General features: G+C 52.7%; 45 protein-coding genes and 2 long non-coding RNA genes across 146 annotated transcripts; 26 read left to right on the forward strand and 21 right to left on the reverse strand.

Moving 5' to 3' along the window:
• Nucleotides 1-2,619: 2,619 nt before the first annotated feature.
• LOC134167192 (serine/threonine-protein kinase pim-1-like) lies at nucleotides 2,620-3,917 on the forward strand. Its single transcript, XM_062625533.1, is given in 4 exon segments — nucleotides 2,620-2,796; nucleotides 2,896-3,113; nucleotides 3,115-3,514; nucleotides 3,618-3,917. Coding segments are annotated over 4 exon segments (858 nt in total). The 5' UTR covers nucleotides 2,620-2,714; the 3' UTR covers nucleotides 3,776-3,917.
• A 1,745-nt stretch (nucleotides 3,918-5,662) lies between these two features.
• Nucleotides 5,663-8,833, reverse strand: TAF11 (TATA-box binding protein associated factor 11). The gene is made up of 5 exons (XM_062625534.1): nucleotides 8,599-8,833; nucleotides 8,378-8,517; nucleotides 7,777-7,864; nucleotides 7,210-7,306; nucleotides 5,663-6,148 (listed from the first exon to the last, which is right to left on the reverse strand). Exons 1-5 carry the CDS (start codon nucleotides 8,797-8,799, stop codon nucleotides 6,018-6,020), a joined length of 657 nt encoding a protein of 218 aa, XP_062481518.1. The 5' UTR covers nucleotides 8,800-8,833; the 3' UTR covers nucleotides 5,663-6,017.
• Nucleotides 8,834-11,074: 2,241 nt separating this feature from the next.
• ANKS1A (ankyrin repeat and sterile alpha motif domain containing 1A) lies at nucleotides 11,075-135,354 on the forward strand. Of its 17 annotated transcripts, none has more exons than XM_062625541.1 (27): nucleotides 11,078-11,316; nucleotides 39,803-39,883; nucleotides 40,660-40,816; nucleotides 42,740-42,802; nucleotides 48,287-48,583; nucleotides 49,259-49,334; nucleotides 49,625-49,726; nucleotides 51,013-51,108; nucleotides 51,215-51,411; nucleotides 53,092-53,181; nucleotides 57,018-57,135; nucleotides 63,949-64,520; nucleotides 83,160-83,226; nucleotides 91,881-91,987; nucleotides 107,110-107,208; nucleotides 107,562-107,714; nucleotides 108,424-108,531; nucleotides 111,176-111,340; nucleotides 111,646-111,771; nucleotides 112,491-112,562; nucleotides 112,969-113,055; nucleotides 113,407-113,544; nucleotides 113,978-114,148; nucleotides 114,637-114,735; nucleotides 115,438-115,535; nucleotides 131,996-132,051; nucleotides 132,319-135,354. In XM_062625541.1, the coding sequence occupies exons 1-26, from the start codon at nucleotides 11,108-11,110 to the stop codon at nucleotides 132,039-132,041; spliced, it is 3,594 nt and encodes a 1,197-aa protein (XP_062481525.1). In that variant the 5' UTR covers nucleotides 11,078-11,107; the 3' UTR covers nucleotides 132,042-132,051; nucleotides 132,319-135,354. The 17 variants fall into 17 exon arrangements, with proteins under 17 accessions (XP_062481524.1, XP_062481519.1, XP_062481521.1 ...); XM_062625539.1 differs by lacking the exons at nucleotides 131,996-132,051; nucleotides 132,319-135,354 and adding exons at nucleotides 121,580-121,622; nucleotides 128,212-128,256; XM_062625535.1 differs by lacking the exons at nucleotides 131,996-132,051; nucleotides 132,319-135,354 and adding an exon at nucleotides 128,212-128,517 and having other exon boundaries at nucleotides 11,077-11,316.
• Nucleotides 23,405-29,149, forward strand: LOC134167208 (uncharacterized). The gene is made up of 2 exons (XR_009966138.1): nucleotides 23,405-25,384; nucleotides 28,831-29,149. It is a non-coding gene; the product is annotated as an uncharacterized LOC134167208 (long non-coding RNA).
• Nucleotides 135,355-142,804: 7,450 nt separating the features above from the next.
• On the forward strand, nucleotides 142,805-178,464 carry SCUBE3 (signal peptide, CUB domain and EGF like domain containing 3). 6 transcript variants are annotated; one of them, XM_062625554.1, is made up of 23 exons: nucleotides 142,805-143,259; nucleotides 152,128-152,250; nucleotides 153,202-153,327; nucleotides 156,935-157,069; nucleotides 159,469-159,594; nucleotides 160,682-160,798; nucleotides 164,623-164,670; nucleotides 167,880-167,996; nucleotides 169,838-169,960; nucleotides 171,182-171,298; nucleotides 172,342-172,464; nucleotides 172,961-173,095; nucleotides 173,428-173,520; nucleotides 173,606-173,722; nucleotides 173,795-173,956; nucleotides 174,306-174,509; nucleotides 174,599-174,760; nucleotides 175,034-175,201; nucleotides 175,294-175,455; nucleotides 175,670-175,867; nucleotides 176,844-176,996; nucleotides 177,178-177,257; nucleotides 177,416-178,464. In XM_062625554.1, the coding sequence occupies exons 1-23, from the start codon at nucleotides 143,157-143,159 to the stop codon at nucleotides 177,563-177,565; spliced, it is 3,042 nt and encodes a 1,013-aa protein (XP_062481538.1). In that variant the 5' UTR covers nucleotides 142,805-143,156; the 3' UTR covers nucleotides 177,566-178,464. The 6 variants fall into 6 exon arrangements, with proteins under 6 accessions (XP_062481538.1, XP_062481539.1, XP_062481540.1 ...); XM_062625555.1 differs by having other exon boundaries at nucleotides 172,979-173,095; XM_062625556.1 differs by having other exon boundaries at nucleotides 173,000-173,095.
• Nucleotides 178,465-183,860: 5,396 nt separating this feature from the next.
• RPL10A (ribosomal protein L10a) lies at nucleotides 183,861-198,471 on the reverse strand. Of its 3 annotated transcripts, none has more exons than XM_062625593.1 (6): nucleotides 198,463-198,471; nucleotides 187,071-187,147; nucleotides 186,909-186,989; nucleotides 186,415-186,563; nucleotides 185,358-185,530; nucleotides 183,861-184,063 (listed from the first exon to the last, which is right to left on the reverse strand). In XM_062625593.1, exons 1-6 carry the CDS (start codon nucleotides 198,463-198,465, stop codon nucleotides 183,893-183,895), a joined length of 654 nt encoding a protein of 217 aa, XP_062481577.1. In that variant the 5' UTR covers nucleotides 198,466-198,471; the 3' UTR covers nucleotides 183,861-183,892. The 3 variants fall into 3 exon arrangements, with proteins under 3 accessions (XP_062481577.1, XP_062481576.1, XP_062481578.1); XM_062625592.1 differs by lacking the exon at nucleotides 198,463-198,471 and adding an exon at nucleotides 187,333-187,359 and having other exon boundaries at nucleotides 187,071-187,145; XM_062625594.1 differs by lacking the exons at nucleotides 186,909-186,989; nucleotides 187,071-187,147; nucleotides 198,463-198,471 and adding an exon at nucleotides 186,645-186,889.
• On the forward strand, nucleotides 187,755-199,324 carry ZNF76 (zinc finger protein 76). Of its 7 annotated transcripts, none has more exons than XM_062625567.1 (15): nucleotides 187,755-187,910; nucleotides 189,070-189,260; nucleotides 190,601-190,681; nucleotides 192,140-192,217; nucleotides 192,367-192,572; nucleotides 193,318-193,392; nucleotides 193,996-194,112; nucleotides 194,359-194,434; nucleotides 194,788-194,913; nucleotides 195,494-195,673; nucleotides 196,194-196,424; nucleotides 196,826-196,971; nucleotides 197,713-197,865; nucleotides 197,977-198,090; nucleotides 198,428-199,324. In XM_062625567.1, exons 2-15 carry the CDS (start codon nucleotides 189,188-189,190, stop codon nucleotides 198,530-198,532), a joined length of 1,761 nt encoding a protein of 586 aa, XP_062481551.1. In that variant the 5' UTR covers nucleotides 187,755-187,910; nucleotides 189,070-189,187; the 3' UTR covers nucleotides 198,533-199,324. The 7 variants fall into 7 exon arrangements, with proteins under 7 accessions (XP_062481551.1, XP_062481547.1, XP_062481552.1 ...); XM_062625563.1 differs by having other exon boundaries at nucleotides 192,367-192,569; nucleotides 193,315-193,392; XM_062625566.1 differs by lacking the exon at nucleotides 187,755-187,910 and adding an exon at nucleotides 188,131-188,376 and having other exon boundaries at nucleotides 192,367-192,569; nucleotides 193,315-193,392.
• A 1,017-nt stretch (nucleotides 199,325-200,341) lies between these two features.
• DEF6 (DEF6 guanine nucleotide exchange factor) lies at nucleotides 200,342-213,602 on the forward strand. The gene is made up of 11 exons (XM_062625562.1): nucleotides 200,342-200,574; nucleotides 205,514-205,654; nucleotides 206,878-207,063; nucleotides 209,234-209,461; nucleotides 209,542-209,688; nucleotides 209,829-209,937; nucleotides 210,021-210,319; nucleotides 210,909-211,075; nucleotides 211,264-211,462; nucleotides 211,868-211,958; nucleotides 212,193-213,602. The coding sequence occupies exons 1-11, from the start codon at nucleotides 200,365-200,367 to the stop codon at nucleotides 212,402-212,404; spliced, it is 1,989 nt and encodes a 662-aa protein (XP_062481546.1). The 5' UTR covers nucleotides 200,342-200,364; the 3' UTR covers nucleotides 212,405-213,602.
• Nucleotides 213,603-217,078: 3,476 nt separating this feature from the next.
• On the forward strand, nucleotides 217,079-239,489 carry PPARD (peroxisome proliferator activated receptor delta). 8 transcript variants are annotated; one of them, XM_062625576.1, is made up of 8 exons: nucleotides 217,079-217,099; nucleotides 221,189-221,278; nucleotides 232,665-232,899; nucleotides 233,555-233,706; nucleotides 234,768-234,906; nucleotides 235,457-235,659; nucleotides 236,054-236,507; nucleotides 237,476-239,489. In XM_062625576.1, exons 3-8 carry the CDS (start codon nucleotides 232,764-232,766, stop codon nucleotides 237,721-237,723), a joined length of 1,332 nt encoding a protein of 443 aa, XP_062481560.1. In that variant the 5' UTR covers nucleotides 217,079-217,099; nucleotides 221,189-221,278; nucleotides 232,665-232,763; the 3' UTR covers nucleotides 237,724-239,489. The 8 variants fall into 8 exon arrangements, with proteins under 8 accessions (XP_062481560.1, XP_062481559.1, XP_062481566.1 ...); XM_062625575.1 differs by lacking the exon at nucleotides 217,079-217,099 and adding an exon at nucleotides 220,208-220,404; XM_062625582.1 differs by lacking the exon at nucleotides 217,079-217,099 and having other exon boundaries at nucleotides 220,473-221,278; nucleotides 237,421-237,662.
• A 673-nt stretch (nucleotides 239,490-240,162) lies between these two features.
• On the forward strand, nucleotides 240,163-243,275 carry LOC134167205 (probable E3 ubiquitin-protein ligase makorin-1). Its single transcript, XM_062625591.1, has 8 exons — nucleotides 240,163-240,547; nucleotides 241,095-241,214; nucleotides 241,309-241,607; nucleotides 241,846-241,928; nucleotides 242,017-242,237; nucleotides 242,467-242,577; nucleotides 242,649-242,778; nucleotides 242,858-243,275. Exons 1-8 carry the CDS (start codon nucleotides 240,495-240,497, stop codon nucleotides 243,002-243,004), a joined length of 1,164 nt encoding a protein of 387 aa, XP_062481575.1. The 5' UTR covers nucleotides 240,163-240,494; the 3' UTR covers nucleotides 243,005-243,275.
• A 941-nt stretch (nucleotides 243,276-244,216) lies between these two features.
• On the forward strand, nucleotides 244,217-263,936 carry FANCE (FA complementation group E). Its single transcript, XM_062625561.1, has 23 exons — nucleotides 244,217-244,497; nucleotides 244,912-245,536; nucleotides 245,619-245,663; nucleotides 245,880-245,939; nucleotides 246,021-246,164; nucleotides 246,243-246,366; nucleotides 246,928-247,003; nucleotides 247,108-247,174; nucleotides 247,267-247,392; nucleotides 257,378-257,529; nucleotides 258,532-258,578; nucleotides 258,943-259,019; nucleotides 259,174-259,237; nucleotides 259,527-259,602; nucleotides 259,822-259,849; nucleotides 260,440-260,580; nucleotides 260,699-260,830; nucleotides 261,311-261,458; nucleotides 262,230-262,282; nucleotides 262,873-262,923; nucleotides 263,042-263,124; nucleotides 263,205-263,318; nucleotides 263,666-263,936. Exons 1-23 carry the CDS (start codon nucleotides 244,274-244,276, stop codon nucleotides 263,823-263,825), a joined length of 2,817 nt encoding a protein of 938 aa, XP_062481545.1. The 5' UTR covers nucleotides 244,217-244,273; the 3' UTR covers nucleotides 263,826-263,936.
• Nucleotides 263,937-268,919: 4,983 nt separating this feature from the next.
• On the forward strand, nucleotides 268,920-277,763 carry MICAL1 (microtubule associated monooxygenase, calponin and LIM domain containing 1). Of its 2 annotated transcripts, none has more exons than XM_062625552.1 (24): nucleotides 268,920-269,211; nucleotides 269,913-270,120; nucleotides 270,223-270,339; nucleotides 270,532-270,627; nucleotides 270,707-270,862; nucleotides 271,108-271,208; nucleotides 271,459-271,716; nucleotides 272,093-272,208; nucleotides 272,289-272,415; nucleotides 272,687-272,759; nucleotides 273,235-273,385; nucleotides 273,461-273,648; nucleotides 273,753-273,862; nucleotides 273,940-273,990; nucleotides 274,075-274,152; nucleotides 274,466-274,637; nucleotides 274,726-274,808; nucleotides 274,898-275,363; nucleotides 275,454-275,530; nucleotides 275,681-275,779; nucleotides 275,875-275,968; nucleotides 276,049-276,148; nucleotides 276,239-276,312; nucleotides 276,400-277,763. In XM_062625552.1, exons 1-24 carry the CDS (start codon nucleotides 268,963-268,965, stop codon nucleotides 276,528-276,530), a joined length of 3,375 nt encoding a protein of 1,124 aa, XP_062481536.1. In that variant the 5' UTR covers nucleotides 268,920-268,962; the 3' UTR covers nucleotides 276,531-277,763. The 2 variants fall into 2 exon arrangements, with proteins under 2 accessions (XP_062481536.1, XP_062481537.1); XM_062625553.1 differs by having other exon boundaries at nucleotides 275,875-275,965.
• Nucleotides 277,746-283,118, reverse strand: SMPD2 (sphingomyelin phosphodiesterase 2). Of its 3 annotated transcripts, none has more exons than XM_062625572.1 (11): nucleotides 283,067-283,118; nucleotides 282,173-282,281; nucleotides 281,653-281,749; nucleotides 281,457-281,533; nucleotides 280,506-280,599; nucleotides 280,326-280,415; nucleotides 279,901-279,983; nucleotides 279,557-279,689; nucleotides 279,378-279,482; nucleotides 279,143-279,299; nucleotides 277,746-278,465 (listed from the first exon to the last, which is right to left on the reverse strand). In XM_062625572.1, exons 2-11 carry the CDS (start codon nucleotides 282,220-282,222, stop codon nucleotides 278,125-278,127), a joined length of 1,227 nt encoding a protein of 408 aa, XP_062481556.1. In that variant the 5' UTR covers nucleotides 282,223-282,281; nucleotides 283,067-283,118; the 3' UTR covers nucleotides 277,746-278,124. The 3 variants fall into 3 exon arrangements, with proteins under 3 accessions (XP_062481556.1, XP_062481557.1, XP_062481554.1); XM_062625573.1 differs by lacking the exon at nucleotides 283,067-283,118 and adding an exon at nucleotides 282,561-282,849 and having other exon boundaries at nucleotides 282,173-282,245; XM_062625570.1 differs by lacking the exon at nucleotides 283,067-283,118 and having other exon boundaries at nucleotides 282,173-282,524.
• Nucleotides 283,119-284,594: 1,476 nt separating this feature from the next.
• TEAD3 (TEA domain transcription factor 3) lies at nucleotides 284,595-310,413 on the reverse strand. 8 transcript variants are annotated; one of them, XM_062625583.1, is made up of 14 exons: nucleotides 310,182-310,413; nucleotides 298,340-298,593; nucleotides 295,441-295,505; nucleotides 293,387-293,449; nucleotides 293,194-293,256; nucleotides 290,777-290,788; nucleotides 290,324-290,461; nucleotides 290,066-290,109; nucleotides 289,897-289,958; nucleotides 289,442-289,575; nucleotides 288,571-288,744; nucleotides 288,077-288,217; nucleotides 287,728-287,880; nucleotides 284,595-287,105 (listed from the first exon to the last, which is right to left on the reverse strand). In XM_062625583.1, exons 2-14 carry the CDS (start codon nucleotides 298,473-298,475, stop codon nucleotides 286,992-286,994), a joined length of 1,299 nt encoding a protein of 432 aa, XP_062481567.1. In that variant the 5' UTR covers nucleotides 298,476-298,593; nucleotides 310,182-310,413; the 3' UTR covers nucleotides 284,595-286,991. The 8 variants fall into 8 exon arrangements, with proteins under 8 accessions (XP_062481567.1, XP_062481571.1, XP_062481569.1 ...); XM_062625587.1 differs by lacking the exon at nucleotides 310,182-310,413 and adding an exon at nucleotides 299,095-299,182; XM_062625585.1 differs by lacking the exon at nucleotides 293,387-293,449 and having other exon boundaries at nucleotides 310,182-310,412.
• Nucleotides 310,414-313,052: 2,639 nt separating this feature from the next.
• LOC134167254 (uncharacterized) lies at nucleotides 313,053-343,954 on the reverse strand. The gene is made up of 25 exons (XM_062625709.1): nucleotides 343,930-343,954; nucleotides 339,065-339,193; nucleotides 337,793-337,937; nucleotides 337,425-337,567; nucleotides 336,493-336,607; nucleotides 331,323-331,479; nucleotides 330,315-330,405; nucleotides 329,587-329,670; nucleotides 328,566-328,751; nucleotides 327,422-327,661; nucleotides 325,784-325,876; nucleotides 322,870-323,069; nucleotides 322,411-322,453; nucleotides 320,858-320,993; nucleotides 320,602-320,745; nucleotides 319,948-320,082; nucleotides 319,600-319,713; nucleotides 319,354-319,488; nucleotides 319,097-319,188; nucleotides 318,739-318,912; nucleotides 317,755-317,867; nucleotides 317,221-317,329; nucleotides 316,930-317,028; nucleotides 316,485-316,656; nucleotides 313,053-315,543 (listed from the first exon to the last, which is right to left on the reverse strand). The coding sequence occupies exons 2-25, from the start codon at nucleotides 339,167-339,169 to the stop codon at nucleotides 315,410-315,412; spliced, it is 3,159 nt and encodes a 1,052-aa protein (XP_062481693.1). The 5' UTR covers nucleotides 339,170-339,193; nucleotides 343,930-343,954; the 3' UTR covers nucleotides 313,053-315,409.
• A 14,662-nt stretch (nucleotides 343,955-358,616) lies between these two features.
• CLPS (colipase) lies at nucleotides 358,617-359,588 on the reverse strand. Its single transcript, XM_062625711.1, has 3 exons — nucleotides 359,449-359,588; nucleotides 358,836-358,958; nucleotides 358,617-358,756 (listed from the first exon to the last, which is right to left on the reverse strand). Exons 1-3 carry the CDS (start codon nucleotides 359,542-359,544, stop codon nucleotides 358,619-358,621), a joined length of 357 nt encoding a protein of 118 aa, XP_062481695.1. The 5' UTR covers nucleotides 359,545-359,588; the 3' UTR covers nucleotides 358,617-358,618.
• Nucleotides 359,589-361,579: 1,991 nt separating this feature from the next.
• Nucleotides 361,580-365,625, forward strand: LHFPL5 (LHFPL tetraspan subfamily member 5). Its single transcript, XM_062625598.1, has 4 exons — nucleotides 361,580-362,082; nucleotides 364,512-364,748; nucleotides 365,065-365,097; nucleotides 365,357-365,625. The coding sequence occupies exons 1-3, from the start codon at nucleotides 361,671-361,673 to the stop codon at nucleotides 365,079-365,081; spliced, it is 666 nt and encodes a 221-aa protein (XP_062481582.1). The 5' UTR covers nucleotides 361,580-361,670; the 3' UTR covers nucleotides 365,082-365,097; nucleotides 365,357-365,625.
• Nucleotides 365,626-366,455: 830 nt separating this feature from the next.
• Nucleotides 366,456-393,988, reverse strand: SRPK1 (SRSF protein kinase 1). 2 transcript variants are annotated; one of them, XM_062625596.1, is made up of 16 exons: nucleotides 393,830-393,988; nucleotides 393,677-393,737; nucleotides 381,937-382,055; nucleotides 380,090-380,198; nucleotides 379,178-379,265; nucleotides 378,883-378,970; nucleotides 377,372-377,478; nucleotides 376,560-376,725; nucleotides 375,860-375,885; nucleotides 375,156-375,369; nucleotides 374,471-374,896; nucleotides 372,765-372,865; nucleotides 371,782-371,889; nucleotides 370,426-370,495; nucleotides 369,922-370,014; nucleotides 366,456-368,910 (listed from the first exon to the last, which is right to left on the reverse strand). In XM_062625596.1, the coding sequence occupies exons 1-16, from the start codon at nucleotides 393,891-393,893 to the stop codon at nucleotides 368,726-368,728; spliced, it is 2,025 nt and encodes a 674-aa protein (XP_062481580.1). In that variant the 5' UTR covers nucleotides 393,894-393,988; the 3' UTR covers nucleotides 366,456-368,725. The 2 variants fall into 2 exon arrangements, with proteins under 2 accessions (XP_062481580.1, XP_062481581.1); XM_062625597.1 differs by lacking the exons at nucleotides 393,677-393,737; nucleotides 393,830-393,988 and adding an exon at nucleotides 385,208-385,465.
• A 4,312-nt stretch (nucleotides 393,989-398,300) lies between these two features.
• On the reverse strand, nucleotides 398,301-420,719 carry SLC26A8 (solute carrier family 26 member 8). Of its 4 annotated transcripts, none has more exons than XM_062625599.1 (20): nucleotides 420,465-420,719; nucleotides 417,291-417,540; nucleotides 414,186-414,325; nucleotides 413,353-413,469; nucleotides 412,323-412,480; nucleotides 411,737-411,901; nucleotides 410,904-411,053; nucleotides 410,606-410,688; nucleotides 410,089-410,236; nucleotides 409,072-409,185; nucleotides 408,915-408,992; nucleotides 407,371-407,466; nucleotides 406,731-406,837; nucleotides 405,003-405,072; nucleotides 403,861-403,953; nucleotides 403,637-403,771; nucleotides 401,746-402,087; nucleotides 400,491-400,545; nucleotides 400,184-400,362; nucleotides 398,301-399,084 (listed from the first exon to the last, which is right to left on the reverse strand). In XM_062625599.1, the coding sequence occupies exons 2-20, from the start codon at nucleotides 417,455-417,457 to the stop codon at nucleotides 398,896-398,898; spliced, it is 2,586 nt and encodes an 861-aa protein (XP_062481583.1). In that variant the 5' UTR covers nucleotides 417,458-417,540; nucleotides 420,465-420,719; the 3' UTR covers nucleotides 398,301-398,895. The 4 variants fall into 4 exon arrangements, with proteins under 4 accessions (XP_062481583.1, XP_062481585.1, XP_062481584.1 ...); XM_062625600.1 differs by lacking the exon at nucleotides 398,301-399,084 and adding an exon at nucleotides 399,245-399,894; XM_062625601.1 differs by lacking the exons at nucleotides 417,291-417,540; nucleotides 420,465-420,719 and adding an exon at nucleotides 415,681-415,807.
• Nucleotides 420,720-421,103: 384 nt separating this feature from the next.
• Nucleotides 421,104-447,905, forward strand: MAPK14 (mitogen-activated protein kinase 14). Of its 2 annotated transcripts, none has more exons than XM_062625609.1 (12): nucleotides 421,104-421,313; nucleotides 428,034-428,163; nucleotides 430,912-430,970; nucleotides 432,874-432,985; nucleotides 433,492-433,521; nucleotides 433,938-433,985; nucleotides 434,403-434,517; nucleotides 435,528-435,599; nucleotides 441,777-441,856; nucleotides 444,577-444,655; nucleotides 444,964-445,137; nucleotides 445,552-447,905. In XM_062625609.1, exons 1-12 carry the CDS (start codon nucleotides 421,198-421,200, stop codon nucleotides 445,617-445,619), a joined length of 1,083 nt encoding a protein of 360 aa, XP_062481593.1. In that variant the 5' UTR covers nucleotides 421,104-421,197; the 3' UTR covers nucleotides 445,620-447,905. The 2 variants fall into 2 exon arrangements, with proteins under 2 accessions (XP_062481593.1, XP_062481594.1); XM_062625610.1 differs by lacking the exon at nucleotides 441,777-441,856 and adding an exon at nucleotides 444,004-444,083.
• Nucleotides 447,906-448,048: 143 nt separating this feature from the next.
• Nucleotides 448,049-467,985, forward strand: MAPK13 (mitogen-activated protein kinase 13). 5 transcript variants are annotated; one of them, XM_062625606.1, is made up of 12 exons: nucleotides 448,049-448,498; nucleotides 454,230-454,359; nucleotides 454,938-454,996; nucleotides 456,080-456,188; nucleotides 457,203-457,232; nucleotides 457,646-457,693; nucleotides 458,597-458,711; nucleotides 459,042-459,113; nucleotides 459,616-459,695; nucleotides 460,154-460,232; nucleotides 461,375-461,551; nucleotides 464,992-465,355. In XM_062625606.1, the coding sequence occupies exons 2-12, from the start codon at nucleotides 454,330-454,332 to the stop codon at nucleotides 465,126-465,128; spliced, it is 936 nt and encodes a 311-aa protein (XP_062481590.1). In that variant the 5' UTR covers nucleotides 448,049-448,498; nucleotides 454,230-454,329; the 3' UTR covers nucleotides 465,129-465,355. The 5 variants fall into 5 exon arrangements, with proteins under 5 accessions (XP_062481590.1, XP_062481591.1, XP_062481588.1 ...); XM_062625607.1 differs by lacking the exons at nucleotides 448,049-448,498; nucleotides 464,992-465,355 and adding exons at nucleotides 450,045-450,446; nucleotides 466,234-467,985; XM_062625604.1 differs by lacking the exon at nucleotides 448,049-448,498 and adding an exon at nucleotides 450,045-450,446 and having other exon boundaries at nucleotides 461,378-461,551; nucleotides 464,992-465,356.
• A 2,532-nt stretch (nucleotides 467,986-470,517) lies between these two features.
• BRPF3 (bromodomain and PHD finger containing 3) lies at nucleotides 470,518-497,091 on the forward strand. Of its 7 annotated transcripts, XM_062625616.1 has the most exons (14): nucleotides 470,519-471,364; nucleotides 472,898-473,053; nucleotides 476,959-478,361; nucleotides 479,370-479,526; nucleotides 480,929-481,060; nucleotides 482,852-482,980; nucleotides 483,329-483,641; nucleotides 484,918-485,184; nucleotides 485,863-486,354; nucleotides 487,145-487,238; nucleotides 489,811-489,908; nucleotides 491,773-491,870; nucleotides 493,592-493,746; nucleotides 494,849-497,091. In XM_062625616.1, the coding sequence occupies exons 3-14, from the start codon at nucleotides 476,977-476,979 to the stop codon at nucleotides 495,030-495,032; spliced, it is 3,504 nt and encodes a 1,167-aa protein (XP_062481600.1). In that variant the 5' UTR covers nucleotides 470,519-471,364; nucleotides 472,898-473,053; nucleotides 476,959-476,976; the 3' UTR covers nucleotides 495,033-497,091. The 7 variants fall into 7 exon arrangements, with proteins under 7 accessions (XP_062481601.1, XP_062481600.1, XP_062481599.1 ...); XM_062625617.1 differs by lacking the exon at nucleotides 472,898-473,053 and having other exon boundaries at nucleotides 470,518-471,206; XM_062625615.1 differs by lacking the exon at nucleotides 472,898-473,053.
• Nucleotides 497,092-498,396: 1,305 nt separating this feature from the next.
• Nucleotides 498,397-518,674, reverse strand: TBC1D22B (TBC1 domain family member 22B). Of its 4 annotated transcripts, XM_062625620.1 has the most exons (13): nucleotides 518,444-518,670; nucleotides 513,943-513,999; nucleotides 512,695-513,008; nucleotides 511,765-511,944; nucleotides 511,207-511,277; nucleotides 510,685-510,813; nucleotides 510,167-510,232; nucleotides 509,178-509,292; nucleotides 502,156-502,262; nucleotides 501,791-501,866; nucleotides 501,410-501,537; nucleotides 500,521-500,616; nucleotides 498,397-500,084 (listed from the first exon to the last, which is right to left on the reverse strand). In XM_062625620.1, the coding sequence occupies exons 1-13, from the start codon at nucleotides 518,497-518,499 to the stop codon at nucleotides 499,956-499,958; spliced, it is 1,524 nt and encodes a 507-aa protein (XP_062481604.1). In that variant the 5' UTR covers nucleotides 518,500-518,670; the 3' UTR covers nucleotides 498,397-499,955. The 4 variants fall into 4 exon arrangements, with proteins under 4 accessions (XP_062481604.1, XP_062481606.1, XP_062481605.1 ...); XM_062625622.1 differs by lacking the exon at nucleotides 510,167-510,232 and having other exon boundaries at nucleotides 518,444-518,672; XM_062625621.1 differs by lacking the exon at nucleotides 513,943-513,999.
• A 707-nt stretch (nucleotides 518,675-519,381) lies between these two features.
• Nucleotides 519,382-522,652, reverse strand: PIM1 (Pim-1 proto-oncogene, serine/threonine kinase). Of its 2 annotated transcripts, XM_062625660.1 has the most exons (5): nucleotides 522,377-522,651; nucleotides 522,171-522,277; nucleotides 522,038-522,088; nucleotides 521,191-521,557; nucleotides 519,382-520,480 (listed from the first exon to the last, which is right to left on the reverse strand). In XM_062625660.1, exons 1-5 carry the CDS (start codon nucleotides 522,456-522,458, stop codon nucleotides 520,323-520,325), a joined length of 765 nt encoding a protein of 254 aa, XP_062481644.1. In that variant the 5' UTR covers nucleotides 522,459-522,651; the 3' UTR covers nucleotides 519,382-520,322. The 2 variants fall into 2 exon arrangements, with proteins under 2 accessions (XP_062481644.1, XP_062481643.1); XM_062625659.1 differs by having other exon boundaries at nucleotides 522,171-522,652.
• A 26,980-nt stretch (nucleotides 522,653-549,632) lies between these two features.
• FGD2 (FYVE, RhoGEF and PH domain containing 2) lies at nucleotides 549,633-558,330 on the reverse strand. 3 transcript variants are annotated; one of them, XM_062625624.1, is made up of 17 exons: nucleotides 557,959-558,264; nucleotides 555,683-555,938; nucleotides 554,852-554,932; nucleotides 554,240-554,388; nucleotides 553,713-553,869; nucleotides 553,448-553,586; nucleotides 552,949-553,007; nucleotides 552,472-552,618; nucleotides 552,001-552,093; nucleotides 551,613-551,692; nucleotides 551,504-551,534; nucleotides 551,307-551,399; nucleotides 550,972-551,097; nucleotides 550,649-550,795; nucleotides 550,295-550,438; nucleotides 549,965-550,211; nucleotides 549,633-549,893 (listed from the first exon to the last, which is right to left on the reverse strand). In XM_062625624.1, the coding sequence occupies exons 1-16, from the start codon at nucleotides 558,021-558,023 to the stop codon at nucleotides 549,978-549,980; spliced, it is 2,001 nt and encodes a 666-aa protein (XP_062481608.1). In that variant the 5' UTR covers nucleotides 558,024-558,264; the 3' UTR covers nucleotides 549,633-549,893; nucleotides 549,965-549,977. The 3 variants fall into 3 exon arrangements, with proteins under 3 accessions (XP_062481608.1, XP_062481609.1, XP_062481610.1); XM_062625625.1 differs by lacking the exon at nucleotides 557,959-558,264 and adding an exon at nucleotides 556,893-557,104; XM_062625626.1 differs by lacking the exon at nucleotides 549,633-549,893 and having other exon boundaries at nucleotides 550,077-550,211; nucleotides 550,295-550,397; nucleotides 557,959-558,330.
• Nucleotides 558,331-565,470: 7,140 nt separating this feature from the next.
• MTCH1 (mitochondrial carrier 1) lies at nucleotides 565,471-576,271 on the forward strand. 2 transcript variants are annotated; one of them, XM_062625628.1, is made up of 12 exons: nucleotides 565,471-565,659; nucleotides 566,214-566,298; nucleotides 567,478-567,584; nucleotides 567,979-568,056; nucleotides 568,370-568,427; nucleotides 568,857-568,908; nucleotides 569,695-569,754; nucleotides 572,801-572,894; nucleotides 573,257-573,304; nucleotides 573,494-573,561; nucleotides 574,250-574,325; nucleotides 574,719-576,271. In XM_062625628.1, the coding sequence occupies exons 1-12, from the start codon at nucleotides 565,504-565,506 to the stop codon at nucleotides 574,791-574,793; spliced, it is 957 nt and encodes a 318-aa protein (XP_062481612.1). In that variant the 5' UTR covers nucleotides 565,471-565,503; the 3' UTR covers nucleotides 574,794-576,271. The 2 variants fall into 2 exon arrangements, with proteins under 2 accessions (XP_062481612.1, XP_062481611.1); XM_062625627.1 differs by lacking the exons at nucleotides 574,250-574,325; nucleotides 574,719-576,271 and adding an exon at nucleotides 573,709-574,166 and having other exon boundaries at nucleotides 565,486-565,659.
• Nucleotides 576,272-592,962: 16,691 nt separating this feature from the next.
• Nucleotides 592,963-601,689, forward strand: LOC134167219 (uncharacterized). Its single transcript, XR_009966139.1, has 2 exons — nucleotides 592,963-594,289; nucleotides 599,450-601,689. It is a non-coding gene; the product is annotated as an uncharacterized LOC134167219 (long non-coding RNA).
• A 2,709-nt stretch (nucleotides 601,690-604,398) lies between these two features.
• Nucleotides 604,399-615,119, reverse strand: PI16 (peptidase inhibitor 16). Of its 3 annotated transcripts, XM_062625632.1 has the most exons (5): nucleotides 614,884-615,119; nucleotides 612,053-612,271; nucleotides 611,129-611,238; nucleotides 609,625-609,713; nucleotides 604,399-606,179 (listed from the first exon to the last, which is right to left on the reverse strand). In XM_062625632.1, the coding sequence occupies exons 1-5, from the start codon at nucleotides 615,046-615,048 to the stop codon at nucleotides 606,037-606,039; spliced, it is 726 nt and encodes a 241-aa protein (XP_062481616.1). In that variant the 5' UTR covers nucleotides 615,049-615,119; the 3' UTR covers nucleotides 604,399-606,036. The 3 variants fall into 3 exon arrangements, with proteins under 3 accessions (XP_062481616.1, XP_062481615.1, XP_062481614.1); XM_062625631.1 differs by lacking the exons at nucleotides 609,625-609,713; nucleotides 611,129-611,238; nucleotides 612,053-612,271; nucleotides 614,884-615,119 and adding exons at nucleotides 606,540-606,989; nucleotides 607,020-607,430; XM_062625630.1 differs by lacking the exons at nucleotides 609,625-609,713; nucleotides 611,129-611,238; nucleotides 612,053-612,271; nucleotides 614,884-615,119 and adding an exon at nucleotides 606,540-607,430 and having other exon boundaries at nucleotides 604,399-606,176.
• Nucleotides 615,120-618,228: 3,109 nt separating this feature from the next.
• CUNH6orf89 (chromosome unknown C6orf89 homolog) lies at nucleotides 618,229-643,912 on the reverse strand. Of its 2 annotated transcripts, none has more exons than XM_062625654.1 (8): nucleotides 643,798-643,912; nucleotides 639,881-640,088; nucleotides 638,137-638,302; nucleotides 625,684-625,838; nucleotides 625,250-625,371; nucleotides 623,824-623,950; nucleotides 623,031-623,154; nucleotides 618,229-622,659 (listed from the first exon to the last, which is right to left on the reverse strand). In XM_062625654.1, the coding sequence occupies exons 2-8, from the start codon at nucleotides 640,067-640,069 to the stop codon at nucleotides 622,574-622,576; spliced, it is 969 nt and encodes a 322-aa protein (XP_062481638.1). In that variant the 5' UTR covers nucleotides 640,070-640,088; nucleotides 643,798-643,912; the 3' UTR covers nucleotides 618,229-622,573. The 2 variants fall into 2 exon arrangements, with proteins under 2 accessions (XP_062481638.1, XP_062481639.1); XM_062625655.1 differs by lacking the exon at nucleotides 643,798-643,912 and adding an exon at nucleotides 640,414-640,437.
• Nucleotides 643,913-646,999: 3,087 nt separating this feature from the next.
• RAB44 (RAB44, member RAS oncogene family) lies at nucleotides 647,000-662,675 on the reverse strand. 8 transcript variants are annotated; one of them, XM_062625638.1, is made up of 17 exons: nucleotides 662,022-662,675; nucleotides 660,664-660,934; nucleotides 660,453-660,567; nucleotides 660,016-660,187; nucleotides 659,065-659,208; nucleotides 658,659-658,749; nucleotides 658,451-658,546; nucleotides 657,992-658,179; nucleotides 657,467-657,515; nucleotides 657,052-657,146; nucleotides 655,467-656,167; nucleotides 651,888-655,286; nucleotides 651,312-651,393; nucleotides 650,869-650,983; nucleotides 650,033-650,134; nucleotides 648,925-649,001; nucleotides 647,000-648,476 (listed from the first exon to the last, which is right to left on the reverse strand). In XM_062625638.1, the coding sequence occupies exons 2-17, from the start codon at nucleotides 660,859-660,861 to the stop codon at nucleotides 648,389-648,391; spliced, it is 5,712 nt and encodes a 1,903-aa protein (XP_062481622.1). In that variant the 5' UTR covers nucleotides 660,862-660,934; nucleotides 662,022-662,675; the 3' UTR covers nucleotides 647,000-648,388. The 8 variants fall into 8 exon arrangements, 7 of the variants coding, with proteins under 7 accessions (XP_062481622.1, XP_062481621.1, XP_062481619.1 ...); XM_062625637.1 differs by having other exon boundaries at nucleotides 660,664-660,964; XM_062625635.1 differs by having other exon boundaries at nucleotides 661,939-662,675.
• A 2,002-nt stretch (nucleotides 662,676-664,677) lies between these two features.
• CDKN1A (cyclin dependent kinase inhibitor 1A) lies at nucleotides 664,678-669,251 on the reverse strand. The gene is made up of 3 exons (XM_062625641.1): nucleotides 669,126-669,251; nucleotides 666,594-666,995; nucleotides 664,678-666,101 (listed from the first exon to the last, which is right to left on the reverse strand). Exons 2-3 carry the CDS (start codon nucleotides 666,985-666,987, stop codon nucleotides 666,052-666,054), a joined length of 444 nt encoding a protein of 147 aa, XP_062481625.1. The 5' UTR covers nucleotides 666,988-666,995; nucleotides 669,126-669,251; the 3' UTR covers nucleotides 664,678-666,051.
• Nucleotides 669,252-681,410: 12,159 nt separating this feature from the next.
• Nucleotides 681,411-687,445, reverse strand: SRSF3 (serine and arginine rich splicing factor 3). The gene is made up of 6 exons (XM_062625642.1): nucleotides 687,287-687,445; nucleotides 686,268-686,475; nucleotides 685,636-685,770; nucleotides 683,405-683,443; nucleotides 682,512-682,598; nucleotides 681,411-682,263 (listed from the first exon to the last, which is right to left on the reverse strand). Exons 2-6 carry the CDS (start codon nucleotides 686,471-686,473, stop codon nucleotides 682,236-682,238), a joined length of 495 nt encoding a protein of 164 aa, XP_062481626.1. The 5' UTR covers nucleotides 686,474-686,475; nucleotides 687,287-687,445; the 3' UTR covers nucleotides 681,411-682,235.
• A 6,354-nt stretch (nucleotides 687,446-693,799) lies between these two features.
• Nucleotides 693,800-697,825, forward strand: LOC134167224 (parathyroid hormone 4-like). The gene is made up of 3 exons (XM_062625643.1): nucleotides 693,800-694,872; nucleotides 696,398-696,569; nucleotides 697,409-697,825. The coding sequence occupies exons 2-3, from the start codon at nucleotides 696,481-696,483 to the stop codon at nucleotides 697,809-697,811; spliced, it is 492 nt and encodes a 163-aa protein (XP_062481627.1). The 5' UTR covers nucleotides 693,800-694,872; nucleotides 696,398-696,480; the 3' UTR covers nucleotides 697,812-697,825.
• Nucleotides 697,826-699,989: 2,164 nt separating this feature from the next.
• Nucleotides 699,990-718,533, forward strand: STK38 (serine/threonine kinase 38). Its single transcript, XM_062625653.1, has 14 exons — nucleotides 699,990-700,124; nucleotides 701,727-701,859; nucleotides 704,665-704,716; nucleotides 704,864-704,986; nucleotides 705,521-705,604; nucleotides 706,583-706,706; nucleotides 708,161-708,315; nucleotides 714,366-714,468; nucleotides 715,006-715,067; nucleotides 715,986-716,103; nucleotides 716,300-716,423; nucleotides 717,157-717,252; nucleotides 717,505-717,599; nucleotides 718,194-718,533. The coding sequence occupies exons 2-14, from the start codon at nucleotides 701,729-701,731 to the stop codon at nucleotides 718,322-718,324; spliced, it is 1,398 nt and encodes a 465-aa protein (XP_062481637.1). The 5' UTR covers nucleotides 699,990-700,124; nucleotides 701,727-701,728; the 3' UTR covers nucleotides 718,325-718,533.
• Nucleotides 718,534-725,245: 6,712 nt separating this feature from the next.
• Nucleotides 725,246-752,598, reverse strand: KCTD20 (potassium channel tetramerization domain containing 20). 6 transcript variants are annotated; one of them, XM_062625652.1, is made up of 9 exons: nucleotides 752,471-752,487; nucleotides 745,767-745,884; nucleotides 731,310-731,509; nucleotides 730,322-730,601; nucleotides 729,377-729,479; nucleotides 728,813-728,933; nucleotides 727,678-727,875; nucleotides 726,753-726,863; nucleotides 725,246-725,740 (listed from the first exon to the last, which is right to left on the reverse strand). In XM_062625652.1, the coding sequence occupies exons 3-9, from the start codon at nucleotides 731,458-731,460 to the stop codon at nucleotides 725,448-725,450; spliced, it is 1,257 nt and encodes a 418-aa protein (XP_062481636.1). In that variant the 5' UTR covers nucleotides 731,461-731,509; nucleotides 745,767-745,884; nucleotides 752,471-752,487; the 3' UTR covers nucleotides 725,246-725,447. The 6 variants fall into 6 exon arrangements, with proteins under 6 accessions (XP_062481636.1, XP_062481635.1, XP_062481631.1 ...); XM_062625651.1 differs by lacking the exon at nucleotides 745,767-745,884 and having other exon boundaries at nucleotides 752,471-752,598; XM_062625647.1 differs by lacking the exons at nucleotides 745,767-745,884; nucleotides 752,471-752,487 and adding an exon at nucleotides 751,328-751,677.
• Nucleotides 752,599-753,047: 449 nt separating this feature from the next.
• On the forward strand, nucleotides 753,048-760,651 carry ETV7 (ETS variant transcription factor 7). 2 transcript variants are annotated; one of them, XM_062625656.1, is made up of 8 exons: nucleotides 753,048-753,380; nucleotides 755,836-755,953; nucleotides 756,688-756,852; nucleotides 757,121-757,228; nucleotides 758,057-758,248; nucleotides 758,849-758,991; nucleotides 759,335-759,435; nucleotides 759,862-760,651. In XM_062625656.1, the coding sequence occupies exons 1-8, from the start codon at nucleotides 753,375-753,377 to the stop codon at nucleotides 759,977-759,979; spliced, it is 951 nt and encodes a 316-aa protein (XP_062481640.1). In that variant the 5' UTR covers nucleotides 753,048-753,374; the 3' UTR covers nucleotides 759,980-760,651. The 2 variants fall into 2 exon arrangements, with proteins under 2 accessions (XP_062481640.1, XP_062481641.1); XM_062625657.1 differs by lacking the exon at nucleotides 756,688-756,852.
• Nucleotides 760,652-765,680: 5,029 nt separating this feature from the next.
• Nucleotides 765,681-770,759, forward strand: LOC134167225 (uncharacterized). 2 transcript variants are annotated; one of them, XM_062625646.1, is made up of 6 exons: nucleotides 765,681-766,002; nucleotides 767,508-768,220; nucleotides 768,909-769,043; nucleotides 769,369-769,430; nucleotides 769,660-769,923; nucleotides 770,290-770,759. In XM_062625646.1, exons 1-6 carry the CDS (start codon nucleotides 765,971-765,973, stop codon nucleotides 770,332-770,334), a joined length of 1,251 nt encoding a protein of 416 aa, XP_062481630.1. In that variant the 5' UTR covers nucleotides 765,681-765,970; the 3' UTR covers nucleotides 770,335-770,759. The 2 variants fall into 2 exon arrangements, with proteins under 2 accessions (XP_062481630.1, XP_062481629.1); XM_062625645.1 differs by having other exon boundaries at nucleotides 765,683-766,002; nucleotides 768,906-769,043.
• A 4,793-nt stretch (nucleotides 770,760-775,552) lies between these two features.
• On the forward strand, nucleotides 775,553-782,248 carry PNPLA1 (patatin like phospholipase domain containing 1). The gene is made up of 7 exons (XM_062625661.1): nucleotides 775,553-776,231; nucleotides 779,065-779,297; nucleotides 780,264-780,329; nucleotides 780,895-781,107; nucleotides 781,457-781,517; nucleotides 781,599-781,739; nucleotides 782,046-782,248. Exons 1-7 carry the CDS (start codon nucleotides 776,030-776,032, stop codon nucleotides 782,147-782,149), a joined length of 1,020 nt encoding a protein of 339 aa, XP_062481645.1. The 5' UTR covers nucleotides 775,553-776,029; the 3' UTR covers nucleotides 782,150-782,248.
• A 45,035-nt stretch (nucleotides 782,249-827,283) lies between these two features.
• LOC134167243 (potassium voltage-gated channel subfamily A member 3-like) lies at nucleotides 827,284-843,269 on the forward strand. The gene is made up of 2 exons (XM_062625687.1): nucleotides 827,284-830,900; nucleotides 839,214-843,269. The coding sequence occupies exon 1, from the start codon at nucleotides 827,543-827,545 to the stop codon at nucleotides 829,304-829,306; it is 1,764 nt and encodes a 587-aa protein (XP_062481671.1). The 5' UTR covers nucleotides 827,284-827,542; the 3' UTR covers nucleotides 829,307-830,900; nucleotides 839,214-843,269.
• Nucleotides 843,270-853,345: 10,076 nt separating this feature from the next.
• KCNA2 (potassium voltage-gated channel subfamily A member 2) lies at nucleotides 853,346-864,026 on the forward strand. 6 transcript variants are annotated; one of them, XM_062625667.1, is made up of 3 exons: nucleotides 854,284-854,649; nucleotides 855,429-855,817; nucleotides 856,567-864,026. In XM_062625667.1, exon 3 carries the CDS (start codon nucleotides 856,648-856,650, stop codon nucleotides 858,145-858,147), a length of 1,500 nt encoding a protein of 499 aa, XP_062481651.1. In that variant the 5' UTR covers nucleotides 854,284-854,649; nucleotides 855,429-855,817; nucleotides 856,567-856,647; the 3' UTR covers nucleotides 858,148-864,026. The 6 variants fall into 6 exon arrangements, with proteins under 6 accessions (XP_062481647.1, XP_062481651.1, XP_062481646.1 ...); XM_062625662.1 differs by having other exon boundaries at nucleotides 854,285-854,649; nucleotides 856,457-864,026; XM_062625666.1 differs by having other exon boundaries at nucleotides 854,285-854,649; nucleotides 856,460-864,026.
• A 25,807-nt stretch (nucleotides 864,027-889,833) lies between these two features.
• KCNA10 (potassium voltage-gated channel subfamily A member 10) lies at nucleotides 889,834-900,522 on the forward strand. Of its 2 annotated transcripts, none has more exons than XM_062625712.1 (2): nucleotides 889,834-890,153; nucleotides 898,439-900,521. In XM_062625712.1, exon 2 carries the CDS (start codon nucleotides 898,513-898,515, stop codon nucleotides 900,061-900,063), a length of 1,551 nt encoding a protein of 516 aa, XP_062481696.1. In that variant the 5' UTR covers nucleotides 889,834-890,153; nucleotides 898,439-898,512; the 3' UTR covers nucleotides 900,064-900,521. The 2 variants fall into 2 exon arrangements, with proteins under 2 accessions (XP_062481696.1, XP_062481697.1); XM_062625713.1 differs by lacking the exon at nucleotides 889,834-890,153 and adding an exon at nucleotides 894,051-894,315 and having other exon boundaries at nucleotides 898,439-900,522.
• Nucleotides 900,523-904,917: 4,395 nt separating this feature from the next.
• On the reverse strand, nucleotides 904,918-909,541 carry PROK1 (prokineticin 1). Its single transcript, XM_062625683.1, has 3 exons — nucleotides 909,401-909,541; nucleotides 907,300-907,425; nucleotides 904,918-905,714 (listed from the first exon to the last, which is right to left on the reverse strand). The coding sequence occupies exons 1-3, from the start codon at nucleotides 909,470-909,472 to the stop codon at nucleotides 905,595-905,597; spliced, it is 318 nt and encodes a 105-aa protein (XP_062481667.1). The 5' UTR covers nucleotides 909,473-909,541; the 3' UTR covers nucleotides 904,918-905,594.
• Nucleotides 909,542-912,511: 2,970 nt separating this feature from the next.
• Nucleotides 912,512-915,000, forward strand: LAMTOR5 (late endosomal/lysosomal adaptor, MAPK and MTOR activator 5). Its single transcript, XM_062625684.1, has 4 exons — nucleotides 912,512-912,646; nucleotides 912,830-912,891; nucleotides 913,286-913,403; nucleotides 914,371-915,000. The coding sequence occupies exons 1-4, from the start codon at nucleotides 912,612-912,614 to the stop codon at nucleotides 914,429-914,431; spliced, it is 276 nt and encodes a 91-aa protein (XP_062481668.1). The 5' UTR covers nucleotides 912,512-912,611; the 3' UTR covers nucleotides 914,432-915,000.
• Nucleotides 915,001-915,800: 800 nt separating this feature from the next.
• SLC16A4 (solute carrier family 16 member 4) lies at nucleotides 915,801-927,670 on the forward strand. Of its 3 annotated transcripts, none has more exons than XM_062625679.1 (9): nucleotides 915,801-916,281; nucleotides 916,814-916,894; nucleotides 917,899-918,031; nucleotides 918,890-919,033; nucleotides 919,464-919,625; nucleotides 920,083-920,622; nucleotides 921,883-922,094; nucleotides 922,816-922,909; nucleotides 927,257-927,670. In XM_062625679.1, the coding sequence occupies exons 1-9, from the start codon at nucleotides 916,141-916,143 to the stop codon at nucleotides 927,409-927,411; spliced, it is 1,662 nt and encodes a 553-aa protein (XP_062481663.1). In that variant the 5' UTR covers nucleotides 915,801-916,140; the 3' UTR covers nucleotides 927,412-927,670. The 3 variants fall into 3 exon arrangements, with proteins under 3 accessions (XP_062481663.1, XP_062481662.1, XP_062481665.1); XM_062625678.1 differs by having other exon boundaries at nucleotides 915,801-916,264; nucleotides 916,788-916,894; XM_062625681.1 differs by lacking the exon at nucleotides 918,890-919,033 and having other exon boundaries at nucleotides 915,801-916,264; nucleotides 916,788-916,894.
• An 11,056-nt stretch (nucleotides 927,671-938,726) lies between these two features.
• RBM15 (RNA binding motif protein 15) lies at nucleotides 938,727-946,519 on the reverse strand. The gene has a single exon (XM_062625677.1). It carries the CDS (start codon nucleotides 946,405-946,407, stop codon nucleotides 943,537-943,539), a length of 2,871 nt encoding a protein of 956 aa, XP_062481661.1. The 5' UTR covers nucleotides 946,408-946,519; the 3' UTR covers nucleotides 938,727-943,536.
• Nucleotides 946,520-966,702: 20,183 nt separating this feature from the next.
• Nucleotides 966,703-992,537, reverse strand: KCNC4 (potassium voltage-gated channel subfamily C member 4). 5 transcript variants are annotated; one of them, XM_062625669.1, is made up of 6 exons: nucleotides 991,850-992,536; nucleotides 990,900-991,165; nucleotides 989,145-989,892; nucleotides 982,948-983,884; nucleotides 981,410-981,595; nucleotides 975,334-975,556 (listed from the first exon to the last, which is right to left on the reverse strand). In XM_062625669.1, the coding sequence occupies exons 3-6, from the start codon at nucleotides 989,793-989,795 to the stop codon at nucleotides 975,420-975,422; spliced, it is 1,911 nt and encodes a 636-aa protein (XP_062481653.1). In that variant the 5' UTR covers nucleotides 989,796-989,892; nucleotides 990,900-991,165; nucleotides 991,850-992,536; the 3' UTR covers nucleotides 975,334-975,419. The 5 variants fall into 5 exon arrangements, with proteins under 5 accessions (XP_062481656.1, XP_062481653.1, XP_062481654.1 ...); XM_062625672.1 differs by lacking the exons at nucleotides 975,334-975,556; nucleotides 991,850-992,536 and adding an exon at nucleotides 966,703-967,978 and having other exon boundaries at nucleotides 990,900-991,385; XM_062625670.1 differs by lacking the exon at nucleotides 990,900-991,165 and having other exon boundaries at nucleotides 991,850-992,537.
• A 3,989-nt stretch (nucleotides 992,538-996,526) lies between these two features.
• Nucleotides 996,527-1,016,639, reverse strand: SLC6A17 (solute carrier family 6 member 17). 3 transcript variants are annotated; one of them, XM_062625674.1, is made up of 12 exons: nucleotides 1,016,539-1,016,639; nucleotides 1,009,523-1,009,930; nucleotides 1,006,406-1,006,563; nucleotides 1,006,024-1,006,150; nucleotides 1,005,215-1,005,396; nucleotides 1,003,932-1,004,042; nucleotides 1,002,754-1,002,995; nucleotides 1,001,881-1,002,073; nucleotides 1,001,246-1,001,438; nucleotides 1,000,897-1,001,056; nucleotides 1,000,154-1,000,316; nucleotides 996,527-999,543 (listed from the first exon to the last, which is right to left on the reverse strand). In XM_062625674.1, exons 2-12 carry the CDS (start codon nucleotides 1,009,806-1,009,808, stop codon nucleotides 999,175-999,177), a joined length of 2,184 nt encoding a protein of 727 aa, XP_062481658.1. In that variant the 5' UTR covers nucleotides 1,009,809-1,009,930; nucleotides 1,016,539-1,016,639; the 3' UTR covers nucleotides 996,527-999,174. The 3 variants fall into 3 exon arrangements, with proteins under 3 accessions (XP_062481658.1, XP_062481659.1, XP_062481660.1); XM_062625675.1 differs by having other exon boundaries at nucleotides 1,016,381-1,016,639; XM_062625676.1 differs by lacking the exon at nucleotides 1,016,539-1,016,639 and adding an exon at nucleotides 1,013,913-1,014,019.
• Between the last annotated feature and the right edge of the window lie 18,361 nt (nucleotides 1,016,640-1,035,000).

Genomic DNA, 1,035,000 nt, shown 5'->3' on the forward strand with positions numbered 1-1,035,000 from the left:
CTTTCGTCTCCTCTTTGGGGCTGTGAGGAGCAGGAAGTGCGGCTCCAAACACCTTCAGAGCTCAGGCCTGTTTCGAGATGTGGCTTGTATTGAACCTCCTCTCTCACTTCTGCCCCGGGCCCTCCGGGAAGCCGCTCTCAGGCAGCACCAAACCTCCCCCGGGCTGCCGTGGCTGTGAGGGGCCCGGCCCCTCGGGTGGCCGCCACCTCCCCTAGCACCCCAAAGCACTATCGCAGCCAGCGCGGCTGCAGGCTGAGCTCGGCCCAGCCCTTCCCGTCTGCTCACCAACGGCTGGGCTGTTTCTTAGAAACCTCGCCGCGGAAGAGCCGAGCAGCCCCAGCAGGGGCTGGGGGCTCGCAGGGACACGGGGTTTGTGCCTTTGCTGCTGGTTTTGTCCCCACTGGGCTTGTCCTGCAGGAAGGGAAGAGGGGCATCGTGGCCCCTGACAGGACCCCACGGCTGAACACCCTCTAGTCCTGCCCGGGCACCATCCTGTCCTTCCAGATACAAGCTTGTCCTGCCAAGGTACCACCTTCTGGGGTCAGAGGCCAATCTTGTCCTTCCAAGGTACCATCTTGTCCTTCTAAGGTGCCATCTTGTCCTGCTCAGGTACCATTCTGTCCTGTCTGGTGACCAAGTGAAGCCAAGTTTTGGGTGCTGGAAAAGGATCTTGTTTGATCCCCTGTTCTCTGCTTTTCCTGTGCAGTGAGACCTTCACAGAGCCAAGAGCCACCAGATCTTTCACCCTTTTTCAAGCTGTTGGTGCCCTTCCTCCAGGGTAATGGTTTTGTGTCCTCAATCAACCTTTTTCTTACGGTTAGGAGGGGGTTAAGCAACCCCAAAACTGAAACAACAGCTCCTGTTTCACTCTGAAGCAGCCACTTCAGCCAACCTGGAGTGACGTGTAGCACGTGCGTGTCTGAGTGACGAGCAGAGGAACAGGGATCTCACCCAGCCACCAAAGCTGTGAGGCAAACAGGTCTGACAGACCGTCCCTGAAGACATTTACATCGGCTGGAGTCTGCCTCTTGATGGTGATTTTGTGCTTGCTGGGCTTGTGCTGCAGGAAGAGAAGAGGGGCATCGTGTCCCCTGACAAGGTCCTGCTGCTGAGCACCATCTAGTCCTGCCCGGGCGCCATCTTGCTTTTCCAAGTTACACTTTCGTCCTGCCATCTTCCGGAGCCAGGGCACAATCTTGTCCTTCTGAAGTACTGTTCTGTCCTGCTAAGGTACTGTCTTCTCCTTCTAAGGTGCACCCTCTTGTTTCGTCCTTCTAAGGTATTACCCTGTCCTTCTAAAGTACACCCTCTTGTGCCCAGGCTGCATCTTGTCCTGCCTGGCCGCCATCTTGTTCTCCCTCATTTAGTATCTTTTCCTGAGGCAGGGCTGGAAGAGTCCTGCCCGGGCACAAGCTTGTCCTGCCTGGTTTCCATCTTTCTCTGCCCAGTTGATACCTTGTCCTTCTGAAGTACGATTTTGTCCTGCCAAGGTGCTGTCCTGGCGTCAGAGCACAGCATTGTTCTGCTAAGGTCCCATCTTGTCCTGCCTGGGCGCCATCTTGTCCTGCCTGTGTGACCGAGTGCAGCCAAGTTCTGGGTGCTGGAAGAGGATCTTGCTGGATCCCTGTGCTCTGCTTTTCCTGGGCAGTGAGACCTTCACAAGGGCAAGAGCCACCAGATCTGTGTCCCAGACCTCTGCCATGGGGAAGGAGCCATGGCAGATGAGATGGGAGACCTGAAGACCTGCAGCCGCGGCACGGCTGCCCATGGCTCCCCTCCATGCTGCCCATCACCAGCACATTGTGGCACAGGGACTGCATACACGGACTGGAGGAAAGGAAAAGGGTTTTTCACCCCTTGTTTCCCCTTGATGGGGAGTTCACTGCCCTTTGGTAGGAGAGGATAAGGACATCACTCAGACCGAGTGAGTTCCCGGGGCTTTATATGAGAAAACCCCCTACTTACTCACTGTAAAAAGCCAACTGCAAAACCCTTTCCCTGGGTACAGTTGAGTCAAACGCAGCAGCTTCAGCTAACGAAACATGTTTTTAAAGGGGCTTATCCCAGTGTTTCTTTCATCCTTTTCCCAGCTTTGGTGCCCTTCCTGCAGGTCATGGTTCTGCGAACTCAGTCACCGTGTTTCTCAGTTAGGAGGGGGTCACGCAAGCCCCCGACCGAAACAACACCTCCCGTTTCACACCGCAGCGGTCACCTCACCCACCCGAGCTGGCGCACCGGCACGCGTGTGCACCTGGGGGGCAACCCCGGCACCCGGCGGCGCTTAAGGAAAACAAGGGGAAACGCGAGGAATAAGCTCCCCGCGGCGGGCTCGGACGCGGAGCACCGTGGGGATGCTGCCGTTGAGAGCGGGGGGACAACGAGCCCGGTCAGGGCCCCACACCCGCGGGCCGTTGATCGCAGCCGTTACGGCCGGTGGCAGCGGGCGCCCGGGGCACGCGCGGATGCTGCCGGTGAGCGCGGGGCCGTGACCCGCAGGCCGGGGCTCCCGCGCTGCTCCGCTCTCCCGCTCCCGGCAGTGGCGGCGCGGGGCGAGCCCCGCCGCTGGCTCTGGAGAGGCAGCGCCGCCTCCTGGCGCTCCCCCGCCCGCCCTCGGCGCCCGCTACTCCCGGGGCCGGCCGCGGGCAGCCGCCGCCAGACGCGCGCTGCGGTTGTGGAGGTGCCGGGACCGGCCCCGGTCGGGCGAGGGGACCGGGATGCTGCTCTCGAAAATTAGCTCGTTGGCCCATCTGCGCTCCGGGACCGGCGGGGAGCTGCACGCCGCGAAGCTGCAAGCGGGTAAGGGCGGTAACTGCCCGGCTCCGCTCGGCCCGGGGCGGCGGGTAGGGGCCGGTTGGAGCCCCGGCTGCAGCGGTAACGGCCGCGTCTGGCGCGCAGGGAAGGAGAAGGAGCCCCTGGAGCGGCTGCACCGCGTGGGAGCGCTGCTGGGCAGCGGCGGCTCCGGGTCCGTGCCCTCGGGCTCCGCCCCGCCCGTCCGACAGCGCCCCGGTAAGTGGCGGGGCCGGTGGTGGGGCGGGGGGAGGCGGCGCGGCGGGGGCCAGCTCAGCCCAACGCTGCCCTTGGCTTGCAGGTGGCGATCAAACACGTGGCTCGGGACGCAGCAGCAGCCTCGCCTGTAAGGGTCGGTGCTCCCCCGGTTCCGTGCTGCCATCTTCCGGCACCCGCGGCTTTTCCTTACAACCCAAAGTTTGTCAACAAGAGTCACGTGCTGATGACGGGGAACGGGTGACACGGTGTGTGTGTCCCCATGGGGCCACTGGTGCAGCCTCTGCCATCCCAGGGATGCATCCTCCCGCTGAGCTGTGCCTGTATCCCATAGGAACACGCGTGTACAGCCCACCGGAGTGGGTCCGCTACCACCGCTACCACGGCCGTCCAGCGGCCATCTGGTCTCTGGGCGTGCTGCTTTATGACATGGTCTGCGGGGACGTCCCCTTCGAGCGTGATGAGGACATCATCGGTGGGGAGCTCTTCTTCCGGCGCCGGGTCTCTGTCGGTGGGTACCCGGCCTCGTGGCACAGGGGAGAACGGGATTTAGGAGGTGTCTCCGGCCACACGAGCATTGTGTGACTCACGGCAGGTCCTGGTTCTCTCCCCAGAGTGCCAGCACCTCATCCGGTGGTGTTTATCCCTGCACGCTTCCGACAGACCATCCCTGGAAGACATTTTCAACCACACGTGGCTGCAAGCCCTTCACCTGCCCCAGGAGACAGCCGACATCCACCTGCACAGCCTCATCCAGGAGCCTGGCAAGTGACAGCTTCAGGCAGCTCCTGGCCAGAAGCAGCAAAGAATCCCAGACTTGTCCTGATGAGCACAGAACTGAGCAAGGATCCTCAGACACGACCATGCACGTCTTGTCCTGGACTTTTCTTTCGTTTTGCTTTGGGGTTTGAGTCTTTTTTTTTATTGGGGGGGGGGGCACGTGGGGGGAGGGGCAGGGGCTAGGGGTGCAGTTTCATTTTGTTCATTTTGGGTTTTAGGGGGTCAGGTCTTTTTTTGGTGGGGTCAGACACTTGAGAGCCAAACCACACAAAATGCATCTTTCCTGTCCGGAGAGACTGTGAGGACAGATGGAGCCCCAGGTCACAGATGGGGTGAACTCAACAAACCTTTCTAGGATGGTCCGTAGGCTAAGGGAAGGTCTGTGTGTGTGTGTGTGTGTGTGTGTGTATATGTATATAATTTCTTGTACAGCTGTTAGTAGTGATGAGATCTGACCTTTTTTCTTGTTGCTCCATTTTTTTTAACTTATTTGGGGTTTTAACTTATTTCCATGAATTTTTTGGTTTGGTTTTGGTGGGTTTTTTTAAGAGTTCTGGCTCTTAAAGTGGTCAAAGTTATTTATTTATTTGTAATTCCCATGGGTTTCCAACTCCTACAGCTGCTGATCCCCTGGTTTTCCATTTGGGTTTTCCGTGTGTGTAGGATTTGCGTTAATAGTTCCTTTTGTACAGGGGAATACAGAAATTTTACTTTTTTATGTGCATTTCCATAAAACCAAACTACTTGATGTGATGGAGCCATCCCTTTATCATGGGGTGGGATGAAGGATGCTGTGAGCGTGTGGGGTACCAAGCACCACATCACAACTACTGCGGGGACCACCAGTGTGTCTCCCACTGAGACGACTCTGAACATCCCACCAAAGCAATACAGGGAAGGCTGGATCCATCCTTCTGCAGGGACACCAGTGGGATCTGGCAATGCCAGCAGAATCGTGGAATTCTGCTGTTCCCAGGGGCTCCAGCTGTGGCCTGGAGGACCTCACCTTGTGAGGCAAAGATGGGGTTGAGACAGGTCATGGGTTTCCAAAGGCTGCCACAAGGGATGGGTTGGGGTGGTCCCAAGTGCAGCTTGTGAGTATGAAGATGGGGCTGGCCTTGCTGTGCCAAGGGGCTCTATCTGGGGAAGGGGCTGAGGAGTGAATTTGGGGGTCCCAGAAGCAGCTGCCTCTAGCAGGGAGCAGCCAGTCCCTGCTGCAAGCAAGGATCTCCCTGAGCCATCCCTAACAGCACCCCAGCAGGTGGTACTGGGAGCTTGATGCCTCCATCAGCTGCATGTGTGAAAGCCTTGTGGTTGAGAAGCGTGGAGTTGCCTGTGTGGTGATGCATCTTCCCCCCCATTCCCAATCCCCTCAGCTGCGCCACAACCTCAGGAATTCCTTTGGGTAATGAGTTGGATGGTGAAAAGTCCCTTGACTGTATCAGGCTCACAGGGGAGCAGTGTACATACGGGTGAGTAATGAGCAAATCTGACTTGGCTTTGAGTTTTAGGCAGTACTGGAACTCTGTTGCAGTGTATTTCCACTCATGCCTTTATTGGTTCTATGAACCATGAAAAGAAGTTAAACTTACTAACTTCCTTCTAGACTCATGCTTTTCCCATCCCCCTTTCCCTGCCCTTCACCTTCCTTTTGTACTGTTTTTCTAGACAGCTCCATAAAACTGGCTCTGGGAAGAGCTGAGTGAGGACTGCCCCAGCATCACCTCTCAGTGTGGTTCCCCTGCTTGCCCTTCTGGAACACCACATGCCTGAAGCAAGGTGAAGCCTCCTGAACACATCAGGGTTGGTTGACACTGATCATCCTGTTGCACTCCCCCTGCTTTCAAATCAAACCCCAAGTGGCACTTTTCAGGAAGACTAAGAACACAGTAATAAGTTTAATGTACAAACCCAGACACTGCTGTATGTGGACAGCACTACATCTGTGCCAGCAGAAAGTAGGATCCCGGGGGGTAAAAATACACTGAAGGCCTTGAACGTTCCTGCCCCTGCTCTGCTGAAGCAGAGGTGCTCAAGACTCCAGGTCAGGTGTGTGGCTCCAATCCCATGCCAGACTGCAGCAGCGATGGCCTGAAGCCTCACTGCAGTCCCTCAAGGCTTTCCACAATGCTCCTGCAGGAGCTCCAGTCCCATAGCTCTGCTGTGACTCTCATGAGGTTCACAACAGGAAGCTTGTTTCCATTTCTGTCTTCTCTTGCTGCTCTTAGGACACTTCAGTGGAAGATGATCTTTTTATATTTGGAATTGGGGATCTGTCCTCGTGCTTTCAGCCTCCTGACCGCCTCCCGCATGTGTTTGGGCTGCAGAGGTGGCAGCTCCCCCCACTTCTCACACACGTCCAGTGCTACACATCAAAAACCAAGAAGAGTTCCCATAAGCAAGACAGTTAAGCTTAGCCCATCTCCTACTGTTTGAGCTTTAATTTTAAAGGCATCAGTTAACATTATTGTTTGGGGTTTACAGCTCATAGTTAGTTTAACACGCAAGAATGGGCTTCTCTTTGTCTGAGTGAAAAGTCAGTCCTAAGGGCATCAATACCAGACTAGAGTAAACCACTTGGCTACTAAGGCATATGCTGGTTGGAGACACATGCACTTACTCTTTAAACCTTCTGCTCTAAAGCCACCCCTGGGCTGGATGGTGTGTTTTGGGGTGTTGTGTATGACAGTAACGGAAGTAGACATACAGACCAGTTTCTTTTCTGTCATTTCAAGTATCATTCACACCTCCTGCCAAGGATATAAAGCAGTTAACCACAGGAAACAACCAAGGACAGCACTGAAGCTGCTTATAGAAACCACCTCAGGCAACACAGCACCTCAGAGACAGCAGTAGGCCCTGGTAAGGGTGACCCCAGCACACACAGGCCACATTCTGCCTGGCAAGTCTATACAAACTGCTTGGCAGCAAAGCCTATGCCTCTTCCTCCTCCAGCCCAAGCAAGGAGGGACACAGCTGGTCAGCCTCCCAGCCCATGTCCCAGAAAGATCCTGGCTCTTCCCATGAGCAGACAATATTTACAGGTTTAAGAGACTTAAATATCTAATTTCCTTCTGGGCTGAATTTATCCACAACAGTACCAAGAGAAGATCCTTACTGCCCTGGTGCAGCCTGCTCACAGGCTGACTTGCAAGAGCTAACTTCTCAGAAGGGATAAACCAGGAGCTCAGTGGTCACCAGCCTCTGCTGATGGGTGAGCAGTGACACCAACAGGCTTAGAGGGGACTAATGGCAACACCACACACCACCCTTCTCAGCTTGGCTCTTAACCACAGCATTTGGAAGGTCAGAGGGTACCATAGGGCAGCAACCAGGAAACATCCAGCTTTACTCCATTGTCCTGCTCTGCTGCATGCAATGCATTCCCCCATCTTTTTCACTTTCTCCTCAACATCTGCCACTTACCTTCCTCCACCACCTCCCCAACAAAGACCTTGGAAATGCCGGACATGGCGATAACCACATTCTGAGAGACAGAGGTGCCGGTGATGGACTGGATCAGCTGGACAAGAGGAGGAGAGTCAGCTGATGGTGAAGCATTTTAGCTCATATTTAGCAGTTTGAGCCTGGCAAGTATCAACTGACAGCTCATGAAATGCACAGAACAGCAGTGACCGATCTTTAGAATTAGATCTACAGATCTGGGCACATGCTGGCTGTCAAGGTTTTAGCTTTGCTCGTTCAGCTGCTGACCCTGAACCAGGCACTGCTTCTTCCCATTGCCTCACGGCCCCCCAAACCAGCATCATTTTAAGTAGATTCTGATTTAACTGCATAAGCCATGCAAGGGCACTGAGCTGCGACATAATAAGATCAGCTGAGCCGAGGGCAACAGTCTGAGCCACAGGGGCTGAGATGCAACTGGAGGAGAGCACACCAAGGCCCAGATAAGACCCCAGCCAGGCTTAGTAAGGCTCAGCCTGCTTGCCCTGCTCAGACTCAGTCTGTGGTGAAGCATTACTGATGTCATACCCGTTTAATGGCAGCTTTGGGGAAAGCAGAGCGCCGATACATCTCATAACGGTTCAGCTGTTCTTCAGAAAAGGAAGAGACCAGTATTCTGCATAGAGAGCATTGATTATTTACAGCAAAAAATTACAATAGAAGCCCGAAGCCTTTCAGGCTGCTGCAACAGTCCTGCAAAGCCCTTTGACCCTCCCAAGCCTCCTGCAACACAGAGCCAGGAAGGGGAAGGCAGTGCTCAGGTTTGTAACACAAAGGGGCTGGGCCTGTTCAGGAGCGATCCGGGATGGAGATGCAGCCATTGCTGACCACGGGCTCACACACGGATTCCATCACAGAATTACAAAATCCCAGACCGGTTTGTGTAGAAGGGACCTTAAAGTTCATCCAGTTCCAACCCCCTGCCACGGGCAGGGACACCTTCCCAGGGAAAAACTTACTCCTTTTATCCAATCTGAACTTCCCCTGTTTCAGTTTGATCCCGCTGCCGCTTGTCCTACCGCTACAGTCCCTGATGAAGAGCTCCTCTCTGTATTCAATGATTACCGCACACCCTGAAGCAAACCCCGAGCACCGACGTCCCCCGGCCCCGCTGCGCTCCTGCACTCACTGCATTTTCTGGATCTCGTCCTCGTCCACCTTGTGCTTCTTCTCCTTCCTCTCCTTCAGCTCCAGCTTCACCTTCTTGGCCGCGGACGGCTGCAGGCTGGGGTCTTCCCCGTCCACCACCTCCCTCTCTGCGCTCCTCACCTGAGCGAGAGCGCAGCGGTCGGCTCGGCGGCCCCGCGGTCCGCCCGGATCCCGCTCCCCGCATACCCGGCCCGGCCTCACCTCTCCGTCCGGCACGTCCCCCTTGGGCTCGCCGCCCCCACCGGCCTCTCCCGTTTCGCCCTCGCCTGCCACCTCCGCGGCCGCCGGCTCCTCCGCGGCCATGGCCGGGCCATCGTCCGAGGGGGACGGGGCCGCGGGCGGCGGCTCCTGCGCGGCGCCGGCCCCGAGCTCCTCCCGGCCCGCGCCGCCAGGATCCGCCATCACGCTCCGAGCGGCGTCGCCTCCTGATGACGCAGCGCGACGGCTGCTGCGGGAGGACGCGGCGGGGCGGGGCCTGTCGCCAGGGCAACGGGTCAGCGGCTGCGGGGGGGGCCGGGGGTGGGAAGGGGGGGACCGGGGTGGGAAGCGCTGGGGAAAGGGGGAGAGTGGAATGGGAACGGGTGGGGGGCCTTAGGAGACGGGGGTGGGAAGGGCTGGGGAACTGGGGGCACTGGGGTGGCCGGTGCTGGGGTACAGCAGTGGCCAGGGGCAAGCAGGGGGTGCGGGAGGGCGCTCTGAGAGTGGGGCTGGGGCCGGGAGCGGGGGATCCCCTCCAGCCGTGCAAGTCCTTTGCATTGAACTGTAGTTGAAGCTGGATGTGGCAAGGAGCCGTGTTACAGCAGGTGTTCACCCACAGCCCCTGTCTGGGCCCAGAGGGAGTGAAGTGACATAGACCTCCTCGAGGTATGGCTGTGGGTTTCCTGCTGGTTTTGTGTCTTGGAAGCTGTTGGAGGTTGGAGCAAGTTGGCACAGTCCGTCTCTTCCCACCTTCCCGTTGCACATGGTCCACCCTGGCAGCATGGAGCGTGGGTCGTGCTGGGAGAGCCCCTCCTTGGCATAGTGATTCTCACCCCACTGCTTTGTGTCTTTGTTGTGCTGGAAAGTGGGGTGCTAATATAGGGCTGCAGGATTCATCCCAGCACACAAAGACCTTTGGCAAAAGGTGCTAAATAAGTGAAATTTCCAGCCTTTGCGTATCCTCCTGCTCCGTGCTGTTTGCTGGTCCTGAGCCCCCCGGCATGAAGATAGCACTGCATGTGAAGGCCATAATGAACACTAAGTGGGTGTGTTGGACAGCAAGGCCGTGATCCCTGTGTGCAGCACAACAGGATCAGGACGTGCTCCCCTCACCTTCCTCAAGTGCAAACCAAACTATAAAGGGCTTCCCCTCAAAACTGCTGGCATCAACCCATGCTCATCCCCTTCGAGGGGGCAAGCAGCCATCTGTGAGGGCTCATACTGTTAATACTGTGTTCAAACAAACCATCTGACCATATCTGAATGATTTTTTATGCTGGCTTGTAGCATTACGCAGTGGATAACAGCTTCTAACTGCTTTACTTCCTTGGCATGCAATGCAGAATGCCACGCACACCAGAGACTTCCCTGTGGGAAAACAGCTGCAAAACTGCTTGTGATTATTCATCCTCCCAATAAACACATGGAGGGAAAACTCTGGCAAAGATACTCTTTTATATACTCTTTTATATATACCCTCGTTTACATGCATGCCTCCTTTACATGCATACCTTCTGTATATACCCCCTGAGCTGGTGCCCACCGTGGTTTACACCTGGCTCCTCCAGTCTATCAGAGATTTGGAAGATGGAAAATCCTAGAATCCCAGACTGGTTTGTGTTGGAAGGGGCCTTAAAGCTCCTCCAGCTCCAACCCCTGCCACAGGCAGGGACCCATTCCACTAGAGCAGCTTGCTCCAAGCCCCTGTGTCCAACCTGCCCTTGAACACTGCCAGGGATGGGGCAGCCACAGCTTCTCTGGGCACCCTGTGCCAGCGCCTCAGCACCCTCACAGGGAAGAGCTTCTGCCTAAGAGCTCATCTCAGTCTCCCCTCGGGCAGGTTAAAGCCATTCCCCTTGGCCTGTCCCTACAGGCCCTTGTCCCAAGCCCCTCTCCAGGTTTCCTGCAGCCCCTTCAGGCACTGGAGCTGCTCTCAGGTCTCCCCTTCAGGAGCCTTCTCTTCCCCAGGCTGCCCCAGCCCAGCTCTCAGCCTGGCTCCAGAGCAGAGCTGCTCCAGCCCTCGCAGCATCTCCATGGCCTCCTCTGGCCTCGCTCCAACAGCTCCACGTCCCTCTTGTGCTGAGGACTCCAGAGCTGGATCAGGACTGCAGGGGGGGTCTCCCCAGAGCACAGCAGAGGGGCAGGATCCCCTCCTGAGCTGCTGCTCACACTCTGGGGGTGCAGCCCAGCACACGGTGGGGGGGTTCTGGGCTGTGAGCACAGACTGCTTTGGCAAACCCCGGCTCCTTTCATGCTGCAGCGCGTGCCGGAACCCCACTTTCATGGTATTCACTCGCTGAAGGAATAATATGAACTAAAACGAGCCAAAAAACGACGCGCAGAAACGCGCTCCTGCACGAAACAGCCCTGGGGCGGGGCCTGAGCGAGACCACGCCCCCTCCCAGCTGAAGCTCCGCCCCCCAGCTGACTCCGCCCCGGAAGGCCGCGCACGGGGGGGGCGTGGCTCGGCGGGAGGCGGCGGCGGGCGGCGGCGGCCGGGCCGGGCCGGGCCATGGGGAAGGAGCAGGAGCTGCTGGAGGCCGCTCGTACCGGGAACCTGCCCGCCGTGGAGAAGCTGTTATCGGGGAAACGGCTCAGCTCCGGCTTCGGGGGCTCCGCGGGGGGAGGCGGAGGAGGAGGTGGAGGCGGCTCCGGGGGGGGAGGCGGCGGTGGAGGCAGCGGGAGCGGCGGTGTGGGGCACCCGCTGTCCAGTCTCCTCAGGTGAGGCGCGGCCTGAGGGAGTGGGGGGGGGGCTGTGGGAGTGGGGCTGAGGGCTGGGGAGGAGGAGGAGTTGGGGGTTATGAGGAGGGGGCTGCGGGCCTGTGAGGAAAGGGGACGCTGTATGAGTAGGGGGGATATATGGGGCCATACAGGGCTTGGGGGGCTGTGGGGGAAGCAGGAGGGTGTGGGCTTTTGGGGTGTTGCAAGACTGTGAAGCAGGTTGGGAGTGTGGAGCTATGGGGTGGTGTTAATAGGGGCTGGAGGAGGCAAGAGGTTGGGGGTCCGTAGGGGTTTAGGTTAGAAGATGTGAGTTGGGGGGTGTGGGACAAGGGGTTGCGGGACTGAGGGGATTGGGGCAGGGGCTGTAGGGAAGGGAGGCAGCTCTAGGGGTTTGGGTGTGCTCTTGGCGTGGAGGCAAGGGGGTGTTGGAGGTCACTGGGGCTCAGCGGTGGGGGCTGGAGCCCCAGGGAACGCAGATGTGGGCTGCAACACTGCAGGGATAGAGGGGCTGAGGAGACCAGTCCCTGGGGCACCTGGGCCAGCGTGGGTCAGAGAACGGGTGAGTTGGGTGGGAATTGAGGGCTAAGGGGGTGGGATGAGGTATTGCAGTGGGCTGTGATGGATGTGGAGCGAATAGGGAGTGTGAGGACAGGCTGGGGTAGCCCTGAGGTTTTGGTGCTGCCCGTGGGACCAGGGGTGTGAGGAGGTCACGCTGGAGGGGGCTGGTGGTGGAGCCTGTCAGGCTTGCATGCCCTGACGTGAGGAGCAGCAGTGACTGGTGGGCTGGGAGAGGACAGGAGGCTCTCTGGAGTGGGCACTTCCAGGGCTGGGTTCTGCTCAGGTGTGGCATGTCCTTTGGAGATCAGAGTGCTCAGGGTTGTGGGTGCTGCTGGTTACCATCTCTAGCTGCAGACTGGGAAATGTGGTGTGTTTGGAGGAGGCCTCTGGGTCAGGCTGCTGACTGAAGCCAGGGCATGTGTATGTTCCCATGGTGAGGAGAGCTGGATGGATTTAATGGAGCAGATGTGCAGCTGGGTGCTGGACAAGGCATCCTCTCTGCTCTTGTCCTTCCTCAGTGTAGTGTTCATGGCTTGCAGAGCTCCTCTGTTGTGGTTCTTGGTGATGGTGAGTAGGGTTTGGGGCTCAGCACCCTGCACTGGGTGCTGTGCTGGGGCTGTGCTAGCAGATGGAGGGTACAGTCGTTTACTTTAGCATTTGAAGTACTGTGCTGTGTAATTTGCTCTGTTTTGAAGCTCTGAGACTTTTGTTAGTTTTTTCTTCTCCCCCTTTTTTCCAGCATCTCCCAGTGAATCTACTTGCTGGTGCATTTCTTGACTTGCAGCTTTTTGCCATTTCGGCTGCTCTGCTGGAAATGCTGCTGTTCCTGTTCCCTGAGCAACTGGTTTATACTGGGGAGGAGATTTGAGTCCAGGGCTGAGTGACACTGTCACTGTAGGACCTGACTGTTTGGAGGGATATGACTTGCCTGTTTGTGGCCAGATTTGATCCATTTTGTCTTTCACATAACCTTACCAGTTCTCTGCTGTTGCTGACTCTCAGAGCTTGTTCTTCCCCAGTGCACATGTTGCCCCTCCAAAATGTAATCTTGGGTTGAGCTTTGAATGCCCTGGGCCCTTGTTTTGAGTGAGAGATTGCTCTGACCACTTCAGGCTCGTCTGCGTTAGAAGGTGGATGTACCTGCAGGGTGTTCAGTTTAAAGTGGAGAGGGTCAGTGGAGTTAAATACACACCAGGAGTGTTATCAGCCTCTTGTTCTAACAGCTCCGCCGCGCTATCCGGCAATGCGTGGGGATGACACAGCGACCCCTTCTCTCTGGTAAGAGAAGTGCTTGTGATTCCAGCTGGGCTGGGGAGTGGGGCAGGCTTTGATCTGAGCAGTTAACACGGTTTTCCACGTGTAAATGTGGTTTTGTGTCTGAAGGATGTTGAATCCCACTGCTGCCATTCATTGTTTCTGTGTTCGTTAACTGTCTGAAATGTCTGTCAGTGAGATCCTTCTCCCACCAAATGTCCCAAAACTTCCCAGTCCCTGAACTGTGTTTTTTTTTTTCCCTGCTGCTGAGTGATGTCAGGCTTTTTGCATGCTCATGATGGTGGTTTTTGTTTTGGAGGCTTGTTGCTGTTCCCAGCATGTTGGGAGTCATTGCAGCACATCCTTAACTTGCTGCGTGAAATCTGCTGCAGCTTCCCTGGATTTAGAGGAGTTTGCATGCCCACGGATGCTCGTTCCGAGTGTGACTGCAATCCCACGTGGGTGCGACCTCTCTACCCTGTTTGTAGAGCAGTGGCTGCAGTATTCCTCAGTCTCAGTGTTCCAGATGCCAGGCAGTGACCCTGGGGATAGCCTGTGGTCACCTCTGGCAAACTGGCAGTGGTGGGAGAGCTCAAGGGGCTGTGGTTGCAGCACTGGGAAATAGGAGGGTGCTGGGGATTGTTCCAAGGCTTGGGTGCTGTGATGAATGCTGCATGTGAGATATCCAGAGCGGACTTTCAATGATTCAGAGGTATTATGATTGCTTCCAGTGTTCTGTCAGCTTCTTGGGCTTTTACTTTGCCTTAGCTGACTCCACCAGAGATTTCTGCTTGTTTTATAGTGATGAGGCTTTTGTGAGAAGCAGCTGCTAAATGGAGCTGTGAGGTGATTGGAGAGCAGCTTGGACATGCTGGGCAGGTTCAAAACTGTTTTCTGTAGTGTGGGCTCATCTAAGTGACTGCTCAGTGTCCTGTGTGGTTGTGAGGTGGCTCTGAGCTTATAGCAGCAAACACACTCCTTTGTGTCGCAGAATCCCAGACTGGTTTGTGTTGGAAGGGACCTTAAAGCTCCTCCAGCTCTAACCCTGCCACGGGCAGGGACCCCTTCCACTAGAGCAGCTTGCTCCAAGCCCCTGTGTCCAACCTGGCCTTGAACACTGCCAGGGATGGGGCAGCCACAGCTTCTCTGGGCACCCTGTGCCAGCTCCTCAGCACCCTCACAGGGAAGAGCTTCTGCCTTATGTCTTACCTGAACTGTTTCAGTTTTAACCCATCACCCCTTGTCCTATCATTACAGACCCTTATGAAGAGTTCCTCTCCAGCATCCTTGTAGCCCCCTTAGTACAGCAGCAGAACATTGGATTTTGAGGATTGAGCTGCCAAAGAAGCCAGACTGAGTTTCAAAGTGGCCTAAGTGTATCTGAGAATAAATTCGGGCCTTTGTCTCCTGCCTGTGTGTCACCCTACCTCTGCTGTAGTGTTTTTTCCCTTGTAAAGGGTGAGATGAACTCCTGCCCCTGATGCCAAGCCTGGTTACTGGCTGTTTTGCTCATCTCTGAAGGTGCACGATTCCTCTGGAGCACCTTTGCCTGTGGTTTCCCTGTGTCCCGGGGGCAGGGAGGATGTGGCAGTAAGTTCTCCACAGCAGGATGATATTTAATTATATCTAACTTTGCCTTTCTGTCCCCCTTTACAAATGACTTGAAGGGTTTGGAAACAGGGAATGTGACATTTCCTGGCTGACACTTCATGGAAAGTTAAAGGCTGGCAAATTAAAGGGACCTGGTGTTTAGGAGGAGGGTGGATGTGATAGGAAAGACTCTGCTTGGTGTCCACCCCACCTTCATGGCATCCAAAGGTGTGCAACAGGTCCATAAAAACTTTGGAGGGTTTTCTCTTAGGTATCTTATTCTTGCATCTTGGTTTATTTTGCTGATGATGATTAGATGCATTTTCTAAATTAAAACCAGTAAATATGGCCTGGACCTGTGCCCAGGGAAAGCCACAGTGCAATGAAGTGGAAGCATTAATGGAAGGAGTTGATGGGGAAGGCCAAGGTGCTTCACTTGGTGGCTGCTGGTCAAGGCTCTGCAGTGCAGGAAAGCTGCTTGAACAATAGATGTCATCAGTGCTGGTGGGTTAAGAAATCAAAAACTAGGTATGTGGAGCAGGGATTTAGTTCTTTGTGTCGATAAAGCTGCATCTGAGAGAATTCAGGTTACAAAGCTTTCTCACTGAGACTTCCAGGTACTTAGAAAAGAGGTATGGCTGCTTTTCTCCTTGCTCAGAAGTGAGTCCTGCTGCAAATTGCTGGCCAAAATGGCCTTGTGTCCTTTGGAACAGCCAAACACCGTTTCTTAGTTGGGCTCCTGTGGAAAGCATCTCTGAATCCCATGTAATTGCTTTGCAAAACCATAGTTGGCCTGCATGACAAGAGGATGACCACAGTTGATGGAAAAAAAGGCAGGTTACTTTAATTTTGGGGATGGGAAACTTTACCAATGCCAGAACAAGGGAACTTTTCTAGTTAAGGGTTTCTTACCCCTTGGTTGTGATGGGGAAACCTGTCCTCAGCTTTATATGCTTTGTGTGTTCCCTTCCTCAAACAGCTTCTGTCAGCCTTCTTCTTTCTGCATGGTCATTTTCATTCCTGGTCCTGTATCTAATAGTATCCCCTCATAAGGTTGTTGCTAAGTTGACTTCCCCCCCAAAGCTCATTCCAGAAACAGGGACATGAATGCTTGGCTGGGCCAGCAGAACTCTATTGTTCCTTTCTCCATCTGGTTTTGGGTCTCTGCTGTTGGCATGGTATTTAGTTCCTTTTTAAAGTCTCGCTGTTTGGGTTACCTGTTCTCACAAGAGCATCTCTCCTTCTGAGGGGCAGATCCCTCTGCAGCCTTTTCTCTGCAGGTCTGCAGAATTTCAGAAGTCTCAAAAATACAGTTTTGGATTAAATACGAAGGCATTTCCTGGAAGAAGCACGTGTGTTTGTGGGCATGGTGTGGGAAGCTGCATACCCACTTGTTAGCATAGAATCATGGAATGGGTTGGGACGGAAAGGACCTTAAAGCTCTTACAGTTCCAACCCCTGCCACAGGCAGGGACCCCTTCCACTAGAGCAGCTTGCTCCAAGCCCCTGTGTCCAACCTGGCCTTGAACACTGCCAGGGATGGGGCAGCCACAGCTCCTCTGGGCACCCTGTGCCAGCGCCTCAGCACCCTCACAGGGAAGAGCTTCTGCCTAAGATCCAACCTGAACTTCCCCTGTTTCAGTCTGAACCCATCACCCCTTGTCCTGTCACTGCAGTCCCTGATGAAGATTCCCTCTCCAGCATCCTTGTAGCCCCCTTCAGACACTGGAAGCTGCTCTGAGGTCTCCACGCAGCTTCTCTTCTCCAGGCTGCGTGGAGGCCTCATAGCAGCTGAACAGCCCCAATGTTCTCAGCCTACCTCCATATGGGAGGTGCTCCAGCCCCTGGTCATCTTCATGGCCTCCTCTGGGGACTTGCTTCAACAGCTCCATGTCCTTCTTACACCTGGGAAATGTTTGTACTGACCGAGGGACTTCTCTGAGCTGGAACATGAAACATTTTGTACCTGTTTTTTTTTTTTTCCAAAGAGAGCAAATGCCAGTCCACAAAGTCATAGAAGATGCCTCCAGCAATAAAGCCTGTGGAATGTGTTGTTTTATCACATAAACTTAACCGTCCCCCATGTTTAGTATAATTTCAATGTGAACTTTGTCAAGGTCTGAGGCTTTCATACTTCCTGCTTAGATCACTGAGCTGAGCCCTGTGGGTGTGAGGCATGCACAAACTCCACATGAAATCACCGGGTTCTGGAGGTAAGCAGGAAACAAGTTGTGATAAGCCAAATGAAAAGGAAATGCAAGGACATTTAAAGATAAAGGCTCTCCCTATGGGGTGAATGTGCCACTGTGTAATGCTACAAATGTTAGGCAGGAGAATAAAGCTCATGTGAATGAGGGAGGTTGAGGTATCAGGAAGGACATGGGGAGGACAAGAAGCAGTAGAGGAGAGGGAGACCAGTTTCTGGTTTTGCCAAAGCAGATGGTGGGGCTTACAAAGAGGTGGTGGTTTGCCAGGCTTTGGGGGAGGTTTGGCTTCATGCTGCCATCCAGAATCTGATCCGTTCAGGGCCTGGAAATCTGTGGAAAGCTGGATCCAGGAGCCTGATGCAGGTCTCTGCTCCTTGAGCATACTCTGACCTGCCTCATTTGCAGAACAGCTCTCATAGGTCATGGGCAAAAGTGGCTTTTGGAGATCAGTGAGCATCTGGAGAAAAAAACAACTTAATGTAACTACAGCTTATTGCTTGTTAGAAATGCTTTGTGAATGCATGAGGTTTAGTAGGGTTTTGGGGGTACTTCTGCACAGAGGATGCAAAATTAGGATTTCTTTTTATTTATTCTTTTTACTGCTTCACTGAAGTTAAAGACAGGAAGTAGCAAACCAATCTGTGGCCTGAAATATCAAGCTGCATTCAGTAGGTCTTGCCAGGAGCAGTAAGGGATGAATTGTGTTAAAGCCAAATCTGCAGAAAAAGCTTTTTATGTTCATTTCTTGATGTGAGAAGACTGGATCTTTGTTGGTGAGAGGGGAAACTGAGGCTGCTGCTGAGCCTCAGCTTCTATACACCATCTTCTGTAAGTCAGCAAGGAGAAACTTCTGCTGTGGATTCAGACTTTTTTGTATACATCTGTTGTGGGAAGGGATTTGGTTGCTGCCTCACAGAAGCCACAGCAAGCGTCCTACTCAATCTGCAGCAGTTATTGCTGGTGACTGTTTTGTCTGGTTTAGGAAACATGGTGTAATGGCTGAACACTTCAAGGAGCTTCAAACACTCTCAATATGCTTAGGAGACAGGAAAATTATTTCTGTTTTCAAAAGAAGTGGGGTTCCACACTTGTTCTTGTGTGACCTGATTGTTTAAAGGAATGATGTGTTGGTGCTCCATGTTCTCCTGGTGATCTGAGGTCTTGCTGCAACCTTTCTGCCGCCTGTGTTCCCATTTGGAAGGGGGGTCCCATTCCAATGGTGCAGCCAGCTGGGGAGGAGAGGAATTGCTCTTTACATAGTAAGGAAAAGGCCGTTTGTGTGTCTGTCCACTCTCAGGTGTGTTGTTACCACATTGTGTGGTTAAGAGCTAGCCCTGCAGTGTGTGGCTGAGATAGGGAACAGCAGCTCCAAGGTCTGAGCTTAAGGATAGTGTAAAGGTACAAGCAGAATATTTCCCTATTTTCCCCCCATAGAAAGGAGGTGCTCCTGGTTTCACATAAACCAGGGCTGTGTTGAAAATCATGACTGGGCTTTTCACTGCTCTTGGGGCTGTGATTAATAATCTCACCCACTTTTAAACTGTCTTCTATTCCACACCCTGCTTGCAAACAGCAAAGCAGGACAGAGCTCTCTTTAATTAGGAGCTGAACTCTGGGATTGGTGAGAGTATCAGTGCCATGGGCGTTAGGTGTGCACCAGCTCTGTTCTGTGAATTGTTTTCTAAGCACTTTTTAAATCATTCAGGAAGGCTGCAGTTATTGGCAGGGACTCTGAAGTGTTTTGGATCTTTGGGATCTTCTAATTCACCTTTGGAACGTTTTATTTGCTTGCTTTGGTTGGCACAGTTCTGTGACTGGGGATGTGGCTGGGGTGGACTGGGGTTTTCTTGCCATAAGTTTGAAGTGGGACCTCAGACAAGTCGCATTATCCGTGCCCTGCTTTGCTCACCTATTTTCCTCTTTAGAATGGACTTGTTTTTAGGCAGCACCCAGGGCTTGCTTGGAGTGCACAGGAAAATTGTTGTGTAGGTGGTTTTCCTTTTTGGGAAACTCCCTTGGGAGAGTTTTGTCCTGCTTCCTTCCAGACAGACTGCGCAGGCTGAGGTTTCATGCTGTGCATGCTGGTTTGCTTGGTAGTGGACAGGAGGGACAGTGGTGCTGAGGAGGGTGTGAGGAGCTGAATTCAGTGAGTGAGGAGCTGGGAGCAGATGTGAATCAGTTGAGGTGTTGCAGCCTTCAAGCAAAATGCTTTGAGCACAGCATGTTGGATAGAAATCTCTGCTAATGCTGAGTAGAAGTGTCCTAACTGTGTGGGCAGTGACTGATTAATCTGGCATTGGCACTATAATATAGGTGGCTGTCCAGGCTGGGGTGGATTCTTCTGGCTGTTGACTTCCCATCAGTCTTTACCCACATGCCAAGTCCTCCAGTGTCCTGGGACTTGCTTTCTTGGGAGCACCAATGTGTTTGTGTCAGATGGAAGGTGAGAACACATTAGCTTAATTCTTGCTTTGCTTTTTCCCAGCAGAGTGTTTTGAAGTGCCAAACAGGTTTGGGATATATCCATATGCTCATATTTGAAGCACTCCATGGGGGAGTTACTGTGGTTTAAGATGGGATTTTAGGAGTTGTAGGTGGGTCAGGATGTTAGATAGGTCAGATTATGTTGAGGATGTCAGAACCAAGCCAGGCACTGCCTGGTGATGGATTCAGGATTTAAATAGCAGCAGTATCCCCATGTGTTCAGGGGCAGGAGCAGGGTGAGGAGGCAGCGCTCCCGGGCTGCTTTTCCAATTGCTAGGTTACACTCCTTCCCAGGAGCATCATTTTGCAGCTCTTAGCATTCACAAGACACACAAGATTTGTGCTTTGCTCCATCATGGGAGGAACAGTGAATTGCATCCATGACATGCAGTTTACTTACTTTCCATGCCTCGAAAAAGTCTGGCTTCAGAGCTGGCTGGCAGATCCCAGGCAGCTCTAGGAAGCCTGAGGACTGAGGAGGTGGTTTGTGTTCGGGGTGCCTGCAGGGGCAGCTTGAGCTCTGCACTGATGCTTTGGTTACAATGCTGGGTGCAGGCTTGAAATCTGCATCTTGAAGACTTTAGGGCTGGCTTTGTTGGTGCTGGAATTAGCAGCTGCCTTCAGCCCTTGGTGCAGGGGGTGTCTCTGTGTTTACCTTGGTGGCAGAGTGGATGCTTGTGGCACTGGAGTGGACCGAGTGGATGTTTGTGAGAATCCCTGATGGCTTTTCGATCTATATACCCCACGTTACTGTCCTACCATTGAGCTCTGTGTAGGAATTTCAGGACCCAAACCACAGCTATGCATGTAAACAAATATGGGATGTTTGAGCAATGAGATACTGACATTTCCACAGCTTCATTCCCCTCTACTTTTGTCTGCAGTCCCAAAACTGAAGAAATGTCACTGCAGATTTGAGTACATCCAGAGTGCTCTGTTTCGAGGGCAGGAGCTGTGCAGTGTTCAGCTGGGCACTGAATGCTCAACAGACAGGTTTCCATAGAATCCCAGGCTGGGTTGGGTTGGAAAGGACCTTAAGATCCTTCAGTTCCAACCCCTGCCACGGGCAGGGACCCCTTCCACTAGAGCAGCTTGCTCCAAGTCCCTGTGTCCAACCTGGCCTTGAACACTGCCAGGGATGGGGCAGCCACAGCTTCTCTGGGCACCCTGTGCCAGCGCCTCAGCACCCTCACAGGGAAGAGCTTCTGCCTTAGATCCAACCTGAACTTGCCCTGTTTCAGTTTGACCCCATCACCCCTTGTCCTGTCACTACAGTCCCTGATGAAGGTCCCCTGTTTTCTCTCCCAACAGTCATTTGTGTTGTGGGGCTGTTCCAGGGTGAATCACCCCAGCTGAGCTAACAGATACCTCTTGTTTCATGAGACTGCGCAGTTCCTCGGTCCAATAGGAGGGAAATGACAGAAACCTGCAGGTGACAGCACAGAGGAGCAGGATCTCCCCTTCCCTTCTCCTTTGCTTGGGGAGCAGTTGTCCTGCTGCAGCTGTCTATGTAGTCATTCAGATCTGCATGTGGACTGTCTAAACAGCATGTGTTGGTAGAAGCTGAGCTGCTCTACTTCATGACGTAGGTCCTACTCTGGCTGATTAAGGCTGTTTGGCAGATAGCTGAAATTTCTGAAGATGAATGTGTGAAACAGTATTTGATCTTTTAGGAGCAGCTGAGCCAAAAACCAGTGTTCTTCCAGTAGGATTTTATGACGTAATGCATTGTTTTGGTGAGATTGAAGGAAAAAGCAGGACGTAAAAGATTTAATGAAAGATGTGATACAGAATATGGGTAACAAGTGCGCTTCATCTCGTACCGAAAGGGCAAGCCCTCTCCCAGCTGCACTTGGACAAGGATAAGGCAAATTCCTGGAGGCTTGCACCAGGTTAACGTGCTAATGCCTTGACTCTGTGTGAGCCCATTGCCTTCCATGAGGAGCTTCCACTGAGCCATATTCATCCTGTGAGTACAGCAGGTTGTGGGGACTCAGTGATGATCCTTCTGTCTGCGCAGAGGGTGTTTGACATCTGGTGGGTGCTCAAATGAGCTTTCCCAGCATATCCATGGTCTTCAGGCTGTGCCAGCCACTCCTCTGCTCTTTTCCACTTCACAGATACAGCCACAACTCAGTAATACTCTGACTGCACGAATCATTTCAAGGTGGAGTGTCCTCTTGAAATGAAGAAGGTGCTTTTGAATAAGAGTGATGGCCATTTCTTTGTATCACTGACACCAGGTATGAGGTCCTGTCATGCTGAGATGTCACTGTCCCTGTCACTGTCCCAAAGAGCTCGTTCTGGAGTACAGCTTAGTCATGGAAATGAAATAAATCCTATTTCACAGAAACTGGTAAAAATAAGTGTTGAGGATTGGTTTGTTTCTATAGCAACAGCCTAGAGAAGCTCATCTGGCTGCTTCTGCAGAAGGGAGGAAAACAGGAATTGAAATGTTGGTCCACCTGGGACTGTAGCTATCAGCAAGAGGAAGGTCTTTGATAGACTGATGAGGGGGTAAAAAGCTTAATTAAAGGCAGAGGGCAGGATGGTGGGAGCTGTGTTTGGAGAGGAATTGCTGCTGGAGTGTGTGAATGTGCCCTCTTCCTCTATGCCAGACCTGGAGAGCCTGTATTAGGTCCTCAGGACTATTTATAGCGGGTTTCCCAAAGGATTGCTTTCTGAACTTGCTTGCCACCTCATGTCGGTGGGGAAATGCCCTGCTTAAAGCAAAGCAGAGCTTTGATGCTGTTCAGCACCTGAGTGTTCATCATTGTTAAACCTGGATTTAAACCCCTTCTGTCCTGCAATGATTCTCCAGGGCTTGCTTGAGAAAGTTCAAGGTTGATCAGGAAATCTCTCTGTGGCATGGGCTGGGAGGTGACCTTTGAAAAGTTTGGATGACTAGCTGAGCTAAATTGTCTTGATTCCTTTTAACTCAAGCTGAATCATAGAATCCTGGAGTGGTTTGGATTGAAGGGACCTTAAAGCTCCTCCAGCACCAACCCCTGCCACAGGCAGGGACCCCTTCCACTGGAGCAGCTTGCTCCAAGCCCCTGTGTCCAACCTGGCCTTGAACACTGCCAGGGATGGGGCAGCCACAGCTTCTCTGGGCACCCTGTGCCAGCGCCTCAGCACCCTCACAGGGAAGAGCTTCTGCCTTAGATCCAACCTGAACTTGCCCTGTTTCAGTCTGAACCCATCACCCCTTGTCCTGTCACTGCAGTCCCTGATGAAGAGTCTCTCTCCAGCATCCTTGTAGCCCCTTCAGACACTGGAAGCTGCTCTGAGGTCTCCAAGCAGCTTCTCTTCTCCATCCTGAACGGCCCCAGTGTTCTCAGCCTGGCTCCATACAGGAGGTGCTCCAGCCCCTGAGCATCCTTGTGGCCTCTTCTGGGCTTGCTCCAACAGCTCCATGTCCTTCTTGTGTTGGGGACACAGGCACTGCACACAGTGCTGCAAGTGGGGTCTCCCCAGAGCAGAGGGGCAGAATCCCCTCCTTCAACCTGCTGCTGATGCTCCTTTTGATGCAGCACAGTTTGATGCAGCCTGATGCTCCATAGCAGTGTGTGCCAGGGTGGATGTTTGTATCCTGGAGAAAAAACCCAGTAAAGCATCCAGACTGCTGGATAATGGGTTTGGATTTCAAACCAGTTTTATCTCTGCAGTGTGAACATTTGTGTGGTGTTTTACTGTTTCCTAAACCAAGCCTTTTAGCAGACTTTAGCACATGCAAGTGTTAAGGTGGCTGTTTTCCCCCACAGTTAGTAAAGGTGAACTCCTGTCTGGGAGGCCTTGAGATGCCAAGTGCTGAGGCCATGTACATTGTTGATGATGAATCCTACCTTACCTGACTGTACCAGTAAAGGTGTCTGGGACTATCAGGATGTTGATGAAGTTACAGAAGTTGCTTTTGAAACGGGAGTGTGTGTGCCCAAGGCTTGCACAAGGCTTTCACCAGGCTCTCAGAGAGAATCTGCTGTTTAGCAGAAAGTCAGAGCTCGAATTCATCTTGTTTAGGTTTGGTAAACCCATGTTAAACTAGTGCTCTTCCCTTGTTATTTATAGACAGGGTTTCTTTTAAAGGGAAATTAAAGTTGAAAATAAACCTTTTTACAGCTAAAAGGAAGTGTCTGTAGTGCCACATGCTAAGGACACAAGAACACAGCCCTGTCTAAAAGAGAGTGCCATAAATTTTATGTAAACACATGATCTCATTAGATTTATATCTAATCCTATTGCCTGCTGTTTTCCAGCCTCTTAGGGCAAGCCAGGCTGAAGATGTGATAGATGGTCTTTAAATCTAACCTTGAAGTGGGCTGGAAATCAGGTGATACGACTTTTGCCTCATCCTAATTAAGGCACTATGAAAAATCCTTTCAAGTTTGGCATCACAAAGTAATTTGCCTGGGTTTAAAATGTAATCTGGTTAAAGATGCCTGATAAGGTTTGAAGTCTGTCCATGCAGGGATGCAGACGGGCTCCCAGGCCCGCCCTTAATTTCAGAATCAGAGCAAGCTTTTTAGGAAGCAGGAACAGGATTATGTCGAAACCTTGAATTTTGGAGACTTTAAAGCTTTGCATTCTGGTCTTGGTTCTGTTGAAGGACTGGGAGGTCCATCAGATGACCTAAATAAGGGACCATATACAGTGTTCAGCTCTGGGCCCCTCACTACAAGAGAGACATTGAGGTGCTGGAGCGGGGCCAGAGAAGGGCAGCGGAGCTGGTGCAGGGCCTGGAGCACAAGTGTGATGGGGAAGGGCTGAGGGACCTGGGGGGTTCAGGCTGGAGAAGAGAAGGCTCAGGGGGGACCTGATGGCTGCCTACAAGTGCCTGAGAGGAGGATGGAGCCAGGAGGGGCTGGGCTCTGCTCCCAAGGAACAAGGGATGGGACAAGAGGAAACGGCCTCAAGCTGCCCCAGGGCAGGTTTAGATGGAGCTGAGGAACAATTCCTGCCCCAGAGGGTGCTCAGGCATTGGAACAGGCTGCCCAGGGCAGGGCTGCAGTCACCGTCCCTGCAAGTGTTCACACAGCGTGGAGACGAGGCCTCAGTGCCATGGGTTAGGGGTGGCCTGGGCAGTGCTGGGGTAAGGGTTGGACTTGATGATCTCAAAGGTCTTTTCCAACCTGGATGACTCTATATGTCCAGTGTACTTTATTCTTTTTGCTAGTACTTCTTCCCAGTGTTTTTTCAAGCCATGATTTCTCGCTGCACAGTGTTGGATGTCACGTGAGAGTTGCTTAAATTACCTCAGTTCATCCTGAGACACCCCGATGGGTGATTTCTGGTTGTTTTAGAGTGTTTTGGTAGCTACCTTTGCATGATCTAAAATGACATGCATTCCTCTTGTGACATTGGGCTCTCTTTACACCCTTGAGGAGTCTGAAGCCATATGTCTGAACTTCTGTGGCTCATCTCCATTGAGTGAGAAACAGCTGAAAACAGAGAGAACTTTGCCATGCATAATTACTGCTGGATTTGGCATGTGGAGACTCTTTCCTTTAACCTCAACAGGAATTACTTCACAGAAGGAGTGAAACAGGATGTCTTCTTGACATTCCTTTCTGCTGAGAATAAAGCCCTAAAAAGAAGAGAATTGGTTATAAAAAGCAAACTGCAGTCTTTGTGCTTGTCCAGTGTGGAGGATGTCATCCAAGCGCAGTGTTGGTTGTCTGTGCTGAGGGTGGTGCTGAAACTACTCAGTGGTTGAGCTGCTGTGAGGAGTCCAGCGCAGCTTTCCTGCCAGACCTAGAGAAGAGAGCCCAGAGATGCTGTAGTTCTAAGTACAAGCTTCATAATGAAGATTCTGGGTTTCTCTACAACTCACTCATGCTTCACTTATGCTTTTTCTGTTAAATCCCTCAGGAAAGTTGGGCACAATTTAATGGTCTTCAGTGCAGCTCCAAGGCAGCTATGGAGAGCTGCAAAAAGGACTTTGTGCTTTCCATCTCAAAAGCTGTCACTGTTGGTAGGTAAGCACTTGAAGCCATCTGAAATGCTTTAAGGTCTTGGTAGTTCTATGGGTCTGAGTTGTCACAGCTGAGATACAGTTCTTTGCTGGGATAGAGTTGCAATGACCCTGAAACTGTTTGAAGTAATGGAGAGTTTTATCCCTGCATAAGTTTATAATTTAGGAGCCTGACTTGCATATCGAGATTCCTCCTGTGTCTTAAAAATGGTAGGCTGGGAAAGGCTCTGCCACTAAAAGCAGCTCCTGGCTGGGAGAACTGTATTTATCAGCAGAAAGAGAAGCCCAGAACTGTTTTTAAATGCTTTCAAATAAGTAGGCAGAAGTGTTTTAAGGGGTTTGGAACACATTATTTCATGTTGTGTATGTTCCCCAAAGAAAATCCATTTTGGTTTGTCATCTTGGGTGAAATCAAATGTGGTAGGTGGATAAAAGCTGGAAGCTTAAAGGTGCCCAGTGAAATGTGTGGGAAAGAGCTCTCTTTGCTTCCTGATCCAGTATTTATTCCGTTTACTGGTGGTGATTTCCACAGGTGCCTGTCAGCTCTCTGAGGAGCTCCCTGCCCTTCTAGCTTTCCCCACAGCTCTTTCAAGGCAGTTAGCAGGGAAAGGACCTTAGTTAGCATTTAATACGTATCATTTTGCTGGCTCACTTATCCACTCCTGGCTTTCAGCTCAGACCTTATCTCTGTTCTGCATAGCATAGACAAGTAATGACAACTTTATAGGAGCTATCTCAGGATTTGGGAATAACTTCCTGCCTCGGCCGTTCACTCTTGTGCCTGGTTTTTAACAGGCTGGCTTTCACAGATGCTTCTGGAGGAAAAGGACATCCTTTTTCATGTCCATCCAACTTTTCTTTAAGCCTTCTTAAGAACTCTTGTCTTAAGTTGATGCTTTCTATGTTTGCTTGATGCATACATACCAAGAGGGAGCAGGAGCTTATCACAGTGCTCTTTGAATGCGATGGGTGAGGTGTGTCCTTATAATGTTCCCATCCAAGCCACTGCAGGGTCACTTTTCTGTTTCCCTTCTTACCCTTACTGTCTTTGCTCTCTTGTTTTCTTGTTACTTGCTCTTTGAGCATCCAATTAAAAAGCTCATCAAGAAAGAATTTCATCTGGAGTCAGAGCAGTGGCATGTTTGTTTCCCTCATTGTTGCCAGTTAATCTCTTGCTTGGCCCTGTCTTTCTTTAGCCTTCAGGGACCTTCTGATTATGCCGGAGCACTGGGATTTGATGCATGCTCAAATTGAGCTGTGTGGGTGAAACAGCTCTGCTGCTGATGTGGGTTGTGTTGAAGGGCAAAGTCTGCTCCAAATGCTTAAGTGGAAGCTTTGTCGTGGCTCTTAATTCTCCAGTCCCATGTTTTTTCCTTGAGGGCCTCTTCTCCCATCCCACTGCATTTGGTCTTCAATATCAGAGCAACTAATTTCCTTTTTACTGAAGCTGAATGTTGTCTTGATGTACAGGGATTGGCACCCTGTGGGTCCCTGCTGAAGGCATGTGGGGTCTCTCCCTGCATGTGCACTCCCCATCTGTCTCAACAATTAAGCACGTCAATGCCAGTGTAAATTCAAAGCCTTCATGTCGCTCATCTTCGCAATGTCACAAGGGAAATAGTATATTCTCATTTCTTTCAGTCTCCCTAAGGCAAAAGTGCACTCCAGCTGCAGTTATTGATACAAAATAATTGCATTTGCTTTTTAATTGATGGAGGGAAGAGCTGATTCAGTCCCTGGATCTTTGTTTCTCTGGCTCTGCTTTATTTGGCCCATTTCCCTGTTTCTCATCTATGCCAGGTCAGACACAGGCATCACTGTTCAGTGTTTTGGGCATCAGTTCTAGGCAGCAGCCTTGCTGAAAAAGAAGAGCTGGCTTGCTGTGGGAGTGAGTGGGTTCATGTAGTTCCACGATGGCTTGGGGTGGAGATGGCTTTGCCTGGGCTGGAGGGCACGGTGGCCAAGTGGAGCATCTGAGCTTGGCTCTCGTGGGCCAGAGTGAGGAGAGGACAGGTCTGTTTGGCACTGAGAGATGGTGGAAAACATGGAGGTGTATTTAGTTTCTCTGTGTAGGATATATCTAAGACTTAACCACCTTTCCTTTATGCTTCCAGGTGCAAGGTTCCCAAATTCCCACTGAGATCATATTGGATCAAATCACTCTGGATGCTAGGAGAAAAAAATAGTAACTTTGACTTGTTCTGATCCTGTTGATTTCATCTGACAATGGACATGTAGCTGTCCTGCAGAGTAGACAGCTAGCAGAGAGTGACATGTATCTCCCATCCCAAAACACGTAATTGGTGCATCAGTTTCCCCCGTACAGGAATAATGACAGGCCATGGGAACGAAGTGCACCCTGCCACAATGGTTTTCTGCACAACTTGCTTGTGGCAACACTTTTACTCCAAACTCAGACCTTTTGTGTGTCTGTCAGAAGGGAACAGCGCAGATGGACGCGTACAGTTCAAGCTGGTTGGTTGTCATGTCTCTTGGGATGCTGTAGCTTGTTAAATCATCTCACAAAGGAGAAAAGGGGGAGGGAAAATCCACTGTTGCCAGCTGCAGCTTGGTGGGGTTTTGATTAGGAATTTGTGGTTGCCCAGGCAGCTTGCTGCCGTTTCTCCGGAAGCTCTGGATGGAGGGAAGGCGATGGGAAGGTCTTGTACCTTTCTAAGGAATTGTGCTTCAGCACAACCCAGCTAGATGTGTCCTGCTAATTGTCTCTGTGTCTGATTGTTTACCTGTTAATACTGCATTTTCTTCCACTTAGTTGCATCTTCTCCATTACTGTGGCAACAGCAGAGCTCAGCTTCAAATGAAGAGTGAGGAACGCTTGTGGTAGCAGCACTGCGGGTTCCAGTTTGCAATTCCATGAAATTGTCAGTTCCAGGCTCTTGTATCTGACCTTCATAATGCTGCTCAGTTCATTGAGTTTCTGCAAGAATGTTCTGCTTGCTTTTTGCTCCTATTCCTCAAATCCCATCTAGTCAGATGCAAAGGAAGAACACACCACAAGCCTGGTATTCAGTAAACATCCTTAAGAGCTCTGTGGGCATTTTGTGAGCAGATCTCTATACTTAGAGCTCAGTTTCCTGACCAAGACAGCTTTTTGGACTTCAGGGGTTCATATAAAAATCCCACATCTGTGTGCTGCATGCTCAGGGTTTGCTCCCTGCTACATACAGGCACTCTGGTTTGAGAATGCTGTTATTAAGGTAGCAGTAGAGACTGCATCCTGCTTTCAGTTACATGTGTTAGAAGCTAAATTCAAACTCTCTTTTTAAATGACTCCAGTGGGCATTTTCCTTCTCTTTCCTTCTGAAATCTCCTCATCTCTTCTGAGTTTTGCCTTCAGTTGAGCTAAGTGACATGAAAATATGAGGGACCTGTGGCTGATGCCTTTTTGATATTACCTTCCTGTTATCCCTTCTCTTCCCCTGGGAACAGGCTGCCCTTGGACATGCTTGGAGAATGGGGTGCTCCTGACACTGTACATCAGAAACCAGAGCTCTGGCTGCTCTCCCATGGAGGACACTGGTTGGCTTTCCCTGCCTTGATGACTGAAGCTTTTTGCACTTCTTTCAGAACAGCTTTGTTCAGATCTGGCCCCTGTAGTCAATGCCAGCATGTAGAGCCTGTGTTGTATGTGAACTCTGCTCCATTGCATGTAATCAGCTGGAAATGCTCCCGTAATGGGAGCAGATTGCAGAGTTGAGTGTCTGTAATGCTTTTAAGAATAAAGGACAGCATATGCACTCAAACCAGACCGGGTTTTTTCCTCTCCTGCAGCTATTTATTTTGCCTCCTGCTTGGAGGGATTCTTTGAAGTAACATAACACACACGCCTGACCCTTCCTTTCTGCCTCTCATTTCATAATGCAGGTGACAGAGCCCACTGTCACCCCCCACCAGACATTAAAGAAATGCATTTCCACTGCCAGGAGCTATCTGTGAGGCTAGGGCTGCCCTCTTCCTAGTGGGGAATTTTAGTTTGGATGGATGCTTTTCTATTAGCAATGCCAACTGTGTCTTGTTCCTTTATAGCGTGAGCCTGCAAGCCCAGAGGTTAAATGTGTGGTTGCCATAGTTCTTGTGCCAACCTGAAACAACCTCCTGAAATGAGGAGTGGGAGGTGGTAGGCTGGTTCTCAGAGAGAGAGAAATGAGCTTATCTGTTGCCTCTTATGGGTCCTGATCTGGTCCTTCATGGGGTTGCTGTCACTTTGAAAACTCATGCAGGTTTCCTGCTGTCTGCTCTTCACTACTCACTGTATCTGAAGAGCCAGTGGTTCTTCTCTGTTCATAAAGAGAAAGAACAGTTTGGCCATTAGAGGATCAGTTGCTGCATGGTGTTGCTCCGCTGGTTGAAATCTGGCTTTTGCACAATATGCTGCTAACCTTACACTGGCTGAAGTGTTCGTGTTGGGCAATGAGTCTGGAGCTGTCAGCAATCTTTGTTCACAACTGTTGCTTCACACTGAAAATGAGCTGGCAAAGTGGAAGCATTTGAGGGCTGGGAACTTGGTCTTGTACTGTGCAGAGGGCCAGGCACAGTCTTACTGCTGCTGTGTGACAGCAAGTGGACTGAAGCTGAGCATTTTCACCCAAACCCCTTATCAGTAGCTCTGCCTTCACTCCTGGGTATCTTGAGAGCAAGTCTCTGATAGCCTGAGCTCCAGCAGCTCTGGAACGGGGTCGTGGTGTTGTGCAGTGTCAGCTGGGTTGTTTTCACATGTCCTGCCCTTATTCAGGTCCCTGCTTTTTCCCATCCATCCCCATCATGTACTTGAACTCCTGATCCTGTGACATTTTTCACCTTGTTAGCCTGTCTTTGGCTCTACTTTACCTGGTGGGATGTAGGGAAGGGGTTTGGCTTTGTTCTCTCAATGTTCAGCTCTGACTCCTGTGCTGCACACATGCAAAGTTGATGTTGCCAAATAATTGCTAAGTGCTAACAAATAAGCTCTGAGGCTTTCAAGACAGAATGGCCTGAAACTTCTCATTCTGGTCCTGATGCTGTGGAAGGAAGGGAAGTTGAAATGGCCAAAGGTTTGTCTTGCTGCTCAGACTTTACATGGCATCAGTGTCCCTGGTAGCTGCTTTTTCAGTTGCGCTCACCATCAGCTTTGTCTTGCAGGTATTAACACATTACTTCCTTGTGTATTTCATTTAGTGTTAAGAGGATTAAGTCTTTTAATGTCTGTCTTGTATATTTGGTCTCACAGTTTAACATGTTAGTAGTAGTGTGGAAAGTACTACGGGGAATGTGAGCCTTAAATGTGATGTTAGCCTTCTATGTAAATCAATAGCCCTGTAATTCCCACAAGTGGAAGCATGTGCCTTTGCCCTTCTGCATTGAAAATAGCATCTTCTGCAGTGAGTTAGATGTGAAGTGGGATTTCAGTGTGGTGGTGGGCATTGACAAGTCACTTGTTTTACTTGGAGGAGTATTCTCCCCCCCCAGGAGAATACTGGGGGGGAGGGCAGAAAATACTTTTAAGGCTTCCCTCCAAGATGTTGGATGCTGTTAGCAAGTTGATGGGTAGGATGTGTGTAGTGGTTTGGGGTGCAGATATCAGTTGAATAGGAGCACAAAGACCTTCTTGCTTGTGCAATCACTGAAGTGGTCTCTGGAGAGTAAAGGGGAAAGAACCAAGTGGGGCAGTGGCCAAAATCCTGTTACAGCCTCAGTGCAGATGAATGCTCTATATGTGTTTGGAATGCAATGTCCATGCTCCTTGAGGACTCAGTGACCACCCCGATGCTGTCGTTCCTGGTGGGTGCGTGTGGAGGTGGTTTGTTTCCACTGTTGTGTTTGTCAAAGACATACTCCCACCATCACCCCTTCCAAACACATAGATTCTCCTCTCTTGGGAAACTTCAGCGCTGCATTTCACTGTTGGGAGCTGGGTGGAGGAAGTGATGTGCTTTCTCATGTCCCAGACCTACTTCTTTTGGCCAACCTTTTGAAAGGAAAGGAGCCCAGGGGCTTGTAGGAGTTCAAAAAGTCACTATTGAAAGCTCACCTCAATTTTACTTTGACTGTAACATTACAGATCTGTGCTGTGGCTTCTCCTCCCAGCCCTGCTCTTTCCTACCAGAGAACCAGCTGAGCCGGGAGATTTGCTCTCCTGCTCTCCTTGGCTTCTGTAGCTAACCATGAATCATGTTTGATGTGATGATGAAGTTTTAGTCTCACTCTTACTTAACTGTCCCTCTTCAAAACTGGGGTGCCAGGAAAGTTTAGGTGCTGGTTTTCATTAAAAGTTGCACATGTGTAGTTAAGATTTGCTTAAAGCTGAAGCTGTCAAATACTTCTTCACTAAGATCCTGATCTAAACTTGATCTAAAATCATTGGAACAAAGTCCACTGGGAAGTGCACGTTGATACTGCAGCTACTAGATGAGATGTATGTGCCCCCTGCCATGCAGAGGTGTTGTATGCAAACAGACCTAGACATGAGAATTACAGGGAGTTTTGTGGATACAGCTGTTGAAAACAGTTATTACTCCCATAAAACTTCCTTGATACACGAATGCAGCTACAAAATAAATTCTCCCTATGAACATGTCCATAAATCTGAAGTTGCTCTTAGGTGAGGACACTACCTGTTGAAGGAGAACGGTTAATGCTGCAGCATAATGCTATCAGCAGGCTTCCACTGAGTTTAGCTGTCAGGATTTGTTAGGTATCTATGCAAAGCAATACAAGCACTGGGAAACTCTTGTTTTTCATGTGCTTGAGAGGCGTTTTCTGGAAAGAGCTGCCTGCAATTAGAGTGGGAAAAGCACCTCCAGCAGGCACTGAGTTAGCGTTGCAGTGTGCATTCTGCATGTCTTTACCTGTTTGCTCTACTTGGAAACGCAGTTGTCGTTCCTTGATAGATGGAGTGCCTGACTCAGCTCTGGCTGGTGCAAGCTGTGAGGAAAGAAGGTGTGTTTTGACAGTGTGGAAGAACAGAGACAGTGAGATCTCGTGTCACTGCCTTGTGAATCCCTGAAAACAGCTTTGTGCAGTGCTGACACAGCATTGATCACCGTCTCCATAGCTGTGAGATGGAGACTTCAGCTGGTAACTTGAGTTATCCCACATGGACAGTGTCTTGCCTGCAGAGCTGGGTCCGTGCTGCTCCTGTTGCAGTATGTTCTGTCAGTTCAGGAGTGATGCTCACCAGTCGTCTGTGTCTCGGTTCAGCAGTTCAAGTGGCTGCACGGTTAATGCATGTGCCCCTTACCTTTGACTTGAACCTATGCCCTGTGTCTCAAGTATCCATTTCCTGGAATGGTGTGTCCAAATCCCAGGAGGATCAATCTGTCTGCTCTGGTGGTTTTGTTCTTTTCATGTTTGAAAACTGGATGCGTTGCACAGATGTTTGTGATCCCAGTGCTCTTTCCTTATAGGTGTTGCTTTCCTGCTCTTGTGTGTTCATTGCGAGGGAAACTGCTGCTTTGCAGCCCGGAACTAACAGCATCTCAGTGGTGATTTTTCACATACCACAGGCTCTCTCCGGAAGGAGAAGTGTAAAGCAGCGTGTAACTCCGTGCTGGTGCTGTAACAGCAGGGCTGTGCTGTACTCTGCACTGTGTTAACTCTTGTATGTGGGGTTAGTGGTCTCCCATTTCCTCTAATTTCAGACTTTTAAGCACAGCAGTGAGGACATGGTGAATTCCAGTAGCAGGAAACGTAAGCAGAAACACCTCGTAGGCAGCTTACAGTGACATTACTCAGCATTGCACCTTTTGCCCTGTAAATCCAGATGTGCTCTTTCATTTACCCCTAATCATTCAAGCTCTGTATTCATTTTGCCATCAAGATCTGTCCAGATAACTTACTGTTTGCGTGAAGGATCTTTCCAGTCTTCCCCCGATAGCTTTAGCAATACATTGCTCTAACTTCCCTGCTCCTTTCAGTGTGAAAAGCTGGTTGAGAGCTTCAGCTCTTCTGAGGCCTTGTGGGCTGTGTGATCTATGGGATAGATACATCCTTGCTGACAGTTGTTCTTGCATGTGTTTTTGCCAAGTCTCTAGAGGCACTTGAGAAGCACGTGTATTAGCTCAGATCGTTCAGCTTCTTCCCTTTCATTTAAGTCTCTGAAGCTGCATTTTAGCCTTGTCAGTCAAGAAGAAAACTTTGCTCTGAATTATTGCAAAAAAGAGAGAGAAAAATCAAACCCAACAACTGAACTCCAACAGCAAATCAAACCAAACCAACCTGTACCTCTCCCCTTTGGCCCCATGGCTCTTGACAGCGCTCTTTTGCATCAGGTGATGCACAGAACGTAATGCCTGTGGTTGTAAAATGCTTGGCAACATCATCATATTTCAAGTGCTAAATGTGAATAACTGTATTTTTCCAAAAGCAAAATGGAGGCAGCAATGTTAGAGAATTTTATATACAGGGAATGCTTCCTGCCTAGGACTGGAATGTGAAGTGAGACTTCTGCATGCATTTAACATGCCTGCATTCCCTGCAGAGCATTATATCATTAGCCTCCGTATTAAATGGCCACCCACATTTTCTATAGTATGACTGAGTTTGGTTTTGTGACTGATAATGACAATGCCAAACTCTTCAATGTTGTGCTTTTAGAGCTGCAGTTAGAGGAAAACACTAACAAAGGCAGAAAGGACTTCTCTGTGGTCAGTTCTACAAGGAGCTGGAAGCGGCGGTCAGAATGAAGCTCCTGTTGAGCTTAGGTGCTCTTTGAGCTCTTCAGGCCTGAGCAGAACAGACCAGGCAGATGCACAGATTTTATGTTCTGTGGTTTGTTGTGTGGGAAACACTTGTGTTTGAAAGGAATGTGCTGAACAGAGAGGAAAGGAGGATGTGAAAGGCATAAGAGGATGATGGTGAGGGGGCAGCCAAGGGGTTTGGGTGGGAGCAGTCATCCCAGCTGACTGCTTTTTTTTTATATGTATAGCAAAGAAAAGTCTGGACAGAATTTGAGTGTAGAAGCCATGTATCATTTATGACCACTTCGGCTTCCCTTGCAGCTTCTCTGTTAGCTGGAATCTAACCGGGTTGCTCTCCATGCTCTTTCCTGAAGCCTGCCAAAAGGGGCTGAGAAAGTACTGCTTGGGATGTAGCCACGTTCTCCCCTGCCCCAGGAATCCTCTGCTTTAATCTGCTCCAGCCTTGCATCAGCAGTTTATTTTTGGAAAGGCTGTTGTATTATCTTGTGGTTGAGGCACGCAAGAAGAGGGGTCACAGCTCCATTGTGAGCCCTACTTCATACACCAAACCCCTTCCCATCAGTGAGATGGGTGTAGTGCTCCTTTTCTCCCTGTGCAGAAGAATTAAGCACACTTTGTGAATCTAAAGCCTTGCACAAAGCATGTGAGTTGTTTGCATTACCAGTCTATAAGCAGGAAATACCAAAAGGAGGTTGTGTTCCTTGCAGGGATCTAACAGTTGTATGGATATTAATAGCTGAGATGTGTGTCTTGACTTGTGATGTCCTCCAGGCAATGGACTAGGAGTTAATCTGCCTCCAGCCTCCACTGCCCCTATGACACTTTGTCTCTAAGGCATTGAACTAAGCCTACAGACATCGGGGTCAAGTTCTCAGCTACTTTAAACTTCCTTTGTGACCCTAGGCCAAGCCACTCACGTATCATGGCTTCTGGTATCTGAACCAGGGATGGCACTAGTTTTGTGCTTTGTGTCTTTAGTGTTGGGTATGTAAATACAGTGGGTAGCAGTGGCCTCTGCTGTCTGCTCTGCACAGGTAAGAGTACTGGTCCCTGAGGTCTTGGTGTGCTTCTGTAATCCATGCAAGTGAGACTAAATCAGCTTTAAAGACTCATCATTTGACTTGAAAGCGCTGAGTTGTTCTTCCAGTGGCTTGGCCTTTGCTCTAACCCACTGCTTCAGACGATTCTGTGAGTAAAGTTACTAGAGTCAGGAAGAAATAAATGGAAAAGCAAGAGGACAAATATGGTCTTGTTTAAAGGAAATGCTGGGGTTTATCGTGACCTAAAGCAATGTGCTTTATTCAGCAGTTTTTACAAACAGGAAGCTTTATTTAAAAAGCTCCAGCACTTGCTGAATCATGGAGCAAGAGAAAGCTGAGAGGAGAATTAGCTTAAACGGAGCAGATTTTGTGATTTTCAGAGCTTTTCTTACATCCTTAATGTTCTGTCTCAGTTGCCTCAAACAGATACATGATGGACATGGTTAGAATACTGCTGTGGTGGAGCAAAAGGGAGATGAAATCCAGGTAATCATCCAGGCTTTCATAACAGAGACTGCTAATGTAACCCCCCCCCCTTGATGTGAAGGGGTGGCAGTGGAATTGGCTCCAGCCCTTCCTTGAGCTTTATTGGAGACTTGTATTTACAGCATTCTTCTGGGATCTGTTGTTCTGTTTAATCACAAACAGCCCCAAAATCACACTGTACATAGATAGTACTTGGCTTTGTACTCGGCTTCTCTCAGTTCTGTATTTCCATTTTATAGATGGGAAAACTGAGGTCTGGAAGTAGGGCTTTCCCCAGGGCTATGTAGCACAGCGGGGAGTAAAGCCCTTGTGATTCCAGAGTCATCATCTATGCCCTGGCTTGCTAGGCTTGATGAATATCACACAGTGATCTGGTGTTAGGATTTCCTGGCATTTTGTTCTGTCTTGTCTATTCTTGCTGAAGGCAGAGTTCATAGTGCCCTGTTCTGAATTACTTCCCCTCTGCTTTGTAAAATCAGGGCAGCAGGTCTGTAAGTAGGTATTGTTAACATGAACTGATTCAGGCTTTGCCACTGCATGATCTCACAGCACCATAAATAACTGCTCATCTCTTTCTCATTTAATTTCTCATCTGCAAGCCATTGGAGATAATATATTCTAGGTGGAGATGCAGCCCCTGGCCTTGATGTGAGCATCTGTGCCTTAGCAGGAGGTTAGTGGCTTGAAGGAGAAACCCCTCTAAAGGGGATGGAGCCTGCCCAGCTGCTGCAGATGCCTCATTTCCCTGCAGGATTTCTGTGTCTCCATAAAAGCAGCTTGCTTGATTCTTAATGTAGTATTTTTATTGTTCTCTCTGTTGTGAAACGTGCTCACACTGAGACTCTTCATCAGGGCCTGTAGCGATAGGACAGGGGGTGATGGGCTTAAACTTAAACAAGGGAGATTCAGGTTGAATATAAGGCAGAAGCTCTTCCCTGTGAGGGTGCTGAGGCGCTGGCACAGGGTGCCCAGAGAAGCTGTGGCTGCCCCATCCCTGGCAGTGTTCAAGGGCAGGTTGGACACAGGGGCTTGGAGCAAGCTGCTCTATGGAAGGTGTCCCTGTCTGTGGCAGGGGTTGGAGCTGGATGAGGCTTTTAAGGTCCTTTCCAGCCCAATGCTGGTTTGTGTTGCACACTGTTCCCATAAGAGCTCCCAGACTGGGGTTGGATGAACAGGGCTTCACGTACCTGTGAGCCTGACATCTCAAAGTCTTGCTGAGTCGTTCCTGTTGACTTAAACCTGAATTTCCTTGTCTGGCCTGAAAAGACCTGGCAAACTCCTCGCTTCCAAAAATGTTGTTTGAATCCCAGAGTTCTCACCTCCTCCCCAGAGTGATCTGAGGGGGTTTTCTTAATAATAGCTTAGATTAGAGCCTGGGCTTTGTTCCCAGTAGCTCTGCCACAGTTCCTACAGAGATGTCATTCAAATCAAATGCACCAGGCACTGCAAACTGTGCTCTGAGGGACCTGCGGGGTCTTTCACAAGGGACATTCCAGTGTTTTTCCAACTCCTAGTTTCTGCAGACCATAGCAGAGTTATTTTCCGGTGGTTAGATCTAAGTTGGGACCTTCCTAGTCTGTCACTTTAATGCTGTGCATTGCATAAATAAAATTGGGATGGAAGCTTTGGTTTCTGTTAACTCAGGAGGCTGTGGCCTTCCTGGCAGAACTGGGGAGGAAGAGGAGGGAAGAGACTGACATGCTTCAGTGCAGCCCTCATCTAAATATAAATAGTTCTCTCCTTGGATCCGTTCAGTCTGAACTTCTGGGTCATTTGACCTTTCTTTGATAAAAGCTTCCTTTATTTGCAAGACTAAAAGGGCAGAGGGGAGGGAAGGACACGGCACATTGTTATGTTTTAGTTAATATCCTAAAATCCTGCCCGTTGGTTTCCGCAGTGCAGTGCCCGGCGCTTGCTGTGGAACCACTTCCATGCCGGGCTCCAGTTTCTCTCCTCCAAGTGCCTTGAGTGAGCTTTGCTTTTACTCTAAAGCATTAACCTGAAAGGTTTTCAGGAAGTTTATGGAAGCGTGTTCCTTATGGAATTGTGTTTTCCCACAGAGAGCCTCTGATGGGGACAGATACCCTGTTCCGGTGCCCAGCCCTGCTGCCGGAGCAAATGACTTGGTTTATGCCCATTGCACCACTAACTTGGGTTTCCCTTCATAACTTCAGCTGAAAGAAATACTTGTATTAAATGCTGCTGGTTTTTCATACGTGCACCCTGAAGCTTTTTGAGCTCAGCATCAAAACACAGCTCTGTTCAGGATGTGAAACCACTGAACTCTGGCTTTGGTCTCAGGTTAGCAGCCTGTGCAAGCGAATGTGCAGGTGCAGCATTTAGAACTGCTCCAGACTACACACAAGGCTTTCTGGCACTAGTTTTAACCATTAATCACTTTAAATCCAGCAATAAATTATTTGGGCAACCACACTGCGTGAACCCACTGCCAAGAATAAACCAGAGCCTGAGAATTACTCAGATCCCCTTCATACCTCAGGACTGTTGCTGCTGGATGGGGCAGGGCTCCTCCTGGACTCAGTTTTGTTTTTTTGGTGCATGTCTTCTGCATGTAGTTGAAGCCATCATCCTGCAAATGATGTTGGTAGCAGTTGAAATGCATTGCATGCATGTGTTGATTTGCTGTTTGCTTCTGAAGTGAGTGGTGTTGTATGGGAATGCAGCTGGATAAGCAGCCTCATCTGTTGCAAATTGGATTTTAGGGCTCACTTGCCTGTCCTCTTGGATAAAGTTTCCCCTCAGCTGCCTCTCCTCTAGTGGAGCTTGTGTCTGTCTCAGGCCTGCAAAGCCTTTTATAATGCTCTGCTGGATCAGGAGTCACGCAGGAGGGGCTGAGACTTTCCATTTCAGAGTGTGCTTCTGAATCCTACCTGAAACATGCTTGGTTTACTCTTGAATTTCCACTTGGTCTGCATGAGATTCCCGTTGGTTTGGTGCTTTTCCTGCTGCTTCTGCACGCTGTGGTGTAGTGTTTTTTCTGGCTGGGAGTCCTCTAGTTAATGACTGTTAGAAAACCTGGTTACTGCTCGGGCTGCCTTTGTATCCTACAATGAGTCGTAGCAGTTACATGCTGGGAAGGAAATTAAATGATCAGGAAAAGCCTAATTCATAAAGAGCAGCAGTTGACTTTATTTTAAACCAATTAAATGGGGGATTAGAGAGTGCTGGTAAGTTCTACCCCTAGTTAAAGAAAACAGTGCAGGCAAACGTACTGTATTAGCATGAGCATGATTGTCCAAGCTTATAATAAATCCTGTATAATTCCTGACAGTATTAACATGGGCCAGCATACAGGGAAGGTGGGTTGACAGAGGGGTGAATGGTTTCAATTTGCTTGTAAGAGCATCTTGATGTGTGTTCATGTGCCCTTTCTGGGAGAGGGTGGTAGCACTGTGAGGAGTGGCAGCAGAAGCCCAACTCCTTTAACAGCAAGCTCAAGAGCAGTGCCAGCTCCTTACACGTGTTTCTCCACTGGTTTAAATAGAACATCTTGCAGGGGTTAGAGGGAAGATTAATGCTCTACAGGGTTAATCCTTAAATCCTTGGTGTTCAACTTCTGAACAAGGGAGGGAAGTGAACAATATCCTCGAACCTCAGAGACCACCTACTCTTTCATATCGGCTGCAGCAGCTGTCAGATGGAAGTGATTTTTGGACAGTAAGAAGTCTGCATGGAATCACACTGGTGACCCAGAGCAGGCCCTGTACCCCTGAGTCTTGGACTTCCACTCCTAGTGACTCCTGCCACAGAGGGAAAAGGGTTTCCCAAACCCATCAGAGTTCTTCAGAGGGGTGTGAATTAGAAGTGGGTTGATGGTTTACTGTCTCTTGTGGTTAAATTTAATAGACACATGTTTCTCTGAAGATGCTTTTTGGTAAGCACATGTGTGGCTGAAAGGAGGTCTAGTAGCAGGAGAACATCCCTGATTTAAAACCAGGATGGTCTGATGAAGCACAGAGTAGTACCAGTTGTGTGCTTTGTGCCACTAACCCCTCTGCTTGGCGCAGTGCTCTCTGCGGTCTGTACTCTGTATTACTGCTCTTAACCACAGCTGTCCAGCCCCTCGTTTGCTTCCAGATAACCAACTTGGTGTGAAAACTCTGCTCAGACTTGTCCTTGCCAGCTGTCCATCCGTTTGGTGTATGCCTAAGTGTTCCCTGTACGTTTTCTGTCTTGCAGCATCTGGAGAGGGCCAAATGTGAACTGCGTTGACAGTACTGGATACACTCCACTGCACCATGCTGCTTTGAATGGTCATAAGTGAGTCATCTTATAATGCTTTTGATTTAGGCGATGCTATGTGCTTTACAAGCTATGGTTTCTGTGTAATTCATTCACCTAATGAATGTAATTCATTCTAATGCTGTTCCCACTAAAAATGTGGCAGTGGTGCAGCACTACACCATCTTGAGGACAAGTAGTGAAGAACATCAGTGCAGTGAAGCTGTAGAGGCATTGCCTGCTGCACATACATTTAAGAGATCATACATCTCTTAAAATTGGGCAAAGCACTGACGTTTTCAACCACTCTTTTATTTATAGAAAATTTGGATAAGATATAACAACATGTTAAAGGTGGCTTCTCCAGTAACAGTCCTCTGCAGTCTGTCTGGTGTCCAGTGTGTTGCTGTGCCTGCAACACTTAAAGTTTGCTTTCAAGTATATAACATTTTTAAGTAACTCCAGTCCTCAGCGTGGTAAATCTCGTGGTGTTCATTGCTGCTTAAGATATTGGGAAGTTGAATAGCATTGCCTTCATTGTTCTGGTGCAATTCACTTTTCACCAGAGTGGCTTGTGGATGACCTCGGTCCCTGTTCAGCTCCATTAGTATGAAGGTAACACAGATCTTCCCTGAGCTCATCTCAGCAGTGTTTCATTTTCCTTGGGCAGCATTTAATAGGAATGCTTTAAAAACACATTTCAAGAGCATCTCTGAACTACTCCCATTCAGATTAACCTTTTGTGCAGCACTTGCTGCAGAAGCTGTGGAACAAGGACTGAGTATCTTATGGGCTGAAGTTTCCTTCTCTTGCAGGGATGTTGTGGAAGTTCTGCTGCGGAACGACGCACTAACCAATGTAGCCGACTGCAAAGGCTGTTACCCTCTTCACTTGGCTGCTTGGAAAGGAGATGCAGACATAGTGAAGCTCCTCATCCACCAAGGACCTTCACATACCAAAGTGAATGAGCAGGTCTGTGTGGTTTACTCTAATATACTATTGAATTGCTTTCCTTGGATGGAGACTACTTCAGCTGACTCCTGGCCAACTACTTCAGCTGACTCCTGGCCCTTCTCAAAGGAGTAGCAATGGTTATAAAGTCCTACTTGCTAATGGGATAAGAAGAGCACTGCCTAAAGCAATACCTCCAGTTCTGAGTTAGTGGTTGAATGAGTAAGGAATATATGTTTATAAAGAGATAGAGAAGTATGAGAACCACTCAGCACCTAGGAAGTGGTCTCCTGCTTTCATACTGGGCTTCTGAAACTAACTCGCATTTCCTTTCAGTTGCTGGATAGCAGAGAAGGTTTCAGTTCTGTCAAAAGATCCATTGGCTCCCTTCTTTGGGAACTAATCAAAGCAGCTTTGTTTAGTCTTTGTTTGGCCATGCTCTCTTAGCTACTCTCCTGGCTTGTCTCTAGCACTCGCTCCACTGAACTAATTTGTAAGTTGCAAGATAACTGTAACCCTACTTGCCCCCAGATTAGTCCCTAGCTTAATCTTAAGAAATCAGGCAAGACAAACAATCTGGTGGATTCCTTCCCTTTGTCAAGGTGATGGTTTTTGGTCTGGGATGCAGAGGGATTGATTGGTGTGAGACAGCTGTTCTGTACAGTGGCTGCTGTGTCCATGTTGGGGGGCTGGCTCCATCTAACTTCCCTTTGGAAGTCAGCAGATATCTGTCAGTAGGGAACTTCTGGAAAGCTACTGCTGGAAGACCCAAATACTGCTCTTGTTGAAGAGTTTAAGATAGGGGACTGGTTTACTGAGTGAGGCCAACTGAGCAGTGTTACTGAGCCACTTACGGCTGAGGGAGTTTGGGCAGACATGCAGTAACACATCCAAATCAGGTGGTTAAAGCTACCATAGCCCTTGGTTGTCCTGTCCCTGAGGCAGGAATGTCTAATGTCCCTGTGAATCAACTCCTAAACCCCTCAGGTTTTCATCCAGGAGGAGAGGAGTAAAACAGAAGTTTGTCTGCCTTAGTAGCACAAGGCTAAACATGTTCAGAAGTTAATCCCCAGGTAGGTCAGATACTCAGAGCTCAAATTTAGCGAAATCGGTCAAAGTCCAGATGAGCAGCTGGTAACTGTGGGTTTTGCTGTTTAATTTTGATGTAAGGTCAGACACTGAGGAGCAAAAATTCCCTTTGGAGTTGGGTTTAGGAGTCCTAATACTGCTTCCAGCCACACTTTGTGGCAACCAGAGAGCCATGCTTAAGTTTTCTTAAGTTCTGTTCCTTGGTCTAAGGTGGCTAACTTGATGCATTGGGCTGCTCTAGGGCTGAACAGTTGTTTCTGAAGCATCACAAAATGAGTGATACAGTGGTAATGCTATTCACTACCATTCCTCTATTGGAATAAAAAAAGGGGGTGTGTTTAATGTCTGTGGATAGGTTTCCACTTTGGGGCTGCTGTTAATGATGTCTTCAGGCACAGCTGCAGGCATTCAGTCTGTTCAAATAGATTTGAGATGTGTAGTTAGCTGTTTGCAATCCATCTGATAAGAACTGACTGAGGGCCCCGACTGTAAACTCTTCTGCTCTGAGTCGAACAGGTACAAGGCAAACCTTTGCAAAAGATTAAAAGCTTTAGTAGTGTAATCCTTCCAGGTAATGTTTCATTAATGTCTGATTAGTAGGAACCTTTCTAAATGAGAAAAGTCAGCTGAGTAGCCTGTGCTGCTTGTGTTTGAAGGCTTGTCAATGAAATGCACAGTGGTTCAAGTTACAGGAATCAGCAGCTGGAATGGCTTCTGCTGGTAATAGCTTTGACTGGAACAAGATGCTGTGTTCTGTCATTTCCACCCCTTGGGAGTCACCCATTGCTTTGTTGCTTTACCTCACCCATTTCATTATCACATTTTTTGTTTTCTTTTTCCTCTTCCTTTTTGTAGAATGCTCTTGAGATCAAAGAACTCAAAAAGTACGGCCCCTTTGACCCATATATCAATGCCAAGGTGTGTACTTTGCTGTCAGCATTTCACTACATCATTACTCCAAGCTGCAGTCGTGTGCTTCCAGGTGCAATGTCATCCAGTTGCAGTTAATACCTGTTCACTTTGCAGCAGCTTGGGAAAAATATGACAATTTATTTACTGTGGGTTTCTTTCTTCAAAGCAGTTATAGAAACATAATTTAAGGGAAGCTTTTCCTTACTTTTCCTGGGGGCTCCTTCAGTGCTTAGCCTTGTAGGACTCACGGTGATGGTCAGTTTGCTTGATTGGGCTGGATGACTTCCAAAAGGTAATGTTATTTCCATTAAAAATGCTTTAGGTTTTGTTTCGTGTGCTAATGTTGCTGATAAATGCAAAGAGATGGATTTTTTTCCTGCTTAAACATGGATGTGTTTTCTCTGTGGGCTGTTTAGAGTGGATTTTCCTGCCTTTTCCCCTACAAAATGCTGTTTTTGTTGTTTGAATGGACACTTAACTCTGGTGGTGGGGAGAAGGGAAGGCAGTAATGCTCATGCCTCCCTTCCCAAGTCCTTCATGTCCTGCTTATTGCATCAGTCTCTCTTTTTTGAATGTTAAGTCTGTTGTGTCGTCTGACCCTTCAGCCCTGGTCTTCTGTTCCTGTTTTCTTGCCTATTTTGCTCTTCTTGCTTTTAGTTGTTCTTGAGCTACACAAAGGCCATGACATCAGCATTTCAGTGCGCTGAGGCTGAGCAGTTGAGGAAGCAGATAAGAGAGTTCCTGGTGGTGTCTTCTCAGACACCGTTTTTCATTGTTATTTATAGTGAAGCTGTGGGCTAATGGTGGCAGAAGAGTCGCTGATTTATTGTGAGGTACTTCTGCTGTAAGCCACCACCTCATGGTTGTTTCCAGGTAGTTATTTGGGATCCAGCCATCCATGACAGATTAAACTCTCAGAGTTTAGTTAACACTTTCACTCTGCTCTATCTGCAGTGCCTTAAAAACATGTATGAAAGTTTCTGAGCTTGCTTACCACTGGGAGTTGGGTTTGGGTTTGCAGACCTGTGTTTCAGGATACTCCAGTGCATACCTCTTAAGCACAGATATATCTACGTGCACATCAGTGATTTCTACAAAAATCCAGATGGGAATTTTTCCCACAGTGGATGTCTTCTGTGGAAGGATCACAGTTGAGCAGCTCAGTTGCCTCAAGAGGAACTTCCTGAATCATTGTCAGTACCAGAGTAAAATCTTCCACACTCCAGCATTAAAATGCTGAATGAATGAAGTGTGCAGTGTGCTCACTTTCTGGTGGAGTTCTTACTGTGTGTTCTGATTTGGGCTTTGTATTTTTGACAAGTGCCTTATTTTAAACTTCCAGTTCACTCTCAGAGGTGGCTGTGGTGCTTTTGAGAAGAAGGCAATGTGGTTTTGAAATCTGTGCCTTGGCTTTAAGGATAGAGATGATTTATACACGATCTGTTAGGTTCATCGCAAGTTCTCACCAGCTTTCCACCAGGTTCTCCCCAGGGTTGATGAAGAGCATGTGGAATCTTATGTCCTGCAAACCTTGATGCTTTCTCGATAGCCTGGCTGCAGGTGGGAGCACCACAAAAAGTCCAGGTGTAAAGTGTGAGTGTCATTCCTTAGGTGGTGCTTTCAGCTTCTCCGCTCCGATGCACAATGGGGTATCATGCAGGAACAATTGAGAGATGTTTCGTCTTTCCAAGCATTTTGGGATATTTAGGAGGGGGAGGAAGCATTTATATAAGGCTGGACTACAATCTAATACCCTGTTGAGGAAGAGGTAAGAAAGCCAGAAGCTTCTTGCTTTTCTAAGAACTAAAGCAAGAGCTGAGCTTCTTTTTATGTCCCTTTAAACATCCCTTTTAAACAGGAGGCCCCTGCAATATGTCTGTTACAGGACTGCTGAAAAGCAAATGATAGAAGCAAAGGAGATAGAGCAGCAGCTTTGCTTCAGTACCTCCTGCTATCTTGAATTTAGTTCTTTAATTTGTATGAAGGAACCAACCATTTGAGCAGAGCCAGCATAGAAAAGGCTGTCACACAGCTCAGCTTTGTGCACTGCACAGACTACCTTTGTCTTTTGTAATCGGAAGCAAATGAATCCTGCAGATTGGGTTTAAGGAAAGGAGGTCTGTTCATCCTTCTATGCTCCTGGCAGTGCTGTGTGGGATACCTGTGGAGAGCACATGTTGCAAAAGGAGGGAAGGAGCTGGTACAACTCTTTTGGCCAGCTCTGTGCCTGAGGTGGTGATGTTCTTTAGGTGTTACCTCCCGGTGAAGTTTGGATTTTGCTTCACGTGTTTTCTCTTTTATGCCAGTTGGACATGGCTGTTCTGTGCTTTAGTTTCAGATATGTCACTGGGGCAGCAAAGTAGGTTTTTAATAGGACCAGGCACTGTTAGACGTGTATACACTGACAAAAGACCTCCACAGGGACCTTAGAAATAGCTTGGATGGGACTTAAAGTCCTATGGCCTCTTTCCCCACCCCTGAGACCAGATCGTATCTACCTAAACCACTGCTGACCAGTGTTTGTGTAGCAGCTTCTCGGAACCCTTGGAGAGGGACAGCTCTATAATCTCCCTTGGCAGCTTATTCAACCATTCAAATCTCTGTAGGTTAGAAAGATAGAAACCTTTCCCTTGTTTAAACCCAGTCACCCCTGCTTCAGTCAAACCTCTCTTATGGTGCGTTACGAACACCGGTGCAGACCAACATACTTTAAGTGGTTATAGATTCTCCATATTAGCATCTGGTGAGGAGTATAAGGCCTATGGTATGTAGTATTCAGTTAACAGGGCTTGAAAAATTTGATGGAGCCCATATGAAAGCAGAGGCATTGCTTTTTGTATTCCCATTTTGTGGTCTGTAGGGAGGCATCTTACGAGCCTGGCTTCTAGCTCCCAGCTGTGAACTGGGGGGGAGATGTGAGGATTCCTGCACGAATGCAGCCCCTGGGCCTTCTTGAGTGCTCTCTTTTTCTAAGAAGGTTTGAAATTTGATGCCGTTTGCCTTGTGGCTGCTGGAAAGGAATTTTCTTTTCCCATCTCCAATAAATGTGTATGTCTGAGAGCTCATGCGTATTGCTCAGGCTCCACCCCGGTTTGTGCTTGCAGAGGGGATGTGAAGGGAGGCAGACTCCCTTGCCTGATCAGCTCTAGTGTTTGTGGCTGCTCAGAACTCTCCCAGAGTGGAGGCAGTAAGGACTTGGGCAGTAGTGGGGGTTTCCAGTCACAGCCTGTGGTGGTGGTGGGGGACCTGCTGGAATGATTCAGGGGATGTTACCACCTGGGGACCTCTGCTGCTGGAGGATGGTCTGGGGATCTCACCCTGAGCCTCAGAGCCCTGGTCTGCTTAGGGAAGATCAGACTAAATTGCAGTGAAGATGGGGGAAGCCTCCAGCAATTCTGTTATTGAAGGATTTTGTGTTCCATTCCTGAGCCACCAGGAGTTGCTGTGTGCTTTAAAGCACCCTTGAGGGATACGGTCTCTGTGCCAGGGAGGGATGAGAGGGGAAATACCTGGTAGCCAGGGCTATGTGGTATAGGCAGTGCATGTCCCCCATGGCTCTCTGCAGACACCCACTGCTCCAGAGGGTCCAGGGTTATCTCCTCCTCCTGCAGGAATTGGCATTGAGCCTCCTTTATGCTATGGGGCAGTCTGAGTTCCTTGGTCTTGTGCTGTGGGCTCACTGATACCCAGGTTCCCTTCCCTGTCAGTTAATATGTGATTTACCAACCTTAAATGCCTTGAGAGCAACAGGTTAAACTGATTGATAGGTGTGATCTCTGTAGTTGTCTTTTCTCTCCCCTTCTCACTCCATATGTATATTTTATGTGCAGACTTCTTTATTCTACAGTAACTTCTGTCCACATATGTGTGCCTTCCTTCATCATGGCTGCCTCTGCCACTCCAAGTATAGAGTCTGTTGTTTGACTTTGACCTTCTGTGCTAACAGTGATGCTGTGCTTTCCTTGCCTTCCTAAATATCTCACTCCTGCATGTGGCTGATGCTGCTTCCTGCGTCCTTAGGCTTTGCTTTTACACAAGCTGCAGCTGCACAGAGCCTCTCCAAAGCTCCTCACTTGCCTTCTGCTTCTCATGTGGCTGAAAAATGATGCACATACCAGATCCAAACAAGTGGGGGTTTGCATGCATGATTCCTGCAATCCTTAGAATAACTTACCATGGTAATAAGATTGAAGTACCTGTACAACAGAGTAAGTTCTGCAGTGTGTGGTTGTGAAGTGGTGCAAAATACTGACTGTTCCTACAAGCTGGTATCCAAGAAAGTGCATGTGAAAGCCAAAAGGAAGGTACTTGTGATCAAATTTGATCTCTAAAGCAGTACCTATAACTCCTTCAAGACAGTTCTGTTCTCTAGTTTTGTTTTTGGTTTTCAATAGGAATTATTCTTCCTATGTAGGAACTAAAATGACAAATTCAGCTGTGATTCTTTCAGCTAAAGTTGAAGTGTGTAACAGTTTGTACTAAAGTTTTTTTTGGGTCAAATTGTTAGATACTTGTTTCTAGAGTCCTAAACCAAAACCCCTTTGTGTATAATGACTCTGTAACACACAGCAATAAAACTAGAAACTTGAGGTGAATTTAAGAAAAGGCTTTCTTAAACCTAGCAACATTCTGATTTTGCACCTGCAAGTGCAGTGTGTTGGGTTGCTTGTCTTTCAATGCTTTGCATTGCTGATTTTTACCCTGCCGAATGCTGCATGCATTAGTTGGACCTGGCTTTCACTGTGAAGGTGTCCTCCTGTTGCTTGGACATCTCTTCCCTCAGCTGAACTGAGACCTTGGCTTCTTAGTGGAATGATCTGATTGCACTGCTTTAATTCACAAACTGCATGTAACTTAATGCACCCTTTCTTGTGGGCTTTGGAATTGCAAAGGTGGAATGACTGTTATAATCAGGATAAGTAGGATTTGAAACAATTGAAGTTTAAATCTAAAATGATGACAGTTGAGCTACAGCAGATAGAACTCATGCTGCAGTTTGCCTATCATACATTGCAGCCTTCTGTTTTTGTGGCACCTCCAAGTGTGGGATGCTGCCAACAAATAACAGACTGCCTTTCCCAAGTGCTAGCAGGATTAATGGGAATCCAGATCCAGCTCAACAGTCCCTTCCTTTAACCTTAGCATGGTCCCTTGATTTTGACCTCAGTGCTTTGAAAGCAGGCTATTGCACATATAGCATCTATTTCCCATTGAGCTGATTTATGATACCTAAGTAAAGCTTACTGTTCTGGATGGTTTTGAAGCTTTCACTGGGTGGTTGGTTGATGAGCTCACGAGGGGATGTCTGTGCCTGGTAAACAGCTATTGAGATGGTGAAAAGCTGCCTCCAGGCTGTTTCAGACTGGGCTCGCTGCTTCCCAACTGCCTTTTTGGTCTTGTTTTTGCATTTAAACTTCAATGGTTTGAGCGAGGCATGAGGCAGCTCTGTACTGCCCTGTTCTGATGCACTGGCATTTGTGACCCCCCCAGAACAACGACAATGAGACGGCACTGCACTGTGCTGCACAGTATGGCCACACAGAGGTGGTGAAGGTCCTTCTGGAGGAGCTGACTGACCCCACCATGCGCAATAACAAGTTTGAGACTCCTCTGGACCTGGCTGCACTCTACGGGAGGCTGGAAGTTGTGAAGATGCTCTTGAACGCTCACCCCAATCTCTTAAGCTGCAACACTAAGAAACACACTCCTCTGCACTTGGCAGCTAGGAATGGTCACAAAACTGTAGTCCATGTCCTCCTGGATGCTGGCATGGATAGCAACTACCAGGTATCTGGTGTGGCTGTGTGTGGAAGGCTGCTCTGATAGCTGGGGGATGGAGAATCCCTGTGGTTACCATACAGAGAGCTCCACCTAACCCTCTTCCCAGAGGGATCCTTTATGAAAGATAAGCAGTAGCTTTGTTTGTTTGCCTCTGGGCTGTTTGTTCAGCTCTTAGTTGCTCTGAGAAGCTGCTCAGAGGGGTTCTGGTGCTATGCATGCTTCTTGCCTGCTTGGTAGTTGGATAAAGAGCCCCAGACACATGGCAAGGGAGAAAAAAAGCTGAAGCTGTTCTGTCCCGCAATACCGTGAGCTCTTGATAGGGATGGAGGCAAACTGTGTCTCTTCCTATCAAGCCATTTGTGAATATGCTGGTTTTGCAGTTCTAGCTTGTATGGGGTGGTCTTGTCTTTGTTTTCCAGGACACGACCTCTCCCTAAGCTGTACAAAGTCCTTTCTTGGTCTCTAACCTGGGCCTGCATGTCTCTGAAGAGACCATCCCCATTTTTCATTCCAAATTCTCTCAGCATTGTAATAAGGTTGATAGCCTGTCTTTGGGTGTAGATGTTGTTGCCCATGCTTTGTATATGATGGCATATATTTATTGCTTCTGTAACCTTCTAAAACATGCCTCCATCCCCATTCCCAGTCTGGCTTCATGCTATTTTTCCATTTAATTTGCAGACTGAAAAAGGCAGTGCTTTGCACGAAGCTGCTTTGTTTGGCAAGACAGATGTGGTACAAATATTGCTGGCTGCAGGTGAGAGACTGATCCCCTTTTGAAGCAATAACGTGGTGATGCCTTCACCCAGAACTTGAGGAAACCCCATTATAGTGGCAGCATGTTTCTCCAACCAGCTACCAGAGTTCCGTAGAGAGGGTTATAGAAGTTCTCTCTCAGTGTTTGGCTTCAGGTCTGCCTCTCTAGAGCATTTTTTAGCTCCCCCAGTGATGATCACAAATGTAAGATCTGACTTAACATGAAGACATGATTTTGCGCATAGTTAGAAGATATTCTTGCTTTTGCCTTCTCTGCACTTCTTGCCATAGGTATTGATGTGAACATAAAGGATAACAGAGGACTGACAGCTCTGGATATTGTGAGGGAGCTTCCCTCTCAGAAAAGCCAACACATAGCAGCTCTTATTGAAGGTAAGTGATGTAGCTCTGTGTGTGTGGGGAAGTTTGAGGTGCTGACTGTGCTAGTGCACATACAGGATTTTGTTCTGTAGTCCTGGAAGATGCTGGAAGCAAAGCAGCTTCAGATCAGGTCCCTCAGTGAGAATCTTACAGGTGTAGGAATGAATGATGCTTCAATGTTCTGGTGAATTGTCTCCAGACAAACACTTGCAGGAGGATGTTTGGGTGGGCTTTAGGGGGATTGGCTCCTTTACTGAAGGAGTGTGACATAACTTTTACAGTTCCAATGGCTTAACTGAGGTTTGTTTAACTCACTTTAAACAAAGTTGTTGAAAATTAAAGAGAACCTAAATCTGCTGCAGAAAGTGAAGTAAATTGCTTTAGAAATGGTTTTAGATTAGCTGTCCCTTATGGGCTATGTAGGCAAATTGTTGTCCACAGATCTTAAATTCTACTCCTCACTTCATTCTGAAGCTTGGGCATGGATTTTTTTCACAGATGAGATTTACAGAAAAGGCCTTGATTACTTGTGGCTTATTAAGGAGCTTGGCCTATTGTGTCTGTCCAAGTTAGGGAACAAAATGTGGCACTTTAGCGAAATTCATACCTTGTAATTATGCTGTCTCAATTTCCTCTCAGCTGGGGGGAGAGAGAGAGATCAGAAGTGTATGCAACTGGTGTGCATTATTCATGCTTTACATTTGAGAGCTTTACAGGTTCAAAGCACTTTGCAGACTTTTAATTAAGCTTTGCCTGTGAGGCTGGTGGGTATTATCTCTATCCTGAAATAGCAGACAAAAAATGGGCTTTATAACTGAAGTTCTTGCAGGTAAATGCTGTTAGTTTGCTCCTGTGAGCTGGCTGTGTGAGGTGTTGCTGGCTGACTGTGCATGTAGGTTTAATGTTTCTGCCTTTACCTGTGATTTGGATCATGGCTAGGGTTGGTTTCCCTCTTATGACTCCAGAAAACCAGACTACATCTCTGTTCAGTGATGTAGCTTGTGTCTACAACATGAAGTAATCCGCTCCTGACATTGTGTCCCTGCAGGAGCTTTGCAGCTTTCTGATTAAAGACTCCTGTAGAAGTTCAAAGACCCATCCTTAATCTTGTGTGAGTGATTAAAGAGGTCTCCTGCTTCTATTTTGGGATCTGAGCTGCAAGTTTAATAATGGGTTATTAAAAAGAGTTCATAAGCTGACAATTGGCCTTCCATCCACAAGGGAGGAAGTAGCGTATGCTGAAGTGGATGTAAAACTAGACTGACACAAACTGACCCTGTCATCCCACCTCACTGCAGATTACACCATTGGGAAGAAAAGTGCCAAAGCTGCAGAGAAGACTGTTCAAGCACCACTTGTTCCCCCCACTGATCCTGTGGGCCGGGTATCTCAGGGTAGGCTTCATACCACAACAGTCACTAGCACCCTTCTTCTTCAAGTGCTGCCTTTCCAGGGGCAGAAGCCCTGACTGATGTCTTTGTGTCTCTCCTCCTCTCCCAGGTGATGTGGAGAAAGCAGTTACAGAACTGATCATTGATTTTGATGTGAACCCAGAAGAGGAGAGCCCATATGAAGCTTTGTACAATGCAACGTCCTGCCACTCCCTGGACAGCCTTGCCAGTGGGAGATCCTCAGATCGAGAGTCTCTGAATAAGGAACCTGAATCAACTGCTCTCAAAGCAGCAGGAGTCAGGCCTGTATGTAGCTATGTGTGCTCCTCCCTGCTTGCCTTAGGATAGGAAACTTGCCTTCAGTTTCATGATTTTGCAAAGGCTCTCAATCCCCCAGCTTGAGGAAGTCTTTAAACCCATCCCTGACATTGATTGCAGCAGGCAGGTACCTCTCCTTTTCACTGACCTCTTCATATAACCCCTCTTGTATTGACTACAAATAGCCACTTCTTTGTGCTGATTTTCACCTCATGCTGCATCCGTCTGTTTTCAGTCTGTTGAATTTGGGTGCCAGTGGATTTGGGTTTGTTGGGACATTACACTCAGCTGAAGGGCTAACTTGTGTAGAAGAATGCTTTGGAAACTTGCATGCAGCATTTTTCTCATCTCTCTTGCTCTCTGCTTTGCCCAAGAGAAGGCTCTCAAGAAATTAAGAATGTCCCATTGGAATCTAGTTGGCACTGGAACCTTTTATTTTGGGGTGTGTGTATTACTTGCAGAGATCTGTAGAGGGTACTCAAGGCTTTACAAAGCAATGCAGAGTTCCTGGAACTGTCTACAGTGAAGTCTTCCTTACCTTCTGTTAGTTGCATTTGCTGCCTCCTTAGCAACCAAGCCTATGGGGCAGATGCTGGCCTTGCAGCATGCTGTGTCAGCTTCAGGGGTGCTTTTCTGCTTGTTTGTACAGAGCCTGCTCTGTGGATGCAGTTCTGGACAAAAGGCAAAGAACAATTAAACTGCTGCTGATACAGAAACCATGATTCCTGTCTCTCTGCAGAGGGGCATATTTTTTCCTGTACTATTAGCAAATATAATAGAAATGAAACGAAAGCTCCAGAAGCCTGACATTTCAGACAGATGTGCAGCACACTATCCTGTTACTAACTGAATCTTGGTGGCTTACATCCATCTATTCACTGTCCTGTGTTGATGGTGTCTGGTGTGAAATAAGCTCAGCTCTGTCCCAAGTAAAATGAGAGGCTAAACTGCAATGAAAAGGGAGAAGGAGGGATGCGCTCCAGGAGCTTGCTGCAGTTTATCCCTAAGCTTGCTTGGTTTTGGAGTGAGCCGTCCACCTCTCCGACTTTCCCTTTGCCATTAGATGGAGCTGTTGCAGGGCAGGAGATGTCCTGGAGTTGTGTTCAGCGCTGCATGGAGGCAAAGCCACAGCTCTCGCTGCCCACAGGCAATGCTGGGATGTTTGAGGAACGCAGTGCTGCATTGTCTCTTGATCTCTAGGGTTTTGCACTATAAAAGGTTCCTCTGGAATCACTTAACTGTTTTATTAAGACACAAGTGATGTCTTCCCTTTCTGCCCACTTGCATGATTTCATTACTGACCTCAGCTGTGTGTTGCCCTGCCACTGAGATTACCAGTCTGGGTCTGAATGAACTGGCTGAGGTAATGAAGCACTAAGCCTGTGTAAACAGCACCTTCCACCCCAGCAGTTTCATTCTCCTGACAGCACAGTTGGTGCTCACGTGGGCCGGAGCTGGCCTTGTGCAGTGTCACCACTGCAGAGCACAAGTGGGTGCTCTGTTATCAGTAGCAGTCTCAGGCTCCATGCTGGTAGGACTGAACTTCTCCACCCACATGAATTTGAGGTCCTTACCATGCTGCATCCACAGCAGCATGGACACGGTGGTGGGAGCAGAAGGGGATGTGCTTTAACACAGCACAGTTGACTGTGATCTTCTAAACCACAGAGAGAACGTCCACCGCCACCTGCCAAGCCACCACCTGATGAAGAGGAGGAGCAGCATGTGGAGAAGATAGGCCATGGTGCTTCCTGCGAGGTATGTGAGGCTTGATCTGGGGTGTTTTACAGGAGTATGATGTAAAGATCAGTTTAATTAATTTGGGAGGAGCCAACTATGATACTAACCTTGCAAGCTGGGTTGTGAGTGGGAAGTTTTCCTTCATTCTAACATTGCTGCTGTCACTTGCCATGGGAACTTCCTTTGTGCAGTTCTTCCAGGGCACCTCTGTGTTGCCCTTTAGCCTTACTTTCCTATTCTTGGCTGGGAATTCCCTTAGGAAGAGTTTTTTTCCTGAATCACATTGTGATGTGGACTGTTGCCCATTTGTAATGATCCCACCAAATGCATCTTCACTTGAGACTGAAACCCAGAGGGCCATTAGTTCCTGCTTCCAATGAGCTTCCAGATGTGGAGGAGCGACGTGGGCTTGTGGATCCCACTGACATTAACAGGGAGCAGGGGTTTGAATTCAGCTGAGAATCTGGCCCAGCATATGTTAAAGCTGTCTCTGCCGAGGTCAATGCATATGAGCTGCTTTTTGATGAAGCTAAAGCTTTCCTATTCTGCATCTTTGCTACTGGGCTTCCAATTGCTCATTTTTACTCCGTTTTACATGACTTGGATGTGAGGGCTCTCTGGGAGACCCATCTGTGGGGGGTGTGAAACCACAAATGTGTCTTGGCGACTTCTGACACCCAGGAAAATCTTCAAAGCAAGCCCAGATCTTGAGGATTTCCTTGCTTTTCCGAGTGCGGTATGTTGTATGTAAAACAAGTGGAGTGTGTTGTAACAGCCTCCCATTCACCAGATGCTTTGCTTTGAATGTGTTGATCTGCTGAAGTTCCTACAAGGCAGGAATGTGATCTGTTTTCTGAAGTATGTCACATCTACATGAGACATGAGTAAAGATTATTTGCTTTAACAGAACTGGCTTTTTCTAGAGAGTAAAGCTCCAAACAGTGCATAATTTCACCTGAAATGTGAAACTGTGGGCTGATCTCTCCACTGCTGTTGAAATGGCTTTGCAGGGTGATAACCAGTCCATGGCTGGCTGGCAGCAGAAGAGAGCTGGGGAGCAGGTCACAGCATAGTTGGAAGCAGAACGTGTTCATGATGACAAACACGAGGGAGGGAAGCGTGCACTGACTGCCCCTGCTGAGCTATCTTGCCATATTTAATTATCAGGCACCTGCTGGGTTGTCCTGGCTTTAATGGCTTTGGAAATATGATCCATTAAAGGAAGTCTTGCTGGCAAATAGACTTGTACAGAGTGACTCGCTGGGGAGATCTGGATTTGTCACCAAGTTTGCTGATAGAACTTACGGGCAGTGTGTGTGTCGCTGCCTTCCCGGTGTACTGATAAGGTTGGTTTGGCTCTGATTCTTTGCTACTTCTGGGGTGCTTTGCTTTTCTGACTCCTGCCCCTTATTTATCATCTCAGTACATGTTCTCCCTGGGTTGGGCAGGCGTGAACAGGAGTAAGCTTAGGGAGTGCTCTGAATGTCTCATTGCAGCATCCTGGTCTGATCCTCTAGGCCTGCCCTCACATTAGAGCCAGGACAGTCAGTCATTGAGTATTCTGGGGTTGGGCCAAGCTCTAGTTTGGAAAGTAGTCTTTTTATTCAGTTGCCAAGATGGGGCTATCAGTCAAAACAGATGTGCATAAACAAGAGAATTTTCACTTTCATCATGGAAAAACCTGAGTACAAACAGGCAGAAGAGCTGATTGCTTGAGGTGCCCGAGTGCCGCCTTCAGCTATCTGCAGAAACCTTCCGGGGTGGGAGCCCAGTAAGAGTCTGCGTTGGCAAATGAGGCTGCAGTTTCACTTGTTTACTCCTCATTCCAAAAGGGAAGTGCAGATGAAAGACAAGGCACCATGATTGTTCCAGCAGCTTGGTCTGCAGCTCTGCTGAGGGAGGAGAGAGAAAAGAGATGAGTTACCCTTTCAAAGTCTTCCAGAGTTCATTGCTGTGGATTAAATACACTTTGAAAAGCATGCTCATTATTAACAACATCTTATTTTGGGGCTTTGCTAATAGTGACTATTTCCACATGCTCACCAACGTGTATAAATAAATGAAAGATGAACTGGAAGAAAAGTTGATTTGATTTTGTTACTCCTGGTTGCAGAGCCTACAGGGCAAGCATAGTTCTCCAGCAAACAATGGTCTTCATTTTGGGTGAATTTAAACCTGAAACTCTATTTAAAAATTCTATATAGAGCTTGGGAGGATGAGAGATGGAGAAAAGAAAGTGTAACCAGGTCTATAAATACATACACAAACATTTACAAAGCAAAAGCTGCGAATTGTGTATTGCTGAGGAGCTATTGCCTTCAAATGAGTTCAATGGATTTGAAAGAGAACAGCACAATGATCATCATCTGCAGAGTCTGAGGTATCCTAGTGCCTGCTCAAGGTCCAGGCTGCAACTGCCCTGACAGGCTGCTGCTGTGCAGTACTTTTCCAAGCTCTCTGGCAAGAGCTTGTCACCCACTGTTAAAGTCTGATGGTTTTGTGCCACCATCTGGTCAAAGCTTTTGTTCCTTAATTTGCTCATGATGAGCACCTTCACCTCAAAAGGAGCAGCTCTGCCTGACAGCTCCCGCTCCAAGCAGGTAAAACAAAGACTTTCTTTGCCAGACACAGCCCATTTCCTCCCATTGAGAAAGTTGATTTAAAAGCCAGCTGGGCTTTGCAGGAGCAGCGCACGGATGTTGGAATCCTGTCTGTGCTGCTGGCTCCTGGTGCCTCTCCAAGACTGCCTAAGCTTCCAGAGGTCCTGGCTAGATTGCTGTCAGGTAGGTACCTATTTGCCCTTGAAGCAACTTGGATGCTTTCACTTGGGGAGGAAATCGGAGGTGGTGCTTAGTCTGCTGTCTAGACAGTGGCAGTTCCAGAGCAGTACAAGAGCCCTCTTTGGGGGGATGTCTTGTTCAGACCTGTTCTTCCCTGTCTTGCAGCAGGTCAGGATCACTTGTTTTCTGGCTTAGGTTTGGCCCCACCACTCTTGGCTGTAGGCACACATGGCTCCTGAAACAGGGTTGCATCAACTTGGCATGGTCTGGCCAGGAGATGGTGCTGGAAGGCAGCTGACCATGCAGGCAGGGTGCCCTGCAGCCCAGTTTAGGCCAGTTAGCACTGGGATGGCACATGTGGCTCTATAAGGATGCCAAACCATTGGCATTGAGGTAGACCAAAGTGTGAGTCTGCAGCAAGACTCATTTGGATCTCGCTTCAAGACCATGCACATGGATGATGGCTTTCCAGAGCAGCTTGCTGGAGGGTCTCCCGGTATTACAAACAACTGCTAATCAGAGACTTTTGGGGATTAAAATGAGCACAATCACTGCTGCACATCCTGAGGTTACACTGGGTTTATACAGTGTTACCTGAGGCTCTTTAGTCCTAAATCCACTGTGCATCCTGAGGTTAGGAATGCTAGAGCTGAGACTTCTGAGAAGGAGGAAGGGATTTGGGCTTCTTACTTTCTTTAGCCGTGTCCCAGTAGAGCAGCAACTAAATAGTGAATGACTATGCAAATTCCAATAGCAACAGTAAATCTGATGAACAGGAATAATGGCCTCAGCTCTTTCCCCCTCCAGGCTGTCTGCAGACCTGGCACAATGAATCTGTCAGTGATAGAAAGCTGTCAGCACTCTTAAATACTATAAAATAAAGGGAGTTTGGGTGGCTTTTTGAGGGGGTAAAAAAAAAAACAGGGAGTATTACATTTTGGATCCCACTGCACAGCAAAGGTGTTGCATCTGCCAATTCCTTGCTTAAACCGTGGCATAAAGAGGCCTTGTGCTTTATTGGTGGGATAAATAGCACTGCTTTGTGGAGCTCTGCATTATACTGTTTTTCATTAGGCCTCTGGTGCACGAGGAAAGAGCAGGGGAAGTGGAGCTGAAGAAGAGGAACACCCTTACGAGCTGCTGCTCACAGCAGAAACTAAGAAGCCCATTGCAGTGGACAGGAAAACGAAAGGTAAGTGCCCATGCATAGAGCAGAGCTGTTTGCTTAGGTGCATTTAAAGGAAAATATAGAGGGCAGAGGGTAACTGGAACAGTTAAACTCTCTGTTGGGTGGGGTGGCTGGGTCAGCATCGCAATTGTTTTGTTTCCTGGTAATCTTCACTTTTAGAGAGGAGAGATCTAAATGTTCCTGTACAAAATGTACACAGAGGAAGGGCAGCTCTATTCTGACAACTAAGAGATTGCAAAGAGCTCTTCTGTTAACTTGGAAAATAAGCAAATCCTGGGCAGAGTGAAGTGAATGCAGAGGGGTGGAAGAGATGAGCTGATACAAGCATTCATATGAGCTGTATTCTCCATCCAGCTGAACTTGAAGCCCTTCTGGCTTCGCATGTTATACCAGCAGATGATTTGCCCTGCTACCCTGGTCTTAAAATCAACATCCCCCCGTGTATTAAAGCTAATTTGAGATGTAAACCAACAGAGGAGGAAAACAAACACGTGTTGAGCAAGCCCCTTTCTAGAACTCACTGAAAATCCACTGCATAGCCAGGTTAAGTATCAAACTAGTCTCCCTTCTCCCAGAGGGACTTCTGTGCTTTGCAAAGGATCTGGGAACACCTTGTCTCTTGTGTTTGGCTGGTGCTGGGCTTTTTGGCTTTCCTTCAACAACAACAAAAGATTAAAGGAAAAAACATCCCTTGCTTTATTCAGAAGTCCTGAGCAGGAATTTTGAAGGATTTAATTTGGACTGTAAACCTGGAAAGCATCTCACTGAGGATGAGCAGAGGATAATGAGGACTTGATGTGATGCCTTATTGACTGCTCTGTAAGACCTGCAGCTTTTTTTCCTCCCTTCCTGCAGCATGATAGCTTCCATTCCCTGAGTCCTGCTCTACTCCAGGCTTGGATAGGGTGGCACAAGAGGTCATTGTTTTCCCACCAGCACTTGCCAAAGCCACTTGCTGCCGGAGGCAAAGTTAGGATGCTTTTCAGGTTGGTGCTTTGTGGTCTCAGCCAGGAATAGTCCTTGGGTGACAGCCGTTGAGCCAGAAGCTTTCAGGCTATCTTTTCAGTGTGCAGCTATTGCTGGTTATTCAAGTGTAATCTATTCCTGACTGCTTTGCTGCTTTCTCTGGCTACTGTGTCCAGGCTTCATGAATATGAGTGAAGGTGTGTCATAATTGTGTGTCAGATTAAAATAAAACCTCAGAGTAATGCATCTGCTTGTCCTTGATGCAAATCTCTTCCCTGAACACATGAAGACATTAGTACTGCAGGCATCTAAGCCTCATTTCATGGAAAGCTTATCGGAAGCATCTTTAGCCTGTTAAGGATCCAGAGCAAAGTCATATAATGAACAGCTAGGGTTTGGTCTGTGGACAGTGTTGCTGTGGTTGTAACAGACCTAGAGCCCACCCCACTCTTGCAGTGGGAGAAATCCAAGGATGCAGTTGAGTTTTCTCATCTTCCAGGACTTGTCTGCTCTCTTAAATGCAATTAGCACCAACTGATGTGGTGGAGCCGTGGATCTGGTGGAGGTGAAGAGCTGTTGCTTGGGAGAAGGGGCCCAGCCAGCAGATTTCTCATGTCTTGCATTTCCGCTTATCTGGGCCATCTCCTATTGCTCTTCATGGTGGACCTGGAGAAAGAGACATGATTGGTTGTCCCCCTTCTCCAGAGGGTACCAGCTGTTTTCCATGACATTCCAGAGTGATCCCTGTGGCACAAGCATATGTGTGACTGTGTCCTCAGCTGGCAGCTTTCCCTGTACTGCTGGAGCTGCTGAGCTTTGTCAGGGTCCCGTGTCATCTTCCACTTCTGCTTGTGGACTTCAGGCTTCTCAACCCTAATATGAAAAGAGCCACTGACTGCTTTTCTGGTGTGTGTTGTTCATCCCTTCTTTCTGTCCCAGCCTTACAGGTTGCTTCTTTCTGCACAGGTGTTTCCTAACTGTGCTGGGAGGGTGGATCAGCTTTGAAATCTGCTTTACTGTGCTGGGAACAAAAGGGAATGTTTCCTGCTTTTGCAGTACTTGGGGTCAGATGCCAGGAGGACATGTGGAACCAGATGTAGCAAGTATGAAATGTGAGGTATATACTGATAGGATTGGGGGAGAAGATGCGTTTAGGGAGTAGCAGAATCATTTTGGCAAGAAGTTAAACAAGGGCTGAAGGAGGTGCTAAGGCCTTACTTGGGGTGTTAGAGAATTTTCCCACCTCTGGATCAGAAGGGTCCTGGAGCATCAAAGGCAGCAGCTCAATCCCAAGACAACGAGGAGGCTGAACATGGCCTTAAATTGTTTCTTGGCTCTTGATCTGAGAGACTGGGCTTCTAGATGTTACTTGATGCGTTCTGGAGGAGCTTTTGGTCAGAAGAGGGGGACTCTGATTCTTGTGGGGGATTGAGAAGGGCTTTTGAGGGCAGCTGAAAGGCTGAATTTCAGGCATGCTGGGTTTAATGGTGCCTTTCATATGGGATAGCTGTCTTTGTTTCTCTGCCTGTGAGTTGTCCTGTATGCAGTGAGGAGATGAATGTGGTATTATCCGCCTGGCTTTGGTTGCCTTTTGTGTCCCTTGCAGCAGTTTGCTGTCACATGCTGGAGCACTGGGAAAAGTTGGCCTCATGTTTTAGGCAGAGTATCAGAAGTGGTTGAAGCCAAATGCTTTCCCACCCCCTTTGGTAAGGAAAATATGTGCAATCACATGCATGAAGTCAGGGTGTTCAGGACTTGTAACTAGGCCAAGGGTGGTGAACTGTGTGTGGACTGACCAGGAGGAGACTGTTCAGCTCCTGCGTTCAGAGGCCTGATGGAGGATGGCTGCAGAAAACACTGCTGAGTTTTGATGTCTGTCTTGCTCCTCAGGGGAGTCACCCACAAGGGCTGTCAGCAGTAACCAGCTGCAGGTAGGACTCAGTTGGTTCCTTCTGATAGTTTTAAAACCTGATATTTGTTGAGGTTCTGCTGTGCTGCTTCCATAGGAAGCCCAGCAGGAAGTGCCTACTTTGCCCTTCTCTTGCTAGGGTTTTTCTTTGTGGTTATACTGGTTCAACCAGATGACTGAGCTCCAAACCAGGGTCTAAAACGAGGCAGTGATAAAAACCAAAGCATGCTGCAAAGAGATTTGAAGGAAATATCTCTCCACAGAGCCAGATTATGATCATAGGAACAGTGGGATGCATATCACTGTAGGGAATCCTTGGGGACACATGGGTGTCACAAACAAAGGTTGGAAGGGATAGAAACCCCTTGGTTTACCGTGAGGTGAATGATAGTGTAGAACCAGAGCTGACATGCCTTCCCTTGGTTTCATCATGGCTGGAGGACAGATCCCTTTCCATGTCTCAGGTCCAAGCCCTCATTTCTGTTGTCCTGATGTATTTAGAAGCTTCTCTCCAGAATCATATTAAGCAACTAGGGCAGTGTTTTATTGCCCTTCTTTAAAAGGGGAACAAAGGAGGGAGTACAGAAGAGCACAAGTTCAGGTAGCTTTTGTAGAATAAACTACCCAGCATGACTGAGCTTGGCGAGACTAATCCAGGAGCACACTGTACAGGTCTGGATGTCACATGCAGTAGCTCACTGTAAATGAGCCCTGGGTTCAGTTTTACTGCAGCTGAAGGTTATTTTTGCACTTCTGAAGTGCACCCTAAAGGCCACTTTCCTCCTTGCTGGCTTTCTGTGCCACAGGAGATAGATTTGCATGCTCCTCACTTGACAAATTCTGACATGATGTAGCACAGGGAGCCTTTTCTATATCAGAGTTAGAACTAGCAAGGGCATACCCTAGCTAGTTCTAAGGCTGGGGAGCTTAAGCAAAAAGCAGCTGCAATAACAGCTTCATTCTCCTAATCCAGGGACATGAAACAAATCCTGCTGATGATATACAGGGACAGAAATCCAATCGAGGCAGGGCAATTGCAGCCCAGTGTTAGGAGTTTAGGGAAGTGCTTTGTATCTGGGATAGTCAGGCTGCTGGCAGGGAAGCTCGTAACCGAATCCTGCCTGGGAAGCTGACAGGCTGTACCCAGAAAGGGGCTCCTGTTCCCGTTAGGTGTTGGAAGCAGCCTCTCCTGTTGGTGAAGCCTCCAGCAGGCATTGACTGAAGAAGTCAGGACCAGCCAGATGTCTATGTTTGGGGGTAAGATCAGCTAAGGGAGCTGGACAGAAGACCCTGTGTTAAAGACATCTCCCTTTCTCAGTTTAAAAGTGTAACTGTAGGAGTGTGCTTTCACATCCCTCAGGGTGCAGCACATGGATGGAACTGGGGGCTCTCTGCTTTTCTAGCACCTGAATATTATTTTTCCCTTCTCCAAATTCACTGCACCCTTGAAAAATGAGTGCTGTTTTCATCTTTGTGCCACGAGGAAAGTGATCAGCGCATCAGGTGCATCATGTCAGTAACCTATCCTGAAAGGGTCTATCTTCCTGACATGGCCAGTGGTTGTTCTGGCTGATCCTGAGGCCTCTTTAGTTGAAACCCCGAAGGCTAAGGCCTGGTTAACCCTCAAGGTTCCTGCCACGTGCACCTCGATGAGAAGAAACAAGATGACTGTTCCTACATGAGTTCTGTCTGCAGCTTTCAGGGCAGGCTCTGAACATCTTCACGATGTTCCTCACATCTTCTGAGCAAGTGCTGTTGCTCTTGCTTCATCCCTTCCTTCCCTGGCAGCTTCCTTGTGTTTCAAGTCCTTCATGGGCTCGAGGATGAATGGTGGCTGTGATTTCTGTTCAACAGGAGTCCTTTTGTGAGGCTCTGGAGCTGGATTTGGAGCATTTTGTTCTGGCTGGACTCAAGTGTTCCAGCACGTGGCACAAAATTTCACCAGCCGCCTGCCTGCCTTCAGCAGAAATGTCAGTAAAGGTTAAGCTGGGGCATGGAAGAAATGATTCCCAGGGAAGGAAAGTCTGAAAAGAAAGGCTGTTGATTTTGCAGGAGGTTTTCCCTCCTCATTGCGTTACTGTGACTGTCCCTTCAATGCTGTGCTCCTCTTCCCAAGTCGGTAGCTTTATCTTACTCAGACCAGTCTGTCCTGTGAATGCAGCATGTCTCATCTCCCCTTAGGTTTCTCTCCAGCATTACAGCTTCATAACTTTATGCAAAGTAACTGAACATAGTCTGGTCTCTTGATCTCCTGATGGGGTGCACTCCCCAGTGTTGGGAACGGTGCTGGTGACGCCACCTGCCTGCAGGGAATGTGCCTCCCCCTTGGCAACTTCAGCCGCACAACTTGTGGTTTATGTGCCCGTGCAGGATCATCAACAACTACTTCATTGTCCTGGAATCTTTAACTCATAGGATCCAGACTGCAGTAAGGCCTCGCATCACTTGATCCCAGTGGGAAGCGTGGTCTGCGGCGTGCTGCCCAGGCAGTCAACCTCCGCTCGGGCTTCTGCTGCTCCTGACTCAGCTGCCAACTGAGCAAAGTGCTTTGAGCATCTTGTGGAGTAAACACATGCCTGTGAGAGGGCCCAGCTCTGCTCAGCACACAGGGGGCACAGCACAGCCCATCTGAGGTGGCTTGCAAAGGCCAGTGACTAATTTTTCCTGCCTCATTCCTGATATTAGGACACAAAACCAGATGGGTGTTAGTGTGTGAAAATGACCTGGTCAAGCTTTGTGCTGGGAGGGGTGCTTCTGGGGAAGGAGTTGATACCTCTCTTGTTGCTAATAGACTCCTTTTAGTTAAAGATAAGTAAAATTCATTAGTGTATTTTGCCTCGCTGAAATGAGGATTCCTTTGCTTTGGCTTCCAAGAGCTGCTGTCTTGCAAAGCAAGCAATTTCCTCTTCACATTTAAACATCCTCCCTGTGTTTGAGCCACGTTATCGGGGTCTGAACATCCTCCCTGCTTTTCAGAGCCATGCTATGGGGCTGCTTTGCTTTATTGTTCTTTTTTCAGTCTTCAGAATGAAGGGTTTTTCTTCAGCTCTAAATGAAAGTGGTTAAAACTTACAAATATTATATAGGTGGATATAGGAGTCCTTGGTGAGCTAAAGTTATGCTCTTAGCTTTACAGTCTTGCTTTTACAGTTCACGTGCACGTTCAGCTGTGGCCAGGGTGAGTGCGTGTATGTCTGTGTGCACACTTGGCAGTTGGGATCAGTCAATTATTCATGATTGATGCAGGACTGTGGTACCTGATATTAAAGATGTTGGTGTAACAGTGTTGTGTTTCTGGGGCAGCCGGTGCTCCACTGCCTTAGCAGATGAGACCGCTCTGTGTTCAGTGCTTTCCTTGCAAGAGGGAGGGTTCTTGAACAAGTCTTTTTATTGCCTCGAGTGTTTATTTCTCTCCCCTGAGTAGGGAGAGAGGTTAAACTCAGAAACCACTAGGGAGGAAAGCCGTGGTTGTTTTTGGGGGATGGATTTTGGAACTGGCAGGTTGATTACAGTCCAGAAGCTTCCCCACCCTGCAGCCCGTGCCAAGAGCAGGGAGCGCTGCTCTAAATAACACTTTGGCCTTTATGGAAATCTATCAGATGTTCCAGGAGCCTCCGACTCTGCTTCTCCTACCTCACTTGCTCTCTCTGCAGGATATAGTTAGCACTTCTCTTAGCCTTATATAGCAAGGCCTGATAGTTAGTGTTAACAGGAATAAAACAACAAGGAGAGCTGCCAGATTGCATAAATCAGGCCAGTGCTTGGAATTTCATAAATGCCATGACTTTGGGTACAAGTTGAGCACGCGGAACAATACGGAACTGTTCTCTCTTTATCTCTGCCTCCCTTGCTGAGGGAAGGCAGGGGGGAGAGATGGAATTTTGCTGCTTCTTCCATGTTTTTAATTTCCTCCCCCCTGCCCTGTTTTCGTCTCCTTGAAGACCACAGGAGGAGCAGTGGCAGCCGCAGCCAGGACTCTGCTGACGGTCACGACATCCAGGTTCCAGAGCAGTTTTCGGGGTTGCTTCACGGTTCTTCCCCAATCTGTGAGATAAGTGAGGACCCTTTCAGGCTCATTTCCTCCGTGGAGAAAGGAGGCACGGAAGCTACAAGCCAGGCACGTGCTATGCAGCTGGAGGATGCTGCCTTACCTGCCTGTGGCTCGGTACGGACCAGCTCTCCAGACCAAACCCAGAAAGTGGTCTACGCGACCGTGCAGCACACGCACGTCAACCGGGCGGATCCTGGAGCTGTAGTCACGCCCCACGTGCCCCAGCACCCCGGCGGTGCTGAGGAAGAGGGGGACAGAGCTGTGGGCAGAGCCCACCCAGGCAGCAGACCCAAAGCTGAGCTCAAACTCAGCCGCAGCTTGTCGAAATCGGACTCTGATCTTCTGACCTGCTCTCCGACAGAGGACGATGCCATGGGGAGCCGGAGCGAATCGCTCTCCAACTGCAGCACTGGGAAGAAAAGGCTGGAGAAGTCCCCGTCCTTTGCTTCCGAGTGGGATGAGGTAAGGCTGACCTTGCTTAAGAGCTCCTGTGCCAGGATGAGTGTGTACAGCACGAGCTCCTCTCTACCACACAGGTGGGGGTTCTGGGTGGTTCTCATTACTTGTACTAACTCTCACATTGTATTAACAGGCAGTTAACTGCAGTGGGGGACAAGAGGAATTGCAGAAGTGAGGGGCTTTACAAAGTTGCTCAAATTCAGGGTGTGATTTCTTTTTGGCAAGCCAGATGTGGGTTTACATCCCCAGAATGAGGGAGAGTTGATAACGGTGCTCCTCCCAAATCTGTGTTGACCTCCTCTTTCCAGTTCTTCCCCATGCACTCTCCCAACATCCAGAGGGGAGATGTTCTGGCTGTGGCTCCCTGCTGCTGGAGGGGTGAGCAGCGTCCTGGGTTCAGGGGATGGAAGGAAGAGAGTAATTAGACTTTGTTTTATGTATTTACCATCTCCCACTTTCATCTTCACATATTTATTTCAGAGGCTTGTTAGCAGTCACTTTATTATAGCACAGGAAGCCTATGGATAGTTAAATATTTCATGCTCAGAAAGTTGGCCGTAGTGAAGCACTCGGGTGAGATTAAGTGTCCCTCTGAAATTCAGCACCGCAGCATTACTGAAGCATTCTTTGGAGATGATTCTGGTGGAGCAGGAGCACTGCACAAGAGATAAGCTCACATGAACCACTCTTTGTACACTGAGAGGAAGTAACCCCCTGGGGTAGTGCTGGGGGTGTGGAGCTGTGTGTGCTGGGTATGGGCTGGTTGTGCCCCTGCTCACCTGTCCTCTGTGTGCTGAGTGATGCTCAGCTGCCTCTCTGGTAGAGATCAAATCATCTTTTGTGGAAAAGGGAGGTATTCAAAGGTGCTAATAGCAAAGTGGGAGTCCCTCCTTGGTATGATGCTATCCTTCAGTTCATGCTCTCACTCACTACAGTGTTTCAGTGGCCAGATAGCTCTGTTTTCCTCTGTAGCTGTTTTGGTTGTAGAGACTTTGCAGTTAATCACCCGGGTCAGTAGGAGCGTGGTGTTAAGTGAGGGAACCTGTAGCAGAAGCCAGAGTTGAAAGGATGGGGTAATTCTCACTGTGCTCTTCATGCTGAACTGAACTGTTTACAGCGGATATTGAAAGGGAAGAAGCCTTCATCTTTGCAGTGCTACATGACTCCAGTAGTAGCAGAGGTCAAGTGTTGGTGTGCCTGTGCTTCCTCTGCTCAGAGGAACAACCCCAGATCTGCTTCCCTGCTTGTAAACAAAGAGCATCATTTCCACCCAGTGTCAGCCTAACAAGCCACAGGAGGAAAACCTGCTTTTCCTTCCCGTTCTGTTGAGGTGAGGAAAGCAGAGAAAGAATGTGAAAAATTCTTATCCGGCTGCAGTGGGGCAGGTCTAACTTAGGTTTGTACTGTCAAAACCTGATGGTTTTCTTTGTCTTCCTGCTTTCTGGTGCAGTTTAAACAATTTGTGGAATTGCTTTAATGTGAGAGCAGCATCCTTTGGCTAAAGCACTGATTTGCCTGTCATGGACCAGCCAGAATGAGTCTGGGCAAAGGTTTCTCCTCCCTGCCGCAGTTTCCCCATCTGTGAGATGACAATAGCTTCTTCTTGCAGGATGCTTTTGTTCCCACTGGAAAGCAGTATGGAAAGTGAAATAGTGTCATAAGAAAGGGGACAAGCCATGAGCTGGTGATTCTCTGCCTTTACCTTGATTTGCTTTTTGATTTCTAAAGATTATAGAGGCATTTTGGGTCTCCTGACTCCTGGTTGCACTCTGATGCTGTCAGCAGGAAGGGCATGGTTCACAGGTCAATCTTCTATAGAAGCAGTATTAAATGGAGCTGCTCATAAGAGTTTGTATGGTAAATACTTTTGTAAAATAAACCTTTTATGATGGTTAAGAAACAGTAAAGATGCTCCTTTGGGGAGTGTTTGGGGTTTCTTTACAGTGATTTGTATGTGCTGGTCATAATGGCAGCAGTGAGATTTAAGCATCAGTTAGTGCTGTGCTTGGAGGTTTCATTAATTCCCTGAATGGGATAATGCAGCTGCTCTGAATTAGGATTGCAGCCTCTGAAGTTACCAGGCTGATCTAAAACCTTGTTGAGCCAAATCGTTGCTAACAGGGGTGGCTCTTCCTGTGTGTTGAGGGGAAACAATGGCAGATTTATAGGCATTATTCTGTTAATTTTCATAGTCTTTATGCAGGCAACTGGAGAGGAAAGTGATCCATGTGCGGCTCCATGCAAGGCGCAGCTGCAGCAGACAAGCTGTGGGTGTTGCCCACTGGCTTTGCCAGCAGTAGGTGTGTCGGTGGGGCCCTGGGGATGTGGGGGGGACCTGTTTATGTCTGAGCAGATGGGATCTGTGGGATCCAGCCAGCATCTCTCTGGGCCATGGGTGACCAGGGACAGCAGGAATATCTGCTGCTTGGAAGCAAAGGGTCATGTCCCTTCCCCAGCCGAGCGCTGCCAATGCCCTTTGTTGGAAGTGGAAGGTGGTGCTGGCTTTGCCAAAAGGGTGGGATGGGGAAGAAATGATTCACTTGGCAAAGCTCATCCTTGTTCCCAGTTGCAGCTCCCCTGCTCCATGGACCCTGCCTAAATAACAGATGCTGATAGCGCCGCTTTGTGCTCCGTGCTGCAGAGGAGTCTGTTGAGCTTGTCCCATCTGCCTCCTGACCCACCAGCTCCTTCATGGGAGCAGGGCTGTGTGTGCTGCCCCCTCAGCTGCTGTCCCATTGGAGCTCTTTGTAAGCCAGAGAACCCAGGAAAGCAAACAGCAATGTATTGCCCAGGGAGGGGGGTGAGGACTGAAAATGCTCAATTCTTTGAGTGGGAAGCAAGGTGGGGCAGGGGAAGTGTGCAAGGGGGAGAGAGCTCCTACTCAGCATAAATACTTGAATCCTTCCAAACCTGGCTGAGGGTTAAAAAGATAGATTGGGTTTTCATCATAAACACTTAGCAGATGCTAAGATGCTCACTGTGGGGTTTGTATAGGAGGAGGAACTGTTTGTGCTCCTGAAGGAGGAAGTGGGGGTTTGGTGCCTGGCTTGGCTGCCAGCCCCCTTCCTGCGTGGGTTAACTCACTTCTGCTCTGCCCTCCTCCTTCATAGAGCAGCTCCAGCCCCGCCCATCTGCCCAGGTTCATGGAGAAGTCCTGCTATAAGCAGGCAAACCTCATGTCCTCCACAGTGGTACTGGAGTCTCTTGGTGTTTGCTCCGCAGATCCTTCCACCAGAGTGTGATCCAGGAGCTGACCTGATTTCTCTCTTGATAGGCTCTTCTGGGTGTTTCTGGATACAAGGTGACATACACATCTGATATGAACAGTAAGCTGTTAAACAAAGACTAAGGGATGTGTAAGAACTTTGCTTTCTTCTGGGCCTATGCTGTCTCACCATCCTCAGCCAGGTCTAGGTGTTCAATGGCTCCTTCTCCTCCTGCCCCAGCTTCTGTTGTGTTGGGTTTTTTCCAGGTCCTTTTATCCATTTGATAGATCCGTCTGTGCTAAAGGAGAGGGACAGACCAAGGTGAAGTAGAACTTTATCACAGTCACTCACTGAGCTGCCACAGCTCTGCCGGGGAAGCAGCTTCCTGACAGTGAGAGTAATCGGTGGAGATGTCAACTCCTGGGAGAAGCAGCAGAGGAGCAGTGCCTGGGCTTGAGGAGGGTGTCAGATAGTCCTCTAAAAACTGTGAAGAAGCTGTGGCAAACATTTCCTGTCCCTTAAATGCTGCCAGGTTGATAAAACCCCTGTGCAGGCTTTGAGGAGCGGTGTCCCACACAGCATTGCTGCTGGGTACTGGTGAGGCTGCACCTCGAATCCTGTGTTCAGCTCTGGGCCCCTCACTGCAACAGAGACATTGAGGTGCTGGAGAGGGGTCAACGGAGCTGGTGCAGGGCCTGGAGCACAAGTGTGATGGGGAAGGGCTGAGGGACCTGGGGGGTTCAGGCTGGAGAAGAGAAGGCTCAGGGGGGACCTGATGGCTGCCTACAAGTGCCTGAGAGGAGGATGGAGCCAGGAGGGGCTGGGCTCTGCTCCCAAGGAACAAGGGATGGGACAAGAGGAAACGGCCTCAAGCTGCCCCAGGGCAGGTTTAGATGGAGCTGAGGAACAATTCCTGCCCCAGAGGGTGCTCAGGCATTGGAACAGGCTGCCCAGGGCAGGGCTGCAGTCACCGTCCCTGCAAGTGTTCACACAACGTGGAGACGAAGCCTCAGTGCCATGGGTTAGGGGTGGCCTGGGCAGTGCTGGGAATGGTTGGACTGGATGAGCTGAAAGGGCTTTTCCAGCCCAGTTGATTTGATGAGTCTTGCAGCACAAAGGGGGGGGTGATGAAATGAAACCCCTTAAATGTGAATAGCAGATAAATGGGCTTTGTAGAGGAGGAAGAAGAGGGGAGACATTTGGCTTTGGCAAAATGCAGAGATGCTGGGTAGTATCTTGGCTTCAGGAACTCGGGTTTAGTGGTTTATATTAGAGGTTTCTGATGTGCTGCAGCTCCTGTGATTTATCTCTGTTGTTCCTTTCTGCTCCTGCCTGTGCAGCCACGACACTGCACCAGGGCAGGCTGCTTTGCTTTGGGGTGTTTTGAGGATTGCAGTGAGGTTGTTCTTGATAAAGACCTGATCCAGGAGATGCATCTGTGCAGCCTGATGTCACCAGCCCATATCAGTATCCATGCTCAGAGCAGAGGTCTGGAGGTGAGGCACGGTGCTGTTCGAGTTTCCTGCTCTTCTGGGTCATAGGTGTTGGTAAGAAAAAAATGATCTGTGCAGTGTTTAGGGGCAGGGAATGAGGCAGGCTACTGAGAATTAGCCTCAGACCTGGCTCCTGCCATTCCTTAATCCTCCACTTCCAGCTCTCTGCTCTCAAGTAAGTGGGCTCTGGTGGTGAATTTGTAAGGAGCGTTAGGGCTCGGAGGTTCCAGCATCAGTCACCAAATGAGGTAGTTGCTTTGTGTTCTGTCTTTAGCTCTTTTAAGAAGAGATTAAGCCTCCTTCAAAGGAAGCAGGGGACTGAATAAAACGTGCATTTCACTTTGCATAAGATGAGAAGCACAGTCTGGCACTGATGCATTCCCCCCCCCAAGTGAATTAGTTAAAGAATTAATGAATATTCTGCAGCTCATTATGGCACTGGACAGCCATCATCTCCTATGAATGACTGCAGTGGTGCTCCATGTTTCGCTATGTTCAGAAGGAATTCTTTCCCCTTTGTGGTAACAGTGGATGTGCTGTTTTACCTGGTGCTGACCCATTCTGGGGGGCTCTTAATGTCACATAAAGATGGATGCCAGGAGTAAATGGCACATGTGTCATACCTTCCATTGTGGGTTGTGAAGAGCTGGGGAGCAAGTTGTTAGAGACTGTGACTGCTGTGGGATGCCTTAAAGTACTTGAGCTCCATTAACCTTGGGCTGCTTGGGTGCCTAAGTACCTAGTGGAGTTAGTGCCCCAATTACAGACTTACAGCTGAGGATTAAGAACATTTGCATTGAAATGTGAAACTTTCAGGAAAAGCTCTTGATGTAAAACCTGCTGCTGCCTAAAAAGGACACCCAAAAGTTGAAATTCAGAGCTGCCAGCTTGCCTTGAAAGAAAATGCAAATATCCTCCTTGTTATTCAGGGGGAGAGCTACTGGTTTGTGCCCAGGGAAGCTCAGTGGGTTTTGTTCTGAGGAGCTCATGCAGCTTACCTGGTGATGGCTCCCATATGGCCTGAGCTGTAGGTTAAAATACTGGTGTTCAGGGGAAAAACACAATAGAGATAACATGTTCATCCTCTCTGTATCCATCCCACCTGCAGGCTGGACGTCTCGTTTCTGGCTTGACCCCGTGTGCTTACACTTGCATGGGCCAAGGACCATGCCATGTGGGTTACAGGGCTCCTTCCTTGCTTGCCAGCAGCCTCTGCCTCCTAAAAGGAGGAACCAGAATCTGGTTCAGGTGTTTAACACCTCATTTGCCTTGGGTTTAGCTGGTGGGACCAGGCAGAGCCTGTTTTCCGTGTGGGGTGGGCTTGGTGTGCTTCCCTTGCCTAGAGCTGCCCCTCGTTTCTGAGTTCTCATTCCAGTTGTCCCTTTGCCTGTTTGAAATGGTTTCTAATTGTGCTTTGTTTAGGGGAAAGGCAGTGATGTGGTCAGTATTTTTGTTCTGTTTCTGCTCTTCTAAACAAGTGTGTCCATCAGGATCTGAATCAACTTAATTATTAGGCTGATTATTCTATTATCTCCATATCCCAATGTTTCCTCTTGTTTTTCCTGTGCTGAGGTCAGGAATTCTTACATCATCCTTTATGTCTCTTTTCCCTTTGCCTGCAGTGGTGAGATTTCCTCCATCCTGCTTCACTTTTTGAAGTGAAAGCTTTTGTGCTTCTCCTGCAAATGACTTGATAAAATCATAACCCAATAGTGAACTAAGCCATGCCAAATGAAGAAAATTGACTGATTTTATAGGTCAAATTGGTTGGTGTTCTGGTCTGGATAAAGACTTTATTCCTGTATTTAGCACCGAGGTTTAGACATTGCAAGAATGATATTTGCCAGCCCTCTGAGTCATATCAATCCATCTGGAGCAAGGCTGGTATCCGGGGTGGCTCTCCCTAAGGCAGGTTTGCAAAATACAATGAGCCACTGCAGCTTATCAGTTCCCCTGTGTGTGGCAGATGCCTCCATCCACCCATTCAGAAGGATCTGTGAAAATACCCTCAATACACAGAGATTTCCCCCCCCTGATATTTATAGGTCACTAACTGGAAACTGAATGTGGATCTAACTCAATCTGTGTGCATCCAGTGCACTAGAATAATGTAACTGCAGTCCACATCTCTGTTTCTGTTAACTTTTCAAGTGTATTAATTCAGTGTTTCCAAAGCAGAAGCTTCTGATTCTTCTATATAAATTATTGATGCTCTGATGGATACTTTGGTTACGTAAAGATCTTGTGATTGTTGGTTTTCAGGACACTTCTTCAGGAGCACAAGTGTCCAGCCGCAGTGTCCTTACTAAATCCGGTCTTTCATTAGGTTCTCTTCTACTTTACATCACATCCTCTGGCACTCCAGAAGCTTTTAGTTTTAAAGCAGGGTTTCTGTAGCTCTGTCTCAAGTCTCCAAGTGGGCATCCCCATGCCCTGTGGCATCCTGCAAGCTGGAGGCAACCTTTGCACCAAGAGCCTGGCATTTTGGCTTTGGGAGTTAGGATGTGAGAGCATGAAAACGTAGCTGTGAAGACAGTGAATTGATTCAATATTCTTAAGGGGGGGGGGGGGTTGCCTGTCTTTAATGTGAGTTCAGAATAACCAGCATCCAGCCATCTCACTGCTGTGAGCAGATGCAGTGTGCAGTTGGCCACTTTTCCTGTCATGTTAACAGCAGATTTTACTGGGTGTTTGTCAAAAGAACCCTGCTATTTGGAGGGCTCTGAAACTGCAGATCCACCACATGCTGCTTGGGAAATGCAGATTTATACCCGAAGTTCCTTTCCTTTCAGTTTGTGTTCAGATTTGTACAAAAACATAGACTGGAGAGTGCTGTGAAGCAACAGGCCCTGATCCTGATCCAGATGAGTTTCGCAGAGACCATATTAAGCCAGAAAATGTGTGTGCCCTGATCAGTAATGAGCGGTTGCAAAACATCTAGAAATAAATACCAGTGTTAGTGAGTCCTGTGTTGTATGTGGAAAGCACATGCTGCTGGAGGAGGATGGAGCATGCGAGCTCAAGTGTTGAAATGAGCCTCAAAAAACTGGCTTGCTTTTGTAGTTTAAATTGGAATTAATAAATTGAGCATTATTTTCTCCAGGCCTTTGGTATTTGTTACACTGAGCTCATAACACAGGCTGGTATCTTTTGTATGCACAGAATGTATTGAGTGATGAAATATGAGGCTTCTGCTCTCTGGGATGGTGATGTTGAGAGCACAAGCTGAAGCATCGTAATCTAAACCAGAAGTGGTTTATGTGCTGTCACCAATCTAGAAATGAGGTTCGTGGCCCAGATCCAAATTTCCCACGACTACACTTGCAGTAAGGAGCCAGCAGGTATTGTCCCTGATCCTGTCTGCTCTTACTTGCAGCTCCATCCCTTTCAGGCGTCCTAGGGGATGCTGCGATCCAGCCATGCCCTGTGCTTCAAGGACACATCTCAGCTGGGTGTGAGGAGCTTCGCTTTTGCCTTCAGGGATGCAATGTCGTAGAATCCCAGCCTGGTTTGGGTTGAAGGGACCTTAAAGCTCCTCCAGCTCCAACCCCTGCCACAGGCAGGGACCCCTTCCACTAGAGCAGCTTGCTCCAAGCCCCTGTGTCCAACCTGGCCTTGAACACTGCCAGGGATGGGGCAGCCACAGCTTCTCTGGGCACCCTGTGCCAGCGCCTCAGCACCCTCACAGGGAAGAGCTTCTGCCTAAGAGCTCAGCTCAGTCTCCCCTCTGGCAGGTTCAAGCCATTCCCCTTGGCCTGTCCCTACAGGCCTTTGTCATGAAATCTCTCCAGCTTTCCTGTAGCCCCTTTAGGTACTGGAAGATTGTTAAAGGTCCCTCCTGAGCCAGTTAGTAATATCAGGTATCGTTCACTGAAGACTTTGCTGGGGATAGTTCCTTAGCTTGCTCTTGCTTTGCATCAGCAGGGTGAACAGGGAAGCAGGCAAGACCTTATTGCTGGTTGAAGTAGCACCTGCCTTACTGTCTGCAGATGAAGGTCTGCACACAGCATCTTCTTGGGTTGCCCTCTTCCTGTTAGCATCCTAATCACAGTGGTGTTTTGAGCCTGTGTCATGTTGGCTTTTAGAAAAGCTGCCCCTATTTCTGTTGGCTTTGCCCTTCTGTTATCTGTGCTGTTGTCATGTCAAACCCCAATTACTGTGGATCTGCAAGGTTCTTGAAAGCTGCAGGAAGTTCAATGTGCATCCGTATGGGCTGGGAGAGCAACAAGGGTTCAGAGATGCAGCTAAGAAATGTGAAGCATCATGTCCAGTGTAGTGGACCTCCTTTTGGGAAGGCTGCCTGAGGTGTCTTTTCAAGTGTGTGTTTCTTAAAAGTGAATGAGAAGCAGGAGGAGTTGGGACAGTGTGATTAGCACTGCACTGAGAAGACTGGAAAATCATAGCATCATAGAATGGTTATGGTTGGAAAGGACTTTAAGATCATACAGGTCCAACCCCCACGGAAAGTATCAGCTAAAGGGCATTATTGCCATTGATGGGTATTAGTTTTGAGATGCACAAAAAGCCTAACTAAAGCTGGTTTTCCATTCAGTCCATTGCTGTTCCAGGTTGGACAGGCCTTGGGCATCATGGTTTAGAGGAAAGCGTTCCTGTCCTTGGCTGGAGGGTTGGAACTGGGTGATCTTAAGATCCTTTCCAATCCAAACCATTCCATGATTCTGTTTTGCAGGGTGTTGGGTGTTCTGCGCTGTTGTGTAATTCCCACTTGAGTCATGGGCTCGTGCTGACCTCTTCCATCCCTTCCAGACCGTATCCTGCATCTCTTGAGATGATTTCACAAGTCAGCAGTTAAAAAAGGAGATCCCCAATCTTGATTAAATAGCTCTGCTTTCTTCTTTGTTTTTCCAAGCAACCCCAAAATAACTTGTTGCTGTTTACTAGAAAACCCACAAACCAGTTGGAAGTGGCTTGGAGCACCTTGTAACTGTCCAACACGAAGTTTCAGGCACACTGTTGATGGGTCAGAATCAACCTTTGTGTGCAGGAGGAATTGTCTTGTTGAGGCAACAGTGCCGCTCATGCTTGATCTTACCTTGGCTGTGTTTGGGGTTTGTGGCTGTGGTATTGGTATGGAATGGAGGCATTCTGTGCTCCCCAGCCTCACCCACTACTGCACCCTTCTGTTTCTTCCCTGCTATTTAGAGCTAACTCATTAGCCCGTAATAAAGCTGGTGGCTTTGTCATTGGGGTGTTTGTGGTACTTAGAGGGGTTTTTAAACTGTAGAGGCAGCTTGTCTGGGTTTTTATATATATATCTATGTAATTTAAATCCAAATCTGCCCCATCCCTCCACTGCAGAAGCTTAGAAATAATGAAGTCTTAACCCTTGCCTCTTACTTGGAATTGCAGAAATGTCAAGTACTGATAACCTTTAAACCCAACTTTGTAAGTAGTTTTCAAGACTAAAATATGCTGCTGAAGCTGTTATCTTGTCTGCTGAGCTCTACCCCTGGGCAAGTTTGTACAATAGGTTATGAACCCCTTAATAATAACAATTTGTAATGGAAATCCTGATTCTTAATTATGCCTGTCTGCAGGGTGTCATTCTAATGCACTAATTCCATACATATGGAAGATACCATGCCACTTGTTTCTCTGGGTTTATTTCATTAGAGACACTTAACCTGAATAACTTTATTGCTCAGTGTTTCTGGTTTTGATGCATGTGTAGGTGTGTTACAGCTTATCTTCCTTGGGATCAGGCTTCTGGACTGGTGGGTTTTAAGCTGCCCATTTGGGAAGGGGGCACAGAGGGAACAGAAGGCATTGACACAGACACACACACACCCCCCCCACACACCAGGGTTTTACCTTGTGATGTGCAGAACTCAGGTTGATGGGCAGTGGTGTGTGGTAGCAGAAATTGTATCATGAGGGAAGGTAAGCCCGGGAAGCAGCAGGCAGGAGAGGTTTTGAGGAGAAGCCCTGTTATGCTGCCACCTAATGCTCTTCATGATGGCAGAAGCTGACAGAGGTGGGGATGCTGCTCTTGCCTTCAGCAGTTGAGGCCAGGTTGACAGGGCTTGGAGCAAGCTGCTCTAGTGGAGGGTGTCCCTGCCTGTGGCAGGGGCTTGGAGATGGATGAGCTTTAAGGTCCCTTCCAACACAAACCAGTCTGGGATTCTATAACCCTAAATCATTCCTAGCTGCTAACACAGTTCCCTGTTCAGGCCACCCAGGTAGGGGCCTGTGAGGAGCCTCTGAACAGCAGTAGAACAAAGTGATTTGTCACATCTCGTTCTGTTCATAACAGATTTAACAAGTCTGAAGTTGTTACAGGGATTTAAGAGGAAAATACTTCATTAGAGTTTCTTCAGTGCCCCTCACATAAGTCCAAAAGCTGTTTTTCCAGAATAAGAGCATCAAAGGGGCTCTCCTTGGATATCAAAGCGTATCTGGATTTTAAGGTCATATTTAGCTTCTCAGAAATAAGGTCTCTGTAAAGGAGTGTGTGTATGTGGGAGGGAGGTGTTGGAAAGAGGGAGTGCTGCATGGAGAGGTGTCAGACTTCCAGCCTCCTCATGAGCACACACAAACCTTCCAGGTTGACCTCCTTCATATGTGTAGGACTGAGAGCCTGGATCTTGGTTGGGATGCAGGGTTACACCTGCAGAGCTGCAAGACAGCGATGCAGATCATTGGATGCTCTGACCACCTATTCCTCTCGGAGGGGATGGGGAGACAGGGGAAACCCTGCTTATAAACCAGCTGGAGTAGGGTAGTTGTAGCTCTCACCAGTATCTGATCATCCAAATGCTGGCATGAGCATAGAATCGCATCCAGGTTTGGGCTGGAAAGGACCTAGAGCTCCTCCAGTTCCAGCCCCTGCCACAGGCAGGGACCCCTTCCATAGAGCAGCTTGCTCCAAGCCCCTGTGTCCAACCTGGCCTTGAACACTGCCAGGGATGGGGCAGCCACAGCTTCTCTGGGCACCCTGTGCCAGCGCCTCAGCACCCTCACAGGGAAGAGCTTCTGCCTAAGAGCTCATCTCAGTCTCCCCTCTGGCAGGTTAAAGCCATTCCCCTTGGCCTGTCCCTACAGGCCCTTGTCCAAAGTCGTTCTCCAGATTTCTTGTAGGCTCCCTTTAGGTGTCTGTGTGTGTTTTTCTTCTCTCAGGACAACCTTGCTGTGTCCTTGGGAATCACTGGTGCTGCATACAGAGACAGAACCAAACTTCTACATTTGGACTGACGGTCAGTGTAAGGACTTCTCAGCTATAGGTGAGGTTTTACCTAGCCCCTTCCAGAAAGCTTCAGTAGCATAAAGATGCCCCCAAACCGGGGTGAGTGTCACACTGATGGAGTGCTGCTCAGTTTTGTGCTTTCTGAATGAAGCTTCCTTTCTCTGCATGCAAATAAGTTGCCGCAGGCAGCTCGTGATGCAGGAAGCTGTCTTTTATATTGGTGATAAAAGCCCCCGGATCTTGTTTAATCTTCCTCTGTCTCTCTCAATGGACTCACTGGCTCCAAATTTCAGTGCTGGCTCTGGGGAGAAAAAACTGGATTAATATGGGCACCATGGCTTCATGTCCATCAGGGCAGGGGGTGGAAGTGAAGCGCGTCAGCCCTGGCTGCAGTGGTGCCTCTGCAGAGCTGTGCCTGGCCTTTGAGGAGAAGGGGCTCTGGTGGCTTTGATGCCTTGTACCTGGCACCAGTGTTGTCAGAGCAGATGGGGGACCCGTCCATCCCTGTGTCCTGCTGGTCCTGAGGGGTGGTGTCAGAGGGAAGATTTTTGCATCCTGCTCCTGTAGAAAGCCATTAGATCATAGAACAATGGGGATGTTTTACAAGGGCCTGTCAGGACAGGACAAGGGGGAATGGCTTTTAAGCTGAAAGAGGGGAGATTTAGATGGGATAACAGTACTTCTCCAGGTTTCCTGCAGCCCCTTCAGGCACTGGAGCTGCTCTCAGGTCTCCCCTTCAGGAGCCTTCTCTTCTCCAGGCTGCCCCAGCCCAGCTCTCTCAGCCTGGCTCCAGAGCAGAGCTGCTCCAGCCCTCGCAGCATCTCCACGGCCTCCTCTGGACTTGCTCCAACAGCTCCACGTCCCTCTTGTGCTGCTGCCCCAGAGCTGGATCAGGGCTGCAGGGGGGGTCTCCCCAGAGCACAGCAGAGGGGCAGGATCCCCTCCTGAGCTGCTCAGGCTCTGGGGGTGCAGCCCCCACACAGGGGCAGCCTGGGCTGTGAGCGCACACTTCTGGGTCATGCTTCTGCTGTGAGCTTGGGAGTTACTCTGCAGGACTGCGGTGTCAGTGACCTCTTGCCAGCAGAGCAAACCTCAGCATCCAGTGTGTCCTCCAAGCTGGCTTGGCTTTTACTGGCCTTCTACAAACAAATGCCTTTTGCTCCATTAGTCAGAGCTCGGTTTGTTTTAAGATAAAGTTCTGTTTTGGAGTAAATTCCCAGTTGCTATGTGTTGGTGGCTGCCTGCCTGCATGGAAGAACTTACCACTTCCCAGCCCCGGGGTGATGCTCAGCCGCACCCAGCTCCTGCTTTTGGGGTGTTTTTAGTTTTCATCAGGACATAGGCAAATATGAAAATAAATCCATGTGCTTCACTCCTGGTAACTGCTCTGCAGCTCCTTCCCATCACATCCCTTGGTTTGGGGTTTAATGAAGGACACTCCCATCCTTGCAGCCTTTCCTTCTTCCAAAGTACTTCAGCTCTGCAGTACTTTGTTTCCTTTCCTGGTGGGGTTTCAGGGTTCATTGGCCAAGATACCTTTATAGGATGGAGCCAGGTACTTCTCTGGATTAAGAATAACAGACATGATTGTATTAATTGAGGAGGTTTAGGCTTATTTCTGTGGGTAAAATAAACCACCCTGTACCCTGTTCAGAGATGGATGCTTGGTGCTTCAGTGGAAGAAAACAGGTTAAGCCAAAACAAATCGGAACTGAGTGTTCAGGCTCCAGCTAAGTCTGAAGTGCAGTGCTATATTTAAACATGGTATTTTTGTATTTTAATAATTAATTACTGGGAAAGAACAGGCTAAGAAACTGGCATAGGCTATTTTCAAGGTATCTTCTCTTCCAGACCCCTCTTAGTGCTGTAGAGTGCAGTTGACCAGTTGTGGAGGGCAGGGATGCTTTAAAGCGTTCGTTCCCTCTTTAGGATTGTGTCCTTCCCCTGTATTCTTGTTTTTGCAACCTTTTAACAGTTAAATCCAGATGATGAGCACTAAATTGGTGTTTGAGTTGGTGTGTAACCTGAGCGTGCTTTGTTTTTGTGGAGAACCTCGAGCATGAAGGAGGATTTCCCTTTGCATTCATTGTAGCACAGCTCCGACTGTGCATAGCCGTGACCGCCTCCAGATCAAACCCGTGTTTAGCAAAGGATGGGTTGTGAAAGGTAATCCTTTGCCATGTAATTATTTCATTACCATCCAGCTTTATATAGCACTAGGCAATACCCTGCTTTTGAGGAAGAGTTCGTGGGTGTTTCAGTGCTGAAGAAGCACCTGCAAGTCTTCCTTGCTGTGTTCTGAGTGCAGAGCTGTCCGTGCTGGGGTGTGGACCTGAAAAGCATCAGGTCCCTCTTGTACTAAGGGGGGGCAGTGTGATGGAAACAAGTGAACTTGGCCTGCTGCTCAGAGTTAATTTGCAGTTGGATTCCAGCTGTGGAAGAAGGATACAGGGAAGGAAGCAAATTTTTCATGGTGTCAAATCATGGCAACGTGCCCTAGGCACAGAACTCCTCCGGTGCACTGGGAACAGAGACCTGGACTCACGTTGTCCTCTCATCTGCAGCTTTGGAGCATCTGTTACCTCCATGCATGGGGAGAAGTTGTTGTTTGAAAACTCTTACTACATTTAGAGAAAGGGAAAAGAGAGGGAGGGTCCTTTTCTCCTGCACCATCCTCTCCAGGTTACAGTATGGTAGCAGGCATTGCCGCTTCCCACACAGCAGAGGAGCTGAGCTTTCTAATCAAGTTAAAACTTTCTCTTGTCCTTCATCCTGCATCATGTAAGAGCAAAGCCGCAGGCGGGTAAGGGTGAATCACAGAATCATAGAATGGGTTAGGTTGGAAAGGACCTTAAGATCATCCAGCTCCAACCCCTGCCACGGGCAGGGACACCTTCCATAGAGCAGCTTGCTCCGAGCCCCTGTGTCCAACCTGGCCTTGAACACTGCCAGGGATGGGGCAGCCACAGCTTCTCTGGGCACCCTGTGCCTAAGTTCTGCCTAAGTTCTAACCTGAACTTCCCCTGTTTTAGTTTAAACAGCTCTGAAGGGGGCATCCAAGCATGGAATATGGTGGGGGAGGGCAGAATGCTGCCTCTACTACTGCAGAAATGCTGGCAAGTAAACGGGGTTCTTTTATAAAGAGCATCTGATGGGAGGAAGCTCACCTGGCTCTTGTCAAATAGCATTAGGAGTTGTATCTCTGACCAGAGAGGGGCTGCGGATGCGGGTTTCGAATCAGCTTGGCAACATGCTCTTGTACTCTCTGCCCTCCCCAGCAGCACCGGCAGCAGTCCCCGCATGTCCTGCACAGCGTACGAGATCTGTCCCCAAGCGCTTTGCCTCTGTTGCTGGGAGACACTGGAGGGAGCTGGGGCTGCTTGAACAAACAGGCTTTTTTGCTGCCTGCTCTCTGCCCTCCCTAGCTCATTTTTCCTCTTGGTGGCTGGTTGTAGGAAAAGCTGGGCTGGAACCGAGGGATTCTTACTCTGCATGTGATGGTGCCTCCTCCGTGCAGGCTTCCAGATCCCCTGAAGTAAACAGCGCTCAGATAAAGGTCCCGGACAGGTACAAGAGCAGCTTCGGCTTAGAAATATGTCTTGTCATGAAGCTAATGGACATAAATCTTCAAATCTTAATGCCTTTAAACTTCTGGAGCTTGAATTGAATTGACCTCAAGACCCAAACTCTGTAGCCAGCCCTCAGGATTGGGGCAGTGTCCCAGAAATTCTGCCACAGCTTTGGATCAGGGCCTGCCTGTGGAAGTGAATAAAACAGTACCAAAGCCCTTGGTCTCATTAGGAAATGAGGCTTGTTTTGCACCATGAAATTCCAAGGCCTTGCTGGGTTTGGAGGAGCAAAAGCAGATAAAGCAAATGGTTCTTGCTGAAATGGTGCCTGGGCTCCTACCAGTAACCTCTGCTGAGAAATACGAGGCAGTTCATGCTTTTCAGTTCTTTCACGTGTCTGCAGGCTTGAGCAGAAGCTGCTGCATCGCTTGTGCATCCTTCAGGTTCCATCGCAACTAATGAGAAATGGGAAAGTTCTTTAAACCGGAGCCCATGGAGGGCAGTGGGGCTGGTGGAGGGAAGGTGGCTCCCACAAGCACCTCTAACAGAGGGAAACAGTTAAAAGGCAGAATTGGGCTGGAATTGAAGCTCAGCATCACAAGGCAGACTTTGAATTCCTCTGAACTGATCCACTTCAGCTGATCCCCTACTTCTGCTGCTGATAGTGCAGAGTTGCTGATTTACACAGAGCCTTAGGTTAGATGGCAAAAACCCTCCACCTTTCTCTTGCAACTCCCAAAGCTGTGTTTCTGGGGCTACCTTTTTCAGCCAGAATGAGTCTTAAGCAGCACGATCGGATGATGTGATGCCTCGTGTGTCATTTTGAGCTGAAGCAACGGCTTGGGCTGCAAGCAGCTGCGGAATGAACCACCCTGTGTGTGATTCCTGTCATTTAAGGGCTGCCTCTGTCCACTTGAAATCAGGATATTTTTACCTTTTACTGGGAATCATCTTTTTTTTAGTCTTTTCAGTCTTAAACTTGAGCTTAAACCACAAAATCCCATGTTTGGACAGCTGACTCGCAGGTTTGGATTGAAGTTCTGAGTGACTTCTGTAAGTGACAGCTTTCACGTTCCAGGCTTATCCTGTCACTTCTCCTTTGGCATTTTTACCCTCCTGTGAAACAAGGGATCTGACTGCTCCTGCTGCCCCCCTGTTAGTGACTCCAGTAATCCTTGTGTTAGCGTTTGGTGGTGTTTGGCCTTTGAGACCTGCCCGGCTCCAGCAGCCTGATGGAAGCTCAGCATTGCTCCAGCACTGGGGTATCTGCCAGCTCTCATGTTCAAGTTGTTCTTGTGTCCAGGGGCAGAAGAGCAATGGATGCTTTTTCCTTGTGTACTGCGGGGCAGGATGTTGGTGGTAGGCCCTGTGCATCCAGTGACTTAAAACTCATCCTTTAACTGAGATTTCTTTTCAGAATGTACTTTACTTCAGACATGTTGGAACGCTGAATTCTGGTTCTTTTTTCCAGGCTGCTCTTCAAAGCTCCCAGTACAGTAGCATTAACTGTATTTCAAGCCCGTAGAAGTGCTCTTCCTCATGGTTTTCTAGGGGCAGAGGATCCACATCCTTTAATGACTGTTCTATAGATTGCATGGATGCCTTCTCCCTGGTGAGATTTCACGCTACCAGTGCCCTGCCTGTGTGCTCCCCACGAACAGGAAGGACTTTGTTGGAGATCTGACTTGGCAGGAGCCTTTTAACACTGTCTGGTTCTTCTGTTGTTATTGTTTCACCAAAATAAACCCCTGTCTGCTGGAGCTCAGCTTCAAGCTGCCATTGATTTTGAATGGAAGTCAAAGTCCTGGCCCCTTGCAGTGTTTCCAGGAGCTCTGCTTGCTGGCCAGGCAGTTTTGGGAGCTCATGCAGCTGCACCAAGCAAATCATCCCACTGGGATGCAGACAGTGCAGAGGCGGTTGGGGGGTGAGGTCAGGAAAACTTGGATGTCTTCCCAAAACCTATCCTTAAAAGACCTGGAGGAAAAAAGTTGCTGAAGTTGATTTCCCCCCAGTCTTCATTGCCAGTCAGTGCTCTGCATTCAGCAGCAGTGCACTGAAGTGCCTCACAGGAAGGTTTTCTTGGGAGATTCCTCTCAGGACTCTCTCACTGGGGCTCTTTAATTTTCTGCTTGGTTATAGGTTGAAAGTGGGGGTAAGCAGCCAGACCTGAGCCTCTGAAGTGCCTCATTGCTCTTTGGAAAGCAGTGGGCTTTAGTGCTTTGGATCATTTTAGTTCTGAAGTGGCTGAGGTGCAATTTATCAGGTCTTTCATCTCAACAGAATTAACCCAGTACCTGTCACTGTCGGTTTTCCCCTGCAGCACTGCGTTAGGAAGCCTCAGTTTACAAATTCTGCTCAACAATTGGTTTGGAAACGTTTCTCTTCTCATGTAAGAGCGGATCCTGAAGGCTGTAGGAAAATTGCAACTTGCTTTTTCTTTTTTGGGGTGGCCTGTTTTACACCTGAAAAAGCACCCTCTCGGGCAGGAGTTTTTACCCTTTTTGCTTATTGCATGAGGTTTGCCTTGAGCTCTTCGCTGTGAATCGCTGAAATGAAGGGATGGAATTGTCTTTAGCTCCCTCTCCTGGGTAACTGGGGCATTTGCCCCCATGATGCTGCTTGATGTACTCTCTGACTCGTTCTGAGCATCTCTGCTCTCAGTGGGAGCCGTGAGGAGCGCAGCGCCTATGCACAGGCTTGGGACATGTGGTTTAAACCCCAACAAACCAGAAAAACCCAACAGAACCAGGGGGAGGTGAGGCCACGTTCCCGTTTAGTGTGCTGTGACAGAGTTGGGGAGCTGTTTCTCTCGGGCTTTGCTGTTGGTGGAGGGGGCTGCATGTTTGTGCAGGGCGAGCGGAGGAGCCTGGGGTTCCTTTCCTCCTCCCTAATTTTGTGCCCCAGAGGGGTGGCTTTCTTGGAGCCATTTATTTTCAGGCACTGTTAGGTTTTGGAAGGGAAGGCTCTGTGGAGTCCCAGCCTCTAAGGATCCCTCCCAGCCAGGCCTTTTCCAAGCAAGGTGTTGAGGGTACCTTTTCTGAGTCAGAGGTACCTTGCCATCCTTTCCTGGGTTTCTTTGGCAGTCACATGGCAGGAGAAATCCCAGGGCTGCCTTTTGCTTTTTCTAAGGCTTTATGAATAATGCAGCGTGTGCTTCTTTCCCTTTCCAGATTGAGAAAATCATGAGTTCCATCGGCGAAGGCATTGACTTTTCGCAGGAGCAGCAGAGGATCTCAGGTAGTGTACCCAGCTCGTGTGTGTCTGAACAAAACCGAGATGTTGCCTCCTGTGAGCACATCTTTTCACCTGCTTTGGCTCCCAGGAGGGAAGGGGAGGCTCTGGTACAGAAGGAGCAGACCTTGGCCTCCCAGCCTGATGCTCAGTGCTGCTACCAACAACCTTTAATTCACTACTCCCCTTGGTGAATTCATTTAACTCGAGGTTGACCCCTTGGCTTTTTAACATAAAGCAGCTGCCCTTCCCTCACAGTAGGCTTTTAGGGTGAAGAGCATTGCAGCTGGTACCCCCGTCCTGCTGGGAAAGGGGAGACCAACTATGCAGTGGTGATGTATGCTCACCCAGTGCCAGCAGTGTGTGTGTAGAGGGTCTTACTGCTTCTGTAAACTGCCTGTTCATCAATTTTAGGACTTGGGTGTTTCTGTTTAGGATATGGGAAATGTTGAGGTGAATAGCTTTAAACAAAGGCTTGTTGCTGAGAATTGCAGAGTTATTAGTGGTGGCTTCTGATACTTGAATTGACTCCTTAGAGTCCTTCCCTTTAGGTGGGGGAGAGACATGCTGGTTGGTGTGCATGGTCTGGGATGCTTCTTGTGCTCTTCTGCAAGTTCATGCAGTAAAATCACCTCTGGAGTGACTGTGTCATTGCCCCTGCTCACCCAGCCCAATAACCACCCTGTTCTGGTACTTGGAACTTCCCAACTAGTCTTTGCTCAGTGTGTAGGAGGAAGATCAGGTTTTCTGCACACACACACAAATGAAATCTAATTTGCAGTTGAAGGATGGTGTGAGGGCTCTGGCCAGGGTCCTAAGGGTAGAAAGTCCTGATCCTGGCTCCTCCAATTCCTGCTCTCACCATAGCCTCTGGGAAAGCTGAACTGAAGTTCTCTCGTGCCTTTCAGAATGTGTTTGTCTCAAGTTTCTGTTTTTCTCTGGTGGACAACAACAAGAATTGCTTGAAGTAGTCAATGTGAAGCAGAGCTGCTATGTATTTGACTTCTGGCTGGTCTCACAATCCCCACAACAGTCTTGCTTTTGTTTCAAATCCACAATGCAGGGAGATGCTCTTTGGCTTTTTTCATTATGTAAGAGTGGGTCTGTCCCTTTGGAAATGGGCAGAGCCTCTCTAGACCCCACCACATTCTAGTGTTTTGTTCTTTAAGGCTCACAAAATACTTTCAGCCCTGGGAGGTTAGGTTGGGAATTTTGTACTTAGGCTTGAACATCACAGAATCCCAGACTGGTTTGGGTTGGAAGGGGCCTAAAAGCTGATCTGATTCCAGCCCCTGCCACGGGCAGGGACACCTTCCACTAGAGCAGCTTGCTCCAAGCCCTGTCCAGCCTGGCCTTGAACATTGCCGGGGATGGGGCATAAAGAGCTGCTTCTGCCACCCAGCCTCTAAACCAGACCTGGAGTAGCTGGAGTGTTGTGGCAATTTCCTAGCAAAACTACTGCTTTTTCTGCAGCCCATGTTTTAATGTTTCTTCTCCAGTTTTCACCTATAAATCTGTAGGTGCCCTCTCATTGCTTCAGATCAGAGAAAACAGTACCATCTCTCTTTTCTATGTATTTCACATACTTCTGTGAGCTTGAAGAATGTAGTTTTATTAATTTTATTATCAAGCTTTGTAAATAGTGTGTGTGGTTATTCGGTGGTGCAGTTTGTCTTTGCTTTTCCTCATTTCCATAAAACAAGGTGAAGGAGGAATGGTAGTGTCATTTAGCACATTGATTTTCCTTGAACAGAGCAATGTCCTCCTCCAGCCACACTTGCAACTGTTATAACTCTTATCTCTGCAGTGCAGCATCAGAGCGATGGGAGACTATCCTGGGTTAAAACACTCTCTCATTTCCATAAATATTGGAAGTAAAGGCAGCTGGAGCATGGGGAATAGTGAACCTTATGCTGAGTTTGTGTTCAGGATGCAGACTGGAGCAGCAGAGAGAACCAAGTCTTGGTTTAAAATCTTCCTCCATTGCTCCTGCAGTGACCTCATTGCGTGCCTTGGCTCTGCACATCAAATGGGATCATTTTGCCAGGTTTTTTCCTATACTTTTTGTGCCTTCTTTTGAGGAAAGCAGATGAGGTGCTGACAGAGGAAGGATGCTTTGGTGCAAATGTCCCTGGACATATCTCTGTATGGTTTGCAGAGTGGGGAAGTCACCTTGCCCCTTCTCCAGGTGACTGTCTCCGTGCTTCTACATTTCCAAGCTGCTCAGGAGGTGAGACACAGCTACAGAGCTTGATGAAGTGGATGCTGATGAACTCTGCTGCCTGGGGACTGAAGGTGCCTCAATGTCATGTTCTGCTCAAGGGGGTTAGAAAATCTCCACCTTGAAAACGCTGTCCTAGGAAATGCTTTCTGATGGTGAGACCAGTTCAGCTGCGGCAGCACTGCCCTCTGGGATGCTTTGTGGCTGATCTAGTGCCATCATCCCAATAGCTGGGAGCAGCCCTGTCTGTTCAGGGACACCACCTTCTCCCAGTGCCTCTTGTGGGGGAAACACAGAATCAGCCAGGTTGGAAAAGACCTTTAAGCTCATCAAGTCCAACCATTACCCCAGGACTGCCAAGGCCACCACTAACCCATGGCACTAAGGGCCTCCCTGTTTCTGTTAGGACAGTGGCTGTGCTTAGGGCAGCACTGGGGTGATGCCAGTTGCAGGACAGCATGGGTATCATGATGGCTGTGCCCTTTGGCTGTGGCTAATGTGCCACGTGCCTCAACTTAGGCTGTGCCAGGCTTTTCTGAGCACGCCTGAAGGCACCGCTCTCTGCTAAACCAGGCTGCTTGCAGGACATGTGCTTCCCCTGTGCTTTAAGCATGAATTCCCTTCTCTGCCTTTAAATCAGGAGCAAAACCAAAAGCAGAACTTAAAGAGCTTGCTGGAGAATTGCCACCACGAGGGATTCTGTCCTTTTAAATCCTTCACCTCCAGCCTGCAGCTCAGAACTGCTCTGGGGGGGCATCTCTTGATGAGATGCTAATATGGATCCGCACACCCAGCTCACGCTTGCCATAGCAGAGCTTATCTCACATCCATTTATCACCTGGGTTTTTGCTTTGGTGACAGGGAATCCCCAATGGGAGTTTAACCTGTGCCTGCCCTAGATACTGTGCACTGAGGAGGGCTTATATTTTCTGGGGTCAGAAGGGGTTTTTTTGGCCTAATGCAGTGTCAACTGTTCAGCACCCTGCTTTATGACAAGCCCTCCCCAAGCCGGTCTGGAGCTGTAGCAGCATGTGTGATGGATCGATAGCATCAGTGGAGAGGTCTAACATGGAGGAGAGAGGAGGAGCCAGCACTTCAGCCTTGTGCAGGGGCATTCCAGCAAAATGGACACCCACCTCTGGAATCGGGCAGCCCCAGGAGCTGCCTTGTCCTTAAGCCGGGTGTTTTCCTGCAGGTTGCCCAGTGTTACGCTGGGTTTGGGGCCTGTCGCGTGCAGCTGAGCTGCTGTTACACATTCCCTGTTAATCCTTCCTTTCCCTGTGAGCACAGTGAGCCAGAGAGTGGGCAGAGGCAAAGGCAGAGGATGGCCTGGGGTGCCTGCACCTGGGCATTGGTGTTTTCTGCTCCTGCTGGCTTTGTTGGGGCTGGTTTAACACTTCAGCTCATACCACAGATGTGCAGGGAGCTGCAGGGAACTTTCCAAATGCCCTCTCATCCTCAGAAATGGTTGGGCTTGGAAGATACTGGGGCTCCTAACTGATTTGGTGTCTGGAATCATTAATTTGCCTGGAAAGGTAAAATGCTTTGCTTACTGTGGAGAGTCTGTTCATACCGGCAGGTATTACATACAACTGACTTGTGTATAGGGAGAGCAGGAGCCCTTGGAGTCATGCTGGAACAAGCCCAGGCCCTGAAGCACTTCTTTTCAGGTCCCAGCCATTCCCCAGGCTTCCCATACAAATGGGCAAATAACTGGTTTCTGTACCATAAAGCTTTCCTCCCTAAAACAGTAACAAAGCTTCCCTGTCTTGCCATGGTGTTATGGGCAGTGCCTCTGGAGGGTAAGAGAATTAGGGGCATTCTGGCATCTTTACACAGTTTGGAGCTAGAAGCTGTTTCTTGGCCAACAGGTTCAACCCTCTCATCCTGATAGAACTTGTAAGGAAATCTTCCAAGTGTGTATTGCAAGGATGGGGTGGTGTAGGAAGGAGGAAAAGACAAGTCACTGATCCGTGTTGGTGCTTTTCCGAGCTTGGGGAATCAAGGGACACCATCTTGTAAAGGATACCAGATTCCACCTAACCTTTGCTTTAAAGGATTGTTTTGCCTGTGAAGAGATGCTTGAGTCCAGTCTGTGTCTCCCTGCACGTGAGTTTTGTAGTCACTCATTTATTTAGTTCCTTCAGCCCACTTCTGATCATCTCTTCCTTCCAGTGAGTCAGAAGAGTAGGGGAGTACAGGTCTCGCAGCAGAAATTCAACCCCACTGCACTGCAGTGCTCCATCTCACTGCTGGCTCTTAACAAGAAGCCTGTGTGCTGCTCGCTGGGTTATGGTGACTTGCCAAGCAGCATTTTCCTCCTTCAGAATAGAGGAGATGGAATCATAGGATTGTTTAGGTTGGAAAAGACCTTTAAGATCACTGAGTTCAACTGTTAACCTAGCACTGCCAAGTCCATCACTAAATCATATCCCCAGGTGCCACATCTCATGTCTTCTAGGGACCGTGACTGCAGCCCTGCCCTGGGCAGCCTGTTCCAATGCCTGAGCACCCTCTGGGGCAGGAATTGTTCCTCAGCTCCATCTAAACCTGCCCTGGGGCAGCTTGAGGCCGTTTCCTCTTGTCCCATCCCTTGTTCCTTGGGAGCAGAGCCCAGCCCCTCCTGGCTCCATCCTCCTCTCAGGCACTTGTAGGCAGCCATCAGGTCCCCCCTGAGCCTTCTCTTCTCCAGCCTGAACCCCCCAGGTCCCTCAGCCCTTCCCCATCACACTTGTGCTCCAGGCCCTGCACCAGCTCCGCTGCCCTTCTCTGGCCCCGCTCCAGCACCTCAATGTCTCTCCTGTAGTGAGAGGCATTAAGCACCTCAGCCTTTTCCTTGTCCTTTGTTGCTGTTTCCCCCCACATCCAACAAAGGATGGAGATTCTCTTTTGCCCTCCTTTTGTTGCTGATGTATTTATAGAAACACTTTTTATTGTCTTTTACAGCAGTAGTGAGATAAAGTCCTAGGTGAGTGGTCTCTGCTCAATAAATCAGTTTGATGCAGGCAGGAGGGACAGGGAGTGCATTGGGGCTCAGTGAGTTACCTGTGACTTGAGACATGAGGAATGTGCTTAGTGTTTTACTGGACAAAAGAGGGGGAAATCTGTTAGCAATGTGCATTTGGCTAATTGAGCTTAGTTCAGTAGAGCTGGATGCTGGCTGTTTCCTTGCAGCTGATGGCATTAGTGACTACATTTGCCTCACCCATCCATCTTGCCTAATGCACTGCCTGAGATTATAGCCCTCCTCAATGGGCTATATGGGCTTCTCAGTGGATTTAAGGACTTCCAGCTGATGATCATTCCCAGTCAGGGCAATACCTGCCTGACTGGGTTCTCCTGCATGCTTGCTTTGTGATGGTTTCATCAGCGCTTACTAGGACTTTCAGTTTTACCTTCTGGGTGAAGCTTGGTTGAGTGTCTTCAGGCCACACCAGGTCTTGTTAAACTGTTCTCACATAAACAGGGTGATGAGGGTGATGCTTTTTGTCTGGAGTGGCCCACATTCTTATTTCGCCCTCCAAACAGACTCACACTTTACACTAAAGGTCATTATTGGAACTGTAACTTCCAAAAGGGCCCTTCTGAACCCTCGTAGCCCTCTCCCTTTCCTGTTTTCTTTGAAGCACGCTGTGTAACATGAAAAATGTCCTGCAGGAGGAACTGAATTGCTGGCTTGCTTGCTTTGCAACTTTGAAATACTCTCATTATTTGTAACTACACTCTATTGACTGCTTCCCCCTCTGCCTCTGCAAACCCTTTGAAGGTAGGATTCATGAAACGTGGAGCATAAGGAGGATGGAGCTGAGCATCAGGGGTTTGTTTCAGTCAGAAGTTGTGATCAGGCTCTTGCTGGGGCGGGGGGGGACGACAGTGACTGGGATTCATTTGTTCTTGTGTCATCCTTGTAACATACAAATAGTAAGTGTATTTTAGTCTTTATTTTCACCTAGGATGCTTTGGGCATCCGTTCTCCTTTTCCTTTTGAAGTAAACCCCACCACTCCCCTTCCTCCAGATACCCAGCCCCTGCTTCATTTTGTCTTGATTTGAAGTGGTTTTAAAACCCTGCACTTGGTGTCACTGTAGCTTTCCCCTGTAAAAGCAGAAATACATTTATGAGTGTGTTGAAAGGCTGAGAAGAGTAAATAATCTTTTCAAAACCTGAATTCAGGAGCTCAGAGCCGTGATTTCATTCCCCTGCCAATGCCCCGGCTGCTTCCAGAAATGCTGTAGTAGGCAGCAAGCAGTTTCCTCACCTCTCTCTTGATGAATTAATTCTGAGCCAGCCACAAATCACTTGGAACTGTCAAAGCAGAGCAGTAACCTCGTCTGTGGAAAACCCAAGGCGTGTAGTCCATCCTGAGAAAATAGAAGCCAGTCATTGCCACCAGAGAGTTAGAAAGCTGCTTCTCCCTCCCCTCTCCTGCAGCTTCTGGTCGCTGCTTGTACAGAGGATGGAAAAGCTGGGAGGGGTAAGAGGATGAAGAGAAGGGAGGGACAGGCGATGCGAAAGCCGGAGACAAGACTGCGAGTGGAACGGCAAGCGTGGAGCTCGCTGCCTTCAGACAAAGCACTGCAGCGCTCCGCAAGGACACGCGCTGCTCCGGGAGGGGACACGGCTGCTGGGACCCACAGAAGGGCAGGATGGAGACCCCGGCCGAGCAGGAGCTTGTTGCATGAATTCCAGGTTTAGCTGCTGCCTTTCTAGAGGCTGTGTTAGGGGAGGGAGACAGAAACCTTTTGTGATCTCTGCGTTGCTCGTGCTGCAGTGTGCACTAGAAAGACTGGCCAGCTCTGTCGGACTCGCCTGGCAGAGGAGCTCTCCTGTGGACCAGAGGAGCTCTCCTATGGACCAAAGCAACAGGAACCCTTATCCCAAGAATCTCCAGATGGCACCGTGAGCTCTGCCTTGTGCAGCCATTGCAGCAGGTGGGGGGGGAAGGATGCTTTGGAAGGTACCAGCCAGCTTCAGCAGACCTGAAGGTTCAAAGAAGCAAACTTTGGTTTTCCTGAGCATCTTTTTGTTTGCATATATCCTTGAAACAGATGTGCTAAGAAGCTTGAAAAATTCTGCCTGTCTTGCATAGCAAATTCCCTGATTAAAGGAGATCTCTGAACTTTTTTTGGGGGTCATATTTAAGGTCTCAAGCTTTTCTAGAGGACAGTAACAAGTCATTGGATTCCCTTCCCAGGGGTGAGGGAAGGGAAAGCTTGTCTGTGCAGTTTCCTTAGGGTGTTGGGATATCCTAAGGGGAGGTACCAGGGCATGTCTTGGACTTGAGCTGCTGCAGGAAGACAGGAGAGTGTGCTTGCCTTTGGGTTCTTTCTGTTTTGCCATGGTTTGGAAGCAAGGAACTGAAATGCCTCCTCCTCCAGAGCTGCTCCGTCTTTGAGTGGGGGGCTCGGTTGCAGCAGCTGAGCTTGGCTGAAGATAAGGAAGGGCAGATACAAGCATGTACCAGATACCTGACAGGACTGAATGCATTAGGTGAAAACCATACTGATTCCTCTGTCTCTTGCTGTCACCCAGTGCAGGGGTGTAGTTAGACTCATCAGTGCAGCCGGTACTGGAATGCCATGTGTCGGGATGCGTGGTAAAATGACAGTGCCAGGACTCTCAGCCTCATGCTTGGGCTCACTCTTGCCTCTGCTTCTGTTAACACAGTAACAGCAAGAAAAAGCCCTTACCATGGTTTGCCTCTTTGAGGACTGCTGGGGGAAAAAAAGTATAAGCCCTTCTTTCCTTCTGCTGCAGTTTGTGTGCTCTCTTTGTCTTGCATGTCTCCTGCGGACAGCTGCTCTAGTCTGGCTTCTGCTGCTTTTCTCAGAGTCCGTCGTGTCTGTTCTGTTGTCTCAGCTGCATGAAGATGTCTTTCCTCTCTAGCTGCTTTGTGCCTCCACTGCTCCTGGCCCGCTGACTGGGGCAGCGCATCCCAAGTTGCATGGATGAGAGGACCTGTGTGGCTCTGCTTCATTCCCTCGCGTTGCCAACTGGCTGGGAATGCCTTGGGTGAAAGTTTTCTGCCCTCCTCCCGCCCCCTTCAGATGAGCCAAGGAGTGGATCTGCATCCCATGGGGTTGGGCTTCGTGTGTTTGCTTGGCAAGAAACTCGCCCTGAAAGCAGTGCATGAGGTGTGCTGGTCCCAGCAGTGCTTCTAAACACTCTGCCCGGGCAAGGTGGTTCTGGTTTGGAGCATTAACCGGGATACAGATTAAACCCGGAGCCCACAGACGCACTGAAAGCTCGTTGTCCATGCTCTGTGCACACAAGAGGAATTGTCTGCCAGCTGATTTGTTGTTCTCTGAGCATAATTTGTTGAGTTTCTTTATGGTAATGACTATGATGTGGCAATGCCATCTGTCTTCCTCAGAGTGCCGCTGCTACCGCCTTAATGGTTTCTCCCTTTTCAAGCGTCTGCCGATTCCTCTCTCGTCAGGTTCACGGATGCTGGAGCAGAGTGTTGGGGAGTGGCTGGAGTCCATTGGCCTGCAGCAGTATGAGAGTAAGCTGCTTTTGAACGGCTTTGATGATGTCCGCTTCCTGGTAAGTTCCTGCTGGGACCCCACAGGCTCTACCCGATGTGTTGGTCAAACCTTGACCTGTTATGGACACCCCGTGTCAGCTGCAGCACAGATCTGGGTTCTGCAGCGCAGCAGGATGGTCCTGGGGGTGTGGAAGGTCAGACGAAAGAAGTAAGGGTTGTGTTGGGTCTGGGTCATTCATCTTCGCATTTAATTCAGGTGATGTAGTTATTCCACTGTAATTTTGATATGCAGGTTCATTTATTCTGCCTCTGAAATCTTTACCACCCAATTTACTTCAGAAACGGGAACTGGAATTCCTGTTTCTGAATGGGAATTTCAAACACTGAAGTAGCGTCTTGAAGAAATCACTGAGCAGTCTGTGTTGTGGACTGTGAAGGAGGTGGAGGAACTCTTGTTGGAGCTATACCTACTGTAAGCATGCAGACAGGATGTAAATGAGCTGTACCCAGTTGCACTGACACTGTTGGCTCTGAATCCTAATGATGACAACACAGTAATGCTTAATGTTGAGGGGTTTTATTTGATAACCAGTTTTATTAAATAACCAGTTAGCTGGAGATTTCATGTGGACTGATGACCAGCAAAGGCAGAAAATGTTGGCGCTCAGGAGGGCTCTTCCTGCATGGCTTAAAGAAATGGTGTTTGAGTGTGGACTCCCAAGTTTTGCAAATAGAGGATTACTAGAAATGGCTGTAAACCTTTGGAAAAGTCATTTGGGCTAATGTAATATCCTGCCTTGGCATTTGGTACAGTGGGCAGTGGGGAGGGTGTGGAGGATGTGTGCTTGCCAGTTCTGTTGTGAGCTGGGTGACAGGATTTGGAACACACGGCAGCCGTCTGGCAGTGGTGAGGGGGTGTGTGTGGGGCAGCTGCAGAAGGAACAAGTATCGGCAGGGGTAGGTACTGTTGGTCAACAGTACTTGCAAATGGCTTGGGATCTCTAAGCATCCCTGGAAGTTGAGTACTGTGGCAGCATCCAGCCATTCCTTCTGGTCTGCATGGCAAGCACTTTATCCCTTTGTCATCCTACCTTAGCCTGGCAGGGCCAGTGCTCCCCTAGAGAGCTGGATTTGACTGTGATTTGTGCACCTTCAGTACAGGAACTGCTGGCGACCGGCGATGGTCTTACCATGCAACCTTCTGCCTCTACCTTATCCTGGTCCTACAGCCATGTGCAGCGCTGTCCCTCTTTCCTGGGGAGGATTTGGAGCAAGCTGCCCCCATGGAAGCCCTGGTTGCCCTCACTGGGTTCTGGCACTGCCACAGCCAAGCCAGGTCCAGCTCTGAGGGGCTCTGGTCCCTCAGTGTCCCACCCGGCTCGTCCCAGCCTTCAGATGAAGCCTTGACTGCTGTGCTTTGGGCTTGTGTGTTCAGCTCTGGGTGAGGAATCAGCATTCCTGCGTGCTGGGGTGGTCTGACTGCACCTGTGGGATGCTCTGGGTATGCTACAAGGAATTGAAATGGAATAATGCCCCACAGATCCCCTCTGCTGGTGGACCTTTGACTTTTGTGGTGTTTGTGGGCTGCGCTCACTCCAGCAGGTAGCAGATAAAACCACCTTCACTGGGACTGACCCTGCCTGACGAGTGTGGTGATGGACCTCCTGCAGCACAGAAGTTTGATAGTGAAGGAAATTCACTTTCCAGGTAGGAGCTGGAGGCTCGGAAGCAGGAATTTTTGTTGACTGCTTATTTGCAGTAAATAGCAACGCTTCGTTGCAGACTGATGCAGAATTTTGTTATTTATAAGATGAAAGCAAAGGTGCCTTGTATGCGTCTCACTGGGGGATTTTATGGTGTACATGGTAGGAGTTGCTTTTTAATAGTGTTCATGCCTGACTGGTTTTCTTTCCTATCCAGTGCCAGGCAGCTGTTCCCAGTGCAGGAATCAGCTTCTGCTGGTCTCAGGGAATGGGCTGCTCTCCTTCTTCATCCCTCCCAAATTTAAAAGGTCAAGTAATTTAACAAAGGTTTCCTGCAAACCCTGGCTGATTTCCCTTTGGCTGCTTATTGCTTTCACTAGGAAGCTGGCTCTGGCACCCATGGCAAAACTGGCTTTAAATCCTTTGCTTTAAGTCCTGGCAACTCCAAGCTAATCCAGGCAGCCCAGGATGAAAGTTTAATTATTAGGAACCTTTTTCTCTGTGGTGTTACTTGCCTTCAGCTTCTGATGTTGCGGAAGGAAAATGTTCGGATGCAGTACGGATGAGGATCAAATAGGTAATTTGGTTTTAGCAGTGATTTTGATGTTCTCAGATGAATTATTAAAGCTGTAAACACTGAAGCTGGCTGGTGCAGCGAGCGCTGAAAGACCTGGATGCTTTTGCTCCTGGCATTCCAGGCTGTCCATTCCTTTTGTTTTTACATAACAGTTTCTTTCCGAAGTGCCACTTCCAGTCACTAACGAAGAATCTGTCAAACTGAGTGTCATTGTTTTCCTGGAGTTAAAATGGCTTTTGTGAAGGCTTAGTCTCTGTTAGGGCCTCATTATGTGAAGTATTTCAAGGTCCAGAGAATGCCTGGTAATAGTTTGCAAATTGCCAGATGGGCTGTGTGGCTAATTAATGTTAGCTGCAAAAATGCAGTTGGAGTCTTTTGATACAGAAGCGCTCTTGTTTTCTGTGTCAGATCTCACACTGCATGGGGTTTTCAGGCTCCTGTGGCTTCCAGAGTCCCCAAGGTGCCCGTTTGTGAGCAAACAAGCAGTTTGTCCAGTGGGTAGACAAGAAAAGCATTGCAAGAGGAAACTGATGTGTAGTGATAGTACAGCTGTAAAGCAGGGACAGTGTCCTGGAAGAAGAGCTCTTCATTACACTTCTGAAGAATACTCAGCCTGCAGCAGGTAGTAACTGAAAGTAGGGTTAAGAAGAGTCTAACAAAGAGCATATCCTGTAACCACAGTGGTAACTGGGTGAAATCTGGTGTTTGCTGGCACAGAGGTGTTGAGGGCTCTGGTAGATGTTTAAAGTGTACTGGCTACCCAGCAGGTAGTACAGAGTTGCGGAGAGAGAAAAACTGGGGAGTACAGAGCTTGGCTGGTGCTTTTTGGTGCTCTTACAGCCTGTACTTAGCCAGGTCTGCTTTCAGGAATTCCAGATCCCTGCATGTTTTCAGTTGGCTCTTGTGTTAATTTGTGCCCTGTATTACAAAAGCCTTTTCCCCCAGACTCATTTCCTTTAGGAAATTTCCTTTAGGAATTGAGTCAAGAATGTGCAGTATGGTAAAGTGAGGTTGGAAGGTGTTGTAAGAGGGATGTGGAGCTGTTGGAGCGAGGCCAGAGGAGGCCATGGAGATGCTGTGAGGGCTGGAGCAGCTCTGCTCTGGAGCCAGGCTGAGAGAGCTGGGCTGGGTCAGCCTGGAGAAGAGAAGGCTCCTGAAGGGTAGACCTCAGAGCAGCTCCAGTGCCTGAAGGGGCTGCAGGAAACCTGGAGAGGGGCTTGGGAGAAGGGATGTAGGGACAGGCCAAGGGGAATGGCTTTAACCTGCCAGAGGGGAGACTGAGATGAGCTCTTAGGCAGAAGCTCTTCCCTGTGAGGGTGCTGAGGCGCTGGCACAGGGTGCCCAGAGAAGCTGTGGCTGCCCCATCCCTGGCAGTGTTCAAGGCCAGGTTGGACACAGGGGCTCGGAACAAGCTGCTCTAGTGGAAGGGGTCCCTGCCCGTGGCAGGGGTTGGAGCTGGAGGAGCTTTAAGGTCCCTTCCACCCCAAACCATTCTATGATTCAATGAAATGGATTGGGCTTCTTTAACTAGATATTAATCTAGGAAGGCAGAAACATGCATTGTTTCCAATAATATTAATTCCCTCACTCTCAGCAATCCAGGGATCAGCTGTGCTCTCCGGACATGCGTCTGGCTGCTGCAGGCTGCGTCTCCCGCAGCACTGAGGAGAAGCGCTGAGCGGGGCCAGGGCAAGAATCCTGCTCCCTTGTCAGGGTCTGCTCCTGCACCTCAACAGGCAGCACTGAAAGTGCCTTTGGAGACCTGCAGTTTCCGTAGGTCTACATGAAGAGGCAGGCTTGGAGATGTAAGCCACAATGTGAGCCATGAGCATTTTACAGGTTCTCCTATAAAAGGAGAAGGGAAAAGTGTATTTTAGCAGATGGCTGTGAATGTCAGGCTGAGGCTTCTCTGCTTTTGGGAATTCCAGCTCTGTATAGGGATGTAGCTGGAGGCCTCGCGCTCCAGCAGGACCCTTTGCGCACAAGCTTGTGAGACAGCACTTCAGTTGTCAGCAAACTATTGCAGTTCAGGTCTGCTTTGGTACAAGAGTGATGACGGCACCACAGTGATGTGTGTTTCTGCCAGAGCTGTTTCTCTTTTGGGGGAGTTCAGGACAAAGAAGAGTATTACTTGTCCTACCCATTTGTTCTGAGCAGTGTTGGGGCTTGTTGGGAATGTTCTCACTTTTGGAACTCGCAGGGATTTTTGAGAGCTTGTGAATTGGTTATCGGGGAAGAACAAGTTGATACAATCATGGTAAGGAGAAGGGAATCCCAGGTGAAAATGCATAAATGCAATGACTGACACAAGCGTTGGGTGTTTTGGGAACCGGAGCCGGCGTGGGATGCTGTGGACAGGCTGTTTCAGCACTGGCCTCATTGATGTGTTGCTTTCTTCCAGCACTGAAAGCAGAATTGCCTCAGTGTTTCCATGATGTAAAATTCCTGTTAAATGTGCAGGACAAACCCAAGTGCTGCAGTGCTGGACGTGGCACGCGAGAGCATCTCGGTGGCACTGACCAGTTTCCCAGTCCAATACAAAACCAAGTTTGTTTATGACTAGTGCAGAGTAAATGATGTTGATGAAGTATTGACTTCACTTAGGGTGGATACTGCTAACACAAGATAGCAGCATTATTTAAACATCCATTTGATGTGACCTTAAAGCCTATTTGCCAATGGACATGTTTATGGGAAGGGACTGATGGCAATTTATTCCAGCTTGTGCAACCTTTTGGCTTGGTTGAGGGAAGAAACAGGCTATTCAAGACTTGAGCCTCTCTCCAGGCACAGAAATGTGGCCCAATTTGCAGGTGTTAGTATTTGGAACAATTCTTACATTCTCTTTAAGTTGATTACAGCAGTTTTGTTGTGTTTCTGGGCAATGCTAGGAAGGAAAAGGGCTTTCTGTGGTTTCCTTGCTGTTGTTCCGCAGCACTCACCCCGTGGTCCAAGGGAGCAGCTTCCTTGGTTCATCCTCCCTTGCCACTGAGTGACCTTCAGTGCCAGCATTGCTGGCTTGGGGCAATCAGACTGTGACACTCAGCTTCTGCTTCTAATATGAGGCTTTAATTCAAAAAGCAGTCTGTTCAGCCAGCTGGGGATTAAAAAAGACTAAAGGGGAGATGGTGCTTCAAATTCTCCTTCTCTGCTTCGCAGCCTACTGGAATTCTTTCATTAGAGGGGAAAGGTTTATTTGTGCAATGAGTAAACAGGACTGAATTGAAGCTGGTAGCTGAGTATTACCGGCATTGGCTGTGCTGCCCTTGACTTAGCAATAGTAAAGCTTTGCAAGTCGAGCTAAATCCTCAGCAGAATTGCTTGCCAAATGTTAACAGGACTAATGAACCAAGAATACTCCACCACCCAGGAGGAGCCAGCACTGCTGCCTCCCACGTGCAGAGTGCAGCCGGGGGTTTCTGGAGACCCATTGCCTCTTCCTGCACCAAAGGAGGAAGGAAAAGGTCAGATCACACAACCGTAGCAGTGAGTGAGCAGTGCCATTCAGAAAGATGCTCTATACATGGAGTTGAGCCTGACTGGAAATAAGCTGGGGTAGCTCCAAAGTGTCACAGGAATGTGGAGTAAGAGGGGTTCTGCTGCTCCTAGACTTGGTCCTGTCGTGTCTCCTGTGGTCACCAGTGCATCTGCAGCAGATATTCCCTTTGGGAAGACCATGGGAAGCTGGTCTTGCACCTTGAAATGCACCCTGGTGTCCTGTAGCAAACACGGGAGTGATCCATAGGAGAGGCCAAGCTGGGCTCTGCTGTGCTGGGGGAAGAAGAGGCATTGTTACTGTAATAAGAAGGAATTGCAGTAATTCATGGTGGAATTAAGAAATGGGGAAGGAAATACCATTACCTGCACCCTCACTACGGTTTTTTTGTGGTCCCACAGATCCCATAAACGTGTCTGAGATGCTTGCAAAAGCTTTTCCTTTCCCTGGGAGGGCTGAATTTTTGCTGCTACCCCAGACAACTGTTCAGGCTGGCATCTGAAAAGGGCAAACCTCACATGCTCTGGCAGTTGTGCCATTATTCTGTAACTGAACTTTTTATTCAGTCCAGAGATACTTTGATTCACAAATGAGCAGGTAAAAGAGAACCTCAGCCTCTTTTAATGGTGCCTTTTAATTTTCTTGTTGAAGCCCATGGAGTGTGTGGAAAGCAGCTAACACTGATTCAATGAGACAGCATCAGAAAGGGAAATCTGTTCTCCTCATGTAGTGCCGTGGGCTCCTCTGGCTTGCTTTTTTCTGTTGTTTATAATAATTGGGCAGAAGTGGTAAAAAAATGATGGCATTGGAATAACGGGGTGTGCACAAATAATTTAGAGTCCTGGCTTTAGTTTGATCAAATGTAATTCAGCACTGTGTTAGGTTAACCTGCAGTGTTTTGTTATGGAAGAGCCTTTTTCCTCTCTTCTGTGTGTGTGGATGATGAAGACATGGAGCTGAGGTTCTGGATTGGTGTTTGAGCAGAGCTGGAGGGCAGCTCAGTGAGCTCTGCCCAGCTGGGGCCCAGGACAGCCCTCATGTCAAAGGATAGGATGTGGATGGAGCTGTCACCTTCACCCTGCAAACCCCCATGGTTTGGGTGCTGGCTGACGTTGTGCAAGCTTCATTCTCATCCCATACCTGTCATGCTGGAGCACAGGGCATCTCCTGGTGGCCTCAGTGAGTTGTAGCTCTGCTTTGCACGATTCACTTCAGAACTACCCAGCTTGGCTCACCGATGTGGGGCCCCTGGGCAGCAAGCAGGCTTTCAGCATGCTCTGAGCATGCCTGTGCCCCTGAGCTTTGGTCTGTCTTCATATAAAACTTGTCGTTTTATAGTAGTTATCTGGGGAGATCTTAACTGACATATTCCAGTAGTGGTTTGCACTCGGTAGTGATCTATGAAGAACAGTGACCTCTCTCAGATCCCACAGACAAGGAGCTGCATGCCCATGTGTGAGCAGCAGGTTGAAGGGGGTGATCCTGCCCCTTTTCTCTGCTCTCGTGAGACCCCCCTTGCAGCACTGTGTGCGGTTCTGGTGTCCCCAACATAAGAAGGACATGGAGCTGTTGGAGCAAGGCCAGAGGAGACCTCCAGCCAGAGGATGCTCAGGGGCTGGAGCACCTCCTGTATGGAGCCAGGCTGAGAACACTGGGATTGTTCAGCCTGGAGAAGAGAAGCTGCAGGGAGACCTCAGAGCAGCTTCCAGTGTCTGAAGGGGGCTAACAAGGATGCGGGGGAGGGACTCTTCATCAGGGACTGCAGTGATAGGACAAGGGGTGATGGGTTCAAACTGAAACAGGGGAAGTTCAGGTTGGATCTAAAGCAAGAAGTTGCCTGCTGTGAGGGTGCTGAGGCGCTGGCACAGGGTGCCCAGAGAAGCTGTGGCTGCCCCATCCCTGGCAGTGTTCAAGGGCAGGTTGGACACAGGGGCTTGGAGCAAGCTGCTCTAGTGGAAGGGGTCCCTGCCCGTGGCAGGGGTTGGAGCTGGAGGAGCTTTAAGGTCCCTTCCAACTCGAACCAGTCTGGGATTCTATGAAATGAAGAGAAAACTTGGTGTGATTACAGCTGTTGGTGAATATTTTAGTATGGAACCAGGTGAGCCCCTGTGTAGATTGTACCCTGGATGGACACCACATAAGGGTGGAATTGGCCCCTTGTGTGAGGGCTTCTGCTTAGCTTTTGAGTGGGAATCGATTCATACAGTGAAGTGAATTGTTTTGATAGTTCTCCAGTGGGTTTCAGACACTGCTTGGGCGGTTCATGAGGACTGTGCTTTGTCCACCGTGGTTATGGGGATTGGGATTTCCCTGAAAGGGAACAGGGAGAGCAGAGACATGCAATGATCTGGGGTTTGAGGGAGCGTTCCGGCTGCTCTGCCGGGGGAAGGCAGCAGAGCTACGCAGCAGCTCCCCAGATGGTGGAAATGGACTGCACAGGGAGCAGCCAGTTTGGAGTGGATTTGGAGGAATAAAGTGGGTGGACCAGATCTGGATGCTCACATCTGATTCCTTGGTAGCTGCAGGCCCAATAACCATTCAAAAAGCCATTAAAGCAGCTTTTAGTTTCTTCCTCTCAATAAAATTGCGTGAACTTGACAAGCATGACGGGTCCGCTCCGCTGCTGTTGTCTCGCTGCCAGGCTGCATGGGGGAGAAAATGAACCAGAAATGAAGAGGCCGTGTGCTAATCTGAGATTTATTGCAGGGTTTTGTCTGTGAACCTTTTCCACAACCAGTGGGACTTCGTTGTCGTGCCCTTAGCTAAGCAAACCCTGCTTTTCCCCTTGTTCCCACTGAACTGTGGATGGCATTAATGGACAACACAAAACCCCACGGGTCATGAGGCCAATTGCAAATACGTATTTGTGTGAGCCCTGGGGTGTGCAGGACCCAGCTTTGGGGTCATGAGCCTGCTCTGAGATAAATAAGCCACTGGTGCAGGTTTGTTGGCGGGGTTGAGCAGCCAGGGTTGGCTCATGGAGCTGTGGGTACTCAGCACCGTGTAATCAAGGCTCTGGTGTGGGAGGTTTCAGCTTTTGGTGGTCTCTAAAAGCTCTGAGCTATCAGTGGGGGTCCCAGGTGAAAAGCCCACAAGTCCGAATCACACAGACAGAGCACAAACTTGTTTCTAGGTTAGTCCATTAACCGAGGCATTAGGTGTTCTTGTCCTGTGGAGCAGAACACATTAGCAGGGCTTTACTCCAAGCACAGCTCCATCCAGCCCCTTGTGCAGTCAGCAGGTTGAGGCTGGTGGGTGCCTCCCTGTACCCCGCTCAGATGGGTTTGGACATGCAGAGGGGCTGGATGAGGCCAAATGTGCAACCTCCAAACCCTGCAGGGAAGGTGATTCTTTGTCATTAACTACTGATAGATCTGGGGACAGGGAGCTCGTTCCTGGCTGCAGCGGCTTGTTCCGCTCCCGGGAATACCTTTGCTGTAGCTCATCTGTCTGAATTTTCCTGCCTTCCCTTACCCTTGGGATGCTGCCTGGGGCCGCAGGGCTGTGAAGTGCAGTGGTTTTTTACAAGTCTGGCAGCAGGAGCAGGCAGAGCCATGCAGGACTCACCACATCCCCTTGCTGGGCACGCCACTGAGCTGCTGTCTTTGGGGTGGCAACCCCTGAGCTGCCCGCTTGCATTGAGGCTCTGAAGGCTGCAGCTGGCTGCTCCCAGGATGGCCAGCACGAGGCTTCTTGATCCTTTTTTATTCTGCCTGAAAAGGGGAAATTGGTGTTGAGGCTAAGGAAGGTGCAGTCTCTGGTTGCAGGCTTGCTTTGTATTGTCTCTGTTGGCTGGGTCTGTGGTAAGCTGGATGCATCTCCCATCTCCCACATCCAGGCATTTGTTTGCCAGAAGTAAAGCAATAGCAGTGGCAGCAAAATCCTTGATAAGATGCAAATTGTCTTGAATGTACTGAAGGGAAAAAGAGCTTTGTATGCATTAATGTAAGAAAAGCTGGATGCTTTGGCTCATGCAGCTGAAGGCGCTCTGCTGTAGATGTTTTCAGAAGCCTTTGTAGTCTGGAAAAGCTGTGTTTGGGTTTTGCATCTGTTGTTTTTAATAGCAAACACATTCTGGTCCCTGACTTCCCTGCAGTCCATTGCTTGTCTTTAATACAGGGTTTAGTAACAGAGGCAGCACTTGTGTTAGCCTGAGCTTAGGGCAGCAGTCGGGGTTCATTCGGCTGCATTGCTGGCTCGACAAGACCATGCGTCCTATTTGACACTTCCTTTGCCTGGGGCCTTTCCTTGGCTGGAAGGAGAGGATGGCCTGGAGCCAGGCTCTGTGCGAGAACCAGCGTCTGAAAATTGGGTAGTTAAGTGCCTGCAGAGCGTCCTCCTGGTGGAGGGATGCTGGCAGGTTGCAGCAGCTCTGCTTTTGGCGCACTTGCCTTTGGGGTCACCGAACTAGCAGGAGGGGACGCTGCCTTCCCACAGTGTACCCTCTGACTGTGCTGTTTGTGCCTTTAATGAGAAACCTGGAGCCTTCCAGGCTGTTTAATTACAGAGCAAGGTGTGAAGCATGACTAAAGCGACCCTGTCTCTAAAAGCCTGTTTCTGCAGGCGGGTCGGCTGCGCCAGCATCCTCTGGGGCAGCCCAGCCATGGGCACGGGTCGCTGGCAGAGTACTGCCCTGCATGAGGGCAATGCAGAGGGCACAGGTGGGGTTCAGAGGTGCCCCTCACGGTCGCGTGTATTTGGGCCTTTCCACAGAGAGCTCTGTTTGGCTCTGAGGAAGAGTGGGGAATAAAGCCCCTCCAGGCTGTCTGCAGCCGGTCTCTGCCTGCCTGGAGAGCAGGAGAGGGGGATTCACCTTCCCCGCTTTCAGGTGTCTGCAGCCGGGCTGACGGTTCAGGCTCTTCGGGTTGCCGGTGGGGGTGGAAGAGGGCTCATCTGGGTGTGCGTTTACCCTTGTGTAGATGAAGCTGCCCCAGGGCAGGTTTAGATGGAGCTGAGGAACAATTCCTGCCCCAGAGGGTGCTCAGGCATTGGAACAGGCTGCCCAGGGCAGGGCTGCAGTCACCGTCCCTGCAAGTGTTCACACAGCGTGGAGACGAGGCCTCAGTGCCATGGGTTAGGGGTGGCCTGGGCAGTGCTGGGGTAAGGGTTGGACTGGATGAGCTGAAAGGGCTTTTCCGAGCTCATTGATGCCATGGTTCTGTGATGGGGAGGTGCTGGGGGGAACGGGGCCTTCCAATCTTCCCCACTCCCCCAGCGTGGAGGGAATCAAGAGCTTTGGCCTGGTGCAGCCCTGAGCTGCGCTCGCCCTGCTCAGCCCCATAGCAGAGAGGGGCGCGAGGTAAAACGCAGTTGTCACAGGGAATAAAGTCTGGGATAGGTCTTTGGGAAGTCTGTGATCCTGAGCGGCAGGAGCACGGAGCTCACAGCAGGGCTTGTCCCTGAGAGCTTTCCTCTCCCCCACCTCGGGCCTTTGCTGGTCCCGTCCCGTCCTCAGAGGGCCTGGAGGGGGGCCGGGACCGCTCGAACCCCTCCACGGGCACTTGGAGTTGGCAGCTTTTGGCCTGGTTTGGAGCCGACCTCTGCCGGTGCCGAAGGGGACCGGCTCTGCTGAAGTTCTGCAGCCTCCCTCTGAGCAGCGCTGTGTCACCAGAGGCTTTGTTTCAGCCGGGTGGTGATCGCCCCGCTCCCCTTCCCTCCGTGCCCGTGGCTGTCCCATCCGTGGCACGGCAGAGGAGTGCCTCTTGCCTGGATCGGGGCAGACCCTTCAGGAGCCCAGTGCCCGGCGCGAGCTGGTGATGCAGAGGTCAGGAAGGACGGGGCTGAAAGCAGGTGGGATCCCAGAGTCCTTGGGGTTGGAAGGGCCCTCTGGAGATCATGCGGGGCAAGGCCACCCAGAGCAGGGCACCCAGGAACGTGTCCATGGTGGGTTTGAACGTCTCCAGGGAGGGAGGCTCCACATCCCCCTGCAGCTCTGCACCCTCAGTGGGGAGGAGTTCTTCCTCCTGTCGAGGTTAAAACCTCTGGTGCTTTAGCTCATGGGCAGGAGAGGAAGGGAAGGACCCAGCTGGGTCACCATGGCTGAGAACCCCCTTGCTTAGGGGCTTTTTGTGCCAAGCCATTGCTGGTTGAGCAGAGGTGGCTCTGCAGGAGCAGAGAGCAGGGCACTGCCTAAACCGGAGGCCATCGCTGTGCCAGAGGAGCGCGGCTCAGAGGCAGGGGGCAGCGGTGGTCCAGGCAGAGCATCTCTGGCCCTTGGCTTTTGCCTGTGAAATGCAAACAGGTTTAAAGTCTGTTTTAAACAGCTCATCTGTGGGGTCGGCAGAGGTTAAAAGATCTCCAGTGTGTTTGTGTTTATGTGGTTTAGTGGCAGATTATTTTCTTTTTCATAGGAGATAAACCTGGATGGGTTTAAAGGACATTTCTCTAAGCGGAGGCTCATGCTCTGTAGGCTGTAATGATTTATTCGGAACTATGCTCTGTCTATCCTTGTTAAGTACCCTGAGAATACGACTGGCACTGAGGGAATTTAATGTGACACATAAAAGTAAAGAGTGTTGAAGAAAGCTGAAGGCTTTACAGTATTTAACCAGCTTGGATCCTCGCTCCATAGCAAGCCATTTTCCTTGAATTTGAGATGCCAAAAGTGGGAGAACACCTATTGCCTTGGGCCTGGCACTGTGTCAGCATAAACCAGGCTTCCTGGAGAGTGCCGGCTTGGAACGTGGCTGTGCTAAAGTGGATTAGCACCAGAAAGGCTCAACGTTGGAAAATGAGCGTGATTAAAATTAAATAGGATCAGCAAGCTTGTTTAATTTTTATACAGGACTATTACACATCACCACTGTCACAGCTCATTTGGCTGCCACCCATCCCTGCTGTACTGGCTGGGGCTTGAAGGGTTTGCTGTGAGCTGTGCCCTTGCTCACATCCTCCTCCAGCTCCTGCACCTGCTGCCACCATCTCCTAACAGAGGCCTTAAGCACCAGAGCACCCAGATGGGGCAGGCTGGGGGAGCAGGGTGGGCTGAGGTGTTGGGAACGGCAGGTTTCAGGTACCCAAGGTGTGGCGTTAACCTGCTGCAGGGACTTCAGTAGCTCAGTCCCTTCCTGTGCTTGCCTTTGCAGGCAGGGCAGTAGTGCTTTGCTCGCCAGGCTTACAGGAGAAATCGCATCACTTGCTCTAGCCACCTCCTGACCATTTAAAAGAGCCCTTTAAAAGCTCTCTCCCTTTAGTAGATTAATTCCTTGCACATATTCTGCTTCCCAGGGACCTTCATGCGAAACACTTGTGCAAGGTAAGGCGCGTGCAGGGAGTTAAGCTGCCTTTAATCCTTTCCCTCTTCCCCTGAGCTGAGCACACAATCCCCTGCTGTTACAGGAATCCACATTTAAATGTTGCTCTGTAGCTTAAAATCTGTGAGCAAGAAAGGGGAGGGATGTTCTAATTTGTTGTGGTGGGATGCTGCTGCCAACAAGCTGGAGCGATCACTGCTTCTGACAGCAGCAGCCTCCTTACGTTGCGTTGCTCTCAATGCAGAGGAGCCTGGTGCTGCTCTTGCACCAAACGGGCACCCTTGGAGCCTAAACCAACAAAATGCCCTTTAAAATTAGGTTTTAATGTATTTGTAATCTACCAGGTGCATAGAACAGCTCGTGTGACATGGTTACATCCTTGCAGAGGGCTCTGGGGGCAGCATTGCCCCCAGGCTGAGACCCGGGGGTTTCTCATGGCCTTGCCTGCAGGATGTGGGGTGCAAGAGAGGCAGTGTGGCCCCGTGCCCCTGCAGGGGTTGCACCGGATGATCTGCAGAGGTCCCTTCCAACCTGAATGATTCTGGGGTTCCGTGAGCCAGGCACCACTTGGCTGCAGGCCTGGCTCTGTGAAATGCACCCAGTGACTCTCTTCAGGCCATCCCCAAAGGACTGCCCCGGGTGCTTGTCCGGGGGCAGCTGAAAGGGAGGGGGCAGAGGGAAGGGCTGTTCCTCCTCCTCTGCCACTTTCTGGTGGGTGCCACTGCTTTCGGGTTTGGCTGTGGTATTTAAAGCAGGTAGTGTATGGCGCAGGGGGTTGGAACTAGATGATCTAAGGTCCTTTCCAACCCGAACTATTCTATGATTCTGTTCTATGTAGTGTGTGTATTTGCAGCAGGCAGTGTGTGGTGTGTAGTGTGTGGTATGTAGTGTGTGGTATGTATTGTGTGTATTTACAGCAGGCAGTGTGTGGTGTGTAGTGTGTGGTGTGTAGTGTGTGGTGTGTAGTGTGTGGTGTGTAGTGTGTGTATTTACAGCAGGCAGTGTGTGGTGTGTGGTGTGTAGTGTGTGGTGTGTAGTGTGTGGTGTGTAGTGTGTGTATTTACAGCAGGCAGTGTGTGGTGTGTAGTGTGTGGTGTGTAGTGTGTAGTGTGTGGTGTGTAGTGTGTGTATTTACAGCAGGTAGTACATAGCTGAAATACTGCAGAAACTACCAAAAGGCTGGAATACAGAACATTTGCTGCCCTTTACAGAGGACCCTTGGCAATCTTCCCCTCTCCTTTCCCTCCTGCAGCCGCGGCCGGTCTGTTCTGCAGCCTGCATCGCCCTGCAGCAGCAGATTGCCCCATGGCCAGTTTTAATTAGGTTTCTCTTATAAAACCCGAATGTGGAACAGCGAAGCTCTGTCAGCTCAGACCTTCAGCTGGGGCTCTCCTGAGAGCAGAGGGAGGCAGGGCTGGGGAGAGGGCTCTGGGCTCAAGCTGAAGCCTCTGTCAAACAGCTCTTGCAGCCATGGGGAGACGTGCCCGCGCTTCCCACTGAGCTCTCCCCAGGTACGAGGGGCTGGGAAGCAGGTTGTGATGGAAGATCTTAAGGGAGGTAAATCAGTGTGCTCTGCATGCGTCTGCTGCTGCTCTGCAGGAGAAAAGGGGGCAAAAAATGGGCTTAAACAGAGCAGTGTGCGTTGACTCGCTGCCAGTGGGGTGAGCTGCTCCCCTGCCCAAGGAATGGAGGATAAATCCGACCTTTGCCAGGTTGCCGGATCTCATGGAAGAAAATCAGGTTTTTCTGTGGCTGTGGAGGGAGCCTGGACAGAGCCAAGTGCCCTACTCGGGCACCAGGGGTGGAGGGGAGCTGGGGTTTACTTGGGGCTTGCTATGCAGCGATTAAAGCATCAAACAGGGAGGTGGCTGTGAGCAATGGCTGAAATCTGATGGCTGGAGGAGGAGGAGGTTGCGCTGAGCAGGCTGCAGGAGGGAGAGAGGGGATGGCAGTGCTCTGCCCCACGGATGCTGTCTGTGCTGCTGCCCCTCTCGTGTCAGCCCTCAGTTCATGGGGCAGAGCTGCCATCCTTGGGACCCTCCTCCTCCTGCTCTGGGGCCATACTGGTAGGTGAGGTCAGGAGGCTGCTGTAGTGCATGATCTCTGCTCCTGTTGTCCTCCACTGCCATGTCACCCCTTCCTGTCCTTGCAGGGCTGCAATGTCATGGAAGACCAGGACCTTCGGGACATTGGGATCAGTGACCCACAGCACCGGCGGAAGCTGCTCCAGGCCGCTCGCTCCCTCCCGAAGGTCAGTGCTGACACCATCATGTGAAGCAGGGAGGGGGCATTGCCCAGTGGGGTGGAAGCAGAGGAAGCAAAAGCCAGTCCCTGTAACTCCAAGGATCACAGGGGTTGTGGGAAGGGTTTTGGGAATAACAAGGAGGAGGAAGAGTATATTCATCTGCCAAGCTACGTGGATGGGATGACTGCGGGGGAGAGGGTGGCTGTCCCTTCTGCCAGTCTTGATCCCAAGTGCGTTCCCTATTCATAGGGTGACTTTTTTCCTTCAAAGCTTCTAGTGGGGATGATGATGGCCTTTAAACTGATTTTAATTGGTGCTGTATGCCTGGGGCTTTTAACCCCTATCTTGCTCTTTTACAGTTGAAACCCCTGGGCTGTGATGGGAACAGCCAGCCTTCAGTTCCTGCATGGCTTGACTCCTTGGGGCTGCAGGATTACATCCAGTCCTTCCTCTCGAGTGGCTACAGCTCTATTGACACTGTGAAAAACCTCTGGGAGCTTGAAATAGTAAATGTGAGTGTTACCCTTCTGCCATGCAGTGAGGTCCTGCCCATGTTCTCTCTGGGGCTTTGACTTGCAGTGAGTCACAGAACCCCAGAATCATTAAGGTTGAAAGGGACTTCTGGAGATCATCTGGTCCAATCCCCTGCTCTTCTTCAGACTAACCAGGCCCAGCTCCCACAGTCTCTCATAAAAGAGATGCTCCAAACCCCTGATCACCCTGGTGCCCTCCGCTGGACCCTCTCCAGTAGCTCCTTGTCTCTCTTGTACTGAGGAGCCCAGAACTGGACACAGTGCTCCAGATGTGGCCTCACCAGGGTCAAGCAGAGGTGGAGGATCCCCTTCCTCAACCTGCTGCCACACTCCTGATGCACCCCAGGATACTCTTGTCCCTCCTGGCTCAAGGGTACACTGCAGCTCATGGTCAACTTGTCATCCACCAGCAAGCCCAGGTCCTTCTCAGCTGAGCTGCTCTTTAGTAGGTCAGCCCCAACCTGTGCTGGTACTTGGAGTCCTTCCTCCCCAGGCACAGAACCCTGCACTGGCCCTGCTTGACCCTCATTAGGTTTCTCCTTACCCAATTCTCCAGCCTATTGAGGTCCCGCTGAATGGCAGCGCAGCCTTCAGACGTGTTACACAGGAACAGCACAGCTCCAGGAGGGGAAGCTTTGCTTGTGCCCAGGGCAGGAAAACCCCCAGTGACCGTGGGCTGTCCCTGCAGGTGCTGAAGGTGAACCTGCTGGGCCATCGGAAGCGGATCATCGCCTCCCTGGCAGACAGACCGTACGAGGAGCCACCAGCAAAGCCACCGCGCTTCTCGCAGCTGAGAGTGAGTCAGTGTTTGTGTCCCTGCCCGGGTCTGTGCAGGACGTGCTCAGCACTGGCTGGGAGCTTCCCTCTGCCCTTCACTTCCATCCCTTTCTTCACAGAGCTAAACCTGAGTCTGCCAGGAATAACTGTTCCCTCTCTAATGAGCAGCTCTCACCCTTGGGGGACTCAGGGATGTGTTGAGGATGTTTACTGAGAGCTCAGGTCCTGGCTGGGTATCGAGGCTCAGAGCTCAGCCATGTTCAGCTTTCCTCTGCTGCTCTCATGCACAGGAAATTCTGCTTAGCAAAATCAGTAAAAAAGGGGGGGAACCCCACTACAATGTCAATATCGAAGTTAAAACTTCTTTGAAAGTAAGGATTGAGAGTAATAAGCATAGAGAGTGATCTTTGAAAACTGCATTGCTTTGGAAAAGAAGGAAAGGATAAAACCTAAAGAGGTTGTTTCTCATTAAAAGTAATCAGTCTGACCTGGCAGCTTGGGTTCCTCCTGGTTCTCAGGTACTGGGTGGTTTGGAAGGAAGTTCTCGAAGCACTGAGGCAACTGCACACTGGCTGCGCGGAGGAGGAGGTGTTTGCTGTTAACAGTTCCCATGGATGCACCTTGGCTGCTGCTGGGGATAGTGCAGAGCCCAGAACTCCCACTCCGTGGGCAAGCAGAACTTGGGGAATAACAGCCCGGCTGGCTCTGGCTTGGCCGGAGCACTTGGCCAGAGTTAAAACAGATAACAGCTGTGATTTTGTCCTGTCCACTTCCTGCCCCACAACAGCGAATGTCGCTGTTGGTTTGTTCAGTTGTGCTCTAGCGGAAGAGGTGAAGGAGTTTACCCACACTGGGCTTTATTCTGTGTGGGTCAAACTGCATCTTCCTGTGTAAAACAAAGCTCAAGTGTGTGCACACAGCAGTGCTGGAAGTCGTGATGTGGCCAGTTGTATCAGCTTTTCACCTTCATCTACTCCAGCGACCCAGGCAGCAAATCCTCGCACAGGCGTGACCCTGCTGTTGAAATCATAGAATCAGAGTGGTTTGGCTTGGAAGGGACCTTAAGCTCATCCAGTCCCAACCCCCTGGCATGGGCAGGGACACCTTCCACTAGACCATGTCACCCAAGGGCCTGTCCAACCCGGCTTTCAGAAATGAGAGGTGGGAGATGATGTTCAGCCCTTGCAGGTCAGGTTCTGGCTGCCTCCCCATGGGAAACATTAGGCAGCTCCTTCGGTCAGGTGCCTCTATGCAAGGTGGGTGCCTGCACTGAATAGAGAGCTGAACAGAGCTGACTTTCTTCCCCTTGTTTCCTGGCCAGATGTAAGGCAGCCTTCCCACAGGGAGGAATGTGGCATGGCTCAGTTGGGATGGGATGCAGCTGGGACCTGTTCTGATTGTGCTGGTTGGGGGTCTGAGATCTCTCTACCTGGGCTGGTTGGGCTTCTCTCGCTCTTGCTGCACTCGATGTGATTTGTGGATGATGGTTTTTTGCTGTGGGATGTCAGGCCCTTGGTTAGGGGGGTTGGCTGCCTCATTCACTGTTCTTCCTGAAAACTGGCATTTGAGAGAGGAGTTTGGCAAACCCCATTGATTTTGCAGTTCACCTGTGGCCTCAGGAGCAGGGCAGTGTGCCATGGAGTGGGAGCACGGCATCCTGCTTCCTCCCAGTGCTTGCAAATTAGCTTCCTGGAGCAGGAATTGGAGGTTCCCCATCCCAAACATCTGGTCCTTGCCCTGCACAGCTCTTCCCTCTTGTTTTGGATTCCCAAAGCTTTTCAATGAGCTGAAGTGAGTTGAGCTGCTATGTCCTGCTTATTTACATGGGATTTTATAGGAACTGAGGTTCTGGTGTAAAAAAAAGGGGATTTACCCTGATACTGCACTGGGAACGGGTGCTCAGGAGCCACGTACAAGCCCTGCACCTTCACCCCGCTGCCCTCTTCCAACTACAGAACCCCTGCTGGGCAGCAGGCAGCTGAGGATCCACTCCTGCAGGCACAGGGGGGTTGTCTGCGGGGAGAGCAGTCCTTTGGTGCAGCCTCCACTGATTGCTATGCTCTACAAGGAGGCTGTGGGAGAGAATGGGCCATTTACAGCATTTCCTGGTGCTCCAGCTGGTGGGATCCGGAGCCTGGCTCTGGTGTGGGGAGCGGAAGATCGTCAATGGCAAATTAAGGCAGTCTGTTGAATAGGATTAATGTGTGTTGCAGCTGTGAGCTTCCCACTTTGTCTGCTGGGCTGGCTGGCACGTCCAGGCCGTGGATCTTGCCTGCAGTAAGAGCCAGGCTGTCGGGCATCTGGGCTGGGCTCTTGCAGGGCTCCCAGGGCTTTTCTCCTGGGGTGGCTTAGCAGCAGCAGCAGCTTCAAGTGCCTTGCTTAGTGCTTTAGTGGAGCCTGTTCCTCTGTAACCACCCTGGCCAAGGCTCAGTGTCTCTCCTGGGATGCTCTCAGCAGAAGGGGCTGCACAGCCATCCTGGAGCAAGCCCAGGGGTATCATGTGGCAAACAAATGGTGGGATGGGAGCACAGGGAGGCAGGAGCCTGCAGAGCAGGAGCTGACCCCCTTAACTCTGCTCACTGTGCGCTGGCACTGTTGAGGGGATGAGGAGTGTCTCAGCTAAGCACGGGCTGACTGGGGTTCGTGGTGTGCGCTTGTTTCAGTGCCAGGACCTGATGTCCCAGGCGTCGTCCCCCCTGAGCCAGAACGACTCCTGCACGGGCAGATCTGCTGATCTGCTGCTGCCCTGCGGGGACACCGGCAAGAGGCAGCAGGACCGAGGCACCGAGGCTGCTCCCTACTTCAGAGCTGAGCGCTACAAAGCCCAGGTCAGCGGGTGCTTCTGCGTGTCCTCGGGGCCCCTCTGTGCAGCTCAGTGCAGGATCCCCCCTCTCTGGAGCCAGTGAGGAGTCAGGATGACACAGAGGTGTCGGGGGTCAGGCACAGAGTCCACAGGCATCAGAGCCAGCACTGTCACTGGCAGCATCCTGCCTCCTCCCAGCCCCTTGGGAGTGGGACTTGGCCATGGCCATTTTGAACCTCAGTTGCATCCAGCCCAAGAACGCTCCCAAGGTCTGTGTTTCAACCCCAGCTGGACCTGTTGTGGCTTCACATCATGTTTCTTGCCCTGCAGGAGGACCGTCGGGAGTCAAAGCTGACCCTGCGCCCCCCCAGTCTGGCTGCCCCCTACGCCCCAGTCCAGAACTGGCAGCACCAGCCAGAGAAGCTCATCTTTGAGTCCTGCGGGTATGAGGCCAATGTAAGTGTCTTTTGACTCGTGGGGTGTTGAGGATGAGGAGGCTCCAGGGTCAGGTTGTTGTGCTTCCTCCATCCCTGAGTGACCTGCCCCTCCCCATCCATCATCTCTTGAGACCCCACTTGCAGCACTGTGTGCAGTTCTGGTATCCCCAGCATGAGAAGGACATGGAGCTGCTGGAGCAAGGCCAGAGGAGGCCACGAGGATGCTCAGGGACTGGAGCACCTCCTGTATGGAGCCAGGCTGAGAACACTGGGGCTGTTCAGCCTGGAGAAGAGAAGCTGCGGGGAGACCTCAGAGCAGCTTCCAGTGTCTGAAGGGGGCTACAAGGATGCTGGGGAGGGACTCTTCATTAGGGACTGGAGTGATAGGACAAGGGGTGATGGGTTCAAACTGAAACAGGGGAAGTTCAGGTTGGATCTAAGGCAGAAGCTCTTCCCTGTGAGGGTGCTGAGGCGCTGGCACAGGGTGCCCAGAGAAGCTGTGGCTGCCCCATCCCTGGCAGTGTTCAAGGCCAGGTTGGACACAGGGGCTTGGAGCAAGCTGCTCTAGTGGAAGGGGTCCCTGCCTGTGGCAGGGGTTGGAGCTGGGGAAGCTTCAACCCAAACCAGGCTGGGATTCTGTGATCAATGGCTATTGGCTGCTCTTGGGCCATGACATTCCCTTGGCTGTTGCAGGGTTTCCTGCCTGAAGCCTTTAACATCTCTCTCTCTCCCAAACAGTACCTGGGCTCCATGTTGATCAAAGACCTCCGGGGGACAGAGTCTACGCAGGATGCCTGTGCCAAGATGAGGGTACGGAAGCCATGGGTACAGGGGGGCTTCACTCGCAGCCTGTGGTGGGTGATGTGGAGATCTCGGGGAGCTGTGGCTCCCCAAATGGGGAGGTCTCAGTGAAGTTGTGGATCCCCAAACCCTGCCCATGGGCAGAGCAGGGCCCCAGAGCACCCATGACAGGTTATGCTATTGCTGCTGAACTCCCCCCAGCACTTCCCCATAGCTGGAAGGTCTGTGCAGTGGGAGAACTGGTGTTTTCCCTGGGGAAAGGGGTGCTCGGTGCGTTTCAGGCTTTCCTTCTCCTGGTCCAGGACCCCCAAAGCCTGCTTTTGTGGGGCCTGGGGTTTCTGGGATGGACTGGGGCCCTGGCGAAGGAGGGAGCATTTATTCACAACTGGTCACTTTAACGTTCTTGTTTCTGAAGAAATCCACAGAGCATATGAAGAAGATCCCGACCATTATACTGTCCATCACGTACAAAGGGGTGAAATTCATCGATGCCTCAAACAAGGTGAGCTTCAGGTGCCTTGGAGCTGGTGTCTGGAAGGACAAGACCTGCAGCCCCAGGGGATGCAGGTCACATTTCTTGGCTCAAGGAGCTACCTGGGCTATGGGAGAGCACCAAGGCGGTGGTGTCACCTGAACGCCAAAGGCTTGGCAGACTGGCTGTTTGTGGACCGCGTTTCCATTGATTCCTGCCATGGGAGGGAGCTGGAACTGGTCTGGCTGGGAGATTCCCCCTCTGCCAGTACCTGCTTTGCTTCCTGCCCCCGGTACACACGTGCCACAGCCACCAGGTGGTTTGCTGGGTATATTTGCCATCCCCAGAAGGGTGAGAAGTGCTTATGGTTGACCCTGACAGAATGTCATTGCTGAGCACGAGATCCGGAACATCTCCTGTGCTGCTCAGGACCCTGAGGATCTCTGCACCTTTGCCTACATCACCAAGGACCTGCAGACCAGCCACCACTACTGCCACGTCTTCAGCACCGTGGATGTGGTGAGTGGGTTACTGCATCTCCCAGCGTGCTGCGGTCCTTTGCAGCCCCCTTGTTTCAGCACTCAGCTTTGTTGGGCAGTCACAGACCAGGATCAGGGTTCTTTCACCTAAAATAAGCCTTTCAAAGTCCTGGTTCAAAATGCCTTTACTTTGGAGCTCTGTCGACAAACAGAACATTTGTGTGGCTTCGTTACTGTAGTCTCCAGTATAAAGAGAGTTTTCCCCTCCTGGGGAATATACAAAGCCCTAATACACTCTCAGCTATGCTGGGTGTAACAGGCTGATTTAACAGCCTTTCATTCACTGTATGAGGGGGAGCAGAACTTGCTTTTATTCTCGGGCAGAATCAGCTGTACCAGATGATCTGGCTTTTTTCTCTTTACAATGCAAACCGCTGCTAAACTGCTCTGTGTTTTGTGTGTTCTCTCCAAAGAACCTGACGTACGAGATCATCCTCACGTTGGGGCAGGCGTTCGAGGTGGCCTATCAGCTGGCCCTCCAAGCCCAGAGAGCAAAGCCCCTGGGTGCTGGGGCAGGAGAAGCCATTGAAACAAAATCTTCCAAACCGGTGCCTAAGCCACGAGCTGGCATGAGGAAATCTGCAGTGAGTGCCTGAGGGCCGGGGGCGATCTGGGATTTCCCTTGGGCTTAAACACCCACTTAAACCTTCCCCTTGGTGGTGAGGGGAGCCCAGGCACAGACAAGGTGCCTGTAGCTGCATAAAGGGTGCCTTTAGGTACAGATAGGGCACCCACAGCTGTAGGCACCACTGATGTTGCAGTGTCTGTGACTCTGGTAGCAGTCCTGCTGCAGTGTTAGGGCTTCCCCTGGTAGGATGAGCACAAGCCAAGGTGGGAATAGCCTGGGTGGGATGTGGTCTAAGTACCCTGTTGGGTCCAGCGCAGCTTCCATTGTGCAAACCCACCAGGGCCACAGTACATAGTAGATAACCTGCAGTTTGCAATGTGGGGGTGCTCCTGTAGCCAAAACCACCCAAGGCTGGAGCTGCTGAGGAGCAGAGACTGCTGCATAAGCCTTTGCCTTCCTTTAATGTCTCCTTTTGTCTGTGTTGTGCTTGCTCCCCCCGCTCAGGTGCCGCTCCCTCCCGACACCCGCTGTTGTTACTGTCACACGTGTACAACACACCGCCCCTCCTACCTGCCGCTGCAGTCTGTTAGTCCCGGAGCCAAGGTTCTTTACCCTTCTTCCTGCCACCTTCCGTTGTGATCCGACCTGGGCCACCCCAGCTGCCACCAGCCCGCCCGCCTCCCTGCTTCCCGTGCCTCTTGCTGTGCTCCCGTGTCCTGCCTCGCTGCTGTCTCCCCTCCCTGCTCGTTCCAGGGCTGTGCCGTGGGCTCAGATGAACCCCAGGGATAAAGCACTCATGTCCTCATACCCTCCCCTGCTGATGTAGAGTGGCAGCTCTCAACTAACTGCGTTGCTCTTTCTGGTGTTGTTAACCTTCCTGTAGGATCCTGATTAAGGAGGACAAGATGAAAGAGCCGTGCTTGGTCAGGAGAGTAAATCACTTGGGAGTTCACCTGCCAGAGCTGTGTCCCCTCTCCCTCTGCCTCTTTTATTTTGCTTCTTACAGTGCCATCTTTATAGCACTCTGTATTTTTCATGCTTGTTTGTAGAAGGAAGTGAAGCTGTCACTAATGGTCACAGGGGCTTGCAGGCCTAACGCAGGAGGTCTGCTCAAGGTGCTGGGTTGAGACTGATGTGGCTAGACATGCTTTAGCTCACATTTAGGACTCGGTGTGTGTGGGGAGCTGCTTCCCTGCACTCGTGCGTGGTTTTGGGATGGGCGTTAGGCAGAGCAGCAGCCTCCCCATGCTTTGAATCCCAGATTCACGGGTGACCTAACACGTCCTTTCTCTCCTTATTTTCTAGCTGGAGCCCCCTGAAGTGGACCAAGACTCCCAGTCTCATGCCAGTGTCTCCTGGGTCGTGGACCCCAAACAGGACTCCAAGCGGACCCTCAGCACTAAGTATGAGACCACTATCTTCTAAAGCAAACACACCCCGTGTCCACCCAGTCTAACCGTGCCTTTGCGATCTGATCTGTCCGCTCTAAACCCCCTCTCCCTCCAGCTGCTCGCACTGAGCCCCGCGTAGGCACTACGTCAATGGCAGCAGCACTTAGGAGACTGTAGACTTAAAACCGGCTTTTGTACCCGATCACTGCTGAACACTGTGAATTCTCCTTACTCGGAAACAAGGGTAACACGCTGATAGGTATCCGTGAGGCGGGAGGTACAGGGGGTGCAGGCTGGGGAACCGGAGCTCTGGAGCCAGGAAGCCTCCGGCCGTTGTCACGTCTTTCCCCTCGCTCTGGCACTGTGAATCCCTGGGGCAGTGTGACACCCCCAGGCCTTTTCTATTTCACCTTCTTCTCCTTGGACTGATGGAGACCTCTTGTCTCTGCGGTGCACTCCCTCCTCCTCCACCCTCTCCTTCCCGACTGAGCCACGGCTGCGTACTGTTAAGTGAACTCACCCCTCTTCTTACCTGCCGTTCGAATCGACACTAACCACTGTGATGCTGTCTGCAAATAACACATGTTCACTAGACTGCCTCACGGGGACCCTTGCCCACAGTCTCTCCCCGTGAAGCCTGAAGCAGAAAACCTGCTCTGATGGGAGCATTGGTTCAGGCCGGGTTTGATCGTTCCCACTGTGAGCTCCGTCCCCCTCAGAAGTGAACTGAGGTTCTGGTTTCATGCATTTCATCCCTTGTAGGGTTCTTTCCCCCCCATAGTCCTGCTTACACTCACCAATCTTCAGAGCTATGGGCATAGTTCTCACTTTGCAGATTATAAAGAGGTTAAGCTTTTAAAGGCACATGTTGTTAGCCCGTGCTGGGAAGGAAAGGTGTTGGAGGGGCTGGACACTGTGCTGCTCAAGCAGATGGAGCTCTGCGGTGTTGAGCAGACTTACTTTTTTGCCAAAGGGAGAAATGGAATTGAAATCAGTCTGCTGCTGATCCCAAAGCTTGTTTTCAGCCTACAAGCCATTGCACAGTGAGGGCTATAGGGATCTTGAAACATCTGTCACCTTCCATCCTTGAGAGCAAGGATTTCACTCGGAAGTGGCCCTTGCATCAGTGGCCACCTCTGCTTTTTCTGGCTGCTTCTCAAGTGCATATGTTTTTCCTCTGGGAAAATGTCCCTATTTCAGTGTAGAAATGCTACTTTCTCAGTAGAAGCAGCTTTAAGTTCCAGAATATGAGTGGGAATCGTTTGCATAGGATGGCAGAGCAACTGTCACAGGCCAGAGCAGAGTCTGGGAATGCTGTTATGGTGGTGAAAGCCCCTGTGAGCCATCCGTGGCCTGCTCTTGGTTCCTTCACTTGTGTTTGCAAAGCTCACTGAGCTCAAACTGAGGAGGAGGAGGATTTGATGACTCTACGGCACCGGGAGGCAGAATTGCTGACCCCCTGCTGCTGCTCTCGGAGTTGCTGTGTCCAAGCAATGGCACCTGTCGGTTTCCCCGTGTAGGAGATGGGGATGTACTTCTCTCTAAGGGTGGAAGGCTCCTTGTGTTTGCAGAGCAGTTTGAAGACCCTTTAGTGAAAGGCTCTGTGACTTCCACGACATGGCAGTAACCTTCCAGCGCTCTCCTCAGAGGTGAAGTCTGAAACTCCAGACTCAAAGCACAGCTGGTTCCTGGACCCCCCCAGCTCCTCGCAGGAGAGGGCTGAGCAGATGGGGCTGTGGCTGTGTGGTAGTTGGGCTGCACAGAACTCGCTGACGTGCACCCTGGTGTGAGTGAACTCACTGTGGGTTTCACACCTTGGCAAAACCCCCTCACAGCCCAGTTCTGGAGAGGTGCTGGTGCTGGTGGGTTTGTATTGGAGAGCTGTGAAGAAAGGTGGGCAGCAGCTCCCTGCTCACCTCTGTGTGACGTGTCTGGTGGGCACCTTAGATAGAAATGGGGAGGAGGGCACACTCGGATCCCCAGGAAAGCTCCATGTCCACATAACAGAATTTACCCCAAATCTTCTTTGGTCGTCACCAGTTGGCATCAGTGGGGAGGTCACAATAGCAGCCCTGGGTTATTGCACCTGGTATTTAGGGGCTAGAAGCAGCTTGTCTGAGTTTAGAGCTGTTGCCTCAAAGCTTCTCTTTCCCCAGACTTGTGGTGAAATCTGATGTTTCAAAATCTTGATTCAGCTCTTTCTCAGGAGTGAATTTGATCTCCCAAGTCATTTGTGGCGTAATAGCACTGAGCAGCAAACTGACTTCAAAATGAGGGCTAGGCTGGTAAGAACCCAAGTGAGAGGAATAAAAAGATTGTCTTAGAGAAAAAGGAAGGCTCAGCCTAGTGCATGTATTTCACATGCCGAGGAGCCTCTTGCCACAGAGCAAATACTCCTCTGCTTAAAGACCCCTGAAGCAGAGGTTGAACTGCAGCTGCCTGAAGTGCTGCAGGACCATCCTGCCAGCCACAGTGTGGTGTACAGCAGAATATTGCTGCATCTGATGTGCTGTGAGAGGCTGGGGTTGGGTTTGAACAGCATCTTTCCAAGCTGTAAGGGAGCCCTGGGGGTTTCTGTATCCTTCAAAGAGAAACAGGATTGGTGTGGTAGTGCAGTTTCTATGTGTAAGTATTTACCATGCCATAGCCCACCCATACGCCTGACTCTAGAGGGTCTGAGCTCTTGCATCTCCCCTGCTCTCAGCAGGTTCCTCAGCACCTCCCACACTGGGTCACCACAGCATGTGCCTTTCTAAGGGTGACCATCCAAACCCAGCTGGGATCACAGGCAGCTCTGCCCCCGCTGTGTGTCCATAACCCTCACGGTTGTGTCGCATCCTGGCCATGAGCCTCATCTTTCCCAGCACTTGTGTTTTATGACTCAGAAATCATTCATTCCATTATCTTCCTTTCTGTTTGCCTCTGCAAAGCTGAGCTCCGGGCAGCTGTCTCCTACCACGGACATGTAGTAACGGGGCAGAGACCTAAGAAGCAGTGGCCTGCTGACACGAAGATCATCTCCATCTGGTGTCTGCCTTGGAGTTGGGTGCATGGCTGCTCAGTGAGGGCTCCCAAAGCAGAGGGGGGAAAAGGGATCCCAGGCACCAGCTGAGGAAAGCAGCTCTCTCCATGTCTAGCAAAAGGAAGCTGAGACTTCTGAGAGCGATGTCACCTTTTCTAGCTCGACACAAATGTTTTTCAACCTGTTTCTTTAATAATGTGCAAAAATGATGCAGAGCAAATCCAGTTCACAGTTTAAATGTAGCACTGCAGGTATTTCGGTGAGGAAAAAACCAATAGATATCCTTATTTACTGAGAATCCACGCAGCCCTGAGTACACTAGGGAGTCTTAGTGGTGGGAGTGGTGTGCACGTCTCTAACGGTACTTACATTGCTTCAGTTCTGGGTGAACAGTAGAGAATGCCAAATTCCTGGAAATCACTTCCTCCAGTGTGAGAAGCCTGGCAGGGGAAGTGCAAGTGGAAACAACTTAAGGAGTCTGCAAAGGATCTTTCACCCCAGAGTGGTTGTGGCCAAGTCTGACGATGGTACAGAGTTTGCTTCCCTTCCAGAGAACTCTTGCATTGCAATACTTGATGCTTCTATGGCAAGGACACGATTTCTTCCCATTTTTCCGCACTGAACCCCTGGAGATGAGTCCCTTCTCCAGTCTCGTGTGCACCTGAGTTGGTTTTAAATGCAGTTATGCCCTGAAAGGTTGAGGGTTTGGGGTTTTTTAAAGTCTATTCAATTGTGATTTAGCACTTTTTTGATACTAGCTTGTTATTTAATTAGTGCAACCGATTCAGAAGGTGAACAAATAAGGAGTTAAATTTTGGGCATTACACTGAAACGGTCCATACACCAGGAGAAATCAGACCAACCTGAGGATGGCTCAGCCCCCATCTCAGTCCAGGATCCCCAAAACCGCCATCTCAAAGGTGCCATTACTTTTCTTCCCAATCAGCAGGGTATAGCAGCAGTTTGGGCTGTGACTGATGTGTCTTCACACAGCACTGACTGCTCCCCTCAAGGGAGAGGTGTTAAAATGTGATTTTCATTCTTCAGACACACAAATGTAGCACAGCACGTGTGTAACCTCGACAGGCATTATGATGGTTGGGGATGTGGTACCTGCTGCTTTACTCTGATGGTATGCCCAGATAATTTCTGTTTAACTCCAGTTGCTGCTGTATGTCAGGATTTCATTTAGCCTCTCTAGCCAGTGAAGCAGAGAGAGATGATCCGTAATCCCAAGGGCATAGACCTGTAAATGATAAGGAGGGGGAAGTGGAGATGATTATTTTTTAAGTTGATGAATTTAGGAAACCTAACATTCCTTGTTCTGCATATGTTGCATTCATACTGGTGTTAAGTGTAAATATTTGGTGTGTTGGCAACAAGTCTTTTTGGAGAGATTGCAAATTGAACCTCTGCTTGGGAGGAGGGACAGCTTTCTTTTTACTTGCATGAGCTTTTTGAAGGTTGGCTTGGAGGTGATGTGGTGATGAAGACTCCAATCTTCAGGGGACTGTGCTTAGTGACCCTGGTGGTCCTTTCCAGTCCTGTGTGTGATCCTGTGGTTGTCTTTAGTGATCCAACAGTTCTTTAGCCAGATACTCTCTTTCTCACTCCATAAACAAAGCAGTTGTTTTGGCAGTGCATATTCCCCTTCTATTTCAATGGGTCTTCTCAAGGTACCTGCATGCTGGAGACAGATCCTGGACCATGCCAGTCCCTGACTCCCAGTCATGTTATCCCACCCATTGCACAGTATTCTGCCTCTTCCTCCCTCCAGGGTTTTATGGTATCTGGGAGGAAAGTGCCCTAAATTTCTGGTGCTGAATATGACTTTTGACTCAAAATGCATCTGCTGTATTCTCTGCCTGGAAAAGGTGGTGCTGCCCTGGGCCTCAGTCCCCTTTTTTAAGGACAGATTGTGGTTTACAGAGTTTGGATTGTGCACGGCATGAGTCCAGGCTGAGAACTCAAGATAAGTAACTGAGATGCAAAGTTGTCCTTTTTTATATAGGAGGGGATGAACTTTTTTGGTTTGTTTGGTTTGGGTTGTTTTTTTTTCCCCCCAAATTGAAGCTGCTTTATCCTTTTTAATTTTGTACTTACAAGGAAAAACAAAAAGTTGTTCAGCTTCCATTGAACTTGCTTTGGGATTGTTCTTTTATGAAGAAATTATGCAACTTTGGTGGGGTATGTGCCTGTCCCCTCACAGGGAGAAGATGCAGCAGCTTCCAGGCTGTACCTCTAGTGACAAGTCTGCACCTTCACAAGGCTGCTGAGACACAGACCAGATGCCAAATAGTCCCTCTGAACCCACCCCGTTCTGTGGGCAGCTGAAGTGGAGGCAATTGCTCTAATGCTCCTTCCACTGCACTTCAGCAGTTTCTAGCAGCACAGTTTCCCCTAGCTTCCTTCTGCTGATGTTGTTTCCATGCAGTCAGACCTTTATTTTAGAGGTGTTTGCAACACTCTTGTTGCTAAAGGTCTCCCTTTTATGTTTCCTATTGGCATTACTTCCTGTATTTTTTCATTTTCCCAAAAGAAAGTACCTGTGCTGCTCTTGCAAAGTCAATCTAGCTCAAACATTTTTCTTACCCATGGAAGAATAACCTGAGATTCCCTAAGAGGGCAGAGAACACTCACGTTCAGTTTGCAATGTAGTCATTTTTGCTAATTGTGATGTATGGCAGTGGGACTGATTTGTACTACAAATGTTATTTAATCTGTCTGTATTTTGATACTTGAATTTCCTTTTATTTCCTGTATATACAATTGTTAATCTGTTCAAATTTGTCTGAATTTTGAAACATCTTGTGGTACCAAACATAACCAATCTGTGCAACAACATAGACTGACCTCACTACAACAAGGCGAGAGTGTAAATATTTCTGGGCTTCCAGCAGTCGTTTTGTTGTTTTCAGAATTGTACAACTTAGAACAGACTGAATTAATAAACCAACTTAGACACGTGTTGCCCTCTTCTCACTGTGACCTACCCCACGGTGACACCAAAGGCTCCTGTTCTTCTGTGTTACAGCAACGCTGTTCCTGTCCTCAGCCAACAGACCCGACCTGTGAAGGTAAGAGAAGAGGGGGGTGAGGGGTGGCAGATTTGTGGGGTTTGATTGGGTGAGTCCAGCACCGGTGCTTCTCCACTTTGTAAATCCAAGGAAAGGGGAAGCATTGGAGCACTGCACAGAGCTGACATCTGGTGAGCCCAACATAAGAAGGACATGGAGCTGTTGGAGCAAGGCCAGAGGAGGCCATGAGGATGCTCAGGGGCTGGAGCACCTCCTGTATGGAGCCAGGCTGAGAACACTGGGATTGTTCAGCCTGGAGAAGAGAAGCTGTGTGGAGACCTCAGAGCAGCTTCCAGTATGTGAAGGGGGCTACAAGGATGCTGGTGAGGGACTCTTCATCAGGGACTGCAGCGACAGGACGAGGGGTGATGGGTTCAAACTGAAACAGGGGAAGTTCAGGTTGGATCTAAAGCAAGAAGTTGCCTGCTGTGAGGGTGCTGAGGCGCTGGCACAGGGTGCCCAGAGAAGCTGTGGCTGCCCCATCCCTGGCAGTGTTCAAGGCCAGGTTGGACACAGGGGCTTGGAGCAAGCTGCTCTAGTGGAAGGTGTCCCTGCCCGTGGCAGGGGTTGGAGCTGGAGGAGCTTTAAGGTCCCTTCAACCCAAACCAGTCTGGGATTCTGTGATGCACTCTGGTTGTGGAAGCAGAGCAAAGGGCACTGAAGCTGGGAGCAGTCCTGCTGTAGTTGAGTGGTGTGGGATGGGGAGTGGTGCCTGCTGTGCAGTTGTTTCATTTGGCTGAAGCTGCTCTGTCTGCACTTAGTCATAATGACCCCAAATATTGAGTGTCATTATTTTGAGACAAATGCATTATTTATGTGTAAGAACACATCCACTGGTTCTGTTCAAGATCTCCAGCCCCTTTGGGTATGGTGAGAAATGTTCATTTTTACCCCCATTACTGTGCATCTGGAAGGATTGTTCCATTGGGACTGAGAGGACCCTCATTTACTAATGATGAACAGTGAAATCACAGCAGCCAGTGGTTCATGTGACAGCAGCCATTGAGTTTAGTGTTTACCCAGCAGAGATCTTGAGCTTGCCAACAAATAGGACATTTTCATGATGTAAAATTAGAGCAAGAAATCTAGACAGGTTAAAGTTCCCATTTTCATGTCAGGTGAAATCTGGCTGATGTGAAATACTAAATACACCAGGGATTGCTAAATTTATACCATATGTTCCATTTCTAATAATTCAGTCAGGTTTTCAAGCTAACATTGAACCATATTGAGCAGATTTAATGATTTTTAAATACCATGTGGCCTTATCAAATGCAAACAGCATCCCTGGGCTGTGACTAAAGCTTCAGCAAAGTAGGTTACAGGCCCATGGCAGAATTAACACCTTGAATTAAACCAGCCTGAGCTCCTCTGCAGCTTTATCAGCTCCACATCCTGTTGCCTTCCCCACCAAACAGTGGCAGGTTTGGGGGAAAAAGCAGCACTACGTTTTGTAGTTGGGAGGTTTATTCAGATACAGACACGCAGAGTCGCTGCATGGTGGTAATGCCGGTCCCTGTGGATTTGTCCAGTTGGTTTTTACAATCTGAGGCATGATTTGAGATACTGTGGGAGAGTGTGTTCCACCCCTGCCAGGTGGTGAAGATGATCAGAAAGAATCCACTTCGAGTCTGGTTCTGCATCTCGGAGAAGCACCTTCATGAGTATTCCTGAGTGGTGAGCTCCAGACCCCTGCCTGTTGTGGTGGATCACACTTCCAAACCTGCTCCCAGCTTCCCACAGCTCTTCCTGAACAGAACCAAGGCTCTTCAGGAAATCTTTCTGCACTCTATCCATCAGGGGAAATGAAAAGGCAGAGGAAGGAATGAATTTGCTGCTCTGTAGGGAGAGGAAGTAAGCAAACAAAACTAAATCTACAGTCAGCACAGGAAGCTTCCTTGTGCAGTCAAGAGTAGATCTGAAGGCAGCCCCGTTGTGGTGGGATGTTGTGGACAAGTAACACGGTGGATTCAGGGACAGTGGATTAATGTATTCCTCTTCCATTTGGAAGCAGCTGAAAGAGCCTCCAGCACAGGAACCAAGGTGGAACATGTGACACACGGAGAGTACTCGAGTACCAGGGGCACATGCCTGGAGTTCACTCTGCAGCTGCACTAAGGAAGGCTGTCACTGGGGGGACTGCTGAAGGGCTTCACCATGGTCAGAGCCATCAAACCTCACGTTAAAGTGGAGCAGGTCAACAGTAAAGATTCTTCACCCACCCTGTGAGAGCTTTCGTACTGCACTGAATTGTTGAGCATCTTCAAAGGGAAATGGAATACAGAACTCCAGAGCCTGGGATTTATCTTGCCTGCCACAGCAGCATTTTGAAATGGAAAGCATGCAAGGACCTTGCTGAGGAGCACAGAGCTGATATTCAACTATCAGCTACTTCAGATGTTCCTGCACTTGAAGTGAGTATGTGGAAAATGCTGATGGAGGCCAAAAGTACAGGCAAGACACGGGTTTGATTTTTAGACACAAAAGGGGACAGGCTCTCTAGTTCGTGCCACCCCATGGTGAGTCAGTGCCATCACCCGCTGCCCAGCCTGTAGTTTATCAAGGTTTGGTTTAGGTTATTAATCCAGCTTTCTGAACTACATCAAAACTACATCAAAACAAACCTGCTCTGACATGGGAAGAAGAAACCCAAATAAACGCTGGCAGAGTCCACATGGGCTGGGAAGGATATTTGACTAGATGAAGCAGTGGGCAGGAAGAGCCGCACCTTATTTTTATAGCTGATAAAAGCTGGTCTTCCATGTGGAAATAATCTTTCTGTAGCGTACAGGCTGCCTGTGGCACTGCATTCTCAGTCAGCATTCTGAGTACTAATATAAGGTCAAAGTAAGCAGCTCTTACCCAAAGCATTTGAATAAATATTTTGATGGAGTAGCATTTCAGGGCAGCTGAATACCAGCACTGCTCTCTCTAGGGATAAATAGTATTTAAAGATCTTAGCATGGTGCTTTACTACAGCCAGTGATTAAGTACTCACTCTACATCCTGGCCTGAAGATTGCAACGCTGCCTAGAAACGGACCTTGCGCTTGGGCCTGTTTAGCTTTTAGCAGGGAAGGGAGGATTTAAGAGATTTCCCAAAGCAATTACTGTTTGGAAGCATTTCAGGGTGGAACAGGAAAATCAAGGCAGTTTCTAAACCAAGTTTCCCTGACCCACCTCTCCTGTTCAGACTACGTGGAGGGGCCAGACACCAAACTTAGTCTAGACCTGTCCTGTATGCTCCAGGGTAATCAGTCTAAACTGAAATTGTGGCCTACGAGTGCAAAGTGGCTTCAAGTTAGACTTTAGCTCAGAGACTCACCAATGATGTGCTGGGCTGTGTTGTCGTTGTCTGCAATGCTTTTTATCTGACCTGTCAGGGAAGTGTGTATCAGGGTGAAAGCACAGTAACCCAGCTGAGGGAATCCTGCTGACTTCCTGGAGCACATGGTCACAATGTCTTCTAAAGCTTCTTTATCCCTAAATCATACAAAGGTACCTGTGCTCTGGCCACAGCTCAGATTGGTTGGGGAAGGGGGATTCTCCATGTGCCTGTGGAGTGTCACCACAGCCAGCTAGCTGGGGTGACCAACATTTAGCCAGAGCTCTGTGAACTAAGCCTCCCTTCCTGGCTCTTTGGCAAGCATTAGGCTGCCCTGCGGCTGACCCATGAAACGCTGATCAGCACTACTCATTTTTCCCCTCTGATCAAAAGGGGATCATTGCTCTAGAGTTAACTCCCAACTAAAAACACTGGCTGGCCTCCTCTACTCCTTGCAGTAGACCTGGCTGTTATTTGGATCTCAGATTCTCTTCCGTGCCCAGAGGAGATTCTTGCCACTTCTCCCACAAGCAACCAGTGCCCGCATACTCATTCTTCTCCTGGAAAACTCAAAGTAACCCACCTGGTACTCTTGTACCTTTCAGGAGGACCTTTGTTACCCTTTTTAGCCTAGATACAAACCCAGGTAAGCTACGTAAGGTGCTTCACAGATGCCTCTGGTCACTAGCAGGACTGCGGCTATGGTGGTAAGCTCATTCACGTGCACTTGTACATCCTGCCTGATCCATAAGCAGTGCCTGTGAACAGAAACCAAATGAGCCTGTGGGTGTGGAAACAGCAGCTGTGGTAACCTGGCAGATCTCAAGCCACGGAGCAGAGCTGCAACACCCCATGAAGCTGAGTGGAAAGCAGCTGCCTGGCAGCAGGGAGGTTTAGTTTTGTGAACCATCCAATTGTTTCACAGAGGGAAAACCCATGTGTAATGCTTCATGGTGTAGAGGGGACAGAGATTCTGGCAGTTCATCCTATAGAAAATGCAGAAGCTGTAAAGGCATTCAAGCACTTTTCCTACCTCAGGGTATTCCTTTTGCCCAGGCTCCCAGCAGAGCAGATTCATGTATCCTCAGTTTAGCATGGATGCAAGACTAGGCAAAGTTGTGCTACCGGTGGCTGTGGTGTGGTGGCTACAAAGAGGACATGGACACTTCTGCTGCTGCTCGTCACAGCCACACTCTCGTGTAATCCAGGTTATCTGCAGTGGGGTAACGGCAGTGGATGTTTGCAAGGACAGACTGGTCAGGCTAAGTCAGTAAGAAGCAGGTATGCCATGCTGCAGGCTGAAGGGGGGGTGTGTGTGGAGGGAATGGCTTGCACCACCGGTGACACACAGTATTCATGTCCTGTTGCCAGGACATGGGGTTAGGCTACTGTGGAGAACAGTATATTGGATAGAGGCCTTCAGTCTCCAAAAAGCACTGTTAATGGAGTCTGATGAATGAGAGAGGCAGACAGAAATCCTCTATAGCCTAGCAAAAAAGATGTCTAGATCAAATGTAGGATTTCCTTTTTAAATCTGCCTCCTAACATCATTTGCTCACTCCTCTAAGGATCTCAAAACACTTTAAACTCCTCAGAACTTACAGTTCCTCCTGAGAAAGCTATTAGCTCTGACTTATGCATGCAGAAACTGAAGCACTCTAAGTAACTTCTTTTCTGTGAGGTGTTAGTAAAAAGCCTTGAGGAAGGGACCCAAGAGTCCTCCAGCTCTTAGAAGCACTTCTCTCATCTGTTACTGAGCACATGATGAAAGCATCAGCTTTGGAATACTTAGGTTCCCTTCTAATGCTTTAATAACTCTTGTAGAAGGAGCAGTTCTCCTCTCCCTTCCCCAGTGACTTACTAGGCAGCTTATCCAAGAGTTCCTAGAATTTCTTCTGTTCATACTGGACAATGTGGTCTTGCAAATGGGAGCAGATGCTCTGGATGGTAAATTCAGCATATCCATTTTCATCAGGCCCAGCAGCGGAAAATCTCCCTGGGATGAGACAGTGAATTGAAGGTTTAATACTGGGGTAAATGCTGTAACTGGGGACGTTTTAGAATGCTGAGAAAGGAGAATTTAGATCCTCTGACTTGATTCCATTTTCTTACAAAAGGTTGTTCAGTCTAAATGGAGTGGTCCTCAAAAATTACTCTCCAGTCTGGCTTCACAGCTGGTTGTGCCACGGCACAGTGACAGCAGGACCTGCCCAAAGAACCAGCAGTCTCCTTTTGCTCCAGGAACTCCACAGTTCTCCAGAGTTGCTCAACAGGAATTGAGGTTGGCCTTGCCTGGAGCCTAAGGTAACTACTGGGAACACAACTTCTGGGCCACACTGTTGCCTAAAGCTTGGCTCTAATGACTCACTTCAGGATGCCTGGCTACAGTTTCCAATCTTGCAAAACCTTTACCTGCATGAAAGAGGAGTTCTCTCTCTGGCAGTTAATGGAAAATCACAGACTGAAAAAGCAAACTATATGCCTCTTCATGCCCTGTTAGGACGTGTGTCTCTAAGTGCTAAACTGTGTTCTTACTACATTGTACACTTATTTAAGTAGATATTTATTTGAGTAGATACAGCCCCTCTTATACTTAAAAAGATGCCTTTGTAGAGAGAATTGCAGTTTTTCTTTGGCAGACACTATACCAGGAAGGGCCTACAGCTGTTACTGTAACCAACAGCTCAAACAAAAGCTTTCCATTCTTTTGGTAGATTGTGTTTTAAAGACCTGGGACCAGAGAATGAGTTTCCTTCTCAGGCAGGTTTCAGAAGGTGCAGTTGTGTCTCCCTAGAAATTACATGGAGCCTGCTTTCTCCTCCCTCTTACACATGGTCACATAGGAGCATCAGATGTGAGGGTGACGTGGTGATTCAGAGAAGACAGTCTAAGGCAACCATCTTCTCTGGGCCAGGAACAACGCCACTCATCTGCTGCAGCAGCTGGATTGGCCAGGGGTGGTCTAGGGGCCCAGCAGGGAGCTGGTCCTCCACGCTGTTCCAACAGGCTTTGTGCACGGTCTCCTTCGCTGGGTTTTCCAGGCTAAGAGCGGAGGGGACGGGGTTTCTGTTAACACCAAACTCAGGAACTGTTTGATGGAACCGTTCCTCTTGGGTTTTATTGCGGTTCATGCCTTTGAGTGTTCCCTTCTCTTAGTCTTTACTCCTAACAGGCAGCAATACACCTCACCTGTGTCTAACTCGCAGAAATCTTCCTCAACTTCAGTTTTCTAAAGTGGGCTCCTTCCTTTCAGCCCTGTTCACAGCACCCAGCACCCATCCTGTCTTAACGGAGGGGTGAGAACAGCATGGCATTTTCCTAGGAAACTCCCCAAGCCCTCAGAGAAGATCAACAGAACATTTCTCTGTGTTTGCTGTGAGCATCAGTCACTTAAACAGACCTTCGGCTACACGCAGACACCTCAGGGGCAATCTCCAGCAAAAAGTCTGCTGTCTTCATGGCACAGTCACAGCTTATGCAGGTGAAGCCTCTAAATCTTTCAATATTTGTCTTATCTGACATCATCGTTATGAACTTCTTAGTAAATCACAAAGCAATGAGTAAACCAAGCTCCAACGTATCTTTTTGTTTTAATATATTTCAGGAGCCACCTTATTTTCTTGTTACTTCTCCTGTCACTGCCACAGTCACATCCCTGGAACCGTACCGTGACGGGGAAAAGCCGAGCCTGAACATTCACACTCACACCCAACGTGCCTGGGAGCGCTGCCCGCAGCTTGCAGCGCTCAGCCTGGGAGCCTCACCGGTTACTCTGGATGGAGGAGGGCGAGTCCGAGCGAGGAAGGGACGGAACGCTGGCGAGGGAGAAGTTCAGCGCCGGCCCCGCGCAGCCGCTGGGGCCGAGGGCAGCTCTCACAGCCCGCTCCGTGCCCCGGCACTGGGACCCGCCTCGTCCCCCTGCTCCCGCGGAGCGCGGCTGACACCTAGTGACGGCGGGCCGCGGGGCTCCCGCTCCGCCGCAGATGTTAACGCCACCCCGGTATTTGGCCCTGGTCAAGCTCTGCGCTCAGGGAGAGCCCCAGGCCCCGCTTCCACCCCTTCCCCGTACCGGCAGCTCCGGGTCTCGCTCATGGCGGGCCGGACCCACGGCCCTCCCCTCACGGAGCCGCCATCGACCCGCCACAGCTTCAAACGGGACCGAGCCACGGCGCGACGGGCGGGGGGGGAAAGGGGCGAGCCCGCTGCCGTGGGCCGGGGGATGCCCGGTACCCAGCAGCGCTCCGAGGGCTCCGCGCAGGGCGCTGCCGCCTCCTGGGCGCGGCCTCGCTGACGGAGCTCGCCGGGTCGAACACCCCCGCGCCGGCGGCTTTGGGCCGTCCCGCAACGGGGAAAGGGCGCAAGCGGCGGGGTCCGGCTCCCCCCTCCCTCCCGAATGGGACGCGCCGGGCAGAGGCGGCGCGGTGGGGCTGGCCCATTGCAGGCGGGGGGGGGCAGGAGGCCGGGAGGAGAAGGGCGGGCCCGGGCTTCGCTCCCCGCCCTCGCCATTGCCGTGCGCTCTATGGGCGGGAGCTGCGAGCGAGCCGGGCGGCCTCGGTCTGCCCGAGCCGAAGGGCAGCGGCGGCTGTACCCGGCTGCCCTCGCTCCCCAGCAAGGGCAGCAGAGCCCCCATGGCCCGCGGCCGAGCGGCCTCGTACGTGAAGGCTGCGCGGGGCTGTGGCTCAGCGGCTGCCAGGGTGTTGAAACCAGACGGGCCTGAGGGAGAGGTGGAGCTGGAGAGGCTCCAGGGAGCGCTGCGGGGCTCGCAGCGGTGAAACATCCTTCCTTCTTGCGTTGCTCACCTGGGTTTGCCCCGTTTTCCTCCCTGTGGACCCAGGAAGCAGTGGCTGACTGCACTGCCGTAACCGTGCCTCGACTGCACCGGCACTGGGATTAAACCTTCCAGAGGGCAAAACACCCGGTCTGGGAGGAGGCTCCTTGTGCACCGATAAACAAGTTGCCCTTTTTCTCCTTCCCAGCATTTCTTTTCCTCTAAATGCATTTCCTCAGGACCCAGTAACACCAACTTGTGCAGTCAGGGTGGAGCCGGGAAGCTCTGGGGCACCATGGGGCAGGGTCTCGCCATGGCCCCGGCTCCACGCACACGGTGACCTGCGCTCAGCCCCGTGTGTGCAAGGGACAGGCATGAGAACCGGCGCGCTGGGGAGCTGCGGCCTTGATCCACCCCTTGTAAAGCAGGCCTGGCACAGCTCCGGGCTCCAAAGCCTGTGAGAGCCTTCAGATGTCCGGGTGCTGTGGCCGGGGAGCTGCCGAGGATGAAAGGCGCAGGACTGGCGCTCCGTGGGAGCAGGGACGAGGCCGCTCCCACCCGTAATGAGTTGCAGGTTCCCAGGCAGGCTGTGTGCCCACCACCGCGGCTCCCGGCCTGCTGCCCCTGCACAGCAAAGGGTCCCAGGTGGGTTTGAAGGTTTTAAGGAGCTGCCGGCATTGCACAGGGTTTGCGGCAAGATACGGGTGCAATTAATGCAGTTCAGCTGCTGAGTTGCAACGCTTTTAGCTGTCATAAGTGATTGAATGCTGGGAGTAGCCGTAGCCTGAAACTCTCTCTGCCCTGCTGTGCCCCTGCAGCACAAGGCTGGGTCAGAGTGATCTTAAACCATGGATCTTCCCTGTGAGGGTGCTGAGGCGCTGGCACAGGGTGCCCAGAGAAGCTGTGGCTGCCCCATCCCTGGCAGTGTTCAAGGCCAGGTTGGACACAGGGGCTTGGAGCAAGCTGCTCTATGGAAGGGGTCCCTGCCCGTGGCAGGGGTTGGAGCTGGAGGAGCTTTAAGGTCCCTTCCACTCAACCCAGTCTGGGATTCTGTTTTCCTCAAGCCCCCAGGGAGCTCTGAAAGTCACCCCATCAAAGAGCAGTATGGGAAAACTGCTTGGCTTGGGCAGCACTGCAGCTACATCAGCTAATGACTGGTCCTTGGCTGGGGGGAGGATGCTGCTGAGAAATGACCTCGGGAAACCACCCATCCCAGCTCTTTCCTCTCACTTGAAGCACTTCAGAGCCTGACCGGTGTGTTCAGTTTGCCCTGTCCCCAGAGGGAATTCACCTCCTCCCGAATAGAAAGCTATGTGGTGGAGTAGCACAAGCCTCAGCACAGCTTTCCATGCACTGTGCAGGCAGGTGGACCCAAGGTTTGGGTGTGGGTTTGATTTAGTTTAACTGCGCTCCCAAGAGAACACGTCTCAGTGCAGCCCTGGGCAGAAGCAGGGCTGGCTGCTCACCATGCACAAGCTGGCAATTGTTGTGTCAGACTTTCCAAAGATACCATGTATGTGATGATGCCTTGGAGAGGCAACTGCAGCAGCTTTTGGTGGCTCCTGCATGGAAAACTGAACATCAGGAGAAGGCAATGGGGCTCTGTGCATGTGAAGCATCCATGTGTGGGTTCCTCCCAAAGAGCTCCTACACCTACAAACAGGGGCACAAAGAGGCTTTGAGAGGTGGTTGCTCTGCTCAAAGCCACAGGACGGGGCAGGAAAGCAACTGGTCATGAGAAATAAACCCAGGAAAGCTCATTGTGGGACCAGGCTGGCCCAGATCCTACCCAGGAACTCCTCCCAGTGCTCCCTGTTCAGCTTTGCACAGTGCCGGACCCTTCTGCTCCTTTCTGCTGCTCAGCCTCGTGTGAGGAAGGTGAGGGTGGGGAAATAGCATTTACAGAGAATAAGACAGCACAGCTCTTGAGATGACTTCGAATTGCTCACATCTACCTGTGTCAGTGCGGGGCCCGCCACTCCCAGCCTATGAATCCTGATCCCAGAGGATGCAACTGTATATATTTAAATATACATGCATTTTCCCTGCATGTATTTCCCTTCCCAAGTGACTGGTGACATGAAGAACTGTAATAGCAGATTATTTGTAATGCATTTCCTACAGATTTCTGCAAGGGAATCTGGTTCCTGGGTGGTTTTAACTTGCCACAAAGGCACAAGACCTCAGGAGCACTGGTAATAGGCAGGGTAGGTTCTTTTTAATCTACTGTTTTAATGAGCTCCATCCATCTTTCTGATTAGATTAATCTCATTTATTTCAGCCAAGCCATCCAGCTGAAATCCCAACAGAGGAAATGGGGATTTTGAGTCTTTCAGGGTGAGGGTTTGAGGACCAGGCAGCCAACTCCACATGGACATTTGCAGTTTGCCCTTTTATCATCTCACAAGTTTGTAACCCTGATGATCACATTGGAAAGGGACCATCCAAGCTCTGATCCTGTCTGCATCACCCACAGCATCAATTATGTGCTCTGGAGAGCCCATGTGTCTCTCCTCTGCTCTTTTTGAGCAACTTCCCTAAGGAAACAAAACCAACCTAGCAGGAGGGCTCAGCTTTCCAAAACAGCTCCCAGTTTCCCTACAGGAGCAGAGATAGCTCCATGGCTGGAGCACCTTCTCCAGTGGAATGGCTATGCTTCTGCAAACCCACCACCATGACCCCACCAGGCACAGTGAGGCAGCAGAGGGTGGGAAGGTTCCACTTGTTCAAACAAGCTGCAGCCCATGGAAAGGGAAATGGTGTTTTGGTTTAAAAGCTGCTGTTGATTTTTCAAGCCTGACAAATGTGAAAGTCTCCATTTAGAGGAGTCAAACCAGCAGTGAAATGGGTCCCTATCTGCACACCCACACACTGATGGAGGCAGCTGAAAGCAAACTTCCTGCTGAGTCCTGGTCCGGATCACCTACAAGCGCAGTGCACCAAGCTGTGAGCAGCCACCTGGCCGTGGAAGGTTCTCTGCAAACATGCAAACCCTGTCCCAGCATGAGAGGTAAAGCCCAGTTGGTGTTACAGCCCCTCACTTCCAAAACGTGGAGCTTGGAGCCTACAAGCTACAGCTTTGGCTCCGCTATGAGGAAAGCAATCAGGGGGGAGGGCAGAAAACGTTATCAGGGAGGATGTGGAGGGCAGAGCCAGGAGTTTTCCTCTGCCCCATCAGCCAAGAAAGCTGATTTTGCAGGAGCCCCTGGGATTGTTTTTGTGCTGGATGCTGGTGCATCTGGGAGCAGACAGCTGGATCCTGAGGAGCTCACAGCTTCCCTGCAGGTGAATGAAGTGGTGTTATCCACCTTGTCCGGGTGAGAAGGTGCTGTGGTGCTGGGTCTGCTGTAGCCTGATTTTGGTTTGATCCCTTTGGAGAGGTATCTGCTGCAGTGATGGCTCTGGGGTGGGTGTGCAAGGTTTCTACGTGCTGTAACACACCACATGCTTCACCAGTGACTACAGCATCTATTCATTCCCTTCTCCAAAGCCGGTGTGTGACCTTTTCCGTGAGACAACCCATACACATGAGCTGGCTGTTGCCACCTCAGTCACGACACCCATGTCCAAGCCGTGGGGACTGGCCACTTTGAGCAAACCATCACCCATCCTGCCCAGCCTCTGCGGCCAGCTCCTCATCTTGGGGCATTTCACAGTGATCTCATCATCCATATACTTAGGGGATGGGTTGGTGCTGGGTAAACTGAGGCTTGGAGAGGTTTGGCTTGTGGTCACATAGGCAGTCTGACTGGAGCCCAGGTGTCGTGGCTGGATGATGTGCATGGATCCAGGGAGATGCTCCGTGTGCTTTTACCCATTTGGACATCCCAGGACCCAGAATCAGTTTTGGGCCTCATGTGCTGGCTCTCGGTAATCGCATTTGCTGACTTCACTTAATTATCTGAGTACTCAGTGCAGAGCTCAGCTCTGGTGACGCTGTGGTATGGGGAGGCCCAAACCACACACAGTGCTCAGGGAAGGATTTTGATCCCTAAAAAAATAACAAGTTCAAAGGTGGGTTTTGGCTTAATGCGGTTTATCTAAATTGCTTGATGTTTGTTAATCTGGATTAACACAAATGCTCTTGGAATGGCTGCTTGGGGAAGGGTTTGCTCTGCTGTTGGGAAGAGGACAGGCTTTCCTAGAAGTGAAAGACCAGAAAAAGAAGCAAGAGCCAGGTCCTGGCTGGTGCTGAGTGCGCGTGAGCCCTGTGAACAGGGCAAGGCTGTTTCTATCTCTGTTGTCCAAGGGGTCCCTCAGCACCCCCATACACTAAGGACCGATCAACTTCCCCTCTGCCAGCAGAGGATTAATCGCCCTCTTCTCTCTGGGGTGATGTGAACCCCTCTTTTGGCAGCGGTTGGCACAATTAGTGAACGTGAAGGTAAACTGGAGGTCAAGCCCAGATTTGAAGGTGGTGGTGGCTGGCGTGAGCGTGACCCAGAAGCCATGTGATGTGGGTGACGTCCTGGAGAAGCAGGTGATCTCCCCGTCCTCCCCTTTCCAAAGGCTGGGATTAGGAGAGATTTTACAGCTGACTGCCCAGCCTCATGTTAAGTTTAGGTTTGCAATGGCTCAGCCCCCCTGGCCCCTTGTCAGGAAGGACTTTTGGGTCTTTTATGGCCATTTTGCATGTCAGCAGGGCAGTTCATGCCTGCCAGGGACCTGACTGTGGGAGGGATTATCCCTCTGCCATCTGTAGGGACCTCTTCCCACCTTGAGAACAGGCAGAGAAATACCCAGCGTGGAAACTGGGACTCATGGAAGGGGATCTCAAAGCCCAGCACTCTGGAGAGGATTGTCTCATGCTTGTGCATTCACTTGGGATCAGAGTGCACTTTTGTGTCCCACAGAAGGCTTCTTGTGCAGCCTCAGGCTGGTCCTTGCACCTTGAAGCTTGGTTTTTTCCCATGCAATGAGGAGAGCAACCTTTTCCATCAGCTGCCTGTGACCAAGGATGCTCGGGTGCCATGAGGAGAGGGCAGACATCCATTGGGTCAGCTCCATGAAGGATCCAGCTCTCAGCAGCCACAAGCAGCAGCAGCAGGAAAGCAAAGTGCTTCTGCTGAGCTGAAATGGAAGTTGTAAGTGGGACCTGATCACTGCCCAAAAGCCAAAGGACTCCCTCCTCCTCCTCCTCCCCTGCCCCAGTGCAAACAGCAGATTAACAATTTATTTGACGTGTTGTGGCCGGTTGGTTTCTTCACCCACTCCCCTGATCAGAGGGAATAAACGTTGCAGTGTGCAAGAATGTTCATTTCAGGTGAGGGTAAATATAGAAAGGAAAACCTGCTGAGAGCAAGCCATTTATTTCTGTGTTTGGAAGCCTCTGCTCATAAACAGGCAGTCATAGCCATTTGGAAAATCCCAGCGTGGTTTCCTTGGCCATCCCAGAAGAACATTTACTTTCCTGTAGGTTAAGAAGTTCGTTTTAAATTAAAAAAAAATAATAAAATAATGGCATCTCCCAGCTGCCCCCGGGGGTTCAGGGCTTGTTGACACACTGAGGCTGCTCTGTTCTCACGTGAAACTGCTCCAGTGCAGGATCACAGAGATCCTGTAGGGCTTTCCCAGCTGGCAGTGCTGTGGGGGAACCTTGTTTTTTGGGTTCCCCTTGTTTCCCCAGCTTATCATAGAATGGTTTGGGTGGGAAAGGACCTTAAGATCATTTAGTTCCAACCCCTGCCATGGGCAGGGACCCCTTCCATAGAGCAGCTTGCTCCAAGCCCCTGTGTCCAACCTGGCCTTGAACACTGCCAGGGATGGGGCAGCCACAGCTTCTCTGGGCACCCTGTGCCAGCGCCTCAGCACCCTCACAGGGAAGAGCTTCTGCCTTAGATCCAACCTGAACTTGCCCTGTTTCAGTCTGAACCCATCACCCCTTGTCCTATCACTGCAGTCCCTGATGAAGAGTCCCTCTCCAGCATCCTTGTAGCCCCCTTCAGATATTGGAAAGCTGCTTGTGTTGGGCTTGGGATTTTGTCAGACCTTTTACCCATGTGTAGGGTTAGAATACCCAGGTTTTGGGGGTGCTGGTGGTGAGGATGCAGTGTGGTACTTGTAGGGATCTCAAGAGCCCTGTGCTTGGGAGGCTGGGCCAAAGGGATGATCCTGTCACACTGAGCTTGTGCTGGACCAGAAAATATCTGATGGTTTTGGGAGAGTGTGCCAAAGACAAGAGGAGAGTGTGGACCGCAGGAGCATCCATCAAACAAGCCAACAGCCAGGGTAAGCCTGTGGCGCGCTGCTGCAGCAGCATGGGAGAGACACTCCAAAATGGCATCATAGGAGGGGGTTGAGGAAGGTCTTGCCCAGGCCCTGCATCCCTCCTCTATCCTGAAAGCAGCACTAAGGAAAACCATGTGGGGAGAGCAGCCAGCTTGAATTGGACGGCTGCCCCACGGCTGCTCTCCGTGGCTGGCACCGGCCAAGCAGGAGCCAGCTCCCAGCTCTGAAGTTTCCTGCAGTCAATAAGGGTCTCTCCATGTTTTCCACAGGCTCTGGATTTGGCTCGGGTTTGCCTTGGTTTCCGAAGGCAAGAGGCAGTTAAGTCTCTTGGAAGAATGAATTAATTAGCAAATGCCTTTGGTCAGGTCAGTGCCCTCGAGTAAAAGCGTGTTTCATGCTTTAAAGCAGAGCCTCTGCATGCAGGTAAGCTTTAAAAAGCTTGTATTACCCTCAGTATTTTAAGAGTTTCACATACATCATCCTGGAGGAACCCTTTCTAAAAAAAAAGGAGGAAAAAAGCCTCCCCCAAGCGTGGTGTTGACTCTAAGGTAGCATTTGTATAAGTAACATAATATTGACGCAGTTGGCTGAGGTCTGGCTGGGGCTGTTGGAAATAAACTGCTGCCTTGTTAAATTGTCACTGGAAATGCAAGTGGGAAAAGGACTCACATCTTACACATAAAATGCTGCTTTACTACAGCAGGAAAAAACTCAGGAATTAATAGGTCTCCTTCTGCTCGAGGGTGTTGGATTTAACCCCGAGTAAGATTCATAAACTATTTTAAGGAGAAAAGTGCTACTTTTAAACACTTGTGTCTGGGTCCTGGAGTTAAAGTGGTGTCCCTGGTGCTGAGTTAACCCTAAAGTCCTCATGTGCTGGCCCCAGGATCATGCAGACGCAGACAGTGCTCTTGTGGAATATACAGACACATCAGCACCTGATAAGCGTGTGTGAGTTTGGTTTTGATGAGTACCGAGTACAATGTGTTCCAACAGCCTGTGTCAGAAATGTTTCAGGCCTCAAATGCTTCAGCTTTGAAGCAGCTCTTCCCTGTGAGGGTGCTGAGGCACTGGCACAGGGTGCCCAGAGAAGCTGCGGCTGCCCCATCCCTGGCAGTGCTCAAGGCCAGGTTGGACGGGGTTGGAGTAATCTGCTCTCATGTGAGCTGTTCCTGCCGGTGGCAGGGGGGTGAAAATGGTGATCTTAAGGTCCTTTCCAACACAAACTATTCTATGATTCAACCTGAACCCTGAGCTTGATTTTGTGTGTAGGACATGAAATGCATTTAAAACACTTGTTCCAAAGCTGTGCCTGGGCTGAACATGAAGCAGACACAGTGTTGCTGAATCTATCTGGAGGGTGATCCAGTGCACCCCAAAAGACTCCTTTTGATTTCAGTAGCTCTAAGAGCTATTATCAGGCTGTCTTCAGTGGGAAATGTGATTAACAGAGCTTTAACAAGGGATCTATCACTTTCCTTTCTACCCAAAGCCCCTTCCTTCTCCACCCACATCCTGCTGATGTGCCAGTTGACATACCTGTGCTCATGGAAAAGGAGGATGCGATAAAAGCCATATGGAGCATGGAGCAAGTCGGTGGCATGGGGTCCAACTCACCAGTGTAATTATACATGCTCCAGTATGATTTCCCAGTAATTATTCTGGAATAAACCCCTGCCTATTTCTGTAAGAGCTTATGTCACTTGGAAAGCTGTTATAAATTCAGCTGGAAAAAGGGACCCTTATTCTGGGGTAAGTGTGGTTAGTGGTTAGCTGGGAATAGGGCTATTCCTGGTGCTGCCATCGAGCTTCCTGGTGACGCTGGTTAGGTCACCTCACCTCAGTGTGTGTCACCTTCTGCTGCAGACTGGGAATTACAAACAAGGGCACTTTGGGAAGCTCCGTGACACTGGAAAAAAGGTGTCAGAGGGTGACAGGCAGACATTTAGTGGGACTTGGGACTTTTTTATCCACATTGGAGGCATCTTGATAAAACTGGGCTTTGGGGGAAATGAAGGATGAAGCCGGGAGCTGGTGATAGGGGCTGGTGGCATCAGTCAAGTCCATGCTGTTGGTGTGTTACAGAGAATACTGTTTTCCTCCCTGTTTTTAAAATAGTCTATTTTGTTCTGAGTTCTAGACCACAGCCTCACTAGGGCATCAAAATGTCTCTGCTGCTGTCTTCTTGTGCCAGCTCCTTCTAGTGTGCAGTGTCAGGATACGGTACCAGCACCCATCACCCGAACTGCTGGGTGCTCTGGGTGCTGTGAAGAGGTGAGGTCCTGCCTGGGACTGGCAGTGCTGTGCCTCTGTGAACCAGAGAGGAAGGGGAATCTCCTGATTTGCAGCATTTTGCCCTTTTTTTCTTCCAGTATCCTGCCTGATTCACTTGCTGCTTCTGCAAGCCCTCAGGTCTTTTATGGGAGTTTTGCTTTTGCCTGTTACTTCTCAGCAGCTTCTAGTGCTTAGAAACCTCTTTTGGCTCCAGCATCATGCAGATGTGTGATCAGAGATGAAGATGCAGCTCACTCACAGCATAGGGCATTGAATTCATGCTAGAGATGGGGAGGTCTAGTTTCAAAGTTTCCTTTAGTTTGCACAGATAGCACAGGGGGGCTCCCAAGCCACAGCCTGTCAGCTTTGCCAAAGCAGGAGCTGCCCGTGGAGCAGGTGGAGCAAGGTGCTGATGGCGAGAGGTGAAGGGAGTGTCTGTCCTGGTGCATTCCCACGCGCTCCATCCCGGTGTGAGCACTGGAGCAGGACTCGTGCTGCTCCTCTTGGGCTTGAGCCAGGGAGGCAGAGGGGAAAAAGCTCTTTACAGCCCATTAGACCTCCCCAGAGCCGCTCAGCCCCTCTCCTAATAAAAGTGGTGGTGGAAGCCACAGAAACATTACAGCCGGTCTGCAGAAGATGCCGGTCTGCAGAAGATGCCAACCGCCGCTCCATGTACCTCCCTAGTGGCTTTGCCAGAGCTGCTGACCCTCCCGGCAGCCCCGGCTGCTGGAATTCCCTCTGGGAACACAGTAACACACAGGGCCAGTCCCCTGTCTGTTCTGAGCTCCCCCAGCAAAACACACATGGGAGAGTTCCAAGTGCAAATGTGTGTGTGCTAATGGGAAATGAATTGCCTCTTGCCCCGAAGCTTTGCAGCTTGAGGAAAACAAGGCCGGGTCTAGGAATGACCTCATATTGCCTCCCAGGGAATGTTTTGCCAGATGAAGGGGGGAGAAGCAGCATCAGGACTGCACAATGTATGTATCTCTCTGCCTGTGTAAACATCTCTGTAGCTGCAGAAACCTCTTAAACCCCTGAATGAGAGAAGGGCTGCTTTGATCTGTGGATGTGGTGGTTGGTTTCCAAGGGCAGAATCCGTTCTTTTTTTAATTTTCCTTCAAATTAAAAAAATGCCTGTTGTGATCTTTTGCTTTTATTCCTTGGCGAAGGGACGGGAGCAGGGTGCAGTAAATTCTCATTACTCCCCATGTAACCGTTTCGGCATGGTTGACAATTCCTCTCTGGCTCTTCAGCGCCGCAGCACAATGGACCGAAACTTCTGGCCCTACATGAAGCCAAAGCAAATGGATTTTGCCCAGAAGTGCACGACGGGGAGTGGAGGCAGTGGGAAGGAGACTCCTGTCGCCTCCTTCCCTGCCAGAAACACGCATAGAGACACACACGTGTGTGCGCACAGGGCTTGGGATGGAGGGGTTGTCCCAGTGCTTTTGAAGGGCTCCAGGGAGGGCTCCTGGGAATGGATCCGTGCAACCCTGCGGCAGCAGGAGCTGGTGAGGAGCCATCGGGGCTGAAGCACTGGGTTGTGGTGCAGGAGGTTTAAGTGTGATTCATGGCTCTCCTTCCAGACTCCCTGTGTGATCTCGGGAATCTCCATCTGCGCTCTGGATGTCCCTGTGCTCGGAGGGGAACTGTGGCAGCCCTGGGACCTCCATCAGCCCTTCTGCTCAACCAGTCCTCGTGCTTTTGGAAGAAAACAAGATTATGTATTTATTTAGGGAGTTTCCAAACGTCAGCTGCTTGCCCCAACCCATGGTGCTTCACAACCCTGTTGGAGGAGTGAGACATGGGGTTTGCAACCCCTTTGCTCCCTATGGTGTGAACGATGCCGCCTTCAGCTGAGGACCTACCTTCAACAGCAAAACCCAGCCCTCAGTGCAAGGCACTGGTTGAACTGGGAGCCTTTGGCTGGAGATCTCTCCCCAGCGAGGCTGTCTGGGTGTGAGCAAGGAGTTTGCTGTCCCCCTGTGCTGTCATGTGGCTGCCCGGTGTCTTGGCGTTGTGATTACATACGATGCTGTGTATTTAAACTGGTTTATGGATGTTTATACGAATGTGTAAACCTGTAATTTAGAAGCTCGGTTATAAATCAACATCGCTGAAGGTCTTGTCCCTTGTGCCTCGAGATCACTTTCCAGATTTAGAAGATAGGTTAGAGGAAAGGAAAAAGAGGAGGACTGTTTAGTTTTCCTCTGGTTATGATGATAAAGGATCATGGGATGGGATGTGTCCCCCGCTCTGAGGTGTGGTGGTTGGGCACAGGGATCCCAAGCAGAGAGTTCCCATTTTGACTCATTTTGGCCCATTTTAATGGCCTCGAGCTGCCCCAGGGCAGGTTTAGATGGAGCTGAGGAACAATTCCTGCCCCAGAGGGTGCTCAGGCATTGGAACAGGCTGCCCAGGGCAGGGCTGCAGTCACCGTCCCTGCAAGTGTTCACACAGCGTGGAGACGAGGCCTCAGTGCCATGGGTTAGGGGTGGCCTTGGCAGTGCTGGGAATGGTTGGACTGGATGGGATTAAAGGAGCCAGGAGCCTCCTCCAGTGGGGTGCTGAGTGGGATAGCACATTCCCACTGGGGGGTCATGATCCTTTCCTAATGCATCCTAACAGTGACACCTCCATATTAGTATTTTACATATATAAAAACCTATTACAGCTTTAATAATAATTTCTGCATCTTAGTCCCTTCCCAAGCTGCCCTGGAGCCTGGCTGTGCCAGGAATGGTTGTGCACTACTGTTTTGATTCCCTATCATGTAGCAAGATGTGCTGTGAGTTACTGCACTGGTCATGTTGGTGCAAGTGCTCTTCCTCTGGATTTCTTACCCAACTGGGCTAGGGCAGAGCCAGTTGTCTCTGTTGAGAAATCCCTTTTAGCTAGGATGGGCTGGAAGCTGCCTTGCGCTGAGCTGCCAGCCCAGTCAGACAAGAGCCCTGCAGACACCCCTGGCTCCAGGTTTACCTGCAGCCATCATGCAGATGTGAGTTTGGATGTTGGAGACTTATGCTGGGTGTAATGGGCACATCTGTGCTTCTGTCCTTTGGCTGATGCTGGTCAACCCCTTGAAGGGGTTGGTTCCTGCATGGGTTTAGGGCCCCGATGCTCAGTGTGTGGGACCCGCTGGCAGCCAGCAGAGCTTTGTGGGTGCAGGATAGCTCTGCAGGGCTGGGAGGGTCTCATGCTTGGCCTCTGCCTTTGGAAAGACCCATTGTGTGGATGAGCTCCTGATTTCCACATGGGATGCTCGCCTGGGCCAGCCATGCTGCATCTGCCCCATCTGAAAGACACCTGCTTCTGCAAACCCACTCCCTCAGGGAAGATCCCATGAAGGCATCCCAAGGGTCAGGCATTTCTGTAGGGAAAGCATAACCAGACCCAGGGACTCCTCAGCATCCTCCTGTCCAGCTGAGGTCCCTCCCCTTCTCTCCACAGCAAGATGAGAGCCGGTGCCTTGGCTTAGCCAGACACCTTCCATCACCTCCAACCCCCTTTATTGTATCTTTAGGGGTTATTAGGACAAAAGGGGGTATGGAAAGACTACAGGGCAGCAGGGTGGGCTGGGAGGACCCCATGGGCAGGATGACCACTGGCTCCATGGGACCCCATGTTCCTGAGCAGGTGGAATCACCATAAGCCTTAATCCCGACCACGTTCCCAGCTCCCAGCCCTATCTCCTGCTGCGATTTCCCAGCTGAGCAGGAGCACCCTGGAAGAGAGATGGTGCCAGCAGCTCCCATTGCCGGGGCAGCCACGGGGCATGGCAGAGGGTCCCTCTGCACCCCTGGGCTGCCGGCTGCAGGGGGGCAGCCCGGGAAAGGCTCCTCCGAGCAAGCAAACACCCCCTGGGATACTCAGGTCTTTTTTTCTTCCCCCTTCGACCCTTATTTCCAGCCCCTCCTTCCCCACCTCTCTCTTACAAATAGCAGAGCTGCTTTCTGATCCCAAATTCCACCATCGCAGCACCCCAAGATGCTCCCACAGCCGCTGAGCCCAGCCAGGCTGTGCCATCTGCAAACTCTGTTTTAGGGTTTTTTCTTGTATGTGTATGTATACATGTGCGTGTGTGTGCTTTTCCCTCCCCTTTTCCACCCATTGCCTTTTCCCATGCCATACCCCTCCCCTTGCATGTCCCGTTCCCCCCCCCCCCCCGCCTTGCCACCACCCCAAGCCCTCGGTGGCCGAGGGGCTGCGAGGTGGGTCTGGGGGTTGCGGGGGGCTTTGCATTGATGCATTGATCGCCCCTGGTCTCCGCCTGACCTCCCTGCTCCCAGGGAAGCAGTCTCCATGGCTACTGGCCCTTCTCCTCCAGAGCAGACTGTAAATTCCTGCAGGCAAAGCCCAGCCTTGGGGGTACGCGGGAGGGGGGAGCCGGGAAGGAGTAAACCAAAGCCAAATAGAAAGAAAGAAAGGCTGGGAGAGAGAGAGAGAGAGAGAAGGGCGTTGCTTGGATGGGGCTCTCCTTTCCACTCCCCTTTCTCAGGTCCCCAGCACCAGGGCAAGGCGCCTGCTTCCCCCCTCCAGCGCTGCTGCTGCTGCTCCTGCTCCTGCTCCTGCTCCTGCTCCTGCTGCTGCTGCTGCTGCTGCTCTCTTGCAAAACTGGAATTGGCTGGGATTATTTAAAGGGGGGGAGAAAAAAAAGGAGAGAAGAAGGGATCAGAGCGGCCGCCAGAGAGAGGGCGATAGAGTCCACTTTCCTCCAACTGCCCTGGGTCTCCTTCCCTCGCGCTCTCCTCTTTAGCAACACCAAGAGCCCCAAACTGAACCCAGAGCAGCTTTTCCATCAGTTCAGCTCCCTTCCCTCCCTCTGTCTCACACACGGCAAGAAGAGAGCCCCTTCCTCCTCTTGATTTCCCTTCGCATGCTCAGCCTCTTGTTTCCTTTAAAGCACTGGAAATCCCCCCCGTCTTGCCCCTTACTCCTCCATGCAGACTGGGATTGCAATGGGAGCTTTGCAGCTTGCTGGATTTTCCATCCTTTTCTTTCTCCTGCACTCTGGAAACACGCTGGCAAATAAAGCCAGTCAAGGTAAGAGAAAATCTCCCCAGCTCGAAGGGTTGCTGTTTGATGCGTGCGTTAGGACCTCTTTGGATCTGGGGTTTTAGATGCAGGCTGGAGGAATTAGCAGCAATAACAGCAAGTAGTGGAGGGGATGTTAAACGGTGCTTGCAGATATTCTTGCTGCTGCCTTTGCTTTGGGGTTGTTTTTTCTGGGAACTCTTTCAGGAGTTGTGCTTTTTGCACTTTGGGATTTGGTTCAGACGCTTTCTCTCAAGGCAGGGGGTGCGGAGGCAGAGAATTCGGGTGGGCAAAGAAGTCTGCACCCATCGCAGGGAAAACGCGGCCGTTTGGAGGGGCTTGGGGGGCTTTTCTGGGGTAGGGTGTCCGTGGGATGGGATCACACCCACAGGGCTCCTTTGGGGCCGGGTTGGAGGGAAGAGACCGTGATGTCTGTAACGCCGGGAGGTTGCGTCTGTGGCTGTGTGTGTTGTACCCAGGCAGGGGTTGAATCTGCAGCGCTGTGCTATAGGGGGTGGGCTGCAGAAAACTCGGGGTGGGGGCCTGAACACAGCAAAGCTTGAAAAATACAGGAGCTCTTTCCCGATCTCTGGCAAAAAGAGAGAGGTACGTCCCAGTGTTATCAACTTCAGGCTTTCTGCTCCACCACTCTGTAACCGAGCCTTGATTTCTCCTGCCCAGACACACACATGTAGCTTTATGTATGGTCTAAGCTATACCTTAGGTTTTCTATAGCACCTCTATATTTAGCTGGGTTTTTTTTCCTTACACACGCGCAGGAGTGCGCGCGCACACCCAAACACACACAGCCCTATGTGCATGATCCCCTTGGCTCTCTCAAGGGGGGGTTCCTCTTAACTCCCCGCTCTGAATCTCTTGGGGTTTCTTTTCTTTTTTGGTGTTTTTTCCATAGCACTCCACGGTGTGTAAGATTTATCAAACCCAGCTTTGGCTCTTGCTATTGTAGTAGCTGCGTGTTTATGCGTACGGCGAGATTAAATAGAGTGTGAATGAAATATAGGAGCACAGGATAGGATTAAAGAGCTCTTGTAAGAGTATTTCAGCCCCGTGCATGGTCGCCCTGAGCCCTGTCACCGACAAAGTTAGAAGGAATTTCAAGGCTATTGTCTTATCTGGCTTAAAGTGTTCCTTAAACAATAGGAGACTTTTCAGGAGGGCAGTCTGGGCAAGCACGGGGGATGTGTTCCAGGGCAAAGGTTTGGTAAGAAGGCATCCAACTTCATGTAAAGCTTTATGATTTAGGCATAGAAAGGAATGCTTAGGTTTCTATCCATCTCCATCTCCCCCCCCCCCCCCCCCCAATTATCTTGAGTGTATGCATTGCTTTCATTTCTTATCATAATATTTATTTATTAAGGCCTTTTGGTTTCCAGTTCCATTTAAGCCTGAGCCAGAATTGCATTAAAATAGCAAAGTAAAATTCCATCGTGCAGAGACTTGACAGATCCCTGCGGGGAAGGAGAGGGGTGGAGTGGGGGTGGAGAGAGGTGAGCTCAGTCCTGCACCGAGGGAGGTCACCCGCCGTATGCCTGGGATGGTGCTGGCTCATGCCAGCCCCTGGAGAAGTCCCGGAGCAGAGCTGGGGTCCGGACACTCTGCAGCGGTGGGGGGTTATGGTGGAGAATGGAGCTGCTGCTGTGGGGTTCTGAGGGCTGGAGAGAGAAGGGTGAAGGCTGGTGCCTGTGGGTATGTGAGGGCTCAGGGCAGCGGCGGATCTGGACCTTTCGGAATGAGCCTGAAGTTGTGGCCCCAGCATCACCCCACACTATTCCTATAACCCAATACTGCCTCGTTTTGTGTGTGTGCAAGTGTTGTGGAGCTCTTTAAAGCCACCCCGTGTGCCTGGGCATGTTTTAGTAGGGTATTTCTGAAAGCATCAGGCATCCCCCCTGCATCTGTGGGGTGATACCCCAAGGATGGGGTACACAGCACCCTCCCACCTCACTGGGTGGCTGTCAGGGGCTGGGGATGGCTCCTCTTCCATCAGATGGGTTTGTTTTGCTGTGCTAACATCACCCTGTGGGTCGGGCTCGCTGGCTCATTGCTCACTCTGAATTACCCTGGGAAGTTTAGTCTGTAGGGAAGGAAGGAGTTAGCAGAGCCATTCGCTGGGCCTGCAGGGTGTCTGCCAGAGGACCTGCCTGTCTGCAGGGTTTATTGGGTCAGTTTAAGGCTAGGAAAGCTTTCAAGAGGAGAACTGACAGTATAAATCCAAGGAACCCCAGGGAAGCTCCCAACGTGCATTCAGCTGGGATGAAGTCTCCCTGTGGTCTCCCTGCCAAGGTGTCCAAACAGCCCCAAGCTGCTGCTGTACCCACAGCTCCCTGGTCTTTGGACAAGTAGTGCCACCCCCAGTCCCGTCCTGTTCTCATCAGTACATCCCACAGCCTGCCAGGCAGAGGAGCCTCTCAGTGGAGCAGCGCCCTTGCCCATCATCTGCCAGCATCAGTCCTGCCTTGTGTGCTGAGGGTGATGGAGCCTGAGGGCTGGCAGATTTACCCCCTCCTCTTGTACCACGGAGTGCCCGGATCCGGCCCTGCCACACTGCTGGGGCAGCACCCCCATAACTGGAGACAAGGTGCAGGATTCACCACTTTTTTTCCTGAAACCAAATTGCAGGAATGAGGCCGGGAGAACAGAGCCGGGAGGGAGATGCAGCATCTCCCTGGGCACCCCAGTTTGCAGCTCCCACAGCCCAGCCACCCACCCAGTGCAGGGTCCGAAGTGGGACCACGACCCTAGCGCAGTGTGATGCTCACCCACGATTAGAACCAGACCTTTTGGCCAGTGCTCTGGGATGAAGCCCCCATCCAGCGTGGGGACTGGCTTTGGCTGGGATGCACCTGCGGAGCCTACACCACCAGATTCCTTTCATACACATATATATATATTTTAGGAGTCTAAGTTTTTCCAATTGCAGCGGAGATGCTGTTTGATTCCCTCCCACCTCCACCGAACTTCCTCCCCTCGGCCCCCGCTCCCCTCCCTCCCGTGCATTCACAGTGTGCGACTGTTGTGCCTGTCCCCTCCGCCCCTCTGAAATATGAAATGTAAAACTGTAAACATTTCAGCATAGAGCAGTTCAAAGGAGAGCTTTGACTGAGGGCGTCCAACATGCCTGTACTGAGATTAAAAAGGGGAAAAGGGGGAGTGGGAAGGAGGGAAGAAGAGGGGTTTTTTGTAACTGCCAATGGGAGTATAAATATTCAGACACCTTGAGCCTTGCAGTGGGGATGTATTGCTGCCTCCAAACTGCTCAGGAGGGTTTTCGCTTTTAGTTTTATAGAGACTGTTCCTTTGCCAGATGGTCGTACCGGAGTAATCCATTTAGGAAAAAACTGTGCATGAATAACCTTAACCTTCACTTCCAAAGTTGTAAGTCCCCTGAGAGGCTTTAGGAGAAGCTCGGGATGGCAAATAAAGTTTGCTCTGTGTTTCTGTGAGGATGGGCTGGAGATGTGATTGTTGCTCCCAAAGCCAGAACCAAACACACACATTTTTAAAGGCAAGCTTTGAGCAGCTTGATAAGCCAAATGAACAACAGCAGCAACAGCAGTTCCCATGGGAGATGAGCACACTGCTGGTGTGGAGCACCAAACCCTCCTCGGAGGAATCACAACTGAATTGAGTGACCAGGGTTGGCTCAGGGAGGTGGGATGGGGATGGAAGGAGCATTTCCCACCCCAGGGGACGCTGGTGATGGTGGTGGATCTCAGATCCATCAGGTTGACCCAGGCTGGTGCAGGTGATGAGAACCTCAACCCAACTCTGCCCTCACAGCAGTGGGATGCATCAGTGAGGGGGCAAAAAGCTGCTTTGGGGGCACTGGGAGCTTTGGGGAAGCAAAACCTGGGGTGAGGGGTGCAGAGCAGGGTCTGGGTATGGGGCAGTGGGGTGGCCAGGCAGTGAACCCCCTCAGGTCCTCACTGTGACTTGTGGTTCCGCATCCTTCATGTGTGCTCCATCCACAGGGCCAAGTACTGTGGCTGCATCCAGCAGGTCCCGTCTGCTTTTAGGCATGGAGCACCGGGCTCCAGCAGTGGGGCTGGTGAGATGCAGACATCCCTCTACCAGGGACCACGGGCACCACATCCCTGAGCCAGCCATCACTGACCACCCGAGTTAGATCTTCAGTTCAGATGATGCATATTTGGCCAATTTACACAAAGTCATCCCACAGAGAATCTTCCTCTCCTCTGTCCAGCCTGCGGCTCCCATTCCTTTCCCAGTGGGATACCACTGCCCACGGCCGTGCTCTGTGCCCATCCCGCTGCAGCACAGCACGGGTTGCCCTCGTGAGCTCCCCAGGCAAACAAATGCTTAATAAACTGCACCACGGTGTCTGAGGTGGTTATTAATACCCTGGTAAAAAGAGCTACTGAAGTTATAAAGCTTTAATTTGGCATTAAGGCCGAGTGGAAACTCCACGTGCCTGCCAACAGCTACACACACATCCCTATACAGGCAGGCTGTTAACATATATGCCGATATAAAAATAAAGAATAAAATCAAGTTGAAAGAAAGAGCTGAAGTGCTCGCAGAAGAGGGGGAAAAGGACAGTGGATTGGTGTGTTTAGGGGGTTTCTGGTGAGTTTTTGCTGCCCTGTCTTGGCCTCCTCCTCAAATTTATTTGGACTTTCAGCCTATGGATAAAACCCCATCTTTTATTATTATTTTTCTTGTTTTAAACAAAATAAGGAAGTGAGGAAAGAGCCTCAATCCAGGCTCTAAAAATATATGAGCTGTTGCTTTACGGCGCACATTGCCGGCAGCCCGACGCCACAGGGATGGGCACAGATGTGGGACCTGGGTGCCCATGAGCTCCAGCACCACCAGCCTCAGTCAAAGCCCTTCTCTTCCCGGGTGGGTGCACCCCGGTCCCGGGGGGCTGGCGGTCCCCCCACTTTTGGCACGCTCGAAATGGCAGTGGCGTTGAAACCGTCTGCCTCCAGTGCCTTTGAAATGGAGAATAAAGCTGCAGCTGGAGCGGAACGGGGCCCAACAGCCAGTGCTGGAAAATCCCACCCACAACGGAAGAAAAAACATTGCCCGAGGCACAGGGTGAGCATGGAGCCTCCTGCCCTGCATCACAAACTCCCCAGCACAGTGGGGCAAGGATGCTCCTGCTCCCTGAGGAGTCCCAATTCACCTCAGAGCATGGGAGCGGGGACCACTGGACATGGGTCAGACCTTGGTCTCCACCAGGATGTGATGTCTTCATCAATGCTCAGTATCCCACGCAGAGCAAGGTGCCCCAGTTCTGGGGATTTCATAGAATCCAACTGGTTTGTGTGGGAAGGGACCTTAAAGCTCCTCCAGCTCCAACCCCTGCCACGGGCAGGGACCCCTTCCATAGAGCAGCTTGCTCCAAGCCCCTGTGTCCAACCTGGCCTTGAACACTGCCAGGGATGGGGCATCTATTTGAGGCATGATGTATCCGTCTTGTTGCCAGGTCTGGGCTTGTTTCAGGCAGCTTGGGATGATAAAGGGTTTCTGGTTGTTCATCCAAGCAGGGTAAGTGAGGGATGCAGGTCTGCAACCTGGCTGGTTTCCCCCACAAAGCCCACGCGGGTTTGGAACCTGGACTTCAGAAGGTCTCAAGCAGTGGGATGAGCAGGGTGCACCCCAGTGAGGAGTCTGCAAGAACAAATGGAGATGGGAACATCAGTAAGGATGTGGTGAGGCACTGGAACAGGCTGCGCAAAGAAGGGTAAATGCTTCATCCCTGGCAGAGTTTAAGGCCAGGTTGGACAGAGCCTTGGGCAATGTGGTCTAAGGTATCCCTGCCCGTAGCAGGGGGTTGGAGCTGGATGATCTGAAGGTCCTTTCCAGCCCAAACCATTGTGTGATTCCATCATTCTGTGATTTACTTTGTTAAATCTTCTCTTTGCTTGGCTTGAATATGAAATCCCTGGAGCACCTGCAGCAGCCCAGCCGATGGCTTTTTTCTGGATGCATTATATTTTCCTGTGGGAAGAGCAGGTTGTCCCAACAACCGAGCTGCCCTTTGGTGGGAAAACACTGGTTACATTAACCAAAAAAAAAGCAAAAATACAGTTTTTCAGAGGTTTGTTTTTTCTTTTTAATTCACTCCATCATTTTGGAAGGATACTCCTGAGGAGCCAAAACTTCAGCCTGCTGACATTAGGGTCTTTGCCAACCTTAGGATGGCTCCTGGGGTCCCAGGGAGGGTATTTAGTCACTCTTCCCACACACTCACACACACACTTTTTTCCCCCTTTTTCTTCCTTTCTTTTTTATGATCCCATAACCTTTCAGAATGTCTCCAGCTTTGGAAAAATTACAGAGTGTCAAATTTATAATGTTTTCTTTTGTACTTCTGTGTAATCTTTCCAAAGTTAGAGACATTTTGAAGTTGCAGAATGGAAAAGAAAAAGATAGAAAAGACCAGTAATACACATGTGTGAGGGGGAGAAATGTGATGTTGTGTTCAGTGCTACACAGACCTCGTCCATGGCCTTGACTTTGGGGGAGCAGGAGGAAAAAGAAATAGAAAATAACCCCCCCCAAAAAAGTGAGGTTTCTGGCCGAAGGGTGGGAAAACATCAGTGATGTGATGGTTGATGGGTGCTGTGTGGGTTTGGGTGTTTTTAGCAGGAGATGGGGTTGATGGTTGGTCTGTACTGTTTGGATGCTGGATCCCACCTGGATGTCAGGGTGAGTGCTTGGGGTGCTGGGAGCCAGCAACTCTCCCCTTGGGACCATCAATTGGAAGCACCAAGGTGTGATTTATAACCTGGTAGGGGAAGAGCTGAGGGAGTGCTCTGAATCCTTAGGGTCAGGACCAGGATCTGCAAATGCAGTAGATCTTTGGTTCAGCATCGCCCATGTTGCTGTGGACTCCTTGTGCTCATTGCTGCTTGTGGAGCAGAGAGCACTCAACATCCCACTCGCATGCCCCTGCTCCAGTGCATCATCCTCCCACCACCCACCTGGGAGCCCCGGTGAGGGATGCAGGAGCCGGAGGTGAAGTCACTGGAGGCGGTGATGCCAAACAGCACTAATGGGTGGTGGAAGTGCTGCTTCTTATGGCAAAAGGCCCTTTTGAGCCTGAAAACATGGTTGGGAAGGAGCAAGCTCTGCTCCCTGTGGCTTTTGCAGGGTTTTTTCCACCAGTGATGATTTGCACGTGCTTTTTGGTCTGGAGGATGGGGCCTTTGCAGGTGGGTCAGGAGTGCAGCGCGCAGCCGTGCCATGGGGTTTGCAGCCAAATGTGAAGTTTGGCTGGGGAGGAACCAAACCTGCACCATGCTCAGCGCCCCAGAGGGAGAACAGCCCCTCCCAAGACCCACAGGACCCCTGTGCAGGGCTGTGAACCTCTCCCCAGGGATGTGTTGGGTGCTGGGAGCAGGGTGCTGGTCCCCCGTGCAAGCCCTCCATCGTTCCCACCGCAGTGGGTCAAGCTCCAGGCAGTGATGAATGGCCCCGGGGAGGCCATGGTGGCCGCGGGCCATGGCTAATGTCAAATAACAAATATGAATGTGGCTGTAAATATTTATACAATGCGCAGGCACGTGCCGCCTCCCCGGTGCGGAGGCAAAGCTCTCCTGCCCCCGCCGCTGACTCAGCTCCCAGCAAAGAGCCTCCAGGATGGCTGGGATAAGGCTCGGGACGATGCTCCGGTGGCCGTGGCCCCCGTCCTGGCAGGGCTGCCTGCCCACCCGCGGCTTGCAGGGATGTTTCATGTTCTTGGAGCAGCTTTCTAAAGGCAGCTGAGAGCTTCTCAGCCTCGGGTTTCTCTTTCTGGGGTGCAGGGAAGCTGGAGGGTCCCTTGGTCCCCCTTCCCTGGTGAGATCCTCCCCATCCCAGTGGGAGGTGGTGGAAGTGAATATCCCCAGGAGCAGAACTGACGTTCCCATGTGCTGGTGGAGTCAGAGCATGGAGCTCAGGGTGCTCCGGGAGCCCTGCCCGCGCCTGAAGGGCTGTGGGTGATGCTCAGCACGCACCTCCCCTGCCAGGGGCACTCAGCTGCCTTACATCCTGGCAGGCATTGGCAGCCAGAGAGGGGATGTGCCTGCTCCGGAGCACCACACCTCCCTTCCTGCCTGTGAGGGAAGGCAGGGAGCAGGCAGGTGAGCAGCCTCTGGATCACAAACCTCTGCTCCACGTGCTCAAGGCTCCTCTGTTTCCCAAATGCCATTAAACCCTCCACTCCCACAGCCTCTTGCCATGGCAAACCCTGGGGCATCACCACTTGAGGCCGTCGCTGGTGCACAGTGCTCCAGATGTCATGCTCTGGGTACCGGGGTGCTGCATCCCGGATAAGTGGGTTGAGGGGCAAAAGGGGGAATGGGAAGATGCGGATTTTGGCTGTGTCCCCAAGGAAGCTTTGATGTTTTCACAGTTCTCCCTCCTGCTTCCCACTCCCGGCTCCCAGGTTTATTTAGCGTGGTTCCTGCTAATTCCTGCACATCCTTCTGCACCTAAGAATAGAAAGCGATGATGATGATTTGGGTGACTGGTCAGCTCAGGAAATGGCTAACAGGAGACAGAGACTTTCACCTCGCCCTGGGCTGGCTCCAGCCTGGACTCTGGGCTCCTGAGCAGTGTTTCCTACCATCAGACATGTGAGAGGGTCGGGGGGTTTCAGGGTGGTTTGTATGAGAGTGGGGACATAGGCTCATGAGCAGACCTAGTGATGCACCATGTCCCTCAGTGAGGCCATCGCCCGTTGTGTCAGGGCTGGGTGTACTGCACTGCTCCCTCAAGCCTTTCTGGGTCATGGGCTGGTTGAGGAGCTGGAGTGCTGCTTGGTTTCATCCCCTCAAGCAGTGGCTCCAGTGGGGTAGAGCCCCCCCAGCTCTCCCCGTCGCTCCCCTGCCTCTCCCCTTGCAGATGTCGATGAGTGCGTGGAGGGCACTGACAACTGCCACATCGATGCCATCTGCCAGAACACCCCGAAGTCCTACAAGTGCATCTGCAAATCTGGCTACACCGGCGACGGGAAGCACTGCAAAGGTAGGGACACATCACCACCAACAGTGCCACTTGTCCAACAGGTGACAGCCCCAGCAGGTCAGAGCTGGCAGTGGCTCTTCAGCAGTGTCCCTGCCCTTGCGGAAAGCTGGTTCACCCCAGCACACTGCATGTGTTTTAGTCCCCTTTTTTGCTCTAAACTCTTGGCCTACTGACACCACAGTGCCTGGGGATGGAGGGGAGTATGGCTGTCCTTGCTGGTGGCAGTGGCAGCCACCATGCACCTTCTGTGCTATCCCAGCATTTCCAAGACTGGGGCTGCCCAGTCCCTGGGAGATCACCTGAGGCTTGTTTTATACAAAGCTCTGTGCTTTTTGCTGCAGGGTTTCCAACCCAGAGGCTGCAGAACTGGCCTAGCAGCTAAAATCATATAAATATAATAATAATATATAAATAATAATATGAAATAATATATGGAGGTATAGATGATACAGATATGGATGGAGATGGAGATACATGCAGCCAAGTTGGACACAGAATGGAAATGGGCTCCATGGAGGAGCAGCAGCAGAAAAGCAGGAGTGGCACAGGGGAAGAATTCCCAGCTCTGCTCAGAGTGGGTCCAGAGTCAGGATGGGCTGACTACAAATAGCAGAGGGATTAAAGTGCGCTCCACACACAGCAGGGCTTCGCCATGGAGACGTCCTGCTCTGCCCACCAGTGTGGGAAATCCCTTGGGATTCCCAGTGCACTGTGCTGTGCCAAGGCTTTAAGGTTAGCTGGGAGTCCAGGGTGCGGACAGGGATGGTTTTGCAGGGTGTGGAGGGATGCTGTATGTGATAACGGAGCTGGGGACCTGCTCAGATAAGCAGAGATCTCAGGATGCAACATCGGCTGGGTGCAAACACGCTGGATATGGGGCTCAGCACCCATGCAGAGGGTTGGCCATCCCCTTGGGCAGCCCTGCAGCTCTCCTGCCTCCTCTCTCCCCAGACGTTGATGAGTGTGAGCGGGAGGATAATGCAGGCTGTGTCCACGAGTGCGTGAACATCCCTGGGAACTACCGCTGTACCTGCTACGACGGCTTCCGCCTGGCACATGACGGACACAACTGCTTAGGTGAGGCCCCAGCATGCTGGTGGGATGCTGGCATGTCACAACCCCTCAACACCCTGGGACCAGCCTGCTGGCTTGCTTTACTGTGCACCTTCTCGCCTCTAAGGCCCCGAGACCAGTTTCAGAGCCAGGGGACCACAGTGGCACTTGCAGGGTGCCAGCAGCAGACATGTCCCGTGCCGTGATGGCTCGCTGGGAACAGGATTGCTCCCCATTGCACAGGGGATGCTGAGGGATGATGCTCAATGCTGGGAGAAAAACTTGCTCCATGAGTTCACCCATAGACTGGGGGAGTTTGGGGTAAGGCAAGACTGGGAAGGTTGGGTTTGGGGATGCTGTGTGTGAGCCACAACCTCCCCACAGCTGCATCCTGCTGTGGTGAGTGGCCGTGCCGGCAGTTCTGCTGCGCTGCCCAGGGCAGGACCAGCCTGTGGGGCTCACCCGGGCCCTGCCACTCGTGCCTGAGGTCAGCCCTGCACCTGCCAAAATAGATGAGTTAATAGCAAAGCCGGCGGGGATGGGAACCAGTGAAGAGACTGGGTAAATAATCCCTGGGCCAAGACAAACCCGGCATCTGCCTACGGAGCCGCCGTGCATCCTCCCCACCGCTTCCCACTGCCCCAAACTCCATCCGGCCACGGCGGAGCCAGCGCTCCCGGCAGAGCCCTAGGGCTGGCCCGGCTTCCCACAGCCCGGCGCCCGCTTCCTCCCCCAGCACCCGCGGGTGGAATCGCGGGAGCACGGCTCCACCCACCCGCCCTCTACCTGGAGCTCATGCTGGTTCCTAATGAGTGTCTGCGGAGGGGTCATTGATGAGCTCATGGCTGGGAGGAGGAGGAGGGGGAGGGATTATGGACACATACGCTTTGCATTAACCGCCATCACCGGGATCTTTGCAGCCTCCTCGGGGAGGGGGCAGATTTACACAGCTGGGAGGAGGCGGCTCTGCCTTCCTCTCCCCGGGGAGGATGAGCCCGAGGAGAAGAAAGGAAAGCCGGGCTCGGCGAGCCGCACGTCATGTGTTTACAGAGCGGGGTGGGAGGGGATGGAGGTGGCTGGGGAGCAGCTGGGGCAAGGGAGGACCTGAGGGGCAGCCCCAGCTCCCCCCGTGGAGCCTTTCCTCGGCTCATCCCAGCATCTCGGATGTGTTGCTTTCCTGTAGGGATGGGCAGGTCTATCCCAGCACTTCTGTGTTGCTTTGCCATAGGGATGGGGCTGGTTTATCCCCCGCATCCTATTTTACAGGTGAGGATGTTGACTCCCTCCATGCTCCAGCTTGGTTTGCTCAGCAGCCACTCTTGGGGGCATCAGGGATGAACCCCAGTGGGTTTCTCCATCCTCCTGAAGCATCTCTACTTAGCCAAAAAGAAGAGAAGCAGAGCACAGCAGAGGGTCATGCCCAGGCTTTGCTGGTGCTGAGAGCAGTGGCTGAGCTGGAGATGGGTCAGAGAGGGTCAGGGCATGCCCGTAGGCTCCCCCATCACCCCCAGCCAGCAACCTTTTGAACCAGAGCAGGAATTGGAGCCCCCGTCCTGGCACAGGCCCTGCTGGCTTCTGCCCATCTCTGTTGCATTTAATAAAACAGGCATTAGAGCAGCAGAGTCTTGTCCCAGCCGTCGGGTTTGAGCGGCTGCCTCCTCATGTTTGTGCAGAGCTTGAGGGAGAAGTCGCAAGACCTTAAGCCCTTGTTATAAGTGGGGGGATTTGAGGAGTTATTGGCATCTGCAGCACATAGCTTGGCTGGAATGAGCCTCAGAGGAAGCTGCAGGCCTCCTGCCATCACAGAGGACATCCTTTTTGTGTCTGGCTGCAGGCTGGCTGTCAGCCCTAGCTTGCCCTGCGGGCACCCGGGTGTGAGGTAAAGTTTTCAACACCTCCTTTCCAAGGCAGTGGCTTTGTGGGCTGCTCCTGAGCTTTGCTCCCATGGCAGTTTCCAGCTGTAGTCCTGCTTGGACTTCTGACCATTCCCCAGGGTTGCAGCATTTCCCTGGGCTTGTGTGGGGCAGAGGGCACAGTGCAAGGCACTCACACTGCTTGGACAACCATCCATCCATCCATCCATCCATCCATCCATCCATCCATCCATCCACCCACCCATCCATCCATCCATCCATCCATCCATCCATCCATCCATCCATCCATCCACCCATCCATCCATCCATCCATCCATCCATCCATCCATCCATCCATCCATCCATCTCTCCATCCATCCATCCATCCATCCACCCACTCATCCATCCATCCATCCATCCATCCATCCATCCATCCATCCATCCATCCATCCATCCATCCATCCCCACCCATCCACATCACCCACCCACCCATCCATCCATCCATCCATCCATCCATCCATCCATCCATCCATCCATCCATCCATCCACCCACCCATCCATCCACCCATCCATCCATCCATCCATCCACCCATCCATCCATCCACCCATCCATCCATCCATCCATTCATCCACCCACCCACCCATCCATCCATCCATCCATCCATCCATCCATCCATCCATCCATCCATCCACCCACCCACCCACCCACCCATCCATCCATCCATCCATCCACCCATCCATCCATCCATCCATCCATCCATCCATCCATCCATCCATCCATCTCTTTGCTCCAAAGCAAGGGATTTTAGTGCCTGCTGTGCCACTCAGGGAGGAGGGCAGTGCCAGGAGGATCCCCCTCAGCACAGTCCATCACTGAGTGTTTCCAGCCACCAGTGCTGGCAGGACTCGGCTTTTCTGGCTCTGCAACACTAAAGTTCATGGGAGGTTTTCTTTGGCATGGGACCTCCCACTCCCCATCCCGACACCATCACCCAGCTCTGGGACTGCAGGTGGAAGGGGAAGGGGTCTGATTCTCTGGCCAAGTCCTGGTTGCTCTGGCATCTTGGGGCACTGGTGAGTTCAGCTTGGACCACTGTCCCTAGAAACCATTTGGACACGGTAAAGGCAATTGCTCTTCGTTTGGGTTGGAACTAGATGACCTTAAGGTCCTTTCCAGCCCTAACCATTCTATGAAACAAGGGATTCGCAGGGATGGAGCAGGAGCAACCTGGGGCAGGGGCTTTGCCAGTGCCATGGGTGCACAGCTCAAGCCCCTTTGAGCCTTGGCTCATTAAACTGAAACAGGCATGAGGGCAGCAGAGCTGCTGGGGGTTTGAGTCTCCTTACAAATAATTATCCCGGCTCTGGGCTAAGGTTTCCCAGCGCTCCCTAATGAAGTGCAGGCATCCCCAGCCAGCAACGGGCTCGGAAGGGCTAGGAGCAGGGGGTGGCTGCCTTCAGTATCCCATCTGAGCATGCTGGGTGTGCTGGGGGTCATGGGAAAGGAAAAATCCCTTTCTCTGTGGTTTTGGGTTCCCTTCTGTCAGACGAGGCTGGACCTTTTTCGCCTGTTAGCTGAGGAAGCTGCATGGCCTCTGCAGCCCATCCCATGGGGTGCTTTGCCTTCATCCCCTGAAGTCCTAAAGCATCTCCCTTTCTTCTATCTGGGGGATCATGGGTGTAAAGCAGAAATAAGGTGCAAATCTGTCACACCCAGTTCCCCATCCCCTCTGTGTGCCATGGATCCCTGCTCACCTCCCGCCATGTCCCCTTTGCAGACCTGGATGAGTGCTCAGAGGGCAACGGCGGCTGCCAGCAGACCTGTGTCAACATGATGGGCAGCTACGAGTGCTTCTGCCGGGAGGGCTTCTTCCTCAGTGACAACCAGCACACCTGCATCCAGCGCCCCGAAGGTTAGTGCCTGGCCTTTCCCTCCAGCCCTGCATTAATGGACAGATCTGTCACCTCTGGCCACCTCTGCACTGCCTGGGTATGGGTCTGGGTTTGGGTTTGGGTTTGGGTGCTGCTTCATGACCCTTCTTGCTGTTGCAGATTTGAAAGTAAATTTATTGCGAGCACATTGCTGTGGGGCTCATAAACATCTCTTAGAAAACCCTCTCAGGCCCCTTAGTCAAGCTCAGTAATACCAGACAGAGGAAGCTGATCCTATACCTAGTGTTTTGTTAAATAAAAGGTAGCTGGAGATCCTCACACCCCCCTGTGAGACTTCTCTTCTCCTGCCAGGTCTTGTGCAGCACCAACCCCTTCGTCTTGATATCAGTTCTAAATTGCTGCCATCTGGAGCAGTCTCGTAGCCAAAATAGGAGGAAATAAGAGATTTTTGCATCTCCACTGATTTTTATCTCTGCTGTTCAGCAAAGGCAGCTGAGTTTTGCTTGCCTCCTTCCCCCTTCCCAGCTGTGTCAGTCGCTCCAGCTCCCCTGGGAATCTTGCCCAGCCTGGGACAGCTCAACCGTGGTGGCATCTCCTGCGTCCCTATTCCCTGTGTGTCCAGGAGGGATGAGCTGGCTGCTCCTTCCTCTCCATGACGCAGTGGGTGGCCCTTGCTGGGGACAGGGGTGCAGGTGCTGGTGTTTGAGCTGATTTGTTGAGCTGCAGAGTGGTGTTGTCCTGGGGAGGTCTGTGTTGCTTCTGCACCCTGAGGTTGATCTTGTAGCTGCTATGTGGTCCCCGAGCTTGGGCTCAAGAGGATGAGGGGTGAGAAGGTTGCAGCTGGTCCCTGGGATGTTTGCCTGGAAAAAGCAGAAAGCTGAGGACAATCTGGGGTCTGATATTAAAGCCTGTTCTGACTTTACTCTTGGCTTTTGGGCACTGCCAAGGCAGAAGCATTCAGTATTAGAGAGCTAAACCTCAATGTTATGGCTGCTTCCTTCCTTCTGGGGTCCTTGCCAGCTCCTTGTTTCTCTTCTCTCCCCTGGCAGGAGGCTTTCTCCTTTCCCTCTGCTTTTTCTCCTGATTCTGCTCTTGCTTTCCCCTCTCCCCTCTGATGCACAGTGGATGAAACTGCTGGGTAAGAGACCTGGGTGATAGATCTGAGAACCCCACTCCTGCAGCACCACCACCCTCTCCCTTGCACCAGCTGGTCCCTGCCATAAGGAGAGGCCAAGGGTTGGGGCTCACTGGGTATTGGTGCCTCTAAACCCTGTTGTGCTCAGCCCAACAGCGGCAGTGGAGTCACCGAAAGCAAAGGGTGCAAGTGCCTTGTGCTGGTGCAAGAGCAGATGATGGTGTAGCAGGGAAGGGGATGATTAAAGGGGTGCACCCTTCCGAGGCAGTGGCTTTAGGCACTGGGGAATCGCCGTGTCCTGCGGCGCAGGAGGATGCTGGGCGCGGGTGGAATCGCCTGAGGAGCTGGAGGAAAACAGCGTGCGGGCAGCCCGGCCTGCAGGGGAGCCAGGGCACGCAGGCTCCAGAGCCTGTGTCTGCCGGGGTGCGCCGAGGGAGCTCTGCAGAGCGCTATTGGGATGTGGCTTCTCTGGAAGCTCCAGGGAGGCAAATGGTGCGGCAGGGCAGGGTCAGCCTCGGAGGGCCCCGTGTCCGCTGTGGTTCGGGGATGTGATGGAGATGCTGCCACATAGTGAAGAGCAACGATAAAAAAGAAAGAGAAAAAGGCTGGTTGGAAGAGAGGCTGGGAGCACTTGGCTGTCTCTGGCATCCCTGGGGCATCGCAGGGGTCCCTGGGGCAAGGCTTGGTGGAGACAAGGGACTCAAAGCAGCATCCTAGCCCCAGGGTACCCTGGAGGATGCCAGAGGGATGGACTGGGGCTCCCCACAGGGTGGGAGTTCCCAGCCCCAGTGTGGAGGCCAGGGAAGGGAGGGCTGGTGTGATCAGAGGCAGGAGGCTTTAATGACAGAGGGCTCCCTGCCACTCACTTAGAGATGATTGTCCTGTCCTGGAGCTAGGTGGGATCTGTGGGGCAGGTGATGGGGAGCAACCTGGGACACCCACAGGCTGCAGCCTCTGGTTTTTAACCATTCCAGTGCATGCTTGGTGCATCTCAGCATCCTCCTTCAAGGAGATGTGGGAATGGGGTCTTGCCCGAGGTGGTGGGAGAGAATCAAAGGTTGAAAGCTCCAGGGTGGCTCTGTCCAGCTTCCCAAGCAGCTCTGTGCCAGGAGGTGCTGCCCTTTGAGACACCTTCTTCAAGGCAAGAACCCATTAATGTTCTTATTGCAAGGTTTTCCTCCATCTCCCCCTCCCCATCCCACCCCACCCCAGAGATCCCTCTGCCGCCACAGACCAGTACCAGCAAACTTTTGGAGCTTTTCTTCGCTTGCTTCTCTCTTTTAGAAGGAATGAACTGCATGAACAAGAACCATGGCTGTGCCCACATCTGCCGGGAGACCCCCAAAGGGGGCATCGCCTGCGAGTGCCGCCCCGGCTTCGAGCTCACCAAGAACCAGCGGGACTGCAAACGTAAGGAGCACTCCAGGGATGGGGATACAGTTTCCTGGGAACCCCTAACCTTGTCTCCATGAGACAAACACCTCCTGGCCTTGCTGCAAAGCCCTGACCCCTGGTAGCAATTGGTTTATCGAGCCTGAAGCTCTCTGGGCTTCATTGTCCTCCAGCATGCCCAGCTCTGCCTCTGTTGCTCTCACAGAGGATGCTCTTGGCATCCTCCTCTGCCATGGGACGTTGTGCTCTTACGCTGACCAGGCTCAAATGGCACTTAAAGGGGTCCCAGAGGTGTAGCATCCTCTGTCCCTGCCCCAGTGTCTCACTTTCCAAGAGGAGATGAACAGGGAGAATGTAATTGGCACAGGATGAGCACAGGAATTCTTCCCCTGGGGGTCATGGTGTTCTGAATCCGTCTCATCTCCTGCCAGTATCTCACTGGTATTGCCAGGGTTATTAAATAGAGATGAATGTGTTTATGCAGTTATTTTTGTTTCTCCTTTTGTTATATGCAGCAAATGTGTAAAATGAGAGGGAGTTTTAATCCTATGAGCCTGTTTTCCCTCCATGGTAAATGAACAGTATGCCTTGCCTTTTGGGAAGGGCTGAGAGGGATTCCCAGGAGCACCTGAATCATTCCAGAGCTCAGGAAAGTCCCACCCTTCCCTTGTAACATCAGATTCCAGGGTCAGGGGCAGCCAGCCCACAGGTCCCCTTTGCTCATGCTCCACGGGTGGCATTTAGAAAATAAGCAAAGAGAAGACACAAGAAACTTAGATCTAAGGCAGAAGCTCTTCCCTGTGAGGGTGCTGAGGCGCTGGCACAGGGTGCCCAGAGAAGCTGTGGCTGCCCCATCCCTGGCAGTGTTCAAGGGTAGAACTGAATGATCTTAATGTCCTTTCCAACCATAACGGTTCTATGATTCTATAAACCACAGTTTGCATCTACCAAGATCCTGCAGGGAAAGTCAAAGGGCTCCAGAAATTTTCCAGGAGGATATGGATGAGGTTTCCCCAAGCTGGCTTTATGCTACTCCTTGAGGATGCTGGGTGGGGAAGAAAGGGGCTGGGGACCCTGCTGACAGCCGATTCTTTGCCTCCTGCAGTGACCTGCAACTACGGGAATGGGGGCTGCCAGCACACATGTGACGACACCGACCAGGGGCCCAAGTGTGGCTGCCACGTCAAGTTTCTGCTGCACTCCGACGGGGTGACGTGCATAGGTAGGTGCGAGCCATGGCCTGGGATGTGGGGTGGCTCCTCTTCCTCCCTGGGCAATTTGCTCTCAGCCTGATGAAGGGGCTTTGGGGATGCGGCGTTTCCTGTTGCTGGGACTGGAGAACCTCGGTGATGTGAGGGATGGGGTTGGTACCCGTGGGAATGCGCTGCTGCTCAGCCACAAAGGGCAAAAGTGGCTGCAGGGATGCTTGAGCGGGTGGTTGGGGTTTGGTTTGTTGTGCTGGGGTGCGAGCAGGGTCCCTGCCTGTCTCCGTGCTGCTGGAGGGAGAGGGCTGAGAACATCCCCATGCTAGACGCTGTTACTGTTGCTGTCACTGGCAGCATTTGAGGAGGGACAGAGGGGATGGATTTAGTCCCTGTGATCTGTTCTTAGTTGGCACCATGGAGCCTGGGCTCAGGAACAATTGTCTAGCCAAAAACAAAACCCAAAGCCCTGACAACCTGACAAGTGAACCACCCCCAGAATTGTCCTTTTCCTCCGTGTGTTTTCAAATTGTAGAACATCAAACGGAGGTCGAAATTTTACTGGTTTCATATGCTCGTGCTGCCGAACAGCTGATTTGATTTAAAAGAACGTTGCATTTGGAGAGTGATTAAGTCCACAAATTGCTCCAGACATTTGAGTTCTCATTGCAAAATAAAAATGAAAGAGGAATTGAAAGCGAGAGAGAGGGTTTGGCTCCCTGTGGCCCTGCTGTGCCTCAACAGCTTCCCAAGGACAGCTCCATCCTCGGGGTGAGCAGCCGAGGAGCCCCCCGAGCCCCTGGCTGCTCCCCACCAGCTCAGTGGATGCATCAAAGCCCTCCTGCCTGTCAGCTCAGCTGCCTGTGACCTTAACATCACCGCTGTCACCCAGCCCGCTGCCAGGATCAGTCCCAGTCCCTCCTGGCAGCTGGCAGGATCAGCCCCTTGTCTCCGCCATCCTCGTGTTCACTTCCATGGCCACCACATCCCGTCCCAGCCGCTGAGGACACGATAACCAGGGGTTGTTGTGGTGCCCGGGGTGGGGAGCGCTCCTCCAAAGGGGACTTTGGGGTGCATCAGCTGGTGTGCTCCTCCTGGGTGGAGGTCCCTGTGTGTGTGGTGTCTGTGTTGGTGTGAGGACTCGGGGAGGTTTGGCACCAAAAGGGTGCTCCTGACCTGGTGGGTGCAGTGGGTGGGAGAGCAGCTCCCCAAAGCAGCTCGTGGTTCGGGAGATGCTCAAGAGGGGTGTTTTTGCCAGACAGTCTCAGCACTTGGATGCGAGTACCATGGGCAGGGTGGTGGGATTTGGGGGTTTCCAAAATCATTCATCCTCACGGCCTTGGCCAAAATCTCCCTCTTTGTTCCCAAACCATGCTCTGTATCTGCTGGAGAGGCATCTCCCACCAGAGCCGGTACATCCCTGTGAGCTCTCCCCTCACCCCTATTCCTGGGGGAACTCAAGCACCACAATGAAGGATTTTAGGAGCAGCACCAGCCCCAAACCCACCACCAGCCCTTTCCCATCCCTTTCGGCTCCGCAGCAGGAAGGAGCCTGCCTGGATCCAGCATTCCCGGGGGAATCCCAGCCCCCAGCCCCAGCACGGGAACACTGCGGGATTGTGCTGCGGCCGCTGGGAGCCGGCGGCTGCCCCGCGGGGGCAGATTTACAGCCGAGGTACCTGCTCGGATATTTATAACCACCCTTTCTTGTTTTACGGCCAGCGCTCAGCAAACAGCCCTCCCCCCGTGCTCCCTCCGCTGCCCCTTCCCCGTTTCCTCTGAAATATTTCATCATTTCAAGGGGAATAAAGTTTCCAGCGAGGGGAAACACAAACTCGCTCCCCGGGCCGTGGGCTTTGAAATTGTACGCGGTGCGTTTGATGGGCTGCCGGGCCAGGCCCCTGCTCCAGGTTCCCTTCAGATCACACCACGCGGCAGGAAGCACGCTCGGCCCCTGTGAGTGACAGTTTCATTAGGCCACGGCCGGTGTTTTTCATTTTTCCGCTTTTTATTGCTGCTTTATAAATGCAGATAATGAATAACATGCCTCTGAGCAGAGCGGGGCCAGCCCTAATGGCTCCCAACATGTCTCCAGGGGGAGGGGGAGCCGGGAGGGGAGGCCAATGACCTGAAATATTGATATTTACGCTCAAAAAAAGCAGCTCTTTTTCACAAAGGAAATAAAAAGCAAGGACACGGAATCGCCCTTCAGCAGCCCCGGCTGCAGCGCCCGCGGGCAGATGCGAACCAGGCTGCTGTGGGCGATGCAGAGTTTGGCTTTCCGGGAAGGTTTGCAAGCCAGGGCATCACTGTAGCTCCCTCCCAGTGATATTTGGGGTTTAATGGGACTGATGCTGTCCCCTGCTTGTGGCAAGCACCGGAGGAGCAGGAGGAGGTGGATGGGGAGGAAACACGAGTGGATGGAGAAGGAAACTAAACCCAGCTCAAGTTTTATGGTTGATTTCCTGACCCGTGCCTGGGCAGTTTGCAGCAGCTCCGCCGATGCTCTGGCTTTGTGCAGCCGAACCCTGCTGCAGGTCAATGCCTGGGACATGGGAGGGAAGGGGCTGAGGCATAGGAAGGCTCTGGGAAGGGGAAGGCAGGGCTCAGGGACACGAGGTGGTTTGCCATGGGCATTCCATGCACACTCCGCACACATCAAACTCCCCACGGAGACGCGATCCCTGTGTCCCGGCTGCTGAATCGCTGCCCTTAGCCTGAGCCCCCTGCACAGCACAGGCACTTGGGGGCTGCCTCTCCCCTTTTCCCCTTCCACTGTCTCTCCTCGCACAGACCCGACGTTGTTCCTCCTGAAGCAGAGATGCGCTCGCCTCCGCTCGGGTCATGGGCTCTGGGTGCCCTGAGCACCCCACGCTCAGCCAGGGGCTCTCTGGCTTCAGTGCAGCAGTGCCACAGGGTTCTGTCCCCTCCCCGGCATGTCTGGGATGAAGGAGGGACATCTCCCAGCCATGGGGGTCTCCCCCAAAACCGAAGGGGTTTGGACAGGCTATGGAACATGGGATGCTTCAGACAGGGTGATGGAGGAGCTGATAGCAGCAGACCCAAACATCAGGTTTTGACTCTCTGGGAGGTGGGTGATGCCAGGCAGTTTCCTTTGCAGGGCAAAGCTCTTGCTAAGGTTTTGGGGCAAGCCCCGAAAGTGATCTCTGGGTGTTTTTAGCACCAAAATCTTGCACCTATTTTGGGGTCTATGGCTTTGCCCAGGCTGCTCTCAACCCCATCTTGGCCATTTGCACTCCCCACCAGGCTCCCCTATGACCCTTTGGGTACTCAGCACCCTGGGGCTGTGCCGTGCCCCCCTGGGGCTCCCTGCACCTGGGTGCATGGGTGATGCTGAGCAGCCCAAGCACACCCAAAATGTGGGCTCAGCTGCTAGATCCAAGTGGTGCAAGTGCCACTGGTGGGACAGAGTCACCTCCAGAAAGCCCAAGGGCATGCAGTGTCCATAGAGCTCCAGGCGGGGGTTGCATTCAGCCCCAGCACGTGGGGGTGCTAATCCGGTCAGGACCCGGCTCCCCAGACTAACGGGCTGCACTAACGCTCCTTGCAACGCGCTTCCTCCTTCTCACACGGAGAGCACAAAAGCCAAGGGGGTTCGGTGAGGCTGTGGAACATGGGATGATGCTTCCGACAGGGTGATGGAGGAGTCGATAGTGCCAGACCCAAACCTCTGCTTTGGGCTCTTCTGGGAGGTGGGGGGGAGCCAAAATGCAAAGGGAGGATTTCCACGAGGCTGGAAAGGCGGTGGAGTGGAACCGTTGACGTGTGACACCAACCGAGCTCCTTGCTGGACACTGTTTCTAAATCACTTTTTTATAAACAGGGGAGAGACACTTCCAGCAACACGTTATCCTTGAGACGTTTTCTAATGGTAAATATTTTTGTTCTCTATCTCTCTGGAGGGGTCTAACAGTAGCTGGTCTCCCAACTGGAGACCATAACCGGGCTCGGGGGGCTGAGCTGTCACGCTAACCGCATGCCTCACTAACCCGCTGCTGCTTCGTAACCCCACAGAGCGAGCCTGGCCTTGGGCTGCAGGAGGATTTGGCTTTTGGGGACACGGAAGGAAACCCTCCCCTGGCTGCACTTGCATGAGGCGGGGGCTCTCGCGTTGCTTTGGGCGATCCAGCCTGGTGCAGGGGGTGATAATCCACGTTCCAGTGGCTGTGGCAAGGGTTATCCCTTCCCAGGATGCCAAGCAATTCCCAGAGGAGCTAGTGGTGGGCTGCTGGTGGCAGTGGGGTTGGGAGGGTGATACTCATGCCCATCTCTGCACTGTGTGTCCCCAAAGTTACCCCTTCCCGGAGCCCACCCGCTCATAGACGGACACCCTCAGGGTGCCCCAGGCTTTGGCCCAGCAGAGCTCCAATGACCCTTTATGGGGCTGGGCACCTCGGCTCCTTCCCCGCATATTTCTGTGCAGCCTCTCTTGGGTCTCTAAGCTCTCCATGAAGGTAAGGTGATGCCTCCGCTCCAACAGCAAGGGAACTGAGGCAGTCTGATGGTGCAGGGACTTGTCTGTGGTGGGGAACCTTGCTCATGGACGTGATGGGTGCATGGAAACTCCTGGCTCGTCCAGGAGGAGCTGTGGTAGCTTTCAGGGGGGCTCTGCAGAGCCTTTCCCACAGGGATGGGAGAAGGGGGGACCCCAGCTCTGCGCCATCACCGTACTCCAGCCAACCTGGCTGTAATTCCTCTGAGTACAGCTCAATTATCTCCTTGGGCTCCTGGGATCGCAGTCCCGCTGTGATTGCTGCTGCCTGGCAGGTGCAGGGAAGCCGGAGCGAAGGGTGCACCTTCATCAGCAAAGGGTGCTGAGCGGGGCGAGGATTTCCATGGCGTGGTGGTTGGGAACTGAGAGCGGAGCTGGGATGGAGGAGGGCGGGAAGGAGTGCGTGTGTGTGTGCGAGCTGCTTTGTCTTCTCCTTCCCCGCGCGGTGGAGGCCCTCGCCAAAGCCCTGTGTGGTTGGGTGAGTCACGCCAGGCTGGAGCAGCCCCCGGCACTGCCGAACAATGCGGCTCTCCCGGGGCCCCTGGCCCCGTCTCCCCGTGACCTCCCCTACTCACAGGTACCCCAGGAGCCCCCTCCACGCTCTTTGTAAGCCCAGGACAAGGTCTCCCCTTTGTAAAGGGGTTTGCAGCGCTGCTCCAGCCGTACTGCCTCAGCAACCACCCCATGCGTACCCCGGGCGGTGTCTGCATCCTGCATGGGATGGTGCGTTGGGTTTCTTTACAGCTCAGCTGGAATTCCCAAAGGTGCAAAGAGGCCAGGAGGGGAGATGGGTGCTGCAGCACAGGAGGAGGCTGTGAGCATGGTGAAACAGGCACCATGCTCCATGGAGAGCCCTGTCCTCCCTGGTGCAGCCACTTCTCTGGTCCCTTGATCCCACCAAAAGCAGCTGCAGCGCTGAGCCCGTCCCCTCACCTCAGCAGTGACCCTGTTAAATCAGCCCTCCCTGGGCTGCTTCTGCACCAGCTGCTGGAACAAAGGCTGGTATTGAACAATTCATCAGGCTTCCAGAAAGTTTCCCTTCCCTTCGGCTTGCTGTTGCCCGCGCTGTGCTCTTTGCCCCGGTGCCACAGGGGAACCAACATTCCCGACACGGGGCGGCTGCTTGCAGGGAGAGGACCTGGCTGGAGGAATATCTGCAGAAATCCCTTCCTTGCCGTTAGGTTTTGTAATTGTGGTGGCTATTAACTTAATAAAATGGTCCCTTTTGTTCTCCCATTATGGGACATCATAAAAATAGCAGCGGCAAGACGAGCACAGAGTGATCCCAGCTCCCTTGCCCCGAGGCAAATGGTTGGATGCTTCAGTCATTCCCACCCCATGCGGCGCTTGCAAAAAACGGGAGAACCTGGGATTTGCTCTTTCCAAGGAATTTCTTCAAGGCATTTTCATCTTGGGTTCCTTGAAGCCCAAATGCCTCATTTATCCGAGCAACCAGCCTTCTGAAAGGAATATTTTATTATCCTTTGTGAACAACTTCATGCACTTCAAACCATTGTTCTGGTGGTTAGGACCGAAATTGAGGATTGATCTCACAGGGAAGCTGTCAAGCTGAAAATGCTTCATTTAAATTAGTGTCCCTTCTAGTCCTACCAGCCACAGCTGACTTTGATAATACTGGAATAATTAGTGCTCTTTTTTTCCTTCTAAATTGGATTTTTTTCCACTGATGCTGCCTCTGTGTGTGTGTGTTCTAATTATATGAAGCGTCTCCCAAATTAGCCTGGGACACTGGACAGGCTGGCGTGCCCGAGCGGCGGGTGACAGTCCCGGCTCACCCATGGCTTTGTGGCTCAGTGGCGGTGGTGGCAGCAAGCGGGGCTGGAACCCGCTTTTCCCTCCTCCATCCCACTGGGACTGGGGCTGTGCATCCGCATCCATGGGGAGCTGCAGTCGGGGCACCCCGGTGAGAGCCGGCTCCGGCTGCGTTTAGCACAGCCGGTGCTGGGCCTTTGTCACTTGGACACGCAAGTCGTCCTCGTTGGAAATGGCAAAGCCAGACTCCACCAGACACTGTTTTGGTGGGACACAGCCTGGATTCCAGCATGGAGGCTGAGCGAGGTGGGATTAATCCCATGGAGATGCTTTTCCATCCCTCAGCTGGGAAACCGATGCATTTCAGGAGTGAAAAGCTTCTGTCGAACCACCTCTGCTTTTCCCAGTGTCCGGTTTGCTGTTCCACATCAAGATCTGCCGTCCCCATTCTCCCTGGGTGGGCAGGAGTCACTCTGCTCCCTGCCTGCATTCATAAAGCATCCTCTAAGGAGGGGACAAGGCTGTCCCCACTGCTTTCACTGCTTAAATGCAGATACCCAGTACATAAGAGCAGGTTGTTGGAAGGCAGAAGGGTTGCAAAGGAGTTTGGATGGGGAACCAGGAAATCTGGGTGCTTTTTCCTGCCTTAGCACTTGGGGGAATCACAGGCACCCTTATTTCACCCCCAAACTCACCAGGGAGCAGCACCCAGCGGTGGGAAGGCAACAAGCTCGGGGTTGTGTGACACCCCCCCCCCCCCCAGCCTTTTCAACACCAGTCCTTCAGCTCGGCTGCTCTCTCCTCTGTCCCTGCAGAGACGTGTGCTGTGAACAACGGGGGCTGTGACAGCAAGTGTCATGATGCAGCGACGGGTGTGCACTGCAGCTGCCCCATGGGCTTCATGCTCCAGCCTGACAGGAAGACGTGCAAAGGTAGGTGGGTGCGAGCGGGGCCGGGCTGTTCACTGCTCACCTTTGGGTGCCTCAGACCCCACTTTGTGTCCTGTGGCTCAGGTTTAGCTCAGCTCAAGGTTACTCACAGCATTTGCTTGCTTGGTGTTTGCATCCGTGGGTGCAGATGGGGATCACCCCAGGTTTGGGGACTCATTTGGTTGGCTCCACTCTCCTGGGAAGCCTATGGAGAAGGGGAAAGGGAAGGCTGGGTCAAGCCAGAGGCAATGGCTTGGCACACGTGGGCCTGGAGGGTCCTGTCCCACCTTGCTCCAACCTGCTGCCTCAGTTTCCCCATGGGTAGGTATGCAGGAAATCCACATCTTTTCTGGGAATATGAGATGCACGAGTCCCTTTGTACACTGGCCAGGCAGGTCCAAGCACCGTGTCCCATTTCATAGAACCATAGAACCATAGAATAGTTTGAGTTGGAAGGGACCTTAAAGCTCATTCAGTTACACCCCCCTGCCACGGGCAGGGACCCCTTCCATAGAGCAGCTTGCTCCAAGCCCCTGTGTCCAACCTGGCCTTGAACACTGCCAGGGATGGGGCAGCCACAGCTTCTCTGGGCACCCTGTGCCAGCGCCTCAGCACCCTCACAGGGAAGAGCTTCTGCCTTAGATCCAACCTGAACTTCCCCTGTTTCAGTTTGAACCCATCACCCCTTGTCCTATCACTGCAGTCCCTGATGAAGAGTCCCTCTCCAGCATCCTTGTAGCCCCCTTCAGACACTGGAAGATATTTTCGGATACTGGATTTGGGCAGGACACCACAGGAGGTTGCTCACTTCTGTGTGCTCCCACCACCATCCCCATCCACCTGCCTCTGCAAGGGGGAGCAGTCCAGGCTGGTGACCCCACACCCCAGCGTTGCCCCCCTCCCTGGGCAAGGGGCACCATGACCCCGGGCTGCCTGGCGCCTGCGTTGTGTCTTTTGGCAGCTCTGGGAACTTGACCCCGGTTGAAAGCAAAGCCCATCCCGCTGCTCCCTACCTGCTGACTGCTTCCAGAACCCCGCGCCTGGTGTTTTAGCAGAGCATCCCCCTCCCCTCCAATCCTGCACTTTCCAGGACCATGCAATAACCCAGAGCCATGTCCCCTGTGTCTGGGGGTTTTATTGCAGCTGGTTTATAGCCTGCTCCCTCACAGTCGTAAAGAGAAAACCCCAGAGAGCCCCAGAGAGGCAGAGGTGCCCTGGCGCTGGGGGTGGTGGGGTGCTGCTTCTTCCAGGTCTCCTTCCATTTTACAGGTCATTTCCTAGCAGTAAATTTTGTTTAGTGGAAAAAGGGGAAAAAAAATCAACCAAAAAAACCCAAGTCCCAGCCTCCTTCCAGGTTTCTGGGGCTCTTTGCAGTTATTGTGCATGATCATTTTTAGCTTTGTTTATGGCAGGAAGGAGAAGACAAGCAAAGGTGAGGATTGAAAAGCACAGAGTTTGTCTCGTTTCTGCTGTTCTTGGTCCCCAGAATTAGCCCCCCACCCAAACCTGTGACTCCGCAGACTCTGGTGTGATGCTTTCCCCCATTGCCAGGCTCTTTCTGAGTCCCTGGCTCCTGCCTCTGCTCTGGGGGATGCTGAGACCTGCAGAAATTAAATGTTTTGTGCAGCTTCCAAGCTCAGCAGAGCCCAGGAGTCCCCAGTGTCCTGCATCAGCTCCCCAAGTGCACCAGATAAAACCAGGAGCCACGTTCCCCCAGTGCCCATCAGAGCCCAAAGGCTTTCTCCCATCTGCCGGCTCCCAGTGGGGACAGAGTCCGAGGGGATGATCCCTCCCTGCCTGCCGAGCATCCCAGCTGGAGTGTGCCGTGTCCCCTGTCCCCACAGACATCGACGAGTGCCGGCTCAACAACGGTGGCTGCGACCACATCTGCAGGAACACGGTTGGCAGCTTCGAGTGCAGCTGCAAGAAGGGCTACAAACTGCTCATCAACGAGAGGAACTGCCAAGGTAAGGGGTGGCAGCAGCCCAGCACCCTGCCCTGCCCGGGGACATCACCTCTCCTGCTCTCCAGTGTTTCCAGCCCTCCCATGGCTGCTGCTGGAGGAGTGCTATCCCGGTTCCTCTGGACCATGTCCATCCTTCAGAGGAATTAGTGCTGGATTTGGGTTCTGGTCTGGGGCTTAGCCCTTTGATCTGCACTGGATGACGGTCATGGCATTCCCTGCAGCCCCATGGGCTAGGATGTGGCTCTGCCTGCCTCTCCCCCTTGCCTGGCCACCCCACAGCGTTGGCTGGATCATTCCCTGCTCAGGGATGTGTTGGTTTTTGCAAGCTGTCAAGGCAGAGCAAGGATTTTAGTGGCTTTTGTAAAGGGAATGCCCCTTGCCCTATCTGTGGAAAGCAGGAGTTGCAAGGAAGAGGCATCCTGCTCACTCTGCAGGGAGCTGGCTGCTCCATGCTGCTTCTTCCACCTTTTTCTCCCTGTTTCCTGCACATCCCTCCTAAACCCACCTTTAAACAACCTGGCAGGTCACTAGGCTGTCTCGAGGAATCACAGGGCTCTGCACCCCCAGTCCATGGCCGAGGTGAGCCCAGTGGGAGTGCCTAAGCCCAAGTGTTGCCTCCCAGAAGCACATGGCCAGGGAAGGAAGGGGCTGGCGTTCTGGGGCCATGACCACTTTCATCTCTGTCCAGGCCCAGCACTCGGGATTTTGATGTGAGCAGAGCAATTGACTTAATGAAGGCCATGAAACGGTGCTCAAACCCACTGGGATGGGCTCACCCACCAAGCCAGGGCCTCCCTGCCGTGGCCAAGTGCCCCATGGGGCCGAGCAGACATCCCTGGCACTGTCCTGGGGCAGGACCATCCCACGCAGCATTCCCACTTGTCACAGGGCAGAGCCAAGGCATCCTGTGCCAAGGACATGGCACTGGTATTGTCTGAGGGTCAAAGGGGCTGCAGGAGCTTGGGGCAGGGCAAATGCTAGGGCAGTGGAAAAGCTTGGATGCAGGCAGGGTGGGAGCAGTGTCCCAGAGCATCCTGGTGTTGGATCCCCAGAGCAATCCGGTGCTGGATCCCTGGCGCATCCCAATGCAGTATCCCACAGCATCCCAGTGCAGCCCCCAGCTTACTCGAGGAGCAATTGGAGCAGGAGAGGGACAACCCTTGTCTCTGGGGCTGCCCCTTCTCTGCACCAGCCCTCACCTCCCTCCGTGCCTCCCCTCCAGACATCGACGAGTGCTCCTTCGACCGGACCTGCGATCACCTCTGCATCAACACCCCAGGCAGCTTCCAGTGCCTCTGCAACAAGGGTTACACGCTCTATGGGCTCACCCACTGCGGAGGTAGGGCTGGCAGGGTGCTGGCAAGGAGGGACCCAAACCCAGCAGGGAGGCACACGGGGCACCCAGGGATGGGACAGCCCCATGGCATGGTTGCAGTGTGACCACTGGGGACACCGCTCACACCAAGGGCCCATGGGGAGGGTGGGTGGGTTCCCCACATCCCCTGAGCTGAGGCCGGGCTGGGAGGGGGCTCGCAGCCAGACACTGGTGTCTGCAACTTCAAACACAGCGACAGGAACAATTTGAGTCGTGTCTGCAGCGGCAGAGAGGGAGGGAGAAATCCCCAGCGCTTTTGGCAGGGAGCTGGGAAGGGGAACATCAAAAGGGGTTGATTTAAGTTTCAGAAGGCAGATAGCTCCCAAAGGCAGGGGTGTGCAGTGCCCCGGGGTGCAGGGATGCAGATGAAACACGCTCCGGAGGGGGCTGCTGGAGCTTGTGGCAGCAGGGGTGCCGGTGGCCTGGGAAGATGACAGCACGAGGATGAGTGCTGTGGTGCTGCCCAGCCAGGGAGGATGGGCAGCCTGCCTCGTGCTGCTGAAATGTGGAGCCAGAGGGAGCCAGCGCAGTCACCGGGGTGCTCTTGGTGCGAACCCCATGGTGCTGGCTCCCACTGACCCTCCCACCAGCAGGCAGTTAGGTAGGAAGGTGAGTCTGGGGAACAAGCTCCATCCCTGTCCTCCCTCCACTTCTGCCTCTGCTTCGTGCCAGACCTGGATGATTGACCCCTCATTTCGGGCAGGAACAGAGAGTCTCTGCCATGGGGAGAGGGGCCAGGGCTGCCAAGTAGGTGCCTTTTGAATTTGGCTGCAAAGTGCTTCCATGTCAGCTCTGGCTGGTGCCCCACAGCTCTCCAGCCCACCGTGGGACCGGGATGGGCTCTGCCTGGGTGGGCTGCACCCCTCAGTACCTTGGGTGCATGTGCCCCATGGGCATGGGTCCTTGCATCTCTCTGAAATCACAGGCCTGGGGCAATGCAGTCATTCAGTGTCAGAGCTGGGGGCCCCGTTGCCCCTCGCCCATCACTTGTCCCTTCCTCCCTGCAGATGTTGACGAATGCAGCATCAACCGGGGGGGCTGCAAATTTGGCTGCATCAACACACCTGGCAGCTACCAGTGTACCTGTCCTGCTGGCTGCAAGCTGCACTGGAACAAGAAGGACTGTATTGGTATGTCAGGGCAGGGCACACTGCGACTGGGGATCCCCAGCCACCACACGGGGCTGTTGGGATCAGGTTTTAGGGTGGGGGGGATCATGGGGGTTTGGGGATGTCCTGGAAGAGGGATGCTCCAGCGTGGGCTGCTTTTGGCTGGGTCTCACCTGGGTCTGGATCGGAAGGCGTTGGCCATGCTCCCTCTGTCCTTGGTCATCTCATTGCTTTTATGATCATGCTTGGGGCTGGCCATGAGCTTTTGCACCAGTAAATGTTCCACAAGGAGCTGTTTCCATGGCCCTGGCCATGCCCTGGTACCCGACTCTGTCCCCATCCTTGGGCGCAGGCTGCTCCGGCCCCCTTCCCATTGAAATCCCCCAGTCACATCTCACATTTCCAAGGAGGGTCTGGGGGGGTTGAGTGAGTTCCCCCATGGCTTGGGAGGGTGCAGGAGCCCCTTGCCTGTCCCTGGGCTGTGCCAGCCACGGGTGTCCCCGCTTGTCATCACCAGCCGGCGCGTGTCCCTCAGAGCTGGTCAAATGCCTGCCAGGTTCGGTGCCACCACGGGCCACTCTGACCTGCAACAAGACGGGCAAGAAGGACAGTTGTGCCCTCACCTGCACCTCCAAGGCCCGCTTCCTGCCAGGTACCGGCACCGGTGTCACTGCCAGCAGGGGCAGGGGGGGTCCCAGTTCTCTGCATGGCCCAAGCTTTGGGGGGAGAAGTGTCTGCATGGCCAGGGTGCAAAATCCCAAGCAGTAGCCCAGGAAAGAGAGAGGGGCTGGTTGCTTTGGGGGACTCATTGCTGAGCACAGAGCTCCGTACGGGATGGGTCCCTGGTGCAGGATCCCCATGGAGGGGTTCTGGGCATTGTCCCAACATGGCACAGCCATGGTTCCCTGCATCACCCCAGCAGAGCATCATGGGGACCGTGCAGCCACTCCAGCATCCCCTGACTCCTGTTCCTCCTTCCCGCAGAGTCCGACAGCAGCTACACAGTGAGCTGTGGGACCCCCGTCCTGCGGCAGGGTGGACAGCAGAGACCCACCAACAGCAGCCAGCAGTGCCTCGGTGAGGGGGCTCCCAGGGTGCCCATGGCCCCCACCCGCTGGGCTGCCCCGCACCGGGGTGGTTGAGCACCCACCTTTTCTTTTAGAGACTGTCGCTGCGCCAATCAAGCAGAAGGCTTCCTTCAAGATCAAGGATGCCAAGTGCCACCTGCATCCACGGGCCAAGGGCAAGCAGGATGAGGCTGGGAAGGCTGGGGCACAAGGTGAGGTGTGGTGGCAGGGGGATGGTGGGGCTGTTGGAGGGACACGGTGCTGAGCTGTCCCCCCGCATGCAGTTGGGTCGGCACCTTGCTCCGACTGCCAGGTTGCCTTTGTCAACCTCAAGTGTGACTCATCCAAGAAGGGGAAGGGACGCCGGGCTCGCAACTCCTCCAACAAGGAGGTGACGCGCATCACGTTGGAGTTCGAGGCCGAGATCAAGCCAGAGGAGATCACAGGTGAGCATGGGGCTGGCTTGGCACATCTTGGGTGCAGGCAGGGGTGGTGGGACCAGAGGGATGGTGCTGGGACCAGGGTGTGATGGTGGTGGCACCAAGGGGATGATGGTGGGACCAGGGTGACACTGGTAGGACCAGGGGATGGTGGTGGGACCGGGGGGACAGTGCCATCCCCACACAGTAACAAGAGGCAGATCGTTCCTCATCCAGGTTGGGATGTGTTGGGCAGCACTTGCAGATGAGTATTTAGGAGATGGTTTTGATCCTGGTGGTTTTCCCCTCTCCATCCCTCCCTTCCTGCTGCATCCTTGTTTCCCCCTGCACCCCCATTCCCCCCCTGCTCCCCCAGCCAGCTGCAACCTGCACTGCCTGCGACAGAGGGTGGAGAAAAAGCTGAAATCAGCCATCAAAGCCCTGAAGAAATCCATCAACCAGGAGCGGTTCCTGCTCCGCTTCGCGGGGATGGAGTACGAGGTGGCGCAGAAGCTGAGCATGGCCCCGGAGCGGCAGGAGAGCTGCGGGCCAGGCCAGCACCGCCTGGCTGGCAAGTGTGGTAAGGAGCATGAGGGGGTGCCTGAGCTGTGTCCCCCCGCTGGGGACATCCTCCCTGCCACATCACTGACGTCCCCCCCCCGCTCTCAGTTAGCTGCTCGCAGGGAACGTATTACCATGGCCAGACGGAGCAGTGTGTCCCCTGTCCCCCCGGCACCTACCAGGAGAAGGAAGGGCAGCTCTCCTGCGACTTGTGTCCCCGTGGGGATGCCTTTGGACCAGTGGGAGCCACCAACATCACCGGCTGCACTGGTAAGGGGGGCATGGAGAGGGGCTGGGAGGCACACTGGGGGCTGCAACCTCAGCCATCAGCCCCCATCCAGAAGGAGGGAAAGCTCTGAGCATCCCCAGGACCCACAGGAGCTGTTTTGGGCATTTATCATTAGGAGGAGAGCTCAGGAAGGGCAGCACTCGCTCTGGATATATTGATACTGCCAAGGCTGGGTGGGGAGAGGAGCAAGGGCATGGGGCAGGGGAGCCCTGGGCACGTGGGATGCCAGGACTGAGGGGTACTTGTGCCCGCAGGTCAGTGTCCCCCTGGCCAGCACTCGGCCGATGGCTTCAAGCCCTGCCAGCCGTGTCCCCGGGGGTCCTACCAGCCTGAGGTGGGGCGGGCGCTCTGCTTCCCCTGCGGTGGGGGCCTGACCACACGCCACGAGGGAGCCCTCTCCTTCCAGGACTGCGACACCAAGGGTAGGTGCGAGCCGGTCCCCAGGGATGGGGGGCACCCAATGGGGCTGTGCCAGTGGCTGATGCAGCCCCTTTGCTCTCTGCCCCCCTCCCAGTCCAGTGCTCCCCTGGGCACTACTACAACACGAGCGTCCACCGCTGCATCCGCTGCGCCGTGGGCACCTACCAGCCCGACTTTCGGCAGAACTACTGCATCTCCTGTCCTGGCAACACCACCACTGACTTCGACGGCTCCACCTCCGTGTCCCAGTGCAAAAGTAGGCAAGCTGGGGTGCCACGGCATGGTGGGAACTGGGGCCTTTCCTCCGAAGTACTTAAAAATCCCTTAAAATAGTGTTTGGGGTCAGTTGTGTGCTGTATGCGTGCATGAGGCATGGGAGGGATGCGTGGAGCACTGCTAGGAGAAACCCAGCCCCATTCCAGTGTCCATGCCGCTGGTTCCCAGTTGAAGCAGCTCTCCATACCTTGCAGACCGGCAGTGTGGGGGGGAGCTGGGAGAATACACGGGCTACATCGAGTCCCCCAACTACCCGGGGAATTACCCTGCCAACGTCGAGTGCACTTGGAACATCAACCCCCCCCCCAAGCGCAAGATCCTCATCGTGGTGCCCGAGATCTTCCTGCCCTCCGAGGACGAGTGCGGCGACGTCTTGGTCATGCGGAAAAACTGTAGGTAACCGAGCGCGCCGCGGTGCTCACGGGAGGAGCCGGGGGGGAAGGCTGGGATTTGGCAGAGGTGCCTTGGGCAAAGGGGAAAGCCACGGCCCTGGGCGGCAGGAGGGGGGCTTGGGAACTGGGTGAGCAGCGGACTCGGCATCAAATCATAGAACCATGGAGCGGTTTGGGTTGAAGGGACCTTGAAGCTCCTCCAGCTCCAACCCCTGCCCCGGGCAGGGACACCTTCCATAGAGCAGCTTGCTCCAAGCCCCTGTGTCCAACCTGGCCTTGAACACTGCCAGGGATGGGGCAGCCACAGCTTCTCTGGGCACCCTGTGCCAGCGCCTCAGCACCCTCACAGGGAAGAGCTTCTGCCTAAGATCCAACCTGAACTTCCCCTGTTTCAGTTTGAACCCATCACCCCTTGTCCTATCCCTGCAGTCCCTGATGAAGAGTCCCTCTCCAGCAGCCTTGTAGCCCCCTTCAGACACTGGAAGCTGCTCTGAGGTCTCCATGCAGCTTCTCTTCTCCAGGCGTCACCATGCTTCCCTCCTCTTTTAAAATAGAATCACAGAACAGAATCACAGAATGGTTTGGGTTGGAAAGGGCCCTAAGATTCCAACCAGTTCCAGATCCAGTTCCAACCCCCTGCCATAGGCAGGGACACCTCACACTAGACTATTTTGCCAAGACAGTCTTTCTGGATCAGGGAGGTGCTCGTGGGCTAAGTGTGGGCTGGGTTGCACACCCAGGTCTCAGCACTCCTTTTGAGGGGTAAAAACACCCATTTGGAGCTTTCCAGAGCAAGGAAGGGAAAACAACATCCCTGGTATGTAACGTGAGGGTTGGGGGGTGCTCAGTCTCACCGAATATGGACAGTCCCCACATCTGTTGCCCCCCTTTGCCTTGAGCATTTAAGGACAGTGAGGCTGGGGGTAGTTCTGCTGATGTAGTTCAGCATCATGTGTTCCCCCGTCATTCCCTGCAGCCTCCCCGTCCTCCATCACCACCTACGAGACGTGCCAGACCTACGAGAGGCCCATCGCCTTCACCGCCCGCTCTCGGAAGCTCTGGATCAACTTCAAAACCAGTGAAGCCAACAGTGCCCGGGGCTTCCAGATCCCCTACGTCACCTACGATGGTGAGCACAGGGTGCAGGGGGACGCCATCCCGGTGTGCTGGTGCCCCACTGCCAGGTTGGGTACCCGGGTCACCCCCAGTTCACAGGTATCTAGGGGGGAGCAGGCTCAGGGATGGTGACCAGAGGTTTGGGGCCAAGTCACAGCTCGTGCCCTGATGGTGTATTCTGGGGGGTGTTGCAGAGGACTACGAGCAGCTGGTGGAGGACATCGTGCGGGATGGTAGGCTCTACGCCTCCGAAAACCACCAGGAGATCCTCAAGGTGAGTGTATCCCCACCAGGTCCTCTCTGCCCGGGGCTCTGGAGGATGCTCCATGCAGGATCATCCTTCTGTGCTCCTGGCTTTGTTTTGGAGCTGCCATGGGGGAACACAGGGTGGGAACACAGGGTGACCTTCCCTCTGTCTTGGCTTCCCCACAGGACAAGAAGCTCATCAAAGCTTTCTTCGACGTGCTGGCACATCCCCAGAACTACTTCAAGTACACGGAGAAACACAAGGAGATGCTGCCCCGCTCCTTCATCAAGCTCCTCCGCTCCAAAGTCTCCAGCTTCCTCCGGCCTTATAAATAGCCCCCTGCACCCCTGCAGCCCCCGGGCTGCCCTGCAGCCAAGGAAACACTCTTCTCCCTTCCTTCTCCTTTCCGATTTTCTCCTTCCTCCGCTCGGCTCCAGCAGGACCAACACCTCTCACCCTGCAGATGCCCCACGAGTTCTCCACCGCTCCCCACAGAGCCATGTCCCCAACCAGGGGAGGATGCTCCTGTCTCATCCAGCCACCGGTGAAGCCACTTCTCTCTTTGGAAGCAGGTTCTTTGTTGTAGGGAACCGAAGCACCAGTCCCATCATCATCCTCTGTCCTCCCTTTGGTTTCCTTTACGCCAGGTCTGTCCTTGTTCCCTGGTGCCACCAGCAGCCTGGGACATCAGAGGGGTCATCACGCTTCCATCCCACAGGGCTGGCGCCGGCTGCAGCTCCACCAAGCCCTTTAGCAGAGGAGCACAAGAAGGTAACGGTGTGTTTGCGGCAGCACCCGGGGCAGGGGGATCGGCATCACTTTGCAGAGGTCGGGGGAGATGAATTTACAGAAGCTTTACTTGAGTGAAAAGAAGAGGTAAAGGGGAGCTCAGCAATGGCAGCCGTGGTGCTGCGGGGGCCGTCCCGCCGGAGAGCCGCGCTGGCGCTGGGAGGGAAGCGCAGCCAAGCCACGTTCCCGGAGAACAATGTCTGGCTGCACGGGAGAAAACAGGGAGCAAAGGAGGAGGACTTTGAGCCGGGTTAGGTTTTTGTTCCCCCCCCACCCGAGACACTTGTGCCAAAACCCAGACTTTCTTACAAGCTCTGCCAAAGAGTAACTCGGAAAAAGCAAGCTTTGTGAAGAGCAGGAGTACGTTTGTGCACTAGGATCTCCTCCTTTCTACCTTTTTCATATGTATTAAGTGCAATCATTTGAGTCTTCTTTATATTATTTAGAGGGAAGCTGTGTTTTTTTCTACTAGAAACGACGATATTTATACCTGAGGAATGAGAATGTGCGTTTGTAACCAAAACCAAACATCCACCCGAAGCAAACCCAGCCCTGGGCTGCTGCTCACTGGTGGGATGGTGGTTTTGGGCCTTGAAACCTTTTCTGCCATGTTTGTCCCTGATAAAACCCCCAGGTCAGGGGGAAGCTGGTGCCACACTGCTCGGCATGAGATGGGGTTTGAGGTATCTGGATCCATCGATGGAGGAGGTGGGGTTGCTTTTGGGCTGAGCCTCTGTGGTTTGTGGGTTTTTTCAAGCCCTGTCGTAAGGAGGATGCAAAACTTGGCCCTAAAACCTGGAGCCAGGGGAGGCAGGGGCAGGTCCTGAGGCCAGGGCTGAGGTCACAGTGGACGAGAGGGGAGCTGCCCCTCTGCTCAGTCCCAAAATCTCTGCCAGGTGTGGTGGTCCCTGCAGGAAGAACCATCCCACCTAGCTCTGGGAAGCTTTGTGCTTCCAAGTCCCTTCACGTGCTTGTGGTTCCAGCCATCCAACATGCTTACTGCACTGGGATGCTGCAGGAGCCCTTCTCCAGGGCACGTGGTGCAGATCCCATAGGAAACCCATCCTGCCACCCTGCTTTCATTGCCACTTGCATTCCCCTTTGGCTGGGGACCAAGTCCCACTTTTGGGCTTGTCCCCCTGGCATCTTCACATGGCCACACAGGACCCAGGGGACCAGCGAACACTGCCACCGATCATCCATCCTCTTCCTCCCCAAACCTTCCTCCCTTTCCATCCTTGGCTGTCACCTCCCCTCACCTTCATCCCCATCTTCATCCTCTCAAAGACCTGGAGCTAAATGTGGTCAACTTGCCTACAGCTTTCCTGTTGGCAGGTCCCGTCCTTGTCCCTGCTTGTGTCCCCCTGTCACTTTGACCACAGCTGGGACGAGCCCTGCTCTTAATGAACCAGGTATCGCTCCACATGTGCCACCCGCTCTGTCCTTGCCGAAATCCAGAGGCAGCTGCTCTCCCGTGTTTCCCTTCCTCAGTCCCTGCTGCTCCAAGAGCTCCTCCCGGTCTCTATGAGGGGCTGCAGCCTGGCAAAGGGGGCTGAGGTTTGTCCCTACGATGCTGCGGCTGGAATAGTCTGTCCTGATCAATCCCAGCTGCGCATCTCCCCCTCCTGCCGCCCAGCTCCCAGCACGTTTGGAAGCTCGACATCTGCGGCCTGAGCTGTTTGTCACTTGGTTGGTGTCTGGAAGCAGCTGCTTTGATGCACAAAAGCTGTTGTAGGGATTTGGAGGGGGTTATTGCTCTGGGGCAGGGGCAGTGGAGCGGTGACTGTTGGAAGAGTCCTTCCTATTTGGAACAGTAAAACTAAAACCAACTCGGGGACGATGAACTCGCTGTGATGGCCCCAGTGTGAGGTAGCCACGCACTGGAGCTTAGGGATTCATTGTGACTGATCAGCAGGGTCACTGTCACCCTGACCCGGTGGGGACTGGGCCTCCCAGAGCCTCGGGGTACCCAGGCTGTCACCGTTGTCACTGCACCAACCACCTCTAACTCGGTTTTGGAAGGGTGAGATGGGCAGCATCTGTAATGGCCAAAGGCACCTGGTGACATCTCCTCCTCCTTTCCCACATATCCCTAATACCCCCCCACCAAAGAGTCCATGGGGCCACCAGAAGCACCCCTCTGCAGCACAGCCCCTCTCCTCACCCATTAGCAGGGCTCAGAAAGGGTTTGAAAGGCTGAAAACTGCGTCACCAGCCACCTCTGGGCTGTGTCGAATGTCTCGATGTGGTGAGCACACGGGAGGGTTGTTGGGTTCTTAGTTTTCATGTTGGAATATTTATATCTGCCTTTTGCAGCGGGCCATGACTTACCATCTCCAGCAGACATGATTAAAGTGATGAGACAGATGTAGTTCATGAAGTTATTTGCACTTGATTGAAAGAAAAGAAAATGTATCTGAACTTTGTAAAGAGAAATGTTTGCATTTTGTATTGTCTTTTTTTAATTATTAAATGGAATTTCTTGGTGTTGTGTTGATCTTTCAAAAAAAAAGAACTGGCTCCAACACTTATTTTAAAGGTTTCTAACAGCAGGATCCAAAGCTGTTTTCATTGTTTTTCTCCCTCAGATGCTAAGACAAGCCCTTTCCAAGGGCATAAGGGTTTTTTTTTCCCTAGAAGCTTAAATCCTGCACACTTCCATAAGCTCAACAGTCATTACCCAATGTAATTATTTATATACATTAACTAGCTGCAGTACAACTCATTTTTAGCCCAGAACATGGGAACTGGGCACAGACCAGCTCAGAGGGAAGCAAAGGGGATGAAAGACCCTCGTGACCTGGGCCCCAGCACCCTCTGCTGCCCTCGGTCCCATGGGGCAGCTGGAAACACCCATCAAGGCCTCAAGAGCTGCTGCTGGGAGAGATCCCACAGCCCCAGTCACTGCTGGTGGAGGCACAGCAGAAGCCTCTCAATGCAAACACAGCCCAGGCCTGGCCTGCAGCAGGGACAATCCAGGCGGTCCTTAGAGAAGAGAAGAACCCTCCTGCCTCAGCTGGTGCGTGAGCCCCCGGGGGTGCCCCATTAGATGTGTTCACAGCTCGTGGTGATGTGACAGTTGGAGGGCAAAGTGGTCATGAAACGATTGAATCTTCAGTCCTTGGAGAAGCCAGAGGTCAGCAAAGCCTTCACCTCCTGCGGGGCTGCCTTTGGCCTGTTGAGGATGCTGGTTCCAGAATTCCTTGAGGAACATTACTGAAGAACAAAGCGGTCCAGGAAGGCCGGATGCACCTCAAGGTGCAGGAGCAGGTGGTGCCCCTGTGCTGAAAACCGGTGAGGAAAACCAGCCTGGCTGAACAGGGAGAAGCCTGGAGAAGAGAAGCTGCATGGAGACCTCAGAGCAGCTTCCAGTGTCTGAAGGGGGCTACAAGGATGCTGGAGAGGGACTCTTCATCAGGGACTGCAGTGATAGGACAAGGGGTGATGGGTTCAAACTGAAACAGGGGAAGTTCAGGTTGGATCTAAGGCAGAAGCTCTTCCCTGTGAGGGTGCTGAGGCGCTGGCACAGGGTGCCCAGAGAAGCTGTGGCTGCCCCATCCCTGGCAGTGTTCAAGGGCAGGTTGGACACAGGGGCTTGGAGCAAGCTGCTCTGTGGAAGGGGTCCCTGCCTGTGGCAGGGGCTGGAGCTGGAGGAGCTTTAAGGTACTTTCCAACCCAAACTATTCCATGATTCTATGATATTGCTTGAACTCAGGAATAAAAGGAGTTTATCACCTATGGAAAAAAGGGATTGTTGCCCCATGAGGAGTACAAAGGATGTTGTTATGTAGGGAGAAAGTTAGAAAGGTGAAGGAACATATGGAGCTAAGTCTGACCACAGCCATAAAAGAGAATAAATGCTCTTACAAATATATTAGCGATAACAGGAAGGCCAAGGAGAACCTCCATCCTCTGCTGGATACCGGGGGAAACCTAGGGACTGGGGATAAGGAAAAGGCTGACGTAGTTCATGCCGCCTTTGCCTCAGTCTTTAGGAGTCACACCAGCAGCCCTGCTGAGGGTCCTCGGTTCCCTGAGCTGGATGGCAGAGACGGCAGCTGACTCAAGTCCTCATAATTCAGGAAGAAATGGTTATAGAGACCTCCTGCTTCACTTGGATGTACACAAGTCTATGGGGCTGGGTGGGTTTCACCCAAGAGTGCAGAAGAAGCTGGCAGAGGAGGTTGCTAAGCCACTGTCCAGCATCTATCAGCACCCCTGGTCCAGCGGGCAGGTCCCAGAGGATTGGAAGTTGGCCAGAAGGACAACTCCACAAAAAGGGTAGGAAGGAACCCTGGAAACTACAGCTTCAGTGGGGGGGGAAGGTCACGGAGGAGATCATCTGAGATCACAAAGCACATGTGAGAAAGCGGGGGATCAGGCTCAGGCAGCATGGGTTTGTGAAGGGCAGGGCCTGCCTGACCAACCCGATCTCTTCCTACAGGTGACCCCTGGTCGGTGAGGGAAAGGCTGTGGACATTGTTCAGACTTCAGTAAAGCACTGGACTGTCTCCCACAGTGCTCTGGGGACATTGGCTGCTCATGGCCTGGATAGGAGGATTCTTTCCTTGGTTGGAAACTGGCTGGGCAGCTGAGTCCAGAGAGTGGTGGTAAATGGTGTCCCACAAGGCTCGGTGTTAGGGTTAGTGTTGTTTAATATCCTCATTGATGAGGGGCCTGAGGGCACCCTCCATCAGTTTGCAGATGACACTAAGTTGGATGGGAGCATTGATCTGCTGGAGGGTAGGAGGCTCTACAGAGGGATCTAGGCAGGCTGGATCCATGGGCTGTGGCCAATGGGATGAGGCTCAAAAGGGGCAAGTGCCAGGTTCTGCACCTGGGCCACAACCCCTTGCAACGCTCCAGGCCTGGGGAAGAGCGGCTGGAAAAGGAGCTGGGGGTGCTGAGTGATGGAGCTGAACACGAGCAGCTTGTGCCCAGGCAGCCAGGAAGCCCCCAGCATCCTGGCCTGTACCAGCACCAGTGCGGCAGCAGGGCCAGGGCAGGGATTGTGCCCCTGTGCTGGGCACTGGTGAGGCCGCACCTCGAATCCTGTGTTCAGCTCTGGGCCCCTCACTGCAGGAGAGACATTGAGGTGCTGGAGCGGGGCCAGAGAAGGGCAGCGGAGCTGGTGCAGGGCCTGGAGCACAAGTGTGATGGGGAAGGGCTGAGGGACCTGGGGGGTTCAGGCTGGAGAAGAGAAGGCTCAGGGGGGACCTGATGGCTGCCTACAAGTGCCTGAGAGGAGGATGGAGCCAGGAGGGGCTGGGCTCTGCTCCCAAGGAACAAGGGATGGGACAAGAGGAAACGGCCTCAAGCTGCCCCAGGGCAGGGTTAGATGGAGCTGAGGAACAATTCCTGCCCCAGAGGGTGCTCAGGCATTGGAACAGGCTGCCCAGGGCAGGGCTGCAGTCACCGTCCCTGCAAGTGTTCACACAGCGTGGAGACAAGGCCTCAGTGCCATGGGTTAGGGGTGGCCATAGCACTTCTGAGGCACAGGATTCTTATGGCTTCAGGTAACTCCAGCACAAGGGAAAGATCTCCAGCAATGGCAAGCTGGGGGCTCAAAGGGTTACAGTGACTGCTTAGCACCATGCATCTTCAGCTGTGGGTAACCACCTGTTTTGCTGGCTCAGCATGCAAGTGGAGCTGCTCCCCCTCCCTGCCCTGCTCTGAACACATGATGAGGTTACTTCCCTCAAAAGCTCCAACAGCCTCATATTCTGCTCCACTTCATACCCATCAGCTCAACAGCACTGGAGAACTCTCATGCTACATGGAAGCAAACAGCTCTTTGGCAAACCCTTCCCAACCAGTTTCAGAGGAACACAACCAAACAGCTGAAGGTATCCTAAAAGTTTATTGCCGCCCCATTAGTAAAGGCGCTGGGGCTTCCCCATGGTGCTCTTGATGTACAGAGCACGCACATTCTGCCAGTTCTTCTTCAGCAAGGACACCAGGAAGTTGATGGCCAGGTGGATGTTGTAGACAAGTTCATCCTCTGTCATCTTCACATGACCAACAGCCACAGCCAGACAGAGCACCTGAGGGACAAGGACACCACAGTCACCGATGCAGGTAAGAGGGTTTTGTGGGGAAAAATGAAAGATTACAGCAAAGTGATTGACAAAATCACTAAACTAAACTAAGCGGGGTATCAAATTCCCTTGTTTTGTCCACTGGACAGAACTTTTCCGTCTTATCTACGGGTGTTTCCACAGAGCAAATTGTGTTTGGCACATGGCTCCCATCAATGTGTCTGGCAGCATCCGGATGCCACCTCTGAACAGCACCTAGCTTCCTCAGAGAGCAAAGGGGACTTAGAAAAGGAAATGAGCACCAGTGCCTCCCAAAGATGGGAAAACTGGGAATGACACGTAACACATGGTGCCAAAGAGGCACTAGAGTGGGAGCAGACCTCTGTTTTAACCATGTTCCCACCAACCTGCTCATGGAGCAGTGTGCAATGTGCCCTGCAAACCTCTAGCCCCAGACAGAACAGTTAGCTCCAAACTTCACTGTGAAGCACAGCCCCAGCTTCACTTTTTGCCTTGCCACCAGCCCTTTCTTTCCATGCACAAGAGGCTGAGAAGCCCCTGCCTGCCAGGCTGGATGAGGAGTTGGAAGTCAGTGTTCCCCACAGGCACAAGACAAAGGGACTTATGAGCGAGCTGACAGGCAAAGTGCCACGGCATCATTAGCTCAGTTACTTAAAATGCTCCAGCATTTGGAAACTAGCACATTTCCGCTGCCCTCCCAGTTGTTGTGCCCCCAGGCACACAGCAGCTGGTGTCCAACGGTGCACCTCAGCGAGCAGACCTGTTAATTCTGAGTAACACCCACGAGTCACACTTAAACCACTGAGACAAGACTCCTGAACAGGGTTAAAATAACCTGCTTTATGGAGCTCCTGTGCTGGGGAGTCAACTTGCTTTGACACCTCTTGACAGCAAGAGCAGACATCTGCAGAGCTGCTCCAGAGCCACTTGCAGAGTCAAGTTCCAAACCTGCTTCTGGCAAAGCACTGCTGAGTGCACAGACCCACAGGCGCTGCACCCTGCAAATGTCACCCACTTGCCGTAGGAAGTGTTAATTATGACTGTGCTCTGCATTGAAACATCATCTCATCATCATCTGCTCTCAGACCCTTCAGCCACATTATGAATGATGTCCCTTTGCCAGCAGCTGATGGAGAGGGAGCCTCATGGTCACGGGGCACTGTTTTAGGAAGGCACTCGAGGGACACCTACAGCCCAGCCCAGATATCACAGCCGTGTCTGAGTGACCAGCCCAGCCACAGGCAGGAAGCTGCCCTGGAAAGGAAAAGCTCTGCTTTACCTTCTTCATCTGAAACTTGATGGTAGATTTGACCTCATCAACCTTGGCCACCAGGTTCTCATTGTGAGTGAGAAGAGAAGGGAATTTGCCAGCTTTGTTCAGCCCTGGTCCCAGAATTCGAGGAATCTGCTTGATCAGGGACTCAGAAGCCAGGAAGGCATCGTACTTCTTGGCTGTGAGGAAAGAACCAACATGGGTAAGGATGGGCTCTCAGCTCTGACACCAACCTTGAGACTGTGCTGCTCCATCTCCCTCAGCATGCACCTTTTCACACTGAGTCCTGCCTACTTGAACCCGACCTGTTTTTACTATTACTGTATCAGAACTTACTCCTGTCACAACAGCCAAACCCACCAGCACCCAGCTTCACCCCGACAGCACGCTGAACTGTGCACAGCTCATTTCCCTGAAGAAAGTAGCATTTATTGAGCCAAAGGTGACCAACGCTTAACTCTGAGCTCCAAGAGCCTCCCAGCACAGCCTGGGCACATCTGGGTGGGCAGATGTACCATACACCTTGGAGAGGCTGAGCTAGCAGCCATGGTATCCCATCTCATTTCTTATTATGTACAATTTCATGGCTAATTATAGATTAAATGGGAAGGTTTTCTTGTCTGCCTAAGGTATGTATCATTTTGACTTTGCCTTTACAGGGAGAGAAGGATTTTCTTAGTAAGTGAAAATATGCAGATTTCATTCCCTTCAGGTAAATACTGCAGGACTAAATCCAACTTTTGCCTCCAGCTTCCGAAAGAAGAACATGAAGAACACCAAGTAAAGGTGACACCAAAGATAGGAACATTTCCTGTATCCCTCCATCCCAGAGGGCCTCCTCCTTCCAGGAGGGCTGACCTGTCACACCTCCTGCACTGCTAACTGTTGGCTTGTCAGGGTAGTTTCTAGCCTGATTGCTGTAGTTGAGGCTGACAATGCTCAGCTTCCTATTCCCTGCAGTTAACCACAACACGAAAACCTGAGCACATGGGAAGCCATCTTGCTTAGCCAGCCCTCCCATGTCAGCCAGGGCACTCTGAGCCTGACCCACACCACCACTCACCCAGCTTCTTCACCAGCTTCTTGTTTTTGTTGAGCTTTTTCAAAGCTTCTATGTCCATGTGAGGGATGTCAACTGCTTTGGCCTCATCACAGTGCTGCTGGTCCCCCAGCAGGCAGACAGAGAACTTGGGCCGTGGAGTTGACTTCAGCCTGGAGACAGAAGTTCTGAATTACCATAAACCTCCAGCACCACACACTCTTCCACGGGAGCCAACACAAGAGGTACCTTACCACAGCGCCTGGACCTCTTCCTTCACAGCTGCTACCCTGCCTTCCCCAGCAGGTCGGTGGGGAGAGCACCCACCTCCCCTCATGTTTTAAGACCCAGGGTTGGGGTCCGTCCAGCCGCACCCGTTTAACTGGGCTGGGCTGAACTACCCGAGCGGTTCAGCGCCGCGGCCTCACGCTGCCGCGGCCGTGCTGCCCCATGGCAGGGCCCGGCAGCGCAAGGGGGGCGCGGGCTGAAGGCTGGGTGGGAGCAAGAGGAGGCCGAACCTGACGGTGCCGGAGAAGCGCTTGTCTTTCTGCGGGTCGTAGTTCTTGAGGCTGATCTGCAGCTCCACCGTCTCCACAAACCTGAGGAGGGCAGAGCGGCTGAGGGCACGGCCGGGCAGCGCCCCGCGATGCCCCGGTCCCTCCACAGCACAGGGCTCTTACTTGCGCTTCTTGACCTTGCTGCCCTGCAGCACCTCCTTCACCGCCTCGTACAGGGTGTCGCGGGAGACCTTGCTGCTGCGGGGGGAGAAACAACGCGGGCTCAGGGCGGGCCCGGCCTGGACCTCCTGCGGGCTGCGGGGAGGACGCCGCTGGGCCCGCCCTGGCCCGCTCGCGCTCCGCCGCCATCGGCCCTCGTCCCCCGCTCCCCGCAGCCGCGGATGGGCGCGGATGGGCGCGAACAGCGCAGCGGGCCCGCACCCACCTCATGATGGCGGCGGCCCGACGAGACCGAAAGGCGGCGAGGCCCGCACGCGCGGAATAAATAGGGGCGGGAATCTCGCGAGACTTGGTGCGCGCCATGCTGGGGGCGGTGGGCGCGGCACGGCGACGCCGCCATGTTGAGAGTGGCCAGACCGGCTTCGCCTCCCGGCTGCCCCGGCGGGAAGCCCGGCCCCATCATCGCCATCGCCATCGCCGCCGCCGCCGCCGCCGCTGCTGCTGCTGCTGCTGCTGCTGCTGCTCAGCGCCAGGCGCGGGTGCTGCCGCCCGGGCTGTGCCCGGCTGCGGAGGGGCTGCCGCAGGGCATGGCTCCTGAGGGAAACCTGTGGCTTCAATGTCAGCAATGCGCATGCGCGTCGTGGCTCTAGCACCAAGTTGGCCCGGCCGACCCAGTTCCGGGGGGCGGGGTTGCTGTGCCCCGGAACCTGTATGACAAGCCGGGAGCCGCCGAGGCGAGATGGGGGTGTTGCCGTTATGCGTGTTGCGGGGTGGGGTGAGCAGGGGCCGGCCCGCGGTGCATGATGGTCAGGCGGCGGACTCGGTGCCGTCGCGTTTCCTCAGGTTGGTGTCGGAGGCTGGGGGAGCGCGGACGGCACGGGGTGAGATGGCGGCTGAGGGGCAGCGGTGCCCCGGCGAGCTGCTGCCGACGGACCCCTGCATAACAGCGTGGGGGGAGCCCCGCCGTGTCTCCCCGCCATCCCCCCGGCACTTGGGCCTGTCCCACCGCTCCCCTCAGGGCTCGCCGTGGCACAAGGCCCTGCCCTGCCCTGCCCTGCCGCGGAGGCACGTCCCCTGTCAGCCCCGGGCTGGCTTCGCGCTGCAGCCTACGCTTGGTTTTTCTCCGGCAGCGCCTGCCCCATCCCTTCCAGGGGGCTGCGGCCCCTCCAGCCGTTTGCATGGCAGCCACAGCAGCGCAGAGGGTCCTCTGTTCCCCAGCGACCCTGCTGTGGCTGGGCGTTTGCTGGGGAATGAGCTGTAATGCTTACCGGGAGGTGTCAGCACTAAAAACTAAGCAGAATCTGCTGCGGTGAGTGAGGAGGTGTCTGCTGGGTCTAGGGAGCACTTGGGTTAAAGGGCATTGAGCATGGCACAAAGCCTGGCTGGGCCCACGGGTGCTGCAGTGTCAGGCAGAGTGGTCAGACTTGTTCCTGGAAATCAAAAGGGTAAAATACAAGACTGTCTCAGAGATTACTCCTGAAGAATCCAGTGCAGCTGCTTTTAAAGATGCTTTTTAAAGCAAAGTGCCTCCAGCGAAATGCTCTTGTCAGGGTGTGAGTGTTTTAACATCATCTGCTTATAGCCTGAAATTCTGTTCCTCAGAAGCCCAGGAATTGGACAGGAAAGGGAGGAGAGAAAGCTTCCATGTACAAAGCTCATTGTCCTGCTCATCTTGCAGTACAGGACACCCTCAGCCTGTAGGTTCACACTTTAAAGTACTCGGAAACCTTTCCTGCAGGTCATGTGGCGGATGGGAAGGGCTTGAATGGGGCGTTTACACTATCTCTAAGAAGAGTCTGTTGATTCACTCACTTGATAAGCTTTACCTTATACTTACCTGTGGAGTAGATTTACTCCTGCTTGCCATGGATATACATCTTTTGACCAGTTTAATCCTTTACAATCTGAAAAATCATTTGCCATTTAAACCTTTCTTAATGTGCAAAAGTGGCTATACATATGTTGGGTGAAAACAAAATTTGAATTGTTCTTTTTATTCAAGGCTTACAACAAGAACACAGCTCCTTGTTCCACAAACCTCTTGCTCTGTGTCCTGGTGCTCTCTACGAGCACACTGAGTAAAGTGAAATTCATGTCTGAGGACCAGCCATCAGGGCAGGATGGAGAGCTTGGGCCTGCAAACAGTGACCCTTAGTGACGGGATGACAGCCTACATTCAGCAGGCTGTCAAAGGTAATGGTTCCTTTGGGCTATGAATCATTGAATCATAGAATAGTTAGGGTTAGGAAGGACCTTAAGATCATCTAGTTTAAGTCTCAAAGTGTCTTGATTGAGTCAGAAATTCAAGTCAGAACTTATCAAAAGTGCCCTCGTGGTGTGCAGACCGTGTGTGATTCCTTTGGACAGGAAGCTGACAGCTCTCTGTTAGATTTGCACAGTGATGCAGTAGAAATCAAACATGCCTCTGGTTGGAAATAAAGCCTTGGAGATGGGAGAGGTGTTGCTGTAGAAAATAAAGGTTCTGTTCAGACTAGAGTGAGCCCTGGAATAACTGGGAAAATGAAGTTCGCACTATGACCTGCATGACTCTATCCAACCCTGAAGCTAAGCAGGATGGTTTATGTCGTTGAGATGCAGAGAATTTGCTTCCCAGTAGCACTTTTCTCACTCAAAGTGGGGCTGAGCTTGGTGTTGACTAACTGAAGCAGTGCCAAATTCAATACCTGCTCTGATTTTGGTGGTTGTGAGGTGCTGCTTCCTTCACCACCCACTGTTCCTGAGAAAAGGAATATGTTTCTTCCCACGCTGTAGAACAGGAAGGTTGAGTTGCAAGGCTTCATGTCCTGGGGATTCCTCTCTTGCTTTCCTTTCTGTGCAAACTTGATAGGTTTGTTACATGTGGAGTTGGACTATCTTGAAACCACCAGTTTTGTGATAACATGCCCCCCTGACATTGTGCACCAGGTGAAAGCAACGTGGGCTCCTCATGTTGCAGTGGGATAGAGCAATGTCCTCTCTGCATCAAATGATTTGGGAACTAAAACATAGTATAATTCAGAGTTACACTATTTGAAGAGTCCAATGTTCACAGCCCATCAAGGATGGCATCACTTTATGCCCCTTTATGCACTATAACTTTTCCCCAAGAGTTTATCCTCCATCAAAGCAGAAGAAAATATCTCCAGGCCCTTGCTGATGGCAGTGAAAGCTCCCAGATGATTTTTTTCCAAGCACAAGTGTAATTGCTTTCTACTTTAGATCCAAAATACTTAGCACACATCATTCTTTCTGCTTCTTGGCTCACAGAGCTGTGAAGAGCAGCTTGTAAACAAGCAATAACAGGTTCTTTGTCTTGTATCCTCTTATCTAGGTAAAGGAAGCTCCAGCATTTCTAGGAAGTGCCTCTATGGCTATTCAGGGAAAAGCTTCATAAATAACAGCCTATAAGTTGCAGTTTCACTGTCTTCTGGGTACTGGTTTTCTTGTGAACATGTAGCAAAGGGGACAGCTCATGGGACCAGGAAGACTGGGCTCTGCAGGCAGTGCTGATGGCATTTTTTTAACTGTTTCAGATGGAAAGCTGGTTGAAGGACAAGTCATTGAACTTGAAGATGGGACCACAGCTTATATCCAACAGGTGACAGTTGAGAAAGGTGAGGACCATAAATTCACCTTTTGCTTTTTAGAAGGATGTTGTAAATGTAACTGCAATTGTCTGTATTCCAACAGTGGGGCTCCTCTATTAGCTCAAGCTTTAAGAAGTCCATACAGGTGTAGGATTTTTTTGTCTCTTGCCCATGGTTTTGAATGAGCGAGGACACAAGAACATGTGATTTCCTGCAATCTGACAAGGCCAATTTGCTGGTGGTGTAAGCAGCAGTTTAAGTGTTTCACCTGTGGGCTCTCCCACAGTTGCCACTCTGACAGATCACAAGTCTGCAGGCAAGGCCAGGAGCTATGTGCTGTGTTTGTGCCAACTACAGAGCCCAGACAAAGTGTGTTTCCTGTGAGAGCAGCTGGACAGGAATTTCCTCTGAACCAGGAGACAATATATTAATTCTGCAATAGGTGTTTGGGTATGTGGGGTTGTTGGAAGCAATGACCCGTTAGCCAATGTCATCTCTGAAAGGAGGTGACAAATAATCTGAGTGGTGGTGGGAATTCAGTTCATGTGGCAGGCACTAGAGTGGCACAGAGGAATCCTCTCTGACCATGGTAAGATGTAAAAGGGCAGGTAGAAAGAGCTCTGTTGCTCTGGGCAGTTCTTCCTTCACCCTCCAAAGCTTCTTGTGAGCCACCTCCCTTTTCTGTTCCTAAATGGTTGCTGGAAACCCAGTTTGTGTTCTTGGCTGTGCCCCTTTCCTCCTTTCATCCTCTACCGTGCCTCCAAACACAGTGAGAGGGGTTTTCCTTCTCACCCGTTTCCCCTTCTATGGGATGTTTGTGTTCTCCTTCACACGCACCTGTGCCAAAGCCATCACAGAATCACAGAATAGTTAAGGTTGGAAAGGAGCTTAAGATTATCTAGTTCCACCCCTCCTGCCATGGGCAGGGACACCTCACACTAAACCATGTCACCCAAGGCTCTGTCCAGCCTGGCCTTGAACAATGCCAGGGATGGAGCATTCGCAGCTTCCTTGGGCAACCTATTCCAGTGCCTCACCACCCTCACAGTAAAGAACTTCTTCCTTATATCCAATCTAAACTTCCCCTGTTTAAGTTCTAACCAGTTACCCCTTGTACTATCACTACAGTTCCTGAACTTCCTAATGAGGTGTCCCTCCCCAGCATCCTTATAGGCCCCCTTCAGATACTGGAAGGCTATCGTTTGTGTGTGGGACATAAATAGGCATTTTTAATGGGTGATACTCTGCATTTAGCCCAGTGAGCTAAAGAAGTGTGGCAAAGCTATGCATGAAGTCTTAAAAACCTCATAATTCATGTTGGAAAGGCTCAAATGGCATCTTAAAACCTATAGGTGTGTTTGACTTTCAGTGTAAGCAGGCAGCCCTGCTGTGTCCTCCTCTGTGGGCTTGAATGGTTCAGGAGCTTCTCCTCTGTGCTGTCTGAGTGTTCCAGTAAGGTGTGTCTATCTTTTTGTTCTCTTTTAGAGTCTGTGGCTTTTGAAGATGGTCAGCCAGTGGTGTTGGAAGATGGCAGTATGGCCTACATACACAACACAGCTAAAGGTAAAGAGCATTCCCTGTTCTTCCCTTGGCAGCTGGAGTAGAAGCTGTTACATAGTTCCAAGGCTGTAGATAGCCCAGGAGATGAAGAGTGCTTCTTACTCAGCAGCCTTTTCACGCTGGATTTGTTGGTTTCCACTTTCCTCTTACAGAGTGTTATGACCCCAACACCTTCGAGGCTGTCCAGCTGGAGGATGGCTCCACTGCCTACATACACCGTCCTGTCATCGTGCCACCAGGCAGCACCATCCTGGAAGTGCAGGCAGAAACTGGGCTGGAGGAGTTGGCTGGAGAAGAGGAAGACGATGCCTTTGATGTGGAGACCATTAATGCATTAAAGCAGCACACCAGTAAGGTGAGGACACAGTGCTTCTTTCATGGTCTGGGTGTAGTAGTTCACATGTGGTCTGAGGTTGAAGTGTCCTCCCTTCATTAGTGCTTCTGTGTATTTGTTTTTCAGCACTGCCACCTTTGAGAAGAGAAACTGGACAGGGCTCCAGTGAGGGCATCACTCACAATAGGTGACACTTGAGGACCTAGAGCAGGACAGTTTTCTGCTGGACCCTCTAGCTAGTTCCTGCAGAGTGCTGAGCCTACCACCCTTAACCTGCTGCAGGCACACATTTGGGAAGAGCAGAGCTGCTGTGTACAGCTTGGATTGGTTTCTTCCTTGCTTTAAATGTCCCTCCTTGTAGGTGTTTTCTTCCTGTTTGCCTGGCTTCCTTGGGTATGATGTTCTCTCCCACAGATTATCCAGGCAGGAGATCAAGACTAGCATTTTACATGTCAGGAGTGCACTGTCCGTCAGGTTGACAAAGGCCTTAAAACCTAGAATAGCTTCACATCTGACGTGTTGTCACTGCAGTGCTCCATCTGAATGTCTTGAGTGCTGCCATTTTCTCCCATCTTCATGGTGTTGCATGAGAAGGGGCTACCTGGAACACACTGATACAGTGCTCAGCTGGGCAGCAGTAAGATTTGCCCATGGAGACCTTTCTGCTGTGGTGTCACTGTAGATATAAGTGCTGCCTGCTTGGGGTGCTTGTCTGCCCCACGCCGTACAAGGAGGCATGAACAGTGCTGTGCTTCTTTACTTGCAGGCTTCTGACAAGGAAGAGGAGGGAGTGACAGACCCCTGCCACAGGAAGAGTGAGGACTCCAGCAATGTTTCTTCCCAGGTCTGAATTTCTTAGTGATGCATTCCTGAAACTAGGCCAAAAACTCCTCTTCATGCAGAGCACTTTGCCAGGTAGTGGTTAGCAAAGCTTTGTGGCTTCTCTGGAAAGTCAGCAAATATATTAGCTACAAGTTTTACAAATGAGCTAAGGGAAGCACAAGGAGGTAAGTTATGTGTGGGAGAATTCCCAGTGTGAACTTGGGGGTGGGAATGGGAAATGCTGGTTCCTAGACCTGTGTTCTGTCACATGGGTTGCATCATATGTGTGCAAGCTGTGTTTGTAAGGACATGTGAGGGTGCTGAGGCACTGGCACAGGGTGCCCAGAGAAGCTGTGACTGCCCCATCCCTGCAGTGTTCAAGGCCAGGTTGGACACAGGGGATTGGAGCAAGCTGCTCTAGTGGAAGGTGTCTTTGCCTGTGGCAGAGGGTTGGAACTGGGTGATCTTAAGGTCCTTTCCAACCCAAACCATTCCATGATTCTGTGGTTTTGTGAGGATAACTGAAGGAGTGCATATGCATAGCAAAGAGGGGAACTATTTGTGTGGGATTCACAAAACCTGCTGTAGTGGCTCATTGAATTAACTCCCATACATCTTTTGGCAGGATTTGCTGGAGGTGGAAGTGCAGAGAAGTGAGAAGAGGCCACAGGTTGGCAGCAAAGCTTTCCGCTGTGGGTACAAAGGCTGTGGCCGCCTCTATACCACTGCCCATCATCTAAAGGTAAAGCAGATAATATCCAGTCATGCAGACCAGACGCATCCCCGTGTTACGGTGCCAGGTTGGAATGCTGCTATGGAAAAGCCTGAGTTGTATGCTTGGCTTGCCAAGAGATCCAGATGTGTAACTACCCAAGGTGAAGTCCAGCAGAGAACTTCAGATTCTCCCCACCAGCTAGATTTCTTCACACTCTGTCCTTTCCTCCTGGTCTTGGACTTCATTTTAGGAACCTGTTCTTTCTTTTTCCAGGTCCATGAACGTGTTCACACAGGTGACAAACCGTATACGTGTGACTTCCCAAGCTGTGGGAAAGCATTTGCTACAGGTAGCAGTTTCTCTTCTGAGTAAATTTTGTTTTCTGTCCAGTCGAAACCACTCTTGAGCATCAGCCCTGGCTCTTTTTCCAGCTGAGCACAATGAGCATAGCTTTTAAAGCCTTCTGAGAAGGAATTGTAGCATAGGAGACTGTCTGAGACTTGATTGATGATGAACGGATTTAAGCTATGAGAAGCAGCTGAGTTGTCAGTTGTGTTGTGAGGCTGTTTGGATATTTCTTCTCCTTCAGCTATGCAGGCACAAGACAGACATCCAAAAATGTATGAGCTGAGAGGTGATACACAGCTTGCCATGTTATTTCCTCCTTCTTATAAAATTAATCATGGTTTCTTTCCTGGACAGGATATGGGCTGAAGAGCCACATGAGAACACATACTGGTGAGAAACCATACAAGTGTCCAGAAGATGTGTGTAGCAAAGCCTTCAAAACCTCTGGGGATCTTCAGAAGCACATCCGGACACACACGGGTGAGCAGTACAGGAGGAGAACTGAGCTGCTTCTTGAAAGGGTCATCCAAGATACTCCAAGTAATGCTTCAGCCTTTGTCCAGGATGTGCCTTTATGAATCTTGGGTGAAACAAGGCAGACCTGAAGCTGTCTTCAGACAGAAGTAGACAGGTTGTAGAAGTACTAGGGATTCTTGACTGTGTTACAAACAACGCAGCAAAAGAGGTAGAGGTGCCAGTGCTGCTAGAGAAATACGCCAGCATTTGGATCTGATTGAGGTCTTGTTGTAATACTGTGGAGGAGGGAAGTTGAGGTTGGATGTAAGGAAGAAGTCCTTCCTTGTGAAGGTGCTGAGGCGCTGGCACAGGGTGCCCAGGGAAGCTGTGGCTGCCCCATCCCTGGCAGTGTTCAAGGCCAGGTTGGACACAGGGGCTTGGAGCAAGCTGCTCTAGTGGAAGGGGTCCCTGCCTGTGGCAGGGGTTGGAACTCTGTGAGCTTTAAGGTACCTTCCAACCCAAAGCATTCCATGATACAAGAGTCCAGGGCATTCCAGGTAGGTGAACTGTAGCAGGACTCTCATCCACGTTACTCTTCATGCAGGTGAACGGCCCTTCAAGTGCCCCTTTGTGGGCTGTGGCCGCTCTTTCACCACATCCAACATCCGGAAGGTTCACATCCGAACGCACACAGGCGAGCGGCCGTACATGTGTCCCGAGCCCAACTGCGGGAGAGGTTTCACCAGTGCCACCAATTACAAGAACCACATGAGAATCCACACAGGTAAGAGGAGAGGGGGAAGCACAGACAGCTCCTCCCCAGTCAGCCAGCTGTACTGACAGCCTGGGGCGGCTGGGAAGTCTGTGGGACTGAAATGGCATTTCCAGGCATTGCAGGGGTAGATCTGGGGGTAGCCAGAGAGTTACAGGAAACAGAAATCACTTTATTGGGCTGATCATTGTTTCACTGGTCTGTCTCCAGCTATTTGCTCTTCATGGGCATGAGGAGGACAAGAGGAAACTGCCTCAGGCTGCTCCAGGGGAGGTTTAAACTGGACATTAGGAACAATTCCTTCCCCCAAGGGTGCTCAGGCATTGGAACAGGCTGCCCAGGGCAGGGCTGGAGTCACCGTCCCTGCAAGTGTTCACACAGCGTGTAGCCGAGACTCTCAGTGCCATGGGTTAGTGGTGGCCTTTGCAATGCTGGGGAACAGTTGGACTTGATCTTAAAGATCTTTTCCAACCTGGTTGATTGTATGAGGAGGGTGAGTGGGTCAAGCTCTGCTCTGTGGCCTCTGCCCTAGGAGAGAAGCCGTACATGTGCACTGTGCCAGGCTGTGGAAAGCGCTTCACTGAGTACTCCAGCCTCTACAAACACCACGTGGTGCACACCCACTGCAAACCCTACACCTGCAGTTGCTGTGGCAAGACCTACCGCCAGGCCTCCACGCTGGCCATGCACAAGCGCAGCAGCCACGAGGTGGAGGCCACGGAGGAGAGTGAACAGGCCCTCTACGAACAGCAGCAGCTGGAGGGTGAGCAGCCAGCCACTGTCCTGTCACCTGCGACAGGCGTTTGGGTCATTCCTGCATCAGGAATGTGGCAAAGGGGAGAGAAGTGACAGCAAGAGCTTGCAGCTGCTCCCCTCTCAGAGCCGGGTCTGTGCTGTGGCCTCCTGCCTCCCTTACAAAACCCAGATCTGTGTCACAGACAAGAAAAGAGGGCTTCCCATGGTACTTATTCTATGTCACGGGTTCAGAATGGGCTCCTGCCTATTCTTTAGTACAGGGAGAGGTAAAGACTCTCCTTCCTAGGCCAACACTGGGCTGTTACGATCCTCTGTGCTGGCATCTGGCAGGTCCCAGGGTCAGGCGTGTGCCTTCACACTCTGATGAGCACATCTCACCCCTTTTGCTCTTTGCTTTTCCTGACTCAGCTGCTGCTGCTGCTGAGAGGAGCTCCCCTCTAAAGAGCCAGCATACTGCGCTCCTGTCAGAGATGGAAGAAAATGAAGAGGAGGAGGAAGATGAAGATGAAATAGCTGCACAGGTCTCAATCATCTCTCAGGATGAGACAAAGCAGGTATGGACACTGACAGCCTCCAGCATGTGGGTAGCAGAAGTTACCTGAGTGACATCTGCCTCTGCCCAGACTTGGTTTCTCTTCATGGCTTTTTATCAGCATAAAACAGACCCTTCATGGCTTCATGGGCTCTGTGTGTCCTGAGGGCTCCCTCCTTACAGCTTTACTCCACTGCTGCAGCCTGGATGTGAAGGGTAGAGAAAGGTCCTTCGCTCCCTGACTCAGGGTCTTGCAGGTGTTTGCCCAGGCTTGGCGCAGTGCCTGGCAGCCCTCACCTTCCCAACAGCAGTCAGGAGGCAGCTTCCAGTCCCTGCTGACACAGGCTGATTTGGATACAGCAGTGCTTTTCTTGTACTTCCCTCCACCAGCTGCCTGTGTGCCAACTGGGAAAAACTCCCTTCTGTGGCATGGGGCAGACGAAACAGGCACCACAAGTAACGCTTATTTCTGCTCCGAGCTGCTCCCTGCTGCAGCAATGCAGGAGCTGGCCTCAGAGCATGGAGAGAAGACACTCAGTGGGAAGGGGAGATGCAGTATAAGGAGAAGGGGCTGGAGCCCTGACGTCTTCTGAGTTCTCCATTGATTCTGTCCACAGCCCTGGGCAAAGTCTTTGGAGTTCTTTGTGCCATGGAGAGAATATTTTATCCTTAGTTGAGACCTTTGTGTTGCTAGACTTGGGAGTTGTGTAAGGCTTCCTGAGAAGCCATCCTGGCTGAGAGTATTCACTGTTCTTCCACCCAGGTCAGTTTGTCACAGGAAGACCTGCAGGCCCTGGGCAGTGCCATCAGCATGGTGACACAGGGCGGTCCTCTCCCGGGGGCCAAGGAGGAGGTGGTGGGTGATGACACACACACCGTGACGGTGGCCAACACCAGTGGCATCGAGACGCTGCCGGTACAGACAAAGCTGGGAATGTCCCTTTTATCCTGCAGAGAAACAGCCTGCTGGAAGGGAACTGCATTGGTGTTTTTAAACATGATGTGTTTTTAATCCTAACTTTTCCAGGTTACCATAGTCACTTCTGGGCCAGTCGTGTCTGAGGAATCAGCAATCGCACCCCTCTGTCATCAGCAGGTGGCTTTGCTGGCTACTGCCAACGGCACCCACATTGCAGTGCAGGTACCACACAGTTCCTGCCATGTTTCCCTTCATTCCCCCATCCACCCACTGGCTTCACCACCTTCCCTTGTGCTCTTGCTGCATCGCCTCTTGCCTAGAGCTTCTTCACTCTCAGCCTGTGTATAAAGGAGAGTAGGGATACACTCCTTGGATTGCAGAATGCTCCTTTGGAACCAGCCTTGCTGCATGCTAGTCGTGGCTCTTTCTGCTTTGCCCCTCTGCTTCATACCTGTGTCACCCACTGCCAACCCCTCACACCTCTGTCCTGCTGCGGGCAGCCCCCACCTCTTGAGCCCACCTTTTGGTAGCACAGTGCTCTCTTTCTCTTTCCTCCTAGCTAGAAGAGCAGCAGAGCCTGGAGGAAGCCATCAGCATGGCTGCAGCAGCAATGCAGTATGAACCTGTGACACTTGATGCAGCTGTGTCTGAGAATGGGTGCTGAGCCCCTTCAGAGCCTCCCAGGCAGGCAGAGAAGGCAGCCCCAGCCTGTTCTCCACAGGGATGGTGGGAGCTGCTGCAGCCAGGATGGCCAGCATGGAGAAGAGGTGCAGTACATGAGCAATGGAAGGTGTCAGAGCAGCAGCAGCCAGTGGCTGCACCACGCAGCTGGTGAGAGCTGATGTGTTGGGCTACAGGAGTCACCCTGTTCAATGAGCTCTTCCCTCCAAGGATGGGTGTCAAAGGCTGCTGCCTTTAGAGGCTCCACTGTTTTCCTGGGCTCTGAGCAGCAACTTCGCTGCTCCTTGCCTTGGGCACTGACTGCCTCTCTCTGGAGGAGATGGCACATGGTGTCTTCTAGTTCACGGCTAAGATCTCCAAGACCTGCCAGTCTTCTGCAGTAGAGGTGAAGCCACAGAGATCTCAGCAGTCTCAGTGTGCAAAATAGTTTCGGAGAGGCACGTTTCCTGCCCTCTCGCTCTAGGAACAGCTCCTCTTTCCTGCCCACCCCTCAGGTAAGGGGCATGTGGGCAGTGTATGTGCAGAAGCATTGAAGCCCCATCCAGTCAAGCCCGGGCTGTCCAGGGCTCTGTGTCTGGAGCAGTGACCCAGCGCGGAGTGAGCATCCGGGCCGGCTTCAACAGGAGTTCTCCCATCTCTGTCACACTCTTGAGCAAACTTCCTTGGCAGACTCAGTGCTGTGGAGCAGAGCAAAGCATTCCCTCCACCGAAGCCAACCAGCTGAGCCAGGCTTGGATGTAAATACTGAGTTGAAATAAAAACAAACTAAAACTTTTCTTTCTGAAAAGAAGCACCTTCTCTCTTTCCGTTCCCAGGGCCAGAGGCTGGCAGAGGGTGGGATGAATGTTACCAGGTCAGGATTAAGGAAGTTCTGGAGATCTGTAGAATTCACAGAATCAGAATGGTTTGGTTTGGAAGGGACCTTCAAGATCATCTGGTTTTGAATTGGCCAACTGTGTCCTGCCAAAGCTACTGAGGAGGGCAATTGGCATGATGTTGCAGCCTCTCAGCTCCCAGAGTGTGTCTTAGAGGGGCTGAGTGCTGTCTCTTGAATCTTGTCTCAGATCAGGCATTGGCTCTTCCCAGGACTCCTGCAAACCTAGATTGAGGGAATTGTGTCAATACAAGAAAGTGTCTGTGAAGGAATCCTGCAGCCTCAGAGCTCAGGGGAGAGACGCGGGCTGGCTCCTCATCCTGCAGGAGGATCCTCATCCTCTCCGCTGGGTAGGTACCTCTGCCTGGGGCAGCCTGTGGGCAAAGCACCATAAAATCATTTAGATTGAAAGAAACCCTTAATGTCAAGTCCAACCATAACCCCCATCCCAGTGTGGACTCCCAGCAATCAGATGCTTTATTCTTACGGATGTACCCAAGGTCTTTGCAGAGGGTGAGGTTCTGCAGGTATGGAACAGGCATAACCTGGGAAGGCTGCTGCGGGCTCCGTCTCTGCTCCCCTTCCTTGGTGCAGCTGATCCCAAAACAAGCAGAGCTGGAACCTTTCCAAAAGACTCCTTGTCCTGATGCGAGGGGAAACTCTTCATTTAAATCCCAGAAGAGTAAGCTGCTCTTTGAGCCAGGAAGGGAATTCCTCTCTGCAGAGCACGAATGCTGAGAAAGCTTTTGATCTCCAGGCTGAGCTAGTGAAGGGCTCCGAATCCCTGTGGTGGTTGTGTTCTCTGAGCTCCGGATTGTGCTTCTGTGTGCATGGGGGTTCTGGGGCAAAGACCTGCAGGCCGGGGGACCGTGGGGCTGCCTTGGGGAGGCTCAGGCGGCAGCGATGGGGCCCGTGGGCTCCTCCGGGGTGCACCCAAGCAGATGGCGCTGCTGCTGCGTGCGTCCCCCAGCGCCCGGGGCTGTCGGGGCAGGCGGTTTCCTGGAACCGGATCCTCGGCCTCGGCAGAGCCGTCTCTGCCACCGCCGCCCGTAGCCATGGACCTGCGAGCAGAGCTCCTCAAGTCCATCTGGTACGCGTTCACCGCCCTGGACGTGGAGAAGAGCGGCAAGGTCTCCAAATCCCAGCTCAAGGTGAGCTCTGGGAGGGCTCCGGCGGGTGGGCTGGGAGGAGTAGAGCAGGTCCAGGGATGCTGTGCATCGCCCTGGGGTTCCATGGAGGGAGTGTGAAATACTAAGATTGGTAAGACCTTCCTGTTAGCTCCACGCTGGGTTTGGTGGCGTTTGCTGCTCTGCCTTGTCTCCCTTAATGAAAAAAAGGGGGAGTGGGGGGAAGAGAGTTAATGCTCAAATGTATTTTCTAGGTGAAAATGAGGAGAAGTCTAATTTTTAGTTGTTTTCAGCTGTCTTCAGTTTCTTATGCTTTTTATGGCCAACTAACAGCCCAGATTGGGTTTATATTTTCTTGCTTGCTGGAGCACCCGTGTTTCTGCTTCCTGTTCAACCGTGGGGCTGGGAGGTAGAGGCAGTCTGATTTTAAACTGAACCTCCTCAGTGCTCTGGCCAGAAATAACAGTGTTGAAGAAATCTCTGCTTTCCCCTGTCCCGCACCTCCTCAGGGGGCTGCTGCATTCAGCCCTTCTTAAAGCTGTCACGGCTTTAACAACCTTTTTCTCTGCCTCCAGGACAGGCTCTGGGTGACTGTCAGGCTGCCCCTTGGCTGCGATGATGGTTACTGACTTTTAGGTTCTTTTTCCCTTCACAAATGATGGGACTGCTCTTTTTATTTTTCTTTTTATTTTTTTTTTTTTTTGCTCCTGAGTAAATGTCCCCATGTGGTCCTTAGGCAGGTGCTGGGGTGGGAAATGGTGGCTGGGGCTCGGATGCAGAGGAAAAACCTGAGTGAGAAACATGCAAAACACGGGGAGCTGTTGCGTCAGGACTTGGCAGCCGCTGCCTGTCTGTGAGAGGAGTTATGAAATGTTCAAAGAAACCTCTTTTCGGCTGTTCCCCATACTTCATAGGGCTTCCCCCAGGACAGACTGTAGGGAAGGTGCTGGGCTTGGTGGGCAGGGCATGTTTTGCCCCCAAATGAGGAGTTTTGTTTGCAGGGATCTGGAGGAGAAGCAGTAGGAGCTGGGTTCCTCCTGCTTTGCAGCTGAGAGCCTTCGGCTGCTCCCCAGAGCCATGTGCCCAGGCGAGCCACAGTCACCTACTTAAAGCTGGAGAAATAGCTGAAGGAATTAGGGAAAATCCCAAAGCAGGCCAGAGCCTATTTCCCCTTGCTAATCCCAGAGAGGGGCTGTTGTGCTCCCTCACAGCATCCCCTGCGCCCAGGCTTTGGGTGCTAAGCCCAGCCCAGGCGCGCTGCTGGCCCCAGACACGTGCAGCACTTGTCTGTGAGATCTTTACCACCAGCGACAGTGCTGAAGCCACAGAGACCCCAGTTTGAACAGCAGTTTCTCAGGGAGCTTGGCCAGGGGCGACGGGAGCTGCAGACCCTCCTGTAGGGGATCGGGGGGGCTGGGATGGTGTCTCCACAGTGGCTTTGCCCAGGGGGATGTTTTAGAGGGGAAGGAAGATTCACCCCTCGCTGGTTTTCCATCCGCCTTCAGCAGCGGCACGGGAGGGCGGCAGGGGAGGTTTAGATGGAGCTGAGGAACAATTCCTGCCCCAGAGGGTGCTCAGGCATTGGAACAGGCTGCCCAGGGCAGGGCTGCAGTCACCGTCCCTGCAAGTGTTCACACAGCGTGGAGACGAGGCCTCAGTGCCATGGGTTAGGGGTGGCCTTGGCAGGGCTGGGGTAAGGGTTGGACTGGATGAGCTTAAAGGGCTTTTCCAAGCCAATTGATTCTATGGTTCTATGACTCCACGGTTCTATGATTCTATGACAAAGGTCAACTCTGGATAACTTTCCACTCCCTTTTGAGTCCAGGGAGAGCTCCTTTGCATCCCCTGTTACTGCCAAATGCTGTCTTGGGTTTGCTCCAGCCTACACAAGCCTGCACTGGGGTTTCTTTTCATTCCATGCAGAAGAAATCCAGGGTCTCACAGGTTTGTTAAAGCCACAGTGGCCATGTCCCCTCCAAACTCCTCCCAGGCTCTGCTCTGTTCCCTCACCCAGGTGCGTTGCTGCAAGAAGGGTCTTGAAGAAGGGTGGGAGAAGTGCTGGTGTTCAGAGCATTTGCACCTCCAGAAACAAGCCCAGCCCCAGGAGCTGGGGTGGGATTTGGTGGTGGAGGAGCAGCAAACGGAGCCGGGCACTGAACAACTCCAGCCTCTCTCCAGCGCAAGTCAATTTATCAGCATTTCAAAGCCATAGGTTGAGCAGTTGAGTTCTTTGCATGGACACTCCCATGCGAGGAAGCGTGTGCAGATGTGTAGGTGTGTGTCTGCACAGGAAGGAAAGACAGTTGTGGTTGAGTGCTACCCAGCAAGCAATGTCAGGCAGCTCTGTTCCCAGTGCAGGCACGCACCAGCCCTGCTCTTGGACGGGAGTTTATCCTCTCTCTCTGTGCCTTCACATCCTCCTGGCCAAGCTGGTGGAGCTACACCTGGTCTCCAGGGATGCTAGCTGGGATGTGGGATGCAGGACGCTGCTCTCACTGAGTCCTTCGAGGCAGCCTGAGCATTGTCCTGGTGCTTCTCAGCACCTCTGTTCTGCTCCTGCCCCTGTTGTGGAGGATTAGGAGGGGTTTGCTCCATCCAGGAGCTTGGTCTTCTGAGGCAAAGCCCTTGGGAGAGGAGAGGAAGAAGCAGGTGGACAGGGGAGTGGTTTAAATGAAGAGCTGCCTGTCGGGGAGCACAAACGGCTCTTGACACAGGCCAGTGGGTCCCAGTTTGGCCAGCAACAGGTCTGAGAGCAGCTCATCCATTCAGGTGAGGGGAAAAGCCTTTCCCAAGGTCTGGAGCTGATGGTCCCAGTGCTGAGCTTGAGCTGATAGGGTGCTGAGGCAGCAGCCCCACTTGTGTCCTCACTGCAGCTCAAGGGACCCTTGCTGCTGACAAAGGCATGCTGCGGGTCCCCTGGGACAGGGCTCCCTGCACCCCCAGCTCTGGGGATGCTTTGGTTTTCTCTGCAGGGCTGGTCTGTTTGCACTTGGGGAAACTGAGGCAGCAGCCACAGTCCCTGTGTGGTGCAGCAGCTCTGATCCCCCCTGCTCCTGCCTGCCAGGGGTTTGTGCTTAGCACAGGGAAGCAGGTTCCAGCCTGAAATGTCACCCCAAGCCCTGGCATCACCCCCAGCACCTTCCATGAGGGTGAAGAATGGTGCTGCCATTCTCCATCTGTGTCAAATCTGTGCAGAGCGATGGGAATGGGACGTGATGGGGAGCATGGAGAGCATAGGAGAGGGTGGAGAACAGTATTGGGGCTGGTGGTCAGAGGGGTCTGGGATTCTCAGGGGTGTCAAGCAGACCTCTGTGCACCCTCTGCATGGAAAGGCTGTGCCAGCAAACTGCTCTCAGAGCATCCCTTCCCTTCTCCCTGCTGTTATTTTCCCCTCCTAGCCCCCATTTCAGAACCCAGCAGGGGGGCTGGGGTGGTTTCCCACCTCTCCTCCCTATGTGGGGTTTGGGTAGCCCTGGGTCCCCACCATCAGCCTGGCTGGGGCTTTCCTCCCTGCCCCAGGGAGGCAGATTCTGTAGGAATCAGAAAGGGATTCTGTAGGTGATGGAGCGGAGGGGGTGAGGTTCACAGCATGCTGGGATGGATGGAGGGGCTTGGGGTACTGGCTGTGACCCAGGGGCACATGCAACAGCTCCCAGGGCTTTTTGGGGGTTCTGTGAGAGGAAGTGCGAGCGATGGGGATGAGGCCCAGCATTGCAAATGCAGAACAGGATGCGATCTCCAAACTTTCAATCCATCCTGATGGATTTGTTCATTGTCCTGGAGGATGCCCAGTGCTTTCCACCCCGGCATGGACCCCGGGGCTGCAGTGAACTCCAAAAGGCTCAGCCGTAGCAGCAGCAGCGCTCAGGGCTACAGCCCGCTCAGTGTTTGAGATGAGGGTGGAGCTCTGCTGATAGCATCAGTCCAGGGGGGTGAAGAAGAGAAAGAAAATCTGGTTGGGCAAGAACCTTTCCAGCTGCAGCAGCGCGTGGCCTCTGGCGCCTCCTCTTCTGCAGCGAGGAAGCTTCCAGCTCAGGAGGAGCAGGGATGCTGCACACCAGCTCCCAGCCCCTCTCTTAGAGCCATGGAATCGATGGGTTAGAAAAGAGCTTTAAGCTCATCAAGTCCAACTGTTCCCCAGCACTGCCAAGGCCACCACTAACCCGTGGCACTGGTCTTGAACCCTTGGCAAGCTGCACCTGCAGATCCTACAAGCCATCCCTGCCAACCCTCATTGGCATGCTCATTTACCATCTCCTGCTTGCTGGGAGGTAAAGACAAGGAGACAGCCGCTTGCCTGGCATCACAAGCTAGATATGCTGCTGGTGTTCATGGGCAGCCTGGCTCCAGCATGGGCTTTCCAGCACATGGGAAATCTGGGAGCTTCAAAACATGCTTTGCCTTGGGGGAGAGGCTGTGGCTGCCCCATCCCTGGCAGTGTTCAAGGCCAGGTTGGACACAGGGCTTGGAGCAAGCTGCTCTATGGAAGGTGTCCCTGCCTGTGGCAGGGGTTGGAACTGAATGAGATTTAAGGTCCCTTCAAGCCAAACCAGTCTGGCATTCTGGGATTCATCTTTGTGTCTTTCTGTGCCCCACTGGCACGTAACAGCCGGGGCCAGGCTGGCTGCTGTCACTAGTTATGTCATTGAGAAATCAGAAAGGGCAGCTGCCGAACAGCTTGGCTCCGGGTGGCTTATCATCTTTTCTAGATCAGAACACGTCCTGTTTGCTCTGTAGCGTTTGTAACAGCCTTGAAAAACAACGCAACCTTCCCCATGTGCCAAGAAATGAACGTGAAAAATCCTCAGCTTTTGCCTGTTTCTAACTCATTCTGTAAGGTTTACACTTGGGAATGTAAAGCTGTCTCCCTGCCAAACCCAAACCACGGTCCCCGGGTGGTTTGTGGCACCGTGGGGATGTGCCGGGGTTGTTCACCTTCTCCCCATCCCTACTGCTCGGGCAGGTGCTGTCTCACAACCTGTACACGGTGCTGTGCATCCCCCACGACCCCGTGGCGCTGGAAGAGCATTTCCGTGACGATGACGACGGGCCGGTGTCCAGCCAGGGTTACATGCCCTACCTCAACAAGTACATCCTGGATAAGGTGAGCCCCTTGGCCAGCCCCGCCGTGACCTGCTGGCTGCCACCAGGTCTGCTCCTCTCCCCTCTGCTCCTGGAGGTCCCACGTGTTGATGTCTGGAAAAGGGACACAGGGCATTGGGAGCACTCAGGTGAATGCCGAGCCAAGTGAGAAGTGTTTCATACTCAACGTCTCCTTGGCAAGGATGAAGTCAGCCGTTTCCGTCAAGGCTCTGGATGGAGGTGCATCTCTGCCCACACTTCCTATAGGGCTCAGAGAGAGAAATCAACCCCTTTTTCCTCTCCACCCCTCTTCAAATCTGAGGTGTGACCTCGTTCGGCAAAGGGGAGGAGAAGGCGGAGGACGAGGTGCCAGGGCAGGAGCAGAGGTTGGGGTGGGCAGGGGCTTTCTCCCTTCCCGCATGGCTCAAAGGCACCTTTGTTTGGTGAAGGAGAGACTTTGTGCCTGGGTGGAGAAGAAAAATGACTGACAACTTTCTTCCACTGCGTGCTAGAAAGAAGAGGGGGCTGGAGCTGGGTGCAGTAACCCTTCCCTCCCTGCTGCTTCCCTGGGCTGGTCTTTGTCTTGCCCTGAACTGCTCAGGAGCTGCCCAGCCTGGTCCAGGGACACTGATCTCAGCTGCAGGGATCTGATCTGCAGTGGATGAGGGCAAAGCCTTCCCCAGCGCCCTCTGCCCAGGGAAAAGAGCTGCACAAGGTCAGCCCACCCCCATCTCCCTGCCACAGGGCGCTTGAAATCCTTCCAGTTTCCCAGGTAGTTCTCTGGGAGATGAGCTTTAAAGCCTCTTCTGGTTTTGCCATGGCTAATAAAATCCGAGGCAGCATGAGAAGGGGAAGTGGGTTTTCCTTGTAAGAGGGGCTTTCAGCTTGCTGCCACCTAAAGGTATTTCTCCAGCCCTGCTACAGGCTGTGGTTTGCCCTCGTGTTGGCAGCACACTGGGATGGAGCAGCCAGATGCAGCCAGGCTCCTGCTGGTGCTCCAAAGCTGGGCCATGCTGCAGCAGTCCTGTAGCATCTTCTCTGTCAGCCAGGACACCTTGCTTACCTGTGTAAGGGGCCTGTGCTAGGCATGTGTAGTCTGGCATCATGGGGCAGTGCCCTCTTACACTCCAGTTGTGGGTCTAGAGGAGATCTCAGGTGTGAGGGTTTCTTCCCTCCTCCGTTTCCTCCCCAGAAGCCCCCTCCACAGCCCTGCAGCACCAGCTCACCCCTGGCTCCTGCCTGCAGGTGGTGGAAGGTGCTTTTGTCAAAGAGAACTTTGATGAGCTCTGCTGGACCTTGACAGCAAAGAAGAATTACAAGCCTGACCGGAACGGGAATAGCGTCGTGTCCCACCAAGATGCCTTCAAGCTCTGGTGTCTCTTCAACTTTCTGTCTGAAGACAAATACCCTCTCGTCATGGTGCCAGACGAGGTAGGACCTTCCTCTTCCCCCTCCTCATCCCCAGCCTCCCCGGGCTGTGCGTGCTGGCAGAGCCCCGGTTGGGTTTGACACATCCCGCTATCGCTTCCTGGCGTGTCCCACCACATCCTGCAAGCTGTGGTGCTCCTGGGTGACAGCGAGCAGGGGAGCGGTGGGAGGAGGGGGTGTCTGCCCTGTGCACCCCCAGCTATGCCCATGGACACCCCCATTTGCCCAGGATTCCCTGAAGAGAAGGGAGAAGGGTGAAGCCTCTCACACACAGGTGACTTGGACAATGGGGTAGTCCATGTTGTTCCTCCATCATCCAAGCCTACAACAAGCTCTTTCGCCCGCTGTGAAGTGAATGTGCCAGGTTTCAGAGCCCCAGCCCAAGGAGCATCCACAGCTCAGCTCCTCCTCGTCCTGGTCCTATGCTTAAAGCCCTTAAATCCCACCCAAGGGCTGAGCTGAGCATGGTGCTAGGAGAGGACTCCTGATTTTCATGAGGAGAAAGAGAAGATGATGAGAAAACCTTCAGATCTGGCACACTGGGTGCTTGCTCCATGACGCTGCTCTCAGGCTGGACGGGGCTTTACAGCCTGGGCCACCAGGAAGGCAGGGGCAGAGCAGACCTGGTTGTCCCTCTCCCTGCCACCAGCCACCCAAACCCTGTCCAGCGTCTAGAGGGTTAAGAGTGAGGTACCCAGGAGCAGCAAAGCATCTGGCAGTAACCTCCAAATGCCACCCAAATGCCACCCAAATCTCCAAATCCCACCCGGCATTTGGAGGAGGAGGAGGTCAGCTGAAACCCACATGAGAAGGGGGACAAGCTCAGAAGCCTCAGCAGGAGGAGCTGAGCTGGGCAAGCCGCTGCCATCAGCTTCTACCCCATGAACCAAGTGAGCTCAGCAGAAAAGCCAGAGAAAAGGGAAAAAGGAGACAAGAGCAGCAGCACTGTGCAGCTGAGGGAGGGCGACCGCACTTCCTGCCCCCGGGAGAGGCGCTTCCTGTTCCCCAGCCCATGACACACTGAATCATCTTTGTGCTCACGGGGCTGAGCTGGAAATAAAAAGAGGAAAGCCAGAAATTGTATTAAATTCTTGCCCTTCTCCTACTTGGATGATGGAAAAAATGCAGGGGGTGATGGGAGTCTGCTGTGCTCCACCATTCTGCTTGGCTCTGCAGCCACCACCCTCCTTGGGCCCTGGGTGGTGGGTAGAGAAGAGCTAGCAGCAAAACATATCACAGAATCACAGAACCATGGAATGGGTTGGGTTGAAGGGACCTTAAAGCTCCTCCAGCTCCAACCCCTGCCACGGGCAGGGACACCTTCCATAGAGCAGCTTGCTCCAAGACCCTGTGTCCAACCTGGCCTTGAACACTGCCAGGGATGGGGCAGCCACAGCTTCTCTGGGCACCCTGTGCCAGCGCCTCAGCACCCTCACAGGGAAGAGCTTCTGCCTAAGAGCTCATCTCAGTCTCCCCTCGGGCAGGTTCAAGCCATTCCCCTTGGCCTGTCCCTACAGGCCCTGACAGAGTCCCCCTCCAGCATCCTTGAACTCAAACTGAACTAAGTCTTCCCAATATTGTGTCAACCACTTTAGCTCTTCTTTAAAGCAATGTATTTACAGTTTTAAAGCAATGCTCATCTCCTTCGTAGAGTCCTTCCCTTCCCTCAGTGTTCTTATGACCTCAGCTGGAAAACAGAGCAGTGCTGAGGTCAGGACCATGGTCTGGGGCACCAGCCTTGCAGGCTGGGTTGCAGGGACAGCAGTGTTGGTCTCCTCTCCTTCAGGCACTTTACTTCTGCAACCAAACAAGCTAAAACCATTTCAGTCTTGTGGTTAAAAGGAAAAACCTCCCAGCAGTGGTTAAGCTCTAACCCAATCACAGATTGCTTTGGGTTGGAAGGACCTTAAGATTATCCAGTTCAAACCCCCTGCCATGGGCAGGGACACCTCACACTAGACCACATCACGCAAGGCTCTGTCCAGCCTGGCCCTGAAAAAGGTCAACCTGCCTGGAACGCCTTGGCCATGACCATCAACCATCCCAAGGGGTGATGGCTCTGGGTCCTGCATCTCCAGGCAGGAGACAGATGGGGTCTTGGGCTCTCCAGAGTGATGCGGTGGGGTAGGACAGCTCTCACTGCTCCCTGTCGCTGCGCTCCCCGTCCCCACAGGTGGAGTACCTGCTGAAGAAGATCTGCACAGCCATGAACGTGGAGCTGAGCTCCTGCGAGCTGGATGATTCCCTGTGCCAGGAGCCGCAGGGGCAGGGCGGCCTCACCGTCTGGCAGTTCCTGGACCTGGTGAACTCGGGGCGGTTCCTGCGCGGCATTGAGCAGGAGGCCGTGAGCATGGCCATCGAGGAGGTGTACCAGGAGGTCATCGAGGATGTGCTCAAACAGGCAAGGAACCCACACGTACTGGGGTACAAACCCTGTCTTGCTCCCACACTGGTTTTGATGCCCGTGGCTCTTGGGCGCAGGGCTACCTCTGGAAGAAGGGCCAGCTGAGGAGGAACTGGTCGGAGCGGTGGTTCACTCTGAAGCCCAGTGCCCTGTCCTACTACATGAGTGAGGAACGGAAGGAGAAGAAGGGGAGCATCACACTGGACAAGCACTGCTGCGTGGAGGTACAGCAGGACAGGAAGGGGAACCCCAGAATACACAATCTCACATCTGTGAGCATGGGAGAGCCAGTGCTGTGGCTGAAGGAAGTGGGGATATGGTGGGGTACGGGGGGTTAACACCATCCTGTGTCCTGTCCCTGCAGGTGCTGCCTGACCGGGATGGGAAGAGGTGCATGTTCTGTGTGAAGACCCCGTCCCGCACCTATGAGATGAGCGCCTCCGACACCCGGCAGCGCCAGGAGTGGACACTAGGTCCATGTCCCCCCTAGTGCCCCCTCCCCAGCTTCCCCATGCCCCACTCCATGTCCCCACTGACCATCCCCTTCCCTCCCCAGCCATCCAGACGGCCATCCGGCTGCAGGCTGAGGGCAAGAAATCCCTGCACAAAGACCTGAAGCAGAAGCGCCGGGAGCAGCGGGAGCAGAGGGAGCAGCGCAAGGCAGCCAAGGAGGAGGAGACGCAGCGGCTCAAGCAGCTCCAGGAGGAGAAGGAGAGGAAGCTGCAGGAGCTGGAGCTGCTCAAGGAGGCCCAGCGGCAGGCGGAGATGCTCCTGCAGGAGGAGGAGCAGCGGCGGAGGCAGCAGCACGAGGAGATGCAGAGGACCCTGGAGATCCAGCTGCGGGAGGCTGAGCAGGCGAGTGCATCCCCGTGGGGTGTCCTGCCACAGGGCTGCGGTGCTCATGGGGTGGGTGCTTCCATCCCCTTCCCTTCCCACGGCAGCAGGGGGGTTGGAGGTGCTTCTAGGAGCATGTCCAGGTCTTGTAACAGTGCTGCTGCCACCCATCACCTCTAGGACCCCCAGGGGCTGATATGACCTGGGATGAGGGACAGAGGGGTCAGTGCCTGCATGTATGAGATACCTGAGGAGCAGGAGGTAAGGACAAACTGCCCCAGGATGTACAAAGTTGGGGGCAGGTGAGAGGTGAGCACTAGTGCTGGGCCAAGGAGCCCATTTCTGCCCTTGCAGCCAGCACTGGCTCCAAATCATAGACTCATAGAATCAACTAGGTTGGAAAAGACCTTGGAGATCATCAAGTCCAACCGTGATGCAGTGTGTCTCCTCAGCAGGGAGACAGCTTTGCTTCAGAGCTCTCTCTATGGGCTTTTCTGGTGTAGGAGATGTCTGTCCCCATCCACCCAGGGATGTCAGGATAAAGGGGTCTTGGGGATGGTGGCGATGGCTCTGGAGCTGCCGGTGCTGATGGCTCCTGTTCTGGCCACAGGCTCGTGCCTCCATGCAGGCAGAGATGGTGCTGAAGGAGGCAGAGGCAGAGCGGCAGCGCAAGCGCATCCTGGAGCTGGAGGACATGCAGGAGCGTCTGCAGGAGGCCCTGCAGCAGGAGGTGAAAGCGCGGCAGGATGAGGAGTCTGTGAGATACGCGCAGGCCAGGTAGGACCAGGGCATCTCTGCTCCTCCTCAACCAGCCCCACTTCAAGGGCTGAGCATGGGGACACGCTCCCCTGGGCAATGCGATGCTCCCCGGGGTACTGGGGCGTGCTGGTGACTTCCCAGTATGCAAGAATGGGGGAAGCTGGTGGAAGAAGTGATACAGGGACTTCTCACCTCTTTGTTGACAGGCTGCTGGCTGAGGAGGAGGAGAAGCTGAAGCAGCTGATGAAGCTGAAGGAGGAGCAAGAGGAATATATCATCAAAACTCAGCGGGAGAAGCAAGTCCTCAAGCAGGAGATGGAGAACAAGAACAAGTGTCTGGAAGAGGCACAGAAGCAGCTGGAAGAAGTGAGACTGAACAGGCAGCGTGTGGACCAAGACTTCATGGTGAGCATCACATCGGTGCCACATCCCTTACATGCTGTGAGCCCTGGGGGACTTCCCAAGTCACCTCCACACTGAGGGGGACTCAGCAGCTCTGGGGACCAAGCTGGCATTGCCCCGGGGCTTTCTGAGCTGTGCCGTGTGCAGGCACGGGGTGATTGAGTGGCTGAGAGAGGACAAAGTGCTTCCCAAGCCAGGGAGACAATGCGGGTCCCAGAGGAGTGTTGACAGTGAGAGTGTGTGGCAGGGGGAGGATTCAAGGGGGAGCAGAAGGCCTAGAGGAGGGTGAGCTGGGTCTCTATCCCAGAGGGAGCCTCCAACCCCGGCTTAGTCAGGGAAACTCCTGCCCACGGTCCTGGGTCAGGGTCTGTCAGGGCTGGCTCATCCCTCTCCTCCATCCCCTCGCAGGCGGCGCAGCGGAAGCTGCGACAGGCCAGCACCAACGTCAAGCACTGGAACGTCCAGATGAACCGGCTGATGCACCCCATTGGGCCAGGAGGTAAGACACGGACCATCACACCCACCCTGCCCTCCTCAGCACAGCCATGCTGGGGCAGGAGCCCTGTCTCCCACCCATCTTCCCCACTCTGGTGATATCCAGGGCTGGAAGAAGCCCCATCTTTCAGAGATACCCCACCACCTCGGGCAAGGAGAGACCCCACAAGCCTTTTCCTTAGTTGAAAGGTCAATTTGGACCCTGGGTAAAGCAAATCCTCTTTCTCTCCATGTCCAGACAAGCGTACAAACGTGAGTGGAGGCGGCTTCACTGGCTACCAACCCCTCCTCTCCCGGAAAGATTCCTCCCTCAAACTCAAGCAGAAAGTGGAGGATAAAGGCAGCGACCCCACAAAGGACATCAGCAAGGAAAACGTGAGCAATGGTGGGAACAGCAGTGTGCTGCCATCTCCGGATGTGGACACCATGGCCACAGAGCCCAGCAACTAGCCTGGAGGATGGCAGAGCCCAGTGAGGAGCTGCAGGGCACAGCACATCTCGCTGAGCAGAAACAGCTGACACAGCCATCTCTGGATGGAGACAAGTGGGGACCAGCACAGAGCCTAGAGATGACTACACAGGAGGCAGAGATGCTCCCATTTTCTTCAGGAAGGGCTGCAGCCACCACAGGCCAGGAGGCTCAGCCCAGTGTTGGAGGCTCAGACAGTCCCATGCTGGGGAGAAGGCAGCAGAGCCATCTCCTCAGGGCTGCCCCGGTGTGGGACTTGGACTCAGCTCCCCAGACTCTGGTTTCCACCATGCCTAAAAGAAAAGCCACCAGTGGGTCTGGACAATGTGGCCCAGAGCTGCAGTTCCCCCTTGGGTTTCCACCAGCAACCCTTCTGCATCGCCCAGTGTGCCCATGGGTGCATGGCCCTGCAACAGGAAGCCTTGGCAGGCTGAGAGGTACCTTCTGACCACCGCACAGAAGGGCTGTGGTGTCTGTAACTACCATGTGCATTCTCTGAAGGTGGTTCTTAGTCCCTGGAGACACGTAGGTGTTAGGAGAAACCAACAAGCAATAAAGCTTTTGGAGCTGCTGCCCTGCAGGCTTTCTTCCCCACACATCTGTGGCCCTGCAGGCACCAGACCTCCCTCCTTGGCACTTCTGGGGCTTTGATTCCCACTGTAGAAAAGAGCCCACTAAAAGGAATGAGACACCAGCCACAGCAAGAGGCTCCACCAGTAGATTTGGGCTTGGTGAGGAGGGACACAGACTGGTGAACTGGTTGTAGATGATGAACTACACTGGGCTGCAGGACTGGCACAGGGGTAATGTCTTGGGGGGAAAACACCTACATGATTAATTAAGTGCTTGTATAGGAAGGTGACAGTGTTCTGGGCCACGTTTAGGTCTTTGCCCTTGCACGGCAGGACTCCCTGTTTCAAGAGTCTTGGGACAGGATGTGGCCCGAGGCAATAGCAAGGACTCCCAGGGCCCATCGGAACCAGCAGCTGCTGGATGTGGCAGCTCTCTTCAGTAACGCAGGCCTGGCCTGGCTCCTCCAGCTCATTTGCTCCTCAAAAACCTCAGAATAAAAGCCAAGTCTGCTGGCAAACCTCCCTGCATGGAAAAAACCCACCCATGCCAACACTGGGGTTAGTTTTTCCAAGCTCCTGTGTTTAAATACAGTCCCATTCACCTGCAGCTTTGGGGTCTTTATTGTACAGGGCACACAGACCCCCTGGTCACATAAAGGTCCCCTCTGAAAAGAGGCACTGGTAGCATCAAACCTGGTTCACAGTTGCTCACACAGATGAACTGCAGTTCGTTAGGGAGATTACAATCTCTTTCCTACCCATGTGGCTTTCAGCACTTGCTCCCCCAGCTCTTCCCCTCCCCTGTGTTTCTTATTTACAGTTATTTTTCTATGTGTCACTGTGCCTGGCTGCGAGAGAGGCTGCTTCCACAGGACAAAGCAGCTCTGTGTGCCCCTGCTCCAGTCCCACGCAGCCTGGCTGACGCACAGGGAGGGCCCAGTGGCTGCAGCCCTTGTGGTGATGGTTGTGGTGGGCGCTGCAGGTCAAATTCATCACCTCTCCTCCTCCTCCCCACAGCAGCATGGATCTGAGCAGTGGCGTGGTCTCCATGCAGACCTGGGGGCCCTGCCTGGCCCTGTCCCACCCTGGCCACTCTACACGGACATGGGGTCACTCCATCCTGCTCGGGCTTCCTGGTGGAATGAGACCTTCCCAACGTGCTGCACTGGAGGCTGGGGCTTGGTCTTAGATCAAGGCACATGGGGCCATGGTACAAGTGTTCCTCAGGGGTTGGTACGGGGACCAGTGCTGTTTAACATGTCTTGATGACATGGATAGTGGGAACATAGTGGGATCGAGCGCCTCAGCAAGTTTGTGGCTGATTCCGAGCTTTGTGGTGTGGTCAAAACACTGGAGGGAAGGGATGGGATCCAGAGGGGCCTGGAAAGGCTGGAGAGGTGGGACTGTACAAACCTCATGGAGTTCAACAAGGCCAAGAGCAAGATGCTGCCCCTGGGCTGGGGCAATCCAGATACAGGCTGGAAAGAAAACGGAGCAGCCCTGAGGAGAAGGACGTGGGGGTGTTTGGTTTATGAGAAGCTCACAAGGATGCTGGAAAGGAAGGAATTCTTTATCAAGGACTGAAGTGATAGCACAAGGGGTTCACGCCTGAACAGGGGAGGTTGAGATGAGCTCTTAGGCAGAAGCTCTTCCCTGTGAGGGTGCTGAGGCGCTGGCACAGGGTGCCCAGAGAAGCTGTGGCTGCCCCATCCCTGGCAGTGTTCAAGGCCAGGTTGGACACAGGGGCTTGGAGCAAGCTGCTCTAGTGGAAGGGGTCCCTGCCTGTGGCAGGGGTTGGAGCTGGAGGAGCTTTAGGCTCCCTTCCAGCACAAAGCACTCTGGGGTTCTGGGATTCTATGAATTGCTGCAGCCTTCCAGGGTGACCCTGGCAAAGCTGCTCATTGCTCCATGTGATCCAGAGGCAGAGCAAGAACAGGGAGTGTGTCAAACGATGCTCTCTGCTGGGAAGGAAATGTGCTGGGTGGAAATGCAATGATGGAGACAGCTTCATTAGCTCAGCCTTGCCCTGACCAGCCGCTGGGACAGGTACATGCCACACCACATAGGCACGGAGAAGGGGCCACCTCCACCTGCCTCCATGGCTCTGTGCCTTGTCACAAGGCCGTCACCCCATGCACAGCCCCTAGATGTGGGACCACATCCCTGCTGGTGTCATCACTGTTCTCCAGCTCCAGGGCTGCCTCACCAGAGTGTTGCCTTGCTCCCAAGCGCCGAGTTCCCACGCGGCAGAAAGCTGTACACTGACTGCTGCAGGCAAGGACAGGCGTGGAGGCAACAGCCAGAACCAGTGTCAGCTCCTGCCTTTGATCTGCTGCCAGGTTTGGATGTGCCCAGATCTGTCTCATCCTCCCGGAGCAGGCAACTGAGGGCTGGAGCTCACCTAAGTCAGCAGCTGATGCGCTCCAGCGCCTCCGACTAGGAATAAAGTGCAGCAGGATCACAGGAGAGCTTCTGGAGGCACTGGTGAAGGGCAGCTCTGCTGCTCCAACCACCCCATGGGGCTCTGCTGCCCTTCCTGTGGGGAACCTGGAGCTCTCCATGGGGTGACATCACCCGTGTGAGTGTTTGCAGGGTCACACACGAACCCTGCTGCTCTCCACACCAGAACCGCAGTCCCAGGCCCACAGCTCTGCCCAGGCTCCGCTGTCCTGGGGCACATGTTCGGCAAGGCCGCATCTGCACTGGGGAGGTGTCAGGTGAGTGCCTGCAGCGGGAGCAGAGCCCGCACCGAGCTGCAGCGGGAGCAGAGCCGGCCCAGCCGCGGCTGTGGCCCAGCCCGTGCTAAGGCCCGAGGTTAGCTCCGGACCGGACCTCGAGTAACGGCACCGACAGGAGGAAGCTGCACCCCCCTGCGGGCAGCGGAGCAGCCCCGGGGTGCAACGCAGAGAAGGGCCGAGACCGGGAAGGGGAGGAGAGCCCCGAGCTCCGGCGGGCACCTGGAGCCAGGCCATGGTCCCCCAGCAGCCGAGCGGAGGCAGGGCCCGGCAGAGCCGGTGTCAGCAGCTCCCCGCGCCTCGGGGCTTTTCCCCTGAGACACAGTCAGTCAGTAGGAAGGAAGCAGCGTGCTCAGCACTGGAGCAGGGTGCTCGGCACTGGGTGCTCAGCACTGGAGCAGGGTGCTCGGCACTGGAACCGGGTGCTCAGCACTGGAGCAGGGTGCTCGGCACTGGAACAGGGTGCTCGGCACTGGAGCAGGGTGCTCGGCACTGGAGCAGGGTGCTCGGCACTGGAGCAGGGTGCTCGGCACTGGAGCAGGGTGCTCGGCACTGAAGCAGGGTGCTCGGCACTGGAGCAGGGTGCTCGGCACTGGGTGCTCGGCACTGGAGCAGGGTGCTCGGCACTGGAGCAGGGTGCTCGGCACTGGAACAGGGTGCTCGGCACTGGAGCAGGGTGCTCGGCACTGGAACAGGGTGCTCGGCACTGGAACCGGGTGCTCGGCACTGGAACCGGGTGCTCGGCACTGAAGCAGGGTGCTCGGCACTGGAGCAGGGTGCTCGGCACTGGAGCAGGGTGCTCGGCACTGGGTACTCGGTACTGGAGCAGGGTGCTCGGCACTGGGTGCTCGGCACTGGAGCAGGGTGCTCGGCACTGGGTGCCCCGCCCAGGGCAGGGCTGCAGGCGCCGTCCCCGCAGTGCTCGCAGCCCCTCGGTGCCGGCAGCGGTGGCTCCGGCCGCCCTCCAAGCCCCGCCCCGCCCCCCAAGCCCCGCCCCGCCCCCCAAGCCCCGCCCCGCCCCCCAAGCCCCGCCCCGCCCCCCAAGCCCCGCCCCGCCCCCCGCCCCGCCCCGCCCCCCAAGCCCCGCCCCGCCCCTCCCCGCCCCGCTGCCGCCATCTTGTGCCGCCGCGCGCCCCCGCAGCGGGGGGGGGTGGGGGAGGGGAAGTGTGTTCTGTGCCCGCCAGGGGGCGCCGCGGGGCGGGGCGGGCTTGCGCCGTTGCCGTGGTGATGCCATCAGCACCCGCCGACGGCCGTGATTGGGTGAGTGGCGCTGGGGGCGCGGTGGCGTCAGGGCGGGCGCGGTGACGTCAGGGGTTGAGGGGCGGGGGGTGGATGGGGGCCGGGGCCGGGGCCGGGGCCGGCGGCGGAGGTGAGCGGGGCCTGCGGGGCCTCGGGGGGGGCCGGAGTGGGCTCCGGAAGGAGGGGCAGGGGGGACGGGGCCCGGTGTGGAGAGATGGGGAGGGACACATCCACATGGGGTGTGGGTCAGCGGGGACAGGGGCATGAGGGGCCTTATGGGGCAGTGGAGGTAGAGATGTGTGGGGCCCAGGGGTGGGGGGGACAAGGTTAAGGAGTTATGGGGCAGTGGGGATGGCGGTATGTGGGGGCAGGACGTGCGGGACTGGAGGTGGAGGTATGTGGGGGCTATGGGCTGTAGGGCAGTTGGGTATGTGGGGTCCAGGGGTTGTGGGGCAGTGGGGCTGGGGGTGTGAGGGGAGGGCAGGGACGGGGGTTGTGGGGCACTGGCCGCAGGGAGGAGGCCGGGTGTGGGGCAGAGGGGCAGCTGAGCTGTGGGGTGGTGATGATGGGGTGGAGGGTGGAGATGGGGCTCGCTGTGGGTGCAGGTTTGAGGAGAGGGGATGCATGGGGGCTCTCTGAGGGAGGGGGTGCAAGAGGGGCAGGGACCTGGGGGGCAGTGATTTGCAGGGGGTGGGCAGCAGGGGCACGTCGGTGACTTTAGGGCTCAGGCTCATGTTACTGCATGGGAAATTGGGGAAGATGGAGGACGGGACACGGCCCAACCAGGGGAGGCTGTGGGGGGCTAGGATGGGGCAGTCTGCCTTTCTTCTGTCCCAGCTCTGGGGTGGCAGAGGTGGAATTACCCAGGGGTTTTAGGGTGCCAGCGAGAGGCACTGCTGGGGTGTGGGGTTGGAAGGAGGAGAAGCACAAGGGTCAGGATGACACATCAGTGGTGCATCAGGCAAGGGGTTGCTTGAGAAAGGGTCTGAGAATCCTTTTCTTATGCCTCGTATCTCCACTTTGTGCTGCTGCTTTCCCTGAGATCCCAGATAAAAGATGCTTACTTCTTCTGCCATGCTTTTTTCCACCTATAAAGCAGGGGTCATGCTGCACTATTAAATTGTGGCTCTGAAGCACCTGAGACTGCTGCATGAGGTCGCTTGTCCCATGCTGTGAACACTCATAGCTGAGTGCAGGAAGGTGGTACCTGCATGCTGGCTGGCTTGAGTGTAACCCTTAATTACCTTTAAAAGCATTGGTAAAAAACCTTAGGTGAAGGAGTGCGCAGAAGTAGGTGGTAGGACTTGAAGCAGGAGACCTAATTTTCTGTCAAGGTACTCTCTTCTTTCGTTTTGTCCTGCCAACCTGTTGCAGTTTTCCCTTCCTTGTTGGCTAGCTCCAAGCTCTGTTGTTATAACCAACTAGGATCATGGAATAGTTAGGTTTGGAAAGGACCCTAAGATCATCCAGTTCCAACCCCCTTTCACGGTTTTCTGTTGTTACATTGAACTGTTCATCACCAGATGAGTTTTGACCTCCCCTTTTCCAGGTGGTCTGAAGGCCTCCTGACCTTGCTATACTTCCAGACGTTTGTGTGCACTGACTGCACCTCAGGTGATGTTTAAGAGCCTTATTCTATGATCATAGAATCATGTGATCAGAGAGCCTCCAACCTACTTAGAGAAGCCAGTGAATTAAAGTTCAAAACCTATTTATGAGGTAGGTGTGTTTTAGGGCCTCTGGATGGAAACTCGAGGCACAGAGAGGAAAGGCAGCTGAAGATGCAGCTTGTCAGCAAGGCAGGACAGAGTACATCCCCCACTGTGATGATCCCATCTATGCTTTTCCCAAAGCATCTGTCTGTCACCGACTGTATTGTGTCTGCAGGGCTTTAAACAGCGTCTGGGTGTAACTTACTCAGCCTTGGCCACCTTCTCCTTTGACAGCTGTGCTGGGAGGCCCCTTGCACACAAATGACAGTCATGTCTGTGGGCAGGAATGGGTCTCTTGAGCCCTCCCGTTTGGGAAAGCCCCTTGGAATGAGCAGGGGCTGGGCAGAGAGAAGCAGGCTTTGGATGTGACATAGGGTCTGGGTATTGTCCATCATGGTGATGCAGAGGGATCTGAGTATGGAAAGAGGATGCAGTGGTGGTGGGAGTCTGAAGGCTGGTAGCAGTGTTGATCTCTTGCACTGGTGACCTGGTTTGAGCAGCCCACATCCCATTTCTACTACTCTTGGCCCTCCTCCTGCCATCTCTCTCTGTGCAATCTCCCTGGCTGCCTTCAGTGGAAAATCCCTTTCTTCTCCTGTTGCAAACATGCTCCAGGCTGTGCTGAGGTGGGAGTTTTCTCTGTGACTGTGTGGTGTGTCAGCCAGGGCTACAAGAGGAAGCGTTCAGGAGGGATGTGCTGGCAGGTTCCCTCTGCACCCTGCTGAGCTGGTGCAAGTATTGCCTTGTGTGTGGTGGTGATGGGGCATGCCCTGGCAGTTAGCTGTGAGCAGGGCAAGGTGAGCCAGTAATTCAGTTCTGATGCTCAGCTCTCTGGCAGCAGCAGAGTGCTCTGCTCAGCGATGGGTGAGAGCTCAGGGTGTGATTTGTGCACTCCCAGCGTGTGATTCATGCCCTCCTTGACAGCGTCAACGTTTCACTTTGTTCCTGAATCAGGGACAGGCTTTCTTGCTGGTGCAGGGGAAGTAAGCACGCTCCTGGTGTGCCAGCGGGGTTGTAAAGACTTTATTGCCGTCTCACCAGGAGGGTTAAAGAAAAACTTTGGGCGTTTAGAAAAACCACCTTGTGTTTTGGGAGAGAACCTGCTGTAGCTTCAGTGTCCCGCTGTGAAAGTGAAGCTTCTGTGTGTGGGTTTATGGCCCTCATTAAAGCAGAGAGCTGGGCGCTGGATCTGTGCTTCCCTCCCCAGATGACCTTTGGGCAGGCTTGTCCTGGCTCAGGTCTCAGCCCCTCTGCCTGTAAAGCTGGTGCAACCACTCTCTTCTCTGCCTGCAAACCCAGGGCAGTCAAGCTCTTCTCTACCTACCAGGTAGAGACGTGTTTGCCTACCAGGACAGACACTCTTCAAGGTGGGACCTGTGATTTTATTCTATCACTGACCACAAGAAAGAGCCGTCCTCATGCAAATGACGCTCCAGTGCAAAGGACTGGGCATGTTTTTGTGGTTCTCACACTCACACCCTCCCCCGGGCATACCTGGGCTGTCGGTGGTGTAGGAAACACTCTCCACACTCATGCTGGTGTGCTGGGAGCATCAGCTTTTGGGGCAGGGAATTTACTTCCTTTTCCCATCCTCTTCTGAGCAGGTGTGGGTGCTGTGGCAGACCCAGGAGGTGCAGGAGGGTGTGCAGAGGTTGTGGCATTCACTCTCTGCCCTAAATTTGCCCCCCTTGACTGCTGAGGCACCCCTCTTGCTGGGTTCATGGTCAGTGTTCCGCTGCTGTGTGCATCATGCTGTGTTGGAGGTAGCAATCCCAAAAGGGGCTTTTCTGTTGGGTAGGAGGAGCCACTAAGCTTGGGTAATGTCAGGCAGGGTACAAGGGTTCAAGTAGCATCATGTTCACAGCATCTTTATTTAATATGTTAGTCCAGTTAGTCTGCATAACTGTGTCTAAAAATAGAGTGCATTTTCTCCGAGCCCTCTAGTTCAAAGCCTCACAAGCCAGTTTTTTCTCCCCAGCCTTGGTCTCTTAATGCTCTCCTGAGCCTGAAATTCTCAGGCTGTTTGCAAAGTTATCAGGAAAACCAAGAAGAGTGAATGAACTCTGTCAAATCCTCGAATTTCCACCACTGAGAAGGAAGTTTAAAGCTGCAGTAACTTTCTGGCAGCCTTTTAAAGGTGGATTAAGCAAACTGAGTAAACAAACCATCTTACAGCCAGCACACACCTTTTTCCAGCATCTGCTTCATGCATTGTCATAAAAACTCAAGGTCACTGGCCTCTGACCTAAGGCAGAGGTGTTCAAAGCCTGGTGAGGGGTTGGGGCTGGCTCTGTTGGGGGTTTCCTTCTCCTCCCTGGCTCACAGAAGCTGTTGGAGCTGCAGGAGACGCTGTGAGAGATCTCACCCCGCCTATGGTTTCAGCGTGCGGTAGAGGGAGCGTGTGTTTAAATTGCAGAGCTGTTGTTGGATCCAGCCCAGTTCTTCCAGCAGCATAAATATCTGGCCTTCAGCACAGCCCTGCAAATTCCCCTTGTGTTCTCTTGCAGATTGCTTCAGTCTTCAGCTCTCTATGCTGACATGGTAACTGAAGAGTGGCTTTCAGCGACAGGCAGACAGGGGACAGTGGCTCCGGAGAGGTAACCCTTTCCCTTCCATCTACCAAAGCATTTATCCTACCTATGTTTTTAAAACCTTGGGAAAGGGAAGAGCCTAGGAAGTGCAGCTTGCTTTCAGCAAGCTTTCCTTTTGTCCATGAGCTTAAACTTGCTTTTTTAAATTTAAACTTTATGCCTTATTTTTGCTCAGTTTTTGAATGCAATCTTAATGGATTACACTTAGGAGTATGCTGCGAGTATCATAGTCTAATCCTGTTCTTCTAAGCCAACTGTTACTATCAAAGTGCAATGACCTAATATTTGGTTATTTCACTGGTTTTTATGACTGAAGGTGGCTGTTGTAGACTGGGGAGGGCACATGAGATCAGGGACTGCATTTGGGTAACCTCCTGATCCAGACATGTGATCTGGCAGCAGTGCTGGTACTGTCTGTCACCTTACTGTGACAAAGCTGAGTGGGTTACAGCAGAGCTGGGGCAGGGAGTTTGAGGAGGGGGTCAGCACGGCCTTGGGTGGACATTGTCCTGCCCACAGACCCCTGAAATGATGCCCCAAAGTCTTCACTGCAGTCGCCCTGCAGCCCTGTGCTGCATGTAGCCTCTAAGGGTGCTGTGGCTGTCTGTGTGTAGGGGGGGAGTTATTTTTGCTGCAGCACACATCTAAGGTGTTCAGCTGGACAGAGATGTGGTTTCTGTGTCAGGTTGGGGCAGCTGTTGTGCTGTCTCTGTTCTGGCATTCGAGAGATGGACTTCCAAGGATCTTTGCAGCGTGTGGAGACGATTTTGTAATGAGCCACATGAGGCTTTGCTGATCAGAAGAGCACTGTTGTACAGAGCTGCTTACTGATGTTAATGGTCTCTGTCTCTCCAGCATTTTGCCTGTTGAGCAGTATGTATCTTTGTACAGTACATCTTGTTGCCTTTTGGTAATATTTTGTCTGTAGCTGTTGAATTGTGAACTGTAAATCTGCAAATGTTCTTTTAGACACAGGGATTAGAACCACCAGAGACTCCTGGGCTGCTGCGTGCAGCAGGACTTGACACATAAATGATTTTTTAGCTGGGTGAGATGCTGTTACAGTGCTTCTGCCCAAAAGGTAGAAAGGTGCTGCCAGGACTCAGCCTGGCTTGTCCTGGCTGAAATCTGGGAGATGTTGGTTTATTCTGTGATCTGTATTAGCTCTTTTGCTTTATAGCAGGAACAGCTGCCCATGCTCATACCCACAGGTTTGTTCAGGCTGTGCAGCTGCTTTCTTATCAGGGACTGCAGAGGAATATCTGCTTTTCTAGAGGTGTCACCATTCAGAGATACACTGCTTATCCCTGGAATAATCTTGGAGACTCTGGGGAAGCCTAGACAAGCAGAAGTGATTTCCAGAGCGAGTACAAGTAAGATTTTTCTGTAGGACTTTTATTTTATTTCATTTTATACTCTGCAATGTGCTTGCATTGGCAGAATACCTCGGAAATGACTTTCCCAAAGCTGGGTTTAGAGTGGAACAGTTGATGCCAATATGAAGCCTGTTGATCAAGGCATCTTCCCCAGTATGAATGCTTTGGGCATTCATTGGAGCCCTCCAATGAACCCAACCCAGGGTTCAGTGGAGCCCTTCTTGGTTGCAAGAAGGGTTTAGAGCAGAACTGACTCAGGATGTATCTTACTTTCAGGATGAGATCTTGAAATGCTCTAATATTCCTTGTTAGGATCATAGGATCTGGAAAATGTGTGTCTTCCAAGTGCTTGTGCACATCTAAGATCCATTGAGTCAGATCTTTCAAATTGGTTTCGCAGAGGGTTCCAGAGTGTGTGTTGAGGTGCTTTCCAGGGATCCCCATGGCCAAGTTCTGATCAAAGGTTTGGGGTTTGTGCAGGCTGTGGTTTGCAGGGAATCCTGACTGGGGAGGAGGAGATAGAATGAAAGCACAAGACAGAAGCACAAACACTTCTTGTGGTGCTGGGTCAAGCCAGAGCACGTGTCTGAGGCTTGTGGAGAACAACAGCCAGATAATGTCTATACTAACCAGAACTGTTGCCCTCATTCTGCATTTTCTGGTTTGCCCTAGTCTGGGAACTGGGATTTGGAATAGCAAAAACCAGAACATGCACATTCAAGCCCATAATAGAGACGTGGAATGGAGACGGGGAACAGCTCTGGTGGTTTAGAAAGGCAGATAAGCTTTCTTACCTGAGCTGATAGGGAAGCATTTATTTGATGGTCTATTAGGACAAACTTTACTAATGAATGTCTCATTAGGAAGGGCTTGGTCAGGCCAAAGAGAGGATGGGTGAGATGGCTTCAAACTAAGCACTGTTTTGTGCAGCCACCTCAGTGTTGGGAGCCTCAAATTCCTGTCCTGCCCCATTTCTTACAAACATTTGTTTTCTTTTAAAGCAACTCTTGATTCTATCTTAATGCCAGTCTGGAATATTTCTGAAAATGCCTAAAGCTGCTTTTCACCTTGAAGTTGTTTCTGTGGATTCTGCTGGAGCTGTTGGACCTTGAAAGCTGTTAAATCCATGAGGGCTGATGGTCAGTGGGTTCTCATGACTGTGGCGTGTTGTGGGACTTAAGGACATGGGAATCTCTGGAAAAGGGTCGTTGATGAGCATGAGCTAGAGCTGTTGGAACCCGCTGAGCTCCCAGGAGCTGGTTGACCTGGTTGTGTTAGGAAGTGGTCGTTGTTGGCTGTGTACTTCGCCTGCTCTATCTGTACCCCCAAGATGATGCCAAAGACATGAGGATGTTGTAAAAGATGCTAATGCTTTGCTCACATGTTTGGGGTCTGGGCCCTGAGGTGGAAATCCAGCTGAGCACACTGTGATCCTCTAAAGAGGTGGAAATCCAAATGGTCAGAGCGCGCTGTGGTCCTCTGACTGGCAGAGGAGTCTTGGCAGGATGCTGCTGACATGATTGCTGCTTGGATTGCTGCTGAAAACACAGGGAAACCTCCTTCTGCAGTCAGCTCTGGTTGTGTGAATGTAGCCAAAAATAGTCGGGAAACATCATTCCCCTGTAGTTCCCTAAGAGGCTGTTGAGCTAGTTTGTGTAACAAGGCTAATATAATGTTCTCTGAGGTTTTCCGTATGGAGATGTTCACAGTCAGACTCGCTCTTTTTCCTTGCTCTGTGGTTAAAATAGAGATGCAGCAAACACAGTGATTTGTTCCTAGGCCCTGCTGAGTCATCTGAACTTGGGCCTGAGCATAATTGCTCACTGTCAGCCACATCCTGGAAGCAGAGCAGCGTGCCCAGGATATTTTGCTAAGGTCTACAAAACCAGTAGCACTTTTGTGGGAGTCCAAATGTAAGTGTGACAAAACCTGCATATAGGCTGGAGGATTCTTGTCTAGTTATGGGGGTTTTTACTGTTTAGCCCAGAGATCTAAAATCTCTGTCACTGCAAAGAGAATCAGTCATGGAGTGGTTTGTGTTGGAAGGTACATTAAAGCTCCAACCCGTGCCATGGGCAGGGACCCCTTCCACTAGAGCAGCTTGCTCCAAGCCCCTGTGTCCAACCTGGCCTTGAACACTGCCAGGGATGGGGCAGCCACAGCTTCTCTGGGCACCCTGTGCCAGCGCCTCAGCACCCTCACAGGGAAGAGCTTCTGCCTAAGAGCTCAGCTCAGTCTCCCTTCTGGCAGGTTAAAGCCATTCCCCTTGGCCTGTCCCTACATCCCTTGTCCCAAGCCCCTCTCCAGCTTTCCTGCAGCCCCTTCAGGCACTGGAGCTGCTCTCAGGTCTCCCCTTCAGGAGCCTTCTCTTCTCCAGGCTGCCCCAGCCCAGCTCTCTCAGCCTGGCTCCAGAGCAGAGCTGCTCCAGCCCTCACAGCATCTCCATGGCCTCCTCTGGCCTCGCTCCAGCAACTCCACATCCTTCTCGTGCTGCTGCCCCAGAGCTGGATCGGGGCTGCAGGGGGATCTCCCCAGAGCACAGCAGAGGGGCAGGATCCCCTCCATGAGCTGTGCTCACGCTCTGGGCGTGCAGCCGAACACACAGTTGGCAGAGAAGAAGTTGTCTTGCTACTGATTTTGTGGGTGTTTTCCTGGATCTGGGAGCACTGGAAGCCTAACTGTAAACCTTACTGGGTATTTGGCTCCAGGCAGCAGCCTGCACACATATGTATGATCCAGAGGGTGGCATTGGCCAGCTGCTACTTTTCTGCCCTTCATTGCTTTTCTGGGGAGCTGATTGCCCCATCCAGACACTGGGGTGACACTTGCTGGTGTCCCAGTAACACTGTTTGGGCAAAAATAGAATGTTTCCTGGTACCTGCAGCACTGCCAACTGATGGCCTTGCTCGCTGCCAGCACTGCTCCTGTTTGCACTTGTTCCACTTGCTGCTTTCCTCATTTTCCATTGAAATGCTGCTTGGAGTCTGTAACAGCCTGTGCCCACTGTTTGCCTTGGGAAGTGGTGTTGCTTTTCCCATGAGCTCCTCCCTCGTCAGCCCTGTTCTATAATTACTGATGTTCCTGAAACTGTATCCTTCCATGTGTCCTGCTCAGGTTCAGGACAAGGGGTCTGTAAGCAAAGAGTGCCCTGGAGTACAGTGTGAGGGGACTGCAAGAAGTTGTGGAAAGTATCAGTTTACAGTGGTGTGGTGGGTTCTCTGAGCTGCCAACAGGCTCACCTTCGGGATGGTAAAGGGAATATATCCCAGACAGCTTCTGTGGCACTTCCAGAGACAGGAATGTGAAAGCTGGCACGTGTGGGACAGCAGCAGAGGCTGCTGAAAGAACATAAATAGGGGCCACTGGTCTGGGTTGGTGGGTCCCTACCAGGAGATGGGAGCAAGGTCTGTGGGTCCAAGAGTCCCTTTAGACCCTCAATCATCACTGCAGCCCCATACAAGCTGCTCTGTGCCTCTGTGCCAGCTCCATGTATGCTGTTTGCAACCCTGTTCCCAAAGCATTGCCAGGGCTTCACAGCCACCTCTGCTGTGAAGCCAGTGCACCACTGGAGTGCAGTGGGATGAGCCTCTCTCCTTACCAGACTTAATGATCTTCTCAAATAGCAGCACTTCAATGAGTTTCCAGCTCTGAGCAGCCCTGCTGGTGTCACCTTTCTGATACCTGCTTGTCTCCTGGCTGTGGTCCTTGTTCCAGCAGGTCAGAGCCACGTTCCCCTCCTGCCCATGGGCGTCCTGGGCTGTTCTGAGCTGACAACAAACCAGAAATATTGGTCAGCAATTGCCAGGAGGAGATGTGCTCGTTTATTTAATCCTGGCAACGCTTGGATTAGGAACGTGCAACAGGAGGGGTCACGAGCAGTGTGCTGAGCTGACCTGGGCCAGGCTTGGGAGCGTGACTGCAGACAGGGGTCCAAATCCGTGAGCGGGGAACAAACAATGACACTTGGCACTGATGGATCCAAAACATGCCGTGGCTGTGAGCTAACGCAGCGCCAGGAAGGAAGCACTCAAAGTCCTGGGTTTGGTTATTTTGGGGGTGGGGGTTGGGTTGTTGGGGGTTTTTATGATGATGAGGGAAATGGAGGTTTTGGGATTGATGGAATTTGCTAGAGGTCATGAAGAAGGACTTCAGAGAAGAGCTGACAACTGCTCAGCTCTTCACCTCCCACCATGCTCTTACCCCTTCTGCTAAAGGCAGCTACAGAGCTGCTCAGATGATGAAGAGAGCAGGGATTCCCTCCAATGGGAGGTGTAGGGATGATTCCTGTGAAAGCATTAACCCTCTCCCAGTTTCTGAGTACATCTATGGAGCTGCTGTGCCAGGGGTGCCTGCAGCTCCTGGAGGATGAAATAAAGAGCAGAGCAGCCTGTCAGACTCCCTTCTACATATGAATTCATTGCCCAAAGTTTGATTTGCTTCTGGTTTTACCATACCTCTTGCTTTCTGTAGAAACTCAGCACAGGCAAGAAAGCAGGAAGTTCATTTTGGAGCTGTGATTCTGTTTTGTGGACAGCAGCAATTGTGGTGCAAAAAGAGAAGGATCAGCGAGTTTTGTAACCTTTGTAAGTTTTGTTTTCCATTCAGTGTCCAGGAAGTGGGTGAGTTAAAACATGTGGTAGATGTGTGATTCATTTTGGCTGCTCAAGGCAAGTGAGGGAATCTCCTGCACCCTCTGTCCTGAGTTCCCTGGGCAGCAAGAGGGCAATAGCAGCTCTGGCAGCACCCTGCTGCTCAGCCTTCAGGGCTCGTGCTTGGTGAAATGCAGCCAGCACTGGGGAGAACATCATGGCACTGGGCTGGCTCATGGTACAATGCCTGAGCTGATGCTTCAAGAGGAAAGTCTGGCCCCGACTGTCAACACTGGCCAGGGGCACATGGAAGGGCTCTTCCTTGCTGGCTCTGAGTTTATTTCTGCATGTTACTTCAACAACCCCAACAGCGCTCCAAGCTTGGGGAAGAGCAGCTAGAAAGCTGTTTATGGAGAAGGACCTGGTGGTGCTGATTGATGGAGCTGAACACGAGCAGCTTGTGCCCAGGCAGCCAGGAAGCCCCCAGCGTCCTGGCCTGTACCAGCACCAGTGCGGCAGCAGGGCCAGGGCAGGGATTGTGCCCCTGTGCTGGGCACTGGTGAGGCCGCACCTCGAATCCTGTGTTCAGCTCTGGGCCCCTCACTGCAGGAGAGACATTGAGGTGCTGGAGCGGGGCCAGAGAAGGGCAGCGGAGCTGGTGCAGGGCCTGGAGCACAAGTGTGATGGGGAAGGGCTGAGGGACCTGGGGGGTTCAGGCTGGAGAAGAGAAGGCTCAGGGGGGACCTGATGGCTGCCTACAAGTGCCTGAGAGGAGGATGGAGCCAGGAGGGGCTGGGCTCTGCTCCCAAGGAACAAGGGATGGGACAAGAGGAAACGGCCTCAAGCTGCCCCAGGGCAGGTTTAGATGGAGCTGAGGAACAATTCCTGCCCCAGAGGGTGCTCAGGCATTGGAACAGGCTGCCCAGGGCAGGGCTGCAGTCACCGTCCCTGCAAGTGTTCACACAACGTGGAGACGAGGCCTCAGTGCCATGGGTTAGGGGTGGCCTGGGCAGTGCTGGGCAGTGGTTGGACTGGATGAGCTTAAAGGGCTTTTCCACCCCAGCTGATGTAGTCTGCCTTGAGGCCTGTGAGTAAGGGGGGAAGCACTTGGGCAGTAAGTGCTGCTGAGATCTCATTAGCTCATGATCTTTAAGAAACAAAAACATCTTCGGTGCGCTCAAGTTACCTTTCCTCTATTGCAGCATCTGCTTAGCTCTTATTTGGCTTTTGTTGGTAGTAGCTGATGTCGAGGAGGAGGAACAGAGACAGGTACTTGGTCTGCAGCTATCGGAAGCTGTGACACATCCCAGGGGACGTCCGCAAGTGATGGCCAAGGAGCAGCAATCACATTTTGTTTATGGATTCAGTTCAATGTCTCTTTGTGGATTCGTGATGTGCTGTGCGTCATGGGAAGCGTACAGAGGGCTGTGTTCTCATCTTGCCCCTTCCAAAGGGATTCAATTCTGTTGACCGGGAATTTGGCTAAAACTCCAACCCAGGAGTTGTAATACAAACACAGGCTGGAAGTGCTCCTGCCATAAACTGGTTCCCTTTGCAGTTCCTGGTGACCTCTTTTCCAGTAACTTGAACAACTGCTTTGAGCAGGTCAGCTCTGTGACTTGGCCCTAGGGAGGTTTGGACCTGTTCTTTGGCACTTTGCTTTGCCTGGAAACTCCCATCTTCCAGGGTGGGATCTTACACTGGATGATCCTCCAGATTGCAGTGGGGACTTGGGCAATCCCATCTGGGTAAATATATTGGAAACAAATGGATGTCTCTTGGAGGGGAGTGGGAGCATGTGTCCTGGCCAGTGAGCACACCAAAATCACCTCTTGTTCGAGCTCACCACCAGTGAAACTACACTTGGGTTAAAGATGAGATCTTTCTAATTACAAGCACTTCCTTGCTTTGGCTCTGGGGCTGTCTGGCTGCCAGCACCTGAGTGTCTGTGTTAGAACACACGTCCCCGTCTTGTGACGCTGCACTGGGACAGGAACACTGGTGAGAAACCTGGTTTCTTTCCTCCTCCCCTTGTGCCGTGTCTCTCCCCCATTCCTGCTGTATGGTTTAGCTTGGCATAGATGCCAGCTCCCACTTCTAGTGAAGATAAACCTGTTGCAGTGCTCTTTGCAGCATGGGAGCAGGCATCTGCCCAAGCCCAGAGCCAGCAAACAGCCCCACTGCTGCTGGCTCCCCGGAGGGTGGCTGCTGCCTCTGCTAGGCTTACCAAAGCTCCTTGGAACGCGGATTGAGGCAAGGGCAGAGCAAGTCACGAGATGATTGCCCTCTTGCTCATTTCCATCCTGTGGAAGAGGAAAGGAAACAGCTTTGCTGGATTCTCCAGAGGCGCTTAGGAAGTAATTCACGTTCCATGTCCATGTTTCCATCCTCTTCCCATCGCTGCCCTGTAACAGCTGATGAACAGGAAAAGGAGGAGGCTGTGTGCTGCAGCTCAAAGCTTTGGGCTGTGCTCTGGCTGGTGCTTTTTAGCCAAGGGGAGGAGACAGTCATCCCTCCTCTGGCTCGGCCTGCTCTGCAGCTGGATGCGAAGGCACCAAGTGGATGGAGCGGTCCTGGGGCTGAGATGGGCCCTTTGGCCATCCTCTGCCATCCCCAGCAGCATCCCACAAGGATGCAGGGCTGTGACAGCTCTGCCCATGGCTGTGCTCATGCTCAGAGTTCAGAGGAACCTCTGGGGAGCTCTGGTTTCCCAGGACACCCCACTCTGCACCACGGGGCTCACAGGAGCAGAGGAGCATGTGTGAAACCTCAGCACAGCCCCACAGCCTCCATGTGCTGCCCCTGGCCCAGAGGGGAGGGCTGGGGGCTGCATCTCTTGGGGGGGGGGTGCCTGCCATGCTGGCTGGCTCCATGCTGGGGTGCAGGCACAGCCTGTGCCCTGCCTCTCACCCGGGCGGTGGCTGCCTTGGCCCCAAGGCAGGGGTGCAGCCTCCTGTGTGGAATCAATCCCGTTTTCCCTCTTCCCTCCCTCTGTGTGTGTTTAGAAAACGGGAATGGCTGAGGGAAAGGCAGGTGTGCAAACAGTGCTCACAGCTTCCCTCTGGCCAGGCCCCTGCACTCTTGGCCTGCAAGGAGATACTAAAACAATACATTCAGAGCCTTCTGGTAGAAGCTTTTCTCTCTCTCTGGCTCGGTCCGCTCTCAAAGGGTGGGATCCAAATCCTTATCTTTCCCCTGACGCCTGCATTTACATGGGGAGTCTTAGCTGGAGCCTGGCCTTGCACTCTGTGAACATCCCAGCCCCTGCTTTTTGCCCTCTCAGGGCTGCCCCCCCGTCTCCAGGCAGTGACCCCAGCACGGTTTTGGGGTTGCTCTGGTGGGTTTGGCAGTGTAAGCTGTGTGTTGCAGACTTGCTGCCACCCTGGGGAGCGCACAGCCCTGAGCAGGTCAGGCGGATGGAGGACAGTGTGCCAGGGATGCCGCTAAAGTGATGTGTCCACCTTGTTCCAGTGGCAATTGGGGTGAAGCAGAGGGCTTCATCTGTACTGGGTTTATAGCAAGTGGCCTGTGCTGGATGCCAGAGACAAAAGAGAGCTGCTAAGAAGCTTGTGAAGCTGCTGCAGGCTGTATTTTCCACTGTAGCCTAGTTTCTCCTGCCGCAAGCTTCCCTCGCTAACTGCTCTTCCAGGCACAAGCATTTTCCTGATGTTTGTACGTTCATTTATATATAGCCTTCAAACCCATGGAGCTCGTTTCCCTCCGTCTCCCATGAATTGCTTTTCCTGCCGTGTGCCATGTCCCACCATGGGGGATGTGTGAGAGGAGGCCAAGGATAACACAGCCCTTCAATGGTCCCTCAGTGCTCTTGTGGAGGCACAGGGAGGGAGTGCTCTGCCCTTGTCTGAGCACCCCTCTGCCTGCTCCTGCTCTGAGGGGGCTGCTGGCTGCCTCTAACATAGCTCTCCTGGAAACAAAGCCATCTGCCCTGCCCCTGGCATTCCCAGTGTGGAGGGGAAGAGCAAAGCCCCCTCTCCTGCAGGAGCCCCAGGCTCCAGAGGTGACTTGTGCCCTGGCTTTGGGACATGTTTGCATTCAGCCTCCTGCTTGCAGGTTTTGCTGATGGCTTTCCAGTGAGTCCAAGGAGCTGGCTGTGGCGCAATTCCAAGTGCCAACGTGAGGGTCTGCTGCAGGAGGGAAAATGAGCCCAGGGAGTCTGGGCTCACTGCTCCTATCCCCGGCAAGGCCAGTGCTGTGGTGTTGGCTTGGGCATGGATCACAGACCATCCTGGTGCTTGGAGGCTGATCCTGTGCGGGTTCCCTGTGAGTAGGTTACTCATTTCCCTCTGCTGTGGGCTCGAGGATGCTGCATCAGTTTAACGCATGCAAATTGAGGCTTTCCTGGTGGAAGATGGATTTCAGTGGCTATTTCTCCACTTAAAAATAGCTCCTTTCAGGAACTGGATGCAACTCTACATAAACTGGGCTTGAGATATTAATTATTCAAGCGAGAGTCAGTTTAGGACCCAAGATCTGGAGGTAGATGAGCACTGGGATGTTGAGGCATGAGGTGAATGCTCAGGCAAGATCCAGCATGGATGCATAGGAGGGAGATGGGAAGTGGGGATGCACCATTCACACAGCTTGAGTTTTCTGTGGGCTGTTTGGGATGGACTAAGGCAAACAAGGAGCGGAAGCGTGCAGGAGGGGGGACGGGGCCGTTCCTCCCGCAGGAAACCCGGGATTGGGACACAGGCTGGATTGTGTTGCTGTTGTGATCACACTGCTTGAGCACAGCCCAGCAGCTGCTCGGAGCAGCAGCAACGCGTTGAACCCAGCTCTTGGCACAGGAGCCGAGGCCAGTTACAGCACAGCAAGTGGAAATAAACACAACTGGTGGAACTGGCAGCGCTGGAATGGGAAGGAGCGTGACAGGGAGCATCAGGCTTGCAGATGGCTCACACAGGCCAGGGGCTCTCAGCCACTGTCTGCTCTTAACTGAGCCTGGCTCTACCAGCATCTCCCACCCACACGGAGCTGCTGTGCCCTGGTTGGCTGCTGCCCTCCCTCCAAGCTCCGGGGGTGGAGGGTGAAGGCAGCTCTATCAGAATCCTTCTGGTGGTGTTGGTGCTGTCAGACCTGGCCTCAGCATCCACTGTGCCACCCCAGGGTGCTGGCTGCTCACGGGACATTGTCTGGGGCAGTGTTTCTGCTGTGGGACTTGCAGGTCCCTGCGTGATGCCTGGGCTGGTTTGTGGTCTGGGCTTTGTCTGCTGGGCTTTAAATACAGCTCCAGTGAGCTTCTGCTTCCTAGAGGCCTGCAGAGTGTTTGTACCAGAGTGTAAAGTGACCTCTAAAGGTCCTGCTTGTCTCCCTGGCTTAAGGAGGGAAAGCAGAGGGGTCCTGGTGTGGTGCCATACTGCCCTGCTGCTGGGGTGCTCAGCGGGTGCTTTCTTCTCTCTCCCACAGGCTAACAGGAACAGCCTGGTAGGGTCCATCTCGAATAGACGCGGATGATGCCAGAGCTATGACAGCGATTGCAGCCTTGGCACTGAGGGGTGATCAATTATGGAACAACTACAGGAGGAAGTACCTGAGGTCAGGGAAGAGGAGGAGGAAGAGGAAGAGGCAGTGATGGTGGCAGGCGGAGCCTCAGACGCAAGTGGAGGACCAGACAGCTCGCTGCCTTCGAGCAGCTACACAGGTGAGTGGAGCCCTGGGAGCATCCAGGCATCCACATGCTCAGCTGCAAGGGCAGAGGACCTGCCCCTGAACGGAGTTTGGTGGCTTGTTTTTAATCTCTTCCCCTTACAAGAAGATGCATTGAGGGCCAGCTTAGGGAGAGGCTCAGTTCTTTCTGTGCAGTCACTGCACAGCCATTGCCAGAGATTTAGGAGATGGAAGTTAAAAGGATAGGGAGGTAACGTGAGGGGACTCCCAGGGTGCCTGAGAATGCTTCCCTGGCTACTTCTTGAAGTCCCCAGTGCAAACTGATTGTAGGAGCTGAAGTGGGAAGATCTGTTGCTACTGAAAATGCTCCTCCAGAGCCGTGGACTTCCCAGCTGGGCAGCCCTGTGCCAGCCGCCTGCCAACTGGGGATTAGAACATTGCTGGTTGGATTTCATTGCCTAGACACAAATGCCAGAGGGGAGAAATCAGCACTGATTTGATGTCTCTCACACCGAGGGCACTTTTGGCTCTGTGCTTGGCATCTGCCCGCAGCGAGTGCCTGATCTCAGACGTTAACTGCCCACTTGCAATGCCAGTGGCAGGGTGGGACAGTGCTGGCAGTCCCAGTTGGACAGAACACTGGGTTTGTGGCTGCAGCCCAAAGGGATGTACCTGCTGTGTGCTTGCAGACCTTTCGCAGAGCTCCTCTCCCTCCCTGTCGGACCAACTGCAGATGGGCTGCGAGGAGGCGGCGTTGGGAGCGCTCAACGTGGAGTGCAGAGTCTGCGGAGACAGAGCCTCGGGGTTTCACTACGGCGTCCACGCCTGCGAGGGCTGCAAGGTGCGTGAGGGGCTGGGCCAGGCAGGGACTTGACCCCTGGGGCCATGGTATCTTCAGACAGCAGATTTGCAGCAAAACAGGGATGCAGGATTGAGTGATTTTAGAAACTTAGAACCATGGGATGGTTTGTGTTGGAAAGGACCTTAAAGCTCCTCCAGCTCCAACCCCTGCCACAGGCAGGGACCCCTTCCACTAGAGCAGCTTGCTCCAAGTCCCTGTGTCCAACCTGGCCTTGAACACTGCCAGGGATGGGGCAGCCACAGCTTCTCTGGGCACCCTGTGCCAGCGCCTCAGCACCCTCACAGGGAAGAGCTTCTGCCTTAGATCCAACCTGAACTTCCCCTGTTTCAGTCTGAACCCATCACCCCTTGTCCTGTCACTGCAGTCCCTGATGAAGAGTCCCTCTCCAGCATTCTTGTAGCCCCCCTCAGACACTGGAAGCTGCTCTGAAGTCTCCACACAGCTTCTCTTCTCCAGGCTGAACATCATTTGCAGCCAGTGTGGAGAGTACAGGCAGACAGATACTGGCCTGGGGGAGGCAGCTGAGATGTGTAAGGCCTAAATCTTGCCCCATCATGATTTACTTTGTAAGGCAAATCTGCCTGTCCCCGTGGGGACCCTGGCTTTGCTGTTAAAGATGCTTTCTGTGCTGCAGCTCAGCAGTGAGCTGTGTGTTTATCCCCCTGGGATCTCTGGCCGCAGCTTGGATGCGCCTCTGAAATTCTTTCCCCCACAGCAGATGCCAGTGGGGCTGCATTGGGCCCAGGCCCTGCCAGACATTCCTGCAGGCTGGGGCTCGCTTGTCCCTGCCTTCCTCTCTGCCTGCAGAATCACACCCACAGCTCCCAGCACCAACCCAGAGCCCTTCCTCTGCAGCCCCTTCTCCCACCACACAACCTCTCCTTGAGGTGGAGACTGCTTGTGTCAGAGAGCCAGGGCTGCTCCTCCCCACCCGGCCGAACCCCCATGAGGCTCCTAAGGATAAGACCCCCCCTTGTCCCCAGCCGGAGGTGCTAACACTGCTGTTCCCTTGTCCCCCTGCTCTGTGCCACCACCTGCAGGGTTTCTTCCGCCGGACGATCCGCATGAAACTGGAGTATGAGAAGTGCAAGAGGAGCTGCAAGATTCAGAAGAAGAACAGGAACAAGTGCCAGTACTGCCGCTTCCAGAAATGCCTCTCACTGGGAATGTCCCATAATGGTGAGTGTCACTGCTGGGTGCCAAGGGGCCACCTGCCCTTCTGTGAGGGGTTTTATGTGCCTTTGCTTTAGCCCATTGCTGTCATCTTGCTAAGGGAATCATCTTTCAAACACAATGCTTTGCCTCTTCATCCCCTTCTCCACAAGAAGGGGTGGTTTGTCCCCACCATGCCAGCTGGCTGGTGGCACGTGGCCTTCCCTTATGGGTTGGCCCAGAGGGAGCTGGACACACAGATTGCTCTTCTGTGCTGGGATTTTTAAGCTTCAGGTGTAACCATCTTGTTCTGGGGCAAGTAAAGGTGTTTATGTGGGAAAAGGGGTTTGTGTGAGAGCCCAGAGGAGTGGGGATGGGAGCTGGTGTTGGCAAGAGTAATCAGGAGCAGTAACAGCTGGTTCATGAAGGTGTCAGTGCTGGAGGAGCTGCATCCCCAGAGAAGCATTGTGTCGGTGTTCACCAGCAGACTTCTGTGGTGGCAGAGCAGATGCTGCTTCCCTGGATGCATCCCCTTGGATCATCCCCAGTGTCCTGACCAACTGGTGTTGTCCCCCAGCAATCCGCTTTGGCCGCATGCCCGAGGCAGAGAAGAGGAAGCTGGTGGCAGGGCTGACAGCGAGTGAGATCAGCTGCCAGAACCCGCAGGTGGCCGACCTGAAGGCATTCTCCAAGCACATCTACAACGCCTACCTGAAGAACTTCAACATGACCAAAAAGAAGGCGAGAGGTATCTTGACCGGGAAGGCCAGCAGCACCCCAGTAAGTTCCCTCACCAGGGCAGGCAGGGTTGGCCATGACCAACACAGGGGGCTGTTCTCTGGGGGATCCTGCTGTGGCTGTTCCCCATGCAGCAGCTCCCAGCTGCAGCCAGATGGGCTGTACCGATCCTGCCCCTGGCTGGGAAAATTCCTGTTCCTCTGCAGACTTGTGCTGTTCTGGGGGTACAGATTGCGCCAGAAGGAAGAGAACAGCAAAGGGACAGGCAGACAAGTGCAGGTGTCCTTGGCAGAGCTGGTGTCTTGACTCCATGCAGCATGTTCATAGAATCATAGAATAGTTTGGGTTGGAAGGGACCTTCATAGGCCATCTAGTCCAACCCCCCTTCAATGAGCAGGGTCATAAATGTGTTCCTAACTGCTTGCTTCTTTTCAAGCAGCCTTTTGTGATCCATGACATGGACACCTTGTGGCAGGCAGAAAAGGGGCTGGTGTGGAAGCAGCTAGTGAATGGCATCCCCCCCTACAAGGAGATCGGGGTGCACGTCTTCTACCGCTGCCAGTGCACCACGGTCGAGACTGTGCGGGAGCTCACCGAGTTTGCCAAGAGCATCCCCAGCTTCATAGGCCTCTACTTGAACGACCAAGTGACTCTGCTGAAATACGGGGTGCACGAGGCCATCTTTGCCATGCTGGCCTCTATCATGAACAAGGATGGGCTCTTGGTGGCCAATGGGAATGGCTTTGTGACCCGTGAGTTCCTGCGTAGCCTGCGCAAGCCCTTCAACGAGATCATGGAGCCCAAGTTTGAGTTCGCAGTGAAGTTCAACGCGCTGGAGCTGGATGACAGTGACCTGTCTCTGTTTGTGGCTGCCATCATCCTGTGCGGAGGTGAGCGGGTGCTCTTGGCCATGAAAGTGTCAAGAAGAGTCCTCCTGTACCTAGAGGTGGTTTGGGATGTGCTGTGGGACCTAAGCTGCAGCTCAGGGGTGCCAGAGATGTGCCTTAGGGGGGTGGGAGAAGAACAGAACAGTTCCAAAACCAGCACTTCTTCATGGCAGTTGATGCCTGGCAAGCCTGAACTGAGAGCAAGGTGTGTAGAATCATAGAATGGTTTGGGTTGGAAGGGGCCTTAAGATCAGCCAGGTCCAACCCCTGATACAGGCAGTGACACTTCACACTAGACTGTGTCACCCAAGGCTCCATCCAACCTGGCCTTGAACACTGCCAGGGATGGGGCAGCCACAGCTTCTCTGGGCACCCTGTGCCAGTGCCTCAGCACCCTCACAGGGAAGAGCTTCTGCCTTAGATCCAACCTGAACTTCCCCTGTTTCAGTTTGAACCCATCACCCCTTGTCCTATCACTGCAGTCCCTGATGAAGAGTCCCTCTCCAGCATCCTTGGAGCCCCCTTCAGACACTGGAAGCTGCTCTGAGGTCTCCACCCAGCTTCTCTTCTCCAGGCTGAACAGCCCCAGTGTTCTCAGCCTGGCTCCATACAGGAGGTGCTCCAGCCCCTGAGCATCCTTGTGGCCTCCTCTGGACTTGCTCCAACAGCTCCATGTCCTTCTTATGTTGGGGACACCACAACTGTATGCAGTGCTGCAAGTGGGGTCTCATGAGAGCAGAGTAGAGGGGCAGGATCACCTCCTTCGACCTGCTGGTCATGCTGACCAGCAGTGAGAAGTGGCACCTCCTTGTATGCTGCTGTGGGATGTGTTGGCTGAGGGCACGCTTCCCCTGGTGTAGCTGCTGAGGTTGGAGTCATGGTGGGTGGGTTACAGTCCCCATCTCCCTTTTCCCAGGAGGAGCATGTGCTTTGGAGGGCTACACCATAACCCTGCAGCTTCCTCTCCACAGACCGCCCTGGCCTGATGAACGTGAAGCAAGTGGAGGAGATCCAGGATAACATCCTGCGGGCGCTGGAGTTCCACCTGCAGTCCAACCACCCGGATGCCCAGTATCTCTTCCCCAAGCTGCTGCAGAAGATGGCAGACCTGCGGCAGCTGGTGACAGAGCACGCCCAGCTCGTGCAGAAGATCAAGAAGACAGAGACTGAGACATCTCTGCACCCTCTTCTGCAGGAGATCTACAAGGACATGTACTAAGGACCTGTTATTTATGCAAATGAAGCCATGATTCCCATCAAGACTCTTTGTACAGAAACAAAGAAAACCTTTCCCCCCACGTCTTCCATTTCTTCTACTGGAAACTCTTTTCTACGTGACCCTGACGTACGGTACATAGGGCGAGACGCCATCAGCCACCGCCTGCTAGGCCCAGGGCTCCCGTTAACACACACTAACAAATGTACAAAGGCAAATCATAAGCTACAGTTTCCGTTACTACAGCCCAGCTCTTCAGCTGCTCCTTGGAGCAACCACGCGGTTTACATGGTGGGGGTTCCAGCAGTCTGGGGATGGTGGGAGATGGTGTGGTCATTAGGACACCCGAGCGTGGTGCAGGTACCTGCTGGGGCCAGCCACAGCACTGATGATGTGTCTTGACCTTTGTATTGCACTCCGAAGTGGTCCTGAGCCGTGAGGGACAGTGTAATGAAAGGATGTTTCTCCCTATCCCAGAGAAAAGCCAGAGTGTTGAAGGTGGGTGGTGCGGTCCCAGCAGAGACCTTCAACTGCTGCTCCCTCCCCTCGGTGTGTGGCATGTTCCTGTCTCCCAGAGGGATTGTGTGATCTCTGCCTTCCCTTGCTCCCGGTACCACTGTTTCAAAGGGATCCTGCTGCTCAGCACCTCCATGTGAGAGACGGAGGGACGAGGAGGTGGGTTTGGCTCATCAGAACCCACCTTCAGAGCAGAGGATGGAGTCTTTGTGCTCCCCAGGCTGTCCTGCAGGGATGTCAGTTACCAGAAAGGCCTGTGCAAGGCCTGGGGCTGGTCAGGGTGAGGTGCAGGGCTTCTGGCTTGTCCTGCAGCCCCTTCGCCAGCCTGGGGGGCTCTGGGGGTTGTGCAGCAGCTCCCTGTCAGTACCTGAGCAAGCAAAGCCTTCAGAAACACCAGCAAGGGGAGAGCCACAGCCAGCCCAAAGTGCTTGTGATGCTGAAAGGGCATTGAGCTGTTAACTGTCCTGCCTCAGTTTCCCCTATGTGAAAGTGAGCTGGATTATCTCTTCTCTGCTCGGAGGAGGAGCGCAAGGATTAGGTGCTGTGTTGGTTGCAAAGAGCTTTGAAGCTCTAAACCAGTAGAAATGCCAAGGATTTATAAAAGGGGAGACCAAGGGTTGCCAACGATGAACAGGAGCTTCCTGTCCCCCAGCCTCTGGGAGACACAGAGCTCCAGGAAGGGCTCAGTCCCTCTTGGGACCTGCCCACCTGCAGCTTGTGGTCCTGTACGTCCTGAGCAGCCTTATTGTGATCCCGATATTCCCAAGGAGGGGTTGTGGGAGCAAATCAGTCGGTTTTACTCTGTTTTCCTCCTGTTCAGGGTAGCAGATTTCCCTGGTGCAATAATTCCTTTAAAACCCCAAGGGAATTGCTCTGGGTGTCCCCTCCCAGGGCTGGCTGGCCCCAAACCTGCCCCTGCTGCTGCCCCCCAGCTCCTGTCGTGCCTCAGTTTCCCTTTCCCCTCCCTACCTCACAGGGGGGTTATGAATGACCGTTTCTAAAGCACTTTGAAGCCCTCTGGGGGAAGGCACTGGATGGATCCCAGGGGATTTGTCCTCCTCAGCGTAGCCGACATGGGGCTCATGCTCGTCACCTGGGGAACATTTGCTCTTCCCTCCTCGCCAGCGTTAACAACCCTCAAACTGAAATGTATATTTTTGCTAGAAGTACCAACCTCCAAGTGTTTTTAATAATATAAATAGTGTCCACGAACTGACTTGACTTTAAATAAATCTGAACTAAGTATTTAAGAACCTGTGTAGCATCCAGTTTTTCTGTGTGGGGTTTCACTCGGGCGCCTTGGGGACCTGCCCTTTGGGAGGGTTTGCAGCAGCTCCCATGGGACTTGGTGTGATTTCCATGGATTTGCCATGATTTCAAGGATTTGTCAGGTCTCAACAGCTGAGAGTTTGTGGGGAGCAGCTGCCACCCCCCAGCTTCCCTCTGCCCCACCTCGAGTGCCCCCAGGGAAAACCATTGCCCCAGCCCTTCCTTTATAAAAATAGTAGAGCTGTAGTTGTAAGGGGCCTTAAAGCTCCTCCAGCTCCAACCCCTGCCACAGGCAGGGACCCCTTCCATAGAGCAGCTTGCTCCAAGCCCCTGTGTCCAACCTGGCCTTGAACACTGCCAGGGATGGGGCAGCCACAGCTTCTCTGGGCACCCTGTGCCAGCGCCTCAGCACCCTCACAGGGAAGAGCTTCTGCCTAAGAGCTCATCTCAGTCTCCCCTCAGGCAGGTTAAAGCCGCTCCCCTTGCCCTGTCCCTACATTCCTCATCCAAAGCCCCTCTCCAGGTTTCCTGCAGCCCCTTCAGGCACTAGAGCTGCTCTCAGGTCTCCCCCTGAGTGCTCAATGTGATTGCTCATTGACTGATGCCCATCCCTGAGCAGCAGCCCCCGGCCAGCTTTCCCCCCCCCCCCCAGTTTATATCCTGAGCATGGCACTGTATGGTCTTGGAATATCCCTTTGGGAAGTGGGGGTTGCTGTCGCCACTGTGTCCCCTCCAAGCTCCTTGTGGCCCCCTCATCCTTGCTGCTGCAGCAGTCTGGGTAGCTGAGAAGTCCTTGATTCAGTGTAAACACAGCTCAGCTACGGCTACAACATCCGTGTGTTATCAGCGGTATTCTCACCCCAAATCCAAAACACGCTGCACCAGCTCCTGGGAGGAAGATTAACTCTGTCCCAGCCAAAAGCAGGACACGGGCCAAGGCCAGAAGTAGTCCCAGGAGGTCTCCCAGCCGTTCGTGCGGCCAGGAGGAAATGGAGCCGGGCTCGCTGGTGGCCCGCGGGGGCTGCCTGAGACCCCTGTGCAGGTAGGACTTTGAGGGGAAAGGGGAGGCTGGGAGCAGCTTCCGCGGGAGAAAGGCTGGAGATGGGGCTGTGAATCCCTTGCTCTGGGGACAGGGAATGGTTTGTGGTGCCCCAGAACCCCCCTTTCCTGTATCCTCTGGGGGGTGAGGGGATGGAGGGGACCGGGCCTGTCCTGTCTGGCTCCCCTGCTCTGGAGCTGGGGGTTCCCAGCAGCACCCCAAGGGGAACCCCCCTCCCTGCCAGCCCCGGGCTGAGGATTCCTGCCCCTTTCCATGCCTTCCATATTCCAGTGGGACTCCCTGCTCCCCCAGCCCTAGGGAGATCCCCAGCCTCATGCTCCAGGCCCCCCCGGACAGCCCAGCCCTGGGCTTTGTTTAGCCAGGAGGAGGGGAGGCTGGATGGGGCAGGGAGAGCCCTGGCTCCCGCTGGGGTCTGCCCTTGGGGAGGGCTCCTGAGCACAGCCACGAGCCCGGGGGCCCTGAAAACATGGGTGGTGCCCGGGGGGATTTTGGGGTCTGACCCCGGCCGTGCCGCTTCTCCGGCTGGCAGGAACTTCGCCCGTGGGTTCTGCCGCTGGGGCCAGAACTGCCGCTTCTCGCACGACAGAAAATCAGCCCAGACCTGCAGGTACTTCCAGAGCGGGTTCTGCAGCTACGGAGAGAGGTGCAGGTAAAGGGGCAGCGAGGAGGGGGGCTGCTGCCACCGGGGTGCGCCGGGAGCCAGGAGGTGTCCTGCTGGGCTGACGGGACCTCTGTCTGTCCAGCTACGAGCACATCCAAGAGGAGCCAGTGCCGGTGGGGACCCGCTATGGCCCCGTGCCCCCTGCTCCCCGCAGCTACTGGGGCTTGGAGCCTGCGCCCGTGGCCATGGCCCGGGGCTGGGGGGGAGCCCGGCGCAGCTTGGCCCCCCCTGCCCCCAGCGTGACACACGTGGCCTTCAAGTTCCCAAGCGCGGAGGTTGAGGGGGAAAGGAAAGCCAAGGAGAGGATCCCTGCACCTGATGATGTCCCTCGTGGGGCCACCGGCGGAGAGGCTGTCCCTGCACGAGCTCGGGGGGCCTCAGGTGGGTGCCGGGGGATGAGCGAGGCTGAGGATGCTGTGGTGGCTGGTCACGGCGGTGCGCTCGATGCATGTTTGTTCCCCACCTCCCTCCATCTGTGGGCAATGCCCAGATGGGGGCAGCATCTCTTAACTGGGGTTGGGACCGTAACTGTGGAGCCTGTGCCCTGGAGCAGCCATCCTGCCTCTTGGATGGTGGGGTGGGATGTGGTTTTCCTCTCTGAGAGCTCTCCTGCCTGCAGGCTCCCAGGCGCGAGTGCTGGGACTGGATCCCAACTCCTCTGACCCTGGGAAGGAGATGGTGACAAGGACTGACCTCGCAGAGGTGGGCTGGGGGTCTCCTGCACTGGGCAGGCCCTGTCAGTCCCTGTGGGGCAGTGCCAATGGGCAATGCCGTGGGGCTCCTCTTGCAGGTCCCCAAGGAGCCGGGTGCTGTGGCAGCACCGGTGTCCAGCGAGGCACTGAGGGCCCGCAGTGAGGCCGTGGTGTGCGGCATCTGCATGGACCGGGTGTACGAGAAGCCGCTTCCAGAGGAGCGGCTCTTCGGGATCCTCCCCAACTGCAGCCACGCGTATTGCCTGGGCTGCATCCGCAAGTGGCGCCGCAGCCGTGACTTCCAGAGCACCGTCATCAAGTGAGCGGGGATGGGGACGTGGTGGGGTGGTCACCGTCACCCTTTCTGCACCCTGAAATCCTCCCCTGGGCCTCGGGAAGGAACAACTTCCCTTTGGGAACAGGCAGTTGGGTGTTGCGATAGGGCTGGGGATGCTGGATGAGGCTGTAGTGGTGGGACCAGCCAGTGTGGGTGCTAGGCCCATGCTCCCTGCTCCCTTTTTGGGCCCTGCACCCATCTCCTTTGCCAGGGCCTGCCCAGAATGCCGCATCACCTCCAGTTACTACATCCCCCACAAATACTGGGTCTCGGAGGGGGCTGAGAAGGAGAAGCTCATCAAGACCTTCAAGGCACGGACAGGGTGAGTGTGCGGCACTGCGGGCTCTGCGCTGCTTCGGGACCTGTACCCACAGCTGTGCTTTGACCCCATAGGAAAATCAGGTGCAAGTTCTTTGCCCAGAACCGCGGGTGCTGCCCATTCAAGTCAGACTGCATCTACCTGCACGAGCTGCCCGCCCGCCAGCCACCACGGCGCAGGCAGCAGCACCCAAGGGTGCCCGTTGTAAGCGGGGTGGCACATCCGGGGGGGGGGGGGGGGGCATGGCTCCAGGCTGGGGTTCATCCTGTCTCCTGTGCTGCAGGACCCTCCTTTGGAGAGCTCTGACGAGGAAGATGAGGAGCTCTGTGTGCTGGAGTGGGCTCTCAGCCTGGCTGTGGTGGAAGCAGACTTCCGATACTCCAGATATGGCCACGAGGTGCTCCTTGTGGAATTCAGCGACTCTGACTAAAGCCGTGGGGTGCCGCACATGGGGTGCCCCACTGTTGGTGGCAAGGGAATGTCCTCTGGGAGGGGGAAGCATCAGCTTTTGATGTGTTGGGCTGCTCCCAACACTGGTTTGGGGTGCTGCACCCTGGATGGGGTTGGGATGGGGAAATGTGTTGATGGACCCCCAGCAGGTCCCACATCCCACGGGAAGCCAGGGGGTGATGGAGCTGGGGGGGTCTCAGTGCAGCGGGGCACAGGCCCCCCCTTCTCCTGCCCTCACCTTGGTGGTGGAGACCGGCTGGGGGGGGCCGGGGCTGGGTTTCAGGCTGGCGGGGGTTTGGTGCACAAGGGGCCGGGGGGGAGCTGCGGGCGCTGTTTTAAACTGCTTTTAGCCAACGTGGACGTGATGAAATAAAGCGGGCTCTAAACGACCACCGCCGCGGCTGTGCTCGGCGGGGATGACAGGGTTTGCCTTTAGGGTTCATTTGCATAATGAATCCAACGTGCATGGGCGACTGATTTGCATATGTGGCGCGCTTCTCTAGGGGGGCGGGCCCGGAAGTGGAGCGGGCGCGGGTTCCGGGTCACCGGCCCCGGGCAGTGCGCGGGAGCGCTCCCGTGTCCCCCCGCGGTGTGTGGGGGTGTGTGTGTGTGTGGGGTGTGTGTGTGTGTGTGTGTGTGTGTGTGTGTGTGTGTGTGTGGGGGGGTGTGTGTGTGTGTGTGTGTGTGTGTGTGTGTGTGTGTGTGTGTGTGTGTGTGTGTGTGTGTGTGTGTGTGTGTCTGTGTGTGTGTGTGTCTGTGTGTGTGTGTCTGTGTGTGTGTGTCTGTGTGTGTGTGTCTGTGTGTGTGTGTGTGTGTCTGTGTGTGTGTCTGTGTGTGTGTGTGTGTGTGTGTGTGTGTGTGTGTGTGTGTGTGTGTGTGTCCCAGCGCGGGTTGCCGGGGGGCGGGCACCGGGATAACCCGGCCCCAGTGCCGCGGTGTGCGGGTCCCCGGGGGCGGTGGGGCTGCTCCGGGCGCGGGCACCGCCAGCAGCGCCCAGCGGTTCCCCTCTTGTCCCGTTGGGCGGGTGGTGGGGAGCTGCGAGGGGGGCGGGTTTAGGGAGCTCGGCGGGGGTTCCTCGGTGATGCGCCTCCACCCGCGGGTGCTGAGGATAACCACGGCCCCCCGTGCAGGTAAGGGCAGCCCCCAGACTGGAGCTGGGGAGGGAGGTTTGCTGCAGAGCGTGTCCTGGATGGACCCGTCCTCCCCGGTGCGCCCCATGTGAGGCCTCTCCCCGATTCCCTTGCAGGCGATGGAGCCCCACGGGCTGCCTTGGCTGCAGAGCTTGGACAAGCACAGCCGCCTCCTGCTCCATGCGCTGGCCTCCGGCTCCCGTGGGACACTGGCTGCGCTCCGGATGCTGCAGCGGGTCCAGCCCGGAGAGGAACCAGGGCCCGTGTTTCCCTGGCAGACCTTTACTACAGCCCTGTGTGCCGAGGAGCCTGCGCTGGACGGGCCGGAGGGGGCCCTGGCTGTGTGAGTTGAATATGTTCCCACAGCTGGGTGTTTTGCAGGAGGTTTGGGGTGTCAGGTGCCCGGTTCAGCACCGCACATCCTCTTTCCTGTAGTGATGTCAGGGTTGTGGCAGGGACCTGCTGCTCTTTGCCTGCAAAAGCTGGTGAAGTTATATATATAAGAGATGATTCAACCTGGGTTCGGAGTTCAAGGATCATTTGGACGATGCTCTTAGCCGTATGGTTTAGCTTTAGGTAGTCCTGTGAGGAGCAGGGAGTTGGACTCTATGATCCTTATGGGTCCTTTCCAACTTGAGGCGTTCTGTGTTTTCTGCCTCCTCTTGCTTCCTGAGCCCATTAGACCCTGCTCTGTGGGAAACAAGGATTTAGGGATTTGCTCGGATGCGTCATCCTTCCCTTTTTTCCCCTTATCCAGGAAGCCCCGGCTGCTGCTGCTCCCTGTTGTGTGCCAGAGAAACCTCTTCTCCCTGCTGCTCGTGGTGCAAGCCCTGGTGCCGGGGAGCTGCCTCGATCAGCTGCTCCAGGCACTGGAGCGGGATTCCCATGTGGATCCCTGGGTGCGGGCACTGGGGGATTTGCTCCGGCAGGAAGCAAGGGCAGCAGCATGCTGCCCATCTCCTGGTCTCTTGTCTTCCATGTGCCAGCAGCAGCTTAGATGCCTGGGCCAGAGAATTGGCCAGAACGATCCAGAGGGGCGAAGGAAACTGAAGTGGTGCTTCAGCAAACAGCCCAGCGGCACTGGGGATGGGGCTGACTCTGTGCTTCACGGTGGGAAGCACAAGGAAGTGTCAGAGGAGAGCCTGGAGTTGGATGAGGAGAGAGAAGGGAAGAGGATGCTGCTGGAGGAGGTGGTGTTTGACCCCCCAGGAATGCAGGAGGTTGCGGATGTGGCAGGGATGGAAGAGGAGATGCCAGAGGAGTCTTCGGGAGATGGATCTGCACAGAGCCCAGGTGGGGCTGCTCTGGAAGGCTCCCAGCAGGAAGCTCCAAGGAAGATCTCCCAGGCAGAGGTGGCAGTGGAGGTCCAGTCCTTTCTCCAGGTACCGGGCAGGGTTGGCTTCCCCCTTCCAGCCACTGAGCCTTTACACTCTGGTTCCTATTCCTTCATCTCATTTTCTTCAGCTGCATGGACCAAGGCTGAAGATGCTGCTGCAGAAGGAGTCCAGTGTAAGTGTTGCTTCTGTCTGTCTCCTGGAGCTGGTGGTCTCAAGGGGCTCAAGACAGGGGCTCTGGAAGGGATGGGAGAGGAGGTGGGTTTACAGCGATGGCTGGAGGCTGCTGCCGGAGGGGTTTGCTGTCGCAGTGCAGGGGGTGGCAATGAGGAGAAAAGGCCTGGAGCTGTGTTCTGTGGTTGGTTTATTGTTACTCAAGGTTTCCCTCCAGCACCCAGATCTCAGCATCCCGCCCAAGCTGCACGTCCTGAACAGCTGCTCTCCTGCCCAGGTAAGTCTCAGCATCCCCACTGCAACTGCTGGTGCTGCTGTCTCTAGTGTCCCCAATGTGCCTGCCCCTCTGCCATCCCAGCTCGAGGGGCTGTGCTCCTTCCTGCAGCTCTCCACGTGCCCGGAGCACCTCCTGGTGCGTTTCTGCAGCTGGTTGTTGGTTCTCAGCCCTGAGCTCAGCTACACCAGCGCGGCCACCCTGGCGCAGCAGCTCTTCCTCAGGCGAGTACGTGCGAGAGCAGCAGAGACTTCCTGGTCCCCGCTTCCCTCACCACCATCCCCATCTGCCCTTCCTTGTCCCTAGGTCTTGTCCCTCACCCAGCCGCCCTCCCGACACCTTATGGCTGCCCTCACTTCGTTTTGCTCCAAGTATTCCCAGCCCTTCTGTCATGTCCTGGTGGCTGCGGTCCTGCAGGAGCCTGGGGAAGGTGTGATGGGCTCGCAGGAGGCTTCGTCTGGTAGCAAATGGAGAGGGGTCATGGGGTGCATCCATCAGCAAGGGGAGCCCCAGATTCTCTTCTCCTAGGAGACGATTTATTGTGCAAAATACATTAGAAACCATGGAGGAATGGTGCTGGGTTTATCTGGGCAGGTGAACATTTGGGAGTTAGAATGGGAGATGGGTTTACAGATGCCAGGCTGGCTCCCAGCATCAGTTCTCCCAAAGCGAAGCTGCCATCCCTTTCCATGGACTAGAGGGTTCCTGCCAGCTCCTAATGCTGGGGCCAAAACTGCCCCAGGCAGGCTCTGCTGGTGTGAGAAGAGGGTGCTGCAGGAATCGCTGCCACAGCAGCATCCCCTTCTCCTAGGGATTGGTATGAATTAAACCCTTGCTGCAGATGGGCACAGGCTTATCCTGAGCAGCAGAAGGGAGCAGTACATGCTTTCTGGGCGTACCCCTGTGTGAAGGGGTGCCAGGGAGGGTTGGGCACATCCCCATGGGTTTGGCAGCCTCGTCAGGCTCTCCGCCCGTTGTGTTACCCTTGCAGGTGCTGAGCAGACCAAGCTGGTGTGCGAGCTGGTGGAGGAGTGCCTGGAGCCAGACTCTGTGCGGCTGGTGCTGAGGTGGGAGCTGACAGGAGCAGCGGCTCCACGCCGTGGGTCCGGCGGCTCCAACCACCCGGCAGCTCCACGGGAGCATCACATCTGCTCTTCCCCGTCCTTTGCAGCCAAGTCTTGGAGGTGCCTTTGTCGGAGAAGCTCCTGCCCATAGTTCAGGCCGTGCTGGGGCGGCAGGTGAGGACCCCCTTACCCCAACACGTTTCCTTGCCGGCTCCAGCAGCCCCGGAGCAAGGCCCCGCTCACCTCCCTGCTTGGGGCTCTTCCAGGAGGTGCTGCCCCCGGAGCTCTTTGATGGCCTGGTGCTGGCGCTGTGCCGGCAGGCCCCAGCCCTCGGCACGTCGCTGGGTTACGCCGGGCTGGTGATGGCTGTGCTCACCACGTACCAGAGCCAGGTGAGTGGGGCCGGGGCCGGGCTCGGGCCGCGGGGGTCTCTGGCGGGGCAGCTCCTGGCTCCTCTCCCCCCAGGTCAGCCCGTCCCACCGGAGCAGCCTGGCCGCCGCGCTGGGCCACAGCAATGCGGCTCTGAGGAGCTCACTGCAGGCGGTGCTGGAGGGGGCCAGGTGAGGGGGATGCTGTGCTCCGGGGGATGGGCAGCAGACAGGTACCCGCTACAGCCGTGCCGAGCGTGGTGCCGGCGGGGTTCCCTTCCTTGATGTTCTTTCTCCTTCATCCAGGTGAGCACCAAAGAGAACCACAAAGCGATGGCTTCCTTGGGCAGAGCCTGCTGTTAGGCGGTGGTGGCTGCAGCCCAGCGCCTCCTCGGGCGCACCAGCAGCGGGATGGAGACCCTTGGGTGTGGGCTGGGACCTGCCTTTGCCTGGGGCTTTGCAGTAGTGCCTTGCTCTTGGCCACCACACTCAAGATGGCGGCCCCCGCCTTCCCTCCCCGCCACACTCAAGATGGCGGCGCCCTCCACGCCCCTCCCAAGATGGCGGTAGAGGAGGAGCTGTGGAGGGGCTGGCCTGTTGGGTGCCCCAGGGCCCCGGCTGCGGGGCCCGCTGGGATCCCTGGTTTGCCCCACGTCGGCGGAGAGCCCACGGGTGTGAGGGGTGGCCGGGGGGGGAACCTGCGTCCAGGTGACTCCCTTGCAGATGACTTGTGCCGCTGATGCCGGGAAATAAAGGGTTACCATTGTGCCTGCTTGTTTAAGCAGTTGCTGTGCTTGGTGAAGCAGAACCGTAGGAGTCAAAGTTGCTAGAACGGTGAAGCAGAATTGTAGGAGTTGCAGCTGCTAGGGAGAATTGTAGTAGATAAGATTCATAAAACTTAACATTGAAGACATTCTTGTTCAAACAGTATCCATAGAAAGCAAAGGAACAAAAGACAGCCAGAGTAACATCTGCAAACTTGACAAGTTTCTGCTTTAAGATACATAAAACCAGCTTGTACCAAACCTGAGGTTTGGACAGGAGCCGAAACCCCATTGAGTCTGCCTGAAAGCAAGGGGTTACTCACGGTGATGAAGAGGAGCTACAGGCCTTCATCCTCAGGACCCCCTAAGGACCACTATGAGGCACTGCGCAGGCGCACCAATGGGACGAATGCCAGAAAACTAATTATAATACTAGATGGGAATAGGGAATTTGCATATGTATTAGGCGTGAAGCAATCTCATGTTTAGGTAATCATTATAGGTAATATAAATGAACTGAGTGGCAAAGGAAAGGTGTGCATGCTTTTGGAGGAGCGATCCCCCATGCGCCTCAGCGCTGAATAAAGCATATCTACTTTACAACTGTAACGAGTTGTGGAGTCAATCCGCCTATCACCAGAAAAGTGGCTTTTTTAACCGGGGGGCAGACCCCCATTACTTCTGCATTATGGCTGAACTAGTGCTGTCCCGTGCGTGCTGGAGGAGCACCCCCAGTGAAGGTGCCTGCAGCGATGCCGCCCCTGAGGCCGCTGCCCGCGTTGGAAGCGTTGCCCGTTTTCCCTGCGTGCTCTCAGACAGACAGGTTTTCCGGGGAGCAGGTCCCCCATTGCCTGAGCTGGGAGCGCGGCAGTGCAGAGCCAGCAGGAGCCCTCCTCTGCTTGCGGCCCCTTTGCTGACCGGTGCCTGCAGCCCTGCAGGGCTGGGATGGGCTGGGCTGAGCTGAGCATCCCAGTGTGTCATCGGTCCAGTTTGCAGGTGCCACTTCTTGTTTTAATCAACTCGGATCTGCTTCTTGGTTCAAAACGGAGCAAGGCAGCCGCAGGGCTTCCTGTGTGTGCCTGCAGCCTTGTTTCGTTTCTCCTCAGCGTCAGTGCTCAAAGCATGGGGCTGCTCCTTCCTGGCACCAGGTCTGCACGATGGTTGGGCTTGATGATCTTAAAGGTCTTGTTCCAACCTAAATGACTCTACGAGTCTATAAAGCTGGCAAAGCTCCCCCTCTCCTTGCCCACAGTGGCATCCCGGTAGCCAAAGTGAAGTCATCTTGCCCAAACACTTTCTATTGGAAGTGTTTTTCCAACGCTGTGGTGGCTCAGAACACCTAGCAAGCGACATAGCATGGTGGAGTTTGCAGGTCCTTAGTTCTTAATGCCCTTAACACACGGCTGAATTAAGACAGAAACTGATCTGAGACTGTTTGAATATTGTCATTCTGGACCAGGTTTAATTTACCATTGTGATTTTTGTCATGGCTTGAAGGCGCCAAGGCACAAGGGGTATGTTTTGTGCACGTTGGCTAAGCTCATCTCTGGGTGGTGCAGCAGTGATCTGCGAGGTCTGATGGGATTTACAAATCTCAGGATGCAGGAGAGTGGGATTAAGATGAAGACCTGGTAAACTTGAATTTTCTGCTTTAAATCTGCCTTTTTTCTGCTTTACAGGGACCTCTCTATGTCACCTTCCTGGTTTTCAATGCGGCAGTGATGACACTGCCCATTCCAAGGTGCTCGGTGATGTGCTAATAAAAAGCGCTTTATAGTGTGACTGTTTCCAGATTTTTATCCTGTGTCCTTGAAAGCACCCACTGGAAACCTCATCTGGGCACGTTTTGGTTGGAGGACTGGAAAGATAACGATAGGAAGGAGTGGATGGACTCCGAGGGAGGTAGTGCTGGAGTTTTAATGGAGGTTTTGAAGCATTGCATACTTCAGGAAGGAACTGTTTAAAAATTCATCTACAAAGGGAGAAGAGGGATTAAAACATGTAGGTGAGACACGTTACTGCTTCAAGTTTGCTCATTAACGTTTTGATCCAGCCAGAGGAACGAAACTCTGCAGCATTAAGTGATGCTCTTAATGCTGAGAGCACAGATTTCTGACTATAGTAAGAATCTCTTAAGCTATTTTAGGTGACACTGGACTGATGAGGCTTCAAAGTCTACATTAGCTGGAGGGAAGAAACCTTCCAGGGAGCCAAATTGTTGATGTGTTTGCATACCAGTGAGTTAATAGCTGAGCATATTGAAGCTATTGTAGGGCTGCCCAAACTATGACATAAATAGAAGTTGTGCCCTGATCACCAAGGTCTAAGCCTGCTCTTCTGGCTTTATTAGGTAGCAGCCTGCGGTCTTTATAGATTCCCTGCAAAGCTTCTCCCAGTGACCTCGGTGTCATTGCCCCCAGGGCTGTGGCTGTCGGTCACATGAAGATGACTGAGGACAAACTCATCTCCAAAACTCACCTGGTCATCAGCTTCCTGGTGCCCTTGCCGCAGACCTGGAAGGACGGGCCGGGTATACCTAGAGCACGGGGGAAGCACCGATGCCTCTATGGACTGGGCAGCAGTGAAGGCTTTGAAGTCTCCTGGCTGCAGTGTGCATCTCTCCTTGATTTCATAGCTGCTTACTGGTTTCTCTAGGCAGCAGGCTCACTCTCACAGGCTGTTCTTGGCTGCTATGTGCAGTATGCATCTTTGCACTCCTAAACTCATCTGGATGTGCTGGGAGCTGCCTTTTGGGCCAGCCTATGTGGTTTTTGCATGGAGTGGTAGTGAGGGATCAGCTTTGCAAACTGCAAGGGGAGTCCTGTTCTGGGAAGCATAACATTGTCTTGTAGAAAGAGCCGCCTTAGCCCTGTTTTTGCTCCTGGCTGCAGTTTATCATGTACTGTGGATATCTCTGGGCTGTGCAAGATAACAACCATGGCAGGAGAACTGGAAGCAAACCCTGGAGATGCTAGAAATGCTGGTGGAAGACTCCTTGTTTAGCTGGTGGTTGGTAATACCCGCATGGAAAACTTCACTTTTTGACTCCTCTTGACCCTCTTAGGAACTTTGAAATCCAGCCTGAACAGTTCAAAGAGGTGGATGTGGCATAAGACATCGGTCAGGTTTTATAGCTCAGCAGAACCTTATCCAAGAGCGGAGGGAGAGCCAGGGCTGGGTTTGTCCTTGTCCTGATTTATTAGCAGCGTTGGTGAAGGGAAAGATCTGAAGCTTTGTCTTCCACATTTACGAGTGTATGTAGAAGGCAGTGTATGATTTTCAGCCTGTTTACTCGGGGTATTTGACAGTGGTTCCTTATCAGCTTCCTTCTCCATTTATAAAGATTTACCTCCTTCGTGGTATGGAGGGGAATTCCCCTTTTGGCCTAACAGTGTTGGTTTGTTTTAAAGGATATTAACATTATGCAATTGCATGGGTTTTCTCTCTACTCTGCTGCTTTCCCATTCTCCCATGGTGAGTTTTGAACCAGTTTCATGATAAGATGATGTCTCCACTCCCTAAGTGGCATCTTGGTGTCATGGTGGGACAGTGGAGTACCTTCTTTGGGTGGGCAGGGGCGTGTGAATGCTGCACTCACAAATGTTATTCAGAGCCACATAGGAGCCAGACCACCTTAGTCCATGCAACACCTTGGTGGGAAGTGCTGAAACTAATTTTCATTTTCCATTTCCATTCCTTTTCCTCAAAATGGTCCATATCCATCCCCTGAGGGGCTGCCTCTTTCCCCTACAGGCACGTCCAGGGAGTTGCTATGTCCCCTCTTGCCGGGGAGCTGATAGTCATAGAATCATAGAATCATAGAATAGTTAGGGTTGGAAAGGACCTTAAGATCATCCAGTTCCAACCCCCCTGCCATGGGCAGGGACACCTCACACTAAACCATCTCACCCAAGGCCTCATCCAACCTGGTCTTGAACACTGCCAGGGATGGAGCATTCACAACCTCCCTGGGCAACCTATTCCAGTGCCTCACCACCCTAACAGGAAAGAATTTCCTCCTTAGATCCAATCTAAACTTCCCCTGTTTCAGTTTGAACCCATCACCCCTTGTCCTATCACTGCAGTCCCTGATGAAGAGTCCCTCTCCAGCATCCCTATAGACCCCCTTCAGACACTGGAAGCTGCTCTGAGGTCTCCATGCAGCTTCTCTTCTCCAGGCTGAACAGCCCCAATGTTCTCAGCCTGTCTTCATACAGGAGGTGCTTCAGCCCCTGATCATCCTCGTGGCCTCCTCTGGACTTGTTCCAACAGTTCCATGTCCTTTTTATGTTGAGGACACCAGAACTGCACACAGTGCTCCAGGTGAGGTCTCACAAGAGCAAAGGGGCAGGATCACCTCCTTAGTCCCCCTGCTTCTCCCTGGAGGAGCTTCAATGACAGCCTGTGAGTCACATGCATGTAATCTCTAATATGCTGCTGCAGTTTTGGACTGAGGTCTGGTGGCTGTGACACCCAGATGTGAGGCTGAGCCACTCGGGGGAAGGCTTAGCAGGCTTTTAATTCAACCTGAAATTTAAAACTGAATCAGAAGAAGCAAACCCTCTCTTTCTTGTCTGTCTTTTGCCAACAACCTTTTAATCATGATAAGAGAATCGTGTTCTCCCTTGTGTAGTCTGGTGGCTGCCAGGTCTCTGTCAGCTGGGGAGACAGGGTCACACAAAGATGAATTAGCTGGAGGGTTGGGGTGTTGCTTATGCTCGGGCCTCCTGCACAGACCTAATAAATCACGTTTGCCGCATCAGCAGTAGCAGCCAGTGTCAGTCTGAGCAGCTTTGCTCTGAGAAGTGAATAATCCAGATGCCCATGGGCTCTGGGATCTGAGCTGCAAGTTCAGCCCAGCCTCAGGAGGAGCCCTGGGAGGATGCCGATGCAATAGGTTGCTGCATTGCTGCTGGGAGCTCGCTGGAAGGAGACACGAGGGGCAACGCCAGAGCCCACAGCCCCTCACTGCTGCTCGTCTCCTGGGGCTGGAGATCGCCCAGCAGGGTCTTGCTCATCGCTGCAGAACAGGTCTGTGCACGGGGAGCTGGGCTGCTTCTGCTTATTGCTCTACAACACCTGGATTGCAGTCATGATTTAGATGCTCATACGTTAAAAATAAGGGCATAGAAATCCCCAGGTGCTTTATTAAATGCTTTTAGAAGCTTCTTGAATGGGGTTGTTCGCAAAGAGGAGCGTTGCCTCTTACTGAAGCACATGTGTGTGGGGAGGGAATAGAGAAGTTTTTGAGCAGAAACACTCTTTTCTGTTGTGGGGAGCCAACGTGATGGTGTCTAAAGGTCTGTGTCCCCCACAGAGCAACTGGGTGCAGCCATGGACATGCCAGGACGCAGAGCAGAGGCTGCAGAGCCTGACTCGCTGCCTGCTTGGTGCCAGGCTGCTGCTCTCAGGGCGGAAGCAGGGTCTCTGGGGGTACAGGGCCAGCAGGAACTGCTGTTGTATTAAGAATATAGAAGGTTGTCAGAAAATAAACCAATAAACTCCTTTGTGTTCCAGTCAGCCCTCAGAGATCAGAGGGGCCGAGTGCAGCTTCATTTCTGATTATCACCTATTTAACACTATGCATCCAGTTGTGCTAAATCAGAACTTTCACGATTATGGATTCGTGGATAGTGAAGATTATTGAAGCAACAGAAATACAGATTTGGAACTGCTGTTGATAAATTCTGTTACTGCGGTAGCTCTCAGATCCACAGCTAGCCAGTGACTGATTGAGCTCATGTGGAAAAAACCACCTGGTGATTCATTAAGCTTAGTTCCACCTGGCTATCACCTGATGGAGCTGCAAATCTTACTAAGGGGAGGAGAGAGGAGCAAGCCCATCAACTTGTCTGCAAGGTGGGGTCCTATTCAAATGCCACATTTATACTTCTGGGAGAAGTGGAAGTGAGGCTGTAGTCAAATTACCTGTTGCTGCTGTCATAGATGGGGGGAGCTGCCACTCTCTCCCTTTGGTGTATTTATTATACGTAAGTGAGGGGGAAGTTGAGTTTTGGTCAGCTACCACAGCGTGTTAATCCCTTCACCACGTATCTCAGGGCCTCATTCCTACACGAGGCTGCGCTGGTGGCAAGGCACTGGTGTGCAAAGGTGTCTGTCCACTGTCCCCCTGGTTTTGTACACTCTGCTCAGCATCATGCTTTGAAGGTGCTTTTACTTCCATGCCCTGTTATGGGAGCCTTGGCTGCAGTCTCTCTTGAGGAGGAAGCACATGCTTGGCTAGAAAAAGCACTCAGCATTAAAATGAATAGTTTAGATCCATGTGCCAAAGCAGATCCTGGAGGAGGGGAATGGCATCAGGGCGATGGGGCTCCATCTGCCGAGTCTCAGCCCAAAGCAAGGGTCTTCTCATCTGCTTGGGTCTCCCCTTTCTGAAATGAAACAGTGCCTGGAGGTGAGGCAGCCCAGGACTGGCAGTGCTGATGCAAACCTGACTTTATGCCTGGAGACTTCAGCAGTGTTTTGAGATAGCAGCCAGCTGGGAAACTCACTGGGAAACTGGGGAGCACTCAGCTGCCTCTGGATGGCCATGCATGGATGTACTCTCCTGCAGAACAGATCCAGCTCTGTCATCCCAAGCCCTGAGCATTCTCTTGCAGCTTGGGCCAGGCACCCTGCTCACTTCAGGGAATGTGTCTCTGCAAATCCTTCTCTAAAAAGAAGTTTAAGTGGTCAGCCCTTGCACCTGAAACTGGTGGAGATGGACAGAAAAGGAGATGCACAGAAAACTGAACGGGGTGGAGAAGAGAGGAAATCCCAGGGGAAGTAATTTTAGGGAAAGGCAGGGGATGCGTAAGACTGAAAGCAGAGAGTGACAGTTGAAGTTTGCCTTTCAGCATGTCCTGTGTCCTGGCAGTGTGAACTTACGGTGTGTTGTCATTAATTGTGCTAATCTTGCATGCCACAGCTTGTGTTGCTGGGTATGTGTGTTACAGGGAAGACAGCACGGGAATGTGGGGCTATCCTTCCCCTAAGATGACTCGTGATTTCTCAGCAGCTCTGCTTTTGGGTCAGGTCAAAGCAGGAGGTGTTTGCCCCAAGAGGGGAAAACCCATCCCTGGGAGCTACAAGGACGTTGGAAGCCCTGACCTGCTGGGGACCACAGTTGATGGCCATTTCTAAAGCCTTATCCCACTGTGGCACAGATCCTGCTTCGGAGCTGCAAATGGGTTCTCTGAGCTCTCCCATGCCCTGGGGCCGCATCCTGTGCTCCGGCTCTTGCTGATGGATATGATGCTGGGCTGGCCCTGCCCCTGGACTGGGAGATGCCGTTTGCTGGCTGACCTCTCAGGGCTTAAGAGATTTGCAGACCCCAAGGACCTGCCTTGTTCCTCTTGATGCGTTAGGGTCCCATAGGCTAACAGCAGCTGCCTGCCTGCAGCCTGGTCCCCTGTAGTGCTGAGCATCGAGTCTGACTCCATATAAGCTCATTAGGGGAAGGAAGCAGCTTTAGAGGATTTGTACAAAGGATTGGGCAGAAGGGGCAGTGGGGATGATGGCTGGGGGGGAAGTAGGGCTGCTGAGAGGGACAAGAGGGATTGGGGTCCTGGGAGAGTGGCTTCCCTGCATCAGCACGTATGATGCTACAGGGGCTCCTCGTCTGTTATCCTGGTTTAACCTCGTGCTGTGTCCCCCATGAAGCCATGAGGGGGTTCCCAACTCTTCGGAGGTCCAGAGCCCTGAGCCTCCTGCCAGGGAGGTGCTGAGACTCAGGTCCACTCTGCTCTGCAGGCGCGGAGGGAGCAGCCATGGTTTCTCCCAGCTCTGCCACCTCCAAAGAGGGGGTGCAGGACCCGGCCCCGCACCAGAAGCAGAGGTTCTGTGGCCACCTGCAAAGCACTCAGCCCGCCCCAGCCCCGTGCGGGAGCTCCCAGGCGCTCTCATGCATGTCCTTTAAAGGCCTTCTCACATCCAGCTCTTCCCTGGCAGCTCCTTCTGCCGCAGATGCGGTCGCTCTCGCCGCCGGGGAGCTCGCACCGCGCGGGGCCCCGGCACCCCCAACCCCCGTCTGCCGGGGACTGAGTGCTGGCTCCGAGCTGGGGGTCCCAGCCCCTGCCTGCAGCTGCATGAGACACGTTCAGGCAGGTAACGGCCCGGGGAGAGCTGGGTGAAGCGGCTGAGCCGAGGAGAAGCGCTTCCCGGGGGGTTATTCGTGCCGTGCTGCATGCCGCTCTGTTTCCATCATAAAGAGTGAGTGGCTGGGAGCCTGTCTGAGCTGTAGTCCGCAGCAGGGTCTCCTGTGGCAATTACAGAGCAAGGGCTTTGCATCAGGGACCAGCCCTGAGGAAAACTCCATTGTGATGGGTTTGGCTGATCCCTGATGGCCCGGGGGCTCCTGAGCCCCTGGGTAGATGTACCAGGGACAATTTCCAGTGTATAGGCATGAAACGGGCTTGTTTTGTCACATACCAAGTGCTGCTTGCTTTACATCTTCATCAGGGCTGAGGTCTGGGAGATCGGTGATGGCCCCATTCAGGATGGGGGCAAGATGGGTGATGGCCCTGCTTGGTGATGGAGTGACCTATACTGAGCTTGGCCAAGGCTCTGTGCAGGCGGGTGGGACTTCAAGCAGTCCCTGCTCTCTGTCCCCTTCAATCTCTGCTGAGTTTCCTGTCCTAGCCCTAAAACCCCCTCTTTCTACCACATACCTGCGTGTCCGTGGGCACAGCTCCTGAGGAGACACATCCTGCAGGAGAATCCCTTCACCCTGCGCTGGGAACAGCACTCTGTGCACTTTCTCCTGTCTTTCTCTGATTTTTAAACATTGCAAAACAGCCTAAACGAGATGTCTAAGCTCCCTTGGTCTCGGGAATTCTTCTATTTGTCTGTCTGGGAGCCAGCCTGGCAGGGGGATGCTTGGGGTACAGCAGGTTTCTCCCATTCTCCACCATGTAGGTAGGTGCAAACTTATCTCCCCGCCATGGAGATGAGCCACATCAGGAGCCCCAGTTGTCCCATGGGAAGGGAACGGGGGTAATCCAGCTTCAACACTGCCCTGGAATGGGGCTTGCATTCATTCCTCACTCCATCGCTCTGTGCCCGCCCGAATCCCAGCAGCATCCTCCCAAATTGCAGCGGGTCTCCCCACCTCTTTTCCCACAGATGCCTCCACACTAAAGCAGAGGAGCCTGGAGCTCCTGCTGGGTGAGAAAATGCTTTAAAAATATACCATTTAAGAGGCGTTCTCCCATCTGCGCGCAGTTAATATGTGTCTCTCGTGATAGGTGTGCTGGTCCCGGAGCCTCCGCGCTTCGCAGATGAAGCCGCTCGCAGGGACCTCGCTGGGAGAGGAGGAAGAGGAGGCACAGGGGCTCGCCCAGGGGCGCCGACGGCGGCAGAGGCAGAGGATAAAGGGGCCCAGCCCCTCACCTCAGAGGTATGTGCATGACAAGCTCATCCCATGGATTCTTGGGGTGCTGGCAAGGATGGGATGGGGACGGCAGTGCCAGGCAAGGGGGCATTCCGGCTGGAGCGTCATTTCAGCACAAGGGCCCCTTCTGCAGCCACCACTCCTAGGGAATGACCCCCAGGCTTGCAGGAGCCCGACTGTAGCTCTTTGTGGAGCTAGTAGCAAAGTTTTGGGGTTCAAATCCTTTCCCATTTGGGTGCTGGGCTCCAACACAAGGCACCGAGCACCATTTTGGCACAGTGGCAGCCACCGTTCCTGGAGAATGACCCCCAGGTTTGCAAGGAGAAGGGGGAAAAGCCCAACTCTGTCCCCTTCTGGAGCCAGAAGCAAAGTTTTGGGGTTCAAACCCCTTCCCAGTTAGCTGCTGGGCTCCAACATGAGGCTGCAGCCCCTGTATCTCCATGCATTGGTGATCTGCCATCCCCATTGTGCTCCATCATCCCAATGAGCAGGGATGCTGCAGAGCTGCCAGACTTCCTTGCACCCAGAACAGAGTTTTGGGGTGGCGAGACCATCCTGGTGCACTTTTGGGGGGCAAAATCATGTGCAGTCCCTGTGATGGTCATGTGAGATGGTGCCTGGGCTCTGCCAGCACCCGGGTCTGCTGTGCCTGGGCAGAGGCCGGTGCACAGCGAGGGGTGCTCAGCAGCCAGGGCAAAGGGAAATAAAGCACTAATGTGCTGAGGAGCAGCAGGGCCGTGGGCTGGTGACTCACTGCTGGCTGGAAACGGCTCCGGCCGGCTCCTCCGTGCCGGCTCTGCTGCGGCTGCTGCGTCCGTGCCAGGGACAGCGGGGACAGAGGCAGAGCGGGCTGCAGGGGATGCTCAGAGAGGACCCAGGTCTGGAGCAGCAGCCCATGGAGTAACAACTCATCGCGGGGTGCTGTGGTGCTGGAGGAGGGCAGAGTGGGTGGGATACTGCCTCTGCTGCCAGAGTTTCTTTGGGGATTACCCGGGTTTCTCTCCATAGGGAGCAGCAGGCAGAGCTGGCCAGGCTCCCTGTGTCTCCAGATGAAGGTAAGGACATCCCAGCATGGGGATGGGGGGAATGGGGTGGGTTTTGCACTCTCCCTCCTGGAGCAGCATCATATGGGTCCAGCAGGAGGGTGTCCCCTGGCCTGGCAGCAGCTGTATGCAACCCCACACCCATCCAGCCCTGGGACCCCAACCCCATTACCTGCATCTGCCTCAACAGCGGTGACCTCACCGTCCTCCCACTGCCTTGGCCCAGCTCCCTTCACCCCGCAGCGGTATTCTGGGGGGTACCTGTCCCGAGAGCCTGCAGAAATGCCAGCGGGGATTTTGGGATCTCCCTTCAAGTGGTGTCAGGCTGGGGAGGGGACACTGCTGCCCAGCTCCAAACACCCTGTTTTGTCCCCAGGGAGGATGAGCAGTCCCCAGGGACACCCAGACGGGGTTTTGGCTGGGAGTGAGCAGAGTGTGGAGCACGTTGGTGAGGTGAGAGGGGAGAGGAGGGCAGCAGGTTGGGGGGGCTCTCCCCTCAAACCATCTCAGGCTCATGTGGGCCCCCAGCTTCTCGGTACTGCTCTTGTTGGGATGCTGTCCAGCACCAGGGAGGGGTTTGCTCCAACAGTGCCCTTGTGTCCCCCAGGTGCCAGGTATGGACAGGCAGGAGGTGGCTGTGCACACCAGAGACAGTGCTGGGGCCAAGGAAGGTGGGTGAGTCCCCTTCCCACATCCCTGCCTTAGGGGAAGGCTCGGAGAAGCTGGGGATGAGTGTGGGAACAGCGTGGCCTGATGAGAGTCATCCCTTTGATGGGGACATGGGGAAGGGAGACTGGTCTGGAGGGGCCTGAAGCCCCCCTGATGCTGGGGGAAGGACTGGGATGGTCCCACACCATGGGCACTTGCTATCTGCTGGGACAGGAGGGCAGAGGGAGGAGGAAAGGCCAAGGAAAAGCCTTCACATGTGGTCTCTCCCATGGCATTGCTGCCTTCCTGCAGATGCAGAAACCCTAGAGGAGCCACTGCTGAGTTTCCCCAGTGAGCTCGCAGTGCTGGAGAGACTCGGCTTGCATGGGTAAGAGCAGAGAGCACCTCCGGGGACTATGGGGCAGGGGGGTCCCATAGCAGGGCACTGTGTGCTCCAGGGATTGGACTCACCTCCTTTTCCACTGTACAAGAGCCATCCTCCAAACAAGGGGCACTTGGGCTTCTGGAGGTGGCTGGCAGCCCTGCGAGCAGACCAAGGGCATTTTCATCACGCAGTCCATCCCTGACAGCACTTCTCTTTCCACAGGGTGGCTTTGACAGAGCAGGATGTGGAGGTGAGGGCTGGGGAAGGGGGACACAAGGACTTTGCTGGCTCATGGTCCCAGGGCTGTGCCCTGCTCCTGGCCACCCTCCAGGCACCGCAGTCCCCTGGCAGCCACAAATCCCTTTCCTGGCGATGCTGCTGGCGTTCGGAGGCAGCTGCATTTCCACAGCAAGATGAGCCCATCCTCGGCATTCCCACCGGGTGCTCTGCAGCTTGCCAAAAGCGCCCCTAAGCCGGGGAGGTGGTGGAAGCTGTGCTAATAAAAACCGGTTTGCTGTGAGTGCCAGGGCTGAGTCAGGCTCCGCTGTCAGCTGGGACCTGCAGTGAGGGCTGGCATCTGCCTGGCGTGTGCTACTGCCAGGAGGGCTTGGGATTGACATGCATTACCCGTGGGGCACGTCTCTTGGGCAGGATGGCATCTCATGGGGACCATCCCCATCACACAGCAGCCTAATGGCTTCTGGGGTAAATGCTAGCTATCCTTCACACTGCCCTGCTTGGTGCCTTGCTGAGGGAGTCTGTCTGCCTTGGGGACAGCAGCGCATGGCAAGGCGTCATCCCCGTCACCCTGTGTCCCACCTCTCTCCCTCCTGCCCTCAGGCAGCCTTTGCCCACCTCGCCCTGGCTTTTCGCTGTGACGTGTTCACCCTGCGGCAGCGGGTGCAGGTGGAGAAACGGGCACGGGATGCGGCAGAGGAAAACATCCAGGAGGAGCTGGGGCAGTGCCGGGCTGCTCTGGAGGTAGGTGGGCATCAGGGCAGGGGGCTGGCATCTGCTGGGGACATCCAGCATCCAGCCCCAGAGGGGTTTGGACAACCCAAAGTCCTGGCTCCAGCAGCTTCGTCCTTTCCCTCCGCAGAGGCTGGGTCCATTCTGCACTGACAGCGGCTGCAGGGAGACACTGGAGCAGCTTCAGCACAGCCTGGCCGTGCTGGCGGCTGCTGTGGAGCGGGCAACCAGTGCCGCAGAGAAGCTGGGGGCTGTACATCAGGTCTGTGATGTCTGCACCCTGCAAGGCTGGGAGCTATGAGGGGTGCTGTGGATGGACTTGGGGACCCATCCCTGGGCTTGCTGGGGTTTGTCCCTCCTCGTGGTGCTGATGTTGACTTCATGAACATGGCATGACATGAAGAAGTTCTTCCCTGTGAGGGTGGTGAGGCACTGGCATGGGTTGCCCAAAGAAGTGGTAAATGCTCCATCCCTGGCGGCGTTCAAGGCCAGGTTAGAGCCTTGGGAAGCCTGCTCTAGTGGAAGGTGTCCCTGCTCATGGGAGGGGGTTGGAACTGAATGATCTTAAGGTCCTTTCCAACCCAAACCATTCTATGTTTGCATGTACCGGGTGCAAGGGATCTGCCTGCCATTGGGAGTGTTTGCACCCCCCGGGTGGATGCACAATGCAGGACAGGCAGGGACCTGGGTCTTTAGGGGCCAGGGAATGAGGAGCCTGATCTCCCATGCTGCCTGGCCGCAGGAGGCCCGGATGAGCCGAGCAGCGGAGGTGATGGTCCAGCACGTGGAGAACCTGAAGCGGCACCACCTGCGGGAGCACACGGAGCTGGAGGAGATGAAGCGCCTGATCCAGCAGAACTCCCGCAACCGGCAGCTGGCAGAGAGCCAGGGTGAGGTGGGCTCTGCGGGCTGTGCGTGGAGCGATCCCATGGGATTTGGTCCCAAACCCCTCCAGGGGGTCAGTGTGACCCTGCACCGAGAGGCAGCGGGTTGAGCAGGCTGGGACAGGGGAGGGGTGACAGCTGGGACCTGATGACAAATGTGGGTTCCAATGCTGGTGTAACAGCAGACGCGGTGTGGGAGCAGGTGGCTGGAATGCCATCACACTGCAGGGAATGCAGGGCAGGGGGGCACAGGGCACACAAAGGACGCTCTGTCCCTGGATTCCATGCCTCATGCACGCCATTGCCATGTGTGAAAGCAAGGTCCCTTCGAATGGGGCACATGAGTGACTGGGATGCTGAAGAAGGACTCTTCATCAGGGACTGCAGTGATAGGACAAGGGGTGATGGGTTCAGACTGAAACAGGGCAAGTTCAGGTTGGATCTAAAGCAAGAAGTTGCCTGCTGTGAGGGTGCTGAGGCGCTGGCACAGGGTGCCCAGAGAAGCTGTGGCTGCCCCATCCCTGGCAGTGTTCAAGGCCAGGTTGGACACAGGGGCTTGGAGCAAGCTGCTCTAGTGGAAGGGTCCCTGTCTGTGGCAGGGGTTGGAGCTGGAGGAGCTTTAAGGTCCCTTCCAACACAAACCAGTCTGGGATTCTATGACTTGTACCAAGCACTGAGCATGTTGCCAGGACAGATTTCAATGTGAGGGAGGTTTGCAGCCATCAGCCCTGTCTTCATTTTGGGGGGTGATGTAAGGCTGATTCTCTTTGATCCCAGATGACGCGGAGCCACGGCTGAGGCCTCATCCCCTGATGCGAACTTTCCAGCAGGTAACTGGTCCCAGTTCAGCAGCCCCAGAGCCACCACCTCCCTGCACCCTGCTGCTCTCCCTCGCCTGCGGTCCCCATGCACCCACTGTCCCCAGGCGATGCCATCCCTGCCAGCTGCTTGCTGCGGGCAAGGTCTGCTAGAAGTGCTGGGGATGAAGCAAAATGTAGGGGTGGCCTCGGGGGGCTGCAGGGAGACTGGGTGCCCGAGTTTGGGTGCTGCTTGTCCCAGAGATCTCAGGCAGGTCCCTCTGCGTTGCAGGGTCATAGCGTGAGAGGCGCAGGCTTGGCTGTTCTCTAGCACCAGCTCGAATTCGGCACTGATTCCCCTACAGCTCAAGAGGTAGGGGAGCGCTCGGGGAGGGGGTTAGGCAGCCCCGCTGGCACGGCTTGAAGCAGTAAGGACAGGCACAAACCTCTTGGCTTTGACCTTCCCTCATCCCACCAGCTCTCAGGCTTCCCCCCTTAGCTTCAGGGCCAGTGGGAGGCTGGCACGGTGTCCCTTCTCCTTGGTGTCCCTGTGCTAGGGAGGCAATGGGGAAGGAGGGGATGGGGAGCACGGGCAGCGCTCACCCCCAGCCCCTCCATTGCAGGGGTCTGCCCGCCGCAGAGTCAGCATCGCCGTCATCCCCAAGCAGCTCTTGGTAAGGACACGCCAGCGGGGACGGACAAGAGCTCTGTGTCCCGCTGTCAGACGTGTCCCCAGGCCCGGCGCTACCGGGGCGCTGGCTCCCCACTGATGTTCCCACCTTTGGTGCCCAGCCAGGTGCCAGCCCTGAGAGCCGCGTGGCGCTGGCCGGTGAGCTGGAGAGGGACGGGGCCCAGCGCTGCCGCAGCACGCAGAGGTAACTGCAGCGGGTGGCACGGCACCGGCTGCCACTGCCCCACCGGGCACGGCACAGCACCGGGTCCTCTCTCTCCCCAGGAGTGAGCTGGAGCCGCAGGGCCAGGGCAGTGCCGTGACCGGGGACCCAGAGGCTGAGGCACAAGACAAAGGCTCAAGCGCAGGGAACAAGGAGCCGGAGCAGCTTGGGCTGATGTGAGCAGACCCCTACGTGTGCCCAGCACCCTATGTGTGCCCAGTATCTGCCTGTGGCTGCTGGGCTCTTTGTGGTCCTAGGACTGCACATGGGAAACGAGCTGGGGAATCTGGTGATGTAAAGCTGGGATGTTGCTTGTCTGCCCCAGTTTGACCCTCCTCTGCCTCAGTTTCCCCTGTGTATTGTGGGTTGCCTGTGCTCTCCCAGGCTTGTTGTATTTGGGTTTGCAAAAGGGCCAGGGAGGTCTGGGGTTGAGCTGAACTCCCTCCTCGTCCCCGGCTGGGGCAGAGGAGGGATTCACTCTTCTCTCCTGGCTGATGAGTGTCCCTGGTCACCTTCTCTCCAGGTCCAAGGGGTCCCCAGAGGTGCTGTGGCGGCCGTGGCTCTTCCTCCCACAGCACTACTGGGTTTTCTTCTGGCTGCTTCTCCTGAGCATCGCCTTCCTCCTCCTCATCCGTGCCCTGGAGCTGCAGCAGCTACAGTCTGTGGCATCGCCCAAGGCCTAAGCCTGAGCAGGAAGGGGAGGTCCCTCAGTCTCCATCATTGCTCGCTCTTCACACTGTAAACCACCACATCCCTAGAATAATAAAATTGGAGGGAAAATGGGGGGATTGTAATGCTGGAGCACAGGGAACATCCTGTGGTGGGATCTAAGGTTTGGCTGGCACCTCCTTACAGGCACAAAGGGCTCCCAAACCTGCAGAAGCTCTCATCTATGCTATGAGTTTGCCTGTTCTCAGCACACCAAGGGGCACAGGGATGCTACCACACGATCCCCCTGTGCTGCGGACAGAGACCAGACTGCCCATGGCCAGTGGGTTTGCATTAGGGTCATGTTTCCTCCCCCCCCCGCTGGCTGGACACCCTCCATCGCGGCATGTCCTCGGTCCCTGCTCCTGGGGAGCTGTAATTGAGATCTAATGCTCATTTGCTGCTGCCCTGGGGATAAAGGCGGGGCTGGAAGGAGCCAGGTCGCCTTCACACTCTCTCCTAGCACCACAAATGGCTCACAAACAGGGGGAGCTGTTCCCGATCGCTCCAGCGTCTGGGAAAACCGCCTGGTTTGACGCGTCCGCCCGTTTCCGCGTCCGCCCCGGGCTCTTTCTGCTCCGGAGCATGGATGGGCTCCGCATCCAGCAGCTCTGCAGGGAGCCGGGGGGCTCGAAACACCCCTCCCGAGCTGGGGGGGAGGAGTATGGGGGTGTTGTGCACCAGGACCCGGGGGAAGAGGCCCGAGGGGCCATGGGAAGGAGGGATGGAGGTGCTGCGCTGGGTGGCCCCACTGGCCGAAGCCACCGGCGGTGCCACGGGTGACTCACGGCGACATAACCCCCGCCCCGTGCCCTTGAGTCACCATCCCCAGCCTCGTGGCAGGTTGTCCCCGTGTGTCACCGGAGCCCAGTGTCCGGCAGCACCCTGAGGACACCGGCACCCAAAACCACCCCAAAGCACCAGGCCAGGAGTGACCTTCAGTGACTGCAGCGGCTCCATCCTCTGCCCTAAGGTACCTTCACCCTACAGGGACCATTCCCACCCGGGTCCCCCCATCACCCCAAAAGTTCCCCCGGGGTCTGTGGTGGTTCTGGCCACTGGTTGGGGTGCGGGGCTGTCACCGAGCGGGTCCCCCTGTACCACAGCTCCCTCCTGGTCTCTATTTTTGGCTGGGGGGAGGGGGGGGAAGTACAGCGCAGAGCCGGGGCAGAAAGTGAAGTGGTTTGGTTTGCTCGCCTGAATCTTTGTATTTCCTTTATGAAAGTCTAGTTTCTCACCCTAAAACTAACAAAAAGACCCCCCCCCCCCCAAACAATCAAAAGGCAGAGGTTGTGCTGTGCATCTCCTCATCCAGCTGCTCCAAACCTCCCAGAGCAGCTTGGGGACCACTCGCGGGTGGGTGATGTGGGTTCAGCCTCCAGCTCTGTGGTACCCCAACTGCAGCAGCAAAGCCGGAGCACCCCAGCACCAGCCCCCCGGTAGCAGCAGCGCGCTGCAGCAGCCGAGACGCCCGGGTCCCCCCGGGTCCGCCGGCGGGGGGAAACAGGGTGGGAAAGGGGGAGGGAAGAGGAGGAGGAGGAGGGGAGGGGAGGGGAGGGGCGGGCCAGCCCGCAGCCGCTTGCGGAGCCGGAGCCCGTTTCCTGCTTGCTTCTGCCGCTGCAAGCAGCCCCGAGCGCTGCCCCCGGGCCGTGCCTCAGTTTCCCTTTCCGGCAGGCTCTGGAGGTGAGTGAGGAGTGGCGATGCGCAGAGCATCCCTGCGTGGGGGTGTCAGGGCTCTGCTGTCTCCCCATCCCCGTGTCCCCCAGCTCGGAAGCGGGCAGCATCCCACCCACCGGTCCCCTCTGCCCACGGGACTTGGCTGGTGATGGGGGTGCCAGAGCCAAGGGGTGATTTTGGGGTGCTGGTTTGGGGGGGGAACACAAGGGAAATGCTCAGCCCCGCCGTGCCCGTGTGCTGTGGGATGCTCGGGATGCCGAGCAGGGATGCTCTCTGGTGGGGGGGGGGAAGTGCTTTGTCTTCACTTCCCCATCCCCGAAGTCTCTTCCGGCGGTCCCCCTGCCGCATTCTCGCTGCTTCTCGTCCCCGGGACAAAAGGAAAAGAGAGCAGCCCCCACTCCTCCTCCTCGTCTCCACTCCCAGTACTGCCAGTGCTCCCAGTGCTGTAGTGGGATGGAGTGGGAAGAGTTTTGCTGAGCACTTCTCCCACATCTCACCCCTCTGCCCAGTGGGATGCTCCAAGGGCCTCGGGAGTGAGTCCTAAGAGGGGGTTTAGGGCTGGTCCCATCCCAGGGCTGAGCCTGGGAGACACAGTCCTGTGCCTGGGGTGGATGAAGACTCCAGTACATGTGGGTAGCCAAATCCATAGTACCAACCCCAAGACCCCATGGGGACAACAGGAGCTGTGGGTGAAGGAGAAGCAGGAGGATGACAAAGATGTGGGATGCAAAGCCTGGCCCTGGGCAGACTTCTTGTGCCAAAACTCAGCTACAAGAGGCAGCTCCCCCCATGGGGCTGGTGGTGGGCAAGTTTATGCACCCCCCAGGTGCTGTCTCTGTCTCTCCTTGGGATGTGGCTGGACTGTGGCTTGTGAATCCCCTGCAAAGGGAACACCAAAATACCCCAAGAAGTGCTCACTTCTGCTGCTGGCTGCACCTCCAAGGGGGGATTTTGGCGTGTGCTTTCGGGGGGGGGGGGGGGGGGGGAGCTCCCCCACCGTGACCCCGCTGCCAGGCTCTGCCCTTGCTACTGCTGGTGGCTGGTTTGTCCCCCTCTCCTCCACTCTCCTCCCCGCAGCTCCGTGCTGGGGGCCTCTGCCCATGCACCCACATCCCTGGCTCAAACCAGAGGATTCACAGGGATTTTCCCCTCCCTTCAAGAACTGGAGCCCTTAGGGCCCTCCCTGAGATTGCTGGAAGGGCTTCCCGGGGCCCGGCCTGGCTCAGCAGGGGTCCAGGGGTCTCCAGGCTGGATCCCAAACCCAGAGCAGCCCGGTCCATGCTGGGAGCCAGCTCCCAGAGGCTCATCTGGGGCTGGAAATCCTCCCGGCTTTCATTAGCTCCGCATGGAGCCGTGTCCTTCCCCACCCCATTTCCATGTGCCTGGAAGACACATGAGCTCGCCTGCAGCCCAGCACCCCCAGCGCAGCCCGCCCTGGCCATCTCCCAAGGGGCTACTGCTTCTCTTCATGCAAGGACACAGCAGAGACCCCGACCTACAAAGCAGGATGGGATGTCCTGCTCCAGGGACGCTCCACATGCGTCATTCCTGGGTGATGTCCCCACCAGAGCCAACATGAGCTGAGTCAGGGCTGGCTCAATTCTACCCCCCCCCCCCCCCCCCAGCTCCTCCCTCCAGCTTCCAGGAGCGGTTTTAAGGGAAGAAATGCAGAGGGCATCCATGGGGAGAGCAGAGCCGGAGGCAGCCTGGCTCAGCACCATCCCTGGCCTGTGGGGCTTGAAAGCTGCTTGTTTGCATCAAACCTGCAGGAACTGAGTGTCCGGGGGGGGGGCGGTTCTGGGGTTCTGTCCTTGCTGACAGTCGCTGGGGGTTGAGCCGACCAAAGGGGATGTGTGCCAGCACAAGCATCGTTTCCGTAGGAAACTCGGTGTAACACCGGGAGTGTTGCTCTGCCTCCTCCGAGCTCCCCTGCCCAGCGCCGGGGCTGGAAAGCTTTCCTGGGAAGCGTGCTGCCCCCGGCATCGTGTCCAGTGGGAACTGAGGCCTTGAGGTGGGTGAGGTTTGCAGCACTGCCTCAGTTTCCCAGGCTCAGTCTGTGCCCCTGGTGTGGCCAGAAGGGCTGGAGCACTCGGGGGAAGAGGAGGAATCTGGGTCCGGGTCTCACCGCCCTGCTGGGAACGCATCGGTCCTGTCCTCTGTCCCCATGCTGCTGGTCTGGGGACCGAGCAGAGGGTGCCAGCTCCTGCTCCGTGCCGGCTGGATGCTTTGTCCATGTGTCTGCCCAGGAAGGAAGAGGTTAAAGTGCCCGGATTTCCTGCCTGTGAGGGAAGGTGACCTGCAGAAGTGCTTTGCAAAGCGCCTGCAGGCATAGGGAAGCTGTGGAGTGAGACCAAACTTGAAACCCGTCTAGAATTTGGCCTTTCCAGCCTAAATTGAAGCCCAGGCTTAAGCCCCTCCATTCCCCCACCCCACCGAGAGCAGCCGGGCTCAGATGCTGCCTCATTCCCTCTCTGGCATCCTTCAGGGTGCCACCTCATTCCTGCCAGTAACACCAGCGGGAGAGGGCAAAGAGCAATGGTTCAAAGGTGGGAGTGTTCCCGCTTCCCAAGGCTTCCACCAGTTCCTCCTTGGCAGCGCCACAGATCTGTGGGGCTGGGGGAGGTTTTCCCAGCCCTGGGGCTTGGCAACAAGGGCCAAGGCAAAGCTGTGTGCTTTGTGCTTGGGGTGGCAAATAGAGGATGGCATGGGACGGTGCTGAGGGGACAGTGACAGGAGTGGGATAGGGATGCAGGCAGTGCTGGTTGCAGGAGAGATGCCAGGAGTGCATCTCCCTGGGATGCAGGGGGTTTGGGGTACCCATGGGGAGTGCACTGCACCTCTCCTCCTGCAGGTTCCCTGGCAGCCGTTCATATGCTGGTTTGGGTTTTGGGGTTTCCCCACTGATACTTCCTCTGTGCTCCTCTGCTTCTGCCCTGCTCCAGGGGTGGCAGAGGCAGAGATGGGGGGAAAAGTCACCCCGCTCCGGTTGCAAAAAGCCAGGCTGGTGGGATGGGTCCAGTCCTGCTCCCCAGCGCTGGGTCTGCCTGCGTTTGGTTTGTCCCAGCACCCAGGACCCAGCTCCCAGTCCCTCCCCTGGTGAGGCTGAAGGTGAAGAGGAAGGAAGCGGTGGGTTTGTTCCAAAGCACCTCGCTCCGCTGCAGGCACACACTGTATGGAGGAAGCCGCTTGCTGCCACCGCAGCCGTCCCCTCCCCTGACGTCACTGCCCAGGGTGACACCGTGGCTCGCTGGGTGCAGCACCCAGGGGACACTTCAACACCCGCTGCCAGGAAGAGCCGCCCAAGAGCACCCCCGGGTGGGAAACCTCGCATCCAGACCAGGTATGGGACTGGGGTGGGTTTGAGGATGAGGGTCCAGGAGGGTCCCCTCCCTGCTTACCTCTGCTGCCCCTCGCCAGGCTGCAGGGTGAAGCAGGATGAATGCTCCGGCCAACCCAGCCCACGGCATCTTCGAGAGGTTCCTGCGTGCCGGGGAGTGCCGGGAGGTGCTGGGCTGCTTCAGGGAGCTGTGCCAGGAGCTGGGGCTGCAGGGCAGCGGGCTGCAGCTCTACCATGGCCTCAAGGCTGCCCTCAACTACTGGAGTGCCAAGGCCCTGTGGAGCAAGCTGGATAAGAAAGCTGGGCACAAGGACTACGACCAGGGCACAGCCTGTGCCAGCACCAAGGTACCGGGCATATGGAGTGCAGGGTTTGGGTCCCTCCTTGCTCTGTGTCCTTGTCATCAGGGTGAGAGCACCACTTGGGGCACCCTGGCCCCCACCCCGGGAGGATGCGGCATGGGGTTGATGGGGTTTAATGGGACAGGGTGTTAATTAGCACCGCTCCTCTCCCCATGGCATGATGTCACCTCAGTGCCACCCAGCCAGCAGCGTCCTTCCTCCTCCTGGCTGCTCCTCACTGGGGACACCTCATGGGAGGCTGCGAAGGGGCAAAGGGACCTGCCAAGCCCTTTTTGGAGGACAGGAGCTTCCCTGGGGCTTGGGCATCCTATTTCTGTCCAAGAGCTGATGGCTTTTGTCGCCAGTGCTGGTGCCCCACCATCCCCCCAGCCTTATGCAGGAGATGGAACCCGAGTCCTGGTTTTGAGCCTGTTGCTGGTGAAATCTGCCCATTCTGGGCTGTGCTTTATCTCACTGAGCACTATGAATTGCTGCCCCGGGTAAAGGCAAGGTTCAGTCAGCCAGAGAAGAGAGGGGCTCCCCACAGGACCCCCCATTTTGCAGAGAGAAAGCAGTGCATGCAGCCCAGGGGACAAGGGGACTACCTGAGAGAGCCAGATCCTGGCCTGGGGAAGGAGGGAGACGCTGCCATACTCCTGCTGTCTGTGGGGTGCCCGTCCCCTTCACACCACCCATCCCCTTGGCAGTGCCTGGTGGTGGGGGCCGGCCCCTGTGGGCTGCGGGTGGCCATCGAGCTGGCCCTGCTGGGTGCCCGCGTGGTGCTGCTGGAGAAGCGGGATTCCTTCTCCCGCAACAACGTCCTGCACCTCTGGCCCTTCACCATCCACGACCTGCGGGCGCTGGGCGCCAAGAAGTTCTATGGACACTTCTGCACCGGCACACTGGACCACATCAGTGAGTCTTTAAGGGGGAGCCAAGCTCTGCACCCTCCATGTCCCCCCGCTGTCCCCACAAGGACCAGGGGTGCAGCCCTGAGTGTCCCTGCTCCCATCCCAGGTATCCGGCAGCTCCAGCTGATCCTGCTGAAGGTGGCTCTGCTCCTGGGGGTGGAGGTGCACATCAACGTGCAGTTCAACGGTCTCATCCCCCCAGTGGGCAAAGCGGGTGGACAGGGTAAGGTATCACTGTGGCATCTCTGGGGACAAGGACAGGGATGTGGGTGGCTGCTCTGAGCGCCCCCCCCAGCCCTCTGCTAGTCCAGGACGTGCCTTTTTGCAGGGGGATGAGATGCAACCCTCTCCCCCTTGCCCTGGAGCACGTCCCAGTTGAGAGGCAGCACACTCGTGACGGCCGCTCTCCCCGCAGGCTGGCGCGCTGTGCTGCAGCCCAGCTCCTCTCCCCTCAGCCACTACGAGTTCGACGTCCTCATCTCAGCCGGTGGAGGCAAATTTGTCCCTGAAGGTGACAGCAGCGGGTCCCTGCACCCATGGGATTGGTACAGGGGGCTCGGGTGGGGGCTCACATCAATCCTATCCCGCAGGGTTCAAGCGGAAGGAGATGAGGGGCAAGCTGGCCATTGGCATCACCACCAACTTCATCAACCGCCACAGCCGGGCCGAGGTGGAGGTGGCCGAGATCAGCGGCGTGGCCCGAATCTACAACCAGAAGTTCTTCCAAAACCTCTACAACAAAACAGGTCCGTGGTCCCAGCCCCGGCATGGGGGGTGCCGGGGGTCCCTGTCCCCTCCTGGTGCAATTGGAGGCTCAGCCCTGGGATGTCTTAAAGGTCTTTTCCAACCTAGTTGATTCTGTGATTGTGTCCCCTGGATGCGTGTCCCTGCATGGTACTTCATAGCAGGGGACATTTAGTGGCTGAGCTCAGTGTGGGGGCTCCCTGTGGCTCTGTCCCATGGCTCAGCAAAGGTCCTTCCTCATTCCCAGGCATCGACCTGGAAAATATCGTCTACTACAAGGATGACACTCACTATTTTGTCATGACGGCCAAGAAGCAGAGCCTGCTCAAGAAGGGGGTCATCCTCCAGGTGAGAAGGGCAGGATCCAGCCCTGGGCTCCCATAGCAATGGAGGGTAGGATGCAGATCATGGGTGCTGGTTTGACCCCGCACCCCTGGGATGCTGAGGGCTTTGGCAGCCTGTGCCAGGGGAAGAATCCTTCTGTAGGGCTCACAACCCCAGGCTCAGTGGCAGAGCATCACCCTAGAACGGGCTGCACTCAGGCTGGGGGGCAGACGCCACCTCCCACATCCCAGCCAGCTTCACCCCATCCTCGCAGGACAAAGCGGACATCGAGAGCCTCCTCTCCCCGGAGAACGTGAGCCGGGACGCCCTCCTCAGCTATGCCAAAGAAGCTGCCAACTTCTCCACCAACTACTGCCTTCCCCAGCTGGAGTTTGCCCTCAACCACCGGGGCCTGCCGGATGTTGACATGTTTGATTTCACCTGCATGACACGCTCAGAGAACGCGGCGCTGGTGCGGGAGCACAACGGGGTCCGCCTGCTCCTTGGGCTGGTGGGCGACTGCTTGGTGGAGGTGAGGGTCCTCCTTGCAGCACCATGTCCCTCAGTTTCCCTTTTCCCTGCAAGATGTGTTGGTTGTAATATATTCCCCATCCCTAAGTACTTCTTGCCCCATCTGCCCTTCCCCAAGTCCCAGTATCAGGATGCTCTGGTGGGGTTACACCTTCCCGGCCCCACCAGGGATCTGGGGTGGGTTCAGGGTGGAGGAGCAGCCCAACTCCTCCCCAGACGCAGCCGCACTGGCTGGGGAGGGCACGGACACCATCCTCGCTGTGCGTTCTGCCTCTCCCTGCTTTCATCCCCAGCCAAGCCTGGCAGCTCCCAGTCTCTTCCCAACCGTCCCGACCGGCCGTGCTGCTCCAGCTCCATCTCTGCCTTTCCCTTCACAGCCTTTCTGGCCACTGGGCACCGGCGTGGCCCGGGGCTTCCTTGCCGCCTTCGATGCGGCATGGATGGTGCGGCGATGGGCAGCCGGGACCCCCCCACTGGAGGTGCTGGCTGAGAGGTGAATGTCCCCATCCTGTTGGGCTGGACCTGCAGCGGGTGGGGATGAGCACTGACCCCAGCCCTGCCCCTTCCACCCAGGGAGAGCATCTACCAGCACCTCTCCCAGACCTCCCCGGACAACACCAACAAGAACATCAGCCAGTACAGCATCGACCCGGCCACACGCTACCCCAACATCAACCTGCAGGCCATCAAAGCCAACCAGGTACCCAGCCCAGGTCCTGCCATGGGGCAGCCACCCAGCCCCGCCTCCCCAGTGGTCAGGGTGACACCAACTTGCACGGTCTCCTGTCCCAGAAGGGTGTGGAGCTGAAGGTGGTGGTCCCCAGTGCATTTAATGCATTGCACATTGTGGATGCAGGTGGTTCTGGGGAGTTTGGGGTGTTTAGGTGTCCCCTTGCTGGACTCAGCTCTCTGCAAGGTGCCACTGGCTCTGTGCAGGTAGTGACCCACCACTGGTGTGTCCCCATCTGCAGGTCCGGGACCTCTACCTCGTGGGCACGGTGGAGGTGGACCACAAGAGGAAGAGTGACAACAGACTCAGCACTGGTAGGAGCAGCTGGTCCTGCCCCGGCCCCCCCAGTGCCAGGACCCCCCATTCCTCCCAGCAGCCCAAGCCAGAGCAGCTCCTGTCCTGATTTTCCTCCCCATCCTTCTTTTCCCTGGCTCATGTCCACCTGCCCACCACGCTCCTGCCAGCACCAGCTGCGTTTCCATCCCGGTGGCACTGCTGGTTTCCATTCCCCCTGCCCATGTGCCCTGTGGGGACACAGCCGCAGCTGCTGTTCAGGGGGGAGGTTGTTGTCTCCTTCTGGCCTGCACTGGTGTTGAGCTAAGAAATACTGACAGATGCTTTGTCAACCCATTTATTGAGCCTTGGGGGGGGGGGGGTTGTTGCATGGCGGGCATCTTGTGTCACTCCCATGGGACCCCTTCCCCACTAAAGCACTGATGCTGGATTGCGGAGCGGGATGGGGGTGCCCCCTGCCTCTTTGGGGTGGGGATACGTGTGCTGCCTCCCCAGTGGTCTCCAGAGGTGCCTATGAAGACCTGCTGAGCTGGTGCCAGGCCAGCACGGCCGGGTACCGCGGCGTGGAGGTGACCAACTTCACCACCTCCTGGACCAGCGGCTTGGCCCTCTGCGCCCTCATCCACCGCTTCCGCCCCGACCTGGTGTGAGTGTTGGGACCCCCACCGGGTACCCCCCAAGCTGCAGAGCACACCCTGATGCCACCCGTGTCTCCCTGCAGGCACTTTGAGTCTGTGGACCCCCGGGATCCCATCCGGAACCACCAGATGATGCTGGACGTGGCAGAACAGGAGCTGGGCATCCAGCCTGTCCTCTCCAGCATTGAGATGGCCACCATGGCAGAGCCCGACCGCCTGGGGCTCATCACCTACCTCAGCCAGTTCTATGAAGCTTTCAAGACCTCTCCAGGTATGAATTTTGGGGTGATTTATCCTGTCCTGATGCCCCACTGGGGCTCTCTGGGTGCCCTTGCTTTGTAAGGTGGGTCCCATGGCTGTGTCCCCTCTGTGCAGAGGCAGAGGAGGTCACCAAGAAGTCGCTGTTTCCACTTGGTACACGAGGAGCCATCCTCTTCCTCAGCAAGCAGCAGAAGAGCCGGAGCCTGACACACAAGCGTGGCCAGGTGAGGGATCCCCATCCAGACCCTTGTGACACCCCAAAACCATGCCCCCTTCCCCATCCTAGCTATCCTGTTTGCAGGACAGTGCCCAGAAGGATGCTGAGGCCAAGAGGAGCCGCAGGGATGCTGAGGTGGGTCAGCAGAGGGATGCTGTGCCTCAGGGCACAGTGGTCCTGGGGAGCAGTGTGGACTGATCCTCCCTTGGGTTGCTCTAGCTGGACACAGGGCTGGATGGAGACATGCTGGATGATGCCCATGAGCCGCCACAAACCACCGCCATGGACCCAGGACAGGTTGGTCCTTGTGGTGGGGGGATCCAGCTTTAGGTTGGGTGGGCGCTTGGGGGAGCACCGGTGGGGCTGAGCCAAGGGCTGGGACTGGAGCTGTGCAAGCGAACACCCACATGCTCCCGGCTCCTCCCTGCCTGTTTCCTGACCCAACTGGTTTTCCAGAGCCAAGTCTTTGCCACTCCCTTGCTGGTGCCAGCAAACCTGAGCACCAGGCGGAGAACCCCCCCCAAACCCCTCTAGGCTGCGGGCAGAGCCGGGGGGCAGGGTGGGCGCCAGCACCCCCAGTGCCCCCGCAGCCTGTCCTGTGTGCCCGCAGCCAGCGGCCGCCCGCGGGGACAGCAGCGACGCCTGCTACTTCTGCGGCCGCCGCGTCTACATCCTGGAGCGAGCCAGCGCCGAGGGACGCTTCTTCCACCGCGGGTGCTTCCAGTGCCGGCAGTGCGGGGCCACCCTGCGCCTGGGCGACTACGCCTGCGATGAGCAGCACGGTGAGGGGGCGGCGGAGAGGGGATGCTCAGGGGAAGGCTTCTCCAGCAGCCAGGTCACCGCATGGGTTTGGGGTTCCCCCCCCTCCAGGTCATTTTTACTGCTCGCTTCATTACCCCAATCCAGCCGGCATGGATCCGGCCCAGGATGAGCCCCCGGTGCTGCCTGACGGGGTAAGTTGCTGTAAACCCCCATGGAAAAGGGGGAAGGTGGAGGGGGGTGGAGGGGGATGCTCCTGTGCTGCACGACCCCTCTGCTGTAGGATGCTGCTTGCATGGCCTCGGATGCTGGGAGCCCATGTGTGTCCCCCAAGGACGGCGTACCACCAGGTCCCCTGCAGCCCCCACCAGCAACGCCACGGCTAGAGGAAGAGCGAGGGGCAGTGGAGGACGCTGTGGATGATGCTGGTGACATGGAGCAGCAGGAGCAGCTGCTGGCACAGCCCAAGCAGGATGCGAGAGAGGATGAGGGTCCCAGCGCGGAGCCCAGACGGGTGGCAGAGGAGGGTGAGGAGGGTGGCAGCAGGAGGAAGATCGTCCTCACACCACTGGAGAAGCTCAAGCTGTCCACGCTGAACCTCACCAGTGAAGCAGAGCCTGAGCCACCACCGAAGCCAGCTCGTCTGTGGCTCCAAGCAGCACCTGAGGCCCTCCCTGCTCAGTGGCCAGGACAAGATGCCTGGGAGGAGGAGGAGGAGGAGGAGGAGGAGGAAATGGCCATGGAGGAAGGTAGGTGGCTACAAGCTGGAGTCTCTGAGCAGAGCTCTGGGTCCCTCCACTACTCCAAAATGGTCCAAAACGGTTCTTTTCTTGGGGCAGTTTTGGAGGAGAGTGAGAGTGAGGAGGAAGAGGAGGAGGAGGAGGAAGGCACGAACCTTGGCATCAGGGTGGAGTCGGTGAGTGCTTTCCCTAATAGCAGTGGCCACAGCAGCCCAGGCAGTGTTGGGGCTCTTGCTGGCACCTTCTCTCACAGAGCCATTGGGTCAGGCTCTGACACAGCTGCTGGGGCAATGACTGACCCCTGCCCATGCCACTGTCCCTCACAGGGCCTGGACCTGGGGGAAGAGGAGAAATACCCCACCTGGAAGCGCACCCTGACCCGCCGGGACAGGGAAGCCCAGATGAAGAGGTTCTGCAAAGCCCAGGTAGCGCCATGGGGACCCATGGGGCAGAGCCGGGTCCCCATCCCCTCCATCCCATGGATGCCCGCCCATGGGTGATTACTGCCCTCGCTTTGCAGGCCATCCAGAGGCGGCTGGAGGAGATCGAGGTGACATTCCGGGAGCTGGAGCAGCAGGGCATCAAGCTCGAAAAGTTACTCCGGGATGAGGGTGGTAAAGCTAGGGTGGATGGGGCACCACGACCACCATAACGAGGAGGTCTGCGCCCCACTCACAACCTCCCTGCCCCACAGGCACCCCGGCCGACCAGAAGACGCAGTGGATGAACCAGCTGCTGTACCTGGTCCAGAAGAAGAACAGCCTGATGTCTGAGGAGTCAGACCTCATGATCGCGTAAGGCTTGGGGAGGATGCTCCGGGTTGGCATGGGGGGCTCAGCTCACCCGAGCCCCCTGAGCCCAGCATCCCCCTTCCCTCCCTGCAGCGTGCAGGAGCTGAAGCTGGAGGAGCAGCAGTGCCAGCTTGACCAGAAGCTCCGGGCCTACATGAACAAGAAGGGTGAGCTGTGGGGTTCCTGTGCCTGGTGGGGGGAGCAGGATGGGGCTGTGCCCCCCCTAGCCCTGCTCCAGCCTCCTGCTCTCATAGAATCCCTGAAGACCCCTGAGGATCGCGCAGCCGAGCAGGAGATCCTGGTGCAGCTGCTGGACGTGGTGAACAAGCGCAACGTCCTCATCCACATCCAGGAGGAGAAGCGGCTCAGTGAGCTGCAGCCCTGATTCCTGTGGCCTCGGGACACACCGGTTCCTCCCGGGGGGGACAAGAGGTGTCCCCCCAGCGTGGCTGAGCATCACCTCTGGAGGTGATGCCTGAGGTGCTGTGGTGAATCCAGCTCCCTGCTTGCCAAAGCTGCCATGGAGAGGCCGGACCCATTGGTGGATACCTGTGTAGGGAGACACCGGGGAGCACCCTGGCTTTGGGGTGCAGAGAGGGTTTCCCCACGCTTGGCTGGATTGCCTTTGCCTTGAGCTTGCTTGAGAACAAGATGTGCGGGAGGCTACAGGACACAGGGACTGTGGTGGCTCTGCCTGGGGTTTGCTACAGGAGGAAGCAGCCCTGCATGGAAGCAGGGTCTCAGTGCAGGAGGTCATGCAGCCATCAGCTCTTCCAGAGGATGCTGCCCAGCGGCTTGGCTGGGACGTGGAAAGTGCTTTGTCAGCAGAGCCCCTCGTGCTCGAGCTGAACCTGCCTCAGGACACGTTCTTGGTGGGACAGAGCTGGCTCATCACAACCTGTCCAGCTCTGGGCACTGGAGGTGTGACCATGGCCACAACAGGGAGGTCGCAGTGGAGATGCCAAATGTCGAGAGGCAGTGTCAGGAGTAGCCCTTGGGAGACACCCTGGGGCACCCATCCGTGCTGAGGACATGCATCCTAATCCAGCATATCCATCCCACCCTGGGACATCCATCCTAACCCAGGACATCCGTCCCACACTGGACATCCAGCTCTTCCAGGGACATCTGGCTCTGCAAGTGGAGCCAGGGACAGACGGGGCTGACCCCACCACTCTGCATCGCTGCTTTTGAGTGCCACATCCATGCTGTCCCCAGCAACTGCTGGAAACCAGTCAGACCCTCCCCACCCCGTGATGCCCCAGGGCTGGGGAAGGGGCTGTTTGTCCAGCAGCTCCCAGAAGGGATTGTGCTCAGGGCCACGAGGCTGAGGCCTGTGTCCTCCTTGTCCCTTTGGGGTTTCTCCTGCTTGGCAATGCCACGGTTGTTGTGGGGCGGCCTCCACGGCCAGACAGTGCTTAAGCACCAGCTATGCCGAGCATGGAGGTCCTGGGCGCGGGCTCCTCTGTTAGCAATACACCCCCCTCTCCATTCCTCATCCTGCCTCCCCACACCCTGCTGTCTGCTTTGTGTCTGCACCAGCCCTACAATCCTGCTGCACCCTCTCCCTTCCTTTGAATAAAGCCTCCCCAGCCCAACACCAAGGGCTAAAACGTCACCTTTATTTCTACCCGAGTCAAATCTGGTTGCTGGAGCAGGCACCAGCTTTCACCAGGAGCCCCTGAGGCCACCCCAGGCCGAGCCTCTGGAGCCTCTCGGCCACGCTGGTGGATCCCTCCAGGTAACAAGGCTGTGTTAAAAAAGCAATTAAAACCTGCCACCCCCCGGGTTCCCATGGGGGCCAACATGATGAATCTGCCCCCAAAAACCTGAATTTCACCCAGAGAGGTGGCTGTGAACCCGTGCCACCGATCCGGCCACAGCGCTGCTCACCTAAAATCAGAAGTCAGCTACAAAAAGGGACCGAAAGAGGCCAGGATGGGGCTGTGGGGCCAACGTGGGACATCCACAGCATCAACTCAGCCATCGCTGGCCCGCTCCTGCAGCACCCGCAGCGCCATCCGCATCTGCTCCTCGGTGCCCTGCAGCATCTTCACCTCGATGGTGTGGAAGAGGTGGAGGCCAGTGGCGAGGAGGAGGATGCCAACGGCGAGGAAGGCCAGCAGGGAGAAGGAGAGCTTGGGGAAGGGCTGCCCGCCCAGCCCCGCCAGCGTGCCCAGCACGGCTGCTGCCTGCAGCAGCAGCAGCAGCAATGCCAGCACCGCCAGCCTGCCCGTGGAGTAGCGCTGCCGCTGCGCTGCCCGCAGCCCCACGCCAACCTCTGTCCGTGCCTCCGTCACCACGTCCACCAGTGCCGGCACTGCGGGGGACAGGGGTGGCTCAGCAGCATAGGACCCTCCTATATCCCCCATTGCCCTTTACCCCCCCAATAGCCCTTTTTCTCCCACTGCTCTGCTCTGCCTGCCCATGCAGGCACCCCAAGGGATGCCCTAAGCAAGGGGAAACATTGTCCAAAACGCCATCCAAATTATAGAATCCCAGATTGAGTTGGGTTCGAAAGGACCCTGCCACAGGCAGGGACCCCTTCCACTAGAGCAGCTTGCTCCAAGCCCCTGTGTCCAACCTGGCCTTGAACACTGCCAGGGATGGGGCAGCCACAGCTTCTCTGGGCACCCTGTGCCAGCGCCTCAGCACCCTCACAGGGAAGAGCTTCTGCCTAAGATCCAACCTGAACTTCCCCTGTTTCAGTTTGAACCCATCACCCCTTGTCCTATCACTGCAGTCCCTGATGAAGAGTCCCTCCTCAGCATCCTTGTAGCCCCCTTCAGACACTGGAAGCTGCTCTGAGGTCTCCACCCAGCTTCTCTTCTCCAGACTGAACAGCCCCAGTGTTCTCAGCCTGGCTCCATACAGGAGGTGCTCCAGCCCCTGAGCATCCTCGTGGCCTCCTCTGGCCGCTTCATCCAGCTCCATCAGCCCATCCACCAGCCCCTATTCCACAGCACATGGAGGACCCTGGCAGCACCCCCACCTTACCAGCTGTGCTGAGGGTGGCACTCGCAGCCCCTCGATGCCTCCTGATGTGCAGCGTTGCCATCACAGCTTCATGGTCTGAGAAGGGGATGTCCCTGCCTGGAGCTGACCCCGTCGTGGTCTTCAGCTCTTCACACTTTACCATGAAGCTGGAGATAGCCTGGGTGAGTTGATAGGGGGGTCATGATGCTTTCTCCCCCCTGCTAGTCCCAACTGATGGCCAAGGGACCCCCATTACCTTGTAGAGGATGTAGTCAATGCGAATGCCGAGCGGGAAGGGCAGCAGCTCTGTCTTGATAGTGAAACAGTTGTTGGGGATGAGGGTGCAGCCATCCTTACAGCCCTGAGATGAAGCACTTGGGTGGGTGGGTGGCTCTCAGTGCACCCCAGGACCCTGCTTCCCCCCCTGCTGCTCACCTCAAAGTGCTTGGCCTCAGCAAAGGCATCCTGCAGCCCCGTCCAGCCACGCAGCAGCCGGATGCCCACGTCCTCAGGGTGCATGTTCAGGTCTCCCCCCAGCAGCACCACGTCAGCTGCCTTTGAGGTGTGTCTGTGGGGATGGAGACAGCTAAACCCCTGCCCCACACCGGACTGGGGTGACTGGGGCCCTCCCCAGCGTTCCCCAGCCTTACTCCTGACTGGGACTTGATGCAAATGGAAGCTCTCTGCAGTGCAAGCCCCAGACACAGGCGTGACCACACACAGCCCAGGGACCTGCAATGGGGAACCCCGTGGGACTGGGACACCCCACAGCTGCTCACCGGATGAACTGGGCCAGCTCCCAGGCCTGCACCAGGCGGTGGGGCAGGTAGGCGTCCTTCTCCCGGCAGTATTCCGCATGTAGCTGGTGAGGGTGGGGGGCAAAGTGGCCATGACCCCCATGCTGGCACCTTCCTTGCTCCTTGGCTCCCTGCACACCTACCCAGCCCCTCTAGATGGTCCCTTTGGGGTCTGGATAATCCCTCTGTCTTCATCTCACCCCCCTGGGGACAGCCTGGGATGCTCAGCCAGGTTAGGGGTCTCTGCCCCTCTCCAAAGCAGTATTTCATTACATCAGTACACAGTCCCATGAGATACGGTGCAGAGCAGTGGTTAAAGCAAGGGGACAGCAAAGGGGGGGTACAGCCACTCATCCCCCTCTTCCCCATTGTCCCCCCAGTGCCAGGTCCTTCCCCAGGGCACTCACATGGGTGACATAGACATTGAAGATGATCCCAGAGATCTTAATGATGACAAGGCCGACGGACTTGCCGCAGAACCAGTCCCCGTGCTGGAGCTGCCAGAGGGGAAGCGGCACAGGTTGGGGGGCTGGCGAGGCTCCATGGGGCCAGGAACCGTGACGCCACATGTCCCCCAGCCCACTCACCATGTAGGGGTACCCATTCAGTGAGTACTGGTAGAGGAGGGTGTCCAGGATGGTGAACCTGGAGAAGACGCAGAGGCCGCTGCCGATCACCCCACTACAGGGGGGAAAAAGCACAGTGAGAAGTGTAGACACAGAACCCCAGCCTGGTTTGGATTGAAGGGACCTTAAAGCTCCTCCAGCCCCAACCCCTGCCATGGGCAGGGATCCCTTCCACTAGAGCAGCTTGCTCCAAGCCCCTGTGTCCAACCTGGCCTTGAACACTGCCAGGGATGGGGCAGCCACAGCTTCTCTGGGCACCCTGTGCCAGCGCCTCAGCACCCTCACAGGGAAGAGCTTCTGCCTTAGATCCAACCTGAACTTCCTTTGTTTCAGTCTGAACCCATCACCCCTTGTCCTATCACTGCAGTCCCTGATGAAGATTCCCTCTCCAGCGTCCTTGTAGCCCCCTTCAGACACTGGAAGCTGCTCTGAGGTCTCCCTGCAGCTTCTCTTCTCCATCCTGAACAGCCCCAGTGTTCTCAGCCTGGCTCTGTACAGGAGGTGCTCCAGCCCCTGAGCATCCTTGTGGCCTCCTCTGGACTTGCTCAAACAGCTCCATGTCCTTCTTATGTTGGGGACACTGGCACTGCACACAGTGCTGCAAGTGCGGTCTCATGAGAGCAGAGCAGAAGGGCAGGATCACATCCCTCGCCCTGATGGTTAAACTTGTTTTGGTGCAGCCCAGTATATGGTTGGCTTAACCACAAGTATATGGTGCCCCCACCACCACCTCCTGCCAGCCCGAAGCCAAGGGGCTCCTCAGACTCCAGGGTACCACTGTGCTCCCGTGAGCACCCCGCTCTCCACATGGGGACAGAGGTGACCTACAGCACCTGCACTGGTGTCTCCATGCTGCAAACACCAAGGACGTGTCACAGCCCCACGGGCAGCCCTGAGCTTGGCCCCTCTCACCTCCGGAAGTAATGGGAGAAGGGGTAGCAGCCTCCCAGCTTCGCCTTCAGCTCACTGTAGTCCTGCTCACTCCACACCTGGAGAACAGCAGGATGGGCTGAGAAGGGGCACATTCGTTTCAGGCTGAGAACGGGCGCAACTCGTGTCACAGCGCGGGGCTGACAACAGGCGCATTCAGCTCACGGGCTGCCCTCACCTCCTGGAGAAGGACCAGGTCGAAGCGCTCCTGGCGCAGCACGTCCCCGATGAGCCGCACGCGCTCCTGCCGCCGTTTGCTCAGGTAGCGGATGGCCCTGATGGAGAGAAGGGGTGGTCACAGCTTGGGGGGGGACACGGGGGGACAGGGGGTGATGTGGGCTGCCAGCACCTGAAATGAGGGAGTGAGGGCTCCAGTACTGCAATGGGCAGGAGGCAGACGGAGAGGGGAGGGGAGGGGGCAAGGGCCACTGGGGAACATGGGGACAAGAGGGATGCACAAGGAGGCTCACTGGGGACAGCTTTTCCTGCCCGCAGGATCAAGGCAGCTCATCCCTGGTTGGGGGATGAAGGGGGGCATTTTTCCGGGAGGAGCAGGCACAGAGGGGAAGGGAGCACAACCCTGACAAGCGTCGGGCTGGGAGAGCAGTGTGAGCCTGAAACAAAGGGGACACAAAGATTGGGACCCATCTACCGGTGCAGATGTCCCTATCCCCACCCCAGCGTGCCCCTGGACTCACCAGCAGTTGAGGTCAAAGACATGGAGCTGCAGGGTGGAATCTCCCTCCATTGCTCGCCAGGACAGAGGGGGTCCTGTAGGGACGAGGTTGGGGTGACAGCCCCGGGGAGCTGGCACAGGAAACGGCGCAGATCTGGGGAGCCAGGCTGGGATAAAGGAGCGCCCGGGGTGCTCCAGCCTGGCCCAGGCCGTCCCCTCCTCTCCCACCTGCAAAGGCCATCCCAAACCCCAACCTGCCCCTAAACAGGGACCCATGCACCCGAACAAGATGGGTGACTCCTGCATCCCACGCTCGAGGACACCAGAGAGTCAGGGACGGGGTTCAGGGCTCAAGCCCTGGAACTTTAACTCCAGTTTCAAAGTGAATCTGCTTGGCACGGGCACGGGACCCCCCCCCCCCCCGCGCTTGGGGAGCCCATGGACACTTTCGGACACCCCAAGCCCCGGGAGGACCCTGCAGCTCCCGGAGCAGCCCCAGCGCTGCCCGCTTAGAAGCCTCAGGAAAGTAACCCGGGGCTCCAGGGTGACGGGTGCGGGCAGCCGGGCTCTGCCTGCCCCGGCGGGTCACCGGGCGGCTCATCTCGTCCCCACGCCGAGCGGTACCCGCCGGTATTACCGGTAATACCCCCGGGGACGCTTCCCCCACCCGGCTCCCCACGGGACCGAACGCGGAACGGTGATGGGATTGTGGAGCAACAGGCGGAGCGGGGCCGGGAGCAACAACAGGCGGAGCGGGGCCGGGAGCAACAACAGGCGGAGCGGGGCCGGGAGCAACAACAGGCGGAGCGGGACCGGGAGAGGGGCCGGGAGCAGCGCAACAGGCGGGGCGGGGCGGAGCGGAGCGGGGGAAGAGCGGAGCGGAGCGGAGGGAGCGCGGAGCGGACTGGGACCGGACCTGCTGCGAGCGGGAGCGGTGCGAGGCCGCGGGACTACGCGTCCCGGCAGGCAGCGCGGAACGGGAACGGAGCGGAACGGAAAGGGAAGGGGAAGGAAAGGGGCCGCCCCGGGAGGCGGGTCAGGGCCGGGAGGGTGTGAATGGGGCCGGGCGTGCGTGTGATGGGTGCTGATGGGGTGCGTTGGGAGGCGCACTGGGGGATAGCAGCGGTAACGGCGGCTGCGCTGGTGCGCGCCTCCCCAGAGCAGCCCGCGCAGCTCCTGGCAGTTCGGGCTCCCATCGCAGCATCTTCTCGGAGGCCTGTGGGATCCGCCGTGATGTCGTTGACATCCTCTCTCGTTAGCACCCGGGTCCCAGGTCTAACTCGGGAGCATCCCGCAGCCCTCCGGGCATCTCTCCCTTCCCCTCCCCGCCCCTTCTCCTGCTCTCCGCTCCCTAGTCGTGTCCTGGAGGGAGCAGGTCCTGTCCATGGGCTCATGGGAAAGGCGGCAGTGCCCAGTATTTGAGCAGCTTTCCTCCTCCACTGCCTCCTCCTTTACAGCCCTTATGATGGCACTGCATGCACGTCCTACAGCCTGTTCCCGGAGCGCTGATGCTCTCAAGCAGGGGCCGATATGCACGGGGTGCTGGTGAGCCTGACTCTGCTGTCAGGGTCTCTCTCGATCCTGCCTGTGTGTTCTGTTGACATTCCCAGCCTATGGCTCAGGCTGGATTAGCTCCACAGGGAGCCTGGTTAGAAATAAGTCTCTTGGATGCCTTAACCACAGAATCATGGAGGTGAATTCCCCCCCAGGGACAGATGACCTGGCAAACACCACACACTGCACAGGCCCTGTGGTGCTTTAAGTGACAGCAAAGAGCCGCTGTGCTCTGGGATGGGTGGTTTCCCCAGGTGATTTCTCACACAAGCCAAGGACCAGTCATTATCTGATGCAGCAGCAGCACTGCCCAAGCCAAGCAGTTTCCCCTTACTGCTCTTTGATGGAATGACTTTCAGAGGTCTCTGGAGGCTTGAGGAAATCAGAATCCCAGCCTGGTTTGTGTTGGAAGGGACCTTAAAGCTCCTCCAGCTCCAACCCCTGCCATGGGCAGGGACACCTTCCACTAGAACAGCTTGCTCCAAGCCCCTGTGTCCAACCCGGCCTTGAACACTGCCACGGATGAAGCCCAGGATATGGTTGGCCCTTTGGGCTGCATTTCTCAGTGGTTGGTCAGACTCAGTCCTCTGTCACCTGATGCCAGTGTGGGCAAGGATGTGACCCCCTAAAATATGTGTCCATGAACCCAGTGATGCTGTGCAGCATTTGCCCCAGGGTGGGCTAATCCAGCAGTCACCTTCCCTACAAAACCACCCCTGGTGATGCAACCACAGCAAAATGCTGTTGGATGTGGTGTTGCAATGCCCAGAACTGTGGTCCAGGGGGAAGCACGACCCAGCCAAGGGGTTTCATGGGCTGCAGCAACCCTCATGGTCCTGTCTGGTGGAAGAAAACCACAAGAAATAAACCAATATGAACTTCAGAACCACTTGAGCCAACCCATGAACAAATAATTTTAATGGTTTTCTTTTCAGCAGACTGTAGTTTTCTCAGAGCTCCACAGTCTCCTCTCTTTGAAGTTGGACAGATACAGTAAACACAACAAATATATGATACAACCCATCACAGCTGGATTAAAAAAAAATACACAAAAAATATAATACATTAAAAAAAAAGGATTTTTTTTTAACATTGTGGACTGACACAGCTCTAAAAATGGTGATTGTAACCCTGGTAAGCTTTACAAAGTCGTTAAAAAAATAAAACAGTACTTCATGTGAAATTCATAAATACACTGGAGGAGAACAGAGGGGATGGGGGGGATGAGAAAGTGTCTCTGGGTACCAGGCAGCGTGTGCGGGGGGTGCGGGTGGGCACCCCGGGATGGAGGGTGCAGGGATGGAGGCAGGGATGGAGGCACAGACCAGTCCAGTTCATGAAGAGCTTTGTCCCCCAGCAGGGCCGGGAGCAGCGCACGCCTGTGTTCTATGGTGGGGAAGTGCTGAGTTTTCATTCCCAGAGTTTTTAGGTCAGTGAGTGAAATGGAAGAAAGAAAAAGAACCACGAAACAACAAAGAAGCATGCTACATATGAGAACTCGGCCGGGCAGCCCCGGCACAGCCCTGGGATGGGGTGCCCATGCCTTTCCCTGGATTTTTCCCTCTCTCCTTCCCCCATGCTCTGCTGTCCCTGCTCCATCCAGGCCCACCACCGAGTGGCTTCTTTCAGCAGCAAGAGGTTGAAGTCCCCGCATCTCACGGAACATGGCACCACAATGGCAGCCAAGGCCCTTTCCAAAGCTCTGGGGCTGTCCCTGCTCTCTACACCTGGCAGCATCAAGCCTAACCCCCCCCAGTCCCATCACCCCTGGCTCCAGCACCCCTCAACCCAGTCCTGCACCTCCCGCTGCCTTCACTCCACAAGAAACCCAGCCAGACCTGCCCATCGCAGGCTCCTCGTCCCCCTGCCAGCCTCCTGCCACCCTGTACCATGCCACCGCCTCAAATGCCAACCTCCGCCCCTCTGCATCCCTCTTGTACCCTGGGGATGCTCAGCCCATGCAGAGCCCAGGGACTGGACACGCTGCCTGGGCCGATTTTGGGATGCAGCCACAAAAGCATCTCCAAGCAGAGCCAGTCCCCTGTTCTGGTGTCCCTCCTGTCCTCTGCCCCCTCTCTGTCCCTCTCTGTCCCAAATTCTGCCCGCTCGCAGCCTGGTCCTGCATTGCACAATGCGCTGCTTCTCCCTGCTCCAGCTGCCTCCCCAGCTGCTTCCCATGGGATACAGGCAAGCCAGCCGGAGCGGCTGCGGGGAGCAGCTGAAACCACAACAGTCAACACCAAAAAAGTCCAAAAGGTGAAATAAACTCCAACAAAAGGATGGAAAATGCAAAGTAAATCAGGCAAATCCACCCACAGTGCTCTCTCCTTGATACTCCTCAGCAAGCAACCACAGCGGGTACGTTTAGCCTGGGTCACCCCAAGTGCAGAGCTCAGGGGATCCCACTGCCACGTCTGCAGCCCCTCCTGGAATGGGGACACCCCCAAATCTTCCCTACAGGAGCTGTTCCCCAAGCCCAGCATGGCTCTGACCCATCAAACTATTGTGTCACCTCTTCCATCACCAGCACAGGGGGTGAAAGGAGGTCCTGGACACCACAGAGGGTCACAGTCCTGGTTACAAGCATGGTGTCTTCTTAAAAAGTATTAAAAAGCACTTTAATTTAAAAAAGAAAGGAAAAAAAAAAGAGCCATAAAAAAACAAGATTGCATCGTCAATGGCCTCCCAGTTCTGTGCCACCGGCTCCCAGTGCCTCACCTGGGCATGGAGAAGGAGCATCCTGGGTCCCCTCCACCCTGTCCTACCCTGCTCCAACCTCAACATTCCATCCCCATGTCCCCACCAGCCTCCAGGCAGCACTGATGCCAATCGGATTCAGATCAGACCTGCAGTGATGCTGCTGCCATATCCTCCAGCCCATCCGTACTCGCTCCTCTCCGCTCAGGACTGGGACCAGGACCCTCAGGTGCAGGGTGAGAGGAGGGGTTGTCCTCTGCTCCGACATCCCGCTGCTGGCAGTGGCACGATGGGCTCCCGGCCTTCCTCAGCCTCTCCCCATCCAGCTCTGGATGCGGTTTTCCTTTCTCCCTACACTTCCTTTCCCATTCTTCTTTTTTTTTTTTTTAAATTTATTAAAAAAAAAAAAAAAAAGAAACTGTTCCTAAGTCGAAAACATCTGCGTCACAAGTCAGTCTTTTTTGGCTATTGTTTTTCTTCCTCCTCCTCCTCACTTCAAATGACTCCTCACGAGGCAGTGGGCGCGGGTGGCTGCTCAGCACAGCCCCCTCACCCCGCACCTTCATACCCCCACCTGTCCCCAAGGGCCCCTAGTCCTTGACCAACTTGTAGACATGGTGCTGGGCGCCGTGCTCGCTGGTGGACACCTCGAAGACGAAGGCGATGCAGAGCAAAGTTTCCTGGGTATCCCTGTTGGTAACAACCTGCGGCAGAGCACACAGTGCATCAGGATGGGGCTGTGCCCATGGGGAGATGCTGTTACTCGTGGGGTTGATGGGCTCGGACACTTTAATTGCACCATGAAAAATGTGCTACCTGTTATTTAGAATCCTAGAATCAATCAGGTAGGAAAAAAACTTTTGGATCATCCAGTCCAACCCTTACCCCAGCACTGCCAAGGCCACCCCTAACCCATGGCACTGAGGCCTCGTCTCCACGCTGTGTGAACACTTGCAGGGACGGTGACTGCAGCCCTGCCCTGGGCAGCCTGTTCCAATGCCTGAGCACCCTCTGGGGCAGGAATTGTTCCTCAGCTCCATCTAAACCTGCCCTGGTGCAGCTTGAGGCCGTTTCCTCTCCCATGTTCCTTGGGAGCAGAGCCCAGCCCCTCCTGGCTCCATCCTCCTGTCAGGCAGTTGTAGAGACGTTTGGGGTGTTGCACAGGCTTAGGCACAACCAATTTAACTGCACTACCAAGAGCTTGCTACCCAGTTTTTGGGGGCTCAGGTGTATATGCACTGCCAAGGCTGAGTGCCCTGGGACCAGGTAGCACACAGCAGGCTGTGTCAGGGTGGGAAATGCTCCCTGGAAAAGGAAGGGAATTACCTGCAGGATGGTGAAATTCTCCAGGACGCTGTTCATCATGTACTTCTCAGGGAGGTGCTTGAGTTTGTGGATGAAGTTGATCATGTACTCGCACATGGGAGACCGGTGGATGCGGTAGACGAACCGGCCGTTCTCCAGCCGTGCATATTCCGTCTGTGGGGCACAGCCAGGGTGAGCACTGGGAACCCAATGGCACACGGAAAACCACACGGTGGCCAACTGGGACATGGTGAAGATGGCCTCTCCGCTCCCATGAGTCCTACACCCAGCTCTGGGGCTTTCTCCATCCTGGAACCCACTGTGGACCCGATTCCCACCCCTTCCTGATGCAGTGGGGCGTGGGACTCACCTCCACCTTCTCCACGACCTGCTTCCCAAAGGAGCACACCTTGGTGGAGACCGTGATGGTCATGTTCTCTGCACTGCTGTACTGGCTGCTGACACCATAGAAAGTCCCTGGCCCGTCCTGGATCGTGCTGTTCAAATCCGCCTGGAAATGATGTAAGATAGAGGGAAGAAGTTCTTAGTGTGAGGGTGCTGAGGCGCTGGCACAGGGTGCCCAGAGAAGCTGTGGCTGCCCCATCCCTGGCAGTGTTCAAGGCCAGGTTGGACACAGGGGTTTGGAATTGGATGAGCTTTAAGGTCCCTTCCAACCCAAACCATTCCATGATTCTACAATGAGCAGAGATGGGGTCCTCTTAGGTGACATACCACCCAGCTCTCCATGGGAATAGGGGACACCAGCTTATGAGCTGCCCAAGATGCTCTCACTATGCTGGCAACCTGCACCAAGCCCATGGCTCAAGGACAACCCTCCCCATCTTCATCCTCCCAGCATCGTACCCAAAATTTGACGAGGAAGAAGGAGTTCTGGGGCCCACGCTCATAGAGCTCCTTGAGGCCACCTTTCTTCTCGGGGAACTTGTCGTAGATCTGGCGGATGTCCACAGCCTCCAGCAGCGGGTCACTGTACGAGGGGTTCGTCTGCCCGATGTGTACGAAGAGGTGTTTGCTGTACTGTAAGGACCGGGGTGGGGAGATGAAAACGAGAGGTGAGGTGAAGCAGGAGGTAAGCTTGCAGCCCAGAAACCACCCTTGTGCTGGCCTGCATCAAAACAAGAGGTAGCAGCAGGTGATCCTGCCCCTCTGCGCTGCTCTCATGGAGCCTGCTTGCAGCACTCTGCAGTGCTGGTGTCCCCAGGACATGGAGGAGTTTGAGCAAGGCCAGAGGAGGCCAAGAGGATGCTCAGGGGCTGGAGCACCTCCTGTACGGAGCCAGGCTGAGAACATTGGGGCTGTTCAGGATGGAGAAGAGAAGCTGCAGGGAGACCTCAGAGCAGCTTCCAGTGTCTGAAGAGGGCTACAAGGATGCTGGAGAGGGACTCTTCATCAGGGACTGCAGTGACAGGACAAGGGGTGATGGGTTCAGACTGAAACAGGGCAAGTTCAGGTTGGATCTTAGGCAGAAGCTCTTCCCTGTGAGGGTGCTGAGGTGCTGGCACAGGGTGCCCAGAGAAGCTGTGGCTGCCCCATCCCTGGCAGTGTTCAAGGGCAGGTTGGACACAGGGGCTTGGAGCAAGCGGCTCCAGTGGAAGGGGTCCCTGCCCGTGGCAGGGGTTGGAGCTGGAGGAGCTTTAAGGTCCCTTCAACCCAAACCAAGCATGGGGACAGGCACATCCCACCCAGGTGCTGGGGACACGCAGGGGACCGTTACCGTTTCAGCATCCCGTGGCACCTCCATGAAGGCAGAGTACTCGAGGAGCCGGAGCTTGGCGGAGGCGATGGTACGGTCCTGCCAGACCGGCACGGCCGAGGCGGCTGGTGGGAGCGGAGCCAAGGGCTCATAACCTGGAGGGGGACACGGACACCATGGGGTGAACCCCCCTGCACTGCTGTCCTATTGTATCCCCCACCCACCCAGATCTCCCAGCACAGGGGCCTTCCCATGGGATGGCCAAAACATGGGATGAAAAGGGAAAGGGACGTGGAGGTGGGAGGAGACAGACCCGGGAGCAGCAGGGTCCTGCTCATCCTGGAGCTTTCTGCTGGGTTTAAACCAGTTTTTTCCCCTAGAACCTGCAGGAGGTGGTGGGAGGGTGGCACAGGGCAGAGGACAAACAGGACCAAGCAGGTTGCAGTCCCTCTAAGGAGGGCAAGGGTAGCACTTACTGGCTAGTGATGGAGGCATGGGTGGCTGGATGGGGTAAGCTGGTTGTGCAAATGGTTTAATGCTGGAAAGCAAAGAGCATCATTAGGTTAATGAAGCCTGGGCTACCCCAGCCCCTCACCAAGGGGGGGTCTTGCCCAGCACTGGGCAGTGGAGGGCTCTCATACTTACTCCTGAGAGGGTCCAGGCTGTCCTGGGATAGGCCCACTCCAAAACTGGGAGAACAGCACAGGGAAGAGTCAGCGGCTTGTGACACCCCCAAATTCCCCTCCTTGCCTGCTTCAAACTGCCTTGAGTCCCCATATCCCCCCTTGCATTGCCACCAGGGCTGAGCGTGGCCATCAAACACTATCCCCTTGTCCCCTGTGCAGGATCCGTGTCCCCCCCACCCCAGGGTGTCCCTGTATGGGTTCGTGGGGCTGTCCTCACCCTGGGGGCAGCGGAGAAGACAGCCTGAGGAAGAGGAGGAGGGGGGCTGAGCTTGTTCTGCAGGACGCTGGCTGACACGATCTGCGCGGAGGACATGGAAGCCATGCTCTGCAGAGCCTTATCCTTCGAGACCTGGTCCTGGGGGGGACAGGAGGGAGATGGGGAGTTATAGGGGCAAACTGAGACCCCCCCTCAGTCTGAGTGTACAAAAGCTTGGAGCTGGTCGTGCAGCCCGGCCAAAGGGCCAGGGCAAGTGGATGCCCCCCCCACCCCAAAAGCACTCTTGTTAATAAATGCTTGAAGCTTGCAAACGTCCCCTGGGCAAGAGCTGCTGGGGCTGGAAGGTATCGCCCCTGTCCACCCCCCCGGGGATGCAGAGGATTTGAGCCCCTCCACAGGAGCAGGCAAAAGCAATGGGGAACAAAAGGCATCACAAACCCAAGCTCAACTTACCAAGTTCATGGCCTGTCCACAAAAGAAAGGAAAAAACAAAGGTTAGAGCCTCGTGGGAGCCTGTGGGCACTGTGTGCACCCCCAGTGGGGTATCCCCCCCCCCCCCAGCTCATCAACACAGCCTGGTCTGGGGACTGAGCCCCTCGACCACGGGATGCACATGGTGGGCACCGATGCCTGGGCTTAACTCCCCCCCCCCCCGAATGGGACGCCAAAGCCTGCCCACTGTCTTGGGGGATTGTCAGCCAGCATCTCTGTTGGCTTTGTCATAACCTCTGCAACCCTTAACATCCTTCACAACCTCCTCAGCAAACCCCAACACTTGCAGCCAGGGCACAGAGAGGAAGAGCCACCAGCTCCTGTCCTGCCCAGCACCAAATTCCCTACAGCACCACAAGGAAGACCCTGGGCACAACCCATCTGTGCCGTGTGTGTGTTCCGACAGGAGACCAATTCTTTTTGCCTTTGCCTTTTGCTGGGCAGGAGCGGAGGGCTCTGAGGTCTTCCCTCACAGTAGGGCTGCTCCTCCAGCCACATCACCAGGACACATGGTGCTGGTCCCACCGCACAGCCTGTTTTCCCTCTGAACCCTCCTCAGGGATCAATCACTTCATCTGTTTCCACCTGGGGCAGCGCAGGAGCATGGGCATGCAGCCGCACGCAGCACTAACACGTGCATGACTGCAGCTTAAAATACTTCTATTGCTCATGGGAGGGAGTGTCCATTCAATGGGACAGGCACTGGGAGAGGGCAGAGGGGTGCCCATGCCCGGCTTTGCCTCCCAGGATGGCTGGGAAAAGACGTTTCGCATCCACAGTGTATTGTTCAAAGGGATCCCTGCCCTGGCTGTTCCCTGCTGGATTCCTCCAGGCAGCACGGCCAGGGATGGAGAGCGCAGCCATGGACACTGGCCTCCATCCCGACTCCAGGGGTCATTCCTGCCTCTGACTCCCCCTTGCCCTGGGCCCTGCAACAAGGGAAGCTGATTTTTATCTATTTGATTCGGGGCTGGGAGCTGCGTTTAAGGTGCATGAGCCCAGAGGAGCCTCCCAAAATAGTTTTGGGTGCCCTCTCCTAGCCTCCCCCCCAGACCAAACCTACAGGGGGTGGAAGCACTCCTGGCACCCCACTCATGGGGCACCAGTGTCCCTGCTGAAGGGATGTGGAGGTTATGGCTTGGTGGGCTCCTGGGCAGGGTGAGCCAGAGCTTGTTAAAGCTCTGGGTGCCAAAATGCAAGCGCCAGCTCTGACAGTGGCCCCACTGCCAGCCTCAGTGCTGGACACTCGGGCACAGCATCCAGGACAGGGACACAGGGAGCAGATGATGCCTTTGGGACCTGGAGGTCATGGCAGGGAGCTGGAACCTTTTCTGGGCTCCTCGGCAAGGCAGCAGGTGTCCCCCCTGGATCCTGCCCATGGACATGCTTCCTGGTGTGACAGTCTGGGAACACCCCAGCGTGCACAGCCCAGCCTGGAGCTGCTGTCCTCAATGGGTGGCAGTGCAGTGAGGACCACTCTGTTCCACACCTTGCACCATGCAGGTCCAATCTGAGCAGGGCTCGGTCCTTTGTCAATGCCCCCAGTCCTGCCCGTGCCCCATCATCATCCTCCCCACCACCGCCACGAAGCACAGTGGGACCAGTTACGGAAGGGTTAGTTGGGCTCCAGTTAGGAGGAAGGAAGGAAAGAAAAGCGAACCAGAGAAGAGAGGATGATCCAGATTTTCCTCATTCGGCTCCCTTGGCTCCTGGAATCACGGGCTGCCCTGGCACCCCCACTTCTCCTCCTGGGACCCCTGTGTCCCCTCCACAGTAGCATGGCCCCATCCGAACCCGCTGCCGTCCTCATCCCTGAGCTGCCACCTTGGCCATATTCAGACCCTCGTCCATCAGAAGTCTCTGAGCTGGCAGCCTGCAGAGACCCGAGAACCCCCCTACTTCTGCCCATGTCCTACCAGCACCCGTCACCAGCGGGGCCAGGTCTCAGCTTACAGGGGGACAGCCCTTTGCACCCCTTGTTTGACCCTCACTGTCTTGCCGGCTGCTCTTGGGGAGGAGGTCCTACCCTTCCTGGGAGAACTCCTGATAGCCCAAAAGAGGGGTGCAGCCCCACGGATCACCAGAGGAGGTTTAAACCCCCATTTCCCCATAGTGGAGTCCTTGCTTGGGCGACAGGAGGGGATTTGGCACCCAAATTCACTCTTCTGGGGGAGAAGGAAGGGCTCTGCCTCCCCTCCCATCCTTGCACTTCTCTGTGCATCCTGCAGTGATGCCTCTAAAAACCCATCTGGTCCCAGAAGCCGAGGGAGGGGGAAGGAAAACCAAAACCACCAAACCAGAGGTAGTAAAGGAAAGCAAGCGGCACACCGCAGAGCCGAGGGCGTTAGTGGTCAGCGGGCGCGGCGGCGGGCGCGTACCTTCAGCTTGGACTGAATCTCACGAGATTTCCGCCGGGCAAGAACCTGCAAGTGGCTAGAGACCTGCAGAGAGAGAGCAGGAGAGGGGGAACAGCAGAGCCGTCAACCAGAGGAAAGGAGGAAGGAGGAAAAAGGGGCTGCCCATGCTCACAGAGACACCGCCGCGGACACCTGGGCAAGGGCACCAACGTACCTTGATGCCAACCTGGTACTCCCGCACCTTCTTCCGAGCTAGAACCTGTATGTGGCTGGACACCTAGCGCCCGCCACGCCGTTCGGAAAGGAAAACACAGAGAGCGTGAAGATGTGTTCATCCCTGCGAGGTGGGATGATGTTCCTGGGGAAGGGAGCATGGAAAAGGGGAGGCGTGCAGGGGGTGATGCTCCTGGAGATGCAGAGGGTCCTGTGCCTGCCACGAGCTGGAGAGAGCAAAACTGGAGGGGCTCTGGTGCTGCTGCAATGATTGATGCTGGTTTGTGCCCCCCTGTTTGGGGTGAAGCTCCTCGGAGTGAAGCTGATGCAGTTCGGGGGGGGTCCATGTTTACCACGTCTTGGGGCTTCCCAGACAGAACCCCAGCCCCTGTGAGTGCAATGAGCTGCTGCTTGCAGTGTTGAGGGTACAAACCGGCTGGTTTGAGGGGCCCCTGGGTTATCCTGCAGCGGGTATGCAGGTCCCAAGGGAGCTCCAGGAGGGACCAGCTCATTCCCCTGAGGCTCCTGCTGATTTTGCAGGTGGGAAAGGTAAGAAGTGTTGTGAGGTTTTGGTGTCTAGGCCCTCCTAAGAGCAGGATCCAAAGCAAAGGGGCTGATGTACAGGCAGGAAGGGGACAGGCAAGATACTTCTCCCACCAGTGCCAAGCTGGACAACAGGCTGTGCAGGACACGACTGCACAGAGGGGACAGTGCCACATGCACTCCCCCCTGGGAGTGCTGTCACCCAGCACTGAATCCTTCCCCACATGAAGAAGGGGTCCAGGGAGCCAGTTGAGCCTTTAAGCCAGAAATAAAGCACTTCTCAGTGCTGGTCTGAACACGGGGACAGTGGCTGAACCCTGGTCCCTCTCCCTCCAGCATCAGTCCTGGAGGGATGTCCCCCAGCCAGTGCCTGGGGACCAGTGTCCCTCCCTTGAAGGGACTTGTGGCACGGGACAGTCCCAACACAAGTGTCCCCATGCTCCAAACCCATCAGTCCCCTGCAGTGGGAGACAAACCCACTCCCAGCACCACAGGTCACCAGCTCCTGGCTGGGGACCACCACAGAGGGGAGGGAAAAGCCACCAGACATGTGATAAACAGACACATCCCATCAAGGGCAGTGTGTCCTCACACAGGTTTGATCTCTGGCAGAAGGGTGAAGCTGCTGGGATGGATGAGACCCTGCTCATGCAGGCAATGGAGGACCACTGCATGCTCCCTGCCCTGCTGGCATCGGTTTCCCTCAGCACCAATCCTTGCAGGGCAGCGAGGCTGGAGCAAGGGCTCTGTGGGACTCCCAGGTACCCAGGACCTGCACAGCCTCTCCCCTGGCCAGATGGGGACACCTTGGGATCAGCCTGGGGGCTTTGGGGATGCCTTCACTGTGGTGTCTGGCACAATCAGCATAAAGCCTCAGGCCGCACCAGGGCAGGTTTAGATGGAGCTGAGGAACAATTCCTGCCCCAGAGGGTGCTCAGGCATTGGAACAGGCTGCCCAGGGCAGGGCTGCAGTCACCGTCCCTGCAAGTGTTCACACAGCGTGGAGACGAGGCCTCAGTGCCATGGGTTAGGGGTGGCCTTGGCAGTGCTGGGGTAAGGGTTGGATCAGATGAGCTTAAAGGGCTTTTCCAGCCCGGTTGATTCCATGATTCTAAGGGCCAGAGGTGGGAACGGCCTCCAGATCCAGGTGGAGCAGCAAAGGGATGCATGGATGTGTGTGGATGCACACACTGCTCGGATGGAGATTCCAAGGCTCCTGCTCCCATGGGTGACCCCAGCACAGCCAGGGCGGGCTGGGTGCTGCCTGCCCCATACCCCAGATTTCAGGGCACCCACAGATCAGGCTGGCACTGACCATCCCGAGGGTGTTTGTGCTTGAAAACAAAGCTCCTTGCAGAGGATGAGGGTCCTGCTGGCAGCAACGGTGGCTCCAGGAGGGGATAGAGAGGATGGGTGATGCAGCCGGGCACCCACTCGTCCCCAGGCTTACCTGACCCCTCCCCCTGCACCCCCAGAGTCCCCCCAAGAGGAGAAGCACAGCTATGCCCTCACCTGCTTCCTCGTCCGCGTCTTCCCCGTCCGCAGCTTGATGTACCGGGCTATCAGTTCGTTACGACCTGCCAGCAGAGCCAAGGGTCAGCCCGGGGGAAATGGGGGACAGGGGCACCAGCACCCCCCAACCCAGGCTGAAGATGCTGGTCCTTAATGAGGCTACTCCTTAAATGAGGCAAGTTCTTAACGAAGGAGGCACTGCCAGGAGATGGCGCTGCCACGACAGCTCTCTGGCCCGAGGGGACATGGGGTGGCTCGATGGGATGTTGGGGTGACCCTAGGGGACGTGGCCAGACCCCTCCAGGCCAGCGGCACCCACTGGGTCTGGCAGCCCCCAAACACAAAGGGGCTCAAGGGGGGTGACAGCGGCCCCCCACGGACCCCACCACAGCCCTGTCCCCAAACGGGTCTCCACGGACCCCTCAAAGCCCAGACAGGGCACCCTGGGAGGACCCATGAACCCGCTCCCTGCATCCCTTCCCACCAGGACCCTGGGGCGCCCCCCCCGGCTCCCCGCTTCCCGTTCGCAAGCTGGCGCTGGCCTTTCCACCACTATTTCCTAACGTCCCGGGTCTAATTCGAAGCAGAAGTTGCTTTTGCACCACATTTTGGGGGCCAGCTGTGGCCAATCTCTGCTCGAACGTCAGAGCAGCCGGGAGCTTTCTTGTGCCGGCCGCGGCCCCCCCCCGCCGTGCCCCCCGCGCTCGGGGGCGGCCGGGAACGCCACATGGAGCTCCATGGACCAGATGGTCGCGGTTGGAACTTGTCGAAATGCCCTTGGAGCGGGTTTTGGCTTCAAAAAAATACATCCCTTAAAAAGTAGATCTACGATCACACCCCCCCCCCCCATCCTTTCCTTCCAGCACAACCAGCCCTGGAGCAACTGGGACTTCCTGGAGGAGGAGGGACACACACAGGGACAGACAGGGCCAGGTGCCATAGGGGATGGCTGCGCTGTGCTCGAGATGGGTGCTGGCAATGGGGCGCATCCCAGTGGCACCCTGAAGCACTGAGCACAGCTCCCATTGCTGCTGCTATTCCCAGCCTGCGCCCGGGCCTCGTCGGTGCCTAACAAAGGGAAAGGCCACATGGGTGTCCTCCAAAGCTGAGGGAGATGGTGCCTGCTGTGGGGTGTGGGTGGAGGGGATCCAGTGCTGAGCCCCAGCCTGGGGGTACCCAGCCCTGCAGCAGCCTCCAGGTCACATCAGCTCCTGAGTCTCTTCCTCTCCTTACCCAGACCAAGGAAAATATGTGAAATAAATATATGAAATAAATATGGGAAATAAATATGGGAAATAAATAAGGGAAATAAATGTGGGTGCCTTCCTGTGGGCAGCAGCCAGCACCTCCTGCACCCATCCTGCCTCGCACCTCGCCCCAGCCACCACCCCAGGCTGTACTGTCCCTGTCCCCCATGATTCACCCAGGCCGGTCCCTGTCCCCCGTGATTCACCAGGGCTCGTGCCATTCCCTCCGAGAGGGCACGTCCTCCTCCAAATTACCACATTCCCCAAATTCCTCTCCCCTGACACCACCACGTGAACCAGTTGGACGGGCTGCGTTAAAAATAACCCGGCGGGCAGCGAGTGGAGAGAGGGGGCCAGTCCCAGCCCCCCAGCTCCCACCTGCTTGCTGGCATCAGTGGGGCACAGGCTGCTGCGGCCATGGGCATCCCATGGGACACCCTAGAAGAGGTGGGTGGTGGAAAGCTGCGGCCCCAAAGCACCTTTATGTTGGATGCTGGCATCGCCGGTGCCACCGGTGGCTCTTGGGGTCCCCAGTAAGCTCAGCACCACTGGCTGGGGGTCCTGGAGTGGGGAGGTGCTGGGGAGGGTGGAGGGAGATGAAAAGGATCTGCCGGGGGGGGGGGGGGGGGGCGCTGCCTCTTTAAGCAGCTGCCAGATGTCTCCGAAAGGCTGGAAAAACCGGTCGGGGCTCGGCGTTAGGGCCAGGCTCCCGGCGGCACTTCAGCTATTCCCGGAGAAATCCAAAAAATGCACCCGCTTGGGAAGCCCTGTGCTACCCCCCCCACTCCGCTTTGGGGGCCCCAGCAAGCAGGGTGGCACAGGGAGCTGGTGTGGGGATGGGGATGGGGACAGTGGCACGGTGATCACCACCAAGCCTCATCCTCTTTGCCCTTCTCTGTGAGCCATGGCAAGTGACATCCTGGGTGGGTGGATTCTGGAGGCTGGGAACGGAGGTGCCAGCCTTTGGCACTGCAGGGTGATGGTGACATCGTGAGCCATGCCCGAGGTCACCAGCCCTGGGGGTGACAACATGGGAGGTGGAGGGGAGGAGGGACGGGGACACCATGACACCTTCCCCTGCTCTTTGGTGGCACCATACACCCCGTGCCAGCATCACCTCCTGTCCACATCACCCATCCTCATCCTCTTCCTCCCCACTGCAGAGCTGCCAAGACGGAAGTGTTCTGAGAGACACCAGAAACTAGGCTGAGAGCACTCCCAAACTCATTGCACCAGTGGGGCCAACCAGCCCTGCTGCTGCCAGCAAAGCCACTGACAGCTGAGCCAGGTGCAGGTGGCTCAGGGTGGGCTGGTGGCTCTCACCACAGGGTGCTGCCCACCCCCAGGTCCGGTTGGGAAGGGTTGGGAGCGATGCGGAGGCGCGCGGGAACGGGAGGGCTGGTGCTGGCCCCGCAGTCCCGCACCCGCTCCCTGCCCCACGGCTTCACCAAACCAGTCGTTCCGGCAGGGCCGAGAGAGGGAGGGAGCAGGAGGGAGAGCCAGGCAGAGGGAGGGGATGCGGGTCACTGCCACCTCCCTGGTCCAGCTCTGGGATGCACCCAGAGTAGCTGCTTCTGCTGTTGGGGGGTGCTTGAAGGTGATGCCCCAGTGTGGGTTTGGGGCAGGAGGTTCTGCTTCACCCCGTCACTCACCGTACATCTTGCCCTCATCCGAGAGGATGATTTTCCGCCGGCCGCAGGGGGGGTAGATCGCCAGCGCCTCCTGGAAGCTCTGCTCGATGTCCGGACTCCACACACCCTCGGCATCATTGTCCAGACTCTTGTCCATGCCGTCCTGGCCATCTTCCCGCCCCTCCCCGGGGCTGCCACTGGCGTTCCAGCTGTTGGACGCTATGGTGCTGGCTGCTCTGGGCTCCGATCCCGAGCCCCCACGGACACACGACAACCTGCAGGACACAGGGACACCAGTTAGACCCAGAGACCCTCACTAGAGCTGCAGTGACAGCATGAAGGTCATTTCCTAGCACCGGCCCTGTCCCCTGTTGTACCCACAGCTGGGAGCAGCATCCTGGTGCAAGGCATCACACCCACAAACAGGCTTTCCTTGGGGGCAGAGCCTTGATTTCTATGAGTACTCCCAAATCCAAGCCACCAATGGTCTCCCGGGGTCAAACTAGAAAATTTGGGGAAGGAAACAGCCCAGATGCTGCATTATCCATGAGGAGCTTGGGCACATGGTGCCCATGGGTGACACCTCAGGACGGGGCAGCAGAAGCCCCACAGCCTGTGAGCCCCAGCCCCACACCAGCACACACACACACTCAAAAACTGCCCCCAGCCCCAAACCCCCCCACTCTGCTGGCAAAGGCAGAGCTGGGATGTGAAAGGAGACATTGGGCTGCTCCAAGCCAGACCCCGTTAATGGGAACCATGTGCCAGAGCCCTACCCCTGGCACCGGGAGAGGCCCCCGGCCCTGAGGATGCTCTGCCCGAGCGCTCCGCGCTGATGCTGGGGAGCCTTCAGCCCCCCTCCTCCTCCTCCTGCCCTTGCCCGGCTCCCCGCGCACTGTTTCGCAATAACATGTTTGGCGGCAGCTGCGGGCGGTGGGAGCGCAGAGGTGTCTCCTGCGCCGCGCTTCCCGGACGGGCTGGGAGTGTACAAAGGTCTCCGGCGCAGACATCTCCTTTTAAAGGAACTGAGCCGCCGCTGGCTCCGGCGCCCGGAGCCCTTCTCTTTTCTCTCTTCTGTTCTCTTTTTTTTTTTTTTTTATTTTTTCCTTTTATAAATTTTTTTGCCCCCCTCCCCCCCCCCCCCCCCCCCCCCCCATCCCGTCCAATCCCGTCCCCATCCCGTCCCCATCTCTCTTTCCCCCGTCCTGATGCGATGTCAGCCCCGCCCTGGTCCCTGCCGCCCGCCCCTGCCGCCGTCCCCCCGCCTGCTGCTCCCCCTCTTGCCGAGCGCTGTGGCCAAATAAGGAGAACTGGATTGCAGGATGGAGCCAGGCGGCCAAGGCGGCGGCGGTGCCGGATGGGCCCGGGCCACCCGAGTCCCGCAGCGCCCCGGCTCCTGTGGCACGATGAGTCCCACGTTATCCCGAGTGCCAGCGCACCCCAAGTCCCACCGCACCCCCGCCGTTATCCCAAGTCACACAGCATCCCAATCATTATCCCAAGTCCTGCAGCATCCCAGTCGTTATCCCAAGTCCCACAGCACACCAAGTCCCATGGCACACTGAGTTCTGCGGCACCATGAGTCCCATGGCACTCCAAGTCTCACGACACCCCAAATCCCATGGCACACCGAGTCCTGTGGCACTGCAAGTCCCACAACACCCCAAGTCTCACAAAATCCTGAGCATTATCCCAAGTCCCGTAGCACACCAACAGCACCTCAAATCCCACAGCATCCTGCGCCTGCTGCCGTGCTGCTCCACAGGGCAGCCCTCCAGAGGGATGTGTTGCCCAAACCGAGTGGACTGTCCAGGATATAGGAGGATAAGAGGACACTAGGTGCCAGGCAGGGATAATGCAGGTAGCGCATGGAGATGGCCCCAGTGGGTCCTCCCCTGCAGTAGGGCTCCGTCCCAGTGTGGCACCTACAACTGCCTCGCTGGGTGCTGAGCCCTGGCTCCACTGTGGCAGCCCAAGAACACCCAGAAGACCAGGACCCCCAGACAGGGGAACCAGAGATCCCGCAGCTGCAGCACAGCAGCCCAAGACCCTGCAGCCCTCAGAGCCCATGGGGGCCTGGGCCCCACAGGCCTGCACCAGCCCAGGACCCCCAGAATCCCAGTACCCTACAGCACCACGAGAGGGGAAAACCCCAAAAGCTAATGCTGGGGGTGACTTTGCTTTGCCAGGAGGAGCCACCAGACCCCCTGTCCTCCCCAGCTGAAGGGCGCTTTTATAGCAAAGCAACAGGACCAAAGGCAAAGCTATAGGGCCATGGACAAAGCTATAGGTCTGCAAGCAGATCTATGGGGCTGGTTGCACCAATGCAGGCATGATCCTGGATCAAGCATCATGGCCAGTGCCCTGGGTCACCGTCCCTGTGCCAGACGCTGCAGGCACAGGCAGGGTTCCAGCTCACGTCCCCCAGCCCAGAGCTCCCCAGCCCCTTCCCACTCCACTGCTCCCCCCGCAGCAGGAAAAGCCCAGCCCAGCCTTTGCAGGGAAGCCAGGAGAGGAGGGAGCGTGATGCCGGGGCTCCTGCCAAGGTGCGAGGAAGCAGCTCCTCCTCCTCCTCCTCCTCCTCCTCTTCCACCGAACCTGCTTTCGGCTGGGCTGACACTGGATTTCCTGGAGGGAGTGTGCAAGGCGCTGCGCTGACGCAAGGCACGGCCAGGGCCGCGCTCCACCCTGCCCTTACAAAACACCACCAACAGCAGCAATTAGGAAACTGGTGTGGCTGGACGGGCTGCGGAGGGACCACCGGCCAGACCTGCTCCGGGCAGGGAGGTGACCGGACCTGCTGGGAAACATGCCACCAGCTCCTGCCTTCGGCTGCTCCCCAGGCACCGGGGGGACAAAACCCCTCCCGTGGTGCAGGCACCTCTGCAGGGCTTGGGGACCCCAGGACCACTGACCTGTGGTGGGGATGCTCACCCCCATGGGGATGCTCACCTCCCATGGGAATGCTTGCCCCACCATGGGGATGCTTGTCCCCATAAGCAGGGATACTGGCTGGCAGTCACACCAGGGGGACCACCCCCCCACGTCCAGCTCACTCTTCCCATGCCTCTGTGGGGTACCATGCTCCAGTCCAAGGCTTTTAGTGGGTGCTGGAAGGGGGCTGCACCCTTGCAAGGTCCCGCAGTCGTGGCAGGATGGGTGCACACAACAGGCAGGGGAGGATGTTGTCAGGGAAGCCCTTATCTCCCTGCAAGGCCAAGGCTGTGCCAGGGGATGGTGTTCCCACAGGATCACAGTGCTTGGCCCTGGCACCATGTGTGGGGGTGTGACGCAGACCGTTGTGCAGGTCAGGGAGAGCTGCTGAGGGCTGCAGAGCCTGGAAGAGCCACAAGAAGCCTCTTTAACCCCTGCAAAAGCAAAGGGGAGGTTGCACAGGGGAAGGCTGCTTCAGACAGGGTGTTTTCTGCTGGGTGGCGGGAAGGAAATCTTGTGGAGGCAGGGTCTGTGGTCAGAGCGGTCGGTGGGCACCCGCTGGGGCTGGGTGCGGGTGCCGAGCTCAGGAGCAGGGTGCTGCCAGGACCAGCACAACCAGCCACGATAGGGATCAGTGCAGGGGAGAGCAATGGGAGCACGGGGACATCACTGCTGAGGGCTGCAGGGCCACAAGGCTGTCAGCCCCACAGAGCCCCCGGGTATGGGGAGCTCCCTGTCCCCATCTTTGTCCCATGCCACCAAGATGGGGGGAATGGGGTATTCCTCTCCCCCAGTGTGCTCAGCCCCAAAAGCGTGACCCCAGCCACCCCTGACCTCCGTGGCTGGTGGCTGTGTCACCTATCTCTGGGTCCAGCATTGCCCTTTGCGATGCTATTGCCACAGCATCCCACTGAGCCACCAGGGACTCAGGGCATGGCATCTGCTCACGAGGGGGTCAGCAGCACAGAGCGTTCCCTGTGGAGACCATTTTTGAGGGGACAAGAGCAGTACCAAGGTTCCCTCCTTAACGGGGGCTCCCCCAACCCACGGCAGGGCACTACCAGCACCCAACAGGACGATCACCTGCGGTGCTGGGGACACTGGTGGGACAACAGACCCCAGGTGGGGGGGTCTGGCTGCATCCCAGCTCCATCCCACCTTCCCGTGCAGGAGGCCTGGAGGGATCCAGCCCTTCTCCCTCCCTCCTGCACACAGACCCCACAGCAAAAGGATAAAAGTTCATGGACAAGCCCGGGCAGGCCTGGCACCGCGCAGTGCTCACCTTGCACCTTCACAGCCGCAGCACTGCGAGGCCACCGGCAGCCCTCCCCATCACCATGACCAGTGGCATCCACACCCAGGGGTGAGGGGAAAGAAGGAGCCCCCATCGCCCCTCGTGCTGAGTCTGCAGACCCCCATAGCCCGCTCTGTGAGACCCCAAATGAGCAAACCCTAAAGCCGAGGATCCTGCACACCCCAGCTCCTCCCCAGCCCATGGGGCTCAGCACGAACATTGCCGGGGGGGCTGACAGCAGGCTGCAGGCAGGCAGAGGCCTTTGTTAACGTGCTCCTCGTGTCAGGCAGGGGACCACTGGCTGAGGGCAGTGTTCCTGCTGCTGCCTCTGCCCACACCGTGACACTGGCAACAGGCCCTGGATAAATGCTGCCCTCACGGCCACGGCCACCAGCCTGGAGAGCCCTTCAGAGCAAACCCAGAAACCTCAGGGCTCCCAGGGGACCCCAACAAGACCACGACACAGCAGGGAAGATGCTGCCCTGTCCCCTGCCGACCCCAGCGCCGGGCACGGAGCTCAGCTGAGCACGACCCAACAGCGCTTTGCCTGCAATAGCCAAGTGCTTCTCACAGGAATCCTGTACCCCTTGGCAGCTCAACCAGGGACCCTTTGGGAACACCGTGCCCCAGAGCCTACCACAGTCCCACAGGGAACACAATCCAAGTTGCGTTCAGTCATCCCAGGGACAACCAGCACCCACTGAGACAGGCGACAGCAGCCAAGCAAGACCCCGCTCGGTGGGGAGGGCAATGGAAGGAAGTTTGTTTACATCGTGCTCCTCTTGCAAACAGCTCTCGGGCTCCAGTGAGGGATCCCCTAGCTTGGGAACGGAAGGGAAGAGCGGCCGCTCTGCTCTGTCCCACCCAGGTTTGCACCTCCCTGCCAGGGACTATCAGCCACCTTCACTCCAAAGGGACCCCAGAGTGCACTGGGGACAGGGCAATGGCAGAGCCCCCCATACACCAGCCTGGCTCCCCGTGAGACAGCTCGACTAATTTCCTCCCCTCTATCGCTTCCTGTCCCTTCCGGCTTGGCGGGCGGCTCAGGAAGCAATCGGAGCGGGGAAACCGCAGGAGGCCACGTGGCAGCATCCCACCAGGGTCCATGGTGCTGCCAGGGCTGCCCCAGGAATGTGCCTCCCAGCTCTGACTGGATCCCCACAGCCAAAGGGTCCCCCAGGCTCCCAGCAAATCCCTAGGCCCCTGCTCGCAGGGATGCGGCTGGTCCTCACCCAGCGGCCCAAGGCTGAGGGATGCTCAGACCCTTCATCCAAAGGGTGAAGAAAGAGGAAACTCAAGTGATTTGGCCCCAAACATTTTGGTAGGAAGGAGGGAGGGGACCAGGCAAACCCTGGGGCACAGCCCAAGATGCTTCCTCCTAACGGCAGAACCATGGGTGTCAAACCAACCCCTCCATATCCTCTTCCTCCAGCCTGGGTAGAGCAGCAGAGCCAGGTTTCGGCTGCTGGAGGACCTGAGCCAGTTTTGCTCAAGCCTCCAGGTTCAAGACCAGAGGGCAGGGGACAGATGGACACCGTAACCCTCCCTGGCCCAATTACGGCCGCCCTGCCCAGCCAGGCCGGGGCGTTTCACCCAGCATAAATAGAAAGCTTTTGCAGCATTAATTGCTCTCTGTGTTATGAAATGTTCTGGATGGAAACAACAGGGTTGGAGTTGCCTGCCGGGCACAGGCCACCACCACTGTGGCCATCCCATGACATCCCCAGCACCGGTGGCCAGTGGCACAGCCAGTGCCAGGCACTGGCACTCACTGAGGACCGCTGAATTCTCTTTGGTCCCGCATCAAAAAACCCAACCTGGGATGTCTCATACTGAACATCCCCTGTAGATGAGCTCAGGGTGGCTACTGTGTCCCATATCCCAAGGGGCTCCTGGCACTGCTTGTCCAGAGCGTCTCTGGGAGCAGGGAAGCCCTAAGGGCCAGCAGTAGTTTGGTGTCCCCTCATGCGGGTGGGCCAGTCGTCCCGGATAACCTTCCAGCCCTCAGACCTACTCCTGGGTGGAGAAATGCCTGCATGGAGGAGTTTCGGGTGCTGCTGACCCTATTTAATGCCATTGCAGCAAGGACAGGGAAAGCGTCTTCCTGGGGATGCCGGCTGCCAGGCGAGGATGAGGAGGAGGATGAGGAAGGCTGCAATGCATTTCACACCCACCCCCGGCTGCCTCCACCCCTGCGAAACCCAACCCTGCCCCGGGAGCAGCTGCCCGAGCTGCAGCACCACCGCGCTCAGCACCGGGAGGGAGAGGAACGCAGAGGGGCTGGGGCGCAAACACCGGTCCCCCCCAGCACCGGAGACACAAGGTTTTGGGGGCTCAGGCACAGAGATGCTCCGGTCTGGGACCCCACGTGACACAGCAGTGCCACCCCTGCGAAGGGGACACACTTCCCTGCCCCACCATGATGAGCATGAAGCTCAGGAGCCCGCGTTTAACACAGGAGATGGTACAACTGCTTGAAAGGAGGCTGTAGTAAGGGAGGGGGCTGGGCTCTGCTCCCAAGGAACAAGGGATGGGACAAGAGGAAACGGCCTCAAGCTGCACCAGGGCAGGTTTAGATGGAGCTGAGGAACAATTCCTGCCCCAGAGGGTGCTCAGGCATTGGAACAGGCTGCCCAGGGCAGGGCTGCAGTCACCGTCCCTGCAAGTGTTCACACAGCATGGAGACGAGGCCTCAGTGCCATGGGTTAGGGGTGGCCTTGACAGTGCTGGGAATGGTTGGACTGGATGAGCTGAAAGGGCTTTCCCAGCCTGGTTGATTCTGTGATTACAGCTGCCCAAACTGCATCGGTGATTTATTCCCAAAAAGGGATATTTCTGGGGTAGCACCACCCTACCACGCGCCCTCGTGCACGCCGGGTGCCCGTGGCAGAGCATCGCCTTCTCCCAGCACCTCTCACCACTTCCCAAGCTGAGAGCTGGAATCGGGCACAGCGACTCCCGCTCCCGCAGATTGAAAAATTGCTCTGGAATCCTCGGGGAGGAAAGTTGCTAAAAATACATGAGGGCAGGATTCTTGGTAAAAGAAGGAAGGATCTCTGGCAAGAAGCGTGGCCCAAGAGTGACGGGGAGCACCCAGACATCGGAGCCAGACCCTGACTCTCTGCTCCTTGATGCCGCCTGGACAAGGCTGCAAGTGAGGTCCATGGGAGAGCCAGAACCCAAACTCGTGCCACCAGTGAGTATGGGCTCACTGAGCCAGCACCGTGGCCAACTCACCCAACCAAGAGTGCGGGTAAGAAGCCGGGCAGCGAAAAAGCAGGATCCTACAGCTCCTACCCCAGACCTTTGCTCCCGGTCTACAAAGCACCCGGATCTTCCTGCTAATAAAAACCCGACGCTTGCCTGGGTCGGGGGCTCACGTGCCTGCGTGCGGGTGTGCTTTGTCCTAAACCCGAATTGCCTAAGCTTGGAAAGGGGGGGGGGGGAAGGCAGGAGCTGGCTGCCTCTGGGGGAAGGGCGGGCGGCGAGGAGCTGGCATGGGGATCGCAGCCCATCCTCCACGCACGCCGCGTCTGTAAACTTTGAACATCTTCCGGAGAGAAGTTAGTGGCTATTGTGAACAGCTGGATCTAATTGTGCGAGCAGCGAGGAGGAGACAGTCGTGGGGGGAAAATAATAAGGCTTGGCGCTCCCAGGCAAGGATCCCTGAGCCCGGCCAGGCCGCCTGCCTCCAACCCACCAGCAGGGAAACTGAGGCACGGAGCGGCGCGAGGCTCAGCATCTCCCTGGGTAATGCAAACCTGGCGCGGAGGCACGCAGGGCATTGCCCTGTGTGTGCCCCATTGCCCCGCGGCTGCTCCCAGCCAATGCAGGGTCACCCCGAACCCCACAGCAGCGTCTTCAGACCCCGGTGCTCGCTCCCGCTGCTCTGGGCACCGCACACATCCCTCCCTCCAGCCGGCTGCTTCCCGCAAGGCTCTGCCCACCACCTAAAATTAGCTCCAGCTCGGCCGGCCCATCCCCGGCCACCCCCTGCAGAAGGAGCTCTGCCAGCACACGCTGGGTCCGTCTGATCCCCCCCGGCAGCGAGGGGGAAGGGGATAAACCAGCCTCCTCCATTGCTCACATCTTGCAAGCCACCTGCGAGCGAGAGATTCCTGGGTTATTTCTTATAGGGTGAAACGCAGCCCTGAAGTCACCTTCTGGCTTGTAAAAGGATGGATGAGGGTGAGATGCGGGCTGGCTTTAGCCAATGGAGACCTGGCACATCTCATGACACAGCCCTGGAAGGCACTGGGCATGCTGGGTTTTGGTGCTGCTGCTGTCTCGTGGCAACAAACGGGATGCTGGGGACATGAGAGCATTATATCCGTTCGGGACCAGATGAGGGGACACACTCCAATGGGATCTGCATCACCAGGATAGATGTTCTTCAACAACTGGACGCTCATGTTTCTATGGACCCCATCAGCTCTGCCAAAGCAGAGCCCTATACGAACATCATCCCCAACTGCCACCCCAAGCATGAGACCGTGGGGTTCACAGCTTGTCACCTCCAAAGTTCTCAGCCACATGTGCTCACCACAAACCCTTCAACAACCTGCATGGGGACCCCAAAACAGTGCCCAGTGCCATGTTCCACCTACTCCCCAGCACCACGGGTAGGTGAGTGGCCATCCAGCACCACAAGGAGGTTCTGCTGGGCCCCTCACTCCCATTGCACCAAGCGGGGAAAACCAGAGCACCGGGAGTTGCAGCAGCATGTCCAGACCTGCAGCAGGATGCGGCCGCACGTTATCGCAGAGGGGGGGTGGCTGCCCCTGCCACGTGCCCGCTGCAGGCTGGCACGGGGACGGCCCCACTGCTCACCCCATCATTACCTCCCTCCCTTCCTCCCTCCAAAAAAACATTTCATAAGCCTCCACGTGACGGTGGCAATAGCGAACGCCCGCCCATGCGCGCCGGGAGCCTGCCCCAGCTGCAACACGCAGGTGCCTGGGCACCAACCCCAGGTTACACCTCGGACACGCGGATGAGGAGCTCAGAGCATGGCCTGGCCACCCAGCAAATCCCCTAGGGATGGGAGCTCCTGAAATAAAAGCTATTTGGTTATATCGCATCCAAAGCGGTGGATGTAACATGTAACACCTCGCAGCCCCGCCAGCCCCTTGCAATTGCTATCTAGAATTTAGTAAGAGGTAAGCACCTAGAGATGGGACACTTTTTGGACAGCATCCGTCCCATTCGTTGATGGGATCCTGACCCCACAAAGAGCCCTGGGATGGCTCTTGCCATGCAAATCTTGGCAGCACCCTTCATTAGGGCTTTGGAGCCCATTCTGCTCTTCCATTCTCTGCTTCCATGGATAGAAGAGGTACTAAAGCAGGAAAACACACTATTTTCCTGCAAACAGCCCAAAATTGCCCATGCCCCCAGTTTCCAGCTGAGCTCACCTGCCACCGGCCTCGTGCTCACTGCTTTTGACAGGAGCCACGCAGTTACTCGCTATTTAATACATTAATTACAGCTGATTGGCAGTGCCACCCCCTCCTCCCAGAGCCAACTTGCTCCACACCACCAGGAAAGACTCCTTCCCTCAGCACAGTGCCAGGGCCACCGGGATTCACCTCCCGACCATCTCTGGTGGTGGCAAGATGGGGATTAAATGGCAATTACAGGGAGATGCTGTTTTTGGTCTCATGGTAGATAGTGACGTCCCATGTATGTCATGGGAAATGGATGCAAGTCCCTCTTACTGATGGACGTGGGGGCTGAAGGCGGTTTTGCTTTGCAGGAAGGTGATGGTAGAGGTGAGATGGCTGCTGGAGGGTTCATCTCTGCACCACTTTGCTCCCCAAAATGCCCTGGTAGAAGGATCCCCCTGCTCCAAGCTGAGCCCTGACACTGCAGGCACCCCGGTGGGGACGAGGGTCCTTGCAATACCCAGTGCCACTCACAGAAGGCAGCTGGAGCCCGCTGTGGAGCTTGCTGCTTTCAAAGGGTTATTTTTGTTAGAAAAGCCAGTGCGGTGCCAGCCCCGGCAGGGATCTGGGTGCCCAGCATTTCCTGGGGACCGAAACATCCCCCTGTGTCACTCGCCTGGGAGGGGGTGACTGCTCACCCCACACTCATCCACAACCCCTTCCCATGGGAACGCCAGCCCCAAAAACCCAAACAACGAAATCCAGGGCCTTCTCTCAAGGGGGCACTTGTGCCCATCCTCTCCAGTGGGGAAGTGCCGGGAATGTCACTCAGACAGCGCCACGGTGACAGTCACTTTTCCCACAAGCAGGGTCCCAGCCCCACCACCCCACACCCATTTCTCCCCCAGTTTTGCTGTTGGGTGACCTTGGTGAGCCCTCGCTCCACATCCACTTTGGGGATCCTCTTCTCTCATCCCAAAGTGAAACAACCCACCCCAAAAGTGGGTGCAGGGAAGAGCTTTGGTGCCATGAAGGCCCCCAGAGCCGGTGGGTGGAGGGGAGGGGATCACCAGCCTGGCAGCCCCCCAGTTCTCTACCCATCACCACAAGCAGCCCAAAACCGGGTAGGGGGGTGGCAGCCCCACTGGCAGGGCCCCCCGGGACAGTGCCAAAGCCCTGACTCACAGCACGCACGTACCCGTGCCGGGTAAAGCGATAGGAGGGGACAGAGGACGCCGGAGCCCAAAATACCCCGGCGTGCCTGACACCGGAGATTATCGCTTTGCCGTGGGACGGTCGCCTGCCCTGGCTCCCCACAAAGCATCAAAAACCCCCAGATCTCTGCCCTCGCCTCTCCCCGTGCCAACCACCCAACGGCAATGGCAGGCTGCAGGGTGCCCACTGCCCTGGCAGGGCCTCCACTCCCATTTCCAGATGGTTTCTCCCCAAAATACAGGTGTTTTTCTCACCCAAGTACAGACCTGAGCAGTTTCGGGGGGTGGAGACGGGTGGCACTGCGAGGGCTTGGCCTTATTTTCCTTCCAAAGGGGTTAAGGAAGAAAAAACACACTCCAACCCCAACAAGGAGGGTGTAAAAATAAAATAATAATAATAATAATAAAGATGACACACAGCTGAAAATTATACACCTAATTGCTGCCTCGTTAGCAATGCGCCCCTATGACGAGGCACAAAGTGTTTAGCATACAGTCAGTGTATGGTCATCCCCTACATGCGTGTGACACACATGTAACGTGACATGCGTGTAGCCCCCACCCCCGCCCGGCTCAGCCCCCCAGTCCCGTGCTGTTTCCCGGGGGGAGGGGGGTGCAGCGGGGCCGTTTATCTCTTTCTGTAACGCCTGGCGCCTGCTCCCGACGTAGGGGCTATACCGTACACAAGGCCTCTTTGTAACCCCGTAGGTCCCTACAGGGGAACAGCCGGAGCGGGGAAGCAGCGCAGAACAGCCCCGACGGGGCGGGACCCTGGGGACCCAACGTGGGGGGGGGGGTTGGGGACACCTTGGGGACACCGCGGCTGTGCCCCTCACACACACACACCCGTCGGGGGGGAGCCCCAAGGGGACGGGCGGGGCTGCCGGGTGCTGGGGGGCCGAGGGCTGGGGCGACCCCGCCGCGTCCCCAGCACCCGGCGGGGCTCGGTGCAGCCGGAGGGCCGGGAGGAAGGAGGCGCCGGAGGAGGAGGAGAAGGAGGAAGGGGGGTTGGGAGTCTCTTCCCGGCGAGCGCTTACCTGCTCCGTGCTCCGGAGGGGCTGGGCCGGCCGCGGGTGCCGGGACCGGGGCCGGGCCGGGACCGGGCCGGGGCCGGGGCCGGGGCCGGGGCGGGGAGGGCGGCAGGAATGCGGGGAGCACGGCGGGCTCCCGGGTCCGCGCACGGAGCCAGGCGCAGGGACGGGAAAGTTTATGCAAGGGAGGAGCAGAAAGTTGGGAGTCAATCAGGAGGCGGCGGGGCCGGGCCTTCCTCCTCCTCCTCCTCCTGCTGCTGACCTCCTCCTCCTCCCACCGGTCCTCCCGCCCTCCCTCCCGCTCGCACCCCCGGGGCAGCGGCTGCGAGCTCCGCGGCTTCCCCTCCGCCGGGACGGTTTTAGGGAAAGGGCAGCCCCGGAGCCCGGCTCGTCCCGCGCCCTGGCAGCGCCCTCTAGGAGCCTTCCTCACCCTCCTCCTCTTCCTCCCTCCTCCAGCCCACAGCCCCGAGATGCAGCCCAGGGCCGGCGCTGCTGTCCCGCCCCGTCACCAGCCTGCCAGGGTCTTCCGCGTACATCTTCATCCCGCTCCACTCATCCTCACCTCCCTACGCTCACCTTCTCCCCTTCCACACATCATCCTTGTCCTCTGCATGCCCTCGCGCCGTGCCGCACACCTTCATCCCCCTCCTCATCGCCATCCTCACACTCTCACACCCCACCGAACGCCTTCATCCCCCTCCTCACCCCTCTCCAAACACCTTCATGCCCCTCTTATCCCCCCCATACACACCCTCAGCCCCCCATACCCATCTCTCCCAGACACCCACCCTACCCTGAGATACCCAGGATGGGGCTCTCAGCCCACTCCACTGCGATTTCCCAGGGGAACCCAGCCAGGAGCCAGCCGATGGGTGGTAACGTGCTAAGCCACAGCCGCTGATCGCATGCAAATCCCTGGCCATGACCCAGCCCGACTGTCGGGAATTGCGGCCCCGGGTACGGGCAACACGTGACAAAACCCTGGCCTCAGTGGCCATGGGGTCCAGCACGCTCCGTGGTACCCAAAAGCCCCCAAGGTAAATCAGGGAGAGCGTTCCTCCCTGCACCCTGCTTGGAGAGGGGATGTTCTTTGCACCCCATCCCTTCTCAAAACATGTTTTTCTAATCTTCGTGACAAGCTTGGTTGCATTGAAGCATTCTGGGACAAGACAAGCCAATGCTTCAGTCTGTAAAGCGGCGGTCTCCAAAGCATCCAGCGCATTCAGCAATCGTGTGTGATTAATAAAGCCATATCGCATTCTTCCACCCTTGGCCTGGTGCTAAGTTGTAAGAAATCTGGCTCCAAAACTGCAACAAAATGGTTGCTATTCTCCAAGGGCCGCTCAGATCCCTCGTTACTCATCCCTTACTTGGGCAAAAATGACATTGACTGCTCCTGGAGATGACAGCCTTAATTGAGTTCAATAGGAGTTTAGGCTGAGTAAGGCATGAGCAAACAAGCGTGCATTAGCCCATGAATAAAAGCCTGATCTGCAAACGTTTAGGAACACATGGAACTCCATGCAGGGGAGTACCAAGGGGGTCACCGCTGTGCCAGGCCTGGTTCAGCTCCGGCTTCAGCTTGGCTACAGAATCCAACCCAACTGCTGGCACCACTGGGATGAGCTGGTTCTGGATTGCAATGATCCGAGCCTACTTTGGTGGTTTGTTTCAGTCCTGTCTCTTTATTTGTATTTCTTTTCCTCCTTCAGAAGTCCATAATCCCTGTTTCTGCTTTTCTTCCACTGGTGGGAACAGCAACTTCCTTTCCCAAATTATAATATAAAAGAGCTGCAAGCAGCAAGGCCATAAATAATATTTTCTTATGGCCAGAACATCCAAGTCTAGGCAAGACACCAAGAACAGCTACAACATTGTAAAACTCCAACACTTCTGCAGAATGGATTCACTAATTAAAAAATGATTCCTTTCTAAAGCACTTGGAAAACATTGGCTTTCCCAGTACTGCCTGACGCTTGCTGTGGCAAGCGAGAGCCCATCCTGCAAACCCACAGCCCAGGAGTCTGCCTTTGCCTCTCAAAAATGTCCCCAAAATAAATACACAGGGAGGGCAAGGGAGAGACAAACACCTCGTCCCCATCACTTCTTTAGTTCATTAATGTATCACCACTTCAAAGCATGGAGCAAGAGCCCCCAAAGCTGAGGCAGTGCTCTCCGCTGGGCACGGCCCTCTCTGGGAACCCACCCGACAGCTCTAGCCCTTCCATTGCTTGGTAAGAAGTTATCCCACATGGCCTTCGCTCCTGGACCTGCTGGGACGGATCCAGCCCCTTCCCTCCACAGGCGGCCCATCCATGGGGCATTTGGCCTTTTGAAGCCCTGCAGAAATACCCCACATCCCCCCTAAGAGTGAGTCAGTGCTCAGTGCTGGGCACATGGGGTCTGGGGCAGAGGAGAAGCAAAGAAGAGCCCCCCACTTCCATCCTCCTGCTCAGCTCTGGACCAGCATGCTTCCACCCACTGGAGCGGGATGGGGATGCAGCACCCAGCGCCTGCAAGAGCCACCAGCATCACAGTGACATTGGTCCTGGCTCAGCATCAGGCTGGAACCTCCTTTATTTTTTTCCTCCCCTTTGCCTTATAACCATCTTTGCAAAAACTAAAGCACATTTCCCAGGAGATTCCCTTGAGGAGCTGCCAGCAGTCGCCACTGGCCATCGGCCATGCCTGTGCCTGTGCGCGCTTCATGGGGTTAAATCTATCCTTGCGCTGTCGACCACCTGAAATGAAGCTTCAGAAGCCACAAAGCCTTCCTGGTGTAGGGAACGCATCATCCCTGGGGCAAGAGGAAACCCTTTCTCCAAGGAAGATGCACACGTTGGGCTCAAAGCCTGTTGATAAGGCTCCTTCTTTCTCTTTTCCTTTTTTCCTGATCTTTTCTTGCAGCAAGCATTCCTTTCACACCCACGCACCCCCCGGCATTCCCAACCATTGGTCTGCCGGCGCATCCGTCACACTTTCCATCGGCCAAAGTAGATACACATTTCAACTGCTTCCATTCCTGTCTCCTCTGGTGTTAACAGCCAGCGCAAACAAAGAGCCCGAGCATCCATCGCCCTACTGAATTGTTTGCATTTGTTCCTTTGGCTGCAGTTGGTTTGGGTTAGAGGGTTTGTATAAGTGATTTGGGGTTCTGGGATGGGGTGGCATGGCATTGGTCACCCATGGCAGAGGGTTTCACTCTGCTTGGGCTGCAGGCTGGGAACGCCAAGGGGTTTGCAAGCAATAATAGGCAACACAAAAGCTTTTTGGGTGAGGGGAGGGAGAAACTCCCCAGGGAGCAGCTGGGGTATCAGCAGCTCATGCTCCAGTGAGAGCCTGGGGAGCCCTAACTACTTTTTCTTACCCCACTTTGGCTTTTCTGCTTCCATCAGAGAGGACAGGGACAAGTGTTAGGCTCAACTGTTAGCCAAGCTGCTCCCAATTCCAAACAGATGTTGGGATCACAGCTGGATCTGTGGACAGAAAGCTCTTGCTTTCCCCACATTTGGTGCTCATACCTAGCCAGGGGATGCTGGTCCCAAACCGCTGATTCTCCCTTTAGCTTACAAGAAGGTCTCTGATCTCACCACAAGGATAAGGAACGATGTCCCACGCAGTCCCTTTGTCCCTGAGCTGTCTGCCTTCATCTGCCCCACCACAAATGTATGCAGATGAATCACGGAGCCCACATTCATGCAGATGGTGGGAAAACCTTGGCTCCACCCATTAAGCCACTCTGGCAGATGCTCTCCAGAGGTCTCTCTGCAGCTCACGGTCCTGCAATCACTGTGAGAGACAGTTTCAGGCCACAGCATCATTGTGACACTGCGCAGCAACGATGAGCATCCCTCTTGCACAACCACATCTGCCTCATCCATCTCCTGCTCCTCAGCCTTTCTGTCCCAGCTACCTCTCACAGTGTTAACTTGGGAGGCTTAGATCACCCACAGAATGGGGAAAAAACTGTGTGTGTCCAGGGAAGGGGACCCCAAACTGTATCAGGCCACCCTGCGGTCAGTGCATGAGCTGAACTGGTGAGAGTACTATTAGGGGGTCAAGGACAGCGTGGGGCACCTTGGCATGTCCCATTGTTTCTCAGCACTGAATTAATCAAATTTGGGACTGTCCATGCAGCCAAATCCTCACCCCACAAAGGTGCATTAGTGCTGGAAATGGGGCACAGGCTGCCTCGCTCCCCCCAGCCTGCCCTCTCCATCACCTCTCCTTCCCAATGACTCCCCCCAGACCCCTGTAACATCCATGGGTCTATGTCCTGAGGTGACATCTCCCGTCTGCACCTCCCCATGAGCAGGGAGAACCTATGGGGTGCGCAGGGCTCCAGATCACCACCAGCCCAGGAGGGTCTGGAGGGATGGGGGGACACGGGGAGCCTGGCTGGGTGCTGAGTGTGACTCAGCACCGCACCACACCTGGTGAGTCACCCACCGGCACTTCCTGGTGCACCCAGAGTTTTCCCTTCCAGGTCCCTCCTGGCAGCATTGCCCCTGCCCAGCCCCGTGCTGGTGATGCCAGCTCTGCCTCACGTGGCTGCCGGTGCCTCCCCTTGGCACGTGCCCACGCGGTGCCAGGGCTCTGGGTGCCAAGCTGCTCCTTAGGGACCCAAATTCCCAAAGGTTTCCAGGTAGTGGGATTAGACCCAGTGCATGGAGAGCCCTGGGTGTGCAAACACATCACGGGCACTGCATGGCTGCTTGCACCAGGGGAAGACAGGGCAAAAAAGGTTGGACTTGATCTTAAAGGTCTTTTCCAACCTAATTGATTCTATGATTCCATGAATAAAGCAGTTTGGTGCTCAGTGGCCGGGGGTCTGTGCACACTCATAGGCAGATGAGGAAACACAGAGACCACCAACCCCCCCTCTCTGAGAGACCAAGCTACAAAATACAAACCAGAATCTAAAACAGTCAAAAATAAAAAAAGGGGGATGAGTTTCCAGGATCTAAGTCCAAGAAATGTCTCAAAGGGATGAGATTGGGATCACAGTCAGCCTCATCTGCTAAATATACCCTGAGCTTGACTCTGCCATCTGGCCCCAGTTTGCCTGGATAAGTGTCCCACTGTGCTCTGCAGGCGTCGTGCACCTCCAACCACCACAGGAGCAGCTGTAACCATGAGCATTCACCATGAAGAAGGTGGAAATGGAGGAAGTGGAGCAGGACAAGGACACCGGAGCATCCACTGGGCACCAGCACGTGGTCCCTGTGCAGGTGCTACTCACAGGCCAGCTTCCCGTCGAAGCTGGAGAGAGCTATGGCAAAGGCCTGCACGGCGCAGAGGGGGTAGTTGTAGTCCATGGTGAAAGCATCATCTGCCACGCGCCCAAACTGCATCACGATGTAGTCAGCTGTGGAAGAGAAAGTGGGAGGCTGGGCACCCATCCCACCCTTCCATAGAGCCATGGAATCAACCGGGCTGGAAAAGCCCTTTCAGCTCATCCAGTCCGACCCCAGCACTGCCCAGGCCACCCCTAACCCATGGCACTGAGGCCTCGTCTCCACGCTGTGTGAACACTTGCAGGGACGGTGACTGCAGCCCTGCCCTGGGCAGCCTGTTCCAATGCCTGAGCACCCTCTGGGGCAGGAATTGTTCCTCAGCTCCATCTAAACCTGCCCTGGGGCAGCTTGAGGCCCTTTCCTCTTGCCAATGGTGACATCCCAAAGAACCTGCTGCCCCCCCAGTACCGCAGTGCGTATTACCAAAAAGCATCATTTCCCCACTGCACGAACCACAGCGCCCTTCAGTCCCCCCGCAGCGGCAGGGACCCCCCCGGCAGGGGACAGGGACCCCCCCGTGGGACCGGAGGGCGGGTGACAGGAAATCTGTATAAATAACCAGGGGCCCTCGAGGGGCTGTTTCTGTCCCGTAACCCAACACCCGAGCCCGAGGGCTTCTGACTGCGCCCGACAGGTGACGACGGCCGGCGCAGAGCCGCTGCCACCCCAAGGGACTGTCCCCAGGGCGCGTCGCACCCCGAGGTGACCGCGGGCAGCGTGGGGTGCGTATGGGGGGGATGCCCTGGGGCAGCCTGGGCTAAGGGGGGGGGGGGCTGTCAGTGTCCTGGAGGTGCTCGGCACCCCGCGGGGTTTGTCATTGCCCTAATCTGCCTGGCAACAGATGACGCTCGCTCCCTCTGCCTACACGCGGTGCCTCAGGCCCTGCGTGCCTTCACCCCGGCACCCCAAAAGCAGCCACACGTGGGAAAATTAAACCTCAGCAAAACCAGGGGGTGCTGGGGCCGGCTGAAGGTGGTGCTCCCCCATCACCCCCCTTCCAATCCCAGCTTACGGTCACTGCTGTGCACGATCTGGAAGTTCTTCACGGAGGCGTGAGTGACCCGGCCGTGGAAGTTGAGGACGTAGGACTGTGTCTCATCATTCCACACCGGCGCCTTGTTGTGCAGCTCAATCACGTTGTCCATGTTTTTGTTCTGCCATCGCATCAGGAGACCGTCGTTATCCTGGGGAGGGTGAGAGTGGGGAGCAGAGTTGGGGTGACTGTATCCAGAGCCCTGCTACCCTCCATGGGGTGCCCAGAGGATGCTCTGCAGCAGTATCCAGCTGGGAGCTGGGATCCAGCATGGAGAAAACAATACAGCTACCACATTTCCCACCTCCCAGGGAGGTGCTTTGAATCTCAGGGACACCTGAAATCTTTTCCATACCCTAAAATGGGCAAAATCCAAGGTGATCCCCAGCACATCCAGGCCCCAAGCAGTTTCTCCCCAACTTACATTTCGGGGCCGGATGGGCACCCTCTCGTTGTCAGAGTTCATCCCAGGGATGATGACCGTCATCTTCCGGGGGCCTTTGAACCCCAAAACATTGGTCTCCTGCAAAGGAAACCCCATCCCTAAAACCAGCAACCACTGCAGGCTGCAGCCTCTTGTGGGCAGCTGTAGGAGGGCTCAGGAATGGATCCAGCCCCATCCCACATCCCTGCCACCCCCTGGCAGCAGCCCAGTGAAGGGGTGCAGGTCAGGGACCCCCTTGCCCCTGCCCAGGACGTCCCAGGGGCTCCTTACATAGACCACAGCTGAGAGTTCCTGCCGCACGTTGGACCAGTCAGCGTTGGCCCTGTCGGGGTTCGCGCCGTTGTCGAACACTGTGAACTTCGTACCCATCAGGTTGGATCTGCAGCGAGGACAGGAGATGGCCACAGCCGGTGCCACCAAGTCCCCTCTATGCCCCCAGCCCAGCTTTGCTCCAGCTGCAACACCCATGGCCAGCGCCATCCTTCCCATCCTTTAGCTGTTTGCTTGGGTTCGGGGCACCCCTGAATCGGGGTGTTAGAGGGTGCTGCCACCTCGGGGGCTCCCCTGCAATTGCTGTGCGGCTGCCAGCGGTGCAGCACGCTGGGACTTGCCGGGCGCTGTTTCCAGCCATAACCTGTCTGCCTGGAGGAACCAGACAAGCTGGTTTTCCCCTCCCGGCCCCCCGACACTCTTCAGGTTGGACCCAGCAACAGGGAACACTGCATTTAGCCTCCTGCTTGACCCAGCCATCGCCTGGGACAGCCAGCAACCCATGTAGCAATGGGGTGCCTTCGCCAACCCTACCTGAGCTTCCCAATGAAGTTCTCTCCTCCCCGTGACAGGTCGGTGGGATCGATGGAGATGAGGTAGTTGGAAGTTTTGCTTTTCTTCCGCTTCCTCCCGGCAAGGAGGAATACCTGCCAGGACAGGGGAACTTTGTGGGAACTGGGCATTATCACGGCCATCACCACCACTGCCCCCAGCTTGCCGTGCCCTCTGCACAAGGCTTAGCCCAACAGGTCACTGTCACAAGCTTGGGGAAGTCATGGACTGGAGATGATCCCCACAATACAGGCTGGGCCAGGAGGGTCTGAGCCCAGCCTGGCACCAGCATGGCTCTCCAGCCAACGTTTGCTCATCATCCCGGGTACCCTGTGAAATAGGCATTTCCCAGGAGGAATTGCAGGGGAAGGGAACAGCCCCACCGGGGACCCACCACCACAGTGGGATAGAACCCCAGACTGGTTTGGGTTTGGAAAGGATCTTAAAGCTCCTCCAGCCCCAACCCCTGCCACAGGCAGGGACCCCTTCCACTAGAGCAGCTTGCTCCAAGCCCCTGTGTCCAACCTGGCCTTGAACACTGCCAGGGATAGGGCAGCCACAGCTTCTCTGGGCACCCTGTGCCAGCGCCTCAGCACCCTCACAGGGAAGAGCTTCTGCCTTAGATCCAACCTGAACTTCCCCTGTTTCAGTCTGAACCCATCACCCCTTGTCCTATCACTACAGTCCCTGATGAAGAGTCCCTCTCCAGCATCCTTGTAGCCCCCTTCAGACACTGGAAGCTGCTCTGAGGTCTCCATGCAGCTTCTCTTCTCCAGGCTGAACAGCCCCAATGTTCTCAGCCTGTCTTTGTATCGGAGGTGCTCCAGCCCCTGAGCATCCTCGTGTCCTCCTCTGGACTGGAGAGGTGCCTCTGGGATGCAGGTGAGCATTTCCCCAAAAGCCTGAGGGTGCTCCTGCATGGATGCAGAGTCCCAGGGGTAGCCCCACATCCCAGCCCCAACTCACCTTCTTGTCATTATCCAAGTGAAGGTAATAGGTGGGGTAAAGCCCCCGGTCCATCCCCTTCTTGTCCCGTGTCACCCGGCACTTGATGGTCACCCCCTGTGCTGCCGGCCGCAGCACAAACTCCTCCAGGTTGTCCACCTCAATAACAGGCGATGGGGCTCTCTCCTCCTTGGGCTGCAGCACAAGAGGGGATGGTGGCCCCACAGCCAAGCCTGTGCCCTGCTCCTTCCCCAGCTCATTGCTCCCCACCTCCCCTGGACTGTAGTGCTGCAGCTTCAGAGATGATGCTCCAGCTCCCCAACCCACCCTGGGGGGGAAGAGCTGCCACCTCCCACGGCTCTAAGGGTTTTCTTTGTACCTTCTTTGATTTCTTCCCTTTCCCCTTCTTGTTGGAGTTTTTCTGTGGGATCTCCAGGGTCTCGTCCTCACTCTCAGCTGCTCTGGGAGGAGCTGCAGGCAGGGCATGGAGGGAAGAGCCTGATTCTGCTGAACCCCAAACCTGAACTCGGCATAGACCCACAGCCATTGATCATAACCCCCTCTCCATGGCCAGGCTCACCCACACTCCTGCAGCACCCACCGCCCTCCACCACATCACCAGTGCTGGGCTCCCACCTTTCTTTTTGGCTTTCTTCTCCTTAGGGGGGTCCCCGCCGGTCTGGAAGAGGGATGCTGGGTTTTTCTTCTTTCCCGACCTGATGGGTTTGGTGCTGGAGTCGGAATCATCCTCTTCATCACTGCTGGTGGCGGCTGGAGGGGATATGGAAGACATTGTCATGCAGCACTGGGTACTATCAGCTCAGGGTGATGCTATGGGGCAGCAGCGCTGGTTGCTACCCCTTATCCCTGCTCTCCCTGTACCTTTCTTCTTGTTTTTCTTCTCCTTCTTCTCCCCATTCACCTGGAACATGGACATCGGCTCCTTCTTGGTGCTTTTAGCAGATTTGGCTTTGCTGTCAGGGTCACCCTTGTCAGCTGGTGCGATGGAGGAGCTGATGAGTGGCCAGACAGGGGGACAGGTACAGGCAGTGATGGGCACAGGGAAGTGGCAGGAAGGTTTGAGCTCAGGGGAGATTTGGAGAGGGGGCAATTGCCCCACAGCTACATGAGCAATGGTGATGGAATGCTATGGACCTCTCATCCCACTAAGGACAGATTCAAGTGGCAACGAAACCGAGTTCAAGCCATCCCTGTCCCCTGAGTACTTACCCTTTGGCTTCAGCTTTTTCTCCCGGCTCTCACCCGAGGGGGACTCTTTAGGTAGTTTCTTCTTGAGCTTTTTTGGTGGATCTTTACTCTCCACCTCCTCTTCCTCCTCCTCATCCTCCGAGTCCTCAGCTGGCTCTGCCCAGAGGTGACACCAGGGCATCAGCAATGCGATGGCCTCCTGCATCGGGCCATCACGGTTTGCGAGCAGGGAACCTCCCGCGGCACCCATCCCACCATGGCCATGGTGCTGGGGCCGTGGGTACCAGGCCAGCCGCGGCTGGTGGCCAGTGGCACATGGGACGTGTCCGGTGCCGGACACAGCAGGCGAAGGCACACTGCCACCTCCTGGCTGCAGGGCGGGGGGAGCGAGCCCCAGCTTTTTGTCCCGGAAAGATGCCCCGGAAGCGTGTCCCAACCCAGTCCTGGCTCCCCAGCCAGCACTATGCACACAGCTCCCCTGCCACATCCCCCTTCTTCCTAGATCCACAGCTGGGGTTTGGTCCAAAAGGCCCTCAGACGCATGCAGAGTCCCTGCACTGGTGGCACCAGTGGGACATGGCATCCCTGCCATCGATGGCACCAGTGGGACATGGTAGATGGGGATATAGGATGCCATGAGCGGGTGCTTGCAGAGGGGTGGGTGCTACCCCCCACCTTGCTGCTTCTTGGGGCCTTTGACCACACGTGAGCGGGGGGCTGGGCTCTCCTTTTTCCTCCGAGGCTCCTTGGTGAATTTAGGGTCCTTGTTGTTCTCCTCCTCCCCCTTCTCCTCCTTCTTCTTCCTCAGCTTCTTCACCCCTGTGTATTTCAAGAGATGCCTGTGATAGAGATGCCCCTGTTTGCGGGTGCAGGATGGGGGGACACGCTGGTGTCCCCCCATTTCCATGGGAGCTGGGGAGTCCGCGTTTACCCTGTGCCAGGGCTCGGGGCTCCTCCGTAGCCCCCCCCTCGCCTGGCTTCTTCACCCGAAGCCGCCGGGGCTTTGCCTCGGGCTCTGGAGCAGGCTCCTGCCGCTTCTTCTTCAGCTTCTGCCCCTGTGGGTGGTGCTGCAGAGACAGTGCCTGCCTTAAACCCCTTTTTCCTTGGCAAGGCAAACCCCGATCATGCAGCACCAGCTCCCTTTCCGAAATACAGCCAGGCTTTTCGCACATGGGAGCAGGGACACACTCACACCTTAAAACGAGAGACTTACCATGGGGCAGCCCCACCGAGAAGGCAGAGGGAGGAAAACAAAAAGGGCTGTTAGCAGCCAGCCAGCCGCATGTCAGCCCCGGGAACAAGGGACATGATGCTGGCACTGCCCCAGCACCATGGACCACACCAGCAAAGAGGGACAAGCTACACTGTGCCACAGGGACCTTGGCCTAGAGCCATCCCAAGCACCTATGGGCATCCCAGGGGACCTGAGCTGGGACAGGGGACATGAGGACAGCAACAGCCTGACTCCACATCCCCATCTCCTCTTGGTCCCATAAAAGGCTCCCAACAAAGGCAAGGAGCGGTGGGGCTGTTACAGATGGAGGTCAACAGGAGAGGGGAAGCAGGAGGATTAGGCGCAACACACCTAATCCTGGTTAGGCAGGGCTATAAATAACTTTCATTTACCAAACACGGAGCATGTAGGGCAGCGCTTGGCTCCAGAGAGGAGATATCTGAGGAATGGGTGCCAGCTTGAGACCCTCAGAAAGTGATTTAATCAAATCCAGCTGTACCAGTGCACCCACCACCCAACCATGCACCTTGCCCCTTGCAGTGATGCAGCCATCTGTCCCTGCCGGATGCTCCAGCATGATGGGTGAAGGTGTTTGGCAAGAAGGGGCTTTAGATGGATCCCAGCACTGCAGATTTTGGGGGATGAAAGCTGGGGGTCCCATAATGGAACTGGGAACTGGCTGGTTTCTTCCATGTCATCAGCTCACAGCTAAAAACTCCTTCGCATCCTTTAATCCCTTAAGCAGCTGGAGGGGGGGGTGGAGGATAACAACCCCTTTAGGCCTTAAGGAAGCCCTTTGAGGAGGGGCTGCTAATTAAACCAGATGTGAATGAAATCGCTGCTGAGACCCCTCAGAGGCCGGGCAGCATCCGAGGGCTGGGCTGAAGCCCCTTGAGGAGGGTCTGGCCCTTGGGGTCATGGCCAGGGGAAAGTGAGTCACAGCCAAGGGCTTAACTGAGGGGCTTAATTAAAGCCTTAATGAGCGCTGAGTGCTCACCTCGAGGGCTGTGTGAAACCGGTGGGAAGGGGGTTTGGAAGGATGCACAAAGGAGCGGGGGGGGGGTTGTGGGATTTTCTTTACTTCCCAAAAGCTCCCCTGGGGTGCAGCATCCCGAGGGAGCATCCTGTCCAGCCCCAAGTCAGTCTCATTGTGGGGCCCTGGGGTTTGGGGGTCTCCGATGTCTCCAGACCTTGGGCCTGCAGCCAAGGATGGTGGTGCTGGGGGTGGGGGAGGAAGGGCTTTTTCTCACCTGCTTGGGCTTGTGCTGGGGGCTCCCCGGCTCTTCACTGGGGCTGTGGGGCACAGAGAAAAGGGGTCAGGGGTTTCAGAGACCCCATGATCTCCGAGACCATCTGGCCAAGCAACACCCCATTTCTGGGGAGAGGAAAGTCAGCCTTCATTTGGCTGCAGGAGCAACTCGCCCTGTCTCCACTGGGTGAAGCTCAGACAACAGCATCCTTCCTGGAGCCCAGGATAGACCTTGGCCGAGGGTGACAGCAATGATGTTAATATAAGACACCCCCACCAACAAACACTGTCTCTCTGTAGGCCAACAAGCATTACCACACCAACCCCAGAGCAAAAAACCAACCCGGATAAAGCAGCTCATTAAATTGCATTTTAACTGGAAATAGGACAAAAAGGCACCGATGGGGAAGCCCAGCACACTTCCCAGCCCACAGGTCGCATCCTGCCCACTGGCACTCACCTCTCTGCAGCCCAGACCTCGCGCAGGATCTCTGTCTGCAGTGGCATGGTTCCTGGTCCAGTGTCGAGCTGGCTGCTCCCTTCTCCTGCCCCAACCTTCCCTCCTCCCAGCACCAGCTGCTGACCTCTGCGGTCCCTACCAGCCTGGTGCTGGGTCCATGGGCTCAGCCACAATGGTCCAAGCGGCCTCACCGCATCAGCTCATCCACCTCTGTGAACCCCGTGGCAGGAAGAGCAGGCGAAGGAGATGATTAACTTTTTATTTCTCCTGAAACTCAGTAATAGGATTTCAGGGGCTGCCGGCCAGGAGAGCAGCTGGCAGGGCAGTAATCCCAGGAAAAGGGAGCCCCAAGGGAGCACATTGGGCACAGGGCGTCAATTGAACCCCAGGTGCCTTTTGGGGGTGCACAGCTCCTCCGCACACTGGGTGGGTTCCCTGGTATGGTGGAGCCACTCTCTCCAGCCTGGTATGAGCAGAGGAATGCAGAGGTTAACCTCACTTAATGTGCTTTTTTCCACCCAAAAAGCATGGAATCACAGAATGTTTTGTGCTGGAAAGAACCTTAAAGCTCCTCCAGCTCCAAGCCCCTGCCAAGGGCAGGGACCCCTTCCACTAGAGCAGCTTGCTCCAAGCCCCTGTGTCCAACCTGGCCTTGAACACTGCCACAGATGGGGCATGTCTTTTATTTTGTGATAGAAAAGCAGGATTTGGGCTGTTTCGTGGGAGTTGTGCATGGGGGAAGGCAGCATCCCAACTCCAGGCAATGCCAAGGGCTTCCCTATGGACCACAGCTCTGCTCCAACTCGGATCCCCCATCCCCAGGTCCCTTCAGGTCACTGCTCCTGCCTCACCCCGCTAACGCCACTGCATTCCCGTCCAAAGGCCACCTGGATGCTCTCCATGCAAAGCTGGACAAGCCAAGTGTCCTGGGGGTGCCCCCCAACCCCTCAGCCTTGCCCGGCCCACCCCAGACCCCCCCCCCGCCGCCCCACTTCCTCCCGGTGCCGCTAGAGGGCATTGGAGCACCGCGCACCGGGACCCACCCGCGCCCCGACGGCTTCGGCGCCTCGGGTGCAAAGTGCTCCCCGCTCCGCTTTCAGCCCCAGACCGCACCGCGTCACCTGCCCGCGGTCGGTTTCTTTTCCACGGGGGTAAAAGCTCCGAGCCGGAATAAGCAATAAATTTGCTTGGGGGGGTGTGTGTGTGTGTGTGTGAAGGGAAGGGAACCCAGAAATTGAAAGCAAGTTGTGGGGTTTGTGCTGTTTCCCATGGAAAATGTGGCTTGGGCTGCCCTCAGATGACTTTTTTCCTTTGCCTGCAACAAAAAGAAGCCAATTCTTCGCAGAGCCCCTGGTCAGCACCCAGAGATGCTTTGATGGCTCCGAAACACCCGGGGGATGCTGTAAAACCCGAGACCTGGATGAGCAGCAGCACAGCTGCAGGTAAGAAAATGGGCAGGCTTGAGAAATGGTGCTTCAGCTATCACCTGGTGGGACTAAAGAAGAGAAATTCTAACACAATCTGGGTTATACCCCAAGACTGTGGCAGAGGGGGTGTAACAGGGACAGGCAGAGGGTGCAGAGGGACCTGCATGGCTCTCTGCTCCCTCTGCACCCTCACCAAGGGTACACAAACCTCCTCCATCCACGCCGGAGCCCCTTCCCAAAGGTAAGCACTGGCAAAAAACCAAAAGCTTCAGGACAACCCTCCCCCCCCACCCTCCCCCCAGGATGGTGCTGGTAAAAAGGGGCACCAGTAAATTCCTTAACAAATCCCTTGCTGGAGCCGGGGCATCTCCACATCCTCCCCCCAGCAAGCCCGTTTGCTGAGCAGGATCCAGAGAAAACACTTCTTTATTCTTTTCTTTTCTTCAGTTGTTTATTTTTAAGCTCCAAAAAGGGCTTTACAAAGAACAGACAGGAAAACTAAAGCTGTTCTGACAGTGTCCCTTTAGGATGCAGGGCGACCACAGCCAAGGTGGCAGCAGCACCGGTGCAAAGACACAATGTGCCCCAGGCCCCCCTCACCACAGCAGTGAGCTGTGAACACATGGTCCAGCCCAGATCCAACAACGTCTCAAGCCCTGCTCTTTTCTTCCCCATGTATGGAGCCCAAATAAGCAATAAAATCACTTAAAGATGGGTGCTGAGGGATGCGCTGCAAGCCACAGATTGGTTGCCTGCGAGCAGTGCAGCTGGACAGGTTTTACTCTCCAATGACACAGAAACTGGCTTCTTCAAAGGATAAAGTGCTCACCAAAACCCTGGTTAAAGGCAAGCCACATCCTATCACCAAGTGGCTGCAATGAAGGTGATGCAGATCCTCACCCTCATCCCCAGCTTCACACTGCAACCCTTTTGGCCACACAAGAAATGACCAGGAGAGAAGACCCATTTCTGTGCCCACCCCAGTGAGTACCCACAGGTGTCAAACCACCGGGTGCTGTGGGGAGCTGGGTGCCACCCGTGCCTATGCCAGCAGCACTCCCCTCACCGGCACCAGCAACCGGAGGCCGCACTGCAGTGTACAAGGAGCATCTCCCACATCCCAATCCCAGGAGGACCCAGGACAGCCGACACGAAGCCAAAGGAGCTGGGACGAGCTGTCTATGGAAACCTCCCAAGAGGCAAGAGTTTCAATTTTTATTATTATGATGATGATGATGATTTTTGTCCTTCTCTCCGTTTCCACACTGTTTGTTCCACGTGTGGTGGTCCCACAGCATCCCGCCACTCCCGCTCGGCCCAGGGCGGTGGGACAGGGTTTGGATTTTCCTTTGCAAGGTGCCTTTTTGCTTCCACGATCACACAAACTGTAACAAGCTTTACAAGAAAACACTGGCGAGTCCTGAGGTCTGACAGCAATCTTCTTCTATGGGCAGGAGGCTCTCCCTTCCCCTCCTCCTCCATCATACATGTCCTTTAGCATCTTCAGCATCAGGTTTTGATCCCTTTTCACAAGCTGCTCTCTCTGCTACTTTTTCAACCCGGGTTTTGCTAGCTGCTTCCTGCAGGACGGCAAATACAGCACATAGTTGGGAACAGGAGAAAGAGCAGGCAGTTACAGTGATGCTGCGGATGGGTGCAGGCAAGCCTGGTAGAGCAGGCAAATCACAGAATCAACCAGGTTGGAAAAGACCTTTAAGATCATCAAGTCCAACCTTTACACCAGCACTGCCAAGGCCACCACAAAAACATTCCCATCCTAGGAATTCCTCCCCATGTGAGATCCCCCCTGCCTGTACACAACTGCAGTTCACACTGGGGGCTCCTGTTTTCTTGGCTCAGCAGCTGGACAAGGTTACAGCCCATCAGCTCAGCAAGCCTTTGGGGAAGGGATGGGATCCCCTGGAAATGGTGCAACCCACCTTGATCAGGCTGAGAGACCTGGGCTGGTTCAGCCTGGAGAAGAGAAGGCTCCTGAAGGGGAGACCTGAGAGCAGCTCCAGTGCCTGAAGGGGCTGCAGGAAATCTGGAGAGGGGCTTGGGACAAGGGATGTAGGGACAGGCCAAGGGGAATGGCTTTACCCTGCCCGAGGAGAGACTGAGATGAGCTCTTAGGCAGAAGCTCTTCCCTGTGAGGGTGCTGAGGCGCTGGCACAGGGTGCCCAGAGAAGCTGTGGCTGCCCCATCCCTGGCAGTGTTCAAGGGCAGGTTGGACACAGGGGCTTGGAGCAAGCTGCTCTATGGAAGGTGTCCCTGCCTGTGGCAGGGGTTGGAGCTGGAGGAGCTTTAAGATCCCTTCCAACATGAACGAGTCTGGTTCTATGATGGGAGCAAGGCACTGACATGGAGCAAGCCTGGAGAGAGGAACAGGGCAGCAGGACAAGTAATTAAGGCAGCAACATCAGAGTGGGGATATAAGAGCCTGAGCTGTACGTAACAGCCCATACACTGGCTGTGGGGGCAGGAGAGGAGCACTAAGGCACAGCACAGCCCCACGCCTGCTCCAGCCATCACTCTCCCGGACCTGAGCTGGTTATCCCAGCACACTGCTTCCTAGTCACTTATTCCACGGCCAGGCACCAGTTCAGAAGAGATTAAACCATAAATGACCCACACAGATGGCTTGCAAAGCCATGTCCTCTCTTGTTACAGTACACCAGGTTTTGTTCAGAGGAATGCTGGATGAGAGCCTGTTACAAGATGGTGATCTCTCCATTCGAGCACAGGAGCAGGCTATTGCCTTACCAGCTGCAGGAAATCCATCCTATCATGTCTCAAAATACCCTTGGCCGTGCCAGAGACAGAATGACATTTCATTTTACCAGTGACCAAGAGGTCATCAACACTCACTGGCTGGGAACAGCAAAATCGAGTCCAAATGCTCACCCTGTTATCAGCTCTCGGGAGCTCACAGCACAAATACTTCCATTGATGACTGAGCATCTGATGGCAGCCTTTGGCTAAGAGAGACCCAGAAATAAACCACTTCTTCCCACTGCAGCAGGCTCTATCCCTCCATCCTCAACCTGATCTATAATTCAATTGGTTTTAACTCGTCTCTTTCCATGACAAACCAGCTGAGCATCCTGCTAGATGGCAACACGCACCTTTGCATCCCTCTCTGCAAACTTTGTGAACATGTTGGCGTAGATCCTCCGGTCCCGCTCGTTGTGTTCCTTTGTTTTCTTCTGGCACACAGAGATCTGGGATTTTGCTGCTTTGTTCTGTGGATTCACTTCCAGCACTTTCTGAAAGTCACATTTTGCCAGCTCAAACTCATTCATCAATAACCTGGCTTCGCCCCTTCGGTACAAACCCTTCTCGTTGTCCTGGTCCAGTCCTAGTGCCTGCAAACACACAGGTCCCCGTTAGCAAACTGGGGCTCCCACAACTGACCCCCTTAGGGTCATACCCTCATTAAATGTGCAGAAATTAGGACAAGGTGGCTTCAAGTCTCCAGAGCACTTGCATCTTGCTGAAGAACTGACTCGTCTCCATCAGCAGCTGGCAGGTTGATAACATGGTTTACTTATTTCTCCAGGCTTAAAATCCCCCTGAGAGTAGCTGAGTCGATGGGAGACAAACCCACAGGCAAGAAATCAGGTGTAAATGCTGAACGTGAGCCCAGAAGAGCACAGGGAGCTCAGAGGTGGGGAATCAATGGACTGAATGTGCTTTTGTGTCCCTGCTTTAGCAAGAACGTTATTTTCCTTTACTAAAAGCCACAAACGCATCTTGGAGATGACTTACCTTTCAGATTAAGGCAACTAGCCTTAATCCCGGGTGCAAGAGGAGATGCTCACATCTAAGCCTTTTATGAAAGAATTAATAGTTTCCTGACAAGGATGAGGTTGCTGCTCTTTAGGGGCCTGGCAAAGCCCCATCCCATCCCCCAGTGATCAGCTGCAGCTCTAGCAGACTGTCCCTGCTCTACCCAGATCAGCACCAAATGCCCATATCCAGCCCAGGCAGACCCAAACAGTCTCTGAAGGCTGCCAGCCCATGCAGCATCGAGTTCTATGGATCTGGATTGTCCTAATCCCGTGGCCAGGTGGATTCTGAACCCCAGAAGGCACTTTTGCTCCAAGCACACAGCATCCACAGAGACTCTGAGGCGCAGAAGAGATGGTGGCACCATCACACTGCCATTTGGAAATTGCTTCTCGTACGAAATGAAACTCAAAACCCCCCAAACTCCCAACGAAAACATTCAGCAGGAGAGAATGCTCCAACTGTCTTGTGCACCTCTACCTTATCACAGCACTCCACAGCTTTGGTGTACTCTCGCAGCTTCAGGTAGCACATGGCCAGGTTGAGGAAGGCAGCCAGGAGGAAGGAGTCGGAGGCTTTCGACTCTTTCTCAGACAAGCCATATTCCATTTCCAGCCAGGACACGATCTTCCCATACTGAATCACTGCCTGCAGGTATTTGCCTTCCTGGGGTGGAGCAAAGAAGAAGAGGCTAGAGGAACCTGTGCTGACAACGCTCAGTCTGCTCCCGAAACATCCTGCAAACAGGTTACAAGTTTAACGTGGGGTGTCCACTAAATAAATGGAGGATGATGCCAAGTACCTACAAATCCACCAGGGCTTGGCTCAAGCTGCTGCTGTGCAGCCCCTGTGAATCATAGAATCAACCAGGTTGGAAAAGCCCTTTAATCCCATCCAGTCCAACCATTCCCAGCACTGCCAAGGCCACCCCTAACCCATGGCACTGAGGCCTCGTCTCCACGCTGTGTGAACACTTGCAGGGACGGTGCCTGCAGCCCTGCCCTGGGCAGCCTGTTCCAATGCCTGAGCACCCTCTGGGGCAGGAATTGTTCCTCAGCTCCATCTAAACCTGCCCTGGGGCAGCTTGAGGCCGTTTCCTCTTGTCCCATCCCTTGTTCCTTGGGAGAAGAGACTACAAAGATCCTGGAGACAGACTCTTCATGAGGGACTACAGTGATAGGACAAAGCATAATGGGTACAACCTTAAAAGAGGGGAGACTGAGATGAGCTCTTAGGCAGAAGCTCTTCCCTGTGAGGGTGCTGAGGCGCTGGCACAGGGTGCCCAGAGAAGCTGTGGCTGCCCCATCCCTGGCAGTGTTCAAGGCCAGGCTGGACACAGGGGCTTGGAGCAAGCTGCTCTAGCAGAAGGTGTCCTTGCCCATGGCAGGGGTTGGAACTGGATGATCTAAATCTTGATCTAGTATCTACTAAGTCATCTATCTGATGGTCAACCCGAATTTATGTCTAGCTCCCTTGCTCCACAATCATCAACCTTACAAACCTTGAAGTACATCGTGCCTTTCTCCTTGACGATGGCAGCCTGCTCCAGCTTCTCTTTTGTGTCCATCTCCCACGACTCCTTGGCCTGCAAAGAAATACTTGGAGCAATCCCAGTGGCAGCCCACCGCATCCGGCAGGACCACACAGCTTTCCAGGATTGCTTGCAATGAGCAGGACTCCTCAGGGCATTATTACCAAGGGTAGATCCAGCAGCAATGGGTATGAGGATACACCCAGAGCATGTACAGGGGTGAAGACCTGAAGCCTTTTACAAGAGTGGAACCCCCACCAGGTTTGGGATTTCTCACTGCGCCAAGGTGATCTATCCACCTGAACCCTACAGGAGGAAAAGCCCTGAGAGATGTGGTGGGTCTCACTCCTGCTCCGACCAGAGTGATGCCTGAGGAGGGGACCCAGCCAGGGATGCAGGACAGCGTCACTTGCCCATCCCATGGGCATCTCTTGCATCCTGTCCCCAGTATCCCAGCGAGCACAGTGGCTGGACACACTGACTTGTATCTGTGCAGCCCGGGGCGGGGGGGGAGAAAAAGGAGAAAACAAAACTTAAGAAGGTACAAAAGGAACAAGGTGAGGAACAAACGAGACCCAGGCTTGAAGCCCAGCCCAAGAGATCCCTGGTGACGTCCCCCCTGCAGCAGGGGCTGGGCTGCAGGCATGCCAGGGGCAAAGGGTGGGCACTGCGAAGGGAACCTTGGCTCCTGCCCTCACCTTCTCAAAGCTTTTCAGTGTGACCTCGTAGACCAGCTCCGTGTTCGCCTGGATGCCGTACTTCGGCTTCCCTGCCTCGCCGAAGCCGTACCTGACCGGGCAGAAGGAGCTGTCAGAGAAGGGGGAATCTTCCCTTCGTCAGCGTTTGGCCATGAACTCAGACCCAGGCTGCCAATTCCCATCTCACCCCCAACTCCACATCTGCAGCTTTCTAGTGTTTCGTGGCCAAGGTGATGTTCAGCCATGGGCTGGGTCAGCCTGGAGAAAAGGCGGCTCCTGGGAGACTTCAGAGCAGCTCCAGTGCCTAAAGGGGCTGCAGGAAACCAGGAGAGGGGCTTGGGACAAGGGATGTAGGGACAGGCCAAGGGGAATGGCTTTAACCTGCCCGAGGGGAGACTGAGATGAGCTCTGAGGCAGAAGCTCTTCCCTGTGAGGGTGCTGAGGCGCTGGCACAGGGTGCCCAGAGAAGCTGTGGCTGCCCCATCCCTGGCAGTGTTCAAGGCCAGGTTGGACACAGGGGCTTGGAGCAAGCTGCTCTATGGAAGGGGTCCCTGCCCGTGGCAGGGGTTGGAGCTGGAGGAGCTTTAAGGTCCCTTTCAACCCAAACCAGTCTGGGATTCTATGATTCTATGTTACTCTCCACAAAGATACCTGACAATACTCAATTCATTATATAGTGGGAATCACCATTTCCACTATGATTCCAATCTGAATCAAATCCATCTTTCTATACAGGTTTCCATCCAGTGAAGACAAATCCCATGCGATTTCCAGGGAGACATTTTCCTTTCAGCCACAGGACTTGGATAAAACTTTTACCTGATTTTCCGAAGCATCTCCAGATTCCTACCTACGTGCCACTGGTCCCTCTGCCATCCCCACCAGCACTAACCCAAGGCTTTCCTGGAGGGTCCTATTTTCAGGATTGCTGTTTTCCATGACTGCTAAACCAACTTTGGATGCTGGAAGCTTAGAACTAGATGATGTCCCCGCAGGGGTGCTCCTTACCGTGGCGCGAGGTAGAGGATGCAGTGCTCTCCCCTCTGCATCTTCTCCAGGGCTTTGTCAATGCCGATGGGGATGTCGTGGTCCTCCCCTTCACCCACAATGAACTTCACATCTTTGCAGTCGAACCTGGTGCCACCACAGAATCCCTCCAGATGAACTACGAGGGGAAAAGGGGACAGGGCAGGATTGCACCTGGAGCCACCCAACCAAGGCAAGGTGGGCTCTAAAGAAAACATCTTGTAAAGCGGCATACAAAGCAGATCTCCCGAAATCCGGCAAAACCTCCAGCTCTGGAAGTGGGGAAGCCACAGGGCTGGGGGTAGCCAAAGAGCCCCTGGTGAGGAGAAAGGGATGGGGAGGGCTTGGAAACACTGCTGAAGAGCAAGGCAGGCCCATCTCATCTACCCAAGGACCAGACAACAGACAAACATCATGACTAATATGTTCCCCTTGTTCTCAACTGCACGAGTCAAGTCTTACTGGAACTGGATATTGCTCCTGGCACGCAGCCACGCAGTTTATCATGGCGATTACAGACCTCCTATACAGTGCTATAGCGCCTTGCCTTCCACCTCGAGAGCACGGCTGTGTTCTCCTGCCTCCGAGAACTCAAAGTACAAGATAAACTTGCCTCTTCTTCCCCCCCCGCCCTTAATCTTCAACCAGGAACAGCCCCAGCCGCTGGCAGAAGCGCAGGCAGAGCGGACACCAGGTACCTGGCACATTCACCACCTGGTACAGCTGGCTGCCTTTCCACAGCAAGATTCTGCTTTATTTATTCCATCCTGAAGCCGTTCCCAGCTTTGGGGACAGTTTTATGTTCTCTGCACTCTGCTTGCAAGGTACAAGGCACAACACGTGCAGGCAAACGTAAAGTAAAAGCAGTTTCCTGAGGAACTGATGTACCGTTAGGGGAAAAAAGCCAACGCAAAACACACTTGTTAGGAGAAAAATCCGCAGTGGGCATTGACGTGGTTAGAACGGCTCCGCAGCACGGAAGGACATGAGCTTTACCTTTCCTTGCAGCAGAGGGAGCAGGATGTGACCCGAGGATGTGCACTGAGCCCCTCACCCTGGTGTCAGGGCAGCAGGAGGCAAGTGCAAGGACAAGCCAAAGCAGACGCTGCGCCAGACACAGCCAAGAGGGTCCAGGCTCCATATGGGAGAGCTGCAGCCTGGGATGAAGTAAACCCACCCAGCTCTGCCCCACAGACACTTCCCTGTCCCAGAACCTATGGGAAGTCACCAGGATGAGACTCCCAGACTGAGTGTGCAGCAGAGCTCCAACCCCAGGGCAGGTCCAGCTACGCTGCCATAACCACCCAAGGATGCTCTCCCCACCCCAGGGACAGGACACCAAGCTCTGCCTCACCACCCTGCTCCTGCCACCAAAGCCACACTGGGACACATCCTGCACCCATCACTGGCACGCAGTGACCATGCACAGGCTCACCCAGAGCTCCTCCAGGACTGACCTTGACTTTTGCACTACCCAAAACCAAGCTGCAGCTGTTGTCTTAGGCATAAGAAAGTGGAAATTTCAGCCTAAAATACAGGTAACCCACAGCACCATGCATGTTCCCAGAGAGCATGGATCCATAATCCCCAAGCCCCAAAGCAGCAGCACTACAGCTCTCCCCTTTTCCCTGTCCCCAGCGGGACGTGGCAGTGACGGCGAGGTTCCTCTTTAAAACAGGATGCACAGGAGGATGCTGCGATCCTTCCCTTCAAGAACTGTTTTGCTCTACTTTAATTGCACACAAAATACACTGGATGAAGCGGGGGGGTGGGAATCTCCGCTTGGGTTTCCAGGAGCAGGTCAGCTGGTTGCAGTCGCTCTTGGATTACAGGGGGGAAGGCTCCGGAGGAACATCACTCTGGTTGCAGCTCTGACTTATTGTTCTCTCGGTGCCTGCAGCGATTTTGTTTTTGAAGAGCTGAGAACAGAGTGTACCGAGTGCGGCTGGCACACGGACTTGATGTGCTGACAGCAATTTGTGCTCAGATTAAAAACGGAGAAGGAGGAGGGATGGGGGGGAAAGGTTGTAACAAAAGCTGGAATGCCAGATTTCAACTGCAGCCCCGGTTTTAAGGATCAGAACCGTGATTTTAGGATCTGTGTAACTTAAAACCTAAATAAAAGCTTTCAAAACTCCAGCCTGGAGATGCTTGTTCCTGGAAATGTGGTATCCCAGCTGGAATTAGGCTGGAAGAAACACCTCCCAGATACATGGCACCGAGAAACCATCGCTGCTCCCATGGGTCACAGCCGTGCCCAAAGGTGGGCTGTGTGCTGTCTCCATGGCTGCTGTGCCATCCCAGCACAGTGCTCACCATGAACAGTGCTGCAGCTGTTGGGTTTGGGTTTAACTTTAAAAAAGTGTGTTTCATACAATCCTAGAATGAACCAGGTTGGGAAAGCCCTTTAATCCCATCCGGTCCAACCATTCCCAGCACTTCCAAAGCCACCCCTAACCCATGGCACTGAGGCCTCGTCTCCACGCTGTGTGAACACTTGCAGGGACGGTGACTGCAGCCCTGCCCTGGGCAGCCTGTTCCAATGCCTGAGCACCCTCTGGCGCAGGAATTGTTCCTCAGCTCCATCTAAACCTGCCCTGGGGCAGCTTGAGGCCGTTTCCTCTTGTCCCATCCCTTGTTCCTTGGGAGCAGAGCCCAGCCCCTCCTGGCTCCATCCTCCTCTCAGGCACTTGTAGGCAGCCATCAGGTCCCCCCTGAGCCTTCTCTTCTCCAGCCTGAACCCCCCAGGTCCCTCAGCCCTTCCCCATCACACTTGTGCTCCAGGCCCTGCACCAGCTCTGCTGCCCTTCTCTGGCCCCGCTCCAGCACCTCAATGTCTCTCCTGCAGTGAGGGGCCCAGAGCTGAACACAGGATTCGAGGTGCAAATTTGCACCCAAACTGCTCACTGCAGGGCAGCCTCGTGTGGCTCCTCCTTGTCCTCTCTCACAGTGATGTATTTAAGGATCTCCAGCCCCTGGATGAAGAGGAATATATGGGACTAAATGAATTAAGGGCCATTTAAGCTGCGAACAGAGGCAGCGGGATGATGCCAGTGGGATCAGAGCAGCATTCCCTGTATCTGCCTTCTCCACAGGCAGGACATCCATCATCACAATGACCACAAGCGTGCTCCTGCTTGCAGTGTTTGCTCTGATGGACGCATTCATTTGCAATAGGTAGAGCAGGGATAATAGGAGGGCACTATCACATGTGTGAGGAGCTTCACTTTTGGCTCCTTATGTCCTTTCAGAGAAATGATTCCTGGCTGGTGCCCTCCCTCCCTGCTTCAGTCCCTTCCTGAGCCATCAAAGCAGCATCATGCTCCAGAAAACCTCAAGCTGCAAAGGGAAAAACCAGAGGGACCAGGGCTCTCCCCATCCTCCGCACTGGGCACGGTGCTGCCTGTGAAGTGCTCACACATCATCAAAATAAAGAGGAACGCTGAACCCGTATGACTGCCATTACATTTAGTCTTTTAGTTTAATCTTTGGGGGTGCGGAGCCAGCTCGAAGCTCGGCTCGCAGCTGGTCCCCAGCTAGAATGCTCACTGCGGGAGAGGCAGACAGTGCAATCTGAGTCAGAAACTCATTCTTCCTTACGAGGAAGCCTCGTCAGAAGAACCAGTCATCTAAGGCAGGGAGCTTTATGAGCTGTCACAGCTCAGATCCAATTTCTCCTTTGCTAAAGGGAGTTAATCTTTGTGTACGGGAGCTCTCAAAGAGAGAAAGGAAATGCTCCCATACAGAACAAGCTCTGAGTCTGTGGCTGAGTGGTTCTTGGGAAGGAAAAGAAAATCAGCTAGGCTGGAAAAGACCTTTAAGATCATTGAATCCACGATCAATGAGCCTGGCTTCCCCCATCCAGACCCAAATAATGTCTGCTCCAGAAACAGGATCAGAACAGGAACAGCCCGTGAGACTGAGCTCCTCATTCTCCTGTATCAGCTGAGACCATCCTGGCCCCAGCAAACCCTGTTGATTAATTTCACAGAATCATAAAATGGTTTGGGTTGGGAAGGACCTTAGGATCCTCCAGTTCCAACCCCCCTGCCACGGGCAGGGACACCTCATTCTAGACGATGTCATCCAAGGCTCTGTCCAACCTGGCCCTGAACACTGCCAGGGATGGAGCATTCACCACTCCTCTGGGCACCCTGTGCCAGCGCCTCAGCACCCTCCCACTAAAAAGCTTCTTCCTTATCTCCAGCTGGAACTTTCCCTGTTTCAACTTGAACCCATCACCCTTTGTCCTAGCATTGCAGTCCCTCCCTGCCCTCTTCAGCAGCCTTCTGGCCGCAGGGGAAGAAAAGGCTCCATTCTGCAAAAGATGCAATAAACCCCACCAAAACTACCATCTAGGCTGAAACAACCCTTCCCTGTGAGGGTGCTGAGGCACTGGCACAGGGTGCCCAGAGAAGCTGTGGCTGCCCCATCCCTGGCAGTGTTCAAGGCCAGGTTGGACACAGGGGCTTGGAGCAAGCTGCTCTATGGAAGGGGTCCCTGCCCGTGGCAGGGGTTGGAGCTGGAGGAGCTTTAAGGTCCCTTCCAACACAAACCACTATGGGATTCTAACAAGTATGCCAGAGAAGCTGCTGAGCACCAGCATCAGTGCCCAAAAGAGATGCCATTAAGGGAGGATGTCCTGGCAACTGATGCTTTCCAGGCAGGGCACAGCCAGGGGTTTTGGCAGCCAGCGGATCCCAGAGCAGCCTGGACACTACAATGGATGCAGAAGGGTCAGCGGAGAAGCCACAGCCCTGAAACCCCATGTGAGGGTTTGCTTCCTTCATCCTAGCCCTGGCTGAGCAGCTCCAGGGCTCACAGCAATGTCTGTCAATGCAACTGAGGGAACAGAGCACAGGTTACACTGCAGCGGTCCCTCCAGCATCTCTGGCTGCTCCCATGGCCAATCCACCCTCCCAGCCAGCAGCTCCCGCAGAGCCAAGGAGAGCTCAGGGAACATCCCCAGGAAGGCAGGGAACCACTGCCCTCCAGCACCTCTCCATCTCATCCAGCCTCCACGTGGACATCACAGCATCCCACCGCGATGTACAAACACCTGCAACCTATATAGTGCCAACAGCTCCTTGCCAGTGGGCTGGAGGGATGATCCTGCAGCAGAGCACCTCCCTCCACAGCAACCAGCACTCACTTTCTACTGTAGCACCTTCATTAGGGTTGGAGTAACCTTCTCCCTTCCTCTTGATCCTCCGGATTATCCCTCCGTCCTCAAACAAGTCCTCACCTTTGAAGTCAAGCAGCTCAACCTAAAAAATAAAACAACAAAGAAAAGGTGGGCAAAGCTCAGGGAGAGGGGAAGGAGAAGAGAAAATACAACAGAGAAGCCACAGAGCAGCAGTTCATCCCCTGCCTGGAGAGCCAAGTCAACCAACTCTCCATTCAGCTGCTGAGCAGAAGTTGCTCATAAAAGCCAGCTCCAAGCCACAGCATAATACACCCGATTTATTAGAAATTGGGACACATCCAGTACCTGAAGCACAACACAAAGTAACAGTACAAATAAGTTTATTAAGCCTGTAAGGGTACAACACAGTCATTGCTGCAAGATGCTGCGAAAGCTGCCCAGGACCAGCGTGGGCAGAAGCTTCCCCTTCAGCCAGGACCAGCTCCGACCCACGGCTTTGTCCCCACTTGACTTGGAAAGACTCCGCCTGAAAGCGGACTGACCCATTCCTCCCACTGCCTGGTCCCGACGAGCCCTGCCCTGTGCCAAAACCTCTGCTCTCCAACCGCCCCACGGCATGAATGGGTATTTAGCACCCGGAGGCTTTTCCCAGCCACCTTCTCCTTCCCACATCCATGTTTAAAGCAGGAATCTGCCCACTCTACCCCCTGGCTCCGGGGCTCTCCCCAGCCGGAGGTTTCAGTCCCAGCCTCCCAGCGCAGACACACATTTCTGAGAAAACCCTGGCAGCGGTTCCTGGAGCGCAGGGACACGTTTCAGGAATCCAAGCTGGGTTTTTTGTTGGTTTTGGGTGGGTTTTTCTTCCTTTCTGAGCTGGCTGGCAAGGCAGGAAGGGAGCAAGGGACTCATCCGCGCACCGGCTGAGCGGCGTTACTTGCCTCAAAGAAGAGGGTGGCGTTGGAGGGGATTTTGGGGGCGCTGCCAGCGGAGCCGTACGCGTACTCGGGTTTGCACAGCAAGTAGCAAATCTCTCCCTTCTTCATGGTAGCCACCCCGATGTCCCATGCCTTGATTACCTGACCTAGGAGAGAGGCACACGTGAGGCAGGAGGGAACAACCACCAGCCCGGGGAATACCCAGCCTGGGTGCTCCAAGGAAGGCATCCCAAGAAGAAGCACCCTCAGAAGTCACTTAATGCAGGGCTGACACCGACCATCTATTGAGCAACAGGGTCCCACCACCCCCACGGTCATCCCATCCCCTCCAGGATCATCCCAGCCTCAAGCATCCCCCCGGCCCAGCTCACCCTTGCCCAGGCTGAAGACAAAGGGCTCGTTCCGATCGCGGCTGGAGTCAAATTTTTTCCCACTGGCCAGTTTGCCTTTGTAGTGGACATAAACCTTGTCCCCAATCATGGGGGACTCATCTTCACCCCCAGGTCGTTTAATGATCTGGGAGAGAGAAACCACCGGTGAGAAAGGGAGGCTGTGGGACAGCTAAGGATGCATGTGGAGAGATACACAGGTATTTGATAGGGACACAGATATTAGATACACAGATATTAGAGACATACATACAGATATCAATATTAGCTATAGGTATCTATAGTATAGATACTAGCTATAGATCCTAGCTATAGTTATAGGTATTAGATATAACACCTATTTAGATACATAGATATTAGACATATATAGGCACACATGCATTTTCATATATACATACATGCATTTTTATACATAAACCACATGCATGCACATATATATGTACACACGTACACATACATATAAATATATGCATGCACATACATAAAAATCTATATACACACATGCATATACACCTCAGTGCTGCTCTAAAACAAATGAAGGCTTGGGGGGGGGGAGCCATTCAATTTGTCCTTCCATCAGCCCCTAAAAATAAACCCCATGGGACAGGGCTGGGAGCTGAGACCTGCCCGTTCCCTGCGGCACTGCCTGGATAAACACCGTGGCTCGAAACCCGACGCGAAGGCGACCGCGCTCGCTTTCTGCCCGTACACATCTTACTCGCAGGGGTGTGTCATTTCACTACTCGCTTCTTGTCAACACTTCTTTTGAATACTACAAGCCTGGAACATGCAGTTCTCGAGCGGAGGATGGAGCAGGGGAGGATGCTATTCTTAGAGGAAAGGTCCTATTCAACTGGAGAAGAACAAGCGCTGGGGAGCAGAACTATCCAGAAATGGCCCTGAATATGAAAAACGGGTTGTGGAGCAGACTGCATGACCTCAGTGGTGTGCTCTTTTTAATGTCTGTTGAGTCACACACAAAAATGCCTTGTGGATTTACAGCTAATAATCTGATTAGGAACACAATAGCAGTGAAATTGATTGAGCAGCCTGAATCCATCAGTCTCAAATACCACTCCATCCTTCTTTATTACAAGTGATGCTCATTTCCTTTGCCCTTCGAAGAGAAGAAACCAATCCTACAGCCCTCGAAGTACTACGTGACCCCAGAGGCTGGAGATGCAGCCCACCAATGTAACTGTGCTCCCCAGAATGCAGAAAGAAAGGCAGGACTCTCCTGGCAGCCCCCCTCACCTTCAGGACCCCTCGGTCTCGAGCCGGTGTGATGTCCTCCCCATGCTCAGCGAGAGCCGCCGCCTGCACCTCCCCTTCGCTCTTGGTGGCCTCATCAGTGGTCATGGTCTCTTTGCATAAGCCCCGGACCTGGGGAGACACGACACCCACCCCGTCAGCCTGTCAGGACCATGGGAAGTGGTGCAAGAGGAAAGGGTTAAAGAAAGTAAGTGGCTCGCTGTGCTGTGGGGCCAGGGCAGGAAGCTTTGAGCACATCTCAAGTGTACAGAGCGGAAAATCCCTTCCCAGGGGCCACCCCGGCTCTGCTGAACCATAGGGCACAGGAAACCCTGATGTGCAGTGCCCAGGGACAGCCCCTCAGCTTTGTCTGGCCACACCAGTGCAGATGCTCGCAGTGGTCCCCAGACCTCACCTTCAGCCTGGGGGCTACCACAGAATCATAGAATAGTTTGGGTTCAAAGGGACCTTCAGAGCTCATCCAGTCCAACCCCTGCAATGAGCAGGGACATCTTCAAGTAGATCACCTTGCCCACCAAGCTTCACCCATCCTTTCTGGCTCACATAGAACTGAGCACTTCTTGGGCACAGGTGCTAGAAATACAGGTACCAGGTTAGCATTTGCCTTTTGAGGGTCTTTTATACAGTTCAGGACTATTTCCCACAAGGAATCACCTTTTTGTCAGAGACACTGTAATTCGGAAAGCAGCACATCAATCCCAGGCAAACTTTGATTTCTCTTGCCCACCCAAAACACTCCAAAGAGACAGAGCAGGTTCCAAGTCTCAGGCAAGCAAAGCACCCCCCTGCACGGAAAGACCTGAACACGCAGCAAGCATCTTCTCCAAAAACTAAACCCAAACACCAAAAGAATCCCAGCTATTTGGGTGGATAAAGAGAAAATTCACAGCAAGACTCAAAGAAAGTGGAGTTTTTTTCCTGCTGGAGCTCCACACTCCCAACGTCACCACTAAGGTGCCAGAAAAGCTTTTTCGTCAAACACATTCTTTTTCCAACAGTGCCTGGTGAAAAGAGAATTGCCTATGGCTTAAAACCCATATTTCCTGATGATTTCCTTCAGACCATAAGGCTATTTTGGTAGCTGCACTGCTGCGTGACACGTAATCAAGGAAACATGTGATGGAGAATGAAAAGTGATGGGTTTTTTAAGACATAAACCAGAACTATTAAAGTCATTTGAATTGCAAAACGCTCCCATAGTCTTTGGTGTGGAAGCTGATGTTAACCAGCAGGAGAAAACACTCATTCAGGGGGTACGAAAAGAGCAAAGGATGTTTCCAGCTCCAAGGACAGATAAGTTGTGCTGCAAGAAGAACTGAGCTCCTCGCACCCGAGTGGAAAGGGAAGAGCTGGAACTCGCCACCCCCCCAGCACAGGAAGCCACTGAGACACAAAGAGTCCTGCAATGGAAGAGGCAAATAAAAAAATAAGGAACTACTTGCTGCAGTGCTCAATTATCACAGGCTTTGGGGTAACATGAATGAAGATTTTGTCTGCTGCCTTTCCTAAATAATAAACCTAAATAAAACCACTAAAACCAACAACTTTGGTGGAGAGGCTTATTATCTCTGGGTGATGATAAACTGGAAAATAAACCATGGGTTACTTTGGCAGTGTTTAATGAGGGTGCTGAGGCGCTGGCACAGGGTGCCCAGAGAAGCTGTGGCTGCCCCATCCCTGGCAGTGTTCAAGGCCAGGTTGGACACAGGGGCTTGGAGCAAGCTGCTCTAGTGGAAGGTGTCGCTGGTATTTGCAGTGGTGCTGGGTTAGATGTGCTTTAAAGGCCCCTTCCAAACCAAACCATTCTATGATTTGGGTGCTGATATGGTCTCCAAGCCACCTAGCACCACCATGGCCATCCTTCTGGAGTTGAGTGAGGAGTGGTGGTGCCCATCACTGGCACTGTGGCTCAGGGCTTCCTGACACAGATCCTGTGCAGCATCAGGGACACAAACCACATCCATAACCCATTTATTGTGGTATTAAGGGCCAGAAGGAGCACAAAAGGGGAGCAGCTTGCATAAGAAATTCCACCTCCTAGGAAAGAACCTCCCAAGGTCCACCAAGCAGCCAGCGCCGGGATGCAGAAGATGGATGGGGAGGTGCTGGCTCTGGTTTGCCGGTTGCTAAATCCCACCAAGAGACATCTAAAAATACACCACACGCATCCTTCTCATTATTTTTCTACGTAAGCAATTAGTGGAGTCATCCAGGGAAGCTGGCCAAGGCAGGCAGGAGGGGACACGCTCTGCGTCAGAAGCAGTGGGAGGGATGGAGCCCACAAGACCGGCTATGAAGATGAGGTCCACATTATGAAAGAGCTCAAGACTTCTCCATCCAGTGAGAGCGGCTCCACCTAGGTTAGAGAAAACCCCACGCTGCTCCCACTTATCTCGGGTTTGGAGCAACGGGAGGAGACTGGCTGGGGTCCAAAATCCCAATTAATGTGAAACAAACAGCTGGGGGGGATATCTGCTACTCCCCGAATTTAACCCCGGGGAAGCCGGGGACTGCTGGTGAGAGCCCTGCGAGCTTGCTGGAGCTGTCAGTGCGGATCTTCCCGCTGCAGGACCACGTGTGCCTTGGATACAAGCAGGGATACAAACAATTCATTACCCCGTGCAAAAGCCTCTGGGTATTTCTGACTCGAGAAGCAGACCCTGCTCTCCCGCTGTTCTTAGCCACAAGCTTCATGTTGTCAGTCTGTCAGTGAAGCCAGGTTAAACGCTCTGATCGCCCACACTGCTTTATTTCCCTGGGGTCTAAATATGGAAGAGAGGGTGCTGAAGAGTTAAACCCCCTCAGGCTGGGGCGCCCTCTTCAACCCAGACGGGCAGCAATCCTGCAATGCATCAGAACATCACTGAAAGGACACCAAGAGAAAAGGAATTTCCATGGACAGAGAATAAAAGCCATAGAGAAGAGAGTAAAAAAGTCCAGAACACCGCCCAGGAAAGCTGCTTTGGGGCAGTTCTGCACAACTTGATTCCCTCTATTCTGAAGCAAAGTCCTTTGAAGGAGCCCGGAGCCCACAAATACCCCTGCTTGAGCTCCAAGCACGGTGCTGGGGTCTGGCCTGTACCTCCAGTCACCGGTCAGGACCCAAAGCCACCAACTCCACCCTCCCCAGGTCCCACAAAAGGATGAATTTATTCCTCACTGCTGAAGGAAAGGGTTTGGAGGTTTCATTTGCTTTTAATCAGTCCCCACTCTACTGGATGACCTGAAAATTCAGTGTAATAATCTGTCATTTACGAGTTATAATAAACAAGCTTTGAAATCCAGAGGTTTCAACATCTGGACACAATCTTTTTCAAGTGCAACTATCTCAGCATTAATTAATATAAAATATATTAAAGTGCTTCTAGCTGAGCAAACAAGGAGGCTTGCGAGTTCAGAAGCCTCCTACAAGTGCGCAACACGCGCTTCACTTGGACCAGCACATCCTGACCCACGGTGCCAGCACACAGCCCCACTAAAGGAACATAAACTCAAAGAATCATGGAACGGTTCATGTTGGAAGGGACCTTAAAGCTCCTCCAGCTCCAACCCCTGCCACGGGCAGGGACCCCTTCCATAGAGCAGCTTGCTCCAAGCCCCTGTGTCCAACCTGCCCTTGAACACTGCCAGGGATGGGGCAGCCACAGCTTCTCTGGGCACCCTGTGCCAGCGCCTCAGCACCCTCACAGGGAAGAGCTTCTGCCTAAGAGCTCAGCTCAGTCTCCCCTCGGGCAGGTTAAAGCCATTCCCCTTGGCCTGTCCCTACATCCCTTGTCCCAAGCCCCTCTCCAGCTTTCCTGCAGCCCCTTCAGGCACTGGAGCTGCTCTCAGGTCTCCCCTTCAGGAGCCTTCTCTTCCCCAGGCTGAGCCAGCCCAGCTCTCTCAGCCTGGCTCCAGAGCAGAGCTGCTCCAGCCCTTGCAGCACCTTCTCATCCACCCCTTCAACTGCTCAAAAGCAACAAGGCTGCATCCATCCTTCTTGCAAATCTGCTGGTTTCCCAAACACTGTCCTACACACTGGCACCAGCAGTTGCAAATATTATTGTTTCCTCTTCCAGATTAAAAGCAGCATCATCACGACTGATACTCATGAGCAGTCGATGCCCATGTGCAATCAAGCTGCCTGCAAAGGGCCAGGCTGCCCAGACTGAGCATCCTCCTGCGTGTCCTGATACAGGCACCGTTGTGACTTTACTCCTCATTTTAGCACTGCCACACAGACATTAATTCAGCTGCGGCATCAGATAATTAAACATTTTTTGTCTATTTTTTTTAAAGCAGGTGAAACAAAGGGCTTTCCTTGATGTCTTTTTAAGCTGGGCAATGGCTGGTGCCTTCCCCACCTTCATTACCCTTCAATGGTGTGTGGTTTTCAGGCTGGCAGCAACACCAGGGCACTGCATGGGCACTTGCAGAAATGCAGTGGGCACAGAGAACCACAGAATGAACCAGGTTGGACAAGACCTTCAAGAGAAAGTCCAACCTTTTCCCCAGCAATGCCAAATCTATCACTAAACCACGTCACTAGCGGCCCCATGTACCTCAGAGCCCTTCCCTCTTTGCACATGCCTTTCCAACGATGGTACCAGGAGGATGCACACCATACAACAGCAACACACACTGCACAAAGATCCACACCATAAACCCAAGCCGTTTAGTTTTGCAGTTCCCTCTCTACATGAACGCTGCTATCTTCCAGCCTGAAGAAATAGGAGAAAATTCTTATTTTCCGAGCAGAGAATGGGATGCAGATGTCCAGCCCCGGGCTGAGGACAGACAGGTATCACACATGCTAGGGTTTCACCAAGCACACGAGCCCGAGCCACGTTTCCTAGAAATCAGCATACCGGGAATTTGCCAGCTCCAAATGGAAACTTTCTGCTGCAGATCCCTGCCAGAGGCTCACCCGAGGGGAAAGCAGCAGAAAGGCTGGCGAGGGGTTTGAGGGCTCTCACCTTGCCACCATGCGATCGCTGGAGAACGTCGGGAAGTCCAGGAAGGGTCTGGATGTGCGCACCCAGAAGAGGCAGGGTGAGGATTTCACACCAAACCTGGTAAAGAAGACAGGAAGTAGTTAAAAATAAGACAGTAACATAAAAAACCCACATACACTTTATGCTCAAACAGGGGTTAAGACGAAGGGAGAACAGAGACGGCTGTTTTAAACCACAAACCCAGCTCTACTATGGTCAGAAAGGGATGATAAGACCACGGACAAAAGCTCCCATGGCAGCTCCCCTGCTCCCTGCAGCCACGGGACAACGTTTTGACCTGCTGTTTCCATAAAACAGCACTCAGCATCGTACCATCAGCTTAAAAAAGGGGGGAACAAAGAAAGGAGAAACAGAAAAGGCTATACTCTGTCCAACTTTTTTATTGACCGGTGCTGAAAGTCAGGATGAAAACTAGCACGATGAAAAAATAAGAGCAGGGGTTTGGCTTTTTTTAGACATACTTAGCACAAAGCACTTCTATGGCACCACAACAGCCTTAAAAGCTTTTGATTGCAACACAGGAGGGAGTTTAACATGCAAAAGGTCAGACTAAAACCAGCAAATCTGAATGCACCAGCAGGGGGGAAACATGGGGCCCCACATCCTGGTGACCATCACCCCAAATGCCACGAGCATTGCCCCAAATCGCAGTGAGCACTGCCCCAAATCCCAGCCCTCGAACTAGGCAGGAGCTTGAGGACCTGATCCTAGTGCAGCCACCGGCAGATAACGAAGACCAGCCTACCCAGCGCAGCAGCCAGGCTCTCTGCGCTGTCCCACCGTGGTTTTGCTTCCCCTTAATTACAGAAACTAGTTTTTTCTAATAAAATCAGAGAATCACAGCATCAAGCAGGCTGGAAAAGATCGTTAAGATGAAGCCCAACCATTCCCAGCACTGCCAAGGCCACCCCTAACCCATGGCACTGAGGCCTCGTCTCCACGCTGTGTGAACACTTGCAGGGACGGTGACTGCAGCCCTGCCCTGGGCAGCCTGTTCCAATGCCTGAGCACCCTCTGGGGCAGGAATTGTTCCTCAGCTCCATCTAAACCTGCCCTGGGGCAGCTTGAGGCCGTTTCCTCTTGTCCCATCCCTTGTTCCTTGGGAGCAGAGACCCTGTTTCCTGAGTGAACAGTCCCCACACTGCGGGAGAGGGAAGCCCGGAGCAATGTTTTTCCCAGGACAAGGGTGTTTTAAGGCTCCTGGAACACAAGCCTGAGAAGCAGAGACCCAGGAAGATAGTGTCTGAGTTGGGAATAAATTAAAACTGGGATTCCTAAGAAAACATGACCTTCTTAAACCTGACCAAAGCAGCACCACGTAACCCTCAGCCCCATCCCGACACAGCAGGATGCACTCAGACATCAAGTGCCACTTCTCCCACTCATACATCACAGCTTCAATTTGAGATTAATTATGTTTCTGACTTCCCACCCCTTCTTTAACATAAATAGGGAAGCCATTAAATCTAAACTATCTCTATCTAAGACTCACATGGATTGATTTACATCCTACCATGCACATTGTGCAAGCATTGGGCCCATCACGGCCACTCTGATTCAAACAAAAAGCCAAAACACAAATAGAGCTGCTTTCATGGCCCAGCACCCTGACGAACCTCCATCTTGGCCAGGGCAAACCGTAACAGATCCAGGGACCAAAGGTTATCCATGATTGTTGCTCCAGGTCTAACTCCTGCCCATGGAGACCCCGGTACCTGCCAAGCATCCCTTGAGCATCGCAGTGCCACCTGCCCTGTGGGACACCCTGGAAAGGGATGTGCCCACCCACCACCTCCCAAGGACCAGAAGGTGCTGGTGCTGTAACAGAAGAGAGGTAGCAAGGGAAGAGTTTTAAGCAATTAAGAGAACACCGAAAGGAACTACTGCATGAGGCTAACTTAAATACAACAGCATGTGCTCCCATCACACTTGCCTAGCTAATCATTTTGCCCAGCTAGTATTTTTGAGCTTCTGAAGCAGTTTTAGTTAAGATCCAAGTCATAAATGATTGGTTTTCCCTTTTTAAATATGTTGAAGAAGAGGCTGCCCTCAAGTTTCAGCTGCAGCGAGAAGAACAACTGAGCAGAATGGCTGCTGCTCCCTGCCAGGATAAATACTCCAACAGACGGATGGGTTCAGCCCCTCTGCATCCCCCAGGAGCCATGGCAACATGCAAAAGGCTTTCAACAAGGTGTTGCCCCCCAACCACAGTTTACAATATAAACCCATTAAAAATAATCTGGTTATTAGCAAATCATTTATTTCCAGGTTGCTTCAAGTAAGATGATGCAGGGATAAAGCTCCTTTTGGCTCTCTAGCAAGCATCCCATCAGCAGCCCGTGGTCCATCCCCTCAGTGTGAGTGCCCAGAGACACAACACCCTCTAAAGTAAAATGGACAAAAACCCCCAAGCAATATATTTTCCCCTCTCCTTTATTCCAAACCACAAACATATGCTGGGAAAAGCAAAAGCCATAAACATTTATGGGCTGCTGCTCTTTCAAGAGGAGAAGGTACCAGGATGGGACACGATCAAGGGTTTTACACACTGATGCTCTTCTGCTCCTACCCCTGAGGATTTCAGCTGCTCCCAGCACAAAAATCAAGACAAGACTGCCACAGGTAGCACATCCCAGAAATACTGGAAAACCCAGGAATGCCGGAGCCAGCAGCAAAGCAGGGAGAGGCAACAGCCTGCACCCATCCCACTCCTGGAGGAGCTAACACGGTCTCAGATGATGGTAAAACATAAAAAATAAGTTAAGAACCAGTAATATAAGTGTAGAATGGGCTGTTTCAGCCCTGCCTCAGCTTCCCGGGAGACTGCTGGCAGAGGGGCCCATCGCAGCATCCGAAGAAGCTCAGAGGCCATTATCCAGACACAGAATAGCACTCCATTTCCTAATGCTTTCAGAAATTAGGATTATGTAACTGGAGAGGGGAAAAAAACACAGTAATATAGTCAAGCAGGTTACATAAACCACCCCTAAAAAGTGAGAAAGTGCTCGACATCCCGCGACCCACTCCCTGGCAACCTCAAACTGGGGTTTCTGCCATTGAAAATGTGCAGGCTCCTTTCACCGTGTCTTCTCCCCCGGTCAACGCAAGCAGGGAGAACAGAGCTAGCCAGGCTTTTCGGGACACTGGAAAGAAATATTCCACCTCTGGCTATAAAACATGAAGTTCCACTCCCTGGACAGCACAGTCTGGTAACACTGATCCCTCCATAGAGTATCCTCCTGGCAGCAGCTACACCATCGCAAGCAAACCCCATTCTAAGAACCAGCTTGGGGGAACTAAAATAAAAACCCAATGGGAATAAACAAGGAACACCTTGTCTGCCAATTCTGTCCTAATCTGGCCTTTTTTCTTTTTCAGAATAAATTTGACAATTGAACTTGGATTTATTTCATTTTTTTTAATTTCTAAAATCATCTCATTGCTTGCAACAGACTCCAAACAACTTTCCACCCAGTCACTGTCACCCACAGCAGCTGGAATGTGTATTTTATCCTTATGTTCTCACTTATCCCCATGCACAAGCACTTGGCAGCATCCTGAGATCCCAAAGGAGGGATCCCCAACTTGGCATCTGGCATTGCCAGAAATAACCCGGCACCCAGGAACGTTTTTATGAAGCTATGTGTGTACCAGGGCTCTATAAACGCCAAATTTCATCGCGCAAATGACAATTCCCAGCATGTGGAACACCAGCCTGTTCCCTCGCCAAATCAGGGTTTCTTGGAAAGGAGAAGGAAATGCCACGAATGGCCAAAATGACACTGGGGGACCAGGACTGCCGTCACTGGGGGACCCTGCAAGGTACTCGGGGGTCAGGATGATGCTGAGAATGCTGTGGCTTTGGGGACAATGTTACACACCCACCAGGTCACCCTCATTCCCACCAGCCCAGTGGAAACATGCATGTGAACATGAGTGCACACACACACACACACACACACACACGTGAACTGCTGAAGGATGGGGGGGGAGCCACAATGGGGGTCACACGTCAGAGATGAGGCTCTTGGGGAGGTGGTGCGTCCCACAACTCCTTATATTGAATTAAGTGATTAAATTGAACATAAATAGCAGTAAGACCAGGGGGAATGGGTTAAAACTTCAACAGGGGAGGTTCAAGTTAGATCTAAGGCAGAAGCTCTTCCCTGTGAGGGTGCTGAGGCGCTGGCACAGGGTGCCCAGAGAAGCTGTGGCTGCCCCATCCCTGGCAGTGTTCGAGGCCAGGTTGGACACAGGGGCTTGGAGCAAGCTGCTCTAGTGGAAGGGGTCCCTGCCCATGGCAGGGGTTGGAGCTGGAGGAGCTTTAAGGTCCCTTCCAGCTCAAGCCATTCTATGATAGAAATATTCCCATTTCAAGTACTCTTGGATTTAAAGAGGCTAATTCCCTAAAGCGGTGCTACCATTGATGCAGATGGGGCAGAGGAAGAGTTAATCTCAGTTCTTCCTCACCCCACCTCTTCACTTCTGACAGTTTTACTCTGATTCTTTTCATTTTCCAACACACTCACTAGCAAAAGCAGAAATCCTGATTGCAGTCACAGTTACCGATTACAGAAAAAGCCTGTCAGGGCCATGAGAAGAACAACTCGTACAGTAGAACAGTCATGGCCATTTCCTTACACCCACAAACATACCACATTAAACTAAACAAACACAGAACCCCCCAACTTTGCTAAGAAACTTATTATTTCCTTGTGATATGTATGCATGAGACTGGCACGAGCTCCAGTGATCCCTCAAGGGGCTGTAACAACTTTATATGCATATATATGAGGGATTGAATATAAAATAAAATATTAAGCAGTATAGAAGTAGAAACAAATGAGAACAAACTGTTCTCAAACACTTCAAGAACATTCCCCTGCTCTGAGCCAGCCCAGGGAGCTGTGGCTGGACAGAGCAGGGTCTCAGCGCTGAGCATCTCGAGCTTCACAGCTAATCTGCAAGCTGGCAGTTAAAACACACCCAGCTACACAGCAGTGATACTCCTGAAGGATGCAACTTGGTTTTTTATTTGGGAATTGCCCTTATTTTCTGGCTCATCCCAGCAGAAAGATGCTCTAACAGCGCCAGGAAAGGAGCTCAACATAATTCAAGCCTATGCTGGGCAAATACAACCTTGGGAAGCTATGATTATTTAATTGTGTAAGAAAGAAGAAAAGTAAGAGCACAAGCTGTCAGGCCAGCAGCCATCTCTGCTCCGGGCAGGACAAGAAGCCGCACTGGACCAGCCTTCCCCCCTAAACGGCTCCAGCACCAGTCCCACTCCATCCTCCAAGCCCGAAACTGTAAGAGACGCCACATCCCATCACCTCCCAGCAGGCTGCAGCAGAAGCGATAACTCTGCACCAGAAACCTGTTGCTTTAAGGCTTTTTTTCCTCACGCTATCACACATTTCCTCCAGCTCAAGTCCCAAACCCCCAAAAAACTCCCCAAACACCTCTCCACCAGCGCCCCATCCTTGTGGGCACCCAGCTCCATCACACCCTCACCTTCATCCTCCTGCGTTGTGTGTGTTGCTGTTATCACCCACAACACAGCAGGGCCAAGGACCAGCACCCCAACAGGGTCTCTAGTATTCTCAGTGAGGGACCCCTGCATCCCACCTTTGGGCTGCAAAACTGAGCCCCCCTGGGAAGTTACTTCTGCTCGGGGAACACCAGGCTGGAGATAGAACCTAAGCATATCCAAGCCGCAGCATCACTGCCTGAGCCAAACCCACGGCACCTCCAAGAAAACAGCACACAAAACCCACACAAATGGCTGTGCTCATGCCCTTCCCACACGACTCCCCAGACCCACGAAGGACCCAACGCCTCACACAGCCCCAGGAAGGGTCCCGCAGCCACACGCCAGCCCCACGCACACCCCTACAGCGCTTCCCCAGCCCCACGCGCACCCCTACAGCGCTTCTCCAGCCCCACGCACACCCCTACAGCGCTTCCCCAGCCCCACGCACACCCCTACAGCGCTTCCCCAGCCCCACGCGCACCCCTACAGCGCTTCCCCAGCCCCACGCGCACCCCTACAGCGCTTCCCCAGCCTCAGACGGAACCGCCCCAGCCCCACAGGACCCACGCAGCCCCACGCGGAGCCCCGCAGCCCTCGGCAGCCCCGATCCTTCCGGGGCACCGCGCACCGACGGCCGCACGGACCCACCTCCTGCCGCCACCGCCCGGCTCCGAGTGACCCAGCCCGCCAGTACCGGCTGAGTCTCCCCGGCCGCCGCGCCCCGCCCACCCGCCCGCTCCTTATTGGCAGCTCCTCCTGCCAATCTTGCCGACGGCCCCCCCGCTGCGCCTTCCCATTGGCTAGCGTGGTGCTGGTATGCAAATCAGAACGTGTTCCCCTCTCCTGGCGTGCCTGAGCGCCCCGCCCACTCCGCGCCCCCGCCGGGGCCAGAGGCGGAGCAGGGCAGGCCCCGGGGGTCCCGGCTCCGGGCGATGCCCTGCGGGGGGGTCCCGTTATGTGCAGCGCTCTTGGGGAGTCCCCGGCCCCGTGCGGTGCCCCGGGGGTGGGGGGGTGTCAGCGCCATGCAGGGCTCCAAGGACGCCTCGGCGCCGGGCAGCGCTCCAAGGTTCCCGCAGCCCTAAGCAGCGGCCCCGGGGAGGGTTCGTTCAACCCCCCCTCAAGGGCACCCCCAGCCCTGAGCAGTGTCCCGGGGGGGAGCTGTTCATTAAAACCCCCTCAAGGGCACCGCATCGCTGAGGACCAACCAGCTCCACGCAATGCCGGCGCGGAGAGGGGGTGCCCCATCCCCGTGTAACCTCCTCGGGCCTTGTTATGGGGCACAGAAAGCCCTAGAGAGCAGATAGCGGCCTCTCCCGCCCTGCCCGGGGTTGGAGGACGCCGGGTGCAGGGGCACGGCGAAATGTTCCGTTCAGTATGAAGGAGGTGAGATTTTTGTTAAGAGCCGCCTTAAAATACCCCCGCCCCCCGCGTTAGAACTAACGTGCGGCTTGCAATTAAACATGGGGCACGTGCTGTCATTTAGGCACTCACTGGGAATAGAGGTCAGATCAAAGCCCACGTCAGGAAATAAAGAGCTCTATTTTCACCACGTCTCTTTTTTTTCCTGCTCTAAAACAACCCGGGATGAATTCTGTTACCGGGTTTTACACATTTCCTGCCCGGGAGCTTTACATTCCCATTTACCAAAGAAATACTGGGTGTTCCCAACATCAGGAATTTCGTGCAGGCCCCTCAGATAATACCCAAGCTCTGAAACATCCGACAACAGCAGTGAAGGGGTCCAGCACCCCAACTGTTCTTGCACCCCAATTTTTGTTTGCATTAAAAATATACAATATAAACTCAAAATACACGCAAAGCAGCACCAGGGTGGGGTTTTAACAGGTATCTGCGAATTACTGCGATGCCAGCACCAGCTCACTTTGCTTTCTTGTGGGGTGGGATGCCCGAACCCTAGTGTTGGGGTCTGCCTCGTCCCCTCCATCCCTGTAACACAACCTGGAAGAAATCTGTTCCATAAATAATCCCGGTTGGGTTTGGAGTGGCTGCCAGGGACACTGCCTGTTCCCCCAGCTGCCTGCACATGTTCTGCCCCGAAGGGACAGGAGATCTGGGGGAAGCTTTGCCCCCCATCCAAAACGAGGACCAGATCCCAGGGACCGTCCATCCCCGAGCACTTCGTGTGATGTGAGAGCAGCAGTTCCTGACGAAAACAGAAATAAACCTAAAAATCGGGGATATTTTTATTCATCCTTGCCTTCTGCTAAAAATAACCGGCGTTAATCTGCCTCGCGTCCCTCCGCCTCGGCTTCACGTCTAAAAGCCGCATCAGGGACTCGGGGGCGCGTTGGAGAGCAGAGGAAATGGGTTTTCTCCCCGTGTCACGACACAGATGGCCCCGGCTGTAAGTCGGTGGCCTTGGACAGATGACCCACGCAGGATGCTCCTCGGGTGACCCCGAATGCATCCTTCCTCCCCCCCCCCCGGCAGCCAGATACCTGCCCAATGCCCATTCTGGGGAGCAAAGGAGCTTTTTTGGAGCCGAGTGATGCCATAGTCTCACTGCCTGCACCCCCCTTCCCCGGTACGTGCCCGCTCCAAGGGCCCGGGTTGTGCCCGGTGCAGGGGTGCAGCGTGGTGGAAGCCGGGTGTTTACCGGAGGTGCAGCCGGGTGTTGCACAACCGGAGCAGAGTGCAGGAGGACACCGTGTCCTCACCACCGCCCGTGGGTGCAGCTGCACCGGCGGCAGGGAATGGACGGGCGGGGGGGGAACGACACGGGACATACGGGGACACGGGGTGAGGGCAGCAGGGCAGGACCTCACCCCTACTTTGTGTGGGGATGCTTGACCCACGGGGTGCAAAGCAGCTGCCAAGCTGCTGTCTGCATGAGGCCTCCCTAAATCTTCCCACTGGAGAGGTGGTGGGAGGGATGCCGGTGTCCTCATGGAGCCTGGCCGGTGGTGAGCAACCGGATCCAACCTGGGATGATCCCTCCTCTGGTTCTGTTCTCCCTCATTGCTCGATCCACGGCTCCTGCAATGAGATTTTAGCCGCAGAAGGGCAGAGACCTGCCCCGGAACCCCCTGAGCAGCCCCTGCTCCATCACAGGCCAGTGCCTGCCCCGTCCCCCAATGTGGCCAGGGCTGCCCCTTTCCCTGTGCATTTCCAATCCATAAATTTCCAGCTTTGTGATCCGAACGCTGCAAGAAATCCTGATGCAAGCAGGCGGGGGCAATTCCAGCCAGAGGCTTTTCCAAGGCTGGATCCACCCCTGAGTCCCCATTTGCCTCCCGGACACGGGCTGGAAGAACAGGCTGTTTTCCCAGATTATTTCCCCGCTGAGGAAAAGAGGGAAATCCCCGGATCCCCCGGCTGGTGATGAGCGGGGTCGGGGGTGAGTAGGCATGGACCAGGGGTCTCCCAGCCCCACACCACCGAGGGCAGGATGCCGCAGAGCCGGAGCAGGGAGGATAAATAAAGTCCAGCTCCGGCGTCCTGGCCGGCGGCCACTTCTAACACAAAGTACATTCCGGTCTGGACGTAACGAACTGTACCAGCCTCCGCCGAGGCGGGGGCTCCCCGCCGGGATAGGGGGGCCGGGGGGGGTTGGAGGGTACCGGCTGGTCCCTCTCGCTGTGCTGGGTGCAGGGATGAGGAGAATGCAAGCCCCTGGGGATGGAGACTGCGCTGTGCGACGGGGATGCTGCTGCCGGAGGGAGCTGCACCCCAAAACCACGCCGGGGACACGGCTCTGTGTGCCCCAACGCTGATGGGAGCCGGGGAGGGGGGGACACAGCACACACAGCAGCGTGGCTCAGGCCGCTGCTGCTGTCGTGGTCCCCCCCACACACCCCGAAGCTTCCGGGATTTTGTGCCCCTGGAGCCGCACCGGGAGCGCGGAGCGGCCGCGCGGGAGCGGGGTAGAGAGCGGCCCCCGCCCGGAGCACCCCGTCCCGGCGGCGGGCGGGCTGCCAGGGCCCGGCCGGGACAGCGTGTACCGGCCGCGGAGCGCCGGGAACAGCCTGAGTCAGCACCCGGGGAGAGCGGCCCCGAGGCCCAGCTCCGCCCCGCGGGCTGCTGGCGAGCTGCGCGGAGGCCAGTGCCACCCGCGGCATCACCCCAACAACCCCCGGCGTCACCCCAACATCACCCGGCATTCCCCCAGCAGCCCCCAACGTCCTTTTCCTATTTCCCCTTCCCGCCAGGTATCTCTTCCAGCATCACTCCAACATCAGCCCCTAACATCACTCCTGGCACCCCACCATCACATCCCCTTCAGCATCCTCCCAACATCCTCCCTAGGCATCCCCCCCAGCGTCACCCCCCATCTTGGCCCCCGGCATCCTTCCCCAGCATCTTCCCTCCCCACCATGACCTCACCAGCACCACTCCTGGCACTCCTCAGCATCTCCCCAGCATCACCCTAACAGGTCCCTCACGGGACCTGGCCGTGCTCCCAGCCCAAAAACAACCCAGAGGAGTGACAGGGACCCCCAGCCAGGTTTTGGGGTTGCCCAGAGCTGAGGTTTTCCCTTCCCACCGGTTCCTTACCCCGGGAAAACCATCAGAGTGGAAAAACAGGAGAGCATCAGGCGCTATTCCCTCCGTCACATGTGAAGGCAAAGCCAGAGAGGCCGGGAGAAATCTTCAACAATTGGTTTTGGCAAGAAGAGGCAAACCAGAGCTTTTCATGAATCCGTTATTTTTATTCTGCTGTTGCTAGAAAGGTTCCTCCAGCAAGAGCTCAAGGGACATCAGCTCCATCCCAAACCACCTCCTTGGGACCTGGGAAAACCTGGCTCGGGTTTTCCTGAAGAGGCAGTAGCTGGGTGCGTGGTGTGGCTGCACCCACTGTGGACCTGCTGTGAGGGTTCTGCTGCTGCAGGCACGGATTAGAACCATAGAACCATAGAATGGTTTGGGTTGAAGGGCACTTAAAGCTCCTCCAGCTCCAACCCCTGCCACGGGCAGGGACACCTTCCACTAGAGCAGCTTGCTCCAAACCCCTGTGTCCAACCTGGCCTTGAACACTGCCAGGGATGGGGCATGAGGTGACTGACCAGGAGCATCTCCTGGGGGATTTGGGGTGCCCCAAGCCCCGGGTGCTGGCTGGGCTGCCCCTCACCCTGCAGGGACGTGCTTCATCCCTACAGCCCCTGCCTTGCAGCCACAAGTGGCCACCTCCAGCCAAAAGGGAGGGGCAGCCCCAGATGCCCCCCTCTGGGGTACCCCCAAATTACTCTGTGCACCCCCAGATGCCTCCGTGCAGCCCCTTAGGTGACTTCCCATGGCACAAGCACCCACGAAGCAAAGGCACGCCCAGCACTCTCCAACCCAAACTGCATGAGTGCCCCCAGCCCTGCCACAGGATCAGGCCCCTGCATGACCCCAATCTGCAGCAAACTGGAGAGGGGGACAGGAGAATCACCCCATCTATCACTGCCCCAAGCAGGGTGCTATGGGGCTGCTGCCTGCCTGGGGTCCTCCAGTTCAACCCCCCAAGAATTACCTCCCTGGGGCTGGCCGCCCCCCCAACACCCTTTTTGGGGGGTTTTGGCAGGGTTGGGGGTGCTCTCCTTTGGGGGGGAGTGTGTGCTGAGGAGGGGGTCTGCAAGGATGGGCTTTGGGTGGGCACCAACTGGGGAGGCTGCTACATTGTACAAGGGGGGGGCGCAGACAATTGGGGGTGCAGGGACCCCCCGGGATGTGCAGAGCAGGAGCGTCACGGCCTTGTTTTGGGGTGAAACTCGATAGAAACGAGCGATGCAGGAGGGGCGGCTCTGCCGAGGGAAGGGTTAAAGCAGCGCGGCGGAGAAGAGGTGAAGGCCGAGGGCTGCGGAAGGGGGAGAGAGGGAGGAGGGAGGTTGGGGAGAGGGAGGCGAGAACATCCTGTACCCTCGGGGGAACAGCCCGGGGAGGGCCGCGGGGGGGGGGGGGGGCACACATCAGGGGCAGCCCTGGGGTGAACGGGCGGAGATGAGGGTGCGGGGTGCGGGGGGAGCACCCCAGTGCTTGCACCCCAGGATGAGGCAAGGTCCCCGATGGGGGGGTCCGTGCCATTCCCCCCAGGGGGGATGCCCTGTTCCCCCCCTCAGCTTAGGGTGCCCCCACCCTGGCGCAGGGCCCCCCCGGGGCTGGCAGCACCCCGCGCTCGCTGGGGGCCCCTTCCTGTGTTTGTCAAGACGCCGTGAGTCAGGCGTCTGGCTGTCGGTTTAAGCCAATATTTACCAGTCCCGAGCTGCCAAAATAAAGTTGCCGCTTCACCAGTAAATACAGGGACAGATGGGGGGGGGGTGTGTGTGTGTGTGTGCTCATGTGTGCCCCCCCTCCCAGCACAGCCACCCCATTCCCACCTTTCTGCCTCCCCCATCCTCCTCCTGCCAACATAAGGACACCCCAACGATGAGGTACGTGCAAAATCCTCATCGTAGGCACCAGGAGCTGACCCTTCCCCCGCCAAGGTTCCCCCTCTGCAGAGAAGGGGTGACCCCCAAAGCGGGGCTCCAGGGCTGTGGGGATTCCAGGGTCCCCGTCGCACTCCCGAGGCTGAGCTGCCCCTGGGCTGGGGGGGGATCCCCACGGCAGGGGGGGGCCGGGCTGCGGCTGCCCCCTGCTGGTCCTGTGCTGGTCTTGTGCTGGTCCTGTGCTGGTCCTGTGCTGGTCCTGTGCTGGTCTTGTGCTGGTCTTGTGCTGGTCCTGTGCTGGTCTTGTGCTGGTCCTGTGCTGGTCCTGTGCTGGTCCTGTGCTGGTCTTGTGCTGGTCCTGTGCTGGTCCTGTGCTGGTCCTGTGCTGGTCCTGTGCTGGTCCTGTGCTGGTCTTGTACTGGTCCTGTGCTGGTCCTGTGCTGGTCCTGTGCTGGTCCTGTGCTGGTCCTGTGCTGGTCTTGTGCTGGTCCTGTGCTGGTCCTGTGCTGGTCTTGTACTGGTCCTGTGCTGGTCCTGTGCTGGTCCTCTGCCCAGGCCTGGCCGTATCCTGCCCAGGCCAGGGATGCAAAGCCCCAGACAAATCTGGTCCTGTTCACGCAGAGCTCCCGGTAGCCTCAGGATGTGTTCCTGGGTGACACCAGCCTCTCCGGAGTGGGGAATGGCTGAGGACCCCATGCAGATGGTGAGGCTGGGGAGTCTCCCCATGTCCCTGTGTCCCCTCGCTCTGCCCACAGGAGAGGCACCGCTGTCTCTGTCCCTTTCCCCATCTTCAACCTCCTCCGGGCCTCACTCCTGAGGACATGGACCTGGTGATCTCCTGCCCAGGACCCCCCAGTCACAATGCCAAAACCTTCAAGGCTCTCGCCACCCACCCCGGGTTTAGAACTAAACTCCAGGTCAGCATTTCCCCTCTCACACCTCTGCTGAGCCGGGCTTGAAGAGCCCTAGAGCATCCCTTGCCCTGTCCCCAAGCTGCCGCCCATGTCCCCAGCACCACAGCAGGGACCCCTCTGTCTGCGGCACCCTCCCACCTGCATCCCCTGGGGCTTCTGCAGGGGCAGATGCCCTAACCCTGGAAAGAAGGCTTCCTGCAGGGCATCCTCAGGAATTGGCCTCTGTGTCGTCCCCCCTCCCCCCCCAACCCAGTGCAGAGCCACCTCCGGAGCCTGTGGGTGCCTGGTGCTCCTTCTGTCTCCAGGGGTAGAAACGTGTAAGATGTCCCCAGAGAATCGCCCTGCAATGACCCCCTCGCCTTCTGCTGCCCCCCCAGTTCTTCCAGGTAGGTGCCTTTTCCTCTTCCTCACCCCCCCCAGCAGGTCTGCATCCCCTTCCCATGCCCAAACCAACAGCTCTGAGCTGGGCATCACCCCCTGCAGCCGCCCTGCCCAGGGCAGGGTTAAGGGGATTTGCAGGGCTGCTCCCCCCATTGCCTTTCCCCAGCTCCAGCCTGAGTTCCCAGAGCTCCTGCACATCCTGCACCCAGAGTAGCTGCTGGTGGAGGTGCTACACAAGGGGAATCATAGAATCATGGAATGGTTTGGGTTGGAAAGGATCTTAAGATCATCCAGTTCCATCCCCCTGCATGGCATGTACAGCCACTGCCATTGTGCAGCACTTTCCAAGGAGGACTCACACTCAGCGTCCTCATGGCCTCGTCTGCAGACCCCGAGGAGGAGGAGGGCTCCCGGAGTGCAGGGTCTGTATAGATTCTATAGAATCATGGAATTATGGAATCATGGAATGGTTTGTGTTAGAAGGGACCTTCTAACCATCCAGTTCCAGCCCCTGCCATGGGCAGGGACCCCTTCCACTAGAGCAGCTTGCTCCAAGCCCCTGTGTCCAACCTGGCCTTGAACACTGCCAGGGATGGGGCAGCCACAGCTTCTCTGGGCACCCTGTGCCAGCGCCTCAGCACCCTCACAGGGAAGAGCTTCTGCCTTAGATCCAACCTGAACTTGCCCTATTTCAGTTTGAACCCATCACCCCTTGTCCTGTCGCTACAGTCCCTGAGCCAGCCGCATGCGGAGGTGGACATGACCACCAACACATTGAGCACCCCCAGCTTCCACACCACCTCCAAGTCCTTCTTCTCCAGTGACAAACCTTTTCTAGGGGACTTTTCCAACCAGAAAGGAGCCAATAAACCGAGTCTGGCCCAACCCAAAGGCTTCCTCTGATCCCAGCACTGCTGCAGCTTCCCCTGCACCCCCTTTGCCAACGCACCCCCTGAGCAGAGCTCACCCCATGGCTCACTGCCGGCCTGGCCCAGGTTACTGTACAGTTACATACGATGTGCACACACATACGGGTAAAGCCATCACAGCCCTGTGGCTTTTCCTAGGCCCTCCTGTCCCCAGCCCGTGCTGGAGGGATGGAGGGATGGATGGATGGATGGATGGATGGATGGATGGAGGGATGGATGGATGGATGGATGGATGGATGGATGGATGGATGGATGGATGGATGGATGGATGGATGGAGGGATGGATGGAGTGAAGAGGCCGGCTTGCAGCTCAGTAGAAGATGCTCTTTACTCGACAGACTCCTCGGGGCAGTGCAGGCAGGTACTGGCATCCCTGGGGAGGGGAAAAGGGGGGGGGGGCGGGGTACTGGGGGGTCTTCATCGCGACTGCTGGGCTTCCGCAGGGTCTTGGCAGATGCCGAAGTCGCTGTTGGTGATGGCACCCACGATGGACATGTCGGCGTCACAGGACAGGCCTCTCTCACAGGGACACTTGTAGTACACCCCGTAGAGGCTCTGCGGAGAGCAAGGCTCGGTGCAGCGGGGGCGGCCGGCCCGGTTCCCGCTGTGCCCCCGGGCGCAGGGCGGCACGTACCTTCCTGGAGCACTCCTGGAGCTCGGCCGCCTTCGGGGCGCAGCGGGCCAGGCTGAGGCCGCTGTCGCGGTGGCAGCAGTGGCTCTTGCACTGCGCGCTCTGCAGACACAGCTCCCCCGCGTCCTGCACCGCGGGGCGCGCCGTGAGGCCGGGTCGCTGCTCCCCCCTGACCCCCGCTCTGGGGGGCGTCGGGAGCCAGCTCTGCCTCTCCTCTGCTCAGCAGCACCCCCGAGCCTCCCACCCTGCAGCGGGTCCTTGTGCAGGCCCCAGCGCCCCCTCTCACTGCTGTTTTCTGCTGGATTCATGGGAATAGGGCTGGGGCGGCGCAGGGAAAGCCTGTTCCCCGTCCCCATTCCTTGTGTGAACGGGAATGGCTGGCACAGGCAGCTGACAGCTGCCGTCTCGTGCGCTTTCAGGCTTCCATCGCCTTTTACACAGCTGCTTTCCCAGGCTCCAGGACCCCTCACAACCCTAGGAAGCCAACCAGGCCATCCCTTCCGCCTCAGTTTCCGCAGTCACAGCACGTTTTGCTCTCGTACCCCTCCAAGCCCCCTGCCGTGCCCCATTGCAGCACTCGGACTGTCCCAAGGGTGGGGGTCAGTGTCCTTCTTACCAAGTTGAAGACGAGCCCTCGCTCCTGTTCCATGGGCACAGCCTCGGCCAGGAGCAGCATGGCCAGGAGCATGCAGGGGTACAGGACGTTGGCCATGGTGGGCTCGCTTGTGGCTTTGCCATGGGGCAGGCGGGTGCTTTATAGCCGGTGGCTCCGTCAGCTGATGCGGCTGCTCCTATCGCACCCCAGCTCGTGGCATCGGGGCAGCGAGGCCAGTGCTGCCAAGGCTGTCCCCACGTGACAGTCCCACGATGCCCACATCCCCCTTGGCACCTCCTTTGGCAAAGAAGTGACGGCATTCCTGCATTTCCCAGTGGGAATTTCCACTCCTCCCTCCTCTCTGAGGTGCCCTCCGTGCTGGGTGCTGATGACGGGCTCACAGGGAGAGCTGGCGCTATGGCAGGAGCTCCATCAGATCCTGCACCCCTCAAACGTCACCAGCGCAGACACCAAGAAATCCGCTCGAGAAGCCCCAAAGCGTGGCAGGAGCCAGTCCAGCCCCTGCTGGTGTGGCCTCACTGGGTGCTCTGGAGCCCACCGAGGTCCCCAGCCCATGGGGGCCTGTGTCCTGCCAGATATTTTGCGGCTGGTTATTTTGCGGCTGATGAAAGGAAAACAGCCCTGGGAACGGCACAGCTTTTCCTGCCTGGCAATGCTTATGCTTATGGCCTTCAGTGGCCGCAGGCGTGATGTTGAGGCTGGTGCTGGCTGTGGGGTGACCATGGCGCTGGCACATGCCTCTGTGGTCCCTTGGGATGTGGGGCAGATGCGGCTTCTCCAGTATCTGAAGGGGGGCTACAAGGATGCTGGAGATGGACTCTTCATCAGGGCCTGTAGGAACAGGCCAAGGGGAATGGCTTTAACTTGCCAGACGGGAGACTGAGATGAGCTCTTAGGCAGAAGCTCGTCCCTGTGAGGTCCCAGAGAAGCTGTGGCTGCCCCATCCCTGGCAGTGCTCAAGGCCAGGTTGGACACAGGGGCTTGGAGCAAGCTGCTCTAGTGGAAGGGGTCCCTGCCCATGGCAGGGGTTGGAGCTGGAGAAGCTTTACAGCAGGGATTGGAACTGGATGAGCCCTTCCAGCACAAACCATTCTATGGTTCAGTGGTTCTGTGATTCTGGAGAGAGGTCCCCTGCAAGTGCCCACAGCCCATTGGGGCTGCCCATGCTGCTGTGGGGTGTCGTGGCAGCCCCATGAACTGTTTCTCTTTCCACATGGGACTCTGGGGCAGTCCCCTCCCTGCCTGCAGCTACAGCCAGCCCTGGAGCTGACAGGCCATCCAGCCCCCACCACGGTGATGGGGCTTCCTCCACCCAGTGGAGGAAGACTCTGGTGACACCAGCAGGCAGGGCAGAGGGGAGCAGCCACAGGAGCACAGCACCCAGGGGACATTCTGGGGCACACGGCACATGCTGGGGGTTCCAGCACATCCCCTGGCACATCCTGAGGCACACATTTAAGGCAACACACACCCTGGGGAGCATCCCAGCATTGCCCAGGGTTGCATGGTGCAGCCCAGGCCCATCCTGACACACATCCTGGGGGAACGTGGCACAACCCAGCAAACACAGCATGTTATGAGAGGCGCAGTGATGCACAGGGTGCACCCCAGAGCACACATGGTGCATCCTGAACAGAGCCCAGGGCAGGTCCTGGTGCGCACACTGGGGACACAGGGCTCGGCCCACAGGCACTGGGCACATCCCAAGGTGCATCCCGCAGTGGAGGCACAGGGCACATCCCAAGGGAGCATCCTAGGGGTGCAGAGCACAGCTTCGGGACACATCCCAGAGGCAATGTGCCTTGGGGCACAGGGCACATCCTGGAGCTACAGGGCTCATCCCAGAGGCAGATCCTCGGGTGCATCCTGCGGACACAGGGCCCATCCCAAGGGCACATCCGGGGCTGCACGCCGGGGACACAGGGAGAATCGTGGGGGTGCAGGGCCCATGCCGGGGCTCACCCTGGGGACGCAGGGCACATCCCGGCGGTGCAGGCCTCATCCCGGGGCTCCTCCCGCTCCCCCAGCTCAGGACCGGGGTCGCGCCGGCTCCTCCCGGCTCCTCCCCTGCCCTTTGCCGGTGCCGGAGGGGGGGGGGGTCCTCGCCACCGCCCCCCGGGGCGGTCCAGCCGCCTCCGGAGCCTTCCGCCGGGGCGGGGCAGCGCCGGGCGCCCGCGTGCGGGGCCGGTGCCGGTGCCGGTGCCGGTGCGTGAGCCCCCGCCATGCCCGAGCTGCTGCCGGCGCAGGAGGCGGCGCGGATCTACCACACCAACTACGTGAGGAACGCGCGGGCCATGGGGCTGCTCTGGGCCCTCTTCACCCTCTGCTTCTCCATCCTGATGGTCGTGACCTTCATCCAGCCGTACTGGATCGGTGACAGCATCGACACGCCGCAGGCCGGTTACTTCGGCCTCTTCTCCTACTGCATCGGCAACGCGCTCACCGGGGAGCTCATCTGCAAGGGCAGCCCCCTCGACTTCGGCACCATCCCCTCCAGCGCCTTCAAAACAGCCATGTTCTTCGTAGGCATCTCCACTTTCCTCATCATCGGCTCCATCCTCTGCTTCAGCCTCTTCTTCTTCTGTAACGCAGCCACTGTCTATAAGGTCTGTGCCTGGATGCAGCTGGCAGCAGGTGAGGGGGCTCGGGGTGATGCTCGGGGGCGGGGGATGCTGATGCTCCATCCGGAGCTGCTTTTCCCTCTTTGCTTCTGCCGGGGGAGAGCCTGGCCAGGAAGTGGTCCCCAGTGCAACCTTCAAGCCCCATTTGCTCCGTTACTGGTTACCAGTGGCGACTTTGCAGCAGGCAAAGCCTGTCAGAGCAGCTGAGACCCAGCAGACTCCTGATGCTCCATGCTCCGTGCTGCAAATCCAGGCAGCAGCGGGGTTGAGACTTCAGAGCATCATCAGTCCAAGAGCACTGAGCGCTGCAGGGCCTCCTGTGTGCCGGATCCTGCGGGAATTAAGCAGGGAGACAGTGCTGGTGTTTGCTGGGTTATTGTGGTAACTCCCTGAGCTCAGGGGATGATGTACTGGGGAAGTGGAACAGGAGGAGGGGACTGACTGTAACACTCGGCACCATCACCCACAGTTTCCTGTCTTTCTGCTCTTCCCCACATCCCTCTGCTCATCCCCGTGGATCTCCAGCCTTCTCCATTTCTCCCCTGGCACAAGAAGACACCTGAGACACTGGTAACCCAGCTCCTGTGGTTGAAGCCTCGGCTGAAACCCAACCCAGCCACTCCTGAATCATTCATGGATTCAATCTGTCGTCCCGTGGCAGGGACCCCCCACGGCATCGGGGCTGCTCCAGATCCTGGCTGAAGAAGTGAGCTCAAGCCAAGATTTTGATAAGAGGCTTGGGGCAGCTCAGCCTCCTGGGGAGCGCTAGCAGGGAAGGGCTTTGCTGTTGTATTTGGGGCTTTTACATATGTTTTTGTGCTGGATGGCGGAGAGAAACCTGATGCAGGTGCTCAGCCCACATAGATGAGCCTGAATCATCCCTCAGCTGGTTTCTCTGCCCTAAACAGAGAGCTTTGGAGCCATCTCGGGGCTGGTGCTGCAGCATTTCTGAGGGTTATTTTATGAAGGTGACAAGAGGATCTATTTTGTGGCTTTTGCTGTGCTCCAGGGTGCCTCTTCCCCAAAGAGGTGGTTTCTGGGCAGCTTACCCTATTTCTCTGTGCCCCTGCTCCCTGCTAGCTACAGTAATCAAATACAGGAAAAAACAGCTGCTTCTCAAGTAAGAGAAATGCTCCCTGCAGTCCGGGATGCTGCTGGCTGGCATTGCCACTCTTCTGTCCCCAGGGAAAAACCATCAGCAAAGCGTGAGGCAAATGTCCCCTGAGAGAGAAGAGGCACGAGGCCATGGCAGGGAGCAGCTTGCTGCTGCAGGAGGCTGCAGATGTCCAAGAAGAGCAGAGACAAACATCTGCTTCGTAGAACCATGGTTTGGGCTGATACCAAGTCCAACTGAATCACATCCCAGAGCCTCACGGATGAGCTCAGCTTCTCCCTCCTGAGCCTGGTCATTCTTGTCGAGCAAACACAATTTCTCTGAATGTGTGTGTGGGAAAAAAGAAAAAGGCGCTTTGGAGATCTTGGGACATTTTTGGCAGAAGATGGCCCTTTGGCACTGAGTTTGTTGCCACTCCTGTGGCAAAGCCACAAAGGCAATGTGCAGAGCCTGCAGTCTTGGGCTGTGTGTGCTGGGGTTGGGTGTTGGGAGCAGCCGCAGGAGGGGCTGGTGGCTCATGGCTGGGCTGGAACCACCACAGCTGAACAAGCGGAATTAATCTGCAGAGCTGCTGCCGGCAGCTCTACCTTAGCAAAGCATGAGCTAAAATCTGGCCAGGCATGAAGCAACAGCAGGTTCTCCACCTTGCACAGACTAAACCCATCCGGGTGTTGCTTGGAGGAAGTGTTTCTTTGGAGGCACAGGGCCTGGGATGTGTGAGGAGGCAGGAGAGGTGTTGCCTGGGCAACGCAACAAAGGGAGATGCTGCAGCAGTGTGTCCTTGATAGGGAGCTCCTTGGAATGCAGTGCGCTGTGCCCTGCTCCTCCCTGGCTGCAGCAGTGGCAGTAGAGCAGAGCCATGTGTGACCAGCAACCACAGAGCTCTTTAAGCCTGGTTGGTGGCATGTAGTATCTTATCTGTCCATAGCATCATGGTCATGCTCTTAGAATCATAGATTAGTTTGGGTTTGAAGAGACCTTAAAGCTCCTCCAGCTCCAACCCCTGCCACGGGCAGGGACCCCTTCCACTAGAGCAGCTTGCTCCAAGCCCCTGTGTCCAACCTGGCCTTGAGCACTGCCAGGGATGGGGCAGCCACAGCTTCTCTGGGCACCCTGTGCCAGCGCCTCAGCACCCTCATGGGGAAGTATTTCTTCCTAGTATGTGATCTAAATCTTCCACCTGCCATCTCCACACACCAGCTCATCGGGCAGCTTGTGGCTGCTGTCCCTGGCTGTGGCAGTTGGGCTGGCAGTAGATGATGTTTAAGGTCCCTTCCAACCCAAACTATTCCATGACTCTGTGCTGTCACATCTCCCTCTCCCCACAGCTACTGGGCTGATGATTGGTTGTCTGATCTACCCTGACGGCTGGGACTCAACCGAGGTGAAGCGCATGTGTGGGGATAAGACGGACAAGTACACACTGGGTGCCTGCACTGTCCGCTGGGCCTACATCCTCTGCATCATCGGCATCCTTGATGCTCTCATCCTTTCCTTCCTGGGCTTTGTCTTGGGGAACCGACAGGACAACCTCCTCCCATCCGATTTTAAAGTGGAAAATAAAGGTAAAGGCAGCTGTGAGCACCTGTCCTGCTGCTGAGGGTTCTGACCGCAGCTCTTTGGAAGGACAGTGGCTTCCTTCCGTGGGAGAAGTGGGATTGCTGTAATGAGCATCTTGCTGTGTCCTAGTACTACAGCAAGCCAGCAGCAGGCTGAAAATCAATGGAGCACAAGGCAGGAACCCAGACTGAGCTGAGGGGCTTCACCCCGTCCTGCTTTAAATTGGTTTTATTCCTTTTTGAAAGCAAACCTTGCAAAACACAGCCACACCTTCAGTTTTACACCACAACCCATTAACATCATTCTCTTTTTGTTTTACAGAAGAAGAAAACCACTAACAGAGCTACTCACCATGTAAGTGATCCCCCCGGGGTGATTTCTGCTGTTTCTCCTCAGCATGTGTAGCACTGCTGTTGTATTTTGATTACTAAAGGATTGACAACTCTGTATTTTGGGCTATAGTCAGACGGGGTTTAGTTGTGGTTAAAGGGGAATTAATCTTTGCTTTGCCTTCAGGGAAAACATAAATCCTTGCCAAGTGACTAAAAAAAAACAGCTTACAGTTTGAAGTCATTTGGCATTGGGTGACAAGTGACCTTCCCTCTGTTCTCAGGGACACCCAGAGCTCAACTTCCATCAGCCCTTCTCTTTAAAGTGACTTTTCCAAGAGCCTCAAACTTACTGCTGTGGATTTCTACAATTGCTCTTCCTGCCTGGCTCAGAGCACCCCGGAGCTGCTTTGACAGAAAAGCCCAAACTGGACTCAGGTTTTAGCTTCTGGAGTCCACCAGCAAACCTGGCAAGAGGGGAGGGATGGTGATTTGTTGCTGCTTGGGTTTTGTATACCTTCTTTCAAGGAAATCGATTCCAAATTAAAAAGAACGAGTGTTTGGGATTTCATTCATCTCCTTGGAGCAGGGGAAGTCGTCTGCCAGGTCCCAGGTTGTACTTAAAAAGACCCAGCCAATGCCTAGAAAAGCTTTGTATCAGCTTACTACTCTGGGCAGCAGTAACCACAGCACCTTTCAAAGAGAGCACTTTTGGGGGGAAAACCCAGTGTGTGAGGCCACAGGTCTGCAACAGCACCCACCAACAGTGGATGTTGAGCTGTGGATGCTGCCAGGCAGGGGCAACACACAGCAGTACCCGAGTAATCTGATTTAGCCACATTTCTCACCATATCCAGCACCTGCACCAGCCTTTGGCCTACAGAGAACAAAGCAGCACATCGCCCCATCCCGTTCTTGCCTAGTCAGAACCCACGGCAGCCTGGACTGTGATTTTTCTTTCTACTTGCTTTCATTTTTTGGTTCCTGCAGCAGCCAATTCCCTTCGGTTCCGACAAACACCTTCCAGTCTGGGATGCTTGTGTTGCGACTCTTTGCTAGGAAGAAGAGCAGATATATGAGAGACTTGAAGAAAAGCATATTTAAGAGTGGGAAAATAGCAGCAGAGCTGCCCTGCTATTGATTATTCTTCTCTTTTTAAAATGGATCATAGTATCAGCAACAAAATCTTCACCTGCATCCTCTCCCAGTGTCTCATTCTGCAAATCACAACTAAGAGCTTGCCAGCAAAGAAAATGCAACCACTGGGCCATGTCTCAGAAAGGACACTTACAGAGGGAGCGTAAGAGGAACAGGGCTCAGTCATTAAATAATCTGTTTATTGTTACGGCTTTCACAAGGAAAAAATAAGACAAAGCACCCAAATAGAAAGAATAAAAATGTATTTTCCTTCAGGTTTTAGACTGACACAGCAAGTACAAATCCTTTAGTGTGAGCACTTTACGGCAATTTGGAGATTTAACAAACCCCAAGCAAATGAGCACACAGTACAAGACTGAATCCTGACAGTGGCTTCTGCAGGTCTTCAACTCACAAGCTGGCTTTAGCCTTGGCCATCATCGGAAGAACCTTCCTCCTCCAGTCTGGTGTGGCAGAGGGAAGGAACTCTTGGAGCTGAAGGTGCAGATCCCTTCTGGGAAAAGATCTTTAATGGGCCAGTCTCAAGTGCACAGGACCAGGTGAGCTTTCCAGACAACAGAAATTGTTTGCAATTTGTCAACGTATCTTCACAGTATGCAGAGAGCAGGTATTTTGGAACCCAATCCTGTCTGCAGTCCTTCTGTAACAGGTATGGAAGAACACACAACTGGAGAACTCCAGGTGAAAGTGAAAAAGTCAAATCAGCAGGTTAAAACTCTTTTGGTATATGACCTTCCTTTAATTTTAGATTATATGCATAGAGAACCTGATCTACCCCTAAACGAACATGCAGCATGATTTGCATTATAAGCCCAATCAGGCACTGGACCAGAGAAACTCTTTTCAAGTGGATTAAATGACACCAAGGTTTATGAATCAACGATCCTTACAAAACAGATTCCCAAACACTCATACAGAAGCAACACATTAACAGTGGTCTGGGCAGCTTTGGCAGTGTAATCCTCTTGGATTGCATCTACGTGGCCTCCAGCATTTTCCTGCTGTGACTTCTGGCCTCTGAGTGCCACCACAAATCCAAAGGCCTGTTTGGTCCAGGGTAAGGAAGTGCTTCTGAAGTCTCAATGCTGCCAAATCTTGTTTTAGAGAAGGATGCACTGAATCTGTAATAGGATCAGCAAGTCTAGAAGGAAGCCATCATAAAACTATCAAATGCCACAGTGATTTAATTAAAATTAACCCATTTCCTCACTAGATCCAACCCCCTCTGAGCTTATACAGAAACCCCATAGAACATTTGGGCTTGGGGTAACTCAAAACCAGCTTCTAATCCAGTTCTACATGGAGAAAGTCCACTTCTGCTACCTCTCCTTGTGCTAATGGCCCAGAAAATAAAAGGCAGTCCCATCCTGGGAAGTTCTTTCTGAAGGCCAGCACCTGAAGCAAGCGAAAAAAAAGGTCTTTACACTGGGCCTTCAAGGGTTGATTTGGAAAGTCAAGGGCTATAGTGTGGCTGTCATACAGATGCCACTCGGGGAAAAAAAGACAATGGTCAGAAATTAAAAACCAGAGTAAACTGCCTCAGTGAAAGCCTCATGGATACAGCAGCTGCCTCAAGCAAGGCAAAAAAGTGCCACTAAGGGATTAAAAAAGAACCCCAACAAAACAACCAACAACAAAAAACCCTTACAGCTCACTAAAATGCTTCAAGAGTTGCCTGCAACAGGGCTCCCTCTCTACACCCAAAGGGTGCACCCATCTGTATGCTGAGGATTGTGCGTGGAGTTAGTTCCAGCTTTTGCTTGTCACCTTTGAGGCACAGGCATTGCAGTAGAAAACGTCACTGAGTTCACAAACTATTCTATATGGGCACAGGGAAGGATAAAGTAAAGGAGCAGGGCACTTTGGAGGAAGAACTAAAGGATCCTAAAACCTAGGTTTAAATAGCTCTTTTTAAAAGGTTTAAGCAACTAGAACTAAAATTATGTGAGTGGAAAGCAAAGAACGCAGCACGCACCTTGAAAACTATGGAGGATTTCAAGACCTTTGCTCTACAAGGAACTAATGCCACCTTGGTGCCATCTGTTATTTCTCACCCCATTTCTGGGCCAACAGTGGGAAACTGACTCCTGACTCAGGGAGATAAGGAGGTGTTCACATCTTCACATCCCTCCCCTGGGAAGAGAGTTGAAATTTAGCTAAGGGAGCTTACTGAGCACAGCTGAGCTGTAACACGTGGGACGTAACAGTGAGGAGACTCAAAGGAAAAATTTCATATTCTACTCAATCAGTCTTTGGCAAAGTCCAATCAAGGCAAAATACAGATGATGCCCAGTGGCTGAGGAGAGTCCCCATGGAGTCACACAAGCAAAGTCAGCAGAACAGGTTAGATTTATCTAAAATCTTGGAAGCCTTGAAGGAAGAGCTTCACACCGAAAATGGAAAAGGATAAAAGAAGATCTGGGGAAGGGGCAGCTGGGTGCATGTAGGCTATGCTGTAAACCAGAGTGTAGTGCTGTGGCATTGGGCTGAAGCTTCTAGGAGTTAAGCCAGGGGTGCCTGAGACACTCTGCTGCTGTAGCTCGTTTCTCTGGGATCAGCTCCAACATAGGTAATAAGAAGTCTGTGAATGCAGCTGCCTCGTCTTGGGACCACTCATATTTTTCCACCAAGACTTCAAAAAGGCCCCAGGGCTTCAGTTTAGTTATGTGCTTCAGGTCACCTGAAAACCAAGACAGACAGGTGGTGTGAGACATGGGAAAAGAGCAGCTGAACAAAATAGGCCAAACAGGTGAACAAGACAGACTGAGCTCAGAAACTGTTCTAATAGTTGGGGCACAGGGAGCACAAAATGCTAGGGCATGCTGGAGGAAGAAAAATTATACTAAACCCCCTTTCTATCCACTTTTGAAGACTGCTCTGTAAAGGTACTTCCTTGATGGCTTCTTTTTCTTCCCCTCCTGCTATTTCTGGTCCATTATCAGCAAATATTAGCTTCATTAAATCACCAATTACACTAGTTGACATGGTGGACAACTGTGCCAAACACTGTGGAATACATGCAATACACAGAATCATAGAATGGCTTGGGCTGGAAAGGGCCTTAAGATCATCCAGTTCCACCTCCCTGCCATGGGCAGGGACACCTCACATTAGACTGTGTTGCCCAAGGGTCTGTCCAATACATGCAGCACTGTCTGAGGAAGCAATATACTACTGACAAAAAAGGGTTTGTTTTGTTTAATAAAAGTATTTTACCTTCTTCTTGAGGCTCAATATACTTCTGGGGTACTTAGAGCTTTATGATAGGGGTATAATCTGTCCTGAGCAACATGGCACAGGATGCAAGGCACTGTTTAGGTGTCTGGCAGGCTGGAAATGGGACAAAGCTGTCTACAGAAGACTTCAAAGGTGAGACAACACCTCCAACTGACAAAGATCAGCTAAATAAAGCCAAATCAAGTCTGAAGAAGTATCTACAGTACTGTTTTTCTACCTGCTGCATTTGATCAACATCAAGATGTCCAGTAGGATGTAGGATACCTTGAGCAGTCAGACAAGAATGCCTTGTATTTAGCTGTAGTTTTACTGATGAAGTCTTTCATAAAAGAAAGGAAAGGCTTAAAGAAGCATCTTTGGAAGCATCTGTTGTAAAATGGGATTTCCAGCAAGGCACTCATGTATCTGGCACAGAGGATGAGGGATAAGTGACATTTGCTTTGTTTCCTTTTACCTTTTTTGGTGAAAAACTCCTTGGAATATTTTCCTGCCAAAATGAGCTTGCGAGGTATCTTCCCCAGAAGTTCTATGATCAATGCAATGTGATCTGCAGTTTTTCAAGAGAAAAGACAGTGAGACAAATTCATACAAGACATCTCTATGCCCCAGTTTCCTTCTCTGTGTTACAAGGACAAAGACATCGTCTCCCTTAAAAATCACTTTGAGATCCACTTTGAAATCGGATTACGCTAAGCAGTGACAAAGTCAAGGGGGAAGTGGAATAAAAAAGGAAAGGAGAATTTGAGAAAATGATCATTTTGCGAAGCATGATAAGAGAATAAGCAGTAGGAGGGACTGGAAACACCAGAACAAGAACATGGACTTTACTGCACCATGCGTTACCACAGAGCACAGCTGGTGCTGATTTGGGTAAAGGATCTTTTCACAAGGAGCCTTTGCATTGATAACTCATAAGAGAAGGTGTCATTTGAAAAAGGAAAGACTTTGACAATCATACCTTCATCCCGTGAGTAATCCTCCCCAGAATGAGGCTCGAACAGATAGTCTCCTGTTGCTAATTCAAAGGCCTAAACACACAGAAAGGAGCATGTTAAATCACTTTAATACACCTCACACAATGAGATGTGCTGCAGGGTGATTCTGATTCTCTCTGTGGGCCAGAAGCAAAAAACCTGCAGAACTCTGGTACACCATTATAATCTTAAGATGTGCAATTCCTTAGCAACACTTTGAACAGCTGCAGTAAAAACCATCCTAGGCATAGCTTGGATGAACTCTGCATCAAGTAATCCTGTGTAGAATGGTACAAAGGCATTTCACAGACTCAGCCTGTTTGCCTCAACAGCATTTTGAAAAATGATGTGATGTCCAAACTCCAGACTGTTTTTCCTTTTTACAAAGTTTCTCCTCTCTCCCTGGATTTCAGACAGAAAAAGACCTTTTTCAAACAGTCATTCTCTGAACATTTTTCTCTAGATACCAAACCATGTTTTAAATGAGAAAAACATTCACATTCATTTCAACTCACCATTCCTAAATTCCAGAACATCTTTACCTTTACATATTCACTTTTAATCAAAACAGAACCTCTGACCTGTATTCTTAAGTTTTCTTTACAGACTGCTGTTGTCAAACTATTCAATCAGGCGCTTGGAGTAGCCACTGTGTGATTCTGGCCACAGGTTCTGCAGAGTCAACACGATCCTATCAGATACTCTGCTACATTTGTCCAAGACTGAAAATGATTTCACTCGCTATTTTCCAAGCTTAAAATGTAAAAGCCAAGCCTTGAGTTTGCAGAAAACACAGAATGAAGACACCAGACGTACACACAGGAACTGGCTAGACTGATTTGGTTTTGTAATTACCATATTCTACATTTGCCAGCTACTGCAGGAACTGCTTCAACCTCATCTCAGCATCACTCAGATTATACAATTATTCATGCAGAGGATGATTAAAATACAAAATTTTTGCCATTCATGCCAATGAAAAATGCAGAAGATAATTAAAATATGAAATTGTACTGAAGACATCTGTGTAACAGTGCTGGATGCAGCAGAAAGGCTCTTGTCTTCAGAACTGCACAGCTGCCATGTTCTTCCAATCATCTTTGAAATCTGCTGGTCCTGTAGAACAAAACTAACTTCCAAAAGGAAAGCCACATATGGCAAAGGAAATAAAGAAACCACTCTGGTATGCAGTCATGCTATTCATCAAGTCTGGAAGTTGTCTTAAAACCTGGGAGGGCTTTTCACCAGGCTTGGTTAGTAACTCAGCAGCCCAGAGCACACAAGAGCTGCACCGTGTGCTCCATGGAAGCAGTTAGAAATCCCCTAGTGACAGCACTCACCATACATGCTGTGCTCCAAATGTCAGCAGGGGTGTTATACCCTGATCCTATCAACACCTCCAAGGATCGGTACTGTCTTGTCTGGATGTCTTCAGTGAAGTGCTTGTGCTAAACAGAAGAAATGTTTTACTGAACAGTTGTGAGACTTTACAAGAGGAGAATCAACAACCTGGAAGGCCAGAGTAGCTCAAAGCTCATTCCCAGGGTACTTCATCTGAAATATACATCCTCATTCAACATTTATCTTCCTACAAATACTGTTCAAATGCTCTACATGAGACAATCATGAGTCCAGCAAACCACAAAAATAGCATAAGGGAAGACTGAGAAGCTACACCCTTCTCCTATCTGAGCATGACTCAGCTACCTTAAAAGCAAAGCAACACCAATGTAAGAGACCACCCTGCCAGACACTGCAAGCCTGACATGCAGTTCTGAGTTCAGGACTCATCTCTCCCATACGATCTGAAGTATTCTGCCATTTAAGCAGCCAAGAAAAAACAGACATTTCTTCTACAGGAAACATCAAACTCTAAAAGCAGAAAAGCACAAGCAAAGAATAAAACTATGAGTCTGTTTCATGTACTGCTGAATCCACTGAAGAGGTTTGACAAGCTAATGAACTATAGCACCAGCATGTCAGAGGAATTGTTTGCACTTTTCTTTCTCCAAGAGCACAACAGACTCCTTCAGAAGCTTCATATTCACAGATTTCTACATATTATGTGTGTCACTGGTCACAGGTGTATCACAAGTCATCTAATGACCACTGTGGCACACAGGCTGAAATCCTCTGTTAAAGGATGATTTCTTTCATTGCATTCCTGCTCACCTCTCTTTTGCTCCCCAAAGTAGTTTCAAACTGTCGCTACCTTCACAAGCAGGTCTAAGATAGATCTACTTTGCAAATTCTTTCCCATCTTGGCATCCTGTGAATGAATTATCAGGTTTAAACAATCAATGTGAAAAGACTGCACACTTACCACCCAGCAGGCATTTCCTAGGTCAGCTATCTTCACTTTGAGCTTATCTGCATTCTTGGGCTCAAGAGGATTAAGAAGGAAATTCCCAGCAGTTGATTTTCCTAGAGGCAATGTGTACAACAGCCGATTAAAGCTACATGGACAGTGTCACCATCTGTCACCCAAATCTTACTGCACTCCCCCTACACAAGAAAGGTCTCACAGATCAGAACTTTTCCCTCTCCAAAGCCTGGGTATAAAAATCACTCTGCACTGTGAACAGCTTCCACTATCAGGACCCGAGTGGTGTTAGAAAGCAGGAGGACAAGTAAGTGTACGCGAGAGGGACTGTTTCCAAGGCTCTTTGCACAGCCTTAAAAAGTCCATTTCCAGACAGGAAGATTTAAATAAGGGCATTGCCAGAAACAAAACAACCCTCTCAACCCTTAAGTCTTCCTAAATATTTGAAGGAGGAGAGTCCGCATATTAGAGCATCCTTCTGACATACCCATCACTCACTGCTGTAGTACACAGTTACAAGAGTTAAGGTACAGATTGGGAAAAACCACAGTGACACAACAGAAAGCAAAATATTAAGTCAGTAAATTACATCCAGCTGAAGCTCTAAAACTTTGGAGATCTGTGAAAAGCAAAAGACACCTAAGCTTATCTAGCAGGGGCATCCAACTAAATGCAGTTCAAGTTTAAATTTCACTTGCTACTTTTCATCCCTACAACTTTCCAGCGGTAATCTGCCAAGAAAAGGCTACAGGAAGAATTGTGGATGTTAATTTCTCCTTCCTTCTCCAAGCAGATATACTGTGCCTGATCTTGACTCAAAGTGCAAAAGGACAGGTTTAGCAATTGGCTCAAGGTTTTCTAGCACAGACACCCCTGGAATGGATTTAAAGTGCTGTTCACCACTGTGTCTTATGCTCTCCTAAACCCACAAGACTTACTGTTTTTGCCCACAGAAACAAATCATGTTTAAACAAAAGCAGTAAAGAGGGTTTTTTCCCTATGCTTTATTTCAGTCAGGCTGCATTTCCAGTTCTGGGAGAGCACTTATTTGTATTAAGTAACTGAGGAGTTACCTATGCTCCATTTTCAGAACTATCAGAACACACTGAGCAGTATTTATCCCATAATTTAACAGCCAGTGACTATTTGTAGACTTATATTTCTAACAATGAAAATCACATAAGCAACACCTGATACAAAGGAGGAAACGTTCCTATACTGAAAAACAAATGTATAGGTATTTAAAAGTGGGAATACTTATGCATTCAATAGTCAAAACTAAGGTACAGCTACAAATGGAAGCTACAAACAGTGAGTACCTCGGAGCAGGACTGTCATGTTAATTACTCCTGGCAGGAAACCACTCAAACAGATGGTTCTGATCACTTCAAATCTAGATTAGATCTAAGGCAGAAGTTCTTCCATGTGAGGGTGCTGAGGCACTGGCACAGGGTGCCCAGAGAAGCTGTGGCTGCCCCATCCCTGGCAGTGTTCAAGGCCAGGCTGGACACAGGGTCTTGGAGCAAGCTGCTCTATGGAAGGGGTCCCTGCCCGTGGCAGGGGTTGGACCTGGAGGAGCTTTAAGGTCCCTTCCAACACAAACCATTCAGCCTCCAGAATAGAGGTTCCTATTAATACCCTGAAGCGTTGGAACACAACTCTCCCTCACCAAGGAGAAAGGAGCCCTTACAGGGTTCCTCTTATACCTTTGCTGTCTGATGGGTTATTATTCTCATTCTCGTCCTCTGAAGGTATTTCTGTTCGGATGCTTTCTTGCAAATGATTAATCTCCTGCTCACTGAATGATTGCTCTTCATTGGACGTGGGCTGACACACCATGGAATCTTCTGAAGCTAAGGGCACAAAGGAGTCCGACATTGCTTCTTGAGGCCTATTCTCCAAGTCACCGTTACGCTGACTGTAATCACAACTATGCAAGTTTTCCTTCTTCTGTGTAAGAGTGTGATCACCACAGTCATTGGCATTATGAAGGTCATCCTCAAGTCGCACAGATCCTTGATTGCCAGATTCTGGGAAGTCTGCCATTTGTACTACTCCATTGCAGTTTATTTCTGTTAAGCATTTTTCCACACTGCTTTCCATCAGAACAGATTGCTCCTGTACAACTTCAGCTGCAAGAGTGGAAAAGAAGATCATAGTCTAAAAGTAATAGCTGAAGTTGCTCAAGGGAGCCTCAAGGGAGAAGTAGGAGGCTCTCAACATGTAATTTATGAATTCAGTTTCTAATAGGAAATATCCTAGCCTCTTTAGATGGGCAGAATGCAATGGAAACAGGTTAAGTAACAGCCACCTCTATTAAAGGTGCTCATTCATGCCAGCACAAGTGAAAGGACAACACTGTGCTACTTTAGCAATACTTTAGGTCCATACCTGTCTTTTTGATGGCATTTTCCTCTGGTGGGCTAACTTTTATGAGCATTTCCAGAGGGCTCTGAGCTTCTTCCTCTTCTTCAGGCTGTGTCTGCCCAGGGCTTGCTTCCTTCTCCATTTCTTCTATCTCTTGCATTCGCTTCTCTAACAACTCAGCCTGTCGTTTCTGCTTCTTTTTCAACTTCTTTTTCTTATTCTTTGACATTTTGTCAGCCTATGTGGAAGCAAGCAGAGAAACTGGACTGAACGTTTGGTAGTTCAGCAAATCTAAAATGCGTCAAGTTTAATTTATTTTAGATCTGAGGAAACAGTCTGGGATGAGAACTCTGGAGACAGTTCTTCCAAATAAAAAGCACACATTAAGGTTTTTGGAACAGCTGTCTATGGCTCTTACATGCATTTCTGTCCTAACCTGAGAAACCTGTGGTATTCTCCAGACAAGGAATTGCAATTAAGCAGAATAAAGGCACCTTCACAACATACCCTGAGCCCACCAAAAAGACTACTTATTCTGGTGCTTTATGAGCTAACACTGCTTACATCTCCAAGACAGCACTGAACCTGCCGCCTATGTCTGTGACAAACACAGATCACTTTACCTTCTGATACAAGGTTGCTTTCCCTTAATGTTGACTGCATTATAAAAGGATGCAGTAGATACTCTAAGCAGATGGATACTTACACATGAAAGCTTTTACACTTACTGGTTTTGGCTGTGGTGCAGTGCTCACTGAAAGAGAAAGAAGAGCAGTAAATTAGTATGTTTGTAAGTAAAAACTGCAACTGTGTTCTTATCTTAAAGGTAAGCTATCTGCTACGTGGTTTGGTAACATTAAAAATATATCAGCAAATGTTATTTTGAAGGCTCATTTTTCTACAGAAGTAGAAGAATTAAAAAAAGAGAGAATAACATGAAATGCATAATTAGAATTCCAGAGAATAGACTTGCTTGACTGATATCAGACTTAAACTTCCTGTCATGCAGCTTCATTTACTGCATGTATTATGCATCTTACTAAAAACAAAATGCAAACCAAAGCATTAAAATACCAAAGTTGAGGGAGCTTCCCTAAGGTATGCTATGATGGGCTCAGCTAAATGTTAGGATTGTAAGATTATGACTAACAGCCTTCCAACACACTGCAGTTGTTCTTCACAACTAGTCACAGGTACAATGCTTATCCTGGAGAGAAACAGAAGGAACTGGGAATGAGAGAAAGGCTGCTCTCAGATCTTTAGGGATGTTTCACGTTAAGGAAGCCATTTCTGTTACAAGTTTTCCAGACTTCTGCAAAAACACCAGGTAAATCATCTTTTTTACACCGTACTCAGGAAGTTTCCCTAGTGTGAGCAGTGACAATTTGGGGGGGGGGGGAAATAGCACCAATTTGCAGGAAAAGTCACCTGCAGAGCCGGATGGTGGGGGAGCCCCAGATCTTTGCCACTCTGTTGCTTCTGCAGCCAGCCTGCGGATGTACTGGTCGTTCACACACAGGAGAATGTTCTCAGGTTTAATGTCAGTGTGAATGATCCGACACTTTGTGTGCAAGTAATCCAGACCCTGAAGAACCTGCAGAGAGGGAAACTGATCCTTAGAAAAAGCAAAGGACAAGCAAACAGAGAGTGAAGGGAAACTCAAAATAGCCTAAGATGACCACTGAAGGGCTTCTGTGAGAATACTCCAGATTAGAGCTAATGTGATCAGTGGTTACTACTCAGTTCCAGGAAATACAAGATTCACATATAGATTTTAGCTGTGAACTTAAAATACTGTCTCTTTACTCTCATAATTTATCATAGTTGAAAATCTAATCTTAACACCCTACAATAAAATCATGTTCTCCTCCACCCCTTCACCTCAATGTAAGTGTGTGGTACTTCTTAGGCAACCATCCAGTATGAAGAACAGGTTTCTCTTGCTCTTTCCATCATTAAGCACCATATTTACTGAGACAGAGTTTAAAAGAAAAATATCTGCACTTATAAGGAATAACGAGGGTAACAAAAGGTTAAAAGCAAAGCTGGCCTCCCACCATGGTTCAAGTGTCAGAAAATAACAGGTTTTTGCAGTAGAGAAAGAAAATATTAACCCAAGAATGACTTGTTTTGCATGAGAAAGATACCAGTGCTTTTTGTTTTCTTCGAACTGAGGATTAGTGAAAGAGTTCTCACTGGGTCGAGTGAAACAGTGCAGTCAGAACTGAACAGGAACTGACCTGTTTGATGATCTTTTTGACACAAGGGAGTGGGAGCCCCTGATAATTTGACTTGATGATCCATTTCAGAAGATGATGCCCTAGAACTTCAAACACCATACAGATATCTGGAGCTTGGTCAAGGAAAAAGATGGAAATTCTGAAGCAAGGAGCCCTGAAGTCCCAGGACTGAGGATCAAAAGAAAACCATACCAGTTATATGCTTTGTATTAAAGAACTCTCATCCTTCTAACACAAGCTGCCTTCCTTAACAGTATCACCCTGTCCCACACATAAGTGTTGTTATGTAAAGCACAGAGGGATAGAGATGGCTAGGACAAGGGTCCTAACACAGCAGCAGCAGTCTCTGGCTTTGAGCGAAAGCCAGCTACACAAGCAAGTGTGCATTAGTAGCTCCTGCTAGTATTGAGGCAGCTTCCAGCCAAGAGTGTACGTTTTGGAACAACCTAGGCTCCTGCCCCAGGCAAAACTTAATGCCAGATCATTCTGTACCAGCACTACCTGAAAAGATAATAAAATTTGCATTTCATAAGTTTCTTTGCAACATTCTCCACCCTCCCTTGCCTCTTTACCAGCAAAATAAACTTTTGACAAGCCTCAACTTCAACAATATTTACATTATCTGCCTTTTGTCTATAAGTTCTGAACAGCTACAGTCACTCCAGTGACATCTTATTGTGCCTTTGCTTTAGAAGCTAAACTTCCACTTTATTAGGTTGCTTTTCTTCTACACTGGCAGAAAGTATTTCACAAGAGTGAAATAAATTCAAGATGAACTCAACATTTACTTGATGCTAAATACCAGAAAGAAGTTCATAGAGGAGATACATTATGGGGCTACTGTTTTCTAGAAGTGTTAGGTTTAGAGCCTACAGCTCACTGAAATCAAATTCAAGGGCAACAAGCACAGAAATCCAACTTTCTAATTTTAAGGGTTCACTACTGGGACTTGCCACAAATCACTGCCCATAAGAAGGCTGTTCACAGAACTAGAGAGGATTTTCAAAGCAATACACTTTAAATCTCCTAGAAATTTTTATGAAGTCCAAGGTAAGATGCTTTCATAACTAGAAACCCACCTTACTATCAAGTTACAGTGTGCATGTGTTTGCTGTTTTTACTTACTGCTCTTAGTATTTTATAGTGTTTTATTTCAGTAAGGGGTTATTACCAGGCTGCTTGTGAAACTGAGGGGTTGTGACAGAACGGCTCTTCTGACAGAGCCATTCTGTCCTCAATCGGAAAGCAGATGCAGCCACCCTCATGTTAACATGATCTCTCCTGTTCAAAGCATAACTAAGCAGTGCAGTCTCCACCACTTGCACATACTATGTCAGACTGAATGATCCTTCTCAAGCTGAGCAGGCAGTTCTGAGGCAGGTAATTCAACAGCAGGTTTCCTTGGGAAGTGAAAGGGCTGCCTGGACATTGAGCAGCAGCCCTGATGTGACAGCTACCTAGCTAACTCCCATCTTTATACAATTCTTTGCCTTTATTTCTCAAAAGGATACGAGAACCATTAACTCCTGAAATCTTGAAGTCATCCAATAACTGAACAACTCTCTCTTTACTTGGATCATTGGGATCGCTGTTGCGGACCTGCAGAGAAAATAAAAGAGGTTTGTGTTTCTTGAGGTAATTACCAGGCCAGAATATATTTTGAAGTCAGATCAACTGCATTACTGTTAGGTTGCTCTCCAACTTCTCTGCAGCCAGATGATCCAGAATGAAGCATGATAAATGTGAACTCCCCCAAAGAAGTAAAAAATAAAATAAAACATCAGAACCCCATTCTTGGGCACTCACCGATTTTAGCAACTTGATTTCATCCAGTGCTGTTTCTGTGTAGTGCTCTGCACTCTTCACCACCTTCATTGCCACAAATCTCCTCCCTCTACACACACAGAGTAAGTAAATTGGAGACTGTTAATGCTCAAAGAACTTATTTTCCAGGATTATACTAACTCTTCTGCGTACAAGAGAGCTACTTATTTAAGGCATCATGGAAAAATAAGTTTTAAGCACTCATGAAGACTGTCTTTGAGTCTTTTTTTTAATAGTAATTTCTCATAAAATAATAGTTCAGAGACTGCCAAACACACAAGCACTCTTTCCACACATATGGTTTGTTCTGTTAATTCCCTCTTGCACACTTGTATGCACAATCACAGAATCCCAAGGGTTGGAAGGGACTGCAAAAGATCATCTAGTCCAACCCCCCCTGCAAGAGCAGGGTAACCTAGAGTACATCACACAGAAACTTGTCCAGGCGGGCCTTGAATATCTCCAATGTAGGAGACTCCACAACCCCCCTGGGCAACCTGTTCCAGTGTTCTGTCACTCTCACAGTAAAGAAATTTTTCCTGATGTTCCCATGGAACCTCCTATGCTCCAGTTTACACCCACTGCCCCTTGTCCTATCACTGGACATCACTGAAAAAAACTTAGCTCCATCATCCTGACACTCACCCTTTACACATTTGTAAACATTGATGAGGTCACCCCTCAGTCTCCTCCAAGCTAAAGAGACCCAGCTCCCTCAGCCTCTCCTCATAAGGGAGATGTTTCACTCCCTTAATCATCTTTGTGGCTCTGCGCTGGACTCTTTCAAGCAATTCCCTGTCCTTCTTGAACTGAGGGGCCCAGAATACAGAAAGAAACTCTTGTGTTAGAATGTGCATTCCCACCAGAAACACCAGCTAGAACAGAAAGACTTACTGGATGTCCCAGGCTAGCCACACAGTGGAGAAGTGGCCCCATCCAAGCTTCCGAATCACATGGTATCGTCCATTAAAGAGATCTCCTATTTTCACCAGGTGATAACCACCTAGGAAAAACAGTGGGAAAGTTCTATGAAGTGATCTCACAAGCACTGAAGAGCAGTCTGTGAAACAAGCATCACCACTTGAGGCAGACTTGATGTGTTTTACATTTTTAATCATATAAACAAATGCAAATGTTTCTTTAACTGCATCTCACTGGAATAAATATAAAGCATGCCAGAAGAAGAGCTGCCAACAGCCCTCTGGTTGCCTGAAAAGCTTTAATATAATTGAAGTAGAATGACCAAGTTTTCCTCCAATTTTTAATGTAGGCCATCACTGTAGCACCACTAAACAGCATTTCTTCAGTGAAAGCATCTGAAGTCTACTGAACTAAGCACCTTTGGAAAGCACTGCTTCTGAGGTTCAGTAGCAGAATCTTACAGTTGAATACCAGCATTGCTTTGTCCTCATAACATGAAAGAGAACTGAACTCAAGACCCCAGTGGAGTTCCCCCTGCAACTACTTTCCTGACTGAAAGGCACTTTGCCATGTAACATGACTACAAACACAAAAGTCTCCTCCCTGTACCCCCAGTATCTCCCAAGCTGCTGACTATGCAGGAGGATTCCATGACAGAAGCAAAGACACAAAGACAACAGAATTTGCAGGAAACAGAATACAGAGAATGAACTGTGACTGTTAAGGTATAAATCTTTGCCAGAACCTGGAACTGCACCCTTGATTCCAGGCACTTACTATTCAACTGTGGTGAGCAAGTACCACCCATGAAACACGTGCTTTGTCAGGAAGATTTGCCTCTCTTGATTGGCTGGTTCATAAACAAAATGCAGAATTACTATCCATTACTTTGTTAGCTCCAGCAGCAGAAGTCCTTTTTCTTCACTTGAAGATTTCAGTTACAACAGTGACAGCTGTACCAACTGCAGTCACACAATGGCTTTTTCTTCTTCCCACCTGCTTTACAACTAACAAAATCCCACAAATACTTGGGTGGCATGCCAGAAGTAATGTAAATGCTTTGAAGTAAAGCACTGAAGCAGAAGAAACACTGCAATTAGAGGTCCCTGTGCTGTTTTACTGTGCATTTTTTATACATATATATGGCATTTGTTACATGCTTCTCCCTGCCTTTATATTTACAATAGAGTATCACAGAAGTAGTCTTACAAAGCACTTGGAGGTGGGGGCACATAGTCAAGCTTCTAGTAATTGATGAGTTAAATTTGTATGATCAGCGTTCTGTCATTTTTAAAGTATTTGCTGTGTTAAAACCAGTCTGACCCTTTTGATATACAATTATATACTGTGGTGTTTCCATTTGCTCTGTATTTAGTTTCTACTCTGAGAAAGAGTGGAAGCCTATATTTGCAGACACAAAGTTATCTGAAGAATGGTACAAAGATGATCTTCAAAAGAAAACAATGAAGAATTTGAAACTGATTTGAAGGATTTAAGTGTCCTTTTTCTGATGAAAATCAAAAAGGAACTGAATGCCTACTTGCTTTTACTGATTCTGAAAGCCCTCTGGCACAGAGGTAAAGCTAACGGCTTTAAATACCTTCATTAAAACCAGCTCCAACTCAAATATTGACTGATAGCAGAGGAAACCCTGGAAAATAGTTCCTCCTTTTCAGGTTAGTTTGAAAAACATTACTATTGTCATACAGTTTCAAAAAACTGTTAGAGTGAGTCTATTTTCATTCTCTACAGTAGATGGAAAAATGAAGGAAATTTTTGGTTACACTGAAAATCCTGTCCTGAAACAAGCAAGTCCTCACCTTTACAGTAATCATTTGGATCCTCTTGTTCATCATCATCTGATCCCAGGATTTCTTCCTCTTGCTCTGGAATATCATTCTCTGAATGAGCAGCAGGGCCCCGATGCTGAGTGTCGGGTCTGAAAGAGAACACACTGCATGTCTCACACACGTTACTCTTTAGTTCAGTAGTTTTCATTTCACATCAGGGACTGCTGATAATGGAGGAGATGCAATTATCAGCCTCCAGAAATCTATTTTCACATTTAAATGCTTTTACTCCTATGCTAGTATAAAAGTAGACACAAACAATTTTTCAGATAATAGTGAGAAATACAACTTAATGCCCTAGTTTCATTTTTAAAGTGGAACAAAGAAAAGACTGAAAAAGAGAGCAAGTTAAAAAGCTTGGTAATCCCACCAACGCATTACTGAACCCCTTCTCAGTGAGGATTTCTCTAAAGTAGATTTATATTTTAAGATGTCACCTCATATAAGAGCTGAAGATTTAAATGCCGGTTAATGTTATCTTAAAAACTAACATTAATTAATTTTGACTCCTTTGGTAAAAAAATCAAACTGGTGTTTTAGAAATTGGTCCCGTTTTCCTTTCACCTTTGAGATCAAATGAACATTTAATGATCCTTCTGCTTCTAACACTTCAGAACTCTAAACCCCACAATACTGGGCTGGCTTTCTCCTGCTCTCAGTGTGGTGGGCTGCATCCCTAGTCTGCCTCTTCACTGCATGTCTAAAGCTGGTGACAGTTGTCTGAGCTGTGGTGAGTGGGAATCCACAGAGCAGATGTTCTGTCAACCCTTCAAAGAGCTTGTGACTGCAGATGGATTGAGATCAGGCACCAAGGTGGTATTTTCTTTCCACTCCCACATTTATAAACAAAAACATTAATTTTGTGTGTTTAACTTTCACCAAATGTGTTACTCCAAGTTCCTGCTCGTGATCACGTTGGCAAAGGCCACCTCATTGCTCTCAAAGCATTTGAGCTGTGGCCAAGTTCCCTGAGCTACGGCATCCCCACATCCCCTGTACCCCAACTCTTCCTCTGTGGTAGCACACCGCTTACAGCAAAAAAGCTCCTGAAATGGTAATGCTAAACTAGGTAAGTTATTTACTTTATGTCCTGGGTTCAGCATTACAGGGAATGGTTAAATGCCTACAAAGTTTAATCTTCACTACCCTTTTGTCTGAAGCAAGGACATGAAAGCAATGCCTACAGTCCAGTTGCATTGGCAAGGTTTAATGGCAAAGCACTGCAGGATACACTGAGCTTTTCTTCTTAGAAGTATGAGATATTAAATAAAGCTGGAGTTGTCCAAAGAGGTGGGCAACACATTTCTTTACAGCAATGGATGTGGATATGCTAATGAATGTGGGCTTTTGGACCAGTTCTTGTAACTTATAACAGAGCTGGAGCCCTGCACATCATATCAGGGCGGTCCCACTGATCTTATGCCACAGGACAAATCTAGTATTTCAATTTTGACTAGTTATACAGCAGAATGAAGATTCAGTGTTTACACATGCACTCTGCTGAGACTTCATACACTAAATACATTACTACCATTCAGGCTATGGCCATCTTAAATATCTATGGAGCATAAAAAGGAAGAAACGAGCATTCCAATTTGATCATGACTGAATCTGTAGCCATTTACAATCTGACACTGAAGTTCATTAAGTAAAGAGGAGCTACAAAGGTCATCCTGGGCACAATTAAACCACTCGCCATTTATTTTCAGTCTGTTGCAAGTCCTGCTGATATCTTAATTCAGGTAGAGATAAGCAACTCAGATTAGTGATCCTAAGCAATAAAACAAGCCTGCCAGACAGTCCATTCCACTGCTGCCAGGCTAATAAGACCTATATTAACAACCGGTAGCTTGAGCCAGCCCTCGGATATTCAGTATTTAGACTTTCTGCCCCCATGAGCCACAGAATTACAAGTCAGGGGTAGGTAAAAGGAAACTGGGGAAGAGGGGAAAACTCTTGGAGGTCAAATGCTGCTTTACAAGTGCTGCATTCCTCTGGGAACGACTAAGCTACAAATAAAGTCAACTGTCCACAAATGAAGAGCGGACAGCAAAGGCAAGAAAGGGCCATGGACAGAATGGTGGAAGGTGAGACTGGATGCTCCCTATATAACAGGATCCTATTGACAGGGTAAAAAGCCAGGATGCACAACTGGATAGAAAGGAGTATTTAAGGCCAGTAGCCACACCCATAGCATAAGCAGTAGAGTATTTCTCCAAACACCATTTAAAGATCTTCACTTTTGTAACTGACGAAGATGGAGGGATTTGAGTGGATTCAAAAGAATATTCACCTGAAAAACCACAGCCTGAGTGCTTTGCAGTAATAGTAATTTCATGCATCAAGGAAGAAGTTACTGGAAGCACTAAACCCCATTCTCTCAGAAAGGGCTGATGAATCGTGCTGCCGACAGCCTTGTACCTGCACACCCTGTAGTATGCATCTGAGGCTGTCCTGGGGATCCAAAAGCATTTTGCTTCTATATTATCATCTATTATACCAACTATGTAATAGTGAGCTACATTTAGGTCACATACATTTTTACTGTACTATTTCCTTTATGAAATCACCACCAAAACAAATCTCATTCCTCTCCCTCCCTGTGAACATTCATTAGATGTTACTACATCCCACCACCTTCTTCCCCAAAGTGACCATGTCAGCTGCAGACAGAGATCTGATCAGTGCAGAATGTGTTAATACCAACGAAAAACAGACACACAAAACCACAGCCCTCCTCCATCTGCTTCCTCATACACACAGTATTTGAAGAGGCACAAAAGGCTGCTAAAGACATCAGAAAAATCCTTACTCTGTATTCTAAGATGACAACTGATACAGCTGCCAGCAACACTGCAAAATGCACATAATATATATGAAGAGCCTATAAAAATGGTTACACATTAAAAAAAAAAAAAAATCAAGTGTTCTGGGGTACTTCTTTGCATAGCCATCTCTGTTCTACTTATGAACATCTTGATCACCTTTTACTTTCGCTCTCTCAATGTGCTATTTCATCATCAGAATTCACTGTATTTGCAGGGTCTCTCTACAACTATAGAGCAGTATTTTACTTAAGGAAAACAACACGGAAAGCAAAATGCTAGATCTTTTATGGAGTGTTTTATTCATATCTAACTATATCCATATCTAGACCCTCCCAAAAGTCCTTATTTTCTCAAGAATGCCTGAAGAAGTGCAAATTCATAAGATGAAGAAAAAACTGAAGAGGGTAACCTACCTGCATGAAGCACGGCCTCCCATTGATAAAGATATTCCTGAAGACAGCCCAACAGTTTTGGAAAGAGCCATTAAAACCCAGCTGCCACACTGGTCAGGAAGAGGGGGACATCAAGGGCAAGCAGAGGGGCTGGTTCTTCTCAAACGCAGCAAAGCTTTGTGCAAGAGTGAGAGAGAAAAGGGATTTGCCTCCACCACCTAGCTGCAGCTGCACAGCACTGCATTGCAGGTGAAGGGCCTTGCAGCAAGGCTGGGGGGTGCTCTCCACTGATCTCCCTGCAAATTCACTCATGTTAGGGGTTGAGCATAAAGAGATTCATCTCCTTCTCAGAGATTCACCTCCTCCTGATGTTTACACCCTGTCTCAATCTTCCCTCTAATGAAAGTAGAAATTCAGTCAGATACTTCACTTCATCTTCCTGAACAAGCCGGTTTTATTTGCCTATTCAATAGTCCACTGGATTCAAAGCGTGGATGGAGACAAGGCTCATGGTAATTGCTGACAGTACAACCCTTTTGATACAGAAATGCCAGCATGATCACACAGGAGAGAAAGGGCCTTCAAAGTAAAGAGTCATTTTCTGATGTAATTCCAAACCTCCCCATCCAGCATTACACACAAAACTGATCCTTTATGTTTAAAAGTAACAACACAAGCAGACGAAGGAGTCAAATCTCCCTTAAAAAGGGTGAACTGAGGGTTCTTCAAAGTAGCAGGCACTTATCATCATCCTCCAATGTAGAATTAACCAGCCATTTCCTGTGCCTGTTTATCCTGCTCATTTATGCAAGTGATAGGGGAAACATGTCAGCAACAACGTGACATGGCAAGCAGTCATTTAGAGATTTTTCCCTGCTGTGGAGGACTGTGTATTAGTGAAAGACACTCTGAAGCTGGCCCTGCAGTTTTAAACCAAGGAGAACTGATTTCATCTGACTGTAGATCTAACATACCTTCACCTTAAAAGGATGTTCAAATTTCAGTGAGCATTTAACAGCTTCACAGTGACAAACATCAGAAGAGGTATTAACAACATGCAGTATTTTCCACTGTAGACAAGATTTTGCTCCACACTGATTGAATCTATCACCTGACAACTCTGTCCCCCCTGCAATGCCCAGCAGGGACAGCAACAGGTATTTGCAGGAACTAAGCTTTCAGTCAGTCACTTATTCCTTACAAAAAGTGTTCAAAGAGTCTCGAGTTTTCTTTCTAGAGTTTCTCCTGCCAGTTTCCCACAGAATCATTTATCTGGTCCATGCACTAAAAGTAAAAAGTGATTAAAAATGATGTGTATTCTTACAGATTTGCACTGAGGTGGAACCAACAGCATCAGGAGGATGAGAAGATGGGATAGCAGTCATGCCTGTTAGCAGAGGCAGTGGAATGAAAAGTAGTGCTCTTGGTGCTGTGGAGCAGCACCAGCATGGGCCCCTTGGCTGCCTCTATAGATCGCCAGTGAAGCCATCACAGTGGTCAAGTCTCAACTTCACCACCAAACCTCAGAACTTGTTTTCTCTAGCCCGGTAACTTACATAAAACACTTGCAGAGGTGTTTCATTCTCTTAATCAAGAGCATTAACACTGACATCTTCAAAACTCTATTTTGTACAGGAAGTGTTTCTCCCTGTCCCCAAAATGGCAGAAGTATCACCACCCATACTACTTACCTACCTGCTTTGAGCAGATACAAAAGCAGAGCCCCATCCACCTCCAAGCAAGGAAGACAGCATTTAATCCAAATTACTTTTCTCACATCGAACATACTTATATATGTGCTAACAAAAGAGATACTTGGACTCCTTTTCACCTCAGTTTCTTTGACACTTGCAGGGATGATGCCAGTCTGCTTTCCTAAGTGATTTTTAAGCCACCAGCAGCATAATCTTTACAAACAGTCATTCCTTATTTGTAAGCTCAAATGACACACCTGAAACATCCCCAAAGAGAATTCAGTTCAGGGAATGCAAGGCTAATGAGGAATCCAGCTCATACTGTAGGAGACACAGGTAAGAGCCCTGCAACACACTAAGGGACTCCTGCATCGCTTTCCACCTCAACCACCCAGCCAGGGATAACCAGGGCTGCACACCCACTGCAGCCAGAGCTTGCTCCAAGTGCTACTGAGATCATTTTCATTTGGGGAAATAGGGGGGAAAAAAGGCTCCTTATGGGATGGTGAAAAGCCAGGCTTTCAAATTTCTCTCCCACTTTCACATGCACGCATTAAGACAATGCCTATTTAAGTACAGTATGCTTGTCAGACTGCATCTCGTTACTATGCTATAGTGTGCCTGTAATTCCAGAATCATGTTAAGGCATTCCCAGTCAGAACAACTGCTTCTGGTGCCAGCCTCCAGCACTTACACACAGATCTGATGGCAAACCCAGTGACTGATAAATATTGTACTGCTTAGACTCAAACTTTCACTATGAATTCAGGTCTGAGTTGATAAAAGTATTTTCCTTGCTTGTATACACTTTACCGTTCTGCTCAAGAAGGTTTTGAGGGGATCTGAGGGAATTATAAATCACAGATTAGGAGGGGAGACTTAAAAGTCTATAACCCACATTATTTTGTGATTATTGCCACTCATTCACTCTCGCATCCCAATTTTCCGAATACAGAACCAGTATTTTCTGCCAGCAGGGCAAATGCACAATACTTGCTGCTGTGGGGCAGCTGTCCCAGGGCTACGGGAACACCACCGCTGAGACCTTCAGAAGACCTGAAATGGTCTAACGTTTAGTTTTGAAGGAAGAGTGCTCAGAGGTACTAAGACATACTTCTGTTCAGTGGCTCCGTGGGAGTTCAGTCTTGAACATAGGTAGTAATTTCACAGAACAGTAGCACTGCACACAAATAACAGGCAATCAAGTCTCCTGCTCCCCGTACCCATTCACCCACACAAGCATTAAACAAGCTGTTTGTAAAACCGTCTGCTGTTCCAGCTATTCCAAACCAAGGGACTTCCATGGAAACCAGCAGATCTGCAGTTGTGTCCTGTCACAGTCTGATAATCACTTCTGTGTGTGAATGAAAAAATCCTGTGGGCGATGCATTCTGACTCTACCTTAAACTTATGTTCAAAAGAGCTATGAAAGATGTAGCCCTGATATTAATTATGAAAGACAGGTGAGGAAAACATAATCCAAGATCCTGATCGCAGGCCAAGCTCTGAATAAGGAAGTTGAGGAAGAATATGAGAGGATTATCAGAACTCCAGGGCTCCACAAAGGCAGCAGGAAAGCAATGCAAGCAAGAGATGCAATAACAAACTGAGGAGTATCAGACTTCTGATCAGAACCTTCTGCTCCCCAGACAGCACAGATGGAAAAATCACCAACTTCCTTGTCTCTCTTCACAGCAATTCTATTGAGGAGGAAGAAAGAAGTGAGGCTTCACTGCGTGTCACAAGTCTGACCAGAAGACTGCAGACAACTGGAGATCAGTTCCTTGAAAATACCAGATATTGCAGGCATTTGGGAAAAGGAAGAGGAAGTAAAACAGGGGTACGGTACCAACTCAGCTCTGCCACTGCCCTCCCTCCAGCGGTAGAGGGAGCCAGAGCAACCACTTGTTGTGAAGCTTGAGGGAGAAAATGCAGCTCAATACATACAACACAGATCCCTGATTCAGGATTCTGAAAAAGGAACTCTTAAAAGAAGAATTGGAAGAAGTGTTGTCTGGAAAAGAAGCACTTCAACACAATCTCCAGGAGCTGAAGAATGCCAGTGAAAAAACAAGGACTGAAAATCAAGATCTTTTAAGCTCATATTGAAGAGCTCACTTGAAAACTTGCTCTTTAGGAAATTCAAATACAAGAACAGCAAAAAAGATCAGAAAAACAACACTTCTGAAACAAAAGGAAACTGAACTCAGAAATGAGAAAGACCAACCGAGTTCTTTATAGAACTCAGTAAATCTGTAAGAAAGGATTAAATAAATTCATCAGCACACACAGAATTAGGAGACAGCACTTCAGCTCGAGTTTCCAGAACAAGCCACACACTGTAACTGGGGGGCTGCCACTACCTTTGTAGTTATGCAGGCTCACAGAAATAACATTCTGCTTTGAGGAACAATTGGTTCAACATCCCTTACAGAGAACTGCTGGGTTTGTGCACGAGTCAGCCAGCTTCTCCTGGAACAAAAGACACTGCTGAAGCAAGACACTGGACTTGATGAAACAGCATTATCATTTGGGCCTGCCAAAAACGCACACGTCACCTACACATCATACAGCTCTGTAAGCCCAGTTCTAGTAACATGCTATTTTTCTTCATTTCAGAGAAAATGAGGTATAACACAGAACTTTTTGTTCAGTTTCTTGGCTGTTTTATTTTGAATCCGGATGGGGTTTTTTAGCCTGTTTTTAAAACTCTGGGTCTTAATCTCAGCAGTAATCTAAAACCTCATTTTTTTCCTAGGACAAAGAGAATAGTTTGAGCTTCTCAGGGTTTGCAAAATACAACACAGAAAAAAAAAAACCAAAACAACCTAGGGTATTTTACTGGCAGTTGTGGTCTAACAGTCAAACATGCTTGACTGTATTACAAATTAATAAAGCCATTGGTAAAGTACACCTGTATTTGTATTTTAGTTCAAATAGAAGCTTGTCTTTTCAAAGAGAAGCTCAGTTTTGAAGTACCAGATCTTCTTCATGTATCAGGCTTTGGTTCACAGAGCTCAACAGCCTTAGAACACAGGACATTAATCTTTTTGCAATGAAAGCATGCAGATGGCATGCTCCAGTATCACTTCAACCAGGAATGGACGTTATATCCATACAGGAACTAAGTCCAAGCAACAATCCCCTCCAAACAGCATTTGGGGTCTTTAAAAAAAAATAAAAATAAAAAAATCAAGCTTTATAGCTCCTGTTTGCCTGCACTGCCTCCTGAGCAGACTCTGCCTTACCGCACACACGTGGCATGGGGACCTGCAAAGCAAGAAGCAGCCACCTCGTGGTGACGGAAAGGCGGAACTGCTCAACTGCCATCACTCCTTCCTCCTGCTGCGCTCATGGATGTCCCCATCCAGCACTGCTCACACACCACCACAACACAGGAGTAGTTCTGTTCTCACTTCCCTACAAGTCAGACAACGAAAAGGAGCACAAGAAGCAATCCCAGCACTGAGCAGCTCCTTCACCCTCCTAAGGACGGCTGTAAATAGGCCCATCGCATTTGTCTGCCAACACCAAACCTCAAAGACACTATTAACTGCTTCAAAGTGCAAGGATCTCCTGCATTACGGACAATTGGGCAAAAATTACTACCTGGATGCACCTCACCAGATACAGCTGTTGGAAGAGTTTAATTAAAGTTCTAGTAAGAAAAAAGCTTGGAAGCATACTTTTTAAAAGCTCCTTTTAAAAAGATGGGCTTTTTTTGAGCACCTTTGGGAATCAACTGACCTTTAGTGCCCAAGATGCTCACAAAATGATAAATTAACACATCAAATATTACCCCAGATAGCTTTCAGCAAAGCTCTTTCCTGGCAGCAGTACATACCACAGTAGCCAATGTATCAAACTCCCTGGGCTTTATTAGCAACTACAGCTGTGACGTCTGGATTTCCTGAGATGTTCTTAGTATTAAGGAAAAGACTAGCAGAAGGTTGCCTCTCATCTCCAAAAATAATTTAAAGAAATTTTCATCCTAATTCCTTGCCTTTTTTATGGAAAAGATTGAGATAAGAAGAAACTGAAAATTATATTCTTCCAACTCCACAATTACAGCCACAGGACCAATGAGGTGGGCAAGCAGAAGCTTCCTAAGCAGATCTGAGACATCTGGTTTCATGGTTCTGCCAGACTACCAAAAGATTAGGGGTAATTTCAGGTGAGAAGACACGGATACCTCTCCTTTGCATTATCAAGAAACCTCGCCTGTGCCCTTTCCACAGAGAAGTACGTGAGGACAAATGCACACTTACAGAATCCCAGACTGGTTTGTGTTGGAAGGGACCTTAAAGCTCCTCCAGCTCCAACCCCTGCCACAGGCAGGGACCCCTTCCATAGAGCAGCTTGCTCCAAGCCCCTGTGTCCAACCTGGCCTTGAACACTGCCAGGGATGGGGCAGCCACAGCTTCTCTGGGCACCCTGTGCCAGTGCCTCAGCACCCTCACAGGGAAGAGCTTCTGCTCATCTCAATCTCCCCTCTGGCAGGTTAAAGCCATTCCCCTCATCCTAGGGGGACATTCACTCCATCACTGATACCAAATAAAACTTTTAAGACAGGAAGGATGGGAAGAAACAGGAACATCCTGAATTTGTGGTAAATGAAGAATTTGATTGACCTTCACATTAAAAAAAACCATCATCATCTAGATGGAACTTTAATTAGTATTTACAAGGGTTTTCTGAAAATAGCCAATTTAGGCTGGTTTTGTCTGAACCTAAATAGTAGCAGTTTTAACTTGTGAATGATGAAAAAAAGCCCTAACTTTCTTGGTTTGTACTATACACAGCCCATTTTGATTATTTTTATCCAAGCTGGTGTTTTGGTTGGTTTTAACTGGATTGGGTGGACAGGGAAACTTAAACCAGGTGTAGCTCATTTCTAAAGTGAAAGCTATTTTGAATTGCTCGAAATCCCTTCAGAACATTCTCTGCATTTTTATAGTTACCTATAAAAAGATAATTCCTAATACTTACCAATCTTAACCTTTTAAAATCAGTCCTTTCATGCTTTTTACTGCCCTTCATCCAGCAAAAATTACATGTATGTGATCTAACCAACTACATGGGAACATTAGATGTTAAAAGGATGCTCCATGTGGTTTCAAGTTTATATTTTATAGAAAAAAAAAATCTTGCAACAACCCAACTACGCTTATTTTAGAAGATTTAACTAGAACAGCTTTGTATTTAAATAGCATAAATGTTGTGGAGCTACACCTGAAGTTAGAGGCTGACACTGGGTTCTTTTTGTGGTACAACATAAAGTACATAAAAAGTACATGCAAGTTCCTGAGGCAGGATCCAAGAAACTCACAGTACCAGGAAAGAGAGTTGAAGTATGATGTTTAAGACGATAAATGCAGAATTTACAACTAGCTCTTCACTCAAATCAAGGTTAGTGGTAAACCCACCAACTAAGCAGCAGTGCAGTTAACCTGTTCAGGCTTAAGGTTAAAGGTTAAGGCTTAAGGTTAAAAGGAGTTAAAATACCAGCCAGAACTGAAAGTTACCATTCAGCAACCTCAGAACTGACACAGAAATGGGTCTTTCCAGCTGCAGGACTCTATGGGCAGTCAGTATTGTGTGTCTGCAGCCAAGCAAGAAAAAGTAACAGAGAATTAAACAACAATATTCGTTCAGAAATTAGGATGCAGATCGTGGTTAGAAAGAGGAGAGCTCTTAAGAAATTATCCTAATGCTGCCATCAAGAAATACCAGGAAGACAGACAAAGCAGCACGGTAACTTAAGGCACTCCTGGAGTTTAACTAATGCTCTTCACCCCTCAGAAGCTCCATCTCAAACCAGCTGAATCTTTGCTGGAGACATTCAGAAAGTATTTTAAATCCTCATGATTTGTCAGAGGAAGTTACCCAAAAAGCATTAAAGAAAACCATCTCCAGCTCCCTCCCAAAGCCTTACTCACTGAATACCTTTGTTTTTAAGCCCCAGCGAGTATAAAACCTCCTGAGGTACCCAAGTTTTTACACAAAGAAGCAGCATTTTACTGAACATACATAACTGGCACTAAGATTTCCACCGCCTTCTACTCTAAAGGCATCCCGAGCAGCACTGAAGGCAGTACTTAATGCAGTCTGGTGGGAGCCACTGTTCAGTGCTTACTTGAGATCCTTTAATTTTATATATGCATTCAAAAGCTCACCACATATAAAGGCTTGTGACATTCCTGCGGTAGGAGAAGCCACAGGAGAGCATCAAAGGTAGAAAAAGAAGTCAACACCACATCACAGCGTTCCTACGGCGAGATTAAATAATAAAAGCCGAGGTGCGGTGGGGAAAGATTCAAGAGAAGCTGGTTCCTAAAGGCAGTAGTTACTACGCTGCCTGGCGGGGGGTCAGAGAAGGGAGATGCCGCCGGCAGCCCCCATGCACAGCCCGGGGCTGAAGGACGGGGTCTGCGGGGACACAGCAGGGCCCGAAGCGGCTGAGCACGACCGCAGCTCACCACCGAAAACCGGGGCCGCGGAGCCTCCTCACCCCGGCAGCTCGCTCCGCAGCCCGCCCAGGAACCCGCGGCAGGGCCCGGCGGAGAGCGGGGCAGCAAAACCCGCCGCCCCGGGCCACCAGCCGCCTGCCCGTGCCGCGGAACGTGCCTTCAATTAAAGCCGCCTCCAACACCCGCCTAGCCCGAGGGGTCCGCAGGCTCCGCCGCCCCGTGAGCCCCGTGCCCGCGGGCAGGGCCGGCGGTAACAAAGAGGCGGCAGGAGGCAGCGCTGAGGCGGCGGGAGCTGCCGCCTGGAGGGGAGCGGGGGCCGCACTCACTTCCTCTGGGCCTTGTCCTTCTTGGCTTTGGTCCGCTTCTTCCGGGCCTGCAGCGCTAGCACTGAGGGGAGAGAACGGAAAGACCTGAGTGACAGCGGGAGGAGCACTGCCCGGGGCGCGCCGCGGTGCCGTGCGGGCCGCCGCGGGTCTCACCTTTCCGCTCCATGGCCGTCAGCGCCGGGCGTCCCTGCCCCCGCACCCGGGCCCGGACGCGCATGCGCGCCTTGGCCACCTGCGCGCGCCGCCCCGAGGCCTCATCCTCGCTCCAGCTCGAGCTCGAGCTGCTCCATCGGCCGCCGGCCGCGAGGCGGCGCTGCCACGGCACCGCCATGGGGGCCGCGCCGCACGGCGGGCGCGGGGAGGCGGCGGCGGCGGCGGCGGCGGTGGTGGAGGCGCGGGAGGCGCGGGCCCCGCCGGCGGCTGTGGCAGCTGTGGCAGCTGTGACGTGAGCGCTGCGCGCGCGGTGGCGTTCGACAGGGAGGTGTGTGGTGGATGGCGTCAGTGCGCGCATCGTGGGGTGGTCTGGGTTGAAGGGACCTTAAAGCTCCTCCAGCCCCAACCCCTGCCACGGGCAGGGACCCCTTCCATAGAGCAGCTTGCTCCAAGGCCCTGTGTCCAACCTGGCCTTGAACACTGCCAGGGATGGGGCAGCCACAGCTTCTCTGGGCACCCTGTGCCAGCGCCTCAGCACCCTCACAGCAGGCAACTTCTTGCTTTAGATCCAACCTGAACTTGCCCTGTTTCAGTCTGAACCCATCACCCCTTGTCCTATCCCTGCAGTCCCTGATGAAGAGTCCCTCCTCAGCATCCTTGTAGCCCCCTTCAGACACTGGAAGCTGCTCTGAGGTCTCCCTGCAGCTTCTCTTCTCCAGGCTGAACAATCCCAGTGTTCTCAGCCTGGCTCCATACAGGAGGTGCTCCAGCCCCTGAGCATCCTCGTGGCCTCCTCTGGCCTTGCTCGAACAGCTCCATGTCCTCCTTACACTGAGGACACCAGCACTGCACACAGTAGGCAGTGGGACTGAGTGCACCATCAGCGAGTTCGCAGAGGATACACACGAAGCTGAGTGGTGCAGCTGACATGCCCAAGGGACAAGAAGCTATCCAGTGGGACTTGGACAGGCTGGAGAGGTGGACTCATGGATGGTCATGGTGGTCAGGAACTACAGAGTTTCAGTTTTTTAAAAGGGGCCTACAAGAATGATGGGGAAAGGCTTTTTGGCAGGGCCTCTTGCAACAGGACGAGGAGTGATGGTTTTAAACTAAAAGAGGAAGATTCAGGCTGGATGTGAGGAAAAATTCTTTACAATAAGGGTGACAAAACACTGGCACAGGTTGCCCAGAGAGGTGGTGGATGCCCCATCCCTGCAGCCATTCCAGGCCAGGCTGGATGTGGTTCTGGGCAACCTGGTCTACTTGAAGACATCCCTGCTCATTGCAGGGGGGGTGGACTGGATGAGCTTTGAATGTCTCTTCCAACCCAAACTATTCCATGATTCTGTGAATCTGTAACCCACCCCAGGTGCCCCATGGGAGGAAGAACAGTGGCGGGGCCATGACACCAGGACTTGTCATCCGGCCCGAGAAGGTGGTGGTTGCTCCTTGTGGGGGACACGCAGCAGAGGGTGAACCGCAGGGTGCTCCGCGGGGTGCCCGGAGGCCTCCCCCACGCCCCTCAGCCTGTCAAGCTTTGCACTGAGGAGATCTGGAAGGTGTGTGCCTTTCACAGTGAAATGCCATTAGAATGAGAGAATATTAAATTACTTTGTAATTACCATGAAAAATATGAAACTTTTCAGCAACTGGGCCATTCAGGCCTTCAGCTGTTAAGTGCTGAACAAAGAACCCGTGTTTTAAGGTGCTTGTACATTCACCTCACACCTCCCGCAAGCTCTATTCCTCCCTGTAGCTTTGCTTATCATTAGTTTACTCCTAAGAACTCCCCACAGCCCCGTTCCAGCACGTTCCACGTTGTGTCAGGCTCTGGCAGGGATTCTGGCCACCCGTTCCTGTCGGCAGAGGGAGCCCCGGGCACCGGCTGTGGCCAGGGCCCGAACGGCGGCTCCTCTGGGTTAATTCCTGACACGGCACCTCCACGTGCCATGGTACCAGGTTATGAATGTTTCCACGGAGGGGCAGGTGTGCCTGTGTGGCGTTTGGAAGACAGGAAAAAGCCCTTTCCCTAATTTGTAGTTGTTGCTCTATTCCTCACTACAAGCACCAGATGTTCAGCGCATCTGTTCTGCCGCAAGGAGAGATGTGAGAAATCACAAGATTTTGTGATGGGGAGGCAGCAGAAAGGGACAAATTTCAGCACAGCTGCAGCGTTCAAAGTAACTGAGCAGAAAGATCTCAAGAACAATGGGGTCCCCCTTGTACAGCAAGTTCCCACCTCAGAGAAGTCGCAGTGTGAGTAATGATGATCTACAGGTAGCCCTCCAGCTGTTCTGTGCTTGTCCCTGACAGTTGGTGTATGCTCACACCGGCTCTGCTCTGCGCTGCTGCTGGCCTAGGCTGGGTTTCTTCACGTGAGGACATCAGAGATGGCATGTGGCTGTGTTTGGAAAACCCTGGGGTGAGGCAAGTGTGAGGACATGTATCATATTCCATTCAACAGTAGGGAACTGTGGTGAACGCTGCAGCCCAAAGGACCTTGTGCACAGGTCAGCTGCAGAGGCAAGTTATTACTGAGCACTCATGCTCTTGCCAGGTTTCTTCCATGACTCTTCTGATTTGGGACACAAAAACACAATCTGGGGCACCCCCCCAGAAGGCTGCTGGGCCAGGCCTTAGCAAAGACAGAATCATCTTTCCACAACCAGCCTGGGACTTGTTTTTAAAGCAGAATAAATGCCCCAAACTATGCCCATACGTAACTAGTTTGTCTGGTCCTTCCTCCTTGCTTCCTGTGCAGTGTCACACACCACAGTGCGTGGCCACAAGAACTGCTTCTGCCATGCTCTGTGTGACTCCTGAGCTTCCCCCTCCAGCCATTTACACCAAAGTAAGACAATAATAAAACAACGGGGGTGTGGGTGGTTATATATGCTTTGCACCACCTGCAATGATAATGTGTATGTTTGAGGATCTGTATCCTCTAGTTCAGTGCAATGGGAGATCTGTCTGGGTTTCCTGCTACGAAAACATTGTGGCATTACACAGGCTGCAAAGGACATGAAGAAGTTGCTGTGTGCCCAGAACAACCGTAGCTGTTGCAAGTAGGTCAAGTGAGAACGTCAAGCTGCCTGCAAACACTTAATTATAGACAGGCTTTTGAACCCCAACTTTGTGGCTTTTCAGAGGTGTAAGTTCCTGGCCATGGAGTACGTGCTTTGTCATTTCACAGCCTGTGTCCAGGGATTTGTGCTTGGCTCAACACAACAGCTTTGTGTACGGATGCGGGAGCAGGGGTATGGCACTGCACAGCTCTCAGGGAAAAGGACTGGGACTGTCTGGAATTCTTCTCAGCAAGATACTTGGTTTGCAACATGAACACCCATAATTTGAACACTGACGTCTGAGTTGTCCCCTGGTGTCCTGGGGTAGGGAGGTAAAACTCAAAACTTTGCTGAATGAGCCAAAAAACCACCAACAACTCTTAAGTTTGCAACAGAGACTTTCTATGTTGCCAACAGCTTGGGATGCCATTTCATCTTAAATCAAGACTGCTGTAGGAGAGCCAACAGAATCTGGAAATTAGGGCTATACTGTTCATGGGTTTTGTATTACTCTGTTTTGAACAGAGCCCAGAGGACCTTGGCGTAAAGCCACTGTCCAAAACAATGCAGGGAAGCATATGTGGTTTGAGAATTACTCAATACCATTTGAGCTTTCAGTTTTTCCTGTCTTTCATTCCAAAAGGTATGAGAGTTCCAGGACTCAGTTTCCTCTACAGTAAGCAGCTCCACACAGTAATGTGCACTAAAATCCTTCACCACTGCAGTTTTCACATGCAGTGCTGTGGCTTCCTTCTAGAAACTGCTTGGAAGCAGTAAGAATTTAAATTGAATATATATATATTAGTAGAACTCACTGGAATAAATTACAGACAATTTAATACTAATATTACTATTAGCCATTGTATTATTGCTAAACTTTAGCAGCCAGGAGCAGCAGAATTCAGAGGAGCCACCTTGCTGTTGCTGCACGTCCAGGAACCACATGATGACCAGCAGCAAAAGCCAGATCTGTTCACACGTTAACGAATTCAGCCCAGGGCCCAGGATCTGTACACAAAGGATACATCATTTAAACCCAACTTTGCCCTAAAATGGGGTCTGGATGGTATTTATACACAGTGCAGGGCATCCAGCTGAAGTTAATTCACCTGCAGCTCCTTGGCGGTTTGTGCTATGGGATAATCCTACAGATGAGGGCAGGGTGAAGCCTTGTGATGTGTACTGCTGGTATAAAACTCTTCTGCTTTCAGGGGAATCCTGCCTTATGCCTCTGTACTAATATCACTGCATCCAACTCTGGCTGATCTCCAGAAAATACAACTAAGTGGAGTTTTTTATCAAGTGCTAACTGTATCTAAGGCTACAATTTTCCTGCTTCTTCAGAACAAAGTGAAGATATTCTCCCATTCTGAACCATTTCAGTAAAGGACTAAAAAAACATGAAAAAAAATTAGATTGTTTACTGGGATTTAGTTCTGGTGGATTAGAAAGGGACTGAGGAATAAATAATGCGCAGACACCATGTCATGTTAGGGCAGACAATAATGTTGAAGAGTAATAGTAAAATGTTTTCTTTGAAGCTTCACATCATTCCAGATGCATCTGAGAATACTCAAACTGCCTGCATGTTGAAATATGGCAGATTAATTTAACTTACTAACCAGCAATAAATACCTAAGAAGTGCTAGGTTAGGACATTTAAACTTCTTCAGAGTTTCAGAAAACAAGTGCAAATAATTTGCTAGAATTAGCTACAAAACTAGGAATTATCTCACACATTGAAATGTCTCTGCTTTCAGCATTGCTGGCTGGAATATCTATTGGAAAAGACTTGCAAGTAATAACATAAATGTTGCTTTTTGTTTAGAACAGCACAATTACAGGAGGCATTAGGCTGTATATTTTAAGAACTCGGGAACAGGAAAAAGAAAAAGAGGATCAAAAGCTCATAAAAATCACCGGAACTGTTGCTTAACTGTACTTTTCTTCTCTCTGCTGAAATCCCAACTCTCCAGCAGTTGCAATTCAGGCCTTGCTGCTCTACTTCCCTCTCCTCACCCAGCCTGGGTCCTGGAAATCCGATTGATAAGGTTGAGTATGATACTGCTGGACAGAGCTTGGACCTGCTTCATTTGGCGCTGAGCATGAGGCATCTTCATGCCAGCGTTTGTTGTAAGAGTTCTTTCCAGAGAAAAGATCTTTATTCTTCCTTGAGAGCAAACTTCTCCTCTGAAACATAACACAAATGTTACTGTAGGGGGTGGCCAAGCTGTTGAGCTGTTCAAGTGCAGCTCCTGTGCCAAAGCACCATCCTGTGTGCAGTGAGAAGGGGCCACAGCAGCGCACTGCTGGGGGTCTCATGCACACCCCAGCCCAGCTCCATCCACTGTCACCTCCTGCCTGCTGGCTGCTCCCAACCCTCCCGTCCATGTCCAGGAAAGGGAGACTGGTGAATATACACTAGAGGGTGACACCACAGAAGGTCAGCATCCTTGCGGTAGACTATTCATAGAATCGTAGAATGTCTTGGGTTGGAAGAGACCTTAAAGTTCATCCAGTTCCAGCCCCCTGCCATGGGCAGGGACACCTTCCACTAGACCAGGTTGCTCGAAGCCATGCCAGGACAGGGGAGTTAAACAAGTTTTGCCATGAGCAGCAGACTTGAGAACCCTGTTTTCCTGCACTTTTGTGTTGGTTTTTGCCTTCACTCTTGGTTCCTTCAGCCATAGGACCCCAGCCTGGCTGTACACATAGCCACAGCTGGGTTCTTTCCCTAGGTGGAGCAATTACTGGAACCTTCTACTCAGAACAAGGGCTTTTCCTGGAACTTGTTCTGCCCTGTTCAAACTTGTCTGGGACAGCCAGAGAGCTCAAAAATTATTGCAGAATACAGACAGATCATGTGCATAAACTTCAGTTCTTCAGGAAGTCAAGCTAGCACTGTCCTTCACTTCCCCATCAGCCCCAAGGGAGCTGGTGTAGTAACCTCTGGAAATAAAACACTTGGAGCTTTTGCTCTGGCCTGGCAGGGTCCTTGCTCTGTCAGAGAAATGGAAACAATTTAAAATGCAAGAGTCATTCCCTGCCTCAAAACTCAGCTGGATGCTTTTCCAGCCAACACACAAAGATGCCTTTCCCCAAACAGGAATACAGGGCTCAAATAAACAAATGGGATTACGGATGCAAAAAGGTGAGTACCTGTGAAAAACCAGAGAATCCAAAAGAGCACCTGCTCTGCCCTATTTCCTCAGCCACATGACAAGGTTTAAGTTACAGACAGGATAATTTAACAACATAAAGGGCTTAAATGTTAAGCTAAATATTCTACCTCTTGCTGTTCAGGTGGTGGTCCTTCAGCGAACTCTCTCACAGCATGGTCTAGCTCATCTGGCTTCTGATGCTTGTTCAAAGCAGCCAGCACAGCATCATGAAGAGTTAGAAAGAACCTTTCTTTGGTGATACAGCTGTCAAAGAAATCATTCTTCTCAAAGTCTGCTACCATGGAGGCTATAAAAAATGGGGGAAATAAATAAAGTAGCAAAATCACACCAAGCAGTACAGCTAAATCATTTCACTTAAGTTTAAAACTTATCCTTGGAGATAAGTCAATGTTAGTAAACAAATACTGTACTCACAGTGACAGCCAGCTATAAGGACTGTAATGCCAATATTGTGAAACATATGAATGATCTGTGGAAAGAATTCCATGCAGGCATTAGAGCAATTCTCATTACACAAGTGCACTAGAAGGTGAAAGATAAACAAGGAAATAAAGCCTCTCTTGTAGTGTTTTATCTCCAAAGAAAACCCTTATTCCTGTATCTCAAATCCTGATTTTGAGTTCAGCATTCAACAGCCATCTACATCTGTACCTGTATCTGTGTCTGTATCGGTATCTGTATATCTCTGTAGATCTATATATCTCTCTATATATGTACATCTGTATTACATATATCATATATAGTCCTTTAACTTGGTGTGAAAGGAATCAGATTTCAGAGAGGATAGATTCTCATCGTTTTCTCAATCCCTGACCCTTCGTAATTAAAACATCTCAAAGTTGGTTTGGGGGTTTTAATAAGTCAATTAAACTTGCTATTTCAGAGAATCACAGAATTTCAGATCATGGGGCTGGAAGGAATCTGGAAAGTCTTTGACTTACCCTCTTCCCCAGTGGAAGGGTCATTTAATGAGTAGCAAGTCAGTCTTCAAGGATTTGGGGGCATTGGCTCAGTCCGCAATTATTCCCAATAGGTGGGAATTATTAAACACAAATCTTTTTATTTGTGTTTAATTAAACAAAAACTCTGAGCTACAGAGTTTGAGGGAGATGACTAAGAATCCACCTGGAACTGTATCTTGCTGAGAAGCACATCCACATGACATCTATTTTTACTATAGATACATCTCCATTGGCTCGGATCCCCACTTGAAGACTTTAAAGTCCCAGGCATACGTCAAAGAAAAGGCTAATCAGGGTTTAGTAACATCAGAATCACTCTAGGAGAAGACAGCTGGTGGGTTTATATTGGATGCTTTGAGAGGACAGCATTTTTTAATTGTTCAGTTAGAAGCAAAAATAAACAGCCAAAATGGCAAAAAACCCAAAGTAGACATTTTTATAAATGCCTTTTTAGTTTACATGATTCTAGAGTTGGTCACAGTGGAGGACAGGGGTTTGCATCTCATGTATGCATAGTGGGGCTTCTGTTTGTAAAAATAAAGTGGGAATTTATTGATTTCTGAAACTTCATGGATAAATCTAGTGCCTGTAAAGGTCAGCTGGAAGAGGTGCAGATTGTTGTATATCAGGAAATTTTAGGCTAACAAGAAGCACAAGACATTGGGTAAACTTCAAGTTTCTCATCTCTGCGCAGTTGGGTTGCTTACCTGCTGCAGTAAATCTGAACCTGTCAAATCCACAAACTGCACCATGCTGAAGTCAAAAATAATGGTGTGCACTGGGCAGGGCAGTGGCTGTTGTTCCTGATCAAAATGTACGGAGGAATTATCGATTGCAGAGCCCAGTGCCTGGCAGGCTCTTCTGTCCTGCTCATTCCTTCCAGTCCTAACCCCTCTGTGAAAGTCTGGGGATGCATCAGCAGCTCCCACCAGCAACGTCCTGGAGCTGAGTTTGTCTCCATACTTCGACCAACGTACCAAATTCACTGAAGATGATGAGGACTGGCTGTCTGTGGAATGTCGCTTCACCAGTTTCTCTCTATATAGTATCTAAGATGGAAAACAGAGAGTGCACAAGTGGGTGGAGAATGGGGCTGAGGAGGTGGGAATTTATCTGCTGCAAGACAGTGCTGTAAATCGTATGATCATAGAATCATAGAATGGTTTGGGTTAGAAGGGACCTTAAAACTCCTCCAGCTCCAACCCCTGCCACAGGCAGGGACACCTTCCACTAGAGCAGCTTGCTCCGAGCCTCTGTGTCCAACCTGGCCTTGAACACTGCCAGGGATGGGGCAGCCACAGCTTCTCTGGGCACCCTGTGCCAGCGCCTCAGCACCCTCCCAGGGAAGAGCTTCTGCCTAAGAGCTCATCTCAGTCTCCCCTCTGTCAGATTAAAGCCATTCCCCTTGGCTTGTCCCTACAGGCCCTTGTCCAAAGCTCCTCTCCAGCTTTCTTGTTGGCCCTTTAGGCACTAAAATAGTTCTCTCATGGTAAAAAACACATCTGAAATAACACTAAATATAGGACAAACACACAAGAGTATGTGAAGTAGCAAGTCATCTTGGGCAAGGCTCAGATGTGGTTAGCAGAGCGCCTTCAGCCACCCTATAGTACAGTGGTACCTCATTCTTCCATACTGGAATGGCCTGGACTTCCAGTGGCCTGTGATACTGGAATCTGGAATACTTGTGACCTCTACCTTTCAGAAAAGAAAAGAAGATAAAAAGATGGCCTGTGACCACTGCCTTTCTGGGCAACAGAAGGCTGACCCTTACTGGCTGAGTTCTCTAGACCTTTGATTCATCTGCTTCTTGGACGGCAGCTGCTTACAGAACAAACCAATTTAATCATGTCTTCTTTCTTAATAGTTCCTTTTTCTAAGGCAAGAAAGGAAAAGCCACTGTCTGCATTTTTGTACTTCAGAAGATGATGTTAAATTATCTACCACATCCACTTCCTAAGGACCTTGGTGTCGCAGATGTGTTCCTAACCACTGTCTTTCAACCCATTTCTTGTACAATGGCTTTTACAAATCACATGTAACTGCTTGGGAAATATCTTCTGGAGACTGTCCATTCCATGAAGTCCCTTTCTAAGACATTTCAGAGAATTCAAATAAAGAGTATTTGATATGAGTGACTCTAGAAGATGCACAGTGAACAATTACAAATATGAGAAATCCTCTAAACATGATAATCTTATGATGATATTTATAGCTGTCCGAGGTATTTTGTACTTGCACTTGGCAGTGGAAGAAATTCCTCATAAGCAAGGGAGTTCCTCAATCTATAGGGAGAAATAAGAAAATCCCTACTGAAGCACCTAATTCTTGTAGCTGTGAAGAGAATATGTTGAATACTTCAACTGCTTGTTAAATTTGTCCAGTAAGATGAGCTACTATTACTCTATCACATAAAGTATATGTAGAGAAATACAGTGGTAATAGTTGCTTATTTTCATACAGCAAATATATATATACTTTATATATACATGTACAGCCCTTTGGGGCTGTACTGGCAAGTTAAGCATGGTTTCTTCAGTAATGTAAAACCAGGCACCTCAGAGCAACAGACTAGATAAATACACTCTTAAAGCTGACCGTAGTTGGAGGTAGAGGTGGATCATAGACACAAAAGCATGTACGATCTTCTCTTCCCCCTGTAGTGGCAGCCAGACGATGTGAACTAAAAGCCCTCATTTCACTTACATCTAGAGGCACTGTTTTCATATCCATCTGAAAAAGAAAGGCAGATTTATTTGAGTTTTTATCTCCTTAATGCAGGTTCTTATAAAACTTCTGCTGACTGAAAAAGTGGTATTTACCTTGTTCAACAAATAGGTTTTGAAGCAATTCATGTTGGCAAAAGAGATGGAAGAACAGCATTGGAAGATTTTGATTCCTTCAATCTCCTTTGCCTGTAAAACAAAAGTTGTATCTGTTAGGGTTGTAATCAGCAGAAGCTGGTTTGCCCCTACTGACTGTGTTGTAGCCTGCAGGGTGCTACCCTAAGGATGGAGTCTGGCTGGTCTCACTGTTGACTACCCTGGCAGTGGCATTGGGAACACACATAATGAGTTCAAACTGAAACGGGAAGTTCAGGTTAGATCTAAGGCAGAAGCTCTTCCCTGTGAGGGTGCTGAGGTGCTGGCACAGGGTGCCCAGAGAAGCTGTGGCTGCCCCATCCCTGGCAGTGTTCAAGGCCAGGTTGGACACAGGGGCTTGGAGCAAGCTGCTCTAGTGGAAGGGGTCCCTGCCTGGGGCAGGGGGTTGGAACTGGAGGAGCTTTAAGGTCCCTTCCAATGCAAACCATTCTATGATTCTATGATTCTCTTGCAATTAGAAACATTCCTCCAGCAGATCTATCACAGCTGACACTTGGCCGCTCTGATATAAAATAAAGGAAATTATTTTTAATGCTCATCACAGAAAACATACACTATATCTTTGTCTTACTAACCTTGTCCTTACATTAGTCTATTTTTTGCAAACCATTAGCATAGCAATGGGAATGTACCCACATGGCAAAGGCAAAGCTCTACTGCTGTATTGCCTACCTCTGCATGGTGCAGGTCTTGAAAAGAACGTGTTAAAAAGGCCCTGCCTGTTTTCCCATCACTGGGAGAACCTGTGAGTCAGTCTAGTACATGCACAGCCACTGTGAAAACACATGCAGTATGGACAAAACCAGACTGAGAAAGGCAGTTCAGAAAAAAAGAAATGCCAAACAGCTCTGGAAAGGACAGCAGAGCAGCTTCCACCATGGAGGCAGCAGAGGTGGACAAGGCACTGCAGAGGCCTGAGCAGGCTGAGCGAGGTATGTGCATCACTTCACACTGCAAGTACTTCAGTGTTCTTCAGATTTTTGAATCAAATGAGCTGACTCTGAATGATCACCCCCAGGTATTGAAGGGAAGAAGCTGGATTACAGAGAAAGATGGAACATTTCTTTTTTGTTTCCTCTTACAGCTTTGTAGTCGGATAAACTTCTATAAATATTTGTGTTCGGAATCTGTCCCAGCATCACCGTCTTCATCCTGAAACAAGAGTTTTATTAGGTTTTCACAGAGAACCAAGAAATACCATCTGTTCCCAAAAGGTTGATCTCCATTTCTCTCCTCTCCACTAGATACACCAACTGTAACTTAGAGGGTGTGAGTACAAAAAGTTATTCACTCATATTCAGGGTTCTTTGAGTAGGGGAGCACTACACAAGCACAGCCTTCAGTCACAGTGGTGTCCTCAAGAGTGTATAATGTCCCATTTCTACCACTGGAACATTTGGGTTATTGTTATTACACTAGAAAGCATGTTCCCTTTAGTCTCCCCACAGCTCTCCTCAAAGATGCATTTGGTGGAGGCAGCTGTAACCTGTGCTTGGAGCTGCACATAGGCTGGATCTGATCCAGAGCTCATGCAGAAGCATTAACTCAGGGTTTTGCCTTGAAGGAGAATCTCCTGGTTTGGGGACCATGCTTTGCTAATGGTGCTGCATGATTCTGGGGCAAGTTCTGGTTAGTTTGGGCCATGAGTAGAATAAACATGTGTCTGGCTGGCTGGCTGGTTGCTGGGGAACTGGAAGACTGTACCCTGGTTTATGGAAAACTGTTGTCAAGACACTATTCAAGGCAATCTGTTTGCAGATAACTTCCCATGTTTTTTTGAGCATAATGCCTTCACTGGTAGGAAACTGATAAGCACTAATGTATCCTGAGCGTACTATGGACAACAGGGAAACTTAACTGAACTGTGGCTGCAGAAATGCCCTTTCACAATGCTCATTAAATGCCAAGGCAAACCCAAGAGCATAACTGAGCAGAGCTAATGCAGTGAGTGTCAGACAGCAACTGAAAGTCTTCCTGGAGGTATCCTCACAGAGCCACTCTCGATCAGGTCATGAGCAGTTCAGTATTTGCAGAAACTGAGTTACTTCCTAACTCTTTCCATGTTGCTTGAGAGGTTTCAGCCTACCCAGAGAAGCACTTCCCTATCATGGCAAATCTCATGAGGTGTGGCTTGGATTTATGAATGATTTTCCCATTTGGATTAGCAGCTAATAAACTGAGTAATGCATGCCTGACATAACTTCCCTCCCCTATCACAAACTGAGTTGACGGGGAAGATAAAGCAACTTGGTAGATGGCAGTGAAGACTGAGGAATGTATTTGAAATAAAGGTACATCTCATTTTATCCCTACACAAGTGTGTATAGAGATCACCTCTCCTGGCTGATGCCTACAGTACAATAAGCCGCCTTCAAGAGCATGAAACACCTGAAGAAGGGACCATAAACTTGAGGAGTTTACTGGATGGTGACAGCAACAGGTTAGATGTAAGGAAGAAGTTCCTCACTGTGAGGGTGCTGAGGCACTGGAACAGGTTGCCAAAAGAAGTAGTAAATGCTCCATCCCTGGCAGTGTTCAAGGCCAGGCTGGACAGAGCGTTGGGTGATGTGGTCTAGGGTGAGGCGTCACTGTCTCTGGCAGGGGGTTGGAACTGCACAATCTGAAGGTCCTTTCCAATCCAAACCATTCTATGATTCTATGATTCTGTGATTCTATGAGTAGGTCATCCAGAATGACCTGACTTAAATATTGATGAAGATGAAACAGCTTTTTCACTGTCACATGTATAACTCTCTCTAAAACATCAACTCAAAAAAACCCCAGTATTTTGTTTTAAAAGTTATAAGTACCTGTGTAACCTAATGGTGATAAGGAGGAACGCGAATCCTGTGGCGATCACTAAACCCATATCAAGACCAAAACAAAGCACTGCAGCAAAACCTACCAGCCAAATAACCTTTGAAGGAGAGAGAGAGAGAGAACATGAGCATTAAAAAGATGAAAAATTATCTCTAACTCAGCCCCAGCATTTACAGACTGCAGACAATATAAAGGCCTGGAAATGGTAATATGTGAAAAACTTTGTTGGCACATCTAGACCAACCCAGTCCTGGAAGCAGCTGCAAACAAGTATAGCAAATTCCAGTTCAAATCTTGAGACGTTTTATCAGGGCCTCAATAGTTAGGAAAATCTGCATCATATTGAGGGTCTTTATGAGAAATCCTGCACAAGAGCTGACATGAGCATGCGACTCTGTCTGGCGGCTTGACAGTTGCCTTCTTAAGGGATCTGGGAAGAAATAATAATTTTTCCCTCATAGAACGAATTGAAAATTGATTTGAAGAGATAGCAATACACTTTTCTTCAGGACATATTTCAAAGGACCCCTTTCCCAAGGGAATGGCCACTGCTTTGCCCTGCCCTCGTGAAACATCCATTTCTCCCTTTAAGACACATCCCAAATCCTAGGTGGTTTTCTTGGCACTTACGAAATGATACATATCCTGTCTCCACAGCATGCGGATGTCTCGAAAATTTTGAAGAAAAGGGGACACGTTAAATACCACAATAGCAGCCAGGATACACTGTGCAAATCAAAAGAATAACATCTATTATTTTGTTATTTTTTTGTTTGTAGCCACGAACAGATACCCATGACAACCTGCTTGAAGTTCAAATCTTATCATAGCTTTATTTCCATCATTAGACATTAGGCAGAAGTTCTTCCCTGTGAGGGTGCTGAGGCGCTGGCACAGGGTGCCCAGAGAAGCTGTGGCTGCCCCATCCCTGGCAGTGTTCAAGGCCAGGTTGGACACAGGGGCTTGGAGCAAGCTGCTCTATGGAAGGGGTCCCTGCCCGTGGCAGGGGTTGGAGCTGGAGGAGCTTTAAGGTCCCTCCCAATCCAAACCATTCTATGGTTCTATGAGTCTATGATTTTATGATTCTGTGATCCTCTTGCAATTAAAAACATTCCTCCAGCAGATCTATCACAGCTGACACTTATAGATATGTATAACATTCCTCTGATCTGCAAACCAACTTGAAACCAACATATAATGATTTCACAATTATTTCTGCCAATACAACTTGGACTTCCTCTTGCAATGCTCTGTGTAGTTTCCATTACTGAGTACTTCTGCAGCACTAGGAGAAAGGCCAACACTATCTGCAGCATTGCGAGTTGCTGTTTCAAAGAATGGTTTCAATTAGCACAGGCAGTTCATGGCCAGATTTAAGAAGTTGTCTGACACCATTTGTTGAAACAGACTCTTAGCAAAGAGGAGGAGACTGAAGGGAAGTAGATGGTTAAATTCTGTTTTATCGACTGGTTTTGGGAAAGGGATTTATTTTCCCATCTTACAAGGAGGCCAGGAAAAAAATGTCAGGAATTGGTTCCCTAAGAAAACTTACTGAATAAAAGGAAAGTCTAGATAAAAATCTAAGGGGAAAGTGGAAAACTGAGTACAGTCAATAATCCACAATAACAAAATGCTTATGTGTATTGGACTGGCAGTGCAAAATCCACAGAAGGCAGTTTAAGACTCCATGGTTTTAAAATAAACCTCAAAGACTGAGATAGAATCAGAGCTACTAAACCCAAATTTCCATTTGAAAAATTTTATTTACACTAAAGATTTTGAAGCACCCATCTTGGAACTGCTTATAGTGATGAATTTGTTACACAGATGTGCAAACGCTTCAAGATGTGAAACTAGAAGTGAAACACAATGTTAAACTTACTGAGACTGGCAGTGAAATTGCAATGCAGTTTTAGGCCATGAAGCTCAGCTTGTACTGATTAGTGAGAGATGGGAGAGAGATGACATACCTATTACCTAAGATGCTGGCCTGCTGAAATTTAGGAGTGTTTAGAGTCATTGCTTTGGTTTGGCCCATCCCTGAAAATGATTAACTCTAGAGCCTGATTAATCCTTAATGATCCACAAAAATCTTCATATTACGCTTAGAAAAACCTTCATTGTATGCCTAAAAGTAAGTAGGCTGCTGCTGGAACTACTTCAGGTTCACTTACATTAGGTATCATCTGGAAAAAGTGTCCTAGCTTCAGCGCAATCACCAGCATCACACATGCTCCAATCGCTGCTGCTAACTGAACAGAAATCCCACATCAGACAGGCCTGGCGGAATCATTTACTTCCTTGTAAGTAAAGTCTGGAAACCCAACTCACCTGTGTCCTTCCACCTGTCCTCTCCTGAATGACAGTTCCAGAAATAGTACAGCTAACAACAAAGCTTTTGAAAAATGAGCTGCAGATATTGCATAGCCCCACAGCTATGAGCTCCTGTAAAACAGACACAGAAGGAAGCACAGCAAACCCCAAACAAGTGACTTACCTTCATAGAAGTAGCTTATCAGGAATTCCTTTCCTTCTGCTCACGCTTACTGGTTGCTCATTTGTGCTGCTAAGCTCAGGAAACCTTCTGGAAAGCAGGGCTAAAGGACCTCTCTTAAAATACAGCTGAGTGTTGCGTGGGCCAAACAATTCAGTTCCTCTTTTCAAAGAAACCCACCTAGAACCCCAAAGCTATGAAGCACTGACTTTTGAGCTGCCAAATGGCAAATCTCAGTATGCAGCATAGTGCACCTGGAGAAAAGCTGAGTGGAAAAGACATTCCCTTTGCATTTATCCCCAGAGGCTTTGGGAACTCAGGTCAGCTTCCTTACTGGCTTAGTTCCATTCTAGTAAAGATCCAATGCCATCATAACAAGCTAAACATGCAAAACACCTAATGCTAACTCTAGCACACTGGAAGCTAATATGGTTTTAGCTTAAAAGCCTCTCAATCACTAAGCAGAGAATCCATATACTGGGATAGCAGCCACATACAGAGAACAACTACAGCTGCTCTGGCCATTTACAATTCCAGCTATTATGCTTTTACAGTCTCATGGATTCGTGAGAGCAATGGTCCTCCATGGTCAGTTACAGTACTACATGTGCATGAGATTCATCCCAATCCCAGTGAATATACAACAGCCTCTTGGTCAAAGGCAGCCGTGTTTTTGCCTTCATATTATTGGCTTACAACATCCACTTTCCATAGGAAAGGGTAACAAGTTGTTACAAAACCATCATCTGGCATATCCATTTGCATTTCTACCACTGTCAGGTAGTTAGTGGCTTTGCAAATCAAATTCAGCTTGTTTCTTCTCCTAGGAAATTTACGTGTAGTTGTGTTCTCACCTGATTGCTGGCGATACGGTAGCTGTGAAGTGAAGCATACTTCTCCCCAACAAAAACAAGGAGGAAATAGCTTACAATAGCAATGGAGAAGGCATGTAGTATGACCTTGTTCAGGTTTGATACATCTGGCACTGCAGGAGGCAGAAACCTGCAGAATCAGAAAACAGATGAGTTTAGACCTGAGCTCTGTCCACAGTAACTCCAAATCCAGGATCACAATCACAAGCACCCTGCACCCCACACAAGATGCTCTCAGTCTGTAAGACTTGTACCTCACACAAAATGCAAATTCCTTCCTCTGTGTGCTAAACAAAACCTGAACCTAATGCAGAAAAATGTTGATTGAATTCTACATATGCTTGGAAATGCTGATGCAGTTAAAACTCTTGAAGAGCTATTCCTTTAGTTGTATGTGCCAGTAAAATCAACCCATGTCAGATTTCAACAACAGGCTGAAACATCTATGATCTCTTTCTTATCTCAAAAGTACAACCTCATAAACAGCGAGATAACTAACCTCTGAGGAATCATACTGATCACAGCATTATTAGATTCAGCGTGAAGACGAATGCAATTAGAAATAATGGTGACTGTGATAATCTGGGAAAGAAAACAAGACACAATACCAGAGATTAGACAGCATTTGCTCATGAAGCTGTACGCAATCTCTGAAAAGTAGTTAATTCTGTAGGGGTATTTAAAGGACTTCAGCACAGATTCGGTGTGCAAGGAATATGTGAAATGTTTTGTGAAATAAAGTATATTATATGCTCTGTTAGTTGTGTTATTTCAGTGGCATTCTGAAGATCACTTACCAAGAGAAGCTCCATAGGAAATGCCATAAGACTACGTTTATAAACTATCCTGAGTGATGCGGTGACTTGTAGTACAGCCATGCTAAGCAAAAATAGCAATATGCTGGTGGCATTAGCCTTTGGGATAGCCAGGAAGAAATGATATAGATTCTGAAAAAGAACCATCACAGAGCGGATCAGAGCAGATACTACAACTATGTTTATACTGCAGGAGGTTGACATAGGCTGCCCTGACACTTGAACTCATCCTCTCTGATAACCGTGGGATCTTCAGTTAGAAAAAGAGAGATGCTAAGAGCATAAAAGCGTTAAAAATGAAATCTATCTTGTCTATCTGCAGATACAGATTTGCACAAATAGCTCAGATCTACTACTGTCATTCTCTCTTCTACACAACCTTCCTGTCAAGCTGATTGACATTATTAAAGTAAATGAGAATGAATTAGCTTTAACTTGTCTTTAGCTCAGAGTCTGCTGCTTTCTTGTCAGAAAGATACTGTGTGCCCAACAGCTTGCCCATGATCATCTATTGAGGAAAAAAGTACCTTTTCCTCTAACCTTTGCCTTTCTACAATTATAGAGGTGCTGAAAATACATTCTAAAGCTATGTAAGTAATTAAAATATGCACACAGCCTTTTCTTCTTGCATCTCACACAATAGGCTCCCTATATAGTTCAAGCCCCCAGGAAGGTGAAGTAAACCACAGCTGAGCCTGGCACAAATATCCCTTAGCAACTAAATTAGAATGGAGTTGCCTTCCATTTCTGAAGCTATTCTTTTCTTTCCCTTCCAAGAAACATTCATTTCTTTGACTAATAATGAATTGACTCACACAGAAAATGTCCAGGGGCCTCGCAGGGATGTCAAGCACGATGTCAAAAATAAAGGTAAGCTGTGCTACAATGACATGCACTGCTGCTGCAGTGAGGCAAGCATTGATGAGAGTCTTCGGCATGTATGTTTTTACGAGCCCCAGGCAACAACAGCCCAGCAGCAGCTGCATGGAACAAATGAGAAGCGAGATGTGATATAATTCTCAATGTTTAAACCCACTCTTCTTGTTTTCATGTGACTCTTCACTGCCACACATGACGGACAGTTATTTGAACACACCATTTTCATTATGCACTATTAAGTAAGACACTGCCAAACCAAAGCAGGAGCAGTTCACATCAAGTGTGTGAAGTTATGCAGGACTACATAAGCATCCACATATTGCAGAGCACATGAATCTTAAACCCACCATTTCTTTTCCACACAGCATGACAGGAAGAGACAGATCTTCCTGTCCCACTTTGAAATATGCTGAGCTCAGTCTTTGTGGTACAAATACGCAAGCAGTTCCAATCCTTCCATTTGTATGAAGAATGCACATAAGGATACATCAATTAAGGATATAAAATAGATTCTTCCTCTACCTGAATGATGCCAGTCAAAAATGTTACTGATGCACTAAGTGTCAAGGCCTGAGAAGGGTCTGAGTAGTTGTCTGGTGAACTATTAGAGGACAAGGTTTGGTTGAAATTAAGAGTCTTCAGAATGTTTGTTGCTGCCATATTTAGGATGCTGAATGAGCCTGGAACCAACAGAACAGAACAGAAAATGGAACTGCATGACATGTTGCAACAAAGCTTTATCTTAAACCCACAGAACCATCTCTTCCCTCCACCATATGCCTGTGCAGTATGAGAGTCTATTCTCATTCATATATATATATTCCAAATATGTATCATCAATTTTTACTGTTTCTGAGTAAGTACCTAAAGTTTTCAAAGTCCTGTCTGAAAATTCGAGATTCCTACCATTTTACAAATGAAATCTTCGCTTTGTCAGATGCACAACAAGAAGATTTTAATGTAAAGTATAAAAAATTGAGCTGCCTGGAAGAGTGAAAAAGAGAGAAAGATCTGCAACATTATCTAAGAGGCCACAGCTCCACATAAGCACATAGTACGATAACATGAAAGGCCTTCTCACAAATAATAGCATTTTAATAAACTAGCTTCTGAACAAATCAAGAGTTCTGTCATGTCAAGAACTGCATGTAGAAGACCATGCAGAAGCCCAGAAGCCAAATCATTATTCACATCCTGGGGGTAAATGTGAAGAAGCTTCCACTGGTTCTTTATGTAGGAGCTGTGTATGTGACACTCCAGCATCTCCCTTGCACTGGTGTGAGTGACACAGGAGCTAACACATCCTCAGAGGTACAAAGGACCTCACAGCTGAAGCGTGACTGACTTGGTGGAATTCTCACTACAGATGAGCTGCAGAAGTGGAACAACAATGAACTGAGAATCTTGGGGCCTGGATTCTCACCTCACCTAAACAGCATCCGCCTCTTACATGATATAGATAGGGTATCTCACCTGCTTTTTGAAGCAGCACGGAATATAGTCTCCAAGTCCTGTAGAAACATTTCATAGTACAAAACAAAACAAAACTCACCAATTGAGATATGATGTGAAGTCCCAAATATAACATATGTTATGGAGCAGCAGAACGCAGAAAGGAAGCCATTGGTATTTGGCAGAGGTAACCTGGTCAGCCAAATTCCCAGAAGCCCTGGAAAGCAAAGATCTGTTTCTAAAATCAAGTACATTGGGAAGGTGCTCTATCTTTGGTTACTATTTTAAAGGAAAATTTTGCTGATAAAAACCTGACAACCTTTACAAAAATCCCAGTTCAGGACCTGATAAAGCCAGGCCAGTTAGTGACAACAGCTATTGTCTTACAACACGGCCCTTGCTAACTAGAAATCACAGAATCATAGAATCCCAGACTGGTTTGTGTTGGAAGGGCCCTTAAAGCTCACCCAGTTACAACCCCCTGCCATGGGCAAGGACACCTTCCACTAGAGCAGCTTGCTCCAAGCCCTGTGCAACCTGGCCTTGAACACTGCCAGGGATGGGGCAGCCACAGCTTCTCTGGGCAACCACTCTTCATTTAGGCCACCTATTAGCAGGGGACTGTGCATGTGAGTATCTAATAGACCTGATTTTGCAAGGCAGATTTTAAAGACCGTGTTATTTTGTGTGAAGTATAGGAAAATGCTGCTATTAGTTTGTATTTTGAGTAGTGTCCTGTCCTTGAAATGACACCATGTAATGTCTGATGATAGAAAAGAAGATCTGCAAATATGCAAATAAAGAGGTTAATGATTTAAGGAACTTCCCGTGCAACCTGATGATGTTAGACAGAACAGAAGCACACACAGAAGATAGATTATGAAAAGCATGATATACCAAAGGAAACTAGTGTGTTTTTTTTTCTCTGCCTACCTTGAGGAATCTGAAACATCCCAACACTTAGGCCTGCATGTAGATCCCTCATGATCCATTCTCTGAATTGATAGGAAAACAGCCAGTTCAGGATAGGGAACATCATGAGTATCATCTTTCTGAACCTTCTCCAAGAGAATCTGAAAAGACCCAGGTAAGCTAAGCCACAGGCAATATCTTTTACAGTCTCTGCAGTGCTTTTGCACAGGCTCACGCTCTGCACAGAAACCACACAGCTGTGGTAGCTCTCTGCAGGCACGGTGTCCTGTGAACAACATAGGCATCAGCCTCCCATGGATCCAGCTGGCACCCAACATGGATCCTACACAGGCACCCCCCTGCTTTTGCATGCCATTCAGATGAACTGCAAATACTCTCATGTGCATTCATATGACAGTCTGTCAGCACTGAATGTATCAATTACTTGACCTCATTAACACCACAGACAAATAGGAGATGGTGTTTTGATTCCTCCTGTCCTGATCTGGAAGAAAAGCATATAAACACCACATCGGGGGTGGCAAAAATAGACAAACCTACCCCATCTCCAAAAAACCAGTTAAATGTTTCCTGTATGACATGATTGACTAAGGGGATGGAAGCAGGACTTGGCCTATGTGATTTAGTTTGTGGATATGGTTTTGAATCAGAATTTCCAGTAGGTAAACTGACTAACCCCATGACCCCATGCTCCTTCTTCCCCTTTTCAATCCCTTGGCAATGTTGGTGATTTTCTATTTACAACCCAAATATAAGTGATGTAGCGTCTGCCCATGGCTCCTGGCTGCCTTGTGCAGTGGCTGTGGGGACTGAACCCAGGCGACATCACTTTGTTGTCAAAGGTGACTATACACCGGGCTGACAAGCAGATACAAAATGGAGAACAGAGGAAACACACAAGATAGGGAAGTGGAAAAGAAACAGGGAAAAGAGTATGAGGTAGCAAGGCAGACCCAGTTCTTCAATGACAAGTTGCAGGAGAGAATAAAGAGATTTTCTTATTTAGCATTGAGTGCAATGATAAAGTTTCCAATAATATTAGCTGTGACTTTAGAGCAAAATTCTCCCTCTGATAGCTGGGCAAGACTTATTTTATTGCACCAGGTGTTTCTGGGTGGACAGACTTTTAATTCTAGACCACATGTCATAATTCTAAACAATTCAACCTTTTTGACCAAGTCATTTTATTTCTCTGACTCTTTTTTTTTTTTTTTGTATTTAAAAAGACAGCACTGGAACAGAAGGCTATTGCACAACTTGAAGAATCTCACTATTACAGAAATTAATCTAGATGACAAGTCTTCCTGGTAAGTGAAAAGTAGAAAACACAATAGCAACTCAAACCATGGCTCCATTTGCCTTCACTTATCACCAGGAAATTACTTTACAGCAGTGTAAATCAGACATGACCCACAGTTTTAGGCTGCAGTCCCACATGGGGCTGAGCTGATGTAAGAGCTAGTTATACAGAAAGAGAGAGGTCTGGCTCTCCTACCTTCCTTTCCCTGTGTGGTCCTGTCCCTCCTGGTATAGCAAGCTGATAGATTAGCTCACTACACCTTGTGGAACCTCACCCATAGTAGACTTGAGTCTCAAGTCCTGCCAGGGTCTCAAGACAGTTTAATTTTCAGTGTATGTTCAGTGTAAATGCTGAAACAAAGTCCAGATAAATGATGAATCAGAGATTTTGTATTTACTTTCTTAGGAGGACTATGTGGAGTAGATATAGCCATAACCATTGACAGTCCACTCTGGATACAAAAAGACTCAGAAAGAAAACTGAGATACTTGTCATAGAATCCCAGACTGGTTCGTGTTGGAAGGGACCTTAAAGTTCATCCAGCTCCAACCCCTGTCCACGGGCAGGGACCCCTTCCACTAGATCAGCTTGCTCCAAGCCCCTGTGTCCAACCTGGCCTTGAACACTGCCAGGGATGGGGCAGCCACAGCTTCTCTGGGCACCCTGTGCCAGCGCCTCAGCACCCTCACAGGGAAGAGCTTCTGCCTAAGAGCTCATCTCAGTCTCCCTTCTGGCAGGTTAAAGCCATTCCCCTTGGCCTGTCCCTACATCCCTTGTCCCAAGCCCCTCTCCAGGTTTCCTGCAGCCCCTTCAGGCACTGGAGCTGCTCTCAGGTCTCCCCTTCAGGAGCCTTCTCTTCTCCAGGCTGCCCCAGCCCAGCTCTCTCAGCCTGGCTCCAGAGCAGAGCTGCTCCAGCCCTCACAGCATCTCCGTGGCCTCCTCTGGCCTCGCTCCAACAGCTCCACCTCTCTTGTGTGCTGCTGCCCCAGAGCTGGATCAGGACTGCAAGGGGGGTCTCCCCAGTACGCAGCAGAGGGGTAGAATCCCCTCCTATGTCAAACTAAACTAAAGGGGAAGGTGATGAATGGGCATCCTATTTTTTATTATATTTCCCTTGCTGGTTGAACATCAGGAATTCTCCTCTGCTGCCAACAAAGCAGCACAGGAGTCTCACTGCCAAGTGGAGTTGCAGGCTACATTCTGGTGAGTCTGCAGGACTCCTATGGCAGAGGAGATGCTTCTATTACCAGTAAAATGCCCAAAAGAGAATTGTGTCAGATAGAAAAATGAGGCTGTGGAAGCTTTAATGCCTTATCAGTACCTTGGCCTCACCCACTCTCCTCAAGAAACACAAGAACATAGCTCCAAAATAATGAAAAGCAGTTCAATCAATCTCAATCATACCATGGTGCAACCTTCCATGTCCTCAGCTAAGAGGGAATCGAAAAAGGCTCTTGAAATGTAAGAAGTATTAAAAGGCATAAATCAGAAAACAGCAAATGAAAGCCTGTGTCTGACAGAAGCAATGGATACAACTACAACTGCTGGCAGTTTCTCTTTACACTTCATCTATCCTTCTCTGTCATAATCCTGAAGTGAACAGACGCTTTTGCAGATTGCAAAGACCACCTTTGGTAGTGCAGCAGTCTTGCATGCTTCAGGTGGAAGCTGCTGTAACTGGGTGTTCTGCTTTGGTTACCAATCAGTGCATTTCAGCATTTTAGTTAGCATCTTTTTTTTACACTTGAGCTTGAAGATTCTCCTTGGTTTCTTTACCCCTGATAAAAACCTAGCATTGAACTCACCTGCAATACAGCCGTCTGTTCTTTCCTGAGATTTGTAGGTCTCTCCCCAAGGCAGAGGGCACTTCTCTTTCATAGTATGCCTGCAAGTGTTCCTCAGTCTGTATTTCTCTTTGGACCCTGTAAGCTGCTGGTTGCCTGCCAGTGCCCATGGTGTCGTTGAGCGCCATGGTTTCCTTCTGACCAGAGTCAGGCACATACAGAGGAACAGCAAACGCTGGAGACCACCAGAAACACCTTCCTGGCACTGAGACTGGAAGAAAGAAACAGGATCACTGATGAAGTATCTACTAAACCCAAACCAAAAAGTGTAAGTTTTTGCCCAAAGTAAGTCCTGTGAAGCCAGTAGTTACAGCAGGGATAAGCAAGGCTCTGGAGACTGAAATCCATGAAAGACATGCTGCTCTTGGGATCAAACAAATCAGTTGCCAAATCAGTTGTAGGAATACCAGGTCCTTCTAGAACTTGTCTTGTTCTTATTTGTCTTGTTCCTACTTTTCCTAGGGAAAAGCAGCACCCCTCTGTTTTGTGATCCCAAAAGCAGGGCTGTGTTTAGGGAACTAAATACAGTCACTCTCCATAAACTTATCACAGCTGAGGAAACAGTTTGAATTCTCCTTGTTTCCAATCTTGGGGAAAAAAAGGTTGAGTCTGAATCATACAGAGAGCAGCTAAATCTGTGGCTGTTAAAATGCCACAACTTGCTGTATAAAACTGGTATCTGATACCATTCAGGTTTTTAAATACTGAAAATGACTGACTTGTGTTCCTTAGAATTTTAGCACCAGGAAGGAGATCTGAATTCAATCACTGTCTCTCAGAATAGGTAAGTTGTGCTTTCCCAAAGTGAATACTGAGTAAAGTAAAAGGCCAGTGCAAGAGCAGATCTAAGACAAAGTTCTCATGCCAACAGCTGAGGCAGAAAATAAATTCAAATCCAGAGCTACCAAGTAAAAGTGCATTTAAGAAGGGTGGTGACATGTAGCAACATACTTTTTGCTATGGGCAGAACTAAGAAAGAGTAAATATAAAAAGTCTGCAAGTAGGCAGTTGACACTCTACTCAGAATGCAGTTTAAGTTTCGAGTAAAAATACTATAGAATCATACAATGGTTTGGGCTGGAAAGGACCTTAAGATCATCCAGCTCCAACCCCTGCCCCAGGCAGGGACAACTTCCACTGGAGCAGCTTGCTCCAAGCCCCTGTGTCCAACCTGCCCTTGAACACTGCCAGGGATGGGGCAGCCACAGCTTCTCTGGGCACCCTGTGCCAGCGCCTCAGCACCCTCACAGGGAAGAACTTGTGGCTAAGTCCTAACCTGAACTTGCCCTGTTTCAGTTTGAACCCATCACCCCTTGTCCTATCACTGCAGTCCCTGATGAAGAGTCCCTCTCCAGCATCCTTGGAGCTCCCTTCAGACACTGGAAGCTGCTCTGAGGTCTCCATGCAGCTTCTCTTCTCCAGACTGACCAGCCCCAGTACTCTCAGCCTATCTCCACATGGGCGGTGCTCCAGCCTCTGATCATCCTCATGGCCTCTTCTGGGATCATCCTCATGGCCTCTTCTGGGATCATCCTCATGGCCTCTTCTGGGATCATCCTCATGGCCTCCTCTGGGATCATCCTCATGGCCTCTTCTGGCCTTGCTCCAACAGGTCCATGTCTTTCTTATGTTGGGGACACCAGAATTGCACACAGTGCTGCAAGTGGGGTCTCGTGAGAGTAAAGGGGCAGGATTACCTCCTTTGACCTTCTGGTCATGCCAACCCAGGATATGGTTGGCAAATCATTGGGATTTAAGTTTTCTCCTCATCTTTAATTTCCTGACCCACCAGGATCAGTTTTTATAGGTCTAATGCTTTGCATCACTGAGATCTGCTACTTCTGATCCAGCAACTCAGTGCAGTATTTACTGTCTTGTGAGACATCCACCAACACATACACAAGTCCCAGTCATTCTAAACCACAGAGATTTAGTAGTAGGCAAGTCTCAAACACCTTCCCTAGGGCACAGCTTCTCCCTCATTTTAAAGAGGAGATAAATCAATGTCTTTCACAGATGAATTTAAGAGCCATTTCTTTCATTAGCTTTTTATAACCAGTCCACGCATTTGAAGCCTGAGCTGACATCTTTGAGCACCATCTCCTCTTTTCAAGGCTAGGTAATCAAGAAGCAAAATTAAGAAGATGCTAGAGTTTGCAAAGTGAAGGTATTGAAAAGGCACACCAAGAAGTAGTTCTTTGTTAGATGCAAGCAGTGGTAATGTACAGTTTTTCACTCCCGTTATTTGCACTTCAGTGATGGCTCGCAGCAGCAGAGGACAGGGTCCCACACTATTATGCTGCACAGACAAGGGTTTTGCTGTGGAAAAATGTTTTAAAAACAGAATACGTTTGTCCTGCACAGGACTGCAAATGAGACTCATCTTCTTCAAACTTGAGGTCAAAAGCAATGTTTCCTTAAACACAAATCCCTATTTGCTGTGATATTCCTGGCCTGTACAATCACCAGTGCGGCAGCAGGGCCAGGGCAGGGATTGTGCCCCTGCGCTGGGCACTGGTGAGGCCGCACCTCGAATCCTGTGTTCAGCTCTGGGCCCCTCACTGCAGGAGAGACATTGAGGTGCTGGAGCGGGGCCAGAGAAGGGCAGCGGAGCTGGTGCAGGGCCTGGAGCACAAGTGTGATGGGGAAGGGCTGAGGGACCTGGGGCCTTTAATCTGGAGAAGAGAAGGCTCAGGGGGGACCTGATGGCTGCCTACAAGTGCCTGAGAGGAGGATGGAGCCAGGAGGGGCTGGGCTCTGCTCCCAAGGAACAAGGGATGGGACAAGAGGAAACGGCCTCAAGCTGCCCCAGGGCAGGTTTAGATGGAGCTGAGGAACAATTCCTGCCCCAGAGGGTGCTCAGGCATTGGAACAGGCTGCCCAGGGCAGGGCTGCAGTCACCGTCCCTGCAAGTGTTCACACAACGTGGAGACGAGGCCTCAGTGCCATGGGTTAGGGGTGGCCTTGGAAGTGGTTGGACTGGATGAGAGTAAAGGGCTTTCCCAGCCTGATTCATTCTATGATTCTGTACTTACAACCTGGTGAAGACACAATGGGCTCCAGTCAAAAACATGCTTAACCTGTAGCACTTGACTTCATGAAGTCTTAAGCATGTACTTGAAAGCAAGCACATACCTCTCTTTGATACTGCAAGGCCTACCACAGTATTGTCTATTCTCCAAACACACACAGGAAGATCAGGGCAATCTGGGCAGGGAGATCGTCGCTCGCCCCATTTCACCGGGCTTGCAGCCACTGGAATGGAACAAAGCGTCCACAGTAAGAGCTTGTAAGACTTTATAAGCAGTAGAGCTGCAATTACCCTGATTGACACGGGGCGGGCTGCTGCTCTGCAGGGACAACGGCAGGTCACCCTGCGCCTCAGAAGGGTTTACCTATGTTCCTTCGTTTTGCTTAATGAAAGCACGGCCTGCAGGGACACTGCGCAGGAGAGCCAGGCAGGGCTCGTGCACGGGAGAAACAGGGGCGCCAATTCCCGAATTACCGCTTCATCCACCGGAGAACGTTTCCGCGAGGCCCACCCCCACCCGGGAAACCGAGAACGTTTCGCGGGCGGCGCAAGCGGCCGCGCCAGGCGAGGGGGTGCGCGCGCGCGCGCGAGCGGGCGTGAGGGGACGGCGGCGGCGACGGCGGCGGGGCGGGCGGTGCTGGTGCGGGGCCGCCCCCGCCCGCTGGAGGAGCGAGGTGGGGAGAGGAGAAGAGGAAAGAAGGAAGAAGTTGGTGCTGCTGCTGGGGGAGGTGGCGGCACGGCAGCGGTGGGGGGGTGGTGGTGCTGGTGGTGCTGCTGCAGCCGCGGGCAGAGCCTTCCCCTCCCGCCGGGCCGGGCGGGGCGGGCTTCGGAGCAGAGATGTCTCAGGAGCGGCCCAAGTTTTACCGGCAGGAGCTGAACAAGACGGTGTGGGAGGTGCCCGAGCGCTACCAGAACCTTTCCCCCGTCGGCTCCGGGGCCTACGGTTCCGTGTGGTGAGTGCCGGGAGGGGGACTGGGGGTGGTGGGGGTGTGTGTGTGTATGCGGCGGGGGCTCCCTCGGCCTCCGCGGTCTCCTATTAGTCCGCAAGGTTTTTACCAGCAAGAAGCGCTGCTCCTCCCGATCTGGGAGCGGTGCTGCCGGGAAGCCGCAGTCTTGGTCTTTGGAATGCGGCGGGGATTGCACCACATGGCAGGTGGCACTAAAACATTTTTGCAGGGGAAGATAATCGTGTTCCAACCCTTCCCCCCCAATGATCTCATATGGACATATTTCACCGAGCTTCCTTGCAGTTCGTAGGTGGGGGGTGGAGAGGGATGGAGACTGGCAAGTCCCTCTGCAGAGCTGAGGGCCTGGCAGCTCTTGTCCCTGTGCCTTTCTGGACCTGAAGAATATATTTGAGACAATTGTATTTTTAATCTGTTGATGGGCAGGGAAAGTAGAAGGAAGGCTAAGAGAGCTGTTTTTGCACCCCTGCCTTGTTTACCAGTATCGACGTTTTCTTGCAATGTAGATCAACAGAGGAAAACTCGTTTTATTGCTATAGAATGACAGAATTACTGCAGTATGCACTGCCTGGGAGAGTAAAGTCCTTGTGTGAGAGCTGCAGAGATACAGAGAGCTTGAAGATAAGAGTTTCGTTTTTAATGTTTAAGGGGCAGAGCATCTGACTGGTTACATATGCGAAATACAGCACTGACTTAATATGTAGTTTCTCTGCTGAAGTATGTTGGATCATTAAACATAAATTAAGTGGATTGCATGCATCGTTTAATCTTAAAGACAGGGTTGTATTTGAATCAGTTTGATGTCTGGACTTCAGCAGTCACGTAGTACAAACGTGTTCACAGTATAAATAGGAAATGTTTTCCACATGAACATTCTGGTTTTTATTCTTTGGCTCTCTCTAGGTGTGATCTCAATTTTCAAATCTGTGTGCATCATGATTGCTGCTAGATTTGAGCAGGCATGCATATTTCTTGGCATAACATGCAAATTCGTATTATGAATATCATGTTCCATGCTAAGGAGGGATGCATGCTGCAGTCTGCTAGTAAAGTAAAAGGAGCTGTTTTGCATGTGCTGCAGTTTTAAAAAAAAAACATGTTCTCAGCTGTTCTTACCAGCAATTTTATAGCGGTAGGTTAAGTTCAGCTTAAGTAACAGGCATTTCTTAAAGCTGCTATGCCTCAAGTATGCAAATGCTTGTATTTCATGACAAAGGCTGGTCAAGTCAAGTTGCAGGACTATCCACTGTAGTTCTGAGGTTTTTTACATAGAGGGGTTTAGTCTGGTGGAAATAACATTTGGGCCTCTCTGCCACAGCTGATAAATACCCCGTTAGTGCCGCAGAATGACACCACCCCCCCAAATGTAATGGGAGCTCAATTTGTGCCTTGCCTTGTCCACTGTATTTTGAAGGTTGCCCCTACACCTTCTAGCTCATTCCTCTTCTATTCCCTCCCCTCCTTTTCCCAGTCTCCATTGTGCCTCTGATACTTACAAAGTTTGTTTTCACAACCAATAACTGGAGGCTTTGCATCATGAATTTCCTGTTTTGCTATGTCAAAATTTTCAAAGATTGTGCAACTGTGTTCACAGCAGATGAAACAGTTCGGTGTTGGAAGCGATTCCAGTCATGTGGCACGAGTCTCTTTACATTCTGTGTTAATGGTTTTCTGTATGTTCTAAAAGTATGTTTCAGAAAAGATATAGTCCAGAAAGACTGGTGATGTGGAAAGGGTGTCAGAATTAAATAAACCCCCTTGCATATATATGTATATCTTATTAAGCTGCAAATGATGATGTATTTAGGATATTCCTGCAGCGACTTGTCCTGCTCTCTGTCCCTTTGGAGATTTTTCTCTTCAGTAATAAGTTACCTGGTTTCATTTGTGACTTTGAGGTTGTCCCTCTGTGTTTGAATAGTAAATTGCAGGGTTTTAACTACCCTTAAACTGAATGTTTAAATATACTTCCATGTATGCCTACTGTATCATTATATTAGAGCAAATAAAATGTTCTGGGTTTCATTTAGTTGTCAAGATGAGGCATTTATAAATGAATTTGTAGAAGGGGGGAATTAATAAAAAATAATTAAACTAGCAGATAATAATTTAGACTATGGAGCTGTATGCTATACGCTGCTTCAAGTGTCTAGTGTGAGTGTGACTCGGAACACCCCAACACAAGAACCCGACTTTATTTTGCAGTCAGTGGCTGGAGAGAAGCACTTTCTAAAGGAAAATGGGCATGGAGCACCGTGCTTAGAGCACATACCCCAGTGTTTTCTGAAGTATTATGTGTAGTATCAGAAAAATGACATTCAAATGGCCAACTTGGGGGGGTTTCAGTACCTGTTTTTTAAAAAAACTGGAAGTACGTGGAGATGCAAGTAGGGATTCAGTTCCAAACCTTCAAGAAATACCGATATGTGTCCTCAGATTGATCATTACTAAGTCACGTAGCAGTCGCTGTGACATCTGTTGTGTGAAATGCTATTTCATTTATTCTTGCAACAATTTTGTATATTCATATAACATATCTTGCATGAAGAAGATTTTTGTAACCAGGTCTACGCTAAAAGACATGTGGGCTCCTGACATATCAGTCTTGTAATACTCCACATGAGGAGAGGGGTGTAGAGAATGCTTGTTTGTAGACTGTCGAGTTTTGTGGCCCTTCCAAAACCTGTGACTTCCTCCCATTTGGCCCACAGTTGTACCAACACCGACTGGATATCCTGGAGATTACAAAGATACTGAGATAATTTCCCTGTTTTTAAACTAACATAGAAACATTATTGGTTTAAGAAATTTCGAAACATTAGGCTCCAGAGGAATCACAGAATCAACCAGGCTGGGAAAGATGTTTAAGCTCATCCAGTCCAGCTGTTCCCCAGCACTGCCAAGGCTACCACTAACCCATGGCACTGAAGGCCTCGGCTACATGGTATGTGAACACTTGCGGGGCCAGTGACTCCAGCCCTCCCCTGGGCAGCCTGTTCCAATGCCTGAGCACCCTTTGGGGAAGGAATTGTTCCTAATCTCCAGTCTAAACCTCCTTTGGCACAGCTTTAGGCTGATTCCTCTCGTCCTGTCACTTTTTACTTTGAGAGGAAACCAGCCCCTACCTGACTACAATCTCCTGTCAGGCAGTCAGTCTCCTGTAGAGAGCAGTAGGGTCCCCCCTGAGACTTCTCCAGACTAAACTATCCCAGTTCCCTCAGCTGTTCCTCAAAATGAAAATTAAATGAAGTAACCACCCTAAATTCACCTTTGTTGTGCCTCCATGGACTTTTTGTTTCTTTTTACTAATGCACTTTAAGTTTACTAATCCCTTATCAAAAGTGTTCAGGTGCCTCCAGAGTATGTATGCACTCAGAGGTACAGGTGCCGGCTGCTCCAGTAAGGTGTGGTAGATAGGTGAGGAGTGATATGAAGAGGATATAAAAGTGAGTAGGATGAAGCAGCCTTGCAGGTCGGATTAGCAGAACACAGGAGGGGGGAATTCCACAGGTGAGGAGCTCTGAAAGTGAAGGCAAGAAATGACATCACTGTGAGCACATCTGTCCTACAGAGATTTTTATTGCAACTTTCTGAGAAGCAGCAGCCAACAAAGTAGAGGAGAATGAGACTTACGACTTTTTATAGTGTTTTGTGAGGGAAGCGACTGACATGCACATGTAGACTGAACTCTGCAGCAGCAGGTGTTCATGATAAACTGCCAAGTGGGTTTTTTCTGCCTGTAACTAGAGGTGCATAAGTAAATTCCAAAGGTACCACCAGAAAGGTTCAGTTGCCTTGGGTATTGGCATAGGTGCTGATGGTAAGCAGCATGCTATTTGGTAAAAGTCTGCACAAAAAATTAACATTCTGATTATCAAATGTTTAAATAAATTGCTTTCTTTAATTTTGTGTGTACTTTAATTCCCCAGAGAACTTCAAATGTTACAGAAGTAACATTTAGAAGTTAGATGTTGAACCAGTGGATATATTCTCTAAAATAGCTGTTTTCTTCTAGCTCTTCTGTTCTGGATTCAGTTCAAGTTAGCTCAGAATGATACTTCTAGCTTGCTTAGGGTGAGGTGGATGCAGTTTGTGGGCCATAGCACAATACCATGCAATAAGTTAAAAAAAATGATAAATGCAGAATTCCTGCTGATCTTGTTTTAAAAAGGATTTAAAACTGTGGCTCATGCATTTTGTTTCCTATCTGGGCTTTTTTTTAGCTGAAACACCATCAGTGTAATGCAGCTGTTTTAAGTCTGTGATGAAAGTCAGCTTAATGTTCTTTAAACCCTTCTCCAGCCTGACAGCTCTTCTGTAGTGTGTGTTCTACGCGTGAAAACCATAAGGCAGTTATGTGTATCGGCAGAAAATTATTCAGCATGCCTTTATCTGCAGGGAAATAGTCTTTAGGCCTCAAATATGACTGAACATAGAGTTCTTCTGACTTCAAGAGCAGCTTTAGGTTGTGAATGTGCAGTAATAGAAAATTTTCTTTCCTGGGCTTGTGCATTATGTTGATTAAATGGTTTTATGTTGGTTAAATGGTTTCTCAGTACTGCCGATTGCATCTCTTGTTGGAAGTTGTACATCTACAGGGGAATGATGACTTGATATGGCCCCCAAAACGTCATTAAAAAGATGAAATTGAATTTCCTTTGGAGTCTGAAATAGCTGATGTTGGTGGCTCTCAATTCTGTTTTAAAGACAACCTGGTGGAAAATGAGAGAGGGATCTGACTGTGTAGCCATGAAGATGGTTAATATGAAGGGGATCCCCTTCTTTTCAAGATGAAAGGGATACTGGTGTATGCTGCCTTTGTACTCAAAACATTTGAAAACTGCTAAAGATACCTGATTAATTCCCAACAATGTGTTAAATTATGATGAGTAACCTTATTTTTGCTCTAAATCCTAGAAACCATCTTGATTATCATTAAAATACTGTAATACAATTACAGCCTGAATTAGGGATGTTTATATATTGCAAAATGGTTTACTTCAAAAAAACCTGAATACCAATATTCTAGTGAGGTGTGAGAACTTGCTGGTTTGAAAACAATGTTAAAAAGTGAATCCTTAATATCTGCTTTTGTTCATCCAAGCCGAATGAGGGGATCTGGTGAGTGGAAATGGTCAGTAATGGGCATGATCTGGGGCAGTCAGTAATGGGCATATCCTTGGTGATCCTGTGATCTACTGTGTAGCTGTATGGCCATGGCTCTTCCCACTCGGTGTGTGAATGTGCCCCTGTACAGAGAGAGGAGGAGATGCTTTTCCTCCTGACTGCCCAGTGGGTTTTCCCACTCTTGCAAGATCTGGCAGGGGAAGATTGCTGTTGGTAGAAACAAACTTCTTATTTTGTTTTCTATTTCTGATAAACCTCATCTAGCAAGTTCATGGAAACTGAGCAGCTCTGAGATAAGGAGTGTCTTTGCAAGTTAATTCCAGTTAGTTGCTTTAACAATAGATGACAACTACATGGGGAGGGGGGAAGGGGGGAGAAGGAATATACATTTGTGAGTTTGTTCTGGGGTGATTGGGTTTGAACCTTCTGTTAGCTGAGCTGCTACGCACATTTATCTTAGAGGGATTTTCCAATCTAGTTGATTCTGTGGTTCTGTGCTTATCAAGAGCTAGTGCATGCTCACTTTGAAATGGAGTTGGGAGTTTGCCCTAAATCAAACTGCAGCAGGAAAATAAACAAGTATTGTCCTTCTCTGACTTTCTCCAGTCCATGCTTTCCTCTTGTTTGTTACCTTGTATTGTATGACCTGGATTTCACATCCTCTCTTTCTCCTTCTCCTTCCCCTTCCTTTTTGATAAACCAGAGCTGTTTTAGGTAAGAACATCAAAGAAGAGACGAAAGAGGAGTAATTTGGTTCAGAGCTAAATAGCTTTACAGTTCTTTAGTTCCTCAAATATAAGCCCTGTGCTCAGGAAGATTTTATGCAATGTATCAGAAATTTAACATAATTCTTAATGTGTGAGATTTTTGTTTCAAACATATTAGGCTTCTGCTTCTTAATATTATAAAGAAGTTGTATAAGGACTTACTTCAAAAGGTGGTTTTACATTACAAAATACCAAGTATATATACATGTAAAATTGCCAGATCGTATGGAGTTAGTCTTTGTGGATTCTAATAAGAAATATTATTTATATATGCAAAGTTTCTGCTAAAGGGACAAGCTTTGGTCATGTACAGCTTAATATGATTTGTTTGTATACATGTTTTTGGTAACAGGACTTGAATTTTACATGTGATTTACCGAAGAAATGTGACTTCAGCTTCAAATGTGATTAACCATCACGGTTGATTTTTATTAGGCACAGACCTTGGATTTTTATACGGACTTTAAATCATAAAAGTATTTTGAGCACAGCATTTTGTGAAGAAGTGTGGTCTATGAAAATGTGTTCAGGAATACAGTTAATATTTAACAATATTTCCCTTTACTGTGTGAACAAGACTCATCTTCTATACATTTGCTGTAGAAACCAACAGTTGTGTCAGTATGTGGGGGTTTGGGGTGGGGGCATGGATTGTGGACCAGGATCTCTAGAAGTTAGTTTCATTGCAGGGATGAAGAAATGCTGTTGACTGTGGTTTAGTGTCCCAGGTAGCTGCTGTCTGGAGTTGTCAAATGTGGATTTGAAGGTGTTTATTAAAAAATGATTTTGCTAATTTGATTTCACTTTGTCATAGCTCTGCCTTTGACACAAAAACGGGGTTGCGTGTGGCTGTAAAGAAGCTGTCCCGACCATTTCAGTCTATCATCCATGCCAAGAGGACCTACCGAGAGCTGCGGCTGCTTAAGCACATGAAACATGAAAATGTAAGTTGAAGGAGTAAAAGTGAAGTATGAAAAAGTGGCCTGAAGTTGGACTGTCCAGAGAGCATCCATTGGGATTGGATGTTTGGATATTGGTCTAGTGTGAGGCGTCCCTACCCATTAAAAGGGAGGGTCAGAACTTGATGATCTTTAAGGTCCTTTCCTACCCAAACCGTTCTATGATTCTGTGCTTTTCTCCTAATGCTAAATACAAGGCTTTTAGTGGTCCAGGGATAGCTGTGGAAAAGCACGTAGATAAAAAGAAAAACCCAAACCCAATAAATACATAACCAGTATCTTAAATACATAACCAAACTAGTATTTCCTAGAATGATCTGGAAATTGCTGCTTCGCAGGTACATGCTGTCTTTAGGTTTTGGGACACAAGTGATATTTGGTTTGGCTTGCCTCTGTCAGGAGGATGTGGAGCAGATGATCACTATTTCTATAGGTAAAAGGGGTGAGAATTGGATGGCTTTTCATACGAGCCAGCCACTTAAATCATCAATAGGGAAAACAAATAGGATGTGACTAGTGTTATATTAAACTGTGTTTTGGTGTAACCCTAGTTTGGTGTAGAAAAAAGTTGTTTGACCAGTGCTGTGTGTTTGAGCCGTTAACATACCGTCACATTTATTTTGCATGCTGTTTGGAGCAAATAGTTTCATAGCCTGCCCTCTGTAGAGCTGTCAGGATTCAAAAGGAAAGGAAGGTTCTTGATTTCTTTTGTCTGAGCAAACTCCAGCTTAGCAGAAGGGAAATACTGTTTTGGAAGTAAGCTGAGCAAGCCCAGGACCTTTATCTAGCACAGAAAGCCAAATGAGCCTGATTTCATTGGCAGGTTCTCCTTGAATGGTCTGTTCAGATCTCTTGTGGCAGTGGTGGCTGTATGTTGTGGCTTCAGAGCACTGCAGTCAGCAGCTCATTACCCCTAAATCTTCTTGACATTTTTAGTGTGACTGATATAATTGGAAGTTTTAATGCGTATTCCCACTATTGTCAACAGTTCTTCCTCAGCACCTCTGTGTGATACCCATGCCTCAACAGCAGAGGTAGCATTTGATCCTGCTTAATATCCACCTCCTGGAATTCTTCTGGACATTTTCTCATAGCTGATGAAAGCTTTTAATATCTGTGTCTATACAAAAAAAAAAAAGAAACACCACCAACCAAGCAGCATATGAATCCATTTTTTCTAAGATAATAAGATTAAGCAATGAAAATGATATTGTGACTGGTGCTACAGAAGTTCTGTGTCTGACATACGTTAATATTTTTGGATTAGTGCTGCTAAAAGCCTATGTAGCTTTAGGAGTGAGTGATAAAAGGAAGTTGTTTGTATATGGAAATATTTATTATCAGTTCATCGTACTGTCATCTGTCTCTGGGAAGTTTATCTAGCTTGTGGTTTAAAAATCCTGCAGATGCAGAGATGTTCAGAGCTGGTTCAGGCAGGATCATCACTGCTGGTGTCTTGAATAGTCTCAATTTGGAAGTAAACTGCTTGGTTTTGCGTGGTACAGATGGCAGGAGCAAATCTGGAAGGTTCAGTGGGTTTTTAGGGGTAGATGAAGAGAACCCGTCTCTTCAGCTCATATATTCATAGAATAATATTTGCTATTAGGATGAGGAAAATAAGGTTTAAAAGCACATTTCAGTGAAAAATAAGAATAAAGTTTATCAACCAAATGGACATTTTTTTTTCTAATGCTTGATCTAGAAGACAATTATGGGATAATAAGGTAGAGTTCTTTCCCACCGAGTAACACAAGCATATCCTTTTCCTCTCTGATACAGCAGGTTAGGTACATATTGAAAGGTCTTTCTGCTCTTTTGGCAGAAAATACAAGTGACACTGTCACAACTGTCAGCTGTGTGTGAAAATTGTGTGCTCGTTGCATGGCTGTTTTCCTGACTTTTCCATTGTAGTTGTTATTATTCATTGCTTGTGTTATGGATCCTTGAATTTTTCTACCCGTTACTTTGGGACAAGTGAAACAAATCATAGAATCCCAGACTTGTTTGGGTTAGAAAGGAGCTTAAGATCATCCAGTTCCTACCCCCTGCCACAGGCAGGGACACCTTCCGCTAGAGCAGCTTGCTCCAAGCCCCTGTGTCCAACCTGGCCTTGAACACTGCCAGGGATGGGGCAGCCACAGCTTCTCTGGGCACCCTGTGCCAGTGCCTCAGCACCCTCACAGGGAAGAACTTGTGCCTAATATCTAACCTGAACATCCCCTGTTTTGAACCCATCACCCCTTGTCCTATCACTGCAGTCCCTGATGGATGCTCTCGTAATACTCTCCTAATTCTGATTTTAGCATGGAGTCAACAGTGTAACTAAGAACTGAGCAGGAAGTAGGCAGTTTTGTCTGGTGGTTTATTTTTTGTTGTTTTCTCATCCATTTATTTCCTGAACAAAACTTTAGATGCTTTTTGGAGTAAGTTAATCTCAACCACTGTTTACACCTGCCTTTAGTTACAGCTCCCATTTGATGCTCTAATTGGGTGGTTGGTGTGAAAAGACAGCTGTATATTTTTAACCTGAACTATTCTTTTATGCAAGAATTGAACATTTGCTTCTGATCTTGTATAAATACTAATGTGTTTATATCTGAATAATTCATGTAGTTGGAAATGAAACGGCTACTGGAATGAGTGGCTTCTGTTCCACAAAGGATCTTGGTAACTGTATCATATTATACTATGAATGTATTTCCCAGCTTTTTCACTGTACTGTTTTCTTTCTAGGTGATTGGCTTGTTGGATGTGTTCACCCCTGCCAAGTCTCTAGAAGAATTCAATGATGTGTAGGTAACTTCTCTTAAAACTGCAACAAAACATTTTTTGTGTCTTCCTTGCTTTTCCCAGATAGAATCATAGAATAGTTAGGGTTGGAAAGGACCTTAAGATCATCCAGTTCTAACCCCCCTGCCATGGGCAGGGACACCTCACACTAAACCATGGCACCCAAGGCTTTGTCCAGTCTTTCCTTGAACATCGCCAGGGATGGAGCATTCACAACTTCCTTGGGCAACCCATTCCAGTGCCTCACCACCCTCACAGTAAAGAACTTGCTCCTTACATGCAATCTAAACTTCCCCTGTTTGTTTTAACCCGTTACTCATTGTACTATCACTACAGTCCCTAATGAAGAGTCCCTCCCCAACATCCTTATAGTCCCCCTTCAGATACTGGAAGGCTGCTATGAGGTCTTCAGGCAGCCTTCTCTTCTCCAGGCTGAACAGCCCCAACTTTCTCAGCCTGTCTTCATGCGGGAGGTGCTCCAGCCCCCTGATCATCCTCGTGGCCCTTCTGTGGACTTGTTCCAACAGTTCCATGTCCTTTTTATGTTGAGGACACCAGAACTGCACACAATGCTCCAGGTGAGGTCTCACAAGAGCAGAGTAGAGGGGCAGGATCACCTCCTTCAACCTGCTGGTCACGCTCCTTTTGATGCAGCCCAGGATACGGTTGCTTTCTGGGCTGCAAACGCACACTGAAGCTGGCTCATGTTCATTTTCTCATCAGCCAACACCCTCAAGTCCTTCTCCGCAGGGCTGCTCTGAATCTCTTCTCTGCCCAACCTGTAGCTCTACCTGGGATTGCTCCAACCCAGGTGTAGGACCTTGCACTTGGCGTGGTTAAACTCCATGATGTTGGCATCAGCCCACCTCACAAGCGTGTCGAGGTCCCTCTGGATGGCATTCCTTCCCTCCAGGGTATCAACCGAACCACACAGCTTGGTGTCATCGGCAAACTTGCTGGGGGCACACTCAATCCCACTGTCCATGGCAGCGACAAAGATGTTGAACAAGAGTGGTCCCAACACTGATCCCTGAGGGACCCCACTCGTTACTGGTCTCCAGCTGGACATTGAGCCATTGACCACAACTCTTTGTGTGCGGCCATCCAGCCAGTTCTTTATCCACCGCGTGGTCCATCCATCAAATTGATGTCTCTCCAATTTAGAGACAAGGATGTTGTGTGGGACAGTGTCGAACGCTTTGCACAAGGCCAGGTAGATGATGTCAAGTGCTCTACCCCGTCCATCAGTTTCGTAGCCCCATAGAAGGCCACCAAATTGGTCAGGCAGGATCTCCCCTTAGTGAAGCCCTGCTGGCTGTCACCAAGCACCTTGTTGATTTTCATGTGCCTTAGCATGCCTTCCAGGAGAACCTGCTCCAAGATTTTGCCAGGTGCAGAGGTGAGATTGACTGGTCTGTAATTCCATGGGTCATCCATTTTCCCCTTCTTGAAAATAGGGGTTATATTACCCTTTTTCCAGTCATTGGGAGCTTCACCTGCCTGCCATGATTTCTCAGATAATGGACAGTGGCTTAGCAACTTCATTTGCCAGCTCCTTCAGGACCCGCAGATGGATTTCATCAGGTCCCAGATGATTACACACGTATTTGCCACCTTAATTCATCTGCCACCATTCTTGAGCAGTTCTGAATTCCAACACAAAAGATCCTGGAACATCCTAAACTACTGGACCCAACAGACTTGCTCACTTGTGTTTTATTGACCAGTGCTGTAGGAATCAGCCTCCTGATACATAGAGTTCATGACTGTATTTAGTGTCATGAGCCATGTTTCATTCAGCAACATGCTTTGGAACAGTCAGCCCTGCTGCTGGCCCTTCATAGGGAGTTCTTATCCTAATCCAGGAGAAGGGATTGCTTCATAGCCTGTTTCTTTTATTCCTAGGTACTTGGTGACGCACCTGATGGGAGCAGATCTGAACAACATTGTGAAATGCCAAAAACTCACTGATGACCATGTGCAGTTCCTCATATACCAGATTCTTCGGGGACTGAAGGTACTTGTCCCTGTCCTTCCTGAATGTCGGAAGCTCGTCAGTGGGAGGTGGATGTTCATGATGAGTGTCATTTTTTCAGAGATTCATATCAATACATAGCAGGAGTTCTGTAACTTTCCTAACATATCACGGGATAACCTTTTACTACTCTTTCACTCATACCTCTTTGGAGCTCTGACAGTAAAGTTAGTTATCATTTAAGAAAATATTTTTGCACATACCTCTAGGCAGAGTCTGAAAGATGATGAACTGAGCTGCCCTCTCATCTGCTCTGACTGTGAATCTTCCATTTCTTCAGTTTTGTTTAGTTGTGGTGTTCCCCCCCAGGATGGCATTGCCCTGGGTGATCCTGAGGAGAGGCAGGGTGAGACAATGCCCGGTTCTTCCTGCAGACAAGCTGTGGAGTTTGGGTTGGGAGGGATGGGGTAGGACAATAATTGTCTAGTGAAGAAACATGAAGGAGGCTGCTTGGACTGTTACATAAAACTTGTCATCTTGCTTTACAGTACATCCATTCAGCTGACATAATACACAGGGTGAGTATATATCCTGTACTGAACCAAGGGCTTTAAAATTGTAGCACAGAATCTTACAATGCAGCACCTATAGAAAAAAAGAAATTTTCCAGGAATTATTTGGGTTAACCAGTCAAAAGGTTAAATGTGGGAGGTGGTTGTCAAGATCCTTAGTTTCTGTTCCTGCAGATGTTTGGCTTGTATCTTTGTGAAATAGCTTCTCTATTTAAATACACATCTGCAGCACTAGTGTTGCAATAATCTTTTATGTGTTTTCACTTAGATGTGACACAGGCTTTGGGATAATTTCCCGAGTATGGAGAGTTGATATTTATGACCAGTTAGAATCTATATTCGCTCTGCATTTGCATTTTAATTACTTTAGACTTGTGAAACAACATATATACCACTGTTAATGCCGATGTTTCATTTTTTAGGATTTAAAACCTAGTAACCTGGCTGTAAATGAAGACTGTGAGCTAAAGGTAGTGTGATCACAAGCTCTGGTTGGATTGACTGGGATTTGAGTGAATGCCACGTGGATGTTGTTTGAAACTAAAGGGACAAAATAATTCCTGCAGAAATATTTTTGCGGCCCAAAATACTAATGTCCTTCCCAGCTGTAAGGATGTTTTCCTGTATCCGTTTCTGTGTTTTCAATGAGAGTTAACAATTTGGTTTGAGTTTAGTTGGTTTAGAGACATGGTATCCATACAAAATTCAGTGTGTTGAGTCTTACGCTGTTCTGGTGTCTTTTAACAGCTTGTGAAATGTGCTTCATCATCTGCTTTTGCAGCTGCACCACCTCTCCTCCACCCAATCCAATAACTGCCTAGCTAATTGCTCTACCTAGTTTGAGTTGTTCACTGCAGCAGTTGGTGGATGTCTCTTCCATTCTGTAGATCCTGGATTTTGGCTTGGCCCGACACACGGATGATGAGATGACTGGGTACGTGGCTACCCGGTGGTACAGGGCCCCCGAGATCATGCTGAACTGGATGCATTACAACCAGACAGGTAACACAGTTAATTAACACAAGGCTTTTCAGTTCCTGAATTGTGGAATAAAAGAAGTTACCCTTAACATGTGCTGCTTTACGTTTCATCACCTAAGTTGGGAGTCACGGGAATTACGTTTCAGTGAGGGTAATTAAAAGAAGGAAGGCATGGAATGAGTATTGGAACTACAGTCTACTGAACCTTAGTAAGTTCAGAATCACTGTGATAGCATTCATAAAACTTCTTTAAACTCAAACCTTCAAAATCATAATTAGCAAAATACTGTCTTAGCATGGTGGTTTTTAAAGTGAATGAAATGTATCTGGATGAGGAGAAGGTGTGTTTCTAGGAATCTACTGGAAATATGCTGAAAAGTATCTCGAGTTAAGGTGTGAAGAAATGCTATAAAGTATAAATCTCCCTTCCTTTCCTCTCTTTTTTTTTCTCAGCAGCTCCTTCACAATTATATCTTCCTCACAGTTTCCAGTATCTTCTCAGCAGCACACTGTGCTTCTGTGCAATGCTTCTAGATCAGGCACTGAGAGGAAAAGCAAAGGCTGAGAATAGTTCTTGTGCAGGAGAGAAAATAATGTGCTTTTCATACTCCACTGTTTTCGATGCTTTTCTCTTTTCCCCTTGCATGTATGTGGACTTGTCTTGCGTCTGTAGCTTAATAGCTGGTGGTGGTTTGGGTAGAATTTCCCTTGGGCCATATGTGAATTCATTCCTCAGGGTTGTCCTGAATGGGTTCCTTCCTCTCTGGTTGTGTAGTTTCCTGCCCAGCTCTTTGGTGTTCAACACATGTTATACTCTGGAAGCAAAATCTGCCTGATCTTGACTTCTGTTATCTGGACACATCTGAGATGATGCAGTTACTGAGCAGAGTCAGTTACCTTGCACTGTATCTCAGGTCCTTTCAATGTCATAAGCTCATTTAAGGATAAAACTGTTCATACTTTTTGGACAGGGTGATTCTATTGAGACTGTTCTCTTCTGCATTACATTGTTCTGTGTTTTATTTTGTTCAGTTGATATTTGGTCAGTGGGATGCATTATGGCTGAACTGTTGACTGGAAGAACGTTGTTCCCTGGAACAGACCGTATCCTTTAAAAGAAATATATTTGTTGGAATCTTCACTTTAGTGAGCTTCACAGTAAGAGTTCTGGGTTTGCTTGTGGGGTGGGTTTATCCTCTTCTTAAATTAATGGCTTCTTTTACTCACAGTCTGATGAGGTGACTTTGTGATTTTGCTGCACACAAAACAATCACTGCAAGAAGGCAATTCTATTCCTCTTTATTGTCTGTTAGCATACCAGAACTACCCGCATGTTTGTTTCTGGGAGGTACCTTTCTTTAAGTTCATTTAAATTCGTTGCTCTTTGACTTTGTAGAAAATAACTGCATAGAGTAGGCTGGCTGCTAAGAATCCTGTCACACTTCAGGTTCCTAGCGAATGTGAAGCATACCTTCTGGCCTTTCTCTGTGTCGTGGTGGAATGTTGTGAATGCAGCCCCTTTGCAGATGCTTTAGTGCCAAATAACTCATGCCATATTGCTCTGAAACATTTAGGTTCCACTTCCATTCTTGAGTGTTACCAGATTGTGAGCCTTCTTTCACTGTACCTTTATATCAACATGAAAGATCAGCCTCTAACAACATCATTTCAAAAGCGTTTTGTTGCTGCACTGAAGTGGGCTGGGCAGGACACTTGAGCAGATTTGAGAGAGCACTTTAGGAGAGTTGGTCAGACTTTCCCCCATGAAATTAGAGCTAAGACCTGAATCGAGCTGTTACCTTCCAGCTTCTGTTCCTTCAGGCACATGTTGGGATAACTTAACTGCCAGCAAGGTTTTTCTTTGCCAAGAAATTGGACTTTGTTTGCCAGAGAAAATAACACTGCCCACCTTTTAGCAATGCTTATTCTTTCAACCACATGTTGTTTATTTTAACTTATTAATTACTATTTATATTTGTTAATTGAAATATATTAGCATTTGGTGGACAAAAAGCCCAACAAACTAGTGTTGGAAGTGCTGGCCTCCTGTTTACTTGCTTACTTGCGGAAAGCGTTTCAGTTCCAAAACTCTTTCATGGGGGGAGAGGTTTTCTTTCCAGTTTTGACATGTTTCACCTCCCTTTTCATTGTGCTTTAGCTTGATCTTTTTTCTTCTCTTCTGCCTATCTCCATTTCATAATCTCTCTCCAAATTATAACAAATAATATCCACAATGCAGACTAAAGTTTACTGTTAGGATCTACATTTTTTGCTTTGGCATATTAAGATACTTTACTAATTTATGTCTCCCAGCAGATACTTGCGATTCTTTACCTGAAATGCTCCATTTCTTTTACAGATGGTAATAAAACTTTTGAATTAAATGCTTTTTCTGCTCTGAGTAGGTTAGATTTTAAGAAAAGTAAGGCTTGATCCTTTCCCATCATAGATAAAATTTTGTAGTACTATAGTTCTTACAGTCTTTGTGTGCAAGTTCCAGACTTCACGTAACATATGTGCCATTTATCATGAGGTTAGGACTCTAAGGGGAGCAGGGTTGGTGGTTATGAGTTTTGTTTGTGCATGTAACTCTTAGCCAAGGATCTAGAAAGGTCCCAGGCTGTCAGTTTACGCTCCAGTTTTCTTCATATCTAAAGACAGCAAGTAGAAGTAACATTACAAATGGTTGTAGCTTCTCCCTCAGAAGGCTTTTTGAAGTCTTTATACATGCATGATTTTGGGAGAAAGTTTTAGGGATTTTCCCGATGTAGATCCTGTTGGGTGCTTCTGAGCTCTTAACAGTTTCTTTGTACTCACAGATTTGCTGAGGCCTGTGCTACTCCTGCAGTGTCACTGTGCAATTGCTGCCTGACTTTGCAGTTAATATGCTTAATTCAGGGTCTATTTTACCATTAGTCATACATAAAGATGCTCCGAGGGCTTGAGCAGCTCTGCTTTGGAGCCAGCCTGAAAGAGCTGGGCTTGTTAAACCTGGAGAAGACTCCTTAAGGGATGACCTTAGAGCAGTTCCAGTGCCTAAAGGGGCTGCAAGAAACCTGGAGAGGAGCTTTGGGCAAGGGATGTAGGGACAGGCCAAGGGGAATGGCTTTAACCTGCCAGAGGGGAGACTGAGATGAGCTCTTAGGCAGAAGTTCTTCCCTGTGAGGGTGCTGAGGCGCTGGCACAGGGTGCCCAGAGAAGCTGTGGCTGCCCCATCCCTGGCAGTGTTCAAGGCCAGGTTGGACACGGGGGCTTGGAGCAAGCTGCTCTGTGGCAGGGGTTGGAGCTGGAGGAGCTTTAAGGTCCCATCCAACCTAGACCACTCTGATTCTATGCCTCTAGTAGCTGAGGATACAGTACATCCAAATCCACTGCAGTTCTAGGGAATTCACTTTGCAGTTGGAGGCAGTGGGAGTTTATATTCTGTGTGTTCAGGAAGCTGGAAACGGCTCCTGTTTGACAGCAGAAAATTTGACATTCTTCTTGATTTTTGTTAAGACATTAATTTTCTCACTATATAACCTCACATTCCAAAATGACATATATAGTGACAGAGTAGGTGGAGCTTTCTCAGGATGATGGTCATAGAATCATAGAACAATTAGGGTTAGGAAGGACCTTAAGATCATCTAGTTCCAGCCCCCCTGCCAGGGGCAGGGACACCACACAGACGATGTCACCCAAGACTGTCTAAACCTGTCCTTGAACACTGCCAGGGATGAAGATTCATAACATCCTTGGGCAACCTGTTCCAATGCCTCACCACTCTCACAGTAAAAACCTTCTTCCTTATATCTAACCTAAACTTCCCATGTTTAAGTTTAAACCCATTCCCCCTTGTCCTGTTGTTACAGTCCCTAGTGAAGAATCTGTCTCCAGCATCCCTGTAGGCCCTACTCAGATACTGGAAGCCTGCTGTGAGGTCTCCACACAGCTTCCCTTCTCCAGGCTGAACAGCCCCAACTTTCTCAACCTTTCTTCATATGGGAGGTGCTCCAGGCCTCTTATCATCCTTGTATCCCTCCTCTGGACTTGCTTCAACAGCTCCATGTGCTTCTTATGTTGAGGACACCAGAACTGCACACAATACTCCAGGTGAGGTCTCACGAGAGCAGAGTAGAGGGGCAGGATCACCTCCTTCGACCTGCTGGTCACGCTTCTCTTGATGCAACCCAGGATACGGTTGCTTTCTGGGCTGCAAGCGCATACTGAAGCCAGCTCATGTTGTTTCTCATCAACCAATACCCCCGAGTCATTCTCCTGTTCAGATGATTCTCTTGGTTGAAACATTGGGCTCTTTCACCAAGGATTTAGCAGAAATGGCGTAATGTTATTTCCAGGGTGTCGGATAGTTCTTTATATGGCCTGGAGATGCATATATTGTACAGGCAGGCTGTAAAGTTAATCTGGTAAGTAATCAAGTTGTATTCTGAGATGGTGCTCTTCTGTGATGGTTGTGCCACTGATAAACTTAACGCTGAATTTAGTTTGAAGTTATGAAGGACCTAATCTGTAGAGATTCTGACTATGGCTGTCACTGACTAAAGAAACAGTTGTAGATATACTTAGAAAAAATCCTTTGATTAATGTGGCTCAGCTCTGCAGGACTTCAGACTGAATGTAAACTATTTGAATCGTTCTGTTGTGATCTAGGGGTGGAAATACTTGGGTGAAAGCTGGATTTCTAATATGGGTCAGATCTCTGCCAGGAGGTGGAGAAGGCCAACAAGATTGTGAGAAAGACAAGGCAGACACAAAAAAGTGGAGGTAATGAAAATCAGACTCCTTCAAGCTTTTCATGTGAGGCCTGGCTAGAGGCTTTTTGGGGATATTATCATACTGGTGTCAGGATCAGTTTTTGTTAACCATGTATATTCTGGATGTTTTTACAACTGTTGTCGATTCATAGAAATAAGTAGGAAAGTTGACTTGCATAAAATTATAAAATACGACTAGTATCTTGAATGTTTTGTACTAGTTTAGCCAATTTTCTGTATGTTTTAAATTGATGGTATTCCCTTTAAACTCTGAAAAGCATTTTTGTGACTGTTTTTTTCAGTAGTGTGAAACTTCCCTGATAACTAACCAATCTGACATTACATGTTCTTCTGATACATCTTGCTCCTGCTTGTGGTGGCAGCTAAAACAGAACATAGCTTTGCCTGGGTAAGCTCTCAAAGCCCTGCAGTGCTTGCTGGTGATGGCAGGTTCTTCTCTGAAATTTGGAATCACTGAGCCTCACTGGGGGTGCCTTGCTGATGGCACTTGGGGTTTGCATGCTGGGCTTTTCTTCTCCATGCACATGTTTGTTTCTGGCTTGTATTTTCTTTTGCTTTGTATTTACTAAGTCTTTTTCCTGTCTTTTAATTGTTTATGGCTCATTTCTCTGATGATCTTAGAGGTCTTTTCCAGCCTAGTTGGTTCTGTGACTCTGGGATGTGGTAAGGCATGTAGTTGATGAATGCTGCAGTTCAGCAGGTTATAGAAGGAGCCTGAGAAGCAGGGGTTGGCTTTTGCTGTGCCTGCAGCACATGAGACTTGCTTCATTAGTTATGGAACTTTTTCACAGTGTGCAAGGAGGATGAAACCTCCATACAAGAGAATTCATGTTCTGTGTTTTCTCTTGCTTATCTGAGAAGCCACTGAAGCATATTGCACAAAGATCTTCCAGTAGCACTTTTCCTGGGAAAAGAGGTGTCAGCAATATTGTTGGCGCACCTGGTGCACATGGTTTTAAAAGCATTTAAATATAGGTATGGCATGTGACTTCTGAAGCACAGCAGCAGCAGCTTGAAATTTGCACAAGGGTTTCTTGCACAAGAATGATTGAAAGAATCTATGATTCTGTGTTAAGGGCTGTTTGAAATGGCCCTGAAGAACAGCTGGCTTAGATGCTATCCTAACTGGGGTTGGGATAGCACCCTCTGCTAACTCAACACTGGATATACCGATTTCATTTTAAACATTGACAATTAAGAGTTGGCAATTCAGCAGCTAAGCTAAATCCAACTAGATGCATTGGATTTACTCTTAGGTTTCGAGTGCCTTAAGTAGGTGGGAGCTGGCCAGGCAACTTGAGAAGTTAGTTCGGCTGTTCTGACAAAGTACTATTTCCAGGGCTTTTAATTCATGTCATGTGTAAAGCTTTAGATCAGCTTTAGACCAGAGTTTACATGAAAAGGTAAAGGTTTTAGCAAAGTCTTTGTGATTCCTTTCTTATAGAGTTTGCCAGTATTGCAGGAACTGAGGCTAGCTTAAGAAACAGAAGACGGGTTTTGAAGTTCTTGCAGTACTCAACATACTCTAACCAGGAATTGTAACTGTGTGTTAAAACATGAGGAAGGGATTGATCTTGGAAGAAACATTGTCTGGTGAGTAGGCCAGTCTAGTGAATAGATTAGTGAATAGACTACTTCTGTGGAAAGGAAAATATGTGACTGGTTTGATACGATTTTAAGGGCAAATGTAAACATTACAGACATAGTCTGAAATCACTAGTAGGTTTTGAAGGGCAGCATGGAGAACAATTCAGAGAGGAAGGGAGATTATTCTTCTAATGGTTTATCAAAGACACCTTTGTCTCCTTACTGTGAGGTTTAGAAATACAGCAGTGTCTTTAGTGGATTTTTCCCTTAAGTGTACGTTTTGGCACTTAGGTCTTGTCAGAGAGGGTAGCTTGGATGTGTATGTGGGTAACACATTCTTTGCCTCTGCAGTGCGATGTCCTGAGGGCTTTCTGCGGAGAGACTTTAAATGTGAGCCCCATCTTCTGACGGAGCAACGCTGCAGGTCACGAGCAGGCTCCAGTTGTTTTCTTACTTTCTAAGTTTTAGAAGTGGCTGAGTTACTTTGGAAGGCATTCACAGAAGGCCTTGACTCTTGTTAATACCAGTTCTTACCCTTGTGAGTCGCCTGCTTCACTTCATCTGTCACTAACACAGCCTAATCCTATTGACTGCTTGTACTGTTGTGTGAGGCCTGAGCGGGCACAGTGGGCATGTGAATTGGTCCTTTGCCAGTGGAGCAGCAGCTCTGGCTCCTGCTCTGTGGTAGTGAAGGATGCAGTGGCTGATCCAATGCATGTGGTTCGCTTGTAGACAAGTTGTTCCATCTGTCTGGGTACAGACTGAGCTGTGTTATAAGGGGGTATTCAATGAATGCAGTTTGCTTAAAACAGCTTCTCAGTTGAGGCCTTGGCAGGAACTAACTTTCAACAGGCTGATAACATTACGCTTTTCATTTTGATTTGTCCCAGCATTTTCCTTTATGGTCCATCATTAGATATTGATCAGTTGAAGCTCATTTTGAGACTCGTTGGAACCCCAGGGCCTGAGCTTTTGAAGAAAATCTCCTCAGAGTCTGTGAGTTTACACTTTGATTGTAATATCTGCCCTTTCGGAAGTCCCCAGTTTGTGCGTTGCCCTCCTGTAGTCTTATCTGTAGTATGTGTTGGGGTTTGTTTTCTATTTTTTCTTAATTCCTTTGTCATTCTTTGCTCTTCGATGGCTTTGAGTTCTTCTGCTGTGTGTGTCTGATCTTTATTCCTCTTACCCCTGTCTGTGGTATGATTTCCTCCTTCTGTAGTCTCATTTTACTGCCTCATGATGTTTCTTTCAGTTTGTGGGTGTATACTTTGTGATATATTATATGCTCAGGTGCTGCTGGGGAAGTATTTTTCACAGCTGAGAGCTTGAGGGTCATCTCAATTACTGTTTCTCCTGATAGCCTACCCAGGGCTCTTTCTTAACAGGGGCAGATGTGTTATCCTCTGAACACACAGTCCCTTCTGTAGTATGATTAAGTCTGAAATACTGCTGCCACAGTCTTTGGTTTTGTAGCCTAGAAGCCAAAATGCCTTTTAAGTGCTTTTACGTGGTAGCTAGTTCCATGGCACACAGTCTACTGAGAATATATCTTATTGTGCTGTGTATTTAAAGAGTATTGCTGTGTGTGGGGCCCTTCTGGCAGGGTAGTAGTGAAAAGCTTTCTGCAGTTCCCTTTTTAAATGGGGACCTCTATTTTCAGCCATTTCTGTATTGACTCTTGCAATCTGAAACTTGAGCAGAGACACTATTAAATGACATTTAATTTTACCTGTTTCTGAAGGTGAAGTGCATAAAAGTTAGAGCAAGAGCTGCTCTAATCCATAATTCATGCCATAACAATACGGATTAACAAGCGAGTGCACAGTGCGCAATGAGCTTGTGTAGAGGTAACTACCAGTGTACTGGAGTGAGTCAGTCTGCTGTTCCTGATATATAACGGAGGATCAGCATGGTGGATGGTGATGATGAGCTTATTTTGTACAGCACCTTTTGTTCTTTTTCACCTAACAATGACAGTAAATGCAAGATGTGAGGTTAGCCTTGAATTGCAGTTGATAAAGGCAGATATGTGCAAGTTGGAATCTGTTGGTAACTTGCTGTGTATCAGACCAATAGAATGAGCCTTGGGTTATTCTGCCCTTGGAGGGGCTGGAGCTGGTTGCCCTGTGAACTGACCTGAGGGTAGTCTGGTATGTGAAGTGCTGGGGATTAGAGAGATAAGCTTAAATGTTCACTAGGTCAAGCACAAGATTAACTCGCATACATAAGGTTGAAGTCGGTCTTTTTATTTAACGGTGCACAATAAAAAGAATAATTGCTATTAGCCAGGTCCAAATCAAGAGTCTGCTTAAAAATAAATGCAGTAATGTCTAGTCTAGGTCATGCTTTAACTAGAAAGGTTGGACCTCCTTGAGGTTCCTTCCAACGTGGGCTTCTCTGATTCTGTGGTACTGTTACTACTATTTCTCTCCATTGTATGGAGACAGCAAAACTATTGAGGGCTTTAGTGTGTCATTAACCAGTTGTGTTTTCCTGTTGCATTACTTACTCTTCCTCTTCACTGCCATCAGCTAACTCTGTCTTATGCAATGCTAATGGTTTGCTAATTTTGCATTTATTGCCTTCTGTTACCTCACCCACATCTTAAAGTGCATTCAGAGCTGTTTAGAAGGAGGTGTCGGTTGTGAGCCAATGCCACTTTGCACCCTAAGGAACTTAAGTACTTTCTGAACAGCAAGAAAAAAAGCTGGTAACCAGTGCAGGGGGTACAGTTGTTGTTTCTGTTTTAATTCTTGTTCATTTTCCTGAGGCTGGATGTAAATGCAGCAGCCCAGAGAAATCTCTGACAAGCAGCTTTAGCCAAAGGAAGCATCTACTGTGGTGGCTTAAAACTCCTGGGAAATGTCAAGGCAGCCATGTTGTAATTAAAGCTATTGCTGGTGGGCAGAAGTACTTCATGTTCTGACACTGTTACCAACTGATCAGTAATTCCTTGTTGGTTTAAGTGTTCCCTGGTGCAACTACTAAACTTTTCATGAGTCTATGAAGAAATCAGTGGGCCCTGATGATTGCTGATGGCTTTTGCGTTTTGGTTTGCAGAAGAGATGCTTTGTATGTAGCTGTTTGGTGTTTAAAATGGTTTTTGCACTGTTTTTAACAAAGCCCTTGACTAGGCACTTAAGATATTAACCAGCTTCAGCAGATCATGCGTCTGACGGGGACACCCCCTGCATATCTCATTAACAGGATGCCCAGCCACGAGGTGAGATCTGAGCAGACAACGGGGGTTTGCAGGGCCAGGGCTGCTTCTGGAAGTGATGTGCTCGCATGTGGCATGGGGTGGGCAATTCCCTACCTGCTCTTCGGCAAGACTTGTGTACTAAATGAAGACTGTACATACTCAGACATACACTTCAGAGACTGGGGAGAGCCTTGGATGCGAGTGGGTTTTGTGTCGTGTGCCATATTGTGCAGCTTCCCAGCTGACACTGTGCTGCACACAGCCTCACTGGGACTCTGAGCAGCACCTCTTTGCTTTCGAGTCTTGCATGAACCCTGAGTCTTGTCAGCTCTTCCTCTGCTGTCTTGAGTGGCCTTTAGTTGGGAAGTTGCTGATGGGCTAGTAAGTACCAGACTAAGTAAGGAGAAAGCAGAACAAGGAGACCGACCATAATCAGTGCTTCAGGATGATTGAGATGTACTTTGTCTTGGTGGCTGGATTGTATTATGCTTCAACAGAGCATTTATTTCCACAGGCAAGAAACTACATTCAGTCTTTGTCTTACATGCCAAAAATGAACTTTGAAAACGTGTTTATTGGCGCCAATCCACTAGGTAAGGAGCTTCTCAGATGCTATGCTCTTTTGGAGACTGCAGCTATAGAGGGTCTTGGGACACACTGACTTCCTTAAGTGCAGTTTTGACTTCAGAAGTAGTTCAGAACAGGACTATGCCCCATTTCCAGAGTTTACAAAGTATGTGTGGGCTGCAGGTATAGGAGGAGGAGATTGTGGATGGTGAGTGGGTCCTCAGAAACTACAGATTCCTCAAAAAATAATTCCTCTGACAACCATATACTTCAGGGAGCAGTGTTGTAGAGCTCACTGTGTAATCCTTTCTTTCCTGTTGTGGTGCTTTCCCAGCTGTGGACTTGCTAGAGAAGATGCTGGTTCTGGATACGGACAAACGAATTACCGCAGCAGAAGCACTGGCTCATGCCTACTTTGCTCAGTATCATGACCCGGATGATGAACCAGTGGCAGACCCCTATGACCAGTCCTTTGAAAGCAGAGAACTTGAGATTGAGGAATGGAAAAGTGAGTTGGGGGGCAGGAGGGGAGCCAGATTCTCTGGTGAGCTGTGGGAGTTGAGGCACAAAAGAAACAGCTAAGACCACAGGTGTCCTGTTATGAGCGAAGCTGTTACATGCTGTGCTTGAAAGGAGCATGGTCCCTGGTAGCTAATTACTACTGTAAGCATACAAGCATGTAGGTGACATAGTTGTTCATGTCTTCCATATATTCAAACTTCCTGACACCTCCTTGATGCTCTGGAAGTATCTTTTATTGTGCATGGTAGTGCCTGAGAATGGAGGAACCATTCTCTTTCTTAATTGAACCACGTTCTTTGCTTAAAATAGTGTTGGACCCTCTAAGATTGTTGCAGGTTTTCTTGCACAAGGGATGTCTTCAGTACTGCCTGTTAAGGTCCTGTCGTGCTTTTCCCACCAGGCCTGACTTACGATGAAGTCATCAGCTTTGTGCCACCACCACTTGACCAAGAGGAGATGGAGTCCTGAGAAACTGCTCTCTTCTGCTCATCCCACTTCACTGTGAGGGGAAGGCCTTTTCGTAGGGACTCTCCAGCTATCATTCAAGTGCCTCGTCACAATATTCTCCTTGGTGGAGGGGTTTTGTGTGTGTTGAACTGGAGGGGTGGGAGGGGGGAGGGAAGAAGCTGAGTCTATGTAAACATGCTGCATGCTCTCTTGTATTCTGTGTCCAGCCTGGAGCAAGCCTCTGAAGAACCTGTTGTGCCCGCGCATTAGTCCTGCCAGAGTAACAGTGCACAAACAGTTTGCACTGCTGGGGCGAGGTGGGGAAGGTGATGTTAAGTTTGGTTACAATCATTGCCATTTATCAATTCTTCTACAACTGAATAACCTCAAAAGAGTGGAAGTTGGTTTATAGGCTTAGAGAGTCCTCTGTTTCCTTCAGGACTGCAGGTGGTGTTGAGGGATGTCCTTGCTCAATGCCAGATGGCTGATTTATGTCCAGGTCTTCCTGGTACAGTAGAGTGTACAGGCCTTCTCATGTCCAATTCATGGATCATGAAAAGGTTTTGTTTGAACCTGTAAATATGTTTGTGCCTTAAATGAATGGGGAGAGAGGGGAAATGAAGTCTAGAGCTGAAATCTGACCTGCTGGATTTTGGGGGGGAAAGGCTCCCAGATAGTCAGGCATGAACTCTGTGTTACCTGGAAATAACTTTCCAAGGCAGCAGCCTCTACCCCTGGATTGAGTGTTCCTGTATCTTTCCCTCTTGCCCTCCTCTCATTCTGAGGCTTCCCAGCATTAATCCCCAGGAGACAGAGGCTGGAGAAGATTCTTGCTAGCCACACATTGGTGTATTTTGTCCTTACAAGCTGGGGTGGTTTTGCATGTCGTAGCTGTCTGTGCATGTAGAGCTGCTTGATTTTTCTCATTACTTCTCGGGGATGGCAGTGGGGCAGTTAAACCATCAGTGAACACCGAGTACCTCAGCCAGTGCCATGAAATCACAGCATCCTTCCTCATGTGTTGCAGCTCATTGTGAAATACCTGCCATGCTGGAGGCTCTGAGGAGGAAAGGAGAAAACATATGGCATAGACGCATGCACCTTTTAGTTTGTTCTGACCTTTTGGTTTCAGAGGAGGAGAGGTTGGGATGAAGGGTTTCTTGTGAGATCAAATGTAAAATATTCTAAGAACCAGCTATGGCATCTTGTGCCACAACTTAAGTTATTTCCTGACAAGATGTTTTTAGAAGTATTGGAATCCAAAGCAAAGAAATAAGCATGCATAAATCCACAATCTCCCTTTTGCTGTCTATATCTATAAATATAAATATTTATATATAAAAACCTAACATTTACTAAAGGTTGTGGGGTTTTTTTACCCTCTTGGGTAAGAGCTGCTTGGCTGTTTTTGAGCAGGTTGATCTCTGCCTGAGGAAACACAAAAAAGGGAGTTTGTTTGAATGCAAACGTAGTTCAGATACTTTGAATTTTATAGGACTCCGCATGAGTGAAACACCCAGAGGTAGAGACCTGCAGGAAGGAGGTTTCCCAGCATGTGTGTGTGCTGGAACTGCACCTGGGGAGCTCAGGAGCCCAGTTTTAGGACTTCAAGGAGATGGTTTTAGACATTTATGTGTGGACAGTGTAGTTGTGTATGTGAGGAGAAAGGCTTTTGCAGTATTTTGTACCCTTGTTACCTATGGGATGGAGAGGAATCGTCAGTAGTGTTTTTTACCCTGTTTGGAGAGGCTGCACAAAGGGATGGGACAATTGATTCTTCATAGGCCTCTTTCCAGTTATCTCTTCAGGTCAAACACTTTATTAAGGTGTGAGGTGAGGTGAAGAGAGCAGTTACGTCATGCTCTGGGATAAAACTCTCCTCAGCCCGACAAAATCAAGATACAAACCCCTCCCTTTTCTGCTGGACCAGCAGTCCAGGAATCCAAATGAAAATGTAGATACACTCTAAACCTACAGCAAGATTATTTTTAATCTGCCATTTTATGTGTAGATGCTACAGTGTGGTTTTGTGCAGATATTGCTAAAGATTTTAAAACCCAATCTAGACATTGTGTGTGTGTGTGTGTGTGTGTGTCTGTGTGTGAGTGGGAATGTTCCATCCGGAGCTTGTCCTTGGAGGCAGACCATGTGGGATGCACTCCCTTGCCTGCAGTGCAGCCTGAACAGGACGCACTTGCAAGAAGAGATCTGCTCTTTGGGTTCTATCCATGAACTTTGCTGTAATTGGTTATGACAGAGAATATGTCGTGATACCACTGGTTTAAAAAATAAAACCTATTTTTCAGATTTACTGCACTCATGGTACTTGCAAACCTCTTGCTCTGAGGGGCTGGTGCTCACGCAGTGTCTATTCCTCTCTTGTGTTGAAGGGCATCCTGTGTGTGGTGGTTGGGGCATGGGGTTGAGGCCACGGGACCTGTTGGCTGACACTGGATTGTGTCCGTACTTGTCCCAAAGAAATTACTTGCTAGAAAAATAGCTCAGAGTCTGACCACGAGTACTGGACACAGAACAAAATATTTTCATTTTCTGTTTGGTACAAAACCACAATAGACCAGCAACCTGGTACCTGTCCAGACAGGGGACCCTTCCCCAGTAGCACCGCTTTGTGTTTGTTTGCTCTTTTTAAAAGTGATTTGTTTTCCTCTTCAGCTGCCATCTAGTTGGTGGTGGAAGGGTGTTGGCAGGAGCATCACGGCTCCATGGTGGAGCTTTTCTGACTTCTGTTGAGTATTGGTGCACTTCACGCTGAAGAACAACTGACTGAAGTTGACCAAATCCTCAGTAACTGATGTTCCCAGTGCCCTTATCTGCTGAGGTGGTTCCTGTTTATCCAGGTCAGATACCCACCACACATGTGCTCCCCAGCAGCAGTCACAGTGAGTACACTGTGTGGGGTGTTCTTTTGGCTGTGTGGGAGCTGCCCTCCTGCTTGCTTCACCCTCTGCTTGCCTTGGTGCAAACCAAGAGGGGAGGAGGGAAAAAGCCCCACCAGGACCTAACACTGTTTTCTGGGAGGAAAAAAATCCAGAGTACCCAAGATAGACAATTCCAGGATGAGCTCAGTTACAATATAGAATCAGAATGGTTAGGGTCGGAAGGGACTTTAAGGTCATCTAACCTGATTAGCAAAAAAACCCTTTAAAATCAGAATTGGATTGGGGAAACAAACTCCTTATACAAAATCAAATCACTTAAGGTTCCTATTCAATTTGGATCAGTCACTTGAATTAATTCATCTTTCTACAGCCCAGACATGCCCTAGATATTTAGAACTCCTTAATTGTGCACGATGACCTGTGTGTGCATGTGTAGTTGAGCAAGAGCTGTGTTCATAAAGTAACAACCAAGTTACATGCTTGCTTAAGTCCAGGGAGTTTGCTGTAACACCTCTTGCTCACAGGTGTATTTATAGCACCAAGCCTGCTGTAGGTTGGTTTCCTGACTGCTGTTGCTACAGCTGTGGTTTATTGACATGTATTTGCATAGGCAAGGATAAAACATTGCCGTAGCACCTTGGTGGTGGTTTGTAGAACCTTGCTGTGGCTGTTTCAAGAGGTCAGGGTTGATACGTACCACAGTGGTTGCCTGTAAGGAGGTAAAATTAATTTTTCCAAACCCCCTCATGTTTTTTTTTCCCCGCAATTCCCATTTGTCAGGTTAGCTTGGCTCTGGTCCTGCCATGCGGATGCACTCGGAGCAGGGCCACCTTTGTGGGTGGCATGGATGGAAGGCACACAGGCTACAGGCAGGGTTGGGGTGAGGGTGGCGAAGCACTCTGTAAGCAGTCGGGCTGGCTTGGTAAGGCACAGCTTAGTCACTTCCTTCGGGAAGTGTGCAGGATCACCCACCTCCCGTGTGGGAGCCCCACCGGAGCCTCCTGAAGCTGCAGCAAAATGTCGAGGTGTTCTGTGCTCACCAGGAATGGACTTCCTGACGGGTTGGGTTTGCTGGCCTGGTCCTGGTGGGTGCAGCAGTGAACCTGAGCACTGTGCTGCCTGAGAAGGGATTAGATCTGCTGGAGCAGATAGAACAAGACCCAGCAAAGCCTGGGGCACAAGCAGATCTTGGGATGAACCTGTCTCGCAGCTGCTCCTGAACCTCCTCACTGCAGTCACTGCAACGAAGGTGGAAAGGATGGAAGATGGAAAACTGGGAAGCCAGGCTTAGGAGAAAATGGTGATCACCTCGCTGTTCTGCAGACCTATCACCCTGGTACCCTTCATCAATCACGAGGAGCCTAGAGCTGTCCCCCATTAGCTGGAAGGAAGAATGTTCCCGCTCGTCTGACGAGGCGCTGTGGCTTGTCCCCGGATTCCCCGGCTCCACGAGTCCTTACTCATCAGGGTCAGGATTTCACGAGACCCCCCCCTTCCCGACGACATTGCTGGGCCCGGTGGCAGCCCAGAGGCCGAGGTGCGGGGCTCCCGGAGGTGTGGGCCGGGCGCTCGGGTCCTGTGGCAGAGCCCAGAGGCACCTGCAGAGACCGAGGCGTGTCGTGAAACCTGATGCCTCACCTCCCCGATGTGGAGGCGGAGGGAGGGCCGAAAGACATGTCCGTGCGCGCTCACTGCAGCTGAGAAGGCAGGAGGAAGCTCGCTGGAGCCTCTCTGACCAGCACAGGAGGCCTCACTGTCCTGCTCTCACCCCAGAAGCCCTCCCGTACACCAGGACTCTGGGGGGGTGGCAGTCCCACACCCGCCGGGCGATGAACATCACAAGGAGAAGAGGCTTCTACAGACAGGAGGTGAACAAAACGCTCTGGGAGCTGCCCAGGAGATACACGTCCCTCCACCCGCTGGGGTCTGGAGCCTACGGCTCAGTGTGGTGAGTGGGGCCCTGCCCGCACGGGGTGAGCTCGGGGTGTTGAAGTGTCACGGCAAGGGGAAGCGAGGAGGTGCTTCTGGGCACCCCTCCATTAGGGAAGGACATTTGCATGTGTGATGAAGGCGGTCTGCCTCCCGCTCCAGTGCAGGCAGCGGCTTGGAGACCTGGTTGCTTGAAGGAACTGAGATGCTTGCTCCTGTGGTCACCCCGGGTGGGCAAAGGGGAGTCACCTCGGTGGGTGTGCTTAGGCAGCAGCTTGAGAATCAAGGCAGGGCTGCTGGGGACATGGAGGCACCTTGGGGTGTCCCATTGGCACTGGGGATCAAGCAGCTTTGGAGCTTCCATTGAGACTTGTGTCACACAACCTGGCTGTCTGGAACAGGGGTGCTGTGGCATGGCCTTGCTACTTAGTTCAAGGCAGCTGTTTTTTACCAGTGGTATTGGCAGTCCTAGGGTAACGGTTGGAAACCTAGTACCATTCTATGATTCTATGCTCGGCTGTCTGGAAAAGGAGCTGGACAATACAACGTCCACCTTGATTCAGCTTCCAGCTAGAAAAGCTAAACTAGGAATTACTCAAAACCAGGATCAGTAACAGACTGGGACTTCTTCCCAGCTGGGGGTGATGCCCAGCCTACAAGAGAGCAGCACAACTGCTGTTAATGAATTGGTTGGTCAAAGGCACCTGTAGCGAGAGCAAGCACAAGTCAGACCTTGCCTGCTTTACAGTGGCTTTCTGAAAGGTTAAATCTGAAGCAGTCCAGTGCCAAGACCTCAGCAGAGCACTTGATTCATAACACACCGAGCTACACGAGCAGGCGTGTCCTCTGTTGTAGGTGTGAGGCAAAGCCTCTGCCGGCTGGCCCAGCTAATCCTGACACCCTGGGGCCCAGGCTGTATCCTTATCCCCCAGCTACCCGGTATTTCCTTTCCCCCTTTTGCTGTTCAGGTTCATTGAAGCTTCTGAGACGCCTAAATGAATCTCTCAAAACCAGGCAAGCCTAAACCTGTCTTTTTTTTTTTTGTTTTTTTAATATTTGCACAATATTTTCTGATTTTTATCACAAAGGAAAACAGGAAGACTGAAAGAAAATAGGACATAAAAGGGAAAGCGAAATCCTTCCAAAGCCTCTTTGCACTCCAGAGAAAACCAAACATCAACAAGGCATGTCTTTTACTGGTCCCTGTTATAGTCTCGGCTGCTCTGAGGCCTCGGGGAAGGGAGCAGTGGATGCTGAACCAGCCCTGGGTCCAGGGTGGTGGTCACAGCATCCATGGGGAATGCTCAGCAGGGAGGATTCCTTCACAAAGCCAAGGTGGAAGCCTGTGGAGTTTTAGAGTTTGCTGTCCTCTGCTGGGAAGTTTTCTGGTCCCAGCATTATTTGGAGCTGCTGGTTTTTATACCCCATTGATCAGCTGAGAAACTAGCTTAGGAAAAACAGCAAACGGGTTAATTCCCTCATTAATTCTGCCCAAATCTGTAGTGATTTAGTTTCCAGCTGAATGTAAGTGGTGGAAGAAGATTTTTCCACAAGGATGTGGGGAGCGACTCTTCATCAGTGGTAGGACAAGAGGTGACGGGTTCAAACTTAAACAGGGCAGATGGAGATGGGCAGAAGCTCTTCCCTGTGAGGGTGCTGAGGCGCTGGCACAGGGTGCCCAGAGAAGCTGTGGCTGCCCCATCCCTGGCAGTGTTCAAGGGCAGGTTAGACACTTGGTTTGGAGCAAGCTGCTGTATGGAAGGGGTCCCTGCCTGTGGCAGGGGTTGGAGCTGGAGGAGCTTTAGGGTCCCTTCCAACCCAAACCAGTCTGGGATTCTGTGTTTCTGACCATTCAGTGCTGGTCTTGCCCATCACTGCCAGCCGGTCCTGGCTGCATCACCTGAATTAACTTTGGCTGTGCCTTACAGTAAGGGTGAAAGCAGCATAGTCAGTGCTGGGTTGGGGGCTCCATCACAGACTCTCCTGCACTGGGGGCTTGGCTGCTCCAGGGAAGGCAAGTGAAAACATGCACCATTGAATCGGGAAACCTGCCCTAAACCTGAACCTGTTTGACTCTCTGGTCCAAGTCCCTTCTCCTTCCTTCCCTGCTCCTTGGAAGCCTTTGTGCTGTCCTCTCTGCCTGCTCAAGTCCTGAAGCTGAGACAACTCATCACTGGGATCTTCAGTGCTGAAGCTGCCTTGTGTAGCCATTCCTGCTTCTCCCTTTGCCTTTCCCAGCTGAATGCATTGGTGAAATTGCCATCAAACACTCCCAAAGGATGCTTTTTGCTCTCATCACACACAACTTTGAACAACTGGAAGGGACAAAGAGATTGGAGGTTGCCCTGATATCAGGGTGGTTGATGGGAGCTCTTGATAGCCCAGGCTGATGTTGGAGGCACCATCGTCTGTGGCTGACAGTCAGGGAAAGCTGCGCAAGAGACTTCCAAGATGTGCAGCAAGCAGCTGATAACCCCTCTGCAGTGTTGAACCACAGGGAAAGCCACATGGAGTGGGATGTTCCCACCTCTCCTAATGCCGTTACCCCTTAACCCAACAAAATGAACTGTTTGTGATATTATAAACAGCATTTCCCTGTTGATTTATGATGTCTTGCCTCTGAATGATGGTCCTGGAGGATACAGTAATCCTTGATTCAGTTTTGTGGTACCTGCCCCTCTGAGAGCCTCAGGGAAGGAGCAGTGGCTGGAGCCTGGCAGCTGGGCACTGTGGCAGCATGAACCACGTCTCCCTGCAGAGGAGGTGGGGAAGATGCCTGTGCAAGGCTGGAGGACATGTGCAAAGGGCTAATGCCAGCACTCATGTTGGCCTGGTTACCCTGTGCTGTGGGACTGAACATGCTGATGTTCACCCCTCCCACTTCCCATGGAGATCAGGATTTACAAAGCAGTGGGAACTGCCCTGGAAACCCGCAGTGCAATTTGGCGCAGGAAGAACCCTTTCTGCATCTCTTTGTCTCTTGGAGGGGTTGAGGAGGGTCTGAGGCACCAAGATCCCTCTGGAAAACACCACAGAGATGCCAGATTACAGCTCTCCTGACTGAGGACTGTCTCCCATGTCTTGTCTCGTGAGACCCAGAGCCTCCCTTGTAACCCAAGAGCCTCCAGAAGCAGAGGAGGCATCACAGGATCACCCTATCCAGCCACAAATAGCACACGTGACCAGAGGGAATAACAGGTCACATCTCCAGTGACAGCTGCTGTCCTGTGTTTTCATTTGCTTTATAGAAGCCGCTCATGTTCAGCCAGACCTGCTGTACACAGAAGCATTTGTATAGCATCCAAGGTCCCAAATGTGGGAGAATTCACTCCAGCAGCCTGTATTTTCAGTGTGTGACAGCCACTGTCTTTGCTCCCGAGCACAAAAAAGGCAGCTGATGTACCTTAAAAGACAACACCCTCCAAGCAGATGGCAAAGCAGGAATTGCTTTATTCCCTTGTCTCCCTGTGTTAGGGAAAGGAAAGGCAGAGTCAGAACTAATTCTGACCTTTACCCATTTGTGTTTCCCTCTTCTCACAGCTCTGTTAGCTCCAGCTTGTTTCTGCAGGTTCCTGGCCACTGAGGCTTTGTTTGGTGTCCCACCTAGATCTCCAAAGTGCACGGGCTGCTGCCCAAGTTATACAGGGCAATGCCTGCCTGTGCACAGCTCCTCTGGGTTTCTCAAGAGACCTTTCTTTGCTCTTCTTCTGCAAGCTCCAGAGTTTGTTCTTCCTTAGGAGAAGACCTTTGGTATCACAAAATATTGCTGATGTCAGAACTGGTTTTTATTTGTCTGCCACAGTTCGGCCATAGACAAGAAGACAGGGGAGAAGGTGGCTATCAAGAAGCTCTGCCGCCCATTCCAGTCAGAGATCTTTGCCAAGAGAGCATACAGAGAGCTCATGCTGTTGAAGCACATGCAACATGAGAATGTAAGTACTCCCTATGAGGGTGCTGAGGCGCTGGCACAGAGTGCCCAGAGAAGCTGTGGCTGCCCCATCCCTGGCAGTGTTCAAGGCCAGGTTGGACACAGGGGCTTGGAGCAAGCTGCTCTATGGAAGGGGTCCCTGCCTGTGGCAGGGGCTGGAGCTGGAGGAGCTTTAAGGTCCCTTCCAACACAAACCATTCCCTGGTGCTATGATTTCTTTCCATTTCTGCTGAAACAGGGTGGGGTTCTTGCCACGTGGGAGAGTCCTTTCTGGTGGCATCACCTTTATTTTAATTGAGAGGTCCTGACTCTTGGCACATGTGGGCAGTCTCAGGGTTTAACTTCTACCTGCCTGCTGTGCCCAGTTGGCACCAGGCTGAAGCTGATGTGTAATGGGTGCTCCCATGTATTAGTAAGAGGAAAAGCAGCTGCACAGCATAGTGAGCAGTCCTCAGATTCCTCACGTGGAGTTCCTGGTGCTCACCCATGTGCATGTGCCAATGGAGCGCTGCTACCTGAGTCCACACGTGCTCAGCAAATGCTTTCCAGGTTTAAATGTGGACTACTTCTCTTCTCCATCAGGTCATTGGGCTTCTTGATGTCTTCACCTCTGCTGCTTCCTACCAGGGCTTTCAGGACTTGTAAGTTCACGTTTGCTCTGTCTAACTCAGCCCTTGCCCAAGACGCCTATGACTTAGCAGCAGTATAACAGATCAGGTTGAGGTGCAGTCCAATAGATGGGGTTGAAAAGGGGCCAGACTAAAGCCAGCCATCCCCAAAAAACAAGGAGAAGCAAAAGCACAAGTCAGTTCCTGTGGTTAAACCACCCAGGTTACACAAACAGACCCCATGCCATGCTTGCAGCTGGATGAACACAGTGCAGGTAGACCAAGGTGTCTAAAAAAGTAGCTTTACATTCCATGACATATCACAGGCGTCATGATCCATGCTAATGTGCTGCCTGTGGGACTGCTGAGCTAAGAAGCTGTGCTCAGAATGGGACAAGAATTGTTCATCAGGCCCTCTCAGTAATTGAACAGCATTTTAAAGATCTGGCTTTCTTCTTATCTCAGTGCTGGCTATTCTTTTTCTTTTGGCATTTCTCTCAGTTGCTGGTCAGGCTGGATGAGTTTTCTCTTTCCCGTCTTTGGGCATGAGCAGCATGTGCCTGGGTTTGGGTGTTTAGCAGCCTGCAGGAGAAGTGTTTGAAGGTTCTCAGAGCAGTTCCTGCTGAAGATTATCAACTAATGAGCAGTCTCTGCATGCAGGCCAAAGACTGGAGGAAGCTCAATGTCTTCCAATGCAGGGCTGCAGAACATTACCAAGATAAATTTGGAAGCAAACACAGCCATTTTGCAAGACTCTAAAGCTGCACAAGATGTTTCAGTTCCTGGATGGTGTAAGGCCATCTGGAACTGACATCATTTGATGTCTAAAGTAAACTAATTCAGGATCGTTGGAGTTTGAAACATCCTTGACCTTATTTGATGTCAGATATCTGATTTAAGGGGAGAAGAGAAGGCAATTTTAAGAGCAGGTTGAACTCCCAGCATCACTGCAGGCTGTGCTAGTCACCCAGCAGCACTGTCACAACAAATCAACTTAGTTACAGTAAGTTACATAGCCAAAAAAAAAACCAAGAATCCCAAGTGAAAGAGAACAAGGCTAGTCTGGTTCCCTGTGTTTTTCTTCTAGACTCAGGGCCTTGTCTTACTGCCTTTTAGCTACCTGGTGATGCCATACATGCGGACAGACTTACAAAAGATCATGGGACATGAATTCAGTGATGAAAAGATCCAGTACCTGGTCTACCAAATGCTGAAAGGGCTAAAGGTAGGTGGGACTGGAGGAGCTTAGTGACTCCCTGTGTCTCCTCTACATGTCACCTCTGGGTTGACCATAACTAAACCCCCTTCCAACCCTAGTTGGAAGATTTGGGGGGGTTCATGGCATCCCCTGAGATATTTGCTGTTGAACTGCTCTTTTTCCAGCACACATCAATAAAGCAACTGCTTGTTCCCATCAGTCAATTGGCTGCTGAAGCAAGCATCAGTCCTAACCCTGGCAACTGGTTTTACCATGACAGCAGTTGTGCTGGTTTTTGACTAGCCAAAACCCTTAGCAAAACTGTGCAGAAAGAGGCTGGCAGCAACAGGAGCCTCTGCTGAATTCCTCACAGGGGCTCTCAGGGAGCAGATGGAGGGAATGATTTTCTGTTCAGTAGAATAAGGAAGGAATTTGCTGCTGTAACCAGCTTTGAGAGCTGAGAGCAGTCAAACCTGGGGTGTGGAGGCAGTGGAACATCCCTCACCTGGGGTCAGAGCAGGGACTTCCAGGCACTAATGAGTTCATCTTAATAACACCTTTCCACAGATCACTGTTACCTGAAGTTTAAATAGAGGGGGGAAGAACACACAGAAGGTTTAATTGGTATGACAAAAGCCACGTAGTCAGGTTTTGTGACTGGACAATTAGATTATTTTTTTCCCCACATAGTTTAACACCCAAAATAACAAAGTTTTCCTGTCATCTGCTGCCTGTGCTCCTCCCTGTAATCCTGATGCCTTTGTTTGATAGTGTGAGGCTATTGGTATGCTTGTGCTAAAGAGCTATTGCTCCATCTCTCCTCTGCTGCTCCACACCTCCTCTTTAGAGTGGCAATATCACGGCAAATAGTCAGAAATTCAGTGCAGGGGTTTCAGTGCAGGATCTGCTGCCCCGTGGACCTGCAGCCTGCTGCAGAGTCATGTTCTCAGCAAGTTCTTGTTTGTAGCTCTCATTTCTCTGCTGGAGACCAGAAAGTCTTGTCTGCTGGCAATCACATTGTGCCTTCTCTTTTTATTGCAGTATATCCATTCAGCTGGCATCATACACAGGGTGAGTTCATGTGTGCCTTTCCTCAGCTTTTTGTCTGTTTAGGAGAAACACAGCTTGGTTGTAAAGTGAAGAAATTCCTAAACATCTTTTCACTAACAGCCTTCTCTGCTCTAAGGTCTTTCTCCTCCTATACCCTGTGTCTGTTTGGATTTGATCATTTGTGCAGCTTTTGAGGAAACGCTGTATTTTCTGATGAGCTGAGAAACGTTTTATGATGCTTTTTGAATTGAAACTATTTGAGAAAAAATCAGTGGTGTAAAGCTGTACAGTATAGCAGCACGGTGACTGCTGTGCAGACACTGGAGTTGGGATGTTATGGGACCCTGTCAAAGGCAAGCAGAGGTTTGGCTGAGGCTCATGTGGATGTGTTGCAACCCCAGACATCCTCATGACTCCACTCTTGTCTGTTGTAGGACCTGAAGCCAGGCAACCTGGCTGTGAATGAAGACTGTCAGCTGAAGGTAGGTGGAAAAGCACCACTTTGCAGCATATCAGATCATGGAGGAACTGCTCTGCCAGCAGGAATTTGGCACTGTCATGTTTCCTCTCTCCTTCTGAGACCCGGTTCAAGGCGTTGCATTACTCAGCGGTTGCAGGCAGTGGGAAATACTCACCTGCTGATGTAACTTGCTGAATCAGGGCCCAAGACTTGGAATGAACATCCTGTTGTCATAATTCCTGCTTCTTGGCAGTTCCTAACGACTTCCTAAGTAAATTCAATACTGCTGAGCAATACTTGTGTTAGGTGTACTATCCCTGAAGGATAACTGCAGTCAGCCACAGTTGCCCTTTGGTTCTCATTGACGTGGTGGTTGTGATTCCACACAAAGCTATTTTCAGTATTGCTCTGAGGAGTTTCCTTGCAGCTCAGTGGTGCAGTGCTCTGGCACCTCTCTTCTGCAATGTGTATTACGGGGCATGGCTGGAGAGGTTGGGTCAAGGGACATCCATTTCCAGTATTGAGGGAGAGGCCGTTGCCAGTGAGCTGCAAGGTGTTTTGATAGGAAAGGGTGAGTAGCTGTGGCCTGTGAGCTGTCAGGCTATGAAACAGCTCAATTAAATAAAGCTCATGGAGTTGAAACTTAAGCTTCAAGAAAAGAAATGACCTTTCAGGTAGCTCACAGCACTGATCCTTTTGGCAGGGTCTTCATGCAGCTGGTTTTGCAGCCAGGTTGCAATTCCCAAGGGAATTAAGACAAACCTGTTAGTTCTTTGAACTGTCCCGTGGGTGGCTGTGGTGTAGTTGGAGCTTCCTTATTATCTCATTGGATCTGCTTTGTTTCCTTGTGGAAGCAGATTCTTGCTTGCCTGTAGGATTTCTGTTTTCTGCCTTTCCTTCTCCCTTTTCCTTTGGTGAACTGCAGATCTTGGATTTTGGCTTGGCCAGACATGCTGATGCTGAAATGACCGGCTACGTGGTTACGCGCTGGTACAGAGCCCCAGAAGTCATTCTGAACTGGATGCATTACAACCAGACAGGTGAGCAGCAGCGTGACTGCCTGGTGACAAGCCCAGGGATCCCTGGACCACACCTGGGTCACATCTCGTATAATCCTCCAGATGTTTTCCCTCTTTATCATCTGTATTCCCTAAAGCAGAGCGAGTCTCAAAGCTGTTGCACAACTCCCAGAGCTCGTGCCTGCGGGAAGTGATGAAAGCAGAGATTTTAGCAGTGTAGAAACAACAGGGGAGGGTGGAAAATGGGAGTGACATTTAAACTGGTGCCTGCTACAAGCAACAAAGCAACAGCCCAGCAATCATGGCTGCCTTTTTACTGCCATGGTTTTGTCTGTTTTGCTCTCTGAACAGTGGATATCTGGTCTATTGGCTGTATCATGGCAGAAATGCTGACTGGGAAAACGCTGTTTAAAGGAAAAGACTGTATCCTTTCAAGTTAAACCTTTTCTCTGGGGGGAGTAATAGTTCTTGGGGGGTGTGAAGGGGCTTTTATGAATGAGGAAAGCAGGAGTCAGTCTGGTTTACCAGGAGGTAATTGCATGGAAATGGAGAGAATGGGAGGAGGCCAAGCCAGCCTTAGAAATACACCTCTGTGCTGGCCATATGTGCTCTATGTCAGTCTACTTCACATAGCCATAGCTCCATCCCCAAAACCTCACATATCCCCCAAGCCCATGGCATACCCCTGGCAGAGCTGTGCCAGCAATATTGCCTGTTGCTGAAAATGGCATTCCAAGAAAAAAGCCCTTGAGCTGTTTTTGTCAGTCTCCTGAGTGTCTGCTTGTGTGGCTCTGTTGGGTTTGTATCATAACCTACTCCCAGCTCCCCCGGGCCCTGTGGCTCTGCAGCACCCAGCACACAGGCTGAGCTGCTGGGGGTGTCCAGGGCTCACCCCCAGATGGGTGATCTTTAACACAGCTGCCAGACCTGGATCAGCTGACTCAGATCCTGAAAGTAACGGGGCACCCAGGAGAAGACTTCGTGGAGAAGCTGGAGGACAAAGCGGTAAGGAAGTTCCCTGTGGATTTGTCTTGCTGTGTGTGGTGAAGAGGGGTTACCTTGGCCATAGCTTTGAGATGGGAGAGGGGCTGCTTGTCCACCACCAAAGAGGAGTGACTGCCAGCAGTCTTGTTCCCCATGACAGGGAAGATGCTTCTCTTTGCTAGTGGAACATCTGATGGATTTGGCATTGCACTGGGAACTGGTGTGGATTGCAGGGATACCCAAGTGAGGTCCCTGATTCCCCAGCAAACTAACAACCTCCTCTGTTCTCCAGTTTGGCCCTTAAAGCAGAAATATTTCTGTATCGCAGTTGATTAAAATGATTCCACGCAAACTGGTGACTAAAATGTGGCATCTGGGGTGACTTGCTGCTCTCTTCAGTTGCCTTTGCTCAGCTGAGCCCCGAGTCCCAAGAGCTGTATCTCACACCGCCTCACATCTGCTCTTCACATCTCTTTCAGGCCAAGAGTTACATCAAGTCCCTCCCTAAAATCCCCAAGAAGGATTTGTCTGTGCTTTTCCCCAGAGCCAATCCTCAGGGTAAGTCATCTCCAGGGTTTCTCAGGAGTTCTCACTGCTGGAAGGGGGCAGGTTGGCCACTACAGCGCCAGGCTTCTTTCTCCTTCTCACAATTTCCTCGTACTTCCTCCCTTGCAGGTTGGTGTCCCTGGGCACATAAGTAGGAATTAAAGGCAAAATGACTCTTTGCTGGTGTTAACATGGCAATGTTCTGCTGTTCTTAGCTATTTACTTCTTTAAGTTTAAAATGGCACAGCCTGTAACACACAATATTTGAGGAAGAGAGAAACTTCTGACTCATCAACAAGCCAGAAGAGAGCTGGTGCTGGATTGAACAGGATGTTGAGATTATGGGATGCAAGTTGTGGGATTAAGACAGTTGCATTATCAGCTCCATTTGGTATGAGAGTTGGGATAAATTTTGGCCAGTATTGGTTTGCAGAAGTTGTTCCTTGTAGCCAAGCAGGTGCTATGTGATCAGTAGTGTTCAGATAAACAAACCACCTCTTCTTTGTTCATCATTAGTTCCCAGCTCCACATCAAAGGCATCATAGTTCTGATAAACTGTTATTTCTATTAACTCTAAACTGTTGAAAACCTGGATCTGTTCACCCAAGAAGCACAATTTTCAGGGGAAAAACTGATCTCTTGCAAGGAACAATTTTCCTGAGCAGATGAGAGGCAAAACTATTGTAAGATCTGAAAGTATTAAGATGTTAAAACCAAGGGGGGATGGGGCAGACAGACTAGAGGGTATCTGCATTTCCTGCCTTCATGTTTACCAGTGATGCATAGATTTCTGTATAGATTACCCATGTTAAGAGTGCTTGGAGTTGTGGGGGCCTAAGTGAATGACTAAACCTGAAAACTATCTTGAAGTTGCTGATTTCTTACATTCTTTCAGCCCCATCTGTGCAGCAAGACTTATTCAAGATTAAATTGATATTTCTGCACCATTTACGTCTCCAGCTCTGTTAGTAAGAGCTCCCTGAGGCTGCTATTGGGCAGACTTTGCATCCCCTCCGATGGGAGCTCCATACTCCCCTGGTCAGGCTGAGGAATCTCTTTTAGGTCTGGAGATGTAGTACTGGGAGCACCTGTCCTGGCACAGGATGCCTGTTCTCCACCAACACCTTGCTTAGACCTTTTCCTGTCTTCTGCAGCAGTGGACCTGCTTGACAAGATGTTGCAGCTGGATGTGGAGAAGCGCATGACAGCCACGGAAGCGTTGGCTCACCCCTATTTTGACCAGTTCCGAGACGTTGAGGAGGAGACAGAAGCACAGGAGTCTTACGACGATTCTCTGGAACACGAGAAGCTTTCCATAGATGAGTGGAGAAGTAAGAAGTTTTTCTTTGAAGCTCTTGTTTAGCACGGGACTTCCCTACCCCTCTCTCTTTCCTGTACACCAGCTATAGAGCCAGGCTGAGAGAGCTGGGCTTGTTCAGCCTGCAGAAGAGAAGGCTCCTGAAGGGGAGACCTTAGAGCAGCTCCAGGGCCTAAAGGTGCTGCAGGAAACCTGGAGAGGGGCTTGGGACAAGGGCCTGTAGGGACAGGCCAAGGGGAATGGCTTTAACCTGCCCGAGGGGAGACTGAGATGAGCTCTTAGGCAGAAGCTCTTCCCTGTGAGGGTGCTGAGGCGCTGGCACAGGGTGCCCAGAGAAGCTGTGGCTGCCCCATCCCTGGCAGTGTTCAAGGCCAGGTTGGACACGGGCTTGGAGCAAGCTGCTCCAGTGGAAGGGGTCCCTGCCTGTGGCAGGGGTTGGAGCTGAATGAGCTTTAGGGTCCCTCCTCACTCTAGCCATTCTATGATTCTGTGCTGGGTAAAGCATAGATTGATGATGGCAGCGCATAGCTCCCTTGCCATGCTCTGCTTTTATGCATTCAGCAAAGGTTCCTCCAGCTCTTCAGGCAGACTTTTGTCTCTGTCTGCTTTGTCTCTCTCTTCCAGCTTCTGTAACCTCTTGCCCTAACCTCTCCACTGAACACCTCCTCTCTGCACAGAGAACACTCACACTTTCATTTGTGTCCTCTAATATCACACCTTCCTGGTTCTTTTGTTCTGTTTTTCAAGAGCATATTTACAAGGAGATCTTGTCCTTCAGTCCCATTGCACGGAAGGACTCAAAGAAGCGGAGTGGGATGTCGTTATAGCGACTGGTATGGCTGTGGCTGAGATTCCCTGCTGGATCATGGATCAGGTTTACTCCACGCTGTTGTGCTGGTGGCCAGTGTTTGGCCTGTGGGACTGCTCTGTGTGCCAGCACAAGGATGACGCTATGCTGTGAGCACTGGACTTTGGTCTACTAAAGGGGGAAGCACCCCAAGCAGTTTTCAACACAAAAGATAAAATATATTCTCATTGCAACTTCGATTGGGAGAATTTTACCTGGTGTTTCTTTATTTTTTTTATTCATTTTTTTCATGTTTGTCCACTTGAGAGCTCCATTCTCATTAGTTTTTCCAAGCACAGCTTTTAGTACATCAATTACGGATAAGGTCAAGGAAAAGGGAATACTGTCTGGGAAGTGAGTCCCAGCCAAAATGATTGGAAATAGTGAAATTCAGCACAAGAAGTTCTAACTCTGGGAGCGTTCCCTGTCCCTGAGCAGTCCCACAGCACCCAGCACAGTGATGCTTCTGGGATGGTGTCGGCTGCAGGATACTGTGGGAACCCAGTCCATCATGCGAAGGGTCTGTGTTCAGAGCAACTCCAAGCTTGCTGTAACAGCTCCCTGTGCTTCCTCCTCCACTGCCTCCTTCTCTTCTTTTACTCTGCTTATTCCATCCCCTGATCAATGCTGTCTCCTTATTGCCAGCTGGAAACGCACCCTGGGAGCTCAAGGCCACTTCCCACCCTGACAGACCAGGTATCCCAAGGAGCTGGGTTCTGCTCAGTCTGCTTTCCCCAACGGTTCTCTCTTCACCACCCTTATCTCTTGCTGAGCACCCTCTCCCTGGGGTAACTGCCTGTCTCTTGGAAGGGCTGGTGACATGACCCCTTATATTCTCATTCTTCTGCCCTATGGGATCAGTTAAAGCAGGGATCCTCTGCTTCAGTTCTCTTTAACAGCTGCTTGTTCCTCAGTAGGAAGAGACATTTCAACTGGTCATTTGGAAAACAGTCAATTGTCAGGGCTAAAGCTCAGCTCATATATTGGAGGGGAAGGAAGTATGTTGCATGAACAATCAAGCGTTAGAAAGGGGAACGCAATAATTCAGCTTGGTGAGCACAGAAAACTTCAGATACCTTAGTTTCTTGGTATAAGATCAGCTTCTTCAGTTGGCATCATTATAAATTGCATCTAAGGTAAACTCATGAAATAGAATATCTCACAAAACCCACCACAGGCTACAGAACATCCTTCTGAATAAGAGCTTCAGCCCCTTCACTGCGCTTCCACTGAGGGTTTGACTTTTTTTGTCTGCCTATGCAAATTTTAATTCATTCACTTACTTAGTGAATAATTCTTGGTAGCTACAAGAAGTCACCTTCTGAGATGCTTGCGGTGGGATGGAGAGCATGTGTCTCCCCAGCCTGCTGCGTACAAACCTGTTCTGCCTTCAGCAGGTACAGAGCTTTCTACGGGGTGAAAAACAACACAACAGTCTTTGGTTTTTCTCCTGGATGGGGACCAGAAAAATTGTAGGATGATGTGAGAAGATCCAGACAACTTGACTGGATTGAATTGCTTTGCAAATGTGTTCAGATAACCAGAGGGAGGTGGTTTTCTGAACACAGACCAACCAGGCAGTCGTCTGGTTCCTCCCTCCAGGGCCAGTTTGTTCCATCTTTTAGTTGTACACTAAAGTCAAATTTAAAAGTATGTTCTCTCTGCAAAGAGAATTAGAGTCATGGAATGGTTTGGCTTGGAAGGTATGTTAAAGCTCATCCAGCTCCAGCCCCTGCCACAGGCAGGGACCCCTTCCACTGGAGCAGGGTGCTCCAAGCCCCTGTGTCCAACCTGCCCTTGAACACTGCCAGGGATGGGGCAGCCACAGCTTCTCTGGGCACCCTGTGCCAGCGCCTCAGCACCCTCACAGGGAAGAGCTTCTGCCTAAGAGCTCAGCTCAGTCTCCCCTCTGGCAGGTTAAAGCCATTCCCCTTGGCCTGTCCCTACAGGCCCTTGTCCCAAGCCCCTCTCCAGCTTTCCTGCAGCCCCTTCAGGCCCTGGAGCTGCTCTCAGGTCTCCCCTTCAGGAGCCTTCTCTTCTCCAGGCTGCCCCAGCCCAGCTCTCTCAGCCTGGCTCCAGAGCAGAGCTGCTCCAGCCCTCGCAGCATCTCCATGGCCTCCTCTGGAAGCTCAAGAAGACCCACATCCTTCTTGGGTTGGGGACCCCAGAGCTGATGATTTTGTACACCATACATCTCAGTAGTCCTTTTGAAATACAGCCCATACCCACTTTCGTGGCTTATTCTGAAACCAGGTCACTGCTATTTCTTGACTGCAGTGCTAGGCAGGTACCGCTTCTAGTTGTGATAATACCTTTGGACTGCAGCATTAATATCTTCTTAGTTGGCATCTTCTTCCCTATTGCAGTCTGTCAGGTTCAGCCAGTCATTCCAGAATCTATCCCAAGGGACATGTGCCGAGTGACAAGTGTCTTTTCTGTGTGAGAGCTTGGAGCTACAGATAACTATTAGTTGAGAAACACATGAACTCGGTCATACAGGCAGTAGCTTCCAACTCTCCACCCCTTCTGTAGCTGTTGAGTCATTCTGGTTTGGTTAGCTGGGACATTACTTTTGATAACTCTCTCATTTTCTACTTTGCCTTAAGCAATATCCAGGTTTGCTGCCCAGACCTCAATGAAGGGAAAACTCCAGCATTACCAGAACTTTCTGAGTTCTCATCTCCATCAGGAACCAGACAAGATGATGTCGCATCTCTCTGCAGCAGCTCACGTACTCGAGTAACCCCCAGTGCCTGCAGTGGTTTGATATGAGGGTGCTGATGTTATCCTGCTGCAGCTGCACAGATGTTCTGTGCTGATGTGATGCTGCTTCTCTTGACCCCTATCTCTCTGGGCCATGCACAAGTCCTTTGCCTTGCTCTGCTCTTAGGCAGGGCCAGCAAGCACAGAACCGTGGCAATGTTCCCACAATTCTCTTGAAATGCAGTGAGTTGGGTACAAAGCCCTCCAAAGGTGGTGTCCTGCTGACTTTCTCTTGAAGAACCCCAGCTTGATGAGCATAAGGGATCATCCTCCCTTTTTTCTAAGCATGAGACAGCCTTGGGCAGTGGAAGGGGGAAGGTTCAGCTGCACTGGTCAAAAGCAGTTGAAATGTCCTCTTGAACCTGGCACCTGCCTTGGCTGCTGTGGCCTCCATGTAATTTTTAACAGAGGTCAGAGAGGAGCTCGCTGCTGCTGCCACAGACATCTAGGAGAGCTGCAGACATTTAGAGCTGCCTGTGCCCTGGGGAAGCAAGGCTTGGTGGGCAGCAATGGTGGGTTGTCATCCAGCTCTGTGTGTGTGAATGCTCGGGGAGGTGTCTGAGGACATGGCCAGGCCTGACTCCACTTCACGTGACACAGAGAGGCAGGGAAGAGTTGTAAAAGCTCACTCTTGTGGAGGAAATTGAGTAGATCTATGGAGGCTTTAGGAGTACAGAGCTTGCTTTCAGAAAGTCATCTGTTAAGGGAAAGAACCTGTTCAGACAGAACTCATAAACTGCTTTAAATGGGAATTCAGGATTGATTTCTTCATCATCTTGCCCCTCTTCAAAAGGGGATGGGCAGACCTGAAGAGGTCTGGAGTTACCTGGTGCTCTGTCGTGATAGCTGAGGGAGAAAACATCTCTGTGATAAATGAATGTCCTGAGCAGTCTACTGGCAGTTGAAAAGGAGCCTCTGTAGTTTTAAATAATAATGTGTTCCAAAGGGGAATTGTCTGTTTACCAGATAAAGAGGTACTGGGGACTTCTGATCTGAATGCGTGTGAGAAGAACAAGGGTGAACACAACCTAGTGGGCTATGCGGGGCTTGGAACTAAATGATCTTAAAGTCCTTTACAACCCCAGCCAGCCTGGGATTCTATGCAGATTTTGCTGTTAGCAAAAGCAAATACAAGTCCCGCTTGCTTCAGGGCTGTGAAGTCTCCTCAGCATCTGTCCTTCTGCTGAGTACACTTCCAGGAAACACCTTGTGTTTCAGGGACTGGGTTTCTCTGCAGGTTTTCTCTTTTGAGAGTTCCTTCTGAAACCTCAAGAGCAAACCCCAACAGCCGGTGTGTGGGTTTCATCATTCCCCCACCAACCCCATGCAGTGAGGGCACACTGTCCAAAAGCCAAACCATTCCTCTGCAATTCCCAGTATCCTGACAAATGCAGGGAGCTGGTGCTCTGCAAGCCCACAGCGCTGGAACTGTGCTTGGGTTTGTGGTATGCACCAGGCAAGAACTCAGCATAGATGGCAGGAAATGGAGCAGGTTGGAGTGGAAAGAGTCTCTCTCTGTGAAGACCAACCATCCCAGGGCTCCTGCAGCATCTGACGACTCACTGCAGTGAAGAGGAATGAGCTGCTTAAAAGGGAAACAAAAATCACGCTCACATTTCATGAAAGGAGATTGAAAAGCAGCCAGTCACCCCAAGTGGTGAGTCAAATAGTCCAGACTCCACTCAAGAAACGGGGAGCCCCTGACAGACCCCATTAGGCAAAGAAGAAATCCTCTTGTGCCAGCTGGCTGACCTGCATACTTTTGTTAGGTTTTTTTCCCCCTTGCATAGTTTACATACTTAAAAATACAAAAGTGAGTGATAAAACTCATTCAACCATTAAGTGAACATTCAAAATCCCATAAATGAGGCTGGCCAGAATTAAGTTTCCTGTATGTATGAAGGATGTGTGATAAAAATGGGGACGGATCGAATGTTTGTCTCACCTAATGTGCAAATGTTTCTCTTGAAATACTATTTACTTGGTTTTCCTACATTTATTTCTGAGATTATTATCTCAGCTTTAGTTCTACTTGCAAAGTGAAGCCTTTACTATAGCAAATCCTTCTGTGTAAGACTTGTTGCCAGCTAGTTAGGTGTGTGAAGTTGCAGTTTTATGGGATGGATTTATTAGGGACTTCCAGATGTAAGTGGGAAAGAAAAAGCAGATGAAGCAACGATTACTATTACTTTATTTTTATTTTTCCTTTCTTAAGAGACACCACAAAATGACCAGGATTGTTTTTAAGAGATATGATGTTTACAATGCTTTAGGCACCATCCAGAAACCTTTTGGTGTGGAGTTGTGAAACCATCTCCAGCCTCTTAGAAAACTGCATGCTTGCCCTATAGGAAATGGTTGGACTTGATGATCTATAAAGGTCTTTTCCAACCTGGTTGATTCTCTGATTCTGTAAAAACATCTGAGAATCTGGTTTCCTGTTGAACCTTTTCACATTCTAGGTGCAGACTAAACAAATAATTTCCAGGTTTGAAGTGTCTGATAATGGAAGAGCAGAAAAACCTAGAAAATAATGAATACAACTGAGAACTCTAGTGAGATATCCCCAGAGGCTGGGACGCTCAGCAAGTCTCTGATGACTCTGAGCTGTGTGGTGCAGTCAACATGCTGGAGGGAAGGGATGGGATGGGATCCAGAGGGGCCTGGACAGGCTGGAGAGGTGGGACCATGGGAACCTCATGGAGCTCATTAAGTGCAAGCTGTTGCCCCTGGGTCGGGGCAGTCCCAAGCACAAACTCAGACTGGGGGAGACTGGATGGAGCAGCCTGAGGAGAAGGACGTGGGGGTGCGGTGTTGGGTGTGGAGAAGCTCCTCATGACCCATTAGTGTGTGCTCACAGCCCAGAACCCGCCCTACCGTGTGCTGGGCTGCACCCCAGAGCATGAGTGGCAGCTCAGGGAGGGGACCTGCCCCTCTGCTGTGCTCTGGGGAGACCCCCATGCAGTCCTGATCCAGCTCTAGGGCAGCAGCACAAGAGGGACGTGGAGCTGTTGGAGCGAGGCCAGAGGAGGCCATGGGGCTGCTGCAAGGGCTGGAGCAGCTCTGCTCTGGAGGTGAAAGACTGAACAAAGACCAGAATAGCCACTACTAACTGACTGATCCCCAAAACTGATGAACACACACTGCACTAATTGCAGTGACCACAGAATCATTTAGGTGAGAAAGGACCTTTAAGATGGAATCCAACACTCTGAAGATGTTAAGAGTTTCCAGGTGAATGTGGTTTATGGGCTGTTTTGCCCAATTTCTCTCTAAAAGGCTATTCCCAAGCACATGGGTTTATAAGCTTTTAATGCAAGGTTCAGGCAGTGCTGCTTCACAACCCATTCAGTCAGCACTTAGGCTGATGGATAACTCTCTTATTAGATTGTGCTCTATTAAATAATGCTGTAAGGTTAGTATAGATCTTCAACCCTCATTGATTTCCTGTTAAGTGGAAGTGAATTCACTTCTTTTAGCCAAGTTTGGTTGAAAAAACAAAAACCCTCCCACCATCAATCATCATTTCAGCTCCATCTTCAGAACACTTTACCTGAAGAAAGGTTTGAAAACTGGGATTTGCATGTTAAGATTAAAAAGAACATCCCTGAGGACATGGTGTTTGTGTCACCTCTGATGATCCACACTCACCCAGAAAGTGCAGCTGAGCACTTGCAAATCCAGTACCCAAGGCAAATCTCTCAGAGAAACCAGACTTTCAACTGTTCAGGAGCATGAGGCCTTTTTAGCACTTGCATTGATTTCAACTATTCTGAATTAAAACCCAGAGCAAACACCTGAGGCAGAGGCAACAGCAGTGCTCATTGATGAGGCTTAATGAATCATCAATCAAAAAAGGGTAATGCTCAATTCCAAATAATTTTCTCCCCCTTTGAAGTCTGTTTTATACATCTCAATAAAGATGAGGACAACTGGAGTATGATTGAAGGTGCCCAACTCTGTTTGAGCCCCCTTGGTTCTGGAGCTCACCAAGTGTAGGTGATGCCCAGCACCAGCTTCCTGTTCTGTCAGGCTGATTTCATTTGAAATCGTTGCACCCTTTTAAACCTGGGAGAGTATCAAGGACCTGAGTTGAGTTGTGCCTCTGGGATTTGAGAATTCAAATCAGAATCAGCTCAGAATGGCAGTGGGTTGTTGTTTTGTTTTTTTTTTCAAATAACACGTTAGTCCCACAGCTCTACTATAAGCCTACATGAGGGATAACTTGTTTTGACCTTGTAACATGTGGCCCCCAACCTTCAGAGGTATCTGTGTATTGCACTGTTCACAAATCATCCTCCTGAACCCTGAAGGGCTCTTCACATCCTTTGCATGAACAAATCTTTGCAAGAGGGAACCTAATGTGGCTGTATCTGGCCAGTTCCAGTGCAACTCCAACGAGTATAAAGCTTCAGAATTAAAAGTTTGCAAAAGCTTATCATATTTAAAACAAAAGCAGACACCAAAAGTGCTAGGAAAAATGGAATCAAATACAGTTAAAATCAAGTTGTCGCATGTAGAAGGCAAGTGAAATAGTGATTCACTTATTGAAATGATTTAATGTACAGATTAACTGGCTTCCCAACTTGGAAGCAGAAACAGCTACAGATTATATACAGACCATGCTGTTGCACTGTTCTCCTGGGTTAGATAAGACCTTCAAAAATGAATGACACTTCTGGCACTTTAAATCTTTGATGGTTTATTTTTCATACAGGACAAGAACAGAATCTATTCTTTTTGGAGCTGTGATGTGGGAACAGTAGATTCTTTAACAGGTATACACAAAAGGAATACTTAGAGGTTGACACGTAAGGCTGCTCAGCAGTAATGTGTTTTCTCATGCTTTTAAGACTTCAACCAGCTCTGGTCTGCCCTGCTTACTTCCCAATAGATTTGGCATAGACTGGCTGCTCTCAGATTCCATACCTAACATAGGTTAAGAAACAAAATGATTTATAGTTGGATGGGAATGAGGGAAAATAGCATTTTTTTTTCCCATTTCTGTTAATTCTATGAATTCAGATTATGCAACGCTCTGCACGATACGAGTGGGAGGTGGAGCATACATCTGCCCAAGTATGTGCTGTGCTCTATAAAAAGTAAGTGTAGGAGCCTCTGCAGCTCCTACCTCACCACTTATCTCAGCTGCAAACAGAATTTCAGCCTTGCTGGTCCCTCTCTTGCTATCCTTCCACCTTGTCACAGCTCCTCACACCTCAGGAAGCCAGCTGGACCTCAAGGCTCACACTACAAAATAAACACGGACTCCTATTATTCCCCTCATTTGTTTGAGGGTGCTTGTCTGGGCTAAAGGCGGTAGAGCTGAGGCTGCAAGGGCTGGGCTCTCCTGCCTATCCTGAAGTTCGCAAAAAGCGGGTGCGGGATGAGGGCACCCCAACGAGCAAGGCCGCAGGCTGCCCAGCGCCGGTGGCGCCGGCGTTCCCTTAGCAGCAGCGCTCCGGATTAAGGGATGCCGAGCAAACCCCAACCCCGAGGAAGGGGGCAGCCCCTCCGCCCGAAGCCGGGCCCGTACCCGGCTCCTCTCCGCCTCGCCTGGCACGGCGGTAGCAGACCCCCCCCCCCCCATGCGGCCAGCGCTGAGGGACTCCCCCCACTCCCCGCCGTTCCCCGCAGCCCCCCGGGGGCCTCCGCGCCGCGCGGCCCGGGGGTGGGAAGGGACCGGGGAGGGGCGGGCGGTCCCTGCCCGCGGGGGGGAGCGAAGCGCGGCAGCCCCCTCCCCCGCCTGCCCGCCGCCTTCCCTCGCCGCTCGGCCGGGCTACGCCGCCGCTGCCACCACCAACCCCGCCGCCTCCATCTTGTGCGGGTGTCCCCTGCGCGCCCCCCCCTTTGCCTCCGCACGGCACCGAGAGCGGCGGCAGCCCGGGGAGGGGGTGAAGGGGGAGGCTGCTGTGGGGGAGGGGGGTGTTGGGGGGAGAAGCGGCACCGGGGCAGGAGCGGCGGCAGCGGCGGCATGAGGAGGCGGCGCTGAGGCGGCGGCGGTAGCCGGAGCGGACGGAGCCGACATCTTGTGCCCTCCCCTCCCGCCGCCGGCTGGGTGAGCCCGTCCGCCCCTGGGGGGAGGGGAGGGGGAGGCGGAAAGAGGATATAAAAAAAGAGGAGGAAAAAAAAAAAAAAAAGGAAAAAAATAACATTAAAAAAAATATCCCCCAAAGGAGGCGGCGGCAGCGGCGGAGCCCGCACTGAGGCGGCCAGGTAACGCGCTGCGCGGGAGCCCGCGACACCCTTCCCTCAGGGGGTCCTTCTCCCACGCTATTGGCCCAGGCGGGGCTGAGGGCGCCCTCCCGTTAGAGCAGCAAAGCCCTGCGCTGCTATTGGTGGTGGGGTTGGGATGGGCGGCGGCGGCAGCCAATAGCCTTTGGCGCTGCCTGCGCTGTCGCTCGCTCGCTCCTCCTCTCGTTCCGTTCACCCTGGGCATGTTTTTCGCTCCCGGGGCCGGTGCCGCGGTGCTGAGCCGGGAGCGGCCCGGTCCCGGCAGGGTCCCTGCTGCGTCTTGACCCGCATCACTGGCTGCTGATGGGGCTCCCTGCAGGCAGCCCGTGGCCCTCACTGTGCAGGGTAGCTCCAGGCCAGCGCTAAACACCACTCATGGCGTTTCACGGTTCCACCAGCTGCTGCTGAGGCTGGACACAGGTGGTGTGCGCTGTGATCTGTTGCTAAGCTCACACTTTACCTTAAGCTTCATTCTCAGGCCAGCATAATCATAGAATCCCAGACTGGTTTGTGTTGGAAGGGACCTTAAAGCTCCTCCAGCTCCAGCCCCTGCCACAGGCAGGGACCCCTTCCACTGGAGCAGCTTGCTCCAAGCCCCTGTGTCCAGCCTGGCCTTGAACACTGCCAGGGATGGGGCAGCCACAGCTTCTCTGGGCACCCTGTGCCAGCGCCTCAGCACCCTCACAGGGAAGAGCTTCTGCCTAAGAGCTCATCTCAGTCTCCCCTCTGGCAGGTTAAAGCCATTCCCCTTGGCCTGTCCCTACAGGCCCTTGTCCCAAGCCCCTCTCCAGCTTTCCTGCAGCCCCTTCAGGCACTGGAGCTGCTCTCAGGTCTCCCCTTCAGGAGCCTTCTCTTCTCCAGGCTGCCCCAGCCCAGCTCTCTCAGCCTGGCTCCAGAGCAGAGCTGCTCCAGCCCTCGCAGCATCTCCGTGGCCTCCTCTGGACTCGCTCCAACAACTCCACGTCCCACAAGGGTATTGCTGCCCCAGAGCTGAACCCCGTATTCCAGGTGGGGTTAAAACATCCAGTAGTGGATGTTTTGATTTGACCCCCTCAACACAACAGTTGAGGACACTTTCAGCAGACGGGGCAAGTGAATTAAAAGTTGAAACTCACCCTAGAATTGTCTCACACTGTCCCTGCTCCAGCAGGAGGTGCTCTCTTGAGGCCTGGTGCCTCTCCTGACAGCTCAGCTTGGCTACAGGAGTATTGGGGTGCCTATAAAGATCTCTGTGTATGCCGGGGCACGTGACTCTTGGCGGTGTTTGCTGAGCATTGACACACTTTGTTGTAGATGTCAGCATGGGCGTGGGGAGCATAAACCCTGGGCAGGAACATGAGGTGACTATGGCCCCAGGGAGAGCACGGAACATGGAGGGACATTGACAAGGGCAGCAGGAGTTTCACCTGCATTTTGGTTGGCAAAGGAAAGGTGGAAATGGGGCTGCGACTGTTCCAGGGTGTTTTTCCCTCTGGCATCCATTGCTTTTAATTTATTGATGTGTTTCTTATATAGCTCCATGGGTGTCTGTTCCCCACGGCGCAGGAATGGGTTTTAAAAGGCAAGAAGCAGCTGCCCGGAGCTGCGTGGCTGGCAGCACAGGACAGCGATGCAGAGGAACATCTCCAGACCTCATGTTTGACTTCATGTCCTGAAGAGTGGCAGATTTTGGTAACCTTGAACCTCAAACTGTTTAGGGCTGTATGAGCTGTAGCCACTGCCAGTAATAGTGGTGCACCAGAGTGGAATGAGAGCCACGTTGTTCCCATCTGCTGCAATCACTGAAGTTCTTCATCATGGAGGAGCCTAGTTCTTCACTGGGATCACCAAGCTGTGCTGGGAAGGGCCAGGAAACTTCCCCAGCAGCGCTGCCTTGAACTTCAGCTTGTGTCCGTGGCAGGTTAGCAAAGAAACCTGGTGCTGGAAAGCAGCTCCTTGGTTGTTCAGTGTGGGAAGGCTGGAAAAGGACTGCAGTGGGAAGGAGGGGTGGGAAGGAGGCAGAAGTCTGCGGTGCAAGAGGGTTCCTTTGACCTTGGGTACAGCCAACACAGTTGCATGGGTGTAAATTACAGCAGCATTTAGCCCTTTAGAGGATCTGCTTGCACTGGATTTTCCAGTCTGTGTGTATAGTAGGGGCCTGTATTGTGATGCTGTTTAGTACATGGATCTCTCAGGTTTTTTTCCTGTGGAGCTTTTGACCCATTTGTACTAGATTTAAGTCTCCTGATGGCAGGCTCATGTTTTTTCAGTCACCTTTGCAGCCCCTGCCCCTGGCATCTCTGGCTCACCAGTGTGAAAGCTGCTGCTCAGGAGGGCTGAACAGGTCCTGAGCAAACACCGTGGGTAGAATTTAAGTTCATCCCCGTGGCTTTGTGCATTCAGCCGCTTTGCTCAGTTGTATTCTCTAGGAACCTCACCCCCTGCTCCTGGCACGGTACCCAGCAGAAATGGATGATGGGAGCGTGTTTGGAAAGCCTTGAGCACGCTGGTGACAACGAGGGGACAGCTGAACTTTCTTCTTTCACCTCATCAACCTTTGTCCATGGTGGGGCAGAACCCTCACGGGTTGGAACAGCATTTAGCCCCACTGAAGCCAAGTCTGTTCAGCGTTTCGGTGTGCACAGGTGCTGTTTGCAGAAGGATTCTTTTTTATCTGTGACTGGGAGGTGTTTTCAAGTGTGCCACGAGGATCAAAATGTTCCTAGATTGCTGCTTCAAAGTTTCTGTTGCTGCAGGCAAGGTCACAGGGTTCAGTGCTCGGTGCGTCTGAGCTGTTTCATTGCTGCTTTCAAGGTATTTTGGAAGTGGGTAGTTCTGTCTCTCCTAGTATCTGGGTGCATGTCTTATCCTGGGCACTCAGTTCTTGCTGGCAGAGATTTCAGTTCTGGTTTAGATGCTTCTGTGTAGCACCAAGGAATTGTGTGTTTTACAAATGGGTTGGTTTATGGCAGTGGTGGAAATCCCACTTCGGGTAATTTTGCTAGACAATACACTGATAGTTTCACTAAAGCGTCAGGAACCCCAAAGCCTTTGTTGTTCCTTTCAAGATCTAAAACAGACCTTCCTTAAGATGCTTGTTCCACTGGAATTTGCTCATGCCTCAGCACTCCCAGCTAACACCTTGTTTTTCCTGAACACAGTATTAATGATGAGTGTGGTCAGCTCATGCTACTTACTTTATCCTCCAATATCTTTCTTCTCATATACCTTTTTTGCCTCCAGTATCTTCAGAATTTGGTACTTCTCTCTGGAATAAGCTTCTGGAAGGGACTTATTGTAGGTCCTGGTCCTGCAAGGCTCTGCTTGCTCTGACTTGCATATTTGAGACTTTGTGGAGCTGTGTCCCTCACAGCAGAAATAATGCAATGGCCAAGAACAAATTATGGGTCTGGAGTGTGTTTTCTTGTCTGCAGGTCCCACACAAAGGGGCTGAAAGTGTGGATTGGCTTAAATAAGGGTGAGGTTCTGGTTCAGGCTTCTGTGTAGCAACAGATAAGCTCTGGGCTGACTTATCATTTGCTTTTCTTTGTCTCCTCTCGTTTGTTTCAGCCTCATCCCTTTTCTTCCCAGAAGGCATGCTCCCATCCCTGACACTGCCCTTCTCACTTGCGTTACTCACTTGGCTTCCTCTCTTGTTTTCCCTGTTTGCTGCCTCCCTCCTTTGCCTGCAGATCACCAGGCCTCTGCTGCCATGTCCCCATCCTCCCCCACATCATCTCATCCAGGCTCCTGCTCTGCTCCCTGTGATGGGCACCTCCTTAATGGCAAGGGCTGACTCAAATATCTGGGTTGCTGATTAGCAGTTTGTAAGGGCAGAGCTGGCTTGGGCTTTTCGTTAAGGCTCTGGGCAAATACCCTTTTTAGCTGCTTTCCTGCTCATATCCCTGTGGATCCTCCGTGCAGAGCCGGCTCAGCTGCCTGAACATGGATTGTGGCTCCAAAGGGGTTAACGCTGACCCAGAGCTAGTAAGTCCATCTGTATCCTTGCTGCTTGTTCCCATGCTCATTCCCTCTTTGCTTCCTCAAGGATCCCACTGAAGAGCAGAAGGGTTCTCAGCTAGCACCTGCTGCGTTGCCCAGTTCATTCTCTGGTTGTGTTTGGAATTTTGTGACCCATTTTGCTTGTTGGGAAGGACACAATCCCTTCAGTGTGTGGACTGAAGGGACTGAGTGTCTGGAAAGGGGTGTGAGGAACAGCTACGTTTGTGAGAGACGGGGGAGGAAAGCTGGAGGATGGTTTTGCACTACTTCTTGCATCCACAGTGTGGGAAGGGAAGTGGTGGGCAACTTGGAGGAGCTCCATCCCAACCTAAGGGAGCACTGCTAGTTTTCTCATATGTAGCTCTGTGACCAAAAGAAAATGGGAACTGCTTTCATAGGACAGGAACAGTGCTTTCCTTTCCATCTAGAAAACATCCAGCACATTTTGTGTGCAATTAGGGCTATAAAAGAAAAGCCACAGGCAAAAGAAGAGAGACAAACTCCTTGGCTTGTGTGAGTTTATGAAGGTGCAAGCACAGGCTGGGCAGAGAAGAGATTCAGAGCAGCCCTGCGGAGAAGGACTTGGGGGTATTGGTTGATGAGAAACAACATGAGCCAGCTTCAGTGTGGCTTGCAGCCCAGAAAGCAACCGTGTCCTGGGCTGCATCAAAAGGAGCGTGACCAGCAGGGTGAAGGAGGTGATCCTGCCCCTCTACTCTGCTCTCTTGAGACCTCACCTGGAGCATTGTGTGCAGTTCTGGTGTCCTCAACATAAAAAGGACATGGAACTGTTGGAACAAGTCCAGAGGAGGCCACGAGGATGATCAGGGGCTGGAGCAGCTCCTGTATGGAGACAGGCTGAGAAAGTTGGGGCTGTTGAGCCTGGAGAAGAGGAGCTGTGTGAAGACCTCAGAGCAGCTTCCAGTGTCTGAAGGGGGCTATAAGGAGGCTAGGGAGGGACTCTCCCTTAGGGGCTGTAGTGACAGGACAAGGAGAATGGGTTGAGACTTAAACGGGAAGTTTAGATTGACTATAAGGCAGTTCTTTACTGTGAGCGTGGTGAGGCACTGGAATGGGTTGCCCAAAGAAGCTGTGAATGCTCTATCCCTGGCAGTGTTCAAGGCCAGGTTGAACAGTCTTGGGTGACATGGTCTAGTGTGAGGTGTTGGAGGGGGGTATTGGAACTGGATGGTCTTAAGGTCCTTTCCAACCCTAGCTATTCTGTGATTCTATGAGAAGTACTATTTAGGTTTCAGGGGATCTGAATGTTTTGCTGAGCTGAATGCACAGCAGTGTTAGGATGCTGCTATAAAATCAATTTGAACTCTTCTGTTCTGATGGTATTGGGGGTATGTACATGTCCTGACATGCAAATAAGGAAGGTTGGAGGGTGCTCACATAGACATTTCAAGAAATGGTTGATATTTCCATTGCCCGCTTGTATCTAAGAAGATGTAAAGACTCAGCAAGGTTGAAATTGCTGGAGTCTCTAGTAGAAATGTTATTCTATTGCAATGCTGAGTGAGTTTTTGGATCTGTACTGCTCCTTGCTTGTCTCATTGGCTTATGCTGTCTCCTGTCCTGTGTTGTTACAGGGTCTCTGGACTGCAGGGATGAGGAAGCCTCGGAGGAGGTCGCGGCAGAGCGTGGAGGGGAGGCGTTCGCCTTCACCCTACAGCCTCAAGTGCTCACCCACTCGGGAGACACTGACCTATGCTCAGGCCCAGCGGATTGTGGAGGTGGACATTGATGGGCGGCTTCATCGTATTAGCATCTACGATCCCTTAAAGATCATCACAGAGGATGAGCTGACTGCTCAGGACATCACAGAGTGCAACAGCAACAAAGAAAACAGTGAGCAGCCCCTTTTCCCTTCCAAATATAAGAAAACCTCTTCCAAAGGCAAGAAGAAGGAGTCCTGCTCCAAACATGCACCAGGGACATATTTACACTTACCCCAGCCCAACTTCCGTGTGGTGGACTCCTTCAGCCAACCAGAGGCTCCTCCTCTCCCTGCTGCTTACTACCGGTACATTGAAAAGCCTCCTGAGGACCTTGATGTAGAGGTGGAGTATGACATGGATGAGGAGGATCTGGCATGGCTGGAAATGGTCAACGAGAAGAGAAGGGATGATGGTTACGGCACAGTTTCTGCTGACACGTTTGAGTGGCTGGTGGATCGGTTGGAAAAGGAGTCGTATCTGGAGAGCCGGAACAACGGGGCTCAGCAGTCCCTCATTGATGAGGATGCCTTCTGCTGCGTCTGCATGGATGATGAGTGTCACAACAGCAACGTCATCCTGTTCTGTGATATCTGCAACCTGGCTGTACACCAGGAGTGTTACGGCGTGCCCTACATCCCTGAGGGGCAGTGGCTTTGCCGCTGCTGCTTACAGTCCCCTTCTCGCCCTGTGGATTGTGTCCTTTGCCCAAACAAAGGTGGAGCCTTCAAGCAGACCAGCGATGGCCGCTGGGCCCATGTGGTTTGTGCCATCTGGATCCCAGAGGTCTGCTTTGCAAACACTGTGTTCCTGGAGCCCATTGAAGGGATAAATAACATCCCCTCAGCTCGGTGGAAGCTCACGTGCTATATCTGCAAGCAGAAGGGCATGGGAGCTGCTATCCAGTGTCACAAGGTGAACTGTTATACTGCCTTCCATGTCACCTGCGCCCAGCGGGCTGGTCTCTTCATGAAGATTGAACCCATGAGGGAGACGAGCATCAACGGCACAACGTTCACCGTGCGCAAGACCGCCTATTGTGAGAGTCATTCCCCACCTGGGACTGTGAAAAAAGGGTCTCCAGCTGCTGGTGCTGAGGGGCAGGAGGCCTCTGTGAAGGAGGAGGCAGAGGAAGAAGCCAGTTCTGGCCCTCCCAAAGGATCTCTGAAGAAGAACCACTTGAGGTTGAAGCAGAAGATCAAGAAGGAGCTTGGTGATGTGACTAATGGGCGTTCGTCTTTGCCCATGGTGACAGTCACACAAATTCCCTCTTACAGGTGAGTGTCGCAGGTTTAGGGAAGGAGGTGGACAGGGTCTGTTTTGAGGACTTGATCCCTCTTGTTGGCCTTGTGAACACTGAATCTGCAGTCAAGACTCATCACTGGCTGTCTTCAGAGAGTGCTCTGCAGAACCCTTCCTGACCAGGGTTGCTCCACATGAGTGCTGAGGGCAACGCTGTGGTTTCCCTGCTTTACCATCGCAAACTGCCGGGTAACACAGAATCTGTGGAGGTCCCTAACTGAAAACAGCTCTTTAGCATCTGGATTCACACAGATGGCTGTGAAGATGTTCTTGAAACACTTCAGGCATTGCAGTTTGGCAGGCAGATAGAGGTCATCCTGCTATTGAATAGTTTTTAATCTCTTCATTTCATAGTTTCTTAATTCCTTTTATTGCAGAGCAAGCTAAACCTGTCAGTGTTGTAAGCAGCTTTGAATTTGGCTGTGTGGGGGCTTTTGCCTCCCACTTCTCTCACAAAAAAGTAGGTAGTGCTGCTAGTTTGGTGCATTACGAAGTGTGGTGATGTGTTGCCGGTATTTTAACAGCTTTGGAAAACTGCTGATAAGGCACCACATATAATCTAATGAATGATTCAAAAAGGTTAAAATAGGTGATACATGATTCTTGGACTCTTATGAAGTTAGTTTCTCAGACTCCAGCTTAATAACATCAGACTTAAATGTCCCCCAGGAAAGTTCTTGATGCTGAAAGTAGTTTTGAAGTGAGGGCTTGGAGCTGAATTTGTGGCCGCATACTTTGACTATGCTGTGGTGAGTGCTTGGTGAGAACCTCCAGCTGAACTGCTACTAACATAGGTTATACTGTGAAAAGCAGGCACATACGTTTTCATGGTGGGGAGGTTGCACATTGTTCTAGTTGCATTTGTAGTTCAGAGTGTGCATTGACACACAAAGCTTCATTAGGAATTGTGATGGCATCACCAGGGTCTATGGAGTCTTGATTGCTTCGGGGTTGCCTTCACAACACCTCTTTGCTTCCTTCAGGCTCAACAAGATCTGCAGTGGCCTCTCCCTCCAGAGGAAGAACCAGTTCATGCAGAGGCTCCACAACTACTGGCTGCTGAAGCGCCAGGCGAGGAATGGGGTGCCCCTGATCCGGCGCCTGCACTCGCACCTCCAGTCCCAGAGGAACGCAGAGCAGGTACTGGTGCCCAGCTGGACCCACATGGGAGGATGGAGAGCTTGCTTTCGGGGATGAATGTGCTTGATGCACGGCTGGGAAGAGGAATGAGGGTGAAAGGATCAGAGGGTAAACTGATTTAAGTCTCTTTTGGTCACCTCTTGGTATGCTCATGCCTGAAGAGCTGAGTTAGTATATCAGTGCCACTAGTATCTCACATGCCACTAGAACTGGTGTTGAGGAGCCAGCAGATAAGAGCTTTTCCCCTGAGTCAGGAGACCCAGGACCATGCAAGGGTGTGATGGGCCCTTGGTGGAATCATCTCTTAGATGAATCATAAAACCACATTCCTCGCATGTGATTAGAAATCCCCTCCTCAAGAGAAAAGGTGTTAGCTCCAGAGTCCTGGCCAAGCTCCAGCTTGGGTCGGTCTTCATGCAGCTTCAGTTTCCGACCCTCCCATGCACATTCGTGTGGAAGTTTAGTCATATCCATCAGCTCTGGACTCCTGTGCTTCCTCCTGTGAGCTGGCATCCAGAGTCACTTGATCTCAATGCTGTTAAACAGCACTGAGTTTAGCTCACGTCAGTGGCGAAATCATGAAGCAAGTGGACTCTACCCTCTAACATAGACTCTCAGTAGGTGCTGTGCCTGTTGTGCATGTTGTACATGTACATTTTTACTGTAGTTGGAGGAATTTATAGGCCTTTGGTTTGCATGAAGACTGCTCTGGATGTATAATAAGAAAACCTATTTTCTGCTCATCAGTCTGGAGCTTGGGAAAGTGCAGCATTTCCTTGGTGTATTTGGCAATTTACTGTAAGTAAGTTCTTAAAACCAAATGTCCTATAAATAGAGCCCATCAGGACCTTGGGGAAACAATTGTCCTCTCCTGGCAATCATGTGAAAGTGTGTGCGCTTCAGGTACATCCTCAAACCCATTTAAAAAGCTACAGATTTAGGAAAGGATGGATGATTGCCACTGAACTGTGTCTTGGAAGGTGTGAGCTCATCTCCCAGCATTGGCTCTTCCATTGTGTTTTGGTGAATCTCTTTCCCCGATAATTTCTTATTGGTTACAAGGAGGATAATGTTAGCTCTTTCTCTGCTCTCTTTGCCTTTCTACTGTAAAAGCTTTGGGCTGCATCTTCCATGCACAGCAGCCAAGAGAAAAATTTCCAGCCTCTATAATGAACTTGGGTATTTATAGCCCAGTATGTACTGAAGCATGGTCCCAGAGTGTAGCTACAGGATGATTTAGGCCTAACTTCACAGATAGATAACATAATATCCAGAAAGGCTGATGTTGTGTTTGTTAGCTAAATGGGGCATCGTTTATAGTCAGGAGGAAGACTATGAGAGCAGTTCACAGGGGACACCTAGAAAGAGGTTTTATTTCTAGCCCTGCTGCTGTGTCTTCCAGAAGGAGCAGGATGAGAAGACCAGTGCAGTAAAGGAAGAGCTGAAGTACTGGCAGAAACTGCGGCATGACTTGGAGCGGGCGCGGCTGCTCATCGAGCTGATCCGTAAGAGGGAAAAACTCAAACGGGAACAGGTAGGGTCCCGAGCTTGCACTGCTCAGCCTCTACCCTCAGAAGCAGCACTGGGGTGCAGCAAGCTGGGAAAATGGATTTGCATAACTAATAGTGAATTTGGTTCTTGACCTACAGCACCACTTCTGTTTCTGAGCACGGAGTAGGTGTTTTGCAGAGCAGAAGTTAGATCGCCTTTAATGATTATTGCAGGAGGTTGGTAACACCTACTCCAGAGAAAGAGCTAAATCACAATTCTGCTCCTGATTTCTAAAGCTAAAAATTCACGTGGTTTGCCCTCTGGTTCCATTTTTTACAAGAAAGAAGTTTTATGATGGATACCATTTACTAAATTTTTCAGTTTCTTCTTTGATCTGTATGCTGTTCTCCAAAGTTGCACAAGTTAAGGTTGCTTCCCAAGCTTGCCAGCTTTGTCTGTTGAGGGTCTTTGCTTGCCATGCCTGGTTGGTCTCTGAGGCCACAACTGTGCTCTCTGGCACCAGCATCTTCGAGGACAGCTTCATTAGAGACTCACCTTGTGCACTGTGAGCCTGTGTGCGTGACCTCAGGCACTGCCTGGGTGCTCTCAGGCTGTCTGCAGAGAACCAGGCAGAGGGAAAGCAGCATCCTCTGTGATCACAGCTTCTCTGCGAGCTGTTTTTTCATGACCATAAACTGCCCACAGCCTTTTTGATGGACACCTCTTTTGAGGTCTTTTTTGATGCAATTTTGGATGGGAAGATCAAAAGAAAAGTGATTCTTGGGTTTTGTTTGCTTTCAATATCTTGATAAATCCTTATGACAGTTGGCTAAATCCATAGAAGCTTTGGTGTCCTTTATAAAAGGATATCACAGGAAAGTGTGTATCTAGTTGGACCTCTCCCCCAGCCCACCTAAAAGGTGAGTGGAGAAGGATGCTCCAGAGTCCCAAGTCTTTTTTTGACTTCTTTCATTGTTTTGGGGGAAGAGCATGGTCTTTATGTCCCATCTTCATTCATTCTCTTATTGATGCTGTCTTGTTTATCACAGCAAATACAGCTTTTTGTAAACAGATTTGCTTTCCTTTGCTACTGAAGTGGTTGATTTAATGGCATAATGAGGAATTATAAGATCAAAGAAATTAAAATGTTAAGGGAGAGCTAAACACTTCTGTTCTGTTCCAGTCTCCTTTGAACAGAGTTTCATTGTAAGAGATCAGGCTGGTGCTACAACTTGTTTACTTGAAATCAAACTTCATAAGGGTTGGAAGAAGCTGTATTAGGGACTTGCAGACATCTAACTGGTGTTGTTGTTTGGCTTCTGCCTTGAAGTGTGAGAGCTTAAATCCTGAGCTTTGTTTGTGCTCTTTAGTCTAATTACAGATGTTGTTTATGTAAACACCTACATACTTCTAACTTTTGTATAGTGTTGCTAATAGACATAATAACATCTTGAGGTAGTGGGTTCTATAGCTTATTTTACCAGGCATGAAAAGCTTCTTCCTATTTTCATTTTTAGTTGTATTATCTTCTAAATTTCCAGCCTTTCCTCTTGTTTTGGTTTGATGAGATTGCATAAGCCCAAATTCCCCATACAAAAAGATTGAACTGTGCAGTTTGACTCTGCAGATCTGCTGATGTGGTTCCTGCACGTGAAGAGGATAAGGTGTTTGCCAGAATTTCTTCAAGCAATGAGTGTCTCAGGCTGGTTGTGACGATCTGGGGTTGCCACCACTGAGTAGAGCTGCGGTGATGACTCAGGAGAAATCGGAGGGAGACACCACTGGTGTATCCTGTCCTCTATAGTTGTGCTCATCACTGTTTTCCCATCCCCAGGTGAAGGTTCAGCAGGCTGCCATGGAGCTGCAGCTTACCCCTTTCAACGTACTTCTGCGCACAACACTGGACCTGCTGCAGGAGAAGGATGCTGCCCAGATCTTTGCAGAGCCTGTTAACCTGAACGAGGCAAGTCTCTTTCCTAGAGGTGTCTAATGGGTTTTAGATGAGGGAGTTCTGGGTAGAAGCATTGGAAGCCACCTTATCCCAAGCTGCGGTTGGACTAAAGGGTATCCCAAAGAGGACTCACAGTGGGGTACCCTTCTGGGCCAGAAGTAGTGTATTGCTTTCTGGAAGCTTCAGCACGTCTCAGTAATGTTTTGCAGAGCCAGGATGTGTCTGCCTTGACTGAGTGATACAGAAATGAACCGCTGGTGCTGCCCTTTGCTAGTGGAAAGGGCACTGAGTGCTTATGATGGATGCGCTCTAGTTGGCTAGTAAATGGTTTTTGTAATTGTACAGGTTTTATATGTTTAGGTTCCAGATTACCTGGAATTCATTTCCAACCCAATGGATTTTTCCACCATGAGGCGGAAGCTGGAGTCTCACCTGTACCGAACATTGGATGAGTTTGAGGAAGACTTTAACCTTATAGTTACCAACTGCATGAGGTATAATGCTAAAGACACGATTTTCCACCGAGCAGCTGTCCGGCTCCGAGACCTCGGAGGAGCGATATTGCGCCATGCACGGCGGCAGGCTGAAAGCATCGGCTTTGACACTGATGTGGGGATTCACCTGCCTGAGTCACCCAAAACTGAGGACTTTTACCGCTTTTCTTGGGAGGATGGTGAGTGTTAGCCTTAGTTTTTTTCAGGTAGATCATAACTGTGTTCTTTGTTCTCAGCATGTCACTCAGCTGCTGGAAATCAGAGCCATCATTCAGCATACAAGAGTTTCCCTATCCGTGTTTACCTAAGTATATATCTAACTTTAAAGCCTCAAAGGGCAGGATTTCAGGTGTGCCGGACATTCTGAGGTAGGTGCAGCTTTGGAAGAAGCTCTTCCCTGTGAGGGTGCTGAGGCGCTGGCACAGGGTGCCCAGAGAAGCTGTGGCTGCCCCATCCCTGGCAGTGTTCAAGGCCAGGTTGGACACAGGGGCTTGGAGCAAGCTGCTCCAGTGGAAGGGGTCCCTGCCTGTGGCAGGGGCTGGAGCTGGATGGTCTTAAGGTCCTTTCCAACCCAAATGATTCTATGTCTGTCTCAGAAGAGCTTCGTAACTGCCCATGTTGTTTGATTTCTGCCATGGCTTTAGTACAAACTTGGTATTTTAAAGAACAGGGCAAAAGTGGATCTGGGATTTCTTTGCTCTGAGGAAGGCCTGTGCATTTCATTATAAATTGGCAAGGTGCAAAGCAACTGGGTTCGATGGAGCACTGAGGGCTGGCAGGAGCTTGATGTAGGGTTAATGTCCTGGGACGCAAGCAGTCTTTCTAGCTGAGACTTCCCATTCATAGCATGACCACATCCATTTCCACTGCCATCTGGAGATGCAGCTCCAAAGCACTGGTTGAATAACTTGTCTAAACCTAGCATAGAATATTGCTGGCATCCAGAGCTTGCAGTCTGCCATCAAGTTCATAAATGTTGCAGCATTTTAGATTTCTGATGGATAGTTTGTTAGGAAACTTGTATATATGAGAGCACGTCTGTCAGCTGTCTGCCCCACTCCTGCAGATGCCGGCCCTTCAGCAGAGCCAGAGGAATGGCAAACATGTTGTGTTTTGACCAGTTCTGTCTGTGGTCTGATTTTGTTGTTTAATCTGGCAATGAAATAGGTTTCTGCCAAGGACCTGCACTGTGAGCTGTCATGGGTGCAGACGTATGTCCTTTCACTGTTGCCCCTGGGACAGTAATGGGAACTGGAGGGCAGAGCAAGTTATACCAGCTGCCCTTTACCCAAATGAAGGAAGTCCGAGCTCCAAGGTTAACAACTGCTGAATCTCCAAACTAAAGCAATTGCTTCATGAATAGTATCAAAGAGAATGAGGAACGGCAACGTTCCCAAATGCTTCTTCAAGAAGCCTTACTCCTTCCCTTCACTGTTATAATCTCTTTTGGTGCAGTGGATAACATCCTCCTCCCAGAGAACCGGGCTCACCTCTCCTTGGAGGCCCAGCTGAAGGAGCTTCTGGAGAAGCTGGACATGGTGAGCACCATGCGGTCCAGTGGTGCCCGGACGCGACGTATCCGGCTTCTGAGACGGGAGATCAATTCCATTCGACAGAAGCTGGCCCAGCAGCAGAGCAGGACCATGCCCAGTGGAGAGCCTGTGCTGAGGGAAGAGGGCCTGGATAAAACACCAAGGGAAGGGGATGAGGAAGGGGAGAAAGGTAAGAGGTTACAGCAGGGTACAGGTGTATGCAGTTCTGGTGTCCTCAACATAAAACAGACTTGGAGCAAGTTCAGAGGAGGCCACAAGGCTGATAAGGGGAATGGAGCACCTCCGTTATGAAGACAGGCTGAGAACACTGAGGGTATTCAGCCTGGAGAAGAGAAGCTGCGTGAAGACCTCAGAGCAGCTTCCAGTGTCTGAAGGGGGCCTACAAGGATGCCGGGGAGGGGCTCTTCATCAGGGACTGCAGTGACAGGGCAAGGGGTGATGGGTTCAAACTTAGATAGGGGTAGTTCAGGTTAGCTATAAGGCAGAAGTTCTTCACTGTGGGTGTGGTGAGACACTGAAACAGGCTGCCCAAAGAAGCGGTAAATGCTCCATCCCTGGCAGTGTTCAAGGCCAGGTTGGACAGAGATTCGGGAGTCATGGTCTAGAGTGAGGTGTCCCTGCCCATGGCAGGGGGGTTGAAACTGAATGATCTTAAGGCCCTTTACAACCCTAACCATTCCGTGGTTCTTTGATTTTAGCTCCAGCTCTAGTGCATGTCAGCAGTTAAGACCTGCTGTTTCTCCTATCTGTGGCCTTTGTGAAAGGTGGGAATGGCTGTGGAATAACTCTTTGGGAGTTTTGGGAGATAACTATTTCTAAGATGTTCAAGCAGACTCTACTCCTTTAGCAGATGATTCCAAGCCCCCGAACCCTCCAACCCTGGAGCCCACAGGACCTGCACCCTCCCTCTCAGAGCTGGACTCTCTGCAGGACCCTCCAAAGCTCAAACCCATCAGTGAAAGCAAGTCCTCGAACCAGCTGCAGAAGAGGGTGGTGTTGAACAGGGAGCTCTTTGACAAGAAGGCTCTGCAGCGGGAGAGCCAAGCCTTCCAGCGCCTGCTCAGCGACAACGGGCTCAACGGGCTGGCCTTGCCCCCTGCAGATACCCCCTCCAGCCCTGCCTTCAGTGGCGTGGGCAGACGGACATCTGTCCTGTTCAAAAAGGCTAAGAATGGAGTGAAGCTGCAGAGGGGCCTGGACTGCTCCCTGGAGAACGGGGAGGACCAGCAGCTTTCACCCTCCTGCCCCGATGGGGAGCAACAAGCCCGGAAGCGGCCGCAGAGCAGGACCTGCAGTGAGAGTGATGGAGAGAAGTCACCCAGGCAGGCAGGACAGAAAGGTAATTACTTGGGATTTCTCTTCCTTCTGAACCCTTGGAAACTGCGTAATGGGGCTGAGGGAGTAGGAATCTAAAGTAAAGATGTCTGCATCCAAACTGCTCCCCTGAAACTCACTTTATGCTTGAGGGAAACAGTGACCATCATCAGATGTGCCTGGTGAAAGCTCCAGTTCTTCCACACATGTCTGCAATAGGGCAGACAAGGCATGTCTGTAAGGGATTGCACCTCTCTCCTTCAATGGCTATACATGGAGTTTCTAGTAACTTAGTTCAGAGCGGGGCTAGAGAAGGGCAGTGGAGCTGGTGCAGGGCCTGGAGCACAAGTGTGATGAGGAATGGCTGAGGGACCTGGAGGGGTTTATTCTGGAGAACAGAAGGCTCAGGGGGGACCTGATTGCTCTCTACAACTGCCTGAAACCAGTTTTTCCTAGAGCATTTTTCTCTCATGTCTTCCAAATGACACCTGGAAGCCAGATGAGCAAGTGGTTCATTTCCTGGCCTCTGAGCTTCCCTGGTGAGCTGGCTCTCCTATTCCATCCCTGGGCACTGTTCTAGCACTTGCTTCTTCAGAGACTGCCTAATTTTTTGTGTTGCTGGTAGAAATACCTTTATTGGCCACCTTTTGGTTGCAGCTGAGTCTGGGGAACTCAGTACAGAATTTTCCTCTCTCATTGAAGCACTCATCTTTGTGGATGTGAGTCATGGGACAGTGGCCCCACCTGAGCCGTGGTAGCATCTTTGTGTGTTGCTGCTTCTTCTCTGGGCTGATTCCCATTTGTCTCCTTGGCAGGAGTGACCAATGGCTTTGTGAAGCACACAGAGAGTGGCTCTGACTCTGAGTGCAGCTCTGGCCTGGGCAGTGGGCTGGTATTTGAAGCCTGCAGGTAAGTGCCCCAAACAAAACTGTCCTCAGAACACCTTCTATGTCTGGATTAGTCTGCCTTGTTTTATTATTCAACCTCTTTGTTTCAACCCCAGCCCAAACTGTTCCTTATTTTGTGTGTTGATCCTAAAAGACAAAGAGCTTCTGAGGTTCCATCACATCCTATTAAACCCAAATGCAGTGCTTCATTTTCAAGCAAATGGGTCTTCTGTTCCTCAATGCATGCAACATCCTCTGCTGATGGATGCATACCTTCTTGCAGCACTTGAGAGCCCAAAGTAGAAAAACCTTGAACTCAAATGTCCTGTTCAGCGCTACAGGCGCAGCTGAACTTCTGCTACCTGCTGAATTGCTGCTTCCTTCCTCTTGGAGGTTTAAAAGCAGAACTGGGCACTTCAAACAGACCTGAACAGACTTAAAGCAAACATCTGTCATCTTTTGGTCAGATGTTGGGGTACCATATCTATTTTCTGGTCTACCTGTCCAAACTAGAGTCAGTGTTAGGAGCCCTTTTACTGCGTGGTAAAACCTGCACTTTGCCACAATCACCTTTATGTGGCAGGCTGAGGACATTTGACCTCCATGGTCATCCTGGAGCATCCAGGACAGGCAGAAGCACAACTTTCTTATTGATACTCTTAGTAATATTTTCTGCCTTGAACATGTTGCCCTCTGCTTGTCTTTGATGACCCCAAGGATGACCCATCATTAGTGAAATATGTTCAGACCTTTCCTCCCAGTGCATGTACTCAGTCCTGTAAGATTTCAAACTTCCAGTGTCATTTGGGCACTTACAATCATAAAACTCCCCATTCTCAGGTCTGAACATACAGACTATGTGTAACACATTATTCTGGTTGAATCCCAGGAGCCATTTTCAAATGAAAACTTTGCTCTGTTCTGCAGAGTGATCCTAAATGTTGGCTCTCAAAAGAGGTGGATAATTTTGCAGTTGTAGCTAAGGTTTGATTACTGTTTCCATTATGAATCTGTTCACAAAGGCTTCTTTTGCCCATGACGAAAGGCAAGGCCCTGGGTTCAGAGAAGCAGTTTTGGTGCCAGGGCTTTTCCCTGTGGCAGAGTGGTCCTACTCCACAATCAGGTGCCAGACAGCCTGAGGGAAGCATGTGGCACCACAGTAAATGATGTCTCAGCACAGGGTGGCACCTCCAGCTCTTCTCTGATGCAACACCCACCCATTTCGTCATCTCTTCCCTCTTCTCTGGGCTGTGTGCCCTGATCTTCAGATCAGTCCTTGCCTCTTCTGTAAGCTGGATGCTTACAGAAGAGGCATCAGCCCATGCAGATCTCACCAGAAGGTCATTGCAGGAGGGCTGGACTAAAAGACTTTTGAACATCCTTTCCAGCCCAGACTTCTCTGTGATTCTGTTTTGATAAACTTGTCAAGTAAGGAGCTGCATCAGAGGGAACAAAAATGAGACCCGCATTCACACATGGTTGAAGTGTCATTTAAATGAAGGCTCTTGTGTCATGCAGAAATCCTTCACTGGGTGAGGGTACAGTCAGAACAGGACCAGGAGCCAGGAACTTCCTTTCAAACCATATCTTGGCCTTATGGCCACACTGTACTCACCTCTGTTTGCCCCTGTGTAAGCAAGGGAGACAAATTGGAATTCACAGGGGAGTGTGGGGACTTGTTAGTTGGTGTTTGTATAGTACTTTAAAGCTGAAACGTGTGATGTAAATGCTTACTGCAATAATTGCCAGCAATTCACATAGCAAAAATTACATTAGAGCTATGCGACATCCACAAAACAAGGAATTAATACCAAGCTGATGTCTCATGGATAACTTGTACAATTCTTCTATTCAGGAACTGCTGTTTACTCCTTTTTCTCCAGTCTTTCTTTTTGAACACCAAATTCACCCAGAATGGGTTATTAGAAAACTTTAAAAGAAAAATGGAAAAGAAATCCTCAAGAAGTGAAAAAAACAGGATTGCTTGAGGTGGAGGTGATAGTCAGTTTTCTGTCTATAATATTTGTAGCAATGAGGTGAAGGCCATGGGCTGAGAGAGTCCCAGCTGCATAGATACTCTCCATCCCTGGCAGTGTTCAAGGCCAGGTTGGATGATGTCTTGGTTGACATGGTCCAGTGTGTGGTGTCCGTGCCCATGGCAGGGGGGTTGAAGCTATGTGACCTTAAGGTCCTTTGCAACCCAAATCATTCTATGATTCTGTGATTCTATGATTGATTCTATATTGGAGCCATGTTGGAGGGCTGCTCAGTTGTCTCTGACATCAGTACACAACTGGCTGAGCTCATGCAAGCTCCAAACGTTACCACATCAGCTCTTCAGCATGAGGTCTTTGCTGGGTTTCTTTCTTTGTTCATAGCTTGGTTTCTGGTGGGCCTCTTTTATTGCTTGTGGCAAAGCTGGGATATGTCCAGTGGACTTGAACCAGAAGAAATGTATCGATGGTTCACTGTTCTTTTCATGTCAGTGATGTTACAGTGTTTCAAACAGAGCTGGGGAATCCATTTCTTTGGCTTTGTTTTCAAGGGAAATCTGCTTTCTCCAGATGCCTTTCTTTTGCATATCTTCCCAACAGCGGTTTGATGCCTCCCAAGCGGAGTCGAGGGAAGCCAGCTCTTTCCCGAGTGCCCTTCTTGGATGGTGTGAATGGAGACTCTGATTACAGCAGCTCAGGTGAGAACAGCTCTGCAGCACGTCCTGTGCTGGTCCCGACACTCAATCTGATCCAAGGAGAGAAGGTCTCAATGCAGGAACTAGTCCTGGGTGACTACCCAGGTTGTCCTATCAGGCTGCTTACCTGCCCGTGCATTGCTGCCTGCTTGGTTACAAGTGTAGGTTATTGCATAAAAGGTTTTTCCTGCTTTTACATTTGCTGGTGTTCTCCTCAGATGGGTGCTTTCTGTACATCTGGTGTGTATGATGCACCTGGCACTGTTTTCACCTGTTTTGCAACTAGTTCTCTTTAGCGATGCTGCAATACAAGCAGTAAATCATCATTTTATATAAGAGAAGTCTCTCTGGAGATGACTTTGTGGCTGCTCCCTCCTGTATTGCTGTCATTGCTTTCAGGGTCTTTGTAACAAAGTCGTCTTTGCCAAGCTGTAAAATTAAGTCACGCTCCTCTAGTCCTACACAAGGCACTACACCCGTCTTGCAGTGCTCACGTGAGCAGATTCTCGTCTTTCTTACAGTGTGTCAGTGCTCGAGTTGTGGCAGGTCTGTGCTGAAATCAGGACTCAGCTTTGACTCCCTGGTACAGCTCCCATGTGCTGGCTCCCGTCTCCCTGGGAACCATTATTATCCCAGACCCCAGGCACTCAGCAGGCTGCTTTGGAGATAAGCTCACAGAGCAGGGCTGGTGCTGGGAGCATTAGAATCAGTGGGAGAATTCTGCGCTTTAGAACTTCATTTCATTATGGAGGAATACAGTAGTGGAGAAGTTTGTCAGATCCGTTTGGCAGGGAGCTCTTTTGGGTCATACTCAGTGTTTTCTAGATACAGTTTAAGTTCTGGTAAAGCCAGTGTTTGCCCATTTCTCCCCCAAAGCAAGTACTACTTGCTGTAAAATTCACATTAATGGAGATTACTCCTTTTCCAGGACCAGGAGCTGGCAGATGAGTTATTCATGTCTTGAATGGATCCTTTGCCATGCCATACTTCTGACTGAAGTTTGAAAAATTAATGGTTAATAGACTTCTGTCAGTTAGAACCAGGCATTTCCCACAGGCATCAAGTACCCCCATAGTATTATGGTATCAGAATAATATAGAGATTTGTATTTAGGAGGAGTAAAAAGGAGCTGTCTGAACAGTGGCTCAAAGTAATCTCAGATACAGCTTCATCTGTTCCATTGGGGATGGATTTGGCTTGGTGGAGCCTAATGAATCAAATTCATCTCTCACATACCCATTTGATTTCAGTGGTATAACAGTTGTTCACTCCAGAATTGAATTTGATTCGCAGTTCCATATTGAAGAGTTCATCTGAAGCTACATGCACTAACAGACTTAGACCCATGATTAGGGAGACTGTGGCATTATCTTAATGCAGAACTGACAGAGCATAAAGAAGGCTGGACATTCGCCATGGCCAGGCTGGATCTCACTGCACCTTACCATAAACTTACTGCAGATGAGATCTTCCTTGCTGCAGAGAACCCTTACAGCCCCTGGTTTGGATACTCAATGCATGTAGGTGTAAACAATGAACAGCTTTCCATTTTGCTCTAGCTCTTGGTTAAGAGAAATGGGTTTGGGATTATGCAGATGATTAAATGACAAAGAGCTGGACAATAGGTTTGTTATGTAAAAAAGATGAAATTCCAGCTTTCTGCTTGCTGAAGAATCAAATAAAAGAAGACAACTGAAATATTGCCAGTATGTTGTAAGTACAAGAGTGGTTCATCTCTTGTAGCTGATTGCTGCTGGGACAGTGCAGGCCATCACACCCAGGTTAGATGATGGTGTGGTTTCTTGTGTTACCATAAGTCCCTGGCTAGCTATCACCCTCCTAAGCCGTGTCTCCTTCTGTCCCTTAGGCAGGACTCTCCTGATGTCCTTTGAGAGTCAGGCTGAGCTGGAGCCCTTGGAGCTGGTGTGGGCCAAGTGCCGGGGCTATCCCTCCTACCCTGCCTTGGTAAGTACACCAGTGCTTTCATGCATCCTGTACCCGCATTGCAGGTAGCCCAGAGCACAGTGCTAGTGTGCAGTGTAACCAGGCAGAACAGGAACACTTCCCAAAGTCATACAATGTGCCCTTTTTATTTCCTTTTCCCTTTGCACAGTGAATTTTCCCTGTGCTCACTGTTGCCGAGCATTGCGGAGGGTTCATAAAACATTGCTGTCTTGGTGCCAGGAATAGGAGATCTTTCCTCTCCTCTCCTGTTCACTCTGTAGGTATCGGGAAAGTGGTCAGTACCGCTGGCATGACAAGACCTACATTTTACAAAGGCAGGCACCAGGTTCCACTGGTGTCCAACTGCCTGCACAGTTTCCTGTATAGTGAGTACAACTCCCTATGGTCTTGTGATGGACATATCCTCTTCCAATAACCATATGTTTGATTTAAATATGAGAATGTGTTCATGTGTTTGCATCTAGTCCTATGACTATAGTTCCTTAACATTTATCCATCTTTGGATATTTGACTGTTAAGGTGAAATCCATAAACCTGGCTTCAGTTCCAAAGCCAGGCACAACATGCAGTTGTTGCTAGGAAGTGCCAGTACCACTGCAGGCTTTTACATGCTTGGAAAGTTAGCAGCAGAGATGGCTGAAGTGAGTATATAAATAAGAACGTGGAATAGAACAACATTTTGGTTTTTCTGCTGCTTTTAAATAGATCCCTTGAGACGTGGCTCTTCTGCCATCTCTAAGTGGGAGCCCACAGGAGGGAACAGCTGTGGATCTGCTAGCTGTGTTGGCCAGTCAAAGCACTTTTAGATCTCTGTGTTGCTATGGCCAAAGTTAAACTGTGCGTTAGCATGGATTTAAACACTGGGATTGCCCCCTAAAAGGCATATTTCTGTAACAGTCTGTTGCAGTGCTGGTGTCTTCACTTCAGTTCCTGCAGCTGGCCAATGTCAAAGCCAGGCTGCTTTTTTGAGCCCTTAGGAGCCAAGATCGGGAGGCAAACAAGAGCACACTGAGTGTTGCGCACGGGGCAGGGGGTTGGAACTAGATCATCTTTAAGGTGCTTTCCAACCTGAACCAGTCTGCGATTCTGGGATTGTGTCCACCCTTTGCTTCTCCTGCCATAATCACATAGCACAGATGTCTGACACTGACTTCTGCTTTATATGGAGACAATAACTGTGTCTGTTGTTACTCCCCTCCAGTGACCCAAGTCTGTGTTCCCCCTCCCTGATAAAGCTGGAACTGCTCGTCCACTCTCTCAGAATACTGACTATGATTCTGCTCTAGTAGCAGAATAAATCAGTGATGCCACTGAAGTCAACTGGACTGCAATGGAATGGAGCTGGTGTTAACCTCACTGTGCCTGCTGCCTGCAGCAGTGGTGCTACGTTTGTTGTATGAATTTGGAGTGAGGGAGGGAAATCCTTCATTGAGCACAATGATAGACTGAGTTTCTACTAAATTACAATTGGTGTAAATGCAGGTACATCCATGCAGAACAAAAACGTACAGCTTTTCACTTTTTTTAACATCAGGTGCTTGACTTTTGGACTGACACAGGGGAAGACAAAAAGAGCCACTGAGACAGAACATTCTGCTCACCCATCCCAAGTAGATCTTCATTGTCTAGCTTGGATAGACTGAAAGAACAGAAAAAGAAAATGCATTTTCTTCAGTACTTGAAGGGGTTTGTGCTTAAATGTCCTTTCCCTGTATCACTAGATAATCGATCCCAAGATGCCACGTGAAGGTTTGCTCCACAACGGAGTCCCCATCCCAGTTCCACCCGTGGATGTGTTGAAGTTGGGGGAACAGAGGCAGACAGAGGCAGGAGAAAAGCTCTTCCTTGTCCTTTTCTTTGACAACAAGAGAACCTGGTGAGTGCTGTGGCAGAGAGGGAGGAAGATTTAACATAATCTCTGGTATATGGGAGCATGCAGGGGTTATGATGATGTTACATGGAAATTGGAGATTTTAAACATGCAGCAGTCACAAAGAGCCATAAGGAGGGCAGCATGCTTTTTCTGGCCCAAAAGCATGACATCTAACATGGTGAACAGCCCAGCATCCTTCACCCACAGGTCACATCACCACAAAAATACTGAGCCACGTGGAGAACCAATTTCATAGTCCAAATCTGCAGCAGATTAGAGAGAGCATTTGACTTTAAAACACCAGCAGACTGAGCAGCCAGTTCCAGTGCTGCACAGAAGATTGGGCAAAAATCTCCAGGGTAACATTTTCCAAATGCTGGGTTTATTCCATATTTAGACTTGCCTGATTTTGTCAGAGGTGCTGAGTACCTGCAATTTTCAAATCAAGGCATTTATGTAAGACGGAAACGTAGGTGTAAGCACCTGGTTCAGGGCAAGCGAAATACCTCAAGGCCTGTTCTATCTCAGACTGCATCTGCTGGTTTTAATATCAGTGGCTGACCATGTTACCATGCTCACATGGTAACAATAACCCAGCCATGTATAATAAGCCACAAACCAGTGATGTCCCTTAAAAAATAAAGCTTTGAAATTCATGTATGAAGCAATAGGAAAATTGGAACACTGGAGAATTGCGCTGGAAGAGGCGAGTCCCCGCAGTGAGGCAGCAGCCACATGCTGAGCCCACTGGATTATTTAACCAGACTTGAAATTGAAACTGCCTTCCCAAGGAAAATCACCATCTCCTTAGCTTTGCCCTGCTCTGGTGAATGTTTACACTCTTAAGGAGCCACTTAGGGTGGGTATGAGAGCCAGGCACACTGGAGCAGTCAGTCTCCTGCAGGGAGCTTGGGAGGCCTTCAGTGACATGGGTCAGTGGTAGCCTTGGCAGTGCTGCGGAACAGATGCACTTTGATGATCTTAAAGGTCTTTGCCAGCTTTGTTGATTCTATGATTACAAGGCAGGAGGCCTTCAGGTCTTTGTTCTTCCTTCCCCCTTCCCCTCTGGATGTCCTTGGTGACTGGGCTTTGCACTCTGTTGCAGGCAGTGGCTTCCACGTGACAAAGTCTATCCCCTCGGTGTGGATGACACAGTGGATAAGTTAAAGATGATGGAAGGACGGAAAACCAGCATCCGCAAATCTGTGCAGGTGGCATACGACCGAGCCATGATCCACATGAGCCGTGTGCGGGGGGATCATCCCTTCCTTACATCCAGCTACCTGTAAGGGCTCGGGGCGGCTGGTCCTCCTTTTTCTCCAGAGCCCACGCTCGCTGCAGTGGCAGAGCTGATCACTGCGTGCACTGACTGGCCAGGGGGCACTGATCCCAGTGGTTGTCAGCACTCCTTGAAGTACCCTGAAATGTGCCAAAAAGCCGGTCCAGCTTCTTTCTGAATGTGTCTCACTGAAGAGCTGGCAGGAGGTGAAATGTAGAGTCTGCAAGTCCAGGAGGAAGGTAGTTAGGAGAAGCTGCTTGGTGAAGGTGAGCCAATGTGGTGAGCAGAGCACAGCACTGGGATGTTTGGACCTCAGGCACCTCCTTCAGGGGGTCATCAACCAGCCCTGAGTAATTCCCAGGAACCCGTGACCACTGTAACTGAACCAGGATCCTTTATGGAAATCGCAACTGGACTTTCTTGTGCCAAATTTACCCAAACCATCATTGGCCTTTTCATTTTACTTTGTTTTAAATGACATTGATCGTTCCATCACATTCAAAACCAAAAGGTGTAGCTGAGAGTTCACCCTCTGATCTTCCTGGCTACGTCCATAGTGTTTTCATGTTCGATTTCTCTCATTTAGTTTACAAAAGCTTGAGATATTTTGGTAACCTTCCCCTCTGCTGCACACACATGAAAGAGCTTTAAATACGGAAAGCGAAGTACCTGATTTGTGTGTGTGTGTGTATGTCCTAGTCATTTTTTGGTAGTTTCACATTTATATGCTGATTTCTGTGCCTGTACTTGCTCCAGCATTTCATGTCATGGTTTAGTACACAACTGAGTCTAAGCAAAGAGAGCTTCCTTCTTTTAAGAAGCAAAACTAATTTTAGAGGTGTCTGATGAGCTGGAGCAGCTTTGCAGGCGCTGAGGTTGATCAGGGTTGGAGGTAGGTACATCTTTTGTGTTGCTTATGCACATCTGGTGTAAGGCTCCTCTTCTTTTCTTCCTTTTTTTCTGTCCCTGCTGTGTTCCTCTGGCTTGGGTTGGGTTGAAACCAAGCACTCAATAGAGCACATGACCATTTTGCCTTTCTTCCTTCTCCCATGCACATGTATCCGTTCCCCAGTGTGTGGGTCTCCAGCACTGTCACCCATTGAATCCCAAACCCCAGCTCTGCAGACAATCCCTGGCTTTTTGGGTTTGCGTTGCAAAAAACAGGGACAACTCGTGTTTGGAAACTTGATGACAAAATCTTTTCTATTAGCCAAGGACTTGGTGGTTTCTTGTCCTGTGTATCCCTTTTTGCTTTCCCATGTGAAGAACCAAAGGTGCAGAGCAAGATTGTAGACTGAATTGTCATCACTTCGCTTTTTAACTCAGTATTTTTTTATTATTTTAACTTTTTCATACTGAAGAGAATGTGGGGGGGGGGTGTGTTCAAAATAATAATAATTGCTAATGACTAATGGGGAGTAATCACTGCCATTTCTACTTGGTCTACTTTTTTAAGATACCACTTCTTATACATTGGGATGTAGAACCACACTTTAAGGAAGAGATTCCTGTAACATATAGAGAAGGGGCGTAGGATTTTGTAAAAATATTAATAATGCCTATGGAGTGTGGCAAGGGAAGGACAATGTGTAAATAGCTGTAAAATACTGTTCTAAATTATTTAGACCTCTTGTCACCATTCTTGAAGTCCTCAGTTGTGTTGCTGGGTCTTTTATATGCCCCCAGTGTAATTTATTTAAAGGAACATACACTTTGCAGGTGGTAGCTCAGCTGTGGACTCGTGACCTGTGTATATGTTTTAGGATCTTGGGAACTGGGGTTTTGGGGGGGTTGGTTTGGTGTTGAAATGCCATTTTAGGCTTGGAATTGGCTGATATCCTGCTGTTACTCCGGGACCCAAATGTTACTGTCAGTCTGCTGTAAAGCACAGAGCGCTCTATTTATTGTAGAAAGTGAGTTTATTTGCTTTCTAGAATTGTTTATATCAGATGGTATAAGAGAATTAAGAAAATCTATGCTTGAAAAGAAGATGCTAATTTTACCTACTATAATCTGACTGTCTGAGACTATATTTTCTCTCTGAGAAATAAATGTTCTAATGTATAAAATCAGAGCCCTTCCTTGTTATTGTTGAACTGAGGTCAAGGACATCGCTCACCATGATGGATTTTGTTCATCCCAGTCACCCCAGTTGCAGGTGAAAAGAGCAACGATAGGGAAGGGACCCATGGAAGGAGCATCTCCAGAAGGTGTTTGCTCCGTGTGCCACGGGTGACAACATTGGGTGGTGGAAGATGCGAGCCCTCTGGCCTGGGGCTGGCTGAGAGCCCCTAGAGGGACGGGAATTGGGAATATGGGGCTTCAGTCCCACCTCCTGGTGATGCCTTGGTGGACCTGGGGGTTCCTCAGCAGAGCTCTTGCCTTGTCTCTTCCCAAAGATGCATTTTTCCCTCCTGCACAGGCTGGTGTTGCTGCAGGTGGTGCTGCACCACCAGGACCCCTGGCTCAAGGAGAGCAGCAGGGGATGGGCAAGGTATTAAAGGGGGAATTCTTCAATTTACTTTCTATCATTTCCACCTGTTGCAAAACCAAGGAGGATTTATCAGCAAGAGGGATGTTGGGCACCTGTTCTCCAGAGGACAGCACCGGAAAACAGCATCCATGGACTACTGCCCATAGACCTCCCTGCTGGCATCATTTCGGGTTAGAATTATTGCACTTTAATAAAATAGCTTCCCCCTCCCACCCCATCTTTTCCTCTTTAACAAATGAGATGGTGACTTCCCGAATAGCTCTGCAGCTCCAAGGTTTCCACGACGATGGCATCTTTCAGCTGCAGAATCAGCTTCATCGCCCAGGCCTGAAAGGGGGGAGATGGGAGTGGAGGGGGGAGGGTGGATAGAGGGTGGGGGGGTCTCAGGCAGGTTTTTGGGTGGTATCATTGGCATCACCCCGGTGCTGGGTGGCACCGGGACAACCCATCCCAGTAAATCCCATCAAGGTAAATAGGCTGAAACACAAATTAAGCAGCTTGGAGACTGACTGCAGAGGCTTGGGCAGGGATCGGGGGCTTAGGGCTGTCTCAGGCCCTTTTTGGAGCTCTTGGAAAGGCCAAGCCCTCTCCTGACAAACCAGCAATTTCCACAGCTGAGACCCCCCCCCACCTTGCTTTACAGGTGAGGAAACTGAGGCACAACCACACCTGAGGCACCTCAAACACTGCTCTCAACCCCACCGCAAGCACATGCCCCAAGCCCAGAACTGTTGTTGAGTTTGGGTGGGTTATTTCTTCTCTCCCTTTGTCACGTCTCACTGCAGCTCACCAGGTCTGTCCCATGGAGAAAGCAACAAAAGGCACCTGCAAAAGTCCCAAGTAAAAGCCTGTGAAGAACAACTCCAGGTTGGGAAAGCAATTTCTTGAGACACTATTTGGAGTTTTATTGGCAACAAGGCTCTGCCTTTCACATGCTCAACCCCGGCCTCGCAGCCCCGCTGCCTCTTCCCACTGGGAACAGCAATGGAATACGGAGGGACTGGGAAGCTCCAGGCCCTGGTGACAGCCCACATGGCCTGGATCCACCCCCAGCCCCCGATCAGGATGTGGCCAGCAGGAAGAACGCAGCTGGTTAAAACATCCACAACTGGTTTAAGAGCAGATGGTGGTGAGGGCAGCCTGCTCCTTGCTGGGAGAAGCCCTGGAGGACACATCCATAGGGCTGGGGAATGGCGGGGCAGCCAGCGCTGGATCCTGGATTGTTCCTCCCCAGATAGTTCCACTGGTCTCGGAGCCAGCAGCAGACAAGACGGGATACCCTTTTCCCTGGACATGGCTCTACCCTGCTTCCCATCTCCTTTAAGCACCCAAATCCTCTTTGGAGGGAAGCTTTGAGATCCATGTTTCCATTGCAGCTCTTCCTGGCAAGTCCAACACTGCACACACACGTTGTGGGTCCAAAATGCCCCCCCCCGCCATGTCTGGAGAGGTCCAAAGCCCTATGATGCTGTAACCAGGCACCCTTCCCAGGCATGGAGAGGATGAGGAGAACAAGGAGTGCATGTTATAAATATAAAATCATGATCTGCTACAAACATAAGACGTATATTGTACATCTTTAACCCATATACACAAGAACACAATATACACAGAATGTCTCAGAGGAACAGGGGCTTTGCAAGGGGGGAGTGAGAGATGCTGCTCCCCTTCCAGCTCCCCCCTGCCTCCTGCCATGACAGGGGGGCTGTACCAACAGCACATCAGTCACGGGAAGTCCTGTGAAGCTGACATGCATCATTGGATGTGATGGAGTTGCCCCCCCCGTCCCAGGCCATGCTCACCCCACTGCCTGGGGGAGAGGGAGGTGAAGAGGATGAGGAGGACAGAGAGCAGGTGCAAGGGGTTCTCTTGTGAACCCACAAAGTGCTTGGGGTGTCCGGACCCTGGGAGTGAAGCCAGGCCCTGAGAGCAGCTTCTTGCCCTGCTGCCCTCAGGGGAAGGATTTTCCAGCCAGGCAGGTCTCTCATAAGGCATTTTTCATCTGGGAGCTGGAGCGACCAGTGGCAGAAGAGAGAAGGGAGCAGATATGGCAGCGCACGTGGTGACAGGGTAACACGAGGCAGCGAAGCCAAAGTGGTCCCAGCCCAGCATACGGGGTGGAGAGGGCAGGAGGGCTTCGTCCTCAGCTCAGTTTATCTGTAAAGCTGCCCCCCAATGTCCTCTCACAGCCCTTTCACGCCTCTCTCCCTGGCTTGGCATGGAATACTGACGGTCACTGGAGTGGCACATCCAGGCGCATGGAGTGGCAGACAGGCACACGTTAAGAGTTAAGACAAGAGTCAATGTGAGCTTTGTACAGCGAGGAGCAGCTCCTGGCCAGAGTGTCCCAGGACTTGGATGACAGAAATGCCACAGTGATCAGATTGGGCCAGGACAAGGGCTGGACATGGGGAAAAGGAGGGAGTTGAGTCCTGGCACCTATCGGCGGTAATGATTGGGGGCATCTGCAAACATGTACTTGAGTCTGTAGGCTTCAGCGAGCAGGAGTCCAATCTCTTCATTACCCCAGTGTATTGTTGGCAGGTTTTGTAATAACATCAGAAGGCCCTGAAAGAGGGGAAGGTGCTCAGTTTGGGGAGCTTGAAGGCAGAGAATAGATCCAGAGCAGGCTCAGGGCAGCAGCAATCAATAACTTGCTCACAGACAGCATTAAGGTATGCTCATGTCTAGATCCCAATCAGTGGAACACCTCAGATGCCCCAAAATCCCTTGAGATAAAGGATGCTTCCATAGCTGGACACCAGAAGGCAAATATCAAGGGACTTACCCTGATCAGAGCTGATATTTGATGTCAGAACTCTCCAACAGCTCAGTTCTATCCTGAGCCCTCAGCTCAGTAGTTACTTTTAGGCAAGGATCCTGAGACAGAATGATCTTGGAGACAGCTCCGAGGTGATGGCTGACTCCACCCACCTTGGGCTCCCAACCAAAGCAATCCCCTCCCCTCACCACCAGGGAATTATCCCCAGCCCCAAGGTCTTACTTGGAAATCTTCCTCATCTAGGATCTCCTTTCGCCACTTGATCAAGAAGGCAGCGCAGACGTACAGGTGGAAATGTGAGAATCCTTCTGGCTCTGACTGTGGACAGCAAAGCTCTGTGTCATGACCTCCCTGGACACATATATCCTGCTGGGCCACCTATCACCTAACTGGCTATCAATGTCCCAGGGCCACGTTGCTTTGCTTCCTTCGTCACACCCCTCTACTCTGCTCTCACGAGATCCCACTTGCAGCACTGTGTGCGGTTCTGGTGTTCTCAACATAAGAAGGACACGGAGCTGTTGGAGCAAGGCCAGAGGAGGCCACGAGGATGCTCAGTGGCTGGAGCACCTCCTGTATGGAGCCAGGCTGAGAACACTGGGGCTGTTCAGCCTGGAGAAGAGAAGCTGGGTGGAGACCTCAGAGCAGCTTCCAGTGTCTGAAGAGGGCTACAAGGATGCTGAAGAGGGCTACAAGGATGCTGGAGAGGGCTACAAGGATGCTGGAGAGGGACTCTTCATCAGGGACTGCAGTGATAGGACAAGGGGTAATGGGTTCAAACTTAGAGGAAGCTCAGGTTGGATATAAGGAAGTTCTTTACTGTGAGTCTGGTGAGACACTGAAACAGGCTGCCTAAAGAAGTGATAAATGCTCCATCCCTGGCAGGGTTCAAGGCCAGGCTGGACAGAGCCTTGGGCAGCATGGTTTAAAGTGAGGAGTCCCTTCCCATTGCAGGGGGTTGGAACTGGATGATCTTAAGGTCCTTTACAACCATAACTATTCTATGATTCCACGATCTCCCCAGTTACCAGATAACTTGCATCCCACCGTGCACACAGAATCAGTCCTGGAGTGACCAGCCAAGCAGGGAAGGCAGCAGGAGCCTGTGTACCTGATAGGTGTCCCAGAGGCGGATGGTGCAGCGAAGAGGCAGCTCCCTCATCAGCAGATTGTTCATCCAGCGAAAGGCAAACTGCAGGTATTCGACCTCGTACTTCCTAAAGTGATTGTGTACCTGCTCTGAAACAGCACATTTCACTTACACACCTGAGGAACACAGCACGGGCTTTCAGGATGAGACCTTGTTCTCCAAAACACCTCCACTCCTCATCCTGGGCAGCAAAACCCTGTCCCAGGAGGTTCCTGGCTGACCCTACCCTGCTCTGCTTCTATACCATTGCAGGAAAGAGTCTACCCCTGCCCTGAGGGTGCTACTTGCAAAGGAGCTCCCCCCAGTGTTGTGACAACCTGCTCAGATCCCCATGTCACCTACCATCGATCCGGCTCACTAGCTCCTCCAGGGCTTTGACTTTCTTCTGGATCCCTGGCTGAGCAAAGGTGTAGTTATCCTGTGGGGAGAGGCCAGGAGTCAGAAGCAGCAGCTCTAACAACAGCTAGAAATGACCCAAACCACATCTGCAGCTCCAACAGCACCATGAGTCATGGATACACAACTTTTGAGCACCAGGATCATCTGCCTGCTGTGAATCCCTAGTCAGGACAGTGCAGGTTCGAGAGGCACAGGATTTTACCCACAGATTTAGCTCAGTGAAATAGCAAAATCTTCCTAATGCTGGCACATGCAGAGCACTCACCATATCAAACGGAGAGACAACCCCCCAGGGCCCCAGAGCTCACCTGAATCCCATCCAGCAGCTTGCTCATGCACCAGAAGCTGTCAGCTTCAATGCTCCGTAACACATCCTGCGACAGGTTCGTCACATCAAAGTTCTCCACATCCTCCTCTGCAGAACAGAGAGGGAAGAGCATCAGGAGGGTGGGGACATCAGGCAGCTCACAGGACACGCTGAGAGACTTTATCAAGACAAAGGCAAGCTATGAGGCTCCCTGCCTGGCCCAGAGCACAGCACCCGTGCAGTGACCTGTTTCTCCAACCCACGTGAAGGGCTGAAGGATCCCAAAAGACTCAGTGGCCACGATCCGAAACCAGCCCAGATCTCCAGGGTGCTGTGGGAGGGATCCCACAGTGCTGCTGCTGTCATTGTCCCTCTGGGGCAGGGGCTGTGCATGGACAAAGCTGCATACCGGACCCCTCTAGCCAGACCACATCCCACCTCAGGTGATGGCAGGTCTCTGCAAGCACCACAGGGAGAGCTGGGAGAGACGCATCTCCCACTGCAGCAAGAAACCAGGGAGGGAAACACTGCCCGTGACCTGGGGCAGCTCAGTGCCTGCGCCCAGTCAGATTCACCAGCATCATCCCAGGACTGAAGCACAATAATGTCACCTAAAAAGTGACTGCCAAAGCATCAGAACCCTCTATGGGAGAGCAGGACTTTGAGGCACAGTTGCAAGTCCCAAAAGCCGACAGACATCTTCCTAGAGAGCAAAAAGGCTCCGAGTTAAATCCAGCTCGAAGCCTGACAGTGGGGACACGCAGCAGAGAGGCTGCTCAGCTTCACATCTTCTCCTCCTCAAGCCCAGATGATGGGAAAGATCCAGCAAACAGCAGCCCCAAGCACAGAACTTTGCTGAAGGGGAAGCAGTGATTTGTGCAAGCTTGTTTTCCAAAGCCAGTGAAATGGGGGTCAGAAAGCACAAGGGTTAGTGGCAGCTCTGCCCCCAAAGGGTACTCACAGAGTGCAAAAGGCTGCCCCTGCTTTTACATGGGCTTATGAACCTGCAAGAAGGGGAAGGGAGAGATCAGAAACCTCAAGGGTAGGATGGTGGTGATGCTAGCTGAATTTGGAGCAGGTATCACCTGCTCCAGGCCAAGTTCACCTTAACCTGGGGCTGTAAAAGGCAGTGGAAACAGGGAGGAGACTCAGGAGACACAGGTCTGGCCCTCCTGGCTTGGCAGACCCAGCAGCTCCCTTCCCTTTCTTCCTCAGGAGAGCACCTAACACAGTGCTAAATCAGACCAACAGATGACAGGACTAAACTGGCCCATTTCCAAACCCAGAGGTTCGGAAAGCCTAACAAGTGTCTGAACTTCCTTGGAAAAGAACAAGAGAGGAAGAGGAAAGGGACTGGGGCTAGAGCCAGGCCGCACTCTTGGTTTAGGTGAAAACTCACACTAACAGATCTTGCGTACAGGAGGACGGGAAGTGCAGAGCCAGTGACTCCAGCACTGCTCCTCCTCTGGGACAGGGCTCAACTCCAGAGCAAAATGCCACCAGGAGCTTTAGCGACAAGCAAGGGCTTAACTCTGCATTAATCTAGCAAGCTTGAACTGCAGAAAGATCAGCAAAGCTCTTCTACAGCTGCAGGTCATCATCCAAAGCTATCACTCTTCTACTACCTTCTCTGCAGGGACTCACAAATATTCCTGATAATGAGAAAGGCAGGCAAAATCCTTCCCTAGATAACTTCCCTCACAGAGAAAGAAGGATGGACAGGCAAAAGAAGGGGACAGGGCCATATGCTAGTAGCCAGAACTGGCTGGGGGGGAGGAGGGGGGAGGCTGAGCCACGCAGGATGAGCTCCATTCAGCTCCAGGCATGAGGATCGTGATGGGGAAGAGGATGTGGTGAACTACCAAGGTGACGGGGAACACCCTGCTGCTTGCACCAGTATAGGGACAGGAGAAGCAACTCTGCCTGCACCCTGTTGTCAAAGCAAAACAGGGATAGGAGGTGCCCAGCATGAGCCAACATACACTGCAGGAAGGCTGCTGGAGTGTGTGGCTCAACACAAACATTGCTCAGTGGCATCATTCAAGTAGCCCTGTGGAAAGGAGGGAGCTGCTCAACAGGGTTCTGGCAGGGACTGAAAGGGAGCCAGTGGCACAATGACACTGCTGGCAGTGTCCCAGGGTGCCTCAGGGCAGCTGGAGAAAGTACAGGTCCTGCGAGTGACATTTCATCAGGACTCAGGGCAGACACAAGAGAAGGGACATCACAATCCCACTTGAGCCCTTGCTCCAAATGCCAGGCAGGGAATAGCTTGGAGCAGATAAGAGGTACCAGGACTCAGTACCTGCTTGCCCTCAGGGAGCTTTACTGACTCCCCATGCTCAGTGCAGGACTAGACACATGGGGAACAGTTAAACCCAGTCTCGGCTCACAGCCCTGTGTAGTAATGGGCACGTCTGCACCATGTGCAGTGAAGGGCAGATCCAGGGCAAACCTGGAGTTCAGAACAAGACTGATGTTACAGCCTAAGCTGGTAAACTGCAGTGTGAGTAGTAACGCCCAGGTACGAGGCTTCCCTTCCCCCAGGTTCCACTTACGCTTCTGTTTAGAGGGAGACAGTCTTAGTTTAACTACAGTCAGGATTTAGTTACAAAAGCCAGTCAGGGGCGAGCAAGATCAGTCCTTTCCATGCTGCTGCCTCTTTTATAGGCTTAGTGAAATGCCAAACAGAGCCCAAAGCTGAAACAATCCATTACACAAGGCCTTGGATGAGTAATGGAAGTGGTGTCATACATTTAGATGGGCAGAGAGCACTGGGAGAGGGCACAGAGCCAGCACTGGCACTGCCTTGGGCTGCTGAACGAATTTCTGAGCTCTGTCACTGCCATTTGAAATGCAAACACAAGCCCTGATTGCTGGGGGTGACTCCGAAGGGCTGTGGGAAATGAGCTGGGAGCAGTTTAAGGAGGACTGAGGGCTCAGCATCCCTGTGCTTGCTGGGCCATCTCTGATCACCTGGAAAAAGGAGCATACGGTTTCCTCTGGCAGGGTGTCAGCCTTGCCCCAGTTCCTCAGATGCCAGACTGTCTCTCTCCATCCTTACTGCTCAGGCTCTGACTGCCCAGCAGCACCACTGCACCCATCCCATCCAGAGAGCAAGAACAGTAGACTCAGCTGCTCCTGTGGCCTTAATACCTCCCTCGAGCTCTTCTCCATGGCAGCATAAGCAGAAGCTGTCAATCACGAGGAGGAGGAATCACTCCAGCTACGGATCTGATGGTGGCAGGGGCCCAAAGCCCCCATGCTTGCTGCCAAGTAGCTGTGTTGGTGCAGCAGACAGGTAGAGCATCGCAGGACGTGAGCCATGATGGGGGAAAGGTTAAAACACAGCAATTAAATCTATCCCATCTGCCAAGGGGCAGAAGTCACAGGTGTCTGCCCAGCACCTAAAGGAGCATAAGTTTTGCATCTAGACTGGGCACAAGTAAAGGAAAAACAACTGGTACCAACTGGCACCAGAAAAAGGGGCAGAGGAGTTCAGACATGGGGACTGGAAGCTCAGGGGAAGAGCTGCTCCTCCCTGCTTCAGCCTAGTTGGCGCTGGTTGAAGGGGCACACACACACTGGATTCAAGGCATTGCTCAGAAATAGAATAGCAATACTAACAGGACCCCTTTGGTTAAGCTGGGGAAATGCAGGCTAATAACAGGGTCATCCAGTTCCCAAAGGACCATGGGGCAGTCAGAAGAAATAGCTTCCTGCGAGTATGCTTCACCCACTGGTCCATTTACCTCCTTCAGGACCCAGACAGGCTTCCACCCTTCCCCTCCCCATCTTCTACAGTGAGGATGGAAGGGCATCAAGTCAAAGACTCAGCAGTATACAAAGCCAGACTGCTGTAACTACTACCCTGAGCAAGCTGTTCAATCCCTCTGCACACAAGAGCCTGGGTGTTGGCTTGGTTACTGTTGACTGATGGGTCTTTACTCATGTCAGCTTCAGTGAAAGGAAGCTGCCAAACTGTTCCCTGAAGGTGCCTGGAAAGCTACAGACCATCCCCTCCCCAAGGCACCCACCTTTTCCCTATGGGCATGTTCGAGCCCTTGGTGGGAAGCCAGACAAACCCTCTTGAGTATGTTTTAGGCCATGGTCTTGTAATATCGTAATATCGTATACTGATGTATAATGGACATACCATTAACCAGACACATTGATCAGCTGATAAGCACCAAGCAGAGATTTTAATTGATCTGTAGAAAAGTGGATTTGTTGTCTGCAAATGCAATGCCTGCTCAAAGCATGGGATGATGGAGCATGAGAGAAGGCTCAGGGGAGACCTTATCACTCTCTACAACTATCTGAAAGAAGGATAGAGTGAGGTAGGGGGTGGTCTCTGCCCGCAAGGAACAAGTGACAGGACAAGAGGAAATGGCCTCAAGCTGCCCCAGGGCAGGTTTATATGGAGATGAGGAACAATTCCTACCCCAAAGGGTGCTCAGGCATTGGAACAGGCTGCCCAGGGCAGGGCTGCAGTCACTGTCCCTGCAAGTGTTCACACAGCGTGGAGACGAGGCCCTCATGGGTTAGCGGTAGCCTTGGCAGAGCTGGGGAATGGTTGGACTGGATGAGCTTAAAGGGCTTTTCCAACCTGGTTGATGCTATGATGGGTTAGAAGTCTACAAAGAAATTGGAGATGGAAACCAGCCCATTATCAGAGACTGCTTTATGAGAAGCCACTAGACTGAACAGCAGGAGACCAGGGTGCCAGCCTGGCTTTGTGCTGAGCAGCTAACCAAAGTCAACAGCTTGCAAACTCCACCTCTGCCTGTCAGCTCACTCATACCTGCACACCATGGTCCCCAAAGGGCTGTGATGGTCCTGCTGAGTCGGCTGCTGCAGGGACAGCCCTTCAGAGCTCCACACAGACATCCAGTGAAGCTGGTGGGCAGGTGAGCTGAGTAGCCAGCACAGTGGATCCATTTAACAAAATCCTAGTCTCAAGAACAGGGGTAGCAAAACTAGAGGTTTGAAGATGGTGTCAATTTCATAGAGCCAGCTTTCAAGGAAAACTTTTCCAGGCCAGCTCTACGTACGCCTTTGAATGTGGAAATAACCTCAGATGACAGGGGTATGAGCCCTCAAATAGCTGCCTGACTGTGCCAGGGATACAGCTTGAACACAGGCAGAATTTCCTTTAGACAAGAGACTTCCCACAGAAAGGAGAGTTGTCCACTGGCACATGCTGCACAAGGGTTACCAAAGTGCACAAGGCCTCTTTGGGCTCTCCTGCTGCAACGACTCGGATGCAGCGCAGATTTGGCTGACCCAGGAATCCTGAGAATTAGTGATCTAACAAGGAGAGCCTCCAGACCTGCACAGCACCAGCTCTTCAAGGGCCTGTCAGCAAAGGCATCTGTAAAGAAGAGCCAGTGGTCCAAGCAAGAGACTTAAATCCTGTTGCAAAAGGGGTTATATGGCACTGAGCACTGCCAATTCGTTCCCATGTACACTCAAGGCAATTACTGATCTTGTCCTTAAACTCTAACTGCTACACAGCCAGAGAAGGGAGCCACCAAGGCAGACTGTCACCTGAAGGCTGGCTTTGTGTCCCAGGCTCTGGGGCCAGAAGGGGATGCATGATATTGTTTGGCCAAGTTCAACTCAACAGGTTTTTCTCACACTTTTTTTTTCTCCAAGTTTCAGAGATAGCTGGAAGCAGGATGACCACATTCAGAGAGGAAACTTCAGGCACGGGTGAAAACAGCCCTGGAAGATGGTGAGAAGCACACACCAGCAAGAGGTGGACTGGGCTGATGCAACACAAACTCTGCCACACACAGAGAGTTGAGCCTTAGCACAGTACAGGGCTGCAAGAAGTCACACCAGGTACCTGCAGGCAGCTCTGATGCTTCAGACTAGCTCCCTCCTTGCAGAGATAACTCACTGTGCACAGCCCTGCTTCTAACCCAATAAATCAATCCTGAGCAACCAGCCTCCACCAAGCCTAAGTGCTGCGGTAGAAGCAACTTAAAGGGAACCTGCCCAGACCTGACTCAACAGGCTCCTGACCTCCCAGGAAAGGGAATTCCCAAGAAAGGGTACTCACCACAGCTCATAGCAGGGCCACATTTTGTGCCTTGTCCTTCAGGCTGTGAGAAGCATCAACACTTTGTGGGGATCAATCCTGACCACACTGGCTACCACAGCAGAACCAAGCTGGCTTACCTCTTTGCAAGCTCAGGTGAGGCACATCCGTACTGGTTTACAAAGCCTCAGCTAGGCAGTGGAAGGCTTCCACTGACTTCAACAAGCTTTGGATGAGACCTTAAAATATTTGTTCCCCGGGATTTCTCTGTCACTAATACTGTCTTACAAATTCCCTTTTTCCTTCTATTTACAGTGAAAACTAAGAGCCTGTAGGCATAGGGATTACAGAGGCCCAGCATTAATGTTAAGCCCAAAACACAGCTAGAGCTGGAGACTGAAAAGTATTATGGGTGGAAATGACTTGATCTCCAGCTAAAGGCAACTGGCTGCCAAGAAAGCCAAAAGCAGCAGGGAGAAGTCAATTTGCTTTCTGAAAGTCTCAGCTTGAGAAACACACCTGTACCGGCAGCACGGGCCAGGAAGCTTTCATTTCAATAGTTTATTTTTGCATTCTCAGCAGGGTCTCTTTATACTTCCCTCAATGCCTGTAGAGCCAGAACTACCTCAAAAGCAAAGCTTTGAGAGCAAGACCCTCCCTTCCCCCAACTCTGTATCATCAGGGCTTTACCTAAACTCTCAGCAACTAAAAGGTCTCAGTTCTCCTCCAAGCTGTAAAGATGTTAAGCACATTCAGATGTAAATCTACCCTCAGCACTTCAACTTTCGTGGAGCTCAGCAAACTGAAGTCAATCCAACCAGGCAGTAAGAGGTCAGGATGTATCTCCAGCCTGGCACAGGCACTGAAGGATTAACACATCCCCTCAGCAAGGCAAGCTTTTCTGATGCCAGCATTTCACACCCTTTCAAACATAATTGTGGAGAGGCAGCAACGTGCTTCAAGCAAGGTATGTCACTTACCAACATACTCAGAGAGGAACACAACAAAGAAAGGAGTGACCAGGTCATTGATTCCCTGTACATAGCCGCTGGCTGGGTGTCGAATGGCCCAGATAAACAGGATTCTTTCAAAGATCTAGGGAAGAATGAGGGAAAGCAGGTACCTGCATTAGCCGTGCACAAAGGAAAGGCAGAAAAGCATAATCGCTAAGCTCAGGGAGCAGAAATCATGCACAGACAGGCTTTTCTGCAGCAATATGGGTAAGATAAGAAGCATACAAGTCCTAGGAGAGCCTCCTGTGTGATCCACAGATCCCCCACACAGGCCAGCCCACACTCCACAGAACAAGGCAGCCCAGGCTCCTCATCAAAGCCCCAGATGAAGAAATGCAGACCCAACTTTGTAAGATCCAGGTGGTTTAACACCCTTCCACCCACAGGACAGGGCTGCCTGTGCACACCAGCATGCCTTGCTGAACATGATGTTGAAAGCTAAGGCTGTTATCCGTTATCAGCACAGTATTCCCAGCAAAACATCACAGATCAGGAGAGTTTCCAACAGAACAGCCGCCCTGTAACAACCTTCCAGACTGCCTCAGCCCCAGGACACCATGTTCTGACATACCACAAACACATGCTGAGCTTGTTTCCAAGGAGGACATGTGCCTACTATGCCTCCCGGTCATCTCTCTAAATCCTGCTTGGATTTCTCACAGAGTGCTTCACAGAAAAGAGGTTTCATAGCAAAACAGAACAGATCTCCTGTTCTGGTTCAAATGTCTAGAATTTGTCTCAAAACAAAAGCCTCATGTCTTCTGCCAACTCTTGGCTACATCTCACCACAGAAGAGCTGATCTCATAACCCTGAGCTCCAAGTCTGATGTCCCTCAGAAACATGGGACAAGACCAGTTTCAGCAGGTATCTGCATCAGGAGCTGTCAGCCAGGGAAGCTTGTCCACACACACACCCCACAGCCAGTGTGTGTGACAGGAGCTTTCCTCTCCCTTACCTCCTGGACAAGCGGCTGCTGGAAGAGGGGGATGAGTGGGTTGGTCCTTGGAATATCGATGTGGATCTGGAAGAGAAGGTGGGTTACACACAGGAGCCATGCCTTCCAGAGGTACACTAACTCATCACAGGCTAACAGAGGGGAATCCACTTCTCAGTGTCCCCCAGGTGACAGCTGCACTTGCTGACAAGCACAGTGAGGGCTACAGCTGCAATGACAGAATCATGTTCAGTTTTATCTCCGATCTCCTCTGCTCAGGTGTGGGCAGGTAACCAGATCTGGGGTCCAAAATCTAGTTATTAGATCAACTGAAGGAAGGGTTAAACTAATACCTGTAAGTAGAGGGATAGAAACACAGTGCCCTTTTCCCTCCTAATAGCTACATCTAGAGGAAGTCCTGGCATGACCCCAACTGCATGGACAAGCAGTGGCAAGAGGGAGGAAAGGGATATAACCAAGGCAGAAAGCCAGGCAACAGGCAGAGGTAGGTCTCTACCTGTCATGGGTAGGTCTTGTACCTGTCGGTAGGTGTCTTGATGATGCTCCTCATTCCGGGAATCATAATACTGCTGGATGAAACCAAAGTATTCCTCCCGCTTGCGCTGCAAAGTCAGCTTTCGCCGCTCCATATTTGCGGGGAGATAACCCTGTGGCAGGAAAACCTGCGTCAGGGCAGAGCCTCTTCCCTCAACTTAAACCATCCCCTGAGATCCTGCCTGTCAGCTGGAATCATCAGGCACACAGACTCAGGAGCTGGGGAAAGACCTTTCATGGGATTTGGCTCTCCCAGCTCCTGATCCCTGGAGCAACACATACCACGGAATTCAGCTTTCCAAACCAGAGTGAACCACCTATTCCTAGCACCACTATGGGCTTTGTGCTGAACGATGATGTGGCAATTATACTCCCCAACCAAAAAAACCCTGCATAGGCTGGGTACAGACACAACACGAGCAAACCTGGTTACAGGACACAAGAAGCACATGTCTCTGGCTTGGCACACTCCCCCAGTCCCCTGCATCACAGTTCCAAGTACTCACTGAGAGGAGACGCCAAGTCACAGGCCGGACTTCTCTGGGCACACCAGGCCAGCTGCATTTTCTCAGTTCATCTGCAAACGGACAGTGGTGGCAATGGATTAGATCCTAGGCACGTCCAGGCACCACTATACCTAGAAGGAGAGGAAAGCCCAGTCTGCTCCTGCAGGCTCTGGTGACACTGAGCCTCCAGGAAGGCTCCACATTAGCAATGGCTGGGGATGTGGGTCTGCAGCAAGGGGAGCAGAGCTAGTTCCAGCTCAGACTGGGCACAGAACTGGTGCCTGCAGGGGTTCCAATGTGACGGAACCCCAGTTCTCATGCAGAGCCCGACAGCCCCCAGTGATCCCAGCCATCATTTGCAAATTGGAGGAAGACTGAGAACAGACAAGGAGCCGGCGGAGGATGTTGCCATCTGCCAAAAGAGCAGTTTGTGCCTCCACACCACTTGTTGCAACTGCAGAGAGTATTTTTTTCCACTCCAGAGCAGACCCGATTACAATCTGAAGCAGGCAGCAGCCCCCTCCTCACCCACAGGCACCCCCATTTTGCCACACTCACCCAGGTCTGTGTTGTGGCTGGAAAGGAGTTGCCGAAACTTCTCCAGGCGGGTTTTCTCCCTCACTGTCATTGGGGGAGCACCCGAAGCATTCTGGTCAGAGATTCGGGCAACAAGTGGAATGACAGGCCGAAGGGGAAGGGACTGCTGCTTCTGAAGGGGGGTCCTCACACAGGCCTCCTCTGCAAGAAGCATACGCTGCAGTGAGATAGGGAAGGAGACTGTACCTCTCCAAACCTACTTCACTCAGAGACCTGCCACTGCAGATTTCACCCCAGGCAACAGAGCATCACTGGCCCACTCTGATGGATCATCTGGTTGACAGGCATTTGTTACAGCTCTTCCATCATTTGTCTTTCCTTTCCTTTCTCCTGCACCCAGACACCTGGCTGCCAGTGGATCAGAATTCCCTCTTCACATGGGAAGCATGACACAGGAGACAGGCAGAAGGAGCTGTGTCAGTTCCAGAAGAAACCACCTCCACCGCTGATCTAGTGACCAAGCTAATTGCTTGCATAGAAAGCAGGCAATGGGCTGCCAATGCCACCTGCTGGCAGCAGGGACCTGCTGAGTTACTGCCACAGTGTGACGAGGCACAGTGAGCAGGGGCTGATGCTGCCCAGCTCCCTGCCCAAGGTGGATGGACTTGGGGTCAACAGGACCTCACCCAGATGTTTACTAAGAGCAGCATGCTGGGCCACGAAGGAAGCAGACCCTGAGCAAGAATTTAACAGATCTCCAAAATCCCTTAGCACACAGAACACAGGATGCTTTGGAGTACAGGATACTACAAACAGGTGAAAGCCCCTGTTGAGCTTATGGGCTGGGCGGAAGCTTCTCACGTATAACATGCGAGGAGCAGCAAGCAGCTGAGTTTGGCAGTGAACTAGGAGAACACTGGAGCAGTAAGCTGCTCAGAAGATGGCTCTTACCAGATGTCCTGGAGAGCTGGGCCTCACTGCTGGACTTGATTACCTTGCAGTTGGTGGGCATGTCACCAAGAGCAGACTGGGCTCGCTCGGGTTTTGCCCGTAGCTTGCTGTGGTTCTCTAGTACCTGTGCTGCCGTGGCCTTGGCCACTTTAGAGTTCAGAGTCTGGAAAGAGGAAGAGGAAGAAGAGAAGTCCTCATCTTCATCATCACCAATGTCCCAGGCATCACTGGTATTGCGGGCAAACTCGTGGAAGCTGGAGGCCTTCTTGCTTTTCACAGGCAGCGCATTGGCCTTGGAGCGGTCCTTGATGAAACTGAGAACCAGAGAGAATCACTATCAGAACCATGCTGTTAGATTATTCCATCTTCTTTCCTTCCCTATGCCCTCACTTCAATCAGCCAGCCCCTTTTCCCAATTCCTCTGTTCCTCCTCCCAAACCCAAGGACTATGTTAAGCCTCTCTGGGCTGTCCACTGCCATAAAGCAGAACCTGACATGACGGCAGGGCACACAGGCCACAACTGGCAGCTGGAGAGATGCCAGGCTTCCCAGCCCAGCAGGGCAAAGTGGAGACGCCTACAGCTCCTGTAGCTCCACCACCTCCACCCTACACAAAACAGGTAGATTAGCACCCAAAAAAGGGACTTGCAACCTCGGGAGAGGCATGGCACAGGTCAGACAAAGCTGGTTTGTGCCCTTGGACACCCCTGATACAGCTGCGACTGCTCCCAGCACACCAACCAGCCTGGTTCTCTTCTCAAGCACAGGTGGAGCCTTTGTATTTATCCTCAAGCTACAGGAGTCAAAGTCCAGTGCCTGAAGCGTCACAGAAAGGGGGAACCTTCACCACTATCCAGCATGAGATAGGGACGAGGAAGCAGTTCAGCTCTGCCTTTTCTTGCTGGGAGGCGTGCTGTGGCTCTCCAGCCTCTCAGCAGCCAGGCAGCTTTACCACCCTCCCTTCCCTTAATTCTTCTGTCTCCAAAGGGGAGCAGAGGGTTCAGACACCACTGCTAAAAACTACGCCTGTCTCCTTTGATGTGGCCGGGTTTCTGGCCGTAAAGGGCGTCTGCAGATAAGCTTTCCCTGCAAATTTCTTCAGAGCTCAACACAGCGTCGCACCCCACTGCTGTCCTTCTCCACGGGAGTATCACAGTGTCAGGGGAGGCTGAAGACATCCACCTACTGCAGGACTGAGCCAAAAACCTGCAGTCTTGTGGCCTGCATCTCCAGAAGCTAAGCACTTACTTCTTGGTGAGACGGGGATCCAGAGGAGGATGCTGTGCTCCATATACAGGTTGAATGCTGTAGGAAGGAGAAAGAAAAAGAAATAGAAGACCGTGCAAAAAGCCATGAATAATCTCCCCAACCCAGACTGGGGTCACACTTCTTGCCGGCTGTCAGGAACTGTACACAGACCAAAAGCAGCTTCTACCTGCAAAGCTTTAGCTCCAAAGTGCCACATTCAACTGAAGATTTGCTCTCTGCAGCAGCAAAGAGAAGCCTTGTTTAAACTCTCAGCCTCTCTCCAGCCTGAGCTGGGATTTGTGATCTGCTCTTTTTCTGAGTGACCATGCGTCTCTGTCCCACTGCCTTATATGCTGAGGATCATTCTCCTTTCTAACAAGGGGATTTCTAGGATGCAGAATTCACCCTTCCGAGCCCTGCAGGACAGGGAAGAACTCCAGCCCTGGTGTTGCACACTGGCGCTCCTCCACAATACACCTGAGGGTCTGAACCCCATGCTGGCTCTCAGGCTCATAGCCAGTGCTATGGCGAAGCAGCATCTGGTACAGCACATGGTTTGACGCAGGTCCAAATCCCAGTTTAATCAACCACTTCCTATGCAGTCTGAAATGAGACACCATATCCCAGTCCCTTGGTTCTGCTCCTTGTGGAGTGGGACTGGTGGGACAGGGAGCCCAAGGGCTGCAGGCACTGCATGGGGAGCATCCCCTTGGAGAGGAGCTAGTAGAGGAATGTTCATCACTAGTTTTACAAGCTCTGCGTGTGAGACAGGGATCCTAAGTTATCAGTTCAATTTGGGTAACTATCCACAGCCACCCCATCTTTGGAAAACAAGTCCTCCCCATCCCTGGTACACAAGCACAGTCCCACATCCCACAGCAGAGACAAGGGCCCATTCAGAGCTGGCACACAGTGAACAAGCTCCTCTTGGGTCAACAGAGCTGGCCTGATTTCCAGAAGGTGCAGATGGTGCCCAGCAGTAAAACAAGCAGAGCCCAGCCATGCAGGAGGGAAACAGCAGCCTAGCGCAGCTGGAAAGCACACCGTGAACCAGTTGATGGTAGCGCGGTGGCAGAAACAGGCCCAGCTGGCTAGGGAAAGACACAGAGATCACGGGCAGAGGCTGGAAACAAACATAGCACAGAGAGAGCCTGGTGGTGAAGCCCGGTGAGGGGTGGGCTCTGCTGCAGCAGCCACCCCCCGTGGCTGGAAGCACTAAAAAGGCTCACCATGTTTCCCCACCAGCCATCAAGCCTAGGAAGGAGTTTGCTGACTAATTAGCATCCAGAAGTCAGGACAGCTATTAAGCAGAGGCACCCCCGTGGGTGGGCACAGCAAGCAGATTATCAGGAGTAAGAAAAACAATCTCTCCATGTCAGTGCTGCTTCCCAGTGACTCATGGCAGCTCCTTGCAGGAGAGGAATCAGCAGTCTCTTCGATAGCCAGCTCCAATCTTGCACTGTCTTGTGACAGCAGCCATAGAGCACTGTTCCTCTCTGTGCTGACAGCGGGTGGCCACTTCCAACTCATGTGCAAAAGCCTGAGCTCCACAAGCCAAATGTGTGATATGTGTTAGAGACAGAGGGGGGGATATGGCAGCAGCTCTGGGTGAAGAAACTCCTTCCTCACGCTCTGAAGCAATCCACTGGCTAACGGCTACAGAGAGGGTCCCACCTCCCAGGCAGCTCATTTTGAAGAGCTTGAATGCAAGCTCCCCAAGACAAAGCACCCTGAGCTGATCAAATGTGTTCACACAAGGGGCTGAAGGGGACAGTCTGGTTTCCGGCAGGCTACAGAGCCAGGGCTGAACAACACCATCCTGCGCTGATGAGTTTGAACTGCTGCATGAAGCGGGTTCTCCCCATGTTTGTCCCATCTCTGCCAGTTCTCTGCCAGATTCACCCGTGCAGAGGGTGTAACAGGCTGGACAGGAGGAGTGCAAATGAAGTGTGCAACAGGTCTGTAAGATACATGAGCACATGCAGATAGACGCCAGACAGCAAGCTTGTGCTGTGGTGTCTGTGGTACCCTCGATGCCGGAGCCCACCCCTTCAGCTCACATCCCTGTAGCTGACTCCCAGCAGATCCTACAGCTCCACATTAGCACAACCTACTGAGAACATTGAGGCAAAGGAGCGATCACCAAGTGATGCTCACTAACTTCATTTACTCACTTTTGCCTGGTTTTCCCTGATGCAGCTTGGCTAGATGAATCTGTTGTCTCCAAGCTTAACCCCCTGTCTGAAGTTGGTTTTGCCACACTTTTGCATGGACAGAAAGCTCAGGGCATGAGCTTTCATAAGGGCAGGCATTACACACACACACCACTGGGTCAGGAGCTGATGCTGTGTGGATGAGCCCTCTGTCCTGTCTCATTTGAAGCTCTTTGGACAGGAATTTCTTCTTACCCATATGGTCAGTGCTGGTACAATGCCTGTGGTACCTGCATTATGCTACTCACAAGGAGATCACCACAGGGTGTCAGTTGTTGACACTGCAGCAGAAAGCACATCTGTGAAACCTCAAGTGCCACTTCAGACACAGACCAGATTTACTCCTAGTCAAGTCTGTTTCTCCCCTTTTAAAACAGCATTTAAATACCCCTCACTGGAGCCAGACTGACTGCCTTTCTGAACAGCAGGAAATAACCCATCACACAGGATAACACACTAGAGCAACCTGCCACCACATCCCTAGAGAATTACTGGGGTGACAATTCCCAATGCAAAAACTACAGGACAGTACTGAAAATGTAAAAGGACATTTACTGCTTCTGCCATGCTAAATCTACCGGGAAAAAGCCCCAACTAAAAGCTAATACAACCAAGTGACCAAATGTACAAAGTGGCATGGAAAAGGAAGTTAACACAGTTTCCAAATCTTGACGAAGCCTCCCTCTGCCTGCTTGTCAAGGCAGAGGAAGAAGAGAGGCAAGAATCTGTACGGGAAGGTCTCTTAAACCTCATATAAAACAGAAAGGGAGCTTTACATCTAGCACTTATGGATGCAAGCATGTCCCACCTCCACCTTTGGCTGCTGTGTTGCCCAAAATCTGTCAGTAATCATCCCAGGAATGCACAGGGCATTTATTTAGAGGTCGTGAGAAGGCTCCTGAACAGCAGGATAGCTGCTACGCAGCCAGCCAGGAACAGGGGAGAACTCTGCCAAAAACCTGACATCGCAGTCTATTGTCTAGGCAGGACCAGCTGCCTCCCAGACCGGTTCACCTGGTTTGAGCTCTCCAAGCCAAAGCTCCAAGTCACTGACTGCAGGAGTGAGCTGCTGTCCAAGACTATGAGCTGGAAACACGGCTGTGACCTCGAGTAAGAGATGTGAGCAATCAGGAAGCCAAATCACCCAGGAAGAGCACAGCATTTTCTTCCCCCATGAGCAGAAGAGGAGGAACATGTAGTGCTTGTTGCTTTCTCTTTGCTTGCCACAGACCTGGATTGTCCCACTAACCTGAGGGAGCCAGCCACTGCAGTGACAAAGAACTGAATGACAGCACATCAGGAAGAGAAAATTAACTTGCCCAGCAGGATTTAAAGCCAACTAAGCATTTCAAATTGCATCCACACACCAGAAGGGGACGGGCAGGGTGCAGATAAGGCAAATGAGAGGAAAACACGAGGTGCACTCGATGGCAACAGCACTTGTGAAAGCCTCCTCAGAGGGCTGGATGCCCTCTCCCCATGGTAGCCTTGCTGGCTGGTTGCCCGCTCCCCTAAGACTGTAGGGAGAATCTCCTTCATCAGCACCAGCCTCTTCTTCCTAAACACCACCTGAATCAGACATTTCACTTGTTTCTCCCATCCCCGGGAGAGCGCAGGTGCCTTGACAGGAAGCAGAACATCACAGCCAAAGGAACTGAAGCAGGAGGGGGCACACAAAAAGAGGTCCCACAGTCTCCAGTGCTGAGCAGAGGTGGGCCAGGAGTGACACTGCATAGGAGAGGTCAAGGGAGGGACATGTGCATTGGCAAAGGCACCTTTCTGGGACAGAGCTGCTGTCACCCAAGGTGACACCTCTAAGGGCTTCAAGAAGGGCCGTGATTCCTTCAATACCTGTGGAAATGAGGAAGGTACAACCTGGCCCGAGGCCACCTCATGGGGGCCTTCGAGGGCCTGACCCCCTTCCCCCTGCAGGCAGGGATCCCCACAGCCCCCTACACGAGGGGCAATCCTGAAGCTACCCTTGTTCCCTATACAGTGGGACTTCTGCCAGCAGCAATACTCTGCCCCATAGCCTGGGGGAGGGGAGGTGTGTGTGGAGGGCTGGTATCGTCCCCGTTGCAGGGGGAAAGTCGGGGTCCCCCAGCCAGCTCCCCTGCCCCATACCAGGGTGACATCCCTGTAACCCCCCCTTGCAGGGGTAACGCGGCCCATGACAGCCAGTTCCCAAGGCAGAGAGGCCGCTCCCGCTCCCCCACCCAACGCCCCGCAGGTGGGCCCCTGCGCCCCTTCCCGGGGCTGAACCGGCCGGGCCGGGTGTCCGCGCTCACCTGCCCGGCAGCTTGGCGCTCCGCTTCCAGAACTGCCTGCCGCTCTCGGCCGCCATGGCGGAAGGGAGGGGCGGGCCCGGCCGGCCAGCCAGCGAGCAAGCGAGCCCACCGGCCGGCCGGCCCCGCGGCGCAGCGGCAAAGCGCGACGGAAGGTGGCGGCCTCCCGCAGGCCGCCTCAGCGCCGCCCGCCCTCAGCCCCCGGCGGCGCCATCTTGGGTCCCGGAGGAGAAAGCGCCGCCATTGGCCGCTTCGGGCAAGGCGTTGAGGAGCGGCCAATCGTGAGAGGGAGGGGGAATGACGTCTCTGAGGAGGTGGGGTCTGCAAGGCTGGCGGGGAGGCTGTGTGCGGCGGGAGAGACCATCCAGGAGGGAGGGAGGAGGGGATAAACCATCTTGTCCCGTGCGGAGGGAGAGGGAGCGAACCGCTATCACCGAGGGGAATGGAAAGCGGCGCTGAGGCGGTGGAGGGAGGGGGCAGAGGGACCGCGAAGAGGCCAGGGCGGGAAAAGTTAAACAGCCCGTGCGCCCTGGGGAACGGGAAAGACCATTCACGCTGCGGGGGGGAAGGGGGGACACGCCCAGCAACCGCTTGGGCGAAACCATCGGGTAGGGTGGAGGGGAGGAGAAAGCTGGGGGAAGGCGGTGCGCTGAGCCCTGCACGGGGCGGGAAGCAGCTTAGAGCTGCTGCAGGAAACCACACCTCCGCCAGGCTGCTGACAGGAACACTACGGAGCTGGGGGCAGACACAGGACAGGCTCCACACCTCCGAGGCTGCTGAACACACACGGAGCCACACGGACTCTGGGCACAGGAAGCTGGGAAGATCCAAATGGAAAACCAGGGGATCAGCAGCTGCAGGAGCAAGGCGCGGGTTGGAAACCCATGGGAATTATAAATAAATAAATAACTTTGCCCACCGGCTAGAACTCTTTAAAAAAAAACAAAACAACAAATTCATGAAAATAAGTTAAAAACCAAACCTGGAGCAACAAGAAAAAAGGTCAATTCTTAGCACTATTAACAACTGTACAACAGACTTTGCTCCTCTCTGACTTTGTCCATATTTACAGCTCTGTTGGTTTGCATTGTTTGTGCATTCATGAGGGCACAGAGAAGCAAGGAACCCCAGACAAATCCACGTGAGATGGAGGCACAGGAGGCATCGCCCGGCTGGGCTCCCGCTGTCCTCTGAGCTCCTTGGCAAGGAGCTGTACATCCAGGTGAGTCTCGGAAAAGCACCAGAGTAGGAAAATTCAAGTATTTCCTCCAGCACAGCCCAGGTGGCAACTGAAGGCACTCAAGCAGGGGGACAGAGGAGAAGAGGCACGACCCTGGACCTGCCCCCCGCCATCAGTTCTTCCCTGTTGAAGCTTTTCTCACAAGAAGGTCCCTGTTCCTCTTGTGTTCCTGAATCCAGCAGGTCAGGAGACACCTGGGAGCCTCCAAACCCAGAAACAGAAACAAAACAAAGAAAACAAAACAACAACAAAAAACGAAACACAAGAACTACACCCAACCCCCCAACCCAGCTCCCTGATAAAACCCACCCCCCAAAAAGCCCAAATTGCCCAAAATCCCAGACCTCCCTAAAAAAACAGCCAACCCCAAAACTCTACCCCAGTCCCCCTGAAACCCAAACTGGACAAAGCCAAACCCTGATCCCCCCCAGAAAACAAACCAGAACAAACCAAACCAAAGCAAACTAAACGGAACAACACAAAGTCCAGGGCAGCCGGGCCAGATGGCGGCCACTGGTGCTTGGAAGACGAGGTCCAGGACAAGCTGTGCGAGGTGCATCTGAGGATCCTTGCTCAGTTCTGTGCTCACCAGGACAAGTCTGGGATTCTTTGCTGCTTCTGGCCAGGAGCTGCCTGAAGCTGTCACTTGCCAGGCTCCTGGATGAGGCTGTGCAGGTGGATGTCGGCTGTCTCCTGGGGCAGGTGAAGGGCTTGCAGCCACGTGTGGTTGAAAATGTCTTCCAGGGATGGTCTGTCGGAAGCGTGCAGGGGTAAACACCACCAGATGAGGTGCTGGCACTCTGGGGAGAGAACCGGGACCTGCCGTGAGTCACAGGAGGCTCCTGTCCACCTGTCCGCAGTGCTCAGGAGGTGCTGGGTGTGCTCAGAGCTGCACCCAAACCTTGTGCTCTGTGATGTGTGCTTGAGAAGAGCAGGATCCCCACCATGATGTCCTCATCAGCTGACCAAGGCAGACCATGTCATACAGCAGCACTCCCAGTGACCAGATGGCCGCTGGTGGCCGTGGTAGCCTCCCAAACCCCGTTCTCCCCTGTGCTGTGAGGCTGGGTTCCTATGGGATACAGAGCACAGCTCAGCGGGAGGATGCATCCCTGGGATGGCATGATGTCCTGCATCGTGGCCCCAAGGGGACACACACACCGTGTCACCCGTTCCATGTCATAAAGCAGCACGCCCAGTGACCAGATGGCCGTTGGATGGCCATGGTAGCGCACCCACTCTGGTGGACTGTACACACCTGAGAAATCATCATAACAAGGTACAGGCACAGGGAGCAGGAGGAGCAGCACTTCCATGCCTGCAAACCCAACCGGCCCCAGCATCCCCAGGGGCAGGGTGGGGTTGCACTGGTGGTCCCACACCAAAAAGCAGGTCGGCAGCTGCTGGAGAATGAACTCCCCCTCCAGCAAAGCAGGGAACTGCCGGTGCCCAGCCAAGCTGAGCCCTGCACTGCCCGGGACCAGGAGCATCCCCCCAGCTCCGGGCTCACCGTCAAATTCGGTGTAGGCTGTGTCCTTGAGGAAGGTGCTGGAGGCAAAGTCGATGAGCTTGAGCTCTCCGGTGGACAGGTTGATGATGATGTTCTCGTCCTTGATGTCTCGGTGCACGACGCCGCAGCTGTGGCAGTGTCGCACAGCCTCCAGCACCTGGAGGAACAGCCCCCGCGCCAGGTCCTCAGGCAGGAACCTTCGCTCCGTGATGAAGTCAAACAGATCCTGCGACGGCTCCGGACGCTCCAGCACCAGCACGAAGCTGTCGGGCAGCTCAAACCAGTCCAGGAGGTGGATGATGGCGCTGCAGCCAGAGCCCACCTTCTTCAGCATGGCTATCTCCATTGGTACTCGAGTGCCGTTGGGCTGCGGGGGGCCCATGATGCCATCAGCTGGGCTGATGCTGCACCAGGGGCCTGGTGCCCCCTGCCCTGCGGTTGCTGCTGTTTTGCCCTGCCTGGCCCCACTGGTACTGGGCATCCTGCAACCTGGGGAAAGCTCCACTGTCCCCCTGCCCGGCCCCTACTGTGCTTGGGCATTTCCTGGTCCAAGGGATACTCTGGTACTCTCCTGCCCAGCCCCACCAGTGCCAGGCATCCCCCAACCAGGGGAAAGCTCGGCTGTCCACCAGCATAGCCCCAACGGTGCTTGGGCGTCCCCCAGTCCAGCGGATGCTCCAGTGCCCTCCTGCCTGGCCACAACAAGTACCGTGCTCCCCTAGCACGAGGATGCTCCGGTGCCGCCCTGCTCGGTCCCATCGGTACCGGGCATCCCCCACCCGGCTGCTCCGCCTTCCCCGGTGACTCCCGGTTTCCCCTCCCGCTGTCCCGGTGGTCCCGCACTCACCAGCTCGCCCCACGAGGAGATGCGGTCCCGAGCCACGTGTTTGATCGCCACCTGCAAGCCAAGGGCAGCGTTGGGCTGAGCTGGCCCCCGCCGCGCCGCCTCCCCCCGCCCCACCACCGGCCCCGCCACTTACCGGGGCGCTGTCGGACAGGCGGACCCCCGAGTACACGGACCCGAAGCCGCCGCTCCCCAGCAGCGGTCCCACGCGGTAAAGCCGCTCCAGGGGCTCCTTCTCCTTCCCTGCGCGCCAGACGCGGCCGTTACCGCTGCAGCCGGGGCTCCAACCGGCCCCTACCCGCCGCCCCGGGCCGAGCGGAGCCGGGCAGTTACCGCCCTTACCCGCTTGCAGCTTCGCGGCGTGCAGCTCCCCGCCGGTCCCGGAGCGCAGATGGGCCAACGAGCTAATTTTCGAGAGCAGCATCCCGGTCCCCTCGCCCGACCAGGGCCGGTCCCGGCACCTCCGCAGCCGCACCGGGCTCCGGTGGCTCGGAGCCGGCAGTCGCGGTGCCGAGCGGCCGGGGCCGGGCGGGGCAGCCCCGGGGCGGAGGCGGCCGCGGCGGCTGCGGGGCGGGGAGGGAGCGGCCGCGGCCCGGCTGCTCCGCGCGGCGCCGGGCCCCGTGTGTGGCGGGTGCTGCCGCGCCACAGCCAGCGGCGGGGCCCGCCCAGCGCCGCCACTGCCGGGAGCGGGAGAGCGGAGCGGCGCGGGAGCCCCGCGGGGTGGCGGGAGGAGCCCCGGCGCTGGGGGCACCGGGGAGGCACCGGCTGCGGGCCGCGTCCCCGCTCTCAGCGGCATCACCCCCGCGACCGAGCCGTGGCGCTTCCTGTCCGAGCCCTCCTTGAGGAGCTCGTTCCTCACGTTATCCCTTTTCCCTGCAGCCGCGCCGCTCGCCAGCGGTGCCCGGCCTTTCCCGGCCCCCATCCCGCCCGCTCCCCCCGCGCCGCCGTTACTTCATCGCGGGCAAACGAGTGTCTAAACTTTTCCCTTTTCTAGTAAAAGTGCCGATGCCAGCTGGGACTCTTGTCTATCAACGCGGTTTTCCCTGTTTTCCTCCGCAGAAGTCGCTGGCTGAGATGCTTTCCCGAGTTCCAGAGATAAGATAAATAATTTACTGGATGGAGGTCTCTGATTACTCACTCTATTAGCATTTAGAGCAAAGAGCTCCAGCCACCGGGAGCTGAATTATTCCAGACGAAGCCCATCTGGACTCTCTCGCCCGAATGAAACCGAGGAGTTCCCAGCATCCCACACATACTTGTGGGATGAATTGCTTGAAATCGAATGGGATTTACTGGAAACGCTGGTGAGCTCCTGTCTCCTTTAGTATTTCTTGAAAGAAAAATAAAGAATAAAACACAACCAAAAAGTAACCCCCAAAGTGGTGCCTGGAGCTGTGGCTCAGCTCGCACACCAGCCAGGAAGCGCTCGCCACCGCTGTTGCCTCCTTTAGATTTACCAGGAACGCAGCACATCCTCTTTCAGGAGCTGAGACAACCAAAAACCTAAAACCTGAAAAACCTACATTGTTTTTTACTCAGAAGGTGGCATTTGATTTTGGCGAAAAGTTTGGAAAATCTGACCCTGCACCCTTCATCCTTTTTTTAAACTTTTTTTTTATTTTCCCCTATTTATTTTTATGTATGTTATTGTTGTTATTTGGGGTGATGCAAGTTGAGGGTGGAGGAGAGGGGCGGGCAGGGCCTTTCTCCTGCCTTATTCCCACCCAGCACCCAGGCATATTTGGGACAACTGGTTCTGCCAGTCAGTGCTCACCCATGGGACGGACGGGGTGACTTAGCATCTGGCCCCAAACCCATTATCAAGTTCTTTGCCAGGATGATGAAAGGTAAGGATGGGGCTGCCCTGGAAACCCAGCTCTTTATTGACAAACAAAGCTCACCCGGAGCTGCTGGGCCTTCCTGGGGGTTGCTTTCCCCTGACCTCCTTGGGAGGTGTAGCCTTGTCCTCACTCTGCCCCAACCTGCTCATTAGCGTGGATGGGAGCAGCGTGTCTTGCAGCCTGGATGAGCTGGGGCCAGATCATCCTTGTGCGGAAACCTGCCCATTGCCTTGGGGGGCTGAGTCAGCAGGACTCTTCCTGCCCGTGCCCAGGGGTTGCATCCCTCCTAGGTTAGGGAAAACCCCCATCTTGGAGGTGATGGGGAGACATTTCTCCATGCCCTGGCCATGCAGAGATGGGATGTGGCCCCATTTCCCACCCAAATCCATCTCTCTCCAGAATAACCCATCCCTGTTACCCAGATGACCCCAATCCGGGGCTAGAAGCCATCTTTTCCCCCCAGGCCCATCCCACGTACTCACCTTTCCCCTCCCAACCCGGGTGAGGCCATTGGGATGTGTCAGGCATTCAAACTAACATGAAACAAACCCCATCCTGCTGGCTACCTGCTTTGCCCTTGTCCATAGGGATCACCTCTTCTCCCAGCCCTCTTCCTCCAGGATGAAAGCCACCAAAGATGGATGCAGAAGAGGAGCCTGTGTCTTTTAGCACTTGCATGGACACATGGATGTCTGAGCAGAACAACAGGTCTTTCAGCATCCCTGATCCAGGCTCTCTTCCCACCCTTGGGTCAAACCCAAGGCTTGACCCCCAGGGAGCAGTTTGCAGCTCAGAGGAGGTGGCATAAGTCTTGCAGGGAGTTAAAACCCAAGTGCAGGACCGTGCCTGGGAAGAAGCAGGACCCCCGGGTGGCACATGGAGCTGGTGGCAGGTCTGCAGGAAAGGAGCTTCCAGCAGACATCAAAAGATCAGTTCTCAGCCCTGCAAACAATCCTGGCAGCTTTGGGGCTCTTCAGTGGCATTCCAGTCTAACCGGGGCTGCCTTGCATGATAATCAGGCTTAATTACTGCTTTATCGCTTGATTGCTGTGCTGGGCCCTTGGAGCTGCTGTGTTGCTTTCCCAGTTTACTTTCTGTACTTCCTCCCCCTCGCCTTCCCCGCCAGCACAATTAGCAAAGAGGTGAAAATGGGGAGGGCCAGGGTATCACACCCAGGGGGTGGAGAGGGAAGATTCGCTGCCCAGGAGTCCCTGGGGTGGAGGGGTGGTAAAGTTGCAGCTCGTGGAGAGTTAAAACTGCAAACAAAACAGCAAGGTCAATGCCAAGCCATGAGCACAACCCCACATCAGCCACACGAGCACCCCCCTCCAGATGGGACAGCATCCCTGGAGGAGGGAGGGGAGGACCGTGGGGCTATTAAAGCCATGACACAGAAAGGCTGTGGTTTTCCAAGCATGAGCTTTGAGTCACTGCATGACCTTGGCTGGGTCTGCTCGTGGCTCGCTGGGCTCGGGCGCCCGCAGAACCGGCTGGGCCAGGGCGTGGGGCGTGAGGAACCTGCTGGTGCTCAGGGAAAGCGTGAAGCTTCCTCAGCCAAGATGCTCCCACCTACATGTGGTGAGCAAGCCCCTGCCACACCGGCGAGGAAGCGGGCGCTGCCCTCAGCCAGGCCCTGGGTGCTGCGGTTGGGACACCCCAATGTGCTGTCACCCGCTTGAAGTCACCTCTATGGAGGTGACAAGGTGCCCTCGTGTCCCAGTGGTGGCTTTATAAGCGCAATAAAATGGGTGTTCATCCCTCAGCATCATCGTGGTGCGGGTGGTGGGCATCAACCTGCAGCATGCAGCCGATCCTGGGGTGCTAGGAGGTGCTGGTGCTCTCCCCAGCCATGGATTGAGATCATGGATGCTGGGGGCCAGGGCAGCTGCAAGGTGTTGATTCCCCTCCCCATCTGGGTCCTTGTGGTCACCCCTAACCCATCTGAGCCCCCAGAGCAGCAGTGACAGCTTGGGAACCCCATATCCCATCCTGGGGCTGGAGTCACCTAAGGACAGGGAAGGGGAAGGTCCTCACTGATGTGCTGGAGCACTTGATAAAGCCCCTAAACCATGACCCAGTCCTGGCCTTTGGGTGCCAATCCCTGCTGGTTTAGGAAGGCGATGGGACCTGCGAGCAGGGCAGGAGGTGCAGGGACCCATCCTGCTCCCTGGGGCGAGCAGACCTGAGGATTTCTTCTTCTTAATTTCAACTTCTTTTTGTATGTTGGCTTTTTTAGCGCGGGCTTTTGGGGCGAGGTGCGCGGGGAGGCGGCAGCATGGCTAATGTGCTTTGTGAATGGAGCTGCACGGGGGGCGGCCGAGGGGATGGGGAGGTGGAGGGAGCCACATATTTGGGATTCCTTCATCTGGGTGGGCTCCTTCTCCCCAGACTCTCAGGATGTGGGAAATGGAAGATGAAAGGAGCTGCATTTCCAGCCTCTCGGGTTACAATGTCTAAAGCAGAAAAGGGTGGTTGGGGGAAAAAAAGGAGAGGGAAGGCGGGGGGGGGGGGGGGCTGGATTGGGATGCTACAGGGAAACCTGGGTTGGGAAATGGCCCGGGTAGGTTGGGGCAGAGAAGGGGGCGGCTGGGGCCGAGCCGCTCGTGTTTCACATCACGTCAGGGCTGAGGAATTTCCTCTGCTCTGGGGGTGCCTCGCAGAGAAAAAGGGGGAGGCTTTTAGGTTAGCTGGGGATGAATAATAGCCAAGAGGCGAGGGATTAAAGTGTTACCCAGGGGCTGCTGTTTACAAGCAAACCCCTTTGCAGAGCAAAAGGGCAAAGAGGGATTCATGGGGGTGAAGGTGGGGATCCCACCATGTGTCACCCACGTCCCTTCCCCATGAGCACAGAGGCGATTGCCCCCTGCTCCCCTGAGCTTTCCCCCCACATCCCCTCTGCAGCGAGGTCCCAGCAGCCAGTGTGTCCTGGGGTGTCTCCTGCATGCACGGGGTGTCCTGGCTTCCCCGCTCTGTCCTCCCGTGGCCCCAAGAGGTTTCCCATCCTTCCCATTCCCCTGAGCTGCAGCTGCCCGGATCATCCCTGTGCACAGGCAGGAAAATCCTCTTCCCCAAGAGGGCAGGGAAAGGGGCAGCCAGAAACACAGGGCTCTGTGAGGGGGCCAGGGCTCAGTACTAAGCCTGGGCTCAGGTTTTGTACCTTGCTGGGTGATGGGAGCAGCCTCCAGACCTGGCATCACCCTCTGGCATCATCCCAAGCATCTCCTGAGCCAAGCCCAGGTTTTGTCCCAAAACTGTTCATTTTCATTTCCCCTTCATTGCTCTTTTGGGTGATGCAAGGTCAAGGTGGGGAGGAGGGGAGGGAAACGCTGTTTTCCTGTGTTATTCCCTGTTATCCTCCATCTCTGATCTGACAGCTGGGAAGAGACTGTCACAGCATGGAAGTGCAGCACCCAGACTGGTCCAAAGGATGCTGCAGGATCAGACCATGCCAGCACGTGCTGCAGCAACGGGGCTCCTCTTCCAGGGACTGTATGCTAGGGACAGGCTGTCCTCCCTGATTTAGCCCAGGAAAACTGAGGCAGGAGGAGGGGGGCTGGAGATGGGCCTATTCCACCCCAAAAAGGGGATGAAAGGGCAAAAAAAGGATTTGCAAGCCAAGGAAGATGTGGATGGGATCAACCCAAGTGCTGCCTATGGCTATACCAGGGAGGACCCTGCACCCAAGGGAGACCCCTGACTGTGCCTAGGGGCTCAGGATCTGGCCCCATGACCATGGGCTGGCAGCACTTGGGGAACACAAGCTGTATGTACACCCAAGGCTCAGGCTGCCCCGCTGCAACAGGTTTTCCTTCTGCAGTGTTTGCATGAGAAAAGCACCTTTTAAAGGTTATGAAAATGATTTTGGTGGCTGATGGAGGAGCTGAGGGTGCCCAGCTCTCCTCTTCCCCCTCCGCCCTGCAGACCCCTGCCTATCCCCAGGTACATTCCTGGCATTGCTCCGGCTGGGAGTGCAGGGAGGGCGCTGACCCCCTGAGCATGGGAAAAATGTCTGTCTGCGTGCGGGAAAGGAGGTGCAAATAGTGCGGGGTGAGGAGGTCAGCCGGGAAATCCCTTTCATCTTTTCCCGGGCTTTAGCCAGCACGTGGCCCTGGAGCGCAGGAGAGGGTTTTGTCTGCGCCTGGAAAAGGGGAGGCTCCTGGGTGGCCGGACGCTGGCTCCAAACTGGAGGAGGCCGAATTGCCGCGTGGGATGGACGGTGGGGAGATGGCATGGATGGGTCACAATGGTCACCCCGGGATAGCTGATGGGCAATTAGGTTTGCCCTTTGTCCCTTTGCACAGCTCAGAGGGACACTGGAACCCCCAAACACCATCCCCTGCGTCCTGCAATGCCCATGACACAGGCTCTGTGCTGGTGGCTCAGCCCCACTGGGGACATGGAGGTTCCTGGGTACCAGTTCCTACCCAGCATCACTCCAGGGAGCTCTGGGTGCCCAAGGGAGCCGGGCCATGGTGCTGCCCCCAGCCTGAAAAACTCTTGGTGGGAGCCCAGTGCCATTCCCATGAGGGCAGTCTGTAGACCAGGCTCTCCCTGTGCCGGGTGCAGAGCTCTGGAGCAGCTCTGGAGCAGAGGCTGGGCCTGACTCTGCAGCCGGGGCAGGCACAGGTCCCTTGGCAAGAGCATAATAAAGGCAGAGCTCACCCTCCCTGCCTGCTCAGCAAAAAAATCCTGAGTGGAGGAGATGGGGGGAGCCCCTGAGGGGCCCAGGGGATGCGGGGCTATCCCCTCTGCTGCCACAGACCCCCTGCGTGCCCTCAGTGCGATCACTCCATCTCTTTGTCCCACCTGGACTATAAGAAACCTCTCCCCATGACCTGAACCCTGGCATCTCCCTTCCAGCAGCCCCGGGAAGTGCGTTGCTTGTGGCTGTCGTCACCCTTGTTGGTCAAAGGAGGAGTCCCATCGCAGCCGCCGAGCCGGATCCAGCCTCACTTCCAGGAATCGGGACTGTGGGTGACAGCTGGTGCCTTGGGTAGCATCTGCTTGTCCTGACGTGCTCGGGTCCCCACACACCCGTTTCCTAAAGCAAGCATGTCCTAATGCACCCGGGTCATGCTTCCCTGTGGGACTTCAGCTCTCCCTGGGGGCTTTTATCACCTCTTACAGGGGGGTGAGGGCTTCTCCTGCCTGTACAAAGCAGATGGTAAAACATGGACTAACGAGATCAGAGATTAATCTGCACTTTGCTTCCAAATCGCATAATCATGTAATTATTCTCAGTATCGGGGTGGAGCAAGCTTCAGGCTCCAATCCCTGCTCCCTCCTGGGCCACTTCACATGGCAGGATGGTGGCAGGGGCACAGATCCTGCCCTGGTGCTGCTGCAGGGCCCACTAGGATGATGGGACTGCCTGGTGCCTCCGGAACTGTGTCCAGTGGGAAGTGATGGGAGAGGACCCAGGTGTGCAGGAGCAGCAGATCCCCATCACCCCCTTGCCCTGCCACAGCCCAGTTCAACCCTGCGCTGGGGTTCCTGCCTTGTGCCAGGGCAGCACCACATCCATGAGCACCTTTCACAGCCCAGGAGCAACCTCAGTGACTCCCAGTTCCCACCAGTGAGAAGCACTGGGGTGCAAATGGGGCACTGTGGATGTGTGATCCTGCTCTGCACCCCATGCAAGAGCTGGGTGGCATCAGCCCCAGCTTCACAACCAGCTCTCATGGGTGAGGAAACGGGGGGAAATCTCCTGTTTCGGGTGCAGGTGTGGCTGGAGGCCCCACACTGCCGGGCGGCCGGCGGCACGGCCCCGTTATCAGCAGGGCTGGGCTGCTTGCTGGAAAAGGGCGGCAGCGGCGCGGGGTGACCCCACACTTCCTTCCTTTCCTGGAAGCTGCTCGCTCCGAGCATCGCGCTCGCGCTGATAACCGGCTGCTTTCACAGCGCGGGTTCACTCCCCGCTCTGTCACTCCCCTTCCTGCCTGGGGGCACCTGCTTCTCCTGCCTCAGTTTCCCCACCTTTGTAGAGGTGGAAATACATCCCTGCAAGCCACAGCTGCTTGCAAGAAGAGCAGGAGTGTGGATATATTGCACTGTGAGGTGAAATCATGGAATCATGGAATGGTTTGGGTTGGAAAGGACCTAAAGATCATCCAGTTCCAACCCCCTGCCATGGGCAGGGACACCTTCCACTAGAGCATTGCCCACTGCTCCCCCCTGTCCTATAGAGTGGATGTGGGACCTCAGAGCAAGGTGCAGGATAGGAGCGGGTCGGAGACTTCTCAGTCTCCCTGTGCCGGTGGCTGAGCAATCCCGGCTGCCCCTGAAGCTGCTGGCAGGGCGATGCAGGCAGGGTCCTGCCTGGGTCAGGCAGTGAAGGCCGGGTGCGTACCCAGCACAATCCCATCCCTGCATGTTGGCAGGTCACTGCATGCAGCAGAAGGCACCGCTGCGGGTCAGGGAGGGACAGACAGGACAGGCAAGCCCAGCTGAGTGACACTGAGGCAGTGGCAGGGATGCTGTGTCCTACAATCATAGAATGGGTTGGGTTGAAGGGACCATTAAAGCTCATCCAGCTCCAACCCCTGCCACAGGCAGGGACACCTTCCATAGAGCAGCTTGCTCCAAGCCCCTGTGTCCAACCTGCCCTTGAGCACTGCCAGGGATGGGGCAGCCACAGCTTCTCTGGGCACCCTGTGCCAGTGCCTCAGCACCCTCACAGGGAAGAGCTTCTGCCTTAGATCCAACCCGAACTTCCCCTGTTTCAGTCTGAACCCATCACCCCTTGTCCTATCGCTGCAGTCCCTGATGAAGAGTCCCTCCCCAGCATCCTTGTAGGTCCCCTTCAGATACTGGGAACTTCTCTGAGGTCTCCACCCAGCTGCCCTTCTCCAGGCTGAACAGCCCCAGTGTTCTACCCTAACCCTGCTGGACAGGCACCAGCATCCCAGCTCCTGCATTCTGGTTGCAGCTCCTGGGGCTGCTCAGAGCCAGGCTGTTTTTATCAGGGTTCAGCCCTGGGGCTGTGAACCTGGCAGGGGCTGGGTGCTCAGATTCCCTGAAACTCCGTTTGGATCCACTCTGTTGCCTGCAGCACTGCCCTGTGTGGGGAACAAGGCATCGCCATGGGATTGCCATACCCCTGAGACACCCAGCTCAGGGTCAGCAGCAGCACCAGGATGCTGGGCTCATCCCTACAAAGCCGGTGCAGGGCTGAGCACGGCTCCTTTGCCTTATCTGGGCCATGCAAGGAGGAAGTTTGCAGGGTGGATTCCAGTGGGCAGGTAAACAGCAGCCAGATGGGACCCAGATACCTGCCCAGAGACACCCGCTGAGCCGGGTTTGCACAGCGCGGATGCTTATTTGCTCTAGGGAGGGCTTTTCTCTTCATCAGACGTCAGCGGCGGGGCTGGGACGTCACCCCAGCACCCTCGTCGGGCTCCTTCGTCACCTTACTGGCCAGGTGCCTGCATCCGGGGTGTGGGCGCTGCTGTGGCACGGCAGGGCTGGGAGGTACCACAGCCTCATCTCCCATAGTCAGGGACCAGCATAGTGCCCAGGCCTCCTCCACGGTGGCCAAAAGGGCTCAGGGAGCTTTAGGTGCCTGGGAGTGCTGGGCTCAGGGCGGCAGGATGCTCTGATCTGGTCCCACTGGACCCCTTTCTATGGGGCAAGGGGGTGCTGCTGTGTCCCCACCTCAGGCAAGGGTGGCACCCAGGCTACTGGCAGTGGATGCCAGGCACATCCTGGCACGCATGTGGATGCACCTCTCACCCAGTCGGCCCCAGTTGCGAGATCCACTCTTGGCTCCTCTGGCTCACCCGGCTCACCCTTCTCCCACCACACCCGGAAAACCTGCACCCTTCCCTGCTCCAGAGGAAACTGTGGCTCTGGGTGTGCAGGACTGATGCAGGCCCATGCAGGGGAGCTGCTGGGAGGAGACCATCAGGCAGCCAGGGAGGGCTGAGCCTGGTACTAGGGCTACGGGTATCGAGCACCACACAGCCATTGCACCACAGCACCCTCCATCCCAGGGTGCTGCTGCAGTACCTGAAGCCCTGATGATGTTCGCATCTCTCCAGCCCAGTGGATGCTGGTGGGGTATTTCTTCTCCCAGGTCTCCATCTCTCTCCCGATCCCTTCCGTCCCTACAGCCCGGGTGCCTGATGTGGAATGGCTCCAGGGTGCAGCACCCAACGCAGCATTGCCAGCATTTCATAGAATCCCAGAATGCCAGACTGCTTTAGGTTGGAAGGGAGCTTAAAGCTCCTCCAGCTCCAACCCCTGCCACGGGCAGGGACCCCTTCCATAGAGCAGCTTGCTCCAAGCCCCTGTGTCCAACCTGGCCTTGAACACTGCCAGGGATGGGGCAGCCACAGCTTCTCTGGGCACCCTGTGCCAGCACCTCAGCACCCTCACAGGGAAGAGCTTCTGCCTAAGAGCTCATCTCAGTCTCCCCTCGGGCAGGTTAAAGCCATTCCCCTTGGCCTGTCCCTACAGGCCCTTTAGGCACTGGAAGACTGTTATAAGCTCTGTGTTTCCCTGCACTTTGATGGTAAATACAGCAAAGCCCACGGGGTTTCTCACTGCCACAGGACAGCCCATGGGATGCTGCTCACTTCCCCTGCCAGGGTATGGAGGAAAACGCCTGGTCAGGATCCCACCGGCCTCTCGGGGCGCCTGTTCACTGTGTCAGGAGAAGCTGTAAACTCGCCGGGTTTAATTGAACGCCGGTGCTGTGGGTTTGGCTTAACCCACCCTCCTCCTCCTCCTCCATTAGATAACGTCTCGCTGAAACCACTCTGCAAACTCACAGCATTCCTGCGTGCTGAGCACTGGGCAGCGGGCGGGACGCAGCCAGGATGGGCGCTGCATGTGCTGTGGGGCTGCCGGATCTGCACTCATCTGCCCCGGTCCCGGTAGGGAAGGGGTGCCTATGGCAGTGGAGAGAACAGACCCAAGACTGATGACTTGCAACCTGAATAGCAGCAAGACGGGATGGCTGGGGCTGGTGGGATGCAGCAAAACACAGCGTTGTGCTGCAGGAAGCACCCCGAGGGTCCCCTGGGGCGGATTCAAAGGGCTCAAGTTGAAAACAGAAAGTGAAATGTTTTATTTGGAGGGGGAAATCTAAGCAGCAACTGGAGTGTTCCCAAGAAGAGCTGGTGGGGAGAAGCAATGCCATGCACTGAGGCTCTTGCCTCTATGCATAGCATTGGATCTGCTTCCCTTTGACCCAGCATAAGGAAACTGAGGCACCGAAGGGCTTGAGGGGGGCAGGGCTGCACTGGGGTTTTTGGAGGGAGCCCATTCTCCTCTGGGGCTCTGCAGAGCAAGAGGAAACCCACAGGTTCTGTAGAGGCCACTTTGCCAGCACACACACCTGCGTGGGAGCCCAGGGGCACCCCGCTGCCTCCGCCTGCCTGGCACAGTGATGGGGCCGAGGACCTCCAGCATCTGCAAGGGGAAAGTTGGCTTTGCCAGTGGAGTTCAGGCAGAGGGCAGGGGCAGTGAGGAATGTCGGTGTCCTCCAGCCTGCAAGGAATGCCGTGAGTCATGGGGAAAGCATCCCCACGCCACCAGCCCCTCAGCCCAGCCGGCCAGGACGGGGACTGGAGGCTGTGAGTGCTGCACCCTGGTTTTGGGGTGAGCCAGGGGTGATCCAGTGCCCTGAGACACCCCTATTACCTGCCAGAGATACCCAGGCCCACCTGGGGTATGAACCCAGCTGAGATGCTGGAGGTGGCCATCACCCTGGCATCTGGGCACGGGTTAGGGCAGGCAGGCCAGGAACAGTCCCCAGCCCTGGGGAGGCCAGACATGAACTCAGCCTCTCCGAGTGGGGAGGGATGACGTGATGCTGGGAGGTCACCCGGGGCCGGGAAGCTATCCCAGCCCAGCACTCCGGGCTCTCCCACTCGGCCACCTCCATCCCCTCTGGAGGCTGGAGGGAGGGAAGGGGGAGAGATGCTTCCTGAGGCAGCTCCAGTTCCACTCCTTCCCCCAAGGAAGCCGGTGTTTTCGGCTTTATCAGCTCACCACAGCTTCGTACCGAGCGCTGGAGAGGAGAGAAAAGCTTTTCCCAGGGGCACCTTGTCGAGGCGCTGAGCCCCAGATGCCGCTTTGTTTCAGGTTGTGTTGCAAAAAAAAAGAGGAAAATGGTGTTTTGGGGAAGAACTGAAAATTCCTGCAGGATTTTCTGAGCCTGGGACTGCGGGAGGTGGCCCAAGGGGCAAGAATGGAGCGGGAATCCCAGGAGGGATCAATCCACGGAGCATCCCTCCATAGAGGAGCACCCAGAGCCCGCCTGGCTGTGCCCTTGCAACCTCCATGGCTGGAAATGGGGAGGAATGGTGATGGGTTTGGAGGTGTCTCAGCTTGGGGCACTGGGAGGACGCTGGCTGCAGGGAGGAGCTGCACCAGCGCCGGTCAGGTCTCAAGGGCAGCCGCTGCTTTTGCTTTCGTGCAGTAAAAGGCAGGGGGTTATTGAAGGGCCAAGTGTGGGACAGCAGGAACCTCCTGCCTGTCCCCAGTGCCAGGGCAGGACAGGCAGGAGGTGACCGGGACAGCTGGGCAGCAGCGGGGCACAGAAGGGTGGTGGCCTCCAGAGATGACAGTGGCATCACAGGGTCTCCTCCCAGCAGCCGGAGCTCGTCTCTGCTGCCTCAGGTGCCACCCCAAAGGCCACCTCATCACCCACCCCCCTGTCCCATGCCACTGCCCATCTCCCCAGGAAGAGCAAAGACCTGATGCTCTTGTGACACCTAATGGCAGTTACTGTTATCAGACCCAGGGCTCTCCCAGGAAACCTCAGCTCACCACGGAGCCACCCATCAAGGAATGTGCTGGTCCCCAGCCCAGGGCAGTGTTGCTGAGCCCCATGGGGCTGCCAGATGGGTTTGGGAGATGGAGAGATGAGGGAAAGATGAGCCCAGGAGCTGTTTTTCTCTCTGTTCCTTATGGAAACAGGTTATGAATGTGCTGGTTGTCCACTCCCCTCCTCCCATGGACTCTTGAACCTGCTGGCTACCTCCAACCCCAAACTGGTGCTTGCAGAGCTGAGGAGAACCAGGTGGGTGTACAAACACTGACTTCTGCTCTTCAATTCTCCCCCTACATGAAGGGAGAGGCAGCAGCCTGCCCACAACCACAGCACCAGACATCAGAGAATCCACAGCAAAGCACCACAGAGCAGCCCCAGCTCCGCAGATCCTGCTGCTGGAAGAGCACCCTGATAAACCCAGCCCTGTCCCTGGGGAGGAGGACGCATCCCTCACATCACAGCACCAGAGCTGTGGACGAGGTTTGCATCACCCAGGTTGGAAAACTCCAGGCTTGGCCCCAGGTCCAGCCCTGAAGGGGTCAAACCTTTTAATTACCTGGGATCACCAACCGACCTCATATCCCTTAACTTCCCTTTGCCCACATCCCACAGCCACTTTCCAAACCCACCCATGGGGATGGGATCATCCCATCACACACACAGTCCAGACCTGCAGCTCCTCCAGGCCTTTTTCCCTCTGATGCCAGAGCAGGATCCTACGTGAAAGATGCTGCTGTCTTCTGCTGGGTGCACCCAGTGCAGGGACTGGCACCCAAAGGGGCTGCAAGGCCCTTTTGAGCCCCACATCCCTCTTCTGCCAGCGTGGGGTGCAAGGACCATGGGTGATGCAGGGGAAGGCACTGGCAGAGGATGGGTTTCCAGGAACTCAGCTTCCATGCCACACACCACACTCACCACTACTTCTGTTCCTGGGAAGAGGGGTGATGGAGGACATGGCATGAGCATGAGCGGCACCCATGGGTGGCCCCAGGCAGCATTACAGGAGGAATGGGGGAAACCGAGGCACAGAGCGAGTACCTGGGCTGGTGGCACCGCCGGTTTCTGAAGGAAATGTGGATACCAGAGGTGGGAGCCAAGCCCAGGAGCTGGGAATGCATACTCCAGGCTGGACCAGGCTCCAGGGGATACAGCCCCGGGGCCTCCTCACTGCCCCACTCCTTGCATCTGCATCCACCTTCAGCTGTTTTCCCTTCCTGAAGTGGCTCTTTGCAGGGCCGCTGGCAGAGGGGGGCACTGGCTTTAAGTGTATTTGATGGATAATTCCTCATTACTCTAATGCATTTGCAAGCTGGGATAATTGATGGATGTTGAACAGGATGCGCTTCCGACAGTGGGCTGGAGAAATGGACTCCCATTACTCCCCAAACGTTTCTTTTTACCATTGAACTCCTTTGTTTCAATTGATCCTCAGCTTTCCCATCACTCGCTGCTCATTAATAACCCCCAAAGCAGCTGCTTCCCCTCCTCCCGCTCCTCCCAGCCTCAACCTGTGATGCCAGAGGCTTTCACAGGGCTTTGGGACTTGACGTGGGCATCGCTGAAGGTCTCTGGTAATAAACACGATTTTCCTCCCCAAACTGTGGTCAGAGCTGAATAGGAGCAGGGTAAGGGCACGGCTGGGTATCAGCCGGGTCAATCAGAGTGGTGCAAGCTGCTTATCAGGGGGGAATTTAGGGTGAAGTGGGGGAGGTGGCCGAGCCCAAGGGAGAGGTCGCCCCTCAGGGCTGGTATCAGCCTAACCCAGGCCTGGAGCTGTGCCCGGCTTGGCCTGTGGTGCTTTTATCTGCGGCTTCCTGTGCTCTGGAAGGGCAGCCGGGGGTTATCGGCTCTGCCCACCCCCTGGAAAGGGGTCCCTGCACCCTGCAGGGGGGGTGGGCAGCAACAACCTGGCATTTCATTCCTTTGGGGTCTTTACAGTAACACCCCAGGCATGGCTACAGTAAATGGAGCTCCTTCTTCAGGCACAGCTGCAGCCCCTGTGCCCCTTTCCAGGCTGCTGTTAGGAGCCAGCAGTGCTGGGGGTGGCCCAGGGGCTGTTTTCCCAGTGATGCTGAGCTGTTCCCATTCCCCATCCTGCTGCATCCCAAGCTGAGATGCTCCCTTGACGCTTCCGCCATGCACCCGGACTAACGCTCCTACCTGCATCCCTGCTGCAGCCCCATCCTTGGCCACTCTCACCTCATTTGGAGCTCACACTTTCCCTGTGCTTTTCCCCAGCAAACTTCAGGTCCTGCATGACCATTTCTCACACCCTTACTTCTCCTTTCCAGTTCCCTCCCTGAGCTGCAGAAACCCTGCAGCTTCTTCAGGAACTTTTCTGCTATCACCCCTTTACAGCGCATGGGTCCTCCCAGGGAGCCTCTGCTGCCATTCACACCGGTTACTTGCCATGATGTGGCCTTACCCTGCACCATCCCTGATCCTTCCAACCCTTCTCATGCACATCTTGCCCAGGATGAAGCAGAAGAGCCTTGGCACAGGAGCTGAGCAGCCACTGGCCTGGTTTAAGGCAGAATTAGCAAAAAGAGCAAAGCCCAGAGAGGGGAAACTCAGCTGAGGCTGCTCAGGGCTTAAGTAGCCCTGGGGTGGGTAGGGTGATGGGAAACGGGATGGATCCAGCTCAGCTTGGGAGATGGGATGGTTGTGAGATCTGCAGCTGGTTTGGAGGTGGCTGGGAGGGAGGATGGAGAACAGGGGACCTGAAGGAGGTGTTCTTGTCCTGGGAGGCACTTGGGGGATCCAGGACCTGGCACAGCCCGGGTCTGCTGGGCTGTACCAGTGAGAGCAGCAAAACCTCAGTCCCAAAATGTGTTGCTGCCAAACCGACTGAAGCATGAGGTTGAGCCCAAAACATGGGCTGCACCCCATGAGCAAGAGCAAATGGGTCTGGGGGTTGCAGCTGGTCCCCAGATCCCTGTGCTGGGGAGCAGTCATCTGCAAACATGCTCATTTGCACAGCCCCGAGTGAGCTGATAACCTCAGAGCAGCTCCAGTGCCTGAAGGGGCTGCAGGAAAGCTGGAGAGGGCTTGGGACAAGGGCCTGTAGGGACAGGCCAAGGGGAATGGCTTTAACCTGCCAGAGGGGAGACTGAGATGAGCTCTTAGGCAGAAGCTCTTCCCTGTGAGGGTGCTGAGGCGCTGGCACAGGGTGCCCAGAGAAGCTGTGGCTGCCCCATCCCTGGCAGTGTTCAAGGGCAGGTTGGACACAGGGGCTTGGAGCAAGCTGCTCTATGGAAGGGGTCCCTGCCTGTGGCAGGGGCTGGAGCTGGAGGAGCTTTGAGAGCCCTTCCAGCCCAAACCAGTCCATGATTCTATGATTAGCACACTCCCTGTGACAGTAAATACCCCTCAGGAGGGATGCGCCCTGTGGGATGAGCAGGAGGGAGACAAGGGGACAGCAGGGACTGGGGCCCATAACCAGTCCTGCAAGTGACATCCAGGGGCAAACACCTATACCAGGCTCTCGCCCAGAGACGTCTGTTGACTCTGCAGCTGCCTCATGAGCACTCACTTTTGGTACCTGCCTGTTTGGGGCATTCCCAAGCCAGGACCAGGCTTCACCCTGAGCAGACACGGCGGGTCCCGGAGCTTCCCCTGCCATGGCTCCAAATCCCCTCCCAGATCCTGAGCTGCAGCGCTGGCCTTAAATCACCATGGGAAGGCTGGTAAAAGCCTCGGTGCCTTCAAGCATGAAACACAAAGCACTCACCGCCCCCTTTCAGCCTGTTCCCTGAGTGCCCAGCTCACCACAGGAAACCTTTTATATCCCCCCTCCCTGATTTCCCCTCCCAGCCCCTCCATGAGCAGCACAATCCCAACCTGCTCCCTGCCTTTAGTATTCAAAGAACAAGGAGGAAATCCAAGGCTGCAATGCCCTTTCTCCCATCCAAAACAGCATGGGGGGTGAGGAGGAGGGATGGGAGGCCAAATCCATCCCACCCCCTATGCTGACCACAAACCCACATGTGCCAGCGGGTTGGATTTTAATGGGAAGGTCTTGGGGAGGCATTTTGCAATGAGGGAGGGAGTGACTGCAGATGTCCGATGGGAACATGGAAAGGTCCCCAGTGCTCCACAGCTGGATCAGCCTCCAGCAGAGCTGGTATCCACCAGACACAAAAGTGAGGGGGCTGGTGGACCCTGGTGATGTTTCCCCGCAGGACTGCATGGGGATGCACGGTCCCACTGCAGCCCGATAGGGATGGAAGCAGCCAGGGATGCTGCGGGGTGCTGGGGATCATCACCCCTGCATCCCGGTGGGGTGATGCCATCGTGGGCAGATGGGGCTGCAGGAGGGTGGGTGGCCAGGGCTGACCCCGGGTGCTGGGAGGATGCAGGTGGCTCGGGGTGGGATGCTGTCACACTGCTATCACTCAGCAGTGGCTTACTGAGCATGGGAGCATCTCCAGGGTGTAAATCAGACCTGAACAAGGCTGAGGACTTCTCTGTGAGATCTGGTCTTGCTGCTGGCATTCACTCTGGTAGCTGTGTCATGATGGGGAGTTTTTGTGTCCCCACTGCCTGGCAAAGGGCACATGAGGACGTCTGCATCAGGATGCTGAGGAGCCCCGCTCCACTGTGGGGGAACATTGCCCAGGGGAGCCTGAATGGCAGCTCCCAGCAGCCTGAGTCCCTTTTCAGGGCATCCTCTGGTTTCCGCCCTCCCGTGTCCTGCTGATGGGGTCCTACCAAGCAGGTTTCTTCCCATACACTGTAGCCCCATGGGTCTTTGTAAGGAGCAATAAGGTGCCTGTGGTTCCTCCACTGTATCCACTTTCTTCACAGCCTAAAATTATCTGTGCAACACCAATGTTTGCTCTCAGGATGCCCCAAAGAGAGACTGGGATGGAGACATCATTTGCACCACAGGGTTTCACCTTCCTTCCTCTGCACTTGTCCGTTCTGCCCCAGGTTGTCCCCATCATCTCCATGTTCCCTTCTTTCCACCCTTCAATTCCTGCCCAAAAGCTGTCAGCGTGCACTCAGAGCCCAGAACGCCCCATGTGCTGGGCTGCACCCCAGAGCACCTACATAGGAGGGAGGGGATCCTGCCCCTCTGCTGTGCTCTGGGGAGACCCCCCTGCAGCCCTGATCCAGCTCTGGGGCAGCAGCAAAAGAGGGATGTGGAACTGTGGGAGCGAGGCCAGAGGAGGCCATGGAGATGCTGCGAGGGCTGGAGCAGCTCTGCTCTGGAGCCAGGCTGAGAGAGCTGGGCTGGGGCAGCCTGGAGAAGAGAAGGCTCCTGAAGGGGAGATCTCAGAGCAGCTCCAGTGCCTGAAGGGGCTGCAGGAAAGCTGGAGAGGGGCTTGGGACAAGGGATGTAGGGACAGGCCAAGGGGAATGGCTTTAACCTGCCAGAGGGGAGACTGAGATGAGCTCTGGGGCAGAAGCTCTTCCCTGTGAGGGTGCTGAGGCGCTGGCACAGGGTGCCCAGAGAAGCTGTGGCTGCCCCATCCCTGGCAGTGTTCAAGGCCAGGTTGGACACAGGGGTTTGGAGCAAGCTGCTCTAGTGGAAGGGGTCCCTGCCCATGGCAGGGGGCTGGAACTTGATGAGCTTTAAGGTTCCTTCCAACCTAAATCAGTCAGGGATTCTATGATTTTCCCTGCTCGTAGTGAAAGGTGGCTGGATCTGCTCCTTCCCGGCCACAGCGGCAGCTGGGACAAAGCCTTTGGCAGAGGAAGAGCAGAGGAGCTCCTGCCTTGGCTCATGTGAGCATCTTTCATCCCTGCACAAACGTGCTCTCATTTAAGGTGTAATTACTGTATGAATCAGCCATTCCAGCAAACGCCCGACAGCTCCATCCCCGCACGCCCTGACGCCTCTCACATCTTCCCCTATTCCCCCCATCCCAAGGGATGCAACCTCGGGGCATCACCCAGCTCCTTTTGGGCTGGGTTCTGGGGGAAGCAGGGTGGGGGCTGCAGAGCATCGCATCCCCCATGAGATGTCGACCCCCTGGGGACCACAGAGCCAACGGAGGCGCCGTGGTCCATCACCCTCCGGCTGCATCCCGGGCTGGGGCTGGCAGCGAGCGCCGGGAGCAGGGCAGGGCTGGGCGGCTGCGATTATTCCATGTGGAGCAGCCCTGACCTGCTGACAAAGGCAGAGCTATTTTTAAAAGCAGCCACTCAGCGAAATTCACCTCCGTCCCCGTCCTGCTGCTGCTGCCCGGGAAACGCTGCTCGGGGGTGCCTGGAACAGAGGACAGGAGTGGGATGGTCCCTGCTCCGCACCCTTCCAGTCCCCTCTCTGCACCCTGATGGCTTTTTGGGCTGTTGAATCCTCCATGGAGTGATGGAGCATCACAACCTGCTTTCCAGCACTATTCATAGCTCCATGTGCACCGTGAGCCCAGGGTACCCCGCTTGCATCCCCTGGGGCTCCCCAGAGCATCACCCTGCTCCATCTACAAGCAGCGGGATCGATCCTGCTCAGCCCAGGGCCCTTTTCCCTGGCAGGATGATGCCACTGCAGTGATGGCCACTGGAGCAGCACTGCAGTGGTACTGCCCAGCCCTTGTCCTTGTGGAGGGTGGGAGCACGGTGCTCCCCCACCCTTCTTCCTCCCTGCTCAGTCTATGGATCAGGAGCAGCCCCAGCCTCTGCCTATGCTGCAGGATTGCCCTCTCCATCATGCCCAGTCTGGTTTGCATCAAGGAGGGATGTGGTCAGAAGAGGGTTTGGCGTTTGGAGCTGGATCTGCTCCAAAATCCCAGGGTGAGAAAGTTGCCCCAGCCACGCTCCAGCTCCAGACACTCAACTCGAGGGGCTGGTGATGCTTCATTTGGGTGAGACCTCAGAGCTCCCACGCTGCAGCATCCCTTTTCCATCCAGAAACACTCGGGGGGGGGGGGGTGTTAATTCCCCGTGATGGGGGGATCTGCTCCAAGATGGGCAGAGGTTGTGCTCCCCAGCCCCGAGGCGGACGCGCTGCCTGGAGCTCTCCTTCCCTTTTATTGCCACGGGGTGAATTAATACCCATTTCCTGAAGCTTTTATGGTTTCCTCCCAAATGGCTCTTCCATCGGGGGGATATTGGGTTACAGCAAATACCAGCAGCAAGAACAAGCCCAGGCTCTGCCTGCTCCTAAACCCAACCATTGCATTTGGGCACCATCAGTCTCCCCCCAGACAGTCCCTTCCCTGGAGCCGGATGGATGCTGCTGGCAGCTGATGGCCCCGTTGGGATCATGGGAAACACTTGAAGCTCTGCTGAGCCCGAGGGTGCGTAGATTTGGGGGTGGCCCCGGGTTTCGGGCTGGTTTCGGGGTGCTGGTTTGGCTGCCAGGGCTCCTGTCTCCGGCTCGCTCCGAGCACACACGCACCTCTCGGGCTGGTTACTGTAGAAACGAAATTAGCCTGGGGAGGGAACGCGATCCCTGAGCTAATTACGGTAATTACAGCTTCACACCAGCTGCTCGCCAGGTCCAAGCACCTTCTGTAACTTGTGGAGGGGATCAGCAGCCCGGGGGGGGGGCTTTGAACTCCAGCTCCTGAGGACCACGGGGACTGCGGTGGCACTTGCGATGGGCCGTGTCCCTCCCCACCGAGGGTGACACCGAGCCGCTGGGGTGCACGGCCTCAGATGTGCCTTCCAGATGTGCCGGCATCTGTGGGTTCCAGGCGGGGCTGAGGGCCCGGGGTGGGTTTGGGGAGCTGCTTTGGAGGGGGTTTAGTGCTGGGGAGGAGCCCAGAGCATCCCCCCAGCGGTTGCACTTACAGATGTGTCACTTTGGCTCTCTGGGGACACACTGACCTGGTGGGGAGGGAAACCACAGCCGGGTTTGGGTCCCCCTGCACCAGAGGGTGCAGGATGAGTGCAGGGAGGATGCAGGGCGGGGGGGTCAGGGGTGTCGGGATGGGGTTTGGGGGCTGGAAAACGGGACATCTGCCCCTGGGTCGTGTGAACCCACTGGAACCAGTTAGGCACCCTGGGGACAAGGCAGCGGGGACCCACTGTGTGACACCCCAGCATCCGGAGCGGGGGGCAGGAGCATCCCCGGCTCTCCCGCAGCCTCCATCAGCTGCTGAAATGTCACTGCCCAGCGGGTGCCCTCCCACAAAACACGGCTTTTGGAGCCGGTTCCCAGCACTGGCTGGGGCTGGAGCCAGGGGAATGCGGCCAAACGTGTCTGTGCGTGGCCGAAACTGCCCGGTGGTGGCGGCCTGGCTGCGGCGTAGGGCCGGGGCGGGGACACGGTCACGGCGCGCAGCGGCGGCAGCGGGCGGTGATTCAGCGCTTACCGGCACGCTGCGATTTATCACCCGGCTTCATTGCGGGGCCGACATGAAATGGGGCGGGGGGGGGGGATAAATACAGCACCAGCGTGGGGGTGGGCAGCGTTCCCTGTGATGGGTTTCCCCATCCTCTCCCCCCGCTGCTTTCTCCGCCTGGTGGATTTTGATGGAGGGAAATAAACGCCTCCAAAAATCACTGCCTGGTTGTCCCCGTTTGCCCTGTGCTTTGGCAGCTCTGCTGGGGCAGGCGGGGATGCGGCGAGAACGGGAGAGAGGAGGGAGGGATGGTGGGAAGGGCGGATGTCCTCATGGATGCTCGGCCCCAGTGGGATGGAGGGACCGAATCAGGACCCCCCCCCACCACCACCCTTGCAGCCCGTTCCCCGTGGCCTTGGAGGAAGCTGGCCTGAGGTGCATGGGCATGAGAAATGCCCCAGCTTGGTGCATGGATCAGAGGTGGGAGTGAGGTCCCTTGGGATGGAGCGGTGGGAGGGAAGGGTCCCCAGGGCTCAGCCCCCGCCCAGAGGAGGGTGGTGTGGGAAAAGAGGCAATCCTGGCCTGAGGATGCTTTGATGGAGCAGGATGGATCCGAGGTAGTGGGACGAATCCATGGCAGCAAGATGGATCCAGTGCAAAGGGAAGGAGCCAATGCAGAAGAATGGAGCTAGTGCAAAGGGACAGATCCATCACAGACGGATGGATCGGCTGCAGGAGGCTGGTTCTGCTGCAGGGGCTGGAGCTGCTGCAAAGGGACAGGTTTGATGCAGAGGGATGCATGTGATGCAGACAGTTTGTGTCACCCCCAGCCCTGCCATGAGCACGGGACTTGTCCCCTCCACCCTGGCAGCCCTGAAACGGACCCATCGCCTCCCCTCACCCCAGAAGAGCACCACTTGTGTCTCAGTTTCCCCACACAGCCGAGGGGCAGAGGCTGCTCCATCCCCATTTCCCTTCACATCCCCATCTGTCCAACCACCCCTCCAGCAGGACGGGGCTCTGACCTCCTCCCGCAGCCGGGAAGGGCCGGAGGGAGCGACGTGGGATGAGTGTGAGCCTTCCCCTCCCAGTTATTTACATCCCCCCCCAGCGCCGGTGCGCGGCGGCAGCTCCTGGGGATATTTTTAGCCCACTGCAGGGAATCACGGTGGCGAGTGCTCGGGAGCAGCGGGGGGCTGGGGAGGAAGATGCTGCAGCACAAAGCCCCATCAGCATCCCTGCTCCCAAATCCTTGCTGCCTCCCGTTCCAGGGAGGAGCCCCGCCCTGGGATGGCGCAGGATCACGCTGGGCCTTGGCATCATCGCATCCCTCAGCGCCCTGCGGGGACCCGAGGAACCACGGCCACGGAAAGCAGGCAGCGGGGCTGCACCCTGGCACGGGGTAGGCTCAGGGTGTGGAGGGGAGGCCGCAGACTGCTGCTGCCTTCTCGAGACGGGAAACATTAGCACGCAGCACTGTCTGCATCCCTAATGATCCTCGCTCCCGCTGCACGCTCCCTGCCCAGCGCCGCTGCGGATGGAGGCTGCGGGAAAGCCGGGCGATGGCACCCCGGGTGCTCTGCTTCCCTGCTATGGGTGCTGCTGCCTTGCTCCCCGCCCCGGCTGCCTGCAGGGTGGGTGCTGTGCAGCCAGCACTGCCACATGCACGCACAGCCACGCACATGTATATACATGTACACATGTACACATGCACACACATGTGCACAGCAAGCAAAAAGCACTCATCAGCTCTGGGGATGGAGGTGCCACCCTGATAACCGGGGGGCGGGGGGCAACCCCTTGTGCATTCTGCACAGGGATGCCAAAGGTGCTGCAGCATCACTCACTGTGACCCCACTATACCCAGTGCTGGCAGCATCCCCAGATTATCCCAACCCCAAAGCCCACTGCAGCCTGCAGCAGCCTCAGTGCACTCAGTGTCAGCTCCCCAGGATGGGGGCATCCAGGGATGTGGTGCCCAGGACCAGAGCTGAGCACCCCGGCGTGCAGATCTGGGCACCCAGGACCAAGGACAGACACCCAGCACTGGAGGCCAAGGTGTGAAGCGCCTCCCTCCTGTTCCAGGCGCTTTTCCAGTGCATTTTCTCCCCTCTGAGATTCCAGCTGGCAGGATGGTGCCTATAAATATACATAAGGGCTCATTTACATGACGGTTTAGTCGGGAGCAAATTCCACAGCTGCCTGGCAGACGGCTGGGTCGTGCCCAAACCCAGCCGTGCCTCAGTTTACCCACTGCATCCCAGGCAGAGGGGAATGGCTTTCCCTGCATTTTTTGATGCTCTATTCCTGGAAAGCCCAGGCTGTTATTATCGAGGCTATTTATAGCCCAGTAAATGGGTTATTCATATGATTATTCACAGTGTGGCAATGGGTAATTGCCCCGGGTGGGGATGACACCCTGTGTGTGTGTGAGGACGGCCTCGGCCCCAACCTGCCACCAGCACAGGAGAAAACTCACCCCAAAACCCGCAGGGGGCACTGGGAGGTGCCTGGGGGTGACAGGGTCCCACTGCGGAGCCGGGGGGTCACGGCTTGGGGGGGAGGCTTGAGCTGGAGCCGGGCTCTTGCTTGGATCACACAGATCGGCTGAGTCACAGCTGGGGCGCTGCTAATTAAATGTAGTTCTTAATTAAGAAGCTCGCAGGGAGCCGGGTTGGGCTCTCAATCACTGCTCACAGAGGCAGCTGTGGCCACGCAGGGCCTGGGCTGTGACGAGCAGCTCGGTGCTCAGCTCTGCCCCACGGCTGCTGCTCTCCCAACGCCTGGAGCCCATTTCCCCACGCATGAGGATGAGGAAGGCTCATGCCCCGGGTGGGATGGATGAGCAGGGCAGCCTGGGGTGCAGTGAGTGTGTCAGGGCTCAGCGCAGGGCTGCTCCTGCCCTGTGACTCAGGGCTGCTTCACATCCCCCTCCCGTCCCTCCCCAGCACCTGAGCCCTGACCCAGCCTGGTTATTAATATCAATAATACCGCCCCCCCCGCAGCTGCTCTTCACTGACCTCAAAACACAACCTGAAGTGACCCCGGTCCTGCTGCCGCATCCCCACGGGATGAGGAAACCGAGGCACGGGAACTGGGGCAGGAGCAGCGCCCGGAGCTTTCCCTGCCCACAGAGAGCCTGGTCTGGAAGGAGAAGCATCAAAACCCCGGGGACGCACCCCCAGCGACCCGCGGCTGGGTGAGCCAGAGCATGTGGGAAGGGTTTTCCTGGCTGGGAAAAAACCAAAAGGAGAGGATAAATAAAATGAGGATAAATAAAGGAGCCCATTGTGAGCTCTGCCCCACGGCAGGGGGGGTATCCCTGCGGGAATGGAGGGGCTGAGCTCTCCAGAGGGATTTGGTGCATCCTCACGCGCTGGCGTGGGCAGGAGACGGCGCTGGGGCTTCTCCCGGGCTTTGGCAGTCTGGTCATGTCCTGCCGGGGGAGCAGCAGGGTTGAGTCACGTTCCAGCGGCAGCAGTGACTCACGGCAGCGCGGGGAGCAGCCGGCACATTGCAGAGATTCCTGGATGGAGGCAGGAAAGGAAAACCAACGATAACAACTGCCGGGGCCCCCCTCCCTCCCCGCACATTCCTGCGCCACCGGGAATCACCTCCCGCCTCGCCAGAGCAGCACCAAGCGCCCTTTGCAGCAGCCTGCGGGCAAAGGCGGTGGAAGCCTCAGCCCCGCTCAAAGCTCCCCGAGCCTGGGGGCACCCCACAGCGAGGTCCTGCCCGTGCAATGCAGAGGGGGTGCAGCTGGGGGGATGTGGGGTCCCCCTCCTGCTTCCATCGCTCCATGGGCGGGGGGGGGGGGGGCGTGCCCCAGTCCCGAGGCTGTTCAATGCTCTTTTCTCTGGGGGGGGGGGCATCATCTCCCTGCCTTACCCCCCCCCGCCCAGGGGTTGCCCCCAGGCTCAGGAGAGGTTTGGGGTCCCACGTGTCCCGCAGTGATGCTCCGGAGCAGGCTCCGCTGCCTTCGGCCTCGCCATTACCGGTTATTCCAAGCGCTCGGCGGGAGACGTGGGAGCCCCCGCGGGCTGCAGAGGCTGCGGGAGGGGCCCCTGGTGATGCTGCAGCTCCGGCCGCGCATCTCCAGCGCCGCTGCGGCGAGGGCCATGTGCGGAACGGACCTGGGCTGCGGCGTCCTGCGGAGCCGCGGTGGGGCACAGCCCCTACAGGGCATAGCACGGCAGCTATAGGACATGGCACAGCCCCTACGGGGCATGCTACACTCTACAGGGCATAGTACAGCACCTATAGGACACCGTACAGCACCTATAGGACACGGTACAGCACCTATAGGACATGGCACAGCCCCTATGGGGCATGCTACAGCCTCTACAGGGCATAGTACAGCACCTATAGGACACGGCACAACACCTATAGCACAGGGTGTGGGAGAGGAGCCCCTGCTGCAATGGGCTGGCCCCTACTGAGCCCAGCAATGCACAACCCATCCCCAGGCATTACAGAGCAAGATACTGCTCAGTGATGCTGTCCCCTACAGAACAGCCCGTGTAGGGTGGGAAACCCCATCTCCCATAGCAGAGCGCATCACCTATAGGGACCCACAACTGGCAATAAGAGAATATCACAGAATCCCAGGCCGGTTTGGCTTGGAAGGGACCTTAAAACTGCTCCAGTTTCAACCCTCCACATGGTCCCGGTCCCACACCCGGGGGACACAAGAGGGGAGCAGCCCTGGGACCTGCTGAGCTCCTTCCTGCGGAGCGGGGGACCCGGCCGGGTTTGGGATGAGCGCGGGCAGCGGAGGCTCTGCGCCGGCGGCCGCTGCCCTCGCTGCAGGCTCGGTGAGGGCTGGCCCGGCCCCAGATGAGCTCTGCCCTTGGGTTTCACAATGTATTTTGGTCTGTGCTTACAAGAAGTGGTGGTGGGGGGGCTGCGGTGGGGGGGTTCCCGTAACCGGCCCCGGGGCCTTCCTCATTCTCGAGAATAGGAAACCGAGCGACTTCTCCACAGGGTTTCGCTTTCTGCGCGCGGAGGAGAGAGGCCGGATCTTGACCACGGCTGTGCCACTGCTGAGGGACCGAGACACCCATCAGTGCGGCTGCTGTGTGCCTTGGGTACAAGGATCGCTCCCCTTCCCCATGAACCTGTGCTGGGGACGCTCAGGCAGCCAAGTGGTTCTGCCTCCCAGCCAGCCTTCTTTGGGAATGGGGTGATGCCAAGGCCATGGGAGCAACCTCTACCCCCTCATCCTCTTCATCCCTTGGCCACCCCTCTTCCCTGGCAGCCCCTTCCTATGGCACACATGGATACCCCATCCCTGGCAGCGTTCAAGGCCAGGTTGGACACAGGGGCTTGGAGCAAGCTGCTCTATGGAAGGGGTCCCTGCCTGTGGCAGGGGTTGGAGCTGGAGGAGCTTTAAGGTCCCTTCAACCCAAACCAGGATGGGATTCCTTGATTCCATGGGTGCTCTGTTGGTCCCTGAGGGCTGCTGGGGGCTGGGAGTGCATCAGGAAGGAGCTGGTAAAAATAGCACCCAGGTGCCCTCTGCCCCAGGAGCCATTTCTTGCTGGGTAAACAGGAAATGTATTCTTAGGCCCATTCATGAGCTGGGGCAGCTCCTGCTCCCGTTCAGGGCTTGTTTTGTTCCTGCCTGCCCCAGAGGCGACACCGAGGCAGAACCTTCCAGGCCCATGGGCATCCCCTTGCTGGGACCTTCCCCCTCAGCACCCCGCACCCCACCGCTTTCCATGGGGTAGCTGGGGTTTCCCATCACATGAGGTGATGGTGGGAGGTGAGGGTGGTTTTGGGGTGTCTCTGGAAAACCCCGTGCTGGGTGGCACCCCGAGGGGCAATTGCTTCGGCAGAACTCTCCCTGCCCCCCCCCCCCCCCCCAAGCTCCTTTTCCCCTTCCTTGATGGTATCTCTCAAGTTGAAGGAGATAAAGCCACCAAGGCTGGTTTGCCCCTTGCATGGGGCGAGCCGAGCAGCCCAAGGAAGGAGGATGATGTTCACAGCTTCTACCTGGCTCCCTAACGCCCACCCCCAGAGTGGCAATGGCTGGGCTTCATCTTTGCTCCTCATCCTTTCCCCAGCTATTATCCCTGTTTGCAGTATCTCACTTCCGTTCCTGCTCCCCATGGATTCATTTAGCCCATGACACCCCTGAGCTCTGCCAGAGGCTGCTGTGGGATCCAGGCAGAGGCAGCAGGTGCTGCTGACATGGACAGTGGACACCCCAGCTCCCTCCACGGGGCTCCAATTTAGCCCCTGGCAGGCTCACAAGTGGTGACTGAGCAACATCTTGGGGGAAGCTAAAAAGGATGTGGAGAGAAAATACATGGGGCTGGAGCCTGCAGCACTGCGTGAATGACCAGGGGTACTCCTTTTGCTGACTGGTGGTGGAGGGGGGACGTCCCCATGTGCCCCAGCATCACTGCCCTGCACCAGCAGCTGCACGGGCCTGGCCTTGGCCCAGAGTGTTTCCCCTATCCAGAAATGAGGCACAAGAGGGAAGGCGCTGGCGAGCAGGACGGGGAGCAGGGGAAGGCTGGGATGGGCAGGAGCACAGGCTGGATCAGCAGTGCAGGCTGTGGGACTGCTGCAATCCGAGGACAGCCGCAGGACATCCTAAATCCAGCACCCCTGGGGCAGGCAGGGGTGAGGAACAGGCTGGGTCTCTGGTCACAGATCAGCCGATGTGCTGCCGCGGTGACAATCCCACAGGACGCTCTGGAAAATCCACCCCCAAAAAGGCTCGGTGGGCTGCACCGGGGGTTGCAGGTCGGGTTTATCACAGCGGGCTCAGTTCCACACATGCTTTAACACAACCGGGCATCCCCCTGCACCATCCTCAGCCGGGGAGGAAGGCTGAGGCGCTGCTGCCCTCGGGCGGCAGCCGGCGGCAGAGCGGGCTGAGGCTCCCCCAAGCAGGGCTCGGGTATCTCCATCCTCCCTGTCCAGTGCGGAGAGGGGAAGGAGGATGCAGCTCGTCCGTGCGGTGACAAACGTACCTCCACCTTGTCCTTTCTGTGCTGGAAAACCAAAACGCAGAGAGGTTGGGATCTGCCTGAAGGCAGGATGGGAATGGGGAGGTTTCACCCACCTGGAGCTGGGCCCTATTCTGCTTCATTGCAGGACTCTGCATCCTCCTCTTCCTCCTCGGGGTGTGTGATCCCCGCGGCACAGCGTGCCATGACCCTCATCCAGCACCGCTTCAGCTCCTCAGTGTCAGCCAGGAAGGTGTGGACCTGCCCCGACTGCACGAGCTGGAAAAGGTGCCGGGAATTCTCGTGCGGCAGGTCCCTCACCCTGTATCCCAGCAGCGGGATGGAGGTGTGGGCTCGGACATCCTGCCAAGAGCAGAAGCATGGTGGGAGGCAGGGGACGGGCACAAGGGGAAGGCCCTTGGAGGTGGAGCTGAGCCTGGTCTTACCTGGGGGGCTGCGTAGATGTACAGCACGAGGGGATCATCCTGCGGGATCACAAACCAGCCCCGGGTGGCTCCTTTGCCGTTCTTGTCCAGCATCTGCAGGGAACTGCAGAGCAAACTCCGGCCTGAAACCTCTGCAGCTTCCTTCTGCCAAAAACCAATCCAGTGACATCCCTGAACACCAGTGCAGGAGGCAGAAAGGGCAAGGAGCAATGGCCATTTCCTGGGGAATTCCCTGCCTGATCCACAGCTCCCTCCAAGCCAGGGGCAGGCGAGGGGTGGTCCTGGCTGCCAGGCACTGAGGGACCAGGGTGTGTGTAGAGCTCAGAGGAAGAGGGGCAGAGGGGCAGAGCTCACCTCCAAGATGCCTTTGGGCTTCCCCTCCCGGTCCTCGAGCACCACGTGGCCCATGAGGAACACATAACACTCCTGGCACACGCGGTTCAGGCGGTCCCCATCGTACTGCAGCTCAGCCCTGTAGTCAGAGCAGCGAGCACACACCACCTGCAGCCACCAGACCGGGACACTGGTGAGACTGGGGCATCCCAGGGACAGCTCCATGAGGAGCTGAGGGGCAGGAGCAGCGCTGATCCCGAGGACAAGTGTGTAAGGTGTAGGAGCGGAGTGCTCCAGCCCCAGCAGCCACCTGCACAGGCCGGGAGGGGCACAGGGAGACTCACGTATCCACAAGCTCGACAGTGGTGCCTGCGGCGCACGATGGCGTTGAAGGGCTCCCTGCAGCGCATGCACATGGTCACCAGGTTGTCCCGCACCCACTGCGGAGCACGGTGGCCCAGCTCCTCTGTCTGCGGTGGGAGGCTGCATCAATGGGGCTGGCGAGCCATGGTCTGGTGCTCCCAGCCCCTCTGATCTCACCCCTTCTCCTCCTCAGCCCATCTCCCCATCTGCAGCATCCCCACAGCTCGGTTATCAAGGGAAACTGAGGCACAGCACGGTGGGTGCTGTGCAGGGGTTGCTGGAGGCAGGCAAGGCATGGGGAGGGCAGGAGGGTTACCTTCAGTGCAGGGGTGCCCAGCTCCAGCCCAAGCACTGCTGTCTTAAAGGTCTCACTCCTCTTCTCCTTCCTGTCAATGGCATCTTGGAAGGCCTAGAGGGGAAGGAGGGCATGGAGGGGTGGTCAGAGAGGATTCCCACCACACAGGGCATCCAGCATGAGTGGGACGTGCCGCCTCATCCAGCCCTGAGCGGTACCTTGATCCAGGCGTTCATCTCCTCCTCAGACCTGGGTACAAAAAGGGAGCTGCATAAGCCACCCTCTCTCCTCCTTGAGGGTCTGCGGGACCATCACCCTTCCCCTTACCTGGCCTGCAGCTCCAGCGTCCGCTGCTTTCCCGAGACCAGGAATGTGTTTGGGAACTGCGCATCGTTCAGCTCCCGCACCTGAGAGACCGGAGGATGTGGAGCAGCTGAACCCACCTCCAACACACAGAGAGCTTCCCCCATGGTGTGAGGGACAGGGACTTCCCTCCTCAGGGACAAGCCCTTCAGCCCCTCAGATCCTGCATGGACCAGGTTTCACTGCTATTCCACAGGATCTGGGTGTATCAACCAGCCCTCCTCACCCACAAAGCCACCCCCCGGCTCCAGCTCCTCCCCGCTTCCTAAGGAAGCACAGAGGAAAAGCCACATTACACCCTAAAGTGGAGGCCAGGGTCGGGAAGAAGCCCAAAGACAAGGTGCTGTCTGACCTTCATGCTGTCCACGTTGATGCGGAGGTGGACCTGGAACTCAGCTCCCACCTGGATGACTCTGGGCACGCAGTACAGCAGCATGTTGTTGAACTGGGCAGGAAGGGGGAATGGGCTTGGCTGGAGCCCAGCACCAGCCTGCTCAGAGCTGAGGGCTTCCCTGGGATCTGGAGTCCTTTACTCCCTGGGGCTTGAACTGGTCTTTGGGAAGCATCCAGCCCCAAAAGTGACTGTTCCTGTCCCAGCCCTCTCCCACCCTGCAAAGGTGAAATGCTCTGGGAACACCCAGGGCTCCACAGGTTCCCAACCATCTTCTGTGCAGGGTGTCTCGTGCAGGTCAAACCCCCCAGCTCTGAATTCACCCCCTCTGTGTAGAGATGACCCAGCAACACCCAGTGAGGTGGTGCTGCCCCTCTCCCCATTCCCAACTTATCTGCTCCCTGCCATTCCCCTGGGCATCCCGGCTCCCACCAGGAACAGGTACTTCTCCGATGTGCTGTTGCTGCGGGTGGAGATCTTCTGGATTGGCCCCTCCTTGATCAGCTCATTGGAGGGATCCACGATGTCATCTTCAAGGCCCAGCCGCTGATAGACCACCCAGAGGTTCTGCAGCCGCTCCTGGGGAGGCAGAGGACATATTCTGTGCGGAGCTGAGCAGCCACAACCTTGTCGCCCCTGGTCCTCTCCGTCCCCAGGCCAGCAGACAAGCCTGTGAAGGATGGCACAGCTCTTTGACCCCAAACCCCTCTCCCAGCCTTGAACATCACAGCTGATGTTGCAGATATGGCTTCTCCAGGCTCAGGTTGATGGGTCGGGCATCAAGGGCAGGGTCTAACCTCCTCTGCTGAACCCACAGTGCTCCTGCCCCACTCAGGGCATGGCACAGCAACGAGGTCAAGAAGGAAGCTGCAAAGCAGCAAAGCACTTCCAGCTGGGACAGGCACTCACCATCTCTGCGATAGCTGCGTTTGAGTGCTTGGCCACCATAAAAATCATCTGCAGAGCCTCTGTAACCAGGAGGGAAAGGATGGAGGTTAAAGAAAAGTCCACGGTTCCCTTCCACCGCGCGTGCGGTGCCTGCTGCCGTCCCCTGGACACAGCCTGCATGGCCCTGGGGACAGCCGGCGGCTTCTTCCATCCCAGCACGAGCGGGAGCTGGTGTCCGCAGGGGTAGAGCACTGCCCTGGCCACTGCGGCTCTCCCTGGGGGATGCTCTGGAGGAACTACCCTTATCCTGAACCACCACCCGCCTTCCCCGCTGACCTCCACAGACCCTGCAAGGGCAGATTCATCCCTCTCCCTGCTAGGAAAGGGTCGCACTGAGAGGTTTATCCAAGAGAATCCAGGTATCCTGATGCCCATGCACAAACAACATCAGGGGCTGTTATTCCCCTACAAACCCATCCTGCTGCTCCCCACAGCAGGAAGAGCCAGAGGGAGCCCTTACTCTCTGCATCATCCCGGTCTGGGGACTCGGGAGGTAGTTTTCGGACATAATCCTTCAGGAGGAGTTCGTAGCGTGGGATCCTCTGCACGGGTTCCAGCATGTGGTGCTGCAGTGTTAGGTTAGCACAGATCTTCCTCTTCTGGGGAGAGACACCAGGCATGGAGAGAGAAACAGTGACCAGAACCAGTGACCAAGGCAGCTCCTACCCTCTGCTGCTCCCCCTTGCACGGAGATTTTGGGGAGCGCTGCTGCCGTCTCCCAATACCTGGATGTCAGCAATGAGCTCCTGGAAGGGCGGTGACTTCTCTGACCAGACAGTGATGAGCTCCACGGCCTTGTCAAAGTTCTTGACGTATTCACCATACATCTTAAGGAACGGCGCAAGCTTCTGGATCACATCCCCGATCCGGGGGTTGCAGCTCCTGCAGGAAGGAACCAGAGACCACAGTGCAATGGGACCGACAGACAGTGAAGGGTAAATCAAAGCTTGTGCACGGTGGAGAACACAGGTTTTAACCCCTGTGACCAGCTGTGTCCACAGACAACTTCATGCTTTCCAGAACGGGATGGTCCCCAGCTTGCAGCCAGCTTAAAACCACCTGAGATATCACCCCCCCCCCCCCCCCCCTTTCAGACATACCCTGATGTATGCTGAAGTGTTTTAAGGAAGAGCTTTAGAGCACAAAGACATTTGGAGTGAACCAGGCTGAGCTCTGGTCCTGATGGAAGCCCAAATTCCTCCCTGCTCCCCCATTCTGGCAAAGCAAGCCAGGTATCCTGAGTGCAGCTCACCAGTCCTCCATGCGCTTCTGCAGCTCTGGCAGGAAGAACTTGGAGTGGAACTGGTGGATGGAGGAGATGTTGGAGAAGATCATTTTCACCACCTCCTCTGGGACTGTCTTCCCATTTTTGGCTTCTTTCATCAGCTCTGTATAGAATATCTGGAAGAAAGAAGGGGTAAATCAAATGGTCAGGAATTGAGGATTCCTCTCTGAGACTGGCACATTACCCAGTGGAAGGGCATGACTGTGCAGGAGGGAAATCCCAAGCCCCAAGAGAGAAGTGTGGGGAATGGAAAGCTTTGCTGGGACAAAGGTGCTCCATGGAGGGCCAGACCCATTCTCCTGTCATGAAGACCAAGAGGCCAGCGTGGCTCACATCTGTACAGCTTCATTCTCCCCAAAATCTCCATGAAGCAGTCCCTGGTCTGTGCATACCCTGAACTGAGCCTGGGCACTGCCACAGGGCCCGAGCCCTGCTGAAGGGTACATGAAATGTGGGGAGTGTGGAGCTGTGCCCTGGCCCTGAGTGGTTTATCAGCATGGGGTGGCCGAGCTGTGCTGGTGGGGCAGATGGCAGCAGGGCTTTTGCTTCCCCATGTGGGTCCCTCTGCTCCCAGCTCACCTGGTCGAGAAGGTGAAGGCGGTTGACATATGCCTGCTCTGTCTCCAGCAGCTCCAGAGCGATCTTCTTCTCCCCTGGTTCCTGCATGGAGAGAAAGGATCAATGTCATGGGCAGAGACATGACCTCCACCAGCCTGAGAGGATTCAGCTCCATTTCCCAGTGTTCAGAGACCACAGTAAAGCATTAAACCGGACCTTCCCATCAAGGGAAGTAGCTCTACAAAGCATGCAGTGAAAACAAGGGTGAAAACAAAGCTGCCTGGTGGCTGTTGGGAAGCCTGGCTCATGTCCTCCTGGATCACCCCCTTCTCTGTGCCTATTTATCCCAGAGCAATACAGGGTTAGTGATCCTGAGGGGTGGGGCAGCATGGGGTGGATCAATCCTACGGTCTACAGATGCATCTAGGAATTGAATGCAGTCCTGCAGTCAGCAAAGGGCAGCACAGCCCTGGGGATGCCCTGAGATGGACCTGGCTGGGCTCACCTGCACATCCCTGGCAGTGTTCAAGGCCAGGTTGGACACAGGGGCTTGGAGCAAGCTGCTCTATGGAAGGGGTCCCTGCCCGTGGCAGGGGTTGGAGCTGGAGGAGCTTTAAGGTCCGTTCCAACACAAACCAGTCTGGGATTCTATGATCAGACCCTCATGGTGCGGTTGTATCAGAGCTGGAAGAGACAAGGTCTGCTTGGACCTAACTGACTATGGGGACTTTGTGCCTGAAGCACCAGGGAAGGGGCCACTTCTGTCACATCACACTGCAGCCCTTGCAGGGCAGGGACCTGCTGAGGGCTGCAGAGGCCTCGGCTCCAACCCAACCCAACCCCGGAGCTCACCTTGCTGCCCGGTTTGAGCCCGGGATCCTGCTGCCTCCTCCAGCTGTCCTCTCTGACCTTGTGCTGGAAGGAACGGAGGCATTTGAAGCTGAGCCCGCGCTGCCCCTGCTGCTGCTGCTCATTGCTCCCTTGCTCCGCTTGGTGCCGGGCATCCATCTGGGAGAGGCTCTGGCTGGCTGGAGGTGCTGGAAGCTGCTGGGACTGGCTGCTTGCAGGAGTGGGCTGGATGTGTGGAGCCTGCTTGCCCCTCCAGGCCCTGCCATGATAGAATCAGTGTGATCAGCTCACCCATTCCCCCATGGTGTGGCCCACCCAGCCCCCAGGTTAAAGCCACCATCCTCAAGTGAACGTGATGGGACACAAAGCAGCTGATGCTGCCTTGCTCTCCAGACCAGGGTCTGAAAGCCCATACATCCTCCAAGGATCCAGTCTCTCTTTTCCAGTGCCTCCTGCTGATGTGGTCAGGCCCTGTCGTGCTCTAGAAGAACACAACTCTCTCTGCTGTTCATCCAACCCACAGGCATTTCTTTCCCAAAGGATAACCCTGACCTCTGCGGTGCTGGCACAGCTCTGGCCCTCTGCCTGCTGCCACCGCAGAGCCAAAGTGGGGAGCAGCAGCCTCAGACATGAGGCTTTAACGGCCAAAGAGCCAAGAGGCATCAGCCAAGAGGAGGCTTGTGTAGGTGGTTGTGCAGAGGCGTAGCTCTTTGGTGGTTTTCTCTCTTCCTCTTTCTGGCAAAGACAAGGAAAACAGGTCCAGAGCAGGCAAGGGGGAGAAGCCACACAGGGCACAGGTTGTGAACATGACAGGGTTCATGTCTGTCACCCGAGAGCTGCTCCCTGGGGTGAACTGCCCTGGACAGAAACTAGAAGGACATTCCCTGGTGGCCTGCACCCAGGAGTGGGAAAAGGAGGAGGGGAAAGCTGGGATGAAACTGGACACAGAACTGCAAAGCTGAGGATAGCAGATGACTTGAGGGGCAGACACTCCTGTGAAACAGATGGTGGGTCCATTCTCACGCTGATCAGCACGTGTCTGTGAGCTCGGTAGTGCATCCACAGCCATGCTCACATCCCCTCCTGTCCATGGGGATGGCATAACCCTTCATGTGACAGGGAGGCTTCACCTCCTGGTGCCTCCCAGACTGTGCCAGCCTAAACCCACTCCCAGGATCCAGCTGGGAACTTCTCTCTTTCTATTTGTGCTGACCTGGGCTAAGCCATTTTCTGTTCCAGAAAACCTGTTTCCAGCTTCCTCAGCGTCCCCTGAAAGTCAAAGTTACTTCTATTTCCCCTAAATCCAAGTCACGCTTTGTGATGAACAACAAACACCCTGCAGCAGTGAAACGGAGGCACATCAAATGCCACCAATGCTTCCAGGACCACAACATCACAAGGGCACACTTCAACTCTGGGACCATGGGGACAACCGCTGCTCTGGAGCCATCCAGAGCAGAAAGCTGGGGACAAAGCAGCAGGGATGGAGGTGACATTCCCGGAGCAGACACTGCCTGACCACCTCTACTGCAGAACCCATTGGCCCAACCACCCAGCCTCACCGAGGCTCACTGAGAGGACACAAGGGAAGGCAGGATGTGGCATCCTGGTTCAACAGGTGGGGAAACTGTGGCACAGACCACAACAATGACTCGCCCCAAGCCTCAGAATCACTTCCACACCAGGGGCAAGGCAGATCCCCTCGCTCCAACCCTGGGTCACGCTGTCTGAGGGTCCCTGCTTCACTCCCAGTGAAGGTGCTGTTTTATGGGCCTCCTGTGCAGCCCCAAAGGAACTTGCTCTTCCCCTTAACACGATGCTTTCTCTTCCCTTTCCAGGGAGTCCCATCGCTGCAAACAGCTGGAGAGCCTGAGGCTGGTGCCTGAGGCTTGGATCCTCCCAAGCCTTCAAGCAGTCAGTTCCCAGTGAAAACCCTTGCCCATACATTTACAAAGCAAAACCCTTTTCCCCAGCAGCAGGAGAAAAAGCATTCCCCGGCCAGGCTGACACAAAGGTGCTGAGCACAGAGGGAACACGGCACAACCTATCCCTGAACCAGGCACTGACACCTCCAGCACAGCCACATCCCACTGAGGTTTTCAGCCTTCCATGCACAGGAGGAAGACACTGGGGCAGATCTGAGTGCTAAAGAGAAGCAGATCACCTTGTCAGCTCCTCTGCAGCCTCCAGGCCACCTCTGTGCTGGGTTTCTTCTTTCCCAAATCCATGCTGCACAGAGCTCAAACGCACCCACAGCACCCAGGACCCTCTCTCCTTACCAGCGCTCTTCAAACACAGCCACCAGGTTCAGCACCCTCTGTTGATTTTCAGCCTCTCCCTCCATGGCACTGCCTGCACCGGCTGGGAGCGGGTGTCAAGGGGCTGCAGGGTGGGAGCTGATGATCCCTTCTTCTCGAGGTGCTTCTGGGACCCAGGATGTTGGTTTGGGATGAGGAGCTGCACAAGGCAAAGACCATCTGCTGCCCTCCTTTCTGTGGGGGGAATGCTTGTCTCTGCGCTGGCCTCAAAAGGGAAAGGAAAGAGGAAGCACAGCACAAGTAGGAGAAACGTTGAGAAAACACTGGGAATTTGTTCAGTTTGGGAGACCCTCACTGTGTGTGCCCCAGGCTGGGCGGAACCGTGCCCAGAGCAGCAGTGGGGCTGGGGAAAGGGCAGGAGGCCTGATGGCTGCCTGCAGGGAGCCCCCAGCAATGGCTGTGTTAGCGTAAGAACTGACACATAACCACCGGGATGGTTATATGAGGTGCTTTATTGCAGGGCTGGAAACCAGGGGCACGCACCCAAATCTGGCTTCACCCTGGTCCCATCGCGCTCGCATTTTATACACTAAAAATTTCGTAACTAATACATATTCAACACAGATTACATCACTGACTAATACATATGCATCAAGGATTGCCACATCAGTCTATTACGACATCAGCCTCTTTTGCGCCTGCGCAGCCCCCTCTGGTGGTCGTCCTGATGAAGTAAGGAGTCTTCCTCGGATGAAGTAAGGAGTCTTCCTCGGCTTGTCCTTTTCACCTTTCTGTTCTTTGGATACGTCCCAACCTTTGTGTGGACGCCAGCATTTTCTTATCTTCCCTTGGCTGCCTCTGGTATGTCCTTTTGGCTAGCTTAAGCGTAGGTTTCTGCTTGGGTAGATTTTCACAATACATACTGCCCTAAATTCACCACACTCCCTTCACCATATGTGGTTATGTTAGTTCTTGCTACCAAGACTACCATTGTAACATCTAGTTATAGAGTAACTGATACAAAACAGCAAAGTTGCAACCTCCTCTAATACACAAAGCCTCAGGTGCTTTATAAATTTCTCAAATACAATCATTTTACTATTCTGTATGATTATTTAATTGTAAAAACCTCACCCTTTTCTAACATTTGCCCCCCTGGAAAATACTTCATGTAACTTAAGCAAGTATTATCATTTCCTTAGGTGACTGTCTCCTGATAGGTAGGTGGAGGTGTAGGGTGCTTTGGATATTCTCTAGTTACTGCTCCTATAATTCGATGGGTCCATGCACTGCTTCGGGCTATTTCCTTCTGGATACAAAGATACATCAGATATAGCATTAAAAATACAATCAGTACCACAATTACAGTTTGCACGAGGGAACGCACCCATCCTGTGAGGTGAAGGCCCAAACTCTCGAAGAGTGCTCCAATCCACCTTTGTTCAATGTACTCTCTTTCTTTTTCTGCTTCTTGTTCTACTTTGGTCAGCTGGGAAATACCGTATTCTATGTTCGCAGTTACGTTAGGAATATGAAAACAACAATGCTCTATTCTGTCTTTCAAGTATTCACAAACACCATGTTCTTTAATTAGTAACATGTCCAATGCCATTCTGTTCTGCAAGGTCATTTTAGTTGTTGCTTGCAACTGTAAGTTCAAATCTCTAAATCCTTTCTTTGTTACTCTGGCTAGTCTCTCTGTTTGACCAATCAGATTATAAATCATTTCCCTATTTCGGTAGGTTGCAACCTGGGCAAATAGGGGTTCTAAAGCCCATCCTACTTTGACTCCCTTGGAGGGTTCTTGCCAAGTATCTTCATCATCATCATCTATATCCCTTTTTGTTTGAATTTGTAGGGTTTCCAGCTTACCTTTAAATGGTGATTTCTTCCAAATTGAAGAGAGTGTGGGTAATCCTAAAGTAATTTCTTTAACTGGACCTTCCCTAGATAGGAGGGTAGTCCAGGTCCCATCACTAACTGCCCAAAGTGTCCCATACTATGCACCGTTGAATACCTACAGCCTATAGTATTATCTGGGACGTGAATTGTTTTTCCTCCTATTTTTAGTCCTCAACATGCACACCCAGACATCAAAGCAACCTTAACTGGGAGTATTGCAATCTCTTCAGGGTCAGTATCACAACCCAAAATCCTTGTACAATTCCACCAGGGAACATTTTTGATAGTATCTCGACTGACCTTATTCATTGACAGCAAGTTTATGTCTCCTGTTGCATTTTGTTTCCCTGTCCATTTAAGACACCAAGGTGTGTCTCCACCATATTGGAATTTCTGTAAGATACTCATTGACCAGACCATATCCCAACTTTGCTTTGAATCATTCACCTTTTGGCATTCCCACACCTTTTCCTTTACTTGTCTATTTACTTTAGTTTCTTTATCATAAATACATCTCCCAACTCCTCCTTCATAAGAGGTAAACTGCGAGTTTAGTTTCTCTTCACATAATGACTTTGTTATGGAGGTTCCCAGAATACCTTCCTTATGATATTCTGTCGCTGTTACGTTTTTTGGTCATTTCCTTCTCCTGACATGTAATTGTTTTGTTAATTTCTGGAAGTGCGAACGTTATTATTCCCCATTCAATCGGTTCTCCGGCCTCTGTTGGTATTGGTAAACATGCCGTTATTTTACTTGTATTTTGCATTTTTGCAAAATCTTCCATTAGGCCTATCATTGTTTTCTTCAGGATCCTGGCGGGATATCTGGACTATTTGTGTTGGATCCACTGGATCCACTGTTCAGCCTGGAGAAGAGAAGGCTGCGTGGAGACCTCATAGCAGCCTTCCAGTATCTGAAGGGGGCCTATAGGGATGCTGGAGAGGGACTCTTCATTAGGGACTGTAGTCACAGGACAAGGGGTAACGGGTTCAAACTTAAACAGGGGAAGTTTAGGTTGGATCTAAGGAGGAAATTCTTTCCTGTTAGGGTGGTGAGGCACTGGAATGGGTTCACCAGGGAGGTTGTGAATGCTCCATCCCTGGCAGTGTTCAAGGCCAGGTTGGACAAGGCCTTGGGTGATATGGTTTAGCATAAGGTGTCCCTGCCCACGGCAGAGGGGTTGGAACTGGATGATCTTAAGGTCCTTTCCAACCCTAACGATTCTATGATTCTATGATTCCATCTTTTAATTCTTTTTCCTGTAACTTCAATTTCACTGTAGTCAATTGCAGGTTTTTGATTTGCTTTCATTCCATAATTTTCTGCAGAGTTGACAATTAATGTTCTTTCTGCATAATCTACACTTTCATTTGTTTTTTATAATGCATCGATATTTGCCCTGGTCTTCAAAAGTTAAGTTTGATAATTTTAATTCTACTTCCCCTGCATTTTGGTTCTGCCCATTGAGTCGATTTTTAACTTCACCTTTCAACTTCCATTTACCCTGCAGTTGAGTCTCATGTTTCTTACTGTCAAATATAAGGTCTGGATATTGGGGAGGACGATTTACCTTTTCCCAAATTACCCTTACTGGCATTGATCCTACCGGAATGTGTCTGTGAACTTGCAGGGCAGAATGGCATCTTGTCCTATGAGCCGTGTCAAAACATCTCTTTTCTTAGGAATTTCTAGAAAGGGAACAACCGTCAGCTGTGTTAATGACCAAATGACAATTAAAGTTTTGTAAATGAACCCAGACATCTTATTTACATTTCAGTTTTAGTCTCGTAGGACTTAGTACCTGTGTTTCTCAAACCTTTGGAACTTTCTTTACTCGTGCATTATGTATCCAAGAATCCACCCCTTCTACTTTTACTGCCATGAACGTGGTTAACAGTACTTGGTATGGTCCGTCCCACTGCTCTTTTAATGGTTCTTCATTCCAGTTTTGGACGTATCCTCCTTTAAACGGACATTCATTTTTCCAGTGACCTTCTTGTTTACAAATGGCACATTGGTTATAACCTAGCCTTTCTGTATTCATCCCTAAGTTTGGGTTGCTAAATCCCCTTCCTCGTCCCTGTCCTCGCATATTTCCCCGTCCTCTTCCTCTAGGGTTAGGGAAGCCTCGTCCTCTCCCCTGGATTACATCCAACAGATTTTGCTGCTGCCTCCGAGAGCTCTCTTTTTCCCTGTTGTTATACACTTTCCAGGCCACTTCCAATAATCTATCTAGGTTCCGCAGGTCTCTCCCCTCCAATTTTTGTAACTTTTTCCTAATATCATCCTGAGACTGTCCTAAGAAAATTAAAGCCAATTGTGCCCTAGCCTGTTCAGTTTCCACATCCAAATCTGTATACTTCTTGGCTGTTTCCTTAAGTCTTTCTAGGAAAGCAGACGGCGATTCTGCCTTCTCCTGTCTGACATCATACAGTTTTGACCAGTTTATTGTTTTAGGCATGGCATTTTGCACTCCAACAATTACCCAATCCTGATACCTTCGTAAATTCCTCATCCCTATTTGTGTATTATAATCCCACATCGGATCTTCCATAGGGAAGTTTTGATCTATGTTTCCTGTAACTAACCCTTGTCTTATATCCTCCCGAACTCTTTCCCGAGCAGTTCGTAATACCATTTCCTTTTCTGTTGAATCCATAAGAGTGTCTAAGAGCACCTGTATATCATCCCAATCTGGATTTTGAGTTTTCATAATCATTTTCATTACACGGGCTACTTTATCAGGGTTTTCTCTATATGGTCCTGCTGATTGTTTCCAGATGATTAAATCTCCAGGCGAGAGGGGTACCTTAAGGTACACCGGGCCCTCAGCTCCCACCCTCTGTCTAAAAGGCACCAGCACTGCTTTAGGTACCTGGGTTTGCATTTTTCCTTCCTGATTTCCCCTCCGGTGTGTTCTGTGTGAAACCGGAGTAGCGGGGAGGCTTGCCCTCTGATCTTCCCTGCGCTCACAACTTCCCATGCTTTCAAGATCACTATCACTCTCTTCCTCACTGTCATCTTCTCCCTCCCCCCTTTCTTCATTTGGTGCCGGTGGGGCTGATGGGGCCACTACTAAATCCAGACTTCCAATATCCCTCTGCTGTTGTAAACTATTGTCTACAGCAAGGCATTGCACACACTTTTTCTCAGTAACACATCCCTTACACTGTTCTTTAGCATTTACCTTTACAAACATTATTCCACAGGATTTTTGCCATTCATCATTATTTCTTAAAGCAAAGAATAGATCCACATATGGTACCTCGTCCCATTTTCCTTCCCTTTTACAATATAACATCAACTGCAATACAGTATTGTACTGCAAAGTCCCATTTTCAGGCCATTTCTCCTGATCCTCCAGTTTATACTGTGTCCACCATACATTACAGTAATCAATTAGTTTACTTTTCTTCATACTCTGCCCAAACCGACCCTCCTTCCAGCAGCTTAAAAGACAGCCTAACGGGGACGACTTAGGGATCGACGACATTTTACAAATACAAAGAGATCTCTAAAACAAGTTTCTTTCACACCACACACACCCACCCACCACCGAGTTACAATGTCCAGCTAGACAGACGCTGGTCCCGCAGCACAAAACCAGACCAGATTTGCTGAACCTGCAGAGCTTTCGCTACCGTCTAACGGACGGCGCCTAGGCTTACAGCAGAGCTCCCTGCCCAGCCAAACGCAGCTTTTTCACGGCGTCTTACAGGCGGGCTTTACCAAACCAGACTTTACCAGAAATCGGCACCGTGACCGAATCAGAAAAAGCACCTTTCTTACCGTATCAGAGGTCCGTCGTGAGCAGCGGAGGTCGGTCGCGGTCGATGGCTCCCCGAGAATCTCTCGGTGCCGGCTGGAGCAGGATCGAGACGCGATCCACCTCAGCAGTGCCCGCGAGGTCCCGTCTGGGGTGCCAAAATGTTAGCGTAAGAATTGACACATAACCACCGGGATGGTTATATGAGGTGCTTTATTGCAGGGCTGGAAACCAGGGGCACGCACCCAAATCTGGCTTCACCCTGGTCCCATCGCGCTCGCATTTTATACACTAAAAATTTCGTAACTAATACATATTCAACACAGATTACATCACTGACTAATACATATGCATCAAGGATTGCCACATCAGTCTATTACGACATCAGCCTCTTTTGCGCCTGCGCAGCCCCCTCTGGTGGTCGTCCTGATGAAGTAAGGAGTCTTCCTCGGATGAAGTAAGGAGTCTTCCTCGGCTTGTCCTTTTCACCTTTCTGTTCTTTGGATACGTCCCAACCTTTGTGTGGACGCCAGCATTTTCTTATCTTCCCTTGCTGCCTCTGGTATGTCCTTTTGGCTACCTTAAGCGTAGATTTCTGCTTGGGTAGATTTTCACAATACATACTGCCCTAAATTCACCACACTCCCTTCACCATATGTGGTTATGTTAGTTCTTGCTACCAAGACTACCATTGTAACATCTAGTTATACAAAACAGCAAAGTTGCAAACTCCTCTAATACACAAAGCCTCAGGTGCTTTATAAATTTCTCAAATCATTTTACTATTCTGTATGATTATTTTATTGTAAAAACCTCACCCTTTTCTAACAGGTGGGCTGTGCCCCACATTGGGGTACCCCTCACTAGAAGGGGCTGCCCCGCACCCCTGGGAGGGAGCATTGAGCTCCCATTGAGGGCAGGAGGCTCTGCAGAGGGACCGGGCAGGCTGGATCCATGGGCTGTGGGCAATGGGATGAGGTTTCAACAGGGCTGAGTGCTGAGTCCTGCACTTGGGTCACAACAAGCCCCTGCAATGCTCCAGGCTTGGAGAATTGTGGCTGGAAACTGCTCATAGGAAAGGAGCTGGTGGTGCTGATTGATGGAGCTGAACACGAGCAGCTTGTGCCCAGGCAGCCAGGAAGCCCCCAGCATCCTGGCCTGTACCAGCACCAGTGCGGCAGCAGGGCCAGGGCAGGGATTGTGCCCCTGTGCTGGGCACTGGTGAGGCCGCACCTCGAATCCTGTGTTCAGCTCTGGGCCCCTCACTGCAGGAGAGACATTGAGGTGCTGGAGCGGGGCCAGAGAAGGGCAGAGGAGCTGGTGCAGGGCCTGGAGCACAAGTGTGATGGGGAAGGGCTGAGGGACCTGGGGGTTCAGGCTGGAGAAGAGAAGGCTCAGGGGGGACCTGATGGCTGCCTACAAGTGCCTGAGAGGAGGATGGAGCCAGGAGGGGCTGGGCTCTGCTCCCAAGGAACAAGGGATGGGACAAGAGGAAACGGCCTCAAGCTGCCCCAGGGCAGGTTTAGATGGAGCTGAGGAACAATTCCTGCCCCAGAGGGTGCTCAGGCATTGGAACAGGCTGCCCAGGGCAGGGCTGCAGTCACCGTCCCTGCAAGTGTTCACACAGCGTGGAGACGAGGCCTCAGTGCCGTGGGTTAGGGGTGGCCTCGGCAGTGCTGGGGTAAGGGTTGGACTTGATGCATTAAATCGCTTTTCCAACCATCCCATGATCCCATGTCCCTTCCCTCCAATTACACCTCCATGTCCCCCCCCGCCGCAATGGTTCCCCCCGCTCCCCTCCCTCCTTGTACTCCATGGTCCCACCCCCGCGCCCGGCGCGGTGACGTAGGACGCACCGTCGGTGCGGGCAGCGCAGGCGCAGTGGCGGCGGGGCCATGGCGGCGGTGGCATCGCCGCTGCCCCCGGCGGCGCCGGCGCCCCCTGGCGGTGCCGCGGGGCCCCCCGAGGGGAGCGAGGCGCTGCTGGTGGCGCTGGGCGCGGGGCTCGCCGCCGCCAGCCACCCCCTGCTCTACGTGAAGCTGCTCGTGCAGGTCCGGGGGCACCGGGGGGGCCGGGGGTGGGCTCCTCTGTGGTGCCCCTGTAGCGAGCGCTGTGTGAACCAGGAGACCCCTGTGAAATGGGGGGTCCCTGTGTGACCGGGAGGCGAGGGCAGCTGTGGAACCGGGCGGCCTGGCTCAGAGAGAGACCTGCTGCCTGTAACAGGGAGCGGGGAGCCCTGTGGGGTGGGGACCCCCCCTGTGATGGGATTGGGACACCGCGTCCGGTGGGGACGCCTATAAAGGGGTGGGGGGGTGAGGATCCCCTCTGCACTGGGGGCTCTTGCATAAGGAGGGGTGGGAAATGCCTGTGTAAAGGGTGTCCTGAGAGCTTCCGTAGTAGGGACCCCCCAGAATGGGAGGGTTGAGGACCCCGTGTGCCCTGCGGTGGGAAAGGGACTGCCAGTGCCATGGGATCCCCATTTATCTGAGGGCAGCAGCGAGAGCAGGGCCCTTTGGCAGCTCGCGGATGCCGGGATAGAGGCTGCATGGCTTCAGGAGCTTTGGGAATGCCAAACAGGAGCCTGCTCATAGGGTTTCTCTTGCAGGTCGGGCATGAGCCACTACCTCCAACCATTGGAAGAAACGTGCTGGGAAGGAAAGTCCTTTACCTGCCCGGCTTCTTCACCTATGGTGAGCGAACATCCCTTGCTGCCAGCTCAAGGTCCTGCCTAAAATCAGGGCTGGGAGCTGCTGACCCCCAGCAGCACTCCCACATCCCCACTGGAATCAGCCGGAGGCTGCAGCGAGACATAAACCCCAACAGCTGGTTGTAAGGCACAGACGTCCCTACCTGTTGGTGGGGAGAAGGAGGTGGTGGCCCCGGTGTTGGTGCTTCATCCCCTTCCCGTGGCACATTGCTCTGAGCTTACACCGTAGCAGAGGGGTTGGTGGGGGTTTAGGTGGGGCAGGTTTGTTGGTGGAGGGTTTGGTGTGTGTTAGAGACAGCAAAGCGCCTGCCTTTGCTACCAAGCAGCCCTGCAATAACTCGCCCCCCTGCCCTCCTCGTTTGTGTTGTAGATGGAGCCCTAAACGGACAGAAATCCCAAGAAAAGGGGAAGGTAATATGTTTAGAAGGAAAAAAAGTGACTTTTTTCTCTCGTTGCGGCTGGAGCAGCACGGGAGAGGCGGGTGGATGCTCCGTGACCTCGGGGGTTGCTTTCCCAGGGGGTTTGCTGTGGGGAAGGGGAGCACACGGTTCTGAAAGCCAGGTTGGGCTGATCCCAAACCCATCCTGGGCCACCCAGAGCTGGAAACACTCTGATGCTGCCCTTTGGAATATGCATTTTCCAAATGGGTGGGTGATGGAGATGCGCTGATCTTAGCTTGGGACAGCAGAGGATGGGGGATATGAGCAGTACTCACAGGCATGTAGCGGGTTGTGTTCCACCTTGTTATGTCAGGGGGAAATTGGGATCCGTTGTTTCAGCTGGAGACCTAAGGAAGTTTGCCTGGGAGACGGTGGTGGGGCAGGAACTGAAGGTGGGTTTGTGGAATCCATGTTAATCCCCAGGGTGGAGGAGGGAGGAGATGACACCACACAGCACATGAGATGATCCCTCCCTGCCCCGCTCCAGTCAATCCACCTTGTAGCCGTTCCAGGTGAGCGAAAGAGTCAAAAGATGGGGAGCAGCCCAAAATACTGGAGCTGTCCTTCCAGATCAGATAGATGACAGGGAATACTTAAGGATTCTGTACATCCTATATGAAGTTTGGGGCTGTTACACTAAATCACTACAGTGTGGTTTTGGCTGGAGGTCTTTGGGGTGCTCTGGCTCCCAGCTGACAGCAGCCTGGTGTTTTCTTACCCAGCCAGACACATTGTGGAAGTGGATGGGAAGAGAGGCCTCTTCCGTGGTCTTACTCCTCGCCTCATCTCAAGCACTTTATCAACCATCACCAGAGGGAGTGTGAAGAAGGTAAAGGTCAGCTTTTCTCTCCATAAATCAGCTTGCCGGGGTGGCTGGTGCTACTGCAGAGAGCCTGCGTGTGCCTGCCCCAGGCCACGACTGCACGTGGAGGACTAAAGAGCCCAAATCCCTCCTGAGGGCTCAGAATACTCCTCCAGGACAGGAGGAGAACAGTGCTCATATCCCCCAAACTTCTTTTTAAACCTGTTTTTCATTTAATTCAAACAACCCGTCTTTTCTCCTGTTTTACTTCCCATCCTTCCTTCTCCTTTTCCCCTCTTGCCTGTTTTTCTCCTCCCATCTAGAGCACAATTGCTCTTGGTTTCCTCCTGTCCTCAGACACTGAGGGGTTTGGGTCAGTGTCTCCTTCAGTTTTGACCCTGTTTCTTCTCCTTCTGCTCAGGCCTGTCCACTGGAAGACATGGAGCACGTTTCTAACAAGGATGATGTGAAGACCTCCCTTAGGAAAGTGGTGAAAGAGGTGAGAAGGGGATGTTGCATCTTCATGGGTGATCAGGGAGATCGCAGTGATGTGCCTGGAAAGCAGGCACACACCTTAAACTGTGGGCTGTGGGTGGAATTACTTCGAGAGAACCTCTGGGTGGGAAGGTTGTGGGATATAGTAGCCACTCTGTGTCCACCTGTGGAATATTTCATAGGAACAGAGGTCTGCCATGAGCAACAGATTTCAAAAGGGGACTTGATACGGGTTTCCCTGTGCTGAGGGAAAGGCCTGAGCCGTGCAGGTGGAGCAGAGCTGCTTTTCACACCTGTGTGGGTTTGTTTCTTCCCAGACCTCCCATGAGATGATGATGCAGTGCATGTCCCGTGTTGTCTCGCATCCGTTGCACGGTGAGTCCTGTCCTGCTGCCTGGCAGCTCTCCCTGGACTGGGGGTCACCCCAAAACCCTGATTACTTCATGTGCTTCTTTATCATAAATTACTTTGTATGAAATCAGAGCAGATGCAGGTCTGAGCCTCTCTGGGAGGCTGACACTTGGGTTGGACTTCAAGGACCAACCCAGCAGAGCAGTGAGGTACTCCATTCATTCATCCAAGACTTCATCCTATAGACCCCATTTGGGTTAGGGCCAGAAATCCCTTCCATCACTCACAGTACCAGGGAGGTCACCAGTTTCTAATGAGGACCACCGAGAGGAGCTGGAGGTGACACAGCTTGAGGGAAGGAGGGCAGAAGGGTCAGGCTGTGTTTTCCTTCACATCCATTGCAACCCAAACAGGTTTTGTTTCTTTGCCAGCCCTGTGTTTCTCTCCTCCTAGTGATCTCTATGCGCTGCATGGTTCAGTTCATAGGCCGGGAAGTCAAGTACAGGTGAGTGGCTGCAGCTCTCAAGGGTTTGGGCACACAGAAGCATGAGTGGGAGTCAGCAGTGCCGGGTGCTCTGTGCAGTGGGAGATGTGGCAACCCAGGAGGTCTGGGTGGCCAGAAAGTGAATCTGAGCTGTGCTTAGAGGGTGAGTGACTGCAGGGTGAAGGTGCAGGGGAAGCCTGGGCTCTGTACCCAGGCTGCCTTGGTTCTGCCTTGTGCCCACGGGGGTTTTGGTGGCTGTAACACACCTTTCATCACACAGTGCGTCTCCTGCCGTTTTGCTTCAGGTGTTAATAGGAAGGGAAGCCAGCAGGGAGGCAGAGTAGGTAACACAAAACACTGCTGCAGCCCTGCAAGAGTTTTTCCAAGCCTGTCCCTCTGCAGGGCAAAACTACACGTGCAGCCACGTGAAAGCATGCTAACCCATGACAGCCAGCACAAGCTTCCAGAGACAGCACAGGGTTCTTGGGCTGAGAATCAGCTGAATCAAAGCATGTGATGTGCTGTGGTTGCAGCACGTGTATTCACTCTCACAAAGCCAAGCAGAGCTCTTCTAGCTTCAGCATTTGAGTGGCTGTCAGCAAGTTGGCTGTTCTCCTGGGCAGACCTGACCCTCCTTCACGGGCTGTGGAGAAGCAGCAAGAACAGAGCTGCAGAGCCACACTGCAGTGCTGGCACAATGGCTGGGGTGCCACTGCTGCGCCTGGTGGCTGCAGAGTATGTGTGAAGCTGCACAGGACAGAGATGGAGGAACCCCTGACACTTACAGCTCTTTTCCTTCCTTGGCAGTGGTGTGTTCAGTGCCATTGGCAGGATACTTAAGGAAGAAGGGATCCTGGGATTCTTTGTGTACGTGAGTTATTTCAGTACGTTCTCCTGTAGTCCAAGGGCACTGGTGGCTCTCCTGGCTGCTCTGCCAACCTCAGAGTGGTGCTGAGCTCCAGAACATTGCCTGACCCTGGGACTCTCACATCATTCCCATGAGTACAGATTAAATCTGTGGCTTTGACAGCATTCCAGCTTGGCCATTAAGTTTGACCCAGATCTTATCTTCACTCGAACCTTGAGAGCCCAGAGAAACCCAGTAGTTTTTTTCATACCTTTCTCTTTTTCCTTTGATGCTTCCTTGTGTTTCAGTGAAGGGCCATTTAAAGCACTTGTTTGTGCAACAGGCACCAAGATCAAGTGCAACAGTGAGACCCCTTGTTGAAATAAAAGCCAGGGGCTGGGTAAGAAGCACATTCCTTGAGGAGCACCATGGGTGCTTGTAATGAGCCTGTTTGCCTGTACGGTGGGATCATGATGCTGCCCAGCTCAGTGACGTTGCTGACTGGACCAGAAGGAGCTGAAAGGTGCTTCCAGCTGCTTATGAGGCGTGGTGGTGAATTGGTGGCATCCCTGAAGTGGAATTCTATTGGACACCTTTTTGCTTGAACCCTTATTTAATGCTTTTTGCCTTTTTTTCCCCATCTACATAAAAGCAGAACCACGTGCTGCCTCTACTCCCAGTGGGGAGATAACTCACTTAGTGTGTCAACAATAGTAAAGGCAGCTCTGACATTTCTGGAGGGGGTTTCAGGCCTGATGCCTTTGGCTCTGCAATCACAAAATCTGGGCCTCCAGATAAAAGCTGAATGCATCAGGGAGAGGCAAGCAGTCGGAGGGGGTATCACCTGTGATCCGCTTCTCCTCAAGGGAAAAGGGCTTGAGGTCTGCAGAGCTCCCATCAGTTTCAGTGTCCCTACATCTTCCTTTTGCAGCCCACAGCTTCTCTGCTGAGCTGTGCAGCCCCAGATCTCCATTAAATACAGGTTCCTCTGGGATGTTCCCTGTGTGTGGGGCATGGCTGCAGTCCTCCTTCCCCTCCACGTCCTGAGGAGTAAATGTGAAAGGAGCTGCTGCATTTCCTTCTATCCACATAAACCAAACACTGTTGGGAGCCTAATCAAACTTAATAGCTCACAGGAAAGGCTTTAACACAGCCCAAAATGTCTCAGGAGGGCTCTGAAGTTGTAGGTGCTCTACAGCCCCACTAGGAAATCACACTGCTGGGGGGGGGGAGCACAAACTGCATCTGTAGGACCAAACTGCTGCTTTCCTGCTCCCAGCCCTCCCAGCAATCAAAACACATCCTCTCCCTTAAAAATCATTGCTCCATTAAAACCATTAAAATCTCTTGTTTCTGGTGGCCTTACAGTATCTGTGCAGTACCAACAGTGGCACGCTCTGGATGTGTGCATGGCTGGAGAGAAACACTTTCAGGGGATGGACATATCTCCTTCCCCTCATATCTGCAGCAGTCTCCTGCCTGCCAGCAGGCCAGAAGGATGTTCCCTGGGCTCCAAAACTGCTGTGCATGGCCAGCTTGAAGATGGGGTTTCTACTGCTGGGTCACATCGCTGTACATCACAGCCTTCCTCATCTGCCTGCTCCTGTTCTAGTTTTTAATGACTTCTCTTTTACAAATATTCCTAGTCCAGATTTCCTTGGGCATCTCACCAGGCTTGAGCACAAATGAATTTGGGTTTTTAAGCCCCTTCCTGCAGCTCTCAGAGCCCTGGTCTCCAGTCACCCCATAAGTTTGGGCCCAGCAGCCATGGTTGCTTTGATGATGGAGGAGAAAGAGGGATGGATGGTTACTGCACATGGAACAAACGATGTGATTCTCTATCAACAGATGGGTAAGGTTTTCCTTACCTGGCTGCCACGGCCCAGCCTCCGTTTCTGGACTTTGTTAAGCCCCTGTTGTATCTGCAGCAGCTCAGGAGCCTGCTTCAGACCTGACTGAGTTAAAGAAAGGATTTTTTTTCTCAAAGGCTGAAAGCTAAACACAAAACAGACCTTCTCCTTGGGACCAGAGAGCTTTGATTTCCTTGTCCTGGCTGCTGCTCCCATCTATCACATCTCTTCTATTAAAGACTTCTGCTGTGCCCAGCCCCTGAGACCTGGGCAGCATCTCCAGAGCTGCTGGAGCCTTGACAATATACAGTGTGTCTGCAAGAAGCATAAACCCCAACCCCAGGCAAGCGGCAGGCTGGAGCAGAGCGTGTGGTCCCGACTGTGCTGCTGCTGCAGGAAGCAAAACTGGTCCCTGCTCCACATGGGCAGCAGGAATGACTTGGATTTGTGTGCTTGGAGGTGGCTCTTTCCAGCCCAGCAAACACTCGGGTGGCTCAACAGGCTCATTTTCAGAACTGAACGCATCTGCTGGTGAAACACAGCTTTAATGCACACCGGGATCCTTTTGCAATGCAACAACCACACAGCCAAAGCAGGAGGCTCTGTGCTCGATGCCTGCAGTGGTGCAGCAGATGCTGGAGAAGGGCTGACCTGGAGAAACCCTTTGAACCGTTCTGTTAATGTTTTAGCCATGCTTCCGGAGGGCAGCAGGGAACTGGGGGAAATCAGAGGGACCGGAGTGCTGCCCCCTGTTAATCCCATGTTGCAGTAGTGGGTTTTGCAGGAACAACCCCCTCATTTTAATTTCTAAAAGGAGGAAGAGTCCAGAGATGAACTTCTCATTCTGCATCCAGAAGAGCATCTGTAAAACGAGCTTGATAGATCCACTTCATCTGTGTCTCACTTGGATTTCAGAGCAGGAGCTGGCCAAGGAGGGATTTGGGGTAGAAAAAGGTGACTTGGCTGAGTCGTGTCTGAATGACAGATCCCAAACTTCCTACCCCAGAGCATCCCTTGGCTGGAGCAGCTGCAGCACATGTAGGACCACGTTTGAAGGCTGGGGGGCTCTTCCCTTCTCCCTTTCACTTCCTCCCAAAGCAAAGATGCATTCTGGGGGAGTGGGGTTCCTCTGTGCTGGTGGAGGGAGGGCTGAGCACCTCAGAAGGCAGCACTTGGGACCCTTCTGCACCTCACCCCCCTCTTTTCACCCTTGCAGGGGTTTAGTTCCTCACATCCTGGGGGACGTCATCTTCCTCTGGTGCTGCAACCTGCTGGCTCACTTCATCAACACCTATGCTGTGGATGATAACGTGAGTGCAAGTGCCCAGTGGAGGGGTTGGGGGGCCCATCCCAAGTGCCTGCACGTGGAAGGAGGTAACAGGAAGTGGGGGGTCATTGAATACAGACACTGGGCTTTGAATACAGCCCTGTGAAAGGGCTGAGATGCTGCATCTGCTCAGGGCTGTTTCAGCTGCACTTTGGGGGGGGAATCAGCTTTGATAGCAAATGTCTTCCCTGATTCCCAGCTGGGATGTAGCGTGGTTACTGTGGCTTTCTACTTTGTTCCCCTGCCACGTGCCCTGTGTTTGAGGCTCAGAGGGATGCCACCCAGTGACAGTGACAGCCTGGGGTCAGCCAGCTCCTCCACAGTCCCTTTGGTTTCTCTTTGCAGTTCAGCCAGGCATCGGTGATCCGGAGCTACACTAAGTTCGTGATAGGGGTACGTAGGAAACTGCTGTGTCATTTCTCCTCTTCCTGCCATCTGTGGGGTGAGAGCTCATGGTTTGGGGCAAAGGCTGCTCTGTCCCTTATATCCAAATGAAGATAACTTCTCTGACATGCCAAAGCTGGGAATAGGTTTTCTGACATGGTGAACATTAGAGAGGCTACTGGTTTTCTCTGCTTTCAGATTGCTGTGAGCATGCTGACGTACCCATTCCTTCTCGTGGGAGATCTCATGGCAGTGAACAACTGTGGGTATGTCCATCACACTGAGATCTAAGGCTTTCCCTTCCTTTCTTCCAGCCCCTTGTTGGCTGAATCCTCTGCTAACGATCGTAAAGCTTTCATACAGAGCCATAAACTCGATGGCACCTCACAGAGCCATCTCCTTTCCTGTCCCAGGTTGCTTATAATTTTAGATCAGAGGATACAGCCAAGAGCAGCACAAAAGCTCAAGTGGAGAGAAACGGGGAGTTGTGGTGGTGTGGCCCAGTCTGAAGTAGACTGGAGGCAGGAGGGATCAAAGGGATTGTGCTGGGGAGCAGCACAAGGGAAAGCAAAGCTGCACACAGCAATGGGTGCAGACAGGGGCACGACCAAGCTGGCTTTCTCAGTCCCATTGCTACAAGACATGTTCTGCATTCATGCTTGTGGGAAAGAGACTGGATCCAAGGTGCTGGTGTGGTGTTTTCCAAGTATCTGCTGGCTCTTGAAGGTGTAGATACAGTGCATAGTCCTGGATTAATGCGTGCAGGTAACACTCCAGGGGTAATTAAATCACATGATCTGTTGCATTGTAAATAATGAGCCGGTCGTTTGGCCTTCAGCCCAGTGCAGACGCTGTTCTGTGTCCTCACTTACACTGACTGCTGCTCTTGTGTTACCTGTGGGATAATGTGACACCTCCACAGCTATTCCTCAGCTATTCCTTGTTGCCGTGCAGGTTGCGTGCCGGCCTCCCTCCCTACGCTCCTGCATTCACATCCTGGATCCACTGCTGGAGGCATCTGAGTGCTCAGGTGAGGGGCACACGCAGGGCTTGGGGCTCCCGATGCTCCTTCCTGAGGTTCCTGAGCCACGTTCTTCACGTGCTGTAGCCTGTTTTCACCCTCCAGCTGTGGCACTGGTGCCCAGCATGGCAGTACTGCTCTGCCTGTTACGTGCCCTGAGCTGGCAGCCTGCAGCCTTTTAGCCAATGCATTGCATGCAGCAAAGGAAGGTGGCTCTGCCCTCCTCTGTTCCATATCCATGGGGGAAAGGCCCAACTGCAGCACCCATGGGGCTGAAACCCCACTTTCTCTGTAGCACCGCAGGGTGCTCAGGCCTTGCAGTGCGCAGGAGTCAGCCCCTGCTAAACCAGGTCCCAGTGTGGCTGCCCTGACCCTGCACTTTCTCTTCCTCCTCCTCCCCAGGGGCAGCTGTTCCGTGGCTCCAGCCTGCTCTTCCGCAGAGCTCCCGTCCCAGCCGCCCGCTTCCCCATTGACTGACTCCTGGGCAGGGAGAGGTGGTGAACTTGGACTGCTCAAGAAACCCTGAGCTTGATTTGACACTTGTATAGTTTTAGTTTTTGATCCAAATCCCGTGGTGCCAGAATAAGATGCCTCCTCTCCAGTAAGGCCAGCACCAAGTTGGCTTCTGGACATCTTGCTTCAGGCTCCAGCTGGACCAAAGCTCCATCCTCATGGCTGTTTCAACCAGGATGTGCAGCAGAGAGCAGAAGAGCGTTGACTTGTCTCTTTGGTCCAGTTTATGGCTCTAGGAGTCTGGGAAACCAGGAAATGCCCAGATACTGATTGAGGGACAAAAGACTGCTTCATTCTGCCTGAGCTGGGGAGCAGCGGGAGATCCAGGATCTCCTTGCTGGGAAGGCTACAGCAGCTGACCAGCTTCCTGGCTCTTCTCCTCTGGAGAGGGCAAAGGTTGGCATGGCTCATCCTGAGCGAGATCAACCCTGCGACCTGTATTTGAGGTTTTGAGGGTACCTGAGCAGTAGGAAGCTCAGCATCTCCCAGGGTGTGAGAGGGAAACTGGAGTATCGGAAACAGAAAAGGGAAACACTTCCCACTATAAAGAGCGGCACAGTTGCAAAGGGAGAGGCACAGCTTGGCTCAGGAGTGGTGTTGGGTCTTGGACATGGAGAGAGCTCTCAGGGAGGGCTGTGTGCTGTGATGGCAACTGCTTTGGGAAGGCTTTTTGTAGCAGGATGGGCTGATATAGGTAGGATACATCCCACAGAGCTGCTGGGTGTATCCTGGGTGTCCATTTCCCAGGGGGCATGGGGCCTGCTTGCACTGGCACAGTGGCACCACAGGAGCATCTCCCTGTCAGCAGCACCAGGAGCCCCAGCATTGCAGGAGCAGCGCTCGGTCCAGGGCTGGAATGAAGGAACAAACCTTGAGCTGTCCAAAGGCTTGCAAGGCGCCGGGATCCAGGGCTCCCTGTGCACGTTTGGCTCTCACGTAAGCAGCTCACTGGTGACAGCAGGGAGGGATTTACCCTCAGCTCTCCAGACAGGAGGTTTATTTGCACCAGTCTGTGCTGCCACAGCAGCCAGGCTGATTCCCCATTTTGGTTCCCCCACAGAGCAGTCTTTTGCACAGAGGTGTTGCTGCACTCCCTGTGAGGAGGCTTTGGGGTCCTTGAGCAGGTTCTTGTGAGGGGTCACATCTCCTGGTCCTCTGGGACCCCAGCCTGCCGTGGCACAGGGCTTTTCCTGCGTCAGACAGGTTCGATCCACACCTCCCAGCCAGGGCTTCTGGGGCAGTGCTGGTACATGCTGGGACCAGCAGCCTGAACCCAGCTCCGTTCGGTGTTGTGAAGTGGGTCCTGACTTTCCTCCCTTCCTCCCAAACGGTTTGTGTTACAGTAACAGAAGTTAAATAATGCATGGTCCTGTTCCCTAACACCAGAGATGATTTCCAAGAGGATTTAACTCTGCTCCAAAATACAGCTCTAAAACAGCTAACTTGGGTGTTTCTTTTTATTAAAGGTGGCATTATTTTCTGCACAGCAGGCACCCTCCCTCAGGGAAGGGTTCAGTTTGAGACGGGCACTTCCTTCAGTTTCTTCCCCTAGCAGGGGCTGATACAGCTTCTTGCAAACTCACATTCCCTCTGAGCTTCCACAGCTCCATGGAAGCTGGGGGGTGTAGGCTGAGCAAATGGCACTGGGTGCACCCACACATGAAAGTGGGTATTTGGAATTTTGAATCATAGAATCCCAGCCTGGTTTGTCTTGAAGGGACCTTAAAGCTCCTCCAGTTCCAACCCCTGCCACGGGCAGGGACCCCTTCCATAGAGCAGCTTGCTCCAAGCCCCCGTGTCCAACCTGGCCTTGAACACTGCCAGGGATGGGGCAGCCACAGCTTCTCTGGGCACCCTGTGCCAGCGCCTCAGCACCCTCACAGAGAAGAGTTTTTGACCCTGAGCTCTTGTGGGAGGGCTGATGGAGACCCCCTTGGACGGGCTCAGCTGCTCCATCCTCACCCCAGGACCTTTTGTCACATGAGCTGATTTCTTGCCTACCCCAACACTGGGCATTGTATCTCCCAGATCACCCAGCACCTCCTGTGGAGCATACATGAGCCTTTATCCTCAAAGTTAAGGTCACCTTTTGCTGGTCACACGCCTGTAAAACCTCTGACACCCCATGCACAGCCTGGCTGCAGCCACTGCAATGTAAAGGGCAATTTCCTTTGAGGAATTCACTTCAGGGATTTAAGTAAATCTGCACCAGAGCAAGCACCCTGCCACCAATTTCTGCCCAGTTCACTGGGACCCCCAAGCTTTGCTGGAAGCACATCACTCGAATAGAGGTTTTGGTCACTTTAAATGAAAGCCACGTTTCAAAGCTTTCAGGGCACTGTCTTACCTTGAAGTAAGGGCTGCCATTTATAGGAAGATTAAATATTCCCTTACCTCCTCCCATTTCTGTCCCTGGTTCTCATCCCATGCTTCCTTTGAGGTGTTCCACCATGGGGACAGTGTCTACACCAGGAGCAAGGCAAGTCTGGGACAACCCAAACCCTGGCTGGGCACCTTCCTCCCTTAAATTGCTGCCTGGCCCTGGGTGCTGGTTCTCATGTAGCTGATGGGGCCCTGCTCCCGTAGGAGATGAGATCTAGGCTGAAAGTTGTGGCCGGGAGAGCAAACCAAGGGCTGTGGGAGGAGGTTTGGGCCCGGTGCCTGCGATGGAGCCGGGGATTTCTCCCACCAATGGCCCCAGTGCTCCCTGATCAGCCCAGGAAACAGAGCTGGCTTCAAATATTGACTTTCTCCTGCCCAGAGGCGGCCTGGGTGGAGGTCACTGCCGGCCGGGGCCCTGGGGGTTTATCAGTGCAAAGCAGAGATTGCCGGGGCTTTGGCCTCACCTGCTCCCAGCCGCTGGCAGAGAAGGGAAGCAACCAGGAGAGGGAAACTCAGGTCAAGGCTTCCGGGTCCCTGTGCCAGGCCTGGACACTTGGATCTGATGGGGTTTCGGTGCTGGCAAAGCCTTTGGTACCCAGGAAAAGCGCAGCTGAGTTCGGAACGATTGCATCGTCCTGCTAAGGAGCCTTCAGTTAAACCCAAACCCCCACCCGGCCGCGCTGCCCTTCCTGCTGCGGAGCCAGGTGCAAAAGCAGCCCAGCCAAACTGTCGTAGTGACTGCACGGTGCCCATCACCCTGGTGTCTGGTCAGCAGAAAGGCCAGGGGCTGCCAGCTCCCCTTGCCAAGCCCTCACCAGCCCCAGCAGCAATGGAGGGGCCCCTGCTTGTGGCTGTGCATAAGGAAGTGCCCGTGCGGCTGCCCTCGAGCAGGCTGTTTGCTTGAGCTGCTCTCCCACAGCGCCGAGCTCACAGCAGAGAACTCCTCACGAGTATCTATACAATAGTAACCCTTGGGGAGGAGATCCTGCTGCCGGGAAGGTGGGACTGGGAATTGCTCAGGGTGGGCATTCGTATTGGACCCAGGCGCCAGCAGCGAGGTGGCCCTGTCCCCGTCCCCTGTGGGAGCAGGATGGTCCTGTTCACCCGGAGCGGGAGGTTCTGGAGGAGCAGGGTCCTCCTGGATTCCTCCCCCTGGACAGGGAAATCCTGGCTGGAAACAAGGGCACAAAGGGCCTGGCAGGAGAGCTCGGTGTGGTGGCCTGCCCTGCCATGCTGGCAGCTTGGACAAGGAGGGAAAGAGCGTGGGGATGCTGCTTTCCACACTCACCCTTGGCTGTTGTGGTCCTTTTACGGGGGGTAACTCCCTCCAACCCCCCCCAGCCGAGCTGTCCCATCACTTCCTGCCTTTGCAGTGCTTTCTGGGGGGAAGCAAGCAGCGTTTGATCCCTCCCGAGGCAATCCCAGGCTTTGGGGACAGATGTGGCAGCAGAGGCCGGCCGGGGTCAGCCGGGATGCCTTTGCCTGCAGCCACCACGGTCCCCGCATGCCTCCCTTGGCACTTGCACAGCACTGGGCCCCCATCCCGGGGGAGAAGCAGGAGGCCCAGGGAGTTGCGAAAGGGGGGAAAAGCCTCCCCGGTTCTGATCCAGTTTTGCTCCCTCTCCTCTCCCCCTGCTCCCTGCTGACACGGTGAGATCCGCACCGCGGCTGCGGCCGCCGTTGGCCGAGGCTTCCCCTGCAGAAAACGTGTTAATTCCGTGATCTTTAGCAATGGAGTTTTCTCCCTTAAGAGCCGCCTGCGCCGGGCGGCTCTTGTCAGGCTGCCAGCGGAGGCCGGAGCAGCGTCACATGCAGCCAAGTTTTACAAGGGGAGAGGGACGGGAGAGGGGACAGCCGCACGCACGCACCCGGACGCGCACGCGGAGAGACCTCCTCCGGGCTCCCTGCGGCTCGGATCGCAGCGTTTCTGATGATGATGATGATGATTTTCCTTCTCTTTTCCTTTTTTTTTTTGTGGTGTTTTTTTGGAAGAACAAAGCCTTTGGGGTGGGTTTGGCGCGGTTGTTTTTCCGGGGTTGGTGTCGGTGGCTGGGGAAGGGGGGAGGAAAGAGGCCGGAGATGGAAGGGGGGGGGGGGAACGAGAAAGTACCAAATTTCCTTGGCCGAGTTGCTGGGACTGTCGCTGTGAAACTTGGAGGAGGAAAAAAGGGGGGGGGGGGGGATAAAAAAAAGGGGGGGGGAAGAGAAATGATTAAAAAAATCAAATCTGATGACGTCACTTGGAGCTGGGGTGCCTTAACGCTGCCTGTCAGCTGCGCCTGAAAAGAACAGGGCAATAAAACAACAGCCGCCTCTGTCTCCCTCGTTAAACACGGCACTAATTGGATGTTAATTTCTCCTTGCTCTTCTCGCTGCTTGATTGTGAGGGCTCTGCCGGGCTCTCTCCCTCTCGCGCTTTCCTTTCTTTCCTGTTGCAATGCTCTTGGCAGCTCCGAGGGACTCCGGACTGCGCGTTTCCCCTCCCGCTCGTGGACTGGAATAATTCAGGAGCTGGGAGAATTAAAAGAGACGAGGCGCGGGGGTGAACGGGGCAGGAACGGGGCGGGCGCGATGCATTTCCAGAGCTACGCTAATCTCCCCGTTTCCCATGCATTGTCCTGGCGACTTGGAGCTGTTCTCTTCCCATTTGATTTCTCTTTTTCCCCCCCTGTTCTCCTTCGTGTTGGGCTGGGGCTGCTGGGTGAAAAAGAAATATATCTATGTTAAAAAAAAAGGGGAAAAAAAGGCATATGAAAAAAAAAGCAAGCATGGTTCAATGACGACAAACCCCCAAACCTCCTCCCAGCTCCCCCCGTCTCGCCGCGCCGCCTAACCCCTGCGTGGAAACAGGCGTTTTAGGGAGCCGGAGCAGGAAGTTGTTGTTGTGTGTCTTGCCCAGGTCATCCTGACAGGGTACGTGTGGCACGGTGGCGGGCGAAGGGGCTCGGTGGGCACCCAGCAGCCATCAGCAGCCGCCCTCCGTGTTGCCCCTTGGCCGCCGAGGCGGGCGAGCGGTGCGGAGGGGGAGCAGGGGCCTGGGTGGTGTTTTTGGGGGGCCCAAGGGACAGGATGGGTGGGGGAGCGGAGGGGAGGGAGCAGGAGGCGGAGGTGGGGGGAGAAAGCGGGAGCCGGGGAGTAAAGTCCTACCTGGGATCGGTGCCAACTTCCTGCAAAGGGTTACAGACCCGCGGCTCGGAGAGCCCACCAGAGGCGAGTGCGCTCTTGTCACGCGTCCAAGGCGAGATGAAGGCAGCGGGAACAGGTACAGCAGATGCCGAGTGGCCTCGTTTGCCCGCCGAGCGTGGCTTTGGCTCCGTTTAAACCTCGCCGACTCAGAGGCTTCGGTGCTGCTGCCGGTGGGGGCCTTCGCCATGGCCGCACGAGGCCAGCGGGTGCCAAGGGTGGGATGGATGCATGGGGTGGCGGTGGCAGCGTGGGGGGGGGGGTGCATGGTATCAAAAGGGGGGGCCTCTGCTGCTCGATCGCCTCCTCGCCGGTTGGATTAACATGCGGAAGATGCGCCTGTCACTTTGCTTACTGTCAGCGCTGGCTCGGGGCTGGGTGACGGCTTTGTTCGGTGCAGCCGGGGGAGCGGTGCCAACTCGGACTTGGCAGCAGCAGCCGGGTGGGCAGGGAGAAGGGGGCCGAGGGAGCGGGAAGCAGAGGGACGTGGCCGCAGGCCCATGCCGGAGCGCGGTGGCTCGCTCCCGGCGTGCGCTTCCCTCTCCCTCCCTCTCCTCCCGCGCTCGCCCGCGCCCAGGCTGGTGCAGGCGAGATGAAGACGTGTTTTGTTTGGGGCTTTTGGCATCTCCCCAGCAGCGCTGCCAACCCCGGCTGCCCCCCTCCTCGTGCCTGCCCCAGCCCGCTGCGGCTCCCCTCGTACAATCGCCATGACCCAGGTGCCAGGGCAGCGAAGGAATAAGGCCAAAGGCACCCCCCTGGCACCCAAAGCACCCCCAACACCACCACCCTGGGTGGTGGCTGCTCCAACCGCCCTCCATGGCGGGTGGGTTGTTGTTTGCGTGCGGGGTTTTTTGTCCCTTTCTGATTTCCTCCCCGCCATCGGCTCCCTCTCGCGCTGGGTGTGTGTGCTCCTATTCAAGCACCCGCCACCTCCTGTCGTGCTAAAACCAGGAAGGAGGGAGCCCAGGGCTCGTTTCTGCCTGGATGTTGGGAGCGGCGATGGAGGAGAGGGGCGGACGGGCGGGAAAAGGAGGCCGGGGGGTGGGAGAAAATAGTTCATCTCCCCAGGCCTTTTGTTTAACCTGCGTCGATGCAAAGGAAGGTCTTGGGGGGGGGGGTCCCTCCCCTTATCCTTGCTTTCCCCTCTGTGTTGGACCCTGGCAGGGCGTTATCGAACCGAACGGGGCAACTTTCCGGAACAGGCAGTGTCGGAGGTTGGTTTTCTGGGAGGTGTCGGGGCTCATCCCGAGGGCGCGCGGCTCCCAGTGCAGGAATTCCTGCCAGCTCGCCTTTGTGCCAGCCTCCGTTGGCCTTGGGTGTCTCGTTCGGATGGAGCCTGGCATCCAGGCACCGCCCATTTCTTGGCGTTGAGCTGCGAGGAGAAGGAAAAGGGGAGAGAGCAGAGCGAGAGAAGGGAAAAAAAAAGCTGTCTCACTCAAACTGGCCTTTCTCGGAAAAGGATCCTTCCCCGGTGATTGTCCGGAGAAAGCGGAGCTAAATCCAGCCACCACTCCACAACAAACCCGCTCTCTTCCACGGTGCGTCTCTTTGCTGCCTTGGTACGAACTCGAACCTCACTCTTAATTTTGCCTTTTTAGGGTTTTTTTTGTCCGTGCGGTTGGGTTTTTCTTTTTTTTTTATTTTTTTGCCTTTGATTTGAAATTACGTTTTTTTGCTCCTCAGTGGCTTTGTTGTTGCTGTAACCTGCCTCCTGCCCCCCAAAAAGCCCCCTTCCCATCGAGGCCCGTGGTGCTAAACCAGCCGACTTTACAATCGGTCTCCTATAGAGAGGGATCTATAGCAGACAGGCAGGTCCCTACGGGCAGTGCTTGGAGCAGGACCGCAGGGTGGTTTCAGTCCCTGCCCTCACGCCGCCACCCGGGATGCCCCCAGGAGCCACCCGGGGCTGGGTGCGTGCCTTGTGGGTGCTGCTTTCGTTCTCCACCGGCCGAGGGGGGCAGAAAAGATGTCGAATCATGTCGGATTTGCAATTCAACATGGCAGCCGCCGCTAACGTGGTGGGAGCACGGAGCAGCCCGGCACACGCGTGCTCCGGCCGTGCCAGCGCAGCGTGGCGGCACGGGAAGGGTGGAAGGAGGGAGAGGAAGGATGGGAAGGAGGGAGGACGCTGGTGAGGGCAGAGGAGGCGGATAATTTCATTTCATCTGGGGGGGTGAATTGAACCAGGAGCGGTTGGGGAAGGTGGGAACTCCAGCGGGCTGGGTTTGGCAGCGTTAACTCTTTAGAAGCTGGCTTGTTTTCCGTGCTGGCACAGCGTGCCCGGGCGGGCAGCACGCATGGGGAGATGCCCGGGAATGGGGTGGGAGGTTCTGCTGGTCCCAGCGGGTGAAGCAGCGCTCTGGCAGCCTTTAGGCTTTGGGAATGGACTGAGCCGGGTGCTCCCGGGAGGAAGCTGCTTTGGGAAGGCGTCGGGATCAACAGGGCTGCTCGTGGCCTGCAGCACCTCCTGCCTCGTGGAGGTTCTCACCTCTCCCGGGTGAGATTGGAGCTCTCTGGGTCTGCCAGGCCAGAGCCGAGCCCAGGTTTGGTCCCACTGTGTGTGAACCTGCCCTCTTTCTGTCCAACTGAATTCAGGCCCATTCAGGACACAACAAAAGCAGGCTGTTTGCAGGGCAGGATCCTTCTGTCCCACCACCGTGCACTTGGCAGGCACTCCAGAGCCATGAGAGGCGCCCCTCTTCCTTCACTAAATTCTTCCTCCTCTTTCCCCCCTCTCAGCTTTCCCCTTCCTCCTTCCTTCTCCCCAAACCCCCTCTTTCAGTGAGTGACACGTGGCCCTGCAGTAAAGCCTTTGACCTGGCCACAAGGCACCCGAATGCCCTGGCCCTACTTTGCCTCACATCTCAGCTGCGCTCCAGAGATGTTCCCAAATCACCTTGCCTGCCCCTTGCGGCCCAGAGATGCTGTCCTGGGTATTGAGCATCTTTCCAGCCCCTCAGTGAGCTGTGTGGCCTTGTGCAGCCAGGTTTGGTGGCTGGGATCTGCCTCTGGACCTTGCTGCTCACTGGTGTGTCGTTCAGCACAGCCATAGGAAGGTTTTCCCAATACCATGGCTGGTTTGGAAGATGAAACTCCCATGTGGGAGCTGGGGCTTGTGTCATTTGTGGGCTCTGAATCCAAGTCCATTGAGGGCCCTCTTCACTATGGCACATTTACACACCAGTTTCTATCCAGACCCTTTATGCCAGTGGGAAGGCAGCGCAAGTGTTTTGCTCATCGATCCAGCTTTCTCCTTGCAGATTATTTATACAAGCAGGGGCTGGGATAAACCCAGACCTTTCCCAGTTTGCTCCCAGTCCCTATTGCTTCCTGCGAAAAGCTGGTGGAGGGTGGATAGAAAAATCCCCCTAAAGCTCCAGTGGGCAGCTCCAGAGGACAGAAAGTCTGAACCTCAAGCAAGACACTTGTGACGTGTCCGAAGCAGAACATCTGGCACCCCTGGAAGAGCCACCCAGCCAAGGGATGCAGCTGCTTTATTGCACACAGCTCACAGCAAAACAGGGCTCGTGCTTCCAGAGCATGGCTCAGCAAAAAGGAGGAATTCTTGAAACTGGGAGCTGGATCCTTCCGCTGTTTATTGCCTTTGAATCCCGAGTGTGCTCCCAGGCTGCTCTGCTCCTTCTCCAGGAAGGAGACAGGAGCCTTTCCCCAAGTCTTGAGCCCCATTTGGCTGCTATAAACCCCCCCCCCCCAGCAGTCAGCAGGGCCACTCTGGCTTTGCACTGACATTCCTGAGAGCAGGATCAGGCCTCCAGGTTTGTGGAGGGTGGCTCTGGGAAATCTCCTTTCCTCAGAAGGGCCAGGTCTGGGCAGGGTTTGGATTGGGATTTATTTCCTTTTCCCATTTTTTAGGTAACAAACTGACAAACAGAAACCAGCCTCCAAGCAAAACGTGCCCTGGTGAAATCTGCCTGATTTTGGGTGCAGTAAACACTGTGCTCTGTGTCCACAGGCCGGGTACCAGCTGCCCCCCTGCTGCACCATCCCTGTAATCAGCTTTGTCACTCCACTGACCACTTCTGGTGGGCAAAGAGGGCGTAAAAGGCAGGGAGACCAAATCTGGCCTTTGTTGGCTCCATCCTCAGCCTTTCCACTAATTGTTCCAGTGGATTTGGGGGCACAGCTTTAACAAGATCCACGTAGAAACACATCCAAAGGAGAGCTGATGCTAGTGGCTTCATGCACTGTGGAGGACAGTATTCAGAGGTACCCAGATCTGATTCTCCTTCCGTACCACCCCCAGCTTGTCCCCAGAAGAATCAATATAGTTTGGTTTCCTCCCTGCTTTTCTTTTCCCTCTTCCATCCCTAATTTCTCTCCACTTTCTTCTGCGGCCCTGGTTTGTGAGCGTGGAGCTGCTCATGGCTATTGTTTATCTTTGATGTTACTTGGCTGCTGGGAAAGGTGACGTCTGGGAGCACAGAGCGAGGTGGCCGGTTTGTTGTTGTAGGGTTGCTCGTGGGCACTGAGCTGTGCTGTTTGGCTTTGCAGTTGGAAAGCCCAGGAGATGCACAGGGCTAATGCACACTGGGGTTGGCATGCTGGGGTAGTCCCGGCCATGGAAAATGTAAGAGAAGTATCCCAGCAAAGGGCACAACAGCATGCTGCATAAAGTGAGGTCTGTGCGGTCCAAGAGGTAGGTGTTGTGTTATTGTGGTGATGACAGCCAAATATCACCCCGTATGGAGCACCCTGTGGCTTTGGGAGGTCCACAGCCAGGCTGCGGGCTGGTGGCTTTGCCAGCACTGCTCCTGCTCATTCCCCCCAGTGCTCTTCTGTCCTGTGGCTGCTGCCAGCACATCAGTGTCACCGCCCTGCTGGGCTTGGGACTAAGGAACAGCCCAAGGCTGCGCACCCCAGGGCAGCCCTGGCCTGTGCAGGTTTCTCCTCACCTGCAAGACAATGACAAGCATTGTGCTTCCTCCTCCTCCTCCTCCTCCCAGCTTGAGGGCTCTGTGGGGCAGCCATGACTTGGTTGACTGCTCAGTCAGGATGCTCAGGGTCTGGTTTGAACTGGGAAGGCCCATGCTGATGTCTTAGTGCCAGGCCTGGGGACCTGAATCAACTGCAGCTGGGCAGGGACATTCTGGAGGTAACACCAAGAATTCAAGGAGCAGTTCTCTCCTTCAGTCTTTGCTTGCCCAGTGCTGGGCACTGGCTCTGCCAAGGGGAATGGAGGTCAGAGGGGCAGCTTGGGATGGCTTGGGAGCAGGCAGCGGGATGGGAGCAGGCTGATTTGCTTGCCCTAAAGGTTAGCAGTGAAGGAGATGCAAGGAGACTGGGTCCCAAAAAGCCCAACTTGGAGCAATGGCTTGGGTTATAGCATTTGTCAAGCGGGCTGTAGTCCTCATGTGGAGCCTCCACCAGAACTTGGGGGGGTGCTAATACCAAGGTGATCAATAGCTTGAAGTTCCGAAATCTCCTCCCAAGGCTCCTGTTAGTGGAAGAAAGATTAGGCTAAGACCCTGGGAGCTGAGCAGCCCCACAGGGAAGCTGCCTGGGATCATCCCTCTGCACATCACTGCAGCTGGGATGGATGCACAAGGACACGGATAAAGAGGTCTAAGAGGGTTTTGCTCCTTTCTCCAAGCTGGCACTGCACAGCAGGTGATGAAACCCAACCACTCAGCATGTTTCAGTATCCCAGGAATGAGAACACAGCCAAGGTCTCCACCAGCATCACCTCCCAGTTCAGTCTGGCCAGTGGTCCTGCGGCGTGCTGGGGGATCACCGCTGCTGGTTTAAATCTGCTAAAGCTCCATCAGCCCTGTGCTGATGCACACACACAGAAGCGGCTGCATCTCAGCAGGGATGCGGAGACACACGATGTGTCGAGCCCCATCGCAGACTGTGTTGCACACCTTGCTCTTGTTAGCCCTGAAATCTTCCCAGCTGTTCAGAGAAGCAGCAGCAAGAGAAGAGTCCAGCAATGAGCTCCCAGAGCAGGGAGGGAAACTTGAGCCGGTGGAGCCTGGCTGTGCTGGAGCTGAGAGCCTGGATAGGCCCCTGACTTGGGGCAGGATCCAGCCGTGCCTCAGCATTGTGGGAGCTCCCATCTGGATCTCAGCTTTGCAGTCAGGGCCCTCCCCTGCCCAGGGGATTAGCAGAGATGTGGTTCCCAGGGCGGGGGAAGGGGCTAATGAACAGAGACAGGATAACGAAGCAGGTAAGGGCTTCCTGTACTTTAGGGCTCAGGAGGAAATCCTGCAGCTGGTGAATCTGGGTGCGATTAGTGTCCATTTCTCGCTGTGTAACCAACCCATCTGCTCATCCCTGCGCATCGACAGCGCACGCCCCGTTGCAGGCAGATGCCTCCCGGGCACTGCTTTATCCCTGTCTGCCAGGGTCTCTCCTGCCAGGCTCGGAGCGAGCCTTGCTCTGAGCCAGCGTCTGCTCCCTCTCCCTGTGGGGCTGAGGCAAGAGGGAGCCCCAGGAGACCAAGAGAGCAGCTGCGACTGCTGCAAACAGCAGCACCGAGCCCAGGAAAAGCCTCTTTGGAGGGAGGGAGGGAGGGCGGGCGTCTGCTCCAAAGGGCTTTGAGCACAAGTTCAAAGTGATCTTTGTAACGCGCCGATAAGCTCAGCTCTACAGACGCTGCCTGTTCCTCTGGGCGCTGCTTTACCTCAGGCAGGTAAAGGTGGATTGTATTTGGCTAGCAGGGTTGTGAAGTCGCTATCCAGTCCCCGCGTGGTCATGGAAAGGACTGGGCTTTCAGCCCTGGTCTGTAGGAACACTGGTTAAAGTCAATAGGTGCTGGTGCAGGGTCCTGAGGGTTCATCCCACCTTCTTTTCCTCGGCAGCCTTGTCCAACTATGCAAAAAACATGTGGCAGCCCTGCATTTGCTTGCAAATGCCAGGCCAACATGGGGGCTTGGACTGAAGTGAAGTTGAAGGAGCTGATGTGTGGATGGTGCTCTCTCATAATACAGTGGCTCAAGCTTGCGTGGGTCTTCTGAAAGGTCAAGCTTGGTGACAAAGTGAGAGGGTTGTGATTCGCAGTCCTGGTGCCCTATAGACTCCTGTAAACTGGGTCAGCCTGCGCCTCTATTAGCTCTTACTTGTGTCACGTTTGGTCATTGGAATGTCTTGAGGGATCCATTGCAATAAGTGCTATTCACACACGGAAGATAAAGGCGGTTCCTACCCGGAGCAGCTTACGTGCTCCGCCCAGCTCTCTCCTGTGTCTTGGTGTTAAGTGATCCAGGCACCTGAGCTCCTGCCATTTGCAGAATGCAAAACATCATTACCAGCCAGAAACAATTTGAGGCATGCAGCACAGATTAAACATTTCATTTGCTTTCAAGGGCTACTTGTTGCTTAACTTCTAAATGCAGCCTGTCTTCAGCCCCTATTATATTGCTCTGGACTGCTCTTTGGATCCTAAATCTTGTGATTTTTATTTGGTTTGGAACACACTGATTTACCACTAAGGAATAAATGAAAAGCAAAAGAAAACAGCAGTACTTGTTTGCATAGGCCCTACGTTGTTCTGTGTTCTGCTGCTGCTGAAACAGAAGTGATAAATCCTACTCCCTGGACAGAGAGAGGTTTTTGGGTGGTGGCTGTGTGCAAACAAGGCCAGGGAAGATAAACAAGCAGAAAAATCCAGGTTTTAGGAACTGGCAGTTGAGGATGGGTCAAAGCCAACACACCGTTAATTAGCAATGACATGTTGGTACTGTTTCTGCAAGGCATTTCTGCACCCACAAAGAGGGAAGAGAGATGGATCTCTATGATGGTGTCTGTGGTCAAACTTGGCTGCAATCAGGAATCTGTATAGGTTCTGTGTTGGAAAAGGAGTTTTGTGAAGAGCTCTTCCTGCAGAAAACATGTCCACAGTTCCAGCCAAAAGGGTGGAGGAAGCCTGCCTGTTGGTGTCATCGTCACAGCCGCTGCAGGTGGGAACATTCACTAAGCTTGCTTATTTTAGGGGGCCTGCTTTCAGCAGCAGTTCAGTTCTGAAAATGCAGCTCTGAAAACGCAGCCTTGAGGAGTCTAATACAGCACACACCTCAGACTAGACCAGAGAGAGGGATGCAGAGACTGGAGGTTCTTGTCTCCCTGGTTATGATTTTCAGCTCTGTAGATTAGGCCTGTGTATTGTATAACTGTGACACAGAAGAAATAGCAATGACAATGCCTTGAGTTTTCTTTTCCATCTGGGGAGGAGCCCAGCTAAACCCTCAGTTTCTGAGCTTGCAGAACTCATGTGGAAGGAGAATTTAGTTTCACATTTAGAAATCAAACTCAACCTCAGCTCCCTGAGCAATCAAAACTGTCACAATTTCTCTTCCACCCAGCCCGTGGGGACAGTCTCACTCTTAAAGGGTATCTTCTGGCACCCTGATGAAGTGCAGGGTCTAGGTGTATTGCTGTGCTCACGCCTGAGTAAGGCAAGCAACCTTCATCAGCCCCAGCGGTTACATCTTTGTTGGAACATTTCAGAACCGAGTTACAGCCTCCACTATGGGGTTTGGCTTCACTGTTCAGGTGCTTCCCTAGACATGTGTCCTTGGATGAGCTCAGGACTGGCCAAAGTCTAAACCAGTTTGGCTTGCAGGATTTGTTGCAGCTGCAGCTTCAAATCCAGTCTGGGATGGGTCCCAGTGATGCGAAAAGTGAAGTGCTTCTCACTTCAGCAGGCAGAGTACTCTACTTTCATCCATCTTCTGGAAGAGAGAGGAGAAGCTGCCTTATGTGTGTGCAGTCCTCCAGAGCAAGGTGGGATACGGGTCACAACCAGACTGCTGGGCATTGACTAGCAATGCTGTCAAAGCCTTAGCTTGGATTTCTCTGTTTCCTTGGCCTGGAGCCCCAGAGCTGTGTTTGTGAGAAGAAAACCAGTTTCATCTTCATCCTTGGTGGAAGAAGAAGGCAGGAAAGAGCTTGGATGGACTCTGTCCATTTCTGCTTCAGATATGTTGTGGCAACAGTATGAATAATGCATGTAAGTTTGTCTTTTCTCTCTGGCTGAGGGCAAGCTATCCCAGCTGATAAGAAGTGGAAGCCAAACCTTGTTAAAACCAGTATTAGACTTAGACCTTCATGAGAGCTAGTGCCTAAAGCGATTCCTTTGTTCAAAGCACACTCGGTTAATTAGTGTATTAACTAATTAACCTTCTCAGCATCCCATGTAGGGACTGTCTCCCAAAGGAGGAAACAGAGGCAAAGTGACTCACTAAGACTGGATGCAGGAGCTCAGCAATGTGGCTGTTTAACTGTTTTTTTCCCTTCCCAAGTGATTTTGTTGTTGCTGCTGCTGCCTTATGTACACAGCTCCCCTGAGACAGGAATAGAGGAGTCCAAAGACTCCCAGGAGAGTGCTCAGGCACAGTGAGAATGGTACCACTGAACAAACCTGGAGAAGAATCAATCCAAGTACCCAGAAAAGGCAATTCAGTTCACCCACATGCTCGCACCAACTAAAGGAAAAAAGCTAAGACCATTTATCCTCCTTCACAAGGGAAGTTTTTTTCTCACCAGCAAATGAATAACCCCCTTTGCTTCTTACATTTTCATCCACTCTAAATTTCATGAACCAGAAGCAAAATGGTCAGCGCAGGGAGGTCATGTGAGAGGTGACAGTGGGGCTGTGTTTGTATGGGCTGACTGGGATGTGAACAGATAGGAAGAGTAAGACCTGAAGAGACTCCAGCAAACAGCCAGAGGGGAAGCTCTGATGTCCACCACCTCAAACACATGATGATGAGCAGCTGATTTCCACAGCTTTACAATGTGGTAGGAAAAACCAGAGCTAAAGCACAAGGATAGAGCTCTTCGGTTTGCAACACTCATGACAGCATCGCAGACCCTTTTCTGAGAGTCCTGATCATGAACAGGAATGGGAGTCTTGTTCTCCTCACCCAGCTCTGATCTGAAGTCAGCGACAGCGTTCTTTGCTCTACCCACTATCAAATAGCAACCCTTGGCAGCAAATATATGTGTGTAGAAGAATGAGAACCAACTCCTGCATTCAATGATTTGTCTCTGAGGAAGACAAATGTGTCTCTGGGGCTTGCGCATGGACCCATGTACCTTACCAGTCCTCTGCTTAGGGCTTTCAGATGGGTTTTGCCCTTCACAATACTGGAGGCTTGAACAGCAAGTTGGGAGTGTGTCTTGAATGAGACCTCTGGTGAGGCCACAGCAGCAGCCCCTGGAAGCAGAAAGCAGCAATTCCAAGCAGCCTGCCCTGTAGAAAGGACCCCTTTCATGACCACAGCTTAAGCTACCCCCAGTTTACTAAGCCCAGAATGGAGGCTACAGAAATATCCCCCTGCTCAGCAGCTCCTCCCTTGTCCTTTGTAGAGCTCCAGCATTTTGCTCATATTCACACCTTCCTCTCCCAGCACAAACCATCTCAGCTCTCTCAGGAACCTTGGTGCACAAAACCTGTGCATTCACAATCTCCTTCCTCTTCTTTATGTGGTCAGGTACCTTCTCCTCCATGCTAATAAGCCTCCTAAGCACACACACCCTCTTGTTTATTCTTATTCCCATCTTTCACCCCGTGCACACCCCCATTTGACTAAGATACATTGAACAAGCGGCTTGTGCTGAGGGGCATTTTTGGGTGTGCTGTTATTATCTTCAGCCCCATGTATGTCCCTAACCCCTGCTGCTGCATCTCAGGACCCACCAGCAAGGAGCTGCCTGGCAGATCTAGGGACCCTGTTATTGGGAAAGGCAAAACACCCTGTCTTACAAATGCCTCTTGTCCTGCCTTGTTTGTAACAGGTTTTCACTTAGAATAAGGATAAAAATAACGTTCCTCAGTTTGTCAGGGCTTTTCTACAAGAGAATATTCAGAGCAGGAATCGTTTCTTATTCCTAGTTTCAAGCTAACACGCCGCATGTGGCCATTGCTTGATCTATTGCTACAGGCATCTCTAGAGCTCTTTGGTCTTTATTCTGCAAAGCTGCCTTGCTGTTTTTCCTGGAAGAGTATTGCACAAGAGAATGCAATACCCTTTCAGTGCAAAGTTTTCAAGTGAGCCTTGCCTTCCCAAATCCTATTAAAATAAACCAGATTTGGAGCTTTCAAATAACTCCCAAATTCCCACACTGCAAGGTTAGTATGAAATGCACAGACCTACCTCCAAGATCATACGGCTCCCCACCAAGCCCCTATGAGAAGTTAGGACGGGCATTGATAGAGTTTGCTAGAGGTGATGCTTGATTTCAGGGCCATTTGAAGACTAATCCATCACAGCACATTGCCAAGCAATAAATCCATAACGTTTCTCACCTGGAGATTTTAGGTTACTTTGCCGAAAGTTGGTGAGGAATAATGGTTATTAAAACCAGCTTCAGATTTTAGGTTTTCTCACAGGGTAATTCAAGCTGTTGGCATCACGTTTCTGCTCTGAATTACTCTGCAGAGAAACTGCCCTCACATCTAACCAGATAAAGCTTAGCAGGTCCAACCTCCAGTGCTTAAATTTATCCCACATGAATATGCCACAAAGTGCCTTGTCCAATTAACAACCTTCCTCATAGGATTTTCCTGTAACAACTTCAGAACTATGCGAGGTTTGGCATTTCCAGTTCCCTACATCCTTAGGGGATAGAGCTTGAGGCTGAGAGCTCTCACCCATCCTAAATCCTGGGAATAGTCCTGATTCACATTGCTTGTCTCTTCTACAGAAGCAGAAAGCCCAGGATGTGTTTGATTTGTGTGCTCCTAAGGGTCTTCCTGGGCTGGCTGCTCTCACGCAAGGTCCCAAGGTGCTTGCCTTGCTCTATAAGACTGGTTTTGGTCAGGACTTGAAGGGACTTCACCTGAAATCGGAGGGTAGGATTCATCTGTGCAGCTTGTTGGCTTCTTCAGGAAGGCTGCTAGCCCGGAGCTCAGCCCTGTGCTTTAGGGGGAAGAGGGACGAGTGATGCTTCCCTGGTCCCCCAAGCCGTGGGCTGCAGGGGTCATTGCGGTGTTGGTTTGTGGAAGGGCAGAAAGATGAAAGCCATGGAGCTCAGGAGGGGAGCGCAGCCTGGAGCCCCGTCCTCCATGGTGCACAGCCTGCCGCTGCCTGGTGCGCTTGGGAGTGCAGAGGCATCGCCGCAGGGCAGCCCAGACCCTGCACAGGCCTCGGCCATGCGGCTCCGTTTCTGACACAGGCTTGTCCGGAATGGAGCCAGCGAGGCAACCTCCATCACTGCTCCCTCCCTCCTCACCGCAGGTGCCGGAGGGATCCAGGCTGCCGAGGCCATGCTGCTGCCAAGCCGCTGTCCCCAAGGCCTCCTCGCCTGCTCCGGGTTCCTCTCCCCCTCCCCGCGGGTGTTATTTACACCGTTTCCTGCCCGGGGAAGTTCAGGAGTTTGACGTTCCCGGTTGGCTTCCGCTCTCCTGCCTGGCTCCCATCGGGAGCTCTCGCAGAGCCCCAGCCCTGCTCTGCAGGCGCCCAGCAGCACCAGCGGGCAGCAGGGAGGTGCCAGCCAGGCCTGGGCAAGGAGCCGTACCCCCATCAGCCCGCACAACTCGAGCTCGGCCGGCCTGGGAGAGCCGGCGAACGCGGCCCCGTGTCCATCCCTCCGCATGGGTGGAAGGGAGGACGCGCCCGGGCATCGCTGCCGGGCTTTTGGGTTCCTGCCGAATCGACGCCCTCCCCTCTCCCTCCCTTCTCCCCCCCTCGTCCTTCCCACGCGCTCCCGCCTGGCCTGCGCCTCCCCTCCCTTCCCTTCTCCCTCCCATCCCGCAGCAAACAAAATGGCTGCTGCATGGCCATTTTGTTTTCCGTCTGGAAAGGGGGAAGCCAGGACGCTGAGACTTGGCTCTTTTTTGGAGCCCAACTCTCCCGTCTCTACGTGGCACCGGCTGTAGTGAGAGAGGGGAAAAAAAAGAGCGAGAGAGAGAAAAAAAAGGACCTTTTGGAACGAGACCAAAGTCAGAGGCAGAGAGTGGGTAGTTTTGGCGTATGTTGAGCACTGAAAATGCCTGGAATTGCCAAACTGAGCTTTTGTACTAGCAGCGTAACGGCTACCCGGTGCCTGCAGCGTCGCAGGGCTGCACGGTATAGCCGGACGGAAAGGTTTGTTCGCTATACTCAATAAAACAGCCCTCCTTTCTTCTGTGTTTATAAAGTACCAGAGAGCACTGTTGTCTCATTTGCTTTTGGACGGGCGGATGGCTTTACACATCGGCTTGGTATGATTAGAGCTGGTCAGTGCCGGACGGTAACGTTTTAACCTGTTGTGTGTCCTCTTGCTGTTGGTGACTCTGATACCCGACCTGGATTTAACTGATGTGATCCGGAGGATCGGCTTGGTTTTCTGTAGGCATTTCTCTTTTGTTTACTGCCTTCTTGCCTCGAAAGTTTTCCTCTCAGGAATACAAAATCTTAATTTAAATGTTAAAAGAAAGAGCTGTTTCTGGCTTTTTTTTTTTTTTTTTTTAAGCCCTCGCTTTTCTCACGGGGATGGAGCTGAACTGTGTTCACAAGCTGCTTACTGCACCAGCCTGTGTATCCTGCACACGTTAAGGTGTGACACACGACAGAGACGCCATCAACAGTAACATGCCTCGAAAAGTTTAAGGGAACTTGGTGCTGTTACCATACAATTTTGCGCAGAAACGTGGCAAAAATACCACAGAATGTGCCAAATAAAAGTGATTTGTTTTTTGGTTCTTTCAAGTGAATCTGCGTTTCCTGCCGTAGCCTGGATGTCTTGGAGGTAGTGGCCACGTCTCTTCGCTCGCAGCCGTTCGGATCTCAGTCAAGTGGCATGGGTGGGATCGGGCTCTGCTCAGGCATCGCTGTTGGAGCCATCGTCCTGCCTTCCCCTGAGGGGCTGCCCAGCCATCGGGAGAGGAGCGGACGCTTGCAGAGAGGAGCTGGGAGCAGAAAGAGGTGAAATCGCTTTTCTCGCACAGAAAGGTATTTGCCTCCGTGTCTGCTTTAGCTTGACAATGTGCAGGATTGCATGGGCGACGGTGGCCCCGGAGCCAGGGCTGCATGTGTGGGCGCTGGGCGGGCGGTTTGCATGGCAAATCCAAGGGTTGGGGTCCAAAGCTGCGGCAGGGGTGGACGTTAACTGCACCTTTTGTGGGCAACTTCGGAGCTGAGCATCGCGCAGGAAACAGTATTCATGGAAGAGCTTTATAGAGGGTTACAGGCAAGGATCTTCTTTCTTTCGGTTTGTAACGTACAGAATTGAGGATGGAGCAGGTACAAATAAAGCAGGAAGATAATTTTTTTCTCTTACATCTCTTGATTTTTAGTATTTTTGGATATTTTGTAGTATTTCAGGAACATCACATTATGAAATAGCAGTAACACCCGCTTTACGGCAAAAATCCTTGGAATTCTTTTCCTTCAGGAGTGTAAATTCTATGTTAATTTACAAGGAACATACATGAACATTTAGAAAAACAAATGCTACCTTTGTGGCCACCTTTGTAATGGATTTAGGAAGGGTTAATAAAAGATAAGGCACATAACAAGCAGGTTACCAATGCCTGTATTATACATGATAATACCAGATTCGCTAATGACGATCCAGATGTTTATAAACATCTGACAGGACTCAAGACAACCCCGAACAGATGAGTGGCTACTTAGTAAGATACTTGCTAATTGCTTTATAGTAAATGCTTAAATGCTATGACAACGTTGATACGGAATACTACCTACGTCATGAAAAGAGCACGGAGGAAAAGCATTGCCGAGGCTATTGCAGGAATGAACTTTAACCATTTTGACTTCTCTTTCCCTTTCCTCTTTTGAATCGTGATATTTCCATATCGACCCCAGGATGCGGGGTCTGGAAGGACACTTGGCCGGCCTGTGAGGAGTTCGAAGCGGTTTGTCCCCGTGGCCAGGCTGGCAGATGTCATTTGGTGCCTTTCCCGCGGCGCGGGGTGTGCTCAGGATGGGGTTTTGGGGCTCTTTGTGTGTTTTCTGTGAGCGGGTTTCTGGCTGCCGGCCGGCAGCCGCGCGGCTCTGAGCGCCGCTCTGTGCAGCCGCACACCGCGGCGCCGCTGGGAAAGCTGTTGGAAACCTTCCCCGCTCCTTTTTGGTTTCATTTATTTGGGGTTTGTTCCGTTTGGGGTGGGTTTTTTTGGCTGTTTGCTTTGAATTTACCCACTCCGGCGACGCGGCGAGGGGAGGACGGGAAGTCACCGCCGGCCTCCCTACAGGCTAAGCTGAGGAAACAAAATGGCCGACAGGCAGCCATTTTGTGCCCACGCAGGCTTCGCCTTGGCCGGGCTGGTTCTGCCCCAGTCCTCCCATGCTCCATGAGGCTGGAAAACCTCTCGGCGGCTCAGGGCCCTGGTTTCCTGCTGGGAAGCCCTGCCTGTCCCCAGCACGTTTTGGCACCGACACGCGGGGCCGCGGCTATACAAAGGCTGAAAGCAGTGTCTGCTTTTTAAAGGAGCTACTGCTGTTTCATGGTTGCCTCCTCCCCCTCCTCCTCCACTTCATTCAGTGCTCCTTAATAAACCAGATCAGCTCCTCCAAGCTCCGGAGCCTTTCCAACTCCTCTCCGAGGCAGCCCTGTTCTAAAGGCAGAGACTTGGCCGTGCTCGGGCATCCCTGGTCTGGAGATGCTTTGAACTCTGGGGGACATCACTTGGGTCCATGGGCTGTCATCCCGAGCCCCCCTGCTCACTGAAGGACAGCTGTACATCACCTTTTCCTCCCCAAAATGGGTCTGAAACCTCATTGGAAATGACTTTTCTGCCAGCCTGGAGGATCTTGCTGTGAAGAAACATACTCATCCTTTACCTGCCAATGTGCCTCACCGCTCTAAGAGGCTCTGTGCACTAGGACTGTGCTGTGGCACACTGAGCACAGGGACCACCCTCAGGTTCCTCGCAGACTTCAGTTTTTCTCACAAAAATCCCATTTGGTGAAGTTTGAAGGACTCGTGTGAATCTGGAAGGGGCAAAGGGCAGTGCTACTGCCTTAGGGTCTACCCAGAAAACAGTGGATTTCAAACACATCCAGTTCTTAGCAGTCAGGTATCCGAAGATCTTCAAAACCTGAGCTTAAATAACTTGGAAGGCAGTGAGAAGCTTTGGGGTGTAGGCTTCTGCCTCCTACAGCCCCTCTTGGCTGTTCTACCCAGCATTTTCCTCAGCTGCATCACATTCAGGTGCTTGTAAATCCAATGCTTCAGCAGAGATAGGCTAGAAGGGAAGGCTTTGTGTCTGGAAAGCAGGGCAGAGCTGGAATGCAGCTCTCCTTGGTGATTGCCATGGGATTTGTGCAGGGAATCTCTGTAGAGACGGAGTTTGCACAAATCTGATGGTTGCACGGGTATATGACTAATTCATAATGCGTCTCTGTGAAACCCCAGCAGGGTTTTATCATTGAGCTGTTATCCAGAATGTGTGTGAGGATGTCTCTCCCAGGATCTGTGGTTCTCCTGCAGATATTGAAACAGAACATCATCCTTAACCTCTCCATCAAAGACAGCTGGGGGACATGGACATCAGTCTGTCCTAACATGGTCAAGGCTGGCCCGGGCAAACCATTGCCCTGGCATTATGACCAGAGACTGGAGCAGGGCTTCCCAAGGCTGGAGCCAGCGTCAGCTTTACCATGGACTTTCTTTATGATCTTAGATAGGTTTGGTCACCTCTCTGCTTCTCTTCCTTTCCCCATCCTGTGTCTTGATGGTTTAGACCTCAAACCATCAGGAGAGGGGCTTGCTGTCACTGCAATTGGTACAGCACCTAGCACGAACAAGAGTGACAGGGATGCTATGGGGATGCTGGGGAGGGACTCTTCATTAGGGACTGTAGTGACAGGACAAGAGGTAACGGGTTCAAACTGAAACAGATTGGATCTAAGGAGGAAATTCTTTCCTGTTAGGGTGGTGAGGCACTGGAATGGGTTGCCCAGGGAAGTTGTGAATGCTCCATCCCTGGCAGTGTTCAAGGCCAGGTTGGACGAAGCCTTGCGTGGCATGCTTTAGTGTGAGGTGTCCCTGCCCATGGCAGGGGGGTTGGAACTGGATGATCTTGAGGTCCTTTCCAACCCATAACTATTCTATGACAGCAAAGGTAAGGCTAGGATGGTCACAGGGATCCTTACCACGTGTAGTATTCCTAAATCCTCCTGTTTGACTCCTTTCTTCACAGATCCTGGCAGGATCAGGATTGCAAAGTCAGCAGCTGGGTATTCCCCAAACCTCTACTCATTAAGACAATTATTCTAATTAAACCTCCTGTTTTCAGGATTACTGATAGAAGTCAGAAGGGATTTTTTTTTCACCTCTCCATGTATAATTGGACCTATGGGAACTAGGAGTTATTTAATGCAATTTCCCACCCACGGTTTGAGGTTGGCCTAAAAAACACCTCTTCTCTGCAATGGTAGCAAGAGTGACCTTTTAGATGCCTGGCCTATACCTGGCCTATACATCTTGCTTATATGTTTAAAACAATATAAGCCACTGGACTGGCAATCAGGAAGAATTGTTCCCCCAGGTCAGGTGCCACAAGTGTCTTTGGAGATGATGATTTTCTGCATCACCCAGTGTGATCACCCAGACCATCCACATCCCCAGGCCTCTGCCATGGCAGCGATCACAGGCTTTCTTGCCACCATGGTCCCTTCTGGTTCATGCCTGTGACACTGGCTTAATTCTTGGAAAGCTGAAACACTTCAGGCTAAACTCATTCTTCTGTCCCTGATGAGGCAGAGTGGTCTGTGACACACTGGATGGACCTTTAGGCTGACTATCCTTGGTGTTGTACGTGCTACAGAGGGATGTACAGCCTCTGTGCATCATTTTTTATGCCAGTAAAATAGGAAGAGTAATACTTCCCATCAGAAGGCTGTTTGGGATGCAAGGTACTTGGCGCTGTGGGTGGGCTGGGTACTGAAATGCTGTAGGAATCAGTCCCGCAACATTGATTTTCTGATGCTGTTTGTACCCTGTCACACTAGGAGAGGCCTGGGCCAGATGGCCTGGCACAGTAGGTTACCCCTTGTGAAGGCTGGGTTTGTCAAAGGAAATTAAGAGAATTACCTGGACCGTGTTGAACAGCAGTGAGAAGGACTTCAGAGAGCCCTGCAAAGGAACAGGGGCACTTTCCAAACCTCGCTGCACAGATATCCTCCTACCCCTGCCATCCGGAACTGTCACCTCGAGGATCTCAGCTGCCACAGCTCACCAAACCTTGGGGAATGTCACTTACTCAGGCTGTTGCTGTTAGCTGGGGAAGCACAAAGCACCAGGCGGCCTCTGTCTCCTTGGGGACTTCTGCCTTAGCGCCTGCCTGTCCCACCACAGCACTCAGCAGAGCCTGGGGCCACCTCCTGCTGAGACCTGGGGAAAGTCCTCCTTTGGGGCTCCATTGTGCTGCACACACAGCCCGCTTGATGTGCTGCGTGTGGCTCCCTTTTCATTATGGCTTTCTTTCATCTCCAAGGGAATGATTTCTCATGGCAAAAGAACCTTTTTAAACTACCAGCTTAGTACCTTGCTTCTGTGTTTGGACGTACAGAGAATGAGAAAGTCTCAGAAGGTGAGCCAAGGGCTCAGGGGTTAGCCGGTCTGTCTCAGATCCATGCTAATACCGCCTGGCTGTGCTGTAGCATTAAAGGGACACCAAGCCTGCATGTTGCACTCATTTGTTTAGGAAATGAGATCTGCCTTGATGTGCTCGATACCATTACATCTGCAGCCTAAAAGCTTCCTTGTAGTCAGTTATTTCTAATCTGCTCAATTCCCTGGAGTGCATGGCAGCTAAATGGATGGATTCTCTTATCTGGGCTGGCAGGTTTGTTCTAGATACGGTGTGTGTTCAAGAGGTGAGGTCAGCCTGGCTGTATGTTACTTGGCATGACTGCAGTTCCAGGAGAGCTCTGCTATCTGCAGGTATGGCCCTGGGTTCCAAGGGGAGGGCTGCCGCTTCCGTAAGCCCTTGGGTGCATAAAGTTTGTTATTGCCAAGGATAAAGGATAGCCCAAGCGGACTGAAGAAGGTTTAAAGAAGGAAAGGGAGCTCCAGGACAAGCTGGGTATGAGAATCCTTTCCCTAACATCACGAAGTCTGATGGATTTTCACGTTTCTCTTCACAGGAGCTTCGGAGTAGCCAACACCTGAATCAGGATCATCTCACTGCCTTAGAGTGCCATGGTCCCAAGCTGTCCTTGAGGCTGAGGTAGTAGATTGAATAGTTGTGGAGTCCGGTCCTCCCTTTGAGCTAACTATACAATCTACTGTCTTTCCTAAGGAGACAGTCAGGTCTTCAGTTCTCATCTACACCAGGCGTGGAGGCAGGTGGTGCGAGTAATGCAAAGCCAGTGATACGGCGTGCATCAGCCAAGACCTCTGTACTGCTCTGTGGAGGTGAGGTAGTAGGTTGTATAGTTTGGTGGGAGGGATTTTATCCCATTTCAGGTGATAACTATACAGTCTATTGCCTTCCTTAAAGAGCAGCAAAACCTCTGGAGGACTGGCTCAGCCACGTTGGTCCTGAGGCATCACTTCTCTCTGTTGAGGGTCCCAAAACACAGCACAGCATTGTCGAACAGCTCGGTGGCTCTTCTCTTACAGCACCCAGGACTGTGTTCTTCCAGGGACTGCTCCATGCCTCAGCTATGCCTATGGAGCCACCCTCCTGCATAAAATCAATCTGTTTCATGGGTGCAAGAGAAACAATGAATTGAGCTGGTGCATCAGCTTCTGGTGTTCAGTACTGTTCTTTTTTGCAGGAGATGGGCTCAAGCTGTAAATGGTTTAAATGTGCTGTTCTTTTCTGGTCTATCCTCAAGTGTGAAGGGGAGTGGGTGCTTTGGTACAAAGAGGATAGATCTGAGCACCCAATTCTGAAGCCTGGGTTAAAAACTAGATCCAAGAGGGTGCTTATCCTGTAGACTCAAAGCCTTGAGAGCTGATCCAATTTGGCTGGTTGGTCCCACTCAGGAAACGCATTCTGGTTTGGACAAGTTCCCATCTTTGCCATGGTATAGAGTTAGAGGGTGGTTGTTTCTGGTTTGATAATCCATATCAACCTAACACTAATACACAGACCCTGGTGAGGAGACTAGGGCTCCTGTGTACTTACATAGGATAAGCCACTGGTTCAGACTAACAGCCTGTCCTAGAGGGGAGACAGGTAAGGAAGAGATGTAAGCCAAAGGGAGCAAGTCCTAATCCTTTTGGGTTCTCCCAGGCAGGTAGTACTGTCATATGCCAACAGACATGAGCAGACAGCCTGCTCCAGAGCTCTGGCACTTGACCAGGGGCAGGGAATTGTTATTTCTTCTCTTTCTTAGGAGCAGATGGGACTAACCCTCTGCTAGATGCAAGAGCAAGTAGGATCGAGCTGTAACACGATCAGGGCTGCATCAGTTCCTCAAGACTGAAGGCCACCTCAGGCCATTATCACTGCCATCTCACTGCCATGGAGACGGGAGAGATCCGAGACATCAGGGAGCGAGGGCAAGCAGAGGCCACCTTCTCAGATGATGTGGGAGGAAGAGACCTGCAAAAAGAAACTGGAGCCCTCCAATTTCACCCTGAGCAAACGCACAGGGAGACCCAGACCTGACTGCTTGGGCCGTGGGGCTCCCCAGAAATGAAGCAGCTTGGTTAAGGCTCCTCTGCTTCCTGGGATAGGGTGTAGCTGTGGTGAGGCTGGGATGGGACTTGCTCAGGCTGGGCAGCAGCTGGTGGGTGGGGATGCCGCAGTGTCTAGTGGTGAAGGAATGCAGCCCTCGCTCCATAAATCTGGCTCTTCAACAGTCCTGGTGACGTGCTGTGCAAAACTACAGCCTGGTCCTCTCAGATGCATTATTATCCTCTAGCTGCTTGCTAAGGGGCAGGGCTCCTACCCACAAATCGCTTGGAAGGGACCAAAATAGCACCAGAAGCATGGGAACAGAGCATATCCACTTCGTGTTTAACAAGGGGGAATGCGTTTAAACTCAAACCGGGGAACTTCAGGTTGGATATAAGGCAGAAGCTCTTCCCTGTGAGGGTGCTGAGGCGCTGGCACAGGGTGCCCAGAGAAGCTGTGGCTGCCCCATCCCTGGCAGTGTTCAAGGGCAGGTTGGACACAGGGGCTTGGAGCAAGCTGCTCTAGTGGAAGGGGTCCCTGCCCGTGGGAGGGGTTGGAACTGCATGAGTTTTAAGGTCCCTTCCAACCCAAAACATGCTATGATTCTATAAGAACCAATCCTGTGTGTCCCAGGTGAAATCAGTTCAGTCCCCTCCATTGCATTGATGCTCATGCAGGGAATCTCGAGTGATGAAGCTGCGCTATCTGGAAGCCATGAATAAAATATTACTGGAGAGATTCTCTTCTGCAAATGAACTTGGTTTGACTTCTTTAAACAGCATCTTCTGACTGCCTTGAAGGGAGCTTGGTTGGTGAACTGGGACCTCGAGAGGGGTGGCCAGGGTTCCTGACTGTGTCACTGACTAGATTCTCTGTTTGACCAAGACCCTGAGCATGAAAGGGAAGCCACAGCTGGGACACGATAAGGATGTGGAGCAGATTGAGTTGGTCAAGCAGCTAAGACCATTCATTTTTGGCTGTCAGTAGGTGCTTTCCTGGGCCAACCCAAATCCTGTTGCGAAGGCCTAATCTTCCTCATCCCCAGTCAGCTCAAGGGCTGCAGGCTGGGCTTCTCTCTGCCTTAGGTAGTCCTTGCTGTAAGCATGCTCATAAGAGATACCAGCAACAGGAGAACATGGGAACTTCAGGCTCCACCAGCCCATCATCTTGTCCCAACTAAGCCACAGCTAGAGCTCAGAAACCAGCCAAGGCAATATTTAGTGTCTCTAAAGCTTCCCACTGTATGGGAAAGGGCAGCCTCTGCCCAGGAGGAGGCTCAGCAGGCTTATAACTGTCGATATATGGGATAGCCAGACTCACTGCCCAGGGTCCCACAGCACAGCTCAGGGGGGGCAGCAATGCCATCACTAGCCACAGTGGCAAGCAGGGGTATGTGCCTTCTTCTAGCAAAAGGAAGGTACAAGAGGGTTTTCAACCCAAACACTCCAAGGGAATTTGGCAGCCAGCATCACAGCCCCAGCTGAAACCCCTCAGGATGGGGCATGTGCTTCCCCAGCCCTTCCAAGTCACCATATTCAGGGGAAACATCAGCATCCAAAGTCAAGCAACCTCCTCTCGTTCAACCAGCACCAGGCGTATCCCTCTCCCTGCTGGGAAACAGGGCCCTGGGGTCGGGAGAACCAAGTAGGTGGAGTTGATGCAGCAGCCAGGCCTTATAAACACCATAAATCCCCTGCTGTTAACCCAAATGGCCACAGCTGATGGTTAACACCCTCTCTTCCTCCCATCATACGTGGCCATGGGGCTGCCAGAATCTGGCAGCATCTTTGCTATGGTATTGGCTCCTTCCCCGAGGAGTTTTCTATTTGGTCACCCCAATACCAGAACATCCTTCATGCCAACCCCAGAAAATGGAATGGGAATGCTACAGGAGTCTCCCTTGCATGTTTTGTGTCCTCCCCTGTGCATCACACCATACCCTGCCCTCGCCACGCAGTCATCTTCCGTCCCTCCCTAACCCCCCTTAATTTAGGGTTAAACCAAAGCACCCCAAATGCCTGTGCTGTCAGGGCTCAGCCCCGCTGGGGTGTGCAGGGGGAAGAGGAAAGGGGAATTTCCTTTCTGGGGCTGAATTTTCTGTTACAAGGAACTCTATAAATAGGTCCTTGCACGAGCGCGTGCCTCCAGAAATCGGAACCTCATGGAAACCAAACGGTAACAGCTTTCACAAAGCTCATAGCCCCGGAATCGTGGTGCAACGTTGAAATCCTGGCATCCTGTCGATGGAGTTGTGCTGACGCAGCAGCGCTGCTGCTCCCAGCCCCACGAAGGCTCTCAGCAGGGGGGGGGATCCAGCACTGGCAAAAGATCAGGTGTTGACCAAATGCCCAGGCTTTGCTGGGAGGAGAAGTGCTTTTCTGCTCTTTCTGTTGCTCACAGGGAGTTGGTGCTATGCTCTCCTTCACCAGCTGTGGTCCTGCAGCGCTCCATCCCTGCCTGAACCCTCACCCCTCACATCAGGCAAACACCAGCTGCTCGGGCTCTATTTCTCTCATCCATCCTTAACCCAAGGCTGGTTCTTTATCCCAGAAAGCAGCTCAACAGCAGGAGCTCAGCCTGCGCCGAGAGCAGCCCCACTACCTGGGCAGGAGGCTCTTTCTCATCTGCTTCTTAACTTCATCTGATGCTTGGGATTCAGTGAAGCACCGAAGGGTTCTGCGCGGCGAGTTCGAGCTGCCCAGTTCTCAGCGGTGTCCCTCCCACTGCCATCTGCCGGTCCCCATTCCGCAGGGCTGGCACCGAGCGTGACCTGAAGAAACCCCGGAGGCAGCTGCTTTCCTGCAAGGAAGCTGGTGCTGCTGGGCTCCGGCTGCACGGCGGCATGGAGAAGGGAAATGAGGAGCTGCGGGGCAGCCTGGCCAGGGAAAGCCGGGGGGAAAGGATGGGGAAAAGCCAAAAGCAAAGGCCTGGTGCCAGCATCGCTCCTGGGCGGCGAGCTGAAGTCTTACAGGCCCTTTCCCCGGGCGCTGCTCGCAGCTGGGGGATGTTCTGCAGTGAAAGCGCTGCAGGAACAGGGAAAGTGGGGCCACACGCTTGCATTTAACTTCTGTCCTTGCTGCAAAGATGAAAAACTGTGCTCGGGGCTGGGAGAGGCTGGGAAAACAGAACCCCAGCTTGGATTTCCATTTTTTAACTCTGAGCTCTCTTCCTTTTGCTTTCCTTGCCCCCAGGTTCCTGCGGGGCAGTTTTTGCTTTGGCCTCAGCTGGGTGCTCGGGGAACATTCCCTACAGCATCCCCAGCCTCCTCCTCCTGCTGCTTTTACACAGGCTTCAAAACTTTAAGTTTCACCCTTGCAAAAACTGGCTCCTGGGTGCTTTCACAACACCAAACCCAAACCCCTGCAGCATCCCAGGAGTGATTCTGCCAAGCTCACCATTGAGAGTGTTTCAGTGATAGAATAAGCAGGTCCCCAGCCTCCAGATCCCCCAGCGAGACACTTCACAGCCTTTCACCACAGGGTTTATTCAGTGCATGCTCTGGGGATGCACAGGACACAACAGTGGAGTGGAGGACACAAATATTGGCTTTCAGTTCATTCAACACCTCATCTTTTTAAGAAATCAAAGGATGCAGCGACCAGAGAAGGGACTGGGTCTCCTATTCCCTTCCCACCACTCTTCAAAGCTTGTCACATATTCAACACTCCCTGGGAATCCTCAGGTGAAGGGAACAGAGACATGAAGGGGGGCCTAAACACAGTGTCCCAGACAGTGAAAGTGGTCCTGCAGCAAGTCCTGGAACCACTGGTAACCTCTAGCATCATCCCCTTGGCTCTCTCGAGCTCCAATTTTCACCAGCACACATGCTGACTTTTATTTCTCCTGGACCCAGTTCCATCACACACAAGTTATACGGCAACCAGGATCTGTATCTGAATTCAAATACACTTAAGTTACACACAGAAGGAAGCCATGCAGAAGAAAGCTCTATGAGGAGCCAGCAACAACTCTTTGGTGCTGAAGGTTTGTCTTGTGTGCGTGCACAGAGGTGCAGGCACATGCGTATAATGGTCAAGGCACTGGACTAGAAGAGAAGGAGCAGCTCCAGTGCCTAAAGGGGCTGCAGGAACGCTGGAGAGGGGCTTGGGACAAGGGCCTGTAGGGACAGGCCAAGGGGAATGGCTTTAACCTGCCAGAGGGGAGACTGAGATGAGCTCTGAGGCAGAAGCTCTTCCCTGTGAGGGTGCTGAGGCGCTGGCACAGGGTGCCCAGAGAAGCTGTGGCTGCCCCATCCCTGGCAGTGTTCAAGGCCAGGTTGGACACAGGGGCTTGGAGCAAGCTGCTCTAGTGGAAAGGGTCCCTGCCCGTGGCAGGGTTGGAGCTGGAGGAGCTTTAAGGTCCCTTCAACACAAACCAGGCTGGGGTTCCATGATTCCATGACTGTGGAATGGGTACATGCAGCAGAGAGCAGAAGAGAGGAAGGAGGCGAAGGCTGCAGAGGTGTGAGGAGGAGAAAGGAGAACATTTGGGTAGCACTGGCCATAACTGTACCAGAACCAGGAAGGAAACAGAAATCCTCTCCTGTGGAAAAAAGAAGCCACTCTTTTTGGAGAAGAAGGGAAGAGATGAAACTTCTCCAGAACTGAGACAGACACATCAGGAGGAGCAAGGAGTGCTTCCGCTGGAAACTTATCCTGACAAACCCAACCACCACGTCTCACCTACAGACAAACACCAATGCCCATGTCTCAGTGCCACTCGGTTTCCAAGTCATTGTGCTTTCCCTGGGGACACGGTGCGGCGGGGCCGGCCAGCCACACGGGTGGTGGGAGAGCTCATCACATTCCATTTGGAAACGGACCAGAAGTCCAGGCTGGCTGAGAGGAAAGGAGAAGCATCCAAGGTCCCCAGCACTATGGCAGACACCCTCCTGCCCTTGGGTCTCCTCAGGAAGGGGACCAGGTTCCTATGGGACTGCCAGCTGCCCTTGGCTCCCTGGGGCTGGAGCAGATAAGGCAGCATAAGAAGAGAGCGTGTCAACCTGTATTGTCTGTGGCGTCTCCCAAGCCTGCGAGGGTTGTGGAACAACCAGTGCTGAAGAAAGCCTTGGTGACCGGTGCAGGGGCAGCTGAGGAAGACCATTCAAAGCAGAAGGCCCACCAGGATGACACTGGGCAGGAGGAAGAGCGAAAGCCCCATGCAGGTACTGGGGGCTCCAGCCGTGGGCTGATCCACGCTTGCCTGGTCCGAGTTTGTCTCCAGTTCTTCGGTGCCCAGGGCTCCTGCTGGCGGGAGAGGAGAAAAGGAGGAGTTAGAGGGGAAGGTGCGGGCAGAAAAAGGAGCTCCCTCTCATGCAGGTCCATCGGTGACGTGCACCAAGGCAGGGCGAGATGCGAGGCAGCAGTGCAGCCACCCAGTGAGGCGGTTGGTGGGTTAGTGGGGAGCAGGCTGCAGACAAAACCGCGCTGCGTGGAGGAGACATCCATCCAGCTCCTTTCAGTGTTAGAGGAGAGTGGGGAAGAGTTGGTGCCACGCACAAGGGGAGGATCCAGAGGACCTGGTTCCTCCCAAGCATTCTCCATGCTGCTTGGGGATCACGGAACGTCTGAGGGTCCATGCCAGGACAGACTCCACCATCACCTTACCTGAGAGGGAGTTCTGGAAAGCAGGGCTCTGCCCTTTTTGGTCTTTGGCAGATGAAGTTAAGCGCAAGAAGGTGGGTTCTTCAGGGCTGAAGAGCACTGGCTTTGAGGGGGTTATGAGCTCAGCTTTGTTGAAGCCTAACTTGATCTCTGGAACTATTTGGTTGAGGGATGGAGGTGGGCTGGAAAAGGCCGATTTCTCCTTCCCATCCTCTTTGAGACCTTGATTTGTTTCTGGGACTGATTTGGGGCTGAAGGCTGTGCCCATGCTTTCTAACAAGGCTGGATCCTCTGTAGTTAAGGGGCTAACAGGCTCTCCAGTGTCTACCTCTGCTTCTGGAGACACTTCATAATCTAAGTCTGTTGTGGGCTCCAAGGAAAGAGATAGCCCAGTTGCCCCAGTAGGAGTGGGTCTTTCTGTTTCAGTGCGTTCTGGCTTTGTGGTTGTGGTAGGTTTTGGCTGCACCTTTGCTGTTGTGGTAGAAGCTGGTGTTGTGGTGGTGAGTTTGGGCTTTGGTGATGTTGTAGCAGCAGGTATTGGCTTGGCTGTAGTAGTGGTAGGTGTTGGTGTGGTGGGTGCTGGCTTGGCTGCATCGTTGGTTGTGGTGAGTGCTGGCTTGGTCACAGTTGTGGTGGGGTTTGGTGTGGTGGATGTTAGCATGGTGGCCTTTGGCTTGGTAGTAGTGGTGCTGGGTGCTGGCATGGTGGGCTTTGGCATGGCCATGGCTGTGGTGGTTGCTGGTGTCATGGGTTTTGGCTTGCCTGGGGTTGGCGTTGGTTGTGTGGTGGCAGGTTTTGGCTTGGCTGTTGTGATGGGTGTGAGCGGTGTGGGGCTGGGCTGGGCTGTGGTTGGGAACGTGGTGGTGATTGCAAGTGTGGTTGTGGGTCTTGACTTGGCTGTGGTGGGCACTGGTGTGGTGGGTGCTGGTTTGGCTGTGGTTGTACTGGGTGCTGGTGTTGTGAGTGCTGGTTTGGCTGTGGTGGGCACTGATGTTGTGGGTGCTGGTTTGGCTGTGGTGGGCACTGATGTTGTGGGTGCTGTTTTGTCTGTAGTGGGCACTGATGTTGTGAGTGCTGGTTTGGCTGTGGTGGGCACTGATGTGGGTGCTGGTTTGGCTGTGGTGGGCATTGATGTGGGTGCTGGTTTGGCTGTAGTTGGTGCTGGTGTTATGGGTGCTGGTTTGGCTGTGGTAGGCACTGGTGTTGTGTGTGCTGGTTTGGCTGTGGTGGGCATTGATGTGGGTGCTGGTTTGACTGTAGTTGGTGCTGGTGTTGTGGGTGCTGGTTTGGCTGTGGTTATACTGGGTACTGGTGTTATGGGTGCTGGTCTGCCTGTGGTTGTAGTGGGTACTGGTGTTGTGTGTGCTGGTCTGGCTGTGGTGGGTGCTGGTCTGGCTGTGGTGGGTGCTGGTCTGGCTGTGGTTGCAGTGGGTACTGGTGTTGTGGGTGCTGGTCTGGCTGTGGTGGGTGCTGGTCTGGCTGTGGTAGGTGCTGGTCTGGCTGTGGTGGGTGCTGGTCTGGCTGTGGTGGGTGCTGGTCTGGCTGTGGTTGCAGTGGGTACTGGTGTTGTGGGTGCTGGTCTGGCTGTGGTGGGTGCTGGTCTGGCTGTGGTTGCAGTGGGTACTGGTGTTGTGGGTGCTGGTTTGGCTGTGGTGGGTGCTGGTCTGGCTGTGGTTGCAGTGGGTACTGGTGTTGTGGGTGCTGGTTTGGCTGTGGTGGGTGCTGGTTTGGCTGTGGTGGGTGCTGGTCTGGCTGTGGTGGGTGCTGGTCTGGCTGTGGTGGGTGCTGGTCTGGCTGTGGTTGCAGTGGGTACTGGTGTTGTGGGTGCTGGTTTGGCTGTGGTGGGTGCTGGTCTGGCTGTGGTTGCAGTGGGTACTGGTGTTGTGGGTGCTGGTCTGGCTGTGGTGGGTGCTGGTCTGGCTGTGGTTGCAGTGGGTACTGGTGTTGTGGGTGCTGGTTTGGCTGTGGTGGGTGCTGGTTTGGCTGTGGTGGGTGCTGGTTTGGCTGTGGTGGGTGCTGGTCTGGCTGTGGTTGCAGTGGGTACTGGTGTTGTGGGTGCTGGTTTGGCTGTGGTGGGTGCTGGTCTGGCTGTGGTGGGTGCTGGTCTGGCTGTGGTGGGTGCTGGTCTGGCTGTGGTTGCAGTGGGTACTGGTGTTGTGGGTGCTGGTCTGGCTGTGGTGGGTGCTGGTCTGGCTGTGGTTGCAGTGGGTACTGGTGTTGTGGGTGCTGGTCTGGCTGTGGTGGGTGCTGGTCTGGCTGTGGTTGCAGTGGGTACTGGTGTTGTGGGTGCTGGTCTGGCTGTGGTGGGTGCTGGTTTGGCTGTAGTGGGTGCTGGTCTGGCTGTAGTTGCAGTGGGTACTGGTGTTGTGGGTGCTGGTTTAGCTGTGGTGGGTGCTGGTCTGGCTGTGGTGGGTGCTGGTCTGGCTGTGGTTGCAGTGGGTACTGGTGTGGTGGGTGCTGGTCTGGCTGTGGTGGGTGCTGGTCTGGCTGTGGTTGCAGTGGGTACTGGTGTGGTGGGTGCTGGTCTGGCTGTGGTGGGTGCTGGTCTGGCTGTGGTTGCAGTGGGTACTGGTGTGGTGGGTGCTGGTCTGGCTGTGGCTGTGGGTTTTGGCATGGAAGTGGTTGGGGTGGAGGGCCTTGCCTTTGCTGTCACAGGGGCTGGAGTGGTCTCTTCTACAGTGGGCTCTGGTAAGAGACGAGAAGTGCAGGGTTAGGGCTGCTGTGGCCTCCCCTCAGCAGAGCCCTGTGCTGAGCAGGGCCAGCAGGACCCAGGGGGCTGAAGCAGCAGCCGAGCCCTCTCTGCTCAATGGGGCTGTCCCGCCTCTGGGCTCCCAGCCTGGAGACCTCTCATCCCCCTCCCACCGCTTCCTGCTCCTCAAGGGGCATCCTCACGGGCCAAAGGCTGCAGCCTAAGGGGGCTCCAAGTCCTCGTCCCACCCTCCTCATGGAGCCTGCCAGCACACCTCGTGTCTCACGGTCCAGCCCTGGAACTGCTGGTCCAGGGCTTCCCAATAGCTCCAGCAGCGTTCCGAGCTTGGACCCCAACGCAGGGGTCCCAGTCCCACACGCGCCGCTTCTCTTCACCTACCACACAAGGAGTTGACGCAGACTCTGCCCTCGGGACACTGTGAACATGAGGGTCCTTCCATGTAGGGCTTTCGGCCTTTCATATTACCCCTGCCAGGAAAAAGAAGTGTGAGGAGAGGGGGAAACACCCATCCCAGAGGAGGGGTCTGGTCCAAACGGAATATCCCAGCCAAGGCAAAACTCAGGACTAACGTTGTTAGAGGAGGTGAAGTTTTTACAATAAAACAATAATATAAAATAGTAGAAATGATTATGTTTGAGAAATTTATAAATCAATAGTGAGGTTTTGTATATTAGAAAATGTTGTAACTTTGCAATTTTGTATCACGTTAGTTCTGTAACCAGTGTTGCAATGATATGTGTATGGGTGGATTTAGAAAGGTATGTACTGGAGACTATACCTAAATGGAACCTATGCATAAAGTAGCCAGAAGAGCATACCAGAAGCTGATAAGAAAATGCTAGCGTCCACACAAGGGTTGGGATATATCCAAGTAAGGAAAAGGTCCTGAGGAAGACTCCTTACTTCATCTGAGGAAGACTCCTTACTTCATCAGGACGACCACCAGAGGGGGCGGCGCAAGCGCAGAAGAGGCTGATGTCGTAATAGATTGATGTAGCAATCTTTGATGCATATGTATTAGTCAGTGATGTAATCTCTGTTGAATATGTATTAGTTACGAAATTTTTAGCGTATAAATTGCGAACGCGATGTGATGGGAATCGGAACCAGATTTGGGTGCGTGCCCCTGGTTCCCGGCGCCTCAATAAAGCACCTCATATAACCATCCCAGTGGTTATGGGTTTGTCTCGACGCTAACAACGTGAAAGCCAAGTCTTGGTCTCCTGCCACACCGTCAGTGCCGTTTGCTCAACAGCTTTGCACCAAGGCTGCTGCAGCCATGGAGCCAGCTTCAGGGAGCAGATCCTTCACCACCCCTAGAACAGGGCAGGAGATGGGCATTTGGAGACCTCACTTTGTCTCCCGTCTGCTCAAGACCCCTAAAGTCCTGCAGGCACCAACTGCTCTTGTTGGTGTCATCAGCTCCAAGCAAGTGGTCCCCAAGGCTGGTCCCAGGGCTTCGCAAGCAGGCACCCACCTCTCCTCCCATGTCCAACCGTTTCTGATGCTGCAAATGGGCTTCTCCATCCAAGGTGGCCTCTGCTGCCGGCGGGGAAGAGCAAGGCACAGCCCAGGGAGCTGCTGTTTGCGCCTCAGCTACCGCGGCATCAGCCCCGGGGAGCTCTTTGGGGTAAAGGTGCCCCCCCAGGTGTGTGCCAGGAGCTGACCCACACCTCAGCGGCGGCAGTCATGGGCAGGGATCACCAGAAAACCCTTCCTGCCTTGGTGACCGACCCAAGGTAACAGAGACCTGTCTGGGAATCGCTTTGCCTTTGCTCCTGAGCAAGGCCAAACCCTGCCCTGCTGCGAGGGCTGAAGGAAGGACATCTCCTGCACAGACACCCCACTGCGGCGCACCAGCCACGGGAGGAGTGGGACTTACGGGGGGTAATAGTTGCAGACGAGCAGGTGCATGCCCTCAGCTTCGATTCCATCGATCTTGTCACAGAACTTTGCTCCACAGCCGATCTGGTGCGTGCTGGCCCAGACCACCTGAGGAAGACAGGGCTGAAGGTGAGGTGGTTGGGTGGAGGCAGATAGAGCCATAGAAACATGGACTGGTTTGGCTTGAAGGAACTTAAAGCTCCTCCAGCTCCAACCCCTGCCACGGGCAGGGACCCCTTCCATAGAGCAGCTTGCTCCAAGCCCCTGTGTCCAACCTGCCCTTGAACACTGCCAGGGATGGGGCAGCCACAGCTTCTCTGGGCACCCTGTGCCAGCGCCTCAGCACCCTCACAGGGAAGAGCTTCTGCCTTAGATCCAACCTGAACTTCCCCTGTTTCAGTTTAAAATGGTGCCCTGTTGGTGACCTGTCCCTTGGCACTGCTCTATCACTGCACCAATGTCCTCCTCATCCCCTAGTGTGTGCCCCACATCCCCACATTACTTTAGCATTCAGGATCCTCTCTCTTGCCCTTGTCTGGACCAACCTGGGGCTGCAGGTTGTATATCCAAGTGCCACAGCTTTCCTACTGTATTGTCTAGCCAGGTAGAGCATCACCATCTCTACTTTGGTCCTGGAACACTCTCTTCATCCATACTCATACTTAGCACCACCATCTCTGCTCCTCCTTCCTCCTATCTAGGGCTGAAACCTCGTATCTCTGCCCAAGACCAGCTGGTGCCCAGGTCTGGGTAACCCAAAAATTGCTGCAGAGCTTGTTTAAGCAAAGGTCTTCTCTGAAAGGCTGCTCATGGACCGTGCCCAGGTTCCTTTGTACCATTGTGATTCCTCCCTGGTTCCCCATCCCTCTCTAAAGACTTTGGGAGCCCAACAGCCCCATCCCTCCACCCTGCAGCCCGGTACCTGGGTGTAGTGGCCGCACATCTGCCCGGAGACACACGTGGAAGCTGACAAGTTGTAGTATTTCTCCTCCCCGTTCCAGTCTTCCACAGCGAATTCCAGGTCCAGGACTGGGGCCATAGCGAAGAGGTTTTCCCCCCGGCGGCCCCTCTCCTTGTTGTGGTCCCAGATGCACTTCTCTGCATAGGCCTGAGCAAAGGCCTCCAGCTCCGTGTCCCAGCTCTGAAAGGAGCTCGGTGTCAGCGCGCAGAGAGGGACGCGGGGCTCTCAGCGTGAGCCAGGGTTCGCACCAAGGACCCCGATTTCCCCGTTCATGAGAACGTCAGCTCTCCAAACGTTAGCTCCTGGGTTAAACACGAGGCCAGGGCAGCAGCATGACTGTGACAGCCTTGCCCAGAGCATATGGAATCATGGAATGAACCAGCTCGGAAAAGCCCTTTAATCCCATCCAGTCCAACCATTCCCAGCACTGCCAAGGCCACCCCTAACCCATGGCACTGAGGCCTCGTCTCCACGCTGTGTGAACACTTGCAGGGACGGTGACTGCAGCCCTGCCCTGGGCAGCCTGTTCCAATGCCTGAGCACCCTCTGGGGCAGGAATTGTTCCCCAGCTCCATCTAAACCTGCCCTGGGGCAGCTTGAGGCCGTTTCCTCTTGTCCCATCCCTTGTTCCTTGGGAGCAGAGCCCAGCCCCTCCTGGCTCCATCCTCCTCTCAGGCACTTGTAGGCAGCCATCAGGTTCCCCCTGAGCCTTCTCTTCTCCAGCCTGAACCCCCCAGGTCCCTCAGCCCTTCCCCATCACACTTGTGCTCCAGGCCCTGCACCAGCTTCTAACATCATCATCATGGAGCATGCTCAGCTTAGCACAGAGGAACCGTGACACTGGACAGCAGAAGGGAGGAAACTCACCCCGGGTCATGCAGGAGGGGAACCTGGGGCCACCCCTCTTTGACCAGAGTGGGGATGGGAGGGAGCAGGACACAGCACTGAGCCTGCGAGCACACATTCCTGGGCAACATCATCTGTCTGCTTGGATCAGAGATGTGGATGGCCGAACGCTGCCAGGAGCCCCCTCGCCAGCTGAGCCCACCGGCCACAGAGATGTGCAGGAGGAGGAGGAGAGGTTTCCTCCCAGGGATGCACACAGCCGCAGCTGTTTGGACCGTCCTTACACCATCTGATGGAGACAGCAGCTCTGCTGGGAAGGCAGGCCAGCAAACAGGGGATCCTAAGGGGGGACCTCCCCACTGGGAGCCAGGGATATGTCCGAGAGGGATCAGGGCATGGCCCTGGTGCAGGGCATGTCACCGTCAGGGTGTCCACGGGATAGGGACTAGAGGGGAAGGAAGCACCAAGGCATCTGTAAGGGGGCACGGATGGTGACTGAGCTCCCCCCATGGCCCCAAGGCAGGCTGAGAGCGGTGGCAGAAACCCCATTTGGGAGCGCACGCCCCTGGCACGGAGCTGGGTCTGTGAACAGGGACTCCCCCCTGCAGGGTTTGCCTCGTTCAAAACAAGATTGGCTTCAGGCTCTGGACCCCCCCATCACCGTTTCCACGGCCCCCGGAGCAGTGTCCCCATGGAAGCAGGGGGTGAGCTCAGCCGGGCACGGTGCCACGGCAGCGGGAGCTGGGAGGCAAAGAGAGCCTGAGGAAAGCGAGGATGGAGCTCTCCTGGGAAGCCTCTGCCAAGGAGGTGCCGGGGCCGCTGCGAGCTCCACGCGTGCTGTGCTCACAAACCAGCCCCCGCTCCAGGCTGGGAGCGGGCTCGCTGTGTTGAAGCAGGAACAAAGCAAGGAGAGAGGGAAGGAGCATCTCGGAGCACGCGATCCTCAACGGCAGCTTCAGCCGGGAGCAGCAGTCCCTGGTTCAGAGCTGCTGCTGACTTAAGGACCTGCAGAGGTCGTTTCCCTCAGGCTCCAAAGCCCTCACACTCTGAGTCTCCTGTGCCTTGCTCTGGTGGGTGTCTGTGGGACCATGATCCTTAGGGTTTAGGCTCTGTGCCCTTTGAGTGTGAAGCCGCTCGTCACATCTCCTGTACCTGCACATGGCTTTTTGCTTCATTTGCTCAGTAAGCTCCCATTTACCAGCCCACAAAGGTTTCATTCAGCCTGGACAACTGCTGGGGGCTCTGCTGCAGGCACGCTGCACAGCTCGGTGTGACCAACAGCATCCTCCTCCTCTCACTGCTCTGCAAACAGTGACAAAACCCCTCACGTGCTAGAGAACACCACAGCCAGATGTTGATCAAATCAAGGGGGTGAGTGAGACAAAAAGCACCAGCTTGAGAGCTCGGGTTTGCTCCCACTGCAACCACACGTGATGGTGGGCACCTGATTCAGTTTTCCAAGCAGACGGGGGATCCCTCACCTCCAAGAGCCACACACAAGTCATGGCAGGGGTTCGGAGCACAATGGAAAACCCAAACAGCTGAATGAGGTGGCCGTCATGGTTTTGTCATGTTTGAAGTTGATGCTTCCTCCTACAGATAAAGGCCAATGAAAGGCAGCAGGTGATGCCCGCACAGCATCCACAGGACATCCTCCTCAATCCTCCCCATCGCATCGAGCTCCAGCAGGCACTCACAGAGGGAGCTGCATCGCACTCACACAGAGCATCAGGGCGCCCAGATCACACTTAGGAACTTCCAGAAGTGATCATAAACATCTCTATAGGTGAGCAGAAACTGATCTCTTTAGAGGCATTGACACTTGGCTGTAACCCTACACAAGAATTGCTCTTCTCCCCTAAAGGGAACCGCAATCCCTACAAGCATTAAGACCGAGGCTTGCACTACTCAAACCCTGACATTCCCCTGCACTAAAAGCCACTTACCATCTTCAGCATGTCCATGGCAGGAGGAGAGACCTGGGAGCGATATTTATTATGCCCATCCAAGATGATCTTCTTTTCCTCATCGCTCAGCGATGCTCCAGCATCAGAGCTCAGCTCCAGCACAGCGAGCAACAGGACAACAGGAGGAAGACCTGAGCTCAGCATCGTGCAGCCAGCTTCTGCTCTTCGTAAGCCCACGGCTCTGGCAGTCAGCTTTAAAGCACCTCCCAAAAGCAAGGAACACCCAACAGCTCGAAGACTGGGGAGGAAATGGATTTCTTTATGAGAGCAGAGTTGGGAGCCACAGGAACACACCCAGCTCACATATCGGCCTCATGGAGGAGCAGCAGTATGGCCCTTGCCAGCGAGTGCACAGGGTCTGCTCCCCAGGAGAGACCCTCTGCCTGCAGCCTAACCCCGGGATGGGTGCTTTGCAGCCAAGCCTCTGCTGCTCCAAACCTCAGCCATCCCCGAGGCCCCCGGTTACGGATCCTCTTCCACCTCCTGTCCCTTCCCTGCTGGACTACACTGAGAAGCCCCAAGCAGCCGGCAAAGCCCTGCCTTGTACAAGGGTCCTCCCCTGGCCCTGGAGCGCAGCTGTGTCTGGAAACGAGGACAAGATGCAAGGGCTGGGAGCGGTTTGGAGGGTGGAAACTCCCCAGGCAGGAGTCAGAGCCCACCTCAGCCAGCCCCGTGGCTGCGAGGGGGGAAGCAGCGAGGAACGGCCCCTCCGGGGCTCCCCCAGCCCGCTGGGAAGGGGGAAACACGGAGGTTGATGCTCCCTCCCTGACCATCAGAGGGATGCGCAGGAGAGGAAGAACAGGACCTAGAGCTGAGCCTGCCCCAGAAACAGGGATTCGAGGGCCGGCAGCTGCACGCAGGGCTGCCTGCAACCACAGACATTGACCCTGCTGCGCTCGGGCCCCAGGCGGACACCGCGGGGCTCAGCACCAGCCCCGGGGCCATGGAGCGGCCCTGGCAGAGCCCCAGCAGCCTCTCCCCCCACATCTGCACTTGTGCAACCGCCGGCTCCGCGCCGGGACTGCCCTGGGAGCGAAGCCCCATCACTCGCACGCTGCCGGCTCTGCCCCGGCCGGGCTTCACCACCTCCCCTGGTTTGGAGCACACCGATCACCTCTGACCACAGCGGATCTCCTGCCCCCCGCTTGGCTTCATTGGGTCCAGGGTCTACCGTGGCCTTGGTAGTTCAATGATTCCGGCAAGCAGGGTCTGGGCCGACATCTCAACAGGCCTTCAACTCCCAGCTTCTGCCTAAGAGCTCATCTCAGTCTCCCCTCTGGCAGGTTAAAGCCATTCCCCTTGGCCTGTCCCTACATCCCTTGTCCCAAGCCCCTCTCCAGCTTTCCTGCAGCCCCTTCAGGCACTGGAGCTGCTCTCAGGTCTCCCCTTCAGGAGCCTTCTCTTCTCCAGGCTGCCCCAGCCCAGCTCTCTCAGCCTGGCTCCAGAGCAGAGCTGCTCCAGCCCTCGCAGCATCTCCATGGCCTCCTCTGGCCTCGCTCCAACAGCTCCACGTCCCTCTTGTGCTGCTGCCCCAGAGCTGGATCAGGGCTGCAGGGGGATCTCCCCAGAGCACAGCAGAGGGGCAGGATCCCCTCCCTGGCCTGTGCTCACGCTCCTTATTCAGCCCTACCTGACAGGGCTGATGATGAAGCTCCTCCAGAGCGCATAAAAGCGGGCAAGTAGAGGAGAGAAAGATCCCGCTGCTCCTCCCAAGGCAATGCCTGGGCCCTCTCAGACCCCAGAGGACCCACACTGGAGACCTTCAGGACATGAGTCAGTGGCAACCCGGCCTTTGCTGCTCCCCAGCCCGGAGCGGAGCCTTCCTGGAGCCTTCCAGCCTCGAGCCGGGCCTTGCACACCCCTTTGGTGCCTGTCACGGCTCCTGCCTGTGCCGAGGCTGCGGGCGCCGGGGCAGGCAGTAGGGAGAACAGCCCTGAAGGAGGCACAACCTAATGGTGCTCACGGGGCGAGGTCAAGAGCAGCTGCACCCGGGGTGGGGACCTTGTGCTCCCAATCTCCGTGCTTCAGACGCTGGCTCCAGCAGGAGCCCTGGGGGCAGGTTGGGGAGCTGGGAAATGGCTCTGCTCCCCCTTCGCCTGCAGCTGCTCTTGACCTCGCCCCGTGAGCCACATGCCCCGCTTGTGCCTCCTTCAGGGCTGTTTTCCCTACAAGCACCATGCCCCGGCACCCGCAGCCTTGTTGCCAGGCATCTCCTGTGAGCCGTGACAGGCACCAAAGGGGTGTGCAAGGGGCTGCTCGAGGCTGGAAGGCCCAGGAATCTCTGCAGCGTGTCTGCAGAGATCTGTGCCTGCACTGGGGCTTTGCAAACTGCTGCATTCCTTGTAAGTCAGACCCTGGTGGGCTGAGCAGCAGGAGCTATAACCAGCGGTGATCCCTTTGTACAAGGAAGGGAATCTCTGCCCTCTGACATAGAGCAGGGCTTTTTAAGAGTCATTCAGTCCCACCTGTAGGATTCCCCGTGTCCTGGGCTGATCCCCAGAGCGTGAGCACAGCTCATGGAGGGGATCCTGCCCCTCTGCTGCGTTCTGGGGAGATCCCCCTGCAGCCCTGATCCAGCTCTGGGGCAGCAGCACAAGAGGGACGTGGAGCTGTTGGAGCGAGGCCAGAGGAGGTCATGGAGATGCTGCAAGGGCTGGAGCAGCTCTGCTCTGGAGCCAGGCTGAGAGAGCTGGGCTGGGTCAGCCTGGAGAAGAGAAGGCTCCTGAAGGGGAGACCTGAGAGCAGCTCCAGTGCCTGAAGGGGCTGCAGGAAAGCTGGAGAGGGGCTTGGGACAAGGGATGTAGGGACAGGCCAAGGGGAATGGCTTTAACCTGCCAGAGGGGAGACTGAGATGAGCTCTTAGGCAGAAGCTCTTCCCTGTGAGGGTGCTGAGGCGCTGGCACAGGGTGCCCAGAGAAGCTGTGGCTGCCCCATCCCTGGCAGTGCTCAAGGCCAGGTTGGACACAGGGGCTTGGAGCAAGCTGCTCTATGGAAGGTGTCCCTGCCCGTGGCAAAGGGTTGGAGCTGGAGGAGCTTTAACGTACCTTCAACCCAAACCAGGCTGGGATTCTATGGATTGTGAAGGGAGGACAGAAATTGTTACTGGAAGAAAGGAAGGACGGGCAGAGCTGTGGCACCAACTTTGGGAACCAGCCCAAACCTGACAAAACATTCTCCAAAGTGCTCCTTCGGAATTTCCAAATGAAAATGTTCCAACTTTTCACTTCAAATGACACTTCCACCCAGGAAAAGTGCCCTAAAATGGTTAAATACCCCGCAATGACTGACATACAACATGAAAATGAATCAGGAAAGGGGAAAAGCTGCATTAACACTTGGATTTAATTGCAAAAAGTAAAAACTGTTTTTATTCTTCTTCCATACAAATCTCATTTATTTACACACTTTACAGGCTTTTCCCAAGTATTTACAAAGGTTGCAATATATTAAATTAGGACCATCCATAAAATTCTGCATTAAGTGCATATTTACATCCTTTTTTCTTTTAATCCACCACTGACTTTATAGTGTTCAGCATCAAAACAGTCTTTATGCATGTCCAGCTCGACTTCCCAGCACCCCTGAGCCCTTCTAACACAGCTTCTCTCCTTGAGGACAAAGAGATAACACCAAGAGTAATCACTTGCCATGTGCTTGAATCTCCAGAGCAAAGGGGAAGTCCAGCATCTCCCGTGTTTAACTCAGCAGGACAGTAAATCCTGTGCAAGAAAGAGCTTCCTGAAGAGGAGAAAGCAGAATTCTACCTAGGAAATTTAGCAAGAGGTGAGAGTTTGGTTTGTGGGAAGCCAAAGCTCGTTGTGCACCCATGGCCTCAATACAGAACGTATCCGGTTCTCCTGGGAGCCACGGGGCTAAACTCCCATCACGGAGCCTGGGATCTGCAAAATTCCCTGCTGGAGCAGCATTCCCAACGTGAACACGGGTTTAGAGGCAGGAGCATCCCCTGCCTGGGATGGTGCTGTTCACGGAGCTCATCTCCAGTGATGAGGTGCTCTGCTCCCCACTGTCCCATGCTGCGTGTGGGACGTGCTGGGAGGGCAGCCACGAGAGCAGGAGGGCTCTGATCCAGCCCAGTAGAACCAGCCTCTGCCAGAGTGCGGAGCGGGAGAAGCAGCAGGGATCCCAGGAAACCCATTCTCCAGGGCACTGCACAGGGAGTTTGAGGCTGGGACCGGGACAGCTGCCCTGGGGGAACTGGTGTGTGCAGTGCCAGAGGGGAGGGGAAAATGAGAGGGGAGAAAAAAGAGAATCAAGAGGAGCTGGCAGCCTGGCTCCCACAGGGGATGCTGACTCCCTGGTGCTGAAGGAAGGAACACCCCTCCTTTCTCCTCCTTTCAGTTACCCTGAGTTCAGGCCTGGCTGAGAGCAACAGGCAATGACCCTGCTTACAGAGACAGCTTTAAGCCAGGAGCCTCAGCCCTGCTGCCGGGTGACAGCCTTTGTACCCTGACAAGTAGAGGGATGATCCCCCCTCCCCTCTGCCCACGGGGCTCTCGGGTAGTACCGGTCTCTGTGATTCCAGAGCAGCTTTGCAGCCTCTGAGTGAACAGAGCCCATGTCCCAGCTCATGGGCAGAGCTCTGAAGCACACAAAGAGGCTTTAAATAGCGAAGTTGCATGCATTGATTGGCACCCCCCAAGCTGGCCAGGGTGGGGAGCGGGGATTGTCCAAACCAGCACGGACACTTGGATACACCCAAGTGCCAAAGGGAGGCTGGAGCTGAGGGAGAGCACGTGGGACACACCCCCAGTGATTCATCTGATCGATGCCTCAGTAGCTGAGGAAACAGCCACATCTCCCCCAGCTCAGCCTCAGCAGCTCACTGGGAGCTGCCAGGCTCTCTAGGGAAGCCACAGCCTCCTTCCTGTAGCCCTTGCAAAGGGAAGCTGGAGCCCTGGGTGAGGAAGACAACCAAGACTTGCTTGCTTGGATGGCCAAGGGGTCAAAACCTCCTTCTGGCCACCCCAGTCTTGCCACTTTGGCCTCGTATCCGAGTTTTCCATCCCGGCTCCTTGCCCATGCTCCTCCTCTGGCAGCTGAGGACAGGAGCTGCTCTAGAAGCCGTGCTACAGACTGGGGCTCAACAGTGGCCAGGGCTAAGATCGGCTCTTTATCAGCAGAACTGCCCTCCTGTTTCAGTTTAGCAGCTAATTCCTTACAGCTTTTGGAAGAGGAAGAGAAAATATACTGGAAGTTTGAAAACAAATGATGTAAACCCCAAAGGGAGCACAGCTGGGACATATGCAATGTATCGCCTAGACACAGAGCTGGAAACTTATGCAGAGACCATAAAGTGCACTTGGAAAGCTGATCTGCAAACAGGCCAGATTCACCATCTTCTGTCCAACCAGCTGCAACTCTGAGGAGGGGAGAAGCAATACTTGAGAGCACTTTCGTTAAATAGGCACAAACCTGCCCGGGAGCCCTCCCCTTTTCCCCCAGTCTAAACAGCAAGCACCAATAGATCCGTTTTCTCTGCTTCTTCCCAAAGGATCCAGACAGCCACAGTGGCTTAGGTGGGACTCACAAAGCACAGGCATTTCACAGACACTTTGAGAATTGTCTCTGCAGCTCTTACAAGTTACATTCAAGGACACTTGGAAGTGGCAGCACCACCAAAGCACCCACAGCCTCCACAATCATAGGCCCAGCAGGTTTTGCCCATAAGCGTCTCTAACCAAAGGGCTCAGGTACAACCCCGGTGAGAGGTGAAGTCACCTCATCAGCCTTTGAATTTGACTTGAGAAGCTGCCAGAGTGTAAACAGCAACAGTCACTAACGAGGCCCTAATTCTGCCATCACCAAACCCCCAAATTTCCATTAACTAAGACCCAGGCTTTAAGAGGAGGGAGAGGAGGAGGGGGGTGTGTGTCTTGGCATGTACAAGATTGCACGTAGTGTCACAAGTGGAAAACATCCCCCAAGCATTAATTATACTGATGGCAGTCTTATTAATCCAATTCCCTTTAATATTTTGTCACAAATTAGATCAGTCCTTTCCTGTCCTGACTCAGTCACACTCTCCCCCTTCGGTTCTACCAGACCTGCTGTGTGGTGGTGCAGTGTTGAGGGCCATGCATCCAGACTGACACAGGTCCTGGGGCTGTTCTCATTTGTTTACAGGAGAAAACTAAGGGTTATGCATAGAAATGTTTGTAGTGTCAAGGCCTCAGACTAAATTCTTTGGAGCAGGAACTGTCCTCTGCCTTATCCTCGTACAGGAGCCAGACGTGGTCATCCCACTTGGCAGCTTTTGTCAGAGTTTACTCGGATCAGTGCAATGTTTGCTCCCATTCTCCTGGTCTCACTCAAAAACAAAGGCTGGGCAGACAGTTTTCCAACCTGTCATTTCACATGTACCTGAAGTATTTACAGAGGAAAAGGTTCTTGCTCCTGAGAACAGAGTTAACTCACTTTCAAACAAACCCCCTCCCAATTCCATATTAACAAGTGTGAGAATATATCCTGAACCCCAGCCCTGGCCTGGCAGTTCAGCCCTGACACATCTGTAAATGATCTTCCACAACAGGATCAGACCCAAAGGATCAGACTTGGAAGAGCCCTCAGCATCCACAGCCTGCAAACACTGAAACTGAGCCTCTCTCAGGGCATTGCTGAGCAGCGCTCGAGCAACAGGAAGCAAGTGAAGGCAGCTTGGAAAGGACTCAGGAAAAACCAACATTCACTCTGACAACAGAGTTCCAGGTCTGGATGGAGGCAACGCAAAAAACCACCAGGGACAAGGAAGTTTTCAGGTGCTCCTGTAGGTACTCTGGGCAGGGGACACAGGCAGCACCTCCCAAAGCAAGGAGGAAACAGTGGAGCAGCCCTTGTGTCTGAAGTGCAGAATCAGGAGATGGAACTTGCACAGAGCTGCTCTGCCCCCAGTCCTGTCTCCATCCAGAATTACGAGGCCCTCAGCACCACCAGCACAAAACTTGCCTTGGTATGTTTGTAGGAAAGGAGGTGGGGAAAGAAAAAGCACAGTTACGATTTGACTCACTCATAACCTGCTGACAGAGAGCCGCAGGAGAGGGATCACAAGACACAAAGAAGAGGCCTGAACAGATTATTTTGGTACAAGAATGATGCTGAGGGTCTCTGCCCTTAGGCTGCAAGGGTCATCTCAACCCTGGAGCATGGAGCAGAGATGGGCTTTATGGGGCACACCACTGAGGCACACAGCTGCGAATGTGATGGAGATAGGGTGAAGTTGGAACACATCAATTCATTCCCTTTATAGAGCTGGCCTGACAAGACAGGCTCAAAGCTTCCTCCTCAGGAGGAATGTACACACAAGTGTTACACACCCCCTCCACTCCCAAACCCCCCAGGAAGTTTCAGAAGTGCCATAGTCCACAAAGGACACAAAGTGAATCTCATCCTGAGAAATCCCTTTGCTGCAAACCCAGGGCTTACCTGACAGGACAGGGAAGATCATAAATAGCTTGAGCTTCTCCCAAAATACATTTGGGGAAAGGCAAAGAATTACCTCAAGGGTCAGGGAAACAGTCCTTTTTAAACATTGTAAACATGCAGGGTGGCAAAGCTGCCTGCCCCAGCTCGATTCTCTTGCATGACATTGCCTTGGCTTCAAAGCTGAAAGTCTTCTTGTCCTGGATACAGCTCTGTTCTCCCACCCATGTCCTTAGCTAGCAGCTCCATCACAAATCACTGCTGGCTCTGTCCCTTTGGCCATGAAGCTCATCATCCAGTAATCTGCGCTGGCATAACCTTTGGGAGAGGCAATGAAGAGGGTGTATTAGATGAATCCATTCTTAATGACTGCACCCCTTCCCATCAGGTGCTGCAGGTATGCAGAAGCTCTTTGGAAAGACACTGCCCTCTGTGACACACTGGGTTTGTGATACCCAGCAGAGCGTCGTGTCTTGTGCAGCCCACCCTGCTCACTTTTCACACTGAACGTCACATGTATCCCATTCCAGGATGATCTCTGTACTGGCACAAGCAGGTACACACCAGTTTGGAGATGGTAATGGAACACACCACCTTCTCAGGTGTCACACAGCAAAGACCCAGCTGGAAGCAGTCTTCTGACACCAAGGGATCTTCCAGACCCTGCATACTATAACACCAGTACTCACCCAAATCTCCAGCTTCCAGCTCCACCTTGAACATCTCACAGTGTTCTCTGCACTTGTCCAGAGGTACAACAGTCAGGGTGAGCTGTCCACTTCCAACAGCAAAGAGGCTGTGCAGACTGTAGCTCTAGGATGAAAGAACATTGCAACAGCTTTGCCAGCTTCTCTTGGGTCTGTCTGACCAAAAAGGGGGCAAGTCTCTGCCCTGCAGCAAGGTGACACAGCACAAACCACAGCTTTGCTGCTCCTCCCAGTTACTAGTAGGTCATACCTGAGCTCAGCTGCATGCAAGGTTCCTACTCCCATCTCTGCCCAAGGCAATACAGGCTCTTTGCACCCACAAAACCCACAAGAAAGCAGGAGGCTTCCAGCCTGATCTCCTCAAGTGTCACTACCTTCAGTGAAACACCTCGATGGCAGGTATCTCAGAATGGTGAAACTCACTGCCCCAGACAGCTCCTACAATGCAACTCTTCAATGAATTCTGTCCAACTGTGCACAAAAAGACTATCCCCTCACCCTGAAAGTGAACAGAGCTTGCACACCACTTGGGCATCTCTAACTGCTGAGGGAGACGGGCCTGGTGTACCACCTGCACAAAGCCAGACAGCTTCTGGGTGGCACAGCAATCTTGAGATGTCACATTACACAGGGATGAACAGAACTCTAACCCCTAAACCCTTCTTGCCAGGATTATAGCAGCTGAAAATGTCCTGCAAATCCCCCAGAGACTTGGAGCTACTGGAGGACAGCTAACAGTCAGGAGATAATGTCTCTGGGATGAATTTCTTCTCACCTTATTCCCCAGATCTGGATGGCGGATGAGGAAGCAGCTCTCCAGGGACACTGCCTTGGGGAAGGACAGCAAAGAGGAAGCGGGGAAAAATTCCTGAAGAATCTGAGTTTTATTCACAGATTTGTTCCTAAACAAAACAACCCATATTAAAGAAATATCTTACAATGATAATGCTTGTGTTCAAAAGACTATTTTCTACTTCTTCACAAATATTCCTGCTTGATAAACAGCATGGCAGCCCAGCCCCAGCAGCAAATTTGACTTCCCAGCTTCTAAACCTGTGCTCCGTCTTATCCCCTTCTGTAGCAGGACCACGCAAACAGGGAACAAAGATTATGATGGATGCCTCAAGTTAACTTCCCACCTTCTTCCCTTAAAATGATCTGAGTCATCAATCATACCCGTTAATTACAAAGATACAGAGGTGGTACTGGACACAACCATAACTGAAACCACATGGCAAGGAGGGGGAACACAAGTCTATTCTCTAGGCCAGGGAGCGTAACTGGAAAAGGCAGGGTGGGGATTGTTATTTTTCCATCTCAGTCTAGTGACATGATTAACACTCCTGTACCCTGACCATCTGTCTACCAGCGCTGCGGACAAGAAGTGCAGCAAGAAGATCCCATCTAAGGCACAGGTTCCACCATGACCTTCTCCAGGTCTGCTTGAACCATGCTCCTCTGCCCATACAAACATGCCAGGAGCTGCTGCTGGCTCCTGTGAAGCTCCTGCTCCACGCCAGGAGGCACCTCCTCATGTTCTCCTCACCCTTCTCCACATGAAAAGATGCTGCTGGGTTGCTCTGTAACCTTAAAGAGCTCTGAATTGTTCACATAGCTTAGAGCCACACTAAAGGCTTCGGGAAAAAGCTTTTGGTTAACAGCAGCTCAGGATTAGGGTTGGCCATTTTTCCTGCACGGGACCAAACACAAACTGCTTTCTGCTACTCCTTGGTGTTTTGCAGAAGTCATGGTACCCCTTCTCAGCAACACTAACGGTGGAGGATTTCCACTGAGCAGACAGAGGGGATCAGAGATGTAAACCAGTTGCCTCAGGTGATCAGACCACAGCCCAGATGATTAATGTATGGCCTGAAGAACAAGACCGAGCAGTTACTGGATATTTTTATCTTGCAAAGGGAACAATATGTGAAGTCCCAGCCACAACACTCCATTTTTAGTGTAAACCTTCTCCTTGGGTTACATCAGTGCTAGCAAGCAGAGCCCATAACCCACTGCTGTTCCCCTGCTCAGTGTGAAAGTTAAAGTACAGCTTGCAAGCTCCTGGTTGTTCATATAGAGTCACAGAATCAACTACGCTGGAAAAGACCTTTAACATCATCAAGTCCAACCAAGGCAAAGAGGTGGGACACCTCTGCAGAAAGGATGTGTATCATCTATCATATGTTTTGTCTTTAACTCACCAGGGAAGGAAAAATGGGCAGCTCCACAATTCAGCTGAGTTTTCTTCTATTATAACCTCTGCCAGTTTTGGATCCTGAGACTGAAAATGTTTGATTTCTTCATAGGAGAGATGCTGCCCTGTCTTAAATGACACAAACCAAAGATAGAAGCTGTGCACCTGATGTTCCCCCCACTCCCATCTCCATCCTGCCAAAGAACATCCAAGAGGGACAGCCATCTAGACTGCTGTTTCCAACCACAGTAATTAGTCAGAGGAACAACTTGCTAAGGATGCAGAGAGCTCCTCATCCCCTGACATCTTTTGACTGGGGCTAAACGTTCTCTTAGATACATGTTCTACCTCAACCACCAGTATGTAGTTGAAAATACTGGCCAGGGGTCTTTGGTTGGTGAGTTTGGACTAATCATCCAGCCTTACAAAGCCCTGCATTACCTTGATTAGAAAAGGCTGAGGCCTCTGGAGCTTTTCTGATAGTTCTCCAAAGTCTGTCACTATCTGAAGGCTTTTCACAGCAGAACAGACTGTGCAGTTTGCAGGAAGCGTAGAAGTGTTCTGCCTGCAACCTGCTGCCCACCAGTCCTGGCATTCTGGGAACAAAACAAGAGAAACGTGGTTAATAAGACCAAAAATGAAATGGAGAGACTTGATGATAAACTCATTATCCCAAACATGAAACACTGAGATTTCTTATAGCTTCTAATGGCTGTAAGTTACTCAAAAAAGCAAGTTTCCCCAGGCAGGGAACTCATCACAGAATGTTTCCAGCACAGGTTGAAGATGCTGGAGATACAGCTCAGGGTTGGGAGAAGCTTTATGGAATTGCCACTTCTCTGTACATACAGGCTAAGCTACCCCTTCATTATCGACAGGAGAGTGGCAACTGCCACATATAGTGCCATTCAAATGAAACAAGTCCACAGGCACAAGAGGAATCCACACATGTGATCGAGGAGACATTCAGAAGACAAAATTAAAGACCCTGGTTGAAAAGAGTAACTCTCACAGGGTTAGCACTGGTGCCATGAACCCTGAAATCAGCCCCCTTTACTTCTGCGCTAACTTCTCTGGCCTGGGCAAAGCTTTCCCGGTTTCTGATGTGCAAAAGAAACCAGGGAATGCAGGATCTCACCAGGATGTGCTGCTGCTCTTTCCATTCACACTGACTTGAAGATGAAACAGGGAGAAAAGTCCCATCACGAGGAACCCCTGAACCACAGCTATATCCATTTTCAATCCCAGAAATCGTTGTTACACCACAATGGGTTGAACAGGCCTATAATTCATGTTACATCTTCAAACAGCCAGCTTTTATGTGAAACCATGACTTGATGCCTCCCTCCTCCAACTTAACAGCCATCCCAGCACAAACCAGTAAGTAACCATTAACAGGAACCACATGTTGCAGCACGGAACAAACAGGACAAGAGCTGATGATGCTAAATTCCCCATGTGTTTCTATGCTAAAGGATCCCTAGGAGCAGCTGCCACACTAAAAGGTTGTGGCTCTAAGTTCATGACAGTGATAGCCCTGGTTCTGCAGCTTTAATCCAATGGGGAGATGTAAAGTGTCCCTGCCCATGAGAGGGGTTTGGAACTGCATGATCTTAAGATCCCTTCCAACCCAAAGCATTCTATGATTCTAGGTTTAACTCAGGCAGTGGCAGCAAACCCACCCAAGTGAGATTGTCAGGGTGGGTCAGGAAAAACCCAAGGCCGGGGATACATTTCACATGGAACATCCAAAGATCTGTCCTCAAAACAGACCCATCTGTCCTGTATGGTGCCAGCACATGTCAAATCAGCTCATGACAAACCAGCTCATGTCTCCTGGCCATCGCTGCAGGCCACCCACTCAGAAACAGAGTGGATGGGAAAGGGGGGAAAGAAAAGACAGTGAAGGCTGTCTGAAAAATGAAGTTGGAGAAATGAGGATGCACAGTGGGTTTTAGAGGGAAAAAGACCCTGCACAGCCTGTTACTGCCATGGTGGTTTCCAGCCATGCTCATGCTTCTGTGCATGGGCTGTAACTGATGAACAGCACTTAACAGGAAAGCTTTTGTTTTACTTCTCCTTCTGACATCCGCAACAGACAACAAGGAACATTACAGAGGATTTAGGTTCACTGGGACATAACAGCAAGGAGCAGACTGGGATTCATTTTGCTTTTTTCTTTCTATTTCCAATCTACTCCCAAATGCTGCATTTCCCACCCCACTGCTGGGATATGGACTGAAAGGGATCAGGATGTAATTCCTAATCTTTCTGGAAGACACGACTACACTGCTTTCAGGGAATAGGGTAAAAAGGCAAAAGAAAGTGTAAAATCCTTATTGGAAGCAGAAGTCCCACTCCCATGAGAACCTGCTCCAACCTACTTTCCCTCCCTGCTCACAAGAGAAAAAAGAACATCTTTGTTCCCCTGCCTGTAAAAAGCTTCAATTTTACAACAACAAAACAACTCAACTCACAAAAAACAGCTGGTCAGGGACAGGAAACAAAAGGCTGAAAGATCTCACCAGAGGAAGGGCAGTTGCCATGAAGAGAACAAGAAAAACTTATCTTACGGTCTGTTACAGCGGGAGCAGCAATACTATAATTTCTCTCTGGGCAAAACTTAAGAAACCTCATCCCAGAGCATTAAGCACAGTTGTCCCTACATTTTCTCCCTGGGCTCAGAGCAGGACCCCACATAAGGGGATGCAAATCAGCTTGACAGTACAGAGCTTGATTCCTCTTTTGAGCCAGGCTGGGATATTTGCATTCTCAATTGCTTGATTCAGGAGGTGATTTCTTTGCCCCATGAATAACCCAAGCAGAACACAGTTGAGACGCATTTCAAATGCTGCAAGTGGGGTTGTGGGATCTCTTTTTTTTTGTTGGTAATTAATCTTTTAGATTGATTGCTGAGGGTGTTAGTCTGTGCACCAGCATGTGTGTGACTGGCATAACAAGTACGGGTAGCGAGAAGCGCCTGCCCTGCCCATGCTGGGAGGGAGAAGAGACTGGGGAAAGGAGAGGGCACTCAGCTGCACACTGAGGACCACAGCAGGAGTGCATGGAGGATGCTGATTCCCTCTCCATTACCCTCCCTGCATTCCTTCTACATTATCACCCTGCCCAGACACCCTGGGGGATTGCTCCGGGTTAAGCCGAGCGCTGTCTTGTCGGCACACACAGTCTGCTTGGAGACTGAAAAGATGCATTCTGCATCCCAGTGCAAGCGTCACACCACGGGCCCATCCACTCACACTCAACCACTGAAGTGCTGGGTGTGTGCAACCATCCCTACGGAGCTGAGTGCAGGAAAGCAGCTGTAGGATTGACACATACAACTATCCATCACGCAACACAAGCACAGGCCAGTCCCAACACACCTCTCCTCCCTGCTTGTGCTTTCTCACCCCCTTTTGAGGGGAACCTCAATTCCCCATCAGTCAGACCTACCTAATAGTTGCTTTTATGCTTTGTTATCTCTTCAGAAGAGCCGTCTTCTCCCCTGTGTCAGGAGAGCTCCTAGCAGAGGTAGTGCTGGGGACTTCCAGCTGCTAACACAACACAGATGAAGAGATAACAGAATTCCTTAGCACACATCTATGATTCATGCGAGAAGTTTATGACTGTACTTCCCACTATGCAGAAAAATAATAATTCTCAACTTACAATCCATTTTAAAGGAGTACTCCTCCCTTCTTGGCCATTTTCACAGAGGATTTCCCAAGTTCTTGGCTGTCCCCAGAACGAGAGGGGTGTGTGAGCACAACCCCAGAGATGCTGGGTGTGGACGATCAGATTGGAAGCTAAGAGGTTACTGAGAAGATCTGGCCCTGCTTCTGCCCGTTGCAGCAAAGCAATAAACCCCATGGAAACTTGCCCACATAGATCTGAGGCTGCTCTGGTCTCTTCAGAGACCATATAGAGGGTGAAATATCAGTCTGCCTCTGCAGCAGGTTCAAAGCCTTTGCTTTGAAGGGGAACCCTTGCCTCCTGCAGGATACACAGAGCCAAAGGCTGCTTCTGACCCTAATGAAGTGTTGAAATCAGTGTCCTGCACGTAGAACTGCAGGTGCTGAGGCAGCTGCTGGCTGCCCACAGAGCTGGTTTGCTTCCCAGCACTCAGGACTGCAAAGCTGAAGAAGCAGGAAGCCTGAGGAAGAAGGCAAATGACAGCTATATCTGCACAGGAGCGTCTGCCCCAGGGGAAGGGACACTCCCCCAAATCTTCACAGTCCCCCAGTTCTGTCCTTACCTGTTGTGGTCGCTACTGTCACCCATGATAACTAGAAGAAAGCTCCCCAAAGGGCTGCCTAATACATTAAGCAGTTCCACAACCGCAAAATTTGGTTCCAAATGCCCGATTCCTCTTTCCTAGGACAAAGCTATTCCCCAATTCCCACCTTATACCTCACTAGGGACCAGTGTTAGGCGTATCCAACTTCAGCAAGCCCGGGATGAACACAGGGCTCTCAAGAAAGACTGGATTGCACACTGGGTATTCACAAGACATTTCTTTGTCCAGGTCCATTGTGCAAGCCTGGCTGTTCCATTAACACCCACAACACTTCTGGACTGTCCCTCACAGAACCAATTGTACCATCAAGGTAGGACAGCAGGAAAACCTCAGGGCTCTCAGAAAGCACGACCAGCTCTATACTCGCCAATTCAAAGGTAGGCTCAGGATGGGGGTGGGCTCAGCAACTCATTTATGGTGCCACACTGACAGCCACAACCCTGTTACTATGTCCTAGATCCAACAGTGAGAAGATGCTGATCTCCACTTTTACAATATCACCCCACAGCTGCACATCTGTAAAAGTCAGGGGATTCTTTTTAAGGTAGATCTGAAGAAAAACTTCAAAGGAAGGGGTTAAGACCTCAGCCTACCCTCTGCTGTCTACGACCATACCTTCCCTTGCCCAAAGGGATGCTTCATGGATGCAAATCTGACAGTCCATGGGATACCAACCTCTTCTATTTATTTTATTTCATAGTGAAAGCCCAATCACAAGCTGGTTCTCATGCTTACACAGGGCAGAGCTTTTTAGGAGACATTCAATCCTGCCTGTAAGCGTCCCAGTATCCTGGGCTGCATCAAAAGAAGCATGACCAGCAGACCAAGGGAAGGGATTCTCTCTCTCAGCTGCACCCTGGCAAGACTCTACCACCAGCATAAGAAAAGCCCCCAACATAAGAGGGACATGGAGCTCTTGAAGTGAGGCCAGAGGAAGCCATGCAGGTGCTGCGAGGGCTGGAGCAGCTCTGCTCTGGAGCCAGGCTGAGAGAGCTGGGCTGGGGCAGCCTGGAGAAGAGAGAAGGCTCCTGAAGGGGAGACCTGAGAGCAGCTCCAGTGCCTGAAGGGGCTGCAGGAAACCTGGAGAGGGGCTTGGGACAAGGGATGTAGGGACAGGCCAAGGGGAATGGCTTTAACCTGCCAGAGGGGAGACTGAGATGAGCTCTTAGGCAGAAGCTCTTCCCTGTGAGGGTGCTGAGGCGCTGGCACAGGGTGCCCAGAGAAGCTGTGGCTGCCCCATCCCTGGCAGTGTTCAAGGCAGGGGCTTGACAGGGGGGCTTGGAGCAAGCTGCTCTAGTGGAAGGCATCCCTGCCCATGGCAGGGGTTGGAACTGGATGAGCTTTAAGGTTCCTTCCAACACAAACCAGCCTGTGGTGAAGAGCCCACAAGATGCTCTGATGTCCAACTACTGTCAGCACAGAAGGGCCACAGCTCTCCCTCCAGTTGGACAGATCTACCTTCCAGATGCTGTTACAGAGCTTTCCATTCTTTTAAGGACAGGAATTTGCAAGGTTTAGCCTTTAACCTTGAAGGGATATTGCAGCCCATAACCCACTGTTACTGCTTTGACAGGCAGCCTATGCAAGGCCAGGTTGTACCAGAGCCTGAGATACAAGTAGCCACTTGCCACCCTGGGACCACTGCACACTTACAGATATTATACTCCTTAAGTAAATAACTTTTTACTTGTTGTTCTATGCCATTGCAGCAGGATACACTACATGCTTATCATCATGCCCCCTTTCCCAGATTTTATGTGAAGATAAAGCAATTTAGACATGAATTCATGATCACAATCTATAATGTGGGAAGATCTCGTCATTCTCACTTTACACAGACAGAAATGCAGAGCTGTAGTTACCGTGTGGTACAGTTCAGGAGACATTTGGAGCACTTCGTTGCAAACCCAATGTTTCCCAAGCTCCATTTTGCTGAAATCTGTCACCAGCCTAAAAACTAATTCAATCATTTGTAATGTCATGTCAAAGTCAGGCTCAACGATGGGTTCCTGAGCAAGTCAGACAGGAATCATAAGGAATGATTATTAATTACAGTGTGGAAGTCCTGATTAAGGAATGCATCACAGTGGGGGTTTTAAATATAAGCTACAAAGATGGTCCCTGTTCAGCACAGGTTCCTTGCTTCTTTCTCATATTGAACTTCTTTGTACCTCTGAGTATATTTAATACATTTATGTCAGAAGAAAGCATACCCCAGCTTGGTTCACCACATTTTTAGGAACAGCCAGCAACAAAATAACAGCTACAAATAAACCCACCAAGAAACCTTTGTTTTTGTTCTGGGTAAAAAGTCAACAGCTCAAAGAGCTGCTCATTCATTCCACTAATGGGTAACGGCTGCTCAAACAACCAAAGGAGGATTAGTCAACCTCTAGCAAAGCACAAAAGTGATTTTGATCCAACGAAATATTGTGAAATCAAGTCTGCCTGGCCCAGCCCAAGAGGAACGCAGTCCTCTGGGGTGAAAGAGCATTATTTCCAGGAGAAATCTGCACCTACCAATCTAGAGGGCAGGGACCAAGCTGTTAGGAAAGCCTCCAAAGTCCACTCCAGCCTGCACTTCTGGTTACTGCCCTGGAAGTCAACTTGTGCTGTGCTGACAGCGTCTGCACGAGCAGTGTGGCTCAGGGGAGCAGCACGATGCCAAAACAACTCCCTCCCACTTGCTGCCACTTGCCTGATGGTGGCTTCAGTCTGGATGTGTCTGTGTCACTAGTGCAGAGGGCTCTGCTGGGTTGCTGAATGCCTCTGCAACAGGCCATGGGTGGCACGCTCTCTTTCCAGGAAAGCAAACCCACCTGCTCCATAAATGAGGCACTAAGAGATTCTGAGAGCATCAAAATATAGAAGCAAAAGGAAGAGTTCTTTGTGTTCCACATTACCACAATGATTTGCAGTTAGTTTACTGTCAGCAAATCCAAATAAACAGTCCACTGGTTGAACAGAGGCCAAAGCAGTATATGAAACCAGCTTGGCACCACCCTGCCCTGCAAAGTCAGCCTGGTTTTTCCCCTTTGGACAAGCCAACACATGTTTGTCGGTCCCTTTCAGGCTGTATTATAAAAGCGTTATTTAGACACTCATAAAAAAGAACAGATAAACTGGCAGCTGTGTGGCAATGGGAGCAAGCCCTGTGCAGTGCTGAGCCCACATCACACTCACATCCAACACTCACATCCACCTCAAAACACCCCAGCCACTGGAGCGGGTGCATGAGAACATGCACAAACACAAGAGCAAACCAGCTTGACTTTGCTTAAGAAGAAACAAACAGCAAGATCCTTTGTGAGCAAGGGGAGAAGGTTTGCTGAAGGTAGCAAGCAGTTAGAAATCAGATCCTGCTTTACCTCCTAAGCCACCTGGTTGTGCAACCCTTTTGTTCAGGCAGGACTGTGTTCCCTGGGCTCATGCATCACTGAGCCCAGCAGCTTGGATGCAGCATGGGCTGCAAAACCCACAGGGAAAGCCCAGCTGAATACCTGGGGGCTCAGGTCTTGCTGGGCTCAAGGAGCAGAAAGTCCACCCTTGGGGAAGGTGGGCACACTGGCTGCTCCCTTTCTGCACAGAGCTGCACCAAGGATAAACACTGCAGGGCTGCAGCAAGAGGGGAGGAGCGTGAGAAGCAGAGAGAAATGTGGCTGCCTGCAAGGGGTTAAGATCAGAAAGAAGACAGGACCTGGCCAGGGGCCAAGGCAAGCCTGCAGCTGAACTGAAGGTGGCCAGCCAAGAGGCAGAGGCTGCTGTCCTCTCCCTGTAACCCAGCCTCCTGTGACCTGTCCCCAGCAAACAGCTCTCACGCCCACCAGGCCCCCTGATGTGACAGTCACAGACCATTCACAAGGTGCTGCTTCAACACTGCTCCTCCACAGCTCTTTTCTCCAAAATAGATATATAAATCCCATAAACACAGTTTTAGCCCTACTGGTCCAGGCAAAAAGGGATATTTAATATAAGGAACCTTCTCCAAGCTGGGGGGAACTTACACAACACTGAGATACATGTGTGCTTGTGTCTGATTTGAGGTGTGCTGAGCAGCTACTGATCCAGTTGATTTTGAACAGTGCAGCGTACATGATCAGGACCAGGGCACATTATTAGAAGCAAAGTTGGATTTTCTTCAAGGTCATTACAAACCCGTCTATCAATACACGTGGAGACTGTCACGTTGTTGGATGAAAGCCTGCTCACCACCCATGACCTGCTCTGCTGAGCTGCATGGAGTGAACTTACCACAGGCAGACACAGAAGTTAATGTGAGAGCAACTTCAGGGTCTGCTCATAATGTCACTGCTCTGTGTGGCTGGCAGGGAACAGTCATCAACCAGCCAACACCAAAACTCAGCTTTATATATTGAGAAAGCTAGAAGCACATCACAGAGCTGTGAAGAACTTTTGGAGAACAGAGTAACCACTACTGTGGTTTGAAAATTTCTATTACTAGAAAGAGAAAATCCCTTTTCATTTGGCTCTGATTACTACAGACTTTGGGACCTCATTATATTTCTTCCCAATGCTTTCAGGGGAGAGGGAAGTAGTTGTACCCCTACTTTGCACCGGAGAACTGAAACACAGAGGGAATGCCATGGGCAGGGATGCCTCACACCAGACCGTGTCACCCAAAGCTCTATCCAAGCTGGCCTTGAGCACTGCCATGGATGAAGCATTTACCACTTCTTTGGGCAGCCTGTTCCAGGGCCTCACCACACTCACAGGGAAGAACTTCTTCCTTAGATCCAACCTGAACTTCCCCTGTTTCAGTTTGAACCCACCACCCCCTGTCCTATCGCTACAGTCCCTGATGAAGAGTCCCTCTCCAGCATCCTTGGAGCCCCCTTCAGACACTGGAAGCTGCTCTGACGTCTCCATGCAGCTTCTCTTCTCCAGGCTGAACAGCCCCAATGTTCTCAGCCTGGCTCCCTGTGGGAGGTGCTCCAGCTCCCGATCATCCTTGTGGACTCCTCTGGACTTGCTCCAACAGCTCCATGTCCTTCTTATGTTGGGACACCAGAACTGCACCCAGTGCTGCAAGCGGGGTCTCATGAGAGCAGAGGGGCAGGATCACCAATCTTAAAAGTCCTTTCCATTCCAACCCTAATCATTCTATGATTTGTCAGCCTGTGTCAGAGCAAAGATTCCAGCTTACATAGGCCTACTTTCTCCTTCCAACAGCACTAGAAAGCCTTGAGTTAACCCACATGCCCACTCAAAATCCAGTGTTCCTTACAGCAAGTAAAGCCTTGAGATCTGCAAACTCATCATGTCCCTGAGTGTATGTGAAGCACTGATCCACCCGGCTCACCCTGCATGCTGCAGTGGCAAGAGGTGCTTTCCCAGCCCGGAGCAGGCAGTGGGACCCAGCACTGGGGCTCTCACAAGCTCTGTGCAAACACAAGCTCCGGAAGAGCAAATGCAAACCACATTTCCACAAAAACTCTTCCCCAGCCAAAGGGACCTCGATCCCTAGTCCTGGGAAAACAGCTGAAAGAGAGGCACAAACTCCAAACCCAAGGGTCCAAGAGTCAGCTTTGAACAAACAAAGGGCAGGAACGTTAGTTTTAACATGAGAATTGATCCGGGGGAGAAAGCAGCAAACAACAGAGCAAAGAGACAGGCAAAAAGGAAATTTACTTTGGACCTAATCCTACAAACTTAACACAAGAGGAGCAGTGTCCACAAAGCACTCTCACCTCAGCTGCTCAAAGATCCACCCACAGCCACCGACAGACAGACAGCCCTCGTCATCCATAGCATGGCTCTTGGGGTGGAAGGGATGAGGGTGAAGGTGAGAGTGAAGGCAGATCACCCTGAGCTGGAGGGAAAGGGGAGCAGAATCCTGCAGCCCTGCTCTTCCCAAAGCCTAACCATCACTCTAACATGGAGCTTTGCCTCCTGGAGGAAAGCAGGTATCCGAGCTCCCCTTGTTCTGCAACACAAACCTGGCTGCTCTGCCCACACCTACCAGGGGAACCGGCTCCATCCTGCAATCCTGGAGACAGGAAAGCTGCTCCAAGCCTGAGCAGACTCAGGAGGGATAGCACAGCCCCAGGCCACTGCCCCTGCCTGCTCAGGCACTTGGAGGAAGTGAACTGGACCACCCATGTGCCCACACTCACTACGGCTGGGCTCTGTCCATACCGAGCTGAGTGGCCAGGGATGTCTGCCAGCACTGCCGGTGGGCCAAGGCAGCCTTCAAACTGCTACCAGGAGGCTTTCAACAAGAACAGCTCAAGCTGGATTTGAACTGGTGCCCAAGCGCAGAAAGCTCCAAGTTTAATCCTCAGCCCCCTCAGAATCTTCATCTCCCAGGATCGACACAGAGAAAGGAAGAGGAGTCTGTACAGCGAGTCCTTTCTTAGCAGTTTTCTCTGCTGTTCAGTCTCTTGCACAGTGCCTTCTCCTGTGCAGGAGAACCTGTCCTCTTTGACACCTTTGTTTCTGGGACCGAGTAGGGGCTGAAGACTGTGCCCATGCTTTCTAACAAGGCTGGATCCTCTGTAGTTAAGGGGCTAACAGGCTCTCCAGTGTCCACCTCTGCTTCTGGAGATTCCCATGAAGAAAGGTTGTCTGGTGATCCCTGTGATTGTGGCCATTGAGGTCTGGTTCAGCCCCTGGTACCTTCCCAGCCTTATGCTCACATTAACAAACAGGATGGCAAGATATAGCTTTACCCCTTCCCTTCAGCAGAAAAAGCCAAAATTAAGGGCAAAATATTTCATTATACACAAGGCAGGGCTGAAAGAGAGCTTGGGAGATCACTCAGCCCCATGACATGAAGCTCCCTCTTCCAGCTCCCTGTGGGATGCAAGCTGTGAAGCTGACACCAGTGCTGCTGGGACAGCCGGACACTGGGACAGCCCTGGTGGCCGCAGCTGCCTGCAAGAAGCCAGCACATGAGGGATTCCCACAGGAACCCAGCCAAGGTTCAGGCTGGGTGCTGCACTTCCATTCCACTAGCCAGGGACTAGCCCAGCTCCTTTTGCTGAGGCAGGACCAAAGTCACCCCAGCCATCCCAAGCAAATCTGTTAACTGGGACATGCTGTGTTTTCCATGCAACCCAATACTGTTGGAAGAACAGAGTGGGAACTGCCTTGTCCCCTCATTTCCCCAGGGCTGGCTTGCTGCCCACCCTCTTGCTCATCACTTCAGAAGAGTTCCAGGACTCATGGAGGCATGAGGGATTTTATATACATTTAAACAACCTTGCATCCTTCCTCTCCATCCATCCTGCTGTCCCAAGGAACCTCCCTGGGCTCTTCCCATCCAAGGTGGCTCTGCAGCATCTGAAGGAAGAACCTGTCAGCTTTCTCCACAAAATTCCACTGAACAAATACAAGCATTAAAGTGCCCATTGATTTGCTTCCCCATACAGAAGTGGAGGGGTGTTCACTTGTGTCAATGCTGACATGGAGTAAATAAGCAGGCTAGTAATGTCAAGTGGCTATCAGCCATCTACCTTGCCTTTGTTTTTTCCTCCCTGTGAGAGATCCCAGTGTATAAGGAAGGAGAGGAACAATGGGGATACCCCATCCCACCCCTACAACCCGAATCAACAGCAATCCCACATGTCAGCGGAAGAGAGGGAGACACAAGAGAAAGCACAGAACAGCGCCAGCACTTCAGGGAGCCCTTTTTAGCTCCAGCAGGAAGGTCAGAGCCAGCCCAGACAACTCTAACACAATGAGCTGCCCAAGCTAAATATAAACCCTTGGAGGGCATGGAAACAGGAGTTTGTTTTTACAGTGAGCTGCGAGAGGATCAACATTGTGCCACATCTCTGCCCAAAATAATTCACAGCTTTATCATTACTGACAGTCTTTGTGTTTTATCAGAGAGGCTGAGCCCATGCTCACACCCCTTTGCCAGCCTCAGTCAGTGGAAATGATTAACTGAGAACAAGAAATACTCAAACTTTTCCATTTCTATTACACCAGTCTAGGAAAATCTATTCTGTTCCTGTCCCATGATGTGTCCACCTCAATAGGGAGCTGCTTATCTCCCTTCCTCACACACACACATTACCCTTAATCCTACATTAACTGCTATAAACACTGGCTCTCAAGCCCACAGTCCTTTCCCAATACCCCACTTGGCAAAAACTACTTTTCCTTAAACCCGGGTCACATGCTGAGGTTTCTACCCTTTGCTCACAGGTATCAAGATCTGGTTGATAAAGTGGTTTTGTTTGCTTACTTAGAAAAAGAAATAGAAAGGGTGACATTTACCCAGCATAACTACCTCAGATTCTCTGAACTGCAGAGATTTTTAGAGGAAGGGGAACTCTTGTGGAAGAAAAAACCCTGAGGTGAAGAAAAGCAGGGAAAAGGGAATGTGCAAGAACAAAATGATGAAGGCAGAGATCAAATATACCTCAGTGAATGGAAGGAAAAGAGCCCTAGCTAGAATTCAGATTGCTATTTTTAAGTACAGTGGTAGGAAGAGAGAAAACCATGGTGCCATGCCAGTAACACATTTGTTATTGGGTGCTCAGGGAGACACTCAAACGATTTTCATGGCTGATATTTCACTTGGTATTTCTTGTGAGGCTTATGTTAGAGCAGAGAAATCATTTCCTTACTCTCAAGCATGTACTTCTTGGCAATAGGCAGAGAGAGCAGCCGGATGTGACCGATGAGGGAGCCCCAGGCATGGGCTCTGGAGAGCGGAGCTTCAGGCGGCAGAGGGCTGTATGGCTGGATCACAAAGTAAACAGTCAGCAGCACCAGTCCCAGGGTGAGCAGGCCCTAAGAGAGAAAACAGGCACAGAATTTATCACAGTGAAGGCAGCAGATGCATCTTCAGAACAGGACACACCTCTGGCTGCTATCAAAGGGTTGTGGCTGTGCACCATAAGATGAACACTCCAATTTTTTGCTGTGCTGCTCATTCAACTGCAGTGCTATTTATGTACACAGAGTTGTCACTCTTGTTTTATTGGTAGGGCTGTCCAAGGACGAAATTAAGCAGCCTTCAAACCCCAGCTACACAACTGTGTTCATGGATTTTAGCACTGTAAGTAATCCAGCACCAGAGCAATGAGGATTATCTACAAACAGTTCCCATTCCTCCAACCTGCTTAGATCAAAGCTGGCACTGCTGCCACCCCTCTTTGCACTGCTGCCACCCCTCTTGCACAAGGTTTTCAAGGCTTTGTGCAAACATTCGTCAAGCCTCAAACCACTTTGGCAGAGTTGGCACCACTCCCTCCTCCATATCACAATCCCAAATAAGCCTTACAGAGACGACATGACACATTTCTCCAACCCCCCAGCCAAAGTCAAAGTGAACCTACAACAAAAACAAGAACAGAAGCTGAAAGTTCAAGTTATCAGTTTCCTGCCTTATTTTACAGCCTTCTATAGGATGTGAGGAAGAAAGTTTGATTTTTTTTTTAATAGAAACCACTGAGTGGATTTAAAGGCAACACTAAAATATTACTGGATATTACACCAGTGGGAAGGTTGTCATCCTTGTTGCAGCAAACAGCTCAAACCTAGCCAACAGCAGCATCCTTTCACCCACTTTGCAGAGCTTTTCACAGCATCTTTTAGTTAAGCGCCTCAAAACATTTTTCTAGCATTGAGCAGCAAGGCAACAGGTTTAATTTATAGACTAGAAGGAGAATAAAGACAGGTAGAAGCTTGTGATAGGGTCAGAAACAGAATCTGTATCTCTTCATTATTCAACCCTGAATTTCCTTCCTTCCTTCCTTCCTCACACTTCCTCTGAGGGTGCTGACACTGGGAATCTTTGCCTGAAGGATCAATGCAAGTCTCATTCTTTAATAATTTCAGGAGAGGAAGGTGTTGACATGTTAAATTTTCAGCACACATGAGCAATTTCAAAGCTCAGTCAGCTGCCTTCTGTCTTCAAACCAGCTCAAGGGATGCAGGAAGCTACACTTCACAGCTTTTTAAATTAAGAACTTGGGAAAATTCATCAAGAAAATGCAATGGGAAGTGAAAAGCTCAGGTGCAAAAGGAGAACTCCAACCCTCAAATGGTCTGTGCATGCACAAAAGACATGGAATCATAGAATGGTTTAAGTAGGAAAGGACTTTAAGATCATCAAGTTCCACCCCCCCTGCCATGGGCACCTCACACTACACCATGTCACCCAGGGCTCTGTCCAACCTGGCCTTGAACACTGCCAGGAATGGAGCATTTACCACTTCTCTGGGCACCCTGTGCCAGCGCCTCAGCACCCTCACAGGGGAGAGCTTCTGCCTTGTATCTAACCTGAATTTCCCCTTTTTCAGTTTAAACCCATCACCCCTTGTCCTATCGCTACAGTCCCTAATGAAGAATCCCTCTCCATCTTACCTTGTAGAGAGCCACTAAGACAGGATACCGCGGAGGTCCCCTTTGGGGTTCATTCCTTTCCAAGAGCTGCCTGATGAATTTCTCAATGGCTTTTTCTGACATCCCACACTGGTGGCCAGTCTGCCTCACTAGATCAATCGTCTCTGAGAGCTTGTCATAAATGCTGAGCTCGTTGGACAAAAGCTCCATGGCCTCCGATGAAAAATCCCTGTGGAGAGATCCAGTACGTTAACAGAAAACACACTGCAGCTGCACAGCTCAGCACCAGCATGTGCAGAGAAATCACAGGAACACCCCAATGCCTAAGCAAGAAACCTCTTCACAGCTGAAGGCACACCATTTAGCTGCAGTCCCAACAATCTCTGCTCGTCCTGTATCTCCCAGGGACCTAAAGAAGCCATGAAATTTCCTGACAAGAGCAGAACTGCCTGAGATCCGCAGCTTATGTAAATGAACAAAGCTTCCCAGAAATCAATGAAACTCCAGTTATTCATCTATTCCAAATGAATCCATCCTATAAAGTGATTGCTCACCAAGTACAAAAGCCAGCTATACAAAGCTGATCGTCACACACAGCAGCCAAGCTAAGCTCTCCTGCAGTGCAATGTTAGTCGCCTAGTCTAACATAGATTTGTTTTCATTAAATCCCCTGTCAGCAATAGGACCAGGAGAGGGAAATAAACAATACGTATGGGGCAAAGTTCAACAATTTAAAATTTGTCTCCATTTTTGCAACCTTATGTCCAAGCCAACTGATTATTGAGTAACAGTAACATGATAGCAGCATGCTCTGCAGGCAGTGAAAGCTCTTGGGCTCCTCTGAGTTTGCCTGCAGGACGTTTACATGCAGAAATGCAGCAGGAATTGCATTGTGAATCCAAGACAGAGACAAAGCACCATTTGACAGCAAGTTATTTCCCACCATGAAGCTTGTAGGAACACATCTATGAGCAATCAATATTTAGATGCCAAAAAAAGAAATGAATTCCTCTACCACTCCCCTCCTCATGTGCCACAAAGGCAGAGCCTCGTGGCACCAAGAACAGCAGATGGGCTAAAGAAAAGACGCAAAGAAACTGCTGGACAAGCTAATAGCCACCAACGGGAGGATCCCATTGTTAGAGAGACATTTTGCTTTGGAAAAACACTGCTGGGGAAAGGAGCATGTGCGAGGTCTTGTTTTGCCTCTTGTTTCTGAGCTGGGAAAATCTGAACCTGATCAAACTGGGACAACAGAAACTTTCTGGGGAGCAGAGTTTAGCAAGGCATTGCCCTCAAAGCTCAGGCTGAGGACCAGCATGTAAAAACACAAGCAGCACAGAATCCCAGACTGGTTTGTGTTGGAAGGGACCTTAAAGCTCATCCAGCTCCAGCTCCAGCCCCTGCCACGGGCAGGGACACCTTCCACAGAGCAGCTTGCTCCAAGCCCCTGTGTCCAACCTGCCCTTGAACACTGCCAGGGATGGAGCAGCCACAGCTTCTCTGGGCACCCTGTGCCAGCGCCTCAGCACCCTCACAGGGAAGAGCTTCTGCCTTACATCTGATGATATACATGATTCATACACCCAGCTCACTGCTGAAAATGGAAATCAGGCCCCTGTCCCCCTTTTACTCTAAATACTACCTCACACCAGGAGCCATCTCATGAACACATTGTGCAGCTTCACCCAATTCACCAACTTGCTCAGTGAAGCCTGTTACTGCACCATGGGAACCGTATAACTACCTGCATGGGTCTGCTCTGCACACGCCTCACAGCACAGCATTTCAAAAGCACACATCCATTCGGCTCACTTGAGAACAAGCTGACAAGTGCTGCATAACTGCTACCTAAACTTCAATTTGCTGTGCTATAAGTTGCTCTGACTGCTCCCACAGCACAAACCAGCCATAAAAGTATGTATGTATATACATCAAGAACTAAGATTCTCTTGTTTGGCAACCAAACCTGAAATATGATTTGCCTTTAAAAAACTGGAGGACAGCTCCACCCCTAAACCATGGGTTCCTACAAGTCAGAACCCAAACAACGGCATTTTTAATACCTTTTTTCCTGCGATGCTAGGTACTCTCATTAAAAACCAAACCCACTTCTCAACAGGGCTACCAGCTTCAGCAACTGCTTCCCCCCCACCACCCCCCCGATCAACTCCCTGCTCTGCTTCTGCACATTTGTTTATACGATCCCATGGTGAATCAGATCAGAAAAATGATGTGCCTGCAAAAGAACCCATTTGTTCGGCCAGCAGCTGCCTGAGCACCTAACTCAAGCCGTTCGTGTCAGATGTATTCACATTAGTGTTAGATTTCTAGCCACAGCCTTAGAAAGGCCAGGAGAGTAAAATGCCAAATTAAAACCTAACCCCAAGCAGGCAAGGAGAACATGCCGCACTGCTTTGCCAGGTTAACGAGCTACCGACATTCCTTGCGTTCCACACAAATATTTGTCCCAGATCTTCCCACCTGAGCAGCCCCATGGGCTACCAAAGCTGCCCCAAAGCAGGTTGGATCCTAAATTCTCCGAGACAGGGACCTTTTCTTCTTGCCTGTAAAGCACCTGGCGTGCACTTGACTCTGTAAAACAATGCACTGCTTTTCTCCTCCGTTCATGTAATGCCGTGATTCACACAACAAGCAGGGGCCAGCACATCTGCGGGATATTAAACGTCCTCTTCCCCCTCCAAGCTTTTGCGATTACTCTAGTTGCCTTGACACTGCAGCTGGTGTGCTAACTGGTCCGCGGGGTTATCTAGCTTCCTCTGGCTGTCGTGTGCCAAAGCCTTCGCCTGTGAAGCTCTCCCGTATGGAATTCCGGCAGATTTCACAAGCTTCCAGCATGCAAGGTCTGCCTGCTCTTGAAACAATCATCCCATACAGAAATGGTGCCAAGCACAGTGATTTCCCCCTTTCCGAACAGCAGAAACATCCTACGGTGATGAAATGCTGAGATACATCCCGCTTCTCCCACCTCTACCTTTGTATTCAACCCTGAGCAACACCTTTGTATTCAATCCCTGCAAGTCACAGACACTAAAAACCCAGCACAGCCCCTTGACAAACTCAAAAGTAACCCACATCTTCAGCTAGGAAACCAGGCATTACGCTCCCACATTGTTTTGAGAACAGATAAGGCCTTAAAAACCAAATAACAACCTATTATTTCCCTTCCTATCGCCACAATACAGCCGACAAAATAATAACAACAGACTACTGTACCCTCTTCACCATCACACACACACACTGAGCGAGCCTTATCCCTTGCAAACAGCAGCCCCTCAGAGCCAGGCCTCTTCAACTCAGGCACCCATCTGCTATCGTATTCCCTTATGGACTCCACCACCCTGGCAGCAATAAGCAGCTCTCCACACACATAAGCAGCAGCAGCTCTCAGCCTGGAGGGTTTCCACGCAAGGGCCCAGCTCTTGGCCCCGATGTGTGCTGGGTGTTCAGAGCCAGGCTTTGCAAAGCTGAGTATTTAGAGAGCAGCGCTGTCGGGGGAGTCGTTAGAAGGGAACGGGGCTCGCCTTGCTGCTGCACCTGAAACAGCGACACAAACAGGATCCGGCCCCTGCTTCAGCACCGCTTGCGCGGCCTCCCTCAGCCCTGCTCGGGGGCTCAGGTCCCAGCCCCAAGCCCTGCGGAAAGGGACGGGCCCCGGGAGCGCCCTCGCTCCTCTGAAGCGGCAGCTCCAGCCGGGATGATTACATTGCTTTGCAAGTCAATAAACTGGAGCAAAACCCAGCGCCCACCGCCACCGCCGGGCGCCTGCCGAGCGCCTCGCTGAGGCCCGGGAGCCCCCCCAGGCCCGGGCCTGCAGTGAGGGGCCGAGGCCCGGCCGTGCCCGCTGCTCCGGGCACCCCCCCCCCCTCCCGGACCCCCGCCCCGTCCCCCCCCTTCTCAGCCGCCCCCGGCCTCACCCCGGCACCGCCCGGCGGCTGCCCCGCTCCGCCGCCCGGCTCCGGGCTCCTCCCGCCCGCGATGGAGGCGGGACGCGGGGGCCGGGCCGCCGCTTCCTGCTTCCGCCATGGCCCGGCCCGGCCCAGCGCCCCCAGAGCCACCCCCGGCGGCACTGAAGACCCCCCCAGCACCCAGGTACCCGCTCCCGCGTGGGCCTGAGACCCCCCCCCCAGCACCCACCGGAGCCCAGAATGCCCCTGCAATGCCCAGCTCCCGTTTAAGCCCAGAACACGGGGACCCCCGGCCCGTATCCCTGTGGCACCCCCCAGCACTTACCTGAGCCCAAGGCCACCCTTAACTCCCCCAGCACCAGCCTGACCCCCTCCCATTGCCCACAGACACCCCCAACACCCACTGGAGCCCCCAGCACCCTAAGGCACCCCGTCCAGCACCCACCTGAGTCCATGGGTACCCTCAACACCCCCCAGCCCCTGCCTGAACCCCCAACACCATCAGACCCCACACACACCCCTGAACCCCCAGCACCAGCCTGACCACCCTGAGACCCCCCAGACACACACCCCCCCCAGCACCCACCTGAGCCCATGATCACCTTGAGACCCCCCCAGCACCTGTCTGACCTCCCACATTACCAAAAGACCCCCCAAAACTAAGTCCTCAGCATCCTCAGACCTAAATCAGCACCTTCAGACACCCCCCACCCCAGCACCCCTGAGACCCCCCCAGCACCTCCAATGCCTTTCATAGCCAGATCCACAGCACCCATGACACCTCTCTATCCCCCAGCATCCATCCACAGCACCCACCCCTCAGCCCTTACACCCTCCCAAACCCTACAGCAGCCCCACCGGGCCCATTTACCTCCTCCAGCTCTGCCGAGCTGCCTTTGTGCTCCCCAACAGACCCAGCCAGTGCCCCCCAAGCCCCGCTTACCCAGCCCCTTGGGGATGTGGGTGTCCATTCCCACAGCTCAGTGACAAGTGGTGACCGTGCACAGGGTGTTAACCCCCTAAAAAGCATGGGAAAACCCTAAAATGTATGGGAAAGGCCTGCAGGAGTAAAGGGCTGGCGGATGGAGCAAGAGGAGGTCTCCAAAGCCACCCCTGACATGAAAAGCTTGGAAGAAATGAGGATTGAGGGGTCTCAGCCTTACCCAGCCCCCCGATATGGGCTTCAGTCCTTAACTGCACTTAAATGCATTTTCAATTGGTGGTTGGCTGTGGCTGTGAGGGGTTTTTCTGGTATCTCCCCAGTCCCTTTGGAGCCTTGTTTAAGTTCTTGGCCTCAACAACTTCCTGCAGTGATGAATTCTGCAGTTGAATTAAACACTGCGAGAAAAAGTACTTCCTCTGATCAGGTTTGAACTTCCTGCCCTGTCCATCCCAGCGCGGGAAGTGCGATGCTCTCCATATCCTGATTTCCCTTTCAAGGGGAATGGGGGGAAATTCAGGGAGACGCTGTTGGGTGAGACCCGAAACCCAGGGGCTGGGACACTGGAAGCTTTGGCTGATGATTTGTTCTGACTTAGCAAGAGCTCGTCTGGGTTCTCTGCTTTCAAAGTGGAAGCATCAAAGTGAGATGGTGGCAAACGCCCGCTGAGCTTGGGCTGGTATCCGAGATCTTCTGAACCTGGGTTTGGCTGGGGCAGCTCCTCTAATTCCTGTGGAGTGCCTTGAGCAATTACAAATGGCTCAAAGGGAAGCAGCCCGATTTTAAACCAGAATTCCTGTGGTCCAAACAAACATGCATCTCCCTCTTGCTATTAATATCTCAGCCCTTGATCTTCCTCCAAACGCTCATGCATGCATTTAACAGCTTGCAGAGGAGCGGTCCATTGGATTCTGGAGTGGGAAAGTTTACTGGGATTATGAATTATTAAAGGTGAAAGATGCTTGCAAATGCAACGCCCTGGTCATACTTCCCAATATCCTTTATCGCCTTCCTGGCATTTCTCTCAACCTGGCAATGAAAAATCCATTTCCAGGTTTGGAGGGGAGCTCTGGAGTGGAGTTAACCCTTGTTTTATGCTTTGGGCACAAACTCAGTCTGTAATTTCTAGTGGAATTAGACCGACGTTTCTTTCTGTTTGCTGTTCTGGGAAGCTTTTGTTTCGCAGATCTTTCTTCTGGGCCCTTTCCAAGCTCCTTGTTTCTTTCTTTGCAGAAGCAGTGTTGCAGTTGGAAGGTGTTGCTGCATTTGCTGCCATCTAATGGGAGAATCAGGTTGAGACATGGGAGACTGAGCTGAGCTCTTAGGCAGAAGCTCTTCCCTGTGAGGGTGCTGAGGCACTGGCACAGGGTGCCCAGAGAAGCTGTGGCTGCCCCATCCCTGGCCGTGTTCAAGGGCAGGTTGGACACAGGGGCTTGGAGCAAGCTGCTCCAGTGGAAGGGGTCCCTGCCCGTGGCAGGGGTTGGAGCTGGAGGAGCTTTAAGGTCCCTTCAACCCAAACCAGTCTGGGACTGTACGAATTCAGCCTTGGCAAAGTGTGCTTGGAATTACATTATTTAAAGACAAACCAGCAAAGCAGAAATAGTGAAGATGGGCCCAAACACCAGTAAAAAAAAAAAAAAAAGCCAGAAAGATCCCCCAGATACTGAACCCAGGCACAGCTCTCAGCTGAGGAACTCTTCCTGAGGAGCTGTGATCTTCAGGCTGCTCCCACTTCTCCATCAGGAAAATATCTCAATAATGAAATATGGTAAAGACTGATACGGAATGGGGGTGTAAATATATTGCATTAAGAAAAGAGGGTCTTTCAACAACAGAGCCAAAGGAAGTTGGCTTTTGGTTAGGAGCAGCCTAGACCCAAATCCCAAAGACATTTAGGGGATGGGATGGGAGCTTCAGTAGTGCAGAGGTAACACTGAGATGGGGCAAGCAGAGGAGATAACTCATCTCAAAATGACTCCTCAGTTCCTGCATCACTGCAAAGTTGTACCCTACCTGGAGAAGCTCATAACCCTGATCTTTCCAAGCATGAGCTTGGTCCATCTCCATCTAGAAATCAGCGTCGTTTCCACTGAGGACTTTTGGGTATCACACAGAGCTGGCCCATTTTGAAGAGGTAATTCTGTGAGCAGCAGAACCAAGAAGGTCTGCTCTCACCTGGCTCTGTGCCCTGCAGGTCTCTCCCATGGAGATTTATCATGATAGAGACTAAACTTAAACTGCATTTTTTCCATCAATGGGGGTATTAATTAGTCTCAGTTACTCAGGCCTTTATTCACACAAGTCACAGCATCTCAGAGCTTTGCAATTGCTCCTCACCAGGGACTTTTGTACCAACAGGTACACATACACGGGCAGCAGGAGCTCCTAAGCCTTGTTTCCTGGGAAAGCTGGGCTATAACAGTCAGAAACATGCAGAATGATATCCTTTTCTTTAGCATATAGTGTTATTAGGAAACCAACGCTTCTTGTCACTGCATTGTTATAAAGCAGAAACTGGCTGCTATTCTGCTCTGCCATAATGTATATATAGATAATAATGTCAACGAAAGGCAAACCCATCTGAGCAGAACTATTTTCCCCCAAATCTGCATGAAAGCATGGTCTTTAAATACCTCTCCTTGCTGAAGGACAAGGCAACACCTGTAACACAGAAAACCATTAAAACACAGCAATTGTCATTTTATTTATTCAGTCTCTATGTCTTTCTCTGCAAAAAATACAGTTCTCTGCATGAAGCTGTAGAAAGAAAAATAATTAAAACCCCCTTCAAATATGCTTGTTTAGGTTTTTCACACTGGGTTTTCTTTTTGACCCCAATTCAGTACTTCATACAGCAGCCACCTCAGTGCAGAAGGGCAGGGTGCAGCAGCTTGCTCTGCCCTCCTCACCCTGAGATCTGCAGTAGTGCAAATACCTGCTCTGGGGGCAATGCAATGAAAAGAGCTCCTGCAAGCATTTACCTGCTCCCACATCCCACCACCTGAGTGCTCTTTCTATTATCCTGGATGTGTTTTGGGAGGTTTTACATTTGTTTTAAGCAGTTTTTAGCAGTTTTCTGTCAAGACCCATTGCTGCTCACTGGCACAATAAACCAGGAAAGAGAAAAACTTAACTTTACCTTGCCTAACTGCAGGGAGTTAAAAGTGCATTTAGGATATATTCCATATTTCATTGTTCCAGATCAGATTGCAAAGCCAGAGCAAAAGACACCACCACACAGCAGCACCAACAGCCCTAAACCCCCTGTTTTACACACCAGCCTTTGGTGACTCCTGGTATTCATGTCTTTCATCCCAAGACTCGGTTTTGCTCCCTGCTGCTTCCAATATCATTCCAGCATCTCAGATCTGTCTAATTTCCTATTCTGCCTCTTTCCATAGCCCATTTTGTGTCTTCAAAAGAAAGCAGTAAAGTTTCCCAACAAGTATTTACAAGGGCTCCTGTCCTCTGGGATGGTGGCAGGAGATGAGCAGAGAAGGGGCTGGGTAACAGCCACTCCTCCACAGCGACTTTTGCTCTCAGCATCTGAAGGGCATGGGGCCAGGCAGACACATGGGGAGCAGAGATGGTGCCTGAAGGCTATTTTTATGCTTTTCTGGCTGTCACTGCAGTTTCAGATCGCATGTGGGGGTCTCTCCATCACCAGCAGCAGCTCTTTTTCTTCTGAGGTAGCTTTGGTACCTCTTCTGCCTTATTTTTCAGTTTATCCTCATTCACTTTGAGCAACCTGGGAGAAAAGGAAGCAAATTAGTCAAATATTTCCCCCATATTTTGTATTTCTGTGCTATTTGTCTTGATAAGCATTGTCAAAGGGGGCTCAGCACAAATGAAAGGCGTTAGGAGCCTTCCAGCTCAGCATGATTTGAGTACCATGGACTCTGCTAAAAAAGCCACCCTAAATCAAGCCACAGAGAGAATTTATTGTCTGTCAACCAAGAGAGAAATCAGCAGCATCCTGAAAAGGATTTTATTGATCTCTTACTAATTCAGGACACATCTTTCAGCACTTAACCTGCACCTCACCCCAGCCATGCACATGCTGTTCTGAGTTTTCCCTGATATTTGGGCACATGGAGTCTCCGGTGACACAAACCCACCAGCATTTGGGGTTAAAAAGGTAGCGAGGGAGCCCATTAAAATCAGGAGAGCTGGCAAAATCCAAGCACACACCTCACCTGATCAAGCTGACCATGGACTCGGAGATGTTGTGGCCCGAGGCAGCACTGCATTCATAAAACATGAGCTGATGCTCCTTCAAGACACAGAGCACACATAGAAATGTAATATTCTTACACTTGAATAGCTTAATATGGGAGTAAATGAGTAATAGCCACAGGACAATCACAGGGCAAATAGGAGGGACTCAGGGAAACAAATGACTCAGTAACTTATTTACAGGAATATGAGGGTGAAATCCAGCTTTTCTGGTAGCTGCAACACTGACTTTTAATACCAAGGAAAAGGCGGACAGAATGTGATGTGATGCCCTCTGGTTAGTGGAGCAAATACGGAGATGTAACTGCATGATCCCAGGTCTTCTGTGCCTGCCAGTGACTGCTTTGGGGGGAAAAAAGCATCTATCCCTTGTCCTGCTGTCTTCATTTGTGAAATCTGTAAATTCTCCCTGTGAGGGTGCTGAGGCGCTGGCACAGGGTGCCCAGAGAAGCTGTGGCTGCCCCATCCCTGGCAGTGTTCAAGGGCAGGTTGGACACAGGGGCTTGGAGCAAGCTGCTCTATGGAAGGGGTCCCTGCCCGTGGCAGGGGTTGGAGCTGGAGGAGCTTTAAGCTCCCTTCAACCCAAACCAGGCTGGGATTCTATGAAAACTGGTCACTGGATACTGGCCCAAATCCCATAAAATTTAAGTTGGTAAAGGTGAGATTGTTCTCACCTAATTTTTTATTGGAAGAGGTTAATTGTACTTCAAGCATTTCATATCATTAAACCAGAATAATTTGGTGGTTTTATAAATCGCATGATGCTGGGAAGATCTGTGACACTTCCCAGCAAAGAGAAGCAGAGCTGAAAACATTTTCATTTATAGATCCAGCTCCATAAAAGCTGTTTTACTGGGGTGATGCTGAGTCAGAACTAAGATGACAAGGAGAAAGCAAGGCAGAGAAGGGTGGAAGATGGGTTCAGAGATCACCTTTATGATGACCAATGCATGACGGGGAAGTTAAGGACTTTAGCCTTTCTCTGTGTCCCCAGGCTGGTGGAATCCACCCTTAGCTGTCCTTGCCTAACCTGGGTGGACACATGCTTTAGCAGGGCCATGCACCTACCTTGGCCAGGCGTTCCCCCTGCTCCATAGGGACCTGTCTCTCTGCAGCACAGTCAGTTTTGTTCCCAAGAAGCAGAATAGCGACTCCATCTTCTGCTCCTTCCTGGCAGTTAAAGAGGGTAGGATCAGGAGCACATCTCAACCTCCCCTGGATCACAGCCGGCCACACTGTCTAGACACATCCTGGAGCAGTGTGAAGGATGCCCACAGATTTGGGCTGATACCAAAACATTAAATTCTTAAATGAGTTTAGCAGCATTTAAGAAAGGGATTTTATTTTTGCTATTAAATCATCTAACCTGGTCTGTTAAAGGGCAGAGCATTGGATGAGTCCACTTTGTGTTCAACTTCAGGAACCCTCCAGAGATGCTCTGGCTGAGCAAGGTGACATCCTGTTTTGTTCTGGTGTTTTTAAACACTGATTTTGTACTTGATTGGAAATCTCTGGCAAGCAGTTTGTAATAAGACACAAGTTACCTCCCATTCCCCAGGACTCAAAGGGGACTATTCTTGATTTATAAGTGTTATCAAAATCACTTTCAATCCTCTGCAGTGCTTTTGAATTGAAGTTGATCATTATCATCATGTTACTATTAACAAATTACCCTAGGAAACAAATGTGGAAAATGTGAAACTGTCACTATTTGAATTTAAATCCTCCAAGAAAAACTATTTTTAACCAAAACCAAAGCAGAATGCTCTTTACAAAGGGCTTGGTCACCCCAAGATGTCCATCCCTAACCAGTGGCAGATGTCAAGGGGAGAAAACACTGATCTCAGAGTCACCTCCAGTTCCAAGACCTTGGGGACAGGATGAGGTTTTCCTGCTTCACCCACCTGGATGCAGCTCAGCCAGTACTGCACGTCCAAGAAGGAATACTCGGATGTGATATCGTACATCAGCACAACCCCATCCGCCTTCCGGAAGAACTGCTTGGTGATGCTGTGGTACCTGCATGCATTTTAAATGGTCATTGATATGGTCTGGGGAGGTTTTCCCTAGAAGAAATATGGAATCCCGATGGGAAAGAATGTGTATAAAAAAAGGCAAACCCAGATTTTGCTCCTACGCTGATCGTAGAGTCAGCACGAGCAGCCTGATGCTTATTTTTATCCTAATTACTTCCTTTATTACGCTCTATCACACCATGTACTGTACAGAGTCTGTCCTTAAACAACCCTCCTTTGCTTAGCAGAGCCAAGAACATCCATATCCTCCAAACTACCAGAATGAGGAACACCAGAGGTTGCTCTCTGTAAGCAGACAGCTCAGCACTCACCTTTCTTGACCAGCTGAGTCCCACAGGCGGAGAGCAAAGCACTTGTTGTCCACGACAAAGCTTTTCACCTGATAATCCAGTCCTAGGAGACACAAAAAGGGATATCTCTGTACTATAGAGTTCATCCCTGTGACAGGAGGTGGATGGAGAAGGCACATGGTGCAGGTATGACCTAAGGTTGCTGCACAAGGGGACTGGTCTCAAGTGAACCTCTGGCTTTTAGATCCTTAATGGCTGGGGTTTGGGGAAGGTCTCTGATCTCATGATGAATAAAACCAGGTTGGTTAAGAGAGGAGAAGAGAAATGAAAGCCAAGCAGAGAGAAAAGCACTAGGAACACTGGTGTTGGTGCCCTAGAGTGAGCAACAAGGACCAGCATCGCCTGCTGCAGAGCATACAGGTGTGTTAAGTCAGTGCTCCTCTTTGGTCCTTGGTGACAGGTTGTGTAGCACACCTGATGTGAGCTGTAACATGCCTGAAATGATCACCAGGAGCTTGTGGGGTGGAGGAAAGGGAATTGCAATGGAGACCCAAGCGGGTGCAGAGCTGTGCTGGAGAGAAGCTGGAGGAGACCTACCTACGGTGGCGGTGAGGTGCGGGTTGAAGGTGTCAGCATGCAGCCGGTACAGGAACGATGTTTTGCCCACATGGGAGTCCCCGACAAACAGCACATTGTAGAGGTGATCTGGGTCCAGGGGGGCTTTAGGAGAACCCCTTGGGGCAGCTCCTGCCCCATCTGCAGTGACAGTCCCTGGCTCCCCTGGACTTGGCTCTCCTTCCTGGCTCATTTTCCTTCCAACCTCCTGCTTCTTCCATCGATCAACATCGAGGTCTTTGCTCTGTTCTCCCAACGACTGCCTTTGAGGCTGCATGCTGGCTGCATCCCCCAGTGAGCTGCCTCCAAGAACTGTCCCCAGCTGATCATTCCCAGCATCTTCCTCCTGTAGGACCCTTGTGTGAAGGGGTGATGCTGGTGCCACTTCTTGTTTTGGAAGCTCAGCAGGTCCAGCAGCTGCTTTCTCTGTTTCCGTTGCGTGTGGTGGCTTCTCTGCCTCTGCTGAGACCTGCTCCTGGAGCTCACTTTGGGCTGCCTGTCCTGAAGCACCTAACGGCCACACATCTGGAACAAGAACATCCTCCTGCATCATTGCTTCCAGCTTTAGTGTGCTGATCTGTAATGGCACCTTGGAGACTGGGAAGGCTGGTGCAGATGCACCATCATCATGGCCCTGCTTTAGCCCTAGAGCCTGAGCTTCCACTAAATTCCTCACCCCTGCCTCCAGCCTCTCTCCCTGCCCCTCTTCCAGACCTTGAGCTCCATCCAGAGGTCTCCTCTCTGCAGCAGCTCTCTCTCCCCCTGGTAACTGCAGTGTCTGGGTATCCTCCAGGATCTGCCCATCAGGACCAGTGAGTGCTCCCTGCTTTGCTTCCACACCAGGAGCCTTGGGAGCAGCGACACGCTCAGGATACGAAGTGGCCTCAGCTGGGGGGGACACATGAGCACCGCCAGCTTCCCCACACCCTTCTGCAGTGTGAGCTACATCTGAGCCTGGAGTGTGCCTCTGCTCCCCTTCCTGCATCCCAGCTGCACCCACATTTGCCTCTGGGCTCCCTCCTGAGCTTGATCTGAGCTCCTCTGGCCCTGTCAGTGGCTGCACACTCGTATCAGTGCTCTGGGCCTCCAGCCCGTCCAGGATTACAGCCTTGTCCTGTGCCTGCACACCCGCAGCAGCCCCCTCTCCCTGCCCAAATCCTGCTCCCTGCGGATCAAGCACAGACTCCTGCTGCAGCCCGTGTTCACCCTGCCCTTCTTCCCCATTCTCATCCTCTTCCACAAGCTGCATGACTGCATGGTACCCCCCTCCCTGGGCTGTTTCTGGGCTGGGACCCCCATGCAGCTCCATCTCTGCCCAGTCCTCTGCCTCTGTTTCCAGTAACTCTGCTCTATTGACCTGATCCAGAGGTTGCACATCTGGAGCCACGCTCCCTCCCTGCTCTGTATCCAGGGAGCTGACCTCACTCAGGAGCTGCTGATCTGCCTCGGGGGTCACTTCGAGCTCATCCACTTCTGCAGGAGGCTGCACATCGGCAGCAGTGCTCTGAGCCTGCAGTGTGCCCAGGATTACAGCCTCTGCATGGAGCTGCACACCCGCACCAGCCCCCTCTCCCTGCCTCACCCCATGGGGGTGAAGCACAGGCTCCTGGGGCAGCCCGCTCTTACCCTGCTCTTGTGCACCATCCTCAGGCTCCTCCATGTGATGTAGGGCTGCATGCCCCCCCTGTCCCTGGGCTGTTTCTGGGCTCGGACCCCCATGCAGCTCCATGTCTGCCCAGTCCTCTGCCTCCGTTTCCACTAACTTTGCTTTATCAACCTGATCCAGGGTTTGCTCATCTGGCACATCTGGAGATACGCTCCCTCCCTGCTCTGTCCCTGGGGAGCTGACCTCGCTCCAGAGCTGCAGATCTGCCTCTGTGCTGCCTCCTGGGGTCACTCTGACCTCATCCATCTCTGCAAGCATCTGCACACTTGCATCAGTGCTCTGGTCCTCCAGGCTGTCCAGGCTTTCAGCCTCCTCCCATGGCTGCATGCCTCCAGCAGCCCCCTCTCCCTGCCTGATGGCCACTCCATTGGGGTGAAGCACAGGCTCATGTGGCAGCCCACACTCACTCTGCCCCTCTTCCCCATCCTCATCCTCCTCCACAAGCTGCAAGGCCGCATGGTGTTCACCCCCATGGAGGGTTTCAATACTAGGACCCCCATGCAGCTCTACATTTGCTGTGGAATCCTCTACCTCCAATTCCACTAACTCTGCTTTATCGACCTGATCCAGAGGTTGCACACCTGGAACCACGCTCCCTCCCTGCTCCGTACCCAGGGAGCTGACCTCACTCAGCAGCTGCAGATCCCCTTCAGTGTTCCAGCCTGAGATCTCTTTGACCTCATCCATCTCTGCAAGCATCTGCACACTTGCACCAGTGCTCTGGTCCTCCAGCCTGTCCAGGCTTTCAGCATCCTCTTGTGGCTGCACGCCTGCAGCAGGCTCCTCTCCCTGCCCAAATCCTGCTCCCTGTGGATCAAGCACAGGCTCCTGTGGCAGCCCATGCTCACCCTGCTCTTGTGCACCATCCTCATCCTCCTCCAGGAGAGGTACCACTGTATGGCCCTCCTCTCCCTGGGGTGTTTCTGGACTGGAACTCCTATGTAGCTGCATATCTGCCCAGGAGTCCTTTGCCTCCACCATTTCCAATGCCTGAGCCTTAACTGGGAAGAGCCCACACAGGGCTGGGCTCCCCAAAGACATTTCTGCTGGGGAAGGACCCTCGCCATGCACCACAGCAGCACCCGTGTCCTCCCCCAGCCCTAGCTCTGGTCGATCACCCTCCTCCAGGGGCTGCACATCTGGAGCCGCGCTCCCTCCCTGCTTTGTCCCCAGGGAGCCAGGCTCAGCCCGTGGCTGCAGAGCCGCCTCCACCTCTGCCCGCAGCTGCACGTTGGCCCTGCTGCTCTGCGCCTCCAGCGGTGGCACATCTGCTCCTGCTCCCCCTTCGTGCACCACTGGCACCCCTGCACCGGCACTCCGGCCCTGCTCTGCATCTCCCCTTGCAGACTCTCCCTGGGCTACTTGCACCTCCCTTTCCTCGGTTCCAGCTCCATGCTGAGCTTGGGCTGGCAGCACCTCAGCACCCAAGGTCTCTCCCTGGAGCTTCACCTCTGCCCTGACAGTATCATCTTGCTCCAGCATCCCGGGGCCAAGAGCCGCAGTCACCTCGGGAAGGACACTGTGCCCCTGGGCTGCTCCTATTCGTACCTCACCCTGCGGTGGTGGCTCTGGCTCCAGGAGCTCTCCTGCCTTCATTTCCAGTTCCTTGGAGAGCCTCAGTGGTGGCTGAGCCTCTTCCCCCAGCCCCGTGCCCAGGGGCTGAGGTGCAGCTGGGTGAAGCTCATCCATGCCAAGGTGCTGTCGCACAACCAGACCTGCCTCTCCAGCCGCTGGTGACCCCAGAGCTGCCTCCCCAGCCCCTGGTGACCCCAGAGCTGCCTCCCCAGCCCCTGGTGACCCCAGACCTGCCTCCCCAGCCCCTGGTGACCCCAGACCTGCCTCCCCAGCCCCTGGTGACCCCAGACCTGCCTCCCCAGCCCCTGGTGACCCCAGACCTGCCTCCCCAGCCCCTGGTGACCCCAGACCTGCCTCCAGGTTTTCTCCCTGGCTTAATGCCACTTCCTCAGCTTCTCCCAGGAGCCGTGCCTTTTCCCAGCTTGTTTTTTCCTGCATCCATCCTGCTCCCTCCACCTCCATCAGGACCTGCTCTCCTGCCTCCGTGTTCTCTCCCAGTGCTCCCTGGAGATGCTCCGCCACCTTTAGCATCGCCTCCTTCACACCACCACCCTTTCCTTGCGGGAATAACATCCTTTGTTCCTCCTCTCCCTGCTCTGGCTCCTGAGCCCTGTGGTGCCCAGCTCCCGTGGACGCACCAGCCTGTGGCACATCTGGAGCTGTGCCTGGTCCTTCTTCCATGTCTCCTTCAAACAGCTTGTGACCAGTATGACCAGAGAGGGTCTCTTGTTGCACCCTGGGGGTTGTTCCATGTGCTGTGCCTTCCTCCAGCCCCATTTGGGGCTCAGCATCATCCTGGGGGTGATGTGCAGTGTTTGCTGGAGCAGGGGGTGCACCTGGTGCCTGTGGCTTCAGCTGTTTGCTCAGAGCTGCTGTTGCATCATCCACCTCTCTTAGCAAAGAGCTCTGGACAGAGAACCATTCCTCTTTCAGAGATTCTGGGCAGGGGTCCTCTTCCACAGAGCTCGCTCCCTGCGGGGCTCCCAGAAGGCTTACTTCTGCAGGCAGCATTTCCCACACCCTGGAAAGGGCAGAAAATGGGGAGGGTCAGCTCAGCCCCCAGCTCGCTCTCATCCTCCTGGGCCAGTACCAGGGGGTCTCTGCTCTGCCACCTCACCCCATCCCTCTCCAGACCCGGTTTTATTGACCCTCTGGGGATACTGGAGGCTTGCACAGGCAGTGAAGGTGACAGGGGAAAGGGGGATGCCCGCTCAGGGAGCCAAACCCATGGCCATGTCCTGGCTGGGAAGTGAGCGTGTCCCTTCGCAGGCTCCAGGTTCACATTACTGAGGTGAAAAGGAAACGTTCAGCCAGATACAGCAAGTGCTTGAGCCAATGGAGTGATGCAGGGTGAAGCTGGGGTTAGCTCGCTTGATGCTGCGAGGGCTGGAGCAGCTCTGGGTCAGCCTGGGGAAAAGGCTCCTGAAGGGGAGACCTGAGAGCACCTCCAGTGCCTGAAGGGGCTGCAGGAAAGCTGGAGAGGGGCTTGGGTGTAGGGACAGGCCAAGGGGAATGGCTTTAACCTGCCAGAGGGGAGACTGAGCTGAGCTCTGAGGCAGAAGCTCTTCCCTGTGAGGGTGCTGAGGCGCTGGCACAGGGTGCCCAGAGAAGCTGTGGCTGCCCCATCCCTGGCAGTGTTCAAGGGCAGGTTGGACACAGGGGCTTGGAGCAAGCTGCTCTAGTGGAAGGGGTCCCTGCCCGTGGCAGGGGCTGGAGCTGGAGGAGCTTTAAGGTCCCTTCAACACAAACCAGCCTGGGATTCTGTGAAGGGTCCTGATCTCCAGATGGGTGGGAGGGAAAGGAGCCCCGAAAGGACTAAACATGGTGTTTGCCTGGGGCAGGAGGAGGACTTGCAGACCTCGGGGGCACAAGCTGAAGCAGCAGGTGTTACCCAGGACCCCTTACACTTGGTGGGTGCTCTTGGCTTTGGGCTCACTGCTCTGGGACTCCCCCCTCATCTGCGTCTTGGAGCGGTACTTCTTGCTGTGCTCCCGACTCATCTGCAGTAAGCAGGGTGGGAAGAAGAGAGGAAAATGCTTGATGAGGGGGTGAACCCACCTGAAACAATGCTGGGCTCTCCAGCAGGTATCGAGATGTACCCACAAGAAATCTTGGGGGTGCTTCCCCCCCCCCTTCCCACACATCTCTATGGCACCATATTGATCCAGTGAGAAAGCTTTTAGGGGAGGCACTGCCCCTGCTGCAGAAGCACCCTGTGCTCTTGGGCTTCCCAATGGTCCCAAACCAAACAGCACAATGCTATGGAGCATGGACACCTCATCCCATCCCCACTGAAGACCCCATATCCCAGCTGAAGTACCTTTGGGGACACGGGTGTCTCGCTGGGCAGCTCTGCCACTGCTCTGCCCCTGCAAACACAGAGCGCAGTGGTCAAAATGGCAGTTGCATCCTCTCCACCACATCCACCCCTGCCCCACGCTGTCCTCAGCCCCACAAGCAGTGGTGGGCTGGAGCAGGACAGCTTTTGGATCAGTGCTGGTTAGGTCTTTCTGAGTAGGGACATCCCCATCTCTGCAGGCACTGCCCTCAAAGAGACATGGTACTGACAGACCTGGCTTTTTACTGATGCTTTTCGCACCAAGCCATGGTTAAGTATTCACAGACCACATAGATGAGGCCCTCAGTGACAGACATGATTTAGTGGTGGCCTGGGGAACAGCTGGACTTGATCCTAAAAGTCTTTTCAAACCTATGATGCTGTGATTCTACTCTGCACTGTGGAGACCACTAAAGCCCTGTGAAGCCTCAGACCCATCAAACAGCATTAACCCCAGGAGGAAACCACGTGTGTGCACAGGGATATGATGGTCACTCAGCCACTCACCCCGGCTCCTCCACGTGCTCCCAAGCCACTGCAGCCCTCACTGCCCGCAGGCGCCCGTGGGTCTGCTGGAGCTGCTGGTGGAGGTGCTGGAGGTGCTGCTCCAGCACCCGCTTGCTCTCCTCAAGCTGCCGGTTCTCGGTGCTGGCAGCTTCCTGCATGCTGCGGAGGCTGTGGCACCGTGTCTCCAGCTGTGGGATGGCAACAAGGACGCTGAGACCTGCCAGGACCCCCACGCAGAAAGGGAACTGACGGGCACCCAGCTCCTCTAGACCTGGGGCCGTGGCGGGGAAACCCAGCCTGGGTCCTTTGGGGATGGAGAGTGGGGATAGGGGTGTGACAACTACATCAGGAGCTGGTGGGCACAGCCTGGGCTCAGCTCTACTGCACAGTGCTGCTGCTACAGCCTAGCGCAGAGACCCCGCATGCAGGAAGGGGGACCGGGAGCTGGGGCCAGCTCACCTCCAGCTGCGCTGTGAGCAGGCGCTGCACCTCCTTCTCACCGGCATCCAGCATTCGCTGGAGCTCCGCCGCACGCTGGGGGCTCGGGGCCACGCTCTGGGACGGCAGCAGGGACATCAGCACCCATTGACCCGCCCGGGAGCTGCCAGGGGGGTGCTGGGCCCCTCCTGGGGCCGGCAGTGAGGGGAGCGGAGGAGCCGGGACCCACCTCCTGCTCCAGCCGCTGCTGCTCCCCCTGGATCCGCTGCTCCAGAGCCCCGCAGAGCCGCTGCACCTCCCTGCCGTGCTCGGCCACGCGTCTGCCGGGGACAGCGAGGCCAAGGGCTGGGCGATCAGACCCTGCTGCTGCGGGTGCAGGCCCCCACGCTGCCCGCGGGCTGCAGCAGGGTTTGCCTGGAGGGGTTCTCCCGGCTAGGATGTGCCCCGCAGGCTGATCCCAGCGCTTTGGCCATCCCATGTGGGACTGCAGAGGGAGCCCGACCCCAAAAGGCAGCTCCCTGCGAAGCCTCTGCTCCAGCTGCTGATGGAGTTGCTGGGAACACCCAGGTTTCTCCCTCCTTGGGTGGCCCCATCCTTCCCGTGCCACCCCTCTCCACTGCCCAGGGCTGACTCACTTGTTCAGGGTCTCCTTCAAAGCCTCCTTCTTGTTCCTCACTTCCTGGATGCGGTGCCTCACCTTGGCCACAAAGTCCTCCTGAGCGTCCAGGAGCTGGGGTTCATCCTGCCGGAGCTTCCGCCAGAGCTCCCAGATCTCCTGTCTGCAGGGAGGTGTTCTGTGTGAAACGCCCTCAACCCCCTCCCAAAGCAGGCCAGCTATGGGGCCCTGGGTCACCATGTGGGGTACTGACTCCCCCTGCACTGGGCACTGGTGAGGCCGCACCTCGAATCCCGTGTTCAGCTCTGGGCCCCTCACTACAGGAGAGACATTGAGGGGCTGGAGCGGGGCCAGAGAAGGGCAGCGGAGCTGGTGCAGGGCCTGGAGCACAAGTTTGATGGGGAAGGGCTGAGGGACCTGGGGGGTTCAGGCTGGAGAAGAGAAGGCTCAGGGGGGACCTGATGGCTGCCTACAGCTGCCTGAGGATGGAGCCAGGAGGGGCTGGGCTCTGCTCCCAAGGAACAAGGGATGGGACAAGAGGAAACGGCCTCAAGCTGCCCCAGGGCAGGTTTAGATGGAGCTGAGGAACAATTCCTGCCCCAGAGGGTGCTCAGGCATTGGAACAGGCTGCCCAGGGCAGGGCTGCAGTCACCGTCCCTGCAAGTGTTCACACAGCGTGGAGACGAGGCCTCAGTGCCATGGGTTAGGGGTGGCCTTGGCAGTGCTGGGAATGGTTGGACTGGAGGAGCTGAAAGGGCTTTTCTAACCTGGCTCCTTCTAAGATTTAGCTCACACTGTTAAGGATGCATGGTCCTGGGGGACAGATGAGCACGGGGGTGAGCATGATCCTGTCCTGGGGCCAAAGGCAGCTCCAAGTCATTTCTGGGCTCACTCCCTCACTCCTGCCCAAGCCTTTCCCTGTCCACCCCATCCAGCAGGACACCCATGGGTGCTAATCAGGGCGGCCTACTCCTCAGAGATGTTGTCCGTGCCCAACTGGTCCATAAAGGCAGAGAACTGCCTCCGCTCCTCACTGTCCACCTCCTCCAGCGCCGGGCTGGGAAGGACCAAGGGGACCCTCCGCGATGCTGTTTTCTGCCGACGATGGTCCCTGGCAGCTTTCTGGGAGCTCAGGAACTGCCCTGTCAACAGAGACCCCAAACCCTCAGTGCCAGGCCAGGGTGACAGCAAAGCCCCAAACCCAACACTTCCCACCCCATGGCTTCGATGAATCCATTCTGGCACAAGAGGACCTCTCACCAGTGGAGCCATGGGATGAGACCCGGACGAGGGGACGACTTTTAGGCCATCCTCTGCCACCCAGCAAGGGCGGTGTTTCAGATATCCCCTGGGAAAGCACTATGGCCATGTCCAGGATCAGCTTGGAGGCGTCGTGCCGGCACTTACAGAGTCCAAAAGTGAATTCCTCAGTTCTCAACCGCCCGGTGCCGGCCGCATCCAGCCCATTGAAGACGAGCTCCAACTCCTCCGTGCTGCACGGGAGATCTTCCTCCTGTAATCTCTAAGAACAGAGCAAAGCAGGGGAACACCCCTCCCATCACCCATTCTCCACCCACCCCAGCAGCATCTGACCCGAGGAGACATCCCTATCCCTTACCTGTATGGCCGAGTGGGTGACGAACCCCTCCTGGTCCTTGTCCTGCTCCCTGAGGAGCTCCTGCACCCTCTGCACTATTTCAGCTGCCCATGATGGCTCCTTGCCGGGGCTGGGGGCTGCTGCGGGTGCCTCACCAAAGCCCTTGCGTCGGCTGGAGCCCAAGCGCCGGCTCTTGGTGCCTGCCCGGCGCTCGGCCATGGCCCCCAGCTCAGTCCTGTCCAGGGGACACTGATGGTTGTTGACCCTTGGCCAGCTCCTCCTTGCTGGAGCCCTTGGTGGGAGATGGTGGAGTGGGATTGAGCTGGAAACGCGCTTTGGCTGCTGTAAAGGGCCCTGGGTTTGGCAATAGGAAGAGCAGCGCAGCCTTGACCAGATCGAGCAACGGCTGCGAGCCCAGCACCCACTGGGTGAGCACCTCCTCCTGCCACCACCCATCCCACACCTCCCATGGAGGATGCGCAGGGCACCGGCACCCAGGGGAAACCCAGGAGGTGGCACTGGCAAAGGAGCAGCCGCAGCGATGCTGGGCAGAAGGGGCTGGTCCCAGCTGCCTTCTCAGAGCCCAGCAGCAGCTTTTGGTCATCCTCCCCCAGCTTTCAGAGCCGGGAGTCACCTCGGGAGCTGTGTGAGAGCTGGGGAGGCCTTCAGGAAGCCTGGGTGATGGCAGCGGCACCAACAGCCACTGAGCCCATGAGGGGCTGTTCTCTGCATGGCAAAGCCAAAACCCAAGGGAAGGAGCCCACAGCTATGGGGAGCTGTGACGCAGAGGGGGCCATGCTGCAGCCCCACTTTCTGCTCCCAGCCTGGAGAGACCCCGGCTGCTCCAGCCCTGTGCTAAATCCCAGCCTGCATTGGAAATACAGGAAGAGGCCCCCAAAACATCCCCTTAAATCAAGAGGGCTTTGTGGAGCTGCTGGAGTCCTACAGGATGCTTGGGGGGGGGGAGAGGGGGGGAACAGAAACCATGTGCCTTTATGGTGGTGCCAGCCACTAAGACAGCAGAAGTGGGAGCTCGGGGGGGGGCGCTGGGGTTGTTTAAGGCATGAAGAATCCCCCAGTTACCTGCTCCAACCCAGCGCAGCCCCAGCAGAGGCACAGAACAAGCAGCGTGGGTGCGATGGGAGCCGCGCATCCCCCAGCCCGTGGTATCCCCGGCTCCCAGGGACCTGATCCTGTCCGGAACACCCCACACTGCTCCCAGCCATCAGCAGAGGCCCATCAGCCACGGTCCCCCCACAGGCAGCAAGAAGCAGCCCCCCCCCCGCCCCAGCTCACCAACAGCGAGAAAACCCCTTCCTTTCCTTGCTTTTCTTGTTCTCGAGGTGCTGCAGGAGCCCTCCCTGAGCACCAAATCTCACCTTCCCCTCTGGCCGAGAGGGACCCTCAGTTTCGGGGTGCCCGGGGCCGGGGGATGCTGCTCCTGTGCTCTCTTGCTCTTACTCAAGGCACTTTCCGCTCTGGGTTACACTCAACTGCCGGTGCTCCCACGTTTCCTGTTTGCTGCATTGCAAGCAGGGTGCAGGAAGGGCCCATCCGGAGGGTCACCAGCCCCCCAGGCCCCCCAGATCCCAAAGCAGCTCTGCAAAGGTGCCACTGGCATCACCAGGAATCCCAGCAGACATCCCCATCCTTTCCTTGCTCTCAGTGGTCTGGAGGGTGTCTGGGGCAGGGGAAAAGCAGCAGAGAAGTAGCAAGTGGTATTTTAAGAGGCTGAATAACCCAAACTACAGGACTCACTATAACCCACATATACAGCATCCCACCTACAGGACAAACCTGCACACACCACAACCCACAGAGGCTCTTGAGCCCCAGGGTTTGGAGCTCATCCCACTGTGCTGCTCACACTGGTGGGTTTTCCAAGGCTCCTGTTGGAATCATTAACTGGGCTTTAAAGCCAGCACCGAACCCACTGACTGCCCATGGCTTGCACCCACTCTGGTTTGCAGGGGCACAGGGGAATTAGGCGGGGTATGAACATTTTTGCTCTCCTTTAACTGCAAAAATGGGGAAAAGATCCCAACAAGGGGAAATTCAACAATAACTTTAGGTTATAACCAGAGCTAAGCCCCGAGCTCCCAGCACAGGGCTGAGCTCCCAGGGCAGGAGGTGCCTGTCTCTCCCCATCTAAACTGGTTCAATCCCTTGCTGGGAACCGGCTGCACCAGTGCCCTGCCCCATCGCACCCCCAGCCACAGCCCAGCCCTGCTCTGCTGCTCTTCCACCTGAGGAAGCAGCTTAGGTGCTGCTGCTCCTCCCGGGTATACCCAGCTCTGCAGTGCCAAGAGCCCTTTCCAGCCCCAGGGAGAAGCCAGGCAGGTCCTGGGGTTGGATATAATGGGGAAAGGAGGAGAAGAACCGGACCCTCCTCTCAGCCCCACCGTGTGAACCCCAGCATCCTTGCTTTGTGCTGCGGCTGGGATGGGAGGGCAGCAAAACCCAAGCTGGAAGTGCAAGGTTTGCATCCATTGCCCAGCTGCAGGAAGCCCGTCACCACTTTGTGTCCCCAGAGCTGGGCACACACACAGTCCTCCCCACTGGGAGAGGCTGTGCAGGGCTGGAGTCTCCCATGTGGGTGCAAACTCCAAACCTAGATGCCAAGCTCCCTCCTGCACAGCAGAGCCAGACCTGGGCTGCGCTCAGAGCCCCACACACAGGGACAAAGGGGGTATTTGCTGATTTGTCACTTCCTCCATCACCACCGCTCTGACAGACAGGAGGTGACAGCAGAGGGGGCTGACGTAAGGGGAAGAGATTAAAAGGGCTAAATCCGGAGGGCTTGACTCAGCAGCAGCTAAAAGGCTGCGTGATCGTGCTCTGCAAGCATCTCAAGGGGCACTGGCATGTGCGGGATCACCCAACACAAGTGCAGAAGCTTGAGGGATCCTCAGTTGAACAATGCACAAGGTTGTTACCATCAAACCTTTGTATTCTCCTGGATCCTCTGCAAATGAGGGCACTTATGGGCCTGGAGCACCCCCTGTATGAAGACAGGCTGAGAACATTGGGGCTGTTCAGCCTGGAGAAGCTGTGTGGAGACCTCAGAGCAGCTTCCAGTGTCTGAAGGGGGCTGCAAGGATGCTGGGGAGGGACTCTTCATTAGGGACTGCAGTGATAGGACACGGGGTGATGGGTTCAAACTGAAACAGGACAAGTTCAGGTTGGATCTAAGGCAGAAGCTCTTCCCTGTGAGGGCTGAGGCGCTGGCACAGGGTGCCCAGAGAAGCTGTGGCTGCCCCATCCCTGGCAGTGTTCAAGGCCAGGTTGGACACAGGGGCTTGGAGCAAGCTGCTCTATGGAAGGGGTCCCTGCCCGTGGCAGGGGTTGGAGCTGGATGCACTTTAAGCTGCCTTCAACCCAAACCAGTCTGGGATTTCTCACATTAACCCTAACTTGATCTCACAGCCCACGTACAAGTCTTGCTCAGCCCTTGGAAGAAGCAGCTGATGGTGAGGCATCCATCTCCTAGAGAATCCCAGCCCCAGCAGCAAATTTCAGCCCCACGCAGGGCTCACTGTTGTGTGTTATCTGCAGTGCCTCCACCTGCTCCTGCTTGTCCAGGTCCCACAGCACAGGTCACTCACTGGCCTGGGCACCCAGGACCCCTTTAGAGGAGGATGTGACCAGCTTGCCCATGGCTAATGGCCATTTGCCCCATAAGACAGTGCCCTGAGGGCTAGGAGCAGAAATCCAGTGTCAGGGCAGGGAAAGGGAGCAACGAAGGCAGCAGAGGAACCTGCATTCCCACAGTGAGACCCCACACAAGCAGCAGTGGCTGCTCCTGGGTACATGGTGGCAGCACCAGGAGCAGGGTTAAGCGCAGGGGTTGTGGGGAGGTTTTACCCCTCTCAGCCCTCGCGCAGCTCCTCATCCCCCTGCTCTGACCCTGCATGTCACAGGAGGCACCCAGGGCTGCAACAGCCCCTTCCCACGCTGGCTGCAACAGCCCCTTCCCATGCTGGCTGCAGCCACCCCATTACCAGCACAGTCATTCCCATCAACCAGAGACACCAGTTCCCATACACGAGGCGAGTGTTTATTCAGAGTTAACATTTGGAGTCAAACAGGTATTTCCCCTTCCCCCACATAGTTAATAGCCTTTTTTATATAAATAAACATTTAGTGCTGGGAGCTCGCCAGCTTCACTGACAGCAAAGTGCATCGTGGTGCAAGGCGGGAGGTTGACCCTGGCCCTTTTCTACCCGGAACCATCTTGCACCAGTTTCCAGAGTCCAAATCCAGCAGAGCAGGAGATGAACGCTGTGAAAGTGCTGAGACCTGACAGTGTCGAGTCCCTCCAGAGCAGGGACTGACCCTTCGGCGCTGGGACAGAGCAACCCTCGCTCCAAGACATCCCTTGGTCCCAGAGGTGGCCGAAGCCACTCGCTCTGCAGAGCCAGGTGAGGGTCTTCTCCCCGCCCCAGCCCCAAAGGAGGAAAAAGTCCAGGAAAACAGGCAAAAAAAAAAAAAGCTACAATTTCTTCTTTCAGTATCATCCCTGCTGGGGAGCAGGACTACCGTCCTAGAGCAAGCCAACAGCAGGAAACAGGAGCTCCCCAGCCCAGTGTCAGTGTTGAAAGAGGCAGGGACACAAGGGCAAGCGGCACCACTCAACAAGGCAAGGACAGGAAAGGGAGGCTTGGCTCAGCAGCATCCAGGGGACCCCAAAGCCTCCCACAGGCAGCGTTGGTCCTGCAATGGGCGCAGCACTGGGGACCTCCAGCGGCTCTGTCACCATCTGCAGCCTGTCTGAGGGGTGACACCACCGGTGAGTCACCCCAAGGAAGGGCTGTCCAGGGAACAGCGTTTCCTCTCCCAGGCAGCCCCTACATCACTTACACACATGGACAAGGGCTTGACACTGCTGGGTCCATCCTGCTGGGGAGAGGGTCACCACCATGTACCAGCAACTGGGGTGTCCTCTGGCCAGGCTGTCCCAGAGCTCTGCAATCTACATCAGGGACCCTTTCTTAAGGACACCTGATGCCACCAAGTGGCTGGGACACAAGTGTCCCCCATGGCCAGCCATCAGGCAGGAGGAGGACCACGGCTGGACAGGAAGGGGGTGCAAGGATGATGCTTGGTCCCACCAATGCTGGGCAAAGGACACACTTTCTTCTCTGCAGGCAGGGTAATGCCTTAGTGCCATCAGGCCCCTTTCAGCTCTCCTCCATCCCCTCTGCTGTAGCTACAAGCCACAACATGGGCTACTCATACATTGCACACAGTGAAGGTCCCTCAGGACCCCAGACTACTCATAAATAGGGAACTACAGACTCTACATTGCTTCATAGACAGCTTACACAGTACAGAGGGGGGGAAAGAGCCATGGACACCCCCAGGGAACATCAGCAGCCGTCCCCAATGGCAGAGGAGCAGAGCACCATGTCATGGCTTGGGCTTCTCAGGGATGATCCTTCGCTTGGAGCTGTAGAAGTCTAGAGGGCAGAAAGAGAGGGTTGGGAAGTGCCTCCAGCCTGTTGGAAGCTATGGGGCAGGAAGAGGGAGGTGCTCCCAGGGAGGCTCCCCAAAACCCAGCCCAGGTGGGCTCCATCTTACAGCCACCCCCAGAGACCCTGAAGAAAAGAGCTGGCCACCCTCTGCTTGGTCTCACCTGCGTTTCCACTCCAGGCCCTGATCTTACAGGACAGGATCAGGCCATGGCAGCTGGAGGTGAACAACTATTTTGGGGCACCTCAGTTATAAACCCCACAAGCCCAAAATAAGGGCCCTGCCTAACCCCCAGCATCCAAAAGACACCCAGTCTGCAGCCTTTCCCCCGCAAGATAGGCTCTGCTCACCCAGGAGAGCTGAGTGGAAGGTGCTCCCTTCCCATGGCCAGGAGCCAGGCAGGGCTCCTGCATCCAAGTTCCCTCCATCTGTCCCTACCGCAGCCACAACCCCAGGGTGCCCCCGCCTCCAGCACTCACCTTTGATGGTGGCCTGCCCACGCTTCAAGCTCCGCGGGGCACCAGCCCTGTAAACCCCCGAGCTCTGCTGGGATCCCTCGGGGCAAATCCTGCCAAGGTGCTCGTTGGAGGGGACCAAGGAGCTCCTGCTCCTGCTGCTGGTGGCCCTGACCAGGCTGTGGAGCTCCTGGGGCTGCTCCTCAGGCAGGAGGACCCTCTCCCACTCGAAGCGTCCTTCCAAGGGAGTCTCCGTCTCGAAGTCAAAGTTCCAGCGCTGCTGAGCTTCTTCCAGGTTCTGCTTCAACAGGCTCTCCAAGTCGTGCTGGAGCTGCTGGTGGTCCACGGGGCCAAAGAGGTTCCTGCAGACCTTGCTGTTGCATGGCATCTGCCCGGCCTTGCTCTGAGACAGGGGCATCGTGGTGGCTGGGAGGGAACAGAGCAAGTTACTGGGGTGCTGGACACGCCACGAGCAAGCCCGAGGGCCAGCACGTGCTCCACCAGAGCAGTGCAGGCGGTAAGCAAGGTGGGACAACCAGGGCTGGGCTCTGCACTGAGGCAGCGTGGAGAGAACCCCCACCTGCCCAGGGCTCCTCTGGAGTTTTGGTGGCATCTCAGAGGCTTGAGCATGACCGAGGTCAAACACAGCCTGGTGCAGAATCAAACCAGGCTGGAAAAGACCCTTAAAATCATCAAGTCCATCATCCAAGGAATGCTGCTGGGGATGCAAGAGGGGGAAGGGGCACACGGCAATGGTTCCTCCTCCGGCAGGTAAAGCCCTCCCATGCGCAGAGCATCCAGCATCGAGGCTGCCACTGGTTCCATCACAACCTGCTTCATTCCCCTTCCACACAGGCACAAAGCGAGTTGGCACATGGGCAAGTGAAGCAACAGGATGGTTTTCTAACCCATTTCTTCACCTCCAGAACCCAGGCTCAGCGGCAAGGGAGCCTTTTGAGCAACTGCAGTAACATGCCACAAGCTTGACCACTGTTAACCACCCTCCTAATCTGCAAGAAGCTGCTGGGTAACCAGAGACACAACCCTGCTTGTGTTTGGTTTTGTTTTGCTTCAGATCGGTGCCAAAAGCCTTGATCCTGGGGCAGCGAGTGGCAGAGCCTTCTCCCAAACCACCCGCTGCCATGAGGAGCCTTGTCACAGAGCAGAGCAAGCAATGTTCTGGGCTGGGGTGGCTTTTGGAGCTAAGGCTTGACCAGCATTGAATCTGGCACAGGGTGCCCAGAGAAGCTGTGGCTGCCCCATCCCTGGCAGTGTTCAAGGGCAGGTTGGACACAGGGGCTTGGAGCAAGCTGCTCTATGGAAGGGGTCCCTGCCCGTGGCAGGGGCTGGAGCTGGAGGAGCTTTAAGGTCCCTTCTAATATAAACCAATCTGTGCCTTAAAACCAGATTCAAGAACAACCGCATGCAAGACCACCTTCCTTATGGCCCGCCCAACCCAGGACCACACCAGACTCGCTCCCAGCCCCAAACACACCCAGGGATGGGGGCTCAGCCTCCTGCAGGAAGGATTCTGCCCTAACTCAGGACCCCCATTCCCAGATATGCCAGTGGGCACCAGAGAGCCTCCAGCCCGGGGCAGGAGGTGCCCTACATCCATCCCTGTGGACACCCGGCCCCGCTCCCCACCCAGACAGAGCACCGTGGGTAAAAATAGAAATCCAGCTTCCTACGTGGTGGCAGGCAGAGCACAAGCAGGGTGACCTCACTGCGGGGCAAGTCTCAGCATGTCCAGGCAAGCCCCGGCAAAGAGCAGGCAGGGGATGGGCTTTGACACCCTGACCAAGCACCCCGTAGCCCTCCCTGGCCTTGTCAGGCACCAATCTCCTACTCCTCAGATGCCACCTGGAGCCTCAAGACAACAGCTTCACCCCAACTCATGGATGCAGATCGCCGGGGCCACCAGAAGGGAAGGAGCAGACCCTGGTCACCGTCCCCTCCATGGGCCGGCATCACTTGCAGCAGCCTCTGCAGAGAGCTGCGAGGCTCCCAGAGCTCATCCGAGAGCCCCAAGGCTCCATCACGGAGGTGGTGCAGGTGCAGGGCTGTGCGGGAGCCTCGCCCCGGTGAGGGCACACCCAGGGTGGACCATCACCACCCCGCAGGCACCTGCAGCACCCAGGACCAGTTACACCAGTCGGGGAAGGGCTGGGCGCAGGAGGAGCTGCAGCCCCGCGCCCGCAGCCGCCGTGACCCGGCGACAGGCGTCGAGAACGGCTCTCTCATGGCACCGAGGAGCCCGCGGGGGGCCCTCAGCGGCTCCGGACCCCGCGCAGCCACAGGGGATGCTCCGCGCCGCCAGGGGGCGAGCACGGCCCGGGGCTCCCGCCCCGCGCCCGGGTACCCCCACACCGCGGCCCCGGCCCCGCTCCCTCCGCAGCGCCACGGACGAGGCCACCGGAGCGAAGCCGCCGCCGCCGCCCGCTCCCCGCTTCCCCCGCTCCGCACCCCCGGGCCAGCGGCACCCCCGGTGACACCGCCCCGCCGGCGGGCACGGAAGGCGCGGAGCCGCGGCTGCCCCCGCCCCGCCGCACTCACCGTCCCGTCGCGTCTCCCGGCCGCCGGTGCGCTCCGCCCGTTTTTATACCGGGGCGGGCGGGGCGGGGCCTCGCCGCTGCTCCCCGCTCCCACCGGGCCTGCCCCGCCCCGGCCGGTCCCTGCCCCCGAGCCCCGGCTCCCGTTCTTGGCGGCGGGGCGAAAGTGGGGAGAGGGGAGCGCGGGGACCCCCCTCACCGGGGAGACGGGGACCCTGCACCAGGGGATACAGGGATCCCCCGTTAGGAGGTACAGGAAACCCTTCCCGAGGCGGGTGCAGAGATCCCCCCATCAGGGAGTGCAGGGAAGCCCTTCCGAGGGGAATGAAAGGACAGCAGGGGATACAGGGACCCCCTTCCTAGGACGGGGTGCAGGGACCTCCCCCATCGGGGGATACAGGGAGTCCCTTCCTAGAGGTTGCAGCGATCCTCACATCAGGAGATGGAGGGATCTGCCCCTTAGAGGATACAGGGACCCCCCCATCAAGAGGCACAGGGGTGCCCCCAGGAACAAAGCAGCACTTTATCTGGCCGGAGGAGGGGGCATTCCCCCACCCGGGCTTTCCTGGCCACCGGGTCCCTGTGGGAAGGGGCACAATGGATTAAGGAAGGGGTGACTCAGCCCCGTTGGGTGCTCACCCCGGGATGATGCTCCCCTGTCCCATGGCACTGCCCTGGCCCCCCTCCCAGCCCGGTATAAACTGCCCGGGCACCGCGGGCATCACCCCCACAGGGCTGCAAGCACAATGAGCTCCCGTGGAGCACCGGCAGTGACAGCTCCGTTCCAGGGCACAAAGACCCGGTTAAAGTGGTCCCTTGGGAGTGCCAGGGGCCCTCCAAGGCCCCTGGAGCCCTGGCGCTGAGCAGGACCCTTGGCATGCACCCACCCCCGAGCACTTCCCAGCTGGACCAGCAGCTTCCCACCGGCGCCAGCAGCTGGAGGACACGTTCGGACATGTCTGGCTGGAGGTTGCCGTGTGCTGCAGCAGCGTTTGCCATCGCTGGCCACAGCTCGCGGTGCTGGGCCCAGGTACTCGTGTTTGGGTGGCTGCTCCCTGCCTCCGGATGGGCACGGTGCGATGTGAAGGAAAGGGGAAAGGAGGATGGGGAGTGTGAAACATCCTAGATGAGGATTACACAATGCAGAAGATCCATACTGGAAAGCTGAGATCTGGAGCCAAATGCTCCCAAATCCCTCCTGGTTTTCCATTCATAACACACAGGGAGAGGAGGGGGCCAGCTGGAATAGCCCTTTCCCACAGGGGTGTTTCCACGAGGGAACGATTTTTCCTCTTGGTCTCACGGAGCAGCTTTCGGAGCCGCACTGCGGAGGGCTGGATGTGGCGCTGCGCGGAGATGGATCATTCCCTCACCAACCCCCAGCGCTGCTCCCGCTGCAGCTCCCTGCTTCGCTCCCTCTGGGTGCGGAAGGATGCGACTGGCACCAACGGGAAACCCAGCATCACCCTGGCCACATCCACAGTGCTGTGGGCGTCTCCCCGTGGTCAGTGCAGCCTCTAGCTGCAAGCTGGGGCTCTCAGGTGATGCAGCTTTCGCTAAGAGGATGCTCAGCGCTTAAAGCAGCTCTTTCTGTGGGATAAAGGCCCCTTCCCAAATACGGAGAAGGGAATGGGGCTGTCAGACCCGGCAGCTTTTCAAATGGGCGCCCGAAGTGGCGGGAGGAGCGGCCTCGATTGTGCAACCGCAGCCTCGCTGATGCAAGAGCAGGGCTCCAAAAGAGAAGTGACGTGACACAAACCGCCCAGCCCAGTGATGGGAATATCCCGGCTTACGCAGGGATGCCTCATTCCAGGGAGAAAACAAATCGGGCGCAGGTTTTCCCTTAGGGAAGCAGCTCTGTGATTTCGGGGGGGGGGGGGGGGGGGGGGTGAAGGTCCCGTCGCTGTGCCCTGCAGGGGGGGATGCAGGTTTCTGGTTGGTGCAAACCCGGCTCTTGCTCCTGTTCCTCGGAGCTGGGGAGCTCTGGCTGCGGACCAGCATCGGTGCAAAATGAGTTACTGGAAATGGGAAGTGGGTAAAGGATGGAGCCAGGGTCCGAGTCAGGGAGTCCGTGGCGGGGTCTGCAGCAGCATCAGCAGGAAAAGCAAAGGTGGGGAAAAGAAGCGTGATTAATACCAGGCAGTGCAGGAGCTTTAAATAACCAGGGTGACTCATCACGTCCAACACAGGAGGAGGAGGTCAGAGGATCAGGACCGGGGACCAGGACCAGCGCCACGGGTAGATGGGCTGTTCCGTGCTCTGCCTCTGTGGTGGCAATGTAGAAACTTCCACATCTCCCACTGGCTCCCTCCCCAAGGGGTGTCCCAAGCCCTCACCAGGAGGGAGGTGGTGGTGGGAGAATCCATCCTTATAATTTGCTTGGAAAACCCATCCTGATGCCTGGAAGCAAAAGGAATATATTAATGTATTTTGTAGCCTTCAAAGCAACTTCCTTCCCAGCACCACAATGGCAAGCCTTGCCTGGGGAGCCCTCAGGAGCGTTTCCTTCCCAGGGGGATCTCCCGAGGTGGGACCCTCAGATGCGGAGCAGGGAGGAAGTCACTGCAGACATGGTGCAGATTATTCATGGTGGGGAGTTGGCTGTGACTCAGCCATCCTCAGCGTTCCACCGGGGAACGTGCCCGGGCACATCACCTCTGACACCAAGTTTCATCCTCGCCACAGGGACATGGGGAGCAGCAGGGAGCTCCCCTCAGCAAGGGGATGCGGGGATGTGGGTGGGAGCTTCCGCATGGAGCTGGGGAACGGCTGGAGTTGGGTTTGGGTTTGGAGGAGGGCAGCGGAGCTGGTGCAGGGCCTGGAGCACAAGTGTGATGGGGAAGGGCTGAGGGACCTGGGGGGTTCAGGCTGGAGAAGAGAAGGCTCAGGGGGGACCTGATGGCTGCCTACAAGTGCCTGAGAGGAGGATGGAGCCAGGAGGGGCTGGGCTCTGCTCCCAAGGAACAAGGGATGGGACAAGAGGAAACGGCCTCAAGCTGCCCCAGGGCAGGTTTAGATGGAGCTGAGGAACAATTCCTGCCCCAGAGGGTGCTCAGGCATTGGAACAGGCTGCCCAGGGCAGGGCTGCAGGCACCGTCCCTGCAAGTGTTCACACAGCGTGGAGACGAGGCCTCAGCGCCACGGGTTAGGGGTGGCCTTGGCAGTGCTGGGCAGTGGTTGGACTGGATGAGACTGAAGCGCTTTTCCAACCTGGTTCGTTCCATGATTCTATGAAATCAGGATTTGAATGTCCCAGGCTTTGATGGGATGGAGAAGAGTGGGGAAACGTGGCTTTGTGCAGCCACATGCAGTAATCCTGACCATGAAACATTGAAGCAAATGTTGTTCCAAGGAAGCTTCTTGACATGTTTGGAGGGAATCACACACTGAGGGCCACCCCATGCCCATACAGCTGTTCTAAATGCACACAAATACCCGCATGTAAGGATTTTATAAAGGCTGACTATAAAATCATTCATAAATAAAGGAAATGACCCGGCAGTGTCTTCCCAAATGGCAGCTTGTCAGTGCTGGCTGCAGGAATGAAGGGATCCACGTGGTTCCTTACCCAGCCCTGCCCAGTGGCAAGGGTTAGAGATCTGGTGGTCAGAGGGGCATGGGAAGAGTTTGTGTTTTCTGGGGGGTACCTCATAGATCAACCTGTGCAGGGGGAGGAAACTGGAAAGGGTCAGGCAGGTGAAGCATCCTTCATGTCTCTGGTGATGGAGCCCAGGGCACGCTGCTATTTATCAGCATGGGGTACATTTAAACTCCTCAAAAACCTAGATTTCCACCCAGGGAACCAACCTGGGAGCAGGGGAAGGACCACAGGACCCCCCCAGCAATGAGAGTGGGGACCAGCACATGGGGTTTGGGTTCACTGCTGCAGAACCGACACCCCAGAGGCCTGCCCGGCTGTCACCCACCTCTCCCAGGGCACAGGGGGACTCCTGCAGCCCTCGAAGAGCTTTTGCCCACAGGAACACCCAGAGGCAGGTGTGAAACCCCCGGCCTCAGGCCCATGGGCAGGGACTGGAGGGCAGGGGAAGCCCCGAAGCAGAGCCCCGTGCCGCAGGCAGTGAAGTCCCGCTGCGGCAGGACCCGAACCTCCGCGCCCGGGGCTTGGGGTTTTCATTATCTCTCCTAACAAGCGTTTTTCCTTTAAGCGGGAAACGCGAGGGCTCTTAATGCAACCCTCCCGCCCCAGCAGAAGCCTAAATGGAGCCAGTGTTCGGCTGCACGGCGTTTCCAGCCCGGCAGAGGCTGTTTTCCCATCAGCTCTTTGAAGTGCCCAATTAAGTGATTTCCTACTAATAGGATTTTCCCAGGAAAGAAAGACAAGAATGACAAAACGCTGGATGCTTCATTAACTCTGCCCCTCAAAGAACTGGGATCGTGTTAATCGCCTGGTTCCCTGCCCCATACAGCCCTTGTTTGCTCCATTTATGAAGGCATTTTGATGAGACACCGGAGCCAGCAGAGTGGAAACCGGGTCCCAGTGAGCACAAATGGGGGATGAGACAGTCCCAAGGACAAGGCTTTTGCTTACTGGAAATATTCCTGGATGCGGGAGCCGGGCTATGAATTGGGCGCTTCATTCGGCCCCTCATTTCCATCCAAGATTGGGTTTAGCCCCGTTCACAGTCATTAACATAATTGCTCCACTGATGTTCCACGAGGAAGCTTTGTGGGTTGGGGTTTCTCTGCTGGCAGCACAGGACCTCATTGTCCGGCACTCACTGAGGATGGCAGCGGGTACCTGGCTTCCAACCCAGGCTCCTTTGTCTGCATCACCCCATTCGCTGTGACCCAGGAGCAAGGCAGGACCACGCAGACAGCTGCGGGAGGGCATGGATGCTCTGCTGGGAACCACAGCAAACGGCTTCCAGCCTTTGGCAAAGCTCCTTGTGGGGAGGAAGGTCCTTCCAAAATGCCCACAGGGTTTTCTTGCAGCCAGCTCTTCCCTCCTGGTGTCTCAGCAAGGGCAGGGGAAGATCCCATTGGGTAGGAGCAGGCAGGGAAAAGAGAGGAACAGCTCTAGGACCTTTCACAGGATTCACCATGTGGGTGGGAATAAGTAAGTGGAGTCTGGAGCAGAATTCCTCCCATCCATGCAGTGTACGGGGTCCCCAGCCCTCGGCAGCTCTCAGTGCAGCCAGGCCCAGGGGATGCTGTGAACCCATGTAGCTTCCTCCCAGTGGATGACACAGGTGGCACAGTGCAGGGATGAAGGATTTGCTGCTGGCCTGGGCAGCCTGTTCCAATGCCTGAGCACCCTCTGGGGCAGGAATTGTTCCTCAGCTCCATCTAAACCTGCCCTGGGGCAGCTTGAGGCCGTTTCCTCTTGTCCCATCCCTTGTTCCCTGGGAGCAGAGCCCAGCCCCTCCTGGCTCCATCCTCCTCTCAGGCACTTGTAGGCAGCCATCAGGTTCCCCCTGAGCCTTCTCTTCTCCAGCCTGAACCCCCCAGGTCCCTCAGCCCTTCCCCATCACACTTGTGCTCCAGGCCCTGCACCAGCTCCGCTGCCCTTCTCTGGCCCCGCTCCAGCACCTCAATGTCTCTCCTGTAGTGAGGGGCCCGGAGCCGAACGCAGTCCCCACCTCCTGGGATCCCCGGGCTCCTGCCACAGGTTCCAGGAGCGCTGTAACCCGGGTGAGGGTGAGCGCGGGTCAGGAATTGCTTTGTCCTTGTCCTGGGGGAAGAGGGAGGAGGCGGAGCTGGGGCAGGGCAGCCCCATGGCCCCGCGAGGAAAGACCAGGCACCTGCAGGAGGGCAGAGCCCAGCGCGCACCATGGGCGGACGGACGCTGCCCTGCGCCGTGACTCACCCGGGGGCAGAGCATCCTGCGGAGCAGGGGAACGGGAGGGGACAGCTCTGTGTGCACAGCTCCAATAAAGCAGCGGCGCCGGCACGGCCGCCACCGCCCAGACGCCGGGGTAAGGGTCGGTTGTTTCCCTTCCACGTGCGGGTCATGCACAGGAGGGTTTCCTGGAGCTCCCAGCCCACGCTGCACCTCCTGCTCCCTGCACGGAGCTGCGCTGGGCTTGGTGCTGCGGATGGACCCGGTGCACACACCGCGGTGGGGCAAGACGTGGTTCCATCAAACAGGGGTTGCGATGGGGAGTTCAAGGTACCAGATAAACGCTTTCTCTTCCGGGTCCAGCCACCCTCACTGGTTTCTGCCTGCCTGGCCCCAGAGAGTCCCCATTGCACCAGGGAGAGGAAATCTGCCGCTTCTTGGTGCTGTGTCGGTGCAGCAGAGGATGGAAACAGGTTACAAATGTCCTGTCATTCAGATGCCAGCAGTGACGTGCACCAGAGCCCTCCCCACCTCCCACAGCAGACTTGGGCTTTGCATAAGACCAAAAGATTCTGCAGAATCACAGAACCCCAGCCTGGTTTGGGTTGAAGGGACCTTAAAGCTCCTCCAGCCCCAACCCCTGCCCCAGGCAGGGACCCCTTCCATAGAGCAGCTTGCTCCAAGCCCCTGTGTCCAACCTGGCCTTGAACACTGCCAGGGATGGGGCAGCTACAGCTGAAAAGCAGAACTGAAAGGACAAGGAAGTAGGGAAAAACCAGTTTATTTACAGGAACTTGCTCCAAAAGACGGGAAAACGCAAGGGAGCGGCGTTCCCTGCACAGAGCTGTGAGGGTTACAGTGGGCTCGGGAGAAGGCAGGAGTCAGATCACCCAGATCGCTTGGGAACCAGGCAGAGAGGCTCCAGGCTGAGGCTGGACATCAGGAAAAGCCTCCTATGCAGGAGGGTGAGACAACCTCAAACGGGTGTCCAGAGGGGTCACCATCCTTGGTGGGCTTCAAGATGCAGCTAGCCAAAGCCATGGCCAACCCAACTGCTGCTGGAGGCACTTGTGCTTTCAGTGGACCACAGAGGTCCCTTCCTGGCCACAAAGGTAGGTGGAGGTTCAGATGTGAACCACAACGGTGGTGCTGTGGCAACAGGCACGCTTTGGACAGACAGCACAGCCAACGTGGCCTCGGTGGAAACCTCTCAGCCCAGTTCCTCTGATCCAAGAGGGTGACAGGCACCAGCCACCAAATCCAACTCTCTTTTTGTCCAGCCCTGGGACTGATTTTAGGTGCTCTTCTCAGTAGATGAGCCATGCAAGGCATGCTGCATGAATGATCTCGGTTCATAGAACAGTAGAATCCCAGACTGGGTTGGGTTGAAGGGACCTTAAAGCTCCTCCAGCTCCAACCCCTGCCACGGGCAGGGACCCCTTCCATAGAGCAGCTTGCTCCAAGCCCCTGTGTCCAACCTGGCCTTGAACACTGCCAGGGATGGGGCAGCCACAGCTTCTCTGGGCACCCTGTGCCAGTGCCTCAGCACCCTCACAGGGAAGAGCTTCTGCCCCAGAGCTCAGCTCAGTCTCCCCTCGGGCAGGTTAAAGCCATTCCCCTTGGCCTGTCCCTACATCCCTTGTCCCAAGCCCCTCTCCAGCTTTCCTGCAGCCCCTTCAGGCACTGGAGCTGCTCTCAGGTCTCCCCTTCAGGAGCCTTCACTTCTCCAGGCTGCCCCAGCCCAGCTCTCTCAGCCTGGCTCCAGAGCAGAGCTGCTCCAGCCCTCTGGAGCCCTCATTTACCGCTGACCAACTGTAACACACCACAAGGAGAGCAGGAGAGAGGCACTGAGGGAGAGGGATGCTGTGAAACAGGAAACAGAAACCCCAGAAGTGTCAATAGGGCAAATAAACACCCTCCATTCCCTGTCAAAGTGACCCTGGCGAGGGGAACTCTTGGCTCCCAATGTGAACGTTCAGCCATGAGTTTCCAAGAGGGACATGTCAGCCGGGCAGCTACCAGAACTCCTATTGGCAGGAGCAGCAGCATCCTGTGCCTGAAGCCCATCTCCAGCTGGGGCAGCCTCCTCTCAAAGGGCTCCAGCAGCACAGGGTGTGTAAAGCTGATCCATGCACTGCTGGCCAGCACAGGCAGCGCGGCGGCAGCCAGTGGGTGTTCTGCAGTGACTGGTGGCGACTGACATGGGTTTTAGTCTTCTAAGGCTGCTCAGCCTGGAGAAGAGAAGCTGCTGGAGACCTCAGAGCAGTTTCCAGGATGCTGGAGAGGGACTCTTCATCAGGGACTGCAGTGACAGGACAAGGGGTGATGGGCTCAGACTGAAACAGGGGAAGTTCAGGTTGGATCTTAGGCAGAAGCTCTTCCCTGTGAGGGTGCTGAGGCGCTGGCACAGGGTGCCCAGAGAAGCTGTGGCTGCCCCATCCCTGGCAGTGTTCAAGGCCGGGTTGGACACAGGGGCTTGGAGCAAGCTGCTCTATGGAAGGGGTCCCTGGCCGTGGCAGGGGTTGGAGCTGGAGAAGCTTTAAGGTCCCTTCCAACCCAAACCAGTCCATGATCCTATGAAACGGGCAACTCACAAACGTCCCATAGCACAGGCTACCGCCAGCGCTGCAGCAGCAGGGGAAAGGCCGAGCATGGAGCTCCCTCACCAGGGAACAGTGCCCAGTACCGAGGGGCAAAGCCGCGGCTGCGCAGGGCGCAGATAATGGTCCTGCCACAGCTGGTGGGAGCGATCCCCAAAGTGACACCGCGGGGACACGGTGCCCCACGCTGATACCACGGCTCCACCCTGATACTGCGGCCCCCGAGGGAGGGTGGCAGCTCACCAGGGCCATGGTGCATGGCTGCAGGGGCAGGCTGCTTTGTGTGCTCGTGCCGTTGGTCCATCGCCCCGTGTCCGCCTGCTGTCCAGCCAAGAGGACATGAGAGTCTGACTGTGACTATAGCAGGGTGAAGCCCGGGGAACCACAGGGAGGGTGTGGAGTAACAGCCCTGGTATCGGTGGCACAGTTGAGCTGGGAAGGATGCACACGCTTCCCTTTTCCAAGTGGGATGACTCCCACTGAAAATCCAACAGCTGAAATTCCCCAGAGGAGCGGGCAGAGCCGCCGCTCGGCTCAATGTGGGGATTTGTTCAGCTAGGAGTTATGTCAGCTCCTAAATTATTAAATAATAGCCGAATGAATCACTTGGGAACATAGCGTTCCTCTTGCACAGCCCATTTTCGATCTGTCTGCAGCTCGTGTTTATTTTAATCACAACAGTGTTTGTCTGAAGTTACAGAATGTAACCAGCAGCGAACCTGCAGAAATGAAACAGAAAACAGAGACAGTGACAGGACTTCTAGGAAGCCAGAGCGCTTCTTGCATGGGCTGGGCTGCTGCACCTCCAGCTCCGCTGCGCTCCAGGGCGGCCAAGCCAAAACTGCCTTGGTTTTGTTTGCTTTGGCCTGGTTTTGGCAGGTCGAGGTGGGAAATTGGAGCTCTTTGCGTGGGAACCCAAGGCCCGTGTCTTTGTGGCAGGTCTTGGGTGCTACATGGGATCTAAGGTTGAACTGGAGCTACTGGAGATGCCCTTTGGTTTGCAAAGGGGGTTGACGCTCCAGTCTCTGCACTTCTCTATCTGAGCAGCACCAGAGGAGGGTGATTCCTGATGCAGCTCACGTTTTGGGGTGGTATTTTGAGGGTCTGACTTGAACATGGGTGTGGGGACAGGGGTTGAGGCCAGAGGAAACAGGAAGAAGTTTGTCCAACGTTCAGCTGCTTTGTGGATCTTTGTGTCATTGCGGGGCCATGGGCTGGGGAGCCAAAGAAAGGAAAACTGGAAGTGGGGATGATACCAGCAGGGGATAAAAGCTGCAGAACCTCGGTCAGTGGCTCCCAGGGCTGAGTTCTGCTGGCAGGTCCCTCCGAAACAGGAGCTGGTCAGAGATAAGAGGTGTGACCCACCCTTCCGGGTGCTGCGGGGAGGTTCCAGCGCACAGAGCAACATCACTGCTGCCTCCTCTGACTTCAAACAACAGCGGTGCAAAGGCAGCGAGTATGGAATCCATCAGGATATGTCTGAGTTCTCAGTGTGGCTGGAAACACACCCGGGCTGGGGGTGAACTGCAGCAGCTCCCCAGCAGCAGCTCAAGCAGGGCTTAACTAACAAGCACTGCTGGTGCTGGGGAGGGTGGCAGCTTCACACCCATCCATGACCCGGGCCAGCTGAACCTGTCGCAGGGCTGGTGGCACACACCCCAGGGGAAGAACGAACATCTTCAACCTCTCCATTTTCTAAGTGCAAGGCACATTCTCACAATGATCTTCTTTGTCATAAACAAAGAGCAGCATGTACATAAAAAGGAAATGAAACCTCCCTTTCTTCGTAGAACCATTTGCACACAGTACTCTCCCCGGGGACAGTGTGGGAAAAGAACACCCTGCACATCAACAGAGGGGAGTTAGCGGTGCTTAACGGCTGTGCCCATATGCTGCAGTGATGGGCGTCTGACGAACTCGGTGTTAGCCTCAGGATGCTTCTCCTGGGCAAGAGCAGGGGCAGCTGAAGCTCTCCCCGGTCACCAAAGGAGCTCAGCACCTCGGTGTGAGCACCGTGAAACCAGGCTGAGACAGTTCATGAGCACAGGCAGCAGAGATCCCATCACTGCTCAGAGCAGGGCTGGTGCTGAGCATGGAGGGGGAGCCACCTCCTTGTGCCAGGGAACCACTGGCGAGTGTGTGTCCTCCTCTGGCCAGGACAGATTGCTGAGCAGCTCTTCCTGGTCTGCTGATCTGTGGGGAGATGCCAGGGATGTCCCTGGCTCCAGAACACAAACATTTATCACTTCAGTTTCAGAGTAACTTTTCAAGCAGAAGCTGCATCACTCTACCTATGGGAGCACCCCAGTGCTCCCAGGCTGGTCACCCTCTCCTAGGAGCAAATGGGAAGCCCCAGATCCACGAACGTGCCACCACCTTGAAACCACAACACAGTAACAGCTCCCTGCGAGAAGGGCTGCTCACAGCCAGCGCTTACACAGCTCCCATCTTCCTTTAGAAGCTGCTGACTTTGCTCCCCACCTGACTGCTGTACAGAAGCAGTCACCTGCTGGGAAGCAGCAGCTCTGCTCCACAGCAAGGTCCAACTGCTGCGTTCAGCTGAGGAGTAAAACATGAAATCATAACCCCAGAACGGAATCACCACCCGCTTCCCTGCTGGGTACTGCCTCCTGTACTTCAGCTTTCCTGCCCTCCTTTCTGCAGGCTGCGTCCCTCCACACCACTTAACCACAAGAGGAATGGCGGCGCTGGTGCAGCCCTTCCAGGATCAAACCCTGCAGGACCACGGGTTAAAGCCGGGCACGCAGCTGCACACAGCACATGACATCATCCCAAGCCTTTCATCTGGTGCCCGCGCTCCCGGAGCAGCTGGGCCGCCGGGACCAAAGCCCCTTGGGAACCGGGATTCCCACTGCAGGTGAGGCCGCCCTGACCCCTGCTGGGGAACCGTGACAGTGCGGCCACGGCTCTGCTGCGAGCCCGGCCCAGCCTCGTCCTCCACGGCCTGAAGGGCTGAGATCCTGTGCTTGTGCAAGGGTCGGGGATCGAGGGCCGTGCCTGGCTGCACGCAGACCACCTGTGTTTAAGGGACAGCAGTCTGGGCCGGGGGCTATTAAACTGGTGGTCAAGGGATCCACAGGAGATGACCTTTAAGAGCACTGATTCCTACTGTAAGTAGTACAAAACAGTTAAATAAGGAATAAATCAACATGCTCTACCCCAGCAGGCAATGCAGTCACACCTCTGCCCCAGCTGCTGACAGTGAACTAGACCTTGTCCCCACACCTACTTCCATAGCCCCTTTCCAGGCAGCACAAGGAGTAGCAGCATTCCATCCATCAGAGACTTGTCTTGATCTTGTCCCAGCCTAACCACTACAGAGGAAATCAAGCCACACGGCCGTTCAGCATGACAGATTTAATCTACGTGCACATGATGTAAATGGATGCAGCTCATCTTCTATTGGATACTGCGGGGAAAAAAAAAAGAGCCAAGAGGCAGTTTGGGAGCCATGACCACACTTGAGCCACACTGTGGGGCTTTATGATCCAAGGGAAAACTTCACAAAGCTTCAGCTCACACTGCTGCTGGCTCAAAACTGCAATGTGAGGAATAGCTCCTGTGTTACCAACCCACATCCAGGACACCAAAACCATTGTGAACCTTTGAATCTCCAGCTGGTTTTCCAAGTCAGCATCCCAGAGCTTGCCAACAGATTATTAGTCAAGCCAGCATTACCTAAACTCAGCTTGGCTGCATCAGTAACAGTAGTATTAGGCACTTGTGGCAGTGACCAGCCTGTGACACCTCACTCCATCCCACAGGGCACAACTTCATGTGCATCCACAGTTGCATCCCAAGCCCCCAGCACCCATTCTGTGATGCAAGTGTACATAGCAGGTACTCAAGTCAAATACTGAACAAGAAGTTGTAACCAAAACTTTAATCCCAAGGATCTCACAAAAGACATTTTACAAGTGACATGAAAATTCTTATACAGTAAAGAAATGTTTAAATCATAGCTTTCCCAATGTACCATTACACACCCAAGACATCCACTCCAGTTGTCAGTTCTGCTGTGTATTTGGTCTGTTCAGAGGTTCTGGAATAGATGGGCAATCAGCAATCACCTAGTTGAGTACTCTAATGACATAAAGTACAAAGTCAACTGACCCTACGGCTACAAGTTTATATTTCACAGCATATAAAGCAGCTCTGTTCCAGGTAATGGAAGTCAGAACCAGAGCTCTGGATACAGCTGCAGCTCCGTCATTCCCTCCACACACTCCCCGCTCCTGACTGTTTGACAACTCTCCTATGAAGCATCTACATCTTTTTCAGCACAGACAGACATCGCTCCCGGCCACACTCACACAGTGAACACCTCTTCCTTGCCCCCCTCCTCCCAAGAGCTGAACCCTAGCACAACCCCCACCCAGCACATCAAGACCTGAAGCATTCTTCTACCCACGCAACACACACTGCCTAGACTCGGCACAAGCACACCCCGTGTGTAATGGTACATTGTAAAGGGCGTATTACAAATCATATGATCTGCTCAGAACCATATACAGATTCACATCTTTACATTTGCCACCTGTTACAAGATACAAGGAACAAAGCGAGTTCAACAGCTAAAACATTTTAAAAATGCACCAAGCTTTATGAAGTTTCAAAACAAAACAATGTTCTGTACATACTCCTCCTGGCCTCAGATCTAAGGGCTTCCTGTACACAGCTCCTTCTCACAGTCTTATTTCCTCTCGTTTGACCTGGAACGACTGTAGGAGAGGAGACATGTTAGTGCCCAGGTGCTGAGAGCAGCAGTTTGCTTTGAAGCCCCCAACCCAAACTGGTGGAGGACATTTACGTATTTCAAAATATCCTTTGCTTAATAAAACTGAGTCTTCAAGGTGATGAACCTCCTAAGATACTGTAGATGATTCTCCACCACAACCTTCTCCAGTAGTCCCAAGACACGGAAGCATGCATTTTCCATATTAAATAGCCATTATAAGACTCATCCTACCTGCGAGACCTGGAAAAGGAACGAGAGGGCTTGTGGTTCCTCTCCCGTGAGAGTGACCGCTCTCTTCTTCTGTCTCTGGAGAGGGACCTGTTGAAGATTACAATGCAAAATGACTACCCCATCAAAGCAAAGCTAAACCTGGTTACCAAAAGCAGCTTCCCTTCAGTAAGTGAAGGGTTTGAGTAGTTAAAACTTCTTAAAAACCCTTCTGACTACTCAACCAGAGAAACCTGTTGAAGGTGATGCTATCTGCCTTCAGGTTTGAATAATCAGCTTCAGCCATACAATGCAGCTTAAGTCATGTTGTGAACAAGTATCAACTCCTCTGCAGCAGCCTGTTCAGAGTGTGACTGTGAGCACAGGCACCTCTGCTAACATGCTGTGACCATAGCATGTACACAGCAATGACACAGCCTGTACAGCAATGCTCCTCCTATGCTACAGCAATTCAGGAAGCTGCAGAGACCCCAGTGCAACACCATGTTACACCACTGTCACCTAACAGCCTGCAGTTCAACAGCAGAACAAGCTCCTTGCATTCAGCATCACCTGCACTTGCTGCTGCATCTGGCAGCAGCAGCACACCGACAGAGAAACTGATGAACTGGCAAGGAGCTTTGGACAGCTACAGAACTCACTGGTTCCATTCTCTACATCCTTCCACTGACAACCCCTGTGTGGAATACACTCAGGAGAAAATTAACTCCATCCCAGCCCTGGAATCGCAAGTAGCTGTGTAAATATATTAACTCCACACAGCAACATGACAGAAGCAAACCCAGTCCCTCTCCCCTCACCCAGTCACCGTGCCAGCCCACGTGTTAGACTGGTTGGGTTTCTCTTTTTAAACCTCCCAGACGAAGCAGCCCATGCTGGAATTAGCTGATGCGTACCTGCTGCGGCTACGAGAGAAGCTTCTCCTTCGTGGCGATCTAGAACCAGAAAAAGAAATGTGAGGCTTTTGATCACCTTTTTTAGCATTAATGGGGTGAGGCATTTCCCAACTTGTCAAACTCCCTGTTGGGCCCAGGGAACGTGCCAAGAAAAACTGGCATCCATCATCCAGTAAAAGGCATGGAAAGATTAGGCAGTAAACCAAAGCTCAGTGTGAACAGCACGTTTCCAACCAGGAATTCACTTTTAACTAAAGAATGCTTCAGAGCAGAGTTGTCCACTGCAACACTTCCCATTTCAACTAAATACACTGCCCAGAACACCACACCAAAGTCCCACGAGTGGTTCCAAACAAAAATAGATAGCACAGAGCAAATGTTTTGGAACCCATGCAAGCCAAAAAGGTCCAGAACTAGACACAAGAGATATCAAGTGGGAAAAAAAAAAAAAGTGAAAATGCGCTCAGGGTCAATACTGATAATGCCATTAAGTGCTACATTAGAACTGCATATTTGTGATTGTCATTTTTAATGCCATCGAGTGTGTTTAGACTATTTTTTAATAATAAAAAAAATAAAAAAGAAATAAAAAAAATAACCTTAGCTTGGCCCAGTTCATCCCAAAAAGTCATTGTTTTAAGTTTTGAAAACTGTTAGTAAAACCATTTAAAGGTGATAGGATTTTTGTCTGGCAAGGAAAAGCTAGGTTGGTTAGAGCTTTATTACAAATTTAGTTTGGCATCTCACATGCAAATATACTGGTTTGTACGTTATTCACAGTGCAAGAGCTTCCATATCACCCTTAAAAGTTTTCTCAAGCAACATATGTACGTTACCACTCAATTATGCACAGCCAGCCTTTGATTGAGAAAAGTAATTACTTATAAGCCGCTTACTCCTTATTTTAACCAGCAGTAAACTGTATAAGCAGGAAAAACTTACTAGTTTTTGGTTTCAACAAGCTAGAAATGGTGAGGTGAGGCTGCCGGACTGACTGCCAAGAAGAATTTGCTGAAAAGGTTTTGCCAGATGTTGCGTTGTATTTAGTTGGTTGGCGGAGGGGGTGTTGTGGATTTTTCCTGCTTTTTTGTTAGCCGAAGGCTGCTGCTGTAGTTGTTGTGAAGACATTTGGTAAATAAACAGCTGAGCTGATTGGCCGGGAATTGGGTGGGCGGTCGAGGTGGCTGCTGCCGATTTGGTTAAGGTTGGAGAGAAGGCTGAGAGAAAACAGCATGCTCGGGAACCAAAGGGCGGTGCAACCTGACGACTGGCCATGCCTGGGTCATGTGAAACGACACCAGCCAAGCTGCATGGGGCGCGCTGGTCACATGACGCTGAAAGGGCTAGTTGACTGGCTAATGCAGACTCAGAGGGTGGTGAGAAGAGACATGATGGTGACTCTGTAACGGGTTCATTTTTATTAATAGATGGACCAAAAAAAGCATAAAAAAAATGAAAAACAAGCCATCAGTACAACCATCTAGTAGCTAACAAATACTCCTAACGTGTTATTTTTTTTTTTAAACAGCTCCAAACCCTGACTTGGGAGGACTTCACTCACCTGCAACAGGTAAATTCAGTCCTGCAAAAACCACCTTGTAGTCTTACACCACCAGACAAGGTAGTCTGGGTCCAAGAACAGGTCAGTTCCCAAAAATCCTGCTATATTTTAGAGCTGGGTTTGTAGGCCTCAAGTGACAGGATGGTCACATGAAGTTTTAATTGCAAACTACCACTAAAGTGTAAAGATTCAAGATGTTTAGAGCAACTGTTGTTACTTGATCTATTATTAAACAGCTGCCTACTTGGAAAGAATTTAAATTGCACAAACAAAGCAGAGAAACAACATCTGTATGGAAATGCTAAGCTGCTGTATGTCATGTTTTGCCATTATGGAATAAAGGAAAGGAACAGCCTAAGTTGAAGTATGGGGAAGAAAGGGAAAGTGTGACTAGAAGATGAGCAGATTTTAGGAGAAACGAGGATAAATCCAGGACAGAGGGCGCTGACTACCAACTTGCACAGTGACCTACGGACAAAAGCCAACATTCAACACAAGTTCACCTCCATTTTGTGGGGGCTTGGGGTTTTCTTTTAAGCATTTGCCATCTCCAAATTGGGATCAGATAGAGGAACGTTATCCATCAACATGCTTTTAAAAAAGCCTGCTTCTAGGATGCTACGTGGTAACAGTGCCAACAGCTCTATGAGTGTACTGTGCCCCCAGGTACCTGCGGCGGGGAGGAGGACTCCTTCTGCGGTAGTCGTCTCGAGGACGCCGGCCCCAGGATGGGGGTGGACCACGGTTCCGACTCCGCTTCTCACCGTTGGAGAGCTCCACTCTGACACGACACCCACAGAGGGTTCTGGGAAGAGAGATTGACATCCATTAGCATTGCCAGGGAGAAGGCTGCGGCCAGAGGGAACCTAGGGAACGGAGAGAGAAAAAAAGGAACAGGCAAGCACACAGCACTTAGTCTAAAAGTGTTATCTCCAGCATGACAGACAAAAGGTTTGGTCACTTCTAGAGCTTGCCATGCTGTTAAAGCAGGCACAGGAAACACAGGGAAGGTCCCTGATCAGCTTTGCCTCTTTATAGTAACACCATCCTTAAATTAACTAACACACACCAGGAGGCCTAAGTCACATCTAACTTGGGATTCCAGCTCCAAAATGTAAAATTAACTGTTCCAATGCTATTCCTGCACTATTAAGACTACCCTTATTATCACCACATGCATAAATACCGCGTAACAAGTGTGTCAGGCCTTATTTTTGCTACTTGAAGCTTCCTAATTTAAACTGTCACTACCCCCAATCTTATTTTCACTGGGCAAGCCAAACAGTCAAGAAGCACATTTACCTTCCATCTAGTTCTCTTACTGCATCAGCTGCATCTCGTGGATCCTCAAACTCCACAAAAGCAAAGCCAGGAGGATTTCTTGCCACCCATACACTGCGCAGTGGTCCATAGTAGCCAAAAGCTCGCTCTAGTTCAGTTTTGTTGCCATTGTTTCCAAGGTTACCCACGTAAACCTTGCAGTCCAGCGGACAAGAGTCACGATGCATCGCTAGGATGAAAGCAAAATATAAGTTCATGCACTTTTAACACACACCATGTGTTTATTCACTTACAAGAGAAGTATTTCTTTTGGTTGCTTTTCTTACAAACTTCCAACAATTGTATGGTCGGATGACAGAAATGCTGTGAAGAAGGGGGGAAGGGTTGGGGGGGGGGGGGGGGGAGAAAAATGTTTAAAACCAAACAAAACCCCTAGCTGCGATACCGTAATCGTGATTAAATTTCAGTACTTCAGAGAATCTGGTTTACTTTTAAGCACTCTATCTTTAAAGGAGTGCTTCTCTCGACCCCTTTCTCCCGCACTACGGGGGGAGGGAGGCGGGCCTGCAGGAGGAGCGCCGCGTGGGAGAAGGACTCCATTGTTCTCGGAGCGGGATCCGGAGGAAGCTGCACCAGCTGAAGGCAAAAGCAGCGCCATCTCCGGCGGAGCCACGGCGGGAGCGTCCGGGGAACCCCTCCAGAGCGTCTCCGCCTCAGCACGGCGGCAGGAAGCAACGCTCCGGCCGAGCGGGAGGAAAGGCTCCACGCCACCCCCGCGGCACGTCCCGCCCCGCCGCACCTCGCCTCGCCTCGGTGGCCACGGAGGAAAAGCAGCGAGCGGGCTCTTCAAGCCGATCCGCGGCCTCCCCGGCCGGCTTCCCTCAGCGCAGCTGCAGCCACCGCCCGCGGCCCGGAGTTACAAAATGGCGGCTGCTCTTTGTTTGCCGCCACCGGGCACCGCCGCTTCCATCCGGCCCAGGCGGGAACCGAGACCACGGGTGCCGCCTTCCCCCCCCGCCCTCCGAGGTGAAGCTCCTCACCGATGCTAAGAGGGAGGGCGCCCGAAGGGAGCCCGCGCTAAGCTCGCAGCCGACTCGACCCTCACCGAGACTCCCGCTCCGCTTTTCCTCACTGGACAAAATGGCGGCAGGCACCGACCCTGTCCGCCCTTATATACGGGCAGCCCACCTCCCACGTGACGTCATCCGCAGCAAATCAGAGCGCGCCGTTCCCATGATTGACAGCTCGCCTCATCCCGCCCCCCGCCGCTCGGCCCAGGCGGTGGCGGGAGCCGAGGGACCGCTCCTTGCGCCGCGCGTCTGCCTCGGTCCGGAGCATTCCTCGGGTCATGGAATGAGCCCGGAATGAGCCCGGAATGAGCCAGGAATGAGCCAGGAATGAGCCAGGCTGGGAAAGCCCTTCAAGCTCATCCAGTCCAACCATTCCCAGCACTGCCCAGGCCACCCCTAACCCATGGCACTGAGGCCTCGTCTCCACGCTGTGTGAACACTTGCAGGGACGGTGACTGCAGCCCTGCCCTGGGCAGCCTGTTCCAATGCCTGAGCACCCTCTGGGGCAGGAATTGTTCCTCAGCTCCATCTAAACCTGCCCTGGGGCAGCTTGAGGCCGTTTTCTCTTGTCCCATCCCTTGTTCCTTGGGAGCAGAGCCCAGCCCCTCCTGGCTCCATCCTCCTCTCAGGCAGTTGTAGGCAGCCATCAGGTCCCCCCTGAGCCTTCTCTTCTCCACACTGAAACCCCCAGGTCCCTCATCAAGAGGCACAGCAGTGTGCCGCTCCAGTGGGGCATGGACCAGAGGCCCCCCTCATCACCCATGAGGTGTCAGCCCCGCTTAAGCCTCAGTGCAAAGGGTATTTATTTAGAACCCAACCTCAAACTCTGTGTCCAGACTCATCCAAGTCTAGGAGCCCTTCCCTATCACACTTGTGCTCTAGGCCCTGCACCAGCTCCGCTGCCTTCTCTGGGGAATAACTTGCTCCAGAGGGGTTGCCTTGGATAACAAACCCCTGGTTTGTGTTATCAGGTCATAGTGATACCGGGAAATAAAGGGTTACCATTGTGCCTGCTTGTTTAAGCAGTCGCTGTGCTTGGTGAAGCAGAACCGTAGGAGTCAAAGTTGCTAGAACGGTGAAGCAGAATTGTAGGAGTTACAGCTGCTAGGGAGAATTGTAGTAGATAAGATTCATAAAACTTAACATTGAAGACATTCTTGTTCAGACAGTATCCATAGAAAGCAAAGGAACAAAAGACAGCCAGAGTAACATCTGCAAACTTGACAAGTTTCTGCTTTAAGGTACATAAAACTAGCTTGTACCAAACCTGAGGTTTGGACAGGAGCCGAAACCCCATTGAGTCTGCCTGAAAGCAAGGGGTTACTCACGGTGATGAAGAGGAGCTACAGGCCTTCATCCTCACGACCCCCTAAGGACCACTACGAGGCACTGCGCAGGCGCAGCAATGGGATGAATGCCAGAAAACTAATTATAATACTAGATGGGAATAGGCTTTGCATATGTATTAGGCGTGAAGCAATCTCATGTTTAGGTAATCATTATAGGTAATATAAATGAACTGAGTGGCAAAGGAAAGGTGTGCATGCTTTTGGAGGAGCGATCCCCCATGCACCTCAGCGCTGAATAAAGCATACCTACTTTACAACTGTAACGAGTTGTGGAGTCAACCCACGTATCAATAGGAGAAACTCACCCAGGGCTGTTGCTGCAATAACTTTTCCAAATATCACTTCACAGCCTTGTCTGTAGGTTTCACCTTATTGGCTCAGGCCAGAGAAGACAAATTTATCTGGTAGAAGGATGATCAAGAATATACTTGAGTGATATTACATGTGGGGAGGCATTTTGAATACAAACTAATACCCAAGTACTGTATTTTCCAAGCAGGAACTGTGCAGAGGGTGGCGTGTCAGCCTACCAAAATTCTACCAGCATGTACATAAAATAACTGGAATCAAACCAACCAGCTGGTATCATTCATGGAAATTTGCCAAAACCTTTTGCAGCATCCCTTATTTATAAGAGCCTCTTCTCAGCAAAATCCTCCCAAGAATCAAAATTGGCCAAGAGACAAAGAAACAACGAGGATTTTGAGTGTTGCTCTGAAGCAGCCTTATGTGTATGGTTAGGTGACAGTTACCTGCTTTTCATTAAAGAAATCGAATGCATTGTAATGAAAATCAGCTGACAGTCAATTTCCTGAGGCAGCACAAAGGAAACAACTGGAAGCTGAAGTGGGACTTTTCAGCCATTTCACTTCATGTCTTGAAGTGGTGATTTCCCATCCTCACCTCCCTCCTCCATTGGGGTTTGCGCCATGGACTGGACCCTGTCTCACACCACATAATGTACAAACATGCTTTAAGTTTTGCAATAATGAATATTAACTAAAACAAAACCAAACCACACCAAACGTAAGTTAGAGAGCAACAAGCACATCACCCAAACGCCATCCGTTTTCACTTGGCATGCCACCGTGACAAAAGGCAGAGGCCAGATTGGAGGCAGCTGTATTCAGCCAAAACCCCACACCCTATTTCCACAGCTGGTTTTAGGCCGCCCTGACACGGCCACACAGCACTGGAGTAATTCAGAACTCAGCATTTGGATTGTGCTCCCAAAGACGATACCCTGAAACAGCCCTGAGCAGCATTCTATACATGTACACATACACACGTCAAAGCTCCATTCAGTTACATCACTTTCTTCCTCATTCCAAATTTATGGTGTATATCTCTTCCTTTTGCAGAAGAAAATGCCATTCATGTCCAACATCTATAAGATGTACAGAGCTTTTACATTTATCCCTCCGTCAAAGGAAGGAGAGATCACTGACCTTAAAACCACAACCAGACCTACTCCAAATGGATAAGCCAAGCCTAGGCTGAAGAGGCACCTGATGCCTCACAGTTACAGAGGAGCACAGTCACTATAACACAGCCAGACCTGAATCCATGACCAGACTGACAAGAAATACAGTGTTACAGTCAAGCTGCTATCACTGATCCAGAGATTTAAATCTCACATAACAAAATGAACATACTCCAGCCATTATGATCTGGAAGAAACCTCAGCTGTGTGAGCCAAATTTAAGGGATGCTTCAGGAGACAGCCAGTATTTACTAAAGAACACTTCTGTCAGCAAAGAAGTTGCTCTCAAGCAAAACAAGACATTAGCAAAAATACTTATTTACTGACACGACTCTATCTACAGAAAGGGCTTTTGCTTGGAAGTGTCATTACAGGAACACAACAGGACTGGTCTGAAGGGACAGGCATTTGCTTCACTCAGACAAGTGCCTGCACGCAGTCGTACCTCAGCTGGCTGCTTGGGACGTTCGTGTGGATTCAGCCCATTTTCACGTCCTGCCAACAGGCGAATCTTGATGAAGGCTATTTTCTGAAGAAACAGTGACTTAATCTTACAATATATCACCACCAGTTTGTGTAAGCTTGTTCTCACCATGAGTACTCTTCTGTTTACAGGGTACAAGTCCTGTTCCTTATTCCCTCACTATTAAAATACATACATTTTTGGACTGTGACAGCCTTCAGCTCAGCCTCAAACCTTAAATAAAGGGAAACAGCAGAGTGTAGCTTATACATGATAGACCTAAACTGAGACACGCTCTGCATCCAGCACAGGGGCACAGCATGTCCCTGAGACTCAGCACTGGGGATTAGCTAGCACAAAGTCCATTTGCTTCAAGGACAGACACGTCATTTGGTGACTCTTAGTTCCTCAGCAGTCATCCCCACCTTTCCATGTGTGAGCCTTCCGCTGTTGTTGGGGTCCCACCTCTGCCACATCTACGGGCTGGGTGTCGATCACCACCTTTGCACGGTGGCAGACTGAGGCAGGCTCTCCTCAGGACCAGTACACCACTTGCTGGCACTACAGAGACATAAGAAATCCAAACCAGACATTGGCGAGTTTGGTCCCTTAGGAAATACCTTCTTAGTCCTACAGACATTAGCAACTGGGCATCCCCTCTAATAAAGCCTGGGGACAAGAGAGCTGATCCACAGGTAACCTCAGGGCTCCCTGGCTGCTCAGGCAGGATTCAGGGCTGCCCCAACTCACCTGGCATTAGCACCTACCTGCTCACTTGGCCCCTGGCCAGCAAACCCAGGTTTGGGTGCTGGATGGCAGCATTCCCCTCTCATTCTCCCCAGAGAGCTCCTTTGTGAGGGGCAGCCCCAGGACCCTGGAAGATGCTTCTCCTTGTACTTCGGTTTGCTTTTAGAATCACAGAACGGTTAGTGTTGGAAAGGACCTTAAACCCATTCTGGTTCTGCTCAGTTGAGGTTCTCAGCATGTTCCAGCCATGCTGCAACACCATGGACCCAGGGGTAAGCTCAGAGAGCCCTGTGGGGGTTACAGCAGCAGCACAAAGGGACTTGAGGATTTGTCTCAGCTTCACCTGAATTTGTTTTGCACGCAGAAAATATTCGGGACGCTATTTTGGGAAGGGAAGGGTCAGCCCCAGGCTTAGCTCCAGGGCTGGCTCTGCAGGACAGAGCCCCTTCCCCTCACTGCTGTGTTCAGGTAGAGCTCAGGCAAATCTGCCTTGGAATAAGAAAATGGAAAATTACCACCGAGCCTGACTCACTGCTGTGCAGCTGATTCTAATCCCCAGGCAGACGGGAGTTCTCTCTGGGATGATGCAGTATGGAGTGGATTAGGGCAGGATTTAAAGCTGCCCATGCAGCCCTGCACAGCATCACACAACAGTGGTTTCTTACATCTCTGCACTGCGTGCGACTGCCCCCCCAGCATTAAGGTGCTGCTACAAGGGCACCCAGACCGAGCGGAGACCGGCAGCCCGCTCTTTAGGAGCTGAATTTCAGCTCTCCCAATGGTTACCGAGGCGCTTGTGCTGCTCCTTCCTCCCGGGGCGGGGCCGGTGAGACCCCGCATTGACACGGGGGCAGCGATGCAAAAAGCCCTGCTGGGCTCCGGGTGTGCTGCGAGGGGCCGCTTCCCCTCCCCGCATCAGGGAGGCCAGGAAGGGAGCACCCGCTGAGCTGCCCGGGGGGGCTCCGTTTGCCGTCCCGGTGCGGTCAAACCGCTTCCTCCGCGCAGGGCGGGAGGGTTTGGGCTGAGAGAAAAGAAACGCGACAAAAACAAAGCCCATTTGTACACGAGGGAAGCGCGGAGCCTTCTGCAGCCCCCGCGCCCGTTACTGGTGAGTAACGGAGAAGACAAGCATCCGATCGGGGGTTCCGTGCCCCCGCAGGCAGGAGCCCGCTGATGCGGCACAGTCTGGTTAATGAAGTTTTCAAACCCGAGGGAAAAGGATCCCCTGGCCCCAACGAGGCTGTTTGCACTCTGGCTTTGTGCACATTGGCTTTGCTTTCTGCGCCCTCCCCCTATTCCTTCTTCCCCCTCAACGGGGCCTCCGGGCTTTCTCTTCCCTTTTCATGGTCTGCAGCAAGCCCCATTCGCTTCCTCCCCCACCTGGCTCCCAGGGGAAGAGGCCTGGAAACAGCAAAACAAAAGAATCACTCCCTGGGAAGCGGTGACTGGCACAGCCCTGCCTTGCTCAAACACTCCTGCCTACAGGGGACTGCACAGCAAAGCCACCCTCTGATGCGAAGTGAGGCCTGAAGACCGGGAAAAGCCACAGGGTGGGAGCGAAGGCTTTGGAGCAAGGCTAAAACCATTGGAGGCTCCAAGTGTTCTTTGAGGAAAGCCCCAAGGTAACGCAGTCCCGACATCCCTGGCACAATGGGCTCTCAGTCTGCTCCACGCTGCTCAGGCTCTCGCAGAGATTCATCTGTACCAGCTAAAAATACCACCTGGAGCTGCTGTTTGTACAGTTTCTTGCTGTGACATTAGCAACGTTCCCATAGAGTTGGAAACGTTATCTGCTGCGTGTGTGGCTGTGGGATAAGCTGAGCAATCAACACGGTTTATACTGTCTTTAGAAAACGTTCTTGCTGCTGACTCCAGGCTGTGTGGTATAGTTGACATGCTGGAGGGAAGGAATGGGATCCAGAGGGACTTTGACAGAGAGATGGGACCCTGAGAACTTCATGGAGTTCAAGGCCAAGTGCAAGGTCCTGCCCTGGGTCAGGGCAATCCCAGGCACAGACTGGATGGAGCAGCCCTGAGGAGAAGGACTTGGGGTGTTGGTCGATGAGAAGCTCCCCAGGGCCCAGCTTCAGTGTGCGCTTGAGACCAGACACCCCCCCTCCTTTGTGCTGGGCTGCACCCCCAGAGCATGAGTGGCAGCTCAGGGAGGGGATCCTGCTCCTCTGCTGCGCTCTGGGGAGACCCCCCCTGCAGCCCTGATCCAGCTCTGGGGCAGCAGCACAAGAGGGACGTGGAGCTGTTGGAGCGAGGCCATGGAGATGCTGCGAGGGCTGGAGCAGCTCTGCTCTGGAGCCAGGCTGAGAGAGCTGGGCTGGGTCAGCCTGGAGAAGAGAAGGCTCCTGAAGGGGAGACCTGAGAGCAGCTCCAGTGCCTGAAGGGGCTGCAGGAAAGCTGGAGAGGGGCTTGGGACAAGGGATGTAGGGACAGGCCAAGGGGAATGGCTTGAACCTGCCCGAGGGGAGACTGAGATGAGCTCTTAGGCAGAAGCTCTTCCCTGTGAGGGTGCTGAGGCGCTGGCACAGGGTGCCCAGAGAAGCTGTGGCTGCCCCATCCCTGGCAGTGTTCAAGGCCAGGTTGGACACAGGGGCTTGGAGCAAGCTGCTCTAGTGGAAGGTGTCCCTGCCCGTGGCAGGGGTTGGAGCTGGATGAGCTTTAAGGTCCCTTCAACACAAACCAGGCTGGGATTCTATGAGATATTGCAAATGATGGAAATCAATCTCTGCAGCATCTTCCCTACCGTGCTGCTGATGCCCATAATCTTTGCACAGATGCTTCTCAAAGATAAATCATAGCTGCAGCACAGCCTCTCCTCACATACACCTCTCAGGGACATGTTACAAAATCACAATCAAGGTTATTTTGACTACTTCCAAGTCCTTGGGTAGGGAGGTGGAGGAGCGTAGACGAGGCAACGTGGTTTGGCCAGCACAGAATGCATCAAGTGCCCATTTACCGACCCCATGTCAGTGTCTCTGTTCTGTCAGGAGCCACTCACATCACCGTGGGATTAGTTCTTCCTGCAGAGAAGCCAATAACTGCATATGGCGAAACCCACTGCATGGAGACTCAAAAAGTTCAAGGACGAATTAGACCACATGTTTTGGACACGACTTTGGCCAGTGCTCATTAGTCCTTGCAGATGTAACTAAGAAACCTTGTTTTCATGGGCCAATATTCAGTGTAACTGCAGCGTAACTGCTACCCTGGAAACCAAGATGTGAAGCAGGCCCCTGTTTTACCAGCATTTAATAAATGTCATCTTTAATTGGTAATCTATTTCATTCTCTTTGATGAGTGACACTCCTTAACTCACGTAAGGAAATCAGGAACATTATTTGATCGCTCTGAAATAGCAGGGCTCAAAATAACCCGTCCTCAGGAATATAATCAAAGCAATTTGTTGTCCACAGAAGCTGTGAGAAGGGAAGAGGTTGTGCGGGCACTGTCTGTCTGGACAATGTGCCTGCATTCACTTGGGACTGGGCTGAACAGGAATGTATGGCTGAGACTGTGTGAAAGGAATCAGCTTCGGGTAACACTAAATCAGCTTCCCAATCTTTCCCCCAGCCATGACAAATACATTCACTTTCTTTTACTTTGAGAAACAGGAACCAGTCCTCTTTAAGTAGTTCTTAGGCCCAATGGTCCAGCCACATCTTGAGTATCCAAATCCTATTGCAGTTACCTGGTTAGAGATTGTGAAGTGAGCCTCAAGCCTCACACACACACGACATCAGCTCCTGGGGTTTCAAAGCATTTGGCTTTTTGCCTGAGCGTTTGGCAGTTGCTGACTGTATGACTACTGACACTACAGAGCTCATTGGTATTGCTGATTTAGATTCCTCCTGCGCAACTTCAGTGTCCTATGAGTAAGTCCATGAGGACAGCAGGGCAGGGGGATCTCTTATACATAGCACAGACATTTTTCCTGATGAACCCTGCAACAACAGGTTTGAATATGCCTTTTCCATCACCTTGGAGCACAGGAACACTGTGTTAGAATAAAAAGTGCTCACAAGACAACATCCTGGGTTCAGGAGAGACAGCAAAGGAGTAAGAAGATGTCCATAAACGTGTGATCTTTCCCTTAGTCACAACTGAACAGAACATGTCAGAATCCAGGATTTATTCTCGCTGGAGTCAGGGAGCTGTCTCATTTCACTGCCATGAGAGGCAAGGTCTTAGTCACACTGTGCTGTGGAGCTCATGTCTATTGTTTCTGTGGTTTCTGGGCTGCTATAAAAGCAGGTGAAAGGCACTTGGTGTCACTGCAACTGGGAGGTTGTGACAGGACTGGCCAGGAGACAGGTCTGCAGGGCAGAACCTCCCTGTGGGCTCTGCAGGATCACCAGTAAGTAGCTGATGTTACTTTTGGAACTGGAAGATGCTTTTAAATTCATAGCTTACAATAGGAAAGTATCTCTTACCTACTGTGTATCAGCAGGAGTTGTACTTTAGCATAACCTAAAATACCATCCACACACATCTATGTGTGTATTTATGTGTATATGTCTGTATTTAATACAGCTATCTTTACTCAGAACTAATATCCATTTGTTACTTTATATCTAGTTTAATGTGGACATACTGTCCAAGGAAGTGACAAATTAGTGGAGTAAATGTATAGGAACAAGCCAAATTTTTACACCCAGGTGTTTAATTTGCCTTTCTATGCAGTCATTGAGAATTCAGCATTCAAGTGAGTGTAAAGAAAAGCCATTTGAGGAGCAATGCTGATCTTTGTGTTAAATTTCTGCTAAGTTTTTTGTCTTGCCAGTTCTAAATGAAATAATCTCCTTTGCTTGCCAATGGACAAGAGTGGAAATTGAAAGGCAGTACTGGAAAAGGAGAATTAGGACTGTTAGCAAGGAAATGAGAACTATACTGTGAAATCTGCTCATTTTTCACTGGTTTGTGTTATGTATCCACACATCTGATGTTCTGTGAGCTCCTGGGGTGATGTACCACAGTACAATGCTCCACTTCTACCAGTGCTTCAAGGCTGGACTTCATTTTGTCAGGTGAAAGAAAGACTAGAGAATAAAAGATTTGGATCATACTGTCAGCTTCTTGTCCCGTGGAGCAGGTTTGAAGAAGAGGGAAGATGTTCCTGCCCCAGAGATCTCTGCAGGTGGTTACACTATTGGCAGTTCTTTCTTTTACCTGTTTTGCAACATGTCAAGACACTGCAAAGTAAGTAAGCACTATCATCCTTTTACTTAATGCCATTAGAGCTCTGCTTGCCTTTGATTTAATGGGCTGTATCCTGACTGCTCTCATTTAGTCCAGAGTGGAAGAAAATGCTTATGTATTCGATGCAGAAACATTTTACATTGCTCTCCATGCAGTATAAAATTAGACCGACTGCATTTTAGATGTGGAACGCTCACCACGTTTCAGTTGATGCCTTTCAACACAGTGTAACGAACCATGTAAGGCTGTTCAGCACAAGCCATGGGAATGGCACATGCTCAAATTCCATATTTAGGTTCCCATTCCAATGTGAATCTGCAGTGGGAGCCTATAGCTGCAGTTGGGTGTTACCTAAGAAGCCCCAGATCCAGCAATATTTGCATCCTGGAATGAGCCTCTCCTCCTCAGTCAATATATGGCTCAAAGTTTTCGGTATTTCCAAAGAAAATAATGAGGTTCCCTGCCCGTGGCAGAGGCTGGAATGAGATGATCTCTAAGGTCCCTTCCAACCCAGCCCATCCTGGGATTCAGCATTTCATGGGCCCCACTGATTCCAGTTAAATTACTCCTGACTTACAGCTCTGGAAGGAAAGAAAACCCGTCCATCCTAGAACGCTGAGGTCACGAAAAGGGAACTTAATTCTGGTATTTAAATCTCTGATCCCAAATTTAGGAAAGACCAAATCTCTAAGAGCCATTTTAAGCCTCCACATCATGGGCAGGCACTACCAGTGCTCCTTCCTCAGCTTGGAAAAGCATCTAAGATTGATGGCTGCAAACCACGTTTGAAATAGGAGCATAGATCTGACTGCTTCCTCAATAACTGTTTCTTGTTTCAGTAAACGAGCAGTGACCGAGCACCAGCTCATGCATGACAAAGGGAGGGAGTTTCAAGGGTTGAAGCGCCTGATGTGGCTCCACAATGCCCTGGGCAGCGTGCACACAGCCAGCAGCAGGGATATTTCCCTTTCAAATGCCATGTGGGATTCACCAAAGAGCCAAGATCCCTCAGATCTCTACAACAGCATCAACAGGGACAAGACTTCAAGCCGGATGAAGCAGCTGCTGGAGCTGATGGAAAAAGAGCAGGGCTTCCCCCCGTTAAAGCAGCTGGATTTGCTGCAGTCTATGAAGAGCCCAAAGGGTAACTGGAACCTGCAAGAGCTTTCTGACCTCCTTCCAGTCAAAGAGCTGGGCGGCAGGAGAGATCCTGGCAGCCAGGCACAGAACTATTCCCACTAGCATCAATCCTCAGTCTCTCCATCCCTTCAGACGTGTGATGGTGTAGGGAAAGGCTCTGGCATAAAGGTGAATTGCAGAAGAGAAATAAGATCCATGTGTTCCCCTAAGGACCCCGTGATGTTGAGCAGAGACCCTCACAACCACTCAGGTTCCCTCCCTCGCAGGCTGTCCAAGCACTGGGACTGTGATGGGTTGTCATGGACCCCAAATGTCTCCTTCATGGCAGGGCCCTCCCTGATTCCTGTGGCCGCTCTCTGGAGCTCTCGCAGCCCACACACAGCAGGATGTTGGGGTCATTCAGCTGCGTGTTCACCGGCTCTCTTACAGTCTGATGTTCTGAGCCCTGAAGCAGCAGTTGCCTCCTCACATGGACCCTATTTCGCTGCCCTGCTCTGCAGGAATAACACTTATTCTTATAAACTTCTTATACTTTAAGTCCAAAGTTGTTTCTCCCCCTTCTTCTTCAGAATTTAGAACATTTTAAGCCTCTCACCTCTCAGGTTTTTCTTCAGGCCATGAAGTAGAAGTTATCCATGATTCCCAGCCGTCCCAGCCACAGCACCAGACATTCCCCTTGCTCTGCTGGTGGAAGAGATGAAAATCAGCTTCCAGGGTCCCTGTTTGAGCCTTTTCATTCAAGACTTCTTTGTTCATGTGAAATCCTCTTCACAGCTCTCAGAGCACATCAAGTTTTCTCAGCAGAAAACCAGCTTGAGGAGGCCATCCGTTTCCTGACAGGTAGCACATGGTTTTGCTCTTCACCTTTAATAGCAAACTGAGCAAAGCAAGGCCCAGTTTAATTGCAGAAATGAAATGTCATGCGTGTGTCATGTCATACATCAGTGTCTCCATTACGCCGGGCCTATACACACTGCTTCAAACCCTGTTGTTCCTGTGTTGCTGACAGACCTCAACTGCCTGTGCAGAAGGGACTAAACCCAAGGACTCCTTGGTGTTGTAATAAAACCCCTTTTCACCCTCTGAATTGCACTTCTTTTTTTCCTTTGGTAGAAATGTAAATAAAATGAAGCAAAATCCTCTTTCATTCCACACAGGGCTGAGTAGGACATGGGGGTGTTGGTCAGTGAGAAACTGGACACGACCCAGCCCAGAACCCCCCTGTGCTGGGCTGCATCCCCAGAGCGTGAGCAGCAGAGCAGGGAGGGGATCCTGCCCCTCTGCTGTGCTCTCCTGAGCTCCCACTTGCAGCACTGGGTGCAGTTGTGGGGTTCCCAGCATAGGAAGGACATGGAACTGTTGGAACAGGTCCAGAGGAGGCCATGAGGATGCTCAGGGGCTGGAGCACCTCCTGTATGGAGCCAGGCTGAGAACATTGGGGCTGTTCAGCCTGGAGAAGAGAAGCTGCAGGGAGACCTCAGAGCAGCTTCCAGTGTCTGAAGGGGGCTGCAAGGATGCTGGAGAGGGAATTTTCATCAGGGACTGCAGTGACAGGACAAGGGGTGATGGGTTCAAACTGAAACAGGACAAGTTCAGGTTGGATCTAAGGCAGAAGCTCTTCCCTGTGAGGGTGCTGAGGCGCTGGCCAGGGTGCCCAGAGAAGCTGTGGCTGCCCCATCCCTGGCAGTGTTCAAGGCCAGGTTGGACACAGGGGCTTGGAGCAAGCTGCTCTATGGAAGGGGTCCCTGCCCGTGGCAGGGGTTGGAGCTGGAGGAGCTTTCAGGTCCCTTCCAACACAAACCAGGCTGGGATTCCACGCTTCTATGAGCACTGGTGGTGTGGTACCTCTGTCCCTGTGGCCACTCCTGCGGACATCCCCTCACAGCGGGCCGGGCACTGAGAGGAGCTGACGTGAACCTCGCTCACGGCGCCCATGTGGGGAGGCGGGACGGGAGCAGGGCAGAGCTCAGGGGGCCGTGGAGCAGCGGTGGCGAGCGGGAGGGCAGCGTCCGCCCCTCCGAGCCCCCCCTCCGAGCCCGCCCCTCCGAGCCCGCCCCTCCGAGCCCGCCCCTCCGAGCCCCCCCTCCGAGCCCGCGCATGCGCTCTGCTGCCCCCCCCCGAGTTCACCTGGGCGGTCCCCTCAGGGTGGGCGGGGCGAAGTAGCCCCGCCCCGCTGGCAGGGGGCGTGGCGATGGATGGCGGCGCATGCGCGCTGCCGCCGCGATCCCCTCGGCGCTTGTCCCGTCCGGGTCGCCGTCGGCGCGGGGGGCGGCGGGGGCGGCGGAGGGGCTGCGGTCGCTCCGGTCCCGTTCCTCCCGTTCACCGCCAGCGCTGCCCCGCCTTCACCCCGCTCGGCAGCCCCGGGAGCCCGCTGTCGCCTTCAGCTCCTCGCCGCCCCCCTCCCGGGGGGCTCCGGTAAGCGGCTGCCGCGCTCCGTGCTCCGCGTCCCCTCCTCGTCCTCTTCCTTCAGGCCGGGGCCCTTCGCCGCTCCTGGGCTGGGGCAGGGGGCGGCTCTCCCCGAAGCCCCTCGGGTCCAGCGGGGCCTTCATGGGCGATGTCCCCATCGAGACCCCTCCTTCCCCTCGGTGCGGGGCCTGGGGCCCTTTTGTCCGCTCGCGGTGATGCTGCCGGGGCCGGGCCCCGCGAAGGGCCGCGATCGGCGCTAGCGGAGCCCCGGAGCATCCTGCCCGCCGCCGCCCCATCGGTGTCGGTGAGCTCCGGGCGCCGGTGCCGTGGGAACGGGAGCTGCCCGGCGGTGGTTTGGCTTCGCTGCTGCTTTTCTTCCCCTTCCCCTTTCTTATGCGCACCCCTTTGTAACCTGCTTGTGGCCGGTGGCTTTCCCTGTTCTCCAGGAGGTGCAAACCGGAGGCAGGGCTTTAGCACCTACTTGCTGATAGCGCAGGGATGTGACACACCATCTCCTGCATAGAGACCTGCCGCTTGTGTGGGGTCCTTCAGAGCGGTTCCTCCGCAAGCGCATAACTCCATCCCCAAACCATCTGGCTGGGGGTTATTACCGGCTCCCATGTTACCTCTAAACACAGCAAACAAAAGAGCTGGTGTCAGTTGAGGCTGTGATTCCAAAGGCCAGCAATGGTGCCTTGGGAAGAGCTGCAAAAGAAATGAACAGAAAGGAAGCAAATCCCAGCACGGTGCCAGTGTCCAGCATTGTCAGACTGGGAAGTGTGGTTGAGTCTGACCTGTGCTGGTCAGAGCAACTTGTAGTGACTGTTGCAGAACTGGGTTACGTGACCATGTGTTGTTGGGCCAGAGCTGGACCAAGAGGTATTTTGACACTTGAAGTCTTTGCATTTTAATGTGTTTTACAAAGTAGAGCAGGTCTGTCAAATATGTCCTGCAACAGTGCTGCTGGTTTGAAGCAGTATAATGTGGTACTTATGTGCTGGTTTCTCTTGAGAAATCATGTAGGATATTTACACTGAGTTGTTTTTTAACTACAGCTTGTTCAAAGCTGGGGTCCTCTGGATTTTGCCTTTATGAAAGCATCTGGTAATGGAGAGAATGCTTAAGAGCAGCTGAATGCCTTTTTCTTTCCTTCCTCAGTTGCTCTGGTTTTGGGCTGCCTTTCAGGATTTGATAGATTTCCCAGCAGAAGGGACAGCAGGGAACTGCTGGAGTTGTTTCTGCCAGAGTTCCAGAAGGAGAAACTTCTGGATGAGATGCTTCAGAATGGTATTTCTGGATTTTCAACCTTTGTTAAAGGTAGAGTGTATTGGGAGAAACAAACCCTTGCAGGACTGCCTGAAACTGCGGTTTTTTGAGGCATCGTGTTTCTTAAGTTTCCTTCCCTCTTATTTTCAGATCAAAAATGTTCAAAACAGGAAGTTTGGCTTGTGTTTTGTAAGCCCTGTCTCTGCTTAGTTGTAGCTTAGACAGCTGTTGGCAGTGGTAAAACCTGAGCTCTGTGATTCAGCATCACTTCATCGATTGCAGCTCTTGGAAGGTTATTTGTTATTTCTAACATTAAGTGTTTCCTCCCTTTTCCTTTCGTAACAGCCATGGCAATGACGGGCCCCACGCCGTGCTCCTCCATGAGTAACCACACCAAGGAGCGAGTTACAATGACAAAGGTGACGTTGGAAAACTTCTACAGCAACCTCATTGCGCAGCACGAAGAGCGAGAGATGAGGTAAAAATCTTCCTTTCCAAACTGGTTCAGAGCCAACCAGACACATAAACTGCATTTAGATTTCTGGGGTCAAAGCCAAGCTAGGGTGGTTTTGCTAAGTGTGTGCCTGGGCACCTGGATGGGGCTTGGTATGAGTAGCCAGGGCTGCTGGGTCTCTGCATCCCATGGGAGTTTAGGCTGGAGCTGTTTGAGTTTCTCCTGAAACATGCACTTGCAAAAGTGATGTGACGGTTACTAGTTTAAGAACCCCAGGTATTTGGTGGTGTGACTAAGCAGAAACTAGCTTTAGGATGTGCTCGGGATCTTTAAAGTGCAACTCTGAAGTAAAGCCAGTGTTCACAAGTGTTTATCTTGCCCCTGTTCTGCTGCCTCTTCCCATTTTATGTCCCTAGTTGTAGTATTTAAAGCTGAATCTAGAGCATCACATTCAGTCTGGATTATAATGTGCCATCAAGTTGACTGATAAAGGAAGATAATCTTTCCAGCTACAGTGAGGGATTGCTGCTGTAAGGACCAAATGCTGGTTGTCTCTGTGAGTTGACTGAATGTATGGCCCCAGAGTGAGCAGGTTGAGAGAGGGGATCCTGCCCCTCTGCTGTGATCTGGGGAGAACCCCCCTGCAGCCCTGACCCAGCTCTGGGGCAGCAGCACAGCGTGGAGCTGCTGAGTGAGGCCAGAGGAGGCCATGGAGATCTGCAAGGGCTGGAGCAGCTCTGCTCAGCTGGGCTGGGGCAGCCTGGAGAAGAGGACGTGAGAGAGCTGTGAAGGGGCTGCAGGAAAGCTGGAGAGGGGCTTGGGACAAGGGGTGTAGGGCCAGGCCAGAGGGGAATGGAGGCCATGGAGATGCTGCTGAGGGCTGGCACAGCAGAGAAGCTCTGCTGGCAGTGTTCAAGGAGACACCAGGCTGAGAGAGCTGGGCTGGGGCAGCAGTCAATGATGTCTGTCAAATATAGCATGTGATTTAAGAGAAGGAACTCTCTCATTTGCTGAATACCCTCCAGTGGTGGCACTGGGACTTCTGATGTTCTCCCAACTTGCTGTGTAGTCTGTAATCAGAATTTTGAAGAAGGTTCAGTGTTTGCTCACTTGCTGACTTGCTGCCAAAAGGGAATGCCTGCAGGAAAGCAATAAATGCTAACTTGCTTGGATACCTTCTTCAAAGTTTCAAATTAGTAAGGAGAGATTGAGGTCTGATCCAAACAGCAAATATCACTGACTTAATTCCTTCCTTTCTTCTTGCAAGGCTCTTTTCCTGGTTTCAAGGGATCAGGGTATTTTCTGTTTGGGATCAAGACTTTGTCTGAACCAACATACTGGAAGTCAGGCTGGGAAAGTTGGGGCTTTTCAGTCTGAAGAAGAGACCTCAGAGCAGTTTCCAGTGTCTGGAGGGGCCTACAAGGATGCTGGGGAGGGACTCTTCATCAGGGACTGCAGTGATAGGACAAGGGGTAATGGGTTCAGACTCAGGTTGGATCTAAGGCAGAAGCTCTTCCCTGTGAGGGTGCTGAGGCGCTGGCACAGGGTGCCCAGAGAAGCTGTGGCTGCCCCATCCCTGGCAGTGTTCAAGGCCAGGTTGGATGGGGCTTGGGTGAGGTGCCCCTGCCTATGGCAAGGGGCTTGGAACTGGGTGATTTTAAGGTCCTTTCCAACCTTAACTATTCTATGATTCTGTAACTTTAAGTTACATGGGGGTTTTTAGCAATAGTTGTGTCTGTGGATGTTTAGTTTGGAGTTTGAAGTGGTGCTGACAAAATCCATGCTGAAGTGCAGACAGGACCTTTTAAGGATATTTGGGGGCATTTCACCGTCACTCAGTCACGCTGAGCTATTTAATTCTGCTTCAATTCAGTTGTTATTTGCTTCTGGAGTTGCTTTTGAGTGTGAAAGGACAGAGCTCACTGGGTGCTTAAAGAAGAGCAAAGCCATTTAAATGGGCCTGATTGTGAATGTGATAACCCCAAATATTATCGCATTGCAGCAGCTGCGTGGTGGCACAGGAGACAGGAAGAGGATCTTGCAAAGAATGACTTGCATAAAGGGAAGGAATTTTTGAGTACATTTTTAATGTTCTACCAATAAAACACCCATGGAGAGGGAAAACAAAGCAAATGGCAATCCCAGTTCAGCCAGTTATTAATATGATTGCTGTTGGGAAGAGGTTCCCAGAGGATGAAGGTTACAGATGTCCCCCGAAGCCATTCCTCTTGCTGAAGTCCTGCTTCCTTTTCTTCTTTTATCCCAAATAATCCCTTTGTATTAAGGCTGTAAATATTCCTGATTCTTTAAGGGCACAGTGTGGACAGATGTGTTCTGGCTTCCCAAAGATTTTGTTTTTCTCTTAGGAAATACCAAGTAACTTCTCATTTTGCATCTGATGAGTTTGAGATGCAGAGAAGTTGCAGACCCACAGATGTGTTGAAATAGCCAATTCACCCTGCAATAAGTGAGGCTTTTTGGTGTTTAAAGATTTATTGCACCTCTGGCCTTAAGTGACTTACCCAGCTGTCAAAGAGAGGCAGGAATTGACCCAGATCTTGATCTGCATTCATATACAATGAAAATATACACTTGAGTGAGCTGTGAAACTTGAGGTGGGTTTAGATTGTCAAAATTCGAGAGGACAAGGCTAGAATGGTAAAGATTCTTCAAGATTAATCTCATGTCCAAGTCTCCCTTATATATCATTTACACTCGGTATTTGCTGGCATTTGCTTTCCAGCAAGCCTAGTCCAGATGTGTTGCATATGTGAATGGGATACAAGAAACAGCCTTAATGATTCATCTTTCTACTTGCCTCTGCTCTAGACAAAAGAAGCTAGAACAAATGATGGAAGAAGAAGGCTTGAAAGATGAAGAGGTAATGAATATGGGAAAACTATCTTAGTGGTTGCATACCAGTGATTTTCTTTCATAACTGAAGATCTGGGATCTTGGAATCTCTGTCACCTCCACGGAGCCCACCTGCAGAGGTCTCACTGTGGTTTGTTCTTTTCCTAAACTCTAGAAAAGAATCAGGAGATCAGCACATGCACAAAAGGAAACAGAGTTTCTTCGCTTGAAGAGAACAAGGCTTGGCTTGGAAGACTTTGAGTCTTTAAAAGTCATAGGCAGAGGAGCATTCGGAGAGGTAAGTCTAGAAAAGATGACTAACCTTGTTTTTGAATGACACTGGTATTTGTTAAAAGACTTGCATAGTTTATACAAATGGAAGATGTAACAACCACACATTGATTTTTAGCTTAACAGTCACGTGCATCTGTCTTTATGCCTAATAACTGCTGTTCTAAACCCAGCGTGTACTTCAAAGGAACATGGATGCTGTTGAGAAGGACTTCATAAGTAAGCTCAGTACAGGCTTGGCAATCCACCTTCATTGTGGCCTCCTGGGCTAGCCTGGGAGATGGGGAGGGCTGGAGAGCTGCCTACAGTAGTGTCTTCTGGTGGCCTCCTTCAGTGAAGGAGGCTTTGCACCATCTGCTGTAGGTGTCCAAGTGCTCAGTGTGTCGTCTCTTCCACTTGTTTGCCGTTGCTGTGCCTGTGTTAATGGCTTTTGGCTGTTACCATCTGATTTCATTAAACGAAAGCCAAGGGCTTGATACCCAAATGTGTCCAGAGCTCAGGTGACAGCGTGTACCTGATTGAATCCCTGGCATGTTCCCAGGTGCGACTCGTCCAGAAGAAGGACACGGGGCATGTTTATGCAATGAAGATACTTCGGAAAGCTGATATGCTTGAGAAAGAACAGGTGAGTGTCTGCCTTGAGTAGCAGCACTGCCACGGTGTTTCAGGTGACCCTGGGAGCTCGTTGTGATGTGTGGAGAGGGGTAAGAGGCAACCGTGGTTCAGGTTTATCAGCTGCAAGATTGTGTTGTAGGGTTTTTCCCCCCTTTCTGATGGAGGAATGACTTCTAATGCCTTGCTTAGTCCTAATGGAAATTGCAGTTGTGACCTCTTTATAAGAGGTTCTTCAGTCTGAAGTGGAGTAGGACTGAGCATGTTTTCTGCTTGAAAACCAAGGGAAGACAAGTGTTTTTTTAAGGACTAGTTTGTTTTTCTTCAGTGAAAGAAAGGGACAGTTCTATGTGTCTGATATATGTTCTTCTTCCTCATTTCATGACGATGTTACACATACACATGTGCAAATGATTCAGTACAGGCTTCAGGATGGGTGTGTTACTGCATTCCTGATTTATGGAATTGGATATAAACATCAAAGTGATATGACTGCTGGAACTCTGACTCACAGAGACATAAAGTAGCAGTGTTTAATATTTTTAAGGCTTTCCTCTGCTAGTACTTCTGGGAAGAGAAGGCTCCTGAAGGGGAGACCTGAGAGCAGCTCCAGTGCCTGAAGGAGCTGCAGGAAACCTGGAGAGGGGCTTTGGACAAGGACCTGTAGGGACAGGCCAAGGGGAATGGCTTGAACCTGCCAGAGGGGAGACTGAGATGAGCTCTTAGGCAGAAGCTCTTCCCTGTGAGGGTGCTGAGGCGCTGGCACAGGGTGCCCAGAGAAGCTGTGGCTGCCCCATCCCTGGCAGTGTTCAAGGCCAGGTTGGACACAGGGGCTTGGAGCAAGCTGCTCTAGTGGAAGGTGTCCCTGCCCGTGGCGGGGGCTGGAGGAGCTTTAAGGTCCCTTCCAAACTATTGTATGATTTATTTCATAGACAATGCGTCTGATAAAAGACACATTTGTAATTAATCGAATCCATATGTGTATCTCCAGGTTGGCCATATTCGTGCGGAGCGGGACATTCTGGTGGAGGCCGACAGTCTGTGGGTTGTGAAGATGTTCTATAGTTTCCAGGACAAGCTAAACCTCTACCTTATCATGGAGTTCCTGCCGGGAGGTACCTGCCTGGAATCAGGCTGCTTTCCTTTCATTTCCTTTCCTTTGGTTTGTGGATTTCTTAATAATAATTGTCATTAAGAATTAATTTCTTAATAACAAATGTAGCCTGGGACTAGACCATATGTGGGTACTGTGCAGGTGTTACTTTGTGGGGAAACAAGTCATTGTAAAGCTTTCTGCTTTTAGGAGTTGGGGGCCTGAGGTCTTTGGGTGAGGCTCGAGGTTATCTGCTCATTTATTCTAGCTGCAGATCATTGAAATTGGCCTTAATGTTCTGTGAGTTCTTAACCCTCCTGCACGCTGGCCATGGGTAGAACCATGACATAACCAGGTTTTGGTTTTCCAACCTTTTGCTTTTAGCTGCATTGCCACAGAAATAGCTTTTCAGGTCCATTTTTATTCCAGAGGATGATGTTTGTCCTTCAGTGTTAATGCTGTTGTAACTTAAGAAATCAGTTATCCTGAAAGCCTGTGCGGGACTAATGAAAGCACGGGAACGCTTTCTGAGATGCACAGATGCAATCTGTTTTCTGTAATAGCTCTGTCGCTGAAAGCATCTATTTTAATCTGTGATTCGGGTGTGTAATGAGCAGGGCAGCCCAAGGCTGACTCTTGTTTCAGGGATGCTTCTGTACTGCTATTTTATCCTTATGCTATTTGGCTATGTTGATAAGTTTAAGGCAGCTACAATAGAAGCCTTTTCACATACAGTGATACCAGGGCTCCTCGCTACAGGAGAGACATTGAGGTGCTGAATCGGGGCCAGAGAAGGGCAGCGTAACTGGTGCAGGGCCTGGAGCACAAGTGTGATGGGGAAGGGCTGAGGGACCTGGGGGGTTCAGGCTGGAGAAGAGAAGGCTCAGGGGGGACCTGATGGCTGCCTACAAGTGCCTGAGAGGAGGATGGAGCCAGGAGGGGCTGGGCTCTGCTCCCAAGGAACAAGGGATGGGACAAGAGGTGTCACAAGCCTGCCCCAGGCACATGCAGCTTCTGCCACAAGGGTCTGAGACCAGGCACTGCCCCATGCAGCCACATCCTGCTTCAAGCTACACCAGAGGAGGTTGAGATGGAGCTGAGGAACAATTCCTGCCCCAGAGGGTGCTCAGGCATTGGAACAGGCTGCCCAGGGCAGGGCTGCAGTCACCGTCCCTGCAAGTGTTCACACAGTGTGGAGACGAGGCCTCAGTGCCATGGGTTAGGGGTGGCCTTGGCAGTGCTGGGAATGGTTGGACTGGATGAGCTGAAAGGGCTTTTCTGAGCTGGTTGATTCCATGATTCTAAGGGAAAATACCAAAGCTTGTCCCAGAACTAGGAACTCTCTTATTTTGTATGAAATGAGGTTGGATTTGCTGAGGTTTGAAATAGCTTAGTTCTGTTCTCTGTAGGTGTCTTCAGAATTGCTAAAAGTGGAGTTTCTGTGTTCACTTTTGCTGTTTGTGGGGTGGCTTCTAGGTGACATGATGACATTATTGATGAAAAAAGACACTCTAACAGAAGAAGAGACCCAGTTCTACATAGCTGAGACTGTGCTGGCCATTGATTCTATTCATCAGCTGGGTTTTATCCATCGGGACATAAAACCAGACAACCTTCTTCTGGATAGCAAGGTATGTAGTAACCAGGGGCTGGGTGGTAGTGGATAGGTCTTGTAGTTTTGAATAGTGACCTGAACTGGTGTTAACAGTTGTGAAAGGAGATGGTGCTTCTTTCTTAGCCCTGTTCCTTCCAGCTTTTGAGGGCATATCTGCTGGGGGCAAAAAGACAAAGCAAAGCCAAGGCAGACCCCTCTTGCATTCACACCTCACTTAGGAGCTCTCTTCTGGCAGGTGTTGGAGGTACTTTTGGTTATTTCAGCTGCAATATAAAGCTCAGTTTCAGTTCTTCCCTTTTAGTCAAAGATGTTTCCTTTCTGTCTCACATCTGTACGCTCCCACTTGCCAACTCTTGGGTGGATGATCATATCCAGTGTGAAAGACATAGCTGTTCCATCAGTGAGGCTCAGGACAGAGATATTGTCTCCCTCAGACCAAGGTGTATTTCTGAGGCTGGCCGGGTTACCTGAGTGCCTCCAGAAGGCGTTTGCAGGCAGTTGGCAGAAAGCTTGGCCATTTCAGTATCCTCCTCTTGCTCACTACAAGTTTGCTTTACATTTAGCTCACTTGGTAAAAGGTTGTCAACAGTAAATACTTTACCACTAGCCAGGTAATGCACAATTGGAATTACTGAGGTAGAATCACAGAATCATAGAATCGTTAGGGTTGGAAAGGACCTTAAGATCATCAAGTTCCAACCCCCCTGCCGTGGGCAGGGACACCTTACGCTAAATCATCACCCAAGGCCTCATCCAACCTGGTCTTGAACACTGCCAGGGATGGAGCATTCACAACCTCCCTGGGCAACCCATTCCAGTGCCTCACCACCCTGACAGGAAAGAATTTCCTCCTTATATCCAATCTGAACTTCCCCTGTTTCAGTTTGAACCCGTTACCCCTTGTCCTGTCACTGCAGTCCCTGATGAAGAGTCCCTCTATAGGCCCCCTTCAGACACTGGAAGCTGCTCTGAGGTTTCCACACAGCTTCTCTTCTCCAGGCTGAACAGCCCCAACTTCCTCAGCCTGTCTCCATACAGGAGGTGCTCCACCCCCTGCTCATCCTCGTGGCCTCCTCTGGACTTGTTCCAACAGTTCCATGTCCTTTTTATGTTGAGGACACCAGAACTGCACACAATGCTCCAGGTGAGGTCTCACAAGAGCAGAGCAGAGGGGCAGGATCACCTCCTTCAACCTGCTGGTCACGCTCCTCTTGATGCAGCCCAGGATACAGTTGCTTTCTGGGCTGAGAGTGCACACTGAAGCCGGCTCATGTTCATTTTCTCATCAACCAACACCCCCAAGTCCTTCTCTGCAGGGCTGCTCTGAATCTCTTCTCTGCCCAACCTGTAGCTGTGCCTGGGATTGCTCCGACCCAGGTGTAGGACCTTGCACTTGGCATGGTTAAACTCCATGAGGTTGGCATCAGCCCACCTCACAGGCGTGTCGAGGTCCCTCTGGATGGCATTCCTTCCCTCCAGGGTATCAACCGAACCACACAGCTTGGTGTCATTGGCAAACTTGCTGAGGGCACGCTCAATCCCACTGTCCATGTCAGCGACGAAGATGTTGAACAAGACCGGTCCCAACACCGATCCCTGAGGGACCCCACTCGTTACTGGTCTCCAGCTGGACACTGAGCCATTGACCACAACTCTTTGTGTGCTGCCATCCAGCCAGTTCTTTATCCACCGAGTGCTCCATCCATCAAATTGATGTCTCTCCAATCAGAGACAAGGATGCTTTACACGAGTCCAGGTAGATGATGCCATCAACTGCTATACCCCTGTCCATCAGTTCTGTAGCCCCATCCTGGAAGGCCACCAGATTGGTCAGGCAGGATTTCCCCTCAGTGAAGCCATGCTGGCTGTCACCAAGCACCTTGTTGATTTTCATGTGCCTTAGCATGCCTTCCAGGAGAACCTGCTCCAAGATTTTGCCAGGTGCAGAGGTGAGATTGACTGCTCTGTAATTCCCCGGGTCATCCATTTTCCCCTTCTTGAAAATGGGGGTTATATTTCCCTTTTTCCAGTCGTTGGGAACTTCACCTGCCTGCCATGATTTCTCAAATATGATGGCCAGCGGCTTCGCAACTTTATTCTCCAGCTCCTTCAGGACCCGCGGATGGATCTCATCAGGACCCACGGACTTGTGCACGTTCAGATTTTTAAGATGGTCTCGAACCAGTTCCTCTCCTACAGTGGGCACAAGGTCTTCATTCTCACAGTCCCTGCATCTGCCTTCCAAGACTTGGGTGGTGTGGTCAGAGCCTTTGCCAGTGAAGACCGAAGCAAAGAAGTCATTCAGAACCTCAGCCTTCTCCAAATCCTGTGTAGCCAGTTCTGCCGAGAGCTTCCTGAGGGGGCCTGCGTTCTCCCTAGTCTGTTTTTTATTTGCTATGTACCTGTAGAATCCCTTCCTGTTGTCTTTAATACCTCCAGCTAAGTTTAATTCTAACTAAGCCTTAGCTTTCCTAACCTGGTCCCTAGGTTCTCGGACAACATCCCTGTACTCTTCCCATGCCACCTGTCCTTGCTTCCACTTATTATAAGCCTCTTTTTTCAGTGGAATTTTCCTCAGCAGCTCCTTATCCATCCAAGGAGGTCTCCTGGCCCTCCTGCTGCACTTCCTTCTGGTTGGGATGCAACACTCCTGAGCTTGCAGCAGGTGATCCTTGAATATCAACCAACAGTCTTGGGCCCCCCTGCCCTCTAGGGCTGTATCCCATGGAACCTTCCTAAGCAGGTTCCTGAAGAGGCCAAAGTCTGCTCTTTTGAAGTCCAGGGCAGTGAGCTTGCTGCACGCTCTCCTCACTGTCCTGAGGATCTCAAATTCAAGCATCTCATGATCGCTGCATCCAAGGCTGCCCTGGAGCATCACATTTCCAACTAGCCCTTCCCTGCTGGTGAGCACGAGGTCAAGCATGGCACCTCTCCTTGTCGGCTCCTCTATTACTTGCAGAAGGAAGTTGTCTTCCACACAATCGAGGAACCTGCTGGATTGCTTGTGCCGGGCTGTACCGTCCTTCCAGCAGATGTCAGGGTGGTTGAAGTCACCCATGAGAACAGGGGCCTGTGAGCGTGAGGCTTTTCCTATCTGTCTATGGAGGGCTTCATCTGCAGGTTCTCCTTGATCAGGTGGTCTGCAACAGATCCCCACAGTAATGTCTCCCATAGCTATATTCCCTTTAACCCTGACCCCCAAACTCTCTGTGGGCTGCTCACCTGTCCCCAGACACAGTTCCATACTCTCCAGCCTATCCCTAACATAAAGGGCAACCCCCCCTCCCTGCCTGCCAGGCCTGTCCTTTCTAAAGAGCCTGTAACCTTCCATCCCAACACTGCAGTCGTAGGAGCCATCCCACCATGTTTCTGTGATGCCTGTTATATCATACCCCCGTAGACGTGCCCACATCTCTAATTGCTCTTGTTTGTTCCCCATGCTACAGGCATTTGTATAGAGGCATCTGAGCCGAGCTCCAACTGAAGCCGGCTCCTTGGCTGGAGCGGCTGGGATATCTCTGCATTGCTCCAAGCATTTATTATAGGTGTTGGCAAATGACTGGGTGTGTTGGGATGGAATGATGCCCTCCTCCCCCAACACAACTAGTTTAAAGCCTCCTTGACCAGCCTGGCAAGCCTCCTACCAAAACTGCTCTTTCCCTTCTTTATCATCAGAGCAGCTCCACCAGCCCCCACTAGACCTGGCCTACAAGCTTGGGTCCCGTGTTCAAGACACCCAAACCCCTGACTATGGCACCAGCCTTTTAACCAGTTATTAACCTGGCCAATCCTCCTGGCTTTTGTAGGTCCTCCCCTGTGCCCTGGAGAATTGATGAAAAGACCACCTGGGCTCCAGAGGCCCTAACCACCTCCCCCAGGGCTCTGTAGTCCTTCTTTATGTTCCCCATGCTACTACTGTCTATATCCCTAGCACCCACATGTATCACCAGGAGTGGGTAATAGTCCGTGGGACTTACTAGAGCAAGCAGCCTCTCTGCCACATCCCTGATCCGTGCCCCCGGTAGGCAACACACCTCCCTTGAGACAGGGTCTGGCCAGCAGACGAGTGCTTCTGTCCCTTTCAGTGTAGAGTCCCCTACTACTACGACCCGCTGCTTTTTCCTGGCAGCACCAGTAGAGTTTTTCTTCACCAGTGCATCAGCTGGCTGTTTCTGGCTCGAGTGCGCTTCCTCATCAGCCCCCTGCAGGACAGCAGAGCGGTTCTGCGTGGGGACAGGGGATTTAGGGGGCAGCCCCTTGCTTTTGGTTGTCCTTTTCCTTCTTTTTTTTTCGTTATTTGTCACTAATTCCCAGCTTCCCGGGTTAACGGCCTCCTTCTTTCCTTCATGAGGCAGAGGTGAAGCTCGAGGCCCCTGCACAGGTTGGGCCAGGAGCAAGCATTCCTGCTTCCCCTCAGCTTCCCTGACATCCCACAGTCCATTAACAGCATCCCGCGGCTCAGCCCCTGCTGCAGGAGCACCTCCACCAGGGAGCACCGGGTGCAGCCCTGCCCCTTGTGCCCCCTCCCGTCACCAGACCAGTGCAGGCACTCTCTGCACCCCGAGCTCTGCGCTGCAGCCTCCCCTCTCATCGGCTCTGTCTGGGTGCTGACGCAGCCACCGCCGGGGCAGCCAGAGCAGAGCTCCCGGACCGGGCCCTGCTCAGGACAGTGCTCCCCATCACACAATGAGCGCTCCCCATCACACAATGAGCGCTCCCCATCACACAATGAGCGCTCCCCATCACACAATGAGCGCTCCCCATCACACAATGAGCGCTCCCCATCACACAATGAGCGCTCCCCACCACACAATGAGCGCTCCCCATCACACAATGAGCGCTCCCCATCACACAATGAGCGCTCACCATCACACAATGAGCGCTCACCACCACACAATGAGTGCTCACCATCCCGCTCCCCTGCCCGCGCAGACTGCCCCGGCCCTCCCTGCTCCCCGCGCTCCCTGGGCAGGTTTTTACCCCCTCAGGGCTGGTGCCGCTGCTCCTGGCTCCGTCCCCTGTGAGTCCCTGCTCGCCCCAGCGGAGCTGCCGGCTCTGGGCAGGTGCTGTCGAGGACTCAAGGCTCCCTCCGTGGCTCTCCCTGCTCCGAGTTGAGGCTCCTGGACGCTGATCTCCCCCCTTCCCGGTGTTGAAGGCGTCCTCTCTGGAGCTGCTCCCCTCAGCAATTGACCCCATGTAGACATAGGTAAATGAAGGTTTTGGAAAGGATCTGTGTTTTAGATACACATCTGAAAATTGCACCTCTTTGGTGTGGCTGTTATGCACTAAGACAGACCCAGTCACTGAGTTGAAGGTGTTAATTATGGGGGTCAGTGCAAAACCCAGGGACTTGGCTGCCTCTGCAGATATTTGCTGTCACTCTGAAGGGGTCAAAAGCTTGCAGGAGCAGAGGTTTCTTGAAGTAAATAGCTACTGGGCTTTCTCTGTGTTGTAGTGATGAATGTATTGATAGCTTCATTCATAGGATCACAGAATCAACCAGCTCAGAAAAGCCCTTTAAGCTCATCCAGTCCAACCATTCCCAGCACTGCCCAGGCCACCCCTAACCCATGGCACTGAGGCCTCGTCTCCACGCTGTGTGAACCCTTGCAGGGACGGTGACTGCAGCCCTGCCCTGGGCAGCCTGTTCCAATGCCTGAGCACCCTCTGGGGCAGGAATTGTTCCTCAGCTCCATCTAAACCTGCCCTGGGGCAGCTTGAGGCCGTTTCCTCTTGTCCCATCCCTTGTTCCTTGGGAGCAGAGCCCAGCCCCTCCTGGCTCCATCCTCCTCTCAGGCACTTGTAGGCAGCCATCAGGTCCCCCCTGAGCCTTCTCTTCTCCAGCCTGAACCCCCCTGGACCCTCATCTGCTCCTCACAGGATGTGTGCTCTATGTACACATCCGGTCTTAGGCTAAAACCAGCAATGCAAAAGAGTGCATCCCTTTATTATACAAAATAAATGGAGGGGAAGAAGTAGAACAGTTTATTGCTATATATCTTATGGTGTGATCATGTCTCATATTGGTTTTGTGTTTTCTTTTCTTGGCGTGTTATTTGTTTCTAGGGTCACGTGAAACTCTCAGATTTTGGTCTGTGTACTGGCCTAAAGAAAGCCCACAGAACAGAATTCTACAGGAACTTGAACCACAGTCTTCCCAGTGACTTCAGTGAGTGCTTTGGCTTCAGAAGGCATTCTGTGTACCGACAGCCCCTCTCAATGTGAGGCTGTAAGGCTGCAGTGAGGGCTCTTGTGACCAGTATTGCTTCTTGAGGTGTAGTTTTCATTTTCTGGTAGCAATTTCAGTTCCTTTAAAACAAAATCATCTTCCTGTTGTCTTTGAAATAGACTCTGCTGCAGCCCTTCTTCCTGTGTGAAATAAAGCTCGAATGAACACTGTGTGACTTGGTAGATGGTGGCTTATCTCGGGTGATGTTTAAATGACTAAGTGAGCACAAAATCTGTTCGAAGAGTCAGTCGTTTTCTCAAGAGGATAACTTTGATCATGGGCTGCTAATGAAAAGCTTGATAAAATTTTATTGCTACTACATAGGTTTGGAACTTGCTGGTGGGTTGAGGGTGTCGACCTGGGTAAGGCCCTGGCTGCCTTTTTTGTTGTAAAGAACTTTAGTGTAATGGTTTGGTGGTAAAAGTGTATACTGGGGGACCAGTGGGATTCAGTCACATACATCCTGATCTCTTTCAGCTTTCCAGAACATGAATTCCAAAAGGAAAGCAGAGACGTGGAAGAGAAATAGACGGCAGTTGGTAAGTACATTTCACCTGCTTGGTGTTCTCTGCTGAGCTGTTCCATTCAAATAGCATGCATTTAAATGACAGCGATTAATCCAGAGGTCTGAACAATGCCGAAATAATAATTCAGAAAGAAATAATGCTTTCTCTTTTAAAAAGAGGAATGACTCTCATTTGTCCTTCATCCGTCTGCTGAACAGCTGGTGACATATGTGCCTGCGGTGGCACTGTCATCATTATTTACATTGATAGCTGATGCCTCCCGGCTAAAACAGTTCTTAGAATCATACAATGAACACTGATTTGTGTTCAAAGGGACCTTAAAGCTCTTCCAGCTCCAACCCCTGCCACGGGCAGGGACCCCTTCCACAGAGCAGCTTGCTCCAAGCCCCTGTGTCCAACCTGGCCTTGAACACTGCCAGGGATGGGGCAGCCACAGCTTCTCTGGGCACCCTGTGCCAGCACCTCAGCACCCTCACAGGGAAGAGCTTCTGCCTCAGAGCTCATCTCAGTCTCCCCTCTGGCAGGTTCAAGCCATTCCCCTTGGCCTGTCCCTACATCCCTTGTCCCAAGCCCCTCTCCGGGTTTCCTGCAGCCCCTTCAGGCACTGGAGCTGCTCTCAGGTCTCCCCTTCAGGAGCCTTCTCTTCTCCAGGCTGCCCCAGCCCAACTCTTTCAGCCTATTTCCAAAGCAGAGGTGATGCAGTGATGACCCTTCCAAGATGTGTATTAACAGTGGTACCATTCCCCTGTTGGTATTTTAAGACTCCTTCACATGAACATGTTGATTTTTGTCTTTCCATGTCTTGAAAAATGCTAAAGAATTTCAGAGACAGCCTGGTGTCTTCCTCAAAACAGGCTCTGTTGGACAAGTTCCCACATCCGTATGAGGCAGCTTTCTCTAATGATGCCTGACTGATGGTGTTTGTTCCAGGCTTTCTCTACTGTGGGAACTCCAGATTACATTGCTCCTGAGGTTTTCATGCAGACTGGCTACAACAAGCTTTGTGACTGGTGGTCGCTTGGGGTCATCATGTACGAGATGCTCATCGGTAAGAGAGGCAGTGCACAGGTTTTAAGCAGGAATTGTGTAGGGTATCAGCTGTATCTGTGTGCTTGGGCTCAGCTGCTCAAAGCATCCACTCTTAGGTGGTTTGTGAGGTGTGCTCTGGCCACTGCATCACAGGCTTCAGCAACGAGGGGAGCTGGTTCTGCTTTGGACAAGGTTGGGTGTTTCTTTCTTTTCAGGTTATCCACCCTTCTGCTCTGAGACTCCTCAAGAAACATACAAGAAAGTCATGAACTGGAAAGAGACTCTGACTTTTCCTCCAGAAGTTCCAATATCTGATAAAGCCAAGGATCTTATTTTAAGGTGCCAGGCATATGGTTTGTCAGTTAATAGAGTACTTTCTTGTCTTGTCAGCTGTGTTATATGCCTCTCAGAGCTTGCTTCACCTGAAAACCCTCTGATGCTACATACTGTTACACACATGCATCAAATGCTGAACTCCCTCGTCAAATATATTTGTCTCTCAGAGGTCATTTAGTGGTTCCTTGACTAAACTGTGCTGAAAAGAAGCTCCCATGTAAGTGCTGCTATTCTGGCAAAATACAGATGTATCTGCTCCTTATTTTGTCTGTGAGCTTCTTATGAAGCAACTTAAATCTTTCTGATCGTGTAAGCAGAGCTTGCTGCTTACAGTAGCAATGGTTTTGCCATTGTAAGCACTGGAGCATACAAATGTATCCCAGTGCATGCTGACTGCTGCTCTTCCATTTATATATCCAGTCCCTTCTCTATTTTCAGGACAGAAATATAAATGTCTAGCTCTTTAGGCTTTATATTGTTCTCCTGCTCTGCACTGGTCCTGAAATAGAAAGGGCACGTTACCCTCTTGGGAAAGAATACCACATCTTAATTGTAGCATTTGACACAACATTCCTAAACATAACTTTGTGTGTTGGTTTTGCTATGGGAGTTCTTAATCTTCTCCATTTATGTGTTAAGAAGCCATAGTAGTACCAGTTTGGAAAGCTGTTCCATTGTGGGATGGAATGCTTTCGTTTTCATTCTTCCTTCATTGTCATTCTTCCTTCCGTCCCAGATTTTGCTGTGAATGGGAGCACAGAATTGGTGCATCTGGTGTGGAGGAAATAAAGAGTAACCCATTCTTTGAAGGGGTTGATTGGGAGCATATCAGGTAAGATGCTTTGCAGCAAAGCAAGCTGCTCTGCTCTATGGGCTGCTTAAAGCCAGTCCCCTTCGACAGAAGGGAGCAGCTTGGTTGGCATTTATCATATCCAGGTGTGGGTGAGAGTGTTTTGGTCCCTGTCTGAAGCTTGCCAAAGTTTAGGTACCTTCAGTCTTTGGTTCTGTTAAGAAATGGGAAGTGGCTGGATCCTGCTTTCTGCTGCCTTTGAAATCTCATTGCTGAATCTGCTCTTCCTGCCAGAGAGAGACCTGCTGTGATTTCCATAGAAATTAAAAGCATTGATGATACCTCAAACTTTGATGAATTTCCAGAATCTGATATCCTTAAACCAACAGGTAAATGCTTTGATTCTGCACATAAAGAATCCTTTTTCTCCAACAGAATAACATAAATTTCCTGTTAATCAGAGAAAGGATCTTACTAGATACTGGCTTCTTTTATTATGATCACATTGTTCGCTTGGTAGCCTTGTGGTGCAAGGGTGTGCAAGCTGTAATATGGTGTTTGGGAGATGGGATGCAGACTTGTAAATGATGCAGGAGCATCTGAGGGTGCCTCTAAGAGGCAGCAGAGCTCAAGTCTCAGCAGGTCCATGAGCCCAACCCTGCAGTGTCCTTTGGGACTACCTAATTCTTGGTGTAGGGGGTAGGGTATGGTGGGACAGGAGGTGAGAAGTTTTGGTGTAAATCTCTAAGGGATCCTTGTATTTACACATCAAAGCATCAAAGCATCATCACACGTTTGCTCCATATGCTTAAAGAACACGTTACAGTGTTTGCCTGGGGTTGAGGAATGGCACACTGAATGCCCAGACTTATGGTTATTTCTTCATTTAGAAGCACTGTGCCCTGGTTGACATCCAGTGTTCTGTAGGAAACAAAACTCTGCAGTCTTCAGGGGGTAACTCTGGTTTTTCTGTGTCTTACCAGTGGCCACCAGCAACCACCCAGAGACTGACTACAAGAACAAGGACTGGGTTTTTATCAACTACACCTACAAGCGATTTGAAGGTCTGACAGCCCGAGGAGCGATCCCATCCTACATGAAAGCAGGAAAGTAATAAATCATTACCTGGCACAACTTCTGAGCCATGGAATTCTGCTCCCGTACTTTGGGTCGAGACCCCCACAAGAACTGCTTCCTTTTTTTAATGAAAACTTGAGGGCTATAAACTCTCGGAGAAGACTTCAGGACCCTGTTTTGTTACACACCCTGGTCGTTACTAAGGACTTTTCCTACATCATTGAATGTTTGTGTCATCTCTGCTTCAGGAGCACGAGGTTGTTGTCTTTTTAAACTCCTTGCCAGTTGTACAGTCTGTTGGGAGAGCATCCCTTCCCTTGGACATGCAAAGCTCTTCATAGGGACTGCTTTGCTAGTCCTGCATGAAGTGAGAAACTCAACCTGCCAATTCTGCCAGCGCTGTCTTCCCTAGTGGCAAAGGACTTCAGCACAGAGGAAACAAAGCAATAATGAAAGCCTGAGACAGAAAACTCTCCAGTAAACTATCTATGTAGTAGGACACAACTCGGATTGCCTTAACCTTAGTTTGTAGTGTTGGTTTTTACTTGGAAGCCTCTCTAATGGCATTTCTCACCTCTGGCGCAGCAGCCTCCAGTTGCAGTGCACTTTACTTGTGGTACTAGGACAGGATTTGACCCTAAAGCCATTTAATGTTTTTGTTCTAAATTAATAATTGCACAACACTTTTTCTTTCTTTGACAGTCTTAGGAGAAACGGGCCAGTTCCTCAGCAAGCACCAACAGTTTTCACTGCCTGTATGCAAGGATGGATCTCTCAAGGCTGCAGATAATGCCAACTACAGCTGGTAACCCAAGTGGAGCTGGAATTAGAGCAGAGAGGAAAGGAAACGCGTTTAACCTGAGCCTTGCTGGGGATCTTGTGCACAGCCTGGTCAGCCAGGAGGCTTCCCGGTCCTGCTGCTGCCATCTTTTGGCCACTTCGAAGATCTGCTGCATCTTCCCTGGTTTAAGGACAAACCCATCTTTCTGTGGCCTTTCTGCCCTTGGTTTTGAGCAAACAGCATCAGATTCGTCCATGAGTCTTGCTGGTGGAGGCCTCCCCGGCTTTTCCTTAAGGAGTTTCTCTTGCTGTGTGGCTGAACCATCAGTCCCTGTAGTCTTCCAAAGAGACAGTGATCATGGGCTCAGTGCTGGGGCAGTGGAGCCCACTTTTCCCCTCTTTTCCTCTCTTATTGCCTGGTGTCATTTCTACAAGTACATTCAGTTATGGTCAGGTTGCTCTCCAGGAGAGCTGGAAAGTGCCTTTCCTTGCCTGGGCATCCCAGAACATGCCTGCAGTTTGGGAGGGAGGATTCTGCCTCAGCTGAGCTTTTGCTAATCCCTTTTTGCTCCACTTTGCACCTATTTTGTAGTTAACTCTGCAAAATGCCTCTGGTTAATGGGTCCAGGGGCAGGAGGCATTAACCTTTGGGCCTGCCTGGTTCCAGTCTTTAGCTCTCAATTAGGTCTACATATACGTGTATAAATGTGATGGGGTTTCTAAAAGCTTGTTATCAATTTGAATTGTCTTGGATTCTTGCAAACTTCCTGGTGCTGAACACTTAACTACATAGCACACACAGACAAAGCTGTTCAGAAACAAAGCCAGAGCACTGTTTCAGAGTCAAAGGAAGCTCTCAGTTATATTTAATCCTAATATTCTAGATTAGGAGGTGAAAGAAAATGAGTTTGTTGTGAAACTTGTTTTAATAGGTGCTTTTTAGGGAATTTTTACCTAGATGTCTTTTGAATTGAGTGCCATTGGTTGGGGGATTGGAGTGCTGTATACACTGTATACAGTGGGTGATAACTGCTTAGCATCCTTCCCCTGACCACTCCTTGTGCTTTTTGTATGTGTCCTAGCAGTTGCCATAAGCAGTGTAGATACCACTTGGATCCTACAAAGCTGAAATGCAAACATAGCCTTAATCAAAGCCCCAGGATCACTGCAGTGAGCAGGGCTTACTCCAATGAACAAGGGCTAACTGAAGCTATGATTTACAGGGTCAGGATTTTCATCGGCTAGTCAGTCATAGCATCCTCTGCTCCCTTTTCCCTTTTTATGGAGGACTGATTCCAACTTCTCAGATTGCTCCATCTCCTTATCCTGCAGGTTTTTTTCCAGCTGTGTGAAGATGTTGCCTTACAAACCACTGGAAAACTCTGAGGTGTTAATATCAAACCAGTCTTAAAACTTCCTAACAGCTTAGTTACTGCCTTAAAATAATGATAATTAAAACCTCCAGGTCCCTTCAAGCTGCTGTGGCTTAGGAATAAATGATTTTTTGGGATAGTAGCTGCATTCTTGGCCCTTTACTGAAAGGGACTGGCATTTTTATTTCTAAATACCAAAGATGAAGTGAAGCAACTCCAACTTGGGATAATTTGCTGTAAAACCAACCCTTTATGGGAACATGGACTGTGCATTTTTAGTGTGTGTGTGTTTGGAATCCTCTGGTTGTTACTTTTTGAGTTAAAGGTCAAGTTTTCCGAAGGCACAAGGAGCAGTTGTCACCCTCGCTCCTGTTGTATTATGGTTGTGTTGTGAGCCTGCTTCCTGCTACAGCTGACACAAAAAGTACAGCATCTTCTTTCCAGGATCCAGCTTTCATTTCGTTTTCAGAGGAACATTTTACTGTGCCTGTTCCATGTTAGCCAAATGTTTTCCTTAGCTCCTGGCTCGTGTATCGAGGTTGTATGTATCTCCTAGCTCTGGTTTTTATTTAAGCTGCAAGCAGTTGCTGGACTTACAGGAGTAATTCCAGTCTGAATTTCCAATGGATCTGAACGTGAGTGATGCTGCCTTCATCTCCGTATCATGCCTAGCACAAAACTGCACTAAGTGTTTCTTACCACTGCGCACTGACTCTGCCTTAACCTGTAAGTCGAAACAAGCACCTGTAAATACTTCAAAGCTGTTACAAAACTGCCCTGTCCAATGGGGCAGGGGAGTGGGGGTTGCTTTTTATGGGACGATCTTTGCATTGTGTTGTGTAAATAAAATCCTCCTAGGAAAGGAATCTCTTGGGTTCTTGTTTCAGACTTGAAATTCATTTTAGAGCCAGGTGCTCAGGGGTGGGAATGCAGCGGCAACCCACGGGCTAAGGACAGGCTGAGAACATTGGGGCTGTTCAGCCTGGAGAAGAGAAGCTGCTGGAGACCTCGGAGCAGCTTCCAGTGTCTGAAGGGGGCTACAAGGATGCTGGGGAGGGACTCTTCATCAGGGACTGCAGTGATAGGGCAAGGGGTGATGGGTTCAGACTGAAACAGGGGAAGTTCAGGTTGGATCTAAGGCAGAAGCTCTTCCCTGTGAGGGTGCTGAGGCGCTGGCACAGGGTGCCCAGAGAAGCTGTGGCTGCCCCATCCCTGGCAGTGTTCAAGGCCAGGTTGGACACAGGGGCTTGGAGCAAGCTGCTCTATGGAAGGGGTCCCTGCCCGTGGCAGGGGGTAGGAACTGGATGATCTTAAGCTCCTTTCTAACCTAAACAAGTCTGGGATTCTGTGACTGTATTTCCTATAGATGCACGGCAGCAATGTGACCCTGTTAAAGTGCTATGTCCAGAAGAATTAAACCTTTCTGGCAGAGTACAACTTGCCTTTGGGCAAGGGTGCACAATCCTGGCCTTACTTGTGGCTGCAGTGTATAAATGTAACTTCATTTTACCAGCTTCAGGACAAGTTGGTTTTCCTCTGTTTTTAAAAGGCACAATAAGCAGTGAGCACGTGGCACTGGAAGCAAAGCTCTGACCATTGTTTTCCTATCAGTCTGTAACATGCCAAAATCCATTGTGGTTCTTAGTTCATTGCTTCACCCTTGTGTCAGCTCTACTTGTGAGTATGAGTTCCTGTCATCATCTGAGTAACTCTCTTGTGGCCTTCTCAAGCCTCATCAAGAAAACCCTTGAGGTGCATCCACCACTGAAGATGGGAATAAAAGCCAGATCTGCTCCAAAGCTGTTTTCATCTCCAGCTGGAGTAGTAGAAGTGGAGAGCAACTTTCACATCGAAAGCAGCATTCTGACTTGGTGTAGATGCTGCACAGCTGCTGGGTTCAGTAGCGTTGTGTCATACCTGCGCTATGTGCTGCTTTTAGAACATCACTGCAATGAGCTGGTAAACTCCAAGTAGTAATGCTTATGTGTGGGTGCTGCACAAGGTCCTGCTCCATCCGCCGGGCTCTGCTTGGTGCAAAACCATTTCTGTGTCTTTGGGGTCCCCAGCCACACTTATGAAGGAAGAAACAAAACCTTCAAGTAACTGACCCCCTGCCCGTTCTTCTACTCCCCATTTAAAATGAGTTTTAGACGAGCCAAGCAAGCCAGGTATAATTTATGCTTTAATACAGAAAAGAAACCATACAGCTGTAGTTCACGCACACCACAGGTAACACTGCAGTAGATCTAGAGGAAGACAAATCTTGACGTACCTGAAGCAGGTGACCATGAGAGGAGAAGGAAAAGCTAATGCCTGTTCTTCAGCTTGATTTAGTGTTCCAATAGAACTCACTCTACTAAAAAAAATAAAGCTCATCTTAAATTCCTTGGGAAAGCCAATAAACTGCAGTGGGCTTTTGGAGGGGTAAAACCGGTGTGGAAATGATGGACGCTGGATACCTCCATCCATGCCAAAGGTCCAACTGATTACCCAGAGGACCAACAAGCTTCAGCAAGGCACTGCCAGTCTCCAACTCTCAGCAACGGCCTGTTGCAGTTAAGTCCCTGTAATCACTGTCCTACTAAACTGGCCAAATCCTTCCAGAGGTTTGCTGATGCTGGGCTCAGGGATGGACACTGGAGGTGTTTGTTTTGGTACTTGGCCGTCAGGTCCCATCGAAGTCAGATGCCTTGACACAATCCTGTGGCTCACCAACACACACATTTCCGGTCCGCAGAACAGAACCATGTGTCATCTCCGGTTGCAAGTCCGCTGGTCAATACCAACAGACATTTACTTCAAACTTACACAGCTGGAAAAACAAATACACACAGAAAAAAGAGAATCCATAGGTCCTGGGGCCAAGCTCCATCACTGCTGGGCAGAGTCTCACCAGCGCCTTCAGCTTGTGGGAATGGCAGGCAATGGGCTTGGTCTGGCCCTTAGCTGGCGGGCTGATGGTCCATGTGTCTTCCTTTCTCTACTACAAAACCAGAAATTCACCTAGAGCAAGAACGGGAAGTGATCGCCACCACCTCTGTGCTGATCCTGAAGGACACTTCTCTATCCCGATCCACTGACACACAGGGAGCATTTTGCAGAAGTCATCAGGTGGAACTGGGTGTCTGAACCACTGGGACCCCCAGGAGGTCCTGAAGTACTTCTGGAAACCTTCCCATAGGCACTTAGAAAAAGAAGAAATCGATTTGCTGCACTTGGGAAAGAAGCTAAGAACAGAAACACTGCAAAGAATAGAACTGTATCCACACAAATGGGAGCTAAATATATCAGCAAGTTGATGCCTTGGCAGAGATTTTGTTACTGCAGCTAAACTCATAAACCTTCAGGAAAATCTGTGCTTGAGATTGTCATGGTACTTACACCGAAAACCCAAACATCCTTAGCAGCAAACAGTAACTTCAGTGCTGTGTCTACCATACACTTTGCAGACAGATGGAGAATACAACCCGATTTGCTTTATAATACAACCCCAGCAACAAAGAATTAAACCTTCCAGGGCAGAGTACCTACCTCTCTTTTGCCAACTACAACCGGGTAACTGAATGTGTAAGTGGTACAGGATTCAACAGCAGCCAACTGCAAGAGAACTGACCTGAACTTAACAACCTTGCAAGGGAGCTCTCTCCCTCCCTTTGAGTGGGTTTCAGCTTTTCTTTGCACCACATTTAATTCTGCTTTGGGTAAATAACCCTCTACACAACCATCAGAACAACCAGAGACCCGTTATGGTTGATGTGCTGCTTGGCTGTGGTGGTTCTGAACTCACTGTGTGCTACTCGGGGTTAATGAAGCCTACAGGTACCTCCACACTGAAGGAACAGGACCATGTGGCTTTGATATAACTCAGCTAAACCAGCCTGGAGTATGTCCCTACTTACAGTCACAACCCTGTTGTCTCTGAATCCAAAATGAACAGAGCCTTAACCACAGACAAGGGTACTGTAATCAGAGCAGCAAAGAAGTGCTGCTCCCAGGTATGTGTATTTTTCTCTGCTGAAGGCTGGTTTCTTACCTGCCTGACAGCAAAATGGTTCAGTCACTTCCAAACTGGGAGAACAGTAGCTGGCCTTTCCAAGCTGCAACAGTAGAGTGCTCCTGGGAGAGTCTACAGAAATACTGACTAAGGGGGATGAGACCAAGGAATTTACTTAGGGAGTAAACTGTCTGTACTGGGAGCTCCTCCACTTCTGTCTTAGCAGGGGGATGGAGGAGACAACTGATAGTCTTTAGCATGCAGTCACTTCTAGAAAGCTTTTTACATCTATTAGGCTACTAAACAGATTGTTGGTAAAATATCAACTACAGTCTCTTATTTTTTTGCTTTTTCCTTCAATATGATCTACTCATTTTGCTGACCTTAACAGACAACATCCCTAAAAACAATGATTCCATCCTATGGAGACGTATATATGGGCAATTCCTGTCACCTGTCAACAGGCATATACAGAACAGCAGTACAACACTGGATGCAGAGCCAGGTGGCAGTGTAAACACATTCCTCCACACTCAGGATTTTGCTGTCCCAACTGTGCTACATTTCTGCTGGTTGATGAAAGAGCATCATCTCTCCTGCTTTGATGTTGGGTCCTTTGTAACTGATATATCACAAAAGCAAAGCTAAGTGCCTAATGACAAAGGAAAGCTTTGTCTTGACAGGCCCAGAATTTCCTCTCTCATGTCAAACAAGATGTTTCAAAATGCTTCTAATCTTCTTCTAGAAGTTCAGGTAAAATACTCAGCACCCACCAATCTGGAAGTCTTTGAAGTAGAAACGAACAGCATCATTTCTTCTTGTTTGAGGAGGTGTTGCTTTTGATTGCACAATTAGACCAGAGTGTGGCTCTTTATTAACATGCTTGAAGTATGACAACATAGTAAGAGCAGGAACGAGGATAAAGCACCCTGCAAGAGTCTGTATTCCATCACCAGGGACGGAACTATGCCGAGACGGTCCCACATCAGCAGGACCATGACCCTGAGCCACCACTAATCTGGTAAATCATTCACAGCCATTTGGGAGAATGGTGCATTCAGCCTGTCCAGTTCATCTACCTGTGGGGGGTGATGCATTACAACCTCCTGGTCCTCTGAAACATCATCACCCACAGTGACAAGGTTTGTGAGGGATTTGCTCCGAACACACTGGAAATCAACGTGACGGCTCTTGCCCTCTTCCTTCTCCCATGACATCTGGATGAAGGGCCGTTGAACGTAGTTGTAGATAACTTCTGAGCGGCCACCAGGCCTCCTCTTCACCTTCTCTTTGCAGGTGGGATACCCTGAAAACACAGCCAGTCAGTCACGTTATACACCTTTGATATGCACAAAGGGACAAGAGGATCCCAGAACAGACAGGTAGGAATGACTATGGGGTCAGGGAGACTTAGGAGATGAACACCCACATTCCACATTTACCATTATTGGTTTTCAAAATTGTTCTTTTTTTCCCTACAAAGGAGTCCAGGAGGGCTGGACACTCCAGCCTGAGGGACCTGGGGGTTCAGGCTGGAGAAGAGAAGGCTCAGGGGGGACCTGATGGCTGCCTACAACTGCCTGACAGGAGGATGGAGCCAGGAGGGGCTGAGCTCTGCTCCCAAGGAACAAGGGATGGGACAAGAGGAAACGGCCTCAAGCTGCCCCAGGGCAGGTTTAGATGGAGCTGAGGAACAATTCCTTCCCCAGAGGCTGCTCAGGCATTGGAACAGGCTGTCCAGTGCAGGGCTGGAGTCACCACCCCTGGAGGGATTGAGCCTATGTGCAGATAAGGCACTTTGTGACATAGTTTAGTGGCTGCTCTGGCAGTGCTGGGGAACAGTTGGATTCGATGAACTTAAAGGTCTTTTCCAACCTAAATGGTTCTATGAGTCTTTAAAAAGAGGGTGCAGCTCTCTGTGTAGCTGTATCAATGTATCAATGGCTGTGCAGTGTTGGCCACTTTGTGAGCAGACCCAGCTACTTTAAAAATAAGACAGTGTCCCAGGACAAAGCACAATGTTCTCTAAGCTCCCTGAGGGAACGCCTGGATCAGCAGGCAGAAGTTTTGGGACTCCTGTTTCCTGTTTACTCACTCCTAAAGAGAACAGTCTTACTGCTCCATGCTACAGATCTTTTCCTTTTCTCTAACATTTAAGCCTCCTGACCAATTTCAGTGTAACATGATAAAGGTGAAGGAACATGCCCAGCTTGTACTCAACACATAAACACTTTGTAAAACACAGAGCAAAGCAGCAAATGCCTTGAGCCCAGAGGAAACCAGGCTTTAGTGTGGAGCCACCTGAAGGAACACTTTACCTTCAATGCCAATACGAATGTTCTTCAAGCCCCGCTCCTTTAAGACAGCTTTTGCCACATCGCGGTTCTCGATGTACTTGAAGAATCTGTACAGCTTGGAGCTGTAAAGGACTGGAGGGATAAAAAAGGGGATTAGAATCTACAAGGAGGGACTTTCTCCCTGGTTTTGACATGCTACAATGTGAAGGTTCCTAAAGGGGGACTACAGGAAACCTGGAGAGGGGCTTTGGCCAAGGGCCTGTAGGGACAGGCCAAGGGGAATGGCTTTAACCTGCCAGAAGGGAGACTGAGATGAGCTCTGAGGCAGAAGCTCTTCCCTGTGAGGGTGCTGAGGTGCTGGCACAGGGTGCCCAGAGAAGCTGTGGCTGCCCCATCCCTGGCAGTGTTCAAGGCCAGGTTGGACACAGGGGCTTGGAGCAAGCTGCTCTATGGAAGGGGTCCCTGCCCGTGGCAGGGGTTGGAGCTGGAGGAGCATTAAGGTCCCTTCAACCCAAACCAGTCTGGGATTCTGTGAGGCGTTGAAAACCAGGTCTGGTTTCCAAGAACTACTCCAGGTGTCTGTTCCCATCACTGTGACTAGCTGCACTTCCTTGGTGGGACGGCAGTGATGCACATTGCAGGCTAGATAGAATGGGTGGTGATGGGTGTGTGAAGCAGAGTGTTCACTCACTAAGGAGCCAGGAAAAAGCTGAGGGGGAAGCAGCAAACAAAAGGAAGATGCAGTGAGTGGTGTCATTACCAATACAGGTGGTCAGACCAAAGCTCTGACCAGGCTCTAGCAGCAGTCAGTTCAGAAGGCACATAAAAAGCAGTGTCTCTTCCTGGAGGAAGACTGCTGTTTGGGCAACATGCCCTATCCTTACAGCCAGATGTGTCTGAGTGCATGCTGAACATGGAGCCAGAAGCACCAGTGCCGAGCCCTTACTTTGTGAGTACTCCTCTCCCATTGGAGGTGGATGATCTTCATCCCAGTCCACGGTGTCTTCATCTGTCAGCACCACAATGTGACATTCACGTTCCCCTTTCCTTGCACTATCCACCATTATAGGCAGAATGAGCTCCTCCAGGTAGCTGTCAAACTGCTTGTGAGCACCGTCGTTGGAGAGCTCGTGTAACAGAGCACCTGGTAATACAGACATCATATGATGAACTGTTTTACACAGCAAGAAAGTATGTCCCAGCTCTACACTTTCCATATACATTCAAGAGCACAGCCTGCATTCTTCTTCACACAAACTGCTTAACACATGTTCAGATGCATCAACAGTCTCCACAGCTCCAGAACTGGCAAAATCAGAGGCATGAGACCGTATTTCCAATGGAGAGGATTACACTGTCAAATCATTACACTACTATTAAAAGAACACCAAGGTCCAATCAATACAGTGGAACAGCAATAGAATGAATTATTCATTACTACACTTAACCTGAATTTCCAGCACCAACCTCTGTCCCTGAAAGCACATTTTCTGCCTTCTCTGTGATCAGAAGAGAGGGTAGGAAATTCCCCCCAAGCCTGTGCTATGATGCCATGCACACCATCCCTGTACAGTCCCTGTCACAGCCTATGTTAAAAGTACTTTTTTTTTGTCAGCATTCCCACCAAAAAGCTGCTCCCAGTCAGATTCCTTCATGACTAGGAACTCTCCACTGCTTTCCAGCTTTGGTGTCCTTGGTTCCTGCTCTGCGCATCACCCTTCAGCTTAAATGATTCATGACTTGCTGGCATATTTTAGACAGGAGTTATAGCCCTGCTTTTAGCCTTCATTTTCTTTGGCTGTAACAGAAGGTCTTCTCAGCCTCTCTTACAAGAAGAGACTATGATTTTTACAAGTTCAATTTGCTTTTTTTGAGCAAAGTGTCTGTGATTCGATCACTTCCCTCGGGACTGGTACAGCACAAAAAGGAAGCTGTTTAAATGCAATGCACAGATGAGTCTTCGTGAGTCCACACCTCCATGCTAAACTAAAGCCCACAATAAAGAACTGCACTGAAGCAGGATCAGAGTGCTCAAACCCATGCAGATGAGCTCCTAAGAGCCAGTTTCTCTCCATACTTACTTAAATCTTGACATTTGATTGTGTTAAAATCAAAGTTTATGCAGAGGTAATCACATGTGTCTCGAAGGTCGGGGATGGAAATCCCATCAGGGCAGTTAATGATCCCAGTTTTGTAATAATCCTGCAAATAAAAGGGCAATTTTGAAATGAAAAATTAAGAATATCTTGGACCCTGATAACTTTTCATTACCGCTTTGTTTTGTTAAGCAACATTTGAGAGTTACAGAGGTTATTTACAGCTCTGTGAACAGTAAAACCGCCCTCCTTGTCCAAGAATTTACATCTCTCTGTCTCTCTGCAGATCCCCTTGGGTCTGATCAACAGTGAGCTCCAGCTAAAACCTTTCCCATGGCAGAGAGTTTCGTAACAGCTCATAGGTTACAACAGTGTGACACAAGAAAGGTAAAAGGCAACATCTGAAATGTTGACTCACACCAAAGAGTTTTAATACAATCACAGTGCAGAACAGGAATAACAGAACATGTCCCAGGCAGCTGCATCTCCCCTGGGACATGGCTCAGTCTGGCACAGATTGTTTTCTTCCATCTGCAAGCATGTCCTTACCAGCACAGTCCGGAAAACAGCTGAGCTGATTCCTTCTGCGATTTCATATTCCCCCTTTTCATTTGGTCGCGTGAAATTGTATTCCCTTCCTGGTCCAAACATTCTGAACAGATAAAAATCTATGTAAGGGCAGAAGTATATTGAAATGCATTCATTCTAGAGATCAATAGGTGCATTGAGGTTAAACAAATCCAGCAGTGACACACATATACAGTAACAAACCCTACATTTAAATCTCTCACATGGTAAATAAGCACAAGAGCTGTCTCAGCTCAGTCATCCTATAACTGGACTCTTGTTACATCTACTGGATTGGATGAAACAAGCCACAGCTCCAAGGGACAGCTCATTCAACCCTGGGTCAGAAAATACCCCAGCAATAAAGCCCTTTCACTGACACTACATGAGATACCCACCACATGCTTTTTGATCCCTTGTTTTACACAACAGCCTCCACAAGGGTCAGTAACTCATCTCCTTTGGTCAGAGATGGGTGAAAGCACTGGCAATACAGAAAATGAGTGCTTCCTATTGTGTCAAAAGGCTCCAACCTTTATGCCATGCTACAGGGAGCTTAGTAAATTCTCTCTGGGGAGAGTATCAAAAGATAACAGAAGGGGGATGGAACATTATCATTTTCCCCATTCTGGAAGGGAGGTTATCAGCTGGGAACAGATGCACTGCTTACAAACACAGCAAACACTTAAACAGAGGCAAAAGGAGACCAGGTCTACCTAAAAGCACTCATTGAAGACAAATAATGTTACCTAGAGAACTACCAACTCCTTCTACATCTGGGCATGTCTTCAAGCCCTCACAGCCAAGTTCTGAATGAGGTCAACCTTGCTTGTGTGTACAGATGACAAACAGACTTTTGGAGTTTGTTCCACTGTAGCAAACATTTAACCCCCTTGAGGTATCTTGAAAACAGTGGAAATGACCCACCTTCCCAGCATGGTGTCAGGGTGAGCAGTGAAAATCTGCGGATTCACTGCAAAGCGAGTGCCATCTACCACGAGCGTCACCTTCTCTGAAGCCACTGGCTGTGAACTGCTGCTTGAGGACAAGGTGCAGCACCCGTGGCGTTCCTGGGTGTTAAAATACTCTGACTGTCTCTTATTTCCATCTTGGAAATGGCAGTTGTGAGTGTCTTCAGGAGCAGACAACATGCTACTGAGCTGGGGACTTACTGGGCAAGGAGTGTGTCGGCATTCAGGATCTAAACCTGAGAGAGACAAATGAATATTGCAAGAGTAAGATATTGAGGATGCTGCAAAACATCGTTTCACTGTAACACTGTAGTAAGAAAAATGAGTTACACAGGGATGTCAATATGTGTAGTGTTACACGTCATAAACTGAGTCATACAGGGATGTCAGGGTAACGTTACATGACATAAAACCACACTGCATTTTAAAACTGAGCCAGCGGTTGGATTGTGAATAAGAAAATTCCTGATGAACCATGATGCCTAATGCTCCTTGTTAAAGCAAGCAGCTTCAGTGTGTAAGAGCAGGAGTCCAGGAATTACACAAGGCCAGAAACACACACAGAGTCCCAGCACTGACAACTACTCTTACAGCAAAGCAGGAGCAGAAGCACACACCATAGTTGATGGTGGCTGATGCTGCTCCATGGTGGGCACACAGCTCTTCAGGAATGTCCAGTTAATGTGCTCAGGAGGACAACTCAGGAGGAGCTGCAAGTTGGCCAGCCAGGGCGTACCTGTGTGATGTTCCTGCTAAAACAGCAAGACCCCAAACTCTGCTGTGGACCATTGTCCCTTAGACCAACCTGGCAAAGGCAGGATACGTATTCCCCACAGCAAACTGCTTTGGGATACTGGATTTTTCCCAAAACACAGCATCCCCCCCAGAAAAACAAAACAACTCTAAAACCCTCTCACTGATAAGGACAATGCTAGGAACATTACCCTCAGTCCTGGGAGCTGCAGCCGGGCTGTGACCTCCTAACACCACGTTGCTTTCTTCTGACTCCTGGACTGCTACCGTTGTGCTCCCCACAGAACAAGTGGGCTCCGGATTTCTCGGCCAGTCTGTGCCAGCAGCACAGTTCACATTCATGCTGGGCCTCCGTGACGCGAGGAGTTGGCTGCGTTTCCTAAGAGAAGAGCTAGGAGAGAAAACACCAGCTTGTTGGTTTTGGAAGAAACTCCCAAGCAATGAATCCCTGTACCTGGAACAACAAGCAAAGCCTCTCAGGCTCAAAAGGTGTTTCTTCAGACACTTAACTGTGTTTCAGAAGGCTAATGATGCTGGTTGTGGCCCTATGCTTACCTAAGGCGAGGGAAATAAAGCTGTCACAGTAATCAGGGGTCTATTTAATCTATAAATCTTTGCTATTAAAAAGTAAGTCTAAAGCCACTGATGCCTTCAGAGGACATGTGTGATCCTGTAACTACCTCCCTGGCAACTGCCTCACCTCCATACATCTCTCTGGATTCCCAGCACTGGCAAAATGAGCTCTGTAACATAGCTATAGTCCAAACCCCAGCATTTTCCCAGCTAACAGCTCAGGCATCGCCTCTTAACCCCTCTGAGGTCTGAAGGAGGCTCCCTGGTCACAGATATTACATTGTGTGGTCTTCCCTTCTTGATTCATCACCCTCCTGTCATACAGTGCTCACTCCAGTGTTTAACCCAACAAAGTCATAGAACCATAGAATGGTTTGGGTTGGAAAGGACCTTAAAATTATCCAGTTCCAACCCCCTGCTATGGGCAGGGACACTTTACACTCAACCATGTTGCTCGACACACACGACACTTGAAGCAATGCCACTCATATCATAACTGTTCTTCCAGCACATGCAAAGACATCTTCTTTGGTCACTTTTCCCTCCTTTCTATCCCCCTACAGATCTCTTTTGCTGTCTCTTTCCCTCATTCTCCCCTTGGCATTGATTTTTTCCTGCTACTGCCCTGGACAAGACACCACTCTCCTTTCTTGGCTGGATGCGTTTCCTTTTCAGTCTCCCAAACACAAAACACTGATTTCCTCATGAATGAATGTTCCCAATTTCCCCCCTGCAGAACAATTGTCCTGTGTCCTTTGCTTGGCTGAATTAAGACTCCAGAGCCCATGGGTGCCATCCATGGCAGAACACTGACAGGGCTGGATACAAACCAGACGCAATCCAGCACTACCAAACCACCACAATGCCAAATGAGAGTTGGAGAGTTTGCTGGGCAGGACCTGCTGAGGAGGAAGGTTTTAATGAGCAGTTCAGTGCTGGCTTTCCACTCAGTTACTGCCATTTCAGTCCTAATTGGAAACTTTCAAAAGGAATAACAATTCCTTCCTCTTGTCCCATCAATCCGACAGGAAGGTGCCAGCATTATCTGTATATAATATAAAGGCGGTGCTTACACCTCATGCCAGGCTCATCAGAAGGAGGACTCCTGGCAGCAGCAGAACCCTGTGAAAAGCTCCTGTATTTTTTCTTTTCCAAAGGCTGCAGCAGCAACACAAGGAGCCTACGAGGGTCATGCGAGTTCCTGCAAACTCAACAGTGTGCAGGGCATCACCATCCTCCTCTCCTCTCCTCTCCCCAAATACCCAATGTTGGATCAGAAACTCCCTCTCTCGACATGTTCCACGCTGGTTTCTTGGACCCATTGCTCTGGCTTGGACCTTGGAGAGACCCTTCACCAGACCCACCAGAAACCAGCCGCACACCATGAATACTGCCTTGTGTTTGGTCACACATGAACAAATCCATCCCCTTCTGCCTGAGCAAGGGGCAACACAACATCCCCATGAATAAACCTGTGCAATGTTCTGCCCTCTTCTCTCATGGGACAGACCAGCAAAGGGAGTAACAGGTCAGTGGGCTGCTGGATGAGGAGCCCCTCAGATCTAAGCAGAACATATCAACTGCCCCACTCTTACAGCTTCAGGACAAACCTCCTGACCCAGGAATGATCTATGTTAATGGACACAGGGGAATCGCTTTAACCAGAGGGGAAACTGAGATGAGCTCTTAGGCAGGAGCTCTTCCCTGTGAGGGTGCTGAGGCGCTGGCACAGGGTGCCCAGAGAAGCTGTGGCTGCCCCATCCCTGGCAGTGTTCAAGGGCAGGTTGGACACAGGGGCTTGGAGCAAGCTGCTCTAGTGGAAGGGGTGCCTGCCTGTGGCAGGGGCTGGAGCTGGGTGAGCTTTAGGCTTCCTTCCAACACAAACCAGTCTGTGACTTTATGTCAAATAGCATTAGAAATGCCTACAGACTGCATTTTCACAACTATCTGGGTGTGATGAATGTTGCCATGCCTGTTCATCACCTTCAGCTTTGAGTTAAACACACGCACAGCTCCAGAGACCCTGTGTGCCAGTCAGCAGAGTCCTCTACTACAACACCTCAGAAACTACTTGTAGAACTACCATCTATATGTCTTGTAGCTTCACATGAGCAACAAGACATGAATTTCCCCTGATCATCCCCCCCCATCCCTTTTCTGCTTAATCCGTTAAGCAGGATTTTAGGACAAAAAGCCCCAACTGTTTGACATTTTTCTCCTCATTCTTGTCTGTTACATAAAGTTCAGCACCAGTGAAAGGTGCTAAAAGCTGCAGTGACAGAAAGATGCAGAAACACAGATACTCTTTGCAATGGTGGTGGCTCTGACCAGCATCAGATCCGAGTTTCCTCATTAAAACTACAGGAAGCCCTGTTGATAATCTGCCTTGGGCCAGGCTAATGCTATTTCCCTGTTCCCTCTTGGCATGCCCAGATCCTACACACTATGCGTCAGCAGAACTGAGGTAAATGAGTAAGGATTCCTTTAGCACAGCTGACTGGGACAATACAGATCCAAACTAGTCATTTTCCATGACAAATACAATGCAATGATACATACAACCCAGCAGGAAAACCAGTACATAAAGACTTCAGAAGGTTCTACTCATGCCTGACCAACTTACAAATGTCCAGGTTTCTTTTCATGCCCAGGATCAAGGTGCACTACCCATAGTGAGAATAAATATCTATAAATAATAATTAGCACTATTCATCTTCAAAGCTTCATACAAATATGAACTGCTCCTTCCTCCTGGCAGCCCTAGGAAGCACTGCAGGGAAGTCTTTTAGGAGAGAAGGACACTGAGAAACATCATCTTCAGGACTAGCCAGAGCATCAGGCTCAGTGTTACACTGACTTGCAACACGTTCACTCCTCGAGCTCACCAGCAATTACCCTGTGGTTAGCAGGACAAACACAAGCAGGTTCCCATCTTCTTCTGAGGTGTGTTTCCATGCACGTTTCTACCCGCTGGTAAGCATCAATTGGCTGGTACCACAGAACTGATCAGGAGCAACCCCACTTCTTAGCTCACTTCTCAGGTGCTTGTTTGGATGCTCAGATCCTGAAGAAGCAGGGAGGGACCAGTCTGAGCTGAAGACTCAGGATTTGTGGGCAGCTGGATTTTGGGAGCTGGGAAGTCAGGAGTAAGAAAAGCCCAATGTCATGCTCAGCACTAAAGCTCAGAGAAAGAGCTCCTGAACAGGCTGGGATTTAAAAGGAAATCAGTGTCACAGTGAGAAATCAAACCTCACATCTGACTCTGGCCATTGGCTCTGCCTAACTTGGAGCACATGGGTCCCTTCTCCCTCCAGGACATGACATTAAGAATAAGCCATGCAACTGAAGCAGCATCTCTGCTCCCCAGCCCACGTGCTGATGGTCACAGTGAAGTCATCTTTATTTGAACTTGTTTTGAGCCAACACTTTTGCTGAGAGAAAAACAGGGAAGTGAGGTTGCTTTTCTAAACACAAACTGGAGACAGTTTTATTTAGCAACATCCTTGGCACAACCGGTTCATGCTGCAAACCTTTTGCAGAGATAGAGAGGCTGAGCCTTGCTCTATGCAACTCTTAAGAAAGAAGGAATTGTACTGGGATATCTTTAGCACATTATCCTTCCCCACCCTAAGGAATCCAAGGCTCGTCCAAGCTTCCCAAGGTATAGTCATTGCCTGGCTACTGGAAGGAACCAAATGGCTTAACTTGCACACCATGACGAGCACATCAGTGATGTGTGTGTAGAGGAAACACTCCAACACAGTAACACATCCATCAGAGAAACTCCCTTTAAATGCAGGACATTTTATGGAGCAAAAGATAACAAAAGTATCTCAGACTTGCTGGTTTCTGACTCTTGTGTTACCTGTTCCTTATCCTGACCCTTGGGATTTTGTATTAAGAGCCATTATAAATTATTTCACGTATCAAGGTTCAAGAACTTCACAGAAATGTCAAAAAAACCCCAAACCATAAAAAGCGGACGTAGCACAATCCATTAAAGAGTAAAGTCCTTTCCTGCAACATCTGACAGCTTATGCACTGCTTCAGTGGCAACCAGCACAGAATCCCAGACTGGTTTGTGTTGGAAGGGACCTTAAAGCTCCTCCAGCTCCAGCCCCTGCCACGGGCAGGGACCCCTTCCATAGAGCAGCTTGCTCCAAGCCCCTGTGTCCAACCTGGCCTTGAACACTGCCAGGGATGGGGCAGCCACAGCTTCTCTGGGCACCCTGTGCCAGCGCCTCAGCACCCTCACAGGGAAGAGCTTCTGCCTTAGATCCAACCTGAACTTGCCCTGTTTCAGTCTGAACCCATCACCCCTTGTCCCGTTCCTACAGTCCCTGATGAAGAGTCCCTCTCCAGCATGACAAGGAGGACGTGGTAAGAGAGTAAAAATAGAAGTAGTGACCTTACTTCACCGTTGGGTTTGTGAGCAGCAAGGAACAACCTGCACTGAGGGAGTGAATCACAGTTACTAATCCTTCCCTCTGCCTGAACCACGGCGTAACCGCGAGGACTTAAATAAAACTCCAAACAACTCCTTTCCAAGGTGACAACACTGCTTTAAACCTCCAAACCCATTCCCATGTCCAATTATTTTCAGAAATGTGAGCAAGCAGGAAACACGCATCCACAGGGTGTGCCTGACCCAATTCTGCAGTCAGACACTCCAGAACAAGATGTGCTTCTAATGTAACTGCATGCAACCAAGAAAAGCTTGGAATTACTTTAATTTCTGTTGTGGTTTAACCCCAGATGGCAACTGAGCCTCACAGAGTCACTTGTTTGTCCCCCAGTGCGATGGGGGAGAGAACTGAAGAGAAACTGGAAGACAACGCTTAACCTGCCAGAGGGGAGACGGAGATGAGCTCTTAGGCAGAAGCTCTTCCCTGTGAGGGTGCTGAGGCGCTGGCACAGGGTGCCCAGAGAAGCTGTGGCTGCCCCATCCCTGGCAGTGTTCAAGGCCAGGTTGGACACAGGGGCTTGGAGCAAGCTGCTCTAGTGGAAGGGGTCCCTGCCCGTGGCAGGGGCTGGAGCTGGAGGAGCTTTAAGGCCCCTTCAACCCAAACCAGTCTGGGATTCTACAAATTCCACAGAAAACAGCAGGATCATTCCCACACCTTGGGAGACCCTGAAGATTATAAAAAAAAAATGGAGAAATTATGGAAAGGAAACAGCCCAGAAGGCACTGGATAGACCCTGCTGTGCTGCACTTACGATAGGCTTGACATAGCCTCCCATCGCACCCTCTGCTGTGGTCACCTCTGCATTCCCAGAGGGAAAACAGCCCCATTAGGAAACTGGAAGACAAAATAAGCATAAAAGCTGCCTACTAAAACACATTTTCACTATAAATCGTATAAAACTCCAGGTTTAAAACACAAGAAGCTGCCTTTCCCTTTACAAGTTGCTTGGAGCAAACACAAGCTGCACTTGTCAGTACTGCAGGTTACAGCTGAGGAAGGGCACCTGTAAGGCACTGACACATCCAGCTTTTAATTTCGGCTCCCTGCTTTTGACCAAATTCCACAGTCTTCAAACATCTCAGGATTCCAAGGGTCTCATTCATTAGCAGGTGCTTGATTTGGTTTTTTTCCAAGCATTTTTCCAGTTGTCAAATACAAATGTGGTTCCTCACTTACTCATCTCTGTAAGTCTTGGCTTGGAGCTCAGTTTGCATTCTCTCCTGGGCAGCAAAGGGCCACGTGTGACACCTCACATGAGCAGGGAAGCTGGTGTCACAAGCCTGCCCCAGGCACATGCAGCTTCTGCCACAAGGGTCTGGGACCAGGCACTGCCCCATGCAGCCACATCCCGCTTCAAGCTACACCAGAGGAGGTTGAGATGGAGCTGAGGAACAATTCCTGCCCCAGAGGGTGCTCAGGCATTGGAACAGGCTGCCCAGGGCAGGGCTGCAGTCACCGTCCCTGCAAGTGTTCACACAGCGTGGAGACGAGGCCTCAGTGCCATGGGTTAGGGGTGGCCTTGGCAGTGCTGGGAATGGTTGGACTGGATGGGCTGAAAGGGCTTTTCCGAGCTGGTTGATTCTGTGATCAGACAAGAGATGCTGAAGGCAACATGAGACCTGGCAGGTCTGAGGCTAGCCACGCACCTCCGCATCTGCCTGTGTGTGCCACAGGAGAATACCTCAGAGGTGCCATCACCCAGATTGCATCAGGTACAAGATCCACCCAGAGTCTTTAAAATGCTTTTCTCATACCTACAAATGATCATTCCGTTTTCTGAACATGAACATAAACAGCCAACAAGAGTAATTTATAGACTGAACTGGCACAGGCATATTAGAACAGGCTCTTCCCTTGTTCTATCAATATAAGGAAGACTGATTTTCCATTTGGCTTCAAATCACAGCTGGAAAATAACATCCAGCAGGCCTGATGCAATGCAGGACAGCCTGTGGAGCCTGGCAAGAGACAGCAAGGAGGCTGATGAAATGCTCAAGCGTTTGCTCCTATCCTGTGCCTAGAGCTTCACTGTAAGCAGGGTTTACAGACCTGCTTGTTGACTTTGGCCTTAAAAATCCCTATTCCTCAAACTCAATTCAAACCTACCGTGTTTGGTTTGTATGGCTCAGCACTGCCCATCCCCACCCTGACGTAAGACTCACAGCTCTGCAGCCCTCATGTAACTGCCTGTGCCTGGCTCAGATGCTGAAAGCTCCCACACGTCACTGCCTCACACTCACAGCATCACTTCCTTTGCCAACCTATAATCACCAAGACTAATACATGGCAAAAAATCATTGAGATTTATTAACTTGAAGAAACTTATTACAGGATTATCCAAAGCAGGAGGGTGACACTGTGGCCACCTCATCAACTGGAATCAATGATGACCACCTAATAATGTGCATCCTACCACTGAATGTCTCAGAGGGGAACAAAATCTCTGAGTAAGGCAAGAGGTTAAAGCTTTGCTGGGGCTATTTTCCTCCATGTAAGACTCAAGGCACTAATGTTAAAAGAGCACAATCAAGCTACATCTAAAGGCTATTTCCACTATTCACACTATGGGGTTAAAGACATCTGAAAAATTATAGTTCTTATACCTGATCCTCATAAAGAGCTGTTTAACACTAAAGTAACAGCAGCTTTGCTGGTGCTGCCTGATTAAATTCAGTCAGCAATTTAAATAAAGCCTGGAGAAGAGAAGGCTCCTGAAGGGGAGACCTTAGAGCAGCTCCAGTGCCTAAAGGGGCTGCAGGAAAGCTGGAGAGGGGCTTGGGACAAGGGCCTGTAGGGACAGGCCAAGGGGAATGGCTTTAACCTGCCTGAGGGGAGACTGAGATGAGCTCTTAGGCAGAAGCTCTTCCCTGTGAGGGTGCTGAGGCGCTGGCACAGGGTGCCCAGAGAAGCTGTGGCTGCCCCATCCCTGGCAGTGTTCAAGGGCAGGTTGGACACAGGGGCTTGGAGCAAGCTGCTCTATGGAAGGGGTCCCTGCCCGTGGCAGGGGTTGGAGCTGGAGGAGCTTTAAGGTCCCTTCCAACCTAAACCAGTCTGTGACTCTATACCCATATAGAACACCTGGCTCCTTCCTAGGCAGAAGGATGGATGCAAATCTGATCAGGGTAGGGGGAAAACTGCCAAAAGATGAGCTGTTTCAAATACAAGCAAATTATTCTTCTCTAGAGACAGCAAAAATAAATGTCCCCCTTAAACCCACAGAATTCTGAGCTAAATAAAGTGTTAAACCAGGTGACACCCATGAGTTACACTTTGTCTTCACCAGCCTTAGATTAAGCTACAAATACACCTAAATGCCTGCACCAGAAGCAACAGCAGCAGACAACAGGGCTGTGCCCTGTGTCCTCTTTCCATTTCCTGCAAAACTACTTAAAAACCCTTTCAGAAGAACAATAAATGTTTCAAAGTTTAAAAGCAAGACCCACTTCAGCTCTTTAGATATAAAAAGGCTATTTTCTTTCTCAACTTTTCTTCTTAAGCAGTTAAATTCACTTGGGTTTCAAAGCCACACCATTCCAACTCCTACAGCCACACACTAAATGCAACTTCCCAATTCTAAGCTATACAAAAAAGGAAAACAGTGTTTCTGAGAAAGCTCCAAGTCTGATTTACCTGCACCTATCCGAACTTCTGGACAAGAAATAATCACTCCCATTTCCTACTGTAACCCTGAAGCAAACCCTGTGCAAACAGCCCCTCTCAAACAGCACAGCTCTTACTTACTGGCGGCTCATACGTCCTCTGTGCTACAAGCACCGGCAGCCCCAAACCCGCCTGCAGGAGAGGGAAGCACCAAGTCACAGCAGAGCTGCCCGGTTTGAACTGTTGGTACCCGATGGTCACTCCCCCAGTGCCTGATTCATGTACATGTTTCAGCTTAAAAGTCTCCACTCTTCCCCCCCCCCGCGCTGATTCATGACCTGTTTGAATATACAAACCTGAAATAGCTTTATTTTAAGCCTCCTGTTTCCCAGCAAAAGTCCCCTCAAAATCTCTCTTTCTCCACAGATTCCTGGTTCAGCCTCTTTTGGACAGAGCCTTGGAGCAAGCTGCTCGAGTGGAAGGTGTCTCTGCCCGTGCCAGGGGGCTGGAACTGGGTGATCTGAAGGTCCTTTCCATGCCAAACCACTCTGTGATTCTCTGAAGTATGTGGCAGACAAGGCACAGTGTTATCAAACCCTTGATGCTCTATGGTCCAAGACACCCACCCACAGCACACCCCTCACACAGGCAGAAAGGAATGAACTCCCAGGATTTCTAGTATGCACATAGCCATGTGCATGTGGATTCCCAAATTCAGAGATCCCAGATGTGGGCCCAATGAAATTTACAGTAACTGAGGATAAAATGAGTTACTTTGACATGCCAGTGCCTGTGTGATGCATTGCTACTGAGCCCAGTAAGAAGGACCACATTTGCTCCATTGTTCTTATACATCACGCCCGAGATGTGACCAGTTCCAAGTAACAGATCAATCTACTCTGCTGTTCTTAATGCTTTCCCCCTAAAATGTATATGGCTTGCTTAAACACAATTTCATGGACCAGGACTAAATATATCCCAGATCATCAATAATATAGAATTAATGCAAAGAGAACCTGAATAAGTAGGAAACTATTTTCATCCTGACTCAAACCTGTGGTAAAGCATCTGTGCGTGTGTGCTGGCAAGTTATGCTGAACAACGCAAAGCACCTGAACAGCTTAATGAAAGATGCCTTAAGAGGTATCTTACTTCAAACCAAACCAAACAATGCAACTATCATGTTATGTTGGATATCACATCATTAATACACAAACTCGTGTTTGCACTATACATATGTACCACGTACTGCAAGCACTACCTGTGGCTTGGGAACAAGCTTTTAATTCCTTAATGTCCAATTATCTGGTGTGTCTGGATACAATAAAGAGGTTGGGGGGGATGTAAAGGAAGAGCAACAGCCTCTAATCACTGAGGCACATTGTCCCACACAGGGGGAGGCAGGCTGCCACCATTCAGGACGATGCAAAGCTCCCCAGAGCACACAGTGCTCAAGCTGAAGGCAGCACACACGGTAGAGCATGAACCCCCAAAACGAGCAAGGAGCAGAGAGCAGGGGACAAAGGAACACTTCAGCTCACACGTGAGGGGCTCAACACCAGACATCCCTCCTGTCTGCTTCACCACAGTGGTCTCAGGACAGGCAGTTTCCCAAGGCCAGTCCCTGGAGCCATTTCTGCCACCACCACCTGCAATTTTGGCCTGCAACACAGCATCCCAGCACCTACACCCAGACCGCAGCACCATAAAGGCTGGATAAACCATTCTGTTTGCTTTCAGCACAAAAACCGTCCAGTGTGGATACTCTTGAGATGAGGATCAGTGTATTAATCAGTGAATTTTGAAGTACACAAGAGTTTTAATACAAGTGGATTATTTTACAGCAGAATATCAGTAGAGAGAAACATTCAGATCAAAGCAAAATTTCTCTTCTCCCTGAGCTTTTCATCTCCTACACATCATCAGTTGGTGTTTCAGCCATAGCAGAAAGCACTTACTTGCTTTGACTCTTATTTTAGAAAGGCCATGAGCAGCTTCAAACTCCACCTTCCTCCTCTGGAAGGGATCCCGGTAAGTAACTGCTCCCTCATTCCCAACTCCAACTGCCATTCATTTTTAACCAATTGCATAGCTTTCCACTCTGCTGCCAACAATAGATTTTTGAAAGTTGAATGTGGTCACAGTAGCTGTTCACCAGAGAGATTTCAGAGTAACAGTTACACAACATCACAAAACCAGCTGCAAACTGCTTAATGACATGCAATTACATTTGAAAGTAAATATTCCAGTTTTGAAAAGGCATCTGTGCTATGGTCAGGAGGAGCTCAGTGCTCACTGAGGTACTTCAATAATCACAGACTGGTTGGGGTTGAAGGCAGCTTAAAGCTCCTCCAGTTCCAACCCCTGCCACGGGCAGGGACCCCTTCCATAGAGCAGCTTGCTCCAAGCCCCTGTGTCCAACCTGGCCTTGAACACTGCCAGGGATGGGGCAGCCACAGCTTCTCTGGGCACCCTGTGCCAGCACCTCAGCACCCTCACAGGGAAGAGCTTCTGCCTGTTTCAGTCTGAACCCATCACCCCTTGTCCTGTCAATACAGTCCCTGATGAAGAGTCCCTCTCCAGCATCCTTGTAGCCCCCTCCAGACACTGGAAGCTGCTCTGAGGTCTCCAGCAGCTTCTCCCCAGGCTGAACAAGCCCAGCTCTCTCAGCCTGTCTCCATACGGGAGCTGCTCCAGGCTCTGGTCAGCCTTGTGGCTTCCTCTGGCCTTGCTCCAACAGCTCCATGTCCTTCTTATGATGGGCACACCAGAACTGCACGCACTGCTGCAAGTGGGGCCACATGGGAAAGTAAACTCTGATTTCCCCTGACACCTCTGCCCTGGGGCTCTGCTGCCACAGATGACAGATCTGGCTGCAGTTTGTGTCCCGTGTGGAAGAGTAGAACCAGGCTTGGTAACACTCAGGTGTCATAACCCAGCACAGGAGATCTTTACCTCACTTTGGTAGGAGACAGGCTGGCACCAGATCTCTGCTGGGGGATTATCTGACATCCCCATTGCTGTATCTCACCACAAGGCAGCAGGGTGAGGTGCTGGAAACTGGGTCAGATAAAGCCACCAGAGCTACAGCTTAGCTACCCAGGTGAAGGGCTGAGATGAGCTGTGGCACCAGCAAAGTAAAGCTGATCCACACCGGCTGCAGAATCAGCTGCACTGCTCCAAGTTAAGTTGTTTAATTCACATTAAGATCCAGACAACAACAAAAAGCAAAGCAAACATAAGCCTACCTTTTAGAGTGCAGCCTCATGAGTAAACTCTGCAAGTAACACTGAAGCAATCCAAACCCCACATAAACACAAGCATTTTATTGAGCACACTGCAGCTCTTCAGGAAAACACACCTTGATTTATTTTTAGGGAGTCAAAAGCAGGGGCTAAAATGTCCCCTTGGTGAGGCCACCCACTGGCACTCTCAGTTTGTGTCAGCACAGAACCTGAGACCTTATTTTCAAGAACTGAAAACCACGTTGCTCAAGGTTTCAAAATAACTCAGGTTTAGGATGGTACCTTGGCAAGAGTTAAAGTTCCTCCTGAGCTGTTTATACGTGTGGGTAAACAGTTCACATGCCAAGCACAGCTCTAACACTTTCTAAGTATATTTCATAACATTCTTTCTTCTGTGACTAATACTTCTTCCACAAAAACATATCTGGCTGCGTCACGTTTCTGCTGAATGAGGCAGGAACCAGAGCCATGTTTTGTGGAAGTTTAAAGAAAGGGAAAATACGACTTAAAAATACAACATAGAAAAAGCAGAGGTGATGTTTATGCCAACACATGCACCGAGGTGTTTGTGAAGGGGTAAGGTGCCCATTTGGGCACTGAGTAAGGTGGCTCTTAAAAGGGGAAGTTCTAAGATGCAAATATATTCCAGATCAGTCCACTGCAGCTCATTTTTAACTTCATGAGCAATTCTGGCCAAAACTGCAGCTGCTTTCATGGTTATCTCAAAGACAACAAACAAAAGAAAGGCCAGGATTTGTTACAATTGATTTATTTCAAGGGAATTGTCCTCAAAGGCTGTCCTTGGGAGGAATATCCAGCTGTTCTGCTGAATAATCCAAGAGATTCACAAAGAAATTAACATATGCCAGTAGTGGAGCTTATCCATGCGTTTAATAAATCCTTAACAAGAAGTGGAGTCTTTACTGCAGGGCCTAAAAGGGTCTATTAATGTACAGAGCAGCTCTCTCTAAGCCCAGGATTTCAATTCAATCCTGATCAGATGTGACCAAAGCTTGACATTTTAGAGCTCTCGCAATAGACTGCATGAAACAAGTTTGCTGTTGTCAGTCTGGCTGCCAACTAAAGACACTTCCAAGAAACCACCAGCACCAAGTGAACCTCTTGGTGGTAAACCTGGACCAGAACTCACATGGGCAGAAGCCTCAGCATACTCAATACCAGTGGGGGATGCTGCTTCCAGCACCATCTGTGGACCATGGCCGGGGCAGCACAAGGGTGCTGGTGTGTCCATGTCAGGGCTCACCACTGTCAATCTCTGGCCTCAGTTCACAGCAGTTCTGTTTTGAGTTGACAGTCTCCTAACTAAAGACAGCACTAAATGTCAGCAAGACACAGGCTGAGAGACTGGAAAAGAGCCTATTTTGTGCATTAATAATAGTTTCATCTTTCAGAAATGCAGCAATTCTACTGTACCAGTGGTGAAATGGCATTTCCCATAGCTGTTCACACCACCTTTAAAACGGTCTTGGAATGACTTAACAGCACAAAGTAAAGACACAAGATACCCCAGCCATGGCATATTAACTAGTTTCCTCAAAACAATTTAGATTCAAAAACAGCTTTTAAAAGGAGAGGCTCATCCCATGATCTTGGCAAAGCACATGCTGTTATAGGGACATCTGACGAACAGGGTACGATTTAAATATAGCACAGCCTGAGTGCAGAGAGGTCTCCACACCAGTAAACAGAAATCCAGCTTCTCCTGGCTTAGCCAACACTAGAGAACAGACAGAATTAGACTGGTTTCACTTTAATATCTTACACAGCATATTCACCTGAAACCCAGCTGTTTATCACAGCTCCTCAAGCCTGACAGCAAGCCTGCATGTGAACACAGCTCCTCATTATCAAGTATCTTCATTTAGGTCTTTCTGAAAGACACAGCATCCAGCCCTGCAAGGGGACTGCACCTCCAGCAGCTGGGAGCAGTGACACTACTGACCTGAGTCACAGCAGCCTTCACACTGCTCTGCACATATGATGACAACAGCCTCACCCATACATTTGAAAACAGACATACTGCTGCAGGGACAGGGGCAGCCCCAAGCTCAGGAATCCCAGAATCTCAGACTGGTTTGGGTTGGAAGGGACCTTAAAGCTCCTCCAGAGGCAGGGAACCCTTCCACTAGAGCAGCTTGCTCCAAGCCCCTGGGTCCAACCTGCCCTTGAACACTGCCAGGGACGGGGCAGCCACAGCTTCTCTGGGCACCCTGTGCCAGCGCCTCAGCACCCTCACAGGGAAGAGCTTCTGCCTAAGAGCTCATCTCAGTCTCCCCTCTGGCAGGTTAAAGCCATTCCAACTTGGCCTGGCCCTACATCCCTTGTCCCAAGCCCCTCTCCAGCTTTCCTGCAGCCCCTTCAGGCACTGGAGGTGCTCTAAGGTCTCCCCTTCAGGAGCCTTCTCTTCTCCAGGCTGCCCCAGCCCAGCTCTCTCAGCCTGGCTCCAGAGCAGAGCTGCTCCAGCCCTCACAGCATCTTTGTCAGGAAACGGGGAAAGCTCCGGTTCCACCTGCAGCTCACACATGCCCAGGGAAGACTCACGATAAGTATCTTCTCCATTAGTACAGCATTCAAATCAACGGCTTTTGATCACACTCAGAAAGAAGGGTTTAAATTGCTGTGCAGCGTAATCCACAGGTAAGTAGAATAAAGGGTAAAAGCTGAAACCTGTCTAGTCTAAAATTACTCAAACATTACACAGGGTAAGAACGTATCTCATAAAAACTATGCATATGAACAAAACCTTCAGGTTTTGAGGTGCTTTATACTAAAGCTGAAGTGTTTCACAAATCTGCCTGAATCATCTGAGCTGGAGATCCCTGAAGGACATTAGAATTCTTCATATCTGCAACTTGGACTGCCTGAAAGGAAAAACAACAAAGTAGATCCTATAGAAAACAGCTCATAGAGGAAAAACAACATTGTGCACATATATTTGAGAAACTCCATAGATCTAACAAATCAAATTGTAACAGCAAATTGCACTTTTTGACATTTAAATAAGCAATATTTCTTTTCTATTCCTGAACAAAGTTACAAGAAATTAAGCAACTTTTGAAACCGCTGAGGATTCCATACCCAGCACATGCAGTAAAGTCTTCTTCTAATTCCCCTATTTGTATAAAGGGCCTTTGCTATCATAAACTTCCACCTTCTGAGCCTGTATCAGTCAGTCACCCCTGACCAAGTGTTGTCTCCAAACACAACAGACTACAGGGAGGTTGCGAGTGCTGTCACAACTTTTATGTCAATGGATTATGGAGCTCATTCACATCTCCCAACTGCAGCAGCAGATAACACTCCAGGCAGACGTCACCTTCTCTGTGGCTACAGATTGTGCAATGCCATGTTTAATCCACTCACCCAGAGGAAGAAGACATGAGCTACTTTTCACGTCAGTTAAGGCTTCCTTGTTCTGTTTTTCTCTGGTATGTGTTGCAGTTATGTGGAATTGGCAGATGGCATTAACTGCACATGAACAGAGACCTGTAAAATCAACCCTATCCATCAGGGACTACAGTGACAGGACAAGGGGTGATGGGTTCAAACTGAAAAAGGGGAAGTTCAGATTGGATAAAAGGAACTTTTTGCTGTGAAGGTGCTGAAGTGCTGGCACAGGGTGGCCAGAGAAGCTGTGGCTTTCTCATCCCTGGCAGTCCACAAGGCCAGGTTGGACACAGGGGCTTGGTTGGAGCAAGCTGTTCTAGTGGTAGTTGTCCCTGCCTGTGGCAGGGGGTGGAACTGGATGAGCTTTAAGCTCCCTTCAACACAAACCAGTCTGGGATTCTGCGACTCGGCTGATTTCCAGTCCTACCAGAAACTCTGTTGCTGCTACCGCTACAACACAGTGGCTGTAAAGAGTTTCTCTCTTCCTGCCTTTTCCTACTCACCTCCATTATGGACATTTCACTGTGTTTTCTTCAAGTTACCAGAACACCTCAGGTGAGAACTGCTGTCCTTCAAGTTATAAACCAGACAGCACTTAGTGAAAAACATGTCAATGATTATTAAACTATGAAAATTGCTGAAGCTGGGGTATGTGCTTAATCACAAGTTAACAGGATATCCTCCAGAGCTAACAGGACATCCTCCAGCATCATGTGGACTCACAGACTGGTATCAGGCAGCATGATGCCCATGGCGGGGAGGTAGAACTGGATGATCTTAAAGTACTTTCCAACCCAAAATATTCTGTGATTCTATGATCAGCTGTAGTCCCAGCAAAGTGAGCCATGGGGCTGGACTCCAAGAGACCCAGGATGCTTCCTAGATCCAGAACTGTATTTATTGAGGAAATCATCTTTTATTAAGCATGGCCTCATTCCTTTTGCTTTCCTCATCTGTTTTTCAAAACCACGTTGCTGAAACTTCACACTTAAGCAGCATTACCTGCCAGCAGCAATCAATGATGATTATAGCCCATGTCTTACTGCTGTCACAAAGCTGGCTGCCAGGGGACTTGCATGTTCTCACACTGCTCATGTGACGAGTATCAGGCACAAGGTTCAGTTCTGTTGTTCTCTGGCTGCCAACCTCCGCTTCCTTCTGAGAACTCTCTGATTCAATACACTAAACTACTACAGCCCAAAACATGGGGCAGGGATGTAGCACTATTTCATGAGAGGCAGTGGGTAGCTGCATTCAATTCCCAGTTCTTGCAAAACACACTTTAGACACTGAAAGCATGACTAAGAAATTTTAACCATAGAATGGTTTGCGTTGGAAAGGACCTTAAGCTCATCCAGTTCCAATCCCCTGTCACAGGCAGGAATGCCTCAGCCTTAGACCATGTCACCCAAGGCTCTGTCCAGCCTGGCCCTGAACACTGCCAGGGATGGGGCAGCCACAGCTTCTCTGGGCACCCTGTGCCAGTGCCTCAGCACCCCCACAGGCAAGAACTCCCTTATATCTAACCTGAACTTGTTTCAATTTGAACCCATCACCCCTTGTCCTATTGCTACAGTCCCTGATGAAGGTCCCTCTCCAACAGCCTTGCAGCCCCCTTCAGGCACTGGAAGCTGCTCTGAGGTCTCCATGCAGCTTCTCTTCTCTGGGCTTATTTGCCCACAAATTACAGAAGCAAATCTGACACACAAAAAGCTGTGCTCTCATTTCTCTATAAAGACAGAGATTTAATCTCCTTTACCCCATTCTTTTTTTTTTCTTCTTTTGGCTCTTCCAGTATTGGATTCCAGGCAGTTTTTATCATCACAGTAAATTGTGACTAGTTCTCCAGTCACTGACAGTGGGATTCATATGACCTGCTCCAATTTATAGGTCACTAGGGTGTTATATTTGTCTGCTCAGCAGCAAAACTGATGCCATGACTGAACATTCCCAAACTCCGGAGCAATCAGTGGATTAACACCACTTTTAATAGCTGGACATAACACATTTGGGGTTGTTCTGAATGCAAAAGCCAGGGGAGAAACAATCCCAATCATTGCAGATGGAGTTACTGAACACTGAACTGCAGTAACAATGATGCTTCTAAGACTAACAGCCATTAATTTTAGTTCCCAATTTCAGACTTGTGCTCATGAAACAAATGCCCTTCAAAAGTCCTCTGACAAAGGGAGCCAGAAAAACAGCCAGGCCAGCACACAGCCTCTGCTCAGGTCAGGGGACACATCACAACTGCAAATTAGACCTGCAACAAGAGACAGGAGGAGAAATAGCCATGAAAGCTGATGAAATGAGACTTAGGGAAGGCAAGTCCCAGGACTTCAGTTACACTGTCTGTAATTGTTTCTCCTCAAGCACACCCATGTGAAGGCTCACTTGCGTCTGTGGTTCTCCTACATTACACCCAGCCTTGTTCCATCACCAGTCTGCTGTAGGGGAATCCCAGTCACCAGTTCCATGGGTCCAAACACTATCCTGGTAAAAAATAATCTCCCTGTTACTTCTAGACCTGAGACTACAGGGCATATTCCTCACCTCTGCACTCCTATTGTAATCCCATTCCCTGGAAAGCTGCATATCCTTCAACCCATTGCCCCTTGGCCTCTCCTTCTGTCATGCACAGACACATCCAGGGCTCCATCTTAGCTGTGAGCTGCCTGAGCCTCCCTGGGGAGCACTGTCTATTTACTTTCTACTAAGCAATTAATTAAAAACTCAGGAGATCCTTTAGGCAGCTGCAGTGGCATTTATCAGCATTTTTCCTGTCAAGAACGAGCTCCTTACCCACTGACTCCTCTGGGATCTCTCTGCAGAGTGCAGCAGTTCCAGAGCACATTCCCAAGTGTCAGGGAGAGTCACTCTGCATTTGTCAGACAGTATTTTACTTTCTAGTAGGAGGAAATGTCTGACACTGGCATTGGCAGGAACATGTAACCAAGAGCCTGCCCAGGTACATGCTGTTGCAGGCAGCTCTTCTCTCAGTGCTCTGGCTGCTGAATCAGCCTCCCAGCACAAAGTCACTGTCATAACCGCACTGCAATGTGTGATGCAATTATTAATACAGAACCTCATCCGCCTACTCCTTGGCCAATATTCCTTTATGGTCACAGCTTCTGGCAAAAGGGGACAAAGGTGGTGGTAACTGCTATACAGTATGAAGTCTGACAGTAAAGTCATTAAAAAGGGTGAGGTAATAATAATAATAACAACAACAACAGCAATAATAATAACAACAACAACAGCAATAATAATAATAAATCTTTCTTTACACCCAAATTTTCTACTTTGGACTTTTCAGGTATTTAAAGTGGAGTTAAAAGCACTACTTTATATAATATTATACCCTCATTCATTTGACTACCCTGCTACACCATGAACTAAACACTTGGCTGCCTGTCATGGGCACATGGAATGAGTTCAAGATGAGGTCGAGTGACAAACACATCCCAGCATGCCCCAAACTTTGCTGAAAGCATCAACTAATAAACCCAGATGTGATTCTTACTTCTCATGGCCTGTACAGACAGACTGAATCACCACATAAAAACCAGACTTACAATAGCCTGACCAGAAGACTTAAAGCAGCTGGTTATGAAACCTCCTGGATGCTGAGAAGGCTGAACATTGAAATGTGAAGGCACCTCAAAAAGACTGAAGGAAGATTGGATTTGTGATCAAATCAGCTGAAGTAAGAGGGTTTATCACTTCTGATGGTTAAAAATACTTTGGGGAAGGAAACAAAGATTACTGCTATGTATAACTCAGGTAAGGCCATGTCTGCAGCACAGGAAAATAAAGTGTAATACTGAGTTATTTTATACTGGACACATCCAACAAACCTGGTAACATCCATGTGGATCTCAGACAATACATCTCTGTTAGCACAATTAGGTCCAGCAACGAGGCTTCCTACTTCTGAGGCTCTGGAAGTACTACCTTACCTTCCACTCAAGGAACTGTCACAAAACCTTCCCAGAAAAAAAGGCAACCCCAATAAACCCCCAAGCCCCAATCACTTTCTCTGCTTCTAGGTACATGCAATCTATATCAAACAGCTCAAATGTCTTTGCTATAACTTGTTTCTCGCCCCTGTTGACAAGTACAAAAATAACCAGTTTAGTCCTTTCCACTACAACTGCTCCCAGGTAGACACCTGCAGCTTGACTGGAAGTGCCCCCAGAATTATGCGATAAACTCCTACCAGAAGGATCACTCCTTTTAAGCCCAATTCAAACAGAAAACTCACCTCCCCCCCCGGCCAGTTCTAGCAGCAAAAGACAGTACTGAAAGAGATCAAAAAGGATCTTACGTGCTGCAAATAACTCATTTTGAAACAAACACCAATTTAGTCAACCCAGCGCACACCTTTCTCCATGAGAGCACAACTTTAACCTGTCCTTAAAAGCTTAGGTTTGGACACAGTTTTCTGCACAGGCGTCACCTGCCTAGACAAACTGCTCCATTTCTACCATAAGATCAGACCACAGAAGAGCCTCTAACATGGATGTTATTATAGAAAATAAAGACAATTGTGACAACATGAACAATTCTTGTACAGGCTGCTTTGCAAAAGAGCATTTTTTTTAAGTGACATAAGTACAAAGAGGTTATAAACAGCATCAAGTCTATTTTACTAAAGGGTTACTGTTACCCTAAATAAAATCACTTCATTGTAACAAAGGCACATGTAAATCCAGCGGGAAGAGTAACACCTCTCACAAGCAGCTTTGCCTACAGACTAAGCCACAGTTTTTGAACCCAATAATTCACTCTTTTGATGCTTACATCACTCAAAGTGCTTCGGTGAACTGAGGGCAGAAGTATTTATAACCCTTAAATCCAGGTGACTGTCAGCAGTGCAGTGTCACAGTGCCAGCGCCGGGGTAAACTAGGACAAACCTCAAAAGGGAGAGCTGAGCCTCTCTGTTGATCCCCCAGACACAACCTCCTTCTAATTCACAGGTTGCGAGTCCAACGCCAGCAGGAAGGAGCGTGACTTTGGGGTGAGCATAAGGCAGGCACAGGGAACACAGGTGAATTTTCTGCCTTAAAGCCATAACTTGACTGCAGCAACAGGGTTTGTGCTTGCAGCAAAGACATTCAAAACACTCTCCCTGCAGAGGTGTGTTCTGAGCCTCTCAGGTTTATATCCAAGACTTGGCATTAGCATTACCCCTTCCTTGAAGGGCCTAAGGTCATTGAGAAAACAACACAGAGAATCCAACAGCAGGATCAGAGACAGGGAAAGGCACCACACAAAAGGGTGCCAGGCTGAGGTCTCACCTACTGCACCCATATAGGGGAAAACCCCTCAGAATGCTCCCTTTCAAACCACAGCAGAGCCAGATAGGAAGGAGGAAAGGGAAGGTGTAGATTCAAACCTAAAAACGTACAGCCTCCAACCTCAGACCACGCACAGGAGGGCAGTGTGACCAACCAGCACCCTGAGAGGAGGATGCTTCCTGCTCTGGAGGTGGTGATCACAAGTAGCAGCCTCACCAAGGAGCGCTGGGTAAAGTCAAGCCCCCGAGGCCTCTTACACAGCCCAGGAGAAAGGTCCAGGCCTCTCGCAGGCAGTGCAGGAGAGGCTCCAAAGGCCCCCCTCCAAGTAAACACAGGGCAGGTGGAAGCGCCCCCTCAGTGCACACTAAGACCCCACACGCACACCCCACGGAAGGGCAGATCTCCCTCCACCTCCCCCCAGCCCCACAGGCCCCTGCAGAGCCCACACAGAACAGCGGAGTCACTGCGAACCCCACAGACACCCCCTCAGCGCCCGCAGAGGAGGGGGAAGACCCCCCCGATCTCCAGAGGCCTGCTCCGAGCCGTGAAGGGCCTCAGTCCCCGCGGACACAGCGCACGACCGGCGGCGCCAGGCCCGTCAGTCGCCCTCAAAGCACTGAGAGGGCCCGGGAAGGCCTCTAAAGCCTCTCCCCGGCTCACAGAGCCAGAAAGGGCCCCACGATGCCTCAAGACCCCCAGAAAGCCGGGCAAGCCCCCTCAGACCCCGCCGCCCCTCACCCGCCCTCAGGCCTCACTCACCGCGTCCCCGCCGAGGCCACTCCCTCCGCCTGCCGGAGGGCGGGGTCCCGCCGCTAAGCCCCGCCCCTTCCGGGCCGCTTTCCGATTGGCTCCGCGGTCAGAGCCGGCTGGCCAATGGGAACCGGGTGATGCCGACGGGGTGGCGGGTGCGTGCGGCTTGGTACCCCCGGTCCGGTCCCGGTCTGCATCCCATGGGGCCCCCGGTCCCGCCCGGTCTGCATCCCATGGGGCCCCTGGTCCCGGTCTGCATCCCATGGGGTCCCCGGTCCGGTCCCGGTCTGCATCCCATGGGGCTCCCGGTCCCGGTCTGCATCCCATGGGGCTCCCGGTCCCGGTCTGCATCCCATGGGGCACCCGGTCCCGCCCGGTCTGCATCCCATGGGGCCCCTGGTCCCGGTCTGCATCCCATGGAGCCCCAGGTCCGGTCCCGGTCTGCATCCCATGGGGCCCCCCGTCCCGCCCGGTCTGCATCCCATGGGGCACCCGGTCCCGTCCCGGTCTGCATCCCATGGGGCACCCGGTCCCGCCCGGCCCGCTCCCGGTGCGGACAAAGGACGGCACCAGCCATTCGAGCCTCCCGGGAGCGCTCCCTCCTCTGCCGCTGGATGGGACCCCGGGAGAACCGGGCCCGCCGGTGCTGGCAGCGGACGGCGCCCAAATGCCCCGGTCGGAAGTGGCGGCGGCTGTGGTGAAGGAGGCGCGGGACCGCAGCACCGGGAGTGAGGCGGGGGGAATCCCCGGGCGCTGGCCCCGCCGCGCTCCTGCCTCCCGCCGCTGCGGCTCGTTTCGATTTCGTTTCCCGGAAGGATCTCGCTGAAGTCTCAGCGGCCGCAGGGACGGGACCCGTTCGCGCCGGACACCGGGGGGTACCGCGGTGGGCACCGGCCGCCCGCCGCCACCGGGGATGCAGGTAAGAGCTGCCCCTCCTGCTCCCTCCAGCCCCGGTTTGCCACCCTCAGTAGGGGCTGGAAGTTGAGGCTGGGGATGCGGGGTGATCCCATCCTCCTCCAAATGGCCTCAGGGAGCCCGAAGCAGCAGGGGGGCTCCATAGCCCCCATATGGGACCAAGCAGAAAGCGGCTCTCACCGGGAGGGTCGTTTTCATCCCCTTTTCCTTGCTTTTGCCCCTCAAACCTTTCCAAGGACAACACTTCCTCACGAAGCAAGGAAATGCTGCCATGTGGAAGCAGCAAAGCAGGAAAAAAAGCAAGAGCAGGAAACTGGTGTAAAGTGATAAAAATCAATATCAAGTACTAACAACTCAGAAGGAATCTCTTATGCCCTAGAAATCTTTAGGAGCAGGAAAAATACCAAACACTTGTTCTGTTTTTATTGTAAGCCTTATTGTGAGGGAGGCACACAGGTGGGAGAAAACTAAAATATCTTTTATTAGAGAAGTTTTAGGCAAAATACTCCACTAATTTCTTTCACTTTGATTTTTCCCTGTAGCTTATTGCTCAGAATGAATCTGAAAGGTCTCTTCTGTTCTTGTTCAAAGTTTAAACTGGATTTTCACTGGTTTCCTGTGTCACAGAGCTGCTTGTGCTTTGCTAAACCTCCGAGCCAGGCAGCAATCACTCACCTGCTAGCAGGGAGTTGAGTCACACTCATCCTCCTGCTGAAGAAAACCCCTTTCCCATCACCAAACTCCTACATTCCTCCTGCTGGAAGGATCACAGGGAACCACAAAATGAAGCAGGCTGGGAAAGCCCTTTCAGCTCATCCAGTCCAACCATTCCCAGCACTGCCCAGGCCACCCCTAACCCATGGCACTGAGGCCTCGTCTCCACGCTGTGTGAACACTTGCAGGGACGGTGCCTGCAGCCCTGCCCTGGGCAGCCTGTTCCAATGCCTGAGCACCCTCTGGGGCAGGAATTGTTCCTCAGCTCCATCTAAACCTGCCCTGGGGCAGCTTGAGGCCGTTTCCTCTTGTCCCATCCCTTGTTCCTTGGGAGCAGAGCCCAGCCCCTCCTGGCTCCATCCTCCTCTCAGGCACTTGTAGACAGCCATCAGGTCCCCCCTGAGCCTTCTCTTCTCCAGCCTGAACCCCCCAGGTCCCTCAGCCCTTCCCCATCACACTTGTGCTCCAGGCCCTGCACCAGCTCCGCTGCCCTTCTCTGGCCCCGCTCCAGCACCTCAAGGTCTCTCCTGCAGTGAGGGGCCCAGAGCTGAACACAGGATTCGAGGTGCGGCCTCCCCAGTGCCCAGTGCAGGGGATGGTGAAGTGTTTTCCCCAGAAGATGAAGCACTTAGCCCGTGTGCTTCTCATTCTGGGCACACCAGCTCTGCATTTAAAATACATCTGGCACCTTCTGCTCTCCCATTGCATATCGTGATGTTCTTCAGCCTGATTTTCACAGGGGCTCAGCTCCTCTGACCCTTCTATGCACTGAGGAGCGCTGGCTGCTCTGACCACCTCCAAACATCCACCTGAGCAGGTATTGGAGCTTCAGGAAATACTATTTGTAGGCAAAACTGTTAATTTTCCAGAGAATGACGCTGAGAAATTGCTGGGATTCACATTAATAGACTTTTGAGAGAAATCATTATCTGCTTGGCTGGCAGCAATATTTCAGGATCTAGATGGGGCTGAAAGGATGAGAGCTCCCTCCTGGCTCACGTGCTCTGGGTGAGATCTGGAGGCAGAGATGCTGATGATGGGGCTGCTTCTCCTCCCAGCACAGACCATCTTCCCCAGTCAGTGATGCTGGAGGGGCTCTCTAACCAAGAGGAAGGAGTAATTCTTGAGGTTCTGGGATTTCATGGCATGTGAGCAAGGTGAACAGACATCTCCCTAAACCATGGGATGGCTATTCCCACTTATGCCCAAATGATCCCTGCAGAAAAAGTTAGAGATCTCTTCACGCAGTGTTATTAAGACAAACATCTAAGCACTATTACCAGTTTTACATTATTTTAATGACTCTAAAGACTTGAAGGGCTCTCCTTAACTGTAAGGCATCCAAGAAGCATCTGAGGGTGCTCCAGGAAACAGGAACCAGCACAGGCACCTGGCTCTGCCAGGCTTGGCTCCATCTTTTACTTCCCTGCAGCCATGGAACCCTGGGGATGGATAGCCCACATCCAGAGCCTGGATGAGGGCAGGTACTAAAGGAAAGGTGCTAAAGAGCTGGGGAAAAAGTGGGGGATCTCTGGTTACTCACGGTCTCTTGGGCAACCAGAGATTCATCCTGGGGCTGACAAAGGACCTACCTAGAGCCAGTGTGGAAGAGCAGCACACAGCACATCATGCTGCTGTGAGAAACCAGATTGGAGCAGTATTTACTGTGGTGGAGCCATATCCAAAGCAAAGGCAGGACCAGAGCTGGGAATTGCCTCACTGATGTGTTTGATCTCTTTTCCCAGGGTCAAGCAGCCATCAGCTCCCCCAGCTCTGCTGTCACAGCTTCGATACCAGCCCCATCCCAGGCCAGGCACCCACCCAGCAGCGAGGGGGAGATCTTCACGCTTCCAGGCGGGCTGAGTGAGTCGATGTTGAGCCAGTCCACGCTGCTTAAAACCCCAGGCGTTCCCACAGGGTGGAATATTGTGGGTACAGCCGTGGTGTCCCACCCAGAGCCCACTCCCTGTGGTCAAGGGGCACAAGATGCACCAGTCATCAGGGTTCATTTTCTCTCTTTGGGGTGCTTTTGACTTGAGTTCTTAATCTAAAGGGAAAGTTTGGTGATAGAAAGAACCGGTGTCCCGCCTTGCCCCCTCCCTGAGCAGTTTTGGAGGGCAACTAAGATGATTAAGGGAGTGGAGCATCTCCCTTATGAGGAAAGACTGAGGGAGCTGGGTCTCTATAGTTTGGAGAAGAGGAGACTGAGGGGTGACCTTATAAGTGTCTATAAATATATAAACGGGGAGTGTCACGAGGATGGAGGCAGGCTCTACTCAGTGGCAAACAATGATAGGACAAGGGGTAATGGGTACAAACTGGAACACAAGAGGTTCCACTTAAACTTGAGAAGAAACTTCTTCTCAGTGAGGGTGAGGGAACACTGGAACAGGCTGCCCAGGGAGGTTGTGGAGTCTCCTTCCCTGGAGACATTCAAAACCCGCCTGGACACATTCCTGTGTAACATTATCTAGGTGTTCCTGCTCCGGCAGGGGGATTGGACTAGATGATCTTTTGAGGTCCCTTCCAATCTTTAGCATACTGTGTGAAATACTGTGTGGAGACTGAGTTGTTTCAGAGGATGCCCCTGGTTTCAGGAATCCAGCCCTCCCTGTGGAGCAAGGAGGACGTGATCCACTGGCTAAGATGGGCTGAGACAGAGTTCTCCCTTCGGCCAGCTGACGACAGCAAGTTTGAAATGAACGGCAAAGCCCTGTGCATCCTCACCAAGGATGACTTCAGATATCGAGCTCCGAGCTCAGGTTAGACTCAGTGCAAGGGTGTTTGTGAGGCCCATCCAAGTACAGCACAAGCTGTGATATGCTGAGAGGGGCTGGATGGGTCCCAGCAGGCTTTAGCTCTGGCCAGTTGGGTGCTGGAGACCAGGACAGCCCTCTGCCTTTAGTCTGTCTGGACTGTAAATGCTTTGGGATGGGAACAACCTCTTTGTGGCACAGAAATCTAAGCAACAACATCAACTGAGAGAGACTGCAACACCAAGTCATCTGAGCAGACTTCCCTTCCCTGCAGGTGATGTGCTGTATGAAATACTTCAGTACATTAAGACTCAACGCAGAGTTCTGGTGTGCAGCCCTTTGCTGAACTCACCCTTCAGAGAAGCCAGGAGCACAGAGAAAGGTATGATGGAGGATGGCAGCTGTCCGTCAAGCAGAACTTGTCCTCAGCTACAGTGGGTTGCATGCATCTGGGGTCTGAAGTTCAAGCAGCTGAACCCATCCCATCCTATTTGAGGGTAGCAGGACAGTCCTGGAGGTGGCAGCCAGGTCCAGCAGAGTCCAGGTCATTAGGAAAGCTTTTAGTGATGGAGCAGGTCTGATCAGATCAGGTCTAGGTGGGTCCATAGTGGCCAGGTAGGGCTGTAGCTACATTAGGAAGTCTGTCTATGGACAGATCTGGATCAGAGAGGGTTGCTAACCAGGCAGAGGCACAGCCCTGGCTAGAAACCAGTCCTCCTGCAGCATAGCTGGGAAGTGAATGGGGATCCAGGGCTGAGCTTAAATAGAGCTTCTGGGCCAGTGGGGAGAGGCCCAGGTGAGGCTGGTCAGGGCCAGTGAGGCTTATGTGTGCCCATAAGGGAAATGGCTTTGTGCTGGGGTGGCTCTGGGAGTGTTTTCCTCGGTTCTTTTGTCAGTTCAGTTGTAGGGTGATGAGCATCTTAAGCCTCCACAACAATTTATAGTACAAGAGTCTGTGTTCTGGTGCATTCACCTGTACCAGCTTTTCTGTATCTGTTCCTCACCCTCCTTGGCATCTCCTGTAATCCCCCTGGACCTCCTGCTGCTCTTGCCTTGGGAAAATCCCAAGGTTTCCTTAGCATCCCTGTCCTCTGTCTGGGCTGATAACCAGCCTGGGCTGTCCCTTCTCACCAATTTTGGAGCTTTGGAAGATCTCCTGGGACCTGCTGTAATGCACCACAGGGTTGCTTTGGCTTTGTTTTATTTCCAGGGATGGGCTGCAGTGCTGAGGCTGCTCCAATGGCTGTTTCCTCCTGCCTGGGTTGTGCAGAACAGCCCACGTCCTGCAGCCATGCAGGGCCCCTGAACCTCTCCTATCACAGCTCAGAGGGCAGCTGCACGGCAGATGCCATCTGCTCTTTTCCTACAGCCCTGTCAGCCCCAGTGGATGGGAGAATTGCAGGTAAATATGAATTTATAGCCTGATTCCTGGGGACAATGAGCTTGTGCTTTGTCCTGTCTGCCCATCTGTCGCACCTCGGTCTGTTCCATGCAGCAGCTTCTTCACCTGAAAAACTGCAGTTCCTGTTAGTGTTTTGAGATCCTGGAATCCCAGACTGGTTTGGGTTGAAGGCAGCTTAAAGCTCCTCCAGTTCCAACCCTTGCCATGGGCAGGGACACCTTCCATAGAGCAGCTTGCTCCAAGCCCCTGTGTCCAACCTGCCCTTGAACACTGCCAGGGATGGGGCAGCCACAGCTTCTCTGGGCACCCTGTGCCAGCGCCTCAGCACCCTCACAGGGAAGAGCTTCTGCCTAAGAGCTCATCTCAGTCTCCCCTCTGGCAGGTTAAAGCCATTCCCCATGGCCTGTCCCTACACGCCCTTGTCCAAAGCCCCTCTCCAGGTTTCCTGTAGGCAAATAATCCATTGTGAAAAGTGGTGTGCATGAGCTCTGGGCTCTTTTCTTTATTACCATTGCTAGCATGTGCAGTTCTCTTGCTGACTGACCCTCACTGGAGCCTTAGTGGGAGCTCTGTGCCTATTTATTCTCCCCCAACACTCAGACTGCAGGTTGCTGTGGGATTATGTGTACCAGCTCCTCTCCGACAGCCGCTATGAGCCTTACATCAAGTGGGAAGATAAGGAAGCCAAGATCTTCCGGGTTGTGAACCCAAACGGGCTTGCCCAGCTCTGGGGCAACCACAAGGTAAATGCAGTTGGGAACCAATCTGTCATTCCTGGCCTTCTGCATGTTGCTTTCAGGACCTGTTCTCCAGAGCTGATGGCACAGGGATTGGGAAGGGTGAGACAGTGGGTGCAGGGCTGGTGAGGGATGCCAACCTCCTGGTGATTAAGGAGGGAGGCTTATCCCCTAGGAAGCAAACTGTAATGGATATGGACCCAGGAGCAAGGCTGGGTTAGGGACCCATATTGCAGCTTGCAGTGCCCAAGAACCACCTCAGATGTCCCACGTGTGGCCCTGCTGCAGACAGACCCAAGCCATATGTCAGTGCTTTTATGCAGACCTCCCAGTTCTTTTCTCCTTCCAGAACCGGATGAACATGACCTACGAGAAGATGTCACGAGCGCTCAGACATTACTACAAACTCAACATCATCAAAAAGGAGCCAGGGCAGAAGCTGTTATTCAGGTGAGCTGGAGCACACCAGGGGTGCCTGGGGCACTGCAGGTGGGGCATGGGAAGGTGATGGGCTCCAGATGTTGGCAGCTGCTTCATCCAGCAAGATCCCCAGTGACACCAGGTCTGAAGTTCACCTCCAGATAGAGGAAGGGGTGAAAATAAGCCAGGAGCCTCTTGGTTTCAGTGCTGGCTGCTTCCCTGGGCCTGGTTTGGAGTTAAAATGCCAGCTCTGGACTGCTGAGTGCTGAGCTTTGTCTTCCAGGCTTGGTGCATCCTGGGTGCAAAGCAAGAGCTGGGATGCTTAGCAAAGCCAAGGATGGCAGATACCCTCTGGGGAGCTCCAGAGCTCAGCTGATGAGGGCAAGAGCTCCAGGATTTACAGCCTGGTTTGGGGCTGGGACGTGCTCTTAAAGCCATTCAGCAAATGTATTACAGGTTTTTGAAGACTCCTGGGGAGATCATCCATGAGAAATCCAGCAAGGTGGAGCAGCTGGAGCAGGAAAGCGAGGACCAGGAAGACTTGAAAGAAGACCCACTGGAGGTTTCACCATAGGAAGTCATTGATGGTGGCACTTGCAGTGCATCACAGACTTGTTCTCTGCTGGGGCATGCTGATGCCTCTGGCATCTCCTGGACACGAGGCTACAGAGCTGCTCCTGCGTCTCAAAACCCACCCTGAGCCAAAGCAGTGACATCTCTGGGGCTTCATTAGCAAAACACACCCAGAAGCTGTCCCTCAGCCCCAAGGTGCAGGAGAACACGGGCTCGTCTCCTGCTCGCTTCTTTTCTGTCCTTTGGGGAGGGAGCCTGAGGTTTTTGCTGTGTAAATTTGGTTGCCTATCATTAAGGTTCAAACTTGCTGCTAAAGCCCATTCTTGCAGCAAGATGTGCTGAGTAAAGAGCACTGGAGCACGTGCTTGGGGTTGAGCATCTACCCCAGTGCTTTTGCAGCGAGTGGTGGCCCGGAGCCTGACCACACTGGTCTGGATCTGAGCCACTTCCCAGTTTGAGAATGGACTTCCACTGCAGAGACTGCAGTCCCACTGACTTGTGGGCTTGCTCCTGTGGTTAAGGGTGGGATTGTGCTGAACCACCTGCCTGGATCGGCCCTGGCTGCATGGATGCCCTAAGCTGGGTCTCGTTTTAACTCCTTTCCCTCTTTATTGCTGTTTGTAATCAGCTGTGTAAGTAATGTGAAGAGAAACGCAGCCAGTAAGGAACATTACTCATGGTCAGAAACGTGGTTATTTGCTTGGAGTTGGAAGCAGGAATTCCAGCCACCCCCTGGTACTGTCAGTGCCCTGCGAGGAACAACTGTGTGTGTGAAATCCAAAACCAGCCACTCATGTTTTCACGTGGCTTTTCCTTGAGCAAATAAACCTGGGGCTGTTTAAGGTTGAAAATCCCACTTCCTGCTGGTTGAAGGCTTGAAACTGGGGAAATCCAAGCCATCCTCATTGAAAACCAGCACCTTTGGGCACCCAGATCTTGTCCCCAAGCTTGGCAGCCCTAAACCAGAGTGCAGCAGCTGAGCATAGATTCATCCAGGGTGGAAAAGCCCTTTCAGCTCATCCAGTCCAACCATTCCCAGCACTGCCCAGGCCACCCCTAACCCATGGCGCTGAGGCCTCGTCTCCACGCTGTGTGAACACTTGCAGGGACGGTGACTGCAGCCCTGCCCTGGGCAGCCTGTTCCAATGCCTGAGCACCCTCTGGGGCAGGAATTGTTCCTCAGCTCCATCTAAACCTGCCCTGGGGCAGCTTGATGGGTAAAGACAGTGCAAAGACGTGGTGTTCTGTAGCGAGGTGACAAGCGCAGGTACAGGTCGTGAAGCAGCATCGTGCTTTGTGGCTTATAGGAAAAGGTGAGTTCCTTCCAACCCTGGTTTTGCAGCACTGCAGAAATGATCCTGCTGCCTCATACCTGCTCCAGACCCTTTCCCAAGCCCAAGTTACAGTCTTGGGGCTGCATCAGCACCAGCCTGGGGCAGTGATGCTGTGAGTGGCTCTGGGAGCTGTCTTGTGAAAAGCTTTGCCAGGGGTTGGTGACTGAGGCTTCCACCAAAATGGGTTGGTACCAGCCTGAAACTGCAGCCCCCTTTGCTGTAACTGGTGTTGCTCCTGCAAAACTGCTTTACACCCATTAACCGAAGCCTGGGGATGCTGGTGGGCTTTCGGTGGTGGGACACGTGAGTGCTGGTTGCCAACGTCTCCAGAAACACTGCCTGGGAAGTTCTGCTTCCAGAAAACATCACCAGCTCCTTGGCAAAACCCAAGTGTTTGGTGAGGTGAGAGACAGAGGAGAAGGAAGTGAGAAGTTCGAGTGGGTAAATGAGCAGTGACAGCAGGCTTGGGAGAGCCTGACTAGGAGAAGGGGCTGGAGGTTACCCAGCACCCAGCCAAGCTGCAGCCTGGGGCTGGACCACAGCAGCAAGGTGCAGTGAAGCACCAGACCACATCCTTCTTTCCGCCTAGGGGCGAGGAAAGCCAGATCCTTTTTGGGGTGAAACCCAGCAGGGTCAGTGTAAGACCTGCCCAGGCCTGAGGGCAGGTTTGGTGGGAATGCTGACCCTTCCTAGGTAGCTGTCCCGTCCTGTCCCTGTGCAGCTCTTGGAATAGGCACCCATGGATGTGTTTTTCCTAACAAGGATGTCCTAACTTATCCTAACAAGACATTCCCATGTTTTCTTGCTATGGAAACAGCCCTGAGGGCTCCGGAGCATCCCTCACTTCAGCCTGTGTGGTTTGTTTTGCTGGAGCAGGTGATGGTTGGTGACCCCAGTGCTCCCATCACTTGCTTTTCCTGCTATGAGTAAGGATCCTGCTGGACTTGGATGAGGATTTCCCGTTTGGGAAGCTGCCAAAAGCCCTCAAGCCTCCTTGTGCTGAGTAACAGGGCTCCAGAGGCATCTTGGAGGGTGCAAATCAAGGGTCACCTTTGGAAGGATGGACTGCAACGATAAGCTCTTTCCATGCTCCCAGGAAGCCCTTGTGTCCTTCCTGGCACGATGTATCTCTTCCCTGCAGTAAACAGAGGCAGGAGGGCTGTAAACCTGCTGCTTTCCTGGAACACGGACCCATCCCTTTGGGTAAACAGCTGAGTAACTGCTGCTTGTGCAGGGTATTGTTGTGGGGAGGGAGAGCACGCAGCAGTCTCATGGAGACTGTCACCATGGCTGGGGTCCAGGGTGGTGGCACACGCAGGTGGGTGCCCCATAGGGCCTTCTCCAAAGGTCTGCAGGTTCTTCATTCCCTGGAGGTCCCCATTTGCGCTTCATCAGCCCCTGGTCCAGTGGTGTTTGGGTCAGGGTGATGCACAGCAGCAAACTGGATGCTGGAGAGGGCCTCTTCATCAGGGACTGTAGTGACAGGACAAGGGGTGATGGGTTCAGACTGAAACAGGGCAAGTTCAGGTTGGATCTAAGGCAGAAGCTCTTCCCTGTGAGGGTGCTGAGGCGCTGGCACAGGGTGCCCAGAGAAGCTGTGGCTGCCCCATCCCTGGCAGTGTTCAAGGCCAGGTTGGACACAGGGCCTTGGAGCAAGCTGCTCTATGGAAGGTGTCCCTGGCCGTGGCAGGGGTTGGAGCTGGAGAAGCTTTAAGGTCCCTTCCAACCCAACCCAGTCTGGGATTCTACTGTTCTATGAACTGAGAACACTCATGCAGCGTGCATGAGGACAGCACCTAAAATCAGTCCCAGGGCTGGACAAAAAGAGAGTTGGATTTGGTGGCTGGTGCCTGTCACCCTCTTGGGTCAGAGGAACTGGGCTGAGAGGTTTCCACCGAGGCCACGTTGGCTGTGCTGTCTGTCCAAAGCGTGGCTGTTGCCACAGCACCACCGTTGTGGTTCACATCTGAACCTCCACCTACCTTTGTGGCCAGGAAGGGACCTCTGTGGTGCACTGAAAGCACAAGTGCCTCCAGCAGCAGTTGGGTTGGCCATGGCTTTGGCTAGCCACATCTTGAAGCCCACCAAGGATGGTGACCCCTCTGGACACCCGTTTGAGGTTGTCTCACCCTCCTGCATAGGAGGCTTTTCCTGATGTCCAGCCTCAGCCTGGAGCCTGTCTGCCTGGCTCCCAAGGGATCTGGGTGATCTGACTCCTGCCTTCTCCCGAGCTCACTGTAACCCTCACAGCTCTGTGCAGGGAACGCCGCTCCCTTGCGTTTTCCCGTCTTTTGGAGCAAGTTCCTGTAAATAAACTGGTTTTCCCCTACTTCCGTGTCCTTTCAGTTCTGCTTTTCCAGCGTTGCTGGCCTGAAATGGCAGCCTCACATTGTGTGCTCCCTCCCCATGGCCCCGTTTCGAGTTCACTTTCTCATTCCCACCCAGTGCTGGAAATGGGCTTTTGCTTTGTCCCAGGGCTCTTGCAAACATCTTTTTGTTGTGTTTCTCTCCTATTAGGATCAAGCATGCCCCAAATCCCAGAAGGGATCTAAACTGGATCAAGGACTAGATCCAGAATTACAGTTCAGGTCAAGATATTTCCTGGCATCACTTTGGGATCCCATCTTCAGGCTGTGTCCATAAACACTACTACAAGAGGAAAAGCTGACACTGATTCCCAGTTTAATCCTGAGAAGTCCTCCATGAGCAGGGTCAGTGTTTGGACTCAGACTTGGATGCTCTTCAGTAGCAAGATCTCCAAACGGGAGGTGACCAAACTGTGCCCCATAGCCAGAGTGGGTTTGGCTTTTCATTTTATGGATGTTACAGAGGAAAAACCCAATAACACTGACTGTGAATCTCCTCATGGACGGGAATCGACCTGCTCATGGAAGGACGTGCTCATGTGTGAGATAGCCCGGAGCTCCTCATGGTTTAATTATTTATCAGGGGTAGATGGCGATGCTGAAGAACAAAGCCAGGGAATTCCTGATCAATAGCAGGCTCTGACTCATCGGTGGAGGCTCAGGAGAAGTGCAGGGGGATGAACTGGATCCCTCGCAGTTACAGGACATTACGGCACGGAAAGTTTGTAGAAAACCAAAGAAAAGTCATGCCGGACAGTTTCAAACCGTTACCAGACCGTTCTTATCCAGGGGGAGCTGGATAAAAGGGCAACATCGTCCTGAGTGGGAACGAGAGAAAATGCAGCAGTGCTGAAGAGGGAATCCTGCCGCGGGGCTTCCCATGCGCGTCCAGCACCGTCCCGCAAGGTGCAGTGCAACGTATTGCCATCAGATGGCAAAATAGCAATGGGGATGGTGGGACACGGTCACGGCGTGCAGGGGGGCGGCTGTGGGGCCAAATGGATCTGTGGTGTAAGAAGGGTGTAAAGATTTGCTTAGCCCAGGGGCAGATGCTGAGTTGTACAGCCTGAGAGATGCTCTGTCCCCGGGCAAGGCGGAATGGGAGCTATGGGGGTGCAATAGATCCAGGTCCTGTTTCACAGTTTAAGGTGGGCGCATGGGGCTGTCCGAAGGACCCCAGGAAGGGTTCCAAAGATGTAGTTCAGTCATAGACTCACAGAGTCACAGCCTGGTTTGTACTGAAGGGACCTTAAAGCTCCTCCAGCTCCAACCGCTGCCATGGGCAGGGACCCCTTCCATAGAGCAGCTTGCTCCAAGCCCCTGTGTCCAACCTGACCTTGAACACTGCTAGGGATGGGGCAGTCACAGCTTCTCTGGGCACCCTGTGCCAGCGCCTCAGCACCCTCACAGGGAAGAGCTTTTGCCTAAGAGCTCATCTCAGTCTCTCCTGGGGCAGGTTAAAGCCATTCCCCTTGGCCTGTCCCTACATCCCTTGTCCCAAGCCCCTCTCCAGCTTTCCTGCAGCCCCTTCAGGCACTGGAGCTGCTCTGAGGTCTCCCCTTCAGGAGCCTTCTCTTGTCCGGGCTGCCCCAGCCCAGCTCTCTCAGCCTGGCTCCAGAGCAGAGCTGCTCCAGCCCTCGCAGCATCTCCATGGCCTCCTCTGGCCTCACTCCAGCAGCTCTGTGTCTTTCCTGTGCTGAGGACTCCAGAGCTGGATCAGGACTGCAAAGGGGGTATCACCAGAGCAGAGCAGAGGGGAAGAATCACCTCCCTTGACACCATGCACTGTGCAGGGCAACAACCTGATAGCACCGTGCCCCAGAGCATCCATGGTTCCATAACAACCCCCAGCATCCTCTTCCCTGGAAGCTCCTGGGATATAAGTGGGGCAATCTGCTCGCTGCACTGAAACCCCATTTATCTGACAAACATATGGCTTCTCCTTACAAACACAACCCAGAAACCCCCATAAATGGCATTACAGTCATTAAATAACCAAACCCCGTGGCTTAGGAGGCTGGTTTCAGAGGCCAGTGCTTACATCAGGTGACAGGTGATTTTTATGCTGTTTTGCTGCTGATTGTCATAAGGAAATTGCTTTCTCCTCCAGCGAAACTCACACCCACGAGGGAGGAGATAGCGGGATCCCAGGCGGAAGCATTGGCCGCTCTCCTACCTGAATGGCTGCTAAAAATAGGACTTAGTCAGCCACCAGCCATGGGTATAAAAAGGCACCCCCGAGGAGAGCCTGACGACCCTTAGTGCCCGTGGCCGAGGAGCTTGTCTTGACCTATGTCCAGAGGGGCAGAAACACTGATGGAAAGGTAAATACTGAAAGAGCGAACCAAGAAACTGGTGTGGCCGATGGACTGGAATGAGTCCAAGGAGGAAGGGGGTGGTTGTTTTGCTGTGATTAAATCTGGCTCAATGACTTCTTGTTCGGTGGATGGGTGGCTTTGGTGTTGGCTTGGATGAAGGAAATGTGTCTTCTTGATCCAAAACCAGGCCAAGCTGGGGTGGGTGGGTGTGCTCATGTAGAGTGAGCAGAGGCTGTGAGGTGAGGGATCCCTGCTTGGAACTAGTTGATCTTAAGGTCCTTCTATGATCTGTGATGCTGGGCTCCAGGGTGGTTTGAACAGCTGAGTGTGCTGGGTTTGTACTGTTCAGTGGTGCAGAATGTCTGGGTTGGGTCTGGGTCTCTGAAGAGTGAAACTGGGTTTGGAATTAGTGCCAGCACAAGGCACAGCTCTGGTTTTTCAATAGCAGCATCTTCTGCGATAGAAAAGCCAGGGCTGGGTGCTCCGAGCTCCATTCACAGCCCTGTGAGAGCTCCCAGAGGGGCTGTGTCATTGCAGGGTGCTGGGCCAATATTGACAGTATTGACTGAGGAGATTTCATAGAATCATAAAATGAAACAGGTTGGGAAAGCCCTTTCAGCTCCTCCAGTCCAACCATTCCCAGCACTGCCAAGGCCACCCCTAACCCATGGCACTGAGGCCTCGTCTCCACGCTGTGTGAACACTTGCAGGGACGGTGACTGCAGCCCTGCCCTGGGCAGCCTGTTCCAATGCCTGAGCACCCTCTGGGGCAGGAATTGTTCCTCAGCTCCATCTAAACCTGCCCTGGGGCAGCTTGAGGCCGTTTCCTCTTGTCCCATCCCTTGTTCCTTGGGAGCAGAGCCCAGCCCCTCCTGGCTCCATCCTCCTCTCAGGCACTTGTAGGCAGCCATCAGGTCCCCCTGAGCCTTCTCTTCTCCAGCCTGAACCCCCCAGGTCCCTCAGCCCTTCCCCATCACACTTTCAATATTTGCAAGGGCCCACATTGCCCTTGGCCTCTCCAAGGGCTGGGAGCACCCAGCCTTGATGGGGAATGTGCAGAAATTGAGGAGAGTCAATACTTTAAGGGCAGATAGTAAAAATCCCTGGGTTGTGTGATTCACTCATAAGATGTTGTGCTCGTATGTGATTTCTCATTGTTATATGGGAAGTCAGAGTACCACAGTGTCTGGATTCTATTTAATCCACCCTTGCTGTATTAAATGCACTGGAAGTAAACCAGGCTCTCTCAGTAAGACATGCCCACATCTCCCCTCCCCTCCCCGCAGTTTCGCTTCCTCTATCATCGGTGCCTACAGCCCATCATAAAACCCCACTCATGCCACCTACACAAGGAGCGTTCCCATAACTATAAAAAGGGTTGATCATTTACTGGGAACATAAACAGCCTATCCTTGCGTGCCAAGCGGGAATGGTTCCCCCCATGCCCAGCCTGACTGCGCAGTGTCTGGGCGAATGCAGCCCTTAGGCTGAGCTCTTGCTCCTCTCTGCAGCAGCATGCAGGCTCTGGCTGCGGAGAAGCCTCGCTGGGATGTGGCAAGGCAGCCGGCAGGCAAGATCCTCTCACTGGACAGGCAAGGGGCCAAGAAGGTGCTGGAGATCTACGTCAAGCGCTCCCTGAGCTGCCGTGAGAACCCAAAGAAACCACTGCAGGCGAGAGGTGGCGGGCGCGGGAGGAAGGCAGGTGAGCTACAGCGGTCAAAGAGCGACTTCTGCAAGTATTCATGTGCCAGACACAGCCCCAGGAAGGAGCAGGAGGATGGACCCAAAGCACTGGACCTGGATGAGGCATTGGATGATGACAGCGAAGCTCCTGGGGAGGTCTCTAAAGAGGAGCTGGAGCCCAAGAGGAAAAGCACAAAAACCTCTTCCCAAGGCAAAACCCAACGCACCTGGTTCAAAACTGTCTTAAATTTCCTCTTCAAGAAGAGCCCCGAGGACCAGAAGGAAAACATGGGGCAAAAAGCAAAGGAGAAAGATGCCAAAGCTCCTCACACCTCCAAATCAGAAGGGGTGAAAAGAGCCACAGGGCACTCCAGCACGTCCCCGTCGCCAGGCAGAGCCTCCAAGAGGAGAGCCAGCCTCAAGAAGGTTTTCTCCTTCAAGAAGCACACGGAGGAGGAGAAGGGAGAGACAGCAGCAGGGGCAAGGGCCAAGAGACCCAGCTGCCTTCCCCTGCGGCACGTCCAGGCTCCGGCCACAGCAGGTAGGACCACACCACCCCTAGCCCGGACCCTAAACCAACCCTACTGCCAAAGGGACCTCTGTTGGTCTTCTTTGGGTTAAACTTCCACAGTGTTTAGAGATGTTTTCTAACCTAAGCATCACCATCCTGGTGCTTGATGAGGTTTGGGATAGGTTTTGAGGACTCCAGTCTCAACCTGCTACCCCAGGAATGGATCAAGCTGTCGGTGCTTTGAGCACACAGCATTGCTGCAACTTACGCATGCAGCAAGTTCCTCCCAGCCAGATGCTTGGCAGCAGCTATCCAAGCGCAGGTTTCCCCCCTCTGACATGGTGGTTTAGTTTAAACCGTATTTGAGACCTGCAGTTGAAGCTTAAGCTGCTCCAGGGCCAATGTTAAGCTACTTTTGATTTGCTATGGGGAAGGGTGCTGGCGGAAGGGTGCAGGGCACCCTGTAGCTTCACTGCAGCCCTTTCCCAGTAAGAAAGCAGTGAGATGATTTCTTCAAAGCTTTGGTGGATGTGAGAACGTTGAAGCCACTTGGTTACAGTTCAGAGAGCTCAGCCCCATTGTTCACCAGCACCGTGCACTGATCCAGGGTGGGCATGGGCACCATGTGGATGCAGCCAACGCTGCGGCTGCTTTTCCCTTCCAACCCATGGCGAGCAAAGACAACCTTGATTCTGAAGCTGTGTTCTTCTTGCAGCAGATGAGGAGCAGCCTGATGGTTACTATGCACGAGTCTCAGATGAGATAGGGCTGATCGTGCAGGGCAGTGAGAGCCAGGGGAGCAGAGCACGTGGATGTGAGGAGCCATCACGGCCGGCCAGCGCCGATGGGGTCGGTGAGTGTTGCCCTTGGAAGCTCTTCAGAGCCTTCATGGGACCCAAACCCTGCTTCAGTCCTGACCTTGGGGCTTACATGACCACTATGAAGACTGGGGGAGATTTTCAGCATCAGGGCTTGATTTGGGGAGAGTGGAATTTGAAGTCACAAGGGTGTTTTTGCTGGTTGAGGTTAAAAAGTCACTTGGCAATAGGCTGAGACGGGATTTGGAGGGATGGAGGTGGATACACATTGCTCAGGGGATTTTTCCTGGGGGCTAAACAGAGCATTGGGTGTGAGGTTTGGAGAAAGGGCTGGAGATAACGTGGGATCTCTCTCTGCAGATGCAGCCATCTGGAGAATCGTGGCCCTGCTCCGGAGTGCAGGAGATGAGCTGGACAGGCAGGTGAGAGGAGAGCTGTGCTCAGCTGGATGGGTCGAGGGGACGTGGGCAACGCACCACCATTGATTTCCCTGGTGTAGAGAAACAGTAAAGTCAAGGAAATGGCATCTTCTAATTCCCCGACTGGGTGTGATCGTGTCTGTCTGTCTGTCAGTCCTAACGTGGAGTGAAGGCATCAACACAAGGATGACACACCGAGTTATTCACGTGTATTCACTTGCTTCTTAACCAGGTGAAGGAAGACGCGCGGCTACGGACGTTCTTCAGAGACATGTCCTACAGCTCCTTCAAGAACCTGGCCGATGTCTACGTCCATAAGGAAATGACGACCAGCAGATCCGATGTCAACCCCCAAGAGATCCAGTTTGCCTTCACAGTGCACCTCACCGCCAAGGTGGCGGGCATCTGCAACCAGGCAGTGAACAGGATCATGGGCTTTGGCACCCGCTACCTGGAGGATTCCTTTGCACCCTTGTCCTACAGCAGAATTCTCCAGGTAGGGATGAGGATGGAGTCTGCGGCTGAGCTTCCAGCACAGGCTTAGGGCAAGAGGTGTAATTTTAGGGTGACTGACAGACCTGGGTCATGCTGGATTGTATGGGGAGGTGATGGGTGCTGGACCTTGTCCCGTGCTGTTTGGGCTGACTTTACCTTCTCCAACATGAGCACGGCCCACGCGCACACAAGGGCTTGCTTGATGCATGAGGCAGCCAGGAGATGCTCCGCAGTGCTTGGCATTGCTGCAACCTGGTGTAACCGCAGCTTCAACAAGGAGAATTTCCTCCTCGATGCATCTAGCAGGCCAATCGCACCAGCTCAGGTTGGGAAGGGGCCTCACCAGTGCTTCCTTCTGTCTCTGCAGAACAGAGAAGAGCTCAGCAGAGACGTCTGCGAGAGCCCGGACTGATGTGGGCTGCTCCGGAGAGCCGGTGGTGCCTGGGAAGGATGTGGAGTTACCGAGGGAGGTCACTGCATCCTGCTGGTGACCTGGATTTGGGGTGATTTTCCAGAGCTGTGGATTTAAAAGCTTCTAAGGAAAAGCCCAGCAATAGCCACAGCAGTGTGAAATGCTTAAACCTCACCTGGCTGGGGGCAGAGTGACTGTAAATCAAGGAAAGCCCAAATTGCACCCTGTATTTGCATTGCAGCTGTCACCAAGTGCGTGTGTTCAACCTCTTGGTTGGTTTGTGTCTGTTTATGTGTATTTATTTGCCTGCTTTTCTATATGTACCTGGGAATGTACAACATAATTTTTGTAGCTTCTGCTCTCAGCCCAGCTTCCAGTTCTGGAAAGAAACCCTAAAACTCCAATAAAATGATCCCTGAATGACAGCCAGGCTTGATTAATGGGTGATGTGTACAGCCATTATACATGGGATAACGTTTGTTTTGCTACAGCTGCTCCTTCCAGTGGCACAAAGGGAGTCTTACAGCAGATACGTTCTCTGATCCTGCCACTTTTTACTATTTATAGCCATTCCCTTCCCAGCAGCAGGAGATTTATTCACCAAAGCAGCTTGATGTGACACCAAGAACTGCGCAAAGCTTGCTCCCGAGTGGTGCAGGAGCTGCCCTCCCTTTGGCTCCCTCCGGGACCGAGGGGATTTAGGGCTGTTGCGGTCTCACCTACAAGGTCTAAGAAGATGTGAAATGTCAAAGTGATTAAAGCCTAATCTCTGGGAGTGTTCCCATCTGATCTCTGCCCAGACCCCTAAGCAGGGCAATGGATTAAGGTGGCTCGGGGCTGGGGGGGATTGACAGTGCTCAGTGCGGTGGCACCAACAGGAGCATCTCCTTTGCCAGGGTTGGACCCAGCCTGGGGTAAAGGGGTCAAAATCTGGAGGCTTGCAGTGCAGGAGAGGTGGGTTGGAGGAGATGATGGAGGCAGGATGCAGTGGGTTGGAGGAGATGATGGAGGCAGGATGCAGTGGGTTGGAGGAGATGATGGAGGCAGGATGCAGTGGGTTGGAGGAGATGATGGTGATGCATCAACTGTTGGTCTGGTTCAGTCTGGTCATGGGGTGACAGTGCAACATGGGCCACCAGTGCCAGCCCAGTGCTTCCTCTTCTGGGGAACCTGAACTTCTTGGTCCTTTTAAAACCCTAAGTAAAGCAAAACGGGGAAGCAGACCCCTCAAAGGAAGGAAGTAGCCCTTCTCCACACAGATCAACGTCCCCGTTTGCAAAGCCTTTAAGGAATGTTTCGTAGAACCAAAGAGTTGAATCACTGAAAAGCCCCAAGGAGGGGGAACATGTTGCAGAGGCTCCAACTAATCTAACCTAGGGTACTTAGGTCTGTGGAAGCCACCAGATCCCACTCCTGGGTCCTGCCCAGTGATGCCAGCACCAAGCACAGTGCCAGCACCAAGCACCGTGCCAGCACCAAGCACCGTGCCAGCACCAAGCACCGTGCCAGCACTGTGTTTCCTTTTGGCTGGGAACCAAAGTGGGAGACTTTTACTGCAGGAGAAACCAAAACTGCTCTCACTTGTTTGCAACCATCACCATCTTCCTGTCCCATGCCCGGAGCCCGGGACACTGCTGGGGCTGTGACTGGGGCTGGTGCTTGGGAGGCGGTGGGGACCTGGCAGGAGGATCATGTGATGCTCCTGTTTGTTTTGCACCTGAGCTCATGTGGTGCCACTTGTAGGCTGGGATTTGCATGGAGGAGAAAAGGGTTTTGTCTCCTTGATGACTTCCTGGAGGACATCATCTGCCCTTGGCATGCAGGATAACACCGGTGAGGAAAACAGCTCATCTCTGCTGTTCCCTTCCTCCTATCAGGGCTGAACCAAATATCCCTCTGTGGTCACTGAACCTTTTCCCACCCATCAGGTCAATGGTGCTGAGGAAATAGAACAAAACCTGCACAGCCCCTTGCACACAGTGCTCCTGGTCCCAGATAACCCAGCCCAAAGGCGGGATGCTGCTCCAGCCTGGTGGGCTGTCCTCAGGAGCTGCTGTTACTGCAGCACCCTAGGGCTGTTGGATCTGGGAGCCCAGGTCCCTTCTCGTGGGCAACTCCAGCATCTTGGCTTAATGTCTTGATCATAAAATTGAGAACCATGATTGCCTGTGGCCCCTGCAGATACTAAGAGTGTATTAAGGAAGGGCAAATTATTAGCCCCTGGGGTTTGACTGGTTTCCAGCTCATGGTATTACCTTCATCCTCTCCTCTGTGGCTTCAAACCACCAAGACAATCTCTTCACCCGACAATGCATGGGATCACGGACACCAGCCATCTGGGCACTGATCCTGCTGGGGAAAGCACAGCCTCACACCCCACACAGCCCCCTGCCTGCCTGGTGCCCAAGGGGAGCCAGGGGGTCTCCTGAAAGCATCTCCGGCTGCTTCTGGGACCTTGTGTAATTAGTCCCTGTTAATCCCATTTTCCCGAGTGCCAGGAGGGGGAGGGTGGCATAGAAACCAGCGCTTAATGAGCCAGTTAATGCCCAATTCCCTGTCGCTGGGAGGATGATGACACGGTTTCATCTCACTGGAGCGTGGCACTGGGCCAGGGAGGATGCTGCCTCCTGGGATGCTGCAGCACGTGAGGGTGCAGGGCACAGTTTTTACTCCCCATCCCTGCCTTGAGGAGCAGTTGTAATTCATCACGGGACAGGGTGATTTGTGTGCTGAGTGATGGAGCTGAACACGAGCAGCTTGTGCCCAGGCAGCCAGGAAGCCCCCAGCATCCTGGCCTGTACCAGCACCAGTGCGGCAGCAGGGCCAGGGCAGGGATTGTGCCCCTGTGCTGGGCACTGGTGAGGCCGCACCTCGGATCCTGTGTTCAGCTCTGGGCCCCTCACTGCAGGAGAGACATTGAGGTGCTGGAGCGGGGCCAGAGAAGGGCAGTGGAGCTGGTGCAGGGCCAGGAGCACAAGTGTGATGGGGAAGGGCTGAGGGACCTGGGGGGTTCAGGCTGGAGAAGAGAAGGCTCAGGGGGGACCTGATGGCTGCCTACAAGTGCCTGAGAGGAGGATGGAGCCAGGAGGGGCTGGGCTCTGCTCCCAAGGAACAAGGGATGGGACAAGAGGAAACGGCCTCAAGCTGCCCCAGGGCAGGTTTAGATGGAGCTGAGGAACAATTCCTGCCCCAGAGGGTGCTCAGGCATTGGAACAGGCTGCCCAGGGCAGGGCTGCAGTCACCGTCCCTGCAAGTGTTCACACAGCGTGGAGACGAGGCCTCAGTGCCATGGGTTAGGGGTGGCCTTGGCAGTGCTGGGAATGGTTGGACTGGATGAGCTTAAAGGGCTTTTCCAACCTGGTTGATTCCATGAGTCTACAATTCGATGCTGTGATGTGGCTGTGCAGCCCCTCAGATGAAGACCCCAAAGTATGCCCTCGAAGCCTGGCTGCTCTTGGGCTTTGAGGGTCCCAAGGGGATCCTGCGGTATCCAAGCATGCTGTAAAGTCCTCACAGGTTGGAGCTGCTGCTGTTGGGGTGCTGCTCTCCCCTTGCCAGGTCAGTGTCTCCTGTCCTTCCCTGTGCATGGACACTCATCCTCTTGTCTGTCCTGCCTTGCCTCCCTGCCCCTGCCCAGGCTGGCCCTGCCTCGGTGTAGGGCTGAGCTATCTCCTTGTTGGGGACCCTCTTGCATTCACCATACATTTCCCACTTGTCTTCCTGCTGGGATAACAGCTTCTTGGTGGCCATCACATCATCCTTCATTAGCTGTCTCTGGGAATGGAAAATCCCATTGAATACTCTACTTTGTGGCAGTGGCAAGGAAAGAGACTATCACCAGGTGCCCAAAGGAGAGTGGGGTAAGAACATCCCCCGGCTCAGCTCCCTTGGGGTTTGCATTCACAACGTGTTCCTGGAGCACCACATTTTGTAGCAAGCTCAGCTCCTTGTGCTGTGCCCTGGATGGAGGAACCGGCCAGGTTCAAGGCCAGGCTGAACAGGGCTTGGAGCATCCTGGTCCCTGCCCGTGGCAGGGGTTGGAACTGGATGAGCTTTAAGGTCCCTTCCAACCCAAAGCAGTCTGAGATCCTGTGAATGTGTTCCTGCAGGTCCTATGGGATTGATTACACTTTTCCCAAAGCTTGGCATCATCTGGGACTGAGCTCGATCAAGGAGGTGCCTGCTGAATTCCCTGGCTCCTGATGCACATAACTGGCTGGGTTAATGAACAGAGAGCATTGGAACAATTCTTCCCGGTGTGCCAGCTCTCAAGCATTTCCAGTAGGGATCAGTCACAGTAAGAGATGATTCCTTTTGCCCTTCATGTTTGTGAGTGCAGGAAGGAAGTCCTTTAAATGAAGGAATTTGCTTTCCCAAGGGCTGGAGGAGACAGTGGCATGAATCACACAGACCACAGCTCAGAGATCACTGGAAAGGCTGGAACTCACGGGAGACTCACCCAATGAGAGGCTAAAAACTGCACCCCAGGGACACTTTGCCTCTGTACCTGGGTACCACAGCGAATACAAATCTCATGGTGGGGACTCACTGATGGCCAAGGAAGAATGAAAACTGGGGTGAATCAGCATTGCAGAGGTTGCATGAGGGTGCTGGGACCATCCTTTGTGTTCTTGCACTGTCCTGGCCATGCTGGTGCACCAACACGGGCAAGGAGAGCTCTCTCCTTCAGCTTCTTATTGTATACATGCACCTCTCATGTATATGTAGTTGTACACAGCCTTGAAGGTAACATATGTAATGGTCACGCTGTAGTGTGCACGCTCCGTGGATTTGGACAACAGAAGCAACATAATACTGAGTAATGTTTGTTAAATTCATCTGTTTAAAACACAGTTTGCATCCTGCTCGCTGGCAGCAGCATCGGGGTGCTGAGGCTGAACAGAAACTGGAAATCTGCTGAATTTCTGCCTGTTTTTCAACTACCACCCAGGCAATGAAGAAAGGCCAAAGGCAGCTCGAGGTTGGTTCAGTAACCCCAGATCTGGGGAACAGGGTGCATCCTCCTGGGGCTTTACAGAGTGCTGAGGGGGGAGAGAAAAGCAAACCCAGCTCCTTGTTTTCCCTCCCAAAGGAGGTTCAAGAGTCAGGCGAAGACAAAACCATTCCAATGGGGAGCAAATCTAAGCAATCCTAACCAAACCTAACCCGACGCAACAGCCTGCACCCACCCCTTGTGTAACACCCTCTGGCTTTAAGTGTCTTATACAAGCCTTTACTCACTCAGTGCTGAGCTGTGCCTGAGCTGGGATTGATGGAGAATCCTGTTTAGGAAAACACCCTGGATGTAGGAAGCACGAAGCAAAGAGACAATTTTACATGGATGTTTCCAAATGCGATGGGCACAAGAATGTGGGGACCATCTCCAGGGGGGCTCCTGGGGTGCTTCAGATCGCTTGGTAGAACAGGGGAGCCTTGAGTCAGCCCTGAGCACATGATCTGGCTGTGGCCGAGGATTACAAGAGCTGTTTTGATCAGGGGAAAATGTCTGTTTTTAGCACAGGCAGCAATTAAAATAGCTCATGGATCTAAACGCCTCGGGGAGCTGTCATAGAGGGAGGTAGAAAATCCATCTCACGCTCTCCTGTGCAGCCAGAGATGAGCCTGGAGGAAGCAGAGGAGAAGACAGCTTGAGGTTCAGCTGGTGATAAAGGACAACCTGAGCCGGGCTCTCGAGATGGCTGAGGAGGATCTCCGGGGTTTGAGCACCCCTTTCTCACTCTCCTTTTCGGGCAGTGGCTTTCTCGCCCTGTACCAGGTTGGGGTGGTTCAGTCCCTCCTGGAGCTGGCTCCCGAACTCCTCAAATCCGCTTGCAAGGTCTATGGATCATCCGCCGGCTCGCTCATCGCCGCGGCCGTGGTGTGCGGCATCGGCCTCGGTAAGACAGTGATTGTCCAGGTTTCCTTGTTATGGGGGGTTTGTTTCAGAATAGAAACAGAGAAGCCTTAAAACAGCAGCAGCACTGGGGACATGACACTGGTGGGACTCATGCCACTCATAAGGCATAAAAGAAACCTGCATATGTGGCCACTTTAGCAGCCACCCTGGAGCAATTTTGGGTGCTGCAAGCTGAAGAATCTGGTTATTACTGTCTGAATGTTATCTGTTTCAGATGGTCAGGCAGATACTGCATCGGTAAATCTGGATGCAACTGCATTTTATTGCCCTGCTCCTGCTGAAGGAGCAGATCTTTTCCTCTGCTATGAGGTCTAAGGAGTGCTGAGACGTGTTCCAAAACAAGTCCACATGGCTGTGGTGGGTGGACATCATAGAGTCATGGACCAGCTTGTATTGGAAGGGACCTTAAAGCTCCTCCAGCTCCAACCCCTGCCACAGGCAGGGACCCCTTCCACTGGAGCAGCTTGCTCCAAGCCCCTGTGTCCAACCTGGCCTTGAGCACTGCCAGGGATGGGGCAGCCACAGCTTCTCTGCACAACCATGTAAAGCCCCTGTGTCCCCTATGGGTCAGGTCCCTCGGCATCCTTAGCTACAAAAGGACACACGTGGTTGTCATACAGGTATCTATAGAGCTGACAGCCTTGTTTGCAAGTTGCTTTGGGTTATCCCACTCAACCTACCCAGCACAAGGGAAGATGAGGCATGATTCCTGTTTCTCTATAGCCAAGCACCTTTCCCCTGGGATAAAGATCAAGGGCTCATCAGCAGGACATTAGATGAGCTCTGAGGCAGAAGCTCTTCCCTGTGAGGGTGCTGAGGCGCTGGCACAGAGAAGCAGAGAGGAAACAACCAGTTCCTGAAACCTCTGCTGGAGCCCAAATGAATCAAAACTTTGGCAAATGTAGTTAGACAAAGCAGAAAAGAACCTTTCTGCATATATGGGGATGAACCCGTCAACAAATCAGCAAGGGCCCCAAAGCTTTCCTCTCTGATTCCTCATCCCGGTGTAATCGGACGGTGCTTGGGTCTCCACCAGCTATGAATCAGTTTGGTAACTGCTCTCTCTGTGGGCACTGGTGCTGAAATGGGGGTCTGCTTCACTGGGGTTGTGGCACCATCTACTTGGAGGTGCTGAGATGATCTTGTGCCCCAGGAGAAGAAGAGACCTTTTGTTCAGTGGTGACTCTGGTTTGGTTTCTAATGAGGAAAGTGAGTGTGGCACAAAGTCTGTCACATTCCCATTGAGAGGATGGCAGGGGAAAGAAGGTTAAAGGTATGTTTGGCTCCTGATGGGGTGTTCCATAGGGTGGCTGTGGTCGTGTGCATCGCAGCCCGAGTAAGCGGCTCTCCGCTCTCCGAGCCAGGCTGTCCTCTGCCACCCCACAGGTCACCTCCTGCTTGTCACCAGCAGGCTGCTGCAGGCAGGGGTGGTCACGGCATTCCACCACGGTCATTTCACCCAGCCTGAGTCAAAGCCCTGCCCAGAGGCAAAGCCCCCAGAGCTGGGGTGAGCTCTCACCTCCTGCCCAGCAGCCTGGGGGCACTTTTCCCAGTTCCTCCCCAGTTCCAGGACGCAGAGCACCAGGCAGTGCCCGGAGGGTGCATCACCAGCTGCGGTGTCTCTGGCTCTTTCAGCACCCTGATGACCGCATGTAAACCCACCGTGCACTAATCATCACCCCACATGGCCTGACCATCCGCTTGGATGTTTATAACCCCTCTTAATGCCTGTGGTGCTCCAGCTGACTTGAGTTCACTCCATCTAATCTGTCTGTGCTTTTAAAGCAGTCTCACGAGACAGCCTGGACACCTTTGCCCCTACAAAGACAAGCCCACGGGTTTGTGCCATGGCCACCCTGGTGCAAGAATGGCTCTTTGCAGCACTGAGGAGCGTGATGAGGTTTCTTCTGCAAGAGTTTAACTGCTCAGCATGGGGCACTCACAGAATCGCAGCCTGGTTTGGGTTGGAAGGGAGCTTAAAGCTCCTCCAGCTCCAACCCCTGCTACAGGCAGGGACCCCTTCCATAGAGCAGCTTGCTCCAAGCCCCTGTGTCCAACCTGGCCTTGAACACTGCCAGGGATGGGGCAGCCACAGCTTCTCTGGGCACCCTGTGCCAGCGCCTCAGCACCCTCACAGGGAAGAGCTTCTGCCTTAGATCCAACCTGAACTTCCCTGTTCCAGTTTTAACCCATCACCCCTTGTCCTATTGCTACAGTTCCCCCAGGTGAGCTCCCCAGGGCCAGGCTGGCCACAGGCTTTGCTGCACCCCTCTTCCCCCCATCATGATGCAGCCTTTCAAACCTGGTGTCTCCTGAGCTCTTGGCCATGGCTCTGCAGCTCTGCTCCTTTAATCCAGCTTCTGGGATGTGCAGACACATGTAATGACTGTTAACACCGGCTGGGAGGTCACCAGTGGTGTGCCCCTCGTCCTCACCTTTGAGTTGCCCCAGCTGCCCATGTGAAGCCCATTGTGGAGCCTGGCACTGCCACGTGGAGGTGGAAGGCAGGAACGTGTTGTGGACCTACCTCTTCCCAGGGCCCTCTGGAGCCTTTCCCTAATCCCTGGCCAGGCTCTTCTTGAGCAACCACCTCTGGTGCAGACGGGGTTTCACCACTGAGGCTGTGCTCAGCAATACATTGCTCTCTGAGGACATAGTCCCCTTTCTCCTCTCCACAATGTCGCCCACTGTAGCAGCAGTATCATGCAAAAAGCTTTATTTGTGGGGAGTGCTAAAAGCAGGATAAAACTCACAACTGTTTGGGCAGCAGATCCTGACTTTCTCTCTACCTTTCCCTCCCACCTCTGTATTAGATGATCTAAAGGAATTTTTCTTTGCCATGGCAAAGGAGGCCAGGGAAACCATCCTGGGCCCCCTCTCTCCCAAGTGCAGCTTGCTGGCAAATATCAAGGCTGTTCTGCAGAGGATGCTACCAGAGAACTCCTACCAACTGGCTTCGGGGCGGCTGCACATCTCCCTCACGCGGGTGGTGGATGGCCAAAACGTCATGGCCTCGGAGTTCAGCTCGAAAGAGGAGCTCATCCAGGTAAAGGGACCTGCCTTGGGTGCTGTAGGAAGATCTCTACCTACTGCTTGGGGTGGAGGTACTTAATCATTGATGACTTTAACTGCAGCTAAGATGGGAAGGTGTCAGGGTGTCATGATCGCACCACAGTGGGCTCCATGAGGCTTGGAGGGAGGGTGGAAGAGGCTGTTAGGGCCAGAAAGCAGGTTTATTCCCAGCCTCAAAAAGCTGCTGCTGTGTTGGCCAGCTCTAGGAAGTGCCAATGACTCTTTGCAGAGCTGTTAATGCTAATATGACCTCTCAGCTTTCGGGACAGGTCTCTCCTCAGGGAAGTCCCATTGGCAGTGATTTTCCTCTCCTTGCCTCAGCACTTCCCTGGGATGAAAAGCTGGAAAAAGTGTCTGTGGTGCCAAAAAGCAGCAGATTAACCAATGAATGAGCTGCGGGGGGAAAGAAACCCAGGGTAAATCCCTAACAGACCAGTAGAGGATGGCAAATCCATGGGTATGTTGGATTTCACCCTCTGGTGCCTGCCCTAGGTCAACCCATGAGCACAGGATGCTTATTCCAAGGTCATGAGATTGGTAAAAAATGGTTGTGAATGGCCCAGCAGTGGCTTTATCATGGACAAATCTCAGCAGAATGAAAATGCCCTGGGAGGATGTCTTGGTACTGTCCAAAACCCCTCAAACATGAAAAATGACCCCAAAGCTTCACCTTGGCACTGTCGAAGGGCACTTTTGGACAGTGATGTATGAATCATACAACTGTAATGCTGCTGGCAGCTCGAAACATGACAAACTGAAGCACTCTGCCCTTCTCAAGAGAGGTGTTTCCCCTTCACTGACACCTTTCTTCTTGACACAGTCAAATGCGAAGCCCAGGTGGCACCGACAGCCAGGTCCAGCCTGGTTTTGCAGGCAACAGCTTTTGTCCAGGACAACTCTGACAGGGCCATTTACCTCTGCAACCCCTCTCATCCCCCAGGCTCTCCTCTGCAGCTGCTTTCTTCCCATCTACTGTGGCTTCATCCCTCCATCGTACCGAGGTGTGGTGAGTGCTATTTCATGTAAAACTTACTGTCCCAGCAGTATGTTCTTGGGTTTATGTTCCCTTGAGCAGAGAGGGGTATCTCAGCCTAGGATGCTGCTTAGTTAACGGAGGATGATAAAGCCTTCTAGCCTGTTCTTCATCCCATCCTAATGATAGCTGGGTGGAATATTAAATGCAGGAGCCTGGCTGCTTGAGCTCAGGACTTGAAATCTATAGGACACTCTAAATTCAGTGATGTTTGAGTTGGCCAACGACTGCCAAAACAACTTTACAAAGCTTTGTGAATCCAAATAACTATTTCTGCTCTAATAATCGCTGTGGATCACAGCATCTGGGCGAGGAGCCACTGGGTGCCATAGGCAGGGCAGCAGAAAGAGCTGGCAGAGGCCAAGGTGAAGAGCAAGGGGTAGGGAGAGATGCAAGTGGGAAGAGAAAGGACATGCTGCGATCGGCTCGGGGCAGGAGGTGTTGCCTCTGCCTGCTTTCCTCTCAGTGACCCTGCCCTCACTCACACACACACCGTAGCAACCCCCAGAGCAAACCCTCCTCTGCTCTTCCCCCTCAGCGATACGTGGATGGAGGATTCACTGGTCTGCAGCCTGTTTCCAGCTTGGAGGAACCTGTGATCACCGTGTCCCCGTTCACAGGAGAGCTCGATATCTGCCCAAGGGATTGTCCTGCCATCTTCTTCTGCTTCCAGATCTTCAATGGCAGCATTCAGATCTCGATAGAAAACCTCTGCAGGATTAGCTATGCTCTCTTTCCACCCAGCACCATGGTAAGCCACCAGCTTTGTCTGGTTAAAACAAACTGATGCTGGACCTGCCTTCCCAAGCTTTAAGTTTCAGCTCCATCTCCATCAGTAATCAATCAGATCTCACATGGAGGGTGCAGTACCTACTGATTTTGCAGTGCATTTATTTGGTGGGCACTGCTGAGGGGTGGCCAACCTGGAATGGGGTCCACCCTGGTTTAATAACCTGCAAAGGACTACAGCTTTGGTTATTGGAAGCCAGCCTGTGCTTGCTGCCTTCCAAATGGGCCACCCCAACCCTCCACAGCTGGGCACATCCTGTCAGTGCCTGGATGGAAAGCTCTTTAGTGACCTCAAGCGTTTCTCCTTGCAGGTCTTGAACGACATCTTCTCCCAAGGGTACCAGGACACTGCCCTTTTCCTGTACAGGAACAGTAAGTGACAGCCAGGACTTAAGGCTGGCCTACACACACAGCACACACACAGACCTCATCCCTCTCTTTTGTGTCCCACAGATGCCTTTGGCTTTAACTACTGCAATGGGAATTTCCACTTTGCCATCTCATGTGGGAAGAATGACTTTGCCCCATCCAAAAGGACGTGCACTGGCCTATGCAAAATGGAAACACAGTGCCCAGCTCCTTGCTTCCTGCCAGGTAGAAGATTTGGGGTGCTCATGCTGGGTTTCGGGGCCTCTGAGGGCTGCTGCAGTCTTTGAGAGGCGCAGTATTACCTTACAGACATTACTGAGTTAGTTACTGTAGGAAATATTCCTGTATCTGCAGTAGCTGCTCTGACAAAGAAGCTTTGTAAGAGCAGCTCGAGCTGGATTCAAGCCTGGGGTTAGTACCTACAGGCTGAGCTGCAGCAAGAGCTGCCCGGCAAGAAGAATTATTGCATTTACTGGGTTATTTCTAATTCCTGGTCTTTATTTACTTCTGTGTTGTCATCCATGGATACAGGCTTGGGTATGTGGAGGAATGAGCAGCTCTCTGGACTTCAGGATCCACTGTCAAAGGTCCTGTTGCAACCTTACAGGCTGCCGGCTTTCTTCAGGAATGGGTAAGAACATCTTGATAGAGGCATTGAAGCTGAAAGTGGTACAGGAACCGGTGGTTGTGGCTTCAGCAGTGCTGAGATAGCTGCAGGGACGCAGTGCATGGTTAGCATGCATTGAAGTGTGCAATGGGCTGCAGTACCTTTCAGCAGCTGGAAACACACGGGGCAGCCTCTGGGGCAGCGTGGGCTGATGGTGAATCCCTTCTTTTCTATGGACCAGGACACAGCTGCTGCATCAACATGCACAGCAGCATCCCCTTACTCCACAGGAGGGTTTGGTATTCCTTGAAGGCAAGCTCTCAGGGGGAGGGGTCTGGCTAACAGGAACACCATAGGATTGCTTGGGTATGAAAAGGAGCATCACAATGTGCGTTTGCCATTAACACCCTCCCCTGTTGGCTGCATCGAGTTGCCATCAAACTCAGCCTGTTTATTTTGGGTTTGCAGGCTGGGGAAGCTGTGGGGCGTGCTGGATGGTATCAGCTCCATGGTAAAGTGGTTCCAGAAGCTCTTCCAAACCATGGTGCCTGGATTGCCCAAGAAAGCCACAGCCAAGAGGTGAGGTGCTCAGGGAATGCAGACCCTCAGCAGGGAGAGCAGGGAAACCCTGGGAGACCTCAGCCATGGGTCACTGATGCTGAGTGTGACTAAAGACTCCAAATCCTGGCTATCCCATATTAAAAGTAGCTATTTCCCCCCTCTGTCTGATATTATTTAGTGATATCTCAAAGGAACTGTAAACCAGCTTAGTGCTGCTTCCCTACAGCAACGTATTCCTGCTCCAAAGCATGTATCTGCTGGGCTCTGTCCTAGCAGGACATCAGGCATGTTCACCAAGAGCCTGAGCCATGTTTTGGCACTAAACTCTCAAGGATTTAAGGTATTTAACTTGCCACACAGATAACTTTAAACCATACCCCCCCAAAACCTGCCTGCAAGTTACTTCACATGCAGCAGGTGAGGAGGCTTGCACAGGATGATTTCACCCAGTGACACAACTCCTCAGCTAGGAAAAAGCCCTTTGGTATCAAACATCCCTGGGACCACTCGTTCCTGTTGGTTCACCCACCAGGACTCAACTAACTGCCAGCTTGTTCCCTTAGGCAGCCAGCCTGGATGGGCCCTGGGGGGCTCTGATGCTGTGGTTCTGCTGCCCTGGGAAGCGGGGGTGACTCCGGAGCTCATTCCGCACAGCAGCTTGGATCGTTACGGAGTTCTGGGGAGTGTGGGGTTGGTTTTCTTTTTCCACTGGGGGAAACTGGCTGATTCCATTCCCAACGCTGCTGCCACAGTCCCCCTGCCCAGGCCTGATCTGCTTTATCATGATGGCTGGAGGACAAGCACCGCAGCGCTGCATCTGCGGCCCAACCACAGCCTGCGCAGGGCAGACCGAGCATCCTCACCTGCATGTGTGTGCAGCCCAGCCACCAGCTTCCCCAGCCACCCCAGCTGCTGCTCACCAGCAGCATCCCTCCCCCTGCTTTCATGCAGATTACAGGACAGGCGTTTGCAGGAAATGTCACATTTCAAGCGTTTTCCTCCCACTCCAAAACTTGCAGAGAAGCAGAAAACAGAGGGAGGGAGACGCCTTAGGGAGCATCACCCTGGGCAGGAACTATTTTTTGCCCAGTTCCCTGAAGTTATTTTACCAATTACCTATTCTTGAGCTTCATACGCCCTTGGAGGTTGGCTTCTCCTGCCAGGGGAGGCAGGCACACATTTGGACCCCTCTGAATGTGCAGCTGTGGAGAAGGATGGAGAAACACCAAGATTAACCTCCCCTTACTTCAAAGTAGCGCAGTCTTGCAGAGTTCATCTCCTGCTGCACCAGGAGAGCTGACATTTCACATATACATTAGTTCTTTTCATGCAACTTTCTGTAATTTGCTGCTACAAACAGTGTGTGGTCCAGGCAAACACACCTCATGTTGCTGGTCTGTATGCAGAATGAATTGGCACCACTCTTCATCATCCCAAATACACTTTGCCCATGAATTGGCATCACTCTTCCTCTCTCCAAATATAGTTTACACATCAGAGGCTGATGGATTGGCTTTATCCCAACTGAATCTTTCTGTTGGTTCCCCATGGGCAATGAGCAGTTCACGCCAGCACAAGCTGTTGATTTGAATGAGCAGCTTGTTTCATTGCACAAAGGGAAGTGAAGCAGGAAAGTTTCATCCAAAGTGCTCTGGAGACTGCAGGTGGGGATGTGGGGAATTGCTGAAGGTTGTGTTGGGGTTAACAGATTCAGAGTTAATGATGAATGCTCAGCAAAAGATTTATACGACATGTTCTGCTATGTCTGACTGAAATCAATGACCTGGGACTATTTGCTCTGCAATGAGCTTGCTAAAAGAAATCTGGATGCTTGTTTTGCATCGGGTCCATCAAAACCTGCTCCTGCCTCCCTTCCTGGAAGTCCTGGCTGGATTTGCCTCTCTCAAGCTCTGCGGGCAAAGTTGGGCTGCTCAAAACCAGGTTGTGAACTGCCACAGATCAAACCAGAGAGGACACAGAGACACCCCCTGCTCCCCGGGCAGGAGAGGGGCCAGGCAGCCCATCATCTGCTTTTGCTCATACTGCAAAATGCTTTTCCTCCCAGGCAGACCCCCTGCTTCTGAAACCACCCCTCTGCCAGGCCCCTGCTCTTCCTAGCGAGCACCCTCACCTCCAGGCAGGACATAACCATTTGAGTCTGCTGCAGGCAGTTCTGCTTATCCCTGTTCAAATCATTAAACCATAGAATGGCTTGGGTTGAAGGGACCTTAAAGCTCCTCCAGCTCCAACCCCTGCCACGGGCAGGGACCCCTTCCATAGAGCAGCTTGCTCCAAGCCCCTGTGTCCAACCTGGCCTTGAACACTGCCAGGGATGGGGCAGCCACAGCTTCTCTGGGCACCCTGTGCCAGTGCCTCAGCACCCTCACAGGGAAGAGCTTCTGCCTAAGAGCTCAGCTCAGTTTCCCCCCTGGCAGGTTAAAGCCATTCCCCTTGGCCTGTCCCTACATCCCTTGTCCCAAGCCCCTCTCCAGGTTTCCTGCAGCCCCTTCAGGCACTGGAGCTGCTCTCAGGTCTCCCCTTCAGGAGCCTTCTCTTGTCCAGGCTGACCCAGCCCAGCTCTCTCAGCCTGAGCCCCACTGGTGTGCAGGCTCTGCTGCAGCAATAACCCTTTGGAGATGTTCTCACGTATTCAGGAAGACTTGTGTGACTTATTCACAGGGTTACACCTTTGATTATTTGGTAACATCAATGATATTCTAGTATTGTGCAGACAAACAGCAAACCAGCCTTTTCCTGGCCTCGATCATCAGGGCTTCTCCTCTGGAGACCAAGAGTCCTGACTTTACCCTTGCTTGCTCTCTGGGCTAACAAAGGAGTCTCAATTCCTTCTGCAGGTGACCTTAGGTTGGTGAAAAACATTGCAGCCAAGCTGCAAACCAACGACTGAGACTTCTGATAACCCAGAGCCTGCCCAGCCTCCAAAGGAACCTGGTTCCTGCTGTGCTGCTTTCAAAAGCTCCATGCGGTTCAGACTGATGAAGCCTTTAAAGCCAAGCATGGGAACAAACCACAGCCTAAGACTGTGCCCTGCATTTCTAGTGTGGGTCTGTTGTCTGTTCTCAATAGAAATATCTTCTTTGTTTTCATTTTATGTATTTCAAGCTTTTATTTCTAGCTCTGGAATGGTACTAGTCCTGTTCTTTCCCCTTGATGTTCCTCATTTGGTGTGGTCCTCCTAGATATAGCACAACAGCATTTGGGTCTTTTTTCACCTTTTGTTTATGTGGCAACATTTTAAAGCATCACCATGTTGGAAAAACTGTTTTCCTAAGTTCACAAATCCAGAAATGCTGGAAGACTCAAAGAGAAAAAGAAAATAAATAATAAAATGGAAAAAAAAGCTGTACTCCTGCACAGGCTGCTCTGCGTTCTCCTAGGAACAACAAGACAAACTGGAATCTGAAATGCTGAGGGTGCACCGGGGTTCCGTTCACAGCTGAAATGGGAGGGGGCATTATTTGGGATTTAAACCTGCCTTATGTTGCTTAAAAATGACACAGGTAGAGTTCACCTGCAACTCACATGAGCTTTTCTTGCTCTTCGGTGTTTACATGTGGCTGCACATCATGTTCCTCAGTAGAAACCCAGCTCTGAGCATTGAGACACTGCTCCTTCCCTCACCCTGAACGAAAGCATGTGTAGGTAGAACCTGTTCCTATCTTACATGGTGAGGAAAAGTCTTTCTTCATAGAAAGAGCTGCTTCTCCGAAGAGCCCTTCTAACCTGGCCACACTCTAAGTCCTCAGTCTACCCAAAACAAGCTCAACATGAGGCTTCACTAATAACCAGTGACCCGAGAGGGGACTCTCTCACATTCCTCATGTTCTCACTGCTGGAGCCTGCAAAACCCCAGCCAGCCTTTTTTGTCAGTGAGAGCCCCGGGCAAGTGTCGTTTAGCTAATGAAAACTGATGGGGTAAAGAAGTGCTGGTCCTCTACCTTTCTGATGGTGGAGAAGGTGGAGGGGGGCTTCCTCTTCCACTTCATCTGCTGCCCCGATGGTCCCTGGGTTCTCTTCTGTGCCATCCTCAGGGTCTGTGGCTCTGGAGTGAAGTACTCTTGTTTCTGGCTTCCAGTGCAAGGTCTCTTCACCTTTCTGACATGATTCATTGGTGAATGGAAGCATGAAGTCCTTGTCAAAGTAATTTATACCGAAGTCATCTGGTGGAAAAAGAACCCAGCTCTTACTGCTTGTTGCTCAACTACCAGATCTCCAGCAATGGAAAGGATTGATCTTTGACCAGGGTGTACTGGAAAACAGGAGGACTAAGGCCCACAGTGCATGGCTAACCTGAGTTGGGTTTCTGGATCAGGAGTCACCAAACATTGCTGCTTTGTGCATCAGTAGGTTATCAGCCTAACATCAAACAGGGCACCTGAGCCTATGCTTCTGTCTAGGTCCTGGGGACCTGCATTCCCTGCAAAGCTCTATCGTGCATAGTGTGGAAGAGAAGAGGGGACCTAACACCGTCAGAGGGGAAGGGGTGAACAGGGAGCTACAGGAGAGGCATCACAGAGGATGGGACTCGAGGGTATCCTGGCAATGACAGGGATGCTGGGATCTCTCTGCCCTCGTCACCCTAGGTGCACTGGCAGCATCTCTTACCTTCTGTCAGCAAACCAATACTGAGAAGCACCCAACCTGCCTGCTCCTCACTCCCAAGCACTTACTCAGTCTTTTTAGGTAGGAGACCGTGTCCTGATAGCCGCAGGCATAATACCGGTCCAGAACCTGCAAAGAGTGAGGTGGCAGTCAGGGCAGATGGGCCAGCTATAGGGGTTTTATGGCTCTGGGGACCTGTAGAAGCAGCTCACTTGCTCTGTAGGAAAGTAGAAAATATACAGAATACGGGTGAAGTTTCTTTTGGAGATCTGTAAAATAGAATCAGAGATCTGGAAGGTGAGGAAGGCAGCGGGGCAGTCCTTGGGACAGATGTCGTATTCGCCAGCGAAGGCAGACACGGTGATGGTTGTCCGGGACACGAAGCTGGAGTTCCACATCCCAATCTCCCCATCCATGTAGCACTAGGATAGAAAACAAGGAACCCTGAGCCTTCCTCCTTCTAAGGAGAAGAGTGATGTGTTACAGCATAGAATCACAGAATGGTTTGGGTTGAAGGGACCTGAAAGCTCCTCCAGCTCCAACCCCTGCCACAGGCAGGGACCCCTTCCATAGAGCAGCTTGCTCCAAGCCCCTGTGTCCAACCTGGCCTTGAACACTGCCAGGGATGGGGCAGCCACAGCTTCTCTGGGCACCCTGTGCCAGCGCCTCAGCACCCTCACAGGGAAGAGCTTCTGCCTTAGATCCAACCTGAACCTCCCCTGTTTCAGTCTGAACCCATCACCCCTTGTCCTATCACTGCAGTCCCTGATGAAGAGTCCCTCTCCAGCATCCTTGTAGCCCCCTTCAGACACTGGAAGCTGCTCTGAGGTCCCCACACAGCTTCTCTTCTCCAGGCTGAACAGCCCCAGTGTTCTCAGCCTGGCTCCATACAAGAGGTGCTCCAGCCCCTGAGCACCCTCATGGACTCCTCTGGGCTTGCTCCAACAGCTCCATGTCCTTCTCATGCTGAGGACACAAGAACTGCACCCAGTGCTGCAAGTGGGGTCTCACAACAGTGCATTAAAGGGCCCCTCCCTGCCCTGCTGCTCATGCCCTGGGGATGCAGCCCAGCAGAAGGGGGGTTCTGGGCTGCGAGCAAACGCTGAAGTTCAGTTTCTCATCAGCTAGCACCCCCAAGTCCTTCTCCACGTGTGCATCATTTGGGGTTTCTTCCCCACCCAGGCCCAAACTAGACTGAAGAACTGGGGCCACAGAGATCCTCTTCCAGGCAACAGCCTTCACCACTGACCCACAAACTCCAGGTCTGCACCACCACCTCCTTTCCAGCAATAGAATTAGTGTTTAATGAAACTGGGGGAAAATGCAGCAGAAAGGAGTTGAGATGAGGATGAACAGTTCTGTGAGCAGGTCAGTTCTGCACTGGGGTCACACTGTGGGGCACCTGAGTTCACTTCCTCCCTCTGCAGACGCTGTGTGAACCCAGCACTAAGCAACTTTGGTGGCAAACACAGCTACGAACGTGCTTAATGCCACCACTGGACAAAGGACACAGCCTAGATGGGCCCTTGGCCTGATAGTGTCTCCAAACCATAAGGCTACTCACCACCCCACGGTACATAGGAGGTAGAAGTCCAAAATAGAAAGGGATGAAGCAGCTGCAAAGCAGGACCTGTGGGTGAGACAGAAAGCGCAGAGGTGAGCAGAGGGCCATGAAAACCTTTGGGAAAACCCTTTGGGATGGTTCCTTTGGGAATGGTGGCTCATGTGTGAATGCCACGTTCCCACAGCTGGGTTATCTGGCACCATTAACTATGGTGGACCAGACCACGTCTGATATCCACAGCCAGGACTGGAGACGTAGGCAGGTAACCTGTGGAGTGGCTCATTGTGCTCTCTGCATACTCAGGCCCTGTAGGTAATAGAAAGGGCTGATTTTTACAGTGGCTGTGATTTCAGCTGCCCTCGCGGCGGGGCTGTGGCTGCTCTCACCTGGATGAGCTCCTCCTTGGATTCAAAGTCTGACACCTGCATGCTCTTGCAGTCGCGCATGCGGGTGACGACGACGTGCAGCCTCCCAGCCAGGAGCTCATGCGCGTTCGGGGGCAGGTGGTCGTTTAGAATACGCTTTAGCACATTAACGACGCCTCTTCCAAGATAAAGAGGCCAGAAAGAGCGTTTGAAATCATTGTAGAAGCGCATCTTCACCTTGCCTAAAGCAAAACAAAGCAAAGCACTCATTCCACAGCCCTTATATTGTTATTATTTATGTACTTTCTGGGCTGCCCTTCCACCTGGCCAAGAGGCATTTTACCATTTAATGGGTTCAAACTGAAACAGGGGAAGTTCAGGTTGGATCTAAGGCAGAAGCTCTTCCCTGTGAGGGTGCTGAGGCGCTGGCACAGGGTGCCCAGAGAAGCTGTGGCTGCCCCATCCCTGGCAGTGTTCAAGGGCAGGTTGGACACAGGGGCTTGGAGCAAGCTGCTCTATGGAAGGGGTCCCTGCCTGTGGCAGGGGTTGGAGCTGGAGGAGCTTTAAGGTCCCTTCCAGCACAAACCAGTCCGTGATTCTATGCTGGTGAATGCTCATATAAAGCCCTTATTTCCATTAGCACTGAAGTTCTCATGAGTGGGCCAAGATTTTCCAAGGACCTTCAATACTACAGGAAGCAGAAGCATTTCTCTCTTCCCATTTCTCTCCATTTCCTCCACAAGACATCTTAAAAGTTTTCTGGCAATATAGGAGAAATTTGATGGGAATCTCAGTCATCTTTCTTCCTCTTGGCTCTGCATTTATGCCCCTTTACGTATTTTCTTTCCTCTCTGTGTTTTGGGAATCTACCAACAACCACAAAAGGGTCATCAAGGAGGGCACTTCTGTTATCTTAAACATGCCTACCATTAATTCAAACTAATAAGATACTCTGACTTATGTAATATCTCTATCCAGTCTGTTTTCTTATGGGTCAATTTATCCACATTTCCCCCTCTTAAAGAAGTCAATGAAGTGAAATTCTGAGGAATTAACCACATATAAAGGATAATTAAAGAAAAACCAAGCCAGATCTTTTGCAACTCCAAAGTTTCCAACATTTAATCTCTTGAAACACAAAAGAATAAAGGAAGAGCAGAGCCCTTACCTAAATCACAGCCACATAACCCAAATGCAGCTACAAGTGATCCTGAAGAAGACCCATATACCTTGGATGCAGATTCCAGCATGTTGGGTGACAATTCCTTCAAAGCAGCTAACACTCCAATTTCATATGCTAGCAAGGTACTGCAGCCTCGAAACAGGATAGAGAAAGGTTTTCTCTCTTTTCCATTCCTCTCCATCCCCTCTGCTAACACCAAGCACCCAAGCTACGAGAAAGCTGTTGTCCAGAACAGGTTTGGAGGGCTTTTTTTCTATACCGTGCTGTGGCTTTTCCCACCCTGCTTCTGTTTCTGACCACACTCTTGCTGTCTTATATCTCTCTGATCTCTAAGTCGCTCTCCCTGTGAAACAGTGGGCATGACGTGACACCTTCATTCCTAAGGCCACTCATTAAAATCAAATGACACCATTGCAATACGTTTCTAAGCTGTGCACTGGGTAAAGGCTCCAGGCCATGTGGACATCCCGCGTCTCACTGCAGTGTTGGGAAGCAGCCCGAGGGAGGTCGGCAAGGCCTCCGGAGTGAGCTCTCCAGAGCAAAAAGTTGCTTCTCCATGCTGGTGGGTACCCAGTGGCACCCTGGGGTCCCAGCCTAAGTTTCCAGCCTCTCGGGAGGTAGGAATCAGCAAATATTCCCTGGGATACACGAGTCTTGCATGATGCTGCTCAAGGCTGTCTTGCCCCATTTGTATCAGGTTACCAAACCCTGCCGCAGGGAGTGGAGAAGGTGTTTGGGTTATTAAACAAATCTCCAGCCAAGATGTTCTCCTCGTTTCACAATTTCAGGGTTGAGTTTGCTTACAAAAGGGTAAAAAAAACAGAGTCCAGGTAACAACTTGTGGGTTAATCCGTCTCTTCAATGGCGGAGGTTGCAGTAGAGCAACAGGTCAATAAAGAAGTCAAGAGGTGGGAAAAGAAGTCAGATAAACACAGTGATCTATTGATTATCCAACCAGAAACGCAAAGCCTTCTTAGGCTTGCAGCTAGGTGAGACATTGGGAAATTGCTATAGGGCAAAGCAGCACTGAAAGCTGGGCAAGCACAAGCAGCTGTAACAGCAAGAACTCAGACATGGAAATCTACCCATTGTCTTCAGCTGAAAGGGCTTCCAAACCCACCTAGGAGATGCTTCTCTTCCTCTTGCGGTGTGTGGAGGCAGTGCTGGGTGAGCTTTGTGGCTGGTTGCAGCCCTGATCTAGGCAAGTTTTTCCGAGCACCAGCGTTAATCCAGCAGCAGTTGCACATGGGAGTAGTGGATGTCACCACCCTGCTCTACCCCAAAGCCAAGACACTAAGCTCCTTGCACAAACCTTGCATGAGCATTGCAGATCCCACTGCTGAACTGCAAGGGAGAAAAGAGCAAAGAAAAATTAAGGACTCAAGAGAGGAGTCACAGAACCCCAGCCTGGTTTGGGTTGAAGGAACCTGAAAGCTCCTCCAGCTCCAGCCCCTGCCACGGGCAGGGACCCCTTCCACTGGAGCAGCTTGCTCCAAGCCCCTGTGTCCAACCTGGCCTTGAACACTGCCAGGGATGGGGCAGCCACAGCTTCTCTGGGCACCCTGTGCCAGCGCCTCAGCACCCTCACAGGGAAGAGCTTCTGCCTTAGATCCAACCTGAATCTCCCATGTTTAAGTTTATTCCACATCTTGTCAAGAGAACAAATGCCCCGGAAATAGTTCTCCATCTACTCTTTAGTGTAAGGAAGACCCCAGCATTAACAGCATTGAGAAGAACTGATTCCAGAAGCTGCTTTGTTTTGTTTCTTGCATGCAAGGGACATGGAGGGCATTTGAAACCCACAGGTGAGCCACACAAAGGAAGCTCTTATGATTAAGGAAAACTTTGATGCCCAGCTCCAGGACAAGAGCAAAAAATAGAGCCAGCTTTGCAGGGGCAGCAGCGTTCCCACTGCTCAAGATCAGGTTCAAGGCCTCTTCCTCTCCTAAGTCAGCAGCATGGTAGGGAGCTAGAAACGTGACACAGTATTGCACTGCTGTCCAAACACAGCTGGACAATTGTAATACTCCAATTACAAACCAAACCCACAGATCAGGCCACGTCTTACTCTGAATCACATCTTTGTATTGCTGAAGTAGCTTGTAAATCCGTTTGGTTTAACTTCTTACCCAATCTTGCAGCACCAAGAAGTAAATAGTGTTTATAGTGGAAAAGCAAGTGTTCACCTGCTTACTCCACCATGCGCAGACACTGCCATCATTCCGGGTCCTTCAAACCCTTGGACTGCCTCTGATGTCTTCCAAAAGGAGCAAGGGGTAAAGAAACCAGCAAACACAATAGCAAACCTGATTAGCCAGCCTTGGGTGGGCTTTGTGTCAATGAGAGGTACCCAGACCTCCACACTGGGGCTTGGAACATAGACAAAACGCAGGTGATTTGAATAGGAGTGACTGAGAATTCCTGCTGTGGAAAGGCAGAAGCTGTTCCTTGCCCCCTCACTGCCCTGCACCAGGGTGAGACACAGATTGTGTGCATCCCTGCGTGATGCCCTGAGTTTTAGGTCTGTTGTTTTACCACACCAGATGCTCTCATGGCATGTGTTGTGTCTCTATCAGGTCAAAACCAGGTGCTAGCAGAGGGACTCTGCTCATTTGTCCCTTGTTTCCCCAACCCAGTTTTGGGGATTGCTCAAGCTTGGCCTTGAGCAAATTGACCATCCAGGGTAGGCCAGTCTGGAGCATCACTTCAGGTGGAAAAATGAAACAAAGGAGCCCACGTGCATTCACACAGTGACTGAAAATGACAACAGGGCAACAACCCAAATAAAGAGGATTTTCCTCCTCTGGCATTAAAATGAACCGGAAGCCCACCCAGCAGCCAAGACACAGGCTGAGAGATGCCAAGAGGTCGTCTTCACTCCCCACGGTGGCACACTGCAGTGTAGAGCTGACACCAGAGCAAAAGGTTTCTTTCACAGCTCTTCTGCAATGACAAAGCTATGACCTGAGGGCTGCAGTGTTCCGGGAGCCAGTGGTGCTCCTAACCCACATACGGCTTCTGATGGGCAAGTCGTTTCAGGAAAGAGACTTGGAAGAATTGCTTTCTGTGGGACAATGAATCAACCACACGGACTGAGCCGTGGAGGAGCTGGTACTGCTGTGCCCTGGGGGGTTTAACCAGCTGTACGCTGGAGGCGGGTTGCTTCCCACCCAGACCGCTGGATGCCCAGGGATGTCATCCCCTGCAACTGAGACAAAAGGGAAGGCCATGTCCTGAACGTGCTTCCCTCAGCCATGTCTGACCCAAATTCCTTCGCCTTAGAGAGCAGTGCTGGGCCACTCTAAGTGCATCACCCTGGGTGAGGAAGCTTTTAGCTAGGCAGGATGTTTGGGGCAAGAGCCCTTGCTGAGCTCATCCAAACTGTGCTGAGTCACCTCCCAAAATTCCCCAGTCCAGCTGTACTTGTCCCGGGGCCCAACACTGATCTGAAAGGCCTGTGACAGTGTAAGATCCCTGGCAAGGACCAGGAGGAATTTTGACCCCTGATGTTGCTGATGCAAAAGGCACTTGGAAAATAAAAGTTAGCAACTGCAAGAGGCTGAGCTGGAGAGGGCTCGTGGCTTGCCAGGAAAGCAAAGCTCTGGGAGGGGGACCTTTAACAAGGGCCTGTAGGGACAGGCCAAGGGGAATGGCTTTAACCTGCCCGAGGGGAGACTGAGCTGAGCTCTTAGGCAGAAGCTCTTCCCTGTGAGGGTGCTGAGGCGCTGGCACAGGGTGCCCAGAGAAGCTGTGGCTGCCCCATCCCTGGCAGTGTTCAAGGCCAGGTTGGACACAGGGGCTTGGAGCAAGCTGCTCTATGGAAGGGGTCCCTGCCCGTGGCAGGGGTTGGAGCTGGAGGAGCTTTAGGGTCCCTTCAACCCAACCCAGTCCATGACCCTGTGATTCCCAGAGCAGGGACAGACCACCCCTTGCTGTTGGGAGTCTATTTCCTCTCCCTCAGGCTCAGTGGGGATTAGCCCAGGCTGCACCCTCTGTCACACATCCTGAAACAAAAGCATGCGAGTTCTGCCAATGGCTTCACATTTACATTAGCAAGACCACCCCATTAGCAAAGGATTCATCAGCCTTTCCTATAGCCTGTGTCCTGTTTTCTCTGATACAAGCCTCATTGCCTCACTGCTTCTGATGCGACCTGTGATGCAAACAGGGTCCAAACCAGGGAAACTGGGCATTCCCTGCTACAGTGGGCGGAAAACCTCGAAGGACTGGGAAGGGTGCTTGTGCGTAGAAATCACCGTAGAAATTCAAGACAATGTTTTGGGCTGAAATCTTCCCATGTAAGAGTCTGATCCCCACATAAACCCAGCCTGTGTCTCTTTTCCACCTTCGTGCAAGCTGAACATTGGGTTGTTTGTGCCTAGCAGTCCATAAAGTGATGAATCACGGAGTTTCCTTGGCACCTCCCCAGCTCAGCGCACTGAAACGGGAGCACAAATAAAGGTGGGGCTCTGACAATGGCCTGAGCTTGCCCACACAGTGGGGGAAATGCTGTTTCTCCCACCTTGGCATTGCTTGATGTCCTCACCCCGTGCACCTTGCCTTTCCCTTAGCCCGCTCAAGTGATGCTGAGCCCACAGAGCCTGCTCCCACCTGCCTGCCCTCCTTCCACAGCACTGGTTCTAACAGCGTTGATAAATGATCCACATTTTTGTCGCTGATTTCATGGCAGCATTTGTTATACGTAGTAAAGGAGTAGTAATAATAAGAAAAAAGGATTAATGATCCACCCGAGACCTTACTTTATAAATCTGTGACTCTGGCAGCTCCCAGGATCAGCCCCAACATCCTTTTCTCTCCCTCACAACAGGAATGCGGCTCAACCCTCGAGCCGAACGTTCAGCCTTAAAGAAACCTTTCCCCTGCTCGTGTGACGGGTACCTCATGCAGGCACATGACATGATGTCACTGTCTAGAGCAGCCAGATGAGCTGTCGCAGTGGTGATGAGCACCGCTGATTTCACAGGTGCCAGCAGCCACAGATGTGGTGCTGCAGACAAATGAACCTCTGTGGGGAGACTGGGCTTGGGCTGTGGATGCTTCCCTGCTCCTACCTGCACACACAGAGCTTGGAGGACAAGGAGATCTTCACCTCCAGCCTGAAGAGGTTATGCAGGTTCTACTTTGGGGTAGCAGAAATAGACATGAGAAGGACGTGGAGATGTTGGAGCGAGGCCAGAGGAGGCCATGGAGATGCTGTGAGGGCTGGAGCAGCTCTGCTCTGGAGCCAGGCTGAGAGAGCTGGGCTGGGGCAGCCTGGACAAGAGAAGGCTCCTGAAGGGGAGACCTGAGAGCAGCTCCAGTGCCTGAAGGGGCTGCAGGAAAGCTGGAGAGGGGCTTGGGACAAGGGATGTAGGGACAGGCCAAGGGGAATGGCTTTAACCTGCCGGAGGGGAGACTGAGCTGAGCTCTGAGGCAGAAGCTCTTCCCTGTGAGGGTGCTGAGGCGCTGGCACAGGGTGCCCAGAGAAGCTGTGGCTGCCCCATCCCTGGCAGTGTTCAAGGGCAGGTTGGACACAGGGGCTTGGAGCAAGCTGCTCTATGGAAGGTGTCCCTGCCCGTGGCAGGGGTTGGAGCTGGAGGAGCTTTCAGGTTCTTTTTCAAGCCAAACCATTTCCTATTTCTGTGAACTATGTGGCTGCTTCTTGTAGGGTTTGGGTGCTCTCCTGTTTCTATTCTGGCCATTCAGCTTTAGCACCCAAAGCAAGCTCACAGAGAGCGGGTAAAAGCCAGACTAAAACAACAGTATAATGGGGAAGCCTAAGATCAGCTTTCCAGTCTTCCCATGCTTTGTTCTTCAGCACGGCACTGAGCTCTCAGCAAACAGATGGTTTGACCTTCCTCCTGTCTCCCTTTTCAGGGCAGGTTGTGCTGAGCGTGTGGCTGGGAGCGGAGCGCTGTGGCTCTGCCATCTGGCGCGTGTCTCTGGACGTGCTGGATCCCGCTCACCGTCAGCTTTAGGGATGGAGCCGGCGTCCATACAGGCAGGTTCCTGGCAGCACCTGCGTGGTTCAGAGCCCAAGCGATAAAAAGCAGCTTTGGGTAGGAAAATGCTCAGCGTGGTGCTGTCGTGCTGGTAGATGCCATCACCCGGTCCAGAATCAAACTCTGCATTTTAGGGAGCAGTCCTGCAATGGCTGTGACAAATGGCTGGGTGAGACCAAACGGGATTTGTTCTCCTGATGTCCATGGCATTGAAAAGCCAGCGGGGCTGTGCTGTGTGTGTTTTGTCCTGCGTCACTGTGCCACAGTGGAGCCATTTGTGGGACCTGTGACAATCTGCAGGAGAGCATTAAATGCCCTGGGAAGATGAAGAGGACCCCAGGGAGCCTTTGGCATCTGTCACTGATGCTTTTGAGAAGGAGGAGGATGCCAATTGCCATGCAGAGCCTGACCTGGGGTGACTTTTGTAGCTAGGGTGAATCTTCTGGTCTCTAACAGGGGTATTTTTGAGTCACAGCCCTTTTTGTGCCTCGTTTTCTCAGCTGTAAAGGAGGGGCACTGCAGGTGGTAGGCAGATTTATGGAGGGACCCATCTGGCTGGGCTGGGTTGGTGCGATGTGTTCTGTTTGCTCTGGACAAGAGGAGGACTTGTTGATCAGATGGCAAGCAGCGGGGTTTCGGGTGGAGGGCAATGTGCCCAGCAAGGCAGCACACCTCCCCTTCTGTCCCTTGTCTGTGTCGGGTTCTGGATGAGTCATGTCCCTTCTGTCCCTGTGCACAGTCAATGGCAGAGAGACGGGATCGGAGTGGGAATTTGGGCCGCGCTGGTACAGCCCGCACTGGCACCAGAAGTGGGTTAGAGCCAAAAGCTCCTTCTGGACAAATAACTTTATCCTTCAGCAGGCAGGAAAATGCCGAGCCCCAGGCTGCATCCCGGCCCTTTCCCAGCCCCATCCCCTGGGATAAACCACAAATCCCGGTACCCTGCAATACCCAAAGTAGTGAAAAGGGGAGGAAGGGATGAGCCCTGCTGCACACCGACCAGTGCACCTGCAGAGCTGTTGGTAGGAAGAGCTCACAGACACACTCAGGCTTTTCATAATCGATAGATTGATCAGCATTTATTCCCATGGGATCCTGGGGAAGCCCTGGGCTGGGCTGGATGGAGAGCTTTGTGTCAGCCAAGGCCAGCAGTGCAAGGGGCAATCTCAAGGCTTTCAAGTGATCAACTGCAGGATAAAACAGGGCTGAGCTCGGTTGCTGTTGGTGGTGCTTAGAGCCCTCCATTCGCACTCAGAAATCTTTAGCGATGTGAGCTGAGGACAGTCACTATCTCTTCGTGTCTCTGCCCGGGTAATGTGGGAACGTGGGCTGGCAGAGCCATAGCCCTGGATTTCTGCAGAGCTTCACCAGAGGGCAGAGCACTGCTGTGTAAAGCGTGCGGCACTGGGAGCCTGACAGCGACTTTGTGAGGGAAGATTCTTAGGGATGCTCTGAGCTGCTTGGAGGCAGATGCGTGGTGTGGATTTGCGAGGAGAACAAAACCAAGAGCAGCATCCCTGCTGTGAGCACCCTGCGTGAGCAGCTGTGCACGTCCTATGAGCAGAGGCACAGCTCTCCTCATCCCTTTGTCTGCTGGAGAGGGCAAAGGAGATTTATTCCAGATAGAGGTATGGAAGAGCGGGAAGGAGATCAGGGGGTCAGAGAAGGGCTGGTTCTATGTGATTGTGTGACTAGCTGTTCCCTTGGCTAAAGTTCAGCCTCTCTTGTCCCAGACATGCTGCTTCTCGTGCTCCCAGCAGTTCCCAAACAGGAATTGTGGTTTACACCATTACACTGGGCTGGACGTTGGTGTGAAGGAGGGAGAATACATTCAGCCTGGAGAAGAGAAGGCTCCTGAAGGGGAGACCTGAGAGCAGCTCCAGTGCCTGAAGGGGCTGCAGGAAAGCTGGAGAGGGGCTTGGGACAAGGGCCTGTAGGGACAGGCCAAGGGGAATGGCTTTAACCTGCCCGAGGGGAGACTGAGATGAGCTCTTAGGCAGAAGCTCTTCCCTGTGAGGGTGCTGAGGCGCTGGCACAGGGTGCCCAGAGAAGCTGTGGCTGCCCCATCCCTGGCAGTGTTCAAGGCCAGGTTGGACACAGGGGCTTGGAGCAAGCTGCTCTATGGAAGGGGTCCCTGCCCGTGGCAGGGGTTGGAGCTGGAGGAGCTTTAAGGTCCCTTCAACACAAACCAGGCTGGGATTCTGGGTTTTCCCTGGTGAATGCAAACCAGCAGCTGCCACCAGCCGTGCATGGTGGAGTGTCCAGGGAAGACCCATCACCTCAGCAGCTCTCAGCACGGCTGCTCCTTGCTTTGCTTCGGTCTGGCCTAGGGAAACCCTGCTGTGGCACAGCAACCAGCCTCAGCCCGGGGGAACTCCGTCTCTGCCAGCAGAGAGGAAGCCATAAAGGCAATAGGTATGTGCAAAACTAGTCATCATCCATGTGAGCAGGTGCCTAATCCCTGCTTCTCCAGCTCCTGTCGGGGCACCCAGGGTGTGCTGAGCCATGCCATGTCACCACAGCGAGAAGCAGGCAGCAGTCCCAGCTTCTCCTTTCCTCTGGGCTTCAACCGAGAACCAGGCAGGCAGCCCAGGGTCAGTTGTGCCTCTGAATCTTGGCAAGGAGAAGGAAGCTGCTGAGAGAGTGCTGAGTTTTCACCCCTCTTTTAACAATCTCACTGAACCTTCAGCTTTTAACTGCTCGGTCTCGAGTTCCTGCGGGGCTGGGGTAGGTGGTCTGGGTTTTCCCTTTCCCCACCCCAGAAGCAGAGAGCACAGCCTCGGGCTAGGGATGTTTGTGCTCCCCACCATGGATTTGCCTCTAGAAGCAGAGCCCAGGAGCCCCGACTCACACCCTGCTGCCACCTGTAGCCCTCAGAGAACACCCACCCGCTGCCTCTGGGAGCAGATGGAGAACAGCGTGGAGCAGACGGGCGCCTGATGGGAGCTTATGGTGCAACCCCACAGGGGTTGGGGAGCGCTCCGGGTCATGAACCAGCACAGCAGGGAGCAGGGCAGGGATGGATCCAGCACGTCACGAATCAGCCTTACCCTGCTTAAGTGCTGGATGGAGCCGGGGGAAGCGCAGCAGGGCTGTTCAGACATGGGCTTGATCCTGCAAAGTGAAGTCTTAATCTGAGAGGAGGTGGTGGTGAGGTGGGGACCAGCATCTGCTCCCAAGGAACAGGGGATGGGACAAGAGGAAACGGCCTCAAGCTGCCCCAGGGCAGGTTTAGATGGAGCTGAGGAACAATTCCTGCCCCAGAGGGTGCTCAGGCATTGGAACAGGCTGCCCAGGGCAGGGCTGCAGTCACCGTCCCTGCAAGTGTTCACACAGCGTGGAGACGAGGCCTCAGTGCCATGGGTTAGGGGTGGCCTTGGCAGTGCTGGGAACGGTTGGACTGGATGGGCTTAAAGGGCTTTTCTGAGCTGGTTGGTTCCATGATTCTATGATGTGAGAGGTGGGATTTCCCTGGGGTGCCCAGGCTGGCCCCTAGGGAAGCTCAGAGCCAGAGCCAGAGCTGATGGCACCTGAACCACCGGTTTTCGCTAGTTTTGACTCTGGCCAGGAGGTGGGACTTGCCCGTGTGGCTCTGCTTTAGCACATCAGTGCCAACGTGCTCAAACCCATTTACAGGCCAGTTGCACTTCTCAGCTTTTAATTTCTTTAAAGGCACTATAAATAAATCCTTAGTTGTAAAGCAAAACAAAGCCGGTGCCATCCTTCATTGCAGCTATTGCACAGGAGCTGGCATTCTTCAGACAAAGCTTAAAATAACCCCGAACATACCAGTGAAAATAAATGGGTGAGTCATGTTTGTTAATGCAGGATTACAAGTATCGCTCCTGGCTCTCCTGTCGTGCACCATCACCTGCTCTCTCAAGCACATACAAGGTTTTGGCCAGCCCAAGGAAGAAAACTGGGGATCCATCAATTCCAGGTGCTCCCGAGCCTCCTGTGTAAGGAGGGTTTAAACCAGGCGCTATTTTTGGCTTCTTTGCCTGATCTCTGGCACTGCCTCGTGTGAGCTGTCAGTAGGGATTGGATTGATGCCTCGCTCTTTGGCTGTGCAAGCCCGGTTTTGGGGGTTAAATGGGGAAACTCACAAATCCTCATCTCCAAAGCTGGTGTGAGCCGGGCTGGCTCCTGCGCTCTGCTCTGCTCCCCCTTTGCAGCTCTCGTGCCTGGGGCTGGAGTTAAGAGGAGGATGGCATCAGCATGGTGATTTCAGGGTCCATCAAGTGCTCTTTGACCACCAAGACCCCACATTTGCCCTATGGAAGGGTTGCCACTGCTGTTTTTTGTCTCTCTGCCTTTTTCCTGCAGTTGGATGCAGAGTGGGGCCAGCAAAGTGTCACCAAAAATCACATCTCATCCAGTTTTGGGGCTGCTGGAGAGGGCGGGCAGAGCAGCTGTGGAAGCAGAGAGCAGTGACCCATGGTGATGTGCTGCTGGCTTCATGTCTGACAGAGTCAACTCACTGCGGCCAGAGCAGCAGGGATCTGTGTCCAGCTGTGGTTTTCCCAGTGAGTTGAACTCATGGAGGCTTCAGGGTGGTCTCAGGAGACATCAATGACTTTGACAGCTCTGCTGAGCCCTGCTGCTGCTCTGGAAGGAGCTACCCTTGAGCTGCCTGGAGGTGACTGTCCCTGCAGGAGGCACAGCTCGGTCCTCACACGTGTCTACATCCCGCTGCCGCGGCTCACAGCACAGGGCAGGGATTGAAGGCAGGCGGTGACATCCTGCACTGAGGGAGGTGAGGGAGGGCTGTCTGCTGGCTGTGCTGTGTGCTGGGGCAGAGGAGGCAGCACCCGTGAGCTAATGTGGAAGATACAGAGCAAGGAGTCAAGCAAGGAACTGCTCAAGGACCTTTCTGAAGGACCTGGAGTGAGCCAGAGTCTTGGCTGAGTCATAGAATCATAGAATCATGCAAAGGACCTTAAAGCTCCTCCAGCTCCAACCCCTGCCACAGGCAGGGACCCCTTCCATAGAGCAGCTTGCTCCAAGCCCCTGTGTCCAACCTGGCCTTGAACACTGCCAGGGATGGGGCAGCCACAGCTTCTCTGGGCACCCTGTGCCAGCGCCTCAGCACCCTCACAGGGAAGAGCTTCTGCCTTAGATCCAACCTGAACTTGCCCTTTTACAGTTTAAATCCATCACCTCTTGTTCACATAACCCACCTGTGTCCCCAGACACAGTGCAAGTGGTGCAAGGCGAGCTCATCTCTGCCTTGGGGTGTTTACACTGTGTCTGGGTACCAGCATCCTCTGATCATCCACCCATGGGCAGGCAAAATGAGAAACACAGGCTATGTGTTGGCCCTCCCAGTCTTCACCTTTTCTCAGATCAGCCCTCTGCCACAGGGGGATTTCTGTGTCTTCCTCTTTTCCTTTAATATCCCATTCCAAATATAGGCCAGCAGGAGGGATTGACACACTTCTAGTTAAGGAAAACCCAACGAGGGATGGGCAGAACTGCCTGATGCAGTGGGGTTGCTCCTTTATTTCTAGTGTGATGCTCTTTCTGACATGTTGTGGCCCTGTGTCCTTACCTTGTGCTGTTCAGGATAGACACAAGCTGAGAAGTTCCACCTTGGGAGGACAACCAGAGGAAAAAATGGATTACTGAATTTATGGATTACTGAAAAGTAATCTCAGCGTGGTGCTGCATGCTGCTGACACAAAGCATCAGTGTTCAGTGCCCGGGACAGAGTGTGGCATCACTGGAGAAGCTGGGAGTGATGCATATTAATTGAGGAGGAACACATTTGTAATTAATGAAGGAGAGCAATGCTTTTAAATATAAATATTTAATTTATATGAAATTAAAGCACTCCCCACCCTGCTGTTTAACCTTTCCTCCTTGTTTCAACCAAGTTCAAGTGCGTTGCTGGGCAGAAGGAGCCAGATTCACTGTGGTGCCATCTGAAAGCCAGCATTGGGTTATCACCTCCCCTGTCTCAGGGGCTGAATACTTCCCTCTGAGGCTCTGTAATTAGAATCATGGCATGAACCAGCTCGGAAAAGCCCTTTCAGCTCATCCAGTCCAACCATTCCCAGCACTGCCAAGGCCACCCCTAACCCATGGCACTGAGGCCTCGTCTCCACGCTGTGTGAACACTTGCAGGGACGGTGACTGCAGCCCTGCCCTGGGCAGCCTGTTCCAATGCCTGAGCACCCTCTGGGGCAGGAATTGTTCCTCAGCTCCATCTAAACCTGCCCTGGGGCAGCTTGAGGCCGTTTCCTCTTGTCCCATCCCTTGTTCCTTGGGAGCAGAGCCCAGCCCCTCCTGGCTCCATCCTCCTCTCAGGCACTTGTAGGCAGCCATCAGGTCCCCCCTGAGCCTTCTCTTCTCCACACTGAACCCCCAGGTCCCTCAGCCCTTCCCCATCACACTTGTGCTCCAGGCCCTGCACCAGCTCCGCTGCCCTTCTCTGGCCCCGCTCCAGCACCTCAATGTCTCTGTTGCAGTGAGGGCCCCAGAGCTGAACACAGGATTCGAGGTGCGGCCTCAGCAGGGGGAAATTCTATGGTTTTCATTAGTACTGCTGTGCAGAGGGTGGGAGCACCCAGCCTGGTTGGAGCATTTCCCCACCCTGGCCCTGATGTTGCCTGTGAATGATGCTCCAGCCCTGCGAGGCTGCCCCAGATCTCCATTCCTGCAGAGGATGAAAACCACAGTTTGAAATTCCATTCGCAGCCTGGCTTTCTGCACCAGCTGGAGCAGGATCCTGGCGTTAAGGGCAGCAACAATTTGGGCTGAGAAGCCTTGTGCAAGGGGAGGTTCAGCTGGAGCTGGGTGTGCCCCAAAACAGGTCCCCTCTCTGCTTCCAGTGCCAGAAGCGATGTGAAACCAGACCTCTCCAAGCCGTTTTCAGTAGAAACGCCTTAGGAAATTATTCCTCTCCTCATTCCTCCGGACTTTCTTTGTGTCCCTTTGGAGCTCTGGTGGTGGGTGGAGAAATGTCAGGGCAGCCCCCTTTGGCTGCAGGCACTGCTGAACATTTTGGGGTGACAGAGTGGCCTTCTCTGAGGTCCTCTGGCAGAGGAGAGCTCCTCATCTTGCCTCTAGCCCGTGGCTGCCTGGCCACAGCCACCCGTCATCCTCTCCAGCTTGGCATTTGGGGTGCATCAGGCTGATCAAATTGAGCTGGACCTTTGGCCAACAGGGCAAACAACTCCTTCCTCTGTGGTCCTTTGGCTCCCAAGCAAAAGGGAAGAAGCCAGGTGCTGCTCTGCACTTGCAGCCATTGGGGCTGTTCTCCTGCCCCCTTGACTGTGTGTTAACTGCTGGCCTGGCCAAGGGGGCTGCTTCCTGCAGGACGCCAGTGAGGCCTTTTTGTTCTTGCTCTGCTTGGAAAGAAAAGATACCTGCAAGGAGCTTTGTGCTTTCCCATCTCTCCTGAGTTCAGTGAGGAATGGGGTGCGTTGGACTTGTGCTCCACATGCCCTGAGAGCAGAACCACCAAACCCCCTGCACTCCTCATGTGCACAGCTTTGGGGAGCAGAGGAGCCACATTCCCTCTTTGCCAGGACTGAAGGGGATGCTGCTCCCTGCCTGCTCTGGGGCAGTTTGGAGCCGTGTGCAGGATTCCCATTTCCCCCCGTGCAGAGTGAACAGGAGCTGGCACCTCACAACGAGCAACATCTTGCAGAGGAGGGATTCAGGCTCTGCCCAGCAGCTCTCTTGCTGCAATAAGCTCTGTGATTGCATCCCCTCTGCTGGTGCAATGGCCCATGGAGCTGTGTCACCAGCCAGCACTGCCTCAGCAAGGGCTGCACGCTTGCTCCTGCCTTGGGTGACTGTCAGCACATACAGGCAGGGTTATTATGGGTGACAGCCTTGTCACCCCTCTGACAAATCACACACCAGTGCAGTATCAGTCGTGCTTAAATCCACTGAAGACAATAAATGACCGAGCTCTCTATTTAGGGCTTTAAATAGAGAGGATGCTTTTGCCATTAGAACTGCTGCCTTGGGTCTATATGAGCAGCTTCTGCTCCCCTTGGCTGGCAGCATCCCCCTCCTGCCCTGGAGCCATGCTGGGGCTGCTGGGTGGCTGTGTGCAGTGCAACACAGGGGTGGCAGCGCCCTGCTTTCCCGCAGGCAGCTCTGATGAGGTTTGGCAGCCCAGAAGAGCAGCCTCCGACTCCTTGCCAAACATTTCTCCTTCTGCTTCATGTGGTTTGCCTGGATTGGAGCCCCCAGAGGAGGGGGCAGATTTATAGGGACAGTCGGGGCGTCTCCTCCATCCTGCTTCTCCTCTGAGGCTGCCCTAGGGTTTAATTTGGCCCCTGGAGGGGAATTTCTCTCTCCTGTCCCCCTTCCCTAGTGGTGCAGATGCTGCCATTTACTCCTGGCGTGGGTTTTAGGGACAGGTTCCCATAAAGCATGGAAGCTCCAGAAATCTAGGGAAAATGGTGAAGCTTGACTGGTCTGAGCACAGAGCTTCTCCATTCCATCAGCCCCTTTGGGGTTTGCAAGCCAGAGCACTGGGTGACTAAGTTTTAGGAGGACCACGAGGTAGAAGGCTGAGATCCCAGCATCTCTCCTGCAGACTCCGCAGGGCAGGCAGTGCCCTTTTGTCCCGGTTATAACAGAGTCTAACAGTGAAAGCACAGCACCAGGAAGCAGAACCTGGACCCCAGCCCAGGGCTGCGGAAATTCATCTCTACCAGGGATGGAGAAAGATGCTGGAAGAACCTCGCTTCGCAATTCCCAGTCCCAAGCAGATGATAGGATTTCCTGGGTAGCTCTTCCATGCAGAGACCTACTGCCCCTATGGAATTCCATAGGGCACACTTGTATAGCTGTTACTGCAAGGCTGACATTCACAAGTGTATGAAAGAATGGAAGTCACCAGCTCCTAGACTTGGATGAGTCTGGACACGGAGTTTGAGGTTGGATTCTAAATACCCTTTGCACCGAGGCTTAAGCGGGGCTTACACCTCATGGGTGATGAGGGGGGTCCATGCCCCACTGGAGCAGCACACTGCTGTGCCTCTTGATGAGGGACCTGGGGGGTTCAGGCTGGAGAAGAGAAGGCTCAGGGGGGACCTGATGGCTGCCTACAAGTGCCTGAGAGGAGGATGGAGCCAGGAGGGGCTGGGCTCTGCTCCCAAGGAACAAGGGATGGGACAAGAGGAAACGGCCTCAAGCTGCCCCAGGGCAGGTTTAGATGGAGCTGAGGAACAATTCCTGCCCCAGAGGGTGCTCAGGCATTGGAACAGGCTGCCCAGGGCAGGGCTGCAGTCACCATCCCTGCAAGTGTTCACACAGCGTGGAGACGAGGCCTCAGTGCCATGGGTTAGGGGTGGCCTTGGCAGTGCTGGGAATGGTTGGACTGGATGAGCTGAAAGGGCTTTTCTGAGCTGGTTGGTTCCATGATTCTATGAAGTGACAGCAAGATCCTGAGCAGGAGGAGCTGTGCTATGGTGTCACCACTAAGTACCAACCTGCTCACTGCTCATTGACTGGTCCTGTCAGCACTTGCTGTGGGACACGGAAAACCCCCTCCTCCCTCTGTGCCCCTGCAAGCGTGCACCGTGATGGGTTTCAGGGAGGAAGTAGAGCAGAAGGAATTGAGCAGAGCATGTGTTCTTCTAAAGATAGCAGGCTGGGGCTTGTACCGGGGATCCTGCCTCCCTCAGCATCCACAACAGCTCCACTGCCCTCCCTTCGGCACGGGGCTCCCGGTGCGCGGGAAGGATGCCAGACCTGGAGCTCCTGCGGCTTCTCTGCCTTGCTGCGGTGGGAAACGTGTCCATAGAGCATGGAAAGGCAGGCAGTGGTGGTGCCTCGAGGGCTCGCTAGCACTGCACGCGTGGTTTGGGGGGTCTGCAGCACGATGCTCTAAAGTGGGGTGCATGGGTGATTCCAGCCTTATCCCAGCCCGTGTCACCTGCATCGCAGCACTGATGCACAGTCTCTGCCAGAGGAGAGCAGCAACCCAGCCCTGTTCTACGGCCTCGATGTTGGCTGGTGGCCCCATGTGTCACTTCAATAAGCTCCAAGGAGACCACAATCCATTCCCCAAGGAGTTCTTACGGAAATAGGCTGTTTTTCCCACCTGAGCCCTGTTTTCTCTCGCCACCCTGGGCATTGGTGTCATGCCAGGATTCCCCACACAGGGAACCCCATGGAGCCTTGCTGCAGGCACCGTTGGGCTACCAGGGCAGATGCAGGATTCCTACAGCATTGTTCAGCACATTAAACCCAGCCGTGCTTGCTCACCTGAAGGTCTCCATCTGGCACATGGAGCCTGGGCTTGCCAGGCTGCTGCTGCTGAGAAGGGATGTGGCAAAGGGATGGGAGCTGGGAGAGGTGTTTGTCAGGGGCTGCTCAGCCTGGAGAAGAGAAGCTGTGTGGAGACCTCAGAGCAGCTTCCAGTGTCTGAAGGGGGCTACAAGGATGCTGGAGAGGGACTCTTCATCAGGGACTGCAGTGATAGGACAAGGGGTGATGGGTTCAGACTGAAACAAGGCAAGTTCAGGTTGGATCTAAGGCAGAAGCTCTTCCCTGTGAGGGTGCTGAGGCGCTGGCACAGGGTGCCCAGAGAAGCTGTGGCTGCCCCATCCCTGGCAGTGTTCAAGGCCAGGTTGGACACAGGGGCTTGGAGCAAGCTGCTCTTGTGGAAGGGGTCCCTGCCCGTGGCAGGGGTTGGAGCTGGAGGAGCTTTAAGGTCCCTTCCAACCCAAACCAGGCTGGGATCCTGTGATCTTCAAAGTACATCTCAAGCTGTACAGGTCATGAGCCTTGTGTAACCCTGCACCTCCACAGCTGCAGCAGCAGAGTATCGCGGGCTCTCTCCAGCTATTCAGTCCCTATTTTGCATTAAAATCTGTAGGATCTGGATTTTTTGGGGACCTACCTGTGATTTGTGGTGTGCCTGTGCAAGGTGCTATGGAAATACATATTTCCCATGGAGACCTGGCTGTATGGGAAAGATTGGAGCAGGAGCTGATAATCCCTCTTGCAATTAAAGGGAAGCAACCAGCATCTTGTAGCTCTCCCTGCTATGAAAGCCCTGGTATCGCAGAGCTCTGCCCTCTCCAAGCATCCCTGCCACAGAGCAGGATGAGGCTGACAGCTTTGCAGCCATCAAAAAGCAGAAAGAGAGAGGAAAAGACAGACACTGCACCTGGGAAGAAAAATAACCCTGTCAAGTCACATTAAAGCAAGAGAATGAGCTGCTGCAGGCCTGGAAGGAAAGCGCTGTCTGGGGTGAGGCATCGTGGGTTTGAAACGCATCCGGCCGTGCCTGCAGGAGGGATTTGCATTCCTCATGTGGCTGTGGATGGCATCCTGCTCTTCCCAGTCTGAGGTGGGGAAGGAGCATCCCTTGCTGTGGGTTTCCTCACGGGGAAGTGCAGGGGTTGGGGTACAACAGGGAGCAGGAGGTGTTGGAGCACGTAGGGGGTGACTGGAGGCATCCTTGGGGTGTCTGGTCCAGGTTGTTAAGCTCATCCTCACTGGCAGCATTGCTGGGTTTCCCCATGGAAGCTTGCCATGAAGAGGTGGGGAAACATCTTGTTATGTGCTACAGCCCCCTCTGAACGTATTTCTGGTGGGCTTTGGGTCCAATACAAGCTTGAATGAAGCTCAGACCCATTCCCCATGCTCCACGAGGGTGCCAGAGCTCAGCATTAAAAGCACAGCCAAGTGTAAAGGCAGCGGCCCTGAAACCTCCCCTCAGCTGCCTCCATTTTTAGGTGATTGCTGGATTTTACTGTTTCCCAGCCCCTGCCTCCCAGCATTTCCCTTTGGATCCCGATATCCCAAAAGCGCCTCTGCCTTTTATGCTGTTTTCTGAATGCAACCTCAGTGCAATCAAACTGCACTTACCAAGGATTAGCCGAGCAATCCCATAAACGTGGCTTTACTCAGTTATCAGAGGCCGGTCAGGGTAGCACTGGGTCTGCCAGAGGGTTCGTGGATCCCCCCCCGGATAAAATTGCTGATGGAGAACAACATTTCCTTGTTGTGAGGGTTATTTTGAGGAGGAGAAGGACAACAGTGGAGATGCCTGCCGGGGCTTCCAGGTTCAGCATCCCCTTCTCTTGACTTTCCCATCTCTGCAACCTCAAATCAGGTTTAATAGAAGAACGATTATTGCAAATAAATGCAGCCCAGATTAACAGGGCAGGTTTAGCCACCGCCGGGCTGACGTCCCTGTTGACAGGATTTCATGGTTCCTGAAGCAACGTCAGCTGCTGCTCCAGCACTGAGGGTTTATTGTCTGCTTCTGTATTAACAACCCTGCCGAGTGCCACAAGACAAACAGCTCCTGGCCGGGAGGGAGCTCAGCACAATGTGTCCTCTCATGGCAGGGCTTGGCGGGCCCATACCTTTCCCCTCCCTGATTCCAGCTGCATGCCCAGTGTGAGAGTTGGCAGGTAAGGAAGCAGGAGAAATGGAAGCACTGGAATGGGAATGGGAGCGCTGGGATCTGCTTGTGCCGAACAAGTGGGTTTTGGTGGTGGTGGCCAGGTGGCCAGTGGGAAGTGGTTGAAGATGACTGGTGACACCAAGGGGGGATGCAGGTGTGCACGTTACTGGGCACTTGATTCTCTCATCCCTGAGAAATCATAGAATCCTGGAACAGTTTGGCTTGGAAAGGACCTTAAAGCTCATCCAGCTCCAGTGAACCATGGGGGAGACTTTTCAGCTGGGCCTGTTACAGGGCAAGGGGTGATGGTTTTAAACTAAAAGAGGGAGGCTCAGGCTGGATGTGAGGAAAAAGTTCTTTACAATGAGGGTGCTGAGGCGTTGGCACAGGGTGCCCAGAGAAGCTGTGGCTGCCCCATCCCTGGCAGTGTTCAAGGGCAGGTTGGACACAGGGGCTTGGAGCAAGCTGCTCTAGTGGAAGGGGTCCCTGCCCGTGGCAGGGGTTGGAGCTGGAGGAGCTTTAAGGTCCCTTCCAAACCAAACCAGGCTGGGATTCTAGGATTCTGATAGGCCTCTTAGGTACTGTAAGGCTGCAATAAGCTCATCAGCTCTCCCAGCCCAAGCTCTCCTCCAAGCCACAGCAGGATGGGATGGGATGGGAAGGGAAAGCTTCTTTCTCTGCCTGTGATGGATCAGGTTGAAGTTGTGAACCTTGTTCCCACTGCACAGCTGAACCTGTGACTGCGTCCTGGCATCTCCACCTTCTCCTGACGCTCTGTTCACACCACTGAGGATGTGGAAGGTACAAAAACACCTCTGCAGCACAGCAGCACCTCAAAATAGCAGCGTGTTGGTGCATCACGCATCCCCCATCACACCTCACCTGGGGAGATGATGCTGACCAGACGCTTGAGTTGGGAATAGACCCTGCTGTAGCATGAGGGATGAGAATGGAGAGAATCCAGCATTCCCTGTGCAAAGGCTACTGGGATGAGGTGCTGCAGCTGTAAGCTGTGCCTTGCTGAGCTGAGAGATGCCTGTGGTTTAGTGCCCTGAACGTTGAGGTCAGATGTGAGCTCTGCTTGTAGCTCCTGAGATGAGACTGCTGGAGGAAACCCTGTGCCTCAGTTTGCAGTCTCTGGAGCAGGGTCAGCACTTTCAGCAGCCTTTCAGTAGGTGCGGAGGCAAGGCCACAGTGGGTGGTAGAGCTTTTGGGTGTGAGTAAAGGTGGGTGCGCTCTGGTGTTACTGAGGTGGAGGGTACCAGCATCAGCTCACAGAAGAGATTGTCCCATGTGTGCAGGACTGATAAAAGGCTCACAGGAGTCTCCTCACTGTGTTTGTTAATCTGGGAGGGCACGATGGGTCTGGATGGAGGCTCTGCCACAGCCCAGCTGCCTGATACTGTGTGATGGTCACAGAATCATAGAAGCGTGGAATGGATTGGGATGGAAGGGACCTTAAAGCTCCTTCAGCTCCAACCCCTGCCACAGGCAGCGACACCTTCCACTAGAGCAGCTTGCTCCAAGCCCCTGGGTCCAACCTGGCCTTGAACACTGCCAAGGATGGGGCAGCCACAGCTTCTCTGGGCACCCTGTGCCAGCGCCTCAGCACCCTCACAGGGAAGAGCTTCTGCCTAAGAGCTCATCTCAGTCTCCCCTTGGGCAGGTTAAAGCCATTCCCCTTGGCCTGTCCCTACATCCCTTGCCCCAAGCCCCTCTCCAGGTTTCCTGCAGCCCCTTCAGGCACTGGAGCTGCTCTCAGGTCTCCCCTTCAGGAGCCTTCTCTTGTCCAGGCTGCCCCAGCCCAGCTCTCTCAGCCTGGCTCCAGAGCAGAGCTGCTCCAGCCCTCGCAGCATCTCCATGGCCTCCTCTGGCCTCACTCCAACAGCTCCACGTCCCTCCTATGTTGGGACTCTCACGCACATCATGCATGCAGAGGCCAGATCTGAGCCTTGGCCCTGGCTCTCAGTGCCGACGCTCTCCAGTGCGTTGCTGAACTTGGCAGAAAGGATTTTTCTCAACACTGGTGCCTGATCTCTCCGGCCTTTGGGCTGTTGGTTGGAGGTGAGCAGGGCTGTGATCGGTGGTGCCAGCTCCTGCTCATCTCTACTTGCTTAATGGAACTTGTAATCAATATTCTTCACAGCTTTGGGGCTGAATGGCCTCCCAAGGACTTGAATTGTGGAAGTGCTAATTCTCCCAGCACCCTAGGAAGAACAAAGGCTGTCATTCCCCTAGCAGCTTCCTTTGCAAAGCCAAAAACAAACCTCCTTCTCCCAGCTGTGACTATACAATGAACAAAAACCCAAGGTGCAAAACATTTTGTCCCAAATCTTGTTGTTAATAATGCTGGTAGAAATGACAGGCTTTGAATAGATAGAAACTGGGCTGTTAGGACCTGGGAGGATGCAGCTGGTGCCTTGTACAATGGGAAACGAGGTGGTTGGCAGCAGAGCAGCCGTGGGGTTACCCGTGAGAAATGAAAGATGCTATCAGCTTCCTTCAGTGCTTCCCTATCAGCTGCTGCAGATGGACATACGGCGTTTAACCAGCTCTAGATAGCGCAGGGTTAAATAGACATTTCTCTTAGAGGAGAGCCGTTCTCAGGTTGCAATTACGCCTGGGAAGGCACAAAGGCTCCTATCACTGTTCCTGCAGTGGAGAGATTTGCATGTGATTTGAATGCATGTGGCTCTGTAAGAGTCTGGTCGGGAGCTGAAGGCGTCTGGGGGAAGACTCGGGGAAATCTGTGAGGTTTCCTGCTCTCTGGAAGACATCCCCCCGTTTGTCACGCACACGAGAGCCGAGAGGCGCTGGGGCTCTGCGTGCTACCCCAGAGGAGGACGTGGGGATCGGATCGCGTGTGGTGTAGGAGGTGGCTGAACGTGCAGGCGAAGGGACCAGGCTGGTGTCCGTGTGTCGTCACAGCCTCCCCAGGACAGACCGCTGCTAGTGATGGAGAGCCGTGTCCTGTAGCATCCGTGTTAAAGCAGAGCTAATAGCCGAGGGCAGCAGGATTCCTGGATGAGCTTGTTACTCTCGGCTGAGCTCCATCCCTGGACCCATAAAGGTCGGTCTTTAAGCCTCAGAATTGAACCTTCCTATCCACCCAGCGATGGCTAAAGTTTGCCTGTTTTCCCCTTTTCTGCTTGTATTTATGGTTGGGTCCGTTTGCAGTGAGGAGTGTAACTGACACCCAGAGGATCCTGAGCTCCTCATCCCCATCATCACCTCTGGGTGCCCACCTTTGCAGATGGGGCTGGGAGCTGCTGTGAGGGTTTTGTCCTTCAAACCCCACACCTTACACAAGTTTCAGTCTCCAAACCCAAGGAAAACCAAAAGGACCGGGTGAGATTGTGGGTCTGAAGCCAGGATTTTAACACATCACCTGGGTATATGTTTGCATAAAGCACAAGCCTAATCCCTGGCTTTCCTAGACAGGGAGTGCAGGAGAGGCACGAGGTCAGCAGAGCAGTATAAATAGAGCAACACAGAGATTATTGGGTAAAATGGAGAGAGTGGGGATTAGAGCAAGAACCAGACAGGATTTAGTCACTGCTGAGCTTGCTCTGCTCAGCTAATGCACAGAAGAGCACTGCAGCATCTTTGTGGGATGTATCAAAAGTAACAGCTTCAGCATCAAACAGAACTGAAGCAGGCAAATGGAAATCGAATCAACAGCTTTGGCCAACTGCATTTCTTCTCTCTCTCTGCCACCTGGTCCCATCTAGTGTTAAAATAGGATAAGAAACCAGTTCCTTGACCGCCGATGGCCAAGCCCGATTGCAGTGTTTGCTCCAGGATGGTGCTGAGGACCCTGGTGCAGTGTCTCCCGTGGCTGAGTCATGGAGATAAAGGTTTCTTCCTAAGAAGAATCATTCAAACTCTGCATCTCAAAAGGAGTTAATGCAAAGTCATGGGTCTGTATGTGGCAGGCTCAAGTGCTAAATGACAGGGAGATGCTCCTCTTCTTCTCTCCTTTTAAATGATGGCTCCATTTCCATTACGGTGTTGAGCTGGAGCCCTAAAATTTGCAGTTCAGAGACTCCTGCAGCAGTTGAGGAGCTCTTCATGGGAGTGTCTGTAGGATGTAGCTCAATAAACGCAGCCATGGAATAAAGAGGGAATGGGAAAAGTAGTGGCAATTCTGCACTGAGATAAGGTACAGCGTTAAAGATCTCCCCCAGCTCCGCTGCAAACCAGGCTTGATGTGGGAATTACAGGGCAAGAAGTAGTTTTATGTCAAATCCAATGGAAAACCTTCCTGCTGGCCTTTCAGCCTGGGTTAGTGCTAACATCAAATCAGACGTGAGGAAGCCCGGATTGTTTGCTTAAACTCTTTGTCAAACCAGAAAGGGTTTGGCCTGTGCTGTGGGGACACAGTTTGGGGCCATTTCCCAAGAGGTGGCTGAGCTTGAGCTCTTCCTCTTTCAGCCTTTTACCGAGGCAGGGGTTTTTAGCAGGAAGAAGCTCTTTTTGGGTGCTTTAATAGCTCTGGAAGAGGGATAGCTGGGGATAAGGTCAACTCCTTCCCCAGCAAGGAAGAGAACATTGATTTGTGTTGGTAGGGGGTATGGAAGGGTTGGGTCTCCTTAGAAAAGGGTTTATTTTCACTTAGAGCCGAACACATGCAGCTGGGACCTGGCTTCTCTCAAGAGCTGTGGTTTGGGGAGGATTCAGGGTAAACGACAAACAGGGGCTGAAATCTGCCTTGAGCACCCCATCCTTTAGCTTAAAACAGCCCCAAACCCACGTGCTGGGGAGGTGATAGAACGTTCCCACCACCCATCCTGCTCCTTCTGCCTGGGGCGGACCCATGCTCCTTGTCATACCAGGAGGGTGTCCCCACTGTGGGTGGCTCTGTCCCCTGCCCTGTGCCCCATCCCTGTGGCTGTGTGCTGGGCAGCTTGCTGGGGACACATGGGACACATGGGATACATGGGATACGCATGGGATACATGGGATACATGGGACACATGGGACACATGGGACACATGGGACACATGGGATACATGGGACACATGGGATACATGGGACACATGGGATACATGGGATACACATGGGATACATGGGATACATGGGACACATGGGATACATGGGATACATGGGATACATGGGACACATGGGATACATGGGACACATGGGACACACATGGGACACATGGGATACATGGGACACATGGGACACACATGGGACACATGGGATACATGGGATACACGGGACACATGGGATACATGGGACACATGGGATACAGGGGATACATGGGATACAGGGGATACACATGGGACACATGGGATACATGGGACACATGGGACACACATGGGACACATGGGATACATGGGATACATGGGATACACGGGACACATGGGATACATGGGACACATGGGATACATGGGATACATGGGACACATGGGATACATGGGATACATGGGATACATGCGACACATGGGACACATGGGATATATGGGAAACATGGGATGCATGGGATATATGGGACACATGGGATACATGGGATACATGCGACACATGGGACACATGGGAAACATGGGATGCATGGGATATATGGGATACATGGGATACATGGGATATATGGGATACATGGGATACACATGCGACACCTGGGACAATGGGACACATGGGACACATGGGATATATGGGAAACATGGGACACATGGGATATATGGGATACATGGGATACATGCGACACATGGGACAATGGGACACATGGGACAATGGAACACAAAGGACAATGGGAAGCTGTTCAGAGGCTGCACACAGATCCCAGGGTCACGCTGCCTCTGTGGCTCAGCACGATCAGGAGGCTTAATGAAGCCAACAGGAGATGTGTTGGGTATCCCCGAGTGCAGGATTTGGCCCAGATAATCCATCTGCTGATGAACACGATGCAGCACAACCCTCAGTAAATGAGGAACAGTGTGTCAGCGGTGGAGCCTCCCTGGGGGCTCCGTGTCCTACATAGCCACAGAATGGCAGGAGGAGGTTACGTGACAGCCCATAAACCTGCTCCCATTCCGGGTCACACGGGGGGACACTCTGGAGCCACTGAAGATGCATCGATCTGGCACTGCCTGGGGTTGGTTTTCAGCCAGCAACAGCAACGTGACCCTGAAAGGGGCTGCGTGCGTCCATGGAGCAGCTCCTCAGCTCCTCGGGTTCCCCCTGCGTGCAGCTTGCAAAATATTAATGAAGAACTGCCACTGGAGCACGGGAATTTCTAACAGGATGCACGATCCCCACTTCCCTGGCCCCACTTCTCCTCCATGGCACACGTGTGCAGGCACACACGCTCCCTCGCTGGCTCAGCTCACCGAGAGCAGCATCTTCCATCTGAACCCTGAGCTCACTCGAGGAAACTTGAAAACTCTGTTTGCAGAACGTAGAATCATAGAATCATAGAATAGTTTGGGTTGGAAAGGACCTTAAGATCATCCAGTTCCAACCCCGTGCCATGGGCAGGGACACCTCACACTAAACCATGGCACCCAAGGCTCTGTCCAACCTGGTCTTGAACACTGCCAGGGATGGAGCATTCATAACCTCCCTGGGCAACCCATTCCAGTGCCTCACCACCCTCACAGTAAAGAACTCCTGCCTTAGATCTGATCTGAACTTCCCCTGTTTCAGTCTGAACCCATCACCCCTTGTCCTATCCCTACAGTCCCTAATGAAGAGTCCCTCCCCAGCATCCTTGTAGCCCCCTTCAGACACTGGAAGCTGCTCTGAGGTCTCCACGCAGCTTCTCTTCTCCAGGCTGAACAGCCCCAATGTTCTCAGCCTGGCTCCATATGGGAGGTGCACATCCCTTAGGTCAGCCTGGAGGGACCCCTTCCACTAGAGCAGCTTGCTCCAAGCCCCTGTGTCCAACCTGCCCTTGAACACTGCCAGGGATGGGGCAGCCACAGCTTCTCTGGGCACCCTGTGCCAGCGCCTCAGCACCCTCACAGGGAGGAGCTTCTGCCTAAGAGCTCAGCTCAGTCTCCCCTCTGGCAGGTTAAAGCCATTCCCCTTGGCCTGTCCCTGCATCCCTTGTCCCAAGCCCCTCTCCAGCTTGGTTTTCCTGAAGTGCTCCAGCCAAGTTGGATTTCCCAGCCCTCCCAGCTGTGCCTGTACCCCATGGGGCACCCCTTGGCTCCGGTGTGTATCTGGGACCTCTTCAAAGGAGCAGGAGGAAACAGGTGCTCTCAGCCCAGCACACTCCCTATAGACTCCTCTTTTAATCCAGGTGTTTGTGCAAAGACGCCTGTTTGGAGACTTGGAATTAAGAGCGGCTGTGACTTGGAGCAGCAGGATGCCAGCAGCCCCACATGCCCCACGCCATGGCTCTATCAGCCGGGGTATGCAAGAGTCTCTCTGCACTTTCCCACAGGACACCCTCTTAGTCATCCCTAATTACCCAGCTCTAGTTGAGCAAAGCCTTGTCTCTGCCTTGCTTTTTGCTTTGTTAGCCTGAAACCCTGTATTTAAATGTGAAGGGGTGGGAGGCACTGCTAATCCCAGCTGGATAATTCCTAACGTGCACAGAGATAGCAGACAGCTGCTTGAGAGCCTGCTCTTACCTTCCTCTGCTGGTTTGGGTGCATAAAGCCTGAGTTAAGTGCAGCTTATGCCAGGCTCTGCCTCGCTCTGTGCTCTTGGGCAGCAGTGGGGTCCTTTCTGCTAAGCTGTGTCACGGTGAGCTGGATTCATGGCACGTGTAGGGATTTCTGTGAAGCCTTTTGGGATTTACAGGCTTCACTTTCAGCCCAATCCTGCTATGGGTAGCCCACCTCACTAATGTGACTCCCCTGATGCCTCTTCCCCCATCTCGCTGCTTTAAGCCTGTTAAACTGTGTGGTATTTGGGGGACAGGGAAGTACCGTGTCTCAGCAGAGAGGGGTGACATTGCTGCAGTAGCTCATATGACATAGTGGCAAAGGGCCTTTTACAGGGGTAAGTTTAGAGGAAATTAGAGCCTTGAGCAGCATGGTTTAGTGTGAGGCATCCCTGCCCATGGCAGGGGCTTGGAACTGGATGAGCTTAAGGTCCTTTCCAGACCAAACCATCCCATGATTCCATGATTCTGTGTGGGGCTGTTGCTTTAACAGGAAGAGAGACAAAGACACGATACAGTCAGGGACACCCAACTGCAATCCCAGACCAGACCTTGTCTCTCTCACTTGTGAAGTACAAACACCACACATGCCATTTTGATATGAGAGTCCCGAGCCCCAGAGACTCAAACCCCTGATCCAAGGCCACATGGAAGGCAATGGCAGAGGCTTCAAGGCTCTCTCCAGCCTATTCATAGAACCCCAGCCTGGTTTGGGTTGGAAGGGACCTTAAAGCTCCTCCAGCTCCAACCCCTGCCACGGCCAGGGACCCCTTCCATAGAGCAGCTTGCTCCAAGCCCCTGTGCCCAACCTGCCCTTGAACACTGCCAGGGATGGGGCAGCCACAGCTGCTTTGAGTAATGCCCACCCTCAGCTCATCTTCACCACAGGCTCCCTCTCCATCCCCTTCATTTGAGCAGGAGAGGCTCAGCCTTGCCTTGCAATCCTGATTTGAGTTTCATTATGAATTACTCGAGTCTCCTGTGCTGTTTTACATGGATTTGTTATGCCAGGCACTTGCCGGATGCATAATGAGGGGCTAAATCAGGCTGTATATAACATGGCAGTGACTGAATTATTCCTCACACTCACGCTCTGATAAAAGCCTCAGTTATTGCTGTCACTTGTGTTTTGGGACCTTCCCTCACACACACACACACGAAACTCATCAGAGGCACTTCATGGTTTCGAGCATCCACCCTGTTATTTATTATTTTTGTTATTATAAAGTTGCTATTTTCAGCTCCTCCACTCACAAGTGTGAGGCTGAGACTTCTCCCCGCAGGGATTTGGATTAATGAGACTTGGAGCAGCTTTCGGGGGGGAATCACTGCTCCATCTCCTCCAATCCATTCACAAACTCTGTGTGGCAGCTCTTAAAGACCGGCAGCACAAATGAAAGTGAATCACGTGAAGGGGCTATAAAGCCACAGCACATCGAACAGAGCTGGAAAGTCTTCAAGCAACCAGTGAAAAAAGCTTTTAGCTCTTTCTAACAAATGCTACAAATCCAGCCACAGTCCCGATGGGCTCTAAAATGCCATTAAGGTGGTGTAAATAACCACATCTTCCCTAGATTTCAGGGCATTTTGTGACTGAAGGTTGACACCTGCAACCCATTGTACAGATGGGGAGACTGAGGCACCGTTCCCCAGGGGCATCACAGAGCCTCAGTGACAGGGATGAGGGGATGTGGGATTTAGTCCTCCCCCCACCCAATTTGTGTGTCACCTTGGGAAATAGTCCCAAAGTCTTTTATGGACTAATGAAGGATGGGCTAAGCCAGATGTGGGCGCTGGGTCGAGCGCAACCTTTGGTGCTCAGAACCCCCTTTTACCTCCTTGTGTTGCAGGTTCAGATGAGCAGAGATTGGCCTCGGCTCCAAACCTCAGTCTCTCCCGCACGCTGCAGTGAGCTGGGTGATGCTGGTTGCTGTGAGGTCCCTCATGATGAAATGGCCGTGCAGGGCAGTGCCCTGTCTGCAGAGCCACGGCTGACACTGGGGCTGGGAGCCACTGTGAATCATCCTCATTAAACAGCATTTCCAGTTCCGCTCCTCAGAGATGCCTCTCACAGCCTTTGCTGCCATAACGGAGATATTAAAGCTCCTCCAGCCCCAACCCCTGCCACGGGCAGGGACCCCTTCCATAGAGCAGCTTGCTCCAAGCCCCTGTGTCCAACCTGCCCTTGAACACTGCCAGGGATGGGGCAGCCACAGCTTCTCTGGGCACCCTGTGCCAGCGCCTCAGCACCCTCACAGGGAAGAGCTTCTGCCTAAGAGCTCATCTCAGTCTCCCCTCGGGCAGGTTAAAGCCATTCCCCTTGGCCTGTCCCTACATCCCTTGTCCCAAGCCCCTCTCCAGCTTTCCTGCAGCCCCTTCAGGCACTGGAGCTGCTCTCAGGTCTCCCCTTCAGGAGCCTTCTCTTCTCCAGGCTGCCCCAGCCCAGCTCTCTCAGCCTGGCTCCAGAGCAGAGCTGCTCCAGCCCTCGCAGCATCTCCATGGCCTCCTCTGGCCTCGCTCCAGCAGCTCCACGTCCCTCTTGTGCTGCTGCCCCAGAGCTGGATCAGGACTGCAGGGGGGGTCTCCCCAAAGCACAGCAGAGGGGCAGGATCCCCTCCCCTGCTCTGCTGCTCATGCTCCAGGGGTGCAGCCCAGGCAGGTACAGCCCAAAACCCTGTTGTAAAGGGCATGGGGTAAAATGCACATTTTCTCACTCATATCGTATGCTGGGATCAGGAGATGCAGGCTGGGTCTGCTCCAGCATCTCCATGGCATGCTGGGGCTGGAGGGACCTGGCAGAGAGACCCCTAGGGAGGTTTATCGATAGGTGATGGTTATCACCTGAAAGCGGGTGATTTGGGGAGAAAGGTGTGTGTAGGGTATGAGTAGGATCTATATGACCAGCAGAGCCTCTTCGCTATCCCACTGTATCCCCAGACCCTCATTATCCACATGCCCTGGGCTCTGACTTCGTTGGCCTCCTGCTGTGCTGAACATGGCTGTGTGTGTTACACAAAGTGGAGGATTTTGCAGGATTTCCCTGTTGGATTCTGGCTTAGGATAAGTGTTGAGCAAGGAGGGATCTTTGGGGCTGATCTTCTCCGCCAGGCTCTGCCACCCTCGTGCATTTCCCAGCTGTGACTCACATCTCAGCTCTTCCCCCTCTCTGAAGCCATCAGGCACTCATGAGGAAGATAATAACAATAATAGTGTCTCGTGCAGGGATTTTGCTGGCTCTGCTCTGCACGAGGGCTGGAAACACCCTCTGAGTGAAAGGTGATGCTCTTCCATCCCTGGGGTGGCTCAGGAGGAGAGGGAACCCAGCCCAGACCTGACCATGTCTGGCAAGGCCATTTGGGTACCAGGGGTACCTCAACGCACTCCTCATGATGGACCGAATGGGCGCATCAAAAGCAGGAATAAATCCTGGCAGTTGAAAAGCATCCCTAAATTCACTGTTCATATGAGGGTGTCATGCAGCTTTGTTCCCAGCTGCAGAAGTGTGTCCTGGTGGGGACCCCTGTGACATCTCAGCTCCTTCCCTGCTCTTTCCCCCCTGGAATGCAGAGAGGACCCTTGGGTCCTGCTCCCACCAGCGCCTCCGTGCTCTGCCTGTGCTGTTCCCATCACTCTCCAGCCAAAATGACCTTATCAGAAGCAAAAGCTGTGAGAAAAAGGCAGCTGATTTCCTCTCCGGCTGATCTGGATCTCATTTTGTGCTTCCCCAGGACAAGAAGGGGAACAAAACAGCAGAGAAAGCACAAGATTTGCATTAAAAAAAGAAAGCAAGCAGCAGGCAAAGAACTAAAGTCAAAGGGAAGAAGAAGCTTTGTCATTTTGGACAGAATTCGTCTTTCAAGAGGGTTTTCTCAAGCTTCCTCCCCTTTCTTGCCATCTCTGTTCATAAGTCAGTGATTTATATTTGCAGCAAACCCTTCTCAGGAGTCATTTCTCTTTGTAAAATGACTTCAGTGAATTCCTGTTGGGCTCTGCCTTTGGAAGGGGGAGGAATTCGACTTTGCCTTGGTATTCACTGAGATTTTCTTTCATGTGCTCAGTTCGAACTGAGGGTTCTTCACGGTTATTTGAAAGGGGAAGGTTAGAGGCAGGGAATAGCAGGACTCCTCGAGCACTGCTCTTTGTGAAGGGTGAGCTGCAAAAGCGAAGCAGGCAGTGAGTCAGCATCATCTCTGCCGGTAGCAGAGCTGTTGCTGGGGTTACTGTCACAGGTGACAGAGCACATCAGCCTTCCCGGTGTCCCCACGCTGAGCCAGGACCTGCTTTCCCTGTTATATCAAAGGAAACAATAAAGCCAGGCTCCAGGAATCCCCCCCCCCCCCGCAAAGAAATCACCTCCAAATGGATTATATTGGTCATTTAAGGCTTGGGGAAACAAAGAGGAATGTGGTGGCTTTTACTTTTCCTTTGCAGGTTGCATAAGAGAAGCAATTTGAGAGCATCCTGGGTTAGTTCTTGGCAGATCTCTTTCATTATTACTAGTTCTTGCCAAAAAGGAGGTTGGTCAGCAGAATGAAGCAGGTCCCTATGGCACCCATGGGTGTTCTCCTGACAGCATTGCGCCATCAGCACCCACCACCACACCCCTGGTCCTGAGGAGAGGGCTTAAGAAGACAGAGAAGTGACTCATCTGCTCCCTCTCACCCTGTTTTTGGTGCCTTCCTCCTTCCAAACATCCCATAATATGAGGCAATTTCCAAGCAGGGTTTCTCAGGAGCGTGCTGTGCAAGAAGGGGGATCCCAGAGGGGAAGAGCTGCAGCTAAAAAGGAGGAAACCTGCTTAAAAACCAGTCACAGGGCTGAGCTGCAGAGCTGGGGGCTCTGAACTCCCCTGCAGCCCCCCCACGGTGCTGCACTCATCCCTTTGCTCCAAATATTTCCTGGTTTAGGTTTTCCCAGCTGGAAAGGAAGCCTTTTCCACACCCTTTACCTGCAGGCTCTGCAGACCCACCACATCCAGATGTTCCAGCTAAATGCAGATCCACCACATCCAGATGTTGCAGCTAAACCCAAACCCACTGCCTGTGCTTAAAAACTGCAAGCTCTGCACAAATGCATCTCCTCTGCGGGAAATGATCCCCAAAAGCAGTGTTACAGCAGAGGAAGGGCTGTTTAGAACAAACCGGTTCCCAGCACTGGTGACAGAGGGTTACACTCACCGAGGACACACAGAAGGGGCTTCAAGCAGGAGAGAATTTCCCCTGGGTTGCCAGCTAGAAAGTGAATTATGACAATATTAGCACTTAGAATCATAGAATCAGGGAATGGTTTGGGTTGAAGGGACCTTAAAGCTCCTCCAGCTCCAACCCCTGCCACAGGCAGGGACCCCTTCCATAGAGCAGCTTGCTCCAAGCCCCTGTGTCCAACCTGGCCTCGAACACTGCCAGGGATGGGGCAGCCACAGCTTCTCTGGGCACCCTGTGCCAGCGCCTCAGCACCCTCACAGGGAAGAGCTTCTGCCTAAGAGCTCATCTCAATCTCCCCTTGGGCAGGTTAAAGCCATTCCCCTTGGCCTGGCCCTACAGGCCCTTGTCCATCCTCCTGGGTGCCTGTCACCAACCCTGATGAGAAGTGACATCCATGGAATAAATTATTCGGGGGGGGAGCAGTCAACTCTCACCTGCACAATGCATTTTACTGCTAGAAAGTGGGGGTTTGTGTCCTTATGACTCAGCACCCAAACGCTCCCCTGCTTTCCTCCTCCCCATCACTGCAATGCAGGACATCTTCCACTCCTGTGGACACTTTCACCTCCCTAATGAAAACACGGTAACATTGCCCTGTTGTCTCCCCGGATTTGTGGTTAAATTGCTTTGTCAGTGTAACCTTATCACTTAATGACCAACTAATGCCGTGCAAGAGGAGCTGCGGAAGGACTCGCTGGGTATCGTTTCACTGGCATTGTGAAGCCATTGGAACGTGATCCCCATTCCACTGGAATCCGCATTAACATCCTTTGGCCACCATAATCCCACCCAGTTAATCACAGTTTTAGGATATTAAAATAGGTCTCACTATAGCCTGAGTTGTAACTCCTCCATCCCCAAAGGCCTGCATGGGGTTTAGCTCTGTTAAAGCCAACAGTCACTGGGTGAAATAACAGCAATACACAGTAACTTGGCTGATCCTTTTTAGCCACCAAACCTTGTTCCTTAGGGGCCAAGCAGGACCGTTGCTAAATCCACAGCAAGAAACGAGAAATAGCTCCTGTTGTTTTGGGTGAGCAGTTCAATTCTCACTTCCCCATCTATCAACCACAATGACTGCTCTAGGAAGACGTGCTGCTTTTAGGAACTGGACTGCCGCAGGCAGAGAGGATCCCAGGGTGTTTGGGTTCCTGTCGTGCTTGGTGCTGGGTACCCTGCTAAAGAGAGGCATCAGTTATCCCTACGGGGCTCTCAGCGATGCTCTGTACCTGTGCTGAGGGCTGAGCAAGCGGCAGTGTTTAGACAGCGTTCAATTTTCCTCCCTCTTCCAAATTTCAGTGTTTTTCTCATTTTCTGCAGCCGTGAGCACAGCGCAAGGCTTCTGGTGCAGGATTTAAATAGACTCGAGGTGGGAGGCGAGAAATATTCCCTTAATGTAGAGAGAAACTGAGGCACGGAGAGATTGAAGGATTCACTCCACGGCTGAGTTACACATGGAGTCTGACTAACACAGGCCCAGGGATGCTGCGTGCTCTAGAGCTGGAGCACTAAATTCATGCTGAGCAATGAAGATGCAGGTCCCGTCCCTCCTTCTGCCTCCATGGGTGGCACCGGTGGAGAATTTGTGTTATCCCAGCTGTTATCCCAGAGCTTTTGTGCCTCGTAGAAGAGATGGAACGCCAGATTTCTGGGAATGGGGTCACTGACCCCATCCCGGTGTACACTGGGATAACATCACTGCTCTCCTGGAAGGATGTGAGACCCAGGGACTGGGATGCTCCCATCTCCTGTCTCCATGAAGGAGAAGGTGAGGACAGCAGGACTGCCCAGGCTGAGCCTGAAGTTGTGTTGCTTGACTTATTCCCCAGTTGCTAAGCAAATATTCCTAATTAAATCAGGGGTAATCTGCTGGGGAAGAACCAGTTGAAAGCTCAGGGAGGGCTGAAGGTGGCTGAAGCAACCAAACCAGAGCAGGGTTAGAGCATCCATCCATGTGTTTTAGTTGTGTAAGGTACATTTTAGCTGTATAGGCTCCAAGTTACATCTTGCAAAGTTGGGTTGATGCTGAACTCTCTGACACCAACATTCCTGTCTGCAAAGGCTCTGGGCAGTGATCAGTGACCCGAGTGACAGCCTGGAGCCTGGATCTGTAACGTTTGTCTATGGTATGAGCAGCAGAGGTAGAGCTCATGTTTCTCGTTCCATGAGAAACCCTGTCAGTGGGTTAATGCTGTGCTGCCTCTATGGAGCAGTTGGGGCTTTGTGTGCTCCCTGCCATGGGAGGAGAGACACTGCATTTACAGTGCATTAAGGTATTACTGTCACAACCTCTGAGCTGAGAGGTTTCTGATCCTCCGAAATGAGGAGGAACAGATTCGTCCCAGATTTCTCATTGGAGGCAGGTTCCCATTCAAGCAGGAGGAGGGAAGAGCAGGGAAGATGCTGCTGCAGCACCAGGTGCTGAACCCCTCTGCTCAGCTGCCTGGTGCTAAAGGGGGGCAAGGAGAGGTTTGGTGGGAGATGGACAACCCCAAAAGGCTGCTTGAGAAGCGATGGGGTTCAGCAGGAGGGAGGCGAGATGTCAAGGGGAAAGCAGGGAGCTAAAGCAGCCCCGTGCCGGGGAATAGCTGGGGGTTGGGTTGAAGGTCCTGAGCTGTTTGCGCTTTCAAACTTAAACAGGGGAAGTTCAGGTTGGATCTAAGGCAGAAGCTCTTCCCTGTGAGGGTGCTGAGGCGCTGGCACAGGGTGCCCAGAGAAGCTGTGGCTGCCCCATCCCTGGCAGTGTTCAAGGCCAGGTTGGACACAGGGGCTTGGAGCAAGTTGCTCTATGGAAGGGGTCCCTGCCCGTGGCAGGGGTTGGAGCTGGAGGAGCTTTAAGGTCCCTTCCAACCCAAACCATTCCATGACTCTACGATTCTGTTTTATGCTGCCCTGCTCCCCTCGGAGGGATGCTGGGGGGATCCCTTGTAGTCCAGGTCTGGCTGTGGGAAGCGGGAAGCTGTGTGACCCTTCTGCTTGGAAATCCACCCTGAGAAGGCCATTAAAGAGGGAAAAGAGTGATGTTTGCTCTGCTGCTTTGTGCAAACTGTGTCTGATGTTACAGGTCATCGCCTAGAGCATTGCACAAAGGGGTTTCTTAAATGGCTGTTAGGAATGAAATCACATTTGTTGAGACCAGATGCAGCAGGAGACCTGGATGGAAAAGCAGAGGGAACCAGGCAGTGGGAGGACTGCGACCTGTTGCATTAGGCACAATTAAGCTGGTGGTGGCTGATGCCACGCAGGAGGTGATGCTATTGCTGTACCCCTGACACTGAACCAAGCCTTGGCTCATGACAGGACCTCAGGAGAAGGAAGCAGCTGAGGGGACTTCACCAGGGAGGAGGTGATGCCGCTGGCCTGGAGCAGGTTCACTGGCTTTGATGGGATCATGGGAAGCAGCAGAGGAGCAAACAGGGCCAGTGCTGGGGGCCAACGGGCTGTAGCCCCTGGAGAAATCCTTTGAGGCAGTGAGATGCCAAACCAAAGCTGCCCAGAGCCCAATGGTTATTGTGCTGTGCTGCAGCTGATGGGGGTAAGGGCTTAATCCTCCTCCTGGTTTTAAGGGAAGGGCTTTTCCTAGCAGCATGAGAGGGGTTTGTGGCCGTTTCTGAAGAGTTTGCCCCTACTGAGATCCAAACTGTTGCTGTTATGGAAGTTGCCTCCAGCCTTTTGTCATCACTAAATATTCATGGTTGAAAGCAGCCGTGTTTGTTTGCCTTAGACCAGATGACAGTGATTTATTGGCAAGAAACCTGGCAAAGAGATGAACCAGACAAGTTTTCCACTTCTACACACATGGATGTAGTGAGATGATGGCTATTTCATGGTTATGAAACCTGCGGGAGATAGGGCCTCACACTTGCATGTGAACTGTTGTTTCCAGGCATTTTTCTCAACCTGCAAGCATCAGGAGCAGCTCAAGGGTTAATCATAGAACCCCAGAATCCCAGACTGGTTTGGGTTGGAAAGGACCCTAAAGCTCCTCCAGCTCCAACCCTGCCATGGGCAGGGACCCCTTCCATAGAGCAGCTTGCTCCAAGCCCCTGTGTCCAACCTGGCCTTGAACACTGCCAGGGATGGGGCAGCCACAGCTTCTCTGGGCACCCTGTGCCAGCGCCTCAGCACCCTCACAGGGAAGAGCTTCTGCCTAAGAGCTCAGCTCAGTCTCCCCTTTTATGTCTGAAAACTTAAACGTCCCCCCCTGAGCCTTCTCTTCTCCACACTGAACCCCCCAGGTCCCTCAGCCCTTCCCCATCACACTTGTGCTCCAGGCCCTGCACCAGCTCCACTGCCCTTCTCTGGCCCCGCTCCAGCACCTCAATGTCTCTCTTGCAGTGAGGGGCCCAGAGCTGAACACAGGATTCGAGGTGCGGCCTCACCAGTGCCCAGCACAGGGGCACAATCCCTGCCCTGGCCCTGCTGCCGCAGTGGTGCTGGTACAGGCCAGGATGCTGGGGGCTTCCTGGCTGCCTGGGCACAAGCTGCTCCTGTTCAGCTCCATCACTCAGCACCCCCAGCTCCCTTTCCAGCTGCTCTTCCCAAGCCTGGAGCGTTGCAGGGGGTTGCTGTGGCCCAAGTGCAGGACCCAGCCCTTTGCCTTCTTGAACTTCATCCCATTTGCCACAGCCCATGGATCCAGCCCGTACAGATTCCTCTGCAGAGCCTTCCTATCAAATAGGAATGGCAGCACGGCCTCTTTCTAACTCTCATGGTCAAGCTCTTTCCCAAAGCCAGTAGCAAACTGTGCTGCTCAAATCCCACTTGGCATGTGGATGGGCATTAAAGCACTTCTGCTGTTGGGGTGTGGGAAAACAGGGAACCACTGGGGGTGGAGGGATCAGGAGTTGTCCCTGGAGCACATTTCCAGGGGATGCAGTATTTTCCAGCACTGGCTCCTGCAGAGCCAAAAAAACCCAACCTTTTTTGACCAGAATTGAACTGTTTCCATCAGATCAACTGAAGGGAGGAAACAGCAAAACTCAGAGCCTTTCGGCTTCCTTGCAGGAAACCTGAAATGCAGGTTTGGGATCAGACTGAAGGCTGGCTCAGCTTCACTTCTCTTTTCCCAGGGGGTTGCACACACACATACGTGCGCAAACACACACATGCACATGCATGTTTACACACACACGTGCATGCAGACACAGGCACACGCTCTGTCTTCTGTACAGCAAACAAATACCCCAGCACCAGTCAAAACACTGATTCAGAGCAACTGTTGATGGCTGTGGCTGTTGCTGCTGCTTTCCCTCACCCACAGCCCCGCCACGGCTGGAAACAGTGAGTGGAAACCAACAGCAGACACCGAAATGAAGAAGAAAAATCACATTTCCCCTTCCCATGGGAAGGGCAGGAGCGCTCTTCCCAGGCAGTGCTTCTGCCAGGGATGAAACCTCTGCCTGCTCGCAACGCGCTGAGCACCAAAGGATGCTCCGGGAGCTTGGCAGTGGGAAGGGTGCTGTGGGGCAGGGTTGGGTGCTGTGGGGCAGGTCTGGGTGCTGTGGGGCAGCGCCGGGTGCTGTGGGGCAGGTCTGGGTGCTGTGGGGCAGGGTTGGGTGCTGTGGGGCAGCGCCGGGTGCTGTGGGGCAGCGCCGGGTGCTGTGGGGCAGGTCTGGGTGCTGTGGGGCAGCGCTGGGTGCTGTGGGGCAGCGCTGGGTGCTGTGGGGCAGCGCTGGGTGCTGTGGGTGTCTCTGTAGCAGTGACTGATCGGGGCGGCGCCAGCGCTGGGGGCGGACTATTTGAGCGGAGCCTCCGCTCCTCAGAGCCGCGGCCGCCGCCGGAGCACTTGAGCGGCGGCTTCTCGCTCTCCGCCCGCAGGAGGAGGAAGAGGAGGAAGAAGAGGAAGAAGAGGAAGAAGAGGCTTCGCTGCCGCCTCTCCGCTCCTCCGCCCCTCTTCCCCTTCCGCCCCACACCTTTATGGACGAGCGCCGGAGCTTGCTCCACTCTCCGGCTGCCTCCTCCTGCAGCCGCCATCCGCGGGGCGGCTCGACCAGCAGCCACCACAACCTGGGCTACACCGAGCCGCTGCCCCCCGCCGCCCCGCAGCCGGCCCCCGAGCAAGAGGAGGGAGAAGGTGACGAAGGGGAGGAAGGCAGCATGACCGTGGTGGGAGGAGGCGGCGGCGGCGGCGACCCTTTGCTGGAGGAGCCGCAGCAGCATCCTCACCCTGCGCTCGGGGGGGACCGCTACGAGCACCCCCAGGCTCCGGCCGCCGTCCCCACGGGTCAGCCCGCGGGCGGGGGGGAGCACGAGTGCTGCGAGCGGGTGGTGATCAACATCTCGGGGCTGAGGTTTGAGACCCAGCTGAAGACCCTGGCGCAGTTCCCCGAGACGCTGCTGGGGGACCCTCGGAAGAGGATGCGCTACTTCGACCCCCTGCGCAACGAGTACTTCTTCGACCGAAACCGGCCCAGTTTCGATGCCATCCTCTACTACTACCAGTCGGGTGGGCGCATCCGGAGACCCGTCAACGTCCCCATCGACATCTTCTCCGAGGAGATCCGCTTCTACCAGCTGGGGGAGGAGGCCATGGAGAAGTTCCGGGAGGATGAGGGGTTCATTCGAGAGGAGCAGCGGCCACTTCCCGATAAGGAGTTTCAGCGCCAAGTGTGGCTCCTCTTTGAGTATCCCGAGAGCTCTGGGCCAGCCCGAGGCATTGCAATTGTCTCTGTCCTGGTCATCCTTATCTCTATTGTCATCTTCTGTCTGGAGACCCTGCCAGAGTTCAGGGATGACCACGACTATGAGGGAACTGGGGGGACATTTGGGATGGGTGGTGGTCCTCTCCAACCTGATGTCTTCACCAACTCCTCGTCCCCGGCTACTTCCATGGTGTCATCCTTCACCGACCCTTTCTTTGTGGTGGAGACTTTGTGCATCATCTGGTTCTCCTTTGAGCTGCTGGTCCGTTTCTTTGCCTGCCCTAGCAAGGCCACCTTCTCCAAGAACATCATGAACATCATTGACATTGTGGCCATCATTCCCTACTTCATCACGCTGGGCACTGAGCTGGCTGAGAGGCAAGGCAACGGCCAGCAGGCCATGTCCTTGGCCATCCTCAGAGTCATCCGGCTGGTCAGGGTCTTCCGTATCTTCAAGCTGTCCCGGCACTCCAAGGGGCTGCAGATCCTGGGGCAGACCCTCAAGGCCAGCATGCGGGAGCTGGGCTTGCTCATCTTCTTCCTCTTCATCGGCGTCATCCTCTTCTCCAGCGCCGTTTACTTCGCAGAAGCTGATGACCCCAGTTCAGGTTTCAGTAGCATCCCTGATGCCTTCTGGTGGGCAGTGGTGACCATGACCACAGTGGGCTACGGGGACATGCACCCCATCACCATTGGGGGCAAGATCGTGGGGTCTCTCTGTGCCATCGCTGGGGTCCTGACCATCGCCCTTCCCGTGCCTGTCATAGTCTCCAATTTCAACTACTTCTACCACCGGGAGACAGAAGGTGAGGAGCAAGCCCAGTACATGCACGTCGGGAGCTGCCAGCACCTCTCCTCCAGCGAGGAGATGAGGAAGGCTCGCAGCAATTCCACCCTCAGCAAGTCCGAGTACATGGTGATCGAGGAAGGGGGGATCAACCACAGTGCATTCAAACAGGCTGCCTTTAAAACAGGCAACTGCACAACCACGAACAATCCCAACTGTGTGAACATCAAAAAGATCTTTACGGATGTTTAAAAATCAGCACCCCCCCCTCCCCTAACCCGAACCCAACCAAACAGCAACAAAATCTGAGGGTGAGGTAGAAAATCAAACCAACAATAATGATGCAAAGTGACTGTGTCCTCGGTGTCGTGTGGAACATGCACCATCGTCGGTCTCTGTGTGCCCTCGGGTTTAGACGTTTGTTTTTTTAGCTCCTTCCTTTCTAAAGAGCCAAATAAAGATCTCAGATTCTCCAGAGGACGGCGCAAAGGTAAAAGAGGAGGAAGATGAAGACAAAACCCACTCGCTGCCCAAACAAGTGGTTGTTCTGCAACGTGTTGCAGGGCTGCTTTTGTTTTCTCGGCTTTGGGGACCTCTCGCTTTGCTCCTGGATTTCTCCCCCTCTTTTCCTAAGGCAGCGTGTAGCCGATTTCCCTTCCATCACATAAACTCACTTGTTGGATTAACAGCCCAGGACTGGGTGGGGAGACAAGGAAATCATGTTGCAGAGCGTGCTGGAAGGGGGGGTGGGAGGAAATGACCATTTAATTTTGCAGAGCCTCTGTTACCACATTGCTAAATGATGCTTCACATCAAAACGTGATGTGCTGCTACGGGCACATCACAGATTCCCTTTCTCCTTCTTTAGATTGTTCAGGGAATCCTAATCTGATCGGAGACCAAGGGCAGTCACTGCTGATTGAAATAGAGAAAACCAGCCCCCAAACCCTCATTTTCTGTTCTTAATTCCCTTCCTCTGTAACCCTTTGGTATCATTTCATCCAGCATCAGATCTGTGGCTGTGCAGCGGGTCTGGGTACAGGGAGGAGGGAGGTGAAAGGGGATGGTTACAGGAGCTGACGGTGCACAGGGAGCGATGCCGACATGGACCAGGGGGTGCAGGATCCATGATGGGCTCCTCTGCAGCCTCCAACAACCCAGCTGGAGACAAAGGGATATTTCCTCCTTGTGTTTTGGGTTTGGGAGAGATGCAGCCGCTTATCGCAAGGAGATTAAAGTGGCAAACACGCCTTCCAGCGGAAGTCACTGATTCGGACAGGAGTGATGCAGTTGCCATGGCGACCCTGGTTTCCTGGGAAACCCCCAAAGGTTGTCATGGCACCCCTTCTCCCATCCCCCCTTGGGCCTCGCTCTTCCCGCAAAAAACCTTTCCAGATGGTTCCAGCCCCGTCATCCCTCAGGACCCTGCAGCTCGGCCACGCGACGTGACCCCATCCCAGCACTCCATTCCCAGGCCATGGCCACGGTGTGCCTTCCCTCTGCTGAATAAAGCTCCCACAGGCAATAAGCACACCCCAGACCCAGCGCTCCCTGCAGAGGAGCTCACACCTTGGCACTGAGATTTGGGGATAGAGCCTCATCTGCAAGCACCGAGAACAGCCTAGAGCTCGCCCTGCACCCCATGAGCCCTGGTGTATTCCCTAAATCCCATGTGAAACGGCTTCGAGCAGCAGTCGGGAAAGCTCGGCTGAGGAACTCCATCAGCTTTTGGAAACCAGATGTGTAAAGAGCAGGATGGAAAAGTAACCAACCCCCCGCCGGGATAAACACACCGGCTTCATCCTTATGTGTGCACCAGGGGCCACGGGACATCTGATGGGATCAGGTGAGCTTTGCACGGGGTAGTGTTTAACAGCACCATGAGGTAACGTTGGCTTTGGGGACAAACCTCGTGCTTTCCACTGCTTAGCTTTATTTTTCCACTCCCCCTCCTGCTCTGGGATATTTCTGTGTTGAAGTGGGATAACATCCCCTAGCTCCTCTGATTATATTGGCTTTTTTAGTGCTACACACAGGAGGAAAACCCTGCTGCTTACTTTTTTTTTGTGCAGCTGGATTTCTTCAGTTCTGGTGCTAAAAAGGTACTTTGCAGCCGTTTAATGCTTCAATCTGACCCCTGCCGTCGAAGCAGGCTGAAGGCAGCGCCTTGGCTTCGGCTCTGCTCTGTTCTGCTGGGGTTTGGGTTGAATAAAAGCAGTTTCCCTCAAGGCAGTGTCCTGCACAGGGCTGGTAAATACCTTCTATGAAAAGGGAGACGAGTCAAACCTTTCTCATGTGTGTGGAAAGGGGAATTTGTCCTGAGGGATGCTGTCCATGCCGGAATCAGAGTTTAGCTGGGATTTTAGCCACACTTAAAGGATCAGGACAGTTTATAGCACTCTGCCTTAACCCCAGTCAATAAACCCCTTATAACCAGGGAAAACATCAGAGCAGCCTCTTGACTAAATGTGACAGCTTTATTTGAGTTACTGTAGTTTTCAATGATCTAACAAATGGTCCTTACGAGGGAGATGCTCTGGAGCATTTCAGGAGGTAATAAACCTGGGATCCCTTCTGGGATAACTGGGAACACCCCAGAGTGCCTTTTCCCCACACTGCCAGACAGTCATTCCTGCCTCCAAGCTCTCACTTTGTACTGTTGTTAAAGCTCTCCCCCAATCCTACTCCTAAAAGGAGGATTTGAGTTTAAAAGCAGTGGAAACAGCCCCACTTGGGATTGTGTCTGCCTGTTCCCTGTGGCAGGAAACCACACGTTCTCCGGGAAGTGGCACAGCAGATTTTGGTTTCTCTGCCATCTAAAATAAGCAGAAACCTTGCAGGTTGCTCTTTGCTTTCCTGGCAAATCCCTGCCTTACTTTGTGAAGACAGAATAATTCCCGATGGATCTGATTGACAATAAAAGATGCTGTTTGGGAGAGGTGGCAAAGAAACCACTTCATCCGCTGGAGCAAAATGGCTCAGGGTGACGTGTCCCTGCTCATGGCAGGGGGTTGGAACTGGATGATCTTAAGGTCTTTTCCAACCCAAACCAGTCTGGGATTCTGTGATTCCATGAAAAGGCAGTTTTGCCCCAGTGCCAAATGCTGTCACTAACAACCATTGAATCACTGCTGCTCTGTCTTCAAGATACACCCCAAAACCTGGCAGAGGAAACCCAGGGATATGCTTCCCATGGTCTGCCCCATTTCTGTCTGCTTCTTCCCTTTGTGCTGCTCCATTAGGTACCATTCAGTCTGACAGCCTCTCTTGAACTGCCTCCTGCATGTGCTGTGCCAGGAATTGGAGAGATCACGGAAAGATTGCTCTCTTTGCAGCCAGCTGCTTATTTAACTTCCTTTGCTCTCTTGCAATGTGCCTCCTATTAGGAGCTAGGACTGTTTTAACCATCACTGGGGAGTTAAAGATGAGCCTCAGCCTTTGCAGCATGCCGGACTTGACTGTTTCTAATGTGCTTAGAGGGGCAGCATTAGGAGATTAATATTAGCAGAGCTGCCTGCCTGCTGTCTGCAAGGAGAAGGGCTTGCCTAGCCTCAGCTTATTACATTAGATGGAGGAAAGTGCATTACTGAAAGCTGCTGGCTGACATTTCAGATTGCACAGGCAGCGAGTGGGGGAAGGCAGGGTCCCTGAAGCGTGTGGACTGTGTGTGGGGTCCTCAGCTTGCTGTTTGCATGTGCAGCGTGGCAGGGATGCTCTCCGAAATGCCCTCCTCCTCCTCCCATGTCCTTCCTACCTGTTGTATAAGAGAGAAGATGACACTGATGGCACCAAGGGATGGGAGCAGGGAGATCCCACCTCAGTGATAAAGCCCCTGGATGCTTTGTATATTCAGTTTATATATAGGCACTGGGTGATAGAGAGCCTTGTACAGGCTCCTACCTCCTTTCCCAGGTGAATGTCCCTTTCCCTCTGCTTGGATTTTAGGACCTGTTCTCCCATTTCAGCCCTGGATGCCACCTCAAAACACATCCTTGGTACCAGGGGGTGCAGGGGACACAAAGGAACCCTAACCCTGGCCCCTCCACTGGGTTCTTTGGCACTGTCCCCTTTTTCTCTTGTTATTTTCCCTTTTTGTGTGTGTTTTAGGCCTGATTTCTGTTGTTCTGCAGCTCAACAGAAGCCCTTCAGGTGCTTGTGGTGGAGCAGGGCAGGATCCATTCCACCCTATGTGTGGATGCTAACAAGGGCTGGAGATACCTCTTTCCTCCAGGAGGGTTAAATTTCTTCCCAGGCAGTTGTTCCTGCTCCATCACTTGACAGAAGAAGTCGTTTCTGTTGCTAATTCCCACCTGAGGGACAGTTCAACAGAGGCAAAGGGCAGACAAGGAGCTTCCCCAGCAGAAGGGAAGGAGCCATGCAGAGCTCACCAGCAATGGAAGAGTGTCTCCTGCCAGAGCTGTAGGGCAGGGAAAGGGTCTCTTGCAGTGGTTGGTGTGTACAGAGAGTGTTCTACACGGAACCTGTTTAATTGTGTAGTTTGGAGCCCTCTTTCTGCCAAGCCTTTAAAATCTGCATATCCTGGTGCGAGCACACGGAGGCTCCCAGCACAGCCCATGCTTTAACAAGTGATCTCTGGGTGTGCAGCAGAGCTGGGAGCGCAAGCAAACAGGATTCCAATGGCACTCGTTGTGCCCTTCGGTCTCAATTGCTGCATGTACTGGGAGGCAGAGCTCAGTGCACCGGCAGCCTCGTGCAAAGGCCGTTGTATGGGCGATGGGTGCAGGGAAATGGGGACTTTCTGGACATCATAGAGCGCTGTGGGCAGGGAAATATCCTATGAATTGTCTCTGTTACTGATGGTACTGCCCTTCTGCACCCTTCCCTGCTGTGGTCTGAACGGGATGCTTGGCTCGACTCTGGGGGTGCATAGCTGGAATCTTTTACCCCAAACAGGAAAATGAGTAATGATATCTCTGTCAAAGCAACATTCATCCCACCTGATGGGCCTGGATTCGCTGCTTTGCACTGGGACAGCATCAGCGATCCTGATCTTTGTCACCCAGCAAATCCCATTTTTGCTCATGAGAACCTTGCTGCATGTGGAAGAGGGATGTGTGTGGGGTCCCACTCTGCCCTGGTACCTGGAGCTGTTTTATCGCGATTGCTGGCAAAACTCAGGCACAAACGCTCTGAGAAAATCCCCTGTGAGCTTTTCCTTCCATTTTAAGGCACTGCCTCATGAGGTGCACAAGTTTCAGGGTCTGTCTGTGTCTCATCACCGCTCAGAGCCTGATTTTGCTGCTGAGGATGCTCTGCAGTCGGGCAGGGAAACCTTCACGCATGAACCTCCCCGCAGGGCACCGTCAGCTTTCTCCTTCTTATGACTCAAGACGTGCTCAAGTAGATTAAAACATGCCTCCTATCTCGTTCAGCTTGTCACTCGGGTTGGGAGCAGCTGAAACACTTCCCAATGGCCAGTATTCCCCTGCTCATAATGGGAACAGTCTTCGCCTGACCCTGCTGCACACTGATCTCGAGACCCCGGCTCAGCGCCGCCGACGGCAGCCGGCGCTGCTGGGTTTGTTTAAGAATGATTCATTTCGTTAAGCCTTGTAATTCAGATGCTTTTCTGAGCATGTTTAAGCTCTGTCGTGTCTGTTGCTTTTCTACAGTTGTTGCTCTTCATTTTTAGCATGTTTAACACATGCTGGGTGGGAAGACTGGCTTTGAGCGCGTGGCTCGCACAACTAGACTAGCGAGTGGCTATCTCTGCTCTCGCTGGCAAGGATGCGGAGTGCAATCAGTTTGCTTTTGATGCTGACCAGCACCAGCTGCTTTGCTTTGCTTCCTGTGAAGCAGCCTCATGGATAGATACGGAAAATCCTTTGGGGTTATGTCATGGTTCCATCGTGGCGGAAGCACTGACGGCTCAGCCCAGGCTGAGGAACTGGGGCTGTTCAGCCTGGAGGAGAGAAGCTGCATGGAGACCTCAGAGCAGCTTCCAGTGTCTGAAGGGGACTGCAAGGGTGCTGGAGAGGGACTCTTCATCAGGGACTGCAGTGACAGGACAAGGGGTGATGGGTTCAAACTGAAACAGGGGAAGTTCAGGTTGGATCTAAGGCAGGAGCTCTTCCCTGTGAGGGTGCTGAGGCGCTGGCACAGGGTGCCCAGAGAAGCTGTGGCTGCCCCATCCCTGGCAGCGCTCAAGGGCAGGTTGGACACAGGGGCTTGGAGCAAGCTGCTCCAAGGGGTCCCTGCCCATGGCAGGCGTTGGAGCTGGAGGAGCTTTAAGGTCCTTTCCAACACAAACCATCTGGGATTCCTGGGATTCTATATGAAGGAAAAGGGTGGCCAGCAGCAGGGTCTCTGCTTGGTGTCCTGCTCTCATGGAAAGCCAAAGGTTGCGGCGGAGCATGGACAGGATGCTTTGCAAAGTGTTTTTTGCATTCCCAGAGAGATGTGTTTGCTGTTTGACTCGGTTGCAATGAAGGCGCTGAGTGCGGTGCAGGATGGTGGGGGTTGCTGTGCTGCTTGGAGGGATTTGGGCTGTTAGTCCACGAAAATGTGTGTACCTGCACCCCAGACCTGGAAGGGGGAGCCCTGCAGTGTTTGCTATTGCTCTGCTGGGTGGCTTTGGGCAGCTCAGCTCCTCCGAGCCTCAGTTTCCCCACCTGTAAATGGCACTGAGCAGCTTCACGAAGTGTTTGCACACTGCGGAAGGAGGAGGCAGTTTTGAAACACAGAGCAAGAAGTAAAGAGTCCTCCAAGGCTTTATGGAGTTCAGCTTTCTGGAAGCTTGCGGAGCCTTCAGATCCTCCCCCGATACCCCAGGAACTGCAGTTATTTTCCTTAGCTGGAGGAAAGCTTGGGAATGCCAGCTCTGCCCTACAGCTCCCACCCCATAATCATCCTCCTCTCCTCTGATTCCTTCACTTCGCATCTTTGCACTTGCTTTTCCATCCTTATGGCCCATTTCTCCTGAAATCTCTGTGCGTTCCTAACTGAAATCCCTCTTCTTCCTCCTCGCTGCTCTCTGCTTGGAGCTGCAGCTCCACAACGCTTTGAACCTCAAGCTGTTGCAGCAGGTCACAAACGAGACGTAGGAAGTTTGGGCTTAAAATGAACCTGCCTGCTGCAAAGTGGAGCTTGTAGGAGGGGTGTGAAAGGAGTTTGCTGTGAGTCTGGGTGTAGCACTGCAAGCTAGAGGGGTTCTCTACCTCTGCTGTGTGCATTGGTGGGTGCTGGCACTCAGCGTGTGTGCTTTACCCTTCAGGTGTCTGCGATGTTCTGCACTTCAGAAGCCTCTGAATTAAAAGAGGAAATCTCCTTTCTGCAGCGTCTGAAACAAGCCTGGGATTTTCTCCCCTGGGGCTGGAAACCTTTCAGTGATGCCTCTCCCATCCTGGTTGCAAAATGCTCTGAGAGAGCAAAGCATGCCCAAGGAGAAGGGGACCAGCGAACGTGACCTGGGTTAGGCTGCTTTCCTGGCTTGGTATCACCTGATGTGATATCCTGACGGGATATCTCCTAGGAATTTGGCTTTATTGCTCCTTTTCCTTAACCAAGCTGTCATGCAGCTCCCTTAGAGCATTGCACAGCACTTCCCTTTAGGGCCAAACTGGGGAAGAAGAGATATCAAGTTATATGATAAGGCGTGTTTTCCCTAACACTGCACTGATTGGCATCAATTATATCTTCCTCTTTAATTCTCTATTATGGCCATTCCAGCACATTGTTTGGGATTAGGGACAGATGGCCAGAGCCATCATTTTTGCAGGTCATTTTGTTTATCCCTTAACAAACTGGCCCAACAGGAGCTGTTTTGCAGTCTTCTGGATTTCCATCAGGTCCGGGGCTCAAGAGATGCTCAATGCTTGCGGTTTCTCAGGCTGCTTTGCCAACTCCTAATGCTTGGATACAAGTTATCTGGCTTGATAGGTTTAAAAACATCTCATTTTTGTGGCTGCTGTTTAATATCCTCTGTTTTTCTTGGAATGGAGAGGATTTCATCACCTCCATTTGATGGGAAGACATCTGGATCCCTTCAGGAGTAGGAGCAGCAGTATCTCCTGAGTGCTCCTGACTTCTCACTCCCACTGTGGGTCTTGCTGAATTCAGTGCAATAACGTCATCATTAGGCTGAGGATTTGGGGGTTTCTTTCCACCAGGGCAAGGATACAGCCTGAAAAGGCACCAGAACGCCCCAAAGTGCTGGCTTATTTGCCCAGGTTGAGGAAATTGTTATTTACCACTCCATCTGCAGAGCCCAAACTCAGCCATCCCTTTCCCAGCCAAACCAATGCTATTTCCTGGGCCAGCTGTAGGTGCAATTTGGGTTGTATTTGTGCAATGCTCCAGTGTTTCTTGAGGGTCCCAGTAGCTTGATCATTGCTTTGCAGAAAAGCAGGAGCCTTTCCCTGCTGGCAGGTGGGAGGGAAGAGTAATTCCAGTGTAATACAGCATAAACACCAGTTAGCTTTAAGCCCATGAATAGTCCTTCTGGCACTTCAAGATAAACCAGTGCTTGAATAACTGTCTGGTCTGAGACACACGCAAGGAGCATTAAGCCCTTTTGGTAGCTTATTTTCCCCCAAGTGCCATGCTGCCTTGCAAGGGATTCTTTGCTCCTGGTGGGAAATCCCACTTCTCTCCTTTCTCTGCCTGCTTTGAGCATCCCTGCAACATCATCCCTGCAACATCATCCCTGCAACATCCAGAGCACAGGGCTCATCCTCCTCAGTGCATGGATACTATCCCCCTTTTTCCTTTGGGGAAAATAGGCTCATTTTTGGGGATGAGCTGGAACCAGGCACGTCCCAGTGTCTTAGGCTGGGCTCTGAAATGGGAATGCAGATCCTTCCTTCCCTTGTCTCATCACCGGCTGCCAATGAAGCATCTGGCTCACATAATCTGGTTTGGTGGTAGGGCTCATCTTATTAGTGTGCACCACACACTGGTTTTAATATAGTTGATGAACTTCACTATAGGAAGCTTTCCGAATTCCCACTTGAAAATTAACTGTGAAAGGGCCAGAATTCGGATGTGTGACTCCTATGACTTATACAAGGCCTAAACCGCCAGGGAATTTGGCTAAGCCCCAGACAGGCAGGCGCATGGCCCAGGATGCAGGAGGTGGGATGCTCCAGTTGCCATGGTGAGAACTAAAGGCAGAGAAAACAAAAGGGCTGTAAACAGTTGCATGAAGTTTCTGAGTATTTCAGTGTCTCAAAGGCAGAGCAGAGCATCTCACTAGAGTAAGGCAGGAGTCAGGATGAGTCCCTTCATAGATTCATGCAGAATGAACCAGGTTGGAAAAGCCCTTTCAGCTCATCCAGTCCAACCATTCCCAGCACTGCCAAGGCCACCCCTAACCCATGGCACTGAGGCCTCGTCTCCACGCTGTGTGAACACTTGCAGGGACGGTGACTGCAGCCCTGCCCTGGGCAGCCTGTTCCAATGCCTGAGCACCCTCTGGGGCAGGAATTGTTCCTCAGCTCCATCTAAACCTGCCCTGGGGCAGCTTGAGGCCGTTTCCTCTTGTCCCATCCCTTGTTCCTTGGGAGCAGAGCCCAGCCCCTCCTGGCTCCATCCTCCTCTCAGGCACTTGTAGGCAGCCATCAGGTCCCCCCTGAGCCTTCTCTTCATGAGTTATTAGGCTTCAATGCAAACATGGTCAGTACCAGGTGGTTCATGCCCCGCATGGGCTCAGCAGCAGAGGTTGGGGGATTTTTTGTTGCCCTTTGCTAGAGCTCTCCATCTCTCCATCGAAATGGGGTCTCAGGTTTGAGCTCCTTGGGAGCACCTTCACTGTAAGATCAACCAGTTGCTTAATATCATGTGAATCATATCAGGCTGGAAAAAACCCAGCTTGATTAAGATAAAAACATGATGAGGAAAACCCACTTTGCTCTAATTATTCTGGATTTGGAACTTGCCATTAATGAGAGATAATAGTTAAGAACCAGAATGTATTTAATGAATCTTTTTTCTATCTTTAGCTCCCTTTGACTGTGTTGTTTTTAGTCTGTGAAAGAATTCTAATGAGATCTTTATTTGTGGGGAAATGAAGATGGGAAGTTGTTGGAGGGGACCAATGTGCAACATCTCTTCTACTTTACTTTGGGAAAAGAATAATCAGTTGCTGCTTGTTTCCCAGACCAGGCTGTGTATAAAAGTGGTTCTTTGCTCTGCCCAACAGATAACAGAAGAAGTTTCAAACTTAAGACCTTCAGGAGTGTGTTGAGAAATCAAATGACTCCAAGGAGATGGCGAATATCATGGACACGGTGACTGATGCTGCTGTGGATCCGACCGACACAGGATCTGTCCTCCCCCGTGAAACCCATTTCATATTTCATCTATGAAATACCTGCCACGTTATCTGGGTTTTCTAACAAGTGCATTATGTAGAAGGGAACATCTTTGCAGCCAGAAGATTATCTTCAAACCATGTGCAATATAATGAGACTGAACAAAGCCAGGAAGGAGGAGGAGGGAGGTGGAAACCATTTGGACATTATTTTAGTCTTTTTTTATAGAATTTAAAAATATCTCTTGGAAGATGAAGCAACCCAAAAGGAAACATAAACCAGAGCTGCTAATAAGCAGTCCAAGTGTTTTGCTTGGGGTGGGAGGGAAATGGGGGAAGTTCAGTCGCTCTCACTGTTCCCTGTGGAAGGCCACGGGCTGTTTTCATCACTGGGATGTGAATAATTCCTGTTCCATTTTCCTGACTTTCCTGTAAATGCTCTTCATGAGTAGGTATGTGCTGTACCAAAGGTTGTGATTTATTGTAAGTCCTCATTAGGAAAGGAACATCTCCACTGATTCTGAGGAATATGGTGTTGAACAGTCAACAAGTTGTGCCTTCCTTTCAGGATCCTTCCATGAAAAGCTAAGGAAAAGTGCGATCTCCAGGGGTGGAAAAGGTGTAAAAACCTGATCCTGGCTGGTCGTGCCTCTGAATTTCGTAAGAGCCCATATGCCCTTCTCTGCTGTTCCATGGTACTTCAATCCCAAGGGAATATTATAGTATTGTCTTGCTAATACTATAATAAACAGGAAGCCCATCACTCCTTTGCTGTTGCTGTTTCATTTTGCATGCCAAGGTCTTCTCTGTGGTGGGTTAAGAGCTGTGGGTTGCCCACACTGGGCTGTGAAGCTGTTAAACCTGGGGTTTCTATAACCTCACTGCATTTCCTAGGACCTAGATCCATTTCCTAGGACCATATGAGTAAATATTATCCCAGTGCAATGGGATAGATGGTTTGCAAAGGGATAAATCATCTGCAAAGGCATAAATGCAAACGGCAAAGGGATTGATGGTTTCTTCTGATGGCTCCCTGTCCTTGCCCCAGCATCATCCGCCTCTGCACGCTGCCTCCATCCCAGCTTTGAGACTAAAACCCACCTGGCACATACTCTGTTGAAGGAGCAAGGTGATACAACAGCATTGTTATGGTACTCAGGTGAGGCCGGGAGCCTCTGTGTCTGCATTGCAATAAGTGACCAGGAACGGTCTGGGGAATGTAATTTGGACTGGACCAAGGAAAGTGAGCTGGAGCTTGCTCTGAAGCAGAGGATGCCCAAGGGGAGGTAGCGGGAGACAAAACCATGAGGCATGTGAAGCAGACTCTTGAATTCATGTCACTGATTGCTTTGGGTCCATGTCCAAGGACAAGACTTGAGGTCTTCACTGGAGACCTGGAAAGTGGAGCAAGGACCACTCTGCCTGGAGGGCAGCACTGCAACCTGGATCCTTCACTGAGCAGAGCTCTTTACCTGCATTTCAAACCAGATCCCGGGCAGGAGATGGGGAACATTCACAGGAGACACATGTGGGATGCTTCAAGGCACAACCCAAGTGAGGATGCACTTAAAAATAAACAACCTACATAGAAGGAAGGCTCTGAAATGGGAAAACTCAAGGGAATATTCATGGCAAAGCAACCAGCTGTCTGTACCATGTGTTTCTCCTTGCAGAAGAGCTTTGAAGATGAACCAAGAGGGTTTCTGAGGCACCGTTCAGGGCTGGGATTGCTCCAGACCTATCTGCAGTTCAGCATCCTCTTTTTCTGGCTGTCCCCAGTGCAAACTTCAGCCGAAATGAGGATTGAGAAATCCCCTTCACGGTGGGGAAATGATGTGCTTCTTAAAGGAATGTGTTGGCTTTGGTGAGGCTACGTTTGTTTTGTTTGCTTTTTAAACATGGATCATTTCTTGGCTTGGATTCCTCCTTCTGTAGTGGCAGATGTGTCGTTAGTGATGGAGAAAGACCTTGTTCCTGGGAGCAGGGTTTGGGGGTCCCAAAGATGAAGGTTTCTTGGGCTCTGCATTGGTACAGGCTGGGGACAACAGGCTGAGACAGGGAGAGATAAACAAGAGTGAAATCCCACCCGTTTTAGTCAAAGCTGGGTTGCCCACCTTGGGGAATGAAGAGCAAATACGGATCTGGCCCTTAGTGCGACATTGCTCCTTGGGCTTGTTTGCATTTAGTCCCAGCATGGTAGAAACCCTATGGTCACTGGAGCTGTGGATGAATGACTTGGAAAAGGGCTGGTGCTGCTGGCACTGGGGTTTGCCATGGTTTTTGCAGCACGAGGTCCAGAGGGAGGTGGGTTGGGAACCAGGGCTGCCGGGAGAGCCCAAGGAGCAGATCTCTGATCCCTCAGGGATTTGCTGGGCATGCCAAGGCTTGACAGAGGGATGCCGGGGATTCGTGGAGGTGAAGCATCCCGTGGTGTGAAATCAATCTGGTGTGAAAGGCGTCTGCACAAATCAAAGCTAATTGGGATGGTGGCTCTCATTAACTTCACATCTGATCATGCCCTGCCCTGAGGCAGCCGGCAGGGGGTAGGGAATGGAAGCTCCTCCATGGGATCCTCCATCTCTGCCAGCAAATCCCTCGGGATCCGGCAGTAACCTCGGCACTGCTGCAGCCTGAGGATGGGCTTAAAGAGCTTTTTCCTTTGTGACCAACTGTGTCTTAACGTGGCACAGCCAAAACCCGCCTCCCGGGCATCTGTCCCATGCCCTGATTTGGGACCAGTGCTCCCCGGGGCTGTCTGATCCTGCAGATGCAGGGTAGAATGTACCAGTACTAAAATGATCCTTAACTTTCACCAGAATTTCTGAGCACCAGAATTAATGCTCAGACCATAAAAACTCTGAAACCTTTAAAAGCCCCTTTAAAAGAGACCGGAAAAGGTCACTGGTATTCAGGGAGTGAGGGCTGAGCCTGTTTCCATCACCCCAAATAACTGAGCAGTGGCCTATTCCCCATTACCATGGATGGAGCTGCCAGAAGGCTGGGGGAGATGAGACTGGGCTTTCTGGGGAGATCTCGCCTCCAAACCCACTAAGAGCCTGTAAAACAGATCTGTTTGCAGCATTCCCTCATCATTATGGGTTCACAGCGTGCTCTGGAGGCTGCAAAGGTGATTGAACAAAGCTTTTAGCAACCCTGAAATCTCAAGGGACTGACCCAGAAAGCACTTTTCTACCGTGCTGGTGATTCTGGGGCTGCAAACAGCCAAAGGACCCACTGAAGGTCTGACCCAGTGTCCCCCCACAGCCCTGCAGACAGTCCTGGGTTGCCCACAGTGGGAATGGCTCATTAACAGGAGAAGAGCTGACATTCTAGATCGCAACACAGACCTGGATCTTGGGAAGCCCTGGTCCCAAAGGTGTTAAATTTAGTTTCTTTTGGAACACGATCTAGTAGCCCTTAGAATGGGGGATAGGATGTACCAGTACTAAAGTGATCTTTATTTTTCACCAGTGTTACAGAGCTTTTGTATGGCTTGTGTGTGTGTAACATAACTATACCTCTGTTTGCAGCAGCCACTTTGTTAAAGCGTCTCTCTGTTAGGGTTCAAGAGCATATTTTGATAAGCAAAGTGATGGGAAATACCAGACCCCTTCACCCATTTGTGTTGGTGGCTTCCCACAGCAGAATGCCTGTGGCCACCCACTGCTCTGTTCCTCCCAACCAGCACCAAACCCACCCCATGGACATCTCCCACCGATGCTGATCTTGCCGAATCTCCACCTCCTCTTGGTATTGTACATCCTGGCCTTGACCACTTTGCTCCACGCTGTTGGGTTTCTTTTGCTTGGTCGCTGAGCCAGCTAACTGTTAATGTGCTATTTCCGATTAACTGAGTTTGCTAGTCTCTACTTGTCAGTCCCGTACATTAATGTGTTGCCATGACTCTGGCTCGCCTTGTGTGTCTTAAAGATAGTGATGGTATGGGGGCAGGCGTGTTGGAATGGCGTTTGGAGCACAGGGCTGGATTGGCAAGGGAAGGCAAATTAAAAATGTATCCAGTCGATTAGAAAACAAAATAGGGAGTGACTGAACGGTGGCTGACATCAAGAGAAGATCCAAACCCCAGCGAGCTTTGATTCCCATAATCATCCGAAGGCAGGCAGGCTGCTCATCTTTATTCATAGCCCTTCAAAGACGTGCTCTGAGATGCTGAGCATCAGACGTGCTCTTTAGACGCTGAACACGTAGATGTTCCTCCTCTGTGCCCAGCACTGCTGCCATCTCCAGCGAGCTCTGTACACCATCACTCCCAGCTCTTCATTCCAGGGTGCAATTCAAGTGATGAGAGCTCTGCCTTTGGGTCTGTCCTGCTGGATAGGCAGGAAAAGCAGATCTAGGGAGCTGGGCTGGTATAGGGTCAGGTAAAACCACATGTTGTAGGAGCAAGTGTGAAGGCGTTTAAAGAAGACAGTGAAATTAGTAAGCAAAACATCTCAGAAAGTGTTTGAGGGCACTGACAAAGGCTCAGTGGATGCGGCCGGTGGGATGGTGCTTAGCTGGAAGATGCTTTCAGGGGCAATATATGAAATACTGTGAGCCTGCTTTGCTGGATTTGGGGATAAAAGTCAGGATTCCTGCAGACCTGGCCTGGCCTCCACCTCTGTCCACCGGTGCTGGCAAAAAACCTGCAAAATAATATATTTTGATTATATATTATAATATATAATATATATTATATATTGAGCACACAGGAGGTTTGATGAGTGCACACACGTGGATGTGTTCTGAGGGGGGTTTGAATTCAAGTGCACGTCTCTGTTGCCCAGAGAAGCTGTGGCTGCCCCATCCCTGGCAGTGTTCAAGGCCAGGTTGAACACAGGGGCTTGGAGCAAAGCTGCTCTAGTGGAAGGTGTACCTGCCGGTGGCAGGGGTTGGAGCTGGAGGAGCTGTAAAGTTCCTCCCAACTCAAACCAGTTGGATTCTATGATAATCCCCATCTTTTCATCTACCAACCTCCAATACAGCAAAATTATGTTTCTTTTTCCCTTTTTCCTTTTGCTTTCCCCAAGATGCCATCATCAGTGCATCTTTAATGGAATGGCCCGAGATGCTGCTGTCATCTCCCGGTGTTTTGCATAATACATCATCTCTCTGACCACTGCAAGGCCAGGCCACCTATGCTGTGTTTTAAATGTCACTCCTATTCTTGAGGATGATTTCAGAGCAGGGCAATGTGTCTGGCAATGCCAGATCATTGGGAAAGCAGGACTTGCAAGTGAATGGTATTAAGAGGAAATGTAGCCAGGAAAACAGTGCTTGAAATGGGGCAGTTTTAATGCCAAATGATGTGTTTGCTGCCCTTGTGCTGCCATTAGTATATTGGAAAGGGACTTGGTAATTCAGGTCTGGCAGGAAAATCACCTTCACTGCTGAAGGTCAGACATTCCCACAGCTGAATTTAGCATCTTAATTCATCACCTGAGGCCCCAACACATTGCAAATGGGAGACGTTGCATCAACCATTGACCTCCAACAGAGCAGCAGCTCATGTTTCTTATTTTCCCATCCTTTACTATGCAATTTAGTTTCATGGGATCTTCCAGGGATTGAGGTGGCTGGATATAATTTTGGCTTTGCTTCCCCTCCTTCACGTGGGTAACACTGAACTGGTTCCATGACTGTTTCAACTGAAACACGTTGGGTGTACTTGAGCAATGAAATGTTGCCTTGTGAAATTCAAGATATCAGCCTGAAATACTAAAGCCTTCTCTACTAGGGAAGGCTAAATCCTGGCTAACAGGTGCCACAGAAATGATGCAATTTAGGACTGGAGATGTAAAGTGCAGTCTTGTTACCCTGAGCTCATTTTAAACTCTGGTTTTGCCAGTGTTTGCTGTGTTGCGGTTGTTTAAACATGTTCATCTGGCACCAGTCTGATGCTAAAACAAGCTGCTGCATCCCACTGTCCTGGTGACCTCCACTGTGGTGTGGGCCTTGTGTTCAGCTACCAGTCAAAAAAGTGATTTCTTTTTATTTGGTTGTGTGGGTTTTTTACCTGATGTTGAATTTATTTTTTTAATGTATTCTTTTTTGCTTTTTTTTTTTCATTAAAACTTGAAACTGTTCTTTCATACGCAAAGTTCAATAAAACAGCTGAAACACAACGTGTGGTGTTTGAAACTGAAACGGGGTAGAGGGGAGACGTTGGGGGTGCAAAGGATGGTGCAAGGATGAGGGTTGAGATGCATCCTCTGGATGAACTCATTTCCCATGTTGAAATAAGATGAAATTGTTGTCATTCTTTAGAGTAAAACTGACTCCTTTACAGGTGGGTGTCGTGTCAGAAAAGGGGATGTCACTGGCAATGCAAAGTCACTTTGGCAAAGCAAGTGCAAGCGGAGGTGCCCGCTTCAGAGCGGACCCGCTCCTCCCGATCTTGTGGAACAAGGTTCAAAGCTCATTTGAAAACCTTGTACCACATCTTTGAGCTTCACCCAGAAATGAATGTGGCCAAATAATGTCAAAGGTTGTTTTTAAGGTTACCGGTTGTCTTAAAAATAGTGAGACTGGGAGAAAGGTCAGGATTTTAGAGGGATTTGAATCAGCAGGAGCTGTGCCTGGTCTCATTCCTGCACTCCCACAACCTTTGAGGAGAGGATGTCCAAAACCAGCTGAAAACTGGAGACTTTTCTGCTTCCTTTTGCTTTTAAGTCACCTGTTTCTGGTATTTGCAGATTCAGTTTACAAAGCAAGATGCACATTCCTGGTTTGGGGAAAACAGCTGGAGACCATGGAGTGGAGCCGTGGGTCAGCCCAAACTCCAGCTGAGATTTGGGATGAGGTGCCTGAGCCTGGGGAAGGCTGGATCTGGTTCAGGATCTGGATCACTCAGATGGCTTGAACAGCAAATCCAAGCACTGCTGTTCTGTGTCCCATAGCCTGGGCTCCTGCAAGGGGGATTTGAGCCAGGAGCACAGACTCTTATCCCAAGTGCTGAGCGCCGGGGCTGGTTTGTGTGGGTTTGGTCTCTCTTTGGTTTCTACGTTTGCTGTGAGCACCAGGTCTGCTGGGGAGGATGCTCTGGGTGCTGGGTGGCCCATGAGGAGTGAAATCAGCTTCAGCGCCAGTACTTCCAAATGATCCCAGAGTGGCTGTGTTAGATGGGAGCAAGCGGTGTTGCTGGTGGTGGCAGGGGCAGGTTTAGGGTGGGAGGAGAGATCCTCTCTGGTTCAGGGGGGCTCAGAGCCACAGCAGTGGGGTTTTAGCAGCTCTTGGTGCATTTCTGTCTGCCATGACCTTGATTTCTGTATCAGGTCCCCTCAGGGTTGGGGTGCCTCCAGCTGCACGTCTTGGTTGACTGTGGTTAACTGTGGAGGTGCTTAAAACCCCACGAAAAACAGGATGTCGCAAGGTTTGAGATGCAGATGGTGGCATGAACACCATCAGCCCCGACAGGACCTGGAGGAAGGACGAGGGGCTGTACCTGCCACATGCCGCCTAGGTTTGCTTGAAGAGCAGCAGGAGACACATTCCATGGCGAGTGGAGGGGGATGTTCCCATACCCAACCCATCACCAAGACCCAGGGGTGAACCTCGATTTGAGGCACGCACCCACACCCTATGGGTTTTGCAGGGTTTCCAGCCCACACCTGGGGTGATGGAGAAGACGTTGCACCAAATTGCTGCGGAGGGACTGAACACGGTCAGTGCCAACAGCTCATCTCCCCCAAGATGGATTTCATTTACCAGCTTGTTGACTTTTGGAGGGAGGAGCTGAGGGGAGCGCAGAGGGTGAGGGGCTATAGGCCAGCCATGGGGTGGCAGCAGGACGGATGTTTCATGCTTCATCTCAGAGGTTATAAACAGCAGCAAGTAAGTGCCAGCGCAGCAGTAACACAGTGCTGGGTGTTTGGAGCTACACATGGAGTGAGCACTGCCTGGCTTTGTGATGCATAACTTCATCTTAGAACAAGGGTCTGGAGGATTTGGGCTGATGAAGGGCTGGTTTCTGATGTCAGTTTGGTTGATGTTTGGCATCCCCATGTGAGGACAGTGTGGCTTCAGCATGTGCAGTAAATACTTCACTCTCTGCCTTGAAATCTGCTGCTTGGAAATCTCCCTGGGCGCTGTTTCCTTCCTGAGTTATGAAGAAATATTGATTAATCACCTCAGCACCATGCAGGATTTTAATGACCTGTGTCATATTCTTCTTTCCAAGCCAGAGCATCCAGCTCTTCCAACTGTGTCTTTTCCAGGGTGCTGTAGAGGAGCTCTTCCAGCTCAGAGTCAGGTTTCTACGGGCTATTTCCTCTCTCCTCAAACCTTGCTCTGCTAAGGAAGCCTTGTATTAAATCTTTGCTTCCTATCTATCAAACAGATGTTGGTATCCAAAAGGATCTTCTTATTCCATCCCTGGCAGTGTCCAAGGCCAGTTTGGATGGGGCTTGGAGCAAGCTGATCTAGTGGAAGGTGTTCCTGCCTATGGCAGGGGATTGGAATTAGATGATCTTAAGGTCCTTTTCCACCCAAACCAGCCTATGGTTCTATGACTCCAACCAGTGAGGCATGGCATCCTCCTGCAAGAGTCATTGGCTATCCCTCTGCTGGTGTATTTAACCATGGGACTGCTGATGTTATCATCCCCCCCTGGAAATCTCCTTTACTTATCACCACCTGGTTCTGCCCATTTGTTAGTGTTGAATTTATTGATATACTCTTGAATTTCTTCTACCATTGCTTCAGCTTCAGCATCTCCCCACATTGACACTAAGGATTTAGGCAGGGTTTTTGCCCTGCCTGTGTTTGTGAAGGGTGGGAGCAGGCTCATCTCCTTTCAGGAGTTAGCATCCGAGCTGCCTCTTGATTGTCAAAGTGCAACGAGATGGGATGAAGACAGCCACCAATAAACACCACAATGCGGGTGGCAGATGCTCAGCTTTGCAAAGGGGGGAGCACGCTTTCCTTGCCTGTCCCACATGATGGCCACCACTGTTTCCACTGTTTGTGGCTTTCTGGGCTGCATTTGGGCAACCTGTGTTTGTCTCACATGGGGCCAAAAAGGAGCCAACGTGGGCTGAGCTCCTGAGCTTCAGGTCAGGGCTACTTGGGGCTCTGTCCCCTTTGTGATTGCAGGGAGGGAGATATTCCCTTGGCTTCATGGGGTTGTGGAATCACAGAGGATGCTGTTCCCAAGGACCCAGCCCGCAGAGTGGTGGGGACTTCAGGTGCTCTCAGGACCTTCCTGCAGAGCAGAAGCATTTCCTTTATACAGCAACATTTCCACAACCCCAGGGCTTGGAGCAAGCTGCTCTAGTGGAAGGTGTCCCTGCCTGTGGCAGGGGTTGGAGCTGGAGGAGCTTCAAGGTCCCTTCCAACCCAATTCTATGAAGTTAAGGGAACCACCAGGATCTGGACCACGGACCTGAGCAAGGACTGAAGCTGCTCTTGCCCTGGCCAAGTCACAAGGCACAGGGATGTTGCTGTGTCTCCCATGGGTGCTCAGCAGCAGCGATAGCCCCAGTGGGTGCTGCTTGTCTGGGAAAGCGTGAGCTGGGAGCGGAGGGTGGGGAGGGGGAGAAGGGGAAGCCAGGGCTAAAAATAGCTATTTTTGAAGGAAACGGATGAAAACCTCTTTGAAGAAGTGAGGGGAGAGGGGGAGGGTTTCCATGGAAACGGGGAAGTCTGTCTCTTCCCAAAAAAGAGGGGGTGGGAGATGAAGAAATAGTAAATACGGCAGAGAAATGATGGGAAGAGGATGCTGTGAGGCAGTGGCATTCCCCATGGATCGAGGGGAGGGGGCTGTGGTCTGAGCACACCTTGGTCCCGGGGGGAGTAGATGGGGCTCTGACACCGCCTGCCCGAGTAGCCTTGGCCATGTCACCTTGTGTCTTCTCCGTGTCACCTGCAGCCCTGTGGCTGCCACCTGCCCACATCATCAGTAAGAACAGGGAGCCCAGAGCTGCTGGGACACACTTGTGGGGCTGGGTCAGTGTCACCACAATGGGGCATTTCCAGCCAATCCCACAGCTGGAGAGTGGCCATAAAGTGATGAATTTCCTCAAAACCCTTTGGGAAAGTGCAAAAAACCTTGGGGTTTTCTTCGAGGAATCTTCTACCATGGCACAGACCTTCCAAGGAGAGACCCTGCAGGGAATGGGCAGCAGGGACATGAGGGTGAGGGCAGCTGGGGGCTTATGGCAAGGCTGGGGACCAAGTCAGAGTGGGCTGGCACAGCGCAGTTTGGCATGGTTTGAATCTGGCAAGATCCATGATTTGGCACAGCTCATGACCTGGTCTGGCCCATTTTGGCACAGCTGATGATTTGGCCTGGCTCACAATCTGGCCCAGGTCATGGTTTGGCCCATCTCATGGTTTGGCCCAGTTCACAATCTGGCACAGGTCATGGTTTGGCAAGACCCATGGCTTGGCCTGGCTCACAATCCAGCATGGCCATGGGGCTGGCATGCCCCATAACTTGGCCCAGTCCAGGGCGTGATGGCACTCTGTGCCATGCCATGCAGTGCCATCTCGTGGCTGAAGCTGCCACAGTGCCCATGGTGCCATCGTGCCCGTGGGGATGGTGCTTCCACAGCCAGAGCTTCCCCACTGGCTGCATCTCCTCCTTGCAGCATCTCCATGTGGGAGAAAGAAGCAGCAAATCATCCTCAAACCACTTCTTCCCCTGGCTTATTTGCAGTCCTTCTGCACCCTGGGGAGGGATGAAGGTCTGGGCTGATGGGAAAGTCTCACTCCATGGCTCAGATCTGACCTTCAACAGCTCTGGGCCGCCATCCAGCACCAGCAGACAATGGGGCTAAGACCAACAGGGTCTAAAATTAACCTCTCTGGGGCTGCTTGTGCCATTTGTGATGTGATGGGTGATGGTATCGCCCTGGTCATCACCTGCATGGGGAGCCACTTCCAAGACTGATGGCTAAAAGGGGTTGTGTCAGAGTAGAGGGTACCCTGAGGTCCCCCAAGGCAAAGGCAATCCACTTACAGATGTGGCCATCTCCACTGGAGGTTTCTTCCGTCTCTCCTTAGTCTTCCCTTCCCTAAAGCTCAACAACAGAAAGTTTCAACTTTTGCCCTATTTCCCTGCCTTTTGGTGAGCATCACGCCCTACAGCTGGAGGAGGAGGTCTGCTCCATTTGGCATGGGTTGGTTCAGACCCAAGAGAGGTTGTCAACACGATGTCCATTGCCTCTCCTTTCTCTTGGGGTCACCCAATCAGCCCTTGCTCAGCAAAGAAGTCATTTGGGTGGCATCTTGGATCAAGGCACTTTTGGAGCCCTGAAGTAACTCCACTTTCCTGGTCCCTTTGGAGCAGGATGGAAGGACACAGGGACACGGCTGGGACATGGTCTGCAGTGAGTCTGTGGGGACACAGGAGCTCTGATGACACCTTAAATAAAGCCCAGCCCTTGGAAAGGATGGCGGGACTTCATCCATGGGTGGTGTGCAGGCTGGAGTGCTGGTGAGCTTCCTTGCAGAGCTGAAAGCACCCGTGCCTGGCTGGCAGGAGGCTATTGATTTATCTGTTTCTTAATTTGGCTTGTCCTGTCCTTTTGGTTTGTGCAAGTGAAACAAAGCAGCTTTGAGAGCCTCTTAACCGGAGCAGCCCGAGTGGAAGCAGCCCCGTAGGACCGATGCTCGCCCCGCGCCAGCACGGCAGCAGGTCCATTAGCAACCCTGGAGCGAGCAGCAGCCTGGCATGAAATATTCACAGTCACCTCACTGAGCCCTCAGGAACTGAAGTTCTTTACTGTGTTCTGAGCTAAATGGCTTCTGTTTCCAATGGAGAGTGCCCAGCTCCTCACCAGACGGGCTGTCCAGGCTGGGGGAGCATTGCTGGAGGCAAAGGTGTTGGAACTCGGTGGTGTCAACCAAATGAGAATTCAGACTGGTCCCCAGAGGAGGTGTTTTTAAACCAATCACATCCTTTATTGTGAAAAACACCTTGGAGAAATGCAAAGGGAGAACTTCATGTTAACTTTGCAGACAGGGATATTTGCTGTTTTCCCTTTGGCTGTGATGTTCTTTCTGAAGGATCAGGAGCCCTCCCAGCTCCTCACAGCCCGCCATCACAACCCAGAGCAGCACAATTTAAGCACAAAACCGCAGCCTGGTTTGTGTTGGAAGGGACCTTAAAGCTCCTCCAGCTCCAACCCCTGCCACGGGCAGGGACCCCTTCCATAGAGCAGCTTGCTCCAAGCCCCTGTGTCCAACCTGGCCTTGAACACTGCCAGGGATGGGGCAGCCACAGCTTCTCTGGGCACCCTGTGCCAGCGCCTCAGCACCCTCACAGGGAAGAGCTTCTGCCTAAAAGCTCAGCTCAGTCTCCCCTCAGGCAGGTTAAAACCATTCCTCTTGGCCTGTCCCTACAGGCCCTTGTCTGAGGTCCCTCTCTGGCATCAAACTGGTAGGAGTGGGATGGGTTGAGGTTCCCCTACCCCACATCCTTGTGCTAAGTGACTTGCTCAGGGCCACGCACACAAATGGGGTAAGGTTTCCAGTTTGGGTGACTATAAAGTCCATTTAGATAAGAGAAATAATACAGAAGAGACTTTCTTTTCTCTTATAATGCTGATGCAGAGACGTTGGCTGGTTAAATCCATGTAAAACAGACAAGTGGGTGCAGCGCATCAGCTTGTCTAGTTCTCTGAAAGCCTGGGTTACGTCTGGAGCTGTCAGCGTGGCTGAGGGAGGCGAGTGCAGACACACAGACTGTATGAATAGCTCCACAATTAGGATAGTAAAGCAGGGGAACGTCACTCAATTCAGGGAAATTCCCCTGATTTGCTGGAGACGGGATTCGGCCTCTTTGTGAGGAGCTGCTGCTGTCTGGGTGTAAAAGAATCCCTGGTTTTGCAGAACCTTCCCAAGGCGGCAGCAGGAATAACAACTTAGAAACCCCGTTGCACTTGAGCTGTTCTCTGCCCAGCCTCAGTTTCTGCACATTGAGTAAGGATCAGCACGGGGCAAATCGTTTTCTGGATTCAACCTCCCCTTCTATGGCAGATCTGCCCTTAGGAAAGGCTAAAACCCTGCAGATGACATTGAACACCCTTATCCGGAGCCTCCTGTCCCGCTGGCTGCACACAGGAAACCCATGCGTGCAAGGGCTCTTTGCAGCAGGGAGGGAAGGGTTCCTGATTTTGCCATAGGGATAGGAATTCATGTTCAATGTTGGGATGTGGCTGGGGCTTGGGGAAATAGAGTTTTGTTCCAGGATGAAGAGGGGTGCTGGGAGGAGCACCCCCCTCACCCCCAGGGCTGATCCCACTCTGTTTCTGTGCCACCCGCTGCTCCTGGCACCTTGTGAAGCTAATATAACATGGGTTAGCCCTACCAGGTCCCCACATCCCCATGGATGGCTGGGAATTAGACTTAGAACTGATTTTCTTGGGTATTTAGTGTGGTCCCTGTCCTCCTATCTCGTCTTGGGTTGTCATCCCTGGGGCAATTGCCATTGACACCAGGAGCTCCTCGACCACTGCAGATGAGAATAGAGCTATTTTCCATTACTCTGGAATGGAGGCAATCACTGGAACATCGATCGTGTTTGCTGGGTGCCAGGCACCTTGCAGGACTTGTTGCTGCCCTGATGCTCTTCGTAGGGCCATGGGGAAATGGCAGAGGTATCCAAGCAGATGTATCTCCCTTGTGCCCTAACAGGGTTTGATCCATAGATTGGATATGCTAAGTCTGTAGGAGCTTGGCCATCTTCTTCCTTGGGGGTGGGAGATTCCTCCTTAGGAAGGGAGGTTGGTAAATGCAAAGTGATAGAAAAATATTGCTCTTTACATCTGCACCCCAGCCAAGAGCAGAGCAGTGTGGTCCCTGTGAACCCAAACCTACCCCATCTCCTTCCCCAAAGCTGCATGGAGCTGGTGGTTCTCCATCCCCCAGATCTCCCCGAGCAGATCCAGGCTATTACCAAGAATATGGTATGGATCAGTAAAGCAGCGTCACGTATCCAGGGATATGATTATTTCCCAGTGGTTGAAATCTAGGTCTCTTGCTTGGGAGGAGGGAGGCGAGGGGAGGACGGGGGGGAAGACGCTCATATTAATCTTATGAATATTCATGGAGAAGCTCTTCTGCCTTTGGGGGTTGACTCCTGGAGTCTGGGGGCCGTAGGTGAGAGGTGCCAGCAGCGGCGCAGAGCGGAGCGGCTGCTTGTGCATTCGCCGCATGCCTGACTGCAGAGCCAATTGTAAGTTGGTGCCTTTTTCTCTTCTCCCCCCTCTCCTTCCACCCTTTCCCCTTCCTGCCCTGCTTTAATACAGCCCGGCCATAAACTGTGCAAATGGAGGGGGTCGTGGTTGAGTCACAAACATGACCTTGTCCTCGAGGTGCCACCCGAAATCTCCCCCCCCCCCCCAATTGCAGGCACGGCTCCTGCCGGCAGTGCTCTGTGCAGGCAGGGGGGAAACCGAGGGTCTTAGGGCAAATCTTCACCTCCTCCATGCCCTCCCCTCCCAAAACCCAAATTTGCATGAATTAACCCCAAAGATGCCTGGGGGAGAGGGGGGTGTGGTTGCCAGAAAGCATGTAATGGGGAGAAAGTAGGGGGAACTGAGTGCTGGGATATGTGATGTCAACACAGATGATGCCATAACTGTCTCCGATAAGCACCGAGCATCCCCGCTTGGATTTGGACTGGGAAGGAAGGAGCCTGGACCTCATGGCAAATAAAACTCAACATGTTAAAAAGAAAAGTAAATCTCTGTGCTGTTAAACAAAGCTGTGGTGTTTTGGGAAGGGGGAAAGGGGAGAAGAGAGCGTATGGGCAGGAGGAAAAACTGCTTTGAGCAAAAAAATAATTGAAGGTGGGTTGATTTGGGGTGAAATGGGGGTTTGTGGCTGCCAGAGATGCAGCAGCAGAAAGATGGGGTTTGTGGTGCTTTACTGTGATGCTCAGAGGAGCCAGGGAAGGTCAAATCCAGCTGAACTCCTGAGTAAGTGGCTGGGGGAGCAAGTGGTGGGGAGAAAATGCAGGAAAAGGAGAAAAACTGGGACAAATGCAGCCTCCTGTGCTGTGGGCCTGGCAGAAAAGGGTTAAACGAAGCGGTTGGATGCTGCAAGCCTTGTCAGGGTTGTACTATTTTTTCTAGTGCATAAGGAGAAGGGAGAGGAGGGTTGCACGGAAAAGGGAAATTTCCAAGGAAAGAGGGATCTGCGACAGTATCTGCACCTCGGGTGATGAAGAGAGGATCCAACAGGCATAAATGGCCTGGAGACGGCTGAAATCTTTGCCGAGGAGGTTGGGACCACGGGGTTATTTTCCACCTGCCTCCCCTACCCGGTTCTGTAATCCTGGCTCAAAGTAGACAAGTCGAGTTGGAGCTGAAGAAGGGAGGTTAGAGGATTTTTTGGTTTATTTTTATTTTGGGAGGGAAAAAAAGAATCAAGGAGAAAAATGAGAGATTGATTGGACCTCTCTGGGTTGAGCATCTCCACGGTGTAAGGCAACGCAGGGCTGTGGGAATGGGTGCTCCTTAGGAGCAGGGATGGAGATGACCCGGCACCCACCGGCGACCGGAGCCTCAACATCCCCATGAGAAATTCTTGGAGTCGAATCCCCACGGGGTGGTTCAAATTGGGGGTTTGGCTTTGGGGAGGATGGGGATGCAGGTTGTGTGGGTACCACGGTCAGGCCCACGATGCTCAGGGCTCATTGGAGGCATCTGGGGGGGCAGGTGGCTTCGGTGAGGACACACAGGGATCGGTGGAGGGTTCAGTGCTGCGGATGAAGCCGGAGCCTCCTGAATCACCCAGGAACGCGACGCAATGGCGTGGGAGCTGCGCCCAGTGGGTACCACCGACTCCTGGGTGCCTGGTGATGGTGGGAACACACCGGGGCTTTGAAGGGATGGGGGCTGCGTCGTTACCCCCCCCCTCCTCTGCCTGGCACCGGTTTCCAGGGGCAGCCCGGCCCCGCTGCACGCCGCGGCGCTGAGGGCGAGCGCAGGGAGACAGGGCTTTGGTTTTTTCCGCCTTGCCGCTAGCGCGCTCTCGCCCTCCTCTCGTGTTGCAGTGCGGGTTGGCCAGGCAGCGGGATGCCTGGAGGAGCCAGGGCTTTGCAGATGCTCCTTTCAAGCCCCCAGCAGCTCGTTACCTTCTCGGTGTTTTTTCCAGGCGATGCCACACCTCCCGAGGACACTGGGGACATCGGGGTTTGCTGAGCTTAGCATCTTCTTACCGTCGTACCGGAGGCATCAGACAGACGCTCATCTGCCCTGAAGTGCGGATCTGCAACAGCTACCGAGAAGACTCTGTCTCTCTGTCTCTCTCTCTCTTTTCTCTCCCTCTCCAGTCCAAACCATTACAAGACCTGACTTCCACCATCTGGGAATCTAACCCCTTTTATGTCCCTTCTCCTTTTTTCTACGATGACTCACCATTATTTTTAACTTTGAAGAGAGAGGAAATTATGGGGATCTTGGAAGCCTGTATTTCTCTCTAGGATTTCCCCAGGGTCAGATAATCGGTGTTACTAAAGAGACACTAAGATTTGGCTTCTCCAGGTAATGTGATTTGTTTTCTGTGTGCCATGGTGGTTTGCAGAGGATGACAGGAGCCGGGACACCAGCGGTTGAGGAGGGGGCCTGCAGTGGTCCACGGGGCAGCCGCGGAGCTTGCCCGGTTGGCTGCAGGCAGGGAGGGCAGCATGTCGCCTCGATTTATGGCAAGAGGATTGGGAAGGTGTCGAACTTAAACCCGGAGCTAGAGGTTTCCTAGAGGGGCAGATTGCCTGAGACTGCACGGTTAAATGTTAACCCTTAGCTGCATGCGTGGGAATGAGCAATGAGCTGAGCCTGGTTTGCCTCTACCTGGCACCCCGCGGGGTCCCCTCACCACTTTAGGGCTGGATGGGGTTATTTTTCTCCCTTCTTTGCTCTTCCCTTCCCCCTCTTTTCTTTATTTTTTAAGTGGATTTTTTATTCTTAGTCCTGGTTTGCCAATGCCAGGTTTTCCACACTGGGTTTGAATAGGTGACAGCTCCTCAGGTGTTTCCTCTCTTCCACCTAATGGGTTGAGACAGGAGTTTTTGAACTCTGTCTCAAAGAAAGCAACTTACACCCCCTGCAAGGAAGGGGATAGACGTGCTAATGAAGAGAGCTGCTGTCCTCCCCCCAACTTTATCTCATCTCTCTCTTTCTCAGCAGGGGCAATTTTCTTTCCTTTTCTTTTTTATTTTCTCTCTTGTTTTGTTCTCTCATCCCTTCGCCTTTTCATGAGACACTTCCAAACCTACGTACCTGTCCTTCCGCAGGATAGTAGCCCTGCCCTGAACCCGATCCCACCACCGGGCACTGGGAAGTGTTTAGCATAAGGATTTCTTTTAAACCCCAATATGACAGTTGCTACTGGAGATCCTGCAGATGAAGCTGCAGCTCTTCCCGGTCACCCGCAGGACACGTATAACCCTGAGACCGACCATGAATGCTGCGAGAGGGTGGTCATTAATATCTCAGGGCTGCGCTTTGAGACACAGCTCAAGACATTAGCCCAGTTTCCAGAGACCTTACTAGGGGATCCTAAAAAGAGAATGAGATATTTCGACCCGCTCCGGAATGAGTACTTCTTTGACCGGAACAGACCCAGCTTCGATGCCATCTTGTACTATTACCAGTCTGGTGGGAGGTTGCGGAGGCCAGTTAACGTGCCCTTAGATATCTTCTCAGAAGAGATTCGTTTCTATGAACTGGGGGAAGAAGCAATGGAGATGTTTCGGGAGGATGAAGGTTACATCAAAGAAGAGGAAAGGCCGTTGCCTGAGAATGAGTTTCAGAGACAAGTGTGGTTGCTCTTTGAGTACCCCGAGAGCTCAGGCCCTGCCAGGATTATAGCGATTGTCTCCGTCATGGTGATTTTAATCTCCATTGTCAGCTTTTGCCTGGAAACATTGCCCATTTTTCGGGATGAGAACGAAGACATGCACGGCAGCGGGCTGAGCCATCCCCCCTACTCCAACAGCAGCATGGGGTACCAGCAGTCCACCTCTTTCACAGACCCCTTCTTCATCGTGGAGACACTTTGCATCATCTGGTTCTCCTTTGAGTTCTTGGTGAGGTTTTTCGCCTGCCCCAGCAAGGCTGGGTTTTTTACCAACATCATGAACATTATAGACATCGTAGCCATCATTCCCTATTTCATCACCTTAGGGACAGAGATGGCCGAGAAGCCGGAGGATGGTCAGCAAGGCCAGCAGGCCATGTCCTTGGCCATCCTTCGAGTCATCCGCTTGGTGCGGGTCTTCAGGATCTTCAAACTCTCCCGGCACTCCAAGGGGCTGCAGATCCTGGGGCAGACTCTCAAGGCCAGCATGCGGGAGCTGGGCCTCTTGATATTTTTCCTCTTCATTGGCGTCATCCTCTTCTCCAGCGCCGTCTACTTTGCCGAGGCCGACGAGAGCGAGTCCCAGTTCCCGAGCATCCCCGATGCCTTCTGGTGGGCTGTGGTTTCCATGACGACTGTTGGCTACGGAGACATGGTCCCCACGACCATCGGGGGGAAAATAGTGGGTTCCTTGTGTGCCATCGCTGGCGTATTAACGATTGCCTTACCAGTGCCCGTCATAGTGTCTAACTTCAATTACTTCTACCACCGGGAGACGGAGGGAGAGGAGCAGGCTCAATATTTGCAAGTAACCAGCTGCCCAAAGATCCCCTCTTCCCCTGACCTAAAGAAAAGCAGAAGTGCCTCTACTATTAGTAAGTCTGATTATATGGAGATTCAGGAAGGCGTAAATAATAGCAATGAGGATTTTAGGGAGGAGAACTTGAAGACAGCCAATTGCACCCTAGCTAACACAAACTATGTGAATATCACCAAAATGCTAACCGATGTCTAGTGGCTAAAATCTAGTAACCTATTTAAAGCTGAAGTGGAACAATTGCAGATATTGAGTGCTGCTCTGCATTGTAGTTACTACAGTATTTTCTACGGTGTATATTTGGTTCTGCATGGGAAGCAATAGCTGTGTAAGTGACTTTTAACCTTTGATTTCCACACCCAATAAGCGTTCGTGCAAAAACACAACCCCAAAAACAAACCATTTTGTTTCCCTTCTCCCATCCCAGGTGGGTTTCCAAAGATACGGAGTGGTTGAGCAATGGGATGGGCATGTGGGGGGGAAACTCCAGACCATCCCGGGGTACCATGAACGCCGCTCCCTGTCCCATGCAGCTGGGTAAGAGCCAGCTTCCAGGCATGGGGAACGGCTGGGAAAGGTCAGGCAGAGCTTAATGAAGAGAAGATGCAGTCGTGTGTCCGAATTGCTGGAAGGCTCAGGTTTCCGCCCTGGGAATGCCAAGTGCGAACTCATCACCCAGGCTCGTGTTTCATAACTGAGAATGCTGCATGCTGCAATAGTTGGAGCCACTGCAGTATGCCAGTGTGAGGCCCAGGGGAGGGATAATTAGTATGAAGGCACATTATTTATTAAGTCTTACATTTTCTATGCCAGGCATCGGGAGGGACGAGTAAATAAATCAAGCGCTTGGATTGAATTAACCTCTTTAGATGCCACTTCCATCACCAGTATTTCCAGGATCACCAAAGACACCTCCACTGACACATTGAAAATGAGTTGGAAAAAGCATCTTTTTTTTGATATCTATATATATAAAAACAGGAGCAACTATGCTGTGGCCTATAACATATTTATACTGCAGTGAAATCTAACCAGTAATACAGTACAGCTGCATGGATATTCGTTGCATGAATCTGAATATTTAATACACACACAAATATCTATTTTCTTAGTAGACTATACAGTATTCATGTTTATAGTGTTTATAGATTCTCCGGTGGCTCGAAGGAGATTCATGGGAGTTAAAAACTCTCCATTAGATTTAAAACCTGGATGGGGAAGGCATGTGCTGACAACAGTTTGATAGATAACAAGGCAAAGCCTGAGTGTCTGAGCAGCCAGACACAAGGGCCAACTAACGCAAGAGAGGGAAGGTGAGCTGAAAGTTAAACACCTGCACTCATTATAGGGCACATAATTAGTCGTTAATCTTGGTGTCAGGAGCAGAAACCCACAGTGGATCAGAGAGGGCACGAGGAGCAGGTGGAAAAGCAGGTACTGGCTTTCCTGACTTGTTTGGTCAGCAGTTTTCAGCCTTTCCCCATATAATCAGTGTGTGTGTGTGTATAGATATTTAGAGAGTGACTATAGGGCCAAATCCTCAGCAAATGTGAGTGCTTGGAGCATTGGGACCTTCCCAGTTCAGGGATGGTGGGACATGGGCTGGGAGCAGGATGACCTGCCCCATGGCACCCATGGGCAGGGTGTGTTTTGGGCTGGAAAATTCCTTTGCAATCATGTAGAACCTCAGGGCTGGTGTTTTATTCCTTTATGGTGGAGAGGGCACGTGCTAAGGGTGGGCTGGATCTAAGCTGGTACCTCTGAGCCTCTGCTTTGCCTTCTTCCAGGGTTTTTAGGAGGGGTGAGTCAAGGTGCAGAGACCCTGAGGCTGTCTCTGCTTCTTCTTCATCCTGGTGTTCCTTGGAGTAGGTGGAAGGTGTTTGTCCAGGAAGATCTCATCTGCTTTCCCCATCCCTGTCTGCCCTTCCTTGTGTTTCCCCCCACTGCTGACAACCCCCAGGGATGTGTGCCCTGTTCTTCTGCCACGTCAGGAGAGAGGGATGCAGACCACATCCAAGGTCATGGTCAAGCAAAGCCTTCCTCAAGGGGCATGGGATGGGGTTTAGCAGCCTGTTGAGTTGGGGTGAATTTGTGCTGAACTGGGTCATGGTCAGGGCTGTAGTGCTGTGAAGTACGGGCGCAGGGAAAGCGTGCAGAGGGAGTTTCAATCAGCCCCATCCTGAGCTCAGAGAGGAAACCCATGTTAATAACAATAAACCAAACGGTGCTAGTGTATTCTACAGCAATGGCTCCAAATGCTGCTCGGGGGCTGGATCCATCCCTTGTGCTGATGTGGCTCCACTTGGGCAGGTGGAATCACTCCTCATTTTTATTTGATTGATCGATTGATTCACACCAGGCTATAATTAATACCAAGTGTCCACTTAGTGCATGAGAGTCCTGGCTTCTGCTTGGTGCAGAGGACCAGCAGCATCAGCGTGTTGGGTCTCAAAGGTGCTCAGCACCACGCAGCATGGGACCCTCAGCCTGTCTTTAATTACATCTCGTTACATTAGGATCCCTCTCCTCCCTCTTCACTGCTGCACCTCAGAAATGGGAGTCTCTGAAGCCTGTTAACACCTTAAAACACAAAAAGAAACAATGCAACCAAAAGCAATAAATCTCTGCTCCTGAAGCTCACCAAATGGGATGGGGCTGGCATGAGTCGCTGCCTCAGGCACAATTCCCAGGGCAGCAGGCCAGCCTCCATTGATTCAGCTCGTGGTGGGACCATAGGGATATGATTTTGCACAGGGAAGCTGCCTGATGCATCAGGATTCTGCCTTCCCACCCTTGGGTGCTCTTAGCACCGGGTGATCCCATCCCTGGGGTGTGGGAAAGCATCAAGGCCAAGGGCTGGTTGCTGCAGGGTTTTTGGGAGGCTGCTGACACTCAATGGGACTTTGCATGGGTTGTTTAATGCCTTAGGCTTTGGGTGATTTGGGGGGAGCTGTTGTGGTTCAGTAAGGAGGAAGATGATGGGGTTTTGAGGAGGCGTTGGTTCGGTTATGGTGTCCATGTGGGCTTTCCCAGGCTGGGCAGGAAGGAAAGTGGGTGTGTGAGCAGGATGGGGCACATCCAACCCACTCACCAAGCTGGGAGGTCCTGGCTGCTTTGGGAATCCCCAGAGCCGCATTGCAGGGATGAACGGGCCCAAAGAGCGAGAAGCCACGTTCCTCCTGGAACAGGAGCGTGGGCAGCCCCTTCCTTAGGATGGATCCTGCACCTCCTGCATAGGCCCAGGCAGATGTTCCTGGGGAAAATGAGCCCTGGTGGGAGAACATTGCTGGTCTGTCCTTGGGGAAACAGGAAGACACCCGGACAAGTGCTCGGATGTTTGGTTTGGGGCAAGAAAGGTCCATGGAGGCTGTGGCTGGAGGCAATCCACGAGGCTTCACGAAGCAGAGGGGTCCAGTCTCTCTCCTGCACAGACAAATGGTTTCCCTATAGCTTTTAATGGGATTTGTGCCTGCAGGTCGGAGCTCTAGTGCTATTTCTAGCTTTGCTTCTGACTCACTGATGTGATCTTGAAACAGTTTCTCAGGAGGCTGTGGGTTTTCTTTTTCTCTTTTATTTATTTTTTCCTTAGGAATTTGGTTTGGGAGATTCTGGGACTGTTTCTGCAGAGATGCTGAGCCTCCAAAACTCCCCTTGACTCTGAAAGGGTGCAAAAATGTGCTGCAGAGCAGCTCAGCCTGAGGATGCTAAATTAAGGACTGGGGAAGGCGAGGGTCCCACCATCTGTGTTAGATTGCATCAGGCCACTTAACGTAGGTGTCTGGTTCCTTTCCTCCTCCCATGGAGATATTTGCCTCTCTCCAGGGGTGAGATGGAGGAGAGGATCCCTCTGGTCTGTGGAGGTGCTCCTGGCTTGGCACCCAGAGGAGAAGACCCTGTATTTTAGCTTTATCTTTTGTGGCATGGTTTTGGAGAGATGGAAAATGGTGATAATAGTGCAGGTTGCCTTCTAACACCCAAGCACGTGCCCAAGCCTGCAAGCAACCCATCAGCCCTTTAATATGTCCCAAATCTCTGCTAAGGGCAATGGGCTGAGGCTCATCTACCAGATGGACACCACCAAGTGATTAGGGGAAAATTGCCTATATGGGCCAATGTGTTTTATGGGGAAACCTGATCTCTGCAGTGATGTTCTGTGTCAAAGTCCTGCAGATCTGAACACTGAGCTATAGGAAGCAAAGAATCTCTAGATTGTTGTTATGAGAGCGTAGCACGTGGGTGTATAAATATGGGCATATTTGTGCATAAATACACAGAAGGAGAGCAAAAGAGAGAGGAGGAGGAGGTATTTCAGGAAGGGACTTGCTTTGTTATCAGATAATTGCTGGGTCAGCCCTTGAAATTGCTACCAAAGTCTTTACCAGAGCTGGCAATACACCTAGGGACGGCCCCAAGCAAAGGAGATCTGGATCTGGCCTCGGAAGTGGAGCATCCTGAGAACTGGTGGCATTGGCTCCGTGCATCCCTCTGCAGACCGGCATCTTCTGCAGCATCTCTGCTCTTGATCCTGAATCCCCAGCTTGGGCCTGTCGTGACTGTTTCTGTGATGTGCAGGGAAAGCCAAGCAGAAGTTGATGGGGTTTAGCTGAATTCCAGCGCCGCTCTGCTCTGGGTTTTCAGGGTTTATTTCTGTAGTGTTTGTATTTTAAGTCCCTTGAACCATGCCGGCTTTTGGTCCCAGGGTGGTGGCAACTCCCTGTTTTGAAACTGGAGTGGGTTTATTTCAAGATCTGCATCCATGGGGGTGTCCCAAGGGTTTCTTCAGTCAGTGGGAGCTGGTCAGCATGCTGCTAGGGTGAAAGGGGCTGAGGGGTGAGGAAAGAAGAGGTCAGACCCAAACTATTTTGTTTTGCACCCAAAATAAGGCTATGGCTCTGTCCCTGCACCCCTGGCAGCATTTGACCTCCTTCACACTGAGCTCATCCCTTGGTCCCTTTGACTGGGGACCAGGTGCTGTCCCCTGCCAGGGGTCCTGAGTGGGAACAATGGTTGCCCCCATGCACCAGCCACTGTTCTGCCCCTGGCCGAAGCACTGCCCTTCTCCAGCCTTGGTCTCGCCATGAGGTTACTGCATTTGGCTGCTCAAATTTCATGCCCCCTTCTCTGAAATGGGTGCTCTGACCCTGCTGCATCCATCACGGGGGAGAGGAACCAGCCTCCAGCATTGTAAATCACCCCTGAGAGCACAGCACTCATTTTTACCTGGGGACAAGATCCCCCAGCCCAGTTGTGTGTGTTGAGAGATAAATCCCTTATCCATGTTTTTTTCTTCAGAAGAGGGATGGTTTGGCTCGTAGGAGCTGCTGGACATCATGTAACCACACAAGGTCCATACACATGGACCCTCATGGGGACTCTATCTCCTCCCCAGCCCTGCCTGGTTGTCCTGAGGTTGGGATTGGTATTTTGGGGTTTGTTTCTTTGATTTTGACTTTTATTTTCAATCTTCTGCTGCCTCTAAGACTGTAAATTACCCTTTTGCACTTGCTCCCTCATTGCTTGAGACTTCACTCTTGTCCTCCAATGTCATCCACCGAAGCACAAGGGATAAAAATGGGTATTGGATCAACCCTGTACGCGGTGCCTAATTTGAGTGAATCGATAGCAAGAGGAAATCCAAGAAGGACTCATCCTAAGGATGCTGGAGCTGAACCTTTTGTTTCCATGGTTACAAGAGAAATGGGACCAGGAATGGAGAGAGGCCTATAAACTGTTAAAGAAGGACTCGTGGGAATTATTTCAAGTCATTTAACCATGCGTTTGCTAGACAAAAACTTTAGACACCAGCTGTATCTGAATTGCACAGTGTGTATAGACATTACTGCTCTTATTGACAGCGTGGGGGTGTCTGGGGGTCGGGTGGATAACAGGGTGAGAGGCACCCGAGTCAATAAGGCTGACCATTGTATATAGGTATACAGATCTGTGTACATACATAGCCCAACTGAGCATTTGCTGTCTGGTTTCTCATGAGTGTATATAATTTATTCTTCACAGAGTATCACGATTTTTGTAAATATCGGCACTAATTAAGAGGAAATAAATATGTATATTATTGAGGAGTGATTTGGGTATCGGTTCTGGGGAGGAGGACGGGAAGGGGAAAGAGAAACAGCCAGATTTTTGCTAGTCTGGGTGTTTTTTTTCTGCACGTCTAAACCTTCTGTCAGAAAAGAAACAGCCTGAAGAGGGGAAAAATCAGTTGGTGCTCCATCATCAGCCAGTCCACAGGGAATGCTGGAAGGGGAAAACCCCTGTGAGGAGCTGATGGATCTTGGTGATGGGCACCAGCAAGGATGGAATCACTGCATGGAGTGTATGGGATCCAGCAGCAATGCAGGTGGAGGGGAAGAGGCTGGAGCCAGGATCAAGCCCACGTTCCCCATCATTCTCCACCAACTTAGGTATTGATCATGACAGAGGAGCTGTGGCTGCCCCATCCCTGGCAGTGAAGGGCAGGTTGGACACAGGGGCTTGGCGCAAGCTGCTCTATGGAAGGGGTCCCTGCCTGTGGCAGGGGTTGGAGCTGGAGGAGCTTTTGGGTCCCTTCCAACACAAACCAGTCTGGGATTCTATGTCCATGCAAGTAACAGGGAACGTGGGGTGCTGGCAGATAAACCTGCAGGTACCCAATGGGTCTTATTTTGAAGCTGCTGATCCCTCTTGGAAGAGGGAGAAGCAAGCAAGCAAGGATGGTGCTAGTAGCACGTCCTTTGTGGTGTTACAAGCCTTGTGTCCCCAGAGATGTCTCTGGGAGGATGGAGAATGGGGCAGGGGATGGGGATGGATTCCCTGGGATGGTTTGGGAAACACAGAGGAATGGTTTGGTTGCTCCATCCCTTAGGAGAATCACAGCAGTGTTTTCTCTTGCTGTTTCGTCTTCACCATTCCTACAGGTGTCTTGAAGCAGCAAAGGGCAGGGAAGGCGTTGGGGGCACTTGGTACTTGTGTTTTGGGGTTTGCTTATTTGCTTGGTGGCTCTCACAGGCAACACCACTGCTCTGCACTCCCGTTCTTGCTGGGGTAGCTCTGTGCTCATGGGATGGAGAGTGAAATGTCAGGAGACAAGATCCTTTTCCTATGGCATGGGCTGTCCTGCTCGGCTCTGGGAAGTGGCCCTACCTTCTAATCCAAGGGTTAGCGCAGCAGTGCTAAAGCTCCATCTGAGCCACCCCCAAATCCCTCCTATTGCTAATGGAGGAGCCCCTGGTGTGGGCTTAGAGCCTGAGTCGTTGGGTTTGAGTGTTTCTAAGGCCAGGGGATGTAATTTCCCATTCAGTGCCTCAGTTTCCCCATCTGTAAGACATCCTGCTGAGCTCTTTCCAAAAGCCCTAGCAAACTGCAAAGCTTAGCTCCATACTGGGACAGCAAAAATGCATAAACAAGTGTCTGAACCCATGGATGAATGTTGCTGGGAGGAGAAGAGGTATTTAAGAGCAGCCAATTCTGAACACTTAAGTACAGAAAGCCATTGGAGTGCACAAAAAGTAACATAAGTGTTTATGAGCAATGCATCCTGAGCGAAATGTCACTGTGTTTGCTATAATGCTGAGTGGAAGCAATCCCCAAACTAGGCCATTTTATGTTCCTCAGCCCCATTTCCAAGCCCAGGAGAAGCTCCATCCGGCTCCAGCAGATGCCAAACCTTTCCCTTATCTGTATCCTGTAGGCTTGCGGCCTCATAAATACCTAAACACAAAGTGGTAGAAGGAATTTGCAGACTCGTCTGCTCTGCACAGGCTCTCTGAAGAGCTGGCAGGAGGAGACTGCGAGGCAGCTACAGTAATGATTTTAAATTGCCAGTCTACCAGCGTGCTGCACCATCCGGCCGTGCTTGGAGGATGCGGGAGATGCCATCAGGGGTGTTGCATCCTCCTGCCAGCCGAGCTGCTTCTGCTTTTACACCGTTCAAAGAGACAAGGAGAGGGCTGGAAGAATGACACCATCCAGCACAGAGACCTCCCTGTGCTCGAGCAGCCCTTCCAGCCCCACCATCGGCAGCTCCCAGCCTGTGATCCCAACTGCAGCGAGCGGCTGGTCCCTGCTGAGCGCAGCCTTGGCTGGCTACGCCTCTGCTAAATGACCTACTTTCCTCCACTTTCTTTGCTGAGTGTTGCCTCTGCCAGGCAGAACCCCACGAAAACCCTCATGGATTTGCTCCAGAGCTCATAAATTAAAGAGACCTCCAAGGTGCAGCGATGTTCTTTGTCACGAGGAGCACCACGCCACACACCTTTGCAAAAGCTCCTCACCCTGCTGAAGGGCTCAAAGCCCTCAAAATCCAGCTCGTTTACATCAAGGAAGGAAGAGATGCAAGTGCCAAGAAAGCACTACCTCTATTAATTGTCCTGGAAAGTTCAGGATGCTCAGACCCCATTACAGCCCATTGCCTGTGCTCCGGGGACGAGTGGGAATTTTTAGTCTTCCTGACTGTTAGCGAGTCCGCTTCCATTTGGCAAAGTGGATCCTGAAAGCACATCCCAAACCAGAGCTGCGAAGAGGCCATTAAGTGAGATGCTGAGAGCAGGGAAAGGAAAATGATCCCATACCTCGGATGCTGCCGCTCTCCTGGCGATGCTCTGCGGATGCAGAGTCAAGCCATGGCTGCTGCAGCACCCTCGATCTGGTGTAGCCTTAACCAAGCAGTTGGACACATAAAACATGCAAGGTGGGTGTGAAGTGATGCTCCCACAGCCTATCTTTAGGTAACCTCTAGGCAAAGGTTTGGCACTTGCACAGCTCTTGCTGAGATGCATTTATCCCACAGCGCTGGAAATCAGGCCAGGTCCCTCTTTCTGCTTCCCACTTTCTCCTTACTCCTTCTTCTCCCTCCTTTGCATTTGTGCTGGGTGTTGAAAAACCTGTTCCTGGGAGCAGTGCTCTCCTCTGCAGCCTGGCACAGTGTAGGGGGCAGGAGAAGGGAGCTTTAGGCAGATGAGAGCAATGTCTGGGTGTATTAAAGAAACATAAACCTATGCTTTTACAGGTGCAGGACAGAGTCTGCTGAAGCGCTGCATCCATGAAGCAGATGAAATAATGAGGTGTAATCCAAGGATTAAAGTCAGCTCTACCCAAATATTTAGAGCTACCCCAATATTTAGTCCCCTTGCTCCAATGTTACCTTGATTTGATGGGGAAGGCAAGATCCTGCTTGGACATCACAGTGTCCTGTGCTGGGAATATGCCAGAAGATCCACAGTGAGACTGCCTCAGTTTTGTATCCTAACACACGGTGGGGGAAGCTGGATCCAAGGCGTGTGGGAGATTTCCCAAAGGCTCAGCAAGGGGTTTGCCCCCTCCTGCTCTCTGTGGCTGTCACTGGGGCAAAGCTTGCTCACTGCCCTGGGTGAGCAGAGGAGATGGGGGCATTGGTCCCAGCCAGAACTCCACGATGATACAGGGAGGTTGTTGGTTTGAAGGATGGCTTGCTGTGCTCACAGGGACCCCAGGGACTCGAGCACTACTGCAGAGAAACCCCAGAGCTGCTGCAAACCAGGGGAGCTGCTTTTGCTGCTGCTTTAATGCAGCCCAAACCAGCTCCTGCCAAGAGCAGCGCTGGGGTTTGGGGAGACGGAGATGCCAAGGTCATCCTGCTCCACCTCCCTCCTGCCATCCCTCCTCTGGACCGCAGGCACCGGGCAGGAGCAGGCCCCAAGGACACGCTTTCCTAAGGAAGAGATGAAGGTGGGGGGCGGGCAAGGGAAGCAGAACAAATCTGTTCTGCCAGGCACCTGCTCCCTGCCTACCAAAAACTGCCGACGGCGCAGCGCGGAGAGCGCAGCCTTTCCGCCGAGGCGCGGGCTTGTCTGCCAGTGTCCTTTTCTCCTTGGCTAATTAAAGGCAAATCTCTGCCGAAGGAACACGGTTCTTCAGAGTTAGAGCCTTAATAACTAGAAAGTGGCTGCAAATGCTCAGAGGCAGCTGCAGAAATCCTGGGCAGAAATAGCACTTTTATCTCGCAGCTTACCAGCTTTGGCTCCGGGGATAATACATTGCTGGGTTGTAGAAGGAGGCAACAGCAGATACAGCCCCATGGTGTCCAGGTTTACAAAAGGATCAGTTGGATGGACCGACTCAGCTCCCCCATCATCCCTGCAGAGGACCTCGGAGGTGAGGTGGCCATGGTGAAGGTCCCACTGATCCCCAGGGGTGCTGAGGGGAATGGGTGGGTGAATTGCATATGAGCAAAGGTGTTGCTGGTCTCTGGGCAGGCGATTGTAGGTGCAGATCCTCCCATCCCCAAGGAGATGCCTATAGGCAGCTGGATCCCATTTGGAAAAAGCATCACCCCCCTCTAGCTGCTATAGGGGAAGGTGAGGGAGGCTGGGCGCAGGTCCTTGGTGCTGGGTGAGATCTTGGAGATGGATTCTGGGTGAGGTAGGTGGCAAGGGAAGATGGACAGCAGCGCCTGCCTTCCCATTTTGCTGTGCCTGCTCTCTGCCCCCTGCCAGCACTGCAGGGTGGAAGGACTTTGCTCCAGACCTCGTGGTTTATCCCCATGGCAGGCCCAGCAGAAAGGAGCAGGACTGGAAGCTGCTTCTCCAGCTTCAGCTCTCTAAAACCAAGCAGTCTGGTCTGCTGGGGTCACCTGGGGCTCAGTGGAGAGACTGGCACCTCCAAGGGATGGAGGGATGAGGATCCCTTGCTGTTGGCCTCCCTCCAGCAGCTGCACAAGGGGTCCAGATGGTTGCAACATCTTCCACATCCAGACCAGTCTGACCCATGCTCTTGAGCATTCTCATGCTGGTTATTTCCACTCTTTAAAAGGCAGAAGGACAATTTAACCCTGAAAGACCTCCATCAAGTAAAAAGAATGCTCTGCACTTGCATAACATCTCCCAGCCAGGCAGCCCAAAGCACTTTACTCACAAATGTTTTTAAAGGTTTTGGGTTACTGTAATGCCTTTTTCATCCTTAAGAATGAAAAAAACAACCCCACAGCAGAGCATTTGGCATAGCAAGGCATCATTTCACGAGGACAGGCACACACAAAGAAGAGGTTGTGGCATCCGATAAGGCTGGCAAGAAGCAGGCATTGATAGTAACTATTATTATTCTGATGATGACATTACGTGGCTCTTACACAGTGCTTTTCATTAGTAGCTCTAAAGTGCTTTAGGAAAGAAGAGATTCAGATGGCTTGACCGTCTGCAGTGATTTCAGCGGAGGAGCCCAGGCCATGGTCTCATGCAGAAGCTCTTACTGCAGTTGTCCTGGTTTCAGGGCAAGGTCCTCCTTTGTTCAGCTCCCAGCCACCCTAATGGCATTCTATTTGCTATTCAGCTTCTAGAAGTCTCCCTGTGCTGCAAAGCCTGAGGCTGGGGTCCTGACAAAGCAGGGCAGAGACAGGTGAACACCCCTCTCCACCCTTACAACCCCCCCCAACATTCCTGTTCCACCTGAAATGGGTGCAGCAGACTTGAGGCTAAAATCACAGTGGTTTAGGTCTTTTGAACATTTATGTGAGCAGCAGCTTTCCCGTGGTGGGAAGGGATGTGAGGTCCTTGCAGGGGGATAAGCTGGACTCATAGAATCACGGAATGGGTGAGGTTGGAAAGGTCCTTAAGCTCATGTGTTTCCAAGCCCCTGCCACGGGCAGGGATGCCTCACACTAAACCGGGTCACCCAAGTCTCTGCCAGCCTGGCCTTGAGCACTGCCAGGGATGGAGCATTTACTGCTTCACCAGCTTGGTGGAAACACTGCATTGAACAGAGCAGAAGCCCGGCCCAGAGGCAGTGGGTGCCTGTGCCTTGGTTTTGGGGCCCCTGGGAGCACTCCAAACCCACATGAATGCTCCTGGGCACTGCTGGCATTCAACCCGTGTTGGAAGGAGCCAGGGTTTGACATCAAGCAGCACAAGGGTTCTGTTGTGTGAGGGGGCATTGTAGCAAGCTCAGCCTCAGCGCTGGGGCTCCCCACTGTGTGTAGCCCCCCACCACGTGTGGGACATGGGGTTTTGGTCGCCTTTATCATTCTCCTCCTTTAGCTTTAGAGAATCTCCTCTGCATTGGTTGGCATGTGTGTACCCCAGACCAGCCCATGACCACGGGACATGTGTGTGGTACGCATGGATGTGTAAATACCTCCATTAAATCCCAGTGAGCACTGGTTTTAGATCCTTTCCCCTCCATGCCCTAGTTCAGCTTTAGTGATGATGCTATATGGGAAAATAGCTCATGGGTTTAACTCAGGTAGCACCCAGGTGGAATGGTGGCACCTTGACCATGGTGGGAGTTGTCACTAGAAGAGAACAGCCCCTGGCAGAACCAGAAAGAGAAGGAAAAGCATCTTTAACCACAACGCCGGCATTGCTCTGGTGCTGTGCAGGATAAATGGGATGCCACTGGGATGCTCGGCTGGAGGCAGAGGGTTTGCTGAGGAGGCTTCTCGCTGGCAGGGGCTTGGGGGCAGCTCCATTTCACTGCTGTGCTCTGTGGCTCCTGCGAGCTCGTCCTTTCCCTCCCCAGCAGCAGCAGCAGCAGAAGCGCCAGCTCAGCACAAAGCTGCAGCATCGCAGCTCAAGGATTAGACATTCATTTGCCAGAAATAGAAAATTGGGGGAATGTGTTTTAGTGTATTAAATCTATTCCAAGAGGCTGCTGATGCACAGGAAGATGACTGTCCTATTGATCCCTGTCCTCATCCCGCTCGGGGCAGAGATGACCCTCTCACCCTGCGCCAGCCCCTATGGCCAGGAGCTGGGGATATGTCACCGTGGTGGTGCTCCTTGGGAGCAAAGAGCCTTAGAGCCAGGGTCCCCATTGCCCTAGGGAATCTCATGTTGACAGAGGCATTCCCAAGAGAGCCTCTCCATTCGGTCTGGGTGTTGGGAGCCCTGTTACGGTCAGCAGAGAGAAACTCCTCTGCATGATTCATCGGCTTAATTTAGCCTCTTGCCTTGGGGCCAGAAGAGACATGCCTTTAAAGAACCCACTTCAGTGCATTCCTGGGGGAAGGAGTCAGGGAAACAAGCTCAGATGCACCAGAGATGCTCACTGCTAGTGCAAGGGGTGCCATGTGGATTCCAGGGCACTGCTGCCTGAAAGACCCTTATGAAGACCTAACTGTCAGGAGCTGTGTGGGATGGGATGGCTTTGATGCATGCCCAGGCAGAGCGGTGCTGAGATGTGCTGTTCACATGACTGTAACTGCTTCCCACCACCAGCTCCATGCCTGGATCCATCATTTTCACAGTGGATCCATAAGGACATCCCCCCTGCTCTCTCAGCTGGTGCCTTTCATGGCTATGGACAAGAGAGAAGACCCCTCTGGATGCTCTTTTCTGCATGCTCCTGGCGTGCTGGGATGTGCTTTCCCGGCTGCCCACGCTCCCACCGTCTGCTGCAGTGGCACGGTGCCTGCTCGTGTCTTGGCTGGGTGGGTTCCAAAGGCGAGCTCTTGCCAAGTGCAGACAGGTTGGATGTCCAGCCAGCACAGTGTCATGGGTACCACGAGCCTCAGCAATCACATGGGGAAGGGGCTTGGGGAGCAGTAAAGGACGCAGGGTCCTCATTTGGCTCTGTAGGGTGGCATCCCTTGCACCAACAGTGGGCATCTCTGGTCCATCAGACCTTGTTTCCCTGACTCCTTTCACCATGAATGCAGAGAAATGGGTCTTTTTAAGACAATTATTCTTCTGGCCTGAAGGCAGATACCTAAATTAAGCTGGATGATTGACATAGAGGAAGGCCTCTTTGGCGACCATAACGGTGCTCTTGGTAACAAGACCCCATGAAATTCCCCTGGGAATGCCTGGATGGAGAGAGGAAGACATGTTGGAGATGAGATGAGTCAAGGGGCTCCAGGTTCCAGTAGGTGCTGTCTTTCCCCACATCAAATATAGATCATCTTGTACCCTCGAGTCATCACTGCTCCTAGCAGTGGTTTCTGGGGCTGCAAGAGGATCCCAGAGGAGCACCAAGGTCCCATAGGAGTGCAAGGGTTAACAGGGTTTCACGGCACTGTATTTTCTATGCTACAGAGCAGATTGATCCCCAGCCACCCAGCTCAGAGTGCCTTTGGTTCCCAGTGCTGCCAGCACCCTCCTGCCACTGCTCCGGTGCCCTGACCCTGCACATATCCCTGGCTTTACTCCAACTTCATGCCTGAGCAGGCTTGGGCCATAATTTAGCAGTTAATAGACCTTAAAATGCCTGGAGATCCTGGTCCTGCTTCCCTGGCTTCATCAAGGGTGGAATTTTGCTGCAGAAGGGTGATGGTGAGGGTTGGAGGTACCCAAGTCTCATGGGAGTTGGGAGGTTCATCCTTTTGGGTCCCATGGGAGAGGCCAGACTCTGCCTGAATATTTGGCGTGTGTTTACATGCAGAATCCTAAGTAAGATCTACAAGACTTTGTTTCTCAGGGTACCCTCTGTTCCTTGCTGTCTTAACACCAGCTGAAGGCTATGCCCATGGGAACTGCCTCATAGCTACACATTCCCAAACCAAATAGATGTGTCCCTCCATCCAGCCCATGAGAGGTTTTCCATGCCCAACAGAGAAGCAAAAGACAGAGTGAAGGACTCGATGAGGCATCTGCAGGGAGATCAGACTGAACCCAAGTGTTTCAGGAGTGAAGAACTACCTCATCCTGTCCTGGGGATGGAGCAAAGCCACTCCTTTTAGTGACTCCCTGCTTGGTTCATGGGAACAACAGGGAAGTTTTCAGTAGCCTTGGGAGAGACAAGAAGTCTCATGGTTCTTCTCCCTATTGATCTGACCCTTCAGAAATGACCTTTCTCTGAATCTATTGCCTTGGTGGTCCATTTTCCTCCCAAATCCCCCTGCACTGGCTGTAGCTGGCTGCTGTCTTCAGTGGCTCAGCTCACGCTCTCATCTGCCATCCTTATAAATAAATGATGAGTGATTGATTAGTCACTTCCCTCCGACTCCAGCCTCTCACCCTGACCCTTTGTTGGCTTAAATGGAAAGTTCTCCAAACTCTTCTAGATGGTACCAGAGCACAATTCCTCTTGGGATGAGGTGGGAGTGGTTTAAGCATTAGAAAAATCTCTTCTTCATCCTTTTTTCCCCCATGTTGCTTAAACATAGGGCTGGTTTTATCCTTACCCACTTGACTGTGGGGTCCCACTCCAGACCCCTGGAGTGAGAGGAAGAGGATGTGTTACCGGGATGGATGTGACCAACCTGGGGTCCTCACTGCTGGGACTTGGCCAAGGGGAGGGGTACATTAAGGCAGGATGATGGCTACAAGCCACCCTAGCCTCATGCACTGCAGGGAGGGCTGTTCTGCCTCTTTTCTTTGTCCTGCAATGTCTCGGGCAAGTCCCTATAGCACAGACTCTCCCAGAAAGTGTGCTTGGTGTCTTTTGGGTGCTTTAAAACCCCATCCCCTGCAGCAAGACACCATCAGTGGTTATCAGGTGTTTTATTCTGGGTGGGAAGGAGCATTTATTGGAGTGTCTCCCCCCATTCACCGCTTGCCTGCTGCTAAATGTGCTTGATGGGGGAGAAAGGAGGAGAGGGCCAAGCCAGCAGTCCCTGCCTATGCCCCTGCTCCCCTAGGCCAGGTCTGTACCTTTCCCAATGTGGAACAACTGTACCTGCATCTTCCTATTTAGAGGAAATCTATAAACCACTCAGTACAGCGCGAACCCGCCAGCCTTCCCGCGGCCTTCTGCGGAGTATTGATCAGCCGAGGGTTTCATCTGCCCATTTTCTCTTTGTCACCCCTCGTCTCTCTCTGTTTCTCTGAAGCCACCTCATCCACCCTCAGCAGCATCACCCAGCGCCCCATGCGCTGCATTCTGCTCCCAGGTCTCGTGCTGTGAAGCCCCATGGCTGATGCCCCAGTGCCCAGCGGGTTCCCCCCATCAGCCCTGGGGCTTTAGGGACACTTTGAGACTGGTCAGTGGTTCCCATAGTTCCCAGTATCTGAGCTGTCTGTGGGCTCTACTGCACTCAATGTGGTCCCTGGGCTGAAAGGGGGGTGCTGTCCCCCCACGGGGCGCGTCAGCCCATACAGGCTGGTAAATCCCCCCTGTGCATGGACATTTCCCGCTCTCTTCATTTCCAGAAGTGGGGAGAACAGCCAAGAACTGGGAAGCCATCCCCAGCTGATCTGCACATCAGTGCTTAGCTCACCTGCACCATCTCCTTCCCTTTACAGGCTCCAAAATCTCCAGGGATGGATGGAATAAGCCAACCAGGCAAAGCCTGTGATGCCGAGAAGGCTGCAGATCCACCAGCCTCAGGGGAAGGAGTAAACCCTGTCCAGATGACCTGAACCTGCACCTCCACCCAAACCCCCCCATACAAGGCCAGGACCCTCCACAACTGCTTTGCTCGGTGCAGAGATCAGAGCCATTGCTGAGCAGCGAGATGGGGAAGTGTTTCCTTTATTTCACAGAATGATGATGACTCACGGGCTGGATGCTTTTTGTTGCTGTTGTGGGAAACATATTGTTTAGATTAATATTTTGGCTTGGGAATGTAGGTGAGGAAAAAGACGGGAAGATTTCAAAGCATCCCATTGGGAAAACAAAAGTCTTTTTTGCTTCAAATATCAAGTTGGTTGGGAAAAGGCTTTTAAAAGGTTAAACCTGACTGAAATGTTTGGCTTAAGAGCAACACGCGTTCCGATATTCAAGCTGTAAAATTCGTTGGTGTCCCAAACTCTTCATTTACTCTAATTCTAGGGAGGAAAACCCCCACAAAGAGCCTCCAGAGGCAGAAAAGCTATTTCCAGACCAGAAACTGTCTTAGAATCATAGAATGGTTTGGGTAAAAAAGGACCTTGAAGCTCATCCAGTTCCAACCCCTGCCATGGGCAGGGACACCTTCCACTAGAGCAGCTTGCTCCAAGCCCCATCCAACCTGGCCTTGAACACTGCCAGGGATGGGGCATAAAGAAATCCTTCTTTAAGAGAAGGATTATAGGGTCAGGCTCCATAGAGGCACCATGGACCTGGTTCTTGTCCAAGGGTGGCCTCAAAGCCACTGTGGCGATGGAGCTGTAGATCTAAGCTGTGGCACGGGTGGGAGCTGCTGGTGGTGGCTGGTCCCTGCTCCTTGCTCCCTTCTCCCTGGACCCAGCTCAGTGGCTGGACATCACAGCCCCTTTTCACTGGAGGATGATGAAGGCTGGCTGCAAACAGAATCTCACCAGGAGGAGCTGGAACAGGACCATGAGCTCGTGTTCATACCCGCAGGCAGGTGCAGGGAGAGATGCAAGAGCAAAGGGTGCTTGATGGGTTTAAAACTGCTCTTGCAAAGCTGGAAAACCCCGATCCTGGTGAAAACCACTCACATTCAGGAAGAGGATGCCCAGGGTTTCAGCAGCTGAGTGCATCCCCCAAGGGGACACAAAGCAGAGCCCTGGGGACATGCAGGCTCACTGCGCATGGGGCGGACAAGATGGCCAGCAAGGGACACGCAGCTGAGGACCCAGGAGCACCACAGCTCTGCAGGCACAGTGGCAGTAACTGCTCCAAGCCATTCCTATGGGAAAGGGTGTAAAACACCAAAGTGGTGCTGGAGCAGGAGGAGATGCTCAGGCTCACAGCAGCTTCCCAGGGACGTGCTGTTCTCCTACATGCTGGGAATAAGAATGAAATAAAACCAGTTTTGGGAGAGGGTTTATCCCTGGAGGTGATCCCTGAGTCCTGCAGTGAGCTCCCAGATGTTCCCAGTCCATGGGGATGAGGTACATATCCAGCCCTTCAGCTGGATGCTGCGCCGGGAGCTGGGAGATGGCACAGGGCCATGTGTTATTTTAATGTCAATGGTTGCTTCCTGGTTTTCCAGGTGGGAAGCAGAGCACAGGGAGCTGCAGACTGGAGCACGGGGGATTTGCTGATCCCTTCTTTGGCAATCATAAATTCATGGGAAATTCCACTGAGGTTTTGAGCCAGCAGAGGGGAGCGAAGGTGGGTGCCAAAAGTTGAACCATGTCACTTGGATACTCCTTTAGATAACTGCTCCAGCTTCCCTGCAGTGGAAATGCATCCCTTGCTGAACTGCCCATTTCTTGGAAGCAGCCTTCCTATATCTGAAGGGGGCTACAAGGATGCTGGAGAGAGGCTGTTCATCAGGGACTGCAGTGACAGGACAAGGGGTGATGGGTTCAGACTGAAACAGGGCAAGTTCAGGTTGGATCTAAGGCAGAAGCTCTTCCCTGTGAGGGTGCTGAGGCGCTGGCACAGGGTGCCCAGAGAAGCTGTGGCTGCCCCATCCCTGGCAGTGTTCAAGGCCAGGTTGGACACAGGGGCTTGGAGCAAGCTGCTCTATGGAAGGGGTCCCTGCCTGTGGCAGGGGTTGGAGCTGGAGGAGCTTTAAGGTCCCTTCCAACAGATACCAGGCTGGCATTCTATGATAAAGCCCTGGACATTTGCTCCTTACCAAGATACAAACCAGTTTATTTCCCCCAGGGCTCCCTTGTGCCTGCCCCAGCATACACACAGCCAAAGAAATGTCCCCACCAATCCCCATGGCATCTGCACCCTTCCCACGCTCAACCCCCTTCCCTGGGGCTGCCCCCCAAGCTGGAAGCTCTGCTCAGGTTCATGCTCCCGACATCCAGCTCTAGACATCTTGATGGTATTTAAATATTTACAGCAGACGGTGGTGAAAAAGATTGAACCATGAATTATTCACAGCTCCGCTTTCATCCTGGCAGGGGCCATCGTGTTTAGCAGCAGGATTCCTCTGGCAGAGGAATGGGCCCTGGTTGAGAAGGGGGTGAGAAAGTGGGGAGGGAGGAAGGGTCTTGGAGCTGTCGAAGGGAAACCGAGGGGGCACATATTGGTGGTGGAGCAAGGCCAGAGGAGACCACGAGGGTGATGAGGGGCTGGAGCAGCTCCCATATGGAGCCAGGCTGGGAACATTGGGGCTGTTCAGCCTGGAGAAGAGAAGCTGCATGGAGACTTCAGAGCAGCTTCCACTGTCTGAAGGGGGCTACAAGGATGCTGGAGAGGGACGCTTCATCAGGGACTGCAGTGACAGGACAAGGGGTGATGGGTTCAAACTGAAACAGGGAAGTTCAGGTTGGATCTAAGGCAGAAGCTCTTCCCTGTGAGGGTGCTGAGGCGCTGGCACAGGGTGCCCAGAGAAGCTGTGGCTGCCCCATCCCTGGCAGTGTTCAAGGGCAGGTTGGACACAGGGGCTTGGAGCAAGCTGCTCTATGGAAGGGGTCCCTGCCTGTGGCAGGGGCTGGAGCTGGAGGAGCATTAAGGTCCCTTCCAACCCAAACCAGGCTGGGACTCCATGCTGTGGAGCACAACGAACCAAACCTGGCACTCATGCAAGATGCAATTTTCCCCTCCTTGCATGCCTTTCTCAGTGGCAGAGGGCTGGTGCACCAGGAGGATGTGTTGGTGCAGAGCACATCGGAGGTCTCAGGGTGCAGGCAATGCTGCAGCACCTTCAGAGCCCCATGTGCAGTGTCAGTCCTGGCTCTAGGCTTGTTCTCAAGCCTGTGTGTCCCTGTGTCTGTGTTCCACTGAGCTGCCATCACTTTGGGCATCCCTGCCACCAGTGGTCTTGTAACCCAGCCTGGGGCTCAGAAGGGAGGGATTTCCCACAGGTAACACTGTTCACACAAGTGGTTTCCAGCAATAGAGGAATATGCTGCAAACCCCACCATGCTCCTGTTCACCCCCAAGCAATTTACCCCAAGGATGCTCTCAGAAAGGAGAACAAACCCCCTGCAAGGCAAATCTGTGGACTCAAGGGCTTCATTCACACCGTTGGGGCAAAAACAGGTGCTCAAAACCTCAACTGCAAAAGGAGGATGGAAAATCCTCCTTGCCTTTCTGCCCCTGGCAGCTTCTCCTCATCAGGATCAACTCCCACCAGCCTGTGGATGGGTTTTGAGTCCATTTCAGATCCAAAGGGGAGCAGGGGGCAAGGAGGCAGGTTTTGGAGAGGAAGAATGGGGAAGGAACACACTGGGGGAAAAAAAGACCCACACCACAACCCTGTGTGTCCTCAGTCTGGGATCAGGGCTTGTTCTCAGCTGTTGGCATTTTCTTTGTATTGAAATAAGCCTGAGCCTGCTGCTGGACCAGTCCCAGCACTATGGCCATGCAGAACAGCCAGGAGCATCCTGCCTGTGATCGCAGAGGGGTGTCCTACAGCCCAGCCCTGTGAACTGCCCTGTGCAGAGGGATGAAGCACAGAGCAGGACATCCCTGCCCCTTGAGTCCACAGGGTCCCATGTGGGAGGAGGGAGGATCCAGGCGCTTTCCCATCATTCAGCCTCAAAACTCCCCTTTTAAGCCACCCACTGACACAGAGGCCAGCCAGAATTACTGGGGATACCCCATGTTAGGATTTGACCTGTTGATTCCACAGCTGGAGTCACAGGGGGTTGCATGCTTCTTGCCCCAGGCTCAGTTCCCTCAGCCCCTTCAGGATGATGCCTCCGTGCCTCAGTTTCCCTGTGTCTGAAGCAGTCACTCTACAAAGCTGTGAGGGATCAGGTTTGTGACTGATGGCACCACGGGAAGTTTAAGCTTTCCCTGGAAGGTGTTTCCTTGTGTACCTCACTCCAGGGGGAAATGAAAGGCTAGAGAAGGGAGCATTTGGAAGCTCACATCCCAAAACCTGATGCTGTTATGGAGCAGCACCAGCAGGGACTCAGGAGGATGCAAATAGGATATGTCCTGGGTTTTTGCAGATGGGAAAAGCTGAGTTTCCCTGTTTGTGAATGAGTGGGCATCATCACTGTGGTCATGTACCATCACCGGGGCCATGTACCATCACTGGGGCCATGTATCATCACTGGGGCCATGTATCATCACTGGGGCCACGTACCATCACTGGGGCCATGTACCATCACTGGGGCCATGTACCATCACTGGGGCCATGTACCATCACTGGAGCCACATACCATCACTGGAGCCACGTACCATCACTGGGGCCACGTACCATCACTGGGGCCACATACCATCACTGGGGCCATGTACCATCACTGGAGCCACGTACCATCACTGGAGCCACATACTGGGGCCGTATACCACCACTGGGGCATCCCTATGAGGTTGTTCAGCCATGATGGTAATAAAAGCAAACCCTAAATGATTCTGTGGAATGAATCCCATGGAGATATCCCAGCAAGGGCTGTGTCGTGCCAGTGAGGCAGGAGAGAGGCCTCATTCCTACTTAGTGGATGGAGAAATCCGGTGCGAGGAGCTCATCTGAGGAGGAGAGGAATTCTGAAGCTTCCATCAAGGCTTTGCTCAGCCTCGTAACCAAAGGCTGTCCCTTCCCTTGGAAAGACCTACAATTATTTCCTTGCTCCTGAAGGAGAATTAATCATTGCTGGCCCCAAACCGGGGGTTTCTGGTTTGGGTTGGAAAGGACCTCAAGATCACCCAGGTCCAAACCCCTGCCATGGGCAGAGACACCTTCCACTAGAGCAGCTTGCTCCAAGCCCCATCCAACCTGGCCTTAAACACTTAGGTCCAAGTCCAAGGAGCGCCCAGGAGCTGGAGGGATAGTGGCAGGTTGCTGGGTTGAGTGTGGGCCTCCATCAAGGTGAGTAATGGGATAAAAGGAGTGTTTCTCCTTAATCCCAGCGGAGAAATCCCAGTGCTGGAGAGGGGACAATCCAGGGAGCTATTTCCCCCTTGGGAATTGCTTCTGGAGGCTCCCCAATGTTCATGTCTCTGGGGGTGCAGCATATCTTGCAGTTTTATGGGTGCAAACAGGGATCATCTGCTCCAGGATGCTCCAGGGGGGATCAACATCCACTGCCCATGGAGGAGGATGGGGATGGGGACAGTATCTCCAGACCCTTCCCATGTCACGTCTCCAGGGATGTGTATCTTGGGGACTGTGCTGCAGAGCCCTGCCTGGTTCTGCATGAACCTGTCCCTGTGTGTGATCCGTGGGGCAGAGACGATGGTGCAGCCCTCAGCTATGGCCCAGTATCTCCCAATGGTGGTCTAGCATCTTCATCACACCTTTTCACCCGCTTAGTAAAGCAGTTTGGAATGGGGAGGGAGGATGCTGCAACCAGCACTGGATCTAGAGCAGAACAGGGTGCTCAACACCACGGGTGCTGCTCCTTTTCCTTCCTATTCCCTGCCCAATTCCTAGATTTTCACCCCGATTTTCACCCCAACCAGCACATCTTGTCATGAGCATCATCGGGGGAGCCACAGCCTTCCAAAGCTGGGGGATAATGGGGCACCTGAGCCTGATAACCTGGTGAGCAGCTCCCCCTGCCTTTGGCAAAGCTAAAGCAGCCTGGGACCATCTCTGGGGCTGCTGGTGTTACTGGGCCGGCCGGACACACGCTGCTCTGGGGTTAAAGCAGGTGAGTGAGGCCAGGCAGAGCTTACAGGGAAGGAGGGGTTGTGTTTAGGTTGTTAGGTGGGAATCGAACCCGAGATGTGACTGTCTGAGGGTGTGGATCCGTGCTCCTCATGCAGCAGCGCTGGGGATGTTGTGACAGATTTCTGGCAGCTCCTGTCTGCATCTTCCTCCCCTGCAGGATCCAGGGAGGGGGAAGAGGGTTTGTTAATGGAAGGGATGAGGAGAGGTGGGTTTCCGTGGGTTGTTTTGTTTTACACCAGCCAATTTGGCTGCCTTCTATCAGGGCGCACACTGTCGAAGTGGGGGTGCGGTGCTGCCTGCTGAGCCGGCGGGAGCAGAAGGGATGGGGGGGACCATTTGGGGTCAATGATGAGAAACCAGCCCCAGGAGCCCCCTGGAGTTAGGAGCAAACACCTTTTCATTACGGAAAATGCTTATTTCTGGTATTTTGCCCTGTTGGGTTCAGACTTCACTGAGCTGAGCACAAGTGTCTAATTGCTCCTGAGGAACGTAGCTGTGTTTGAGAGGTCCAAGTGTAGCCTCTCCCTGCCCAAGGAGCTATATGAAGGTGCTGAGTGGGTGGGGTTTTTCCCTTTTTCACCTCAAAGAGGATAAATTTTGCAGAGGGCAAAAAAAAAGCCCTTGTACCTCATCTCCATCCAGGCCATTCCTGAGCCAGGCCTTTGCCTTTTGCCTCCAGCATCTGTCTTCATCACAGGGGTGAGGTTTCTTTAACCTGCCCGAGGGGAGACTGAGATGAGCTCTGAGGCAGAAGCTCTTCCCTGTGAGGGTGCTGAGGCGCTGGCACAGGGTGCCCAGAGAAGCTGTGGCTGCCCCATCCCTGGCAGTGTTCAAGGCCAGGTTGGACACAGGGGCTTGGAGCAAGCTGCTCTATGGAAGGGGTCCCTGCCGTGGCAGGGGTTGGAGCTGGAGGAGCTTTAAGCTCCCTTCAACCCAAACCAGGCTGGGGTTCTATGGTTCATGATTTAACAGAGGTCACCAAGAAGAGCTCCTGCCTTTTCTCCAGCTCTGCCATGAGCCCATTTGAGCTCTAAACCAGCAGGAAAGTGGGGGTTTTGCCGCAGGTGCACAGGCTGAGGAGGCTCAAAGAGGGCAAATGAGACCTTTCCAGTGCCTACATTGTCCTGGATGATGCAAAACTTGGTATCCTCCACCAAAGCCCCTATCTCCTGCCTGCCCTCTTTTGACTCCATACGTGTGCAGGTAGAGGGCTATATAGATATGTACACACAAACACATGCACTCACTTTTTCTCCTCCCCTGGAAAACAATGGCACCACCTGAAGCAGCTTTCACCTTTCAAACCAACCCTATAAATCATATTTTCATTTGAGATGAAAGTTTTCCCCCAAAACACCAATTATTTTTGTTCCCAGGTTCAGCCTTCAGTGCATGCATCTCCCCAACCACTCAGCATCTCGCTGAGACCTGCTGCAACCAATGTCCCATTAAGCATCTCTTAGAGCAAGAGCTTCATACCCACAAGCAGATGGGGTTTTGTCACTGGGAATAGCCTTGAACCCCTTCATACCCTTTTGTGTGTGTTGAAATGGGTGATTTTAATAGTGAAGAGAGGAACTAAAGCCCTTAAAATCCTTCTTGGTCCATCTGTGCTCACAGAAAGCACATCCCTAATTAAAACATATGCACCACTGTCCTCTTCTGGCTGGAGCTGTTACACTGCACCTACTTGCACTGTTCTATTGCTATATAACTACGGTTATATATTGTTTGTTATATATAACACAATATATATCTTGTTACATCCTACTGCAGCCACCTGCCAAGACCTGCAGGATCATTTTGGTTTGGGTCAATTTGCCTTGTCCTGTCCCTCCCTGCTGCAGAGGATGGGACTCGAGGGCTTCACTTCAGCAGCAGCACAGCCCTGGGTTTGGGCAGCGAGGGAGCAGGGCCTGACTGCAGCCACCAGGTCCTGGGGACCATGGGATTCTGGGGTCAGTTGTTCCCCATCCTGCTGAGAGGTAAATAGATGTTGCGGTGTGCTGTCAGAACACGGTGTCACCGAGCATCCCTTAGCCAGCGAGACCCCGTACCCACAGAGCAGACACTGCTGCTTTGGAGACACCAACAAGGGCTTCCTGACCTTACCAGGCTTCAGCTGGTGCAGGGACCTGATTCGGAGGCTCGGATGGAGTAACTTGAACAAGCAGAGCTGCTTGCTCAAGCTGTGGATGGAAAGGAGGGGAGGGAGCAGACCTGTACCAGCCTCACCTGGTGAGAAGGGAGGTTTTGGCAGCTCAGCCCTCCTGTGTGTTCTGTACCTGTTTCCCCATCTTTAACCTTGCTTTGGACAGGGTTTTGAGACAACAAAGCGATGTCATGCTTGGTCTTATGACTCTGCAAAGCAGGAATATCCACCTGGGATGGACATTGTGTTATACTTGTCCTCAGCACCTCGCAGGAGGGAGTTTTCCCTTTGGATGAGGTCAGTTACAACCAGGGCACCAGAGCCATCTCCTCACCTTCCTCGTGGCTGTCCCCATTGTGTGCCGGAGGAAGAAAGGATCTAGCAGAGGTCCTGACTTCAGCCTTTCCCTCCTTGCCCCCTAGGTTTCCAGGCACCAAAGGAGAAGCATTTCATTGCTACCTCCTGCAGCCATTTCTTTCCCATCTGTGTCTCTTTTCTTCCCTCATTGTCTGACAAGCAACCGTCTCCCTCTCCTCTGCTTGACCCCAAAATGTGGCACATCCACATCCACATCCCTGCACTGCCCAGTGACAGATACAAGGCGGGTGAGAGCATCTCCTCCTCCCTTTGCTGCTGATTTGAGGGAGGGGATCCTGCCCCTCTGGGGAGCCCTCCCCTGCAGCCCTGATCCAGCTCTGGGGCAGCAGCACAAGAGGGATGTGGAACTGTTGGAGGGAGGCCAGAGGAGGCCATGGAGATGCTGCGAGGGCTGGAGCAGCTCTGCTCTGGAGCCAGGCTGAGAGACGGGGTTGGGACTGGATGAGCTTTAAGGTCCCTTCCAACCCAAAGCATTCTATGGTTTTATGATTCCTCATCCTTTGGCTGATAGAAGATGGACAAGTGAAGGCCTCTTCACAGAGGAGGCTGTTGTGGGGGTTAAATAAGGGCTGGAGATGGATGTTTTGCTGTCATAATTCACGGATGCTGGGGTGAGATGCTGCTCTCCCCAGGGAGGAAGCAACAGTGTGAGCAGATACGTGCTGTGGTCAGAGGTGGTGAGAGTTTCTTATTACTGACACGGAATAGCCTGATTTCAGTGACCAGGAGCTGCTGTGACGTGGGTCAGGCTTATGCAAACCCGCACAGGAGGTAACAGCCATGGAACAGGAGCCTGCCTACTGATGGGGCCACGTTGAGTTGGGCAATGAAGCCCCAGTGAGTGGAACTTCATCGGGGTCGGCACGGCAGCCAAGGTGATTAGTGACAGTGTTTACAGTCAGCCTGATGAGGAGGTGGGGATCAGATTGCCCAACAGCACCCAGGCCCGAGGGATAGCATAGCACAGCCTGGTGAAATCAGAGTGGGCAGAGAAAGTGATAATGAAAGATTAGAGAAGGGGATGTGCTGGGAAAGGGGCCTCGGGGTGCAGGGGCAGTGATGGTGGGATCGTCAGAGGCTGGTCCAGAGACTGGGGTGCTGCTCCTGGCTCTGCCCTAAATGCTCTTCACCTCCTCAGGGTATTGGGGATGGGACTGGACTGCAGCCCTGCCTGAGATCCCCAACTCAGAGCAATAGTGGAGGGGTAACCTGTATGAGTATCCCTTATTTCCTGTGTTCCTCTTGCTGATGGGAGCCAGCCCCAAAGCACAGGGGGGGTGGGGTGGTGGCCTCTGAGATGTGTAACTAAACACGTACTCCAACGGACTTCGGCTTCCAGACAGCTGGAAGTGGGCTCACAAACAGCATTTAGAGCTCAGGGAAGGAGCATCTCATGGGAAGGACCATACTGGCTGCAGTGTCAGCAGATACCAGAGTGCTGCCCATGAACCAGAGGGGAAATGGGGCTTGGGAAGGTGAGAGGGGCAGTTCTGAGGAAACGGCCTCAAGCTGCCCCAGGGCAGGTTTAGATGGAGCTGAGGAACAATTCCTGCCCCAGAGGGTGCTCAGGCATTGGAACAGGCTGCCCAGGGCAGGGCTGCAGTCACCGTCCCTGCAAGTGTTCACACAGCGTGGAGACGAGGCCTCAGTGCCATGGGTTAGGGGTGGCCTTGGCAGTGCTGGGAATGGTTGGACCGGATGGGATTAAAGCAGCCTGGTTCATTCTGTGACTCTGTGCTGCCCCTGTTGCAGCAGGAGCGAGTGGCAGTCCCAGCCGGCCAGCAGCCCAGGCTCAAACCTGCCGCCGTGTTATCCCAGCCGGGGATGCACGGACAAGGCAGATCCGTGCCCTCCGTGGGCTTTACAGAGCTGGGAGCATCAGGTGAGTGGTGAGGGAGCAGTGAGATCCCCAAACCTCCTTTTGCTGAGTTAGTCTCGGCTTTCCCTTCTCGAGGTCTGGGGTTTTGGGCCGCTGGGGACCCCAAATCCTGAGTGCACGAAGCACCCCCCCTGTTCTCCCCCTTTTCACTCAGCCTTCCCCTTCCTTCTCTGCCTGCCTGGAGCGTGGCCAGCGCGGAGCCGCTGGCACTTGGCTGCCTGCGCCATGGGAGCTGGGGCTGCTCCTGCAGGGCCGCAGATGGCAGGCAGGGCAGGTCCCATCCAGCCACAGCCAGAAGCTTTTGTTTTGCTGCCTGGAGCTTTTCTTTTCAGGTTTGGCATTTCCAGGGCATCAAATGATCTCTGGGAGCGCGAGCAGCCCTGGTGCGACGGAGGAGGTGTTCTGGAGAGGGCTTGGGGTGACCGGTGGTCCCTCTCTGGATGGATGTGGGCAACCAAGACCCTGGGGACAGGCTGGAATTCAGTGCTGCAGCCTTGGAACACTCAGTGATGAGCAAGCACACCCGAGTCCTGCAAAGCAGGGAAGGAAAGAAAGAAGAAAGAACCAAGTGGGACAGAAACCAGGGAGGAAGGAGGTGATGGAGACGGCAGGGTGCAGCGAGGAGGGAGAAACACAATCCACACAAGTGGGTACATAATTTATTTGCCCATTAGCTATTAATAAGCTGGCCTTTTGTATCAAGTCTCCTGACGTCCTTGTAACAACTTCAGGCCTTTCTGTGGAGCATCACCCTTTCTGGGTGTTCCTGTGCTACTTGCCATGCTAACATGATTCTTGATATGTCCCGTGCCTTCGTTACCACCATTCAGCTGAACACGTAATTAATGCGATTCCCCATTACTGCAGTGTAACAGGAACCTCTGGGAAACACCCAGGAGGCAGTGCCATCTCCTAGGGATACTGGGCAGTCAGGGCTTTGAGTGGTGCTTGAAGGATGAGGAAAGTCTTTGGGGCTTCCTTGTCAGTTGGCCTAAAGCAGAATGGCCAAGCTGATGACCTGGGCAAGCCATGGACCTTTCCTTCCACTGCCTGCTGCCCATGACTACCACAGGACTGGGTGTGATAGCTGATACCAAGATGCTCAGTGCAGCAAGCAAGGGTGGAGAAGACCCATCTGTCCTGGTCAACAAACTCATAGTTACCCTGCAGCCTCCAGCCTGCACCTTCCTCCCATCCTCCTCACCAAGCAGAAGATAGATGGGTTTAACACACGTCCTGTGTGTCCCTGGGATAAAGAAGACCAGGACACCACACTGTAGGCTTGGAAGGACCCCTCAGAGCAGGCAAAGTCTCCTACAGCTGGTTCTTGATGGCTCAGGGAACAAGGTGGGACTTTGCTAAGTGTAAGACCCTTCTGAGACCTTGGGGTATGTGAGCTCTTCCTTGGCATTGCCTGATGCTGCTGCTCAGAGCTGAATGCAGGGCTTCCTTTTGGGTATGCCCACAGTGTGGGATGCTCAGTGCCTTTTGACCACTTGAAAGGCACCCAGGACCAACCTGAGGCATGGAAGGGGCACAAGTCAACTGGGCCCCAGTGCATTGCACAGGAAGAGCAGTGAGGCCAGGACCCACGCCTGAAGCCATGCAGCTCCTATTGAGGCAACATTGTGCCTTGGTGGGACCAAGATAGTAGGGCAGGTAAGAGCTGCCGAACTCTTTGGTGCCTTTTAGTCTTCAAATGTGAATGTTGCTTCCTAAAAAGGGTGTTGATACCAGGTTGGGAAACTCTTAATGTCAAATGGAACCCCTCACCCCCTGTGGACATTGCCCATGGAGCAATGACGGGGACAAATCTGCTCCCAGGTAATGAAGCTATCACTTGGGGGGGTTCAGCTCAGGAGCTGAGCTCTTGGGGTTGTACAACCCCTCTCTTGGGGTTGGTTGCCAAAGAGTTTGGGTTTGTTCAGGGCAGTTGTTATCCCTGCGTGTGAAGATGCACCACAGCCCTGCTTGCAGCACCGCGTTTCTTCCCCGTGTTTCCTTTAAAGCCAAGGACAGCAAGATAAGGTAGGGTTACACCAGGGTGTAGGATTTCCGAATCTGAGTCTTTCCTGAGACAAACTCTTTCTAATCCTTACCTGTGTGTCAGAGCCGCGCAGGCATCGACCACGTCCGTAACCACCCCAAGATACTCCTATTGCTCGAGGAAGGGCTGTAATTGAGGCTGGTGGAACGAGGCTGCAGGTGAGTGACTGGTTTTAATCTTATTTACTGTGCTTATACAAATCTGTACAGCATTAATGCTATAATGGAAATGTGACGGAGCCCAACACCCATGGCAAATTCCCACCTATATTAAGCCAATCCTTTTATTTGACTTTATTATCACTAGGATGTGGAAGAATCACCTGGTTGAAAAGGTTTCCATTTATCTTCCATCTTAAAATGGTGCTTGGCTCACGGTTTTATACCAAGTTGTGCTGATACAGGAGGTTTGGATGCTCTTGGGTTTGTGCCTGAACCCAGACAGATACACTCTGCGCTTTGGGCATTTACAGCCTTCGTTTCTCTTCCAAGATTTAAATAAAGTAGTTACTCTCAGCTGCGATCTTTTTAATGGGTTTGAATGCTTTGCAAAGTCTTCCATTAGAAAATCAGGGGCCGTTGCAATCTGCTCTATTGGAGCATATGCAAGAAACGTTGACGAAACACAGCGAGGAAATAGTAGTTGCCTTCAGCCTGCTCGAATTAAACTGTAAGGACCTGGAGTGAAATAATTCATCAGGATTTCTGACAGGCTGAAATCTGTGGCTGCCAAAGAATCACTTAAAACCTGAAACAGCGGCAGGAGCATCTGTTCTATTGGGGTGAATTCAATGGGGAGGGGATGAGATGCGCAAGGGAATGACATCAGGTTCAGGCTGCAATGATAATAGTTAATGGGATCTTTCTTTTTAAGTTGGCTTGTTCTTGCCTGGAAAGAAAAGGGACGTTTTAGGTGATCCCAAGGGACTGAGTGTGGGATTCCCCACTGCGCAAAGCTGCGCAGCGCTCACCCCAGTGATGAAGAGAAGGGTGTGGGGAGGGTTATTGGGAATACAGGGCCAGAACAGCTTCTAGATCCAGTGGCTTCACCACAGTTTGCATTTAGTGGTGAAGAATAACATGATTTTCGAGAGCCTGGTTTAGTTCGTCTGCCCTGGTCTTGTGGGTTGGTGCAGGAGCACAGACGGAGCTGGTCCCGATGCTGGCTCACTGCAGCTCTCGCACTAACAGACATTTTGTCCTCCAAGTACTAATGAAGCAGCCCATGAAGAACCAGTCACTGGGAGTAGAGGTTGACCGGAAGGACATGGGAGAGCCCAAAGAACCTTGCCTTGGTTAGCAGAGGGTTTGGGTTCAAGCAAGCATCACCCCGGGGTTACTCCTTAAATTCCTAAGAGTAGTTTGATGTGTGATGAGAGTCATGGTCCCAGAGAGAAGCAACCTCTATAGGGACTGTACCAATTTCCATGCAAGCAAAGCCTCATCCAAACAAAACCTGATTTTTATCAGGGAAAAAATGATTGTTTTGCCGATTCCCAGAGCTGTGCAATTTGGCTTCCTCAGCTGAGCTGTTTCCTTTGCATCTCCTCCAACCCCAAAGTGGCTTCAAGCTGCAGTCTTTACAGCCAAGATCGTGCTTTTGTGCCCCATGAATGCTTTCCCACTGTATTCCCAAGATGAGATTCAGCTCTGGGCATGCAGCTGGGAAAGCCAAAGCTTTGCCATGGTCACTTCAGTGCTGCCCTGGGTGCAGAGGGGGGACTGGGACACCCCATCATTGGGCAGCCCTGCACCCCCCAGGGCTTGGCTGCTGTGGGGTTCGGCCATATACATTTTCAGAGGTCATGGGAAGGAGATTGGAAAATTGCTCCAAGGCAAAATCAGCTCCAAATTCCCATGAGGAGCTTGGGGCTGCCAGGGGAAGGTGACCCCAAGGGGCAGGTTTTTGTTTTGGCTGAGCTTTGAGCTCTGCTTTTCCCTTCAGCCTGGGGGAGATTTTCCAGGGTATTGTTTTCTTTGCAATTCTTTGGGGTTCTTCTTGAGCTGCACCTCTGGGAGACCCTGACTTTGCACATCCCCACTGCCGGGATGCTGCTGAAAGGGCTCAGCACAGGCTGATCTCCGTTTCTTTTCCTTTCCCAATTCAACAGCACAGCGTGGAAGCCTGCCCCAATTACACAAGGTGGAATAAAGCTTGAGGGAAAGGCTCAGCATCCCAAGCTGCTGGCAGGAGGATTTGGGATGCAGGTGAGGGCAAGGGACACCTTTTGGAGGTCAGTCAAAATAAGCCACGGCTGGTACCCACCCCATTCCTGTGTGCTAAGTGCCTTTCTAGAGTGATGCTCTTGGTTTTGCCTTTGCTTGTGAAGTTTTTGGGCAGGGAAGGAAGGCAATGACCTCTGCAGGGGCTGGGGAAAGAGATGGAAAGGGAAATAGCTGCAGTTTCATCAAATCCTGCTGGCGAAGTGGGCAGGGGCTTGCAAAGGCAGCTGAGATGCCTTCACTGAATGTGATGCTAACAACCCTGATGGCTCCTGGACTACGTGAGAGGCTATGGCTGAATCCAGCAACCTCTGCTCTGTCCCTGACCGGGGCTGCTCCTGGCTGTATTGGCCAGGGTTGTATGGGCAAGGTGTGACCCCCGTGAAGAGGTTCACGGAGGAACAGGCACCCCTGCCCATATAAAAATGGGATGGAAAAAGCACACAGGGGGGCAGCTCCTGCTCCCAAAGCTTCGGCAGTTTGGGAGCTTCCTTAACGGCAATCACAGGCTCCCAGGAAGAGATTTCCCCTTGCACTGGGGCAAAGTCAGGCCCAGATGTTGGCAGCAGCCAAGGAAGTGCCCAGGCAAAGGGATCCATGGCTGGAAGAGCCCTGGGTGCGTCCACCCATGTGGTACTTCAGTGCTGGTGGTGAGAGCACTGGAGGGTCCTGTTTTTCCTGCTTCAATCCCCTTTCAAGTGGGTGCAAATGAAGAGGGTCCCTGTGAAACCAGCACTGTCCTGGCTGCATTTGGCAGAGCACCCCAGTGAGCAGCTCTGCAGGGAGAGGACAAAAAGGGTCACTTCTGAGCATCACCTCCTCTTCCTCCACGCCAGGCCTCTCCTTCCTCACCCTCACACAGAAAGCAAAGGCGGTGCTTGTATTTGCAGACATGAAAGTGGTGGATTGGGGTCCTGGATGCGGCTGCTGCTGGTGGAAAGGACCCAGCGAGGGAGCAAAAACCCATTTCAGGCACAAGGAGAATGAGGACAAGGAGTCCCACTGGGCTCACGTGGGTACTGGCATCGCCTTTCCACCCAGCGCAGGAGAGGGACGAGCATCCCGGTGCCATGCGCCCGCGAGAGGCAAAGGGGCAGCACCACCGGGCAGCTCCTGGCCAGCAGAGCTGAAGGAGGAGGAGGATGGAGACAGGGGGACCAGGAACCCCATGCACTGGAGGAGGATGAGGATGATGCAAAAGCTGGGTTTGTTGCTCCCTTCTTCTTTGTAGCAGGGTGAAGCTGGGGGTGGAGGAGAGGAGGGTTTGGTGGGGAGGTCGGGGGCAGTTGGGTGCTGCTCTCCTTTTTCATGGGGTATTTTATGGGTGATGGTGACCATAGGAGAAGTTTAGTTTATCCTTGGAGGAAAAGGGAAGGTGAAGGGCTCCCAATCGCTGGGTGCGAGCTGTGAGGAACCCGGCTTTGCCAGGAGGGTCCCACTGGCATCATCCCCATCACTTTCAGTCTTAAGCAGCTTTTGCTGCCGGCTCTGGACGGGATGGTGGGGTGGTGGGTTGGGAGAATGCCCTGATCTCTGCAGTGGCTCCACACACAGTCCCACCAGCCCTGTGTGACACCGGGACCCCAAACCTGCCACCAGCTCTTCGTAGCTGCTGCTGTTGCAGAAATTGGGATCAATGCAGGTATCCATCTGACCCGATTAGTGGCTTCCTATTGCTTTCCATTTATACCTATACCCATTTTTGGCTCTGGCCAACAACCTCCTCACAGGGTTTGCTGCCAGTGCGGATTTTGAAGGGGGGACAAAGTCATTTCTTTGTCTCTAGGAGCAGACTGAGGTTACAGCGCTGAGCTCTGGGTCAGGCTCTGCCTCTATCCCAGCGCTTTCGGACAGCCTGGGAAAGCGGGAAAGTTTCCCATCGATCCGGGATCGAATTGTCTTTATCGCGTTACAGCCACGGTAAGCAGGAGGGTGAGAGCAGGGAGGATGGCTGCCTCCCCATCCCCATCCCGGCGCCCGGGTGGAGCCGGGATGCTCGGTGGGTAAAGAGGTCACTCCATGCACTTCCCTTCATCTCTTCTGGCACAGGCTAATCAAAGCACTTCAGAAGTGCTTTGTGTCCATCTCTCCATCCTAAAGCGTGTCAAACACTTTGCAGCTACGATTACTTTGTGAATCCCAGTGGAGAGCAGACCTCCAGCCTCTAAAACACCCACTCAGCATCCCCACAGCCACCCCAGCCCCCTATAGTCAAAACCCCGTTTAAACCTTCTCCTGAATCAGGCTAAAACCGCACCTCCGAGCACCGGGAAGATGAGGAGGGCTCAGCTGCAGCAAAGCCTGGCTTGGACCCAGGCTCTCACCAGCTCCCTTTGCAGAGCTCGTTCCACCCCATCTGGCTTTCCCTGCTACTTGTGTCGAGCTGCAGCAGCTTTGATGGTGCTCCCGGTGTGGGACCACGCCGGCTCCCTCCCAGCAGGAATTCACCCTCACTCGTTATTAAATTACATTCTGACCGGTTAATCCATAGCTGATTAATTTGGGGCTCTACGGCTGGGTATCAGAAAGGTTTCATCTGTCTCACGGTGCGTACTGCATGTACCGGGCTCTCTGTTAATCTGATTTCTTTCAATATAAAGAAATATGGGTGGAAAAAGCAGAATGAAGTATGGAAAGTGGGGAGGATTAAAGGGGTCCGGCTGGACATGATCCTCTGCCTGTCATGGGGGTCAGCAGCAAGGGACCTGCCCCATCCCAGCACCAGGAATCTAGTTTGGGATCTTCCTCCTGTGCATCTTTTTCCTGCAGGGCTCCTGCTTGGGTGTACAGAACATCACCAGCCCTGGGGAAACTGAGGCACAGAGATGGAGGTAGCTCACAGGAGTTGGTTCAGGCTCATCCTATCTTTGCTGGTACGATTTGCAGGTTTCAATGCTGGGGCTCATCCTGCTCCCCCATTGCCTAAAGACACACTTTAACCTTTCCTTTTGATAGCAAAGGTCTCGTAGAGGGGGCTCAGACCAGGCTGCTCCTGAGCTCTGGGCTTCTTTGGTGCTATGGGGCTCACTCTGTGCCCCTGTGCCACTGCAGTGTATTCTGGCCTCTTCCATTTCCCACACTGAGGACTTGAAAGCAGGGGCAGCTTTTACCAGACCCCCTCATCCCCTCAGAGGTTTGAATCATTCTTTCCATGATTTTATCATTCATAAACTCCCAGCATCTCCCCTCCTGCTTATTCCCTCACAGCTGCACACGTTTGCCTTGAGTTTACAGAACTCATTTTGCAGCCATCTCTCCCAAGCCATAAACTTCGGCAGGATCTTCCCTAGCAGCAAACCAAGAAACTCCCTGTTTTCCTTCCGGGAATGGTCCCTGCCCAGCTCCATTCAAGAGCCACGTAGGTGATCTCAATGCTGAACCCCAGCTAATGAGTTCTGCTAAGAGGAAAACGAGCAGGGGCTCATTACTGCAGTAAATTGCTCTGTGGAGCGAAGTACGTGCCTGGTGCAGAGCAGAACCCACACGCTGCAGTCGCTGGGAGCATCATTTGGACTGAGAATGAGGGAAAAATCCAGCCCAGTGCCGTTGCCTTGTTCCATGGGAGCAGTGATGGGGTCTACACCCCTCTTTTGTCATCTCCTTCTTCCCACCCTGCTCCAGTTCCTCCCAGGTCAGATCATAGGAGAAAGGGGTGTTCTCTGCCCTATTCCCCACTGGGAAAATTAAGCTCCCTGTGCAAACACGGGTCCAAGCAGTAATTTAGGGACTTGCTGCAAATAAAACCCCCTTCTTCTTGCAGCAGGGCAGGCTGCGCGGTGCCTTTGTCTCCCCTCCAGCAGCAGTGAGTGTGGAGGCAGCGATCCCATACCAGCACTTACTGGAAGCCGGTCCATCCTGGATGCGGGACACCCTCAGGGGTCAAATTTGTCTGTTGGGTAAATCCCGGCAGAGCCAGGAGCACAGAGCAGAGGATTAGAGGGAAAGAAATGCAGGAGAGCCCAGGGCAGCCCTGCTTGGGGGGGGGGGGGGTATTCAAATCCTTGAGGCAAAAGGGTGTTAAAGTCACCTTGGTTAAAGGCAAAACCTTCCCAAGGGTGTCCAGGGTGTAGCCAAAACCTCCAGGGATGAGGGAGTTGTGTAACTGCCCTGTTTCTTGGAGGCAATGATGTTATTCCGGGCATCTCCCCCTGTACCTGTCTCCCCTGGACCACAAACCCTGCTTTGACTTCAGGGATATTCCTATTAACAGCATGTTTCAGCTAAGCTCACTTCTCAGCCCTGACCATCAGCTCCTGTGGATGGTTTTCACGCTCCACGTTTCCCTCAGCCATGGATGCTCTTTGCCAGGGTGCAGGATCTGATCCTGGTTAGTGCCAGGGAGAGCTGGGGCGGACAGACCCAAAAGAGGTCAGGTTTTGCCTACAGACACCATCACCCTGTGGTCAAAACCCTCCCAGCCTGGGTTTGGAGGTGAGCTGGGCACAGGCTGAATTTAGGTGCCAGGAATATCAGTTTAATGCCCTTTTGTTAGCAGCTCTCCAGCTGCTCACTAGAACGGCTAAATCTAAGGGCTGTAGTACACAGGGGTGCAGAAGGGGGTACATGAAATGATAAACCAGCCCTGAAGGGCCTCATCAAAGGTCTGGATACTGTTGTGTCCCCTTTCCATCGCAGATGGCTGGAGATGAGTATAAGATACTCCAAGCTGGCAGCTCCAAGGCTGTCCTCCAGGATAGGGCTGTTTAATGTGCTCATTAACATCGCAGGGGGAGAAATAGCTCAGAGGACAGCAAAGGATGCTGGAGGGAGGGAAATTGAGGTGATCAGGTCCCTCAAGAGCAAAGGAGCGTCACCGTGGAGGAATTCAGGCTGAAGCACGCAGGTAGAAATGTGCCATCTCCTCCTTTGCCTTCGCCAAACGCGGACGCCTGGAAGGAAGAGATGGAGGAGGAGGAAGAGGATAGGAGGGTAACCTGGGTGAAGGCAGAGGGTGAAACCCAGTTCCCAAGTGGAATTAAAGCAGCCAAGGTGAGGCTGCCTGTGAGGGCAGCAAGCTTCGGGAAGGAGAGAAACTGAAAATGGGGAAATGAAATGAAAATGATTCCCAGTTATTCCAGCGACCTGCCCGGTCCCATCCACCCAGGGCATCTCTGTGCCTGTTTATTCCTGGAGGATATAAGCCCGGCAGCCCTGCGCTCTGAGCCAGAGGCCGGCCGGCAGCCAGGCATGAGGAAGGGGCATTCTCCTCCCTTCCTTGTCCCTTGTCCCCCGCTAATGCTGCCTGGACCTGCTGCTGCAGCCGGTCCCCTCACGCAGGGGTGGGACGGAGATGTCCCACGTGGCGGAGGCACCGGGACCGTCCCCTCCTGGAAGTGAGCCCGCTGTACCCATGGCCACAGGCAGGAGGTAGGTGGGCAACGGGGGATGCTCCAACCCTTGGGCTTTCCCCTCCCCTCCTCTTTTTAACATCATTGTTCTATATTAATAACAAACAGGGCTCTATATCCTGCTGTAAATCTCTCCCCCGGTGCCCGTGCTGTGCGGGTCCCTGTCCCCCCTCTCCACCTCCCTCCTGGGGACCGGCTCAGACCTCGCCACGTCACGGACAAGACGTGTCCCCTCTGGACCATCCGGAGCATTACTGGGGATTAAAGGTGGCATCCGCCAGAAGGACACGTCCTCCCCATCTCGCTCAGGGGCGAGCGGACGGGGGCGGGCGGTGGGTGGCCGGGTTCCCCCTCCCTGGGCAAGCAGGGCATGGGGATAGGGTGTCCCCTGCACCCCACCCGTCCCCTTTCCCAATGGATCCCCCGCTTGTTTTAGGGCTCCCAGGGCGATGGTGGGGCCGAGGCTCCGAACCACTCTGGATCCTGCCTCCGTGCCTGCCAAAGCTCATCCCTGTCGTGCTGGACTGCCAATTATACACTGAATCAAATAGAGAAGAGCCTTTTAAATGACATTGCTTGCGTTATCCCAAAGGGACCTTTCAAGGGTATGCCTGGACTTTTTTTTTTCCATCTCCGCTTTTCCTACACATCCCTATGTGTGTTTAATAACTCTCTTCCCAGATGCAGAGAGCGGTGGCACTTCCATGCCTTGTGCGGGTAAGTCCCCATAGGTGATGCTGTGGGAGGGCTACAGGAGGAATCACCTCTGTTCCCATCCCAGTACGGAGGTGATGGGGAGGAGATGGGGTGGAAGAGATGCTCAGCATCTCCCATTTTCTGGAATAACCTTGGAAATGGCCATTGTTCACCCCAGGAGCGTGGGGCTGAAGGGATGATGGGTGGCAAGCAAAAGGGAACTGCAGACACTGAGGATGTGATGGTTGCATAGGGGTTGGTGGGAACCAGAGCCCCGATTTACTTGGGATGCGGCGGGCAAAACACCAGCTCTCCCTCAAAACGACCTTTCTCTTTCGCTCTCTCCCTGTCTCAGATGCGTTTTGTACATTGTTTTCCCCAGGCAGGGATTTCAGCTGAAGGGTATTAGTTAATCAGATTCTGGGAAGCAGATGTTAGGTGATTTAGGAGGAAACGAGGCAACTTTCTGGTTCAAGCCTCTGTCAGACCCTGGAGCTCGCATTGCAAAGCACTGGGAGGGTGTTTTTTGACTTCAGGCAGCACCGTTAATACTGGTCTGAAGTAAAAATGAGACAGAAAGGGTGGTCTGGGGGCTTGGGGGCAGGTGGGGCACCTGCTTCTGGTGAAGGGGACAGGCAGGTATCAGCATGGTTTGGGGCTTTGAAGGCAAGGAAATGCAGATCATTGCCCTGCATCCCTTGGGCAGCTTGAAACAGAGCTAAAAAGCACCTCCCTGCATCCCAGCAGGGGGGTGAGCACAACTTTACACTCTCAACCCTGTCCAGGACATGCAAATTGTCCCCTCGTAGCTCTGTGCCTCAGTTTCCTCACTAGGGATGGTGCTGGGGGGGCTCACTTTGATGTGCACGGAGGCTCCAGAGCTAAGCCACATTTCAAGATAAACACAAGTTCTTCTGTGACCAAAAGCCTCCTCCCACCAAGCAAGCGCTGGGAACTTCTCTTGCCCGCGGGGCCAGTGGGCTGTATTAAGAGTTAAGCACATTTAATGCTCAAAGTACCAAGATCATCCCACGGCGCTGCCTTAGGATGTGGTATCATGGTCAGCTTTAGCTGCTCTAACTTCGCTTTGCTGTGGAGAGAAGCTCCGGGGCACGTGGTCCCCTCGGGTTGTCCCATCAGGACAGAGTGTGGTGAGCTGTGTGGTGGGACAGGTCACCTCACCCACCAGCTCAACACTAAGCACTCCCATTCTCCTCATTCAAACCTATTTTTCTTTATGGGATTTTTTTTTTCTGATTTAAGCATCATCTCTGGGATTTTATATTAAAACTACGAACACGAGAAGGGAAGGATATGATTCTGTGATTCTGTACGTGCTGCTTTTCCTTTTTTCCTTTAATGCTTGTTTTTCCCCTCAAAAGAGCTTTGTCTGGGCTCGTTTTACCCGAGTATTCTTTGCCTGCCTCCTGATGCTACACTGGGGCTGAAACATGGCTTATCTGCAGCTCTTGGTTGCTGTCTCCCTGCCAAGGTTGTGGTGCACTTTCTGCACCCAGCACTGTTCTGATGATCTCATCCTGCCCGCAACAACTTCTCAACAGAGAAAAGTCAAGCCTGAGCTGAACCCAGCTTCATGGAGAGCTGCTGCACTGTGGGCATCCCTGAGGGGGCATCACTGGGGCTGGAGGACTTGGTCTCAGAGTCATTTGGGCTCCTCAGCTTTGCAGAAGGTTCCTTTGGGGGGCAAACCCACTCTGCCTCGGCTTCCTCCAGGCTTCATTTCTGCTCTGTTGTCCCAAATGCTCCTCTCTACATGTGTCCAAGTAGGAAAATTGTCACAAAACCAGCCAGAAGCAGCTCTATAGGGACGGATGCCTAAGAACAACCATGCTCCGTGGTTTTATTCTAAGCAAAGAAATGTGACCTTTAAGTAGCTTATGATAAATTGTGGGATTTGTCCCCAAATCCAGAATTTCATGACTCTGCTAAGGAAAGAGTAACGTTGAGCCCTTGTCTGGGATGTGGGTCCTGACTGCTGTATGAAGTTTTGCTTTTGGGGTTGTAATGCTGAGTGCACAAGAGGGAGGATTTGTAGCAAGCCAGGATGTCACCACCTACTTCTGCAGCAGATTCGGGTTTCTAGCTTGTCCTACCCAACCCCACCTGCAGTGCACCAGCAAGGAAACATGAGTCTGCTTCTGGGGAAAGGGGAAGGAGCATCCTCACCGCAGGACCGGCCCCAGCACCACTGCTGCTCCTTGCAGACGTGGCCTAAATTGCGTTGCTATTCTTGGGCATTTGGGTTTTTTCATTCCCAGTCCCTGAACTTGGCAGGGGAAGAAAGCCAGGGTGCCCTTGGTGGTGAGCGGTCACACAGAGCAGCTCTGGGGGTCCTTCTGGGGGTTCTCCTGCCTGGAAAAGATATTTCTGGGGAAAAAGAGCTGGAAAGGAAATAAATCAGGGGCTCGGATTCACTTGGAAAGTGCATTTTTGGTCAATTCTCCCCAGAACCGTTCCCCATTAACACCTAATTTCTCTTCATGCTTCTCCCTGAGGCAGGAAAGGTAATTTCCCAGCTCTGTAACTTGGCCTGGTCCCTGGGCTCTTCTTTGACTTTGCCTTCAAGTTCAGTACAACAGCAGCAGCATGACGGGGAGCCGTGTGCCCAGGAGTATTTGGGGACATGGTGTCTGTTGCTGATGGAGCTGGTCTGGTTAAAAATCCACCCTGCGGCCCGAAAGATGCTCTCCAAGGGACCTGAGCATTTAGTCCTCATCTCCTTCCTGTGGCTGGGAATATCAGGTCTACCATGCAGGAGGCACAGGGCTCTGGAGGACATCACCCCATCCTCTGCAAAGTCGAAGTCTGGATCAAGACATGGTGTTCTTACCCCTCTTCACACAGATCAAAGGGGTTCTGCAAGGCTGGTGGACATGTCCTTCACCTCCTGACCTGCCTGCCTCCCCATATCCCACTGTGGCTCCTAGTTTGGGAATTGCTTTCTGAACGCCGGTTGACCCAGCTGCAACACATCAAGGACCTCCTGGGGTTTGACTCAGTGCCTCTCCCAGCTGCAGCAAGGCTGCTGCTAACCAGAACTCCCGTGTTTAACACCTCCAAATCCTGCTCCAAGCTCTGGATCCACAACTGGACCCGTCTGAAATGACCCCTTGCTTTGCAGGGCTGGGATTGCTGGGGAAAGGCTGGGTGGGACACCTGGGTTCACCCCCAGCCTCTGCTACTGCCTGACTTTTTACCCTTGGGTGGTGTACATGGTATTGGGAGGCTTCATGATGATAATGAAGCCATGCCAAAAGGGGCTTGAAGGATCCAGAGGTGAACAACTCGCTTTTGGCAGTCAATGAAACACACATTTCCATTAAGAAACAAGGTTTTCTGATCTCAGGGTTGGTTTGTTCCTTTTAGCTGAGCCAAGTGATGCATCTGCCCAATTCAGCTCTGTCTCCCTGTCCGTTCACTTGCAGATCCTCATAGCGTGGGAAAGACGCAAGCTGCCGGCATCCGATCCGGGGATTTATGCTGCTAATCTGATTAGTGTATGATGGACGTGTCCAGTTGGAAGGAGATGGAGGTGGCACTAGTCAGTTTTGACAACGCTGATCAGATTGTGGAGGATCCCTGTTATTCAAACGACCTCAGCCCCGCCAGCCAGGCGCGGAAAGGCCACTCCAGCTGCGCCAACCTCCTCTCCAACCTGCGCATCCTCATCAACAGCGAAAACGCCAACAATGAGACCATCTTCTCCAGGTTCTCCGCCGAGTTCAGTGAGCATCTGGTGGGGGAGAGGGTGGGTATGGATGAGGGGGACCAACGAGTCATCATTAACATCGCGGGGCTGAGGTTTGAGACGCGGCTCAAGACCCTCAACCAGTTCCCTGAGACCTTGCTCGGGGACCCGGAAAAGAGGATGCGTTACTTCGACTCCATGAGGAATGAGTATTTCTTTGATCGGAACAGGCCCAGTTTTGATGGGATCCTGTACTACTACCAGTCTGGTGGGAAAATACGGCGCCCTGCCAACGTCCCCATTGATGTCTTTGCTGATGAAATCACCTTCTACGAGCTGGGTGATGAAGCCATGGACCAGTTCAGGGAGGATGAAGGGTTCATCAAAGACCCTGAGACCCTCTTACCAACCAATGACTTTCATAGGCAATTTTGGCTGCTCTTTGAATACCCTGAGAGCTCCAGTGCAGCCAGGGGTGTTGCTTTGGTCTCCGTCCTGGTCATTGTCATCTCCATCATCATCTTCTGCATGGAGACCTTGCCGGAGTTCAGGGAGGAAAGGGAGTTTAAGTCCACCCAGGAGCTTTCCAAGAATCTGACGGACACCTTGCTGGCCCACAGTACCTTCACAGACCCTTTCTTCGTCATAGAGACTGCCTGCATCATCTGGTTCTCCTTCGAGCTCTTTGTCCGGTTCATCGTGTGCCCCAGCAAGACCGAGTTCTTTAGGAACATCATGAACATCATCGACATCGTGTCCATCATTCCCTACTTCGTGACGCTCACCACTGAGCTGATCCAGCAGAGCGAGCTCAACGGGCAGCAGAACATGTCCTTGGCCATCCTGCGGATCATCCGGCTGGTCAGGGTCTTCCGTATCTTCAAGCTGTCCCGGCACTCCAAGGGGCTGCAGATCCTGGGGCAGACCCTCAAGGCCAGCATGCGGGAGCTGGGCTTGCTCATCTTCTTCCTCTTCATCGGCGTCATCCTCTTCTCCAGCGCCGTTTACTTCGCAGAAGTGGATGAACCACAGTCCCACTTCTCCAGCATCCCTGATGGCTTCTGGTGGGCCGTGGTCACAATGACAACTGTTGGCTATGGAGACATGTGTCCCACCACCTTGGGTGGGAAGATCGTGGGGACTCTGTGCGCCATTGCAGGGGTATTGACCATTGCACTGCCCGTCCCTGTCATCGTCTCGAACTTCAACTATTTCTACCACAGGGAGACGGAGAACGAAGAGAAGCAAATCCTGCCCGGGGAGGTGGAGCGAATCCTCACCAGCGTGGTGACGGGCAACGGCAGCATGGAGTCCCTCAATAAGACCAATGGGGGTTACCCTCGAGACAAGGCCAAAAAATGATGCTTGAGGCCATGATGGGACTGGGCTCTGTGTGGTGGGATTGGCTGGGTAAGGAATAACCCATCTGCATGCTGTGATTTCTTTCTTTTTTAAAACCAAACGTGCTGCTGCTTATTTTCTTCTATTTTTTTTTCTCTAGGCATTTTTCAATCTCTGATTTCCTGTGGCTGTTCAAATAAACACCATCTTTCTTATCTCTCTGCCCTGCCCATCAGTCTGGTTTTTGTTAATTTGATGCTCATCCGCTCTTACCTTCTCTGTCCATAGCTTCAGAGTGCAGCTCCCCATCTACAGAGAATTCCCCCATTTATCAGAGGAGGAATAAGGGCAAAACGACATTAAATGCTTGGTGGCACCCAGCTGGATGAAGGTGGGTCCAGCTCCCTGCTATTTTAATCCCTTTAATATAGTTTCTCCCCTCCCATCACTTAGAATCTGGGGGGGGGTCTGACCAATTCCCACACTTGGGAATGATCTGGCTGAAAAACTAGCTGGTGAATAGAATAAATTACAAGTTGTATTTGTTTCTTTGTCTTCCTGCCTACATCATCCTGTTGGCACAGCAGTGATGGATGGAGACAAGCAACCAGGTGAGGGGATTAGGAGGAGAGGGATGGTGACCAGTCATGGTGGCACAGCCACCAAGGAAGGTCCGGGACACCACGGCTCAATAGGATTTCTGAGGGAAAACTGAGTTTTGAGAGAGGGAAGGGGATTTCTCATAGAATCATAGACTGGTTTGGGTTGGAAAGGACCTTAAGCTCATCCAGTTCCAAGCCCCCTGCCATGGGCAGGGACACCTCACACTAAAACATATCACCCAAGGCCTCGTCCAACCTGATCTTGAACACTGCCAGGTCCTGCAACAAACTCAGGGGTTAGCTGGTGCACAAAGCCCTCGTGGCTTTGATTGTCACTTACATTGCTGCCAGTGGGGCACAGAGCAATGAGGGCTGAGGTATCCCAACGGCTCAGCTTCCCACCGTGAAAAGGCACTTGTGGTTCTCTGCACCCTGCACATTTCCATCAGCACTTCGGAAGGGAGAAACCAGCACCACATCATTTTGCCGTTCCCTCTAATGCCAGCAGGTTTCCTTCCGAAAACATTTTGTTCCAGCTTCGCTGTTTCGCTTGGCTTTTGCTGATGTTTCTGCCTACATTAAAATCACAGTTTCTCAAGCAGTGTCTACACATCCGCTTTTCTATCCCACATCTGTTATACTTGATGTCTCATCTCCTAAAGATTCAATATGATCGTTACACAATGTGCCAGCATCTCTGCTTTGCGGTTTCATTCAGAATGGAGTGGTGAAAGATGGGGTTTATATTTGGGGTTTATTCCTGCTCTGTTGGAAAACATGACTTTGGGCTCGCTGGGATTTTTCCCCATGCAGAAATCCTGCAATCCTGGGCTGGGAGGGTTGTTATTTGGGGGTTCGGTTGGGTTTTTTTGTGGGCTGGCTTTCTGCGGCGAGGTCTTTTGCACCCCAGAGAGATGGATCTGGGTCATGACCAGCACAACTTCAGGAGACAAATCCCCCTTTTGACCTGAGCTTTTCCCCATCCTTCCACCATCCTCTTCCTCACCTTACAAACCCCACAGAGTCATCCCAGCCAGGAGCAGGAGCTGTGAGAGCTGTTTCATCTCAGTGCCATCGTTTTCAAGTTACCATCTGTGGGGACAGCTGGAGGACGCACATCTGGGAGAGCAGCACCCTGAGACATTCAGCTCCTCTCCATTCATCCCTCAATCCCCTCTAGCAGCTCTGCCATGTCATTGTTTCTATTTCACAGCAGGTTTTCTCCTTTTCCTCCTTCTTTGATATTTTTTAGAGCTCATCCTGGTCAGCAATGAGCTCATCTTTACTGCTTCTGCTCCCCTAGCAAACAGGGACTGGAATGGATGGATGGATGGATGGATGGATGGATGGATGGATGGATGGATGGATGGATGGATGGACGGACAACCTGATTCTCATTAACTTGTAAACTTTATTCTCAAATAAAAGAATAGATGCTTCGAAGTCTGGCATGCAGAAAATCCTGTTTATTTGGACTCAGCTTTTTGTCCTTGGCTTTGTGCTGCTCCATGCTGGAAATCATGGAGCTGGGTTGAGACTTGGGACATTCAAGAGCTCCAGAACTCCAGTGCAGCTGCTTCCCCAGCAGTCTGGCTCACACTGTCCGCTGCAGGAGGCCAGGTCTGAGGGGGATCCTCTCAGGGTCAGGCATTAAAATTCTCCAGCCACAATAGCTTGTTTCTAGTTCATCCTAAAGTGAAGAGGAGGAAAACCAGGCTATGAATACCCAGTGCCAACACTCAGCTGGTGCTTGACGAAAACCTGCCAGAAAATCCATTATCCCACACAATTTGCAGCTTAGCACCTTCCTAAATAGAGGCCCAAAGCTCAATGAAATCCATAGAAATCTCTTAGTAACTGTGCTATTCTTGAGTCAAGCCCTAATGAGCCAATCTGTCATGTCATCCAGCACACGCACAGCCTGAATTCCCACTTGAAATTCTGTGCTGCCATAGAAAAAGAAGAAAAGAAGACAAAAGAAACCCTCTTTGCTTTATCAGGATGATGCCCTGGCTGCTTTTTATCCCTGGAGCACGTTGGACTCTGGTCACATGTGAAGTATTTGTCACTTAGAAGCGTCTCCCTCCTCCTTAGAGCCGCTATCTCCAAGCAAGCCCTGGAGCATCCTTTTGCCACCAGGCTGCTATTCCTGCGCTTCCTCAATGTACAGGAGCACAGTGTTGGCACCGCAGCCACGAGATGGCACTCCAGGATAGACTTTTCCCGGCATGTAGCCAGCCCCAATACGTGTTTGCCCCTCTCTAATTCCTGCTTGGAAGCTTTTAGCTGGTTTGTTTCTTTATTGCATGTGTAAACGCAGATGTGGGCAGGGATGCTTTGGCCATGGGGGATGCTCTCATGCAGGAAGCCCATTGCAGGATGGCATTTGCCAGGGCCTCTTGGCACCAGTGCAGAATAGGCATGCCAGGAGGGTGTAGGAACTGCCTCCCAACAGCATTTGGGCTGTTGGTCCTGCCTGGAATAAGGACACGGCTTCCCTCTCCCATTCCACTCATCGATAGGACAGCTACAGCCCGCCGGTGCTCCTGCTGTGTCTTGTCCATCCTGGCAGGGGCTGCTCCATGTGTTGCTGACCCTCAGACCCACAGTTCCCTCTGCACCAGGCTCATTTTTCTTGCTCATAACAATGAGAAAATTCCTATGATGGAGCTGAGGTAAAAATCCAGGCTTGGGTCCCTCTTGTGCTTGGCCATGAGGGATTCCCACCCTCCAGCAGTGCTATGTGACCTCTGGATCGCTCCCTCTGCATCCCATCCACATCAGGTAAGCAATCTCCCATCCCCATCAGTGATGGGAATAACGAATGCAAACAGCCCCTTAGCCCTCAGCACAGGAGAAATGAAGCAGCAGCAAGGACTATTGGACTCTTGGATCTCTCTCCTTGTCACCTGCTGAGCGTGTTCATTGCAGCTGCAGAGGAGGAAAGAACCAAACTCAGTTTTTAATAGGGTTTTCCATGGATGGAGGTAATTTCCTTGTCAATCTCCTGCATCAAAGCAATGAAACCAAATTAGAGAAGGAACCACCCTGAGCATCGTGGGGGAAAATGAACATCAGATAAATAAATCAGGTTTTGGCTGTTGTTTTGCATAGCAGCAAAGACCATAAGTGGGGATTAGCTGTTGTTTCCAGGCCATCTCATAACACAGAGTGGTTCATTACTGGGAAAGGGGCATTTAATAGAGATTCTTTCTGGAGAAACAACTAAGTGTGACCGGATTGTTCTAAACTATGGAAACTGAAATGAGACATCACTTCCACACATACACAGCTGTGGATGTGTAAAAGCCTCATGATGCGAGGGCACAAAGGAATCAGCTTAATCAAAGAAACCCAAACCATGAAACTATAGATTTTTTTTAACATTGTTATGAAATATAGTGCTTTTCTGGCAGTGTTCAAGGGCAGGTTGGACACAGGGGCTTGGAGCAAGCTGCTCTATGGAAGGGGTCCCTGCCTGTGGCAGGGGTTGGAGCTGGAGGAGCTTTAAGGTCCCCTCAACACAAACCACTCTGGGATTCCATGATTTTCTTGACTTCTTCCCCCCATATTGCTGTGGTGAACCCCTTTCTATCCAGCAATCCGGGGTGTCCCCCAGACACTTCTACCATGGTCCCAGTGCTGAGCAACAGGCAGGGGCAGCTGCAGCATCCCCACTGCAGGGTTCTTCTTTTGCAAGGAAGAAGCAAAACTTCTGCTGTGTAAAAAACCACCCAGATAGGATGAATCTGGTCGTTGCAGTGGTTTATTGTCACCAAATGTGCAGTATTCCCGGAGGGAGAAACAAGGGCAGGACAGCTTTCACCCAGCATCAAACACCAAATCTCAGTTACTTCACTCCCCATGAAAACCCAGCGTCTGCCACACGCATGCATTTGGGGGTCTTTGGGGTCTTTAGAAATAGAAACCGTTGCTGCTCTACAACCAAAATCCACCCAAACCCACCAAACAAGGAAGGCCCAGAGAGGAGAGCCACAGCTCCCAGCACCAAACCCCAAGGGCTTTCCAGAGCTAGCATTGAGCATATTCAAAGCCCCAGATGAAGTTTTGTGTTCAAGCATTGCTTAAAAGGAAACTGATTGGGATGTTTTGCGGGATTTTTTTGGGAATCAGCTGTAAATGCTGATGATTCTTATTTATTTCTTTGCGTTTATTCTTGCCAGGGGTTGCTCCAAGCAGCAGGAGGGAAGCGCAAGTGGTGATACACAAGTTTTTCACAGTATCTATTTCAGGGGGAAACTGAAAGCACGTGTCTGGGATCACTTTTATTAGGAAGGTAACCTGAGTAGCCCATTCCCTTCTCAAATTCAGCTGACATAGAGAAGCCTCCAGTCCTCATACGGTGTCTGAGCCACAGGCAGGTGCTGAGGCCAAAAGACCCCAAAGACCCACACCTGGCACCCTGCCTCGGCCTCTGCCAAACACACTGCATTGCTGGAACGTTGGGAAAACCCAGTCCTTAATTCCCCACAGCTACTTGAGTGTGGCTCCTTTTAATTGCAGGCTATGTTAGACCATTCATCACCACCTTGAAGAGCTGCTTCCAGGGAAGAAACACACGGATAAGACATGGTCGGGCAATATCACAATAGAAATTATCATTACAGGAATGATTTATCCAGTAGGAGTTGCAAATCCCTTACGAAAGGGGTTTCTGGGGCCACAGACATTTGGCACACACACACTGTCCTTCCACCCAGAGGATGCTGGAGTCAGAATCTGCTAAAGGCTGGGGCAGAGCCACATGCCACATCAGTTTGGCCTGACCGTGCCTCAGTTTCCCTATATAACATACAGTTTATAACAACACTTTCTACCTTGGAAAAGCACTTTTAAGGTTGCCTGGCACTATGTGGGCACCCAATGGCGATGGAAGAGGGCAAGAAATGGGTGCTGGGGGCTCACGGATGGAGAACAAGGAGCATCACCCTAAAAATCAATGTTCTTGAAGTTGACGGAGCAGCGGTAGCGGCTGTCGAGGAACCTGGAGCAGATGAGGTTGGGTGAACAGGGGCAGCTGTGGTGCTGGCGCTTCCCAAAGAAAGGGACCTGTGGAGAGAGACAGGAGAGATGAGGACGTCAGAACAGTATCAAATGGGATCAAAGCCCCAAGAAAACCTCTGGCTCTTCTCAGAGGTTTAATAGGGACACGCCTGCGATGAGTCTCGGATCCCTCTGAAACCTGCTGCTCCTTCCTCGTGTGAGCAGGAGCCTCAGCATCCTTCAATCTGGCTCCCACCATGCCAAATCAATACAAGAGCATGGAGAGGGATGCTCCCCGCCAGGCTGGGCTGCTGCTGCTACACCCCCATGGATGAGGGATTGCAGCAGCATCGCGCTTGGGGCTAATCCCAGTGAGCTGGGGGTTCTTATCAGACAGAAATCACGGCGCTGGGGCAGCTCTGTGGCATTAACTCGGCTTTGCCACGCTTGGCAGAGCTTTTACAACCCAATTTGGAGCAGCGTGGCTGGTGCTCTTCATGGAAATGAATGGGCCAGGCAGCTCGGTCCCAGCTCTGAGTCAAGGTCTGCAGCACCCATGGGGCATCCTGAGGATTAAGGCTGGAACAGACAGGCAGGGGGGTGCTCAAAATACTTCAGAGGCTGAAACCAGCTCTGTTGTTCCTACTTGTCCTGCTATGAAGCATCTCTTTGCTTTGCTCCTTAAGGACCTTGCCAACATCTAATCAGTTCTGAGAACTCCTTTAGCAGACTTTTGGTCAGGCAATGTGTGTTAGGTCTGGATAATCTTTGACCACAGATCTGCCCCTTGAAAGGAAAACCAGAGGTGCAGGATGTTATGAAAGCCATGTAGGCAATGACTGTGGAACACTGAAAGCAGGGAAGTTTGTACAGGCAGCAGCTGTTACGAATGCTGTCTGAGGTAAGGAACCACCATGATCATGGAACCATAGAATGGTTTGGGTTGAAGGGACCTTAAAGCTCCTCCAGCTCCAACCCCTGCCACGGGCAGGGACCCCTTCCATAGAGCAGCTTGCTCCAAGCCCCTGTGTCCAACCTGCCCTTGAACACTGCCAGGGATGGGGCAGCCACAGCTTCTCTGGGCACCCTGTGCCAGCGCCTCAGCACCCTCACAGGGAAGAGCTTCTGCCTTAGATCCAACCTGAACTTCCCCTGTTTCAGTTTGAACCCATCACCCCTTGTCCTATCACTGCAGTCCCTGATGAAGAGTCCCTCTCCAGCATCCTTGCAGCCCCCTCCAGACACTGGAAGCTGCTCTGAGGTCTCCACACAGCTTCTCTCTCCCAGGCTGAACAGCCCCAATGTTCTCAGCCTGGCTCCACACAGGAGGTGCTGCAGCCCCTGAGCATCCTCGTGGCCTCCTCTGGCCTTGCTCCAACAGCTCCACGTCCTCCTTATGTTGAGGGCACCAGAACTGCACCCAGTGCTGCAAGTGGGGTATCATGAGAGCAGAGTAGAGGGGCAGGATCTAGGAGTCTCTACATTCATGGGAGCTCAAGCAGCAGGAACTGCAGCAGCAACATTCCCTGATGAAGAGACCCTGATGATGCTGCCCAGTGCTTCACCCCAAATCCACCCCACCCCACCCAACCCCCTTTTCCCAGCCCTTATCCCCCACCCCAGCCCCCAGTGAGCATCCCCATGCTGGTACCTTGTGACTGAAGGGGTGGCACTCGTCCCCCTCCTGCCCCAGGGGGGTGCACATCCGCAGCCCCCGCAGCCACAGGCTGACGGCGCAGCAGGTCCCGCTGCCGCACTGCAGGTCCCGCTCGCAGGCCTGGGCAGAGGCATGATGTGAGTGGAATCTCCTGGGAAAACATCCCTCTCCCACTTCTGGAAGGGGCCAGGGGAGAAACGGCCCCTGGGTGTAAGCCCCGGCTGGGGATTTAAGGGAGAAGGGGAACAACAGGTCCCATTGAGGGCTGAGCTGGGGAGGTTTCGGGGCAGGGCAGGGGTTGTGGTGCTGGGGTTTGCAGAATGAGGGGGGATACCCCCGGTGCGTGCGGGGCTGGGACACACAGGGGAGAAGTTTGCTGCTGCCCAACTTAAAAGCAGACTTGGTGCCAAGTTAGAGCGGCGGTGCTGAGGGTAAGCTCCTTGTCCATCGTGTACAGCCATCACCTGTCTGAGCCTGTAAAACCTGCTAAATAATGCACATGCCCATTCTGGGGGCGGTTTTTTTGTTAATAGAGAGTAATGCCAATGACTCAGCCTCTTCCACCCAAGGCAGGTGGGAAATGGGAATCAGAAACCCCTCCTCCTGGGATGGGGAAACTGAGGCACGGATGCAAATGCTGCACCAGCTCACCACCACATCTGGAAGCCCATGAGGACGTTCAGAAGAGGGGATGGGGGCAACATCAAGCAAGAAACAGGTCCCATTTTGCTCCCCAGGCTGTGTTGGCCATCACAAGAGCAGCTCATTGCACCCCCAACCCCTGCTCCAACCCGTTTTCCTTATGGTAGCACAGGAAGAACCAATGGGGCTCATCCAAACCCCAAATGGGATCATCTCCGTTTTAGGGTACCGCTATCACAGGAGCTCTCAGCCACAAGTCCATGGCTCATATGGAAAAAGAGTTGTGGGAACTGGGGAAAAGCCCATGACAGCAATGGAAAGAACACAATTTTAGGGTGCTGCTCTCTCACAGGGAGGCAATAAGGGGGTGTTGTAGGGGCTGCCCTTTCCTGAAGGGAATTTAATTCTCCTCGAGCATCCGAACCACCTTGTAAGAACCAAATACCATTGAAAATGAAATCTCAGCAATGATGGACCCTCACCTGCAAAGCCAGGGGCACTGAGAGGGGCTGAGAGGGGCTGCAGGCACATGCAGCCTCTTCTCTCTGGTTATTCAAAATGAGCCATATAAGCCCTGGGAATGACAGCCCAGGTCTGCCTGGCCCTGGATGGAGGTGGTTGCCCCCGCCTTGGCTTCGCAGCTCCAGGTTGGGCAGATCCAGCCAAAGAGAATCACAGGCTTGAAAGAAAGAGGTCTGATTGTGAGGGCAAAAAGGAGCCAAGAGCCAGTCGAAGCCAGCCACAGAATTCCCACCAGTCGGGAAAAGCCAGGAGGCAGAGAGGAGCTGGGATACAAACAGCTCATCTTGGTTTTAAACAGAAGATTTTCTGCTGCCCAGAGTAAAAGGGGGGGATTCATCCAAGCCTGGTTTGCTGAAACCAGCATCCGGACTCCTGAAGGATCACAAAAGCCTGGATCCTGTCCCCAAAACTCGCCGTTCCTCTTGCTTCTGGCATCACCTCGGTCCAGCGCTTGCTCCGCAGCGCTGAGCTGTGGGACATGCTGAGCCCCAGCAGCCCATTAACACAGCGCTGCCGCTCTCCTTTGCATCCCCACACTTCGCCTCTCATCACCACTTCTCTAAATTTAGGAGGGAGAAAGCCAATTTGGGGTGCTGGAGCCCTTGTCCCAGTTGGGAATGTGCTCTGGAGGATGCCTGTAAAGATACAGCGCTTTTTCCTTGCTGGAAAACTTCCTCAAATGCCCTGTTTTCCCACACGCAGGGCTGCTACAGCGCTGAGAAGCAGAAAGAGCAGCTCAATGGTGTGACTTTACACTCACATGGGCTGGGGCTGGCTGTGGGAACAGCATCCCTGTGCTGGAAAACCAGGTAATAAACTTCGGACAAGCACCCAAACCAACGCACTGAAAAGCATCAATTCCTGCCTTCATTCCCAAGATAATCGAAATGAATAAGGACTCCCCCAGGTAGGGGATAGAGGAGGCACTTACCCCGGTGATAACGGCGCAGGGGCAGGAGGAGATGAGCAGCAGCAAGCAGAGGGTCTGCAGGATCCAGCCCATGGTGCCGGGACAGGAGCCGTCTCCCCTGTGCCACCAAGCTCTGCAGCAGCCCCTCACCACCCGCCCTATATAACCCCTTCCAGCTCCACCACCCTGGGCTTTTTTTTCCCCCCCTTGATGATCTCAGAAGAAGCAGATGAGACCTGAATCTCTAATGGTGGAAGAGAAATATTAATAAAGCACCGAGGAAGGGAATAAAAACCCCACCTCTCCCACCCACAGCCACATCCCAGGGTTATTTTTCAGCCAAGCCAACACAGCTGGATTTCCCAAGTCCACCTCTATATCCATATTTATCCCTTGACGGGTGTACTTAAGAATTGAATTAAGACTTTGTGATTGTTCAGCTAAAAGAGCACACAAGACTAAAGTTAGCCTGCTACTTGTGGGCTCATAAGAGCGCAATGGGTAATAATGTGCCTCTGTGATAAATATCCTGCAGAAACAGAGGCTGGGCTGCATTTATTTGTGAGGATAAAAGAAGGCAGAGAGGGAATAATATCTTTTTTAAGTAACGAGGGTGTGTTTGAATCAGAAGCTAATGTGTAAATATGTTGATTGATAGTTTGAAGTGTCTATCCCCCATACCTCAAATTGCATTTGGTGCATCTCCTGGGAGCACAAGGGAATAAGACCAGGGATTGCTAAGGTGGCTAAAAAAGCAGGAAAAGATGGAATTACCAGCTTCTTTGTCAATTTGTACACCCTGGAAGGATGCAAGGGATGAGATGGGGGCCTCGGCAAAGCACCCACTGGCTCAAGAGTCACATCCATCAGGTGGGAGAGGAGGAAGAAATCTCAGCAGCCTCTGAAATGCGATGTCCCCATAGAGCTGGGGCAGGTTCCTCCCATGTGGCCCCTTTGCTTTTCCATGGCCAACATACAGAGAGTGGTACCCCACTGTCCAGCCTGGATTTGGCTGGGACTCCCAGACTAAGTTCCCAACGGCCAGAGCTGTGCTGGCCAGGGCCATGCAAGCAGAGATCATGGCTAAGACCCTCTGCACAAGAACAGGAAGCAAAACTCCATTTCCCCCCAAAAAAAATAAAGCTGAGCTTGCAATTCTGACCCAGCAAGATGGATTTTTCCAGCCCTGCATTGCCAGGTTCCATCCCCATCGTATTGGGGCTCCTCATCAGCATTATGAGTTTATAAATATATTCCCTTGTGGCTTTTCCCAATGAGGAACAAACACCCCTGAGTGATTTTGGGGCTGCTCCCTGCCGGACCTGCTCTTTGGAGGCAAATTAGGGACCAGAAGCCAGAGGGAAAACATGGCCCAAGGTGATGGGTTGGGATTTGAAATAAGGGTTTGCTCGGAGGCACATGGTTCAAAATCAGCCTTTTCTGCTGAGTTCCTTTTGTAGAGGATCAGTCCAGTGCTAAACTTTCTATTTAATCACTTCCCTGCCCACAGAGCAGCACTGCTTTTGATGCGGCTGCTTCCCTAAAGTCTCCTCCACCTGGGCTTGAACAAAGTAATCCCAGTTCTCCTCAGAGCCCCTCCTTCCATAAATCCAGCTGTGGGGAGCATTGTTCTGGGAGGTTTCCTTGCGAAGATGCTGGTGGGGCAGGGAGGATGCAGCCCCCAGCCTCTGCCGGGCACATTTTTGCCCTGTCTTGGGGAGAAAAAGAGTAACACAAGAAAGGGAATCTCAGTCCATCCTAACAGGGTGGGATGCAGCGGGGAGCCACTGGACAGTGGGGATTGGGGCTCCCAGCGCTGCCCAAAGGAGTTTACAGCTGGATGAAGGAGAAAGAAAACTAGAATTGAGAGTAATGAATAAATCAAAGCTGCTGCTGCACTTCCCCCATCAATAACATTTTAATTTGCCAACCTGACAAGGCAAGATCTATCGCCAGGCGCAGCCGGGAACGGCTTTAGCTGGCACTTTATTAGCGCCGCCGAGCTCTGCGATGCAGCCACCATAAATTACCTCCTACTCTCTGCTGGGCTCCTTTCTGGGGGGAGGCTCCTGGCAGGAAAGCCGGGCTGGGCATCACTTTGAACACCTCCTGCCTCATGGGAGCAAGGTGGGAGTCCTGATCCCCTCACCCCGGCACTGCAGGCATCGGACCAGAGTGGCCCTTCCTGCTGTAAATCATAGTCATGGAGTGGTTTGGGTTGGAAAGGAGCTTAAAGCTCCTCCAGCTCCAACCCCTGCCACAGGCAGGGAACCCTTCCATAGATCAGCTTGCTCCAAGCCCCTGTGTCCAACCTGGCCTTGAGCACTGCCAGGGATGGGGCAGCCACAGCTTCTCTGGGCACCCTGTGCCAGCGCCTCAGCACCCTCACAGGGAAGAGCTTCTGCCTAAGAGCTCATCTCAGTCTCCCCTCGGGCAGGTTAAAGCCATTCCCCTTGGCCTGTCCCTACATCCCTTGTCCCAAGCCCCTCTCCAGCTTTCCTGCAGCCCCTTCAGGCACTGGAGCTGCTCTCAGGTCTCCCCTTCAGGAGCCTTCTCTTCTCCAGGCTGCCCCAGCCCAGCTCTCTCAGCCTGGCTCCAGAGCAGAGCTGCTCCAGCCCTCGCAGCATCTCCATGGCCTCCTCTGGCCTCGCTCCAACAGCTCCACGTCCCTCTTGTGCTGCTGCCCCAGAACTGGATCAGGACCGCAGTGGGGGTTCCATCAGCAAGGCCAGCGTGCGAACCCGTGTTCCTGCATCCCTCGCTGTGGTCCAGCTGTGAGAGGATGCTCCACCTGGGGAAGGCAGTGCAGGGCTATCAATCCACCACTGGAATTGCGTTTTGCCGTTCAAAGCCCAGCGCTGCTGCGCGGCGGGAGGGAAACACGAACAAACCCATGTGGGGGGCACAAGGGTGGAAAAAAGGGGAGAACAACCCCCAAACCCCAAGAACCGCACCCAGGGGCAGGCAGGGGAAGGCAGCCGGGGGGTGCAGTGTCCGGACCCGCATCCAGCCCCCAGCCTGGCTCATGCCTGAGCCTGCAGCGGCTCCTTGATGCCACAGACCCCGGGAGGCTCCGCGCCGGGAGCTGCTTGGGGAGCACCCCGGGTCCCCGCCCGATGCGGCCGAGCCGGAGGGGGGTCTTTGCGCGGCGAGGCCTTTTGGCCCTGCGGAGCCGCCGTCTCCGTGAGCGACGCCACTGCCAGGGAGGGCGGAAGTGAAGGGGCGCGGCAAGATGGAGGGGACGCTGGAGCAGCACTTGGAGGACACGTAGGGACCGGGGCTGGGCCGGTGGAGCCGCACCGGGGACGGGGAGAGCGGGGCAGGGCCCGCGGGGACCCGACGGGGACGGGACGAGGCGGGGGCCGGGCCTGTGGGGCCGCAGCGGGGCAGGAGGAGCGCCGCGGCCGGCCTGCCCTCGCCTCACCGCCGCTGTGTCTCTTCCCCCCGCAGCATGAAGAGCCCGGCCGTGGTGGGCGTCCTGTGCACGGACTCGCAGGGGCTCAACCTGGGCTGTGAGTAACCGAGCCCCACCGCAGGGCAAGGGCTGGGGGGGGGGAACACTGCGCCCTGCGCGGCTGGAGCCTCCCACCAGCCTTTGGGTGTCCCCAAGCGCCCCCGCCACCCCGTGGCACTCGCCTTGCCCCCCGCTCCATGCGCTGAGCCTGCTCTTCCTGCTGCTGGAATTCAGGCTTCCAGTGGTTTGAGGGCGTCAGTGGGGGGAGATGCTGCATCGGTGCTAAAGGGAGGCAGGAGCGGCCCCCACAGCTCCAGACGGGATCTGTTTAAGTGGAGGCACAGGGAATGGTTTGGGTCGGAAGGGGTCTGTAAAGGTCATTCAGTCCAGCCCTCTCTCAGTGGGGTTGTTCCTGGGAGATGTGGCTTCAGCCAGCGTCTGCCCCCTCGCAGGCAGAGGAACCCTCTCGGATGAGCACGCCGGGGTCATCTCTGTGCTCGCACAGCAGGCAGCCAAGCTCACCTCTGACCCAACCGACACCCCCGTGGTGTGCCTGGAGTCGGACAGCGGGTGAGTTCCCAGCCAGCGGCTGCTGCTTTTCCCCTTGTCTGCCCTGGGGCTCTCCTCTTGCTGACCTGAACTGGGGGAACTCTGAAGCCATGGGGGGAAGGTGCTGACTGCCATGGGCATGTGAATTAGAATCCCAGACTGGTTTGGGTTGAAGGGACCTTAAAGCTCCTCCAGTTCCAACCCCTGCCACGGGCAGGGACACCTTCCACTAGAGCAGCTTGCTCCAAGCCCCTGTGTCCAACCTGGCCTTGAACACTGCCAGGGATGGGGCAGCCACAGCTTCTCTGGGCACCCTGTGCCAGCGCCTCAGCACCCTCACAGGGAAGAGCTTCTGCCTTAGATCCAACCTGAACTTCCCCTGTTTCAGTTTGAACCCACCACCCCCTGTCCTGTTGCTACAGTCCCTGATGAAGAGTCCCTCTCCAGCATCCTTGCAGCCCCCTTCAGACACTGGAAGCTGCTCTGAGGTCTCCACACAGCTTCTCTCCCCCAGGCTGAACAGCCCCAATGTTCTCAGCCTGGCTCCATACAGGAGGTGCTCCAGCCCCTGAGCATCCTCGTGGCCTCCTCTGGCCTTGCTCCAACAGCTCCATGTTCTCCTTATGTTGAGGGCACCAGAACTGCACCCAGTGCTGCAAGTGGGGTATCATGAGAGCAGAGTAGAGGAGCAGGATCTAGAAGTCTCTACATTCATGGGAGCTCAAGCAGCAGGAACTGCAGCAGCAGTAGGAAACCTTTCAGGGGTGGTGGTTACTGCAGCTTTATTTTCTTCCACTTGGGATCCCCACAGATAGCAAAGCCAGTGCTGGAGCCGGTCAGTGCTGTAGGAAAAGACTTCTCCAGCAGAAAAGATGCAGCAACCGTAGGTCTAGTGCTGAGCTGGAGGTGCTGCAGACACTGACTTATACCCCTGTCCTTTCTCCAACCCAAGTTGGCTCCTCCTCATCCCAGCCTTTTCTTGATCTAGGAACATCATGATCCAGAAGCACGACAGCATCACCGTAGCAGTCCATAAGCTGGCGTCCTGACCACCAGGAACCCGTGCAGCACTTTGCTCCCCCCCCTGGCCCAGCTCCTCCTCACTGGACAACCTCCCTCCTCTGTTGCTCGAGCCCAGAACACACCTGCAGTACCAAACCTGGGCTGAAAGCTCTCCCTCTCCACTGAACCAGCTCCTTCTGCAGCTATCGGGGTCTCTCACTCACACTTCTAGCACTCGTGCTGCTGAGGATGAAACAGGGCTCACTCACCAAGCTTGTGTAATGATCAGATACTACACGGTGTATTTGTGTGCGTGGCTTTAGTTGTTGGAAGAATCAATAAATGACCTGCAAAAAAACCCTTTACTTCCCTTTGTTCCAGCTGTGAAAACCATGGCCATGGCTTTGCCCTGATTCCAAAGCCAAGCGAGGTGATTTCTCCCACTCCCTCCTTCACTAGCATTTCTCTGGAGGGGAGCAATAGTGCACCAAGACTTGAAGTAGTGGAGGCTCCTCCAGGGGACAAGGTGCCAACACTTCCCAAGGAATTTCTCCTTGGAAATGTTTACCCTCCTCTAGTTAAACATCCTGTGTGTAAGTTACTTGCTTACTGTGCCTTGGATTGAAGTTCAGCCCTACACACGGTGGTCCTGGCTGCCTGGTCCCCGTGTGAACTGTTAATGGATGTTAACAGCCTCACAAATCCAGACCTCTCTCCCTCTTAGAGATTCCGGCATTTGGAATGGTGCAGGGAAACAATCCTGCACAAAGGCTTTCCCCTTGGAAAACTACACTCAAAAGCTTCCTGTGTGTGAGGCAGTGGAAGGCCTGCAGCTGTGCTCGTGCGTGCAGTGAAGGGGACGCTCCACAGCAGAGCACGAGCCAGGAAATGGGGCTGGCTCCGAGTTAAAAGGGTGGTCACGGGGCTGGGGCTCTGCTGCTAGGAGCAGCTCTGTTTATCAGCAGCATTCACAGCTCACAGCCACTGCTGTGCTTAAACCACGCTCCCTGCAGACCCCAGTGCACTTAAAAGCTCAGTGCACATTGAAAGTCCTGCTATAGGGAAAGAGCCTCCACAGGCTCCTGGCTCCTCCCGCAAGCTGGAGCAGTGCCCTCCCTGCCGAGGGAGGGAGCAGAGATCCTCATCATGATCCCACAAGCTCATGTGCCCTCAGGAATGCTGATGGGGGTGATGGGTCACCCGCGACGGGGCGGAGGAGGAAGCGTGAGGGCTCTATTGAGCCAGGAGCTGGTGCGTGTTTACAGGAGAGGCACGGAGCCAACTCCAACCCTGGCAAACCACAGCTCCGCTCGAGTGGCTGCTCCGCTCCACTGCCCAGCATCTCGGCTGGGGAATCTACAGCTTTCCAGAGCATCCCATCCCGAATGATGCAGTCTCCCAGACCAAGGCTTGTGTAGGACAGGCAGGGATGGGGCTCTGCTCCCCTGTATCCACCACTGCCACCTCTTGCTCTGCTCAGCAAGATCCAGGGCTCTTCCTGGAGCTCCAACCCTTCCTCTTTTCTCCCAGTAGGATTTCTGCTCCCAATGTTCTGAGCTTCCTGCTCCTGGCCAGGGAAGGGGAGGGACTCCTGGCCTTGGGGCCCTGCTAGCTGGGCTCTGCCTCGCGAGAGGAGGAGGAGGAGGAGGAGGAGGAGGATGGGCTCCGTCCACTCAGCCCCAGCGCTTCTCAGGCTCCATGTCCCACGGTGGGGCTCATTGGGAAGGTCGGACACCATCATCCTCACTGGAGGTGAATGAAGGCCCAGACTTTGGAGTGCCAAAGGAAGGGGGATTTAGTTTCTGGAGCAAATGAAGAGACGGTTCCTCTCTGCAAGCGCCAGTTTTGGGGAGGATTTTCCAGCATGGAGCAGCAAGGGGGTAAGGAAACATTTCAGGTTCATCAACCCCGACTCCTTTAGGATCCAGCTGGTCCCTGAGGCAGGCTCCTGCCACAGCCAGAGGTGTATGACGGGCGGGAGGGTGGAAAGGAGATAAGCAGAGAAGGACAGGGCAGGGAGAGCTTCCCATGAGAGCTCAAAGATGGACACAGGTAGATGGTGACCCCCCAGCTTTTGGCACAAACCAACTAAACCATCTACCCTAAAGCATCAGAAAAGTGCTTGTCTCTTAAAATCCCTTAAAGCTCAAGTGGCTCCAGTAATCTGGGCGGAAAGAGGAAGGATATTGAGCTGTTTGCAGGCAGCAAATGTGCAACTTCCCATCTGGTGGCCAAAAGGTTGGTGAAAGCTTCACCCACCCCCAACAGCTTTCACAAGCTGAATGCAAAGCACCGGTGCCTGCCCCAGTACCAGCGGAGCTGCGGGGTTCAAAGGCAGCTGATGCCTGCATGGGAACAGCCACAGAGCAAGGTGTTAATGTGTGCTGGAATTCCCATTCCCAGGTGAAAGGAAGGTGGAAGAACCGGAGGCTCCGGCAGCCGGGAATTGCCCAGGGGCTGAAGCTGCAGATGGAGGCTGCGCTTGGGGAGTGGTGTTCCACTTCTTCCTGGTAAGCACAGAACAAACTCGACCAAACCCCCTGCCTCCATCAGCTGGGGCAGATGGAAAGACCTCGGTGGAGCAGAGGATGGGGCAGGCTGAGCCCACCGAGGGAAGGGCAGAAATCACCTGTGCTTTGCTACCCCGAGCACCATCACCCATCACACCAGGGCTGAGCAGACACCTTCCCCTATGAAGGGGATCTACATGAGGGTGCCCAACCTGCAGCCTAGCACCTAAAGGCAGCTTGCAGTGCTCAGATGGGTCTTCCCTACTCATACACACCAGCACTGGGGTATCAAACCCAGCAGTGCCTTTGGTAAGGGCAAGATCCCATCTTGGGGCAGTGAAGGATTGGAGCTGAGATGGGTCCCCAGAGCAGCACTGGCTGCAGGCAGCACACACGCTACTCCTCTCTCCTGGGAGGGCCGGGCACATCAACACCTCTTAAAGGCACTAATTCTCCCTGCCACAGGCTCTAAGAGCACATCCATGGGGAAGACACCATCCCCTAGCTCAGAAAGCTGGGAAGTGCAGGAAAACTTTCCCTGCTTCCACTCCATCCAAAGTAACTCCCTGCCAATCATTAACCACCCACTACCGGGGGGGAAAGAGGGAGTTAACATTAAGGACACAAACTGTCCTTTGCCCTGTGGCAGGGCAAGCCTGGGAACCTGCCCTGGCTGACGTCCATCCCCACCCTGCCCAACGCCTTCAATAGTAATAAGCCCCATTTAGGTTCATTTTCAGTGTGAAAAGTTGGGCTCTGGTGTTATTTTGCTCCCTTTCTTTAGAACTGCCTGTTTGCACACAAGGTGGTTTTGAGGGTCTAAGATGAAACTGCAGCGTGGCCACCAGCTGGTATTCCACACCCCTGGTGCTCCCCATCACACACCAGTTCATGTGTCCCGCCTTGTTTCTCCTTAAAACACAAGTTGTCTGCACAAGGAAGGAGGAAGGAGAAGCTTTTTCCTCCAGTTGATGGCACCTCACCTGCATCTGCTTCCAATCCAGGTCAATGTACTCGTGATGGGGATGCTCAAGACCTTTGGGATTTTCTTCATGGCTTTCCAAGAGGAGATGGGGGGCTCCTCTGAGCAGATCAGCTGGATCGGCTCCATCATGTCCTCGCTGCGCTTCTTAGGAGGTGAGCTGGAACCCTTAGGGATTGGAGCAGCGTCCCAACCTCAAGGCCATTTGCTTTGATACGTGGGCACCAGGGATGCTCTGCGGATCCCATTTCCATCCCAGACTGCTGCATCCTGGGCATGGCTGATGCCCATGTGTGCCTTGGGAGCATGGTCCAAGGATGGGGATCGTGTGTGCCATGACACCTTGCTGTAATAGGTTTATTGTCCGCACCCAGAGCCAAGCCTCACCTCTAACACCAATGCCGGCACCTCCAAGGAAGTCCCAGTGGCTGAGCACAGTGCATCAGGAAACAGGCTCTGTTTGGGCTTTGACTCCTTCCCCTGCCCCGACCCCTGAGCTCCCAGGTTACAAAGCCTCTTGTCTGCTCTCCTGAATAATAACCCATCCCAGATTAATCCTGTCCTGAGCATTAACACATCCTCCAACATAAGAGGGATGTGGAGCTGTTGGACCAAGTCCAGGGATTCCTTAGAGCAGCTCCAGTGCCTAAAGGGGCTGCAGGAAAGCTGGAGAGGGGCTTGGGACAAGGGATGGAGGGCCAGGCCAAGGGGAATGGCTTTAACCTGCCAGAGGGGAGACTGAGATGAGCTCTGGGGCAGAAGCTCTTCCCTGTGAGGGTGCTGAGGCGCTGGCACAGGGTGCCCAGAGAAGCTGTGGCTGCCCCATCCCTGGCAGTGTTCAAGGCCAGGTTGGACACAGGGGCTTGGAGCAAGCTGCTCTATGGAAGGGGTCCCTGCCCTCCCTCTGTCCCACGGTGGCGAACGGACGCTTCCTAAGGCACCGGATCCCAATACACGTCCCCAAGCCGTTTTGTCATCTTCAGCCTGAGCTTTGTCCCTCCTTCCCCTTCCAGCCCCGTTCGTGGCCGTGGTCTGCAGGAAGCTGGGCGAGCGGCCAACCTCCATCGCCGGGGCCGCCGTGGTGGCCGGGGGCTGCCTGCTCAGCACACAGGCCACCAGCGTCCCCTTCCTCTGCATCTCCATGGGACTCCTCCTGGGTGAGCAGCCTGCGACTCGGGCACAGATTTCCCCGGGCTCCATGAGTAAAAGCAGCTCCTTTAACATCACACCAGGCAGTTCCTTTACTATTAGAGCATCCCAGCTCCTTCCCATGGGATGCTGCGTGAAGCACCAAAGCTTCATGCTCAGGAGCCTAAAATACCAGTTTCAACACACTCATCTCAACTAACCTTGATTTTTTTCTGGACCCAGCATGAATCCTGGCCTGTTAAACCCCTTACTAACAGTGCACAGCCTCAATACCCCCAGCCACTAAATACCACTTGCTCTCCACTGACTGCACCAGCAGAAGTTCCCCCCTTTCAGCCCATGAACCCTCCACTCTGCGGACAATGATCTTGGGCCGTTGTGATGTGGAATCCCTAAAGCTCACGATAGAAACAGTTCCATTTCTGTCCCTCACCACAGGTATGGGCTTCGCCTGCCTCTACCAGGCAGCCACGGTGATGACGGCCAAGCGCTGCAGGACAAGGCTGGCCTTCGCCAGCGCCATCGCCCGCTCTGGGATGGGGCTGACGTTCCTCATAGCACCATTCACCCAGCTCCTCATCGACTTCTATGGCTGGCAAGGTGAGCCCAGCTCCCATTTCTTCTAATTCATCAGCATTAAGAGGGAGTTTGAGGATATCTGGGCAGGGTTAGAGCATTGGATGTGCTGAGGAACAGTTTGGGGACATCCTGGTAATGATGAAACGCTTGAATCAGTCATTAAAGTCAGAGTCAAAACAGACACCTCAGAAACCAAAACCAGAAGTGAAAATCCTGGTTTTGACTACAGTTTCAGGCCACCTCGAAGGTCCATCATGTTCCCTCATGAGGGGAAACAAACCAAGCTCCCAGGTCCCAGAGGTGGCTCTGGATTTGTTGTGTGCATCATAGCAGAAGGGACTTCCAGCTGGAAAAACCAGGAATAACAGCTTATAGAGATAGAGCAGAGCTTTCTCCACGTTCAGTGCACACTACACCCTACGGTGCTCCTTCCTTCCCACGCCAAGGAAAATAAATAGCATCTTCTGCCTTCCCTCAGGTACTCTCCTGGTTTTCGGAGGCATCATGTTAAACCTCGTGCCTTCCAGCATGCTGCTGCGCCCCGTCAGCACCCAGCCACCTCGACGTCCCCCTGCTCGAAGTCAAGACCGTGGCGGGTCTTCAACAGCAAAGAAGGATTCAGAAACCCTCGATGGATGCTTAGATGGAAGCACTCACAAGGAAATAGAGCTTCACAGCACACAGGACCTGCCCACCATGGAGGGAGTCACCATGCCCCACAGCAGAGATGTCCCTGCTCCTGTAAATACTTCGGAGAGGGTCAACAAACCCACCATGAGCTCAGCAGGAACAGCCACCGAGGCCAAGAGAAGCTACAAACCCCATCCAGGGACCCAAACAGGAGATGCTCAGCCTCTCCTCGACTTCTCCCCACTGAAGGATCCCATCTTCTACATTTTCACATGGTCTTTTCTGTTCTGCCACCTGGCCTACTTCGTGCCCACCTTCCACTTGGTAGCAAGAGCCAGGACGCTGGGCATAAGCAGCATGGATGCCTCTTACCTCGTTTCAGTGGCTGGTAGGCAAAAAGAATCTTTTAAAGCTATTTATAATGACAATGATACTCAAATAGGAAAGAGAAGCAACACAAAGCTTGCCAAGAAATAGTCCCAAATATGGCCCAGAATAACTCTTCAGCCTATACCCCCCCTTCTGTAAATATAACGGTGCCTTCTGTACATATAACGGCGCCTTCTGTACATGTACCAAGTCGCTCTCACATGGGGGTGGTTCTCTCAGCCTAAGCTAGATGATCCCCCACCCTCGCTGCACGGAACAAACCCGTTTCCAAATCCATAGGTGCTATCTGTCCTCCTAAAGCCTCCCCACCACCAGCCCTGCTTTGCCTAAAGCCACAAGCCACAGAATCCGGGCATTCAAAGACCTCAAGTCTGAGCCAGGAGTGTGTGCAGAGAGAAAAAAATCAGTATTAGGGGGAAAAAAACAACATTAACTTGGATGTAGCCATTTGAATTCGGCACATTTACCCCAAGGGTGGGGGAAACCAACCCAAACCCCCCCAAACACCCCAACCATGCCTGAGGATAAGTGGGGATTAACATTAAAGTCGCACCGGGTTAAGAAAGCGGCTCCAACCTCAGTCATTGTAAAGGTTTTTATTGTACAAAAATAAACTTCTGTATCAGCTTTAGAAGTGACATAGGCTGTCAAGGCATCTAGAAGGAGAAGGCAGCAATTAGGCTGACATTTGGATTAAGAGTGGGAGGGCACCGTGGTCAGCAAGCTATTAGCTGGCAGTGAGCACCCCTCTGATCTTTAGTTTATAAGCAAAGGGAGCAAGAGATGTAAAAACCAAGTATCAAAAGTCTGCTAAGCCTTTAAAAAAGGGCTTTTGTCCTCCTTGGCTTCCTTATAGATATTACCATCTCATCAGCATCTTTCCTCTTAATATTCAGCTTTTATTCCATCCCAAAAGAGAGCTCAAAGAGCAAGCTTCTCTTGCCTGGTTTTACTACAGGGCATTGCGGAGCCTTCCACTGAGTGCACAGCCCTTGACGGAATCTGTACGGACCACTCTGGTGCACCCACAGGCACTTGGCAATAGCAGGCACCAAGGCAAAGGGGAAAAAAAAACCCTCAAACATTAATTTTACATCAGCCTAAAATCACCTTCCTGGACCTTCCCAGCATTCCAGCCCTTTGCAGTCACATCCCCGCAGCAAGCGGGTGGGATCGGGATGGGGTTTAGTGCGAAACAGCAAACTAGAGACTAAATAAAGTCTTCTTTGAGGCTCTGGTGGACTCCTCTTCCCCGCAGGCATCACGGAGATGGTCAGCCAGCTCCTCTCAGGCTGGGTGGCCGACAAGAACTGGACCAAGAAGTATCACTACCACGCGGCTTACCTTGTCCTCAGCGGCATCACTAACCTGCTCTGTCCTCTGGCCACCACCTTCCCGTTGCTCATGACCTACGTGGTGGCCTTTGCTGTTTTCTGCGGTGGGTTCATGGCTCTGGTCCTCCCTGTGCTGGTGAGTAGGATGTTTTGTTAATAAAGCATCAGACGTGGCATTTCCAACAGTATTCCCACATCATCCCAACCGCCTTCCGTAAAGCTGCATTAGCCAGACCTGCCTGAGAGGGCTCTCCCCACCTTTGGAGCCCCAGATCTTCTCTCCACCCCACTTACTAGTGTCCACAGCCCAGATGTAACAGAAACACTGGGAACTGACTGCAGATTTGTAATGACCTGGCTTTAACTGCCTTCCACATCCTCCTTTCTAAGGGAGACCACTCCACCTCATAGGTATTGGGATGAATCCATTCACTTCCTAATGCTAAGACAGGGTTGTGCATATCCACTCCCAATCCCAGAATTACCTGTAACACACACAGAGCAGTCACACAGGATCTGGATATGGAGGTATCATTATCATTTGGCATTTCTTTCTGGGGGGGAATTTGGAGTTTAAAACACCTTCCTCATAGCCTTAGCAGCAGTACTAGTTCCAGGAGCTGCTCAAGCAGTCAGGAGGCAGAAAAGCATCTCCCATCCTAGTCATTTCCATGCTGGCCTTAAGGAGGCGAGCGGATTCCAGGCTGGATGAGACCTTGAGGTGCAAAGTCCTTTCAAAACTGCAGCTGAAGAGGATGCTCACCAGTCAAAATAGGAATAATAATAAAATGCTCTCTTGTGCTTTCACACATTAAGTCCCTTGAACTGGGAAATTACCCATTCTGGTCTGCAAACAGGTGGATCTCGTGGGAGTGCAAAACCTCCACAGCTACTTGGGGTTTGCTGCCTTCTTCGCTGGGATAGCAGCAGTTGGAGGACCTCCTCTAGCAGGTAACTCTTACGTGATGTATAATTATACCCACCGCAGACAGCCCATGGTACAACACGCTGGTGGCCCACTCTTCTACCCGTGTGCGTCCAGGGATGGTTCCTCTGTCTGTGGGGGGGTGAAAAACAGCCATGTTTCAGGTACTTCTCTCTATACACAAATTCTGTTCAGGAATTCACAAAACCCAAACTAGTTTGGCCAAAAAGCTGCATGGAAAAAGAGCAGCTAAACATCCCCCTCACCCCTCATCACCACATTTAACACAGCAGAAGAGTAACAACCACAGTGCCAGGGATCTTACCCCCAGTGGAGCATTATAACCTTGAACTTGGAACAGAGGGACTGGAGGAGAGGAAGGCAGAGCAAGGACAGGCTCAGCAGCAGTCCCGTATCAAGCAGAGGCGCTGAAACCTAAGGAGAAGTCTCTGTAATCTCGTTTTGAAGATTACACAGCTCAGCCACAGGAGCTCCTGGGCCCAGAGATAAGCAGGATGAAAAGCTTTTCCTTTCTCTCTGCCAGAAAACCAAGGCAGTTCTCAGTATGTGGCAGATTTCAAGTGCTTAGAAGTGAGGCTCCAGGTTCTGCTTACAAGCAAAGGGCTTGTTCTCCTCCAAACATCTTGGCCAGGACCAAAGCTTTTCCTTTCCCTCATGACCCTTCACAGCCATACCTCATCATTGGAAACACCACTGAGCTCTGCTGAGGTCCTCCTGGTGCAAACAAACTAGGACAAGCTGCAGTGTCAAAGAGCAGGGTGAACGATGTCCTGTCACCCCCCCAGCAAATGGATCCTGAACAGAACCTGCCAACTCGCTCTTCATGCCTTGCTTCCTGCCCCTGCTATCAGCTGCCCCAAGCCTGCAGAGGCACTTTGCTCACAGCTGCCAAGGAGCCTGTAAATCCCAGCTCCACGCAGAGGTTTAGCACCGCTGCTCTATCATAAGCATGTGGAAAACCCACCAGATTGATTTCCCTCATCAATATAAAACTCGATGTGGATGCAATTTCAAGTAGCTAAAGTGTTTCACTGACAGCATGCTTTACGCTGTCACAGTGATCCATAGCCTCTATTGGATAGCTCTTCCACTGATACAAGATGTATGTCCACCCAAAAGCAATCCCTGTACAACCATCACAGTAAATTCCCCGACACAGTAACATACAGTAGAAAAAGAGCTAAATAACTGGGTTCTCTCTCATCCATGCATCACACATGCTAACACAGTGGTTACACTTTCATCCACTTCCAATATATTCGCACTAATTGCAAGCCTTTTGCCTTCGGGAAGTGCCAACCACTCACCCTGTGAACACCCTGTCTGCATTTTGTAAAGCAAGCAGGTTTCCTGCAAAAAGCCTTCCACAGAAATCAGTCTTCTTGATCCTGGTGGGATAAATAAAGGCCACATAAAGCCAAGAAGGAAAACTCTCGCTGATCCATCTCCCTGCAGGCAGAGCGAGAGGGAACCAATGCAGAGCTCAGGATCTAGGGTTGTGATCCAAGAGAAATGCTGCAATTTTCTCTTCCATTACAGTATCAGGTGTGAAAACTGAATCTGACCAGCAGCTACTAACTCAAAGTGTCCAAAGGATCTGCTCCTTGCAGGATACAAACAGGATATAAATGCTATGTGGGATCCTGCGGTTTAGTGCCTCTGATGGCTGCTGACCTCCCTCAAGCCTTCCCTTTTAGCATTACAATGTTCTAACAGTGAATCCCAAAGCATAGTGAGAGCCACTGAGGTTAAAAAAGCTTATTCTGCACACTAGAACAAAGCCTGATCACATTGCAACAAAAGGTGACTCACCTGCCAATCTGTTTAAGTACAAGCCCTTAAATCCAGAGGCAGCCTGACCGAAAGCCCAGGGTGAAGAGTTTGAAGGTTCCATCGCAGCTCCTCACCCACCAGCACTGCTGGGCACTTCTCCCCTGCTGAAAAACACCAAACCAAACCAGGACAAGACAGAACAAACTTCATATGGCAGCCACAGGCAAGCTAAGGAGAGATGAGTACCTCTGATTTCTGTAAAGCAGCGTAAATCAGTACCTCAGAGTGCAACTGACATAAAACAAACCCTGTCACCCATAACTACAAACCAGATTCCAGCATCCAGCAGCACCCAAACACCAGCCCCAGCAAATTTGGGTGGCAAAAGGTGATGGAGTCAGTTGAAAGCTGTGCTGGCACCTGAATCGGGATGCTCTTGTCTAAATGTTACCTGCATCCCCACACCAGGTGTGGCTGCTTAGGGATAAACAAACAGAGCAGCAGTGCAATTTAAACACAGCATCCCAGGCTGGTTTGGGTTGGAAGGGACCTTAAAGCTCCTTCAGCTCCAGCCCCTGCCACGGGCAGGGACCCCTTCCATAGAGCAGCTTGCTCCAAGCCCCTGTGTCCAACCTGCCCTTGAACACTGCCAGGGATGGGGCAGCCACAGCTTCTCTGGGCACCCTGTGCCAGCGCCTCAGCACCCTCACAGGGAAGAGCTTCTGCCTAAGAGCTCATCTCAGTCTCCCCTGGGGCAGGTTCAAGCCATTCCCCTTGGCCTGGCCCTACAGGCCCTTGTCCCAAGCCCCTCTCCAGCTTTCCTGGAGCTCCTTCAGGTACTGGAAGACAAAAGTTCTGCTTTGCTGGCTTTTGCCCACCATAAGCTTCTAACTCAGCTTCCTCCAGCAGGAATGATTTTCTCATTTGGATGAGGAAAGGAGGCACAGGCACCAGAGGTGCTTTGAAAAGCTGGGGTGTGATGTGGTGGAAGGCGATCCCTGTGAGGTGAGGTGATCGCTGTGTGGTGAGGGGCAGCAGCCCCCCAGAATCCCCCACGTTTCAAACCATTCTGAAAGACACTTCAAAATACCTGCAATAAATCAGAAGTCAGCTGGAGCGTTGTCCTGCACCCCTTACAAATGACTACGTTAGTGTCACAGAATGGTTTGGCTTGGAAAGCATCATCCAGTTCCAACCCCCCTGCAGGGCAGGGACCCCTTCCACTAGACCAGGCTGCTCCAAGCCCCATCCAACCTGGCCTTGAGCAGGCCCTTTTCCTGCCCAAATCCCAGAGACTTTGAGACAGCAACCACAGATCCCACCCTGGGGAACAAACCACTGCAGAACCATCAGGGTCACGGCAGCAGCACCCACATCCCCACGTCCAGCACCATGGGGTCCTCCTTCAAGCAGCGAGCTCTGGCTTCGCCTCCGCCGCGGCTCACACGATGTCCCTGAGAAAAGAAACAGAGCTGGAACTGCCCTGAGGACAGCAGGAGCCAACAGGAGCAGAGCAGCACGGCCCACAGCCTCCCCTCTGTCCCCTAAAACCCTCCTGCAGCCATGGAGATCCACAGCAGGGAAAACAACTGCACCTCTGCTCTGTCACCGATGCCCAGATTTCACTGGCTCCGTTTCCTCCCTTCCTGAGGGCTGTGGCACTCCCAAAGCAGCAACGCTCCGGCACGGCTGAGACCAGGCTCTCCAGGGACTGTGTTACGTCCCTCCCTATCTAGAGCTGGTTTTAAGAATCCCAGATTTGGGGCAGATCTGCTGCTTGTGTAAATCGGGCGAGTCCAGGGATGTCCCCAGGGGAACTGCAGTTTATACGAGCAGCAGATCTGGCTCAGCTGCTAACCCACCTCAGACATCCAACCATCCCAGGCCACATTTGGGACTATATAAAGGCTTTTATCAGGTGCCACAGCAATTCCCATCACTTTGTCTGTTTTAAACAGAGGATTTAGCCCCCTTTAACAGCACTGTCTAGACACAAGATGCTATGCCACAGCTAAACAAAACCCTTGGAGGTCACTTGAAGAGGTGACCTGCCTCACTGATTCCTGAGCCTCTATGGAATTTAGTTTTCCCTTTTAAGTGCTCCCAAAGCTACTTTAAAGCAAGTTCACATCAAGCTCCCAGCCTGGGATCTCTCCTGTTAGATTGCCTTAAACTGGGTCTGCTCACAAGAAGGATGTGGACTTTGCAGCCCAGATGTTGCAGTCACCAACACATGCAAAGCATCTCGTTAGTCCAATGGGATTATCCATCTGCTGCAGCAGTTACTTTTGGCCCCCTTATTTAAACAGGAATAAAAAGGCAGGGATGAAATTCAATCCAATTAAAACCCGTGTGCACTACAAGGATCAGAAGTCAGCTACAAGTTAGGGTTAATACCAACAGCAGAAGATGTAACAGTCCAGCAGCAGCACATGAAGAGTTAAGACAATTCCAAGGAAACATCTAAGGAATTCTTAGCCAAGAGCACACATCCCTGCTTCCCACCCACTTCCCAAAATGAGCTTTTTCTTTGGGTGATTAAAATCCACCAGCTTTAACACTGCTCTTTCCTCCTGCAGGGTGGCTCTATGACTACACGCAGACGTACGTCTGCTCCTTCCTCTTTGCTGGAGCCTGTGCTCTCATCTCTCCCATTTCTTTCTTCTTTGAGCCTTCGGCCCAGAAATGGAAGCTAAAAAAAGCCAACTCAAACACCAGCCCCAGGCTTGGCTGAGGTGATTCTGTGGTGGACACTGTAAAGCACAGAAACATGGAACCGTTTGGGTTGGGAGGGACCGGAAAGATCATCCAGGTCCAAGTCTCTGCCGTGGATGGTCTTTGATGGCACCCACTGTGGGAGAGCGACTGCCAGCACAGACCTCCTGGTCCAGGAAACACAAACAGCAGCAAAAGTAAGAATTTTGGGATGGCAGATTCCTAGTTTGTATATCCAGGTACTCCTCCTGCACCTGCGATTAAAGCCATGCAACAAATACATTGTGTAAAGCGCTATTTGAGGGGAGAAAATAAGGCCAACGGCCCAGATGGACACGGGCTTCACTTGGACTTTGCTCCTGAGCCATGTCTTTCTGTGTCTCAGGTTTAATCCTACTGTGTTCAGCCTGACAGCTCGGTTCCAGAGCTGCAGAGCCACCCCTCCAGCTCTCCCAGCCACCACAAGAGAGCAAAGCTGACTCACCTCTTGGGATGAGGACCTCAAAAGTGCCAAAAGCAGCAGGAGATTTTAGCTTATTCTATTCACACAGGAATAATTAGCAAGAGCAGAGATAGGGATCAAACTTCCATGAGGATACGGAGAACAGTCATCCCACAAAGCCCTCTTTCTGTGAGAAGGATGCTGCACCGTGGCCACTCACTCTCCCAGGCACCGTGTTATCTGCCACAGCACAGAGGACCTGGAACCAAAACCAGTTCTCATTAAAGCCAGCACCACAATATGACAAAGCTTAAATGCCACATCCATCTCTCAGAGCCCTCTCCCCTCCTCCCCACCCTCCCAGTCCTCAACAATTCCCTGGGATTCAATGAACATACAAGTCAATGCTTCTAGAACCAAGCAGCATCACTGAGCCTGTATTCAGCCAGCACCCTATAGGTTTCATTTGGATGGCAAGCTGTGACTGATCACTGCTTTGACTTCCTTTCCAGTTGTGAGGTTGTGATATTTTGCATTACCGCCAGATATTTCAGATTAATCTGGGATAGCGTAAGGGTTTTATAGGCTCATGGAATCAAACAGGTTGGAAAAGCCCTTTCAGCTCATCCAGTCCAACCATTCCCAGCACTGCCCAGGCCACCCCTAACCCATGGCACTGAGGCCTCGTCTCCACGCTGTGTGAACACTTGCAGGGACGGTGCCTGCAGCCCTGCCCTGGGCAGCCTGTTCCAATGCCTGAGCATCCTCTGGGGCAGGAATTGTTCCTCAGCTCCATCTAAACCTGCCCTGGTGCAGCTTGAGGCCGTTTCCTCTTGTCCCATCCCTTGTTCCTTGGGAGCAGAGCCCAGCCCCTCCTGGCTCCATCCTCCTCTCAGGCACTTGTAGGCAGCCATCAGGTCCCCCCTGAGCCTTCTCTTCTCCAGCCTGAACCCCCCAGGTCCCTCACTATCCCAGCCACTGGCATTACCCTTAAATACTAAAACATAAAGAGAGTTGTTTCCCTATAGAAATACTCCTTTAAAGTGTCAAATGGGTTATTTCCAGCACCAAATTAAGTGGGCTATATTTAATAAAAAGCTACAGAACATTACAGAGGTATTAAGGAGCTAAAGCATTGCTGCAGGCAGGAAGGTTTCCCCACAGATAATGGGCTGGATTGAGAAGTTACACAACTACACAAGGGTGCTAAATGAGCAGAAAAAAATAGCCTTCAATCTGCAGTAGATGGGGAACATCGGTGCTACAAAGAGGTTAAGTTCTCACATGCTGCTTCACAGCTTCTCCAACTCCTGCAAGAATCCACAGGCAGCAAACACTTCAGAAGTTGTCTTTTTACACCTTAACCACTGCATCAGACACAGGGCACAGTTCAGTTGTACCAGGTAATATCTGTACCCACAATAGGAATCCTCAAATCACAAACTGATTGGATTGGAAGCTGGGACCTTAAAGCTCCTCCAGCTCCAACCCCTGCCACAGGCAGGGACCCCTTCCACTAGAGCAGCTTGCTCCAAGCCCCTGTGTCCAACCTGGCCTCGAACACTGCCAGGGATCTCTAGAGGGTCATTTTTGGAGCAACCAGGGTTTAAGATTTAAGAAGCATTTGAGGCACTGATTGTTTAAGAGGGGGGAGCGGGTACCATACATTATATGGCTCAAGCCTGCACTAAGCCTTCAGCTGAGATTGAAGCTGGAACGAAGCTTCCATTTTCACCTCATGAAACATTATAGTTCATCACTCTCCTACTGAACAAACGCGTGGCTTCATGTTTTCCAATCCAAAAGCTTAAACCCCCTCTCATTCTGCACCTCTCTAACCCATACTTGAGTTCAGTAGTGGGGTTTGCTATTAATAATGTGAGACCCAGTGACCAAAGCGACACGGGGATGAACAAGGGCCGACACACCACATCCTTACCCTGCTGCTCTTGCTCTACACGATTTATAGCACCTATCCCCATGTTCTAATCAATTCGTCCCCCTGTAAATAAAGCCTCTCTGCTCACCACCACCCTCCTTTCAACACAAGCTCTGTTACATTTTCACCTCTTTTGTCACCAAGGAATGACGAGCAGCGGGATGTGGATGCGGTGTCTGCAGCTCCCATCCCATCTGCTCCAACAAATGGGCTCCCTTCCAAATCTCCAGGTTTTAAGGAGGACACAAATGTCCCTGACCTCTCCAGACAAACACGTGCCACCTATTCCTTACCTTTAGTGAGAAAAACGGGGTCTCCCAAGTGCTTGGACCCTTCTCTTTCCTTCTGCAAAGGGGCAAATAACTCAGGAGCTCCTGTTTACAAAGCACCTTACCCCACAGATGGGCACCACCAGCCCTTCTTGCCAAAAACGTCTCTGCAGAGGCAAAGTACCTGTCTCTAGCCCTGATTAACTCTCACCTATCGAAACAGGTTGAGGAAACCAGTCCCTGTAATGAGAAACTCCTCCCAGCTGCCCTGCACAGTCCTACCATCAAGCTGGGAAGTGGGAGAAGACCCCTGGAGCCTTCATCCTTGCAAGGGAGCAGGCTCAGGATAACATCTGGTGCTCAGATAGCACTTCCCTCCTCTCATACCTTTTGCTGAGAAAGGAAGCACAGAAGAGATGCTCTAGTTCTCTTCACAGCTCAAAACTAAAGGCATTTATTTACTTGCAAAATACATGCGACACACACATTAGAGAAACAAACAGCGATGAGGATGGGAACATCTGCCCAGAGGAAGATTTTTCCATCCCACTGAAGCCATCTTGCAAATAACGCCATAAAGCCAGTTTTGCATAGTAAAGAGCATCACATGCTGTTGGGCTAAATGCAAAACTGCTGGGACACAAACAAGTTTAAAAGCTGTCATCTCTCAGGTTCACTTGGCAAATCCCCTTCGCGCCTGCTCCTTGACTGCAGAATACGGGGTAGAGAAAATGAGCAGCAATGGCTTAATATGATCATCAGCATGACAAATGCTTTGTTTGAATCAGGGAATCATAGAATGGTTTGTGTTGGAAGGGACCTTAAAGCTCCTCCAGCTCCAACCCCTGCCACGGGCAGGGACCCCTTCCATAGAGCAGCTTGCTCCAAGCCCCTGTGTCCAACCTGGCCTTGAACACTGCCAGGGATGGGGCAGCCACAGCTTCTCTGGGCACCCTGTGCCAGCGCCTCAGCACCCTCACAGGGAAGAGCTTCTGCCTAAGAGCTCAGCTCAGTCTCCCCTCTGGCAGGTTCAAGCCATTCCCCTTGGCCTGTCCCTACATCCCTTGTCCCAAGCCCCTCTCCAGGTTTCCTGCAGCCCCTTTAGGCACTAGAAGACTGTTACACTGCTGCGCCCTCCCAGTCCTCCTCCCTGCTCCTGAGAAAGCCCAAGCGCACAGGGCAGGATGCCCGTATGCTTCCCAACCCACATGTACCTCAAGCATCACCCCTGCACTTTGTATTGGAAGGAAATGCATAACAACCTCCTACAGATCTTTCCAAGACAGTAACTTGTAGAACTGATGACAGCCTCAGCACTCCACCTTGAATCACTCGGTGCAACATTTCCAGACCCCAAGCTCATTTTTTACTTCTCAGGCAGGCAGCCTGAGGAGAAACCAGGTTTGGAATCATCTGAACATAGATTTGTTGGTTTAAAACCCTAAAATTCATGCCAGCACCAACGTTACACCTGGGATTGTCTCATCCAAAGAACTCTGCTGCAAGGCTACCATCCTCCCTTGGAGTTACAGGGAGGGGAAGTGCTTTTCCACCCTTATTCAGGGATTTATTCCAAGGTATAATCCTGCGAGGCAGCTCTGGGAGCTAGAGCTGTAGCCAGAAAAGGAATAACACAAGAGCACTGGGACTCTGCTGCCATCTCAGCCCTGTCCTGGTCACCCTCCATCACCCAGCAGCTATTTGGGCAGCACTGATTTAGAGGCAGGCAACTGCACGGTCTTAATCTTCAACTGATTTCACATAAAGCTGTTAAATCTCAGCTGAGGTCTATCAAAGCTATGGAAGTTAGTGCAGCCAGAGGTCACATACAGGAGCATGCTGCCTAAGTCCCTAACTCACACTGGAGCTCTTCTACAGTCTTATATGGTCACCATACACCTCTGAGGGCCCTGGCTGTGCGCTGCAGGTTCCTCTCCTCCCTGGGTTTGAGGAAACCTGCTGTGGGTCAGTGAAAGTCAGGGTCCAGCTTTAGAACACAGACGGAGCCATCCCTCAGTAGACAAAATAACCCCTCTCCCGCCTCGTGCTCTCACAGCCAGCCTCTCTCCTTGATAACACCCCACTGGTATCCAAGGCCTGGGCTTCCCCCCCGCTCCTCTCTGATAAACCCAGGCACTAACGCAGAGCTGGTCCCAAAGTTTAACACGAAACAAGGGACAATCTTTATCTCGCCATAAAATCCCCTCCAAGGGCTGGGCTGGAATCCCTTCCGTCAGCACGCAGGAGCTCTGGATGTTGACTATCTCTGTGATGTTCAAATGACAGGAGCTTGGGGATGAGCTTGGAGAGCTGACCAGGAACCACGCAGCTGCTTCAAGGCCTGAGACCAGGGTAAGGGGCAAGAAGTTTAGGGACTAACCCATCACCTGGGATCTCGCATTGCTCTCAGCACCTCAGATGCTCTATGCACAAACCCACTGCAAGGCTTCTTGCCCACGGTGCTATTGGAGAAACAGCAGCTTTGTAGGAGGCTCCTCATGAAAACAACTCAGGTTTTAAAGGAGAACAAGAAGCTCTCTCACACCCGCAGCAGGTCTGGTTTTGGGTAGCGGAACACAACACACCCCAAACAAGGGGCTCCAGCTAGCAACGCTGCCGAGGTCCTTGCTTTGACCTTAAGCCATGGGAAGAAAGCAAAAAGCACTTGAAAATGGCTGGGTGAGGATATGACAACACGAGCTTCCAGCAGCAGGAAAGCAGGCTGCTCTTCCCTTACCCGCCCGGTGGCAGGCAGCGCGCATGGTTTCGGCTCTTTACTTGGCTCCTCCACACGCTGATAACAGCAACGTTTGGCTTCTTTCTTTCCCTGGTTTTGTTTCCCTCCCTGCCTGGACTCCATCCTGCAGCCGTGTCTGGGATGCAGAGGTTGTGAGGCTCCAGGTCAGCAAAGCCCGAGTGGAAAAGCTTCAGCCCCAGGGAGACGAAAGCCTCCGCCAGGAGGTGGGGAGTGGGGGTTTGGGGCTGGGTTTTAGCTACGGAAAAGCTTTTAAGCCTGCAGTGACCGCAGAGGAGATGGGAGCTCTTGCTCATGGCCACAGACAAGTTCAGAAGTAATTCATGGGTCAAAGTCTCCATCCCCGAAGCGAGCCAGACTTTGCCTCCTCATCCAGCACCGAGCTTTGCAAGGCTTTCCCCTGCAGATACTCCTCACGTGGGCACGACAGGGCAAGGACTGCACTCTGGCTCAGGAGAGCTGGCGCCCGTACAACACCCCAGTGACTAACATAATGCATCTCCATTGATCCCCAACCCCACAAGCCTTTGGTCAAGCAGCAAAGGGAGCTACGGCCACGCTGGCTGAGTTAAGGGTGGTCGCAGGGATGGGGTGCCCAGGACCAGCCTCAACCTGCTGCCGGGACACACGTCTGTGTGCAAGGAGAAAGAGCCAAGGCACTTGGTAAAGGGCATCTGACAGCTGGGAAGGCATCTCTGCTGCTGTGCCTTAGTGCAGGGGTAGCTGGGCTGCAGGTATGAGACATGAAGTCTTGTCTGCAGCCACCCAAGAGCAGCACAGAAACAAGAACATTCCCCTTCTCACTGTGCTGTCCCCACAAGCCTCAGTGACAGCAGCTCAGTGTTTGAAGAGCTCATCCTGCACCAAACCTCTGCTCAGGCTGGCAATGGTGCTGGGCTCTGAACTGAAGCCCCCCATGCTGGCAATGGTGCTGAGCTCTGAACTGAAGCCCCCCATGCTGGCAATGGTGCTGAGCTCTGAACTGAAGCCCCCCATGCTGGCAATGGTGCTGAGCTCTGAACTGAAGCCCCTCATGCTGGCAATGGTGCTGGGCTCTGAACTGAAGCCCCCCATGCTGGCAATGGTGCTGAGCTCTGAACTGAAGCCCCCCATGCTGGCAATGGTGCTGGGCTCTGAGCTAAAGCCCCCCATGCTGGCAGTGGTGCTGAGCTCTGAACTGAAGCCCCTCATGCTGGCAATGGTGCTGGGCTCTGAGCTAAAGCCCCCCATGCTGGCAATGGTGCTGAGCTCTGAACTGAAGCCCCTCATGCTGGCAATGGTGCTGGGCTCTGAGCTAAAGCCCCCCATGCTGGCAATGGTGCTGGGCTCCGAGCTGAAGCCCCCCATGCTGGCAATGGTGCTGGGCTCTGAGCTAAAGCCCCCCATGCTGGCAATGGTGCTGGGCTCCGAGCTGAAGCCCCCCATGCTGGCAATGGTGCTGAGCTCTGAAGCCCCCCATGCTGGCAATGGTGCTGAGCTCTGAAGCCCCCCATGCTGACAATGGTGCTGAGCTCTGAGCTAAAGCCCCCCAGGCTGGCAATGGTGCTGAGCTCTGAAGCCCCCCCATGCTGGCAATGGTGCTGAGCTCTGAGCTAAAGCCCCCCATGCTGGCAATGGTGCTGGGCTCTGAGCTAAAGCCCCCCATGCTGGCAATGGTGCTGAGCTCTGAAGCCCCCCCATGCTGGCAATGGTGCTGGGCTCTGAGCTGAAGCCCCCCATGCTGGCAATGGTGCTGAGCTCTGAGCTGAAGCCCCCCATGCTGGCAATGGTGCTGGGCTCTGAACTGAAGCCCCCCAGGCTGGCAATGGTGCTGGGCTCTGAACTGAAGCCCCCCATGCTGGCAATGGTGCTGGGCTCTGAGCTAAAGCCCCCCATGCTGGCAATGGTGCTGGGCTCTGAACTGAAGCCCCCCATGCTGGCAATGGTGCTGAGCTCTGAACTGAAGCCCCCCATGCTGGCAATGGTGCTGGGCTCTGAACTGAAGCCCCCCATGCTGGCAATGGTGCTGGGCTCTGAGCTGAAGCCCCCCATGCTGGCAATGGTGCTGGGCTCTGAACTGAAGCCCCCCATGCTGGCAATGGTGCTGGGCTCTGAACTGAAGCCCCCCATGCTGGCAATGGTGCTGGGCTCTGAGCTAAAGCTCCCCATGCTGGCAATGGTGCTGGGCTCTGAAGTGAAGCCCCCCATGCTGGCAATGGTGCTGGGCTCTGAGCTAAAGCCCCCCATGCTGGCAATGGTGCTGGGCTCTGCCTACACTGCAGGCACCAACCAAAACCAATCCCTTGGCCAAGCAGGCTGCACCACCACAACCCAAAGGCCAAGTTCTCTGCACTGAGAGCCAGAGCTTAACAACCACCCTCATGAGACCTCACTGGCTTCCTGTGGCCAGCAATCCCTCTGCACCCTGCGTGTCCTCAGGCGTACCTAAAATGATTTTACAGGCTTGGAACACAGCACTGCGCATGGAAGGAGACACAGGCTGCAAGATCCAAGACCTCGCTTGCTACCAATGGCAGCAATGACAGGGAAAAGAGCCAGCCTGGGGCGGGATGCTGGGTTCAGGAGTACGTGGTGCTGTAAGTCAACCTGCCCTATCACTGGAGCTGGGGACAGGAAATACTGAAGATAGCTAAAACTCGACAGACCCCTATTGAGATCCGATTGCAGAACTAGGTATGAAGGTCAAGGCAGGGAGATAGGCAGGCGAAACATCATAACCCACAATTAACCTATGGCTCATCGGCTCCTCTGTGCACCCATCCTGACCCTGGGAAAACACACACGAGCTCCAACACAACAGCACAGGCACAGGAGCTGAGCTGGGAGGTGGCACCTCCTCAACCCCCAGCAACACCGGTGCCTTTGGCACATCCCTACCTTGATCTTTCAACCATGTTCCATGAACACATCCCTGGAGGGGGATACAAAGGATGGGCAAAATACGGAGATCTTTGTGCCCCCATGTACATGTTCACTGCGCTTTCTAGGGGCACCTCAAGTCCACCAGGTCACGAGCAAATAGGACAAACACCAGCAGGCTCTTGTTAATCGGCCCTGGGTAACCCAGCACAGGAGCCCTTCAGCAGCTTACTCTGCCTTAAGAGTTTACTTCACCCAGTCCTCAAGGCAGCTATAATTACACTCGGGCACACAGCTACCAGACACTAACAGAAGGAGACACAACGGGAATCACAAAGCCACCAGCCCAAGATCCTTTCCACTCCTCTTCCTGGCCTTTCGGCAGGCGCCTCACACCAAAAACCAGGACACCATGCCGAGAGCGTATCCTCAAAGAGCATTTGCCGTTTCCTAGTAAACCAGCAGCACGAGGCGAACATAAGCTTGCTATTAGCAAAGAGCAGAATCTGGGCCATCTGATGTCTTAAACTTCCTTATTAATTCAGCTGGGGCTGGTAAAAGCACAACTCTAAAGCAACGTGTGAATTCGAATAACCGGCTCCCCGTCTAATCCACTTGCATCACTTTCTACCGCAGTGCAGTGAATTCAACGGCTCTCTTTATAAATTCACTTTCCCCAGAAGTCTCATTAGCCAAATTAATACGATGCATATAGAGCACTTAACCCTTCAAAGAGATCAGTTTTAACAAGAGCCTGGCTTTACCTGGCAGCTGACGCATCCCTCTGACCAATTCAGAAGGCAGAGAGGCAGAGCCAGCACACGAAAAACAACTCGCTGTTACAAAGCAACCACAGAGGAATCATCCCACACCACATCCCACGATACTTCCAAGTCTCCAGAATAAATACATAACGCAAAGGAGACAGGGAACAAGCTGCTGGTGAAACGCACAGTGAAATCCAAGTCAAAGCATACCCAAAAAGTGGCAGAGCGCCCAAACCCTGGAACACGTGCCCAAGCAACTAACCAGCCCACCAAAACCACCTCCCGCAGGTGGGATGCACGAACAGATCACTCATCTCTTGCTGGCATCAGCCACCCAGCTGAGTTAGAGGTTCAAACATGCCTGCTGTTATGTCCACCAAACCCAGACCTTTTGTACACCACTTCAAATTATAGCATAGTCAGAGGTCACGTTACAACAGAACAGGAAATACATTGCAAACATGTGAATTTAACTACAAACATCAACTTCTAGAAGAAAAGGCATGAGTCTCCCCTCCCCGCTCCCCTCATCACCAGCAACATCCACAATTGCTCCCATTTACAACCAACTATTTCATGTAAATGCTGATACCAGCACCCCATAAACACATCATCGCTTGGCTTTCCATATCAACACATACAAATGATGAACAGCATTCTGGGTTAAAGCGGTGTTAATTCAAGCAGTTTATCAAGCCAACATAAGAGCTCTAGCTTGCCAAGTGAAAACCTGGCCATTCACCCACACAGCTTCTTGCTCCGGGTAGGCAGAGAAACCCCCCATCCATCAAAGAACGCCCCAAGCAAACATAGGGGATACACTGAAGAGTTGGTTCCTTCATTCCCATCCCCAGAGAGGATGGAGCAGCACATTATCCAAAGCAAGTATGTTAGTAACAGTCAGTATACTGGAGAACCGAGAGGACAAAAAGGCGAACAACAAAACCATCTTCTTTTACATTACAATTCAGTTCAACCTCTTAAACCCCCTTACCTGTTTTAGGGATTTACACAGCTCTCTGCCCCAGGAACCTTGGAGAGCACAACCATGGCATCCTTTTGGTGAAAGGCACAGCCTAGCAATGGTCCCGCATGGCTGCAGGACAGCACTAGGTTCGTTATCCACAGGAGGTTAAAGTATGTCAAGGCAATCAAGGGCAAGCTTGCATTTCAAGGTGTCTTCATCTGCACGTCACATTAATTCTAACAGACAGCATAACCACGAGAGGTTTCTGAAGCCAACGATGCAGCAGTGTTAGCTTCCTCTTGATAGCTGCGGTTGTCAAACGTGCCCCGAAGTCTCCTGTAGCCAACACGGAGTTGTACTCCTGCACTGGAACAGCCATCCACACCTCAGGAGCCCCCAGTACCAGGAGAATGCAGCAACTACAGCACACAACATTGTCAGGCCGCCTCTTTTCTCCTCTCACCATCTGTACTACACAGGGAGGCGACTGCAAGCCAAAGCCGCAGCCGTACCTGGGGCGCGATCAGGGTGCATGCACATCCGAGGCGTGTGGAACCGTTTGCTTCAAAACCGGTCAAAATAAGGCACTGAGACACCAACGCAAAGGTTTTTAAATTACCGACTCTAGCTCTCAGGAACTCTTCATCCATTCAGCACTAAACCCATCACTGCATAACTGTTGAAGAGCCCCAGGAGACGGAGGAGCGCCTCGCGCGTGTCAGGAAAGGCTTTTATTTAACATCATTTAAACACTTTTTTAAGGACTCATTTCTCTTTTTCTTTTGGCAATTTTGGTGCAAAACGTTTTGGTTTTTTTAACGTGCAAGGCTTTTTTTTTTTTTTTCCTCTTCAAACTTAAAAACCAAAAAAACAACAACAAAAAAAAACAACCAAAAACAACCAAAAAAAGACAGAATCAAAACTAAAGCCAAACGTGGTGGGTGAACAAAAGAAATCACAAACTTAAAATTCAGCAACTCCAGCTCTTCGAACCAGCGAAGCCCCAGACTTGGCCACCGTTCTCAGATGCAGGGCGGTGCTTCCCTGCTTCTTGCATGCCAGCATCAGCACCGCTTCCCCGTCAAGGTGAGGAGTAAAGCAGCAAGTGCCCCCCTTTTTCACTGCCGCCAAAGGGGGGGGCCATGGCACGACAATCAACTAGATTCCTTCCGCTCGGGTACACGAGGCTGGTCAAGGCCAAAGCGTCGCTTCTCGCTCAAGACCCACAACTATGAGATCAAGCAGTGAGCAGCAGCAGCAGCACGGAACCCCTCCACTGCAAACAAAGGGGGTCACAACGTTTGTCGTCAATTCACTTCCAGGCAGAAAAACCAACTTTTCCTCAAAAGAAACAATTTATTTAGAATGAAACAAAATCAGCTCAACTGTGAGCGCATGTTTTGAGTGACAGCTACTTTTAAGCTGTGTGAGCCATAAAAAGGGTATTCCTTTACTTTTCCAGCAATCTTGTGTACACAGCACAAAGCAAAGAGGTCATTTTTTTTTCCACTTAAAACACGGGCATTGGCATCACAATAGCAGATACACAACTTTTTTTTTTTTTAAGCTGCCATTTTAGTAAAATGCACAAATACTAAACAGATAAGCTTTCTTCCATCGAGAGGCCCATGTAAATTCCACATAAGCCACAGCTTCTCTTCCCAAAGGTCCATTAGAGCTTGATATCCCATGCGGTTGTCTTCTGCAGTCCACCAGCTTTTGCTTTGCAGGAGGAAAGAAAATGTTATTTCAATACAAATGTATACAACAGATTTGCTTCTTTGCTTTTTTCCCCTCCCTACATTATACAGATGAATATAAAGAGCTATGAGGCCTTTCTGAATGTTCTACTTGGACTTCAAAAAGCACCAATACCACCCATGGGCACAAAACCTTGAAATGAAGTCACCTTCTAGGTATAGACACAGAACAAGTAGTGCAGGGCTCCTTTTTGCACCAAGGTTAAACTAGGCTTACAGTACTGATGATTATTCAACTTGCAGTAACAGTTAATGGGACACATGAAAATAATTAACCTGGAGAAAAACCAACGGAATTGGGGATAATTCAGTTGGCTTTCCTCAAAAGACCAATTCCTGAAGGCAACTTTGCAACAGAAATAGGAAATGTAGTGTTCCATGTTCCTTTTGTTCTCGTTTTGCTGTGGAATTCTAACAGCAGAAAGCTCCAATATGAAAGAAAAGGTTAAATCAAAGACACACCTAATAGATTTCAGAAGTGTTACTATTCAAGTACTATTTCTCAGCCATCATTTTCACACAATCAAAACTGCGGGAAGTTGAATATTCCATGAACCATTCTCCAAACCATACGGTCTGCTTTAAGCCTAATGCAAAACCTCAAGCCAGTCGTTCCGTTTATAACCCACTGGAATATCTGTCCTTTGGTGCTATCTGCAGAAAGTACTAAGGGGAGAGACAAAAGGGAAAGAACCCCAAAAGCTCTATTAGTCACACAGCAAGAACGTCTTCCACTTCAACAGGCACACAGCAGACTCCCCAGGAGCACTGCCCTCAACACTGGTTTGCTTAAAGCCAGGAACTGTGATTTCCCAAGCCATTTTTTCCCTGAGTCCTCAGAAGTTTTGAGCCTGTCTTCACAATTTTGAGTCCCTCCTCCCCATTAATACTTTAAGGCCTTTCACTTCAGTTACCATCAACCAGATGGCTCCTCAACCAATGCAAGAAATAGAGCACTCTCTTCTCCGCTCACCAGGCACCAAAACACTTCAATCCTTTTAACATCCTTGTTGATAAAATAAGAGAGAAGGCGAGGTTTGTGAGCCTGGCATGTAACACCCTTCTCTCTACGATGCTATTTGTAACCCAGAAGCCTGAGACCTCTGGAGTTGAGGGTAACATCAGCGTTCACGCCGCAGTCCCAGAGAACAGCAGACTGCACACGAGACGGGAGCAAACAAAGCCACTGGCCGGCAGCCAAGGAAGTTGCATAAAGTTTCCAATGCAAAATAAACCCGCCAGTAATAAAACCTTAAACAAAAGTCTGAGTCATTTGAGGTTCTTTCCCCAAAGCATAAAGCAAAAACTATGAAATGATTCAGGAAAAGGACATCCTTTTTCCACGCTAATTCAACAAACGCATGAAATAGCGGAACAGCAGCTGCACACAACGGTGGAAGAAACACTGAGCTCTCTGCTAAGAGCAACGTAAATGCTGAACACAGTGAGAGAGCTGAAGTCTGCTACATCTGTTTTGCTCTATACACAAGTGGTATTACACTTCTACTTCTGTTCAGCCCTGGCCAAGCCGACGTTTAGTGGACAGTTACTCCAATGGTGCACACTTCAGAGCCTAAGAGAAAAGCACAGCCAACCAAGCTGCACCAGCCTTGATGGCAGCACGTCAACTTCAGTGCTGGCGAAACAAAATGTTGCCAGTCAACTAAGTTTGGACACTTAAGAACCCTCAAAGGGTGTTAAAATCCTTGCTTACAAAACAGAGCAGCAACCACAAATCAACCAGATTTAAAGAAGCAGGTACTCCGCAAGGAACCAGAAAACCTGGAGTCAAATACAGCCTCGCCTGGTCCTTCTTACCCTCCAGCACAGCCCAATTTGGACTCATGAAAGGCCGTGGCAGGTACAACCACCACTATTTTACAAGGAAAAAGGGAAGTGCACCTAGGATGCTCTCTCCAAAAGGGTTCCCACACCGAGTTTGCTTTGACAAGCCATGTTGACCCCAAGTTTTACGGGTTTTAAAAGCAGGTGCCTGCTGCGTATCAGCATAACAAACACTGTCCTCAGCAAGTGTAAACGTTGAACACAAACAACATTAGTGCTTCTTTCATACTTTTTGATTTGGGGCAGGTTTGAATTCCCAGCAGTTCAAGTTTGTTGGCTTTAAAACTCCACGCTTGCAAGCGACTTGGGTCAGATGCAATGAGAAAACCCCCTCAGCACCTCGAGCGAGTTCGCAGCAGTGTTGGTAAGCCGCTGGCACACAACAGGCACCTGCTCGAATTAAAACAGACATTCTTTGCAACAAGTGGTAAGTAAGTTGTATCTTCCAAAACAAATCATTATGCGAGTTACCAGTGTCATTTGGATAGACTCTCATTGTTAATAGTAAGATGAACAGCTGAATTCTGAGACCGATTTACATTCACGCTGAAGGACAAACCAGAAATCCTGGAGTTTACCCTCAAACATTTAAGAGCATTAAATGAGGCTTTTGTGTTTCCATAGAAAAAGAAAAGTAGCTATAAAATCAAAATCTGGTTTCAAGATACGCTGCCACGTGCAAGTTCTCAGTCAGATAAAGGAAACTGAAGCCCACTTAAAGCAAAGCACCCTGTTACGAGTGGTTCAGTAAAGCTTAGCACAGAAATTCATCTTGTGACAGTGAATATCAAGCAAGTACGGTCACACTTCATGTTGTGCCCATAAAATACATTCAAGTTCCTCCTTCATCTGCTATTTGCACCATTCTGCATTTTGAACTCGATTCTCGAGGTGCAAGTTGAAACAGAAAACACAGGGTAGCAGCTACCCAAGGAATACATGAGAGGATGGACTGAGAAAAGCAGCATCACTTTTACACTGCCCAAGTCTCTGAAAACATGGCTAAGTGCAAGGCTACATTCTGGGTTCAAGTGCAAGATTACAATTTGGAGGCCTGTAAATAGATACAGTCAGATTTACGCTGCAGCTTGGAAGCCAGCTGCAACATCCCCTCAGTTGTTGAACAAAACAACAGGGATTTAGATCCCTTCTTCATGCCTGTATCAGCAGTGGCCAAGGCAGCTGAAGAAAAGTGCCCAATGAGTTGGGAAAAGCCTAAGGGAAAATGAACTAAGTTCTTTAGAAAACGATAAGCAAAGTTTCCTCCTAGAATCACAGGAATGAGAGCTCAAACCTCAGCATCTTGGAGTATTTTTAATACTTCTCCAAGATGCTAAACCCCATTTTCCTCCAGATGCTTATAAAATGCTAAAACCTCATGTAATGCCCACTGCACTGTACCTGAAAAGTCCCCAGCAGACAGCAGTTCCTTGCTATTAACAACGAGGTAAAATGTTAATGAGAACTTTCCTGTAATTAACTTATCACAGAATTAAAACCATCTCTGGAGAGAAGCACACTTGCTCAGAGTTTGCACTCTGGAACCAGACCGTGCTGTACCTGCAACTCTTTGAAAAGGGGGCAAAAAAAGGCAGTAAAACCCAAAAGCCCACGACAGAACTAAAGTTGTTTCTTAAAGCACCTCCTTGTTTCTTGCATATGAGAGGAAGCACAAGACATTCATGGTTTGTAACAAAGTCCTCCACTCTTTACCAACCATTGCCACTGCTACAAACCCAAAGTGCATTTATGGGATACAACAGAACTGAGGGCAATAGGAGGAATACACCTTGTTAAAAAAAGCATACTTTTAGTGCATGCATTTGGAGGGGCTGGATGAGATCCTCACACACCCAATAAAGAGGAATTCAATGCTCTGCAGTGTACCCGAGAGCAGGTGCTGCTCCCCTGGAGGACATCAACCCGGAGCCATGCAACTCAAAGGGAAAACCACTCAGGAGAGGGATTGCACGCGCCCCATGGGGCCGCTGGACCTGAGGCCACAATGGAATTTCAAGGACTCCAAAACAAAACCATGACACCAGTCTGTTAGTAAAGATGGGGGGGGGGGTTTCCCACTTCAACTGAGTGCTTTAAATCTGGTCTTTTGAGGTTTTGGAACTCTTGAGGATGAGCTTTTAAAATACATGAAATGAAAAAAGGACACGAATCGAGATTAAGAAGAGGTGAATTTGGGTCTCTCCACCCCCACTTCTCTCTTTTTCTTTTTTTTTCTCTCTTTTTTTTTTTTTTTGTAAATCAAAGCAGGCCGAACCTCCCTGCTGTCCCCACCGCCAGGGGATTCCCAAAGTACCCTATTCTTGCTATCAGCTATCCAACCTTTCTGGCTTCTAACTTTATAGAAACAAAACACATAGTAACAGAAAAACGGGCAGGGCAAAAAAAAAGTCACCTACAAATCAAGATCTAATTTAAAACAACAGCAGGGCTGGCTAAGGCTGTATCCCATAGCACCTGGCACACGCTGGAGGGGCCTGTGTGGAAGAAGAGGCAGGGTTGGGTACAGAGAACACGAGGGCCTTAGGATGCCCCACGGACAATGATCATGACCAGATAGTCGTCCTCTGATTTGGCCAGCGCCTTGGCCGTGGAGTCCAGGAATTGCTGGGAGAAATCGCAGGGTGGAAAAGCGTGCAGGACCCCGCTGTTCTCCTTGTCTTTGTTACCCCCCACAGGGAGGCTGATCACCCCAGCAGCCTGCTTTTGCTTTAGATAGGACACCAGATTCCTGAGTGGCCTCTGGGTGGAGGTGGTGGCAGCCTCGCTAGCTCCGGCTGCAGAGCGGCTGTCTGATGCGCCAGGCACAGCCAAAAGGATGGCGTAGCCGTTGGGACCCGCCACTTTGATGCGGCGATTGACCTCGTCCAGCTTGGGCTGGTCCAGGCGAAGACGTTGGGTGATCTTGAGCTGAGCCACTTTCCCACCAGTCGCTCCCTCCACGAGGAGGCTGCTGGCAACACCGAGGTCCCCCTGAAGCAGATGCATGTTGGACGGGAAGTTGCTGTTCTTCAGCAGGAGCATCCCCTGCCAAGCCAAGCACAGCTTAGGGGCTCCCCCGGCTTGCGCCACCCCGTCCTGCTGCTGTTTCTGAGGAGGAGGTTTGAGGCGGGAGCCTCCACCACCTCCTTCCATAGCACGTTCATCCTTTTTGGCTGGACTTTTGCACTCCTGCGCGGCGGCTGCCGCGGAAGCGCGATGTTTCCGCTCCCGTTCGGCGGAATTCTTGCGGTCGCGCTTTTCGTTCTGCCCCCGCTCCAGGCTGCCCCTGCGAGATTCCCGGACAGGAGAAGGCCGCTCCAAGAGGAGCAAGCGAGAGGAGGAGCGCTCGGGGTCGCTACTGTAACGCTCCCTCCCTCCAAGGAGCTCGGGGCTGCGGTCCGGAGGGGAGGTTGTGGTTAAACAGTGACGCTTACGGGAGGAAGAAGAGCGCTCGCTGTCTGGAGAGCGGTCCAAGTGCCGGCCTCCATCCTCCGCCAGTCTCCGTTTCCTAGGCTGATCCCTACTACTACTGCCCAACTCCCTCTCCCCTCGGTCCCGCTCCAAGGACCAACCATCCCGGCGGCGCTCCAGGCTTTCCAGTGGGTCATAGGCAGCTGCCCGATTACTCCTATCCCGTACAGGGGGTGGAGGGGCCACCCACTCTGTCTCGGGATAAAGGTCTCTGTCACGGTCTCTATAGAGTAACGGTGGCGTCCTGTCCCGGGCCCCCCGAAGAGGATCAGGTGGGGCTCCCCGGTGAGCCCCAAAAGCAGCCGCCTCCGCCACAAGCTCGTAATGAGCGGGAGGTGGCAAGGGCAGAGGCTGCAGGTAGGGCTGCTGGTACCGATGCTCGGTGTCGGCAAAGTCTACGCGGAGCCGGCGATCCGGCCCACCCAAAGGAAAACCACGCATGTGGGTGCACGCAGCCTGCGCCGCGTCCAGGCTCTCATACTGGATATAAGCCCAAGAATCACCTTTGCGGTAATCAATAGTGCGAATGGTGCCAAACCGATCAAACTCCCTGGCCAGGGCAGCAAGGGGCACCCAAGGCCCAAGGCCACCCACCCAGAGCCTGGTGGTCGGAGTGGCTTTACCATACCCAATCTTGATGGGGTTGCGGAGAAGCACCTTTCCTGACATGGCCAACTTGGCCCGGTGCGCCATGTCCAGGTTTTCAAACTTAAGAAACCCATAGGTGCTGGTCTGCCCGCGCCCCGGCCTTTTGATGTCCACCTCCGTGATGACCCCAAAGCGATCAAAAGCTCGGCGTAAATCGGACTCGCTCACGGTGATGTCCAGGTTGCCCAGGAACAAGGTGCGGTTGGCTCGCTGGTCGTCCTCGGGGCTGATCTCCTCCTCGCCAGCAGCTCCAGCACCACCTCCTCCGCCACGGAAGCCCCCGGCAGCCGCCACACCAGCCACCCGCTCCAGCCCATAGGCCGGCCGCACTCGTGCTTCATAGAAACCCCCGTAGTCCCTCTCCCTCTCCAGCTCCCTGGGCAGAGGGGGCGGAGGAGGCAAACGGCCCAGGGCGAGCTGCTGCAGCCGGTAGTCTCGATAACCCAGGGCCCCGCCGCTCCCCGCGGGGGACAGCGCCCGCTGCGTCGCCCCGGCCGGAGGGTGCCGCACGGCCGCTGCAGCCGCCGCCGCCGCCACCCCTACGGCTGCCGTGCCATAGGGAGACTCCTTCTCCAGCAGGGCCGGGGAGCGGCTGCCGCGGCGCCGGCTGCTCCCCGCGCCGCTCCCCACGTAGACGGCTTCGATTTTGAGCGGGCGGTCGTAGAGCACGAGGCGGCCGCGGGCGTGTTTGGCTGCGCGGGCGTCCTCGGGCCGGCGGAAGTTCACGAAGGCCACGCGCTCGTCGGCGGCGCCGGTGCCGGGCGGGAGGCGGCTGATTTTGACGCTCACGTCGCCGAAGCGCTTGAACTCGTGGAAGAGCCCGTCCTCCACCGCCTCGTCGCTCAGCGCCGAGCCCAGCTCGCTGATCTTCAGCGTCTTGTACTCGCCGCCGCCCGACTCGGAGGAGGAGGAGGACGGGGCCGCTGCCGGAGCGCGGGACTCACCCCCTCCGCCGCGGCTGCTGCTGCTGCGCGACGCCTCCGCCGCTTTCCCGCTGCCGTAGCCATGCCGGCTGCCCCCGCCGCCCGCCGCCGCCGTCCCGGCCTCGTACTCGCGGCTGCCGGCGCGCCCGGCCTTGTCCGCGTGCGGGGCCCGCCGGCTGCTCCCGCTGTTGCTGTCGTTGGAGGCCGCCGGTGCCGCCGCTTTGCCGCCGCTGCCGTTGGAGCCGCCGGAGCCGCTCGGTTTCTTGCTGCTCCGCTCGCCCCGCGCCGACGAGGAGGAGGACGCCGAGTCCTCGCCGCCGCCGCCCCGCGAACGCTTGGCTTTAGCCGGCGAGCGCTCCTTGCCCTTCATGGCGGCGGGCGGCGGGGCCCCGGCCCTGCTCCCGCCGGCGGCCTCACCGACTGACTGACCGCCGCGCTCACGCACCCGCCGCCATCTTGGAAGCCGCGGCCGCAGCGGGCCCCGCCCACCCCGCCACCCATTGGTCCCTCGGTCTCAGCCCGCCGTCCTCATTGGCCAACGAGAGCGAAGCCCCGCCCATCCCCTCGCTCCGCCCTCTCCGATTGGCTCAGCGCTCCCCGCCCCGCTGTCTGGGCAGTTAGAAAGGGCGCCCCGGCCGGCCTCTTTAAGGCGCGCTCATTGGCTATTGGGCCGAACTTATCTCCTCCTTCTGATTGGCTCTCTTACCTGTCTGTTGTTACAGCCGCGCTGCGGCCCCGCCCCGCCCTTCCCCATTGGCCCGCTCACTTAGAAGCGGGTTCCCGTCGTCCCTCTCAAACTCTCGCGAGCTTCTCTATCCCCGCCCCTCTCCTCATTGGTCAGCTCTCCGCTCCCCCTAGGCGGCTCTGGTTGGCTGAAACCCACGCCGCTCCCAAGTCCCGCCCTTCGCTTATCATTGGGCCAGAAAAATCTCCCCAGGCACTTCATTGGATGCGGTCAGTCGCTTGGGGATAGGCTAAAGCTGCTATCAGTCACGCTTGCTCTCACCCTGATTGGTCAGTGCTGGGAAGAGGGCGGTTCCCCGGCAGAGCTCGCTGTGTGGCGGGGGCGCCGGGCTCAGACGGCGCCGTGGTGCGGCGCGGAGCGGAGGGGTTATGGTGCTGTCCGCCTGTCCCCTCAGGCCGCGGAGCAAGCGCCACCGGAGCTGCTGCGGGAGCCGGGGGAGGAGGAGCAGGGCGCAGCCTCGATGGAGCTGCCTCTGTCCAAGCGCTCAGACCATTCGCAGCGATCCCCGTTATAACACAACATACGTTCCACTGATCCGTGCCCGGGCTCACTCGGGAGCTGCGGCTCCGGTGGAGGTGAGGGGTGGGAAAGGGCAGGTTTGGTTTCAGCCTTCTGAAAACACCCATAAATCATGAGCAATCCCCTCAAATTCATCAGTTCCCCCCTCCCCAAACCCCAGTGCCCCACCTCCAGGGCTGAGCTGCGGAGCTACCCCTGTGCTCTGCATCAGAACGCAGCGAAGATCACCCCTGTGAGGGTGCTGAGGCGCTGGCCCAGGGTGCCCGGAGAAGCTGTGGCTGCCCCATCCCTGGCAGTGTTCAAGGCCAGGTTGCACACAGGGGCTTGGAGCAAGCTGCTCTATGGAAGGGGTCCCTGCCCGTGGGACTAGATGAGCTTTATGGTCCCTTCCATCCCAAACCAAGCTGGGGTTCTGTTATCTGTGAACTCCAGCAGTACCTGAGGAGGAAAACACAGCCCTGCAGCCGCGCTGCAGCAGAACCTCATTTATCCAGCGATGCTCCAGCCCCCAGGAGCCCTGTTTTATAATCACAGCCTAAGTGGTTTGAAGTGCATGGAGCAGAAAGCACAATGTTCCCTTGCTATGCCTCGGAGAGAAATGTCCTCGCGCCTCTGTGTCACCCCATGGAAACAAGATCGCTCCCCAGGACCGGCTCAGTCCAACACAGGGAGAACTGAATCTGATTTGGTTTTAATAGCAGTCCATTAGGCTGCATTTCTGCCTGTCATATCATCTGCTGCTGACAGCGACGGCACAGAGGCTCCTGAAGCTGTGGGTGGCTTTTCAGTGGTGGGTAAATAGCTGGTGGCTAAATATAGAGCTGGGAGTGATAGAAATTGTGTTTGAAATCCATATTGAGCTTCTGAAAATGAGAGCCTCCTACGTAACAGCGCTGAGTTAACCCCATGGGTGTAACAGAGATGGACCCGCGATGACACGGGTGCTGTGGAGATGATTATCATCAGGTATATGGAAGGCAGAAACAATGAGGTGGATGTGGGTCAGAGAAGCTTATCATAGCCTTGGAATGGTTTGGGTTGGAAAGGGCCATAAGCTCATCCATGGGCAGGGGCACCTTCCACTAGAGCAAGAGCCTTATTTTGCCGTGTTTCAGCTTCATCTTTGAGGTTACATCCGATAAAACCTGGCAGAGCTCCAGTGCCTCGGGAGGAAATGCATCACTTGTAAAGAGCTACTGATAGAGACCAAGGTCCTCAAACCGCTTCCTTGTGGTGCCTGGGGTTGGTTGGGAGCAAAAGACAGGCATTGGAATTCCTCAGCTGATGAGTCACGGAGCAAAAGACACCTTGGGGGAGCGCTGGGGCACATCCCTGCAGGGACAATGTCCTGACAGGCACTTCATCTGATTCCAAGCCTCCCGACCCGCTCCTTCCAAGGGGAGGCTCTTCTCCTTCTGGCTTTTTCCACCTCTGCATCAGGCAGCATCGATGTGGATCTCTGCAGTGCCTTGGGTTGGGGGCACTCGCAGTTTGGAGCAGGCTGTGGCACTGGGAAAAGGCAACACAGCACCAGAGAGGGTCGTGCTTTGCCAGGCCATGAGAGAAGGCCTGGAGTAAGCAGGAATCTCCCCCCCCCCCAGGCCCAGGCTGGATAAAGAGCGCTCTGTCTGCACTTATATGTATGTGTATGAATAATTAAGGTGCCAGCTGGCCCTTGAGCCCCTGGCCTAGATATACACATCTAATTACATTTGGTGGCCATGGGAGTTGGGCACCCAGGTCCCTCTGCGGAGCTGGGCTCATCCGGGAGGATACTTGTGTTGTGTTGCAGAACCAAAGAAACCTGCTGGTTTCCTGCAAAAAAAGGATTCTCAGGGTGGTGGGGGGGTAACTGTGCATCTGCCTTGCAAATCCCCGCTGGAGATGAGGGAAGAGGGACTCTTCATCAGGGACTGCAGTGATAGGACAAGGGGTGATGGGTTCAGACTGAAACAGGGGAAGTTCAGGTTGGATCTTAGGCAGAAGCTCTTCCCTGTGAGGGCGCTGAGGCGCTGGCACAGGGTGCCCAGAGAAGCTGTGGCTGCCCCATCCCTGGCAGTGTTCAAGGGCAGGTTGGACACAGGGGCTTGGAGCAAGCTGCTCTATGGAAGGGGTCCCTGCCCGTGGCAGGGGTTGGAGCTGGAGGAGCTTTAAGGTCCCTTCCAATCCAAACCATTCTGCGATTCTATGATCGCAGAGGAACAGGTCAATGATGGAGGAGGAGAAGCTCCCTGGCAGGATCCCAAAGCCCATCAACACAGGCAGGTTTGAGAGCATCTCAGCTGGGGAGGGACTTGCTTGGTTGCAGCCCTGCATTCAGGCGAGCTGCCTTTCTTCCTGGAGCGGTGCTTGTCTCCCAGCTGCCCATTAGAGACGCTGGAATACATTAGCTTCACTCAGGCGAGGCCGCAAGAGCCCTCCCGGGACGGGAGCTGCCAGCCCAGACGTGAGCTCTCGCACACTCTGACCCGGAGGGGGAAGGCAAAAGCGCTTCTCCTGCTGACCCCCACAGCAGCGCAGCCCTCGCCTTTGCCACCAGGATCAAGAAACCCAACTGGAGAGCACCCACCCTGCGGGGTGAGGTTTGGCAGCCGACCAGGGGCAGCTCGAGGGGAGCCAGCACAGAGCAGATTCCTTCCTGCAGCCGGGAAAGCAGCATCCAGCACTCGCAGGCAGGGAGATGGGGTCATGTTCAAGCCTCTTCCCCCTCCCCTCTGTGCCTCTGCTGGTGTTAACCACTGCCTAAACCCGGCTCCCTTTGCTCTAAGGACTTTGGGGACGGCTTTTGCAGCGGTTCCCCGAGCAGGGTGATCCCTGCGCCCCATCGGCCTCCTGGAGCATCCTCACAAGGAGCAGCCCCAGGCCCCCCGGTGCTCCCCATCCTCCTGCCACGGGCATCGCAGCGCCACGTCCCGGGGCTCTCCTCGCTCCGTGCCCGTCCCGCTGCCGGCAGAGGGCAACTGCAGCTCAGGAATGGGCTCCGGCCCCACGCTGCGGCTTCCACCCGAGAGTCAGAGATGAACGGAGAGGCAAGAATAAACCCCCGAGGTACAGAGGGAAATGGCTCTGCTCAGCACACGGATGTTCCTACAGGATGTAGGCACCTGGTTCTGGATGCCCGTCCCTGGTCCCTCGTGGCAGGGCTCCTCCTGCAGGGATGCAGCCCGAGGGAGCCAAGCAGAGCCCTGCGGAGCTGTGTATATCCATGGGCTTCAGGTGGTTTGGCTCGCGTCACCTCCAGTCCATCTGCAAGCTGGTTCCTTTGCCTTCCAATCACTGCCTGTGCTCAGAGGAGCCCAGTTTTGCTTCCTACTGCACAAGGGAAGGGAGAAGCTGGGCAGGAGCTGGTGAGAGCCCAGTGCTCACACAGGGGACCAAGGAGATGGCACCTTGCACCTCTCTTCTGCCCCTGAAAGGATCTGAACCTTGTTTCCCACCATCCCACGTCTCCCTTTAGTCCTCAGGGTGGTGGTTGTCACATCTCGCAGCTCTTCCCTGTGCCGTGCTCCAGCAGCCGTGGGAGCAGAGAGTGTCCCACCGAGCAGCACAGCCTCTCCTGGCCCCTCAGGGCATCTTCACCTGCAGCCCTAGGGGAGCAGAGACCAAGTCTTCACAACACCTTCCCTCCCTCCCAGCTGCTTCCCAAGTGACAAAGGTGTTGTGCTGAAATGCGAGGAGCCCAGAAGGTGCCTGGAGGACTCACGTGCCGACCACAAAACGCCCTGGTTTTTCCCTAGTTACCCCCTTCCCACCTCACCATCCCTGCCATGCCCAGGCAGCTCAGCACTACTTTCTTTTCCCTGTCACCTGTGAGCAATTTCCCACCTCCTACCCAGCTCCAGTGCCTGTTTCCCCACACTGGGGTTTTCAGAGGGGGTTTTCTGTGGCAGGTAGACTGCGATGGACGATGCCCCCACCAAGCACCAAATGCCCACCAGCGCATCCCAGGTACTCCAGCACAGGTTCATCACGTCTTCGTGCTACTAAGCAGGAGGGAAAGATGGCAATTAAACTACACCATAGGCTGACAGCTCCATTTGTCACCTCGAGGGGAGCAGCTACAACCTGGGCAGGGTGGAAACTCAGGCAGGAGACAATCAATAAAGCCCGTAGGTCTGTAAGGAGACACCCATCAACCTTCGTTCGGGGCTCCAAAGTCAAAACCCCGCCTGACTTTGCCATCAGAGCAGTGCTGGACCAGAGGAAGGAACGTGCGAGCTGAACTCCCTCGACGTCTTGGGTTTCCAACTGATAGCTCTGGGCAAGGCTTTGCTGCTCAAGGAGACCCTTGTCCGCAGTGTAACGGGATGCTCCACACCAAGGGGTGGTGAATAATTCATGGGCTCTGGCTGATCATGAAGCTCCTGGGGTAGAGCTGGGACTGAGCAGTGAGAGCTGCTCGCCAGAGGGGTCTTTAGCTCCTAGGAACAAGGGGATCTTCTTGCTTCTAAAGGACTGAGAGCTGGGAAACACTTTGGGATCTCAATGCCAATGGACCAGCTGGTGTGAGGGCCATAGAGCTGCTCCTGGCTCCTTCACACACAGCAGCATCACTGTGGTGGCTTCGTGCTCTTCCTCCTGTGGAACCAAACCTGCCACTCATGTCCCCTCATGGGCACTGTGTTACAGGTGGAATTCTGTGCCTCTCTATCCCTCTGTCTGGTGCATCAGCAGTTCACTTCCAGAAGAGCTGGGCTCAGTCCAACACCTCCTTGTTGGCTCCCAGCCTTCATGGGGACAAGGACCCAAGCTGGGCTGTCCTCACCCGGGCAGAGGGACCAGGGCAGGTTACTCCCAAAGGAGGAAAACCAACTGGACAGGGTGGAGGCAGCGCAAAGCTGCTGCATGCAGGCTGGTGAGAACCCATCAGAGGGTTGCATTGCCAGCCCTGCTCCATCAGCAGGAGCCTGGATTTGGGCTGTTGATGGAAAAGAACCTTGGTTGAGAGACCCAAAATGCTCAACGCCTGGCTTCATGCAGTGTGGGTGCAGCTGATGGGCACAGGAGGGTGGTTGAGAGGAACCTCATCTCCATCCCGCAAGCCTCCTTTCCCTCTAAGCTGTGCTAGATGCCGTGGGTCTTTATCAAGAACCACTCTGCACATTTGGTGCCTGGAGCTCCCTCAAGCACGGACCATGAATCCTGACTGAAGATGTATTTAAGGGAGGCATGGGGATATTTTTAAATGACCCCTGGAGCTATTTCTGCTTCATTTCCCTCACTTTTCTTCCGTTGTCTCTCCCTGATCTTCTCCTCCGCAGAGGACGGGAGCTCATTTTCATCTTCCCTGTCTGGTTGATGGGTGCCTGACTGGCTGAGGACAAAAACCAGCCCAAAAAAGAGCAGCCACAGCTGAGAATAGCAGCTGGGGGCAAAGCACATCAGGGTCCATCCCGCTTATCATTATTACGCTGCTCATCACCGGCCAAGAGCAACCGGGGTGGAATATTCCCATCTGTAGCCCTACCCAGGCACCCAGTGGAGCTTTTGGCCCCTCTGGAGTCTTAAACTAGATTCAGCTTGCATGGTCAGGGTGGGATGTGCTCACAGTGCTGATGCTTTAGGCCAACCTGCTCAAAAGCAAAGACACATCCCTGCTGCACCCAGCTTGCCGCGAGCAAACAGTGGGGCCACCCATAGCCCAAACCCCAATTTACCTTCCACCCTGGGCCAAACCACTTCACTGCTTCACATCCTCAATTCCCCCCGTCTGACACATGCAGATAATCACCCATTGCTGGAGGTAACAAGGCCCCTGGTGCCTCCTGGCCGTGAGCCACGCATAGACCCTGCAGATGGAAGGGGTGGTGTTCCTTAGGGGAAGGGATGTGTGTCCATCTGCAATAACGTGGGGTTATTGCACCTCAACACTGCCAGGGGGGAAGGAAAACTGAGTGGAAACCCCAAACCTTTGCTGCTGAGAAGAAACTGCTTTGCTGGGTTAACCCTTTCCTCTCTGCCACCGTCTCCTTCCCCATCCTCTTCCCACTGATGCCCTTGGGATGCCACAGTCGTTCATCTTGGGCTCATTCATCTTCCCAGCCCTTCAGGCTCTGCCCCTCACCCTCACCATCTGTCCCTTAACTCCCAGCTCCATCCCAGCTCCCCCTGCAGCAGATCCCGACTGCTTTGCTTTGGGCATTCCCTAAGGAATGTGGCTGTGGGGATTTTGCCTGGCTCCTTTGGGTGGCCGGAGTGGGGAGCAGCAGGATTGTTTGCAGGCTTGAACAGGAAAGGGAGAAATGCTCCTGTTCCTTCTGTGTGGTGTTCCCATCCCTGCCTTCCCTCAGAAAATACAGACGAGCACTGAGGAAAGCAGGAAATGGGGATCCCAGGGAGATACTGGGTCCCTGCAGAGGTCCCATCTCCCAGGGCACTCCCTCATCCCCAGGGCAGGATTTTAACCTGCATCTGCACCATCCAGGGTATCACTGATGAGATTCACCCATCAGGGTCCTCGCAAGCATCCCATGAGGTAGGATCCACACGCACAGGAGCAAGCACATCCCGGGGGCTGAGGACACTGAGAGCTTCCATTTTGCTCCAAATCCCTCCAGAAAGCTCAAAGATCCCCCCCAGTTACTCTTCCCTGGTGATCCCAATGATCCCAAGGTAGAGGCTGCTGGTAACCATCGCTCTGTAATAACCACCACGCTTGGAGCATTCACAGCAAGCTAAGCTGCAGGAGCTGTAAATGAGACTTCTCAGCCAAGGTCCTTTGAAAGCCCTGTTGCACGTTCAGCCCTGGAGATGCTCCATCAACTCCTGCATCTGTATTTCAGCACAGGGTGGATGTGGGATCCTTCCAGAGGATGCAGCCCCACGATGAGCGTACCCAGCTGGGAACCCACAGCAGGGTTTGATACTGGCCCCACATTGCCCCGAGGGAGCACAGTCTCCCCCACCTCGACTGGAGGTGCTCTCCCAGAGCAGGCTTCTCCTCTGAAGCCATCCCTGGAGGACCAGGAAGGTCTTTCCAAGCTGAACTCCACGGGGGAAGTTTCTCCCTCAGCCACCAGAGCAGTGCCCATCTCCCCCCTCTGCAGGCACCACTTACAGAGGCAGAAATCAAGCTAGATCCCACCCTGAGCTAATCCAGGTCCTGCTTCAGCCCTCCCTGCGTTGCTGTTCCCCGTGGCAGCTCCAGAGCCTCCATCCCGGCCCCTGCATCCCTCCCATCCTCCAAGCTCCGGCGTCACTGTCAGAGCTCTCACACTCAACCAGGCGCTGCCATCCGGAAAAGGACTCCCAAGGACACGCGCCAAGGAAGGTCACACCACGCTCAGCCTCATTGGATGGATTAGAGACCAGTCCTGAGCCCTCCTCCAGCACCAGCAGAGCCGGGCTGTGACCTTCCCAGGTGACCAGCTCCGGTTTGCATGGGGCTGATCCCTGTGATGCAGAAGGGGAGATGCCACCCGTGTCCATGGGTGTCATTCACCCTCTCCCCCTGCTCCTGCAGCCACTGTCCCCACAGGGACACAGGCAGCAGCGGAGGGAATTCACCCTTTCACGGGGGCAGATGGCTTCATTTGAACCAAGTCAGAAAGGAGGGAAGCCAGTCTGTGGATGTCTCCATGAGGTCAGCCTGGTCTCCATCCCTGCACTGCCCTTCTCCAGCAGCAGGTGAGGTCCCCACACTGCCCAGAGCCTAGATCCAGCCCCAAAGGCTCCTCAGGTCCTTTTGTCCTTTCTCCTCCCCAAGCTTCTCTGTGCAGGAGGGAGGAAAAAACCATACCTAAATGCAGCAAAACCTCTTTGCAACTCGGTTTGGTCTTGCAGAAGCTCTTGAGATCTTTACCTTGGGTGGTTGGGTTGACCAAGGGCAGGTACTGGCATAGTTAGAAGTAGTGGCACGGTCACTCAGTGGTGCTGTGCCCCAAGAACTACAGGGCAGGGGATGTCCCGACCAAGAGAATGGGGCTGAGGTGGGTAGGAGAGGGGTGGGATGGGGTACGGGGAAGCTGCTGAGCAGAAGGGAGAGATGAAGACCAAAGGGACTGTGGCTTCTGTGCTGTACCAGGCTAAATCCCCTCTTCCTCGTGTCCATGGGGACATCCCAATGATCATGGTGCCCATTAATCCCTTCTTAAACTCCCCCCCAGGCAGTGCTCCCCAGACTGCACTTCCACCCAAGCCTTCATCATGCTTCCAGCTCTTCCCCACCTCGAGGACTTTCCCCCATATCAAAGCACCTCCTGGCTCTCGCCTTCCACCCAAACCCAAAGCTTAGCCACACAGGTCCTGTTTTACACCCATCAAACCCCTGCCACAGCGAGGTCCTGGCCAGATTGGAGCTCCCAGTGCTAAAGCCCACCCGTGCCCTCCTGGCCACGCTGGTGGGCAGGGGCAAAGGAGGCAGAGCTGAGCCGAACCCCTCCCCAGAGCCCGGGGGTGAATGCAGAGCAAGCAGGCAAAGCTATGATCAAGTGTTCTGTTCCCTAGCCAGGCATTAACCCAGCACGGCTCCCTGTGCCCCTGAGGAGAGGCAGGCAGCCAGCCCCGGGCTGGGCAGGCACTGTGGAAGCAATCACAGCCCCTTGGATTGCCAACCCACTCTGGGAGGGGGGGGGAAACCACCTACAACAACTGCGCTGACCCCCTAATTCCCAGAGCAAGCCCATCAGGCTCTTATCAGCCAAGAGATGGTGATTTCCCTGTAATTACCCCCATCCCCTGTCGCACATAACAAATCCATCCTGGTTATGCAGAGAGTTTTCATAACAGGTTGCATGGCCGTAGGTGATGGCTTTAAAAAGCTCCCCCTTCCCCACGGAGCCGCGCTTGCCGTGCCTGCTCCCTCCGCAGCAATGAATGCTAACAGCAAGGCTTAGCGCCACGCAGCACTTCATGGCCCGTCTGATGCAGGAAGTCAAACTTAGGGAGTGCAATGGTCTCCCCCAGCCACAAAGAGAAGCATCAGCCAAAAGGAAAAGGCAAAGCAGCCTTTGGGAAGCGGCAGGGCACGTCAACAGCCGGGATTTGGGACATCAAGGCTGGGAGTTAAGCCCGAGGTTTAAAACTCGGTGGCAGAAGCCGTGGCTGGCGATTTGCTTCTCTCCCACCTGCATCCGTGAACCTGCCTCAGAGCAATGGGCTCATGCCAAACGTCATTCCCATCTCTCCCAGCAATTTTAATCTCCCCCATTAGACCCCCTGAGTGCATGGTCCCACCGAGGCTGAGCTCCTGGGGGGCCAGTCGGTGTCATACCAGCACAAAGCAGCAGCTCAGGGCAGGGATTCAGAGGGCCGATAGCCAGGCAGGACACACTGACCCAAATTCCAATCAGAGCAGGCAAAACCCACCCACCTGCATCCTCCACGGGGGAAACAGGGGGGAGAAACCCAGAAAACACTTCTTCTTGAACCTCGGAAGATGCTGATTCCATGGAAATGCAGTCAGCAACGGGGTGCTGAGGCGGGATGAGGTGTGGGCTCCTGCTGAGGAGATGGGTTTGTCCTGCAGGCTGCAAAACCAGAGGGGAAAAGCAGCAAGAAAACATGGGAGGAAGAGCCAGGAGCAAGAGGGATGGGGCTCTCTGAGAAACTTCTCTTTCTTCCTTTCTCCTGGTGAGGGTTTGAGAGGGATGGGCATGGACTGTGCCCGTGACAGACTTGCCCTCAACAGCACCGGCAGCTCCCTGCCCACTGTGGAAGTTGGGGATCCCCCTTTGCACCTCTTTTGAGCAGCAGTGGGGGACCCAACGTGCCCCGGAGGCACAGGAACCATCCTGATGTACAGGCTCGTGTGTCTCCGCCTGCCCCCGCCTCAGCCTGCCGGGGCGGTGCCGTCTCTGCAGCAGAGACAACGGGATTAGCATCGATTTGCCGGGAGCAGCATCCTCCGTGTGGGCTCAACGCGCTTCTCCGAGTGCCCGAGAGCACCCACAGCCCCTGCGGCTCCCTCCCAGCCTCCGCACCCACAGCTTTTCCCTCCCAGCCACCAACAGATCCTTTGGCAGAGCATCCTGGCCCCATAATGCCCCAATCAGAGGGTAGAGAAGTGGGTCCTGACCCGAATAAGCAGCTTTAAGAGCTGACCCCCAACACGTGCATCACCTCCCTCCTGCTGGCTTTCTGGGAACGGTTGTTGTAGGACAAAGCTGTTTTCTTATATGAGAGAGAGAAAAGCATCCCTGAGACCAAGCGGGCTTGTTTACCCCCAGAGCGTTTGCTGGTACCAGTGCAAGTCCAAAGGGAAATGGGGAGAGGGGCGAACGTGCGAACAAGACAATTCCTAGTGCTGCATCTCGGGACGGGGAGATGCCTGCAGCCTGGAGAGCTCCTGCATTCAAATCGCTTTTCGCAGGAGCCGGGTCCCTGCTGTGGTACCTGGGAAGGGGACGCGGCAGCGGCACAAGGCGGCTCCCCCCGAGGCCGGGCAAGGCAGCAGCGATTTCAAAGAGGTGCTGGGGAACGGAGGCACTTGAGCATCTTTAATGATGCATGTTCCCTGTCAGCCCTGCGCTGTGAAGCCTTTCAAGTCGGGCTCCCTTTGATTAGACAATAGACCTGGAGAGAGAAATGCTTCCCCTCCTTCTCCCCCCATCAACCTTCCTCCATACCCATCCTGCCCCAAAAGGGCTAAATTTAGAAGCAAAAAGCCCATGAATTGCAAGTAAGGAGCAGTGGATGCTGCTGAGAGCGGAGCAGCAGCTCCACGACCACGTACAGTTAGTCCCCAGTCTCTCCTGATGGGATTTAGCAGAGGATGGGGGCACAGCAGGGCTCGTTGCCATTCACCCCCAACTTCTACCCATCATCTCCTGGGGTACAGGAGCATTCATTATGCTGTGCAGAGCCAACACATTTCTCCCCCATCACAGCCAGAATCCAGACCAAAGAGGAGAACCTGCACCTCTCCCAGCTTCTCCCTAATCGCTTCCAAAGTGCTGCTCTGAAGGGGGGGGTTCAGTTCTCCCCAGCCTCTTAAAAGGCCATTTCTCCCCCCAAAACCCAGCCCTGCCAAGCTCATCAGCTTACACTGCCTTTCAACACCCTAGTCAGCACCGAGGACATGTTTAAACCAGTGATGGGAACGTGACGTCCTTCTCCAAGAGGGACAAGCACTTGGGAAGCACAAACAGGCTCCAGCTCCAGCTGATTCCCAATTATTCTGCTCCAAAATTGCTCCGTGGTATTTATTTTGGAGTCATTAACATCCCATTAAAAGCATCCTGTTAAGCAGAGCTGGCTGGCAGGGAGCTGGGCAGATGCGAGGCTGGAAGGAACCACGGCTCTCCCGGTATGGTGAGTTCTCCAAAACCCACTAGTTATGTCCCTAAATAGTTTCCTTCCACAAACAGCGAGATGGTGTCAGCTGCTGCTTTATTTTCTTGACATGAACAGCAGAAAATAACAAACAGAGCTGCCAATGGCAGCTATAAATGCAAAGCAGAGGCTGGAGTGTGGGGGTTCCACAGAGAGAGACCAAGGGAACACATTCAAAGGGGATGCTGACCCTGGGAGGTGCTGCCACAGCCTGGCAAAGCTGTTTGGACACCACTGACCTTCCCTTTGCTTGCAGTCTGGATGGAACCAGAGCATCCCTACTGCAGGCTGCTCTTCAGGCTTCTCCCTTCTTCCCCTTGGCCAAACCTCCTGCAGTCTCCATGCACAAGCAAGGACATGATGCTGTGGTGCAAATAGGGTGATATTTCCCCATCAAGGCTTAAATGCATCAGGTTTATAACACATCTCCTCACTTCATAGTGTGCTCATCCCTGCCTGACCATCCCTGCTTCCCATTGGTGCTGGGGATGAAGCTGCGCAAGTCATCCATGCTCTCCCAAAGGAGTCCTGTGGAGAACTGAGCCGGGTTGCTGACCTCAAGGCAGCAGATACCTGGAGCGCTACAATTTGTTTGGGGTTTGGGGTTTGGTTTGGGCTCTTTTTGCTCCAGGCTGTCCCAGAAATTGAACTTTCCTTGAGCAGAAAGCAAAGGTGAAGCCTTGCTCACCCGGGAGAACACAAAGGGCTGGTGATGGAGCAGCCCAGGTGAGCAGCAGTGATAGGAGGTGATTTGTTCATGCAGCCTCCAAGATCCAAACAGAAAATGCCCTTTTGTACCACTGAGCATGTGGCAGGGTTAAGAGCACAGCCCCAGCACAGGGTCCCCAAGCCCAGGGACATGGGGGACTCCTTGGGAAGCTCCTGCCATGCTCCTGCCGCACAACAAGTGCCAGGGTATTAGCCCTCTACTAACCCACACCAAACACTGGCCAAGGCCAAGATCCAAGAGCTCACCCATGAACCTCAGGCACCAAAGTCCTTCTCGTAGTACCCCCTTGACACCATGGGGAAAGGCACCATTTCCAGGATGACACAAAACAGGGAAGCTGGGCCAAAATGTGACTTTTCTCCCTCTTTTATTCCCCAGAACAAGGAAAACAGACAATTTCTGAACACAGCCTTGAATAGGAACAAGTCTGTCTAAATTCACCATGAACAGAGATAAAAGCTCATAGTGTCGCCTGTTCCTAATCCTGGACTAACCCATTGGACAGGAGCTGTTTCAGTCATGCTGAGTGCAGGCTAGAGATGGGAGAACAATTATTGATGAAAGCAGAAATGGGTTTCAATTAGAGAAAGCCAATGCCAACAGTTTTTAGATCAAAAGAAGCGTTTTCACTGCTTGGGCAAAAATCTGAATCAATCAGGCTGAAAAATGCTGCAGTGAAGAGCATTTTGGTTGGAACCATTTCTCAGCTTGGAGCTTGCTCGGGGGACATGGGGCTCGAAACAGCCATTTCCCGTGTAATGAAAACACCTTTGAGAACCCGAAGCAGTTTTGCTGCAGATGGGATTTCATTTTTTGTCCCCAGGTGAAGGATGGGAAAAGCACAAACTGAGCTTTGAAAACTGAGATTTGTTGGGGTTGGAAAAATCCAAGTACCAAACCACGTTGCAGAGTACATGGCCTCAACGTACCCCATTGCAACAGGGGTTTGTGGCTCTGTCTATGGCCTGGTGAAATCTCTGCTCCATCTCCCTGTGAAGCCAACCAGATCCTGCTGAAGGATGGGATCTCACCAGGAGCTCTGGATGTGGGGAGCCCTTCTGCTCCCGGAAGCAACTCAAGCCTTCCAGTATCTGAAGGGGGCCTATAGGGATGCTGGGGAGGGGCTCTTCATTAGGGACTGTAGTGACAGGACAAGGGGTAACGGGTTAAAACTGAAACAGGGGAAGTTTAGATTGGATCTAAAGAAGAAGTTCTTTACTGTGAGGGTGCTGAGGCACTGGAATGGGTTGCCCAGGGAGGTTGTGAATGCTCCATCCCTGGCAGTGTTCAAGGCCAGGTTGGACAAGGCCTTGGGTGACCTGGTTTTGTGTGAGGTGTCCCTGATGATTCTATGATCCATCCCAACCCAGATGCACCATGTTACACATCACCCATAGATCTGCCCTTGCAGATCCAGCAGCCCCATGCATGGATGCAGTGATGGGCTGGCCAAATCCAAGACCTGGCCCTTGCTTGGTGCTTTATATCATCATGATTACCTGCTTCACTTCAGCTCCATTGCAGCACCTACAAGCAGTCCCAGGCTGGGTTTTCTAGGTTTCTACATGCTGGATCACCTCATGGAAGTCACATGATAGTAAAGGGAAACCAACTGGGGAGAAATGGAGGCTCCAGCTTGGATCGAAATGTGTTCGAGGATGAGGCTTGCTTGGAAAACTCATGCCCAAAGCAGCACATCACTTCTGAGGACAATATAGCAGAGACCAACTCCATGGGTTCAACATGCAACAGGGCTGGGGACAAGCATGAGAAATCCTATACATTTCCAAGATGGATGCAGCAGCAGGTAGGAAAGGGGAGATTTGCCAAGCTGGAAGATAACGGAGAACAGCAATGGTTCAGTCTCCTCCCCATGGAGACTCTTGTGGCCAACGTAGCCATGGGCAAACCAAGGCAGAACGGTTCTGCAGAGTGATCCTAAGCAATCTTCTCAATCCTCACGTCCTCTTAGAGCATTTCTGCTCCCCCACTGTGGGCTAGAGACCACCTGCCCCTGGCAAAGCCCCCCAAGACCTCCTGCCACCCTGCACCACCAGCTTAGCAAACCCTCCACGCAGACAGCACATCCAACCCCCAAAATGCCACCAAGGGGGGATGCCAACAGAACCACCGCCTTGGAACAGCACTTCACAACCTGGTACCCACATCCCTGCTCCCACGCCTGCATCCTGGGTGAGACGGGACTGGGATTTATAGCCACCATCCTCCTCCTGCAGCCAGAGTTTGGCCATCCCTCTGCCTGCTCCCTACCTGCTGCTTTTTGCTTGCTCCTTCTGCAAGGGAAACGGGTTGCCTGGAGCTGGGTCTCCATGGAAACTTGGGCTTTTCAGACACTCAACGGAAAACGCTGGCACGGAGACGCTAGTACAGGAATACTGATTCAGCCCCAGCGTCTGTAACACTGACTGCATTTTAATCCTGCTCCGCTCCCCAGCGAGCTAAAAATAGCTTCCTGTCGCCTCCTGAACTCACATAAACAGCTTCAAGCAACATGGTGCTGCCAGAGCAGAAATTCCATGAATCAGCTAAAAAAAACAGGCATAGGGGAGGGAATGGCAGGGTCTCAACCTTCATCACGCCATAGGGAGTACCAGTGTGGTGGGGAAGAGAACATCCCGCGCTCCAGGGATGGAGGAGAAGGAGCGCTTGGAGCTGTGCACCACATGGGTCCTTGGGGCTTTGTTTCACCTCTGTGAGATGTCCTTTTCCAGGTGTAAAAGCAGCAAAACAAGGGGTTTGTGGTCCCCAAGCAGCTGGTGCGTGCATTGGCACGCCGAGCTCAACACATAGCGCCAATGCAGGCTGGGGGAAGGAGCCAAGCGTCCCCAGCGAGGAGTCTGGGGACCAGCTGGGGAAGGGGTGATTTTGGCTGCCCATTGGTGAGCTGTGACTTGGCTCCGTGCTTCCCCTTCTTGCTCTTTGAGACGAGGATGGGGAGGGCCAGCACATGGTGAGTCCGGGTGCGGGCCGTGAGGGCTGTGATCGCTGCCAGCGCCCTCGCTGTGCTCACAGCCCTGTGTCAGCCCAGCCGTACTGGGACCGTAATAGGCAAGCGAGATGCTGGTCTCCTCCCCCCGATAGCCAGGACTGTCCTCAGCTGACTGCAGGAGCTTCCTTTTGTAGAAGGCACCAAGACCTCCTTTTATATGATAAAGGCTTTGGCCCCGCAGCACCCAGATGGGGAAAGGGAGGCACAAGCCTGCTTGCTTAGGACCTGTGTGCAAGCTGGGAGTGAGCCCACACCTCCCAGCTCCCCCCAGCCATGCTGAGGGACAGGCATTGCCTTTCACCTCCAAAGCAACCCCCCTGCACCCATCACACAAGCTCTCCTACCCCCATTAAAAGGCTTTCAACAGCTCAGGGGAGGGAGATGAGCCTCCATCCCCAGCACTCCCACATCCCCTCCTAAGGCTCTCCCCTTATCCGGCTTTCCCAATACGCGTTACAAGAGTACAAAGTAGGGATGGGGGAAGAAAAGAACATTTTTTGGTCACTTTCTGTGGGTTTTAAGAGCTTTCTCCAGCAGTGGTGGGATTAAGGCCATTGGCTCTAAAAAGCTAGAGCAGCAAAATAAATCCCTGCAAGGTTCATGTGGCCCAGCCAAAAATGGGCTGCGAGTCTCATTCATTCCTTGATGGTAAAGAAACGTCATTCTGGCCTTGAGTTATTTATTACAGTTCCTCATTTACCTTAAAAGAGTGGGAACTGGACACGTTCAATGCCACCATCCCCATCCCTCCCTGCCAAAGCCCTCAGTGCCAGCCCTATTAAATTAAGAGCCTCAAGCGTCACTGATGGGAAAGGGACGTGCAGGGATGCAGCAGCCAGGGACCACTGCTGAGTCCAGTGGCTGTAAATCTCCACACTGAGGTCAGTGGGCACTGAGCTGCCTTCTGGAAGAAGCCCTGAGCCCCTCTTCCCAGCAGCAAACTGCTTCCAGGTGCTTTGGAGTGGGGTGATGCTCCAGGCAAAATGGGGATGGGGGAAGTAAAGCTCCATAGGGTCCCACTGGTCCCAAACAGAGCAAGGAGGCCCCTTGCATCGTTTCTCTTACCTTCACTATCCCTGCTCCAAGGGCATGACCAGTGATATCAACTTGTACAGCTTCACAGGCTGCTCCAGGGTGGGTTTATTATGTCTCCAGTGCTCCCAGCTCCATGTCCTGCAGCCCACAGACTCCCCCAGGCAGTGGCAAGCACAGGGATCCTCAATGAGGAGCTGGGATTAGGGCAGGGAAGCCATCTCCTAGTCTTTGCACAGGTATTCAATAGGAAGGAGGAGCTGGCTCCATGGGAGCCTTCCCCCTTCCTAAATAAATACCTGGTCATGGCGGGATGCTCAGCTCCTGCTGCCCTTATCCTGGGCTCATCCCACAGCCTGTGGCTGCCTTCACCCAGCACCCCATAAGCAGCTGCTCTCTGTATGCCCCAGCCAGCAAATCTGCCGGTCTCCAAGGGGTGCTGAAACCTCTTCACAGCCAGAGGGGAGACTGAGCTGAGCTCTTAGGCAGAAGCTCTTCCCTGTGAGGGTGCTGAGGCGCTGGCACAGGGTGCCCAGAGAAGCTGTGGCTGCCCCATCCCTGGCAGTGCTCAAGGCCAGGTTGGACACAGGGGCTTGGAGCAAGCTGCTCTATGGAAGGGGTCCCTGCCCGTGGCAGGGGTTGGAGCTGGAGGAGCTTTAAGGTCTCTTCCATCCCAAACCAGGCAGGGATTCTGTGAAAGGGGAAACTGAGGCACAGGAGGTCAGTCCCTGAGAGCTGCCTGCAGAGAACCCAGCATCCCAATGAGGGACCAAACCCTCCATCCCTTTCCCTATCACCTCCCCTGCAGACAGCACCCCAAAGGGTGGCCTGGCTCCAGATGGGGACCCCTCTCCCAGCCAAGATCCAGCCCCTTGGTTATCCCTGGCATGGAGGCAACCCTGGGAGCTGTTGCCCAGCCATGTCCCATCCCCTCCCAGCAGCTGCTTTCCTAGATTAAAACCCACGTGCTCGTCACCTCCTATCCTGTCGTTCTGGGTTGTACTTCCCGGATTCCAGTGACAGCCTCAGCATGGGGCTTCCCCCTTGTTTTTATTGACAGCACCATCTTTCCCTGCTTAAAATTCCTTTAAGTGCACCTAATGGCTAACCCCAGCAATCCTGTCTCCGTCCCCCTGTCTTTCTGCCCGTGTTCCCCATCTACTGCCTGTCCCCTGGTGCTGTGTGTGCCTCCATCCCTGCTTGGTCTTTCCTTGGCTTCAAGAATCAAGGGAAAGAGTCAAAAATGCTCCTGGAAATGGAGGAAAAGGTGATTTTTGTTTGGGAAAAGAAAGGGGCTTGTGTCAGGCTCTGTCCCCATCCCTCATCCCCATTCTCCTGCTCGGCTGGTGCTGGCTTTATACCAAGAGGGATGGAGAGCCAAGAAACACAGGCCAGGAGGGGGCTTTTGCCAAAAGCACCTGAATTCAAACCATGAGGCTCCAAACGAGCAGCCTCATGGCTTGGATTTGGGTCCCCACCCGCCCCAGGCTGGGTTGCTGGAGCTGGGGATATGGGGAACACCAGGAGCATCCCAGTGTCCACTGGGGAGCTGGATGGCTGGGTCCAAATCTGGTTTGAGGCCCTCATGGGAACAGCAAAAGCATCAAGAAGCTGCCTTTTCTGCTCCCCTTTGGGCTTTCTGCTCCCTCCATGCTCTTCCATGCATGGTCCTGGTGCTCCCCCAAGAGGGTTTCCCCCCTTCTCCCATGGGTCTGGTCCCTCCCATCTCCATCCTCACACCCACCACAACCTTCCTGTATCTCCATGGTCCATCGGGGAGTTGGGGTGCCCTTGGCCTTGCCCAGTGCACAGCCCCAGCCCAGTGATGGAGCATCCAGAGCAAGAGCTAGGGAAGCTCTGCACCACCTGAGGGGGGTTGGGATGGGAGCTTCACCCCCCTTCTGCACTCAACCCCCACCACAACGTTGTGGGGTGAAGGCTCACATCCACCTTCACGCAGCTTCAGAAAGGTTTGGTAGCACTTCACACTCCCCCTCCTGCCCCACATGCAGGCTGTGGCTGTAAATACTCTCATCCTATTGCCCCGGGCTTGGGTGTAAAGGCACTTAACTCCCTCACCAAGCCAACAGGCAAAGAGGGAGGAGGAAGGAGAAGGGCACCATGGAAAGCTGGGGGATCCCTGGGGTACCTGACCCACCAGTTTCTTCCTGCTGATCATTTTTGGTCCAGGGGTCAGTGGGGAACAGATGTGGTACAAAACAGTGATGGGAAGAGGTTGTGTCCAGGATGGAGAAGGGACCTTGTCCTGCTAAAGGAGACATCTCCATCCTGCTTTGTACCAACCACCTTGTCCCTAAAAGTTCCTAAAGAACTTTTGGTTCCTTGAGGTCCCCCCTCATGCAGCCTGGCAGGTCCTGAGCACCCCCAAGATACTGCAAGCACCCGCAGTCCCCAAATGCTGCATGAGCCTGACCCAGGGGGGATGCAGGTGTTCAGCATCCCTTGACAGAGCAGCCCTGGTCAGCCAGGATCCAAGGGTACATCCATGACTACAGCCATGTCAGAGAAGCACCATGGGGCTCTCACGAGGGCTCTCTGCAGCCACAGTGGGAAGCAGAGCATCTCGCTCCTGGCCTCTTGCTTTAATTGCTCTTTGGCCCCCAGCCACTGATTGCTCACATTTGTGACTGCTTTCTTTGCAGTTCCCTGGCAGCTTCTCAGTTCCCTCCCCTGGTTTTAACCATCCCAACCTCCCCTGATCTCAAATAAAAGACCTCGTGCCCTCATTGCTGTCAACAGGTTAAGCCCCAAAATCTCCATCCCGGACGTGTCAGCTGAGGTCCCTCCAACTCACTGCAGCAGTGGGTTGGAGCGCTGCAGATGTTCCAGGTCTCCTTGGCTCTCTGGGGCTGATGCTGTGCCTCTCAGAGCTGGTCACACCAGGAGCATCCCAGACCTAAACTGGGGTGAAACATTAACCCATGGATGAGCTTAGTGCCATCTGCTTGGCTCTGCGGCCGGACCCAGCCAGCTCAGGGAGGACCAGCCCATTCACCTCAATGCACTGTTCACCCTGAACCCTAAGGATGGCACCGCTGCAGCCACAATGCTGATTATTTCATCTTTGATAGAGCAGGCAGAGCCAATGCATTTGTCAGCTCTGCAGAGCCTCTCCTTCAACGAATGACTATTGTGTGGATGGTGAAACCAGTCTGCTGTGGGCTTTCCAGTGGGCTCTGCTCCAAGATGTGCAATAAAGTGAGGAGCTTGGCCACAACATCCAGGCAACGCCGCTGCTGAAATCACCATTCCCACTGCCAGGGACATCCCAGCTTTGGGACAGGGCTTTGTGGGCACAAAGGATGCTGATGGTGAGGAAACACATTGGCAGGAGGGGTACAGGAGCTGACTCAGCTCGCGGATGTCTTTATTTGAACTCTAGTACGGTTGGACAGGTAGAGGCATGCGAACAGGACAGACAGAAACGGGAGTAGTATTGCCTTGATCACAGAGATATGTAACAGCATTAGAAAGACACTGACCCTTCCAGGCCAGCCGGGTTCACCCCACCTCAGCCACCGATCGCTCCCCATCCCCATCCCCATCCCTGTGCCCCAGCTGACCCACTCATCCCCATCATCCTCTGGGGTCTGCACCTTGGGGTGAGCCCCCATGGGAAGGGGGTGATGGGGCAGCCACCTGCTCGTGGCACCTCGAACGGAGCCTTTGAAGCCCCAGAGAAGGGTCTCCAGCGGCTCTGTGACGATGGAGGGGTCAGAGCGTGGATGGTGATGTCCCGGTGAGGCTCTGGAGCCGGAGGAGCGAGGTGCATCCAAAAGCAATGGGCAAGGGGCAGGGGGCAGCCTGGGGGTGCACTGGGGACATGGGCAGTGTGTATGTGGCAGGGCTGGCAGCAGGCAGGGGAGCGGGGCCACCCCCAGCACCCCAACCTGGTCCCATGGCTCTGCAGCACCTCTTGGGGGGGGGGACCCGGCTGCCAACCCCCTGCCCCGGCCACAGAGCTGGTGGCTGGAGCTTTGGACTTCTGTGGTGGGCAAGGAAAGCTCCTCTGGGAGAGCATCCCTGGGGGCATGCATGTCCCGGCCTTGGGGAGAGCATCTCTTGGCCTCAGGTAGAGCATCTTCCTTTGGGGAGAGCATCCCTTAGTCTTGGGGAGAGCATTTCCTTTGGGGAATGCATCCCTCAGCCTCAGGGAGAGCAACTCCCTTGGAGAATGCATCCCTTGTCCTTGGAGAGAGCATCTCCTTTGGGGAGAGCATCCCTCAGTGGTGGCGAGAGCATCACCCTTGGGGAATGCATCCCTTGGCCACCGGGAGAGCATCCCTGGGGGAATGCATCGCTCAGCCTTAGGAAGAGCATCCATTGGCCTCAGAGGGAGCATCCCAGAGCCTTGGGAAATGCATCCCTTGGCCTTGGGGAATGCATCCCTTGGGCAAAGCATCCCTCATCCTCAGGGACAGCATCCCACCACCTTGGGGACAGCATCCCTCAGGGTATGCATCCCTCTGCCTCGGAGAAAGCATCCCTTGGGGAGAGCATCCCTCAGGAACGGCATCCCTCACCGAGGTGCTGCCTGCATCCAGCCAGAGCTCAGGAGAAGGTGACCACCTCACCCTGGGGGTAACTGGAAGAGAGGACGTCTTGGCAGGTATCTGCAATTAAAGACACAAGGATTAAACACATTAGACACTGCTTTCATCAGCTGACGTGGGAGAGTGAGATTGGGCTTCCAGGGGACCAAACATTGCAGGGTGAAGAAACCAGGGTAGCTACAAAGTGAAATGGTTTTCTCCAGAGGGATAAAATGCTGCTATTCCCTCAGTAAATCGTGAAAAAAATGTTTTACAAAGCCTCAGAAAGGACCCAGAGATGGAAACTTGGGAAACAACGTGGAGCCAGGCTGATTCTGGGGGTAAAAATGATGGGCAGAGGAAAGAAGTTGTCCCTGCTGCAGCCCTCTCCTGCAGAAAGCTGCTCTTGACAAAAACTTCCCGAGCCAGATGTCCCAAAGCCAAGCCTGGTGCATTAATATCCCACAGTGTTTTTCCTTGTCCCTCTCATTCGTTGTCATTGAATTAATTACCACTGATTGGAGCTCTGAGTCACAACACTGCCTCTCCCCGTGTGCCAGGACCCAGCTTCCAGGCGAGGGGCCATCAGACAGGGAGACAGTGCCTGATCCACCCGATTAGGCATGGAGCTGCCCTTTCTACCCAGGGATTTGGCTGCAATCCCCCCCTCCTCCAGCTCCTGAGCAGGGCTTTGACCCAACTTTCCCCCCAAACACCAAACACAGCTCCAAAAGCATCTCATTTTCCCCAAAAGAGAGGTCTCATCACCTGTCGAGCATCACTGCGCAGCTTGGATGAGCAGCATCCAGATGCAGAGGCTTTGCACATCCAGGAAAAAACCCTTGGGATTGAAGTCCCTCAACCCCAGGGCTTGCAGGAGAGGTCCCCACACATAGAGCTGCCAAAAGGACTGGTTTGGGAGACCCATCACCATCCCCCAGCAGCAATATAGGGACCGGTACGAAGCGGCTGCTGCAAAACCTCCCCACTCCTGGTTCAATCACTTCTGCGAGCAGCTAAAAGCTCTTGGCAGAGCTTGTGGCCTGCTCGAAACACTCCCCATCAGGTCGATTGATCTCCCAGGGACACGACTCGGCTTTTAACTCCCATCTCCTCCCCGTTCAAAGCCATTTTGTGTGTGAGCTCGAGCCCTGCTGCCCTCAGCCCCCAGGGACCTGCCTTGGAAAGCAGCTTCCGAGCCCCGGAGAAAATTAGCGCCACTAAAAATAAATAACAACAGTGGAGAGATTCTGTTCTCCTCGTTGTTAAATCACTGCCCCCCAGACAAAGCCACCACGTGAAAACCGCCCTCCTGCCTCAGCTTATTGCTCCTAGCTCCAGCGGCAGGTTCCAGCCCTGAGAGCATCCTCGCAGCGCACAGCACCTTCCTCAGGTTCAAGCCATTCCCCTTGGCCTGTCCCTACATCCCTTGTCCCAAGCCCCTCTCCAGCTTTCCTGCAGCCCCTTCAGGCACTGGAGCTGCTCTCAGGTCTCCCCTTCAGGAGCCTTCTCTTCTCCAGGCTGCCCCAGCCCAGCTCTCTCAGCCTGGCTCCAGAGCAGAGCTGCTCCAGCCCTCGCAGCATCTCCATGGCCTCCTCTGGCCTCGCTCCAGCAGCTCCACGTCCCTCTGGTGCTGCTGCCCCAGAGCTGGATCAGGACTGCAGGGGGGTCTCCCCAGAGCACAGCAGAGGGGCAGGATCCCCTCCCTGCCCTGTGCTCACTCTGGGGGTGCAGGCACACACCGCTGGGTTTCACACAGTCCCACTTTCCCCTGCGAAGCTTCTCCCCAAACACCCTCAAGCGCTGCATTCACAGGCTGCCAGCCTCCAGCTGCTCCAGCACAATGTTTGGGTAGGTCCTACATTAACTCCTCTTGCTTTGCCAATGCACTTGCTTCTGGGTTTGCCTCCTTTTTCTTCCCCCCCACGTTGTTTGCAGACAAAGCTGCTGAAAGAGGAATCAGCAAAAGCCAAAACACTCCTGCAGGGTTGGCCCCCATCGTCACCTCTCCAAGGCCACCCCAGGACACTTTTCAGGTCCTTTTCCTTCCTCCCCTGACACAGGAGGGGTCGGAAGAGCCAGCAGTGCCTCATGGGGCAGAGCATCCCACTGTGCTCCCCACATGTTGGAGTTAAACACCTCCCGGCCCACATCTGCATCTCCCACAGTGCCCATCTCCATGGACCACATAACAATGGAGGATGTCAGGATGGTGGAACAAAAGCCAGTGGCCACCTGCATCTGTGAGGACCAGAGATGCTACCCTGGGGGGCTGCACATCTACAAAGCCACCTCTCACCTTGGGCATCCTCTGCACCAGCCAAGGGCTGATCCCCAGCCTTGTGTCGGCGCGGTGCTGCCATCGGGCTGATTCTCTTCCCGCAGAAAGCCAAAGGATTCTATGTTCCATGGCCACCAGGACATATTCCCTGCCCCAGCCCGTCCCACATGAGGGGAAGAGCACGATTCACTCCCCGGCAGTTAGCAAAACATTTTCCAAGCCTCCATATACCTTCCCATGGGGGAAAAGCATAAGAATCCCATCCCCAGCAGAGGCTGGGGCACAAAGCCCCATCCAACCTGGCCTTGTGGTTTTCCACACCGGGCAACCAGCTCCAGCGTTTGGATGAGCTGCTTTGGGAGCCCCATGGGGTGAAAGGAGAGGATGGGCTCTCTTGGGATCTGTGGCTGCGTCTGCTCCAGGTTAAGTAAGAGACTGGGAGCTGGGAGGCACCTATTTATAAGCTCAACTGCATCTTATTTTGCATCTGCCTCTGCTCGCCCTGTTCCTCGTCAGCATGGGCAGGGGATGGGGTTGCTATTTATTCTACATTGGGTTTTATTGTCATCAAATAAGCACTGAGGATTTTTCCTGGCAGCGCTGGGGAAGCCAGAACCAGGCTGCTTCTGGGTAGAGCAATTACTCTTTTGACATCTTCACCTCCCGCCCCGCTGCCTGACAGGCCTTTGTTTTCTCAGCTCTCTCAGGCATCTCCCGAGAAACAGAGCAGTTGTTGCACCAGTAACAATTAATATTTGCATGTAACCCGGGATGGCAGCACGGCCTCCACGCAGCACCTGGGCTCCGAGCCTTCCAGGAGGAAGAGAGAAGGGAAAAGCTGCTGCTGAATGGGGAAACTGTCCCCAAATCCCTCCAAATCCACAGGACGAGGCTGCTCTGTGGAGGCACTGGGGCTGGGTTGTTAGGGGGGCTGGATCTTTGTTCCAAAGTGCTGCTGGGCTCAGCAGACACACACACAGAGGGATGCAAGGACTCAGCCTCAGGGCAGCAACACCGACATCATCCCAATGAAGCATCTCTGATCCTGCTGTTGAGCATCACGTGCATCTGCAGCCATGACGGGAGGAGGACTGCAGGGCACTAAAACTCCCCCGGGTACCACACTGCTGGGCATTACACTATACATAGGCAAGGGGCACGTATATATCATAGAATCAGGCTGGTTTGAGTTGGAAGGGACCTCAAAGTTCATCCATGGCTCCCCAGCCATGAGCAGGGACACCTTCCACTAGAGCAGCTTGCTCCAAGCCCCATCAACCTGGCACCATGCTATGTATATGGTATTCACCATGCTTTAGCTGCATGTTCCTACTCAATCACAGCATCCCACTGAGAATAAAACAGCAGATCAGACCCAACACACTCCCTCCATCCCATGGAGCTGGTGAGCTCACTGCCCCGACAGTCACTGCACACCAGTTGATTTTCGGGGGGGGGTTAAATGCCATTTTAGGACTTGGGCATAAATCAAGCACCCTTCCTTTCTCTCCCTTCTTTTCCCCTTAGCTGGAACGTGTGTTCCTTGCCAGGTCCCTAAACATAGATAAGTGGCTGGGAGGATATTCGGGGGAAGTATCGTATATTCTTGCTCTATTCTTATCCTATTCTCTAGGCAGCCAATTTTGGCCGCTGTTTGAGATAAAACCCTGAGCTCCAGAGATATTTAGTGGTCTGCTCTTCTGTTCCGCTACAGCTCCTCATAGAGTGCTATCCAAGAGGGGATTAACCGCTGCCAAGTCGCCCCCAAAACCAACCCAGACCCCACCTAAAAATAACAGCATGCTGTTTTCCCCCTCCTGCATCCCCCAAATCACTTGCTCAGAAGGCGGCGGGGAGGAAGAGGGACAAGATGCGATGGGTTTCTCAACAGTTTGGTGCCTCCCACTGAAATCCCTCTGTCTCCCATTCGGGGCTGGGCTGGTTTAGAGGAGCTTTTTGCACATTAGTCATCCCTTCTCCCGAGTTGCATAACGCCACTGCTAAAAATTGCCTCCTACCGGCTCCATGTCAGCTCTCACACTCAAGCCTCGTCGCTCTGATGGGGAATGAAGGGGTTTTGGGGGTCCACCAAAGGCTTTTCCACACCGAGCAACCAGCCCCAGTGTTTGGATGAGCTGCTTTGGGAAAGGAGAGGATGGGATCGCTTGGGATCGGTGGCTGTGGATCTGCTCCAGGGTTAATCCTCTGCTTCCAAGAGACTCCAACCCCAAAGTCTGAGGCTCTTGATGTGCTGCTTCTGCAAGAGACAGGGCAGCAGCGCTGGGTTTTCATGCCTGGCTCATCCCCAAAGTCAGTGCATGACCTTGGTTAAATCATTTATGATTCAGAGACCACTGAAAGCAACCAGGGTGACCTTCCCTCTTGCATGGGCTGGGGCTATTCCAGCTCCTCCTGCTTTGAGAGGAGCAGCTCCCAAGGGCAGGATGCACCAGACAAGCACCAGTACGGTGCTACCGTACTCACCCCTTCACCCAGGTCATGGGGATTTGGGGTGATTCAGGAGCCTGGAAAGCTGCCCGATTGTTTGAGGTGGGAATTACCTTTTAATTACAGAAATCCAAGGAATGCAGCTACACCAAGGCACACCGTCAACCCTGGTGCTGCTGGCGAGGGGTGAATCAGTCCCATGGCACAGAAACCACCACAGGATACCCTGGGCAGAGGATGGATGCTCATCCTAATTACACCCTGAATCCAAGCAGAATCCAGCTGCAGCACCGGGTCTGTGTGGTGCTGAGCTGCTGCCATCAAACCCCATAATCCAGCTCAGGACACCAAGGGTTTTTTGCCTCTTTTCTGCTTCCTTTCACCTCTGGCTGATCTGCTCCCAAGGCTGAGGCAGGGGAAGGCAGGGAGGAAAGAAGAAAAGCAAAATAAAAGGCAAGTGCTTGTTGTTGGCCCCGTGTAGGGCTTGGAGGGGGGTGTTTTGGAGATGTGGTGACTGGCTCCTCCTGGCAGCTCCTTCAACTCAGTAGGGAGGAAATAAACCGAGCCAGATGAAGCACTCAACGCTTCCTCCTTGTGTAGCATCTCTTGCACTGTGCCTGCAAGGAGTTTTACTGCAGGAGGCTCCCGGTGCTCACCCTCGTCTAAACGGAGGGGAACTGAGGCACGGGGAGCCTGGGAAGGAGCAGGGGGATCCTGCCTGTGGGATCTCTCAAAATGCAGCTCAGCTCCTTCAAGGTGCAGGGAGCAGTCATCCACCAAGGGGATCCTCACGCTGCAGCGTCCCCTGAGCACCAGCTCTGGGTTGGCTGTGATGGAGGGGAAGGGTGAGAGCCCCAAAAAGCTCCTGGGGCTTTTGTTATTCTTAAACACAGCCAAAGCTAAGCTTTGCTCCCCATTCTCTGACTGAAAGTCCCAGGCTCCAGCGCCACTGAGCTGGATGCACCCAGAGTAAGGAAAGAGGCCAAGAAAGCAGGAGGATGTCAGTCAGGGGCAGGGCTGCACCCACCAAACCAGCTCCTTTCAGCCACCCAAGACCCAGATGCCTCCAGAGAAGCAGAACTGGGATGATGGAGCTGGAAACTGGATGGCCAGCAGTGCTGGACTGATCCCCAGAGCAAACAGCAGGGCAGGGAGGGGATCCTGCCCCTCTGCTGCGCTCTGGGGAGACCCCCCTGCAGTCCTGATCCAGCTCTGGGGCAGCAGCACAAGAGGGACGTGGAGCTGTTGGAGCGAGGCCAGAGGAGGCCATGGAGATGCTGCGAGGGCTGGAGCAGCTCTGCTCTGGAGCCAGGCTGAGAGAGCTGGGCTGGGGCAGCCTGGACAAGAGAAGGCTCCTGAAGGGGAGACCTGAGAGCAGCTCCAGTGCCTGAAGGGGCTGCAGGAAACCTGGAGAGGGGCTTGGGACAAGGGATGTAGGGACAGGCCAAGGGGAATGGCTTTAACCTGCCAGAGGGGAGACTGAGCTGAGCTCTTAGGCAGAAGCTCTTCCCTGTGAGGGTGCTGAGGCGCTGGCACAGGGTGCCCACAGAAGCTGTGGCTGCCCCATCCCTGGCAGTGTTCAAGGCCAGGTTGGACACAGGGGCTTGGAGCAAGCTGCTCTATGGAAGGGGTCCCTGCCCGTGGCAGGGGTTGGGGCTGGAGGAGTTTTAAGGTCCCTTCAACCCAAACCAGGCTGGAGTTCTATGAAATGAGCCAGAACTCAGGGTACCGCAGGTTTTGTTCCAGCTCAGGAATATCACTCAAAATCATCCCAAAACCCAACATATGTGATCAAAAAGCAGCAGTACAACAGGCAGTTGGGCACTCCAACCACATCTTCCCAAGGGTGGGGATCACCCAGTTCAAACCCAGCTCCCATCCCCATGGGGATTCTCTCCATAGCACCCTGCATCCATCTCAAAAGAGGATTCATCCCCCCATCCATTTAGGCATTGTTTTGTTGCAAGTCTCTCATTTCCCCACTGTTCAACAGGAGCAGCACTTCCCCAACCACTCCTGGGGATCCATATTGCTCTCCCCACCACCTCCCATCTCCTCATGGAAGCATCCATGTCTATTTGCCAAACCTTTACCCCAACCTACTTTTTCTCCCCACACCCATGCCAGGGCCCTAGAACTTCCATGGTCTGGTTTTCATGGATGCTAAAGCCACATTGAGCCCCACAACCATCCCTGAGGCTGGACAGAGAAGCAGACACAAGAAGGGAAGGAGCAAGTGTGACTTAGGCAGAAAAAGGCACAAAACAGAAGGGAACTGCTGCTGGGCAGGGAATTGAGGTTTATTCATCTGTTGCCCCCAGAAACCTGAAGCTGTTTTTCAAACTCCGAGTTAAAGAGACCTAAAATGATACGAACTCAGCCATTTCCAGCACAATGAGCTATAATTGCATGAGTCAACGTGTCCTCCCTGCGTCTCTACCACCCTTTAACCCAAGTGCAAACAGCCCACGGGAAGGAGGGCTCGACACCAGAGGGAATCGCATGGGTTGGCCCAGTTTATTTAGGATGAATAAAGGGGGGGGGAGAAGGGAAAACCCCACCTGCTCCAGGGATTGTCCCAAACACATGGAGAGGAGACAAGTTCCACGGAGACGTTACACGTCCTGCAAACCAGGCAGGGGGAGCACGGCGGCTGGATCGGATCACAGCCCGCTTCTCAGGGCTGGAGATGTCCCAGCTTGGGCAGCACCGCGGAGACCCGGTGTCACCGGGGAAGGGGGGGGGTACAGAGCGACACGACACGGCACGGCAAAGCGGGATCCGGGCGGCGCGTTAGAGGATGGAGGGGACGGGAGAGCAGGGACGCCGCAGAGGACAGGGAGAGCTGCAGTGGGACGTGAGGGGAGCCAAGCCCACCGTGGATCCTGCCACGCCATCTATGCTGCTTAGGCTCCGGGATTTTCCATAGCCTTGGTGAAGAAAACGGGACAGGTTAGAGCCGAGCAGCCTCCTTCCTAAGGCTCGGAAAGCAAAGAGCACCAGGGTGAGCATCGCCCGGCCCCACACCCCAATTCAACCCCCGAAAGAACAATCAAGAAGGGTTTACTGAGGGCAGCCAAGCTCCTGGGATCATCCAGACCTTCCCCTCCCTTGCCCTCAGCTCCCCAAGCAGCGCCAGCCGAATCCAGGACTCCGGAGTCGCTGATGCTGGGAAACCAAACCGTTCCTGGGGGTGTTGGGTTTGGTTTCCCAAATTGCTCTGAATGAGGAATGAATCTGGGGGTTTTGTGGGCTGAAGCAAATGGGGAAAAGCAGCAGAACTCAAACATGGGATTTGGAAGGAGTTATTCCCCCGGCTCCCGTCTTTAAGCCGGCTGTAGCAGCAAGCTGCTGCTGACACCTTTCTGTATGGAAAGGAGCAGGTAGATGCGCTCATGATTTTCCATGAGAAACTGCATGGAAGAGCAGATATTTCTATTGCTTTAAGCACAAGAACCCTTCCCACCCCCTGCAAAGAGCCAGAAATTGCTCCAGCTTTTATTGGAAAGCAACAGCCAGAACAAATGCTCTCACAGGTCAAAAGCCACTTGTCTTTCTGGACAGAAACTACCTATTTGCAGGGAAAATTGGCTTTTTAGGTCTCTGCAGCAGCCCTGTTCGGACACAAGCCCCAAGAGCTGCTCTCTGGATCGCTGCAGCTTGCAGGGACAGCTCTGCTGCCAAGACACGGAAAGATAAGGATGGTCCCATCCAGGATGAGCCCTGCACCGTGCTGCATCCTCCCGGGATGAGCGAATCCAGCCCAGCCTTTGCCTTCCCTGCAAGCACCAGCGAGCGGGTGCATGGACCCGGGGAGGGGGGGGAAGGAGGGAGGCGCCTCCCTGACAGCAGAAAAACAAGGTGATGGATGGCCCCTTCGGCAGTGCCAAGCTTGGGAACCCGCCCCGCATCCCCCCGGGGACTTCGTGGCACGTCCTCAGGTTCTGCTTCCCTGCAAAGGCACCGACAGCGGGAGCTGAGGCGGTTTTAGGCTTGGATCAGGGATTAACGCTCACGGCATCACCCCCAAGGCGGATGCTGAGACATGGGCATCGTCTGCAAAAGGCTCCAGAGCCCTGTCCCTTTCAATCTGATTTTTATCCCCTTTTAATACCTTTTCCCTAACCATTTCCCAGCCGCAGCAGCCGGCAGGGATAACCCAGCCCCATGTCCAGGGCACGGAATGCCACCTGCCTAAACCTGTTGCTGACTTCAGCAAAGCTTTTCCTCTTCCCCCATTGGAAGCAGGAGCAGAATCAGGCCCCAAAGAAGAGAAGAGCAGTTTCCTTATTTCCTTTTTGGCATGAATCCACGCAGCAAATGAGGAGAGAAGCGAGCGCAGCGCTGAGCCGGTGGGAGCAGGGGATGTTTCCCACTGAAGATGCTTGCAGCTGATGCAAAGAGCCCCTGCTCCTCAAATAACCCCCCAAAACCTCTCTCAGGCTCATCCTTCTGCAAACCTGGCTCTTTTCAAAGGAGCACGGAGGCTTCTTGAAGAGCTCACACATTCCCCTGCCACCCTGAGCCCATGCAATGGGAAGCAATAGTGCCAAGATGAAACTGGTCCCTGAAAGCTTGGGGTTATGGATGGATCCGGCACCCAAACAACATCAGTTTGGCAGAGAGAGATGTTACAGGGCTTGCTGGCAATGCAAGGACCCACTGATGTGATTGAGCACTTTATAGGGATGCTCTTTGCCCTCTTGCTCAGATCACTGCATAGGAAAGGATGGCAATGGGCATAGGAACAGGGCCAAAGTCCTGCTGCCAGGTTTGATTAAGTCTCAAACATCGCAGTTTGGGGTGGCATTTCACAAAGGTGCTCAATTGCCCCAGGGTCCCTCTGCAACAGGACTCCAAGGGCAAACCCGCCCCAAGCCCCACACTTCATCTTCTCCTTCAGTTTATTCCTAAACCACACTCACGGGAGCAGCTGGGAAGGAGCTCAGGGCTCCAGCCCTCAATGCCACCAAACCCAGGGCCAGGTGCCTCCACGGACTCAGGCAAAACACTAGAGAGTTGTGCTGTGCTAATTGCCACCAGCGCTGTTCCTTAACGGAGCTGGTATCCCAGTAACTCACATAGGTGTCAACTGAGGTCACTGGGATTGCTTTATATAGGGGTTTGTTGCCAAGGAGCCGTATAGAGGCATCTTCTGAGCAGAGCAGTGGGGCAATGCCGTGTTGCCCACCAGCAGCCACTCGCACGTGCACGCTCACATATGCTTTGAGCCAGCAGCAGATGGGGACAGGGTAATGCAAGCAGGAGCATTGCCCAAGAACGCCTGTGCTTGTTGATAACAACGGCCTGGTGCTCAGCTGTGTGTGCATGGACTCACACGTGTGTTCCTGTGCAAACGTGGGCTTGTCCTCGCTTCATTCCCCCCTCCCTAACCCAAGCATCACTCACATGAGCATCCCCGCGCTCGAGCCCACACTGCTCAAGCCACATGCTGGTCACAGCCCTGCACTAATAGCAAGCAGCAGACGAAAAATCAGCTGTGTGATGCTTTAGGGTTTGGCAACCAAGCCAGAAATTGCCGCGTTGCCATGCTGAATGTGCAGACAACAGGAGGTGCTGCAAGAGCTGACCCGGAGGAGGGTAAATCCCTTTCCGTCCATGTAACCCCATTGCCTGTGCCTCCTCTTGAAATCATGGAATCCCAGACTGGTTTTTGTTGGAAGGGACCTTAAAGCTCCTCCAGCCCCAACCCCTGCCACGGGCAGGGACCCCTTCCATAGAGCAGCTTGCTCCAAGCCCCTGTGTCCAACCTGGCCTTGAACACTGCCAGGGATGGGGCAGCCACAGCTTCTCTGGGCACCCTGTGCCAGCGCCTCAGCACCCTCACAGGGAAGAGCTTCTGCCTAAGAGCTCATCTCAGTCTCCCCTCTGGCAGGTTAAAGCCATTCCCCTTGTCCACTCTGGTTTCAATCACTACCTTTTCCCTAGACCATCGTAACCAGTCTCAGTGGCATGGGGGATGCTGAACTCATCCTATGTCCGTATCCCTCCACCTAAGCAGAGGACAGGGGTTCATGTGCCAAGACAGACCCATCCCAATGTGTCTGGGCCCCAATAGGACACATTCTGGGGGACTCCTGAGCAGGCCTTGAGTGCTGAAGGGAGATAAAGGGTCTGGATATATCACCAGCAACAAGGGAGCAAGGAAGCACTGGAGGCACTGGAATGGGTTGCCCAGGGAGGTTGTGAATGCTCCATCCTTGGCAGTGTTCAAGGCCAGGTTGGACGAGGCCTTGGGTGATATGATTTAGCGTAAGGTGTCCCTGCCCATGGTAGGGGGGTTGGAACTGGATGATCTTAAGGTCCTTTCCAACCCTAACGATTCTGATTCTATGATTCTATAAGCAGCAACAGGGACAAGAAACACATGCCATGCAGCAATCCACTGCAATCAGCTTTATCTTCTCCACGGCCCATGCCCATGGGGTGGTGGGCAGGGGTAACTTTTCTCTTTGAGCTGCTCCAATGAGACCAACCACTGGAATTGGGCTTGAACCATGATGGATGCTGAGATCTGCAGCATATTCCTGAACCAGCTCCAGCTCCCGATTTCCACAGCTTGTACAGACATCAGTACCTGTCCCAGGATCTGACAGATGGCCATCAGCAAGTCGGGCTCAGAACCAAGCTCATCTCAATTTGCAGAGCTGCCAGCATCCCAGTACCAGAACAAACAGCCTCAGCGGGAGATAAATCAGGATGAGGGAAGAGGCGCTTCCGTGGCTCCCGACGGCTGGGCGCATGAGGCTGGCTTTGCCCTGCTCATCGCCTCTGGTCACCACTAACCCTGACCACACTGGAGCATCTCACAGGGAAGACATCATCCCTGAGCTCCCACGGAAGCATCGCACCAGTCCATCCCCAAGAGGCCAAGCATCCCAAGCAGTGTTACAGCAACAAACCTTTGAGGGCTTCCAAAGCACCAACACCACGAGCCAACAGAGCTTGGTATGCAGCTCAGACATAGCACATCATCTCTTCCCCTCCCTGGTCCCAGATATTGAGGCTCCCTCTTCCCAAAAGGTCTCATGCATCACTCAAGACACTCTGGACGCCAGATCCACCTTTCTCCAGGTGAACGACCAATTCAGCAAGGTGGGGGTAAGTGACCCATGTCAACATCTGGTTTAATGATGACATTTGCAGGAAAGACACCAGAACAGGCCAAGAAAGATCACCAAAATGCATTTTTGAATAGCTGCTGCCACCAGGCAAGGAGAAGAACCTCCTGGTCTCCTGCAACTGAGTAATGTGATTTGGGAGCCCAGCAAAGCAGCACTGGATCCTCAGCTCTTAGATCTACTCTGTCCTGACTCCAGCAGGACCAAGCTCAAATGCTTCAGTTGAAGGGATGCCTGACTTGAGTATTTTGTAAGGATGAAGATCAGCACTGGCTTTCATCCTTCCACTTCATCCTTTCCAGTTCAGCATCCCCCCAGACTGGAGCAGGACCAGAGCCCCCTCACCCTGTTCCATTAACAGGCATTAAGAGATGGACTGCACAGGAAAAGACACTTCCAGGAAAAAACACGAGGCATTTCAAGGCAGTATTTGTCTAGCACCCTCCTGCCCAAAGATGAGCAAAGCTTCGCATTTCTTCCCTCTTCCTAAGGGATGAGGCTGCTCAGGAATGCCAAACGGAATTCTTGATTTCCCTTGAAGAAGCAGCCAATTTGCTTCTACTAATGTAATAAATGTGATTGCCTCCAAACAGCTCCCTGTGTCCCAGAGCCCATCCCAAGCAATGCTATAGCAACAAACCCTTGAGGGTCTCCAAAGCACCAACACCACGAGCCAACAGGCCTGGATGTGCAGCTCAGAGATGCTGCACGTCATCTTTTGTCCTCCCTGGTCCCAGCTCCCGTGCCCCATTCCCTGTGAGATACTGGGATGATGGTACCAAGGAGGCAGAGGTAGGTCTTCATCCCACACCACCCTGGACACAGAAGACAAACTACAGAACTAAAGAACTGAGCTGTGTCTTGAGTTATCCCAGCATTCGAGGGTGCAGCTGGATCTTGTGGGTGAAGGTGGGGACTGGATTTACCCTCCTGGGGGCTGGAAGTCAGGCCCAGGGCACACTCAGTGGTGGGGCAGAGAAGGCTGGAGGCCGGTTGAAGGGATCAGGCTGAAGAGGAGGTTGCTTTGTCATGGGAAAGAAGAGGTTTGTGTTTTCCTGACTCATCTCCCCCACAGTTTCCCATTGGAAACCTCAACACTCAACTCTCACTTTCCAAACCCAGAGGAGACAGCCCTGCTGGCAGCCCGGTGCTTTTGGCAAGGCAGCACTTGACACATCACGGCTCCCCACGCTCGAACCCACCAGAAGATATCAGAGGGGAAAAGGAAGGGAAAAGCCTGTGGGTTCTTTCCTCTGCTGAAAAGCTTTTGACCACCTTCAGTCCCAGCCCCAGGAGGGATGCCCCCCTCACACCACCCTGGGATGGGTGATTGAAGCCCAAAGAGAAGAGCTGGAAGGACAGGAGAAGCTGGAGCACTGAGGAGCAAAGGGACAGTGCTGTCCCCAAGGAGGGCAGTGCAGCCAGCCTGGGGTCACAGACCCCAAATGGTGACAATAGGAGAGGAGAACTTGGGGGAGCAAAAAGCAAAAGTATAGAGCTAGCGGACGGACATGAAGCAGATGGAGAGGCAGGAGGACAAGTGGATTTGGGGAGCAGAGAACAACATCCAGGCAGGCAGATGGACATGAACCACTGTCTTGGGTCAGTGCAACAAACCTCCACCTCCCACATCAGCCATACCTTTCTGGATGCCTCCATCCGCCGCACAGGAGAAGTCACCTGTGGCCAGGAGGAAGCACGTGGAGGATTTCTTGTTCTTATCCCGGGTGCTGGAACGCCGCATGGGCCGCTTCTCCTCTTCGGTGGGTGACAGTGGCTGCTCCTCATCCGACAGCACCACGTTGGCCTCACCGTTCTGTTTAGAGTCTGCAAGAAGGTGGCAGAGACCCATCAGCAGTCAAGAAACCCACAGGATGAGGCGCTTGGCGTGGATGGAAGGGTTTGCTTAGACCATGCAAGGAAGCAGAAGACCACTTTGGAAGTGGCCCAAAGCAGCACCTACAAATTCAGGTTGCCATGCCAGCCTGGACGTGCTAACTTAGAGTGACCAGGGGAGCAGGACCACGCTAGATCCCAACCCAAGCAGCAAACAGCAGCTTTTACTCCTGCTGAGGGTTATATACCCTGCAAAGCCAAGCAGAGAAGAAACACCCCTTGAGATCCACCCACCTCTTTGATGGGAATTAGCTCTCCAAAACTCCCACAGCTGAGATAAGGGCTGCTCAGGTTAGTGGTGAAGTGTTAATGATGGCCTCTGACTCTGCGGTTCGTTAGCTGAGAGGATGCGATGCTCAGAGTCTGGCCTGAGCTCCTGCATCAGTGGTGGGGTGAAGGGATGGGGTTGACCTGTTCCTCAAGAGCAGTTGGGATGCATAGGCATGTGGAAAAGGGAGATTTGTAAAGGAAAACTGCTGTAGGGCATTTGGAGCTCCTTGTGTGCTCACAGGTGAAGGACCATCGCTGCTACACATGTGGCCAGATGTGTGGCTGCTCAGGGCTGACCTCAGTGAATGCCACATCATTAATGTGGCACAACTTAGGGCACAACCAGGATCTTTCCTGTGTCCTTGCTGCAAATTAACTCTCCTGACCTGAAGGAAAGACTGGCCAAACCCCAAACTTCAGCTCAGTCATGAGACCAAACCATAAAGAGAGAGGGGCTGACTTTGCTCCTGCCTGAGCACGGGATTTGGAGCAGCACTGACCTTACCAGGCAGGGATGCTGCATCTACTAGAAATGAATGGGGAGGTGGAGTCAAGTCCCAGGGAATATCCATGGATTTATCCTTTCTGGTGAAGCTTGTCCTGGTTTATGGTGGGAGGAAGCAAAACAAAATCTACCCCAAGGGCATTACCAGGCTAAGATGGGAACTGGGCAAGTGACCTCTGTCAGTGTGAGGAAGAGATGGGCTGGGTAGGGACACTTTGAGTCACACTATCGTGACTTCATTTATGCCATCAGGAAAGCATGATTTGGCCTTTACTCCCCTGATCTTGATCTGCAGCATCCTGGTCCACCAACACAGCACCCAACACCCGGACACCCAAGGGCCTCAGCCCTTTCTGCACCAAGATCTCACCAACCCAAGAGCTGGGGGCTGTATATCCAGCAGCAGGGCAGCTCTCAGGGACTCTGGGATACAGGGAACCAAAGACATTGCCTTGGGGGCTCCTCCTGGAGGTCTCCCCCTCCCTCTGCCCCACTTTGGGGGTCTCACCTGACCGTTTCCTCTCAGTTGCACCCTCCTCTACCGCCAAGGGGCACGTGTCGCTCTGGGTGCTGTTCCGGGGGGAGTTCTCCTCGGATTTGCAGTAGGTCGGGGAGTCCAGCGGGGCCGGACGGGGTATATGCTTTTTCTTCTTCTTTGGCAGCTTCTGCTTGGCCATGGCCAATGAATAGTACATCCCAAAGTTATTGACAATGACAGGCACGGGCATGGCGATGGTGAGCACCCCGGCCAGCGCGCAGAGAGCCCCCACCACCATGCCCGACCAGGTCTTGGGGTACATGTCGCCATAGCCCAGGGTCGTCATGGTCACCACAGCCCACCAGAACCCAATGGGGATGTTCTTAAAGTGAGTGTGGTCGCTTCCACGGGGGTCGGACGTCTTGGCCCCAATCCGCTCGGCGTAGTAGATCATAGTGGCGAAAATCAAGACCCCCAAAGCGAGGAAGATGATGAGGAGCAGGAATTCATTGGTGCTGGCCCGGAGCGTGTGGCCCAGCACCCGGAGACCCACAAAGTGCCGGGTCAGCTTGAAGATCCGGAGGATCCGGACGAAACGGACCACCCGTAGGAAGCCCAGTACGTCCCGGGCAGCTTTGGAGGACAGGCCACTGAGACCTACCTCTAGATAGAAGGGCAAGATGGCCACAAAGTCAATGATGTTGAGCAGGTTTTTAACGAAGAGAAGCTTATCTGGACAGCAGATGATGCGAACCAGGAACTCGAGAGTGAACCACAGGACACAGACCCCTTCGATGTAGGTGAGGATGGGCTCCGTCTCCACTTTATGCGTCAGCAGGATGGTCGTGGTGTTGCCAACCACGAGGGTCTCCGTCACGTTGACGTCGATGTTGAAGGCCTCGTGTGTCTCCAGGCAGAAGGTTGTGATGGAGACCAGGATGAAGAAAAGCGAGGCAAAAGCAACTACCTGCAGTAGTAGAAACCACATGGGCCATTAGCTGATTTGGGTCAACCCCTCCTGATTTAGGACAACCTCTCCTCTTTGGAGGAGAGCAGCAATTATGAACCACCATGACAACAACTTTAGGGCAGCCTGAGACACACTTCTGGTGTCACCTGCCTTTGGTCCATCTCTTCTAACCCCTGCTAGTGAATAGCAATAGTAAGGATGGGAGAAGTCCTCAATCAGTAAAACAAGCGCGCCAGCCTCAAAACACCCCAGAGCTAAGCTGCTGCCACCCACTTCCCCAGGCATAAGGACTGAAAATGAGGAGGGTTCCCTGCACTGTCCCGTGAGTTGACAGCAAACCTCAGTGTCTGGGGCCATCAGTCCAGAACCTTTCTCCAAGTGTTACGATAGGTGCAGGGGAAGATGTGCTGGGCTCCAGATGTGGCTGGAGATGTGCCAGAAATGACAGTGATGGGGATGAAGGGAGACCCGCAGCACATGGGTTTGGAGCAAGCCTCCACTGGGAACACACATTAATAGGGGACTTTGAGAGGACTAAGTCAAAGATCTTTCCCTCACTTTCATCCCAATGCCCACCCAGATGAGGCGTTCACACCATTCACAACTGTGAGGTTTGGGGTCTGGATGTATCAGAGATGGCCCTTTGTCCGCTCCCTGCAGGGGTAGACGATGTGGCCATCAAAGCTCCCAGCACTGAGAGGGCAGGACAAGGAGGAGAGGATAGGCAGAGGTCAGCATCCTCCTGCTGCCTGGGCCTGGTGTCACCCAGATACTCCCATTTCTCCCCTGTGCCCAACCAGTGAGACCAGTTGGACTGGATGGAGACCTCTTATATCCCTTCTACATCACCTTCACCCTGTTTTGCCTCAGATGAGAGTGAGAAGGGGCCAGCAAGACACAATGGAAACCTCAGGCTGTGTCAGAAAGAAACCACTTTGTCGTCCCCGCATCAATCCTGCTCAGCCTTCCCAGACAGGATGAGCTCATGATGAGTCCATTACCCATCTGCATCCAAAAGCCCCCGAGGAAAAGACTCCGGTCAGAAAAGCTCTTCTACCTTCCTCCAGCACAAAGGCACGGCAGGTTTGGCTTCCCTGAGCAGATCCCGCTCAGCACCCTTTGCAGCTCCCACACCCGAGCAGGATGTGACCTTGTGCTGTCAAAGCCACCCGACTGGCTGCGTTCTGCAGGCAGCGGCACCGAGACACAGCCCAGGTCCTCGGCTGGAGTGAATCAGCAGCAGAGACAGCCTGAGTCACGCTTGAGAGAAACCCAGCCCTGGCCACCAGCAGCGATGTGCCAGCAGCCCTGAGCCTGCTGGGAGCATCCTTGAGGGGTGTCCCCAAGGGCAAACCCATGTGGGTGCAGCACAGAGAGCTTCAGCCCTCCAAAGGTTTTCACAGCCCAGAAACCAAACGTACCCTGGGCTGCATCCCCAGAGTGGGAGCAGCAGGGTGAAGGAGAGGATCCTGCCCCTCTACTCTGCTCTCGTGAGCCCCCACTTGCAGCACTGGGTGCAGTTCTGGTGCCCTCAACATAAGGAGGACGTGGAGCTGTTGGAGCAAGGCCACAGGAGGCCACAAGGGTGATCGGGGGCTGGAGCAGCTCCCGTATGAAGCCAGGCTGAGAACACTGGGGCTGTTCAGCCTGGAGAAGAGAAGCTGCGTGGAGACCTCAGAGCAGCTTCCAGTGTCTGAAAGGGGGCTACAAGGATGCTGGAGAGGGACTCTTCATCAGGGACTGCAGTGATAGGACAAGGGGTGATGGGTTCAAACTGAAACAGGGCAAGTTCAGGTTGGATCTTAGGCAGAAGCTCTTCCCTGTGAGGGTGCTGAGGCGCTGGCACAGGGTGCCCAGAGAAGCTGTGGCTGCCCCATCCCTGGCAGTGTTCAAGGCCAGGTTGGACACAGGGGCTTGGAGCAAGCTGCTCTAGTGGAAGGTGTCCCTGCCCGTGGCAGGGGTTGGAGCTGGAGAAGCTTTAAGGTCCCTTCCAACACAAACCATTCCATGATTCTAAGTTAGGAATAAAGTTTAAGCCAGGCTCTAATTGATGGAGAAACCTCTGGAAGATGATTCTCCAGCCCTGGTGATAGACATCTGCTTGGGGATATGCTGAGATGCTCCATGCCCCTCAGATAAGACCACACTGGACCACATGCTGTGATGTGGCTCCATGGGAGCAGCTCCAAAGGCAGCCGTCACCCATCAGCCGTGCACAAGTTGGGAAGCAAACCCAACAAAAAAGTGGGATCTCAGAGCAAGACCAGTTTAAGCAGACAAACACGTCCACACACGGCCAGAATAACCCACTTTGCAGCAGAAGGCTGAGCAACATTCCCGGGGTTCCCTGGATGGGGAATCATAGGCAGACTGGAAGAGTAAAAACTTCAATTCAAGGCAACAGAAGAGGGAGGAAATTACCAAGGAAGAGAGTGAGACCCTGGAACGCTGGGGGAATGAAGCAACTGCTGCATGAGCCGTGGAGGTGAGAACTGATTTAGCCCCAGGAGCAAAAGCAGCCTCTAAAAATAGATGAATCAGGTTCACAGCCGGTGCCAGCCATCGTCCCCCTGCAAAGTCAATGGTGCTGCTCCAGTTCTGTGTCAGCTGCAGATCCGACCAGAGATGGCTCAGTGCAGCCTTGGCCTCTGCTCCAAGCTCAAGTAACCCAGTACAGCACTGGAAGTCCCATGAAACCAACCCTCCACAACCTATGGGTGATGTACATGATCTCAACATGTGCTCAACAGTTTGAGATGGATGTTCCATGGCCCTAGAGGGGGTCACTGGCCTGGAATTCCCAATGGAAGCCAGGTTCAGGACCCCACAAGTTGGGTTGCAAAGGGATAATGAGGAGAGCTTGGAAGTAGAGGTGAAATCACAACCAGGGCAGCTTTACATGGGGAGAAAGGGAGTTTTAAACTCCAACTGGGAGTTCAGGGACCAAATTTCCACTGAGACTGGAAGAGACACAGGAATCGATGATCCCGTGGGATTGATGCTACAAGGAAAAGAGGCTGAAATCTTGGGGAGGAGAGTTTCTAAGCACACGCTCACAAGGCTGCCAGCTCAGGAGGTGCTGGGAGAGAGGAGCTGGAAGGAGGGAAAGATGGAAATAGCCAGGAGCCAACTGAGTCAGGGCCCAAGGGGCTGCTCCATGGATGAGGAGGAGCAGGGACTGGAGATACACAGCCCTCGAGTCACTGCTGTCAGAATGGAGGGAGAGGGTTCACACACACAACTGGTGCTGCTCTCCTGCCCAGTGCTGCAGGGTTGGGGAAGGCCGGCTCTCCAACGCATCCCCAGGCCAAGCGTGGTGGTCAGCAGCACCCCTTCTGCTCCGAAAAGGAACGGGGAGACTCTAAAATGGGGCAGCATTAAAGAAATGCCACTTCAGCCACCCCAAAACACCATGGCAGCACCATGAGAGTTGCACACGCAGAGATGCTCATGGGTTCCAGTGATGGATGGTGACTCCAAGCCAGCAGCAGCTCCCCACATTCACTGGGTGCACTGGGCAGGATGCACTGCTCCGTGCCTCAGTTTCCCCTTTGCCGAGGCAGTTCTAAGCCATTGCAGGGCTATACTGATATTTGAGAGTGGGAAATAGGAACAGAAGAGACTGTGGGGGATCGCACTGCACGGCTACCATCCCTATGGCAGGGCTGAGCTGAGCCTTTACCCTGGAGCAGGAAGAAGGAAGTTGGGAGCTCCCAGTGCAGACTGGTCCCACTCCAACCCAGGGCTCACATCACAACCTGTTCCCTCTCTGCTCCCTCCAACACACTCCTGCTAAAGCAAATGCCTCTCCAAGAGCAGCTCAGCACACGGGAGAGGCAGAACCAAAGAACAGTGTGAAAAATCTGAGCTGAATTATTGTGCTCGGGTTTATTTTGGGGGCTCCTCCCTGTTTTATTTGGAGCTTTGCACCACTCAGAGCATCTCTCCGAGGTGATGAGCCCTCAGGGATGGGCAAAGGATCAGGTAAACCCTTTAAAACAAGTTAAGCTCTTGCTGGCCAAGCATCCTCTGCGTGTGTGTGTTGCTTTTGTGTTAGCAGCAAAAACACTGCCTTGACAAAGTGACCCCCTGCCCCGTGTGCTGCTGGTGGGTGTGAAATGCCTGCAGGATTTCTTACCATTGAGGGCTTTTTTTTTACACCTCTAAATACATCTAGAATTCATTTAGAGCTCAAATGCCTGGATGTGTGCATGTGGTGGATTGATAAGCTGTGTGACGGGGGATACGCACGCAGGGATGGGATGGGGTAGGGATGGGATGAGGTGGGGATGGGGGGGGGGGGTGTGGGTCAGTGTGCAGCACTTTGGGACTGATCTAAGAGTAGCTGGGAGAGGAAACACAGGCACAGAATAGTGCCTGGGCCAGGCTGGGAGCCCAGAGATGCGCCTGGTTACGTGGGATACATCCTGAGCGTGTCAGTGTCTGTGGGTAGGGACTGTCTGCATGGCCAAGGAGGGTCACGGAGGGCTGTTGGTGCATGTACGTGCTCCTGTGTGTGTGTACACAGTGTACCTGGTCCTCAGGGATGTGTGAACATGAGGAGGGTTGGAGGGGGCGGGTATTTGGGTGTTACTGTGGCTCAGAGCCTGTGCTTGCATGTGCTGATGGGCACCGTATGCCGCCTGTGGGCAGCATTGATGGTGGGGACCAGGGTGATGGGACCAGGGTGCTGGTGGGGTTCAGGGAGAGGTACTTGTGGAGAGGCACAGGGTGTCCTTTGGGGCTGCTGAGGCTCTAGAAGAGGAGCACAGGCTCCCTAGGGATAACCATGAGGATTCCATCTGCTTCAGGGCCTGATCTGGGAGCCAGCAGGCACCAGCCCCTTCTCCCCACTCCTTACCTGGGCCATTAGATGTGGCTTTGCACACAACCCTGTGAGAGGAACCCAAGCAACCCTGCCTGTCCTGGAGCATCCTGAAGGTCCAGCAGGACTCAGCCTTGCCAAGGACTCTCCCTGACAATCCCTCATCTCTGTGTGCCCAGGAGGTGGGCAAAGGGGGCAGGGGATGGGTTTGCTCCCAGTTTCAGCCCAAATGCGATGCACTGGGAGGGGATGGGGAGATGATGGAAGAGATTTCCTGTAGGATGAGGTATGGCCAATGTGCCCCATCGTGGGAGGGGGATGGCTACGGTGGGGCTCACTAGCAAAGTCCATCTCCCCCATGGGGATGGAGAGATGAAGACACAACCCCCGGATCTTCCCATCCCACCTCCCCACTGTGTTTCAGGAGCTTACCCTTGCTGCCTTGGACGAGTAGGGATCCTCAAAGAGCGCCCACATCCTGGGCTGCCAATTCCGACAGCAGCCAGCCCCTCCGGCAGCCCCCGCCGCGCCTGGGGGCCTGTCATCCATGCCCAGGCGTTGCAGGGCCATCTCCCTACCCCCTTCCTCTTCGGGCTCCTCTCCACCAGCCCCTCCACCAGGCTCGGGACTCTCGAAGATGTCCAGGGCCTCTTCAGCATCGCGGTGCTGGCGGTAGGTCATCCAGCAGCACGGCTCCACGTCCGTCTCATCGATGCCCCAGTAGGTCAGCTCCTCCTCGAAGAGGGGTCCGCAGATGTCCGCGGGGCAGTGCAGCTTCCCGGTGCGGTAGTAGTTGAGCACGTAGGAGAAGATCCCAGGGTGACGGTCGAAGAAGAACTCGTTGCTTTTCCCATCAAAGTCAAAGTTGCTCTGGGCATCGGGGTCGGCCAACCAGGCCAGGCGGGTGCCCGGCAAAGTCCGTAGGGTGCTCTTGTAGGTCTCATGCCGGGTGCCCCCTACATTGATGGTAATCTTGTCCGAATCTTCCCCCTTGCCCATCTCTTCCTTCAGGCATGTTTTGGAGGGTGGTTTGTTCCCAGACTTGCGTCCACGGTAGGAGGAGACACACACCGAGCTGATCATAGATTTCGGTGGATGGGAGATGCACGCTACGCGCACCCTTCCTCCGGGCGAGGAGCTGGGGGTCGGCGGAGGCGGGAGATGGGGGGCACAGATGGGACTGGGGAAGGGGGGAAAAGGTGGGGCTCAGCCTTGGCTCCGGCCTCAGAGGGGAGCAAGCTGGAGGCGAGCCGGACACCGCTGGCTGCTGGGGGGCACAGCAAGGGGAGGCTGCAACCTCCAACCCCCCCTAAAACCACCCCCTAACCCCCAATAAAACCGCCCTAAACCCCAGGAGCCAGCCCAGCCCCGCCGGGCAGCAACAAGTGCGGCAGGAGGGGGCTCGGGGCGGCGGGGGGGGGGACGACACAGCGGCTGACCCGGGGGATGCGGACCCGCCTGGGGATGCTGCTGATGCTGCTGCTGCCGCCGCCGAGGCCGGGCCGAGGGAGGAGGGATACAGGGGGTTGAGCCCCGATCCACACAGGGCAGCGCGTCCCCCGCTCCGGTACCTGCAGCGCCCGGCGCGGGGGGGCCCCGCCGCCCGCCCCTCCCGCTCCTCCGGTTCCGTGCTCCCTCCGCACCCCCCCCCCCGGGCCGTGCTCGGGGAGAAGGGGGACAGCGGCGGTGGGGGGGGGCTCGTTCCTGGTTCCCGACCTGGGGGGGTGTTGATGGATGCGACCCCTCCGCCTCCCCTCCCGCTGCCCCCCCCCTTCCCCACCCGGGCCCTGCCTTCCCCTGAGTTGGGGGGGGCTGCGACGCCGGGGGCCGCGCTCACGCGTGGCCGGGCCGGGGGGGCCCTGTTGCGCCCCGCGGTCGCTCCCGGGAGCAGCTCCGGGGCTCGGGGCGGGGGAAGCGGCGCCGCCGCCGCCCCCCCGGGGCTTTTATAGATCTGGGAGCAAGCGGCGGGGTTACGGGAGCCGGTACCGCCCCGCCGGGGGGGCCGGGGACCCCCCCCCCCCGAGCCCCAGCGCCCCGCTTCACAGCCCCCCGCTGCGCCCCCCGCCCGCCTTCATCCCTCCATCCCTCCCTCCCAGCCACGCTCCTCCATCCCGCATCCCTCCCTCCTCCCCGCATCCCTCCGCCCCGGCCCCCCCCCGGCCCCCCGCACCCCCAGGCCCCGCTCACCTCCCCGCGGCTGCGGGTGAGGGTCTCGGGGCTCGGTGTCAGCGAGGAGTGAACCCCGGACACCCCGGCTCCGCTTCGCGCCGGAGGGGAAATGCAGCCCGGAGCTGCCTGCGGATCCGGAGCCAGCTCTTGGCAGAGGCTCGAGCAGATCCCATCCCTCCCTGGCTCGCAATCCCTCGCTCACCGGGAGGTCAGGAGAGACCGACCCCGAGCGCGGAGCCGTGGCAGGTGGGGAGCCGGGTGCCTGCGGACAGACCAGACGCCCCCTTCCCTCCCATCACCCTCCCTCAGCATCTCCTCGTCCTCTTTCAGCTCTCGAGTGGAAGATGCCCCTTCCCCACGGCTGCACCCCGACGCTGGGAGCAGGGTACCAACCACCCCAGTACCAGGGGCCCTTCCCCTAAACCCTCCTCCCTGGGGGGGGTCTTGCACCCCCGGGGGGCTGGGGATGCTCAGCCCATCTCCTGGGGATGCTCAGCCCCATCTCCTGGGGATGCTCAGCCCCATCTCCTCGGGCTGGGGAGGAGGTGAAGAGCTGCGGTGGCCCAGGGGACAAGGCTGTCACCACGGTGGAGACCCAAGGGACCCCATGCTGCCAGGGCGAGGAGGTGCAGGTGCGTCCTTTGGGGTCGCAGATAGGATCCAAGCCCAGCACAGGCCCGCTATTGAGGTGTCAGGGGGTGAACCGGGGGGGATCAGCACTTGGATAACAGAGTCCTCGGTGCAGGGTGAAGGGACAGTGAGTGGGGGATGCTGCCCCACTCCAGCATCCCCCTCTACATCTCCCCAGGCTCTGAGCATCCCCCCATGTCCCTCCGCACCCCCTGCCCCAGTCTGTCCCCTCGGTGCCACGCTCGCCCCTTACTGGGGGTGCTGGGGGGGTGACTGGGGGCAAAGCTCCACCCAAAACCACCACCACGAGGCGTTGAGAGCCGCGCTTCAGATCTTACCCCCAAGAGAGCCCTGCTCCAAGAGTAACTGCAACAGCTTCCAGGGCCGGATCCTGAGCGGGGGGAGGCTGGGGTAGCTCCACACCCAAACCACCCGGGGCTGCACCAGCGGGAGAGCTCGGAGCCCCAGGGAAAACCGTGCTGGAAAGATGGAGCCTTGCATCACCGGGCAGGCATTGCAGCTCAGCTCCTCATCCCCGCAGCGCGGGCTCGGCCGGGAGGGAAGGAATGCAGCGACCTGCTGCTAATATTTCATCCCGGTGGCTTTCATCCCATGGAGATCTTGGTGTACCCAAGCATGGCTGATCCCGGGGTGGGAGGAGGTGGCCAGGCAGACAAATGGGTTGTATCTGGGGAAGGAAGAGATCTTTAAGCCAGCAACACCCGCCCAAAGCTGTCTGCTCTCGAAATATGCCTTCGGATTGTTAATGTCCATGAAAAAAAAAAAAACAGAAAGGAAAAGAGAGAAAAAATAGAAAAAGCTTTGATAAAAAAGGGCCTTTTTGGAGCAAGAGGGAGTCACTTCTGCAGGGGCCTCCTGCAAGGCTGAAGGCATCTCAGATAACATCCACAGCGGGATGCACTGAAGAGCAGGTGGGTCCCACAGCCCTCAGGTGGGTCCTGAGGATGGGTAGGGGACATCTGGGTGTCTCCCCAGGTCTCTGCCCTGTTTCTCCCCCTGACCCAGCACAACACCCTGAGCCCTACACACAGGACATGTGACAGCTTGGCACACCAAGGCCAGCATGGTGGCCCACAGGATGCTCCAAGGGCTGCATGGCCTAAAGGAGAGGGTGGCGATCATGCCATATCCCCATCCATGGAGCGACAGAGGAGGAAGGTGGACTTCAGCTCACTTTAGGGAGAGAAAATCCTGCTTTGGAGTAGAGGTGGACACAGCAACCTCTGCAGGTCCTTCCAGCTCAGGATTCTGCTCACGAAGAGATGCACTGAACCTCAGCAACCCCTTAGATGCTCCAGTCAAGGCCTCTGCCCTCCTCCCTTCATGCTTTTGGTGGGACAGGTCCCATCGCAGGTCTGTGGATGGTGGCACCCACAGCACCACAAGGCGCTGATGCTTCAGAGCAGCTCCCCAGGGAATGAGCCTCAAAGCAACCTTTTGGAACGCTCTCTTGGAAGATGGATCTTCCCAGAGCATCCGTCACAACCTGCGGCCAAGGTCCACCTCTGCTGGGGGGATTTTGCCACTAAATTGCTCGCCACCAGCTGAACAGGGCTATTTGGGCTGCACAGGGGTGCTTGGACACCGCTGGCAGCCCTGACCCTCCCCATGCTCTGCCTGGCAGGGGAGCCGGCTCATCCCGTGATCCCCACGAAGTGCCCGCACCCCAGCTTGCTCCGGAGAGCGCAGCGCTGGGCGCCCATGGCTGCTCTCGCACAGTGCCACCTTGTGGGTCCTGCCACGGAGCTGGAGCCAAGGCAAAGGCAAACCACAGCAGACGAGGGCGGCTCGGTCCGGCGGCGAATCTGGCTCCATCCACAGCATCACTGATGTAATTGTGCTCCATAAACACAGCCTGGGGGCAGGAGGAGGAGGCTGCGCTGGAGCGGGGATGGGGGTGGCGAGCGTCTGCCTTTGGAATGGCTGGGGACGGGTAGGAGCCTGCTGAGCCTCGGCTTCCCCATCTTTAAGCGCCGGGGTAACGGGCTCTGTTTTCCTTTCCGGGGTGCTCAGGGAACCGCTTCACGACGCTGTCAGTGGCTCCACCGTGTGTCCGTACCCAGGTCAAGAGCTGTTTTGGGATGGGACACAAAACCCACCTCCTGATCCAACAGCAGCAGCCTTCACCTCCCACCGGGCTCTGAAGGCTCCCTGCCTCGCTGTCATGAGACATCATTTAAAGACTAAACCCCCAAACAAATGGGTTTGGCTTAAATTTCACACCTGGGTCTCTTTTCTCACCCCACAAGGGCCAGAATCATCCTTTGCAGGTTGTCTCATTCCGCTGTTTTGTGGCACCAGGTCCCTCCAGACCCACTCCCAGCCCCTGGCACCCTGTGGGGTGGATGAAGCCAAACCCTGCCCCACTTATCTCCTGCCCCAGGGCTTTTCCATGGCAGCAGCTCATTGAGATCCCTGTGATAGCTGCAACCCCATGGACGCAGCAGAGGCGCTGCTTGGGGTTTGCTTTTGCAGGCAGAAAGAGGGATCAAACAAATGGAGGTCCCTCCGTGCTGTAGGGTGGCCTGGGGACAATGAGCCTTGTCCAGGGTCTCTGGGTCCAGGATGTGAGCCTCCTCCCAAGCCCAGAGCCACCCAGCACACACAGCAGTGGGAGCGCCAGGGTGGACTGAGGTCAGACAGCTCAGCACAGCAGCGAGCTCCACGTGTGGGTACCACAGAGCCTGAGGTACCCCCCTGAGCCAGGCTCAATTGATGCAGCACCTGTAATCCTGCATCTGTGCTGCCGCACTGAGGATGAGGAGCAGCTGGGAGCATCTCCATCCCCGCTCCACAGACCAGGGCCACACTGGGGCTCAGAGCTGCTCCATGTGTCCTGGTCATCACGCCTGGGGGATGTTTTCCCCCAAAGCCAGGTCGAAGCCTCCCCCAAAGCCTCCATCATGGCCAGTGCTGCTGCTCCAACCCCTTGCCACACACTCAACCCCAGTCCTACACCAACATCTCCAGATGGTGCAGAGGTGCTCAGGGAACCTGCTCTGCTCCTTCATGGCTGCCACTGCAGCACGGATGAGTTCAGGTCACAGCCACAGTGATACCCTGGTGACATCTCCAGTGCTGGTGCATCTCATCTGGTCCCATCCATCCTGTTTCTTCCCCTCATGCTCCCCAGGACTGATTCAACCCTGGAGATACCAAAGGAGCTACAGAAGATGGGAGGGAAGGGAAGAGGCAGCCACACTCCCAGCCAAGCCTGCTCCTAAGTGGATACCCAGCAGCTGAACTCCCTGGGGCTGCTGGAAAACCCTGGTCCTTCTCCAGAGGGGATCTCCAGACTCCCAGTATCCACCAGCTCTCCAGATAGGCCACCAGCAATAGAACCGGGTGTTGTGCAGAGGAGCAGATGCTGCATCTTACCAGTTTGCATGCCAGTGTGTGTACTGGTTGAACTGGTCCGGGCTGGAAGATCACCTCCACGACCATGGAGGTGGAGGAAGATCACCACCTTCACCATGTTGAAGCATCCTGAGTGAGCCCCTTGCAGGGGCTGGTGCTGGATGGAGGAAATGAATTGGGATGAAGGGAGACAGAAGGACACCAATGGGGATGGAAGGACAGAGACATCAATCCCATGGGTGCCAAGAGCCCATTGCTTTAGCTCTTTCCAACCCCAAATCCCAGAGAGCCCCCAAAGGAAACAGAGAGAAGAGTCATGGTGAGAAGAGATTTGGTAAGAAGAGACTTTAATCAGACTCCATTACATCTGTTACAGGGTTCTCTCCACTGCTGAGGAGTCGGGCCGGCACGGCACGCGTTGTAAATACACCGGCTACGAGGATACATGGGACAAGTTACTACGAGATCTGTGCTTTTACCTGTACAGGAGGGGTTCACCAGCGTTGTGCTTGCCCACAGGGAGGTAGCCACATCCTGCATGATGCCGTGTGTGTCCGTGTCCCCCCCTGGCCACCAAGGCCACCCGGCTCTTCTGGGTGAGGCCCAGGCTCGGGGCAGGATGGGGATGAGAGGAAGGCAGTGGGGGTTGCTCCGTGGAGGAATTGGGGCTTGCTCCATGGAGGGGTTTAACGTGATCTGACAGGGTCTGGGAGGAGGCCGGGGGGGGAAGCAAGGGCTGGTTTGGAGGGGAAAGAGCCAAGGGACACCCAGGGATGGTGCCAATAGCAGAGGACACCCATCTCCAGCCATCCCCATCAGGGTGAAAGGCAGGTCCAGCCCCACCAGGGCACCAACAGCAGATCCGATGCTTTGGATGGAGCATCCCAGATCCAGCCCCCAGACCCACAGCACCACCAGCACCAGCCATCCCCTCTCCAGACCCACTGAACCCCTCCCCAGCTCTGTACCCAAGGGGGAGACAGTGGTTTGACCCCTCCTGATCCACCCAGCACATCCTTGTCCCCCACCATCCTGCTCTGAGCAACGGGATCCAGGCTGGGAACCGATCAGGACAGGGATATCAGCAGTGGGTTCCCCCTCCTTCTCCCATTGCCTGGAGGAGAACTGAAAAGTGCCTGTGCTCACAAGTAGCAGCTATTCCCTGTGCCTCTGTGGGAGAAAAGAGGGGAACAAGTGATTTCTAGGGCTAAAAGCTACTGAGGATCAGCCCGACCCACAGCTCAGGACCCCGAGGAGGTGTGTGGAGGGAGAACCTGCCCCGGTGAGCAGGAGAAACTCCCCCCCTCCCCGCCCCAGGCTCCAAAAGTGACCGAGGACAGCAAGAAAGTGAAACCCAAACAAACCCATCCACACGGACACACACACGGCATCTACGGACCAACACGCGCACGCTCACACGGCAACGACACGGATCACTTCCACTTGTAACACACCCCCCCCCACCCCACAACCCGCGTCCAACACCGAGCAAGTGCCACGAAGGAATACAGTATTGCCACAGATAAAAAGGAAGGTGTCATCCCTTCTCCTCCTCCTCCTCCTCTCTGCTGGATGCCCCAGGGCTGATGGATGCCCTGGGCTAAGGGGAGGGGGAAGGAAGAGCCACACATGAGAAATCAAAAGGTAGAAATAGGTCCCAATATACAATGAGAATGGATCTGTACAGCACTGGGACTGGAAATAGGTCACGGGCCACTTTGGGATATGTTTTGTCATTTAACAGCATTTACAGTAACATTTACAGAATAAATATACAATAGAAATAGAGACTCTCTAGGTTATGATTCCATCTCCTCTCTCTGTATATGCCTCATGTATCTATATAATAGAGCTTCTGTTGTTACCTTCTTACTGACATTGCCTCTTACTGACGCTGCAAGAAGAGGGGGGAAAAGCGAACGCCTCCCTGGCTGGCTTGGGAATGGTGATGGGAGAGATGGAAGGCTGGATCCTTCCTCCGAGGGTCTGAGGAGCATCACGCCATGGGAGCAGATGGGACTAAGCCCTTTGGTGTCCTGCTCTGTGAACTCCATGGGAGCTGTGGTAGGAATCCAGCCCCGCGCTTAGGGGTATTGGGAAGGTGACTTTGGGCAACGATTTGGCTCATCCTCTGTCTGGTTGGGCAAAGGAAAGTGGGGACTGAGGGAGAAGTAAGAGATGGGAGGGAACATCCTGCCTAATGATGGGGAAATGCCACAGGGTTTGTGCTTCTCCCGGTCAGAGACTATGTTTGATGTCCCTTTGCATGGGCAGGGGGAGGAGAAAGGCAGCAGCGGGGATGGTGAAGAGGGGACCACTACAGGAGAGCCCCCACAGGGCTGGCGCTTCTCAGAGCCATCAAAGACTGAGCTGCTTTGGCTCAGGCCGTGTCTCCATTTTCCCCATGGCAAATGGTTAACGAAGGGCCTGAGCTAATTGTCCAGGAAGAGTCTTAGGGTCCCCAGCCAAGCCCATGGAGAAGAGTTGTAAAGGATCACAACCCACAAAAGAAACGTCATTGAGGGGACCTCCTGGCCTCAGGGGTGGCAAGAGAAGGTACCTTCTGACTTCACCTCCCAGCCAAAAGGAGAAACATGGTGGAGTAAAACCCATTGACACGAAAGCAGAGGAGTAAAGGGCTCATGGGCAAGCACCCACAAACTTGGCCTTCAGACTGGCTTGAAACACCATCATGCATGACCTAAGCCCAGCAGAACCAAGGATGAGGAGTTCCCTCAGCTTTTGGAGGCCATAGTAACACGCTGAGAGGAGAGAGGGGGCAAACAAGCTGCTGCTCTCCTGTCCCGTTTGGGAAAGAAGGAAGATGCCACTTAATACTTGACAGCAATGCTTGGCTACATGTAGGATTCAAGGAAATGACCCTCAGGCGCCGTGGGAGAGACTCGGAGCTGGGAGATCCCAACCTTCCCTAGAGAGCCTGTGGAAAACCAACATAAGGTCCCATCAGTCTGGTCCCCAGGCAATGTGGACGGGGATGATAGAAGCCCCTGGGCTCTAACAAGGGCTCACCAGCCTGGATCGAGAGCTAGCGGGGACACCAGGACCTGGCACTGGTTCCCAGTAACTGCTGCTCAGCAGATGCCTGCTGCCCCCAAGAGCTGGTTACCCCCACCTGAAGGCTGGTGGGCTCCTGTGGAAGTGCCACAGGAGGTGTTAGAGACCTCCTGGCTTGAAGCTATGAGAAATGAGGACGTGCCCAGAGCTAATCCCTGCCCGGGTCACTGCACTGGTGGGTGCAAGGGAGGTAAGTCAGGAGGTGGTTTCCTGAGAGCTAAACCTGTGGTAGCACTGGATGCCCCTGGAGAAGCTGGATGCTTCCCTGCTTGTCCCTCTGGGACATCTAAAGAATGTGGCAGGAGGAGAGGCTCACCATGGCAGGGGGTTGGTTCAGCAGAGCATCCCACATGTCAGGAGTAACTCCAAGAGAGCATTCCTGACCCCCATCATGGGAACCCCATCCAGACCCCACACACTCGCCCATCTCAATCACCCTCACTTCGAGGTCCTTCTGCCACTCAGCACAATAACTGCCCAGGCATGGAGCACCCCATGGATGTGACACCTCCATGGCCCACAACAACCCACAGACACTGTCCCCATGCTGGTGGCAACACAACAGATACCAAGGATCCACCATCCACTGTCTCACACCTTGCAATGTCTCAGCCAGCCCCGTGCTGCTCCCTGGCAACCGTGGTCAAAATGTGGGGGTTATTTAGGTGTGTCCACAGCTATAAAAACCTACAGGAGATACAACAACAACAACGATGGTGACGACAACAGCACCTTTTTGTGCTCCGAACATCGATGGGTAATTGTGCTCGTTGGAATAAGGCCATGACTCCTCCCAGCTAAAGGACAACAGAGTGGGAGGGAAGAGCGCTGGGTGACAGGAGGAAGTGTGCTGGCTTTCCACCTGCCTCCAGGTCCTTTTTCCAACCATCAGCTGCTTAGAAAAGAGCTTCTTTGCTTCAGGTTTGAGCTGCATTGAGAACAACTCTTGGAAAGGTATCGCAGCATCTCTTGTTCCTCCTCCCATCCCCGAAGGCTCGGGGAGATCCTGCCTTTCCACCCAGGGTTGTTGGAGGAGTCCTGCCCCTCCCGCAATCCCTTCTTCCTGATGTCATCCGAGAAATGGCTGCTTTTGGTTACGATTTTAAGAGGGGTTTCTTCATCTTCCTTAGTAATTTTCCTGTTGCCTGGACAGCCAGGATCCACTCCCCAGTGACCTCCTCTCCCGGTGGGGGTGGTCCACAGGCAACCATCACAGTTCGGATTCCGGGGTGCTGGCCAGCATGTACCCGCTCCCATATCGTCCATTGGGGGCACTGCTCATTTCCATGGGGGAATTGCTCCCAGGACCCAGGTAGGAGCGGTGTGTGGGCATGGGGGACGGGGTCTCGCTGGGCACTTTGCTCAGGATGAAGCGGGTCTCATCATTGTCTTCCAAATTGGAGATGTCCTTCATCATCCGGCCCTTCTTGTAGGTGACAGAGAGGGCATTGGAGCCGTCCGACACGAGGTGGAACTGCCGGAGGATGAAGACCAGGGGCAGAGGGAGGGATGCCAGGATGATCAGAGAGATGAGGATGGCCATGGCCCAGGTTGGGTAGAAAAGGAACTTCTCTGCAGCCTGGAAGAGACAAACACCAGTGTCAAGGGGCTGTTACAGCAAAGGGGATGCACACCGTCTCTAGGCAATTCCTGCTGCCACTCTTCCTCCTCAGGGGCACAACGTGAAGCTGTCAGAAGGTGGGTTCAAATCAAGGGAAAGGCCATGGTCCTGCACACAGCGTGTAGCTGTGGAAGCCAACCAACGCCAAGCTCTCACGTCAGAGCTGGCTGAAGGCTTCTGGGCAATGTGGACAAACCTGATGGCTTGCAGAGGATGAGTGGCCACAGGCAGGATGTCTCCCAGCAGGAGAGGAGAGGAGAAATGAGCAGAGCAGTGAAGTTCCTTATTGTGAGGGTGCTGAGGCGCTGGCACAGGGTGCCCAGAGAAGCTGTGGCTGCCCCATCCCTGGCAGTGTTCAAGGCCAGGTTGGACACAGGGGCTTGGAGCAAGCTGCTCTATGGAAGGTGTCCCTGCCTGTGGCAGGAGTTGGAAGTGGATGAGATCAAGGTCCTTCCCAACCCAACCCATTCTATGATTCTATGAGCAGGGTGCTCTGCAACTCTCAGCTGCTCCCTGCTCAGCCTGGACCACAGTGGGAGGTGACGGTGGGGAAGGGATCTGTGCTCACCTCCTCTTTGATCCACGCACTGTAGCCCGGGGGACTGACTCCCAGCTGGATGATGCTGGCGGTCATGAGCACGGCCATGCAGATGGGAGAGACGTACTTCCAGGTGTAGTAGTAGAACTGGTAGGGCCGGAAACCCAGCATTTCCGTCAGCTCCTGCATGAACCTGCCGAGAAGAAGAGATGAAACCATGGCACTCCCCACCTACAAGTAAGAGACTCCCTCCCAGGAGCCCCCATTGTAAATTATGCTCAAGGTAGAGCCTGAGGAAAAACGCAGCTGATCCAGACAAGCATCCCAGTGTCCATCAAGCCTGCAGGATTGGTTGGAAACCTCCTAAGGAAAAGGCCATTTGAACATTAGCCAGAGCCCCCTTTGCCCTGGCCAACTCATGGGCAGCAAGAGCAGGCACTAAAGGGAACAAGGTCTCTTTCCAGAGGGACCTGGAAACCTCAAATAAAAGGGTAATTGCAACTGATAGAGCGCTATAACCAACAGCAGATACCCAGTAGAAGGACTTGCTCCTGGGGCTGGGCTACACTTAGGGCAGGACAAGAGAATCAAGGTGAACCAAATGCCTGCCTATACTCCTCTCCTGGAGTATTTGCTCCATCAGAGCTGGCCTCTTGGGGAAGAAATCGTATGGAAAAGAGCTGGAAGGAGGGTTTTGAAAGGCAGGTGTTAACAGCACCTGTATGAAAGCCAAGAGTTACAGCAAGAGTATTCGTGTTGCACAAATGTCTTACTTCTTGGTGCCGTAAATCCAGGCCACGGCGATGTTCTCCAGGATGACCACGACCGTGAGCGGCAGCGTGGCTGAGTAATCATCGAACATGGTGACAAAGTAATTCCCAGAGCGCTGCACGAAGATCAGTCCCACCACGAAGGCGAAGATGCAGGAGCCAACTGTGGGAAACAACCAGGCACGGTCAGAGCATCCCAAGGGGAGGCAATGCCTCCACCACAAGGTGCATCCCCTGCATTAGCAGGGTCCAGTTACATGGCCATGATGTCCACGCTCCCCTGGAGTTACTCCCCAGGACAACAGGGACCCTCCGCCCCTTCCCAAGGAGGTTGCAGGAGAAAAGACCTCACCTGTGAACACTTCCTTCCGCACCTTGAAGGTGTCGATGATGGGCGTCGTGATGCCTGACATGGTCCCGATCATGCTGCCCAACCCCAGGTTTATCAGCATCAGGAAGAACATCACGGACCAAAAAGGTGAGGCTGGGAAGTGGGTCATGGCTTCTGTGAAGGCAATGAAGGCCAGGCCAGTTCCTTGCACCGACTGTTCAGGGGGAGAGAGGACCAGAGGATGAGAAGGAACATGCCCAGGTCAGCCTGCAAGCCCCTGCATGCCTCACTGAACCACGCTCTGGCTGCACAGGGGGCTGGGTCATGCTTTGCCTTGAAAGGTTGGACCAGATGACCCTTGAGGTCCTTCCAACCTGGGATTCTAGGATTCTTCAAGGAAAGAAAAATCCAGTCTGGATCCAAGCCTGGAAGCGGTGATGACCTTCCTAGACTTGCTATGGACAGTGCTTTTCCCCACCCCAGGAAGGACTGCTGTGTGCTGGGCAAGACCACAGGGAATCCCCATCCCTGGAGGGTCCCTAAAAATACTTTTTCCCAATCCATGTGCCAGGAGTGACACAAGTGGAGCAGCTCCCACCAGGGAGAGCCAATGGGGAAGGTGACCTCCGGGTCCTCCCAAGAGTCCCACCAGGTACCTTGTTGAGTTCATCCTCCAAGAGGCAGGGGTCCAAGCCCAGCTCTTTGAAGTGCGCCTCTTTCACGGTCATGATCACCCTGTACATCTCATTGTAGTCTTTGGCTGTGAGGTGGGAGAAGTTCACGTGGGGTGGGATGAGGTCATGGCTCAGCACGTTGGTGTTCAGGTAGCCCAAGATCTTCTCAGCGTTCCTAAGGGAGAGAGGAGCCTGGTCACCAGGGATGTCCCATTTCTCCCAGGGTAGAGGATGGGGCCTGACCATGGCAAGCCCTTTGCTCCAGGCAGGATGAACCTCCCTGGGTCGTGTAACCCATGTGTTGGTCAGAGGACCTCTATTGTAGGTAAACAGCGCTTTAGGCCACGTGACAGAGGATGCAGATGGAAGCCCACCAGGGAATGGGTTCCCTGTGCTTCCTTCTCAGGTTTACCTCCTGCCCTGGGGCTCCACACTGCATGGCCCAGATGTTTTATGGATGCAGCTCAGTGTCTAAGGATAACACGGAGTGCATAAAGTCACCTTCCTCCAGCTGCTTCTAGGCACAGCTCAGCAGGTCCCTTCCCCTTGCAGACAAGTGGACCCTATGATGTGCAGGAACCGGAGGATAAGCCGGGTGGTGTGACCAGACATGTTGGATTTACCCTCAGTGTGCAGACTAAGAGCCCATTTTAGGGCTGGATTTTAGACTGGAGGAGCTGAATACCCAACTCCCTCAGCGACACCTCTGGAGATCCAAGTCTTGACCATCAGGAATTTGTGTCCCCCAAAACACAGCATCACCCAGCTCCAGAGCACGTACTCTATTGCCTCCAGACCCACCACCACCACTAGCAAAGACCTGCCCACCCCAAACAGAAAAGCATCAAATCTTACTCCACCACACATTTCTCATTCATGATGTTGGCCTTGAAGCCCAGCACAGCAAACACAACCAGGGTGGCCAGGACGGACGTGAAGAAGTTGATGAAGGAGACAAGGGTGGCATCAAAGTGGCAGTTGTTGTCCTGCTTGTTGTAGCTGGAGAAGGCGATGACTCCCCCAAAGCCCAGCCCCAAGGCAAAGAAAACCTGTGTAGCTGCCTCCCGCCACACCTGGGGGTCCAGCATCTTGTCCAGCTTGGAAGGAAGACATAGGAAGAAGTTGTTAAGTGGCTCGGTGGCCCCACAACTCATCCCAGTGGAGCCAGAGCTGAATTAACAGGTTGGTTTGGGAGCAGCCATGGGCATGCTTTGATCTGCCCCGTTCAGGTCTTGCATTACCCAGCTCTTGTAGGTCCTTTTCCTCTTTCCCACAGAGGGGGGAACTGAGGCATGGAGGTGGGCAGGGGAAAGTCTGATCTGACCATGTCTTTGGGTGCTCCATCTGCCCCAGAGCCCAAGCTGGATGTCCAACCTTCCAGTGCAAAGCTCTACAGCTTCCCAGTGGACCACCCAGCAGCCCTGGGGCGCTGGTGTCCCTGTCCCCCCACCTAAGGGCTCCACGTGTCACCCAGTGGTGGTTCTCCATCCTCCCCTGGACATCTCCTGCCTCCAGAGAAGGGAGCACTTGAAATCAAACATCTTGGCTGCTGGGTTTGTTTAACCTCCCAAACCACATCCCCCCCTCTCCTGCGAGCCAGGGCTGGAGGCCTTTGAGCACCATACGCCACGAGATCGTCATTAATATCTTCTAAGAGACTCTAACACCAGCTGAGATCATTCATCAACATCGCTGCTTGATTCATTAATTAGCTGGTTAATGATGCCACCAACAGAGGGTTTGCTGCCAGCCAGCATCTTCCCATGAAGTCTTTAATAGGCCACCTTGGGCCACCCCCATGTCCCCACCCTGGCATCTGGGCACCTAAAAGTGACAGGAGTGATGCTGAGGCTCAAAGCAGCCCCAGGGTAGGGAGTTCACAAGGTTCTGGGCTGTCCTGGCCATACCCTGTGTTTAGGGTGCTGCTGGCACATCCCGATGCCATATCAGGACCTCTGGGTTTAGGGGTGGAAATAGGGCTGTGACCAGCCAGGAGAACCTGCTTAGGGTCTGCTGGGCTTGGGGGCTCTCACCTTGGGTGTGAACATGTGCATGATCCCATCCACTGCCCCGCGCAGCAGAAGTCCCCGCACCAAGAAGCAAACCAGCACCACGTAGGGGAAGAGTGAGCTGAAGTACATCACCTACGGCAAGAGGGATGCAACATGGGCATGATCTCACCACCTCCCATCCAACCCAAGGACAGCACAACAGGGGTTTGCCCTCCCCAAAACGAGGTCTGCTCCTCAGGCAGGGCAGGGTTAAGCTGTGGAGCTCCCCAGTGCAGGATGTTACCGGGGCAGGGCTGCAGTCACCATCCCTGCAAGTGTTCACACACCATGTACACAAGGCCCTCAGTGACATGGGTTAGTAGTAGCCTTGGCATTGCTGGGCAATGGTTGGACTTGATAAGCTTAATGGTCTTTTCCAACCTGGTTGATTCTGATTCTATAAGTGCTGAAGCTCAAGTGGATTTGCACTGTGCTTGGAGACACTTCATCTCCTGGGGCTGCTGAACGTGCAGATGTTGGTGTTGGCTCAGGAACGCCCTGTAACACAAACTGCTGGTGCCCAGAATGCACAAGGGAAGGAGAGCTCTACGCCCCCATCCCCTTCCCCCAGGGCTGCGGGTTCCAGGCATGTTCCTGCTTCCTGGCATGATGGGCAGATGCAGATGGGACTTTACTGTGGCCAGGGAAAACCTGCTGCTGTGGTCCTGCTTCCGCAGCTCACTACATCCCTCTGCTCTCAGGGTCGCAGGGCAGGGGTCTCCTTGCCCTCTGCTACCTGCTAACACACCAGGTGTTTTGCAGAGCACATCTGGAGACAGGGATGCTCAAGTGTCCCAGGAGACCGTACCCTTCTGCATCCCACCCCACTGCTTACACAGCCTTGCTTGAAACATCGGTGGCCTCTGCAGGCCAACAGCATCTTCTGCTCCTCCCTGCCCTGCTTCTGCGCAGAGACTCGGTGCTCCTGATGCAAAGGAGGGCTCAGATCTCACCCCTCCATCCTAGGAGCATCCTAGGGTGGGGATCAGAGAGCTGATGGCCCTCCATGCAGGGGCTGGGCAGCTGACTTGGTTACCCTGATGTGGCTGGAAGTGTCAGCTGGACTGAGCCTCTTCCCTACACCCTCTTCTTATCTTGTTCTGGATCCCCTCAGAGAAAGCCCCAACTCTGGAAGGGGTGTGAGCATCCCAAGGGACACAGCATTGCCCAGCCACCGAGCTCAGGGCAGGACACTGTGGTCCAGGCAGGAGGTTTCTGCCTTGAGGACAGAGGCCAGCCAGGCTCAGGTGGCCACCCATACCCACCTTCCCTGAGGACTGGATGCCCTTGATCATGGCCAAGCCAACAAGGCTCCAGGCCACCAGCAGGCACAGGGTCATCTTCCAGTTGAGCCCCCCGCTCTCCGAGATGGAGTTGGAGATGTCCAGGGTCTCCCGGTACCAGAAGTAGGTGGTGGCCGAGCTCCTCTCGCATTCGGTCTCCACAACTGCAACCAAGCATAGGCATGGGGGAGAGTCACCATCATCTCTTAGGGGATGAACACCAGCTAGAAGACCTGCTGGAGCTGGCCAGAGGGGGACAGGAATTCACGGGGCTCATTGTTAGCAGGAAAAGGAGGGGATGGGCCATAAAGCCCAAATGAGACATTAAATACAGGGAGAGACATTTGCATGTGCTATAAAACGTCCCAGAGTGTCCCAAGGAGATGCTCAGATGCTATTAAACACCATTAGCTCCATCAGCATCTCGGTCAGGCTCTGATGGAGCAGCCAGGTGAGCCCTGCCTAGCTCTTGCTGCCTCCCTCCAGGATCCTGGGTCAGATCCCATCTCCAAGCACTGGGGCAACCTGGAAACCCAAGCTCTGAATCCCCAAACTCATCAAACCCCATCAGTGGGGACAGACCCCAAGGGGGGGGGGGGGGGGGAAGGCTCATCCAGCCCAAAGAAAACATCTCCAAATGATCAAGGCAGCTGGACCAAAGGGTACCCAATGACCCAGGAGACATCTCGACCTCCAGTGTGCCCAACCTGTGACTTGCGTTGGGTGTCCCCAGTGTCCCACAGCTCCCTGCTTTGGGGACTGCTCCCCCACTGCCAGCTGCCATCCCTTACCAGCCACGGAGCCGTTCTTCACGATGGGACACTCGCTCCAGGGCAGAGGGTACTGGAAGGACTTGAAGAAGTAGAAGATGCTCCAGCCGATGATGACATTGTAATAGAGACCGACAAAGAAACACACCTTGGAGGAGGAACAAGGACATGGTATCAAATCACAGCTCACTGACACTGCCCCCAGCACACCTCTGGCTGGATGGGGACCCAGGGCCCATTTCCAAACCAGCCCTAAACCCAGGAATGGAACTGGAAAACCTCCCTTTGACCTCTCAAACCTCCACATGGGGCCCCTCAAGGTTTGCTTCCAGGCTCCCCTCCCAAGCTTTGCAGCAGAACCTCCCTGAGGTAGGGGTCCAAAGGCACCCATGGGTGCGCTCACCAGGCAGCTGGCATAGCCAATGCCTCCCAGGCGCGGGCAGATGTAATTCCAGACGCCGATGCTGCCCCGGCGGATCCGCTGCCCCACTGCCAGCTCCAGGAAGAAGAGGGGGAGCCCGATGATGATGAGCAGGACCAGGTATGGGACCAGGTAGGCACCTGGCAGGGGGGAGAAAGCTCAGCATGGACCCACCTCTGCCTGCTCTCGTGCAGCCAGGGATGGAGAGGCAGGCTCTGCCTGGTCCATCGGTTCATTTGCAATGGATGTGGGAATGCAGATCAGTGCTTGGGCAGGAGAACTCAGCCATGGAGTGGAGCGAACGCTTGTGCATGTGTGCAACATCCCCTGCCAGCATGAGCCTGTGCGGAATAAACCCCAACACACCTAAAGACACTGGATCCGTGCATACACATCACCTCCCACACAAGGAGACACCTCCATGAGCCAGCCCATGGAGATGTGCACATGGTCCCGACCGTCCTGGATACACGGGCAGGGAGCACTCCCTGTTCACCCAGGTCCTGCTGGCACACACGTGTCAGAGCACAGCCGAGCCCTCAGCATCAACATATCCCCCCATAGACACCCCACATTCCCAGCAGCAGCATCCCGGTGCCACCAGCACGGAGCGAGGTGCCCTGGTAGGAGCAGAATTCATCTCTGCCTAATTGAGGAGGCTGAAGGGGAATTAGCAGCTCCCGAAGCAGAACCCGATGACCGTAAAGGCTGCAATGACTCACGCTGCAGCGCCCGGCTGATGGATTGCTCCAGCTCCTGCCAGGAGCGGAGGAACGGGCTCAGGAGCTCACGACCAGCAGGTGATCCACGGGCACATGAGGGCCCCTGGCTGCATTGGGCAAATTCCCAGCTGGATTTATGCCCCAGTGACAGCCACCACCCCCAGCTCCGCGCAGGACCTGTGGCAGATGATGCTGCTCCGAGCAGGGGCACTGCAATAGCATCCTGAGCCAGCGGGTTGGGATTGAGAGAATCATGGAATGGGCTGGGTTGGAAGAGCTTCTGCCTGTTGGCTCATCTCAGTATCCTCTCTGGCAGGTTAAGGCTGTTCCCCTTGTCCTCTCCGGGTTTCTTGTTTGCTCTTTCAGGTGTAGGTAGATTGATAAATGGGGAAACTGAGGCACAGAGAACTGGCTTGAGCAGCAGATTGCTGAGCTTTCCTGAGCTTTCCCTTTTAGCCGGGTGTTATCCCCATGGGGCAGACACTGATTTTCTGCCTTCTCTTCCCACAATATTTAACCCTCTTGGCTCCTGTCCTGTGAGGCTGGTGCCAGGCTGATGGATGAGGGAGCTGGGCAGTGATGGGCAGACGCTTCTGGATGTGCTGAGCAGCCCTGGGATGTGGTGATGGTGGTGGTGGCTGGTGTGGCAGGGGCTGGACTGGATGAGCTTTAAGGTCCTTTCCCTCCCAGCCCACTCTGTGATTCTCTATGTGTAAACCAGGGGCAATGGTGGGTGCTGTTTGTAAAGCCTTTTTGAAGACCTGCTCCCAACTCCAGCTCCGTGTCACAATCTCTTCCCATCTCCTCCGCTGCAGCAGGTCTCAGGCCTCTTGCACGGTCAATTCCCCTTCCCCACTTCCCATCACATCCACCCTTCTGTCTAAAAACACTTGCTTAACGCTCCCGCGATGAGGACAGCAAATCCACCAGGATGACTCCAGCCTGGGAACACCAGCAACCTCGGTGTAAGCACCAATTCCACTGCTCTGCCAGTGGGGAAACTGAGGCACGGCTGGGCTAAGTGCTTACGGAGCAGCAGGACTCTGGAGCTCCAGCTCTGGGGCTGAGCTGCCTCCTAAGCTCATTGAGTCAGGAAAACCTGCTTGGGCGATGCAGGGAGCTGTGTAATGAATCCATTGGAGCACATCCATCTATCCCAGGCCTGAATTTACCCCAGGCCCTGCCTCCAACCTCCTCCAGGCCACCCAGCAACCCCAACTGAGGGCACTGGGAGCCGCGTGCCAGTGGCTGGGGTGATGCTGGGATGCAGGAGCTGACCGCAGCTCCATGCCAACCGGGAAGGGAGGGAATGGGGGTAGGAGCAGCCCTGGGGTGGGAAGTGCTGACTGGACAGGTTTTCCTTTGGGAGAATGACTCATCCTGAAGATGACACCAGAGATGTTTTAATTATTGAGAGCACTGCAGGCTCCCAGGCTGGGGCACATCAAATGATGCGGCACCGGGGATGAGGGAAGTGCAAGGGGAAAAGGGGGAAGGTGGGCTGGCCCTGGCCTTATTCAATGCTATTTGACTGAGGCTGCTTCTCCCCACTGAAAAGGCCGAGGGCTGGGTTTGGAGTGATGAAGAGCAACCCATCAGTGTCATGAAGGGGGTCAGGTCTCAGCATGGCTGGGAGAGACCTGGCCCTCTGGGCTGCTCCTGCTCAAGGAGGGGGCATGGGGTGGGATGGGAGGATGGGGTGGCTGGAAGGAGGGCTTGGGAAAGTGCTGGAGGCTCCACAACGTGGCTTCAGGACATAGGGCAGGGGTGGGACTTCTCCTTCCTGCTTTATTTTCATAGAATAATAGAATAGTTTGGGTTGGAAAGGACCTTAAGCTCATCCAGTTCCAACCCCCTGCCATGGGCAGGGACACCTCACACTAAACCATTGCACCCAAGGCTCTGTTCAGCCTGGCCTTGAACACTGCCAGGGTTGGAGCATTCACAACTTCCCTGGGCAACCCATTCCAGTGCCTCACCACCCTCACAGTAAAGAACTTCTTCCTTAGATCCAATCTAAACTCCCCCCATTTAAGTTTGAACCCGTTAGCCCTTGTCCTGTCACTACAGTCCCTAATGAAGAGTCCCTTTAACCCCAGTTTCCAAATTGCCCCAGCAGGAATTGGGGGCTGCAGGAAGAAATCCTGGCTCCAGGCTGAGATTCCCCTTGACTTTGGAATGGGTGGGTGGAAATCCTTCAGGAAAAGACTGCATCCCTGAACTGATGAATGCTCAACGCCCCTGGCTGCCCGCTTCCTTCTTCAGAGCCCCCAAACCCCACAACAGAGCCCAAATAAGCCCCAGGATGCCCACCCTGATGAGCAGCAAGGCAGGACTGAGCCATATCCCCTTCCCAAAGGCTGAGCCCATCTCCCACCTCCTCCATTCTTCTGGCAGAGGTAGGGGAAGCGCCAGACGTTGCCCAGCCCCACGGAGTAGCCGATCTGCGCCAGGATGTACTGCAGCTTGCTGTTCCACGCCGGCCGGTTCTCCGCATCCAGCTCCTCATCCCCATCCTTCTGCTTGTCCCAGGTCTCCCCCGTCACGTTGAGGACGCTGCGTTTGTAGTCCACGGGCTCCTCATGGGCCAGCAGGTCGGCCACTGACTCGGTGACATGCTCGCTGCTGTGCTCCCGCTGCGTCACTTTGCTGTTCTTCGGCATCGGGATGGCTCCACGCGGCCCCAAGGGGCGGGATGGGGCGAGGGGAGAAGAGGAACTTCCCACAGGGAATGGCACCCGGGTGAGCTACAGCTCGGGCCTCACCTCCTCTTCATCAGCAGGACCTGGATGGGGAAGGGGGTGAGAGAGAGTGAGATGGTTTTGCCTTGCTGGTAGGGCTTCATCACCCCCATACCTTGAGGACCTCCCTTTGAACTGGGGGATGCTAAGGACCACCTTCTTCATGGCTGATGCACCAGGAGCACCCCCTTGATTCAACATGCATGGACAAGAACCTCCTGCAACCCACAGGAGGGCATTTCCCTTGGCTGCAGGGGCTGGTGGTGAGTGATGGAACCGGCCACATCACTGTGATGCCTCTTTTCCTCTCTAACAACCCTGGACCAGCAGCTGATCCCCCACAAGGGCTGACACCACATCCAGCACTGGTCCCTCCCCTCCTGGCCCATAGGCAGAGCCCAAGTTCAGCCCCACAGCAGCCTGGAAGCACTCCCGGGCTGGTGACAAACACCCAGGCTGTATCTCTGTCCCTGGACCTTATCAGGAGTGACTTAAAAGCCTGGGAATCTGCAGCTAAATCTTCCCAGGCAGCTTTACAGCAGATAACGTCTGCAAAACAGCAGCTGCCAAGGCAAAGCCATCACTCATCCCGGCTCCTCCACCTTCCCAGCCTTGGTCACAGGCCAGGGAGAGCCGTACCAGCCCCAGGCCTGCGGCATCCGTGTGGTTACACCAGTTCACACCAGTTCACCCACCCCACCTCATTCCCCAAACCGATGGCACCAGTTCCCATGGGTGCAGAGCTGGGATGAGCACAGGCAGGGTAAATTTAGGACCCAGGGAGGGAGCGTGGGTGAGGAGCGGATGTGTGTGGTGGGTCACACATTTCCATTGGGGCTTCCTCTCCATACTGGGAGGACTGGGGGTGAGTGACTGCTCCATCCCGAGCAGGGACCATGGTGCTTCGCCAGCTGGGGAGGAGGAAACACAAGAAACCCCACCAGAAACCCCACGTCTTGGAGAAGTGGCTCTCCCAAAGGGCCACGCTTGCTTCTTCCCTCTGTCCTCCCTTTCCAGAGGACACCAGGCTGGTCACTGTCCCCTGGAAGGGTGACGGTGATGTGCTGAGGGCCCTGTCCCAGCCCAATGGGGCTGTAGCATCACCTCACCTTGAGGGCTTTACCATTCAGTTCAGAGCTATACAAGACCCAGGTGGCATCTCAGAGGTCATATAACCCACCAGCACAGTGCTTGGAGCAGCCAAGCCTCAGCAGGTAGCCGATGGCTACCAGGGTGGATGATACAGGATGGGTGATGCAGGACGGACCTCCCGCTGGCCCCTCTGCTGAGCCAAGGTACAACTCTCCCATGATTTCCCACAGCCATCCCAGCTCTTCTTCCCTTTGGCCCAACATCCATCTTTTAGACCCAATTCAGCCCATTTCAGAGCAGCAGGTTCAGCCTGGGCAGCAAAGCTCATTCCCAACCAGCGCACAGCGCTCCCAACCCGGAGCGGGAGGGAAGCAAAGCGTCGGCAGTGGGAATCCTCACCCTCCCTCGCCTTCACCTTGGTGTTATTTCACCCCTGACGAAAGTTCCCCCTTTGCCAGGCCCTGTTCCTATTAAAAAAGCTATTTTTGGCCGTCGGCTGCATCCGTTGCCAGGCAACGGTGTCGGCTCCGCATCTTCCCTGGATCCGGCTCCTCCGGAGAAGCCGCTTGAATTACTCCTTCAAGCCTGGGCCAGCAATGTTTAATTTCCTAACAAGGGCTCATTCATATAAAGCACTCACAGCTCAATCGTGGCAATTACCGGCACGTGGCTGGAGCATCCTCAGCCAGGATGGACACAGACACAGAGGGGAGGGAAGGGCCTCATCCAGCTGCCAGGAAATCACTGGGATTTCCATCGATTTTGAAGCAGGCTCTCTATGGATTGGTGCAGACCTGGCTCAGTCACCCACGAGCTGGTTGGTGCTCCCTGGCTGCTCAGCAGCCACTTCAGCTCCTTCGGAGCAAAGGCAACTCAGAGCTTCAGGAGGACTCAGCCTCTGGGGCTAAAATCTCTCTTTATACTAAGGATAGAGCCTAGAAAACCTGGGATCTTCTGGCTGAGCCCCTGAGCCCCAGAGCCCCATGGAAGGGGAACCTAAACTGGACCAGCTCAACCCCTTAGAGCAAAGCCTGGAGATGCCCAGCTCCAGGGATGCTGAGCCAGGCCAGCGCACTGGGGTCAGGATGGACCCCAAAGCACGTCTTCCTGGACCCCCACCTATCCCCATCCTCAGTTTAGGTCCCCCTAGCATCCTTAGGAGCTGAGAGGCAGCAGGTCCCTGAGGAGAAGGTTTCTTCAAGCACCTCCAAAGCCCCAGGGGCTCTCAGCACCTTGGAGGACACCTATGACAGCAACATTCCCAAAGGATTTGGGATGCTTGGCTGCTCTCCTGGGGTGGAGCAAGGGCTCTGTAGGCATTGGGACAGCAAAGGTACAAGCCTTCCTCCCCGTGGGAGAGGCATCCAAACTCAACTAGGGCAGGGAATAACTGTGGCAGGAGCCCAGGCAACACCAGCACAAAGCCACTGGCACACACGGCACAGAGACCCGATCCTGGGAGCAGCGAGGTCAGCGTTCCCCAGCATCCTGCATCACCCGCAAGCTCGGCAGCCCTCAGATGGGAAAGCAGGGTCTGGATCCACCCGGGAGAGGTATTTCCACTCCTTGCTTCCATTGGGAAGGGAACCGGATCAGGAATTCATCTGCCAAAAATAACATCCACCCTGCGAGGAAGCGGCGGCTCAGCTGACGAGCAGGAGCTCGCTGCGCTGGGCAGAGCTAGCAAACCCCTGGCACTGCCAGATGGAGATTCAGCTCCGTTCCTTCGCCTTCGTGACCTGAATTCTCTTCCATGTGCCTTTTTCCTTCCTCTTTAGAAGACAGATTCGAGTCTTTCAGAGCCAACCCTCAATCGCGGTGCCCCTTTGCGCTTACACCACTGCAGCGGGTCCAAGGCACGTGGTACAGGCTGGATTCAGCCCACCGAGGGAAGGGGCAGAGAAGGAGAAGCTCTGCTACATGCAGGAGGTTTAATCCTTACCCTGTGGCTCCAGTCGACTCCAACTGGAGATGGAAGCACCCACTGGGGACAGGCTGCTGTTTGGGATGAGTGGAGAGCTCTGGGAGCTGAGGGTATCACATCTCCCAGCCCTGCCTGCAGCATCACGCAGGATTCAGCAGAGCAGCGATGCTCCAAGCCATGTGTCCTGCCTCAGCTTGTCCTTGCTTTCTTGGGAAGGTGGCTGGGGAGCAATAAAGGAGGCTGGAAACATGTCAGCAATGCTTTCAGGCAGGCCTGGGAGTGCAGAGGCAGGCAGGGAGGGCATGGGGACGGACAGCAGCCTCCAAGGAGAGCAGCCACCAACATGCCCTGGGTCTGAAGGATGGGCACAGGGGCAGATTTCTCCTCTCCTATATCCAGCTTCTACACTTACACCCTGTTTGAGTCCATAAAGGGGAAACTGAGGCAGGAAGAAACACAGGCTGAGACTGGGTGTATTCACAGTTAACACTGAAACCATGGGGACTCTCTGCTGGTGCCTCCCTACCCCACCACCTCTCCTTGAGCTGTGACTCTGCTGCACTCAGCTCCCAGGCAAATCCCCCGCAGCTCCTAAAGGAGAGGGGGAAGATGCTCCTTGAAAAGCATCCTCGCTCCATCAAGGTCACAGAGCAGGGAAGGGAGGGAAGTGCAAAGGGCCAGAGAGAGGCAAAGAGGGCCTCCAGGAGCTGGGAGGCCACTGTCAGGTTTGGGCTGGGAGACCTGAGCATCCATTCACAGCTCCACATCCTCCTAACACCCACAGGGACAGGGAAGGCTTGCACACAGGAACAGGCTGCTTGCTGCAGATGGGAAGGGAAAGGGATGGATCCAAGGTCACCCAGGAAGCCAGGGAAGGGGAGGTGGAGGGAAGGAACATGCATCCCTCCTGTATCCCTCCATACTCTGCAAATCCAAGCAGCAAAGAGAAGGACCCTGGGTGCACAACCTGCCTTTGAGAACAAAACAGAAAACCAGCTCCAGGCCCATACCTGCTGCTCCTTGCAGTCTTGAATGCCTTCGGGATGGGACAAGGATCACCCTGGCAGAGCAGGTCCCTTGGGATGTACCCCACTCCTAGAGGCTGCAAGAAACCAAGGGCAGGACCCTCTCAGCAGCATCCAAACTCCACTTCCAAGCCATGAGCAGAGATTTTTGCCCCAAGCATCGCAGCTCCGATCCCCCCAGCCCTGTTCCAAGGACCTTCCTGCAGCCACCGCCATGAAACCCCCTCTTCCCCAAGCCAAGGCCGGTCCAAGATGCCTCCATCTTCAATCTGTTCCATGCTGGGGCTTGCTCCTCCCTGCTCATCCTCTCTGGCTCCACAGGGAAGGGTTTTGCCATCTGCGCTCAGTGGGGCTTCTCCCTTTCTCCAAGCGAACCCTGTTAATCAGCAGCAGGCCCTCACCGCCCCCAGGGATGACACGCTGTGACTCAATCCCACCAACGGAGCTGCACCCTGGGGTGCTCCCCCCCCAGCACCCACCCATGGAGAGGCACAGCCCTTGATGAGGGTCAGGGTGACCTGATGGGAGAGCCCAGGGTGCCGGGGGAAAGGAGCACCCATAAGAAGCTTTGCTGGAACCAAGCTCCCGATGGTGTGGGACCAAGAGCAGCTCAGTGCCACGCACGCGGTGGTGCTGGAGATGCTCTTGGCTGTGTCCTTCCCATGCAAACACCCAGGTCTGTTTTAGCATCGTGACACAGGAGTGGTTCACATTGGCTGATGAATCAGAGCTGCCTCCGCTTCTGTCTTACACCTACTCAAGTGGCTTTCACCGGTGAAAGCACCCAGATGTTATAAATAACCCCCCAGCTCCCATAAAGACAAGTAGAGGTGGCACCACACGCTCCCAGCTCCAGGGGGGTGATGCTCCATGGGATGCTGTGACATTACAACAACTCTCCCCTTCAATACGTGCCAAAAAAGACCTTTGGGAAGAGCAGTTTTGCTGCTGGGTCATGAGACAGACACAACAGCACCGGAGGAGGGGGAGCCAGCTCTTGGGCTTGTCACGAAGTGTATGAGCACATTGATCCGGTGAATCTGCTCTCCTCCCGTGACTCATTTAGTAGCATGAAAACCCCCATCAGCTGCAATAGCATGACAGCCGTCATATGAGCACTCCAGGGCTCCCCAGATGATCTTTTCCCAGTTAGATCCCTCTTAGCTCACCCTCTCCAGCTGAACGCTAGCGACTGAACCCAACCCCAGGCCAGGTTTACCCTAAAAGGCAGCAAACAGGGTGGGACCCAGAGCCCTTTTCGAGCTCTTGCTTCTCCCTCTGGTAATTCATGAGGCTGCTGCTACGGTTGTAAACAAACAAGTCCAAAGAGACCCAAGGATGGGGTAAAACCAGAGCGGCTCCTGCCAAGGCAATGGTTTGCTCTGCGTGTGCATCGAGCAGCACCTGATCGAGGGTGAGTTTCATCCTCGTGACTCCAGCTCGGGGAGAACTCCAGGGGAGTCACTCCCGATTTAAACCAAACCCTTCTGTTCCTATCGACTTCCACAGCCGCCTCCGATTCATCCCAGAGGGCAGCGCAGACCCACATTTCCCTGCCCTTCCAAGCAGCTGAGCTGTCATCAAAGCAGCATCCAGGTTCCTTGACCTAGTCCTGACACCTCCAGAGGAATATTCACAAGAAACTCTATGCCCTGCCAAGAATAACTCCGCTGCTGTGGCGTTTTGGGGGTATTTTTCCTACCAAGACCAGAAATAGTTGCATCAGCTCCTGCTGGATTCAAAGCCCAGGTGCCTCAGGCACAAGGTATGATCCAAGAAGCAAGATTTCACCTTCCAAGTCCTTTCCAAAGAGCTGGGAGCAGATTTCTCAGCTGGTTTAAGCCCCATAGCCCCAGAATGATGTAAATCTACCTCTGACCAAGACGCCAGCCCAAAACACGCACCTACCGCAATGCAATACAGGAGAATAAGGACTCCCCACACCCAGTAGTGAGAAATGTACCAGTAACCAGGACCCCAGACCCCATTTTTCCATCTCAGAACCAGACACCTGCATTCAGGGAGCAGCATAGAAATGAAGGGGAAAATAAACCCTCCCCCCCTAGCACTTGGGGGGCCAGGGATGAAATATTCATCGCAAACAAACGCTTTCTCCTCTCCCAATGTTATTGTCAAGGTCAACCTGGAAGCTGCATTTCCACCCATCCTCAGGCTCAAAGGGGGTGAGCCCCCACCAACCCCAGTAGGGCAGCCAGTGCCATCCCCTGTGGTCCCCACCCCGGCCTCTCCGGGGTGGCTCAAGCCATTTGCAGCCTCTTAATGTCCCCCCACAGCCCTCGATGCCTTCACACCTGGGTGTCCCCCCCACTGCCAACCCCCTCCCCAGCCCGTCCCTTAGCATCTCCCCCCAGCAAGGGGCAGCGGTGGGGGGGGCGCGGACAGAGCCGGCAGGGCTCGGTGGGACCGGAGACCCTCGGGAGGAGCATCCTTACCTCGGGGTGCTGCGGGTGCCCGGCGGCTCCCGGGGGGGGTGAAACCGAGCCGTTCCCGGGAGAAACTGAGCAGATCCTGGAGGAAACGGAGCAGATTCTCGGGAGAAATTGATGCGGTTCCTGCCCTCGATGAGGAAAGGAGGCGGCGGGGCCGGTACCTGGGTCCCGGTGCTGCGCGGAATCGCTGCCCCCGAGGAGGAGGAGGAGACGCTGCCCGAGGGGACCGGAGCCTGCGGGGATGGGCGGCTGCGGGGAGACCGGAGGCTGCTGCTGCTGGGGGGGGGGGGGAGCCGGCGGCCGCTTTCCCTTTCCCCCCCCTTCTCCCAACCCGCCCTCCGCTGCCACCGCTCGGCGGATGCGCGCTGGGCTCGGCCCGGCCCCGCTGCCGTTCGCCGGAGGGGAGGTAACTCCGATGGGCTCCCCAATGGACAGAAAGCACTGAAAGGAAAAGCAATTGAAAATAGGAAGCAATAAGTGATGAGGGACACGCAGCCCCTGACGCAGGCTTGAGTCACCAGGGCTGCACGTCAAAGCTGGGGTGCCGGCAACCCCCCCCCCCCCCGCCCCCAAACGTCTCCCTCCGATGAGGGTTCTGGTATTAAAAAGGCAAAAATAAACAGAAACGAGTCCGGGCAGAACGGGGGGTTTGGATTTGTCCATCCCGGAGCTGTGGGGAAAAGCAAAACTCCCTTTGTAACATCCCCTGCCCCAAAAGAGCGGCCTCAGGGGGGCTGTGGGGAAGGGTTGGAGATTTGGGAACCCCTGTCATAGAATCCCAGCCTGGTTTGGGTTGAAGAGACCTTAAAGCTCCTCCAGTTCCAATCCCTGCCACGGCCAGGGACCCCTTCCATAGAGCAGCTTGCTCCAAGCCCCTGTGTCCAACCTGGCCTTGAACACTGCCAGGGATGGGGCAGCCACAGCTTCTCTGGGCACCCTGTGCCAGCGCCTCAGCACCCTCACAGGGAAGAGCTTCTGCCTAAGAGCTCATCTCAGTCTCCCCTCTGGCAGGTTCAAGCCATTCCCCTTGGCCTGTCCCTACAGGCCCTTGTCCCAAGCCCCTCTCCAGCTTTCCTGCAGCCCCTTCAGGCACTGGAGCTGCTCTAAGGTCTCCCCTTCAGGAGCCTTCTCTTTATCTGAGATGTGCAGAGCCACGGCAGCAACAAGCCAAGACAGGCAATAAATCCCAGATGTGATGAGCCTCTTCCCCTTCAGTTGCCACATTGAGCTGCCTTGTCCCTGCCTGGAATGGGCAAAGGTGCAGGGTTAATGGAGCGTGGCCTCATTTCTTCTGGGCAGGCAGGAGGGAGAGCTCCAAGCATCACCCGGGTGCTGGATCCCAGAGCAGGCACTGGCCGAGCTCCCAGGTACCCAGGAGGATTGATCATTCTGTGTTTAATAGGCTGGAAAAGGAAACAGCTCCAAAGGCCAGGAATGTTGAGATCCAGGAGCCTGCTTTGGGCTGGAGGATGAATCCTTCATGGTTTGGCTCTTCCCAACATGTTTTTCCTCCCATCAAGGTTTCTCACAGGCTCAGGAGCTGGATTACTGGTACCAGTATCCCCAGCACATCAGGTGTGCCTGGCACTCTGTTAGCCACACCACACCTGCTGCATCCCAGCACCCTAAGTGAGTGGCAGTGATAAATTAAGCCTCAGAAGATGGATTTGGGTTTTGCTTGCTCTGAAGAGCTCTGTGCTGAAAGGTGTGTTTTTGACTTGGAGTTGCCGTATCCTATTGTGTTGGGATGGGAATGGGACCCTTTTACCTGCAGAATTTCACCATCAGCATTCAAGGTGGGTTCATAGATTCAAATATCTCATCCTCTAAAGCTGGCTTAAACCCCCAGCTCACCCTTGCTCTGGTCTGTGCTGCTCCCGGGCTCAGCTTTGGTGTGAGAGACAAGTGGTGTGACTGGAGATGCGGCGCTCTCTGAGCTCAGTGTTGGGTCTGGGGTCCCTGAGTGTCACCAGGCTTTGGGCCAGCCCCAAGCATCACTGGGCAGGTTCCACACTTGAGTTATGAGGAGCAGAATCTGGGTCCTGACTGCTTCCCTTTGTCCCTGTGTGGTCTGAGACAAAATGACTCCTCTGTATCCTTGAAGGGCTGCAAGGGCTGGAGCAGCTCTGCTCTGGAGCCAGGCTGAGAGAGCTGGGCTGGGGCAGCCTGGAGAAGAGAAGGCTCCTGAAGGGGAGACCTGAGAGCAGCTCCAGTGCCTGAAGGGGCTGCAGGAAAGCTGGAGAGGGGCTTGGGACAAGGGATGTAGGGACAGGCCAAGGGGAATGGCTTTAACCTGCCCGAGGGGAGACTGAGATGAGCTCTTAGGCAGAAGCTCTTCCCTGTGAGGGTGCTGAGGCGCTGGCACAGGGTGCCCAGAGAAGCTGTGGCTGCCCCATCCCTGGCAGTGCTCAAGGCCAGGTTGGACACAGGGGCTTGGAGCAAGCTGCTCTATGGAAGGGGTCCCTGCCCATGGCAGGGGTTGGAGCTGGAGGAGCTTTAAGGTCCCTTCCCACACAAACCAGGCTGGGATTCTGGGATTCGCTGACTCCTGCTTTCTGCTTGATAGGAGAAGCAGAAGTTCAGGGCAGGGATGCAGTGCCCAGGCTGAGAAGATGAAACTTGGAGCCATTGGGACACCAATGATGTCTCCTGCTCTCCCCTTTGGGACATGCAGGGGACAGGCAATGGCAGGTATTAATGAGCAGGGAGAGAGAAACGTGCCCTACATCACATCATGTCCATGGGGACCAAGAGCTCTGTATAGGGATGCTCCCTGCTCTGCTCCTTGTGACTGCCCAGGGATCCAGATGCAGTCAGAGCTGTGGGACAAAGCCCAGGGGAAGAGCGGCCAGGAGGCAGCACAGGGTGTTGGAGGCACTTCTCCATCCATGAAACTCAGCCCCAAGCAGGGCTGGGGGGAGATGGACTCTCCCTTAGCTGCAAGGTGAGAGCCAGCCCTGTGCAGAACAGCATCAGGCTTGTCACATGCACCAGGAAGAGCCCGGTGATGGGGGAACAGCTCTGATGTCTGCAAAACCCTCCTCATTTCCAAAGACAGGGATATTTATTGCATCCTGGCACTGTCCCCATGAAGAGATGGGTGCGAGCTTGGGAGCGCTGGGAAAGGGGAACTGCAGAGCCCAGGGGCTGCAAATGCCAGCGGGGCAAAGCGCTCTGCACACCCAGGGGTTAAACACAAGGAGAGGCAGTGACCTTCTTAAGGGGGTCTCAAGCAAAGGGAAATCAAGCAACCTCATTAAGAGGGGCCGAACCGGGTGTTCCACGTCCCTGCACACCTCAGCAGGGAGCAGGGATGAGCCCGCTCGGGGTGGGGATGGGCGCTTCCTGCGTCACGGGTGACTCGATGGCACCTTGAGGTGTCACAAATCCTCCCCTATGGCTTTAAATACCCCCCCTTGGCCGGTCACCCATCCCCAGAGCGCGCTGCCGGGTGGTAAACTGAGGCACAGGGTGCTCCCTGTGTGCCGCAGGGCTGAACCAAGAGCAGCCAAGGCCGGTACTTTTCCAACGGCCGCCGGAGCAGCAGGAACAGTCTGGGTTAAAGCAAGCATGAGTAATGTCTCTCCTGGAAGAGCAGTGCCCCGGAGAGCCGGCGAAGGGCTGGTACCGCACGCGGAGACAGACGCAATTCCAGAGCGCTGGAGCGGCAGCCTATAAATATCCACCTGAATTTCCTGCTGCTCGCATGTGACCCTGATCCCGCACTTCAGCTGCCATCTGTCACCATGGAAATGGCATCCCAGGGCCACCAACCACTCATTCATCCCTAGGACTGGTCCAAAGGAGGGGGCCCGGCATGGGGGAGGCTTTTAATAGGATGGAAGTTGCCATTCGGGGAGGGAAAATCCAGCGGGAAGGTTTAGATCAAGGATGGAGCCGTGCTTCCCAGTAGGAATGCAGCACAGCCTGTGATTCCAGACCCGCTGCAGCCACACCTGGGCAGAGCTATGGGAAGGGAGGGGCAGACAGACGAGCCTGGGTGGATGGAGACCAGGATGGACGGACATCAGCAGGGAGCACAGGGATGAATGAATCCCTCCCCTGGTCAGGCTGAAGCATCATGAGGGTGCTGCTGCCAGCACGGGGAGATGCATTCACCAGTCTCCCCCCCCAAACCCCTCCTGGACACAGGTCTTTGGGAGGTGGCGGCTGCCTCCGTAACTCACTTTAGTGCCTCCTTTGCTAGTGAAAAGGCTCCTAAGCCTGGTTTCCCCTCCCCAAAGCAGGATGTTAATGGGGTAGGGATTAACAGGACAGCGAGCGTGGTGCTGTCAGTGCACCCAGAAGATGATTTTCCACCTAAGCTGTCAAGCTGACCTACATTCAAGTGATAATAAGCAAAGGGGATAATGCCCTCTGGTTTCTAAGCATGCGTTTGCCTGCAGAGCCAGGGCCCATCAGATGCTGCTGACAGGGAGGGAAAGCTGCAGAGCCTGGGAAAGCAGATCCCAGGCTGACTCAAAGCAGAGGAATTTCTGGCTCTAACAGAGCATTTTCCACCCAAGGCTCCCAGCTCCTTCCCTCACCCCATGGCACGTGCCCAAGGCTACAGGTAAAGGGGTGGCACAGCCAGGATCCCAACCAGGATCTGCCCTCCCTATCCTCACCATCACCATCACAAGGGTGGTGCAGAGGGACCCTCGGTGACTGCTGAGCCCCTTCCAAGGGCTCCCAAACCTCCTTGGGATGACAACCCCACAGGGTACCGCGTCCTCAAGAGAGGGGTCAATGCCAGACAGCCCCAGCTGGAAACCTCAGGAATGATGGAGAAAACGACCTTTAGAAGCATCATCTCCCACCTATTAGTGAGCATAAAGCCACCAGCCCCAGTGCCCTCCGTGCACTCACTTGGTGGCTGGTCCTCCTCGGCAAGGAGCAGGGAGCAGCTATTTTGGGCCTGGGGATCATGTCTGGCAACCAGAAGGGTGGCTGGGAGGAGGCAATGAGCTGTGTCTGAGCGCAAGAAGCAAACCACACTGCTCCCTTCAGCCCCAGGGGACGAGCATGCAGGGAAGAAAGGGGACTCTGCACAATAGAAGGGAACATAACAAAACCCAGCACAGGCAGAGGAATGAGAACCATGTCCCGACGCCCTGGGCAAGGGCTCCTTAAAGCGGGACAGCTTGAAAGAGCTGCTGCTCCTGGCTTCTGCTCTTCATTTTCTTCCCATGGCCGTGTTGTGCAATGGGGTGGATTCAGGCTGGGCTCCATCTCCAGGTACCTCTGGTTGCCCCTTTTTGAGGGGTTTTGAAGGCTTTCCATGTAGCTTGGCTGATATTGCTGCTTCTCCCCCAGCCAAGCGATGCTCCTCGCTGTCTGCTCTCCCCACCTAAGCCATCTCCCCTGCAGGGTTTGTAGAGGGATGCCCTCCCTGATGGACACATCCAGCCCAGCACAAAGGCCTGAGTGTGGGATGTGGGACAGCCACAGCGCCTGGACCGGCTCTGGGAAGCTGCAGAATCCTTTCTGTCCTTGGAACCGAAAGCAAGAAGCCTTCAAAGGGCTGCTCAGCCTCAGATCCCATTGCATGGCCACTGCTGGCTGCACTGCTTATTCCTGCTGGAATACGGAGAGACCTCAGCCTGCCTCTGGGCCAGCTTCTCTGAGTGGGGACATGTGTCTCCTAGTCCCAAAAGGAGGACACAGCCCAGCAAGGAGGGAGTTTGCTACGGCCTTGCCTGATGCTGCCCAAATCAGTTCCTCCAGTGCTCATCCTGACTGTGAAACCTGCCCGGCAAACTCAAAGTGCCAAAAGCAGAGGATTTCACTCCAAACCACATCTCCTGGGGAGAAAAAGCACGTCCTGGGCTCTTGAGCATCTCTGGACTGGACCAAGTGAATCCAGAGGAAGCCACGGAGCTGCTGCGAGGCTGAGAGAGCTGGGCTGGGGCAGCCTGGAGAAGAGAAGGCTCCTGAAGGGGAGACCTGAGAGCAGCTCCAGTGCCTGAAGGGGCTGCAGGAAAGCTGGAGAGGGGCTTGGGACAAGGGATGTAGGGACAGGCCAAGGGGAATGGCTTTAACCTGCCAGGGGGGAGACTGAGATGAGCTCTTGAGGCAGAAGCTCTTCCCTGTGAGGGTGCTGAGGCGCTGGCACAGGGTGCCCAGAGAAGCTGTGGCTGCCCCATCCCTGGCAGTGTTCAAGGGCAGGTTGGACACAGGGGCTTGGAGCAAGCTGCTCTAGTGGAAGGGGTCCCTGCCCGTGGCAGGGGTTGGAGCTGGAGGAGCTTTAAGGTCCCTTCCCACACAAAGCATTCCATGATCTCAGCAGGGCAGGCTCATCATCCCCCCATGAGGAGGTAGCCCCCAGCAACTTGGCACCCAGCACCCGTGTGTAGCTCAGTTAATGAGAAGCAGCCGAAGCCCATCCAGGCAGTCCCCACCAGTAGCTGCTTTCAACAGAAGTCACCCAGCACCCCCCCGGGGCCATGCAGATGGGAGCAGATGGGAGCCAGCCAGCACTTCCCGCTGTGCCCAGCGTGGCAATGCAGCTCCCGGGTCACAGCGAGGGCCAGGGAGCTGCTGGAATAAGGGAATGGAGCAATCAAAGCTGCCGGCTTCAGCTGGGGGATGCTTCCCACCGGAGCCCCAAGGATCCCTTGGGATTCAGTGCCTGGAGCCCGCTGGCTCCTGTCTCACCAGCTGCCATGTGATTTTTGCCCTGGGTATATTTTAAGCACTGCCTTTGACGTCACACCTGCTTCCCCAGGATGCTGCTTTCCACACTTTTCCAGGCGAAACAGGTCCCAAATCTCCCCTTCAGCTTCCCCCCAGCAGGCACTGAGCTCCCCTGTCCCCTGCAGCGCCACGTCCCTGCAGCCAGGTCACCCTTTAGCGCCTGAGCAGAGCTGAGGGGTGATGTTTGATAACCCCCTTCGGCAGAGCAAGGGAAAGGTGGGAAAACCACAGGCTGAGATTCCCGGCTCACCCAGCCGCCGGACCTGGGGCCATCAGCCCCACAGGGAGGATGCAGGAAGCAAAGCATCAGCTGGAGCCCCTCAGGGTGATGGGTTCAACCTCTGGATACCTTGAGAAGCCCCATTGAGCCTGCCAGGGTCTGCACGCAACTGGGAGCCAGACCCCATCCCAGCCCCTCCATCCCAGCCCCAACTGAGCTGCCGCATCCTGCCCCAGACCAAGAGTGAGCCTCCAAACCCCAAACCTCCCAGGCCTGAGCACCTCCAGGAGCAGGATAGGGCCATCTAAGGAGAAGGATGTGGGCAGGGATGGGATTGCTCCAGCAGCTTTGCAGCACTGCAGCACAGACACGCACTGAGCTCCTCACTCGTGTCTCAACACAGAAATAGCCACTGTCTGCCCCTGGAAACCTTCACCTGAGCCTCACTTCACCTCCCATCGAGCTGCTTGGGCTCACCTGGGGCTGGTGGAGAGCAGCAGAGGGCAAAGACCTGACCCATCCTTTCCTTGCTCCCAGGATTTACCTCCAGCTGCCTCTCAGCACTTCCCACTGGATCTCGGTGCCAGCACAAGCATCTCCGTGTCCTTCCTCAGAGGCGCCCAAAGTCCGGCTGCCCATGGCGATGCTGTGGGGATACCCAGTGCCCCGTACATGGCACAAACCCACCCTTGGATGTGCTGCGAGCATCCCTGAAAGGCACCCAAACCATCTGGCTGGAGGAGCCCGTTTCCTTACCCTGGCCTCTGGAACAGCTGGATTTCTCTCTTGGAACCCTCTGGACATCACCCCGATGGGCATTTCCATGCATCTCCCCCCTGGTGGGATGGCTCCAGCTCCCATCGGAGCTGTACCAGCGGAGGGGGAAGCCACAGGAGGTCTTGGGTCTGGGAGAGGTCACTGGGAGGATTCTTGCTGGCAATGAAAGCCCCATCCCAACGCTCCAGCTGGAAGCGATCATTCACGTGAAGACAAGCGGGTTGGGATGAGCCGTGCCCCCCCCCAGCCCTCAGAGCTCCCCACACGAGGGGGTTTCACTGCGCTGTAAGGGCAGAGCCAGCCCTGAGGTGGGTGAAACGCTGCTGGAGAGCAGGGCCTGGATGTCATCCCCGGCCTCCCCACTGAGCTCCCAGGCAGGCAGCACCCGTGGAGCTGCCTCTCCCTGCCTCCCTGTGGAGAAGCAGCTGATGCTCAGCCCCTTTAGAGCCCTTTCCCATCAAGAAGAGCCAGGCTGCCCCACTATAGCTGGCACCAACGAAGGCATCTCCTCCCCATTAGCCCTCTGGGGCTGATTCTTCTTCTCTCCCATCCAACAGCACAGACCCAGCCCAGCTGCAGTGGGTGCCAGGAGGAGGAATCAGGCTTGGAAGAGCTTTGAGGAGCGTTGCTGTCTCGGTTGGATCTCCTGGGATGAGCTGTGTGGGTCCAATGTGGCTTCACCGCCCCATCCCACTCACACCGGGGATGCAGGCTCATGCCTTGAGCATCCTGTGCTGGGGCAGGATTTGCAGCAGCTTTGCAAGATGTTGGGAAAGGGGATTTCTCAGCCAAGGCACAGCTTGATGCAGCTTTGCATGGGGCTGGGAAAGGGGTTACTCCTCCCCAGATCTCCTTACCTCGAAGCGGAGATATCCCAGCCATGCAGTGTGATGGGGGGTACCCCCAGGCAGAGCAGGGCTGGCTGATGGCCAGGTCTGGCTCTGTTCCTGTTCCATCCTCCCATATTCCTGGTTTCTCCTCCTTTCCCCCAGTGCCCAGAGCCTTCTGTGCTGGCTGAGAAGTTGGGGTTCCCCCACACACTGTGCCCCATCCCTTCCCCTGAGGCTCCAGCAGTGCCTGAAGCCAAGGGAAGCTGGAGCCAGCATTAAGACCGAGCAACGCTTGATGGATCAGGGAAGGAATTCCCAAGGCCTCAGCCATCAGGACTCTCCTCCCTGCTCATCAATGCTCGGAGCTTCAGCCACGGCACAGCGTGATCCCAGCTCAAACCATACCCCCATAGGAACACCTCGAAAGCAGCCATTCCAGGACCTCCGGGGGCGTCTTCCAATGGAAACACGCACCCAGCTCAGCCCGCACATGGGAAACCATCCAAGTGCCTGCTCATCCCCATCCCGCTCCCCCCCAGCATCCCCACGGCTGTGAGCACCCGGAGCCGCTGCCAAGACAGCAGCAGCGAGCTCCATTGTCCGGGTCAGGCTTCAGCCGCTGCCACCCCAGAGGAGATTTGGACACCCAACAAAACTGGCAAGGCCAAAGAGGCCCCGAGGACGTGAGGAGAGAAAGCAACCCCAAAGAACACAATGGGGCGGGATAGAGCACAGGGTCCCCGCTGCAGGGCTCAACCTCGGCTCAATGGCACCGCTGCTGAGAAAGGGACCGTGGAGGAATGCGGGTCCTCTGGGAAGGGGGATGTGGGGAACCATGGGGACTGGGAGAGGGGAATGCAAAGCCCGTGGCCTTTCGAGGCACCGTCCCATCAGAGACCTGAGCTTGTGGCTCCGTTCCGGCTGCACCACCTGGAAACTCAACCCCAGGCAGAGCCAAGGGGGGCTGAGCACAAGCTGGGGGCTGTAAAGCAAGAGGAGGCGTGGGGGATGCAGAAGGAGCGTGGATAAACAGGGAACCATCCAACCAGGCTGATTCTATGGGTGTTTCAACCTTCCCTTCGCTTTGTTAGCTACGGTTTACAGGAGATGCTCAAAGCTGGAGCTGAAAGCACAAAACTCCATCTCCACAGCTGGGGATGGGGAAGGAAGGGTGGAACCAGAGATCCCCATCCCCATCCGGCCTCAGTTTCCCCATGTATGACGGTGCCTCCTCACCTGAACATCTGAGCTCAGCGGATGAGGCTTGGGCTTGCACCGTGCACCTCCATTCAGGGTGGAAATGAAGGTGGAACTAGAGGCTGGGAGTGCGTGGGAAGGGGGGGTCCCACTGTGGGGAAGGGTTGGGAACTCCTGGGTGGGATAAGTCAGTAAAAACAAGAATAAGAGGAGCTGGGAGTGAGGGTGAGGAAAGGGAAGAGCGAGGAGGCGGCGAGACAGCCTGCACCGACCATCTGCTGCTGGTGCTTGCAATTGCTTGGGCTCATTTCAGCTCCACTGCCTCGGCTTTGCTGCAAGAGCTGCCAGGGATGAGAACGGATCCCCAGCACCAGCCTTGGACCACAGGGGATGCTCAGGGATGGGGCAGGCTGAGCCCCAGACCCTGAGCAGCCCAAGTGTGGTGGAGGGGAAGGAAAGAGCTGGGCTTTGCAGGGCTGAGCTGGGGAAAGCAGCAGCAGTGCTGAGGCTGGGACCAGCCAGGGCTCCATCACCAACAACCTGCTGGGACCAGCAGCCTCCGGCAGCGCCGCACTGGAGCAGGGGAAGGAAAAGCTGCTCGGAGCAGCCACAGATGCTTTACAGAACCAGGCAGATGCCCCAATCCCTCGCAGCTCTTTAAAGCCTCCTCAACTGAAGCACTTGAGAAGGGGACGTACACCTGGGGCTGCCGAGCTCTGCTCTCAGCTATAATTATCCCCCCTCTCCCCAGCAGCTCCCTCTGTACCATCTGCACCTCCTGACACCGCCCTCGCTCTTCCCATGGCTGCCAGCCTGCTGTTCCCCCCCTCCCCAAACCCCCTCATTCAGGGGTTGCCATCCCCACAGCATTGCTTTCCCCACACCCAAACCCACCAGTGCCGACCTGGCTGGAATGGGCACAGAAATAGCTGGAATTCGGGGCATCCCCTGCCCTCCTCAGTGTGGGATCTCTCTTGCTGTACCAGGACCCCACATCAGAGGGCCAGCCCCTGCCATGGTGAGGGTCCTCCCCATCACAGTGGCCCATTAGGTCTTTATCTCAGCCCTACCATAATACAAAGAACAACAAGGAGCTACTGTGCTCCCCACAGCCCTTTTATCCCCTGTTTGGGGACTCAGGGTAGGAGGGAAAACCCAGCTGCTAATTATTACTTCATCACATATGCAAAACACCAGCTGCCCATTGGCTGCACTGCAGGAATCTGCTCACACAATGGAGCATCCATAGTCCCATTGGCTTAGTGGCTGGCACTGATTTACAGGCTGGGCATCGCTTGCCCTTTGGGGGAGTCTCCAGGTTCCTGTAAGTTCCCAAATCCCTCACTGGTCTGGATCTGCTCACCAGCACCATGGATCCCATTAACTGGGAATTCTGGGGGTTCATCCAGGCGCTGGAGCTGGGTGTCTTACAATCAGGATTAGTGCTGCCAGCAGGTTGAATGTGTTGTGCCTGGGGTTTCCTTTTCTTCATTGGGAAAGCTGGGTGTTGAAATCCAAATGCTGGGCACCAGCTGTGATGAGCTTGTCAGGCCTCTGCAAGCACTTGGGCTCAGAGCCAGACACCAACCCTGGGGGATGAAATCATCCTGGAAAAGCCAAAAGCTGGGAATGGATCTGGGGGCATTGGTAGAGGTGGGAGGCTGAAGGCAATGGAGGGGATTTGGGAGCTGAATCTGTGCCCTGTGTTCAGGTCCACATTGGACCCTGAGTCCAGACAGCTCCTTTCCAAAAGCCTGCCCCAAAGGAACAGCCCAGGGAATTGGGAAGATACATCCCAAGCGATCACTCACCAAGCAGTTCAATGCAATCAGCTTAGAGCACCAAGGAGAAAAAGCTGCATCTAAAGGAAGACAGATCCTTAATCTTGGAGCAAACCCCGCTCCCCTCCCTGCCTCATCCATCCCTGGGACCTCAACCTCCTTTTTCCAGCATCCCAGAAAGGGTTTATCCATGTAAATCACAAGGAGCAGGGTCAGGCTGGGGATGGGCCAAGCACTGAGACATCTGCCTGGGAATACAGGAAGGAAAGAGGTTAAAGGAGAGCCCCTGGATGTGTCCTGACCCTCACATGGAATGTGGCAGGTAGGGTGCAAGTGGGGCTGGGGAGAGAGACTGATAGTTTAAACCCATCCCCTTTGGTCATAACAGAGGGGAGAGCGAGATGAGCTCTTAGGCAGAAGCTCTTCCCTGTGAGGGTGCTGAGGCACTGGCACAGGGTGCCCAGAGAAGCTGTGGCTGCCCCATCCCTGACAGTGTTCAAGGGCAGGTTGGACACAGGGGCTTGGAGCAAGCTGCTCTATGGAAGGGGTCCCTGCCCGTGGCAGGGGTTGGAGCTGGAGGAGCTTTAAGGTCCCTTCAACACAAACGAGTCTGTGGTCTATGAAAAGGCTGCTTGGGAAGGGATGGCTTCATCTGCCGCATGAGCAGGATGCGCCCAAACACACAGGACGCAGGGACCCTCCTGCTGGTTTCCCCCATGAGCAGCTGCGCTGGGAGCAGGATCCAGCCCCTCTTCCCATCTCATTTCACCAGGTAATTGCCTGTCCCAATTACACAATTACCATAAGCAAAGGTAATTACAGAATAACCCTGCGGTGATTTCAGGTGGCAGCCTGAGGAGCGTGATGTGCTTGGGGAAACAGTTCTGGGAGGGAAATCACCTTCCAAGAGCAGGGAATGGGAATGACACAGCAGCTTCGTGCACCACTTCACACACACGTGTACGCTGAGAGCCACTACGGGCTCATTAACAGCTTGGTGGAAGGATGAAGGATGAATGATGGAGCTCAGCAGCCACCGAGCAATGTGGGATTGAGGTGGGTTGATGCTATTAACACACACGGCTCCTCTGCCCTGTTTCTTCCTTTGCCTCCAGCACAGGGCTGGGGTTTACAGTGTTTTCCTGCTTTATGATCACCCAGAGGGAAGCATCCGCAGCCGGGTGGCAGGATGAACTGCAGGGCCAGGCAGTGCTAACAGGGTTGCAGGGTGTAGATTACATTAAAGACACTAAATAGTTTCACTGCATGGATGAGAGAAGGGAGGGAGGAGGCGGCAGAGGGTTGCTCCAGGAGGCCGTGGCACATCTAAGATGCTGGAAGGAGCTGGGTACCAAAGATGCACCTTGCTCCCATCAGCTCCTTTAGGGAAAGGCAGGGTTTAGACCACGGGTTATAGCACAGCTCCTGGGCACCCCCGACCTCCCCTCTCCGGGGTCCCCTTGTCACTAGGTGGCAGTGGAGCATCTCCGTGAGGCTCTGGGGGAGCCCGAGTCCGCCCTCCCCGGGCCTCTCCATCCCCTCCGGATGCGGTGCCCGGAGCCCTCCTTACCCCAGTGCTGGTCCAAAGGGACCGCAGATGCGAGCTTGGCAAACGCCAGCGGCGAGGCGCCGGCGCTGCGCGGGATCCAGCCCATGTTCTGGCTCCGGCTTTATTTGGGTGGGAAAAGAGGCAGATTTTGGCTGCTTTGCAGGGATTTCTGCTGCAGCGGCCCCGGGGCTGGATTCGCGTGCGCTCCCCACGTTCCTAACCCGGGCGCAGGGATGTGGCGCATCCCAAATTCCCTGCTGCAACTAAACCCTGAGCCCTTGAGCCCCCCAGAGCACCAGGGACAGGATCAAGTGCAGGGACCCCCTTTTAGACAAGCTACAAGCAGGGGAAGCAAGACAAAGCTGGGAGCTATATCCCGAGCTACCGTCTCTCTAGGGTAAACCCAGCCTCTTTAACCCATGCACGATCCCATGGGAACAACCAGCCTCGAGGAATTAAACTGCCTGACTGGACTGGCAGCAGAGCAGCCTATTCCAGGCTTCCCAAATGAGGAACCCCACATGAAAACCAGGTTAGCTCAATCGCTGCAGCAGCTTTCACGTGGCTACAAACCAATGTAGAAAGCAGCTCTGATAAATCAGTGTGATTCTGGGTGTGCATCAGCTCTGGATTCACAGCCCTTCAAGCAGGTCACTTCATCAGCAGAGGGCACTTCTGGGGGTGTCTGGTTTTTCTGCCTCAGCATCCCACCTTCCTTTTGCCCTCCAGGACCAGCATCCGGGATAGGGCAGCCCCAGAGCTGAAACAGCTCCTGTTTGGGAATTAGAGGTGGCCTCTCTCCAAGGTGGCCAGGTCCGGGACAGGCAGCTCCAGCAGAAACCCCCATGGAAAATGCGCAGGAATACCTGGAAAGGGAGGAATTCGGCCCAAATTGAAGACTAGCTGGGAGGACAAAGCTCCCAGAGCCAGCAGAGCAGAGATGGCAGCACCGGGATGCAGGGATAGGGGAGAGGTCAGGGGATGGACCTCTTCTGAGCTGAGTTGATAAAGATGGGAATAAAGAAGGCAGAATTACTCAGCTCCTCTGGTCCACCCTGTGCTGACCGCACTGAGGTGCAAAACCCTCAGCACATGTGGGCTCCTTGACCAGTTTGGGAGAGACATTTTAGGGTTTATTCCCTGTTTTGGGGCATTATCCCCAAACAAGGGGAAGAGCGATGGGGAAACAGATGGGGCCTCGCTCTGCAGTCCCTGACTCAAACCTTACCAGGGAGCAGGTGGGATCCACGACTCTCTGGGACATCAGCAACCGCAGCAAAGCCTAAAGGAGAGGGATGGCATTAACCCAGGCTGAGCACCCAGCTGTGGATCGGGTGCAGTTGGGCCCGGGGCAGAACCCAGCGCTGCTGACAGGAGGAGGGTGATGCAGTCCAGCCACAACGCCAGAGAGCGGCACTAAGCCCACATCCATCCTCCACGGGCGTTTCTTGCCTTGGCAGCCAGCAGGAGGGAAAGCAGCGGGATCTGCTCATTCTCAGCTGCATTTCCACAGCCCCCAGGACCTGCGTTCCCTGACACCGGGGCATTGGGTTTCAATGGCTGAGGATCAGCCTCTTATCACCGGGGGCTGCAGGAAATTGGGGCTGATGGGAGGCCCTGGGAGCCAGGATGGGTTTGATGCCTCCAGACTGGCTGTTGCTGGGATAGACACGGAGCCCAGGTCCCTTCAGGGGCACCCATCCTATGGGCAGGGTAAAACAAATCAGGGTGCATTTGGGATATACCCTGGGGATTGCTCCTCACCTCCTTGCATCACCACACGGGGCCTCGGGTGAGCACATGCAATAGGGTAGTGGGAAAACATGAGCCAGAGTGGCAGGGAGCCCTCCTCATCCTCATCCTCCTCCTCTTCTACAGGCTGCTATGGCAGGAGAAGGCAAGAAAGAAGTTTGCAGGGAGCCTCCAAGAGAAGAAACTCCAAGGGCCCGTCCCCATGAGCCCCTCCACCAGGATCTGCCCTGCTTTTCCTCCCTCCCAGCCCATGCAGCCCCTCGGAGGAGAGGCACGGCAGAGCCGTCTGCTCCCTATTAAAACAACAAACAGGGGGTCTGCCTCCAGGTGCCCTCGAACATTCCTGAGGAGCCAGCAGGAGCCTTGGGGAAAAAAAAAGCATCATCCCAAATGCAGCTGCTTGGATGGGGGCTCCCCATGGGAAGAGGGGTTGCCACAGCAGGTCCCATTGGGGTGGAGGGATCCCAGCAAAGCAAAGGGGTGTTGGGGTGATGGATCTCATGTGAGGCACAGACTCCTGCACTTGACTCCTGCAGAGCAGATGCATTTTGCTCCCTATAGCAAATGGTCTTTCTTCCCCCTTTTGCAGCCAGGGAGGGAATTCCTGCTTCCCTTTCATCCCCGTCGGGGCTGGATACAACCCCTCACTCCTTCCTGGGCTGAACCTTCCCCACTTCGAGCTCCGCTTCTCCCCCAGCAGTGGTTGTGTTCATGGGTAAAAGGGGAGGAGGAATGAATCCTTCCTGCACAGCCAAGGGGAATGGGCTGGGCTGGGAGACGGCGCTGCTGGAATCAATGAAGGGATGGATTGCAGCCGGCAGGACCAGGCAGCCGCGATAGCGCCGGCTCAGCCCACGCCGCCGGGCTCTGGCCCCCTTTGAATGAACCCGGTTAATGCAATTACTGCGAGTCAGAGAAGGCTCTGTGCCTCCCTGCATGGGAAAGCATCCCCGCACTCACCAAATCGCCTCTGACTGGGGCATCCAGGGGGGATGCTACAGGAGAGAGGGCATGGTGCAAAAGCTCCCCCTGAGCCTTGCTCCAACAGGCAGAGGATGCCGCTGTGCAGGGGGATGAAGAGCAAAGCCCCCGAGCTGCAGCAAACAGGGAACAGAAGCTGCTGCAGCAGCCTCAGAGCTCCCTGAGGCCGATTTACCTTCCCCGGGCAATTCCATCCCCGGCTCCGCAAGTCCCCCGGTGCGGTTTGAGTCGGGTTGAGAGGAGGGAGCAGAGCATCCCCTCCCTCCCCGGGGAGCAGGGGCACAGGGAGCGCTGCTCTGGCTCCGGGCTGGGTTAACAACAGCCGAGACTCCGCGGAGCGGCCGAGGACGGGGGGGATCAGTGCCTGGGGAAGCTCCGCTGAAGTTCTTGGATCTGCTTCCCCCCGTGGGGCGCCTGGGAGCCAGGTGGGATCCATTAAACCCCATCCTGGGGACGAGGTGGGTCCCACGTGTCCCCCGGAGAAGGGTCAGGACCCTGCTTCCTCTCCCCCAAGCAGTGTCCTCACAGCAGTGGGGCTGGAGAAAAGCGCAAGAGTGGGGAAGGACGGAGGCACAGACAGGGATGCTGTTGGGAAGGAAGGAGGGGGGCAAAGGGGAGCTGCTGGTGCGGGTCAGATCCTGCTCATGCCCCAAAAATGGGGGTGGGAGAAAAGCCCATTGCTTCTCATCTCCTGCCTTCTTGCATCACCACGCAGGTCCTGGGGTGAACACATGCAATAGGGTAGTGGGAAACATGAGCCAGCATGGCAGGGAGCCTTCCTCCTCCTCTTCCTCCTCTTCTACAGGCTGCTATGGCAGACAGGAGGAAAGATGCAGGGAAGGATGGAGGCACAGACAGAGATGCTGCTGGGAAGGAAGGAGAGGGACAAAGGGGAGCTGGTGGTGCAGGTCAGATCCTGTTCATGGGGTAACTGTGTGCTGGGTGTAATGGGGTAAGAACGCTGGGATCCATATTAGCCAAATATACAGCTTTAGACCCACATGGGATGGCCACTCAAGCTGCTAACATTTGGCCTGTGTGAGCATCTCTGTGCTCCAAGAGATTCTGTCCCAAAGAAACCACTTTGTAGGGAGGCCCCCCCCCAACAGCACAGGGTGCCCCAAGACCCCAGCACCCAGAAACCTGGGCCCCTCCTAAGTGCCCAGCACATCCCTGGCTCCCTCTGCCACAGGGGTGCCATCTCCAGCTCCAGCTTGTGGGGCTCTGCAGAGCCCAACTGGGCTGAGAACCCTCATCAAAGATGCTCAGAAGAAGCAGCATCAAGAAAGATCATCACAAATCACCACTTTTCCCCCAGAATGACCCATTCTGCCCATGGAATGTGGTGCCCAGACCCTATAATCATTTTTTCCCTCACCCAACCCCTCAAAACACCCCTAAATTACCTGGATTTGACAACTTTCCTATAGGCTTCACACCCTGTGATCTCATTTCTCTGGATGATCCCCCTTGGAGCATCCTCTCATCCTTAGACCACGGGGTCAGATGCTGAGCCCTTACCCCCTGCCCTAGGAGGCAACAGCCCCCTTTTGCCCCTCTCCATGCAGAAAGGGCTGATCCTGGCTGTTTCTTCCTTCCCAGCTACTCTGGGCACAGAGGTTTAATGGGAAAATGCTGTGGGCTGTTTGGGAAGCAGGAGGAAAACATCTTTTACTCCAGCTTGGCAGAGGTCGCCTCCACTTATTGCACTGACCTTCCCCCCCTGCTGCTCCGAAGGCTTTGAACCTGCTCAGATCCCGTTAATGGGGTTAAGCAACAGCAGGGAAAAGGGGGGGTTAATATCAGAGGAAATATAGGGAGCCTGCTGGTGTTTAGGGCCTGATTCTGTGGGATGCTCAGCTCCCCATCACCTGCGACAGCCCCAAGATCCATGCCATCCAAACACCCAATGCAGGGAGGAAACCCAGTGTGGAAAGGCTCACGCAGGGCTGTATCTGGGGGGTATCACTGCACACTGCTCCTGTCCCCCCTCTGGGCTCACTTGCAGCCAGATGCAGCCCACATCCACGCTGCAGTGAGGGGAACAAGCTCCCAGGAGCCTTAACCCAGTTACCAGGGTCGGAACAGCCACAAATCCATGGGAATTCTGCCTGATCCCCTTCGCAGAGCAGCCCTGGCTCCCGCTGTTGTGCTTGTGCCAATTACCTTGCTCAGAGCAATTAACGAGCTCCAACACCTCCAGCCATCACCTGCCTGTAATAGCAGCGACCCAGAGGGTGTCAGCACACGGCTGTGGGCTGGGAAAGCCAGCAAGGATGGCGATTTGCTTCCGTAGGCACATCCGTTATCCCAGGGCTCGATCAGCCCGTGTCGTGCAAACCTGCACCATCACTTCCCCTCTGTCCTGCTCCTCCTGGGGCCGGCAGGGGTAAATCAGGGTCTCTCACTCTAAGAGAAGACAAAAGGAGGTACCAAAGCCTTTGCACCACATCCCTGGGTCTCCACTGCAGCAGCCAAAAGGGGAGGAGAGAGCAGATGGGCCATGCTCCAGACAACGGTGCAACTCAAGACACCTCTTACACATGCTGGCCCCGCTCCTCAGCAGGGCTAAAACCCGCTGGTGCTCTTCAGTTGAGCTGTTTTGGGGTGTCTGAGGCTTTTCGAGGGCTGAAATTGCTGAAGAGGTCAATGGCAAGGCTTTTGTTTCCTATCAAGGGACCTTTGAGAGAGGGAACAGCTTGTGGCTCCTCACGGTTGAAAGGTCAAAGCTGTTTCTGGTTCTCCTTATCAGCAATGGCTGAGCAAAGAGGAAACCTTTTGCCTTCTAGGTCGGGTAGGGGAGGTCATGCTGGGGACACAGCACCGGGCACCGGAGATGA

Source organism: Pezoporus occidentalis, unplaced genomic scaffold (genome assembly GCF_034315485.1).
Source record: "Pezoporus occidentalis ecotype Australia unplaced genomic scaffold, CSIRO_AGI_Poc_V1 ctg280, whole genome shotgun sequence".
Classification (NCBI taxonomy): Eukaryota; Metazoa; Chordata; class Aves; order Psittaciformes; family Psittacidae; genus Pezoporus; species Pezoporus occidentalis.

Coding starts and splice junctions, on each gene's coding strand:
- PI16 (XM_062625630.1), bottom strand. CDS start 607,284: ATGACACCAGCAACCACCACAGCCATGGCCATGCCAAAGCCCACCATG. Junction 606,177..606,539: donor TTTCCAGAACTCCCTCTCAG/GTAAGGTGATGG, acceptor TCCCGCCAGCAG/GAGCCCTGGGCACCGAAGAA.
- PIM1 (XM_062625659.1), bottom strand. CDS start 522,458: ATGCTGCTCTCGAAAATTAGCTCGTTGGCCCATCTGCGCTCCGGGACC. Junction 522,089..522,170: donor GCCTGTCCGACAGCGCCCCG/GTAAGTGGCGGG, acceptor CTTGGCTTGCAG/GTGGCGATCAAACACGTGGC. Junction 520,481..521,190: donor AGCCTACACCGAATTTGACG/GTGAGCCCGGAG, acceptor TTCTCTCCCCAG/AGTGCCAGCACCTCATCTGG.
- LOC134167254 (XM_062625709.1), bottom strand. CDS start 339,169: ATGACCACTGATGAGGCCACCAAGAGCGAAGGGGAGGTGCAGGCGGCG. Junction 325,877..327,421: donor TTGCAGAGAGGGATGCAAAG/GTGCGTGTTGCC, acceptor GCCGTCCTGCAG/GAAGCAGCTAGCAAAACCCG. Junction 320,083..320,601: donor AGGCCCCAAGAAGCAGCAAG/GTGGGGGGTAGC, acceptor ACCTCTGGGCAG/AGCCAGCTGAGGACTCGGAG.
- BRPF3 (XM_062625611.1), top strand. CDS start 475,307: ATGGATTGTGGCTCCAAAGGGGTTAACGCTGACCCAGAGCTA. Junction 478,362..479,369: donor ACACAAATTCCCTCTTACAG/GTGAGTGTCGCA, acceptor TGCTTCCTTCAG/GCTCAACAAGATCTGCAGTG. Junction 483,642..484,917: donor CCGCTTTTCTTGGGAGGATG/GTGAGTGTTAGC, acceptor CTTTTGGTGCAG/TGGATAACATCCTCCTCCCA.
- MICAL1 (XM_062625552.1), top strand. CDS start 268,963: ATGAATGCTCCGGCCAACCCAGCCCACGGCATCTTCGAGAGGTTCCTG. Junction 271,717..272,092: donor TGGGCGACTGCTTGGTGGAG/GTGAGGGTCCTC, acceptor TTCCCTTCACAG/CCTTTCTGGCCACTGGGCAC. Junction 273,863..273,939: donor TGACACACAAGCGTGGCCAG/GTGAGGGATCCC, acceptor TCCTGTTTGCAG/GACAGTGCCCAGAAGGATGC.
- MAPK13 (XM_062625607.1), top strand. CDS start 450,328: ATGAACATCACAAGGAGAAGAGGCTTCTACAGACAGGAGGTGAACAAA. Junction 457,233..457,645: donor CAGCTGGCATCATACACAGG/GTGAGTTCATGT, acceptor TGTCTGTTGTAG/GACCTGAAGCCAGGCAACCT. Junction 459,114..459,615: donor GCTGTTTAAAGGAAAAGACT/GTATCCTTTCAA, acceptor CACAGCTGCCAG/ACCTGGATCAGCTGACTCAG.
- CUNH6orf89 (XM_062625654.1), bottom strand. CDS start 640,069: ATGGAGCTTTTGTCCAACGAGCTCAGCATTTATGACAAGCTCTCAGAG. Junction 625,839..638,136: donor CAAGAAGTACATGCTTGAGA/GTAAGGAAATGA, acceptor TTTTGTTCCCAG/AATGCCAGGACTGGTGGGCA. Junction 625,372..625,683: donor CTCAGCCTTTTCTAATCAAG/GTAATGCAGGGC, acceptor GTGTCATTTAAG/ACAGGGCAGCATCTCTCCTA.
- SRSF3 (XM_062625642.1), bottom strand. CDS start 686,473: ATGCATCGTGACTCTTGTCCGCTGGACTGCAAGGTTTACGTGGGTAAC. Junction 685,771..686,267: donor GTAAGAGAACTAGATGGAAG/GTAAATGTGCTT, acceptor CTCTCTTCCCAG/AACCCTCTGTGGGTGTCGTG. Junction 683,444..685,635: donor AGTCCTCCTCCCCGCCGCAG/GTACCTGGGGGC, acceptor TTCTGGTTCTAG/ATCGCCACGAAGGAGAAGCT.
- MAPK14 (XM_062625609.1), top strand. CDS start 421,198: ATGTCTCAGGAGCGGCCCAAGTTTTACCGGCAGGAGCTGAACAAGACG. Junction 421,314..428,033: donor GGGGCCTACGGTTCCGTGTG/GTGAGTGCCGGG, acceptor ACTTTGTCATAG/CTCTGCCTTTGACACAAAAA. Junction 435,600..441,776: donor GTTGTTCCCTGGAACAGACC/GTATCCTTTAAA, acceptor GTCCATCATTAG/ATATTGATCAGTTGAAGCTC.
- CLPS (XM_062625711.1), bottom strand. CDS start 359,544: ATGGCCAACGTCCTGTACCCCTGCATGCTCCTGGCCATGCTGCTCCTG. Junction 358,959..359,448: donor GAGGGCTCGTCTTCAACTTG/GTAAGAAGGACA, acceptor CCCGCGGTGCAG/GACGCGGGGGAGCTGTGTCT. Junction 358,757..358,835: donor TCCAGGAGTGCTCCAGGAAG/GTACGTGCCGCC, acceptor TGCTCTCCGCAG/AGCCTCTACGGGGTGTACTA.
- ANKS1A (XM_062625535.1), top strand. CDS start 11,108: ATGGGGAAGGAGCAGGAGCTGCTGGAGGCCGCTCGTACCGGGAACCTG. Junction 51,109..51,214: donor TGTGGGCCGGGTATCTCAGG/GTAGGCTTCATA, acceptor CTCCTCTCCCAG/GTGATGTGGAGAAAGCAGTT. Junction 113,056..113,406: donor TCATCGATGCCTCAAACAAG/GTGAGCTTCAGG, acceptor TGACCCTGACAG/AATGTCATTGCTGAGCACGA.
- DEF6 (XM_062625562.1), top strand. CDS start 200,365: ATGGCGCTGCTGCTGCGTGCGTCCCCCAGCGCCCGGGGCTGTCGGGGC. Junction 207,064..209,233: donor TCGTCATGGTGCCAGACGAG/GTAGGACCTTCC, acceptor CCGTCCCCACAG/GTGGAGTACCTGCTGAAGAA. Junction 210,320..210,908: donor AGCTGCGGGAGGCTGAGCAG/GCGAGTGCATCC, acceptor TTCTGGCCACAG/GCTCGTGCCTCCATGCAGGC.
- TBC1D22B (XM_062625620.1), bottom strand. CDS start 518,499: ATGGCGGCCGAGAGCGGCAGGCAGTTCTGGAAGCGGAGCGCCAAGCTG. Junction 511,945..512,694: donor CCAGCTCTCCAGGACATCTG/GTAAGAGCCATC, acceptor TGCTTCTTGCAG/AGGAGGCCTGTGTGAGGACC. Junction 502,263..509,177: donor GTTCCTCTCTGAGTATGTTG/GTAAGTGACATA, acceptor TCTGTTCTGCAG/AGGAGGATGTGGAGAACTTT.
- TEAD3 (XM_062625583.1), bottom strand. CDS start 298,475: ATGGACAAGAGTCTGGACAATGATGCCGAGGGTGTGTGGAGTCCGGAC. Junction 290,110..290,323: donor TCTTCTCCGCTGCCCCCAGG/GTGAGGACAGCC, acceptor CTGTTCTCCCAG/TTTTGGAGTGGGCCTATCCC. Junction 289,959..290,065: donor CAGCCTGGACCCTCTCAGGA/GTAAGTATGAGA, acceptor TTTGCTTTCCAG/CATTAAACCATTTGCACAAC.
- LOC134167205 (XM_062625591.1), top strand. CDS start 240,495: ATGGAGCCGGGCTCGCTGGTGGCCCGCGGGGGCTGCCTGAGACCCCTG. Junction 240,548..241,094: donor TGCCTGAGACCCCTGTGCAG/GTAGGACTTTGA, acceptor TCCGGCTGGCAG/GAACTTCGCCCGTGGGTTCT. Junction 241,929..242,016: donor CAAGGACTGACCTCGCAGAG/GTGGGCTGGGGG, acceptor CTCCTCTTGCAG/GTCCCCAAGGAGCCGGGTGC.
- ZNF76 (XM_062625567.1), top strand. CDS start 189,188: ATGGAGAGCTTGGGCCTGCAAACAGTGACCCTTAGTGACGGGATGACA. Junction 189,261..190,600: donor CATTCAGCAGGCTGTCAAAG/GTAATGGTTCCT, acceptor TAACTGTTTCAG/ATGGAAAGCTGGTTGAAGGA. Junction 192,218..192,366: donor CATACACAACACAGCTAAAG/GTAAAGAGCATT, acceptor TTCCTCTTACAG/AGTGTTATGACCCCAACACC.
- KCNA10 (XM_062625712.1), top strand. CDS start 898,513: ATGATGGACGTGTCCAGTTGGAAGGAGATGGAGGTGGCACTAGTCAGT.
- PROK1 (XM_062625683.1), bottom strand. CDS start 909,472: ATGGGCTGGATCCTGCAGACCCTCTGCTTGCTGCTGCTCATCTCCTCC. Junction 907,426..909,400: donor CCTGCGCCGTTATCACCGGG/GTAAGTGCCTCC, acceptor GCCTCTGCCCAG/GCCTGCGAGCGGGACCTGCA. Junction 905,715..907,299: donor GCCACCCCTTCAGTCACAAG/GTACCAGCATGG, acceptor CTCTCTCCACAG/GTCCCTTTCTTTGGGAAGCG.
- SMPD2 (XM_062625570.1), bottom strand. CDS start 282,456: ATGCAGGAGTCACCCATCTTGTTCGGGTGCATGGGTCCCTGTTTAGGG. Junction 281,534..281,652: donor ACCTGGTCCTTCTCCAGGAG/GTGAGGGCAGCC, acceptor GCTGTTCTCCAG/GTGTGGAGTGAGCAGGACTA. Junction 280,416..280,505: donor TGAATGGGTACCCCTACATG/GTGAGTGGGCTG, acceptor CCCCTCTGGCAG/CTCCAGCACGGGGACTGGTT.
- SCUBE3 (XM_062625554.1), top strand. CDS start 143,157: ATGCAGACTGGGATTGCAATGGGAGCTTTGCAGCTTGCTGGATTTTCC. Junction 152,251..153,201: donor CGACGGGAAGCACTGCAAAG/GTAGGGACACAT, acceptor CTCTCTCCCCAG/ACGTTGATGAGTGTGAGCGG. Junction 177,258..177,415: donor ACCACCAGGAGATCCTCAAG/GTGAGTGTATCC, acceptor GCTTCCCCACAG/GACAAGAAGCTCATCAAAGC.
- KCTD20 (XM_062625647.1), bottom strand. CDS start 751,485: ATGGCTTTAAGGCAGAAAATTCACCTGTGTTCCCTGTGCCTGCCTTAT. Junction 730,602..731,309: donor TGCAGCTCCCAGGACTGAGG/GTAATGTTCCTA, acceptor TGTCTCTCTCAG/GTTTAGATCCTGAATGCCGA. Junction 727,876..728,812: donor AATCAAATGTCAAGATTTAA/GTAAGTATGGAG, acceptor CTGTATTACCAG/GTGCTCTGTTACACGAGCTC.
- SLC16A4 (XM_062625678.1), top strand. CDS start 916,141: ATGAAGGCCCAGACTTTGGAGTGCCAAAGGAAGGGGGATTTAGTTTCT. Junction 920,623..921,882: donor TTACCTCGTTTCAGTGGCTG/GTAGGCAAAAAG, acceptor TCTTCCCCGCAG/GCATCACGGAGATGGTCAGC. Junction 922,095..922,815: donor CTCTGGTCCTCCCTGTGCTG/GTGAGTAGGATG, acceptor GTCTGCAAACAG/GTGGATCTCGTGGGAGTGCA.
- LHFPL5 (XM_062625598.1), top strand. CDS start 361,671: ATGCCCGAGCTGCTGCCGGCGCAGGAGGCGGCGCGGATCTACCACACC. Junction 362,083..364,511: donor CTGGATGCAGCTGGCAGCAG/GTGAGGGGGCTC, acceptor CTCTCCCCACAG/CTACTGGGCTGATGATTGGT.
- STK38 (XM_062625653.1), top strand. CDS start 701,729: ATGGCAATGACGGGCCCCACGCCGTGCTCCTCCATGAGTAACCACACC. Junction 714,469..715,005: donor CAGTCTTCCCAGTGACTTCA/GTGAGTGCTTTG, acceptor GATCTCTTTCAG/CTTTCCAGAACATGAATTCC. Junction 716,104..716,299: donor CATGTACGAGATGCTCATCG/GTAAGAGAGGCA, acceptor CTTTCTTTTCAG/GTTATCCACCCTTCTGCTCT.
- FANCE (XM_062625561.1), top strand. CDS start 244,274: ATGGAGCCCCACGGGCTGCCTTGGCTGCAGAGCTTGGACAAGCACAGC. Junction 245,940..246,020: donor ACAGCTGCTCTCCTGCCCAG/GTAAGTCTCAGC, acceptor CTGCCATCCCAG/CTCGAGGGGCTGTGCTCCTT. Junction 259,020..259,173: donor GTGTGGAGCACGTTGGTGAG/GTGAGAGGGGAG, acceptor TGTGTCCCCCAG/GTGCCAGGTATGGACAGGCA.
- LOC134167224 (XM_062625643.1), top strand. CDS start 696,481: ATGTTCCTGCCCCAGAGATCTCTGCAGGTGGTTACACTATTGGCAGTT. Junction 696,570..697,408: donor ACATGTCAAGACACTGCAAA/GTAAGTAAGCAC, acceptor TTCTTGTTTCAG/TAAACGAGCAGTGACCGAGC.
- RPL10A (XM_062625593.1), bottom strand. Junction 186,990..187,070: donor AGCAAGGTCAAGAAGCGCAA/GTAAGAGCCCTG, acceptor TGCCCTCCTCAG/GTTTGTGGAGACGGTGGAGC. Junction 184,064..185,357: donor TCAAGTTTCAGATGAAGAAG/GTAAAGCAGAGC, acceptor CTTGTCCCTCAG/GTGCTCTGTCTGGCTGTGGC.
- SRPK1 (XM_062625596.1), bottom strand. CDS start 393,893: ATGCGCGTCCGGGCCCGGGTGCGGGGGCAGGGACGCCCGGCGCTGACG. Junction 393,738..393,829: donor GACGGCCATGGAGCGGAAAG/GTGAGACCCGCG, acceptor CTCTCCCCTCAG/TGCTAGCGCTGCAGGCCCGG. Junction 368,911..369,921: donor GGAGTTTTTCACCAAAAAAG/GTAAAAGGAAAC, acceptor CTTGGTTTTCAG/GTGACCTGAAGCACATAACT.
- CDKN1A (XM_062625641.1), bottom strand. CDS start 666,987: ATGCCCCTGTCTCAGAGCAAGGCCGGGCAGATGCCATGCAACAGCAAG. Junction 666,102..666,593: donor TGGGCAGGCCACCATCAAAG/GTGAGTGCTGGA, acceptor TCTGCCCTCTAG/ACTTCTACAGCTCCAAGCGA.
- KCNA2 (XM_062625663.1), top strand. CDS start 856,648: ATGACAGTTGCTACTGGAGATCCTGCAGATGAAGCTGCAGCTCTTCCC.
- ETV7 (XM_062625656.1), top strand. Junction 757,229..758,056: donor AGCCAGGAGCACAGAGAAAG/GTATGATGGAGG, acceptor TTTTATTTCCAG/GGATGGGCTGCAGTGCTGAG. Junction 758,992..759,334: donor AGCTCTGGGGCAACCACAAG/GTAAATGCAGTT, acceptor TTCTCCTTCCAG/AACCGGATGAACATGACCTA.
- FGD2 (XM_062625624.1), bottom strand. CDS start 558,023: ATGGAGGGAGAGGCTGAAAATCAACAGAGGGTGCTGAACCTGGTGGCT. Junction 551,535..551,612: donor ACGCTGGAGCTGCAGGCCAG/GTAAGGGGAAGG, acceptor TTTTGTACCCAG/GTCTGAGGAGGAGATGAACG. Junction 550,439..550,648: donor AGCCCAAAGGCATCTTGGAG/GTGAGCTCTGCC, acceptor GGTTTTTGGCAG/AAGGAAGCTGCAGAGGTTTC.
- SLC26A8 (XM_062625599.1), bottom strand. CDS start 417,457: ATGGCGCTCAACGACACCATGGGCACTGGCAGGCAACCAGCAGCTTAC. Junction 406,838..407,370: donor GACAGGATATGTATCATTTC/GTAAGTGCCAAG, acceptor TCTCCTTCAAAG/GTTATTTGGCTGGTAGGTTT. Junction 402,088..403,636: donor CACCTCTACCTCCAACTACG/GTCAGCTTTAAG, acceptor TTTCCATCTTAG/ATACTATATAGAGAGAAACT.
- LOC134167225 (XM_062625645.1), top strand. CDS start 765,971: ATGTCCAGAGGGGCAGAAACACTGATGGAAAG. Junction 768,221..768,905: donor CCAGGCTCCGGCCACAGCAG/GTAGGACCACAC, acceptor TTCTTCTTGCAG/CAGATGAGGAGCAGCCTGAT. Junction 769,431..769,659: donor GAGATGAGCTGGACAGGCAG/GTGAGAGGAGAG, acceptor CTTCTTAACCAG/GTGAAGGAAGACGCGCGGCT.
- RAB44 (XM_062625633.1), bottom strand. CDS start 661,098: ATGGGTGGTGGCAGGAGGAGGTGCTCACCCAGTGGGTGCTGGGCTCGC. Junction 659,209..660,015: donor ACGGACAACATCTCTGAGGA/GTAGGCCGCCCT, acceptor ACCTCCCTGCAG/ACAGGAGATCTGGGAGCTCT. Junction 655,287..655,466: donor ACCAGGGGCTGGGGAGGCAG/GTCTGGGGTCAC, acceptor CTGGAGAGGCAG/GTCTGGTTGTGCGACAGCAC.
- TAF11 (XM_062625534.1), bottom strand. CDS start 8,799: ATGGCGGATCCTGGCGGCGCGGGCCGGGAGGAGCTCGGGGCCGGCGCC. Junction 7,865..8,377: donor GACGAGATCCAGAAAATGCA/GTGAGTGCAGGA, acceptor CTCTCTATGCAG/AATACTGGTCTCTTCCTTTT. Junction 7,307..7,776: donor CCAAAGCTGCCATTAAACGG/GTATGACATCAG, acceptor CCTCTTGTCCAG/CTGATCCAGTCCATCACCGG.
- PPARD (XM_062625576.1), top strand. CDS start 232,764: ATGGAACAACTACAGGAGGAAGTACCTGAGGTCAGGGAAGAGGAGGAG. Junction 233,707..234,767: donor ACGCCTGCGAGGGCTGCAAG/GTGCGTGAGGGG, acceptor CACCACCTGCAG/GGTTTCTTCCGCCGGACGAT. Junction 234,907..235,456: donor ACTGGGAATGTCCCATAATG/GTGAGTGTCACT, acceptor GTTGTCCCCCAG/CAATCCGCTTTGGCCGCATG.
- LOC134167243 (XM_062625687.1), top strand. CDS start 827,543: ATGGACGAGCGCCGGAGCTTGCTCCACTCTCCGGCTGCCTCCTCCTGC.
- KCNC4 (XM_062625670.1), bottom strand. CDS start 989,795: ATGATCAGCTCGGTGTGTGTCTCCTCCTACCGTGGACGCAAGTCTGGG. Junction 981,596..982,947: donor AACTGAGAGGAAACGGTCAG/GTGAGACCCCCA, acceptor ACCTTCTTGCAG/ACTCTAAACAGAACGGTGAG. Junction 975,557..981,409: donor GGATGGAGGCATCCAGAAAG/GTATGGCTGATG, acceptor TTCTTCACCAAG/GCTATGGAAAATCCCGGAGC.
- PNPLA1 (XM_062625661.1), top strand. CDS start 776,030: ATGGCTGAGGAGGATCTCCGGGGTTTGAGCACCCCTTTCTCACTCTCC. Junction 781,518..781,598: donor CCTTTTCCTGTACAGGAACA/GTAAGTGACAGC, acceptor TGTGTCCCACAG/ATGCCTTTGGCTTTAACTAC. Junction 781,740..782,045: donor AGCTCCTTGCTTCCTGCCAG/GTAGAAGATTTG, acceptor CCATGGATACAG/GCTTGGGTATGTGGAGGAAT.
- LAMTOR5 (XM_062625684.1), top strand. CDS start 912,612: ATGGAGGGGACGCTGGAGCAGCACTTGGAGGACAC. Junction 912,892..913,285: donor GCAGGGGCTCAACCTGGGCT/GTGAGTAACCGA, acceptor GCCCCCTCGCAG/GCAGAGGAACCCTCTCGGAT. Junction 913,404..914,370: donor TGCCTGGAGTCGGACAGCGG/GTGAGTTCCCAG, acceptor TTCTTGATCTAG/GAACATCATGATCCAGAAGC.
- MTCH1 (XM_062625627.1), top strand. CDS start 565,504: ATGGCGGCGGTGGCATCGCCGCTGCCCCCGGCGGCGCCGGCGCCCCCT. Junction 568,057..568,369: donor TTAGGAAAGTGGTGAAAGAG/GTGAGAAGGGGA, acceptor GTTTCTTCCCAG/ACCTCCCATGAGATGATGAT. Junction 569,755..572,800: donor GGGATCCTGGGATTCTTTGT/GTACGTGAGTTA, acceptor TCACCCTTGCAG/GGGTTTAGTTCCTCACATCC.
- SLC6A17 (XM_062625674.1), bottom strand. CDS start 1,009,808: ATGCCGAAGAACAGCAAAGTGACGCAGCGGGAGCACAGCAGCGAGCAT. Junction 1,005,397..1,006,023: donor GAAGAACGGCTCCGTGGCTG/GTAAGGGATGGC, acceptor GCTTGGTTGCAG/TTGTGGAGACCGAATGCGAG. Junction 1,001,057..1,001,245: donor GCGGAAGGAAGTGTTCACAG/GTGAGGTCTTTT, acceptor TGTTTCCCACAG/TTGGCTCCTGCATCTTCGCC.
- RBM15 (XM_062625677.1), bottom strand. CDS start 946,407: ATGAAGGGCAAGGAGCGCTCGCCGGCTAAAGCCAAGCGTTCGCGGGGC.